Below are 1,066,932 nucleotides of genomic sequence, written 5' to 3' on the forward strand. Positions count from 1 at the left end.
TTGCCAGCCTTTGAAGGAAAACTTAACCGGGCCGTTGGACTTGGGAGCCATGGTCCACTCGAGGAAGCTGATGTGAGAGAGCTTGAGTTGGCCTTCGCTACTATTGGCTTGGGGCCTGAGATCCACCCAAGCCCACTTGCATCTTTTGACTCGACGGCTTTGATCTTTCGGGGATACACCGAAAGCGCTGTTCTCAGCACCTACTGGTGTACTATCCAGAACAACAAATGGGCAATGGGGGCTGTCCAGCATCTCCCCGGAGACATGGCCGTGCGGCTAGCAGAACCGCATGAAACCAAAAAATTCATCGAAGCATCTATTGAAGGATTTCATGATAATGGCCGATCTCGGGAGCTTCTTGGGACCCTTGCAGAGCTCGCAATTCAAAGAGAGGATGTGTTATTTTTTGCGGAGGTCAACGGCCAAATTGCAGGAACAGCAGCGATGGCAACCATGAACACGCTCGATGGTCCCGTGGCACATTTTTACCTAGACAGTACAATTGCTAAATTCCGAGGGCAAGGAATCCAGCTGGCTTTAATCCGGGCGCGGCTACGGACCGCGCATCAACTAGGATACTTTATGGCAACCTCGACCACTCGAGTTGGGGATGGCAGTGGACGGAACGCAGAGAGGGCAGGGTTGAGCGTGGCCTACACGACTCCGATCTTGCAGGGACCTCGGACATCCTAAATGGGGCCATTGACAGAAGATGCAACAGTGCCTTGCATCGGTAGATGTTTAATGGGGGCGGCGGGTGAGAGGATGGGTGGTTGTACAGGTAACAGGATATAATGCACCTTGGCTTGCAAGCTGCCCAGGTTTCCGCCTAACTGTACATAGACTGGCGCTGCACTTTTAGAACCGAACCTTGTTTAGAGACCCCAAGAATACATTCAGAAATTACCCCAAATCTTGGTGCGTTCTAGAGTTTTTTTTTTTTTTTCTTTTTTTTTCGAGCCGTTTGTAGCGGCATTAGCAAATGCGCTACTCGGCGCGTTGCGAGACTAAACCCGATGGGCTCTGGTGGCGCTTTCCCCCACACTCTTCTATGCTCATGGCCCCCTAACTTCCAAGTTCCAGCCACCTGTAATTTCCCCCTCATTTCGCCCCTGATGCGCGAATTTAGCGGGAAAGAAGGTTTGAAGGAATCAGAAGCCAGATGGAGTTGCAAAGATGAAACTCATTCCAGAAGATTTTCAACAAGTCACAATAGAAGCATTAGTGATTGTTGATGTCACTGATGTGAAGCTTCACGTGATCATGCTGACACAGTCTGCTGAGTCATGCACTGATCCCTGATTCCCTGAAAAAGACACAAAAACTCGGGGCTGATTTTGTTCGCTTGTGGCGTCATATTGGCTTTCTTTAAACACAAAATCTTGTTTTTGGTGGCTTGCATCTGTAACTTTCTTTTTTTCTTTTGCGCAAAGAGAAGGTGAAGCCCAAAAAAAACCCCCCCCAACAGATTCAAATCGTACTTGATTTTGAAATGCCCGCTTTCCTCCAACCCCGCAATCGTGGAGAAAAGAACAAGAATGGACTCTCCATCGAACGGGATTTTCTGGGGAACCAATGTTGCATTTCTTTTACCTAACAAGTCAAACCTTCTTATCGTCTAATCAGCATCAGGCGTATCGGGGCACAGGTTGAATTGCCTCGATGGGATGTCGGTGGGCCGATCCAAGCTGCAAGCGGCAATGTCGTTGGGTGGACGATCACTTTTCGGTGGAGCAGCGTCGTACTCCACGTGTTGGAGTGCACCAAAAGTCGAGGATGCGGGAGATTTCGTTAGTCAACGAAATTCACCATACCCATTCTTTTGCCTTCTGATAACGCCGGATCCAGTAATCGGGGGCCGCTTTTCCTTCTTATACCCAGCGCCATCCTCGTCACCACTGTGCTCTCTGGTCGCTCTATCCCTCTCATCATTCTCTTTCCCTCCCTCTCCTCCTCCTCCTCCCACCACTGTCTCGTAACCTCCCATCGGTCATCATGGGCTACGAAGACGACTCCAACGGCCATGGCTATGGCAAGTCTATCGAGAATGACAGTGAGAAGGTTTACGGCTCCCCGCCACCATTCGAGGGCGCCATGCTGGGGGAAATGACCGATGCGGAGCGAGACGTTTACGATCACGGAATAAAAAAGTTCAGTCGTCTGGGATGGAAGCGCCTCACTGTGGTGCTCATCGTCGAGGCTATTGCCCTGGGTAGTCTCTCGATCCCTTCCACCTTCGCCAAGCTGGGCATGGTCGCAGGTGTGATTTGTTGCGTAGGAGTCGGTCTGATCGCCATCTATACAAGTTATATCGTTGGACAGGTCAAATTACTCTTCCCAGAGGTTGCCAACTATGCAGACGCCGGTCGCCTGATGGGTGGCCGATTTGGTGTCGCGTGGGGTCGATTTGGCTACGAGCTCATCAATTTCATGCTAGCCTTACAACTTATCTTTCTTACGGGCTCCCACTGCTTGACCGGTACGATCGCTTGGCAAAATATCACAAAATCAACCATCTGTTCGGTCATCTTTGCCGTCGTGTCCGCCATCATTTTGCTTATCTTAGCTATTCCACCAAGCTTCACCGAAATGGCTATCCTTGGTTATGTTGACTTCGCCTCCATCATCATTGCTATTGGAATTACTATCATTGGTACCGGAATCGACGCTACCAACGCACCGGGTGGATTGGCCGCTGTGAACTGGTCTGCTTGGCCGCAAGAAGACCTTAAGTTTGCTGAGGCCTTTATCGCTATTTCAAATATTGTCTTTGCCTATAGCTTTGCTATGTGTCAGTTCTCCTTCATGGATGAGATGCATACCCCACGTGATTTTAAGAAGTCTATCTGGGCCCTCGGTATTACTGAGATCCTAGTGTATACTTTAACTGGCGCCTTAGTCTATGCTTTTGTTGGGCAGGATGTTTCTTCCCCTGCCTTGACCTCTGCTGGAAATATGCTTGGGCGCATCGCATACGGAGTGGCCTTGCCTGTGATTTTCATCAGTGGATCAATCAATACCGTGGTCTGTGGCCGACTGATTCATGGCCGAATCTTTGCAAACTCCCCCATTCGGTTCATTAATACCAAGATGGGCTGGATCACCTGGTTGGCCACCATCACCGCTGCCACAGTCATTGCTTTTATCATCGCCGAGGTCATTCCATTCTTCGATGACCTGCTGTCGATCTCATCCGCACTGTTTATCTCTGGCTTCACCTTCTACTTCCCTGCCTTGATGTGGTTCTTGCTTATTAAGAAGGGAAGCTGGATGGACCGAGAAAACCTGTTGCTCGCCATCGTCAATGGTGGAATCTTCCTTATTGGTATTCTGATCTTGGGTGCTGGAACCTACTCAAGTATCTACGATATTGTAAGCTGTTATCCCTCAATCTCTACTTTGGTATTGCTACTAATTAAATTCTCAGTTAAAAAACTACAATGACGGCACCGTCCGGGGTGTCTTCACCTGTGGATCTCCTTCCACATAAGCGCCGACGACAGTTTGCCTGTTTCCGAGTCATGATCAGTGAATTGTTCAGTCTTCCTGGTTGGAGAATGCTTTGAATGGTTCCCGTTTTGGATATAGATTCTTTCACGGTGCAGGGCACGGTAGAGAGACTGCATTGCATTGTGACAATAGATATCCCTTTCTGGCCGAAGGACCAGCTGGTTATGTGTACATATATATATAGCATTAAGAGTTCATGATTGATCAATATGTAATTCATCACGATTTAATCTTACATAACGTTGGGACCATGTAGTATCAATTCAAATTGATGTTTGCAACATTTGAAATCACAACATTTGTTGGTTCGCTGCACACGCACGCGCACATGTAGTGTTCCAAGCACTCAAGTTGAGCACTTGAGCACTTGAGATTGATTGATCAATAGGTCACATGTGCAATTGATGCCTAGTACTGATGTCAAGATCTACTACATACCTTGTTGACTGGGCGAATCATGTGACGATTTTGCGCATGGTACCCGAGTAGCATTTGAAAGGGGGAGATTATTCAGAGGACGATTAATGCCCTGGGTCTTTGGGTAATTCAAAAAGTATTACGAATTATAATTCAACATTGTAGTGTATTTACTGCCCGGGGTTCAACTTCGCCCGGCTTCTGCCTGTTCCGTCTTGTCCATATCAATGTATCAAGGTGGTAACATCTTCACACCAGGCCTCTTATGTGGATGGAGCTTGCCTTGATTTGATCACCATGATCAAAACAAACACTAGGTGCTTCTAGAGATCGAGCTGATTTCAACTGTCGCCTCTGTGAACTTCCTTGTTGGCATCTTTTGTGCAAAGATATCGTCCAATTCGCCATAAGTTCGACCCTTGAGCTCTGGGACCTCCAGCCAAGCCCAAGCTAGACTCACCAAGGAAAGTGCCATCCACACAAACGCTGCTTTGCCTCCTAGGTTGGCTGAAGTAAAGATTTGTCAGACAAAGATTTTTAAAATGAATCACCGTATCGTGTACTCACCTTCATCAGTGTTGATGAGATATGGTGCAACAAAGTTCATCGCCCAACTGACCAGCGCATTCGTCATAATTGCCAAACTTTGGGTTTTGACTCGGAGTCTGACCGAGCTCACTTCTGCGCTGATGGCCCAACTGACCGCTCCAACAGTCGGAGCATAGAATAATTGGACAAAGTTCATGACGAATCCAATGTAGTATAAAGCGGCCAAGGTAGTGAAGCACCCAGCAACCCCGACAGACATTAAACAAAGGGCATTAAGAACGATGCCAGTCAAAAGAAGTGGTCGGCGTCCTGCACGAAAAAAAGGATGTTAAACCCAAACCCCAACTTGTTGATATTTAATAATGGGCAGAGCATACCAATATAATTCATAATGAACCATGAGGCAATGTTTCCGAATATGGCTACTCCAAATCCCCCCAGAGCGAGTTGAAAGGTAAGAGCAGTGGGCAGACCGGAAATTCCCAAGAAATACAATGCTTGGGAGTAGAATGCAATACCGGTGAATTGCTGCACGGCAAACATTCCGCTTGAAATGCGAGTCCTACGCCAGTCGGTGCCCTTGAAGCAATCCAGATAGCTTGTGTCTTTTTGAAGATTTGCGATGGCATTCTCAGACGCAATCGAAGCTTGGATTTCAGCCAGAATCATGTCTGTATTGGTTGTTTTAAGATGAAGCCTTCGCAGGCTCTTCTTTGCTTGTTCGATGTGGCCTTTCCGACACAGGTACCAAGGGCTCTCGGGCATGAATATGGATGCTAATGCAATAAAACAAGGGAACGACCACTGTGCGGCAAAAATGACCTTGTAAGATGCCGGAGTGAGTATAGCGAATCGGGTGTTTCCAAGGCCAATCGCTGTCAACTGTCCGGCGTTGATAAACAGGTTGACGGCGGCCGTTAAAGAAGGACGGAGAGCGGTAGGTGCTATCTCAGAGGCATATGTAGAGCCTAAAGTAAGGAAGAAGCCGAGTGATAGACCGTTGATCTAGATATTGACCGTGAGTGCACGCAAAGAATAAGGCAAGGAAAGCCATTAGAATTGATGGCTTACAATCTTGCCAGCCAGAAGCATGCCCGGCTCTTTGGCAGCATATTCAAGCCCAACTCCAAGCAAAGAGATGGCTGACCCTATTCCAAATCCGAGTCTCCGACCACCACGATCCGAGACCCATCCGCAGATGATACTTCCTGATATTGTTTGTCAAAGAAAACCCTTGTTTGTCATTGAATAACCTTTTAGTGACATACCAATTAACATTCCGATCGATGTCATCGCTGTCCAAAGGGCATTCCAGGTGGCAGATATTAGGAGCTCGCCACCATATTCGTACCCGAAGACCATTTTAAAGCCCGGCAAGGCAAGTGTGATCGAGTTGACTCCTAAATTTGATCAGTCAAAGTCGAGCAGTTTGTTTATTGGGGTCCGTACCGATATCAAACCCCCAAAGCATCGAGCTGACACAAGCCGCGAGGCTGTAAATGATTACTTTAGGGTTCTTTTTCGCCGACGTCCATGCGTCCTCAGACTCGACGCTCCTATCGGTATAGGAGACCGTTTCAATCATCTCTGAAGAGGTTTCCTTCTGGCCATCACCAGGCGAGTCCGAGTCAACAGACATATTGCGAGTTAAATCAGCAAGGATTTGAGAAGGAAAAGAAGAGGGGGATCTTGGAATATAGGACGGACTGGCTTCTGAATCGCACCTAGTGGTGCAAATAGTAGTCGTAGATCCTAAATAACGATTGTGACCAAGCCAAGGCTCACATATTATATGCGACCAGAGTGACTGCCGAGCATTGTCGGTCACAAGGAGAACGTTGTGGAGAAACTGGGGAAACGGAGAATCCGAAGTACGGGGTTCTCGTATGGGGGAGGTCGATATGGGGAAAAAACAGTTTAGAAACTGCTAAGTGGAGGTGGAGGTGGAGGTGGAGGCGGGAGTCAATGTCCCCTGGGCCCTGACTCCTGAGTCCCCTCCATGGCCAACAACCTTGGAACCCAAAAATTTCCAATGTTCAGCCCTAGTGCTGAAGTTATGTCCGAATTTGTTTCGTGACTGTATAATATCTATGCCCAGGTGGTTTTTGCCTAATAATTTGCTTGAGCCCTGCAGATTGAACTGATTGTTGTTCTTGGCACTTGTTGCGAGGCTTTTCACCTGTACGAATTGCATACATTTTCTCAGTATTTTCCACTAGCCCCAGTAAACACCAACATTTGAAGTGACCTGGGGAGTGCTGGGATATTAAAAGACTAAGTCGAAATAGCCTAAATGCGAGACAACCTTTGAATTACAGCCACTACATTCAGGTTTTGGAAAAGGACCAAAGCTTTCAAATTCAATGTTATTTGGATTTCAATGTTTGGAAGGAGTCGGACTTGCCATAGTTTGATACGTATGAAATGAAGCTTTGCGAGTGAGATATTTGTGGGCAGAATTCTAGGAGGGAAGCTCACGGAAACAAATGAAGCCATTTCACAGGCCATTCCAAGTTCCCATGTCTTCAATGTGCAGATAAGCTGCGCAAGATCCGGATGTAATCTTATAGGTGCCATTGAGCGACCTCCAACATCGGGACGCGCTATCCCAATATCCACTGATGTCTCTTTTCAAAACTGTCATACCGACGCGTTTTGTTTCACTGGGCTCAAGCCAAATTTTCGAGAACGCGATCAACTCGAAGCGCGGCTTCCAGACCACAGCGTCCACTGGAGGCTCGCCAAAGACCTGAACAACCTCATATCCTGCAATTTCACTTGTGTTTTGGACGTCGATGGCGATTGTGACTGCTCCTTCGAGAGTCTCCACAGAAATCCTCTCGTCAATTTCACCATGGGAAAGAACTTTTAAGTTCTTATAGTCAAACGAAGAATAGGACAAGCCATACCCGAATGGCCAGCGGGCGGCGGATCCGGAATTTGGAGACCTGTAGCCCATCTGCAGACCTTCACGATATCGAATTACTGGCCCATTGCCAACATCCTTCGCTGGGAAACTGCCAAAAGAAGGCACGCAACTCTCATCCAGACGCATGGGCCATGTGGTAGCCAATTTCCCACTTGGGTTTGTTTTCCCGGTAATGATATCGACAATAGCCTGTGCACCTTCTTGTCCAGGGAAATGGGCTACCATGACGACATCAACATCTTCAACAAAGTCTGAGACATCAATGGGGTTTCCGCAGTGCAGGACAAGAATTGTTTTTTCTGATACACTGGACACGGCTTTTATCATTCGAACTTGGCTTTCGGGCAATTTCAGTGTCTTGAGATCAAACCCTTCAGATTCGTGTTCGTGTGTTCGACCGCCAAAGATCACGCTGTAGTCTGAATCGGCAGCGATTTTCACTGCTTCAGAAATGGCAACCCGATCGTTATGCTCTTCTTCAAAGCATAGTTTAGCTGAATGAGGAGATATTTCTCCATTTGCTGATGGAACGTCACGCGAATGAGTTTTCAAGATAAACTTGTATGGGCGTTCAGCCTCCATTTTGAACTCAACAATTGTCTGCAATTTCTTGGGCTCGAATAAGAAGTCTTCGACTGTCATGACAGGAACGGGCTTAGAAAGTATCTATACAGAGCTTCATTAGTTATTCATTCCGAGATGAAGCCGTGGATAATGGGTATGACGGTGTAAAGCATACCTCGATCCCATCTACAGATAATGAGAACTCGCCTGTGGCTTGCACAGCCAACTTGTGATTTCCGCTTTCTCTCACGGTCACAGTGGTCTCAATAGCAAAGTAGAATCCATTCTGAGTCAGACCTGGCTTTAATTTACCAAGCATCACCACGACGGGCTGTTCAGAATGTTCAGAGTAGATGACTCTGTCCGATTCGTCCAAATAATAATCCACATTAGCGCCCGGGAGCCCATTCCGTGCTTGCATGATGCCAACAGGCATAACAGGAACAACATCATTGGAATTGACCCCATATGCGAAGGAGACCTGCTTAGGATCCGTGTAGACATCTTGGAAGCACTGCAAGGGGGTTTTCAGGTATTGAGGCTTGGCGCAAGCACTGCCTCCACCGGTGGTAGATGGCCTGATAGCAGCAGCCCCGATGAGAGCCACGGTTGATATGTTGTCGTTTGACTCAAGAGGCAGAATATTGCGCTCGTTCTTCAGGAGCACGATCCCTTCGGAGGCTGTTTTCAATGCCATGGCACTTGTTCGATTACAGATCGGGGATTCTTCCTTCTTGTTACTCTGACTGGTGATCGTCCGATCGATCATTGTCAGAACATTTGTGACTGCAGCATCAAGCGATTCCTCTGATATCCGCTTGTCATTGATGGCATCCATTAGTTTAGAGCCACGGAAGACAGACGGTCCTGGCATCTCTAAATCCAGTCCAGCGTTCAAGGCGAGGGTGGTCTTGGTTCCATACCAATCAGACATCATGCAGCCATCGTACTTCCACTCATCGCGAAGTAATGTCTTGATCAGGGGATTCTCGCTGCAGAAATGACCGTCAAGCGCATTATACCTGGAAAAGATGAATCATTAGATCCGACTGCTCACATGTACAGCGTTTATATAAGCAAAGACAGAATTGGGTTCCCATAGACTTACGCTGTCATAATTGCAACGGGGTTGGATCTTTGAAGTAAATATTGAAAAGTGCGGAGATATATTTCACGCATTGTCCTGTTGTTGCCAGACTCGTCGACGTTGTAACGTCTGCGCACAGTCTCGCTCTCGTTCGCAACAAAGTGCTTCACACAAGCACCCACACCTTGTGACTGAATTCCATTGACGATAGCAGCGGCTAATTGACCGGTGACTAGAGGGTCCTCACTGAAAGCTTCGAAGTTGCGACCGGCTCGTGGATCCCGGTGAAGATTGATGTTTGGACCCAAGACAACCTGAACGGATTTGGCTTTAGCTTGGAAGGCAATTTCCTCACCAAGCTCTTGCATTAATTCGATATTCCATGTCGAAGCAAGACAGGAGGAACTGGGAAAGCAAGCTGTTCCAGTATCTTCAAGATGTGATTGTGAGCCCCGGACTCCATTTATTGAATCGCTGACCTAGGATCGGCAAGACAGTTAGCCACATCAAGATTCTCCGGAGGCAGGAAGGAAGATGACTACCTTCAAGGCCGGGATGTTAAGTCGTTGAACACTGGCGGTGCTGGTAAAGCTGACACCTGAAAGGAGAGACACTTTTTCTTCTAGGGTCAAGAAAGATATTTGATCTCTGCAACGCGACTGCAAAGTGATGTCATTGGCAGATGTGAAAGCTTCGATACCCGGCATATTGGATATCAATTTGAGGAGAGTTAACAGATACTTTTGAACCCGAGTTGGAATTTCTTGACAAATTGTTGTAGCTTTGGGATTTCCGATTGCCCTGGACCCTGGTCACCGTTGCTAGTTAGAACTTGGGAAGTATTGAATAATTCGGTTTGAGCCCAAGGTTATACCTAGTAGCTAACAAGACGAATTAAATGAGTCAACAAGCTGCAGTGGATAAAAGTAAAAACGGAATGTTTAATTCCAATGAACAGAAGAGTTATAGAGTCTCACACTCCCTTGAGTCTCGGGGGGTCGGAAGCCGATCCGAGCACGTGCCGTCCACTTTCGCCTCCACCTCCACCTCACATTGGAAAACCGTCCACTTCATCTATCCGCTCTTTTTCAGGCGAATCAACTCCACTTGCATGTCTAGCACCTATTGCCATGAACACCCAGCAAAGGACTGCTGGGTCTGCAGCCCACAGATGCATCCAGTGCGACAAGTCCTATTCTCGCCGAGAGAATCTTGTCAGACATTATCGATCAGCACGTAAGAATCCCCCGTCTGGCCAATGAATGGGGTCAAACTAGAAAGTCAGCATCAATACTCCGTAATAGTCGCTGACTCGATATGCAAGATGACAAAAACAATGCGCCTTACGTCTGCTCCGTATGCCCCAGTCGATTCACTAGAAGGTAAGACTTTTGGCCACGCCGTCCACTTTTAAGCTCTTGGAGTCCTAGTAGATTCTGACACGGTAAAACATACTACCAGCGATCTGTTATCCAGACATAGAAAAGTTCATGAAAATGATGTGGATGATTATGAAAATGCCACAAGAGGCACTTCTCGTGGATTGAACCGAGCTGAACGTGTCCCGGACGCCCCTGCAAAACGTACGCGACAAATTTCGGATAGTGAAAATGCGGGACCCAGGGCGCTAGCAGAAGAAATCTCCCCCGCAAAAAATACTTCATCAAATCCCCAGGAAGCAACTCATGAGCAACCCCCCAATACTGAATCACTGTTGTTTGAATTCGCTGCAAGCCCACTTGCCCCAAACGTGCAAAATGTACCAGACTGGGATTTGCATTGCCCCTTCTATGGCGAAGGGCTACAACCTGATGTCAACCTTGACTGGACTTTGGACTTTTTGTCCAATGGTATATCCACACATAGTCCTCTGGATTCAATCAACGGTCGCGAAGGAATGATGGCTCCGACCGCATTGGCTAATTCAGAGCCCACTCAAGATCGCCGCCATGATCAGCTTCAGCGCGGTGCTGATTTCACACAACAGGAGTCTCAAGAATGGCTTGATCAAGGGCATGAGCATGTTAGCCCCGAAGCTCAAGGACCAGCATGCGAAAGTCTAGGACGAACTGCATACGTTGAGATACACGAGCGTGATGTCTTCATTGGAAAATCAGCGACTCTTCTTATGAAAAGACAACTCTCCGAGAATAGCTACAAGTCCATGGTGGAGACTGTCACTGCGCCTCTACTTGATGAGATTTGTAGCGAAAAAGGCAAGCGCCCACATTCATTCCCAGCGATATCAACAATCGTCTACTTTTTGGGCCTGTTTTTTGTTCACGTACAGCCTCGATTCCCAGTATTGCACGTGCCGACGTTCGATCCTAATGAATGTTCGCCGAATCTCCTGCTAGCGATGGCAATTTCAGGATCTAGCTACTCTGAGTCAAACCAGGGGAAATTCACTTCGGCGTATCTCAAAAGAGTACGAATGGCGATCAGATTAATGCAGGAAAGAGACCAGAGCTATGTGAGACTTCTCCGCTCTAGTTATTGTCTAGATACTGACTGTTTTATTCCTTTTCAGTTACGATCATCATCAAATCTTTTCGCACTATTCTTGGTATCACTATCCGCCATGTGGGTTGGTCAAAAGGCGGCATATGAACGTGCCGAGGGTGACCGTGGTGACCTGGCTGTTTATTGCCGACGTGCTCAGCTACTAGATTGCCGACCAAAACATATGAGAGCATCTCAGAGTCCTTTAAGATCCAACCGGAACCGATTGGAGGAGCAATGGAAGGAGTGGATCAACGACGAACAGAAGAAACGCCTAGGACTCTGCATATACGTAAGTATTATTTCCCGAGTCCCGGTCTGAAGATAGGACAGGAAAGTGCCTTGACTAAAAGCGCCTTCAGTTACTTGATTGTCAAGTTGTGGCTGTGTACCAGCGCCAGCCTTACATAGGCAAAGCTGAGACTGTGAATTCTGCATTGCCATGCTCAGAAACCTTCTGGAGCGCACCAACAGCCTGGGCATGGAAGTCTTTACTCGGGCCAGCTGACATCCCCCCGAGTATCTATTATCTAACCACCCTCACCTCTATCTTGTTGTATAACGAAATTCCTGATGTTCTACCGTTCCCACCGCTGGACAACTTTTGCAAGACTCTTTATGCTTACGTCTTGCACTCGCATGTTTTTGAGTGGAGACAGACCATTTGCATGCTCAATCCAACTGGGCTTCTTACTTCTCCTCTATCACTGGCACCGCAGAATATTGGAAATTCCTTACTCGAGCGTCGGGAATGGCTAGAAGCCTGTCTACGAAACTGGGACACATTTTATGGAGTTCAAAATAGAGCCGAGCCGGTCAATACTAGCTCGAAGAACTCAGCTGGAATTCTCCTCCATCATCTGGCAGTTCTGGCGCTTCATCTAAACTTTTCAGATCTACATGTTGTTGCTGGTAGAGCTGGCTCGGATGCTGATATAATATTAGCTGAGCAGTCTTTGCAGAATTGGTTGCAGGAGGAGAAAGCCCAGAAGATCTTTGATTACAATAGTCTAATGCTTAACGCGGCGCACGATGCAATTGCAGCCGGTGATGCGCAGCGGAGTGGATTCGAGTTGGCCATCTGTCTGTTCATCGGTGGACTCACCAGCTGGGCAATGTTCCGGTTCGCAAGCTTCGATCCAACGTTGACCGGATTTCCCAACCAGAAATATGGTAGCAGCGACAGTCGTAATCGGCATCCGGAAGATACTGTCTATCTCCCTGAAGAGACAGCCAAAAATTCACTCATGGCCCAGGTTGCAGATGCTTGCAATGGCTTACGTGTCTTGAAATGCCTTCGCCTCGCTTTGGTATTTGGAAATACTCTCGAACGGCTCTTGAGTGAGCCCGTTCGGTAGTAAAGGGACTCGGCATATGGTAGATGCCGATCCGTCCGCCTCCACTTCGGTCCTCCACCTCCACAATTCTTCCACGCTCGGCATCCTCATTTATGATTCGCCCCACCTTATTTTGCTTCACAAAATTGCTTCTTTCCGCCCACTTCAATTGTTTCTTACATAGTTCGCACAGGCCAAAAAAAAGACCTTGAAAGGGACTATATCTGCCATAGTTCCGGGATAGAACCTGTCAGGGACAATTATCTTTATCATGTCTTCAAGTGGGGCATTTAACAATCCTATCATCCCTGGTTTCAACCCAGATCCTTCGATCTGTCGGGTAGATGATGATTACTATTTGGTGACATCGACGTTTGAATACTATCCGGGTATTCCAGTCTATCATAGCAAAGACCTTCTACAGTGGGAGCTCATCGGCCATGTCATTACAAAACATTCCCAGTTAAATATGCGAACGACCGAGCCCTCTGGTGGATTATGGGCGCCAACGATTCGTTATCAGAAGGGGCGATTCTATGTGGCCGTAGGCTGCACCAATCGATTTCGACCTAAGGAGTGGGTTAGTTACTCTTACATCCAACCCCAAACAGCCAGAAGCGACTCATAACATATGATTAATAGGACATTATTATTCCGCGTGGATTTTACGTCTCCACCACCGATATATGGAACTCATCTTCCTGGTCTGACCCAACCTTCTTTGATGTGCCCGGAATTGACCAAGATGTAAGTCGACAAACCTGTTGTCTTTGCCCACCGAATTGACGAAGTGCTGGATATGGCTGATTTCCAAAGCTCTTTTTCGATGACGACGGTAAGGTTTACTTCTCGGCTGTCAACATGATTATTGACCCCAGAGTTGAAAAGCATGGGCTTGGCTTGGCTACTTTCACTGCCGAAATCGACCTGGCTACTGGTCGCTGCCTAGGGCCTGCGAAATGGAATCGACTATCGGATTTTGGTGTTGGCATTGCAGAGGGTCCTCACATCTTCAAAAAAGACGGTTATTACTATCTGAGTACTGCTGAGGGAGGCACCGACGAAGGTCACCAGCAGTGGATTTCCCGCAGCACAACAGGGCCTTTTGGCCCCTGGGAAGTGGGCCCCGTAGGAACCGTTAACCCAATCATTTTCAACGACGATGACCCTTCGATCCGCAATACGGGACACTTGGACTTTATCGAGACTGCAAACGGTAGATGGTTTGCTGTATTTCTGGGGGTCCGGCCACAGGGCGATAACTCTGAATTGAAGTCGCAACTTGGCCGCGAAACATTCATGAGTCCGGTTGAATGGATAAATGGATGGCCAATTGTCAATCTTCGGCAACCAATCAGTCTTGTCATGCAGGCAGAGGATATGCAGCTTCTTGCCCAGCCGGATATTTGGAGAGATGACTTTGATCAACCAAACCTCCAGCTTGGCTGGTATCATCTACGAACGCCATTGAAAAGCGATTACTCGTTGTCAGAACGACACGGCTCCTTGAGCCTATACGGAAACGCTTATCGTATTGATAGTTCCGAATGCCCATCTATGCTTTTGCGAAAGCAAACTGGGTTCTCAGGTGACTGGAGGGTCAAAATGGACTTCGCGCCAACGGACGTTGGCCACGAAGCCGGAGCGGCCATTTGGTGGTCTCAGTTTGCCCATGCTTCTATTGGATTAAGAAAACCATTTGATGCCGAAGCTTCGGGGCTGGAGATGGTAGCACGTTGCTACAATGAGACTGAAGATCAATTCGAGGTATGCTTTCTAATCGCGTAAGATTGCGTCGCACATATTCTAATTGATTCCAGGAAACCACCCATCGCCTATCGGAGAAAAGTCATGTTCTCGAGATTGTCATCCGCGCATACCCTACGCGATACGAACTCTTATTTTCGGTGATAGACAATGAAGAATCCACCTCCAGTCTCATCAAGCTGAGCGAGATCTCTAGCACGGCGCTGACACACCGGCGTGCTGGAAAAGAATCACCTAATACTGGAGCGCATTTTGCCATATATGCACAGGGTGCTTACGATAAGCCATGCTTTGATCCGGCGCATTTTGATTTTGCCGAGTGGAAGGTGTCATTGGGCGAGAAGCCTGCTAAGTGATAGTACTAGCTACATGTGAAAATTTGATAAATCAATCTAAGCATCGCATTGAATGACGGAAGGAATGAAATGGTTAACCTTGAAAGATTTACATTTTCCAGAGCCGTGACAGATGACCAGTTGACCGAAAACATCCATCCATTCATGTGGATGGATTTGCATGAAACACTTAGGTATCTAGTAGGTATAATCTATAACATTCAATGTTTGAAGCACTTGAGGTTTAAAAACCCATCCCACCAACTTACTAGTAGGAGACCAAGCCACCGCTATCCACGTGCTGATCGGGCGCTTTTGTCTTGATTCAATGATCCCGATATTCCATCCAATATCCGTTGTGTACTAGTATTATTTAGAAGCCCTGGAACCCGTCTCTAGCAAGTCTACATATCGAGGAACGTCCGTCATGATCCGTGAAAACAAGTTTTGAGGCATTTGCAGATGTCGGTCGGCTCGGAGAGACATGGACGAGACATGTGGAGTTCTTGGCATTTAGGCACCAGGGGATTGATTATCTATGGATGGTCTTCCAAGGTCGGATTCGCCGAAGTTGCACCGGCAGCACCGCCTGTGTATTCAGCTAACATGTTCACTAGTGGATATGCCGCTATAACTTGCAGCATCGTATCCGCTTGAAGGGTTCAGCCGCTAAAAATAGAATTATAGTGGCGAGTTAATATATCAAATGATTCAAATTTTATACATATGTAATGTTCTGTGGGTGAAATTATGTGGAGCTGTCTCGCCTTCAGCGGTACTCAGGTGGTAGATCAGTGGAGACGTTGACGACTGAAGATCTAGGTAGCACATGGTATTCGGATTAAGGCATAGTACCTACTATAATAGAGGTCCACCTCCACAGATGCAATGGATTTTCCTAATTTGATATAACATTGAATACTGAACCCAACCATCCTCCTGGGCTCCTGTTACTGATCTCAGATCTCACGCTCTTTCGCACCTCATCTACCATCCCTTCAGGTTCTAAATCTAAAGAACTACCCATACTCAATCGCCTATAATCTTCTCAACCATGCTGATCAAGAATATCGCTTTCGCTGGTTTTTTTGCCGCCAGTGCCACTGCACTCCCCAGCGTCCAATCGGATACCTTCGGCATTGTCGCCATCCACTCCGGATCTCGTGTGCAATACAGCAGTTTCAACGCTGCTTTGAGCAGTATCTTTGCTGGTCTCAGCTCTCAGAAAGCCAGCTGTGCGCGTCCCAAAGAACAGGATGCCACATTTTACCTGAAGGACAGAGCTCTATATCTCTATGATGAGTCTGCCACCCCTCAGGAGATCTATGTTGATCGCTCTGGAATGGGTAAGATTTCAAATTATCTTAATTGACCTGACGCTTGACAGTCACTAATTATTGTTCGCTAAATAGGTCAGGGTAAGATCGGATATACTACAGGTGCTCAGCCCGCACCCAAAAATGCCGAGCGAGCTGGCTGGGCAATCAAGAATGGGCATCTGCAGTTTGCCGGTAATGACCTGATTGCTTGCCCAGACAGCGTTGATGGTGCTTGGTCTATCTGGGCATCGGCTGGTGTTTCTAACCCCGCTGGCAATTCAAACTGTGTTGGAATTGAAGCTCTCGTTGAGTCGACTGCCAAGCCTAACGCTTGCCTGTACACCGAGTAAAGATGGGGGGATTTGGTTGCTTTCAAACGTTCTTGACCTTGGTTCGATTAATACGGGCCGCAGGTGACCATGGAAAATGACCGAGGGGGATAGTGAAAAAACAAGTGTTTTTATCAACCACGCCGGCCAGAGCATTCCACCAGGCACTTGCAGCCGCCAACAAGCCAAACACCCCACCGACTTTCTGGGCCGAGGCCAGAATCTGACCATCTGAATGGCACTTTAAATGAGCAATGCCGAGAAGCAGGTAGTTCATATCCAGGAAAAAGAACAAGAGGAACATAGCAAGACTTGATCTGATCGTGCCTAAAAGCATCAAAGTAGTGAAGATAAACCAGGCCTAGTGGTTAATCTGGTCAATTCACATGTATTAAATATAACATCCATGCATGCATGTGTGGAGAGAACATACCATCATAAAAACCCCCATTAGAGTTTCAGCGCCACAGGTATCATCACTTTCTGAGTTCATACTTTCAACAATCGACATAACTCCAGAGGTAATCCAGTAGGCACCATAGGAGCAGAACGATGTCGCTCCAAATGTATTTCCGACCGCCATCTCCCTAGAATTGCCAACTCAGTGCCATGCTTATTGATCGGGAAAAAAACAATCCCCAATATATTTTGACTCACCATATACCGGCAATCAGCTGAACAACACCGCCATACACAAGTGGCAGTGCCAAGGTTACACCAGTCGATGGAATATCGGTCACATATACATGTGTAGAGTTTGAGACGAAAGACGTGAGTGCAAAGGCACAAAGGCCTAGCGGAGCCGGATTTGCAAATCTTCGGACTTCGTCGGCTTTTGCTCCTCTGCTATATTCAGATGGTGATCTATGGCCCGGTAGCGATGTTTTTGGAAGAAGAGACTGTGCAAGGAGGGGGTGGGAGGCTACTAGTGTTGGACTTTGGTATCCATCACTTCCGGGGCCATTGACTTCGGTATTAAAGATGGCTTTCTCCACATCCCTAACGATGATGGTTTGGTCGTCCATAGTAGACTCGAACCTCCTTTCAAGGTTATACTTGAGCAAGTTTCTGACAAAAAAAAAAAAAAAAACAAACAACCAAAATTGAGGGGAGGGGGCAGAGGAGAATAAATCCGTAGGATTTACAGGCAATGAGTTGATAGGGTGGCACTAGAATCCACCAAGGCACGCTTCTACGACTGCAAGACCTTGGAAGATTTCAGGGCAATATTTAGGTTGATGTTTTTATTAGCATGCACAGGTGCCTTAATATACTGGTGTTCTATACCGAGCTCGGCGAAGCCCGCGAGTAGCATCGTGCTAAGCACACAGACCTAGGTCAATATGGGAATCCATTAGCTAAAAGCATTCTAGGAACACGCGATGATGAAAATTAAATGCCACATGACCTGATCTACCCACGGAGTATTCCGGAAAGATTCTAACATTTGAAGCTTGGAAAGCTAAAACAACATTCGAACGAACCAATGCAGAAAGTAAACAAAAATTCGATCCATGCGTTTCGATATTGAGTACAAGGAATAAGTTCTAGGCCCCATCGGCAATGGATCTCGAGGCACTTCCTGGAAGAACGCAACCTCGGGTTCAGAGAAAAAAAAATTGATTCCAAGCTTGAAGTTGTTCCGGGCAAGGTTTCCCCGCGGCAACCGGCGCCCTCCGCAATGAGATCCACTGCGGACTTTCCAACGTTTCCAAGATTGATATGTAAGGAATAATAGATTTCACCCCGGATTTCAACATTGAGTGTCATTGATGTGATCTCTGATATTGATAAAGATCACTAAAAAAAAGAAATGTACCTGTATAACACGTATGCATATATTCATTCCAAGATTGAGAAAGATTCGGCACGTATAAAGCACATGAGCATGCAAGGTAAACCCAGGAAGCTCCCGTGGATTCTGCCGCCCGAAAATCCTAGATACAAATTGCCATTGTTTTTTTTTTTTGACAGGAGGCATTTTCACAGGGGGCGACAACGGTATTTGTAACAAAGGAAGGGAATCAACGGGTCAAGCGGAGGTCCCACACGAGCCCGAAGGTCAAAGGTCGACGAATCATTATCCAAGGTCCCTTGGATGATCGCAAATCTGGTCTTACGCCTTCATTAGACACATTTACTGCTGTTTCTTGTGCCTTTCGGTACTCTGCGCTTGAATGATCCCAGAGCCAACTTGAGCAGACTCCATCCAGCCTCGCTGGCGCATCCAGAAGCGCTCAGCAGGGTCTGTATCTTGCAAAGAGGATTGCCGAGCGTCCTCTTCCAGGGCGGCACGCGACAGCCCTGGAGCATTGGAAGAAGTGACTTCTGAGTTTTCGTCATCATTCTGTGCTCGTAAAGTCGTTTCCAGGTAACGCTTCCGCATTAGATAGCGTTCAGCACGCTCCTTGCGGGCATTGGGCGGCTCAAGCTTGGTCATGGAAATCTGAACGACGGACTGAATGGCCAGATAGAGATGCTCAGAGAAAAAAATGGAGAGAAGCAGTGCCCATCCCTTGATATCGGTGGGTTCCCCATTGGGACCTTGTTGTGCGTTGCCACTGAACATGTAGACGAGAGCAGCGCTTGTAATGCTCCCGGTCCAAGAGAGAAAACCAAGGGTGTCGAGCCAGGGTCCAATGGTATCAGACCGGAGTGGCGTGGGACGGCGGAACTCATTACAGATCTTGAAAAAGTCCGATCGGAGTTCCACCCAGTTATTGGCAAAGAATGACACAGGGACGAGAGGCCAAACAGGGGAGAATAGCGCCAAGTAGCCAAACTGGATGCACATCTCCCGCAGATCGTCAGTAACTTCGTATTCCGGTAACTCAACTTCATTACGAACCCGCGTGAGGAAGTGTGCTTCCTCTGCCGGGTCATCAAAGACCACCGGGAGCGGCCTCTCAGGCGATTCCTTCTCCCCGGTACGGTCAGCCTTGCCATTCCGCTTCTTGTTGAAGGCCTTGTACTTTCGGAAGGCATGCTGCTTGATGTAGGGAACAATGGTCTCCATAGCGAATCCGACTATCTGAGCGGTCACTGTGAAATAGATCACTTGATTTCGAAGCCTAGCGGGATCAATTTGGAAATTCGATCTCTTGGCATTGGAATGTTCCTTGGACACAAAGGGCCGGACGGTCAAGCGAAATACATCCAGATACGGAACGATCCGGCTGGCAAACGGGACATACACAAAGGCCGTCAGGATGACCGGGAGATAAGATGTCATGAAGTTAATGACAAAGACCTTTTGGGTGAGCGCAACATCATATGCATCGTCAGTCTCGTGATTCTCGTAGTCATTGAGCTTGGTGGCAATGGACACCAGAACAGCACTCATGGTAGGGACTAGTGCAGACACGAGAATTGTGGGAATGAAAATCTGGTTGGATTTGTCAGATTTTGTTTAGAATCAATTTCAGGGTCGTTGTACGGGTCGCATACCAAGTACGTCTTCAAGGGACCGTTGTAAAGCTCCGATATAAAGATCTCGATAGCAAAACACGTGGCTATAATAGCCCCCAACGCAGTCGCGGCGAGCAGGGCAAAGGGTATCTGCAGTAATTGTCTTTGCATGCGTTTGGTGGCCGGAAAGACACCCCGTACTTCCCCAGTGCTCTCATCTCTGACCTCCTTCTCCGGTTTAAACTGGCGCCGTTTGGTTTGAACGGCGGAGACCCCTTTAGTCTGCCACCGACAGCGTAGGTCGACCTCCTGGCGCTTCCAATATTCAACAAAGATTATACACCATAACGAGTTCACAACGGCGTAGATAATGGAGTAGCCTCCTAGAAGAAACCAGCAACCGAAACCGAATACGGCAGGAAAGATAAGGAAGCGAAAGTACGACTGGAGGAAGGAGAAGTAGAAGCCGACCTATTCTTGTGTTAGCGCCACCGCTGCCATAAGAGTGAAAGCAGGAATTTCATCTCCTCACGCTTTCTCCGAACTTGTTGCGGATCTGGTCCAAGTCCTCCTCTGAGAGGAAGGTCTTCTGGCTCCATTCTCGCATCCACCGCCCATTTGTCTCCTCATCGTGCAGCGGGAAGACGGCCATGACATTTTTCCATTCGCCATGTTGTGGGGTGATGCCAGCACCTCCTTCGTGAGTGGGGAGAGTTATCATATGATTGATCACCCGCAATCGCTCAGCCTCGGTCTCAGTGTGGGGGTCGATCGCATCGGCGGGTTCGGGCTCGGCATGGCGGATTCCATATAGCCAATCGCGGACACTGTCATCGTGGAAGCCCCAGTCAGTTTCATTCCCTTGCGTTTGTTTTTTTCTTTGTTGGGGGGGTTTCCACGAGGGGAAAAAAGAACGATGATTGAATCAAGAGGGAGGGGGATTGTTGATGAAAAGGGGCAAGGATGAATGCTCACCGCGATCGGTACACCGCCCGCTTCAGTTGTTTCTTAGAGGCTCGCACGAAGACAAGCAGAGAAGATTCATCACCTTGTCGAACTTCGGTTTGAAGGCCGACCTCGGAAAGGGTCCGTAGCAGCTTCTCAAGCTGCTCAATCGCCTGTGGTTGATCTAGGGAAGGATCAAGAATAGGGTCAACGCCTGCCGGACCATCATCACCAAGCTTGGGAGGTCACTCACCGACATCCCCAAAGCTATATTGGATGACAAAGTCCACCTGAAGGTTATACCCTTGTGCATTTGCCTCGCTTGTCGTCGCCATGATCGGAGATGTATTTGCGACTTGTCGCCACGAGAGCAGAGCCAAAGGGAAAGAAATGGAGATTCAAGAGGGAGAGTTCCAAGTGGGACTGGCGCGATCTACGATTTCCCCCCCAACGACGTCACCTGCAAGAAAGCTTGTCTTTTAGAAAAAAAAAAAAAAGCGATTCCATGGATGACGTGCAAAAGTAACCAAGTTTCTGATATATAATATATAGTAATAATATAATAATATAATAATACTAATATAATACTACACTATATTAGTATAGTATAGTAATCGCTGTCTTTAATCTTTTATTAGCGTAGTGCATGTGGCGCAGTCCTAAGTATACGGGCGCAGTGTACTGTACATGTAAATCCCACCTTTAACATTAGAATCCCATTTTCTTTCAACATTGAATTATTCCACTCATCATATCTCCAGCACACTACCATACATAGTAAACATCCACTGTGCTACGTACATATCCAGATGTCCTATTTTCGTAGCTGAAACGCGGCTCATGTGGGGGGAAATGCTGCAGCTGATGCCGAGCGGTTAAGCGTGATCTGTTCAGCGGCTAGTGGTCACTCGCTACAATTGTCTTGGCTTGGCTTGAAATCCTCGTATTTATTAGAGAATCAAATCCAGATGTCAGCGAGTTGCCTTTTAGAAAAAGTTCTGTTGTGGTTTTCAGACTTCTCCCTATCCCCTCTTGTGTTGCCCCCCCCCCCCTACAACAACTGAGCAACAACCGCTGAACGCACCTTGAAGCTACTCATCTATCCCGATGGAAGATATTGAACCCCCTTTGCGCGACCCCCTGGATCCCAAAAAATATTACGACGGACTCAAGGGCGCCCATGGATCTCTCCAGGACAAATTTAATGATATTGATGAAAAGGGTCATTTCGAAACATATATGCTTCGATTAAAGAAGCCCAATACGCAAAACTTTGTTCTAGACTTTGGTAACGAAGATGCCTACTGTGCGACTGATCTAGTGACGAAAGATTTTAAAGCATTGTTAAACCCAAATCAACCGGTACGAAGACATTTCCATGGACGTGGTCCTGCTCCAGTACTAAAATCAATCATCTTGACAGAGATCTAAATGTTTTGGCACACGATGGATGTAAGAACAAACCAGACGGGGAAAAAACTCCCCAAAAAAACAACAAGAACTAACGAAAAACACAAAACGCAGTCATCTATGGGCCCCTGAAGAACAGACGGATGCTATCAAGGGAATCATGTCATTCTACGGAGTGTCTGAAAGACTACAAGGCCTAATGTGTACTGCGCCCGTCATACGTCCATCAGCTGGGAACGCCGAGCCAAAAAAGAGACGATCACGAACCCACGATTTGAATATGGATCGTGAATCAGATGATGTGGAGAATGCATTTGCTATGAAGAATCTACGAGATACTGAGGACCTTCATGATACTTCGTCATTTAAGCACTTGACTTTTTCTCAAGTCACAGACCAAATCTGGCATTTTTCATCAGTCGATCATGGTCCAAGATGTAAGTTTACTGCTCTGTGAGGCAAGAAGAAGAAGGGAAAAAAAAGAAAGAAGACTCCACCTAGGTGAAAGATATACTTAGTAATACAAAGCTGACGGTCGTGTTAGACACCTGCATCGGTTATAATACATTATTCGTCACCCCCGGAGTGCCCAAGGAAAAGAATGAGAATGGGATCGATTTGCCTGAGGGGAAACGACTCTGGAACTGGTTGGTACTATGTGACGACGGCACGATCATCTCAATGCAGGAAAACCCATTCCCACATCAGAAGGGCCCTCTAGATCCAGATCAGCTCAAAATGATGGACATTGTGCGCCGCAATGTCCGCTTCATAGTCTCGGGGGTTTCGAAGCAACACTTGAACATGTCGGAAAGCGATTCGTTGGTCACGATTCGAGTTCGACATTTCCACGAGGTCGGTCCGGATCAAGCAAACATTAAGCAAGAGGATGGACCGAGTTTGCTTTACTACTACATCTTTGACGACTGGGTGTCCAGTTACGGTCTGATTGCAAAACGAGAACATCAATATGGCGTGGCCCTGGAACGACTGAGACGTCAGATGCTTGATCGCCCGATCGTGGATTTGGTCAATGAGCTCCACTGGCTGGGTCGACGATTGGCCGTTCTGAAGCGATTATACCAGAGCTATGAACTCATCATGCGACGTGTGTTACAGCGCCAGCGTTTACTTCGTGATGAGGCCCGCTCGACCCACCCCCCGCCACTAGCCTTTGGTGCCACCTTTGGCGATATTGAGTTCGCAGACATGCGACAGGGGAGCCTGGTCAGTTATGGAAGCTTGTCAGACCGCAAGGATAGGCCGGTCGGGGTGATCCTGAGCTCGGCCGCCGTGGCAAGATTTGAGAGACTCGTGGATCGCATCAACCTGTACTGTTTGAGCGAAATTGAATCATGTTTGTTGGAAAAGGAGTCTTTAACATTCCTAGTAAGTGTCATCCAGCATTGGAAACTATCCCAGTCAGAGAGGTGACATGCTAACACTTGGAAGAACTTTAACCTGATCGCCTTGAAAGACTCACAGGCCGTAGAGAAGCTCACCCGGATCACAATACTATTGGCCAAAGCAACCATGTTGTTCTTACCTGTCAGTCTCATGACCGCCTACTTTTCGACTGAACTACAGGGGGTGAAAGGGGGTTATACAAAAGCGGATTACTGGGTCAGCTTTGCTGTCATTTTCTTTGTGACTCTGATTCTCCTAACAGTCTTTGGCTTTGCCAGTGATACCGTGGAGGGGAAGACAATCTACAGGTCGCTTGTGAAGAGCTTCTTCCGCTCGTCACGGGAGAGGATCTCAATGCCGCGAAGAAAGCAGCAGGATGATGATTGATTCTCGCAACAATACGCTCAGGCATGATGCCTCTTGGTCTGGCAAAGTGCCGTCTGAACTTTGTATTGACGATGTACTTATTCTAATAACTGGGGCTCAAGCTACATTATACTGCATGACTTATGTTTCATTCCAGTTCAAGCATTCAAGAGTTCTCTTCATCCTGAGTTTCCTAAGATTGATCGTTTGGACTCGTTTCGTAAAACCCACCGATGCGGGTTTCTACTGGTAGGTATATCATAGAACGCTCAGATTAAGAGGGTGGTTGCCGCATGGATCCGCTCTTGAATGATGCGGCTCCATTTCTGATGGGAAAGAATGATTAGAAAATTATTCCACAACAAGTGAGAAGATATAATGGTCAGGTATTGATATATTGAGATATTGCATGAACTTACCTCGGCATTCTTTACGTCTTGGGCCTCCAGACTTTCCACGATACCAGGGTACGTGGCGCCAGAGTAACCCGTCCAGATCCCCGGGGCGAAAACAACATGCTTGAACCAATTGCGTCCGTCGAGCCCGGGTTCATAAAGGAAAGCGCGTTCCAAACCTTTGTATTTATCATTGACGATGCGAATCTGGAAGTAGAGTTTAACCTTCTTCCACCAGTGGTACCAAGGAACGTGCTCGTCAAGTTGATCAGCCAGTTCAGCAGCATAATCATCGAATCTCTCCGCGGCTGATTGGAACTCCGCAATGGCGACATCCAAAGGAGCAAACTCGAAGTGCGATCCAGGAGACAACTGCTCTGCGGCGGGCTTAATGTGGCGGAGATACGAGTGCAGGCCCTTGGCATAATCATTGGCACTGAAGGCTATTACGGGGGAGTCAACCAGTCGTGCCGCTGCCAGTGCCCACAGCTTGGTGCAAGCGGTGTGATGACTCCAGTCCGAATCACCAAACTTCTCCATCCATGCAAAGCTGTCATAATTGGAGTGGTAGTGGTAAACAGGGTCATTTTGCCCCCGGCCAAACCCAAAGTCCAGGCTAGCGACGCCTGCAAAGTCCTGGAATGCGGTAAAATCACTGCCACTGCCCATTGTGGCAATCTTCCCGTCCCAAACATCACGAACAGTCTGGCCAGCCACGGTTTGATTTGGGGATTGTACGAGACCAGTAACTTCATGAATAAGTTTGTTCAGCAGAGGCGCGGCTCGAGGAGCAAACTCCGTCCCAGCAGCAGCAACGTCCACATTAAGGTAGGCAACATTGGCTTTTGAGAGCCAGGGGAGGTGGTCTTCTACCCACTCGGTGGAGCCGAGGAGGCCATACTCCTCCCCATCCCAGCTTGCAAACACAATTGTTCGTAGTGGTTTCCACCCGGCCTTGAGAGCTTCACCGAAGCTACGAATAACTTCGTTGAGGGCTGCAGATCCGCTATTGGGGTCACCGGAGCCTCCAGCAATCCATGCATCTCGGTGGTTACCCAACACAATGACTTCGTCGGGAATGCTTCCTTTGACCACACCAATGACGTTCCACAGTGGAGTCGTCACGTATTCCTGCTCGTTGTTCAAATTGATCACAACATCCTCGGGGGAAGGTCCAATGTTATATTCAACACCTTTGTGTCCCAAACCACCACCTTGCCAATACTTGTTGAAATCTGCAGCCTTGGGACCATGACCATTCAAGGCTTTCAAAAAGGGCAAGGCTTCCTTGTAAGAGATGGGAAGTGAGGGAATGGAAGGGATAGAATTGTGTGGGTCTTGTCGCTCCACGCCTGGCTTGGACGCATACCCTGGGGTGGTTGGGTCTCCTGGAAGGATACCTTTATTTATTTTTCAAGGTCAGTGAAAGAGCTTGCAAGACATAGTAAACGGGCAAGTAGTACATACTCAAAAACTGTGTACTGCCTCTTTGAATGGCACTGGGATTCCGGGCGGGTCCGTTGGGATAGGCCTCGTAGCCATTCAATTCAGTGATTTCCCCATCTTCTTGGGGATCGCTGTAGATGACAACGCCGACCATTCCGAGCTCCTGTGCACGTTTTACCTTGAGGCCACGGAATACGCCGCCATACTTGACAAGCGCAATGTTGCCTGCCAGGGTGACATTGGCATTGACCAGGTCTTCGAAGTCCTTGTATGTGCCAAAGTTGGCATAAACAAACTGGGCAGTGACATTGCCACTGGCCGAGTACCCATGGAAGACGGGGACTCGATCAGGTAGACTGGAGGTGGGATCTTCCTCCAACTCATCCTCCTCTAAGGTGGCCTCGAAGGTGACCTCGGTTTGATTGTCCGTCTTCTTCAGCAGAGCCAACCGGTGATCCACTGGGTAATTCAAATAAATTTCGTATGTTTCGAGACTAGTATCTTGCACACCAAACTCCTTCCATTTTTCCATGGTCCATAGAGCTTGGCTGAGATTCTTACCTGCCAAGTGGGGCCCGGCGGTATAGTAGGAGCTCCACTCCCGCGCCTTAGCCGCCGAGGGAGTATTGAGAAGTATTTGCTCCAGTTGATCGTAGGGAAGTCCATTACCGCGCGGCCATGAATCGTATGGAAGAGGGTGAGCCCACGGAAGGTAGGACCAGATTGAGCCATGTTCTCGAGGTAGGATCGCAGACGGAATCAAGAACAGGGTCCCAGCGATCACCAACAGTGAGGTGAGCAAAAATGTACAAGTCCGACGAATTGTATGGTGGGGGTAGCGATACCGCTGCGGTGCAACCTGAACGGTCAACAGGGGTGTTGTCTCCGAAGAGGCCATCGTTTTCTCCCTCATTTCCGCAAAAACCATGTGTTATGAGAGAGGGGGGTTGAAAGAGGAGAAGTGGTGATGCTCTCTTCTCCGCACTTTATCGCGTTATCGGCTGACTAACGTGATTTTGAGGCCGAGGCTGCAGCCTGCGATAACTAACCCCAGTCCTAAGCCAGGGGCCAGAGATAGTACTAGTAGTATGTAGTACATAGGGTGACAAAAGTGTTTGTACACTTCAAATTTTCCATTTTTCCCCGCAAAAAGTAGCAAAACTCACCCTCTTTGGTTACAATTATTTTAACAACTTTATATGTAAAAGATGATTTTTAAATCGCTTCAACTCTAAATAAACGACTGAGAATTGATCTGTATAGTTAGGAATTCGTTTTAAATGCTTGCATTGTGGAAATGTTTGGTATGGAAAATGGACATGACATTTCTCGGAACTTTTACTATGGGGATGCGGCCTGTTTGCTAACAAATTTTAACGATGTTTCTCATCCACAACTTTAAAGTCATGCAGCTCTACCAGAATAAATCACACCAGAATTTCTAACTGTAAGAAGCACCTATTTACTAATTACTTATAACTTAGCCATGATCAAAAAAAAAGAGTCTATATATTGATAAATTTATCGAGATATTGAATTTCAAAGTTGGTGAGTTTTGCTATCAATGATTTTTGGCGGGGAAAAACACAAGTGTACAAACACTTTTGTCACTCTATGTACTTACTCCTACAACATGGTTGATGATGATTTAAATATTTGTCCCACGATATTTCGGATTTAATTCTTAGTTTGTGTAATTTCAGCCGATACTGGTTTGGTTCAAGGTTCCAATTTACTACAATGTGGAAGTTTGCTCTACTAGTATGGACCATTTCCATGGATCATGATGCAGTACTGTAAGTAGATGGCCAAGCCTCCCGAAGTCCTACTTATTAGTACACATGGATTCAATGTTTATTGATCTGTTTTGTCTGGGTGTTTACATGTATTTATATGGAAAAAGTTAAAGGTCGATAGGTGTTCGGAAAATGGATGAATTGCATAACTGAACATTCGATTTTTGAAACCTTGAAATCCACATGTGCATCTTATACTGACATACTATACTAAAACGCTGGATCCATCAGTTCGCTTACAGGAGCAACTTTTTGCTCCTGCTGCTACCTCCGAAGGGGAACGTGCAAAGCTGGGTGGGACGTCGAGGACAGGATTTCGGTCAAAAAAGTGGCGTGGACGTAGAAGTAAAGTCATTGGCTCAGCAGGCATGATAGGATAATCTTCTGGAGCCGGAAAGTGGGTCAGACCAAATGTGTGCCACAGAACAACATCGGTGTTATCAATTGAGCAGTCCGGTCCAGCGGCCTCGATCCAAGCGGGCAAGCCGTGTGAAGGTTCACCGGAGGTTTGAGGAACATGGCGCCCAGCTGGATGAATCTCCTCGTCGGAATCTTCATCATCGTTAGGATTAGCTTTAACAGACAAGCACTAAAGGGGCACCCTTGGTATATAGATCTAGACTTACACTTTGTAACGTGTATTGCGTGACGTGCAAAACCGGCTCGTTTCCACACCAAGCTACCATTCTTGGGAAGAAGTGGCGGAACATCACGACTGACCAGCTTGTAGCTGACTGGCTTCTTGCTGTATGGATTGAGCTTGTTGGTGTTGGCCATATCCCAGGTACGCGTGGTGAGTCCATCATAGTCTGACATCGACTCAATCGGAGTGCTGTATTTGGTCTTCTTGGCGTAGAAAGCATTGCCATACTTATTCTCAGCACTGCCGACTTCTCCGGGGCCACGAACGGCATCCACTTGAAAAACAGTATTATCGGGACCGTCAATGTTGGGGTCAATGCGTAAACAAAATAGATGCTGATGGTTGTGAGCATTGACACCCGGATACACTTCGGTTCCCCATCCCTTAGTATCCTCACCCGGGTTCATAGAGTAAGTGTTCAAGATACCAGTCAGCTTAATCTCTAGCTGAACGGTTCCATCTTGGTGGAAGATCCAGTATACACAATATTCATAGTTTGCAGCAGTGAAGATGTGTGATATAATCAACTTGCGACCGCGGGTGACGACCATTGACTCGTCGCGGAAGTCGGTGTGTTTAAACAGAATACCTGCGTCCTCCTCATGGACACAAATGGCATTTTTGATGATCGTTGACGCACCAGCGCTATTGACGAACGCGGCATCCATGTAATGAATGGCCCCCTTGCAGTCACATCCAAGAGATAGACTATTTGTCATATAGCCACCGCCGTATTCTCCCAAGTCAAATGCATGCTTGCGCTGATGAGGATGCTCAGGGTTACCGTAAGGAACGACCATCTCCGCTAATGAGAGCCGGTAGAATATTGGCCGTACATTTCCCTTGTCATTGAATGTGATGTTATTAAGGACAATGCCCTCACGGTAGTTGAACCCGACATGAATGTTCCAGTTTTGCCACTCGATGATACGGTCCTTCACTTGGAATGAAACACCCTCAGGCTGGGTGATATGTATTGGCTTGATATCAGTACGGAAACCGCCTTCTTTCTTGATAAACTCGGGGAGATAGTTGTTTGGAGGCGCTTTGTTGACAGGTCTCCGCACTGGGGGCACATCGATATGAATGATCTCCTTCGTCTCCGCGTTAAAGATCGGACAGAAGTCCAACGGGTAGGTATACTGGGAGTCATCGATATGAGGACGGTAGTACATCAGGGCCTGTTGTAAACGAACTCCATTGCCAAAGCGCTCGTCATAACCAATCGTCCAAGCTAATCATTATTAGCATTGATTCTGGATTCTCCAATTAAAATCACCATCACTTACGATCACAGTACACTTTATGCATATCTTCTGGTGGAATGCCAATAATCCCACATTGCTCAATGACTTTCGGATCCCTGCGCGCAATATGTTCCACTTCTTGAAGGTCCTCCATAGTGATCAGTGGTTGGACATTAGGTGTGTGCTTCCACTCCAAGATCTTTTTTTGGTCCAGATCCACTACACCATCGTATACCTTGCCACCTGGTGCAATGGCAACGACATCAGCGGCGCGGAGTGGGCGGGGGCTTTCAGGTTCCCTCAGCCAGGCCATCATTTGTGCCTTGCGTGGCTCGTACAATGTGACAGCATTAAAGTTGAGGGGGCCATGCTCCTTACGGATGATTGCAACGGCCGTATCTATCTCTGCAGTAGACAGAGGATCAAAAGGATGCGGGGGAGATGGTTTTGCGTCAACCTGGAGTTGATGAGCCAACTGCTGAAGCCTGTCGAGAACCATCCTGATTCCTGACCGATGGCAAATCCTGGGTAGGTATCGGAAAGCTGGAAGTAAATTGATCTGGTCAAGGTATCAATTCCACGATTGAAGTTGGCCTTTTAGAGGGATAAACCTGGACTCGAGCACTCCTGGTCACTCCTGGTCACTGGTTGTAAGTGGTGTGGTCGTGCGTCGTGACCTCAATCCTAAATAAACATTAGAATCCTAGGAAATTGATGGTTTCTTGGGGCAGCTCATTGATTATTTATGCTGCTGTAAACTTTGTCTCACCACGTATACGTGTTTTCTGATTAGATAAAAGCCGATGAGCACTCAATTCTTTTGGGAGTAATGGAGTGTTCAATGTCAATGTCAATGATGAGAGAAGCCGGATCCCTTTACCTGATCGGGATTAGCGCTGCATATCATGATCGAAAAAGGAAACGCGATGCTTGCGACTCGCAAGTCTTGAAGTCCACATGCAGTGATGTATTGATGTATTTGGTTATTGACATTGCGCATCGCATGTTACCCCTCTATGCGGGAACACGGTGGTGCGAATCGATAAGATTAATCATTGATACGGTTATATCCACGGTTGTACGAATATGGTCAGTCATTCTAATCATGCCTCTTACGGTTTATGGAGATGTGTCTTGCAATCAACATTCAAAAATGCCACTTGGCTAAAATTAGTACCTGCGACTGCTTTCTTTACAATCCCCCACAATCTGGATAAGACCCTACTAGTAGTCATTGGAAATGCACAACTCCGTTCAAATGTTCGTTTCCAGCCGCCTATGGCAGTCAAGAGTCAAGACTCGAAGCTTCCGCAAGGAGAAAAAAAAAAAGTCTGATCCCAGAGAGCCAATGTTTGTTTTGAATGTTGAATGTTGAATCTTGAGCCAGCATTATCCCGTATTCTTCCATAATTTGAATCCCCTAGGCCCTACCTCCGCAGCTCAAGTAACACCTGCGCCACGTCCGGGTCGTTTACTCGAAGCTACCCTTTCCGAGATCAAAGGCTGCAGATGCATAGTATGACCTTGTGAAAAATTCTTACTCCGAGGTCATAGTAAGATACCCTTTCAAGCTTGAACCTTGAATAGGCACATAGTATTCAATGTTAGCACCAAGGAGTATCATTGATTCATTACTAACTGCGTAATATGTATTGAATATCGGGCCGATGGAGATAAGATAAGGAACCCCAGCTTCCCCGCTAACTTGCCAACATTCCTTGTTTGATTGTTTTCTTAGCACATTTGGAAATGGTTCATGGCAGAAGAGTGTCACGGTCGCAAGATCTGTCTGCCAGGCGGTCCGTAGTGGCGTAGGTGTCAGGCCCTCACTTCCCAAACGCGCATGGACGCTGATTCAAGCAGCTGCAATCGATGCCGGAACCGCAAAACCCGATGTGCCGGGAATCCACCTCTTCCCTGCGCAGCCTGCGTTGATGTGGGCCAGGCTTGTGTTTACTCGGAGGCCGAAAAGCGCATATCTATTACAGAGAGGTAAAACTAATAGACCCTACTATTATCTTTTTCGGAGTGAATATTCGACTGATTCCACATGCAGTCACTACAGGCATCTACAGTCGCGAGCTCGAACCCCCCGAGGTGGGTCGACATGAGCTATGACAGAACTTGAACATTTGTTGACCTTCAAATGTAGACAACAGCCAGTCGACATCATCGTCAACCGTGTCATCAAATATCCCACCCACCTCCGCAACGAACCAATACTGGGAAAGTGATCTGCCTTTGGAGCGAGATGATTGGTGGTATAAAGGTGCCGACAATCTCTTTCTAAACAGGTCAGGTGAACATCGTATGTGCCAGTGTTGTTATGAGGGGGGAGTTTTTTGCTCCAAAAAAAAAGCAATTATTGTTCGTTAACAATAAATTTAGATTTTGTGGGAGCATCCTCGACCACACATTTAGCAAAACGTCTTAATCCAAGTTCGACAAATCTGTGGGATACACATCCTTTGTACGATCCTTCATCTCTGCTCCGACCAGTAGAGCGTATCCTGCCACCCTTGCCGCCATTTGAATTTTCCAGACGGCTTTTCTGGGTGCAATACGCTTACATCGGGACCATTTTCTCACTAATCCAGCCTGCCCAGTTTGAAGAAAGGCTTGACCTTGTCTACAACAAACCATCGGATTTTTCTCGTCGTGAATCATGTTTGGTGTATTGTCAAACTCTGCTTGTCATTGCATTCGGGTTGATGTACTCCGTCAACCAATGGTCCGGCGATGATGGACCACCAGGTTTCAAGTACTTCAAGTATGCGTTGCGCTTTTTGCCTGATATTCACGAGGACCCATCGATATTACACGTTGAAGTCTTATGCTATATCGCATACTACCTACAGAATTTGAATCGAAGAGATGCTGCCTTTCTCTATGTCAGTATCCGTTAACCTCTACTCCGTGCAGCTATAAACTAATTATCACTAATAGATTGGACTCGCCCTGCGTATGGCCATATCTCTTGGTCTTCACCAAGAGGTGTCTCAGGAAGGTATCAGCGAAGCCGATCGGAACCGGAGAAGACGGGCCTGGTGGTCGGTTTACAGCCTGGACAGGCTACTATCCGTTAAGTCTGGGAACCCAATCACCATTCATGATGAGGATATCGACATTATGTGGCCATCAACCTCGGTATGTACTACTGTCTACATGCGTTATTGACTAGTGGGGTGTTGAGTATTGTCTTTGATAGGACGGGTCCATGTCCGATCCATGGCCATCAATCGTCTTAACACATTATACGCAATTATCGCGTATATTAGGCAGAATAGGCGAGGGTGAGACTCCACCTATATGCCATATAAGTCTTCTTTTTTTCTGACAGAAAATGTAAATCGCAGAGATATATCGAAAGAAACCTCGATCAGGCTCAAGTCTAATAGTGTCTGTGCAAAGCATCACCAATGATCTGTCGACCTGGCTTCGACAGGCCCCTGATCGTCTCCGCATCAATTTCACGACGCTCGATACTCACGTCAATCGCGAGACAGTATCAATCAACTTGCACTTCTATTCATGTGTCAACATGACCGCACGTCCTCTAGTGTTTTACATCATTCAACGTCGAATTGATGCCGGGCTGCTTGGGGGCACCGAAGACTGGAAGGAAGCTCTGGCACCAAACACAATTGCGGTGATTGATAATTGCATCACAGCCGCCCGTGCGACGACCTTAATTATGGATGCAGCGGCAAAACATAATCTCATCGGTAAGATAACGGTTCAACACTACCTTCTGGATTGTTGTTTTCAGATTTCGGTTCATCATTGACTTAATACTCTGCAGCTACGTACGGCTATCTTGATGGTGAATACATCTTCTCCGCAGCCCTATTACTCGTCATGGTCAACGCTGCGTTTCCACAGAATGAACCAAATGCCCGTGCAATGGAAACAGCCCTCGGTCTGCTTCGTAGTATGGCTGATCGGGGAAATACTTATCTATCATCTCGCCACTCATTACTACTGGAGTTACGAGCTGCCATGGAGCCCAGTTCATCCATTAGTATCGCTGATGACATCATATCCCCCACCAGCGATCTAGCTACACCCAAGAGTACACTCACAGATCCGGGCCCGGATCCACGGCAGAATGGTGCTCCTGTGCCTGCAGAGGTGTGGCAGCATCCACCCGACCTAAACCCTCTCCAGGATATTTCCTTTCAATTTGATCTCAATGACGACTCTGCATTGTGGGAGGGTGCCTTGGATCGTATTGATATTGATATGGATACGGACTGGATTGAGAATACCCTGCGACGGTAAAATCACGAGACTATATACATATCTACGTAGTAAAACATTGAAGACAATTGAAATAAAATAAACAACCCTGGCCATCAAAACAAACATTATGAAATTTGTAAATTACAGAAACAGAAACATTATCATACTTCCAGTCTTCTCTTGCCAGATACTAGTACAAGTGATTTGGAAGTACCTATCTATTGGGTAGGTAAGTAGCTTAGTACTATATGGTGAACCTACCTTGGAATTTGAACTTACACTCAAATTTACGCCTTATCTCTATGTATTTCGGGTGCATATCTGTATTTTTTTGCCCTGGTGGCTGTATAACTTGTATTATCTTGAAAATCCGATGTCCTACTCGGTCTTCTGCCCGTTTTCCCCCTCATGTCCGCTTATCGGGCCGATGATAGGCGCGCGCCGATAGGCATCGGGATCTCCATCCCGACACGTGATCACATTTCCCGATACATTGAGTATTACATGCTACATATGGGATCGCAATCGTCTCAAACCCGAGGCAGTCCGACACTCAACATACTCACACATCTATCATCACTCTCACAATGACCTCATCGGGAAAAATAACTATCTCAATTGATAGAGGTGGCACCTTCACAGACGTTCACGCTATTGTGCCTGGTCGCTCGGATATTATCTTGAAGTTACTCTCGGTAGACCCTACACACTACCAAGATGCGCCAACCGAAGGTATTCGCCAAATTCTCGAGCTTGTTACAGGAGAGCCGCATCCCCGTGGCCGACCATTAAAGCTTGATTGTATAGGCTGCCTTCGAATGGGTACCACGGTTGCTACAAATGCATTACTGGAGCGAAAGGGGGCCCGTTCAGTATTATTCACGACTAAAGGTTTCCGAGATCTTCTTAAGATTGGCGATCAATCCCGTCCTGCAATATTCGATCTATCTATGGCACGACCTGGAGTGCTTCCGGAGAGGGTCGTTGAAGTTAATGAGCGAGTGGTTCCTTGCCACCCAAATGCAAGCACCGATTGCTTTCCTGATGCTCGTATGGTCGAAGGGATCACTGGCGAGAAATTCCGAGTCGTGCAAGAACTGGACTTGGAACATGTACGAGCCGAGCTTCAAAGGCTCAAAGAACAGGGCTATCAGTCGCTATCGGTGGCACTTGTGCATTCATTTGCCTACCCGAATCACGAACTCCAAATTGGGGAAATTGCCGAAGAGATGGGATTCTCTGTGACACTGTCCTCCAAGTTACAACCGATGATTAAACTGGTGCCCCGAGGAATGTCTGCCGCCGCTGATGCGTATCTTACGCCAGTCATAAAAACCTATATCGACTCCATTTCCTCAAGCTTCGAAGGTGGATTGGAAAGGCAACAAGATTGTCGCTTTGAATTCATGCAATCGGACGGAGGGTTGGTTGATTTTCGGAAGTTCAGTGGTCTGAAGGCTATTCTTTCCGGTCCTGCAGCTGGAGTTGTAGGATTCGCTGCGACAAGCTGGGACCCTCTTGAAAAGACCCCAGTGATCGGGTTCGACATGGGTGGCACTTCTACCGATGTATCTCGATTCGATGGCCATCTGGAACATGTCTTTGGATCAAAAGTAGCCGGTATTTTGATTCAATCACCCCAGCTCGATATCAACACAGTGGCTGCTGGCGGTGGCTCGATCCTGTCTTGGCGCAATGGCCTCTTTTATGTTGGCCCTGAATCCGCCAGTGCACACCCTGGTCCAGCTTGCTACCGCAAAGGTGGCCCTTTAACCGTAACCGATGCCAATCTTTTCTTAGGCCGATTGCTTCCTGACTACTTTCCCCACATCTTCGGGCCCGATGAAGATCAACCCTTGGATACTGAAATCACAGCGCAGAAATTCCACGAACTGACAGAAAAGGTGAATGTTGAGCGCCGCCAAAACTCCCAGCCAGAATACAGCCCAGAGGAGATTGCGCTTGGGTTTCTCAATGTTGCTGATGAGTCGATGGCCCGACCCATCCGTAATCTTACCCAAGCTCGCGGCTTTGAGACCTCTTCGCACCACCTCGCTTGCTTTGGAGGAGCTGGTGGCCAACATGCTTGCTCAGTTGCTGCATCGCTAGGAATATCTCGAATTATTATCCACAAGTATTCTTCCGTTCTATCGGCATATGGCTTGGCCCTTGCTGAGGTGGTGAAGGAATCACAAGAGCCAGTGTCATCTGACTATATTTCATCACACTCCGCCCTTCTCAATCGTTTTGACACCATAGCAGCTGCTTCAACAGAGGAAATGCAAGCCCAGGGCTTCTCCGCCAGCCAGGTGCGACATGAGAAATACCTCAACATGCGATACGAAGGTTCCGACACCAGCCTTATGATCCTACAACCAGAGGGCTCAACGGATTTTCTTGGTCAATTCAGGGAACGCCACCGTCGCGAATTCAACTTTAACTCCGAGCGACCGGTTCTGGTTGATGATATTCGCGTACGCAGTATTGCTTCGAGTAAGATTCGCACGGAACGTAGTCCGTTGGTTCAATTGAAGGACGCTAGCATGAAGGATGTTTCTATTCCTCCTGCCAACACAACCGCTGCTTACTTTGACGGTAATTCGACGAGCCGTACCGAAACACCTGTGTACTTGCTAGATCAATTGGAGAAACACAGTCGCATTTTTGGCCCTGCAGTCATCATTGATCAGACACAGACAATCGTCGTTGCTCCCAACGCTGTCGCAAATCTCTTGGAAACTTGCATTGTCATTGACTTGAAGGACAAGTCAACCTCGCATACAGAGCAACCTGTATCAGAAATTGATCCCATCCGTCTCACCATCTTTGGCCATCGTTTCATGTCAATTGCTGAACAAATGGGTCGAACTCTGCAAAAGACATCAGTATCTACCAACATCAAAGAACGATTGGATTTCTCTTGTGCCTTGTTTTCCCCAGACGGTGGACTTGTTGCAAATGCCCCACACGTTCCTGTTCATCTGGGGTCAATGCAATTTGCTGTACGCTACCAGCACCAGAAGTGGCTGGGAAACTTGAAGGATGGAGATGTACTTGTCGCTAACCACCCTAGCTGCGGTGGTACCCACCTCCCAGATATCACGGTAAGGTTTTTTTTTTCTGTTCTTTCTCTTTCTCTTCAAGTTATTGATTTTCCCTTTCTTTGGTTTGATAGGTGATCACGCCGGTCTTTGATCGCCCCGGTGGTACCGAAATCATGTTTTATGTCGCCTCGCGTGGCCACCACGCCGATATTGGAGGTATCCTGCCCGGGTCGATGCCACCCAAGTCCACTGAGCTTTGGCAGGAAGGTGCCGCGATCGAGGGAGACAAAATTGTCAGCAACGGTGTCCTAGACGAGGATCGCCTTATTGAACTGCTGGTCACCAAACCCTCGCAATACCCGGATTGCTCTGGTGCACGGTGCATCAGCGATAATCTGTCAGATCTAAAAGCCCAGATTGCAGCCAACACTCGTGGAATAATCTTGATCCAGAGTCTCTTTGCCGAATATGGTGTCGAGACTGTGCAAAAATACATGTATGCCATTCAGGCCACAGCCGAGACAGCCGTGCGAAATCTACTCAAGGATCTGCATCGCAAGTTTGGCGGACAGCCATTAGAAGCGGTGGACTACATGGATGACGGCACTCCTATTCGGCTCAAGGTCACCATTGATGGATCTAATGGATCTGCTGTTTTTGACTTTTCGGGAACCGGTTCCCAGGTAGAAGGCAATTGGAATGCGCCCATCTCCATCACACATTCAGCCATTATCTATTGTCTACGATGCATGATCAACGCTGATGTTCCTCTCAACCAAGGATGCTTAACTCCAATTGACATTCAAGTGCCATCACCTAGTCTACTGTCGCCCAGTAAGACTGCCGCTGTAGTAGGTGGCAATGTTCTCACTTCTCAGCGAATCACGGACGTTGTCCTCAAAGCATTTTCAGCTTGTGCAGCGTCTCAGGGTTGCTGCAATAACCTGACATTCGGAACCAATACCGAGTTCGACCCCAATGGTGCAGTGATTACCCCAGGATTTGGCTACTACGAAACGATCGCCGGTGGTAGCGGAGCTGGCCCTACTTGGAATGGCGAATCAGGCGTCCAAGTCCACATGACCAACACGAGAATCACCGATCCAGAAATCCTAGAGAAACGCTATCCAACCATGCTTCGTCAGTTCACATTGAGAGATGGGTCAGGTGGTCGGGGTAAGCACCCTGGCGGCGAAGGTGTAATTCGTGATATCGAGTTTCTTGCCCCGATGCAGTGTTCAATTTTGTCAGAGCGACGGGTTTACCGACCGTACGGGCTAGAAGGTGGTGAGGATGCTCAGACTGGTCTCAACCAGTGGATTACGCGAGACACGGAGACTGGCAAGGAGCGTCAAGTCGATATCGGTGGCAAGAATACTGTATCTGTGAAAACGCATGACCGAGTGGTCATCATGACAGCGGGTGGTGGCGGATGGGGTGCTGTCTGAGATGCAGCACTTGAGTATTCAATGTCGAAAATGTGCGCAACCTTGCATGTGCAAATAACGTGATCCATACTACATATCTACACGTGAAAGTAGTACCTACTACTAGTATATATCAATACAAATGTGCGTACCTTTGAACTCGAACAGCATGTAGATCAATTCAATTGATGTCAACATTGAACTGGTTGAATCCACAGGTATCATTTTGACTGGTACACCCTGGAAGTGCTTATGTATGTATTGAAAAATTGAAGGATAGAAGGTCAAAACATTGAAGAGCCTTAATCCAGCAAGACCAATACTCATAAAGACAAACTACATATACATATACGGCCCCGCGATATCCTGGAGGACATATTTGTCTCCGCCGTTGACATGGGTGTCTACTGTTCCTGCGAGCCCCAAGCCAAGTGAAATGTAATACACATGTGCATAGTTGACGGTGGTTGATGCAAGAGAAGCGTGGGCCGGTTTTGTAGATACAGATGTCATATTCGTACATACCCTCCTCCCCAGGCCGGAGCCACATGTCGATGCAGTTTTATGGGGGCGACTTCGGTCCATTTTTGAACACTCAAAAGTATCATATAAAATACATACCTTGATAGAGTATTTCAAATTTTGAACATACATCAAGATCCCTTTGATCTTGCATGCTCTTTTTCAAATATTTACATATAGTTCACCTGAATACATAAGGGTGGCTAAGCTTCCGTCCAGATGTCGGAACCGCCTGCACATGTGTCGACAGAGATGGACATCTGTATGTTCTCAACCTTGGAATCCATCAATTCATCTATTCAAATGTCCCAAGGTTCTAGGTGAGCTTTGGATTTATGGTAAAATCTATGTAGGTTCTGATACCTAGGTATCCGTGGTTGATATGACTAATTCTAAAGAGGTAGTAATTACACACTGGTGAGTCGAGTTTACATGTTGGCAATTGTCGGGGGAAGTTCTTCCATGTTTTCCAAGAAGAAATCAAACTCCACCTTTACCTGGTTCATATCCTCGTCGATATCATCGGTCCACCGATGAATGTATATGGTTCTCATGCCGATCTTCTTTGCCGCCCGAAGATCATAAGCGTGCGCTGCCACCATAACCACCTCTTCCGGGCAGTGTTGGACCAATTCTAACGCTTTCCGATACGCATCCAAACTGGGTTTGTATAATCCAAGCAGCTTGCTTGAAAATAGCATATGGAACTCCAATCCCGACGAGCGGGCAAGGTCCAGTTGGAGACGAGTTGTTCCATTGGCGTGCACAAATACCTCCAGACCGAGGTTATCTCGGAGATCTCGCAGCGCCCTAGGTACTTCCGGCCAAGCTGGTTGAAAATGCCAGGCTTCTATCAATTGTCTTTTCTCGTTGGCCTCCAGGCGGGGTTGATTAGGGTCTTGTGAAAGAGCAATCTCCAAGGCGCGAGCCAGGGTCAAATCGATATCTTCTGACGGAAGATTTTGTTGAAAGCGATTCTCATTCTCAAGAAAGTACAGCCTCCGCCAGTTCAGAGCAAGGTCGGAAGCTTGATCGGCGGGGATGAAAGCGGACATGGACTTGACAACGCTAGAATGCCAATCCAGGCAGGTGCCCATGAAGTCGAAGAAGACTGCTTTGATTTTTGTTTTATCAGGCATTTTGAATTATTGAATTATCTAGTGTCTCCAATCTTTGGGGGTCTTGGAACCTTGGAGAAGTGAGATATTGTCTCTTCAATAGAGATGTCAGGTTCCACGTTCGGGTTTCAGTCAGGATTTCAGTTTGACCATTGTCTTTTGAAGCAGTGTATTTTGAGATTTAACTATAGTTATAAATTGGAAGTCCAGCTCGTTTGATTATAAATCGAGCTGCTTACCAATAGAACAATTTCTGATGTTGGGGTATTTTCCATGTAATCTCGTGATTTGATGTTTCGATCGGAAATTTCTCCGTAAGATTCAAACTGCCCGAAGTCACGTCATGTCGCGGCGGATTCTACCCGAGATCAGCTGATGGGCATCACAAAATTGAAGAGGTATGGCTCCCGAGTTTGGTGCGACTTTTTGCATCAAGCTTGAGGATTGAAGATTCGTCTACGCAGAATTATCCTGCTTATCTGATAAAGCTTGCAGCGGGATCGACAGCCAAGGAAGAGATGCCGTCACAATTACTATGAGCTCAATGTGGTTGGTGTTGATCGTTACTGGACCATCTTTCCAAGGTGTATAGACAAAGAAGTTCAAAACCTGGAAAGTGTCAACTGGTCCGTGTTGTCCCTGTCAATGCCTCTCAAGTGGGATAACATAGTCCACATGGGCAGATGAGGGGTCGATACGTGGCCAAGTAACACTTTGAGTACTACATATATGTATAGGTAATATTACAGTGGTTTGTAGAAACAAAGACCCGCCTTTTTCACCGCCCATAACTAGAGAACCTGAAGGAACTCGTATTTTTGAGGATATATACAAGTGCATGGAAGGCCAGATAAAATCTAGAATCTGATCTATGTAGATTGGTCATGGAATTACAATCATCAAGTACTGTGCAAATGACAAAGAAGAAAAAAAACCCTTGTTGAAGCAGGAAATCTTTTGACCGGCAGAAATACTTCTAACATGTAATCCACTGAATCCACTTGAAATGCGCGTACACGTACATGAAAAGCATGTGATAGACATTCGACCTCAGCGATCCCCACTACCATATTTTTTTTCCCTTTCAGCAGCGCAAGGCGCTGTCTGGCATCCAAGTGTGAGCATGCTTTGATCCCCTCCTGGCTGGGCTAGCTGTGGCTGCTACTCTTTATTTATTCTTTGCCAACCCCTGGGAAAGGCTCTCTCTTTCAATAATCATCATCTCATCCCCCCCTGCTAAAAGGAAACAGGCCGTTTGGCAACTCCACCTGAAATCTACATAAATACTCTTTTGCCAACAGCCAACTTACCACAGGAAATGACGGCACCTATTGTCTTCATTGTCAGGTTCGCGAATCTTCTCACAATCGATTCCATCGCTCCAAAGCTGACCTCGTTAGACATGGCGCGCGCCTTGACGCTGCCGACAAAGACTGGCATTTGACTTCCCCAACTCCTTACGACCCTCCCCTCTGCTATGGTGGCTGGATTCAATCACGGGCCTTGGGTGCACGCATTGCAAGTCTCCTACAAAATTCCGAGTTCACGGGGATAAAGCCCGAGGCTGAATCTAGCCAATCCTTGCCCACGGATGTCCCGACCAGTCCGCATCTGCCCCCCGCAACCTCGGATCTGTACAACCGATACAACGTAATAATCCATACTTCCCCCTACCTTCGATGTCTCCAGACTTCTATCGCCATCAGCACAGGTCTTAGTCAATCTCGACCAACCACCGAAAGCCACGAGGAGCAGCCCCCTATAGACGCGCTGAGCTCGGACCTGCGGCCTTTGGTGCGCGTTGACGCGTTTTTGGGGGAATGGCTGTCTCCTGACTACTTTGATCAAATCACACCACCTCCAGGCTCTGATCGGATGGTTGCTTTGGCAAAGGCAGAATTGCTACGTCGGGGGGAAAGACTTCCTTTAGTACAGGAAGGAGGGACAAGGGTATTATCAGGTCACTTCCCGGGTGGCTGGGGGAGCCAATCCCATCCCACCTCCCCTAATGAAGATGATGATAGCCAGCCGTTGCAATCACAGGGACCTCTGTCAACTGTAGAACATGCTCCGCGTCCACGCGCGAGTACCTTTGACGTACCACAGGGTCCCGCCCTGGGCCGCCTGGACATCAACCGCCCGGCCAAACCCAATGCCTCTTATGTGGCCCCAGTACCCGGTTATGCAGTTTCTCCCGCAGAGCGCATTCCATCTGGTTACGTCAGCCATGCGCGGGACGCTTGCATCAAGATCGATTACCAGTGGGATAGTATGCGCACGCCATATTGGGGCTCAGGCGGAGAGTATGGGGAGGAATGGAGCTCCATGCAGGAGCGTGTTAGCGAAAGTTTTCAAAAGATGATGGAGTGGTATCAACGACCAGAATCGAGTGCTCGGGCAACAATGAATGATGCATTATTGCGCAAAGATTCTTCCGGCCAGACCGTTATCATCATTGTTACTCACGGGGCTGGCTGCAATGCCTTGATCAATTCACTCGCCGGCCACCCTGTTCTATTAGATATCGGCACCGCCTCGGTGACCCTGGCTGTGCCACGGAGCCGGTTGCCCATTACCACCCCTGACTCTGACCGAACCAAAAAATCGTTCGACCAGGCCGATCGGGCAATCTCGCGCGACTATGCTCTGCAACTAGTAGCATCGACCGATCACCTCCGGCCAGGAACCAACCCTTCTCAGCTAAACTTACTAACACCCCACTCCGCCCCCCAGGACCCGTCACCCCAACCGTTTCGCAATCGCCTTGGCTCCAGGCCCCAGCCCCTCCAAGGGTCTTTCCCGCTTGGTCCCATTTCAGGACCCGCGATGAGTCCTCGAGGGTGGGCCCTTGCTCCCCGTCCATCAAGCTCGGACATTCCTCGAGGGCCTTCCGGCTTGTGGGGCGCTATCGCTTCACCGATCGAAAATGAAGAGGATGCGGACGACTTTGTTCCTAATTTTGGGGATCAACAGCCCGTGAGCCATGATTCGCCCCTTCCCCTCCCTCTTCATGATGTACCCGTGGACCGAACTGGGTGGACAAAACAATTGCCTAAGCGAACACTGTCCCAGAGGGGACTCTGGGGTAGCGCACCGTCCCTGGAGGATCGTGAGTTGGCATCGAGGCGGCGGTGGACCTTGGCGGAACAGAAGCTATGATCTACGACCTTTCTTTCTTTTTTTTTTTTCTCTCTCCCCTTCAACTCGCTGGATACCTCTATTGCATGGCGCTAGGTTTTTTTTTTCATTTTGTTACTTGTATATAGCGTTTTTGCGTTATTAAGTAAAATGCATCCAATCACGGGGTTCCGGTCCCTTTTTAGCTACTAGCTTATGCAACGAAACAATTCAACACCCAACCAATTCAACACCAGCTTGCTGTACTTGTAGCGGTGGTGGAGTATGTATGATTGTAGCCTACTAGTATCTTGGAACATTGCCCAAATATTTGACTCACCTGAGACATCGGCGACTCTTGCATTGAAATGAAAGCGGTATCCGGAAGATGACAGTCTAACTTGACCCGGACATTTGTGATTCGCTTGGGGCTTGCTGGGAGGCATGTTCGATTGTGTTCCACCAGTTGACTTAGCAAGCACGGTTCAGAGAAGAGACTTTTGACCCATACACGTAGTATGGTCTGGTGGCTGGCGGTTGGGTCATTCAAGCATAGGGCGATTTCCCTGGTTAAGCGGTCCATTGTTACAGAGACTATGCTTCTTTGCTTTTTTTTTTTTCATTCCCCCTTCTCCCTCTTTGATAAACTATAATGTCGAGGATCACATGACCTTGCATGCATGATCATGTAGGCCTTTCAGCGTTCCCTCACTCGGTCTTTTGCCTCTTCCTTCCTCTTCTCAATTCACTCCATTCCTTTCGGATCGCATCTCCTGATCGTCATTGCTCTGACAGATAACCTCTTTTTTTCTAGGGTCTTTTTTTAGCTGGAACTACGTAGGAATGTCAGCACTGGACTCCGATGGTATTTCCGTCACCTATTCCTCTAGCGGAACCCCTGATCATCCCGATTTACGCCTGATTCACTATAATGATGTCTATCATATTGAGTATGTAATTTCCATTGAATAGTCCCTCTATCGTTGCATTTTACTAACTTGTTGTCAAAAGACCTGGATCGGCGGAACCAATTGGCGGTGTCGCTCGTTTCCAATCCCTTGTTGACTACTACCGCCACGATCAAAAATACATTGGCTTCCCCAATCTCATGACCTTTTTCTCGGGCGATGCGTTCAATCCTAGCCTGGAGAGTTCCGTCACCAAGGGTCGACATATGGTTCCTTTCCTAAATAACATTGGCACTGACGTGGCATGTTTGGGTGTGAGTCTCAACCTCGTTTTTCAGTTCGATCTGAAATGGAGACTGCTGACACGGTCAGAATCACGATCTGGACTTTGGAGTGGCCCAGCTTCGCTACCTGGCAAGCCAGTGTCATTTCCCATGGCTCCTAGCCAACGTGCTTGACCCTTCTCTTGGAGACGGTGTACCGATCGCTAATTGTGGGACAACGTGCATGCTGACCTCGTCAAATGGAATCAAAGTTGGTGTGATTGGCCTTGGCGAAAGAGAATGGTGACAATCAAGACCAAGGCCCTTTTTTGTCCTAATTGCATCATTGCTGACCCACCCCCGTTTTTGTGTTTATCTAGGCTAGGGACGATCAACTCTCTACCCCCAAACCTAATATACAAGTCTGCGACTCAAACAGCTAAAGAGTTAGCACCACAACTCCGTGAACAGGGGGCAGAGATCATAGTTATTGTTTCCCATCAGCGTGAGCCAAACGATAACAAACTAGCCACCAATCTACCCACGGGGTTGGTCGATATCATTCTTGGGGGACATGATCATTATTACTCACATGCCGTGATCAATGGGACTCATGTACTGCGTTCGGGTACAGACTTTAAACAACTTAGCTACATTGAAGCTTTCCGAAAGCCCAATGGTGCTCCAGGCTGGGACTTTAATATCACGAGGCGAGACATCGTGCGGTCTATTCCCGAGGCCCCGGAGGCACTTGTCATGGTTGATAGCTTAAATTCTACACTCAAATGGAAGCTGGAAAAACCGGTAGGATATACAGTCACCCCATTGGACGCTCGGTTCTCTACAGTGCGGCAGCATGAATCAAATCTTGGCAATTTTGTTTGTGACTTGATGCGTTCCTATCACGCAGCCGACTGTGCAATGATGGCAGGTGGTACTATCCGTGGTGACCAAATATACCCCCCGGGTGTAATCCGTTTAAAGGATTTGCTTAACTGCTTTCCTTTTGAAGATCCTGTGGTCCTTCTGCGAGTTCGGGGCCAGGCCTTAATCGATGCTCTCGAGAATGGGGTCAGCACACTTCCTGCACTTGAAGGGCGCTTCACTCAAGTGTCCAACATCTGCTTTGGATTCAAGCTCTCTGGCCCACCGGGGTCGCGTGTTACGTATGCACGAATCGGAGGACAGCCCATTGACCCGGATCGGCATTATACTCTGGCAACGAGAGGATATATGGCTCGTGGAAAAGATGGGTTTTCATCCTTGCTAGTGCAATCTGAGAACGGGGAAGCTGAGGAGTTGGTGTGTGAAGAAGAGGGGGTCCTGATTAGCACCATTCTCCGTCAGTATTTTCTGAGTTTGAAAGTTCTCAACAAATGGACGCGTTGGAGTGCGAGCCTGAATCAACATTGGAAATCTGTTCATCGAGAACTCCATAGGGAAGGCTGGCTGAAACCTCCTTCTGCCGCCGCCTCGCCAGTCTCGGAGAAGGCGCCCAGTCATCGCTGGGAACGCCGACCAGTCCTGTCAAGAACGGGGCGAGAGGCCTATTACTACGGACGTTTCCCGGAGGAAGTGGAGCAGCACAGTGTTGCCAGTGCGGGGAGTAGGGCCAGTAGTGATGCCATGGACTCTGATTCAGATGAAGATCCCGATATTCTTCCCTCGCCAGTGACCAACTATGTGACACTTCGAGCCTCGTCCTCGGCTGATGAAGAACGTCGTCTGAGATTAGCTCGGTGGGTGATTGGTCGGTGGACGCGTCGCGCTGGCGTGCACTCACTGCTAAGTGAAGATGACGCGGATGCACCGGCCTGGACATCGGGCATTTCACCAAAGATCGAAGGTCGGATTATAGAATATCCATGATCAATTCAATATGATTTTCTTTGGGTTCCAACCCTTTGGCAAATTTGTCACCTGGGCAACCTCATTGCAACATTGGAATCGTACTAATACTAATACCTATGTAGAAAAATCCAACATTTGAAACTTTCGGTTGAGAAATGACTATACATGGTACTTGGTCAAGGACAGCCTTGAAATAACCTAGCGGTTGATCCAAAAGGTCTGTGGCTGCGGACCGGCAACTCAAAAACACGGCTAAGGGGAATAGGCAACCGAATTAACCTGAACAATGAAACGATATGGAGCCAAAGTCAAAACACGACAGTTTACCTGGTATTTCCCAGGGTTCAAAGGGCGGCCTTCCGTAAGACGCACGACGAGACCACACAAGGGATCATGGAGGTCTTGCCTGGTTTTCAAGCCAAGTTACCCAGATCGGTACTGAGCAGATTACCCCGCAGAGAGCTATCACAGAAGTGGATATGTACTGTATCGCTTATGTATGTTTCGGTACGGGTGTTGAAAAAGCCTAAAAAGGATAAAGAAGAAAGACCCAAAAGTTAATGGTTTTTGGTGAGGGAATAAACCAACCAATCATAAAAGTTAAAAATAAAATAAAACAAATTCCTTTTTTTTGGGGGGGGGGGCTCCAAGTCCAGACCAAAGGAACAAGCAAATACGACAAGGATAGAAAAAAAATTGACCGACGCAGGGATCGAACCTGCAATCTCTTGATTCGTAGTCAAGCGCCTTGCCATTGGGCCAGCCGGCCGGGATTGTTGGAAGATTCGTCAAGTAGTGCTAGAGGAAGCAGATGCAGCGCGATCAGAGATGATGCATTGGAAATTCAATAAAGACATGATCCTCGTAGGATATATGGGACATACTATATAATACAAATACACGGTCTCTATGGACAGGGTAACAAAAGAAAAGGTTGCTGCTATGCGTGGACGCCATAAAATAGGAACATTATAAAGAAGAAGAAGAAAAGAAAAGAAAAGACCAACCCGCCCCCTTGCGCCATGAAATGCTACTTTTGAAAGGCACTTTAGACCTCGGACTCAGTCACGTTAGTCTCGGAGAGTAGACTGGCTTTTTCAGGCATATCATCCTCCACGTGGGTCACTCGGGAGCGACGGTAGCGATGGCGAGGATTCTTGCGTAATCCAAGCCGGTAGGAAACGGACATGATGACATGGCCTACGAGGAAGCCGACCAGGCAAGCGAACAAGCCAGCCACGGCACCCAAAAAGGCTGGAAGGATCACCGGGCGCACCAGGCGCATAAAGGTGTGATCGTGGTCGTGATCGTGTGGGCGGCGATGAGATCGGTGAGAATAAGATGAGGGGGCAAAGTAAGGCGAGAAGATGTAGCCAACGGTCGATTCCATGATGCCGCTGGGCTTGGAGTCAGAGACCTCAACCTTGGATGACTGAGAAGCCGGGTCGATAGCGGAATCAGTTTGGGAAGGTCCTGCCTCCTTGTGCTCCTTGTGATCTTTGTCATCTTTGTGATCTTTGTGTTGGAAGAGTGCGCCCATCTCCGTCTGCCAGAACTTCATCTGCCATTTTCGTTCATCGCGGTCATCGGAGCGCGATTTGCCAGGTTCGATGCGAATTTTGGTGATGCGAGGGTTACCATCTGGATGATCCAGCAGATCCAGAACGACGGTGTTTGGTGTCACGGGTTTGCCATCTTCTCCCAAGAAGTCGACATTTACTCTCACGATACCATGGGGCGCGCCGACTTCATGGCTAGAGAGGGGTCGGACCTCCAGGGAGTAGTAGAGAGTTTCGGTATCCAGGCGCTTCTTCTGTGCCCCTTCATATCGAGGTGCATGTACCTGCATTTTTGATGACACTGATGGCGGGAAGATCCGATCTCCATTGGCATATAAGGTGCCATCTTGCATGGACCATTCCACGGACTAGGTAAAATGTTAGATGTCGTGTGACTTTTGTTTTTGTTTTTGTTTTTGTCTTGTTTCTAGTAAACAAAGATTTCTATATTGACTAACCAAGTATGATTCCGGAGAAATGGAATGTTCGGGGAGATAATTCAAGTGAATCTCGTGAGATGAGGATGAGGGGGTGGGGATGGCCGAAGAGATGGCGACCAGGCCTAGGATGGACCACGGCAGGCGCATGATGAAGTTTAGGAATGGAGGAGAATCAAAAGGATTGAGGGATGTGGAGGGAAACGACGAGAAGTTAAAGCACCTTGAGCACATCTTTTAAAGAGAGTTTCGACCCCCAAGGAAAAAGAACGAGACAAGGCTAGACTGCATGTAGCTTTTTCCCCGTAAATGGGGAAATCCGGTAAATCTGGTAAATCTGGTAAATATGGATGCCTGTAAAATTACCAACATTTGAAAGCATTACCTGTAATTTTGCTTATAATTTTGCTTATAAGCTTTCGACCCGAGCAAGAAACGTCCGTTCATTGGTCCGTTGTGGTAAAGAAGGGGGCCAAGGGTCTTGGGTAATTTATGTTTGCTTGTCGTGCGATCTGCAGGCTTCCTTATTGGATCAATTCTGTCTCCAATATTTCTCTCCTCTTTTTATACTTACTAGTAGTATGACAATTTTATTATGATCATAATTCCCACTGTTGAACATTTCTTCTGATGGGTATTAGCATACATTACTAGTAGCTTTGGAATTTGTACAAAAAAAAAAAAAACTTGAACCACTTTCGGCCCCCTTGCCCCCGTGGAAATGATCGGCAAAGCCGTTCAACTGCAACCGAAGAGATAATACCTAAAAAAAAAAAGTGAAAGGGCGCTAGTCATGTGTTCTCAGATGATCCACTCGGCGCGGCCGCAATAAGGGTCCGTGTCTCAAAGTCTTAGTACATGATTATCCGTACCTTTCAATGTTTACCCATTGTACGGAGTAGGCGGCTCTTCTCTTCATCACGCTATTTTCATTCCGATGGTGACCATTTGGACCCACAGGGGGAAATTACAAGAAAAAAAAAAAAAAAAAAAAAAAAAAAAAAACAAGAAGAAAAAGGAAAAATGCATCTACTTCCAGATGTCGGGAGTAATAAAGGGTTCAAGGATCTTGGCGTCACATCATTCTTTTTCTGTTCCATTGTTCAAACTGGACAAAAATTCCACATGTAAAAATTATATTCAAAGAAAAGGTTCCATTCAAATATTCTATTCTTGGAGACTGAGTGGATCCCTTGGTAGCTCTTTAACACTTTAATGCTTTTTTTTTTCTCATGATCGGCAACTCGAAATTCCAAATTCGGAGACCCGTTTGCGATTCAAACAGCCTTGTCCGATCCTACTAGTACAAAGTAGTAGCTACGGTTTCACTTTATGCCTCAGCCCAGGTCTCAAGTGCTTGCAATTAAATTAAAGTAGCATTTAAGAATTAGACAAAGAAAAATTATTTTGGTACAGCTGCAGCCACATCGGTCCACTTTGCATATCTACATCAGAAATTTCACCCAGGCACCAGCAATACTCATCAAGAATAATACGGTGCAGTCTGCCAGTAACGACAGCGGAAATTGTCAGAAAAATCGTGAATAGCCTCGATCGTCTGGCTGCCAATGTTCAAGAGCATATTCTCTTCGCCATATCTTGGAAAAATTGGTCCGCCCACCGCAGATTGGGGGACTCCAAATTGAGCGAAACTAGTAAAGTAGTCCTGCATTGCAAATGCAACACTGGCATTTTGTACTTGTAGTTCGGATAATCCTCCATCGACTCCAAGCTTGTCCGGGTTGTAAAATGTGTACAGAGTGTCCTGGCCATGAAGCGATGGTGGCACGCTGAACTGGTATGCAAATGTTTGATTTTCATATGCCCAGTTCAGATATTCCGTATTGCACTCAAATATTGAGGTCGAGATAATAAAGGCATACCGCTCGATAGCATTCGTATAACTGTAGCTTCCGTTATACACGGCTGGGTATAACACCTCAGTCACGTAGTCGATAACATCCTGTTTGATCAAAGGATAGTATACTTTCAGCAGCCGTGGGAGAGCACTGCTGTTCGCACTTTCCGGTGGGGTGAATAAAATTCCCTCGTCTTCATTGTGTCCAGTCATGACATTCAGGCTCTGGTCGAATTTGCCTTCCATGAGAAGCTGCCCGGGCAACGCTGGGACCAACGTCCCATCCACAACGGGCGTGTAAGTGAAATCACCCCATTTGGATTGAGTGGCGATTTGATATTCGTTGGCTGCAATCAGTTTCTCGGATGAAAGTCCCCGCGCTTCATCGACCGTGTTCACATTCAAAAGAGCGAGAAAGTTTTGTAAAATCTCCTCGGGCTGCTGTTGATCCGGCATGGGCGTCCAACCTGGGCTCTGCACGATTGCACGTTGAAACAGAGACGGTTTCTGACCTCCATGGGCCGTAATCAAATGCATGATGCTTCCACCTCCTGCAGATTCTCCGATTACAGTAATGGCTTTGGGATTGCCACCGAACAAGTGAATGTTCTTGTGTATCCATTCTAAAGCGAAACGTTGATCATGAAGTCCGGCATTGGCAGTTCCATTTGCCATCAGTGTATCGCCTCCTAGCCAACCAAATGCCCCCAGCTAGGCAAACGTCAGTCTCGCTTATTCAAAATGTTGTGTATGATAGCTACTATGCATCGCATGCCAAGGTATTTGAAGACTTACTCGATAGTTAATCGCAACATATACCACCCCATCCCCAACAATCGTACTCCGATTGATCAAGCCTGAAGGGTCCTCCTGCGATTTATCACCTTCTGCAAATCCTCCACCGTAGATCCAGACCAAGACCGGAGCCAGAGCCTTTTGGCCCCGATCAAAGATCTTCTTGGGAACAGTCACATCCAAGAATAGGCAATCTTCATTAATGCGCGAGTCAGACTGGCGCGGCACATACGGATAGGAAGAAATATCCGTCGACTGATTGAACGATGTCCCCTCAGATAAACTCAGCAGAAATTCAGGCAATATGTCATTAAACCAGATAGGCTTAGCCTGAGGACAAACCCGGCCGACAGAGCCATTCTGAATCTGAGATCGATCCAGGTCTGGCAATCGGGGTGCTTGGAATCGGAGACTTCCCAATGGTGGTGCAGCATATCTAATGTTGCTGAAATTGTACAGCCCTTGAGCGCTCTAGAAGAATAATAGTTAATTAGCTATTCGCCTGTTTCATCAGGAATGTAAAGAGTGCTGACATTGAATGAGATCGCTTGGTGTAGCTCATAGCCAAGATCAACAACCGGCAGGCCGGCTGCACAACAAGTTGCCACAAGAGCTAACATGAAAGCAATTGCCACCATTTTGACACAGGAGCGTCCAAGTTACATATGTATGTAGGTTCCAAGGTTGTGTCGGGTTGGGGGGCGGGGTGGATGATAGAACGCGTGTTGCCTTACATGAATTCGTTTCGGACCGCAGAGATATATGTAATTGAGAAAAAAAAAAAATAATAATAATCATACCTCGACTTCTTTTGAATATGTTCCTTGGGATTTTTAAAACATTCATGACGTGCAATGGTCGCATTGAAATAGTTTTTTTGAATGAGCGGTGAAATCCAGGGACCAGGGCTGCATGCGGGTAGTGGGTGGATTTTGTTGAAACTTGACATCTGGAAGTTCTTTACTCCCCCTTCAACCCCACATGTGCAAATGGCAGTTGAAAAGTGTAACATAAAAGTAAAGTAGACTGTAGTTAGTACTGAGTAATGAGTACAGTGCTTAGTAAAGCTTTGGTACTATTTCTAGTACTAAGTTTGTACTCTTGACAAGTTCTGGGTTTACAATCTCCCAGAGCATCAACATTTGAAGCGCTTGAGTATATACCCTTCTCGAATACTTGGGATGTACAAAATCATTACCGTCAACTGCTACCGTGGACAGCTTATCAATGGTACCTTTATTTTTCTAATGTTTTTCCTTGGACCTTATTTTCCCACCTTACACTAGACCGCCGGTCGATCAAAACGCCATGAACCAGCTTCAGTCCCAGCAATTCGAGTTGCTGGACATATTTGACAAATTCCACATAATGAGAATCGGAAGTTGAGCTGACTTGAATCAAAAGCTTATAACTCTCACATGATTCTCGAACTCTTCGAAAATTTAAGTAATAGTTTCGAAAACAGAACCCAAGCACTGAGCAGCTACCAAGTCAAGCGAAAAGCCGATGAAGGCGAAGAACCTAAGAGAAGTTGACCACAGGAAGCAAAAACGAACTCGTCATGATCCTAATGCTTCCCACAATGCTGTTAAACCATCTTCAACAGAAATTTCACCTGCTGTTACCTTCGCTGCGGCGCTTAACACTCAGAAGGAGAGTGTAGAGAAGGATAGTAACTTGGAGGGTCTGGAGGAATTTGAAATCAACACTAATCTCTGATAGATTATACCATTTGAATAAGATATAGTAAAATGTCTTAAAATAAAATAGATGAAGGTAAATCTGGAGAGCGCTTAGTAGTACCCTAATACATACTTCATGATACTACTAGTATATACTATAGTAGAGATTGTATGTGGGGCTGGGGCGGCTGCTGCCTTGTATGCGCAGTGCAGCCTTGTCCACGGACCCACGGGTGTCAAGATTACACTTATACTCTTGGCTTTCCCCCTGGATCTTTCTTACATCTCTTGTCTATTCAACACATCATTTCACCATGGCTACTGCAATCACTGGGCATTTCACTGGGCAGTTGATGCGTCGCGCTGCAGTTCAATTGCAAGGTCCTAACCACGATGAGGATCAAACTCCTGCCAGTTTGCTCGCCTTGTTCATCTTGTCAGGTCTGATTTTCTTATCAGTCATAGCCTCTGTGAGTTTCAAAAAAGATTAAAAAAAAAAAAAAAACTCCCTGGTTTTTTATCGATCCCGCGTTTATTGATTCCCGCCTAATAATGGGGACAGATTGACTACACCTACGGTGGAGTGGTAGCAACTCTCGCGGCTGTCGAGGACTCGAATCCGGACATCTACGTTCGCATCGACAACAACAACAACAATGACCATAACCTCGCCAAGCCATACGATCCTCATGACCCAAAGTATACTGCAACCCCGACCCCCAAGCCAATAACCAGCAAGTTGCGTACTACCGTGAAGCACCTACGTAACCGTGCCGGCTTCTTGTCTCGTTTCCGTGGCTTGAGCATGTACCTGAGCTTGCATCTGGCCCGTGGATTCCTCCTGGCCATCATTCCCGTTCCATCCAGCTCTCTAGTTGGTCAGGTCTTCGTGCAGTCAGTTGTTGGTGTTCTTCTATCTGGAGGTCAAATTGCATGGATTCACATCGTTATAACCGAGCCCTCCCGGAAGCGCTTCTACCAACGTATCCCCAGCTACCGCTCTTGGATTCGGATTCTACCCGCTGTCATTTTGGAGGACTTCTTAGCAGCTGCCGTCTTCTTTCTGCCGATGGCTAGAGCGAAAACTGCATGCGCATTCAACATCACTCCTCAAAACGACAACAACCTCAGTGATATGTACCAGTGCATGGCAATCACCACCATCCCTGTAATCTTGGCCTTCTTGATAGCTGTCCCCGCTCGCGTCATCTTCATCCGCGTTGCAGCCTCTATGCTGCCCGAAGACCAGGAAACCATCGTTCCATTTGATCGCTCTTTCGGAGGTAAAGTCCGTCCCGAGCTTCTCGGCGGCAATGGAACGGTTGGCTTGCTAGATGCATGGAAGACATTTGACTGGGCTGGTCGAGTTCGCTTTTTCAAGGTTTTGCTCAAGACCATAGCGATGGATATGGCAGTGATTGTGCTCGCTGGTATCGTTTTAGGTGGGCAGATTCTCTACATGATGCCTAAGAGTAATCCCGTTGAGTACTAAGCATGGTGAAATTGTGGGGCACCACTGCTTTTTTTCCCAAAGCCCCTTGGCTATCTCACTGCCTCTTTAGGCTGTATAGGTCTAAAGTTTCCAAGTGCTATTCGTTTCTTGGGTGCTGGCTCCCTATGAATCTATGATGTCTGTCTTTGAGATCGATTTCAACAAGAATCCATGTACTTTATATTATTTCCCCATTGGAAAACTCCATACGTGCGTTGTTTCTTCTTCTCGTATGTTATTTACTCTACTCTGCAGAAGTTTAGTCTACTATCTTGAAGTTTGGTAATTAATTCAACTTGGTATAAATTGGGCCTGACCGCCTGACCGCCTCACCGTCCGACCGCCTTTAATTCTGCCAATCGCCCCTCACTCGCTCAAAGATCGTTGCTAGAATCCTGATCGCCCCCGCTATTGATCACCCTCAAGTCTCATATTCAAATTACCTGTGAAGATGGCGACCTCTCCTGCCGGCCGCATGCTATCCCGCCAACTGCTGCAAATGCAGTCAGACAAAGACATTCCCGGGATCAGCTGTGGTCTGGTCGATAACAACGTCTTTGAATGGGAGGTTATGCTGATGATCTCGGATGATGTAAAACTATACGGAGGTGTGTCCATTTCCCCATTCGGTCACTGCATAGTGGATGATGGCTCTTTTGCTGTTTTCGAGTGCCCTGGTCATGGCTGCATCCCTTCCTTTCTTGCCTGTCGCTGTCCCAAAGGGGGGGGGGGGGGGGCGAATTGAGAATCTAGATTGCTAATGTTTGGATATTTCAGGTGGCTTCTTTCGCGCTCGTCTTACCTTCCCCATCGAATACCCACATATGCCTCCCAAGATGAAGTTTGAGTCATCGCTCTTCCACCCCAACAGTCAGTCATCACATCTCGAAATGGGAAGGAGAACCTTTCGGACATACTGCAAACAAGTGCATTCGAGAACCGTCTAGCTAATTTTCCATTTTGTTCGCCAGTCTACCCCAGCGGCGAAGTCTGTATCTCCATCTTACACCCCCCAGAAGAAGACAAGTTCGGATATGAGAGCCTATCGGAGCGCTGGTCACCTGTTCAAACCCCCGAGACGATCCTGCTTTCCGTGATTTCCATGCTATCTAGCCCCAATGACGAGAGTCCTGCCAACGTGGAAGCCGCCCGGCTGTGGCGAGAGGACCCCGCGGAGTTCAAGAAGCGCGTGCGTCGGTGTGTTCGGGATAGTTTGGAGGAGTAAGCGGGAGTCAACGTCACGGAAGTATTTCTTATCTATCATGGTGCATCTGGATTGGTCATTTTTTATTTTCATTATCACCGGGTCTCGTTTCCTTTTCTCTCGGTGTGCTGTCATTGCATGATAGAGTGAGCGAGAAGGAGAGTTTCATACGGGGTTGGAATGATATCGCAATTCATTCGTGAGAAGACAATCCGAGTGGCTGGAGTTGTGTCATATACTCGTAATTGGGTCAAATATTTTTTTCGTTATGTCTGATGAATCTACTTTGGCGTTTGTTTATTTGTTTATTTGTTCATTCTTATTATTTTATCTTTTGATATTTTCTTTAACTTTTCTTCTACTTTTCTTCATCTCTCTCTCTTTCTCTCTCTCTCTCTCTTTTATGGAGGGGGCGGGAAAAATGGAGACAATATAACCAAGTAGTTAAGGATAACAAGCACTTGATGTTGACCTTAGGTTTTACTCAAACCCCTCTACCAGTAGATACGTTCATATAAACATGAAACGAAAATTCAAGGTTTTAGTGCTAGCATATCGCGCGATCTTTATTGTTCGTCTGCCTTTTGCAAAGTAACCAAGCATTAAAGGGGGAAGATGACAGCCGCTCAAATCATTAACCTATCATCGATTAATCTATCGATGACCTCGGGAATCCTATGCATTATGAGCTAGCTTTATCCGACTGTTAATAATTGCTCCGTAAAACCTTTAAATCCATGAACCGGGTCATGAAGGTGAATCTCCAAGATCCAATGGCGTTTAAAGCCATTCTTTCCCAGCTGGTTCATTGACTCATTATTGCCCTTGGTGATATAGAGCGAAATCCGATCGTTTGGAATTCGCTCATGCGCAAACTCCGATACCAAATGTCCGGCTAAAGAAGCACCGAATTCGAATCCAAACTCTTTGGTGATAGTACAGGCAATTCCGTAAAGTTCATCACCGGACATATCGGGATTTTCATCGTATTTCGCCTTCACAATATCCCAAATGGGTTGGAGAGAATCACGCAACTTGATTTTGTGGGGATCATCGCCGAGGACATAGGTACGCCCGAAATCAGCTTCCCAGGCCTCGAAGACAGGGCCTAGGTCAACGACGAGGATGTCATCGGACTGGATGATACGGTCCGGAGGGTTGTCGGAGAATGGGCTCAGCGTGTTGGGTCCGCTGCGGATTACTCGCTTGTGCCAGTGGGTTTTGATTCCATAGCGATCAAAGCCAAGTTGGTAGATCTCGTCGTTGAGTTTTTTCTCGCTGATACCGGGCCGGATGAGATCACGTTCGATTTCGGCAAACAGCTGCATAGCTTTGTTCTGCGCATCTTGAAGATTGGCAGCGCGTTCCGCTTCGATTGTAGTTAAGGAGGCTGTCATTGATTGAATCCTGGGGATTCCAAAATTCCGAGGTTCAAATTTTGTTACTGTGCAGTTGATGGGTGGGAGGTTGAAAAGTGAAGTAGTCTTGAAAGCTACCGAATATACGTGCACGTGTGTATGTATAAACCTAGCACAGAGCGCTGTAGAGGTGATTAAGTGCTATCTATTACACATCTACATATTACTAGTAGGTATTGGTCATTTGGTAATTGAGCTAACATTCTATTAGTTATTGGTTCCAAGACTATGACTCATTTTTGAATATTTGTTCCGAGCTTCTGCGGGGTGTATCATGCATGTGTACACGTATGGAGCCCATATATCCGTAATTCCTAAGCCGTCAATGGAGAACAGCAGAGCTGCATGACCTAATCAGAAAGCCTAACCCGATTAAGAAGGTCAGACACGTGACATGAGACACACCGCTCTCTGATAGCGTCACTGGCAGTATGGAATGATGACATCTCGAATATGAATTGTCTAAGTTGTACACGTGCATAGATAATGGGGGAAAGCTCGAGAATGACCAAAGACAAGAAACAAAAATGGCAAAAGGAAAAGTAAAAAGAAAAGAAAAAAAAAAGGCCTATGCAAAAGCAAACAAGAATCCCCCTCAATAGATATATGACAATTGCGCCGGATTCAAAAAGAAAATGATCGCGCCTCGCCTGTTTGATCATACCATTTCTGCCGGCTTGAGTAATCGCCAGCTTGATTCCCACCTATTCTGACCAGCCTCTTCAAACCAAACCATCGTAAAGACTTAAGGCTGATACAATGGTTTCATCCCTTGCGGAACCTTCTTTGAACTCAGCAAGATCCAAGCTGCCATTCTCATCCTTGTCCATCATGCGGAAAATCTTTCGCACACGCTTCTCTGGTGTATCCTCATCTTCAGGCAACTTCACCATGGATCCAACCATCTTATAGATTGCCTCGACAATGGCCAGCATCTCGTCGTATGTGATCTTGCCGTCACCATCGATATCGTACAGTTGGAAAGCCCAATCAAGCTTGTCCTCCATCTTTCCACGGGATGTCACCGAAAGCGCGCAGATGAACTCCTTGAAGTCAATCATTCCACTGTTGTCCGAATCGAATACTCTGAAGACATAATTTGCAAAGGAGGACGGATCGCCGAATGGGAAAAATTGCCGGTATATCTTTTGGAATTCCTCTTTGGTCAAAGTGCCGGACGGGCAGTCCTTAAGGAAGCCTGTAGGGAGACAGCGATCAGTAACTTCAACCTTCTTGCTTCTTTTTTTTTGCTCCACATTATTTCCTCAGGATGCTTAACAACATCATCTTCATTTCGTACCTTTGTACCATTGCTGTAGCTCTTTCTTGTCAAAATGGGTTGCTCGCTGCAGCTCATCTAGCTGTGTAGGCGACAACTTGGATTGTCTAAATGGCCATGTTAGCCACCAAAATGTGCAACAGAAGATCAACAATAAAAGGCAGTCCTGCAAGACTTATGCGCATCATTCATCCGCATCAGGGACTTGCCAATGCCTTTCCCAGTCTTGCTCGATAAGACGCACAACACACTTACGATTTTCCCATGATCAAACACACAGATGCAGAATTGTGAACGGTCTCAAGCGCATGCAAGTCGAATGACGATCGGCACGGTGGCTTTGGAAGGTTGGGGGTAAGGGAGAGAAAGTGACGGAAGACGCGGGGTAGAACGAGGGGGGAAGTGTGGCTGTGCTGGGCGGGATTTTCTCAAAACAACTTTGAAAACCGGAACTTGTTGAACAAAAAGCTGAAAGAATTGTCGAAGGATTATGAGAAATGAAGGTGTTTCAGAACATTTGAAGCAGGAATAACAAAAAGAAACGCAAGGGAATTGGCCCCGGGCACAGTGGCGAACATTCTGGAGGTCCAGACCGGCCTTCAAACGTTGTACGGTTATTGGCTTTTCCAAGGCTCCACTTCTTCTTCATGGACATTGTAGAGTGTGTAGTAGGTCCCATTTCCTACATCAAATGGCTAAGGCTTATATATACAATTGCTCCTCATTCTCAATCGTAATGAGGGATATCTCGACACAAAAACGAAAAAAAAGGGAAAAAAGGGAAAAAAGAAAAGAAAACTAGCTCTATCTCCTCGCAAAACAATGCTTCCGGCGTTAGATTTTAACGTGGGGTTGGTTAATAGAGAAACGGAGGATGGGGTTCGAAATAATAGAACGAAAATTTGATCCAGCGAGTTGCGAATCAAGAATGTTATAGATTAGTCAACCTTGATGGATCCGTAGATACGCTGGACGAATGCCCAGCTGGCAAAGAAACCGATAGAGCCTTGAAAGAAAAAGAAAAAAAAATTAGAGTCAGTCACAAATCCTCAGTCCAAGTGAGTTGGCGGAAAGGGGGAACAAACCGGTCAAAACGAATACAAGGAAGCCAATCAGGGCAGAGTAGCCCACATAAAGCACGGCTCCTGTCAAACCGCCAAAACTAACTCGAGTCGCCCAAAAGATGAGTGCGTTCAGGAAGACATATCCACCTGCCATACCAGCACCCGCAAAGGCACGCCAGTGCCACCGGTAGTTCTCAGCGCACAGCAAGAAGTAAACCAGGAGAACAGTGGTAGCTGCAGAGGTGATGATCATCAGACCGTAGCAAAGGAACAGGAATCCGAACATGTAATAAATCTTGCTGGTCCAAAGCGAGGTCATGATGAAATAGAGCTCAACGAAGATGGCACCGAAGGGTAAGATACCCGTTAGAAGAATAGAAGGAATGGTTCGAAGACTGCCAACCATTGGAGGAACTTGACGGGGAATTTGGTTGGTTTTAGTAGGACCCTCAATAGCCTGTAGCGAATTAGTATCATGGTATAGACAAGTTCATATGGATGGAGTGGGGGTTATTGTTACCTTTTGTCTAAATCCAAGCCAGCTACCGGCAACACTCAATGGAACGCTGATGACGAACCAGATGAGAACCAGAGCCAGCATTGTACCAAATGGCACAGCACCACTAGAACCCTTGGCCCACACGAACAGATTAAGGAAGAAGAAAATGCAAAAGACAAATCCAGGAATCAACAAGGGGGTCATGATAATGTTGCGCTTCCACGCCTCGCCGCCAAAGGCCTTATATACACGTGCGGAGACGTACCCACCAATGGCACCGAAAATGGCCGATATTAAGAGAATAGCCGTGGCCAAGAAGCCGCGATTGGCGGGGGATAGAAGACCAAAGAGTGCGAATACTGGGAAAGAAGAGAGAATTATTAGCAAAGCAAGGCCAATAAACTAGTTGTAGTTATAATCCTGGAGTTGAAATCACACATACCAACGGTCACACCTGTCATCATGAAAAGCTGAGCGCCATTGCCCAGCAGAACACTAAGCAGGAGAGGAGACTGGGGGCATCGGAAGATGTCACCGTGGACCAACTTCCAACCCGAGTCTTCTTGAATTCCATCTTCAATAGTAGCGGAGGTGTCATTGAGATCGTCCAAGTGAATTGAATCCAACCGGTTGTATCGGGCAATGTCTTTTTTGAGAGCCCGGACAAGAATCATGCTGACCATACCCACCAAGAAAACAACAAAGACGGCAGAGTTGATTAGAGAGAACCAATGAATCTTTGGGTCATAGACATGAAGATATTTATCCCACCGGGTTGCCCAAGCCGTAGAAGATTCTTTCCATTGGACACTGTATGTCCAGGTGACCGCGGTTTCGGCCTCTCCATCTTCATTCAAAGTGACAAGGTTTCCCTTAGTGCCACACTGAGCTGTGCCATCATCGAGAAGTCGGGAATCAGCGCGCGACTCGGGCTGAACAAGAACGCCCACCACACGAAGTTTGTCCTTGCCACCATATCCGACGCGGTGGTAGTCGATCAAAATGTTGAAGTGGTTGTTTAAAATGGCTTGTCCATTCTCGTCTAAGTCGCCCAAAGCAAAACCGGGGCTGTAGAATTGGGTTTGGGTGTTTTCATCCATATTGAGCTGGGCTCCTGGCAATCCATCAACCAGCCAGTTGATATTATATCCCTGGGAAATTCGACGATTGACAAATTTGGCGCTACGGGCATCAAAGTTGACCTCTCCGCAGATAGCTTTACATTCCTCATCTTGAGCCATATGCAAATCCAGCGGGGAGGTTTGGATACGGTCGCCGAACAGGATGCTACCCAATGATTCCCTCACATCCTTGGCACCATCTTGGGGTCGACAGAAGTGAAAGGCTGGGTGGTAGTAGTCGTATGCAAAGACCGAGTGAAGTTGATCATCTCGCGAGAGGCTGGGAGTCAAGTGATTAACGAACAGAGGAACACTTTGGCCCTGATCGTAGGATGATGGAGCGACGCCAGGGAGGTAGAAGGCTGACGAGAATGAAGGGACTGCGAGGAGTACCGAGGCGATTAAGGAGGTCCGATCGGTGAACCGCATCTTGGATGTAAAACCGCAGTGTTTGGAAGTCCTTTAGATCACCATGTATAGCGTAAGGGCTTTGTTCTTTTCTTGTAGCCGTCAGTAGGGTAGTGGATCAATTGTTGAAAGCTTACAGGTGAGTCTAAGAGCCCCCCATAGGTTGTGTATAATCGATGAGGACAAAAGAAATCACCACGACCTACAAAATTTGGCGAGACGCGGCTGAGAACAGGACAGAATATGGTGATGACGATCATAGTGCTTGCCCGCACGTGACAGGGGTCGATGTAATCTGTAATCAACTCCTAGTTATGTAATCCAGATTGCTACCTTCAAGGTGGTAGTGCAGATGGATACGTGGTAATATACTATTTGCTGGGGAAAACCGATCTGGAAGCGTATAGAATACTAGTACCAATACATTACATTTGACCAGACCGCCTTGCTTGAACTGTCACGTGCTGATAAGATCGAAAACCAAAAAATCAAAAAAAATCAAAAATCAAAAAATTTCCGCGGAATCAAACAAGTCGAAATTCGACACCATGGCTTCAGAAATTGCCCAATCACGCTCAACGAGCTTGTCAACACTCTTAGAGACCCTCACATCATGCTTGTCTAGTGCTGCTTCCTCCCTTCCTGCTCCCCACAAAGACGCTTCCTCCGATGTCTCCATTGAGCCTCCACAAGATGGTATCTCTCTCCTCGATACGAAAAGCGAAATCCTTCTCTCCTACCTCCATAATCTTGTCTTCCTGATTATCTTTCAACTGCGACAATCATCTCAACAGAAATCAGATGATTCGGAAAAGGCTACAAACGATGCGCTTCGGGATGATGCCGTGAAGAAGTTAGTCGAGCTTCGGGTATTCCTTGATCGCGGTGTACGACCATTGGAAGGACGTCTGAAGTACCAGGTTGATAAGGTGGTCAAAGCGGCTGAAGACGCGGAGCGGACCGAGAACCCATCAAAGTCGAAGAAGGCCACCAAGTCGAGCAAAGCTAAGGATTCGGGTGATGAAGTATCCTCGGATGGCAGCGAGGACGATAGCGACGAAGATGACATGGATGAGATGGCCTATCGTCCTAATGTCGCCGCATTTTCCAAAGCCAAGGTCGACTCCAAACAACAACCCCAAGCCAGAGCTCAACGCGAAGAGCCCAGCGATGGAATTTACCGACCACCCAAGATTATGCCCACCTCCCTTCCCACCACCGAGCGTCGTCGTGAGCGCGAGGATCGCCGACCCCGCCGTTCTAATGTCATCGATGAATTCGTCAATGCCGAGATGTCATCCGCACCCATGGCCGAGCCTAGTATTGGTAGCACCATTCTCGCCGGTGGCCGAGAGACCAAGACCAAGAAAGATCGCCAATATGAAGCCGACCGAGCACGTTACGAAGAAACCAACTTCGTCCGTCTACCAAAGGAGACTAAGAAAGAGGAATCCAAACGACGTGGCCGCGACCGTGGAACTTACGGTGGAGACGAATGGAAGGGACTCACAGAGGGCGCTGATCGCATTGAGCGTCTTACCCGTCGGAGTAAGAACAGTGGTGCCCTGGACAAGAGTCGGAAGCGAAAGAATGAGGATGGACAGCGCGATGACGGCGTGGGGATGGGTGAGATCTTTGACAAGCGTCGCAAGAAGATTGATAGTTGGAAGCGGTAGTGGATGGATCTGTAACGATTACTGATATCCTTGTTTCTTTTACTTGCGAGACTACGATCATCGCCGGAGTTGTGATTGGGAAACAAAACTTTTTGTATTTATTGAACATCGGAGAATTCCCATGGGACTTCCAACTCCTACTACCTACAAGAATTTTTTATATACTATATTTGCTAATGGGGCAAACAATTGATCTTCTGAACTTCCTGAGGTCCTTATGTAGAAACATCAATGTTTGAAGGTTTTAAAGGTAACATTTGAAGCTACCAGGTAGATCAGGTGGGTAGTACGTGCCCTCAAGTGGAACATTTGAACTCTTATATTTCTGCACCAGTTGACCAAATGTTTATACATATATCATTCAATGTTTGCCATCGTCGGTGAATTGTCTGGTAAGGCTTCCTCATTGGCCAGGCATTATGTATAGATCCTTCGTCTTGTTAATAATGCCCACCAATGCATCTCGTTCCACAGGGTCTGTAAAATATTCGCCATACAAAGTAGTTGTAATAACCGCATTAACCATTGATTACAGGCTGTACCCGAGGATGGTTCACCGCGATTCCATAGTATATATTCAACACAATGGATCGCACTTGGGCCTCAGCTTTGCGATGTATGACACGAGTAACAGTTCTTGGCACCATTATTAGTATAGGTACTTCTTCTCTCGTGATTCAACCAAGTATCAACATACTCAAGATGCGGGTTTTCGGCAGTCAAAATCATTTGTGCTAAATAAAAATGCTGAATTGCTGTGACTTAAGCTGTATCTAGATACCATATAGTAGGAAATATTCTTCCTTTTGACCGGTCAGCTTGATGTTCAAGAATCAAAGGTTCTAGCTCCCTAATCAAATCTTGTGTAAGCTATTACTCTTTTAGCTTAAGTTATACTGTTTAAAATAGGTAGTTAGTCAGTAAATGTTTCCCCCCCTTAAACTGTTGATAAGGAGTCAAGGATAAGTAACATATTATATATACTCTATTCTTCAGGTAGTTTCTGCCCCTATTACCATTTAGTAACTACCCTGGTAAATAGAATCATATAGTTAGCTAGTATAGTATTCTACATATCCGCTCAGCCGTACTTAAAGCCACACTATATCCGCATGGTCAATTGTCTCTAAAGCCCCGAAAGATTAGAGCGGCGACAGATTTACGCTAGGTGAATGTGGGTGATATAGGTGAGAACTTTGCAGACTGGGGGATAGAGGTGAGAACGGGGTGATCGACCACGCCTAGTACACCGACCTTGCCTAGGTTTAGAAAAACATATAAACCAACAGCTTAGGGCCCTTTGCTCGGTCTGCTATAAAATTCCTAACGCTTAAATTATGTCACTAAAGAAGAACTTCCAGGCACAGCTCAAGGAGTGTATTGCACGTGTAGTGGTTGTTTAAAGAAGGATAGTCTAATTAATTGACGCATAACACACATAACACACTTCTTGGACTGCACACTCTTAAAGCACAAATACGATGCAATCCACAGACTATAAGGAACTTTCCAGTTAAGGTATTGCGTGGTGGGTAAAGGGCCACTGGAGTATACTCATCGCTCGCAGAAAGAATTTCGACAACCCGAGTCGCGGGATTTGACGTTCGCGTTGCCACATGCGAGTAGCAGCAATCTAGGACGAAGACAGCGTCTGTATCTGCGATGTCGAAGTACTGGACATGTCCTTTCACCACAGTATCGATGTAATCTTGGAGGCTGATGCTTCGGCGGGATGGGCCTTCGACAGCCCAGAGCTCTTCCCCTCTAACCTCTCCGTGCCCGGCATAGTGAATAAGCACGATGGATTTGCCGGGTGCCTCTGTTGCGCGTCGGAAAATGGACCGAATCGCGTCATTCAATGTCCAGCCCGGAGTCCGATCCTGTTCGGCCAAGATCTCAACTTCAGCTTAGTCGAGATTAAGTGTGCTCAGGATCGCCTGGAAATTATCGGTGTCTGCAGCGGTATTCTTGTTGTCTCGCTCCCACCGAATACTCAGCGTGAAAGAGAAGTTGTAAGCTCGGCTGCGATTGTTCATAGCGCGAGCTATTGCGTCATTGAGTTGGTCTGCGCTGATGGCTTCCATGGTGGGTTGAGGGAGTTATCTTGTAAAGGGAGAGACGTTTGAGTGTATTTAGAAAATTGCACGAAGAGTTGAGCATGGGAAGGTAGTAGAAGTAGGAGTTGTCTTATACAAGGAGTAAAGTTCGAGTATGTATGAATACAGGATTACACGAAGAGCTGGGCGTGAGAAGGTAGTATACAGTACACAGTATAGTGGAAGAGCTATATTAGGTGCGGCGGCCGATACCCGCCACCCCTCTGTCATAACCCAATTTGGATTTCTAGCTTTACCGCCCCAGGTGCCTGTTTCTTGCCTGTATTGTATTTATTATGTATAGGAATATCTTAAGGAATTTGATCTAAATATGGGTTACTTTTAGAATAGACTTGAGAATAGACTTGAGAATAGACTTGAGAATAGACTTGAGAATAGACTTGAGAATAGACTTGAGAACATTGAATAGACTTGAGAAGGGACTTGAGAATGGATTATACGACTAGGATCTCCGCCTCTCTTTCTTGATATTTTTTTATGGGCCATTGCAGAGGGGTGGCGGGTATCGGCCGCCGTAATTAGGTTTAGTACTAGTGCCAAATAAGGCTTAGTAGGTAGGTACCGAATCAGATCTGGAATGTACTTCAATATACATTCAAGGGTGCTAGATTTTCTCAAATAAGGAAGTGATTGACCACAATATACAACCCCTCGAGAGGTTTTGTACTACAGAAGACGGCCTAAATGGTGTGCAGCCACTGCAGAGATCGCATTTCGAAGAGTTGGACAGTGGTGAGCACGGCGCGGCACCTCTAATTGAAAATTCCTACGCTCGTCACAATGGTCAAACTGGGGGTAATTGATTAATCCTTGAGTGGGCTTTTTTAGACACATAGATAGCATGGATTCAAAACTTGAAGTTGAATTCTTACCAAAGGAGAGAGCTCTTCAATAAAATATCTCATCAGACAAGATTCTTGCACCGTTTTGGATGCACTGACCGAAAGGTCATCTCTAGATGGAGACAAGGAATCAAGATCGGAGATAGTATTTCCGATCTCTCCTGGGTGACTGCTGTATGAGTCCGAATACAAATGCAAATTAGCATTACTGGTAAGTGACACTGGTGGAGAAGATAAAGCATCCGTCGGGGAATTTTGGACAGATTGTTGTCCTTGATGATCGTAATTGAACAATGCATTGGGATTAGTGAGATTGATATCTTTCTGTAGACCCACTTGAATGTCGGTGGGAATGTTTCCCAAATTGGATCTGTATTCACTTGGAGTGGGCGACGTATCCATTGGATCATCATTTTCCCCAAAGGCTCCAAGTATCCGGAGATGGGCTTGAAACTGAAGGACATGCCGTTGGTCTCCAGGTTCTGGGCTTGCTTTTTACCCATGTTTGGCCTCGGGCGAAATTTTTTTCTAAGTTGGCTGTTGAACCATGTCGAAATATGGCCTTTTTTTGCACTAGCCGGCAGTTCAGTCCTTTGGCCTTGCATCGTTGACAAACCGGTCTTTGTTTGTCACCTGTATAACAAATTCCAATGTGAGAAGATTGGTATATCGTATGATGGGACTGAAAGTGGCTTTTGCCAAAAAAACTAAAAAGAAACAGAAGGGAAAAAATATCATACATTTTTGGTGACTCTCTACTGACAGATATTAGTTAACGCGCCGGGCCAAGATTTGATGCAAGATAACGATATCCTTACCTCGACACTTGACACATGGTGCTTTGGCCGACACCGTACTGCTTGACATATCAACTGAAGCTAGTAGATAATCCATTGATGTTACTGGCGATGACTCTTTGAGCGTATCGACAAATGATGAGATTAAGTGATACGGCGACGTTTACCTTGAAGAGTAAAAAGCAAAAGGTTTGGGTTGGAGTCATCCCGAGGTCAACCTTACCACGCGTGGCAATATACTAGAATTTCCGTATTGACTAATATCCCCCCGACGATCCTTGCACTTTCGCCGTCTTTTGCCTCAAACGGGGGAAACTGTGGACATTTATGTATTACATATGGATATAAGGACTTCAAATGTTGAAAATATAGAACTTAGCACCTGAGTGGTGACAGTACACACTTAGTACTTCAGATAGTAGGCATTATACGTACCTAGCTGCTCGATCTGTCTATTTCCCACTCAGAATACACATGTGCACGCTACAAATGACAAAAACTGCTAAAATTGCCAAAGAATTAAAGAGAAACAGGCATGTTATTATGTAGGCATGAACTGAGCAAACTATACTTCGGTTTCAAAAAAAGACTATTTCATGACCTTTGGCAACTTGCTCCTGCTGGGAACCACTTTATTCCCGCGCAGATCATCCCTCATCATTTTTTCGGGTATTCAGAAAGGCTTGGAGGGAGGTCATCAGTGTTGGTTCCCCATGCACTTTCTGTTGGACCTAAAACTAGCTCCAAAAGTCCACCATCTGTAAAGAAGTCATGTGTCACCCAGTTCTTAGTCCAAGGCTTGCCATTCCATGTCACACTTTGAATATAAATCGATTCGTAGGTAGGGTCAAAGTTAATATTCCGGATCGTCGCCACCTTACCAGTAAGGCCATTCGTAATATTCACCTCTCTGAAATAGGGAGGATTTATAAGGTAGGTGTCCATTCCAGCCACCGGCCAGAGACCTATCATTGAAAGAGCAACAAACGACCCCATGGCTCCACTGTCATCGTTACCGGCAATGCCTTCAACAGTAGTATTGAATTGGGATGGGATGTAAGAGTGGCTGAACTTCGAAGATAAAGCAGGCCGCCCCGAGTAGTGGAATTGAAAGACTGGGAGAAAAGCCTGCTCGTCGCCCACATATAGAAGTCCAGACTCGTGGAGGAACTGGAGCCGGGAGGTAAAAGTTTCCATGCCTCCGAGACTCTGAATCAGACCTCCCATATCGTGTGGGGCATAGCTGAAATACTATATAAGTGAATCGTACTTTGATGGGAGAGGTTGGGGGGGGAGTCTTTTTAAAAACGTACAAGCTGTATAGCCATGAGCTTCCTTCATATGTCTCATGACCTTCAGGATTGAGGTAGCAAGAGGTAAAGTTGAGAAGAGGGCTGCAGAAAATGGGATCTTGGTAACCCCAAGTACCGTTTGCATAGCGAGGCTGTAGGAATCCAGTGAAACCGGTGTTGACTCCGTTGATGCTGGACTTCTGATCTGCTTTGAATAAATTCTCCCAGTTTCCACTTCGTGCGATATATTTGTCGTGGTCGGCCGAATGTCCCATTCCCTTGGCCATTTCAGCGATACAGAAATCGTTATACGCATATTCCACCGTTCGAGAGACACTGCGAGTGTGGGTACCCACTCCATAGGGATCATAATCGTCGACAGGGACGTATCCAAGGCTCTTCCAACTGTGTAAGCCACCACGTCCCTCTACGCCCCAATTCTTAGGCTCCACTTCGGCATCTTTCACAACAGCTTCGTAGGCAGTATCCCAGTCGATACCGGGTATCTTTTTGAGATAAGAATCTGCCATGAGTACGTCTGCGTTGGAACCTCCCTGGGTAAAGCCCTTACAGAGGGACATACGACAGTCGGGTAAGTATCCTTCATGTCGGTAGATATCGACAAGACTGCGCATCATGAGAGACTGTGACACAGGGTCGACTATTGTCAAGAGTGGGTGGATGCTTCGGTATGAATCCCAAATGCTTTGTTCATATTAGCAAAACAAATTCATTCTTACCAGCTTCCTCTGAAAAGAATCCACTCACCAATAATAGCTATCGTAGTATGGCTCGTCACTCTCCCAGAGGGGATTTTCGCCAGTGTAATCCTGGGGTTTAAAGGATTAGCAAAGTTAAAATATCACGTACTAACACTGTGCATACCTGTGGGGAAATATAGGACCGGTATAAACCGCTCCAGAAAACTGTTTGCAATTCCTTCGATACTCCCTGAGAATCTACGGAGACAGCGCCGCTCAACTTTCTCCTCCAAACATCTTCAGCCACTGCCAGAGTTCCATCAAAGTCAAAGTCAGGCTGTTCTTTCTCGGCATTTTCACAAGCTTGGTTGACACTGATGAAACTGACCCCTACACGAGCCAGGAGGGTATTGTTTTGGGGGGCGTGAAACCTCGCAAATGTGCCACCTGATAGAGTAGCTGGGGTGTTTGTGCCATCAGCCAGCATTGAAACAAATTCTTGACTAAAATTGGCGCGATTTTTGACCCAGACTCCTGTATCACGGAGTTCAGCCCCCTTAAAATCAACGCAGAAGTGAAGGTCATAACTTCCAATGCCGAAGCTTGGACTGAAAGTACCATTTCCGCTCAGTCGTCCAGTTGATTTGTCCACAACAGCAGTTCCATTAGTCCGTGACTGCGGTAGATCCATCAAATCTACTGAAATCACCGGGCTCAGGGAACTGCTAGAAGAATTGTCAAAGGTGAATCTATACAAAGCAGATCGGTTGGTGGTTGTCATTTCGGCATGCACTCCGTTTTCGAGTGAGATGGCAAAGTATCCGGGTCTTGCCAGAGGTGATTTTTCATTTTCCAGCCAGCCCACAGCTCTATCAGATTGTTGCCAATTGCATTCGTTAATGTTATCGCAGGTTTGAGCAAAGATGGGGAAATTGCCTAATGATGGTGACTGTGAACGTTGTCAGTCGATGTTTATGCTTTAAAAGTGGTAGAAACCTTGGAAACCATATGGAAACCATACACCCCCTGTGCCTGAGTCGTGCATATGCGAGAAGCCCGTGACAGTCAAGTCGTCGTATGCAAAACCGGCTTGATTCTCGCCAGCTGTGTCGGCAACGGCTTTTGCCATGCCTGTCAAGATCTTCCATTAGCGAGAGCCAATAAGTATTTCAATATGGATTGTCTTTACCAAATGGCAGTGTTGCGCCTGCAAAGACGTGGCCTGTGATTATGTGACATGTCAACATTCTGAACTTCTGAAATCGCCAATCTTGCCCTTCAGACCGTCACCTACCCCCATTTGCGGTACCAATAAAAGGATCGACATAATCCAAAACATCAAAGGTATTGCCTGTGTTATCATTTGAAGCTATAACAGACGAAGCATAAAGAAGCGCAGCAAAGATACCGAACCCTTTCACGCGAAGGTGGGATATTGCCGGAGACATAGTGCACACTGGATGAACCCAGCACTTTCAAGGTTGAGATGTGGAAGGTAAACACTCAAACGGCCGGTTCGATTTCAAGGATACAACAACGTCGTCCGAAACAAAATCCCCACGCGTTGTACCGCGGGCCAAGCTCCCTTATTTACATGTCGCGGGGAAGCACATTCCATGCATCGATCGGCATGTTGACTTCCTATATCAGGAAAAGATGCATCTAACCACATTTTGAGCTAGATCATCAGAGCTAGGGCATGTCGTATCGGAAATTTGCCGGCACAAGTGCTGGTGAGACGTCAGTATACTTTGCTTCGCCACATAAAAGCACAAGACAGCATCACGGGGCGGCTGTAGCCGCATGGAAGGATATACTGGAAAAGGATTGAGTGGGTGCCACATTTATCCAGTGCCGATCCTTGTTGAAGCATTGGCGAATCGACGACTCCGTGCTGCGGGGAACACAAGTGGACGGAGCGGAATCGAAGGGATTTGTTGCCAAAATCGCAAGAGTGGAGAATATGCAGTCACTCGGTCCTCGTCACTATGTAACCCTTGTACGTTCAATGTTACGTCGCTTTAAATGTTGAATCTTTAGATGAGGGGAACAACATTGGAAACAGTCGGGAGGTGGCGCATGCGGCACACTCGTTATCATTGTATTTGTTGTTGTTGTTGTTGTTGTTGTTGTTTTTTCATACCTCAGTTCAAATGTTGTCAAGAATCGCGTTCCTGGTAGCGATCTAGTATTCATCCTCGGGACACCAAGTTACTTTTTGTTATAGACCGACATTCGCTAACCTACTAGTAGCTACTAGATTCGTCGGGTTTGAGTAGTACGTTCAATCTTGGCACCACAGTTTATCTAGCATCATGCGGCCTCACCTTGACTTATGTGTTCGTGTTCAAGCTTCACACATTGGAGGTCCGATTGTCCGAACATTGAATTGAGCTAACAAGTTCTCGATACTTGACACTCTCCAGTTTTTACTTGGCTTATTTAGTTTTAATTATGGACCATTCATTCGTGGTCAAGTCTTCTCAAGTGAACACATCATCATATTAGGTTGTTTTTGGTTGATTCCCATTAGATCATGCTTGATCCCACAGAGATTGTAGCTTCTGAACAACAGATTCAGTCGCCCAACCGAAATCCGCTTCCAAACCACGCAGAAGATCCACTATGATCTGATGCTCTTCCAAACTCTCCAGACACTGGCCCACTGCGAATAATAGGGGAGTCATATAAATGCGAACCTCTCCACGAGGCCGTCCCAGAGCGATACCAAAGACCTCTCGACTTCGATATTCTACCTCTTTTGTGACCTCCCGATATCCTTGCAAGCGATCAAATGCCGTGCTGGGTGCACTCACCGTATCCGGAGGTCGATTCAACAAGAGTGCAATCCGCCCAAAGTGATAATGCTGCATGGCGGCCGCACAGGTTGGGAGGCTATAAAAAACCTCGGTTCTAGGATTCTCAATTCGTATGCAAGGACGAAAGGTCTCTGGAACACCTTCGAACCAGACTTGAAACTCGAAGGAAAGATCTAGCCAAGTATTTGTGGAAACAGTATCCTGAACTCCACCGGGCGAGATAGATGGTGGGGAGCCTGTCCACTGAGCAATCTGTGACTCCTTCGACCGAGCTAAAAAGTTGACGACCTTTGAGACGAGCCATGAAAGGGCGTTCGCTGCTTGATCCTCTTGAGTCATATGAGTGGATCCCATTTGAAATTTGCTTTGATCATCAATAGAAATCCCAGCTGCGCGCCATAAGGATAGATCGGCAGGGTTGAAATGGGTCGTTGATCTTGTGAAGTAAGACCCCATGTAGTCTTGCCGAGCAAAGTACCAAAAGGAAGCACGAACCCCATGAGAAAAAGTGGTTGGCCCTGACAATTTCAAACGCAGAAATGATTCAAACAAGGCCCGGATTCCCGAAAGATAGCTGCATTCAAAATGTGATCAGTAATTTTCGCCTAAAGTTGCCAAAAAACAAACAGTCCTGCATCACCTACTTGGTCATTTCCTCACAGGGGGTATCTAGCAGTCTATATAGTGTTAGAAGGGTGACAGTCGCGAGCATATCCTCCGCTTTTCGCAAAAGGCTTCCATCATTGGACCCTTCTTCTGTTAGTTCTTTCGTTGTAAGAGAATTGAGCCATCGCCCGACCGTCTTGATTGGTGATTCCAAAACAGCTGAGCTGGAGACCGCAGTATAGCCACCAGAACAACTATTGCTGAGATCAGATGCCGCCATGTAGTAGTAGTTTGCAGCCTTGAGAAACCATTCAACCTGGGCTGCATTTGGATACAACTCGGTCGTAGCAGGAGTAGTGAACATGCCATTCCAAGTGGATGATTTTGCGCCCTTGACTCGACCTAGCTGCTTTGCTGCCAATGAGGCGATGGCGAATTTAAGCGATGGACAATTGATAGCTCTAATAGGAACGTAGACGGAAAAGAATTTTCCAGTATCGGATAAGTCAATCCTGGACAAAATTAACGACTGAATGTCAGTTTTTTTTTAAAAAAAAGAAAATCCTTTTAAATGTGAATGGATACATACCAGGGTGATATAACGTCTGCATAATGACGAATGAGAAAAGCGATCTCATGTTCGGTGCCAGTCATGAGATCCGAGAAAATATCTTGAAACTCTTCCTTTTCGCTTCGTTGAGAGGGCGTCTCCGAAGAGTTCAGTCGTTGATGATCAGTTGAGATTGAGTTTGCGTTGTACGAATTTCCATTTCCAGGACTTGGATGCATCTCGATATTGGGCGATATTGAAGAATTGATAGATCCCTCTGCTATTGGATTGATTTGTGACTGCGGTCCGGCTTCTTCCATCTGGAAGGTGATTTGACCATCCTCTCCTGAGATGACTGATGTTTGATCACCCTGTGCGTCGGGCTGATTTTGAATTTCATGTATATCGGCTTCTCCCTGTTCTCAACTATCAGGCCTCGTCCACTTCATCTGAATCGATGACAGGAGTTTCCAGCGTACTCTACCAGAATGATAAGGAGCATACCGGCGTCTTACCGTAGCTCCTTGGTCAATGAATTTGCGAGTTTGCACATACCCAGGGCACTCCACACCAGCAGAAGTGCAACGTTGGCAATGTGGACGAGTCTCATCACACTGCGGGTAGTTAGTTTGACTTTGACCAGTACGTTCAAAACATTTGAATAGGTTTCAAGGCTAACCTTCAAATGTCTCTTTTTACACCGTTCGCACGCCTTGTTAGAAGGAACGCCAGGCATTATGCGTGAGACTCGAACGATTTTTTCTTCTTCCAATGGACCGCTCCTATGATCGTTTCTCCTGAAGTCCTGGTGACATGGATTCAATGTTCCAATTTGCTGATCACGAAGTTGAGCGATTGACGATTGACGTAGTGGACGAATCACGGAAAGATAGCTGGCCGTCGGCGTTAATTCGGGGTTTCTTCGCACTGTTAGCGGTGACAGATCTTGAATTAATAGTATTCAATGCATGTGTTTAACATCAAAGCTCTGTTCAAATCTTCCATGATGATAACTTCATTTTAACCCAGTTTATACCTAGGCACCTTCATACGTACATAGAGAACATTCGTGGTTATGTGCACGCTCCTGGGGCCACCTGGGCAGAAACCTCGCAGATGAATCCAGAAACGCTTTTTACAAACGGAAGGGATGATTTTTTATTACAGGGACCAGTGAAGCCTTCACTCCCATTCTCTTAAGCTATTTGAGACTTACTGCACGCCAACAGGACGTGCAGCGGATAAATTGACAACTCGGCCTGCTCCCCCTAGTGCTGGCGCACCGAATCTACTAGACACCGGTGGCGGCTTCACCCATCCCGGAACGTTGCTGTCTGCCCTTTCCCGTTTGTAAATAATTTCCCATACATTAGGAAACCCGGTGGGCAAGGCTCCTCGAGCCTTGGCCCCGGGGATCGCAAAGCGAGGGTTTGCATGTGTCAAATAACCGTGCATCAACCCCTGAGTAAGGAGTGAAGCAAGTATGGATTCGAGCTCCACCATGAGTAGAGGCGAACTCGGTTGGGATATCTGATCGTCAGCGTATGGATTCAGTTCGTACTGGTCATAGTTGGAGTCGGGTGTGCCGTCGATCAATTGACCAAGGGAGTTCTCTTTCAAGTAGCCTCCTTCGTCAAAGTAACCTGTCGGTGCTAGATAGTCTCCATATTTTTGCATTAGGTCAGAGTCCCCATTGGCAACGTTGGTCTCCTGTTTCTCAAGTTCCAAATAATCTGGGTCCATTGGCAGCAAGATGGTCTGTGAACCATATGATGACTGTTTCGAAGTCGGTTCATGTGCGCGATGGTGTCGTGATTGAAGCCATTTAGTAGCGATCAACAACTTCTGCAGGTACAGGAAAGGGGGAGTACTACGCTGCGCCTGCGCTTGCGGTTGTACATAATTCCCCCCATGGACGAATACTTTGCGACAGAATGACCGCCACACCAAGATCTCACACCGATTCCGGAGAGCGAGTAAGACTCCCTTGCGAGCAAACCATTGCCCAGTAGGGGAATCGAAGGAAAGGTATTGTCGGAATTCCAGATAATCACCACGTACAATCAATTGACATAGCGGTGTGAATTGCTCTGCCAGTCCACGTGCTTCCGGTCGCTGAAGAAGGGCTTTGGACGGGAACCGGCCCATGATGATGTTGCATGGGATCAGGTATGTCAGAATCAAATTTCGTTGACTGAGAGCTTGTCGGTGACATTGGTCATATGCTGCCTGCAGAGCGATTCGAGCAGGATGAAAGAAGGTACTTGAGAAAAGATAAAGGCCTAGATAGTAAAGGTATGTGACGCGCTGAGATGCTGGAAAGTGTTGTAATGGGGGAGATTGTGCGCTGATGCTAGAAAACATTTGCTCGGCGTTGCGCAGCTTCCCACACTGGTACGAGTCAGTTAATAAACCAATATTGATGAAGATTTTGGGGGTGAAAGAAGCCAACCTTAAAAAGAAGCTTTAAGCATAAGTTTGCTAACAAGTAGATGCCAACTCTTTTGCCTTCGGGCTTCCCATTGGGCCCCGGGGTGCCGCTGCGATCCGTCAAGCATTTGATGAAAGCCTCTCGCACTACGTTTGCAGATTGCTCGACCAACGTCACTTTCTCAACATTGTCTTCCTGGTTTGTACCACCTTCCATGCGTAGTATATGGGCGATGAGGTCCGGTTGGCGGTCCAGTCCCATGGCCAATTTCGCTAAAACTTTCGACAGATAAAGGACAGTTGGAAGGACGATAACTCCATGTTGGCTGTCTCCGAGGGCTAGAACGCATTGGCTAAAAAATCCGTGGTATCAGCATCTTTGTTGTTGGGTTTTGTTTTAAGAAATTTGGATGCGACCTACTTCAGCAGGGCTCGGAGAAGGTTGTAAGTTTCCAGAAGATTATCCACGTTGACATCCCGCAAGAAAGTAAAGTACAATTTCATAAAAGTCGGAAATGCGGACCATGAAGAGCTTTCCTCCGTTGTCCGTGGGACCAAAGCCTCACATCGGCGCAGCAGCTCAGCGTCGGTCTTGGGCCCAGGTCGGTATCTTTGGCGCAACTCATCAGTCATTTGTTGATATATGTTTGAAAGTGGGGGTTCGATTTGGAGGAAATCCTGCAACCTTGAGCCATCGCGTTTCTGAATGAGCTCAGAGAGGTTGGCCAAGAATTGGTCGAGGATGGTGGTTGGAGGAGGCATCTTGAGGGGGCGGCAGAAAAAGAAATCGGGGGAGCGCAAAGTGGAAATGGAGAGATAGTAAATGCGAGACCAAGTAAAAGGTCGGGACGCAAAAACTAACCTATGGACAAAAACATGGCGTTATGCCTTCCAAATGGATCAAGTACAGATTCGGGGAAGGCGATGCGACGGCAGAATACTACACCGCCCTATTTTTAGTTTGCTCCACCATTATGTATTCCCCATGTTCAACCCGTCACTACTGTATGTATTTCTTGAGACCCCCTTCCCCCCCATGCCAGGATTGACACTTGGACTCTACCGAAGAGGGGTTGATGTTTTTTCTGGCTTCTGAGTTTGTGTAGAAGGGTAATCAAAACCCCCAGAAAGATCAAGCGATGACCTCGGGACCTCCAGGGCTTGAGATGACTGTGCAGAGAACAATTGGAAAATTGACATGTCTACCTCAATGTGGATGTCAAGACTTCCTAGGTTGATGCACGTGATTATGCTCGATTGGATGGGTTTGCATACATAATACATACATACATAGTGCACAACATGGCTTGGGCAAAACTACTAGCTGTAGCTGCGCTATGACAAGCACTTGAGTGATATCTTGCATATGACCTGCTGCGGTGTCTGTGAAGCTGTGTCCCGAGCCTCCAGATGTCTATATTCTACTAGTATGTAACCAGTCGGCCGGCCAGGTACTCTGCAAATGTAGTTTCATTTCGAGCTGTTTTATCCAGGTTTGCACCTTAAGTACGGGAGCTATACACGGGAAGTGGGGCCGAAAGACTGGCAATGGGTCGAGCGATCAAATCCGGTAGTATGTAGTATGTATGAGACTTCAATGTTGTTGACATCTGGAACGATATGAGAGATAAAGGACCACATGTGCATGTGAGCACTTGAGCCTCAAGCTAGCACTGGTCTTCGGAGCACTTGAGCAGGAAAGAAGTGACATCTGGAGTAAACCCAACATTGAATCAGGATGGCTTGTTTGATGGGAAAGAGGATGAGAATATATAAACAAAAGGAGGGCAATTCCTGGGACTTCTCCGACTATATTAGATTGAGTGTTTAGAATTTTGAAACTCGTTACTGTGTATTTAAACTATTGTGCTGCTAAATAGTAGGTTCAGATGCTCAATAGACACGTACATATAGTATGTACAAATTGCCTCAAGGAAAACGCTGGTATAGTGTGCTCAAATGCTTTGTCTGACCAAACATTCTATGTCATGTAAACAAGATACAGGTACCTACAGAGACTTCGGGACCCTGAAGATAGGCGATGCAAAGATGAGAATCAAAAAATAGAAAAAGGTATTATGAAAAGAAGGGGGGAAATAGGTTTAATTCTTCTTGCCAGTACGCATTGATGGGAAGAACAATCCAGGATGAAAGAGAGTCAGGCTTGTTGATGCAAAGGCAATCATCCTTTGTAGAAAGGTTAGAAGTCAAATCAACAAATAAGGCCATATAAGAATCCATAATACTCACATTCCATCCAAAAGCAAGAACTCGTTCTCCTTTTGCATCAAGGGACTTCCCCAGCCACCGGCCATCTCCGGAATACTATTGAAAGCATTAAAATACGATTCACAATTTGAATTTGTGAAATCGACAAAGACTTACCGGTAGATACACCGGATCAAGACAGTGAGGTACGCAAAGATCTCGGCAAAAATAATCAGTCGCATCCGGTTGGGAGAAATAGAGGGCGCAGCGGTGCCTAGGTTTCCATCAAGAGTCTTCTCCCCTGCTAGACCATTGCCTTTTCGCGCAACGCTCCAGAAGAAATGAAGTCCGAATAATCCACACACAGACATGGTAGCCACCTGGAAAGCAATACCAGCGATAATAATATTATCACCAGCCTTCAAAAGCAACTGGTTGTCATTACCCGCGGCAGCAGCCTACACATTATAGAAAGGTTAGGAATTGCTTCATAGAGGGGGATGCATGGGTTGGGGGAACGAACAACTCCTCCTCCAGCGGCTTGAAGGATCAAACTACCAATATCGCAACTGATCATGTCAATATGTTAGCAAGAGGCCTCTTTGATACTCAGTCGCGTGTGGGGAATGGGAGAGAGTTTAGTATGTACCTAATGAAAATCCAAGTGAAAAGCCGTGGCTTCAGAATCGAATGTTCCGGTCCCAGATAAAGCACGATATGTTTGAGCGTGAGATAAACTCCCGCAGCAACGAAAGTCGGCGCCAGGACCAAACAAACAATCTGTAACTTGAAAGCGCTCTCATTCCAAGGATTGCTGTGCATCAACACCCGGCCAATATATCCCGCCATCTCCATGAGCGCGCCTACGCCCAGCGCAATCATAAACGTCCATGTTCGGTAATAAACGCCCAGGCCCACTTGTGCGACACCGAGAAGAGCATAATATGCCGTAAAGAAGGCATTTCCGCCAAGATTCGGTATATACCCGTATGTTGTTGCGGATACAGGGCACTCGAGAGAGACCTGTTGGCAGGTGGCGTAACTCATTGGAAATTTGCGATCACACTGAATCTGAGTCGGTTGCAGTACAATACATAGGCTGAAGTTGTGAGAGCAAGGTGAAAGTGGGTGTGGTTATGGGGAAAGGATTTGTGCAAAATCTTGGAGAACTCATCTCACCCCCATTGATTGTCAGCATGTTGCTAGGGGCCTAGGGCCTCCAAGGAACTGATGGGTCCCGCTTTTATGGTGGAGTTTTTAATCTCAAGAAGGCTGTGTAGATGATACTATTGGTGGATTCACGCGTGCTTTTGGTTATCGATAAATCGTTTTCGTTTTCGTTCTCGCGCATCGGTTTCGGTGGGGTCGACCCCATCGTTTACTGTAAATATCAGCAAATCGGAGGTAGAGAATCCCTTTCCGTGTCTCTCGGCTGGCGTGATGTTTCCTGATTCTGCAAAAGGTATATTTGAGTTGTTGTTTTTTGGTCTTGAGGGGTATCCATGGATTGCTATTACAATATGCTATCCAAAGAGTTGAGCTCTTTGAAGAAAAAAAAGAAAATTGAATAGTAAGCCCCCACCAAAAAACACCTAAAGACCCTTGTTCCCTCCACCGCACCAACAACGGCCTTCTCCATCCCGCTCCACCTGGACCACAATATCTACATTCTTATCCTTGAGATAGGTCACTGTCCTCTGTCGAACATCTTCAAGGTCCGAACCGCGGGATGCAATGACATGAATGACACCGAAAACCTTTTGAGCTTTATGTTCATGATCATGATCATGGTCATGGTCATGGTTATGATTGTCGTGGCCATGATCGTGATCGTGACACTGATCATGCCCATGACTGTCGTGTTGGTGGGCATGTTCACTGTGATCATGCTTGTGGTGGGTAGTAGTATGGTCGGTGTGATCATGGGAGTGTCCGGGTTCGCTTGAACCTGTATCATCAAGCCAGAACTTAGGCACAGTATACCCAACAACTCCCCGTAAGGTGCTGACCCCCGCCAGAGTTTCACGAACATTGTACTCTGTGTCGGCTGGTAAAGCCAAAAGCAAGGTTTTGGCTGTACTAATGACTAGCGGCACAGCCGAAGCAAAGATCAAGATAGCAATGAAGCACGAAGCTAGAGGATCATACCCTGCCCAACCCGAGTAATGTACAAGGATGGTGGAAATAACCACAGCCACAGAGCCAAGCGTATCAGCAAGGATGTGTAGAAAGATACCATGCATGTTCTCATTACCATGGGAGTGGTCGTGCCCATGATCATGACCGTGGTGGTGATGGCCATGTTCAAAGCTAAAAATTCCGACCAAGTTGACCAGCAAGCCAGCAAAGCTTACTGCCAACAATTCGCCAATACGGTGCATTTCACTACCGGATGACAACCGTTCTACGGCCTCATAAATGATTTCCACGCTGATAATCCTAGTCAATTGTTAGTTTTGCTTTTGGTTTTTTCTCTCTCTCCCTTCCTAGAAGTCTCAAATGGAAATTTCAGAGAGCTTACATGAGGAAAATTCCATTGGCAAAGCCAGACAAAGTATCGACTTTTCCGTAGCCATATGGAAAGCGAGCATTGGGGGGCCATTTGCTCATGACCGCAGCACAAAGTCCAACAACCAGGGCAAGGCAGTCGAAAAACATGTGGATACTATCACTGAGAAGACCCAGAGATCCAGTCAAAAAGCCATATGATAGCTGGACAAGCATAAATGAGAAATTTAAGCTGCGCAAGTCAGGATTCATACACCACTACCAGGGGGAGGCAAATGCAGATTTGGTCAACTTACCACATAAAGTAGAAAATGCTGCGGGAATCCTTCTCTTTTACGATGCTGTAAAGCAAAGGATATGGCTCACTGCGACGAATGACCCATTTGGTGATACGAGTAGTAGACTCAGGGGTGTTGGAATGACTGTGGGTTTGATGACCGTGGTTGTGATTGTGCGAATGAGCATCCACGCGGAGTCGGCTGTCGTCAATCCGTGAAGCGAAGAAAGATACAACAGCCAAGATGCAACGGGCACCGTAGACAGGCAAAATCTCATCCTGGATGTGAGGGGAGCAGAGAAGAGCTGCGGCTCCAGTACAGATGGCTAGTCCATACTTATCAGGAGAACGGAGGCCAGTTGGAAATGAAACCCCCAAAGATATTGCCAAGAGACCAGCAGGAATTAAAATGTAGAACAGGTCTGATAATGAAAAAGGTAGCCCTCGGGAAACGATAAGTCCGAGAACAAGAAGGAAAACACCCGAAACCAGGGCAAGAGGAGCATCGGTCGTCACTAGTACGCCCGCCGAACGATCGCCTGCCGACTTGGCTTTGGAAATCGATTCTGCAACTAGGCCTGGCTCTGGAATAGGTCCTTGATGGCGAAGAGAGGGAAGAGGCGGGGAAAGCACAAAGACAGAGGTCACTAGCGCTACATACCCCATGAAAGGAGAAGAGTCCGAGGGCTGATTCAAGCCAAAAAAGCTCAAAATCATCACACTGACCAGCAGAGCAATAGTCAAGCCCTTTCGGCTATATTTCTCCGAGCTTGCTCCACGTAAATCGGCTTGCACCAGGTTCGGGACTCCGGAGGCTGTTGAAAGAAGCAAAGCAAAAGCAACCAGAAAGCCCCCCACTTTCAATGATGCGTAAATCGGAAGTCCGATTGAGAACACCTGTATAAATGCAGCCTGGGCGGTCTTTGTATTGGGCGTGGGGAACTTGATCGGGGTAATCGAGCTTCCAGCTTGGCGCTTACGCAGAATTTGTCCACTTCCAAATGCTAAGAGTGTGAATGCGGTCAAAACACCCGCCGTTTGCCCAGCATGTCCAATTCCTCCAAATGGAGGAGTGGCATTTCCTGTGGCACTTGGTGCATGGCACGCATCTGCGCATTTGTGGGGATACCAAGAGAGTGCGATCCAGGGCAACGCGATCAGGGAACCGGCAAAGATTTCATAGCTACACCAAAGGGAAAGAGGGGAAAAGGGTCAATTCACGTCCGCCTGGAAGTTGCTGATAGATTTCGTTAACTCACAATTTCTCCGAGCTTGTCTCTGCGTGCATCTCTGACGCCGACTTTAGATTGTGCGAATGCGACGACAAGTCATGGATCGAAGCCACGCTATGGTTATGGGTATGGGTATGCGCATGGTTATGGCCCTGATGATCGTGGGATACCGAGAGGGAATGTGAGTGCTGATGATGAGAAGACACTGAACTTTGAGAGGCGTGTCCATGAGAATGAACTCTTCCTGCGACATTTGTAGTCTCTGGCACTTGGAACCCATTCACATTGGCGCCGAGGGAGAGGGGGAGGGGTGGCGGCGGTGGTTGTGCATAACGAGAGCGAGCGTGACCGCGGCTGTGACTATGGCTATGGTTATGGGTGTGACCATTACTTGCGGGTGAAGGAGCGAGGTTCGTGTCTGACGACGGCGACGGCCCCGTCGACATTGCTTGATTCGATTGATTTAGAAGACAGTAGAGATATTTGCGACAAGTTGAAGAGTTTAGGGGGGGGGGGTGTGCCGCTCAGCGTCAAAATCCGGGGGCTTCAAAGCTCAAATCGGGAGATAGGCAGTTTGCAGAGCACGCAGCATTGCGCGTCGTAGCTGCAGGGATGGGGATTGAGGGAGTCGAACAACTGCTCCACTTCGAGTGGACGACCACGTATTAGAGTGGTTCTTCACACCTCTCGCCGCGGACCTTGGGGGGGGCGAACACGTGACATATACCTTATCGCCAATCAATTCCATCATTCAAGTTGAGTTGCGAGTATCACTTGAAGCTCTTTTGGAGATTCTTGAGCTTTGAGCTTTGAGCCTGAGAAGGTTCATATATTCCACAATGATTGATACCCTCATCAATGTTGCTTTTTGCGTGTCAAGCGTGATAACGGTGTTGATTTTATTGCTCCCATCACAGTATCGGCCTCGTCCAGCTCCCACTTCCGAAGCGACTAAACGGCCGAAGACAAGTGTGCAGATACTCGTGCTAGGAGACATTGGTCGGAGTCCACGCATGCAATACCATGCCTTGAGTATTGCTAGAAAAGGTGGAGAGGTGATGATTATTGGATATACCGGTACGAGACCCCCCTCCAAAAAAAAAAAAAAAGAAAAGAAAAGAAGCTTCCAACTTAACGATTTGATTGATCCACGTTACAGAATCCGATCCTCATCCCGACCTGATCTCCCACCCAAACGTCTCCATTATCCCAATTCGCCCTCACCCAAAGATCCTTCAAACAAGTAATAAACTTCTATTCACCATTTATGGCCCCTTGAAGGTGCTATTCCAGATTGTGTGTATTTGGCGCTGTCTAGCGTATACTGCCCCGCCATCGCAATGGTTGCTGGTACAGGTGAGATATCCTATATATTCAAGACAGGAGGGAGGGAGAGAGAGAGAATGAATGTAAACGGAGGGGACGCTAATCAATACTTTGCATATGTAGAATCCACCATCAATCCCAACGCTTGTCGTCGCTTCTCTATCCTGCTTCCTACGACAAACGCGACTAGTCATCGATTGGCATAATTTTGGGTATTCCATTCTGGCTCTGAAACTCGGATCTAAGCACCCACTCGTGAAGTTTTCTCTCTGGTACGAGAGACTTTTTTGTAAATCGGCATTTGCTCATTTTTGCGTGACCAATGCAATGTGCTCAGTTCTTAAACGCGATTTCCAGCTCCAGGCTCCCATCCTGCCGCTGCACGATCGCCCTGCAAGCCATTTCAGCCCAATCCGAGATGCTGGTGAGCGCATTGCTTTCCTTGCAAGTCTACCAGAGACGATGGATGTATGTTCATCGGTCGAAGCTAGCAAATTACGGATTCTGGTCAGCTCAACTTCCTGGACCGCCGATGAGGACTTTTCAATTCTCATCGAAGCATTACTGCAATACTCGGAGCTCGCCGTCTCTAATCCAGACCTACCCGATATCCTTGCAATAATTACTGGCAAAGGTCCGCAAAAAGAAATGTATCTGCAGAAAATTGAAGCGTTTGAAGCCGCGGGTAAGCTGACAAGGGTCACGATTCGTACTGCATGGTTGAGCGTGTCAGATTATGCAAAACTCCTGGCCTCTGCATCGCTAGGAGTGAGTCTACATACCAGCAGTAGCGGAGTAGATTTGCCGATGAAAGTCGTCGACATGTTCGGTGCTGGCCTCCCGGTCGTGGGCTGGAGTCGCTTCGAAGCATGGCCTGAGCTGGTGACCGAGAGAATGAATGGGATGGGATTTGGCAGCGCAATTGAGCTGACAGAACAACTTACCAAGCTGTTCGGCGATGACAAAAAACTTGAGGCCCTTCGCATTGGCGCGCAAAAGGAAAGCACTCGGCGGTGGGATGATGAATGGAATCCCATTGCTGGCAAACTCCTTGGTTTAAACTAAACATAGCCAGGCATTAAAAATGCGTCAATTCAGAAAAAAAGGAATGAGTACTAATAGTAATCAAAGTCAATCCTGTAGACGTTGTCTTTCCCCTCCCCTCCATTCACAACCCGGGTTCGTAGAGATAATTCCTGCTAAACGCTGGTCTGAAATTTTGTATCACAGTAGATGCAGGTATCATACGCCTCGAAAAGTTGCATAAACTTTGGGCCAACATGGCGATGACGCACACGAGCAAGAATATCTTCATCAAAGTATTCCGCTCGGCAAATTGGGCAATACTTGGATATCCCGGGCTCCTGTATTGCCATGAAGCTTAGGGCACACCGTGCTAGAGTGCATGCATATCAACAGCAAGATCAAAACCTCCGCTCATTGGGGGAGGGGGGGGACTTACCAAAGAGATGCCCATTTGCACATTTTGCTTCCTTCACAGAATCCCAAGCGAGGCCTGCGTCACAAATCTCACAATATTCAAACATATGACCGCCAGGCATCTTCTGCTGATCAATTGGCTTGGATGATATGTTCGAGGACTCAAGGCTAGAAAATTTCGAGATTTCTTCGCTCAAATCCGCCCCCGTACTTTTTGCTAGTTGCTCTAAGCAATTCTGAGCTTGAGAACGAATAAAGTCGCTATGTCTATCCACTATCGCGGAGCACGCTGCGGCGTACAAAAGTGTTTGATCCTCCTTGCTTGATCCCACATCTTGTTCCACGCTACCGAGCACAGACAATATAGCCTTTCCTCGTTGGTCAAGAGCAAACTGCGGTTCGCTGTCCACCGAATGCGGAGTGAACAGGGTATGGAAATCCGGGGCTTGCTTGGTTCCTTCGTCGGTGAAAACTACCATTGATCTCTCGTTTGAAGCCACACGGTACTCAACCATATCTGTCGGATGTCTGGTGAAAATGACCGCAGTGAGACCACGGTACGTTGACAAACCCCAAACACGAGCAGCAGTATGCCCTCCCAAGTCATGACTCAAGTCATAGTCCTCCCGAAATTCTTCAACCACTTTCATCCAGAGTGGAACTTGCCACGGCTCAAGATCCCCTGATTGGCCAAGCGTTAAGCTAGCACCCAGACCACCTAGAGTACCCATTTGAAGGGTACATGTTCTATTTCGTTCATCTGATGTCACAACGAAGCCTGGGGTAGAGTCAAACTTTAGTTGAATGCAGACAAAAGAACAAGCAGCAAGCCAACCCACTCACTTGAAACAGGCTCCAAATTCCGAGGCCACGGCTCATCCTCCGGAGTAGGTAAGGACGAGCAAGGCCATCGTTGACTCTTTATTGCGGAAATACTTGTTTCACTGCCATCACACACGGACCAGGGTAAGGATACCGTGAGAACGCCACCAATGATTCCTACGGCCAGAACGAGATTTTCCGATTGTCCCTGCTGTAGTGAGTCAGTTGGAGAACTTCTCAGTATATGAAAACCCTTCTTTTTCTTTTAATACGTACAGTATGTAAAAATTCAAGAGGTCCTGTCACCCTTTGAGTCGAACTGTCAGATGGACGTAACGGGTGTGCTTTGACCTCCACCATGGCTTCGTATCGAGGCGTAACCTCCACCTCTTGGTCTGACTCTCCTATTGCAACAGTGGCCTGTATGATCTGCAGCTCTGTTCCATAGACAGCCGCAATTACAGTTCTTGCGGAATGTACATGGCCATTTCCCGAGATACTGGATAAACTCACCCATGGACCACACTTGATTGACGTGATCCGCGCTTTAGATCGAAGTGCATCCTGCAGAAGCGAGCCGGGGCAAGATACGCCGAATTGCTTTTCACCTCCGCATAGGGGATAAGTGGCCAACTGGGTGATTACGTATGCATCCGATGAAGCTTGTAGCCCAGTTGGTCGGTGAATTCGAAGTAGAGCCACCTCGTTAGCATCATTCGCTATGGCCAGTATCTGGACACCCCAACGAGACTCGGGTACTGTTGCCGATTTAGATCCATCGGCCGGTACTCGAAGAGGTGAGCACCAGTGGAAAGAGCGGATACTTGATTTGCGAAGGTCAATGCCACCAAGATCTTGGGAAATTTTGGGATTCGGATGTAGAGCGTTGTTCACGATGCTGACTCGAGCCCACTGGCCGTTGATTCCAACCGGTTCCCATAAGGAAAGAATCAGGTTGGAGGTCCAGATTGCCAAGGCACTCCGCCGGTATCGAGCTAGCCCTGGCGGCGACCATGAAAGGCCTATCACCGTACTCGATGATTGCTCCACGGCAATTGAAAAGTCATCACGGTTTTGCGGGTAAACCATGCCCCACTCAGCAACCGTGAATACATTGACCTTGGGAATGCGGGTGATTTGCCAGCCATTGTGGTCCCCTTGCTCTGAGTTGAATTTTGCAGGCCTCCATGTCTATTTCACGATACAGTCAGTATTTTTTTTTGGGTTATTCCTCAAGCGGATTCACTAGGGTCTTCAACCATAATTTGAACTTGGTCACCTGCGGCCACGGCAAGTTCTCCATCTGGCGACCAGTCAAGGGCCCCAAAACAAGATGGGAAAAGAAACAGCTCCGAAGAGCTGGACATGTTTGCTTTTGTTAAGATCCAGCTTTGTTGAACAGTATGGGTCTCAAGCTTTTGTTGCTTTATTTGTTTGATTTTTTGTGGGGGAGGAGAAGCTCAAGTATCTTTCAACGAGGAAGTAAAGAAGAGAAATGAGTTCACAGATTCACAGAGCGCGATTGCTTATAGCTACCCGATTGGGGCTAGCGTCATTCCACCCAAAAATATGAAAATCGAACTTCTTTTTGTACAACTTGACTGGTTTTTTTATTTTTATTTTTTGATTCTGATATTTAGTTGAATATGTAGAGTTTTACGTGCTCCACGAGGCGATCGCGGCTTAGCACCTGAAACTTGACAAGCATTTCTGAGTCTGGCTAGATGTTAAGCTTCTAAACCTTGGGAAGCTAAACCACAGATAAATAATTCGATGGAACTCAAGGCTTCAAGCTCACTAGTTTCGAACATTTGAAGTATGAATACATGTATATGTTCAATGTTTTAACCTTGAAAAAAATTTAAAAATTTAAAAAATTGATGTTTACATATCAAAATTTCAGAGGGGAAAATACCGCCGGAATTGTAGGCATGTTTAAGGGTATCGTTAAGGATGTTCATACTGATCGCATAGTACAGTATCTACTCCACGCGATCCAATCTCTGCACAACCATAGCAGTAGCTGCACCACCACCATTGCAGATGGCAGCCACGCCATATTCACCAGGCTGAAGCTGGTGGAGCAGAGTCACCAAGATACGAGATCCAGAGCTGCCTAGAGCATGACCCAGAGAGATAGCACCGCCGAGCATGTTGACCTTGGCATCTTCCAGACCAAGAATCTGATTGAAATAGTAAAGTTAGTTTGACAAAATCTAAAATTTCAAAAAAGCGGAAAAGCGAAAGAGGTATTGAGAGTCAAATCATACCTTCTCATTGGCCTTGATAACGGCGGCAAAAGCCTCATTGAATTCCCACACGGCCACTTGGTCCTTGGTGATACCAGCCCGTTCAAGGGCGATCGGGACGGCCTTGGCTGGTGCCACTGGGAAGTCCACCGGATCAATGGCAGCATCGGCAGTTGAGACAATACGAGCCAAGACCCGTCCCCCCGTGCCAAATTCCCGGGCCAAATCTTTGTTGACCAACACCAAAGCGGAGGCTCCATCATTCATAGTAGACGCATTGCCTGCAGTAACGGTGCCAGTTCCATCTCGCAGGAACGCGGGCTTCAGGCTCGTCAACTTGTCCACCCGTAAGTTCTCATAACCCTCATCTCGTTCAATGACGGTCTCGCCCTTCTTATTCTTGACTGTGACACTGGCAATCTCGTCCGCAAACCGGTTCTCCTTCCAGGCCTGCTGAGCCCGCTCGTATGAGCGAATGGCATACTGGTCCTGATCTTCTCGGGAAACTTGGTATTTCTTGGCGGTCTGCTCAGCGCAAATACCCATATGAAACTGATTGTACACATCCCATAGGCCATCCTTAATCAGACCATCTTCCATCTTGATTTCACCAAAGGGGGGTAGCTGACTGGAGCGGGGCATGTAGTACGGTACTCGAGTCATGTTCTCCATACCACCAGCCACTTGTGCCTCCGCCAAGCCAAGTTGAATATTTTGAGCAGCCAATGCCACTGACTTCAAACCCGATGCGCAAACCTTATTGATGGTCACTGCTTCGACAATAGAGGGCAGACCAGCGAATATAGATGCCTGGCGAGCGGGAGCTTGACCGACAGACCCCTGCAAAACATTCCCCATATAAACATCGCTGATTTTTTCCACAGGTATCTTGGATTTACTCAGGGCAGATTTGATTGCGATAGCACCTAGCTCAGGTGCTGACACAGATGCGAAAGAACCATTGAACTGTTTTAAGAATACTGTAAGTTAGCCGTCAATATTCTTTAATACAAGACTGTCATTTCAACAAAAACAGACAAACAAAGAAACTGACCTTAGCTGTCGGGGTTCGAGAAGCACTGATAATATAAGCATCCTGGATCTCTTTCAAGGTAGAACGTGCAGAGCTGAACTCTCTCTGGCTACGGAATGCGGGGAGGATAGCCCGCTTGGAAAGGCGAACAGACAACCCGGTAGTGATCGCCATATTTGATTCTTTCAATGTGAGAAGCTGTAGAAGGGATGAGAAAATCTTCTATAGGTGAAGATGAGTTTGTGTTAGACCATGAAAGACAAGAGAAGAAGGAAGTTCGCCGACTCTCACAGCTATTTGGACGGAATATAGCCGTTCCCGCAACCGCCTTTAACCGCCTCTACCGAGGCTGTTGGAGATCACATGATATGACATAAGGATATTTCGGATAATTCAACTTCCGCCAATACGGATAGTTTCCCCATATGACTAGTTACTCCGGGTTTGTTCCCCTCCTCGTGCTCTTTCAGAAACCCATAGTCTTTCAACTGGCATAGCTTCCTCTTCCCTTAACCAACTTTCTCAAGTTCTGTGAACCACCTTCCCACAAGCATCAAATCTTTGCATTCATCATGTCAACCTCTGCTCGTCGTCGTCTCATGCGTGACTTTAAGGTCTGTTCATCATCAGCGTCACTGGACCATTGAGGTGATGTCAAATTAGAGGTTGGATGAATCGAGATCCAAGCTCAAATCCAACGATCTTGAAATTTCGTGGATATTCGGCCTTCACTTCGCCATCATCAAACCATCCTTCTTTGATTATCCTCATCCTCATCCCCAACCCCCATGGTCCCTCGTGGTATTCTTTCTTATTTGCCCCGCTAACCTGACCTCAGCGTATGCAAACCGATCCTCCCGCTGGTGTCTCTGCCTCGCCGGTAGCTGATAATGTCATGACCTGGTATGATCAATTTCATCTGCGGCTCATAAATCTTCCTCTTCTTCCTCTTCTTCTTCTTCTTCTTCTTTTTCTTCTTCTTTGGGTTCAAATCTGATAATGTGGTTAGGAATGCCGTCATTATTGGCCCCGCAGATACGCCCTTTGAAGATGGCACTTTCCGCTTGGTGATGAACTTTGAGGAACAGTACCCTAATAAGCCCCCTGGTGTCAAGTTTATCAGCCAAATGTTCCACCCCAACGTTTATGGCACGGGTGAACTTTGTCTGGACATTCTCCAGAACCGCTGGAGTCCGACATACGACGTGGCGGCCATTCTGACAAGCATCCAGAGGTATGTCCCTATTTGATTTTGTGCACGTTTTCCATGTCAAATTGATCTCTAACTTTAACAATGGCTCTAGTCTGCTCAATGACCCTAACACCTCCTCCCCGGCCAACGTCGAAGCCTCAAACCTTTACAAGGACAACCGCAAAGAATATGTCAAGCGTGTTCGAGAGACTGTAGAGAAGAGCTGGGAAGATTAAGCAATCTCTCTTGCTTTCTTGTTTCTCTATTCTTTTTCGCGTCTCAGCCGGTTGCGATTTAGTACGTTTGAAGTTTTTATGTCCTGACGTTAGGGCCGAAGCAGCTCGGAGGACGAACACACTGATGGTCTTCAATCGGGGCCGTTTGATCTGCACAGCATGGGGTTTAGGCGTCTGGTTCTTTTTTCCCCCACCCCTCCCCATCTTCTTCATATTTCTCCTCTTATTTTCTCCTCATCTTATTACGGCTGGATTTTCTTTGTATCTTTCATTTTGTGTCCTGGTGCATCGGTCATTATCCCCTCTCAGTAGCTCCTATTGCATTAGCATTTTTCTTGTTTATTTTACTACATATTCACCATATTGTTTCCTGTAGAAGAAAAAGCGCAGGGTTGTTCGAGTAAACCAATTGACCAATATCTATACAATACCCCTTCAATGTTGTTGAGGATCTAATGTTCAAAGCCCATATGCCGAATTATTTGGTATTTACTAAATAGTATTACGTAGTATATTTTTTCATGAAGCCCCCGTTGATCCACCACAACACGCTCACAGTCCGGGGCGGTCGGCGAAGAACGCCAAACGGGCGTCTGTCAACAAATCCACAACCCTCACCTCTTCTTTCTTTTACCACCTCCCAAATCCGCCGGGCGTGCTGGGTTCTCTGCTGCGTTGCAGATACTTTGTGTTTCCCCCTTTTTCTTTCATTTTTGACTGCTCCGTGCTTAGTGGAGAAACCCCCTGACCCTGGACCCTCCAGAAAACCCCCCGTGACAACAACTCAAAAGCCCCTCGAGCTTGAGTTTGCCCCTCTTAGGGGCCTTGTTTCTTTCTGTGGGAGGGCTTGAAACTGCTAACTACAATCATGGCGTCAGTACTTTTCTTTTAGTCTGTACATGTGTGACAAACATTTACTGACTTTATCAAACAGGTCCGCGGGGTCGAACACCATTAAGGGTACGCACAACACGAGCGTCGGATGAAAACTACAGCTAACCCCTTCACGTGCCTTAGTGGTCGCCCGTTTCCGTCCCCAGAACAAGGTGGAATTAGGCTCTGGCGGTACACCGGTTGTCGAATTCGAAAATGAAGAATCATGTGTTATCAATGTGAGCGCGGGATCTGGGCTAGCATATCTCGCGCGCGCGTGTGCGCGCGCCAGAGAGAGAGAGAGAGAGGCAAACATGCTAACAACGAGATTTATAGTCACGAGAGGGCACGGGCTCCTTCACCTTTGATCGTGTGTTTCCGATGGGCTCAGCTCAAGCCGACATCTTCGATTTCTCTATTCGCCCCACTGTGGACGATATTCTAAATGGATATAACGGAACGGTTTTTGCGTACGGTCAGACAGGTGCCGGAAAGTCGTATACAATGATGGGTTCCGACATCGACGACGAGGAGGGAAAGGGTATTATCCCTCGTATTGTCGAGCAGATCTTCGCCAGCATCTTGACCAGCCCGAGCAATATCGAGTACACCGTGCGCGTGAGCTACATGGAGATCTATATGGAGCGTATTCGCGATTTACTGGTACCGCAGAATGACAATCTGCCTGTGCACGAGGAGAAGTCCCGCGGAGTCTACGTGAAGGGACTGTTGGAAGTATATGTGTCGAGCGTGCAAGAGGTCTATGAAGTGATGCGCCGTGGTGGAAATTCGCGCGCTGTGGCGGCCACCAATATGAACCAAGAGTCCTCTCGCTCACACTCCATTTTTGTCATCACTGTCAGCCAGAAGAATCTTGAGACCGGGTCTGCGAAGAGCGGCCAACTCTTCCTAGTTGATTTGGCCGGTAGTGAGAAGGTCGGCAAGACTGGAGCAAGTGGACAGACATTGGAGGAAGCCAAGAAGATTAACAAGAGTTTGAGTGCTCTAGGAATGGTCATCAATGCGCTGACGGACGGAAAATCAACTCATATTCCGTACCGTGATTCGAAACTCACTCGAATTCTGCAGGAGTCGCTAGGTGGTAACTCGCGAACCACCTTGATCATCAACTGTTCGCCGAGTAGCTACAACGACGCAGAGACCGTTTCGACCCTACGGTTTGGTGTACGAGCCAAGGCGATCAAGAACACTGCCAAGGTGAATGCGGAACTGAGCCCGGCTGAAATGAAGCAGCTTCTACGCAAGGCTCAGACACAGATGACCACATTTGAGAGCTACATTTCTGCACTGGAGAGTGAGATCAATGTGTGGCGTGGAGGTGAGAATGTTCCTAAGGATCGTTGGACCCCAGCTCGTGGGAACGAGGTTGCCAGTGCTGCTGCCAGGGCAGAGGCACGCGCTTCTGCCGCTCCCCGACCAGCTACGCCATCATCGCGGTTGCAGGAGACTGCCCGTTCCGAAACCCCACGCCCAGACTCTCGCTTTGGAGATCGCTCAAGCACTCCCAGCCTGGTGTTGGAGAAAGACGAGCGAGAGGAGTTTCTTCGCCGCGAGAACGAATTGCAGGATCAAATCGCTGAGAAGGAGTCGCATATTGTCAATGTTGAACGCGGTCTCCGTGAAGCGCGAGAGGAACTAAAGTCCATGAAAGAGAACGCCGGGCGCTCGGGCAAGGACAACGATCGATTGAATACTGAACTGAATGAGTTACGCATGCAACTTGAAAAGGTCTCCTACGAGGGCAAGGAAGCGGCAATCACCATGGATGGCCTCCGGGAGGCTAATTCCGAACTCACGAGCGAGTTGGATGAGGTAAAGCAGCAACTTCTCGATGTTCGCATGCGGGCCAAGGAGACCACGGCCGCGCTCGACGAAAAGGAGAAGAAGAAGGCCGAGAAAATGGCAAAGATGATGGCCGGGTTCGATCTGGGTGGTGAGGTTTTCTCAGACAATGAGCGCAAGTTGCAGGATCTGATCCAGCGCGTTGACGTGCTCCACGAGGTCAGCGCAGTTGGAGAAATCATTGCACCCGATGACATCCTTGAGCTTCGAGCCAGTCTGCTAGAGACTCAAGGCTTGATTCGACAGGCCGAATTGACAATTAACGATCGGGGCGACTTGAGCGAGCTGCAGGACAGCCGCCGGGAGGAGCTGGAACAGAAGCTGAACGAGGTTCAGCGGGAATACGAAGACCTATTGACCCGAAACTTGGACGAGAATGACGTGGAAGAGATTCGGGAGCGGGTGGAAAAATCGTTCATCGGTCGTAAGGAAGCCGAGAGCGCGGCAGTCGAGGAACTCCGCACTGCAATCACTCGCAAGGATGAAGAGTTGACCAAGATGCGACAATCTCTTGTTGACACGCAGTCCCGAACGTCCACCAATGGCACCGCCAGCAAGACATTACACCAACAGATTGCCGAATTCGATGCCATGAAGAAGTCCCTAATGCGGGACTTGCAGAACCGCTGTGAGCGTGTGGTGGAGCTGGAAATCTCTTTGGACGATGCCCGCGAGCAATACAACAATGTTCTACGATCATCCAACAACCGGGCCCAGCAGAAGAAGATGGCCTTCCTAGAACGCAACCTAGAGCAGCTGACTCACGTTCAGCGCCAATTAGTGGAACAGAACAGTAGCTTGAAGAAGGAAGTGGCCATTGCAGAGAGGAAGCTCATTGCACGGAACGAGCGCATCGCTAGTCTGGAGAGTTTGCTTCAGGAGAGCCAGGAGAAGCTGACCCAAGCGAATCACCGGTATGTACTGCTACTATACTCTAAGAAAAGAACTTGGGTTTTCACTGTTCAGCCATATACTAAACACCCTCTCCACAGATTCGAAGCCCAACTCACCGCTGTCAAAGAACGCCTGGAGGCCGCCAAGCAAGGCTCCACCCGCGGTCTGCCAGTCATGGACAGCAATGGTAGTTTCAGCTTTGGCAGGATCGCAAAGCCTCTAAGGGGAACCGGAGGGTCGGAGGCTGTGAATGCCGAGAAGATGTCGCAAGAAACAAAGAGAAGTAGTTGGTTCTTCAACGGAAAAGCATCTCAGACTTGATGGCTAGTATCTTCTGTGGATTTCGACCTTGTTCGGTGAAATGCCTGTTAACGCTTCTACGATTCGATTCATACTTGCTTCCCCGTCCCCCTCTCTTTCTCTCTTGCTCTCTCCATCTTGCGGCTTCGTGGCTTGGCCACTCCTATTGGCTTTTGTCCTTTTGTTATTTTTTTTTCTTCTTTTCTTTCCCCTTTCTCTTTTCTTCCAGTACATTAGACCATGCCCTGTATAGTAGGGGACAGGGTCGTGGATCTTCCATGTTTTCTTTGTACATCAACCAACATGATAGAATTGGCCGACCTTGATGGAAGCGATTCTAGTAATCGCGAGATGACATACTATTACCTACTAGTCCCAGTATAGAGCTAAGTGGTTCCATTCCAACCGTGGAAGATTGTCACAAGTCCCATAAAGGCGATGTAAAAGTAGACGAAGTCTCTCACAAGGGTATGCATCCCTGCAGTCGTCTTGCAAAAAAAAGGGGTTGTGGCCCTGGAACATTTGAAGCTCACGAGCACTCCATGCATCCTGTTTTTGAAACTCTTAGTTGGATTTTCAAACAGCTCGAGAGGTACATACGGCTTGGCGTAGCATTGCGCCAATTAGCATTTTGTATGCGACATCTGGATATCAATTGATTGTTACAGACAACCGTGGTATGACTGCCAGCTCTGCCATGGACCAGGGCGATTTCTTTTCGGCGCTGGGGCATTGGGGGGCGCCGGGTCATCGTCAACCTTTCGTTCACTCTCGAGTGCTGATAATATACTAGCCACTGCCTACCATTAGATACATGTATTCTAAGGTTGGCATTCAATGCTAAATTTAAACATAATTTTTTCCATAAAATTTCAATTCACAAATCGTGACTGAATCACGATTGTTGCCAATTCACCAAAAAATATTTCTACAGCCTCCAGGAGACGAATAACAGAAGCCTTAGAATGCATGAGGTTCAGAGAAACAAAGCCCCGTCTCCCAATAGAAATCCCTTGATCAAGGAGTGTGAAATAGAACAAATCTTTCAGAACATCGGAGCCAGGTCCCTTAAAGTGAATTCCAATCGCACTTCCATATCCACTGACTTCCATCTGCGTAAACTTTTGTTCATCAATCATCATACCTACCCCATGCCGGAACAACTCCCCCATGGTATTCAAACGCTCAAGTTCCAGTGGTGTAATCAACTTTGCCGCCGCAACAGCAGCACACATTGTGAAGATATTATTGTTGAATGTTCCAGAATGGTGAAGCGCGATAGATTCATCCGTTGAATCAAATCGGTCCATGATAGTTGCCGAGCCGCCAAATGCGCCAAATGGAAAACCACCGCCTAGGTACTTCCCTACAGTTGTCATGTCTGGTATGATATTCCAAAGGCCCTGAATGCCATGATAGTCAAGCCGTGAGGTGACCACCTCATCAAAAACGAGGACTGCTCCAGTCTGGCTCGCTGCTTCACGGAGGAACGACAGGAATTGCTTAGTCGCGAGATGCATACCTCCGGCTGCTTGGAGGGGTTCGACTAGAATAGCCGCTAGATCTTTGACGAGAGGTCGTGTCTCTTCGATATTATTGTATGTACCCACCACGAACTCATGCGGTAGGTTCATGGGGTTGTTCCTTGTCGAGAAGCTGAGGGTTCCGCCATGGTATCCATTCTCAAAGACCAGGATCTAAGAGAATTTGATTAGACACTGATACATCAGCGACTGATCAATGTGAATATCTCACCTTCTTTCTCTTCGTAGATGCCATTGCCGTCGCAATAGCAAACATGTTCGCTTCAGTTCCAGAATTGCAGAATCGGACCTTATCCATGGAAGGAAATCTGTTGACCAAAATCTCGGCCAGCTCTGTTTCTTTTCCTGTGATTCCACCTAGACTGAAGCCCGTGGATAATGCTTCCTGAACTGCTTCCTGAATCACGGGGTGCGAGTGTCCGTATATTCCTGCCGAATAGTCTGAGACGAAATCCTCGAAGGTCACGTCATCAACTGTTGTAAACGTCGCGGCCTGTGCAGATTTCACCACCAGAGGGAATGGATCAGAGACAAGAACAGATCGTGTGCTTCCGGCAGGAAGCACCTTTTGCGCTCTTTTGGATGCATCTCTTGATTTGGTGTGGGTTTGTTCGTATTCTTGGATGAGGAAGCTTAATCTGGCTTGTACTGCGGGGGTAGATAGGGATGAAAAAGGGCCGGAAGTTGAAGTCATGGGGACGGGTATAGTATAGCTAGAGAGAACTTTTTAAATTGCATGTGTGTTTGGCACCTGTTCTTGCGCTATTGAGGTTTCTGCAAAAGACGACTCCCGGGAAGTCAGACTGATGACGGAGTTGTGACCGACACAGAACCCCGCACACACGGACTTCGGAAACTCTGATACTAAGTATACTAGTATTGCATGATACATTTGCTGGAAGCCCAATTAAAGTCAGATATGAAAACTTCTCACGAACTAAACGAATGTAGAATGATAAGAGATATTACAAACGTTCACCGTCATTCAACTCATTGGTCATATCAATCTCAAATGTTCAATTTTGGTTGTTATTGCACTTATCGATGAGGGGCCAGAGTAGAGGCAATTTTCGATATTTCACGGTGAATTATTTGACTCCAACTATGGAGTCCTGGACTCGAATCACTCGACGACACGAGTAAATCAAACAAGCTTACAGTTATCAATGTATCATGATGGTTAGATCCCCTTATCTTATCTGTTTATCGTCGGGATTCATCAGATAAGCGATAAGCGATAAATGAGGTCTCGGATAAGACTACAGATCACGTGATAATGTTGATAAGCGATTTTACTGGAGGGATTTTCCAAGTTAGCGATCGTAGTATACCGTCAAATCATTGAAAGAGCGTGTCCCCTTCTCCTTCCCCCCCATCTCCCAACCCTAGTATTTTGTAATCCCCGGCCAATATTGAGCATCTCAAAAAATTCTTCATGTGAATATCTCGAATTTCCAATCTAAGAGTCCTGATGGACTTATCTATTTTTGGAATATTTGAAGACCTCAAAACTGTGCTTGTAGGTACAATCAATTGATACGACTATACACTATTGAAAGTATTCCTGAAGTAATTTATTGTCATATATCGGACATGATTCATTGGTTCTTTCTCTAATCAAACGAAAACCAAAATTTATCTCAACCGCGCTTCAAGCGCATTTGGGGAGGTCGACTCACAGCTTTCTCAGCTAGTACGTGTATTACTGAACTTCGATAGAGTGCTCAGTTGGGAATGAAGGTACCATTCCGACAGTCAAATCCAAGCTCGGGATTCAATGACGCAGTAGCATTGATACAGACCACAGTCGGCTCAGCCAGAGTCTGTGGGATGATCTCAATATTGGTCAATTCAAAGTTCTTGCAAGACGAATTCGTATTGCACTCAATGATCACGGTTTCAGTGTGCTTGAGATCTGGCAACCCAAGATCATACCAGCAAGGGTCGGTTACACAGGATCCATCACCGGGGCGCCACGAGTTGACCGAACCTGTGAAATCGGACCAGACAAAGTCTTCCATCATGACAGAGGCATTGTTCACGCGTCCGGATGTCACACCGTTACCAAGCTGGGTCTCTGTGGAGCCCTGGTTGGTGTAGCTCTGGGTCACAAAGATTGGGAAAGTAACATTGTACACGCGAATGTTCTTCCAGCTGATGTTCTTCGCGATACCCTGTCCACCCATCCAGGACTTGAAGCGGGAGGCATAGACCGCATCGATGACGGTGACGTCTGAGAAGTGGATGTCGGAGACATTGGCAAACTCGGACTGGGTTTCACCAAGTGATCCAATGCTCATGCCGTGGCTTTGATAGCCGATGGTGTTTCTTTCGAATATCACATTGTGGGATCCTGACTGGACAGCAATGGCGTCGTCGCCGTTATAGATGATGCTGTCGGTGATACGGACGTTGGTGGCAGTGACGTCGAATCCATCGGTGTTGAAGGGGAATGATCCGGTCGATTCGGCATCGATGAAGGCATGGCTGACTGTGATATTGTCTCCTTGTAGCTGCACATTCCAGGCAATGGGCTTGCGGGACTTGAAGTACTTAAGAGAGCCATCTGTAGTTTGGAAGCTCAGAAGGTGGGGACGGGAGTCGATGCCCGTTCCATTGACTGGGTTTGCATCCCACCATGCCTGTCCATAGGAGTTGATCCATCCATTATTGACATTGGAAGAGCCAGTGTAGTCAATTTTGGGACCGGCGAGTTTGAACCAATATGCTCCATCAGCATAGAGTGTGCTGCTCGTTCCATTGACAATACTTTGTACTGTTGAAATGTTTTGGGGCAGGTGCAGGTTGCCCTTCATTTGAATCTCGACATTGCTGAGATTGGTAGCAGCAATGGGAGTAAAGATGTTATAGTCTACACCCTCTTGGAAGACGATGACGGAGTCGGAAGAGCATTTGGCGAATGCCTGTAGCACGGCAGGGGAATCATTGGCCGTGCCGTTGGAAGAGGGGATCACACAGCGATGTGAACGTTCATGAGTGGAACGTTTCAAGCTGGGAGCACCCAAAGCAAGAGAAGAAAAAAACAAGCATATCGTTGCCCTCTTGATAAACATGATGAAGGGCGGAGATCTGTGATGAATTGAGAGACGGAAGCTTTCCAAGCGACATCTTCCCTCCTTTTATAGGTATTCATTGCGCTCGGCCCTTGCAAAGATCTCGGTTTATTGAAAAGTTGTTTTCCCCATACCCCAGATAGTTTGAGATGGAGTATTCCCCACAATGTGGAGAAGACTTCGGGTAGAGGGTGATGTATGGATGGATTTTTATTTTGGCGGATGGGGCTCTGCGACTCATTGGTGGAAATAATGCAACGATCGACACCGCCGAGCTACGTAACTGCCCAAGTACCACGGCTAACCAAAGGTTGAAAATAAATGAGGTAGCTCATTCGTATTGAATCTGTAAAGAGATTTGGTGGGATGGCACGATGTTGGTAACCGGCAATTGTTCTGTTTGCCGGTCAGACGCCATCGGACATGGGCCGTAATACCGTAGTGCCAGTGTTCCGTGGGTCCGTGGGGTGCGTACTATGTTTTGTCTCCGACCAGAGGCGCAGTGAATCATCAACATCTGGGATGCATACTATGATACACTCCATAAAAATTCACATTATACTGCAGCTGTTGTCGATAATGACTGTGAAGGAATGCGTGTATCAGAATTGAGTTGGGCGTGCCCTTTCTTCCCGTATCTCGCCAAAGTGGGCAATAGTGCTGACATGTTGCGATTGCACATGTAAGCTCCTCTCGCGTTTACTTTGATCGAAGACTTCACACCATCACAATCTGAAACCAACCACAAACACTGCCAATTCTACTCGTGGCTACTGGCTTCACTCATCTCACTACCATGTCCACCACGAAAGATTTGGTGCTCATCACTGGGGGCACTGGATTTGTCGCTTCCCACTGTATCATCAAATGCCTTGCAGCCGGATACCGTGTCAGAACGACCGTTCGGTCACTGGCACGCAAAGACCAAGTTGAAGCAACGCTCCGCACCGGAGATGCAGTCAACCTCGATAAACTGTCATTCGTCGAAGCCGATCTTAACAAAGACGATGGTTGGACCGAGGCCGTTCAGGACTGCATTTATGTCCTCCACATCGCATCTCCATTCCCCGCTGGAACACCCAAAGACGAGAATGAGTTGATCATCCCCGCCCGCGAAGGTACTCTACGTGTCCTACGCGCTGCCCGGGACGCGAAAGTTCAACGCATCGTCGTCACGTCATCTTTCGCAGCCATCCATGCTGGCCCTTCGAGAGAAGACCCCACCAAACCCTTCACAGAGGAAGATTGGACTGATGTCCATGCACCCGGGGTGGGCCCCTACGACAAGAGCAAGACACTAGGCGAGCGTGCCGCGTGGGAGTTCATCAAGAACGAAGGTGGCAGCCTTGAACTGTCCGTTGTCTGCCCTGTTGTGGTTATGGGACCCGTTTTGGCGCCAGACACATCCACGTCGATTGAAATCGTCAGCCGCCTGATGAATGGCAAAGTGCCGGGTTGTCCTAATCTGGAGTTTGGGGTTGTGGACGTTCGCGACGTTGCCGATTTGCATATTCTTGCCATGACACACCTCAAGGCCAGAAATGAGCGCTTTCTGGGCATGGCGCCACCGACTTTGACGGTAAAAGATATGTCACTGGCTTTACGGCAGAGACTTGGGGATAAAGCGAAGAAATGTCCCACATGGACTCTACCGAATATTGTTATGAGGCTGCTGGGATTTATTGATCCGGGTATTGCCTTGGTGGTTCCTCAGCTGAGCCAGTCTTTTGCAGCATCTAACGAGAAAGCCAAGAATTTGCTGGGATGGACACCACGATCAAATGTGGATGCAGTGGTCGCTACAGCAGAAAGTCTTGTACACCTGGGTCTTGTGAAGGAATGATCAATTGTGATAGCTACTACTAGTAGTATGATGCTTTAACTTACAGCTTTGTTCCAATACTGTTATCACTGATATTTTGCATTTTTTATTATGTAGAAATCTTCCCCGGTCGTACTCTTGGATGCAGAATTTACACTTAGAGCTTAAATTCTAATAATCCCACATACTCAGTGATTACCGTCAACTTCAATGTTTGAAATACAATTTCGAATATCTTGAATGTGGATCTATGTACACATACTAGAGCCAATTGCAAGTGCTTAAATAGAGTGAGTATGTACTTACTGTACTATGTTTTCGGTGTTATGTTTACCCAGACTAGTTTAGCCTTATCGAACCGTTATTGCTCCACCCGGAGATAAAATAGTCCCCGTCATCACCTCCAAGCTTTCTCCACATACCCAAAACAAAAATACAAACTCCATCAACCTCAAACAACCTCAAACAACATTGAGCCCAACTGAGGCCTTCAAAGCCAAGTGAAGCAGAAGAAAACAAAAGAGCTCAGATCCCCGAACCTCTAAAACCAAAATGTCGGCATCCCACCCAGACCTCCCAGACCCCCAAAACGCGAATCGCGCCACCCCATCAATCTCAGCCGATAACGCAACCCTCCATCTCGGCAGCTCCATCTTCATCGCAGCCCCCACCACCAAAGTCTGGGAAGCACTAATGGACACATCCACCTGGCCCACCTGGAACAGTTTCGTTCCCCGCGTCACCATCCGCTCCCAACCCAGCAGCACCGACGCAGACGCAGACGCAGCGGCAGGAGAGGCAGAGGCAGCGGCAGAGGCTAACACCAACCTTTCCCCTATCCTGCAAAAGGGTACACGAATGATTTTCCACGTCCGTATGGACCCGAGCTCAGCCAAGCCGCAAAAAGCCGCTGATACCTTCCTGGTTGTTACGGAGGTTGAGCCCCCGAATGCGGAGACTGGGACTGCTGGGCGGATCGTTTGGGTTGCTGATTGGGAGGCGGCTGGTGGGTACTCGCCAAGGTATCTTGTTGCGGAGCGGGAGCATGAGATTAAGGATGTGGAGGGGGGCACAGAGGTGAGGAATTGGGAGAATCAGACTGGGTGGCTTGTTTATGCGGTTCGGTTCTTGTATGCGCAGAAGTTGGCGGATAATTTTGAGTTGTGGGTGAGGAATTTGAAGAAGTTTGTTGAGGGTCAGAAGTGAGGAGCCTTGGAGGGATTCTTCGAATGTTGGAGGTTGGATTTGATTTGATTTCAACCTTGGAAGATATGAGGTTATTTTGTAGATTTATTTGTTTTTGTTTAATGGAGTCTGGCAAATGTACTAGTACTACTTTTAGGCACGATTTAAATGTTGTTTTGGCTGGTAATTTGATTGCGCGAATTTCATTCACAGCACTTGAGTGATATAGAGAACACCTCGGGATAATATTGATGCTGATGCTGATGCTGATGCCGATGTTAGTAGTGTGTAGTAGTATAGTATGTATGTTTATGTTGTTGCTTTCCAGAGCAACTCCTTCTAACCGGGTATCCCATTTATGCCAGGCCAGTATTGAAACAAAATAGAGAGAGAAAAAAAAAATGCCCCGAGTCCCCAAATGCAAGTATGTCGCGAACAGAGCACACACAAAAAAAAAAAAAAAGAGAAAAACGAAAAGAAAATCAAAACAAAACAAATGATGAAAACATGGTACAACATGTTGAAGATGAAATATAAATCAAGATAAATCCCAGTCAAATAGATCAAGCATACGCCATCGTCACCCAATCCGACGTATCAATGCGCTGCGTCGGATCCTTGGCAACAGCAGGCTGGAGCAACTTCTCCACAAATCCAGCCCGCGGCACACGAGCCCCATTGGTACCACATCGCGTGAACTCCAAAATCCGGTGCCCGTCTCGCGCCATCGCCAACCGCTGCATATTACTCGAGCCAGGATACAACAACAAATCACCAGTCGCAGCAGCAACCAGCGTCGCGGCAAGGGAGAAAACATCCGAAGCCGGTGTCGGCGCGACTTCGCCCGATTTCAACGCCGCAAGCGTAAGAAGCTCAGGCGCCGTGAAAGGCGGCGTAAATGCCGACATGGACGTACGGCTCTTCTCCGCCTCCAAGCCCAGGCCCAGCCCCAAGCCCAAAAGGGCCTCATCACCACCTTCAGCCTCCTGCGACGGAACATCCATGGCGGAGGAAAAATCTGCAAAGAGCGGCTCGAAGGGGAACGCGCCGGGGTCGGGCGCGCCAGGCTCGTCGGTCGCCATGGGCCGTAGGAGCAGGTTGTGCGGCTTGATATCGCCGTGGATGATGCCGGCGGTCTTGTGCAGCCATTCCAGGCCGCTGATGAGCTTGCGGGCGAGGTCTCGCCAGGATTCTGGGCCCTGCACGGGGTTGAACATGGTTGCCGTTGAGACGCCCTGTTTGCGCGTGATATCGGCTTGGTCTTCGATGTAGGTAGAGAGGGCTAGCGGGACGGCCGACATGACTAGGGCCTCTGTTTCGGAGTGGTAGCCGTGGAACGGCACGATGTAGCGCTCATAGCCCGGGGTGAGATTCAGGCGCGTGAGGGTCAGCGCTTCGCACTGGAGGACGGGACGTGCATCGCGGCGCAGAGGAGCCTTGACGGCGTAGACGCGGGTTGCGGCAATAGGTGAGCTGGGTGGAGTGTGGATGGCGGGTGTTGGGGCGCTGGGTATTGAGCGCGCCTTGTATACAATGCTCCATGCGCCGCGGCCGAATTCGATAGGACGGTCCTCTGAGTCGTAGTCTACTTTCAGATCGTCCGTGAAGCGGATTGAAGTAGAGATGCTACGTTTTAGCAGAGAGGCGGTTTGAGCGGGGCTGTCGTTCAATAACGTTGGGATTGAGCGCTCGGCATCGCTGTCTTTGGCAATGGGAGTCACTGGGGGCGTGAGACTTGACCTTGAGGTCGGAGTTGGAGGGTGTATGGCGGTGCCTTTGCCCTCGTGGCTTGTCTGCAGTGACAATTGCATGGTACCTCCAGAAGTGGGGGTCATGCGGTGGCTTGCGTACATTCCTCACGGCGGTTGACTCGGTATACTCTCCGAGATTTCCAAAAATTGGTGGAATTGTTCTCAGCGAGAGGTGATATAGCCGATATATGTTGTTGATTGAAGATGGCAAGGAAGAAATGGATTCAATGGTGCCAGGTATAAGGAAATGTTGAACGCAACGCCACCGGTTTCAAAGAATCTAGACTCTGCGTGATACCAGCAGGTGCATTATCCACGGGTTAGGGCACGGTAGGTGACGTATGGTGGCGGCAAAAAAATGTGACGAATGCAGAATGCGGGCGTTCCGATCGTAGTAGATATGGTAGGAATTGAAGAATTGGGGGAGACACTTGTGTTTATATAATTTCCAACAACAAAGAGTCATAAAGGGAATTGGGGGTCATGGGGGTTCATTGACAATTTGGGGGTCAGTGCCATTTAATACTAGTAGAGTAAAAAAGAGTCAGAAAAATGTAAGAAAAAAAAAGAGGGAAAAGGCAGAGAAAAGGCAGAGAAAAGGCAGAGAAAAAAGGGCCCCAGTTCCACAAAAAAAAAAGGGCGATAGGAAGGTCTCGACCCGATAAGTCAAGAATGAAATGAAATGACAGGAAATGACAGGAAATAACAAGCCGCAAAAAGACTGGATCGACAAACCAGTTCGATACGACGGTAGTAACCGTGGGGCACAGATGTTGGGAAATGAGGGTCAAATTACCTTTACGGGAGATATCGGACAATCTTGCTGATCTATCAATTCTTGAGAAAAAAGGACAAAAGGCAGATTACGATTGGGGCCAATATATGATTTCTTTTTTTTCTCTTTTTTTTTCTTGTGATAGGGAAAAAGATATTCAAGTGAAGAAAATCGAATCCGGGGGTAAAAGCAGCTTACGAATGCGACTTATGCAAGTACATGCAAGATACCAAAACTCCACTTTTCCAACAATAGAACATCAAATGTTGAATGAGTCAAGTAGAGTTCAGGGTTATAACCTTGGTTTAGTACATTCAACATATAAAAGTTAGATATCGATTGGACTTCTAGCCAATTAAATCACAGGTCCTTGAACTTCCTGACCAATGCTTCCACCCCGTGGCCCCTTGTTCCCTTCTATGTAAATCTTGTTTATAAAAGGTGGATTCTGAAACACCGAAACTGATGTCATGGTACATACTAGTATACATTACATTTTATACAATCCGGGGTATACTAGCGCAATCGCTTGGCTAAACTGTCCATGCGGTAGTCCCCGGTCCGGTAAGAAGTCAGAGTACCCCCCAGAAGCCGGTTAAACTGGAGCGGCGAGTAATCAATGGCGTGCTTGTGATATTCTAAAAGAATATCCCAGAGCACCTGGGGTGGGAGGCATATCACTCGAACCTCACTGAGATGATAATCAATGTTTTCCTGAAAGCACTTGTTTGCATCCAACGAACCATCGGCCAAAGGAATAGGTCCACAGCCCGGCTTGACTCGTTTCCCCACATAGTAAGCAAGACTGGGAATTGATTGAACGACCTCGTTGCTCGCCCGACCCGGGAAAAGGCGTTCGGCCAGTTCAGCAATGCTTATGTGGTTGCCACTACTGAAGCTGAGGGTGAGGGCTTCGAAAAGCGCACTCAATGATTCACGATCTTCGGGAGGGACCTTGCCGAGAGATTGCGCGGAGATGGCATTTTCATCCGCTTCGAAATAAATCAAATTTTGATGATAACGAGGAAAAATCTCATCATCATGAGTCCGGATTGGTTCAAATGGCCGCCGGTCCCATAGTAGGACCGAGTCATCCAAATGGTTCGACCATGCTTCGATGCGAGCGTCGTCCAAGTTCCGCTCCCAACCGCGATAATGGCGGAAGTGAGTGTCCGCGATTTTCTTAGTCACCGCGCTTATAGCTGCCTCGATCTCTTCGTTGAGCTTCATCAATTCATCAGCAGTCTTTTGAGGGTCCGCCGCTGCGCGCGACAGAGCTCGCATGCGTTCATCAATAGCAGCTTTAGCATTGCTAATCTCCTCTCGAGCAGTAACACATTGATTGTCAAAGTTCAAGGCCGCTCGAGCTTTGCGTGCCTCGGCCTTAATCTCCGAGATCTCCTTACGCCCTAGATCTTTTCCCGTGGATACCTGTTGGCCTCTTCGAATGAGTTTCTCAGATCGACGGTGGCCTGCTGTTTCAGCACGGGGTCTATAAGGCAATGTTTCGATTTTGCGTTCGCTGGGTGGGACTTCAGGCGCCAGTTTCAGAGGAATGATCTCACGTTCGGGGAGATTAATTATGTTTTGCGCGGCAGTTCTCTCTGCGACTCGCTTATAATTGCGATGAATCGAATCCCAAGTCTTTAGTGTATGCCATGGTTCTGCTTCACACCCACTGGCAACCTCAAAGGTATGCAATGCCACGTTTTCCGTTAATATGGCTGGTCGCCGGCGATCGTGAACGCTGCGGGGAAGCACAACTTGTGCTTCCAGGGCCGAAATCCCAGCCAAGATACGCACACTGCCATAGGCATGAAGGCCGCTTTGTGTCATGCAGTCTTCCATTGTCGAGGCCCACCACCGCGCTGGGGTATAATGAGTTGACTTTGAATCTGATGTTGGTGGGTTCGCAAGAATCAGAAGAGTATCATTTTTCGGCAAAGTTCCGGGCGTCAAATCCATATGTCGGATCTGTTCTGGTAAATATCTTTCAAAGACTGATGGCCAATCAGTCCCGTATATTTCGCCAGACGCCACCTTATAGCACGGGTTGGTTTTCGCCAATTTCTTGAGAAATGATCCGTAAAGTGGCACATTTGGTTCAATCAGGACATGGCGGCGGGGACGAAGGAAGTCATTCATCTTGGATGACCATACTCCACAGCCCGGCCATAGGTCAAGGATATCGATTGGAGCATTTCGTTGGAGGAAAGGAGACAGGCGTTTGATCAATTCATCTAAAGACAATCCATTGCCATTAGTCTTTCGCATTACTTAAAATCGCAAGAAATTTCAAAACCTTACCACACAGTTGTTCGTCCACGTAGCCCGCAGTTGGATTTGATCTCCGGCTGGCTTTTTTCGTGAAGATGTTGCGGAGAACACCTGTGATCGGCAAACGTGCGGTCGCGTCCCAAGCACTCATATTTTGAGGATTGAGCACAAGTTCTGATATATCGCCATGAATTCCGTTATGATCGTGTGGAGGGCATAGTCAAGGGAATGGTGTGGAATAGATGTAAAAGGGCTTACTAGTAAGAACGCCCATATATCATACAGTTATAACTTATAAAAGTAGAATATTGCCGCTTTTTGGCGGTGACCCGATAATCTCTCCAAGCTTTGATCCACCGAGAACCACCAAGCTTCTCTGGACCAAGTGCTCACTGCTCACTGCTCAATGCTGATTTCAATGTTCTGAATAGCCAAAACAATATTTCAAGTGTCAGATCTCGCATGCGGTCAACCTACCAATCCTCTCCATCAATATAATCATATCATACAAACCCGTCTCAAAGTTCAATGGTTCCCAAAATCAATATTGACAGGTTCAAGCCGGATCCATGAAGCGCCTTGATCAGATTGGTCATGGAAGACTGTAACTAAAGGACCTTGTCACTCGGGGTATCCATACTTTGGCCGTCAAGAATCGCAATTAGCAGAAGGCATCCATAGGCCAGAGAGACAGGAAAACGCTGGTTGTTCGACTCAAAGAGGAGAAAAGTAGGAAAAGAAGGAAGAGGCAAAGAGCAATGTTGATGAGACAGTGACCACGTTCAAGTTCGGGTGTCCATGATGGGAATTGGCAGTTGAAGGTGATCACCAACTGCCAACTCACTAACCTCCAGGTTTCCCGTCTTTATTTGCCCATAGAAGAACATGACCGCTAAACTATGCGGATTGTAGATTGCGAGGCTATGCGAGGCTATGCGCGAAATTCAAGTATTTTTGTTCAATTTGCTCGGTTTGCTCGGTTTGCCCTGTGGATGTCCCCATGAGTCGAGGACTTTATACTTGGCAGCCGCCAGCGGAGCATGAAGCTTCAAGCCACCCAAATAGCAAGCCTTACCACAGGTCTTCGACTCGTTCAAGATGATCAACGACTCTGGGGTACAGAAAAGTGTTCCGGGGCTGTCAGGGGCTGGAATCCAGAGTTGCTTTCTGGTGTCCAAAGTGGTCATTTTCGCCGTCATTTTCACAATATTTATTTTCATTTATTTTCTAGATGTAAAAGCGGAGACCTTGCGGGTTCCGCATCTCACCCCCCCACTACGCACCACAACATCTCCAGGCTCCCCTCTTTCTCTTCCTCATCTTCTTCATTTCTCTTCCCTCCCCCCCGGTCCTCGACGTGGATCGCATGAATGCGACTAACTCCACATCAGGTGTCTGTAATCTTCGCGCCAGCTGTCGGAGTTCGCCCCTAGTTCATGTGAATCATGCCCTTTCAGATCCGCTCTGTGTGAAAGAGGGGCAGTTCTCTTCATCTCGAATATCCTTTGGTTCCAACTCCTCCTCCATCCGACACATCGCATAATGGTTTCCCACATTCCTGGACCCAGTACGGGAGGGAGCCCTCCGCAGACTGTCGAACAGATCACAAAAACGGCCCAGGATTATCAGTACAATGCAGCCATCTCACTCAAAAAATGGCTCAGGACGACAGCCACTCTTATTCGAGAGGTTGGTCCATTTACGATACCCAAGCTGCCCATGACAGTGTCAATTAACGTACTGTCTATATTAGGCTGAAATTTACGAACGCGAAGGTCACGACGAACAAGCCTACCTACTCCTTTTTCGACATGCCCAGCTGGTTCTGGTACATCTATCCAAACATCCAGACGCGGCAAAAGACGAGAAAGACCGCAAAGCACTGGTTGCCGCCGAGAAAGAGGTGGAAAAAAACTTAGCCAAGCTCGAAATTCTCAGGCCTCGGATCAACAAAAGATGTGAGCGCTACAACCAGTTGAAGCGCGATCGCGACTCCCGAAAGCTAGCCTCGGAATTCAATGTCACCCCGGAACAGGGCGAGCAACCTGCAGATCCCGCCCTGAGCGGCGTTGCGAAACCTTTGGAAGCTGGAGAGAACCGAGACCTCGCTGTTCGATTGGCGCAATCAGAACTTCATCGCAGAGCAACGATCCGCAGAAACGAAGATGACAATCGCCGAGCGGCAGGCGTATGGGGCGATTGGGAAAGTGCATTGAAGACCGACAAGCGGTCTGCCGACAAGGACCTGAGCCAGCGTATCCAAGATATCAGACTCAATATTGATCATAGGCAACCGACTGGTCAGACTCAACATGCGTCAAAACCCGTTTTGCGCGAGAATTCCTCCGCCTCGACAGCAACATATAATTACCCTACCGTACCTCTCCAGAAGCCTTTGGTACCATCCATCTCTTCTGGTCAGATCGCCATCCTTGACAAGAATGTGGAAAGGCAACCACCTCCGATCTTGCCACCGAAGGAACACGCCGAGCCACTCAGAGCATCCTTCGTCGACGAGGAACCTGCAAATGAGCCTCCGCCACTTCCATCAAAGGTTTCCCCAGCTCCGCCACCACCTGAAAAGTTACAAAACTTTGATGGGGATGCACCTGCACCATCTAGTCTTGATCCGGCAAGTTATACCTTCAAGCCCTCGGCGTACCTAGAAAACGGCAGTCCACTGCGCTCTGTCTTTCTTCCCGCCAGTCTTCGGGATCGGTTCTTGTCTCTGGCGGGTCCAAACACTCGCCGAAACTTGGAAACCTGTGGGATTCTCTGCGGGACTTTAGTTTCCAATGCCCTATTTATTTCCAGGCTTGTGATTCCCGAACAAATATCGACCTCGGACACTTGTGAGACTACCAATGAATCTGCACTCTTTGACTACTGCGACGCGGAAGATCTGATTATGCTGGGATGGATTCACACACATCCCTCTCAAACATGCTTTATGAGCTCGCGTGACTTGCATACCCATTCCGGTTATCAAGTCATGCTTCCAGAGAGCATTGCTATTGTCTGTGCACCTAGCAAAAATCCGGACTGGGGTGTGTTCCGGCTTACCGATCCACCTGGCCTGAAAACTGTCCTCAATTGCACCCAGAAAGGGCTATTTCATCCACATGCTCAAGAGAATATATACACAGGTGCATTGCGGCCTGGTCATGTTGTCGAGGTCAACGGCTTAGAGTATGAAACTGTTGATCTACGCCCCAAAGATGCGCGTGATTAAACACTTTTAATTTTTACGTTGTGTTGTTCAACTGAATATGATACCCTTGGTTTTCCAATAGGCCACTTTATAAACACATGCATTTTGAATTCCTCTTCTTCCATTGGTCCTACCTTTTCCAATCCAGCTTCTGGATGACCTATTTGCTGATGGCCATCCTCGTTACGTACATCGCTACCAACTCCACCGGGTGTCCTTTTGCCACACCATCTCATTCCTTTGGACCCGTGTGTTCATGTGCATGTTTAGAACCGTTTGCCCGGGTGATTCTTTTTGTCGCCGATCCTGAACTCTCCTTCGCCCGATTCGAAGTTTCCGGTGACTCGAGTTTCGGGCTCCCGATGGGGAACCCTTTCGGGGCCCTAGTATTTTTGTCAGTTGTCATTCATTGTCTACTAAGCAGACACTACACACTCAATCTACTAGAGATTGAGAGTGTTGAAATGCTCGACATGCATTACTCTGATACCTACCGTGTTCCATGCTTCATCGTTATGAGTAATATGGTGGTGATGGTGAGTTCCATACTTCTCCTCCTCCATCTTGATGATTTCATCGTGGTATTTGTCTGTTTGGGGAAACCTGGTAGTCATGGTTGCGGTGCACACGTATTCAATAGAATATTATAAACTGATATCGCAATGATTTTGAATTTGGGGCTTGTCAAGTGTTCTTTTTTCCCCTCGTCAACAGATTTGGCAGCCGGCTGGTGGATTTTTATACGATAATTTCTCATCCGCCACTCTTCCGTCATCGAGGCAAATCGGACGTGTGTTCCCAGCGAGGATTTAATAGCACTTTGAAGAACTGGGGGGGGGGGAATTAGATTATTTGACACCAAAGGCCCTGTAACTGATCTGTTGCCAGTTGTAAATTGAATATTTGGTAGAGCTGAGGATATGGTGGGCACTACCACGCTGTGGCTTGATCCATCCAGGACCACCTTATCATATCTGGTGAAGTTAAAAGTGACAGTAGAAGCCCCCAGATGTTGATATAAAAGTGAATATGTTTTTTTTAAGTCTAAATATCATATTCAAAGACTCGTCCTCTTGTTATTTTTAATCTCGTGTATTTGCCGTTCTAGGGGAGCCTAAGGTACCCAAGGTGAAGCAAGTGTAATCCTTGAAAGCACTACAACCTCGAACACGATAAGCGATAAGTTTGTTTCATCCTCCATCTCCTCTTTCTTGACGACGTGACCTTGAGAATCTCGTATACATATCTCTCCGTCAACCCTTGCCCCGGATTTTCTCCCCGCAATTGATTCAAGTTGCCTGTATGTCGTCCTCATCTCAGGGAGATCTCCCTTCGGGCACTCCGACCAGCTCCAGCTCCAGGTCCGGATCTCACACGCCCCACCAAAACCCAACGAACTCCAATTCCTACCAATCCGCCGCCTCATACTTTTCTTACCCAGTTAGCCACGTTGTCTCCGGTCTCTACAGACGTTTAACAGACCCCAGCATTGCTGCCCCCGCGATGCCCTCCAACTCCCCATGGTCTTCTCCCGAAGTCTACACCCCTCGCCGAACCGCCTCTCCCTTCCAACCTCCCCCTCTCACCCCTCTCAGCCTCACAATCCCTAAAGGCGCCGACCTCCTCCAACAACAGCTTCTAACCCGCGTGCTGGCTGAGGAAATCCGCCTCCTAGTCCCTGCGCGTCTCCAACTCGTCGAGAACTGGCGCCTCGCCTACAGCCTCGACCGTGATGGTGCCTCCCTGGCCACGCTCTACGATAACTGTGAAGAATTCTCTCACCGTAGCCCGCGGGCGGGCTACGTCCTCGTCATTCGCGACTCCTCCCCCACCGGCGCCGTATTCGGCGCCTACATGACCGACGCGCCGCACCCTAACTCTCAGTTCTTCGGCACTGGCGAATGCTTCCTCTGGCGCGCTAGCGTGCTGCCTCCACCATCCAGCCTTGGTCTCGCTTTCCCCGGTGACGGACCTCAGTCTGAAGAAGCGCTTGAACGCGCTGGTCTCCCGCCTCCCCCTTCCGCTGACACAACGCACGCTGGACGATGGAGTACGTTGCGCAATGACCCGAAATCGAAATCGGAGTCTCCTGCACACAACTTAAACCTTAATATCAAGACTAGCCTTGCTGCCGCTAGTGGTGGAGCTTTAGCGCCCCCATCGCCATCGTCAATACATACCTCCCGGAGCGGGGCGAGTACTCCTGAACGCATTCGTTTCAAGGCATTCCCGTATAGTGGTGTGAATGACTATATGATGTTCTGTGAGACCGGATTCTTGAGTCTCGGTGGCGGGTGAGTTATACCCCTTGGGCATTACTGTCTCAATTTGCCTAGAAACTGACAGCTAGTATAGTGATGGACACTATGGTCTGTGGGTTGACTCTGGCCTTGAAAAGGGTGTCAGCGCGCCTAGTCAGACTTTCGGAAATGAGCCATTGTCTGATGAAGGTGTTAAGTTCGATATTCTTGGGATCGAAGTTTGGTATGTCGGTTCCTGAGCTGCACAAACTAGCGCGACCCGAACCGCGGACGAAAAGAGAGGCCCAAAAAGCATGCAAACATCTATATACGCGACATCCACAAGTCGAAAGAAATAACAATTATCAAACCAAAAAAAGGGGCATAGTGATGAGATCGGCAGGATTAGAATATCCAGTGGAGGAATATTGGACCTAGCGTCCGTACATAAGGGAACCGGCTTTTCTCATTTGGCGCGTGCCTTTCTACTTGCATTTATTTTCCAATACCCGGGTAACGACGCGGTGCTGGCCTCGCATTCGTTAACTCCCTCTTTCATGGATCTGAGATCTAGCGTTCTCTCTCTCTTTTTTTTTTTTCTTCTTCTTCTCCTATCACATTTCTGAGCTCTCATCTGGTGGCAACAAGTCTGTATATTGAGGATCTATGTGCCGGCTAAGAGAAACGATAAATTCCATTTCCAAGTCCCGATCGAAACTACCTAAATCAGTCTAGATGAATCTGGCCAAGTCTTTCGATGCTTCACTCACAAGGAAGGCGGTCCACATTTGAATGAAACAAAGTATCGGCATGATCCACTTCCTCCCCGACAGTCCGAATTCTAGTCTCCATGCACCCCATGAACCAGTTCTTTGGAAACTCAAAGCCCTTACGGTGATGTCCGAACATTTGAAAGCATGTTGCATCGGCCACTCACACAATGGCAGCAGAACCCTAGGGGAAATAAGCAACTCTCGGGTCTCCCGACGATTCGCAGTCCAGACTTGTGACTTGGATAGAGTTCAGTTCGAGTCAGGAATCCAGATCAATCTCAAAATCAAGTCAATTCGGCCGAAGGTCACTCGACTCATGAAGTTCTGAAGATCCAAGTCCTGGTCGTTTTTCGGCGAGATATCGCTCAATTAACAATCTCCACCGAGATAAATCAAAATATCCAATCATCCAGTAAGGTTGTGCGGATGTACGAAGACCCGCTCAGATTCAGTGCAGAAAGGACGTCGTTGATGCAATCGGTGATGAGGCGTTGTCCCAATGCGGACATGAACCAACGACTCAAGTCACTCAACCACGAATTGACCAATGAACTGACATGAATCGTGAAACGCGACCTTGGGATTAACGAATGTGAGTTCAGATGGATGTGACGGGTGACATTCTCTGCAAAGACTTTCAAATGTTGGATCTAAGAGACGCTTCACACGTTAGGGCTACGATCAATCGCTGCCGACGATCCCCCCGGGTTTTGAGAGTATATCTTCTCCACTCTGCCTGAAGACTTCGACATTTGAAATTTCGATCAATACAACACTATTTTTTCGCGATTCTGTGCGATATTTTCCATCTTTACAACGGCATTAAATGCACTCTCTTTCGTTTAATATTGAATTACAATTGGACTTGAACTCATCAGCACGCGACTTGCGTTTCATTTCAAGAAAGTGCTTACCAGACGCCTCCTACACCCGCATCCCCAACATCATATGAGCTGACAATGTGCACGACTGTTCTTTTTTCAATTCGCATATTCTTTCCAGTCTGATCAATGGCTTGGATATTAGCATATCAAACCCGGTGCCACGTTCAATATGCGTGTCTTGATCATCACTACTTTCTTTACGATTCTCTCGACTCTCTTTGTCTCTGTTCGGCTCTGGACGCGAATTAAGCTTGTCAGAAGTCCTGGAAAGGACGACATACTCATCTTCGCTGCTTTGGTATGAATCTGCGTTCATGAGCATGCACATTATATGTACAAACATGCGTTTGAATACCCAGCCATGCTAATCAAGCAACCCAGATATCCTCTCTCGCATTCTATGGATTCTTGCTTGCCGGTATGTCAATTCAACTACACTTCCAATCCATCATATACCTCGTGCACACACTGATCAGAGCTAACAATCCTCACAGAAAGACACTATGGCCTTGGGGTCCCCAAACCGCAATTATCAAACGATGTAGTCATGCACCAACTGCATGTAAGTTTCTCCAGGCATACTCGATGAACCCAACATTGGAAATACAACATTGAAAGAAATAAGAGAAAGCTAACACCAACACCACCAGTACCTTTGGCTCTCTGTTCCATTCTACAACCTCACCCTAATTCTCTCCAAGCTCTCCGCTCTTTTTCTCTTCATCCGCATCTTCCGTGCCCGAGCCTTCCTCCTCGCCACATACATCACAATGGGATTCCTCATCATTGCCGGAACCTGGATGGTAGTAAGCGGCTTCGTCTTCTGCATACCCATCCATGACTTCTGGCGACCTTCATCGGCAGCAGTAAAACACTGTCTACCCCGCGGTCCAATCTGGTACTCCAATGCGGCAATGCAGATTCTAAGTGACGTTGTCATCCTGGTTCTCCCCATGCCAGCCCTATACAAACTCCAATTACCGCGACATCAGAAAATTGGCATCATGGTGGTTTTCGGCGTTGGAATCTTGTACGTCCTCATTTATACCAAACTTTGCCTTGCCCGATACCAGTGCTTCCAACAAATCCACTCTTCTTTCCTAAAGAGCCTACATTGAATTCAACTCGGCTAATCATCCAACCATTTCGTCTAGTGTAATCGCAACAAGTTCCGCCCGCCTCTACGAACTAAGCACAATGCTCAACGGCCGTGACTTCACCAAAACAAACGCCGAAGCAGCCGTCTGGTCCTCCCTCGAAGCCAACGTCTCCATAATCTGCGCCTGCATGCCCCCCCTCCACCCCTTCATCTCCAACGTCTTCTCCTACTGCTTCCGCCCCCAGCCCCTCCACTCGACCCCCTGGCCAAAGACGCAATCAAACGCAACATGTCTTACTGACTCGCGTATGCCCTCCATCTACGACCATGGCCACGGCCATGCCGGAGACGGGGGCGGCGGCGTGTTCTCGAATGATTTCTTCTATGCGGGGCCCGGCGGGTACTCGGCTAGTATATCAAAAATTGGCGACAATGACGAGAAGGATCGCAAGTCGGCGGAGAATGAGGATGGGATCAGAGTTGTCAGGGAGTTGAGGATGGTTTCGGATTCAGTTATGCCGAGTCCGCGGCTTTTGGCGAGCGATTATGCGGAGAGGGATGTTGAGATGGGGGAGATTTCTGGGTCTGGATCTGGATCGGGGACTGGTAATGCTGATGCTAATGTTGGGGAACGAGGCACTTGGAATCCGAGTATCGAGTGGGATCTTGGAGATTATGAGTTCCCAGATTACAGGGAGCGCATGAATGCTCCTGTTTAGCACTCAAGTGCTGGGCTGTTCATGTTTCCCTTTAACATTCTATCTAAATAATTACCTTCAAATGTTTGTACATGACATATTTGATGAGGTTGGAATGGATTGGGTTGTATATACCATTTTGCAGACTGGGACTTGGGAATCTACGTTACGCTGTTATGATCATGATTACTCGATAAATGCATGTCATCCCATGTAGATTGCCCACATTTCAAATATTCAAATGTTATCGAATACTATGGCCCATATCGAAGGACTAAAGACTAGGCGGTGCCGAGTCCTTCCGCTTCATTGCCTGCTCAATCGCCTTGGCGACAGCAACACATTTCTCCTCTCCGAATCTTCCTCCAACCACCTGAACCCCAACGGGCATACCATCGACCAGGTCAATATCATCTATCATTGATCAGAATCATTGATCAAAAACGCATTGCACAAGAAAACTTACACTGCTCCTTGTTGAATCTGTCGCCCTCATTTCGAGGAACATGGTCGAGCCACTCTTGACTCGGTAGGTCCTTATCCCTAGAGACAGTCGTAGCAGGAACGGTCAAAGCGGCATAGCCAACCAGGTTCCAGATACTGGTGTATCCCACATAGTTATTGGATTTGACCCAAGTCCACGGCTTATACCCAACCCAGGGAGTGTTGGGCATGATTAATGCATCGATACCAGAGTAGGTCCAGCGATCGAGGTATGCGGACTCGTATTTGTATTTAGCCGCATTTAACTAGCAACGAAGATGGTTAGTACGAAAGACTGTTTCTCTAATATATCTCTGGAAAATCATGAGGTCTTACCATGTGCAGTTCCGAAGTTGTCAAGATGTTATGCTCTTTCCCAACCAACATGCCCTCGATTAAAGGCTCGCCGGTCATTTCGGTCATCTTGCGACATCCTTCGCCACCATCGGACAAGATAGCTTTCTCCCATAGCTCGTATGCAAGTCCATGAGACGACGCATCCCATTCGAAAACTGTAGTGATGGAAAGGTATCATAATCAGCTTACTGCATCATTCAAGACATATAAGACCAATAGTACACACCACTGTGACCAGCCGCCTTCAAAGCTTCAACGACATCTCGAACACCGCGCTCGGCAGGTGGCTGGCATTTAACAACGCCATCGTCAACCAGATATCCGATCTTTAACTGCCTGGCACCAGGCGAAGCGAGATTCCGTCTCCATGGCACAGGTGCAACATGCTGGTCCAATTCCCAAGGTGAGGCACACGGAACAGCTTCCATGTATCGCTCAATACTGGAAAGACTACAGCTCATAGGGCCGGCGACCGAGCGAACAATATCCTGGCCAGGGCTGTTGAAAGCATTAGTCCAATGTCTCTCCAAACTCCCATCACAAATCACAATGTTGCGGTGTACTCACTTTCCCCTCTCGTAAGGATGTCTGCCAGGACTAGGCGAAAGCCCGTATATCCCACATAATCCCGAAGGAATCCGAATCGATCCACCCAGGTCTGTCCCGATTCCAAGCGGACTTCCTCGCGCCGCAACAATAGACCCTTCACCACCGGAACTCCCACCAGAAATTAGGTTCCTATTAAATGGGTTGATGCATTGGCCCCAGACGTGGTTATACGAGTCCGACATCATCATTGATTGCGGAAGGTTGGTTTTCACATAGAGGACCGCACCAAGTCGGCGGAGGGTCCTGGCGACGGACTTGTCGGCCTGGGCTGGGTTATTGGTCAGACCGACCCATCCTAGTAGACGATGAAGTCAGCTCTGAGAGCGTGATGGTGGATAGTGGAAAGTCCATCCTTGGGACCTTGGACCGGATCAAGTATGCTTACCGATAGATGTGTCCAGACCCTTGACTGAGAAAAGGTCTTTGATGGACACCGGAAGGCCATGGAGAGGACCTACAAGCTTTCCTGTTCTGGCGAGATACTCGTCCATCTCTTTGGCGACTGTGAACGCTTCATCGAAGAATATTTCTGTACAGCATGTGGTTAATTGGTGTGCTAGTGCTGCACGTTTGGCAAATGCCTGCGTAACCTCCAGTGAAGACACTTCACCGCAGGAAAGCTTCCCCAGGAGGACTGTGATATTGGTTTCCTCTGTAAGCGCGAGCTCGGTTGGACTGAGAGTCTGTCGAATGTACAACAAAGCGTTCGGTGCGGAGTCTACTGAAGGGACTGGTGACAAGCGCCACTCCGGGGGGATCAGGTTGAGTTGGCGCTCGCGTTTTTGCGCGGCTATGTCTTGGTAATATGGAGTAGATATGCTGGTAGCCATGATGAAAATATCATCAAATGATACGATGGTGCAAAATGAAGGAACTGAGAGGGCAAAGAACGAAGTTGTTGTTGAATCCCCAAGCTCAAGAGTCAAGTACTATATAGTATATGGAATTAGCAAGAGCTCCGATAACGACCACGATAAGAGATGCGGGGAAATGCCATAGATCGCTTTCCGGATTGGGCAGGTTATCTAATACTTACAAGTTACTAGTACTTATCTTGGTCCATTGGAATTTCAGATCATCCTGCTTCTCCATCTCTCCTCACATTGCTCTTGTGCATCCGGATAACGCGGAAAGTCACATAACTGACAATTCCGCCAATACCCTCGCAGAATCTCGCATTGTTGTGTTTTGGTCGCGTGCATCCCGGTCAAATATGCAGGAGAAGCTAAATGCACGTAGAATCTAGAGGAGGTGGGAATCCTGGAGATAAGATCGCATGTTCGACCAACCATCCTTGATAATGCACCCGAATGTGGATCCGAAATAGCCACGCTATCTCGATTCCTCGCCTTTCCAGAACGGCCAAATGCCACTATTGCGCCAGTGTATCTGAACACGGCGGCTGATAGACCTCGCTCGCCGGTGTCACTATTATCCAGAAGTAATATCTGATCCAAAGCTCTAGCATTGAGGTCCAAAATATCGATATTGATGTTGCGATCTGCCAGGTGCGCTAGGAGTTCAAATGAATCTGGCGGGCAACCCACCGAGTCGAAGAAATTTGAAGATATGATTCCGCGGTGCCATTTGTCAAAAATCAGGTCCCTGTCATGGACTAGAGCGCCAGTAACGTCAAACCATACCAGGTAGGCCAGGATATCTCCCAGTCCAGGGACTCGGGCTGCCAGAGCATCGAGATCGGCTTTGTTTTGACAATGAAGATCGAGAAGGGAACGAGCACCTTGCAAATGACGATGCCATCTGCCGAATGACCCGCAGCACACTTCGAAAATAGCGAAAGTAGCAATGCCAAAGAGCGCAATTGGGTGTCCCGACTCGATGACTTTGCTCAAGTTCGTCAGCGCCCCGAGGTGCGTCTGAATCGATTGTTTATTGTCCGGCCCTTGCAAGCGAGACCGAGCAAAGCTCAAGGTGCGAGCTATTAGCTTAACAGCTTCTTCCGGTAGCTCTTCCTTGCTCGACTGAATCTCCTGATAAAAGTGTGATAAGAGGTCAATAAATCCGTATAGATTGATAGGCATATTCGTATTTTGTTGATGACTTGAATTTGGCTCCTGATCCTTGACTTCTGATGTCAAAGATTCTGATAACAGCGATACACTTGCTGATGGGTCTTTCTTGTTTCCCACCCAGACGACTCTCTGTGGGTAGCTACATGCCACTGAAATCTGCTGGCATGGTTGACACCGAGGGCGATTAAGATCGCACTTGATTCCCTTGACTCGACAACGGTAACAGTGACGATCGTGCCGGATCCCTCGAGGCTTCTTGATGCTCGTCATAGTTTTGCAAGGGTGTTTCGCGAATCCCACGTGCGGTAGCTAGCAGTAGCGAGTAGTATTGGAGAGTCGGGACTCGGGAGATAAGCCGAGCGGGGGAGGCGAGTTGCCTGTTTGGTTCTAGTAAGAAAATACTCCTTGAATGGCAAATCCCGGGTTCGACCCCAAGTTACCAAATTGACTTATTCGCGGTGAAGGGACTTGGGCAGTTGGTCAAAGAGTGTGTATTCCAAATGGTCACTGCGGTATCACTGCATAGAACTAACTAGCATGTCTAACAACGAGCGTACGACATCGCTTTTGGATGGGAAACCAAACTGAAGGCCAAAACACAAGACAGTAGCGTGCCTAGGCACAATAGGGAAATACTATACATGGAACAGAAGAATAACAGACAAACGTACAGAACAATCGGTTCAACAAAAAGGGTGGCAAGAATAACAGCAGAAAAGCAAGCGGAATTGCAGGGTCGCAGAAAAGCAGGGAAGAGCAAGGATCGCATAGTAATTGCAAAGCATCGGCAAATCAAGAACAAATGAAGGTCCAGCCATTCATGTTCAGTTCAAAACACATTGTTGGGTTATTTTGGGATCTTCGCCATGTGCCAGTAGCGGCTTTTGCAGTCCACGTCATGTCTACCATGAAGTAATCGCTGGGTCAAGCGTTCGCGACGATCACGTCGCTTGGTGGCTGAATTCGGCTGCTCGAAGTTCAGTTCTATATCTTTGTTCTTTTCAATGAGACTGTAGTGCTCTGACTTCAATTTCTTGGAGTTGACTCGGCGCCGGCGAGGGGTTCTGACACGTCGAGGGGCCTTGGAATGGACTCGGTGAGCTTTGGGTTGTTTGGGCCAGTCAGAATCAGCCTGGACTGCTCTGTGAACCTTCTGGCGAAAGCTGTTTTGGTGAGATATTATCTTCAAATTGAGTTTTTTCCTGAGTCGCTCAACGGCCGCAGTGAGAGATCGGGTAGAGGCGATGCTTGTTCTGTTCGACGAGCCCGCACATGTGTCAGGGGTTTCTGAAGAGTCGGCAAATTCTCCCGGGGTATCTGGCTTTACGGACTTGCCGAGCTTTGTTGAGAGGCGCTCAGAACCCGAGCTCGAACCCACACTGCTTTGTGGCTGCGACACAGTCGAAGCGGATACATCCACAGTCCGCGGGGGCATTGGAGGTATGTTTGAGCTGTAAAGGCCAATGACAGGACTTTGCAGTGTTGCATCGAATGGCGAATTTCCAATGGTGAACCCAATGGGAAACTTTGGGACAATTGCGGCTCCATTTTCTTGCTTGCCGATGTAAAGCGACTGAGCACTTGTACAGCTTCTAGTCCCGCTGCCAGCGGAGTTGGGAGTCTGCACGTCTTCATTCCGGTCGGAAACACTGTGGTTCACGGACATAGAAGAGGCGCTGCTTGAGCAGTTGGTGCATGTCACCTGGTATTCACCTTCCCGTGGTATGTAGGTTGGAGAAACAGGCTGCAAGCCGATGAACATATCTGGGGACGGATGAGAGATTCGAAGCCACGGTGGAAGCTCATCAGCTGCAATAAGAGGCGTAGGAACACCACCGGGACGCAAGATGCAGAATCGAGGACGCAACTGTTGGGGGTGGATGAAATGAACGGGGCACATAGGCTGGAACTGCATGCTGAAGATTACCGACGGGTAGCAAAAGAGTGTATTTGAATAGACTCAATAAGTTTTGAGGTTGCAAAGAGTGTGAGATAGTAGTAGTGAAACGTATGCTTTTTAAAACGATAGTGTATGGGCTGAAAATGCGATAACAAGGATATGAGGAGAGGAGGGGGGGGGAAGAAGAAAGAATTGTTGTCGACAGCGGTAGTATGTATTCCAATCTCTCTCGACCAGGTCGCACCTTCCCAATTGGCAGAAGTGTGGGGGTAAAATGGAAGGAGCAACATGATACCCAATCGAGTAAATCGTTCGTGTGGTTTACTTGGGAAGCCACCACCCGTTCAAAGGACTCTTAAATGTATGGCCAACCGTGCAGGGGAAAGAAGAGAACTTCACGGGTATCTGATGCTGATGATCAGTCACAATCTTGTATGGGTACTCAAGTGCTGATTTGGTTAATGAAAGATTTAACAACTTATAAGCAACCTGCTACCATTGAAAGAATACTACCTACTAGTCAGTACTCGTCGATGCATGTGCAGAAAAGGTTCATGCGTGGTATATACTTCGGAAGTTCGGAGTAAGCGAGGTCTGAGCCTCCTAGCACTCGTACGCCCAGGTCGTTCAATTAATTCATTTCATCTGGTTGGTGTCTATAACACGTAGTAGCACCTACAAAAAGTGTTTACATCTTACGGCCGTCTTAAAATTACGGGCATCAATTGCACATGTGGAGGAAATATGAGAATAAAAACAGAATGATTCATGCAGAGCGACTCGATTTTTATTTGTCCGACGACTGTACATGTCAGAAGCTAGATCAAAAGCCCCCGAGGTCTATGAGGGAAAAGATATCATCATATAGAAAGATTGCGCAGGCAGAAAGGGGCATCACAAAAAGGAAAATAGATCTACAGACGAGCCTTGAGGTTGGCCTTCAGCTTACGCTCAACGGCAGCCATGTACTCGCCGGTGGTGACCCAGGCCTCGCGGTCCTTGCGGCCAGTGGCCAGGGCAAGATCCTTGGTCATGATACCGTCGTCGTTGACAACCTCAATGCAGGCACGCTCGAGCTCCTCGGCGAACTTGACAACATCGGGGGTGTTGTCGAGCTGACCACGCTGGATAAGACCACGGGTCCAGGCGAAGATGGAGGCAATGGGGTTGGTGGAGGTCTCGTTACCCTTCTGGTGCTCGCGGTAGTGACGGGTGACAGTACCGTGGGCAGCCTCGGCCTCGAAGGAGTTACCGTCGGGGGTGACGAGAGTGGAGGTCATCAGACCGAGGGAGCCGAATCCCTGGGCGACAATATCGGACTGGACATCACCGTCGTAGTTCTTCAGGGCCATGACGAAGCCACCCTCAGACTTGATCATCTGGGCAACCATGTCGTCAATAAGACGGTGCTCGTACCAGATCTTCTGGGCGTCGAACTGAGCCTTGTACTCAGTGTCGAAGATCTCCTGGAAGATGTCCTTGAAGCGGCCATCGTAGCGCTTGAGGATGGTGTTCTTGGTGCTCATGTAAAGGGGCAGGTTCTTGAGGAGGGCCATCTTGAAAGAGGCGTGGGCGAAGCCACGGATGGACTCGTCAGTGTTGTACTGGACCTGGGTGACACCGCCACCCTGGAAGTCGTAGACCTGGGCAACCTCGGGCTTGCCGCCAACGGGGGTGTAGACCAGCTCGAGCTTACCGGGGCCGGGGATGACACGGTCGGTAGCACGGTACTGGTCACCGAAGGCGTGACGACCGATAACAATGGGCTTGTTCCAGCCGGGCACAAGACGGGGGATCTTCTCAATGATGATGGGCTCACGGAAAACGGTACCGCCAAGGATGTTACGGATGGTACCGTTGGGGGAGAGCCACACTGGAAAAGGGGAAAAGGTCAGTTTCTCAACTCATATTACAAGAAACAGGCCATGGCTTACTCTTCTTGAGCTTGAACTCCTCAACACGGGCCTCATCGGGGGTGATGGTGGCACACTTGACACCGACACCGTACTTCTTGATAGCCTCAGCGGCGTCAATGGTGACCTGATCATCGGTCTGGTCACGGTACTCAAGACCCTGGGAAATTCGTTAGCGGGGGAAACTTCAGGATGTCATGATTTGGCTAAAATATGACTTACCAAGTCGTAGTACTTAAGGTCAATGTCGAGGTAACTAAGAAGGGACTTTAGTAAAATTGACCATCACTTGGTCTGGTTCGGCACTTACGGCAGAATCAACTAGAGTAAGAATAACGTTAGTCTCGGTTTAGAATTATAAGGGGCAATCTGATGCATCAACTGCATGCAGCCTTCTGCGGGCGGGGGAGCCGATCATGCAGGTTATGCCAACATGAGGGGCAATGAATGGGGCAATGGGGTTGATCCGAGGCTTACCTTTTCTCTGATTTCTTGCCAGATAATACGGGTCATCTATTGACGATTGTCTTGTTAGTCAAGTTCACCATTGGCACTGAACACCAGCCTCGGGTTGGTGCATTGGCACATGAAGGTCTGGGTTTCCCCCGTATTTCCCCGCGTTGAATGGCGGGACAAGACGAAAATGCACCGCTCGAAGCACGAGACAAATGCAAGCTTGTGATATGCCCCGCGCCAGGGAAATCTCGGGGCCCGAAATATAAAAGGGAAGGGATTCGCTCCATACCTCATCACCATCCAGCTCCACCACCGGGTTCACGACCTTGATCTTGCTTTCGGAAGCCATAGTGCGGGTTTGAGTAAGGTACAACGAAGGAGTCGATCCGGTCCAGCGGGAAGACGCAGAAATTCTTTGAGTGCGAGGGAGGGAGGCAGAAGAAAGAGATCTCTGGGAAGAAGAGAAGGAAGTAAAAGAGGAAGAGAGAAGACGAGAAGAAGAAGAGAGAGGGGCAATGGGAGGAGGGGTCGCAAGGGACCGGCGCGCGAAAGCGGAACCAGACCGAATGGCGTTCATGGTGTGGGAATCTAACAGGCAATTGGGGCCTATGATCGGAAAAGCGTCAGCGCGACTTTCTCACTTTCTGTTTGGTTCGGAGGCAAAGATGGGGCAGTTCTGCGGGTTCGCCGTGTCTAACAACCGAGGGAACGATATTCGGCAGAAGGGAAATGCGGCCAGTGGGGTCGGAAGTGTCCTATGCCCGATCGCAACGTCACCAGCCAGACTTGCCGAAAACAATATTCTGGGGGAGCAAAAGGCCGGGGAAAAACGGGAGAGGGACCGGGTAACTGGATAAGTTGGGTCCAACAAGGCAAATGAGAACTGGGGGAATTACCGAACAAGAGTAGAGAGTGATGGTAAAGGTCGAAGGGGAAAAAAGGAAAAAGCCTTGTCCGGGAGAGAAACTCTGCTGCAAGGAACAAGATTGGATGAGCCAATATGTTCTCCTCATCTAACCGTTTGCCGCTACAAGGAAGCGCCGAAGCCGGACAGTCACGAGACTTACCTTTTTACAGTGATAAACTTGAATGTATATCCGATATGGGATTTCAAAGGAGAGAAGCAAGGTGAAAGTGAAAGAATGGGTTTTTTGGGCTTCTTTGATCTTAAATCCCTTGGTCCTAAACCCTTTTGATGTTCCATTGATCGAGTCACCGGGCTTAAAGCTCTATCCACTGACCCGCAATGCGGTTGGGGGGGAAGAAGTCAAAACGTAGCGTTTTCCGGAGATCGGAGCATACTCCGCGCTCACCGAGGAAGGAGAAGGATCCACCAACACCCGGGAAACGATCAGCCGAATAGCACGATCTACAAATGACGAGGACTTCACATGGCGATATTGAAAGGAACATTGAATGTTTGACTTGGCCATGTTCGATTCTACGTACCTAGTTGGAGATTCATGTCTACAGCTTTCAAAAATCACAATATGCAAGGTTTCATAACTTCATCGCATTGAAAATGACATTTATCTGCTAAAGTTGGTGTTGAAAATACTCTCCGCTCTAAATATACCTTCTCCCGTCAGACGCCCGATTAATCACGTCCTTCCAATAAGCATGGTATGTGTTGAAAAAAAGTTCCGATCCGTGCTCCATACACGGGTATATACATCCTTTGTCTATCCACCCCGAACCCTAAAACAAAGTTTCATGCACGCAAGATCTAGAACAGACCGTCGACCTCACCAGTCTCGGGGTCAATGTCGACATTAAGGTAGCCAGGTGCAGTAGGCAGACCAGGAATAGTCTGGATGTCGGCAGCCAGAGCGTAGCTGTGAGTTGGAATTAGTATATGCGTCAAAAAATCAAGGGGAAGGAAAAAGAAGAAGAAAAAAAAAAAAAAAAAAAACTTACAGGTATCCAGCGCCCACGGCAAGTCTGACATCCCGAATTGGCACAGTGAATCCAGTGGGGGCACCCTTCAAGGCAGGATCGTGACTAAGAGAGTATTGCGTCTTGGCAATACAGATCGGCAGGTTGCCGAATCCTTGCTGAGTGTAGGTGTCAACCTTCTTCTGGGCCAGCTCGCTGAACTCCACCTTATCAGCACCATACATGGCCTGACCGATGCGCTCAATACGTTCATGAATGCTGCCATTGAGATCATACAGCAACTTGAAGTCCTTGGGCTTGGAGCTGGCAGCCAGAACACCCTTGGCCAGGTCAACGGCACCGGCTCCACCCTCGGCCCAGTGGTTGGCGGGGATGGCGTCCTCAGCACCCGCTGCAATGGCCTCCTCCCGAATGACAGCGATTTCAGCCTCGGTGTCGGTGTCAAACTTGTTAATGGCAACAACAACTGGCACACCGTACTGGCGGGCATTGGAAATGTGCTTGCGAAGGTTAATGCAACCCTTGCGAAGGACATCAACATTCTCGGTACGGTAGACCTCGGGAAGAGGAGCACCGGGCTTGATTTCGGGGCCACCTCCGTGCACCTTCAGGGCGCGAACAGTGGCCACAATGACCACGGTATCGGGAGAAAGACCTGATGACCGGCACTTGATGTTGAAGAAACGCTCACCGCCCATGGTGAAATCAAAGCCAGCTTCAGTCACCACGAAACCAGTCTTGTCATCGTGATCCTCGTCAGGCTCAGTTCCGGCCAACTTCAAAGCCAGCTTATCAGCAATGACGGAGCTAGCACCAATACTGATATTGGCGAAAGGACCAGCGTGAACCAAAACGGGAGTTCCCTCCAAGCTCTGCATGAGGTTGGGCTTAATGGCATCCTTCATCAAAGCAGCAAGAGCACCACCGGCACCAATATCGTCACAAGTGACGGGGTCACCAGACCTGGAGGTAGCAACCACCATACGACCCAAGCGCTCACGCATGTCCTCCAGGCTGTTGCTCAGGGCGAGAATGGCCATGCATTCACTGGCGACGGAAATATCGAAGCCAGTCTCACGGGAGAGACCCTTTTCGGTGGGGGCTGTGCCAACGGTGATGCCACGAAGGTGACGATCGTTGACATCAAGGACACGACGCCAGGTGATAGTCTCAGGGTCGATATCCAGACGCGCGAAACGGCGGATCTCGTCCTCGGTGAGATCATCTGGGTTGGTCTTTTCGATACCCAGCTTCTTCAGGCGACGGAACATGATTGGCTTGAACTCGCGCTTGTCACCCTTGGCGGGCACTAGACGCTTGTAGAGAGGGCCATCCTTCTGGGTAGATTCATGGAACATACGGGTCTCGATGGCGGCAGCCAGAAGATTGTTAGCCGCAGTAATAGCGTGAATATCACCCGTCAAGTGTAGGTTGAATTCATCCATGGGAATGACCTGACTGTAACCACCTCCAGCGGCGCCACCCTTGATACCGAAGGTCGGGCCTTGGCTGGGCTGACGGACATTGGCGAAAGTGATGCGGTTCAGGTGAGCTCCCAGAGCTTGGGTAAGACCAAGGGTAGTGGTCGACTTGCCCTCACCCAGAGGAGTGGGAGTGATACCGGCAACCAGAATGTAACGTCCATTGCGACGGTGGGAGAGACGATCCAAAACCTCAAGCCCAACCTTTGCCTTGGTGTGACCATATTGCTCCAGCTCGTGGGGGGCAATGCCAACCTCGGCAGCGACCTGTGTAATGGGCTTGGGGTATTGGGCACGGGAAATGGCGATATCTGAGGGAACGGGGCTCTGTAGACGAATAGGCAGGGGAGTGATGCGGCGATCCTTTTGCTTCTCGAAGTATGTCTTGGCAGCGTGGACGACGTTCTTCAGCAACATGGCAACAGTCATGGGGCCAACACCGCCAGGGACCGGGGTGATTTGCGAAGCCACCTGGGAGGCAGACTCAAAGTCGACATCTCCAACGAGACGCTCACCAGACTTCTTAGTCGCATCAGGCTTGTAGTTGATACCGACATCAATAACAACGGCACCTGGCTTCAACCACTCTCCCTTAACAAATTCGGCCTTTCCAATGGCGGCGACGACAATGTCGGCATTCTTCACAATATTGGGGATGTCGGCACTCTTGGAATGACAAACCGTTACGGTGGCATGGGCGTTGCGGAGCAGGAAGCTGACGGGGCTGCCAACAATGTCGCTACGTCCCAGAACCACAGCTTGCTTACCCGAGGGGTCCACTCCACTGGCCTTCAGCAGCTCCATCACGGCAAGAGGAGTGCACGGGGTGAAATTTGGGCGGCCACCACGCTTGGCAAGCTCACCAATGTTGACGGCACCGAATCCATCCACATCCTTCTCGTCGGAGACAGCAGAGGTGATGGTGTGCTCGGACATGTGGTCTGGGAGGGGCAATTGGACCAGGATACCGTGAACGGCGGGGTCATTGTTGGCCTTGGTGATCTCCTGGAGGAGCTCCAGCTCGGTGCTGGTCTCAGGGACATTGATCAGAGTGCACAGGATGTTGGCCTATGAGTGGGGTCAGCTGTCATCCTTATCTCGGTTTTCCGGGCATTGGATTAGATGTACCTCTTGGGCGGCCTTCAGCTTCATACGCACATAAGTGCCTGTACTTCAGTTAGCTCTATACCTTTATTCACATTGATGGCTTAGGACTGAAAACTAACTGGAGTCCGATCGGTTACCGACTGTATATGACAAAAGTGGTGTTAGTCAATCACATGCTTCTAGTTTCCCGCGGGGAAGTCAAGGAAGATATTTTACCTTGAAAAATGATCAAGTTGGGCTTGAATCGGGGGTTCGTGATCTGAGTCTGCTCAATCTCAGACTTGAGGCCCGAGCGAATGCTCTTGGCAATCGCCGTACCATCGATCTTAGCAGCCATAGTTGCGGAGCTGCAGAAGGTGCGATTTGAAGCAGCCGGCGGGTTTAAAAAAGCAACGGAGACCGGGGACGGAGCCGTAAAGCTTGACAAGACAGAACCTCGAGCTCCTCTAGCAGAGGAGATGGTATGAAATGAAGACAAGCACGAAGCGGTGCGGAGATAAAAATTATTAGTCGCTCGCGCTTGGAGGGAGGGAAGACCGCGGGGTACAGCGGGGAACAGCATGAATATTATTGCTTAGGGGGGAGAACCCTCGGAGCTGCTTATCGGTTCGGGATCACGGGGAAGCTTAACATTTCACCCTTATGGATAGGAGAAAAAAACTCAGGAATCAGCAATGATTTTATCTAGAGTTTATGTGTCCTCAGATGTAGTATTTTCTTCCCCCCTCACACAGTCTCTCCTGCAATTCCCTTTCTCGTTGCTGTGATACTTCGGGATCCGAAAGGGAGAGCACTAAGTTGCACGGGAACTGAGTGCCTGAGGCATTCACGGCAGGTGAAGAATGATGAGTCATAAGCCAATGAGGAGGAGTGTTAATAGCTAGTTATTCCGTAAAGGGAATGGTAGTTGTTCCGAATGACTTAAAGTAGATTTTCCGGATGAATGGCGTTCCAGATTAGGCCGCATAGGGCTTAGGGCTGAGAAGTAGCGCATCACGTGTAGATACCGGAGAAATAGTTCTGCCGGAAAACCGCGATTCGATACGGTTTGTCAGGCTTGGCACTGGAGGAGTGTGCGATGAAATTCACTAGTGAAAGAAAGTGACGGTTGACGAGATTGACCCCCCTCCTCCGATATACCCGCCTTACACCCACTTCACTGAGACGATCAGCTCAGTGCTTACATCTCCGGTCCTTTCTCTGTCGCATCCGCCAAGATGAGACCTATTTTGCTGTCGGGACATGTGCGTATGATTCTTTCCCAAAGCTTGGGTCCACAGTGAAAACTAACCGTAATCGACTTATAGGAGCGTTCCCTTAACCAGATTCGTTACAACAAGGATGGCGACCTCCTCTTCTCAGTTTCAAAGGATAAGAACGTGTGCGCGTGGTGGACCGCCAACGGCGAGCGCCTCGGAACGTACGCTGGCCACCAGGGTGCTATCTGGACTGTCGACGTGAGCCCCAACACCGTGATCCTTGCGACTGGATCTGCCGACAACACCGTGCGGCTATGGAACATCAAGACTGGCGATTGCATCAAGGTGTGGGAGTTCCCTACAGCCGTAAAGCGCGTGGCATTCTCCCCGGATGGAAGCAAGCTGCTGGCAGTGACGGAGAAGCGTATGGGTTTCCTCGGTTCGATCGCTGTTCTCGATATTGCCTACGGCGATGGCGAGGGCAACAACTTGGATGTGCAGGCTGATGAGCCACACTTGCGCATTACCTGCTCTGAGAGCAAGGCCACCGTTGCCGGATGGAGCTACATGGCCAAGTACATTATTGCTGCACACGAGGATGGTAGCGTTAGCCAATATGACCCCAAGGTATGGCCGCCAAGATACTGCTTTGAAGTACAATGCTGGCGACTGAATACTCATAATCTCTTGTTCACAGACCGGTGATCAGTTGGAGAACGTCCAGGTTCACGAGTTCGACCACCAGATCAACGATATTCAATTTTCCGCTGACCGCACCCACTTCATCACCGCCTCCAAAGACAAGACTGCCAAGGTAGGCAATACCAACTACTAGATTCGAAAACCGATGGACCTAATTAACCTGTTTTCCAGCTCATCTCCGCTCGCAGCCTCGCTATCCTCAAGACCTACCCCGCCGACACTCCCCTTAACTCCGCCTCCATCACCAACAAGAAGGATTACGTGATTCTCGGTGGTGGTCAGGCCGCTATGGATGTCACCACCACCTCTGCCCGCCAGGGTAAATTCGAAGCCCGCTTCTACCACAAGGTTTTCGAAGACGAGATCGGCCGTGTCCGTGGTCACTTCGGTCCCCTTAACACCATCGACGTCCACCCCGCCGGTACTTCATACGCCTCCGGTGGTGAGGACGGTTACGTCCGTATTCACCACTTCGATAAGGGCTACTTCGACTTCATGTACGAGGTCGAGCGTGAGCAACTGCGGAAGTAAGGGGTTGAATTCCTACGCTATCCAAAAAAAGTTTAGGTGATTCGAGTCGAGCAGAGTTGTGTGTATGTATGTGTTTACGATGCGAACTAGACTCGGGACGTATGTTTTTAATTTTTCCCTCTCGAGTCCGGCATACGAAATGAGATGATGACCTTTCGAGGCCCGGTTTTCTCATTTCTTGATTCCTACATGATCAACCGGAGTTGGTACCCTTTTGCTTTTCCAAGTTTTCTGTTTAATAAAAGACGGCATACTTCACATTTTCAGTTCTCGAGTTATATGTCTTTTCTTGCTGGAGAGAACCGTGTGACGTAACACGAGCTCGAACTTCCAGCTGGGAGCGTACACATGACAAAATAGACAATCCAGAAGCCTTGCAAAATTTCAATATGTTCATATCAAGTACTTCCGAAGTTCAAGAAAGTTTCCAATCTTACACTGAGGGTTGATTTCAAGGTTCTAACCTTGGAATCATGGATGAAAGATTCAAAGTTGGATCTTCAATGTTCCTTTGAAGGATTGATCGATATAGACCCCGAGATACTCCATTTTACACAACCTACACTAAATGTACTAGTATCAAATTTGATAATAGGTACGAACTTTGAACCAAGTGATTATGCCCTTTTTTTGTTTTGAACAGTTCCAGCCAGGGCTCCAAATAGACATGGATAAAAACACAGCCAGGGCAGAAAGCATTGAGGTATCTCATTTATACATTTTTATCCGAATTTTCTCTAAAGCCCATTCCATGCAGGCCAGCGCTAATCCGACCAGCAGAAAAGAGACCCCCCAAAAAGAGGTAAAAAGTAGACATCATCTCAGGAGAAGAAGGGAAAAGACATGACATTCATCACAAAGAAAGAGAAAAAAACAGGCAAGAAAAGGGCAAATGCAGAAACGGAAAACGTATGATTTTTTGTTCTCGTCTCGTCCCGCTTATTTCTTCTTGGGGAACTTTTCTTTACCGATATCACTACCACGGAGCTTAACGTTTAGCACGCGCTCCATGGCAGAGAGCACCTTCTGATCCGGGGTGGCGGATCCACGCTCAAAGTCCTGGATGATGGTGACGGTGGTGTTGCACTTGGTGGCGAGCTCCTTCTGGGTCATCTTGTAGCCCTCGTCGGTACGGCGCTTCTTGATGGCGTCTGCTACATCCAAGCCGACGGTCTTGGGCTTGATGATGTCGTCGCTGCGGTCAACCTTTGTGAGGTGCTGGCCTTCGGGGGCACCGGACTTAGCGGACTGTTGTGCGATTTCGGGTTAGTGATCATGTGTATTGTATCTGGGGGGTAGGGGGTTTGGAAATAAAAGAATTCGGGTGTGGTTTGCGGACATACGATGTTTCCGGTGGTGTACTTCTTCTCGGTAGCGAGGACACCGCCCTGGCGCTGGGCAGCGTTCAGGGCACTCTTGCCCTTGACGACAGTCTCACGGGGAGCCATACCGGCGCCACGGTGCTTGCTGCCGATCTTGGTGGTGCTGGTCCAGTCATCCATTTTGGCTGTTGTAGAGGTGGTTTTTTTTAAGAAGGTAGGTGTGGTTTTGAGTGGTTGTGGAGGGTGTAAGGGTGGATTATGACGGAGGATCGCGTGAGGTTGGGTGAGAATGGGATTTATACTGCACAGAAGCTTCTCGAGAGTGGGAGAGAGGGGAGTCACGCGCTAAGCCCTTTCGGGTATAGTGGGGGTTATTGTCGCGGGTTTTGTTCTTTTGTTATGCATCTAAACTCCGCTATGGAATCTAGATTGGAGAGGATTTGGCAGGAACATTTGCCAATTGCCATCGCATTCCCTGCCAGTGTTTTTTTTTTTCGTATGTGTGGTTGGGCTATAAAGATGAGGCTACATCATTTGAGTGGCACGATGATGTTGCCACCATCACCATCTTTCGGATTGCCAGACACGAACTGTTCTCCCATGTCGCTTGGGCCTCATATGGTATATAACTCACAGTATTGAGCCCAATGGGCTTAAAATTTCTACAAGGAGCTACTGCAATTGTCTATCTACTAACATTCTCTTAGAAAATTCATTGATGAGATCTATGAGTTGCGAATCTGCAATGATGTATTCGACCCACTTGATGTCATAGCAGCTCTTTCGGTGTTGGGGCTTTTGATCTCACCGCACATTGATATATCGCTATCACTGAATCAAGTTAGTACTTAGTTAATTGACTCATGACGACTCCTAGTGATATTTTTTTTCCTATATACTGTAAAGCACTTGAGGGCCAAGGCACAATCTCTCCTTTCCTCTTACGGACCCCGACCTACCCCACCTCGGAAGCAGAGTACAAGGCTCAGCCTCAAAATGTCTTTATATAAATACAGATCGCAACACATTCTACATCACGGGAACCTCCATATGTATGTGTGAAAAATACTCAAATATTCTCATGTTTTGTCTTTGCCAATTCTCTTGTACCAGCTTCACAAAACGGGCTCCAACAATCCTGTCAAACATGTGTCAGCGGAAGCAATATCAATTTGGCCGGATGCAGTCACTGCTGGCCGGATCCAGTGCCTGGTGAGCATAGGAACTGGGGTGCCAGATCTGAAAGAATTTGAGGAGAACTTGAAAGAAGCGATTGAAACTTGATTGAAATATATCACGACGGATGCCGAAAACACAGAGAAATAGTTTTAGCACAATACTGTGGACCTTGGGCTTGAAGGAAGGTACTACCACTCGAAGCCGACATGAATGCTAGGAATGAAAATGGCTGTACGCCACTAATTCATGCTGCTGACGCGGAAAATTAGCGAAGTGGTGGAGATGCTAATTTCCAAGCATGCGGATGTCAACATCGCAGCGAAAGGAAACATGACCGCTCTTATATTATTTTCCATGGGAGGACACGTAACAGTCGTGAGAATCGTATTGGAAATGAATGCGGATGCCTCAATTCGAACTGACGGGAAGACCGCGTTGGGTGCTACGGTTGAACAGAACCATGCCGATGTAATAGAATAACCAAGTAGTTCACTGACTGCCAGAGAACAGAATTATAGGGATTGATAAAGTATACTCGGGCTTATAATCAGGAAGAGTAAGCCTAAGTCGTTCTCTGAGGCCTTCGCTTTCTCTCTCTTCAATCCTCGTATAAATTCTTATCGAATGGAAGAAGGTTGGAATTGGATCTGTAACGGGCCGAAAGCCCTGAATGCTTCGGCAGAAGCCTTCAAGTTGACATGAATGATTATGCTTCCAGCCACAACGCAAATTATAATTTTGTGAATTATTTATCAATTGAATGGGGGGGTTTTTTTTCTGCAAGCATTTAATTAAGCTGATCTCAAAACAACATAACCTCGTTGAAGAAAGATTACCCCTGGGGTTCCTGAAGTCTTGGCCCGCCAGGCAGATGAGACACCCACTTGGCAGCTTCACTATTTCTTCAGTTCTCTCTCTCACAACCAATACCAATACTACATACCTCACTTTTCCTCATCTCTCATACTCTCCAGCGGCTATATATTCCTCCAGCCTACATCTTAAACCGAAGCGATTCGCTCGCATCCGTCATGGCAAACGACTTCGCCTCGGCCATGACCACCCGGTCGCTCCGCATGGTCCGCACCGTATGTTGTTCCCCACAAGTTTGAAGTACCTGAACTTGGAAAGCCCGCATGGCCCACTGACACATTCACAATCCAGGAGCTGGAATTCCTAGCAGACTCCTCCGTGATCTCCCGCCAACAGCTCAACTCCATCCTCTCACAACTTCCCGACGAGTCCGATGCTCGCTCCGCGCCCCGACGACAGATCACACCGGTGACATCCACACCATCACCCCTACCGGAACCCGTCCAGGCCCAGCCTGCCCCGGCACCCTACGATCCTCCTGTTCCCCAAATGCAAAATGTCTCCTTGAACGAGAAAGCCCAGATGCACAACCAATATGCGTCCCCGCCTCCTCAGATGGCCCCGCCCGCATACCCTCAAGTGCCCCCGATTCGGTCTCTCGCCGAGGCCTTGTATGCATACACACCTACCGATGCCGGCGATCTTGCATTGCAACCCCATGATCGTATCCAGGTTATCGAGCATATGAATGATGACTGTACGTTTGATCCGAGGCAGATGGGGGTGGGTTCCAAGGTCTTGCGTGCTAATGTTTATACTACAGGGTGGCGTGGTCGCAACGAGCGCACTGGTATGGAGGGCATCTTCCCTCGCAGCTACGTAAATGTTATCCCAGAAAAGGGAGGTGCAGTTCCCCCACCTACCAACTATGGAAACATGCCTTTGGACGTTAGTCAGGGGGGACCTTCAGCTCCTGAGTCCAACGACCCGAACCAGAAGAGCAAATTTGAGCAAGGAGGCAAGAAATTTGGCAAGAAGCTGGGTAATGCTGGTATGTTACTAGTATTTATATGCCTGGATTTTTTAAGACACTTTATGGGCTAACTTTCATCAGCAATCTTTGGTGCCGGTGCTACTGTTGGATCCAACATCGTGAACAGCATCTTCTAAGCTTGCGAGTCTATTCAAATGGGCCTGTGATGCCGATCTCATTTAACATTGCTGGGAATCTTCTCATGGCTTCAAATTATCCCCTTGAATCATTGAAAGGCGTTGGCGGATTATGGATTAACTACTAGTTTAGGCAAATGGCTTTTTTTTTCTCTTCTTATTAGCAATTGGCTCGCTTTCTCCCAAGGCCAGAATTATATCCAACTACATAGGGCTTTTGTATCTAAGATTCAAGTTTCTACTAGCGTTCCAAATTCAGTTCGCTCGCTGGAAACAGGAAGAAGAAGGCATTTGTTTCTTGCTACAACTTCAATTTTGACTTCACTATGTAAACCTGACACCAAATAATTACCAAAGGATGATGTCTTCAAATGGAGAGCATGCAATGCCTCATAAAGCAACGGCCGAGGCTTGGATCTCGGAGCAGAGCCTAAAGAGGATGCTAACAAAGTCACTGAATGTTGGGTTGAGAGAAAGAATTTAGGTGTCCTTTCAACAACCGGCTGTACGGTCGAGTGGCAAAGCCCTCCCCAGGTGCCATATCACCCAAGTGGTCTTCTCAGAGTTAGCCGTTTGGACTTGAGAGACGGGTGTCGGTTACACCGGGGAACATTGCCCAGTAGCAGACCTCCCTCCTTGTACCACAGGCGCTACGAGCAGAGAGGCCCCTCTGGGCTAGATATTTGTCAATTTTATTTAGTTTTCAGTGGTAGAATGAAATGTTCTGTTTTGAGCGCTCAGTTGGACTGTGTAGAATGGTAAAATAGGGAAATTTGAGAGGGTTGATATCTCGATTGATGTAGTAACTGACGCCATTCAGACATACGACAGTAGATAGGGAAATCGATTCAACCCGAGTTCGACTCCCACTTCTGTCAGATTAATATTTTTTAATATCTTGGATTCTATCCACGTTCTTCGTATAACATTGATGTTTTTATGAAAAGAACAGATAAAAAATTACTTCTTCAACCTATTTTCAAGCCTATAGATAGATCTAGCTCATGAGGAGCCTGGATGGTGGTAATGAGGATTTAAATGCCCTCGATAGCATGAATCTGAACATCAGAAATAAAAAATAAAGGAGCCATCGCAATCTGAGCTGGCACAGGAGGACCGGGACGTGGAGGACTATCCGCAGGTTGAGTGCGGGTAGTTATCGCAGCAGTCAGAAGGTTTCTCTGTCCTCAAAAGGCTGTCACCCAGGGACTTAACACATCAACCGGAGCACCCGCAAGCAGCGCTGCAATCGCAGGATCGGCAAATTTATCCAGACGAGAATCAACCATTATACACTGGTGGCCGCTATTCGCACACCGAGCACATTGGTTTGGGTTCCTCATAGAAGGCACACATATCGTTCCATTCAGAATGTCGTTCACACACCTACGGCACCAGGTTGCAGAATGGTTGCCGGGTGCGATATAGGCTGGGATAGCGAAGTTCGAGGGGAGAGGGGGCATTTCAAAGGAAAAAAAACCCAGACATTCCCTCAATATCCGCCCAATCGTTAACGATGTCTCGATTCCAGACTGGTTGGAGATCGCTTCAATGTTTTGGGATGTAATGTCATGCATTGTTATGCTAATAAACTTACAAGTTACGGAGTATAGCCAAGCGCCAGGGCCCAAGCGTTATGTTTGTCGAAAGTGGACTGAGGACTCTGGCCTGAGGCCACGAGATTCAATTTGGACTCCTGATTCTCAAGGCACTATAACTTGGCCAAACTTGCATGAATATCAAGAGTCAAAGACTGCTATATTTTGGAGACTTGGAGGCATTGGTGATACTCTACTAGTGAGTCTAGTCCGTCCGAGCGGTAAAACAATCACATCCATCCCCGTTGAGCCTTTCGTGTCCCACTTTTGACTTCCGTATTTAGCTTGGCTTGTTGGCGCATTCGTGGAGCTGCCAATCACGCTTGAGGATCCACTTTACTACTGCACCCCAGTAGCCCATCACATTGCTCAGTTGGTCCTTGTAAGCGCCCAGGTGGGATGATTATGCAGTAGTCAAGTGTGATTCGAGAGCTACCACGGAGTAATCTAAAAGGCTCTTCATCGCTTCCAATCCCTTCGAACCACACCTAATAATAGGCCTGAAGCTCCCCGAGGTTCAGGTTCAGCCAGAAGTGTGTGTTTCTTTTTCTTTTTCTTTTTTTTTCCGTTTGCAAAGTTCTTCTTTACATGCATTTTGAGCAGGCCCTCAACTGCTGTTGAAATTGTCCGTCCTTTTCGATCATCGTCGCAACTTGAAATTACAACTGCATTTGTTGCTGTAGATCAGCCACACTCGGTCGAACTACAACTTGCATCTTCTAAATTTGGTTACCCCGCAGCAACATCACAAAGCGGATTTGTATGTCCAGTATGGATCATGAGAAATTATCATGTCTAATTGCTTGATAGGTAGTAGCAGAGATCATCTACTCACATCTCAAGGTTAATTGACCTTCAACCTTTGCATGGACCCATGCCATCTTTCTTAAACAAGAAAATGCCGCAACCACAAACCCACTATCCCCCTCCGCCGATGTCTGGTAAGTAGTTGCATAGAAAATTACAAATACTCATTTACAGTGCTAATAACTACCCGCACAGCGCCGGCTCACCAGACAAGTAAAAAAAACCCCCCCACCGGAAAACCGAGGATTGGACGTGTCTGACCGAAGTATATAGCGTTCAATTTCCCACCACAAGCATACCCTCCGCCTCCTCAGGTCTCTCCCCCACCATCGCAACCATCGCCTGCTTCACAAGCCCATGCGCCCCCGAACAACTTTAGCTATCCTCCCCCGCCTCAGGCCCAACAAGCAAATAATGTGTATCCGGGACCGCCCCCGTCCGTCAGCCCTCCAGTTCAGAGCCCGCCACTGGAGAGCCAGTACCCGCATGAAAAGCCACCTATCTATAACCAACAGCCCGCAGCTGCGTTCCAGCAACCCGCGGCCCCAAATATCAGTAGACCCATCTCTCAGTCCTCTTCCGTGAACACGGGTCGAATGGAGAAGATCCCGGGTGGAGCGCCCGCGTACGGAGATTTCAAAGGAGCTGTCGCAACCCACGACGATAATACCGGCACGTTTAATGGAGGGAGCTATAGAATCAGTCATCGTGATTCGAACTCCCTCTTGACGATCCAGTTGGCCATGGGTGCTCCATTGATTGTCAAGCCAGGTAAGATCCCCAGATAATCTAAACTGCAATTCATTCATGTTTGAAAGCTTGGGGGGCGGTGAAAACTAACAGGAGTTTTATTTCGACCTTGATAGGTGCTATGTTGGCAATGTCGCCGACAATCACTCTCCGGGGTGAATTCCACTTCACCATGAAGAAGCTCATTGCCAAAGGCCATATGGGCATGTCGACCTATACAGGACCAGGAGAACTTCTACTCGCACCCTCCGTACTGGGAGATCTGATGGTGCTTCCCGTCCGTAAGGATACAGAATGGATGATTGGCAGAGACGCTTTTCTGGCGCATTCATCCGCTGTCAGCCACGAATATGTAACCCAGGGTCTGACAAAGGCAATGTTCTCCGGAGAGGGATTGTTCGTGTACAAAATCACCGGGTCTGGGCTCTTGTGGATCCAGAGTTTCGGCGCGATCATCAAGAAGGAGGTACGTCACGATCTACTATATACCTTAATCCCGAGTTATATCTTGGTGATGTTTTTTTTCTTTTCGAAGTTTGGTCCTTTGCTAACCAATCGGGTTGTTTTAGCTTGTGGAGGGCGAGAAATACTTTATTGATAATGGTTACCTCGTCGCATGGAACTGCGATTATACGCTCGAGCGCGTTGCATCCGGTGGATTGATATCTGCTTTCTCTTCTGCTGAAGGTCTTGCTTGCAAGTTCAAGGGACCCGGGACTGTTTACTTCCAGACGAGAAATTTGAACGTGTTTGGCATGCAGATGAAGATGAGCACAGCTAGTGGTTAAATCTGTGTGTTGAATCTGTGATGGGTGGGGTGTAAGATTGTTATCAATTTGTTCTCGCGTTCTTGTTTACATTCTTTTGGTGATACTTATTCCCTATCATAGCACTCGAGCTCTATAGCTGTCATGAAAGCCAAGGTATTTTTTGTCAGGTACTTCTCATGGCCATCAACTCATGTTATATAGTATTATAGGCATAGCCCTCGCATGCTGATGGATCCATACATCCTTTTGAACAGTCAACTGGTGCTTGGAACACTACCCAGGTGGAGACTCAGGCATAAATTTACGTGCGTAAAATCTTCCACCTCCAGGTAATGGCAGCTCGAGATTGATTGCAGCATCAATACATATGTAGCGGGTAATCGATGTGATCAGCAGAACTGTCCTCATATTTGCAAAGGAGGATTTGGAACTACTAGTGATCCGCTGCATTTTTCATATACAGGGCTGTTAGAGGGTAAACTTCAAGATGGAACAGAGTAAAATCATAGTTTGAAACCAGGCGCAAAAGAAGACCTAGGCTAGGCGAACAATGTAAAAGATGAAACAGCTTTTGGCACCCCAGTAAGCGATGAAATAAAAGAGCCGAGTGCTCTAGTCAATAAATGCTTGAAAGTAAGTGGTCATATCAATCCATTTCATGGCGAAATATTTCTATCCTTCAAATCGTTTCCTCATCTCAAACCCCTAGCGATGTAAAGATACAATGCTGGGGTCTCATTTTCACCATCCACCGATCCCAGTACATGACACGCCATAAAGGAGAGACAGTAACAAACTGCCTCCCCCACAAATGCCAAATCCAGTCCTTATCGCGCTTAACCGGTACGCTTTCGGCGGCCGACTTGTCCACGGAAACCAGTCTTGATAGCGGCAACGGAACGACGAGAACCACAGGAGTTGCAGGTAATAAAGTACAGACGGTTCTCACCCTTGTTGAGCTCGGTGTCAGGGCTGCGGCAGGTCTTGCAAGTGACGTACTCCACTGTAAATTTGTTAGAATTGCGAAACAAACGGTTATGGCGCTATCTTCCAAAAAAAAAAAAGATAGCTAAAAGAGGTGCGCAATGAAACCTACCGATATATGACCTCAAAACGGACTCGATCTGTCTCTGAACGAAACGACCCTTAATGATCAGGCGACGGCTACCGTCAACACTGCCGCTGGTTCCCAACTCAGCGAACAGGAACTGCATGACGTGGTCGTCGGATCGCTTCATGCGCTTGCAGATATCGGCAATGTTGGCGAAGACGGTACGACGGTTACCCTCACGCAAGCACTGGGGCGGGGGAATCTTGTACGACTTAGTTCCGCTGGACAGAAGGTCGGGGTGGTGGCTCTGGATGAGGGAGAAGAACCGAGAGACGAGAAGAGAGTAGGGGATGGTTTGGGTAGCATCGTGGGCCCAGATACCGGTGCCGGCCTCAAGATCACCCTCGGGGACAACTTCCTCCTCGTCGGCCTGCTCACCAGCTTCCTCGGAAACACCGGCCTCAGCAAGCTTGGCCTCGAAGTCACCAGCGTCGGCCTTCTTGGAGCTCGACTTCTTCTTCTTCTTTTTCAAGGCGGAGGGGTCGAACTCGGCGTCGCCGGCGGGGGCCTCCTCAGTCTCGCCCTCAGTCTCCTTGGAGGACTTCTTGGACTTCTTCTTCTTTGCCAGACCCTTGAACATGTCGGTGACCTCGTCCACTTCCTTGTCTATAATTTTGAAACCTATCCGTTAGCGGGTCCGGGGTTCAAGCGGGTGGAACCTCAATGGAGGAAGGAATGGCATCGTACCGACAGGCTTCTCAGTCTCGGAAGACTCTGTGACTTGGCCGTTGGTGTCCATGATGACCGATCCTTCGCTGAATGCAACGGACTTGCGCTGCTTCTGTTCCTATTCGGGCCCCGCCACAAATTAGTGATATGGAAAAAAAAATACAGAGCAAGGCGGAAAAAGTCAATAGAATCAGTAGTTTTAGGGCGGAAAAAGTCTCGGGGTCCAGCTAGGAAGCAGGTGGCTTGCGCGACTAGCGTGGGTGTTGACCGAGGGGTATTGTGCAGACTTGAAAGAAAATGTGGGTGCGATGAAAAAGAGAGCAGGTGTAACATACGGCGTCCGCCATGCTGGGTGGTTGCAAAATTCACTTCACTTCACCGCCAGGGTATTTTCGACAAGGGTAGGAGTTGTGTGGAGGTCGGAGAATGACGATGTCGACAATGACGAATTTGATGCTGGCTCTGATATCTCAATATTCGGCGAGAGGCGAGTGTCTGTTATCGCGGGACCGGCACGTGACCCTGACTCATGGATTCAGTCACGTGCAGGCGCATTGTATACATCCATGAGTGGAAGTCTAGTTCGAAGTTGTTTAACTCTAGTGATCATAGCAATAAAATGACTGCAATACAATTTTAAAGAAGTCAGCTTTGGTCAAGGAAAATTCTGGTGAAAGAACTCACACTCGATAAGATACTAATTGGTGATTTTTGCCTGAACCTGCATAGTAAGGGCAAAACATCGTATTTCTAAGACTCATTAAATATACTACGTCAAATAGACTATTACTAGTCTATACTACACTACTAGTAGTATAAAGCACAATGCCTCCAAGGCTTAGACTGACCAATGTGTACAACTCTTCCCAATTTCTGTCCAATTCACTTGACTCGCATTTCCAATTCTTCTATACTGATACATTCACGAACAAGAGCCCCACAACTCGATGAGTCAGCATGCTCCTGAATTGGTTACGTAATAGTTGTGAGACCCGCGGCGTCTACCTACAACTCTCGACAGCAGGATCAACACTGCCTAACTTACTCGTGGGACAAATGCTTTGATCATCACAGGGCAGTCGGTAGGCCACTGCTCTTCGTCAATTCCAACTTTCACTTCTCCACATCTCTCACAACATCCGCCAAAATGTCGTCCGCCTCTCCTCCTCCGTCCAATCCCTCGTTCTCCATGTCTGCATACATGATCCCCTCCAGCCAACACTTGTACGACTCCGATGATGAGGTCGCTTCATTGCCATCTGAATCAACCACTGAGTCTGACCTCGAAACCCTCTCGGACGACTACTCCGATGCTGAGGCAGAGTGGCAGGAAAGCATCGAGCAATTAGAGCTGATTTTGACCATGGTGCTTGTGCCATTTATTGGGAAATACATGGGCCGGAAATGCGCATACTGGAGTACGTTGTTTCATTCCTGCTAAGAAATGCAGACATGGAGTAATGCAAAGATGGACTTTATCGCTAATAAGAATCCTTTATAGGCTGGACACGGTTCATGCAATGGAAGTACCCGGTTGAATTCGTAATGCGGAGCCCGGGAATGTTCAAAGCCGCCGGAGCTATCGAGGCCGCCGCAACACTATAACAGCGCCCATTTATCTTCTTTTGTTCTATCTCGTTCCTTTTATCTTTGTTTTTCTATTTTGTGTACTCGCATTATTGGCGTTGAAAAGAATGACCTTTGTTCATTCAGATGGTCAGATAAAAAACCACGCTAGGTTATTTGTTTGGCACGCCATCTACTGAGGCATCGGATAGACGCGAGAAATCAGTTTCCCGTGGTATTTTCTGTTAATAGTGCCTTGCTCTCTAGATTGCTCTATACCCAAACATATCTATTCAAACAATCACCTGCTCCTAATCTGATTACGCGTATGTAAATATGCCCCCGGGCCTAGAATTACGCAGCACCGGACCTTCTCTCGCGCAACTTCTTTAGTCCGAGTGTCACTCAAGTCAGCCACACCCACGCTCAAGCAATGACCACCTTTTAATTCTACAGCGACAACATTTGAAGCTAGCCATCGGGGCTAATCAGAAACGGTCAAATGGAAATAGTACGTCCTGGAAATTCAACGATATCCATTGCTAACCTGAACATAACAGAACTCATATGCCAGGGCTATGGATCATCCTGCGATCCATGGATGGGCATGTAAACAAAAATAAACATTGAGACATAATTTCATCGCCAATCGGTTGATATACATGGTATTATTGATCATCTAATCATAAGAGTCTGTTCATCGCAGATTCAATGTTAATGTAATTTATTTTGCCGCCAGAATCCAGGCGGAATGGGGTCATCGTTTGGATAAGAAATGTTAGTGGAATGTATAAGTAACTGTCTTTGCATCTTTGAGGCATCCATAAACTTGCTGGGTCGGATTTCAGGCTGTATGGCGTTACCTCGACCACTCCCGTGGTGTGTGATCGAATTCATGGAATCGAGATGGCTATGAGCAGCAAATGAGTGAGAATATAGTGACTCAACCCCGGAGTGGGAATGTAGCAGTGCGCCCCTCGAAGGAATATTTGAGATCTCTGTGCCATTGGGATCGACCATTTTCATGGTGGCTTCCAAGTCAAAGATTGGTGAAGCCTGATGTATTCCACTGGTTGTCAAATCATCTACCTCAGCTGTGGGTTTGGGGTCCACAATCGCCTGGAATGCTGCATCCAGAGTGCTGGGAAAAAAATCATCTGATCGGCGTTCTAATGTCTCTTGGATACCATAGATTTTGTCGCAGGGTCGCTCTAGCCGATTGGGCTGTGACATCAAGTTGATCATTTCGCACTGGGGCCGACTGGCCGGTTTAGTTGGTTCTCTCTCTAAGATATTCCCCTTCTGTATCGATTCCCTTTCTCCCGTATGGCTTGATTGGACATACTTCAAGTTAGGATCAAAAATATATCCACTTGACATATTTTCATGGATCTTGTTGGGCCTGATTATGCGATCTTGATGGAAGGAGATGGCCGGCGAAAGGGCCATATTCTGGCGAGGGGAATTATTCTCTGATGTCCAGTGCATTTTTCGACTTTCGAGAAGACTTCTCAACTCATCAATATTGTAGTATCGCGGCACATCTTGCTTTGAGTTCGTGCACTGGGCAGCTCCATCGACTGGGTAAAGGCCCACGAGAAGGACTTTCAACAGCTCAGCCTCCAAAGCATGCTCTCGTTGGGACTTCCCCCGACTTGTGATGGACCAGGTATAAGGTGTAGCGGACTGGGAATCATTGGCGACCCTTTCGATTGGATTTTTCAATGATGAATCTGGCCTCCTCAAATCTGTTTGACCTTTCTGAAAATTCACGGCCTGGCTTCTGCCCAGGGAGCAGGTTCTGTGAATCTCAATTCCTTCATTCGGAGGACAAGATTCATCAGCCCGGGAGACAGGCTGTTCTGTGTTGTCGCCCTCAAGGTCTTGTTCCTTGGGAAGGTCAGAAAACATGTACTCAGGCCGCTTCTGCTGTCGATTTTTTCCATTCTTTACAGGTTTGTGAGCCATCTTCCGCTTCTTGTCTCTGGGTGGAGAATTGGTTGGAGAATCTCGTCGTCTTTTTGTTAGGAACAATGTCTCTGAGAATGCAAGATCCTGCGCTTTGAACCATATTCAGTTTTCCTGTCTTGCGTTATGTTCAGAGTCTGTTTGAACTTACCATCGTGTAGCTTGAGTGGAGATGATGCCTTGCCTTTTTTGAAAATACCAACATTTTGATTGCCGCGAAGCTTCGTCCAAGTGTTAGAAAGGTGTTCAAGGAACATCAAGAGTCGAGTCTTACCGTTAATCTCTCGCGAGCAACATTGGCCGCATGGAAGACATCGTTCATCGTGTGTTTTCTGCTTCGCCTTCTCTTCGTTTTTCCGTTTTGTGATGCAGACTGCGTTTTGCTATTATCGGCACCCTTGTACTCATACCGATCTTCTCGGATCCTGTGGCGCGGCATCCGGTCGAATCCTCGGTGTGCTTTGGAGTCGGGTTTCCCGGGTAAGATCTGGCCCTGCGTCCGTGAAGCACCTTCCATTTGCGCGTGTTGACGGGCATTGTCAACATTATCCGACACAGTGGGCAACGGATCATCAATAGCTAGTAGGTCAAGTGGATTCCGATTGCCTACTGTGCTCCATATGTCAGCAGTCTGCTGAAAAATGGGCCGTTGCGTGGCATTGGTTCTGGGACTATACTTGTTGCATTGCGAGTGTGATATGAATCTGGAACTTTTGCGAGCCATCGTTGTATTGAGGTGCAATCAGTCTCCATTGATCAGTGATACAATAAGAGATGGCAGGACATCTAACTCCCAGGGCAGAACCAGATTTTTCCAAGCTCGTTGTCAGTAAATGCCAGCATTTGAACAATTGAAAAAAGTAAGGTTCTAAGATTTGAATTTCCACTGTTGAGATCCACGGGTACATTCAATTCAATGTTTGTCAGACGGAAGTCACGATCCCTGCACCTACGTACACGCACCTCACGGGCAAAACTATGTAGGAAGTATAGCCCCTCCACTCCCCAATACTTGAAAGAACCTTGAAAAACCAAGTCTCTATCCGTCGATTTTCCAAGGTTGTCATCCCTCAACCTTGAAATCTTCCAAAATATGTACACAGGAGCCTGAGGCCCCTCCGCCCACTTTGACTGCAGATCCCACTGATTGGGACTCGCCTAGGTGAGAATATCGTCATAAATCATGAGCTTGCATGATCCGTTCGTGAATTCGATTTCCATCTTGGACAATGGGCTTGCACTACACTCAAGCTGGGGCAACTCGGAAAGCAAACGGTGTTATCCTCGCCCTAACTCCCCTAACTCCGTCGGCTAATTGAATCTACCTTCAGCCCTGAAGATACTAGGTATTCAAGGTTCAATACGCCTTGTCAAGCCATCTCAGGCTGATCCATGTGTTGATCTCCCTTACTCCGTATCTCTCGGAGTCTTTCCGACCTACGGCCTAAGCGGCATGTGGGTCTTTTACCCCTCCACCACGGTCCACGTACAGCTTGGATTGGATGTTGATGATCAATGTCGTGGAGCTCCAATTGGCTTGGCTGGCAGCTGGCTAGGCTCAACTAGGCCAGATTAGTACCCTCCAAGGTTTCTGCAGGCGGCACCAATTGGGGGCCAAACCCTTCTGGGCACTGAGCCGAACAAGGGCCGGGACAACATTGGATTTTCATACACATCGCAACTGCATGAAAAACTGTGAGGTACCGTCCTTAAGTAAACTAACGTAGGTGACACCGGAGAACCCCACCCAAGCCCGTGAATCACTCCCAGGGTTCTTCGTGGTGGAACCACGCGTTCTTTGGTCCCCCCAATCCCCGGGATGTTGTGTTTTGAGTAACTATATGTTTCCAACCGTTGGAAGTAGATCCGACCTTGATCGTATCACATCCACAGATGAGACAAAGAGGCGGAATCAAATTTGGGAGTGGTAATCAGCCGTTTTGGCTAGCGTGTCCTCATCCCTCAAGATCCAGCCTCGGGTAACATCTGATTGATGGAGCGGGAAATGGAAGACGAGGCCGCCGGGTCCCGAATCAAATCACCTTTTATTTTATTTTTCTCGAGGTCTAGGCTGGCGGGGGCTATCTCTCGCTCTCTTACTCCGTGCTTCTCTCTCATTCTCCTTTGCTTTCTCGCTCATCAGCTCCTCTTGATTCACTAGTACGTTTGAGTCGCACTCTCCCCCACCTCATTCTGTCATCTTTCTTTCTGTGTCCGATCACTCCTTATTACTGGCCCCAATCTAGCAAAGAAAAAGCAACAAAACAAAAGCAATAAATCCCCCCCCCCGGCAAACCCAAATTCAAAGTAATAAGTGAGTTGCACCTTCTGTTCATTTTTATTGGTGCCAGACCTTGGAAGTTTTCAAGGATGTTGAAAGCCCTAAGGCAGTGTGATTGTTACACGGGTTCGACTGCTGACTCGTTTCCCAACCACTAGGATCTCCCTGCCACTTTGCACCGGGCACAACCCTTTCAATCCCTTTCTTTTCTCGTCTCCAGTCGCTTCTTTCTCTCTAGACTAATCTAGTTCCCCTTCAGTTCTTTGGTTGGCTTCTTGCCGACGTTTCGCAAGGCTATCATGTCTAAGCTCTTCGTGCAGTATGTTTCCTCTGGTTCCACCTTTTCGCCTCATTTTACTTCCCGTTTCTTTTTCTCTCAATCTTATTTCTTTTGTTCTTCTTCTCCTTCACCATGGGGGTCTAGACTAGCCAGCTCACATTATATATGAAATTTAAAGCGGCCTTTCATGGCATACGAATGATGATACCCTTCGTGAGGGATTCCAGCAATTTGGAGAGATCCAAGAAGCTGTCAGTACCCGCCAGTCCTACCCCAGCTCGTACCTTTCAGGGAACGTTCAATCTTACTTGATATCTTTCATTTCAGATCGTGGTCAAGGATCGCGCAACATTGCGCAGTCGTGGATTTGGCTTTGTTCGCTTTGCCACTGATGCCGAGGCCGATGCGGCTATGAATGCGATGAATAACGTGGAGTATGTATCTGAAGGACTCATAGCCTAACTTCATGTTTTATGTTTGAGTAACCTTGAATTGACATTTCTTTGCAGATTCGACGGTCGGACCATTCGTGTCGATAAGGCATTTGACCGACCCAGCCGCCCGGACGGTGGTTTCCAGGGTCGCGGCGGTTACAACCAGCAGCCCGGTGGTGCACCCGGTGGAGGATTCCAAGGTAGCGGTGCCGGTGGTGGCTATCAGGGAGGTGCCGGTGGTGGCTACCAGCAGGGTGGTAACCGTGGAGGATACGGTGGCTACAATAACCAATACGGCAATGGTGGTGGTGGTGGTTACGGTGGAGGTGCTGGATATAACCCCGGCTATGGTGATTATGATATCTTTCCGGTCTTGATTTTGTCAGAAAACACAAGGATCTAACTTGAACATATAATACAGGCGGTGGTGGCGGTGGTGGTGCAGGTAAGCTCGATTCTCAGGTGCTAACTACTACATGTACGCTGGGATATTAACGCGGTTCTTGACAGGATGGCGTAACAACCAAGCTCCCGGCCCCGAGGGCAACTAAGGCTCCATATTCTTTAACGATACCCCCCATTGTCGTCTTTCTTGGTACACGCAAAATCTTCTTCGACTGTTTTTCAAAATGGGTTGAACAAAGTCCGTCGGAAAATGAGGTTTGATGCAATGCGGTACGGCACGGAGCTAGTTGGTGGATTTATGCAATGATTTCCTTGTCTTTTTATTGGTATGAAGTTATGAACAGATTAATATCTGCTTGCGGTTATGCGGCATGCCTTCCACAGGTAGACCTAGTTTTGGGGGGACAGTAATTTTCTTTTGATCATGTCCTATATATGGCTTCTTATGTCTTTACGTCCATGTTTTGTGGGTATGCTCGACTACCTATTGATATCGAGATCTTGGGATTGTTGGGAAAAACTTTGGGTGTGAAACGAAAAGACGTAGCTCACAATCAACGAGATCACGACGTATTTCCTCTGGTAATGCGCTACTTCCAATACAAGTCTTGCCCAGGAATGCACACATGTGTGAGAGAACATGACAGATGAAGTCTTGTCGAGCGTGCCAAAATTGCCAGGTCAAGGTTTCACCAAGACTTCCCAAGACACTTGACTCATATGATCTATCACTCAATATTAAAAAGCCAGAGGTTATTGCACTAGTGACTAGTAGCCACGAACGGTTCTATCTTGTTGTGTGGCTCCAGGCTTGTCAATCTCATCCACGGGATTTTAGTACGAGGAGAGAATCACTTTCAGCCTTTTCAGCCTTTTCAGCCTTTTCACCCTCTTCAACGGTTCAAAACATCTGGAGTTCCGTCGGACATACTATTGAGTGTAGTGGGGGTAACCGTGCTAAGTTATAGCCTGTAGGCTTCAAAACCGGCAAACATTTGAATAGAACCCGATCGTGCGGGCCCACAAAAATAATCTTTGTAACCACAAGGTATACTAGTAGCCTTGGAACATTGGATCCTGAAGTCCGCATATATCATGATTCATGTCTAGTATGGCACTAGCAAATCTTTTTGGAACATCAATTGATTTGAAGCTAAGTACCTTAAACCCGAGAACCCACATGAACCTTGGAACAACTCACTCAATACTATCTCCACTCTGAACCTCCTCATGAGCAGCCAAAGAATGCTCTACTTCCTCCGCTGCCTCCCTCTCTTCCCTCTCCCCTTCGCCCTCTGCCTCAATGGCCTTGACTCTTTTGACCAAATCAGTGACATGAACATCTGCAGATCCCAGTCCAATTCCTTCTAGCGCCTTCTCTAACAAGAATAGATACTCTGTGTTCTTGCCACTAAGTCCATGTCCCCCACTTATCACCTGCGCCACATGCTGCGGCTCACGATGAGCAAGCTCCCGTAGGAATTGTGGGTTGGTGGGCTGACCAATGTACACCATACAGATGGAGCTAGTAGACGGATCTTCCCCGGAGACAGGGTGGAAGGGGGTGAAGTGCGCACTATACCCATCTATCTCTCGTTCATCGAGGTAGTCATGGACTTCCTCCGCATGTGACGCCGGAATATGGTATGCGGCGCCCCACACTTTGGCAGTGGATTCAGAGTCGGATTCCAATTGAGCGAGCTTTTTAGCATATAATAGTGGTTAGCTGCATGGTTCTAGTCTGTGACTTGAAAGTAGTCATGTTTGGAGTCATGTGAAAAGTCACTTGATACGCATCTGAGCACAGAGAGATAGTTTACCGGGTCATCCAATGTTTCCCAGAATTCTCGTTCAATCACAGTAACCACTCGACCAGGCTGTTCGGGTGTTCCGCGGTGATCGGTACTAAGTCCGGCAAAAAGAACAGCGATGTCAGTCCAAAGAAGATTTATCAACCATACGAAGGTGTGGACGGTCGTGTCCGGATTAGTCCTTCCGAAACACTTACCTAGCCTGAAAAGAGAGCGCCATGCACTCGAGTGTCAGCTTTGGCTCACTCTAGACTCGCAGCGGTTTTTTCTTTCTTTATTTCGATATTTTTCTACTGATAATGGGGGCTCATACCTGCCAAAAACGTCGAACATAACCATTGATGTAGCCTGGGACGCGTTGGTCTGCATGGCAATGTTAGCTAGGCGCGTTACAATTCACCCGGAACCGGGAATGGATGTATTGGGTAGTTTGGAGGCGACTAATAGGTCTGGTTTCTCCAAGGCAAGGAAAACCCGGGTTGTCGCAGATTGGTTTCACGCACCGTAGTGTGGGGGTGGTTTCCAGATCAAACTCCTGTTGATTGAGATCGAGATTAGTGTTCCGTGTTTCATTCAATTATTACCTTGAGGAAGAAGTAGAATTCATGAATTGTGAATTATGAATTATGATCAAATATGGATCCAACAATATCGGATTCGAGTTCGGTTATCTCGCCTGTGAATGTTCTTTTATAAAAAAAAAAAAACTCACCCATATCCAAATACCCAGAGATCGCCCTTCGGAAAATGCGTCTTCCATGTACGTCCCTCAGGATGTACCTGGTGCCCTTGCAAACTAGCAGCCATGCTCAGCCAGCCACAAATCCAGCTTTCAAAACAGGATGGAAGAGAGTGGTGGGGTCTGGAGTCTGGACCGTCTGGTTATTGTGCGTCCGGAATTGTTCGCTTTATGCAAGGCTGCACTTGTGCAGTTGAATGAGGCAAGCGAAAATTTGAGGGTTTATGTACACTCCTATTTTCTTCACTGTTCGGCATTCAGCGTTCATATACATCCGAGGCTCCGAGCAATGGGGTTTGTGTTGCTGAGAAATCGTGTTCCCCTGCACCCGCTTGTTTGCCATGTTTGTTTCCCTTCGCCATTCTGATGTAAAATGAGATCTTATAACGATCAATTGATGTCTGTATTTTCTTTTTATTTCATGGTCTGCAGGTGGTGGATAGCTTATGTGATGTATTCAAATCCAAATCCAAATAACCTCAAGTGCTGAATGCTGAATCCCGATGCATGATATACTACTCAAGTGCTGATATACTACAACTCTTGCATGATTGGATGTTTCAATGGATGTGGGCCAATGACTAAGCATGCTGATGTCATCTATTTTGATCCGCTTTTGCTTGGTTGAACAGTTTAAATTGTTTAATTGAACTTTCAATTGTGAGTATTGAAATGAAGCTTTCCAAAAGTTGTATCCACCCAAACTAGATTTCTTTTCGTGATTCTGGTTTTAATTCGCCGGCAGTATGGCGGGGCTATTCCGACTTCTCAAAATGCAATATACTCCTCCGACTGACCCTCGAGGAATTTCTCTGGCCGGCAAAACAGTTCTCCTGACTGGAGCAACTTCAGGTCTAGGCTACGAAGCCGCTATAAAATTTCTCAACCTAGGAGTCGACTCTTTAGTGATTGGGAGTCGCAACCTGGAGCGAGGAAACCACACTAAAGCCGAGCTTGAAAAGATTACCAGCCGGCAAGGTGTGATTCAAGTTTGGGAGCTTGAGATGAACAATTTTCAAAGCGTCAAGGATTTTGCTAGTCGGGTCAACAAGGAGCTTCCCCGGGTGGACATTGCGCTGCTCAATGCCGGTCTCTGGAACCGTGAATATGCACTCTCGCCCGAGGGATGGGAAGAGACAATACAAGTGAATACTCTCTCGACTTCACTGCTGGCCTTGCTACTTATCCCGAAACTCCGGGAATCCTCCGGTGCTGAGCTTACCCATCTAAGTGTTGTCTCAAGCCAGCAGTTTGTTCGTGCCAAGGCGGAAAGCCTCAGGACAGAAGAATCTTTGTTAGATCACCTGAATTCCGCGCTCAGGTTCCAGGGTCCGAAACAGTATGGCATCTCAAAATTGCTCTTGGAATATGTTATCAAGACTATTGCGGATCTGGTTCGTAATGAGGACGGCACAGTGCCCGTCATTGTCAACACGATAAGCCCTGGACTCTGCCAATCTGGCCTTACGCGTCAATACCTTAAACGGTTTTATGAACGGTGGCTGAGCTGGCTAGCATATCGGCTCTTTGCACGAACGACCGAGCAAGGAAGCCGATCTTTAGTAAGCGCGACGCTTCAGGGTGTTGAGTCACAGGGGAAATGCTGGCGGAGTGATGGATATTTGGAGTAAGGCTGAATTGAGATTCAATCCTGACCAATCGTACGATTTGCTAACTTGATATTCAGTGAATCCAAAGCTCTTACCACTGGAGACGAAGGGAAGCAGTTCCAGGCAAAGGCGTGGAAGGAGATCATCGAGCTGCTAGCGAATCAGGCAGCAGAAGTTCGCGGTATTATATCTAAGGATTAACCACTTTTGGCTCGTATTCGTGTTTGATGACCGTATTAATGTTATTAATATAAAGCCAATTTTAGTACGGAGTAGGGCTATACTAATAACCAGAAGTGGAGCCTCCAATTATAACTTCGGGCATGGTTCAGGGGAGGGAAAGATTGGCTTGTGGAGGTGTGAAGGAATCGTGTATTTTGAACAATTGGTGCTTCATGGAGGCGATGAAGCTAGAAAGGGCCAATTACTACTAGTAGGCTGCAAACAAAGAACTCCCTTATATAGGGCTGAAACTGCACTAGATTGTGGGAATTACTTCAAAGCCACCATCTCGTCCCTTGATAGTGGGGGCACAACTGAAATTTTTTCTTTTTTCCTTCCTTCCTTTCTTAGGCTTGGCTTCGGACTTATCAGCCTTAGGCCCAAAACTTGAGAACCACTCGCCCCACAGCTCCGCTTTGACAAGAACCGTTCAACTTCACATCGCCTCAGCGATCCCTGAAATTCTTTCCTCCTATTCACTTCTTGCGCAAGACTAAGACTCCTATCTTACCAATCCTCTCTTCAATCTCTTGTATACGCGAGAAGTCCTCACTCTTTTGAAATCTTGTGGACACGCGTCTTACTGTTTAGCCTATTGCGTCACCATGGCCTACAACACCAGTTACAACCCCGATGCGCTGCCAGCGTAAGTCCATATGTCTGGGTGATTTTGACGAATACGCGATCGCTAACCCAATCGATTGGTATAGGCATGCTGAACCAGAGCAGGTAATCGCCTTTTAGGCAACCATCGCAACGTCCAATTCCCCGCTAACCATCCCTTAGGTCGCGCAAATGATCGGATCCATGCAAATAGGAGGGAGACCAGCACCAGCACAGAAACCACTGCCAACCCGTCCGCCAGCTCAGTCTGTTCCTAGCGGAGGAGGCATTCCCCCTCGTGTTCCCGTATCTAGTGCCCCCCCGCACCACAACCCGTATGGCTCGCCTGCCCCGCGCCCAGATCTCCATGCCCCGAACTCCTACAACGGTCGCCCTTCACCCGCCGCTATCCCACCAAACCAATACCCTCCTTCAGGACAATACAAGCCGCACCCTTTGCACCCTTCACCACCGCCACAAAACTATGGCTTTGGTCCACCCCCGTCGCAGGCCAGCCGAACTCGACCCCCACCTTCGTCTCGGCCTCCCCAATCACCCATTCCTCCCCCATTGGCAGTCCCTACCAGCGATGACCCCCAACAATTATATCCTCTATTCCGCGCGGCGAACTCGTCCCACTCTGGTTCCTTGACTGAACATGAGCTCGGATCCGCCCTTGTGAACGGGGACTACACTTCTTTCCACCCACGTACCGTCAAGATGATGATCCGCATGTTCGACCGCGACGGAAACGGCATAATCAACTTTGACGAATTTGTATCGTTGTGGCGCTACCTTGCTGCGTGGAGGGAGCTTTTTGACCGGTTCGATGAAGATCGGAGCGGGCGCATCAGCCTGCCGGAGTTCGAGAAGGCGCTGGTCGCATTCGGATACCGCCTGAGCCCGAAGTTTGTGTCAGTGATATTCACGATCTTCGAGAGCAAGACACGCCAGCTGAATGCGCCGGCTCGTAACCCTCAGCATAATGGCATGAGCTTCGATCTCTTTGTGCAGGCATGCATTACCTTGAAACGTATGACGGATGTCTTCAAACGATACGATGATGATCGCGATGGATATATTACCGTGAGCTTTGAGGAATTTTTGACTGGTACGTTATGACGTTTCTGTATTGGCTCGCCTATTGGGAGCTTCTGAGCTGACAATATAATAGAAATCCTTCAGCTGCAAGAGTAAATTCCTTTCTAGCGCCTGTTATTCACTGCCATCTTTCCCCCATATTCTCTTCTCACTCATTCCTGTTTTGTTTCTTGGTGGTGACATATCCATGTTTGTTTTGTTTTTGTTTTTTTTTCTATACCCTGCCTCCAGTCTGTTACTCTGATAGGACCCTCAACTGAGCAATGCCGATGAGATCCCGATCTGTACCGGGTAAGGCTATTTCAAGTTGGTCCGGGGTTCAGTTCTACCTTCCCCTATACGTTTCATTGATGCATAGTACTTGTATATATGGTGATAGTAGAATCACCCAAATCGATCTACATTTTCGGCGTTCAGTCAGTATAGAGGAGTTTTCAGTTAGGGCGAGATCAAACCCCCTTACCTATGAACCTTGGAAATTTCGTCGGTTTCTTTTCCATTTGTTCTGAAAATTTCTTGGATGTTTACATATGGTGATATTGGCAAAGAGGGGCAACATTTCATGCATTGATATAGTAGATAGTTCTCCGCTTTTAAAACCCCTTCTTTTTCGTCACACAATATGTACTAGTACGTTACACGACTAGAAAAAAAGGGGGAATGGAGATAGCACAGAGCCGTTATTCATGTGGTAAAATATGCAACCGGCTTTCGACATTCAAAGGGAACACAAAAATGAAGATAAACCGAAGATGCATGTGAGGATTTGAGAGCAGATTTGACATCTCAAGTGGAGTTCGACCCACACCCCTTGCGTGCATCAAGTATACAGATCAAGGCTTGGCTCCAACCGAGTGCATTTGAGTGTTTGCATTAACACTCACCGCTACATATTACACATATTACACATACACATGCTGCACATGCTGCACATCTTGCAGGCAAAAATCCCCGTCTTCAAAGGACTGAACGTGTTAGAACATACTAGTATGAGTCAGTTCGGACAACGGAGCTCGGTCATTCGGCCTTCCCAAACTCCCGTACCCTTTTTTTTCCCCAAGTGGAGTGTTGCCGACCCATAGTAAACCCCGTTAGGCTTTTTTCTTCCTTTTTCTTTTTTTTTTCTTTATCTCCATAAATCCCCCGAGCTTCTTTGATCTCACATAAAAGGGGGAGTGTATCTCTTGGAATCGTGGTGATTTCATTTTCGGATTTCGAAAAAAAAAACACATCTAGTGAACGATCTAACTCTTCACTGAGTCCAAGCGCCGGCACAAATCATCCGGAACAGGTCACTTGACGAATCGCCTCCATAGCGCGTTTCTTTTTTTCCCCCGCTCGACCTTTTCTTTTTTCTTTTCTTCTTTCTTGATTGTCAATTTGCGCATCATGGCAGTCGAAACTCAGCCTACTCCGAGCAATGCTTCGAGTGGCGGCGATACAGCTATCTCGCATGAACTCGTGGAAAAGAGCTCTGTTGAGGCTGTGGCGCCGGAACAAAATCACCAGGCCGATGTGGAGCCGAAAGTTGAACCAACAGATCAAGTCCATACATCAACATCAATACAAGATGAAGGTCCATCAGAAAATGCAAATGCAGGATCTGGTGCACCCCTCGACCTCGTCCCATCGTCTGCCGCAAAGATGAGCAAGAAGCAGATTGCTCTGGTTATGGCCGCCCTCTGTATGGCTTTGTTTCTCGCGGCTTTGGATATGACTATCGTTTCAACCGCCCTACCCACCATTGCGGATCAGTTTCATGCCACGGAAAGTGGGTACTCATGGATTGCTGCTTCTTACCTCCTCGCCAATGCCTCTTGTATTCCTCTGTGGGGAAAGGTCTCTGACATTTGGGGTCGCAAGCCGATTATTCTGTCGGCTAACGTCTTATTCTTGATCGGCAGTTTGATCTGCGCCTTGGCAAAGAACTTGTCTATGATCATTGCCGGTCGTGCAGTCCAAGGTATCGGTGGTGGTGGAATTCTCATTTTGGCCAATATCAGTGTCTCGGACTTGTTCAGTATGCGTGATCGACCCATATACTATGGTATCTTTGGTGCTACATGGGCTGTCGCGGGCGCTTTGGGTCCAATCGTCGGTGGTGCTTTCACCACCGATGTTACTTGGAGATGGTGCTTCTACGTGAACTTGCCTATTGGTGGTGTATCACTGGTCATCCTATTCTTCTTCCTCCACATCGAATCTCCCAAGACCCCGCTCTTGGCTGGCCTGCGCACCGTCGACTGGATCGGAACGTTTACCATAATTGGCGGTACTCTTATGTTTCTCTTTGGGCTGGAATTTGGTGGTGTGAACTACCCATGGGCCTCCGCCACTGTCATCTGCTTGATCGTCTTCGGTATTGTGGTTTGGGTGTTGGCCTTCCTGGCCGAGTGGAAAATCGCCAAGTACCCCATCATCCCAATTCGCCTCTTCAGTGAATGGTACAACGTCCTCATCCTCTTGGTCTGTTTCTGCCACGGCTTCGTTTTCATCGCTGGCACCTACTACCTTCCGCTTTACTTCCAAACTGTCCTCCTGGCATCACCGATTCTGAGCGGCGTTTACGTTCTACCCCTGGTCCTCGCACTTTCAATCAGCTCCGCAGGCACTGGTATTCTCATGAAGAAGACCGGTCGCTACCGCGAAGTAATTGCGGTAGGTCTCTTTATGATGACTATTGGTTTTGGTCTGTACATCGACCTGAAGCCGTACGCCTCGTGGCCCCGTATAATCATCTTTCAACTCATCGCCGGCATTGGTATCGGACCCAACTTCCAAGCCCCCCTGGTTGCATTCCAAGCCAACGTTCGTCCCGCCGATATGGCCATCGCAACGGCGACGTTTGGCTTTGTTCGCCAGCTCTCCACTTCAATGTCCGTCGTCCTCGGAACTGTCGTCTACCAGAACGTCATGGGCCAACAATCTGCCAAGCTTATCGCTGCCGTCGGAGCCGAAAAGGCTGCAACGATCTCTGGCTCGTTCGCCGGGTCCTCCAAGTCTCTCATTGAGGGTCTCACTGAAAGTCAGCGCGTCGTCGTGCTCGATGCATTCACCTTCGCTCTCAGCCGAATGTGGATTCTATACACCTGCGTCGCCGGTGTGGGCTTTTGCTTGTCTCTATTTATCCGCCCAAAGGTCCTTAGCAAGTCGCATACCATTCAAAAGACCGGTCTTGATCAACAAGAGCGCAACCGACAGGATTTGCTTGAATTGCAGCGCAAGGCCCAGGGCAAGTCCGAGCAAGAGGCTTAACCAATCGGTACTTTTTTTTTACCCAGAATATTCTCTCTACACGCTACATTTATTGTATAATACTTATTCGGTCTATCCTTAGACTGCTGGCGGTACAAGGGTGCGATTCATCAGATTATAATTGCTTTGTCATAGCATTTGCTTCATGATGATGTTTTCATGCTTGAACGGATAGCAGCTTTTGTCGGCCTTGATCATCTGGCCATACACAACTTATTTTTATTGGATTTAATTCAAAAAGTCTCATTTGCATATCAACCAGTCATTTTGTCTTCTGCTTCATCTATTTTTACTGCGGGTATATCAATATAATTAGAAACATTGCTTGCAGCGGCTCAGAATCCAGTCAGTGTTCTGACATGGAGTAAACGACATCTGGAAGCTCGGCATTTGAAGGTCTTCACTGCTCCCCGAACACTGGATGAAGTCGGAGAACTGCCCGAGATCCAACTTCATCACTAACAACTTCAAACAAGCAATTCATCCCGACCTTTAGCCGTTGAGATGTTTGCCGCCATGAAACATTGCGGAATTTCTTGTTTCTATCAGCAAATCCATCGAGAAAAAAGTGACTATTCGAAATGATGTATCACCCACATTTTCATTTATTTATTTAAAATCTGCCAAGTTCAAACAGTGGAATTAAAGTCAACATCCAACAGCAACGGGGGAAACTACGCATTCCGTTCCCATCGGCCCGAGTCCGACAGAACTACGCAAGAGACCCACCGACATGCAGATCCTGAATTGAAATGTCTCCGGCCTAGACAAACTCGATTTTTCAGCATTCGGACCATTCGGACCCATGAACCCTTGAAGTCTCCGAGTCGGCATCTCTTTATATTTCCCCTGGTTCCCACCTACTCGCATATCTTGTTTTATACTGAGGCGAGAGCACTTGAGACTTGAGTACACCAGATCCTACTATATACATAGCCAATCGTCCCAGGAACTCGACCATCTTGGAACTCGGCAGATTGGCTAGCATAACCGGTGAGAATACAACTCAGGGATCTTGAAAAATTCAGTCTAATCCCAAGGTGTGAAAATGCAGTCCTACGCACAGTATCGCCGCTTGGGAAATGCCGTCCGAAACCAGCTGGCGGATTTGCCACCCCAGCAGCACCGCGATAAGCGGCACAATGGCCTGTCCTACGTGAACGATAAAGAGACTGGAACCGTAAATGAAAACCGGAATGAAAACGAACCGTCGTCGCCAACGAGCCAGTCCGAAACCAGCACCGTAGCTGAAAATGCCGATGCAGACTCCGACCAGATCGAGTACGAGGATTTACATCCTTCGCACGACGCTCTCGCAAAGAATCACACTCGCAATTCAGAGAAAACTACAATCGCATATGGGCTTCCGGGTATCGAAGTTCGCTCGCATGTCGATCACGCGTCCAATCGGCCAAGCCGCGTCTTTGTCGTCGGCTGGGATGGTATCAATGATCCCCAGCATCCACGGAACTACAGTCTAGCTCGCCGCGTAACCGCCACTCTGATTGTGTCTGCCCTGGGTTTCATTGTCGGCGCAGCATCCTCAATCAATTCTGGAGTACTATCGCAGACGGACGCCGCGTTTGGCGTCGGCGACGTCGTAGGCTCGCTGATAGATGGTAAGTTGCGCTTCCGTCCAAGTATATATGAACGAAGCACCGGCCCGCTAACCGCAATCGCACAGGCCTCTACCTTTTAGGCTTCGCCTTCGGCTCCCTCTTCAGCGGTCCGCTCTCCGAGATTCTGGGCCGCAACCTCGTTTACACAGGCTCGTTAACCCTCTTCATGATATTCATCATGGGCTCCGCACTCGCGCCTAATATTGGCGCCCTGCTCGCCTTCCGCTTCTTGGCCGGTGTCTTTGGTTGTCCGCCGCTAACCTGTGCTGGCGGCACGATCGCCGATCTATGGAATCCGCTTGAGAAGACGGTTTTCTTCCCCATGTACGCTATTATTTCGTTCGGCGGCCCGGTTCTGGGTCCCGTGTTGGCGAACTATGTGGGACAGACGAGCGAGCTTTCGTGGCGCTGGAGCGGGTGGATTATTCTTATCGGATCAGGTGTCGTCATGGTTTGCATCATCCTGTTTCAGCCGGAGACGTACGCCCCGCTGCTGCTGCACTGGAAGGGAAAGCAGCTGCGCAAGATCACGGGTGATCGGCGGTTCCGGTCTGAGATGGATCTGGAAAAGGTGGCGCTGTTTAGTCGCATTGGCGGGGCGATGAAGAGGCAGTTCCTCATCACGATCCATGAGCCTATTATCCTGCTTATCTCGCTTTATATGACCGTGCTGTACATTGTGCTTTTCACCTTCTTCGATGGCTATACATATATCTTTATGGATACGTATGGGGTCTCGGAGGGGTTGACGAATGTGATCTGGGCGGCAATGTATGTTGGTATTGCCCTCTGTGTTCTTCTCGTGCCGATCGTATATATACAGACGAAGAAGGATTTTACAGCTGCGGCACGCGCGGTGAATGGGTCTGATCCTTGCGTTGATCCGCATGCTCTGGATGGTGTGCATACGGAGCCGGAAATCAGACTTTGGTTTGCTATGTTTGGTGCGCCGTTCATTCCTATCTCGTTGTTCTGGATGGGGTGGACCGATTTCTCTTCTGTGTCGATTTGGTCGCCTATCTTGGCGTCAACTTGTTTCGGTCTGGGGACAATTTGCGTGTTCATCAGTTCGTACATGTACGTGATTGACTCGTACGATATCTATGCGGCATCGGCGCTGGGATTCATGACTGTTTCACGGTATTGTGCTGCTGGTGGAATGACGGTGGTTGGAATGCCATTTTATAAGAATATGGGCGTGCATTGGACTTTGACGATTTTGGGGTGCATTAGCGCCATTATGGTGCCTGTCCCTTATATTTTCTACAAGTTTGGACCGGTGATTCGCCGGTGGAGCAAGTATGCTGTTACCAATGAGGTTGAGGTGAAGGTTTGAGGTTGGCGTTGACACTTTGAGTCTACCCATGTGCACCCTTGCCAAATCGTTTATGGCTTCGTGGGGAGGTCTTTTGAATAATTTCTTGTTTCCAAACTTGTGATTTGATACTCTTCATTTTTGCTTTAGATAATTGATCAAGTTTACATTCAAATCAAGCCGTATGGTATTGGTAACTCCTAACATTGCCAGTGCCTTATCCAGATGTCGGTCCCGATGTCGTCCTGAGGTCTCCAGGGCTATCTCGTCACGGTGACATCTTGCAGACGGAATAACAGTAGCTAAGAACAGTTGAATCAATTGATGATCAATGTCGGTCTCCTCATTTTTGCATCTTCACATGCTTCTGGAATGATTCAGTATTTGAGCACTTGAGGCTTCTCCACTCAAGATTCTGGTTATTATTGTCACGCATCTTTTATGTACATACTGAATTTAAGCCCTTTCATGTAGACATCTGAATGATAGTATGATGGAATTCCACACCTTCTTGCTGTCTTCCAGACATTCTCACAACTATGTGCATACAATATTTATTAATGACATATAAAACCAAAAGCACACCTCACAGAATGTTCACAGATTTGCCCGGGATAAGCCAGCGAATCTTTTCCGCGATTCCCTCCGCCTCAAAGACCTCCACCAACTCATTTCCAAACTGCGTAAAATGATTCCAAGACTCATAGTGCATCGGGACGAGACAGTCCGCCTTGATAGTACGGAAAAGGTGAGCAGCCTGCTTGCCGTCCATAGTAGCCTGGACAATTCCATCAGGCAGAGCCGCATGCGCCGACCCCAGATTCATAACAGCAGCAACAACATGGAACTTCTCAGGGATTTTCGCAAGCTCGTCGAAGTATACAGTATCACCGGTGAAGTAGATGACGTTGGGCCGACCATCAGGGTGAACACCGAAATCCTCTGTGGACAGCATGAAGCCCGTGCATTCGCCGCCGGGCAGATGCTGGCATGGGATTGCGGTGATCTCGTATTCCGTGCCTCCGAGCTTGACGGAAGTTGTCTCCCATGGCTTCATGCCGCGGACAGCGGGGCGGGGAGCGAGCTTGTTACCGCCGTCGATGGTGGTGAAGACGTGTCGGCCGTTCAAGAGTTGGCGGCCGAGCTCGTCAAGATTATCCACATGGTCTTCGTGGCTGAGAAGGATGGCGTCAATACGGGGAAGATTCTCCAGCCCCATAGCTGGGGTCTCGGTATTCTTGAGGACCATGCCGCCGCCCACGTCCCAGCTTGTGCCGGCGGGGGAGAAGAAGGGGTCAGTTAGGATGTTGACATGGTCGATCTCGAAAATGGCAGTAGCAGTGCCGATGTGGGTGATGCTGAAATTGCTTCTAAATTTTGATGGAGACATGATGAGGTCAAGAAGATAGAAGATAGTATGTGATCTAGTTGGTTTTAGGTGGGCCGTGAGTCGTGACGATTGAATGAGCTTGAATGTTGTGGAATGCAGTTGTTTGGTTTTGAATGACTTTTTTGGAAACCGGCTTCTAAGTCGCCTCTTTTATAGTCAATCAGAAATATTCAGATGGCACAGGTCGAGGTCACGCCAGTGTCATTTGTAAGGGAAGATGTGAAATCTTTTACTTTCCATATAGTTGTTCGCCCGTTCTGGTCCCAAATTCCGCCAAGACTATGTAAATTAAGCTCAAATACTTACTCAAATCCTGACTCAAGTCCTGACTCAAATCCTGTCGCCCGTTTCCCCCATGGCTTGGCGGCGTATGATACCGGATTTGGCCATTTTTTAAAGAAATTCCATGAATCAGATGTGCATTGTAACATGTGAGCTTACATGATGTAAGCTGACATTTCCACTTTTTACAAGATTACCTAATCCGCGTTTCCCCGGTTTAGTGTGGGGCGTTCCCGCAGTCAGACTAACCGCTTTTGGTCTTAATTTCCGCCAAGACTTGGATGACATCAGCCTAATTTGTCATTAAGTTCTCTTCCTCTTTCCAAATCGCCATTGGCAACTAGTAAAGGGACCCTTTACTAAAATATGTGAGGTCATTCGATTTGACTTGTAACTATCTCTCAGCGACATGAAAGTCAAACAGAAAAATGTTTGCCAGACTTGCAGGAGGCGAAAGTTGGGGGTATGAACTGCCTCTCGAGTGTTGACACTTACTTGTAACCATGACACTAATCTTCACAACTGATCACAGTGCGATGGAAAAAATCCAGCCTGCACTCAATGTGTCTTCTCAGGGCTCAAGTGTGATGGGTACCCAACAAATTGGACATTTCTGCCAAACAATACTTCCACGCCATCGCCATCAAGGCGAAGACGTACCCAAGCATCAACCCCAGTGAAAAGCCAAGCAACTGTGCAGGTCATGACCAAAAAATTACACGCAATTTCAGCTGCACTTTTGATACCGCGGCAATTTTCGAGTCCGCCAAACGGAGACCAGCTTTCCGCATTGATTGTCCAGAATTACGTCCCTGGAACTGAAAGAGCACCGAGCATATACAACTCCGATTACGCGGAGCCTAGAATCTGCGGGTCCTGGGTCGAGGTTTTATCAATCCTCCCGTGCTTAAACACCGGCAGTTTGGTTCTTACAAAGGCTGTCAAAGCGTTGGCAGCTTCGATACTATCACGGCCAAATATGGCCAATACGAATTGCTCCAGAAGCTACCACGAAGCTATACATACATTACGGAAAAGCTTGGACGTGAATGGTGGCGGCGTGCGGTTTGATATGATTCCCACGGTTATGTGTCTTACTCTAGCGGAAGTATGTAATCCTTGGATCTCCTGATCATCACAAGATCTAAACAGCTGCTAACTTTTCAATCAAGCTTATGATTCCGGACTCGACTACCGCTATGGCGGAGCATATCAAGGCTGTAGGATTATTATTCCAAGTCTATGGTCCGGGTGCATGTCAAGATGGATTCCTGCATAAACTCTTTGTTGGGTTTCGACCTCTGTTGGTTCGTGCCTCTAGTCTTACCCTAATCCACTAACTTTATACTGACGAGTCCATCCCGATTTCAAGACATTTCAAGCCATCCTGCATCGCCGCCCAATCTTCCTTTCCTCTCCAGCTTGGATTGAGACACCATTTTCTACTTTCGACCCATCCGTCATGCAGCAGCTCCTCAATGAGGCTGTCGTGCTCCCCTCGCTCCTACACCAGGCCGATTCACTACACCAAAATCCTGACCTGAAAATCGAGTTTTCCTGTATCGACAAAACTCTTCAATCTTTTCTAGAATTAACTTCTCGCCTAGAGAACTGGGAAATAATGCTTTACGTCGACGGTTCTCCACCGTATTGGCCTTACAGAAGTGCCAAAGACACCGTTATACCCCTTCCTCTTTGGTATCCGAACATCACTATGGCCAATGTCTTCACCAACCTATGGGCTCTCCAAATCGTGTGCATGACTGAAATCAAGCGCTTTGAAACTCGTATCTCCCAGAACTCGAAATCCGATCAGGGACTTGGTGAAATTGATACGCTTATATTGGCGCTTGCGAGACAAATTTACTCGAGCATGGACTATCTGTTACAGGATGAGATGGAACTCTTTGGGCCGGCATCTGCTTTTTTCCCGCTCAGAGTGGCATTTCAGACGTTCGAGGTGGATCAGTCGGGTTATAAAGAGGATATTGCATGTATCGAAACAATTGTGAAACGTCTCCATCGAAAGGGCCTGCTTTCTGCGCGGGCTTTTGTGTTTGATGAGTGACGATCGGCACGCTTGTTATAAACTGGTTGTATTGTGCATGCTACTAGTAGGAGGTTTGATCATGTGAATTTTTTGGAGAAGTTCATAATAAATTTCTACGTAGGTTCCATCTGTTCTTTCCCTTATGCGTTTCAAAATGTTATTGATGCACTTCCTTAATTCATCCCGGATCCATTCGGCCTTTGACCCACCCCCACACTTCATCCTTTATCACGGCCAATGAATTATAAGCTGCCCCACATCAAACACCGAGTAAGCTCCGGAATCTAGACATCATTGACCAACAATCTGAACTTGGATTCCAACATCCTGGAATGTCAATCGCAAGTTTTGAATTCACGTGAATCCACTTCCTTAAAACAAGCTGACTCGTCTACCCAAACATAGGCTCCTGCTTTGCACCCTGAACAGCAGCAAGGTAGCTAGGCCGGTCCTTGACGTAAAACTCAATATCGATCTTGCCGCCGAGGTTGGTATCCTTGTTGTCGAGTCCACCACCCTTGACGCAGGTCATATCTGGCATCAGCTCTAGCTCGGTATAGAGGCTCGAGCCACAGGTTGAGCAGAAAAAGTGTTTATTGATCTTTCCGCTGGCTCCGACGACATCGTAGGTGGTTGGGGTTCCTTTTGAAGTAGAGTTAGTAGGTTGGATTCACAGTTTGGTTCAATTCAATCTCATTTATTTTATATGCAGTGGTAATAAAACCGACTGGTAAGTTTCCAGTGTAGTATGTGGGCGTAACGTTGGAATTGGACTTACCCTTGGTCACCTTGAAGCTGTTGCGGGGAACAACGGCGTTGGAAGTGAAAGCGCTTCCAGTCCACTGGGAATTGCGATGTATGTCAGGATTGTCTATGCAACTGGCTTGGGATGCGAATACGAATAGAATAGTACCTTTTGGCAGTCGGTGCAGTGGCAGAGAGCGGAGAGGTACTTGTCCACTGGAAATCAATTCAATTAGCAAGCGCACTAAGTCTGCCATGTAGACAAGGTTGTGAATGTTAACTAACCTTCAGCGGCGTAGTGGATAGCACCACACATGCAGCTACCGGTAATAGTCATTGTAGCGAAATTTCAATTTGGTAAACAGATAAAGTGAATAAGGTTGTTTTGGCGGGTACCTTGTGGGAATCAAAAGACGAAGATGAAGAAGGGAAGGTCTTCGTCATCCCGACGTTTTATACTCTCGATGATCCGAGTCCCCGGCGTTCGGGCTTTGTTTTCCACATAGCACCCCACCTTCATTCGCCGAGGTATGTTTTCATGCTGTAGAGCTGCAGTTCGGATCTGCAATTAATTGTTATGATTCGGTCAATTAGGCGGGAGGGGTTCGAGGGTTACATTTTGATTTTTCGTGTTGGGAAGTTGAGATCCTGAATGGTCAAATGGGCGAGGAATTAGGTCGTACTTTTCCCCCTATGTGATACAACCATTTGATCGTCAGCCCTGACAGGTCTTTTTTTCTGAATGATCATTTGGAATTGCTATCCTAGAAGGATCAAATTGTATGTACATCATCCGTACGCACGCGAAACAGATAAAGACGCCGACTTCCGACAACCAAGCACGACGAGAACAGAAATTCATAACAAAAAGATTCATGGGGTAAATTTCAAAAGATAATCGGGAAGAAAAATTCAAATGTATCGAGTTGAAATCATCAGACAGAAGACAGAAACCATCAAAAGAAAGAACATGAGAAAGAATGTGACACAGTAAAGAAAAGAAGAGGTATCAAGCCGGGGTATAAGAGCATAAAGATCCTGGACTCAACCAAATCAAGGAAAAAAAATAAGAATCAGGGTAGAATGGTGTAGAATGGTGTAGAATGGTAGTATGGTGATATGGTAAAATAAAGGATGTTCAGATGTTGCGAATGGAGGTCTCGATCGGGAATTCGGAATAGGAGAGGTAGTAATCAACGAGGGCAAGGAAGGGGAGGAAGGGGATGATTTTGTCAAGGTTTTGGTTTTTTATTTGCACCATCATCTGGTGACCCGCTGTCTGGACTCTTGCGCTTCTTGTCCTGCTCATCTTCTCTTGCAAAGCTTGGTCCACTTTGCAACGCCGGTGTTGGGAAGGTGAGGGGACTAGGTAGAAGGCTTGAGTCTGGTCCCGAGCGGCCAAAGCCCCATTCTGGGAAGAAAGTGGACGGTGACGGGAGAAGGTTATCAACAAAGCGACTCGGAAGGGCAGATATCGGCGTTTCGATGTTATTGTTATTGCCATTACCCATGCTGCCATATGCGTTGCTTTGTGACTGGCTACCTGGCGGCGGTGGGCGTGCAAATGGGTTCGGAGGGCCTTGAGCGCCTGCACTGAGAATCGCCCCAGCTGATGGAGAAGGCGGCGGGAGAACCACACCACCTGGTGGAGGATTCTCCCCGTTCCCTCTTGCAGGCGTTGTCTTGTTGCCCGCGGAGTCGCGTGAAGACGAGTCGGCCGTTGCACTACCCCGGTCAGAGCTCTCACTGGGGATCTGCACCTTCAGCTGTGGACGTTTGGATGGGATCTGGCTACTGTTGATTCGCTGAATTGGCTTGATGTCCGGGGCCGATGAAATCGGTTGTGTGCGAGGCGGTTCGAAAGCTGAACTTTTTGAGTCGCCTCTGGAGCCCGAATCCTCCTGTTTGTTATCCGGCTTGATATTCTGATTCACACGAGGCGACTCGTACATCGATGGACCCGCTCCAAAATGTCGAGCTAATACGGAACCTCCATCGTCGATAGGCGTGAAAATGCTTCTGGATTTGGACAAAAACTTCGGCTGGGGTGGTGATTGGCTATCTGGTTTCAACCCACTCGACGTATTTTCTGGGCGTTCGGTAATTTCGCGGTTATGGGTATCAGGGCCAAAAGACGGAGGCATCGACCCACGGCCCTGGTCCGACATATAGGCCTGAGTGACCTGCTGTACCGGTGCATGAGATCCAGGTGGCATTCCCATCTGCTGTGAGGGGTGCGCGTGCTGGAAATGTTGCTGTTGGGGAGGCATTTGTTGGGGGAGACCATGTGGATGCGGCATTACTTGGGGCGGTGTTCCTTGTGGACCTGGAGGATGGCCATATTGAGCATACTGTGGGGGGCGTGGCTGGTTCATAGCGGAGTGGACATTCGGGTTGTACATGGACGGGTTGGACATGTAATAACCATTCTGCGCCGGAGGTGGCGGCGGCGTGCCATGCTGATGAGGACCGAGGTTTGAACTGACACGACGAGCATGTGTATTCTGGGTATTCCTGGACGAAGGTCGAGAGATCTGGGATTGCGGGGTGCTATGGCGTGTCGGGAGACCGTTCTGGATGGGAGGGGAGGCAGAAGGCGCGTGGTTGACGTGCTGGAAACCGGGTTGTTGGAGATGAGGGGGAACAGCGGGGTGGCTTTGTTGAATTTGCATTTCCTCGGGGGCCGGTGTGTGGTCATCGTCATCCTCGTCATCCTCGTCGCGCTTGCCGGAGAAATCATCAGGGCCCTTGTGCTCGTGAGGGCCACCAAACTGCAGAAACACATTGATTAGTACTTTACGCCTTGCCACTGATAGGGAGAAAGTCACCACTCACGTATTGGTACCGGCCAAGAGCCTCATGCATATCACATGAAGAATACTCGTAGAGCTTCTTATTATGCCCAAAGATGATAACTGCGACGTCGACTGAACAAAGGACTGCCAACTCATGCGCCTTCTTGAACAAACCACCCTTTCGTTTCAAAAATGTGCTGCACCAGACATTAGCGTTCATCGTACGTATAGACAGAATTACATTGTCAACTTACACTGAGCGATTGCGATCATCTTTGATGGCCTTGATCTCAATCTTTCTGCGACCCATTTTGAACTATTCCAACAAGACGCGCTTGAAGTTATAGAAAAGGGAGTCGCCTTGACCGGGACGACGGGGAATTTTGGGGGGGGGGTTTTTTTACCACTGGCGCAAGCGACTGGAGGTTATTTGCAAAGCAATATCTATCGCGCAGCGCAACGGGGACATGTAGGAGCAAGTTTGCAGTCGAGCGTTGCGCAGATGCCGTAGGTTTCAAATATCTCGAGGACAATGTCTGAGACCCGGGGGTGGAGAATAGGTGAAACCAAAATTGAAGAAAGGAATGAAGGTTGGGGGGGGGCGAAAGGGTTCAAAGGGAACCAGGGACGCGATGGACCGTGGAGTAAACCTCGGGATGGGGGGGCTGATTGACGATGCAGAAAGGTTGATTCTAAAGATAGAATCATTCATTATTTGAGGGAAAGAAAAAGGAAAGGAGGGAGATGAGGTAAGCGTCATGTGTTGGCCTGAGGCTCAGAGGCTATTAATAGGATGAATAACCACGATTAAGTAATCCAATGTAGGTCACATCACAGTGGATCCCGTGATGAGCATGTGACTTGTGTGATTGGTTGAATCCGTGAAAGATCAGGGGATTCGCGGCTAAAAAGCGTCTTTTTGCAGGAGAAAATGGAGAAAAATGGAGAATGTCAGTGCTGAATCGCTGAATTGACATCAATGGGGCCATGGCTTGGCCTAAGCTCCCCGATATCAAGGAATCTGTTGAATTTCGTTCCTGGGTGATGTACAGTTAAACACCAATCTGTATGTACAAGCATACCACAGCTATTCCCAGGTCCAGCCCGTTCGGAAACTTCAATGTTGTTGATCTCCCACGTTTCACCATGCAAATGACAGGAAGGTCAGAAACGGCAAACCTTGAGTATACTACAGTTGACAAGCTTGGAATCCTTAACATACAAAGCCAAGAGTCTCCAAGGACCCAGAATGAAACAAGCTTGGGCTTCCGAGTTCATGATTGGTTCTCGCATCACCCAATAGACCTGTAACAATCGTCTTTCTCAGTATTCCCAAGCCATGTACCTCTGTTGATAGTCTTGTATACCTCCTTAATGCACATATGATAGGTTCGTTCATATCATCTTCAATTCCCTAACACCGCCTCTCGCTTAACCTTGGGACGAATAAAGTCAGTTTTGGGCCAACTTTCCTGGAGATGATGATCGCCATCGGTATCATCCACTCCGCAAACCTCTTAACATTGGCACTTGACATGTGTATAGCTCACACATTCCATATACACTCGTGGTCATATTTTGGCTCTGTATAGTTCTTCCATCTATTTCTTTACAGGATAAGAATTCTCCCCCAGAAACCAAAATCCTCCGAGTCAGTGAAAAAAAAAGTAGGGAGCAAAAACATCAAGGGAACCCAAACAAAGAGGGGGGCGGTCGAGACCCAACGGTTAGTGTGATTCGATCCCGTTTTTTTTTTTACCCCTGAAGTCAACAACTTCGCTTCTTCCTCGCGTCGTGATCGTTTTTTGTCGATGATCCGTTTTTCCTTCGTTATTCCCTCGTTTTGATCCCGATTCACTGGTTGATCCCTTGACTTTACCCAATACCTCTCCAGAGTGAGAGAGAGCACAGACTCCGTACTAGGGAGATCATTTCCATTCTTTTTTTTTTTTTATTATTTCCTAAGCCTGTCCCCAGGGCTGCAGGACATCCTGGCCGGGTTTTGTCTGGTTCTTTCTATCCTCCATACTTATTCCACTCGTTAAATTATCTGTCGGTTTTCCGCCGCGGCTCCCCAGTTCCCTTTGGAAATCCCCCGCTAATGTTTATTTGTTGATGCAGATCTCGAGGATAAAAGAAGAAGAAACCCCAAAAAAAACAACGGAGCTAAAAACCGACCGGAACACGCGTGCACGAGCGCAATCGCCTCATATTCAAGCTATTTATTAGCAGATCGTGTGAATCTTCTGAAAAAAAAAATGCCGTTCTTTTCTCGCGTCTTTCGGAGCAAAGACTCTACCGCGACCAAGAAACAGGCTAAACCAACCACCACCGCAAACCCCGTCCCCGCAAAGCCAAAATGGACCGACGCCTGGCAGCAGAAGGAGGTGGCCCCTGAGGAGGTACAAGACCTCATTCGAGGTTGTGCGCAGGAGTTGAAGGCACGAGGTGGGTACAAATTTCTATCTCAACCATGTGGTGGTGTTACCGCTGCCACGCGCATACTTCGGATTGCTGATCATTCGTCCAATTTAGCTCTCGATACCCCATTCCTGCTCCTTCCCTTCCGTCCCAGTTCCGACCCTAGCGCCGCTCGTACGTTCGTCCGAAACTACTTCAACCAGTCCTTTGAGCAGGGCGCCCCGGTCAGCGGAGATGCCTTGATGCAGGAGCTGCGGCTCAATGAGCCGATGGTAAGAATTATGTTGCTGGGTATAGCAATTGGGGCAATTCATAATACTGATACCCCGCATAGGTTCTTTGCAGCGTCTTGAAATGGTGTTGGAGCAGATTGCCTGGCGGTGTAGTTACTTGGGAGGCATATGAACTCTTCAAGGTTGGCGAACAAGGTACGCGCATCAATTGCGACTTGCGTGGTGGAAAACAAATCCGCTGACACCATACCTCTTTTTTTTTTTAAGATTCGGATTTGGCCCGCGATGCTTTTGCAACTTTCATCCCTATTAGTGTCGACACCGACGCTCGCGCCAAAATTATTTTTGATTTCTTCGACCTACTTGCGGCGATTGCGGCGCATGGCAAATCTAATGGTCTGGGTGGCCGCCAGCTTTCGCGCTATGCTGGATGGTGGGCCTTTGAGCACCATGATACTGGAAATGGCTTTGAGGCCTCCTACAAAAATTGGGCTGCGTACGATTGCCTGATTTCTTTTTTTTCTTCTTTGATCAAATCCTAACTTTATCTTGTTCTAGTGCCGCTGATGCGACAAGCCACTTGTTTTTCGCTTACTTACGCTCACTTTCCCCCGATATGCCTCGCGGTGTTACTGGTATCTCATCGCTACCGATCTCCCTTCAATCCCTCGTCGAGGCGACCGAATATCCTCCAGAAACCCCGACGCTGCTCCAAGTCACGACCACTAAAGTTGTCATGATTGTTGATACGGTCTCTCCTACGCCCTTTTCTTTGTTGCGCCGCGCAAAGAACTTTGAATATCGCGACGACCACTGGCACCTCCAGGAATTCGCCAACTTTGAAGACCCCATCAAAGCGCTGACGGACGAGTGTCTACGTGTCTTGAGATGTATTTCATCAACAAATGAGTCGAGTGTTTCGAGCTCGAAGCAGTCAACTAGCTTGCGGGATGCTTCATGGTCCCGTTTTGAGGATATTGGATTTGGTGGCTCTATTGAATCGGATCCCGAAGATGAAGATAAGCGGACCACAACTTCCGCAAAGCCGGATACTGCTGCTAGCATGAGCACCGTGCCTCGATCACAGGGTGGTGATCTTGGACGGCCTACGACCCCATCCTGGGCGGACTTTATGTCGTCTGGTTTCTCGGATGATAACCCACTGAAGAACCCAGTTGGCCCCCTACTCCTGCCACCTGACAAGGTCCTGCCCCCGATCGCCGCCAGTCGTGGCCAGAGCTCCCAATCGCATAGGCGCACTTTGGCTCCCGAGCCAGCCCTTGAGCCGGCTGAGTTGGCTAGCATCAGCTCCTTGGATTTGGATGATTCGTTCTGGTGGGTCTGGATCACTAGTCTTTCCGGTGATGAGCCATCTTCGCGCAAGGCTGTATTTGGTCGCTGTGCTCTCCTCGAAACTGTCATTCGGGGAACCAAGTGGCTGGTTCTGGAGGAGCAAATCAAGGGTGCTGCGCCCGAGCCAGAGGCAGGCGCACAGATTGTTGAGAAGAAGAGCTTCTTTAGCTTCGGCAGTAGGAAGGGAACCAAGCTCGGCCGCAGAAAGTCTTCCGCCAGGAAGGTGGACTCGGTAGAGGACTCCTACAAGCGGCCCAATAACCAGGCTCCACAAAGCAAAACCAGCATTGGCCCCGATCAGCACAAGCGAATTCAAGCCGCGGCTGCGGCGCTTCAGAAGAAGCACCGGGAGCAAGAGGCTGAGGCAAAGGATGCCGGCGCTCACTCCCGCTCCGAAGCCTACTCGACCAAGACTAACTCGGTGCTTACTCTTCAGCCCGGCATCGTGAACGAGGCTTCGTCGGCCATGAAGTGGGCCAGCAACTACGATAAGAACACATTCCGTGCTGCCTATCTTAACAACAGTCGCGCGGGAACAGGAAACGTATCTGGGGACGTTGAGGAAATACCCGAGCCTGAGGAAGAGCAGCCTGCGGCGCCTTCAGTTCCTCTCCCGCCCAGTACATCTAAGTCTGGGCCCCCACCACCTCCCAAGGATAAAGCTGCCGTAGCTACCCCATTGCCACCCTCGCCCGAGCCAGCCAAGAGTACTCTGAGTAAGGTCGTACCCGCGTCTGCGAACAAGGAGAACTCCAAGGATACTCAGGCCGTTGTCGTTGAACAGCCCATTGAGGGTGAAACTCAGCAGGCTGCTTCCGACGAAAGCAGCAAAAAGCTCAAGAAGAAGGCCGGTAACACCGGTGCCTTCAAGAGTATGTTTGTGAGCAAGAAAAAGACCGACCAGCCTCCTGTGAAGACCGGTGTCAGTGATACCAGCTCGGCGGTAGCGGCTGCTCGTGCCGCTCTCGAGGCCAAGGCCAAGGCTGCTCAGGAAGCGCCTGCCAAGGAAACTGCCCCCAAGGCCGTGCTTAAGAAGAAGCCGGTTCCCGCTCAGCAGCCGGCTACGACAGACGCCTCTGCCCCGGCCCCTGCCCAGACTCAGGCCTCGGAGCCCGTTAAGCCCTCCACTCCCCGCCAGTCTGAAGAGCCCAACTCACAACGTCATGTTCAAATTGTCGGTACCGGAAGCCCGCCTCAGACCAGACGTGCTGTTGAATATGATGCTTTGTCTCGTGTTGGCACCAACGAGCGCGATGCCGCTGATCAGGAATTCTCCAAGTTCGACCAGGGTCCTTTGGTTGACCAGCCGGCTTTCATCCCCGAGGATGATCTCCCTGTCACTCCTAACACGGTAACTGAGCATGGGCGTCCTCAGACCCCTACCAACGGTAACGGGGCAAAGCTGGAGGCTGTCAGCCCTCAGAGCCTCTCTGAAGACCGATGGAAGCAGATTCGCGAGAACGCCGCTCAGAGAACTGCTCTTGTAGCTGAGGAGCCTGAGACTCGCACCAGCCAGTCCGAGCGTACCGACGAGGGAGACACCAGTGGTGAAGAGAGTAAGTTTTACCCTTATCATACATAGTCGGACTTTACTAACATTTGAACGTTGTTTTGTAGCCATTGAATCCCGTGTTGCTCGCATCAAGGCCCGCGTCGCCGAGCTCACCGGCGATATGGAGTCCGCCCGTTAAATTAGACCCTCTGCTGTGATAGACAAAGTTTGTTTATTTTCATTGTGTCGACCATCGACTCCCATCTTCCAACATTATATCTGGGACCAGACTTAATCTTCGATCTTCCCTTGGCTCGTCATTCACCCCCCTCTTCGACCACACGTCTTGGGTCTTGATTTCCCTCTTTCTGACCATGTCTCTGCTTGGTCATGAAAGGCACGTCTCTTCTCGCAAGGAATCAATTGAGCCTTAGGGAAAGGACAAACAAGACCGATGTCGAACTCTGTGACACGATACGATTGACGGTACCCTGTTGGCTGTGATTAACTTGTTTTATTTCCCCTCGTCCCCTTTTCTTTTCACATCCCCCGACCCGGCTGGGCAGATATCCGGTTTCTTTTTCCTATCTTCTTTGGCTACACTTTTCGTCACCATCTGATTCCCCAAATCGGATCTATCCGATCTGATCTGATATGCTCTGCTCGATCAATTTCTGTTTTGTTATTTGCTCTATTCCCCTTTCGCTACTGAATTCCCCAAGCTGATTCAGATCGCTCTTAAATACGAATCGCTTTGTTTTGTTTCAAGTACAATATTAATCTATTCTATTTAGTCTTAAAATTTGGTTCATATTTATTGTCAATTTGACCAGATATTCAATTGGCTCGATACATCCTCTTCTGTGCTCTCAACCCCCGAATCCAAATATCTATGTGTATATCTATTATTTAAAGTCCCAATGCCTTGAGGATAGCCTCACCGACGCCAGTAGCCGACGCGGGGTTCTGTCCAGTAATCAAAGCACCACCAATTCCGTTCGTCTTGGCAGTAATGACCTTAGGCGCCCAGGGCTCGTCGGCCTTAACGAACTTACCACCACTAATGCGCTGCAGCTCGGTCTCCAGCATGAAGGGCATGGCAGCAGAAAGCTGAACCTGATCCTCCTCCAAGTTGGAGAATCCAGTAACCTCCGCACCAGCGATAAGAGGCTCACCAGATGCGTTCTTGGTGTTCAGGAACACACAGGGTCCGTGGCAGACGGCCGCAACGGGCTTCTTGGCCGCGGCAAAGGTCTCAATAAGGGAGATGGAGATGGGGTCGGTGGTGAGATCGAACATGGCTTTAAACGGGATGGATGATATATCAGTTTCTGGTCTTTATTTTGCGTCTTTCAATGTTTCATATGTAGCATGGGATTCGAAATGCATAGGTATATGATATATTATGATATACACATGTTCTAGCGAAGGGGTATGTAAACTTACGTCCATGTCCACCAACATAGAAGATGGCATCAAACTCTCCAGCGCGGGGCGCAATATCGGCAAGCTTGTGGGTGTTGGTCCACAGGGCCTCCTGAGTATCCAAGAACTTCTTCGAGACGGGGTCGGACTCGAACATCTTCGCCGAGCCAGGGTCCAGTGGGGCCTTACCGCCCTTTGGCGAGGCGATGGTCAAGGAAGCCTTGCTGTGCAGGACATCGTGGGGGTGAGCGAACTCAGGCTAATGAGAGAATTGACATAAGTCTATGTTTCCAAGGTTCAATGTTGTTGCATATTTGGTTCTGGGCCGGATGCTTAAGCTAACTTGTATAGCTACATAGCTGTGCTATGGCGGGGTACGTACCAGGTACCAGCCTGTAGGTCCGACGCCGGGGATCTCATCGTGAGAGGTGAGGACAACGAGAATTTTGGGAGTCATTTTGGGTTGATCAATTGATTGTGGTTAGGTATTTGTGAGGACAAATGGAGGGGTTTTCTGGGGGGAAGATGGAAGCACTTGAGCTGTTGAGGGGGGAAAAAAGGGCGGAAAATTAAGCTCGGGCTGCAGAACTTCTATATCATCATTATCTCGTCAGGGACCCACTTTCGGGCCGATCTTTGGATTATAAATCTGTTCGGTTTGAATTTCAGATACTTTGAGCTCTCGGGAATGCAGTTGAGATGAAAGGGTACGTCAGGAGAAGAGCAATATACACAGAATACATGTGTACAAGGTCGATTGCTAGAGAACAAGGGGAGAAAGCGCGGGAGAGAAACATGATTCATGAAGCACTTGAGAACTCGGAGACTAAAAGGACCAGGTGGGGCTACGCGGATCAATGTCCATCCATGTCTAAAGACCACGAGGTTAAAATTGACCGATCTATACATGTATAGCCCCGGAGTTATATCAAGCATTCAATTGAAACACCACCAGGGCAGTTTGCACATGCACATGTGTGTTAGGGGGAGTAAAGCAATCAATAATAATATCTGTTCATTATAAAAAAAAAAGACCCATAATGGGCCCAGTTCCACAGCTGTGAAGCTGTTTTTGGTCTGTTCTGTTCAAAGTTGGATCTAATCCAAATCATATCATGTCCACACATCTATTAATACAGTAATGCACCTCTTACAACACGTATCGTAAACGTCTCGTCGCCTCTGCAGCGACAAGGGCGCTCAGCGCCCCAATAAAAAGACAAATGGCAATGGCGTTGGGCTTGTCCTGATCAAGATTCATCCAATGCGTATCCGACGCATCACCATCCTTCGGAGGCTCCGTTGCGCCAGGCTCAAGGACCGTAAAGACAATCCAGCTGATGAAGGTTCCAACAAATTGTGGGAGGGTAGTGTACACGTTCAGTACACCGAGATAGATACCCGTTAGCTCGCCCGTGGACGGAATATTCGAGTGAAGAGACGAAGGGTCCTCCTCGTCCGTGTCACTGTCTGTGTCTCGGTGATTAAGGCGGAGGACTTCCAGCTCTGTGTCTGCTGCTGAGGCACGAAGACTGGCGGATGTGATCATTGTCACGCCGGCGCGGGTGGATGAGGCCGCGATACCCGGTGCTGAGGCGCCGTTCATGGTGAGTTTGTTGATTTCTACACCCATAAAAGCGAAGGGGGCCCAGGCGCTGATTGCCCAAGGGATACCGCAGATTGCGACCAGGATGGTGGCAAAGGCGCGGGAGTGGGCCAGGGGGGCAAAGATCATGGTTGCGGCGAACATGAGCTGGGAGATGAACCAGGCGGTTTGCAGGTCTGGTCGGATCGCGGTAAAGGCTTTAAGGACAGCGGCCATGCCTGGTGGGGGTCGGGGGGTAAAGCGGGAGCGTTTGTTATCTGGTGACTGTACACAGAATGGGAGTAGGACAGAGCTGAAGAAGGTGATGGATGAGAAGACGACGAGTGAGAGACTGCCCACACGACCAACTTCGCCGAGCATGTCGGTTGACTTGGTGATTTCATCTTTTGGTACTTCGTATCGGAAGTAGGTCTCGCCTACCCAGGTGGTGCTATAGAAAAGGAAAGGGAACCAGCCTGGTTTCGTTAGCAAAAAGACTTGTCGGGTTTATGTTGGTGAACGTACCGATCCATGCCCAAAACTGAGCCCAACAGATTGCCTGGATGCGCGGCGGCAGTTCCATTGTGGTCTGGTACAGCTGTGAAATTACTTGGATGGCACCGACTGACCCTTCCGAATCCCTGCCATGCATATTTTTAGTTTTGAAAAATAATTCAATACTGGCAGAGATGTCTTACCTTGCTGAGATTAGAACGCGCTCCTTCACAGAGTACGAAGTCACCGCCACGGCAGCGATCAATGAAATTGCAGCAATAACAGTCATCTGCTTGAATTGTGTGTCTCCAAAGAAACTTCCAAAAATGCTGACCGTGTCAATGGAACCGATCACATAACTAATGAGCTGGCCTATTGCGCACATCCGGCCCGCTATGTAATGTTAAAATCCCAGTGTCATTTAACAAAAAAAGATCGAAACATACCCCAGGCCGAGCCAGCTTGCTGCAATGGAATCGGTAATGTATCCACAATAAGACTGCGACAACACGCTTGTACTAATAATTGGTGAGCGATAGTCAGAAAAATCATATCCCGGCCCACTTACCAACGTTGATAGAGAAGTCCACAGCATAGATACTTGAAACGGCTAACGCAATAGTGATATTTTTAGCCTGTAACAAAAAAACAAAATTAGCTTCAAGCCCCACAGATCAAGGATCCTATGGCGTAGGTTAGGTACCTTTTCGGGATCCGTAACAAATAACCCCACAATCTCCGCTGTCCATCCTAGCACGATCAGACAAAACGCCACAACGAAAGATCCGAAAACCATAAACGGTCTTCGTCGACCCCATTTAGACCGTGACCGATCCGCAATCACACCAATAAGAGGTTGAATGATCAATCCAGACAGCGGACCAGCGATCCACACCAAAGAAGTTTTCGACTTTGTCAACCCGAGTTGAAGAAGGTAGGGCGTGCAATCTGAAGTCACAAGACAAATGCATTAGTCCAACCTCCGAGCATGAAACAAATATCCATATGACCAATCCAAGTCTCGTCTAAACTTACAGGTCATTTCAGTTCCCCAAGTAAATCTATCAGAATATGGATCCAGTCAGCCACGGATCATCATGCCACAATCCCTCAGAGCCCATCTTCATATCCGCAAATCTCCAGAACCAACGAAAAATGTATGAGGGGAGTTTACGCACTGCAATCCCACCAAGCTAAACGTCAACAACATCATGCGCGTCGACTCCGACTTCCCCTTGATGGAGGGAGTCCCCGCCCATCGTGCAGCCTGCGGCATGTTTCCTATGCGTACACTGGCATGTGCTCAGTTCCTGCGCGCGGGGGCACAAAGACCCAAATCCGATGATCGCCGAGTGTGCGGAGCGTACAACACGGTATCGCGGCAGTCGAGTGCGCAGCTTGAAACGATACAGCCTGACCCGCTCAGTGGTATTGGGCGAAAAGAACTGGGGGTTGCGAATGGGGCTGGTTGGCGCGTTGGCAGGTTCCGGTGCGGGTAGGCGGTAGGTGGAGCGTTAACGTGGACGGAGGCGTGGGGTTTGGACTCGGATTCTTAGTGCCTGGGGTCGGTTGTGCAGCTATGTAATTTATTGTGGTGTTTTTTGGAGTTTGGTGCAGTTGGGATGGTCGGACTGCAAGCACGAGGCTAGGTTTGGGGCGGTCGAGGGGGAGATGCTAAACAGGATTCGTGTAGGTCGTGTGGAGGTCTTTTGTTCCGATATCGTTATGGGAGTGCAGGGGATCACGGCGGAGGTGGTTAAGGCTCTCAATTGGGGGTGTGCAGGGGGTGAGAGAAGAATCCAGGAACGGTGGACAATGGCTCGTAATTTCCGGGGCGCAAGCGAAGCGGATGGCAGGAGAAAAAAGGACCTGGCCTGAGCGCCATTATGCGGGCCCCCGGCCGCCTTATCGTTGCGCCAGACCCGCCAAGGGGCTTGAGACCATCAATTGCCGATCTAGGTCTCATGCCAGATGAGGGTGCTTTGAGCATTTCTTGCCAATGAACCTTGTGTTTTTTTTTTTTTTTTCTATACCAAGACTTGACTTGTTCACACCTGGTTTGGCATATTTTGAAGTATGTAGCTGTTCAAATGTTGGATGGGACTGACAGAGAAACATGATTGGTGCATCCGCTGAGTAATGGTGCCATTTATAGAACGGGATTGCATAGTGGGTGTACGTGGACTGGCCGGGGCTTGGGGGTTAAGTGGATAAGTTATAGCCAAAATTCGACTGGGATTGAAATTGGAGAGAAAAAAATTCAATAACTACAGCTAAGTGCTCAAGTGCTCGGAAGTATCGGCATTACGAGGAAGGCATATCAGAGAAGGAAATTCAAGTGGTGTCTTTATCCCGAGATTACATGCAAACACCATGGACATAAGTGAAACCCGGAAATACATAAATATAAAAATAAAAAGTCTCGAGATGTTTGCATAACTTTGTTTCATTGCTCGGCCTCCATTTCTAGCATCGTGGAGCTCGGAATCCCAAGATCACAGCGAAGCGACTCCCGCCAGCCCGGCCGGCCAGCTAACAGAAGTGAGGGTAAATCAAATAAAATGGATTTTGTTCGTCTTCATGTCCCACCCGTATCGTCGTAAACAGCTACATTAACCACCATCTACAGACGGTTGGGGGTGGTGTTAGTCACCGGCCACTGGTAACCAGCGGCATCGCTGAACTTATAGCCATACGAGGCGGTGAAGTCGTCAAGGACGGCAGGTCCACGAGAGCCTGTAAAGAGGTATCAAGTTAGTAAATCTTGTGTCAATTGCTGATGCAGAGTGGGAAATTTTTAACGTACCGTATGGGTATTCCATGGGAATAATCTCCTTGTTGTCATCCAAGTAGTGCAGGAGAGGGGTGAACATGCGCCAGCTGGCATCCAGTTCATCATCACGAACAAAGTTGGAGTGGTCACCCTTGAAGGCGTCGAGGATCAGTGACTCGTAGGCCTCGGGGATCTTGAGGTCGGAGAAACGACGGCGGTAGGTCAAGTCCAGCTCGGTCACTACTGTCTGCATGGACAGGCCGGGGAGCTTGGAGTTCATCTTAATGTAGACGGACTCGTTGGGCTGAACGCGAATGACAAGTTCGTTGCGAGGAATATCCTTGAAGATACCGGAAGTGACGTCCTTGAACTGAATGCGAACCTCGGTCTTCTGCTCGTTAAGGGCTGGGGTGAGGTTAGTATTTTTTTGTTAATAAGGCGGGATACCTTCAGATGAATAAATTACCTTTACCGGCCTTCAGGATGAAGGGAACACCATCCCAACGCTCGTTCTTAATATAGGCAACCAAAGCACAGAAGGTTGGGCAACGCGACTCCTTAGGCACAGTGTCGTCCTCCAAGTAACCGGGCTTGCTGCCGTCGAGAGATCGGCCGTATTGTCCAATGATGACATTCTTGGGCTCAATGGCATCCATTGCGCGCAGGACACGGACCTTCTCATCACGAATATCCTCCGAAGAGAAGGAGATGGGGCGCTCCATGGCAAGCAGGGTGAGAACCTGCAGAAGGTCTAGGATTGATCAGTATCTTGGGTATTCGTATCTGAATTCATGGAAACATACGGTTCTGCATAACATCACGGATGATGCCGAATTCATCGAAGTAACCTCCACGGCCCTCGGTACCGAAAGGCTCCTTAAATGTGATCTGCGCAAGGATTAGAATTAAGTTTCATTTAGTTGAAGCTTCTTCCATCGCGGTAACATACCTGGACATTGTCGATGTGGTGGCGGTTCCATGTAGCATTGAAGAACTCGTTCCCAAATCTCAGAATGAGAATGTTCTTGACCATCTCCTTACCCAGGTAATGGTCGATACGGAAGATCTCTTCTTCCTTCCAGTTGGGCTCCAGAGCCTTCTGGAGGTCGCGAGAGCTCTGCAGATCCTTACCGAAGGGCTTCTCGACCTATAGTAGAAGGTGGGGTTAGCACATTTTGCCAAGAAAGGGGTCCCCAAGATGTGCCTCGGTAAAATCACGTTTTGGAGGACTTACTATGATGCGGGCCAAGCCGGTCTTGGGGTAGCAGTTGCGCTTCAATTGGTCCGAAACGGTAATGAAGACACTCGGGGGGAGGGCCATGTAGAAAACACGGTTCTGCTCCTTTCCTTGTCGGCCCTTCTCAACCTCCTCGAGGTGCTTGTTAAGCTCGATGAACGAGTCATCCTGGTCGTACTGGCCGGAAACGTAGGTGCACAGCTTGCAGAACTGATCTAATTGCTCCTCGATCTCCTTTGTGGGAATCTTGATGTACGAGCGCACGCGCTTCAGGTATTCTTCGTGGTCCATCTTCGTCCGCGCATATCCGACGATCTTAATATCCTTGGGAAGGAACTTGTTGCGGAACTAAGTAAACGAGACATGGATTAGTTGAGCTCCAAGCTTGCGGGTTTCGTTGATGATCGAGGGCACATACGAGGCCGAACAGTGCGGGGAACTGGCAAACGAATTAGTCCTGAGTCACCCAGCTGAGGAATCCAAAGAAGGCACAAACCGTCTTCTTTTTGGCGAGATCGCCTGAGGCACCGAGCACCACAATAATGGTGTCATCTTTCAATTCGATGGTGCTACGTTGGGAGGCCATTGTCAGTCGAAAACGGCTCAGATTGATGAGCGCAAAATTTGCAGTGGATAACAGCCGATGGAGGGGTTCAAGCGGGGGATAAGGTAAGATGAGGTTGATCGGCGATACGATTGATTTATAAAGTGGCCAGAGCGAAGAAAAAGAAAGGCAAGAAAAAAAAAAAGATGATGAAAGATCAAAGCGTGCGCCCGTTCAGAGAGCAACAATTCTTTGGTAGGGGTGAAGTTGAGGTGTAGCCGGCACGCTTCCGCTGCCGGGGGGAGAGGGGGGAAAAGGTGATGTCAGAGAGGGAGAGCCCGGCCACTTACCCAGCACTCTGGCGCTCATCGGTTTGGTTGATCAAACTGGCCATCTTTCCACACAACACAACTGGGTATAATCAAAAAGAAAAAAAAAAAATTGAAGAGAATAATGAACAGAGGTAGGAGATATGGAAAAGGAGGAAAATTAAAAATGGAAAGTTGTTGGGAGGGAACAGATCCAACAGGTTCCGGCGGAGCAGGTACTTTTCAATGCGTCTACCACGAGCTTTCGGTGGGGCGGTTTTGAGTGTTTGGGTATTTTATGTTTCAATGACTTCACGTATTCATATTACTGCTTTGGTTCTAGGACGTTCGGGGCTAAGATGCTATTTTAGCCCTTTTTTTCCTATATAAGCAGTCTTAGGCTCATGGGATTGCCTCGTAGCGAGAGGTCTTGCTAGCCTTGCAGATTACCTTAACTCCGTCTCCGTCTCGCCAACCTCTTTCCCTCTTCTTCTATGCAGTACATAAAAGCTGACACAACCCGCATTCTGCATCTAGATCTCAAGTACTCTGTACTCTTTTTTTCCCTCTTTGTCTGGTTTCCCCAGTTGCCCCTCAAGACCTCCGCACCACGGCGTGCTTACTGGGGGCTTAAAGCTACTATATGTACGACCAGACTAACCTTCATCCTGGATCTAATCCTAGTGAGCTTTCTAAAAGCCAAGGATCTTGACAGAACGAAAAGAAAACAAGGTCATCTGATAAGCTTGCTCATACATACGGTGACTTGATTACATTACTGATTTTCATTACTGATTTACCACCGTTAGATTCGGCTCTAAACAGGCTGAATTCATAGTGGAGTCCGTGGCCCTGATCATGGAAAAGCCTATGGAACATAAGATGGAAAAAAAGTGGCTATCACAGACATGATGCGGTCAGCGATGCACTCAGAAGTGGGGTTTTTTTCTTCTCTTCGCTTTCGTGGCTGCGACTCTATGGTTGGTACAGCAGAAGACTACCTATCAGACAGATGCATGGAACGTTGCAGAGAACCCTGAAAGGTATCACAGCTCCACAGAGTTTATTAATCACGGGGTTTTGATCAATTCCATTCTCACTCGGATTATAACACAGACTTTTTTTTTCTCTTTACTTTTGAATGAAGTACTTGATGGAATTCTCTACAATGATTTCTTCAGCGTAATTTTTAATTGTACCTGGTAAGAAATCCAAGTAAAGTACGGTATCTGATAAGCTCCCCGGTGACCCAAATCGTGGAGTGAGGGAGATCGGCACATTTGTCATCTCTCATACCAGACGGATTCTATTTTCCCGTGAGTAGCAGTCGTAGTAACTCCGGGGGCATCGACCCGATCTAAGCGCTCGGTCCAGTGAGACGCCGGATTCGGAGCATATTAACCGTGGCCATTTTGATTCTTTAATGTATTTTTAGTCTATAGGGCCTAGAGGGGAGTATAAGACGGTTACGACCATTATGGCAGAAAGTGTACAGTCTGCCCGTTTCCTGACAACTGTTTTACCGTATTGATTGATGACTCGCACGAAAGACAATAAGAATCATCCCGCCAGCCAGAATGGTGGGGCTAGAGGAAAGATGGTACTGATTTTCCTAATCAGTGGTTTCGGTCTGTGGCACGCCGGAGTAGTGATATCCGTTGCTATAGATTGAGGTGGAACACCAGTTCGCCGGAGAATTGACACATAACATTAACTAAATACCCTAGCTCAGCTTTTTTACAAAAGCCGATAAATCTCATAACATTAGCCGTTCCCCCGATCCCGAGGTCTTGACCTCAAAACTAGGTTAAGGTATAGTGTCGTCATGGTGAAGTTTGTCAGCGATATGCATCCAGCCCCGACTTGGACAAGCCGGGCCGGACTTCGGAGTACTGTAGCCCGAATTGGGGGGCAGAATAGCTGGAAAGCGGTGGGGAAGATGGGGGGGGGAATCAAGGCGGATCAGGAACAATGTGGGATCAAGTGACTCAAGTCATTCAAGTGAGATCGAAGGTCAGGTGATAGAGTTTAGATCAGTAATCTGCTTATGTTATCAGATGAATTCCACGGAGGCCGGAGATACAAATGTTGCGTGGGTTCCTGAGGAATCCATGGATCCAGCCAGAACCAGCCTAGTGTGCGGGATCACGGGATCTCGCTTACCCTGTCGCTAAGATCCTAATTGGGACTAGATCGAAAGTCAGCCACCACACCTTGCAAATTGATTGTGCGCTCGACTCTATCGAAGCGACGACATCCACGACAACCGGCAACGACTTCTTGCGGGTCATTTCTTCGACTTCTCCTCCTCGCCCGCCGTTCAGAGAAAAGCCGTCAACATGCCTTCGGAACAAGGTCACCGCCGTGAGTGCGCCCCCAGCAACTCCGTTATCTGTTCTCAAAGAACCCGTTCAACGATCGAGCGCATCGAGATGGGATGATGGATCGGATGCAACTGAATATGATATGCTAACACATCTTCTCTTTAGTTTATGTTAAGTAAGTTTCAATCACCTGTTCGCCCATCGCGTTAGACACATCTATACACCGCATATCGAAAGTCATTCGATCATCAAGAACGAGAATATCGAATATCGAGCACATGGAATCCCACGACCACACACTACACTACCAAACGACATTCATCATTCACAAAGCACCCACAACCGATACACGATCAGAATGGAAGATTAATACGGATTTTTTTTAGGGGTCGCCACCTGAGCTACCAGCGCGCCAAGCACACCACCAACCCCAACACCAGGTACATACCATCTCCCGCACACAACGAAAATGATCGAATAAAGAGAATGGAATCTGATTATATGATATAGCTTGGTTAAGATTGAGGGTGTCGAGGACTCCAAGGCCGCTCAGTTCTACCTCGGCAAGAAGGTCGCTTTCGTTTACCGTGCTAAGCGTGAGGTCCGTGGCTCCAACATCCGGGTGATCTGGGGCAAGGTCACCCGCCCTCACGGTATGTGATAATGAACTACATTCTTATACTCCCGGATTTGGCAAATTCTAACGATCCTCCGCCAGGCAACTCCGGTGTTGTGCGCGCCAAGTTCCGCAACAACCTTCCCCCCAAGACCTTCGGTGCCACCGTCCGCGTCATGCTCTACCCCTCCAACATCTAAACGGCAACTATGTATCTAGTGGGCGATTCCCTTTCTTCGCGCAGACGGTCGGTCAGGCAAGGAAAAGTCGACGGAACGAGCCGATTTGTTGTTGATATGAGGTGATGGAGTTGGCGGTTTGATAACGTTCTATTCGTGGGAGAAGACAGGGCCCATATCCAAAGCCCGATGAATCAAAAAAATTACCTTTTTTCCGTTTCAAAAGTTGTGTCAGTTCCCAGCCTGGAAAGAGATTCCCCTTCCTGTTTTTCGATTCCTTCAAAAAGGAGTCGTGGAGGGCTATCTTTGTGATTTCTCCTTGTTATCTCTGACACCTTGGCGCATGCATGATATCTGTCCAGTCATGCAGCGTCGTCTCTCTCCCACTGTGTATCTGACTCATACACACCAAATTCCATACCATTCTCAACAGACCGGTCAATCGAGTTCGATTTCTTCCCAGTGGACCCTCGTCTTGGTACTAGAAGAATTGCAGATTTCCCCTGCTTTGGCTACTCCACCATTGCATGTCTTTTAGGAACCAAAATTATATCCACCCATTGCGACTGATCTGATGGCCACTCGTATCTGCTTCTTGGAAGGGAGCATTGCAATAGATTGTAGGGACTGTGCACATGTGCCTGTAGTATGGCTACTTAACATTGAAGTGGATCTGAGCATATAAAACCTTGTGGATATCGAAATTTACTTGAAAGGTCCACTCTCTCAAGTTGAAGCTGGGGCAATTGATGTATGGGCAGTATACAGCGAGAACCGTATGGTCTAACTCTTGAGCACTTGAGGTCAGCCCTACCTTGGGAGGTTCCAATGTTCAGAGATTCCAAGATGAGTCTGGATTGTTCAATGCACCCGGGCGTGGACCAATTCGTAATTATTGATGTGATTGAGTGACCAGCATCGGTTATACGTGCTTCCAGCAAATTTTCAATGTGAGCCTTCAGCCCTAAACTGCACAGTGCATTGAAGGTACCTACTACCTAGTAGGTATAGACTCAACCTCATGGGCTTCAACTTTCAAGGAACCTCTGGACAAGGCAATAATCAAGCACTTGAGTGCTAGAATGCAGCAAATGTTCGAGGAAATGTTCAAGAACTACTAGGGAATATATCCATCAAATATCCAACATTAGTTGACCCGAGACTCCAGATGTCCCTAGATCAATAGGTGTACATGCATATTTGAATACATACATAACATTTGAATGTAGATGTCTTGCCATTGAACTAAGATTCCAAGGTTTGATTTCTACATTTGTAAGGTCAAGCTTGAGGACATTGGTGCCTGCCTGTGCAGGTGATAGCCCTGGAGGTAAGATCATCCATGGATCCACATGATGCACGTGCGGGATATCCAAACATTTGAAGCCGATACCCAAGATATGTCAACTAGTATGTTGAATGTCCAGATGTCTGGAACTTCAAATGGAGTTGATGACGACCTCGGGACTTGTCAGGTGCACATGTGGGCAGCACTTGAGGGCTCCAGGGCCGAGGCCGACATCCATCTATGTAGTAGACATTAATGTTTACATATGTAAGTATATATTTACATGTAACCTTGGAAGTCGACTTTCGTGTATATGTAGGTTAATGTGACCTGGAACAAATTTTGAACAGTCCATGTAACTTAGAAATACATAGGTGGTCCCGGAGTCAAGATTAATATGAACACTATCTATATATGCATGTATACCTAATACGTATCTTTTGAAGGTTGTTCAGGTGAAAGATTACCAATTTCAAGGGAGCTTTCCAATATTAAGGCATGGCACCACCATGTGTGGACTGGAATTTGCATACATGGGCATTTAGGTAAATGAACATTCAAATGAACCCTCCGTTGACTTCACTGGATATATACAGGGACACCGGAGAATGCTTAGCATAAAGTCAGTTTAATCTTAAATAAACATATCTGACCGGAGTACCTGGTCTCTTTTCCTTGGCACGGCAGTTCATTTGTCATGCGTCCATGGAATTCCAGACTAGAATCCAGGTAACACGGGGAAAGGTTCAAGTTGAAACGCAACATTTGAATGTTTCGATTCCGATTTTCCACCAGATCCAGATTCATGATGTTGATGATCTCTGATAAGAAGCCGAGCTGATAGACGTGTGGCTTGAAAAATGAATCTGGATGCCTGATGATCGACAGTGGGGCACGAGGAGACTAATCCTAATCAGCAATTCCCGTCCAATTTGTCGCAATCGACTAAATTGATGTGATTCGATCTGGCAGACAATCCTGTGGGGATTTCGGCATCGTAACTCTCTTGAATGGTTCGAACGTTTGAAATGATCCCCACAGAAATGCAGTGTTTCGTACGCCATATGAACGTACTAGTATCCATGAATTATATATGGTCATGGATTAAATTTTCTACTGCATATTTCTCAAACCGAGGTGGTTACACCTTCATTTCGGTAAAGGATACATCCAGACGATGCAGTCTCGTAATCTGTGATCCGCTGTGCACATGTGTATAGTACAGAAGTATGCATTGATGGAATTCGCACAAATGGATCTGAGATCTAAAAATAATCTTTTTTTTTTTCCTCACTGAGAGTGGGACCGAGGCACAAAGCTTTATCCGTGGAGCCAATTGGAAGAAGCCGGGAACTTGTGCATCACACGCTCCAAGCAAGATTTTCAATATCTCGAGGTGAAACATAAGAAGGCTGGGTGGAAAACCGGAGAATCTCATGAAATCTTCAAGTTGTCAGGTCTCTATAGGTGAAGGAGCTCCAAGTCAATTCGAATGTATGTATTATGTAATATAAATTTATGCCATGCCCTTTAGAACAGGGAATAGTAATAGTATATAGCATATAGCATGATTTCGCATGAACTACTACTCCGCAGGTGCATAATAATCAATCCCAAGCCCCAACTAATACATTCGCCTCTCGGTAATAGTAAGCTCGGTCCCTGAGTCAGGTGTTGAAAGGGACGCTAAGGAACTTCGCCAATCGTCTCTCGGGCTGTGTACCACGGAACAGGTTCAGGCACTGAAATGAAAACACACCAAAAAAACAATAATTCCCTTCTCTGCTGTGTAAAGAAGCACAGCCCTTGATCATTTGTACTTGTGTCTTTTGAAAAAAAAAAAAAGCTAGTATGATCTATTGAAGATCGATTGGATCCACAAAAATTCCCCAAAAGGCAATTAACAAAGCTTTTTAGAGAAATCATAAAAAAAGAAAAACGATTGCGCGGCCTTGATGAACAACCAGGCTCCGCTTCACCAGAGCGCCACGGGCTCATTACTCTCGGTCCCGTTGTTCTCTCACATTGCGTGGCGTCTGTCGTCAACTGAAAAAAAAAACTCTCTCTTATATTTGTATTTAAATCTGCAAAGCCCCCCATTTTGTCTCCGCCTCCATCGATAACGGTGAAACTCCACATCTCTCTTTCTCCCCCAACAGACTTCTCAAGCTGCCATTCATCCGCCCTTCTCCACCTAGATCACCAGGCGACACGGATCCTATCTACCCAATCTCCCAGGATACGGCATTAGCGTAACAGAAAAGCTTGCTTTAGTCCTGCTTTCCACGTACGAACTCGCGCCGGTCCTTCAAGTGGCCTGTGAACTGTCTTGGCAGTGCCCACCCTCATATCGCGCGCTCCACAACACACCCGTAGCTGGAGCAGATCACACCCTGTTTCAGTACTCTTCCAGTTGCCTTGGTCCCGGACGCTAAACAAAGATACGGTGACCCGCCCTACAAAACAAAAATGGCTGCCCCCCAACCGGCCACCGTTCCTACGCGCCCTACGCGGAATCGTGGTTTCAGTGTCAAATCCGACCAGTCTCGCCGTACCAGCACCTCCGGTCACAAGAGTAACCTCTCCGAGTCCTCCGAAGAAAAGGCCCGTCGCAATTTACATACCAAAGCCGACCCCCTGGTCGCAATGACGGAGTTACAACCGAGTACGTCCTTATCCTGCTTCCTACACGCTGTCCACCGCTCCCTTGACCGCGCGGTCGCATTTGCACCATACTGATTCTTCATCATAGTGGCCGTGGCATTGGAGAAGTCCAACTTGGGTTCATTGAGAGAAACTCAACACAAGGACCAATACGGAAATCCCATCAGTTCGTTTTCATCCCTTGCAAAAACTTTTTTTTTTATCTTATCGGGAAACATTCGACCATGTTTTTGGCACCTCTTCGCTATGGATCTACGTACTGACCCTTGCGTTTGTTTACAGCCGATCCCGACTGGTCTAACCCCACCCGTCCCCGTTTCGAGCGCCCCCTGGATACCATTCGATCCTTCGAGGCAGCCATCTACGGATCCTACAGCAGCCAACGGCCGGAGTCGTACGCCCGTACAGGTTCGTTGCGCTCAATCCCCACCCCAGGACCCCGGACTGATCAAGGGTACTCCCCAACAGAAGATGCCGCTTCACAAATGGGCGACTACAGCCGAAGGACAAGCTACTATGGTGAGTTAAATCCAATCAACCCGGCCAATTCTCAATGGAATGATGAATAGCTTGCTGACTGCCCCGCTCGAAATAGGATCAAACAACTACTCCCGCGGACAAGGCGAACAATACGGTCGCGGCGCCCAATCACGCCCTGACAGCGTCATCGACTACGGCGCAAGCTCAAGCCAAGCACCCGAGAACCCCTACCCCTACAACCAGAACGGAGGACAGCAGCGTCGACCCCGATACCAGTCCCGCCCCTCAAACGATCACGGCGTCTACAGTAATGGAAACGGCCATGCGCACGGAGGTCAACGCTCCTACGATAATGTCACCGCCATGTCTGGATCGGCGTCCGGATATACCGACCCTTATGGCCAGTCGACGGACCCGAGTTCGTTGAACAGCTCCATGGACCAGTTGTCCCAGCAGGTTATGGCGCAACAGCGGCTGGATGAGCGTGCGCAGGCTGCTGAATATGGATATGCGGGTGGCTCGAACAATAATGGGAAGGCTGCTGCGAACCCCAATTTTGTGCCTTCTCAGGGTGGCAGGAATGTGGTTCACAAGCCTACGAATCTGAATGAGAAGCGGAAGAGCTGGTTCAAGCGGCGGTTCAGCAAGGACTAGATCCGTTGCTCTCTTCCTTCTATCTTCCTCCCTCTCTCTCTATCCTCCTCCCACACCCACACTCACTGCTTTTCATTGCAATCCTTCAGGGAAGATGTACCAACATCCCCATCGGCGTTGAGTCTCATCTTGTCACGTTTCCACCTTGCACAGTTCTTATGGGATATGTGGCCATCTTTTACTTACATTTCATTTGCTTTGGGTTATGCTTTTAATGTCGTTATGATACATGGGTGAAAGTCTATGGGATATGGTTCTTTTCTTGTGGTGTTTATTTTTCTTATTTTATTTTCCTTGCGCACATGGATAGCTTCGTCCTTTTTCTTTTCTTTCGCGCTGCCTGGACAGCTGCTCCGTGATTTGGATATTTGATCTGTGCAGTGGGACCCCTATCTGCTCAGATGTGGGTTACCAATATACTTGAAGTTATATGTTTTGTGTTTCATGATATGTATAGCAGAGCAGATCTGAGCATTAAGTCTCGAAATATCAGGGATTTGATGCAGTGTGTTCAACCTTCAAATGTTCCAATACCGTAGTGGAGTTAGTAGTAAGTACGAAAACACGACATTGAAGATTCTATGAATTTGAATCATTTCCAAATATCCATTCATCGCATGACAATATACTATATACTAAAACCTCCAATCCAAACCCAATCAAGCATCATAAAAGAAATCCAAGTATCTAAAAAGAATGGGAATCGCAAAAACAAGCACAAAATCAAACTTGCCCCTCATCTCCACCAAACCCACCACTCCCGCCATAGGCTCCACACCGTAGATCACACCATTGAATACTAATGTATCAATGATCATGATTTATGGATCATACATATTGCAATGCAAGGAAACACGGAGCATCCTCACTTCTTCCCCAAAAGCTTATTCTTCAACCGATCCGCCAACCCCTCATGGGCAACATGCTTCCTATCCTTCTCCTTCTTCGCCGCCTCATCGAGATGAACGTTGCCCTGGCCACCGCGCTAACAACAAAAGGCAAAGTTAGCAATGGGTATTGATTTCGAGGAAATGGCGCGAAAAAGAAAAAAAAAAAAAAAAAAAAAAAAACGCACCCCAACGTGGAAGGTCTCGTCACTGGAGTTCCGCACCGCGAGCTCGGGGATCATCTCGGCGTCGTGGGGTACTTTTGAGGTTGGGCGGACGCGCGGGGAACCGATGTTGCCTGCGCCGCCGCGCTGGTGGAGCGTTAGCATGATGCGATTTGGGATTTGAACATGGATATGGTAGGTTAGAGTAGAGTCAAGGTCAAGCAAAATAAGAAAATAATTATGCTCATTGTATGTGTGGGTTGGGTTATGTTACTTCCAAGGCTGCGTAGGGCAAGGAAGTTGGGGTAACGCTTACGCCTGCAGAGTAGGCGCCATCGCCTTGGTCGCCGTAGACTCCTTCACGGACGATCTCGCCATCGATATATCTAGTTTCTTGTGTGTTAGGTGGCTGGCTCTAGGGTGGCTCGGTACGGGGTTGAGGTAGATGTGAATGCAAATGTAATGCACGGGCGGGGTCAATGATGCGACACGGTGCTTCTGTTTCTGCTTGAGATTGGGAATGGGATGGGGGTCAGATGAGGTAGAACAAGGTTATTCGCATACTGGGTAGAATCGTGACCGATATTTCCCTGGCCTGTAGCGATTGTAGCAGATTGAATTAGCGCATTAGGTCCAGAAGAAGTTGTAACTTGTAACGCGGGTGCGGGGGAGCCTCAGGTTGGAAATGAGAAAAGTACGTACCACCACGGCCGTGTGAGACGATAGGAGACTCGTCGGGCATGTTTGATCTGGACGGAGCAGAAAAAGTGAGGGATTAGAGTGGACAAGGACAAGGACAAGGGTAAGATGAAGTGGAAGAAAAAGGTAAATGGGAAATGTATCTTATCGCGCAGATCGGGACTAGGGAACCTTGTGTGTATAGTGGTGGGACTGACGATAAGACGCAGGTACCGCATGCCGGGTCACGGAGTAAAGACTTACCAATGAGATTTGGAACTTGGTACTAAAATGAGAAAGCGACAAGTAGAAGAAAGGAGATTGTATTGAGGAATAAGAAATAAGAAAAATCAAACAGTACTAGTACTAGGCTACGAGGATCAACCGGGGTTGTATTTGTATTTGTATTTTTCTTTTCTTTTTTTTTTCTCAATTTTTTCAATGATCACGGCATCGTGACTACGTGAACAGGTTCTCTGACCTGCCAAGAGTGTTTTCTATCTTGTTTCGTGATTTCTTTTGTTCGAATCACTGCGTTGCTTATTATTGGTAACGTCGATCTTGCCGATAAGATAAGTGGCGGCGATTGGTGGATGTTGTGACTAAACGGTTTTGCTGATAACCTCTCTTGGCGCATGTTCAAGTTGCCAATGGTCATTACCATTTGATATTAGATATGTTCTACGAGCATTTCTATTTCTCTTCTGCGTTCCTAGAAATCACGGCTGTTTAACAGGACACGTAGTGTGCAATTGCAACGTAATATCTGAATTGAACTAAATAAATCATACATGTATTCACACTTTCCATAGAGCAATTTCTTGCAATAATCAGAGATTGGAATAATACGACGAAAAGAGGAACCGAGTGGGACTATAGATAGACTTTTCTCTCTTTCGCTTACTGGGTCTTCTTTTGCTCCACGCCTCCACCCGTAGTCGGAAGACCCATGAAGATCTTGAATGAATCGTAGCTAAAAATTGGTCAGCAACGAATCCCAAAACAATGAAACATAGCTTCTCATACATCATCCACTGGAGACCGGTCTGCGGGTTTAGTTATTAGCATAGACCGTCAACAGCATGAGCCTCGGTCACTCACCAAAGTACCGATCATAACGATACGGACGGGCAGACCATTCCACAATCCTCGGAAACCAATGTCTCCGTAGATACGACTCATCGCAGCCCCGAAAGCCTCACCAGCCTGGCGATTAGCATTCAACTTGCTCACCATCACATCGGCAGGGTGTGACACCACAGCACAGAGAATACCAGCCAAGTAACCACCACTGAAAGCAACGACAGTCTGGGCCCCCTTGTTGTAGTCGGACTTTTGTCCCGGCAGATTGTGGTAGATCATCTCCACAATAGTCTCAAACGAAGCAAACTTCATCATAGTGTACGGAATCTGCCGACCCCAGAGTGGGTACAGACCCTTGTACAGCCTGGTGGGGAACTGTCAATATTCTAGAAGCAAACTTTATTTCCACGTGTTTCAGACTCACCCGGCTACTCCCTCCTTTGCCACCACGCCGGAGATACCGCTGAAGGTTCCCTTGATATCGGGTGGAATAGTGGTTTGCATGCGCACTTTGATGGACTCAAAGGGGCAAAGCGCTATATCGGCGATGACCTCGGCCGAGGCACTAGCGACAAGGTAGATTGAGGTTTTGTATTTGCTGGCACGCTCTTGACCGACAAGATCACTGTAGAACTTCTTGAAGTACTCGTATCCACCATACTTGAAAGCACCTTGGGCCTTGAAAAGGAGATACCAGTGTCAATATGTAGATCTTCCCCGGGCATGAGTGCTACTTACACTGTAGCCAAAGAACGTAGGACCCCAACCGGTGATCACACCACGTAGACCCTCGGCCGCTCGGATCGTGCGATATGCCTGTATATTGCTCTTATAGAGCTTAGGATCAACTTGGCGGCGACATTTGATCAGATCCAAGGGCGTAACAGCCGTGTGGGTAAGACCCTATGTATATTCAAGATCAGACAATAACTTTCAAACCACCCAGTAAGATTAAGTCCTATCGAATGACTGACACAAGCGAGAAGTCCACCAAAAGTACAGGCGGCGTAATACTTGGGCGTCCAAAGCTCGATTTTTCCGGCCTTGTTCTGCGCCTTTTGACTAGCGATCTCATATTCATGGACCGCGGTCTTCTTCACGTCGTCGATGGCACTCCAGGCGGGGAAGGGTTCACGGCAGGGGGTGGGATTTCCGGGCTGGTTCACGTGCAATGGATGCTGGTGACCCAATTCACCAGTGGGGTGGTGAGCTGCAAGGAGCTTGAAAATCGAGTCCGGGGGAATCATGGTGGTTTGTTTACTGTGATCTGTCAATGTGGGTAACCAGAGTGGGCAATCGACGTCCAAATGCAGCGATCTTGCTGGATGGCCGCGGGAGCTCCACTTCAATGTTTCTTCAAGTCAACAACGAACCTGTTGAATGGAACAGTTTGGAGTGAATGGGGTAAGTTAGTCGATTTCAAAGAGATTCAAAACGACGCACGAACTCAGTTGACTACTAAATACTCCCGTACTAGGTACTAGTGTTGTAGCTCTGACTCAGAAAATGGAAGGAATCAGGATTAAAATCACATGATTAGTAAAACATTTGAAGGAAATTCTATTGGAGCTCATTACTAGCGCACTTTCAAGGTTGACAGTATCTGTCAAATCCTGGTCAACATTTGAAGAGTTTCTGGTTTACGTTTTCGGTCTACTCGTTTATCACTTCCAAGGTTGCCCTACTAACTACACTCTATATTTTGTATCCAACTCCCACGTGCATGCGGCTTATCTACTCCTACCTTGCAAAAGGCAGCTTACTATATGTGGCTTGCCTTCTAAGTAGAGAAACAAGAAGTTCAAAACCAGCACTGTGGTGTCATTTCATGATCTATCCAGTGACAAAGCCACTGGAAATATATACATATTTACGCTCTATCCAATGTTCCAAGAGAAGAGAACAATCAAAGCTGACAACCTCGGGACATGTAGGCATTTTTCAGGTCTTTCACTCGCTAGCGCCACAGGACTATAAACGACGTGATCCAAAACATCCCTAGACGATAGAAATCATAAATACCTGGACACACTCCTCAAACAAGCCACAAGACGATCTTGCTGGATCGAGAACGGACGGGAGCCCCACCTTCAGGTCAACAAGGTAGAAAAGAACAATTCGCGATGAAATGAGGTGGTTTGATGGATTTCAAGGCGAGTCAAAATCATTCACGTTCTTGCCTGTGTACTGCAAAAAAGAATAGTGAGCACTGATGAGACTATAGCCACATGGCTCAAGTGCTGAAGGAGCGCCTCGTTGAACATTGAAAAATGACGTAGAAGTCCAGGGTCTTGGCGCCGGAAAAAGAGGAAAAGCGCCGAGTTTGACAAGAGGCCGCTCTGATCGGTGAAGCTCCTCCATTTGTCCCTCAAGTACTGCTACTGAGCTTTTCTATTTCTACATCAAAATAACCCAATTCGACTTGGGTTTTCTTCGTGACCTTGACCAATTTCTAGTTTAGTACTTCTGTGACGCCTTCTTCGGTCTTGAGGTTCCCCACTATTTTTTTGTCACTCCCCGAGCCCCTCCATTCTTCCAACCACCCCCCCCCCCCCCCCCCGGATATCCACAAGCTACAATGGCGTCCTACATGACAGGCAGTGAGGCGTTTACACGTGAAAATCAGCAAGCTGTCTCCGAACCACAATCAGCATGGGCCGACAAGTATCGCGGGGTTAGTCTACCCCCCAGCCCAAGCCTATAGGCAAATTGAAACAGCAGCTCATTATATCATATCCACAGGCAACCATTGAGGACCTCGACCCACCCCAAGCCCTTTCTGTCTCCCCCGAAAGCCCTATCTCCGCCGCTCTCATGGCCGCCTATGAACGCGACTACACTCATCTCACCGTCATCTCCGCCCAGCGATCCCTCCTCGGATACCTGAGCATCCCCCGACTGAAGGAGCTGATCCAGACCAGCTCTGTCAAGGACTCCGATCCCGTATCTGCTGCCATGCAGCGCTTCAATCGCAAGCGCGGCATCTACAAGGTCATCACCATGGAGACACCCCTGGAGGAGTTGGAGCAGTTTTTCGAGAGCGAAACTGGTGCCAATGGCGAGAAGCGGGAGAAGCACCCATTCGCCGTGGTCACCGATGTATCGCGTAAGTTTGTTCTGGGTGTTGCTACAAAGGCAGACCTGGAAGAGTTTGTGAAGCGACGACCTTGAGCAAAGAATATCGGTCTTTGTGGAGGTCCAGCTTAAGGTTCGAGTCGCGCACTCGCAACTTCAGTGACTACAAAGCATACTGGCGTCTCCATATAAATGATTCGGGCATTATTGCGTTGTGATTTTGTTTCCTTTGGAGTGATGGGGTCCCTTCAACATGGGCTGTGGCTTCTTTTTAACATTTGTCGAAATTGGGGTGGGATCGCCGAATGGCCGAGATCGAGATCAAGATCAAGATCAGGTCTGGAAATTTTTTTTCTGTCCTATGATATCCAAATAATAACTGAAAATTCTCACATACTTCTTTTTGTAACAATCCTTTTGTGTTTGTCGAATATCAAATGGACTGCGTAGAACCCCGAGACCTGGGTCTATCCGATTAATACGCCTTCAACGCCAGAAAATGAACATTGGAATAGCACAAGTACAAATTTGTATAGCAGCGTTTCTCTGGTCATTGGCCTTTCTTTGAATTGGCCTTCTTTGCTTCTTGCTGGTCTCCCTGGTCTTCCTTCCAGGCGACATAGATGTAGGCGAACAAGACCACATTGGCAGTGATGGCTGCTGTAATTCCAGAGTAGGTAGCATTGCCTTGGGTGGAAGTTAGCGATGTTCCAATTTTCTGTAAATCCAGACATGATTTCAATCTCACCTCCAAAGATCGAGTTGACGGTAAGGAAGTACATGCCAATGGGAGCAAACACCATGGCGGCTGTGAAGCCCAGAAGCTTGTAGATGACATGGCTGTAAATGAAAGATTAGAATGGTTGGCAAATGTTGTTTTCTCAAGGTAAATGCACTCACGCCGGGACTGCAGGGGTCACATCAGTGTCGTTCTCTTGGGGAGATTTGGCCGCAACTTCGGCATAGCTTTGCCCATGGGGACGGCGGGCGGACATTTTTTTTTGGACTTGATTGGAGATTCTAGTTGGAGGTAGCTTCGACACTTATTTTTTATTTTCTAGTTGGTTTGCAGAGCGGTGTTGGTTTGTCAATGCAAAGTCCGTGTTGTTTGAGCTGGAAGGGTGACGAAGCTATATTGCGGAGATCGTCTAAGCGCCCGGTCACATGGCGGAGAGAACAATGAAACAGATCAATCCCCACTAAATCTCCCCTTTTGGCCTCTGTATTCCGTTTTTGGCGGTAGAATAAAGAGAACAATGAGGGAGTCAAATTTGCCTTTTTAGATTCAACTTTAACTCCCCCAGGTTTCACAATTGTTTCCCTCCACAATCCACAAAGGTAAAGGAACAAAGTGCAATAGAACAATATGTATAATGTTCGCCCTATCGGGGCTACACGTGACCCGTGGCGCGTCGGTATCGCGTTCTCCGCCGGCAGAAAAAAAGGAAAGCGATTAACATTTGCTTTCTTAGATCCCTGTTTGGCAAAGTTCCAGGGTGGATGTCACTTGAATAGACCCAAAAGGGAAGGGAAACAATGAACGACACCATTCCAGATACTCCTATTCGGGACCGAAAGCATACCCCCGAAGATGAATACGACACAATTGCCACGGTCCCAATCGCGGCGCATTCACTGACTCCCTCGCAACGGATGACCCAACCTACCCAACTCGTCCAAATGCCTCATTCACACGCGAATGGATCCGTCATTCAAGTAGCTGCATCCTCCCCTCTTGTTCCAATTCAATCACCACCCCGCCGTCCCGGAATTTTGTCTTCCCTCATGGCACCCTCTGGAACACACTTTCGTTCTCCATCTACCACTGTTCGCCCTTCCAAGAGACCTTCCACCATTGATATCGACGACGGTCCCACCTACCGAGGAGGCTCTTCGGAAGACGAAGCAAACTACACAGTTCGATCTACCGACATCAAGCCCTCCATGTTTGAGAGAACTAGAAGCCCAGAGAAAGTCGCTGAGTCGCCCGTGCGTGCCAACGACACCATGGATCGTTTTAAAGAAATCACCTCTGCGGCTCTGTATGATCCTTCGAAAAATGGGGTCAAGCGACCTGCTGATCAGATGAGCCCTTCTGGAACTATCGATATTGCAACCAAAAAAGCTAGACAGGGTGCGCCCTCTCGCGCCTTGCCCGTGGCCAACCAAGACCAAGAATCTTCCCTGCAGGCCATCGAAGATTACCGATTGAAAATTAAAGTTAAACGCATTCTGCAAGTCATGCCGAATCAATCTGTCGACGACTGTGTAAAGGCCCTTGTTGATACGAATGGAAACTACGACGATGCGCTGGATCGCCTCGCCGACTCCCAAGATGCAGCGAAAAAGAATGGCAAAGCAACAATTGTCATTAATTCATCCGAAGATGAATTGGCTGCTATGCCCCAAGTGGCTCATGTGCCAATGGCTAAGCAACAGATTAAGGCCCGAGGCACGATTCATGACAAGTGGACCTCACACAGCTTGAAGACCTCTCGAGACCAAAGTGGTACTGACGATGTAAAGCCTCGAGGACGTTTGATTCGGGGTCCCCGAAATCGAGATTCGCCCTCATTGAACACAATTGTCATTGACTCTGATGATAGCCCAGCCAAGCCAAAGGCAGGTGGTCGTCTCCAGAAGGGTCGCCGCCGAGAGCCCTCTCCAGAGTCCGACGAGGCGAACATGACTGACTCGGACGATGAAGATGTACAACTACAAGATGATTCCACCGCTGGCGGTCTGAATTCGAAGGTCTTGAAGTTTTTCAACACCTGCAGTGTGCGCGATTTGGCCGATATTGTTTCCGTGCCTGAGGAAACTGCTAAACACGTCACTACCCACCGTCCATTTGCTACACTTGATGATGTCCGCGCCGTGGAAGCTCCTGTAGACACCAGCAAGAGCAAGGGCAAGGCCAAGTCACGAAAATCCCCCAAGCCAATCGGCGACAAGATTGTTGACAAATGCATCGAGATGTGGACTGGTTATCTGGCGATTGACTCCCTCGTGGCCGAATGTGAGGCACTGGGCAAGCCGATTGCTGAGGAAATGAAGAAATGGGGTGTTAACATGTTTGGCAAGAACGACGGTGATTTCGAACTCACATCGATGACCAACGGAAACACGCATGATTCCGGCATTGCTACTCCCTTGTCGAATCCTCAGTCACCCAATGATTCTGATGAAGATGGCCCCGTGGCTGTGGTGCGAAAGCCCAAGTCCCAATCGAGCTTCATCCCCCAACCCTCCATTATGGCAGACACCTTGGTAATGAAGGATTATCAAATTGTTGGAATCAACTGGCTGTCATTGCTCTTCCACAATAAGTTGAGCTGTATTCTTGCTGATGACATGGGTCTCGGTAAGACTTGCCAAGTCATTGCTTTCCTAGCCCACTTGTATGAGCAAGGTGTCAAGGGACCCCACCTCATTGTCGTTCCATCCTCCACGATCGAGAACTGGCTTCGCGAGTTCCAGAAGTTCTGCCCGACACTCTCTGTCATCCCCTACTACGCTGGCCAGAACGAGCGTGCGAATCTCCGTGAGCAGATTGAGGACAATCGTGCCGATATCAATGTTGTCGTTACCACTTACACCATCGCCCGAGCCAAAGTGGATGCCAAGTTTTTGAGAGATCAACGCTTCAGTGTCTGTGTGTATGATGAAGGACACATGTTGAAAAACCACCAGTCTCAGTTGTACGATAAACTTGTTCGCATCCCGGCTCGATTCCGACTTCTTCTTACCGGTACACCTCTCCAGAACAATCTCCAGGAGCTTGCGTCCCTTCTGGGCTTCATTCTTCCGGACGTTTTCCGTGAGCATAAGGATGACATGAATTCCGTCTTCTCCAACAAGGCCAAGACTTCATCCGATGAATCTCATGCCACTTTACTCTCAGCTCAACGCATCGAGCGAGCCAAGTCCATGCTCAAGCCATTTGTACTGCGTCGCAAGAAGCACCAGGTCATTGACCTGCCTGCCAAAACTTCGCACGTCACGTATTGCCAGATGAAACCATCCCAGGTCGAAATCTATGAGCATGAGAAGGACCAGGTCCGCCAGCTCCTGGAAGACCGTGCTGCGGGCAAGAAGACCGGAAACAAATCCGCGAACATCCTCATGAAACTCCGCCAGGCCGCAATTCACCCTCTTCTCGCGCGACGTCACTTCAACGACGAGCGCATTCGCAAAATCTCCAAGGCTTGCCTCCGAGACCCCCAGTGGGAGCTTTCCGATGCCGAGACTATCTTCAGCGAACTGAAGAGCTACAACGACTTCGAGTGCCACCGTCTCTGCGTGGACAACCCCAAGCACCTGGGTAAGTTCAAGCTGCAGAACGACGAATGGATGGACTCGGGCAAAGTCGAGCAGCTGCGTGAACTCCTTCTCAAGTTCATCGAGAATGGTGACCGTACCCTCATCTTCTCGCAGTTCACGCTGGTCATGGACATCCTGGAGCACGTCCTTGAGACGCTGCGGATCGAATTCGTCCGCTTGGACGGCCGGACCAACGTCGAGGATCGACAGTCGATCCTTGACGCCTTCTACGAGAGGGAGGAAATTCCTGTCTTCCTTCTTTCCACCAAAGCAGGTGGTGCCGGTATCAACTTGGCCTGCGCCAACAAGGTCGTCATCTTCGACTCCTCCTTCAACCCACAGGAGGACGTCCAGGCCGAGAACCGTGCCCACCGCGTGGGTCAAACCCGCCCCGTGGAGATCTTCCGCTTCGTCACCAGCGGCACCATCGAAGAGCAGATCTATGCTCTTGGGCAGACGAAGCTCGCCCTCGATCAGGCTGTCGCTGGTGATGATGAAGGAGCCTCTGCCAAGGGCGAGGAAGCAGGGATGAAGGCCGTGGAGTCCATGTTGGTGGCGGACATGGAGAAGGGGAAGGAGTGAGGGTGGAGTGCGGTGGCACCACCGGGGTTGTGAAGTTTGTTTTCCCCCTTGGGGGAGTTTTTTATGTATTTCCTTCGGGAAAGATTATTATGTATTTTTTTTGTTTTGATGTGCACAGCGTGTTTCGGAGCTGGGCATCATGAATATCTTAGCTGTCGGTAGAGACAGCAATAATCAATCAAAACCATGGCGGTTGCCTTGAGACTTCAATATCACTTTCTTCTCACTTAAGTTTTACTTTCTGATGGATACATATGGAGTTATCTCTTACTGGCGTTGTCAGTAATTGCCTCATTTATTCCAGATGTCCTGTTTGCTGGTCAACTGGTTCGGGTCTTATAACATTGAAGGCATCTACATAGGTCAACGGGCACCTACCAGTAGCTCTGGATGGATGACACAATGTGTGCTTGATACTTAGGATTAGTATATACATCCGAGTACTCAAGATGAGTACATAATCAGTACTTGAGATAGGCATTGTACTCACTAGTACTCAGTGCCTCCTACTTTCATCTTTTCATCTTCATACTTTTCAACTACTAACTGGGGAAATCATGTAACCAAAAAACCGCAGGCACCCAAGTAGCCAAGGGGGATAAGGGGGACATTTAAGGAACGCAAAGGAGGAAAACTAGCAATATGAGCTACGCAGTACCATAGAGATACAATAAAGCGTATTATAATCCATTTCTTGTATATTATCAATGTATCTTTTGGGGAATATGTGAATAGGAGAGGAGACGCGACAACCTCAAAATGCAGATGTAACAGTACCGGATCCAGGTAGCCAGGCTATGCAAAAATAGAAATGAATGAAAGAAGCCAAGTAAATCCCGGACAGCAATTTAAGCTGCCAACTCTTGCTTCTGAGCTGCCTCTGCTACGGGAATGGAAGCATCAACAGAAACATCGGGGTGGGACTTGGCCAAAGCCGAGGGCTCTGGAATACCCAAGGTACGAATTGGACCACCGGCATGAGAAGGTGCAGAAATAGACTTGGATCTGACACCATGACCACCAGCCGCACGGGCCGACTCATTGTTCTCCATGGCGTTCTGAACAGCCTTAGACAGGACCTTCTCATCTTCGCCGGGAGTTTGCTCCCACTTATCGTTCAAATGGAGAATCTCATCGAGAGTAATTGCGCTGGGGATAAGATCGTCGAATTTCAAGTTCCGACACATATCCGTGTAAGTCTTGGACAACTTGGCACGAGCAAACTCCTTGTTCTTGCCTGAGATAAGCATGTTGAGAAGGTACTTCGTGTTTCCATACCGGTTCTCGCTTTCAATGCAGAACTTCAAATAGTGATAAACGACCTCCTGCCACGGCGCAAGGCCACCGTCCGCCTCAGAACGGAAGACCGAGGAATTCGCCTCAGCAGAAGTCGCAATCATAGCGCCATCAACGCCATACTCCTTCATCATCTTGAGCGCTTGATCGCGGTTTGTCACATCGCCATTCATAACACACGCCACACCGGCCTCATGGCAAATTTCCGCAACCATGCGAAGCTGGTCTCTAATTGCACGCTCACGGGGCCGCATGGGCGTCGTACGACAGTGCACTGTCAAGCCGGTGATACCCGTGCGCACAAGTCGCGAGACAAGGCTCTTCGTCAACTCCGGATCACTGAGAATACGAATCTTGACCGAAATACCGATCTTGAATGGCTCACCGACCTCGCGGACCAAAGCCTCAAGGATCGCAACAAGTTTGTCTGGTGTGCGCAGGAGAGCAGCGCCCATGCCACCGGCGGTACTGAATGGCTTTGGACAGCCGGAGTTGACGTCGATGCCTGCAACGTCACCTGCCACTATGGTGGCGGCTTGTACTGCGAGGGCTGGATCGGCGGTACCCAGTTGGAAGATCAGGCGTCCCTTCTCGCGTGCGGTGTCGATGCGACTGATGACGGATTCTTTAGGTGGAATGTCGGTGCGGCCGCCGTTGGAGGGTTGACGGGTGAATTCGATAGTGCCGTTGCGGGGGTTGACGCGCCGGACACAGCCGATCAGGGATCTGTCGATTGTTTCAGGGCCCCAGACGAGATCTGCGCCGTATTTCAAGGCCAGGAGGCGCGAGGGTAGTTCGCCGGAGCGGACCATTGGGGCGAGCACGACTGTGCCGCGGTAGTCGACGCCATTTTCGGGGATGGGGACACGAGCTGTGGGAAGGAGGGACATGGTGGATCGGAGGGTTCGTAGAATTCTGTCTGGGATGAGTCTGCTCATAGCATGCTGAGGTGGGGTTAAAGATCGAGGGGTGATATATTTTTTTTCCCTGGCATTTGGTCTCGGTCAACTCCGCCTGGCCAATGGCCCAAATCGATTAAAAGTCACGTGGAGATAGAGGATAGATTTTTATTGTGCCTCACTGATCAGGTGGCAATAACTGCCTTATTGCCTTGATTGTCCCCCCAACCTTCAGCCATACTACTACTAGTAGTATTCGATGTTCCTGCCAAGGTTTTGGGCTTTCTGTTTTATTTCAATTCGCCACCAAGTCTCATTGAGCATACTCCTTGTGAGTTATCATACACGTGCTTCGAATCTCTCCACAAGAATTCCTTCATCAGATCCAAATAATGCCCCATACTTTAAGCATTTGTCAAGCTATATTCCTTTTCAGCACATTTTTAATGGGACTATGCCGATATCGGCTAGTACTCGCAGCTGTCACGGGAACACTGGAGTACATGCAGAGTACATAGCGGGAGTGCAAGGGCACGAGACATCTCACATATTGTTCTTAATTGTTCAATTGTTTTCAAGTATTGAATATTGTAAAATCTACCAGTCAATGGAACTTGACCTCACTCTCTACTTCGAAGAAGTTTTACCCATTTAATCACGACATAGTCGGGATCATCATCGTTTCGGTATCGGGCCCGGTCCCATTACCGACACTAATTACACGGAACAGCCAAACAACATCCAACACAACACACCGGACCCAGACCGACCCCTGGAAACCGTCATTTCAGGCCACGCAAACCAATCTCTATACCCAGATATTACCACGCATTACCAGGCATTGAGTCTTCTTGGTGCACCAACCGCAGATCATTGCCATCATTTGAGCAAAAAAAAAAGCCAAGTTTACTTTGGAATTTTTGATTTTTTTTTTGCTTGATTCCCTAGTTCTCAAATTGCCCAATGGCACAGGCCTGTCCTCCCTTGGCCCGACTAGGATTCTGTGCCTCCACCGCCTCCCGAGGTGTTTGGCGCACATCAGCGATTCTGGCGCCCCCCACTTACAAAGCCCCTCCCTCCTTTTCCTCCCCTCTTCTCTCTCGAGCTGCTCTCATCTCTCGGCATCTCTCCTCATCATCACCCAAAATGGCTTACACCGTCCGCAAGATCGCTCAGCCTTACACGCTGGAGCACCGTGTCTATATTGAGAAGGATGGCGTCCCCGTCTCTCCCTTCCACGACATTCCCCTCTACGCCAACTCTGAGGAGACTATCCTGAACATGGTCGTTGAGATTCCTCGCTGGACCAACGCCAAGCAGGAGGTACGCATCATCACCCCTTTTCATTATTACTTTGACCGTCCATGCTAATTACGATCCAATCTTTTACTAGATCTCCAAGGATGAGTTCCTTAACCCCATTAAGCAGGACACCAAGAAGGGCAAGCTGCGCTTCGTCCGCAACTGCTTCCCCCACAAGGGTTACCTCTGGAACTACGGTGCCTTCCCTCGCGTAAGTCGGAAATTCTATATCAAAAGCTTCCCCGCCACCGTTGATTGATACCAAATCCAAGGCGGGGTAAATCAGAAAATTAGAAACTAACCAATTGATCTAAACAGACCTGGGAGGACCCCAACTCGATCCACCCCGAGACCAAGGCCAAGGGTGATGACGACCCGCTCGACGTTTGCGAGATCGGTGAGCTTGTTGGCTACCCCGGTCAGGTCAAGCAGGTCAAGGTTCTGGGTGTTATGGCTCTGATCGACGAGGAGGAGACTGACTGGAAGATCATTGTCATCGACGTCAACGACCCTCTTGCTTCCAAGCTGCACGACATCGAGGATGTCGAGCGTCACCTTCCCGGTCTCCTGCGTGCTACCAATGAGTGGTTCCGCATCTACAAGATCCCCGACGGAAAGCCCGAGAACCAGTTCGCCTTCTCCGGCGAGTGCAAGAACAAGAAGTACGCCGAGGAGGTCATCCACGAGTGTGCCGAGGCCTGGCAGAAGCTCATCACCGGCAAGACCCCCGCCGGTGAAGTCAACCTTGCCAACGTTGAGGCTCCCGGTGGTAACGAGACCCGTGCCCAGCCTGCCCAGCTTGCTGCTATCCCTGCCAATGAGAACCTTACCCCCGCTCCTATCGATGGTTCCATTGACAAATGGTTCTTCATCTCCGGTGCTGCCGTTTAAGCGATTTGCCTTGCTTTGATAAAATCAAACAAAATTAAACCTGGCGACGATGCGTAACATTTGAAGCATCTCTTTTTTTACTTTTTTTTTTTTTTTTGTTTATGTTTCTCATCTTTGTATTTGCAGCAAGGGACTCTTACTGCATAGAAACCCAATTCACTTAGCTGAGACGGACAACAAAAAGTCACATTGAGCGAATACCCTATTGATACATAGTATAGATATTACTGTAGATCAGGCATAAATGCAAGGTATCTACTCTGGTATTATAGATATCCAACACTCAGAACAGCGCCGGTAGTAAAACAACCCAAACAAATGCTATAATACATGAATAAAAAGACCGATTCAGATATGTCCATATTTGAATGGTTCAGCCCTTCAGACTAGCCTCGCGCTCCAATTGGCGACCAACTCGCGACACTTCCTCAACTATGTCACCAATCTTGAGACCACGCTTGCCAACCTCCAGGGTCAGTTCCTTTCCACCCTTGAAGCCGATGGTCATAACGGGTTCTTGTGTGGAGTTGCGCGGCAATTGGTTGACCTTGATGTCGATAAAGGTTGGGCTACCGGCAACAGTGTTGGGGGTTCGGAGGAGAGAGAGGAAGAGGCGGCAGGGGCGGGATGCCTGGGAGAAGGGGTTGAAGGTGGTTTTGAAGGTGGTAATCACACTAATTGGGATAGGCATGGCGGCGGTAGATAAGTCGTTGACTTTGCGAAGAGGGAGGAGTAGTTCGAAGGATTAAGGACGAAACCTCTACCGGTATAGTTAGGTAACCTGGACAAAACAGATAGACTAGATAGCGCACAATCTTGTGTGTTAATTGGTCTGCTGGCGTAGAACGAGGGACGTACCTGATCGGCTTGAATCTCAAAGTTGTTTCGGAAGTTTTTTTTCGGGAGTACAATTCTGACCAAAGAGGCGCGCGAAGGGTAATTAATACACGCTCGGAAGCATTGGCAGCACAGGCGCGAGGAGGAACAAAAGAGAGCTGGTCAGTTCTCTAGCTGGGGAGGAACGATTGGCAAAGTTGAGCAAATGCACGATATGCAGGAGTGAGTTCGAGGGAAGTCCGATGTTTGCCGGAAATGCAAACACATCAATACAGCGCCGCAACTGCCACCTTGCGACAGCCAAGTTGGCTTCCAATCAACAGCTTTTTGAAACCAAGTCTGCCTTACGAGGTGACAAATTCTGCCTTCTCAATTAATAAGATAACAATTTGCATCCTCCTAAATACGACTTAAGCCGCCAAATTACCCGCTGCGGCTACAACCCGGTCCCTTCCCCCACGGTGCACCCAGCAGCATCAAAACATGTCTACAACAGCTGCACTTCAAGCGCGCTTGAAGACGCTTTCAGCTACCATAGGCCAAATACAGCCTTTGGTTGAACAGCTCCGAAGTTTTACACCCACAGAGAAGAGCGATGAAGCTCGGCTGGAGCTTGGAGCGGAGATCCACGCGAGTCTTAAAGATGCCGAAAGCGGGCTTGAGCTGCTACGGATTGAGGTAGAAGCTCTGGATTCAGGTTCAGATAGCAGAAGAAGACAATCGGGGGCGACTGGAGAGAAAGAGGCGGAGAAAGAGCGTGTTGTAATCATGGCGGGGCGGCTTGCAGACGACCTCAAGAAGTGGGTTACACTTTTCATTCCATTATTCTGAAATAAGCGGTACTGACGATTAATAGGACCCGGAGCGAATTTCGAAATGCCCAGTTACAGTCTAAGCGCCAAAATGAGCTTGCTAAGCGGAAGGAGCGCGAGCTGCTGTTGTCCCGATCTGACCCGTCTTCAGAGCGACAGAACAAACATGCGGAGCATTTGACGCAGGATGATCTGGCATTGAATGCTTCAAATGATGTTACCGCTGCCCTGCGCAGGACTCATCAGTTGATGCAAACTGAGCTTTCCCGAAGCCAGTTCGCTCAAGAGACTCTCGGTTGGTACTTCATTGGACAATTACCTATCGGCTAATATACTGACATGACTGAAAGAGCAATCAACTGCCGCTATTTCATCTCTTTCTGAATCTTATACTAGTCTCGACACCCTCCTTGCTTCGTCTCGAAGCCTCGCGAACTCCCTTCTCCGCTCTCAGAAATCCGATACATGGTACCTTGAAACGGCGTTCTGGATCCTCATTGCGACAATCTCCTGGCTGGTCTTCCGACGTATCTTCTATGGACCTCTCTGGTGGCTGGTATGGCTGCCATTCCAATTCCTTTTACGCTTTGTCTTCGCAGTGTTTGGTGTAGTTGGTCTTACAGGAAAAAGCTCTGTGGAACTCTCATCCGGCTCAATTGCAGCTAGTATATCTGCTACTATTCAAGAGGCTGCTGCGACAGCTACAGACGGAGCTGTGTTTGAAAATAATAACGATCAGGCTTCCCAAGAAGAGGAGGACTGGCTCATCGACGAGATTGGGAAAATGGTTGAGGATGGCAAAGAGCAGCGAGACATCAGCCTCGAGGAAATCTTGGCGGAAGAAAGACAGCACCACGATGATACTCCCCGGAATCCTAAAAAGAGGATGATGGAGGGAGAGCGAGATGTGCTACGAGATGAATTATAGAATTCAGGAAAATTTAACGATATCAATGTCTCTAGCAAAAATATTGCATACTACGTAAGTCATGTCTCTACGAAATAGTAGCGCATATAGAAATAGCTCGATTTGATTGATATCTCGGCTTTTTACTTAGAAGTGGACTAAAAGACCCATCGAAGTGATTGGCGGAGATGTAAGTGGTGCGCGTGTCACGTGTAGACGCGTTCCGTCCACCGCGCATGGTGTCCGCATCTTCAGTCAATTCTGTTTCAAAAAGGCGATCGCTATTCGAAGCTCCAAAAAAGTCCTAACATTGCTCCAGTAAGCTACTGACTTATCATGGCTTCCTCATTTTTCAACAACAAAGCACGAGCTGCAGCCTTAGCAGCATCTAGCAGCTCCAAAGCGAAGGCCAGCGACAACAAAGAAGATTCAACCCGATTGCAACCCTGGGTTGAGAAGTAGTACGTTGACAAGTTTACTCTCTCGCTTTGAATGACTGAGAGCTAATCGAAAATAGTCGACCTAAGACTCTGGATGATGTCGCCGCGCAAGATCACACCACTAAAGTCCTCCAGCGCACATTGCAAGCTTCCAACGTACACAATACCTGAGCAACCCGTTCTACAGCGTCAATGCTAATTTCTCGACCTGCAGCTCCCCCACATGCTCTTCTACGGACCCCCAGGAACCGGTAAAACCTCTACAATCCTTGCCCTCGCCAAATCCCTCTTCGGCCCCGCCCTCTACCGTTCCCGCATTCTCGAACTGAACGCCTCAGATGAGCGCGGTATCAACATCGTCCGCGTCAAGGTCAAGAACTTTGCCCGTGCACAACTTTCTCAGCCCACCGGCCTCGACGCCGAGTATCTCGCACAATATCCTTGCCCTCCATTCAAGATTATCATTTTGGATGAGGCGGATAGCATGACACAAGATGCGCAGGCAGCACTGCGTCGCACAATGGAACAGTATAGCCGTATCACGCGATTCTGTCTTGTGTGTAACTATGTCACCCGGATTATTGAGCCACTAGCCAGTCGCTGCAGCAAGTTCCGATTCAAATCTTTGGACAATTCCGCGGCTGGAGTACGGATAGAACATATTGCGCAGGCCGAGGGCTTGAATCTGGAGGACGGTGTCATTGATACGCTCATCCGGTGCGGTGAGGGTGATTTACGTCGTGCCATTACCTACTTGCAGAGTGCGGCGAGGTTGGTTAGTGCTACCAAGGCATTCCCTGCTAAGATTGACGATGATGAGGAAATGACGGACGCCGGGGCTCCGGAGTCGGGGCTTATTACGATCCGCAGTATTGAGGAGATTGCTGGTGTTGTTCCGGAAAGTATACTGGATGAAATCGTGCAGGCTATGCAACCGAAGAGCTCGGGATCATCTTACGAGGCAGTTTCCAAGGTCGTTACAGACCTTGTGGCTGACGGGTGGAGTGCGACTCAGGTCGTTAGCCAGGTTCGTGCTATATTCCCATTTTTGGTGGCCCAATTTCCGCTTTTCTAATTTTTTATGCAGTTGTACCGACGACTTGTCTTCAATGAGGCCATTCCGGATACTCAGAAGAACAAAATTGTTTTGGCCTTCTCGGAGATGGATAAGCGATTGGTTGATGGTGCTGACGAGCAGTTGTCTGTCCTCGACCTGACCCTGCGCATTGCGGGAATTCTCCAAGGCAAATGATCTGTTTACTACCTAAAAGAGTGACAAGATTCTTCCGGTCAGACATGGGCAGGCTGAGTTGAAGGAGTTCGGGATGAGCATTTTTGGAACATGCCGAGGCGTTCTGTATTTAGTTTGATTTGATTGATCATCATTTAAATGAGAATGATTATGATACCCTAACATCTGTCCAGCTGTCAACCATGCCATCGGTTATTCCTGCCGCCTGAAACATCGGCATGTCAAAAGTTGTACAGAATGACGCCAACATTCCACCGTTGGCCTCCCAGCAGCCCCTGTCGAGAGCCGAACCATGAGGCCTAATAAGTGTTCCCGCCTGGTCCCTCAGTTATTTTTGCCAAAGATCTTCGCTTTTTTACCTGTACCCTATTATTTATCATTCTATTATCTCTATCTCTCCGAGCGGAAATGATTATTTCAACCATTGTGGTCGGGAGTATATGGCTAGGTGCAGTCGTTGCGAAGAAACATGATGCCTTACTTCCATCCTACGACTTTGTTATTGTTGGGGGAGGAACAAGTGGTTTAGTTGTTGCTAACAGACTTTCAGAACGACAAGATGTTACTGTGGCGGTTATTGAAGCGGGCGATTCGGTTCTCAACAATCCCAATGTTACTACTCCTTATGGCTACGGCAAGGCTTTTGGTACAGATATCGATTGGGCCTATCAAACCGAAGACCAGAAATACGCCGGAGGAAAAAAGCAGACTATGCGTGCTGGGAAAGCCATAGGCGGCACAAGTACGATTAATGGTATGTTCCAGCATCAGGTTGATCACCATGGATCATGTATTCTTCTATCGATACTAATACCCACTCCCTGAACAGGAATGTCATACACACGAGCACAGAATGTGCAAATCGATGCCTGGGAATCATTCGGAAACAAAGGATGGAACTGGAAGAGCCTTTTACCATATTACAAGAAATCCGAGGGTTTCCAGATTCCCACTCCCGATCAAGTTGCAAGTGGTGCTGACTATTATATAACCTATCATGGACTAAATGGGCCAGTCAAGACCGGCTGGCCTCATGCAATGGCCAACAGCAGCGTGCTCCCTGTGCTCGACGAAACCTTACAGCAAATCCGCGTCAACTATAACCGTGATGTCAATGGGGGCAACATGGTCGGACTTACGGTACACCCCGATACCATCGACAGAGAAGCAGATGTTCGCCAAGATGCCGCTAGGGCCTACTTCTGGCCCTACGAGCAACGATCGAACCTCAAGATTATTACGAACACATACGCCAATAAGATTGTTTGGTCTAACGCTACTAAGGAGGCCGTTGCGATAGGAGTCGAGGTCACCGGGCCAGAGGGTGTCTTTACGGTTCATGCATCGAAGGAAGTAATTCTCTCAGCTGGCTCCCTCAAATCACCCGTGATTCTAGAATTGTCTGGCGTGGGAAACCCGGATATCCTCGATAAGTACGACATCCCCGTCAAGGTCAACATTTCCACCGTTGGCGAAAACCTACAGGATCAAACAAACAATGGACTCACGTACGGAAGCCGTGAGAAGTGGAGCGGCCTGCCTGCCTTCTCTGCCCTCCCTTCCGCTGAACAAATATACGGTGACAAGATTGATTCCATCGCCTCCGCTGTCAACTCTAGCCTCGCAAATTATGCAAAGACAGTCGCCAATTTCTCCAACGGGGCAGTCCAAGAGGCCAACATCCTGGCTGCTTTTCAACTCCAGTACAACTTGATCTTCAAATCCCAAGTTCCTTACACGGAGATTGTCTGGCTGCCAGTCGGACATGTATTCTCAAGTGAATATTGGTCTTTGCTCCCCTTTTCTCGAGGAAACATCCATATCACGTCCGCCGATCCTTCAAAGCCACCCTCAATCAACCCAAACTACTTCATGTTTGACCAGGATATCATTGCTCAGGCCGAGATCGCCTTCTATATTCGCAATGCATTCAATACCGCACCTTTGAGTGATCTTGTGACAGAGGAGTTTGTGCCAGGAATGGAACTTTTGCCCAACAATGCCACCGAAGCTGAATGGACAGGCTGGATCAAGGATACCTGTAAGCATCCTTCTTTCTTCTTCCCCCCCCCCCCACAGGTGTCTTGCTTTCTTGGAAACTAGCTGACAAGCCCCCAGACAGATCAAACTTCCACCCCGTCGGCACTGCCAGTATGCTCCCTCGAGCCAAAGGCGGCGTTGTTGACGCGCAACTTAAGGTCTATGGGACCAAGAATGTTCGTGTTGTTGATGCATCTGTTGTGCCGTTCCAGCTTTGCGGTCACTTGACAAGTACTCTCTATGCCGTGGCTGAGCGGGCGTCGGATCTCATCAAGAATAAATACACGGAATATTGAACCCCCCGCTGGAAAGATGTGAAGAACTGGATGATTCAAATGTTTGTCTGTCACTTATGTATATTAATCTAACAATACCCACCCTCGTTCTGCTTTCTCAATTTGTTCAAATACTTGTCATATCATTTCTTAATGTTCACGAACAACGTCTGGGCATGCAAACAATCAATTAACCTTTGTCTTCAATTGTTCAGTACATGTATGGTCGATTCAAAAGGCTCCGCTACGCCAGGTGGCTGTTCAACTAATGAAAAGAACGAAATAGGATAAAGATCAACTCCCAGCACTCAATCAAATGTTGAGAAGTTTTGCTGAAGCCTAACCGGCGTTGTAAGGTTACATCAATCATGCGGTCAACTCCAGAATACGATAGTATATGACTAGAGCCTCGCTTGGGTGTAGGTTTTGTCTCGGACATATGACCAATATTTATCAAGATATCTACTTGGCAAATTCTCAATTCCTGTCGCGATTGACTGATATCTAGAGAGCTGAACCCACCGAGACCAGGGACAGCGGAAGAACATGTCAGACCACAGGTAGATGTTGCATTGAACAGATTTTCGGCCCCCGATATCTGCCCTCCATGTAAGATGTTTGTGAAGGATCCACATACTATCCCATTGTTTTGAGACTTTGCATATCTGTATTTTCCTGTATTTAGTCAATCATATCAATTGATTGTCTTGTGGATAAGTATCGTCTTGTTATGGAACTAGCGGTTGTTCTAACCATCTTAACAAGTGGAGATGGGTCGTACAATTTAACGTAGTATAGTAAGCTGCATATCACTAGTATAGCCTCGGAAGATCTGCATGGTATTCCCTGGAAATCGCTTGATGTAAGTTGTAGCAGGGATGCTTTCGGCCGGCAAGCTTTCAAATGTTGGAGAAAGGAACGGCCTCAATAATTCAAAATCAGATAATACTGCCCTCAGTATCGTCAGAACCTTGTCTAATACTTTCCTGAGCTCAAGATTCTCCCAACATTGGATCAGTGAGAAGATAACGACTTCTACCAAAGTCACCACTACCAGTAGTATATATAAAAAAAATCACATGACACCGCGTCAACAAACCATCAATGCTGTCTAAAACTCTCCTCCGTGCACTCTTCATCGCCATGTCTATTACAGCATGCGCAATGGCTCTTTCGCCTCGTTCTGCTATCCATGAGGATGACCTTGACCGCTATGATGACTTCCTATCACTTCTTCAAGATACCCACTTCATGGACATGTACCTCGAGAACGACCAAGTGAAGATCGACGTATACGATCACCCATCCAACGATCTTGCTCTTTCCCAGTCCTTCACACCTAGTGACACTGCAAGCCAGTATTTTGAGCAGGAGAACCAGCGCGCCCAGGAAGTGTTGCAGCCAGCAGCAGCCCTAAGGGACACGACGGATGGATCGACGATGGAAAACAAACTCGAAGTTTGCCCTCGCGGTGGCACCTTGTTGACCAGAGATGCGACTGCTCTTGACAAACGTGTCTCGAGATGCTATCAGTTCTGTGGAACGATTGCCAATTGTCGGGGAAACAATGGATGCCCTCACTGTTACGCTGTTCGGCAAGGATGTCTATGGCAGAAATGGTGCCGTTAGGCTTGGGGGCAGCTTGTGCTATCGCGAAAACCTGTCCCAGATGATGAAAAATATCTTTTTTTATGAAAGCCAAACCTGTCTGATTCATTGCATCCAACATGCAATACATGAGGTCTCTTTGACGCCCCTTTCCCATATGATTATGGCCATCGGTATTAACGTGGCGTATTCAACATGCGATGACTCGCATCTATCTCTAAAATGAATGAGTGTTTTATGCCTTCTTCTCATGCAAGCCTCGAACTTACAACCAGACGTAAATGGAAACTTTGTAGATCAAGTAGATCAAGCCCTGGCTCCTGGCCCCACCAATCGCCGTCGAATATGATGGCAAGAATAATTTATGACTAGAGTAAAACTAGAATCTTTTTCTCATAGACAGCAGTTTTTCTTACATGGGGAAGAAATATGACGTTTAGTTGATTTGACGGTAGAATCCACGAGCCCCACGGGTTGCCCCACGCGATCGGCGAGTCACCGGGGAGTCAGTTCGGGTCATACAGGATCGTGAATCTACTCAGATTCTCCCTTTGTACTTCTCTTGTCTCCAAGCGTCCTTTCTCATTTCCCATATATCAGCGCATCTTCTTTGTGGGATTTCTTGGTTGCTCATCTCGCAAACATGGCGTCCTTGCAGTCTTCCACCGTGCCCCGCTATTTGACCGGAGACAAGGCCGGTCTCCGCGAGTTTCTCGACAAGTTCGATGTGAGTGCTATCCCCACGTCATTCAACATGCAAAGCAGCCCCTTGGATTCAATTGACTGATATCTTGCTTCTTTAGGTCTTCCTCTTCGACTGCGATGGTATGTGCCTGCCCTCCGAACCCCGGCATTATCTCCGCCCTTAGCTGTCCGCGCGCAACCCGCTCGGCAGCTTGTCGCAACGAGTGACTAAACCCGAACGATAATATAGGTGTACTCTGGTCCGGCGATCACTGCTTCCCTGGAACAGTTGAGACTCTTGAACTACTCCGGAAGAATGGTAGGTACCTCATCTACCCACCAGACATGGAGTGAGATTGACTCTCGTCGCAGGCAAGCAAGTGGTATTCGTGACAAACAACAGCACCAAGTCCCGCGCAGACTACTGCAAGAAATTGGAGGGACTCGGAATCCCAAGCACAGTTGTAAGTCCAAACCACACGATGCCCCCGGGTACATACGCAAAATCAAAAGACTGACTCAAGCCACCCCCTTGCAGGAAGAGATCTTTTCCTCCTCATACAGCTCCTCTATCTACATCTCACGCATCCTGCAGCTACCGGAGAATAAGCGCAAGGTTTTCGTCATCGGCGAGACAGGTATTGAGCAGGAATTGCGCTCCGAGAATGTTCCTTTCATCGGTGGCACGGATCCCGCATACCGCCGCGAGATCACACCGGCGGATTACAAGCTCGTTGCTGCGGGCGACGAATCCATTCTCGACCCTGAGGTTGGCGTTGTGCTCGTTGGTCTCGATTTCCACATCAACTACCTGAAGCATGCCCTGGCTTACCACTATGTCAAGCGGGGCGCGATCTTCTTGGCTACGAACATCGATTCGACGCTGCCGAGTTCGGGGGCTTTATTCCCTGGCGCGGGATCGATGAGCGCGCCGCTGATTATGATGCTTGGACAGGAACCTACTGCTTTGGGTAAGCCGAGTCAGGCGATGATGGATGCGATCGAGGGCAAGTTCCACTTCGATCGTAGCCGCGCCTGTATGATTGGAGATCGGGCCAATACGGATATTAGGTTCGGCTTGGAGGGCAAGCTGGGTGGAACGCTTGGTGTTTTGACTGGCGTGAGCTCGAAAGAGGACTTTGTATCTGGTCCTGTTCGGCCCCATGCGTACTTGGATAAACTCTCTGATCTGCTAGAATCGGATTCTTGAATATCTGGTATAAATATTTCATGAATAGAATTTTGGGTTACATGTTTTGCTGACTACTATGTTCTATCTGATGCCTTGAATAAGAGATGAAACATAAAACGCAGGTAAAAACCCTCAGAATGGGAAGAAAGAAATTTCGAATTTCTCAAGCGAAGCCCCGGCAGATCTGCTCATAGACAACCTCTGGAGCTTCCAAGGGAATAAGGTGCTTCACGTCCAAGACGGCCTTCACATTGTAAATCCGGACCCTATTTGCCTGCAGGAACGGAATCACCTCCTTCATGATTCGCTTCTCGGGCTCGACCTGATCATTGTCACCATAAAGGACAACCGCGCGGATCGATGGCTTGTTGAAAGAGCCCCCAAAATGGCGCAAGGCGGCCTCCACAACCCCAGAAATATCTTCCTCCATCGCATACGCAGGCCAAGCTTTCTTGGCCACAGGGTTTCCCCTCAGACTATCACGAACCACCAACTCAACATCAGACGGCTTGAGCTTATCCTTCTCAGCAAGGACATTGGCGATGACATCGCGAACAGATTCCTCCGACTCATATGCAGACTGCTGTTGCTCACTCATTTCACGAGGCAGGACCAAGGGAGTAAGAGGCGCCGGTGCAATGAGGACGAATCCCTTAAGTTGTGGCTGAAGTTTTCCCAGAGCGTCGGTAGTCGCGAGAGCAACTTTGGCTCCCATGGAGTGACCGACTAGAACGAAGCCGTGCTCGAAATAAGCCGCAGTCTGCGGGTCGGCTTTCATTTGTCGGAGGATTGAGCCTACGTCGAGGGCCATTGCTGCGATTGAGAAGGTCCGAACACTGGTTTTGCTGAGGCCCGAGGGCTGGTCTCGGGACTCGCCCCAGCCGCGAAGATCGACGGCTATGGTTGGATATATGTTGCTCAGTGACGTTGGGGAGTTAGGTGAGGTAAGCCTGTGCCATGTCTCTGATGAGCCTCCCCAGTAATGAAGGAGGACCATGAGGGATTTGCGATTGTTTTCTGGGCATGGCCAGATTTTGGTGTTAATCCAGCATTTGGGGCCGGTTTCGAACTTTTTGGTTGTTGGCATTGTGGTTGTGGATTGCATTCATTTGCTGGGAAGGTATAGTAAATGAGAAGCAAAGAAGAGGAAGAGGAGGATAAAGAGGAGGAAGAAGAAGAAGAAGAAGAAGAGAAATAAAATTTACCTGTCGGTCGTTATGCAATCACTCGAGATAAATGGACGATCAAGACGACAAGTTCACTGGATAGTTGTTGAAGAGCAATTTATACCTCGAACTGGTGAGGGTGTGGTGTGAAAGTCCGCGGAGTTTGGCTTGTAAGTCCGACGTGCTTACTACCACTTGTAGTTTGAACTGCTTCGACGACCACTACACAGGGCAAATTAAGAGCAATTTCATTTGGGCTTCGATTTGCCGATCACAGTAGATGTCTGAAATTTGTTACATATGTTCTAAAAAAATACAATATCTAGGTGACTTGAATCAATATGAAACTGGCATATGGAAGCATAAAGTCTGCATGTCGGCGTAAGGCTTTGCCATACTGTAAATCCCCCCCCTTCAAATGTTCCATGTTTAGCGAAGCGAAGTCTGGAATAATAGCAGAGCGATGTGTCATATCTATCCCTTATTATTCCAAATCATCCACAAAATTTGTCATCACATCTTGCTCTGCGTCCGTGTAAGTATTGATCCAAGGATGCTCACTCAACTTGGCTGCCGTCATCCGATCTTCAGGTCGCCACCGAAGCATACACCGCATAAAGTCCAAGAATAATTCATTCTCATAGCCTTGCAACTTTAAATCTCGTTTATCCCACGGCCTGCTTTTAGGCCTGAAGTCCTTGGCCCTCCAAAGCCCTACAAAAGACAATGAGAAGCTATCAGTTGTGAACGAGGAAAGAGACATACCGTTTTGATGAAAGAACTCATGGCTTCTTCTGCCACGTTTGACGAAGTCAAGGGGAGGAAATCCAAGGACGGAAATCACATTTGCAAGATGATTTCGAGTACTGTAGCGGCATTCGTCGTCGGTGCTCTTGGGATCCCCGCCGTCAAACAGGACCTCCCCCTGTACCCAGTACCAGACAAGAACACCCAGGTTCCATATGTCAACCGGATAACTCCAGTCCGCTTGTAGCATTACCTCTGGTGCTCGAAAACATTCTGGTTGGGCACAATGGTGCCTTTCTTGGTCTCCCGCAAGGGCAGCTCCGAAATCCCCCAGGACGCAATCTGTTAGGAGTTGCGGTGGTGAGAACCTCCTCGAAGCAAAGATGGTCTTGCCATCAACGTACTTGCGAGACGAGGGGTGCATCATCTCGGCATAAGCAAAGTTGTACACAGTTTTGACGGCGCTTTTATCGAATATTTGGAAAATGTTCTCTCCTTTGATATCTAGGCAAAGGATTTCATGTTAGTATTCGTGTGTGTTTTCACCCTACCGGCACTTACCAGTGTGGATAAGCTTGCATTCCGTGTGCAGAAAATCTAACGCCGGAAGTATGCGATTTAAGATGACTTTGACGAGGATGGGTGGTAAGACGCCACAGTGAGCCTTCCGAAGGTCCTCGATGGTCTGCCACGTTGGACCCTGGACAATACAGGTATGTTCTCCATTCGGTCCATCGAGTCTGAAAGAGGAGATTGCGTCTCTGAGATATTTCCGTCCGCGGTGCTTTGTGGGTATTTTCATGAGAGTATTTATTGCTCTGATTTCGTTTTGCGCGTGGTTGAACTTCTCTTTGTAGTCATCGCGTATGTATACTTTCAAAACCACCGTCATGTTATCTCTGTGGAGTGTGCACGATAAGATGTGAGCTTCAGGATCTGAGGACTGCTTGATAATTTATCAGAAGGAGACTTTTGACTTACTCTAGGTCACCGGCAAGCCAGACTGTGGACGTGAGACCATATCCAAGCTTGGCTATGATCGTATATCGGTCATGAAGGACATCTCCGATGCGCACGGGATAAAAGTGGCCCTCAGTGAACCCGCGGAATCTCTCTTCTTCAAATAAGCCCGGTCCGTCAATGATATCAAACCCGCCTCTTGCGTCCTGAAAAGGCACAGGTGCTGGTTTTCCGATCAAAATCCTCAGGGGATATAACGGACCAGACCATTTGAATAGACCAACCAGCCAGGTTATTCCAGTCCATTTGTACAGGAATCTCCAGAACCATCTCTTGGTGTCTTGCCAGACATATGTGTAGAATTCGTGCATGGTGGGCTGGATGGTCGAGTGAAATTGAAGAAATGGGGGACTAAAGAGCGTGAAGAGCGCGAAGAGCGTGAAGAGAGTGCAGAGAGCAGAGAGCAGAGAGCAGAGAGCAGGTAAGAAATTCAAGCAGGCGAACGAGCACTGAGTACCATGTTCCTCATTGAATGTTTTGTCTCTCCAGTTAATTAACAAAGATGTCCATGTCGCATCATAATAAACCACCATGTGTCGAGTATGGGTCCAAATTTCAAGTATCAATATGAGAAAGTCGGGTATCCGAGGAAATTCTTTGACTTGCAAGTAGGCTTGAACTGTGAATATACATTCCAAGGACTCCACTCGGATTATTCTTTCTATTGTCATGGCGGTGCAGTTTCACTGTACTGTTTTGGATCAAAGAAAACATGCGAAGCATTTTCCAATGCCCTTTCACTGGTCAGTTTCTTTGTTCTTGGTTATTTTTAACCGCGTTTTTGATTCTCGAGTAAAGTTTCGATCTTAGTGACCGAAGGACCAATCATACACAACATTAAAATCAACAGTCGAAGCAGTCTGATGATGAAATTCATAACTCACATTGATTTACATCATACATACTTGCACTTAGTGCAGATGCTGATGAAGTGGAGCACGTCAGTGTCGATCTGTGCGGATGTACCCGTCAAGTCGAGAGCCAATGAGAATTGAGATCAACACTACTTTATCAGTGACGCTCCCCGTAGTCTTTTCCACCTGCGATACAACCTTGACAATTTCACGATATAATTATGCCAGGTGAGTCTTGCAAGCTTGTTAGTCTGGCAACTTTTTCAATGTTCCCATTGCACTACCACACATCGAAACGCTTGCTAAAAAAAAAAAACCACAGGCCAGTCAGCCCCGCCACTTCGCTTAGGGGTGGCTTTGTTCCCAGGTTTCCAAGCCCTGGATGTATTTGGTCCCTTGGACTACTTGAACGGTCTCTCAAAAACAGAAAGTCTTACACTGGCTGTCATCTCCTCGACCTTGGAGCCCGTGTCGACAGCTGTATCCAAATTTCCCAACGCAATCACTCAAAGTGTCGTCCCAACGCATACATTTGCAGCTGCACCACCGCTAGATGTTCTGCTTGTCCCGGGAGGCCTGGGCACACGTGGAGATAGCCCGCTGATTGAAGAAGTCATCACTTTCATTCAAGATACCTATCCGAAACTCAGGTACCTGATTACCGTCTGTACTGGCGCTGGACTTGCCGCGCGGGCCGGGGTCCTGGATGGCAAAAAGGCGACTACCAATAAGAAGGCATGGTATGAAACTGTGGCTTTAAGGTCTCAGGTGGAGTGGGTATCGCATGCGAGATGGGTGGCCGATGGTAACATTTGGACTTCTTCGGGCGTTAGTGCTGGGATGGACGCGACACTTGCTTGGATTGCGGAAGTTTTTGGCGAGAAGACGGCTACGGATATTGCCAATGGAAATGAGTACACGCGACAGGAAGATTCTAGTATAGATCCTTTTGCCGATCTATATGGCCTGTGATGTTATGGAAGATTGGACAGGATTGATTGTAGGTTTGTCAGTATATGTTGATAGGGCCAAGTATAATCCAAGAAACAAATTTCAACATAGTAACATGAAGATGGTTTGTTTGGTACATACTTTTCAATCAGTAGGTCATCGCTTTATATGCAAAGACATTGATATCTTAAAAGACCTGGGATGACCTAACCCACGAGATAGCGATGGTGGGCCTGCTCCGTAGTTCTCCCTGGATTGCAAAAGGGCGACTTAGACAGCTAACTTTTTCCATTCTAAAAATCCAGCCATACACAGACGGGGGAATTCCACATTATCAATTGATGCTGGTGTGGGGTGACCTCGGGCGACCGGCTAGCCGCTAGCCAGTGGGCTTATCCCTATATAGTGAAAAAGTTGGTCACGCCACGTCGGGATTGGTTTGTTCCCCAGATCATTCAAATGTTTCTACTTCTTCAATTTTTGCTTTTAATCTGTCCATTCTCTCACTTTATCGGAGAAAAGGGGGAGAACACAAAATCACAATGTACGGTGGTCACCTCCTTTAAATCCGAGTCTTTTATACCAGCCCACCTAACACTGCATACTAGGGACTCAAAGGACTTGTCCCCAGGAACATACTGGGGCCAGTTCGAAGAAATCTCAAAGCACAACGCCCAATTCAATGTGCCAGAGAGATTATGGGCAGCCTGGTATGCCTGGATGCAAAACGATGTCCTGGCCACAGGGATCATGTCTTTCGTCTTGCATGAAATGGTCTACTTTGGTCGGTCACTGCCCTGGATTTTCATAGACACTTTGGGCTTATTCAACCACTATAAGATTCAGGGTGTAAGTAAAACCCCTCTGGTTAAGGTTGGAGTTGACCTTTTTTTTAACACCCTGCAGAACAAGATTCCATCGCTCCGGGAGCAGTGGAACTGTGCGAAATTCGTGCTCTTAAGTCACTTCACCGTTGAGCTGCCACAGATTTGGTAAGATTCCAGTCCTCCTGTAAGATGATCATAATCTCATATTGCTTGCCTTAATTCCAGGCTCTTTCACCCTATGGCACAATTCTGCGGACTCTCAACCTCAATCCCCTTCCCCACCCTCTGGACCATGGCATACCAAATTGCAATCTTCTTCGTGATGGAGGATACTTGGCATTACTTCGTTCATCGTTCTCTTCACTGGGGCCCTCTCTACAAGGCCATTCACAAGATTCACCACCAGTATTCGGCTCCGTTCGGCTTGGCTGCTGAATATGCCTCACCTATCGAAGTGATGATCCTGGGCTTCGGTACAGTTAGCTGTCCTATCCTTTGGTGTGCTGTGACAGGTGATTTGCACATTCTCACAATGTACATATGGATTGTCTTGCGTTTGTTTCAGGCCATTGATGCTCACAGTGGCTATGAATTTCCGTGGAGTCTTCACCATTTTCTTCCTTTCTGGGCTGGTGCTGATCATCATGATCTGCACCATGAAAAGTTCATCGGTAACTACTCCAGCAGCTTTCGATGGTGGGATTATGTTCTTGACACCGAGTACACCCCAGTTTCTCTGAAGCGCCAAAGGGATGACAAGACCCAGTAGGCTGGTATTGCTTGAGCCGATGTGGCCTTGGTCTGCATTTCTTCTGGTTTTCCTTTTACCCCTATTCTCATGTTTCTTTGCTAGTTCCAAGCCTTGGTCGGCATTGAATATTTGTATAAAGGTTCTCTCATGATGCCACAAGCGTGGTTTATCGCATGATAATGTATCTAATGCTTCCAAACTGTCTTTTCGTGATTCTTTCAAGTTTTATATTTTCCCGAGTGAAGTTCTCTCAAGTACTCTGGGCTCGCCTGCGACTGGACTCGTCGTGGTCGAGGGGCTGCAGTATTTGTGCCATCTCCGACCGCTGCATTGAAGCACACATGTGCAGCGCAGGGGCTACTGGCGCAGGTTTTTATCAGCCCAACCCGTCTAATTTATTTCCCCCCGCTCTGCCACTGCGTAACGAAGACACTAGAGGCCCCCCCCCCCATCCACCAGATCTCCCATGCTTGACAGATTCTCTTCTTGTGATTACGCGGGCTGCGTGCTACCGAGTACACGGAGTATCGGTCCCTGTGAGCGATGCAGTCAACAATTTTGCTCAACCCATGGTCGACCACCATCTCATACGTGCGAGGTTACGGTTCGTTCTATTCACTTGCTTATCCTCGGATTGACTCAAAATTGACTCCTACTAGCCCCTCACGGATGATCATTTTGAGGCCAAGGTCTATGGTGAAGTAAAAAGTCTTTGAGCAAAAATCAATGACGGAGCTGTCTGCGAGAGAGCCTCGGAACTAAATGGTGGCCTGAAATGCGAGATTGAATATCCACCCGCATGGGGCCGTGGAGCACTTATGGGCTGTGCTAATTATCACGCCCGTGTTCGTTTTACTGAGAATGGTTCTACTTGGCTTATTTGAGTACCTCGAATTAATAGCAACTTCCCTCAACAACTTATTAACTATCTTATTCACAGTGAATATGTTACTCTTAAATTTCTTGAGATAACTAAAGTGCCTACCCCTTGTGTATTTGGGTATAGTATTGCTAGTAATATGAATAATAGAGTTGGTATAAGCTATTTTCTTATAGAAGAGATACCTAGTAAACCTTAGAATCAGTAAGGACTATATAATAAGTATTTTATAGATTATAATAATAAGGAGAAAGTATAGAATAGATTAATAGATATTCTTATTAAGCTTAAATACTATCCATTCTCCTAAGCTGGCTCTCTTCTCCTAGGCCCTTTAGCTTTAAAACTAATAGTTTCTATTATTGCTAGTAAGTAATTTCTTATTCTAAGCCCTTCTGGGCCCTATAATATAGCTAATGATTATTATAATTTATTTATAGAGTAAAATATGGCCCTTATTGCTAATGGCTAGCTTTTCCTATTATTCCTATTAAATGCCTATCTCTTATTTCTTTACTTAAAATCCCAGATCCAGGATTTTTCACTAAAGTTGAATTGTAGCTCGGTTCAAAAGACGGAGCAACTCTATATCAAGTATATGAATGATAAGGGAGATCATCTAATGGTGGACGAAGAGCTGAATGTTGTTGGTATAATTGATTGGCAAATGGCTCGGGTGGTTCCTGCCGATGAGGCTTTTGGACCCTCTTTGGCGACAGTAGAAATGGATGATATTTATAACGGCTTCCCATCCGTGACTATTTATGATTGTGCGTTAGCTCGCCTCTTGAAGGAGAAAGGAGAAGATGAGTTGGCTGATATTATGTGCAAAAATGAGAAGTTGCGGAGGTTCTTCTTTGGCATTAACGTGGATTTGTCCTGGGATGAAACACTCCTACTAATCCGAGGTATCTGGGCTACATTTGGAGTTGAGAGAGACACAGACTGGAAATCATGGAAGACGAAAATGCTACAATGTTATGTCCATGATGAACGTCTTGAGAAGATTATTGATAGGTTCGGGCCAGGCCCGTGACAGCGACCAGGCCATTGGAATGCAATTTTTTACCAGGTTTGACGAACGCACTTTTCCGAGGGCTTGCCTTTGAACAGTGAGCCCTCCAGCAAACAGAGTGCGTGCATAGGCATTTAATAAGAGCTTATTTGATTTGCCTAATTCAATGTTTCCAAAGCTCAATGTTTCTTACGTAGCCTCGCATGTGTCCTGAGAGTCATGCTGAGCCCTATATGTAGCCGGAAGTGCCCATGGGGAGTTCTCAAAACCTGCGGGATGAATGTGCAAACTGCCGAAGAGTTCCAAACATTGACGGCCATTAACATCACCTGTAAGTATCTCCTAGTAAGAGCACGGTACGTGATTGGCCGTTCAAAGTTAGATGCATGATATGTATATACGCAAAAGTTTCGCGTCTCTCGTCTGGTCCAAGCCGGGGGACTTTTTTTATGGACGATGACACTATTAGTGAAGCACTGATAAAGTTGGAACAATACTACATCTCCAACACTCGTCTCCAGGTCCTGGTTATACATGACCATTTTACAACTTAGGGCAAGATGTAATGAGTGAATCGTAGATCTGCATCTGGATCCATATCGTGTCGTTCAGCCAGGACTTTCAATTGCTCCTCTGAAAGAATCCCTTCGAGGACGCATCCTTAGAGAAAAGTTAGCGGATAAAAATGAATTGCTTTGGAATCTCCTAAGAGGCTGACGCCTACCAAAATTACAAATCCGGTGTTTTTTCCAGTCCAAGATTTGAAGATTCAAGTCTTCAAGATCAGAGGGTACCTCAGTGCTTTCAGCATATTCATTCATCTGGGAATCAATGAAAGCTAGTTGATGTAGCATATCTGACGTGCGGCTGTAATTTCCAAGCCAGGCCATTTGTATAACTTCGTCAATGCCTTGGTTCCCCGATGTTAATTCAGGCAGAGCTAGTCTCCCATTCTCAAGTGATAGGCCAGGGGCGAATCCGTGCTCCATCTGAAATATGAGTGAGGCTAGTGCAAACATATCGGATGCCTCGGTCAAGATCGGCGAGGGGCCATTGATAGGAAGTGGGAGATCTGGAAAGACCAGATTGGGTTGGCCACAAGGGCTGGCAGCGCTGAAATCACAAAGGATAGCTGAAAACTGATCATCAAAAAGCACATTATCAACTCTTACATCCGCGTGAACAATACCAAGACTGTGGAGGTGGCATAAAGCATCCGCGATATCGCGGTATAATCTAATCCGGCGAGCTTGCGTTGCTTTTACTTCCGCGGGTAGTTGTCGATATTTGCGGAGATATAATCCTTCTCGATGACCAGTATCGATGGCTTTCATTATGTGAGGATGTGGTTTATTTTGCAGCTGCTGCAAGACGGTTCGTTCGTCTTTCAATAAATTGAAATGAAATAGTGTGTCCGAAGCATAATGCCAAAGGTCTCTTCGAGAGGAATCACTGCTAGGTGGTGCGAAAATCCGACAAGCCTTGAGAACAATTTGGTCGCTGACATTGTAGACTTGTCCAGAAGCCCCAACGCCTAATATATCAAGGTCATACTGAGGTTGTAAGCACACGGTGTAGGTTTCACATGTTGAAGGGCCTGCTCGGATGTCGAAAGGGATATTGGACTCGAGATCGCTCGGGCATTTCTTTGCACATGTGAGCTTCTCAATGAAGGAAATTATGCGGGAGAAAAAGCCGAACGGCTGTAATATGAAGTGTAGGAGCGATTGCTGTAGGTACGAAAACCGTTTGACTACGTATGAGAACATGTCGAAGGTGCCCTTGATTGGGGAAAGGAAGGCACAGCATCAAGGGGGACAAGGCTGACAGCAAACAAGATGCGTGTCACATGATGCATATATCACCTGACTCTCCGCTAAACAACCAATAAATCATTTGGTCATTGTAGGTTCTAAGTCACTATGTGATAGATCTAATAGAGCTCTCGTAGACGTCGTACGCATCATCACTAGAGCCGTTGCTGCAGCTGCCGTCATTTGATGACGCCGATGAGCCCCGCTTTCTTTTTGGACGGGACCATGGGGCTAGCCGCTAATGGTTCGATTTTCCTCAAGTCTTGCTCTCTGAAACGTGAATTGGTGATGACGACAGATTGGAGCTCCAACACTGAAGAAAAATTTGTATTTGTATCGGTTCGGTTGCAATTTGACTGGCCTTGACCACGCTGTGATATAGGTGATATGCATGTGGAGATGGCACAATGCCCTGATGAGCTGGTTCGATTAGATTCACATCATATTGACGGGATTTCGATTTCTTTGTGTGAGAGCTCGTTCTCAGCACCAGTAAATACTGCTCCATTTGCCACGGCTATTTGCCTCGGCTTGAATCCTCTCGCAAAATTCTGCAATCAAGTGGCCACCGCATTTCTCGGGAGTCGGGAGGTATTCCTTCACGAATTCCTACAATGGACCCCCACGGACTAGAAAGAAGATGAAACTGTATTGACGTTAAATTGGAGGTCTGGGACAGATGGAACCTTCAAATGTTGGCAATTGAAGGACAAAAGACTTTTTGAGATTGCTCTGTTCGTGTTGACTCTGACTTCAATGTTGCTTGTTTTCTTTGATTAGATAGAAAAAATGGCTTGATCCCATATTCCACCACGCTTCCATAGAGCTTTTGTAGTAGAATAGTAGTGAGCGAAGTCATCCATGCAGTACTGTTATATTTATATGGGATACTAGGGTTAATTAGAAGATTATAAACATTTGAGACTGACAAAGGTCCTTCATGTCATCTCACGCCTCGAGGTCCTCTGCAAGGAACTGCTTCAATTTCCACAGCGACAGCATCAACTCGTTGACTGCTTTGTTATTCGGTCTGAAGAACAAGGCCGAGTGATGGAAGTGAGAGACATCCTCACGAAGCTTCATCAAGTCTGACTCTGATAAGATTATCGAAAGGTCAAACACAGGAACACCTCGCTGAACCTGAGGAAGGGTAACCGAATCTGGGAACGATCCTCTGCCACCTAAATGTGAGTCTCCTAGAAGAAGCACTGCACCACATTCCATTTTTGCAATCGGCTCCAGCTGGCCCAATGCCTCCGGAAGAGCCGAGGCCGAATACTCTGGCATCTCAATGGCAGTCCATACCCCATTCGCAGCACCAAGATGGTTTGCTTGTTGACACGCAGCAACGAGACGCTTCACCACATGACTTCTCATACGCGTCAACATGTAATCTGGCATGTTATCCATCCAGACCAGCTGTTTTTCTTCACGCGCTGTGATTGGCCCTTGGGGATGCTTCCACCGGAAAGGCACAAGTCTCGTAACCGCAGGCCTTTTGCCGCCCGTTCTACCCAGTGGCTTGGAGATGACTCGTAGTGATGACAAGAAATTGGTCATATGGAACACTAGCTGGCGGCCAAATGGTTCGTTCCGAGCTTTCACGGGGCTGTTGTCTGTACTAACTGCGCCCTGAGTCTCGTCCAAGTTGTTGGGTTTCGCTTTGGCTTTGCCTCCAGCAAGTGAGTCTTTGAGCAGATCCACTGGTAAAAAATACATATCATCCGTGTCCGGCTTGCGCACTAAACCCCAATCTCCCATGAGTGCGCGCGGCAACCTTGCTCCCGATAAAGAACATGTTCTCATTGGCGACGCCAGAGCTAGTGCCCAGGGGTTTTTCGCCAGAGGTTCAAGGCTGGCATTTTCAGGGGCTGGTTTGGGACCGGTGGCCTGGTTTGGTCCCGGGCGTGGGCGGGTGAGGAGAGGTGACTGGGGTAGGCGTTGTGATGGAGGAATTGAGGCGTCGTCTTGGGATGGCTTTTGGTGGATTTTTGACGAGAAGGAGCGGGATGTTTGAGCTTGTTTATAAGAGCTTGATAGAAGTTGGTGGAATATACGCAGGCGCCATATCCCAAGTGGGATCCGGCGGTTGGTGCAATGCATGCTGATGCTCGTGTAGAAAGGAAGTTCACATTTGTTGCGGCAATTTCCTATTATCCGTTGTCGGGTTGTGCCAATCAGAACTCGCCATTTGCGGAGTTGCTCCGGAGACAAGCAACACTCCTCTGCGAACTATGGCCGAAAGTATTCAGCGTTAGGTAATTAGTACTGGTTTACAAGATGCTGCATGACCTATTTGTTCTGGCAGGAGACAAGCTAGAAGCAGTTCCAGAGAGATTCAAATATTTGAACGTTGGAATTCGCAGGCATCTGGAGTCGTCGTGACTCGTGAGTCGTGACTCGTATGTGAGAGAGTGGAGCACTTGGTGGCTGGAGCTTATCGTGGACTTTATCGCTCGACAGCTCCGCCGTTCTGATTTCACCTTCTCCAACTCCCGGTCCATTTGCATCTGTACATCACAAACCGGCAACATGATGCGTTCCAGTCTCCCTCTCTTTCAGAGACTAGGCCATCGGGCCCCTCTCTCCACAATTCCCGCCCTTGCGCGTTTTGCCGGCGCGCGACTCTTCTCAAGCTCTGGGCCATCAATGGACTATTCACCAGCGCGGGGCTGGACCCCAATGCCTCTTGTTACTGAGACTGTCGTATGTTGCTCTTGCTTAACACATCTATCTTTTACTTCTAACACTCAATCTCTATAGGCTGGTGGCTGGCACACCTGTACGTCGGATCGAGATCCCCCGCATTTCTCACATTTTATTTCCAACCCCAATACCTGCTCGGACTATCCTGGACTTAACTGATCGTTTCGCATCTTTCACCGCATCATAGACGACATTTTTTCCAAACTACTCAAAGAGCGCATCATCTGCCTTAACGGAGAAGTCAACGAAATAGCATCCGCATCAATCGTCGCTCAGCTCCTATTCCTCGAAGCCGACAACCCCAAAAAGCCTATCCATCTCTATATCAATTCGCCCGGCGGCTCCGTAACAGCTGGTACGTGATACTTCCCCTGTCCTGTGGGATATCTCTAATATGCCCTTTCTTCAGGATTGGCAATCTATGACACAATGACATACATCGCTGCCCCCGTCAGCACCATCTGCGTTGGACAAGCTGCGTCTATGGGCTCTCTTCTCCTTGCTGGTGGCGCACCTGGCAAGCGCTTCTGTCTTCCTCATTCGTCAATTATGGTTCATCAACCCTCCGGTGGCTACCATGGTCAAGCGACAGATATCGCTATTCATGCTAAGGAGATCTTGCGTATTCGGGCGCAGCTCAACCAGATTTATAAGCGCCATCTTAATGGTCCGAAGAAGCTTGAGCTTGATGATATTGAGAAACTGATGGAGCGAGACTATTTTATGGGTGCTGAAGAGGCTAAAGAGCTTGGAATTATTGATGAGATTTTAGATCGTCGTGTCAAGCCGGAAGAGAAGTGAGCATGTTGTATGGTGCTTGCTAGGAGGCTGATTGAATTATGACAGAGATATCATATCCCGGTGTTGAAGTAGCATTCTGGAAAATATTTAATGTTGATTTGTATTTACTGTTCTGTGTTGAAAATTTGATCTAACATTGAAGTACTACCTACTAGCCCTGGAGGCACTGCATATGGATGCACTCCGTACTGTTTTGCTATTTAAGGAGCCTTTTAAGCTCAGTTGACAGCGTATTTTTGACTGTTTAGTATGCATTTGGAAAGACCAAGCTCTATCAGTAATTTTCATTTTGATATGCGTTTGTATGTTTCAATCAGGCTCGGCAGCCAGCACCGAGGCAGGCATGCAGATAATCAAGCCTTGTGAATAAATCCTTCCATGCGACCAAAAAAAAGCTCTTTGTATACGAAGCGCATAGCCTGAAGGGTCTATGCGTTCACTCGAACGATCCGACCATCACTTCCAACCTGTAATCCGAAGCGCTGTCGCAGAAATGTAGCCGTCTCGGTCGATGGCACATAGCCTGCTGGCCGTCGCGGTGTAGTGGAGTACATCCATTGATCTCGTATTGTCGTAAAGAGTCCCATTTCCATAATAACGGCCACGCCCGAGGAGAAGGAGTCGAGTGGGTGGCCATCCCGACTTGCGGCATTGTCATCGGGGTCCGCAAGGAGGGTCGTACGTTCATCATTGAAGTCATCATCAATATCGACGACGGGTGGAGTTGTGGAAACCCCAGTCTCAGAATTATTGGAGTCAGTCGTATCCGTTTCCTCGGCTCCCCGCATGACTCCTCGTTCCTCTGCATCGTGATCTTGCCGCTCGGTCTGGCCGTTGCCGTCCGTCTCCGCATCCGTTCCCGTATTTGCATTCGCTGAAGCAGCGTTATTCGTAGTGGTACTTGTAGAAGGTGGGTTTAGAGCGGCCGTTTTAACTCGTTCGATAATTAGACCTAGCATGAGAAAATCGACAAGGAGGATTAAGACATCGAAGGATATGAGTTGGAATGTCGGAACGGGCTTTTGTCCGATGAAATCGATGAACAAGCCGCCATGCAGATAGCCGCGCGTAGCTTCGCCGGCCTCGGGACGTATGATGAAAGCATGAAAGAGTATGCAGAACAGGTTGCTGCCTAGAATAGCTGTCACGAAGGGTTGGTTTCGGGTTGGTTCAAACGGCGATGCTTTAGGCGTGAAGAAGATGAGTTGAACGGCGGCACGAATAGCGAACAAAACGACAGAGCAGCTGAATAAAATTCCAAAACTTGTCAGCAAGTTGCCTGTAGTAGGTGTGGGGCTCGAGGATGAAAAGCCGGGGTAAGTTGCTTGCAGCTATCGCGATCGCTCTCCCCACTCGGCCATCGAGGCGAAAGTCATGGACCAAACTCACTCCATATAATACAGCGCTGATAATTGACAATAGATGAGAATATCCAAATCCCGAAGTAGTCGGTCAATGAACGCGTTTTTCGCTGTTGACTGGCCTTTCCTTACGCGACTGCGGTCCTGGGCGCTGAGCGGACCAGTTCCGGCTGGTGAATCGCCCTCGCTGTCATCTTCGAGGGATATTCTTAACACGTCAGCGATGTACTCTGCATCGCGGAAGACATCGACGTCTGTCATAGAGGGTCATGGGGGCATGGACACTGCTCTGCAATCGGGTGTCCAGTGCTGTCGTTGATAAGAGAAGGTGTGGAGTCGCGGCGCTTTAGGTAGAAGCGGAGTTATCCCGGGCCGACCACCACGTGCAACTCTATACGATGCATCCTCGTGCTATCAGAAGATCAAAAGTACATAGTACGCTCTAAAGCTCACAAGTACAATTTTTTTTTTTTGGCATATATGATAAAGTATATCCAATGTTTATAAGAGTCAGGGGATTCCAAGGTCAGGGAATGTACTGAATTCATTTGCTTCATACTATGTATATCCTGTTCTAAGGCCTTTATGCGCTTTACTTCGAAGGTTGCTGCTGACTATCAATTTAGTCAACAAAGATCTTGGGGGCAAGCTCCGAGTAGTGCTCGAAGAACCCAGTGAAGAGGCGAATGGCGTGGTCAACGTCATAGGTACCACCAGTCTCGCGAATGCTGTGCATGCTCAGCTGGGGGTTACCGAGATCCAGAGTCCGGGCGCCAAGGGCAGCAGACAGCATGGGACCAATGGTGCTACCGCAGCTCGAGTCGTTGCGAACAACAAACAGCTGCAGAGGGACAGGCAAGCTCTCCTGCTCACCCTTCTTGCGAGCGATCTCCTGGAGCAGGACGATACCGGGGGAGTTGGTAGCATAGCGGGCATTAGCGTTGATCTTGATTACACATCCCTTGTTGATGACGGGCTTGTGATCAGGCTCGTACTTTTGGGAATAGTTAGGGTTGATGGCGTGGGCCATATCAGCAGACACCAAGAAGGAGGTGGCAAGGGTCTGCTCGTATGCGGTGGACACATCCTCTGAGGAGGAAGCGATTGAAGGAAGAACCGACAAACGACGGATGATTGAGGGCAGAATGTTTGAGTCCGCACCCTGAGCAGTACGGCTACCAATTTCCTCGTGGTCGAAAAGGGCAATCAGGCGAATGGCCTCCTCGTTCTCGAGGGACTTCTCGGAGGGAGCAGACTCGGCGAGGGAGGCGGTAGCACAGTAAGTGCAGTTAAGGTTGTCCAACCGGGGAGAGAAGATGAACTCCTCGTTCATGCCACCCAGGCAGGACTTCTGCGTATCAAATAGAGTGAGCTCGAAGTCCAAGATGTCCTCGGGCTTCACTTGGGCCGCGTCGGCAATGAGCTCGACAAATCGAGTGTGATGGCGCTGGGACACAGTCTTCAGGGGTGCGTATTCATCCTCCTTGGTCTCGGTGGCCTTGATCTCACCAGGTTGGTTGAGTTCGTCGGCGATGAGGCCAGCAATGGGGAACAGTTGAGTCTCCTTGTTGAAAGAGAAGTTCTCCTGGCGATCAAGGTGAATGGCCAAAGTTGGAATGCGAAGAACTGTAAAGTGTTAGCCCAACTCAATTTAACCAGATCAACAAGTGTCACACTTACTGGGACGGTCAATCTTGACCAGCTTCTGCACAATGGATCCGTTGCTCTCGCGGGTCATGACGCGGCCAGCGACACCGAGGTCACGATCAAACCCTGAGACTGTTAGTGACTCTCTGAGAAGGTCGATGAGTATAAGAACTTACAGGTGTGCCAGATGCCACCACCATAGGCCTCCACACCAACTTGGATATAACCTTCACCCTGCTTCTTGCTGACGGGCTTGACCCGCAGGACCGGGGAGTCAGTGTGGGCACCAATCATGGCGATCGAATTGCCCGGCTACAATTGAATGTTCTTCATCAGCCACATTCTTGATTACTCACATATACTCATAGATCTCTGATACGAACCTTCCATTTCTGACCGATCGCAAAAGCGATAAGAGTGGTGGTGTTGCGAGTGAGGTAGTAGCGGCCACCAGGCTTGCAAGTGGAGGCCCAAGACTCTTTTTCCTATGGATAGCGTGAGTAAAAAGAAGAACAAGATGCCGATAAAGCTCTGAATGTTCCGCTCAGATTTGTGGGGAATGGGGAGTACCTTGATTTCCTGGAAGCCAGCCTTGGCCAAAAGGTCCTTGGCAGATTGCACAGCGTGGAAGGCTAGACCCAGTCAACTCCACGATCGACAACCAGGGGTCCTAAAGTATTGAGGGGAAACGTACGAGTAGGGGAAGCATTGACAAAGTCCAGGAACTGCTGGGCAGGAACCTTGGAAATGGAAGCCATGGTGGAAGAAGATCGACGGATGTTACGACTCAGTAAAGGGAGAACAGAAGAGCGCATAGTCAAATTGGAGTCGATGTTGTGGGGATGTGCCAACTGCGGGCAAGGTTTTCCCGCTGGCGGTGACAGTTGACGCATGTGCGGAGACGATAAGAGTCAAGCTTAATTATCACAATGTTGCACACAATGAGAGTTACAAGTCTGAGGAAATAGTATTTTGGACTCCACTTGCATTTCTGGGATAAGAATGTGAATTGGCTCTTTTTTTAATTTTTTTTTTTTAATTCTCCGAAGTAAATGATTGGTGTAGGAAGCATTAAATTTCTTATGGGCTTAAAAGCTCTAGCGCGTCGGATTGGCGCGTAGGGCAAAATGCGCGTGGTAACGCGTCCACCGGGTTCGTGTCTGACTTCCTCACCTTTATCCCCCCACTCTCTTACTTCTCAGCCTATGACATAGTCCAATGAAACCACCCTCACACGCGTGAATGTAAACAAATCTGAGACTTGAGTGAAAAAAAAGAGGGGTGGAACAGGTTCAAGTCAAAGAACCCCAGTTCCCGGACCAGACTGAAATAATGCATAGAGTATAGAAACGCAGTACATATAGATACTAGTGACAAAGGTTATTTTCTTTTTAAAGTCCAAGGATTCCCAAGGATCCAAAGGAAATTGCCGATCTAAGTGGAGTCACGGTGAAAGGATCTTAGATCTTTAAATAAGAGACATGGCTTTTTTATTCAATTTGATTTTCCATGGGGTTTCTATAGTGGTTTAACTAGGAATTGATGTAACGAAACGGGATTCCAGGACCATCCCAATCCGGTATAGCGTACCCGACGCGTGACTGGGAGAGGGATGAACTGAAGTCGCCCTTGGATACCTTCCAACGCTTATGCCTCAATCTTCTTTGAATGCCATTCTCTTTGTCTTGGGCTCCTTTGACACTGGAATCTCCGTGTTTCATCTGAGGTGATCAAAAGGTGTCAGGTTGATACCTGTGTCGAAGCGCCCACCTTCACTTGCCTGGATCTGGAATCCTTCATCACAAATCAACACAAAGCCCCGGCAACCATCGCACATCAAATAACAACCTCTTTCAACACTTCCCTGCGAATTCACAAACAATCCACACAATCACACTTTCATCGTATGCAAACCTTCGGTACCGTCAATATTCAGCGCGATTCGAATCTGGGGCCTGACGATCAGCCGCCGCCATGGGGGACCGATCTCAGGACAAGGAAGCTGGTGTGAAGGCTGGGAGGACGACAACAAGTAATACCCGGTCGCAAGCTTCAAGTATTCGTGCCGCAAACATCGTTTCTCCTCCCCGGTTCAAAAACACCCCCCACTATGCCGACAAAGAGAACGATATTGTACCCAGATAACTTGGGAAGCCGCTCACGAGCACCGGACGGATCAGAGCCAGTGGATGCGAATGCGCTCGCCAAGGCACTGAAGGATTATGATGAAGGTGGTATTGGAAGAGAGAGAACACCAGCCTCAAGTCCGTGCCGAAAGAGACAGCGAGTCTACGGAGATCGGTTAGTCAAGCGCATGGAACCCTTGAGAATAATTCACTCGTGGTAAACCGCTCAAAAAGAGACATTTGAACTGACTGTTATTCAAGGTTTATCCCAAATCGTGATGGACAAGACCTTCAGGCCACATACAGTCTGCTCCATGAGGATGGGTGTCCATCGACTCCTTCAAAGTCAAAGAGACGTGCCCCCCACTCCGAGCTGCACTTCCAAAAGAGTTTGTTTATTCCGTTACAATGTAGTGAGAATTCCTGACTGACACTGCCTGTAGCCGAAGAAGCGAACCGGACTTTCTCCCGAGTCCTGCGCAGTGAAATCTTTGGAAATACCGTTCCTCAACCCGACCTCACTTCCACCTCGCCTGATCCATTGTTAGGATTCAACAATGGCATTAATGACAAAACTCGATCTCACACACCACCTACCCTTGTCTCCAACCTCCCACCCACCAACATGACTCCTTCAACTCCTCACAAGAACCTTTTCAATTACGGTCCTAGTCGCCCGGGCTCCACCCATCCCACACCCTCCAAAACCCCCCGAAGTGCGCATGCGCCAAATTTAAATATCCGCTCTGAACTGTACAGTCTATCGCCCATCCGACTTGACAGTCAACGCATACTTGAAACCCCGCGCAAGCAGCCCCGTTATGTGAACAAGGTCCCCTACAAGGTGCTGGATGCGCCTGATCTACAGGATGACTTTTACTTGAATTTGGTGGACTGGGGAAGCAGTAATGTGCTGGGGGTTGGACTATCTAATTCCGTCTACATGTGGAACTCTCAATCCGGCCGAGTCACCAAACTCTGTGACCTCAAAGATGATACTGTCACCAGTGTGAACTGGATTCAGAGGGTATGTAGATGCTTTTCTGATTACTTGACCCAATGATCTTTGCGACTAATCATACTCTAATAGGGTACTCATCTTGCCATCGGCACAGGCAAAGGTTTAGTGCAAATCTGGGATGCTGAACATTGCCGGCGATTACGAACAATGGTCGGTCATACTAATAGGGTCGGTGCTCTGGCATGGAATGACCACATCCTCACCTCTGGATCTCGCGACCGTCTTATCTACCATCGTGATGTCCGCTCTCCCGATCAGTGGGTAAAACGATTGTCGGGTCACAAGCAAGAGGTCTGCGGGTTGAAGTGGAACACCGAAGACGGACAATTAGCATCTGGTGGCAACGACAATAAGTTGATGGTGTGGGATAAGTTGAGCGAAACTCCACTTTACCGATTCTCAGACCACTGTGCAGCTGTGAAGGCTATTGCATGGTCACCTCACCAACACCATCTGCTTGCATCGGGAGGAGGTACAGCAGATCGCACGATCAAGTTCTGGAACACGTCAACCGGCTCCATGATCAAGGAAGTGGACACTGGAAGTCAAGTCTGCAACCTTTCTTGGTCTAAGAACTCGGATGAGATCATCAGCACCCATGGGTATAGTCAAAACCAGATTGTTATCTGGAAGTATCCTCGGATGGAGCAGATTGTCTCGTTGACAGGCCATACATTCCGCGTTCTGTACCTTGCTATGAGCCCAGACGGCCAAACGGTTGTAACTGGTGCTGGTGATGAGACACTTCGATTCTGGAAGATTTTCGACAAACGAGCTACCAGAGACTCGCGGCGCGAGGGTAGCAAGCTATCAGAATGGGGTGCTATTCGTTAGATCTCTCATCTTTGCCTATTTCACGTCTTCTTATTTTTCATTTGCATGCGACATGGAGTTCTGGGTCTCGGGCATTAATCCTCCGGGGATTGTCATTCCATGGTATCAAGGGAAATATTTGATTCTGATCATGGAGCATTTTCTGCATCGGCTAAATAACGGCCTTATCACACAATTTCTCTACATCAGCAAGGATTTTGCAGACTGCTCCCTTCTCAGTCCTCGACGGAGATGGTCTGTATTCCCGCTGGTTTCCTTTTCATATGGCATCCCATACCATTATGCCCAGCTTTTCTTTCTTTACATGGTCCTTTTTTTCCGGCGCATTTTTCCCCTTCCAGTCCAAGCGGCGGCGCTCAAGGTGTTTCAACTGGGTCGCCGGTATCCGGCATTGGCGTCAGGAAGGATGGTTGTTTCATATAGCAACTTGCCCTTTGATGATGCCATACCCCTTTCTTGTTTTCTCTTTTTTCTTACTGTCACTTGTTTTTGAACTGACAGATTCGTTTTATGATTCATATCTGGTTTGATCTAATGTTATCCCATACCATCGGTCCGGCGCGGGGGTTCTGCTATTTTAGGATGAAATATCACGAAGGTCAAGCATACCTCATTCATTATATTGACCCTACTTTCCCCGTATGACTGTAAATTATGTATATGTACACAGTATTATTCAGCTAAAAGCTATTGATTGGACAATTGATGTTGAAAATGGAGAACTCCACTAGAAAGCCGACCCAGGCGGTGTCAAATTACCTATGCTACACTAAATACAAGAGCTGTGGGTCATAAAAAGAAAACAAAAAGCTCTAAAGATCAAGGAGATGTTATAACGATCAAAGCCGAAATTTTTAAAGGACCAGGCGTGCAGGCTCGACCTGCAAAAGGGTCTTAATACGCTCCAAGAACGCCTTGGCGCGAACCTCCTCGCCAACCGGAACAATTAAGCTGAAAACGTTGGAGGCACCAGCAGAGCTCTCAACGTCATATGCCACCGGGGAAGAAACCTTCTTACCGGGCTTGGCACTCAGGATATCAATGATATCCTCAGCAACAGAGACTGTCTGGCGCGGTGCCGGGGTAGCCTCGTACGCATTCAACTCGGGAATATAATCGCCGCGCGAGATAGTCACAGGCTCCGCACCGAGAACCTCCTCAAACAGCTCATCAACGGAAGGCTTGTCGGTCTTCGCGCGGGGCAGATCATCGTTGGCAAGATCAGTGGCCACGGCCAAGAAACGAGAGAGAGGCACAGTTACCCCTAGGTTATCCTGGATCTTCTTCTGTGCGGACAAGACGGCCGCAAGAGAAACGGAGATTGCGATTGAGGTCATTGGTGGCGGCTTGGCAATAATTTCTTCTTTAACTGGCTCTGCGGCCGGCGCTGCGGGAGGTGCTGCGATCTTGATGTTGCTCAGGTCCAGGTGGGCCAGCTTGGCGAGCTGTGCGGCTTGTGTGGCCGGGTACTCGGTAGCGATTTGACCGATGTATGCGAGGACATCACCCTTAAGAAGGCGGCCCTTAGGTCCTGAGGCCGGGATCTTGGAGACTTCTGACACCGGGATGTTCTGTTGGTGCAGGAGCTGGCTGACGGAGGGGTAGAGAGGGTAGGCGGGATTATGGAATTGAGGGGCGGAGGAAGATTGCATGCCTATAATTGGAATCCAGGTTAGTTATTGGTTTTTTCCCGGTAGGTGAGAGCTGTGCTCTTGAAGGGGTTGAGCTCCGATAAGGATATTCTCATTTGCGGAGCTTGCGGATCGCATTGTCCCTGGAGTCAAAGTCTGGACTTACGCTTGGTGATCTGGACAACGCGCGGCTGGCGGCGGGCAAACATGGCCGGGACCTTGCTGGCGGGAATTCGAGCGGCCATTTTGTAATGGTGAGTTGCGGTGACTTTTCGACTTCGGGGAGGTCGTTAGATCTGATCGGAGATGCTTTAAGCAAAGGTCGCAACTCTCCGGGGAGCTGGAATGTCGACAGAGAAGGACACAATCGGCCAAAATTCCACCAGCGCGTCAAGCCGCGTTATTTTCCGTGATAATTAGTGTGGTTCGTTTTGGTCGGAGACGTTGGTTGAGCTTAGGGATTGAGAAGGAAATGAAGCCGGTGTTGAGGCCGTTGAGTTTCACCGGGCGGCCGGGTTAGGTTTTTCCGCGCAGTGGACTATTTTCGAGCTGCGCTTCCCGAGGAGAACAACGGTGAACTGATCGCTTTTTTCGTAAGTGCTTAATTTTGTCTTGTCTTGCTTTGTTCACCAAGGTCTATCCTGGCCTAATTCAATTGTCATTGGACGGGTCTTGACTGGAGTGCCTGCATCCGTAGAAATGGCGTTCTTGACAGAAATGTTATACTGACCCTGTCATCAACAGACTCCGCGCAATAATAATGGCTGCTAGACCTCCTACCTTCCGACTATTTTGGCACCGTTTCGCTGGGCCTTCAACTCGAAATGCCTGCCAGGCAGATTTTACCTCCACATGGCGCTCATTCGTGACGAGCGCCCCACGAGCAGCTCGTGGTCAAGCAGCAAAACCCACCCCACGAAGCACCGTCTCAAGCTCGAGTGTCCCTGCAGGATCAATAGGACGACTAGCCCTTAAGGTCGCAAGAGAAGGCGATGTTGTTCTCTTCCGGTCACCGTCTCATCGCACCTATGTCCTGAGCGCGTACGGTCTATCGGCATTCTGTTTCGCGTACGCCCTGTTCAACTCCAATGACGTTTTCCGCGATGCTCAGATCGAGCGCCCAATGTGGCAGAAGGGACTGTTTGGTGGTATTTGCGTGACAATGAGTGTCATGGGTACACTTTTTGTCGTGAGAACGGGCCATTTGGTACGGAACATCACGGCCGTCAAGTCTAACAACCAGACTTATATTCGTTTCGCGGTGCGGCGCATGGTACCCTTTACAAAGCCTTACCAGTTTGAGGTTCTTCCATCCCAGGTTTCTATTTCCCGTCGGCTGGTAGTCTCGCAGGATTCGAGACAGCGGTTCGAGGGGGATAGCAAGAAGCTTGGCTCGGCGCAGGATTCGCAGAAAGGTTTCTTCCAAGCACCCGTTCAGGCACTGAGTATCGGTCTGTGGAAAATGTTCATGTCTATGCGACAGATTTTCACTGGTGAGGACTTTATTCTCCTGAGTGTTGAAGGCTACAAGCAAACCTTCCGAGTGGATTCCAATGGGTTCGTATCCAATGACTTCATGGCTCTCGGAAACCCTGTCCAGTTGAAGAGGTCTTGAGTTTTGCGGTAACCTACTAAAGGTCTCTCCTTCTCGTCTTGTCTTAATACTTTGCACTCACACATTTTGCAATTCCCGCATTCGAGATTCGCTTGTTTACTACTACGGATTTCTCGAACTCGTTCCTTATCCTTCCGATGTTGAGGAGTCCTTCACAGTGTACATATACAACCTGTAACACCAATCAGCATGAAATTCAATGTTCACTATTGATCATAATATTTCAATCAGAAGGTCAAATCTGTACCCAGTACACGCAGGGCTGAATCTGTATGTAGTATGAACTGTACTATAGTATGGAGTACATACTAGTATGCCCAGGGTGCATAGTTCGGCTAAATATTCGATGTTCTAATACGAATTCCAAGAAAGATTCGATATATACTTTGTCTCGTCTAATCACACACATGAGGTTAAATGCAGATAAAAGTTCTTTAGAAATATTTAGAGATGTTTCCTAGGCTTTAAATCCACTTCCAAAGATTTGTATAATGTCTATTTGCGACTACCTAAAATTGCGGGCAGAATATTGATACAAACCACGTGACCAAATCGGCGCGTCGGGGTTGACGCGCGATTCCCCATATCGCGCCCCTCCCATTCATTTGTGTCCAGTCAGTCCCGCGATTTGACATCAACCACAAATCCTTCGCTTGAGAATTCTGAGCGTGTGGCTTCCTTAGGAAGCGGCTGCTTTGCACCATGGGCAAACTTATTCGCCTGGAGCTTTTCAGTATGCATCCCTCAAAATAGTGTAGCGCGCATTCAGCTAACCTTGCTTCCAGATTTCAAGTCCTACAAAGGACACCATACGCTACTCTTCGGAGATGCGTACTTCACATCGATCATTGGGCCCAATGGGTCTGGCAAGTCGAATTCGTATGTACTCTGATCGTCATCTTCCAATTTTCCCCCGCGGAGGCACTTGCTGACCCGTATCAGTATGGATGCCATCTCTTTCGTTTTAGGAATCAAGTCTTCTCACCTGCGATCGACCAACCTCCGCGATCTCGTCTACCGTGGACGTGTACTGCGCACATCGAAGGTTGACGGTGCGCCTCCTGCCAATGGAGAGAACGGCGAGCCAGAGGAGGCGGATGAGGATGAGGACGAGGATATGGATGCGTCGCAAGACGCAGGTGGCCCGAATGATCCTAAGACTGCCTGGGTTATGGCCTGCTATGAAGATGACGCCGGTGACGAGCAGCAATGGCGTCGTTCTATCACCAGCCAAGGTGCCAGCGAATATCGCATCAACAACAAAATTGTCACTGCTCAGCAATACAACGAGGCTTTGGAGGCTGAAAACATCTTGATTCGCGCGCGCAACTTCCTTGTGTTCCAGGGAGATGTTGAGGCTATTGCCTCTCAATCGCCTCGAGACCTTACTCGGCTAATCGAGCAGATTTCTGGCAGTTTGGAGTACAAGGCCGATTATGAGAAATTGAAGGCGGAGGCAGATGAGGCGGCTGAACAGCAGACCGTTCAACTCAACCGCCGAAGAGGCATCAACTCCGAGGTCAAGCAGTACCAGGAGCAGAAGCGAGAAGCCGAGAACTACGCCAAGAAGGCCGAGGAACGTGACCAAGCAATCATTACACATATTCTTTGGAAGCTCTTCCACTTTCAACGCCTGATCGACGACTCGAGTGCCGACATCCAGAAGCACCAGGATGAGCTTAAGGAATACCGCCGTGGCGTCGAGAAGTATGAGACGAATGTCGAGAATGCCAAGAAGGAGCACGCCCGTGTTGGCCGGGACGTTGGCAAGGCCGAGAAGAACATCCTGAAAAAGGAGAAGGATATCGAAGAACTCAACAACTCCTTGGTCCCCGTCGATGAAAAGATCGACATCACCCAGAAAAAGGTCGAGCGGTATGCTTCAAAAATCGACGAGATCGCCAAGGAGCGTGAGACCTACTCCAATGGCGCTAAGAAGCTCGAGAAGGATTTGAAGCTTGTTGAGAAAGCTCAGGCTCAATGGGAGACTGAGTGGAAAAAGACTACGAACAAGCAGGGCGTGCAGCTGAGCGAAAGTGACCAGCAAGAATACCACAAGCTTCGGGAGGAGGTTAGCAAACGCTCTTCCTCGGACCAATTAAACCTCGACAACCTCCAGCGACAAAGAAAGACCGAGGCAGAAGCTGTCAACAGTCTGAAGGGCAAGTTCGAGAATACTGAGTGGCAGCTTAAAAACTTGGAGTCTGATGCTCAAAACATGAATGAGCGCAAGGCGGCTCTTACCGAAACAAACAAAACCACATCCAAGAACATCGACCGCAAGAAAAAAGAGCTTAACACCTTGACATCGGAGCGCTTGAAGGTCTCGCAAATGAGAACAGAACTCGAGGAGAAGCTACAGGTTGTGCTGAGGAAGCTACTTGAGGCCGACAATGGAAAGAAGCAAAACGAGCGCGAGCTGCGCGCCAAAGAGATGATCTCAACTCTCAAGCGTATTTTCCCCGGTGTAAAGGGCCGCGTCAGTGATCTTTGCAGGCCCAAACAGCGCAAGTATGCCGAGGCAGTTAGCACCGTCCTAGGCCGCCATTTCGATGCTATTGTGGTGGACAACGAGAAGACTGCCAAGGAATGCATTCAGCATCTTCGCGACCAGCGCGCAGGTCTTGCTACTTTTCTGCCTTTGGAAACTATCCAGGTCAAGCCTGTCAACTCCAACTTGAAGGGCATGCACCGAAATATGCGCCCGGCTATTGAGACCATCGACTATGAAGACTGGGTCGCTCGTGCCATTAGCTACGCCTGCGGGAACTCGATTGTTTGTGATGATCTAGAGACAGCTAAGTATCTTTGCTACGAGAGGAACGTTGATGCTAAGGCTGTCACCCTTGATGGCACCGTGATTCACAAGGGTGGTCTCATGACCGGTGGACGAGGCCCCCAGCAAAACTCCAAGCGTTGGGAAGATTCCGAGGTCGAGAATCTTTATAAGCTAAAGGATAAGTTGTTGGGCGATCTCGGCAGTCTCCCTAAGAGCCACCACCGTGGATCAGAGGAGGAGACTCTGCAGGGTGAACTGGTTGGTCTGGAGCAGCGACTGAACTATTCCCGCGAGGAGTTGAAGGCACTTGAAAGAAACGTCAAGAGCAAGCACAGTGAGCTGGACTTTGTTAAGCGCCAGATGGAGGACCTGCGCCCCAAATATACCGAGCGCAAGGAGAATCTCGATGAGCTGGACCAAACTATTGAAGTCTCTCAATCCTCGGTTAGTGCAGTTGAAGATGAGATCTACAAGAAGTTCTGCAAGCGTCTTGGATATGATAATATCCGTGAATATGAAGCCCAGCAGGGTTCGCTGCAGGAGGAAGCTGCGCAAAAGAAACTTGAATTCACCACTCAAAAGAGCCGCATTGAGAACCAGCTCAGTTTCGAAATGCAGCGGATCCAGGCGACCCAAGAGCGTGTCAGCGGCCTCGAGGCCCAGTATGAGCGCGATATGAGTCTTATTCAGGAGCTTAGGGGCCAACAGGACGAGATTCGAAACAGGCTAGACGAGTTCGGTGCTGAGCTTGAGCTTCTCCGGGAAGCTCTTGAGCAGCAGAAGGAAATATATGCACAGGCAGCAGAAAATCTAGCCGAGCAGCGAAGAGAACTCCAGAAGCGAAGCAAGCATGTCGAAGCAGCGCTTAAGAGCATTAATGTTCTTGAAGCAGAAATCCAGCGCAATTCATCTGGCCGTTACGCCCTCCTGCGTCGATGCAAGCTTGAAGACATTGATGTTCCGTTGACAGACTCTTCTAATTCCTTCGACAAACTTCCCATCGATGAGTTGGTACAGGGTGCCGATCCAGATGCCATGGATGTAGATGAGGCCGATGACCTTGATGAGGCTCCTGTGGTCCAGGATTATGGAATCGAGGTCGACTTTGACTCTCTTGGAGAGACACTCAAGGAAGTAAGTGTTGACTTTCAACCACACCCCCAATGTTGTTATATGCTAATTTCGCCTATAGGAAGCCGATGATAAGCTCGAGGATGAGTTGCTAGAAAAGGTTCGCGTTCTCAACAGTGAGCTCGATAAAATGGCACCGAATACTCGCGCCATGGAGCGCCTCGAGACGGTCGAGAACAAGCTTCGTAGCACTGAGCAGGACTTTGAGGATGCGCGCAAGCAAGCCCGAAAGGCCAAGGATGGGTTCGAGGCAGTGATGAAGAAGCGCTCCGATCTCTTTAACAAGGCCTTTGCACACATTTCAGAACAAATTGGCCCTATCTACCGAGAATTGACGCGCAGTGCCAACTATCCGCTGGGCGGACAAGCTTACCTTGATATCGAGGACTCGGATGAGCCTTACCTTGATGGAATTAAATACCACGCCATGCCTCCTCTGAAGCGTTTCCGTGATATGGAGCATCTTTCTGGTGGCGAGAAGACCATGGCCGCACTTGCCCTACTGTTTGCAATCCACTCATATCAACCTTCTCCATTCTTCGTGCTGGACGAGGTTGATGCGGCTCTCGATAACACCAATGTTGCCCGCATTGCCAATTACATCCACGACCACGCCGCCCCCGGTATGCAGTTCATTGTTATCAGTTTGAAGACTGGACTGTTCCAGAACAGTGAGGCACTAGTCGGAATCTACAGAGATCAAGTGGAGAACAGCAGTAAATCCCTGACTCTTGATGTAAGTTTATCGTTTCATCTGATGGATGTGCATGAAAACAATACTAACTCGAATTTTTCCTTTTCCTTTTCTAGCTCCGCAAATACACCTGATCTCTTGACAGAGGATCACGACGGACTTTACGATGATCTGGTTATCCTTTCTTTCTTCGTTTGTGTAGATAATTTATCATACCTGCTCTGCTATTCTTAGGTCAAATGGCCGGCAAAGGTGTTCATTGCTCGTGAGCTAGTTATTTTTGAACTGATACCACTTTTTCTATGTGGAATTTACGGATTTTTTAATTTCTTTTTCTTTTGACCTGACTTCCTGGAACTGATACAAGGTGGGTCGCTTGTATAGTACTCAGTAGGATAAAAGTACCTGGAGTCTGGACAGTATATACCCTCAAGTCAAAAATCCGTTTCTCATATGACTGGTGACTAAGAATACGACATGCTGGTCAATTGAATAGCCAAAGGTCCAAAGACATATCTCGATATCAATTGAAAGAACCTTGGAAACATTGGGTCATGAGTTGACAACGTACTTGGTTCCAAGGTATGTTTGTTTTGTTTACTCGTCCCTGGTCCAGATATCAATAGCCGACTTTGAGGAGAATAAGCAACGATCGCCCGCTTTACTACTACCCCAGATGTAACCCCCGCATCGTCAAGGGGGTATATGCGCATCAAGTTGTTTCCCCGGTAATTTCGCGCCAATGAACCGCTGCAATTCTCTTCATATCTCACTATGCAAAGCTTATTAATCTAACTACCGTTACACGCGGCATTTGACAAGGGTCAATAACCTAGACTGACGTCGGCAATAGTTCCAAGCATAAATAAATTCAAACCCAGGCCTGGCAAAAACAATTGACGTCGAAGATTTACAGTAGACGAACAAGCAATCAAGCTTCATCTCGCAATGCTCGTCTCGCTTTTCCTTGGGGCTACAGTAGCGGCCGCTGGCCCGACGACCGTTGCAAGAGATATCTCGTCAGCTGTGACGGTTAGCCAGAGTGCTCCGGAAGACGCCGGTGCTGCAATCTTGCGCCCATTTGTCTCCTTTTCAATTGAGTTTGCCTCTTTCCCTGATTTTGCAGGTAGGTACATACTGTATCCATCTATGGATGGATCCCTAAGACTCTGGCGTACTCAGGAGATCAATGGCTAACCGAAGTCACCATGTGCCAGGCAATCTGTCTTTGCCGAATAAATTCTCGAACCAGCTACTAGATAACCTGGCCGATCTCCAGGGTATCAAGCCTTATATCCGTGTCGGCGGAAACACCCAGTAAGCCAGCCAGTGGACGCATATTTCGAGCTTCCATTCCATGATTGTTCTAATTCGTGAATAGAGACTTTGCCTTATACGACCCGAATCTGAAAACAGGAATCAATGGCACAGTTGTCCCAGCCATATCTACCGACTACCCGTCCATCGTATACATCGGACCCTCGTTCTTTGAGTCGTACGCAACATGGCCAGACACCAAGTTCAGCTTCGGGTTCGACCTGGCCAAAAATGGAACCGAAGGGATGAATACACTGCTTGCTACCGCTCCCCTAGCATGCAAGGCTCTCAAGGACGGCAAGCTGGCGTACTGGGAGATGGGCAATGAGCCTGACTTGTACAAGTCAAGTGCAACGGACACGAAGCGACCAGCTAATTGGTCGGAGAGTGATTATGTGACGGAGTGGCTGTCAAAAACCCGGCTAGTCAAGCGCCAGATTGCCAAAGCTTGTCCTGAGATGGCGACGGATGCTGAATACAAGTATCTTGCTCCGTCGTTTGCGGGTTTGACTAATAGTCTTGATCCCGTGACGACGTGGGAAGATGGACTGGATGCAGATGGTGATATCATGTTGAACTCGATGCACAAGTGGGTCTGACTATGATCGTCGATCTTTTGATGTGTCTCTGGAAAATGTGGCTGATTTTTTATTCATCGTATTATCTAGCTATATTGGTGGTGCTACTCAGCCAGGTGTGACACTCCAGCGGACGTTGATGAATCATACGTCAACGGTCAACAGTGTCCTGCAGCACGTGAAGCTAGCCCAGACCCTCAAGGAAGACGGTTTAGCCAAGGATATCCCCTATATTCTGGGCGAGACCAACTCCCTCTACAATGAAGGCAAGCCGGGCTTATCTAACTCGTTCGGTGCAGCCCTTTGGGGCGTTGATTTCAATCTCTACTGCGCCTCCCAGAGCATCCGACGCACGCACATGCACCAAGGAACAGACTATCGGTATGCAGCATGGCAACCCGTCCAAACCAACAAGACAACCTTGGGCACGAAAGCGCCATACTACGGAAACATAATGGTTGCGGCAATGCTAGGCGGAGGAGACAGCTCCAGCTCCACTAACATTCAGGTCGTGAACCTCCCGCTAACCAAGGACACCGACGCCGCCTATGCTACATATATCGATGGGCAACTTGCACGGATCGCCGTGCTCAACATGCAAGAGTACAATACCAGCGGATCTACAGACTCGGCATCCCGGCCCACGGCGACATATTCGTTCCGCGTACCAGTAAGCAGTGGTGCCGGGGGCTCAGCGAGATCCTTATCTGTGCACCGGCTTATGGCGAATGGTAGCGATGCGATCAGCGGCATCACCTGGGATGGCTGGTCATACAACTACGAGTTATCGGGTGGCGCGCCGGTGCGTTTGGATAATATCACGGTGGGGGAGACGGTGCCTGTGTTGGAATCGGGGATTGTGGAGCTTAAACTTCCATATTCAAGTGGTGCTATTTTGAACCTGTAGTATATCTCCGCCGGTGGGTCTGAATCATCGGATCGATCCACCGGGAGTGCCAAGTGGGTAGGAAGTGAGGATTAGGGATAATCTGGCGAGCAAAATCAGGGCACAGTGCCCGGCTATCGTTAATTATCGTTTCCGTTGAGATTTGGCTGATAAATGTGGGTTTTTTTTTCTTGAATCATTGTATTTCTTTCCTGGGTCATCCATGGAGAATCGGGATTTGCTCATGAGTCAGTCTGGTGGTGGCATAGAGTGGAGCGAAAGGGATGAACGGGAGATGTCCGTTGGACCGTAGGCAGACATGATGAAACATTGAAGATCGCCATGATCTTCAAAGATCGGAACTGCAAGACCGAAGTTGAGATTGGAAATGCAAAATGCAAAATGCAGATCAAAGAGAAAATGAAAAGGAGAAGAGGAGAAAAGGAGAAAGGGAAGGACGGTTATTCGTGTACTTGGGACGGAGTTCTGCAATGAGAAACAATTCCAAATACTTTCCCCCTCTCTTTCCCAAGAGCTTCAGCCTCACAGGAGCCCCGAGCTCGAAAAAAAAAAAGATCAAAAATCAAAAATCAGTAAAAAGTAAAGATTGTTTTATTTTGGAAAAATCATCCAAAAATGAAAAGTCCGTGACAAGATAATAAGCTAGAAGCGACAAGCGAACTTGCAGCCCAACATCAATCAACATGGCCAGAACAGCTGCAGATGTGGAGTACCACAACGCCATTCTACTGCATAAACCTGGTAACAGGAATCGGGTCCTGCAAGAAGCTCACAAAGGTAATACAAACGCATTGAACCGAGGCATTTACGAGATAGCGAATGAGGTACTTTTGAGTACTGTGCATTCATGTACTCGGCCCCAATGTTCTTCCCCAGTTCCAAGGAACTCTGCGTCGGGTTTCGTTGAATTTTTGGTCTAGGTAGGGGGGGGGAAAGGTAGTATATCCGCGCCACTGGGACCGGAGAAGATGTAGAAGGACTCAGTGTGAAAAGCAAAGAGGTCAAAGCGAGAGGAGATCAGGAGATCAGGAGATCAGGTTGCCAAGAAGTGATCGATCTACGACATCTCAACTTCTCAAGTGCTCAAGTGCTCAAGCGCTGTTTTGTCCAACACTTCAAATGTTCCCCGGAAGTTTATTTGGTATACTTTGGCTTTTGCTTTCCAGTCGTATTCAAATGTTTCTCTTTCTTTTTATACCGTTTGAATATCCAATGTGCTTCGTCATCTCTCAAGGGCTGTAATGCCTAACTCATTATATGAAGATGGCTGGGAAGATAGGAAGATTAGAAGATAAAAAAAAACAATAGTCTCAACTTGGACTCCTAGACGAATCAACTAGTCCATTGTACCCGGGTGATTTCTCCGTGTGATACAAAGCTAGACTAGCTAGGAATAGCGTCCGGGCACGAAACAAGAAAGTACGCATAAACAAAAGGAATTGAAGGGGAAATCCAACAAAAAAGAAAGAAAAGAAAAGAAAAAAATAGAAAAAAATAGAAAAAAAAAATAGAAATCTTTAGTGGGGAAGACCGGCTTCATACAGAAGACGCTGCCACTACTGCAAGCCACAGCTCGTTTGGCCACTGGTGGTAAGCAAATGGTGTATGGGTGGAGTACATATCCGAGAGCGCTTTACCTGGAATTCGCTGGGTCGATATACATCCACGGAAGGAACGATTGTCGATCCGGAAAAATGGAATCGATTTGAATGGGTAAATCTGCTTAGTGTTCCTTTCGATGCAGCTAAAAATCGGGCTTTGCTCAAGTGTTCGCAAGTCCGAGTCGGTTCGCCAGATACGAAACTCCTTTCCTACCTTGGAGAAAAAAATGAAGCAAATGTAACAAGGCAAGATAGTCCATGCTTTCAATAGATTCATTAGATTTGTCAGAGAGCAACGAGGCAATGAGGGGGAGAACAAAAGAACAAAATAAAAAGTCAATGAAAAAGATACGGCCATCACCGACAAAGGTTCCACTAAAGCATATCCCGCATTTGAAAAAAAAAAAAAAAGGCCATGGAGTTCTCGGACGTGCGCTCCCGAGAGTTTGAATAAGCTCAAGATTCGATGGTCTTTTCTTCCAAAAGCTAACAATTGGTGGACGAGAAGCATGGGCCGCTTGGATCTTCCCCTGGAATCGATGAAACGAAAGAACTCACTTCCAAAAGTACGATTTTATCCTTTTTCCTCGTTTTGTTTTTCTTTTCGGCTTGGAATCGTCCAGATGAACAGTAAATTCCCGCACAGATGACCAGAATCAATGGAAATTCGACGTGGCTAGCCATATGCTGGAAGACTGCACGACGACTGAAAGAGGCAGGATCGCTCCGGGTGGAATTTCTGTAAGTTGTTGGTGCTGGTGCTTCTCTGTCAGCGCCTCTTGACCTGGCTTGCAGGCGATGATATCAATGGCGTCCCGACCCGCTCGCTACTCTGGAAGACCTAGGTCTTTGCTTAAAGCCTAAGATTGTGGCTGAAAAAAAAGCCCAGATATTCGGCCTTGTGATTCGCCCGCGGAGCCAAGGCTGTCGTTTCCGCTTATGGAGATTGGACGATCGGCGATTGCCCGCTGGGACTTTGCTTCTGTCAAACAGATTGTCCCCTGAAAGCTTGATGAGAAGTGAGAACAAGAAGAAGCGAAAGAGACAGCAAAGGGAGGGGAAACGAGGAAAAACCAGCCTAATGATGCCAGAGTTACAGTCATTCTCACCGGATTTTCAATATCAGTGATAATTCAATATTGTGGCTAGTGACCCCAAGCACTCAAAGATCAAAGTCCCAAAGATCTCGAGGATCGACACAGGTGGATACGATTCATACGAAGTTGAGAAAGTTGAGTTCCAGTCAATACAGATGCCGGCTATTCGATGCGGCCAATCAACAGTGACTCACCCAACAGCCCTACTCGAGCGTCTGTGCGCGTGGCCTGGAACCCACTGGACTTTCACAGTCTGTGCTCTTGCGGCGATCCGATGAAAAAGCTGCAGAGATCGAATGAAACGCTCTATTGCCACTTCAGCTCCGCAGATATTCCTTTTTCCCTTGCAGCGTCCATGCTGACGTATCCAAGGGAACATTCTACATTTAACCCGGACCTTCCCCTACTGGTTCCCGGGTACTATATCCGAGCAACGCAGTTGTCCGTCTTCTTTACTCCTGATTACCCTGTCAATTCATAAATCCGGAGAAGTTTACCTGCTTTTCGTTTACTTTAGAGCCCATTCCCACGTATTTTCATTTCCAACTTATCCCCAATTCCACTCCTCAACCGGCCTTTTGCTTTCATTCCTATACCATCTATATATTTTACCTTGGGAAAACCTGCCATATTCACAACGTTGAATCTCCAGGAAGTATTCAATTCATACTATGGATATGAATCGGTCCCATCTAGGGGTTCCGGGGGAGGTTCTGGAACGCAGACATTCCGATACATCGGTGCCGCACACCCATATGGTAATGCCAATCATCTCCCTTGCGCGATGAAGTGATAAAACTTCTTTACTTTTCTTCTTTATTGTTACTTACACGATTCATAGGCGGTCTCTAATCAATCACCCAACGTGGAATTCCCCCACCCTCATTTCGCTGTCATCTTTATGGACCACAATGGCAGGTACCAATTTCAGGTTTCACCCTCAATCGCTGGCTGTGGAGGAGCCATCTTTACGCCAGAAGTGACGGACCGCTTCATGGAAATGACGACCCCAACTGGCCAACCTATGCAACACAGTAAGTAGGATAAAGAGATTTCCAAGGCAAAAAGGTCTTGTTAACCATGGAAACGTCCAGATCAAACACAATCCCAAATGCATTCACCTACCTCACCATGGGGTGTGCAATCAGAACAAGGATGGATGCAACCCGTTCAAACCCGCCCAGCTGAATTAATACCCTGTGAATGGCAATCGCAACACAATCGACGGAAACGACGGGACATGAAACGAACAAGTCTGATTAGAACTCGACCAAAATCCCCTTCGCCTCCAACTACACCCCCGCCCGGACGAAGTGTGCTTCGCGTGGGCAACTCGGCCCTCTTGCGGCGCTACTATGAGAAAGCTTTTGAGGACTTTCAACAATTGAACTGCCGTGCCATCGCCAAGTCCTATATTAAATTGGTAGAGCCTCGGAAACAGGTTCATTACCCTTATAACGGCAAGAGGGTAATTGCTGGCGAATCACAGAGCCATGATCCCGAGTCTACTAAGCCTGGCTGGTGGCCTAAGGGTGTATTGCACAAGGAGCCTGATCACCTGTTGAAGCGTGGTAAGTTTATGACAATTAATTCCCAAACCCCCCCCCCCTACATTTATACTAACCCATAAGCTAGATCGACTTCGTCTCCTCGTTCACATTCTCTGCGAACTCAAAGACAGCCACGGAGTCACAGCTGAAAAGCTACGAGACGCAGGCCAAGATGTGCGACGCCAAATTACCCCAGCCAATCGTATCCAAGTTCTCGACGAAATCTATTTTGTGCGACAGATGGAAGAGCGATATCTAGATGGGGAGATCGGTATGCATTGGAACATAAGCGCTATCCACTCCAGTGAACCATATAGCTAACACAATATCAGATGCAAACACACTAGTCCAAGTAACACACACCCACCTCCCCGAAGCAAACTACCAAGCAACCGACCCCGCAACTTGCGTCCACGCCGCGCCCGCAACATCATTTGATGACGACGACGAAGAGGACCAAGGACAAGAACAAGACCCCGAACGCGAACAAGACGATGACGACCAGGACTCCGTCTCTGATGCCGCGGCGCAGTACAACCACCCAGGCAACCAGGCTCTGCCACTATCCCCCGCAACCAGTGACTCCAGTGGCTCGCAAAGTCCCACCAATACCCACAGCCCGACTCATATCCACAGTCCACATAACGGGTACGGGGCATACCCCATCAGTATGGCACCGCCCGCTATGATCGCGCAGCAATCACCGGCCATTAAGCAGCAGATGTTGCCAGATCCGCTTCCACTTCAGAGTATTCAGCACCCTCAGTCTGATCCTCATGCTCAGGCTCAGGCTCATACTCACGCGCACCCGATGTCGGGCTACTACGCGCAGCCATATGCGGCTACGGAGAAGAACACGGGATATTGGCCTAGTGTGCCACACCCGATGCAATATGGGTACTAAGCTGTAGCCAGTTCTAGTTCGATGTGATTTGATGTGTGATTTTGTTACTTATGGCGAGCTTGAGGCTTTCAATGTTTTGAGAAAATTTTTGATATGAGCGGCGGCGAATATGGATTTTATTACTTTGGGCCAGATCTTTTGGAGTTGGATTTCTTTCAATTTTATACCTCACTCCATATACGGTCATGTGAAGGTGATTTCGATTTTTTTTTCAGCCTTTTTTTTTTCTTTACATTTTTGGGGGTTCTTAATCCATGCAAGTATACTTCAAGACAGCTCTTAAGCGCGTACTTTTGACCTCTCTCCCTGAAGTTCTTTAAGCTTAAAATGTTTCCAAGTTCCCTTTAAACCTTGAAATCTTATCAACGAGTGGAATCCCGGTATGCGGTACACGTGGAAGCCCCACGCATACGCGGTCAAAAAGAGGGCTCTTTCTCCCGTTCTTTTCCAGGTTTCCTTCTCGATCATTTTCTTATTTCTTTCAATAAACTCTGATCTTTCTACCTCTTCTTTCGCTACACCTTTATTATATCATAATCTCGAGTGAGCTCCTGTCAACGGTAATCCTTGACCTTATCCCGACGCCTACTATATCGGCCCCACATAGAAACGGTAGGAATCTCATCCGAACCCGGGAACCTCGGACGAACAAAAGAAAAAAAATTGAAAAAAGAAACTGCATTTACTAATTTGACAATAGACTCGTTTTCTTTTCTCCTTGGATATCCTTGGAATAAAATCCAATCAATCTCCATCCAGCTTATCCGCAAGATGCTGGACATCATCTGGAAGGAGATGGCACCCGCAATGGGAGTCGTCATGACAGGCCTTGTATACTTCTGTATAGGTCTGCACCAATATTCCAGGTTTAGCAAAGCTCAAAGAATCGTCTTCCAGATTGGCCTTGTTTTATATCTTATTGGATTCACTCTGTTTCTGGCTACAGAGTTGCTGGGCCTTGTCTCCTGCAAGCAGGTCAAAAAATACATCTGATTCATTGGATTTGATGTCGTTTTCGCGAAATGGATGTCATATTCTTCGTCGTGACTGGCGTCAATGCATACGATCTTCTTAGTGGCTGTCGCTCACCCGAGATAAAGGAAGCGATGAGCTGGAGAAGAGAGACGGATGGCTGTGGCGATCGCAGGTCACGAGAGGATTAGGCCAATGTGGAAGGAATCGTGATTTGTTCATGTTCAGCGGCCTTTATTCATGATAAGCCGGAGCAATGCATACGCATTTGGTGTGTTCTAAATGCTTTGACGAATCGCCGCTTTCTTCGGTATCGCTGGGTCGGGCCCAGGGTGAATCGTGATACAGAGCCATGATCAACTTACTCAGCCAATGGTCCAAGCTCTGCAGCTAGCGACTGTATAAGCCAACTGAACAGAACTGACACGAGACAGTTCAGTGTCTGAAAGTTCTTGCCAGTCAAGATTATTCTCATGTCAAAGATTGGCTGGATGGTCATTTTTCATCTCGATCAGCAAATTACGCCATGAGGGAAGCAAGAAAGTTACTGGCTTCCGAGGAGTGTATCTGCATGTACACGAGAATGATGCTCCCGAGTATGCTGAACCCACAAATCTTTGTTCCTGTCATTGTCGAGATTGATCATCCCGAAGAGAATGAAAAAGCGCCTATCTTTTGCTGGCTATATGCCCTAGCCGACTTCCAGGGCTTACTAGTCCCTATATCATAACTAGCCTTCCAAAATTCATGGATCCATCATGTCTAGATGTCGTACAGAATCAGGGTCATTACACTCTCAGGCAGTGGAACGGTCATGTACATGTCCAAGTTGCTACAATGAGTGCATTCTTGAAACAGACATCATGATGGATGCAAATTCAACACCCATTCAAACACTTATTTTAAAACTAGTATCAAATCCCGATCTACTCAACACGTTCCCCAGCCTTAGCACCCAACCAGCACTTCTGCAACTCCACCTCATCCTCCCACAACTCAGGCGCCTCCTCAATAGACAAGCCAGGATTAAAAGCATTCTCCCCCCAAACAATCCCACACTCATCAACATACTCCTCCCAACAGCCCAAGAGCTCCGCAAACTTCTCCGGGTTCTCCCCAGCCAGATCAACATTCTCCCCCGGATCCTCCACAACATTAAACAGCTCCCACCCATCCCCATTAACCTCTCCAACGCCCCCATTCGCCTTGCCAATATGAACAATCTTCCAATCTCCCTTGCGCATAGCAGCCCGCGCAAATAATTCCCACCCAATCGGCTCGGACGAGGAATGAATATGCCACAGTTCCTCGTCCTCGGCCTTCTTGCCCTCGGCAAAGAACGGGACCCAGGATTTCCCGCGGATCGCGTGCACGTCCTTGCCGCGGAATTTGGTCATCTTTTGGAGCACGGCAGGCTTTGCGGGCGTGCTGCGGATCTTGGTTGCTTCGAAGGTTGGCGGGAGCTGGATGCCTGCTAGGTCAAGGAAGGTGGGGGACCAGTCCATTACTGTGCTGAAGGAGCGGTTGAAGGTGCCTGGGGTGAAGTGGGGGAATATATTTTGGGGCGGCTTGATGACACAGGGGACTAGGATTCCGCCTTGGGAGGGGAAGCCTTTGAATAGACGGGATGGGGCAGTTGAGGCTTGAGCCCATAGAGGTCCGAGCCTGGGGTCACAGTGTAAGATTTTTTGGGTAGCTAATGGTGGGCTGTTCCGGGGTTTTCTTTGGATACTTACCATGTGAATGAGTTGTAATTGCCGATGTTTTCATATGAATTGTCGTAGTACTTGTGGATGGCGCGCTTGATATTATCTCCCATGACAGCTGCGAAATGATTAGTTTGGGACACAGTCTTGGTTAGTTTAGCAGGTCACTCACGTCTGGCTTCTAGTCTATAGTCAAGAATTATCCATCAGCAAATACCCTATCAAGTCCAGAGATGGAACCACTTACGCTGCGCCTTCGGCTCCGTTATCACTCATGAACACAATGAAAGTGTTATCGTACTCCCCAGCCTTCTTGAGGTGTTCAATGACCTTGCCAACATTATAGTCCATTGAGTCCACCATACCAGCATATGCCTCCATAGACCGACTGGAGCATCGTCTCTCTTCGGGGGTAAACTCCTCCCACTCGCCTGAATCTTGAGTGGTAGTCTCCATTTTATGGGGAATAACAGACTCATCAATGATACCAATTTCAGCGAGCTTCTTGAGGCGACGCTCGCGAAGTGCGTAGGGGCCATCATCATACATGCCCTTGTACCTGGAAGAAAGTTAGTCTGATGAGATTTTGTGTGGTTCATGACAGAGCTTACTTGTCACGCTGGGCTTTAGAGCACTGCAATGGCCAATGTGGAGCTGTATACGGCAGGAACGCAAAGAAAGGCTTGGATTCGTCGGCCTCGGACCGTGTATCGAGATATTCAATCAGCCGATCGGTGTAGTAATCGGACGAGTAGAATCCTTCGGGATCTTCAGTCTTGTTCGGCGGTCTAGAGGTGAGGTTAAAATGAAATCCGATAATGATAAAAGGGCCAAATTTGTGTAATTCGAACTCACACATCAAATTTGACACCACCCTCCGTATGAATGGGCGAGCCACCCATCGGAAACCTTTCCTGTACAGGCTCCCAAGCATAATGACTACAGCATCCGGGAAGCATAGCAAATGCCTTCTGGAAGCCGCGCTCCGAGGGTCCTTGGCTAGCGCGCAGACCCAAGTGCCACTATCAATTTAAATGTAATCAGCACTACCTAATTACGAATTCGTGACCAAAAGTCGACTTCTGGTGTCTCTTACCTTTCCAGAAATAGCCGTAAAATATCCATTGTCACTCAGAATCTCAGGCAGGGTAGCGACATCGTTGTTCAGATATCCCTCATATCCCGCCTTACCATTCCACCGCTTCCCACCCTTGGGACTAGCCCTCGACTCAATCAAGCAGCCCAGTCCACCAAGGTGCGCATCCGTTCCACTCATGAGCATGGCGCGTGTCGGCGAGCAGGCAGCTGCGGTGTGGTGATTCAACATGCGAATGCCATCTGCGGCCAATCGATCGATGTTGGGTGTTTGGATTTCACTGCCGAAGCATCCAATGTCGGAGAAACCCTGTCAAGGAAAGCAATTGAGTCAGATAGGCATCCTAGCATTTCTTTGGTAGTTGATCTAGCGCACCAGGTCATCTGCAAGCATGAAAAGGAAGTTGGGACGCTTTTGCGCCCCGGTGTTTGTGTTCGCCATGGCGAGGTTGTTGTGGAAGATGCCCCGCGATGTCTACCCTGAGAATTGATCTCAATAAGTCGACAGATTTGTCAGTTCCTGCAGCTGCAAGATCAAGATCTCTCCGTTGAGTAGCTTCAATCACTGAAACTTATTTGGTTGCGAAAGAAGGAGAGAGTGCAATACACAGGAGATTCTCGACTGGCGGGACAAGCATACTCCGCCCCACATATTGTCCGGGTTTGTCCCATATTTATTCTTATCGTGTCGGGCAGCGCCGGTTTATCGTGATTCACGGGCCGCGAATGCGTGGATGTGGGTCAACCCGGTCGGCAACTTGGGAAATCCAGACCAATCTGGCTTTGCTTTCATGTTTCGTGCTTTTGTGGGGAAATGGTGAATTCGGGGTTTTCCGTACATATCAAAGCTGTCAACACACTAGTTTATAGTCCCTGTATGCTGACAGTTGACGATTAGAAAAGATGATGTAGAGTAGAATGAGGTTAAACATCCATGTACAGAGTACTACTAGTTGACGTATCTTCAGACTTCAATGTTGCACAATAATCTGATACCAGTTGACGGGATTTTATCGCATTCAAAACCATAAAATACCAGTTGACGCCATGATTGTGGCCAATGTTCTGAGCTCTAAATACATATATCGAACCCAACCACCGGTAAAAAAACAAAAAATTAAACAATAAAGGGAGACTATTGGCAGTACAAGGAACATTCAATGTTCTTTACTTGGGAGAATCTAGAAAACCGCATGGTTGTTGAGATATGAGGTTGTAATTTATCGCATTCAAATGTTTACTATGTGTTTTGGGGTGGCCAAGTTACCGGTTACGTTAACATTGAATACAACCTTGGCAAGTTGGAATCGAGCAGCCACGTATGTAAATACCATTTGAACTGACATTTGAACAATCGCCATCGTTATTGACAGCAACCATGAAATCCAAACAATCCTTCAGAATGAACAAATTAGTGACAGCCTTTCTATCCTTCCAGTTTGCGTCCATTATTGATGCTATGTACGATTGCCCTCGCCCGTCGTGTGATACATGCCTCTCTACGCAGATCCATGATGCCCCCGGGATCGGCTTTGATCTGACCCCCTCATATGGGTAAGCAAGTCATGTCTTTCTTTCACATTCTAACATATCTAATATCTAGAAAAGAACAGCCTCGGTACATTACTACAACGGGACTATCATAGAAGTAGCTCATATCCAGGGAAATTCTGAATACCTAGACCTTATGAGACGACTTACAGGCGAAGAACCCAGGCGACAGTCAGACAGGACCAAGCAATCTCTCTATGAGATCATCATATCACGCTTCTCTCTATCTGATACGACTGCATGGGGCGCTTGGTGGCGTTGGCTCAACAAGAACCTTGGTCGCCCGATCAAAGCGCACAGCGACATTGAAATCATCAGCGCTTTACTTCAACAACTCAGAGTTTCTACCGAAAAGGAGATATCTCAACCACTTGATAGGGTTGCCGTTGTAACTCCTGATATCAGCTCGATTAGTTCAACAGTCAACGCCGCACTCGGGGACCTCAACCTGCGCACATGGGTGGGTGATAGCGGCTATTACCCCAATCCCCTAGTGCAGGCCGATGCTATTTATGCAGCACATGGATTTGGACTTTGCGTGAACTATAAGGATCTTTGGGAGTGCGAAGACGAGTTTTATATCTCACCCTTTGATATTGATACCTTGCCCTATGTCGATGTCTTTACTATCTTCTACAGTCGACATCTTCTATATACCAGCATTATTGCCCCTGTCGGAGGTGAGGCTTTAACTCGATTCACTTGGGATGAAGCGCAGCTTCTGGATTTTGAGGTCGGACTAGATCATCTTCTCCAGACAAACGAGTCACAGCAGGATGCCCTATGGTCCCACCTTCGATCGCAGCTATTGATCCTTCCTCGAGAATACCCCCGTTCTCTTACTCATATTCTTTTGGCTGGGGAGAGTGTAACCCACCCTCGCTTTCTAGCTACTTTGAAAGATGCCTTGGCTGAAATGATGCCCATTTTGCCGGTGAATCTTCAACGGAATATCTCAGAATCAGATCATGCGGGTCCTGCTATCGTCTCCACGGCCATTAATCCAACATTCGCAGCCTCTCGAGGTGCAGCACTATTTGCCCGACGACGACAAGAGGTACAGGCCGACTGTACTGAGCGCTCAAATTGTGAAGCGATGAGGGAAAGAGAGCGAGTCGGACTTTTTCCGAAAGAAGATCTTCGTTAACCTTGGGAAGCAAATGACACCCTATTCGAATTTAAAGCGGACTTTGGGCTTTTAAGCACGAAATCCAAACAATATAATACTTAACTTGACTCGGCCTAGCCTATCAAGTGGAGGAAATTTTGACTAGTAGAGCCTCACGAGTCACACGAGTCTGCATGACAGGTCAAAGTCTCGAGGGACATTTGATGGTGAACAGATGACACACGAGCTGTTGTGTATACCTTTTTACTACTACTCGGTGCATTAGTTTAAGCCATGTGACCATGTAGGAAATAGATACCGTTTTCAGTAAACCGAACCAGCAAATTGCCAGAGATGGAAGCAACAATAAACATGGGCCCTGATCGGCGTGACCCAGTCGAGCTACGTGATTGGATTACCCGCCATCACTGAACGGGACCCCAACAAACCAACCAGCGGTCAAGTTTACTGCACACCCTCCGTCATCAACTTCTTGCTGGCTCATCTTGTCGATTCTCACCCTAGTCGACACTTCCATCCCAAAGTCAACCTTCTGTTTTCGTGACTTTGTCGCTGCAGATTGGGGTGAGTTTTACCAACCACATCACCCCCCTGGGCTCCGCTTGTCTCCGCTGTTCTCCGCGTGAACCGTGGTCGTGATCTGCCCCCTCCATTCCGATAAGGTAGGTGTCGCGCCTCTTTTTTTTTGCCCCTCAAGTATACAAGATAAGAAGGGTTGAAGCCGCTCATGGCGGTGTCCTTGCAAAGTCCGCGCTCGAGCCACCATGGGGATGCTAACGTTTGGTCGTTTTCTTAGCCGACCCTACCCTCACCTCCGGGACGGTCCTACGCTCTTCTCCTTCCAACAGCAGTTCATGATGGAGGAATCTAGCGCCCAACAACGCCGGAAGTCGGACCCGGCGATCGCGCCAGAGTCGTTGGTGACTCCCGGGCCTGATGAATTGGATAACCCATTCTTGGAGGAGTTCGCCGATGCCGATGATTTCTACTCTCCCCCTGCCTCCCCGGGCAAGCTTTCGCGCAACGGCTCCTTCTCCAATAGCAGCTCGTACCAGGAGGACTGGGAAACTTTCCCGCCACTCGACAAGTTGACCATCTTCGACCTCCTCGATAATTTCCAGCTCACGCAGCGCCTGGAAAAATGGCAACATACAATCAATATGCAGAAGGAGAAGGTGCGCATCCAACGTGAGAAGCTCCGATCGACCGGGCAGAACGCTAGGCAGCGTGTCGTGGGAGAGTGGAAACGTCGAGTCCCGACCGCGGACGAGCGACTCGATAGATACCGGCAGCGCATGAAGACTGGGGTGGAGCGACTAGGTAAACAATGGAGCAAGACTGCCACTGTTACTCTCCGAGAGAAGGCCTCCTTCATTGCCGGTGTACTCAACATCTTTATTAGCGGGTACCTGATCGGTGCTTGCCCTCAATACTTCTACATCTGGTTTACTGCTCAGCTCGCTTACTTTATGCCCATCCGGTATTACACCTACCACGCCAAGGGCTATCACTACTTCCTCGCCGATCTTTGTTACTTTGTCAACATGCTCTGCATGCTGAGTCTCTGGGTGTTCCCCGGGTCGAAGCGCCTATTCTTAGGCACCTTCTGCTTGACATTTGGAAACAATGCGGCAGCCATCGCCATGTGGCGGAACTCATTGGTTTTCCATAGCATGGATAAAGTCGTCAGGTATGTATCCCACATCCCCACTCAAAGCTGTTCCCGTGTTCTTGTAAAACTGATATCTTTATTTCCAGCTTATTCATTCACATCATGCCGCCCGTCACGTTACACTGTGTCGTTCACTTGACTCCCGTCGATATGCTCAAGGAGCGATTCCCAGCGGTATATGCCATCAAGTTCAGTCAGCCGGGCGACCCTGAACACTACTCACTGTGGGCCATGATTATATGGTCTACGGTTCCATACTTGACTTGGCAGTTGGGCTACCACTTCATGATCACCGTGCGCCGTGCGGATCAGATTGCGGCGGGACGTCCAACCAGCTTTACCTGGCTTCGCAAGTCATACTCAAAGGCATGGATTGGACGATTCGTCCTGAGTTTGCCTGAGGCACTACAAGAACCCACTTTTATGCTGATTCAATATGTCTTTGCACTCTCGACCATGATTCCATCCCCCATCTGGTTCTGGTACCGGAATGCTAGTGGCTTCTACATCTCCGCGTTGTTTGTATGGAGCATCCATAATGGCGCCACATACTACATCGATGTCTTTGGCAAGCGATTCCAGAAGGAACTGGACCAGCTGAAGATGGACGTTGCAAGGTGGCAAAGTTCGCCCGATGGAGCGAATAGCCCGTTCCTTTTCCCGGATACTCCCGCGACGGTCGCCACCGATGCATCCCGCACACATGCTTCTCTCGACAAACGAGGCAGTGTTGACCGAATTCCTCTGTTGGACCCTAGCATGGCTGCCTCGACTGCCTTCCGTGACGCTGCCCGGGATACCGATTCTACTCTTCACGAGAGAACCTAATTGTCGGGGTTTCTTACTTTCTTTAATCATTCATGATACCCCTCTGGCGTAAATAATGTTGTGTTTGCAAATATAGCGTTCATTGTCTGCTTATACCTTATTTTCATGCCCCATTGTTTTGTTTAGGAAATTTCATTGAAATGGCGGGTAGAATACTAGTAGTACGTTTGAGATTCAGCTATTACATTAGAGTCGATCATTTCATGTTCGTATCCAGATTGGCATATTGTGACAATTTTCAAATGACATGCAGTACATGTGTTTTGATAACAGAGAACCTTGAAAAATCTGATAAATATTCGCGAAACAAGGCTGCCAAGGCTGCAGAGAACAATGAGTGAAAGCAATAGAAACCGGATCGATTTTATCTCCGCCAACACCTCCGAGGCCGCTCGGGTCACGTGGCTCAACGTGATGGCCGGCAGCGTCACCTAGATCTTCCGGATTCTCTCCAACCTGCACAAATCCATACCATCCATATTTTTGTCTCAATCATCTTGTATTCTCTTAAACTGTCTTGATTTAAGGCAGTCTTTTTGTTGTTGCGTCCTCCGCGACCCCCTGCTCGATTGATCGAGCCCCTACCCTTTTCTCGCCCCAACATTTTCCGCAAATATCCGCCACCATGAGGTCTGCTCAACTAGTGCGCAACACTTCTGCGTTGCGGCCGACTCTGACTGGTAAATTATTGCTCTTATGTCACAAATTGTCAGTGAATTTGTCAGCTAACGTTTTTACTCCCGCTGAATAGCTCGTACTCGTGCTACCGCTCTCGGCCCAGCTTCCATCGCCGCGGCCAACACTTTCCTCCGGACCGGACGCGGTCTTCCATCTCATGTGTCTGCCCTTGCGATCCTGATTCCCCAACAGCGTGGCTATGCCACAGAGCAATCTACATCCAACAACTCATCCCAATCATACCCTCCTCCTGGATTCAATGTCGAGCAAGCGAAGAAGCCTCTCCCCCAAGACCAGGCGCAATCGTCACAAACAGCTGCCAAGTCTGCGCAGAATGAGCCCGCTCCCAAGGATGCCAAGCTGGCTTCCAGTAAGACCGTTGCGGTAGACTCGCAGAAGAACCTGGTCGAGGAGAAGGAAGTCAAGAAGTTGACAATTGGACAAAAGGTCAAGAAGGAGCTGCAGCACTACTGGGATGGCACAAAGCTGTTGGCGACAGAGGTTAAGATCAGTACCCGGTTAGCTGTGAAGATGGCTGCTGGATACGAGCTCAGCCGGAGAGAGCACCGCCAGGTAGGTCAAAGCTCAGATCGCCGACATTACTAGCTTTGGATTATTTGACTAATTTTCTGTCCGTCCATTGCAGCTTCAACGTACCACCAAGGACTTGGGTCGGTTGGTTCCTTTCTCCGTCTTCCTAATTGTTCCTTTCGCCGAACTCCTCCTGCCTGTTGCCCTGAAGATCTTCCCCAACTTGCTGCCCAGCACCTACGAGGGCAAGTCGGCTCGTGAGAAGAAGGCCACAAACCTGAGCTCTACTCGCCAGGAGGTGTCTAGCTTCCTGCGCAACACATTGCGTGAGACTGGTCTGCCCTTGACCGCTGCGACCGTTAAGAACGAAGAGTTTACCGACTTTTTCCGTAAGATTCGCACAACCGGCGAATCTCCTTCCACCGAAGATGTTGTCAAGGTCTGCAAGATCTTCAAGGATGATATGACTCTGGACAACTTGTCTCGCCCCCAGCTGGTGGCTATCTGCCGTTACATGAACCTGAACACCTTTGGCACCGACGCTATGCTTCGTTACACCATTCGTCACCGCATGCGCCAGATCAAGCGTGATGATCGTGCCATCTACTACGAGGGCGTTGAGTCCCTGTCTGTTCCGGAGTTGCAGATGGCTAGCGCCTCTCGTGGTATCAAGACCCACGGTGTCTCTCCTGCCCGTCTTCGCGAGGACCTTACCATGTGGCTCGATCTCCGTCTGCAGCAGGGTGTCCCGTCCACTCTCCTGGTTCTGAGCAATGCTTACATGTACACCCAGGGTGGCAAGGAGTCTGACATGGCCTCCCAGATTGATGCTCTTAAGTCTGTTCTCTCCAGCATTCCTGAGGAACTGTTCCACGAGATTGAGCTGGAGGTCCACAACGCCGAGGGTGCCGCCACCAACAAGCAGCGTCTGGAGGTTATCAAGGAGCAGGAAGAGCTTATTGAGGAGGAGAGCGAGCAGAACAGCGGAAGCGATGGCAACGTCCCTGCCCCCAAGGATATTGAGGACATTGATGAGAAGGAGGAAGCACGCATTGAGTCATCTTCTTCCAACGGTGCCGAGAAGCAATCCGCTGAAGCCAATGAAGCCATGGCTGAGGGTGCTAAGGCCGAACAGACCAAGGATGCCAAGAAGAGCGAATAGATTTCCCATGAACGGCTCGTTTTGCACTTGCGTTTTTCCCATTTCATTTTCGGGAATTGTTTTATTGGATGACATATAGATTTTTGTTTACTCTCTGTTTTTTTTTTTTTTTTTTTGCTTGCTCCTTTTCTCCCCCTGTGTTACTTCTCTGCCATTTTGATATAGACCCCTCCCCTTATCTCCCTCCGCATCTTCTCTCCCTCTTATTTTTTGTCTCCCATCCCTTTCGCTTCTTTGCCCTGATATTCCGGGTCCTTTGCTGATATGCTCCTTTGGACCGTATATCAGCTCGTTTGTCGTGTCTCAATTTTTCTTTCTTTGCGATTCTACGGTGTGCAAAGCAGTCGGTGTGAGTTGTTGCCATGTCCCTATGCATGGGTAAGACTGAAATTTCCGAGGCGGGCTGCAAAGCCATTGGTGTGGTGTTCAGAGCGAAAAGCCATGTATTGATAGAACCAATCCACATGATGCATCTAATTTGATTTGAATTCAAATACCTCCTAAAGTGTCTACTTGATGTCAAACTTTGGAACTACGGAGAGTTATTATAGTAGTTGGCAATGATATCGTTAGCCGAAACTGTGTCAACCAACCTCGGCAACATCAACTGTTCCAAATAGAACTGTCCCCCGCAACCAAGAATTGGACTCGTCCGAGGGCCAATCACTGGAAAGTGATGCATCCAGCGGGGTCCAACTAATTGTTGAATTAATTATGATTTCTCAGTTCTGTTACTTCTGTAACACGGGTCACGTGCTGCCATGTTCAATGTTCAAAGCAAGACCGGGGGCCCCCGCTGCACCAACTTTGGAAGTACCTACATCATTTATTCTCCGACAAGGTTTACTTAGCTTTACATATCATTTTCTCTTCCAAGTGTTCTTTTGACACACTCATCATTTCAAACTCTTTTACGGCGTGTACCTGTATAGTACATTCAAGTACACTGTACAGTCTGTACTAGAGGGTTATGCGGAGACATCCATTGCACTTGATCCGAACTATTCAGAGCCGCACCCCGATCCCCGCCAATCCAAATCCAGCTCGCTTCACAGGTCTCTTTTTGTGCCAGGTACGGAGTGGCCGTACATCTTCCAGTATGGCGCCGCTGAACCAGGCTTCTTTGGTAAGTCGAAATGACGTTATGTGCAAGATCAAGATGCGCCAATAAGCCATCCGGCCTACCACTGCAGTGTCTTTACATTTTGGGAAGGTGGGTGGTATCTCCATACTGCTCGAACCTTGAGTACTTATGCAGTTTATCTGTGTGTATCCGTCGGACTGCATGTGTGCCCCATACACTCGCATGACGAGTCGCATCTAAGCGAGCCTCTCTGGTACGGAGTCTCCACGCGTTTAATAATCAATTCCGGGGTGGATGACACCTATGCGACCACCGGAGTATATTGTCTTATCTCGTTGATTCTGCGATGTCGCGATTTCATTCCGGTCTTGACGTATTTTCGCCGTGTCCGCATATTTGAGTTCCGCCGCCAAGTCTCGCAGGCCTTCCATTGGGATATGTCACATTTCTGCAAGTGGATTTGGCTTGACGTCACCCGTGGATGGACATCCCTCTCAAGGATGGATGTCTGAGACCCAACCCGAACTCGCGTGGCAGAGAAGAAAGAAGACGAGACAGGACCGCCACTTCAAAGTCAAAACTCAAATTCCAAAAAAAAAAAAAAAGAATGAAAGAAAAGGGGTGACTTGGAAGTATCTTGTTTAGGCTGATATGATCTATGAGAATAGGAAGCCATCCACCGACTCCGAAACTATGTTCCTCCGCCGACAGAGTACGAGGGTGTCCCGGTGACCAGGCGGGCGGCAGTACTCTTGCTGCTGTATGCCGATTCTAAGGGAGACCTGAGAGTAGTGATTACGATCCGGGCCAAGACATTGAGTTCCTGTACGTATGATAGCTTTCAAGTGCCTGTGTTTGTTTGTTTTTTTTTTTGGCTCCTTGCGAGGTCGCGACTAGACCTGGAAACAGGGCTACATACGCCGATAAGCTGCACGACATTTGAGGGATTGCGCTAATTGAAGCCCTCCTTTTTTTTATTGGGCTGCGCTTTTAGATGCGGGAGATGCGGCTTTACCTGGAGGTGAGTCTTTTTTTTGGGCTTTTATTCCATTCTGTTTTCAAGGGTTATCTACTCCGTACAACTTCATATCTCGGACAAGAAGAATGGGTGGGGTTACGAGGACAAGAAGATAACAAAGAGGAGAAAAAGAAAAAAAAAAAAAAAAAGAAAGAAAAAAAGAGATCAACAGGCACTATACCGCAAGTGGGAAAAGCAAAGAAAAAGAAGAAAAAACCATTTGGAAGCTTCTAATCTAGACCTTCAGAAGCGAAGAACCCAAAACGCAAGAACAAATGCAAAATAAATGCAAAACAAATGCAAATAAAACAGGTCCAACGGCGAAGTGGAGAAGCTAACACCAAAATCCCATGCAGGTCGAGCAGATGCACTCTCGGAGACGCCGTTCCAGACCGCACGCCGCGAAGCATGGGAAGAGATTGGATTGCCGGGAATCGACCAACCCCTTCCCCATCCCTTTACAGTCGAACACCTCTGCGAGTTCCCGGCAAATCTTGCCAAAACCGAAATAGTGGTGCGGCCCTGCGTGGCTCTACTGCACTCGTACGATGCACAGACAGGACAGAATGCAGACCCGGAGATCTCGCTCATTCCTAAGCTCGATCCGAGGGAGGTGGCTGCAGTCTTTACGGCGCCGTTTTACAGTTTTTTGCGATTGAGGGATGGGGAATCACCATTGCCATCCCAGAGGCTGGATTATTCAACCTCGCAATTGAATGAGCATGAAAATTCACATACGCCAATTACAACAGATAATTTCGGTGGTTCAGCTCGGGCTGATCAGGGTTCGTTGGGCGCGGACGCTAAGGATGAGGATAATCCGGGGGAATGGTATCGTGGATCGTGGAGTTTGTGGCACAATTCCAACTGGCGAAGTGAGTTGCTTCCATTCTTTTTTTTTGCCCTTTTTTTGCCCTTTTTTTCCCTCGTTTACCAGTTTAATTACATTTCGGATGTCGAAATCCCCCCCCTTTCTTCACCTAATCTTAATCCGGTTTTTTTTGTTTATCACACATGGCAAGGGCTGTCAGACCGGGACCCACTCCGGTTCATACTTTGTACTCAAACCATGTTTTTTTTTTCGGTTACACGAAGAGCTTCGTGTTGATGATTTTCTTTTTTCTTGTTTTTTTGGGAGACATTTGTCTGTTGCACTTTTGGTTTCTCTACAGCCTATTGCTTTATTCCAAAACAGAACGCTGAGAGAGAAAAGAGAAGAAAAACCAGCTCCATAACTAACCAGAATTCCAACACTAGTGCATCAATTCTTTGTTCGTGCCAATACCCGGGTCGTCAAGCCCAAGCCCCACAGCAATAAGGAGGAGAATGGCGAACTAGCGGCGGATCCGGGTGGACAGGTCCAGCGCTATCGCGTGTTTGGAATGACAGCACGGATGATTGTGGATGCCGCACGCGTGGCTTATGATCAAGAGCCCGAATTCCAGCACAATAGTCACTTTGGAGACGAGGCTATGATCGCCAAGTTAAGGCGACTGGGTCGTCTGAGTGAGGAGCGTAGACCCTCAGACCAATTGACCCGTGAGACACTCGAGAGGGCATCCAAATTGATTTAGAACTTTTGGGGGTTTTTAGTTCTATACAGCAAAGAATGGAAAATGGTCCATTTCTAGGCAGTGGTAGAAATTCGATTATATTATACTACTACTAGTATGATATCCTTTTTTTTTTGGATCTGGTCATTGTGATTTGGATTACTTGAAATGGTTTAGTTCCTGCAATTGGGGCTATTTGGGGGCTGACCTCGTCATCAAGAGAAGATCGATCGTTGGTTTGACAACGCATCACTTTGGGACTAGCGGACTATGGGCTTTTCTCTTCTGGAAACAGAAATGGATCTCCTTTGGAAAAATAAATAGCAAAAAGGCCAATTCTTCCATATCTCGGGTTCTAGAGCACAGGAGTTATTCTTGTCTTGTCCTATTCGACGTTAATTCCCACATCCCTTGCGGCCCCTCGCGTTGTCCGTGCACGACGATCGCAAGGTAGATAATAAACGGGCTTACTCCTCTTTTTCTCTCTTCCTTTGAATTCTTCGATCAAAGAGAAAGCTTACCAAGGTTGACATCTTCATCCTCTTAATTTCTTTGTGACCAGTCTCACATCTCATGATGTCCGCCAACCCTGCCCGGCGCACTGCGCCTCCAGTCTATACTTCCCATTCGCTGGAAGGTATGGAACAAGTAGTTCCACCGAGAATGATGTATTTCACTCAACACCGCTCGGAAATCCTCTTCAATAAACCCCTCCCCGGTCGTCCCGTTCCCATCATGATGATAGACTCCCCCACCGAGTCAGGCATGTACAGCGACTCAGACAGCGACACAGAGAGCACCCTCGACGACAGCCTCCAAAGCCCCAGTGTCTATTCCAGCTATTCTCGCGACAGGGATTTCCCAGTCTTTGTCCGCTCCAACTCCGATGATTTCACCGACCTAGAAGATCATCCCAACCCCGCAGATCACGCAAAGATGCGAGAGATCCCAATCCCATCCCCACTTAAACCCCATCACCCACCCGCCCGCACGGACGTCAGTCCCATCAACGCAAGCCCTGTCTCCGTCGACATCGACGCTACCTCCGTCATCCTCGGCACATCCGCCCACTACGGCCGACCCGTAGATTGGACGAGAAAGAGAATAGATTCCAGTCACTACTTTCGGGAAAAAACCTGGGATTTTTTCCCGGAGCTCGCTACCCCCACCACCTCCACCCGCCAATCTAGCGGCCGCAAGAGCCCCGCTTCCAGCAGCAGGAGCAAGGAAGGCCGCTTGAACGTTTCCGCCAAGCAACCCAAATGGTACTCCAAGCATCGCGACTCAATCAAGTCGTACGTCAACAAGACGTTGACTCGGGACCAGGACGCAGAGGAAAGGGATAACCCGCTCAATGTTCCTCGACACCCGCCGTCGCGCAGGTATACGGCGCCCATGGGCCCATTGAGCGCACACCCGCCTTCGATCACGGGCGACGGCGATGATGACGAGTATGATGATGAGCCCGAGCTGGATGAGTTCCATGCCCAATTGGTGGCCACGTCGACGGCTAGTTCCAGTCGGACAGGCGCCTTTGAACAACCGCGCTCGTCGCCCGATGCGCCAAAGGAGAAGAGAAGGGGTAGTATGTTCAAGAGGATGAATCGAGCTACCACCTCGCCGGAATATTTTGCCAATGCCACTTTGCCGCTGGCTTCGCCTACTAAGATTAATAGACGTCAGACTCTGGCGGCTTTGCAGACTTCCTTTGATGATGCCAAGAAGAGGATGACTGAGACGCCGGATGATCGTCGGCGTGAGCAGTTGAAGTCTCAGATCAAATTTATTGGGGCTGTGAACCCTCATCTGTGTGCGCCTCAGCCTGATCCTTGGTCCCCATGATAACATTTCCTTTCCTTTGTGCTATCCCTTGCCTTTTTTTTTTGCCTTGTTGATTTAGCGCTTTATACCGATCACCACATGAGCTACTAGCCTATTCCTATTACCTACGACCTGACATTCTCTCTCGAGATTTCTTTGCATCTTATTTTCTATTCTTTCTTCTCTTCTCTTTCCTTTTTCATCCCCAGTTGGGAACATCTTTTGTCAAAATTTTCATCAGCGTCTGTTTCCTTTGCTTTCTGCTTGTTCCTTTTCTTCCCCCCGGACCCGCAGCTATGGCTGGATCCTTGGCGGGTCCACGAAATATAGAATTTAGTTATTGTCTTCATTGCATCAATGTACTATGCATTTTACTGCCTCAAAATTCACAACCTTCCTTCATGATCCACTATACCCTCTATTTGGGGTCCACTGCCCTCAAACTGCTGGAAATTCAAGGGTCAACCATGCGACAAGGATACCCACAAACAACCCGTGCCCGCTCGCAAATTACATATCTGCATATTCCCATATCGACGCTAGCTCAATTAAAGATCCAGCCACTTACGCCCCCTTATTCCAATAGAAGCAAAAAAAAGAATCTCACCACATATGTACTTACCTGTACCCACTGATATGGAAATTCCAACGCACGAGATCCTTTTTGGGGGCCGGCAGTCAAATTCCCCGAACTGTCGCTGGAAGGAATTTGCCACCTTAAGATGACACTTGATAGGCACCTATGACTGTATGTATTTGATGGATTTATGGGTTGTATCCTTGGAACTGCTAATTTTTGGCCTTGAACATCCACTATTTCCAAGCTTATGGAAAAGAAGATAGTACTAGAATCCAATATTGGATAACCCCCTACGCTAATTCACACTAGAAAAGAGCCTCATCAATCAAATTAGCGGGGGAAACAGGATTCAAATGGATGGTCATCGCATCACGCTATCTATTAGTTACCTACTATTTACATTTTAGGTTTTGGTTACTATGGTTCCAAGGTGCAACCTATAATTCCACGTGGGGGCCCTAAAAATAGATCTCACCATGAGCCATGACATAATGGATTAAGGCCCATTGCCCGATCCGGTAAGCATCCATCGCAACAGTAGAGTTGACTCCGCTGGGCTTACATAGTAGCTTATGTCCTTGATTGGGTTATTTCAACTATAAGATTTCCCAGATTCGAAGATCTTGCCTCATTTGCATCCACGTTGTTTAACATCCTTAACCCATCAGATTGGATAATGGTGGTTTCTGGAGTTCAAAAGATCTACAGTAGAGGCTTGTGGGTTTTTGGGGGCGATATATTGCTTGGAATGTGGATTTTGTCCACGCACAGGGTTTACCTGGCCAGTTTACAGTGAGGCTCGCTGCTTACTTGTAGGAGTTCCAAGGTTTTATCTAGCTAAATAACTTAGTTAATTTTAGATGCCGGAGCTGAAATACTGGACTTCAAATATCCAATTACTTGCAGGCACATCCACGCACGGGTCAATATGTCCATACCTTTCACTGATGTACGGGTGCATGTCGAGGAAATTCTCTCTAGTTCTTTAGCTTTTGCCACCGGAGCTTGGCATGATATTCAATGGTATATTTGGAGCTTGTATTGTGGATCTGGCTTGTCGAATTCTCCAAATATTATGTTTGGGCAATATGCGGAGTCAAGTATGTACTATTAGGTGGTGGTACTACCTAGTAGGTAGTAAATTTAGATACAGCCCTCAAGGATCTGCGTAGATGAGTGTAGTCAAAGCTATTCCCTAGAGAAACCTGTGCTGCTTCAGGCCAGCGCTGGAGGTTAATATGTGCATTCTGACCTTGGAACCTAAGATTAGCATGCTTGTAGGCATTACCTTGGGGTTTCTTTTTGCGGAATTTTTTTTCTCGTTATTCTGGACCCGATCATAATAATATCTCGCCTACCTTGATACATATTTTAAATACTGAGGTTTGAAACCTGATGTCGTGGGTCTGGATCATCTTGGTTCAAACATTTGAAGGAAAATTAAGATATGAAACTAAGTACCTAGTGAGTACAATACAGTGCTATCTCAACATTGACATGGAAGTACCGAGTAGGTACTCATATTAAGTACTTAGTTTATACTGGAGAGTCACTTAGTCGCGCCTCGCTACTAGTATCGCTACTAGTATATATCAGCTTCAAACATTGAGTGTTGGAAATTCCAGTGCATTTTCTCAGCTCACTGGAGAGTTCCAACGGAATTGATAGGTGCTGCCTATGTGGGTAGTTTTATTCTTACTTTAAACTCAATGTACACCTGAACCTTTCTTTTTGCAACTTTGTTACCATCCAACTTTGAACCTCGTGAATTTTCAATTTCCGGATCGATTCTATCTCAATGGGCTTTTGTAAACTTTATGACGCCAAAAACATCAGCTAATCCCATCAATTGGTAAGATGGCCGAGTTGGTCTAAGGCGCCAGGTTAAGGTTCACCTTGACATTAATTCCTGGTCTACGTTTGTAGGCGTGGGTTCAAATCCCACTCTTATCATTTCTTTTTGTCTTTTTTTTTTTTTTTTGGAGCCCCCACTTTCGACTCACCTTGACTCACGTCGACTCAAGGCTAAACGGAAAGGCTAAAGCTGACAAAGTGGGCCCAACCCACTCACCAAAGACCCACATCAAACCGACAATGTTTGTATGTCCATAACTAGGTCCCGCCTAACTATGTGTCTCTGCTTACATATAGACAGACGTGTTCCGCGAAAGCAGCAGCATAAGGATTTCATTCTGAACCAAATCATGAAGACCATCATATTAGAATATGACGTTCTCGACGTGCTGGGCCAACAGCCGGGCATGCACAGGCTCTATACCCAGATATGCTGTGTCTACCCAATGTCTGACCCATCCGTTCATGATACTATTGTCAATACCTTGAGATACGGACTTGATAGACTGGCAAAGACCTTCCCGTGGCTTGCTGGTGAGGTTATTAATGAGGGATCCAGTGCCGGTAATACCGGCATCTATCGAATTATTCCTTCAGAAACGATTCCTCTTATCGTCAAGGATCTCTGTCTGGACAATTCTGCGCCAACAATGGACACTCTACGAAAATCCAAATTCCCGATGTCGATGCTTGAAGAGAGTATTATAGCACCATGTCTGACCATCAATCTCCCGGGAAATACCGTCGGATTGGCAGCTGAGTCTGCCCCAGTTTTCGCCGTCCAAGCCAATTTCATCACCGGTGGCCTCATGCTTACCATTGTCGGGCAACACAATGTTATGGACATGACCGGCCAAGATAATATTATTCGGTGGATGTCAAAAGCCTGTCACGGAATCCCATTCACAGCAGAAGAGGTATCCATCGGTAACATGGATCGAACCAAAACAATCACCCTATTAGACGAAGATTATACACCTGGTCCTGAGCTGGATGAACAAACCATTAAGCCTCCATCCAATAACATGCCTGATGTCTCTGGTCTACATCCTGTGAAATTGAAATGGGCGTACGTGAACTTTTCACCAGGCGCGCTACAAACTCTTAAATCTTCGGCAACAAACTCCAGGACTGTGCCATCTGGATTCGTTTCTACCGATGACACTGTGTGTGCATTCATGTGGAAATGTGTGTCTCGTGCTCGAGTCCAACGATTGGATTCGACCACTAAATCAACATTTGCCCGCGCTGTCGATGTCCGAGAACGATTGGGAGTGCCTACAACATATCCTGGAATGTTGCAGAGCATGGCATACAATTCGAGTACCCTTCAAGATCTTGTCGAACAACCATTGGGAGCCATCGCGTCAGAATTTCGAAGACAACTGGACCCTAAAGTGCGGGATTTGGCATACAATACCCGCGCTCTTGCGACATATCTCACCAGATCTCCAGATAAGACGAAGGTGTCTTTTCTTGCGAGTGTAGAATTACTGACGGGGATTGCGCTTAGCTCATGGGCCCGGATAAAGTGCTATGATTTTGATTTTAACCTCGGACTGGGAACACCAGAGTCGGTACGGAGGCCAGCATTTATGCCGTTTGAAAGTCTGCTATACATTATGCCAAAGTCGCCACAGGGGGACATGGCCGTTGCAGTTTGCGTTCGTGAGGAGGATTGGGGCCGGTTAAGGGCAGATGAAGAGTTTGGGAAATATGCTACTTACATTGGATAGTTTAATTCTCTATATCACGAACATGTTCAAATATTGATATAATTTGTTGGATGTATACAGAACATGATTGATGTATCCAGATTCCGTACTGTGTGGATATGAAGTGGATGTAACTTGGATGATCTTTCCCCGCCGTGCCTTACTCCACATTCCGTCATGCCTCCGCATTTAGAACGCAGCTCCTCCCTTTGGTTTCACCACTTGACCCAACATCTCGCTGCACAGATTATCTCTTCCTCTGGGATAAAAACACTTTCTATCTGAACCACGTTGGAAAAGACGATCGTCAACATGGGTGGAGAACCTCATCTCACCCCCACTCCTGCTACGAAGACCCTCCCAGTGTTAGCGGAGCGCCCGGTCGGCCAGCGGATCACGAAGATCTACACCGACCGACTTAAGCAGTTCACAGACAAAGGCCAGTATGAAGGTCAGAATCTTCTCTCCAAACTGTTTGAAGCAACCAATTCGGACGACGATCATGTCAAGCTATCGGTATATTCTGTCCCCAACCTCGAACGACCAACCTTCAAGGAAGCAACCTCGCAGGAATTTAAGCCTACCCATACCGGAGAATCCTTTGGACCCAGTTGGTCTACACATTGGTTCCGGATCAAATTGACCGTGCCCGAGGAAATGCGAAAGAAGGAACGGCTGGAGTTCCACTGGGATGCCAACAATGAGGGACTAGTATGGACCGAGGATGGCCACCCGTTGCAAGGTCTTACCGGTGGCGGCGAACGTACCGAATGGATTATCCCTGATGCGTGGCGTGATGGAAAGGAGCACACCTTTTATATTGAAATGGCTTGTAATGGAATGTTTGGAAATGCGCCCGGGGGCGACTCGATCCAACCGCCGAGACCGGACAAGTCGTATCAGCTCCATACAGCACGGATTACCGCTGTCAATTTGGCGGCACGGGCGCTTTTCTATGATTTTTGGATTATTGGCGATGCTGCTCGCGAGTTCCCTGGGGACTCTTGGGAGGCACACGAGGCAAATGTTGTCGGGAATGCCATTATCGATGTTTTCACCGCAGGCAATGGAAGCCAAGAGTCTATTCTCGAGGGTAGAAAAATCGCCCAAAAGTATCTCGGTGACAAGGTTGACTCCTCGGATGTCTACAAACCAGATACAAACCCTTTTGTGTATGCTATTGGACATTGCCACATTGATACCTGCTGGTTGTGGCCCTGGGCAGAGACAAAGAGAAAGGTTGCTCGCTCTTGGTCTAACCAATGCGACTTGATGGATCGGTACCCAGAACACCGATTTACATGTTCGCAGGCCCAGCAATTCAAATGGCTGCAACAATATTATCCCTCGGTATTTGATCGTGTGAAGCGATGGGTACGCAAAGGTCATTTCCAGCCAATCGGAGGTAGCTGGGTTGAACATGACACCAATATGCCTAGTGGGGAGTCTTTGGTCAGACAATTCCTTTATGGCCAACGATTTTTCGAGAGTCACTTCGGAAAAAGATCCACGACATTTTGGTTGCCCGATACATTTGGCTACTCAACCCAAATTCCCCAGATTTGCCGCCTTGCCGGAATGAGTCGCTTCTTTACCCAAAAGCTAAGTTGGAACAACATTAACACTTTCCCTCATACCACTTTTCAGTGGGTTGCATTGGATGGCAGTCAAGTGATGTGCCATATGGCTCCTGCAGAGACATATACCGCTGAAGCTCACTTTGGTGATCTTAAGCGGAGTATTACGCAGCATAAATCACTGGACGCTGATAAGTCCTCCCTACTTGTATTTGGCAAGGGAGATGGCGGTGGTGGACCCACATTCGAACATCTTGAGAAGCTCCGTCGTTGCCGCGGTCTAAGTGACAAGACTGGTACTCTTCCTCGGGTCAAGATGGGAGAGTCTGTCGACGACTTCTTTGACAAGCTTGAGGCCGCTGCTGCCAGTGGTACCGAATTCGCGACGTGGTACGGGGAACTATATTTCGAGCTCCACCGAGGTACATATACTACCCAGGCGAACAATAAGCGTAACAACAGGAAGTCTGAATTCTTGCTCCGTGAGATTGAATTTTTGTCTACATTGGCTACTACCATCCAAAGCTCCGATGGGAAATACCGGTACCCGAAGAAGGAGATTGATGAAATGTGGGAAAATACCCTTCTTTGCCAATTCCATGACTGTCTGCCTGGTAGCTCAATTGAGATGTGCTACGATGACTCCGACAAGCTTTACGCCGAGGTTTTCAAGATTGGGACCCAGTTACGTCAAGATGCCCTAGCAGCCTTAGGAATCACTAGTCCCGTTGGTGATAAATCAGCTTTGGTGGCTATAAACACATTGCCTTGGCCTCGGTCGGAGGTGGTCAAGATTCCCCAATCTCTAACTGCCAAGAATGTCTCTGAGTATGCACTCGTCAATGGTTCGACGGGTGTAATTGACTGCCAACAAGTTGATTTCAAGACCAGCAATTCAGTTACCGTGACAGAAACCCAACCTGGAGCTTTCCGTCTTGAGAATGGCAACCTTAAAGTTGAAGTTCAGGACGGTGTCATTACCTCCTTATTTGATATTGCGGCTAACAGAGAAGTCATCTCAAAGGGAGGGAAGGCTGGTCAGCTCGTTATATTCGATGACAAGCCATTGTACTGGCAGGCTTGGGATGTCGAGGTCTTCCACCTCGAGTCACGCAAAGAGCTTGCTCCTGGAAAGACAGTCATTGCGGAGAACAATCCCCACCGAGTAAGCCTAGTGACCGAGACCAAGATTAGCGAGAACAGCTGGATCAAGACAACTATTAGCCTTTCAGCGTCGGTGTCCTCCGAGCCCTCATATGTTGAATTTGAAAGCGAAGTTGAGTGGCGGGAGACCATGAAGTTCCTCAAGGTTGAGTTCCCTGTGGATATCACCAACACTGAGGCCTCCTATGAAACTCAATATGGCATCATCCGTCGTCCGACCCACTATAACACAAGGTATGCCCCGTTTACAGATTATGAAAGAACTCGATATTGACCTACTACATAGCTGGGACATGGCCAAGTTTGAAGTCTGCTGCCACAAGTGGGCTGATCTCTCTGAGAACGGATATGGCGTTTCGGTCCTCAATGACTCCAAGTATGGGTTTGCTACATGTGGCAGTCTCATGCGCCTTTCGCTTCTCCGTGCCCCCAAAGCCCCAGATGCCCATGCGGATATGGGTCGTCACCGTATTCGCTATGCTATTCTTCCTCACTCCGGTGCACTTGATGACCGGACTATTCGTGCCGGTTACAACTTCAATCATCCGCTTGCCATTGAGGAAGTTAGTTCTCGCGCAGCACGAAACGTTGACTTCAAGGCCGTCTCAATCCAGGGCGCACCCTCTGTGATCCTGGATGCTGTCAAGCGTGGTGAAGATGATGAGGATGTATCGACTGGAAGTGGGATCCCCGTCCGTCGTGGAAAGAGTATCGTTTTGCGTGCTTATGAGTCCCTTGGTGGCAAAGCTCGGGGTTTCATTCTGAGCACCTTGCCCGTGAAGCGCGTCTGGAAATGCAATGTGCTCGAGGATGACGAGGAGGAATTGCAAATCAAGAACACGAGCGATGGCGTTGAGGTGGTCATTACGCTAAGGGCATTTGAGATCGCTACTTTCCGATTGCAGCTTTGATGGACTCGCAATCCTCTTTCTTGTATTGCTTGAATGGGTTTAGTGAAATAGCTTTTCTGTGTATCTTGATACTCCAAATTTCCTATTCCATACCCCCGATAACTAATATGGTATTTAGTAACACACTGTAGTCTTTCTTAATCGTTCGTGATGTACATGATGCGCAATGGAAAGCGACCTTTTTGCCCTGCGCCATGGGCTTTATTCACCCGTTTAAAACATCGCAGAACAACGCCTCCAAAACTCCAAACCTAAAATCATAATCAATAGCAAAATCTAATCCCGCCCATAGCTGATCTTCAACCGCTTAACGGGCGGCTTATCTCCATCGTCAGACAGATCATCCGTCTGGTTCTTCCCCTTGGTGTTCTTCGACCCACCACCAGACTTCTTCTTGTTTTTCGAAGAGACTGATGCATTCTTAGCAGACACGGACGCATCGCCTCCATTGCTTTTGGTTGAAGGTGCATTGCCCCCAGCAGTAGACGTAGGGGTAGCCGCATGCGATGGTGTAGTTTGTACGGAGGAAGGGCCAGGCGAGTCCTATTTAAGATCCCTGTTAGCAAAATGATCCACCAAGTTTTGAGTTGATCATGTCGTAAGCTCCCCAACATACCAGCGCGTAGCTTGCTGAACTCCTCGAGAAAACCCGATCTGAATCTGTGACTTGTGCTTTGCGGCGTCCACCGACATTCGATCCAAGACTTAGCCCTGAAGCGCCAAGGCTGGAGGCATTGGCCGATCCCTTGATATAGTTGTCGAAGCCCTTGATAATGTTGCCGGCGGTCGTCTCCTCCAGATACGTTTGCTCGAACCGATAGATTTGATCTTCGAGTTGGCCCTGGATGTTTCGCAGTCATCAGTTTGTGATCATGCCATGAGAATGAGATGAATTCCTTCTAGATCAATAAAAGTAACAGCTGCCCGTCAATGATCGCTCACTTTGGAGCCGCCCATTGGGAGCTGAGCTGCTGCAAAGCTCGCCGCCAGAACGACAAAAAATGACGCGCCACTGAAAGTCCATTCACTCACCATGCTCCTGTCCATCGCCCGCTTACGGGCTAACGTGTCCCTGAGCTCCCTTCGCAGTTTCTCGTAGTATGGCAGTCCGCGACTCGCGGCATTCTGGTCGCCAGGCGCATTTGGGGCCCCTGCTGTTGCGCCGCCTGCTGTCACCGCGGGCGCGCCGGTTGCGGGCGCTGCCGTCGTGGCGGAGGCGGTGTCCGCCATGATGTGAAAGGGGAAAGTTGGGAAGAGTCACTAGCAAGAATTATCACTTGCGCGTATCATGCAAGCGAGAAAAGTGAGAGCTGGGTCGAGACGCGGAACAGCGACCAATGCGGGATTGGATTGGATTGGCTTGAATTGGAGAGTTGAGGCGGTTCGGATCCGAGAGCTTATCGGGGTGTTTGTTCTGTTTGCACGTTGATGGTATCATCTTACGAATCCCGCATCACTTGTCATGTTTACTTTCCGACTGTGTAGTAGTCGTACGGTCCCTTGTTTCGTCGTGGTACTTTACTCAGGGGCTTTTGATCTTTCTTTCTTATCTCAAACTTACTAAATACTGCCCTTTTTGCTTCTCGGGTTATCTGTTGCCTACTTTTCATTATGGATCATTCGCACATGGATCACGGACACGGCGATATGGATATGGGCGGGCAATGCAGTATGAACGTAAGTCTTGGGCTTTTGACAAGTCGCATGAAATGAGTATTAACTGAGCTTCTTTCTGAGCTAGATGATATTCACATGGTCTTCTGATAATCTTTGCATCATCTTCCGCCAGTGGCGCATTACAGGCCCGGTCTCCTTCCTCCTCTCGCTCATCCTTATCGTCCTCCTCACCGCGGGTTACGAAGGGGTACGCCAGATTACTCGCAAATATGAGGCTGCACATGCCCGCCGCCTCAATGCCTTTACAGCGGTATCGTCCACAGGAGGTAGGTTTTATTTCTCCTAGAAATTGCGACCCCCAAACATAGACTCTCTGATGGTTATTGCGTGGGTGATATGGCGTTGGCATTGGTGATTTAAGATCGAGGTTGAGCTTGGGCGTTGCATGAACACCGGACCCCCTTTCCCCACTCCTGCTTGAGCGAGCTCTCATTGATGTCTTGCTCTTCAGATGGTGGCATCACCGACCCCTCCTTCACCAACGTCGTCTCCGAGAGCGCGTGTCTCCCAATTAACAACGACGAGCGCTCACCACTGCTTGTAGGAAGGGACAATCAGGCTGCCATTGTGCGCCAAGGAAAGCTGACTATGGCTGCGTTATATGCCATCCAGGTCTTCTATAGTTTCTTCATCATGTGAGTGATCCCCTTGCTCTGACTTAGTTGATGGATGCTTATTTGCTGTTTTCTGTCGAAGGCTTCTCTTCATGACCTATAACGGCTCCGTTATGATTGCCGTTGCTGTGGGCGCTTTTGTGGGATACCTGGCGTTCGCTGACGGCACCCCGGCTGCCAAGTCGGTTGCCTGTCACTAAGAAACGGGCTTATCCCGGTGTTTGAGTTGTATGATCGGGACTTGGCTCACTCAGCATGAATCCGTAATTTCCTTTTTATTTCGCATCGGTTGCTATGAGATGATTGATTATCAACGTTTTTATATGGTCGTTATCATGGGAATGAGACCTCCCCTCTTTTCGACATTGCAGGTTATGGGACTTCAACGTCACTCCCATCGTCTCCAAATCCAAAGCTAAATCCTCCAGCCTCTTGATCTTGGGACTCCTCTGGTTTTCCATGAACAATATCGTCCCACTTGCGCTTCTTCCCTTCCGCTTTCCTTTGTAGCTCTTCTTGGGCCTCCTGTAAAAGTTCAGGGTATGCGTCTTGCATGCCGTCAATAAACTTTTGGTACGGATTCTCGACATTCTTCTTGAATCCGGAGACTTGATCAGCTTTGTTGGAGAGGAAGTCCAGCGCAGCGACAAGGTGCGAGCGAGGCATGAAGTTCTGAGTAATGGCGATAGAGGGTTCCAAATTGACAACCAAATGCCACCATCCAGACGGGACATGTAAGATCTCGCCTTCGCCACAAATTCCTTCCATGCAGCCGGCCGTTCGTCGCGCCTCCGCGTGGAATGTCAGGAGCCATTCGGCGATGCTAAGCGGCGAGGTAACCTCGCTCTGGTCATCCGAGACAAAGACGCCGGGCGGTGGATCCTGCCTATCGCCAGACGGGAACATAATCCAATACTTTGGACCCCTGAGCACTGCATTCCAAGCACTGGTGGCGTTCGGATCTTTATGAAATTTACTGCCCGACCGCTCTGGTCCCACGATCAACCACTGACGGTCCGGGCGCTCATTCCCGAACACTGAGAAAAGATCTTCCGCGAAGCATGACGGTGGCCAGTAGGCTGCATCGGGGGTCTCATCAGGTTGACCAACTGCCAGGCCCATCTTGGAGACAAAGTTCCGGTCAAATAGATAAAGGGGACTTTCATCCACATTATCAGCCATGTAGTCGCCATAAGTGCGAAGGACCCAGTCAACTGCTTCTGCACGGAATTTTTCCGATCCGTACTTGGAGAGCAGGTGGCCAACCGTCCAGTTCTTGTAGACCGGCCAGGCTTTGACAGGCTCGGTTAGGATGAATGGGCGGTCAGCCCATTTTTCGTGGAACTCTTCCGGTGACAAGTCGGGTAGACGTGGAATTTGATTGCGCGTCGGGATCTTGGAGACATAGGGGTCCATCAAAATATGCGCGCAATTGAATGGTCGGTATAGAGCATCAGAGTAAAGGTTAGAACAATCCACGATGGGGACTTTGGAGGCTGGCAGATTCAAATAAGTTGATCGCCATGTTCCTCGCCAAGTGAATGACTCTGGAGAACAACTAATGATGTTGTCATACAATGTTAGCAATGATTCGACATGTTCAGTAGTTTTGGTTGATTTTCTTCATGCTCAGGTGGTTCAGGAATCAGGGCTGTTGTCGCCTTCAATATTCAAAAGTGGAGACCGGCAGAACCAGCCACAAGATATAGATCAAAGATCTTGGCAGAATTCAATGTTCGGTGTCCCGAGGCGAAACACATGCTTCGATTCAAACTTACCTAATAAACAAAGCCTTCCATAGTTCCTCTGCCCGGGTGAATGCATAGAAAGCCTTGCATGTCCTTCCAAAGGCCAGAAGACTGGCCCCATCCATACATTCCAACAATAACAGGATCAATTCATCGGGGAGCAATTGCCATGTTCCGATTGCCGAGCGAAGGTTTGACGTGGCTAGGAGAGCATTCCCACTTGGCTTGACGCCCAAAGGATGACTTGGAATAACCTCTATGCCTTGATCCTCTTGGGCAAGTGGATGACTTAGAGTTGTGATGTCAGGCATGGCCCACGGGTGCGACTTTAGGGCTTCAAGATTTTCTTTTTCTGCCCGTCCGAGCGCTCTTGTAATAAAGCCCAATAGTTGGCGATAGAGCCCAACTAGGAAAGCCCAACCAAAGATGAATGAATTAAATTGCCAGTGAATGACCAAGCAGGGACAGAATGGAGTTTCTTAGGAGGAAGACCCACAAGGAACAAAGACCAACAATTAAAGAACAATATATAGAAAGTAACGTTGAACTGAAATTGAATGACTACTACTCGCTTCTCAAATGGGAAGGTCCCACATGTGGCAAGCGGTGAATGTAGTTTTTTTTTTCATGTTGTGGTCCGTGCGCTGACTGGAAAAGGGAGAAAAAAGAAAAAAAAGAGAAAAAAAAAAAAAAAAAAAAAACCCGTCACAGCAAATAGGCACTCCCGCTGGTCGATTTTTTTTCTTCTTCTTTTCCCTTCCCACTTCAGTCTTTTACGACTTTCCACTTCCACCCTATTTTACAACCCTTACCTAGTACCTGTCAACTCTTCATATTTGAAGAGTTCAGATACTAGTTTTTCCAACACTCGCGAACACTACCCCACAGGGCACGTTCGCTAAAAACCCTCTCACCCCCACCATCCAGATCGCAGCGACAAGTCGTCTGTGATCACCACCCCTAACAACCACCCAATATGTCGAACGATAAGGGACTTGAGGATCTTCCCGAGGGTATGTGATACCTCTGTCCCTGATTTTCTTATTCTCCTAAATGAGACCCTTCGCGGTAATCCTCTTGTGGGTTTTACACACACTGGGAACACTGTTTGGTGGCGACACAAGGGAAAAAAAAAAGGGCAGACAACAAAACCATGAAGCACAAGACTAACCTGAATCGTTCCTCTTTACAGGAATGATCGAGTCCAACTACGATGAGATCACCGACTCCTTCGATGCCATGAACCTCAAGCCTGAGTTGCTCCGCGGTATGTAATAAGAATTTTTGACTTTCCGATGCCCGTTTCCCCTCGTGGGCGGCGGGGCATCGAAAAAAAAAAGGAAATTTAACTGACGAGAGGTATTTCTAGGTATCTACGCCTACGGTTTCGAGCGCCCCTCTGCTATTCAGCAGCGCGCCATCATGCCCATCATCAAGGGTATGTTTCTTCCCAATCCTCAAAATTTATAAATTCTTCATCCCTTGAGCGACATCAGTCTAACTCTGTTTTCTACAGGTAACGATGTTATCGCCCAGGCTCAGTCCGGTACCGGAAAGACCGCTACCTTCTCCATCTCCGCCCTGCAGAAGATCGACCCCGAGGTTAAGGGTTGCCAGGCTTTGATCCTTGCTCCCACCCGTGAGTTGGCCCAGCAGATTCAGAAGGTCGTTGTCGCCATTGGTGACTTCATGAACCTCACCTGCCACGCCTGTATCGGTGGTACCCCCGTCCGCGAGGACATGACCGCTCTCCGCGAGGGCCCTCAGGTCGTTGTCGGTACCCCCGGTCGTGTTCACGACATGATCCAGCGTCGCGTTCTCCTCACCACCACCATGAAGCTCTTCATTCTCGACGAGGCCGATGAGATGCTGTCCCGTGGTTTCACCGAGCAGATTTACGACATCTTCCAGCTCCTTCCCCAGTCCACCCAGGTCAACCTGCTCTCCGCTACCATGCCCCAGGATGTCCTTGAGGTCACCACCAAGTTCATGCGTGACCCCATCCGTATCTTGGTCAAGAAGCAGGAGCTTACCCTTGAGGGTATTAAGCAGTTCTACATCGCTGTTGAGAAGGAGGACTGGAAGCTCGACACTCTGTCCGATCTCTACGAGACCGTCACCATCACCCAGGCTGTCATCTTCTGCAACACCCGCAGAAAGGTCGACTGGCTCACCGACAAGCTCACTGCCCGTGACTTCACCGTCTCCGCCATGCACGGTGACATGGAGCAGGGCCAGCGTGATGTTATCATGAAGGAGTTCCGTTCCGGTTCTTCCCGTGTCCTGATCGCCACTGACTTGCTTGCCCGTGGTATCGATGTCCAGCAGGTTTCCCTGGTCATCAACTACGATCTCCCCGCCAACCGTGAGAACTACATTCACCGTATCGGTCGTGGTGGTCGTTTCGGTCGTAAGGGTGTTGCCATCAACTTCGTCACCGCTGACGATGTTCGCATGCTCCGCGAGATTGAGCAGTTCTACTCCACCCAGGTTGAGGAGATGCCCATGAACGTTGCTGACCTCATCTAAACACCATAAACCCCCTTCTCACCCCTTGATGTCCTGATGCGGATTTTTACGATCGCAGAACCTGCGTCAAAAGTGGCTTTCTGTGTTTTATCATTCCCGCTCTCCGCAGTGGCTCGATGGATTGGCCGAGTAGCCTATCTATTATGAAAGAGTTGATGGACGCAGGCCGCCATCGGCGCCACTGCTATGGTTTTTTTTCCTATGTCCCTGCAATTAACGGAGATGTGACATGCTCGTGCCTTTTTTTCTTGCTGTCACGGCTTTTCTATTTTCCCCCGCATTTTTTCTCCTGTTTTCCTCTGTATCTAGCTCGCTCAGGTTGGTTAAGGATGTCTCTGTTACCGTACTTAATCAATAGATTGGGCCAAAATGTGACTTGTTTCCTCATGGTTTAATTTCCTAGATGGTATTCACAATGCGATGTTATTAGAAATCAACCGTCGATCCTATTCATGATTCTATTCTACTGGTATTCATCCAAGATTCTATTCTTATCCATGATGCTATTCAAGGTGATTCTCTCTCTTCTTTTTCTTTTGCCTAATCAGGACATTGCACTCGGGAGTCCTATAGAGAACATTTGAGCACTTGAGGGTTCCCCATCATCCTATTGTTCCCTCTTGCTGTTCCCTTTTCAGTTCCAATATTCTCTCGGCTTGAGTATATGTATACATATAACCCAGGCCCTGGATGTTCTTCGCCCTTTTTCTTCCCCTCTTACCAAGCTTCCTCTTCACCTTTCCCATCCCCTCCCCATACTCTCTCGCCTGCACCACCGAGTTTCACTCCAAACCATCAAAATGGCGAGCACCCCACCTCCTCCCTTTTCACACTTTCTACCGCGAAACTATATGCATGTGTGCCTGGACCCAACTCATTTGCTCTGGCGTTGGGAGCTCGACCGCCAAAACGGGAATCTCACCGCGCAGCTTACCAACGCACTACATATCATCACTGAAATCAGCGAGGTTAACAGGCAGCTGTTGCTGACCATGGAGTCCGCCGTTGAAGTCATGGCTGATATCTTGGTTGTCAAAAGGAGTAGACCCCAAGAAAGCTTCAACTTTGAAGCACCTGACCTGAGAGAACATTTTGCCAACTCTTTGAATTGGGTGGATCTATGCGAACAACAGGTGAATACAGAACATGTGCCATTGAACATTTGCCTAACTGAGATCAACCGCTTCGTCAACCAATGCAAAAGGATGATCAACAGAGAACCGACCCCCGAACTTGAAGTCGAGGCTTCGTCATCTCCGACGCCTATCAAAGATGAATCAGAAAATGATACTGAAGGTGAAGATGGCAAGAAACACGAAGAGATGTACGCGCAAAACAATGGAGAATCGAGCTTGAAGCAGAAGGGACGAAGCCTGGACAGCTACTTCCTTTTCATAAAAGCCCACCGTCGCGACTCTCGCATTTTCGAGACGGGCACTAATCACGACTTCATTGACATTTTCCTTAAAGGCCTGGACAGCAACACCCTCCGTCGTCGAATTGCTCACTGGTTGAAGAAGGAAACCTACGATTGGGTCTGGCTCGAGCATATAGTCCTCTACATCGTCCACGAACAGAAGTATTTCCTCAAGCAGGACTACGCACTTGCGCACCAGTTCAATGATGGGTCTGTTCAGCTGCCGGATGGAACGAGACAGCGCCGATTTATACTCCTCGAGCCTATCAACGAGGAGGATCTGACAGCCTCTGAGAAGGAGTAAGGGACGAAACGAGGTTTTTATTCTCTTCGAAACATATGCCTTATCATGATGTGTTATGGATCCGGGAGAGAGGAAAGGATACTGCTACATGCATGATATGGTGGATACGGCTCGTTGGCAGACGAGGGTGAACATATTACACAATGTCATTAGGCCTTAGCTTTGCATTTGACTACCAAAAAAAAAAAACATTTTACGAGTGCCCAGCTTTCCAGTGTAACCAAACTAGGGGAATGATGGCCAAAATCATCAACCCTGCATGTGTCCAGATGTCAGCCACGAGCATGCAATCAGACCAATATTCCAAAACATCGCAGAGAAGTAGAAAGGCCCAATGAAGCACCATTCTGGTCAAAATATGCCTAAGAAGACCGAGACATTAGAAGCATTGCCCAAACCCTGGAGTTGCTTCAAATGTTGACATGAGGCCAAAAGAGGGCGAGTCTTATTTAAGTTTAAGGCGGATTTAGCGGGACTCAGGAGACAGCGGGAGATGTAGTAGTTATCCCGCTCTCTATATCAACCGCTTCGCAATGAAGAGATGGAAAATGCATTTCCTCGACAGAATTCCCGATTTTTTTTTTGAAGGAATCAAATAAGTGGATGCAGTGTAAGTCACAATCTCACAATCTTAACATCGGAGCCTTTATTTGACGACAACTCCAGGGCTGAACAGTGTATGAATACTCTCTAATACATACTACCCACGGGCCACGATTGGCTTTGGTCTGAGACTGCAGATCAGTAGCGGTGGATCTAGCTGATATTTGGAGAAGGTGATTTCATCGTTCTCTTCTCCGAGATGCTATTGATTCTTTGAAAGAAGATGCAAATAAAAGCGAAAGCCTGATAGATAATACGGTATTGATTACTACAGGTTTACATCCTCACAAAGTGTGCATCCAAATCCTACAATGTCCAGGGAACGGGGATTCGCTTTGAACAATCTTTTTGCCGACATGCGAGGGGGTTCCAACTTCACGCCTCTAGGGGAAATCGTCGTCCTCACACGATATAATCTGTGCCATTTATTTATTTGTTCCTTTCTTTCCTTAGCACGGAACATTTCCTTTCCTTTCCTTTTTTTTTTTTCTCCCATGACCTCCGGAGCCTTGAGCTCGGGAATTGAAGTTTCTTAATTTTGAGGTCAAGGGCACATTCTTTGATCATATATCCTTGTGACCTTTCCCCAATCCGGATGACTCGTCACCGTCAATCCTTTGATTTTAGCGCCATTCCTATCTCTTTACTCGTTAAATTCACGCTAGTGAAGGCCTTCAAACTTGGATGGAGAAGAGGAACAAAGAAGAAATATCCAGCCGAAAGCATCTCAACTCGATTCTTTCACTTGAATTACCATGGCCGAGTTTTCCCACGAAATGTTTCGACCAATGGATCTTTATTGTTAAGATGGAGGCCTGTTCGGCTCCTAGCACGGTCAACTCTATAAAATCTGCCTGGTTTTCTCCGAATAATTCTCCATAATTATCCTTGCATCTCGAGTTGCGGTACATTACCACGGCAGTTTCATTGCCGCGATCTCTCCAAAATGCCACTCAAAAGAAAGAGGAAGACGGGGCAGACCGAGGAGAACGAACGGTGGGCCTATGGAGATATTATGGACGGCACGAGACGTCACATTCTTGACATCAACAAACTGGGCCTTGGGTTCACCTGGGTAGGCGCGCCGACCCCAGAGCCGCTTGAAGATGAAGAGGAACTACCGAAACCGACAAAGCTTGAAAGAAAGAGATGGCAGCATGCTGGGCGTGTGCCGCTCACAGATTACTCGAAACTGCCTGATGGCTGGACTATGCATGATGATGATGTTGACCCATCGTAAGTATTGTTAAATTTCGCGGGTGTCGCATAATTGCTGTCCTGAGATTGACTCTGGATAGGGATCTCTCGGCTCAGATAGTGAGATGCAAGGAAAGAATCGTCGACAATATTCTACCTGATATATTCAAGAGCAGATTGGCCGAATTGGAAGAGGAATGTCGCATGCGCCAGTAAGTTTTCAATCGAGATATCTTTCCTGATTTCTATTCTAACGTTCTATTTTAAGGGAGATTTCCCAGACCGAGGCTGGAATCACCGACTGGAATGTTCTCCAACGAATTAAACATCTCTTAGTAATCCGTGAGGGTTTGATTGAGAGTAGAGACGCTGCTGACAAGGTAGTGACAGTTGATGCCATTTTGCTTGCCTATAGAACGAAAGCGCTTGATTGGAACGATGGCCTTGTCACCTATTGGCAGCAAGGGAAGCAGCTCTGTCACCCAAGGCCCTTCGTCTGGGATGAATACGAGTGTGTCGCCTCAGCGTCTGGTGAAATTTGGAGTTTTTGGGTAGAAGGGGTAAATTTTCCTTTCCAAATTTGATACTTCTACACTAGGTGGCCTCCTTCTCACCTGACACTTGCTACTCTAGCTTCTCACTCCCGGGCCCATACCATGCTACCCTCAGATAACTTACCAAAGAGATCGGCACCGCCCATGGTTCAATTGTGTGAGATTTTATGACTATCCCCTTGTTCCTAGTTAATTTTCTTATCATTAACCATCCCTCGAACATCAGATTCGGTTGGCTGTACGAGTGCCGGGTATTCAATCCTATGCAGAACTTGATTTTCTCTGGGATACTGGAGCCTCATGTATGATTCTCAACCAAAAAGACCTGAATGAAATTCTAGGACCCTTTGGAAACCTCTTGGGAGCCAATGCTGCTAACGGTCAATATCGGGCTATCCCAAGTCTTGGCTCTTCGGCGATAAAGGGAGTAACAGGAGATACTAAAGTACGCCCCGTAATCGAGCTTGAGATTACTGTTCGCGGAGGGGACGCTCGAAGAAGAAGACTTATGCCATGGACCAGAGTCCAAGCCATAGTCACACCCCATACACCAAATCAGCCTTCTGCAACCCGCCTTGATGGTCCGGCCCTGCGGTCACTTTTGTACATGGGAACCGCGCCGGACAATCATCTCCAGCGCGAGCTAGTCTTGTCGACATGCGCAACTATGAAACTGCCACGATTCGATCTTGCAACAACACCACGGAATGGCATGAACCATAGTTTGGTCAGACAAACTCCAGGGCCTGCCGTTGGCCTGGCACCCGCTGGTCCAGGAGTTTTCACCGCGCCACCTTGGTTCGGCCCAGGACCGCCAGCAGGGATGGCTGCAATACCTATGGCACCCATCCCGGTTCCCCGTGGACCTGCTCCGCCACCCTTATTACCACCTGTTGGTTTACCACCACTTCCCCCCGGCGGCTACTATGGAATTGGACCTGGACCCGCTCCGGTTCCTGTGGGGCCTCCACCTGGTCCCCCTCTACCTGCTCCAGCTCCTGGCCCCACTCGAGGCAAAGGAGGCGGACCTGGAGCTGGGCGCGGTCGTGGAGCTGGAGGCGGGCGTGGAGCTGGAGGCCCTTAGGTCAAATGGGGTGAGGATACGGAGTAGAGAGAACATCCAGGATTCAAAGAAGCGCACGCAACCGTGGACTTGGCGATGTTGTGATCTTGATGGAACTTGGAAGTAACCAGAGGGGGTTTTTTAATGCATCTTCAATTAAACGTTGACGGCTGGAACCTTGCAATGTTGGAAGCTTTCAATCATAACTTTGTGATATTGTTGAAGATCTTTTTAGATGGTATGAAATCTACATTCTAAACCAAGCTTGCCAATTGCCTCAACAAGCCATTAGGCTCCATAATCCCTTGTTCACAAATCTCATCTGCACGAGCCTGTGTATCGCTAACAGAGTATATCCGCAGCTCATCAGCGTTACCTGAAGGTCGCATGTGCGCAACATCGCCATTTTCAAAAGTCATGCGAACGCCATCGGTGTAGTTCGTCAGCTTGAGCGGCGTGAAGCCAGCTTCGGCAGAGAACACCTGCTGAAGCTCCTGGCGGATCTGAATGACGTGCTTAGCATCACCAACGGACATTGGTAGGTCATTACCCTGCGAGTCCAATGGTGAGGAAGCCCCCTCAGAATATGCAACCTGATGATGTTGTTTGTTCAGGGGAGAAAGACGCGCTACGATCTTTGCGCTGGTTGGCCGAGGGAAGTTCCGAATCACCGCGGCACGACTGAATCGGGCAGGCAATGACTTGAAAAGAGTAGGAATGTTGGTTTGCTTCTTGCGCGAGGCGAAGAGAACACATAGAAGGGGGAGTACGGCATCACGTGTGGGTAGAGCGGGGAGCTTTCGGCCATCGAGTTCGATATCGGAGCCAGTGAGGAAACCACCATTAGCTTCCCATCCTAGGACGCGCTTGCGCCCCTTCTTAGCTGCATCCTGCATACCGGCGATAACGTAGGGGCTTCCGATTCTGGTCTTGGGCTCCAAAGCAGGGGCGAGTGGGCCACGGTCGATAGCGTCGTTGGTGCTGATGGGAACGACGACTGCGTCGGCACCGAGGAATTCAGCGACGACCATGCCCAGGAGATCTCCGCTGAAGAAGCGGAGCTTGTTCTCCTCTGGAGCCAGGAGAAGGGGACGATCACTATCGCCATCAGTTGAAATGACCGCATCAAAAGTTTGTCCTGTGCTGTCAGACAAGTTTTGGACAGTGTCGAGTTGAGCCTGGTCAATGGCTTCGGTGTCGATGGGGACAAAGGTCTCACTGCGGCCTGCAGGGAGGACCTCGGCACCAAGCAGCTCAAGGAGCTCTACGATGAGATCGCGACCAACAGCAGAATGTTGGTAGACCAGTAGCTTCATGCCTTGGAGAGTATCACCCTTGAAGAAATCAAGGTAGCGTTGAATATATTCACTCTTGCCCTCGGGGATTGGGGTCTCAAGAGTGACGGTGGCAGACCGAAGCATGCCCTGTTCATTGAAAAGAGACTTCTCAAATGGTTGGGCAAGAAGCTCTTTCCGGGCGACCTCAACAGACTCGTTGATAGGCTGCTCGTCCTTCTTCAACAGCTCTCCTTGGCAGGTGTTCAATTTGTAGCCATTGCGATCGAAGGGAATATGGCTACCTGTGACCATAATGCTTCCCTTGCCCCTTTGTAGTGCAAAAAGTGTGAGAGCTGGTGTGGGGATAGCGCCTAGGCTGATGGGGCGCATACCCGCATCTTTCAGGGCCTTCTCAACTGCCTGGCAAAGCCCGCCGCGGTTTGGCTCAACATAGTTGATTGAACTAGGACGAAGGTCGTAGGCATAATAAAAGTCGTCGCCACGTGTAATTCCTCCATCGGAGGGCGCAATCGACTGGAGATAGCGGATTTCACCAAGGACGTTGATGTAAATCTCTAGTTGGGTCAGATCGACGATCAAGCCACGTCGACCACTGGTGCCGAACTTGAGGACTTGAGGCTCGTAGGCAAGGTTAGCCTGGAGCGATTGTTCTGACGAAGACATTTTATGCAATGCTGAACGAGACGTAATTGAAAAGGAGAAATCTGGAACGTGGCGGGGGGTTTTCTATTTACCCCACGGCTCACATGAACGTCTTTTTCACCGCTTAATGGCCACACCGGCGAGACTCATCATGGGCCCAAGAAAGGGGCAGGCCAATAATGTTTATAAGGTGCGGGGACTTTTCTAGACATCTTCAAATCATTAATGCAACATATCTCATCAAATCTGGGCAATAAATAGGGAAGCACATTCTAGAGCTTCATTTCCAAAAAAAAAAAAAAAAACCGACTATAGTAACATCACGGTGCATAATCTTTGTACTTCACTGCCAAGACATGCCTTATTTCTTCCCGAATCCCGAACATCATCGGTTCCCCGAACACTCAAGTTCCTCAACATAGAAGGTCAATCAGATCACCCCCATTCACAATGCAGGTCGCAGAAATACTGTCCGATATCACATCTCTACGGGTCTGTGTAAGTCTCGCGCTCTCAAACCTCTTATTTTGGCAGCTTGGAGGTCTTGGTCCCCTGATTACCACAGTGGATTTGCCCCTCCACGCGCCGATCCCTTGCCAACTCGAGAACCACCTAACACTGCTCAGGGCCACAACGAAGCCCTTTCCTTGGTGAATGCAAATCAGTCCCTCGCAGATACCAGCGCGACCGAAATAAGCAACAGCTCAACCGTGAATGCCTCCCATGACACCCAACTGAACAATAAGCAGGATCATTTGCGACGAGCCAAAGAACTGGTCAAGCTGCATTACGAATTCAAATCAAGACACTCGGATGGCGAAGTGGACAGTGCGCTGCAAAAGTCTCGTGAAGATGTGGAGCAGGTTCTGGCCGAGCTAGCATGAAGGTCGGTATAGTTGCTCAAAGCGCGAAATCCGCAATTCTGTCGTGGGCTAAAATACGCCCCTCCGTCGTTTTGCAAACGTCTCGCATATTGGCGGCCTTAGCCTGGATCGTTTTATCGCGCAATATTGCCTCTAGTGCCTGGGAAAATTCCGCGGCGTTGATGCCGGGGGCTGCCTTGCGACTTCCGTGGACTCCTATACCCAACCACTCGACTCTTGTCGCACAGTCATATGTGTCAAGCCACTGAGGGAGGATGACCTGGGGAGCTCCCACTCTATAAATCAGATCGTTAATGAGTAAGAGGTATTTCTCCATGTGTGTGGGCTGCGCTTCGGGTCATGTTTACATACTTGCATGCCTCAAAGTATGAATTTGCACCTCCATGATGAACATATACCGCAATTTTTCCAGTTTCAAGAACAGTGATGATATCAGCTTGAATCCAAGGCACTATTTTCACAGATCCGGAATCTAGGAATGCCCCAAGAATCTTTTGAAAAGCTACCGAGGTCTTCCACTCGTATCGTAGCTTCCATAATACTTGATGATCAGTATGATTACCGAGTACCCTCTGAATGGCTTTTGCCATTTCAATAGCAACATCTTCTGTCGGTTTCGCATGGGATCCAAGGCTGATAAGGATGGTGGACTTGGTGAGCCAAGCTGCCATCTCAGGATCCTTTTCCTCAAGTGACTGATAAGACCGGAGAATCGGCCCACAACTCACAATATTCTCTGGTACATATAATGGGAAGTCCATTTCTCGAAATGCGGGCGTCAAATGCAGCGAGTCCTTCTGATATGCATTTGTCAAGGGAAATGGGCTCCCTTCCTTTGAGCCTTTCTCTACGGCTCCCGTTCCCGAAGCAGGGTCCCTCGTACTCAAGGCCAGCGCCGCACGAAGCGCCAAATACATATTTGGAAGTATCAGCGTCCAAGGAAGGGGATATGAATACCCAGATCCAGTCCTGTATGTGAATCAGCGGCCTCGAGCATTTTAATCGCCATCATCATCAACAACAACAACAACAACAACAACAACAACAACAACACCCTCCATGGGTAACGACGAATAAGAATCTTTCTTACATGGGGTATTTCCACAGAAAAGCTGCATTTGGCTGATTCAATATCACCACGTCTTTAAGCGGAACCGGCCACAGCACAGCGACACGAGATCCAACGCTCTGGCACGCATTCAAGCCAACATGAAGGATTGGATCAACCACCACCACAGCAGGGCGAAGCTCATTTAAAAGATCCACGCAGCTTTGGAAAGCCTTACCATATTCTGAAGATGTCCAACTTGACATCACTACACGAACCTTTTGAAAGCCCTGAACCGCGCCCACGACCCCTGGTTTGTGGTCCATCAAGCCGACCTCGCTACGGACAGCCAGATCTTCCATGGAAGGTCCATATATTTCGTGGAATTTCGCCGACTGGGGACAAGACATTCGTTGATTCAAGTCGCTTACCAACCGTGCTAGCGGTGCAAAGGAAGCGATGTGGACGGAAAATTCGTTACGGCCGAGGAATTCCTCGGCCACCGCGAGGGTCACATTGGCTTGACCGAGCTCGCTGTTGGTGAGGAAAAGGATGTTTCGCGGCATTTCTTTTTGTGGTGAGATAACTATGTGCTCTGCTATGCTCAATACTTTTCCTTTGCCGACGCATTTTGGACGAGGATGGGCTAATCACCTTTAAATTGCTGATGGTCGCCTGTTATGTGGCATCATTCATTGGCTACGCGGGTTATCCAATATATGCTGTTTCTTAATTGGAATAGTAGCAGGGCTCACAATGTTTAATCTCAAGTGCTTGGAAGCCACCGTGTGGGGTATACAACCGTCAGCCATACCTACTACTAAGTGAATACTACCCGATCAAGTATTGTCCGACAATCCTTCCATATTGGATGCCGTATTCCAATACCAGCAGGCCCTGTGCAACACATCAACCCTATTCAAAACACAACTCGATTAATTAATTACACAGGTTGTTTCGTTGAAAGCGAAATGTCTTGGAAAGGTCAATTTCAACATTTGAAGACCACATTCTCCGCTCCTTTTATCTCCCCATACATCCGATTCCAGCATCATTCGAGTCATTGGGTGGGTCTCTTCGGTGGGACAGTGTATAGAGCTCGCTCTGTATGTGATTGTAGTTGATGAGTAATAAACATATAAGAACTGGTAACGATTTCATGTGCAAAAAGATGGTTGGAAAGTCGGGTAGGAAAATAGTTACATGTATAGAGGAACAAGAGAAATTCCCCAGAACTCCAGATCTGCGAAGCTCACGCAGTGTAGTGAAATAAAAATATGGTGCAGGCAGGATGAAGGAAAATATTTGCGAAGGCTGTATTTCGGTCAGTCGCTCTTTTTTTAAAGTCAAATTTGTGCAAGGAAACGAGGAATTCGAGTCTGGATTCGATTCCAACCCACCTCGTGAAGAACATCATTGACTGGTCGGAGAGTGCGTTTGTTTGAGTGCGAAGAGAATCACCAACAGAATAGCCATGCAAGCCAACCCCAAGAGCGCAAACAAAAATTTAACGACATCTCTTCTGTAGTAGATTATAATCTCGTCTTGGTTCGATAGCCTGGAGATGGTTTCTAGTGGTGGTTGTTCTCCATATAGCTCATAATGGAGGTCATTGTTGTTGCTCGTGGATAGCGATCCATATTCCCGATCCAAGTAGCTCTTGCTCTTCCACATACCGGAAGCGGAGAATCTCTGATTATATCCAAGTTCCTTCGAGAGGAGTAAGATCTTTTAACATTTGAAATTGTCAATACGTGGGACAAAGAAAAAGTACAAGTCCACAGATTATCCATGCAAGGCTATTGAAAATCGAATAAGCAAATTATGTTGTCGTATCACACACATCACCATCTCACTGTAGCAATGGCAGTCTCTGATTCGTTGAATAGTCTGTTTACCCAATCTGATGCCCCTTGTTTTATCCTTCCAATTATACTGCTGTTTGGTTTGGACTTTATTGTGAGGGAATGCGCGTTTTTGCACATTTTCAAAAACGCGCATTCCCCTCATTATGGCCAGATGGTGATGAGGTTATGTTGAATTGCAGTTTTGCTAGGTAGAGTGGAACTGTTGGCGGACGACGTGGCAAAAGCCAAGCCGCTCGTGCTTACCAACACCAAAATACCCGGCTAACCGACATCAGCAACGCTTCTTCATCTGCCGATATCATCTAATTGTCGTTGCCTCTATGTGGTAGTAGGATCTTTACCGTTGGGTACTAAACATGAAAAAAGCAAATATTGCTAACAACCAAATACTAGATGTGGTTACGATGTCAGATTGTTTGAGTTGGAAGAAACTTGTATTTCACTGAGATAGCAAAGCGGAAAACAACGAGCTGCAATGCTACGAAACACAAGTACATTGTAGAATAGAACAGCATTATCATGTCCAATCTTTCGGAAGACATTGAGGAGATGTCAGAGAAAGAAGCACAAATAAATCAAGTCAAATTAACGACATGTATCAGCAAGTTGATGGGAAGTAGTAGAGATCAACCACAGAGAGACCAGATGGGCATTTTGGCCCAGTCCCGAAATTTCCTTTGTTGCCTTGTGCCTCCATGATGGAGTGAAACAGATATTTGAAGAGTCCAAGCATCATGCCTTCAATGAATTTGTCCTGACACGTAGAAACGTGACGCCTGTTCAGAGAAAACATGAGCCGAGCCAGAAGAGAAAGATCGAGAAAACCATGCGAGCACCAAGTCCTCAGTGAATTTGTCCTGACACGCAAATACGTGACGCGGATCGGAGGCGAGTTGAGGCACCAAATCCTCAGTGAATTTGTCCTGACACGTAGTAGATACGTGACGCCTGTTCACAGAGGAGATGGGCAAGGTGGAGCGAGAGCGAGGAATTGAATGGCGGCTTTCGGCATCAAGCCCTCAATGAATTTGTCCTGACACGTAGAAACGTGATGCCTGTTCAAAGAGAGGATGACCCGAGCCGAGAGAGAAGGTCCCATGGACGAGTTCAAAGACTGTGTTCTGAGATGCCGAAGAATTGTTTGAAGCTTTGTGACTGAAGAGTGCTTTCTGTAATTGTTGCTTTTTGCTTTTTGCTTTTTGCTTTTTGCTTTTTGCTTTTTGCTTTTTGCTTTTTGCTTTTTGCTTTTTGCTTTTTGCTTTTTGCTTTTTGCTTTTTGCTTTTTGCTTTTTGCTTTTTGCTTTTTGCTTTTTGCTTTTTGTTTTGTTGCTTCTTATCTTTTGTCTTTTGTTTTGTTTTGGAGCAAACTGAATTGGTGTGGAAGCATCTGATGGTCATCTGGAAGAACTTGGGCAGTCTGAATTGTTAGACAAGGAACTCGAAATAATCCATTGTAAGCATACCATGTACTTGAAACTCGTCAAGGTTAGTTTGTTGGGAATGTGTGTTGATCAGTGATCAAAGTGGAGTGTTGGTCAAGGTGACCAAGGTGTGAATGATAGAAAACATTCAGAGACCTATATCATCATAAGTATGAACAAGAGGTAAGTGGAGGAAGATAAATTGAACATACATGTCGAAGGACATGAGGTTGTTCAAAGATGGACATGATAAATGTCAAAGGTGTATAGATGTATTGATGGAAGTTCAAAGTAAGAAGGAAGAACTTGAATGAGATAGAAGATAGAAGATGGAAGTGTGAGATGGAAGTGTGAGATGGAAGTGTGAGATGGAAGTGTGAGATGGAAGTGTGAGATGGAAGTGTGAGATGGAAGTGTGAGATGGAAGTGTGAGATGGAAGTGTGAGATGGAAGTGTGAGATGGAAGTGTGAGATGGAAGTTTGAAAGTATGAAGAGAAGACTTGAGAGTGATGAAACTTGGGGAAGGGGAAAAAAGAAAAGAAGGAGAAGGGGGGGGAAAGCGAGGCATTTATGCCCCAGGAAAGACCCTGAACGCGTCCCCCAGATCAACCAGCTCGCTTAGGATTGACCAATCACGCGCAAGGATCAGTTCAGTATAGGAGTCGCTTGAGCTCAATATGGGAGTCACCTGGACTGTATAGAGCAGTTCCCAACAAATAAGTCATGAGAATGAAGCCATTCCCTGATCTTTCCTTCCCTATGGATCAAAAAAGTCGATCGAAAAGGCTTTAAATATAGACCTGAAGCAGCTCAACGATTCCCTGAAATTTCGAAGAAAGATTAATTTAAGGGGAGGTAAGATCAGAGAGAGAAGAGTGACTAGCTACAAAGTTTTTGGGACTGGGTTATTTACCATGTACAGTACCTCCCAGCTCACAAGTCGTGAGACTGAAGACTTTCTCTGATCTTTTATTCTATATAGATCCAGGAGATCTGTAAAAAGTTCTACATATAGACCAGAAGCATCAGGATGATTCCCTTGAATTTGGAGCTGTTACTTTGATTTAGGGAAATGGGATCAGACAGAGAAGGGACACTGGGTACAAAAGTTTTGGACAAACTAGATTCTATCATGAACTCGAGTCATGAAGCATGAGACTGAGGCTTTATAGGGGAGGGGGTCACATGTTTACACGCTCACCTTTCCTTTTGTTGTTTTTTTTTTCTCTCTCTCTTTTCTCCCCGGCCTTAATTAACAATATTGCTAGTATATTATTGTTGAATGGAATCTTTTCTCTTACATCGACTTACCTTGTCACAGATTATTTACAAGGCCAGGTACTCCCCGTAGGAATAGACCCGTAATCACAAATTCCTAAGGATCACATCTGCCATCAGAGAGTCAAAAAAAATGGACTTATAAAAGTGCTATTCAATTTAGGCTCGAGCTACTATACCGAGTATATTTTACAATTTCGGTTCCCTAGAAAGATGTAAGCATGTCTTGGCAGTTGACGATCCGGGGAATTCCGGCGCTACATAGAAGCTTATTCCAAAGTTCCCCCACTTGATCTTCCGATCTTCTCTTTGTTTTCCACGGATCTTCCAGCAAATGAATAATCAGGATTGATTGGGTGTGGGTTATAGTCACACCCGGCAAGCTGCAACCAATTCATTGGTTGACCCGAGGATCTTGAACACGTTACACAGCCATGTGAAAAGTCAGGTGATGTGGTCGTTTCGTCATCTACCACTTCTCCTCAACGCTCACAAGTAACCCCAAGAATATTTGAACAGCCTCTGATTAAGAACCAACAGATAAATAGTCATCGCATGCAGAACAAAACGACAGAATGCCAAAGGAGAGCCTTAATGCCCAACCGCACAATCCCTTCGAGGAAGTCCAATCACCTTCTCGTCCCTTATCCTCCCATCATCATCACACAAGAAGGGACGAGGGCAGGGATACGAGGGATTTTGTGAGTCCTCACATACTCGATGGCCTGACCAACACCTTGACTGGATGGGGATGGATGTCCCCGGAACGTGAAGCTCGTCCTAATTCGGGAAGGACCTTATCAGGTCAATTTTCTACAACTGTCCCGTCTGCTGAATCGAATCCGGCGCAAGGTTTCATGGAGAAAAATCGCATTACAACCGCTGCAACCGACATATCATTTGCAGGAGAATACGGCAAATTCAGTAAAGTTCTCTATTATGACGACTCCAATACCGTTCAGCTGTACGAAAAGAAAGCCCCAATTGAGCAGATCATACCGTCAGGGATGTCTCCACAGAAACCCGGTATGCTGACCAAATTGCGACGGGCTTCTACAGTTAAAACTGTGAAAGAACTCTATGCTGTCAAGGTATTTCACCACGCCAAATCGACGACTCCATTCCCGCCCCGAAGTCAAGGCCGTTCTTCTGCCCTATGTCACCCGAATATCATCCCAATCATCGACATCCTTTACAATGAGCAAAAGAACCTCTGCCTTGTCATGCCATACTGTACTGGCGGCAGCCTCCACTCCTTTCTTTTCCAAGAAGGTCCACGAAAAGAAAAGATTTCGACCGAAGAGATCAACTGCTGGAGTATTCAAATTTTTCGTGCGGTGGCATTCTTACATGAGAACGATATCGGTCATGGTGACTTGAGGCCAGAACATATACAGTTCACGTCTCAAGGCGCGGTCAAGGTAGGTGGGTTTGGGGAAGACGAAGAATCAGTTCGAGAATTGGTTGAATTATTATATGGGAATAATCACAAATCCTCTACTTCCGAGTCTGGACCCAGCTTTGGTTCGACTCCAACTTCTAACTACAAACCAAAGATGTGTATTCGGAAAAAGCTCTCGGAGTCAAGTGATCCTTATCTTCCCCCGGAGAGGTTTTCCGATAGGCGTGAATCTCGCCGTCAAAGCTATGCACATCACCATGGCTCCGATATTCGAGCAGGTGATGTATGGGCATGTGGTATACTCTACATGGCTCTAGTTTCTGGGAGGCTTCTCTGGCATAAGGCTCAGAGAGTCAATCCTGAAAAATCCTTTGCCGAGTACCTTAACTGTCGTCTCACGGTTGATGGATATAGTCATATACAGGTCCTAGGAAATGTAAGTCTAAATATTTCATGTTTTGCAAACAGGCTGAAAGAGAGAAAAGTGTCTAATGGTTTGAGAACTGATAGCGCTGCCGAAATGTCATCTATGCAATGCTACACCCTGATTGGTGGTCAAGAATTACTGTAGCAGAAGTTTTAAGGTCGGAATGGGCCTTGAGTGTTGCAGTTTGCGAGGCTGCAGAGACGGGGTGATCAGGATTCACTGTCATCTTATTGTAACTTCTATTAATTACTATAGAGATGCGGCCCTTTTGCTAACAAACTTGAACAATCTTTCTCACATGGCCTTAACTTCAAGGTTGTGCAACTCTGCCAGCAAAAACTATACTAGAATTTCTAATTATAGTAGGAAGTACTTATTCGTTAATCACTAGTATTTAGGACTTGACCATGATCAGAAAAAAAATTTATATAAGAATTTATAGAGAGAATATCATTGAAGTCAGCGAGTTTTGCTGTTTTTTGCGGGAAAACAAAAAGTGTACAACCACTTAATTAATAACTGACCGCCTTTCATGCGATTAGAACAGTGATAATGCCAAATTAGCTACAGACCGCCTTAGATCGTCCAGACGCGCGCGTATCCTTACAACATTATCTTTCACTTGTGTTTCCAACTCTTACACCTCACACTTGACAACCAGCCACCATGGCCTCTCCCGTTGATGCAAAGCTTCTTCGGAAGACCAAGTTCCCTCCGGAGTTCAGCCGCAAGGTGGACATGAACAAAGTCAATATTGAGGTGATGAAGAAGTTAGTCCACCCTTCCCCGGATTTTGATCGCGACGACTGCTAATCGCCCTGGCTGTAGATGGATCTCTGGCCGAATCTCGGAAATCCTTGGCAATGAAGATGATGTAGTCATCGCGCTTTGCTTCAATTTAATCGAGGGCATTCGCTACGTATGTTTCCCAGGGTATCAGATTATCCTTACTGGTGCTGCAGTACTAACGGCATTCGTGAATCAATTAGCCTGATATCAAGGCAATTCAAATCCAACTAACCGGGTTCCTTGACAAAGACACGCCCAAGTTCTGCCAAGACCTGTGGTCACTGTGCCTGAGTGGTCAAGAGAACCCACAGGGTGTTCCAAAGGAACTTCTCGAGGCGAAGAAACTGGAACTTATCCAAGAAAAGGTAGGTCTAAGCCTGAAAGTCGGGTCGAATGCTTCGCTGATGCTATTCATGTGTAGCTTGAAGCCGAGAAGGCTGCTGAGGCCGCTCGCCAACAAAGAGACGAAGAAGCCGCCCGGGAACGAGAACTAGGTGATATCAGAAACCGGGAACGTGGAAACCGTGGAAACCGCGGAGATTATGGACGAGGACAGAGAGGCCCTGGTGGTGGCCGTTCTCGTGATGACCACTTTGACCGCCGACGATCTCGGTCCCCTCGCAACCGCAGCCGTGACCGATACCGTGAAACCCCATCCCGCCGTGATTTCGACTCTTATGTCCCCTCCAGCTCTAACAGACGCCGTCGCACTCGTTCCCCTTCTCGATCTCGGTCCCGATCCCGATCCCGATCCCGGTCCCCCATCTCTCCTCGTCGTTCAACTTCCCGCGAGCCACGCAACCGCCGTGATCGATCTCCTGATCTCCCTCGTCGCCGATCCCGATCACCATCCCGACCCTACGATCGGCCCATCTCTCCCGACTCGCGCAACCGTGGAGGAATAAGGCGCAGCCCCAACTATGGTGATCGATACAACTCCTCCAGTTTCCAGGACCCACGCTCACCAGTTTTCAGAAGAAATGAAAGGCCTTGGCACAGATTCGGCCCCGGCGTGAGCCCATACTATCGGATGCATAACCGGCCATACTACTCCCGTCCACCTCCACCTCCGCCTCCGCCTCCAGATTGGGCTTACTATCATCCCTACCCACGCTGTCGCTCTCCTCGCTATGACAGCTATTACCCAAGAGACGCCATGGATCCTAACTACAGACGTCAACGCAGAAACCCGAATGATCGTTCAAATGAGCAACATCTTCCATAGACACCGCAGCGGTCACCGCAAACTTTGAGTGGACCTTTTGACCTTTTGACCCTCCAGCCAATCGCAGACTCCAATCCTCTGTTTCTGACGAGGAATACCAAAAGCTTGCTGGTGAGCCTGTGGAGCTACATGAATTAATTGCGCTTCAGGACCAAGGAACCCCGCGGGATGAGAAGTTGGAGAGTGAGATTATGAAGGGCGCTGAATGAGGTGGGTGGACAAGTCCATAACCTGAGGACTTTGTGAGCTTTTGAGCATCTGTTTGCATTTTTTAGCCCATGGAATTTTTTGCAGTATTAAACCACTGCTCGTGTTGTCTCGTGTTGTCTCGACTGAAATGGCATGTATTAATCTATGCAACTTAGCGGTAGGCGTTTTTGCGAATTCAGTTCTATTCAACACCAAGAAGAAAGGACTCAAGCTGGAATCCTGTTGTTTATTCAATAGTAGCTTCCAGTGATCTAATATCTTTGACGATTTTATTGTACCAGTGTTCAATCATGTTACAAATGTGCATGCGAAATCCTGACGGGACCACTAATGACCATTACTCCGCTTTACGGGAATACCCGAGTGCTTTCAAGATTATCTTTTTCGGCTTCACATGGGCTCAATTATCAACAGAGAAAAAGCAAAGCTATTTGGAATTCGGGGCCTGAGCATTGGGGGCGATCAGGTTGACGGAGTAAATGAATCCCCTGTGTCACATTGCCCCTGCTTCTATTAGTACTGTATGTATATGATCTCGTGCAACTGCAGAATTTCATATATAGCAACTCCCATAAACTAAGTGAATTATAAGCCAAATGGTCCCTTAATCTAATTAAATACCATCCAGATGTCACGAACCTATGCAGATCCACCTTTTCTCCGGAATCGCCCTCGGCTTTCGCGTGCGGGGCTCATGCAGGAGAGATCACATGGGCAAATAAGAAAAGCAAATGACGGACAAGATTGGGGTCCAAAGCCATAGCAAAAGGAAAAGAATAAGCCCAAGCCCAAGCCCGTAACATAAGTACCAAGTTCCATCCCAATAAAGAGCTTGTGCGATCCCCGGTAAAATATTGAAATATTGAAATATTCCTCCAAGCCAAATCCAATGCCAGACCCAACCCCCATACCAGAAGGCTACGTGGGAAACCTCACCCCAATCCAAGAAGAGAAACTACAAAAGTTCTGGAAAATACTGCAGCAATCATGGGATGCCAGTCTACTCAATGCAGATGATACCACCTCCGTAGCCAATTCGAGTGTCACAAACACAAAATCCCGTCGTCGGTTCTTCTCCTTTAGTCGCGCGCCCACAGAGCCAACGGACGATGACCTCCTATCTACCATCCCGCCCAATCTTCTAGGATCCCTGAAACGCCTGGGCGCAGGCGTGACGGAGCTCCGAGCTATCCAGTCCATCCTCACTCAGCTCCCAGGCGCCAAACTGCGCGCTGCGCTCGTGTCAATGCTTAAACAAGATCATCCCGACGCTCTATGCCTACGTTTCCTGCGCGCGGAAAAATGGGACGTTCCCAAGGCGTGGATCAAGCTGGTGCGCACGCTCGACTGGCGCGTAAATGGGTACAAAGTTGATGAGCTGATGGCCAGGGGTGAGGAATACGCATTCGTTAATTCCAACAAGGAGGGGGATTCGATCGAGAAGAAAGATGGGGAGGGATTCTTGCTTCAGGCACGGACGGGGAAGGGACATCTGCGCGGAATTGATCTGGAGGGACGTCCTATTTGTATTGTGCGGGTGCGGACGCATCAGCCTGGTGTGCAGACGACAAAGGGGTTGAATGATTATATTATTCAAATGATTGAGATCGTGCGGCTACTAATGGTCCCGCCTGTGGAGTCGATGGTACGTTTTTACCGATCTTGAACCTTGGAAATGCCGGCTATCAGGCTATCAGCATTCTGGCCCCGCGAACTCCGTGTTTTCTTTTGATTCTAGCGGACCCGTTTTTCATACTTAGACTTCAATGGTTTCGGTGGGTAACGAGCTTCAAATCGACTAACCGTGATTGGTGATTTTAGGCTATCGTTTTCGACTTGACGGCCTTCTCCATCTCGAACTGGGTATGTGGATCTATTGCTCCATTATTGATTTTAGGCTTTGAATCACCGACAAGCTAACGTTTGACAGGAACTGGCTCCCGTGAAGTTTATTATCGATTCGTTTCAAGAAAACTATCCCGAATCATTGGGCGCTATGATCTTCTACAACGCCCCATGGATCTTCTCTGGTCCGTACTCTTGTCTATCGATCCTGGATCCACATTCCTTCCCACGTGCAAGCTCCTAACACGCCACAGGTTTCTGGAAAATCATCAGCGGCCTCCTCGACCCGGTCGTCGCCTCGAAAGTCCATTTTGTCACCGGCGCTGGAGAGCTGGCGGGTCTCGTCCCTGCGGAGCACATAATCAAAGAGCTTGGCGGTCCAGAGGACTGGGAAAACAACTATATCGAGCCTAGACCGAATGAGAACGAGAGGCTGCGTGACACGGCTACTCGGGATGTCATTTTGGAGGAGAGGGAGGCGTTAGCTGGGGATTTGTTCAACATGAATGCGGAGTGGGTCACGGGCTCCCAGGATTCTTCCTTGAGTAACCGCCGAGACTTGGTGATCGAGCAGTTGTCGGCAAACTATTGGAAGCTTGACCCCTATGTGCGAGCTCGTTGTCTTTTGGATCGTACGGGGGTTATCAAAGAGGGTGGAAATATTGAGTTTTACCCCGAGCCGGAGGTTGTGATACAGAGTGAGGTAGAAGAGAAGACGGCCACAACGGAGGAAGCTAACGGTATACAATTGCCGATGGCTGCTTGAAAGAATTTTGGAGGAGTTGGTAGATAGCTCTGTCATATTTTCTTTTCTCTTGATGTCTATCATGATGCAATTTAATAATGTCTTTCGCTATGATGTGTTTTAACATTGAAATATGAATCATTTGCTAGTCGCTAACAACTTCACTTCAATTAACAAGCTTGCATACGATAGTATCTTGGATTTATGACTTGGGAATATTAAGAAACCTTCAATGTTATATGGACTTTTGCTTCAAGCTCGAGAAACAACCAGACATTACAGACTAGTAACATAAAGAGTGATTTGAATGAGAAGCATGTTCAATTTCTAGTTCGTTTGCTGTATAAGAAATAACTTTTCCGTTTTGCATTACAAGTCCGGATGAAATAACCATAAAAAACCAAAAGAATCAGAAAATGCAAGGTCAAAAAATACACAAGAAGTTAAGGAATGTACTCCATTGATGGGGAATAAGAAAGGAAATCTTAGATCTTAATAACAAGTGATCTTCGCTCGGCGAGAAAACAGAGCCGTAATCCGCCAAGAGTCTTATCCAACAGTTGAACCAATTCGCCAAAAGCAGATTAGAATTAGAATTAGATATCTACAGGCAGGACAAAGGCAAGGAAACGAATCACCGACTGGGTGAGGGGAATGTTGTTGACCGTGGCCCTGGAGAGTTTAAACAGATCTGCAGGCCACACCACTTCAAGAGGTCAAGGTCGTCTTGTCATGAGAGGGAGAAAAAAAATGAAAATGGTAGAAGAGAGACGACAGGCGTCGTGAGGGTATTGTATGGTGGATGATTGAATGAATCCGTTTACTCGCATCCGCAGGCAGTGACGGTGACCCAGACGGTGCTGGCGGAGCCAGAGCCCTCGGGGGAGACACCGGAGGGAGCGGCGGTGACAGCGGGGGCAGAGACGGAGACGGTCTCGGTGTAGCGGACAGTCTCGGTGTAAGCAGTGCTGTAGGTGAAGGTCTCGGTGTAGGCAGAGCCACCGGCACCGGCGCCGCCAGTGACGGTCTCGGTGAAGGCAGTGCTGTAGCTGACGGTCTCAGTGGCACCGGCACCACCAGCGCAGGGGGTGGTCACAGCACCGGTCTGGGTGGCAGTCTCAGTGGCAGCAGGGCCGGTAGGCATAGCACCCGAGCCGGCGGGGCCTGAGGGAGAAGAACCAGAGCCAGTGCCAGCAGAGCCGGAGGGAGAAGAGCCGGAGCCAGAGCCAGCGGGGCCAGTGGGGGCAGAGCCGGAGCCAGTGGGGGATGAGCCGGAAGGCACAGATCCAGAGCCGGCGGGGCCAGTGGCAGCAGGGCCAGAGGGGACAGAGCCAGTGCCGGCGGGGCCAGAAGGAGAGGAGCCGGAGCCGGAGCCAGCAGGTCCAGAGGGAGAGGAGCCGGAGCCAGTGGGGGAAGAGCCCGAGGGAACTGAGCCGGAGCCAGCAGGTCCAGAGGGAGAGGAGCCGGAGCCGGTAGGGGAAGAACCCGAGGGAACGGAGCCAGAGCCAGCAGGACCGGAAGGAGCAGAGCCAGAGCCGGTAGGGGAAGAGCCGGAGGGCACAGAGGCAGAGCCAGCGGGGCCAGTGGGGGCAGGGCCGCCAACGGAGACAGAGACAGAGCCGGAGCCAGTGGGCACAGAGCCGGAGGGAGCAGGGCTAGAGCCAGCGGGGACACTGGGGAGGATGGAGACGGTGGAGGAAGGCAGGCTGGGGACGGAGGCAGAGCCGGACGGAGACGAGCCGGAGCCGGAGCCAGAGATGCTGCAGCCAGTGAACCACTCAATGATGATGACCTCGATGGAAACGCTGATGTCGATGGTGGTGCAGCCACTGAGGAAGGCAGCGAGCTCGGCACGAGCCTCCCAAGAAAGCAGAGTCAGGCTCTCACCGGCGGCGAGGAGGGAGAGAGCACCACGGAGGTTGACGCTGAGAAGAGCGAAGATCTCCTCAGTCAGGAAAGAGGTGATGTCGACAAGGAGACCGGAGACAACGTCAACGGAGACCTCGGCGGTAACAGCGACGGACAGCCAGAGCAGGATGACAGCCTTGAGTTCAACACCAAGAGAGCAGCTAGAGCCAGACAACCAGACAGCGAGGGCAGTGCGGAGTTCAACATCCAGAGAAGAAGCGAGCTTACCACCGGCACAGGCCTTGAGGGCAGCACGAATGTTGACATCAATGTCAACGGAGACATCAGCCTCGAGGAAAGCGGTAATGGAAGCAAGGGCAGCAGTGGAGAGGATACCAGTCTCCTCGACAAGAACCTCAACAGAGGCACCAACGGACAGGGAGGTAAGAGCATCGGTGGAGATAGAGCCAATAGCAACGAGGTCAGCACCAGCCTCACCCTTGATCCAGGCAAGGACGGAAGCCTTCAGGGTGACATCGAGACCGCAGTCAGAGCCCTGGATCCAAGCAAGCAGGGAAGCCTTGATATCAGCACCCAAGCTGCCGACGATACCACCAGCAGCACAGAGGTGGAGACCGGCCTTAACATCCACATCGAGATCGACGTTGGCGGAGATGAAAGTGGTGAGAGAAGTCTGAGCAGAGGCGCTGAGGACAAGAGTGGCCTCGAGCTCAGTGGATTCGAAGATACCGTCGATGGTAACGTAGATAGATTCCTTAGCGGCAAGGTCGGCGCAAGTGGGGATGTAGACGGCCAAGCCAGCAGTGACACCAGCATCGAGAGTGGTGATGGAGCCCTCACACCAAGACAGAAGCGAGGTCTTGAGGGATCCTGTGATGTGGGTCTGGCTGGACAACCAGGTCTTCAGCTCAGCACGAGCACCAGCGTGGATGATGGAGTGGCTGCATCCAAGAGCACCTCCCTCAAGAGCCGCGGCACCGCGAGCACTCAGGCCAGCGAGCAGGGTAACGGAGTCAGATGTGCTGACACCAAGACCCAGAACGGTATCGATGATAGTGCCAACCTCGGTGCCGACGGAGCCAAGGATCTCGGCAACGAGACCGAAAGTACGACGGTCGACAGACATCTCAGCCGGGTAGGCGAGGGACGAGCCCGCCAGACCGGCGAGCAAAGCAATTGAAGAACGCATCTTCAGTTGAGAAAGAGTGTGTGTATAGGCGCGATGGCGATGTGTTTATACAAGAAGATTGTCGTAATTATAGAAAAAAAGACAAGAATAGAAAAAAGCGATTGTAGCAAGGCGGACTTTGTAAGAAAAAGCCGTCTGCAAAGAAAGTGATTAACGATAGACTGGGTAAAGGTTGAAAAGAAAGAACTGATGAAGCAATGACAATCGAGGTGACGATCCTCGATCTTTATATACCCCTGGGCCCTGATCGTCTTGTGAGCCAGGAAATCGGCCTGGGCAGGAGCCAGCCGTCCATTCTCAACTTCGATCCACGCTTCACCAAGAGGGCTACCCCGGTCTCGACGCCTTAGTCCACATTTGGAGCTAACTGTGACCCCTTAGACTCTCGGATACGGGGCGGACAGACCTGGATCTTCCAGGGCAGCTGTGGATCCATGACCGCCAGTGGGGATCCACCGGCAGACTGGAAACAAAGCCGTGTCCACTCGTGCCGTCCATCTGTGGCAAGGTCGTCAGAAAAGGTGTCAGATTACGGATCAAATCTTCGATTTGCATACCAACTGTTGGCCCACCGAGGGCTCATGGGGCCCTTGAAAGGTAATTGACCCATCACCGCACCACACGTTGTCGGGTAATTGAATTTGCAGCAGATCTCTCTCTATGTAGTTGAGATGCAACTGTTTCGCACATACACCAATGCACGAGGGCGAGGTCGGCAAATCTCAACGAGGTAAACATAATGAAAATCCCTAGGCAAACATTCGGTCATCACCCACCTTGCCCGCTTTCGTGAGCCAGGGGAAAAGATCGTCACGACACACGCGACCCACCAACGGTTGACCCATATCCCGAGAATTGATTTGGATGCATGGGAAAAAAAAAACAACCTCCCCTTTTTTTTTTTTGGAGCAGTCGGGTCTCATACACAGACCTCTTTTTTGGATTTTTTACTCTTCCACCAAATGAACCTCTGCAGGGGTAACTCGGTGACAAAGGCTTCCGAGTGGCTGGTTACAACTACGCCCAATATGGCTTACAAGCCCTGGGTTTAGACATGGAACATACAGCTCAATCTATACGCTTTTAGGAAGTATGTGGATTCCACCATTTGGACACTTGCCAAATCCACTGGAAAACCTGAAAAAAGACCTATCCATAACCAAAAGTACTTTATGCACAACACACCATTGACTCGGTCAAGATTACTCAATGGGTGACCATTTATCCTCTTAGGGGGGTATGAAAGGGCGTGCACGGTGTATAGTCAATTGACTCTTGACCTCAATATTCATTTCTTTGTATTTCAAATAATCCTGTACTTATAGGACCGTTGACGTATGTACCCCCATAGACTTACTGTATGGTGTTGCGTACGGTGACTCGTTGCCTATGGATGATCTTTTGCTGTTTTCCTCCCCCTCTCTTTTGATTTCTTGTTTATTTTTCTTCTCTCCACTTCCCAGTGTGATAAAACAGATTTCATGACTAAATACCATATGCAGGTGCAGTGACATCTCGGAAAGATGTAAGCTAAAAGGTGGCAAAGATGTACAGATGCATTAGATGTGGAAACCTCCAGGGACCATTCTCCACGGTCGACGTCCGAAGGCTAGACTGGTCGACCCAGCAAAAGAAAAATCCCCTCAGTCCCAGGAACAGGGTTGTTTCCAAGGTTGTGACCAAAACTAATGCACGCCACGGCTGGGATTGTAACAATAGTTGAGGTTCCCCTGCAGTTCAAGCTACCCCACCTGCTAGGGTAAAAGGGCGTAGTACGGAGTAAGTACAGTAGCCATGTTGTTGCAAAACCTGAAGAGGATCCAAGGCTATGCAAATCCACAAATGTTAAATAAATTAAATTTGAAAGAGTATTGAAGCTGTTCCTAAAATTGGCATTCTGATCACACTAGCGTGGGATTTTAAGAAGAAACGCCAAGGTCCAGGGGGCTTCTGGATGTCCCACACGCCGAGGGTTAGGCTTAACTTCATACGGAGTAGTACCACTCGGAGCAGGGAAGATTTCTAACTCCTCTGAGCGGAAAAGGCGGAGTTGTGTTTGCTAGCCTTTAAGCTTGTCTGCAGTTTGAACTCCACAAACTAATGTTCTCAAACAACGCTAGTGTCTAGTGCTACGCCATCACCACATTTCGGAAGGGGGAACCGGTTCGTTGAACCTCGACCCTGAGCTATGAAGCGATCGAGGTTTCATGTTCTGTATGGTTCAGATGCTTCTTAAAAAAGCTTTTAACTTTGGCTTCTATTTACTTGGTTTATTTTTGTTTATTTTTGTATTGTTTTTCTTAGGTTGGAATGGAGCATAGGAGTAAGAGATATAGTACATGTTCGAACATGTCTCAGCCCAAAAGTTCTAAAAAAGCCCCATATTCAGTTCAAGCCCATGTTAAGCCCCCAAGCTTAAGGTTTCTGAGCCAACGACTTTTAGAGCCCGTTGCAGTTGCTGAGTCAAATTGCGACAAGTCGGATTTACAATGAAACGTATATTTCAAGATTGGAATCACTGATTCAATGTTTGCTTTGATTATCCACGGTCGGTAACCGGCGGATGTTGAACATCAAGAGAAATCCTGTATTATCTCTTCTCTTCTATTATTATTTTGTTTTGATTTTGACTTCCAATGGTTCAATGGAATATGGATACACTTACGACTCGAAGAAACTGAAGCCACTATTCACATTGGAATTTGCATTTTGATCTATTGATTTGGCATTTCGCTTCCAAACATTGGCGGTTTTTTTAGTTCAACCATTTTAACTCTATGAAACGCCTCATCCGAGCATCCGAGCAAAAGTTGACCCTGAACCACTGGGGCTGAGACCTCGGGAACACCCATTTTCTTACTTATCATCAGATCTCTCATTTTTCAGGAAAAGTACAAAACTATGGAAACGCTTCATGAAACTGATCCAATCTAGAAATGGACCCTTCAACCGAGACATTCAAGCAGAATCCGATCGATCTCCCGAGAGAAAATCGAAAAAAAAAAAATTTCACATGTGCATCTCGCCTATTGTTGCCAATGGACCTCGTTGCTCCAAAATACAAACCTTGGGCTTGCGGTGGATCGCATTGCATTGCATCCATCTCACATGGCAAATTAGACCTTGGAATGGGTCACCGCACATGCGGAAGAATCAGGACTTGCCATCTCACATCTGCGTGACAAAGGGAGAAATCCAGAATTCAGATCTCCCCAAAACAGGGACTCGAATCCATGCAGGAACCCGGTGGTGGCCCAATCGAAACCTGGCCTTGGCGCCACTAAAGGGTGATTGCGTCTTCCCATGCAACGCTAGTACCTCCAAGACCTCGTTCTGATAATTTTAGAAGGACTCGTAGAGTAGAGGGTTTTTATTGGTCGTTTTCAGAATAGCATGCGTAATGTCGAAGAATACAACATGAGCAATCCAACTCGATAGCTTCGTTTTCTAAAATGTTCCGATCATTTCACGTTGTTGACAGCTGCGTATTCTGTGTTCTACCTTACACAGTTACAGGGCTGGGACGCGATCTAGTGAGTTTTTGATACCTCGGCACCGTGGAATCACGGAAACACGGAATCACGGAGTCATGTAATCATGGATTCATGCATTACTGGGTTTTGTTAAACCACGGAAAGCTCCGAGATAAGCAATTCATTTGTTTACCAAGTTCGCCCTCAATTGCGTCGTGATTATTAAAATGGAAACTCATGCTCTCAATGCTAATTTTTCGAAAATGAAGAACTCTAAATCCAAGTATGTTTACCGAATGCAAATGTCTGCCTTATCTACCCAGGAATAAGATTCAAAGGTGTGATTCTTCAAATGTTGGCCCATGACTTGGTGAGCATCCCTGACATGCATCGCCGCCGCCAAGAATGGCTGAATAGGTATTCATCTTTGCAAAGGAACCTTGGAACTCACATGTCTGGATGCATGTGGCGCTTCTGCGACAAAGGAAAGAGCCTCGTCCCGACATCTGGATGCTGATTGTTCTCACCTGGCAGGGATATCTAGTAATTACGGCACCAGCAAATCTATAAGAGCCTCGGGATGATTTGTGGCTTGCTGACTCCCGAGGTCGGTCTATTCTGTGAGCATTGTTTGAATAGATGCCTTGCACACATGCCTGTGTTCACAAAGGCAGGTCTATTCCACAAGTTTCACGATGGTACCTAGTAGGAATACCTCTTTCGTCCTGAGCTAAATTAGATGAGCGGAGATTAGGAACTCTCGGGAGGTGGTCGACCTAGGACTCAACATTTGAAATAGCTAGTTGCAATATTGCCAAGTGCAAGTGTCGAGGTGACAATAATCAGATTTCGGCTTGGTGCATACGTATCCTGCCTGTACAGGCCCATGTTTCCTCATAAAAATTTCAAATGTTCCGATCAATAAGGCGGTTACTCAAATCAATAGAAATGTTATCAGTTCAATGTTTGGAATACACATGTGCATGTGCAGGATCCATCTTGGAAGTTGTGTATGTACGCTTGGGCATATGTAATGTTATGTACTAGGACCTCCATATTTTCAAGGCTCACATCTGCCCAGGTGAGGTCAACTGGTTCAGGATTCAAAAAGTTGTAACTTCCGCATGCAAGGTTCCTTCGAATGTATATCAATCAATTGTGCCAGACCTGGGGATATCGACATGGGCAATTACATCAATTGATAGTATTGATAGGTATTTGTAAATTGAAGGCTCAAGTCAAGCTACATATGTCTTCAAATGTTGAGCGCTAAAACATTTTGATATCAATTGATGGAAATGACATTAGGGCAGAATGTTGGAATATATTGTGTATATGTAACCAGTCCGTCAAAACTGTGTTGACATCTGGATGCTCCAGGGCTAAACCTTGCATACATTGATACATACACAGGTGCATATATATAATCGATGTCGATCTTCAAATGTAATGTTAAACATTGCGAATTACTAGCTTCTGGTTACCTTTGATTGAGTTATTGAGCAAGAAAATTACAATATAGTGTGAGGCTGATATGTGAAATTGAGTAGGAAAATTGGGTTCAAATAACTACTAGTATCTAGCTCCAGGGCTAAGTGTAGACATAGATCGCTACGTAGAGCGTGCATCCATTGATTCTTCATTTTCAAATGTTTACACTCGCCAACGATGATATTTATAAATTTTGGTATGACAAAGTCCCCCCATAAAAAATGCATATATCACACATCACTTGATTTATGCTATCTTGTAAATACCAAGGGCTAAGGGTAGAAATTGAAAGGAACACACCCATCGAGACATTCTTTGTTGTGGTGATCACCATGACAACCAGTAGACACGTGACCTAGATTGGCGCGCCCACTCGCGATGGAACATCAGATTAATTGGACTTTCCCGTTTTGAGAACAACAAACATCCATAATTCGACATTCGACAACATCGGGTCGCCGAGGGCTGCATTGATTCCCGACTTCAATGTAGTGCGCTAGTCGCCATGGCCTCCCCGAATTCCCTTTCGTCCGCATACAACAGCAACCTGTATCAACAACCATCCCGACCGGTGTCCCGATCCGCGGTTTCACGTCCCGGTTCCAGACGGGTCTCCCCAGCCTTCCAGCACACAGAGTCAAAATCATCTCTGTCCCGACACTACTCCGGTGATAGCTCTGATGATGAAGTTCCAGAGCCAAAATTCAGCGCATCCGTTAAAGCACTTTTGGACGGAGATGGTTTAGGATCCTCGCCTCATCTTCAACAAGGACATGCAGCATATGAGCGTCGTGTTGCTGCGATGGGCGGCTTGAGACAACACAGCCAATCACCACGGAACTCATCGCCACACGAAAGCTCTAATGGTAGCCCGGCACCAAGGGTGGTTCGCATCGGCGGTGCCTCTAGGTTCTCCCGTGAAAGCTCTCCGCTATCCAACAACCATGTTGCCGAACCGGAAGCGCAAAGCCGTCCCGATAATTTCAAAACTCCCGCTCCACGACCTCGGAGCGTTCGAATTAATGCATCGCGCAGCGATACAAGGTCCCCATCGTCCTTGTCGCCGTCCCTGAACCGCTCTTTAGAACGCAACTCGGGTGATGAGTACGGCAGCGCGGATCGGTCTGATAGTGATCGAAAATCACATTATGAGGATGACCCTGCAGCGCGATTCGGCACTGCCTCAGCTCTACGAGGGCGTAACTTGGAGGATTTTGGCCCGCAGAGCTCATTGAGGGTCAAGCGAGTCGGGCGACTTACCGGAACCTTTCTCAACGGACCTGCTCGAAGAGGAGTGTTGCGTCGCCAGAGTGAAGAGAATAATGAAGATAACTATCATCTCAATGACGATTTGAGGGAAACCGCGGAACCCGATTACGATAATCTTGAATCACAACCCCAAGACATTGCAAAGCCATCATCACCAAAGGTATCATGGGCGGACCCAAGCCCCCCACAGGATAATGACTGGCGACGGCCGGATCGACCTGCAACCACAGAACGGAATGAAGGTCCTTTTTCCAGACCATCTTCCCCAAAATCATATGGATCACAGTCCAAGTCCACACCTGCATCATCGGAACAATCCTCCAGGGAATCCAGTGCAAGAGAGCAGCCCGCATTCAAAGTCCCACCCCTACCCCATCTACCCTCAGTCAGGGATCAGGAAAATGATCCGCCGCCAACTTTTAGAAGAGCGAAGCCACAGGGCTTAAATGTGCTGGATAAGCCCAACAAGTTATCAGCTATGTACGAAACCGAAAAGAAAGAAGTTGCCGAGACACCAGCAGGAAACTCACACCGCAAGGTTCTTGCTACCAGAAGTAATAACACACCACATCGACCTGCACCCCCACCCCCAAAAATGTCGGTTCTCGAGACGGCAACTGCAACTGGTGGTGCATCAACATCACAATCACGGAAAAAGCGAACACAGGTAACCATCAATCACAAGCAATTTACTCGACTTGATTGCATTGGCCGTGGTGGCAGTTCTCGTGTATATCGCGTGATGGCCGAAAACTACAAGATCTTCGCCCTAAAACGAGTCAACCTGGAAGATGTCGACCCACTGACGCTCACTGGCTACAAGGGTGAAATCGACCTGCTGAAGAAGTTGGAGAACGTTGAACGTGTGGTGCGTTTGTTCGATTGGGAACTCAATTCTGACAAACATTCGCTCAGCGTCCTCATGGAGATTGGTGAATCTGATCTAGAGAAGATTCTTGTTTACCGTCTCAATGCGGAAGATGCTGTCTTCGATATCAACTTCACTCGATTTTACTGGAAGGAGATGCTTGAGTGCGTACAGGCTGTTCATGAACATAACATTGTCCACTCCGACTTGAAGCCGGCCAACTTCCTTATGGTACAGGGACGCTTGAAATTGATTGATTTTGGTATTGCCAACGCCATTCAAGACCACACTGTGAACGTTCACCGAGAACAACAAGTTGGAACACCCAACTACATGTCCCCCGAAGCATTGGTTGACTCCAACGCATCCCTTGGACTGCCCGCAAGCGTCGGCAAGGTCATGAAACTCGGAAAACCCAGTGATGTTTGGAGTCTGGGCTGCATTTTGTACAAGATGGTCTATGGACAGCCACCATTTGCCAAGATCGCCAAGTACTATGAACGCATCATGGCAATTCCGAACCCTCGTGTACAAATTGATTTCCCTGCTCATGGTATCGGTGGAGTCACGGTGCCTCCTGGACTTATTCGAACACTGAAACGCTGTCTGCAGCGTGACCAAACTCTTCGACCAACTATCGAAGAAATGCTCGGCCCTCGAGACCAATTCCTTCATCCGGATGCTCAACTTGAGGGCGCCGTCCCTGTGACTCAAGATATGCTTGGTCGCATCCTCGCCAATGTTGTACATCACTGCAAAGCGCGTGGCATTCCAAAAGATGAGGAGCTTGCTGCATGGCCTGCTGGATTCTTCGCGAAGATCAAAGCAGCCCTGGAAGAAGAAAATAATTGACACACCTAACCGGTAATCATTTCCTTTGTTTTCATTATTGGGTCACAGGCTTTGTGGCTAGTTTTTGTGTTTTTTCTAGAACGACTTTATGACCGGTGTTTCATGTGAGCTTTTTCTTCTTCTTTCCTGTTTGTTTAAAACTGATGCAGCTGATCTGGCTGCTATCTACTTTGTCAACCTGCTTTTTTTTCCCTGTTCCTTTCGGCGTCCGTTTCCCATCATGACCACCCCAGTTAAGCGATTCAGCGAACCCCGTGGATCTTTACTCATGTATATGATTCTTTGGATACTTCTTCCTATTGCATTGCAGTGCCAACTTTGGTACCGTTTTTATTGGACCTTGAAACACATGCATTGGCTTCGTTTTTGGATACGAAGTTTAATCGACAATCATCTCAATCTTTTGTATTGGTCCATACGTAGCATACTGACAGCCTCATGTACTTTGTTTTTTAAATTTAAATTTTGCTTTTGAAAAAACAAGCTCCAAGCTTACCAAGGATGCATGCGGGGAAAATGTAAGCGTGAAGACATCTGGATACCGTAAAACTTGATATCTCGAATAAATGCATGAATGTGTAACTATTTTTGGTCTACTTAAATCACGGAAAACCAAAGCATGCAGAATACTTTTCGTTCAAAGACCAGATATTTAAAAAATGCGCCAGAAACACCAGAGTAATAGCATGGTCTACATCAACCGTATGAAACCTCGAGAATCAATAGTAGTGCCCAGGACACGGTGGTATCGAAGACAGACAGTTGTCTGCCAGAAGTGATGAACAAAGGAATGCCGGTCTTGTTCAAGAGCGACCATTTTAAACAAGGAGAACGCTGGTAAAGCATTTAGTACACTGCTCAAAGGGGGTAAAAGGTTCCGGTATCACTTACGCATTGACACAGCCGTCGTTCTCGGGGACATTGGTAATCTGGGCCCATTTACCCCAGACAACCTTACCGGTGGTAGTAACGAGACCCAATTCGGAGACGTTAACTTCGATAATAGTACCCTTGGTCAGGACACCAAGTTGAGTGTATAGAGGGTTGGAGGGGTTCTTCTTGACAGAAAGAATCGGGAGCTGGACAGTAACACCCAATTCGGGGCTATAAAGAAAGAAAAAAGCCATTGTTAGCGTCATTGAACATACCACCAGATTCGACAACTGCGAGAAAACATACTGAGTCACATTGGCCTTCTTGTAACGCAGACCCATAGGGCGAATGAATCGCTCGTACTTGACAGGCCGACGGGTGAAGTCGTTACCAACAAAGGTAGGCTTGGTGATCATGCGCTTCCACGACTTCTTGTGAGTCTTCTTTCCGGTGTTGATAACCTTGAACATCTCCTCCTCACTGATACCCTTAACCTTGGGCAGGGGAACAGCAAACTTAGCAGCCTTCTCGGAACGCTTATCCTTGATAGCACTGGACAAGGCCTTGGCATTGGTAGCCTGCGAACGGTCGAGCAGGTACTGAGGAAGAGGGGTCTTGGAGGGCTCGTCGGGCGCAGCGGACTTGACGTTCTTCTCTTCCTGCTCCTTGATGCGCTTCTTCATCTGAATCTTCTCCTTGTGGCGCTTCTGCTGGTACAGCTTGGCTCTCAGACCAGTGAGGTTCTGGGCATCGTAAGAGGCCTTGTGGCCCTCACGAGCCTGACGCTTACGGGCACGCTCATCGTGATCGAGACGCTTACCGTGAAGCTTCTGCCAGCGCTCGATGTATCTGTTCAATAGGTGTTAGCTAGGTGAGTTTTATCGGTGTGCTTGGCGGGGAGGGTACGGACTCGTTCTGAGGCTATATTTGTGAAAAAATTGGTTAGCTGACTTGTCCAACACACAGAGACCGTATTTATCGATTCAGGGACGTACCATGATGAATACAAAATGAGCTCAGAGGGTGGGGTGTTAGTGATGGGTTTGGTCTGCAAGATCTAATCGCAGCCGAAAAAGTTGTTTCGGCGGCAAAGATAGCGATACACGTGACTTCCTTATCAACAATTGGATTGGATCGGTTTTGGAGCACTCATAAGTCAAGCAGTTACAAATCCGAACGAAGTACAATTTAAAGGCAAATAACAGAGAGCATAAAATTTCATTTTCTTCAATGTTTTTTGAATTCTCCAATGCATGTAAATCTATGCACAATGAAAGGCTACTAGTAATATAGCACTTTCTTCAATCTAATGCGTCTGCACGTGACTATACGGTCGGCGAAGCGGCCACAAGCGCAGCATCTGATTTTCTCGAAATAGGAAGCCGCTCTAGCAACCCAGATCACCAAGATTCCAATTTCTCCCGCAATTCGTCTTTTACCGGGAAGGAATTTGTCGCCATGTTCTCTCGCTCAGTACTGCGGAGTTTCACCTCCGATCTGCGCCTGTCAGCGCCCTTGATCTCCTCACCAACTCCCCTTGTGCAACGAGCTTGCCTCCACCAAACAGCATGGCTCCGGAACTCGCAACAACAATCCCAGACTCCATCCTCATCTCTTCACCCCGAATCACCTCTTTCTGCCACACCCCGCGCACAAGACTCCGTTCCAGAGACCCAGCAGGGCTTCCAGGCGTCCTCCTCCATCGACCCCTTCTACCAAGCACGCGATGATATCCCCCTCGCAAAGCAGCCCGTGGCTCCGACATTCGACTCTCCCCTCGAAGTGACCAAGTCCCTCATGTCGAAGCTTCCTCACCTCGTTGGCCAGAAGCCACACTATGTCACTGCTGAGCTGCACGCCCGGCCTTTCCTCTTAACTGAGGGCGATCACATCCGTCTGCCGTTCCTTATGCCGAAGGTGAAGACCGGTGACATCTTGCGCTTTAACCGTGCTTCCGCGCTTGGTTCTCGCGATTTCACCCTGAAAGGCTCACCCCACATCGACGAGCGACTGTTTGAGTGCCGAGTTCGCGTCATTGGCGTGGAGTCCGAGCCGATGCGCATTAAGGAGAAGACGAAGCGGAGACAGAGACACACAAAACAGGCCCGGAGCAAACACCGTTATACTACCATGCGAGTTATGGAAGTGCGGGTGAAGAGCCCAGAGGAGCTGTTGCAGGAGGGTGCTGTGGTGATTGAAGATGCGGCGGACTCTCCCCAAATTGAGGCTCGGTCATGATTTGAAGCAGAAAATTACCAATAGCTGTTGGTGACTTGTCCAGCTGAGATGTGATGCGATGGTATTTTTGCAGCACACTTGTACAGATAGATGGAATTTGGCTGATCCTTTGCATGCATTGTATTTTATATCAATCTTTTCTTTTGAATCTTCTCAAAATTTATCCCAAAATCCTGATAATCCTTATACATACTACTCAACGTGCTCCCTCCAGAAAGAACGCGTACTGAATTCCAATGTTATTAGTTAAATTATATGAAACCGCTTCCTATCTCGCAAAGAAGCATCTAGGAAGAGATAGTACACCAGGAGACTAGTTAGTAGGTACATAAGACCAGCATGCAGGCCTGGGATGTTGAATGTTGTCAAATTTCAATTGTCTCCAATCCCAGCTGCTCTCTGCAAAGCTCTAAAGAGCTGGCCTGCATTTTGGCATAAAGATGGAACTCATCAGCAATAAGGCAGCCCAGTGAGCGCTGGAAACCATCAAGATCAGGCTCGGCGCTCATTATGAGTTGTTTTGACTGCGAGATATTTCCTAGGTTGGAGTTGAATATACCCCCTGCAGACAATGGTAGGAAGTCTTCATAAGTGAGAGGCTCGTAACTCAAAATTCCCTCCTCCAAAAGGTTATCAATAGGTACGGAAAGGCTTCCGAATCTAGAAGAATCGACACCATCTTTCGACAGTTTTTCGGCCATTGGTGTTAACCGGTAGCAAAAGTATGCCAGATTGTGTTGGCGCAAGGCAGACAGATTATCGGGGAAAGCCTTGAAACGATCTTCCAGAAGCACTTCGTAGTCGTTGCCATGGATCTTGTTCTTTGCTGCCTCCGCATTGACTTGGTCTAATATCCGGTCATAGAGCTGACGACCCTTTCGAGTCAAAGCGTAGCCCCGTTGTTCTACTTCGCCAAATCGAGCCGTATGAGACCCTTTCACATATTCGGCCGATGTATCTTTAAAGTAGACCGTCTCTTCCAGGGCTTTAAAGCTTGTCTGCCGCAGAAGGATGGGGCATTCCCGTTTTGGAGGTCCTTCGATCCGCTCCTTGAAGGGCATTCCACGATCTACCATGAGTTGCTGTACTAGATCGATATCGATTGTGCGAGGAGTCAAGTGGTTGATATGTGAGCTGGGGAAAGAGACAACATCTGCGATAAGAGGGTGCTCAGCCTTGAGCACCTGGTATTCTTCCAGTGTGACCGTTGCTTTCGAATGCCATCGGAAAGTCTCAAGGCCGTTTGTGATGAACTCGGAGTACTCCGCTGGCGTCAAGGATCCTTTCATATCCACAAGGTCCAGGAGTTCGAGAAGTCTCGCTGTGAATATATTACGCCTCGCAAGTGCCTGGTGTGCCAGTTCTCGTGTTCTTTCCTTTAAAAGATCCATTCTGAGCACTGTGGTGAAGACACGAAATGGGTGCTCTGTAAGAGCATCGTGTGTTTTGGGTCGGAATGCGGTGGCATGCATGGGGAATCCAGCGAGACTCAAGTCGTAGTATCCCACTGGGTACATTCCCATGACGGCAAACATGCGTCGGACTGTGCTGAGTTCTTGGGGTGTTCCTAGTCGAATGGCACCATGTCTTTCCACTCGGTGTCGAGAAGGCAGAACATCATCGGGGTTGATAATCTGTTTTCCTTTTAAGTTTTGACTCGCTTGGATTGCTTTTGCGTCTGCTTCCCAAACGACGTCGACCAGATCTCCGTATAGAGGGACTTCACTCTTATACATTTCGGAGAGAGCGTGGCAGAAGCGAGCGCGTAGCGCATTCTGGTCCCAATGTTCGGTCATGGTAAGGACTGGTCACTATAGAAGGACTCTGGTTGACTGGCGAAGTGAAGGGTTGATTTCAGACGATGTGATCGAGGGAAGAATTGATGTTCAAATGTTTGAGGGTTCCCACGGGGTCTTTGAAGGAATAATGAGTAAAGCATCTTGCCCAACAGATAACAATCGCTTCTTTATATACCAACTCTTGCTTTGTACAATGAACAAGCCTCCGATAACCGATATCAATACACTTTGTTATCGCCGTGATTATCCGTTATCATCCGTCGGAGCGATAAGATTATCGGGTCTAAACAGATGCGGGGAACAAGTTCCACAACTACTAGTATGTTTCTATTAGCAATCTAACGGCAGGGAAGAGATCAGGACAGCGGACAATGGAACGTGGGGCACCTGAGAGTTGCAACACAAGCCAATCGGATGCAGATCCGTCGGAATTTCAAGATTCTTTCTGTGCCGGATGTGCCGTCCAGAGGCTAGGAGAAGCAGAGAACGAGAACCTACAGCGCATAGGCAACTTTGATAGTATAGTATTTTCAACAGACGAAAATAATAAGATTTGGCTAATATTTTGAAGTAGAGGAAGATCCAATAAAGCCTTGAACATTGAAAAGAAAGATCTATGGGTTGTGAATGGCTTCAAATTTGCCCTTATACAAAATACCAAGCTTGATTTCAAGTTTACAAACAAAAAAAAAAAGTACCAGGAACCACTTTATTTCTCTGCCAGCAATGAAGTCAACCAAAATGGGCGATGAAAAACGAGATGGTACGTATTTGATTCGGTAAAATTTGTATATCTAAGCCATCCCTATAGTGTTATAGACTGCCCATATCCATTTCCCGCTTCAGTCATCATGAACCTTACGGGGAATTGGAGGGCTCTTCTTCACCAGCACAAAGTCCTGTTCCAGCAACCAAAATCCCGTGGACTCCCGTCCATCAATATTTCTCTTCATAGGAGCCAGATTGTGCTGCTTGGCAATCTCCAAATCTTCGGACCATCTATAGTCGACAATCAAGCTCTTTTTGACACCAAAAACAGTATCGCTTTCGACAAAGTTGCTGTCGCGGGAGTATAGTGCCGTGATTAACTTCATGTAGTCGGGATGCATAATCATGAAGTGCTATTTTCGAGCGTCAGAGTTCAAATTGACAAAAAATAAAAACCCAAAGAAATAGCCAAGAGCCTTACCATATGCGCTGGTCGGTACCAGTGCCTCTTCAGCTTGCGCAGGAGCTCCCCGACTGGTCCATCATTGGAGATTGGGTATGCGACAGGCTTGACACATTTGAAAAGGTAACCACCCCGAGAGTCTGTGAAGATCTTTCCACGACAATTAGGATCCTGACTTCCATCGTATTCAAGATCGTACACCCCGTTGCCGTCGGTTTCCCAAACATCAATCAAGGCCTTGGGGAGAAGATTGCCATCTACGTCGCGTACAACGCCACGTACAATAGTGGGCTCTCCTGGAGTTCCCTCTGCAGTAATTGAGTCTCCATTTTCAAAACAGTGTGCTTCTTCGTCGTGAAAGGGCCCCAACACCGAAGATTCCGTCGCGCCTGGAACCGCTGGGTATGACAATGCGTCTACCAGAGCCGAGATGCCCAGGATATCAGACAACAGGACAAATTCGTGACGGACATCGGTTGATATCTGGCCAACCTATTGATTCTGACGTGAGAATAAAATCTCATGACCATGAACGCAGGTACTTACACGCGTGAGGAACTGCCAGGCTTGCTCCCACTCATCAAATTGCAGGTTGACATCTCGCACGTAGTCATGTGAGGCCTTGACTAGCTTCGTAATGAGATACATCATACGAGGATTGTCGCACATTGAGTTAATTTGCATCACATTTTCAGTGATATTCTCGATGGTCAAGTCGAGCATTGGAGGCAATAGAGCTGCAATGTCTTCTGGGGAGCCTGCTGCCCATTTTGCTCGGGTGCGATCACTGATGCCATTGAGCCCAGCAGCACCGGTATCATTTGTTTGACTTGAATCGGGCATAGCAGTTTTGAATGTAAATGACAATTGATCTGATATTATTTCAAAATGATGTCCATTGGGAAAATTGGCTGTCAATTTATACATCAATCTCAAGTGCTCGGAAATTCAATGTCCAAGCACCGATTTCAATTACACATATAACAATATAATCCATACAAACCGACTTCCAGCGCTTGTGCATATTCCCCACACGCCCATATGCCCCGGAAATATCTCATAGACTCTCGGGAAAGTGGTCTGGAAAGTCAACATCTGGGGTATTGTTGCGCCGGAAGATCCGACGGGATTGGGACTTCCGTCGGAAGCTGGCGGAACGTACTATGTCATAGCGTTTACCCTCAACTCGCCTTGAAATCCTTTAATTTATTTAAACTTGAACAAGGATGTCGACTAGCCGAATTCAAAATGACAAGACGTAGAGTTAAGGATTAAATCATTGAATAATTCAAATTTACATTCATGCCCGTAGTATAAGTAGATCCCGATATCCCGGCGTCCCGAGCCGATGCCAATTCTAGAGCTCGAGAAAGACGATAAATGAGACATGGAAAAAAATAGGAGAAAATAAATAAAAGAAGAAATGATCCGGCTATGCATTGATATCCCCAGATCCCCAGATTCCCCGCGATGGGATATCAAAACCGCTGCTCAAAAAGTGCGGCGGATGAAGTTCGGCAAATCGCTCGGGATGCTTTGATTTTCTGCGCTTATTGCCCGCCGCAACATTTTCTCCTCAAACATCGCTTGATATGAGGGAGGAGATTGGCCAATTTTGCTGATAAAGAACTCGGCGAATCCCACATTATGGACTCTTCTGAGGCTAAGCCACGATTGCCATCGCAACGACGTCTGCCGCGAGCGTCGCGTGCATGCGAAACCTGCCGTTCTCGAAAGACTAAGGTATGTCTCTTGTTTGCCTCTCTCTTTAGATGGTCAATTCCATCCATAAGTATTAATAAAATATCTACTCCTTGAATAATTTTACCTTGAGCTAACGATTACTTCAGTGTGATCAAGCTCAACCGTGCTCATATTGCGCTTGTATGTCTTTGTTTTTGGCGGGCCCACGCCTGAAGGAACGCAAACTGACAAAGCTCAGATCACTCTTTTAACTGTGTCTACCGTACCTCTGGAGGCAGGGGAACTGCAAAATTGCCCCATTCTCAAAAGAAGCGCGTTGCTAGAGCCCCACAGGAAAAGTACGCACCCCCAGCGCCGCTATTGTGTCGAAAATTGAGAGACAAAAATCGAGTGAGATGCTTTTAGAGATGCTTCTAACAGTTAGACAGCCGTGATAATGTGATCCACTCTTCGCCATGGCCAGGCGCTGGACCAGCCCAAAGTGCTACCTCTTCGGGTACTTTCAACCATGAGAACCGAAATCTGAATCAAACAACATCCGGAGCCGCAGATTGCCCCATCTCACGGATGCGAGAAATGTCACGGCCTTTCTACCAGACTGGCCCCCTCGGGTCGACCCCTGAGACTCCAACAACAGCAACTGAGCACGACGACGACGATGATGAATCATGTAAGTGGACAATCTTAGATTGACACGACACCCAGAAACTGACACCCCACCCAGCATCGTCGGAGCTTGGTGATGCCGCAGGCAGAGATGGTCTGAGTGGAGTCAACCTCCATACCAAGGGAACTGAGTTCTATGGAAATTCATCGAATTTGGCATTCCTTGGAAACCTCTTTGCAAGGGCCCAGCATCAGTCTGAGGGTCGTGATTCTGTGGGCAGCCAGGATATTGCACCAAGAATCACGACAAACAGACCACAGCCATCATCACCTGAGAACAGATCCACGCCTGGCAAGTCGCAACTCTCCATTGTGAACCTGCTCTATAATGCAGATTATACTGGCCACCCATCACCACAATCCTACGATGGTGCAGAAGGTGGCCCCAACAAAACTTCCTCCTACGCAAAGGCAAATGCACCAGGGAGCGCAGCTGGACCCATCAATAACCGTGAGCTACTCCAGCGCTATTTTCCAAACTAAACCTCTAACCAGAAGAAAATAGCACAAGAAAATGGTGGATTACCCGCGCTATTTGCTCAACTGACAGACGGAGCACAAACGGAAATCGAGAAAATCTTCATCGGCAGCTACTTCACAAACAAGCACTATATTCATCCGATCTTATCAAAAGGTGCCTTCATGCGACGATGCGAGCGCGAAGCATGGCCCATCTCCCGACGAGCCGGTCTTTTCCGCAGTACCACCAAGTTTGCAGGGCTGTATTTTGCCGTGGTTGCGCTGGGTGCCATCAATGCTAGCCCGAATGAGACCGCTTTACTGGATCATTTCTATCAGCAGTCTGCCGATCCGGAGCGGGTTGTACCGGTGACTTATTATTCAGCTCTCGACTTTGCGAAATTCTATTTCGGAATCGCAAAGATAGCACTCGGTGATTTGTTTGAGAGTAGTTGTTTGGAGACGGCTCAAGCGTTGTTCCTTTTGGTATGTGCGTTTTGGGAGTTATAGTATTTTCAGTGCTAATTCATGTGACAGAGCGTTTTCCGCCAGAATTCCCTCCAGCCTCATAGCTGTTACATGTACAGTGGCATGGCTGTCCGGACAGCTGCGGCCATTGGACTTGCGTCGAGCATGTCTTCGCTGCCTCCTAGCCGGCGGCGGGAGGCGAAGCGCACATGGTGGTAAGTACTGCAAGAGAACCGAAGATGTTTCTACAAATACTGATTTACGAAAAGGTGTATCTATTCACACGAAATGTGAGACTTTGTAGTCAGACCTGTTTCTGTACGCTTCTAACGTTTTGCAGAGAAATGTGCTGCTCATCAGGCCGCCTGGATAGCATGAAAGAGCTGAATTACTACCAAGTCTCTCTTCCGAAATTGAAGGCAAGCGAAAGGAGAAAAGAAACATTCATGCAACATATGGCTCAGTACTAACAAAGCCACAGATTCACTACGGAGATCTTGACCCCGACGCCGAAGACAACGACGTCGCCATGATCCCAGTCATGGTATCCCTCGCACAAATCATGTCCGAAGCATCCCACCAACTCTACCATTCAGCCCAACGCTCTCTAAGCGACAAATCCCGTCTAGCAATGGGCCTCGACAGAAGACTTCAAGAGTGGAAGTCCAACATCCCGGCATTCCTAAACCTCGACGCACGTCCGCTCAGTGACCCAGAATGGGCCTTCAAGCAAAAGCTCGTGCTAAGACTGAGTCAGTCCCATCTTTCCCTCCCTCCCTCCCTCTTCCATGCCTGGATACATCAGTCCAGAGCTCAGGCCAAGCTTGACCTAATTATACCTACTAGGATACTACAACACCCGCATCCTAATCCACAAGCCCTTCCTCGTCGCCTCAACCACAAATGCCGAATCAGCCGAGTTCCAACAACACCTCCACATCTGCCTCGAAGCAGCCCGCATGAGCATAAAAATGCAGTACGAGTCTTTCATGCACCGCATCTACATCCGCACGTGGTAAGACATATCCAATCCAATCCAATCCAATCCACCCAAAAAACAATCCAACCCCATCCAGCTTTCAAGGTTGCAAATAGTATAAAGCAGATTTGATCCTAGCTAACTTTAAAAATCCAAGGTGGTACAACACTACCTACGCCCTCTACGGCTCCATGATCCTCCTGCACCTCATCCTCTCCAACTTCCCCGGTCTACCAGACGAAGAACTCCTCGAGGACGTCGAGAAATCGCTCGAAATCTTCTCGTCCATGGACGATATCATCGTTGCGCGCCGCTGTGCCGAGATGCTACGCGAGGTGCTCGAGGTGGCGCGTGCTTGTCTCGCACGGAGGCGGCAGGGTATGGGTATGGGTATAGGTATAGGTATAGGTACAGCTGCAGCTGCAGCTACTCCGTCGGCGTCCGGCTCTACGCAAGCGCACCAACCACATACGCAGTATCCATCCGGGCTGGAGAATCTCCACACGCCGTCCCTCGCGTCTCATTCTAGCTCTCATCCGCTCGTATCTGCGTCTGCGTCTGCGGATATGCTGGGTGGCGGTGGTAGCAAAGCGGGCGATTTCGCTTTGCCGCGGCTTTCGTTCGATGCGGGTTCTTCGCTTCTGGCGGAGCAGGGACAGGGCGGGGTGGGGCCGGATGACGAAGATTTCTTTTTCTCGTTGTTTAGTCAGGATTCGCAGCAGCAGCAGCGGGATGAACGGACACGGGCGGAGATGCTGGCTAATTTGGTGGATCCGTCTATTCTGGAGGACTTTGCGTTTGGGGGGCAGGAGTTTTCGCTCTTTTAGAAGGTTGGGCTGCCTAGAAGGTCTTGTTGTACGAGATTCAAGTATGTATATGGGGAAGCCTGATCCATCAGGAGGGATAGCAAGCATTATTTAATGTTCAATCATAATTCATTTCAGCCGATCTATGTGTCCCGGCTAGGAGGGGTCTATAAACATAGAATCGATCAATCCGTCCAGGCCAATATCCGATTTGTTTCCGATCCGGGAAACTCAAGTCCAGCGAGTAGAGGGTAAAGTAAAAGGGTCAAAGCAAGAGAAATCAACGTATCCATCATGCCAGATGCCTTTTCGTTGGGCGGTACATGCAATAGCAAATTCATTCAAATCAAATGTCAAATAATAATCAGGGATTCGCTTCATTCAAACTGGGATTCCGTTTGGGGAACGCCGGGGGAATATGTCGTGAAATAGGAGGTGAGGGGGGTATGAAGAGGTGGGTGTGTGTGTGTGGGAGGTCAAGAAGTAGAGAGGCGAGAGGAAGTATGCATGTGGTAGGTGATAGGGGATGTATGTGTCAAGGTCAGATCATAGGCGAGTCATTCTCATCCATGTCACTGACAGATGTAGCAGGTGAAGCCAAGCCAGAGATAACAGACGACGAAGCGCCCGTTCCGCCGGGAATGCCATCAGGATCACCCATAGCCTCATCATAAGTCGCAGCATGCATAGGCGGCAAACGAGAGGTAGCCTGCTTGCTCGAAGCCATAAGCTCAGCGATTGAAGGCTTCACCGGAACGTGTTTATCAAGCGCAGTAGCATTATCCAAGCTCTCCAGTGCAAAGCCCATAAACTCGGCGTTCTTATGGCTAACGCTCAGTGTCCACCGGTACTCGCACAGGCGGAGACGGTAAAACTCAGATTCCTCCGTCGTCGGCGCAGTAATACGCAGCAACATGCCAAAGGACCCGATCAGCGAGAAACTGGTGCGTGCGGAAGCGGGCCAGAATGAGCGCAGGTGTGCAGGGCGGAGCCGGTTGACAAAGTCCATGGCGGAAATAAGCCGAGTCTTGGCCGCAGAGCGGCAGATGTGAGCGAGGTAGGAGTCTGAGCCGTCCGTGGCGAGGGAACGGACGATGCAGCGGTGGAGGGTGATTTCGGTGGCGAAGTACGCGAGGTGGAGGGCGCCGTTGCGGGCGTTTTCATCTGTGATTGTCTCCACTAGCTCGCCGTTGCCTGATTCCATCTTCAGCGCGGCTGGAAGTGAAGAGAACCAATCCTTCAGCCGGATCTGGGCTGGTTTGGCCTTTTCCAGGATGATGCGTGTGCGCTGGTTTCCTGCGGCGTGGAAGTCCTCTGCGGACTGGAGGGTGTAAAAGCGGTCGAGAATGTCGGAGAGAATGGTTGTCAGAGCTACCATGTGGCAGAAGAGGAGGGGACCGTGTCCGACGGCTGCTTCGTCGTGGGCGGAGTGGGTACCGGACAGGAAGGCATCTGAGAAGTCCTGCTCCACAAGATCTTTGACGGTCCAGTTGAATGCGAAAATGTGCGAGGGGCGGCCGTGCACGAGCGCGGACCATTTGTCCTGCATGTATAGAGCCCAAGCCAGTCGTTTCCGCAGGCCCTTCTCCCACGCCTTCATACGCCAGTTCGAGCAGTCTTGGTGCAGACCCAGCTCAAACCCGGCGGTCACGAGCTGACCGTTCAGGGATGAGGTGGCTAGTGTCGACTTCTGTGTCAATAGCAAACCAGCCTGAATAGTTGAGATACTGGGGAATGGTAGTGAGTCCAAAAGCAATTTCAAAGCCGCACTCTCCAGACGAGCGGAATCCGGTCGTCGAGCTGTCTGGGAGGATGCTCCGACATCCACAAACTTCAAGGTCAATACATAAACGGCTGCCAAAAGCAAGGGTGATAGTTGGCGACGTTCTCGATATGATTGACGGAAGGCATCCTCCATCAAAATGGGGAAGGACGGGTGCACATGTTCGAAAAACTTCTCAACCAGGGTGGAGCCATACGGAGCAACCAGGCTCTCGATGGCATCGAGTGACACGGCCTGCGAGTCACCGATGGGGACGGTATTGACGACGCGCATGAAAGTGTGGTCGTCAGCGCATCTTCGAATGCGAGAAGCGGAAACAGAGAACTCGTCGTATTCGTCCAAGGGTAAGAATTCCAATAGTGCTGGTTCTAGCTCGGTGGTCAGGCCAATATGTTGGGTGGTTTGGTTAAAGAAGCCTGGGCGGATCATGGCGTGACAATGGCCCGGGCGAGCAACTTCCTCTGAAGACTGGGTTGACTGAACGGTAGAAGGGCTAGGGTGTGAATGAGTCAGTATATCAAAGGATCTCCACTACATGACTCTTTTTCTTCTCTTTGGTTTTTTCTTTTCTTTTTCTGCATCATCTTCTCTCTTTTTTTTTTCGAGTTTCTTTTCTGGGATAGGAAGAATATCAATCGGCATACCGTTTGGCAGAATCGTCCCGGACCGAATCGGACAGCTTCCTCTTCTTGGTGGGGCCGTCTCCAGCGGTTAAGGTAAAAGTGCAATCCTGGCGATGGAAGTCGCACGAGTAGCATTTGTTGACCATATCATTCATAGCGCAACGACTCTTTCTACGGAGACAAGCGTCACAACTGGCTCCATCCCGAGCCGAAAGACGGGGTAGAGTGGAATTGACAGGAGATGGAGAAAGGTTGGGAGTGGAGGTCTGGGGTCGGCGCCGTAGTTCCGGGGAATGATGGCTTTGGGTATAAGGTGAAGCAACCGGGCTAGCCGTCGAAGGCTGAATGGTGACGGTAGCCATAGGAAGGGAATAACCCGGATCAAGATAAGTGAAAAAAGGGCAAAAAAAATGTAGTCAGATACAAGGCAATCGGGAGATAGAGAAAAAAAAAAGATAATTGATAGCGATTTGGTTATCGTCACGTAAAGGATAACGACACAAAACCCCCAAAGAGAATCTCCGCAAAGAGGAAAAAATCCGGAGATTCGATATATTGGGGTAATATAATTGGGGACTGGAATTGAAAATCATTAGCTGTTATTCGTTAAGAAAGGAATGTATATAGATAAGGCAAAGAGTAAGAGAGAGAACAACACACGCGATAGAGTAATTTCCTTATCAAGTAAAGAAGATTCCCAGACGTTATCTTTCAAATGTTCTCTTTTTTTTTTATCTCTTGATCAACCTATAAAGCTCCTGGGGCCAGTATAAGTTATAATCAAATTCAAGCTGATGAACCCGCCAGAGACTGTAATAGGATGAGATGTCGGATTGTACGCTCCGTCATTCCTCTGGACAAAGAGAAAGAGGCAGGTTGAATAAAGCAGTAGTTGAATTGTTAGAAAAAGAAAAAAAAAGGAAAACTAAGGGAACATGATGACATCGATATAGAACGAAGCCGTATGGTACTCCCGACTTGACCCAGACGATCGCCTTTTTGCTCTCGTAAGAGAATTTCCGTTTGGATGGGAATTAAAGACTAATAAAATGCCAATTATGACTTGGAAATTGTCAGAGATAAGACCCGCTTCCCTGATTGGATCCCCCAAACGAGCCTCCATCTTTATTACGTACTGAGTGAATCCTCCTTGCTCAGCTGCCTTGGTAACATATGATTCATGTCATCTCTTAGTAATTCGATATGGGCTCGATGATCTGATAGGTTTTCTTTACAGTGTATATTCAGGGATTGGAAACTGGAGAAGAGGGAGAAGAGGGAAAAGAGGGAAAAGAACTTTTGTTCTTCTTTTTTTGCCCCCAGAGTCCCCCTAAATCCTCATTAATCCCCCTTAATCCAATCACTGGGCTTCTTTTTAAGCAACAAGATCTCCCCACCAATCATCAACGCAGGATAACGGTCGGGAGAGGAACCAATCACCGAAGCGCAAAAGTATGGGGACGGAAACTGCTCTCTTGAACTGCCTTGAACTTGATCTTGATTTACAGAGCTTAACTCATGCCCCACAATAAAAACGAGTCAGCATGTGCTCTCTTACTCTCTCTCTTACTCTCTAAAACACTGAGCCGGGTGGCAACTCATGAAACCTAAAACCAACGGAGTTAGTGCTCCCTACTCCGGGGTTCCAAGGGCGTACACTAAAAAGTTTTGATTTGTAACAATTCTCACTATTAAGGGATATTTCCATCGGAAAATGCTCAAAAAGTCTATTACAGAGCCCGGAAATCCTCCCATGCCCAACGCCATTCCCTATGCATTTCTTTTTGTGGCTCAATTTTTAGATTGGCTCAAACGGTCAACTGTCCTCCGATCTCTTACCTAATGGTAAACCGCTCCCTTGCATGGATCTGCAACCTTGAAGTCCCTTTGACTTATTGAACTTGATCCAAACATTTGAAAGGACTTTACTCAGTAAAGTTGCGCAACTTGGTCAACTCATCCAGCAACTCTTGCAAGTCCGCATCCGAGATCTTGTTCTGAAGACTGGGGATCAGGGACTTGGCTTCCTCCGCATTATCACAGCACAGACTTCCTACACCCGTAAAGATTAGCCCCAAGGCCCAGGTGTACATAACCCACCACATTGAGACATATAAATATGTATGTGGGTATATATATATATGTATATGTGTTTGTGTCTGTGTTGTATGATATGACCGAGTGGGGAAAGGGAATTGTATCACTCACCCAGCTGTGACCGCTCAAACATCTCCAGCTCCGTATGCGAGTTCAACAATCGCTCCACGGCCTTAATGTTCTCTTCATCCTTGAATCGGGCAAACACATCCAAGTAGTCCAGAGTCTTGGTCAGATTCCTAAACAGATCCACCCCGCATCAGCATATTCCCGTTCTTTTTCAAGTCCGGTCCGAGCTTCGGAGTTTCGTGACATACTCCGGCTCCTCGTATTTATTTCCACCGCGTCGCTTGTTCTCCAACACCTTGTGAATGACTAGTCGGGCTTCGGATAGGGAGAGTGTGTGCGTGTGTTGGTCCGCTCCCAGCTTCAGGGTCGACGCGGCTTCAAGTTCGCCTTGCGGCAGGACGCGCTGGCGGTGTGTTGGGGGAGGTAGTTGGATGCTCATGATGATGAGATGGAATTATTATGCAGCTTTTCGTAGATCGTAAGAAATAGGGATTGGGAGATGGCGACAGGATACAAGATGAGACGTTGAGGCTATTCATCTTCGAGAGCCGAACCGCGAAACTTCACAGGTTTCCTGCCGGCAGATGAAGGCGGTGAATACCTCACCGTGATATTCTCGATCAGGCATAGCGTACTATTTATACTCCCAGTTACTGATCTGGTACTACACAGTAGTAGTCCACAGAATCTCCGACTTCAGTCGCTGGGCATATTATGTAAGGATACAGTGCTTAAAAGGCGCAGGATTTTACAAAGCTTAAAGTGAGTAGGGTATCTATCGATTCTTTCAAATGTCTATATATACTTTTTCACGTCTCTGGAACGCCGTTCATGCAAATTTTAGCTCCAACAGTTCTACACCTTCCGGAAAGCAACCTCTGCCGGCAGACGGAAACTAGCACAGAACATCTGCTTGTTCGGACTGACCAGACGGACATTATGAATGGCCAACTCGATGGCTGCATTGCCAGCTCCACCAACTCGGTCCTCGTGAGTGATGGTATACCCAATGTATTTAGACAGCCGCTCGCAGATATCGATGTGATCGTCCACCTCGTTTGCAGAGTGGCCCGAGAAACAGTAGACGTGAACCATGGGGAGAAGCTGAGAGGTGTTGGGAGCAAAAAGCGACTCGTGGCCAGCGTAAACACCCTGGTAAGCATCGACAAATTCAATGGCATTCGCGGGCAGGTTCATCACGTAGTGGTCCACAATGGACGGGCGGGTATACACCTCGGTTGGGACCACGGGCGCCACCTGGCCCTCTCCATCCTTACGCTGCTTATCGCTGCGCTTGACCTTGGGCCGGATAGTGACAGTGACCGGTTCGGCTTCCAATAGAGCCTTGGCCGAGGACTTGATGAAATCCCGACCATCTGAGTTGAAGGGTGTCACAAAGTCTTGAACTTTGTTCCGCGTGACCGCATCCTGCATCACCTCGTATCCGTGCGGGTTCAAGTCATTGCCCCAAACGAAGATCTTCTTCTTGCCCGCAGGGACGGCGAAAGGTCCAACGCCAGCCATGACGTCGCAGACCATCTGACCCGGCTTGAACTTCTCAACAAGCCGGCGGTGCTCGGTCTCTAGGCGACTGTTCCAATACACACGGGCGTAGTCGAATCGGAACTCGCATTCTTGCTCGTGCTGGATGACGTTCAAGTCGTTCTCGCCGACAAGGACCTCGAATGGGAATGTGCGGAACTGGCTTTTAGAGCCGACATCCTCGAGCTTGTTGATGACGGTACGAATGGAAGGGTTTTTATCTCTCAGGATCTCGGCAATAAGATACTTATAAGGGAAGAATTGTTCGCGAAGGTTGAGGTGTGCTATGTCCCGTTAGTATTGAAGAATCGAAGAAATCGTCTTTGGCGCATCGGGCAGAAACATACCAACGTGCCCCACCTGAGTGAACCCTTGAGGGATCTCTTGCATCTCTTGTTCAGGCAAGATAGCGTTAATGATCTCAACTGGAAGTGAAAGAAGTTAGCTGCCAGATCTTGTATATGAGTCAACGGAAATATCAAAGGTCGTTCCATACAGTAAGACCAGTAGTCATAATCCAAAACCAAGTCATAAGGTGTCACATCAACGTTTCCCTTCTCAACAAGCGCAGTAACAGTCGGACCCCAAGTCGTCTTATCTGTGAAATAGAAAACGAGAATCAGCATCATCCCCAAAAAATCCAGGCCGCGCCGCGCACCAACGCGACCCCCAAATCACAGCGAATGGAACCCAACCCACCATCGGCCTTCAAGTCCGCCCGCAGCAAAAGCGCTTTCTTCACCCCATCCTGCTCCTTCAGATCGCGCACAACGTTGATACGCGGACCTGCCAGCAAATCCCGTGCCTTGTGAAGCTCCTGGCGCACCTTCGAGATCTCTGAGTTCTTGAAGAACTTGGCTGCGCTGATCGGAATAGTCTTGCGGAAAAACGACCGGTCGAGGGTGCGCATTGCGCGGTTGACGGGTGGTCGGAACATGACGGGGAGGTCGCGGGAACCCTGCTGGCGCTCGTCGGTGGAAGGCTCCATTGAAAGGACTCGGAGAAAGTGGCCTGTGCACAATTGGGGATGTCGGGGCTGGCGTGCGGTGGAATAATGTCGGGCGTTCGATAGTAGCATTTATTTCCTTATCGGGGCACGTGAGGTGCGGCTGTCTGGCTCGGGCGGTGATTGGGTAGAAGGATCTATAATATTTATGACGATTTTTTAAGGTCTATAGCATGCTTCGAGGCTTAAATGCTTGTTTCTTCGTTTGGAAATCATATTTGTATATTCCAGGTGTCAGGATATAATTTATTCACTATGCTAAAATGTCATACAACGCAACAGGGTCGTGGTATCGTCATAAGTCACAAGATTTCGCTGCCACAAATTGAAGCCGGAAAGAACAGATCGTAGGGGCAAAAAAGCCAGCATCAGCGTCTGAAAGAATTGATCATGCTCTGATCCATTTGGCCCTGAGCTTTCAAGTTCGTGTTCTTTTCCTTGAGCTCCAAAATCTCTTTATCCTTCGCCTTCATTGCTACCCTAAGCATATCCCTCGCGCGAACCGCGCCCTTGAACCTCGAGTCTTCAAGATTGATACGCGAAATAAGCTCATCTCGTGCCTTGTTGGGAATAACCGCGTCGTGTTTCTCCAAGATCGCCAGAAGATCCTTGGCCAGACTAGAGGTGTTAGATCGCGAGTCGACACTCAGTACATCTTCATCCCGGTATCTCCTGGGTGTGGGCGTCAGACACATCTCAGCCGATGCAGGCGGAACTCGAGATGAGAATGAAGAACCGGGCGTCGCAATGACTGGAGAGCCAGAGGTGGAGTTTCCCTTGTCAAATGCATATTCAGAAAGCTTGCGCTTGCCTGGGGACGTCCTTTGCGGGGTGCGGGGTGCTTTGTTCGGGGAGGTGGCGCCATAGAAGTCGGGTTGTGATATGAAGGACTCTTCAGCGCACTGACTTGCTTGTGCGAGTTCAGCATTGTCATCTGAGTCGAGGTCCCAGCCAAATTCATCGGTATCTTCGGCCATCATCCGGGCTTTTGGTGTCATCGAAACCGGGCTGGGTTTAGGGGCAGACTGGAACGGCGGCAAGTCCAGTATTTTGCGCTCGGTTTGTGGGGTGAGTAAACCGTTAGAGTATTGGGTGGACTTGGTCGGAGTTTGAGGTGTATTAAAGGAATGTTGAGATCGGAGGTCTATTTCTGAGTCGGTGTTGGCCATGAGAACGGTCTTCTCACGGACCTCCGCGTCTTCGTTCCATAGGAAGAACTTGCACCGCTGATTCGGTAGTTTCTGACATGTGTAGACTGAGGCCAATAAAATTAGCATGGAATCAAAGAGCAAGCAGTATGGGGTGTTCTTACACCACCGGCCCTTATTTGGCCCTTCTTTCTTCACTTGAAATCTGATAGCTCGCTCACGGGCTGGACAGTTGCAGTGCCATGCGTTCTCTTTGAAGAGACCATTTAATGGAGCTATAGTCCGAGGAGATCTGGGGGATCCGAAATCGCGTTTACGAGGAGACAGCATTTTGGGCTAATTCCAAAGTAACGAAGAAGTGGAAATGTCAGAATGCGAAGTGCACTGAGGATCGTCGCCATGGAAACTCTTATCACGTTATCTTATCGTCTAATCGCGGACCATAGTAAGACATGCGCCCCGCATTCTGGTCTTTTTTCTAAGACCTTAGTCACTTTACGCCCTAAGAGTGACAGGAATCTTTCTTTATAGGTTCATTAATATACGGAAGACAATTATGTGGAGTCCCCACTGAAACCACGGCCACTAAGCCCCCCGTCAGCCACTGGGAGTAACAGAGGGTGACTTATGTACGTGGGACTCGTTAGGGACATCTCACTCTCCCAATGTCGTCATACCAGAATCCTCTCTTCACCTCGTCAAAAGATGGGGCTGAATACCCGCACATCAAAAAGCCTCAACTCCCCGCACAAATCTTAAAGGCTTCATATAAAATCTCTGGAAACCCCCCTTCAAACTTCCCGCAACCATAAGCCTTGATGAGGTTAACAAAGAAACCACCCAAATGCGACCCGTTCCGATAACCCCTATATCAACATTATACAACCGGCACCATGGCCGAACAATATGAACCTTCTCTCATGGATCTCCCAAAGGAACTCTTAATCCATACATCTTCTTTCCTCTCGAAGACATCAGACCTCAGCGCTCTCTGCCGCACAAATAGCACATTCTACAGCCTCCTTACAAAAACGCTATATCGCCTGGATGTCCATCAAAACAGCACGGCCCTCCACTGGTCCGCAAAACACAATCAGCTCTCAACAGCAAAGAAGTCCCTATTCGCAGGCGCAGATCCCCAAATCGCGTCGGATTTTGATAAAAACATGAAAGGCTGCACCCCACTCCTCCTTGCAGCCTACTACGGCAGCAGTGATGTACTATACCTCCTGCTAGAAATCGACGACATAAATTTCAACCCAAACGCACGGGATAGGAAATATCTCCGCCCTCCAATTTCCTGGGCCGCAAAGCAGGGTCATCGACATATTGTCCGTGCGCTAATAAGAGACGAGCGCGTGGACGTTAATTTGGAGGATAAGAACGGGGATACGGCACTACTGACCGCAGCCCATATCTCCGACTGGGAGACCGTTTCCTTATTAGTCGGGAGTGGACACGCAGATCCCAGATTGCAGAATCGGCATGGTGCGACAGCGTTGTCGAAGGCAAGTCGAGAACGAGATGCAGAGCGGGATGTGGATCTATTATTCGCGGCGCATTTGAGACTTATTCTTGATGGTCATAACCAGGAAAGCCATGTACAACATGTGTTTTTCTATGCGGCGATTATGGGGCAGCTGGAGATTGTGCAGTATCTTGTGCAGTTCTTTGGAGAAAAGCTGGATCCCAATGGCGGAGATCGTGGGTATGGACGGGGAGCATTTTCGATAGCGGCGGAAAGGGAGCAGATTGACATTGTGCGGTTTCTGCTGAGCTGGGAGAGAACAGATCCTAATTTGCGAGATGGGTGGCAACACCAGACGCCTCTTTTTGTGGCAGCTAAGCAAGGACGGGTGGCTGTTGTCAATGTGTTGATGGAGAGCGAGAGAGTGGATCTGGAATTAGCGGATGTTCATGGGACTACGCCATTGAGTGAAGCTGCAACGAGAGAAGGCAATGGAAGTGTGATTAATAGTCTAGTAACAGGGACACGGAGGGCCAATTTGAATGCGAGGGATCAGAATGGCGAGACGGCGCTTTACAAGGCTGCTGCAATGGGATTCCTGGAGAATGTGAATGCCTTGTTGGAGGCTGTCGGCATCGACCCCAGTTTGGGGGATTTAGAAGGAAGAAGCCCGTTAGATATAGCCAGGGATTATGGATATCCACTTGTATGTAAGAGGTTGGAAGCCATTTAGCCAGTTCACCATGTACATTGTATTGAAAATAAATCAATGGGTCTTTAAACGCCCCGGGAGATGTCTAAGCATGGACAGTATCATGATAGCAATTAGAAAAGAGTTAATAGTAGCAAGGAGCTATGACCATGCTGGGTGTGCGAACGACGTATTTAGTACTAGTCTATTAGTTTCGGGTGTTCACTCGGCGAGCGTGTAGCGTAACATGACCACGAAAGGATCGGTGAGCTTGAGAATCTCCGTAATTTCAGGCTTTGGTGGTTCTCCCGCGGTACGGCGGAGCTGGTCCTGTTTCTTGACCCGCCGACGACGCTCGGATGCAATGGGATCATCCTCTTCATCGTCTTCAGTTCCCTCATCAGAAGAGTCAGATGCGTCATCAGAGATTGTAAGATCTTCCAGATCAGCCTGGTAAAAAAAAAAAAGTCAGCTTAAAACAGAAATACTGGGTAAAAGACTTTGAATGGAGACATACCTCGTCCAGGCCAAAGTCACTGCCTTTGAACGTCGCAGAACCTGGGACATTTTCAGTTGTTCCCTCAGCAGCCATCTTTTGGCGAGTCTTGTTGAGGTGCCACCGCTTGCGGTCTTCGTGCCACTTGATCAAAGCATTGATCTCAGCGAGAGCAACATCCTTGTTTACCTGGCCAGCACTGGCAGCTCCCTGGAACATAGCGTTCATATCCAGCTTACCACCCTGGGGTCCCTTGCGTAGGAAGTCAAGAATCTCCTCAATCCAGGACATGAGAGACTGGAAAAGTCCGTTGTCATGCTGGTGTACCTCATGGATAAATTTATAGAAGTTATCTTGGTGACGAGCACAGAGGTCAATAAAGGACTGAACTGTCTGGTTGGGGTCGGCTGAGGCATCTTGGCGCTGGGCACTCTCAATGACGGATATCGCATCATCAGCGAATTGAGCAAAATCTGTAATACTGCTGTACACATTGGCAGACTTGTAGACCCGGACAAGCGGTTCATAAAAGATGGTGAACAGGTCGCGGAAGAGTTGAAGCGTGGCAGGCTCCTCGACAATACTGAGCATCATTGCCTTGTCGCGCTGGCGAGTATACAGCTTGAGTAGCTGTTTCATGTTTGCAAACCACTGAGCACCTTGCTGCATTTCCAGGTCAACGTTGTCAACAGCATAGTTCCAAGCGACCCAGCTGTTGAAAACCTTCCCAATTTGCTCTGGGGTGAGATCTGGTGACAGTGCCTCGGAACGAAGAATGGCCACAATTAGATCAACATCGTCGGTCTCTGCTTCTAGACGGATGTCATTCTTGATACTCTCTTCAGAATCAACAAAGCTCTTGAGCTTTTGAGCGAGTACTGGATCTTCAACTTTGGCAGTCATGGAAGCAATGCCCTTTTGGAAGTCCCTGATGCTGTCGTTGAGAGTCAGAGAAAATATGCGCTGCAGAAGCGACCGTGATCCAAATGGTTGTGCTAAAAAAAGGTCGAGGACGCCTGACATGACGGCAGCCGGATTGGCGATGCGAATCACATTCTTCAGCAATGTATACGGGACAAGGCCATGTATTCTCTTTGCCTGCGCAAACAATTCAGGCGAGTTGTCTTCTGCAAGGAATAGGTGGTAGACGGTCGCAGCAACTCTGATTCTAGTTAGTCAATGGACCATGAAAAGTAGTCTTTGCACTTACTCGATGCGAAGCCACTCGGCGAATTTCTGATATTGCGGGCTTAGGTCTGCAATGGAGGGTTTCTCTCGAATCTCAGCAAAAAGCTTCGTCAAGCCATCTGTTTCAGGTTAGCAAACACCATACAAATTTACATATATGGGGGAAAGACATACTGTCCTCCACAATATCCTTCCGGAACTTCTCCATATAAACGTCCAACTCCGCAGCTCGTTGCCTTGCGATTTCATAGAATCGTTTTTGCTCTTCAATCCTGACAGCGTCCATATTCTTTCGCTTTTGAACATCGAGTAATTCCTCTTCATTTAATTTGATGGGATCTGAAGTCAAAAACTCTTCCATCGATTTGGACTCTGCAATACGCTTATTCTGTAAGAGGGTACGCAGGAAGGCACGCAAAGACACCCGCTGTTCCTCTCGATAGAGAACTGTCTCCCTTGAAACATCAGCAGATGCGCGAGGAGATTTCGAAGAACGGAAAGACGCCCGTGATGGTGATCGCTTATGGGCGCCTCCGGGTGCCAAAGTGCGACCGGAGAGCCCGTTTGAATCTTCAACAATACTGGCGTCCTGGGTCGAGGAGAGGGAAGAGATGGAAGAAGCATCGTCATCTGCCGACCCAAACCAGCTGGATGATGTTGAAGTTTTGTTTTTCCGTGGGAGAGGCGGCAAATGCTTGCCAGGGAACTCGGTGCGCAGCCTTCGGTGGAGGTCGACAAATTTGCCATATCTTCTGCCGATGTGAAACTCTTCCTTGTCATCTCGACGAACCCTGATGAGGAATTCCTATCATTATAATTAGCAAGCGCTTCAACCTTGTGGTGTTCGCGGAGTAACATACAGCGTGAGGATGATATCGGACCGTCCGCTTGACAGAAGTCACGCGAACCGCAGCCACGTTCACGTCCCAAGAGTTGATCGCGTTTCCTTCGGGCATATTGACAAGTAAACCCTTATCATTGGCACCGCGCTCCACAACTTCCATCTCCGAGAACTGGATGCGCTCTTCATATCCTGACGCCGTCGGCACGCCAGAGACCATCATCAACTCCACGAGCTTCTCACACTTGCGAGCCAGTTTCCGGCGCTTTGTTTCCTCTAGACGATCTTCCGATGACGAGACATGCTTATTGGCGAATGATTCAAGGAACTAGAAGGAGAAGGATGGTCAGTATTCCTTCTGTATTGTTGGTTTGAGTAGGCACACTGGTGGGACCCACTATTTGTAGTTTATCTTGCCAGAATTGCTTCTCCTCGGCCTGGTTGAGAAAGGGAAAATTGCGAACATGGTGCACGAAAATGTAGCGTAGGATAGGGAGCTCGGAATCAACGGGGGCGACTTCACCGAATTCTGATCGAAAAGGGGCGCCAAAACGCTGGAGTGCTGTTGGGGAGTTTAGCTCGGAGATTTCCCCGTGAACTTGGCGGGCAATGAGCTCGCGCTTGAGATCTGAGGATGGTGATTGGAATTAGCAATGAAGGAAACCAAAGCCATCCATTTTGAAGATGCGTAGCAGCGTCCCAGAGGCAAAAGGCGGGCGAATATCTCACAGTGCTCCTGTTTGCCTGTCAGGATCTGACTTGTTGGCGGGGCCGCATCGTGACCAGACACGCCGTTAGGGGATGTGGGCAGTGATTCCTGCATTGTTGTGCTATAATAAAACACTCAAACCAGGTTGCCCGTCTCGTTCGACCTTTTAAAGGAGACCGAGGGTGATGGGGGAAATGCGACGGAATTCGTCTGCCTGGGGTCTTGTATTGGCGCCGAGAATCAAGAGTGGCCGAACACAGCCGGTAAGCGTTCGCAACGAGGCTGGCAATCTGCGACTATCGTAAATGTGAAATCCGCAACAAATTGAGGTTTCGTGATTCCCGGAGTGAAGGTCAAGCATGAACGAAACAGCTGGGGAGAAAAAAAAAAGGAGTTGGAAGATAAGCGGGGAGATGATGTCGTCACCTTTGAAATGGCAGTATTAAAGGTGTTGAGCTTGTCCCGCCCCGAGGATCGTCGATCACTGCGCTAGACCCGTGGACTTTTAGCACAAGACGACGGTATTTTTCCGGAATGACGGATTTAGAAACAGGCGTTTTCTTAGCGCATGTAATTGGGGGCAACTGAGAAAAAAAATCAGCCACATTTCAAAGGGGGAGCAGCTTGTATGTATTATCTAGTACTAAGTACTTCGTACTCACGAAATGTAAGTGGTACGAGGCGGAGATTGTATGTAACGCATGTCAGAATCATCCATATTTTAATTCAGATTTATGTTGTACCACCTATGTAAAGGTGACCTATTCAGATAATCATGAGGATAAATAGTGTGCTAAAAGAAAGCCAAGCCCAAAGTCATCAATGTTGTCATATGCTATAGTTAACTAACTACTAGTTATGTGGCTTGTGGCAACGCTTACGCAGTCTTTTCTAGGTTAGTCTGGTTTAGTCAACGGGTGGCCCTAACTAACTAAAAGTTGGAATTTGGGTCATCGTGGGGCACAGGGCTGAATGTCATGCGACAGGGGTTGATTTGACGTTTCAAATATTCCAGAGACAGGTACTACACATAGCATTTCCTAGATTCGGCCATCTTTCCACGCTTGTATGATAAACACCTACATTATGGTAATAACCTTGGAAGACTTCAAATGTTAGGGGATTTTTTTCATCGGAGAGAAGCATTCATTGTTTGAAGCTAGCTAAATTATCCATGATAAAAAAAGGAGATGTGACATATCACGCTCAACATTTGAAACCTCGCTGATAGATAGAAAAATAAAAAATAGACAAGAGATGTAGGAATAAGAAGGAGAAAATTGCAAAAATAAGCCTACTTCATGTACTCCAGCTCCATGTCATACACAACCTGGCCTTCCTGGCGCGGCTGAGCGAATTGACGAGTCGATTGGTGCTGAGTGATGGGAGGGACCATCTGCATGTTCATGCCTGGGTATTCACCATAAAGCATGAAGTCATTGCCACCGTGGAGCTGAGCATTGTACTCATAGTGCTCGGAGCCCGGGGAGTATAGCATGGGATTGCCCTGTGCATTTGGAGAAAGACCCGACATCTTGTTGGCGTTGATTGGAAGCTGAGATGAATCGGTAGTCATCGGTCCCGAGTAGCCCTGGTAGATATTCTCGGGATGTCCCGGAGCTTGCATTTGCATGTGCAGAGCAGTGTAGTCTGTATCCATATCATTGTAACCCAAGTTGTTCCAGTCCAATTCAAAGTTCAAGCTGTTCTCGGTGGTGGCCTGGGGAGAGCCGTCGTAACCAGACATGCCCATCAGATCAGGAACTGACCCTGCAGAGGGGACCGAAATCTGGCGATGCATTTCCAAAGAGGGAATAAGTTCATTAGGATCTCCGGACTCGAATTGGCTTTGGAACGAGTCTAGATTGAGAGATGTAGGAAATGTGAAGTCTGTGCTCAGGCCAGCAGAGGAGCTGGTGTATGGCGAAGTTTCGAACATACGGGGGTAATCATCACTCTGAGGGACAGGTGGGTCATTGAAGTTGAAAGGAGTGGAATCAAAAAGCGACGAGCACGGCGCGGGTGAAGGGCTGGGGCCGGTGACAGGAGTGGGAAAATCGACGGACTTGGAGGCTGGCGTAGACACGCTGGGGGTGCGAGAAGCCTGGGTCGACGTGCCACGTTTCCCATTAACACGCGAGTTGTTCTTGGAACGAACATACACCCAACCGTGTGCCTTCTCCATGTGCTGCTTACAATTGCTCTCCCGTTTTGAGGTGTAAGGGCATGGTTGGAAATTACACTTGTACATCGCGGGAGTCGATGAGTGCTTGTCATTTTCGTGACGGTCACGCTCCTTCTGGGTTGGCCAGCCAACCGAGAAGAACTTGCACGTAGAATCTGAACACTTCCAGGGGCGGGAGTGAGTCTTTTCATGTTTGGTCAAGTCGCATGGGCGCTTGAAGACCTTCTCACAATGACTGCACTTCTGATTGATGTCCATTGGGGGAGCATTCTTCTTTCGGCGAGCCATGGAGCGCTGCACACCTTCATCAGCTCTTTCATCGAAGCTGACGCCACGCTTAAACGTCGCAGGTGTCTCCGCAGCAACGAATGGTTCACCAGTCAGCATGGAAATCTGCTTCCCTTCGTGGAGAACCACGAGCTCTGCAGGCTTTCCATTCTTGCTGATGCCACCCTCGAGAACAGCACTAGTCTCAAGGGACAACTTGCCCTCTGAGTGTGCCTCTGAGGTTTGGACTTGAGCCTGTTCGGCTCTCTCTCGAGAAGCACGAATCATGGCAGCGTATCGACGAACCTGTGAAACGAGATCGAGAAAGTATCCGTTAGTATATGGCCGGTCGGATGGTAGTCTCTGTTCGCGGTCGTTAAGATGAGAAGCGGAAGTATGCAAGCACTGAATAGTGAACTCGGCGAAATCGAGATATGTGTGCCGGGACGAAGAGAACTTCTAACGAATTATGAGCTCTTGAACGATCACAGACGCAGAATCCAAAAGATTAAATCACGCATGAAATTAGTAGAAGGACGTTCAGCACTTACAGGAGCAAGCCAAAGCAAAGACTTTTCAACGTCTCTGAGACACACGATATGGCGATTGAGAATTCGAGAAGGGATGGTTTTCACGAGGGGATGGAAAGGCTTAAGTTTTGGATCTTTGAGGATAGGGAGGAGGATATGGCGTTCAATTTTTTTGCACGCCGCCAAACTGAGCTGACGTTTCCCCTCACTGAGACCCGAATCGAGCAATGATACCGAAGTAGTAGTTCCAGTGACTAGATTGAGTTAGCTCCGTTGCGAACAAAAGGCCTTGACTATAAAGATGATAAAATAAACTGCGCGTTATACCATCACAAAAAAAATTGCGAGGTTTAGGGGTAGGCTGTTTTTCTTTCCGATCACATAAAATGTTGCCCGAAGAGAAAGAACAATAGAAGACAATAGATCTTTTTCACCCCAAGGCACCCAGAGGAAGGATACACAGAGACTATTCGGCTGGAACTCATAATGTAAACCAACGCAGGATTGAAGTGGAAGGGGAAATTCCGTTCGCGTCGAGAAGGATACACCTGAAATCTCAAGGGTGAAAGATTGATGAAAATTTGATGAATGAGTTTCCTGACGTGTCGAATCCCTTCCCTTCCAACCAAAAATATAGAAAGACAAAGAACAAAGATGAAAAAAGGGGAAAGGGAGAGTGAGATTTACCTGTAGTGCTATTGCCCGATAAATCATCATCACTGCTAACAGATGTTCCAAGCCCGCTGTCTGAATCATGTTCGTGACCTTCGGCTTTTTTCAAGCTGTCATCAACTGAAGATCGGCGTGATGTGCGAGAGCCAGACTTCAGCCCAGTGGGTGTTTTCTTAACACTTTCCTGAGCAGCCTTGACTCCTGAGTGGGATGATTCTTCTCCACTGTCCTTTGGAGAGTCCAAAGTAAGCCGGTTCAAGATCGACGTCATACGCTCTTCGCTAGCTGCTAAGGCGTCGAGAGAGGTGGGACAGCGACGAGGCAGCGACCGAATGTTCAAAATGGGATCACGGTCGGTCGATGGAGGCGATGTGGGAGTATGGAAGGTTTCTCCTTTCTCTTAACCCCATCTTGGAGGATTCCGCTGACTCGGTGACCAGAGATGGGAGGTCTGCGTTTAATACAGGCCGGCGACGTGGATGCACGCGGGTGGAATCGACATGAGACTTCGACATGATGGGCTGGTCTACACCTGATGTCGGGTAAGCACGGGACACTTCGAGGCCTGCACCACAGGGGACGGTGATGATTGGCCTTACAGTTATGACTCACTAGGTAGCAAGGCTATGGATAGTTCGAAATGAAGACTAGCGCTTGAGTCACAGATGGATCGTATGCGGGGTTGAAGACTATATAAGAATGGATTACGCCCCTCTTCAACTAGGCGGCAAGATATCGACGGTGGGGGATATAATGATGTATCGAGAGGTAGGATTGCTCTTTCGGGTGGGAAGAAGAGGTCGGGATGATTTTTTGAATCAGCGACGCTGAAGAAATCAACTGGAGTCGAGAATCGACCACCAGCGTTCGAGATAGAGCCGTCAAGGCGGTGGGTATGATAAGAGAGATAAAAACCCCGAGAAACAAGCCAAGATTGGTGGCAGTGCTAATATATATAACTGAAAGCAACAAGTGCCAGGTATAAAGACGAAGAGAGTATTGACGGGGGGTGGAGAGAGAAAATATCCAAAGATGAGACTGGAGAAAGATGGGTCCTGGGGGGAAATCTTTCACGTCTGGGCGTTGCAGGAGGAATGACGGATGGAAGTGTCTGCCTGATAGACGAAGCCCGCTAGCCCCAATTGGGGATCGCGTGGATGGCTGAGTACGTTATTTGTTGTTTTGATTGGTCAAGGTTCCGTAACCCAAATACACTGCTCAGCCTTGTATTCATGGAGATCACGGGGGGGAAATGGTGAGGAAATGGTGGGAAATCGCCCCATTCCCCTGTATCAGTGTAACTTACCCGTTCTACACCACGATCCAAACTTCGGGCTCCCAAAGTGGAAAAAGTAACGGGGTCCGTTGCGGCTCAATAAATTCCTCCGATCTGTTTGTGTGCATATCAGCGCTAAAAAATTTGTCTGCCTATAATCGAAAATGTCAGTGATTTAATGCTGACGGCAATAGATATGGGCAAGTGTGTTTTAAATTTTTTTTCTTTTTCTTTTTTTTCCCCACATACCTCCTGTCAACATAATCTACAAGACTCAGGCCATTTCCAACTACGGATAGATGGTGTTGTATAAATAGCATCTGTACTTGACCCCTAAAGCGGGAAAAAAAGGGAAGATGTTCCTCCGATCCACCTGTATCCACTCTCCAAATAAAATACGATAAAATACAAAAAATCATGGTCGTTGTTATGGTGGGGCCACACGAGCACGTGAAATGAGCCTCCCGGATGGCTCGGCTTCGTATTTCCTTTCCTCGTATTCTTTCTGCCTGGTATTCTCGGCCCAGCAGATTCTGCCAAGTGGCATCTCTGCACTCCGCCCCATCTACTATTCCCTCTTATCTTCCAAGGTTGTTCTCGGTATTCTCTGATCCTTATATCTGAAAAGCTTTTCTCTTGAGGACTATTCTGTGGGGATTTGAATAATTAATATTGGAAAATTTCAATGCCAATTTTCTTCCTCAGTTCATAACTGAAAGAGAAGCGCGATTCTTAAAGACCTCGTAAGCTATGCATAGTATGTAGTAGTGTAGTACAGACGTAGAATTTTTGACATCCATGATGTCGTAGATAAGAAAGCTCAAGGAAATGATACATCACCAGCGGTTTGAAATCTTGATGCCTCCAGAGTTCTAGACAAACAATCCATGGATATAACATTTAAACTGACCTGGACCATTACGTGGCAGGACGGCCATCCCGCGGGTAGTAGCTTCCCATTGTCCAATCAAGTCCTAAGGCTGACCCAACTTGCTCGTAGCTGAGACGTAACTTGAAATAAAAGTTCTGCCTGAAGAAGCAAAAACCGAGCATCGAGGCTCCTACAATTTCTGAATGGTACAGAGTACATCAATCTCTCCATTATTTGAAATCTTTCTACTCGTGGGGGTGGGCCATCGGGGATATCTCCGATCAATTGATTAGATTGGAATTCGGACCCGCCATTTATCTCGACCCCACACAACCTTGGAATACCCTCATTCAAATCATCATTTGTACATAGATCATTTGAATTGCATTGCCTAAAAAGCCTTGGATTCCCTTCCAACTCCGAAGCAACACGGGCCTCCAATTTAATTGGTAGTGAACTATCCAGATATTGATGCATATGTATATGACTTGTCAAAATAAGTCACTAGTCTGTACATGCTGCCAGCACCGGCTAAAGACCCCATAGGTTGTTAGTGACATCTAGACGAAAATTTTGTGGGTTTCAAATGTTAATTTAGTGTAATTTTACACTTTGATTACAGGGTATGATATCTATAAAGTAGTGCTCTTGACTGTTACCAGGTAAAGCACCGATCACAAGCCAGCATTGAAACCTTGAAAGTACAGAACGTTGCCTCAATGAGAATATAGTAACATTTGGATAGTCTATGCCGTTATTTAAGACTTGTATGCGCTATTCAGTATTTCGCAAAGCATGCATCAAAGGACCTACAAAGCGATTAAAAGGGCAAAACCAAGGGAAGACTTGTTGAATCATTAACCTCGTCAATCGGCATGTCCCTGATCTAGTCCCCTTTGGGACGCATTGGACCTCGGCTTCGGAAGTGGCAGAATGGCGGGCGGTGCCGAGTTGCCCGCGTGGTGATTTCCCCCGGATTCTGAATCCCGCTGCATCTCCTGCGCGACTACATCTTCATTTTGCGGGCTCCATGCTTTCTGTTTTGTGCAGCTAGACTAGAACCGATATACCCAACTCTCAAATTTTACGTCCATCCCTCCCCGAAAACACCCAATACCTTTCCCGACAAGCAATCAGATCCCGGAGCCCGAGCCCCGGACCGCAATGGATTACGATAACTACGGGCAAAGCTCCCAGCAGCCCAAGCAAAGGCGCAAGAGAGTAGGAAAGAGGAGGCAGCATAACAAACCCCCGATTCCTGCTCGTCTTGCTCTCGACCCACAGCTTCGCGGCAATGTTGGTGTTTTATCGGATGATATAGCGAACGACCTATTCTCTCAGCAGTCTCTCCTGGGTGAGTAGGCCAATGTCAATTCCTACAAACACTTGCATGGCAGCTTGAACTAATTGACTGATGTCGGATATACAGATGCTGCGACCGGAGATGGAGTTCTTTACGTGGCAGTTTCCCCGCACACGCCCACTTATACCTCTGTAGAGGACTCGGCCTGGACTATTCTCCCAGTTCGCATTCAACCTGCAAGATCGCAGACCCCGACATCTCAGTCGACTATACTTTTTCCCGAATTGGCCGATTCACTCCAATCTTTTCTTTTGGCACTTGGGAAGGTCGACTCCGCACGTCAATCGTTGCAGACACACCGCAGTGTAGAAATCCGGATCCTCGATGTTGCCCCATTGCATCTAGACACTGTATTTGTGACCGTGGAGAGACATTTGCTGCGAAACAATGACGATGTTCAAAGTAAATTTGGTGGTGGTTTCCAGAATTCCGGGCCGAATGGAATGTGGCCCAAAACTGGAAAGGGCCCAGAGAGCAAGAGATACTCAAAGAGAGAGGCGGCTGATATAGAGCAACGATTGACCGCAGCTGTGCGCGAGGCATTAGCTACACAGCGCATCGTTCATACTGGGGATGTATTGCCTCTTCCTCTACCAGCACACCCTATCACTTATGCGCCCGCTCCACCCGCCCGTATTTCTTTCTGCGAGCCGGTTTCTCAGGGACTCTTGATGCCCGCCACAAAAGTTGTGCTTGTTCAAGCCCGCTCACAAGCCACTCGCAGCCAGCAGATAATGCCTCCTAGATCGGCCTTATTGAGACAAGTCGCTGAAGACGAGGCCGATGACACCTCCAATGAACAATTTTATTCCGCTGCCGAGGATAAGCCTGGGGAGAGTGCGACGGATATGGAGACCACATCAGCCGCCGAAGACTCAGAGACTGAAGGGTCTTGTGGCTCTGTTAGTGATTCATCTGACGATTCTCTGGAAGATATGATATCACTATCGGCCCCTGAGCTGCCGCAGCCACCATCGGGTGTGATGTCTTCAATTACATCTGCGACTCCCCGCGCAGGCGGGCGGCGAACTGATGGAATTCACACTCCCGGGTCGGTGGCTTCTAACTTCACATCGGCGACTATGCGCCCTGGTCGTGGTGGTGGGAAGGTTTTCAAGGTTGAAGGGCTTTTGCAGCCAGTTCCGAATGAAGTTTTGCACCCGCGCCCTCGCGACGATGAAGATGTGGACTCTTTTGTGTTCGTTGACATCAATACATTGGCCAAGATTGGCTGTTTCTCTGGAGACTGGGTCCGAATTGAAGCTACAGAAGAGCCCCAGCTGAATATGTTTGCATCTCTTAAATTCGGAAGCTTTAACGAGTCCCCCGAGGATTCTGGTGACTGGCGCCCCGTCAAGGTATTTGGCCTACCAGGACTGCCATCGTCGAAACCTCGATATGCCATCAACCACTCGGGCGAACGCCGGTCAAGCTTCTCGCAACGCCCGCAGACACGGTTGACGCCTTCCATTTTCGTGCCGCCTCTGTTGCTCGGAAATATTGATAATCCCAAGTATTTACGCATCTCTCCCATGTCATTTCCCGCCATGAATGCCGCGAAGTCTGGTCTTTTGCATCACATGAAGAATACTGCAGCAAAGAACCCACCTTTGGCGAAAGAAGTTACTTTGCTTAAAGTCTCGACTCCACTATCGATGGACCGGGTTCTTCAACCGGCTCTCTTTGCTGGGCTTAAGCAGTATTTTGAATCTCGCCGACGGATTCTGAAGAGCGGTGATTTGGTTGGTATCAGTGTTGATGAAGGGCTAGGTAGAGCTGTGTTCTCTGGAACTGCTGGTGGTGATGCGGCAAACCAGGAGGATGATATCACATCCAGGCTAGGCCAAAACTCCAACCCCGACAACTCTGCAGCTCGCAAGGTTGGTGTTGCTTGGTTCCGAGTTGGACAAGTGGCGCCAATCGCGGCTGAAGAGTTCGAAGAGACCGAGGAGGACCAATGGGGTGGCGTTGCGGTCATTGACCCTTCCAGTACTCGAATGGTGCAAGCTGGCAGCGATGTTAGCCGTATTCCTGGAATTCTTGGTAATGGATGGGAATATTGGCTTGGGGTCAAAACTATCCCGAAGTCAGTCGATGAGGCTCCAGCAGCTCACGGAATTTCTACAGACCCTCCCCAGGCCTTCATTCCTCCTTTGCAGCAACGCATCCGTGACCTGATGTCCGCAGCCACAAGCCCGCGTGCCATTCAGCTGGGCATGAAGCCCGTGATAATTCTTCTGAGCTCCCAACAGAGACACATCGGTAAAGCAACAATAGCCACTCGGGCTTGCGCGGATATTGGACTCCACACTTTCCCCATTGATTCTTATGACATTCTTACTGAAGGTGGTGCAAATGGTGGCGATGTCAAGACTGAGGCATACCTAAAAGCACGCGCAGAGCGAGCTTTCCACTGCGGATCAAACTGTACCGCTTTGCTCATCAGGCATATCGAGGTTCTGACGGCAGACCGGATGGTCACTGCTATGACTGATATCGCCAACGAAGCCAGAGTTATTATTGCCACAACTACTGATGTCGAGCAAATTCCGGAAGGAATTCGCAGTATATTCACTCATGAGTTTGAGATGGGAGCGCCCGAAGAGAAAGAGCGTGAAGGAATTCTCCGTAATGCAGTTGCAGAACGTGGTATCAAGCTGTCCTCCGATGTGGAGTTGGGAACAGTTGCGCTGAAGACCGCAGCATTGGTTGCTGGGGATTTGGTTGATGTAGTAGAACGAGCTGCCGCTGCTAGAACTGCCCGCCTTGAGGGCCTTGCGGAGAGTGCAAGCAAGCAGCTCCCTGGATCTCAAGTCTGTGTTCGAGATGTGTTGCTATCTGGAGGAGACGGAGCCCGAGGTGTCACTAAGATTGACTTTGATACAGCCGTTGAGGCTGCCCGAAAGAACTTCGCTGACTCCATCGGCGCGCCCAAGATTCCTAACGTCAGCTGGGATGACGTTGGTGGACTAAGCAACGTAAAGGATGCCTTGGTTGAGACTATCCAGCTGCCCCTCGAGCGGCCGGAGTTGTTCGCCAAGGGCATGAAGAAGCGGAGTGGCATTCTGTTCTACGGCCCCCCTGGTACTGGCAAGACCCTGCTGGCCAAGGCCATTGCTACCGAGTTCTCCCTCAATTTCTTCTCGGTCAAGGGCCCAGAGTTGCTGAATATGTACATTGGTGAGTCTGAAGCCAACGTTCGCCGGGTTTTCCAGCGCGCCCGAGATGCCCGCCCCTGCGTTGTCTTCTTCGATGAGTTGGATTCGGTAGCACCTAAGCGTGGAAACCAGGGTGACAGCGGCGGTGTCATGGATCGCATCGTGAGTCAGTTGCTCGCGGAGCTTGATGGAATGAACGGCGGTGAGGAGAATAGCGGCGGGGTGTTCGTGATCGGAGCGACGAACCGGCCTGATCTGCTCGATACTGCTCTTCTTCGACCTGGTCGATTTGACAAGATGCTTTACCTGGGCGTGTCAGATACGCACAGGAAGCAAGCTACGATCCTCGAGGCACTTACTAGGAAATTTGACCTCAATCCCAATGTGTCTCTTGATCGAGTGGCGGAGCAGCTTCCTCTGACCTACACCGGCGCCGATTTGTATGCTCTTTGCTCAGATGCCATGCTGAAAGCCATCACAAGAAAATCAACAGCCGTCGATGATAAAATCAAGCAACTACCCGGTGGTCCAGTCACCACGGCGTACTTTTTTGATCATCTTGCAACCCCAGAGGATGTGAGTGTCAATGTGACGGAAGAGGACTTCGTGGCGGCGCAAGGAGAGCTTGTGCCTTCTGTTAGGTAAGTTTTGGTTTGATCCTATTATTAACAGTCAGTGCTAACACTGCGAACAGCGCCAAGGAACTCGAACATTTTGAGCGAATTCGCCAATCCTTCGAGTCAGTCGACAAGCAAAAACAAGATCCGGCAGCAGCCGCTCCCCAGACCATTGCAGATGCCATGGAGGCATTCAACCTAGCAGGATCTGAGTCTCCGAACGATTTCTCGTTAAGCAATGGGGATGGCAATTACCCAGGGAGTATTCATGGTCGCATCAAAGGGTTGAAGCAGTGGCCGGGAGGAATGGTCCGCAGTGCTAGCGGTCAGTCCACAACGAGCAGTAAAGGCAAAGGAAAGAACGCGTCTGGAAGGAAGGGCAAGGGCCCGAGCGGTGCGGAGTCTGATGCTTCGATAGAAGGTGATGAAGAAGATGTGCAATATGGTGGGGGAAACGATGAGGATGACGATTATATTGTCCGAACTGACCATCTTGCAAATCCCATGGAAGAGGTGGAGTAGATTATTCCGAAGTGCCTGGCGTGCTTAATATGCCAGTATGGCTATGTACACAACTTACTAGTATTTGCATCACATGAACATTATTGAATCATTTTCGCGCTTCGTGCTGTTAATGGAGGTGGGCTTGTTTACCCCATTTCGGACTATTCACTCTGTTTTGTTCACTTGAGGTAAATAACGCACCCTCCTCCTCGTTGGACTTTTCTTCTTCTTCTCACCATCACATCCTTCTACAACAAAAATTTTCCTCGACTCAAATCTTCCACCCCCTCCTCAAAGCAAATTTTCTGCCACCACTACCACCGCGCGACTCACCATGAATCTGGCTCCACCTCTAAACCTGCCACTAGGAGGAGCATTCGCACAACCCCCAAACTCTGAAGATTCCCCCAGCAATGCCACGGTCTCCAGTCGTTTAACGAATGCGCAATGGGAAGAATTTACGAACCCGACCCTTTGGGATCCAGAATTACTGCAGTCCGTGATCGCAATCGACCACATTATTGACCTCAAAGTGGGTGGTGCGTCAAGACGCATCCCCAGAGTTGAGGAGAAGGCTATCATCGATCCTAATGGCCTTGGAATACTTAAACTCTTGTCTCTGGAGGTGCTATATGAGATTATTGACCACATGGATTTCACGACCATTTCGAAATTCTCTCAGACTTGCCACTACGCCCATACTGCTGTCAAGCATCACCCGAGTCACAGGGTCCTCGCCGAACATTGCCCTTCCCTTTGCAAGACCGTTGATCGTTTGGGTTTGGGATATTGGAATAGTCTCCGCAATTTCAGAGCCGAGCTACACTTTCCCAACTGCAGATCCTGTGGCTCAAGCGGTGCGTACATCTTTCTTCCAACTTGCGAGCGTATCTGCATCAATTGTTGCGAGAATAATAAGGACTACTGGTGCATCATGATAGATGAAGCTTTGGATGCATTTGCTCTCGAAACAGTAGATCTTTTCCATATACCCATTGTTCAGCTGTCAACAATGGTGTACCGAATGAGGGCCTTCCCCAACGCAGTCAAACAATCCGGGTACTACTGTCCTGTAAAATGCGGCGTAGAAGCTGGTATCAAGCGTTGGGGCAGCAGGCAAATGATGCAAATTCAAGGTGATCATTTGTCCCCGGACAAACACCCCGATGTATCCAGCGCTGAATTGAGAGACGGGGAGTTATTTCGACTCTACCGTAGTGTCGAACCCCCACCTGATATCCTGACATGGCCGGTACAGAAGCCTCGCCCGCCCTACAAAAATCACAATCCTTTGTTCAGCAACATCGCCTTGCCGTTTCCATACGCGAAGTACCTGACTGCCGAGCCCGAACGCCATTTCTTGTGCAGGGGATGTTTATGGCTGGGCGAGCGGACGACCCGTCCTGATCCGGCTATGCTCTCATATATGTGCCTTCCTTTGGGCCTGAACGACACGGAAGTTTCGGTTGAGTTGAGGCAACGTGCTCGTACTGCACGAACTTGGCCCCAGATGACGATTCACGCCATTGACTGTCTTGGTTGTGGCGTATTGATGTGGGATTATGTCACTGAGGACTTCCAAAGCGACTAATTTTAGAACCGATAAACTTGTTTATCTCATCTCTGAAAAATTTGCAATCGCCAGCGATAATTCGAAGGGCCTGGGTATGATTCAAATGTTGACAAAACAGGTGTTGAATCAAGTGCACGATGTGTGCATGCTACCGCAAGATATATGTATCTCAGAAATTGAATCAATTCAAAGTCCGTTTAACATGCTGGCATCCATGGATGGATATGTATGCCCAGAATGCTTTCAAAGTTGATCATCTCAGGAAGGGGTATGTGATCTGATGCCCAATGCGAATGATCATCAATTGATGTCTGTTTCCAATTTTCATCTAGCAAATGGATGGCATCAAATGCTAACCGTGAACCCAGGCAATACCTAACAGCACTGCAGGTATCAATACCTATTTAGGTATGTATGTAGTAATACATAGGCACCGGACCATGAGCATGAATGCGCATTTTTGCGCATATAACTACAGAAGTACTACATGTATGTTAGATAGTAGTACCTAGCTACAGTAATAAGTATCAAAAAGGTTTCCCTACAGGGCTGATCTACGCGCACGTGGACATAAGCCACCTGTTTGGTCTACAGCAGGTGCACCTGGGCATTAGACGCCCCAGAGTCCAGAGAATCTTGGAAAGTTCGTCTAGAATAGGTTAACGTAGAATATGAGCAAAAGAGCTCTTACAATGACTGCCCAATGCTCTATATTGAGCTCATACCTCAAGTGCTAGCGGCTAGCGCTAGATATTTCTCTGAATCCTCTGGTTTCATCTTCTCAAGTGCCTCGCCTTTTCAGATCATTGGATGATCTTCGTCTGCTTCATTGGATGTAATTCAACATTCTTCTGATAGTTTTCTGGAATCTTTCACTTATCTTCTCCTTTTGCATTGCCTATGTGCTGATCTTCGAGACTTTGTACTCTGGATCTTTATCAAAACAAGATGGCTTCCACTCAGCAGGGTAATCGACAACGACGACGACGAAAGCCACGATGCAGGAGCAGGAGAAACAATGAATCCCAATCCGACGCTTCACCAGCGGGCCCCTGGGCAGAAGACCCATGGACAACGGATACTTGGGCAACAGAGCCATTGGCAAGCGATTCGTGTACAAGCGAGTGGGACGCGCAGACAACAAATTCTGCCACAGAAACAGCCACAACTGGCTCTGCCAAGCCTCCAATGACTCCTGAACGGACCAACCCTCCAAGTAAGCGATATGACTCTATCGTCTCTCATTTGTATACTAACGCGATTCCTCTTAGCCTTAAGAGCCGACACCCGTCCAAATTCACCTCCGCAAGAGCCTCAGATCCTAGTTAAACGTCTGGTGTCAAAGTGTCATCCAGCCAGCATTCTTCTCACGCACCATTTCACCATTCCATCCAATGGAACTGTGGAACGGAGGGGCAAAACGACCGAGAAGTCTATACCGGCCGAAGAATTTTCAACCCTGCCTATTCCCTCTCCAATGACAACCGAGGCAAAGAGGAAAGCCATCGTCATGGACTGTGAAATGGTAGAAGCTCATGGGGGCAGACTACAGCTCGCCTTCCTGGCCGCAATTGACTTCCTCACCGGTGAGACTCTCATCGACCACCACGTGCAGCCAAGGGAACCAGTCGTTCACTGGAACACCCAATACAGCGGCGTTAGTCAGAGAACCATGGACATGGCCATGAAGTTGGGCAGACTGCTCGATTGGGAAGAGGCAAGAGATCGGCTGCGCAGCTTGGCCGATACGGACACCGTGCTCATTGGGCACGCCCTCTTCAATGATCTGCACGTTCTCCGTTTTGCTCATCTCAGGATTGTCGATTCGTCAGTTTTGGCTTGTAGCGCGGTGTTCCCTGATCAAGCCCCCGAAAAGTCTGTCCCGCGCTCCTGGAGCCTGAAGTGCCTGGCGAAAGAGCTCCTTGGATATCGCATCCAAGGCGGCAGGTCAGGCCACAGTGCCATGGAGGATTCACGGGCAACCCGGGATCTGGTCATGTTCTGTCTCGAGGAGCCAGAGAAGCTCCGACAATGGGCTGTAGCGGCTCGTGAGGTGGAGGACAAGCTCGTGGCTAAGCGAGAGCGAAGTCGAGAGCGGGCCAAGGCTGCCCGGGAGAAGATGGAAAAGGAGGCGAGGGAACACACCGCTCGGAAAGAGGCGGCCGGCCGACAAGATCCTTGGGGGGGCTGGGGGTAGTGAGGTCAAGGTGATTGGGGAATAGAAACTCTCCTGCAAGCTTAATTCTATTGCCCGTTCACTTTTCTCTTGGAATCCTTCAACTTGATTGCTGACTTAAAAATATGTAACGTACCAGGAAGTCTCAGGATGTGGCTGAGTTACCTGAGAAAATGCTACTAAGAAGCACCCAGTCTGCTAGAGCGTACTTGATTTAGGGATTAAAAGTGAAATGCAACTGGCAAGAGGATTAGGCTAAATAGTAAAAAGGATAGATCCGCAAGATAAGACCTAGAATGATCTGGTTCCACGGTTAGGCAGGATAAGGTGGGTCTATACTAGATCCAACATAGATTGTACGGTAAAGTATCTTTGCAAACCAAAGTTGCTTCCATGGCTATTCGTAACTCAGCCTCTTTGTACGCATATTCGGACCACCAATATCCCCCCTTTTCTATTGGGTACATGGCCCTGCAAGGAGATTCGTCACATGATCCCCTGCTGGCAATCTCGAGTCTCAAGTTTTCACCTATCAAACAATCTCTCCTGTGTTTTGCTCCAATCAAATCCCTCTCCTCTGATTTCTGTCCTTAAATATCTTAATCAGCTATCAGCAACTCAAGCAATAAACTTGGAGATGGAGAATCGTGCCCCTATTATTGACCAAATCCCTGCGGTCATCAGAAACTTCCTGAATGAACATGATCCTTCGACATCAATTCCCGCAACCAGGATTTTAGGCGACACACCAAACAGTATTATTGATCACAGCGATTTTGCTGGTTCAATCAAGACGATTATCGAAGCCGTCAAAGACATCATTGCTACTTGCCGCCCAGACACCAAAGTTCGCTGGATTGCTATCACCAAATTTGAGGGGCGCCATTCCTTTTTTGTGCTTGACCTCAACAATAGTGAATATGTGTATGAGTATGCTCATATACAACGAAAGAAAATCCCTGTTTACGTCCTTCGACTATCTAAAGCGCCCAAAATTTTCAGATATGAGCGGCAAGATCAAATACTTGCCGAGAAACTTGCGGAGATGCACAACTTACATGGCAATGACCCACTTCCTTTGTTTGACGATCACACCAAACATCTAGTCTACCCCTCACCCCGTGACCTGCTGTATTGATATCTGTATCAGATATCTCCACCCAATCGTTGCCAAGGCGAAATCAAGAACGCTGTTTGATGGGATGTTTCAGTTCCAAAATATTCATGGATCCTTTTTTGACATTATTGATGGGGGAAAAAAAAAGGCAGTACTGGTACTCCTGAGTCCTGCCGAGGTTGATGTCCTCAGAAAACTGTCATAACGGAGACAGTTAAACTGCGTGGAAACCGATGTAGTGAAACAAGTTCATAGTTAGGAAACATAAGAGCAGGAGTAAGCTGAACAGGGAATCCTGATGCCATGAATATGATTAATCTGCTTACCTAAGCAGACTTTGAAGACAAGGTATGGCGGTCGATAGAGGCCACCCCTAGGTCATATCCCAATTTAATTTTCTAAATTCACCGCCCCGTTTCCCGCCTGTATTGTATTTATCATATATAGGAATATGATATCTTAAGGGATTTGATCTAAATACGGGTCACTTTTAGAATAGACTTGAGAATAGACTTGAGAATAGACTTGAGAATAGACTTGAGAATAGACTTGAGAACAGACTTGAGAACAGACTTGAGAACAGACTTGAGAATAGACTTAAGAATAGACTTAAGAAGGGAATTGAGAACATTTGAATAGACTTCAGAATAGACTCGAGAAGGGACTTGAGAGGGGACTTAAGAATGGATTATCAAATAACTATAACTAGTAGGATATCAGCCTCTCTTTCTTGCCGGTTGTTGTGATAATTTACCTAGAGAAAGAGATGTAATATAATATAGCATTAGAGTTCAAGGATTTAATGTATAATACAGCGCTGAACTACCTGAAGGTCCTGAACATAATGGAGTTCAAAAACTAATATGAATTTGGAATTACTCGTGATTTACTTTCTGCCGGTCGGAAAGTTGAAATTGGGATTTGACCTAGGGGTGGCCTCTATCGGCCGCCGCAGACAAGGGGCACGCTAGCGGTGTGTGACCGCGCGTCTCTTCAGCCCCGCCCCCGGGTAAATGGCTGGCCCCATTGCTGACTTGTACCACGTACCAATTGGGTTCACTCAGGTTGTCAAATTGTCTTCTCTCCACAAACAGTGATGAACCATCGATCTCCTTGCTGAGTCGTAATACGACTCACCATCTTGCAAGATGGTCAGCATGACCCACAGCCTGATATCTGCTCCCCGTTTGAAGCCCGCAATTCGCCTGGCGCAAGCGGTATCAGAGTATGAAGCCGATCTTACACGAGATCAAAAGGGGACATTCAACCGCTACAGATCTCGTGCATACGAGAAACCTCCATCAATCCAAGATGTAATGCGACTCACAGCAGACATTGATGAACAACTATCTAGCAAGACGCGTGGTCGCTGCTTGGGAACCAGGACAACCAGCTTTCTGCAATGTGTGCAGCAATTCGTTTCTCTAGGTGATATAATTGTTGGAGGAACCCAGAGCCTTGTCGCTAGTGGGGTCTGGGCGCTGGTACGGACGTCCTTGACTGTTTGTGACCCCGAATTTCTCTCAGCAATAATGCTCCCGATTAAATCTCGAATCTGATGGCTCACCCCTTGGTATAGCTGGTATTGAACTTCTCGTCCTACTTTGAGAAGATATCAAATCTCTTCATGATCATTGGTCGCTCAGCACCGCGCTACGAAAAGCTGGCTCTCTTGTATCCTCGGTCAAAAGACCTACAATCTCTGCTTCTTGACTACTTCACTGTGGTGGTTCGGCTTTGCCACCGTATTTTGAAGTTTACCCAAAAGTCGACACTTGGAAAATTTGGCGCGACACTGGATGACTCGGATCTCACATCCTTTCAAAACCAGCTGGAGTCCCGAGCCAAGGACATCAAAGACGAAGTAAACTATCTGATAGCCGAGAGAGTTGAAGAGCAAGCCAGCTTCACCTACCAACTCTGGTCAAGAAAGTATTCCATGGAGATCACACACCAGCGTCAAATGAAGGCATATCTAGCAGTGCTTGACTTCTGTTCTACCTACGACTACATGACAACGTGGAAGCAGGCACGAAGACTCGGCAATACGAGCTTGTTCAACCAATGCTCAGAATATATCGCCTGGCGTGGCCGAGCCTCCTCGTCCTCTCTAATTCTGACTGGTAGACTGGGCTCGGGGAAGTCTGTCTTATCCGCTAATATCGTTGATGATTTGAACCTCCACGCCACGGGGCAAAATAGAATTGTGGCATTTTTCTTCAGCAGGCATGATCTTCCCGCAAGTTTGAAACCTCGGACAATGATTGGTTCGATAGCACGACAAATTCTTCGCTCAGGACCCGGAATAGCGGAGAAACTCGGCAATTTTGATCTAAACAGGGGTGGAGCAAATGAGTTGGAAACAATTCGTCGATTGTTTGAACATTGCCTTCCTTCAGATATGAAGATTTATCTAATAATCGATGGCCTGGATGAGTATGAACCTGAGGACAGAGAGGTTGTGATTCAAGAACTTCGATGGCTTCAACAAAGGTTCTCCCTTTTGATCTGCGCTTCCGTTCGAAAAGAACCAAGAGATCTTTACGGGGTTGACCTGGCTTGGGAGAAATTAGAATCTGCCAATATCATTGCGGTTCCCGACAACGCAAGTGACATTGAAGTTTTTATTGAGAGCGAATTGGAAATTTGCATCAGATCGGGGAAGTTGACAATCGGAAACCCATTGCTAATCTTGGAGATTCAAGATGCCTTACTGAAAGGATCTCAAGGGATGTTTCTTTGGGTGGCTCTCCAAATAGAAAATCTCTGCACGATGTGTACAGATGAAGCTATTTACCAGGCACTTGCGGAACTTCCCCAAACCCTCTCTGAAACCTTCGATCGCATTCTCAGGAAATTTGATTCAAACGTGGCCAGATCGCACCAAAAATCGATACTAGAAATTATAGTTGCTGCCCGATTTCCCCTCAGTCCAGACGAGCTTCGTGAAGCCCTCAGTGTGGTGCCAGGCGACACTACATGGAATCCATCCCGACTCGTCAACGATATTTTCGGCATTTTGACATGTTGCGGAGGCCTACTCATCATCGATGAAGAAGAAAACACTGTGAGGCTAGTCCACAGCAGTGTCAGGCAATTTTTGATTGATCCAGAGCCCACAGGCCCATCGAGATTCACGCTCGAGAAAGCACAACAGAGGATAGCCGATATCATAACCACCTATCTAAACTATGGCGTTTTCGAAACGCAAGTATCAACCCGAGTGAATGCCAGCCTGCATGTTGATTCGGCGCCTGTCAAAATCGTGAGCTCTGTATTTGAAGTCCCAAACACCGTTCGGGATTTAGCGATGAGTCTTTTGAAACTCCGAAAAACACCAGGCTTTAACTTGGGTAAAACGCTAGAACAACTCCGACCTCGGCGTGAATCATTGTCTGATCAGAGCTTTTGCTTCCTGTCATATGCAAAGTCGAATTGTCTTTTCCACATCGTTTGCAGCCTGGAACAAGCCAACCGCCGCGAGATCGATGCATCGTGGCTTCAATTACTCCGCGGGACAATGCTGAAGATTAATTCCAGCGACGGTCAAAAATTATTACTACTTGCCGCTGAACAAGGCATTCCATCAATTGTGGAGATACTGGTAACAACTGGAAAACTTGATCCAAATTTAACAGATCCGGCTGGCCGGACGCCACTATTTCTCGCGGCCGCTTTAGGGCATGAAGCAATCGTCAGTCATCTCATCAACATGACTAATGTGCATCCCAATCTGCAAGCCAAACGTGGACAAACCGCTCTTCATATCGCAATTGAAATGAAACACAACTCAGTTGCCGAGATACTCATCAAGTCCCCTCGAGTGAATCTCAATGCAAAAGATGGCACCGGACGGACACCATTGCACATAGCTCTGGAGTCCATCGAAACTGACTCAATCGCGAGGCTTATTCTCAACTCTCCATCGACACTGCTGGACGAACAGGACTCCGAAGGCTCAACGCCCCTCCACAAAGCCCTCGAAATAGACAATATATCCATCGCAAAAGCACTCATGACATCTGAGAAAATCAAAACAAACACCAAGAACCGAGCTGGTCAAAGCGCCCTTCATCTAGCGGCCAAATTCGACATGACAGGCGAAATAGCCAAAATTCTACTACAGCACAAATCCACCGAACCGGATGCAGATGATGAAAAGATGGTGACGCCCCTCCACCGAGCCGTCAAAAGCAACAATATAGCCACCTTGAAAGTGCTTCTGGATTCTGGCCGCATCCAGCCCCCTTTCAGAGTCAATGGCAGACACATGAATCCAAATAGATGGACCGTCATGCACGCAGTCGCACAGTACGGCGGCGAGAAAATGACAAAGCTTCTTCTGGGCTATGATCAGATTGACGCGAATGCGCGTGACCATGATGGTAAAACGCCACTTCATTATGGTTCTTCGGCCGATAATGTACCATTTGTCAGGTGCATGCTTGAGGCGGACAAGGTGCTCGCCAATGCAAAAGATGATACCGGGAGGACTCCTCTTCATGTCGCTTTTATGCATGATAGTCCCGGCGTGGCTGACTTGCTTCTGTCATCCGATAAAGTTAATTCAGAAGAGAAGGACCAGGATGGGTTGACTCCATTTGATTATAATGACTTGCTACGCAATTTGAGCTTCGGGCCTCCTTATTCATCGGCTTTGGAGCCTGCCATCACCCCTAGGAGAGCGAGAGAATTAAATGAGGGTGGTGTTGCATGTGGATACAAAATTCCGGGGTCTGAAATCATATTTGAGAGCCATATGGTCTGATTTCTACCTATTCAATCAATTGATGTGCATACTAGCACATAGTACGGCGGCCGATACCCGCTGTCGGATGAAGATGTCATACAGCGATGGCGATGGCGTTTGCAAGCCACTTCAGCCGCTGCGTACTCCTTGGTGATCACCGCCTCAGCAGACGTCCATGGAAAAGGGAGATTCGGCATGATGTAACGATCGGGTGAGATGGAAAAACGGCGAATGGAAGCGGTAGGTTGACCGTTGAAGCGAAGGAAGTGAGAAAATGGAATCTCAAGCTTCCGCGAATGCAACAATCTGCGTCGACGGGCTGGAGTTCATTCGCGGACATGGACGACGCAGATAATGAGAACGACGCTATGCCCGATGATATCGGGATCCTACACTGGAAGATAGTCAACGCACCGAAAAGCTGCAAAGATACGCGCAACGCTTGGGACTCAACCGGCGCGATGCGTATCTCTCGTATGCCTCGTGGCAGGCTTCCTGTTGCTCGTGCGCACGGAGTTCTATGGTTATATACGGTGGGGAGTTATGTGCTGCTTGGTGACGGAATGGCTCAGTACATGCCGAGGATGTGCATGTGCGATACCACGACGGGCGACGCGACACCCGCCACTGCGGCGGCCGATAGAGGCCATCCCTAGGTCAAATCCCAATTTCATCTTTCCGACCGGCAGAAAGTAAATCACGAGTAATTCCAAATTCATCATTGTTTTTGAGCTCCATTACACACAGCGCTGCATTACATACGGAATTCTTAAACTCCATTATACGTTGAATCCCTGTACTTCCTTCTATTTTGAATCCTTCAATGTTGAACTGCATTATACATTAAATCCTTGAACTCTATAATCAATTCATTTTCAAGTCCCTTCTCAAGTCTATTCTCAAGTCTATTCTAAAAGTGACCCGTATTTAGATCAAATCCCTTATGTAAGATGCTCATGTGGTAAATACAATACGGGCGGGAACATTGAAACAGGGCGGTGAAGTTAGAAATTGAAATTGGGTTATGGCAGTAGGGTGGCGGTTATCGGCCCCCGTAGCACATGGTATATAGGGGTATCATATAATTCGTGAACATCGTCATGCGTAAATAGTCAAGCAGTCAAGCTCTGGAAACACCAAAAGGTTCATGCAAAGTCGGGCAATCCTGTCTCTTGATCTAGATTCCCCCCTTCATCCCAACGATCCAGAATCTTCTTAACCTCCTTAAAAGCAACAGGCTTCGTCAGAAACATGTCCATTCCACAATCAAGGGCCTCCGTCTCGTCAGATACACTACTGAGCCCCGTCAAGGCAATTATCTTCGATCGCTTCGATTCATCGCCGCGCTCCTTTTCAAAGGTACGGATCATTCGCGCTGCATCAAAGCCGTTCATCACAGGCATAGATATATCTGGTGGATCAATTAGTATATTTACATACTCGCTGGTGGATTTGAGCGGCCAGAACTTACCCATAAAGATGATATCGTAGCTCTGTTGCTCGTCCTTCACGGCAGATAGAGCTAAGTTGCCATTTTCGGCCGAGTGCAAGGCCGCAAGATTGCGCTTTTTCAAGAAAGCGAGCATGAGGTTGAGATTGATTTTGTTGTCTTCCACAACCAATATTCGAGCGCCTGCATTCTCCCCCGGTGGCAGAGACTCTGAAGGCTGTTGCGTAAGTTCGGATTTTGATGGAATACCAGAGGATACTGTGTCTGCATTGTTTTTACCAGTCTCCAAATTCGGAATTTCAGTTTTTTGACAGTCATTTTGAGTTGGTGGAGAAGCTTGCTCTGAAATAGATATAGGCATCACAGTAGCATCGGGTGGTACTCGATCAAGACATCTCTTCACTATTCCAGCAAGCTTATGCGGACCGCATGCACGGTTGATGACATTGATATTTCGAGCTCCAGATGAGGTCATAATCTGTATTGAATCCTGGCCAATATAGTCGTTGTTCATTATAAGAAGGGCTGCATCATCACAGGGAAACTTGCTGTTGAAGTCGATTTCCGGTGGTAATTCGTTGAGAAGGATAAGATCAATAGACCTTTTCGACGACGGAGACACCACGTTAAGACCATACCAATCTGTCAGGTAGCGGGATGCAACGGCCCAAGATTGATTGTCAGAAGCGTCCTCGAAATTTGAATTGACAATTGCAACAGTACGTCCTGAATAATTCTGACGCAGGAGATAAGCATCAAGTGGTACACTGGCTTGCTCGGGAGTGGGCGATCGTGAGTTGACAAAATGAGCATCGAATTCTTGCCCCGAGCGGGCAAGAGGAATGGTCACCTTGGCAGTTGTTCCGCTACCTGGCTTGCTTTGGAAATTGATGCTGCCACCAAGAGGCTTGAGCAAGCTTCTAACAATAGAGAGGCCCAACCCAGAGCCACTGGCGAGAGAGTCTTCTTGGATAAAGGGTACAAAAAGCCTCGACCGTAAAAATTCTTCCGAGATACCCTTGCCAGTATCAGTCACCGTCAAGGTGACTATATCCTCTTGTGTACCATGTCGAGACAAGGAACTGTCTGCTTCTAATCGCAATGATACATGCCCGGCCTCTGTGTATTTGATGGCATTGCTGAAGATGTTCATGATGATGCGTCGAATCGCCCCAGGTGGGATATTGTAAACCCAATCATTGGGGGATATGTCGATTATGATGTCGACTTTTTGAGCTTGTGGGCCTGTGCCAGCTGTGCCTTGTTTCGGTTCAATGGATGTTAAAACTTGAGAGGAAGAAGATAGCTTTTGAATATGATGGTGACCCAAACAGACCCCATCGACCACCTCCTCAGCTAGGAGCGAGAGATCTGTTGTGGCATATTTGTCTAGATGTGCGGCAGAACGATGCATATTCTTGAGCTCCAAGGTTGATAACCTTCGCCGATCGAGATGTCGGAATCGCTTCTCGAGAGAGACGATCTTGCTGTAATCCAAGACTTGGTTCATAGTGTCCAAGAGAGTCCGGCCGCAAGCATTGACAGTGTCCATTAGAGAGCCTTGGTACTGGTTTAGACCAGTGCTTTGCAAAATCTCTGCTGCTGCTAAAACTCCATGAAGAGGACTTCGTAGTTCGTGTCTATTGAATAAGGTTAGCTGCATGAAATAAGCATGAAGAAGATAGGAACCAACTCACGAAATACTTCCGATGAAATCGGCCTTTTGACGGTCTGAGATGAGTGACTCAACCCTGCTACACTCGGACATTATGGATGATCCAAAACTCAAAAGAGAAGTAAGTTCGACCGAGGGATCTAAAACATTGCTCTCTACGTTATTCCAGCAGAAACATCCACCAAACCATTGTGAGTTGGCAGCACTCCATAATGGCACGAACATGACTTGTGTAGCACCAGGGAAGTACTGGTTCAGCATCTTGTTCTCCTTGAGCTTCCACCCCTTTGAACCTTGTGGAGGTTTTGATCGAGAGTGGGGCTTTGTTGAGGTAGACCGTTTTGGAGACCCGTCTTCACTGTCGGAGCTAGAAAGCTGGCCGTCACGATGAAGAGACCAAATTTTCCCTTTTTGGTAGGTATTCAGAAGGCGTTGTAAAAAGTCTTCGTCCATAGTTGTTACAGGATTAGAAGCAGTAGAGCTCTCGGATGGGCCGTACAAATCCTCAGCAGTGGAGAGTCCGAGGACAGACGAAGATTTCCCGGTTTCAAAGCAACCGGAAAAGTCACTGTCACTGCTGCGCTCTGGCGCTGAATCGCTTCCTGCTTCTAGGAAAGCAACACCGCTGTCATCACCAAGCTCAAGGCTTTCGCGTATGAGATTTGCAGCACGTCGAAAGGTCCATGAATTACCCAGTTTACTCTCAACTGAGGTCTGAATCTTGTCTAGTTCGTCGGAATTGATTGATCCGTGACTTGAGGACGAAGACAGCTCATACGGCTCAGAATCCGAGGCTGAATGTGCACTGCTACTACTAGAGCGTGAGCAAAAAGAAGACGAGCTGTTGTTCCTCCGGTGATGACTGGGCTTTCTGCTCAAAGAAGCATTGCTGGATTGTCGACATGGCTTGCCGACATTGTCTGCATCCGTTTCAAAAGATGAGCGACCTTCAACGAAATTGTTTATTCCGCGCAGTTGGCGAGCCGCACGCCTGCCTTCAGAGGCTTGACGGCTAACTTTCAAAAAATCCATGATGAGCACAGCCATGTGAGCCATGGTCTCTGATTCTTTGCCAGAGAATTCCGCATGCGGCTTTGTATCAAGAACAAAGAGGCACCCGACGTTAATATTGCTGTCTGTCGTCAAAGGCGTTCCTGCATAGAATCGAAAATTTGGTTGTTTGTTCACCAGGGGCAGGTGCTTGTAGCGCTCGTCCTGGGTCATATCATTCGAGATCAGGAAGCTATAGTCAGCTTGCTCTCGATCCGATGGGGGCAATGCGACGGTATCCTGTCTCAAGTGTTAGCGAAGTCGCACAGGAAGGGCTAGATACAGCCCCATAACTAAATAACAATTCACCTGACACATATTCCAGTCGCTAACTTCCAGAGTAGAACAACCCGCATATAGGCCTTCTCCAATCAAATCGTACTTGTTGGTGCCTTCCAAAGTTTGACCACCTTGTGCTATAATGTATTGCGAGTCTCGGTCGGATACACTGAACAGCAAGGCAAATTTTAGTATTGCCACGTATGTTTATGTGGTTCAAAAATAGCCATCATACCTGATAAAGGCCCGATCTACATCTAGGCGCAGCGCAACCAACTGTGCAAAAGAATTCAGAGTTGTGTTTGCATCACCAAGGATCAAAGATTCAGGCATCGGCTTTAAAGATTTTGCTACCGGCTCTGTTGATGCCTGTGGAGGATTTGATGATTGTGAGCCACTGCATGGTGAACGACCGCGAGTGGTTGGTACATCCGGAACCCGGAGAAGATCCTGATCTGACCCGATTTTGCGGCTAAGTGTCGGATTCTCGTCGATGGGACAGAGGCGTTCCGGGCGAAAATACCGATACACCTCTCGAGCCCGACGTCCATCACTGTGGTCCTCCGCCCTTGTCAGCATAGTTTGTTGTGCACAGTTCGAGGCGAGTAGTGGAAATTTGTGCAGGAGTTTGTCTCGCCAAAAAACCCCGTAACTCGGTCCGGTGTTATGTCTGTTCACGACAGATGATTTTCGTGGAGAGATTAAACGCACTAGGTCTATTTCAGGCAGAGATGAACGTGAATGTGAGTTATAAAGTTATATGAGAGAGTGGTCAAAAGAACCGACGAAATAAAGGAGTGAAAAAGCAACGCCCTAGCCGATCGCGATCCAAAGTGGGGGGAAGGGGAGTCCCACACGGGCTAGAAAGATACTGTATACATATGACGATGTGTTTTCCTGCGGAGAATGTAGGTTGGGAGGCTGTGATTGGTGGGAAGAGCAAGGAGCAATCAGATCTTTGGGAGCTGTGGCACAGCAGGGGTTGAAACCGGACCGACATGGATTGACCCACATGTGTGGCGGGACAACTGGGGATAAGGAAGGAAAGAGAAGGAGGGAATACGAATCAAAAGCCAAATGCAGGAGGCGAGGGGAGTTGAAGTGACATGAAATGACATGAAAACAAGGCACCAAGTATAACCATGGATGATACTTAAGAGCTAGTCCTAGAAAAGACTAGCGTTGACCAAAACAGGATGTCATCCAACTTCCAAGTTTCCATCGGCAACTCAAGCCAGCCAATCAGATCTCCCCATTTCGATCCATAACAAAACGCCTTTTCTATACTGTGGCTGAACCATTCGGGGACCTTTTCCGACGATTTCTATTCGTGAAAGCTATCCAGGTCAATATTGAGGGCCTGGGCCTGGAACCGTTTCGGGTATAGGACAAACCACAAAACAAGTTGAACTCGTGATTGCCATCCTAGCTGAAAGATCGACACCACCCCGTAGCTCTTGTTGCACATCTAGCCTTTCTCGTCCACACTCGCGTCTGATCACCCCTCTTATTTTTTTACTTATTATATCAATATCCGTTACAATCAGAGCTTTTCTGTGGTCTTGTCCACCTAAAGTCGCGCAAGATGTCCGAATTCATTTGCTCACTCATCATGGGCGTCAAATTCGAGCTCACAGCCCGGTATTTACGAGCCTGGCCCAGCAACCTGCGATTGCCCAGAGCTAATATGTCTGTAGCTACTCGGATCCACTACCAGTTGAGCTAGATGCCTTTGGGCTGATATGGTATGTTCTTGTCAATGCTTGGCTTGCATGTCTATCTCGGAAAAGATTGTAGCTCACCGATACCTCTAGCTCGGCCAAGGATCGTATTCAGAACAAGCTGGTTGCTGTCAAGAAAATTGCGAAACCATTTGAGTCTTCTTCGCTGGCGAAGAGCGCTCTTCGGGAAGTCAAACTTCTCAGATATATGCGCCACGAAAATGTGAATCTCCCTGTTCAAAGAGCTATTTCATCTTTGGAGTCATATCATTGATATTTCGGTAGATAATTGGTCTTGCGGACGTCTTTATTTCACCGAAAGAAGATCTGTATGTCCAACTCCAAAAAAACCCCTCAAGTCTCTTCATTTTCCAGCTAACGCGGAGTCATAGATACATTGTGACAGACTTGATGTGGACCAATCTCCAAGTCCTGATTGCAAAAGGACCTATCCACAGCGATTTCTCCAAATGTTTTATATATCAAATTTTGGTACACACTTGGAATACCTTTCACATTACGCGGGAAAATAGTTACTAACGAACCTGCACAGCGTGGATTGAAATACGTCCATTCAGCTGGCATCATCCACCGCGACCTCAAGCCAACCAGCATACTAATTGATGAAAATTGTGACCTAAGAATATGTGATTTCGGGCATGCTCGAATCCAAGACTATAAGATGACCGGATACGTCGCAACCCGATACTATCGCGCGCCTGAGATCATGCTCAACTGGCAAGAATATTCGGAAAAAGTGGATATCTGGAGCACTGCATGCATTCTGGCAGAGATGCTGAGAGGAACTCCTCTCTTTCCAGCCACAGGACATACTGATCAATTTAATCTCTTCGTCAAACTTCTCGGCAATCCCACAGACCGGACTGTGGAAAAAATCAAGAACAAAAGCGTAAGTCTACCAGGTCCCATCTGCCACTCATCATATCATTAATCAAATATGCTGACAAAATGGGCCTTGGAAATTTAGACCAGAAATTTTGTTCAGTCTCTACCACAGTGTAAACAAGAGCCGCTGGCAGACGTTTTTCCTGAAATGGACCGAGATGGTATGTGCACTCTGAATTTAAAGCAAACAAGTCAATAATTAATTAATTTAGCCATTGATATGCTTGAGAAAATGCTTTCCTTCGACGTCGACGAGCGCATCAGTGCCGAGACTGCGCTGTCTCACCCATATGTAGCGACGTACCATGACCCTACTGACGAGCCGGTCGTGGACTCACAATTCGACTGGGGATTTGATAATATTGAAGGAAGCACAAGTTCCTGGAAGACTGCAGTGTAAGTTTTTGATAGGCTGCCGAAAATAACTCGTACATTACCAAACTAACTGTGCACCATTCAAAGCTTCAAAGAGGTGCTGTTCTTCCGCCAGCAGGCCTTGCACAGAAGACAACAACAAATCAGTCTTCGTGATGCGATCATCAATGCAACTAAAGGCCATGCGCCCCTGCCTGAGCCGGAACCAGTCACGGTTTTCCCAATTACTGAAATCCCTGAATTTACCATGGATGAACAAAACGGCTTCTCCGATGATATTTCGGCGTTTATTCACGACTTCAATTAGCCATGCTGCCGTTTTGATACTCTCTTCCCGAGATCCTAATTTTTATTTAATTTCATTTAGTTTGCTTTTTCCACCGATTAATATTGGCTATGAAATATACGCAATGGAAATTGAGCTTCGAACATTGAAAAGTGCATTCTTGAAAGCGGAAGAGGTGTAGGAAGACTAGACCACCTTGTCTTCCCGATATGGTATAATCTGCACAGGATAAACCAATCCGTATTCCTCCACAGCTGGTGGATCAGCGAGTACATCTACCGCAAGTTTTCCGCTTGTTTCAATCGAATCCCAGTAGGTCCGCAGTACATTGCCTAGGGTCGTGCTGACAACAACCTGTACCGTATTAGTTCCCCGCTGAAGGAAAGAACCAATATTGGCCTTCGCCCAGGAGATATCTAGCGTTGGCAGCTGATGTCCGTTCACAATAACGCGTGCAGTGTGGGTAATGGGGCCAAGATCAATGAATGCGCCCGATACACTTGATGAGGATGATGGTGGCCACGCAAATGTCGTTGTATAATATCCTACCCCAGATGTGTTGGTCAAAGTGTCGGAAATCTGGTTCCAAGGGATAAGACTCGAAGTGTGGAATGTTTTGTTAGTCTTAGTTGCGCCTTCAACATCATAGAAATCTGGTAGTGGTGTCCATGCCTCGACTTCCAGTTTCCAATTATCTAGGGTGAAGGACTTTGTCGACATTGGGGAGAGAGATGCCTTTTTCCCGGTTGAGAGCGTAATTTCTCGGGTCTTTTCATCGAAAGATCTAAGTACGGTGAGAGATTTCGAGTCACCTTTGGTAGGAAGAATTGGGATCTCGGTGTCCTGGATGTGAATTGGGGAGTCGGCGTTATTCTCGAAGCCAATAATCACAGACTGGTTGCCTGCCAATTGAAGAGGGATTGTCGTATGTGTCTTAGTCTTGGTATAGGAAGAAATAGGGGTGATTTCTCCTGACCATGCATCGTAAAAGAATGGGGCCCCAGTACTTTCAAACGAAACTGTGCCAGAGGTCATTCCCTCCTCAAATGATAGACCCGTTGCGTCATTGTATACGTAGACGTAAGACTTTTTGTTAGCTGCATCGTCTCTCCATAGCGGATACCAGGTGCCGTTTGATGAGATGGAGCTTCGTGGGAAAATATTGAGAGATTCGAGAGTCTCTGCAAGCCCATCTGACTTGACTAAATGAACATTCTTGAGAGCCTTAATTCCGTTCAACGAACGAATAGCCTTAGCAGCAGCTGTTGGGTTGTATCCACTGAAATTCGATGGCAGCCCACCAGGGAATATAATTGGAAGGCCCGCATTGGCATATTGAACAAGTTTATCAACACCCAAGGTTGTCAGAGTTTCGTTGGACCGAACGACAAGAGCCTTGAATGCCTGTCGATTGGGCGCAAATGTGGCACCCGAAACATAGGCCTCCGGTAGCGCAAAGTTATCCGGGCTAAGATATTCGTAGGTGTAACCTGAAAAGACAGAATAATAACATTTGAATGTGAGAAAATACACGTACAATGAGAAATTCAATGATCAAGAGTAACAAGAATAACTTACCTGCGTCTTGCAAGTCCATAGGCGCATATTTAGTGGTGATGGCTTTGTAGGTTGTCGACTTTGACCAAAACGCAACATCAACCTTCGGAATTCCGGTTTGCAAAATAAATTGATTTCGAGAGACCCAGTTCAAAAAGTCCGAGTAGAATTCAAATGCCGGTTGACGAGGTCCATGCATAGCTGAAAACACATACATAAAAGTTGTGAAGCCAGGCCAGCTCGTGTTTCCATAGTTGCCAGAATTTGGGAAGCCGTGGATAATGAAATTATTGACAGATCCCGCAAAGGAGCGCTTGAATGTCCAAAGAAGCTCGGACATGGGCTGCTGGTAAGCCTCAAGCTCAATCGCACCAGCTTCGCTTGAGATAATGCGTTTTCCTGCCAGGTTTGCAGGGCCGCTAAATTGTCTGTAGCCATCAATATTTTCACTGAAACCCAGTGTCTCACACTCAGGAGCATTGACATGCGGCACATTGGCAAGCATGTCCATTGGAAGATTGTAGACGACTTGTGCTGAGAATTGAACCCCTAGGTCATTGCTCCATTTTGTCAATGTGTCAAGGTACTCAGCATTGAGTTCCGTGAGCTATGAGGATCAGTATATGAAATTGGAGGCACAAGAATATGTTGCAGATGACTGACTGTTTGTTGATAGTCCACAATGTGACTAGCACCCGCGTCGCTCTCATCTGTGACATAGGTGGTGTTGAAGGTCGATTCTCCCCCGGAGCCAACCACGAGTGGTATGTATTTGTTGATGCTGTACCCTCGATTGGCGAGGAATGTCTTTTGAAGACCAGGTGTCCAGTAAGTGGCGACAGTGTATTCTTGACTGTCTTCCCATAGATAGTTGCCAACTTCAGCAAGAAGGGTGTCGACTGCGCTACCCAAAATCGACTGCTTCCAGAAGTCCACCACAACCTGGGCACCGGAAGCAGAGAAGTGATCAACCACCCACGACCCATTCTGAGAGTAAGTTGTAACGGGTGATTGTGGCACTGCTTTTGCAATTGATGGGTCGGTAGGACTTGGGGTTTCGCGATAGCGAGAATGGATGAGGTAGTATGCAAAGACAATACTCTCAGTCCCTTCAGATTTACTACTTGCCTTAATATCCAGGCTGCCATCTGCCTTCACCGAACTTGTAACATCTTGAAGAGAACTCTCATAGAGGACCGCCTCTGATGAAGTGCTTGATTTGACATTCGCTGTCGTAGCTGCAACTAAGCGACCGGAGCCCCAGCCAGGAAGGGTGCCCTTGAAGCCCTTGGTGGCAGCAAACGTCGAGTTATGTCCGGCGAGATCCCAGAGAAGACCGTCGCTGTTATAAGGCGCCGGGACACCCGCCCCTTGATTGGGCCCATTAGCAAAGTCAATAATCAAATTATCTTCCTTCGCAGTTTCAAGGATGACGTCCACCATTTTCGCTGCTACAGTTAGCTTCGGCTCACGCCGTGGGTGTCAGACGCGTCAATCTTACTCCAAGGGGGACTCCCAAACCCAAAAAGTGTCCAGTCGGTTTGCAATGGGCCAGCGTTTCCTCCTCCATAGTTTTGTGAATCTCCATACAAATAATAGCCGAGGAGTTCGATGCCCCCCGCGCCAGCTTTTCCAATGGATCTCACGTCTTCGGCCACCACGCTGAGGTTCATCGAGGCATCATTCACCCAGTACCGAAATCTTGGCCTCACGATTGAGGAAGGGTCTTTAAATGTACCATAGTCAATATTGGAGTTCACCTGGTCATTTGTGCCAATGGCAAGGACCCCTGACACGGCCAAAGTGGCCAATGAGAGGAGAGAGAGGGCACTCATGTATAATATTGTTGTGAGTTTCAAGGTTCCTTTTGAGATGTCCTATTAATGAAATATCCCCGAGGACCCATGAACAGCACATGAAGATATTTTATACCCCAGATCCATAGAAATGAAATAAACAGAAAACCCGGGGTAGTAATGAACCGAGATCGTCGATAGAAGTGGTGGGGCTTTGGGGGGTAAATGTGGACATCTGGATGTAATATGGCACTTTTTGGCTTATAAACGAGTCATGTGAGCTTGAAATTGTGAGCATTAACATGCAGGCCGTTATTTCCAAGCGGGGTAAGGCACAGATGAAGTCCCCGGATCGAACTAAAGTACTAGTAAGCAGGGGCATCTTAGAGCGAAGTTCCTGAGAGGTGGACATCTGGAAGAGGGGCTAGAAACCTCGGCATATCTGGAGCTCCAAGTCGGAATTTCCTTGTCTGGTAAATTCCCGCGGGGAGAGGTATTCAAGGACTGGTCCTTCTAGGGCGGATGGGTAGATTTATCCATTGTATGTGCCCCGGGTTCTCCGCATTCTGCACTTTGGAGCCCGGTACAGATAAGACCGAATAAGCCTCACTGGCTTGAAATCGGTAATTCCGATTGCAAATTAAGAGGTCGGCTTGAAGAAATTGGAACATTTGACAAGGTTACTATGCATTGTTGGATCATTCGGGTCCACTTCAAGTGTAGTGTGGGGCCCCGCATTCCAAATCTCCCCCACATGATCATCCATGGATGCATCTATAGAAATAAATTTTGAGGGTCCCTCTTTCAAGAGGCCAGAGGGCAAGGGAAGTAAATGTAGATTGATATAGGCTTTAAAATGATGGACCAGCGCCAGAATATCATTCGCCTCTATAGCTCAAGCTTGAACTCTGGAAGACTTTGTAGACTCAAATTATGCGGCTGCTCTGCATTACTCTTTGTAATCACGTTATGCAAGTTCGAATAGTTATGCAGAATTTCATGAGATTTCGTAGCACCAATGATGATTTTTCACATCCAAGAAAGTCTTCTCTCCAAACTGAACACCTACCTGAGGAAGAACCTCAGCCACATATCTGCATCAAAATATCTTTCTCAAGACACGGTGATGGAGGAAGATCCACTGCTCTCATAACCTTCGGTAGAAACAATCTGGTAATTAAAGCTGGTTCCAAGATCCATGCCAAGATCGGCCCAAGCATTGAAATGATTGGCAGTAGTAACGGTGCCACTGGACCGAGTGCTTTGGCGGATCGACCAGTACTGGTTGAACGTTGCGGTACCACTGACAGAGGGTTGATCGACTTGCTGGTGCTCATAGATATCATAGACAGAGCCATCGCTAGTAACAGTTCCCTTGTATGTCATAGCACTGCCGGGATTATAATCGCCGTAGTTCTCGAGAATATAGTATTCGACCAGCGGGCTGGTAGTCCAACCGTAGACGGAAAGGTATGCATTTCCTGAAGGGCTGAAAGTTCCTTCGAAGGTGATGTCACTGAAGGTAAGAAACTGTTAGCACCATGTCACGAATCAGGCAAAATGAGTATGTACTTACCGGTCACTACCAGTTGACCATCCCTTGCCAGATGTGAAGTCACCGCAGTCCGTCCAGCTGACGCTGTACTCTCCCAAATCGCCATTGGTATAGTCAACAGTGCCGCCGCCGTTGGTCCAGAACTCGTAATAATACCCACCGCTGGTGCCAGTCGCACTGGATGTGATAGTTGAGCGCTTGTCATGACGCTTGTGGTATTCACCGGGAACAGCCATTACGCCCATCATGGTCGCAGAGGCCACAAGAAAAGTGGTAATGGACTTCATTGTGAGATATGGAGAAAATTCAGTTCGCTGTGAGATGATGGAGGCTGTGAAGATTGATAGGATCTGGACGGAGCAGATCTGAATGGAAAGGGGAGCCACGCGCTCTTATAGTCGGTGATTCTTCGGGTGTGCAATATATGGTGAGACATCTTTGCGACAACTTTGGAAGTCTTTTTTCCTTTAGCAGATTTAACCGGTAGCCTATTCTTTTCAAGACACCCGACCCGTGAAGTTAAGATGCCCTGGAGCGAGACCTCCTGTCAGGAAAAGTTCCACAAATAGTCTTTCTGAAACGCGATTCTCAGCACTGGTGGAAAGCCATGAGCAGGCTGATTTGGGTCTAGTAAAGCCAAATGGGTCAAGGAGAGGTTGATGTGGATAAACTTGCCCTTAAGCAGCCACGAATGACGCCACGGGTAAAATGAATGGATGAGAAACTAAGGTTTGCAGGTAACACCCGTGAAGAATGCTAGTTGCGGGGCAGCTGGTGTAATGCATGAACTGCAGGCTATTCCATCTCGATGCTATTTACCGAATTTGTTGATTTGACCTCATCCCCAAGGTATCGTTTCGTTGCAGAGACTCTTTCAAGATCTGATCCAGGTAAAATCCATCGAGTTCCAGACCTCGGTCACGAAACATCAAAAGTTCCACTTGTGAGAAGTAAGGAGACGGTTTGTTAACTAGCACATTATGCATGAAACGCCTTCTCGGAGATTACATGGAGCAACCTGTCAAGCCCCACTTCCAGAGTAGGCGATACCCCCTATCATTGGTGGTGTTTGGTCCCACAGGCCCCTCTCATGAACAGCCACTACATAGTGCCTGCAAGCTACTGTAAGCGAAGAACGCCAAAGACGTCAGTGGTTGTACGGAATCGGCAATTCCATAGCTGCCACTTACCTGGAATTTTTTAATTGCCGGATGTAAGACCCTTGAATGACTACTAGTCAGTTAGTTAGTAGTCCATATTTTTTGTCAGCCCGGATGCTGCTAACTAACTAAATATAGTTAGTTATCTGCTTCTGGTGTAATCTGCGGCCACTCGCGAGCCTTCATGTCAGAACCAATGAAACAAATCAGGTCCAAATGAATGAGAAAATAGCAAGGTTCAATCGATAGATCTAAATTTGTATGATAGGATGCAAAAAGCTGAATATCGTTCGAGCTGGTCTTGTATGCGACATTGAAAACATTCCACTCTATTAAGTTGGCACTAGTTACCTCATTGGACTGCATATGGAAATTTCAAGTGAATACCTCCTTTTCTTTGTTGGAGCAACAACGTGAAAGATCTGTGGATTGCGACCGGTGTGTTGCTTTGCATTTTGGTAGTTTAACTCTCAGAATGCGTTTGAATAATGGAAGATGTACAGAGGAGTAGGTAGTAATACGCACTGACTAAAAACGACCTAATCAGTATCAGCCATAGACTTTTGCGCCTGCTTGTCCGGACTCCGGTAGATAGCCTGGATAGTAGCAACCTTGGAAGTCCTGAGATTAACACGTCCTGTTAACATTAATGCTAGTATCTAAGAACTTAATTAAGTACGCGAGCTCAAGTATTGTTTCTCTCTCGAGTTACAATCTTTTCTGAATTACTATTAGGGGGTAGAATTGATATTTGTAGATCAACCTTGGGACTCATGGCCTCTGGGCTTCTGGTTTCATTCATTACCCTTGCAGTTTTGATAAACTGAAGCTTTATCAGAATACAATATGAGCAGTATTAGCCACATTCCATATTTCGTCCACCATCTTGGTAAATCGAGAAACTCTGCAAGTCTGAATAGTACTTTCACAGGATACTTTACACCTGGAAACATCTCTTTGCCTTCTTCATAAAGCTGTCTGCAAAGATAAGCGGACCAGGCTGAGCTTTGATGGATGCAGCCATGTCGACTGTCATTGTAGTTTCCAACCACAAAGCTACCTGTTTTGAGTAAAGCACCCATCTCATGCTGGAGTTGTCCAATCGGACAGGTCGTCGTGCGGTATCGCTAATGAGTGCTCTCAGCCCAACAGAGTCCAGAGCACGCGTCACATCAGCCAGCCATTGATTGAATTCCGCTGGGTGCTTCATCTTCCCCTTGAGTCCGAGATTGAACAAGTTGACATATTCTGGTTCTGGCAGATGGTGAGACTGGTCCAACGACGGCTCTAGGCTCCATGCGTCCCAGTTGTTGATCAATCTTCCGAACTCGAACTTCGACATGGTGAAGGTGGATATGATGATTTCGGATGGGGAGGATTAGCTGTAGGGACAGAATCACGTGTATTGGGCAGTGATGTGGTGGTGAGATGATGGAAGAGACAAGTTTGATTTGCGTTGTAAAGGTTTTATACTCAACTTTTACCTACAAGAATTGAGGCGGAGTCTTCCTTTTGATTCCAAGGTTGGCCGTTTGCTCACCACTTATTCACTTATCACCGGGGACAATAGCAACACAATGGGGTTACGAATAGTTTATTCAGAATGAGCATACCTGATTATTAGAGCTCGATTCTGGTAGGCCCCTCTAGTGCTTCAGTGAAGATTGAATAGAGGAACGCCCGAATTTGGAATTTCTCAACCTCAAGCGGGGTACTATCTCACCAGCTCGACAACCCTGTTACGTGGGGGTAAAATCGGGTGGTGCCTGAAATAGGACTCGGCACAATAACAGATTTCGGAATTTCCGCACCAGAAGTGTTGACTTAACCGGTATCATGTATAGAATGCCGAAGTATTAGGAACCTACGTACTGTAGCACCTACTCTAGCACCGTTAAGCCGGTCAGTAAAATGACGTATATTGTGAAAGGCAACTGTGGAGACTAAGGCGGGACGCCCAAAAGCCTCACAAATTGAGGCTTTTTTGAAAAAACAGGGAAGTCACGTGATCATCCTGGTCAACGCTTAGAGTTCGATTGTTCCAGGGGTAAACCCGGAGATAATTCCAAGGTACAGCTTCTATAAGTCATACTACTCACTCAGCCTTCACTTGAATCCCCATATTTCACCATAAAACAGACTTGAATTCGAGAACAAACCCCGTTTCTTGCAACCCCGGATTTCACAGAGATCCACTACAGTCTACACCCCACGAGTCGACCGACATTATGACGCAACACCACGCTCGCATGAGCGTTCATGATTGACCGACTGACTAGAAAGATCCACCAGGACGCCGGATTGGGTATCGTCAATTTGCCCAAAGACGCGCATTTCTATTGTCAATGATGCATGCCAACCAATCACCTCACGCTGTTCAACAAGGAACTGCAAAGCCAGTCAGCGGGCTCATTTGATTGGCCAGAATCAGGGTCCCCCCACGCATATCTCTTACCCCGGACATTTCGGGGGATTGCCGACTCCAGAGTAACATTTACCCGGAAAGGTGATCGTCATGACTTGAATGGCCGATGGACATGAGAAACGCGGCGCCCTCTATAAAAGAAACCGGGAAACCCCAGAAAATGCCCCTTCAAGTTTCTTTCTCTTTTTCTGACAGCGAATTGCGAGCTCTTGAGAAACAAGTTGGCTTTCTTCCTACTACTGTAGCTCTTTTTGTTTGGAAATATATTTGACTTTGCTCATTCAATGGGAGTTTTCAAGGAGAAAAAGCCCTACTTTGGGCTCACAGGAGGATGGCTCACTGTGTGGGTAACGGTATGCTCTCCAAAGGGAAGTCCTGGGCGACATCTATTGACTTTGACCAGATTGCTTGTGCAACAGACATGTCCCTGTTTGGTTATGACCAGGGTGTTTTCAGTATGAATCCTCGCTCTCACAAGTACCGCACAAGACAATCTAATTGACTTGAACTAGGTGGTGTCGTGATTACCAAGGACTTTCTCGAAATCCATAACCTCGAAGGGTCATCCAAAACAACGACCTTGTCAACCGTGACAGCTATTTATGACGTGGGATGTTTCTTTGGCGCCATTCTTGCTTTTACACTGGGCGAACGCTTGGGTCGGAAAAATTCCATCTTGTGTGGAACCACTATCATGGCAGTTGGCACGGTTCTTCAAGCTTCGTCATTCAGTCTTCCTCAAATATTTATCGGCCGCATTGTATCCGGGTGAGCATCCATGATCAAACAGTTGGCAATTTCTGTCCTAACAAGAGTATTTCTCAGTATTGGAAATGGCATCAATACGGCTTGTGCGCCGATCTGGCAGTCTGAAACCTCACAGTCAAGGTGGCGTGGGCGCTTGGTGACATTTGAAATGATGATGAACATCGCTGGATATGCTACCGTCAATTGGATTAATTACGGATTATCATTTGTTGGTGGTGCCGTGGCCTGGAGACTTCCGATCGCACTGCAGGCAATCTTCTTGATCGTTCTTTGGTCGACTGTTCCGTGGTTACCAGAGTCCCCGAGGTCAGTTTCCCCTTCAGATTTGTCGAGTACCTTTCTAACAATTCTCAAGATGGCTTCTCATGTACGGCAGAGAAGACGAAGCTGTGGAAGTAATCAGCTGCCTCGAAGCCAAACCCATTAATGACCCATTTGTTATTGCCCAACGCAACGAAATCGAATACGCAATCCGCTATGAGCGTGAAAACGCCGTCAAATGGAGAGACCTTTTCAAGAACAATGCCAACGACACCAAGACACTTCGTCGATTAATGCTTGGAGTTGGTAGTCAGTTCATGCAGCAGTTTGGTGGTATCAACATCATGTCTTACTACCTCCCTACTGTTCTGGAGCAAGCTGTTGGAATGGGAGAGAGCATGGCCCGACTACTGACTGCGTGTAATGCTATCTCCTATATGATATTCTCGGGTCTTGCCGTTCTTCTAGTCGAGCGCATGGGTCGACGTGGTCTGATGATGCTTTCAACGTTTGGACAATTCTTCTGCTTCCTCATAATTACAATTCTGTTGAGATACTGCGAGAACACCACAGGCGACGTCAGCACGAAATTCGGGTCTGCATCCGTGGCATTTTTCTTCTTGGTAAGCTTTATAGCCACTGAAACTTTCAACCCCAAAATTACCAAAAGCCTAACTGTCTCATTTTCTACAGTTCCATGGCGCATTTGGTATTGGTATGCTGGGAATTCCTTGGTTGTATCCAACCGAGATCAACTCTCTACCGATGAGAACCAAGGGAGCCGCCCTTGCGACTGCAACCGACTGGATCACCAACTTTGCAATTGTCGAAGTCACTCCTATCGGAATCCAGAATCTCGGCTGGAAATTCTGTGAGTTTACACAGTGAATGAAGCCATTCAATCGACCCCATACTGACAAAAGACAAAACTAGGGATTGTTTGGACAGTGACAAACGCCTGCTTCTTACCCATCATCTACTTTTTCTACCCGGAAACAGGTAAGCCTTAAAGCATAGTCCCTCAGATACCTTAAAACTAACACAGCTGGCAGCAAACCGGAGTCTTGAGGATATTGATGCCTATTACCGTTCCAATCCATCTTTGATTGTGACCGGAGATGCTGATGCCATTTGCCGAAACCGACCTCAAAGATACATTGATCATGAAGAGGAGGAGGTTAACAGGACCGCTAAGAGCAAGCAGTTTGGCCAATCATCTGAGGCTGAGCATGTAGAATACACAGGAGAGACAACAGAGTGAAACTTTGGAACTTGATGAGAAACGAGGCTAGTTATACATGTATATTTTAGGAAATTCAATATCAGTTGTGGAAAGACATGCACGAACGAATGAAATAACACCCATCATCAAAGCACCGGTGAGTCTCCATGAAAAGAGATCAAAGTGAGTGACATTTACAGGGGAAATAATGGCCACCTAGTATAGTCCGATCTTACACTGCAGTGGAAACTCCACATATGCACCTGGGCACACAAAAGACGAAGGCTGTGAAGAAAAAGAGACCGAAAATTCTGTATTGAATCCCATACTGCGACGAAAGGAATCAAATCCACGCAAGCAACAGGACCCTCTCACGACTGGTGGATTTCCTAACTGTGCATAATTCGGTACACGGCCATTTCAAGGTGAAACCAAGCTTCATAATGAGACATGGAACCTGGCTCGTGATAAAGAAACCTTTGAAGGGCATTTGCAAGGTAGGAAATCCGCGAATCGGCTGTGTCGTTCAGCAAATCATCGGCAGATGGATAGGGCTCCGGGCTCTCTTTCACCACTTCAATAAACTCTCGAAGTTCAACTACATGACGACTAGTGAAGTCCGGCAAGTTATCCCAGGGGGACGGGAGCCACTTCACGAAAAACTGCCCGGGCGCCGACTTGTCGGAGACACAATACTTGACTTCGAACAGCTCTTCGCACATGTGAATCATCTTGAGGAGAGAAGAATAGTTTTCAGGCGTGTACAATAAATACGTGAGGTTCAGTCGGGGAACTGAAGATGAGTCATAGTATGAGCCAGCATTTGAAGCCGGGGAGGTTTCCGCAGTGCCATAGTTGAGTTCGATACTGCCAAGCTCAGATGGGCTCCTGGTGTTACTTGGCTCGACGATGGATGACGATGGCGAGGTTTGAGGTGACTCGTCCATTTTTGTATCTTCATCGGCGGTTTCTGGCTTCGCACCGGAGATTGCCATGTGAGCGAGCTGTGAATTGAGTTGCTCCATTGTGTGCTCGGGTGTGGAGGTTAGTCGAGGAATTTGAAATATGGGCACTCAAACGTACGATATGGAGTGAGGAGGTCTGAAGCTATATCAGAGAGGAGTGAGATATTTGAAGTGTTGCCAACGTTTTGGAGGGAGAAGGGAAGGGTCGAGAAAAAATGAGGAGACCTACCTTGAGAACTGACGTGAAACAATACGACCGAGGAAGAGATGGAGAGAAAAAGAAAAGAAAAAGTGGGCGAAGAAGCAGAAGGGGAGAAGAGAAAGAGGAAGAGATGATCTTAGTAGTCGGGTGAGTTCACGATGGGTCAAGGAGGTTCAAGAGGAAAATCAGAAACAGAAGGTGCAGGAACGTGAAGTGGCTTGACCTGCTACGTTGACCTACCAAGATGCCATGAATCAAAAACAAATCTCCAATTTCGGAATCTCATCTTATCGACCGTTTCAAAGGCACTGGTATTCACTGCCTAGATGAGTGACCCTCGCCAGATATCTTCGTGACAGAACCTAGGGATTCAGAACGTGACTTTTTGACCCATCCTCATCCGATAGACTCCCGTTCAGCGCTTGAGTTTCGTTAAACTGTGAAGCAAAACTCTTGACCGTCAAAATACCGAGCCCCGTCTATGGAACAAGTCGTTGGGGACTCCCATTCTTTGATGGCTCTGAAACTATCAGATATGGGGCTTCAACGCACGCTTCAGTGGGGGAAGCGCGGGCTAAGAGGCAGTTGGGTGGACCCCTTGAGAGGTGCAGCGAACGTGGCCATCGGGATCGAAATAAACGCCAACACGCGTCACATCACCATTAGCGAATGGCAATTTAATACCAAACAAGGCCGCGGAGTCGAGACAATCAGCCTCGAGATCACAAAATGAGAGAATCAGATCCAATTCGTGCCAAACGTCGCCGCGCCGCAATTCATAATTCCCTTCGGCAGTCTTTTCTGACGAGGCGCCGAGAATCCCGAGAAAAAGGCATTTTATATTTCAAAATGAAGGACTGACTGAATCCGCGACGGGGATCTGGGAACTGCAAGTCGAGGAGGGCGAGCAAGAGCAGCAAATAAACGGCCCATGGCCCACTCGTTTATTCAATAACTTTCTCACGTCCTGCGGGGCCTACTACATCCACAACCTCACCCATCTCAACCACTGAGTACGAAGTATTCATCTGGAGTATTGATCGTATAATGGTCAAAATATCACAGAATATGCTTCGAAGTATTGCACTTTTAGTGACCGATTTTTGAATCAATTGGGTACTCAAAATCGAGTTTCTGGCCAAAGAGGAAGCAATTCCGGAACGATGTTACAGGTCACAAGGCTCATTAATTGGTATTCAATGTTCTGACATTGCACATTCCAAGCTAAGTACCCACACTCAGTACTATACAGACATCGAGGTTTATTTGAGGCGAGACTTCTTTGTATAGGTTAGCTCCTCGCATGTTTGGAGCAAAGAGGTCCAAGTCCCCAATCTAATAAACTTCGATCTGATCCACAATGCACTACACTACATCCAGCTTCAAGGACGATCCCTAACGGCTCGTGCGGGGTGATCTATTCCAATTTACATGTAACGCTGGAAGGGATGAGAGAGAGTTTTTCACATGACTGCCCAGGTGGAGGTATACCATTAATACAATTGGGTTTCTAGGTTGCATATTCCAGATTCAGAAGCCATGAGGCTACCGAGGTATCTTGGCGCTAATTTGGCGGGTTGAATGACCGTCGTCTTCCCTACTTTTACTTTCTGGTCCCGAGTACGGGCTTAGGCGGCTCGGTTAGAGCGTCGGGGGCAAGTCGGTCTCCGTCAACTGATGTAATCGATGAAGATCAGCCGAATATGTGTACGCTGACCTGAGTTACAACTCGCATGAAAGGTTCAAATATTGGTATAGATCGTCATATATTAATTATTCTCCATTAACTTATATCGTGCGAGGATTTGAGCAGTCAAGCTGGCCAAGCACATAAGTCGATATACATAGCAGAGGCCATAACTCCATAATCCGTAAATTGTCCACCAGAGCCGGGGGAATCAAGATCAAAATCAAACAATCATGTCAGCGTCAACGTCGCGGGACGTGGCGGGCATCTATCTTCTAGGAAGAGAGAGAGAAAAGGAAAAAGAAAAAGGAAAAAGAAAACAAACGCCTCCCAAAAAAAAACAAGAACGTCAAACAGAATCAAAGACAATGTCTAGTCTAAGCTCTAAGCTCTAGGCTCTAAGCCGCTCTAAGTCTAGAAAGGGTTTCTTACTGCTGATTCGCAACCCACCCGACTAACGAGTCAATCATGGCGTCGCGTTTGATGGGGTGCTCATCTTGGAAAAGATCGCGGACATGGATATTTCGCTTCAAGGCCTTGGCGAGAGTCTTGGTGGAGTCGAAATCATCGTTATAATCCTCTTCGGGAGTGACATCTCTGCTTTCCAGTGACTGCAGGCCTTCCTTCAAGTCCGCAAGAAGAGAGCTGCCACTATCGCTGGAGGTGTGGTTCTTAAGATAGGCGAGCATTTCAGTATAGTTTCGTCCGGAACCGGAGCCGAGGAAGCTCTTAATGGTGTTTTTCAGGGTGGTGGCGATGTTCACATCAGCTGTGAGAGGGAGCTCGGACATCACTTCGGAATAGTATGGGACGCGGGTGCCGTTGTAAGTTACCTCGCGAGTGACGGATGTGAGGCTGAGGCTGCCATTTTTGATGGATGAAGCTTGGTCAGAAAGCACGGTACCGATATTCTTAAGAATGAGCCCGATATCCAGAGTTCCGGTCATGGCGTTCGCGTGGTTTCCGGGCTTCAGGGTCAAATCCGCGACCGTGGCGTTTCCAATGACCAAATCGCCGCTCTTGACATCAAGGACAATAGTGCCAATCTCAAGAGTCAGAATGGACGGATTTGGCAAGGTGACATTTCCAATCAGATTAGTACCATCTGAGCGCGTGGGAACAAGCGAGGTATCGGTGATACTGAACCCCTTGAAACTGTCCAGTGCTGGAATGGTAATTAGTATGTTGTTTCAGACTATTCGGAGTTTTAATGGGATCCAAGGTAAGCTTACTCGGAGAAGTCACGTCCTTATTCATGGTAACTTTCGACTTCAGCACGCCCAGAAATGAATCGGTCGTGCCCTTAATTGACAAGGCAGTCTCTTTGTTGAAAACCACCTCCCGAACATAATCAGTCCAAGTGGTCGCGTTGAGAATAGGTGTGTATTGATCGGTCACACCCAAGGTGGTATTTCCGCGAATAGTCATGCCGGTTAAATTAGCCACACCCCATGGGTTTTCTACGCCGTTGTCACGGACGAACAAGCTCAATTCCATTGGATCAATGCGAACGGGAAGCGCGATTTTCAAATCCAACGCCGATTGCAATGTGAGCTGCATTGTATTGGGCAGAGGCTGCATAACGGCTGCGCTGACCAGCACCAAATTCGACTTGTTGACGACGAGCTGTGAAATGGCCGGGATAGCGACCAAGAAGCTGTTTGGGGGTCAATCGCATTAGATTGCGATCTCATGATAGAGTAGTAAATTTATCCATTGAAGCGCGCAAACTTACAAGACCGGTAAGAAAATAGCCAGGAAAATGACATTTCCAATCAGGTAGCAGCACCAAAATCGCTTCCAATGGCGCGCGAACTTTGCTTTTCGCGTTTGGTTGGTGGCCAGAGAGAGACCGCCCGCTGTATCGACCTTCTCCAGCTTTGTACCATCTTCAAGGCCCACGATGGTGGCTAATGGCCCGCGATGAACACCTAGAGAGTATTTGGCATCGTCGGAGCTCAAATAAGCTGGACGGTCATCAATTGTCTTTCCCATTGTGACGGCTGTGGGAATTGGAGAGTTCTGGGTGACCTCTGGATATATTGTCAACTCTTTCCGTGAGAAAAGAGTAGAAGCGGGACGCAGTCACCTATATGTATCGAGACGAGGTCCCGGGGGGAAGAACGGAGCCGAGGATCGCCTGTCGGAATGACCAACCTATGGAGGAACAAGCGAAATAAGCCCTTTTTCTCCCTTTTCCCTGGCCCGTATGGAGACGCCCCGGACTTTCCATTGTTGAGACCCAGTGGAGGATCATAGTGGAGACAAGGGAAGAAAGACATCACCAAAAAAAAACAAAGTAAAAAATAAAAAAACACGAAAAATCCAGAAAAGTGGATTAAGGTCACGGTGCGTCGGAGAACTATTCCCTATCTTAGTTAGGATTCACGAGGGCCTGCAGCTGGATGAAGCAGGGATCAGCGCAGGAGATGGAGATCTACGGGGTTGCTCTTGAACTCTTTGGCTTCTGCCTTTAGTGGCGCACTAGCACCCCAAAGAAAAAGGAAATAGGGGCTTCACATGGGCCGAGCCAAAAATGCACTGATGACGACTCTCATCTACTCGAGTGGATATTTTCTTTTTTTGCGGGGAGAGACCACTGGTCTTTTTAAGTCTTTTATTCTCAAACATTTGAATCGCTGTGACCTGAATATACTAAGAATCTCGGGTACAACACTCACCGTTACCATCATATCCCCAATAAATATCAAACATACAAAAAGAACAAAACAAAACAAAATCAATAATGTCGCGCTCCTCGTCACCACCATCTCCACTGCACGACGATGAAAAGCCCGGAGCCTTACCACAATTCCAACTCGAAAATGAGGATTCCAACACGACCTCAGACTCTGGTCGCCTCCATGCCCTCGAACAACTAGAAATCCTCCCCCAAATGCTCCAAGAGGGCATTCTCTTCGCCGGCTCCGGCGCAGCCCTGCTCCTCCAAGCAGCCCTGCCCGCAATCCGCGAAGAAGAAGTCAAAGAAAGCCCCAAGGACCTCGCAACAGAACTCCTCGACGCCCTCCAAGCACACCTCAGCTACATCTCCGTCCTAGTCTTCGGCACCCGCGCAGAGCGCAAGATCCTTCTTGAGCTACTCCAGCGCGGCGAAGCACCAGGTCTCGGCGGCGGAAACAACAACCGCTTCGCGCACCACCCTGCCCTGCAGCGCTGGATGGCTGCAACACTCTATGCCACTGCAACAGACTTCTACCAGCGCGTCTATGGCCGTGTCGACTATGACACCGCTCAGCGTGGGTATGCGGAGTTCACCATGCTGATGAACTGCCTCGGGATGCCGGCGGGTACATGGCCCGAATCGAGACAGGCATTCTGGTCTTTCTGGGATGATCAGGTTGGACAGCTGACTGTTTCGGCGGACGCCGCCCAGTTTGCGAAGAGTTTGCGGGAGAGTACCGATATGCCTAAGTGGGTGCAGCGTATTAAGCCCTTCTTGCGCGTCGTTACTATTGAAATGTTACCGCCCAAGCTGCGGGATGCGTATGGGCTGAAATCCACTACGGGAACTCGTATGCTGTACCGTACGTGGATGGGATTCTCCGTCGCTGTTTATCCTGCTATGCCAAACAAGATGCGAGCCTATCCTTTGCGATACTACCAGGATCGTCTGCGCGAGAAGCTGAACGTGGTTTGAGAAATGATTTTGCTGTTCATGTCATAATCCTTTTTATTCTTTTTGTATATACCCTTTCTTTAATATACGCCATGTGCTATGATCAGTTCGTTTTTTTTTTATTCTTTTCCTCTTGAGATTTGAGCTTGACTTCGTGTCGTATTCAAGACATCTGGACGCAGCGCAATGCCTCTATCACCCTGAATTTGATTTTTGTTCTCTTTTTTTCGGATGTTAACGTTTGATGTGCAAACTGGAAATTTTGAATTTCACCTATGCTTTACTCGTTTCAATTTAAAGTTGATCTTTCGGACATTAATAGACTACTTTGAGTTTCCATCTTCTCTTCATATCTCAGATTGGCAGACGATCAAATGTAAAAATCTACGGGGGTGAAGACTTGCAAAATTGGAAGAAGCAGTCATTATCGACTTACAACATACCTGGATTGCCTCCAAATTCCAGCCCCGCACTCACCCTCTTTGCCATCTGACATGGCGTTTCTGGACCGTCTTACTGAACCTCGGACCAGATGCAACCGACCCGAGCCTGAAACCCCTGCTTGCATTAGAGCGCCTTATAGGTCAGTTTTTTGTATAGACGAATCATCACTTGAGTAGACTTTTCATGCGAAGGAACAATGTAGTCCAATCGTGGGAAATTCTAGATGCACAGGCTAGGAGGGGTCAAAATTTGATATACTCTGCTGCCCCCGACTGACATTTCAAGACGGTTGCTCTGTATACAACATTTATCGTATACAATTCAAAATTCACCATGAAAGTGACTACACTGCTGCTATTCTGTCTATCAGCAACCGCGTGGGCGGGGCCTGAAAAGCGCGATACGACATCAACAACCAGCGGGTTCGATTTTGCATCATTCACCAATATCATGTTCGTCTCGTTTCCCTCCGTTTTCTAGTACAACTGATACCAGACCGTCCAATACACGAATCACTAACATCTCCAATTACCAGAATCGACCTCGCAGCCGCAACACAAACTGGCAATTTCGCCAATATCTCCCCAGCCCCAAGATCCTTCCTCCAAGAGATTCTCGCCGTAGTTCCCATGACTGCCGTCGGGGAGCTAATGGACGCGACATCCCGTAGCTCCCTCGCCAGTGAGCTTAATGCTGGCACCACACCCGCCTGGTACTCCAGTCTCCCGGTCGAGGCAAAGAGCTACATATCTGTCGTCCGACTACAAGTCCAGAGCGGCGCAGTCACTGCTACCACTGGTCTGGCGTACGAGACTTCTGCTGCCAGTGGGTCTGGGGGCACAGCTGCGACGGGAACCGGGACGGCGACAGCGACAGCGGCTGCGTCGACTTCGAAGTCCAGTGGCATGGCAGCTCAGCCTACGGTCATGACCGCGATGGCCGGTGCTGCCATGGGTATTCTTGGGTTGGCTCTAGCGTTGTGAGACTGTGGGGCGAGCTAATGCGGGGGTTAACTTGTCGCTATGATCCTTTGGGAAAGTGGCTGCCGGTCCTGCAGCTGGATTTATGCACCTGCATCACTCGTGGAATACTTTGATTTTTCACTGGATCTATGTATCTTTGCTGTGGTGTTTTCTTTGCTTTTTTCTTTTTCTTTTTCTTTTTGCTTTTGAATGTTGGTGCTTTTCCGTCCTTATCTTGCATCATCCAGGGCCCCACGAGGATGAAGAATCCGCAGTGTGTACCTTTTTTGTATTTAGTACATGTGTGTGCATACACGACTGCATAAACGAATTGATGATGCGCATGACATGACCATTCAATTTCTGGTTTCTGGTAATTGATTCTGGTTCCTGGTTCCAGGGACAAGGGGAAACGCCGAACCACAGGTGGCGCAACCCCCTTTTTGTGGATTCGCACATGCTTAAATCCCAATGCCAGTTCCTCGGCGTATAATATCTCAACAGGACAGTTAACTCCAGAACCATCATCTCGCATGAATTAATATCAATATTGAAAATCACATCTGATTCAAAGATACACTTGGGTTGTATCCAAAAATCGAATTTTCTCCACTGCAACTTTGGTGGGTTGTTGTATCTCTCAGCTCGTGCCGATCCCTTCTCAAGCGAACTCGTGCTCCGCGGGTGGAGATCACATGGGGGACTCGGTCCGAAGAGGGGGATTGAAGTGGGTTTATGGCGAATTCTGGGTCTAGGATTCCACTAGTGCCGACGTGAAGGGACATGAAGGGGGTCTGATCGCCCTGGAATTGCCGATCGTTGCCCCATCTCGCTAGTCCGGGGGTCAGAACTTGGATGCGGGGATGTGACTAGCTGAGCTCATTGTGGAAATGAGCTGTGCGGTAGTAGACTTCAATGTTGGTCAAAGTAGTAAATTCTACTCATTAAAATCATCTGTTACTTGTTCTGTTAAGCTGTCACATGGAAGGTAAGCCCATTTCTCGGTGTCGGCTGTGATCGACCTCGGCGATGATTGTTACCTGTTCGGTGCTATAGTATTCGTGGACGGAGAGATCCGATGCTCATCTGGCTTGAGCTTTGAGCCTGAATCTATGTGGTTGTGACTGATGTGGTGACTTTCTCGATGCGCATTGGCCCGGTTGACAGCCTCGGGGAATTTTGTCTTGTCTTTTATCTTATTTTATAATTTTTTTTATCTTTAATTCTTTTTTTTTCTCCGCCTCAACTTGGTACTTGGTGACTCCATAAAGGTGAATCAATACAGCCCAGTCCAACCGGTCTAGAGTGCATGTGGGGTAGATGTTATACCCATGTCTACCTTGGCGGCGCTGAGGGAAGGCTTGCGTTTTTATCTCTTTTGATTTTTTCTATGAAATAAATCTCGACTCTCTTTTCTTTTTCTTTCACATCGAAAATCCTGCACAATCCAATTCTCTTCTTTTTGATCATCTTGATCTTCACTCCGATCTTCACCTTGATCTACCATCCCTATAATCTTGGAGATACATGTGGTAACACCACAATGCGCTTCACTCGCATCTTCCTCCCCCTTCTTGCGGCTCCCGTGGCTCTGGCCGTTGCCGCTCCTGAACCCAACCCCGTCGCCGCTCCCGCTCCAGCCAGTACCTCTGGGCTTCTCAGCACAATCACCGAGCTCGAGGGCCTACTCACTGATGAAAATATCAGCAACCTCCAGATTATCATCACCAATGCTGCCAAGGTTCTTTCGGATGACAATACCGCTTTACTGCAAACACTTTTGACCAACGCTGGCTCGTTGTTGACCACGGCGTTTGTGGATAACACTACGACCTTGATTGGAGATGCCACACCGGTATGTACTGTTATTACGGCGCTCGCGGTTCTTGTACACAGAAGCACTAATCTTCCCCTAGCTTATCGAGGATGTCTCGAAACTACTTGGATCTCTTCTTGGGTCACTTTAACGAATCATGTGACATATTTCAAGCTTTACTTTTGTTTTGTAATTAATGATAGCATACGAAATCAACGGGCATTGACATCTGATGTGGTCGCCCTGCTAGAGACGTCATCTAGACCCTCAAGAGTAAGGAACATGGTATAAAATCCATATAGACTACTACATATTGTACCTTTACATTCCGGCAGGTGTTGCTATCTCACAGTGAGCCCAAAGCTAGACCTCAGGATGTGTTCCTACGACGGTATTCAAGCAGAGTATTGTAAAGAGATATCTGTACGCTTGGGGAGTACAACCAAGATCGTACGAGCCGTATTGAGATGACAAAGGAGATTATTATGGAAAAGATATGGTAGTGGATAATCAATATTTACATGGGCGGGATGCATGTAGGTGACTACATAGTATGATGTGTGCCAGGCAGGGGTATGTTCTCGATAAACCATGCCATATACACTCTTTTACGCAGCCTTGGTCCTCAGGTGCTTGGAAACATTGAATTATTATATTCTAGTAGTCATACAAAATTAGTGAACAGTGTCAACATATGATTTATTGAGCCAAAGTTTGCTTTTACGGAGATCTTGATCTATGGGTGTGGTAGGCTAAATTATGTCAATAATCTTTACTCTGATTTTGGTGCATTCACTGATCAAAACTTAAAAGTTCGAACTTGAACTTTGCCACACCTCTGGTCCACTAATTCCACACCACTTTCCAAAATTTGTGAGACTGCGCGCGCTCTGAGATGCCAAGACCAATGATAATTCGCCCATTTCCCCTCCCCCTAAGGAAACTTGCGTGCAACCTTGGAACTACTAGAGTCTAGTAGTAACTACTGGTACTACATCAACCATGTACCAAGTATGCAGCTTGACTCCCATTCTCTATAAAAAGAAATATTCTAGAGCTGCATTAATACTTAGTATGATTAAATAAATATTTTCCTCAACATTGCACTTCTTCCCCCCCACATGTAAGAATACTTGATCACCCCAATCCATGTAAGTAGTTCTGAGTCCTTCTGACCCTTGGGTTTTTAGTCCCTGGCTGGCATATGTCAACATTGAATGTTTGGCAACCTCAGTTGACAAGAGGGAGAAGAAGAAGAAGAGAAAAAGACCAGCGTGTTATTTTGGCAACATCTTTAAATTTCCCCCCTTGGACGACCAGGTCCATCTCTATCTTCGCAAGAGCTAGCATTTTGTAATATCATAAAATATAACCAACAGGACCAAAATCACTGCTTATATGTAGGCCACGTCGCTGTAAGAATCCTTCAACCTCGTCTAGAAGAAAGCGGTGGCATCCACGTCGTTTTCTCCAAGGTTACCCAAATCCCAGTTGGTCTCCACAGTCTTCAACAAACTATAGTGGTTGTATGCAGTGTCGTCCGTGGTGCCGACCTGGTCGCTTGAGAGTGCGCCACCCAAAAGAACAGCGTAAATCTGGTTTGTGCCGGTGGTGAGACCCTCATCGAAGGTCAGGATGATCAAAGTACTATCGGTGTTGAAATCTTCGTTTGCGAGCAGAGGGGTCAAGAAGTCGCGGGACCAGAGTCCAGCAGTGGCGAGCGAGCTATCGTGGCCATCGTCGGCTGTGAGGCATATTTATCAGCTCCAACTCAACGGAAAAATCACACAAGAAACACCTTAAAGAGCGGACATACTCATGTTGGGGGTGATGAACATCCACTGGGGTAGCGCGTTGTTATCCAGGTCTTCGTAGAACATGGTGAAGTTCTTTGACTTGGCAAGACGATCGGTCACAGATGTAACCGAGTCGTAGCTCATCAGGGGGCTTCAATGCAATTTCAAGTCAGTGGTTTTGTGCTTTGCGCAGTCTGGGTCTTGGAAGATGTTATACTCACTTGTGCTTGCGCATGTAATCGTTCGCACCAGTCTTTTGGTTGGGATAGTTGGCCTCGAAGCCAGAGTAAGGCATATCCTCCTGGTACACACTCCAGCTGACGCCGGCGTCTTCCAAGAGATCAACGATGGTCTTGGTGCTTGAGGAGATATAGTGAGTATCGTCGTCAGCGATATCAAAGGTGTTACCTCCAACAGCAGCGACATAGTTGGGCTGCGACACCACGTAAGTAAGACAGTATAAGCAAAATTCATGGCGAGCTGGAAAGTGTTGGGTGGTCGTACCTGGGAGGGGTGGGTGATGGCGTAGTAGTTTGTGAGGGTGATTCCCAGAGATGCGAGGTAGGCTAGGTTTGCTAGATTCGATGTCATCAACAAGGGACTCCAAGGTCGAAGGGTTGAATATGTGTTTGAGTGTGTTCATAAGTCCCATGGAGCTCGATACTTACTATTGGCAATAGCAGCACTGTAATCTTCGTTCTCAAGGAAAATCTGCACAAAGCGATCGAAAGTCAATCCCGCGACACTTGAAGTAGGGGACAAGGTCAGCGCGGTGGCAGCTGCCTTGGCTACGGCAGCTGTGGCAGTAGAGGTGTATTGCGACTGGGCATAAGCACCAGAGGCCAGCGCGAGAAGCGCGGTAGCTCTTGAGAAGATCATGGTGTTCACTGGATGGGGGATTATGGATGAAGGTGTCGATTGGAATCAGGTGGTATTTTAAGACCTGAGAGGTGTGGTTCTAATTCCGATTTTAATGGCTACATTTATCTGTCTTTATATACTCCTCCAAGGCATGCCCGCAGCCTCCGAGCTTTACAGCAATTGAAGCATTCTTTTTATTTTTCGTGTTGCTATCCGACTAAATCAAGGCGCAAGCGAGGTAGTATCCTCGCAATGTCAATTTATCGTGTTATATCATGGCAATTTAGCACGTGTAGCGGCAGAGACTATAGCACTAGGCCACTCTAGGGCGCTGCATAATACTACTACTTTAATTAGAGTGTTTCTTGGAGTTTAGTTGAATGAAAAGGGTAAACCTTGGAATGTATGGATATTCTGCACACGCAATACTACTACACATTAGTATTCAATCGCGCTATCCGATATTGATGTTTCAATCACTATCATGATAATTTTAAAGGTGGGACATAAAGGCTCACAACAGTTCAATCCATGGTTGAATCCATGATTGGAGTAGCGGGGTCATTGACCTCCCCATATTATAGCAGGGATCTATTCAAGAGTGAAGAGTCCAAGACCCTTGAAGCCTTTTTAGCCTCTTTTCATCGGGCATATCGGGGTTAGCTCCCGCCCACATCCGCAAATGGTATGGCGGCTAGTGCACACGTGTGCCAAGGACTTGTGTTTTCGATCTTCTTCACGATGTCACGGCAATTCCAATCGCGGGATCTTGGGTATGTTGGTAATCTGCAGAATGCGTCTCGAAGTGATTGAAGAAGACCATAGTGACCCAAAAAAGTTAAAAATCAAGATACGCCAATCGGAGTATAAACAACACTCCGGAGGCGGGTCAAGGTGCCTGAAATATTTTTCGGTAAAGAAATGATTGTTTCGAAGTGCCGGTGCTCTTCACTTGCGCTTGTCCTTTATAGAGAGTGGGTGAGCCGAACAATCTGAGCCTACTGCTGTATTAAAGTTTGCCAGATCCCAATGTTTTCACAATTATCACTCGAAGCTGAGTGGATTTTGAAAGGATTGCAATGATTTTATCTGTGATGTGGAGTGAATTGGCGGCTGCATGATTGGAAAAGCAGGTGTCAAGCATGGATCAAGATCGGATACTTTTTGATCGACAGTCGATCGAATGGGGCTGCATGAGAAAGAGCAATCCCGAACTACAATAATACTAATGTGCAAATCATGCACCTCTACTAACGAGAATACAACAGGAGTAAAAGAAAATCAACCTTGAATTGGATATCTTAAGTCATAAAAATCGTGGTAAAGAAGCAAAGGGCTCAAAGGAGTCCAGATCGCTGGAAAAAGCAAACCATCAAGCTCAGACGTGCCTTGGAAATCCTTTCTAAGAAAAGATCTCAGAAGACTGCAGATGAATCAATGGATTTAAGCACCCTGGCGCTTGGCAATATCAGCCTCAGCACCTCGCTGACGGACCTTGCCCTCATCGTGCATTTCCTGGTACTTCTTCTCCTCTTCGCGGTCACCAGTAACAGCAGCAGCGACACCACCAAGGGTACCCTGGGCGCGGTTCTGGATTCCCTGACCCCAGTCCTTGAGCTGTCCACGAGCCTCCTGCTCTTTGCCAGCAGCGTTTTGCTCAACGCCAGCCTTGCGCAAGCCCTCGTTGCCGATCAGGTTACCCAAGGACTCCTTGGCTGAGCCGACGGTCTGGTCCCAGGAGCCGTTAGAGCGGTTGGGGTCATCGGTGGCAGTGGCGCCGGTGTTGGGATCTGCGGCCACGGGGCCGAGCTTAGCGGTTGTGTGGGAGTTTTCGTGTTGTTCTTCGGCTTGAGCCTTGGCTGCTTCACCCTTGTCCTGGGAGTTGTTAGTTTGGGTTGACTTGGATTGGGGCTTAGGCTGGAGCTGGAGCTTACCTGAGTGGAGGAGTTGCCAGTGATAGAGCCAACGGCACGCTGAGCAGCACCTGTGGCCGAGTTGACATAAGAGCCGAGAGTGGAGGAGTTAGGGTCAGACATGATTGTGGTTGATAGAGTTGTAGACGAAAGTTGATAGAGAGTTGTTGGTGGAAGAAGGCGTTGGTGGAAGAGTAAAGTGATATTTGTATCAAGACTTTGTTTGTTTTGAAGAATGGATCAATATTTCCTGGCTATACCCTCTCTTTAAATAGTTGTTTCCCCTTCACTTACTATGCCCGTTTTCAAGGCATTCAAACAATAAGCCAACTACGTAAGCCGTCAACATCTTGATAGATGACGTCACCCACTGATGTCATGCACGTGATTACCCCATGCAAGTCAGGTCCCGTCAGGATAAAGTGGACACATTCAACAAGGGGAATGCGTCATAAAGAACGAGGTACGGGCCAGAGAAGGTTCCACAAAGTACGATGGAGCCCTTCAGATTTACATCCAGTCACAACATGATGTCCTTTGTTTCCACATGTTCAAGTACATAGAATCCTATAGATGCTAAATAATAAATAACTTTGAAGACCAACACGTACATGAATGTAAGAAACAAAATAAAAAAGGACAAGCTCATGGCTTGTATATCATAAAGCCATAATAAAAAAACCCACTGTTGTTAATATATACAAGAGTCAACATAGGAGATGCCAATGCAAAATCAAACGCTCATAGAATCTCGCAATAATCGTAATAATGTGTGGTTTTCATCACCAGTTGCAGATCCCTCCCTCGCTGTCATCGGCTGTCCATGTGCCACAGAGGCCAACAACCTCCAGATGCCCATCGGGATGCTCGCCAACTTTACTCAGAGCCGCAGATCCTGCAACCTTAGGCCCGCTGCTAAGAAGTCGTCGTGCCCAGGCATCCATGGCCGGCTCTCCCGTCTCGTCACGTGCTTGCTTCAGGAACGGAATAAGTGCGGTACCCCCCGTTCCCCGCAGCTTTTTGTTATCAGCCGGGGCCGCAGTAGCCAAATTCTGCGGCGTAGGCTGGCTGGGCTGGGCTTCCTGTGTCTTTCGACGAGCACTGTGCGCCTGTACAATGACATAGCGTGAGACAATCTGGATATGCTTGTCACGCATGGCACGCAACATGCCCAGACAAGTATCATACGCCAACCGAAGAGCCGGGTCAGCACGTCGAGCCTCAACAAAAGATCGAATATTGGCAATCGAATCAACATGTTCCAGGAAGCGTCTGTGCGGGCCAGGCATGTACGAGCGCATCTCGTGAATGAACCCGTTTCGGGACTTGGGGCTGTCTGGTGAGGCATTCTCAGTCTCCTTGCGAGGCTCTCCCGTTGGCCTGTGCTCTATACCCAGCACGATGTCGAAGAACTGAATCAGCGAGCTCTGGGCATTACTGCCTCCGCCGTACTGCCTGTACTCAGGCTCGTTGTGGCCATCGTCGTACAAAAGACCGTTTGGTAGGCCTGCGTCGGTCATGTTCTTGCTGCCAGCAAGATAGGGGCGGATGCGGTTGTAAAAGACATATGGGTCGCAATTATCGTACATGCGTTGTAGGAGAGAGTTGACCTCGTCTATTATTTCGGCAAGTCGTTGTAAGCATTCGGTTACTACACGGGCTTTGCCGGCGCGGGCGGCAGTGATGGCCTCCAGCATAAGGGGGATTGAGGGGGCACCGCGGGCCTCGATGGCTACTGAGACAAGATAGAACCATTGTTCATCTATGGATCCGGAGAAGGTTTGGAGACAGGCGAGGTTATCTAGGTCGTCGGTTGGTTCGTCCGGGAAGATTGGTTTGTAGTTCCAGAGACACACGCCAGCGTATGTTGCTACTGGGGGGACCTCTAGGCGGTCACAGACCTCGAATAGAGGCACTGTCAATTGTGGAGGGATTCTCTGTTCATTGTTCATAAGTACTTGACCGGTTTGCGGGTGGAGAGAATAAAAAGGGGTTTACATACCTCGGCAGGACGGTCACCACCCCATACATAGCTGTGTAACATAAACACCAGAACAACGTATGCCCGACGCCACTCGGCATCTGTTTGCAGGTACTTGGTTGACAGCACGGGTAAGTGATGCACAATACCTCGGACGCGTTTACTCAAGAGCAAGGGTTGCAGGTTTGCGGCAATCGCCTCCCACTTGTGGTAATAAGGATTTGGCAAAGCTTCCAGCGGTGGCTCCGGTGACAGGAATCCAGTCTCCGGGGACATGCCATATTCCAACAGTGAGGGTACCGGAGGCAACATTATGGGAGGTTTTGAATTGAAAGGGAGTACTTGGAAAGGAGATAACACGCGTTGGGAATAGAGGCACGTGTAGTTGTAAGTGCTGGAAATCTGGGAAACACCATGCGGCTCACGGTTCCGTAGACCCCCGGCTTGAAAGGCAATTCCGAGGTCAAGTGCAGAGACAAAACCAGCAAGTTCTCCGATTACTCTCTATATTCCAAAAGAGAGGGAGGCTGGAATAAAGTGCTGGTTGACCTGGAAAGATGCAACGAGCTCCAGGAACAAGGTCCCCTAGGAGGGGTAACGAAGAGGTGGCGTATTTCCAAAGAAAAAAAACAGCGTCTGTTTTTTCCCCCGAAAGGCTATCTCCGGATGCGTACGGAGAAAAAGGTAAAAAGTTTCTTGATTTGCAGGATCCCCGGGCTTCTGACCGGTAAGGAAAATGAAAATGAAAAGAACAATTCCGCAAGTGGAAAAAAGTTGAGTGGTTAAAGCTCGGGTTTTGATTCTAGTTGACGGAAAAGATGACTCTTGAATTGACAGATTTTTTTTTTTTTTTTCATAAGTAAAGTCGGCGGGAAAAGCGTCCGAGAGCACGTAATAAGCAGCTCAGTACATTTCTAAGCATAAGGAAATGAATGGCATGAGGTCCGGGCTTGGGATCAGCCTAGAATCCCGGGCTGGACCAAGTCCGATGTAGGATCCCAGTGTCTGCATTTTAGAGGCCTCAGTGGACATTATTTGGCATTTACCGGAACGGCAATGGACGGTAAATATGGGGGGAAATCAAAGGTAATAGGGGATCCCCCTGGGAAAAGAAAGCAGAAGCGCAAAAAAAGGACAGTCTAGGTAGGTTTATTTTAGATGAGCTTATATATCAAGCTATGGGGAACGGGCCTCCACGTTCTAAGTGATGCGCAGATAGATTGAGTGAGAGCGATTTGGGTCCTGCACGCTAGAGAATGAACCGGTGAGTGTACACTCGCCGATTCCGGTCCCTCGCTTAACCCACGCTAAAACCTCCTTCGGTCCTACGGTGAGAGAGGGGCCGATCCCCAGATTCTCTAGCCAACGTCACCTCTGCTTCTTGACCTGCCATTCTAACTGTGGTAATTACCTCTCCAGTGACACTAGTTGATGGCAAATTCAACTCCAAATATCCAAAACCTTTCTCTTTTTTGCCAAACTGCCCAAATCTCGCCTCCGACCATAATTCCCAAAGTGGTTTAGCGTGTGTTATGTAACCAGGATGGTCCACTTTTGTGACACCTCAGGCTGCGACAATCCGTTATATCACGGAAACAAGATTTTTAGAACACCTGGAAACTTGAACCTCCAAGTCTTTTACGTATACTCCACACTGTACTATGTATTACATATACTTCCTACCCTCAAGCGCTGCTAGGACAAATAAACATACTACATACATGCACCTATCAAAATGAAGTCCAAAATGACACTGGCGCCAGAAACGGTAATTTTCGACTTTCAAGCCACCAAGTGCTCACCCCTCAGGCTCCCTACATGTAGTGATAAACCCAGCGCTTCCAAGGGTTTAGTCATCCTAGGCCGATCTTCACGCTAGTCCTGAGCAAGTCATTCTCCTCATATTCTTGTACGCTCAAAATCAAAAGCAAACGAATCGCGATATCAGCCACAAACTACACCTACGTCATTGTATCGCATCACGTGCGATCACTGCATGCTGCAGCTCGAGTACAATATACATACAGCATCCCACTTCCCCAAATTTTGATTTTCTTTTGGATGGATCTTACTATCTCACTCAACAATTACCTCGAGTCCCGAGTTCCACAAAATAACCGCCACACATCAGCAGTGGTCCTATCCCGGTCATGCAAGATCCAATCAAGCAGAGTCCTGCGGAATATGAAGCAGACCGTCAGGCTCGCGAGGTTTATCGGTATTTTCAACCCACAAATCCGGCGGCGCTTAATGCGGCTTGGCTGCCGTTAGGTGATGATTCAGCTTCTGTCGCCGGCTTGTCAGCGACGACCTCTACTGCCCCTGATCTTCCAGTGCCAGGGACGACTGCGGTTGAAGCTCCTAGCGTCTTGTCTAGCCCAAATACAACTTTGACATCATTTGCCCAATTGGCCGCTCAACATCTGAACGCGCAACGTGCATTTATTACGTACATACTACATAGATCATCATCCTAGCGCTGACCTCAAGTTTGAAGGCTGATCTTTCGATACTTTAGCATATTGAACCGTGATGCGCAGTTCATTATCGCCGAAGCTACCAAAACCACCCATATTGGAGAGCCGGGATTGTTAGTGGGAGAACAAGGTAGACTTTTTGCTGGAACATCAACGTTACAAAGTCCTTGGAACGTATGCCAGGTAAAATCGCTTATCCGCTCGATAATATCAAGTATCAAGTCTCATTATGAACTGACATCTTTCCTCGCACAGGAAACAGTTGCAACGTCTCCGGATACGCAAGATGGAAAATATCCTTTACTGGTGATCAATGATCTTGCGCTAGAAGAGCGCTTCAAAAACTTGCCTTTCGTGGACGGAGAGCCACATTCCCGCTTCTATGCTGGAACGCCCCTCACGACCGATAGAAATATCAATGTAGGATGCTTGTTTGTTCTCGATCCTCATCCCCGTGACGGGTTGTCCGAAGTTCAGAAAGATGCCCTGGGTACAGTGGCAGCAATGGTCATGGACTATATGCATATCAGCCGCCAAGCTGTCGAAGGACGTCGTGCCTCACGGCTGTCGCAAGGCCTTCACCTCTTTGTTGACGGCCATTCCAGTTTCCCGAGCAGTGTCCATATGTCTCGGTCAAACAGCGTGAGCTCTCATTCATCCTCACGGCGATCGTCTTACTTCAGAACTAGCCGATCCACAAGCTCTCGAAAGTGCGGCTCGGAGCCTCATGCTGAAGTTGATGGCGCTGATTCTCCAATTAGGGAGACACGGTCTTTAAGTCGAGATTCCAACACAAATCCGGACGGGGCCATCTCTCCTAAAGCCGCTACGCCACTCCGTGCTTTGCAACAAGCTGGCAGCGATTCATCCATCTCCTCGAGCAGCAATGATTGGATTTTTCAGCGAGCCGCAAACCTCCTTCGGCAGGGCTTGGAGTTAAATGGCGAGAGTGGTGTGATGTTCTTGAAGAATAGCAACCATTTGACAGATCAAATTTCCGACGGCCATTCCTGTCCCACTGATGCCAATAAGTCTGCGCCTGTGCTTTCGATATCTACCAGAGACGACCCATTATCCTTCCAGACAGAATCTACACCATCATGTCCAGCTGTCAATCTCGACAAAGAATTCTTAACCCAATTAGCTCATAATTACCCCAGGGGAAGACTCTGGTCATTTCACAGCGATGGGTCTTTGTCTATTTCAGACGAAGATGAATATACTGGGACGTCCCAGAGAGTGAAAGACAAATACAGGGCCTCGGAAACCAGCAAACTGAATACGTACTTTCCTGAGGCATGTCAGATAATGTTTGTCCCATTATGGAACGCTATAGAATCTCAGTGGTTTGCTGGGTGTTTTTGTTGGACTCCCCAGCCAACGAAGATATTTAGCCGTGCCGTTGATCTGAGCTCGGTATTTGGTTTCGCATCATCGATCATGACTGAATACAGCCGTGTCGAATCGGTGATTGCAGACCGGCAAAAGGGAGATTTCATCAGCAGTATCTCCCACGAGCTGCGCAGCCCGTTGCATGGAGTCCTAGCCGCCGCCGAATTTTTAGGGGACACCAGTGTGGACGAGTTCCAGGAAAGTCTTATCGAGACGATAAATGCATGTGGCCGAACCCTGTTGGATACAATGAATCAAGTTTTGGACTTTAGCAAGATCATGTCACTGCAAAGACGAAAGAGGAGACATAAGCGCAGAAAAGATCCATCCAAACCTAAGGTCACAGACGAAATCTCAGCTCGCATGGACCTATTCGTGACGACAGATGTGGCTACATTGACGGAGGATGTCGTTGATAGTGTCTGCTTGGGACATTTCCACATGAAACGATCAACAACATCGAACAATCCTCCCATAACTGATTTTCCACTTTCAAATTTTAATCCAACAAAGGAAGACAATAAAGCCAGCTCCTACTCGGAAGTGGACGTTGTCGTCGACATTAGCAATAATGATTGGTCGTACAAAGTCCAGCCAGGATCGCTAAGACGGCTCATCATGAATCTTCTGGGTAATGCCTTGAAGTATACCGACAAGGGCTTGATCTCTGTTTGTGTCGAGGCTACTCAGCTGCCTAAAGGTCGTTCTCAACATCAGGCTTCTGAAGATGTGGTGACGTTGACCGTCTCGGACACTGGCAGAGGCATCTCGGGTGAATACCTTCGAACTCGTTTATACACTCCATTTTCACAAGAGAATCCACTATCGGTAGGAACTGGCCTCGGTCTTTCAATTGTCCGCGGTATTGTGGATACGTTAAATGGAAATATCAATATCCAAAGTCGAGTGGGCGAAGGCACTATTGTCAAGGTGTCGTTTCCTCTCCAACGTCCAGAAGGGGAACGGAACCCATTCTCCAAAACTTGTGCGGATAGCCCAGCGCTAGATGCACTTACGGCATCCTCCAAACTCCGAGATATGAACTTGACAGGGAAGCGTGCTGCAATTTGGGGAATGGGTTCTTCTGCCATTGCTCATCATCAGTTCTGGTCTTCGGTCGCTCGGTATGCTACGGACTGGTATGGCCTGAAGGTCGTACCTTGGTCTGCCGAGGAACGTATTGATGTTCTGTTTGCGGACGAAAGCGATTTGTCGTCAGAAAATTTGCAGCATTTGCCTGCTGGATTACCGAACTTGCTCGTCTTTTACGATAATCGGAGTAGCCCTGGTGAATCTAGAGAAGAATGGTCGCATCTTGCTGGCTCTGTGGCTCTTCTCCGTCGACCTTGCGGTCCACATCGTCTCGCCAGAGGTATTTTGAGTTGTCTTGATTCGAAAGCAGATTCTCTTATGAAGCGTTCACATAGTCTTCGACAAGGATTCGTCATATCGGAACGACCTAGGCTTGCATCTGCGCTGTCTGAGAATTCTACATTCAAATCGTTTGAAGAACTGAACGTCCCAGCTACAGAGTCATTGGAATTGATCCCAGGTACACAAAGACATGGTCTGCATGTCGCCCAGCGTGATGATACTGCACTTGGTCTGGACACAAAACCACCCGGTCGAGACACATCCAACATTCATCCGTCATCATCAGTTCCCCATTCCACTGGAAGTCTAGCTGATGCTGATCTGCCTTCTGTGAATGCCAGCAGACCTCGGGTCCTGCTAGTAGATGATAACGACATCAACCTGCGCCTTTTGGTGACACATATGAAGAAACGGAATGTCACGATTGTCCATACGGCACATAATGGAAGAGCAGCTGTCAACTGCGTGGAAAGCATGCCACAGGGATATGATCTTATTTTCATGGACATTTCTATGCCCATCATGAACGGATTTGAAGCAACTCGTGCTATTCGTATGATTGAAAAAGAACGGGGCAGCGCCGTTCCGGCAAAGATCATTGCTTTTACGGGTCTTAGCAGCCCGCGTTCGGAGTCTGAGTCTGTAGACTCTGGAATGGACTTGTTCCTTACGAAACCTGTTTCGTTCAAGGATGTATCACGGCTCGTGAATGATTGGAGAACCAAATCGTCGGACTCATGCTAGGACACGGCAGCGCGCCACTTGATTTTGAGAATGAAACCTGGCGCAGATAATTAAATATTAAACACCAAGACAGTCTTGGAAACAGTCAAAATTGCCTTCAATGTTCCAAACGTCAAAATACAAACGTAAGTGCATTTACACCAAATCTCTCACTGAGCAGGCTTCATCGGGGAATCCAATAGGATTCCGACCTCATCTCATCAAAGCTCCTTGGAATTGATATATCTTTCAACCGCATCCAACAACAACATCACTTAACCAACATTGAAACTACTTTACCCTAAATCCAACTTGGATTGGGCTATACAGTCTGTATGGAATGTCAGCCAGGACATTTTAACATTTGAAGGGAGCGCTCCTGCACTCCACGAAGTGACCGGCCTTTAACTTTGAAAACGACAATTCGAAAACACACCTGGGCAGTGACTCATGACACTGTGCAAGCTTCGAACTAGGAAAGGACATCTGGAGTGAATTCTTAGTAATTTTCTTCTTTTTTTTTAAAAAAAATGGTCAAGTTCAAATGTTGGCGAATTATTCGAGGGCTAATTCATAGCAGATTATGGTTTGGCTTTAATGCCACGTCTATTTCTAATTTCCATGAAGAATGGTCAGATTTAATTGATCTTTGCAGATCAAAAGCGCGCATACTCTGCTAAATTCTAAAGCAGTGTGTGGTATTCTTGGATAGCGGTGTGGTACTAAGAAAATTTTTGAGAGCCCAAGTTGATCTTGGAATACTCAATTATTTCATTTTCGTATCATAACAACCGTCCAAATGCATGGATAGAATATTCTGAGACCTCAAATATCGAGGAGCTCAACATTGATTCCAAGAAACCTTGGAACTACTCATCAAGATCTGTAATCCGCCTGATTCCACCAGCAGACGACCCCGATGGACCAGGAAGAGCTAGCTCAGCAACTTCTTCTTGACCAGAACTATCATAGCGCCGCTCCTCAATAATAGGAACTTCTCCCAAATCTTGATGCGCTGTCCGTACAGTCGTCGTTCCATCCGGCTCGGTGTGTGAAGTGGTAGAGTACCGATGTCCGGTGGCAGTGGTGGTGCCTTTATCCGTATTGGTTGAAGAACTGTAGTAATAGGAAGATCTGGTATAGGAATCGGACATTTTGGTGGAGGCTGAAACTTCTGGGAAATAATTAGGGGGAAAGGCTTCAAAGTTCGGATTTTTGAATGACGAAGTGTTTCTCGCTCAGGTGCTCAAGGGCTGGATTTTGATGCGCGAATATCGTAAAGTAATCGTAGAAATATCGTCAACTCATTCCAAATGTTGTGTTTGATTCAAAACAAGAGAAAACCTGTACTCGAGCATCTAAATTGCTGTATATTTATGTACAGAATGTGGCGACTTATGATTTCATTTGCCATCAATCCCTGCCCCGCATGTTGGTTTCTTTGACTAATGAGGCAAAGTGGCCCTGGTGCCATCCCCAGGTGGCTTAAGTGGGCACCAGTGAGAATTCAGGATATGTGGTTTGTATTGGACGTCTTGAAAAGTCCAAAGACCGAGTGGTCGAGAGCCCCTGGCGTTTCTATCTTTGTTCCAAGGTTAAACGCAGCGCGGTATATTCCGAGATCTTTGATACATTGGTTGAACTTAGGTTCCCATGGAGCAACGAGTTCATTTAGAATCGAAAATCGAGATGCGAGTTTCTTGGAATTTTGCTACATAAAAGGTAGCAAATATACCCGGCCTCTCTGAAATAACCATAGTTGACCATGGTTGTAAAAATGGTGGCGAGCGTGTGGGCTCGATCAGCACTTATGGATTCTGCGGAGGAGCCCTTGAACTCAAGTACCAGTGATAGCAAGATCTAATTTCTAAAATCATCCAGCTGGGCACTGCAAATTTGATCAAAATTGAAGTTCATTGAATATCCCTTGAATAAATACTGATCGTGAAGTATATGAATGCCAATATTGAACCAGGCGCCATTTCCCATTTTGATTAGACCAAATGCCCCAATGAATCGCAATATTGAAAAGAAGTTTACTCATCGCTCTGGTCATCCGTCTCGCTGGTAAGCATGCCATCATCAACTTCCATCTTCTTTATCACAGCATCACCATTGCGTCCTTTACCCTCGGCGGCAAACCAGGCTTCCCGTCTCTTAGTTTCACGAGCCTCCTTCTTTGCTTGGCGCTGTACTTTGTCACGCTGGGCTGCCTCCTGCTTCTCATGCATCTCGTTGATATAATCTTGTAAATGAGCAAGATCTGAACGCAACTTGACAACTTCATCTGCAGTAGTGTGTCGAGTCTTGTCATTGACTACGTCTTTTTTCTTCAGTAAAGCGATTTCAGCCTCCAGTTCATCAACGCGATCGTCTTGAGCGGCAATGTCAACCGAGGTACTTTGAACCACCGAAGCGGTAGGTACAACACGCGAAACTTCAGATCCGGGCTGTCGGAGAGCAGCCAATTCAGCGAGCCCCTCCTCAATCATGGAAGTAGGGAAGGCTGCGTGGGTGAGCGCCTGAGAGAATTGAGTTGCTTGACGAGCTCGGAGACGTGAAGGAGCGGTGAGGTGTGTTTGGAAGTTGTATGCCGCTGGTACAGCACCAGGAGCATGAGAAGGGTCCGAGAGAGCACCGTCGTGGCGAGGCTTAACAATAGTGTGAATAGCGCGGGTTGGTTCCTGCGAAGGGTTTGACAGGCCACTGAGTGGCAGGGAAACCAGATTGGTCACAGGGTGTGTCATATCAGCAACAGTAGTTGCGAATTTACGGCGTGCGATATTCCATGACAGTACCTTGCCGCTATCGTGTGCAGACAATAGCGTAGCACCGTCATATGAGAGCATAAGTGCTCGGGTAGCGCCGGACTCGGCAGATGGAGGAAGCCATCGGTCTTCAGCGGACACCTGAGCAGGGGTCGATTGTAGTGATGAGTCGTGGAGGGTGTGTTGTACTGAGCCACTGCGGTAAAAGTCGATGGATTGCACGCTACCGTCTTCGTATCCAACGTAACCAGCACGATCCACCGGATCCAATGCTAGACAGGTCGCAGAGGAAGGAAGCAAGTATGTTCGCAGAACTTGTCCAGTGCTATAATCCCATGCGATAGCTGTATTATCCTTCGCGGTCGAAACGGCAATGTTGTTCCGTCCATTGCTATGTCCGACAGCCACAGATGTGATGGCGGCACGATGGTTAGAGAAGGTGCGAATGGGTGAGTTTGGAGGCTGTCGGTTTTGGTTTTCTGCGGGCTTAGAGAAAGATAGGATGCCGGGCAGAGACCAGACGTGTATGCTAGCATCAGCGGAGCCGGACAGAATGAAGTTGGAGGTGGGGTCGACGACGAGCGAAGTGACCGGCTGCAGGTGAGAGGCTGTGGTAGCGACTTGACGTCCTGTGCATGTCTGAAACACGCGGTGCGGGTTAGTACGAATCCACTAACAGTGTGATAGATCCAAAAGATAAACGGAATTGACATATCATACCTCCCAGATAATCAATCGCCCTCCCTCCGTACCGAGGACTAGGACATCACCATGCTTGGCTCCGACAACAGCAATGCTGCGGATCCGCTCAGGGAATGGCACCAAGGCCTCTTGGTTTCCCTTCTCCCGACTGTATACATGGACAACTGCTTTATCAGCTTGCGCGGAGAAAATGTGCGACGGGCTCACGGCCAAGCAATTGGGTGTAGTCGAGCTCTTCTTGAAAGTGGATCGTAGCTGGGGCGCAGGCTGGAATTCATGCACGCAAATGCCGACATCGCGGAGAGTGGCGGTCGGAGTTTTAGCGGATGACAGCGTCGCCGCTATGAAAGATTCGGAAATCATGGGGAATGGGGCGCTTGCATGAAATATGGAGAGACTTTGTGAGGATCATTCTTCGCAGCCGAAATGAAAAAAAAAAGCTGGACACGATAAGTCTAATCGATAAGGCAAGTTTGCACTGTTTGGAGCCTTACGGGTCGGGCCCCACCGCTTACCAGGAAATGCATTATGCAACTACAAGATGCGATCAATCCCAAACTCTCCTCTTCAGCTCCGATCAGATCTGACCCCGTGTTGCGTTTTACTTTAATATCTACTCATCCCATAGGACCATCTCATTGACATCTATCATTTCAACATCACCCTTATTTTGAGATAAAGCGGGGCGGGGCCTTTTAATGGAACCTGTCAATCTTCCCGGAATGCGCGACGGAATACGCGAGATTGGAGTTGCCCAGCTGAAATTAGGGAATTCAGAATGGTGATCTGTCGGATTTCTCAACGAGAACCCATGACATTTTTGTCGGGGGCGATTCGAATTTACTCACCCAAGAAGACTAATATGATCGGAAAAAGGAAGAAAGTAGAGAGAACTAATGCACGCCATGACGAAGCATGTTATCCTTTATATTCCAAGTTTCAGAGTCTGGTCAGGCATGACTGACTCCGATGCAAGGGATAAGCAACCCCATGAAGGGGCCTCTCTCATTGCTATTGCAACGAGACACTGCAGCCAATGAAGACCCGCTCGGCTACAGTGCAACACACCCTGTGGGCGATCTTATTACCCTTCCCAAGGGCTGTGATTCGCTCTTCCCCCTCTCTGCATCCCATTTGTCTCATTCTTCCTGCAAGACTATGACGATATTAAGCGACGGACAAAGGGTCTATCCACGTTGACGGGGTCCTGCAGAGCATGAATGGCAATCTAGGGCCAATCATACTCCCACCGCCTGCTTAGATTTCACCTCTCTTGGGCATGCAAGGACGACGCGACTCTCATTCTCAACTATTATTATGATGGCCCGTGCCTGAGAAGTTGAGCCCATTTCGTGCAAGCAAGAAACCCAAAAACCTTGAAGGGGCCAAGCTTCTTCTGAACAATACTCGACTTTCTTCATCGCAGGTTGTTCAGTTCCTTGACAAGGGATGTTCTGCCTTGTATACCTAGTGACCCTATCGTCCTTGGAAGTCAAAACTCGCGTCACTCTGGTTGTATAAGGACGTATTGTGCCCCTGCATCGGGCGGAGGTTCCAGAGCTTACACTGCTGCATTTCATTCTCGTCTGGGTAACTCTTGTACGACCGCATGTTGCTTTTACAACATTTGAATTGGGACTAGAAACCGCCTCGTCTGAAAGACGCACCATGTCTACCATGGACTGCGGTATTCCCAAAATGCCTAGCAATGCGTGCTTCCCAGCCCCGATTCCAACTCACATAAAGAACCAAGAGTCTTACTCGTCTGCGCCGAGCTACGATGCCATGGCAATTCCTGATCCCATCCCCTCGCCACGCCGATGGTCTCCTACATATCAGCCCCGAAGGAGGAGCAGACAATTTCCGACATTGTCATTTGTGCCGTCTCCTACACTACCTCGCCAGGAGACTCATGATACTTCAACAACATCCCTCTCCCGGCGACCCGCGAGTAGAGGACCCCCCATGATCTCACCTTTCCGTTCCGTTCGCAAGATGAAGGAACCATTTCAGTTGATGCTCCCGACTTCGCCGGCATCATGCGACGGTGTGCCTCCATTTCGTCCAAAATCAACGAGGGAATCAAAATTGCCAGGCGGGCATACACTGCGAACATGGCGTTCTGACCAAAATTTGACGTCAGCTAGCATGTCAGCCTTTGGCCTTTTACCCAGCCCACCTATATCAGAATCAAGGGCCGGCAGTGCCGAGCCTGATTCATCATACTTTGAGTGCAAGGACGAACTGAAGGAAGTGGACAACAAACATGAAGAGCTCCAAGTGGAGCCCAAGCTACCTGAGTTGGAAGAGTCGAGTGGGCCCAGTCAAGAAATGGAAGATAGCGACGAAGAAAAGATCAACTACAGGGCATACCGGCCACCCGGTTGGGAAGAAGAATCCCGTCAACAACCCCAAGAACAAAGGTGGGCGGAAGTGACCAGTGTGCATGAAGCGCATTCGAATCTCATCCGGCATTGCGAAGCCCATGAGTCAAAATACACATCCAAAAGCCACGATGGGCACTTGAGCCCTATCAGTTCACCTCTAGCCCCCACCTCCAGTCTTGTTCCAGGCAGCTCCCCGAGACCCCAACGGCCGAGGACCGCCACTGTCTCAAGTGAAGCTAGCTGGATACCTAGTAACTTGGCATACTGCGAGACATGGCTGAAAGGGGTTCCTTTCGATCCGATTTCTGGAAAGGATGAAAACATCAGAGAATCCAACCGTCGAAAGGTCCAGATCGTCGAACAAGATCCTCCGATGCCTAAGATAGATTTCATTCCGGGGATGAAGTCCCTCGACGAACCACTGGTAAGTTATGCACCCGCTTGATTAAATCTCCAAAATTTGGCAAATGTACTAATGGTCTTTCAGAGATTTGCTGTTGCGAGCAAACCCAAGAACAAGCCAAGATTAGTGGACATTGCTCGACAGTCTTCTCCAATGCCACCTCCGCCATCTTTATTACCACATCCTTTGCCGATGACACCAGATCAACGGCAAGAGGAAGTATCTGCTTTTAGTCCTGACACCCCACTTGATAATCCGCTGGACATGTCGGATAGTGGCTATGGTACCCGAGAGTCTGGTTACTCTTTGAGCAATTATGAAGATGGCAAAGACGACGATGTATACACCGATCCAGGCTCCTTGACCTCGGACAGTGTCACGTCTACTGTGGTAGGAGAACGGCCTGGCAGCGCGCAGGGAGAGCGCGAAGGTTCACCCCAGCCGGAGATTCGGTCTGGCAGTGTAAGCCCTGAAGGGACACCGCAACGCCGCCATTCTCCAAGTCGCAATTCGACCAACTTTGAAAAAGCTGAATCAGACGATGCAACCCCATGGGATGATGCTCGTCACGAATGGACTGTGGATGATCATCAATGGACCCTTGACGAGCTTGAACATTCTGTTAAAGACTTCCCTCGCCATATGCTTCGACTGACATCACCTGCTATTCTTCATGTCCGGAAAAGTGACGACAGAGACTTTCTTCGTCCATTTCGCACAATATTTCCAGGAGTCACAGAGAATCTACTAGATTGTCTCTGTGCAGCACTCATTGCCCGAAACTATCTCCTTTCATTATCTACAATTCACCGCCACAAACCTTCTTTACTGGCGCGGAACGACATTTACGGCATCGACGCCATCCCCACCAAAGCATACAGCACACTGGGCATACAGCTCCCATCTGGATCTCCGGGCCGCATCAAGGACCGAGTCCTCTCATCGCGTAGCAGCGATCTGCGACGTGAAGTTGAAAGAATAATCGATAATTTATTATTCGCTATTTGCGGCCGATCCGATGAAACACTTAAATCTGCGATCGAAGTTCTTGCCCAGGTGCTGGAAGTCAAGGCCCCTTAGGCCTCCCCTCTCTTTCCCTATCTTTTCCGATTTCCTTCAATATTCATCAACCAACCTCGCCTCTCTTTGCCAATCCATTTCCTATTCCTCTCCATCGTCGCCATCCAGCATACCACACCTTCATTACGAGCAACAATTACTCTGAGTGCATCAGAACTCGACCGTCCTTATTTCTTTTCATATACTTTCATACCCTTGCATTGCGATTCGCTCCTTGGATCTGTTCTTGAGCTTGTGTGACATGTACAATTAGTATTATAGCACTTTAGTAAATCATAATCATAATAGCCATTGCTATAATCACAATTCCTCCTGCAGTCTAGATTCTAAATCGACGTTTCCACTCAAATTCGGGTCTTCAGCGATGACGTCCGACAATCATCTACACTTTGACTACTCGAAAGCCAAACATGTACACAGTTCACAACAGCAAGTTATTTGATAGTATACATTCCCATGGTTAAGCACTAGTTTGGATTTTTAGTTCGCTTCAATTATCTTGATATCTCGAGGATTGATTTCCCTAGGAATCTTGCGGGAAACATTAGCTACTTCGCCACATGCTCCATCTCCATCGCTTAGTCACCCTCTGAATCCCGCGGGAAAGCCCCAGCTATCTTTCTCTGCAGATTGCGTCTCTGTACCTTAGCATCTCACATACACACACATCACAATGGCCGCTCCAGCACGAACCCTACGGCACCTCTCGTCCGTAAGGACTTCCCTCTCACCCGCCCCAACATCGACCCTCACCCTCCACTACCGCACCTACGCTACCACCGACAACGGCTCCGCCACCAACACACAGGGAATCACCCGTCGGCGAAAGACCTCCTTCCAAGATAAACTTAACGCTGGCCCTTCTTTTTCCGACTTCGTATCTGGCGGAGATGAGCCCCTCGAGCCGTCAGAGGCTTACGCTCTCAAAAAGGTCATGGCTGGCCCCGCCGGCCGCAAGAAGGAAATAACCCGTCTCCCCGACTGGCTTAAGACACCCATTCCAGACTCGAAGAACTACCAGCGCCTGAAGAAGGATCTCCGCGGATTGAACCTGCACACCGTCTGTGAGGAGGCGAAATGCCCCAACATCTCCGACTGCTGGGGCGGCGGCGACAAGGCCGCTGCAACGGCCACTATCATGCTCATGGGCGACACCTGTACCCGTGGCTGCCGGTTCTGCAGTGTCAAGACGAGCCGCACGCCCGCCCCGCTTGATCCGCACGAGCCCGAGAACACGGCCGAGGCTATCTCGAGATGGGGACTCGGATATGTGGTTTTGACAAGTGTCGACCGTGACGATCTGGTGGACGGAGGTGCGCACCACTTTGCGGAGACGGTCATCAAGATCAAGGCTAAGGCCCCGAGTATTTTGGTCGAGTGCTTGACGGGTGATTATCGTGGAGACTTGGAGATGGCGCAGGTGGTCGCGCGGAGTGGATTGGATGTTTTCGCGCACAATGTTGAAACTGTTGAGGAGTTGACGCCTCATGTCCGGGATCGTCGTGCTACTTTCCAGCAGTCCATTAGTGTGCTTAAGGCTGCGAAGGCTGCGAAGCCCGATCTTATCACAAAGACTAGTCTTATGTTGGGTCTTGGGGAGACGGATGAGCAGCTTTGGGATGCGCTGCGCCAGTTGCGTGCTGTGGATGTTGATGTTGTGACCTTTGGTCAGTACATGCGTCCTACTAAGCGCCATATGGCTGTTCACGAGTATGTTACTCCGGATCGGTTTGAGGCTTGGCGCCAGCGGGCACTGGACATGGGTTTCTTGTACTGTGCCTCTGGACCTTTGGTCCGCAGCAGTTACAAGGCTGGTGAGGCTTTCATTGAGAATGTGTTGAAGAAGCGTCGCGCTGGAGCTGGACCCGCAACTACGGAGCAGACTGTCGAGCAGCCTGCTACTCAGGCTGATGAGGCGACCCGCTAGTTCCGGTTACCTGTTTCCTTTGTTCAAAAAATAATATGCATGGCTCATGAGAACTCTCTGACTAGATCGGAGAGTGGTTCATGCACCATTCACTCGGCGCCTAGATTGCATCATTCTGGTTTGGCTTGGGCGTTAGGACTTCTCTTACTATTTTCGACATTTCATTTCAACATTGTCTTGTATCACCATCAACGGTCTTCATCCTGTCGATTCTTTTGGCGCTTGCAAGGAGTTTATAACAAGCTATTACATAAACCATATTTTAGATTATATTTGCCAGAAGTTCTTCTCATTCGTGTATTTCTCTGTAGACTACGTGTAGAGCGCGGAGCTAAAGCTAAGCTGTAAGTCCGGACAAGTCATGGGTTCGACTATACCACCTGTACCTACTAGTACGGTCAAGGAAATGAAGGAAATACACGCCAAGGGCAGCTATGTAACGCACTTCACAGCCCCCCTTCTGCTCTTCAATCTTCTCCTTCTCCAACCCAAGGGTAACTCCAAAGCTGCTTGTCAAAAAGAGATGAGAATAATAGAAAGGGAAATGAGTATCAATAGATCCTGATGAAACAGGTAGATCTAGTAAGCCGTCACCTGTATCGCGTCCAAGAAAAAAAGGCGGACATAAAATGGGTATTGTGTTCCAAGGTGAAGATTCACCTGAAAAAGAAAAGAATAGGCTCGAATTTAAACCCAAGTCTATTGGGCCTTGGTAGTGAGCTCGACAATATCCTCCTTTTCCAGACCAAAGAGGTGGAGAATGTCGGTGAGGCTCTCTCCGTTAATACGGGTTGGCGCCTCGAGCTGGACCTTGGACTTGGCGCGCCAGGCGACACCAAGACCAGCCTCGTGAAGCATGAGAAGATCATTCGCACCATCACCGACAGCCAGCGTCTGGGAAATGGGGATGTTGTTCTCCGCAGCAATGGATTTGAGAAGCGTGCGCTTCTGAGCAGCATCAATGATGGGCTTCGACTCCACCAGTCTGCCGGTCAGGGTCTGGGTTTCGGTGTCGATTTCAAGCTAGATATGCAATTAGTTCGAGGTACTTATTAGCATAACGGAAGGGCTGAGCAAGGGGAATCTTTACATGGTTGGCGACCGCATAGTCCAGTCCAAGCTGTCCAGCTAACCACTCTGCAAGGGGCTGGAAGCCACCGCTCAGAACAGCCATCTTGTATCCCATCATCTTCAAGGCAGCGCAGAGCTCACGGGCACCCTTCGCGATGGTAATAACAGACTTGAGCTTGTCAAAGACATCAGCAGGGACTCCCTTGAGGAGGCTGACGCGCTCCTTCAGCGATGCCGCGAAGTCCAGTTCGCCGTTCATCGCACGCTCCGTGATTTCCTATTTTCGATTAAATTCCGCCAATGGCTTCTAGTTACGAGATAAAATGGGCGAAATTTCACTTACCGAAACCTCCTTCTCCACACCGATAAACTTGGCAATCTCGTCGATCACCTCGTTCTCAATGAGGGTGCTGTCCATGTCGAACACAGCCAACCGCTTGTGTCGGCGGAAGACGCTCTCCTCCTGCAGCACAACCTCGACATTCCACTCGCGCTCGAAGCGCCAGATACTCTCGTGCTTGCGCAGATCCTCGAAGGAGAGGTACTCCGGGTCCGGAGGGGGAGAGAATGTGACTTCCACAACGTGCGGGTGGGCTTCACGGTCGAGGCAGCGGTGCGAGGTGTTCATGCGCTTGTAGGGTGTTGGGAGTGACTCGAGCACTTGCAGGAAGTTGGTCAAGCACAGCTGCGACACATAGGGTCCGTAGATGTGGTCGAGCGGTTCCGGTTCCGGAGCAGGCGGCTCGCGGGGGAACTTGTCCATGTCGTCTGTGGGAGCAGAGCCGGCGGGAACCTCGGGCGAAGGCAGCTTGGTGCCTGCGCCAGAGTTGTGCGACGCATCGGGGTGGAAGTGGGGGTGGACGGGGTTGGAAGATTTGTAGAAGATGGTTGCGACGATGCGGGGGGTGCCGGTCTCAAGGGGGTTAGCCTGGTGATTGAAGAGGCTGTGCGTGACACCGCTGTCATGGACTCGCTCGGGGTCTGGGTGGATGGGGTTGATGGACAGGCTCTCGCTCAGTTGGGAGCTAAGGACCTCGCCGATGTTCTGGCTGACGGAGAGCGGGGGCTTGTATTGTTGGTGGTCTTGGAGGAATGAGCTGCTGCGCATTTGGCCTAGCGATGGCCGCTGGCGAGAGTGGGTTTGTTCAGCCATGGGGCTTTCACTGGTGCTTTAAGGTAGAAAGTTGGAATGTATGGGACTGAACTCGAATATTCACAAACTTGTCCACGTTTCTTGAAAAAACATTGTCGATCCTGAGCCCGTCACGTGGCCAGTTGGTGGGGTTCTGCCCAAGCTTGCGTCATTTCTAATCAAACTACCAGAAAATCCTCTCATGAAAGAGAATCATATCAGGAAACAACCCAAGAAAATAGTAGCTGCGGTCTCAAAGATATTCTGTGTTTTTCAATGACATGGCTTCCTTTGGACCCAAAAATTCGTGCAAGTGGCGGGTAGATCGAATCGTCGATCGCAATAGAAACGTTGGAATTTACTAAATTTCATTTAGAGATTCAGAGGAAGTATTGATTAAAAGGGAAAACACCAGGAAAAGAGAGATTGGCTTAGCATTATCGGTATTCTCTTTAGCAGAAATGCTCTGTCAAAAATGACCTGTTCACTCTCCATACGTATTATATCTGCCGGTGGGTAGAGACGGGCATCACGCAAACTGCTTGGTTTGTTATTTCAGTAGAAATAAGCTAATCCAAATAGAGTCAAATGTAGTCACGGACTTGGAAAAAAGTACGCCATTTGAAAAGTCAAATTACCTGCATCAACAACAGCACTGGAGTTGCTTTTTTACAGCCGCTGATCGTCAGGTCGAAACTTAGGGTTGGCGGGCTGCACGTGAGATCCCCTCTCAAGAACCCTTTGCGAACCCCATATGAAAAATCAGGTTTAAAAAATATTGAATGTTCGAATTTATTTTTGAAAACTTTGCGATATCAAGAATTGATAGAAATTTATTGAAGACACAAGTCATGCTTTTGTATCTAATCGTGCTAAGGTCATTATCATGTCTCAACGATCCCACAACAGGCCGCGAGTGGAAACCAGACTCCCTATATACAGGTGAGGAGTTGATTCTAGTCTTTTTAGGAATGAAATCCTGTAAACATATAGAAATAAAAAAACAGAAATAAATCATGAATGTGCGTCGGTCTTTAAAGAGCCGATTCGCACCGCTCAAACGATGGCAAACAGAGAGCCGAGGAGGTATCATTAAAAACGCCATGGAGTATGCGACTGGGTTGAAGGGGTAAAAGGAAAGAAGCGACGGGATCATTGCGCAGCAGCAGAAAGCTGGGAGTGCAAAGCCGAAGTCAAAGCTTCCTCTTGGCGCTTGCGCTCCATCTCCATCAAGTACATGGCGTACTTGGAGCGGGGGTTGTGGATACCGCACTCAGTCTTCTGTTGACCCTTCCAGCGGCCAGAGCGCTCATCCTCGTTGTCGGCAACGGGTTGAGTGGAGTGCCAGTCACCAACACTCTTGTAGCCACGGTCAAGGAGCTCGTTGTAAGGGACGTTGTTTTCACGAGCGTATTGCTTGACCTGGTCAAAGGACCAGTTGGCCATGGGATTAATTTTTATAAGGCCGGCCTCGTCAACCTCAATGACGTCGAGGTCACCACGCTTGCCACCCTGGCTGCGACGGCGACCAGTGAGCACGGCGTGGACGTTCAGATCACGGTAGGCACGCTGAGCAGGTTCAACCTTGGCAACCCAGTCGTAGAGCTGGTCATCAGCCTCCCACAGGCGAGCTCCATACTTGGACTCGAACTCGCTAGCGGTATCGGCACCGGCAGGCTTGTACACGTGCACGTTGTTCAACGGGTAACGCTTACGGACCCGGTCGACCAAGTTAAGGGTCTCGGAAAAGTGGTGCAGCGTGTCGAGGAAGATAAGATCCACCATCTGAGGGCGGGGTACATCCAGCTTGGACAGCATATCCAAAGTAACCAAGCCAGTCAAACCAAAGGCTGTAGTCTGGAAAAGATGGGGAAGGGATGTAGTGCACCATCTCAAGATATCTATTGAGGGGTAAGAGTCAGAAACCATACATTGGGACCTTTGTTATAGCGGGGTTTCTGAACCGGATAGACATACCTTGGGGCTCGAGGAATTGCAACTGGCGGTTCAAGAACTGGAGATGGGGCTTGGTGAAGACAATCTCGGGGATATATTCTTCATTAGATGAGCCACCGCTGACATAGCCAGACTCAGTGTTGTTGTCTCGTGTGTCCATACCCTCTCCGTCGGAGGGGTACTGAACAGGCATCTTGGTGGGCATTTTGGTGTGTGCAAAGAAGATGGGGATAAAGAGAAGCAGAAGTGTAAACACCAAAGGATTGAATGTTTAATTGGACACAAGGGAATTGGATGCACCGAAAATGGATATGAAGATGATAGTAGGAAGAGAGGAATCAAGACCAGGCCTGGGAATAATATAGGCTGTAGAGGCAATGATGTGATTTTTCAGCGTGCCTGGCATACTTCCGACTTCCCTAGCCGCTATTTGATTTGAGCACGACATTGGGGGAGTCAAGTGGGTCCTTGAAAATTCGATGGCGTGCTTTTCTCGATGCCTGGATGCCTGAAATTGCGTGATTGCGTGCTTACAACCTCAGCATCTTTGGTCTCTCCAGTCTCCCGTAGCCACCTTAACCTGAAGCCCGAGCCCGGTTTTGACCCCATTGAGCTCTTATTAATCAAGCAGTAACCTCCAATTTGGTTAGACGGATTCCTAGTGCTGAGAAATCATTTTTCCCGCGGGTATTCGGAAGCTCGTGGAAAGCTCTCTTGCAAATCTCGAAACTCCGGGTCTTTTCAAAACCGGGGCTGATTAATTTTATACATTGTCAGCCCCATTCTCAGGGTCTAAGCAACGAATGCCTAATCATGATGTTAGTACTATTCGAGAAGCTTGATGGAACTGCTTTGTTACCCGCTCCCGTAAAAAGCACATAATGATCTACGATGGTGTCATCGTGGAGTACAGCTGTGGCGGGTCCTTGCTTCTTGCCCCCAATTCCGAGGGGAACAGAATGGCGTGCGATTTTGCGTGATATGATTCTGCCGGGCGGTGACCAGCTCCTACTAAGATGGGTCACATGATCCCCATAGAAATCCGGTCTATTGCGACTTTATTCCATGGGTTCAAGCTATTGTAGATGGACAGAATTGTGGAACAAAATACGAAATACGAGATTTGTTGAATGTCCTACGTCTACATTGTCACTCTTTCGGCTCCTTCCAAGGTTCCAAGATTGTCTGTGCATTCAAATGTTTACTACTAGTTGTGCAAGAATCACACAGACTAAATGCCCACACCACCTACCTAGCAAACCCCCCTCTGAGCTCTCAAGAAAATACTTGATTCAAAGAACATCCATTCCGTTACCTCAAAAATTTAGTCTCATACCTAGTACCTAGGTAGTTGATCACTTACAGTAATGAATTCAAATTTTACAGCCTTGCTGAGAGTACTTCCATAATCAATCCGTGAAGTGGTATTCATATGCTGAACCCGTGTATATATATTGATGCATGTATATCAGGTGCACAAAACGCACATGCATGATGGCATTGATCAACCTCAAGGGGCATCATTGATTCAGCCAGTGCTGGCTTCAAATGTTCGTATGGATTTGGCTACAAACATTACCTTCAATGTTTGAATAACCTCTGGAATTCATTAAATCTTCCAAAAATTTAAATTTAGAATTATTATTTACGAATTGTATGTAAGCATAGTGCCGTGGCCGTTATAGCCTTAAGAACACCGGGCGGAGGACCTCGGGATCTCCATATTATGTGGGGACTCTCAGCGGAAAATACCCACAAGTGGGTATTCCCCAGGCTGTACAAAACAGCCACAGAAATCTAGATCCCACCTTTAATTCCAGTATTAATAGGCAACCTTTCAGAAAGAAAAGATTTTGAAGAGAGTGCATTCAAAGGGGATTTTGCATGGTAAGTGAGGTTTCAAAGAGACTTCAGTGGAATCAATCGATTTCTAAATTTAATCTATGTAGCATCAAGATGTTGTCCCGTACACCACACCACACGTCAACAGTAGCTCGATCCTTCAGAGTCAATATCCTAAAAAGCCAGTAAGTACAACAAGGCTGGAGTAATTTCTGTCTCTCTGGGAGCCCGCCTAACGGAAATTCAATTCTAGGAGACATGTCTCATCCCAAAATCTACCCCCCGTGTCCCCCGTGCATAATCGCCTTGTTACCCAGCGCTTGAATCGACCGGTCTCCCCTCACCTCAGCGTATACAAGTGGGAATTTGTTTCTTCTGCATCGGCACTGCATCGAATTACGGGCATACTTCTCTCAGGAAGTCTGTATGGCTTCGGAACGCTATACCTATTCTCCCCTACCTTGGGCATCCATTTTGACTCGACAACTATAATTGACGCATTTAGCGCCTTGCCGGGTGCAGTGAAAACGGGGCTCAAATTTGGGATTGCCATGCCCTTTGCTTTCCATGGGTTCAACGGAGTGAAGCACTTGATTTGGGATACGGGTCGGCTTTTGGGGAGGAAGCAGAGTGGAAGGGCGTCGTGGATGGTTTTGATTTGTGCTATGAGCGCATCTATGGGATTGGCTTTGTACAAGCCTGGAGTGAAAGAAGAGGTACAATGAGTATGATTAGATATTTGGGTATTTGGGTATCGTTAAGCTACCATTTGATGTTCCAGAAAAAAAAAGCCAGTCAATTCATCTCAACTGTTTGCAGGTCCCCTCAGAAGCTGATGTATTTGCGCCATCGAATCCTTTGCCACTTCGCCCGTCTCGAATATTGGCTTATGTAGTACAAGTCTGGCGAATATACATAGATCGGGTGCGTGGTAGGTGATTCCTGCTCTGTAAATTTCCTCTTTGGTCAATTGGGACTGAAGTCGCTCCCATAGAGTCATCCATCTTGAAAGAGCTCTTTCAATCTGAGCTGTAGTATCGGGCATATTGCAAATGCTGGACCTCAGTCCGAAAATGATTGGCTGGAATGCTTTGAGTTGGGTTGTGAGCTTCCAGCTTTTGAAACAGAGCACGTATCGGTGAAAAACCTACCGGAGACAATAATGAAAAGGGCGAATACGTTCAAATTTCTGCATCTTGGGTCGTCAGATCCGAGCCAGTCATCAGATAGTAATTCTTGTATGGATCGGTTTAAAGGGGACGGTCGCTGGTATTTTCTCTCGTTCTGTGCCCATGTTTCCCAAGCAGCGCTGTCTCGAATATCAATACCCATTTCCCCGGCTGGAAGGTCAAAGCCAAACTCCGATACTGTAAATTGGGGAGGGCTATTGAAAAACATAATATTGTGGCAATCGAGCATAGTGATAGATGCCATTAGTCTATTGATATTAGTAATGATACAAGCCCACAGAAAAATCCGGCCTTACCTGATGCAAGCTTCATTTTTCAGAAACACTTCATGACTCAAAGGCATACTAGAGTCATGCCATGTATTTCTGACTTGTGTCATTGATGTCGCGCGAGCAACAGACACTAGAGCTGGATATCGTTGTATTCGTACCCGACGCCTAGCTTCCGCCTTGGGACTAGCCAGTTGAATTAAAATGATGAGGACTGCCGCTTGAATAGTTTCAATCTCAGCCTGGTCTAGACTGTCGCAATTCAGGGACTGCTCATTGTAAACCAGCCGATGAAAAGTGGGATCTTCAAAGACAGCATGTTCCGCCATGTCGATGTAAGTGGTGGCTTCTAGCTTTGCAGTCTCGGATAACCCACAGCTTGCGCCCAGTAGAAACATTGCAAGGAGCAAAGGCGCTGAGGTAGTCTTCAGGTTGAACGACGATTTTAAGACAATGCGAGATCGAGGACGAACTGTGTGCTCAAAATAGGCATCGATGAAATCGCCCACGTTGGTCTCATTGAAAAAAGTGCGCTCGAGATCGATATTGAACTCTCCCCATGCATTGGCATTTGATTGCTGTACTACGGATAAACAATTGATCATTTTATCAGCAGCCAACTGTCGTTGTTCCAGGTCCTCCAGTCCTTCAGGCAGTGGTGAGCTCCGAGATGGGATTTGCCTCTCGCCTGGAGGCGACCCAAATAAGAGAGCCCATGAGTCCTCAAAAAAGAGGTCACTTCTTCCAACTTCAACCTCGAGACTTGGAAGCGCGGGATCCAGTTCCAGACCCTCTTGGCCATTGGACTCCGTGGTCGACAATAAAGAAAGAGCGCGGTTCACATCCCCAGGGTTCCGGTTACTTGGAGCAGAATAATTCAACAGAAAGGGAACTGATAGTTGACCAGGTCGTCTTTGATTTGATATAGCGGCCGCATGTCTATGTTGACTTCTGGTTGATGCCCGGGAATTGGATATCAGCTCGCGCGACCCATCTGCGCGATAGCCAAGACGTCGGTAAGTGCAAGAGACGCCTTGGCTCTGACACGAAGAACAAGGAAGACTGGAATCACAAGTAATTCTGTTCTTCGCGCAGGCGTCGCATGCTTTCCGACGGCGTCCGGGTTTCTTCGGCGTCGGCTGCTGCCCCACTGGGCAGCTTTTATAATGGCGACGAAGCGCGTCTCTAATGAGTTGATTAGGGATGTTGTTTTTTTATCTTGTCATTCTTGTGCAATAAGGAGAATAATCGTCTCACTGTCTGGAATATTTGCGCCCGCAAAACTCGCATGTCACTTGTGTTGGTGAGTCTAAGAAAGGAGGTCAGTTTCCCCGCCGCAATTGGATTTCTTGTATCACTTACGTGAGGATGCCTCATGTCGTTTGAGATGACTTCGGCTGGAGAATCTCTGGCTACAAGTCAAGCATCGGTGGGCTACACTAGACATTTTACACGAATCGTATCAGCCCTTTTCAGTGAATTGCTGGTGGTTGGTGTATGGTGGACCGGTCAGATTCCGTACCGATTGTACCGATATTACCCGCTTACGACTTAACTGGGATGTCGTAGACTCGTAGTCTCGACTCTCGACTCTCGTAGATGCCATCGGAACCCCATACTTTTAATAAGTCATATACTTGAGACCAGCATAAATTAGACTATATTGACAATAAATTCTTCGTGGTCAAGTCCAATATGTACAAAATATTGTTGTTCGTTGTTCGGGGTCCCCTTGCAGACTGTTGTCTCAAATTGCCGGCCTTCCTAGCATGTCATTGCTTAAGACGCGGCTGGGAGCACCCAAGTGGTCACGGACTCACTGGGAATATCACCCGACCATTCCTCTCCACTCTCCGTGGTAAGAGTTAAATAAATATCGTTGTCAAAGGTGTTCTCAATAACAACAGAGCGTGTTCCATCGGGGTTCAAGGAGGCCACAGACTGTAGACCACTGCCGCCCGTGTAGGTGTAGCTACCTGTCCCACTTAGCACAATGGCGCCGGTAGGGATGAACTTGCTAAATTGAGCAATCATGTAGTATGCGGTCTGGAAAGTATAGGTTCCATCGGTGTTAATAGTGACCAGACCAGTGCAGGTATCACATCCACCGCTGGAGAGATGTGGGCCATCACTCGAATTGGTACCGAGGGTCCAGGCTGTTACGCCGTTCGCCCAGTTCTGCAAGGGCCCCATTGTGAAGTCGGCAGCCTGGTTCCAATCTCCGGTGGAGGGGGTCCAGCATTCAGTCATGTATTGTTTGACGTTGGGGTTGCTGTCGTGGAAGGTGGTGAGAACCGTCCAGTTTACATCGGTAGCGTAGCAGTGCCAGGCGACCGAGTCAACATAGCTACCAGCACCATCAATGACGGTCTGAGGATAGCTGGGTACATCTTGATTTATTTTTGTCAGCGTGAGGGTTCTACTAAGGGGATGCTGTGACTCGTGAGACGTACCGGTGTTGTGGTCGTAGGCCCAAATGGCCGTATCCAGGCCAGCATTAGCAATAGCCGGGCCGATATAGTTCTGGATCAACTCGGCAGATTCTTCGGCGTAGACGTACATTGTAGGATAACCGGACTGGCTGTTCAACGGCTCGTTCTGGATGGTGATGGCGTCGACGGTCACGTCGAGAGCCTTGTATGCCTGAAGATACTTGACAAAGTAGTCCGCGAATTCACTGACATAGCCAGTGTTTGCAGTTCCGCCATTCAAGTAACCATCGTTTAGGTTGTTGTCAGTGGTGGTCCCATCAATCACACCATTCATCTTCATCCATCCGGGAGCACTCCATGGAGATCCAAAGATTGTCAAAGCTGACTGCAGGGACTTCATGGAAGCCAGCATTTTAGCCATGGCCGTTCCACGATCCCCGAGATTGAAACCAGACAGAGATGTGTCCACAGAGCCCCCATTGTCATCATACGTGTAGGCTGGATTGCCAGAAAGATCAGAGGCACCAATTGTATGCCTCATCATGGCAAAATTGGCCCCCGCATCCGTCATCAAATCATTGAGCAGGGCTTCGAGGTTTGCACTCGATAATGTGTTGAAGGAGGTGACAGTGGCGTCAGTCACGGCTCCTCCAAATCCAACAATTGTTTGCTTATAGCCAGAGCTTGTGTCGTCAATAGTGAGCTTCCATGTCGAGCTTGAGCCTGGGTCGCCGGCTCCTTGGACTGGTGCGGTGATCGAGGTGAGCTTGTAGGTTCCGGCGGAATTTGAGCTATAAGCCGAAGCCGAGGTTCTCTTTTCCAGTGCGTGGCTTACGGCAGCCAGGCCAAGGAGAGATACAGCAGTACGCATCTTCAGGTGGAAGGTAAACAAAAATACTGCGAGATCCTTTTGTTTGGTGAATTTTCTTTGGCGAGGTGATTAGATCCTGCTTAATCTAGTGATCAGGAGCCCCTTATAATGATTTCCCAAATTGAATATATGGTTGTAGTAACTTGAAGGTTGTAACCTTGAACGGGCAATCTGAGCCATCTAAGCGGGGCGTCAGCAATTAGCGTGCAGAATACATTGCAGCTATTGTCTCAAATCCCTCAAATGTGGGGCGAAATGCTTGATTGGAAGGATTCAAAACGATTCAAATGTTGGGGGCGCATCGGGTTTGGAGCAATACGACTCTACTGAATATCGGCTTTATGTCGGGATTAGCTTCTTCAGGAAAGTGGTAGATTCGTTTTCGTTTAGATGTTTGAACCGCCCAGTTAACGCCCCTTTCATCAATGTTTCTTCACGGGAAATTTACCCTTCTGCACACATTTAGCCTCTCGGGGCTTGGGTCTACTTTTGATGACCGGGTGCTACAGAGAAAATGAAGGGGAAACATGAAAACCATCGCGTTACTGGTGGATTAGTACGGACACAGGTAACAGGATTAACTATGCGGACGCCTAGAAGTGGCCTCATTCTCTCACTTTTCTACGACAATTGGGAATCAAGATGCCTATTTTGCCTCGTCATTTAAAAGCCAACGACAAAGCCCAATTTCTTAAGCAATTTCATCTTGAATACTGATTTTGAGCGCTTCCAGAACAATGACTTTCAGCTACGCCGTCTACCCCGTGATTTCAAGTGACCTCCCCGCGCTTGGAAACTTTATTCACGCCGCCAAACTCGCCCTCAGCATCAACCGTGTCATTTTCCTTAATTGGCCAAATGAGAAACTTCAAAGTTCCCTCTACTCCCACGCCGTCCGCACCGGATACGAGAATCCTGCAGCTGAGTGTTTCAAGGCGGTCGACATTGAAACCGGGGAGATAATTGGGTACATTGTACTCTCGCGTAGAACGCCCGAGTCAAAAGACACGATTTCACAAGGCGACGTCGAGCAGAGTGTTCCTGAAGGATTAAACCCCCCGTTATTCGCTGAGGTTACCAATGCGACGAAACAGATCGCAGAGGAGGTCAGCGACAAACATCCCCTCGGTGAGACTCGTTGATTCGTTTTTTTTTTTTTCTTGCAGTTTTTTATTCGAGTGTATTCTAATCATTTGATGCATCGTGAGTTTAGATGTGGTTTACATCTGTGTGAAACCTGCTTTTCAGAGACGTGGAGTTGGCTCAACTCTAGTCCAGCTGGGAGTTGATCGGGCCAAGGCTGAAGATCGTTCCCTGGTTGTCTGTGCAGAAGCACCTTCTATTCCATTTTTCGAGAAGCTTGGCTTCAAGGAGACCATACATGTTGATATGGATTTGCGGAAATACGCGCCTGCTAACAGTGGATTTGGGATTTTCCGTCTGGCTGGGATGCTTTGGCACTCTTGAACGTTGGGAATCAAGCACTAGTGCTTGAATCGAAATGTCATAATCTACGGCACCCCAGACCTCTGTCGCTGTATATATTTGTTTATCTTCAGGGCCAAGTTAGTGTGGCTGAGTTGTTGACATTATCGAACCGTAAATCCTCCATCGACCCGAATATCTGCCCCATTGATCATTCCGCTGGAATCCTAACAAACGTTCAAATATTAGATAGAGTAACACAGATTACCGTCGCGAAAAAAATACACTTACTTGACACAAGAAGAGAACCGAATCGGCAACCTCTTCAGGCAATGCAAATTTCCCGGTCGGAATATTCTTCAAAAACGCCTCCCTCACAGTCTGTTCACCCCAAGCCTTCTGTCCAAGTGCCGTCCAAGCCACAGTCGGAGAAACGCTATTAGAAGTAATCCCGCGCCCACCCCACTCCGAAGCCATACTCCGGGTTAGACCCAAAAGACCAGCCTTGGAAGCGCAATACGCCCCGTGCCTGTGCAGAGCGGCATGTGCCGCCTGCGAAGAAATACTCACGATCCGACCCGGTGGGGGCGGACTAGTCGAGGACTCCGCAGCTTTCGCCGCAGCAAAATATAGACGGGCAAATGCCTGCGAACAGAGTATTGGGCCGAAGATATTGGTGCTCAGATGCTTCATCGTCTCCTCGGGTGGTGTGATTTCCATATCGCTCAGAGAGACATATCCGGCCGTGTTGATCAAGATGCTGGGGAACGAGCGCTCGGCAAGCGATGAGGTTTTGGGTGATACTGTGTCCTTCTCCAGGTTGTCAAAGGCCGATTGCACGGATTCGGGGGATGTGATGTCACATTCGTATGTGCGGATGTCGTCGAAGTCCGTGCTGCTGCCGTATCCGGTCTCGAGGAGCTCGTCGCGACGGGAGGCTTCGAAAGGTGCGTATAGGATTGCGAGACGGGCTCCTTGCTGTCTTAATTTCTGGCCGATGCTGGATCCAAGACCACCTGCGAGAGGGATGTTGATGAGTATAATTGCTTTCCTGAGTCAGGGCCATCCCTTCACAGCTCCTTCCCTACCTAGGCCGCCAGGTAGAATGGCAAGACGACGGGAAAACGCCATGCTGATTTGAACAAAGACTCTGTTCTTGGTGACAGATTGTATCAAAGAACGAGATTTAGCAAGATTTACTATGTACGCTTATGGACAGCTTTTGTGATTTGAAGCTGACGACCCTCGAAGTGCGGAGAAAGACCGACGTTTCAGGTAATGATCACCATCGACAACTGACGTCACTGGGGTTGCAGTCCAGGAGACAGTTTGATTGATTTTCCAAGCCCGATTCATTGTACTTCAGGGGAAATTTGTTCGAATCACTTGAAGAACCTTGCGTTGCAAAGGTAGGGGAGTTTGAAACATGTATTTGTATACAATATCTTTTTTTAAATCTTATTTAGCCTTCCCGTTCCTGAACATCACATTTCCAACAGCTACTAGTAGACTAGTAGTACTTATGAAGAGTCTAAGATAAGACTTGGATCTTCAATTCAGAACTTCAGCTTTGGCCTAATAGACGGTACCAATCATGGGTACTTTAACACTGAAGCATTTGAAGGAATGAAATTATATCTTGTGTCTTCGTTCTAACTACTAGTACATAGTATACTATTTTCCAAAGTTCCATGGATCCATGGATCCATCATCCAGAATTTCTGATTACTTAATACCATCCCATTTTAGAATTCCGCAGTAACCCGACTAGGCAGGCGGACAGTCACGACAGATTACGTGAAACCCCGAATATTATCCAACAAGTCGTGGCGCCGCGCGGTACCCTGGAAAACATCATGGATGTGATGTCTAGAAAGGTTTTCTTCATCAACATTGCCGGTGACAAATTACGTGCTTCGATAGCAGGGATTTCTCGGTTTGCCTTCTTTTCGGATGAAGGATAGGATACACCTATAGCTACCACTTACCTGCTTCAGTGGTGCGATCGGGCCAGGCTACAAAGTCACATGGACGGCACATCTATATGCCGTAATTACAGATCGAGTACGAGACTACGGACATGGTTTGCCGTGAGTTTCCGGTCTTCAAGCAAGAAACCCAGGAGCGGGAAAGCGAAAGTGCAAGGACGCGGACAGGCCGAAGTAATCCAGCACAGACACCAGAGTGGCAAAGGGGCCAAGAGAAGATGGTAGACCCTATCCCACTCGAGTCCACATGGAAGACCTGACTCTGTTCCCGCCAAGAAAATTGACCACCGAGAACACCAAGCAGCGTAAGCTCATGTCCAGGTGAACATCAATGGTTCTCGCGGAAACCCGAACTCCCTGAGCCAGAGGACACTTTCAGCGGCAAACCGTGTCAACTACAAAAGCAAGGTTAGTAGGTATCTGTCTCCAGACGCAGCCTGGAGACAAAGACACCAAGAGAGGGAGAGAGAAAGAGGAAGGTGAAGCATGCATGTCCTTTCGCTGGTATTGTCCAGATCAAGTTCTAACGGTAATTTCTCAGAACGAGGTCTTGCTAGGCAAACCCTCGAACACCCGTCATGCCTTCTGTGGTGCCTCGTAAGGCTATACTTACCCATAATCTAAGCTAACAAGCGCTAAGCGATCGTGCTATTGCAGCTGATGCAACCTGATATTGCCACCCCGAGTTTATAGTCCAACTTGACACATCAAACTGCGGGGGGCTCGGCCAAAGGAAATTCCTTCTTCTCACGCTGGACGGAGTTGTCAGTCTCGGAGGCTGAGTCAACAGGCTCAAGGTGCTGGAACCAGTCGTTCTTCGATTTGCGCCACCACTCTGCGAGAGCGAGGATGGTGACACCACCCATTATGACGATCGCGTAGTTGAAAAGACTAGACTCCTTGTCGATTTGGTTGTTGGAATATTCCGGCGCACAGAGCACCGCAAATGCGAAGCCATTCCAGATAAAAGTGATGACAGCGGCCACCACGCCAAATCTACCCATGTCCCAAAAGCCCGGGCGGAAGGACTTTCGAGTGATGAAAGTGCGACCAATACCGACAAGACCATATGCCGCGATGGAGCCAGCTGCCGAAGTCGAGATCAGGCTGGAAAATGCCACCTGGGACGCCAGTTGCGTGCAAAGCAGAAGTGCAGCAATGCTCGAAATGAAGATTACTGCGTTGTGGGGCTGCTTTGACTTCGAAACACGAGCCAGGACAGGGCTATAAGGGAAGATCCCATCGCGAGCGACTGCAAAGACTAGTCGAGACGCCGCAACCAGCGAGATTGAAGTGTTGAGAATACCGCCAATCATCGACACAATAGTCATGACAACATGGGCGTGCGGGCCTAGCGCCAATGCGTACATGTTGGTGAATGGCTGGGGAGCGCTGGTATCATAGAAGGTCTCGATGGGTGGCATGCAGAAGAGGAACAGGATAATGATCGGAAAGCCGCAAAGAGCCGAAGCGACCGTTGCCCAGAACACACCCTTCGCAGCGGCTTTCTTGGCCGAGACCGTCTCCTCTGCAACATGACCCGATGCATCCTCACCAACCAAACAGCTGGCAGTCATGTACCATGAAAGGACCCAGTTGAGGCTTGGGGCAGTATCTCCGCCATTATAGGTCGAAGTAAACACAAACTCGGCCGATTGGAACCCATATGTTTGCGATACACCGATTGGGAGCCAGATGAAGTTGAGCAGCATATCGAAAACAATCACGATAACACCCGTACGAAACACCCATGAGTACATGCGCGATGGGAGGAAGTTCAAGCTGGTGGCAACTGCCAAGAAGAACAGCGAGAAGACCCAGGCGATAGCTCGTGCACGGACATCTGAGGTATCGTAGGGGAAGCTCGTGTCTGGGTTGAACACAACTACCTCTGATACCAAGTAGTTGGCAACACCAAAACAATCACTTGCAAGGAATGCTGTCCATGCAACTAACGTCCAAGCTGCGACCATGAAACTTATGAATCTTCCAACGCGTCCGCCACCCCAGGAACGGAATGCCCAGTAGTAGATCGACCCCGCGGCCGGGTAGCTGGAGCACGCTTCAGCAAGACAGGCGGCGGTGATGATCGAAAGAATGCTACCTGAAACCCAGGAGCTCCACCTGTAAAACAAAATCGTTAGAAAATAAATGGCTGATAGGAGGCACTAGAGCTGCTCAGATGGCTTGGCGTGGATACTTACATCGCAGCAGGACCACCTCCGCTGATTGCAATGTAATACAACAACCGAATCCCACCGATAGGATAGAGTGCAGAGAACGAGCAGGCAAAATTGTCATAGGAGCCCCATCCTCGCGCCAGAACGGCGCGGTAACCGAGCTTCAGCAATTCGCGATCATCTTCGTTTTCTAGGACGCTTGGGCAGTTCTTGGCCGCCTCTGGAGCATCAGCAGCGTCGGAAGACATGCCGTTGTGGTTATAAGCCGTTGGACGAGGTTTTCAGACCAGGAAAATTTCTTCAAAAATCCAATTTACCGGCGAGACGAGGTTGAAGAGAATTGTAGAGAAACTTTCTCAACAAAGTTTTTTGGCGTTACGAAATCACGTAATCACAATTTAACGTCTTTTAGTGACGATCTATTACTGCAAAGACACATAAGATCAATTTCACTTTTTAATTTTCAAATCCCGTATGTGACAAATAATTACATTCGATAATCTCATACAAAAAGATCATGTTGGTCATAATCTACAAAAAAATATCTAAGAACGCCACACATCGCTGATGCTAGGCTGCAGGGCGCAGCCAGTAGGCACGACGGAAACCCGGTTATCACCAGACTCCCAGGTGACCGTGCCATTGGGCTCAATCTTGTAGTACTTGTACTCGAACGGAGTGCCGGCAGTCCATAGCTCAACACTGCCGAACCACAAGTTGTCTGTCTCCGTGTACAGGCCTGCATCGAGCGCAAAGCCATCGCTAGTGTCCCAGCTGCCAAGCGCACTGACATTACCGGAGATGTAGACGTTCTCACCGTAGTAAGTGTTCTCGATCAGGTAGAAGGTGACTGGTACGACGTCCGTGGCGGGAACGCATCCAGCGCTTGAGGTTGGGAATACAGAAGTGGCAGCTTTGTAGGTTCCGGTCACGGGAGACGCGGAGCAGGTAGTGGGAACCTTGTTGGCGGTGCTCTCGCCCCAGGTGGCGGGCACGACGGATTCACGTCGTTGAACTGCGGTGAGGAAGGAGGCAAAAGACCAGGTCAGGTCGTTGGCTGATAGAGGGACGCTGGTGTTGCGGTTGTATTGCTCGGCCAGGGAGCCATTTGATGGGGTATAGGTTTGAACAAGGCTGATAAAGCCGTCGGCGTATGATCGAATATCGGAAGTGAGTGACTTGTAAGTCTGGCTGTGGGCGGAGTAAGAGCCGGTCTTTACGGATGCATCGAAGTCCTTGAAGAATGCGAGCGAAGTCTCAGTGACGTCGAGGGAGCCGATCTTGTTCCACTGGTATAAGGCATCGTACAGCAGCTCAGCCGAGGCCAGAGTAGCAAGATACCTAGCAGATCCAAGTCTGTTAGCTTGCTTTATCAACTTAAAATTTACTTGATGACAGTGGGTATCAACTCACCATGGGTTTCCACCTTGGTAGACATCTTCAGGGTAACGACCGACATTGGCAGGCGAAGTCTTTGGAATTCCGTGGTTGATCTTGTAGATCGAACGGAAAGCATCAACATAGACCTTGTGGTTTGCCAGGGCCCTTGACGAGCAAGGTTGGAAAGTCGAGTCATCACAAGATGCCTCGGGATCGAATGTGTGGATGCTTCCCAAGACGGTGTTTGCATCAATACCAGTGCGTGTGGTGTCAAGGTTGATATTGGCAGTTATGTATTCTCCATTCCAGAAGTTCTGCAAGAAGCATAGAACCTGGGGTGCCTGAGAAGAGCAAGCAGCGCACGATTTGCCAATCTTCTGGGCCAGGGCGGCACCCTGGACCAGAGCACGGTGTTGAACGGCCAACGTGAAGAAAGATGAACCGTCGGTCTCCTCCCAAAGATCAAAACCGGTCTCGTTCCAGTACTGGCCAACATATGCAAGATCGTTTGAAATGATGGGCCACATGATGTTCACCGCCTCGGATTTTTGGCCGTTCGAAAGAAGCCAGTTCGTGTATGTGATCATAGCGACTGCCCGGAGAGCCGGCCCATCCCGCTGAGGCCGACCCCAAGATCCGGTGAATGGGTTCAAATTGACCTCGAACTTGGGCTCGCCAAGTCCAGTTCCGTCCTCCAGGGTTCCAGATGGGTTGGAGACGTTCTGCAGCACCGCTTGTGCGGAGACATAGTTCCGAATGTCGGTTTCCAACTCGCCTCTCTCCAAGCCGAAATCAGAGCTGTCGCCATCGAACAGATCAATCAAGCACTTGAAAGTCAAGGCTGAGTCACGGGTCCACGTGTAAAAATCTGCAGGACAGAAATTAGAATTGCGTTCGCAAAAACTACTAGTAAGTACTAATCGCCGAAGAACTTACAGTCAGGGTTCGCAGTGTTGGGACTGGCAACAAACAAGCCCGCGGCAGTACCAGGAGCCTTGACACCCTTGTTACCCAGGTTGTCCAAGATACCCTGGTAAGATCGCAAGCCTTCCTTAGCTATGAAAGAGTTCAATGAAGTAGAAGTGGGGCTCGCAGCTGCCAGGTGCCCTCCCATGAAGACACCAGCAACACTAAGAATTGTTGACCGCATTTCCGACCACTCAAAGCTCAACACAGAGCTATTTGCCAAAAGAAACTGAGTTGTGAGCCCGAATAGCATCTTCTGCGACCTTGGAGGTACAATTTATATTCATGGATGTTGTTCATGCCTCCGCATTGCGGGGAATCGGGGATACATGATTTCAGCCCCACACAATTACCGATAATTTTCCGTTCAACATCCCGATTGACATTGCCGAGCTCCACGTTCGGGATCCATTGTTGGATGTCATAGCGCAGAAACAAGGAGTATTTCCGAGAGAAGTGAAAATGGGCAATCACTCTCATTCATTGCGATTCATGACATATGACATTTGATATATCAAATGTTACTCAAGAAAGAACGGATATGTTACCTGACGGGTTAGGTGTCATATTTGCCATGTTTGCTTAAACTCTGCAGTGCCAAGGTGGCTAAGCCTGTCATGATCGTCAACATGTCCAGGTGGCTGTGAATAGTTATGAAGACCGAGCTACAAGAATGGCCGATTGGTCAACTGGATCTCCGTACTTGAAGTTGGCGCACATCACATGGAGTTTTCTGACTATCCGGGTTAGGCTTAGTGCTCCCTGAGGTCTTTCTTTTAAGTCTGGACTCTGGACTCTGGTTTCCCCTGGTCTACTGAGATCTGTGTACAAACTACGGACAAGATCAACCTCTTGAACTTGGGAATTTGAACGCTTACTAGAAATCTCTCTTAAACTGCCGGATTGATTCTGGGACTGATCATTGGACAGAAACTTGGGTACTTTTCTGCTCCTTTGGCACGGAACGGAAATTGAAAAACTCCCGTTACCTACTACTACGCAGTACTATCTACATAGTAAGCTCCAAGGTTCTGGTGATCATGTTGGCATATACAAATTCAATTTATCATGCAAAATATATTTTCTCCCTATATGACATCTGGATGACCAGCAATGCATATCGAAACCTTGGCCACAGATGGAAAAAAAATCCCGAAGATTGGACACGTTTCCGCATGAGGCGGTGTTTTAGTTTCTTCAAATGTTAGGGTTTCACAGATTAAACGTCTTAAAAGCCTCAAGTTCAAGGCTGATCGCCAACATTTGAAACTTTCAACGTTTAATTGGGTTAAGCTGTGGGTTCTAAGGCTGATCCTTCATCCAGGTATTAACGTGTAATATCAGTTTAACCTTTGGTTCACAATCAGCACAAGGTTTCACTGAAAGAATAAGGTACCCTTACTTAGTACTAGGTACTTCATGTTCCAACGTTGAATGTATACGTAGTAGGTGATGTTTTTCAATCATGTTCATTAATCACAAGATATTTGTGTGGGCTGATACGCTTTCTCACGGATATTTGAAACATTTGATAACACGGATGCCTAGAAGACCAAGGATTTGATATGACTGGCCAGAGAAAAAGACTCATTATCAAATGCTGATTGCCCTGCAGGACTCACGGTGTCTCCCGAGGTGCAGGATTCCATCAATCGATTTTTTTTTAAGATTGAACTTGAAGATCGGTGAGAGCTTACCTTGAAGTCTCTGATTGGTATACACTACTGGTATCAATGGATTTTTATTCCTGTTTCTACTTTCTTTTTTTTTCCCTTTCTGTTGATTCTTAGTAGGAAGTTTCTGGCTTAGAATCAGATAGTATGACTTCCAGATTTACTATCACCCAAGTTCTGCACATCAATGATCTAGTTGTCTTCCACTGACTTTCTTATTTTTCACAATATAGCTTTTGTTCGCTACCGCGGATGTATGGCACACGATTCATGACCCGTATAGTATCACACAAACATTGCATAGATTTCAGGCCAAAATCCGTGGTAAATAATCGCTCATAACGTGGGAGATGCAGAAAAGTTTAAAAAACAGAGATTGATGGCTGCCTGGTCCCAGCCGTCATGCTCGGTCTGGTTTTTTTTTAATGTGGAGATTTTAAATTCAACGTATTGGATTATCCTGGACCCTTGTGGGGGTACTTTGAACTATAGACAAGAAGAAAAAAAAAAGAAAAAAAAGAAAAAGTGACTTCAATAATGCAGAGGAAAACTCATCTCAGTTGGAAGCTAGGGCAGCGGTGGCCACTTTGGGGGTCGGCTGCGGTATTTAATATCTCTTGGAATTCACCTTCCTTTCCTTTTTACTTTTTGCCCTAAATCTTTTCTTCTTTCCAAACCTCTCGTCTACTTTGTCTATTCCAAAGACTCAATCAACTCCAAATTTTCATTTCATTCAATCTCACGGCACATCGTGTCTACCTGCTACTCTGAATGGCTAATCTCCACTCTATGAACTTCCTCAACACTCCTGTGTTCTCGATCCCAAACAAACTGGCTGGGCTAGATTCACCCCGGGCCGCTCCAAAAGTGCTTCTTCCACCTTAAATACACAAAGGTGATTCAAAAGGTTGAGGTCGACAAAATCCGGGTCCTTGCACAAGAACGATACCCGCCACCTGTGTACATGTTCGCGAATTAGATACGCACAATGCGCTTCTACCGGCCAGTTTTTCAGTTGGATGTTGAGGGAGTTGCAGAGACACAGGTGGTCTCCATCTCGGGGGAGGGAAAGCGCGAAGACATCATGATGACGGCAGAGGAGGAGAATCTCATGGGCTACAAAACCAAAGCAGCTTCACGGCTTGTTGATCGCGGGCTGGACGTGCTTGTGCGAGTTGCCGGCTCTGCCCCAATCATTCTGTTCATTGTCGTGGGCCTCCTGCTGTGGGCCTTCCTTGGAATTCGTTTTGGTACTTCCGATGTCTGGGTTGCTATTATCTCTGATGTACAGGCTATCTTGTGCTATGTTTTTGACTCCTTCTTGCTGCGACAGCTTCTGCGGGAGTACACCGAGCAGTGCACGGTCATGGTCGAAATCAAGTCTCGATCCAACAGTCATAGGCGGATGTTTGCCATGGTCAAGGAAAAAATGGGACAGGAAGAAACTAGCCGCGTCGCCAATATTTGCAAAGATGAGCCCCTGCACTCACTGGACTACTCTATGTCAGACCAGAGCCTCTTCTCTCAGTGGATCATCTCTTCTGCAAAGACCTTTGGACACCTGATCACCGTTGGTATGTACTGGGTATGCATATTCATTTGGTTGGGATTTGGCCCCTCCTGTGACTGGTCACCCAGATGGCAGCTGTACATAAATGACGCGACATCTGCCCTGATGGTCCTGGTCTTTGCATTCCTGGCCTGTCTTCGTGAATGTTATGCCAACTACACTGGAACTTGCGTGAATGCAATTTTCAAACTAGATGCGAGCCTCGAGCAAGAACTTCGCCGTCTTACGCACGATACCCTTCCAAACACCACCGAGGTCATCGAGCGGCCGAAAGAAGGCTATCTGCAGGTCGTTGTCTACTACTACGCTGATATTATCGGAACCCTGGCTGGCATTATCATTCTCGTGTTGGTCATCGTTGCCTGGGCCGCCGTTGGTCCGGTATTCAAGTTCAATAACACCTGGTGGTTGCTCATTGGTACCTATGCGGGTCTGATTGGCCTGTTTGACAGCTTCATTCTTCGCAACGTCCAAGGCAAAGTGCATGAATACCTCAGCAGGCAGATTCGAGTTCTGGAGCAAGGCGATGAGCCGATGTTCGCCGCCCTCACCATGCCGATCCCCTCAGCTCATGACCTTGAGCGCCCGTCCTTAACCCGCCGTGTGTCTCGCAAACTCGACTCGATCAGCTCTCATCTTCTCATGGTAGGAGCAGGTCTTCTCCTTACCATCGGCTGTATCGTAGCCTCAAGCGCATTGCACTGGAGTTTGACCGGGCAATTGATTTCTAATGTTCCTCCCAGCATCATCGAGACTTTCTTCATGCTCATCTTGATCACTGGTCAAAATGACGCCGAATCAAAAGCTCGTGTCGATCTGACAAACATTTACTACCGCCGACAGCGGCTTTTGTCGTTTGTCAAGCATGCACGGGGAATTTGCCTGGCGAAATCCACTTGAAGCAGAGGTGGTCGCACAGTAACTGAGATCTAAGGAGCTTGGTGGCCGCATAGTAATGGAGATTTATTGGGCTTGTTTGGTGAACCCTTTTGACCCTGGTCAGTAATGAGTGTTGATCTTGCAACCCCTTTGGTTCCATTATAGCTGGCATGAGTTCAGCTGTTTTCTCCCCTTCAAAAAGTGTCTGCGTTTATCCCTTTTTCTGTGTTTGTGATTTTTGTTCATTTTTATCTTAACTTCCAGTCTCGATAGTTTTCAGTTTATCCCAATGTCAGAGTTCATTTGCCGCGTATGAAGCATTTTGGTATGTGTAGTAGTAACTTAGTATATGATAGGTAGAGCCGGGTTTTTCTGAAATTCTCTGTATTTGATAGCCTGAAAAGCTAAATTATGCTGTGTTAATAATAACTATCAATCGGTAAAAGTTCCTATCATTTATTGACCATGCTCAACGGCATAGCATAGCAACGGTCGACGCAATAGCGACTCGAGACCCCTCATCGTAACCAGTATCCCCATTTAATAGCCTCATAAAGAGGCGCCATCTCCCTAAACAGGGACGCATTCGATTTTCCCCCCTCCATTCTTTCAATGGGGAATATTTTATCCGGAACAACCGGCGCTTCCATGCTACGAATAGACGAGAGCGTGGAAAAGTGAATCTGCGGATCAAAACTTATCAAGATCAAGGCCTGGTGACCTGTCGGTAAGCCCGCGCACCTCACCGAGTAAATAAGCGAGCGTTCATCCGAGATCGCGTGCACAGTGCTAATCCGCGCGTCGGGACAAAGCAGGCGCCTGAGTTCAGCCGGCGCGTCATCTGGAGGCCACATGTGCACGCCACGCGAGACGAAGCGCTCTTCCGAGCCTTCGACCGGTGTGCCATCTTTATTGTATTGTGTGGGACCGAGGAGGAGGCCTGCGGGTCCTTCTGCGCCATCTTCGTCGATGGGACATTTGCGTTTTCGAGAAACGGTGCGGAGGCGGAGGCGGTCTTGGGATCGGAAGCCGTCTGATTGGAGGGCTGGGTCGTTGACGAGGTCGATGAAGGTTGAGGCGGCGAGATTGTAGCTGCGGTGCTTTGTTCGCGCGGCGATATATTCTTGTCTTTTTGTTTGGTCGTGGGTGGATTCGTATTCGGCGTGGTAGTCGCGGCGTAGGCGCTTTTCGGGTCGGTGGTCGTGGAGGTTACGGATGGACTCTTGACATTTGAGCGAGTCGACTGTTTCCGAGTCCGAATCATCTGATGGGATCGGATCGTTTGTTATTATTGAAGGTATCTTGTCGCCTTCGCCGTACTCGGCGAGGCATTCTTCTGGTGTTTTGAGGGCTTGGGTATAGTAGGTGCGATGGTTTTCACTCTTTCCATCGGGCCACTCGCGGCGGCATTCTAAGATGACTGGTCGGCCAGTGACCTCGTCGGTACATATGGATAGATCGGTCCACATCTCGTTAATAGGGCCTTCGCAATGCTGGCGACGCCACAGATGTCCATGCCACTCACGACGACTGTGGCGCGGGCTGTAGCAGAACCAATGATAAAACGAGGAGTATCTTTCATTCTCCTCGGAGGCGACCTGGGTGGATACTGCGTAAAGATGCTCGTTGTACATCTCAAAACAAAGGGATTGACCAAGATCGCCATCAACGACTTGAGGAAGGGTAAAGTTGAAAATAATGGCGGAAACTATATCCACCCTGTGGATGGACCACGCGCCATTTGAGCCACCCACCGCAGTAAATATGCCGTACCAAATATAGGTGCGGTTGTGCCGGACAAAGACCCGAGCCCCTGCAGGAATCCGCTTTTTGAAAAGCAGGCGTCCCTTGCGGGGGTTATGTAGACGAGGCGCCATGTCAATCGCCACCAGCAAGTCGTCTTGATCATCCCCGGCCTCGAACCGAAATACGAGGATGCCATCTGCATATCGCAGCAACGATACCCGATCCACTGCATCCGCGCCCAGCGATTCCGAACATAGGCGGCGAAGAACGGCTAATAAATTTAGAACACGTTCCTGCTTACCCCCAGCATGCACATCCAGCAGACGAACCTCCTGTTCCACTCTGTAGCACAGGGTCCCTTGATTGTAGAGAAAGTCGGCCCCATAGGCTAGACATGAAACGGAATATGGGGCAGCTGTAGCGACCGCTTCATGGATGTCAAACCGATGCCCAACCGCCTTGCAGAAGGTATATCCGGCCTGACCTAAGGCCGATTGTCCTTCTTTGCTGAATAGGAGCGCGTTCTTTGTAGGGTCAGCCTTGGTTCCCCCTCCTCTTTGGGCTGGGTGAGAAATAATTTGCATTTTCTTACCTCTACTGTCTTACGTGCAATTAAGTCACTCTGAGCGAGATCATGAAGAGCACGGTTGGTACGACTCAGATTAACAAAGTCGCGGTCATCCAAAGAAGTTGCGATTTCATAAAAAATGTCAAATGGAAGGGAGTCCAGACTCCTCGCAGCCGGCATGGCTGTTGTAATTGGGGGATAAATTAAAATGAAGGGAAAGAGGCACGTTTTGGCTTTCAACATGAAGACATGGTGAAAGTAAGATTGAAATTGAGAATCATAAAGGGAGGAAAGTATGGGGCTCAAATGGGAATGACCGGTGGGACTTTTATCATTTAATGGGAGACTAAGTTTGCTATGGAGAGATTTGAGCCTCAATCCCAGGAGTTGGCCTGAGAGTTCGGGGGCAAAAAACAAAAACCACATAAATGCCAAATGGCTTGTGAGCACAGCCCCCAGCACAGCGATCGGCACTTCTACACCATTTCTCTTTCGGGGATACTCATTTGACCGAACTGGAATTTCAAACGTGTCGGTCAATTTAAATTTCATTTGAGGTAATTTATCCTGGTCATCCACTGGCAAGAATTCTCGGATTCCATGGAATTTCAGTGAGGCTCAACTGGTTATGGGCCCCTTTGTGATTGGATTGTTGGAGGCGGGCGATTTAGAGGCCAATGGAAAGCCACTAATCTTGGAAAGGGGGCGCTAGAATACGAGTTATTTGGGAATCCGCTGTAGTAGCATTCTTACTCGTCCCGAAGCATATTTTCCATGCGGCTCTGTTCATCACCCAAAGTTCCAGTTCCAAGCTTCACTTCCTACACACCGTATCTCTGTATGATCGTCATGTATGCAGGTGTGTGGAGCCTCCATAGTCCACACCACATAACATGCAAGAACCTGAAGAGTCTTGACTTGCGATATTACTTTTACTTGATTTCAAAGTTTTTCGGCTTGGACGCTGTGGCCTCTGCTTGGAAATGAATTCGGACTCGGATAAGGTAGTGTGACTCCGTGTAAGTGCAACCCCGCAGTTTAGTCTCTTCATGTGTTCGTAATGCGATGTGCAGCCTTGCTTATATGATAATATGAGAGGTATTTTCGCGTCAGAGATAGCCTGGATCGGGTAAAAGTTACAGTTGAGACTAGAGACATGAAACGAGAGGCAATTGTCATGATCAGAGAGAAGTCTCGGACTCTCAAGAGATCCAGAAACATCCGAGGCTATTTTTAGCGACGTAATCTTTTGACACCTCAAGAGTCAGGCAGACTGATGACTTATCAGTGATCACAGGGTCTGACATAACTAGTAAGATTTTGTTGAATGGACTAGACTGCATCTGGTGATTACTCTTCCAATGTTTGCTTCTTGATTTATGAATTCAGGTGTATGATTCATGCAACTTCGATATCTGGAGATGTAGATCACGTTCTTTGTTTCTATACTAGTAGACTTCCGCTAGCCACACGCTAAAAGAGACTATGTCTTTTTTTGTAGTGAGGGTCAGGTGACCTTGGGGACGCTGATATCATTGCCAAGAAGCCAAGCAAAACGGAGTCGCATAAACATTGTTGCCTGCAGAGAGAACTCGTAGGGCTGAATTGTTTCCATGGCACCGTCATGGATGCCGAAAAAGGCACCGGGCGCAATCTTTGGTTTCTATAGTCTTTTTCCGGTCTTCTCTTATTTATCTCTTCTCTTCTACTTCTATGTATATCCCAACCGGCAAGCATTGCCGTGTTTTCCAAAGTTCATTAACTCCGATCTGCGCGACCCACCCTAGTCAGCCAGCCAGAAAAACCCCCTCCGACAAAAAAAAACTTCTTCCTCTAGAAAGACTTCCACTTTTTTGATTTTTTTTTTTAATTCTTGATCTCGCTTTCATCTCAAAAAATGTACTATTACCCGCCAGGAGGACCACCTCCGCCTCAAGGGCCTCCCCCGTGGGGTTATCAGCAACCTCCTCCCGGTCAGTGGGCCCCGCATGGAGGTCAGCCTCAGCCCTATGGCCAATATGGACCGCCGCAACACCACGGTCATCATCATCCTCAAGGGCCTCCTCCAGGACCCCCGCCCCAATCCTCGGGATCCTATGGTTACTCGCCGCAGCCTCCGCCAAGACCTTACAGCAATTCCCCGCAACCCCCGCCACGTCCCTACAGTCATTCGCCGCAGCCGTCGCAAGGGTCCTATGGATATCAGGCGCCCTCCCCTCGACCAACGTCACAACCTTATGGCTATCAACCTTCACCGCAACCTTATCAAACCCATCAGCACCATCTAAGTGCTGCCCGAAATGGTAAGTCTTGCGCGACATCTATCCCAAACCCCCCCCCCCCTCCCAAAACCCCATCAGCTGATCTGGCATAGAACCTGGCCGACCCTCATCACCGAATGTGGCCCCCACGCCACCCCAAAATCTCCAACACTTCGGGTCAGGCGCGCCATCTAATTATCAGTTCCAGTACTCGGCCTGTACGGGACGTCGCAAGGCGCTTTTGATCGGAATTAACTACACCGGCCAGCCGAATGCGTTGCACGGCTGCATCAACGATGTCACTAACATGTCCACTTTCTTGCATGAGCGATTTGGATATCGCCGGGAGGATATGGTCATCTTGACTGATGATCAGAAGAATCCAATGAGTATACCAACTAAGCAAAACATTCTTCGCGCCATGCAGTGGCTCGTCAAGGACGCCCAACCTCATGATTCACTATTCGTTCACTTCTCTGGGCACGGCGGCCGAACACCTGATCTCGACGGCGACGAAGACGACGGATTCGACGATGTTATCTACCCGGTCGATTACCGCACTGTCGGCCATATTGTAGACGACGACATGCATGATATCATGGTTCGGCCTCTACGACCTGGTGTGCGATTGACAGCCATCTTTGATTCGTGTCACTCGGGTACTGCGTTGGATCTGCCGTACATTTATTCCACTCAGGGAGTGCTTAAAGAGCCTAATCTGGCCAAGGAAGCCGCTCAGGATCTGTTTAGCGCGATTTCTTCATATGGACAGGGTGATCTCTCTAGTATGGCCAACACTGCCATCGGATTCTTTAAGAAAGCAGCCAATGGCGGCCAAGCGCGCCAGCGTACTTTGCAGACCAAAACATCGCCGGCCGATGTGGTCATGTTCTCCGGATCTAAAGATACACAGACATCGTAAGTGCGGGGAAAGGAAAGCGGCTTTAAATCTTCCCGACTTCCGAGCTAATCCGTTTTCTCTTTTCATTTGCAGGGCCGATACTTTCCAAGACGGGCAGGCGCGTGGAGCCCTCAGCTGGGCGTTCATCAAATCGCTGAAGCAGTGGCCGCAGCAATCTTATCTGCAGCTCTTGAATTCAATTCGGGCGGAACTTGACGGGAAGTATACTCAAAAGCCGCAGTTGAGCTGCAGCCATCCTCTGGGTAAGTTTATGCTGTGTTGCCATACGCTGATAATGCAAAAAGAAAATTGGCTGACTTTGAGATCGGCAGATGTCAACTTGCGCTTTGTTATGTAGATCACAGTTTCAAAAGAAATGAGCAACGATGTCATGGCGCTTTCTGATTTCTTACCATTTTGCTATGATTTGCATATCATTATATCATTACATTTTTTGTGATTCCATACTCCGTGCTCCGTAGGAACTCCGCTTCGACGACGTTCTATTCCTCCTTTGGATTGGCTTGGGTTGAAAAGGGAAATTTGCCCCCCCCCCTCAGCCACTAATTTGCTAATCTTTGCCAATCTCTAAACTCCTTTCTTTATTGACGCCCCCATCAAAATAGACGATCCCGAGGTCCTCTTGCGGGGTTTGCATAAAGTGGATAACTAGAATTCCCAACTCTGAATGGTCCGCGATTCAGAACCCCTCCACGGCCCTCGTGTGTTCTCCGATGCATGGCTGTGGTTTGTCAGGTCTTTCTTTCGCCCCATACTGATCCACCACCAAACTCTCATCCTCGAACGCTGGAGCAGATTACTTATCCCCGAACCCTTTTCGACCCTCTTTCTCGAAGGAAAAGTTCCAATTCGACAAATATCAACCTCTCATGTTCTCACGCGGAATCGAAGTGCGGTTCCCATTTCCTTTCCTGGCATGGTCATGCAACCTTCAAGGTCCTGCCACAATCGCACGATTTCCCCTGAGAGTGAATCGCTCCAATTAAATTCTAGCGGCAGAAGATCCCGGTGGAACCGTGGGTGAAAAAAGGGGACCCACAGTCCGCATTTTCTTTCCTCCTCTTTCTCTCTCTCTCCAAAGGAAAGATCGAAACTTTGGAACCACCACGTTGGCTTGGCGCCTACGTGTGTTTAGGTGTTCTGTGTGGCTGATATATCGAAGATCTCACAGAAACCTAAAACAGAACCCGAGACGTTCCCTTTTTTTTAACTGCCGCGTCATGTTGCAAAAGTACAAAAGATGCTGATGTGTCAGATTTCCAAGACAAGTGTGGATGGGGATGATCTGATGCTAACTCCGCTCGTCTACCTCGAAGCGGGTCAGAAGGGAAAAAAATTAAGTCCCATTTCCCCCATCGAGGATGAAAATAGGAAATTGTGAAAATTGTGAAATTTCGCGGAATTACAACTCCTTTCACTTTTGACAGCGATCTTCACTATATCGTCACCATTATGCAATTCTGCTATTCAACCCCCATGGTTAACATTGAAGGTACTAGTAGTTTTTTTTTTCTCTATAGCATTCAAATTAAATCGAAAAATGGAACCAAATGCAAATTACCATCATCTATGTGTTACACGGCCCAGCGCCTCGTAGCTTGGGAACTAAAATGCTCAATGTCTTTGATCCACTTTTAGTTTCCTTTTAGTCTTTTTCGTAATGGATACTCTCTGCTTTTTTTGGTATATGCGAATGGGACCTTTTCTTTTTTTTTCTTTCTCTTGGATTTCTACTTTCTACTTTCTCATTTCTGATTTCTGATCTCTCTTTTACTCCTTCGTATCCCATACCTGTAACCCTTTCTTCCTCTCTCCCCCCTTCTAGGTTGTATACCACCTACATACCACCCCTGGTCCCTTCAAACCACCCAACCAGACCTCCAACACATACTAGAAAAAGAAACCATGTGGACATCATCTCCCACAAACAGCTCCTACTCCTCGAGCGTCTCCTCCTCAGACCCTCACCTCCCCTACATCCACCCCCAACCAACATCAACCGTCTCCCTCGGCTCCCAACACCCACGCCGAGCCCAGATGCCCAAATACCGCCGCTTCTACGCCTCCCCGATGGACGAAGCAGGCGACTCAAACCCCATCGAGCTCTACGGCCTCGAACAACGGCCCCTCTCCTTCATTGAAAAGCCAAAGCTCCTCCGCCGCGTCTCCCACGCCCTGGACGATATCAAAGAGGACCTCGCCTACCAGCTCGGCGATCCCTCCAGCACTGCGGCAAAGCTCAAGCGCCGCTCCACCTTCCTGCTGGACGGCTCGCTCGGTACCAATGTTCCCCGCCCCGAGACAGCTACTTACCACGGCCCACCACCTTCAAGGCCCATGTCCATCATGTCCGGACAGGGCGGACTAGGACGCAGACTGTCGCGCAGACTTTCTATCTTTGGCGGTCGTGCAAAGGGCGCTGAGCGTCCTCATACGAGCATTTCCACGCCTAATCTGATTGGGTCTTCGGCGATTTGATCTGATTTGATTTAATCCGTTACCCATCAACGAAACTATGGGATGTGGATTTGCCTGGTCTTGTTTTGTTTATTTGGGCTACGGAACCATTGGACATGAGTTTTTTCTTTTTTTTGGCGTGGTACTACCGTACCGCGTATACTATGAGCGGAGCGGTCGGGTCCGTGGGTGGATCCATGGCATGATTGAATGAGCCAAAAATACCGATCTCGGAACACCGAGTTCGATCCGGTGGGATTGAACTTTCAAGTTGATCTTTGATGAAAAAGAAAAATCCCCTTGGAGGGGAACGGAACCTTGAGAGAGAAAAAAATCGCCGATATTGATCGGCGGTATATGCTGCTGGCTTGCAGTGACGATCATTACTTACATCTCACATTTTACATTTTACATTTTACATTTTACATTTACACATGTCCATGAGACATACACATGCGATCCGCACATGGGAAAGAGCGGTGTTTTTATCGGGAGCCTTGTGATTTCGGAGTTTGCATTGCTTTTTTTTATTGTCATTATATCCACGGGTTGGATGGAGGTTTTTTTGTGTTTTTGTTTAGATTTTGGTTTCTTGCCTCATATCCCGTCATTCCTTTACTTTCTTTGTTGATTTTTTTGCAACATATGGGGTGATTCGGTTTCCCAGCTAATATTTCATCTGTGTCTCTCGGAAACCATGTATCTATTCTATTCTATTTTTTGGGTTGGTTTGCGCATAGCTCGGCGTTTGGGAATCGATTCCAAAGATTCAATTTACACATTTGCCTAATATTGTTTCCATCTACTCAATAGAGCTCAATAGTGCATACATAGGGTGCAAATGTTCAAATATTGCTAGTAGCTTTGGAAAGTACTAAGACCCGCTTCTCTCTAGTCGACACATGCCTACAATGTTCAAGTTGCTTTTTGATGATCATCAGGACTGCTAACATTTACCAAACTAACATTAGCTATCACAAGCCATAAACCATAATCAATCAGATACCACCATGCATGTCTCAGCAATCGGCAGGGCGCCACACACGCCGCTGCCCGCCTAAGCCTTGCCGGTGTGGACCGACGTGCGTCAGCAAACGCAAAGGTGCCCTAAAAATAAAGAACGGCTGGCTGCTCCACGGGAAAATCTTTTCTACGAATCAATTACCGCGGAGGTGAGGGGGAAGTCCTTATTGTTTATCTATACGGAGTATTGATCGGGTGCATTGTACTTTTTTTTCTTTTCTTCTTCTTTTCCTCTTCTTTTTTTTTTTCTCTCTCCACGGCACTTGTTAGCGCCGGGCGTGGCTTGCTCCTAACCCAAGCCGTTCAATGTTGTTCGCTTGAATGCGCCTCGATTGAAATGGAAAATTGGAACCTTGGGAATGACACTTGAAATTGTTGGTACGTGGTACGTATACCACTGCCGCAGCAGCCTTGAAAATAAACAAAACATCTGTGTTTCAAGATGCCCAGCACTTGAGTAGATGTTATTCCCCATTCAGTTGTTCTGCCTATTCTTTTCCTTCAAACATTATGTTCCGATCTATGGACGTGATCGCAACTCTAAAATAAAACTCATCGTGTGTAGATCAACGGCTCGCTCCACTAGCCCCCCGCAAAATAACATTGAATTCTACTAAGCCTCTTTCAAGATAATTTTTTTTAAAAAACATGAAATCATACCTTCGGGATATATCCGAAGGTTCCACAGTTCACGATGAACAGCCTATCCGAGACTTGACTTGAGAACATCGAGTCCCGAGGTTGAGATTCTGTTTACGTGCCACGCTTCGTTATTGTTTTTTTCGGGAGGCTGGGGGGCGATGCACTCGTAAGAACTGGATCCCATCCACTATTGTGAAACAAGCTTTTTATAGCTTGGGAAAATCCATGTGGGCTAAGAGTAGTCGTCAACGGGGGCTGGGGATGGATGTGTTTGTCTGTGGCTCCTTTGGGAATTGATTGGTGCCTTGCGTGTATAATGCATATTGATGCGGGTCTATATATGTTTTGTGGGACTAGAGGTTCATTGGTGCATAAGATGTGTACTAGTAGTATGTATCAATCAACTGCACATGTGGCTATGCATTCAATGTTACGAATGGGAGACTGAGCTTATAGAAGGTAACAAAAACACACATGCATGAGTACTAGGCTAGTCAGTGATCTACTACTATGTCAGATATCGAGGTTTCAGTTGTCCATTCTTCTTTCCCACAAGCCCATAGACCATATATACATACATTCAATATTCGAGGAAACACATCCAGGACATCTGGATGGATTCTCCAAATTCGAACACAATAAGGCCTCATAGGCTCATATCTAATATCATATCCACAGAACCGCAAAACAACAGAGCCACTCGATCATGTAGATTTCACAACGGTCGCATTTGAAGCAAAGTTCCCCTTCACTCCAAATTTCAACTGATTTCCATCCACAATCTCATCCTTTCGACTCTCAAGCTCCTCCACATCCCAGTTAGCGGAGACATATCGTCCCGAAAGAAACCTCTTATCACCGCTCGACAACCACACTGCAGCACCTCCCACCAGCTCCGGAGTATCGAGCATGAATTCTGCAAGATAAGGCACCGCACGAGCCATATCCGTCGGAACAACACCCGGATCGAGACTAACGGAGGTAATAGTCGGATGCTCCGAGCCAATGTAGGCCGTAAGCTTAGTGAGGGCTAACTTTGCGAGGGAGTATGCACCCATGCCGGGTGCGGTGCCATGAGCAGCGAGCGAGGTCACTGTGATGATGGATGTGGGATTGGCGGGGTTAATGGGCGCAGTTGCATTTACGGTTGCTCCGATGAAAGCCTTTGTGACGATGTACGTTCCCTTGATGTTGATTTCCTGCGGCAGCAGTAGTAAGTCATGGAACTAGCAGATGCGATAAATTGCACAACTGAGAATGTCCTGGGCCATTCGTCGACTCGGTATGGCAAAGCGAAATGAATGAATGAACTAACCTGACAATCCCACCACGAATCCAATGTCGAGTCAAATGTACGCTGCAGCGGAGCGAGGTTGCCCGCATTGTTGATCAAAACGTGCGGGGCACCGACCTGGGCCACGATATCCCTGAACACTGTTTCCACGGCAGCCTGGTCGGTGATATCGAGTGGGAAGCGAAGGACCTGCGTGTCAGGGCTGATCTCGTTGATGAGCTTCTCGGTGTCCTCTAGCCCAGTTGCAGAGCGACCAATGAGTACAATGACGCCTGCTCCTGCTCGAGCGAATGAGGCTGCAAAGGCCTATAGTCTGATTATGAGAATTCTCACATCCACATTCTATATTGATATAGTTTCAAGTCCAATTGATCTTACCAAGCGTCCTAGGCCACGACTACCTCCAGTGATCACCACCACCTTGCCTGTCTGAGAAAGCTCTGGACGAGTAGGATCGATGGCAGGGTAGATGTCTCGGTAGTTCTTGGTTGTGAAGGCATTGCCTTTTACGTCTTCGTCGACATCGATATCAGCCATGGTAGAATTTGGTGAGTTTTGGGGAGGGTAAGTGTATGAATTGGAGAAGTTTTGAAGAAATGAAATAGATCGGGCTTGTGGAAAGGAATAGGCTTAGGGTATAGTTTCCATCGCCCGTGTGGTGGGGGCCTGGACCCTCGCCCGTTTTGGTAAAGCGGGGTCTGTTGGATGAGAGAGTCTTCAGATTGCGCCATGTGCATTGCGACGGGAATTGAGGGTTCTGTACTACTCGTGTAAGCCATAAGAAAGACATTGAGATGAAAAGTGTACAGCCTGTAAAGAGTACATGCGAAGAAGTTGCTAATCAATCCTCAGAGAAGCCTTCTTTGTTTACATACTACTAGTAGATCCGAAGTGTACACATCCATGGATAACCTCAACATGACATCATAAAAGTGACTGAGGTAGTGTATCTCCCATAGCTTTTACACTTACTTCCTCGTATCCAAACCATTGATCAATTTTGAATGAACAACTTACTGTTACACATACGCCTGAAGAGAATTCCAAATGTCCAATTCCCGCACCCCATCACCCACCATCTCCACGGACTCTATCGACCCCGTCTTCCTGGACGAAGAAGAAAATGCATTGGAAGAAGGATCCGCCGACAACATCGTCACCTCCACAGGAGCTGGCAAGGGCTACAGTGCCCTGAAAACCCACAACGACCAACTATACTCAGGCATGGCGATTGGCGGCTCACATACCTGGAACTACGAGCCAGGCATATGGAAGGAGACCAAAGAGGAGCCAGATCTGTGGCGAATCAATTACCAGACAAGAAAAAGGCGATCGAGGAATGCGCCAACTGGAAGTGGCGCACCTGTTGGGACGGAGTATCATTGGTTCATCGTGGGACATCAGGTATGTGGAAATGCATCTTGGGGGTTTGGGGCCTTGGCCTTCTTCCTTTCTTCTCCTTTGTCGTCTTTGTAGGGTACTAACATGTTGCAGCATGTGCGCAAGATCGATGCTAATACTTAAGAGACACACCTGACAGGGTCCAAGTATAAGCTGGCGCATAAGTCTGTCTCGTCTGGGTCATGGTCTATACCGACAGTGCAGGGTCAGCGGGAGCGAGAACTTGAGTTATTGGATGATGCGCAGCGGCGTGTTCGAGGGAAACCACCAGTGCTTGCGAGTGAAAGGTTTCGGTCATCCCCGGTTGAGCATGGGCAGCAGCGACTTGATGACTTGTTCGGTAAGGTTAAGAGTCTGCCCAGTCCACCCAAAGAAAATAGCAGCCCTGGGAGAACTAGAGCTAGTAAACGAAAGCGAATTTAAAATAGTAGGTACTCGGTGCCTATCTATGCACATCTTATATACGGCAAAGTGAAATGGAAATTCATGGATTCAAGAGTAAAGTGGTGTGAATTGTATATATCGAGTATATCGGTGGTATAAGGTAAGAAAAACGAAGCAAAGAAACGCCGTCGTAAAAAGACGCCCAGGGCGTCAAAAGGAGAAGGGATTCAAGCCAGGATAGCATAATCCAAAGGCTACCCGCAGTGTCTGAGAATGATCAAAGAGAATGTCAAAAAGAAGGCAACCTGCATTTCCCCACTCGCGATCGACGCCCGAATAAATTTGAACCAATCAAAAGATGGTAGAGCATGAAAACCAGTTCATGCTGGCTGGGCCTGCAGATTCCTCATTCGAATTGCAGTTGTATCGTGTATAACCCCGCCCGGGGGGACCTGCCCCCCGCCACCTGCGCACATCCTTGATCCCTGCCCCTTTTAATTTACAGGGTCACGCTCTCCAAATCACGCATGACAATGCCCATCTGCGCCCGCTTAGCCGCCTCAGCCACAAGATTAAAGTCCTGCAAGAACGGAGCGGTCGCCGTAGGACCACCGAGACCGTCAACTTGGTGTGGATAGAGGGCGGTGGCGGGCTGAGCAGCGGTCATGGTTTCCGATCGTGGGATTGAACCGGAATTGATACCCTGTGAAGCGACTGGTATCCCGGAGGTACTGGAAGCGTTCAAGGTCTGAGTAAAGGGTTGGTTTTGGGAGATGGCGGGTGCGGCGCCGAAGGAGGTAGATTGCAATGGGGTAGCAAAGGCCTGCGAGGCCGGTTTTGAGGACATGCTGAAGGGGTTGGGTGGTTGGGATACTGCACTGGGTAGTTCGGTGGAGGGAGCGAAGGATTGCATGGTTGAAGTGAAAAGGGTGGAAGCGGGGGCTTGAGGGGGATGGGCTGATCGTCCAGGATCCATGTTGCTTTCGCGGGGGAGGGGGATCTACTTTGTGGCTAACGAGGGAGCCGTGACAGATGGCGAGATGATTGTGAAATTGTGAAATTGTGGGATCAAAGAATCTGCTGGGTTGGTCAAGGCAGATTCTGTTTCAGACGAATAAAAGTGTAGCGTTGCAGCGTCACAGTCCCAATGACGGCACCACTGGCAATGAATGCGGGCCAAAGGAAGTCGAAGGATGAGAGAGTCGGAGAGTTGTTGTGAGAGAGAGAGCAAATGGAATTCCCAGGTCGCTTAGAGAGTGACGGTCTGGAGAAGGACACAAAGACACAGAAAGGGAGATCTTGAAAGGGAAAGAAGTTCTGACGTGATTACTTTTTTACCATGCCTTTTTTTTACCAGTAGATCCCGATGATTACCCGTGTAATGTGACGGTATCTCCACACATCTCCACACGATGAGAGTGGCAAAATACCGTAAAACGGTAAAAGCCTCGGCCGGAATGTAAATGCCATACTTGACTACTGGTTACTAGTATCTCCGTTTCTTTAGGGAAGAACGATTAACAGATCCGAGTTCATGTTCCTGTTCCTATTGGCCGCCACCACGTTGAATGAATCTGTATAAACGGAGCTTTTGCCCGTTTCGAATCTATCTCCATAATTGTGTCGCTACGGTTCTTCATTTCAATAAAAAGTTATAATATAGTAGTTCTGGGCTTTATTACCCCACTTCTCAATAGCGTCGCACTGGATTTCAAAAGCATAGAAAGTTATAGAAAACATGCGATGTAAATCGCTCGGTATTGATACTGATTTGGTGAGAACATTGAACACCCCCACTGATAAGCCGAACTCTGTCAAATGCGAACCTCGGGGCTTCCTGTAACCGAAGTACCACGGAATACAGCTATGGCTTTTGCCTGCAAGATAAGGTGACATTAGGCTTTTGCTTGTGAATGCTATAATGTCCATCACCAAATACTTGAAATGACCGCTCTCTCTAAAAAGATAAAATTCCAAAAAAAATATTCGACGAAAATTTTGTAATAATTAAAACTAATAATCAGATCAATAAATATTAGATATTACGATCTATCTATATTGACCTGTTCTAAATGTTCCAAAGTAATGTGCTTTCAAGTTTCTACTGCAGATCCCAGCGGCTGTCCCGCAGTCACATGGTTTAACCCCGCGGAAAAAAAGTTCGCCGCACCAAACACCACAACCACCCAGGATGCCTGTAAGAACAGCTGAAACAGCCACAAAATGACCTGTACTGACCCCCTCAGCTCGTGATTCTAACCGGCTACCCTTGCTCCGGTCTCACCTACCGCGCGAACCAGCTCGCGGCGCTCTTCGAAACAGCGCAGGATGAACTCTTCGCTGCCACCGATTCAGCCTCGCCTGCTACCCTAAAGTCTCGATTCAAAGTTCATGTCGTTGCATCTCATGACACCTCACACCCTCGAATCGTATACGATCATGCACGCACAGAAAAGGAGGCCCGTGGCGTAGCCTACGCTCGGGCTAAGCGTGTCCTTGCTCGCGATAGCATTGTGATCTTGGATGGCATGAATTATATCAAAGGATGGCGGTACCAGCTTTGGTGTGAGGCCAAGGCTGCCGGAACATCATGCTGTGTGGTATGATGCTTTCCCGATCTGGGAGGGAGAAGTCCAATAGCGTAACTAATCACTCATGAATCGAACCAGGTCCATGTCGGAACACCCGTTGACCAATGTATTGCGAACAACGACGCCCGACTCCAGCGTCAAGCTTCCGAGAAACCCTCAGACGCAAACACAGACTCACAGGTCCCATCCACCACCGAGACAGACTCCTCTTCCCCAGAAGTCCCCGCCAAACCAACCGACACCGAAGAACCATACCCATCCGAGCTCCTCAACAACCTCATCTTCCGCTACGAAGAACCAAGCACCCACAGCCGCTGGGATAAACCCCTCTTCACAGTCCCCTGGGCCGACGAAACGCCGCCCGTAGCAGACATCTTCCACGCTCTCACCGGCGTAGTTCTCCCCTCCGCCCAAGAACCATCCATAACCCCCATGACCGATCTCGCCGCCTCCCTCGGCTCAACATCGCTCTCCTCCGCCGCAAGCGTCACCACAACCCGGACATCGTTCACCCGCGGCGGCAGCGGAGCCGGCTCTCTACGATCCCGCATGGCACCTCACATGGCAACCGTCCAGGCTGTCTCGACTGACCACGACGCCTTGTACGCCATGGAGAAGAAGACCTCGGCCGTGGTCACTGCTATCCGCGCATTTACGCAGGCTACACCGTCAGCAGAGGTAGCATTGGCGCAGAGTAAAGACGGCAAGGGAATCTCGGTTTCTGTGCCCGAAGCTTCGACGCCGGTCTTTGTTCCGGCGCATGTTGCTACGACGGGGACGACGGATGAACTTGCTGGGCCTGGTGGGGTTTTGGCGTTGCCGAGATTGCAGCGCTTGAGGAGGCAGTGGATTAGTTTGAATCGGGTTTATATTGGGCGTGGGCATGGGGCTGGGCAGGGTGGGTTGCCAGCTGATCAGATTGGGGATGCGTTTGTGAGGTTTTTGAATTCGACTTTTGGGGGTGATGATGATTCGTAGGGGGCTGAATATACAAAAAGCGGTCTTTGGAAATACTAGACACCCTTGTGTGGATATTGATAGAGCTTTATAGATGGAGATATTCATGATTTATGAGACTAAAAATGATGGCTTTCTTGCTTTTTATTCCTCTCTTTTCTATTTACCTAGGGTTGATTGATTACCTTAGCTAAGAGGTCTACTATGTTTCTTCTTTCATGGAAATATTCAAATGTAAATCAATAAATTGCTCAAACTAAAAACTCCATCTGTCGAATAAAGTGAATCAACAATGCCTCCTATCCATCCAATTCCTCCTTCTTTTTTTTTGTCCTTTTTCTTTTTGCTTTTTTTTGGTGGGGGCGTGGTTCCTGACCATGCCCCCTCTTCCCCTACCCATCACATTTCAGTGAGGTAAAGGCTTTGGTGCTCTTCCGAGGTAAGAGCACCGGGGGTTATCCATGGAATACTGTAGCTGGAGTGCCCGGCTCCAACATAACAGATTCCCGGTTTTTTTTCCCTTTGGTATTGCCTCACGGCATCCAGATCTGGAGCGGTTGCTCCGGTGCGAGTGCATACTCTTATGCGTCCGTCCGCTCCCAGTAGGTTCGTGGCTTAAACAGGTCATTCCGGAATTCGAAAGCAAGCGCGACAAGGCAGCAGTTTTCGTTCAAGGTATGATGGTGATGATGATGGCAAGTGGGGGAAAGCATCCTCCGCGAAAGGTTTGAAAAGAAACGATCATGGCTGACTGTTGTATCCTAGTTCCTCCATTACAGGATGGAAAAAGGGGACTTACAGAGCCTTGCGAAGGAAAATCATTCACGCGGGCATTCCATTGGGCATGTGGGTAATAACCTGGCTGGCCTCGATCTGACGGAAGTTCAGTCCCAAGGTGAACAGCTCCTGGAGGCTAGCGTTGACCTTCTCGTGCATGGAGATGTCCTGGGGGTTGATCTTGGCCAATTCCTCAAGAAGACGCGAGCGGCAGGTGTAGTAGTTGTGCTCGGCGGTGCGGAGACGCTGTCCATGCTGGGCGGAGTTCTGAGTTGCCTTGGCAGGGCCGGAGTGGGAGTGGATGGAGCGGGTGCGCTTCATGGTGGGGGCCGGGGTGGGGCCCGTGACACTTCTTCTCTTGCGGCCAGTGGTGGAAGGGGTGGAATCCTTCTTCTTGGCAGGGACGGTCACCGCGGGGGAAATCTCGGGTGAGCTGTGGCGCTCGGAGGAGACATAGTCGTGGACACGACGCATGTGGTCGTACAAGTTCCATCTACGTGGGAATCCATATCCAGGGACGGAGCGTTCACAGCCCTCCCACAGGCAGAGGTGGGGGTTGTCTCCATGGCCATGTAGTCCGTGGGCTTCACGCTCGTGGCGGAAGAGGCAGGCGTTTGAGGAGAAACGCAGCTGGCCATCCATGCAGACGGGGATCTTGCACCGGTAGGGCTTCAAGTGAGAATCCAGGTACTTGCTATAAGGGGATATCTGTTAGCTCCTGGACACGTCAGGATCCTTGAGTGGATGGATATCAGGAGAACTTGCTGGTAAGCGCATTTTTGCGTGGTGGGTGGGTGGTTGCAGGGCTTGTCTCCATTGGCAAACGGGCAGTAGTACTTTCCATCACTGTGGGTGGGAAGGGAATAGAAGTGGTGCTCTCGCGGGTTACGAGACTCGGCTCCATCCTTGGATCTCTGGCGGGCTGGCTCTCTCATGGGAAGAGGAGGGAAGAAATCCGACTCGAGCTTGATATTGGGCTGAGAAACACCTGGCAAAGCTGATCGTCGAGACTGTTTGGTAGGTCTGATGGTCCTGTTCGGGGAATGAATTAGAATCCCCGTTCGTTGTATTTGGCTCAACATCATTTTGTTGTGGACCCACCTTTCAGCGTCCTTCTCACTGATAGTGGTGTTAGGGAACAGCGGCTCCGTTGGGTTAAGTCCATGGTTGCCAATGGGCGATGTGGAAGTGTAATCTCCGAGGAGTGCATCATCATGGGTCATGAAAGAAGGAAATCCAGGGTGTGAGCATGAAGAAGTAATGGGAATGTCGGTGCTAGCTTCTGTCAGAGGCGGAGAGACAGGAACACCATGGAAAAGACCTGATGAGAGTTGATCCAGGGTTGATCCAGAGTAGTGGCCATCAGGCATCATAGCATTCCACGACTCGTGGCTCATGAAGTGGGCATCATCCGTGTGAGAACTGTGAGCAACAGAAAGGGCATCATCCGGTGTGCCTGACTGCACACCACAAACATCATTATCCATGGAAGAAAGGTCCACAAAGGAGTAAAATCCATCGTGATCATGTAGGTCTGAGACTGCTGGGAAGTCTACGCCTGTGTACATAACATCATTTGGTCCGACCGTGGGGGTCATGAGCTGCTGAGATAACGAGAAAGAAAGCATTTGCACCTGGGGAGATTCCTTGGAAATGGCCTGATCGAGAGACTCTGAAGTGTTCATACTCCAGTCTTTCATGTCCTGGGGATTTCCGTGGTTTGTGGCAATACTTGAGCACAAGGACGAGTTGTCCTGGCTTGACATTTCATCATCCTGGAGTGTTCTTGAGGCCATATGTGACATTCCGTGAACCATGGAGGTGTGTCTGGACTGAGTAAGAGAAACCCGCTCAGGGTCTGTGCTGGTCCTGGGAGACATTTTGTGTTGTGTGTATAATTGTGTAAAGTAACTGTAAATAAAAAGCATCATCAAGTCAGTCATCTACACCGTCACGTCTAAAGTTTCAAGAAGAAAAAAAAAATAAGGAAAGTGAAATCAAAAAAGAACAAAAACAAGAGAGCTCCAAGGTCCAGACGAAGTCGAAAGCCTATGATATATTAGCTAGAGTTATCGAGCTTGTTTCGAAAGCTTGACGCACCAAAGTCACAGTTAGGAGTAGCAAAGTCCATGGTAGAGGCGTAAAGATGTCCTAGGATATAAGTTCACGTCGAGTATGGAGTCCAGTCATGCGGTAACAGCCTATTGCCAGGATTGTGGATTGAGATAACAGTCGAGTACATTCATCATGGCCAGGGCTAATAGTCGTAGTATTGTTGGAGGGTAATGAGAATCCAGGGAGTAAAAGTCATAGTCATTCATTTCACGGGAGGTCAGCCTGGGCTTGCTTGACCAGGTTCCATCAAATCAGTGGCCAAGGTAAGTGTTGATAATAGGTGGAGCATTCCATTTCGGGAAGAGCAACATTAAGCTCAGAAGAATCCTGGGATAGTTTGTAGAAAGGCTCCTTGTGTCAAGTCCGAGAGAAAGAAAAGGCCATAGTAAAATCATTCCAGGGATATTTCATTATGAGTCCACGGTAAGGTAATCAAAGGTAAGCCAAGGCGTATAGTAGGTCCATTCAGTTATCCAGGGAGTAAAGTAAATCCATCCACATCACACCAGGTTTGGGTGAAGGGAGTCCAGGGCAAGTTTTCTGTTTTGCAAAATCCATGGGTATAAAGGCAAGTCCAGCGGAAGTTTCGATTGAGTGTCATCACATAAAACAACACTCAAAAGAGTCCACTCACCTGACAACCGGTGCCAGGGAGTATCCATAAAGAAGCATCATTCTTTTTGGGCTACCAGATAGGTAGAGTAAACCAGTGAGGATCACGGTCAAGGTCAAAGTATCAATGGTCCATTGGTCAAGTGGGAAGTCTGCAATGGCCTGCAGTTGGTGAAATCCATGGATAGGTTGTCGAAGGTACATAGGCGAGGGTACAGGTCCAGTATAGAAAGGCAGCGCATGGGAGATATAAAGAACAAAAGTTGAAAGTGCAAGGAAAATGTGATGGGGACTACCTGATGTTTTTCAGCCACGAGGTGTAGACTGAAGAGAAGCCTGGGAAACAACAAAGCAAATCCTGTCCAGGGCAACGTGGCAGTGTATAAGAAAGAAAAAAAAATCCTTGGGCAAGATAAACCTGGCAGATGTTGTATGAAGTAGCAGAAAGGGGCGTCCAAGGTCCAGAGACTGGTCGACTGGGTATATGGATTGGTAAAAAGGGGGTATATATTGAAAGGTAGAAAGCACAATTGGTCAAAATTAAACCAAGTCGTCAGATGATTTGGAATCCGAAGTTATACAGAGAAAAGAGAAAGGATCGAGGAGGGGAGGGGATCAGCAGCCTTTTTAGTAGTAGAAAAAAAAATACATACTAGCGGTCTTCGGAGTGGGGTGGGGCCAGCTCAAAACATGGCGTGTGCCAAAATTGCAGCGTGCAGCGCGTTGTTGGCAGTGTTGGCACCATCGATGACCAGTAGATGGCCAGTGCTGAAGACTGGCGGTGACGGTATCTGCATACTCGGTTTGCAAGTGGACGCCCCCAAGTGGATGGAAGGGAGGGGGTGTTCTAGCGGTGAGACTAGACCAGTGTCTCCATAGGCTTGGCACAGCACGTAGATGATGATGATTGGTGGTATAACGAGCTGACGCTGCATGATGATGTTCTTCGCGCGTGGACAAGGAACATGTATGGTGGAGAAGCGTCCACGTCGGAGGGTTACGGGATAGAATGCAAGTGAGATTCAGCCAAAAGAGGGGGATGATATCTTATACGGAGTGCGGAGTAGAGACGTCAAGATGAGCGCACATGTTTTACCGAGTTACAGAATATACAAGACGCAGGTGCAGGAGCAAGCGCAAGAGAAAAAGAGATTAGACTGAAAAACAAGGCTGGCATTATTTTCTAATTGACTGGATCCCACAAGGAGCGGCCCGCCGCCGAGCTGACCCACGCTTGGGTAGCAATGCAGCGTTGGGCACGGAAAAAAAGAGAAAAAAAATTAGAAAAAAAAGAAAGTATGGACCTGTTCGACAGAAAGTCAGCAACAATTCCGAAATTCGCAAATAATGAACAAATTTCAGAAATAGTGAAATGGTATCAGATAGGTTGAAAGATGGATAAAGTTTTTCGTTCAGTAGTCCGGAGACCTCAGGTGAACTATGCTTTAAAATTATTGCTTCATCAGAAGACCAGAGAGAGTCGAGGGATTTTTGTCCGAGAAAAGCACGGATCCTCTCGCAAACAAAGAAAGAAAAAAAAAAAAAAAGTAAAAAAAGAGATTTCAAATCAAATCAAACTTGAAATTCAGACACGGCTTACCTGTGGATCTGGTGAGTTGTCACACTCTTGTCGCTATAACATGATTCTCATAAGATCATGGTCATAATGAAAGGGAAAAGAAAATGCAGAAATCTGAAAATCGGATTTTGTATGCGAGACCACGTGACGTGTTTGTGTGGTTTGGCTTGGGAATAGCTCTCGGAGTCTCGGTTGAGAACTTGAGAGGTTAATATCACATGATCTCCACTTTACAGTTATGCAGTAATAACTTAACTTATCACACTATCGATTCCACTATCGGCAACCAGATCCACCTTCCTCATTCTCATGAATTGGACAGGAGGCCAGTTACGCCGACATTCGGCACGAGGCATTTTATCCAAAGCTCAGCGCCAGAACTTTGCCAAGTCTCGACAACAGGCCATCAACGGAGTACCCGCTCAACCACTCTCATTTAACGGGTTTCAAGATGGCTCTTGCAAAGATGATCTTAACACCAGAGAAGTAGGAGAGGTAGCTCAGTCAGTACAACATGCTGGATCTGTGCATCGCTTCTTTGTTTCTGGTGTGGATTCACTCAACGACGCAATGCTAACCTGACATATTTTACTAAAATCCAGGACCATCGAGTCACCTGGACCTCATTCTGTCAAAGGCCTACCCAATACTAAACTGGCTATCTTGAAGCGTCGACTCCTGCAACAACCAGACTGGGCCGCTGTATCTGCGGCCCGTCCATTGAAAATCTCATTCCCTTCTGTCGAGGAGGTGGGACGAGTTGGAAAGCGACGGAAATTGACTGATCTTGACCGAAAGCGTATGTCGTCCCATAGGAATCCGACTTTGCCTGGACTGTTCAAGTCTCGAAAAAGAGGCACTCCATCTGTTGAACAAGACCTCAGCTTGAGTCATGTCAAGATACACATTGATGGCCACCTTGCCGGCTCGCCCACAGATAATACCCAAGCAGCCGCTAACCACCCATCTTCATTTTCAATGCTTTTGGACAACAATGAGCCCACAGAAATTCTTCAACCAAATCGCCAAGAATCTTCGCCAATCCTCCCAAGGAAAGTTGCTTCCGGTCGCATTTCCTTGCAACCACGCCACAGCCGTGCGCTACCCCGTTTTAAAGAACTAGAGATCTTAGCCAAGACTCAGGTGGCGGAACACCCCGATCCCGCCGGCTACAACTTTCCGCATGATATTTCCGCAAAGGTTCATCCTGCCCAAAACTCGCCCTGTCACTCCCGGTCAGAAACAGATCAAAGCACATCCCTAGGAAGTTTTCCTGTGGATGCATTTGGATCGCCTTTACCAAGGCGTCGATTTACCATTGATGATCAACTGATTGCAGAACAAACGTTATTCAAATCGCATCAGGCTCCCAACAGCGGCTTGGGCCTTGAATCTTCTTATGGCCTTCGAAGAACGGCCTCTTCTTCCCCCGTATTGACTATGGCGGGTGCCCCTTTTGACCCTTTGGTCTCCAGCTGGCTTCCGCAGCCGCAACGAAGCTTACATCCCAGTAGCCCACTTAATACTCGCAGCTCTTTCAATGATCGCTTGAATATGCCCCAATTCGCCGTTGATGATATGCCTTGCTTGAATATCTCCAATGCACCCCTGAAGGTCGCAGAAAACCCCTTCAGTCCCGTGCCAGTAAAAATATTCGGTCAGGTTGTTCAATTGCAGGATTAGGATGGGAATCGCCTAAGCATGCGTGCGAAAGAACGGCGAACTTGTGCTACTGGTTACTGGTTTGGTCTGGTGTGGTTCCATCTACATCTTTTCGACGAAGCGCATCTGATGTTACAACGATGATCAAGTGATGGCCTTTTTCCCCAACTGTAACCTTGGAACTATCAATATGGACTCATTGAATCTAGAATACAGATGTCTACCTAATGAAAGCTCATTGCCAGAACTTACAAGTGCCGTCCAACCTTGGAAGATTTCTAGAACATCCAAATGCTACTAGCTGAAAATTTACATACAATAAAGAGTGAAATTAGGAGCTACTAGTAGTTTGAACAGTCAATGTTGGAAGGGCTCGTTTTCAGCTACTAAATTGTTGGAAATTTGGAATTGCTAGTCTGTACATTCAAGTTTATTTCCCATATGTTTGCTATGTACTCTCCTCCAATATTCTTGAACTATTAATCCAAGGCCCATGAGCGACTGATCAACCTTGGGGCCGGTCCTTGTCATACAATTCCATCCATGGATGGATCTGCAATACCACTTTGTGTTCCACCGCCAATTGATTCTCAGCGGCGATCAAAAAAGGTTGCCAGTTGGTGTTGCCTATCACGTGCCGATAAAGGAATATAGGCAATCGTAATTCCCCCGGATCCACTCCAGCTCTCCAGCTCCAACGTCCATCGAGTTCCCAACTCCCAATCCCAGCGCCACCATGCTGCGTCTCATCCCCATAATAGCATCACTGGCAACTAGTGCCCTATCACTCTCAATCAAATCCTCAAGTCCCAACTCCAATGCCGACTCCACCCAACTCCCCCTAGTAATCTGGCACGGCCTCGGCGACGACTTCGAGCGCAACGGCCTCGCCGCCGTAGCCGACCTCGCCAAGACCACAAACCCAGGAACATACGTCCACATAATCCACCTCGACGACACGGGCAACGGTGACCGCCAAGCCACCTTCTTCGGCAACGTCACCGAGCAACTCGAATTAGTCTGCGACCAACTAGCCACAGACCCGATCCTCAGCACCGCGCCCGCAATCAACGCCATCGGCTTCTCGCAAGGCGGCCAGTTCCTCCGCGGCTACATCGAGCGCTGTAACAAGCCACCCGTCCACAACCTCGTCACATTCGGCAGCCAGCACAACGGCATAAGCGAGTTCCAGTCCTGCGGCATGGGCGACTGGTTCTGCAACGCGGCCGAGAGCCTGCTGCGCGCGGGCACGTGGGCGGACTTTGTGCAGGCGCATGTCGTCCCCGCGCAGTACTTCCGGGACCCGAATGAGCTGGAGGCGTATCTGGAGCATAGCAACTTTTTGGCGGATATTAATAATGAGCGCGCGGAGAAGAAGGAGGTGTATAAGCGGCGGCTTTCTTCGTTGAATATGTTTGCTATGTATATGTTTGAGAATGATACTGTTGCTGTGCCGAAGGAGAGTGCGCATTTTGCGGATGTGAATGCGACGGATGGGACTGTTACGCCGTTGCATAAGAGGAAGATTTACGAGGAGGATTGGTTGGGCTTGAAGATTTTGGATCAGCAGGATAAATTGGATTTTAGGACTGTCCCTGGGGAGCATATGCAGATTCCTGAGGATACTTTGGAGAAGACTTTTAAGGAGTTCTTCGGTCCTGTGAAGGATGATGTTATTGTGCAGGCTGAAGAGGAGACGGTTGAGTCTCCTGGTTTGGTTGCGCAGCCTGCTTGAAGTGATGGAACAAATTGATTGATTATGCGAACTAAATGATTTCTGGCGACTGCATTTGAACTCGATGTTTTGATCCCTGTCTATATATGCCCAGGTGTACTAACATATGTGGATTTCATTTTCAAATTCGATACTGCTCCTGTTAAGCACCCGTGGACTAAAATAAAAGCTAGTAGTTGACCAGACTAACAATCACATCTATCTCATGTGCAGACTATAGGACCATCTATTTTGTGTCTACAGACAACGAAGCTAGGTACAATTCCGCGGCAAAACATTCGCCGACATACAAAAAGCAGTCGCAAAACCGTAACCAAAAAAAGTTCGCGGATTGATAAGTGAATAAGCATATGCAAAAAGAAAATAAGGTAAAAAGAGAGAATATCAGGTGGCACGAAAAAAGGGGGGAAGGAAACTGAATGACGAGGGAGCGTTTAGGCCGATACGCCAACTCTTAAGATGGAGTCAACCAGGAGCAGAAGGTAAAAGGAGAAAGGAAATTATAACATGTACAATGCAGGGCAAAGAAACGAAAAAAACGGGAGATTCGGATATTGGAGAAGAAAGCTGCCGGAATCGACTGTACAGGCGCAAAGCGCAATGGGTGAAAGAAATCAATAAGGGGGGCGTCCAAGACCACCGCCACCACTGACTCGTCGTTTGGAGTAGCTTCGGGTTACTGGTGCCTTGGATCCGGTGGTTGGGTGATCCCCGTTAGCCAGAAGACTGTTCTCAGGCGTCAGGAATCCGTCCAAGAGCTTTTTGAGCTCTACTCGCTGGTCGCTGTCCAGAGCAGAGTCACCATTGGAGTCATGGAAGGCGTCAACTCCAGCAAGACTATTGCTGCTGCGACTCTTGTTGCGGTTCAATGACTTTTTGTTGCGAGTGTGCTGTTGGGGCTGCCCAGATTTGCCCTGGAAGGAAGACTGGCGCGAGTCGGGGGCAGTTGATGGGCGGTCGATGAGCAGGGATCGTTGGGAGTCATTGGGAAAGCCACCTGGAATGTGGAGGTTCGAAGGAATGGGCGGAACAGGGGGGATTTCGTGAGAGTTGACTCTGCTCAGACTGTCTGTCTGTTCAGTCGGGGTTTTGTCGCCGGAAAGAACAATAACTGACGCTGGGCGGGGAGTCTCTGACCCCTGTCCGTCAGGTGCCCGGTCTGCGTCCCGTTGATGAACAGATGTGGTATCTGGTTCCATCTCGGAGACCGCGTAGCTTCCGCTGACCATACTCTCACTACCAGAGGAGATAATGCTGATGTTTGATGCATCGAGGTGGCCGCGAAGGGGACTGAGTTTCCGTTGCTGGCCATCGGCGGTCACGGAAAGCACACGTCGCAGCTCTGTCACACGGACGGGAGACCCTCGGTTGGAACTATGCTCTGGTGTTCGTGGAAGTTCAGGAACACTCTGCCGACGGTTCTTGTGTGTAGCAGAGCCAGCAGGAGAACCATTCGCGGCACCATTCGCGGCACTATTAACATTGTTGTTGCGGGTCGCGGTTCCTTGACGGGACCCACTGAGAGACAATGTTTTAACGCTTTCCTTCTCCACGGCAGCCAAACACGACTCTCGAGACCATGGAGACATCATCTGATCTTTGACCGATGAAGGAAGACCGCTCTCGATCAGCCGATGAGTTGATGGAGGTTGGCTCAGAACTGGGAAATTGAAGCCTGGTGCTGGTGCGGTTGGAGGACTTTGAGGTGGCGATGAAATGGCTTTGGTATAAGATTCGTCAATCCCACTTACGAGCCCTTCGATATTCTGGAAAGGTTGCAGGCTATCAGATGAATCTGAGTCCCCGTTGAAAGACTTTTCATCACCGATGACGATATCATCGAGACCAGTGGGCGGCAGTCGAACCTTGGAAAGCCATTGTCCCTTGCTCTGTCTCCTTTCAATTTCGTTGCGAATCTCAACACCGGCGTGAGTGGATTCAAGACTGAACTTCTCTAGCACTGCCAAAAGATATCCATGGATCAAACTCGCAACGTTGATGCGGGCCTTAGATGACCCGAGCTCGACTGAAGTCGCAATATCATCCTGAAGTTTCAAAACCATCGGAAGTCCGTACTGAATAGCATTCACACCCAGGTTGTCAACAAGGTGTACCATGATAAGATGCAGCAGAAGAATCTCGGATTCGACAGCGGCGGAGTCCAAGGCAGCATCATAGATAGCCAGATGCAAGAGTCGAAGGAAGGTTGATTGTGCAGCCTGGGCAACAATCTCTCTCTGGTTACCTGGTGCCGACGTACTCCGGCGATTTGGCTTATCCGCCTGCTCCCTCGATGACGGCTTGACGTACTTGGGCGTATCGTTTCGTAGTTTGAGATCTTCCTTGCTGGTTTCAAGGCATAGCCAAGCCAAAAATGCATCAGCATAGGCGTGACGGACTTCGCGATCGGGATCCCGAAGAAGGCCCTGAGTCCCTTCCCAGACATGAATACCAACCGGATTTCTTGTCTCAGACGTTGAGGCAGACTTTGTCAAGTTCGCCACGACAAAGATGGCCTTGACAGCTCGGAGGGCCATTGATCTCGCAGCAGCATGCGAGTAGGCATCACCGCTGACTTTCTCACCGAGAGTATCAGAAGCAGATTGGGTGGCAGCCACAGGTGACGCAGTAGACTCGTGGACTGTAGCCAACGCAGATGGTGCGCCACTCTCGTGGTTCAGGGTTGATTTGAAGCGCCGGAGAATAGCGCGTGTCATATCTGCAACCTGGTCGGTATAGTAGATATGAGTAGCCAGGTCTCCAATGCATTGTTCGAGAAGGGTGAGCAGACTCCTTCTCCGACCAGAGATGTAGATAGCGGTATCAGCGTGGAGATCTGCCTTGTTTTCTGTATTGGCACTTTCCTGCGGCGATAGAATGCTTGAGGCATATTGCATAAGACCCAGCAAAATATCCATCACGCTTAAGCCAATCATATTCACTGATGATTTTAGAAGCCAGTCAACCACGGAGAGAATGGTAAATGAGGAATCTAGTGCTTTCTCCGTGGGAGCAGTGTCGAACAGGGTGTCCATAGCTGCGCCAAGAATCAAAAATCGAACTTGGACTGGACACCAGTTCGCAACCAGTTCAATCAGCGAAGTAGCCCAGTTTCCATCTTGGGGCTCTGTTGACATTTCCTGTGAGGTGGTGCGAGGGAATTGTTTATTCGAGATGAATTGCATGATTATAGATGCCGCGACTCGCGTTTGACCACGATTGCTCCCGGAAACCGTGATTCGTTCAAGGCATCGCAGGGCCAGTAGCCGGGCATCCATCTCCGCCTTTCGATCAACATCTGCCGCTGATCCAGCTGCTAGTGCCGGGTCACCACCCTCCACAGTATCCACCGTGTGTACCGTTGCGGCGCTCATCCGTCGAGGAGCCCGATTTCCGTCGCGGTCGGTCTCCTTGTTCTCATGAAGCCTAGCTTTCAGCGGCACAAGCACATCTTCATCTGCAGAGTACAGATTCTCGAGAATGACGGGTAGGATGATTTTTAGGGAGTTTCCTCCGTCGGCGGCAAGACTCTCAGAGCTCACGATACTGCGGATCGCACGGAGTCCTGCATTTCTCCATCGAATCGAAACTGGCGGGCTGACCTTTGCGGGAGAGTACAGGTCGGAGGACGGATCAGCGAAGCTTGCGTAGAGGCGAACAACTTCTCGGTATTTGTGGGCAATGCCATGTTCGGCCGAAATGATTGCGATGTCCTGGTGCCGACAGAAAGTCTCAAATGTAGCGATCGAGTCCTCTACCATGGAAATATCATTTGACCGTAGAACGGTTTCGATGACGGCTAAAACGGAGCCCACGTAGATAGGAAGGTCTCGAGGAACTTTTTCGATGAGCCCGGATAGGATATGGAGCGCAACCTGAACATTTCTGCCACACTTCAATGTCAGCCTCTTGCATTCCTCAACTCAACATCTAGAATGTCTTCTGCATTTCCTGTAATACCCACCCTAATCTGCGTCGCCAGACATCTTTGGCCACTCTCTTCTCCAGAAAGCCGCCAACCTTGGTCAGCTTACTGCGACGTGTACTCGCGTAGTATAGTAGGTACGAAAGTTCGCTCGGATTCGGTTTGACTTCTGCCACGCCTTTTTGATATCGAGGGTAGCACTTCAGTGTCAAGACCTGGTGCTTGGGCCGACAGGATTGTCGTACAGTCTCCATGGGCGCGGTGTTGATGGCTGCCCCCCGGGGGTTTGTCCGCAGACAGGAGCTGGGGTTTTTCGAGACTGAACGCCCGAAATGTTCAGGGTGTTGTAGAATTTTAGGATTGGAGGATGGCCATAGGAGAGGTTGACTTTCAATGGAGGCGAGCGTTCAGAGCCACGTTGGACGGGAACGGCTGTCCGATGAGGTAGTTAGAGGCCGATCACCAGGGGGTGGGGCTCTCTTTCACAGAACCAAGAAATCCGGTAATTTTCAAAACGAAAAAAAAGGCGAAGATGAGAAAAACGGCAAAAAAAATGCAATGAAGGTAGGGGAAAGGAGTAAGGAAGCTTGGTGATTTCAGTGGGAAGCAACTAGTAATTACAAGGGAAATTAATGACGATTCAAGGCCCAAAAAAAGAAGGTTGGGATGACTTTGGTGCCTTGTTCGGCCACGATGTCACTTAATATTGACGAGCTTACTCAGTATCAGATCCTGGAGTCAATTACACCTTACGTATTTTCAAAAGGCCTCATATTTGAGAAATGTGACAGATAAATATCGATTTGATTGGTAGTTCTCTAATTGCCGCGGTAAATAGCAAATAGCCCCCCGACGCATCCGGGGCGATCGCATAAAACCCATCTTATGTTCGATATTTGCGCAGGTATTAATCTCCTAGACGCTTTGTCCTTTCCCAACCCCGCAATACCAGCGACAAACCATTACATATGGATTACCGGAGCTGGGGGAAACCTTCGACTCCGGCTGTCCTCGTAGGTTGTACCTGTTGTTTGATCAACAAGCTCCCGGCCGATCTTGTCCCATGCCTCGGTCGCACATGAAGTAACTGGCCCCGCAATCATGGTCCTGTGGACCAAATGCCGAGTACGATAGCAGGTCAATTTCCCATGCCCAAGAAGACTGCGTAATCATCTCTTTGAGTATAGTGTGTGAAGGACTGCCGGGGGAGGAGTGGTGGTGGTGGTAGTGGTGATAAGAGATGACTCGATTAACAATGTTGTCGAGCTCAGTGTGAACCCTCAGGTCTTGGAGCCATTCTGTTCCTCCGGCTTTTCCATAATCCCTTCGTCATCGGCTTCGACAGCTGCGGCATCGCCAAATACATTGACCCCGGCCAAGCCCTCGATCACCTGAGGCAAGATGATGTCCCGACGAAAGGCGTCTTCTTGCAACAAGCGCAGGGCGCGTAAGGTCGGTCCAGGGTGGGTGAGAAATTGGGAGTATTCGGGGGTCTTCCAGTAGGAGTAAAGGTAGGCGAGGTATGCGGCGAAGGCCTGCGCATCGGGGGCGGAGGCGGAGTCGTCGTCGTCCTCGTCGGCGCGAGAAATTCCCAGAAGACCCGGGTAGGTGACTGCCAGGTGCGATAGGTAATAGGGATTGGCGAGCGATGAGACAAACTCCAGTTCCAGGGTGAATCGAGGATTGGTCAGGGTTGGAGGGGCTTGGACGGCGGGCTCCATGTTGAGCGAAAGTTGGTTGAGCAGGTAGCTTTGAGGAATCGACGAGGGTCTTTGGAGAGAAGCTGGAGATTCGGAGCGGAGCGCCAAGCGGTCAGCCCTAACCACGGTTCACGTGTATGTACAACAACAACCACCTTGATGCTTGGACCACTTCCGAAGGTGACTCTGTCTTGGCAGTAGCACATAGCTGCTAAATATTTTTTTGGGTTATGTATGGCACTGCACTTGTCTCAATACTAATGGATAGTACTACTATATATAACATTGAAGGAATGTAACGCCTTGGTATCTACTAATTAAGAGCAGTGTTACCGCCGTTGAGAGCAATTTGAAAAGTGTATATTTGAATGGATTTTTTCATAAAGAATTTAGTGAGAGACTTGTTAGTCACTTGCGATCTTCATTTTTATTCTCACTCGATATCAATTGATAACCAGTTTCAAATCGTGGTGGATGCGCCGGGCGCTCGAAGGTCACGAAGTAAAGGTATTAACACAACACACTTCCAACATTTGAATATTGCGCGCTCTGTTGTGCATAGTAATATATGTGCCGAGATGCATTTCTGATATATTATGACCCCTTTGTCACATTCGTGGTCATCATATTCCAATCCGGAATCTGGATTCAAAGCTTGCAAAGCTATGTAGACATATAGAATGAGAATCGTGCATGGATGCAGGATGATTCAAAAGCCCCTCTCAGAGACCAAGGGAACATTTTCATCCACTTTCATCACTAAGTACATACATGCCACGCATGGATGCATTTTAGTCTTGGGTATTTGACAAAAACGAATTGCAATTGCATCTGGGCGCATCTCGGGGTCGACAAAATGTGGACGGGTTCGAGGAAGTAGAGTGTAAAAGCAGATCTGGCAGGCAAGCTAAGAAGCCTTCAGGATCAAGGCAACAAGGCGTAGTGTCGGTTGCTGTCACTTTTCGAGAGTCGATGTTGCATTTGAAGAAGTATCGGGGCGGCAGATATTGGCTGGAGCTGGCATGCAGGAGGATGAGCAAGTGGCATTTTGAACGGTAATGTTGTTCAGAGTCAATGTGCTTGAAGTTGTCGCGGTATGAGTCGATATCGATGCAGATGGCAGACGAGATAGACCAAGCAAGCAAGGTGCGGGTTGAAAGCAGTGTAGTAGATCAACACCGGAGCGCTGGAGAGCATGTAGTCGGCGAACGAGATCTTTGCAGCTGGTGGTGGGTGACTCTGATATGTGAGGTTTTATTACCTCGGTGGGAACCTCTTTCCAGGGTGGGAGTTTGTATTGAGGTAAGATAATGGCTGAAGTTCATCCTTCCAAAGGTCATTATGTTTACCAACCACCACCACCTCCGGGGCCACCTCCTCCACCGGGGCCACCAAAGCCGCCGCCGCCGCCACCTGGTCCTCCAAACCCACCACCTCCACCGGGGCCTCCAAACCCACCCCCGTGGTGACCCCCGTGACCCCCAAACCCACCCCCAGGACCTCCAAACCCACCCCCGCCTCCAAAGCCACCTCCGCCTCCGAATCCTGGCCCGCCGCCATGGTGTCCACCCCATCCTCCACCCATATCCATTCCACCGCCACCGAATCCAGGGCCCTGATGCGGGCGAGGTCCAGGGCCAAACCCACCGCCGCCCATGCCGTACCCTTGACGAGGAGAGGAAAAGCAACCACCCATATTTGAGAATTGAGGTGCGATCAGATGTGTTCTGAGACTTAAACTTGTTCGATGATCAATTGATAGTTGAGAACCTTGAAAATTGGTATGATTCTCGTGGAATTGTACTCCGAAGAAGAATTTTCTCGGAGATTTATTATTGCAATCTCTTATATAACTACGGCGGCGTGGGTTTGCGTCATCGCCAAGAATGAGTCCATGGTTCGTTCAGCCCTGCCGCGTCGGATCGCATGCGCCACAGTTGATCGACGGAAATAGAAGGGTTCGCGGAGAAGACTTGTTCCGCGCTCCGCCACATTCTATTTGCGGGAAGACAGTGATGACATCAGCCACACTGCCCTGATCCAGAGCTTAGAGGAATGGTACCATGATCCATGTACTCGGTACATGTAATCTTTTATTGAGTAATATAGACTCATAGAAACGATGCTTTTAGTTTTCAAATCAACAAAAGGTCGTCGTTCCTACAGGGGGTGAAACTGGAGCAAAACAATGGCACATCCATGGAAACTTTGTAGACATCGGTTGAAGTCCATACTCCTAGTAGTATGTACTAGGTAGCATTGAAATTATCCAGGGCTGAGAATTCTCAAATATAAGGATACCAGGGATGCCTTTCTGTCTTGAGCTTAAATAACCTTCAGCACTTTTGGAATCAAGCTACGCGATAATCTGTTCAATAGGAATATCACAAGATCAATCCTATTACAGTCGCGTGACCTAAGAGAAAAACAAGCTATAACCTACTAACTAGTGCTATGTACTATGGCTGAGGTAAGGTCATGTGCCTCAATGAAGGCCTCGTTGCCTTCCAATCTCCTTACTATCTTCACATTAGCTGGCATGTGCTCTGGCTATATCATCCTGAAAATCACCCTTCATACCGCTCTGTTTCTCTCGTATACCTGTGGATTTTCAACAGGTTGACCAATAGAGATGAAAAAATTACCGAAGTTACAATTACCTGATGCTTCTCGAAACAGGTGGCATTTCAGGATAACAATTTTGGAGACGGCATCATGCTACCGGCTCCGACGGCCATCGGTTCCCGGAACAAAGACTGAATTGACTCGCCATCGCTGGCGCCTCCTTCTCAGCCTAATACCGTCCGAGTAAAAGAATCCAGTGTAAGGTTTTACGCCCCTGGGAATGTGCATGTGATCGTGCTGCCCAATGTCGCACTACTGAATTGCACGATAATTGGCCTCACTCATATTGAAGGACCGTTATCTTAAACCTAGCTCAGTGTTCAATGATCAACACCGGAGATAAGACACCTAGGCATTCATCATTGGAGCCTAGTAGTATTGAGTTCTGAAGAATGTGCCTCTCCACAAGATTATACTGCAGTCACTGAGGATCATTAGTCCTTCAGCATCCCATGATTGAGAATATTGGAACGGTTCCTCTGACTACTATATGGCTCGGGTAATGCCCGTCCTAGACCCACCTCGTCATCATCTGATCATTGCTCTAGACTATAAAAATCATCTCCGGGTTATCCCCCACAGTTTTCCGCGTATTTTCACCTCAGATCTGGGGAACTCTCAGAAACATTGCCAAGTTAAGGCAAGTTCAAAGAGCCGGTGGGAGACGGGCGTGAGACCGAACCGGGGAACCGATTGACCACGGGGTTCTAGATCAAAAATGAGAGATAATGGTGCTGAAAGCTTGGAATCCTATTCGCCGGGACTTTTGCCACAAGTTTAGCTCGTCTTACGAAGATCCTGGAGTTCTCGATAACATTCAAGCCACGCGGCCCGGTTGGGAAATCTCCCACCGATCACCTGATCGGTCCCGAGCTATGTCGCCCGTTGATAATGGCCACCTGACTGCGAATAGCACCGAAGTATACAGTTGATCTCGGGTGTGCAAGTTTGTATCACCGTTGAGGAGATCGGATAAGGTGTTTGGCTCCGTTGGTTCCGTGGAACCCTGGTCGTGATGGTTATCTATATAGAAGAGTTGATATTCCGGTTCAACGGTAGATAACAACAATTGCAAAAGCAGAGCTCAGATCCTAGTCTCGAATCATCTTTGCAAGAGAAAAATTAAATATTTCATATCACATTCACAATGTCCTTCTTGAGGAATTTCTTCGGTACCACGGCTACGCCTGTTGCGCCCAAGGACGAGAAGACCCCCGTCCGCGCTCTACCTGCTTCCTGGTACACCTCCCAGGACATGTACGAGCTGGAGCGACGATCGATTTTCTCCCGTAAATGGCTTCTCACCACACACAAGCACCGCGTCGCCAACCCCGGCGACTCAGTTCGATACGATGCCGCTGGCTTCGAGTTCATCATTGTCAAGGACAACCAAGGCACCATCAGCGCTCTCCTCAGTGACGACCTCTCCCCTGTCCACATGCACATTGACCGAAACGGTTTCATTTGGGTCAACATGGACGCAGCCGAGACCCCCGAGGTAGCATGGAAAGACGACTTTGACGGCGTGGACGAGCAGCCCCGATTCGACTACTACAACTTCGACGATTACAACTTCGACCACACATGGGATATGGAGGGCGAATTCAACTGGAAGATCCTGGCAGACAACTACAACGAATGCTACCACTGCCTAGTCGCGCACCCGGATATCCCCACAATCGCCGATCTGAACTCATACTACGTCAAGACGAAGGACGGCCACATCCAGCACTATGGCGCGGCTCGCGAAGACCAGATCGCAAAGGGTTTCCGCATAGCGACTACGTACTTCTGGCCCAACGCTTCGTTCAACATCAGTCCCAACTTCTTCTTCATGCAGCGCTTTACCCCTACCAGCCCGACTCAGTGTGTTATGCGGTACGAGGTCTATCGGCACAAGGATGCGACTGATGAGGCGTTCAACCTTATCAGCGATATGTACAAGCGGATCATGTCGGAGGACAAGTACCTTTGCATTGCTTCACAGAAGAACCTCAATGCTGGTGTCTTCGTCAACGGCGAGTTGCACCCTGAGATGGAGGCGGGTCCTCTTCACTTCCAGAAGACCGTGCGTGAGGTGGTCACAGAACACCACAAGAAGGAGAGAGAGGCCGGGCATGAGATTTGGCCCGCTGCCGAGCGTTTCCAGAGCAAGAATACCAGCCAAGAGACTGCTGCACCTCCTCAAACGGCTCTTGAAAGCTGGAGCGTGGAAAAGAATGAGATGAAGGACTCTTTGCAAGGGAGCTTTGCTCCGGCGATTGCGGTTTGATGACTGGTGAAAACTAGATGGGTGGAAAGGGTGGAGCGTCGTTCGGCGATATAATTTTTGATTTCTTCTCTCTTTTTTTTCTTTTGTGAATTTAGCGTTGCGATTGGTGGGATTTCAAGGACCAAACTGGTATCTCAGGTGCTGCTAGTGCTGCTAGTATCTGACAGTCTATGATAGCTGCAAGTATTTAGAATGATATGACATGATTTGAGTATGTGCTGCTTGATAGTTTTTCCCTCGTTTTTTTCTGTAGGTTTCGTAATTTACATCAACGGAGAATATCATCATCGTATTCGCGTGTCTAAAATGCTGAAATTTCTATTCTTTTCACGGTAAACTCTGGCTCAAAGACCATCAATAACCATTCTCATCTACCGGCTATGATGAGATAGCATAGTATCTTGGAACTATGGGGGAAGATTGACTTTCCACCACATCGCTCATTTTTAACACCACAGCATCTTAGCTGATGGCCAAAAAATCTGTGAGGCAACGCGCAGTCTTTTTGGAAAAATTATCTCGTAGAGAAGTCTTCACGTGCCAATAATCGCTTCTTTTTGCGTGCTCTATATTCATTTTTGGTACCAACCAGCGGCGTACTACAGTAGATAAATTTTCATATTGTGAAATACATTTTGTTAACAATGCTTTCTAGTTGGAATTACCTCTTTATGTACTAGAGATTGAAAAAGTATTTGAAAATATGACTTCATCCTGGATCCAGATACATCCATGAACCTTCACGTTTGTGCACAAGTTCAATGTTGAATTTTTAAGATAACTTCTCAACCTAATGTTGCTATGGATATGTAATTCTTCCATAGATATGAGTTGAAATTGAGATAAAGTCCCAAATTCCAAGCAGAAATTGAAACCAATGGAGCCAAGGCAGGCGGGGATTACGATGCATATGATGTATACGATCATGATTTATGTGGGGCTCCCAGGTTATCGTCAACTGGCAAACATCTTCCTCTCCAAAGCCAACATTTGAACATTGAAAGCTTCAGCCTTCTACCAAGCTTCAAGGCCACACAAACCACGATGATTCTTTCTCCCCGATGGCATCTTTTTGAATTTGGCGATCAATCCTGGTGCCCAGAATGGATAAGAGCCTATATCCAAGCATATCTAACCCGTGTTTGGAATCTACACCTCCCGCCCCTCAGCAAGACCTCTCCAGCCGGGGTAGCAGCGAACCTCATCCTGGAGAATCTTCGAGATGCATCCTCCTACACCTTTGTGGACTCTTGCGCCGGAGCAGGTGGCCCAACAAGCACCATGGAATCCATCCTGAATAACAAACTCCAAGCGGAAGGTAAGCGGGCCGCCCAATTTGTTCTTACGGATCTCCACCCCCGTCTGGAAGAATGGTCTGCTATTAGCAAGCGACAGGAGAACGTCTCGTACATTCCTGAGCCACGAGATGCGACTCGGTGCGAAAGAATTGCGCCACGGGATGGAAAGGAATGCAGGGTGTTCAATTTGTGTTTTCATCATTTCGATGACCCTCTTGCGTTGGGTGTTCTGCGGAACGCTGTGGAGTCGGCTGATTCGTTCATGTAAGTTTTTTTTTGGTTTTCCCGAGGAGAGAAGAAAAAGATGAGATTCAAAAAAAAAGATGAACTCCAGGGCCGAAGTTGACGATTTCTAGAATTTTCGAATTTGCCCAACGCAACTTCACCTCCTTGTTGAATATCCCTGTTATGTTTCTGTTCCCATTTTGGTTTACTATTGCCAAGTACAGGAACAGTCCTTTGCATTTGTTTTTCACGTATGTGATTCCACTGTTGCCTTTAATAGTAACATTTGACGGATGGGTTTCAACTTTGCGCTGTCGGACGGGACAGGAAATTCAAGATCTTGTGTGCAAGCAGGATCTTGATCTCAGTGGATGGACTCTGAAAAGTGGCAACCGCATGCTGTATGAGCCTTTTGTGCATGTGTACTACTATATCGCAGTGAAAGACCAAGCATAAATTGGCTAAATTATCATCACAGTATGGATCAATTTCGGTATTCGGGAATTTCATAATCAATGTATTTAATGTGCCGACTGTTACATGTTTAACTAGCGGTATCTCCAAATTTTGTTTTAAAAAACTCCGTGCCTGGCATTTGTATATCTTTGCATTGAAGTCGACATGATGCCGAATTGGAAGGTAGTACTTGGGCATACACACTTAGTCTCCAAGGTTTAACACTTCGGTATCACTGCATAATTTCATGAAGATGGGAGTCAAATGACCGCGGCCTCACCTGGACTTGACACAGCTTTTCTGCATGGTAGCCTTCCACGCGTCGTTCGCCAGTCACTATTCAGATCGGGCCAATCACGTGCAGATTTGTACATATCGAAACGACGTTGCATCCCAACAGCAGCAGGGCTAGCTCAGTGGTTTTAGTAAACAACTTACCTTGTGGTTCAAGCAAATTGGTGTGATGGCGCCGAGATGAGCACAGGGTCGACCAAATATATTGAGATGATGATCTATGGGACGAGGTAGAGGCATGCATTCCAGGTAATATGACCGCACGCGGACCCACGCGAACAACATGGATGATGGCATATCCATCGCCAAGTCTGTTTCAACAAATGAGACGGCTGACAGCAGCAAGTCCTCGCGCAGAATTTACATCGAGTCACCTAGTTGGTCACAAGCGGGATTGGAGCGGCAAGTTCATTGTTTTTAGCGCGGTCAAGCATGTTTGCCATGCGGGTTGACTGCCATTGAGGTTGGCAATTCGGCCAGTATGAATGGCAATTCCTGCTGACTTCTATCATTTGCCTTTGCTGCCTACAGAACATTTTGAAGCTGGGCCCTCGAACCATGGAACCAAAGCAGGTACCGAACTGAGTACGTGGACGGTTCGGAAAAAGATAAAAATAAAATGGAATAAGTTCACTAGTTCTCGGACTTGGCGCAGTCGAGTGCTCAAGCAATATTGAACCTGATGTGAGATGTGTCAAATATGAGCGTCATGTTCAAGGGATACCAAAGCGAATCTCGCCGCTCGGGGACCTCGGCCAGGTGGATCGGAAGTGCTGTCATGGTCGGGAGGGCCGTGCGAGATCGCACCTTTTGACATCAGGGGAAAGAGAGGAAGAAACGCAGATCAATCCAGGCAACGCAACTAAGGGAGGGGGAAAAAGGCCAAAAGCAAAAGACCCTCGCGTGTCGTCAACTAATCCAACTAAAAACCAGCCACAGATATCCACATTCCCGCATTGAGATGACATCAACCGGGGATTGGAGAATGTGTGAACGTCATTCCGGGGCATTAAGGAATCCATGATAAGGGAACCTGGAGTTTCTGAAGGACTTGCAGTAGAAAGGTCCTGGGTATACGGTATACCGCTCCGAAGTTGACCTTCATAGACAAATCTTATGCTGATTTGCTGACTCGAAAAAAGCGGCGTTTTTGTGTGTGAGTGGGGAAATGTCGATCGAGGGGAAAAGTGTCCGTCAAGTGCTTTTTTTGCCCCTGGATTTGTTACTAAACATACATTTGGTTACCGGGACTTAAGAAAAAAAAAACCTGGAGAACCTGCAGGTTAAATCACAAATTCACAAGGGGGCAAAGTTTACAAATGACTAGACTCGGTTAAAACAATTCTAATCTATTAATCCATGGAATAAATGAATAGATTAGATTTTACCGTACTACTTTAAATTCTTACTGTGTTGAAAAAAAAAAAGAGACAGTGAAAGTGGATTGGCGATCACCATTTACGTACTCTCCTGATCCCGTGTCCCTTTGCCCCCCGAGCTTCGTCTTCTCTTTCTCTCCTTTCTCCCCTCCCCCAATCTTTCTCTCTTGACTCGTCCTTTCATCTTTGGTCTGTTTCATCACAGACTTATCACAACCCCCCGTCCACGTAATTACTGCACTCGTGCGACATCTCATCGTCCTATCGACGCACGCCATCACCCTATCCACTCTCTCCGTTTCATCTCACTATGAATGCCCCTCCGGCGCTTGGGTATCCCCCAGGCGTTTCGCTGGCCCAAGGTGCGTTAAATAATTTCCAAGGAGTCTTTGTGGACTTCTACAGCCTTGTTTTGCGTGTTTTGCCCCTGGGTTGGCGTCTGTCGTCTTTATTGTTCGGAAACACTTAAAATCATTCCCTCCCCAGGGGACTTGCAACACAGCGGTCAATGAAACGTGATAACTGACTCATGTGGCAATTCTGAGGAATAATAGGCAGTCAAATCTCACCAACAGCGGCCAATTTTGGCTCTAACAATCCATTCCGAAACCGTGCTCTCTCTCCCACCGTTCCTACTCCAGCCACCAATGCTCGTCCAGAACGTCCCCGATCAACCAATCCATTCCTAGACGATACTGACGCCCTGTCCCCACAATCGGCTCCTGGAATGTCTTCCGGTGCCATGTTCTCGCCGGTCGAAAGACACGATACTACTACCAACAATACTCGGGACCTTTTTGTATGTCTAGGACACCGACCGCAATCTGGGCCCATAGCTAATATATTCCGCAGGAGGCCCTCTCTATCAAGCCCACCGCTACAGTATCTGCGGTGCCTGCACCCTCTCCGTTCTCCTCTCAGTCCAACACCACCCGGCCGGTTCCTGATGCTGTTCCCCGTAAACCATCCAGTCGTCAGCCTCCCTTGAGAGACGCTCGTGCACCTCCATCTGGACGCCCTACAGAGTCCCGTTCCAAGGCACCAAGGGATCCAACGGATCCATTCGACATTTTTGCTGATCCAGCATCCAAGAGCTCTAGCTCTACCGCCCAGGGCAAGGCCCCCCGTCGACCTCGCCGAAACTCCGAGTCATCTGTGATGGAGCGGCCATCGAAGCTGTTTGATGATGATGACGAGAAACGCCGACGTGAACGCCGCCACCGTGAGCGTGAACGTCAGCGTGATGGAAAGCCTCGTTCATCTCGCAAGGATCGCCGACTGGATATCATTGATAAGCTGGATGTGACAAGCATCTACGGTACCGGAAGTACGTGGTTTTTTTTTGCCCTTTTTTGCGACTTGTTCTGACGCCGCATACTAATTTGCTTACAGTGTTCCACCATGATGGTCCCTTTGATGCATGCAATCCCCACCGCAATCGCAAGGGCGCGCGCACTGCGCCAATGCAGGCCTTCCCCAAGAATTCGACAAACATGGCATTGGGCGGTTCTGGTCCGGTCAATCCCAACATTGACTTGAATCTTTTCCACGGACGAATGGAGGAGGGCTACAATGATTACAACTCTGGTCTTACCCGCAACGCCGAAACAGTCCAGATTGACGCCAAGACCACATTGGAACCTGTTCATGGCGCGCAGACAATGGGTTTAGGAACCAGTACATTCTTGGATGGAGCTCCAGCCAGTCGTTCGGCCATTGCTCGACGTGAGAGCGCGGCCGAGGCACAGCTTGCTGCGAATGGTGGTCTTCAGCGAAAGAAGAGTCTAGCACAACGCCTGCGTGGACGAAGTGGAACCGGCCGCATTGCACCCCCTCGTATCACATCCCCTGGTGGTCGGGTAGGATCCCCAGAGCAAGGAATGTCTCCGCCACCGATGGGCTCGAGCCACTCCGCATCTTCTCGAACCAACGAGAGGAACCCATTTTTCGAAGAAGACCCGGATGAGGAGTGGGATAAGAAGGGATCGCGAATCGCAGAGGCGCGCCTGGAGAGCGGTGGTCGTCTTCGCTCATCAAGCAGCCCCAAGCAGTCAACCAATCTCGAGCGCAAGAGCACAAGAGATCGGGCCTACGAGGACCAGCAGAAATTGAATGCCGGCGGTGGATTCTTGAACCGGATGAAGAGCTTGCGCAAGCCGCGCCCGGAGCGCCGGACAAGCGATTAAGCTGTCCAATTTTAGGGAAAATGAAAAGACTACAATTTTGGGACAGGGTTATTAATGTCACTGCTTCCCACACTGTTACTGGCACAATTTTCTTGTTTATCCTCATGGGCCATGGGGACTGATGACTTTTCTATGTAATACCCAACATTGGGCGCCGTTCGCATCTGGCGCCCAAACAACATGGCGTTGATATTTCACGGGAGTAGGCTGAATCTGCTTATTGTTGTTGTTTTTTTATCTTTTGTGGTTGTGCTTCTTTTTTCGAGTGCTCTTCCGTTTGGTGTTTACATTTCTTTTATGCCAGCATGAAACCCATGCCTTGGTGCGCAGCATATCCATGATTCTGAGCTTCGAATGTTCTTGTTCTTTTCGATCAATAGCCATATTGCCATAGAAGAATTTTACTGTCCTTCGTATTAGGTTACTTGGTATCTGGGTTTTGCCTACATAGTAGTACGTATCCTTCCACACATTTAGTTGTACTGGCCAACATTCAATTATCATGCGCAATCAGGTCAACTGGTAATTTCAATGTTATCTGTCCTTGCGCCTGCCCCGTTAACAAAAGCTTCTAATGCCCCAAATTCTCTATTTTAGCCAATCAGACCGTTCCTTTTTCTGGTGACAGCCCCAATGACATAATTGGGGCTATCGTACCAAGACTCTAAGCCCGCTAAGCGCCTGCACGGCCTTATCAGATGAGATATAAAATATTTCCTTCCAACAGATAGTCTTCTTATTTATATCAGGCTGACACCCGCATCTATTCATATGAAAGATGAAGCACTTTTAAAACCTTATACGATGACATCGGGAGAGACCAACACCTGATGGGCCTGTGATTCAATCTCAAACTTCATATTGTGCCTCCGTGTCAACCTTGGGATTCTGGTTCCTATTCTTAGTTCCGTATGTCACCTTTTGAAAGATTGTGAGTCTCCATCAATATTATATGCTGATTGCTATACGTACTGATTGGATCTCTGAGCGTTTTGAGATACACTATGCTGTCCGTTGTATGGTTTCAAGCTGGCGGCTATGTCTTGCCTTCAAAGAGGTATTTAATGAGGCTTGTATCTCGAGGATGTTCTTAGAACCAGAACAGAATCCAGAATTTCCAGACATCTTGTCTTTTTTCTTTGAAACACCTTGGAACACTCTACTCAAACATCTCAAGCTGATGCATCTACGTACCACCTATTTCAAAGCTACATCTATTGATCATCCCACAAGACCCTCCACTTGAGTCAAGCGACTCTATATACATACTACACATCAAGCATACATCCCAGACTCACCCATCGACCCAGCACTCAAGTGCTTATAATCGAACGAAATCTAAGCGGACGGCAGCTTGCACAGGACCTTGGAATTCCAAGATCACCGTTCCAACATCGAAAAAAAGAACCATGACAACTTACAAAGTCTACGTCATCAAATCCAAACCAAATAGCGCAAGCCAGGACCCTATTCCCACCCTCTTCGTCGAAACAGACCCCAGCACGGGCTCAGGTTTCACCCACAATTTCGCCAAGAGCTCCTTCATCTGGAGTAATGTACGGCACGAGCGAGTCCCGAGCGGCGACCCTGCCTATCTCGCTGGCGTTATGAAGAAAACCCTGTACGGATATGTCGAGACAGAGCAATACCCAGAAGCGTGGGATAAGGAGCTGGAAAAGATGGCTACGAACCCAAGTGAAATGCGTGTTCCTGTAGGCACTGGTTCGGTTGTTGCAAGTGGGATTCCTGTTTTGACGCGAGCGAAGTTGTTGAGTACGACTAGTTTTTGATGGAATTTCGGAAGGTTTCTTGAAATGTTTCGAGGTTTGGGGTGCGCTTGCGGTCCACAGCTTTGGGGGAAGGTGTACTAGTAGGTACACTGCGGCTACTACTATGTACAGGAGGTACATAATACAAGTTGATGTTGAATGGAAAGATGGGATGGGAAGAATCTCCAAGAAACCAGCGTGGACCAGTCTTGGATATTCGAGTTTTTGTTCTTTTGGCAGTCAATGAACTTTAGCAGTAGGTAGTAGTGTGGATGTGAATCTAGAGTCTATTCAGATTGATGTATGATATCATGTATATTTGTTCAATTCATTAGATCATAGCCCGCCAAACTCCCAAGCAGAGCCCTGCAGTAAACATTTAAAATAACAATGTTGAAACGCCGTTCACATCACATGCAGATAAGATGGTATTTTACTCAAAAGAAACAGCAGACACCCTCCCCATTATACACTGTTTACCGCGCAGCAGACGTAGCCCGTGCCAAATGTGGGTTAGGCACAGCGACACCGGCGCGGCGCTTGGACTGGGGCTTGGGACGAGCCAATGTGTACCTGAGAGCAAGAAATGTTAGCATTTGACACTGAGGATTAGAATGCGATGCGTGATGAACATACTTGGCAAATGCACGGGTCAGCGCATTCTTGCAGCTGATCTTTTGGCTGCCGATGAAGGATTCCACAGTGACAGCAATGGCGCGATCAATGTCCTGGGAAGAGCAGTACTCCGACAGACGCATCTTACAGAAAGACTCGGCAATACGCATGATAGCTTCGAGGTGACGGACCTGGTGAATTTGGTTAGTCAAGGGCCCAAAAGAGATTCATGTTGTAAAGAAAGTGCTTACAGTGATAGGGTAGGCACCAGTGGCCAAAGACTCGCGACGCATATCTGCGAAGAGACGGGCTACCTTGTCCTGGTCGATTTGGTATAGCTTGGGGTGGCAACGCTCACGGGCGTAGAGGATGTACTTGCGCAGCAGCTCCTGCGGGATCTCGCCCTCCTTTTCTTCTTCAGACCTCTTCTGCTCGGCAGCGCGCTGATCAACTTCCTCTTGTGTTGGAGGAAGGGGACGACCTTGCTGATCAATGCGGTAGCCTTCGTCGTTGATAAGGTGACCCTCGGTGTCAACCAGGTCGTTATCTTCATTGCGCAGGGGGCGAGCAGGGTTAGCGCGGTGGTGAGACTCAATCACAAAGTTGGCCAAGCGCTCATCCTCGCGGGGGTCGACCAAATCGCGAACCACACACAAGATATCGAAACGGGACAAGATAGGCTCAGTGAGCTCCACGTTCTCTGATAGAGGCTTGGTAGCATTGTACCGGCCACCCTGAGGGTTAGCAGCGGCGACCACGGCACATCGAGCCTGCAGGGTTGTCACGATACCGGCCTTCGAGATAGAAATAGTTTGCTGTTCCATAGCTTCGTGAATAGATGTCCGATCCTGATCGTTCATCTTGTCGAACTCATCAATCAAACAGGTACCACGGTCAGCGAGCACAAGCGCACCACCTTCCAAGGTCCATTCACTGGTGAGTGGGTCACGGCGGACACTGGCTGTCAAACCGACAGCACTGGCACCTTGACCGGTGGCGAACACAGCTCGGTGTGCTGTCTTCTCCACAAACTTGAGTACCTGGGACTTGGCAGTACCAGGGTCACCAAGCAGCAGAACGTTGATATCACCACGGATCGACATCTTACCCTGTGCCTGCTTGCTGACACCACCGAAGAGAGAAAGGGCAACAGCAGTCTTGACATCTTGGTGGCCGTAGATACTAGGCGCCATGGAACGAACAATTCTGTCAACAATGTCTGGCTCGCGGGACAGGGCGCGAATCTCGCGTTCATCCTCCTCGGTCAGACGGAAGCCAGCCAGCTGATCATGGGATTTTACTACCTGGTTGGCTTCGATGATAGTGGCGAACACGGGGAAACCGTTCTTGTTGTTCAGCTGAGCATCGTAGCTGTTACGGTAGATACCAGTGATCTCAATCTCATCACCAGGCTTAGCCGTGTCAATCAAGTCAGCCAACAAGACAACCTCTCGCTGGCGAGGCAGACGACCAGCAGGAACGGTGCCAGGGGATTCTTGCAGAGTCAACTTCTGGTAGTTGCGGTAGACAGTCTTCTCGTTGTTGACGGTGAAAGGACCGCGAGACTGGCAGTTCTGACAGAAAGAAATCTTCACTTCCGCGCTGGATTCCTGCTGGAAAGGACCAAGAGTGATGCCACACTTTGTACAGAGGAACATCACAAACTTCAACTGGGGGAAGACACCGGTACGGCGGGTAACCACACCGCCAACACGAACAAGACAGTTGAGATGAGATTGACGCAGCTGGCGGAGGGTATAGATAATAGGAACGTCGGTGATTCGCACATGAATCTCGTTGTGGATGTCATGGTACTGAGGGTAATGGAAGAGAGTCACATCGAGCGCAACTTGATCGAAAACTTTGAGAATCTCGGTCGGCTCGTTGGCGAGGAAGTATGACAGGGCCGCCTTGGTCTCACTCAGATGGGCGTAGGACACCTCCAGAGAAGCCGAGTTGATCTCACCAAGGGTTTTGATGCGGTTACCATACACAGATTGACCACTGGGGTCAATGAACTCTGTCAGGAAAGCCTTAAACTCGCGGTAAATAGAGCGCAGGACCTGAGGCTGTGTAACCCAGTCGGTGATGTTGGCGGCCTTCACATCTGCCAACTCCTCTAGAGACAGTTCCTCCATTCCCTCATCTGCCATGTCAATGTCTTCGCGGTCTTCATCGTAAGCGTGTCGCCGACGCCGAGGTTGGCGCGAAAGATCCATTTCTTGGTCATCGTCATCCTGCATGAACGCAGCGGGCATACGCCGACGAGCCATATCTCTTTGATTCAACCGAGCATCCAATTGGCGACGTGCGGCAGCGCCAAGTTCCTCGTGGACTCCATCATCATCAATGTAGTCTTCGTTTTCGTACTCATCTCGTTTGTTAATGTCGTAATCCCGCTCAAAGTTATCGTCGAACAGGTTAATGCCGTCGTCATCCTCCACCAGCTCATCAATATCGTCAATGTCGGGGATGAGATCAGCTCCCTCAGCTCCCTCATCTTCTTCATCGTCCTCGTCGAATGGCATGGGAGGAGGAGATGAGGCGAGGGCGAAGGCTGTTCAGATTGTTAGTTGACCCAAGCCCCGCAATTCTCGCTCAGGGGGTTCACATACGACTGGAGGGGGGCATCGCAGAGGAGGAGGGAATGTCATCTGGCTCTCTCGAACGCTTGCGAGCATTTGAACGGGGTCCGCGGTTTGCGGCCGAGTCACTGGGCCGGAGGGGACTACAAGGGCATTAGCATCGTGAATTCTGCAAAAATGAGCGAAAAAAAAACTCCGGTCGCAAAACTCACTCCATGTTGTGTGTTTGCTCAATGAGCAGTTGTGGATAGGATGCAAAGAAATAGAAAGATAACAAAAAATCACACTGGAAAGGACGGGTGGAATGAGATGGATTTTCTCGAACACCCCAAAAAGCGTGGTTGATAGAAAGGGAGGAAAGGGAGGGTCGGAGTGCGCAAGCTGAAGATTGGTTCGGATTTGGATCTAACGCGTTGCTACGCGACGCGTTTTCAATTTTACCCTTTTGGGAAGCCACGTGATTTTCACGTCGGCATGCTAGAATCCAGATGTATAGAGGAACCCATTCAAAAGGAAATTGGAATGGGTAATCTTTAGTCTCCTCACTTCGTTACCTGACCTTCATCCTACCTTTCATTCTGCTTCATGTATTTCCTTCCCTTGATTGACCTTCGAATGAAAAGTGATCTGACATAGCTCAGTGCAAACGAATCAAACACCGCGTTTCGCGTTCCGTCCATTCGCCGCATCATCAGCTCATGCGCATCGTTACTTGCTATCCTGGATCTCGGAGAAAGCACCATTTTCTGACCTACGACTGATCGGAAAAGACACTGAAGCGATCGCTCTGACACTTCTGCTGCATACTCCGGTATAGTGCCAGCCATCGATAACTGTGCCAAACGTCGACGTGCTTGAACAATTCAAGAGTCCCCGTCGCGAAGTTGTTCGACAAGAAACCCCGAGCATCAGATCAAAAGCTATATTCGTGGTCTAAATCTGACCAGGAGGATTATTTGAGGTTTATATCTAGTGCAACACCCATCTAACTGAGCAAACGTTAGCTCCTCAAAAACTACAGACCTTCGAAATGGAACAATCTATTCCTACTGAGCCTGCGCCTGTCGGTGTCCGGTGTGAGAGCATCGAGTCTTCACAATCCCAGACAGCCCGAGAGTATGCCGCGGTCCCAATCAAATCCTATGTGGTTTTTGATGCTTATTTTTCGTTAGATTTATCAACGATCAAATGCGCCTTGAGGCTGATGCGCGTGAGATTCTACCTTATGTGAGTAAATCGGAAACCTACTTATAGACCCACTATATACTGACCAGAACTAGTCCTTTGACTCTTGCACTTATTCACTCGGCCCATTGAAACAGAGCCTTTTCGCCTGTTTGACATGTAACCCCTCTGAAAACAATGACGATGACTCAACCGATGCTGGAATCTGTTATTCCTGCTCCATCGCCTGTCACGGTGAACACACTCTGGTGGAACTTTTCAACAAGCGTAACTTTGTCTGTGACTGTGGAACCACTCGCATGCCAGCCACATCTCCATGCACATTGCGTGAAGACCCCAAGACCGGCCGCAAGGGCGTCCACTCCCAGGAGGCGGCTAAAGACAATAAGTATAACCAAAACTTTCGCAACCGGTTCTGTGGCTGTGGGGAGCAATATGATCCCCACCAGGAGAAGGGTACCATGTTCCAATGCCTCGGCCTCGACTCCGCTGAAGCGGGTGGCTGTGGTGAAGACTGGTGGCACCCAGAGTGTCTCATCGGTCTACCACGGGACTGGTATAAAAAGAACCCGGACATGCAAAAACCAGAGACTTTCGGCGGCGCTGATGGCGCTGATGATGGCGCCGACGAGGAGAACGACGAGGTTCCTCTGCCCCCAGGATTCCCTGCCGAAGATGATTTCGATCAGTTCATTTGCTTCAAATGCATCGGTCCACACCAGTGGCTTAGACGCTATGCAGGAGTCAAGGGTATCCTGCCACCTGTATTTGCGGAAGGGGGCTTGAATGCCCAATTACCAATCAAGTTGACCGAACAACAATCAGAGAATACAAAGAAGCGCAAAGCGGATGACGATGAATCTTCTTCCACTGAAGAACCGACAGCGAAGCGGACCAAGGAAGCATCGCCTCAGCAAGAGCTCACCGAGCCCCCAGCTCTCGCCACAATCCCCGAAGAGCAGCCAACAACAGACCCCAAAGAAAAACCCAATCCAGAGCCCAAAGCCCAAGAATCCAAGGCCGGGCCTCAACACGCTTTCTGCATGGACCACAATCCCACAGCGCCGTTTTCACTGTTCCTACAAGAAGATTTCTACTCCAGCATCTGCCACTGCCCAGAATGCTACAGCCATCTCAAACCCTATCCTCAACTTCGCGAGTTAGAAGAAACCTACGAGCCACCGCTTTCAGAAGACGGTAATGACGGTGCCGCAAGCACAGGCACAGGCAGCATCCTTGAACTCGGCGAAGCCGCATTGAGCAATGTTGACCGTGTGCGCGCCATAGAGGGCGCTATGGTTTACAACCAGCTCCGCGATAAGGTGAAGGCTTTCTTGCGGCCTTTTGCTGAGAGTGGGACGGCTGTTAGCGCAGAGGATGTGAAGGGGTATTTTGAGAAGTTGCGGGGCGACGAAGCCGGTATTAAGGATGCGGCTAGTCGGGCCGAGACTGGTGGTGGTGGTGGTGAGAACGAAGAGGGAGACGGTCGACGTGAACAGAACGGTGAGTTTCGACTTGATACGCTTTATTGATATGAATTACTGACGTTTTACTTCTAGGTTACTGAGCACACGTCATTCAATGTCATCAAGTTTTGAGGACCCTCTTGGTCTGCGTTTCTTTTGGTTTGTGTATTGATATCTTTCTTTCGGTGGTGCAATATAACGGATATGGGATGGCATATGGATATGGTTAGTAGGTCAATTAGGGTCTTTTTTTTTCCAAATTCAAGGTCTATCGTTATTTAATGAAATTCTATTGAATGATGTACATGCTGGAAGACAAAATATCTGTAGTTAACCGAAAACCCACCTAACGCCAAGGCCATGAAAGGATAGTACACAAACACCGAAGCCCAGACACAGTTCATGAAATATGTATAAAATGACCAATGATGCAACCCGAACATAAATCATTCCTTGAGACGCTTACTAGCCCTCATCAATGAATCGTCTGGTAAGCCACTACGCTTGGTACCAGGAAGACTTCCTGTGCGGATATCATTGTCGTCCTGGGTAACCCGGCGATGTGGATACTTGCTCTCAATCCCTTCGAAGCAATTCCCGCTTATAGGGCCCCCATTTGAAAAATAAGGATGCTCGAGTGCCTCTTGAGCGGTAATGCGCTTTGTGGGATCATACTCTAACATCCGTGACAACAAGTCGAATCCATCTGCACCGGGTGTACCAACACTCGACGTAGCAGAATACCCGCCATTTTTCAGGCAGCTCTGGTACCAGCCCTCGAGGTTAGGACCGCGGTGGAAATGTGCAGGTTGTCGGTGTAGTACCAAGGACTGTAATTGGGTATACTCTGGCATGGACACGAGGCCAGGCCATGATTCCTTGCGGGGGAGACCGAGAATCTCGACGATTTTCATCATTTGGTTGCGCTGGAAAGGAACAGTCTTTTTGCTGTCCATTTTTGCTTCCTCGCCCTTGAATATCGGGCGTAGGGATAGGAGCTCGGCAAAGATGCATCCCACAGCCCACATGTCGACGGCAGGGGTATAGTGTCGGCTTCCAAGGAGGAGCTCGGGTGCTCGGTACCATATTGTAACGACGACCTTGTCACCGGAGAAGAGGGAGTTAAGGGGTTTATAGAAAAGTCGGGCCAGGCCTAAATCACCAATGCGGATGGCGCCGCTAGAGGTGACGAGGATATTGGCCGGTTTGAGATCTCGGTGCAGGACCCAATTGGTGTGCAGATACAGCAGGCCGTTGAGAAGCTGGAACAATATTGATCGGACCATACTGGCTTGGATGGCGTGACGCTGTGGTTGGGTATGGTGGTGAATGATCTGTAGCAAGTCATGCTCCGTATATTCAAACACCATGAAGATGCATTTGTCCTCTAGGATAATCTCTTCCAATTGGACGACATTTGCATGGGATAATTCGGTACAGAGAGACATCTCCCGAATGGCGGACTGTGATAAGCCTGTATATTGGATGGATTCGCCTTCTTTGTCTGGTTTGAACCTAGTAGTTCCATGCTGTCAGATATGGCCTGGTAAGCACTCTTCCGGGGAACCATACTTTTTGATCGCGAATTCTCCCTTCTTGCCATTTTTGCCAATAGCTTTGTAGACCCTCCCGTAGGTTCCACTACTGATGAAACCCACAACATGATATCGATCTCGGACTCGGACTTTACTGGTATAACCGGTGGATTTTCGGGAGTCGAGAGCTTCTGCGGGAAGATGGATGGTCAGCCAAAGCACGGATCGCAACGGTCTTTCAGGTAAAGAAACGGGGGGACAAATCAACGGATGCACGCGTCTTTAGGTACCCAGCCGGTGTAATGAAGATCGCAAACCAGAGATGTATGCCATATTTCCCTCTCTTTCTCCCAGGACAGTTACCGAAACGAGACTCAAGAAAAACAAGACAGGTAGCATTGAAGGGGAAAGAAATTACCCCGAGGATAGAAAGCCCCAACAGAATTTAGAAACGGGAATCCTTTTCCAAACATGACGCAACAGAAGAAATGGCGAAACAGGTCAAGATGAAGACTACTTTAGAAGAAAAGAGAGTGGACACAGAAGGCGGTCATGCGGCAAGGCAGGAAACCAAGATATAATTACCGTCGACTGTGGCCTGCAAATTCCGTTTCAAGTTCTGGCCGACCGTTCTTGTTCGGGTAGAGAGCGAACCGGAGGAAGGTGGGTTTGTCAGGCTCATTGGATCGTCACTTTGCCCATATGGCACCTGCCCATATGGAAGCGGCAAGCTGCGACTTCGGGCGCGGGAAACAGTTTTGTCGATGTCAAGATAGGGTGGTCTGAGTCAGCTGACTTGAGGTGGTACGATTTGATTTGATCTGAAGATTCGGAGGTCCGATTGCGCGGGGATTCAGGTGGGGGAGGGTTAATGGAGTCGTTGGCTGTGGTTTGGGGGAAATGCGGAAATGCGGAGGTCGATGAACGAACCAAGCGGGAACTTGTGTAATGTGGACCACGAGATGAGCTCCCGGGGGATTATATCAGCATCGGGAAGTCCAATTACACCAGAGCATATACCACTCAAGTACTAGTAAGCTGTAACTCAGGGAAACATTTGAAATATATACAATCAGTCCTGAGAGTGGAGAGCACTGGATTCACTACTAGTAGTGTAGGAAGACTGAGGTTGCGACAAGACTACATGTGCACCAGTTGACCTCAAGTGCTGATCAGTCTGGATATCACGTGCATCTCAGCATTGGATAATCTGATTCTGTAGCAAGTTTGATCCTGTCTAGTACAGCAGTCACCCCTTTCTTCCTTTCAACTTCCTTCATAATAGCTGAATGCAATGGCTCTTTGCATTGAGAATGAAATTATGTACCCGGCAAGGTCAAGTCTCCAAGCCTGCCCAGGTGAATTACGACTCGAGTCAACTGCGAAAGTGCACGTTCCCTGGTTGGAAACTTCACATATATTGACTGCGGCTCTTCGCCTATTATATGCCGGTTAACTAGACCTGGTGATTACGACGATTGGCTCGCCCTTGAATCCTCCGAGCTGGCTACCTAGGAAGTCTGTGTAAATGTGTAGTGGTATGTATACCTTTTTAGATATATGACGGCCCGAGCAAGCGTAGAGACGAATTTCTGGAATAGCAAAATGAAAAATCAATTGATTGAAGTTACCACCAGATTGACGATGATTGCAAGTGCCGGCACCTGGCATTGTTGAGGGGGCGTAGTGGGTCCTGAACCCCCTTTTTCGTCAACTATCAGGGTACGGACTCCGGAGTAGTATACTAGTAGGTAAGATGCGCATTGTTTTCCGTAACATTGAAAGATACAAATGGCATCTGGAGTGCCGAGGTCCGATAGTCTTCTCGATATTACCGTTTGGCTGGCATATGAGGACCTCGGGTTAGAGATCAACTGTTACTTTTGAATCGCCTTTCACTATAATTATCAAGGGTTACTTTGATTTGTCCAATGTTGGCTACTCATTGAAGAATCTGTGTTTTCCAACTCGTATAGAACATCAAATAGTAATATATTTGCCTTATACCTTTAAAATAGGGTTTAAAATCCCGGAATGATCGGAATGCATGTCTAGACAGAAGCATCTAGTCCAAAGCAACATGAATCTGACTTCAATCGCTTTCTATACTTGATATGGTGCGCATGGTGAAATGAAATGGTGCGGGGTACCGCATTCCAAGGTGGGGGGGACCACCTTGCATTGTAAGACTTTGAAGAACAGGTAGGTCTGTACGGAGTAACCATGACAATTTTGGAGGTCAATAAGTAAAATCCACAGTATCATTGGTAATGAGTTGTCAAGACTCAAGGCTAGTGTCTAGACAAGGCATCCTCTTTTTTTTTTCCCTGTTGTGGTGGAGATAAAGTGGAGAACGGGAAACTGACGTCGAGACCAAGAACCTCCCCAACAAAGCCCCACGACAACCTCCTTTTCGCTCCCGGGCCTTTAACCTCTTTTTGACTTTCCACTTCCCCCAATTCTTGTGAAATTTAACTAAATTGTCTCGCTTCCAAAACCAAGGCCACGTATTCCAATTGCCCAGTGAACATCCCCTTCCCTATTGTGTTTGTTTGGGACTTTTTGTGGTACCGTGTCTTGGACTCTTGGCTTTTGTGCTGGGATCGACCCGAAGCAGATCGTACGCGGATCGGGTACTCTGGGGGATGCTTTAATTGAGCCACGCTTACCACAACTGGACAAATTGACTAGGGCCAAAACCTCCATTTTGGAAATCATCTTTCTTTTCCCTTTTCACTTTTCCCTTCAACCTTCCTCCATCGCCGCTTCGGCCTGCATACGCATCCCGTCATGGTCCGCTTACCGCTCCCGCAGCGACTGAGCTCGCATCTATCCACGAGAAGTGCCAGCTCAACACCCGGTCAGAGCAGGAGCACAAGTCCCATGCGCATACCAGCTGAAGCGAAACCTTTATTACTTAAAGTCACCGTCATTCGGGTAAGGCTAAATCAATCCAACCCCCCTTCCACTGCTAGGCAGCCGCCAATCCGAGATGCCTTGTCACCCCACAAAAGAAACAGGAAAAGAAACGCGAAGGAAACGGCAGAATGAGCTAACCTATGCCTTGTTGTGTTGAAATAGGGACGGAATCTGGCAGCAAAGGATCGAGGTGGTACAAGCGACCCTGTAAGTGCCGTCATCCCATATCCTCTGGTTCATGAAATCTATGGGCCTAGTTCGCTAATATGCGAGATTTGCAGTACTTGGTGGTGACATTGGGAGACGGAAGGCAGTCGACGCCGACCATATTCAAATCGCTAAACCCCGAATGGAACGTATCGTTTGAAATGCCCCTCAATGGGGTCCCACTGTTGGAATGCATCTGTTGGGATCATGACCGGTTTGGCAAGGACTACCTGGGCGAGTTTGATATTGCACTGGAGGATATTTTTGTCGATGGGGAGATCAAGAAACAGGTAGGGAACACCGCGCAGTCTACAATCAGGAAATTCCGGCTTCAGGATGCAATGGTTGACCTTGATATGCGTAGGCAACATGGTACACTCTCAAGTCGAAACGGGTATCGAACCGCAAAAAGAAGAACAAGAAAAACAGCAATGTGTCTGGCGAGATCTTGCTGCAATTCTCACTCTCAGACTCGGCAAGTCCCACCGCTTCACCCTCAGATACGTATCGCAAATTCAAGAAGGCCGTGTCCTCTGGTGATGACGATGAACCCGTCGAGATTCCGACAGTCGACCTCGATGACATGGACCGTGATATCGAGACATCTGATGAGACAGACGACCCTTCAAAGCCCGAGGTTGTTGAAAAACGCCGCCGAAGACTCAGACTAGCTCGTTTAAGAAGGAAGTCTCTTGCTGCTCGTGCCTATCAATTCTCGGGCGCAGGGAGTGGCGTGCAGGGTATTGTCTTTATGGAGATCGTCAAAGTGACGGATCTTCCCCCTGAAAAAAATGGTATGATTCACTGTCCTTGTTCTATCATGATAGATGGTTGATTTGTTATCCTGCAGTGACTCGGACGTCTTTCGATATGGATCCTTTTGTTGTGACCTCCCTTGGGAGAAAGACCCTGAGGACTCCTGTCATTCGTCATAACCTAAACCCGGTATATCATGAGAAGATGGTCTTCCAGGTAATGCGACATGAAAGGACCTATACGATTGGTTTTACGGTAATGGACAGGGACAAGTTCTCAGGCAACGATTTTGTTGCATCTGCAGGGTTCCCTCTGATGACTCTAATTCAATCTGCTCCGGAGGCAGACCCTGAAACGGGTCTATATCACTTCGTTGAGTTTGAAGAAGAGGTTATTCCACCCGCAAGGTCTAAATCTCGGCTTCCCCTTAGCTCATCGCCATCCTCATCAAGTCTCTCTAAGATGTCGCGGCCCACTTTGAGGTCGCGTAACTCGGCCACCTCTCTTTCAAGCAACTCTGTACTTGAACTTGTCAATAGGGCCCCTCCCACGTCCGTGCCAGAGGAATCCGGTAATTTGACAGACAGTAGCTCCTCTCTACAGGTACCAACCATCCCATCTACAGCTACAGTTACTGTGGAGCCCGAGCATATTCCACCAGCCGATGAGGAAGGTTTGCGTTGCTACACTATCCCTCTTACTCTCAAGAATCGAGATCGATGGGAAGACAAGCACACACCTGAACTATTTGTGAAAGCCAAATATCTACCGTACAGTGCACTTCGACAACAATTCTGGAGACTTATGTTGAAGCAATATGATGCCGATGACAGCGGCCGCATTGACAAAATTGAAATGACAACCATGCTTGACACCCTCGGATCAACATTGAAGGAATCGACAATTGACGCCTTCTTCGAGCGTTTCAGCGAGGATAACGCAACCAGTGCGACAGTCGACTTGACCTTTGACCAGGCCGTGATGTGCCTTGAAGATACACTACAAGCATTGCAGAAGAAGAATGCTACGCCCGATCCCAGGAGACCAGCACTTGCACCGTCGTCCGTCGGCAGTCAAGATAGTGAGGAGCCATCTAGCGGCGATGAGCTCGCCTTAGAACCCAGCAACGCCAAGCCACATCATGCTAACCCGGATTCAACAGCGGTGCCCACCATATCCAGTGACGAGGCGGATCAGCCCAGCTCGAACGACGAATTCCTACGACCTGATGATCTGGCAGATGAACGCGGCGAAGAGCACGTGGTGGAAATCCGCGAATGCCCACTCTGCCACCAGCCTCGCCTTGGCAAGCGATCAGATGCGGATATCATTACTCATATTGCGACGTGTGCCAGCCGTGACTGGCGGCAAGTCGACAACCTTGTCATGGGTGGGTTTGTGACCTCGAGCCAGGCGCAGCGCAAATGGTACTCCAAGGTCATCACCAAGATTTCCTACGGTGGCTACAAATTAGGTGCCAACTCGGCCAATATTCTCGTTCAGGACCGAATCACTGGGCAGATCAACGAGGAGCGCATGAGTGTCTATGTCCGCCTTGGAATTCGCCTTCTTTACAAGGGACTCAAGAGTAAGGACATGGAAAAGAAAAGAAGTAAGTTTCTACCTGGGGTCTCCGTCCCCCTTTTTTCTGCATTCTAACAAATATGTCATCCAGTTCGTCGTGTTCTACGTTCTCTTAGTATCAAACAGGGCCGAAAGTATGATGACCCGGCGTCTGTCAGCCAGATTCGGGATTTCATCAATTTCCACCAGCTGGATATGTCAGAGGTACTGATGCCTCTTGAGAAATTCAAGTCCTTCAACGAGTTTTTCTATCGTGCATTGAAGCCCGAGGCCCGACCGTGCTCAGCCCCAGAGGACCCGAGGATTGTGGTGTCCCCTGCCGACTGCCGCTCCGTGGTGTATGATCGCATGGACGAAGCAACTAGTATCTGGGTCAAAGGTCGAGAGTTCTCTGTCGAGAGGTTACTGGGCAATGCCTACCCCGAAGACGCCGCACGGTACCGCAACGGTGCGCTCGGAGTTTTCCGATTGGCTCCTCAGGATTACCATCGTTTCCATGTGCCCGTCGATGGAACAATGGGCGAACCCAAGACCATCGAGGGTGAGTACTATACGGTAAATCCGATGGCTATTCGCTCCGCCTTGGATGTCTATGGAGAGAACGTCCGAGTGCTGGTCCCCATTGACTCTGTCGCTCATGGGCGCGTCATGGTTGTCTGTGTCGGAGCCATGATGGTGGGCAGCACAGTTATCACCCGCAAAGCTGGTGAAAGGGTTTCCCGAGCGGACGAGCTTGGATACTTTAAATTCGGTGGTAGCACATTGTTGGTTTTGTTTGAGGAGGGGGTAATCAACTTTGACAGTGATCTCACAGACAACTCTAAGGGGCCACTAGAGACACTGGTAAGATGCCGTGACGCATGATTATAATCTTCAACTATCTGATACTAACTTTATTGAAATAGATTCGAGTTGGTATGTCTGTTGGTCACAGCCCTGACGTCCCCCAGCATGAACCCGATATGCCCAAGAAAGCAGAGAACATCACTGCCGAGGATATGCAAGAAGCCAAGCGTCGCATCGAAGGCAGTGTTGCACCTCCACCTCCGAGCGACGTGTCAAAAGTGGATGCTGCCATGCAATGATCTTTGAATTATTGTTGATTTCATCTGTATAACAAAGTATGGACGGGCTCAACTCCCGTTCGCATAATCTGGGTTTTTCGTTTTCATTCTTCATTTGAAAATATTGAGATTTGCCTATGTTTCAAATTTTCACGGCGTTGGTGGGTTTTAGTCATAGCGTTATCTCATCTAGTGGCATCTGCGCAGTTGAATTCCTTTGTGTTAAGGGGAATTGAAGAATCTGGCAGCTTTTCAACAATCACATTGCATGATCATAGTAGCAAGCTATGCTATAATAACCGTTGTTTTCCTTGAGAGGGTATTTTTCTGTAGTGAACTATTATTTAACAGATTTTCATGAATGTTAGTGTATTCTAAAAGAGCATACTAGTAGTTATACTATGCACTTACCACTAGTAAAAGCTGTCTTTTGTTAGAGTTGGACCGTTTTCTGAGGGGATTCCCAAAGTGGACTAGCGCCCCACGCGCCCCGACCAAAACAACCGCGTGCCCGAATCCCTCCAACCCACCTTCTGCGCTTCCTTGCCGCCCGCAGCCACTTCATCGCGGGCACCATTAAGACTCTCTCAACACCCTGCGCATTCGACTTCACCTGGGAACACTCACTTCTCAAAATTCATGCGCCAACAAAACCCCAATTGAGGGGACCGCGACCGAGAGATCAGCCTAACTTGAAAACACCGACGCGAACGACTCTCGACAAGACCTGGTCGCGACCACATTCCACCAGGGGGTATTCAATTTTTCAATAGCCAAGGCATTTCCACCGACAGAAAGATCTTGGAAACGCGAAACAGCGAAACCGGTGGTTTTATTTCACCGACCGAGGGGTTTGAAGACCCTCTAAACCCCCTCAACCGACGATCCCGCGTGACGCCCTCTTGACATGACCATCGCGGTCTTAGCGGCTCCTATCACGAAAGTAAAGCTCCGCGAACCGCTGGGGACGATTGCAATGGCTGCGACACAGGCGCAGTCGCGTTCTGGCCGAGGTCGGCCACCGACACGGCTGAGCAACTCAAAACAAGACCTGGAGGAGATTACAAGCAGCACGGAGGCGAAACGGAAAGCGGGTGAGTTTTTACTCAGCTATGGGAAGGGTGGGCGCTTGGTTGTACTGGGCGAGAATGAAGAAGGGGAGAAGAGTGCCAAATTACTAACTACGCGCTGTTTTGCAGATTACGAGGAAGATTCAGAAGGATTTCGTTTTTCAAGGAAACCAACTAAGAGGAACAGACCGTCCGTTGAACCAGAATCAGAAAATCACCAGCCAGACATCGAGAATGCGCCCTCGAAATCTACGCCGCGAAGAGGCCGTCCACCCAAGAAACGGCCGGCCGAGGCTGCGAATACGAATGCCAATGCAGTTTCAGCAAATGCGAAAATTACAGAGCTTCCAACGAGGCGAGGGAAGAGGAAGGCTGTCCCGGCAGTTATTTCAGAGCCAGAACCGCCAGTGCACTCGAAACGCTCATTAAGGAATGACGAGTCACCCGCAAATGCGCCTCCAGAGAAAAAGGGGAAGAGAGGACGACCAGCTCGTGCTAGGACTAGCGATACCAATGGATTCAAATCACCAGAACCTTCAGCAGTTACAAAAGTGGCTTTGCCACTAGCTGATACTCCGGTTATTCAGCGAAATAAAGACCTACGGGGGACGAAATCCTCGAAGGGATCACGGCGAAGCAGTCTGGGCATGCGGGGGCGACGAGCCAGCTCACTGATTGACTCGGGAGCATCCATCGGTAGGGATACCTAACATGGGCATTGTGGCACCGATGAGCTAACTTGCGATTTTCCTTATATAGCATTGCCCCATCGAGAAGTCGCTACAGCTGATTTCTATAAACATATTGCGGAAGGTCTCCTAGAGCCTCGTCGAATGCGGCAGCTTCTGATTTGGTGTGCAACACGAGCGCTTGGGGATAAGCCTTCAGGCTCACGCTCGGAAGATCAGAGCTCACGCCTAGCAGGTGATTTTCCCTATAATCGCAAGGGAAATGGATTTGAACTGACAATGTTTAGCCCGTGCGATCCAAGATGAGCTGTTGAAAGACTTTTCCAATAATTCAGAGCTTTCGAACTGGTTTGACCGCGAAGACGTGAATCCGCCTACCGTGGTAGTGAAGAAGCCGAATCCAAGGAACGTGCAAAATTCAGACAAGATCAAAGAATTGGAGGAACAAATACAGAAGTATGGCTATCCAGTATCTCCAATCGATGAAGTTGTGCTAACATTATTTGACAGGCTTCAAAAAGAGCGACATGCTCTGAACGCGCTTCTTAAGCAATCACCAATTCCACCCGTCACTACGTCCTCACCAGATTCTCCCCAAGCCTCCAAACGTTATCCAAAGAAATCACTCCCCCAAATCGATCCCTCTCTCCTCGACCCCTCTCAACAAGCCATCCTCGCATCTCTTCAACCATCCCTCCCAACAACAGCCGACTCACAACCAAGCGACGACACTTCTCCTCCATCTACAATCCGACCACCTATGTCCCCATCTACCGTCTCAGCGCGCCTTTCCCAAATCACAACCGGCCTCGCCCCTACATTGGACGCCTTTGCTGCTGGAATTCATGATATCGAGTTATACAGTTCCAGCGCTGACGCCGTCTCGTCACGCATACTTCGGATCTGTGCAGAGCGGCTAGAAGAGCGCGATGCACTGAATACCCGGAAACGCATTGACATAGAAGGCGATAGTGGCGAAGACAGTCCACAAAAACCACGCAGGGAACGTCCGCGGGAAGACTTAGGCCTCATCCTTGGGGCGTTAAGTCGTGTCGAGAGACGGTAATAAGCGAATATCTCATTTCAACTTGAATGTCTTTTCCAGCGATTCCTTATTTACTTTCTTTCCTGGGCTTTAAGTCGGGACTTTCCTACGGAAGGAACTGATTGACTGTTATCATGATCTTGACGAACTTGTCTCCTTTTCTCCGCCAGTCGGAGGCGAGGGGCATGGGTGCACATTGCGAGAGGGGACTGGGTTGATGGGTTTGCATTGCAATTCGTTCCACAAGCACGGAGTTCCGGGAGTTGTCTTGTCTAATATACTGCGCGAGGGATTCGATCTTATGTTCTCTCTCTGTTTTTTTCTGTTATTACAACTCGCGAATGTTGTATCTATATTCTTTCCCATAGGGAGGAGGTGCTGTTAGTAAAGCAGCCAATGAATGTCAGTGATTGAAGGAAACATTGTCCAAGGTTGATCCATATATGAATTGGTGATTAAATTGAATGTAGACTCATAACATTTGAAACCCACAACATTTGAAGCTAACATTGAAGAGACATTTGAACAGAAAGACTTGGATCCACTAGTACTGCACAAGCTCTGCTTAGTACTGGACCAGAACGACTCTGATAGAGTGACATAGTAGTATACCTCCCGAACCCTTCAATTACTTGACAAAATATAAGAATACAGAGTAAAACAGATAAGATTCATACGTACAGAAAGGGGACCTCGATATTTTTGGTCGTGGCTCGTGGAATCGTATCTTCTATGTATGTCCAGACTTGCAATCTGGATAAGGCATCGATACAGATTTTGTTGGTTGAGAGACGAAAGATGAAGACAAAAGAAGAGAAGAAGAGAACAGATATGAAAAAGTCAGAGGCGCAGGACGAGAGCGAGGATAATAAATGAGATTTTGCGTTGCGCGTAAGAGGCTTCACCAACTTCTGCCTCGCGTGCAAAGTTCGATTTACACAAATGGAAGCCTTGGAAATTGATGAACTGGAGACAATCGATGGAAGGGGAGGGAGATACAGAAGCAACAAGCAAGCTCCAGCACCTAAGTCGCTGTTAAAAGTTCAAGCGCAATACAACTTCCAACTGATTGTGAGTTGATCGGGAGATTTACAGAAGCGAAAAGCTCAAGAGAACTCGATTTAATCGAGAGACATTGGAGGAACAGAGGAAAAAGTTGGTCAAGGTCGAATAAGAAGGTGGAGAAAAGACAGACGGAGAAAGAAAGATACCAAACGAAAGTAAAAGAAAAAAAAGATAGAAAAAGTAACTCAGAAATAGATTAGACAAGTCACAGATGAAATAACATAGATTTGCATCAAAAGCTGAACAATCCGCTGCGCTTCTTGCCCAGCGGGTACACCACAAGAGCAGCCAAGAAAAGGCCCACGGTTGTCCCAATAGCAACCTGAACCATACCATATCCAATATCGAATGCAACACCATAGCTCTGATCTCGAGCCTCAGAAGCCGACATGTTCTTCGCGGCATCGACAAAGCCCTGTGTCCCGTTACTCACGACAGCATATCGGGTCCGAGTCATCTCTTCCGCGGACGTGATTCCCGAAATCAACGATCCGCTAGCTGCCAGACCAGAGGGCACGAGGACCCAGATAGCAGGCAACATTGCAGCAGCAGCGAGGCCATGGCGGAGCCGGCTGTAAAAGTTGCCCAAGAGTCCGATGACAAAGGCGCCAAGGGCATTGGAGACCTGGGTGTTGGAGTAGAAGCGCTTTCCGCTGAAAAAGCTGACCACGTAGCCAGCGAAAGAGATCACGATCATGATAGGGATCTGTTTCAATTTGGACTGGTTCACTATGGCCAGACAGACGGTGAAGAGGATCACGAATGGGAAGCGCTGAAGGTATTCATTGTTGATAGGGCTGGCCGGGCATGTATATTCAGTTGAGGCCTGGGCATCTAGGAGGCCGTATACCGCTGTGCCGATGGTGATTCCGAACCCCAGGAACAGAGAGTAGATGATGGCATACACCATGCGGATGGAACCGGCGATGATGCTGCCTGATTGGAGCTCCAGACTGGCGCAAAGGACCGTATACCCCGGCAAGATAAGGGCAATGGATGATTGTGCCAGTGCAGAGAAACAGAAAAGGGGATCACCTTGGTACCGGATGCTTCCAAAGGCGCGAGCCAGGAAGGAAGTCAGCACTGCAGCTGAGATTTCAAAGACATTGGAGTAGAGGCTTGATTTAGGCGAGAGAATCAGCTGCAGGATACCGAGAAGACAGCCTAGTAAGAAGGCGATCGGCATATCTATTGGCCGTGCGTTAAAGGCAAAAGGTCCCACACATGCACTCGCGCAGCCATGAGCGAAGATTTGTAGGAATAGGTGGTATTTGTTAGGTTTTGTCGTCGTATCATCCAGACGTTGAATAGCCTCCTCCACTCCGATGACGTCGTGAATCACTTCTTTGTAGATCTCGTGTACATCGGCCAGTCGGCCAAGATCAATTCCTTGACTGGACCGGACAACTTTGACCTCCGTCGTATGCGTGGTGGCATCATCAAAGGAAATGATCATGCAACCGGGGAAATACAAAAATTGACCATCAATCTCCAGCACACGGGAAGTCATCCGCATATACTCCTCAAGACGGTGAGTCGGAGCACCATACTTCATTAGAGAACGACAAAGGCGGATGAGATATCGCTGGCGGGAGAGAGTCTCCGCAATATGCACCGTGATGCGGATCTCATCTGCAAGCTGGTTCGACCGGGCCCATGGTCGTCCCCCACCGACGGCCGCGCCACTGCTGTGAGAGCGCTTCAGCGTGGAAGTCGGGGAGGTGCTCTTTGGTGATGATCCCGATCCGGCTAGAGTGCTGCTCGATCGGGTTGATGACTTTTCATACCATTTTCTTGGCCGGTGAGGTCTCCAGATAGGATCAGGAGAGAATCCACGTTCACTGAAATCTACGGAACTCCCTCTTCTGGAACGGCCCCATCGGCTGCGGTTTGGGTTGTAATCTGGCGGTCCGCCAGTCTGCTGGTCGTACAGCTTCAGGATGGAGGATAGAATGCCTCCACGGTAATGTGTCGGCCGTTCAACATAAGTATCCGAATTACTACCCTCACTGGGGGTAACCTGGCCAGAGAGAGGGCCAGGTGGTGGTGGGTGAATGCGAGGCAAGAAAGGATACTCTCGACGGGACATTTGTCGCACGAGGTGAAAAGCTTCAGCTTTGCGCGGTGTGTATTCATCCTCGTCAGTTAAGTCTTCGAATAGTTGTTGTTTTTCAGAAAAGCTGATCATAGGAATCTCATCCCCATATTCAGTATGAAACGCCGCTTCAGTCGGAGTAGATGATATTGAAGACGCTATACTAGAGCGACAGCTTGGCTTCGGAGATTTTTGGGGGCGACTTAAAAGAGATACCAGCCGTTGAGCCTTGTCTTTTGCCTGGGATATTGCCCGCCCTTTGTCATTTGTACCAAGTCCAAGCTCCTCTGTCGTTCCGGGTCCCGATGAGCTTGTCTGGATGCTGATCTTCAAGTCGGTGACATCGGCTGGCGCGCTAGGGCTTCCTCCGACCAGTGAGGGCAAGGCAGGAGGGTCCACGAGCCCCGTTGCCTGGATAAAAGGAATGTTGGCAGTGGGTAAGGGCTTTTGTGGGAGCACAGTGCCCCTGCAGTCCCGGGATCTGCCCATAGCTTCAGCAGTGGGTTCCCTTAGCTCTGCTTCATCCTCCGTGAACTTGACACGATTGGTGGGTTTGGGCAGGCTGGCATTCCAATGATTGCCCTGTGCGCCAACATCATTTGGTTTCCCATCCCTATACGTCTGCTGGCCCTGGAAATCATCATTCAGCAGGGGCAATGATGCTTGACGTGACACTGGAGATACTTTGTTTGGTCCCGCCGCGGTATCAGACACACTGGACTGGCGGGAGACCGAAAGTTCAAAGTAGCCTCCCGCCATTTTCTTTTCTCGGTAAAGGATCTTTGTTTGGTTTTGTTTTTTTTTCTCTTGTTCTCTAAATGAAACAATCCGCTTCAGCTCCAACTAGCCCCGAATGGACTGTATCTCGGGTCTTTTCAAATATTGGTGTAATCGTATAAGGTGGTCGAGTACTGTAACCTGGCAACAGGTCAGCTATGTGAGATCCTATACCTAGGTAGAAGAAGGAAATGATCTCCCGGGTAAACCCACATGAGCTTCTATTGATAGTTGACTGGATAAGAGCTCTTATGGCCTTGTTTCTGACGCAGGCCAGGTATAAATGACTGGTGGCCACCAAGGGCGTTATCCCGGGTTTGCAACAGTTTCAACAGGGACAGCAGGCACTGTTGGGAGAGATTGGCTGCTGCCAGGAATGATATTATGTCACTGACAGCATCATGCAAGATGGGATAACTTGTAATCAAGGTAATGATGACATTGTAAGAATTGAAGTGGATAGGGAAGGTCAACGACTGGGTATAAAAGTTGAAAGACAGATATTCCACGATATTTTTTATGTGCTTAGAGACAGCCTAAAGGGGACAATGTCATGGGAAAGAAGAGTACGATCCACATGAAGAGCTTCCCAGCAATACATGTACTAGGGGAAAGGAGGGAATGCCCTTCCGAGCCGGTTTCCCAATGTTGATTTGAATTTTTGTAAAATACATTATTTTTTTATATTTTATATTTTATTTCGCCACAATGATAAATCACCGGGGGCTGGGTCTCTTGAGAGAGAGGGTTAAAATATAAAACAAAATAAAGGTCACGAAACACCGTCTAACGCATGGGTCTTGCTTAATTCAGCACTCTCAAACGTCTCTCTTTAGCAGGGTATGCTCCGAGAAGACTAAGATCGACACTCTGGATTGTAGCTTATTGAAACTTCCCCGATTGGAATTGTAACTGATTCATGGAAGCGGGTCATCAGCAAGGTAAATCCCAAGCTCATTGGTAAAGTCCGATTAACAGTACATTCCGGTTCCACGGAAGCCATCAAGTGCCACAAGCAGGCGATCTGAGCAGAGAAAACAAAATAGACAAAAAAGTTTTTATCTGGTCTCTAGGAAGGATACTGACAGCAAGATTACTAATGCATAGTGGACAAGAGACTTTTCTTTCCAAAGCAGAAACGCAAGATATCTGTACTAAGCACAGTGGAGTTGACGCTAGGGAAAGCAGACGCGCAATGTGGGCATCTGCCGTGATCTATAGATAGCCATCAAGGACACGTATACTCTGAATGCATACCCATGTACTATAGAGGGGTTAATTTCAAGGTGAATTTGTCTAGATCAACCCCTTGTTGTGCATATAGCACATTGGATATATGCACTGTTCCTATTCCTGATCAACATGATCCACTGGTTTTCCAAGGCTAGACGGAGTACAATCCAATGTACACCATCGGAAGGGAAGGAAAATCATGCGGGGGACCCCATCTCCGATTGGTTCTTGGGCCTTGAGAAAAGATTTTATAATTGGCGAAACAAATAAGAAACTTTCACGGCCACAGGTAACCACATCAAATGTGGGAACCAGCTGTTCTACTTGTTCTACTCCCGCCACTCTCCAATGACTGATCTATGACCTACGTGCACTTATGTGGGATCTCTCATATAGTACAGATGATACTTGTATATCACATGCCTTGAATTGCAAGAGCCACGCGCGTGTCCATAATGATGTCAATATGTGTCTCAAAGGCAGAGTCTTCCTGCGCGTCATTGTATCACCCACAATCCGGCAAGGGCCAGTTTCCTTGGCAGGCCCCAAGACTCTTTTTTTTTAAAAAAAAAAAAGCTGAGAAAAAACTGGCACCTGCAAGAAGCACTGGTAAACGAATAAGCTTCCGCGGCCCTCCATCCCTCCGGTGCTCAACGGGCCCACAAGATCCACGGATCAACGATCGCTGCATAACTTATACTGTATGTTATCTGGACGATCCCAAGCCGAATGCCCGAAGTTCTACCTAGATCGGCATGCCGAAACGCAAGGCAAAGGGGATTTATTACCATTCTAGATTTTCTCTATAGATTTAAGTGTAGATATCATATTCTGATCAAGCAATCGATCCACTTCCAAAGGTTTTGCATATGTGCTAGGTACGTGTCGAAAAGCAGCAGCTCCACCCCCCTTTTTCCACCCCTCAGATCCGGGATTTGCTACAGAAATGCGACCGCACCACTTTCTTCGTGTCACCCTTTCCTCCTCTCCCCTCCTTTTAGGTCGCACACAGCCCCCATACTGCGGCTGTATGCCCGACACTGAGAGATGCAGGGTCCAAGGTCTAATCTGCCCAGACGTAATCCATAGTGACAGGCGATATCCCACGCCAGGTTCCAAAGTTTCCTCAACAAGCAGGATTGTATCTGAAGATAAGATAAAGCAAAAAAAAAAAGAAAACCTTTCATGAACGATCAATGATAGTGAAAGCGAAATTGTCACCGTTCAAATGTTGCTTTACAACCATGTATGGAAACGGATGTTTTGATCTTTCCTTCCGGAGTCCGGTACCTCCATGGATGATTCTAGATCTCTAAAACTCTATTTAAACTTGGGCACGAACCATGGATTCGTTCATGACTGTTCCCTCATTCGGACACGATCTATAGGAACCCATAAACACAATGTTCGTTGACTATCCCCGAACGACATACATAGCCCAGGTATGATGTCTATGGAAAGAACAGGACTGTGCCCAGGTGGTGGGTCGCATTCGCATTCACATTCACCAAAGCAAGCACTAGTACCCAGGTCACATCCCAGGTCACATTGACTGAGAATTCCCTATCGTTTTTTTTTTTATCAAACCCCTCTCGAGTTGGTGAGCCAAGGTCTGCAAGGAATGTAAGCGAAGAGGTTGATCTCCATAAAAGAGAATTTTGGAATCACGTTTGCCAAAGCCTAAGCTCCATTTCATACCGATCGTTTCAGTATTAGCCACTTTGAGTTCTCCGAATGGTTCTAGATCTTCATATCTAGGTAGCCTTTTGATTCTAATTTTGGGTCACAGGTGTAGGAGAACCTAATTCTTCTTCTCTAGGATATTCAAGGCACCATTTGGGGTAGATCTGAGGGTGGGCAGTGGTTGGGAAACCAGAAACTATGTAAATTTCAAATGTTAGATTCGAGGGAAATATTATTCTCCATTGGGAAGGAGTCTTTGACTTTGTATATCGAGATGAGGAGTTTGACTTCCCATGTCAGTCACCCTAGCGCAACCTTGGAAGCTCCGGGAAACTCGGGAGGTTAAGGTTGCGCGTCCCAGTGACAAGGTCTTGGGCTTCCAACGCCTCAGAGCCTATATTTTTAATTCCTTTTGGTAAGAGCCCTGGAGTCAAAGGAGGCTTTCCAAGGAACACAAAACACAATTAACTCTTGTTGCCATAACGACGAGCCAAATATCAAATACGTCCACGGATTATTTCCAAGGTTCCGGAAAAAGAAGATTGAAAATTCTATGTACCAACATTGAACGAGTCTTCAATACTGGCAGGAGGGAGTAATAATACTACATTCCCCTTCAGATATCTATATCATATCACACCCCACCCTTAGAAGCTTGAAAGAAACCTTGGGACATTTAAGTCCTAAGTTTACCGATATTTGAGCCGAGACCCCTGCCTCATCTGGTAATTGATCTTGCATGATGCATCTGTCATCCGAAAAAATGGATCTGGTATGGTCACTACAGACTTGCCATGCTTACTTCAAGGTTGTGTTGCTACCACGGGTACTAGAGTGTTCGTTCCACGTGGGTTTCGTTCTGGAACAGGTCTATCTACCATTGGCCTAGTCAAATCCTGCTTTGTACCTACTGGGTACTCCATGTAGACCTTGGGATTAATGAAATTCTTTTCCAATCTTGCAGGTATATGGCCCTCCAGGGCTATGATATCATGTTGCCGAATCGCGGAACCCGTGACGAAATCTGGTATGAAAGCCAACATTGAAACTCATGACTGAAGAACTTTGGAATGATGGGGGTACAGTACATACATACTACATCTATACATGTGGACATATTCAAACGTATGTTCAAATCTTTATACTACAGATAGCAACGGGTACCTACAGACCGCACATGCACATGTGCATGGATCAGATACTAACATTGAACCTTGGAAGCCAGTACCTACAAGGTATTAAGTAGTAGTAGATAACATTCAAATGAATGGATATAGAAATGCCACGGGTTGCCTACCTGGAAATGGCACCAGTCTCCCTAGTGAGTTAGTAGGTTCACTTAGTAACATTGCTCAGGCCCCAGGGCACCGTGAAGTAGAGCCTTGGGAGTAGCCTTGAAGATGTGCACTACGAATTTGTGACTGAATCAATCCTGTCATAGGTTTACAATAGCGCGCATACGTAGGAACTACCAAGAAAACAGTCATCCGTCAGCTGTAAAGCTAGTTTATTGCAGTAATAGGCCCTAATACTACAAGGACCGAGTCTTGTCGAGTGCTTGCACATAACCGGATGTGCAAAACAGAAGCCCGATTAAGAAAAAAAAAAAGAGGGAACAGATGGAGACGAAGGACGGCCACGTCCGTCTCTTTCGTTCCAATGTCAAACCTCGCGGGCATCGACATGGGAATAAAGATAGATTAGGTTCCGTCAACGACATGACGCAGATGTCCAGAACAACGGTGTCAAAAAAGGAACCAGGAAAAGTAAACACCCCGGTAAGGAAAGTGTGAAAGGGGAAGAGAAGAGAAGGGGGTAGAAAATAAGTCGTTGTAGACTGATCTCAGTCTTTCATCAAGCGCGCATCAAGGCTGACAAGATCGAAGTTGCCAGTGATAAGAGAATAACAGAATGAATGTCAAGAGCCAGTGGGCTTTCAAAAATGGAAGGGGCACTAAGAGATAAAAATAAAGACGGCCCATCGAACAAAGAAAGAATAGAAAAGGTCATACGTCGCTGTCACATGATGTTGGGCATTACATGAGAGGGGTCTTACGCTTCTCAGCGCTCGACAACACAAGCATTGGCGTCTTGCGACGCTCCGGTGCTTGAGTGGCTTGCCCTTGACCCGCGACCACAGATGCCACGGATGGAGACGAAGTGCCCGAAGTGCTCGTTGGCGAATAATCCTGCTCCGCGCGAGCCTCTGCAAACTTGGCAGAGAAGTATCCATCTTCGCTTGTAGGCGTGACATTAAGGAAAGGACTCTCCGGAGACCTCCGGCTGGTCTTTTCCTTGCGCTCAGAGCCGATTGCACCGTTGGCAGCGGCGCGCAGGCTGCCCAAGCTGGGCTTACTGGAAAGGCTACCGCTGCGTACGGTGGCGTCATCGCCATCTGAAAAGGTAAACTCCTTCTCACTTGCCGGAGTGTTGGTGCCCCCACTGCTGTTGTACCCATAGCTGCGCGTATCCCCACGGCGCTCAATCCCAGCGCGAACGAGGTTGTGAACAGCACGGCGGCGCTGGCGGGTAGCAAAGTTTTTACTTCCTTCGTGCTGAGAAGTGGGCTTGGCCACGAGATCCTCAAGCGAGGGAGGGCCACGAGGCTGGCGGATCGGATGCTCACCAGCACGACCCTGACCGGGCCCAAAGGTTCCAGTGGCTGGGGTAGGAGGGAAAACAGCCGATCGAGCGCCAGTACCAGCACCAGCATTGGCCTTGTTCGTATCGATAGTTGTCTTCAGCGTAGGGTTGAATGATGGAGACTTCCGGTGGTTGCGACGGAAAGCACTGGCAGAAGACTCAATGGGCGGGGAAGGAGTACCACTGGGAGGAGAGACTGGCTGAGGGGAATACATCTGCGACGGGGTGGAGTCGGCAGGTGGGGAGATCTCCGCACGAAATTGAGGAACTTGCGTGTCTGACTGGTTTCCATGGTATGCCAAATGGTCTTCCTGAGCGCTGTTGTCCATTATGTAGCTCTGCTGGCCAGTCATAGGGTTGTAAACAGAAAACAGGCCAGGCTGACTGGGAACAGGTTGCACAATTGGCTGCATACCCTGCTGGAGCTGTTGCTGGTAGTACCCAATGCCGGGCATAAGCGACTGCATCTGCTGTTGTTGATGGGACATCCCCAAGTTAAGGCCCTGAAACTGCTGGGCTGCCGCGGTAACGCTGATGAGCTGCTGCTGAAGGCGCTGTTGTTGTGCGGCAAGGAATAGATTGGTGGACATGAGCTCTGCGTAGAGATTTTCGTCCATCAACTCGCCCCCACCGATATCAATCATTGGTGGCGCAAGCACTTGCTCCGGCATTGTGTACATCAAGCGTTCCCGTTCCCGCTCTCGTTCAAGTTCCCATTCCCGTTCCCGTTCGCGGATTTGGCGCTGGATGTGCTGCTGCTGCTGCTGAAGTTGATAGGCGTTCATGCCGTTATTCGAAGAGAACGCGTGCTGCGGGAATCCAGCTCCCGTGGCAGTCTGAGGGACGCGATCGGCACCTCGGTTGGCAGGTGTCCGACCACTCTCCATAGCATAACGCTGCTGCTGAGAAGGGATAGTAGCAGATTTGGGAGCTGTTCGGAGACCAGCTAGAAGATGCGATCGACTGGTACGCGGAGTTGAGATCGAGGCGGATGCCTGAGACTCGTCGATGGTTGCGACCTGTGGAGGCACACTTAGGCGTTTGATGTGAGAGCCCTTCCCACGGGACGCGAAGCCGGAGCCAGGGACCCCGAGGGAGCTGCCATCATTGAAGGAGTTGTTGTAGGTCATTTGAGCAAGACCGCCAGCGTCCATACTCATTGTTCGTAAAGTGAGATGGTGTGTGAAGGAGGGTATGTGCAAAACTGAGCGAAGGGTGAGTCGCGTTCAAAATATCCGTAACGCGGATCGAGAGCTTGGGATCAACCGCTAAGCTCAAACTTTCTCAGGTGATTAGAGATTAGAAAGTCTAAGTTCAAGAAGGGTATGCCGAAACTGAGGTTAATGAAACTTTCAGATGCGAAGTGAGAAAACGCTGTTTTGCTAGGCGCGATTTCTTGAGCCTCAAATTTCGTCAGAGTCAATTTTCTCCAAGCAGAATTGAAGGTCACGGACCACAAGCGAAGGTATGCAAGTTTGAAGGACAGACTCAATAGAGACAGCAAAAACGCGATGCCAAGATTATCAAGCTGTACAAGGTATTTCTTTTTTTTTCTCTTCACTCTCGAGGTCGGAAGCCGAGGGTCGTTTCGAAGCGTGGTAGGTGCGGACGAAATGGTGGGAGGTGAATTAGGCGAATATGTGAAATGAAGTCTCTCAGGGAGCACTGGAAGAAAAGTATGGGAGATGCTCTGCAAGTCCCTGATGAAGTGAAGATAGAGCGAGGTGGTGCGGGTAACGGCGAACTCGGGAGAAATAGAGGTCCTGAAACACGACCAGCTGGCAAGGCACCACAAGTGAGATTCGACGAGTGGCGAGAAGGACGAAACAGAAATGGCCCCAGGCACAGTGATGCAAATACGGGATGCGAATATTGTGGAGGGGGGGGGGCAAAGTAATATTGACAATCGAATCGAATCTCAGGAATCTCCAAGCGCTTTTTCTTCAGGGGCGGAATGAATCGGACGAAGTGAGTTGTAGTTGAGAGAAGATACTTTTTTTTGTATTATGAAATTTTCTGGTTCCCAAATGACGACGCGAGCCGCAGAGAATGAAAGAATGCGAAGAAAAAAAAAAAGAAAGAAGGATGGTTGGGGAGAAGGAAGAAGAGAAGTTGAAGAAGAACAGTGCGGATGATGTGGGGAATTAATGTTTTTCGTGCCTCAGGCACACAGCGTCGCGCGACTCTCGGCTCAAGTCTTGGGAGTAGAGAAATGGCCGTCGTATTATATCGAGGCTCAAATCACAGGATACAAAAAGTCTTATTAATAATGGTAATGCTTTGCTATACATTCAGCTGAGATCTGGTTTTCTTCTTCTCTGCTCTCACCTGGGGGAAATCGATGATTTGGGGTCCAGCACCCAATCACCAACGAATACACGCCTTGGAAGGTGATGAGCCCATCATAGCCCAGAGCTCCCCGTCACATCCCCTGTGGTTTCATTGGCTCAGGGCAGCTAGCGTCCACCGACATGTCCGCCTCTTCGTCTCATATCGCCCCTGGAGCCGCCCGGCGTTGGTGCCAAGCCCCTCAACCTGCAGCCAATAGATGCGCATTAACCGCCTGACGGGGCCTTTCCGACGTGCGATGTGGCAAGGCTTGAAGGTTGAGCGGGAATCATTTCATGCATTGAAAGGAAATTGTGGGTCATAGCTTCTTCTTTGTGCGGTGGGCTATGTGGGACGTTTGTCAATGGCGATTGTTTTTCGCTTGGAGACGATTCAAGAAGATTGAAGGGGCCCTAGCGTGATTATGATCTACGCCCATGCTGCCGATCCGTGTCAGTCAAAATCCCTCCTTTTCTCCGTGTCAATGCACTTTAAGCTAGTGGTACGATCATGATATTCGAAAGAAGCTTGCAGCCTTAGCATATTTGCATCTCCTGTGGTTAATAGTGACGGTGATGATCACAATGATTATAGTAAAGAACAACGATCATAGCATTAATGGTGATGATATTCATTTGTGACACCTTGACAGGTCACAAGGGTCGAGAAGGCCGTAATAAAATATGGACAAGAAGAATCAAGGGTATGAAGGAGACATCGCTGCATGAGATGGTTATCAGACTCGGCTGGCAGTGTAGTCCATGCCATTTGTTAGGATCAACGGGCCGAAACGAGCAACCAGGTCATAGCAACGAAGACTGTAACAAATACAAGTGCCCCGGGTAGGAAACAGGCAGATAGAGTCAAGCAGGTGGCAGAAGATCTGAATCCAGGAAACGCTGGCTGAAATGAAAACTACTAGAGACAGCTGGCAGTGTATTCCCAAACGCCTGTTGTGATCAATCGACCGAAACGGGCAACCAAATCACACGAGATCAAAGCACGAACACAGTGATTGAATCGTTCAAGACCAAAGTCGCGCTTTCGATCAATGACTTTTAGAAAGCAAATCTTAGGCCTGGCAGAGAGAAAGATGAGAGGCATCGGAGGGGAAGGGGAAAGGGAAGGGGGAAGGGGGGTATCTGCTACTAGACTTGAAGTGAGCAAGCCAGAAGGATAATAAGAGACAAACAAAAGCTATTGGAAGAAACCATCTTCAATGTTATCCTGCCCGTTAGATGGTCCTTTGCCATTCAAGCGGTCAAATTCGAGTTCTGCGGCAAGTTCAGACGCCATTGGGTCCAGTTCTTCCTCTTTTAAACCAGTGGCCAGAGTCACTAGTTTACGGTGCACATCAAACTTGGTGCTCACACCTGCATCTGCGGTCTGCTGTGCAAGACCTTTGACTGCTTCACAGCGCCGCGAGTGCGCAAGGAGGAGTTGACGTGTAATTTGGTATTTTTCGGTGGCAGTTTCCACACCCTGAGAGGATGAATCTGTGGATAAGACTGATGCGCTCAAGAAATTCTGCAGACGACTGTGATGGTCATGCTCAACCAGAGACTTGTACCTGATCTGCGCTTCACCCAGAACGCTCAACTCGCTATCGATGGGCGCCTCGGCCTCCTTGTAGGTCAGCATAGACATCTGTTTGCGAATGTTGTCCCGATCCAACTCAAGTTGTCGATGCAGTGCTTCTGGGTTGGCAATGTCGGTTGACTCTCGCTGAGAGGTTTGGGGGTCGCCGTAGGTCAACCCAAGTCTCTTGTTGGCGTCGGCCATAATCGCACCAATCTTGGAAAGCAGGTCTGAGTTTGCAGCAGAATCAACTTGCTGTGATGTGATGGACATGTGGTCCGAAGGCATCGGGGCAGTAAGTTCTCCATCTATCTGGTCGTTGGCCATGGCAATAGACGACGTGGCAACCGGTGCTTCAGCCTCGATATTAGATCGTTGAGCGATTTGGCTGGCAGTCTCGCCTTTTTTGTTTACGAGATGCATGGTTCGTGGGCAATGCGCTACCAGCATATTCACTAGGTGGAATGCCCCGTTGCGAGCAGCCACAAGGGCGGCCGTGTCACCGTTGTTGTCCTGGCAAGCTAACAGCAAGTCGACCTCATCTGAAGACAGGTTGTTGCATATCTTATCGAGGAGGATATCGCAATAATACTTGGAGCTCTTCCACTTGCCTTTGCTCCTTGTGGTCTCTGCAACGTGGTGAAAGATAGTAGCCCCAAACCAGTCACGGAATGCGACACTGTCCAACAGGACATCAAGCAGAGCGCCGAAAGTCCGTTTTTCGTAGTTATTGGTAAACAACACAGCGCGAACGAGAGGGGTTTCTTCATGAATGGAGAGTGAGAAAATAGTCGCTCCTCGACGAAGTAGATCTTGAACAATCTGTAAGTCGCCCATGGCGCAGGCCCAGTGCAGGGCCGTATTGCCCGAATCATCAATGGGTCGATCAATTTGGAAATTGGCGGGAGGGACTGGAGGGTGAATGCGCGTCGCTTGGGGGGCGTCGCCGACGGTCATGAAGTAGTCGAGCAATTGATCGCCATACATGACGTGTTCCTGTTCGTGTACACTCATTATGGGCCCTTGATTAGTCCCACGCTTGCGCTTTCGTCCCCCATGTTGCGACAAGTGCGCATCTTCATCGGCCATCATGGATGATGAGTCGAGCGTTGTATGTTCAACGGACTCATTGTCGTCGAAACCGGCGCCCATGTCGTATTCTTCGTGAGGAATTGTTGGTTGATCACGGGGGAGGGTTGGAGGACCCATCACAGAGAAGGCCTCCGCCGCAGCAGTAGCGGCGGCAGCGGCAGCGGCTGTTGTGGCAGCGGTGTCTTTCTTTGATTTTCGTGGTGCCCGTGGTTTGGAAGACGCGGACGCGTGCTTGGGGGCAGGTGGCGGACTGTGTTCACCAGCGACGTAATCGAAGATGGGCGCCAACTTGGTGAGAACATTGTTCCGCTCTGCTAACAAACGAGCCTCTTGGAGGGGTATCCAGGTTCCTTCGCGGAGCAGAAATGTTAGCAAACTCCCCTCAATTGTTTTTGGGGCGGTGATTCAGTGGAAATTGTTTTTGCTCCCACCTCACGTACCCTGGTACTTTCCATAGCCGCCTTGCACCTTCTCATGCTCTCCTTTTTGAATTTCTCGTTCCAGAATTCGAGTCCTGGCAGGCTTGTCAAAGCCTGCAGCTTTGAGAACATGTGTAGCATTCACCCAATCATCATGCCTCCGCCGCATAATACTTTCGCCATCTAGCTTGAATTCATACACTGGTATCTAGAGAAAGAACCATTAGTGCTATCGCTAAAGGAAGAATAAGGTCGGAAAATCTCGCCAAACAAGCTAAGGATCAAATCAGGATGGGACATAGAACTCACCTGGCTGTAAGTGGCCGAGTAGATGGAATCCATCTTGTCTATGGTACCTATTACCTAGGTAGGTATCCTTGTGCGGTTTACCTGCTAGGTAGTAGAATCGAGACGTAACGCCGTTACGACGTAAGGAGGCAAGGTGAAATGACACACACCCTGATACACCAGGAAACCCTCTGAATAACTCAAGTATGGGCAACGAGGCTACAGCGCGGGATGTATCGATGATTTTTGCGACAAATTTGGGCCGGGCATGAGGCAAAGTGAGGTGGAGGATTGGGGTATTGAAGAAATGTGAAAGAGGATGGGCTCTGATAGTAGTTACAGAGTAGGCGATATGGCGAACATATATAAAGGAAAGATCTAGAAAGTGTACTGGAGTTAATAAATATACACTCGATTTTCTGCAGGCACCAACATATTTCAATTGTACTGACAGTAAGGAACGATTTGCCAGTGAATGAGCTCTGGCATTGACGTTACGCGCAAAGACGCGATAAGTCAATATACCGCGTAAAGTGGATTTGCACATGCTAACCGGATTGGGAATGTTACATAATCACCACCAAACTAATCTGTCAGTCACGTGAGTATCATCCAATCACGTGTGTTTTATATCACATGACTAGGTATCCGCGAGCAAACGAGGTATCTCAGGTTGAACGCCAGTCTAGGTCTTCACCACTTGCGCCTCCCCCCCCCCTCCACCCTCCCGTCTCAACCACATCAATTTTCGTCACGATGACTATTGTCGAGTCGGTCAAAAGTGCTGTGGGTCTTGCGGACACCTCCGGTATGAATCCAGTCCATTGAGCCTCGTCAAACTAAGAAGCTAATCACCATGCCCGAATCAGCTACCCGCCAGGAGATGTCCGAGGCCCGTCTCCCCATGCAATATCGCGATTCATGTGCACACCTTTTGATCCCTCTGAACCGGTGCCGACAAGCAGAGTACTACCTTCCGTGGAAGTGTGAGGTATGGTCAAGTTCCATCCTGCGCCCCCGAATATTAAGACTTGACCAGGCGCATTTCTGAAGTGCATTCCCGCTAACTTGCTTCTCCCTGCAACTAGAATGAGCGCCACACTTACGAGAAGTGCCAGTATGACGAATTTAAGAAGCGGGTGGCCAAGATGGATGAGCTGCGTGCTGCTAAGGACGGTGCCCGCAGCAACTAAGCTTGTCAATTGTGCTGTTGCGTGTTTCTGTGAGAGCTGCTGGATAATCAGTAGGCTATGTACATATTTTATATCTCGAGACTGCTCATGGACTGCCTTTTACGGCGTTAAGGACCTTGGTCTTTCCCCCTCGCGCTATACCTGGAGTGGAGAACGACGAGTTCACCACGATGAGCTTGCTTTGATTTGTTCGTTGTCTATGTCATTAACTGGCAGCAACTCCCCTCGCTGTTCAATACTGGTTCCGAGGATCGGACATATTATACGGGGTGGAGGCCGCACCAAAGTATGTTAGTTGCGTCGAGACCGCTATTCGTGAGCGGCACCAGCGGTTACGAGGGATTTGTCAGCCACAGTATTAGTGCCACTTGTTTGCATTAGTGGTGGCTTGCAGATCCAACCGCATTCTGCAGGGGGTTTAGTTGCCCAAGCATGCGACTGGAACAGTGTTATGAGATGGTCTGGGGTCAGCAATGGTGTGGCGCTTGTTACTTTGCAGGGATCTAGTCAGCTGGTATTCCATAAGACCAGGGTGAGAATTGCTCATCCATGTATAGATACTTGGACAGATCATAGACTCGGAAGGATACTTATAGTTAGAGAGCTCCTGAAACAAAATCTCTACTGAGATAGATGTTGTTCAAGATCGAATAATCAATGTAATAATCAACAGTAATCGGCATCACCTGATTGCTTAGAAATCCAGAATCTTATCGCCGAGATCTTGCCCCGCCGGGAACCGTTACGGCAAAAATTCCCCCTCAATGCAAGAATTTGAAAGAACCGGTCGGAAAAGGCCCATGCGCGGCTTGACTTGAAGTTCTTCTAGACAACTTCGTCCAGTTCTTTACTCTCTTCTCTCATATATCCCGGGCTTTGGACCTGTCGTGGGTCGAGGGCACCTTCCTATCTAATCGTCTTTCCGGCTTTGATCGGCACCACCTGCATTGGGAACCGGAAGGGAAAATACTTGCAACAATGGGACTGCTGTATGCGACTTGACACTTTGTGGAGCCCGTGGAAAGTTACTGACTTATTCTAGTGCTCTTGGAACTCCCCTCGAATGGCCCGAGGCCAAAAAGAAGGCTCACCAGGTGCGCGAGTGGGGAATTGAGGTATGAACAAAATTGCTGGGACAAATCGGCAGATCTGTTGATCTTCGTCGAAATGGTCATGAATCTGACCGTCTATGCAGCAACTTCTGGCGAATTGGCGTCGAGCGCGAGGCAAGGAACGTGACGTTCTCCTGTGGGGCGACGAGGTACGATCAGCAAGCAAACTATATTGGTCTGAAAGTTTGCTTACATCTTCCTCTTGTGTGTTACTAGGTCGAATATCTTGTGGTCTCTCTCGATGATGCAGCCAAGAAAGCTCGACTATCCTTGGCTCAAGCCGAAATTCTGAAGTCGCTCGCCCGAGACGAAGCTCTGTGGCAAGCCGGTTCGTCCGAGAACGACAGCAATGGGGAACAGTAAGTGGCCATACAAGTATGTACCTCAAGAAATATGGACAAGGCCTCTGATGGTTCATTAGCGCTGGTGAAGATCCTCCGCATTTCCACCCCGAGTTTGGGCGGTTCATGCTTGAGGCCACTCCTGGAAGCCCATGGGGCATTGGGTTCAAAGATCTGTTGAAAGTGGAGTCCAATATGAAATGGCGGTAAGTTACTTTGTTCTGGACCTTCGAGTTAAGAGCACGTGTGCTAACTTTCTCAAGACGAGAGGTTGCCAAAGCACACATGGCGCCCAATGAATCGCCCATAACCTTAACAACATTCCCTCGGCTGGGGACGAAGGACGATTACATTCAGCCTTATTATCCCCCATCTGGGCCAGCTCTTCGCTCACAATTTGTGCCTGATGAGATTGCCAACCCACATATCCGATTTCCCACATTGGCGGCCAACATTCGTTCCCGGCGAGGACGCAAGGTTGAATTAAACGTCCCGATTTTCAAGGATCGGAACACCCCTTCGCCCTTTAAGGACCCCACCGTCAACTATGATCTGCATCTTTGGCCGGAAGATGATGATGTCCGAAACGGTGCTGCAAAGGATGACCATGTCTACATGGACGCCATGGCTTTTGGTATGGGTAGCTGCTGCTTGCAGATCACCTTCCAGGCAAAGAACATGACTGAAGGCAGAAGGCTGTATGATCAGTTGAGCCCACTTGGGCCAATTCTTTTGGCTCTTACAGCGGCCACGCCAATTTACAAGGGATTCCTTGTAGATACAGATGTGCGATGGAACCAGATTAGCGGGGCAGTGGATGATAGAACTCCTGAAGAACTCGGAGAAGCTGTGAGTGCCTTGTTCCCTTCAAAAAAAATTGGCCCAACATGGAATTGTTATTTTTTTGCTGACATTGCTCTTTGATAGCCCCTTAAAAATGACCGATGGAGGATTCCGAAGTCCAGATACGCTTCTAACTCGACTTATATCTCTGAAGACCCTCGGTTGCGGAAGGAATACTTTGACCCAGATTTGGTCGTTGACCAAGATATTAAAAAGCGACTAATGGACGGTGGCATGGATGACCTACTTGCCACACATTTTGCCCATCTTTTCATTCGTGATCCGCTAGTGATCTTCTCTGAAGACCTCGAGGAACTCGACTTGAGCAAGGGTGACCATTTCGAGAACCTCCAGTCCACAAATTGGCAACACATGCGCTTCAAGCCCCCGCCATCGGAGAAGGACGACATTGGCTGGCGAGTTGAGTTCCGCTCCATGGAAATCCAAATTACCGATTTTGAAAATGCGGCGTTCAGCATCTTCATCGTTCTCGTTACCCGTGCCATATTGAGCTTTGACCTTAACTTCTACATACCCATTCAACGTACCACAGAGAACATGGAGACTGCTCATGCTCGCAATGCGGTTCTCGATCATAAGTTCTACTTCCGCAAAGATCCTTTCTCGGCGCGAGCCCCGAAGGTTCCCGCCCAGCAGTCTTCAAACGGCAGCACATTTTCCTCTACAACATCTTCGGCTGTCAACACGCCACCTCCATCCCCTCCTCTTGGTCCGGTCGAGGTTGAATATGAGTTGATGACCATTTCCGATATCATTAATGGCTGCACAGATGGCTCGTTCCCTGGTCTCATTCCACTTGTGGAGTCGTACTTGAACAGTGTCAATGTGGACGTCGAGACCCGTTGCTTCCTTGCAAGCTACCTTGATCTTATCCGCAAACGTGCAGACGGCACTCTGTGGACTGGAGCTCGCTGGATTCGTGAGTTTGTAGCCAAGCACCCAAGCTACAAGCATGACAGTGTTGTGTCCGAAGAGATCACCTACGATCTTATCAAGGCGGTTGAAGAGGTGACTATGAAGGAAGGCCGGAACGGATCTGTCGGCTGGGAGCTCCTTCGAGGCAAAAAGATTTAAATAGAACTCTCCTTACATCCACTAGTGTAGATAGATAATGTCCGGGGTGGGGTCGAGTTACATTTTAGACATGATGACTTTGATTTGCACATATTTTAGCAGTATCCGGGGGGCAGCCCTCTTGGTTCTTTATTGATCATTCAATTTCAAACTGCCATTCAAATCTTCCATTGAAATGCTCTGCTATCTCATTAAACTCTCGATTCTTCTTTTCCCTGGACATATCCACATGTCAGAACCATTCCAAGTAAAATCTCCTGCGGAGAACTGAAATCTATATCATCCGTACGACGCTGACTTTAAATCTGAGGTTTCATAGAGATCGAATGGACGTGATACAGCATGCAATCAACGGAGCCACATTGCAACCGTTGCAACCGTCCACACACGGAACAGCCGAAGTTGATCAACAATTCACACTTTGGGCAACATCTTCAAACTATCAAAGCACGAAATGGCACACTACAACCTTCCACCCCATATAGTTTCCAATGAATTGGATTTCAAATTTCGTCCCACCACCCAGGGAATCCCCTCTTTGAATCTCTCTCATCTCATCATCCTATCCAATCCTCATCCGCTATCTAATCTCAACTGAAACCCATAACAACCTTGGAAGAAATCCCCAATCCCCAACCATGTGCTGGGGCATATCAACACCAACACCCCCCTCCACCCCCTCCACTCCCCCCGCCGAAACCGACACTATCATAGCAGTCGCAAACGGCTTCCTCTCCGCGTTCAACACAAAATCTCGAGTCGACTTTGAAAAACACTGCGTATGTGCTGGTGGCATGTCCCTTTCCCTCCCATCATCTACGGCCACAAATTTGCGCTTCTGCACCATCGGCTCTTTCATCGAGTATATGGCGACAATACAAGACAATGTGGATGAGCGGATCTGGGATCCAGAGGTCAAGTTGCATGAGGGGATCAATCTTGCAGCTGTCTGGGCTCCTTTTCGAGCGAAGATTAATGGTGTTGTGGACCACGTTGGCGTGGAGCTTTTTGTCTTGCATAAGATTGATGGGGAGTGGAAGGTCACTGGGTTGGCGTATTCTTGCAGGAAGCCTACGGCAGAGGAGATGGGGATGGAGTAGTAATCTTCAAGTCAAGCTGCATAAGTTTAAATGGTTGGTGTATTTGACGTTCTAGCGGCTTTACTTGGAACATAGTGTGGAGTTGTGGTTGCAACCTTGAAACATTCTGGACGATTTTGACATGAGTCTCTGTTTTGCATCGCGTTGAGTGTAAGCATTTGGATGAACTTGTTAGGTTTCAATGACCGTAGACTCTCATGCAGTCATAGTACATTCCAATTCTTACAGCCTTTTACCCATGAAAAATGTCAGGATCATCATCGAAGAATACTACTGTGTACCAGCATCTTGGCTTGGAGGAAGCATATCATGTGCGAAGATTACTTGGGGGAACTTAAAAGAATGTCACTACACATCTGAATAGAACAGCACGAAGAAATAGGATAGTTTGATGGTATTAGTATGCAATCATATGCTTCGCACATCTTGGATTTGATTGTGTTGAAAGGAAGCAACGCATACATCCGAGTCAGGATGAACAGTTAAGTAAAATAACAACATGACAACACGATTTCTTTTTTTTTCCCCACCAACCCCGGGCTCTTTATTCGATTGTGCATTTTGGCCTTGTGTCTTTCTTCCTTTCATGCTTGTTGTTTCCACAAGTTGGAGATGGAATTTTCGATGTTCGATGTTCGATGTTCGATTTCTGAGTTTTTTTTTTTTTTTTTTTTCACATTTTGATTCATTTGTCTCTGGTCGGTTTCTTGTTTTCATTGAGAACAAGGAAAGAAAAGATCGGTGCCGACGATGAGTTGAAGTCCTGTTTTGAAATGCCAGAAATGCCAGGAGGAATGGATTTTCAGCAGCATGGAAGCAAAGTTTGCATTTGACAGGGAGCTTCAGCTGGAAAGGGTGGCTTTTTGGCAGACCCGATGTGTTTAAGCAAATCTTGGGTATCATCTGAAAAGAGAATGTGCACAGGCTGAAAGGTCAGTAAGAGGTAAAGGAAAGATAATTGGAAACATGAACATACCTTCAAGCTCATCAAGGCAAGTAATGGCCAATTGTCGATGCATCAAAATAAACCCCATGTCCCAAATTCCAACCCCCAACATGGATGGACAAGCAAGAAAAACCAAGCACCGACCCTGGCAGCATTGAGACTCAGCACATGATAGACTGCGTTCTGGACGAACTCATCATGGGCCTTGGCACATGAGCTTGACAACAAGGAAAAGAGACAACAAATCTCAAGCTCATTAAACCATGACCCATGACGGCATCGCGCAGAGTCTATCTGGCTGAGCCTCAGTATGGGCCCTCAGCATCACGAGAAGTAAACAAAAAAGAAAAACAACACCACAAGTAGCAAGATGAGATGCTGAGAGCCATGCTGGTAGCATGAACTGCAGCACGAAGATCCCCGTCATCATGAGAAGTCACTGGACAACAAAGGAGAACGAGAAAACAAAACACAGACTCATGATGCAGGGGATCATCGTACTGGTTCGGCAGGTGCTTGGTCACCGCTTACCCATCCATTGATCTGTTGCTTGTTTCTCCCAGTCCGTATCACCAAATAGAAGAGAAGTTTGTAGCCGGCAACGAGTTCAAGGGCAGGTTTCCGAGAATGGCAGTGCTCGGGGGCTCAGAGAAAGTTGATTGGGAAGACTCAGTGAGCAAAAGCTGTTTTTTTTTCTCCGTGCAAATCTCTTTTTTTTTTTGGAAGTGAGTGAGAGCACATTGTGGGAGGAAGCTTTTTATCTGGGCAAAATCTTTTTTTTTGAGTGAGTGTTGGAAGCACATTTTGGGAGGCCATCTAGACAGACAGCTTGTCAATAAGAGATGAAGAAACAAGGATTGTACTGGTGGGCATACCTTGAGACTCGGCAAGGCAAGTTGAAAGGATTTGTTGATTCAGGAGATCAGAGTATGGGCCATCAAGGTGACCAAGGCATGAATGATAAGTGACATTCAGAAGCATGCAGAGATCTTTCAGAAGGTTAGCATAAAAGAAAAGAAAAGAGAGGAGAAGAAGAGAAGATGTAAGTACATATTATAAAGCATGGCTTGATAAGTCATAGACATTATAAGTGTCAAGGGTGTATTGGTTCATGGATGTATTGATGGAAGTTCAAAGTAAGAAGGAAGAACTTGGATGAGATAGAAGAAGGAAGTTTGAGATAGAAGTTTGAAAGTTTGAAGAGGAGACTTGAGAGTGATGAAACTTGGGGAAGGGGAAAAAAGAAAAGAAGGAGAGGGGGGGGAAGAGCGAGGTATTTATGCCCCAGGAAAGACCCTGAACGCGTCCCCCAGATCAACCAGGTCGCTTAGGATCGACCAATCACGCGCAAGGATCAATTTAGTATAGGAGTCGCTTGAGCTCAATATGGGAGTCACCTGGACTGTACAGAGCAGTTCCCAACTTATAAGTCCTGGGAATGAAGCCATTCCCTGATCTTTCCTTCCCTATGGATGGAAAAATAGATCAAAAAGGCTTTAAATATAGATCTGAAGCAGCTCAATGATTCCCTTAAATTTCGAAGAAAGAAAAATTTCAGGGGAGGTAAGATCAGAGAGAGAAGAGGGACTAGCTACAAAGATTTTGGGAAAGATCTATTTACTATTGAGATGCAGTGGATTCCTCTAAGATCAGGCAGGCACATATATAGGGGGATACTCATATTAAATTTCTGAGCATACTACTAGTATACTATAATACTACTAGTATACTTGTACTTGGTATCTAGTATTGATGATCGGTGAATGTTACACTACGAAAACGCTTGACTGCTAATGTATATCCTGGCTTTGCTTTCTCCATCTAACTAGTTATGTAGAATGACTACGTTCAAATGTTTAGTCATGTGGAAGCCCACACGTGTCACTATGCAAAATTTCCAATCAAGTTTGTTTTCATCCAAGTCCATATTGACACCTTGGGAAAGTGCTATCTGACAGATCCTATTGGGACTATAACGCCCTCGACCGGTGCTCGAAGACTTGATCAGGTTGGAGGAGCTCGACATCGCAAATAGTGTCCCCTCTCTGGTCGCAAAGTGCAAGGTACTCGAAAGTGATCACAGTCAAAGAATCCCCATGTTTGTTGCCCAAGCCAGTCTTCCTATTGACACCCCACGGACCCCCCTGTCCCATTCCTCAGGGTCTGCAGAATGTCTCAAATGCCACACGGCTACGGCAAGGAAAGCCCCCCCGGAGAAACCTCGGGCTACAAGACCCTAACACAAAACAAGGAAGCACCCGCAAACTTAAAAGCCTTCGATGCTAATTCCCCGTGGTATCTGCAGATCAAGCTATAACCGATCATCCATGATTGGACACGTCCACTCCTCCCCCACCTCGAATCCCGCCTTTCTCCCCGCATTTTCATGTCACGGTGGTTCCGGAGTATCCAGTTACCAAACCTTAGTCGGCATATTTGACAGCATCCAGCGGACAATTCAGCCGAACGGCATCATTCCTCACTGGTGAGCGCTGATCATCGACCGTTTGGGTGTGGGGCCTGGCACCCTTATGCAGTCCTTCCCCGCATGTTGTGCATCTCCATGAATTTCTTGAGGGAATGGGTATAAATTATACAGTCTGGGGCATTTCCGGGTCCAGCAGGATTGGAATCAAACGCTGCAAAGGTTCTGTTTGACGAAACATCATGTTGACAACTGCCATCGGCTTTCTGGCTGTGTGGGCGACGGCTCATGCTGCCCCTACTAATTCCAAATCCACTCCCACAGTCAAAGTTCTTAACGGAACTTATGTGGGGACGCACAGCACGCAGTATAACCAGGATTATTTCTTGGGTATGCCATACGCCCAACAGCCGGTGGGTAATCTGCGATTCACCGTGCCGCAGTCATTGAATGAGAGCTGGGACGGAACGCGCGATGCAACAGAGTACTCGGATATTTGTGTTGGATACGGGGTTAGTGTCTTTGTTTTTTCTATCCCGTTGAGATTTTCCCCTGACACTGTATGCTGCAGACGGACTCGATCTGGTATACTCAGTCCGAGGCTTGTCTCACCATCAATGTGATCCGAGGCTCGTCGGCAACGGAGAAATCTAAGCTTCCCGTTGCGGTCTGGATTCACGGTGGCGGGTTCTACGAGGGATCTGGGTCAGATGAGCGATACAACATGTCGAGGATCGTGGAAAACTCTCACAATATCGGTAATCTCCTCCCCAGTCCTTCGTCCCATTCCCTTCTAACTTTCCTCATCAGGTAAACCTTTCATCGCCGTCTCGCTCAACTACAGACTCTCGGCCTGGGGCTGGATAAGTTCAAGTCAGGTCTGGGGTAGCGGGAACACAAATCTCGGCTTGCGAGATCAGAGACTAGCCCTGCACTGGGTTCAGGAGAACATTGCCGCATTTGGCGGCGACCCCACAAAAGTCACAATATGGGGCGAGTCTGCAGGTGCCATGTCAGTCGGCTACCATCTCACAGCGTATGGAGGACGAGACGACAAGCTCTTTCGGGCTGGTATTATGGAATCTGGCGGTTCCATCGCAGCCAGCCCGGCAAACTACACTAAATTCCAATCCACCTATGACGAGCTCGTATCTCAAGTGAATTGTGCTGATACAGCAGATACACTGCAGTGTCTGCGGGAGGTGCCTTTTGCGACTCTTAACGCTGTTCTGAATGGGACTGCCGGCTCCTCCGAGTATAATTTCTCGCCGGTGCTGGATGGGGATTTGATTCGGAACTGGGGCAGTATTCAGTTAAATAGGCATGAATTTGTCAAAGTTCCGATTCTGATGGGGAGTAACACAGACGAGGGGACTGCTTTTGGTCCCACGGGCATTAACACTACCCAGCAGTGGTATGATTATCTGACCGGTGAGCTCTCTTTTTCCTTGCGCTTTCTTTCTTCATGCAGTTTCATGATATGCAGACTGACAGATAATTCCATCCGTGACTGCAGATGGGGGATTCGATTTCCAAACGCCACCGTCGATTGCCGATGAAATTCTCAAACTTTATCCCGATATCCCATCGCTAGGAATCCCCGCGTTCCTAGGCGACGAGCGAGTTCCAGCTATGGGCTGGGAGTGGCGACGAACCTCTGCCTTTGCAGGTGATTTTACCATGCACGCGAACCGGCGCCGGCAATGCGAGGCTTGGACAGAGACTTCTACCACAGCATATTGTTACCGGTTCAACGTACACGCAGCAGACACACCAGTCATCGTCGGGGCGACTCATTTCGAGGAGGTATCATTTGTGTTCAACAATATCTATGGACTGGGATATCACTACGGGAAGCCGTTTGCCGGGGTTCCACAGTCATACTACGATCTCAGTTCAATGATGACGAGTATGTGGGCCTCGTTTATCCACGATCTGGACCCAAATCCTGGGACCGTGAACGCCTCGGTACATTGGGATGCGTATGGAGCGGATAGCCCGGTCGACCTCTTTCTCAATTCGAATACGACTAGTCATATGGAGGCTGATACATGGCGGGAGAAGCCGATTGCGTATCTTAATTCGGTGGCTGGGGCATTCTGGCGATGAACGAAATATAGTCCATAGAGTAGTAGCGGCATGGTTTCCCGTCATCTCCGTTCTATCTATACATGAGACCTTTGGTTCAAATATTTCGCACTATCGATAATCCTTCGTGCAGGTTTAGTGGAAATCGTATGGTCGCCGTATTGATCTAGATCCAGATCTAGATCCCACATCCGCGTCTGCCGGGTACCAAATAGATGAAGTCATATAAAAGCGCGTCCAAGAAGGGTTCCGGTCTCCGGTTCCGCCACGCGGGCACAACGTGGGAAATCTAAGACAGATCCATGGAACGGACGATTGGACATAGTAAGCAGAATTCGGATCCGACGGGGCCGAGGAAACGCCAGGGTTGTGGCGTAGAGAGAGCAATTAATCTATACTCAGACTAGAACAGTTGTGACAACAAAGCGGCGTTTTCAGTTATATTACTAGTAGTTATATTAACTGCCATGTTGCAAGGGTATTTAGCCGGGAACTAAGCTAAAACGTGCCTAAACACCGATTCTAGTTCCAACGGGGAAAAATGCCGAACTTGTCCGGCCCTTAATTAGGGTGAATTAGGGACCGCACCGAGGAAACTAGTGTACCATATGTGTACACAATTTTTAGTGTGATTTAGTATGATTTAGTGTACCGGTTGTTCTGGTTTACAATTTGCCGAGTTGGGCGCGTGCAGAAACTAGGAGATTCGAAATTCTAGACTAGAAAACTCTAGAGAACCGCAGATCGGCCGATGCCGATCGAGATCTTGCCGTGGGGTTCGGATTCGCATAACCTTGCCCTCTTCGTTTCCATGGAACGCGATTCCAATAATGCGGCAATGCCTTTCCCGCGACTCCATCCACCATCGAAATCTCAACTTTTCGAGCAAGTGGTATCCGCTAAAAGAGTGGGATCGGGAAAACGCACGGGTAACCCGTGGAAAGGGAGGTGTGAGAGAATGCTTCTTCTATGGTCGGATCTAACTTCCAGCGTCTTGGGGCGCTTATCGAGCACTCGAGTGGAGACGCAAGCTATTTGTGTGCTGTTGTGTGCATATGTACTTGGGTACATAATATTTGAGAAACTAGAGGTGTTAGCTTCAAAAGTTCTGATGGGCACTGCATCTCTGTAGCTATAGAGTAATGAACTGCATATGGTGCGTTGTGGTTTTTTTTTTTTTTCCAAAAAAAAAAAAATAGAAAAATCCAGTTATCAATTTTCAATTAAATTTCAAATTCGGATGGAACCTCATCATGCAGCTACTGCTAGATTCGACCAAACTGACTCGCAGAAATCCGATCGCGATGACGCTAGTGACGTGGCCTGAAAGCCACATCTAAACCCATGCATGTATGTACTCGAAATGGACAAAGGCGGATATGGATCGGTATATAGGGGGAAATAAAATAAATAAATAAACAATGAAAATATCAATCGCTTAACCACAGATGCTGTGGAAATGCAATCCACACCGCTATGGGACTTGCATCCCGTGGTCCTGCCTGATCGATCTAAGATCCCACGTCAGCTAGCGGGGTCCTGGATGGAGTAAAAGATCAACTAGATCCATGCAGAGTGAAGATCGGATCCCGGCCATGATGCCAATCCCGACGCGAGATGAAAGAAAAAAAATGCAGGAAAATATCAAAGAAAATACTAAAAAAGAAACCGTGCATATACATGTAACATTTTTCAAGGCCGATTTTGGGCGATCGGGTAGAGAGTTTCATACATGCCATGGGGTGCATAAGTAAGGTATCGCTCGATCTCGGAGCCTTTTACAACGCATGAAGCATGGTATCTTGCATGGGGTTTGGGCAGAGGTCCCCGGAGTCAATATGAGAATAACAAATAGCAGAAATAGGAAAGAGGATAATCTGTATTTTTGAATACTAGTTATCACTTACTACTAGTATAACTTGACTAATATTGAGATATCTAGGATTGGTAATGCCTCAGTCATCACTTTGAAAATTACCCACGTGCTACACATATTGAGGCCTGTATCTAGTCGGTATCGGTGTAGACGCATACCCGTACGTAACAGCAACCCATAGCAGAGGAGCCCTGAAAAACTGATATCAAAAAAAGGCCCGCAGTCGTGCATCACCAAATCATCAGAAAGAAAAAAAAGAAAAAAGAGAAAAAGAGAACTAGGCACCGAGGCAACCCCACAGTAGCGTTAAATGCAGAGGAAGCCCAAAATAGGCAGACAAAAGAAAACAAAAGCGCAATTCAAATCAATTCAATAGTCTGACCCACCAACCCGGGTACCTTTTGATTTCATCTCCACATCAAAGCCGCCACTTGTCCCAGGCCACCAGATAGACTTTGTCCCGGTTTGCCTTCCCACGGTCCTTCAGCTCGTTAGCCTACAACTTACTTCTTCGTGGGAACCATCTTGTCACCGGGAATCAATCAGCGTTCACCATAAGCGAAACTGACTGGGTAGTTCCCCCAGGTCTTGCCTCAGGCCCCCCACAAAGACCCCGTCCCTCGTACCTTTTTCTACCAATGGCAGAGACGCGGACATGGACACAGACGCAAATCCACAAGATCTGAATCTTGACGCTGGATCTGGTGTGGCTATGGCTGCACATGTGGTGCACGGTTGCTCGTGTTGAGAGAAACAAAGAGTACAATCTAAATTGGGAAGTTGAGGATCTCAAATTCCAGTATTGAGTAATTTCCATACCCTGCCCCCCTCCTCCCCGGCCGTCCATGTAAAACCCTAAGCAACCACCACATATACCGAATACCTACAAGGTCATAGGCTGTATGGATAACCAAGTCGCTCTCTCTCGGCAGTCCCCCGTCTACGCGGTAGCCGCGCTCTCCAAGTAAAATGAAAGCGGGTAGATCTAGTGGAGACGATCTTCTCGACACGAGCACAAACTCCTAAATAGTCGATGACTGGAGCCGCTTATTAAAAAACCAAGTCCTGGACTAAGAATGTTGCAGGATGACGCAAAGAAGGTTGGAAGAACAATCAGAGAACAAACGGAAAATTACAAAGAAATCTCCCCCAAAAAGCTTCAGATCCACTGTTTTTTTGCTGAACCCCATCCCTTTCTGACCCGAGAGTGGATTAGCGCTGAAGGCCCGAGAGCTTGGTCAACTGTTGATCAACCGTGTTTAGCCCTTGCAATCTCTTTAGTCTCTTTAGGGGGGGGAAGTTTGAGGTTACGAGAATTCTACCAGTCTATTGCCTCTCCTAATATTAATCTAAAATTAGCAAAATAGCAGGGAAATGAAAATGAAATGACGGGAAGCTTCACTTTGCCAGAATAAAAAAAAAACCGAAAATCCATTACACGGTACAGCTCAGGTTCATGGAATACCACTAGATGTGGGGTCAAGGGCAGAACAGGGGTAATCCTGGGACTCTGACGTACGATCTATCGGATTACACCGATTTGCCCCCTCTAGTTCCAGATGGATAGATAGGGTCTTGGGCACCGATCTGAGGCTTGTGTGCTGCACGGCACAGGCACAGGCCCATGGATGGCCTGACCTTTTTTTTCCCCAATAAGCCAATGAGCTAAGAAGTCAATCAGCCCCTTTTCTGTGACAGAGCACCATTTCACGTAGGACCTGAAGCTCATAATTTTTTTTTCTCAAAAAATCAAAACTTGTACTCAGTTCAACGGTGAGCTTAAGTGGAGATGGTATTTCAACGTACGCGCTAAGTTTTGGTGTCGGCAAAAAATCTCAATTACTACTGCGTATGGTTAATACGAGTCTCTCCCGTTTATGTTGATGTGCGCCCCGTTCTGCTTGCCACATTGGCCCACTCCCTTAGCTCAGTGAACGGAGCTCGCGCGGTAGACTAGTGGTTTGTTGATTTCATTTCCTTTTAGTTTTCTGGTTGTTGGGGAATTCTAATGAACCTCTATTTTGCATTTTTGTGGATATTTTGCTTAGATTTTTTTTTTAGGCAGGAGGCTGTCAATAGCTAAAACTGTATTTACAGGTATGTTGTGGGAAACGTGGACATCGGCCGGGACCGGAATGGGAAAATCGGAAGAGGAATTGAAATCGGACTCTTGTTCCCCACGGAGTCTTTCTCCAGGGGACAACCCACCAACCAGAGTCCACAGAGAGACGGGAATCACGGGGGCGGATCGAACGGATATCGAGAATGAGATCGAATCGAGAAAATGAGATCACATACGTATAGCGAACGGAGCACGGAGGACAGGGTCCACATTCTATTCCAGCACTGACTCAAAACTTGGATTTGATATTGATATTGGAACATATGATCGTTGATTGATCATTGACAAATCTACCTCGATCCCGACATTTCGAGTCATTACCAGAACTTTGAAATTCGGAATTCGTCACGGGTTAGAATGACAAGGTTCGGTGTGTATCCATGGATCATGAACCAAGTAAGTTCGACCTTTCCCACATGGCGAGATTCATAAAGGATTGGTAAAGGTAAAAAAGGCGGAAAAGGTCAAAAATCCTCAAACTCTTCAAGTCAAAGTCGAAAAACGAAGGATTTAGACGTAGAACAAAAGGCAAGATCTCCACTAGGGTGTGCTGGTCGCCTACAGTCCCACGGTTCCAACGTCTGTAACTAAAAGGAATTTGGGTTTCCTCTGTACAAGGTTACCAAAGAGCGATCGATCCACGTTTCTATGGTTATGGTTTATGTTTATCTCTATGTTTATCTTCAAGCTTCTTTTTTTTCACTTTTTTTTTTCAGTGTCAGATGCCCACATTCACCTGTAACAGCACTTGGTTTCTACTAGTCACGAACAAAACAAAAACCAGGTAAAATAACACTTATGACAGCAAATCCCGATCGAATAAAAATGAATTATTAAAAAAAATTCATCACAAAAAGAAAAAATACAAATTCGCCCCATACATTAGCCCTTGAAGATTTCAAATACTTCATGGATCTGGCATCTCGATCGATGTATGGCCACTAACACATCCCTGCTAGCGCCGTCTTGGCCCGAACACCACACCGTTCATCGTTCACCGTTCCCCATCCCGTCCAAATTTTCAGTCGGGAGGTGGTGTCAGGAACAGGATCCCGCGTCCATGACTCAAATTGTCGATCCCTTTTCGACCTAGTGGTTATGGAGGATTTACTAGCCCCTCTTATCTCTGTAGCGTTAATTCCACGGAATACCAACTCCGCACTCTTTCTCTCTATGCAAGCACCTACCTACCAGGAACACCCCGGTCACTTTGAACCCCTTCGCTGTACATTCCCAGTAATCGTATACCAGATTCAGATTCGGATTCGGATTCAGATCCCAGATCTAGATCCAAATTCCAGATTCCGATTCACAAGACCGAGTACATAAGCATTATATGCATAGACGTATCTCCGATCGGACCATTTCCAAGGTTCCCCATTGCAGACGATCGGCCTACCCGTCACTCCGAACAGGGGGGTAATGTATGTAATAATCACAATGCGCGTATGTACTCCGTATAACTCCGCGGTGATGCTCTCAAGTTCCATTTCCTTCAAATCTTCCCCCTCCCTTCAAAATTACCTTCATTAGCTTCGATTATACTTACAGCCCAACCCAAACTGGCCTGTCATCCCACAAAAACTCAACTCAAATGACAAATGACAAATGACAAATCTTGCGACGCAGAACCCGCTAGGATGGAATCGTCTATGATTCGTGGCGGATCGGGAAGGGGGGGGGGCTTTAGTTTCCAGTGGGGTTGGATCCGTTCGGAACTCCGCTAGAGAATGCATGCGAGATTCAAAGATTTGAGATAATTTGTTTTCAGGTTTTTAAGATTTGAGATTGCGATTCTGTCGGTGTGTTTTTGGCTGACGTTTCGATGTGTACTAGTATACAGTTTACAAACATTGAATAGATAGCAGCACCCGGGCATCATTTCAATGTTAGGTGCGGTATACATATGAGCAGGCCCTCTACCAAACAGCTGGTACTCAGGTAGTATCTCGTATACTCTGTTAGGTAGTAGATCGTAGGTATTTGGGGTTGGAAATGGATTGGTCTTTGTGATTTTGATGATCTGCAATGTGGGCTGAAGGAAGGAGGTGCTTTGCCCCTCTTGTAGGTGCATGCGGATTGACAGAACTTTCGTTTTCGTTTTCGCTCTTCTTACCAGATGCATAAGCGGCTACTCAGCTGATCTAAATCGAAATCTGATCGGGTACTCCTTAATCTTGATCTTGTTGATCCTGTCAAATTATAACGTGGGTATAGATCCATAAGGACATGATCTAGATAGTGGAGTAGGAAACTACGGGGTAAGGAAATCGGATTTCGCGCTCTGTTTTTTTCCCCTATGATTTGGATTTGGGATTTACATTTTTAGTAAATGGTCTAGTCTGATTTTTTTTTTTTTTTTTTTTTTTGGCTCTCAAGTGCTTTGACAATGCTTGGTTCCGGGACTCGAGTTTTCGGGGATCAGAGGATCGCGATCATCGTAATCCCAGCGCAACGGTAACCTCTCATAGTTCTGTCCACAGAACACATTTGCAAGGGACTGCTCTGCCACTATGCAATGTGGCTTTTAGACGTAGAGAAAAAAAATTATCAAAATCCCAGAGGCAAAGAATGCGGTCATTGGACTTGGCGTGTTGACTAGAATAGTATGTCTTTCGCGAGATCTAGATGGGATTGGACCCTGAGGTGTCGAATGTCTGGTTCAACCAAACATCGCATCTCGGCTTTGACAGGAATGTGACATTTAACTACGTCGGAACCGGCCGAGTTCTCCGAGCTTCTAAACAACGTGGCGATAATGTGATAAACATGGAAAGATCTTGATTCCAGTATGTCCAATTTTTTTTATAGAGGAAATTTTTACAGTATAAAAGAGAAACAAAAAAAATAGTGATAAATGTCATGTCATGTAGATCAAATTGCCACCCGCAACAGATTTCCTGTTGAAATCAATAACCAGTCACTTAGTCGTCACTAGTCCGAGGACATCAAAAAAAATTAAAAAAAAGGGTAGAAAACGTTCAAGGCCAAGGGAAAATGCTAGAACCAAGATCGTACACACATCACAAGAGACATACTCAGACAGCAAAAGTTGATAGAGCTCAGAGACGCACAAAAATGCAGGGTATAAACCACCAACGCATAAATCAACATAAACAGCAACAAGTCTTGAATCCGGTATCCAAAGAGGGTAATCTATGCATTGAAGGGAAGGGGCTTTTCCAACGCTGCGAGGGTATTATATAAGACCAATTAGGAAGGTCCACACCAGGTGAGAAAAAACAAAGGTGTGGGAGGGGATAAGTCAAGGCAAAGGTGATGAGAGAGAGGGGGGGGGGAAGCAAGCTCAAGATCCCCGAGGGAAAAAAAGGAACCAATGAAATCCAGAAACACAGTGAAAAAAACAGCAGAAAAAAATTGAATCCAGGGAATAATAAAAAATGGCCGAACTCCTTTTTGCCTCCCGTTTCTATGTCCCGCCTTTTTCCAACGCCACAAAAGAAGAAAGAAGCTTAATGACTGGTTGGCGAGGCGGAGTCCAGGACCGACTTGGGCTTCAAATTCGATCCCAAGGATGCCGCCTTGTTGGCGCCCATCTTGCGTGTCAGCTTGGCGTAGTGCAGCCCACATGCGTTACACAGCGTTCGGGCACCATCTGGACCCCGACGCCATTCTGGTGTTTCGGCTCGGTTACAACTGTGGCAACGACCAGGAGGGGCCGCTTTCTGTGAAAAGGAAGAATATGATTAGCCACCCAGTTCATGACAAGTGAGAAGTGGAGAACCCAGAGCACGAATCACACCAGTTCTGACAGGGGGATAAACGGATAATGTTGAAGATCCTGGGACGGGGACCATAGGGAACTGGAAATGGAAAAAAAAATTGGAACTTACACCACGTCGTTTCTTTGAGTCTGCCCCAGCGAATCCACCCACGCCCTTGAAGTCTTCCTGGTACATGGTCCCAGTCATATGTTCGTCTTCAGGTTTATACGCTTTGCGCTGGGCCATCTCCGCTAGTGCCTGTTCCTGGTTCACAACGGCTGTTCGTATCCGGATTAAAGCATCTTGGTTCCGACGCTGCATGTGGAGAATATCCTCCACTTCGTTCAACGAGGGAAGCGAGCCCATAACTGGCCCAGACCGTTGTGTTTGATGAGCTCGCGCGGCGTAATGTCGTGAAAACTCCATTGTTCGTGTGCTCAGCTCGACGATCTATTCAAATAGGGTAATTCGTTAGCCCATCAACTCTGGTCGGTTCACCCCCACCTAGCAAAGGAGAACAAGAAAAAAAAAATAGAAACAGTAAAATGAGAGCCAGAAAATCCATACCTCATTAAGAGACGTCTCCACATCAAATACGTCTAGATGTCGCTTCACCGAGTCACTATGGGGTTGAGGCATTGGTCGGCCCACAAATCCACCTTTGACTTCTTCCACACGGGGTGCACTCATGTAATTACGATTCTCGTAAGGCGCAGGAGGGTATGACGGGCCACTCTGCGGGAAGGAATAGTTGGGAGGGAAATGGCCGTAGCCATTTGGAGAAGCTACGCTGCCGGCGGAGGGAGGCGCGCTGTAATCGTAGGTGGAGTTTTGAGATCCCGAAATTGAAGTGATGCCTGTCTTTGCACTTTGCGTCGGTGATTTACCCGTACTGAGGGAGTGTAGTGAGGCGTTTCGGGACTCTGTTGTGTTGATAGAGCCAAGGCTGTTCCTTGATGCATCAGGCTGGATCTGGTGAGGGTAGCCTGGTTCTCGCATCAGGGATCCAGAAGCTGGACCATTGGAAGAGAATGGGTTAGGAGGGCCAGCCGGACCTTCGGCGCCTGAGCGTCCGATGAGATGTGCGGGTGGTGCGACATGACCAGATTGTGGAGGTGGAGCGGAGGTTGGGGCCGGGTAGGGAAGGTGGTTGTCCTTGCCCAGAGCTTCGTGAATGGAAGGCAGTGACTGTCGAGAACCGGCCTTGTCCTTTTCATCCTCGATCACCCGGCGCGACTCTGGCGGTGAGATGTAGCCCGGTTGTGGTGGCGCATTGTTATTGGATTGCGCGTAGGAGTACGGTAGTGGTTGTCCGGAATACATGTTGGGGGGACTGAGTAGAGGAGTGGGAGAAGCGACGCTTGGGTGTGAATACCCTGAACCGTCCTTGCCTAGGAAACCGATGGCAGGTAAAGGGTCTCTGTGTGGCGCGCAAAAAGTTCCGTCAGCATTTAGTTTCAGACCGATCCGGATCAGATGAGAAGCCAAACCAACCTGTGCCTAGGTGCGGCTTCCAAAGACCCCATCACGATTGAGTGGAAGGTGGGGGGGGGAAGAAGGGTAGAACGAGTTAAAAATGAAAGGATCACGCGTGGATTCCTGACCTCATCAACAATGGGCGTGGTATATGGCGGATTGAAGCGCGAATCTTGGATTGACAAAGTCGATGTTTTGTTTTAAGTATTCGGGTTGAGGTACCGTGAATGTCGAGTGTAGAATTGGGGGGGGGGGGGGGGAAATAAATAAGGCGCGATACGGCCGAATGATTAAAGATCCCGGACGTTTCTTTCTCTCGTACGGGTGGAAGGGTTCAGGAACCACCGAGTTCGTCTAAGCGATTTAGATCCGGCAAGATCGGAGTATGAACCAAGATGAAGAGCGAACGGGGGAAGAGTGGCGTAGGGTGCGAGTTAAGTCCGATGCGATCGGGAAGTATGGGCAGTATTTTTTGGATCTTTGGGTCTTATCTTGGGGTCCCCGGGGAAAAGAGGATAGAAGAGAAGAATGAAAGGCGTTTAATAATCGTGATGTGGAAAACCAAAAGTCCAACAAGCCCAAAAAAAAGAAAAAGCAAAAGAAAGTCTTGCAAAGATCGATCGTGGAGGGTTGTATTTTAATGCAAGGGATAAAGATGATGGGTCGAATTGCGTCGCGTGGGAAGCAGAAAAGAAAAAGGGAGGAAATCGGGGGGAGGGGGAGAATGTTAATCCAAGTATGAGCACGAGGTGGGAATGGGAGGAAAAAGGGAAGTTAAATAAAAGTAAGATTTCGATCCAGCGATCGATATAAGAGTTTAAGAGTTAAAAAAGAAGAGAACTAGAGAGACTAAGAGGGGGGATTGGGTGAAGGGCAAGTGGATAATATCAAAAAAAACACTTCCAATGGGGAGGGATCGAGGCTACCATTAGATTGGAATTAAAGAATAAAAGGGAGAATAAAAGGGAATTATGATAAAAATGGGTTTTTAAAAAAATATAAAATACAAATAAAAAAAAAGCGAAATACAGTTAAGAGAAATAGAGAAAATAGAGAAATTTACTTAGTTACTCTGTATAGTTAAGGGGGAAAAAAAAGGATTTAATTCTTTACGTCAAATACGGCAAATCCATTTCAGGAAAAGGGAAATAATCCAAAGGCGTTTTTTTCATCGGAGGAATCAGAGTGGATCGAGATGGGGATCGGTATATACTAAATTTTAACAGATTGGATTCTAAAAAAGAAAAAGAAAATAGAATAAAAAACAAGAATAAAAAAAAACATAATATAAAAAATAAAAAATAAAAAAGTTCAAAGCCAAACTAAATAAATTACCAGACGTTTAGCCCAGATCGGTCATGACCGGTTTTTGATAACTTACCGTACGAACTGCGGATCTTCGCATGTGGGGAATCATACCTATCACTGCTAGTCGCATTGATGCGGATATCGGGAGTGGAGAGAAAAGTCCCAGGGGGAAAGAGAACAGCCTCCGAACATTGATCCTTACCCAGAATAGGAATCTTCCCCAGGACAAAAGAAAAAGAAAAAAAAAACACACAAATTATGATAAATGATAATAAATGAAAATAAATGAAAAGAAAAAAAAGAAAAAGAAAAAAAAGGGGAACGGAAAAAGAAAAGAGAAAAGATAAAAAATAAAAAATAAAAAAAAAGCAAATATGAGGCGCAATTCCAAGTCCTTCTGGAAACCCTCATCAGTTGTACATACGGAGTTGGTTAACCTTCTTCTTCTTATACGTCCCTGACCTTACAGTATGTACCCTGGGAGCACCTTGGAAGAAAGCAATAATATAATCATAATCATAAATCTACTGCAGCTTAACTCGGTACGACATGACTCAGGAACACATGGGTGACGGGTACTACCCCCGAGTCCAATCGAGGTCACCCCGGGTTCGGCGCGTGTTAGGGTGGTTTAATTGCGATGATGCTATCTGCCTCTTTTCGAACCTTCAACTCCTTTCTATAGATGAACTTTCTCCAAAAGAAAACCATGGCGCCTATTTTGTCTCGGAAGATTCCCAGACAGGGCAATAGAATTCAGTACTAGTATGTATATTGGGGCAACGGTCTACAAAGTTTATTGTTTTTTTTATAGCTCACGACATATGCTATACATTTCTTATACCCGGTATACAGTACCCTCCTCTATACTCTTGTACAAGGCACCGTGTCTCACATGGGGATCTCCGATGTGGCAGGCTTCGACTCTTGCGACTCGTCAGCCTCGGTGCATCATCAAAGGGTTGATGTTCAGGCCTCCCCAAGCTTATTAATGACTCTGAGAAGATCATCAAGGGTATGATGTCAGTTTTCCATCAGGACCGCTGATCTGAACAAAAATATATATCCAAAAAAAAAAAAAGATAAAATGAATATGATGGTCCATACAGAAGAAAGATAATAATTCATGGACACATACTTACTCCATCGAGTTGACAGCACCCAAAATAAAATAAAAATACAAAATAAAACAACGCATCGATTCTGACCCCGAACATGCAGGGTGGTAATCGGTTGAGGGTTAAAAGGGGGGAAAGACAAAACGAAATGTCTGTGTCGCTCTCAGATCTGAGGAATGGAGTGGAGAAAAGCCACTTGTCACACCTTTTCTCTCTCAGTAATCTGATCTGAAGGGAGAAAAAACAAAAACAAAAAAAAGTGAAAATAAAAAGCAACGTGACATCCCATAACGCCTTTCTCCCTTGCTCGATCTCGGGCACTGCCGCCCCGTATGGATCTAACTGGATCTTCTACATACTCCGACGTCACTAACATTTCATTTCTTCTCAAATCACATTTCACATCCAATCAGAACCTCAGCTTATATATTATTTTTCAAAGATGAGAAAATCAGAAAATCAGAAGAACACGAGAAATCCCCTCCCCGGTTGGCCACATGGTTGAATTTTCCCGTTTCCCCCTCTTTCTCTATATGAATCATCCAAGCCTCGGCGGTCCTTCCAACTTCAGTACTGACTCCGGAAAGGCTAGGTCATTCCAGGTCACTAATACACGTTGTGCACAATACTTAAGCTTCGGGATCGAGATCGGACCACTCGGAACGTTATTGGTGAGATCGTCCCATCATTGACCCTACAATGAATTTGGTGAATTTTGTACCCTAACAAGGTCAGGTTTTGAACATTCCACAGGGTGACGTAAGTCTGGAAATCACATCTCGATGGGAAAAGGGAAAAGTCCTGATATGCAACACTTGCTGTGATTGGTGCCGGTTGCCTTTCCCGGCCGCGTGCATCGGTCTTGTCTATGCGTGTCTTTTAAAGGCGGAATAATTCTCATCGAAATCCAATTCAGAGGCGTATGTGGCAAGTCCGCCAAAGCTTATCGTCGTCTTATTCTTTGAAGAGCAAGCTGGGAAAGGCTTTATACCCGGAGATTCCAGAAGCATACGCTTACTGTATGTACTTGGCATCTCTCAAGGTCACCATTTTGTTTTGTTTTTTTTTCCCCAAGGTTTACAGGGTTTACACACACATGTGCAGGATTTATGGGTATGACTTGGAAACTTCTCCGTTTGTTTTTTTGCCCCGTTTACAAACCTTACGATGCTTTGGCCCCTTAAGAGGGACCCGCTCTGACCGTTGTCATGTCATAAAACACCCCCGTTTTTACCATGATTTCTCCGAAGACTTCTCAACCGACCCAGAGCAGAGATAAAGGGACCATAGTCAAGCTGAGAACAAGCTCCAATCCTGGAGGCCTCGGTTCCAAGTCCACGGTACCTTCCCAGCCCCGTCCGGTTGGCTTTCTCATGTCACGTCTGTTGGTGCACAGACAGCGGGTCCCATAACGGGTGCTTGGCTCAACGGTCGGCCCTGGGGCACAGGGCCCAAACGTCCACTGAACGCCTTCAATGTGGTCCAGAACGAAAGGTAATCGTAGCGAGATCTTCGGAACCTCTTATGCATCCTGTTGATCTGGATTGCGACTAAAGGTGCCTTGGCTCATTGCTCGGTTGTTTTTTTTTTTGTTTTTTTCCACTCCCCCTTACTAGGCCTAGCTCATACCGTCCCAGTCAGTTCAGAAAAATATGTATTCTGCGGTCCCACATCCCACTGACGCTCAGGAAAGATGCATGGGAAGTACACATCAGTGGTGCATCCTACAATCAATGAATCTTCTGAAGAACCAAATGCAACCTCTTCCTGCAGGTGGAGGAGAGTGCAGATAAGGAACCGATCTGGCCCTGCTCCGAAGATCAACAACACATACTTACATAGGCCCTGTGCGTTTGGGTCACACTTCAATTCCCCCTCCCCTCCTCGGCAGACAAAGGATTGTTAACGGGTCCGAGATCGATGCGAGGAATCGATCTACACGGTAGTCGCTGCATCATGCAGTCGACCATACCACCCGGAACACACCATTTCAGCCATGCTATGTGTTCCATCCACCCACTTGGGACTTAGTGTCATGCACGGTAGGTCACTTCGCCTACATGTCCGAACTCTGATGCACACCCCCAAGACCATTCGGGACGTGGTCCCCACCATTGCCCACAAACTCGATCTTTTACCTCCGAGTCCCGAGCCTTGCAAACCTTTCTCTAGGCAAAGTAATACTGTAATTTGAGGAGTGAACCTACACTGTCACTCTACTTGGGACCAGCACGAAACAAAGGAAGGATTGAGCAACCTTGAGGCAACTAGGGGAAAAAATAAAGACTCTGGGGGAAGAAAAAAAAAGCCAGAAATGCATATCACAGGTTGTACGTTGTATGTTTCGGTAACAAGGCGGAGATGGCAATGGCTTACCCTCCAGGTCCCGAATTTCCCCGCGGTAGAAATCATGGATGCCTTTCCAAGCTTAGGGCGTTTCGATCTGAACCGTCGAAATCGTGACCGGTGTCCCGGTCGCAAACCCGCTGCAAGAGAGTTGTCCGGGATCAGATTAGAGCTTCCGTGATTGGGCGCATGGGCATCGAGGAGAAAAAAAAAGACCTTGGATGAAACAAGAGCCGCCCATTGAAGGAGATCGAGGGCGGTTGCCTTCTGAACTGTGCATGCATCCAAACTAAAATGTGAGCCTTGTGCATGTGGACTCCAATGCAGCTCAAGGCACTCAGGGTTACTAGGTACCTCAGTGAGGGTACTGAAGTAACTATTTTTCTTGGCAGGATTACCTACGCAGTGCACTATTGCCTTTTCCCCCACTGACAACACATCTAAAATGGTACCCATTTTTATATGGAGCCACTGCAGAGGATTGACGGAGTCTTCACTTCACCGAGGTTGGGGTTGTCACTTGAACAGCTCGTGTTTTCATGTACGAGTTTATTCGCTGCGAGAGGACCACCCGTCCCCCCCCCTTGTGGAGAACTGAACCGAAATATGTGATATGAGAAGGTATGGATATCGAGTCCACTGTGTAGGAGAAGTCACGCAGTTTACCAATAACATGAAGCTCCAATCCACATGGGAGCAACATTCCCCCCAGCAATCAGCAATCCTCGGAACTTGTTCCCACCAGAGAGAGTAAAAAGACGAAAACAGAAAAAAACAAGTACGGATATAAAACAGGCAGATAGAGTAATTAAACATACCCTACGAATCAACTGTGATCCTAGTCTGAACGTAATGGTTTTTTGGGGCGATTCTGGTAATTTTCACGAAGAAGCCGGTTAGTGTGGATGTCATAGAAATGATCGACGATAGAGAGACCGTTAACCGTTTAGTCCCGCTGAAGGTCTCCGCTGGATGACTCGACCCTGACAAAGCGAAAGCGTTGCGCAAGTGATTTTTTTTGGTATTTTTCTTTTTTTCAATATTTTTTTCTCTCATTTTCCCTTATTCTCTTCTCTTTTTGCTAAATCTAATTTCAATTTCCCAGCTTCTCCCTTTCCCCTGTGGAACCTTGTACGATCGCTCACAGGACGATCAGATAATCCTAACCGCAAAGGAAAACGAGCGACAACGCCTTTACTGAAGAAGGTAAGCCTCAAGATCTGATCCCAATTTTAGTCTACTTATCACTGTCGGGATTTGCATCTGTTTTTTATTTCCCTCTTTTTGCTCGTTCATCTGCCCTATTTTGACTTTGCTAACTATCCATTTTCAAGATAGTCTCTGCTAGCTACAGGTGAGAGAGGGTATTCTCCTGTTGGCTCCATAATTATTTTTTTTCGTGTTCAATGTTACTCCTTCGCTCAATTACCTGATCTGGTAAGAAACCGCGCGGAAATCCTCCGACTGATGGTCGATCACCGTGGAATGCTCCATTCCCGCCTGCCATACTCCGTAATATGCGGACCTGGGACTTGCCGAATTCTAGAGCTGGATCCATACATCGATTGCGTGGGCAAGGTATCTGGATTTGGAGGAAAAGGGGGGTGCTGGGTGACGTTGCCGACAGTTCCAAGATGGAATGGACGTAATAGTAATTACAGATGCAGAAAAAACGTCAAATTTTCAAGGTTTTAACTATGGAGTAGAAAACCTTCGATGCTCCAGATACAACATTTTGAAGATTACAACCCTGGAACGTACAAATGTATAACTTAGTATTACAACTCTAAGTTCCACTGCGCCGTTCGGTTGGATCGACTATTATTCCACTTTAGCTGCACTTCAGCCGCGCAGGATTTAGTTCCAACCGTTCAGCAAGCTTGCAGATCTTCAAGCTTGACGATTTATATTATTTATGCATGTGCCAGATTAATAATCTAACGATCAATATGAGAAAGAAAAAAAGCAAATAGAAAGTACAATTTTGGTACTTTGTTCATTCGAGTTTGCTATGAGGACTTGGGGCCAAGAGACATCTGGAGGAAAAACAAAACAAATACCAAAAAAACATGGAACCCCAGTTTACCCAGAAAACCAAACAAAACGCCAGAACGACAGCACGGTTCACGCCCTTACTCAGTTAAACCTCCGTGTGAGGACCGTTCCGTAACGCCACAAATGTCAGGGATCTGAATTTCTTGAATACTTGGTGGAGAAATAATAAAAAATTAATAATCAGAAAAACAAAAAAAACCCCCTTCTCTTATTTCCTTGTACCTTCGATGAGTCCCGCACGCGCCCCAAAATTTGTTAAGCGTGGCGTGGTTAAAAGGGGTTAAGGGGCAAAACAGGCGGGCTTAAAGTCTCCGAGGCGTGGGCATTCATTCGTCCGGTACTCACTCCGATCTGTAACTGACAGGTGAATCAGGCCTTTGTCGTAAGAATACGCCAGTATTAGACGGAAATCATGTATTGGTTCAACTAGGCAAATTATAGACCAGGTTTATCTTTTTCAATGTTCGAGTTTCCGCTTGACTTCAATTGAATATCCATGTTCAGCCTAAAATTCAGTCATGCATCCTATCTGCATCCTGCAGTATCTTCCCGCCTGTCAGGTCAGGATCGCGCAGGCGAACTAGACAGGGGGATGTAAAAAGCAAATGCACAGCGCCGGAACCGGGGAGGGGAAAAGAGGAGAAAATACCAAAATCCAATAAACAACCTCGCAAGGCATAGCACTTACACCTATGGAGTATGTACCTAGATAATAGTTACAATATTTAGTCTACTTAGTCTACTTAGCGCCGGCATCCTTGAGAGCTCATATATTTGCTGCAAAAAACATACATAATACGGACGTACTTTGTTCAAGGCTTTAGTACCAGTTAAGGTACTATCTACGGGTATAAGGTAAGTTGGAGAATCTCATTCCCGACCAAGGTTGTTTAGATGGTGTGAACTACTCATCGGGGCCAATAGAATGATTCATGAGTCAGATCTTGGAAGGCATCGTGACGGGATTTCGATTTGTTTTTTAGTTTAATTTATGATTCTCTAATTTAATTTAATCTGTTTTTTTTTTCTAGAGGTTCTTTTTCGGTCATGTACATCGTACTAGTTCGGCCGGGTGGAAACTATTGCTAACGGTTCCTTAGCTTGCAGGTAATATCCTTTTAATCTAGCTAGTTTGCCCTATTGGAACTATGATCCATGTACACAATTACCGACATCCGAGTTTGCACGTGAAAGCCGTGAACTTCATCCAGATGCAAATCAATGTTTAATAATGAAAATGCCAAGTGGCAAAAGTGTTTCTATAGTTTATACAACATATAACTAGTAGTTTTACCATTTACACTTTACAGAACAATGTAGGTTTGACTTTGGAAATAAAAGAGCCTGCGCTAATTGTGATTCAACGGACATGTTCTGCACGTTCCAATTTGGAGTCCTAGCACACACGGCACGCAAAAGTTTCCGCTCCATATGCGATTCTCAAAATCTTCGGATTTAGTCACGGAATTAATGGCGGTAGAAATCCAAAAGAGCTTCGGGTCTAAGTGAGATCCAGTATCTACTAACTCGAGTCATGTTACGAATTATATGCAAGCTCTTCCCGACAGACTGGAAACATCGTAAGGCGAATTTTAGGGGGAAAGCAAAATCTCCATAGCGACACAGGGGAAGCCACGCAAAAAGAGAGAAAAAAAAAAAAAAAAAAAAATTAAACCATACCAAGCCGGACCGTTCCCAGACCCACCCTATAGACCGCCTCGATCGGCGTGGAGAGAGAAGGATGAGAAGAGCATTGTAAGACCTGAACTTGAAGAGGTTTTCCCTTACGGTAGGAAAGTGCAGGTCTTGACTGTTTTCCCTGGCTATACCGGATAGGGAAGCAAATGTGGATACTAAAAAAAATCAAAGCTCAACAGTTAAATTAGTACGATACGAAGATACGCGCCTGTTCCTTCTTCGAGGTCCCAGGTACTATACAACCTGGTCGATCCCTGGGACTATGCGTAGTGCAAGATTGGCGCTTCCTCGCTGCCGAGATTCCCTTGTGAGAACGGGTCCAGTTTAGGCTGTTTATCCTGTATTTTTGAATGTTTTTTTCTGCTAGTCCATCATTTCTGCTCCACGCCAATCTTGGATGGATCCCGAAAGGAGGGAAGCTCCGTTTTTTTCCAGTTATTTCGACCCACTTATACTGCAGACCGGTGCGCCGTTGTTCTGCAAATCCCGAGTAACCGGAGAATTCCCACTGCGCTCCGCAAGTAAACAAAGACGTTGAAGCTTCGGAAAATCATCCTTGGGAAGGAAGTTTCCGCTTTTCCATATATCCCCCCAATTAGAGAACTCCTGCTCTGCATGTCAATCAACTCACTTGATAATACATGTGGGTTGGTCCTCTGGTATTTTGCCTATTTGCTCACATTGGTAACCTTGGAAATCGAGGTTTGTATCCTGTACCGAGTACCACTTTTTACAACCACCTCCCGTATACAGCCGGTAACATTTGAACCATTGCAGATCCTATCGTGCGAGAAAGAACTCAGCATCGACAAGTTCTTCAATTCATTTCATTTTTGTCCTCGCACTAAGACTAGTTCTTCTGTATCCAGATCGATACGAGGTGGAGATAAGAGCCACAAATGACCCGAGGCGAGATTAACTGGTGACTAGCCACGAGGCGTGAACAAGAAATCTTCTGGTTGAGATCCGCCTCAGTGGATCCCCAGGTGGATGCGACTATTTGCTCCAGGTTTTTCCATGTGCCGTCTTCCAGAATATCAACAAGAGATCAAAGCAAAAATAAAATAAAAGGGGAAAGAAACGGGAAAACGAACAAATCAAAACAAAACCAAAAAAAAAAACACCCAGCCCCAGAACAATTTGGACTTAAGCCCCCGGTCCACTTCATTCGTCAGATATCTTGCCCGTATCGACACTATTGGATTGGTTTCCACCTGGTTCGGTATGAAATCCACGATGGTATTTCGCAATCGCTACTAGTGCCCGTTTGGCTCGAGATATCCCGTGTCTGTTATGGGGTCGGTGGGTTCCTCTGCATGGCGGTGGCGATGAGAGCGATCGTTCTGTACGTGCGCGTCATCTTGGGATCTGACTAACTGTACCTCTAGCTCGAATCCCCGGCATGATTCAAGTTTTGACTGGTTCTGGCCTGTTAATGGGAAACAGGCAAAGCTTGCCTGGATTTCGAGATGGATAGGGGGGAAATTACTGTTAAACAGGAAAGAAAGAAAGAAAAAAATACAGATTTCAAAAAAACAAAACAGAAAGGGCAAAGGGAAACCGTACACTATCCACTGGTACAGTGAATTGTATAGGCAGATCCGAGTGGATGAGTGAATTCCCCCCCCCCTTCGACCCAGAAATCATCCAACAAGCAAATCATGTGAGGAGAAAACAAAGCATTTCCTTGTGGCGACAGTTGATCATCCTCGCACGAGCCCTGCAACGGTGCATTTCTAGTTTGATTCTCGGGGTTTGAGTTAGCGTTCCGGACAACAAGACAAATCCAGGGGGAAACATGGCTCTTTCTCTGTGTCAATTGAGCTAAGTGTGCCAAATATGTCTATATGCAGCTTTCTAGTTCTGTCGATGACAGGTGTCATCGGTTTGACTCCGGACTTTTGTCCTAGAGCATCGTTGGTTTATACTTTTTTTTCTTTTTTGGGGGGCTGGACTTCGGCCGAGTCATCTCCCCGTTTCGACCTCAAACATCCATGAGAGGCTTATGCATCGGAACCTTCCCGTCGCTGCGCTTGACGGAGACTATCAGGCTTGTCACTGCTTCCCCGGCTGTCATATTTGCGGATTCTGCACTCTTGCGGCATAGTGCATCGAGATCAGCGGTACGGTTGGGCCCTGGAGTTTGTTTGATCCTGATCGGCGCTGCTGGTGATATCTGGGTTACGGAGTGTATCCTCCGTGCTTGCAGCCTACTCGATATGTACTTTGTTCTAGATGAGAAGCTGATCAGTCAATCTGATTTGAGGTGCTAATATCGGGTTTACCGTTTTACTTCGGTTTGGATATGAAAGGGTTCGGGGACCTCGCATTCACTTGTCTATAGGAGCTGTCCGAATGGAGGTTGTATGCCGATGTTCTGGACAGTGAAACAATCCACGCATGGCAATAGAGTGGGAAGTGCCGAAAAGAGTCTAATGCATGCCAAATCTTTATCTCGATTTGAATCCGTCCTTTCTAGTTGCGTACATGGCTTGCTATCGGACAGGGATGTATTTGAAATGCGTGATCTTGGCCTTATCACACGCCGGAAACATGTTGTAATTGCAGATGATTCATGAACAATCTGCATAAAACGGGGGTTTAGCATAGTCTGAGTAAAAATGGTACGACTCAACATACTCATCAAGTTCTGTTGCTTGAAATGTCAAGTTGAATGTTTTCCAAGTTTGACTTGCAGTCTAGACCGCCCGCAAAATGAGGAGAAATTTGAGTTTTTGTGACAGCTGCGGCTAATCCACAACAAGACACATCCCTTCTTTCAAAGAACAAGGGATTATTTGGAATTCGACCCCAGTTCATGTGGCTTTTGCTTCCAAATAACCATAGCAGGCGCTTCTTTACTTTCCAGATTTACAGATTTACAGGTACGGCCTTGAACTATACGTACTGTATACGCTGGGTTTTCGCTAAGTGCTACTCAGAGGTGGCAAGAACGATCCAATGGCCAATAACCATTAGCAAAAACGGATCCACTCGGGCTTGCTCTCTTCCCCATCCAAATTCCCAGAATACGGTTTGACTCCACAAGAACCTCCAGGGAAAGAAAAAGAGAAACGAAGATCCAGGGATTGAAAGGAGATGAGCGAAGAGAAAATTGCCAAATACGGGAAAGAAGAGGAACAGGTTCGCCCTCGGACCTCCTTCACAAACCATGGGGGGGGGGCGCGGTCTTTTTTTAAAAATCACAAACCCTCGGAGGCTTTTTGGCATTTCGCCTCCAATCCACCAGAACCCAGATCATCTTCTGCAACAGGAAGGAGTGATGACAAGACAAGCTAGTGCAGCTTTTTTTTTTTTGGCAGTGCCCGTTGGCGAAATGAGATAGATCCGTGCGATACAACAGCCGAAGGATCGGCAATCTTCAATCAAATCAACCATCCGCAAATATCGACCGTAGACACATGGGCTGGGCCCCGCAGATCCGCGGGCCCTCGGAACGTCAAACCTCCCTGGCAGGAAAACGGCTGCGTTCAGTCCCGGGTACCGGTTTTTTTTTTCTCCACCGGGTCTTAAACAAGGGGCCAGGGGAGAAGAGGAGAAGGGGAGTAGGGGAGTAGGGGAGTAGGGGGAATTGCGGGCTCCACTTGTTAACCACGCGGAAACCAAACTCTTCGAACAGCGTTCCTGTTTTGGTTGTGATCCCCGATACCTGAATCCCCGAAGTTTCCATTGTTGTTCACTTTATCCTCTCCGAACGATGTGGACCTCATTTTAAATGTTGGGTGGGTACATTCCGTTGGAGAGGGACAGGGAGAGGGAGGAAGAAGTTGAGAACGAGGAATAAAGGAGAATGGGAGGGAAATCTGAGATGAAATGGTCTTCTGCTTTTCTTACCACCTTTATGGAGACTACATAAGCCTACGGATGCTGATCTGTTGGTTCTTAGTGCAAAACAAGGCGCAAAAAATGGGAAGAAAAAGTACCATCCTTTCCGAATCTGAATTTCAATACGGAGTAATGGGGGCAAAGTCCTAGCGCAACCCTCGGGGCTGGCTTGCGTTCCTTGAGCGCTAAATTTCCGTTGCCTCGATGCCTGAGCTCATGCCATGCTCTTCTTGCTTCTGCTTTCCTCCCTATTAAGCATTTTGAAACTAAAAAAAAAAAAAAAAAAGCGACAAGATTTCAGTGGCTATCTGTGAGGTTGCCTCTTCTAAAAAAACTTGTCTTAGATACATGTGTCACCGAGGCGCCTAGCCCTTGACAAATCGTCCAGTATATTTCCATCAATCCGCCGCTACCCATTGCCAGCCGGGATCTAGAGGCGGGGAGGGGCGATGGGGTCAGCAAATCCCGAGCTTGGCTTGAAATGATCAGGCTGAGAGGGGGAAAGAAGGAGGGGGCTGGACGGAAGATTGCCCCGGGACAGAGTACTTTTGGTCTATTGGATGGATCACGATTGATGAGGGGATCGACTGGGGAAATGGTTGGTGGAAGGTCAAGAACCAGTCCAAGCGTGTCCCCTTTCCGTCGCGTGCAGATTGCATATGCAATGCAGCTTACCGTTTTAAGTGCCATGCGATCGAGTCCTGTCGCAATATGACATCTCAGTTCGGGCTAGGCTTGTCGTGGGGAAGAGTCCGATTCTGTGATTGGGGGGCGTAGGCCTGGATGCACGAGTCGTATGATTTCCTAGTCTTTAAGCTTCAAGTCCTAGTCTGACTGTGCCTTGATTTGAGTGATCTCAGGGTCATATGCGGTCTTATGACTGGTGGGCGTTCGATTAACTTTGGAAGTGGACAATTGGGATTCGGCGATGGTATAGAAAGGAAGGTCTAGATGCTCAGTTTTTTTTTCTTCTTCTTGCCTGTTACTAGCTCTTTCTTTGCTTTTCTGACCTTTAGTAGCCTCCACTTATGTTTTATCCAGAATGGTGTAGTAGTTCATGTTATAGCCGGTGAAGAGACTGGCCAGACGCTGCCGAATGGGTACTTTGTATAAGCTGTGCGGCATGCCCTGTTCGGACACTGTCCGGGCCCCCGTAGTGAAATCTTACTCATATTATTTAGTGCTTCTCACAAAATGTTTGCCTCGAAAAAGATACTTCAACATTTCAATCAAGCCTTAACGCATCATTTTCAATGCAGTGATTACTACGCACTTTGTTTGCTTCCAACGTTCACAGCACGTGACTGCGCTCGACGCGTCCAACGGCGCGGGGAATGAAATCATCTCCAACGTCTTTTTCCCCCGCATCCGTCAACTCCCCACCTCACCCTCCTTATCCCCATATCACGTTCTCCAATCAAAAATCAGACTCTAACCCAACATGGAAGATGAAATATTGACCCTAGCGGAGATTCCCACCCTCTCCCAGCTCTACCGGGAAGGCGAACTCTCCAAGCCCACCCCACCATCCCCAAGCAAACCCGTCCAATCCCTGAACGACATGGTCTCTTGGTTGCAGGGTGACATCACCAAGCTGAAAGTCGATGGTATTGTCAACGCCGCGAATCGTGATCTCGGAGGCGGCAGCGGTGTCAACGGGGTTATTCAACGTGTGGCTGGACCCCAGTTGCTGCAGGACTGCCAGAAACTCGGTGGCTGTGAAACGGGCGATGCGAAATGTACTCTCGCCTACAACTTACCCTGTGAGCGCGTTATTCACACTGTCGGTCCGATCTACGGCCAAGAGTACAGGAAGGATCCGGCTCGTCCTGAGGAACTTCTTCGATCTTGTTACCGTCGCTGCCTTGAGCTTGCTGTCGACCGGGGCATAAAGAGCATTGCTTTCTCGTGCATCAGTACTGGCATTTATGGATATCCCAATGAAGAGGCTGCGATCGCGGCTGCGGACGAAGTTCGCAAATTTCTAGAGACTTCTGAAGATGCGCATAAGATTGACCGAGTTATTTTTTGCCTTTTTCAGGATGTGGATGTTGGGATTTACGACCAAATTCTTCCGTGGGTGCTTCTATTTCCTCCTCCAAAATTTGGACCGAAGCTAATCTTTGTTTGTAGTCATGTGTTCCCTCCGACAGAGAGCGATCTTCATGGTTCGAATGAAAGTGATTGATCTGTTTGCTTCTTGATAGAAGTGAGATGAACATCTTCGTCTTTCATCTTTTTCCCCATCTCTGCTTTCTTTTACCTATTTTTTATGCAGCGTTATGAGACAACGACGATACGTGACTGTACACTATGTACGCTAAAAAGAAGGATTCATCTACTTCCTCCAGCTTGATCACAAGTAAGTGTATGGCCGCATGATCTGGTTGTCTTGCCACGTATTTTGTACGACTTCTAGATTGCTCCCCTTCACATTTTCAAGCACTTCATAGATTTTCGGGGAGTGTCGTCTAGGTTGACGTAGCGATGACTGATGATGGTAGCCTCAGGCTTCAATTTGGAAGTTCTAGAACTTGATAGAACATGTGTAGTATGCATGCGTAACATTTGAATTCTAGAGCCTCTCTACCCTGTACAACCTATTGTTCCATGAATTTCAGGCCCTCTTGGCTATGTAAAGGGAGTGAGTGAATAGCTTTCCAACTCGTCCACGATAGCCTTGCAACTTGACTGAGCCTTATTTAAGTATGCGCTACGATATAGAGGGTCGTAGATTATGGCTCGGCCAGCAGCTATGTGTGCAGACTGAGGATGAAATGTAATTGAAAATCACTATTCAAGAAATGATTAAACTCAGAAGAGATGGCTGTGGATTTGTTACGCGGGTAAAAAAAAATAGCCGCCCGCAGGATGTAAGCCCTTTTATTGGTAGGGTGTTGGGCAGCAAAGTCTCGTGCTAGGTACCAAGTTGAAAACAAGATGCACTCATAATTGGCTCCCCTCTTGATAAGATGTAGCCTGGAGGTCTGATTGAGCTTTCGATCTGTAGATATGTTATGCCTGCATAAATAACATAGTAACCTCACAGGAGCAACTTCAGTCTCAAAGAACTCAAGATAATTCAATCCTTGATCATAGCAAAAACCCCAATCTCTACCAGGACCTTCCCTTCCGCATCAACGTGGTGTCCCTTCTCGGCAACGAAGAAATCTCCCATGCTCCCTTCTAGCAGTTTCTGCATTTGGGCATAATCCAGCGTACAGGGAATCTTGCCGACGGAACCTTTCACGCTGGGATCAACAAGCCCTTCGCAAACTTTCACAATTTTATGGAACCCATCGATTTGATCGATTTCTGTGAGTGTTTTTTCACTGAATGCTGCAGGTATATCACCATCGTTGGTTGCCCTCAAGGTCGTGGAGGTCTGTTGGCTTCACTGATTCCAGAGGACTGCGACCATGTAAAGATTGAGGGCTAGCGGAGTCACGAGGGTAATGAGTGTCATGATTTCTATGAGCTCCAGTTCTCTGATGAAGTTCCCTAGTGTGAAGATCCACCGTCGAACGGGCCGAATGGTCAGGATGGCACTGAGTAGCAATGTCGTGATGTAAATGTAGATGAGCTCTGACGCCAGGGCGGCCTCTAATAAAGAAGCGCTGGTGTTTCTGAGTTGAGTATTTCTTCTGCTAATGCAAGGTATAGATGGGACTTACATGGAGAATGGCATCGTTGGACTTTTTCCGCGAGGACTGTCAGAGGTGTCTTCCTTTCCTACTTACAGAGTCCACGCTTTCCCAGGGTGATTATGACAGTGCAATTCTGGATGAAGGGTTATTGATTGTGGATGGCGGATTATGATAAAAGACGATGGGGAAGATGGGAGGCAATAGCTTTGGGAAGAAAGAGGAAAGGAAATTGAAGAGATTGAAATGTTTGTACACTGCTATAACACGATTCGGCGTGTTGGGCGGCCTCAGGTCTCGACCACCGTAGCCCTTCACCTGAATAGGAAATTCCCTTCCAGGGTCGGAGCTTGGAACTTAGTATGTTTACAGCTGGACTCTGCTTTGATACTCAAGCACTTCGTTGGGCATTTTTGGGGAAAGATGAACCTTTTGAATTAACATAACTCGGTTCAGATACTACACAATTAATAATGATTGGATACATAGCTATAAATGCTCGAAAAACAAGTGAACTGAATTTGATGACATGGAATTCCCGAGATGCTATGCGTGTTCGTGTTCGTGAATATAAAAAAGCGAGCCATTAATACTAGTAATTAATGAGAGACAATGCGGATGTCTTCGTGTCTCTCTTCCTGAAGTCGATCGATCTCAGAAGATATACTCATCACCCACCGGTCCTTCTCAACTCGGCTGCGTGCCTTGAACACAATCGTCCGGCCGTGTTTGCCAAGTGTCGAGACATGGCGTAGGGACCGCTTTGCAGTACCTTGCAAAGTGGGTTCCTGGGCGCGGAACAAGGTCTTCTGGGTGGGTTGCCAGATCACAAAAGTGGTGGCAGTATCTTCATCGCGGCTGGTGAAGGAATCCGATGCAGGGTATACGCGCGGCAGGGCGCGGTGACCTGGGTGATTACTATCAAATGTCTGATTGGCATACAAAAGGTCTTTCTCGGTTATGAGTCCCGAGTAGATGTAGCAGTCTCGCAAATCGATGGTTGTCTCGTGTTCCTGGTGAATGTGTGGGATTTGGACACCATTGTATTTGCGTAATGTGCTTCGGAAAACGAGGAGTTTGCCATCCGAGAGCAGAACGTGGCAACGGGCGAATGTAGTATGACGACGAGGTTTGCGGTAGAGTTGACCTGACATCTAGGTAGATGGTATCGTGGTTAATATTAGGGTCGGGAAATCATCAAGCAAAATTTACATACCTTTATTGTCCTGCATCCGGATAGCGCACACATATTGTGTAGATGCGGAGATGCCTCGGCCTTTTTCACCTCCCACTTCTTTGCAAACTGGCCTATAATTGACTCCATCTCCTCGTCAATCTCCAGGAGTTTCAGATTACGCTGACGTACGGCGATCAATTCGGCGGCATCGTCAGCACAGCGGCATCTCCAGTAACTGACTAAGGCATCTAGTCTTTTAACCCATTGATCACGGGTGGACGTGTCATATGCTTGTAGACGAATGACCAATCCATTCTCCAGAACCATTTCAAATGTCCGATCGTCATCAAATTGCTTGGTAGAACCATCGTCCCGACGTGAGCTGGTTCCTTCAGGGTTGAAGTCGACAGCCGGCCCTTCTGAAATATTGGGGTCGGCAGGACTACTCCCCCATTTCATGCGGCGTACTTCACGCACCTTACATAGGTCGATGTATCCATCTGCATGGTTGATGTTGTGGAGACTCCTTTGCCACTGTGCGTAGGCTTCCTCGTCATGCCGTTGTACATATTCTGGGTTTCCACTGGATAGCCACTCAACTTCACCATCTTGGACAGGGTATGGGTTAACATCCCAAGATATTGGCGCTTGGCTTAAAATTTCCTGGGCCGACGGTATACTCGAATCCTCTGGCTGTGCGAATTTTGGTGGCGCTGGAGGAAGGGCCTTGGCGGGTCTGCAAAATAATAAATGGTGATCCTCGGTAAAGAAGTACAGACGTTTATAAAACATCTTGTTCATTCTCTGATGCACACCTTTTTGTGATGTGAGGCGGACCAAGAATCCTTCTAGTGGCGGCGGCTCGTCTTCCCTTTTGTCTGTCAACTTCTTGACAGCTGTTGAATAGTGGTGGCGTGGGCGAAGCTCGAGCTCATGGGATGATTGCATGGCAATTGATCCACACATTTTCTCTTCATTTGTACCATATATCCACTCAAGGCGATCATACCGTTTCCAGGCAAGTCCCATTTTCTCGGTTTTGGACCAAGACTTGAGAACTTCGGCCCACTCCGGACGACCTTCTAGCATTTCTAAACAGCCTCGAACAATGGCAGCAGCGGCATATTTTTCCTCCTTTGCAGCTCGGCTGAGAACAGTAGTGTGTTGATTGTCATCATGACCCAAACCCAGCTGAGCCTCCAACTGCTGGAACGGGTTCTCGAATATCAGAGAAACACCAAGGTCCGGAACATTCACTGGTATGCTGGTAGGCCGTTTCCACCCAAGCACTTGTCGAATGAACGTATACCATTCAGCAGCATGGGCAGAAGATTTGGGTCGAATGATATAGATTTTTGTGCCGCGCTTGCGTGGATGCCAAATGACAATAGTCTTATCAAGCGACGAGTATAGATTGACTCGAGTGTTCTTGTGATTCAATCGAACCTCATAGTATGGCCGTGTCTTGACATTCGGGTTTTGAACGTCAGGGATTACACGAGTCCGATACATCTGAAGGACGAAGGGCGCATGCTCGGCTGAACTCTTTCGACAAACAACCAGAAACTCACGCCATTTATCCACAGTCCGATTCTCCATACGTAGACTATCATTTTCAGAGTAGTCGTCGGGAAGCATCTCTTTCATTGACTCTTCAACAAGAACCAACATTCTTTCCGCTTTGATGATCTCTCCGTCGTGCAACTTCCGTCGTCGTGGCCGGTTCGCGGATATGGTATTCCCGGTCTTGGCTAACTTAGAGCGCAATCTCTGCTGCTTATCCATGATATTGTCATCTAAGTTGTACTTTGCCATCTTTCGCGTAATTCGCCCCTGTGGTTGTTCCTCTTGACCCAGGTCGTTTTGTTCGGTATCATCTTCATCCTGGGGTTCTTGATGTTCTAACGTGAATTTGGATATACCAGAGGCTTGGCTCCTCGATGTCTTCGGATCCTTTCGCTTGCCTTTTAGCAAATTGGTGGTAGAGTCAGCTTCGCTTGGAACTCCAGAAGTAGGATGTATCGATGGACTAGCATTGCCAATGCTGGGACCCCCGACACTCAGATTCTGCGACCATTGTGATCGAGGCCTCTGATCAGAAAAGGCCACGTTTGGACTAGCGTGGATAGTAGATGTCGAAGATCCCGATTCAGCGCTGCTGCTTACTTCCTCCCTGGCTGTGACGAACGAGGATGATGCGGTACCATCGTTGTAGACATTTTCTCGTGTCATCGCACTTGCCGGGGCACTCGCGCGCGGAGTGCTTTCGTCATCTTCCTCTGATTCAAATTCGTTGCCATGCCTGTCCGTCTCTGTTTCTGTTCCTGATTCCGTCTCTGTCTCTGTCTCTGTCTGAGTTGGCACCTCTGTTTCTGCCGTGGGGTGAGAGAGGGATCGAAGTTCTCCCTGTGGCTCTTCACATTCCTCTTGTTCGGTAGTTATATCTTCTTCGTCTTCGGGGAGCTCCTGGTTTGTATTGGTAAACGTGAGGGCAACATTATCCTCCAATGGCTGCGAAGGTTGCTGAGGTAGATCATTGTCTTGTTGGCTGTAATGGAATGTGACAGGGTCCACTTTAAATGAAAGTGTCTGCGATGTATAGTTCTTCAGTCGGATTCTTGATCGATACCAGGATTTTCGATGTCCCTGAAGCCATCCACTAGGGATCGGTCCGATAAAGAAGCGCCGACTTGTCATGTGCAGGTGGTGAGCAGAGGCATGTCGCTACACGCGGACCCCGTTAGTTCGACATCAAGGGCAAGCTGTGAACAATTCACCTACCAGCTTTTGGTCCGTGTAGGACCCAACCTGCAGGCCCTTGTAGTGTTCATGATAGACGGTTTCGGTGGTATCTAATGGAGTGCCGTTGGACTGAGAGGCGCTCATGGCACTGGTGTTTTACCCAGAATTGTCCTGCGAAACAGCTAACTGCACAAGAAGAACTTGAGGTTTCATGCAGCACTGTTGATATTGAGCTAGGAACGGGAAAGAGAGGGTTATAAGCTTGGACAACTGATGGAAAGATCTTCTTGATCTTGATGCAACTTGATTCGATGACGTCAAGTTCAAGCAAACAAACCAAATTCGGGGATCCTGGCACGTGATCCTCAGATGGTGGGGAGAATGTTTGCACTGTTTGCGTTTATGCTGCCCCGCCATTGGTTTACGTGGCAGGGCAGCGGTGAGGGACAGCTGTTTGGTTGTTTCCCTTGGCTTGCTGTTGTTTCTAATTCCAACTGCATCTTTGATTCTTATTCTAAATCATCCGCAATTATGGCTGCCTCCCCTGATACCAATTGGCTCGCTAAGATCGAGGGCAAGTCCTTCGTGAACGTCACCATTGATCCCTCCAACGGCGATGCCATCAACACTGAGGAGTTCCTCCAAGCTGCTCGGTCCTTGGTCACCCTGTTCGGTAAGCTGCTCCTAGTCCAGTTCCAAATTAACTTTCATACTGACGCTGTCATGCTCTAGATATCCTCGGTGCCACTGCCTTCAACCGTGTCATTGCTGATTTGAACACCAACATTGAGGTTCGTCACCCCTGCCCCTCATCACGCCACATAACTGATGCTGATGCCTTTCATAGAAAGTACAAAAACGCAAGGATGCTGCTCCCGCGGAGTCTGAGACTTTGCAGGACCTTGTCCGAAATGAGCTGAAGTCTGGCCAGCACAAGGCTACCGAGGGTCTCCTCTGGTTGGTCCGGTAAGTCCTCCATTTTGCTCAATGAAAACAAGACAACGTGTTTCCATGGTCTATTCGAATGGTTACTGATTGTCATTTTCCCAAACAGTGGCCTTGATTTCACTGTCCAAGCTCTCCGCCACAACCTTGACAACCCCTCCTCCCAACTCTCTACCTCTTTCAACCAGGCTTATGGCAGCACCCTCAAGCCCCACCACAACTTTGTTGTCAAGGGTGTCTTCAGCGCTGCCATGGGTTTCTGCCCCTACCGAACAACCTTCTTCCGCAAGGTTGACGACAAGAACGCCAAGGCTGCCGACAACGACAAGGAGCAGGTGGACCCCGAGGTTGAGGCCCGGGTGGCTGCTGGTCTGAACCGGGAGGTTGAGGCTCTGGAGAAGGTTGTGAAGATCTTGAAGACCTTCCAGGCCACCCCCGAGGCCCAGTGGAAGTAAGTTCATTGTGAGGCATCCGACTGGATTATCGGGAACGCCCTCAATGCAAACTTGATATGTAAATATTGAACATGTTGCTCTGTGAGCACATCGAGTCAGTCTATTTGATATAGCGAATGCGCAATTTGTTTGTGGCTGCGACAGTCAACGTTAAGAATGCGATATCTCGGGAACTGTATGTGGAGACATCACCGCACAGGTGTTTCAATGGCCAGAATCCTAGCCAGGGCAGTTCTATTGAGACTTCCCGTGAATGGCATATAAGCCGGGGTGTTGCGATAATCACCTGGGGCCAAACCGCTCAGCTAGTTCAGGCCTGGCAGGTAGTATATTGTAGATTGTCACTTGAGCCCTGGCCCTTAGGCTTTGATTGCCGGGGTTACCAAAATCATCCTGGTTGAAATAAACTTGATCCATTTGAGCAATATTGTATTAGCGGCTAAGGCTACAAGCGCCCCAACCTTAGAAATGGCTCTCTAATCTTCGCGGCTGAGCGCAACGGCAATCCAAAATTGACAGCATTCCAATTGAATGTCTTATCTTCAATGTTCATAACTATTTATAAGGTTGAATACGAGCAAGGGGTCCAGATGTCCATTACTAGCTTGAAAGGTAGAGATCCACGTACCATGGTTAAGCCAGAATAAAATTGCACTGCCGATACACGTGGGAAGCAATCGAGATCATTAATTTTGGCAAGGCTGGGGCCCATTTGACATGATTCAATTTGATGATCCACTTCCAATGGGGGGGGAGGTGCTGGGTTTAATGTTCTCCCCGGTGTGCAATGGCATTGTTTCAAACCATGCACGGAATGCATTAGACGGAATAAAAGACACAAAGAGGAGGGAAAACAAAGGTCAATGGCAACGTGACAAAAGAAGTGTATTCGACTGGCTGCACACTAGTAAGAATGATGCGACTTTACCGAAATCAAGAATACCTGCCAGTGCATATGGTGTCAAGCTGCTTGACATGTGCTTATCTGTGGCCTGCCCAAATGTTAAGCGACAATCGCTACGGGAAAATGAGGTTCAAAAACAATCCACTTTCGCCGAGCACGAATTGTGGAGACGCCACAGCACAATAGTCAAGTAATTTCCGGAAAGTCCACAACTCTGCAGATCATAACTCGCTTTTGGTAGCGCAAAGGTTTTTCTCCCGTTGATCGTCCATGGCAAGGGGAAAGGCGGGTTGATCCAGTCCAGGGTGCGCCTCAGCACGGTGCGAATCAACCCATCTCAAAAAGATCTCGATTTCGATATCATCGGGTACGTATTGATCAGATTCTCAGATCGATTGACGTCCCCCCTTTTAGTCTGCACATGCATACCACCACCCCAACTCCCATGTTGACAGTTCGTTAGTTTGAGCACTAGTGGCCTGTCAAAACCTTGCTGAACAATCCTTCCCATGGTTCTGGAGCACATGTCTTTAATGTTTGGCAAGCGCCCCGAGCATCAATTGCCGAGATAGGGGGTTGCTGAAGACCAGGCTGTGCTAAAGTTGGCTAAAGTTGGTCCAGGGGGGAGAAGCGGGGACAAGAAAACCGATCTAACGCTTCGTTCGTCCAAACAACGGCAACGGTATATCCCGACTGGAACGTTAGAACGCTGAAATGACTAGAAAGAGACTAGTGGTACCAGGCCCGGTTCTGCATGTGTGGAAATTCGACCGCGGTCTCCACATGGTGGATGGAACGTAATCGCTCGTTGGTGGAGACGCAAGTAGAACAGGCTTTTTTTTCCCTTGAGCATACGCAGGGCACTCTTCTTCTAGTCAGGCCCCCGTAGTCCCAGTCATGAAACCCACGAGTGTTCGAGAGGCGTTGTAGGTCTGAGCGGCAGAGACTAGAACTTTTGAGCGGGAGAGAAAAAAGACGAGGTAAGTTATTGGTAATAAGATTTTCGGGGTTCCGGTCAAGTTTACCGTTGAAGGTGAAACATACCAGCCATACTGTGCTTGTTTTTCTCTCCCCCTTTCAAGTGCTCATGACCGTGTTGGTTATGGAGGAATCCAATTTCGAAACCAAAGTTGTAGAATAGAGATTGTAGTATGACCCCACAAGCTCGAGCTTGTGGGCTTGTGGTTCAGACTTGCCGTCGTGAGCCAGGCCCATGGTTGATCGCACTAGTTCGTTGTCTCCGCTTGGTGCATCTTGTTCTGGAGCGAGTGGAATTCCCTGTGGTTTTTTCCCTTTTTTTCCCTCTTGGCCTTATATTCATAAACATTCATAAACACGGTATACAGCTCCCGGAAAATCCGCTAAGCGTTTTTTTTTTCTCTCTTGCCACCCAAAGGTCATAATGCTAAGCTTGTGATCGTACTACTTTCTTTTTCTTTTCCTTTTGTTCCTTTCTTTGCCTTCTAGACATCGCCAATACCCGTAAGGGTCTTTTTTAATTCCATTTTTTTTTAAGTCACCATATTTGTGACCATATATACGGCCTAGCAATTCTGAACATGAATTGCAAGTGATTTCAAGCCTCAATCGTTATCTTGCTATCACCATGCTTCCACTGGAGGGTCGCAGTCAGACCATCTTTATTATCACCACCATTTTCCTCGGTCTTTCGTTTATCGCCGTTTGCCTACGATGTTTTGTTCGCCTGAAGCTGGTCAAGGCTTTTGGCTGGGATGATGGCTTTATGGTCATGGCTATGGTGAATAACAATTAAGCAATCTATGCCCTTGACATGTGACTTATTATCTTATAGATTCTGAACATTCTATTTTCTCTATGTGGTATTACCGGCGCATTTTACGGTATGGGTCAAAAGACCGAGGTCCTGATAGAGCGAGGTACAATGGAAACCGCCATGTTTGTACGTTGTTTCTCTCAAATCATTCGTGAATTCAAATACGAGCCGAAGCTAACACTTTCCCAGTGGTGGTGGCTCGGCCAAACCAGCTATGTTTGGGTCTGTGGCATGGCAAAGACTTCAATTGCTCTAGCTTTGCTCCGCCTCACTGTCTCCAAGGTCCACCGACTTGCCCTGTGGTGTGTTATCGCCGTGACCGGAATTGTTGGCATAGTATTCTGGTTCATGTTGACTTTGCAATGTCACCCGGTCTCGTACTTCTGGCAGCGAGTTCGAATCTATAATACCCCACCCGAAGTAATGCCCGGCAGCTGCACAAACCTCGACAGAATTATCGATATCGCCTACGTTTACAGTGTCACCGCCACATGTTGCGATATGACCTTGGGACTTTTGCCTGTTTCTCTTGTCTGGAACTTGCAGATGAATACTCGGACCAAGGCCGCTTTGGCTGCTATTCTTGCCATGGGATGCGTGTAAGTTCAAACTATTCATCTACCAATATTTGTTTCTGCAATTGACTAATCAAAACATCTAGTGCGAGCGCAGCTGTCATTGTCCGTATTCCCTTCCTCCACGACTACAAAGATGCAGACTTCCTCTGTAAGTGCATGGCTATCCCCTCCCCCCCGTCTCTCAAAACTACCTGTTGTTTAATTCTAATAATCAATCTAGACGCAACCACCCAGATCTCCATTTGGTCCAACATCGAAGCCGGTCTAGGTATCGCTGCAGGCAGCCTGGTTACACTTCGACCGCTTTTCCGCTGGTTCCGCGATCCCAGCTTGGGCGGCAGTCGAAGCAAGCGTACTGGTGGCAGTATGCCGCTAGACAGTATAAATGCAGCACGCTCTGGCGATACCTCGGGCCCGCGGTACTGGCGACCGGACCTAGACCCCGAGGACGCCCGGGCAGTCGTCACCACTGTCCATACCTCGAATCAGGATAGTCGCACGAGCAGCCAGGAAGATTTGAATCCCAATAAGGGAACTTTCTTCAGTGGTGTGAACGTGCAGAAGACTTTCTTTGTTTCAGAGGACGATTCATAGAGCTTTGAAATGATTGGGTCGGATTTTTGTGCTTATGTTTTATATCCTTCAAATGTTTCCAACTGGGGAAATTCAAAATAAATTTAGTTAATTATTTCATCATGTTACGACCAACTGTCCTCAAGTGCTTGGAACCTTGGAAACCTGGAAACCTGGAAACCTTACTGCCCGATAAAAACATCTGGAGGCTTCTATCTATTTACATCCATCATTTGATGGGTGAGGCAGTAAATAGGCACACGCATCTATGTACCTACCTAGCGGTAACTAGGTAGGTAACCTTGGAGCAATCAACATTGAATGTTTGAAGTAATCCAACCTTCTTTCAAGATCACGGCCCTGAAGATGTCGGCACGACCTCCAGGGCTCCACGTAAATAATTGTGATTTCGTCCGGCGGGGTATTCGGGAACAGAGGGCCCCGGTGATGTGCCCTATGTACACATGCACCAGTCTGGAGTGCCAGTTGACCTATGTAGGTGGGCCGCAGTGGAACATGGCACGGTGTATATATATGGAGCACTTGAGTAGAGTCCACCCGCACTACATCAATTGATGCATGTGTGCACACAGCATTGATAGAGTGGAATTTGAACACTTCGAACTACCTGATAATTGTAGCAGCAGGAATAGTGTGCACAGGAAAGATTCGATTAAGTTGCTTTTGTACATCTAGACCAAAGTATAATATCATTTAACATTAGCTGTCAATGCAGGGATAGAAACGAAGTATTTTAAATTTAATATGTAGCCAAAGTTGTTTCCTCCTTTCACAAGCTCAGCCGGGCTAGCTCAATCGGTAGAGCGTAAGACTCTTAATCTTAAGGTTGCGGGTTCGACCCCCGCGTTCGGTTCTCTTTTTTTTTTTTCTTTTTCTTTTCTTGATCCACGCTCCCTCGGTTTCCGTGACAAATCAGGCAATCAATCAGCAAGTCTGATGATGCTCATACTTCAGGTACTTTCTGCTTGCTTTCATCTTAGTATGTGGCTCAAGAGGAGGCTGGCTTGCTGAGTGGTCCCATTAAGATTATTGTCATTTCTATTAAATATTCTTTGTTCTGACAGGCATATCTTCCAAATCAAGCGCGGGCATCTTTCCTCACTCCACGCATCACAATCCATCATCAAACCAAAATTAAGCCTTGTGTGGAGGAGTAGGCAGATAATTCGCGGCAAAGTCCGAAGCCTGATCATACTCCTTCTTTTCCAGGATCTTCAGCTTATGACCCACTAAGCTGCCGACTGTGTCCCCGTTCAACAAGACAAACTGCGTTCCAAGGCCTGGCTGCTCAAACCAAGCTGCAACCGGACCCAAGCTAACCTCAATCGGCTCCACCACCTCATACACATGGTAGTTATAGGGATAACTGCTATTCTTCGGCGCAAACAAGTTCTTAGGCGGCAGACCACGTTCGATATAGGGCGCACCCAGGGGCGCCAGGTATGTTCCCGTTTCTTCTCCGAACCGATCCACCTTTTGGCCCACTACCAGGGTAGCGGTGCCGGAGATGGGCTTCTGATCGGTTGTGTTGGCGAAACCGCCGGCACCGGGGTAAATGAAGTACGCGTTTGGGTCGGAGACGTTCAATGAGTACTTTTCAAGGAACTCGTAGGGACAGAGGTCGCCGAAGCGGTGGTAGGTTTGGACTTCTGTCGAAAGAGGGAAGTACTTGGGGAGCTCGATTGGTCCTAGACGTGGATCACCACACACGGCAGTCTCATTTACGTAGGTTATGCCTTTGCAGGGGTCTGGATAGCATTTTGCGGGGTAGTCGGCCTCCTAGATAGTAAATTTGATGTCAGCGTCTTCGTGTAAGTGTAGATGGATAGTAGTAGATTCCGATTTTGGATTTTAACTGGATTGAATGAGTTGGGAACGAACCACATTGCCGTCGGTATGCTTGAGCATAACGCTCATAGATGGTTCAGCCAGAACGGCCCCGAAGAAGAGGGTGGCAGCTAAGAAACGCATGCTGGTGGTAGTCATTGAATAAATAAATTAATGGATGTTCGATTCAGTCATGCGAAAAGATTGCTCTTTTAATTTGTATTTAAATGTCACCAATTGATACCTACTATTTTCCCATATCCTGGCCCATACATTGTTGTGTGTCTAGTACTATGTATGGACAAAGACCGAATGGAAATTGTGCCCAAGAATGCCCCCTTGGCTTTGGCAGCTGTCTCGATGAATCTCCATTGGCTTGCTAAAATATTCCGGACTCAGAATGTGGAAGTATATGAACCAATGTCGATCATACACAGGATCAGTACATAATCTGCAATTGTACATAACGTGAAAGTTTCGATCATTCCTCCGACTAATCGTTATAGGGAGGGTATTTAACCCGTGGTCTGGAGTTAATGTTTACACATTCTTCGGCAGCAGCCTAATTTGTTCTCCTCGGAGCTCTAGTGCTTAGCTTAGATTCGCACCGAGGGTTTTTTTTTTCATTCCAAAGAAATCTGACAGAGATCAGCTAGGAGTCAGTCCAGATTCTTTCTATAATAGTCCTGCTGCATACCAAAAAGGCCTCAACGCCAAGAGAGTATAGCATTGTAATGTATGAATCAAGATCTCCCATTTACAAGCCCTGGAAAATTGCATTGTATTCACCCCTTGCAATTCAGTCAATAGACCTGCAGACCACACCGGAGTAGCCTCGAGTAGGGTTGAGTGGTCATAATTACTCACAGTTAGGTACGTGCATAAAAATATCTATCTTGGATAAAAGCTACTAGGTAAAGATTGGGGTCACGGTCTTCAGTCTTCCAGAACCATTCAATTGCCTACCTGGATACAAGGCTGAATGTTGTCTTTGTCCTGCCACATTCTTGACCTCATGTAACAAACATTGGAAATTCCAACTTTATTAGCAGGTATTAGGTCTTAGTTATCATTATTTAAAACGTTGGACCAGAGACGCCTAGGGTATATCTCACTGGTCTTTTTTAAAGCTCAGTAATAGCCATTTCATTATATAAATCCTCCAATAATCACTCAACGCCCGATGCTATGCACATAGATAGTATCACTGTAGGGTGCTCGAGAACGCCTGTCAGAACATCAAGAATTGAAGGGTGCAATGGCAAACAAGAGAAAAGAAATTGTGGTAATTGACAAGAACGCCACGAGTTTGTGCAATACATGTGAGGGAATGCAGATCTTCAACTTCACCCGCTGACTTGAAGGTTATTGCCACCAGTGTAGGCACCTTCAAAATCCAGGCCTGCGAGCATACCGTTGATTCGGTCAATCTCGTGGCTCAAATCCTCCACGTTCACGGCAAGACTGCTCACTTCGTCGAATTTTCGTCGACGGTTAGCGTCTGCGATCATTTCGGATACAAAGAACTTTTGTTCTTCAAGGACGATAAGCCGCTCTCTTAGGGACTTCTCTTCTGCTTCCAGGGCGGACACGGCGCTGCTTGTGTCGCTGGCGAGACTGGCGGTGCTGCCGTTCGGCGCGAGACGGTTGTTGTATGCAATGGATGCAAGCGCAGAATCCTGTGGTTTGGTAGGGGCTGGCGATCCGTTGACTAGGGTGCTTGGGGAGGAGGTGCGACTGGGTATAAGATCTCTCGATGGAGATGCGTGTTTGAGAACTTTGGGAAGGGACTTTAATGGTAACATATGAAGATGAAGGAATGCGCTGGCTTGCTGATATATCGCTTTCTGTAAGCGTTGTTGTGTGGGAGAATCTGTGGGTAGATCGCGGATACGTCGAGCTGCAACATCGTACTTGGAGAACGAGTCGATAAGTCGTTTGCGGACTTTGGACGCATCTGCAATCTGTGATGACGCTGGTGGTCTTCTCGGGTCTCTGTTATGGCGTTAGAATCAAAAACAACTGATTGGATTACAGAACATACTGCAATGCAGTGAGGAGCTTTTGGAACCTGGGAAGATGAAGACGGATGCCTCTTTCAAACTGCACCAGATTCTCATACGCCCTAACCTCCGGGGGTTTCCGCGAAATGTCGGCTTGAAAGTCACGACGGTCAAACAGCGTTGTCTTGCAATCTTTGCACAGCCGGATATCCACATTGATCATATTGTTCCGGGTGGCTTTCTCTGTAGTTTTGGACACTTGACTCTATTAGAACGGCCACATCCAGAAACCCGGAGTTCTGGAATACTTACAAGGTGCGATGCTTAGCGCAATCTCGCTGGAACAACCTGTACTGGAATCACCGCACACCACCTGCCCGCAAGTTCTGCAATGGTGTCTCCGAAAGGAGTAACCCGAGAAATCCTGCTGGCAAAAAGGGCATCTGGTAACGCTGGCATCGTCTTGCCAGCTGACAACAGTCTGCTCAAGAGCTTTCCGCTGATCACTCTGCCATGGAATTGAGAATAACTTTGTCGTACTGGATTGTATCTGATCTGGTGGCAGGCCGGCGAGTAATTGCGTAAGTCGAGTTAAACGTTTCTCGAGTCGGGAGACTTCCAGGAAATCTTTGTCCACTGTCTGTTTTCTGAAGCTTTTGAAATCCTGTGTATGATCCCTTATTGCTCCTGTGGTTTTATAAGCTCCATGCATTCATATATAGAGGTTGGAAATGGCATACCATTATGGTCATTATAGCCCTCCCTTGACTTATAACAAGTTTCGCATACCCGGGCCCAAATACCTCTTACAGGTTCAGGATGAGCCGATCGTGAAAGCTTCATTTGATACATAGTATGCTCCTCGCAAAATAGCTTGCCGCATTTTCGACAGTTGACACAGCCGTTGGTTCCATTGAGGCGCTTACCACACGAGGGCTCGAGACAGGTGTCATAAAGACAACCAGCTTGCCAGTGCTCTCTCGTAATAAGGTCTTCTGGGTCAAGTATTTTGGGTGTATTCTCGGACGATCCTGCGTGGGTGGTCGCTGCAAGTGGGCGGCTGACGACTGGGGCTGTTTGGTTTTCATTCGACTCAAATACATCCAAGCCCTTGAGTTTTTGATTCAACACAGCTAGAGGCTGGAACCTTCTCGCTTTCTCCATCTGCACCTTGAACCAATCCTTTACTTCATCTTGTCGATCATCTTCTAGGTTCTGGTGTAGGTCGTCGAGGTGTCTGCCAAACGAACATTAATCAGTAACCACCCGCAAGTCACTTCAAGTGTGTTAATCGGAGAGGAGGGTCGGAAGGTACCTATTCAGTTGGAGAAGCGTGACCTATGAATACCAACACAATATATTAGTACCTGCTATCTCCAGGGTACGTGACGAAGCTACACTTACCATCTGCTCACTGCAGATCGGGCATGAGAGTTGAGCCCCGGGAGCGGCCGGCGCCGCAGATATAGAAGTGTCACCATTCTCGACCGAGATACGTGAAGTGAGGTCTTGCGTTTCCGTTGAGAATTGCGAGATTGATGTTTGAGAACTGAGAGATACGCTGCTGGCGGTTGGCGAAAGCAGTCTTGGCTTCGGCTGCGGGGACGGGGACGGGGCCGATGAAAGTGCAGTCGGGGTGCCTAGAACACGACCTCCACCCAGCGTCCTCCGGGACATGATTACGGGGACATGGGAAGCTTTGTTAATACCTGTTTTCTGCCCAGCATCGAGTTGGCTGCACAGTATTAAGCGCCTAGGGGGAGGGGGAAGTTTGAATTAATGAACTGGGGCTGGTGACGATAGCAGTGGAGCCTTGTTTAGTGTCGGGCCTTAGGCACCAATTCCTTTTATTGGCTCCGGACCGCGGGATGTTCCTGAAGAGGTGTTATTGCATGAAAAGAAAGAAAATTAGACTTGAGCTAAGTCTTTCATTGCCAAGAATTAATCAAGAAAAAAAAGAAGACTAGGTCTTAATGAGAAAAATAATATTTGGGCTGGTCATTTCGCGGGAAGCCCTTGGAAATGACCCGGGAAGATACAAGCCATTCAACATCTGATAGTTATGTATAGTAGTTATGTACTAGTAGAGTTATGAGTACAACCCTTACTACTACCATAATAGGAAGTGATTTACTTCCATTTTTACATCAAAAAGCTTTCTTTGGACTTGTATTCGAGCAAAATACTCTTATTTACATTAGTCTATCATCTATTAATGCCCCTCAGTAAATATGTACATATGCTATAAAGGAATGCTTGCACAAAAAGTCGATTCGCTGAAAGTACTAGGGCTGCATTGCTTGTGGATGCGTAACGATCGTGATATTTTGTCGCTTAAAGACAGGCAAAAAGAGTGAGCCAGTTTTTTGATGGTTTCAAAGATCCTTTTCATCTTTTTCATCTTTTTCATCTTTTTTTCCTTTTGACTTTGATTCTTTCAATCTTTTTTTCCCCTCTTGGGAGCTTTTATTTTTCAATAGTCATAAATCATGTCTGAATGAAAGGAACTTGGATCCAAATCCAATATATAGTATTCTCTTCACTTATTATCTTCGCGTTCTTTTACCGCTCATAGTCACGGTGGTAGTTGGTACCAGTGTTGGGGTTCATGTATTCTCGATGGACGTGGGTAGTTCCATCGTCGCGGCGGTCAACATCTCGGTGTCGGTATATGCCGCTTGAGTCGAGGCGCTCACGGTGGTGTCGTCTCGAGTCTTCAGTGCGATAGTCGAGGTGTTGATCGTATGCGCCGGTGCTGGGGTCGTACGATGTTGTGCCGTATCCAGTGTCATATGCATCGGCATCGTAGCTGAGACCGGTGGCATCGGCCCCATTATCAGACGTCCCGTAGCCCGTTGAGGCATAGGTCGAGTGGCCATAGGGGTCATAGCCTGCCGTGAGATCATATGTCGTGCCGGTCGAATCATAATTTGTTCCAAGAGTGTCGTAGGTAGCACTTGGCTCGTAATCACTTGGGTAGCCAGTATCCGCTGCGTAGATGCGGTCACTCATTTTTGACGTGGACTTTTTATCGAAGTTCAGAATTGAGAATTGAGAATTGAGTATTGAATGTATATTTTGGTGATAAGATTTTATGAGATATGAGAGCCTTGTATCACACAGAATGCACCATCTCTTTATACTTGTCCCGGTGGCGTCTGATGTGATAGTCATATGACCTTTGGTGACATCACGTATTTGAAGAAAAATGTCAACGAGGCAAGAAATATTGATGGGTTCAAAGAAAAAGATGCATCCTTCAAATCTGGGTCTTGATGTGATTGATTAATCTCAAGGAACGTGCCATCAGGGAATCGCCTCGGGAGGCGGATGATGTTGTCAGGATCCATAAAACTCTTTATACGCCACTATTGACCCATCGGACTCCCCAATCAACTGAATGATGAGACAGAGACATTAGAATATCAATTATGTTAACAACATGTAGTAGCCTGCAGTTTTGCAAATTTCGTCTTTGAAATTGCTAATTTTATCAAAGTGGTGGCGTACCGATTTGACATTGATTTTGCCTCCAGGAGCCATGTCTGCAACGACTACTAGTACTACATGTAGTGAGCAGTAGATCAAGTGGCAGTTCAGGATTGCCTTAGAATAGGCTCAATGTTGTATCCACATGCATGGGCAAACATTTCAAACGTATGTCTAGTATTCACAAGACTATGTTTTTATCTGTGTATGCTCTACCATTCCGACGGATCTCGACTTAAAGAAAATATGGAGACTACATACTACTAGTATGTACAACCTTGGAAATGAGTTTTTTAGCCAATTTGCACGTAAGGCCTTGCACATTATAAGTATGTTTTACAACCATTGAATCTACCTTATTGACCAGCCCGTCCCATAAAAAGCAAATTGCATATTTAACTCTCTTGTCCCAAAGGCGCCAGCGAGTCCAACAAGAATTCATTCGCGTTCATCAGGTCCGTGCTTCCATATACGACCCTACGACGAGCCACAGGCGCACGAGTAGGTGCACCGTCGGCACCCTGCTGGCCGCTAGTCCGCTTCACCCAGTCCTGCAAATTGCCGTACTCGTCCATGCTGCCGCCGCCCACAGTGAAAACAATAGCTTCGTTGAAAGCCTGTCGGCGTTGGCCAAATGTAGCTCCGGTACCGGGACCGGTGGTACCCATCGCACCAGGCATCTGCTGGTTTCGTGAAGCAGATGCCGGGGGCATGGCACCACGAGCATTAGCGCTACGTGGGTCAAAGTAAAGGTAGTTTTCTGTCTTGGTGATGGCGGAGCTGGAAGCTGCAGCCGGATCCATAATAGACTCGGTGATCTTAGTCACAGTAAGATCTTTGTTTACGGGGAGGAAGTTCTTAACACCGGAAATGAGGGAATCGAAGTTAGCACCAAGCGCACCAGAAGTTATGCGATCTGTGAGGCGGTTGGACAGTGATGAGAAGCCACGGAAAATGTCAGATGATTGTTGCTCTGGAGCGGCGGTCGTCATCATAGTCATACGGGTTATTTCGCGAACTTGTCGAACATATGCGATAGGAGTAATATCGGAGACGCCAGCCTGAGTAAGAGCCTCTTCGAATTGTGTCATCTCCGTGCGGTTCAGCTCGGTCTCGGTGCTGAGGAACCAGATGATGAAAATGCGCAGTTTGTCTGTTGGATCACTGCCCTTGGCTGGGTCATTGATAACTTCCAAGAGTTGCGCCTTGGTCTGCTTAGTGATGTTTTCCTCCAGCTCGAAGAAATCATCCAGCTGGCGGTCCTTAATACCTTTCAGTAAGGCAGTGGCGATATTCATGTGCATATCAAGAACAGCTTTACGCTCTCGCAGTTCTGGAAGCAGCGTAATGGCGGCCTTGAGGTGCTGTGCGGAGGCACTGGTATCATTCTGGAGATCTTCAATAGAAGACGCACCGGTCTTCTTCGTGATGTCGTTTGCGTCCTCCTTGTACCGTGTCAATTCGGCATCGATGTCCTCAGCGACCTGAGGGAATGGCGCACCGGCATTTCGCTGCCAGAAGAAGTCGTTACTATTCAGGTCATATGACTTTTTACCACTCTTGCCCGAGTCCTGCTCGTGGGCATCCAAAGTAATCCGGTTCAACCGCATTTGCAGCACATCTTGCACCAGAGATTGGTATGTCCAGGAGTGTGATAACATGGGCACCAAATCAACGTTTCGGTCCATGATGATCAATACAGGGCGCGTCGAAGGAACCCCCGGTAAAGCTCTTTGATTACCGGAGAAGAGGTTATCCTTGGAGTTGAGTATGTGGTCACGAAGTTTCCGATCAAGCTTTGTTGCGATCAGCTCCGCCGCGCCACCCTTAGGGCATCGAATCACAGGAATGGAGCCTAGCTAGTTTTAGTTGGCGATCACGAGATTGAACACAGAAAAAACATACCCATCGTCACGCTGACACTAAAGAGGCCGCTGACCACCTTATCCACAATCGCATCCAGATCCTCATCAGTCGTCTTCGGGCTGTTGATTTTGTGGTATGCGTCGTTCCCCATTCCCAAGGAAAAGAGATCAGGCTCTGCAACAATAAAGTTGAGGTACTGGTCAAAAACTTGGGCGACATGCTCTGAAGCACCGGATGTAGCTATTTGCGAAGCAAAGTCCTCGAGGAGGGGTCGAGGAACGGAGGATAGGAAATTGACGTAGGCGGGAGAGTAAAGGCCGTGGGAAAGATCGCGGGAAATAGCTTGAATGTTCGCCTCATTTGGTTCCACCAGGTAAACGACGGGGACGTCGGGAATAGGATATCTCTGAGAATTGATGCCCCTGGGATCATGTTAGCTGTCCATTACCTCCTGCCGAGGGGCGAGGGCCGAGTCGCAATAACGTACAAATGGATGGTAATTCCCCATGCTCGGAGGTCGTTGACACGTAACACACTGCTGATAACATCACGGCCCATAGTGTCAAATACCAGGACCTTCCAAATCGGATCACCATCCTCATTCAAGATCGGGGTAGAGTGGGAGATGAGGCCGCCATGACCAGATGGATCATGCGAGTCCTCTGTGGGGCGTGTGTCATGATTGAGATTCAAAAGCTTTTGAATTGAAGCTTGAACAGATAGTCAGCTAAAATTTGTAGAATTGGAGACAACGCCGAGCAATCACCTACCAACCTGTCGGTCTCGGAGGGACATTGGATGCGCCATGGCAGACCGGGCACCACGGGCTTAGGGAAGACACTCGGGGGTTGAAATTCAGCCTCACAATATGAAATCAAAAGAACAGAGATTCCGAGTAGAGGTCAATCACCAACGTTGGAAAGAGCTATGCTTTTTACTTGTTGATTATCCCGCCTTTCCCGTTAAACAGCACGAAGCGTGGCCCGACCAAAGATGAGGTAATCGTGCAAACCAAACAAACTCAAACTCCGGGGGCTGTATCACATGTATGGCCAAGAGAGCTTATGGGTAGTAGTATTTACGGTTTTTGTACGGTAAACTCGTAATCTAACGATATCCTCACCAATGAAGTAACTTGACGCTGTACCAGACCCGTTTATAACATTACATACCTTGCGTAGCAAATTGTTCCCCCTTCCACCTCAAATCTCTCCATCCACATCACCCCATCACCTTCCCCCAATCCCTCCCTTTTCTTCGTAAAGCGAATGGCTATGATGCTAGAGTGGCTCTTGATATAGGAGTCTGTCTATTCTCTACCTCGGAGTATTTTTTTCTACTGAAGGAAACAAGCTTAAAACCCCAGAAAAAGGAGGGCGCACCTGAAGCTGGAACCAGGGTCCAGAATACAATCAGAGCAGGAGAGACCACAGAAGAAAGACAAGCAGGCAGCCTTAAAGAATCCTGGAAGATTCAGGCGTCGCAGAAATATTTTCCCTCTCTTTGTCTTCTTCTCTACGGGTTGTATACAGCCAGGGCCATTTAAAAGGTGCAGAAAAGACCAGGAAATCGACGACAAATCCACAGGATTTCATCAGTGACAGTGGATGCCTGAGGCAAACACGATCTAATAACCACACTAAGACATCATTCTGCTTTGCAATTTTAAAAAGGAAAAGAAAAGGTACGATAGTATCCGTGGCTACAACTCAGTCCCGCCTCTAGCTGTACCGTTTTGTGATTTGTGATATAACCATTGGAACGGCCATTGAGACGATCACATCCTGATAATTTGTCGTCATTCCTCAGTCTTTCCCAGTGTTACCGCCGACGCGCCTTCCCAGCCAATCGTATCGCTTTGATCGATCAGACGCGTGACGCCCCCGCACCTGACCTCCGGTCGAACGTTTTCCCGAAAGCTCTCCTCGAATAGGCAGGCGGTCTCACCCCCGGTGGATCCACGTGATATACGGGGCAAAATATACAGCTGCAAGCTCTCGCTTCAATTAAAGTGAGCGTGTACCATACTTTCAAAACCTGGTGGGTGGAGCATCATGGAGCAGTCCTCGGCTCAAAACCGAATGCCGGGTCTGCCCCATACTAGGCCATCTCAGGTGCCCTCTCAGTTCTGGAACCCCATGGACTCGATGTATTCCGATGCACAAATCCAACCATCCCAATCCCAACCCCAGCAACCCCAGGATCCTTCCTCACAACAGCCATTGGGTATTGGCTGGGATCACCCAATCTTACAGCAGCAACAGCAACCACAGCAAATTCAACAGCAGCAAACTCAGATGACGCCACCGGCTGACCCAAACCTTGAAATGTATTCTATTCCTCAGTCGTGGCAGTCAAACCCATTGCACCAACCTGGTCGCGCGTATCCTCCTCCTGCCCCTCAATACCAAACTTCACAACCTCTGCATCACTTCCCGCAAAATCAAATGCAATACGACGCTCGCTCACTTCAACCATCTGAGAGCTCGGCCTTTCCTTCCTTCACTTTTCAACAAAACTTCTATCAACAACAACAACAACTTCCCGTGCAGAACTCGTTCCAGGCGCGTCCTTCGCAGCAACACTCACAGTCAGCTGAATTCCAGACACCTACTCCACAACCTGTCATGTCTCAGTTCGCCGCCCCGTCTGGGTACCCTCCCTCTGAGCTGCACAACACCATCGACCTCACTGAAGATTTCTCCTCCGAGCCTGGGCACCACCAGACCATCGATCCACAGTTCCTGAACCCGACAACTCAGTCCGCGCAAAGACAGCCCCTTCAAAACAACTTCATGTACGGAAATCCTGCCGAGTTTGATCGGGCTGGAGGGCAGATGTTCGACTACTATCAAAATGACATATCTGTTCAACCTCAATTCCGTGTTGCTTCCGGTCAGGCCGCCCCTCAAAATGGCGTCTCTGCTTCAAATCACCCGCTTCCGCTTATCCCCGAAGCCGTAATTGCGGCGAAGAAGCCTACCAAGAAACAATCAGTCAAGAAGACCGCGAAAAAAGAGATGAAGAGCAAGGGGTCTGGTAGTGAGAGCTCTGATGACTCTGAACTGGAAATTGAAGCCCCGCCGGAGCCATCGCCCATCCCAGCAGTTCGTCCCACCGAGCCTATTGCCGCAGCTGTGTACGATACACTAGTAGCTGTGTGGTCACCCCGGAACATGAGAGTTCCGGCCGATAAAGTAAAGAATGGGCTGATGGCCTTCAAAGAAATCATCAAAAGTCTCCGAGATTCTTGGAAAGACCAAGTTCAGGCCATGAAGAACGCCGAGAATCAAGGTGATAATGATAAAGCTGCCCAGCTTAGGCAAAGTGTGATTCAACAGCGCCAAATCATGGATAAGATAATGACCACCGCAATGGAAATGGGTCACCCCGTTATTGTTGAGAAGTATGTCCCCCCCAAATCTACCCCCGCCCCCGCCCCCATTCCATTTTTCCTAAGATTCAGTTCTTTTGCACATGGTCGTCGTGGCGATAGAAGTCTGATACCAATTGAGCGCATTGCCCACGTAAACCTGTTTCCTGTGTTGAATCAAGTTACTATTGGTATGGCTAGAAATAAGTGTTGCCTCCCATGTTTCAGACAGCATTTAATGGTGCTGTCCTGGTTACCTGTGGACAGACATCAACCAAAAGCCTGAAATTCGTTCCCTTAAACATTTCGGTTCTAAAGCTGAGATGAATTGCCCATTGGCCAAGCTTTAATGCGTGTCCAATTTGTCTTTGCCAAACAAAGTCTCATCCCATCTTGTTACCATGTATCGGATTGCTAATCTTTCCCTCTATGTAGATGTGGAGAACATCCAATGGCACTTGCAGCAATTTACTCCTTTTTGGCAGATCGCTTCCAGGCCGCTGATTTTGAAGGATCGTTGACCACTAACATGATCAAGGTAAGTTAATACGGAATTACGAAAATTATTTACGGTACCCCCTCTAACAAAGAATCTAGCTCTTGGCGCAATTTGTTACTGTAGATGAAGAAATCTTACAGAAAACCAATCTTTCTAAATTATTGCCACGCTTCATCAAGAAAGGCGGACCGTCTATCAAGGAGCCGGCACAGAAAATCCTAGATAATGCTGCTGCTGCCACCAAGTGGAAGCAAAAGATTGCCGAGGATGACTCTTCTGCAAAAGGATCTTCTGCAGATTCTCCGTCATCCGAAATTGCTGGCTCGAAACGTCCGCGAGACGCAGAAATTAATGCCCAGCCTGCAACAAAGCGAATGGTTGTTACTTCAAACCCCAAAGATCCGAGTAAACCAGCCGTCCCAGCCAATGGCGTGGGTAAGCGAGCCATTGAAGGCATCCAGAATGGCAAGCCGGCGGCCGCAGCAGTGGCTCGTCCTAAGGCTAGTGTCGTTGCACCCAAGCCTTCAAGCCTATTTGGTGCACTAAGCTCCGCTTCCAAGCGACCAGGAACAACAAATGCTGAAAGGGCCGCAGCAATAGCTGCAGGGAAGCCTATGTATGTCACTTTCATAACTTGTCTCATCTTCGAAATTCAGTCAGACTGACATTAAACACAGACCTGCTGCCACCGAGAAGAAAGAAAAGCCTCCAGCACCTCCTCCCAAACCAGCCTTTTCTTTTGGTGATATCATGGCCGACCTTAGCAAACCCAAGGAGACCGTTGTTATCAAGCCTACAGAGGAGAGGCCTCCAGAGACGGAGGAAGAGCGCACAAAGCGACTGCGCAAGGAAGAGCGACGCAGGCTGCGTGTTAGCTGGAAACCAGATGACTCATTGACTGAGGTTCGCTTGTTCACTCATGATCCTGACGAAGAGTTGGGCCCCGGCGATGGCTCCTTGCGTAGCGCAGGAGATGTCAAAGGCGAAGGCAGTGTTCTCAAACTCCACAAAGACTTGGAGGAGTTGGAGGAAGATGACCTTGGTGGTATGCGAGAAACAAGTTACGGCGATTACCCTGCTCTGTCTAGTGAGTCGCAGTTTCCCGCAATGCGGCAGCGAAACTTAGCTAACCAAAATACAGATATCGTCATTGAATCCGATGAGATGAAGAACGGCAACTTCATCAAACGTGGCGGAAACCAGATCCCCGACAGCCCAGAAAAGATCGCTCAGGATCTCCGGGAGTCCACCACCCTGATGGTGTTCCATGCTTCTCCAGCCGATATCCCATCAACACCGAAAGAGGCCCCTGCTCCTGATGCGGATGAGGTTGTCTCAGATGCTGTTCCCTTCGGAGAATTGCCCGATCACATCAAGGTATGTGGCATCACTTTACCCGTATCAAAGAAGAAGAAAGATAACTAACGCAATCGGCACAGGTCCGACAAGAACGCTATTTCAGCTATATGAACCCCAAGCCTGCGCCACCTCCTCAGGCCCTACCCCAGCCACAAGCCAATCAAGCAACGGGCGCGTTCGACATTTCCAACATCCTCAAACTGATCCAAACCGGAACCCAACAGCAATCTACGCCTCCGCCTCAATCTATGCAGCAGCCGGCTGCACCCATGTCCGATCTGGAGCGTACAATCAATATGTTCCGCCAGCAACAGCCTCAAGCTCCTCAAATCCCCCAAGTTCCGGTACCGCAGCCACCGGCTACAGGTGTCGACTTCCAAAATATTTTGAATGTCATGAAACAGTTGCAGCCAGGCACATTCACACAACCTCAACCCCAGCAGACACAGCCTGCCATGATGGCACCTGACTTTGGCGCTATGTTCGCTCATTTCGGTGGTCAAAACCAGCAGTCTGCCCCCCCGCAGTACATGCAACCAGCAAACAGCTACGAGGACCCTGAACGTAAGCGCATGCGCGAGGACGTACCGCCTGATGGGCAGTACGATCCTGCCTGGAGTCGTCAGAAGCGGACCAAAGCAAGCGACCCCAAGCCGGTAAGTTTTCATCCACGATTCTTCCCTTTCCCCTGATATAGAATTGTGCTAACGTATCAAATAGTACAAGTTTGGATTGGTTGCCTGCAGGTTCTGGGCTGAAGGAAAGTGCAGGAAAGGCGATAACTGCACCTTTCGCCATGACACTTAATCTACCCACCAAAGCTTTGAAGATGCTGGCTGGCATCCTACTAAAGGCACCTCACCTTGAAGTTGTGGGCGATTTAACTTCTTTTTGTTGTTGTTCTGATCCCCAACGAAAAATATTGCATGGGCCTTGACCAAGGCACACAGGCGTTCTTGCATTAGTTCTTATCATAGTACCTTTGTTAACCTTCATCTTTTGGCGCATGCTCCAGGGGGGGACGGACACATATCATGTACATTACCAACAATTATCAATACTAGTCTCTTCATCGAGTGAAGATCAAATGCCATGGAAAATTTCCAATCATGCTTCTGTGCAACCGATCCTTGACCTACTCCAGCCGTGGAGTCTACCTATGGTGCCGTAACTTAGAATCAATTTTTTACCCCGGATGAATCTTCAATGGAACCTTGAGAGGCCCCAATAATATTCTTGACTGAAGCAGAGGTAGTATCACCAAATAGCCAAAGTCGGGTGCTACCTACTCGTAGGTAATGCTGCCACAGGCGATTGAGAGCCCTGTTCATTTATTCCCGAGGTCCCAGGATACCTACCGAAACTTCAACGAGTACATGCGCGCAAATTTAATACAAATAAGACCCTCAGGGATTTCGAAGTTCCGGATTCATTATTTATCTAGGATGATAATGTGCTATTCTAGACAGCAGACATCATATTTTAGACTTCCTCGTGACGTGTGCTCGGTTCTGGGGACATTCTTATGCCCCCAGGTATCTCCCCAGCAGCACTGTTCTGGACACTGACCAACTCACCACCACCAGGAGCCACTGATCCAGTAGTCCTCAACCTCAAATGTTTGAATAACCAGCATGTTCTTCCGCTGGTCGAAGTATTTCCTGTCTTTTTAGCCTCCCACTTTTCACCGATACGTCTGACTAGCGGCCAAAGAGGAGCGGCAGCAGCAGCAATCTGTACTAACCATAATTCCGTTATTGCAAAAATAACCAGTGGACCAATTTCGTCTTGAGAGTGTCAATAAATCTTCACTACAGGTGATTTTCTGTCCTTGAATACCTACAGAAATGGCTCAGTTTGTGGGCTTCGACTGCCTTTGCTATACTGCAGGTAGCCCCGAGGATTCCCATGCCCATTAAAATAGAGGCAACTATTTTGAGCTTTCTGCGCATCATCTGAAGCTTCGTGATGATTATTGCCGGATAGATGGCGAGTATTATATCTGTGGCGGCTGACATACCCCCGCTAATATAGAACCAGATCGATCCTTTCAATCCCCCTCCACAGTGTTTTTGACCACAGGTGCATTTTTGTGAGAACATGAAGGGCATCATCAGAATATAGAAGAGGAACTAGCTCATGAGCGAGTCAGTTGATTGTTTCATGGAAACTGAAAGTGTTGGACTTACCTCACCATCAAAGCCAAAACGCTTACCAAAAGCCATTTGCCAATTCGATAGAAATGCTGTTGTACCTCCAGAATGAATAATGCTATGCCAAGTTTCGCAAATGCGAGCGAGAACAAGCCGATCATGGCTGCATAGATCGGGAGTGACCGTGTGTTGAATTCCATTGGGTAGTAGACCGAATAGCAATCAATCGCGGTGACAGGAATGGCTATTACCTGGTTTTTCTCCTGACAATTAGCCATAGGAACATGCATTGCCCATGATTCTAGGAGATGACTTGCCCATGCGACAATTGCTGCACTGAGAGCCCAGCCACCTTTGTTGCGGACAACCCTGAAATAGCTGTAGATTCGAAGGAGAATGAGGATGGTGGCTATAGATCCCAAGCAGAGGCTAATGCTCATGATTGCTGGTCGATAATGAGCAGCATACGCAGCTATCTCGTTTTTCATAGCTGGCGTAATCTTTGTGGCCCTAGTTTTAGTTTTCGCAGGAGTAATCTGTGTAACAAGAACAAGTCAAGAAGAAGAAAGATGATGAAATATGGTGTTATATGCGTGCATGCTTCTCACAATCAGATGCGGCTCTGTAACCCTTGCAATAATTGGCAAATTCCTGTCATATAATAATAGACAAGTCGCGAATAAAAAATCAATCACCAGCAGAAGAAAGACCGGTCTCAGCATGCAGTTCCTTGCTTTCATTCAACCTTGGCCATATAGGCACCAATGGCAATGGTCTATCAGTAAGACAGAACAGAATAATTAGTTGTAATGGTAACGTTCTGATGACCAAAGGGAGAACGAGGATAAACCAAAGTGACACAAACTCATCTGACATGCGTGCCAGAAGCAGAGTTGGCCCTGTACCATTATAGATGCAGGTGATATAATAAGGCCCCAATGTCACGGTACCATGATACTGCAAAGCTGAGATGGCGCAGCGGCAATAGAGAAAATTACGGAACATAAACAAAGTCCTGGAAATTATGGGCTCCGCTTCTTCCACCATAGGTAGCAGTCTCGAATCAAAGTTTCGTGCCTCCAGCCCAGTTTCAATCAACCGGTCGCCTGTATAGACAGTCAACATCGTTCCGATCTCAACATACAGAGAGCACCAATACCTACCCAGTACAGTCGCTCTCATCTGACTAGCTCTATATCCAGAAAGTCGACATGTGCTCTATCGGGGAAAGAGCAGGTCTTCATGTTGGAGCGAAATAGCCGTGTCCTCGTTTAGATTGATGTATTTGGGGGATTGGAAGGGTGTCTTCTGGTTGGAACGAGTTTCTGTTTCTTGGGAGACCTGGATAAGGAGAAAATAGCCAGCGACTTGTACTTGACAGATCCAAACAAATGCCTGTTTAAAGTTGCTTGAAACAAAATCCTGTCGCTTCCATTGCACGTCGAGATATGGAGATGGTCCTAATCTGGGGGAAACAGATGAAGTATGCATCAAACCCACGCTATATTCGTGGGGGAAATAATCTGCAACGCCATGTTTGGTAGTCTATTTTACAAGAATATTCCTGATCAGTGGTCTGCATTCCGAAACTTGAGCTATATGGCGCTCTTTACTTGACAATTCACATGTGTGACCAAATTGAGGTAATGGATTGAAGCGGGCCAGCACCCCTCAGTAAGTGGGAGTTAACAGTCAAAATGGGACTGGAAAGAAAAACAAAAGGTAAAAACCCCACATGTCAACAAAAAGAGCATGTCTAACTAGTAGGTCATGGTAGACCAACATGCAACAAACCATATAAAACACTGGATTCCTTGATTCACCACCAAAAGTCTTCACACCAACAAATGGCCCCCTCACTATAGAACATAAACCGAGAGCCACAAGAGAAGCAAACACGGTCTTCGCCGATCCGCGTATTGGACGCTCATAGAACTTGGAGTAAAGAGATCCGCAAGCGCTTATAGGCGAGAGGTTTTCCCAACTTCGACCTGAAAACCATACTCTCGGAAGAGGTCCGGCACACTGGAGATCTCACAAGCCACAAAAGACCCAAGCCAAAGAAAACCATAATGAAAACAGCAAGCGGTGCAGATAAGGAACCGAAATTTTGTTGTTTTCTTGTTGTTTTCTTGTTGTTTCTTTTCTTTTTTCCCCTTGATTGGTGTGTGCGTGTGCGTGTGCGTGAGTTGATAGTACAGACGCAGATTCGGACAGCCTAGGTGCATAAGCCGAAAAGTCAGTAACAGATTGAGGCAATGTATTGAAAACGCGCCTTGAAACCGTTAAGACTGGGCTGGAAAGGAAATAATCACCACTGGGCTGCAAAGGCCTGTTGACCGGAGTGTCAAAGATGAAACTTGATATAATAGACGCATCATGAAGACATGCTAAGTTTGTGGTGACATGTGTGACGGAACGACGACGACTGAGAGTTTGAAAAGGTAACAAAAAGGAAGAACAGATTAGCCTTTGAAAGCATAGTACCTGAAGCTTTTGAATTGTCAAAGCAAGTCGGTTGGAGAGGTTTATTGATGATGGTGATCAGTATATCAGTCAAGGTGACCACAGTTGAAATAATGATGGACGTTCAGAAACCTGAAGACAGTCGGCGCCAACAGGGGAGAGAACCACAAGGGAAAGAAAGTAAAAAAATAAATACTTGATGAAGGACATGTTGGACGCATGGATGGAAGTTCCAAGGAAGAAAAAGGAACTTGGATGATATAGACATCAGATGGAAATGCGAAATGGAAGTTTGAATATATAAAGAGAAGACTTGAGAGTGATGAGACTTGGCGAAGGGGAAAAAAGAAAAGAAGGAGAGGAGGAGGGAAAACGAAGTATTTACGCCCCAGGAAAGACCCTGAACGCGTCCCCCAAATCAACCAGGTCGCTTAGTAGGATCAACCGATCACGCGGAAGGATCAGTTTATTACGGGAGTCGCTTGAGTTCAATATGGGAGTCACCTGGACTGTATAGAGCAGTTCCCAACAAATAAGTCATGAGAATGAAGCCATTCCCTGATCTTTCCTTTCCTACAAGCCAAAAAGAGATAAAGTGAAGGTCTAGATATTGACCGGATATAATCTAATAGTTCTCTCCAATTAAATATTCTTATCAGTTCCAGAGGAGAGGCAAGCTCAAAGAGAGAAGGAGTGGTGGTTACAGGATATCTGGGACTTGGTTGTTTGCTGAGATGCTGCATCATGAAAATGATGCCTTACGAGAGGCCTTGCATAACCGGCACCTGAATTTTGAATTCACTGCCACTGTGTCTGGTAGTACTCATAAGTAAAGAGTGCCGAGCATCCACTCGGTGCGTAGTTCAAGGTTAATATAGCACTTGGGTTATCCAACCTTGAAGGGTAAATCCGTTACTACGTGCTCAATAATTGAGATGGGTATTTCCGTATGTACTCGGTCCTTGATATGAGTACCTACTACTCAGTACTTAGAGAAGAGTATAAACTCGGTACTCGAGATGAATAACTGCGTAGTACCTAATATACAGTGCCTACTAGTTAACTAGGCACATGGGAGAACCATGTAACATTTGAACGTAATTTTGCTGCATGATTCGAACATTCAATGTTTGAATGCAAATATTTGCTTTCAAATGTTCAGAAAAGGAATCCTTTTATTCAAATGTTGTCTATAATTCCCGACTCTATATGGTTCCAATCGCTATGCATATTCAAAAAGACATCTAATCAAAGATGGAAGCCTTCACGGAGTTAGGCTGAATGTATTCCGACGCATTGCGGAAGCTGTTGAATCCCCAGCGGATCTGACCGGCCATGGCAATCTCCACATCCAGATCCTTAGCAAAGGCCCAGGCCAATCCACTGTCACGCTGGAAGGCACGACCAACCAGGATCAAATCAATGTTTTCATCATTCATGATCTTCTCGGCAAGAACACCATTGGTGATGCTGCCCACAGCCGAGACAAGGACCTTATCACCAACAGCCTTCTTGACCGCAGCTGCGTGGGGGACCTGGAAGGCACCCTTTCCGTTGATTCTCTGGGAGGAGTGCACACCACCGGTGCTAATATCGATCAAATCAATCGCACCCTGCGCAGCGAGAGCCTTGGAGAACTCGACAGTGTGCTCCAGCTTCCAGCCCTCCTCCTCGGGCATGCTCTCCTCCAACCAGTCGGTAGCCGAGACACGCAGGAAAACGGGGACGTTCTCGCCAACGGTGTCACGGGTCAGCTGGGCAATTTCCAGGGACAGGCGAATGCGGTTCTCGAAGCTGCCTCCGTACTGATCGGTACGCTTGTTCGAGGAGGCGCTCAGGAAGGAAGAAAGCAGGTATCCGTGAGCGTTGTGGATCTCAATGAAATCAACACCGGCCGCAATAGCACGCTTCACGGACGCAACCCACATCTCCTTGACCTCCTGGATATCCTCCAGAGTCATAGCCTGGGGGATGATATCTCCCTCAGAGAAGGGAATCGCACTGGGAGCCTTCACGTTCTCGACCCATCCGCCGACAGCGTTAGTGGCAGTGACACCGCCCATCCAGGGGGCAACGGTCGAGGCCTTACGACCAGCATGGGCGAGCTGGATACCGATCTTTTGGTTCTGGCTGTGGGCGAATTCGACCACCTCCTTCAGCGGCTTGATCTGCGAGTCTTGCCACAGACCCACGCAGCCAGGAGTGATACGGCCCTCGGGAACGACGCCCGTGGCTTCGATAATGATCATTCCTGGGCCACGCATGGCGATTCCACCGTAGTGGGCCATGTGCCAGGGGGTCATGTGGCCATTTTCGGCACTGTATTGACACATTGGGGCAACCTATAATGTCTCATGAGTACTTGGTCTCGGGACGGATCTGGAACATGTTTCCCCCCAACGGAGATTACTTACACCCAAGCGGTTTTGGAAGGTCATGCCTCGGATAGTCAGGGGCTGGAACAATTTCGGAATGGGCTTGCCATTGGTCTGAGGGTTACGAGCAGTGCCAGCTGGCACCTCTTGAGCCGGTGTGAAGTAAGAGATGCCCTCGGCGGGCTTGACAGGAACATCGGGCCAAGTCATGATGAAGGGTATATATAACGATTGAAAAAAACAGGTAATAAAGTTGCTCAAAGAAACGTTTTAATTGACAGGGATTATTTATTTCATGCATCTCGAGGCTTTATATACATTACTCCACTAATTAGTGATTTCTAATCCTCGAAAAACTTTTCCAACAAGAGGCGAATAGAATCGGCCGGTTGTCCCCGCCAAAAAATGGAAAAAAAACTTCATTAGGTACGACAACCGCTGGTTTTGGGTGAAGAAGGTCCAGGAGAATAGATTGAGGGATTAGCTTGGCTTAAAGCTGTACTCCGATTCGTCGGCATGTACGGACATGCAATAGTCAGCACTTTAACGTTGGTGCAGAAAGAATCCTGGTTCACCAATTTGCACTTCAAACTGATAAAAGTCCCCGAAAATCTCGCCGGTCGGTTCAATTCCTCGCCGAAGGATCCACTCTGGGAATGATCTTCAGCGGAATTCACACTCCGCTCATTACTCCACAGTGAGTTTCCAAGAGGCACATGAATTCGGTCTTTGGCGGCTTGTCAAATTTGGAGGAAAGCTGTACCTTATAAGCAGTTGTATGTCAGAAGTAGAACATGATGCAAAAATACTACAGGTACCAAGAATTTAAGGTTTTCGAGCGCCACATCCTTTAAAGCCGAGGCTAAAAGACTAGTGGTTAGTCAGGTGATCAGGTTAGTCAGGATCGTGGATTAGGTAATACAACTGATAACTGATGCCTGATTCTGGCCATTTGTACGAGGTGTCAATTTTGCCTAATGCGGTAACGAAGGCCGAATGTACAAGATAGCAGTGGCACATGCATCCATTCCAATAATTCGCAGAAGAGGCGATCTGGGGGCCCATGACCTGCGAAACTCTTGACAAATCTTAAAATAACATTGAGAATGTTGGGGGTGCCATATTATTCTATTATTCGTCATTATTTCGAGGTCGCTTTCATCCATTGTCTCACAAAGAGAACTTCAACCAAAGAACCGAGCTGCCAACTCGGTTGCAAAAGAAAATCACCAAAAATACCCGAAATCAATGTGCTCCTCATGGACAAGGAGCTACTCGTGAGCATCAAGAGCAAGCCTAGATGCGTCTGTCTGTCCATACTCTGAACTTGGCGTCCAGAGATAAGAAAATGGGGGAGAAATGGGGGAAATGAGGGTTCGGGTGTCTTTGTTCTCTTTAGTATTGTTCTCTTCCCTTAGTATTGTTCCTTCCCTCTTTGACTTCAACTATCCACGAACTTCGCTAATCCCAACCAGAACAATTTATATCACACTGTCGCTTTCGGCCTCTTCGCCATGAAACAATCATGCCTCTTCAGGAATGCCCCCCCCCCCCCCCCCCCCCCCCGACTATCGAAAATATCAACTTCGGGGTGGATGATGTTTCTTTCTATAAAACTTCTTGCCCGTCAACCTTTTCCCACGCAGCTTTGAAATCAACTTCTGCTCTATCGTATCAAACCAGCTTTCATTTGCAAAGATGGCTTCGTTCAACCCTGAGGAACAGGTTCTTACCTTCCACGATCGCAATGGCCAGCCCTTCTCCGTTCCTCTTCCGGATCTGAACGAATTTGTCCAGTACAATGTTCAGGTCTGCATAGACTATGGAACCCAGCTAGGCGCAACATTTGTGCTGTTTATCGTCATGATTCTCCTGACTCGTCGCGATAAACGTCGCTCGACCATCTTTATTCTCAATGGACTAGCTTTGACCTTCAATTTCCTTCGTCTGCTTTTCCAGTGCATCAGCTATACAACTGGATTCGAGAGCATCTATCCTTATTTCTCGGGTGACTACACTGATGTTAAGACCGGTGCTTACGCAATCTCCATTGTCGCGGTTATCTTTGAGACCCTTCTTGTGGTTTGTTTTGAGTTCTCGCTCGTCTTCCAAGTTCATGTGATTTGCGCAACCCTGCGCCGTCGGTATCGACGGGTCTTGTTTGTGGTTTCCATCCTGATGGCACTGGTACCTATTGGTTTCCGCCTGGGATGGATGGTCATGAACTGCAAGGAGATCATTACTCTCTCCTCTTTGCAGGATATCTGGTGGCTGGAAAAGGCCTGTGGAATCGTCATCACAATCAGCATCTCCTTCTTCTGCCTTATTTTTGTCACAAAGCTAGGCTTTGCGATTCGGCAGCGACGTCGGCTCGGGATCCGAGACTTTGGTCCCATGAAGGCCATCTTCATTTGCGGGTGCCAGACTCTCATTGTTCCTACTATCGTCACTATCGTGCAATACGCTGTGACTGTCCCCGAGTTGGCTTCCAACGTGCTCACACTCGTTGCCATCTCCCTTCCACTTTCGTCTATCTGGGCTGGTGCTACCCTTGACTCGCGCCGGGTTGAGTCGGTTCCTCCACGTCGTCAGAACCTGTGGCAGGCGCTTGCCTTTGACGGAGACACTCTTACTCCAACCAAGCAAACTGCGACGCAGCTTAGTGGTAGCATCGTGGCACAGACATTGTGCTTCGTGGATCCGCCTATGTCTAAGCAATCCCAAGACTCCGATATTCCTCTCGGAATAAATGTCGAGCATGATATCTCGATTTCCAGCATTCATCGAAACGACTCACCTGTTTGAACAAGTGAGTTAGATACTCGAAGTTTCATGGATACAACCGAAGTGCGGAACAGAAAAGATCTTATGGTACTGCAGGACTATATTTTTCAATCACAATATCCATGTCTCTTCTCAGCTCACACATGTATGTTCTAATTGATATCGACAATTTTTCTTATCTCACCATCGCCGGCAGGGACCACTACTGTGGAATATCATTTCTTATGTTTTCTGTGATCAATTCTAACTACGTATATTTAAATTCCTACAATAAACTCAAAACTTGCATAAAACAAGTATTGATTCTATTTTATTATGTCTCAACAAGAACTTGCAAACAGCCCTGGACTATTGCCAGTGTCTTATCTCATAAGTACCGAATTGTGGCCCTGGAATGTCATTGAACTCAGATTAATTGAACAAAAGGAGACATCGCAAACGGTTCAAAGTAGATCGAGAGCAGAAACAAGGCATGTGCTACCACTAAGCTTTTGATTTATTCCGATTTATCCATTCTATGATCTGCACTACAGAGCATCACATACGTCAACCACTCCACTCTTTGCATTCCTGGCCCTGGATGTAGTAGTATAGGGAAGTGCGTACGCGAGTCAGTAACCTGAAATTCAAATCCGATCCTAACAAATGAAAGCCTTGAAAACACTGAAAATCTTGATAGCACAATTGGAAATATCGTCAAAACGCTAATGACTCGCGGCTTCTCATGTTTCTATCTTCAACAATTCAGACTAAGAAGTGATCGCCTTATCTTGGTGATTGTTCGAGGGAGTGCCGATCATTCCCGATGTGCTCCATCAAGTTATGCAGCAGATAACAGGATCGATCAAACCTCTGACAAAAATTCTATTGGACTGAAGCATCCCAGGATCGCCAATCATTACAGGGCACAGTATGCCGTCAGCCCGCTTGTCCTTCTTCATACCCAGGTAGTACGTTTACGATGTGGAGTGTATACTTCCAATAGTCCTTGGCAGATATCATGTTGCTAGGAATTTTGAGCCAAGGGGTCAAGGAACAAAATCAGAACACTATGTATGGATAAAATGTGGATGAGCTATCTAAAACTGAAGATTAACCCAGTGTCTCAACTTTCGTTCATTTGATTCAACCTGTTACACACGATATTCCTTGACTATGTCCGAAAAAACACTACACGAGCAGGCAGCCGACGACCCCCGAGCGGAAACTCGAACCTTATCAGAATGTACGGATTCCGATTCTCAAGAGAGTATTGATTTTGCGAGCAAGAATACCGATACTCTGGAGGATTACCCCGAAGGTGGACTCAGAGCATGGCTTGTGGTAGTTGGCGTCTTTGCGACGTTGACATGCACCTTTGGCATGCAGTTCACTGTCGGCGTTCTGCAATCTCATTGGGAAACAAATCAACTACGGGACTACTCTTCCAGCACCATTGGATGGATCTCCTCCGTCTATCTTTATCTCAACATGGTTCTGGCGGTACAGGTCGGCCCGATGTTTGACAGATACGGTCCCCGGTGGCTCATGATTATCGGCTCGGTGCTCTTCGTCTTGTCAATATTCCTGCTGGGATCATGTGAAAAATACTATCAGTTCATGCTTTGTCTAGGAGGACTCAGTGGCGTCAGTGCTGCATTTGTCTCGAACCCATGTATGGTCGTGCTATCGCATTGGTTCCATCGTCGTCGGGGCATGGCATCTGGCATTGCCATGGTTGGGGGTAGTCTGGGTGGAGTCATCTTCCCCATGATACTGAGAGCGACGCTTGAGCCTCTGGGATGGGTTTGGTCTCTTAGGATTCTTGCCTTCATTTTTACGGTACTTCTCACGATTGGCAACATCTGCGTGAAGAGCAGACTGCCGGTCAAATCGCAAAAAGGGCTTTTTAACCTGCGGTGCTTCCGTGATTCACGATTTGTCTGGTTTACGGCAGCCATGCTCTGTATGTTTTATCCCCTGTCAGATATTTCAAAGATGAAGGTATTGATTGTTCTTCTAGTTGTCCAGTTTACCATCACTGCATCAATGGGTCTTGTCCCTACCTACGCCCTTGAGCAAGGGTTTAGCTCTGAGACTGGATTCTACCTTCTCGCCGTATATAACGGGTAGGTCAATTTTTATTCAATATTATTCTTGACAAAATGACTAACTTATATGTTCGTTCTAGTGGAGCGGCTATTGGACGAGGCCTTTCAGGAATAATTTCCGATCGCTATGGACGCTTCAACACGATGTCAGCGGCAATGACATTTGCAATGGTTTTTATTTTCGTTCTGTGGTATCCATTTGGTCACTATCTTGGTGCACTATATTGTTTTGTGGTTGTAATGGGATTTGGCACCGGCACTATTCTCTGTTTGCTTCCTGTCTGTCTCAGCCAGATGTGCAAGACCGAAGAAGTTGGACTTTGGTTAGGAAGTTGCTATCTTGTCATCAGTCATGGGTGAGTCTGATTTTACCTCAAAAACTTGGAGAGTCGCATCTGCTGACATATTGAATAGGCCCCTCTTGTCAATTCCTATAGGTGGACAGCTGCTACAGGCTGTCGGAACATCGAACTTTGTCGCTTTTCTTGGATGCATACTTGGAATATCCCTGATGTGCGTACTAATAGCACGTTGGGCTTGTTTGGGGTATTATTGGAAATTTCAAATCAAGATATAAGCCCGTTTCTTTGCAATGGTATGGGATTCTATCAGTTGCGAAGTTGTCAGATTGTCAAATAGATATTTTTTTGTTGTATACTACCATAATGAACATTTGCCGACTTGATCAGATTCTGTAAGAAGTGTGTAAACATCTCGATCATGGGATGAACCAAAGCTGCACGGCTGTAGATTTGAACCATGATTCAAATCTAGCAGTAGAAAGATAAAACCTTCAATGTTTATAGAGCCTCCTAGTGGATACTTTCGTGGGCCGCCATTTTGTCCAGGCTTTAACATAACTAGCCCTTGGGAGGACCTTGCTGGTTCGCACTCAAGACGAGTTCCCACTCATACAAGAGACATCACTGAAGGTGGAGCATACTAGGTAGTACAGAACAACGTATGGATGTTCAAAAGTGAAGAACTAACTAGACCCGGTGGAAGTTCACAGGTCCAGGTTATTACATAGAGCTGGATTAGCGAGCGGTCGAGAAACGAAAGTTATTTACACACAGAACGCTCTATGTATGAGGCCATATGCGCCAGAGCATGGGAAAAAAACAATAAACAGCCCCAAAATATCAGAAAGCAAACCTAATTCAATTGCACATAGTTGGCTAGACATGGGACGTCAGTAAAAGAGCAAAATTTTGTATAAATATTTCTGCACTTACCAGGAAATTGTCCTTCCCGACCACCGGTCCGCCCGGTCCACCACTCATTTGTGTTCTCAGTTCGGTGGATAATTTCAATCACATCGCCTGCTGAGAAGCCCAAGTCACCGTGGGCCTGTGCCTCATAATCATAAAGAGCGGTGGCCATCTCGGCAGGCTTGCTGAGGTGAGCCGGCTTTGCTCTTGGTGGCGGTGGGGCTGGCTTGCTCTTAGCAGCCGAGGAGAAGCTGCCTGTTGGGCTGGGAATGGAACCGGCTGAGTAAGGTGGTGGAGGGTTCTCATCGGCGGTGGAGGCAGATCTTCCTCGTTTGATTTCGGCCAGCTTGGGATTCAGTTTGGAGTTGTTTCGACGGACGCCCTGTGCCTTAAAGTGGACGATGGTTAAAGCTTCCGTGCGTTCCTGCACGTCACCTCGCTTTTGCTCAAAGGCCTCCTCCACATCCAGGTTGAGGTTGAAATAACTGATATTCATGCGCTGCATCTTGTCGTGCAAAGTGTAAAAGACGTTGAGTTGCATGTAGTAGAAGGACTGGAAGAGCGGGCGGATGAACTCTGCTTCGAGGGTGAAAAGCTTCGGTAGCTCCTCCTTGAGCAGATCATTGTAATAGTTGTATTCCTGTGTTGCTTGCTCAACGTCATTCTCGGCCTTGTACAGAGCCTTTTCATCCTTGATATTTTTGTCCTTCTTTTCCTCCAACTTCTTGAGCGTGGCATTTCGACGATCAAAGTCCAGTTTCTTATGGTCGCGCTTGACAGCCACTTTGCGAATGATCTTGACAACTTCGAGGAGTTGGTCCGCAGGGCTGATTACTCGGCTCTCGATCATCTCCAGTTCGGGGACGAGGGCCTCCTGCAGCTCTCGCACAATCGCCTCGTACTCCTCACAAGCCTGAATTCCCTCGGCATTTCCTTCATCGTGGTATGAGTTGGGATCGGAAGCTCGTCCCGAGATGGGCTTGTAAATTTCGGCGACTGATTTGGAGAATTCGATCTGGTGGGTCAACATGCCTGTTGGCGGAGAGTCAATTTGAGGTTCATGGAAGGAGAAGCTAGATCTCGGATTGCAGCGGATCAAGGCAGCATACCATTAATGGCGTCGAAATACTTCTTGGACTCATCGTGAAGCTTCTTGGTTTCCTTCTCTAGCTCTTGGAAGCGGCGCTCGGAGTCGGTATACACCGCATCCTGGGAGTGTTCTCCGAGGTTGAACTTGAGCTTGAACTGCTGCGGAGCTCGGGCGATACTCTTAGAAAACCCCTTGAAGCTCATCTTGAGTGGTAATTTCGTGTGAGAGGATTTAAGAGAAAAGATTTGGGAGAGAAAGGAAGGTAGAAAGATTCAGGGCGGGGTGTTCGGCCTTTCCGTTCCCAACTTTCGCTTCACCTATGACATAAGACTTCTCACAAGAGATTTGTGGCTCAGTGGCTGTACCTAACTTTCCTCACAGACTATACCACATCGAGTTGCGTTCATCCGGATTGAGATTTCGAATGGATCCTACTTGTGGCTTGGCTCAAGAGCTGAATGGTTGATTTCCTTTCTTTTTTATATTTTTTGTTTTAACTTGGTTTTGTTTTCTTTTTTTGACGTACCTGACACCGTCATATTCGGTGCCTAATCCCTTTTACTCCGGGAGTACAGGCTCCAGGATTTACCCTCGGTCGCATCTTCTGGTGGAACTTCAGACTTTCCCTAGTTCCACTCGTTGATCTCTCCACGTTCCATTTCCAGCCCTACGGATATGATGTTGAAGTGGCTGAGAGCGTGATTTGCGTGGCTTAGCGTTGAGTAGTATGAGTTAGCCTTAATTGCCGCAGTTCCCCGGTAGCATAAGCGGAGAAGGAGCTGCCTACTACTAGTAGTATGTAGATATTACAGTCACTTTTATATGTATCACTGCAATCTGTATATGTCAAAGTTTTCTTGCGTCAAAGTAAATTTGAATCACTTTGTGAGCTGTGAGACTCTGTTCAGTTCTCTCAAATACAAAAAGGAACTCTCATTTAGTGAAGTGATTATCAATCATCGATGATCAACAGCCTGTATCACGTGATTTCAGCGGAGAAACCCGAGGCCGAAATGACCTCAATGGGAATTCCCCGAGATATCGGAAATTGTCACCGTTGGCTTAATCCATCTTTCCTTTCTATCTTGATGGTCCTTTCCCCATAACCATCGCCATAATGCCTACCACCCCCGCTGCTTGGAGACAGGCTTCTCTTGCCTGTTCTCGGCGCTTATCATCGTCCTATGGATCATGGACTGCTCCTCGCCGCGTCCTCGCCACTGGTTTCCGCGGAGCTCGATCCTATGTCACCGAGAGCAAGGCCGACCATGCTCAAGTTAACATCGAAACCGCTATCAAGGAGGAACAAAAGTCGTTTATGAAGCAGGCTGGCGTTGCCCCAGGAAGTCTCAATATGCCCGGCTCCGGAGTCTCGGGCGACGCTGCCATGAGCCCGTCCGCTGGCATCCTTAAGCAGGCTACTGTTATGGACCAGGGTACCCGCCCCATCTATCTCGATATGCAGGCCACCACCCCCCTCGACCCCCGCGTTCTCGACGTTATGCTTCCCTATCTTACCGGCATCTACGGAAACCCGCACTCGCGCACGCACGCCTACGGTTGGGAGTCCGAGAAGGCCGTCGAGGAGGCCCGTGAACACATCGCCAAACTGATTGGAGCCGACCCCAAGGAGATCATCTTTACCAGCGGCGCGACCGAGAGTAACAACATGAGCATCAAGGGTGTCGCAAGATTCTTCGGACGCTCCGGAAAGAAGAAGCACATCATCACAACCCAGACTGAGCACAAGTGTGTCCTTGACAGCTGCCGGCATTTGCAAGATGAAGGCTTTGAGGTTACCTACTTGCCCGTCCAGTCCAATGGTTTGATTCGCATGGAAGATCTCGAGGCTGCTATGCGCCCCGAAACTTGCATTGTCAGCATCATGGCTGTCAACAATGAGATTGGTGTGATCCAGCCCTTGGATGACATTGGTCGCCTCTGCCGCTCTAAGAAGATCTTCTTCCACACCGACGGTGCTCAGGCCGTCGGCAAGATTCCCCTCGATGTCAACAAGTCGAACATTGATTTGATGTCTATTTCCAGCCACAAGATCTACGGTCCCAAGGGTATCGGTGCTTGCTACGTTCGTCGTCGCCCTCGTGTTCGTCTTGACCCTCTTATCACTGGTGGTGGTCAAGAGCGTGGCTTGCGCAGCGGTACCCTGGCCCCGCATCTGATTGTTGGATTCGGTGAGGCCTGCCGCCTCGCCCTGCAAGATATGGAGGTAAGAAAGACCATAGTCCCCCTAGAGTTTTGTTTACCAAATTCGGATTTCGATCACTAACATTCTCCCTATATAGTACGACACAAAGCACATTGAGCGTCTATCAAAGCGCTTGAGCGAAGGCTTGCTCTCCATGGAGCACACCACCCTCAACGGTGACCCCGATGCCCACTACCCCGGTTGTGTGAACATCTCTTTCGCCTATGTCGAGGGTGAGTCCCTCCTGATGGCACTCAAGGATATTGCTTTGTCCTCCGGAAGTGCCTGTACTTCCGCCTCGCTGGAGCCCAGTTACGTCCTCCGTGCCCTGGGTAGCAGTGATGAGAGTGCTCACAGCAGTATCCGTTTCGGTATCGGCCGTTTCACCTCTGATGCTGAGATGGACTACGTCCTCAAGGCTGTCCGGGAACGTGTACACTTCCTGCGTGAGCTGAGCCCGCTCTGGGAATTGGTGCAGGAGGGTATCGATTTGAACACCATTGAGTGGAGCCAGCACTAGTTCATTCGTTCTACATCTTTCTATGGTATTAATTCCTTTCGTTCGAGAAACAAAATACTTTGCCCCTCAAGGGCTGGCGTTGGGTTTTTTAATGTAACAACAACCTTCGATGTACAGAATGCAAATCACTCCTTTCATTACTTCAATGTGCCCGGGCTTGTCAGTCAAGTTTTAGATAATACAGATTTATTCCAAGGTTGTCGTTGTTCAATCAGTATCGCCTTCACATGTTGACCCCGAAAGTCAATCGAGATTACTGATAGTACTAGGTAACTACCTCAGAATAGGTATCAACCTCGGAATACCTTGGTGCGTGCCTCAAATGTTCATAATACTACTGTTAGCATCTTACCTCTAGTACGCACTACTAGTAACATTTACATTTGGCAGCTGAGGAGAGTACTAGTAGAACCCTGGAAGGCAGTTGAATACAGTGCCTGTTGAAACACAGTATGAATGTAATAGGGAAATTAAAGTCTTAAGAACATTTTGAACTATCAATTGATTAGAAGAATATGTATGTACTAAATGGCTCTCAGACTTATATACATCCTTTTAATAACCAGTTGACCCTGAATGCAACCGATTACTCGTAAAGCTTCGAGAATCCACCCTCTGGCGGCTGCAACCAATTCCGCTGATCATACTCCCACCCCTCTGCACCCTCAATAACATGGAAGGTATATGCATACCGACTGCGCTCACTGGTATTCTTCTCACTCTTGTGCAGCACATTACCATGAATAAGCACCAGCGAACCAGCCTTAACCTCCAAAATCTCCAGATCCTCCTCCGCAGGCTCAGAAACCTTCTCCTCCTCCATGCCCTTGGGCAAAGCAGGACCCTGATTCTCAATAAACTCCGTCCCAGACCCGGTAGTCTTGCGCACAAAGCGTCTCTTGATGTGGCCGCCCTTAGCGCCCTTGTGCGATCCCTTAATCATACCCAGCGTCCCGTTACCCGGTCCCGCATCCTGGAGCGCATACCACCAGCCGACCGCAGACGGCGGGTCCGTGTATAGGAACTCCGAGTCCTGGTGCGCGGGCACCGCGCCGCCGATGGAGGGCTGCTTGCAGATGAGCATGCTCTGCAGGACGCGGGGGTCGACGAAGCCGAGGGAGCGGGCGATGTCTGCGTTGCGCTCGTTCAGGGAGATGGACTTGAAGGGTGGGGAGAGGGTGTGCAGGGAGTGGCCGATTTTGTTGACGGCTAGGTTCTTGGGCTTGAGGAGCGCGGCGCGGCCGGTGAGTGGGTCGGGCTCGGTGGTGAAGGCATCTTTCTCGAAGAAGAAGCGGATCTTGTCGCCCGAGTTGAGGAAGTAGTCGTCACCTACGTGATCGGTTTCGTCATCGTCGCCTGTCGTGAATTGGGTGAGGGGGTGAGTGTCCAGGTCGAAGTCGTTGAGGAGGGTGTTGGCTTCGGTCAAGACTGAGGTGATTTCGGTTGGACTGAGGTAGTCTGGGAGGACGAGGTAGCCATTCTCGTGGAAGAAGGCCACTTGAGCTTCAGTGAGACCGGCCATTTTGCGTGCTTTGAAGGAGGGAAATCGTATTTTGGTCAAGTTGCGGGTGGGTTTTATAAAAGGCGGGGAAATGTGATAAGCGATATTGATCCATTGCGGGATTGGTTACATGCAATGTTAAATTGATCGGAGATAACCGCCGATCAACGGCACTTGAGATCTGTCAAATTCCAACAGTGGGTCAATCGGTTGTTTTTTTGTGTGATAAGGGCTATGTTATGACCAATTTATGTGATAATTGGGAGATACAGTTATCTTTGTGTAGATAGTAGTAGGTATAAGAGGTAACAATATTCAATTGAACGAGTAAACGCCCAGGTATCATTCTGCAAAGCCAGCGTATGGCTAAATTTGTATGTAAAAATAAAATAAAAAAAAGAACATGGTAGAAGTTCGGAACAAATAGAAATCCTCCAACGCCGCCATGCCTGTATTCAACAAGAATCAACCGAAATGCTTATTCCAAATCATGAACATAGATATCAGGATACATGGACCGAGAGCACCAACCCGCGAAAATAACTTACTACATCCACACATGAATCATCAAAATACAAAACTCTCTAACTAGCATACCCGATTGATGCTGGTTGGCGAGGTGGTGCGTATCTCCGAACAGCACGGCTCGGGCTGCACCCTGCTGAGCCAATCTCAATTGTCTTCAATTCTCGACTCAAGGCATCCATGCCAGGATTGCTGGCAGCTACAGGGTAGCTTGGAGCGCCTTGGGAGATCGGAACTTTGGATGGAATTGGTGGACCAGGGGCGTAATCGTACAATGGAGAGCGAGAACCAGGCGACGGTGAAACGGAGCCACGAGAGGAGCGAGGTCGCTCAGTGGATGTCGGGGTTGTGTAGCCTCGAGGTTGTGTGTAACCGTCTCCATAGCTATCATATCCTCGCTGCGCTGTGCGATCCATGGGTTCAGGGCTAGGCTGAGCATGGCTGGGTGTGTATCTTTTACGGTCGGAGCTATATGACGTGGTCTCCGTCCTGAAGCCCACACGAGGCGGTCCTGTGCTGCGAGAGGTGGCATCGTTGCCTCGGGAAGTGGGTCGTTCACGAGGAGAATGCTTGAAGCGAATGATGACCTCTGGCTTACGGTTTTTCCGTTCTGGCTCTGGGGCCCAAGTATCCGTCGGAAGATGATCAGATGGATCGATTTCTCGGCCATCGTCGCCAATGATAGGCTGGCTGAGGTCCCTGATGGGTTCTCGCTCAGCGCGAATCGCTGCATCCCTGGCCTGGGCTGGTGATTCGTATGCAGGTGTAGGATCTCGGCTAGTGGCAGAACGTGCAGCGTGCGGATTGATGGCGTTGTATGAGTCGGGTGAGAATGGGATGGAAGAGGCACGGTCACTAGAGATTGAAGGCCGGGGGCTAACGGATTTTCGTGTCACCATTCGCGTGTCTGCACCAGCAGATCCACCGCGGCTGGAGGTCGGCCGCTCCTCGATAGGCCGCGGAGAGGTACGGAGAGGGTAAACTGGAGATTCATAAGGCGAAGGTGATGCTTGGGCGGACTTTGATACAGGTACAAGGGCCCCAGGACCTGGCGGGTGAGATATCATCATTTCATCGTCAAAGTGAGCGCTTCGTCTGCGTTCAATTCGATCGTCATAATTCGGGAATTCCTCGGGTTCATACCCAACGACGAGACTGGTGGGCATGGGCGAAGTGGAGTTAGAGTGTCCTGGCGAGTATGGTTGATATCCCGTGGGTGACTCTCTGACAGGCGGTGGGACAGGTTGCATTGGTTGCATTGGTTGCATTGGCTGCATCGACTGCGGATGTTGAGCCATACGAGATCGATGAACCGGTGGCGGTGGAGGCGGACCATCCTCATCTTCATCCTCTACGCGTGGTTGCATGGTAGCGTACTCGGGATGATAGGGATCACGACGCATGGGCTGCAATGCCCGGATATCATGTGGCTGGTAGCGAGGGTCCTCTGCTGGCCCTGATGACGAGCCCGGGCGTGAATAACTCAGAGGCGCTGGCTCATCAGCATAAGCTGATTGGCGTGGGGTGAATGTTGACACCGGCCCAAACGACATCGGAGGTGCTGTATACTGGGGCGAGAGCGGACTGTAGATCTCCTCTCCTTGCCTGGCGTGTTCGTACGGTGCCCTGCCGCGCATTTCAACCTCAAAAGATGGATCTTGGGAGGCAGAACGGTGATCTCGGGGAGGGTGGTGGTCAAAGTCAGATTGACTGCGGGGTTGTAGCGGACGCGAGTCATATGCAAGCTCTGAGTTATCGTGGCCGGCATAGGCTGTTTCATGTGTCTGGTTACGTCTCATCATGCCCGCCGGAGGAAGGGCTGGGGCTTCCCATTCACGTTGGTAATTTTCAGGGGCATCGTATGCTCGAGACTGTGGTGGCTGATTATAATGTTGCTCATATGTGGGCTCTGAGTGGTGTCTTTGAGGATAAGGATGGGCGGGTTCCGGAACAGGAACCGTGGGCATGTTTTGGACTTGTTCTCGGATTGTGCGAGAAGGCATCGGGTGATGCAATGGAGGGGCTGATTGAGGCTGTTCTAGAACAGGAGGTTTGGGAGGTGGCGCTCCTGATGGATCGGTGGGCAGTGGTCGTCGCTTGAACGCGTTCAGTTGTCTGGGGCCTGACAGACCAGAGCTGGATGTGATGACGGCAGCTGGTTTGCCCTGGACCTTATCTGCTGCCTCTTTTCGTTTCTCAATCACCGCTTCATCTTTTTGTCGGGTATCGTAATAAGTCATCTCGATTCGAACTTCGCCAGAGTATTTGCCCCGCGACTGCAGTGGATGCCAATGATCGTCTTGGCTTCCGCCCGGGATAATCAGGTTGTTCAGATCAATCCAAGTTTCTCCAATGAGATCTGTCTTTTTGTCGTCGTTGAATACGGAGACTTTGAGTTTGTAGTAGTCTGGGGATTGGTGTACAGTGAAACGGAGTTCGTGGTCCCTGTTGTTTACATTAGCTTTTTCCGGTAACAATAAGCCCTATTTATCAACATACCATCTAGGAGTTTGACCACCTCGTAAATCTGTTGGGGTTTTCTTTGCTTCCTTTCCTAACCGTGCTGCACAGTAAGGGTTCTGTTTTCCCATCGTCTTCCGATTAGGTAGATTCTTTGCTCGGTCGATAATGGCCACCAGAGTACCTATGGGGGGGCCATCCACCGACATGTCAGCAAAGATGCCAGCTGCATGACTACCCTTGAACACTTTAGCCATGATTGATTTAACGAGCTAGAGATATCTTGTTAAACATGAGATATGACAAGGATGAGAAGAGGAGAAAATAAAAAAAAATTAGACGATCAATCAAGAGGGGAGGGGGGGGATCATTAAAGATAAAAAGCCCGCTTTTTCTGGAATGTCACAGACAGTATTGCTGGTGGCTGGGGGCGGATTTTATTCAACGCTGATTGGCTGCCTCCCCTGAATCAAACGTTTTAAATGTGGTCGATCCAAGCGATGTGACAATACAAAACCAGATTCCAAAATTACCGATAACCCCCATTGTTACTATCTATTCCAACTCAAGGTTCTTGTTCTCGTATACGCAACTCTTCTTCGATCCCCTCATCCTCTACTCCTTATGGAACCAGCCTCATCGAAATATATTGAGATTTAGATTGAGTATCCATTCTGATTTTTCTTTTTACCCAACCCGGTCTCAAAGTCCAGAACTCAAGTGGAGCAGCATCGTCAGCTCCGATCAACTCCCCCAGCCACCGCGATCCACCGATCAATGCATTCCCGGCGCGGACAGGGGGAGCAAGTGGGCAGAAGGTGCAACGATTGGCGACAGGCCTAGCACTGATCGTCATCCTTCCAATAGCTTTGTCACTGAATCCGGTTTCAATTTGTTTCAATTGCGAGGCCTCGCAGCTGTCAGGCGCAGCCTTCCCCACTCCCGAGGTCTTAAGGTCAAGCAATGCATGAGTCAACCCCACTTGATATCTGCATTGCTAGGGCGACGGGCAAAACATATTGGCTGTTGGGCTTGACCGCAATTGCTTCTCCCTACCTCATACTGCAAAGGCATATACCCTATTGAATATTATTCTGTATCCCATTCATTGCTCTGCTAAATAGGTAAGACAGATCAATATTGACTGTGCGAGATAGGTTGTATGTACAAAGTTCCGTTAAGTGACTGCCCATCCCCTGCTTATTTTTGGTCGCTGCCTACCTCACAGCCCCGGGCGCCTCGATGCTGAGATCTATTATTACGTCGGATGGTATTTTTGGACGAAGAAGCCCCCATAATAAATCGGGTAAGGATATAAGTACTAGGATGGAAGCCTGGAAATAACGAGTACGAAGTATACAGCTCGCGTCGGGGAATACTGAATTTGAATGCTATCGGCTACACCATGCACGACATGAATCAACCTTGAAATCCATGCACACAAGATACCTAGTAGCTTACCATGATTTTTATTATTCCCAAGACCAAAGGAAGACTACGTCAATTAGGAGAATACTAAGTATATTAATTTGAAGTTTGGAATGTGCCAACCATGGGAAGCGATCGTGACGTATCTAGGAATCTCCAACTTGATTAATTAATTTGCGATGATCATTTCTGCCTGAGTGCCTTAGTGCCTTGATGCCTTGAGGCGGTTCGAGTTCGAAGTAAAGTGTTCTGCCTCAGGTGTCTGTAGACACCGCCGCCATTCCCGATCAGGGCGAACTTTTTTGATTGGCAGAAAAAAAGATCAAACCTTCTTGGTCACGGCGCTGCCACGAGCTTTGGGCGTGGATACTTTCTCTCACTTCTCTTTTTTCAGATTGAGTTCCCCTCATATCAGTGACCGAATACCATATCTCACCATGGCGGCTCCCGTCCTGCCTCTGCAACAGGTGAAGCTCGCCTCACTACCCTCCACCCGCCTAACACCAGAGCAACAATACTGGCGCACCTTCAAGAACCCTCTCCTCATTCCGTCGCCAGCCAATGGCCCTATCAACCTCATCACTCAGCCCTCTGCCCCCTCGTCCTCTGCAGTCTTCACTTCATTGTCGCAGCCCCCGGATATCTTCACCGTGACCACCGGTGCCCGCGTTCAGATCTACTCGATTCACACCCGAAAACTGTTGCGAACAATCACTCGATTCGATGATACAGTACGTGGTACAGATGTTCGGCCCGATGGCCGTGTGTTGGTGACTGGTGACGATACAGGCACGGTCCAGGTGTTCGACGTCAAATCCCGCGCCATTCTGAAGACATGGAGGGATCATAAGCAGCCCGTGTGGGTGAGCAAGTTCTCTCCGAGTGACCCAACCTCTCTTCTCACCACCAGTGACGACCGAACGGTGCGCCTGTGGGATCTGCCTGCCGAGTCTAGCCAGCGGACATTCACTGGCCATACCGATTACGTGCGCAGTGGTGCTTTCATGCCCGGCGCAATGGCCTCATCTGGATTGCTGGTGTCCGGTTCGTATGATCGCACGGTGCGCATCTGGGATCCTCGTGTGGCTAGGCGCTCGGCTATGACCTTTAAGATGGCAGCTCCCATTGAGAATGTGCTGCCTATGCCGGCAGGTACTACTGTTTTGGCTTCCGCAGATAACAAGATTGCCGTGCTGGATATTGTGGCTGGTAAGCCATTGCACATGATTCAAAACCACCAGAAGACAGTCACTTCCCTTTGTTTGGCGTCAAACGGCGAGCGATTGCTCAGTGGTGCGTTGGACGGACACCTGAAGGTCTTTGAGACGACAGGTTGGAACACGGTCTCCGGCTTTAAGTACCCATCGCCCATCTTGTCTCTGCGCGTGGTCACTTCCGGTATGGCTTATGAAGATAAGCATATCGCTGTCGGTATGCAGTCAGGTCTTCTGTCAATCAAGACACGGCTGTCTGGTCAACAAAAAGTCAAGGACCGTGAACGCCAGAAGGAGATGCAGGCAATGCTCGAGGGCAAGTTGGAGGAACATGACAAGGCCTTGGCAAAGAAGAAGAAGAAGGAAGCTCGCGGTTCAGGCTGGGAAAAGCGCCTTCGTGGTCGCGATTTTATCGGAGAAGGTGTGGAGATTGTGATCGAGGGCCAGGACAGCAAAAAGAGGAAGCGGGAACAAACCTGGGAGCATGATTTGCGCAAGGGCAAGTATGCCGTGGCCTTGGACCAGGTCCTTGGCAGTACCGATAAGACGGCCCAGCTCACGCTGTTCACTGCCCTCCGACACCGTTCGGCTCTACGTGCTGCGCTCAAAGATCGTGACGAAGACACACTCCAGCCCGTGTTGTCATGGGTTCACAATCATCTTCGCGAGCCCCGTCTTGTCGATCTCTGTGTGGAAATTGCCATGAACTTGTTAGATATCTACTCGGCCAACCTCGGCCAATCGGCTCAGGTCGACAACTTGGTCAAGAAGTTGCACTACCGCGTGCGTGGTGAGGTGGAAATGGCGCAGAACGCATATCAGTTGAAAGGCGCACTTGACATGTTGAAGGCATGATGCTTATAATATGAGTTTATGGAGTTCGGCTTGATTTACCATTCGTCGGTGTATTGGCGGGCCATCGTTTGTACAGAAATGTTTGCATAGAAATAAAAGTACCATTTTCGAAGTCCTCGTCTGTCCATGAGTAAGTAAATTACCCTATGTGTTAGGGATCACCTAGCCATTTATAAGGAGAAATATTATACACAAAATGACACCCCATTGATAAAATCCCTAAAACTTGGCAATCTCTTGCATATGAGTAAGTAACTCTTACCTTGGACATATAATTTAGTCATAGCTGCTTATACGGGAACTTCCAAAGGGTTCGAGCTTAGGGCTAGGGGCTGTGGGGTCACCATTTGAAGCTGGCTCTCGGGATTATGGGTCGAACCCCGGCCCGATCGGCCCACAACCCAACATCGGACCTTGGTCCTTAACCAAGCCGACAATTTCTCTCTATGGAGGGAAAAGTCAAAGCTACTGTTTACTTGAACATCCAGCTGGATGAGACGCGCAGCGCTGAAAACGATCCTACAGAATTTCATTCTCAGGCCTTGATATCTCTCTAGTAGGGCTTTTTAGGCGAACAAATCCGCTTTCATTAAGTAGTATGAAGTGCGTGTTTCAAGTTCTTGATGAACCACAGGCATTATAACATTTTCTTTTCAAAGGTCAGGTACTAGCCTGAAGCCATGCTGACTTGAGTGGGATTATTAGATGATGACATATGATATCTCAAATCCTGCAAGGTACCCGTGAATTGCCCTAGAATCCTAGAATAGATCCGTGGGTACCGGGGTGTGAGATGAAATTGATTATGCAGAAGAGCTATTATTATGATCGTAATCCAGAGTGTAGTATACTACTTCCTAGTAGTCCACCCATTGTCCATTCAAGCTCCAGGTACTTGGTTGGGCAGAATAACATGTAGTACTAATAACAATATGGACCCAACCCCGGTCTCCAGTCACAGGGCAGCTCTCAGACCGTCAGAGACTTAGAAGCTCACCGGCATCGGCTTCTCCTCTCTCCAACTTCTTCAAGTTTTCTGCCCCAGAATCCAAATCCTTTCTTTCTCGTTTTCAAAGACTCCTGTCCTATACCCAGTCATTCAAGAAACCTTTTGCTTTGCTCGTAGCATCACAACTGACTCATATCTTCGGCTAATACTTGGCAAAAACCATAATTTACCCCTCCATTGTCGCCCCGCCCCCCTCAAAGAACAAAAATTCCAGCTATCCCTACTAAGTAGCTCCACCCTCGGCTCTACTGTGGAGAGGGTCGAGACCGACTGATTGGCAATGCTCTGAGGGCAGAAAAAAAAAACAACTAAGAACCACGGCACAGTCAGCAACCCGGACCGCTGGGCCCGACCCAGAAAATCAATCACGTCACGTTGTCCTTCCATCATGGCTGCCGCTTTCGATGAGGAAGATCTATCGATCCCCTTAGCTCCTTCCGATCGTGAACCTGAACAACCTCGTGACCGTACCAGTAGGACGGTCAGCTCCAACCCCGCCGCCATGGCAATGCCGCCGCCGTCGCGCCCGACCCCGACCGCTAGAGCGGAGGCCACCCAGTCCCCCGCGACCACGAGAGACATGCAACGCCTCGATCAGTACCAAACGGTCAAGATTCTAGGTGAAGGATCGTTTGGAAAGGTGAAGCTGGCTATTCACCAGCCAAGTGGCCGGCAGGTTGCTCTCAAAATCATCTCCCGCCGCAAGCTCCTCTCCCGGGATATGGTCGGTCGTGTGGAACGAGAGATTCAATATCTTCAATTGCTCCGACACCCTCATATTATCAAATTGTATGATGAACTCTCCATCCACCCCTTTCTCTCTCAAATAGATTTCAATTTGTTGTGCGGCCGGGCTGACCGGGTGATTACCCCGCTAGGTACACCGTTATCGCCACCAAGACCGATATTGTTATGGTCCTCGAATACGCCGAGCGAGAATTGTTTGACTACCTGGTCCGAAAGGGCAAATGCAACGATGATGAAGCCCGGAAATTCTTCCAGCAGATTATCTGTGCCGTCGAATATTGTCACCGACACAAGATTGTCCACCGTGACCTAAAGCCCGAGAACTTACTCATCGACAGCCAGAAGAACGTCAAAATTGCCGATTTTGGTTTGAGTAACATCATGACGGATGGAAATTTCTTGAAGACTAGTTGTGGTAGCCCGAACTATGCTGCCCCGGAGGTCATTTCTGGCAAGCTTTATGCAGGTCCCGAGGTAGATGTCTGGAGTTGCGGTGTGATTCTCTATGTGTTGCTGGTGGGCCGATTGCCCTTTGATGATGACTATATCCCTGCTCTCTTCAAGAAGATTGCAGCGGGCAACTTCCACGTTCCTAGTTACATCTCTCCTGGAGCTGCCCGGCTAATCCGGGCCATGCTTCAGGTCCACCCGGTTCACAGAATCACCATTCCCGAAATCCGGGACGATCCGTGGTTTAGCAAGAACATTCCCAAATATCTGGAACCTCCAGCCGAGGAATATATCGCACCTGGCGCCGATTCCGGCAAGGCTGCTGATGCCAAGAAAGTTGCTCCTGGAAAGCCGCTTCCTGTGCAACACAAAGTTCACCAAATTGCTGTGTCGAAGCTTGAGAGGAGCATGGGATATGGCCGTGAGGATATTGAAGATGCACTTAGACATCCAGAACCCAGTGCAATTAAAGATGCATTCTCGATCGTCGTTGAAAATGAGATGATGCAAACAAACTGTGAGTCTTCATTCAAGCTATCTGGTCAGTATACACACTTCTAACAAGGTCATATAGCGCCCACGGAAGATAATTTAATGGCCTCTAATGTACCCCCGCAACCTAAGGGAACCGTTCAACCGGCAGTGGATCGAGCGGCTGCTGCTACCAAAGCTCAAGCGCCACCTGCCCCGGTCGTCGCTCGGAAACAGAGCGTTTCGCGTCGAACACGAACGGAAGAGTCCCAGCAGGTGGACTCCGAATCTGGTGAAGAACCTCGTCCCAGCCACGTTCGTATCTTGCCAACTAGTCTTCCATATGTTCACGATCAGCTCATGGAGCAGCGGGACCGAGAGCAAAGGGCCCGCGTTGATGAAGTGCGGCGGAAAGAAGCTGCTCGAAACGAGGCGGAGGGGCACGGGTTTGATCATGGAGAGCTAACCCCCGAAGAGCAAGCTGCGACAGTTCGAGCTTTGAAGCCCCATGCTCGCAGTATAATTGACCTTGATAAATTGCGCCTGGAGCCACCAATGGGTCATCCCATCGCACAACAGGCTCCCAAGAGATCACGGAAATGGCAGTTCGGTATCCGATCGCGGAATCAACCATACGAGGCCATGCTGTATCTTTACCGGGCAATCGCTGCTCAAGGTGGTGTATGGGATGTCCAGCCCGTTGAGTCAGGTACTCAAATTGGACCGGAAGCAACTTCTTCCCCAGATAAACCCAAGCCACTCCAGAACAAATATCCTGATCTCCCATCGGACTACTATATCCCAAAGGACCCTTGGTTCATTCGTGCACGCCTTTTGAAAGAGGGGGTCAAGGCCCCTGGAGCATCGACCAGTGTCTTTAATAGCCGCAGTGATCTCGGCGAACTGCGTCGGCGGTTCCACATATCGGGTATCTCTACTCCGTTCGAGGACAAGGAGGCGAAGCCTTCCACTTTAGACAAGGATAACAGTGCTCCCTCTGCACCCTCATCCGCTACACAACAGAGCGGTCCTCCGAGTATCTCCCACGGCGTTTGGGTCTTCGTCGATATTCAGCTGTATCAGTTGGAGGAAAACAATTACATGGTCGATTTCAAATGTGACGGCTACCAGAATGTCATCCGTGCCCAGGGTGATACAGAATGGACCCCCATAAGCAAGCGTCTCAAGAACAAGGAGAAAGAGGTGACCAGCCCATACCCTTTCCTAGATGTGGCATCCGACCTTGTGGCTCAGCTGGCTGTTGCCAGTTAAACACTTATCTTTGCAAGATATTCACTCGAACAACGAATATGATATCTTATTCATACCCGCCCTCTTAATTTCCATAATTCTTTGTCATTCTATTTTCTTTTGGTTGTCCACTCCCCGATGAGGTGAGATTGTACAGCGGACAATCTGCGCCTGCTATAGGAGCGGAATTTGGTTTGATACTTATAGGTACTTTTCCAGGGCACGAGTCTTTTTTTTCTATTCACATAAACAATCCAAATATAGGTTTACCTTTTGACAGCCAGCTGTCCGACAATATTAGTACATAGTAGCTTACACGCACGGGTAGATCTATACCTATACCCCAACATTGAATGTTCTTACTACATAAATTCAAGCAGTTGACCTGGGCACTTCAACATTCAATGTTCCAAGGAAATTTGCAAAGAGGCATGTATGTACCCTCATGTGCATGCGGAGACTGAGAATTCAATGTCATAACCTTGGAATAGATACCTTCTAATGGATGAATGCATAGTAGATTTTTTTTTTTCATTTGTTGTTTAATATCTTGTTTAATTTTTTTTTGCTTTTTTTTGCTTTTCAAGCTTTTCCTTCGCCCTTTCAAGGGTTTCTTTCTTTGGCACGGGATTCGGTCCACCGTGAAATCGAACAAAAACAATCCTAATTCAACTCAATTTGCGTGGAAGATTCAGTCGGTTTTCGAAATGAGTTTAGATCTTCAATCGTCTTCCAAAACTGTAAGTCGCAACCAAACCATGGTATCGTCTCAACGACGCTTAGGAGCCGAAGGCTTCTTCACCGATCCCCGATAGGAAACCCGCGTAACCATTTCCACAAAGCTCTGGTCGCTGCGTCGACGTTGCTTAGCCGAGCTTCCTCGGTTAACTCCAGTACGGCCAATATCGACGTTTTCTCTCTCGTCGGAAGTAGTGGTCTTCTCTGCATCGGGGGATTCTTGGTTATCATTTGTGTTGGCCTCGGTCTTGGCCTTGGCCTTGGCTTTTCCAGTCTTAGTCTGAAGCATTCCCTGTGCCCGCTGCTTCACTGCAGCTTCCACGACCCATTTCTTGAAGGTAGGCAGGATTTCAATGTCAGGGAATTTCGCTCGGCTATTTTGGTGTCGCTCAATATCCTTGGAGCCACTTCGGGCTGGAACCCAAACGCCCTTCTTTCCGCCACCAGCATTGGCTCCATTGTTGCCGTTTTCATCAGTCCGAGTATCTGGGGCAGTGGCAAGGGCCTTTTCCTCATCACGCATATGCTCCATGTACTCGCGAGTTTGGCAAACAATGGCACGGATTTCGTCGAAAGATTTCCGAGGTCCTGCACATCTGCGAAGCCATGCGGGGACGGGAGCCACGACGGCTCTCGGCAGCCTACGACCCGAGGTAAGGCTTCGACCATTAGAGGGTCTCTTCGCTGCGCTGTTGGTCATTGGCTTCTTGTTTCTGCCAGTGAACTCCCCGAGGTTCTCTTCCTGGTCGACTCGGAGTATCTCACGGCGCCGGAGTACAATATTGAAGCTTTCAACACCACCCCATTCCTCCATGCGAGAGAGCGACTCAATAAGTAGCTCGCATTGTGTGAAAGGCCACTGATCGGCGCGGTATCGGGCACGTTGGTAATGCTTTCGGCAGTAGTGAACCCAGACGGCGTCGGGGAAGAGCTTCGTGGAAGCTTTGTTTCGGCCGAAGAAGTGCGAAACAACCTTGCGGTAGTGCATTCCGTCTGGAGAAGGGCCCATGTGGCATGGCTGAGAGAACTCACAGAGTATGTTGTTTGGATTTTCTTCGTCAACGTTGCTCGCGTGATCGATGGTGTGGTGAATGTCGTCCTCGCTGTCGATGTCGTCAGGGCTATTCTCGTCGAAATCCTGGAACTCGTCCTCAAACTCAAAACCTTCGTAAAGACGCTTTGTGAGTGAGGGGCAATGGGGGTGGAAGTCAGGATCGGAGTCTGTGTCTCGAGATAGCGTGCGTCGAGATACGTTCTGTGGGGCGATGGGGCCGATTTGTTCGAGGTGGGACGGCGACAATCCCTCGGGCGGATACTCTGCTTCATCAAGGAAGCGAGCCATCATGTAGGGGGTCACGCCATTGGAAGGAAGCTTAGGGTGCAATCCATCAGGGAATCTACCAGAAGATTCAAGAGGTGAGTTGCTTTGGACAGACGAAGGTGAAGCTGGACGGGGAGGACTATCAGTATTATCCATCATGCCCTTCTGTTTCTTTCGTGCCGGGGAACTTTCCCGTCGAGAAGGGTCGTAATCCTTGATGAGATTTCTTTTCTGGCGACGACTCTCTGCTTGGGACGTGTTCACCTCCACCACACTTCCAAAACGGCTGAAATCAGCCCATTCGGACTGCAAGCCCAGGTTCACGTTCAGACTGTTTCCAGGGGATAAAGCCATGTTGTTTAATAGATGAGTTGAAAAAAAGGGTAGGGATGTTGGATGATTTGGGGAATATTGATGTTGAGAGAATGTTTGTGTTGGATGGGATCAAGTCAAGGTCACGAAACTACTAGGAAGAATTTATATGTGACCCAAGATTGCCGGGATTACCCCACTAAGCCCATCAAGCTGCATACTACGTTACGTGCCTTTTTCGCCCTTTCCTCATTACTCATCTTTGGCCTCGAAAAAGTGCGCTAACTAATCGTTTTATACTACCCCAGAGTATATAACGCACGGACCACATCTTAAATCTGCCGGGTCAAATTAGCTGTCAAGCGGGCGGTCAGCTTGAACACTAATACAGAAAAGTAAACGAATAATATATTTCCCCACAAATGCATACTACATAGTGTCACTTATATTTATAACTCTGTACACCACACCATCTTTTATTCTACCTATAGTACTTATATGCTGTACACAACTTTTGAATCTCATCGTATTTGCGAGCTCACCGTTTCTAATGGAAGCGGACAAGTTGAAAGAATTGAGCCATCTCATAATTGTTTGCTGTCATGCCATCTATGCTGGAGGTTCAAAACACGGGTTATCCGAAGACGAATGGTCAGTCATCGCAAACATACTGGTGCATCAAATATCTTGGGCTGCACGCTCACAGTTGAACCTTCCAGGTTTATTGAATCTTTTCAAAAAGGAGAGACCCCAACTTTCATCAAACATGTCAAGGCTGGACTAGAGGCCTTATCTGGAGATCCCAATGCACTGCTGATTTTTTCGGGGTAAGAGGATGTTGCAATTCACAATATACTTTGTGCGAGTATGGCTTATTGATGGGTTTTGCAGAGGACCAACCAAGAGACTGAGAACAGATCTCAGCGAGGGAGAATCATACCTTGTAAGTCTTCCCATACGTTGAACAAGAGCTGGCTAACTGGAATATTTATTAAAGAAACTCGCCAAAGATAACAACTACTACATTCAAGAAGCGGGGGCAATCTCGACGATCGACCCGGCAAGAGTCATCGCAGAGGAACTTGCTACAGATTCCTACCAGAATGTACTCTTCTCATTGCTGCGCTTTCGTTTACACACAGGTGTCTATCCGCAACGTATTACCATCGTGACTCATGAATTCAAAAGGGCTCGGTTCATGGAATGTCACTTCCCTGCTGTGGGATTACTTCCACAGGACGAGACGCAGGCAGATAACAGGGCTTCTGTGATTGGTATCAACCCACCAGAGGAAGTAACCCCCTTAGAATCATTGGTCCTTGGCGAGGCTAGCAAAGGAATTGGGCTCTGGAGACAAGATCTATATGGCGTTGGCAAGGACTTGGCCGGGAAGCGACATCGAAGAGGCTGGTACCCGGGAATGGAAGCTGAATTCTTCATGCACAGCGGCCTTGAAGAAGTCGTTGAGAGCTTGGTATGCTGGGACGGCGGGTCGGGTAATGAATGGTTTTCGAGGATGACAGAGCTGCCTTGGTTCTACAGCAACCCAACGCAATGAAAATGGAAGAAATAATGCAGTATTCATTAATGCATGACTACCTCTTGCACTGATATGCGTAAAATCAACTTGTTCCCCTCCAAAACGCCAATGCACAGAGCATCCCTCGTGGATATTCATAAAGAAGTCGAAGCTATTCAATCTGCCATCCGGTAGCTAACTAAAGTACCCACGCGGTGGTTGTTGGTACTAAAGCTTCGCAATTGAACCTTTTCGGCATTTTTGATTTCCTTTGCGTCGCTGTCACCCCACTCCACAGGGACATCGGAGTCGGCGTCGGCATAGACCAAGACGTTGAATGTGCAGTCTCCATCGAGGACCGGGAGAAAGGTAACCGAAGCGGTAATCTGGCGGAAGATGGCTTGAATTTCGTCTTGGATCTCCTTTTCGGTCTTTTCAACAGGTTCGGCATTCTGGACAACGGGGTCACTGCGGGGTTAAGAATGGTCGAGTTAGCAAGGTCATACTGTATGAACAACTCTTAGGGTCGAAAAGTCTTACCCGGGAGTGGCATTCTCCTTATCGCTCGTCCTTCCAGCAGATTTGCTTTTCGAGGATTTACCAAAGACCTCAACCTATAACCAAAAATGTCAGACGACAAGGGCAGAAATCGGTGACCTTAAGTGCACGTACGTCAAACTGCCATCGCTCCACATGCTCTCCAGTTTCCCGATCGGTGATGACCACCACAAGTTTTGAGATCTTTCCACCGGCCATCCACCTGTTCAATTGCGACATAATCTTTTTGATGTATGCCTTCACCTGGTCGTCCGCGGATACTTGGGAGGGGTTAGAATAGGATATGGGTGGATATCGAATTGGCGTAGCAAAGAAGAGACGAACCGAGCATGTTGAGGCCATATTTCTTGACACTGTTACTTATCAGTTCTCTGGGCTTATTGACTCGGCATCGGATCGCAACTCACGTTATGAAATCATCGGGAGGGTAAACAGCACGTTGGAACCTGCAATGGCCGTTTTGATAAGCCTCTGGTACCAAAATCCGCCATAGAAACTTCATTCAAGACTCACAGGATGGAGTTGATCGAGTACTCGAACTAGTATATTGTCAGAATTGAGAAATCGCATTTGAGAAAGGCATGGCACTCACGAATTCAGCGACAAGCTTCGCCGACCCTGCGAATAATAGGCTTTGTGAGCTATTTGAGACAATGGTTGGAGGGAAGATCCCAATCGCTTACCCTTAATAACCAGCTTGTGCACCTTGGATTTGTCTTTGGCTTCAGGCATGTTGGGCAGAGTCTGTTGAACGTCAAGAGAAGAAGCAAAGTGGGAGACAAAGCTGAAGGGAGGGTTTGTTTATGCCGATAGTCGATAGTCGCCGCAGCGATCGCAGTCACCGCCCGCAACCGCTTTTTTACAACGCTTCGCAAGACTCAATCAAATTCGCCGTTAATTGCGAGTCAAGACACCGAGTCGCATTCATTTATCTGCGACAATTTACCCAGGCGATTGTCCTCATTCCATGCCACTGCACGAATCCCGATGCGAGGATGTCTGCAGGTAGCCCGATGGCTCAGCGCGGCGCCGAAACCTCGGGCGGCGAGCCTCAAGTCGCTGGCTGGACTTCCCACCCGCTATAATTCCCTCCGATCCTTCACAGCCTCTGCAGCTTGGAGTGCTCGATCAAAGTCGGGCCAAAACACTCCGGATACAAATCTTGAGCAACGAATTGCCGCCATCCCCCTCGATCGATATCGCAACTTTTGCATTGTCGCACACGTCGATCATGGCAAGAGCACCCTCTCCGACCGATTACTAGAGCTCACCGGTACCATCAAACCGGGTCAAAACAAGCAGGTGCTAGACAAACTGGATGTTGAGAGAGAACGGGGAATCACAGTGAAAGCGCAGACATGTACGATGATCTACAACCACAAAGGGGAGGACTACTTGCTACACTTGGTGGATACACCCGGACATGTGGATTTTCGTGCAGAAGTGTCGCGAAGTTATGCCAGTTGCGGTGGTGCCTTGCTTCTTGTTGATGCTAGTCAAGGCATCCAGGCGCAGACTGTAGCCAATTTCTATCTGGCTTTCGCACAGGGCCTTGAGTTGATCCCCGTTATTAACAAAGTCGACCTACCATCGGCAGATCCAGAGCGGGCTTTGGAGCAGCTAAGAAACTCATTTGAGTTGGACACTGAAAATACCGTCCTGGTATCAGCCAAGACCGGGCTGAACATCGAAGCCATTCTTCCCACGGTTGTCGAGAAGATTCCTGCGTACGTAAACCCCCCCCCCCCCCCCCCCCCGGTTTTAAGTCACTACATCGGATGCTAACATGGCCCAATAGGCCCATTGGTGATACACAGAAACCCCTTCGTATGTTGCTGGTTGATTCTTGGTATGATTCCTACAAGGGTGTGATTCTTTTGGTGCGCGTTTTCGATGGCGAGGTCCGTGCCGGCATGCAGCTGGTATCATTTGCCACGGGACTGAAATACTATGTTGGAGAAGTTGGAATCATGTATCCAACGGAGACAGCCCAATCAGTCCTCCGCGCGGGCCAAGTCGGATACATTTATTTCAACCCCGGAATGAAACGAAGCAAGGAAGCCATGATCGGCGATACATTGGCTAGAGTGGGCCAGGAGAAGCAAGTGGAAGCCTTGCCAGGCTTTGAAGAGCCAAAGTCGATGGTTTTTGTTGCTGTATACCCTATCAATGCTGATCTTTTCGAGCATTTGGATGACAGCATTAATCAGCTCGTCTTGAATGACCGAAGTGTGACAGCTCAAAAGGAATCCTCCGAGGCCCTGGGAGCCGGATTTCGCATGGGATTCTTGGGCACTCTTCATTGCTCTGTTTTCGAGGACCGCCTCCGTCAGGAACACGGTGCAAGCATCATCATCACACCCCCGTCTGTCCCCGTCAAGGTTGTGTGGAAGGACGGCACGGAAGAAATCATCACCAACCCGGCAAAGTTTCCGGACGACGAACGCCTACGTGTTAAGGTTGCCGAGGTCCAGGAGCCCTATGTGTTGGCAACACTGACCTTCCCTGAGGAGTACTTGGGAAAGGTGATTGAGCTTTGTGAAGCAAACCGAGGCGAGCAACAGAGCATTGAATACTTCACTGCCAGCCAAGTTATCATGAAATATGAACTTCCCTTGGCACATCTCGTCGATGATTTCTTCGGAAAGTTGAAGGGAGGCACCAAGGGCTATGCTAGTTTGGATTATGAGGAATCTGCTTGGCGCGCAGGCAATATTGTCAAGCTTCAGCTTCTAGTGAACAAAGAGCCTGTTGATGCCGTGTCACGACTCATGCATATGAGCCAGGTTAGCCGCCAGGGAAGAACATGGGTGTCCAAGTTCAAGGAACACGTTGATCGGCAACTTTTTGAGATTGTGATCCAAGCTGCTGTTGGCAAAAAGATCATTGCTCGTGAGACTATCAAGCCTTACCGCAAGGATGTCTTGGCCAAATTGCATGCCGCCGACGTAAGTCGCCGACGAAAGCTCCTGGAGAAACAGAAAGAGGGTCGCAAGAGGCTTCGTGCAGTTGGCAATGTTGTGATTGACCACAAAGCCTTCCAGGCATTCTTGTCCAAATGATCACATGTACATTAGAAATAATTATATTTGTAAGAAGTACACACCCTATCGTCTTTGGTGAACTCTTTTAGAGATCCAGTTTTATTACGTGTATGAAAGTATTGGCTGTAAGTAATGTTTTCCTAATGCTATTCGGTTTCTCTCAATAAAAAGGCCAGAGATTGTCACAGATACTTAGCACGTCAAGCATGCATGCTGTAGATAATGACAGCTACTACGAAGGCTTTCAGTGACATTAGATTCAATTTCTCGGTTTTTTATACTACTAGGCGGTAAGAGAGCTTCTGCGGCAGAAAAAAAGTGCTCGTCGCCGACCCCGCGGTCAATTCTGCATCCTCTTCCTCTCCTCATCGCCATTCTCCTTCCAAACCGATTACCTGTGGAGTTTGCTCTCGGAAAATATTCGCGCAGGTTTAGTAGCCGACGTTAAAGGCGCAATCTGTTCCACGGATATTCGATTTCGTGGATTGCGGCTGACACCCGCGCGCCGATCAAATCATCTTTGAGTCACCCTGCCATGCTCTCCCTTTGACGACGGCGCGATGCAGGCCTCCGAGGATGCACAGATTGACCTGGGCAAGGCTCAGGTCATTGACCGTACTCCCAAAATCATCAAGGAGTTGAAATTTGGTGTATTGTATGAAACCCCGATTTTGCTTCAAGGGCTGAGTTACAGCACTGTTTGCGCGGAATGCGGTAGCTAATGAAAACATTTTTTTCTCTCTAGAACAAAGAACGATATTGTTGAGCAAGCTGCGGTGGAAGTTTCAGATAGAAAATTTTTCGACCTTGAGAATGGCAGAAAGGTGGTTTCCAATGGCCCTCTCGATACACGCATGGGTATTTCAGGCAAAGTTGCAATCTGTGCGACTTGCGGCCTGAACTCGAAGGATTGCAATGGTCATTTCGGCCATGTGCGACTGGTTTTGCCAGCTTTTCACGTTGGTTACTTTAAGAGGGTCATCGGCATCCTACAGGAAATCTGCAAAGAATGCTCACGCATTCTCCTTCCGGAGAACGAGCGTCGGTCCTTCCTACGAGAAATGAGACGTCCTGGCCTGGATAACTTGCGACGAATGCAGATTGCGAAGCGAATCAACGAACGGTGCCGGAAGACTCGCGTATGCGAGCACTGCAATGCGATCAACGGTGTTGTGAAGAAGATTGGTACGAGCGCGCTGAAGATCACACACGACAAGTTCCGTGCTTTCAATGCCTCTACATCGGTCAAGAAGCAGCCGCCGCTTAGCAAGACGGTATTTGATGATTCCTTTGCCGAAGTGCGAAATTCGAACACCGAGGTCGAAAAACATTTCAAGAAAGCACAGGATGACCTGAATGCCTTGCGAGTGCTCAAGTTATTCCAAAAGATTTCGGACAGTGATTGTGAACTTCTGGGATTGGATCCCAAAGAGGCTCGACCGGAGATGTTCCTGTGGCAGTATATTCCGGCTCCGCCCGTTTGTATCAGACCTTCGGTGATTCAAGAGGCCGCGTCTACTGAGGACGACTTGACTGCGAAGTTGGGTGATATTGTGCAGAGTAACATCAACCTCAAGAACTCATTGCTCAAAGGAGCCCCAGTCCAGACCATCATGGAATGCTGGGACTATATGCAACTCCAAATCGCAGTCTACATCAACAGTGATGTGCCTGGTCTCAACAAGGCGGATCTTGGCAAACCCATTCGCGGATTTGTGCAACGACTGAAGGGAAAGCAGGGTCGCTTCCGTGGAAATTTGTCTGGAAAGCGTGTTGAGTACACCGGCCGAACGGTCATTTCGCCCGACCCCAATCTTCGAGTAGATGAGGTTGCTATTCCGGAGCTGGTTGCCCGAAACCTGACATATCCCGAGGTGGTAACACGATACAACAAGGAAAAGTTGCAAGAGCGAGTGCTTAATGGAACGAACAAATACCCCGGTGCGAGATACTTGATCAAAAAGGGCTCGATATGGCAGACGAACTTGAAGTATGGCAATCTAAGGCATATGGCCAACCAACTCCAAGAAGGTGATAAGGTCGAGCGTCACCTTGAAGACGGTGACATCGTACTCTTCAACCGACAGCCGTCCCTCCACAAGCTCAGTATTCTATCTCATTTTGCCAAGGTTCGACCGCATCGGACATTCAGGCTGAACGAGTGTGTCTGCAACCCTTACAATGCCGATTTCGATGGAGATGAAATGAATCTACACGTCCCACAAACGGAAGAAGCGAGAGCAGAGGCAATGGAGCTGATGGGTGTGAAGAACAACCTGGCCACGCCTAAGAACGGTGAACCCATCATTGGTGCTATTCAGGATTTCATCAGTGCTGCTTATCTACTAAGCAGCAAAGATAATTTCTACGACCGTCGGTGCTTCTCTCAGATCTGTCTCTATATGTTGGGTCCCGAGACGCGATTTGATCTGCCCCCGCCATCAATTATGAAACCAGAGATGCTCTGGACTGGCAAGCAAGTCTTTAATATTTTGATGCATCCCAACAAGGATGACCCCGTCTTGGTCAATCTCGATGCAGCATGTCGACAATTCAAGCAACCAAAGGACGGAATGCCCAAAGACCTGGATCCAAACGATTCCTGGCTGGTGATTCGTAACTCAGAAGTCATGTGTGGTGTCATGGACAAATCTACTGTCGGTGATGGTAAAAAAGACAATGTGTTTTACATTATGCTTCGAGATTATGGTCCTGCTGCCGCTGCCCAGGGTATGAACCGTCTTTCCAAGTTGTCGGCCCGCTGGCTCACCAACCTTGGCTTCTCCATCGGTATTGCGGATGTGTGGCCCAGCGCAAGGCTTGTCCAGTCTAAGAATGACTTGGTCGAAGCGGCCTACGCAGCTTGTGACGAAGTCATCGCTCAATTTAAAGCTGGCACCTTGGAGAAGTACCCTGGCTGTGATGAGTTGCAAACAATGGAAAACCAGCTTTCTGGTATTCTCAGTAAGGTTCGTCAGCAAGCTGGTGACGAGTGTATTGCACAGCTTAGCAAATACAACTCGCCTTTGATCATGGCCACGTCCGGATCTAAGGGTTCTAGTATCAACGTGTCCCAAATGGTGGCGCTTGTGGGTCAACAGATTATTGGTGGCTCGCGTGTCCTGGATGGTTTCCAAGATCGTACCCTGCCTCATTTCCCGAAGAATGCACGTCAGCCTCCTTCCAAAGGTTTCGTTCGCAACAGTTTCTTTTCGGGTCTTACCCCTACTGAGTTCATTTTCCACGCAATGTCCGGTCGTGAAGGTCTGGTCGATACTGCTGTTAAAACGGCCGAAACTGGTTACATGTCTCGTCGGTTGATGAAGTCCCTTGAAGATCTCTCTACGATGTATGATGATACCGTACGAAACTCCTCTGCAGCGATTGTGCAGTTCCAATATGGTGACGATAAGCTGGATCCTTTGGACATGGAAGGTAAAGCCAGGCCCGTCCATTTCGAGCGAACATTCATTCACTCTGAGTCAACCACATACAACAACTACGAACGGAGTTTGCTTCCGGCTGAAATCGCGCAAGTTTGCGAAGAAATGCTTGGCAAAGAACGCGCTAAGTTGGTACGCAAGGACCTCATGGGCAATGAGCTGGGCTACATGGATCGCAGTGACCACGGAGTCGATCAGCTTGAGAGCGCACGTGATTTCTTGGACTCCATCCAAGAATATGTGGATGCGAAGGCTGAGAAACTGATCAATCTGGGTGGTGACATCAATCCGAACGACGAAAGGAGTCGACAAGGCCTGGACCATACCGGAAAGTTGACAGAGACCACTTTGCGTGCTTTCATCACTTCCTGTCTCACAAAATACCGGAGAGCTCAAGTTGAGCCTGGTCATGCCGTGGGTGCTGTTGGTGCTCAGTCCATTGGTGAGCCAGGTACCCAAATGACCCTGAAGACTTTCCATTTCGCCGGTGTCGCTGGTATGAGTATCACGCAAGGTGTTCCTCGTATTAAGGAAATCATCAACGCCTCCAAAGAGATCAGTACTCCCGTTATCGCCTGCGAACTAGTCAACAAGGAGCACATGGCTGCAGCACGTATCGTGAAGGGTCGCATCGAAAAGACGTACCTGCGAGACATCATGCGCACTATTACCGAAAATTGGACAGGCAGTCATGCTTATGTCACCGTTAAGATCAACCTCCAAACGATTTCTGATCTCAAACTCGAGTTGGATGTAAGAAAAATCGCTCAGGCAATCAAAACCCACAAGCGCTTCAAGGGTGCAGATCTCACATTCCGGGTTGGCACGTCTTCCATTCGGATCTTCATGGACATGGACCCGGCCACCAAGACGGGTCTGTCAAAGACAGAGGTCGCCGCCACAAGTCTCGACCCCTTCCTGCGTCTCAAACATCTTAAGCGAATGTTGCCCGATATCCAAATTCTTGGACACGCCCGTGCCCAACGTGCTATTATCCGAACAGACGAGACCTCAACCTCTAACACCCTATTGGTGGAAGGCTACGGCTTGAAAGACTGCATGACCACTGTTGGTGTGGATGGTCTCCGCACAAGGACTAACAATGTCATGGAAGCACGTGAAGTTCTTGGTATTGAGGCAGCACGAACTACAATTGTTGTCGAAATTAGTGAAGTCATGAAGGACATGAACATCGATCCTCGTCACATGCAACTTTTGGCTGACGTTATGACATACAAGGGCGAGGTTCTGGGTATTACTCGGTTTGGTCTGGCCAAGATGCGTGATTCTGTTCTTCAGCTCGCTTCATTCGAGAAGACTGCTGATCACCTCTTTGATGCCGGTGGTGCTGGCCGTACCGATCTGATTGAAGGTGTCTCTGAATGTATTATTATGGGCAAGACCATTGGACTGGGAACTGGTGCCATGGAAGTTGTGCGCAAGTTGAATTTCTACGAAGGACAGATCGGCCCACGGAAGACTGTCTTCGAAGATGCCTGGACCGAGCTCTGCGAGGTACCTCAGGTGAAGAAATTGAAGAAGCGGGTCAGGTAGTGACCAGATATTCCAAGTATCTCACACTTGTTATCCCTTTTTTTGTTATTTCGGTGGCCTCTTTCATCCGCATTTTTCTCGGCGTTGGAATATGTTTGCTTTTCTGCCCAGTTGCAGCCTTCGGGCACGACTCTGTACATGTACTCCCGGTGCCGCCAATTGGCGCCTGTTTTATGCACGTTAGCGATTAGTGACGATCTGCAATCGACGAATTTTACCAAGCAATAGCTTCTTTTTCTTTGCCTTTTCTGTACAGGCCGATACCGCATATGTGGAGAGTGGGGACTACCAGCTACTTCCTTTGGATTGTGATCAACGCGAAAGCAGATCACCTCAACCTCCTTAGCATTATCTTTTCTTTTTCTCAATTCTCGTCTGATCATTAATCTTTATTGGATACAGTATCAACCCGGGTTGACCGGAGCTCGGCGCCGCATGATGAAGAACTGCATCTCTACAGCAGCGCATCCCTGTAACGCACATGATGTGCGCTATTCCTCATTCGCCTATCTCCAGTGAGGCACCGTACTCAAGGTGGAGGTCTGTCGATTGGCCACGTTTCTCCTGCATCAAGCCAATAGCAGTTTCCGAAATGCAAGGCTTTCGCCATCTTTGGGAAGTTTTTGAGGGGCGATCAAGTCACAATCGCAAGCCAATCAGGCACCATATTAAACCCTGTTCTTGACATGGGGTGCTACAGGCATCCACCCTCGAGTTCTTTCTTTGGGGGCGAACGCCCTAATCCACATCGGTCAAGGTTCACACATCACCGTTTCTTTGTTATTTTCACTAGTTTATTGGGGGGCATTGCCCAAGTCTTGACACTCCTCTCTTGACTCCTGTAATTAGGACTTCCCAGTGCCACGGGTCGACCTTGTTTCTTTTTTTCCCCTCTCTTTCTCTAAACGACCTCCGCGAAGCTCCGCGAAGCTCCCCAATACATGTTCTTTGCCTATATCGGGAAGGAGAGAAAAAAAATCAATGTACACTGAGAGGCATGGATTTCGACGATTCGAAATTAAAGAAGCGCGAAAGTCGGACACGCGCACCGACGGCCTGTCAGACATGCCGTCTTCGCAAGACCCGGTGCGACAATTCCAGGCCAACCTGTAGTTATTGTGTTGTGCAGGGGGTAGATTGCATCTATCCTGAGACGTCACCACGCCTTAGCCAGTAAGTAAGGTGGCTTGGCTATCTTTTCATCTGGGTCTTGCAAAATGGCCTTGTGGAGCAAGTCTGAGACTGAAACATTTTCTCCTGTCCTATAGATCTGGATACGATACGTCCAATCAGGAAATCTTGCAGCAGCTGAGCCATATTTCCTCGTTACTGGAAGATATCAAGCAAGGCAATTCATTGAGCGGCTCCTCTACTCGTTCTCTCCGGAGCACCTTGCTCGAATTGACTACGCAGAACACCAGTCCACTGACTGATATTGCATTCCCAGGAAACACCCATGCTCAGGCAGGTAGCTCCAATGGCGATTATCGCACGTGCGAGCATGATGCCGACTTATTATACGTGGCTAGCTCCGCAGAACTGATGCTCCGCTGGCCGGTCTATGAAAGAATTGTAACAGATGCAGAGAAAAACATTCGATCGTTTTTATTAGACTCTCTGGATGCCCATGCTCAATCGGCCGCTCCACCACCCCAGCAGGTGGGCGATAGCCATCTTGTGGCTGGTATTCAGCATCTATGTCGGAAATACATTATGCTCGTCCATCGGCGGAATCCCGTTTTGTATATAGAAAAGCTCGAGCACTACGCCCGCGAGGTGAGCATCCAAGGATTAGAGTCGAACTCTCAATCTTGCCTAGTGGTACGCCTCATCTTTCTAAATAACCTGTATTTTGATGTTTTTTTTTCACGCTAATTTCCTTTATCAGCTTCTAGCATGCGCTTTGGCCTGTTGTACTTCCTCCTTTATTCCTCTCGCACAGGTCCCCGAGGATCTAGATCACATTCCAGAACCGCCTCCATCCGATGCTGATATGGGCGGTGCATGGACATATTTTCATGCCGCTAAGCAGCGGTTCGTATCATTGAGTGCATCTACAACCGATATCCAGTGCTTTCTTCTAGCTGGGTTTTATCACAGGCATGTTATGCGTCCGCTGGAAGCATGGTTCTGTTTTCAGCAGGCATCCAGCAGACTAGAGGTTCGGCTACGGTCATTGTGCAGAGAGCAGTGGAGAGCTGATGCAAATTATCATAACTTGGAGTCTCGGCTATATTGGTCTTGTATCCAGGCTGAATAGTAAGTACTAGTTGATGAGTACCCGACATACACCTATTAACCGCAACCGAGTAGTGAAATGCAGGGCGAGTTGCCTTTATGGAGCAGTCGACTTGAAAGGTTTGGATCGTCTGAGTATTTTCCAAGTCTCCCCGTATTCTCCTCTTCCCCGGAGAATATTGAAAGCGATATCGAGGCTCCCATTAACATACAATCTGGTGTCAGTGGCACCGAGGAGCAGAAGGGGTGGAGGTTCTACATTGGAACCATTTGCAACCGGCGCACCGTCAACGAAATGCTAGTTGACATTTGGCGAAATGGAGAAGAAGGATGGATGAACAACGTCGGCGAAATTGTCGATCGAACCTCCGAGGCCGTGAAAGTAGTTGCGTCCTGGTATAATCGCCTTTTCCCTCCTGTCGTCTCTCAACCTCTATCTGGTTCTAACCGCTAACACAAAAAAGGCACCAATTGTGCCACAGCGGCCTCTCCTCTCCCTCCTCGTCCAATCAAGATCTTGAATTCTTCCTCTCGGGTCGTTATCACATCGCATGTGAGAAGATCTACCGACCAGTCTTCTACCTCGCAATCCACTTCCAGTCCCTTCCAAGCTGGGTACAGACGACCCCTCATATATCTCAATCGGTATTTTCTTTGGCCCAAAAAGCAATTGATAACTGCGCCCACCTTCTTCCAAACTTTTTCTATCATTTTCGCCATGAGTGGGTCCATAGTGTCGTTCGAAGTGCGTTCGCTTGCGCCATACATATTCTTGCTGCAGTGTTAAACAACGTGACTCTTGCGCGGAATCCAAATCCAGGAGGGTGGGCTTTGAGACCACCTGAGAATTGGGGTGCGCTTGTGCGACTTGGAATTCGGATCCTGAGGCTCTGGGAGTCGGAGTCTGTGGATGTGCAGATTATGAGGGCAATGCTAGAAAGAATGTTTCAAGGGACTTGCCGTCTGGCTGGCGTGAGATTTGATTGCTTCTGAGTCCTGACCTTCATGAGACACCTGAGGCCGACGCTTCTGTTTTTTGAAATGCAAAAATGTAAGGATTTTTTGTATTAATTGGTAATTTACCCTACAACTTTCTTATCTTTGTTTCTGGGGCCTGCTATTGTATACGCCAGGATAGATGTTAAAGTGTCATATGATCCATTTCGCGGAATCATTCAATTTAGTAAAAAATAAAGAAGGGAGTCATGAAAACGAGTTGGCCAGATGCTTCTTTTGATCATAAGTAAAAGTAATCGTATTGTAGTATTTTGTCAAATTTTCAGAGTCAACTGGTTATCATATTAAATTTGACCGGTGCAAGTATGGCGGAACCTTGGCAGCGAGCCAAGCCAGTTGCGGGGAAGCGGTGCGGAGGACAACCGCGAAACTCAACCGTACCATCACCCCAGCCTTACAACATGGCAGTCCCCCAGCGGACGCTCAGCTGGCTATACTCGGCGCTGACAAAGGTGAGTGGTTACTTGAGACTTCAATACAGCTATCTGACTCTTTACCAGGATCATTATGACCCCAAACAGACCTACCACGACCCCAATCGAGCCTATCATGATGTTGTCAATGCGCTCACTCAGTACCCCTCGCTCTCCCCTCGTACCGATGTATATAGTGAGTGCCCAAATCTCGCTCGATAAAACGCAATCAATGGCTGTTTGTAACATATATCTGGTCTCTTAGCATATGAAAACGGTTTCTCTGCCCTTCTCCTCCATCTTGTGGGCACGGTGCCTGCTGTCTTCCGAGGCACAACATACCGGTTTCCTGTCGCGATTTGGATCCCGAATACGTACCCTCGTGAACCCCCTATGGTATACGTGACGCCGCCCCAAGATATGACGGTCCGGGTTGGCCAGCACGTTACCCTGGAAGGACGAGTGTATCATCACTATCTCGCGCATTGGGCGGAAGCCTGGGATGTAAGCTGTTACCCACCCACCGAACTGTGCGACATTTGCTGATGTGGCGCATCGAACAGAAATCAACAATCGCCGACTTCTTGTACATTCTCCGTGAAGTCTTTGCTAAGGAGCCCCCGGTTCGGTATCGCCAGCCAATGCCACCTCAGCAGCCTCAACTGTCGCAGGCACAAGCTCCCCCGCCAATACCACCTCTCCCACCTGGGATGGGACCATCACCAGCCACGGTCCAGATCCAGTCCCCTCGTCCAGCAGCCCAGAACCAAACACCTCCGCAGCTTCCCCCAAAACCTGGATCGGCTCCAGTGCACCAACAATCCCCATCCCATGTGGCAGACCGGTACCGATCGCCCCCGCCGCTGCCACCGCTACCGCCGAAGGGATATGATCCCAGACGAGCAATTTCCACGGGCGCGACAACCCCAGGAAGCAATGTACCTCCGCAGTTTGCGCCATCACCACAATATCCAGCTTCCCAATATACGGGGCACTCTGTGTCTCCGCTGCCCACGGGCCCCACATATAACAGACACAACGGGATCAATGGGCCTCAACAACCGCCTTATGCTCGCCAAGTTGGGCCACACGGCCCCCAAGATCCGTTGCCTCAACAACAAATTCCCCATCAACATCCCTCACAAGCAACTTCATCTCAGTATCCAGGATATCAGTCTCAGCGGCCTCTCTCGCAACAGCAACCACCACCACCACCTGGGCCCCCGTACCCACAAAACTCCCCTTATCCATCAAACTATCCACATCCGCCTCCAGCAGCACCTGCCCCGAAGACTCAAGTGCCTGATCTTCTCACCTCTCCTTTTGAAATCGGTCTCCCGTCATTTGCTCCCACTGGACCAGCCCCTCCGATCCCACCAAACCCAGAAAAGGATGCTCTCCTACACGCTGTCTCCAGGACGCTGGCCGAGACCTTAGGAACCCAAGCCATGCAGTCCGACGCAGCAGCTCAATCCCTAGTCTCCCAATCCCACTCTCTACAGGCAGCAATGGCAACCCTGCAAAACGAAGTCTCTGCCCTCAATGCCCTGCAAGCCAGCCTCCAATCCAACACCACTATCCTCCAACAGTCTATCCACCGGGCAGATGCCACTATCGCTGGTGCCCAGGCTCGGTCGGCGTCTGTGTCGACGTCCGCTACTCCATCATCCTCTGCTGCGCCTGGATCCTCAGATCCTCCATCCGGCCTCCCTCCCATCGACGAGGTTCTGGTTGCTCCCACCGTCGTCGGGAAGCAACTCTATGATCTTGTCGCCGAGGAGGAAGGCCTGCAGCATGCACTTTATGCACTGCAGGCTGCTCTCGTGCGTGGTGTTATCGGGATGGACTCTTGGTCTCGTCAAACTCGTGGGCTTGCGCGTGAGGCTTTCTTGAAGCGCGCTTTGATCAGTAAGATTGGGCGTGGAATGGGACTAGAAACTTCTCTGTCAGGATAATGCGCTTTTTGTCTTTCTTCTGTGAATACATTTGGCTGGGCTTTTGTATATACCCATTTTTGAAATTTTTTAACTGGCTGTATTATCTAGGCCAACTCGAAATATAGAGATTAACGGTTAATTCCTGTCCATCATGCTTCTAATTTCGGCCTGTTTGTCTTTCACTGCTTATACTTAACAAGAATCCGAGGTGAGTAGTAGGTAGTACTAAATGAAGAGGAGAGTGGTGGAGAGCAAGGTGTAGTTTAAATGGTAACAAGTGACACCAACTGATCCTTGGAATCCCCAGGCCCTTCAATGTTGACGTCTTCCAACCAACTTCATTATACCCAAGAACAACCAAGAGGCTTCCAATGCGTATTATATGTATCATATTGATATCAACTGAAAATCCAACTTCTAATTTCTATCTTATTTCCTTACTGCCTCTCCGATCGTCTTAACAGCTGCATCCAACTTGAATCGATCGAACGGCAATTCCGCCCAAAGCACCTGCTGAGCAACCCCCTGCCAAACCATAGACTCCGTTCCAAAAATGACCTCCCATCCAGCCCGCGTGCAGAGTTCAAAGAACTCCGTCCGAGGCTTGGGGTGATAGCACATCTCAAGAACATACCCCTTCTCCTTCTTTTCCAAAAACGTCTCCACAATCTTCCTTGCCAGGATCTCTCCATCTTCCACCGGTGGAAAGTCCGGCACAGTCCCAACACATAAGACTGGAGCATCCAGTGCCGCCGCCTGCTCAACAGATGAAACCCAAACCAGCTCTCCGTCAAAGCCAGTCGCACGGAACGAGTCGATAATCGACTTGACCTCCGACTCAAGTCTGTTCACAATGTATATCTTGCTCACGCCCATCCACTTCCACAGCGCGTAAATCGCGGCTCGACACGCCCCGCCGCCTCCATTCACTAAGCCCGGCTTGCCAACTGACTGGGAAAGAATGCCAGGGTAGTTCTGTAGGAAGGCTTCTCGGACTCCCACGCAGTCGGTGTTGGTGCCGATGTACCTCCTGCGTCCGTCGGAGGTCTTGCGGATGAAGACCGTGTTGATAGCCCCGATTATTCGGCCCTCGTCTGTGAGATCGTCGACGGCGGACATCAGGGTTACTTTGTAGGGCATTGTGGCTGCGCAGCCAATGATGTCTTTCTTTCTCAGGGCGGGTAGGAATTATGAGGGATCTTGGGTTTCGAGCAGTGAGTATGTCCAAGGTAAGGAGACGCCTTCGAATAGCGTTTTGTGTAGCAAGGGTGCCATTGAGTGTGCGATTGGGTATCCGAATAAGAATGTCTGCAAAGGATTGGTGTTGCTGGTGTTCGTGATGTATGAGGAGCCATAGTTGGAAGACTCGCGAAGAGTTTGTTGTCTGTGAATGTCAGAGGAATTATGCACATGTGCACAACGTTTGCTTTCCATTGGCGTAGTTGGCGGAGAGTCTATCTTTGGATTGATGTAGGAGAGACATCTTTCAAATGTTCAAATGTTGGGGAAGATTCAACGTTGGGTGTAGCAAATATATGTATCGAACCCTTCAGATTTGAAACATTTGAAGTCAAGTCAACGAGTGCCTTTCAAAGCAAACGTCAATGTTCCCAAGGTTCTTCAAGGAAAGGCCTACATGTATGTATTTATACCCGATATACCGATGTCCACTAGATCGGTTAAATCATATCCGACAAAGGTTATATGGAAATCGCGGGGAGGGGGTTCGGGTATTGATAGAACATTCCAAGGCTGAATAGGTAAAAAAATATATGAATCTTCTCAAGGTTAGATCAATTACAATGTATATAATCTGAAAAGAAAAGTTCCAAAGTTGACTTCGATTGAGTGCTTCCACTTCCGTTTCCGCTTTCTGGGGGCATTCTCGCTGTACAGAACCCCCAGATATAAAAACCGACGCCCATAATGAAATGTACCAGATAAGGGGGTTGTCCATAGGTACAAAGAAGTATATAAAATCCAAATACAAAAGGAGATTGACATATAAAGATGCAAAGGGGAATAAAACCCTGAATAATAAAAAAGAACCCAATCCGAAACTCTCAAAAACACACACGCTCAACTCATTTCACTTCATTCGCATCGGAGAATGGACTGTCCACGCGTGCAGGTGGCGTCCGGGTTGAGTGCCTGGAGCTGCGCTTCGCCGAGGCAGTCGAGGCTGATGCACTCGAGCTGTCTTGGTCGTGGAAAGGACTAGTCTGAGAAGTCTCGAGAGGAGATTCGTCGACCTCAACGATGGAGATGGAGGGGATTTTCTTGGCGGCTGTGTTGGTGGAGGGAGAGAGACTGGAGGGTAGCGTATCGTCGTCCTCGTCTGAGGAGTTACCGTCAAAGGTAGAGGTTTGATGATCATATTGTTGACTGCTGAGGGTGGTGTCGGATGGGATTGGTGATTTCGAGACCGTTGTGACTTCCTTGGCGCTAACAACATTTACTCCGTCCTTTTTCTTCAATGAGGGACCACGGACCATGACTGGCTTGGCCATGACGGCACGGCCAACAATGGAAGAAGAAGAGTTGGAGGCGGGAGAGGTGCCGACTTGAATGGCTCCAGCCTTGGCCAACTGGGCGGAGGTGATGGCGGGCACAGCGGGGGCATCGGGCGGGGTGATAACCACTGGGGTCATCTGACCCTCAGGGCTTGAAGTACCGGATTCAGGACCAGAGTGAACACTGATGATGTTGGCGCGCGATCGGTGGATCTGTTGTGCGGGGACGGCGCTGACAATGGCGTCGTTCCGGTAGATAGTGGTCGCAACACTGCTTCGAAGGGTGTTTGCCATGCTCTGATGACCTGTCATGGTGGTCCAGGTGGAGTCTCGCAAGTCGCCGGGCATAAAGAAGTGCTGGTCGGGGTGGGCACCGGGGAGTGGGGGCACAGGGGGAACCAGGGTAGCCGGGGTCTCTGGCGGTGAGCGGTTGGTGACACCAGGAATGTAGGCGATTTGAATGACGTTGGAAGCACGAGTGAGAACGGTAGAAGCGATGGACTGGGTGGATTGGCGCTCGGAGCGGGCAGAGGCGAATTGACTGCTCTTCTCTTGTTGTTCGGCGCGTTCTTGGCGCTTCTTTCGAATGGCGAACCAATAGATCAGGAAGAGAATCAGGGCCAGCCCAGCGATACCACCAATGACACCCCCTGCGATGGCGCCCGTATCGGAGCCACCAGACGGTGCGGGTTCCGTGCTACCAGCAGATATCACACATTTGGTGGTGGCACAGGAGTCGCATGACTGACTGGACATGCTACATGTGTAGCCAGACTCGCAAGTCGGGCAGGTAGGGGAAGTATTGGAGCATGATACACAGCGCTTGAAGAGAGAATGGGAGGGTTGGAATTCCGGGAAGGTGTTGGAATCGAGGTTGAAAGACATGATGGGCGGATAGAATCGGATGGGAGGGAAAAGGGGTGGTATCAACAATCGACCGGTCAACGGTATCAAAAGAATGTGTGCAGATGGATATCAAACAAAGAAAAGAGTGTGAGAAGCTCTCCAACGTCAAGTCGTGAGCGTCAAGGCTATCGTGAAAGAAAAAAAAGGATTCGAATGAATCTCAGGGTGTTTGTTGACAGGGAGTATAATCCAAAACGAGTGTGGGAGAATAGATCCGATCAAGGTCTGGGGGCGAACATGATACCAGACCGAGAACAAAGTGAATTGGAACCGGTTCAGATGTTGTAGATGTGAAGTAGAGAGTGTGAGAAGGTTCGAAATGTTCTCCTGGGAAAGTTCACTTGCACGGGAAAGGCCTGAGCGTGGCTTTCGTTCGGGTTCCACTTCTACACGCAAGATGAGCGGGGAATTTAATTTGTGTACCTGGGACTAACTTGAAAGTACAAATAAGAAGAACAAAAAAAAAAAGCTCAAGGCGGATCGAGATTCAAGGATAATATAGATATGCAATTAAGAATACATTAAAGATGATTAACATCTTTGTTTCAACCTCCCCCTTTCTTTTCTTTTGCACCTTGCAGTGATCTCTATGCAGAGTGGATGAGGTACCTGTGTACCTGAATGTACGCCTGATTTCCACGTCCCTCAAATGACGCGGTCTGGGCCTCGGATTAAGGTCGGACCGGGATATTAAAATTACCGAAATTACTGAAATGACTTTTCCCGGGCCAGAACATAAAATAACTAATCATGATTGGCTGAGGGAGAAGCAAATTACAAAATTAGAATTTAGTACCACCTTTCACCATCACAAAGAAACAAACTTGGGAAAAGATTGAAAAGATTGAGTCTCTACAATGAAGATTTGCATTGGAGATCACTAAAAATAGTAGATGAGGCTGATAGAGAGAAACAAAGAACACTTTAAGGGAAAATCCGAGTGGGGAATCTGAGACAGGTTCGAATTTAAGATGAAAAAAAAAGGGAAAAATATTCGATTTCATCTCCATCTCCTCCAGCCCTGCAGGGAATATTCCAATCTTTCGTCATTGAGGAGAAATCAGCTGTGCCGAGGATTACTGTGTTGGAGTTGACGGAGTTACAACGGTGTGGCCAAAACAAATGCAAAGGCGTTTAAGATTTGAGGAGTCAAGCTGAGACACGGGAGGCGCAGTCCATCAGCCATGATTGGGCTGATGTGTTGGCACCTGTTGGGGTCTCTTGATCCTCTTGATCCTCTTAATTAACGGTCAGGCAAGTCACATGACCATCCCAGGTCCCTCTGAGAAAGGAAAGTGCTCTGTTAAAGTATTTTCTTCAAGTCTCACTTACTCCAGAGGAAAAAAAACAAAAAAAAAAACCTGGATAAAAGATCTACTCTGTATGCATCGGCACAGGCCTCTCGATCACCACCTCGAGTGGCGTAGGCGAGATTCATCTTGAAATATGCATCTTGTTCCGAGCCATGCGGCACATACCGTACACATCATACCCTCTCCAATATAGAGATGAAGGGACTTTTGAGTCGTATCAAATAATGGTTCAACGTTCATTTTGGGCGACGCGAAGAATGTTGGAATGTGGTCAGTCCACTTTGCACCGTGTTTCACTAGTGGAGTCCGTTGATTGGAGTCGAGACCCAAAGTGGAGCCTCTCTAACTCGGACTAGTCAAGGGTTGTGTGGAGGGGATCTGGAGAAAGGACAGAATAGAGCTAAGTAACCTTTTTTTTCTCTTTAGCGAAAGAAGAAAGTCAAGTTCCAATAGCCAAGTTCATCCATAGGACTCAGGAGAGTAAGAGTAGGACAAAGGAGATTAAAGAAACGATTCCTCTGATTACGTCGAAACCAAAAACAGTTTTACCCAAGGCGATCGGTATAGTAAGTAAGTTACATGCCAAGACCAAGACCCTGAAAGCTGATTTGTCCCTGGATTTGACCCTGAGTTTGACCCTGGACCAGTTTGACCCTGACAGCTTGTATACTCCATACTTGATACCTCACCTTTTCCCCAAGGGATGAGTTATGTCACTTATGTGTATTGTTGCATGTGGTTGAAATACATGAGTTTATTTGACATAAACCACAATCAAGAGGCATAGGTTCTATTAGAATAGTTTCTGTATTTGAAAATAGTAGCTCTCAGTTTCCATCAGGGCTGAAGGAATAAGCCTTGAAGCTAATAGTAGGCGGGGACTTTAGAGATGTCTATTTTTGCATCTCTGACAGAACAGGACCATTACTCCGTACACTGCACTCCTTTTTCTTTGCAGGCGTTTTGTTTTTATTTTTTTTTCTTGCTTTTCTTGCTTTTCTTACTTTCTTACCTCCAGCCCCCTCTCTGACTTTTTCCCTTTTTCACCCCCTTCCATCTCTACACATTCCGGAGTTGAGTGCTGGTACCCGACCCGTGGAACCAACCTCTTTCGCCTTTGTTTTCTTTTTGTCCTCACTGGCTTTCTCACCAGGATCCAGTCCAGGTACTCATCTGCAAGGCCCTGGTGGCTTCATCTGTTCGATTTTCGGACTTCACGACTCCCCTTGTTTTTCGATACCCCTCTTTTTCCCTTCTTATCCTGTACTTGTTTTTTAATCAGCTCGTGATTACCGCGCTCTCATCATGGCCTACCAAGGGTCTGACGCGCATGCGCACTCGCCTACCTACGAGGAACCTCGTCTGCAGGATGTACCTACTTCACAGGTATGCTTGACACTCCCCAGAGCTAGATGGAGAAAAGAAAATACAACAATGCAGAAATGGGGCCAACGACAAATCCACTAACAAGGCGCCAAACAGTACCGTGAAGACGAGGATGCTTCCCGAGGGCTATTGTCCAGTCAACAGGGTCCCTTTGCGACGCCCTTTGATGACCCCCAGTCGCGGGGCCAATCTCCCACTCGTGGCCATTCACCCATGCGCCCCGCCTCGGGTTACAGCTTGACAGAAACCTACACTACAGACGCATCACCGGCGTATCACGATCCCTACAGCACCGGCACCGTCTATTCGGGCCAGTCAGAGAACCCGGCCACGGCCTTTGGTGTTCCCGGTCGAGCCCCATCACCCTACGCTCGCAGCGAGACGTCATCAACCGAGGCATGGCGTCAACGTCAAGCTCCTGGAGGAAACGCCGGCGGAAACTTGCGCCGCTATGCCACTCGTAAAGTGAAGCTGGTCCAGGGTTCCGTTCTGAGTGTCGATTATCCGGTTCCCAGTGCCATCCAGAATGCAATCCAGGCCAAATACCGCAACGACTTGGAGGGTGGTAGCGAGGAGTTTACTCACATGCGATGTACGTGATGAGCAAGGCGTATTTTGGGCGACGAACAGGAACAGCAACCTAACAAGTTTTTCTTATTCATCTAGATACCGCTGCGACGTGCGATCCGAACGAGTTCACCCTCCACAATGGTTATAACCTGCGTCCAGCAATGTATAATCGCCATACTGAGCTGCTGATTGCGATTACTTACTACAACGAGGACAAGACACTGACTGCGCGAACTCTGCACGGTGTTATGCAGAACATTCGCGATATTGTCAATTTGAAGAAGTCCGAGTTTTGGAACAAAGGTGGACCTGCTTGGCAGAAGATCGTTGTGGCCCTCGTCTTCGATGGTATCGATCCGTGTGATAAGGATGTTTTGGATGTTCTTGCGACCGTCGGTATCTATCAAGACGGTGTGATGAAGCGAGACGTTGATGGCAAGGAGACCGTTGCTCATATTGTAAGTGATGATACCGTGTATAAACGATACCGTATTACAGTAGGTAGATGATGAACTTCTTTTGCTAACAATGAAACCTTAGTTTGAATATACCACTCAACTTTCCGTCACACCAAGCCAACAACTCATTCGCCCAACAGAAGATGGTCCTAGTACACTGCCTCCAGTGCAAATGATGTTCTGTTTGAAGCAGAAGAATAGCAAGAAGATCAACTCCCATCGTTGGCTCTTTAATGCATTTGGCCGCATTTTGAATCCCGAGATCTGTATCTTGCTCGATGCAGGAACCAAGCCCGGCCCTAAATCCTTACTTTCCCTTTGGGAGGCCTTTTACAACGATAAGGATCTTGGAGGTGCCTGTGGTGAGATCCATGCTATGCTGGGCAAGGGTTGGCGCAACTTGGTCAACCCGCTGGTAGCCGCCCAGAACTTCGAGTATAAAATCAGTAACATCTTGGACAAGCCTCTCGAAAGTTCGTTTGGATATGTCAGTGTGTTGCCTGGTGCGTTCTCAGCTTACCGATTCCGTGCTATCATGGGTCGTCCTTTGGAGCAATACTTTCACGGTGACCACACATTATCCAAACAGCTGGGTAAGAAGGGTATCGAGGGAATGAACATTTTCAAAAAGAATATGTTCTTGGCCGAGGATCGTATCCTCTGCTTCGAATTGGTTGCCAAAGCCGGCTCGAAATGGCATTTGACATACGTCAAAGCCTCCAAGGCTGAGACTGACGTTCCCGAAGGTGCAGCCGAGTTCATCTCGCAGCGTCGTCGTTGGCTCAACGGCTCGTTCGCGGCTGGTATTTACTCGCTAATGCACTTCGGTCGTATGTACAAAAGTGGCCACAACCTGATTCGCATGTTTTTCCTACATATCCAGATGCTTTACAACATCTTCAACACTATCCTCACCTGGTTTTCGCTAGCTTCATACTGGCTCACAACCACTGTTATTATCGACCTGGTTGGTACTCCGAGTGTAAACAACAAGGAAACCGCATTCCCGTTCGGCAAAACCGCTACACCAATCATCAATACTATTGTGAAGTATGTCTACCTGGGATTCCTGCTCCTGCAGTTTATCCTTGCGCTGGGTAACCGACCCAAGGGCTCCAAGTTCTCTTACCTGGCGTCCTTTGTCGCATTTGGTATCATTCAGCTTTACATTGTTATCGACTCCCTGTACCTGGTCATCCGTGCCTTCGGTGGAGGCGCACCAATGGACTTCGTGACCAATGAGGGTGTAGGTGCTTTCCTCAAGTCATTCTTCGGCTCTTCCGGCGCAGGTATCATTATCATTGCCTTGGCTGCCACATTTGGTCTCTACTTTGTGGCCTCGTTCATGTATGCTGATCCATGGCACATGTTCACTTCTTTCCCGCAATACCTCGTGCTGCAATCCTCTTACATCAACATCCTCAACGTTTACGCCTTCAGCAATTGGCATGATGTGTCTTGGGGTACCAAGGGCTCTGACAAGGCCGATGCTTTACCTTCTGCCACTACGACCAAGGACGAAGGGAGCAAAGACGCAGTCATAGAAGAAATCGACAAACCCCAGGCAGATATCGATAGTCAGTTCGAGTCTACTGTAAAACGCGCCCTCACTCCCTACGTTCCCACTGTTGAAAGCGACGAAAAGTCCCTGGAGGATTCCTATAAGAGTTTCCGTACTCGCCTGGTGACCTTCTGGATTTTCAGCAATGCTTTCCTAGCTGTTTGCATAACAAGCGAAGCGGTGGACAAATTTGGTTTCACAGTACGTTCCATCATTCTCTCGATTCAAAATACCTTGTGCCGATCTTGCTAACCCATATTCTCTAGAACACGGCTACAACCCGTACTTCTCGATTCTTCCAGGCCCTCCTGTGGTCCAACGCTGTCATGGCTCTCTTCCGCTTTACTGGAGCTTGTTGGTTCCTTGGCCGTACCGGCATCAAGTGCTGTTTCGCACGCCGGTAGATGATGAATGGTAGACGATGGGATGGACCTATGGATAAACGAACTCTTGTTTTCTGACACATTTCTTCTTTAATTGACTTTTACTCATTATCTTGTTATCTCCCTGTTGTATTGCAATATGTATTCTACCTAAAGATGCCCGGTTGACTTGGTGAAGGATTGATGCCAATATGTACTTTGATGGAGGTTGGCCGTTGCCTCACAACTTGATTCTTGATTGTCTCTTTTTTCGGATAGCGATGCAGGGAATGCATTTGGGGCGCAATTCATTTTTTTTCATCTGAAATTCCTGGATTCATTACTGGAATTTTTCGAGACCCTGCAAAAGTTCTTCGTAGTTTCTTATTCAAAGTTACTGAGAAATTGTTGGGAGAAACCGAGGAATTCCCCAATTTGCGACGCGACAAATGCCAAAGAGCCCCAAGGCCGGCACTATTGCCGGAACATCGGAAAAATTGCCGACATGCCTTATCAAAGAGCATCAGATGTGAGTTAGCGCGCATATGTGAAGAGATAAGGGAACAATTGATATCTTGACTCCGGCAGATTCTCAATGGCGTCAACTTTTCGCTAGCAATTTTATGGGTTTGATCTTCTGAAATCAGACTATGCAAGCTGCAGTGGAGCAGGCCACCGAGGCTCCAGTCAAGAAATTCACTCGACACTCAAAAGCCTGCCGGGAATGTCGCAGACTCCGGACCAGGTGCGTGAATGATGGTCGGGCACCCTGTCAGTCGTGTCGGCAGAGTGGGAAGGACTGTGTATTCCTTCAACGCGGCCAGCCAGACCAAGACCGCGCTTTTCGGCGTCCAAGAGCTCGCACCTCTGTTGGTCATCGCAAAATTGGCTCTGTCACAACCGTCCCTACCTCCTCGATTGAACTGAACAGGAATTCCCAGACAAGTAAATCCCCGGCATCGTCCCCGGCGCCGGCAACGAGAATAACACCAGCCTCTTCAACCACTCTCCCCTCTGAGCTCAGAGAGGTCCTGCCGCCCTTTGAAGAACTGATTGAAGGAGTAAACATATTCACAACGTCCTTCTTCCAGCTTGGCTTTTTACCGAAAACGCTGATATTCGAGCGGCTACGAAAAGACCCTGATTCAATCAGCAGATTTCTATTGTTTAGCATTTTGAGCATCTCAGCTCGTTTTACCCCTTGTCTTGTCACCCGGTATGGGAGTGACTTGAGCGCAACCGACCTGTTTCTCAGCCGGGCAGCTGCGCTAGTGCCCGAGCAGATGTACGTTCCAACCCTAGAAGCGACACAAGGATTCTTCCTTTTGAGTATTGCAGAATGGGGCAAAGGCGACAAACATCGGAGCTCGATGCACATGAGCATTGCCATGACCATGGCTGGCATCTTACGGCTACATCGAGAAGAGACCTACCGTTTATCCAGTGATGCGACGGCTGAGCAATTCGTCCACGCGGAGGCAGGAAGGCGAACATTCTGGATGCTGGAGAGTTACAACAATCTTCTCTCCGGTCTGACTTCTCCAGTGGCCATCTCATATAGTGATATAACCGCTCTTTTGCCCTGCACAGAGCACGAGTTTGCATTTGGGAACTTGGTCAATCCCCGAGTACCCCTAACTGGAACATTACCGGCTCTTAAGGATCCATCACTCGCTCATTCCGCGACGCGGTCTTTGTTTGCGACTCTTTTACAGACACACAATCTGTGGGGCCAGGTAGCAAGAGTTGTTGGCACTGATACAGGGCGAGAACCTCCCGACGACGAAGTACAATTGAGCCGAGAGGATTATGCAAGGCTATCGACGGCACTAGATGAATTTGAACGAAACAGCCCAACGCATCATTGCTGGTCAATTTGGAACCTTCGAGGGTTCAAAGCAAAGGGGCTAGACTTGGCATATCTATCGGCCGTGATGGTGTTGAGATTGAGTAATATCGTCTTACGCCGAAGATATCTCCATGATGGATCGAATTCCGATCAACACTTGCGGGCTGACCACGATCCCCACAACCCGGCCTCTGTTACAACGGAACTATTCGAAAATATGATAATTCTCCACGAGCAAATCGATGCCTTCTTTGACTTTCGCTCCCCTGACCAAGGCTTCCCAGCCCTGATCGTCTTCTGCGTCTATGTATGCGGCTCTTTGGCAAACCATCTGCATAAAAGACCGGAAATCTGTCCAAGCACAGCACCTAGGGCTGAAGAGATCCTCCGGAAATCTTTGACAGGGCTGGGCGAGTTGCAGCATGCATGGCCTCTTGCTCGGCGTTGGAATAAAGCTCTCTGTAGAGCTAGTGCAAGGGATCCCAACCAGATCACTGAAATGCATTTGACCGATCTAACTGGTAACTCTTCATTGAATGGACCATTCACACCCGGTAGTGAGGCACAGTCGTCCTCGCCAAGGATTCTGTCTCGGCTGAATGATCCATTCCCCACGGATGTGATGCTGATGGAATTCGAAACTTATCCTTGGAACGAAATATTTATGAGCTCTATGAATCTCGATTATGCAAATGTAGCCTAAGCAAGGCATCACAGATATAATGATTCGTTTGTGTATTCCTGGATTCTATAAACATTCACCATTTCTTTCTAAGATGTTCCATCGCTTCTTGTTCTGATACAACGTCCGCGTATTTTGCGTCGAGGTCGAATAGATTCCCGTTCTGAATTTCGGGTGTGCGATCTCCACAAGCAGAGCCCACAACCTTCTGAAATTTTAGTTCTTTTCATCGTTTGGGGAAAATCCGGTTCAAGTATCATCTGCTTACCATAGGCCTGAAGCCGTGCTGCATTGCATCGAGCGTGGTTGCCCTCACGCAACCCGACGTACTCACTCCGCAAATAACCAGTGTATCAACATTGAGTGTCTAAAAAGGAATCAATGAATCTGATCCAGATGTCTTGATAATAGGACATACCTGAAGCTCAGTAGCCAAAGTCGTCCCAAAGAACGCGCTCGCATACTTTTTCACAACAACAGTGTCATGTATAGCTGGCTCAAGGCCATCCACGTAATCCGCAAGTCCCCTCTTATCGCCCTCCAACCACACATCTAGAGGCTTGGCCTTTAGCCAGAACAATCCGGCATCGCTCATATCTGGTCTTGAGTATTTCACTTCACTCCAGACGACGGGGACTTCCCCTTCTCTCGCAGCCGATAGTAAATGTCTCATCGATTCCGGGGCTGATTCTGCGGCTGGGTTTCCTAGGAGTGAAAGAGGCGATCCCTCTGTCCAGTAGGCTTTGCATACATCGATTATAAGCAATGCGGGTCTTTTGCCCCACCCCATGCGATTTGAGAAGCCAGACTGAGCGTATGAGGTTGCCGACAGGTGTTGAAGATCAGACGGCATGGCTTTTAAGTTGAGTTGTGGGAGTTTATAAAAGGATTAGAAGTATAGGGATACTCCAGACACAGAATTAGAGGTTGAGATGTACAAAGCTTGCTGCTTGAAGAGGGGAAACATTAGATCCTAGCCGATAAGGATTTTGCCTGCCGGGGTTGCCCATCAGCCTATGTAATAAAATCAATCAACATCAGATGCTACAGTCCTGGAGTAGAAAAAAAAATACTAGGATCCAATATCATTTCCCGTGCGCCTGAGAAAACGAAGGTTGAAATCATACACTTGAGTCTGAGTCTGGGACTATAAGAAGCCTGTGTTCTAAGGCATCCACCAGGCATTAATCAGGCGCCAAGGCTCACAATAACATCTCTTTGTTGAAAAGAAACAAGCTGCAACAAAGAAAGCCTTCAGATAAGACTGTCTCCCGGGGGATAGAAGGAAATTCAAATGACCTGTAGCAGAAAGACTCACTTTAGTCAAAAGCCCTCTTTGTAACATTTTGATCAACCCTTTCCATCTATTGATAAGCGGCATAAGCCTAATTATTTCCCTCTCACCTTGTATTTTCAATTTTCGGCAGTCTACGATCTCCTGCATTTAAACAAAGAAATCCACACTGAGCCTTATGGGGAGCGATATCGAATGGTGGGGCCTCATTAAATTGCTCAGAATATTTGAAGATAGACCGGCTGACCTCATCGCAGATTCGTAAGAAATGAACAATTACAAAGCTGGAGCACCAATCTCCAATGCCACAAAGACAGCAGCGGTGGACGCATCCAGGCAAGAACAGCCTGAACGACTGGAACCAACTACCAAAAGGTTGGAATTATGATGAGCCGGATCTTGATCCCCAAGATATAGAGGCTCAAATTCAAAGATGCAAGGAGAGAATCGAAGACAACATCATGCCTTACATATTCAGCATCAGGTTAAAGGTCTTTGAGGAAGCAAAGATTAATCGAGAGTAAGGCCTATGTCGCAAATATGCGGAAATCAAACGCTAATCACCGAATTAGTGCCATCGTTGCTCCATACCAAGGAAAGGGACTTTCGTGGAGTCTCATCCAGCGGTTGGAGTGCCTAAAGGGCCTGAAGGAAGAACTATCGGCAAATGGGGACGCTTTTGAGGAGCTTCCCAATGTCGAGTCAATTATTACGGCTTATGAGTCTGGGGATCTGAAATTGGATGGACAGATCACGTACTGGTCTTATGGAAAATTTATACATCGTTCGAACACATTTGATTGGAATGAGTTTAAAACGGTGAATAGAATACATCAAGGCTATAAGGGCTTCTGGGTCGAAGGGGTAAGTCCAAATTGACATTTTACGTTGGCGGATCGGCGATTCTGATCGTTTCCAAGAGGGGTGAGGAGCCAGGGCCAACATCTGTGAATTCATATAAAGCCATCTGCTCTGCAGATAGTGATGGGCAATACGTGGTATGTTTTCCCCCCACTTTCGACGGTGCTACCGGTCTGATAGTCATATAAAGATTCCATTGGTCCTCAGGCTCGGACAAGATCCAATGCAAGACAAAAACAAATCAAAGCTGGAGCCAGAAATCGAGTTCGACTTCATCGATGATACAGGCTGTGGCCCATTGAAGATTTATACGGACGATGTAGCCATACTACAGGGTCTGAATGTTGCAACAGGAGTCGATTGGCCATGGCCACAGTTGATTGGATACGAGCCCATGAAGAGCGCTGATGGAACAGTCAGTTATATTCTCGCTATCATGGTCGAAGTCAATATTTACAATAAGCCGAAGGGCCATGCGAATCGTCAGCTTGGAATCCCGGCGTGGGTCCCGGCGGTAGCTCTGGTGGATCCTGGGAAGTCAGTAGGTCCTGCGGGGCTTAATGAAAGGCTTAGTGGGCGTTGGTTGCGGTCTTCTCTTTTCACGGCCACGGCACCGGGATCTAACCAATGTTTGTATATCAGCTCTACAAAGACGGGCCTCATGGAGAAGGATATGCTACCCAGAGTGGATGTAAAGGATATCAGGCCAATGAGGTTGGTTCGCTCCAGGTATCTTGTTGGGAGTCGCAGGGTTCAGAGGAAGCCGAGGATTGCATATCAATATACGACCCAACGAAGGGGTTTGTCAAGGGAGAGGAAGGAATTAAAGTACATAAGCTTCAAACCTAAGGCTCGATAGCCAGTGAATAAAAATACCTGGACTTTGTCTTCAAGACTTGGTTCAATACTCAGTAATGGAAAGTGCACATGGGCATGATAGATTGTTTCAGGGTATATTCATCGGAAATGATTGCGTATAGCAAAGTATGTACCAGAGACATGGTAAGAAAGAAATTTGAAAGAAAAAAATCTTATAGGGTAAAGTATGCGATCGTAGCGGCATACGTATCCAGGTTGTCACTCACGACCGCCAGCGACACCCCATCCTTGACAATCATGTTGGTTGTGCCCACTGTGCTGAGAGTGTAAACTGTCAGATCACTAGTGGTGCCCTCAACACTGAAGATTTCGCTCTGGCAGTTCTCTGGGGTGGGGAATGTAGAGCAGGTAGTGCTGTACTTGTTGAAGAAACTGTACAGACCAGCACCATAGATAAGAATGTTATCACTGTCCAGAACCCGCAGACCAAGAGCGTCGCAGTTGCCAGACAGACAGGTGCTGTAGCTGGGGTCGTTGAGAGTCGAGTTGGTAGGGTAAGGACTGTTAGCCGCATCAGGGTCGGGCATATAGTATCTAGAGGGAGTGTTAGTGTGGTAATTTCCAACTAAATGGACTTGGGTCTGCTTACGGTGTTTCAGTCTGGATGAAGCCTGCCACAACCGAACTGGCGCCTGAGAATTGGTACTGATAGAGCGAGTGGTGCTCGACCGCAGTTCCGTATCTAGTAACTGGTAAGCAAAAGAACATCATTACAGGGGGACAATATGCTTGTCATTAACTCACAACCAGATGGTGGTTCCCTCGATCAACAGACCGCGACCACTGTAAAGAGAGATCTGAGTATTGCTGGCATCATCGATGTCGTGATCAGCCGTCCACAGCCAGTTGTTCTCCATGTATACACCACTTGCGGAGCTAGTAATGTGCATAGACATATACGCATTTTCGCAAGTTGCGGAAACAGCAGCAGAAGTTGGGCATTGGGCCAACTGCTGGTCTGAGCCATCAAACCCACCCAGTCTAGTGTGAACGTCCCACATTCCAGAACCCGACGCGGCTGCCAGATTCCATTCAATCAGGACAGCGCCAGGTGTAGATCCCTGTGTGCTGACAATCATATCAGACCATTCGATTGAGCCAGACTGTCCGCTCTTGCCGACTTGGATCACCGGGACGGGAGTGGAGATGTCGGAGAAGACGCTGCCGCTGGCCATAATAACTGGGAAGGCCTCTCCGACAAGTCGGAGGCCAGGGGGGAAATAGAGAGTTGAAGTGACCTTGTACGTTCCTTGGTCGAAGAAGACAATTGCGCCAGAGGACGCAGCCGACGTCAGGGCGGCTTGAATAGCCGTGGTATCGTCAGTAGTACCATCACCTTTAGCGCCTGCGCTTCTGATGCTGACAAAAGAGGACGTGGGTGATGCGGAGTATTGGGGCTTGGTCTTGGTATAGTATCTGGAAGACCCACTGGCAAGCAAAGCAGACGGGCGCGTCGGGGCAGTGAATGAGCCCTGGAAGCTGGTTGGCCCGCTGGGTGAGTACTTGTGGCCTTGACCCCATGCACTGATAGTAGTTGAACCCGATGAACCAGCAAGAACGGTACCACTGGGCCCCTTTACGGCAACAGGGACGTCACTAAGAGCGATATTCTCCAGGATAAGACTTCCATTGGATGAGGTGGAAGTTTCCCATGCCGTGGTGATGAAGGTCGAACAGTCTGTGATGCTACTGTCGAAGACGTTGACTGAGCCGACAAGCTGGTCACCAGCGCCACCATTGTTAATTGCGATGGCAGTGGTGCAGTTTGTGATGCTCAGACCCTGGTAGGTCCAGCCCCAATCCCAGATTTGAGAGATTGCAGTGACTGCATCGGAGATGACCAAATTGTGCATGGTAAATTGCTGGCTACCGATGTTGAATCCGTAGAGACCACCGGTGGTAGTGATGTCAGTCAAAAAGCCTCCAGATCCTATCAAATAGATCAGTTTCGGCTCCAAAAAAGAGAAAAGGAAAGAAAAAGAAAAGAACATCGAGTCGCAATCTTACCATTCTCAATGAAAAGGCCTTGGTGTTGAGTTCCCGAGGCGGAGCTCATCACGATTTCAACATTCTGGATACTGGTAGCTTGACCAACTGGCCAGTGGATTCCAGTAGCACTAGTGGCTGCTGCGATAGAAGTCAAGTCCAGTTTCAAATTCCGGATCTGTCTGTAGAAAACATTTGTCGCAGTCCAGCCCTGGTTTCCACTGCTTTGGTATTGGTCTCCATCGATCAATCCTAGACCCGTGAAACCCGAGGTAGCCTTGATCACCGGGATTGAGTTTGCATTGCCAATCAATTGGGTGAAGTCATAGTCGATGATGGAGGTCGAGATCAGATAGGTTCCTGAGGGGAAGTATACAATAGCGGGTGTGGTAGTAGATGTCTCTCCACTCGAAGGTCCATATCTACTCCCAGAACTGATTGCAAGGTTAATTGCTGCGGTATCATCGGTTACACCGTCACCTTGAATATAAAAGAATTGGTGAGTAATTTCAGTTCCTGATACCGGAAGAATACTTGCAGACATTACCTTTGGCACCATAGTCCATCACATTGCGGAAGACAGTATAGGCTGAAGGATCAGAATTGAAAGCCGCGATTCCCTGATGCGCAATATCTGCCAACCAGTATGAAGCATCAGCTGTTGTCTCAACAGACGCGTCTACCGAGATATCGAGAGACTGAGACTGGATGGGTGTTGGGACGCTGAGGGCTGCCGCCGATGTGCTACAGGGCGGGTAGATGGATCGGGGGTTTAGATGAGCGTCATGGTGCACCTTGCCCACATGGCGAGGGTCTAGCACACGGGCGTGTGCATATGCGAGCAATGGCAAACAGGGGATCAACGAAGCAAGATGCATCTTTACAGTTCAACACACCAAGCCTTGGCTCAGGAATGAAAGTGGGGGTGGGTCAAAGATTGTGAAGAGAGGAAATGGCTCCGGTCTTATATCCACCTAGGAGGGCAGTCTCGGGCATCGAGTTGGATGTGATGCATGATAGGCGCGTGTCAACACAGAACCAGGGGGTGGACGTGGAACGCCTCCACATCATTCTTAGTCCATGGCAAGCCAGTCATGAAGAAATAATCCTACCCCGGAATACAACTTGAGACGGGGAAATATATGGCGAATGACCGTTAAATCCAAGCGTGACAGGCATATTCTGACAATTTGGACAAATTTCCCTCTTTCAAATGTCCGGTAATGAGGACCGATTGTCACGCTGGACGGACTGGCTCATGATCTCGGTTGGAGAGAATTGGAATCAATCATTGCCGATCGTGCCCCACTTGGGGATCGTTTCCCCTGTCGATACATTTGGGCTTTGGCCTATGAGAGCTGATTGAGGCAGGATAGATCCTTGATGTAGTTCCATTGGGACTAGTTCAGCGGAGGTGATTGAAAAGCGGAAAGGAATGTGACTAGTTGCAGATTTTATTGCCGCCACAAGTTCAAGAAAATGCGACTCAGGGGTCATGCTGGGTATGTTTGGTGTCACAGGGGAATTAAGGGAAAACCTTGCAACGCCAGTGGATGCTTGTATTATTTCTGCTTTTTATCATTTTCTGGTACTTGACTTTACTCTCTGCTGTAGTATTCATTTATTTTCATTTTTCATTTTTTAATATTTTATTTACTTTTATTTACTTTTTTCTTCACTGAGTGGAGTCATCCGTCCTCCCAAGGTTTTCACGCGGGAGTGAGAAGAAGCTACAATCCTCTTAAATCCCGATTGGAGAGATCATCTGAGAACCTTTCTATGAAGAAAATCTCCACATGTTCCCGTTCCTCTACAATATTAGTGTTTCCAAGTCCTTCAAACACTTGAAAGAGCCAGACCTGACAAGTTCACTGGTCGAGCCACTCCTTCATCACTCCCTTTATATTCTCACCATGGTTTTACAATGAACATGTAAGCGCTTGTGGCTGAACATGACGAATGTCAAGTTCCATTTGGCGCGGGAGTAACATCTGCATAGTTAGATCTATAGAGCACTTGGGTAGCTCCGGGGAAAAGAAAACTTTAAAGGAAATTTGAAGTCACCGGTGGTGTTTGAGAGTAATTTCAAAAGGTGATAGTGATGTACGGATACGAAGTAGACATTCTAGACTAATAGTAGTTAAAGCGTACATCACAACATTGAATGCACGGACCTTGAGACCTTGCGACCAGTTGGTGATGAAGCTTAGTAAGCACTTGAACATTTAAATTTTCTAGGGCTTCAGGCAAGTTTCAAATGTACCTTGGAATATTTGATGTTGTATTTTTTTACTTCTAGTATCGGGCATTTAAACGCTGCCTAACCTTGCCCAGTTAGAAGTGATTAATCAGCATTAAATATTCAATGTTGAAGTTTATGTAGTTCCAAGTTATCACCTGCCTACCTGATCCGGTGTACATCCATAGTACATTCATTCAGATATATATACACTTGATGCCTGATTTTCCAAAAACACATCCATTCAATGTTCAAATGTTGGGTATATATTGCTTCCAGATGTCTAAAATTTAAAGGTATGCTGAAGGAACATTGAACTGAGAAAGACGTTCTATTATCTACAGTGAATTTATCCATGTTTTATTAAACTAGAGTACAGAGATAAAAGACACCAGTTGTCCCTAAACATTAAATACTTTGCAAGTGCACCGTGCACCGGAACTCACAGCAACGGGTTTAAGACGGACTTTCAAAAGGTTTCTTCCACTGCGACGTCATGAACCTAGAACATTTGAACCCAAAAACCCCCCCAGAACTGCTTCAGATCCAGCTCAAGTGGTTTAATAGCATCCCATCTCAAATTATCATCTCATATTCCAAAAGTCCTTGCATGAGCCAAGTCGTAGAACCGAGGATTATTGAGTTGCGTAGTCAACAGAGCTATCAAAACAAAAGTTCTTCTTGTTTTTGCCCATGCCAAGAATATCACGTGATTGTGATTTTTTTGCTGTTCTTGCCTCGATGAGTCTCCGCGACCCAAGAGTGAAAAAAATCCAACCAGGGTCACTTTTTCCTATCCATCAAATCAAACCTAGAGCAGCTTCTCAATCACAAAAGAGAGCCTCTTCCCATATCACCGACCTCGAAATTTAGACCCTGGTGGCCGGTTGGAGTCAGCTTGCGCGACGGATCGCGAACAAGGTCGTGTCGAATCGAGACACCCATATTTCCTTCATCGTGTCCACTCATCGACTCCGAGTCCCATTTACCTTTCTCCCAATCGGCATTCTTTGCATCAGTTCCAGTTCACATCGTCATTTGACTTCTTCTCTGAAGTCGTAGATATCCGAGATTCGCCTGCGATCATAGCTCATCCTCACGCGTGACGGACTTGAGTGCGGTCCGCTACCGAGCGCAAACACAACATCCGGCTGTCGAGCTTTCTCTTATTCGAGATCAAGCTCACCAAAGACCTACAAGTCCCGTGAGACCTGCGAGGAGGTGTGGTGCATGCGCACAGCTGAAATCGAGGGATCGTTGTCGATCTTCAGAAAAGGGTGCATAGGGTTCCCAGTATTAGCAAACATTGCATGATAAAGACTGGAACTTCCAAATTGTGAAAATATTCCCACACATACCACCACAGATGTCGAAACGCACAGCGCAAGGTCCTCAGGGATCGAAGGACGATGAGAACATTTTTAGCATGCATGGCACACCGGAGGAGAAGCCTCAGCGGGCAACGGCGGCGCAGTTGGCGAGCAGAAAGTAAGTTTGGTGCATTTTTATCAAAACCTCCCCTTGATCTGTCGAGTATTGTCAACTTGAATGTTTGAAATGGCAAGAGGACGGTGGAGGAGAGGGGAAGTGGGAGATGAAGTCAATACCAAGTACCAATGAACCTGCTTGATATGTATGGATTGACGGGAATATGTTTAGCATGGCAACATACCCCTCCAAGCCGTGGGTTGGACATTTCCCTTTTGGGACGTGTTTGAGCCTTGTTGATACTACTTTTTCATGACTTCTCTCACTTCCTCTCCCCCGTGCTCTCTTCTTCTTCCCCTCGCGCTTCCCTCTACCCACCCTCTTTTCTTCTTTCCTTCGCGCCACCCCCCATCCCCACCATTTGTTCCAAACGCCTGTTGTGTTCCAAACACCTGTTGTCTTCCAAACACCTGTTGTCTTCCAAGCACCTGTTGTGTTCCAAACACCTGTTGTTGTTTTCCCCCCATGTTTCTTTGCTCCAAATTGCAAAATGTCTTCTCTTCCACCCTTCTCCGTGAAGGGATTCTACGAATCTCAAAGCTCCGACGATTCATATCTCTCTTATTCCTCCTCCCCCTCCCCCTCCCCCTCCCCCTCCCCCTCCCCCTCCCCCTCCCCTTCCCCCACTCCCTCCACTTCTACTCGCAAGGGCAAACGCCAAGCCGAAGCGGATCTTGCTGACGGTGACGATGACAGAATCAAGGATGTGAGAAAGCGTCCTCGTGGTACGACCGCAGCTCCTGCGTTTCCAACATCTGGATTTACTGCCCCTCAAGCCCAGGCTCAGCCATCAGGCTTTAATTTTAGCCAAAGCCAAAGTTTCCCAGGAGCCAGTTCGGCCCCCGCGCAGTCTAACCAAACAAGCGCATCTCAGTTTTCTTTTGGTGGCGGCGCTAGCCAGCCAAGCTCGGGCTTCAACTTCTCTGGAGGCTTCGGTGGCTCTGGCTCAGGTCCTGCAGCCAATCCCTTTGCTACCACTTCCTTTAATGCTGGGTCTTCATTCCCCGCCAACCCTACTCCTACGCAGCCTGCGCAACCCACCCAGCAAGCTCCATCCTTCTCCTTTGGCGGTTTTGGAGGCAACCAGCCTGCTCCACAACAGCCTGCCTTCTCATCTGGCTTGTTCGGACAGCAAGCCACCAATAATGTCGGCGCAAACTCCGTTGCCGACTCTATGCAAACTTCACCTGATAGCAAGTCCAAGACGAATGTTGGAAATACATCGCCTTCCTTGCCTTCTATGGATTCTTCCTTGAACCGAAGCCTGTTCGGTGACTCAGGAGCTTCACAGGACCTTTCTTCCAAGAAAGCCACACCGGCGAATATGCCAAGCAACTTGTTTGGCGGGCTGAACACGCCATTGAATGCCGCGAAGGCCTCTGGTCCATTCTCTTTCGGATCTAGTACTCCCTCCCAATCTACCGGGCCTGCGTCCTTGAATCCCTCTGATCCCATTCTCTTTTCGAATGCGAATTCTCTACCGTCACCCATCGCAGGTAACCCGTTTACCGGAAAGGGCGCTTCATCAACTGCTCAGAAGCCTTCATACCTCTTTGGATCTGTGACTCCCCAATCTACCAAGCCACATACCCCGAATGTTACTGCCTCTGATGGTATGCTCATTTCGAATGCGAACTCTGCGCCGTCTTCCCAACCAGGTAATCCGTTTAGCGGACTGGGCGCTTCCTCCACCGCTCAGAATCCTTCTGTTCCGTTCGCGTTCGGACCAGTAACTACCAAGCCCGCAGAGCCCGAAAATGTGGCTGAAAAGGCACCCCTATTTGGTGCTGCCACTCCATCTGCGCAGCAAGAGAAGGCGAGTGCTCCAAAGGCACCCCTCTTTGGTGCTGCTACCAATTCTGTCTCGCAATCAGAGAACGGAAATGCTGCTCCTTCTGCAGCCTCGAATCTTTTCTCCGTCAAGGCCGCTACACCGGCAGCAGGAAACCCATTCGCTGGATTAAGTGCTCCATCGAAACCAGCAGAGTCTTACACCCCACCCTCGCCCTTCTCATTCAACTCATCTACCCCGAAGCCTGCAGAGCCGGAGAAAGCGAATGCAACTCCGAAGGCATCCCTGTTTGGTGCTGCTACTTCACCTGCGCAGCCGGAGAAGGCGACTGTACCTCCAAAGGCACCCCTCTTTGGTGCTGCTACCAATTCCGTCTCGCAATCAGAGAATGGAAATGCTGCTCCTTCTGCAGCCTCGAATCTTTTCTCCGCCAAGGCCGCTACACCGGCAGCAGGAAACCCATTCGCTGGATTAAGTGCTGTATCGAAACCAGCAGAGTCTCACACCCCACCTCCATCCTTCTCACTCAACTCATCTACTCCGAAGCCTGCGGAGCCGGAGAAAGCGAGTGCAACTCCAAAGGCATCCCTCTTTAGTGCCGCTGCTCCATCTGCGGAGCCGGAGAAGGCGACTGTACCTCCAAAGGCACCACTGTTCGGCGCTGCTACTCCACCTGTTTCGCAGCCCGACAAAGTGAAAATTCCAGGAGACGATATTCCCCATCCTGATTTCAGTCATCTGACTCAGGATCAGCAGGACAAAGCCTTGTTGCATTGGAAGATCCGAACCTTGGATATTTGTTTCCAGCGAGAGATTGCCCAGTCCCGGCCTGGGGAAACTTTGTTCGACAACATACTTCTCTTCTACCTTAAGGTCCGACATGCCTTGGGTCATCCAGTCAAACAGCGCCCGGAGTTGAAGCGCCCGGAGACAACCGAAGCCTCGGACAAACCCCCCATGCAAAACGGCCAAGCCGAAACCAATGGCGACCACGGGTCTACGACAGCCAGCATTTTTGCGAAGTCGTTCTCTTCTCCTGGGCCTGCTCAGGATTCCTCCAGCTCGGCTTCTAAGTTTGGAGCACAAACATCCACCCCCGCAGCTCCCAATTTTGGAGCAGCCTCATCCTCAGCGGCTCCTCAGTTTGGAGCAGCCTCATCCTCCGCGGCTCCCAAGTTTGGAGCAGCCTCATCCTCCGCGGCTCCCAAGTTTGGAGCTCCTTCATCCTCTACGGCCCCCAAGTTTGGAGCTCCTTCATCCTCTACGGCCCCCAAGTTCGGGAATGGCACCTCTGGCCCCGTCGACTTCATGGCTCAGTTTAAGAAGACAGCCGACGACAATGCGGCCAAGGAGAAGGCTAAGCGCAAGGCTGAGGAGTTCGACTCCGAAGAAGACGACGAGGAAGAATGGGAACGTCGTGATGCAGAGAAGCAACGCGAAAAACGTGCGAAGTTTACCGCTGATGCCGCTAAGGCTGATGCCGCAAAATCGGTCTGGATTCCGGGACAAGGCTGCAAGCCGGTGGATTCCCCGAAGTCAACCACACCCACGCCGGGTGAGAAGCCCTCTCCTGTGCCATCTTCTTCTGGCTCCATTTTCGATTCACCTAGTCTCCCTGTTTCTGACTCCGAGAACATCTTTGGTCGTGTTCCTACTCCGCAGCCCCCGGTCGACGATGACAAGGACAGCGACGCGTCCGATGTCGAAAGTCATGCCATCTCTCCCAAACGTCGGGCTGAAGATGACGCGAACGAGGACGCTCTGCGTAAGTCTAAGCGGGCCAAGTCTCCTGAGAACACCGCAACCCCCAAGCCTAGCCTGGATCACACATGGAAGCCATCCGAACCCATCAAATTCGGAGTATCTGCGACTTCTTCTACCGCTGGCCCGAGTTCCATTTTTGCCGCTGCACCCACTTCCATTTTTGCTGCCGCTCCTGCCGTTACCCCGGCAGCCACACCTGCCACGGAGACTTCGGCCTCTGAGACCAATGACGACGAGTCAGCACCTGGTGCCATCTTCAGTCTGGCTGAAGATGCAGCGGAAACGGAGGGCGAAGAATGCGTTTTCAAATGCCGTGCCCGCGCTTTCAAGCTCGGCACCGGTTGGGAATCTCAGGGTACTGGTTTTGTCAGCCTTCTCGTCCATGAGAGTGGACGCGCACGCATTGTTCTCCGTGCAGACCCCAGCGGTTCCGTAATTTTGAACACTCTCCTTAAGAAGGAGTTTGAGTATCAACTTACTAATAGTTCAATCCAATTTATGGTTCCGCAGGTGGACGGCCCGCTTGAGCATTGGGCTGTGCGCGTCAAGGCAGACTCGATCAACGCCTTCCACGCCAAGGTCGAATCCATCAAGTACTAGGGAATTGGTATGCGGTATCGGGAAATTTAAATCTTGTATTTTAGCCTCTGTTTCAATCTTTTCGTTTCAAATATTTCGAATTTTCCAAATGTTCGATTATGATTTTGATGGCCACAAAATATCTCTACAGCAGAGAGAGATAGTATGTATTTTTTAACAATAGGTGAATCAAATCTTCAAATCCTCAAATCTTCAAATCTTCAAGCAGTGCATTGCATACTACTAACGTACGGACCAACCCACTATCGAAATGTTTTCCAATGTTGGTCCTTCGGAGGAACTATGGCGGGGTCTGCTATGCTGGTAGAACCTGTATTCGAAAGCGACTTCCGTCGACATCTGGATACTTGATTTCCGTCGAGTCTTCAACTTGAACTTTTCAACATACAGAGTACTCTATCTATTCGAGTTTTGAGGAGATAGTGTGAAAGGATATAACAAAAAGTACTAGTCTACCTGGAGCCTACGATAAGAACTGAAGCAAGGGTATGAAAAAGATATTTTTATTTTAAAAAAAAGCCCCAACCGAACCCCAAGTGTAACATGGAATCATAGAAGCGATGATAACGACAAGGTGAACCTCATTTACGCGTCATCGACGGTAGCGGTGTGCAGACCCTTGGGGTTCTTGACGTTGACAGCCTGGACGTGGGAGTACAGACGCTCGACAGCACCCTCCTCATCGTTACGCTTGCGGGAGATGCGAACGCGGAGACGGAAAGGAACACCCTTGATACCGGCCTCCCAGACCTTCTTGTTCAGCTGGGGGTCGACGCGGACATCCTTGGTGCCCTGTAAAATGCGAAAGAAGAAAACCAGAGTCAGAAATCTGCGCAAACATGCTGAAAACTCCCACAGACGGGGATGAAATAAGAAAGGAATTGTTAAGACTCACCATAGCCTGCTCGGCAAAAGCACGGATCTCCTTGATGGCACGAGGAGCGCGCTTCTTGAAGCTAACACCGTGGCACTATATTACCGAAAAGAAGTCGTAATCAGTCTTCCGCCCGAATGCCATCATGTAGAGACAGAGCTCTGTGATGTTCTGGTTTTGGCCATATAGGTGGACTTCATAAAACTAATTCTTCTTTTTTTTCTGGTTCCCGTTTCCGTTTATAGGGAGTGGGATGTCACTTGCAAAATTATGTTTCAAATCTGCAGACGACAGGTTCGTCGCAAGGACGAGTTAACACTGTGGTTTCCCACAGATCGCATTCCGAGGGGCCAGACTTGGGCTTCGAGTCAGGTGGGAAGAAAAGGAATTTTACATCCTGATCCCCCGACCCAAGACAAAGACCCGCGCAAGAACCCTCAAAATTCATTGAAGAATTCAAAAACCCGACTCCATGTTTCAGAAGGAAGGCGTTCTCTGTCCAGTTCCATATTGTGCCTCCACAGATCCCTCACAGACTCGTTGTCGTGGGTAAAAAAAAAAAGGTTTCGGGTTCAACATACTCTGCGGTGCAAGTTGATGGTGTACTCGCGCGACACCACGTCGGCAATGGCCGAGCGCTGCTTCTTTCCGGTCTGCTGGACGTTGGACATCTCTGCAGCAATGTTAGAGGGAGTTGGGAGGGTGAAGGTGTGCGGAAAGACTGACTGAAAGGGTTCGGTGTCGACTGTGGGCGGAAGTGATCGATGAGTGGAAATTCAAATTTGTGATCTCGGATGAGTGTGGCTCGCTTAGGCGGTGGGAGGATTATGATTGGTTGTGGGTCATGTGATGTCCTATGATTTGTTGGATGCCATGAACTTCGGGTGTCCACCTTTAACTTGTATTTGTCCTTAGGAGTCAGGCATCAATATTGGATTTCTCCCATAAACTACTACTAGTCGTAATTAGATAAGATGTATAGTACTGTAAAAGATCCTAGGACAGAGAAGTAGTAGATAGTAGTATAAACAAAGTAATTTGTACTAATGTATTGTATACTCTGTCTTCCAACCTCTAAATAGTACTTATGGAGTATATCTATTGAGAACCTTCGCCACTCACGTCAGGATAAAGGTCGAACCGCCGCTGACTGTAAATGGGAATGCTTTTGCGAATGTTCAAAATGCTATCATTGTCCAGATCAGCATAAATGATAGTTTCCTTCTCATCTGCTTCAGTCACGATATTGGCACTAGGGTCGGTAATCAAACTGTGGCCATAGGCATGATAGCTCGCTTCCAGGTCACGAGAAGGACTGCACAGAGCCACATATGACTGGTTATCCACGGCGCGAGCCCGGCCAAGTAAAGACCAGTGGAGTGGGCCAGTGGTTGTATTGAATGCACCGGGGTACACGAGTAAAAAGGCTCCCTTGCGGGCAGCGATCATGGCAGCCTCGGGGAACCGAATATCGTAGCAAATAGCCAGACCAATCTTTCCATATTCAGGGAGGTCAATCACTGTCAATTGATTACCCGGAGATAGCACATCGCTTTCCTTGAATGCGATCTTGCCTGGGATATCGATGTCGAACAAGTGTGTCTTGCGGTGGGTGCCAATCAATGCGCCGGATGGTGAGAATACCAGCGAGGTGTTGTAGTATTTCTTGGTGGACTCTTCGAGTTCAGGGATACTGCCACCGACCAAATATGCGTTTGCTTCAGCGGCGATGGCTGATAGCGCGTGAAATGAGGGCGATTGTTCCTTCGTCGGAGGGGAGGGGTGGAGGGTTTCGGCGTATTTGGGGAAGTACTGTGTGCCATAGGGGGAGTTGAAACACTCTGGAAGCACAATCAAGCGTGCGCCAGCTTGTGCAGCCTCAAGGACCTTGCTTCGGGCGTGCGAGAGGTTGATTGCCTTATCCGCACCTAGACGAAATTAGCCGTAGAAACCTGAAGATTTGAGAGATACACATACCGGACGCAAGCTGCACCAGGGCGAGCTTTAAGGGCTTCTTCAGAAAGGCAGTCATATTGATATTTTGAAATCGAAATGTTGGTGAACAGGGAGTTCTGAGAGGGGAAGAGGTCGCGTAACAGGGGAATTGGGGGAATTGGGGGAGTTGGGGTCGCTTCGAACTGCGGGGAGCTTTGCCGATAAGAAACCGGGTACCGCCGACATGGTGCATTCGAGATCACGCAAGGAGTTCACCAGATTAGATAACCTTGAACATTTGAACATTACAAAAGAAGGGATAACATTCATCTTAACACTTCAAAGTTCGAATGCACTCTGTCTCAAGTGCTTCATTCAATGTTTTGTTAAGTACTAAATAAAAACTACAAGCCTGTGCATACATATTCATGATCCACAGGCACCCAGGCAGTATACATAGTACTATATGACTGGTTGACATCTGGATAAATATCAATTGATATTGCCCAACATTGAAATACCAAAATGCCCATATGTATCAATTGATGTAATAACAGTCCAATATTTGAACAGACTACACATGCATAGACATATGGATGCATCAATACTATTGATGTACATAGAACAGGGCTTGGAAGTCCATTGTTCGAGCTCTGGAATTGTAAAACACGAACACCTTCGTTAGAATCATGAATGTGAAAATATGGGAAATTCTAGAGTCAAGGGTTCTCGTAGTCTCTCTAGATGTCTAGACATCCTGGGATCAACATTAACTAGGAGGCACTTTGAACCTTGAAATAAGGTAGAGAGGCAAATCATGTTGGACTTGTATCCATATCACACCTGGGAAGCACCAACAAATTGCTGCTATATCTCTGAGACCCCGATGGATGCACGTGACAGCTGTTTGAAGGTAATGTCCAGGGACAAATAAGCCACTCAACCAACGGCATAGATTGGGATAGCGAAAAAAGATTGTTTTTCGACCAAAGCTGCGGTTTATATTCCACCAGTCCGAGAAAAAACCATTCGAAGTCATGAAGCTCGCATGGTCCCAACGGTGATCGATTTAGCTGCTTCGTCGACCGAAGGGCTCGAATGGCAAGACCGCGGCAACAATAGCCATGACGATATAGAGTGCTGCGCAGATATAGATTGGGACTGCGGTTTTGGTCTGGGAGACAATTAGTATGATACAAGATAAACGAAGCGTGGAACTTACATTGGCCGAATGGGCCACGACGGCACTGACAATACCCATGATTCGATTGAGTCCGATGGCAACTCCATTGCCCGTACCTCGATGAGCCGAGGGAAAGACCTCGGGGGTGTAGGCGTATAGAGTACCATAGTAGATATTAAGGCAGAACGAGATCGTGCAAGTGAAACCAAGATTCTGACTTTCTGTTCGCACCTGAGTGTAACAGAAGAAGAAAATCATGGTGACCAAGGCCCCGATGATCATGGTACCGCGACGACCCCAGAACCAAGGTGAGCGACACATGAAGCCAGCCACAACAGGCCCAAAGATGCTACAAGTGTTATTGATTGCATAGTTGCGCCAGGTGGTGTACTGGCTTGAATCTCCGAACTGAGCGCCGCGGGATGCTAGGTATGTGGGTAGGAAGACGTTGTAAAGAGGATAAGCGAGACCGATCAAAAGCCACGAAAACCAGACCAAGGAAGTTGACAAGGCCATTTTTCGTGTCGCATATAGTCCCTTAAAGTGGAACATGACCTCCCGGGGATCGATGAGTCGTTGAGTCAAACCGACCGCTGTCGTTTTGCGATGGCTTGTCACTCCGCACGCTAGGAGGCGCTCAACAGTCAGACTGCAAGGGCGCTGGTATTTATCAGCGATCTTACGGAGCACGCGCACCGCCTCTTCGTCTTTTCCTTCAGCGATAAGGAACTTGGGAGTTTCCTCTAGTCGAATGATGGTGATGCGCAAAATGGACAACACGAATACGAAGGCACCCGATGTATACCAAACGTATCGCCAACCCATATTGTTCTCATAAGTGCAGGTGGCTGCATCGGAGCACGAGAAGTTTGGGAGAAAAGCCCAGGCAAACAGACCGGCGATGAGCTGACCGAGACCTAGGAGATGCGAAAAACAGTCAGTCCTGGTCTTCCGGTGATTTTTAAAAGAAACACTTACCCCACCACGCCGCCATCAAGGTCAAAAGCCATTGACTCTTACTAGGAAGATACTCGAGAAACACGGTGGTGTCCAGTACCAAGTTTCCACCAGCGCCAAAAGCACTGAGGCAGATGAAGAGACCCAGAACAGTCCATGACGGCGAAGCGCCCGCCACGACCGTGAAAACCGCCGAGACGAACAAAGAAACATTGAACGCAAAGCGACGACCGATGATATCCGCGGAGAATCCCCAGAAGATGGCGCCTACCAGCATACCAACATAAACAGCAATCGTCAAGCCCGTCGAATAGCTCGGGTTGAATTCATACCCAGCCTGAGTGGAGATAATCGACTGAATCAGGAGGATGAGAGAGTCGACAGCGTATCCAAAGCCGTTCAGACAGAAGAGCTTCCAGTGATGGGGAGTGAAACCGATCTCATCGATAGCCTGGACCAAAAGAATGTTTAGCCACATGTCAATTTCAGGGTTGCACCGTGCGAACTCACGTCGTTGACCATGTTCATCTTGGCCGCCAGCACCCGGTCCACCTTCTCTCCTCCCAAGATATCATTCTCGCCATGCGCTATGGAGCGCTCGGTCAACGAAGCATTGCTGGGAGACTTCAACTTGCCTGCCCGATCTGCCGGAGCAGTGGCAGTTGCTTCGACGTCCATTGGTTGCGATGGTGCTTATCGGCTTATCGGTCAACGGTGGCTAATCTGGGGAAAACGCAACTTTGGCTGGAATGCGAGAAGCCAAAATCACCAAAACTTCAAGATTTAGAAGACTTGGAAGAGAGGGGAAAGAACAGAAGAAGAAGAAAAAAAAGGACACGGAGGGGTCCTGTCGCATGTCCATCTCGCTCTTTCCTCCCCACGCGGTATCTCCTCGTGGCTCAATCCTGCATTGTCGAAGCTACTCGCGCACGAGGCAAGCTGATTGGCTATGAACAAGGTCCGTGGGAGGTCGACAAGTTGACTAACTGTTTGAGGAACAGTCAAGCTGAGTCAACTATCTCCATGCCGCCAATTCGTCCAATCATCGCTCCTTTGCCCGCATGCATCAATGACCCTCGGTTTCCCTTTAGACTAACCCACGAATATAGTTTAAAACGATTGGAAGTGGATATCCTGACAGCGAATCAGAGGAGTTGACCAGATTGGACATGATGTTGATCTTGAGCCCCTTTGGGTCATATCCTCCCAGCGACCAATGCCAAAAATTTGCCAGAGAAACCCAAAGCAAGCTCCTTGCGACAGAAAGCAGGGGGGGGATAATATCGCCTTCAAGACCTCATATGATTCAAACTGCAAGGCCCTGGCCTCTGGCTACAAAATCTACTTACAAAGATGGATCTGGGCCCTGGCTTTGTTCCCAGATACCAGCATTTGTTTATAAAGCAACAAGTCTGATGTTGCCGATAACCTCGGCATGTTAAACGCGGGATTAAAAAAGGCCAGATAAGTGAATGTCATGATATCGCGCAAGAATCAATTGTATCAAGAAACCCCAGTTACTGTTACCTGTACTTATTGCAATAGCTGAAGGCTCCGATATAGCAACCTTGACGAGACTCCACATGCATCATCTCAGATGGGTAGTGGCACCCGAGCAGACAGCCTGGGACATCAGATTTATTGAGAGATGCTCATATAAAAGGTTGACGTATCTCACGATGCGATCGAATATGTCAACAGTGATATGTCGAGACAGAAGAGCAAATAAGAACCATGGATTTTATGCGGTTCTATTCTTCTTGCAGCCATTTACTGCCGAGGCAGGTACTTGCAGGGAAATTGTTCATGCATCAAGAAGAATCGTGCAAATGCAAAATCCATAGACGAATTTTCAGAAAGATTTAGCTAAGGATAAAAGATGGGCTTCCTTCAAACATCTTCACTTAAGCAAGTCAGCTACATTTGCTGGAGGCGAGGCTGCATCCAGAGATCGGAACCGGGAGCTGCAGGCTTTGTCTGGAGTCAAGATAATATGTGCAACCATATTGGCAATATCATGTCAACCGTTCAGATCCGATAATTGGATCATCTTGCAAACCTATTCACCCCCTGGGCAAAGGATTGCAGAAGGCATCATCAATTCAACCAGATCAAATGCCACAAACAGTAACGTCTGACAGACCTCGTTTGTTGTGGTTGGCTTGGACTATCGCCATATATGCAATGATCTGTCTTGACCGAGTAATTAGGTCTTTTTTGACCTCAATGATAACCACTTGGCATATAAGATGATAGATGTTTTAGATTTAAAACATCAGCATCAAATTATTGAAGGGCATGTTAAGTCCAACAGGTTAAAGACTTGACTTTGGCGAGTGTTCGCGTCCGTACCTTGGCGCAAAGGACCCTCAGTCACCATTGCTGGCAATTCCAAGGTTGTGGATCGAAGACTCATGAATATTGACTAGTAGGTTAATAAACACCATAAACCGGAGTGAATTGTAGAAGGGGAAAAGACTGAAGAAAGAGAGAAAGAGAGAAATAGAGAGAGTGAGTCCTAAAGAGAAAAGCGCTAGAATAATAGCATCAAGAGAATCGTGTGATTTTCTATAAACGGCCCTTCACTAAAATGAGTGTATTTCGGCTTGAAAGCATAGGTCAAGTCCACCTGATGTTTGAGAGATCAACGTGAGGTACAGATAAACTTGCAGTAGTTTGCATTGGTTAGTTTCGGGGATAGTACATACTGGCTGTAGATGTGGCTGAAGTGGATCTTCCAAGGTTCTGTGTACATCTTCGAGATCCTTCGTCGATCCTTGCCCTGATGCTCACTGATCTACTCTATATTTTCACGTTACCAAATTTTCCACTATATCAATTGATTGTTTCGCTCATCAAAGAGACTTTTCATTCGTGAGGAATTGACGGGAGCAGAATGAAATCCGGAGGGGACCATTGAATCTATGACCAGAATGTGTTACTGAAAACTATGAAGTCAATCTAGGTGGTAGGAACTAGAGATTTCCTCAAGTTCAAAGAATTCTAGCTGGCTTTGCTACATGTAAGATCACATCATGAGAATTGAATGCAGACAATGCCGAGAAGTCATGAGTAGCGTGCTGACACCCGGTAAACTTGACTCTCTCCTTCCGCAAGCCAAGAACCTTGGAAGTACATTTGCCTCAACAAAGCTCCGAGAACATACATTCTCCCACTTGAGTGGGATAGCACGGATTTGCAAAGCCTGGAGGCAATTTTCATGGCATCACTATAGGCTCACATCGGTGTTGCCGCAAATGCAAGTTAAGCTCCGCAGCTTGAAAATTACACCTCATAATCACCGGACTCTTTACCGGAGCGAGCCACATTCAAACGTATGATGTCTATGGCTACACGGAGTAATTTTGATCTGATAAAACTTCTCGTTCTCTTGGCCAAGGTAAAGAAAGACCCACCCAATATTACTGGTTCTGCTCCGCCGATTTACGTAACGACCGAAACACGGCGAAGTCCCGGTAGCAGTGACCAAGAACCGCTAAGAGACACTTGGCAGCTTGGCGATGGCATGGCATTGATGCCCAGCTGCCCATTTTGTTTTCGTTCCACTCCTAAATATCCGCCGTACGCGGGCCTTTACGGGATAGGTGGATCTATTTGTCCCCAGTGGTGTAACTAACCTTGGACACGGACCCCTCATAATTTCAAGGGAGAAAAAAAAAACAAATCGGAGACGGAGTGAAATCTAATCAGATGATCTTAACCGTGGTTGGAAATTACCCATTTGACGAGGGACTGGGTTGTTGGTGGAGAAAATATATGAGGTGCAGGCGGTCATGGCCAATCAAGAGTTCAAACGATCAGGCTGCTCGGTTGAGAGGATTATACCATTCTGGATTTCTTGGCTTTAACCATGCTGCCAAGTAATCGAAGGATGGATCAAGCTACGCATCGGCCACGTGTGTTTTCGTCTACATGCCCGTGTTTGAACTGACGGACATGATAATTGCTTCTTTTCTTCGGGGCCCGTTCCAAGGTCCGCATGCAGTACGGGGGTCCTAGGGTAAAGAAAGTTATCTGATCCTTTCCGCCCGTGGGTCGGCCATGGGCGCCGAATTATCACCGGCGGTTCAATGTGGAGGATATACGGAGCTTTCCGTAGTTTGATTCATTTAGTTTTGCGTAGTTGAGTCATTATTTGTACCTAATAAAGTCTGATGACCGAAAAAATTAATTGGTGGACACGAAAGTTCACAACAAAAATCAACACAGAAGAGATTTGATACTTAGGGCTCCACTCAGAAACTGCATACCTTGAATATAAAACAGCATGTAACTTACGATGTAATTTATGTACTTTTGGTATTGTAATAAAAGTGGACATGTGTAAATTACAGTGGAGTGATCCGGGTGGAGATTAATCTTACGAGCGGCTTGACTTGGTGGTTTTTTTTGAAAAAATTCTTAAAGAACGTTTACCAAAGGAATAAGAAGAAAGTCCTATAAGCCAAGATCTACTACTATACAAATATCCTTGGTACAGCTTCTAATATCTCAAATGAGCTACTAGAACCAGTTACAAATACCGAAATTCAAGAATACAATCCGTTCTTGAAATCTTGGAAAAATTACCAAGAATTATCTGATCTTTACCGGGATACGCATAAAGAAAACCCGCATATTCACCCATGGTAATACATTACTAGCGTCTGCCACACCTTATCACTCATCTGATTAGACTGATAAGATAATTTCATCGAACATTCCGATATTTCAAGTTGGATCTGGATTTTGCCCCCATCACAGTTTGGAATCAATCCAATTCGGCGGTCGCTTCTCCACAAACGCCCGGATTCCTTCGGCAAAGTTGGCGCCCGCATATAAACGTGGATACCATTGATCCGCCAGATTCGTCACAGCGTCCTCCGCGCTGCCAGCCTCCCAGCTTAACCGAACCCCGAGACGACCCACAATGAGCGCGTCTGGGCTGTTTTTACACATTTCTTCCGCGAGCTTCACTGCAGCCTGGGCGATGTCCTTGTCGGCATCCACAATCTGGGTGACTAGACCGTAGTCATAGAGAGTGCTGGCGGGCACTGTACGTCCCGTCAACACGAGATCCATGGTCCGCTGAAGACCGATGGTCCGAGTGAGCCGGGGAAGACAACCGGCAACGGGCACGATACCGCGTTTGACCTCGGGGAGAGAGAAGACGGCTGATGCAGACGCGATAACCAGATCGCAGTTTGCCACCATCTCAAAGCCGCCGCCCATGCAGATGCCGTTCACAGCAGCGATAATCGGCTTCTTGCCGTTGCGACGTGGGAGACCGGCGAGACCGGGCGGGGACATATCGTTGACTACACCAGCTGCGACCATTGCGTTCCATTCTAAGTCTGGACGTTAGTAAATTGTACCACGTTGTATACCAATTAAATGCTGGGAAAACAGAAATAGAACTGCAACAGTTTGTGTATGAGTGTTTGTAAAAGGAGTCTCGTGACATACCGCCTAGATCGGCTCCTGTACAAAAAGCTCTCCCATTGCCTGTAATGATGCCTACCCAAAGACTGTCATCTTGATCGAAAAGTTCCCAGATCTTTGCGATCTCGACGCTAGTCTCTTTGTTGATGGAATTTAGTTTTTCGGGTCTGTTCAGGGTGACCTGCACCACGCGTTCATGCGGGAAAGAGACATTGAAATGCCGATAGGATAAGGATTGTGATCGAAGTGACATGGTAATCTATGAGGATATGCAGAAATGTGGCTCCTCTAAGACCCGCCGTTTTGTCTTTATAAGAGTCCAAGAGCCAAGATGACGGAGTTAAACGGACAAGCCGTGAAATTTTGAGTCTAACCAGCAAGAAATGTGGCGCCGGGTCAGCCTTGGAACCCCAATGATAAACCCGCTATGGATAATCCAGGTGGAGAACCGAGGGTAACTCGGAGTCCTTTTGCTGGTTTTTTTGGAAATTGTTTCTGCTCAAACATGCCTTTCTTGGTCTAGTCAGCTTAAGAATATTTGAAGGTTCGCTTACCAGTCTCAAGTGCCTTGGAGGAATAGTCAATTCGACCTCGGCTTCGTATTTATTTTCAGGGTCTGCACTTTGTCCCGGCATTTCCTTGAATCCTTTCAAACCAATCCCGGAGGTTTATTAGATCTGATAATCTGATAATTTTTTTTTTTTTCACCACTCTTCAATCTTCTATACTCCCAATTTGAAAGATACTACTTTCTATTGGCATTTGCTTCCCCTCTGTCAGTGCGACAAAAGATACTATACACCAACACAAGATGGCCGGTCACACATATCCCGCTGTCAAGCTTCCCCATCCCTTCCTCACCGCCTACCAAGTGCGCGCCGTCGACGACGCAACTCCAACAAAGCGTGCATTGATCTTGCAAGATCAGCCTAAAGCTGGCAAACCGTTGTCTGAACCACTACACCTCGAACCACTCTCATGGCGTGACCTGACATTCCGCCCCGAAGCGGAGCAACCACCCTCCAACAACAACACCGCCTGGGGTCGAGCCCGCCGCAGCCCCGAGACCATCTTCCAATGGACCGAGAAGACCCCCTCTCTGGGCCAGATCTGGAACGTCGTCCATGCGATCTACCTGGCATACCCCACAAATGAATACTTCCGCGTGACTCTTGACGGCACAGGCAAGGAGACTCTACGGAGTGAGCTGCTGGCGACCGGACTGGCCGTTCAGCACCCCAAGCCATTCGGTTCCAAGGAGATCGCTCCAGAGCAAGCAGATGAACTGCTGATCTTGCGAAGCTCTTTCTGGCAAGGCGCCGCTTCTCCAGCGGGCCCACGCGCGATCTGGGCTGCTGGCGACGGAATTGACACTCCCGCGCGCGAATCCTTGGCTCGGTACCCCCTCATGCCGGAGAACTATCAAATCACAAACAAGTTCCCTGAAGAGCCAGTTTACACCCGCCACCCGGTTCGTCGGCCTAAGCCCGCTCCCGGCTCCATTGCGTACAGTCGTTACATCCCCGAGATTGATGAGCACTTCTCTTTGGAGGTTGTGAACTGGGAAGATGCGGAGCACTTGAAGCTCTTCAACACTTGGCAGAATGATCCCCGTGTGGCCAAGGGCTGGAATGAGACCGGTACCTTGGATCAGCACCGGGAGTACCTGCGCAAGCTGCATGTTGACCCGCACGTTCTGTGCTTGTTTGGCCGGTTCAACGAGACCCGGTTCTCGTACTATGAATTGTACTGGGCGAAGGTAAGCCACGTTCTGTTTATAATTTTTTAAGTGTAATTGAGTGCTAACTTTGTTTATAGGAGGATCACTATGGTGCTCACTACAATGCTGGCGACTACGACCGCGGCCGCCACTCGCTTGTTGGTGATGCTTCTTTCCGTGGTTCTCAGCGCGTGAACGCTTGGTACTCCAGCTGCATTCACTACTGCTTCCTTGACGATCCACGCACAGCAAATGTTGTGGGCGAGCCCCGCGCCACAGGCTCGATCATCTTGTCCTATGAGAATGCACAGGGTCTTACTATCGGCTCGTACGTTGATTTGGGACACAAGCGATCCGTGCACTCAATCGCCAGCCGGGAAAAATGGTTCCAGCTCTGCCCCATCTTCTGGGATGGGCGGGAGCGCCCGTTGGAGTCTGCTGATCGCGCGGCTTGGAATGCAAAGCTATAATCGGATGCTAGGGGGTTTATGTTTTGCTACGGTCGCCTTTCATGTATAGTCAGTTTCGGGTATATTTATAACTTTTCCATGATTTATTCTTAAAATTGAAGCCTGTTTTTGTTCTCTATCAATGATCTTTCATATTCTTACTGTGTGCCTTTACTGAACCCTGCCTAGGTTGCCATGGTGGAGGTACCGTGCAGTAGATGCTTTGTCCAGATCTAACATTTGAAGGTTCCTCACCAGTTTTCCCCCATTAAATCCACTGCTAATATCAATTGCCCAATAGTTAGATTGATTCTTCATCGGAAACGAATTTTGCTCGCTAGATACACCCAGGCTCTCAACGTGCGATCGAATGTTCAAATGTTGAATACTGTAAATTTTCTAAGGCTTAGATACATTAGACGTTACTATTGGTTTATCCATCCAGATGTCCATCCACGAATGGATGATGCTGAAGGATTTGAACTGGAGTATCTAGAAAAGAAATGTAAACAAAAACAAAGATTCTTTTTGAAGTCGTTGCACTCTATCGTAGGAGTAGTCTACTGTGCAACAACCATGGAAAAACTAACTATTAACTATAGCACACTCGCTAAGTGAGCAGCCATTACATATCGTATCAATAATTCTTCGATCTCATCCTGTTGTGAAACTACCTAAGGTAGTGATATAGACAGGTTTCAGGGTATATAAAGAGAGACAAAGGAATGGGGTATAAGGATGCCTTTTCAGGGATTTTCCAAGATGAGCTTAGAAGACCATTCCCTTGACCTGGGGCACAGCCTTCAGGTCAATGTTGCGGATCATCATGGTCCAGATGAATGCAAGAGCGAAAACAGCAGTTCCTACAGCCAACATGCGGGTCTGGGCGTAAGCGTAAGCATCCTGGATAGCAATACGGGTAGCGCTTCCAACGGCGTAGCTAAGCTGGGTATCGAGATCCTCGTAGATGTTCTCGAAGTTGGACATGGCATCCGCAGGCAGGAGTCTTCGAAGTGCGTTGGGGTAGGTGTTCTGCCAGATGACACCAGAAATAGTAGCACCCATGGCATCACCGACGGTACCGACGACGTTGAGAAGACCCAAGACAGCAGCAACGTGCTGGTGGTCGACAGCAGCAAGGATAGCAAGCTGCTCGATAATAATGAACACACTACCACCGATGGAGATGAAGACCTGGCACATGACCAAGTAGCCGACAGACTGGTTGGGGCGACGGAAGTAGATCATGAGACCCTGAGCAAAGATGTACAAGGGAACGGCAATCCAGAGAAGCCACTTGAAGCGGCCGGTGCGGCGGATCATCCAACCAACCAAGAGGAGCAGGAAACCAGAGACCATGTCGAAGATGTTGCTAACGTATCCAGCCTCGGCAACGGTGAGGTCGTTGACAACCTGCAGGAAGGAGGTGAAGTAGTAGTCCCAGCAGTAGTAGCAGAGCTGGTAGGTGGCATCCAGCAAACAGGCACCAAGCACGGTACGGTTCCAAAGGAAGTTGAACTCGAACAGACGCTTGGGGGCGAACTTCCACTCGTAGACAATGAAGACGAAAAGCAAGCAGAATCCGACCACAATCATAGCGATGATGTAGTCAGTACCCCAGCTGCTAGGAGCGGCGCCGGCGATATCGAAGGGAAGGAAGAAGAGGACAAGACCGGCGGAGAAGAGGAGAAGACCGAGGGCTATGGACAACAGATTAGCTTTTAAACACGGTTATGCCTCCGTAGTTGTGACTTACCATCGAGCTCAACAATGTAGAACCAGACGCTCTGCATAAAAGTACGACCACTGCTCTGCTTGACAATGTGACCGGCCTTGACAGCCTTGCGCAGATTGTACTTCAGGGTGAAGTACAGAGGAGCAGCGACGAAGGGGAAGACGATAGCGAAAACACCGAATCCCCAACGCATACCAATCTGGTCGAGAATATCATTGGCAGCCTTGGCACCACCGAACGCAGTGATGATGTAGGGGGAAGAGGTAAAAGCGTATGCGAGACCTCGACTCTTGAGCATGGATGCATCGGCGGTGATGACATCAACAGTATAGGTCATACCACTGAAACCGAGAGTGTAGAAAACCTATTATTGTAATTGTTAGCTAACGTCAAACTGAATGCAAGAAGCATGAACATACGTAGGCAGCACAGAAAGTGGGCAGGTTGTTGCAAGCTGCCATCATGATCAAACCGATGGTAGAGCAGAAGGCCATGAAAGCGAAACCTTCGGCACGACCCCAAATATCCATGATCTTTCCAAGCGGGACATAGCAAGCAGCGGACACGGCATCAGCAACAACGTAAATGACACTCAGCAATGAGTGTGAATCCCAATCACTGGTCAAGTAAGGGATCAAGTTGCTAAGGACAGAGCTCTGGAAGGCATTAATGAAGTACAGCAGCCAGATGCTGTGCAGAAGTCAGTATCAACAAAGATATTATAATCAAGAAATGAAGATCGTACTTGGCAAAGACCATAATAAGAGCCCCCTTCGACCAAGTCTGGGTCATGGCCTCCATATCGGCAACACCACGCTGCGTGTGCTCATCCGGCGCCTCAAAGCGAGTGCCATCCTCTTCGGGAACGACGGGGTTCTCAGTGTCAATCGCACCCTTCTCATTGACAGCATTCTCGGAGCTGGCATTGTCCGACTCAGCAGTTGTCTTCTGGTCGTATTCAGTCTTAGACTCCTGAACGTTGACCGTGTTGACAACATCTTCGGCCGACTGGCGACTAAACATAGTCCGGAATCCAGCCATGATGGACGATCTTTTCACGAGATGGATGAAAAAAAAGATAAGATGAAGATCGGAGGGACCAAGCTTCGAGGGAAAAACTCTGTCCCTTATAGTCTCTGTACAGCTCCCCAAATCCACAGATTGATAAAGGCCGAAGTTCGCTAGTCTGGAAAGGATCTAATCACGCCCACCGCATGAAGCCACGCAAGCCCAAACCTAGGGTGTAATAGCGAGGGAAACATCTAATTTGTCGATAAGTGAGGCAAAACAGGAAAAAAGTGAGTCGATCCACATATCCACCTGTGGCGTGTGTTCCTTTACACGGACGAGACTGAACGAGCAAAAGATGTTTTTTTTGTTTTGTTTTTAGCGCTCGGGCATTTTTCTTGAACTTCGGAGTGGAACTCCAGTAGGGGAATTGTGTATGAGCTAGTATGACACTAGTAAATGCTCGTAACGGGCGTCTGATACCGGGTTCATACCGGACCCGTACTTGTTTTGATACCGGTATGGATCATGTATGGGCGGTATCCCCCGAATCCATATCGTCACCCGTTGTAACTGCGTCGTAACTCGTGTCCACCTCGCTTCGATGCAGAAAAACAGGTGTGAGTGGGGAAAGTTATCTGATCATCATCATTGACAGTCAAATGTGGACCGATGTCGGAAAAATCCGAAAGCCTTCACGCCCCTGATGTGTTTTTTTCCTTCTCTTTCTTTCTCCTAGAACCCACATCGGACCAGCCAGGAGCCGGGACAGACTTTTTTTTCAAAATCGAATAGAAACCGTTCAAGTGGATTCGGCAGGCCCCCGTTCAGGATTAGTCCTCTCTGATTGATAAGATTCGGCTTTGCGATTCCTTCGGAGAAGCTCTCCTTAGCTTTAGCAACCCACTCGCTTTCAAAAGTGCATTGCGCGTTTCCCCTTCATTCTTTCGAGGAATCAATGCATACGCCTCTGGTGACTCGTCTCAAGTAAACTATATCTTCGCCCGAGGTCGACTATATCCCCGGTTGGTAACAAAGGCTGTGTCCTGCCAATCGCCATGAAGGGCCTCTCAAAACTCACGAGCTATTGCAAGCTCTTGGTGGCTTGCAACCCATCTAGACGTGAAATTGGCATGCTAGTCGTGGGATTCTTCAGTGCAATTGCATCTGGTGTCCCGTTTCCCATCATTGGTATTGTCTTTGGTTCATTGCTTGACGATTTCAACTCTGCCACTTGCGCCGCCAAGGATGGAACCGCTACTGCCTCTTCCGAGTCCTCCGACCAAGGCTCTATCAACAGCGAAATTCTCCTGATCGTCTACCTAGCCATCGCGCAATTCTTCACTATCTATATCCACCTGACATGTTGGACTATGACTGGCGCACGATTGGCGCAAAGACTCCGCGAGAGCTACTTGAAAAACTTGCTCCGACAGGAGCCGTCATACTTCGATAACCTACCTCCCGGTGAGGTCGCTTCGCGTCTCAATAGCGATATTCAAACCATTCGTTCCGGTACATCTGAGAAAGTCGGAATTGTCCTCTCGGCAATCTCATTCTTCATCACCGCGTATATCGTTGCCTTTATCAAGGACTGGAGACTTGCCTGCATGCTGCTATCGTTGATTCCGGCCTATATGTTGATGTCGTTCGTTGGCAGCCATTATATTGAAAAGTACTCCGGACTTATGTCTGATCATGCGGCTACCGCTGCATCGATTGCCTCTGAGGCCCTATCCAACACTGTCGTGGTGCAGGCCTTTGGTGCCAATACTCGTCTGGAGGAAAAGTTTTCTAAGGCGCTCAAGCTCTCGGAAAAGGAAGGCCTCAAAAAGGCTGTGGTGGTTGGCATCCAGTCTGGTGTGCTCTACTTTGTTGCTTACGGTGCGAACGGCTTGGCCTTCTGGCAAGGCGCCAAGTCGGTAGCCAAGTCTGTGGCAACTGGAACTTCGGGTGTCACTGTCGGTGCAACATTCACTGTCATCTTTGTCCTGATCGAAGGTATGTGATATGAAATCTACTCATGGATCGAAATGATATACTGACTTATAATTTAGCTACTTTGCTGTTCAGTCAAGTATCGCCATTCCTGCATCTGTTCGTCCAAGCTACTGCTTCATACTCTAAGTTGCGCGAGGATCTTGAGCGCGTGCCCCAAATCGATGGTACCTCTGATTCTGGTATTCGCATGACTCAAGCCGAAGGTGGTTTCGAGTTCAAGAACGTATCTTTTACTTATCCCTCTCGTCCTGAGATCACCGTTCTCGATAACATCAGTTTGAGCATCCCAGCCAACAAGCACACTGCTCTGGTCGGTCTCTCTGGAAGTGGAAAGTCCACAATCGCAGGCCTAATTACAAGACTGTACGACCCCAACTCGGGTCAGATTACCTTTGATGGCCATGATATCCAGGAAGTCAATGTAAAGGACCTGAGAAGTTTCCTGAGCTTGGTGCAACAGGAACCTTCTCTCCTTGACCGCTCTCTTTTGGAAAACATCGCACACGGCTTGATCAACTCCAGCAACCCAAGACATGCCCACCTCAAGGAGGTTTTCATCCGCCCTGACTTGGAAGAGCTTGCAACCGATCTGCGTAAGGGTAAAGATCTTATGACTGAAGCCGAGAAGCTCGGCTCTGATGTTGTTGAGATTGTGGAATTGGTTAAGAAGGCTACAGTACTCGCTGATGCCGATGGCTTTATCTCACGCCTGCAGTATGGACTTGGCACGGTCGTTGGATCTAGTGGAAGATTGATCAGCGGCGGTCAGAAGCAACGTATCTCTCTCGCTCGGGCTCTTATCCGTGATCCTGCCGTTCTCATCCTCGATGAGGCAACAGCTTCTCTGGATTCACACAGTGAACAGCGCATTCAAAATGCCATCAACAACATCGCAACCGGCCGAACTGTTGTCACCATCGCTCATCGACTGTCGACCATTACTGGAGCGGACAACATTATCGTTATGCACAAGGGCAACATTTTGGAACAGGGCAACCATGCCGAACTGATGGCCAAGGATGGAACATATGCCGAACTCGTCAAATTGCAGACTCTCAGTAGCACACCAGACAAGAACGAAACCACGATCAGCGTGGAGACTGCCAGCAAATCCGATCGAAGCTCCGTGACAGCTACCGATATTGAGAAGGTTGAGTCGTCCAGCTCTGCTCTTGAAAATGTCAAGGAGAAGGTCCCCACAACCGAGGAAACCCCGGTCGGTGATTCTGGAGATGAAGCCGAGGAAGAAGATGAGCTTCCGGCCCCTAGGAAGTCCCTGTGGGCTCTCTGCAAGGGCTTTGCCCCCACTCTGCGCCCCCATATGCTCGTCATCGTCCTTGCCCTACTTGGTTCGGTCATTGTCGGAGGAGCTTTCTCTGGCGAGGCTGTCATCTTTGGAAACACTGTCGGTAGTCTTGATCCTTGCAACAGTGCGGCCTACATTCGAACCCAGGGTGACTTCTATGCTCTCATGTTCTTTGTTCTGGCCATCATTGAGTTCTTCGCCAACGTCGTCAGTTGGGCTGGATTTGGTTGGGTGTCAGAGAAGGTTGTATACACTGTTCGAGTTCTGTCTTTCCGATCTTTGTTCGAGCAGGATCTCCAATGGCACCAGTCGAATGGACGTACTCCCCCCTTGCTTCTTTCCTACATCACCAGAGATGGTAACGCTCTTGCTGGCTTGAGTGGTTCCATCATTGGTACTTTGTTCTCTATTACCGTTAACCTCTTCGCCGCTATCATCTTGACACATATCATCGCCTGGAAGATCGCTTTGGTCTGTCTTGCACTGGTTCCCCTCCTCTTGGGTGCTGGTTTCATGGAGCTCCTCATTCTCGGTCGATTTGAAGAGCGCCATGAGAACGCCTACGCTCTATCTGTGGACATTGGTGTTGAGGCAATTTCCAACATCAAGACCATTGCCTCCCTTTCTCTCGAAGACCAGACTCTCAAGACTTACCGCAAGTCTCTCCGGGGTCCTCGCAAGGAAACCCTTAATGTTACCCTGCAAGCGAGCGCCTGGCAGTCGACCACTTACTTCCTCGGTAACTGTGTCAATGCTTTGGCATACTGGTGGGGTGCCAAACAGATTATCAACGGAACTTACACCCAGACTCAATTCCTGATTGTCGTTTTCTCCCTTCTTGTCAGTGCTCTTCTGTGGAGTCAAATGTTCGCCCTTGCACCGGAACTTTCCCAAGCTCGGGCTGCCATGGCCAGAATCCTGGATCTCATTGAACAGGGTTCGGATAAAATGCGTGGTCGTGTTCCTACCCACGCGCCCAATGTCGCCCCAACAGATGGAGATGACGAGTCATCTATCGAGCCCAAGGCGATCCAGTCTGACTCGGTCGCGTCGAGTGTTCAGCTCCGCGATGTTCACTTCGCCTACCCTGCTCGCCCGGATATGAAGGTGCTGAACGGTCTGTCCGTCGATATCAAGCCTGGCCAGTTCTGCGCCCTAGTGGGTCCCAGTGGTGCAGGTAAATCGACCATCATCTCCCTCGCCGAACGCCTCTACGTCCCGGAGTCTGGATCGATTTTGATCGACGGTCTTGATGTGACAAAGACCCGCGACCCCTCTTTTCGCGATAACATTTCGCTGGTTCCCCAGGAGAGTGTCCTGTTTGAGGGTACTGTCGAGTTCAACATTGGTCTCGGTGCCAAGCCCGGCAAGGATGCAACTCACGAGGACATCGTCGAAGCTTGCAAGCTTGCCAACATCCATGAGACCATTGAATCACTACCCGAAGGCTACAACACCATGTGTGGACCAAACGGTAACCAGTTCTCTGGTGGTCAGAAGCAGAGATTGTCCATTGCGCGTGCGCTGGTTCGCAAGCCTAAGCTGTTGATTCTGGATGAATCGACCAGTGCTTTGGACGCTGAGTCTGAGAAGCTCCTTCAAGATGGTCTTAGCAAGGCTGCTAAGGGTATCACTGTCATTGCGATCGCTCATCGTTTGCATACCATTCGGAAGGCTGATGTCATTTTCTTGATTGATGGTGGAAGATGCACCGATCGTGGATCGCACGAGGAGCTGCTTGAGAGATCCGAGAGTTATCGGGCCAATGTCATGCACCAAACTGTGGCGACTTAATTGGTGATATTTTTGGGGAAAAAACTCTGTATTTTGATTTTAATACCTGGCGGTGCTCAGATTTGGGCCGTCACCTTCGCATGTACATAGCGTTGTTTTAATTTTCTTTCTCATTATAGAAGTCTTATAGACATATCAATTCAATTTACTTTTTCTTGATTTTTATTATAATGTAACATGTCCACGGGTAACTTCTATAGTAAATCCCTCTATTGTCTATTGTTATTTTTATTACTTTGTTTGAATTTAATTCGGAGATTTCCTAACGTTGTGTTGTAGCCACATTCTTCACAGTGGCCGTACTGTCTCCAGGGCTTCAGGTATCCGTCAAGAAAGGAGGGAGAATCTACATTGTTTATGCTTGATCATCCTGAAAATTTGAAACAGCGATAACAAAGAACAAAATCGATATTGGCTACAAAAAAAGAACTCAAAAAGCTAAGAAAACAAATAGATACAGTGAATCAATGATTATGTCCCCAACTAGAAAAGTTCGGCATCAAGCAAGGCCTCCACCTTTTGACCACTCAGTTCCTGAACAGTGGCGGCCAATTCATCCAAAGCCTCATCAACAAATACGGAGTCGTTCTCACTTCCAACAAGACCAACATTGACCTTGCCCTCCTTCACGAATGAAACAACCTTCATCGGGTAAGGAGAGTCACCATGGGGGTTCAAAATGTCAACCTTGCACATTCCGCCAGCGAAAGGCATAGTATCAAAATCATCCCAATCCTGATGATGAACAAGAGAATCATAAAATTGGCCCGTTGACCAATTCACCTCTCGAGAAATCTTTTCATACCCGAGGAAATCATACGCCGCTGACTCGGCACTCTGCTTCTGCACATATTGCAGCAGATCCAAAGCCGTCCAGTGAGACTCGAACAGAACGCGGATGGGTGTGAGCTGGTAGCATGGACCGACGATATTATCCACATTAGGCAAATCGATCGTTCGACCAGAAGTCACACCTCCAAAAGTAACATCGGACTTGCGGAGACGACGAGCCAGAACCAGCGCCCATGCTGCTGTGAGAAGGTTTGCGGTGGTGATGTATTCTAGTGGCTGGGCATTCTCAACGGTCTTCGTCTTGAAGACACCCTTGTCGCCAGGCTTGACTGTTGTTCCTTCGAGAATGGACAATGAAGAACCCTTGAGGAGGTTGCCCCAGTAGTTGATGGCAGTCTTCTGGACACGCTCGTCGGAAACGCGACCCATGTACACAGAGAATGGCTCATGCGCTGTGATCTCTCCGCCAGTATAGAATGTTTCCAGATCCTGGAGTACCTTCGGGAGAGAGACACCGTCATATTGAGCATGGGAAAGGCCTAGGACGAGGCACTCGTCACCGTTTCGGCCCTCGACGTGCAGAATTTGCAGGAAGGATGAGCCAAGCTTGTAGTCCAATTCGGCATGAACGGCGCAGACCTCCTTGACTGATTTTTCGAGATCCCCATCTGCCAAGTGCTTGGTCAAAGGTGTTTCCATTTCTTTCAAAACAACCTGGTAGAACTTGGATTCATGTTCGACGAATACAGTACGCAGAATCTCATGGGTCTTGATGAGCTCATCGCAAGCGTGGAAAAGCTTCTCCCGGTCAATACCTCCATCAAAGAACAACATGGTGTACTGAATGGCGGTGCGAGGGATGTTGACAGTGGCCTTGATATCCACGATTTGGGAATCAGTGACCGGGGTGACATCGTGAATAGACCATTCGGGATTGGCCAACTTCGGGCGGATGTCATTGGCAAGGAATGCATCGAGATTGGACTGATCCAGGGTCGAGAATGGAATGTATGGCTTGATGTTCTGCTGGGAAGCCTGGTCGAGCTTCAAGACACGAGCAGCATCTCCGAGGCGCATATGCTGGAAGATATCTGCAACGGTCAAACCATGGCCCTGTGCACGCAAACTGGAGACCAGTTTCATTGCCAGGACCGAGTCACCACCCAAGCGGAAGAAGTTATCGTCGAGATCGATCTTTTCTGGCTCCATGCGAAGAATCTTTGCCCAGGCAGTTCGGAGAATGTTCTCTTTGGGAGTCAGGTTGGCTTGTGCTGAGGTCTTCTTCCATGCCTCCTGGAAGCCCTCACGCAGCTTCTCAAGCACATGTGCAGGAATGTTGGAGGCCAGCTGGTTGAGAAGCGTCTGGTAATCAACTGATTCAGACTCTTCTGGCAGTTTCTCAAGGACTACGTAGGCCGAGGGGGCCAAGGAGGTGGGAAGAGAATCGTGAATGAATTTGTCGAGCTTCTTCAGTCCCAGAGCAAGGCTGGAAGAAACATCTGTACAGGTTGTCGCTTTGCAGCCCTTTGATCCAATCTCGTACTTCTCGTCCATGATCTCAACTGTCTTCTCCTTAGAAGCGCGCGGCTGAAGCAGAACAATTAGCTCTGGTTGTTGGTCCTTCTGGCCTTCCGAGGGCGATTGAACAACTGCAGTAGCAGCACGAACTGTTGGGGGAAGATATTTGGTGAAGTGAGTTTCAAGTTCTGCAATATTCACTGCATGTCCTTGGAGAGGCATCAAGTTCTCTTTGCGACCGACAAATGACAAGCTTCCATCCTCTTGCAGAAGAACAATGTCTCCTGTAGCCTGGACTTGACCGGTCCGACCAGCAAAGGTCGAGCTTCCAGCCACCAGCCATGATGGAGAATCTACGGTCTCGCCAGAAAGCAAGGATCCTTCCAACCACAGTTCACCAACACATCCAATGGGGGAAAGAAGAGACGGGTTTCGAATATCTACCACCCAGGGTACCACGGCATTAGGATAAGGTGATCCTGCCTTGATGCTCGAGTTGGCACGAAGCGTTCGAGTCAGGGCATCGACCGACAAAGGAGGAGTCTCATTCCATTTCCAAATGTGATTAAGCTCCGTGGAAGGGATACAAGAAATCTCATCCAGTCTCCTTGATAGATTCCGGGTCAACTGGAAGCAAACTGCCTCCATCTGCTGAAGAACACGCTCCATCTGTGAGAACTTGACCAGCGTGCTATCAAAGTTGGCGCGAATCCTGAAGCCACCCTTTTTAATTCCACAGCCGATCATCAGCGGGTAAGGGTTGAAGTGAAGAGCCTCACGAACAACATCACCAAGCTCGAAACCAAGCTCACCGACCGCAGCAGAGTCTGGGTCGGGCTGGATGACCAAACCGGTGGGAGCTTCGCACGCATGTTGAGCATCGCGGCTGACCTTGCGGATATTCTGCATACCCATGTGCTGGTATGGGGTACGAGCGAGCACTCCGGATTGAACGGTTTGGAGGAAAGACTCGATGGTGGTCTGTCTGTTGACGCGGATGCGCACTGGGACTGTGGCGATCAAAGGTCCGACGATACCCTCGACTCCAGGAAGAGAAATATCGCGACCGGTGAGAGTCTCGCCAAATACAACATCATCACTTCCCGAGTATTGGGAGGAGACGAGCGCCCAAGCACCACGGATCAAGGTGGCCAGTGTAAAAGGATACCCGGCGCCTGTCTGCACCGAGATTGAATGCTCGACATTTCCATCGGGGAAGGGGACAAAGTCTCTCGAGGGAAGACGAGGGAATTGAGGACCGACAGCATTCTTCAACTCACGCCTCCAGAATTCTTCCATGGCGTCCTCGTCAGTATCCTTGACCCACTTGACGAATTCCCGCATCTGAGTTTGGATCTCAACGGGATGTTCCTTCAGAGCATTGCTAACTTGTTGCAGAACTAAAGGTTCAGACCATCCATCGTAAACAACGTGATGAATTGTCCAGACCATGTATGTCTTGCCATCTTCCTGAACGATAGCGTATCTGGCAAGACGATCTCCAAGCTGCATCCTGTCATTTCGGTCTTTCGTCAGGTACTCTTGAAGATTATCCGAGTCCCTCCAGTAGATAGTGTCTTGTAGTACAACTTGCTGCAGGCCGGGTTCCTGAAGCTGAGCTAGCCGAGTGCGCAGGATAGGACTGTTGGTTACTACCTTCTCCCAAGCTGTTTTCCAAGCAGCGACCTCAACATTAGAGGGGATAGTCGCAATTCGTTGAGCGACGTACGGCTTGGCAGATTTGAGAGAAAATGTGAAAAGTGACTCTTGTGTGGGTGTGCAAGGGTAAATATCTTCGATGGCAGTCTTCTTGAATCCATAGACTTCAGAAGCCTCCGCACAAGCACTCTCGGAAGTCTGGGAAATCATCGAGAACGCAGGGATTTCGGCCTGTGTTACCGTTGCACTATCCAGTGTCTCAATAACACTAGCCATTGCACCAAGCGATGGGTTGCTAAACATGCCAATAACAGAAAGATCAAGGCCCCGAGACCGGCAGATAGATACGAGTTTCATGGCTGCCACGGAATCACCACCCAAGGCAAAGAAGTTATCGTTGGGCTTAATGCCTTCCACGTCAAGCTTCAGTGTTTGGGCCCAGACATCGCGCAACTGCTTTTCCAGATCGGTTAACTCGCGGTTGGCTGTAGCTTCATTGCCAGAGTCTAACTGGCGCAGGTCGATGGTGGTTCCAAATGCCCTGAGCTGCTTGCGATCGGTTTTACCGGAAATCAACACGGGGATATCGTTGACAGGAATATAGGCAGTGGGAACCATGTATCGGGGGACAACCTTAGCCAGCTCCGTGCTGATCTTAGGCAGAATCTCGCGCAGATCATCAGAAGGCTCTGCAGAGCTGACACCGGGACCATCCTGCTCTTTCATTGATGGAGTAGTCACGAATGCGATGAGTGTCGCTTGCCCTCCTGTTCCCTGGGGCACGATAACCTCGGCGATGACATTTGATTCAGCAGGCAAGATAGCTCGAAGTTGACTCTCAATCTCCCCAAGCTCAACACGCTGACCACGTAATTTGACCTGGGTGTCCTTTCGTCCAGCGAAAACAATGCCACCCGATCCATCGGGATCGTATCGTCCAAGATCACCCGTCTTGTAAAGACGTCCCTGGCGACCCGCATGGCCCTTATATCCAGCGACGAGCCAAGGGGGGTTCTCGATGAAAACAGAAGCTGTCTTCTCTGGGTCGCCCAAGTATCCCTGTCCAACGATTGGTCCCTCAACGAGCAATTCGCCCACAGCGCCGATCGGCATAAGCTGATCGTGATCATTTGGATCTACGATCCACATGGCTGCACCGTTACCGGGACCAATAGAGAGATAATCTCTACCTGTGGCAGCACTGCTGTTGATAGTGCAGCCGATTGTGCACTCACAGGGACCATATCCAATAATGATACGGGCATCCTGGCCCCAGATATTGGCGTCTCTGGCAGGAACGGCCTCTCCGCCCAGACCAAGGCCATTTGTGAGCGACTTAATCACATCCGGGTCCAGAATACGGGCCACGGAAGGTGTCATGCCGGCATAGTTGATTTTCATGTTCCGAATCACCTCATTGATATCATTCAAGCGGTCCTCGTCCGATGGAATGCAGAGAGTGCCACCCTTGGTCAAAGTGCAAAGCATACTGTCGATACTGACATCGAAGGCGTACGAAGCGAAATCAAGAACGCGAGAATCTTCTTTGTAGCCAACTGCTTCGGATCGAGGAATGCAACTGCTGGTATATGTTTCATGCGAGATTGTGACACCCTTCGGTGTACCAGTACTTCCAGATGTGAAGATGATGTACATTAATGTCTGTGGGGGAACTGTTGGCAATGTGGCGATGACTTCCGTCTTCGGGATCTGAGCGAAGGCCTCCGCCTCCACAACAAAGATCTTGTCGCTTGGCATGATCTCCGACGAGAATTCATATTGACCTCTAGATGACACCATTGCCTTTGCGCCAACTTGCTTTGCCATATTTTGCAGCCGAGCAAGTGGGAGAGTGGGGTCCATGAGCGCAAAGGTCGCGCCCACCTTCATGACTGCAAGTACTGCGACAATAGTCCATTTGGACTTTTCAAAGCACACTGGCAGTACATCGTTCAATTGAACTCCCATCTCTTCCTTGAGTTTCCACGCAGCATATGACGACCACTGATCAATCTCGCCGTAAGTCAATTGGCCGTCCCATGAATCGATGGCGACTTTGTCGGGAATTTGCTGAGCGCGCTCGGAGAATAATTCATGTGTTCCGAAGCTGTACGTTGGAGGTAGCTCATGATTGATGCGCCAGGTTTCCTCGATGTCGCACTCCACTGGTTTTAAGCTTTCTTCGATAGATGCGCCCGGGGATGCGAGGCACGCTTTAATAGTGTCCGCGAACTGCTCGACGGTGTGTTTAACGGTATGTTGTAGCATATTATCGGTCTGCCATATCGGGCGAATGTGAAGTTGATCGTTCTCAAAGCGAACTTCGAAGTGCATTGCTCCCTGGATCTCAGTCAGTCCCTAAATACCCCTCTATTGTCATTGCAAAGGATGAAACTCACTTCTTCATTAGCTTCTGCGTCGTGAGTCAAAGAACCAGAGCTCAAGATGAGTGACACCGAGTTGGGCGCAGTTTCCAGTTCTGCCGGAAGCACTGCTTTGATTTGTTGTGAAATAGCTGCCATAATTTGCTCAACGCTGCTGTCCAGTCCGGGCACCAGAGTCTCGGTGGGTAATTCGTGGTGAACGGATTTAAAGCTGGTATCTTCATCGCGGCTCTTGTAGGCCCATTCAAAGCGAGGCAAGGTACCCTCTCGGGTGCGCATAAGCACAATCAGCCACGCGAGTAGTACCAGCTCCTCTTTCATGCCTGTTGGTGTCGAAGCGTCGGGCGCAAGTTCAGCGACCTGGAAGCAGCGGAAGCCGTCGCAATCCACCGGACGCGACTCCGAGTCCACGCCATTACTCAGGTTTTGATCGCGCAGATCGTTTTGGTGAGTGATACTCATATTTGCGACCGTCCGACCTCTCCGTGAAATCCAGGAACCGATTGAAGTTGGGAAAAGAGGAGTCGACCCTCGGTCATCCGTGAGCTTTGCGCAAGTGGTAGTCGACCGAAAGGGTATAGTGTAGAATATATAGTCAGGCAGCTTGCATGATGCTAACTGTCTCTTTTCCCTGACGAGTCAACCGCGGGGCTGCAGGAAACGTTCCGCACAGTTACTGTATACAGTGCGAGATCGGCAAGTGTGGGTGGATTCGCCATGATGCTTTTGCACGGTTTGGGTCTAGCCGAGAGGTATCCTGCAGCAGGAAACCGTAAAAAAATTCCGGTAAAGAATGACATTGATCATTTTGACTGGTCTACACTAATCCACACCAAGGAAATCCCAAGGGCCGCCTAATCCACAGTTGAAATGACGAGAACCGGAATATTGATTGTTGGTGGGAGGAAATTTTTTTTATCAGATCCGCAGCAGATGGTGGATATCAATCTTATCCGATTGGCGTATTCGTCATGTTTTAGAGTTCGTAATATACTGTACCAATTACCAGCCGTATTAAACAACGCATGTTCAATCCGTATAATACAAAAACGAAACACCGAAATGTTTTGGAAAACATTAATCTTTTTCTGGTTTCGACTTGGCGCGCCTCGCGCCATTGTCAGGTATCTGAGCTCGCCTCTTTATACCCACTAATAAGGTAGACGGAGCTATCACCCTAGTTGACTATCTCCTCGTTTATCTTGCTTAATTTGGCTACCAGACTTCTTTCCCAGATCATTGTCCAGGGTTTATCATATAAGCCCCGATCGAAGGATCAATGGTGTCGGTATAAATCGAGATGTTTCAAATATGGGTCTTTACCCTTCGCTGACACAGAATGCCATCAGCAGGCATGAGGGTTATGCTGCCCCATCGGACCCAGTTTTGTTGATGCGGGAATTACCGATTCAACGGGCATTGGGCGAATGCGCCAGGTACAATTCGTTCCTGTTCGGGCACGGTGGATGAACGAGCTATACAGGCCATTGATGAAACATGCATCTTCATTTAAACGAGGTCTTCTGATGCATGCCAAGCTAGCACAGTCTCCTTGATACCTGCATGAATGGGGTTACAGTAGTGTGATCATTGACCCTTGACTAGCAATTGGTCTCCGTTCAAGCCCGAGAAGGGAGGGTCGTGCGCGCCGATAATCTGATTATTCTTGATTATTCTCCGGTCTTGCCGCTCCTAAATCTAATCTTCTTTCTGTACGGAGAAAGATCTTTCGCCAAGAGACCGTGTTATGTAGGAGCGGAGGTAGACCCACATTGTGGACCTAACGCAAATATGGGTACGGATGACAATACGTATGGATGTACAAGTATGGATACGCCATGTTTCATGTTACGGTCTTTGCCAAACACTCGATACCGCGCATACCGGTATCTTCGTACCTGGCATATACAACGCCATACATGTGCTCTGTACAAATTACAAAATTACCTCAAAATTGGACCCACCAATAAGTCCAGATGTCTTGGAACACATTTGACATTTTTTTTGTTTCCGTTTTCAAGCGCTCACTCCGACGGACTCCATCGTTCTCCCCCATAATTAAATTTAGCGATGGCAGGCCCAACAGAAGTCAATCGGTGAAGCGACAACCCGAGCCTACTAGTGGGGTCAATTATGGAAGAGGTTTAGGGCAAACAGCTGCACGTTGCGATGCCGACGGCACACAGAGCCGGTCTCGGAAATTAGTCTTTTAGTTCGATCTGATAACGGCAAACTTGCATGAACCCCGCGGCTGAATACATAACCCCATTCAAAGACTCTAGTTGCTACAAGCCCACCTGACACACCGCAACTTGACACCTTTCCCAACTTCAAGTTATCCCTCCCCCATCACATCAATCACAACCTTGAAAATGTACTCCAAGTTCTGGCCAAAGGGCGGTCTCCCAGGAATTCTGCACCATTATGTTAGTCTCGGCTCTTCTTTTGTTTTCTGTTTTATTCTTTTGCTCCAATTCGGATTTAGCAGAATAGCTAACAATGCTCCTTTCATCATAGACTGAATCCCTCGTCACATTTGAATACACCACTGCCGCTGCGCACAAACCCCACAGTCTCCTCTTCGTCGGCGGTCTCGGCGATGGCCTCGCAACAACATCCTACATGGCCGATCTGGCCAAAGCCCTCCAGCCGACCGAATGGTCCCTCTTCACCCTAAACCTCACATCCTCCTACCAATCCTGGGGCCTCGGCCACCTAGACCGCGATACGAATGAGATCGCAGAATGCCTCCACTATATCAAGGACTACAAGACCGAAAAGTTCGGCGAGGGCAAGATCGTCATGATGGGTCACTCGACAGGTAGTCAGTGCGTGATGCACTATCTCTACCGACCAAACCCGCACCTCTCCGCACCAGCCTTTGATGCTGGTCTCGAGCACGCCGACCGCTTACCCCTGGACGGCGCGATCATGCAAGCTCCCGTCTCGGATCGCGAGGCTGTTCAGCTGTGCATTGAGCATGGATTCGGAAGCAACTCATCAGATCAAATGCGGGATATCTGTGATAAGATGGAAGCTATTGCAAAGGAGGCTGTTCGGACGAACAGCAAATATGATACTATGCTGCCGCTTGAGTTGACTTCAGCTATTTATCCCTCCAATACACCTATCAGCTGTCGTCGGTTCTTGAGTCTTTATAGCCCCGAGAGCCCGCACATTCCCGGAGAGGATGATTTGTTCAGTGCGGATCTGAGTGATGAGCAATTGTCGACCACGTTTGGTTTGATTCAGCAGCAGGGTCTGTTGAAGCACAAGCTGATGGTCTTGTACTCTGGGGCTGATCAGGCCGTCCCTGGCTGGGTTGATAAGGACAAGAACCTGGCCCGCTGGAAGAATGCCCTTAATCACGGCGATAAATTCCAGATGTGGGATGATAAGCACAGTGCTATTATCCCGAACGCTTCTCATGCGCTGAGCAACGATGACCAGGCCGAGCCCCGGAAGTTCCTTGTTGGCAAAGTTATGGGATACCTGGAAACGGCTCTTACCAAATAATGGATAACTATAGTCTACTGCGCATATACTAGAGGATAGAGATGGGTCTTCTGTTGTTATTTATTACGATGAAATGAAACAAAAGAATCACAAGGAATCAGTCCTCTACATATCAAAGTATCCAAGGCTTAAGCCAAATGGCTCCCTCATCAACGAAATTGAACAGGACCAGGTTGAATGGAAATTGGCTTACATGGCTAATCCCCCAGCGGATTATATGAGTCTGTAGGATGATTGGATCATGTAGGGTAATGGACGCCGAAGAGGTGGCTTATTGAAGGGGCAGTAGTGCAAACCGGTGGCTGATAACTAACTATGTGGTACTTCTTATTAAGCTAGCAAGCCGAGATCAGGGGAAAAGCCAGTGATGCTGGGTCAAGCTCGGCTTCTGAAGCAGATTGCAGAGTCTCTTGCATATTGCGACCATGCCTAATTGCGTGGTGGGAGTGTAGATCAGCTGGGGAAGCAACCTTGTCTGGCAAAACCCCGGCGGAACGCTGAAGTCCACGGGAGTTTTTGCAAGTACCCCATCTGAGCACTGCTTACTGCAAATGTGGTTGATCGGGCACGAGGAAACACAGATCTCTGCATACTGTGAATGCTCCGGGGTACCAGTATGCAAATAGGGGAGTTCCAACCTCGGATTTTCCCACGCAGCTATTTTGCACTGTTTGCATCAACTTTCAATTACATAATCTCTCATAATTTCTTTGTGCTACTTTTTGCACCAATTTTTATAGAAGTTCATGTGATCTAAATTTCACGATGTTATGTTATCTCCGATCCATTGGATTCTTCGGGGAAGATGATAAATCAACATCCCGAGTATCTCGAGCGGTAAGCGGACCTGTCAAGCGTTCATGAAAATATCCTAAATTATCCATACATTCAAGGCTCCAAGTACCTCAAATTGTGTGTCTCCCAACCTTCGAAGCGTTGGAAGTTTCAAGTTTTAACCTACACAATCTTTACAAAATACTACAGCAATTCCATGCACGTGGAATGAGGCTGATGGTCCACTTCATCCAAGCTCGATACCTACCACTCCGTATGTACATACGCTAGGCCCACGGAGTTGTCCGCGCATCGTAGATGTTTCAGTCTGCAAGTCTAGCAACGAGCTAGTCACGAAAACAGAATGTTTTATCCCCGGCGCGACAATATTTGGACTTGAGACCGGCATATTCCCTCTTTGGCAGCCAAGTTCTGCAGAAACCTTGTTTTGGGGCGCTTCGGCACAGACGCCAGGAACATACAAATCCACCACTCGGCGCAGTTCTCAGCCAAGTTTCAGCCCACCCGTCATCCATTCTCATGTTGATTGTGCCTGACAAAACTCCACGAGATCAACCCCACATGCTGTTTAGCCTTGTTCATTCACTCATGCATCATCTAAGCATTCTTCCAGAACGGCTGACCACCCGTGCCGCGTCAACCAGACAGCGCCATTTCCACGAATGAGTCTTGGCCCAAGATCATGCAGAAGCTTGTTTTTTTTGATCATAAATAGTTCATTCTCCGCTGAAGATGACTTCAGTGTCTATCTCCAAGTGTTTTTCTATATGAAAACTTGCGACCATGCATCCTCGGCAAGTCACAGTACCGGTGGCGCTCTTTGCAGCACTAGCGTCCGGATATGCAAATCCGGAGGGCTGCTCTGGAGCATGCGTTGTTTATGACCCTACAATCATTCAAAGAGCATCGGATGACCTATATTTTCGGTTTTCCACTGGAAATGAAATCTCATACGCCAGCGCTTCGAGCTTGTTAGGACCATGGACGACCATTGGATCCATGCTACCAGATGGCTCGTCGATTGATCTCGCTGGAAACACGGACCTCTGGGTGAGTTTACTTCTCTTTTCTGGGACTAATACCTGACGTGCTCAAGTCGCGTCATATTTGGTTAATGGATCCTCATTCTCTGGTCTTATCATAAGCTAATTTTGAATTCCAATGTACCTTAGGCCCCCGATGCGCATTACATCGACGGCCTTTACTATGTCTACTACGCCGTTTCTACCTCTGGATCGCAGGACTCAGCTATTGGTCTCGCAACCTCCGAAACAATGGATCTAGATTCTTGGACCGACCATGGCTCCGTTGGTGTTGAATCTTCGTCTGCGAAGATCTACAATGCGATTGATCCAAGTTTGATCGATGTCGACGGCACCTACTACCTGAACTTTGGCTCGTTCTGGGATGACATCTATCAAGTGGAGATGAACTCTGCGGCAACTGCTGCCAGCGGATCTTCGTACAACATTGCCTACTACCCGGATAGTACCCATCAAGAGGAAGGATCTTACATGTACAAGTATGGAGACTATTATTACCTATTCTACTCCTGGGGTGACTGTTGTGACTATGATACGGATCTGCCTGCCTCAGGACAGGAGTATCACATCAAGGTCTGTCGCTCGGAGACTGCAACGGGTAGCTTTGTAAGTTTCCATGCCTGATGAATGCCTTCCACTCGTGATATTGACCCTAACATCTACCAGGTCGACGCGGATGACCTTGCATGCACCGATGGAGGCGGCACAATTGTTCTAGAAAGCCATGGGGAGGTCTATGGACCTGGAGGGCAGTAAGTGACGATCTGGGAAATTTCACCGGCGATTTTGGATCGAGACTAATCGACCATAGGGGTGTATATGACGACCCTACCTACGGTACTGTGCTTTACTATGCCTACACAAACACCAGTATCGGTTATGCCAATGATGAGAAGCAATTTGGCTGGAACGTCATTGATTGGTCGACTGGATGGCCTGTCGTTTAAATTATTCTGACATGCTGTCATGTCAGTCTTGGATTCAAATTCAGCAGATCGCATCTCCCTTTTACAAAGCAACGATTATGCTGCTGGTGCTGCTGGTGGTCGAAGAAGTGGGCAAACCAGGTCCTGGAAACTGAACTGATTTTATCAACTTCTGAGGGGGGGCTTAGCTTCACGTGGCATCTCACTATTCTTATTCCTTCAAATTTTACATGCATAAAAGATTCAGGGTCCAAGGCTGTGTAGATCTTGGTGCCAAGACACAGCTCATATGGAAACGAGTCCTGAAAATGAGTCTCCTCGGCGTGTTAGCATAATATTATTGGCAGATGACTTTTCTTGGCCCGTCAGCCTCATGCAAGACCCTCGTCTACCCATTCCGTTAACATCCTAGCTCTGCCAAGGCGTTGCCACAGCGGATATTCCAGGGCAATTTTAGCCGATTGCTGACAGTCAAATTTATTGGTTGTTTCCAAGGCATATCATCGCGGGATTCATTGCCAAGAGGGATGAGAACTGGCAGACGAAGGGTCACACTGGCCGTCATCCTCGTATTCAGCCTGCAGGCTGTACTCAACTTGAGAAGCCCCAATCCAAGAAACGTTCTTCTCCATCTGCCATTTCCCTTTTTCCATATACACATATCCACGTTTTAACTTTGAAAATGGTATGGGATATACCCCGTCTTGTTATTTGAGCTTGAAGCTAAGTATTTCATTGAATGACAGGAAGGGGAACTGTACGAGTTTCCTTTTCTACAGGAAGTCTATACACCACGCGATGCCGCTAAAGTCGAGTACGATTCTTCCTCTTCGAGGCCCTCTTACCTTGGTATAGAGAAGAGCTAATGTTGGAGATTTCCAGCTTTGTGTTCGTTCATGGTCTGAATGCTCGCGGTCGAAATGATCATCCTTTCAAGACATGGACGCACGAGAACGGCAAGTTCTGGCCAACAGATTTCTTGGCAGAGGATATGCCGTTCGCACGCGTCTTTGTTTATGGCTATAATTCGAACATCACCAACGCTCAGACTATGTCTACTGCCAGTATCAAGGATCATGCAAACACGCTATTGAACTTGTTGGATATGGAGCGGGCCCCATCGATGGTAATATCACACCCAGCGGAGTAAGTATAGGTAATGACAAGCTGACTTCCATTAGCATGCCCTGCCGCCTAAGATTATATTCATTGGACATAGTCTCGGTGGTTTGGTCATAAAACAGGTATGTTAACATTAAGCACTCACCTGTGAACATTATGCACGACGCTTACCAAAATCATGACTTGCATAGGCGCTTCTCAACGCGAAGGAAGATCCCAAATACAACTCCATCCGCACGGCTACATCTGGGCTTGTCTTCTTTGGCACTCCACACCGCGGTGCAAAGGCAGTCGAGCTGGGAAAGATCGCAGCCAGGGTTGCCAGATTCATCTCCAAAGGCCAAGCTAGTAACGACCTCCTCAACTGTCTGGAGCATAACTCTCTATTCACGCGTCAAATGTCCGATCGATTCCGACACCAACTGGAGGACTATCGCGTTGTCAGTTTCATCGAAGGGAAAGAAGTTCCAATTGCCGGTGTGGGTCCAGCGTCTATAAGCCATGTAAGTGCATGGATTTATACATGATAAGTGTGGCGGATGTCTGATTGAAATTGAAATAGTTGGTTGTGGATGAGGAGTCCGCTGTTCTCGGCCTGTCGGGACTACGAGAGACTCAACTGAAACTTGACGCAGACCATTCCCAGATGTGCAAGGTAGCAAGCCGGGGGCCTATGTATAAGTTAATCAAGGGGAATATTAAGCAGTTGGTAGACCAGGCATTGTTGGCAGATCAGGGGTTCGTTCCTCAGCAAACTCCACATCCAGCAGCAGCTCAGTCTCCGCCACCGGTGCCACCGCGTATGCATTCCAACAGCAGCTCTGCGTATGCACCACCTGGAAGATCGAATGAGCCAGCATCTAGGATTTCGGGAACGTTATTCGTGGCTCAAGATAGAGATCCCCGATCAATCCGGTCGGCAGAGTTGAAAAATGTCGCGAAATGGGAAGAGGCACGGAATATCGACTATGAGCTTTTCCAGGAACATCTCCGGACACTGGGTGCGGATCATTCCAGCACCTTGTCAGTTGGATACTTGCTAGCGGAAGTGGAGCTGGAAGGCAACTACATCCCCAAGGCCACCGAATGGGCCCAGTGGGTTTCTGAGAATGCACAACGGGTATTTGGAACGCGACATCCGTTGTCAATGAAGACAGAGAGCTTAATGGCTGAGATTATTTGCTCAAAAGGCAACTATTCTGAAGCTGAGTCGATCTGCGCCAACGTGCTAGCCCGACAGCAGATGACTATAGGGGAAGACCACTTCGACACCCTGGAGACTCGTCGCCGATTAGGCATGGCATACAACGGCTTGAATCGACGAGAAAACGCGCTCATGACCGCAGAAAAGATCTCCGAGACGTACAAACGTCTTCTAGGCGATAACCACATTAGAGTATATGCTGCCATTCTGGACACGCTTGAGTGGATCCTTTACAATCATTCAGAAAGTGTCTATGTCACATTCCGCCTGCAGCCTGACGTGCGACAAGCAGTAGATTTGCTGCCAAATGTGCATGAAGAACTCAAAACTGCTCTCGGACAGTCACACCCCCTCACCGTCCGGGCCCTCTCAATACTCGGCCGAGGACTGACGCGCGCTCAGCAAACCGTCGAAGCTTCCGAGACACTTCGCCGAGCCCTGGCACTCTCCGAAGAAGCATTCGGCCCCGAGCACCCACAAACGATGGACGTTGTCAGTAGCATTGGAATAATGTACATGTTCCAGGGGCCTCAGATTCCGATGGGTGCGAACAAGCGGACCGAGTCACTACCATGGTTGGTTCGCTACCTTGACTGGACGGAGCGGCGCAGGGGTATAGATAACCCAGAAACGCAAATCATTTTAGAGATGCTTGGGAACGTGCACTTCCAGGCGCAGGAGTATGCACCAGCTCAGAAATATTTTGAGCGCGCTTTAGCTGCTTATGGGAGTACGACCTCCACTGTGACACAGCGCATCAGTACTAATTTGCAGCTTTGTCGGGCGAATACCATGTATACCAACCCTGGGGGAATCGGAGCATTCTTGGCAGCTCTGCAGCGACATTAGTTTTCGGTTTAGCTGTTCTGGGTTTTAAGCTAATCAATGCACGCGTTCTACTCAGTACGATAAAACTTAAGTGGTTCAAAATTGTAATGAATATGTTGGTATTCATGTACCTCGCGCGTGATGAGCTGCGGGGTAACATGTCCTTAATAATAATAATATGACTAGTCTTTCGTATCAAGTGGTATCATAACATCCGGTCATTATTGCCGAGCGATGGTATCGTATGGCGTTTCTAGTTGGAAATCTTCTCCGGAACCTTCTTTCTGCATTTTGAAACAACAATTAGCACCAGATTCCATGATGTTATGTTGAATAGTGGGGTCAAAATACTCACCCAGTGGCACTTTCGAACTTCTCACGAGCAGTGTCGGTGATTTTCTCGTTGGCGGAGCGCATCTTAGCAGGGTCGACCTTGCCGCCGCCGAACTTTCGCTCACCAGCATCGAGAGCTAAAGGATATCAGAAATCGAGACTTCTTTTTTTTGGTTTATGAGAGCCACTCACCCTTGTCGACGTAGTCTTCCTGTCCACCAGCCTGGTTGTTTGAGGATGAGCCAGAGGAGCTACCGCCCTTGAGCTTTGATGCGAGTCCAGAAAGCTTATCCATTATGAATGGTGATGAGGTTGTAGTTGGATTGAAAGAGTAAGAGGTTTTTGTTTGTGATAATGGGCATGAAGATGAGGGAGAAAAGGTTCAATTTATAGAAACTTTGGTCTAACTACATCATGGTATCCATACAACGATTTGGTTTGGAAGCGTCATTGCTGCGCTCAGATCGATCGATATTGTTGGATGATTGACCCCACGGACCCCCTCTTTGTCTGTCTCCTGTGTCTTCTGTGGCTAGGTCATATCAGCTAGACTTTTTTGGATCTGAGGTCATCGTTGCCGATCCGATCAGGTTTATATGGGCTCATTGGATGTGGCGCAGGGAGAGCCAACATTGGCTGACGTCATGGAGTTGTTTTCCAAAGATAGCGATGGCGGCCTCAGGCTGAGTATCTTGGCAGCTTATGCCTCAGGCTTAAAAGACAAACTAGGCAAACAGCCTCTAGTCACGTGAGGTGACATAAAACGCGTGACGCTTTTTACCAATGACTCAGCAGATCCGGGTCTTAGCTCCGAGTTTGACCTCTTTGGCTCACTTGGGCATTTTGGTGGATCGCTCGAGGCGGAGAATTCCGACCTTTTTGCGTTCAGGGGCCTTATGCCCGCGGTCCAGAGCCCAAGGTTGTATACGGAGTATATTTGCCCTTGGAAGTTGGCGTTCTTGACTGCTCGAATTCGCAAACCCATCACCCTGTTTAACCTAATTGGAATCATGTTTTTTCCAAGCTAAGATCGAAGCCAAAAATTGAATAAGAATGCCCAGCAACTATCTTCATTTCTAGATCAAATAACCCCCTCGGGCCTCGCTTCCCCGAGTGAGAATCTAAGGGATGGCTTTCCCCGCGTCCCACTTCGGGATGCTAAATCCCACCGGATTTCCCCATGTGTAACCAACCAATAGAAGTCCCCAAAGGCCTTCAGTCAAGCCGCTCGCCCCTCCCCCATTGCAGACCCTGAAAGACAGAGTTTTGTTACTCTCCAGAGCTCATGAGCTTGTGTTTGCTTTTCTTTCCCCTCGGGGCTCTTGGTATCACATCGGAGTTGCACCGATAGGCCTGCATTGACCTCCCTCCCGACTAGGTCTCTTATAAAGAGCGTATCATAATCACAAATCTGCTTCAAAGTACAGATTTCCAGGTCGAAATCATGGCCAAATCAGACGCAGAACAAATTGAGTACCAGGAGAGGGCATCAGCAAAGGACTCTGAGCTGGAACAAGATGCCCTCTATCAAGCATATGCCTCGAAAGGTCCTGAATGGCATCAGAAAACGACTCGTACCCTTTTACGCAAGGTAGATTTACATCTTTTGCCATTCTTGATTCTCATGTATCTGCTCAATTTCTTGGACCGCAAGTACGAATCCCTGTCCGAGAAGCTCCTCGACGTATACACACTGATCGAGTTTTATCTAGCAATTTGTCACAGGCGCGCTTGGGATCTCTCGAGAAAGACCTGGGAATGAAAGGGACGGACTATAACTTGGCTACCAGTATTCTTTTCGTGGGATATCTGCTGATGCAGTTGCCATCCAATCTCCTTCTCACTCAAATCCGGCCTTCGCTATTCCTGGGGATCGCCATGGCCATTTGGTGAGTGCTCAGCCGAGCTTACAAATAAAAGACCGCGGAAAGTCTCATCGTTTTATAGGGGAGTCATCTCTGCTTGCCAAGCAGCGACTCAATCCTTCACCGGATTGGTGGTGACACGGTTCTTCCTCGGATTTGTTGAAGCTCCCTTTTTCCCAGGCGCTGTGATGTTGATGTGGGTTCTAACATTAAAGAATACCATATATAATAGCTTCTAACTCTTGCTCTAGGTCGAGTTGGTACACCAGAAAAGAGTTGAGCGTCCGCATCGCGTGGTTTTACGCCGGTAGTTCTTTGGCGAATGCTTTTGGCGGATTGATTGGAGCTGCCGTTCTAGGAAATCTAGACGGCGTCCATAATCTGGCCGGATGGAGATGGTTATTCATAATAGAGGGCAGTATTACTACAGGAATATCTCTTCTGGCGGCGTAAGTACTCCTATGCGATTGCTTACGATGTCTTATTTTCTGACACTCGCCAGCATTTTTCTTCCGAACTATCCTGCAACCACTTCATGGCTAGATCCCCAAGAGCAAGCATATGCTCAATGGCGTTTAATTGACGATGCAGGCGAAGCAGACGACGCAAGTACTAGTGGCATCAAAGAGGCATTAACTCTGGTATTTGCTGATAAACGCATCTACCTGTTCATCCTGCTTCAGCATGTTTCACTCCTGTCACAGAACTTCCAATACTTCTTCCCGACCATTGTCAAAACGCTTGGATACAACAACATTCAGACCTTATTGATAACCGCACCTGTCTGGATTGCCACTTTCTTGGTGTCCCTTTTAGTCACCTATTCGTCCGGCAAGGCGAATGAACGAAGTTGGCATATCATCGGCTTGATGATGGTCAGTGTTGTTGGAGGAGTCATCTGCACTGCCACAACAAATACGGGTGCAAGGTTCTTCGCTATGTTCCTGTAAGTCTTATTAACCCCCCCCTACAGATTCTTCTGGCCGGTGTCACTAACGCCTTCAGAATGCCAATGGGTGCCGTTTCCGCATACCAGATCATTCTAGCCTGGGTTGCCAACTCATTTCCTAGACCATTGGTCAAGCGATCTGCTGCAATTGCGCTTGCCAATATGATTGGCAATACAGCTTCAATATACGGAAGCTATATGTGGCCAGATTCGGACGGGCCAAGATATGTCCCTGGCGGGACAGCTACTGCGGTGATCGCATTATTGGTCGCGATCGTGGCCGTTGTCATTCGTCTTGTTCATGTAAAGATGAACAAGCGGCTAGAAGAGGCGGAGACTTCGCATGATCTTCCCTCTGTGGGTGCAGATGATCCGGATAGTCGTGTTGTTGGATTCCGTTATATTCTTTAAATCTTTGACAATATGGATTACAAGGATTCGGGTTCCTTACTCCGCCATTGTTGTCACACTGTATCGGATAGAGCAAATTTGTTAGAATATACCCAAAGAATAATTATTTCAATATGATTTCCTATACTCCAATGGCCATATCTTAAGCGGGGTACACAAGAGCCATGCCGCGTGATCCTTGGTGAGTTGTGTCATCGCCCTCCAATCAGATTGCCCGTTTCCCGCCGCGGAGTGTTTGCCATTCAGCCATTTTCCGATCTGCACACGAACAGCGCGTTCTTATCCTCTATTTTCAAATTACTGATTTTTCTTTTTCTTTTTCTAGTGATTCGTCTGTTAGGCTGGCAACGCATATATCCACTGAATCGTCATAAGCCTTGCTGCGTATGCGCGGGAGGAACAGCATTATAGAAACTTGGATCCAAGGGAAAGCACAGCTCCGATCACCAAAATGGTGAGTACCTACTAGTTGATTCCTCTGTTGAACAGGTATCAAGCCTGCTAACTACTACACCAGTCAACACAACCACATCCAGTTTCTGCTGCATTCACCTCAATTCCAATTCTGGATTTTTCCCAGACGCAGTCCCCTTTGACAAAGCCGGGATTTTTGAATCGACTTCGAGAAGCTCTAGTTAATGTTGGGTTTTTTTATCTCAAAAACCCACCCCTCTCTGAGGATTTCCGGTCCAGATTTATCGATAAAGCACTTGAACTTTTCGAGTTGCCCCTGGAAAAGAAGTTGGAAATCGAAATGGTGAATAGCCCTCATTTTCTAGGCTATTCAAGACTTGGAGCCGAGATCACCGCTCGGAAACTTGATCATCGCGAACAATTTGATGTTAGTCTGCTCTTCCTCCGGTTGACTTGATTGGCTCGTGCTTAATTTTCCTAGTTTGCTACTGAACTTCCTGCTCCTCGTCCCGATGAACCGCTTTATAGAAATATTGTCGGTCCGAATCAAGTGTGTTGTATTAATTCTCCTTTGTATTTCATTTCAAAGACTAAATATTTTCAGTGGCCGGATGAAGAAGCCATCCCGGAATTCCGCTTTATAGTGGAACAGTATATCGAAGAGGTCAGCCAATTTGCAACATCGTTCACGGCCCTCATTGCAGAAGCTCTAGACCTTCCACCGACAGCATTGAACCAAGCCTTCGAAACCCCCCAGCAGCACAAACTGAAACTCATCAAATACCCACCACCAATAGCCAATGGCAATGATAGTGGGTTCCAAGGCGTAGGTGCACACAAAGACTCGGGCTTCGTCACCTTCCTCCTTCAGGCAACCTCACATCATGGTCTAGAGGTTCAAAATAAAGCCGGAACCTGGGTCTCTGCACCACCAATTCCAAACTCCTTCGTCGTCAACATTGGCCGAGCTCTTGAGGCATTGACAGGGGGCATTTGTACAGCGACGACTCATCGTGTCAGCCTCCACCCCGAGAATTTTGTGGATGCTGAAGGAAACTCCCTTGGTCCTCGATTTTCATTCCCGCTCTTTCAAGGTGTGAGTCTTGATCTTTCTGCTTCAAATATAGATCTCGTTATTCCGGAACACATCCGAGACTTGGTCAAGGATGAAAAAGTAAAATCTGATGCCGAAGCGACGTTTAACTCAATGTTCCAGACAAGTATTGGTCAAGGTACTTTCATAGCGCGAATCACAAGTCATCAGGATGTTGGGGAACGATTCTATCCGGATATTTTGGCGACCGCTCTAAAGGGACAACAGGATTTTGTGACTCGATAACCCCCACCTTTCATATCTCGTTATAATTGATTTGAAATTTCAAGTCTCGAGGGACAATCTTTCCTTGATAAGTAAAGCGTGGGTTTAGATAATAGATCGACACATGTAGGATTGGTTGGTTGCAGTTCGTGCGCCGTGCGGGGTTTTGCAAGGATGCAACAGTTGCGTCTGTTTTGATTGGCGATAGCTTCAAGGGGAAATGCATAAACAAGCTTGTCTTCTATTTTAAAGTCACTGCTATTTCTTTTTCTTTTCCTATTTAATTATTGTCTCTCTAACGAGCGCGGCTTTTTGTTTTGGTATACGATGTTGTGGACAAAGTGGGTGATTGGGCTCTTTGCCGTGTCAGGCGCTGCACAGTCCACCAATGGTCTCTACAATCTTGTCAAGAGAAGACTGCCCAATCACGTTGACAAATTCCAATTTAAATTGGTGTCAAATATAACTGGAAACAGTGGATATGATCAATTTACCGTTCAAGATGCCCCAGATGGCTCTGTTATCGTGCACGGAACAACCCTCAGTGCTCTCGCTTCGGGGTATGTTAATTACAATCGGTTGATACGGAAATCTCACTCACTATTTTAGTCTTCATCGATATTTGAGCAAGATCGCCCATGTTGACATCTATTGGTTCATTGGAAGTCGGCTGGATCACGCGCCTGCTGAACTCCCTCGTCTTGATTCACCAATTAACGGTTCGAGCACTGTTCCTTGGAGGTACCACTTCAATACAGGTAAATCTTACTCCAGCATTGGATTTTCATTTCTGGAAGCTGACAATTGACGTTGATAGTTACATTCTCTTATACCACAGCTTTCTGGTCATGGGAGGAGTGGGAGACAGAGCTAGACTGGATGGCTTTGCGTGGAATCAATCTCCCCCTTGCTTGGGTCGGTGCTGAAAAGATCATGGTGGAGGTATTCCAGGAAGTTGGTCTCACCGACGCAGAGATTGCGACTTTCCTCAGTGGACCTGCTTTCCAAGCCTGGAACCGGTTCGGAAATATCCAAGGCTCCTGGGGTGGCGATTTGCCCACAGCATGGATTGACGAACAATTCGCCCTCCAGAAGAAGATTGTCGGCCGCATGGTTGAGCTTGGAATGACACCCGTACTTCCTGCTTTCACCGGATTTGTCCCCAACAGCATCACCCGTGTATATCCAAATGCGAGCGTCGTTCGCTCATCATCGTGGAATGGTTTCCAAACGCAGTATACTAATGATTCATTCCTTGAGCCATTCGATGATCATTTTGCGCCGTTACAGACCAGTTTCCTTCAAAAGCAGCAAGCTGCTTATGGAAATGTGACCCACATCTATACTTTGGATCAGTACAATGAGATGGATCCTTATTCAGGAGAATTGGATTATCTCCGCAATGTCACCAGCACCACTTGGCAGAGCTTAAAAAATGTTGACCCGGACGCGATATGGCTGATGCAAGGTTGGCTATTTTACAGCTCGGAGGACTTCTGGACGGATGAGCGGGTGGAAGCCTACCTTTCTGGCGTTGAAGATGATAGCGATATGTTGATCTTAGACCTTTTCTCCGAGTCAGAGCCTCAATGGAGTCGAACGGACTCATATTATGGCAAGCCCTGGATTTGGTGCCAATTACACGACTATGGTGGCAACATGGGCCTTTATGGCCAGATTTCCAACATCACGCAGAACTCGTCTCAGGCTCTGATCGACTCTCCTTCTATGGTCGGCTATGGACTTAGCCCAGAGGGCCAAGAAGGCAATGAAATTGTGTACGACTTGCTTTTGGATCAGGCTTGGTCTTCGGCTCCCATTGACACAGAGGAGTACTTCCACAACTGGGTGACTAGTCGGTATAGTGGTTCCGGGTCTATTCCGCAGGGACTATACGATGCTTGGGAGACTATGCGAAAGCCTGTTTACGACAATACAAATCTCGCGGATATCGATGCTGTGATTAAGTCCATTTTTGAGCTCAAGCCCGCCGCGCAGAGTCTCATCAACAAGACTGGTCACCATGGCACAATGCTTACCTATGATTCTTCTGTGGTGGTACGGGCATGGCAATCCATGCTCCAAGCTGCCAACTCCGAGCCAAAGCTGTGGACTAATTCAGCCTATCAGCACGACATGGTTGATGTGACCCGCCAGGTCATGGCTAACGCATTCATCCCACTATATAGCAAACTGATCTCGGGCTGGAATTCATCTGAGACGAGCAAAGAGAGCCTTTCAGAAAATGGACAGAAGCTGATCCAGCTTCTCTCTGACCTTGACTCTGTCCTTTTGACGAATGAGAATTTCCGACTCTCGACTTGGATTGATTCTGCTCGCTCCTGGGCGCATGGCAATGAAAGCCTAGCATCTTTCTACGAGTACAATGCTCGTAATCAGATCACACTGTGGGGTCCCCGTGGGGAAATCACTGACTATGCCTCAAAGCAGTGGGGTGGTCTCGTGTCCTCTTACTATATCCCGCGATGGAAGATTTTTGTGGAATATTTAGAGTCAACCACTGCGTCTTCTTACAATACGACGGCTCTGGGAGACCAACTCTTGGGATTTGAACTTGCATGGCAGACACAAAAGTGGTCGGCAAAATCAACTGAGGCGACTGACTTGAAGAAGGTTCTGACAGGGGTACAGCAACGGTGGCAAAGTGTGTTTACTGCGTGAGAGTCGAGACCGTACAGCGCATGGATCGGCGCCAAGATAAAAAGCCGTTTTACTTAGACGATCATATAAAAATCTACTTTCGAATTCCAATGTTCCACGAAAAAAGATCAGTGCGAGTAACAATTAAGATGGCAAATTCAAGAATTCTGTTCAAAATGATCCATCGCTTAATTTCGTCTTGATGTCATTGTTGGCGAGATGGCGTTGTTTACCTTTTTGAGCGATTCCCCCGCATCCCTTGTTTCCCGCTATCTATGATTGCATTGATTGGAAATCGGGCATCCGCTTAACTCCGAATTCCTCTTATCCTACTGCTTTATTCCATTTATTCCAATGGCTTTCTATCTCAAATCTCCATCCTCCTACATTTGGATGAGATACATTCCATCGTCAAAATGTCAGATACTACACAAACACCAGCATCTGAACGAACTCCGCTTATCGAGCCAACATCCAATGATGACTCTCTTGCGAGCCTAACTACCCTGAGAGGGTTCTTGGTTGCTGCTCTAATGGCCGTTCTTATCTTCATCCAGGGTGACTCCAGCTTGAAATCCGGGTCGGATATCCTTGGTCAGACGAGACACTGATCGATTGGTTCCAATTTCCAATAGCTACCAATATCTCAATGATGACAACCGCTCAATCCGAAGTCGCAGCGGACTTGGATGCTTTTGCCGAGGCCACTTGGTTTACCTCAGCATTTATGGTAAGAAACCGGGACTCTCTGGGGTAATGAATGCCGTAGCTAATTCTATTTGAAGATCGCAGCCTCGAGTGTAACTCCCCTAGCAGGACGATTTGCAGCAATCTTCACCTCACGTGTCTGCTTGGTTATTTCAACCACCATACTTTCCATTGGGTTATTCATTACTGCTGCCGCCCCATCACTGGCAATCTTCTTGCTGGGGCGTGCCGTTACAGGTTTGGGGTGCGGTGGATTGATGAGCATTGGTATCATATTGATTTTGGATTTCGCCAGTACCCGTAGACGAGGACTGTTTATTGGGCTTGTCAGCACTAATTATACGGTGGGACTTGCCTCGGGTGCTGTTCTGGCTGGTCTTTTGACGCCTATTATCGGATGGGTATGTCTGGTGTTCTCTTTCACGCTTTTCATGGTAACTAACCCTGATATTTTGCGTGTGTAGCGTCTCATCTTTTGGATTCAAGCTCCAGCTGCACTTGTCCTGGGGCCACTTCTGTTCTTGGCTATTCCACCCCCGTCCACCCACCACAGCTCGCTAATGGAAGGAACATTGCTTCGCAGTCTTGCTCGTATAGATTATGCCGGCGCTCTGACACTTGTAAGTTTGGGTTGGTTGCTGATAATGGCATAGACTATAGCTGACAAGTTAGACCATTGCGGTCGTCCTCTTTCTCACCAGCTTGGCTTCTCCCCAGATCCTAATTTGGCCTATTCCGTTAGCAGCTGTGTTCTTCGCTGGCTTCCTTGTGATTGAATCTCGATGCGCCAGCGAGCCTATTATTCCGGTTCATCTGTTTCTCAATCGCGGCGTATTGCTCTCATGCCTCTCTGGCGTTGGCTTAATGATGGCTCGCTGGGCGGTCGTCTTTTTCACTCCCGTCTATGCAATCTCAGTTCGGGGATGGGCTCCCGCATCTGCAGGACTCATTCTTATTCCGACTAATGCAGGGTTTGGAACCGGCGGGTTGCTTGTGGGATGGCTTCACATCCGGAAAGGAGGTAGCTACTATGTGTGAGTTGCTCACCATCCTTCAAGAACAGGTCATTAGCTTACCCAGATGACATAGATCCTGCCTGGTTCTCTATTTCCTCTTCGCCTTCGCCACTGTTGGCCTTTCAATTCTCTCGACAGAAGACTCCCCAGCAGCCTTGTATATGATTGCGACATTCTTGAACGGCTTGTTTGCTGGTGCACTAATGAACTACACCTTATCTCACCTACTGCATCTCACCAGTCCTCACATGCACTACATTGTCAGTGCGCTGTTCACAACGTTCCGCGGGCTTGCAGGTAGCTTCGGGTCTGCCGTCGGTGGAGGTTTCTTCACCCGGATTCTCAAGGGCGCCTTGGAAACAGGTTTCGCGCAGCAGGGACTCCCGCCGAAGCCAGATCTTGTTCGCACTCTTCTTGGCAGCCCTGTCACGGTATCCCATTTGGAGGGTATTGAGCGATTGGTTGCTATACAAAGCTATGAACATGCCTTCCGTATGCTTTTTCTAGCGGGCACTTTCGTGACATTGGTGGCTACAGCGTGCCAGGCGGGGGCCGGCTGGGCACCAGGAAGCGAGGAGAAGACAAATGAATGGGAAGAAGAGAGTACGTAATCATCAAGGCGTGTTCTCAAAGCCATTAATGTGGGGTAATAGTAAGTACAAGGACCGTTATTGGGTACTTGAAACCCATGAAAGAGTTTGAATTAGCAACCTTGGTTGTACAGAAAAATGAATGAGAAGAAAGTCTTTTTTTTCTTTTGAATATGTAGTAGATAATGGAACAGCTTGACTCGGTATCCGGAACAGCATACTTGATAACTAAAGAAACTGGAATGAGAAATCGTCATAGAAGTAGTGCTAGTGCATACGAAATAATTTTTTGTCTCGAGATAAATAAGTATCGAAAATGAAAATCTGTGACTGAAATTGTAGATAGACAGATGTTCTGCCTTGTTGCCTGGTTTGTTATCTTATCAGTCCTCAGTGCTCACCTCCAATTCCACCTCTTTCAACACTACGCTCACTCGTTCCGAGTCGTTCGTGTCCTTATTTTAACTCACCACAACAACCACTACCAAAATCAAAATGCCGCGCGCAGTCAGAGGTAAGATCGAAAAAGCCTCACGAAGACCAAGCCCTCGCTTACATGCAACACAAGGCCTGCTCATCGAGTGCGACCCTTCGATTAAATCCATGATCCTGAAGTACGACGAGGAACGACATGACTATATTGTGGAAGATCTAGACGATGAGAACCACCTGGTAATTAAGGAAAGCCAGCTTCAGAACCTGAAGGCGCGTCTGGACCATGTATGTCTCCGTTGGGCTTTGCCTCGCCGACTCGGCTCCCCCGCTAGTTTCGCGTATTCAATGCACTAACATGGATTCTAATAGGACCTCGATGAGAAAATCCTACAACTCGATGAATCAGAGTCCGAATAAAGTCACCGTTCTTGCGAAGATCGCCCCCTTTGACCCCTACCCTTTTTCGAAATGCACGACTTCAACATATTTAATACCAATGTTTGCCAACGTCCAAGTATTGGCCCATTCACGCCATATTCGGGCGAGTGGAGATTCATTCCCTCGTTTCGAATTTTGGCCCACGTGCGAAGATGAACATCTCGAGTGCAAGCCACTTTCATGATACCCTCCACACCACTCGGATTGTGGACTTAAGAACACCCGGTGGCAGTGAATAAAAAAGCCAAGACGGAATTGACGACATTTCAATCTCTCTGATGATGTGCATTGGCTCTCTTGACCTCTGATACTATACCCATCCAAGTCTCAAGCTTCACTCTCAAGTCTCAAGCTTCACTCTCAAGTCTCAACCACCATGTTTAACCTTGAAAGAGGCCCCTTGATCTTCAATATCAAAAGATGGATTTTGACCCTTCACACCTTGAAGCCTTTTTCTCATATATGGTTTTTTTTTTGTGATTTTTAAGCCTACATCTCAATTTCACAAAATTAGATTCTTCACTCCTGAGTCCTGAGCTGTTGGCCTGTAGGCTTGTAACCTTTGGTAGTAATTTGTCACATTCTGCCATTCGGGCGGTGAGACCTTATCGCGACTTATCTGAGCCGAGGCACATGTCGCAGTGTCCACTGTCTGATGCCGAACATTGAGCTCGGCTGTCGCACCTTCAACAATACATAACAGCAACCTTGACCCTTGTCCACCAACAATTCTTGCCCGTTCATGATCAAACTTCTGATATTTTCGACTTCGTCTTTTCAATAAGGCTTCAGAAAGTTACCCATCGACGCCAGGCATACGATCGCAACATTTGAAGTTCGCAAATCCGAGTCACTTCTCCGCACTTTCCACTCCACCACCTCCTACATCCAGTTCTTACTCAACCATGGCGCAAAACTACTCTCCCAAATACTTCACGGTGCAGTTCCCGGATAATCACCCCTATGTTGCGCACGTGGAAATCAACCGAGCGGACAAGTTGAACTCCTTCTTCGAAGCGTAAGCCCCTCAATACAAGCCACCCAAAAATAAGCAGGTCCAGCAACAACTAACAATGAGCTTGAAATCACAGCATGTGGGTTGAAATGGGCCAGCTCTTCAACCACCTCTCGGAAGACCCCAATGTACGCGCGGTCGTTTTCAGCGGAGCCGGAGACAAAGCCTTCTCAGCCGGTCTCGACGTGAAAGCCGCATCAGAGGGCAGCGCCCTCGGCAATGACGGTATAACCGGGACAGACCCAGCCCGCAAAGCTGCCCACTTCCGCCGCCATGTCGCCGAATTCCAAAACTGCATCAGCGCCATCGAGAAATGCGAGAAGCCAGTGATTGCCGCCATGCACGGATACAGCTTTGGATTGGGAATTGACATGTCGACATCAGCGGATGTGCGTCTCTGTTCACGCGATGTTAAGTTTTCAGTGAAGGAAGTTGATATCGGTATTGCAGCTGATATTGGTACGCTCACACGCCTTCCTAAGGTTGTTGGGAACTTTGGATGGGTGAAAGAAGTTGCGCTGTCAGCTCGGGTCTTTGGAGCGGAGGAAGCGCTGCGCGTTGGGTTTGTTAATGCTGTTTATGAGAATAAGCAGGAGACTGTCGCTGCGGCATTGAAAATGGCTGCACTTATCGCGACTAAAAGTCCCATCGCTGTACAGGGGACTAAGGAGATCTTGAATTGGTCAAGAGATCACCCGGTGCAGGATGGGCTGCGGTATACCGGAGTGTGGAATGCTGCAGCCATCCAGACCGAGGATGTTTCCAAGGCGCTTTTGTCTGGGATTCAGAAGCGTAAGCCGACATTTGAGAAGTTATAAAGTCGCTTGAAAGCTTGAATGTTCCGTATATAATCAGAGTGGAGTGTCTCATTTGATGTCGTGGACAGCCATTGATGAATGGAGGGTGTCAACGCGCCTGGGTGGACAGTCAATTACAAATCATGTACATATTGTAAAATCAATCAACTCTGCAAAACTGTTTTGATAACCTTCAGCCTTGTAATTGGATATTCGCGTCAACGGGTAACCGATGTTTATCCTTAGTACTACCTAGTAGTACTGGTAGTAATTCGTGAACCCCGTTTCGGGAATCCGGGAATCCGGGATTCAGTCTATCGCCTCTCACTGAGTCACTTCCACCACCAACTCCGATTTCCCATCTCCTTAGCACCCGTAAGTGATAAGAGCAACTTGCTTGTAACAGCCCATAAAAGGTCTTTAATCGCCACCTTCCTCTCAATTATCTAAAAGACTTGACTTTCAACCAAAACACCCATCATCAAAGAAAAAGATTTAGAATTAAAGGTGTAACGCCGCCATGAAAGCCATTCAAATCCTAGGCGATGTTTCCTCGCCAGAAATCACCATAAATCGCTCAATAAAAAAACCCACTCCCAAGAACTCCGAGCTCCTCATCAAAGTCCACGCCGCCGGAATAACCGGTGACGAAATACTTTGGCCAGAGCCCTACGCCACTGCAACCCGAATCCCCGGCCACGACATCTCAGGCATAATATCCTCCACCGGACCAGACTATGAAGGCCCGTTCAAAATCGGGCAAGAGGTCTATTGCTTTCTGGGCGCAGACCGAGGCCAAGGCCAAGCCGACTATGTACTATGTCTGCCCACTGAAGTCGCCTTAAAACCAACATTTTTATCACACGCCGAAGCAGCCGCGTTGCCTATCCCGCTTCTTACGGCCTGGGAAGCACTTTTAGATCATGGAGCACTTTTGAATGGGATGAGAATCCTTGTGACGGGAGCATCGGGTGCAGTTGGTGTTTTTGCTGTCCAGCTTGCTGCACGAGTATTCGGTGCGCATGTTATTGCGTTGGCTTCGTCTCGGAATCATGGGATGTTGAAGCGGCTCGGTGCATGCGATGTTCTCGATTACGGGGCAGTTGACTGGGATAAAGAGATCGATGGTGTCGACTTGGTCTTTGATACTGTTGGTGGAGATATCTTGACAAAGACTTGGAAATGCGTTAAAGAGGATGGGGTTATCGTGACCGTTGGAGATCCTGCTCCTGCATGGGCCTTTGGCCAAGGTCATGCCTCGGAGTCTGTTGATCACCCAAAGGTTCGATATTTGCATTTCATCGTGTCCCCTCATGCGGATCGATTGGGGGAGGCTGCTCGAATGATCGATGCAGGTTCCCTGAAATTCCTTGCAGTCAAAACATTTCCATTTAAAGAAGCGAAGCAAGCGTGGGATTATGCTCAGCAAAGGAATCGTGGACACAAAGTTGTGATCGACTTCATCGAGGAGAGCCCCATAATAAGTTAGATAGATTCATCCTTCATTCGCCGGATTTTTTAGAAATCCGAATCTAATTTTCGGTCGTGTCATTATTCTTCATTTGATTATTTGTATGCCACCTAACAGTAGAGGCTTAGTTATCCCAAGTAAGATTTGGGTCCAAATCACCGATATTATACCACCCGCATAAATCTTCTATGGATCCCAAAGAAGGCACCATGTCAAAATCATCGCTTGACGTTCCAGTCTCAGAAGCCAAGGCCTCCTGTTCCCGAGAACTAGATAAGTTCAGCCCTTCCTGAGACTGACTTGTAATATGTGGGCTAGGTTTTGATGCAAGTCCAAGAACATGCTGCGCAATTGTCTGTATCTCCCTCACATTCCTTGCAGTTCTTGGCCAATATTCACCAAGTGCTTTGAGGCATCCAATCGTCATTCGTATTTGTTCTCGTGCGATCGCAAGCTCTTTCCCTTTCAACAGAAAGTGAGACGCAGATAATAGAGCTAGTGTTCCTTCGCTGGCCATGCAAGTCGCAAAGGGAGTGTGATGGAAGTCACCTGTCGATAATGCTAGAAGGCGGATTTGTCCCTCAACAGCCCGTAACACACGGACGGTATGTATGTTCACCAGGTCTGGTGTGGGTGTATCTTGAGGGGGCTCCCTAGCACAGCTTGACACCTCTTCAATGGGGTTGAATTTGAGGTCTGAGAATGGTCGGTGGAGGCCGATACTCGCGCTGAATATGATTCAATAAGAAGGCTATATTAGTTTTTAGCAGGGAATGACTTACACATGAATAAGCATGTGGGCTTGGAACATGAGTTCGTCAATTTCGCCAGTCCTACTCATGACCTGCTTACGATTCTTTGGCAGTAAGAGGAGCCATCCATTCAATATTGAGTCTGCAGTCTGGATCACCTGCGGGGAATCCTCTTTCATGGCGGTCTTGGGGACCGTAGATATTGCAAAAGCAGCACAGCGCACAGCACCAATGAGGTAAGTGAAGGATGAGAAAACGAGATCATCGGGGGCAAACTCTCGGCAGTCGAAGTCGTGCAGGGTTTTCGGTGCGGGAATATCCTGCAATCAAGTTAGATATACATGTTATCAGCTCGAGAACGGAATGATGTACTTACTCCAAGTTCATACTCCGACTCTTCACAAGGAAGTTCTACTGTGGTGTCTATTTTGGCAACTTCGAAGTTCATAGTACCCAAAGTCCCAGCATAGTAAGCCTCCACAGTATATAACGTCCACCAAGTTCGCCTCCAGCTTTCTTGCAAAACACGATCGGTGCCTCCATATTTCACCGCAAATTCTGCTCGGAACATCTCTAATTCACGGGCGACTTGAACCGCTGTATCCATTTGTAATTTTGATTCACTCTTGTACTCATACCAAAACAATACCATTGAGTATAGGAGTCGACATTGTACAAGGATCGGGTCCGTTGGTAGTAATTGTAAGAAACCAGCTTCAGCATGGTCCTTTAATGAACTCGATAACTCGCGTGACTTGTAAATATTTCCAACGAGTCGCATCACAGCGATAAGTGCGTTCAAAGAGGTTTGACGTGTTGGATCTTGATAGGCTCTTGTCAGATATTTTTGAGGTAAAATGAACGGATGAAGTTTGTGGAAGTTGTTGTAGTATAAATCAATCAAAGGATCGGTCTCAATACTGCTGAACTGCAGTGAGATTGTGCTTGGAGATCCAGTACTAGAAGTTTGGTCTCCAGTGCTTGTGCTTCCATGGAGCAGTCCATAACTGTTCGAGAGATCCACGTCAATAATCCCGGTGCCGAAGTCCTGGCGACCCTGAGACCCTGCCGACCGTTGTGGGCTCGGGCTACTGTTATTCACGGGATCCTCAGCGGTTGCTAATCGCTTACGCCGCTCACTCAGTGCTGCGCGGTCCAGCCCCCCTCTGCGTGATTGGGCATACTGGCATTCTCTGGAGAATTCGGCGCAGCGGGTACACCGCGGTTTTTTGGCGTCGCATTTGAGATGACGCGAGCGGCAGGGTAGACACGCTAGCGAAGAACGCGTCGCTCTGCCATTTGGCAGTCTTTCATTATTTTTATTGTTATCGATATCCATGTCAAGGTGGTATTCAGCTGACATGGAGATTAGTTCGTGTATGTTCGTGGTCGTCAAGAGTCAAGAGTCAAGAGTCAAGACATGCGGGTATCCGGGTATCCGGGAATCCACTTGCGGGCGCGGGTTGGCGGTTGCCCGATTTTAGGCTCGGGAAGCTTATTTTCTTATTTCTTAGACTTGATTAGCCTGTCGAAACTTATTGTGCCACATTATCGGATATTAAATTCGGGTCGCACGGCATAAAGGCTATATAAGAAGACTCAAATCCTCGAGTTAATCCTCATCTTCATCCCATCAGTATTCAAACAATCATTCTGAACCTCAAGATATGGCCAAAATAGTGATTATCGGGGCTGGATTTGCCGGCGTCTGGAGCGCCCTTTCGGCCAAACGACTAGCTACCCTTACGAACAAGGTGGACAGCTTGGAAATTGAAGTCATCGCTCCTGAGCCGTCTTTGGTCATGCGTCCACGACTTTATGAAGCCAACCCATCCGAAATGACACACTCCCTCGGTCTCCTCTTCAAAGAAGCAGGAGTATCTTTTTTCCAGGGAATCGCCCAGAAAATTGATACCGAGACGAACACGGTCCATGCTAAATCTGTTGATGGCGTTGTGTCAACAATCAAATACGACCGCCTGATTCTAGCCGCCGGTAGCTCCGTCGTGCGCCCTCAAGCAATTGCTGGCATTGAACAACATGCCTTCGACGTTGACTCTCTAGCTTCGGCTGAGAAGCTTGATGTCCACCTCCGAGGCCTAGCTTCTCTTCCGGAAAGTCCATCTCGCGATACAGTCGTTGTATGCGGCGCCGGATTCACAGGTATCGAAGCCGCGACCGAACTTCCCAAACGACTCAAGAATGCCCGCATTATCTTGGTCGGCAACGCAGAACATGTTGGTCCCGATCTTGGACCTGGCCCTCGGCCCGTTATCATGCAAGCTTTGGCCGCGCTCGGAGTCGAACTCAAGCTTGGATCTGCCGTGGTGGCTATCGATGCAGAAGGCGTAACCCTTGCGTCTGGAGAACGTATTCCAACAAAAACCGCAATCTGGACGGCCGGTGTGAGAGCCACGCCTTTGACACAACAGATTCCGGGGGGAAGAGATCCTCTCAACCGTCTTCATGTCAATCAGCATCTGCGCGTGCCATCCGTCAGTAACGTCTTCGCGACTGGTGATGCAGCTTGTGTCTTTGCCGATACCAAAGGACATTACGCGTTGATGTCTTGTCAGCACGCTCTTTCACTTGGTCGCGTATCCGGGCACAATGCTGCGGCAGATCTTCTTGGCGAGTCTTTAATTGACTATCAACAAGCTGCGTATAACTGCTGCTTGGATCTTGGTTCTTGGGGTGCTGTCATTTCTGCAGGGTGGGGTAGGGAGGTCAGTCTGACGGGAGCTGAGGCAAAGAAAGTCAAATGCTATATCAATCAGAAGTTGATTTATCCTCCTGATGATATAGAAAAGGCAATCGTGCTAGCCAACCCGGTTGGTCCTGACTCTGACGAACTGTTTAGGCAAATTATGGAAGCAGTAGCATAGTTTCACTGGCTCGGGCTTAATAGTGAAGCGGTTGGAATCCATTAATAGATGTGGAGCCGGGGTCTCGAGAATGGTCAACCTTCGACTGAATATCGGGTTTTATCTTGCGTTTTATTCTTGCACATGTGATTTCTAATGTTGAAGATCGATCCATGAATGTCAGTTTTGTATTTGCTTATACTAAGTATGTTGTTTCAATCAATAAAATGTGTTAGTAACTTTTCAAAACTCCGTCAAAAAAACATACCAAAAGATGCTTTAGCAAATAAATTAAGCTGCTCCCACTGACATCATCTCATCCTCTCATTCTCTGTCTTGGCCAGCTCTGACGAGGTAAATTTCCGCCCGGCTTGATCTACCCCGAAACACGACAGGTTTCAGCATCGAACATTCCCTCCGCATCTCCAAAGAAGACTTACTCCGAAAAAACCAAGGAGCTTCCACCGTGGATCGCAGAAACTCAGCTTCCATGAATCATAAAAAAGTGCCCGCGCTGTCGATCACGTCAATTCGGTCATGTCCTGGCATCTTGCTGTTGCCGCCAACGCACCTAATCTGCACGGTAGACCCTCTTTTTCCGTTGATCCGAGCGTCCGTGTGCGGGTATTCGTGGGTCTGATGATGTTGGCGTGCACTGCTCTCGGGGCATTATGGGATCTCTTTTTCCGCGTGTCGCAATATTGAACAGGAAGTATCTCCGGTAGGAGGAGTCATGTTTAGAGGGAACATTTTGAATGTTTGACACTTCCAAGGATCCTGAAGATGAGGTCGTGGCTATATTAAGCGCCTACGCCCAATGTTTCTTGGGAAGAAAATCAAGCCCAGATCTTTGCATACAACTCAAACATCATTTCTATATTATCTATTGGAAACTATGAAGACTGCTATCCTTCTTTCCCTGGTTATCCCCAGTGCGCTTGGAAGCACGATATACTTCGCCGGTGATTCAACCATGGCGAATGGTGGAGGTGGGACCGGCACAAATGGTACGCACTAATAATCATAGATACCATCTCTGTACATATGAATAGCTTTCGCAAAAAGATCCAACTAACATGATCAGGATGGGCTGAATATGTGTCACCGTTTACTACGTGGACAATCTCGAACCAGGCAATCGCAGGCCGCAGCGCACGATCATATACCCGTGAAGGCCGATTCGCAACCATCGCCAGCGAGGTCCAATCTGGTGATTGGGTAGTCATCGAATTCGGGCATAACGATGGTGGGTCCCTTACACCGACGGACAATGGCCGCACCGATTGTTCTGGGACAGGAGATGAAACCTGCGCTACCGTGTATGATGGGGTAAATGAGACCGTCTTGACGTTTCCCGCGTACTTGGAGAATGCAGCGAATACCCTCACGGCGCTTGGGGCGAAGGTGCTGATTTCCAGTCAGACTCCTGATAATCCGTGGGAGACCGGCTCTTTTGTTTATACGCCATCGCGTTTCGTGGAGTATGCGGAGTTGGCAGCGGAGGTGGCAGGCGTGGCGTACGTTGACCACGGAGCCTATGTTGCAAGTATCTTTGAGTCTCTTGGATCGGATGTTGTCAATGGCTATTATCCTCTTGACCATACCCATACTAGCCCTGCAGGGGCCTTGGTGGTCGCTGAGGCATTTTTTAAGGGTGTAGTTTGTGGGGGTATTGCACTGGAGAGTGTTCTGAACACTACTGTCTTCCCTGGGGATTGTCTGTAAGCCGATTGGGGGGTCAATACCCCGTGCGGATAGCCAAGACAGCACTTGAGCGGTAGTTCGGAATATAATATATTCATGGAGATTCGGCTAAGCACCGATAGTTTCATCACGTTTCGTAATACATGCATAGCTAAAATCATAAAGTGGGTATCAATGTCGCAGCCATCTCAGTAGTCACGAGACCAATTATCGGGACTCCAAGATGCTTCGAACAATGCCCCGTTTCTCAACCCGGTAATAGTATTGGGTCAAGTTGGCAAATCGAGCATCTAAAGAGCCTTGAGTGTGAACTATCTCCCATAAGATCGGCCAAAGTCCACAATCGTCGATGCCAAACACCGTGCCTCCCAAATAATGCTGCCCCTCTAGCGCACGCTCCCAATGTCGAAGACCACCGGTGAACTCTTCCATGGGCTTGCTTGCATAATGTTCACGCCATTCTAGCTGCAAATCTTCTATCCGCGCAAGATGGCTCCCACCCCTTAAGATATCGACTCCAGGTCGCGAACTTTCGGTGGGTCGAGAAGCAAGATGTCTCAAGATAGCCAAATCACCAGTGACAGTTGTTCCCTGGGAATCAACATAAGTAGGAAGTCTGGATGGGTTCTCATTGGTTTCCATTTCTGGTTTGGTGTTAATCTCGTATCGAAGGCCATTTTCTCTCAGGCCAAGGCACACTCGTAGGTTTGCCATTGAATCTGCACATAGTGTCAGTTTCGCAGGCGACGCAGTCACAAAATTGACCACATCAAAGCCACCACCATAAACGGCTCTCCAATCGAACTCTGACAAGCGATTTTCCTGGCTAAAAGCACGTATCATTCGGTCTGTCTCTTCGGGGTTCCCATGGACAGCGGGTCGAGCTTGATCCTCTAATTTCGCCACGGCGCCCTGGCCCCAGATCAAACCGGCAGTTGGATGAAGGTATGTACCGATTTGTCGGAAAGTCAATGAGATGCGCTCTCCACCGTAAGCTCGTTCTTCTGTAGATTTGGCGCTCTCTGAGCGTTTATCCGGCCGAATTCCATGCAACCAGCGCATATTGGTTTTCTGGCCAAGGATAAAGAGGGACCGATGCGGAAGTGTCACACGTTGTGTGGTTCGGCCTGATTCGGTTTCATCTTTCTGTTCCGAGGAGGTTTTGGTGCGAAGAACCATGACTCGTTGGGCCCCCAAACTGACATTGCAGATAGAAGAGCCTCGGACGATGTCTAATGTCTTGTCGGAGTGCTCGGAGATATGATCCTGTCCATCTCGGTAAAGTTGGATCAAACAATGATTCAGTGGGTGGCCTAAAATCTGCTCGACTACAATGCGAACTTCGTCAACAGCAGATGTGAATGGCTTCAAGGGTGGTGACTCGTCGGCAGGGTGTCGATAGATTGGAATGGCCGAGTTGGTCTCAATTTGGCCCTGGACCGCGACTAGTCGGGGCACCTGGCCAGATAGATGATACATTTTCTGCCAAGATACCTCGCTTCGAATGCGTTCAAAGACATCTCCGGGAATATCAAGTTCCGGGACAAGACGCGAATCACCCTCGCCAATAGCAGGTTCATCAATTTTGCGTGCTGTATTTGTAGACGGCCGTTTGATGGCATCGCTTGCTCCGTCTAAAGCATCCGGGGGCGGAGGTCGCTTGGTTCGGCGAACTCGGGAGCGTACTTGCTTCTTTCCCTCGGCGGGATGCCGCCCAGCACCTGCGGCGCTCCGATGCAGCCGGGTGAGAGAGGCGATACCCGCTAAACTCAATGTCTCTTCTGGATCTTCCTCTCGTGATTCTTCTGGTCCATCCGCTTCAACCATCAAAGTATCCAAAACACTTTCAAGGCCAAGCGATGCACCAGCGGGTCGTTTGGTTTGTGGTGTGCCCCGAGCAATAGCATCTGTCTCCTCCCAGTCTAACTCCTGGCAGAGCTCCTCGGCGGTTAAGCCAGTTGCGCCAAGAATGTCTGCCATGCGGCGCATTGCTTCCCGATGACGCCCGAAATCGCGGAATCCCAGACAATCTTCAATCAGAGTGACCGAAAAGCCATTGCGTACGGCGTCTAGGGCAGTGGCGTATACCGAGACGTTTGATAAGGAACCACAAAGATAAACTTCGGTTACAAATCGAGTCCGAAATGAGAGAACGAGGTCATTCGACTCCAAAGCAGAGTACCCAGTCTTGTCCAACACGGTATCATGAGCGGGGTTGATTGCCGCAAGTACGGGCGCGGGAAACTGAAAACCAGCGGTTTGTGCGGCACAGCAGATAGGTGATTGAGATGATAAAAAGGCCTCGGCATCAACGGGCTCTGGAGAATCGCGATCGGAGCCAACTTCGATTACCTCGGACTTGGGTAAAGAATGTTTCTTGGGCGGCTCTTTTGCCAAGACGATGCGATCACCGAAATTCCAGTCCGCGATAGACTGGGGGGACTCATATTGTGAACGAACCCAAATTACATCGCCAACTTTGCGGAATGCGGCTGCGAGGGGAGGTAACGACTCAAGGATCTCGGCGGTATTGGGGGTGTGGAGGGCTCCGGACGGGCGAACGAAGTCATTTTGGAAGTCGAGCAACAAGAGGGCCTTGCGCGTTTTGATAGTGGGGATGTCGTTAAATGAGAAGAAGCTCATCGTATAGACATGGTCCGGAGACGCATCCGAATTATAATATGAGGGGTTTTTTTTTTGAGATAAGAAGTTGGAGAAGCGGGTTTGTTCTACTTTGACTTCCCAGGTTCCGTGGGGAGCTTTTGAAGTGGAGATTGACACCTCAGGCAGGGAAAATGAACACCGAATTAAATTCAAATGACTCCCGAAAAAGGGTGCGAATCGTCTAGTTTATGGAAACACTTTCAGGCACTTGAGAAAGAGGGGAAAAGAAAGCTTGGGACAATGATTGAGCACGATGCTGACCGGCGTTGCCAACAAGCGTGGTGTCCGCCGTGTCGGGACAATTCAACGGGCGTCATTGGCCATTAAGTGTGATGGAGTTCAGTCTTTCTGGTGACCAAGCCAGACTTGAGAATCTATATAAAAAAAAAGAGATAGCGAATTTGATAGGTCCGATTTCAGATTGAATTGGAGAGCTCGATTTTGGATAATAAAAAAAATATGGGGAAGTTTGATGTTCCGGAGAATTTGAGGATCCAAGGTTGAAGTGGAATGAGTCACGGAATATATTGAGGAGATCCGGACCGCACCAGATTGTCCCCGGATGTACCATGTCATGTGCCACATATGCACTCATGTCAATATTTACTAGTACACATGCAACATTGAAAGTCCGGAGTACATACTTTACGAGTAATGTCCTAAATTGGACATAGACTTCGAAGCCTCAATTCTATTCATAAAACTAAAATTGAAAATTGATTTCTGTATGGGTGGCATAAAGCAAATTATTTACGACCCTTGGTAGGTTGCGTCATAGCAGTACGGAGTAGACATACATAGCTACATATACAATTGACTGCATTCATTGTTTCAACATACCGTCTTCCAAAAGATGGAATGTGGAAACTACTTGAAGCCATGTACGTAGTTCGATAGATTTTTACTTAAAAGAAATCCACCCAAAAACAAATTACCATCAAGCTGGTGGCGATTGGCAGATCTGCAAACAACGTAACGGAACTCAACTTAGGGTCCTAGATCGTCACCGACTGCGTGCGGTGAACCACTTGCCGGCCCTGAGAACCAATCACATCGTCCCCGGTGTCGGACCGGGGAGCAAGAGCACCTCTCCGGAGATCACGTGAGGTGACTCGCATTGTAAAAAATAAGTGGAGACTCCAGAAAGCTTTCCCACCCCCAGCCGGCTTCTGCATTTAAGTCTCCAGATTTCCTCCCCCGAGTTCAAGATTTTCTTCTTCTCTTCACTCTCCACTCCCCCAATTCACATTCACAATGGCTTCCCGTGGTCTTCCCCGTGCCCTCCGCATGGCCCGTGTGGCCGCCCCTCGCTCCGTCGTGAGCGCCGCCCTTCCTCGTCCTGCTCTGGCCAAGGTCGTTCCCCGTGTCATTGCCCCCATGACCCCCGTCCGTGGTATCAAGACCATTGACTTCGCCGGTGTCAAGGAGGATGTCTACGAGCGTGGTGACTGGCCCCGTGAGAAGCTCCACGAGTACTTCAAGAACGACACTCTTGCCCTCATCGGTTACGGATCCCAGGGTCACGGCCAGGGTCTCAACCTCCGTGACCAGGGTCTCAATGTCATCGTCGGTGTCCGCAAGGATGGTGCTTCCTGGAAGGAGGCCATCGAGGACGGCTGGGTCCCCGGCAAGAACCTCTTCGACATGACCACCGCCATTGAGAAGGGTACCATCGTCATGAACCTCCTCTCTGATGCCGCCCAGTCCGAGACTTGGCCCACTATCAAGCCCCTCCTCACCAAGGGCAAGACCCTCTACTTCTCCCACGGTTTCTCCCCCGTCTTCAAGGACCTCACCAAGGTCGATGTCCCCACTGACGTTGACGTCATCCTCGTTGCCCCCAAGGGTTCCGGCCGTACCGTCCGCTCTCTCTTCCGTGAGGGCCGTGGTATCAACTCCTCCATTGCCGTCTTCCAGGATGTCACTGGCCAGGCCAAGGAGAAGGCTATCGCCATGGGTGTTGCCGTCGGTTCCGGTTACCTCTACGAGACCACCTTTGAGAAGGAGGTCTACTCTGACCTCTACGGTGAGCGTGGTTGCCTTATGGGCGGTATCCACGGTATGTTCCTCGCTCAGTACGAGGTTCTCCGTGAGCGTGGCCACAGCCCCTCCGAGGCCTTCAACGAGACCGTTGAGGAGGCCACCCAGTCTCTCTACCCCCTCATCGGTGGTAACGGTATGGACTGGATGTACGCTGCCTGCTCCACCACTGCCCGCCGCGGTGCCCTCGACTGGTCCCCCCGCTTCAAGGATGCCCTGAAGCCCGTCTTCAACGACCTCTACACTGCCGTCATTGACGGTACCGAGACCAAGCGCTCCCTCGACTACAACTCCCAGAAGGACTACCGTGCCAAGTACGAGCAGGAGATGCAGGAGATCCGTGATCTCGAGATCTGGCGCGCCGGAAAGGCCGTCCGCTCCCTCCGCCCCGAGAACCAGAAATAAATGAAATAATTATCGTGATACCCGCTTCGAAGGGAGGGTTTGGATAAAAAGTTATGACTGTACTATGAACTTGTTTTTGTTTGGGTCCGGGTATACGAAAATATCATCGCGGCACTGCCGTTTCCAAATTTCTCTCAAAACCACTTCAATGCTTCTCATCCATCTAATTAATCGTACTTCCAAATAAAAGTAATCCGTAGTCTTAGCTCAATTGCAAAAATTCAAGGCAAACACCGTCTTGAAAAGGACGCGGAAGATCGACGGTGCGGAGAATTGTCCGGGAATCAACCAGAGCACAAAGAACACACGAGTCCTTCTCTCCCCGCCAACACCTTCCTCTCAACCACCACAGAACATATTCACGAGTGACAGACTCACGCCCGAATCCAAGACCACAATGCCTAGTACCACCTCCGAACAAGCGCAGGCCCTCACGCCGGCAGCCATCCACGCAGCCTACGACCTCATAAAACCATACGTGCACCTCACCCCACTCCTCACCTGCAAGACCCTTGACAAGATTGCCTCGACCCCGCAAACCCCAGAAGCCCTCGTCGGCACCCCATACGAAGGGCAAACCCCCGCAAACCCACAAATCCGCTTTTGGTTCAAATGCGAGAACCTGCAGCGTATAGGCGCGTTCAAGGCGCGGGGAGCGCACCACGCACTTCTGCGCTTGATACAGGATCAGGGTGAGGAGGAGGTGAAGCGGCGGGGCGTTATAACGCACAGTTCCGGTATGATCATTCGAGGCACTTGGAGACAAATTGTGCTCTGTACTGTCTGTACTATGAACAGAAGCAGCGAAAGAAGCGGAATGCGAATAGAGATCTAACTATTGTGTCCCGAGCAGGAAACCATGCCCAAGCCCTGGCTCTCGCTGCCTCTACCCTCGAAGTCCCCGCCTACATCGTCATGCCGGAGATCAGCACAGCCTCCAAAATTGCAGGAACACGCTCGCACGGCGCAGAAGTAACATTCAGCGGCTCAACGAGTGTAGAGCGTGAAGCTGTCGTTGCAGAGATTCAGGCCAAAACAAACGCGTTCCTCATTCCACCATATGACGACTTCAATATCATTTGTGGACAAGGGACGACGGCCCTAGAAATGGACAGGCAGTTTGCCGAGGTAGGAAAGAAGACGGGACTCGACGCCACAATCACGCCTGTAGGCGGTGGTGGACTGAATGCCGGTGTCGCGACATACTTCTCCGATAAACCGACGCGGGTCTTTGGTGCCGAGCCCAGTTTCCAAGGCGCTGACGATTGCCGGCGGGGACTCGGTGCTGGCGAGCGGGTAGAGAAGGTTTCGACGCTTACTATTGCGGATGGATTGCGGACGCCGGTCGGGGTGTTGAATTGGGAGGTGATATCTGATAAGCAGAAGGTTGAAGGCGTGTTTTCCGTTACGGAGGAGCAGATCAAGGCTGCGTTGCGGTTGGTGCTTGAGCGAATGAAGGTTGTTGTTGAGCCTAGTGCTGTAGTCGGGTTAGCTGTTTGTCTTTTTGATGAAGAGTTCCGGAAGCGCATAGAGGTTGAAGGTGGAGAGGAAGGATGGGATATTGGAATTGTTTTCAGCGGAGGGAATACGACCGTGGAGGCCATTGCGAAATTGTTTGGTTGATTAGTACTTAGTACGCTTCCAATTAGGAAGAGCATAGATACCATACATAGTAAGCAGTCCTGCCAGTGTGCAGGGTATATAGCCAGTGCTGAGAAGGGTACATGCTCGGTACTTGGAGAAGAGTATAAACCTACCTACTAGTAAGTAGTACTTGAGATACTTGAGATAGGTATTGCACTCACTAGTACTCAGTGCCTACTTTCATCTTACTTTTCCACTACTAACTGGGGAACTAATTTGACGAAATCTTGCGCAAGTAGCCGGGTATTAAAAGGGGAGTTAGTCTGACAGAATAATAATAGACTAGTACTATGTGGACTAGTCGATGAAGAAGGAAGTCCATGCCTTGGTCAATTATGTCTCAGGTAGTGGGATGTTGATTCCATTCTCCCAAACATAAAAGACAAAGCTTCCATTACCACACGATCTGAGCCCGTCTACCACCCGACGAGGCCACTCTTCTTGCCTCCAGGCATTGACATAGGCCGAGAAAAGGCCCTGGCGAACCGCGCTTTGCCTCATAGGAGCATCCTTCCTCGCATCATGTGCACTCATTGCAGGAGGGAATGAACGAACAACATCCCGCTGGACAACCAGACGCAAAAGGGGGAATTCTCCCCAAGGTGCTGGAAGTGAAGGTTGAAACGCCGGGGCTCGAAATGAGGGAGTATCATAAACGCCAAGGGAGCTACTTTGCTCGGCCTGTAAGTTTTTCGGCCGGAACCCAGAGAGGGTCGTTGTATAGACAACCGTGCAGCCGAATTTAGTTTGTAGGCGCTTCAATTCGTTGACCATCTCAGCATAGAGATCGACGAAATGGAAGCTCTGCTTCAACTCGCGTAGCTTGTCAGTTTCTTCTCGAGGCACTCCTATTTCCTCCGTCCGAGAGATACTATCATACAATTTGTCTTGCCAAAGGAACGCGGTGGCATTGTCTATAGCAATCATCTGCAGAGGCCGTGATGCAGAATAATGGAGAGACGTATCGTAGAGATACGTATCCAAGCTGGCAAGTGTAGCTAGAAGCTCAGAAGACGATTGTGGTCGAAAAACATGAACGTGTTTCAACGCAGAGAAAAGCAGAGCTTCAAGTTCATCGTCAGGTATCTTTGCAATAGCCTCATTTTCTGTCCTCTCTGGATCAATAGAATCTTGCGCCTGTTGCATAATTCCGCGGGCTACTGTCTGTAGCCTATGCACATCAAAACGATCATCGGCATCAATGAAAACAACTGCCGAATCTTGACCGCCGATGGGGATCTGACCATATTCGCGAGGCAGAACTGCACGCGCAGTCAGGTAATACAGTAATTGTGATTTGCCAGCGCCCGAAAGACTGCTAGAAATCTCCACTGTGGGAATGGGTCGCTTCCTCCTGTAAGCAGAATCGGAGAAGAAGAGATTGGACTGGGCTTCTTGCTCTTCAAATGCGGCATCGCCGAACTCGTCGGTATAGAGTATCTCCTCATCATCGGGGATATCCTGCACTTGCTCTTGCTCAAACTCCTGTTCTTGTGGCGATGTTAGGGGTGTTTCCTGTGGATCATAATGTCGATGATCAGGAATAGGGCCCATAGTCTTCAGCATGAAGACCTCGATTAGCGCATCGAGAATCGGGACCCCTAGTGATGGTCCGTGGAAATCATCACTTGCTGGATATATGTTTGCAAGATCGTGTAGAAGCTATTCCAAACTTGAAGTTAACAATCACACACATTTCAATGCAATTTGAGATAGACTGTACCTCGTCCAACCCCTCCTGGTGTACTTCACTTAGTGCTGTGGTACCTAAGCTGGCAGCCATGGCGGACAAATGTCGAAAGTCATGAACTCATGATCTTGAAGTCTTAATGCATGAAGGGAGATATGAAGCACAGGTAGCACCGCGCTTCAACGGCGCACCATTATATGGTATTGCTGATGAGATCTTGGGAAGTGAAGAGAAGTTGTTAAAAGTAAGTGATAGCTCGGAGACTCGGCAACCCGGAGCTCCAATTTCACTGCTAAGTACTGGGACCCGCAGGAACTTTGCTTCACCCAAACATCTAGTATTTGAACCGACACCAGCACAGCTACCACGGCCACTTGATCGCGCCCCAAGGCTAAACATAGCCGGAAATCCCAGATCCGAGAACTACAGCTACGCAAGTTCGCACACGCCCCACCGCCCAAATGGCCCCCCTCGTCCCCGTCTTCTCCGCCAATACACTCCCCGACCACGTCAATATCGTGCGCCGCAATTTTATAGAAAAGAAGCGCAAAGGCGAACCAGTGGACCTGAAGGAGTGTGCACTGGCAGAATTGATACAGTACTCATGCAATCCACCTTCAGAAGCGATTCCGCAGCCGGGAGTGATTGTTTGCCAGCCTATTGTGCGGCTATTTCGACGGTGAGTCTGGGGAAGGGAGGAGTATTCTCACTGTGCTGAGGCCAGGCGCTGATTTTTGTGTGTGGGTAATAGATGCGCCGGTGGATTGACCGTTGAGACGACATCATGGGAACCTTTGAGGCAGGTTGAAGAGGCAAAGGAGAAGTTGGCATCTGGGTCTAAGCCTTGAATATTGAGACAAGATAAGCCACGGACATCGCGAATGCTTGCTTGTGCATCGGGCGGAGTTTTGATTTTACAACTGTATTATATTTCCAATTTACAGAGCGCATCGAGAATTCATATAAATGATTGTCACTATGATGACTTGCTGCCATGGGGTATCTCCATAAGAACGACTCCTAACAAAGCGCCAACCCATAAATAGAGAACCGAGACTAAACGCCAGTATCCCAAACCCGAATCAAATCAAACAAGATCCTCCTGTACATATTCAGGTGCCCATAACATCCATTGGCTCAGCACTGACAGGCGGCTTTGATGACTTATTCTCTTTCCCTCGCGAACCCGTCGCCGGACGCCGCCATGAATCCCGCTCACAGTTGACGATAGGTCCCATCTCAAAATGCCAGGAAGCCGAGCGAGCTTTGCCGTCGCCATCGCTCGGTTTACCTGAGTCGATATCCATAGCAGAACCGAGCATAGGCGCTGCGGGATCCTTGTGGTCCTTTTGTAGTTTCTTCGCCAGACCCTTTACTGTCTTCTCAAACATAGTTTCCATGCTCTCAAGCCGCCGGCCCCAGAGCTTCTTATCTTTCCCACTTGAGCTAGTCGGGTTATCGCGGAACGCGGCACTAGCCAGCTTGCGTAATGCTTCTTCCCCATGACGGCCGTCTTCGGCGGCGCGTTCACGGATCTTCCGCGGGTCGCTGTCTCGCTCAGTGAATACCGCAGTGGCGGAGTAGGTGTGCTTGCTTGGGAAATCGGGGAAGTGTTTCGGGATATAGGAGCGGTTTGTTACCGTCTCCTCTCCGCGCAACGCGTTCAAAAATGGAAGTTTCAGCTTCAGTTCGTCTTCTGGTGGAGGTGATGGGAGGAAGGTCGGGATGGGGACAAAAGTTTTCGGTGATGTGAGATATGGACGGAGATCATCGGGAGACAGGTTGACGCGGCTCAGGGCGTGTTCGAAGTCGGGAGGAATGGGACTGATCCGACGAGACGCCATCATTGACTGGCGAACATATGTGGAGATACGAGTCAAATCTAATCAACCGCGCATGATGTCAGTTAAATCTTCCTCACAGGATAACTGGGTTGTCTGCTACCCAGTCTCTCTAACGTACATGTTTCCGCAGCGCTGCGCAAGCCAGATAGCGCAGCGGGATCTGCTATGTCAAATCCAGCGTCTTTGAGGATGTGGCCGATTGAACGGTTCATTAGGTGGTCGAAGTGGGCCTCATCTTGTAGAGCTGGCTCGGACGAAGGTGGCAGGTTAACAGGTTCCTGCAGGCGGTGATGGTGATGGTAATGTTGTTTTGGGCGTTTGCTTTCAGACGCCTCGAGGTGAGACGCAGAGCGTTTCACTTGAAGGCCCGTCGACGCCATAGCCTATGCGGAGCTGCGGAGCAAAAAAAGAAGCCGGAGAGAAGGAGCTTGCCAAGTTGTTGATCGAATCGGGGAGGAAGTTAGCACGTGACCATTCGTGCCCGAGATATAAGGTGTCAATGATCTTTGAGTTAACCTCTGATATCACAGTAGACTCACAGCTCTATGAGTGAATTTCTAGTTTATTGAATGATTACAACGTATTTTTGAGGTGAATAGTGATAACAAAACCGAATGCATCATAGTAAACTCCTAGATCAGCCCATACATCGAGTGACAAGTCCCAATCCAATCTCCAACATCAATCGACCAATCCGGAGCCTCGCTTACCGCCCGAAAGCTTCAACTTCAGTTCCCGTCCACATCACCCCGACACTCTCTCCCCTCCACCCTCTCCAACCCCCAACGTTCGAGGCAGGTCCCCACCAACACCTTACAAGGTCAACATCGCCTCGGTCATTGATTAACATTCTTTTCCAGTCACAATGCCTGCCGCCATCGCCCCAATCACCGGCGTAAGTGCCTCCCTTCCCTCCAGCCGGCTTGCCCCGATCGGACTGGTCGGATAGATCGCAGCGACAGAGAACAAATGGAAGCTAACTTGCGCCTACAGATGCTCCGCCGGGGTCTTGTCCTGGACCTGAGCGTCGCTTTCGGTGAGTCATTTCAAGATACAATTGGAGATCGAGGATGGTCGGATGGTCGGGTGGCATGATCCGCTAGAAAATGAGTTGGGTTCAACCTGGCGCGATCAAAGGATACTCGCAAAACCAACTTCGGCATACCGCATGCGACACATACTCGAATCTGGAATTGAACGACCGGTGGAGGGAATCAGGGCATGGAAGAAACGGCTCACTAACCAACACTCTCCTCCGACAGGCTTCGGTACTACCTTCGGTTACCTCTGGTGGTACGGTAAGTAAAGCATATCAAACACTTTGCTTTTCGAGAAATCTATTCTAATAATTGATTCACTGGTTCCAGGTTTCCACCTTCCCCGCGTCCGTGAGCGTGATGTCTACTACGCTCGCCTCGAGGCCGACCGCGCTGCTGGGCGCGTTTAAATCGATCAACGATGATCACCACCTCTGAACCAATTCGCTTCGTTTCGTTCCGCCCGTCGGCATCTCCTGTTGTCAATCTAAATTTCAAAAGACATTCAAATTTCATCATCCAACCCGTTCCAAAGGCAGACTAGATCCGCGGCTTCCTTCGTTTCGTCTCCTGTTAACATTCGCCGGGTTGAAGGTGTCGACTGTGTTCTCTGAGGATGATGATGTGTTGCATTGATTGTATATATATACGCTGTGATCAATTTGTTTTGTTTGATTTGTTCTGCCACTTGAGTGGGTTGGACATGCACCTGCACCTTATAAATGCTGTTGCATGCGCAATATCACTTCCAAGGTTGCATATCTTGGAATATCTCCGTAGACCACTAGGCCCCTACTTAATAAATGCCCAGAGTGCTCAGGTGTAGGTCTGATTTGTTCAAACTATTGTTAATTGAACGCTAAATACGCCAGTAAATGTAAGTTGAATATTCCCAAACTCCCATAGGTAGGCAAACCGGGACAGTCCATCTGATCCTTGAGTCCAACCAATCGGATCAGACCCTCTATTGATGGGGTCTGACGCAGCATGCTCTTTCACGACACAAACCCTTGAAGCCATCATAATAACGATGTGGTAGATGCCCACAATATGAGGATAATGATACTCCTCTATTCTTAGCTGACCCGTCAGAGACCGGTCATCATTTCCCGTTCATCTCTCCCATAGCAAACAGGCGATAGATTAAGCCCGTTTACCGAAGGACTCGGTCATAAGTGATACGTTGAACCTCATTGCCAGCCATTGCGGAACGAACATGGCGCTTGAAAGCTTCACGGTTGGTACGCAAATCCTCGGCCGCTTCCTTGTTTAATGGATCCGATGCGTTGGGTTCAAGGAAGAGAAACTTTTTTTTTTAAAAAAAACATACATCAGCCAAATTCTTGGTCACCACGTTATACTTCGAGATCAAAGGACCATCATATAACACCATAAAAAGATGGTAGAACGCATAAAGTCTTACCTGCATGCCCACAATAACAGCATTCAAATTAAGGACCGGCTTCCAATCTTCCCTGAGAATGTTCAAACAGACATTCCCATCAACATCGATATTGGGGTGATAGATCTTCTGAGTACACTTGACCTTGGGTGGATCATGTGGGAAGTTCTGGTTTACCACGAAGGTAAAGTGGAAGACGCCGCCTTTGTACATTCCCTCGTCGGGCTCAATGCTAAGCGTGAAGTTGAGGATGTCGTCAGGGTCTGGGAAGTCCATTTTCATTGTGTTGCCGAGGGTGAGTTCTTGGAGATCTGTGTACCAACGGCGCAGAAGTTAGATATGGTTCAAGAACAGAGGGTTTGTGACATAGCCATGGTTCTCGATAGTGCGAGATTCGTTGGAGATAGAAGGGGAGGGGGTAATCGACCTCGTTGCACGCGTAGCTGTGCGGCTGTGACCCTCTTCTTCTTTTTGCCCACGGCTTCGGCATTCTGAGCCTCTGCCTGCTTTTGTTTCTATTTAGTGTTAGTTATATTACTGTTCCAAGGGAAGAAATAGGCGGGGGAAGGTCATGTCAACATACAATAGACCATAGCTTCAACATTTTGGCTAGAATTCACCACCCCACTTGGCGGGCGTCTAATTTGAGAATGGCTTCAAGCGGGTTTTGCAAGAAGAATGTCAGATGGGCCCTGAAGTCGCGTATAGATGGCTATAAATCGGCGTGAAGTAGAATTTCCGAGGGCAAATGAGTTTGATCGTGAGAGAAGGCTTGCACAAAGTGGGCAAGCATTGATGGCCCCGGCTTGCGGGGTCCTTTAACGATGACTTCGGTATTAAAAGGCGGTAACAGATGCCAGAACCCAGAATTCCTCAACCTCGTTCTATACCGCCTTGTAGACCGCCCGCTATTGATGCTAATCCACTCCAGCGTATATTTGTGCTGCTTCATATTCATTGAAGCTACTAGTCCAGTACGAGCTCAGCTTGTACATTACAGCCAGTGGGAACCTCTATTCAATTTTCAATCCTCTCAAGGGCTTTGTGGCTTAGCTGCTACTACCAAGTTCCTACTAAAACATTGGGAAAACCTTGAAACGAGTTCAATGTTCTTGGTGCGTGGTACGTTGAATTAACCAGAGTATCTGCTAACTAATGCCGGAATCTCAATTCGATAAATCGAAGTGGCAAGTATAGCAGAGGCGACAATAGAAGAGCGATTTCGAACCCAAGATCCCCTGTCTTCTCAGCGAGAGGCCCTGTATACCAGATCTGACTCATGCACGGGACAATTAAACCAAACGAAAGCCCAATAGCCGCAATAGCAGCTACTCCAGTCGGAAGCTTTTTTGGATTACCGCAATCTTCTGCCGTATATTGGTTGCAGTCAGCTTTGCGAAAGACAAAATGTTCGGTTGCGACAACACCAACAAAGGCCGCAGACCAATATGCAATGACATAGAGGAAATTCTCCAGACTGTCAAAGAAAGAATTGGCGGCGTAAATAGAGACCGGTATCGCGACAGCTGTATAGACGATAGTATATACCAATCGTGGAACGCGTGCCATAATGGGAATAACAAGCTGAAAGTTCAACGAGATCGAGTACATCGCGGCTGCTAGATTCCCTAGGAGAGAAAACGCGAGTATAACAGAAACAAATTTGCCAAATCTGCCAGCTGGTTGAAGCATCGCCTCCAAAACCCCTCCGGCGCTGTACTCTGTATTACCAGCCGACCAAGATGAGATATTTCCACTCCTCACAGCTATACCTATGGCGGAACCGAGGACCATCAAAGGAACCGAAGGAACAAGAAGCCCAGCATAGATATATGCAAATATTCGGTATGGAGAAACTGTCGGGTCACAATATACTGCGAAATCAGAAGCCATGGCCTATCCTCCCAGGTCAGTTTCTCGAGAGGCAATTGAAAAGGGAAAGATCACAAACCGCCCAAGGAATGAGAAATCCGGCAATAACACCTCCAAAGGATATGATGGTTGAAACAGCCGGTGGCTCAGTCGTGGACTCTGTAGAAAGATGATGGCCGCCGACTCCAGTCGCAATCACGATCGCGACCAATGCAAAGATCCACGAATACCGCTCGAACTGGTGCAAAAACCTGTATCCGCCAAAGGATATTACCATTCCACAGAGGCCTATAATAACAATTCCTGCTGTCGCATTAATGCTTCCATCTGAGACCGCGGCCAATGTCAGGCCTCCCAGCACGCAATCGATGACCCCGAAGCCCGCGATAGTACAGAGGTTGAGTACGACAATTATAGAGACCAGATAATAGCTATAGCATTTTCCGGTTTTGTCAGTTGACCCATGGATCTAAGTAAACACGTCAAAAGCAAGGGGATTTTTGGGGAATTACCCGAATGTAAAACGTGCTTGTAGCATCTGCCGAAGCCCAGTCCTGGCACCGAATGTGCCCAAGAAGGCGGGTGGGATTGTGCATAGCAGACTGAAGAATAAGATGACAAGAGATGAATCTCGAAGACTGAGACCATATGATAGTGTTCCCACCATTCCCGTCACGATTCTAACAGTCGAAGTTAGATAATGAAATTGAATGCTGTAAAAGAATGTTTAGACCCACGGGAGTAGATTTGTACTCATAGTGAACCACACGAAGAAAACGTTGATGTAGCGTTTGTCGGTTCGTTCCTCCATAGGCACCGGAGCAATACCTCGTAGCTCAACACCCCAGGAGGCGAATTTGGACAGCCATGCCCTTGGGGAGTGATAGGATTGAAGCTCGGCTGTTGCAACATCACTGTAGGATATCTCTGACGGCTTCTCTATAGATTTCCCCATGGCAGATGTGGAGCCTCAGAATTATTTCCAAGGGAAGATAGATACCTGGACAGATGAATGCAGCATATTTGTTTGAAATCGAATGCATTTAATTTGTGCCTAGTGGCTTGCACATGTAGATTGAGAATAGTAAGATAGGGATAGTTAGTACTAGTAGGGATGCGATAAGAACCAACAAGATTGCCTGCCGGAAACATTCAAGTTCTCAAAGCGATAACCAAGCGCTGATCTTACATAGCGTCTCTATAGTTCGATCTCTAAAGTTCCCGATAAATTGTCGGCTTTCAAATCTTCAAGTTGCTTCCAAGGTTTCAAATCTCTACTGTCTTTCCAGGAGTGCTATGTTGAGTTCCCTCATAGAATGTCTAGGCCTATGCAGCAGGCGGAATTCTGAATTCAAGCGCCGCCAGGTCTATTCAATGTTCCAACCGTGGAATGAAGCTTAAACAGATCGTCTGTTCAAATTTTGGAAAATCGGGATCCATATTCAACTATGTAATTGATTAGTTGCCTTATACACCCATACCAACTTGGAACCTTTGACCCGTAGAAACTTGGAAGTATATACATTGTAAAATTGGCTAGGAATTTTCTTCACTCTCCAGCTTATTCGTGACATCTGGATGCTCCACACCCAAACCGGGTCGACCAGCAGCTTTTAAATCTGCATCAACTTCTTCCAAATGATCCATGAACCCACCCTTGAAATCATTCCAGAATTCGTCCGGTTGGTGGTGTAGTTTTCCGCTGCGCTCGAGTGCGTATTCTGTCAAGGAGACATGCGATGAAATATGCATCATGAATGCCATGGCCCCTTCACCGACCCTCTGAGGCTGTAAATCCATACTGGCTGCTTCTTTCCATCGCTCGTAGGACTCTCCATGTGGCATATAGCTTGGTTCATAGGTGAGGCTCCCGGGATGCAAGGGGGTAGCAGAGCCCGACCACGTTCCGTGAATCATACCCATGATCTCTGTCGCGACATTCCGATGATAATATGGCGGTCGGAAGGTATCATGCGTGACACTCCATTTCGGTGTGAAAACTAAAAATTCGGACAAGGCCACTCCCGCTCGCTTTGATTTCGCTGTGAGCACACAGTAGATGGAAGGGTCGCTCTGGTCTCGATTGACGGTAGCAGTGTTGATGAACTTTTCCAAGGCGTATTTATATGGAGCGTAGTTTCCATGCCAGGCAATGACATCAAAAGGGGTATGATGCTGTTCGTAGACAAACATGTTTCCCATCAACTTCACGACAATGTCCCACTTGGACTGGTGGATGTCAAAACTGGCGGTTGGGATCTCGAAGTCACGGGGAAGGGCCATGCCATTAGATCCGACCGGGCCTAACTCTGGAAGCTCGTAGTGGCTACCGAAGATCTCTTGAATATATCCTCGAGCAATGCCATCTGGCAAGGTAACTGCGAATCGCATACCGGCCTGGATTACAACTAGCTCACCCGAGCGAACCATCATGCGCCCGAACTCTGTCTGAATATCCAGGCGTCCCTCCTGGGGGATGATTAGAAGGTCGCCGTCATTGTTGCAAAATGCTTTGTTGATCATTGGTGAATTGGCGGCATAGATATGCACGGCTAGACCCTCTTTTGAGGCTGGATCGCCGTGGCCGCTGATGGTTTTCCACCCTTGAATAAAATCGACCGAGTTGGGTGATTCGGGAATATCAAATGCATCCCATGCCATATCCTGTGGGGTAAAAGTGACCTTCTCATTGCCGGGTGAGAAGTTAGCTTCGATGTCCGAGTTTTTCGGTAGTGGGTTTAGTTTTCTGTGAACCACCGATGGTCGAATTCGATAAAACCACGCGTTGAGCAGGGATGCTCGTGAAGATACAAAAGGCGTGCCATTAAGCTGTTCGGATACGAGGTCGTATTTGCATCTTTGGGGGGTATTGCAAGCTCTTGGCAACGTGCCAGGGATTGCTTCCGATGCGAACCGGTTTCCAAAGCCCACTTGATACAAATAGGGATCCTCGCTTGTTGGCGTGGATGAGTACGAAGCAGTTGCAGATGCTCCCCGAGGCATGTCGATTACTTGATGAATGACAGGGAGAAAGTGAAGGCTTTTCCAAAATGAAGGTTCCTGGACTCTGGGAGTAGTTTAACCTTTTAGGAAGGAGTCGATTCCCCACCTTTCAACCCACCTTTAGCGGATAGCCCACTCTAAGTCCACTTTAACCCACCGTTAACCGCGACTTTGGCCCCAATCTTCTTATCTATCAGCCACACTGCAGTTACTCGGCAGGCAGATTGATTGCCTTGATTCTTGCTGTGTGTAGTATCGATAAGCTGTCCCTCTGACTCTTCGTCTCTCTCTTCTGCCGGCTCCAAGGCGAAAGGCGGCAGGCACGGCTTAGCTGGATGCGCGCCAATCATCCGTGTTCCATAACTTCCACTACCCTCAGCATTTCCGAATTTCAAATTCCACCCTCAAGAGCACCTAGAATTTGCATGTAGCGGTTATCCTGGTATCATTCTACCAGGCATTCGAAATGGAGTTTGCTATATCCACAACCCGAGCGTTACTTGGACTAGTCCTCCTTTTCATCGCGATCACTCTATACTTGGTACACGTCAATAAACTAAGTAAGCGTCTGCCGTTACCCCCCGGTCCCCCAGGGCATCCACTTTGGGGCCATCTACAGGTCATCCCTAAAGATCACCCCGAGCATCAATTCGTGAAATGGGGGAAGCAGTACAACTCTGATGTATTGTATTTCAATGTTCTCGGTCGCAAAATCCTTGTGGTCAACAGCGTGGATGCGGCCCATAATCTAATGGATAAGAAAGGTGCAAACTATTCTGATCGCCCCCGCTTCGTTCTTTTCGAAGTCATGGGATGGGGCGTCACTCTCACTTTTCTTCGGTGGTCGCCTCGATTCAAGCTCCATCGGAAGCTCCTTCAGCAGTCATTCACCCAAACGGCCTGCAAGCCATATCGACCTATCCAGCAGGAGGAAGCCCGGCGGGCTGTCAAAGCCATTTTGTGCAAGCCACAGGACTGGGAATTACTATTGCGGCAGTTCTCTACTGCTGTCGTATTACGGATTGGATTTGGGATTGATGTCAAAGAAGAAAATGATCCCTATGTCCAAATGGCAATTAACGTCGAAGAAGCCACCGGCAAAGGTGGTGTCCCGGGCGCGTCAATTGTCGATTTCTTTCCTATATTCCGCTATCTACCCAACATTTCTGAGAGATTCTCTACAATTTTCCAGCCCTTGGTCCATGCCCGCCGCTCAAAGCCTACTATTCAGCAGTTACATGATGCACCTTGGGATGCAATGGAGTCATTGATTCGGTCTGGCACAGCTACCCAGCCATCATTTATGCTAAATCACTTCGGTCGGTATCTTTCAAACCAGAAACTTGGCAAAGTTAATGAAGCCACCATCGCCGACCTTAAAGGCGCCGCTGGAGCTATTTCAATTGCCGGTGGTAATACGACTTGGTCGACCGTGATTGTGTGTGTCCTGAATCTTATGATGCACCCGGAAATCCAAGCGAAGGTACAAGATGAAATTGATAGAGTGGTCGGATTAGACAACAACAAGGACCTTCTTCGATTACCCAATTTTGAGGATCGAGCACACCTAAAATATCTTGAAAATGTTATTCAAGAGGCAACACGATGGGCCCCGCTATCTCCACTTGGTGTGCCCCATGCCTCGCTTGCCGACGATACCTACAATGGATACTTCATCCCAGCTGGATCAGTGGTATTTGCAAATGCCTGGGCTATGTCGCGGGACGAGCGCTTCTACTCATCACCGGATGATTTCAACCCAGACCGATATATTCCTTGTACAGAGGTTGAGAGTGGAAAGGGGGAGCCCCTCCCAGAGGGACCCTTTGGATTTGGAAGGAGAGTTTGCCCCGGGCAGCATTTGGCTCTTGCTGGTGTGTATATCGTTGTCGCAACACTGCTGGCAACTATGGATCTGAGATGCCCCGTCGATGAAACAAGTGGTGAAAGAATCGAGCCAAGGGTGACTTTCTCAAATGGTTTGAGTGGCGTTCCTGATAGTTTTCCGTGTGTCATTACTCCGCGATCAGAAAGAGCCAAAGAGCTGCTGCTTACAAGCTGAACATACAAGAGCATCCCAGGTGATTTATTCTTTTACGCGAGGTACACATCTATAAACATTTTTGAATCAATTGATGGATGTATTTAATATCCCATGGATGAAAGAGACCCTTCAGCAGGGCTAGCATGAAAATTAAAATGGCCATTTTATCTCCAGCCTTTTTCCAAAAGTAATTTGAAATAGAGAGGGAAAGGAATCCTTAGATGAACAATTTGCAACAACAAGTACAAGTTAGAATTCTGGACAAGGGGAATTCATCCTTCGCTTGTCATGCAAAATAGGCCGAGGTGAAGAAGAGGGCCATAGTTCCGTAATTCACGGAAATGAATCCGAAATGGCGGAGTGTGGGGTAAATTGGGGCGGATTTTGTGGAGACAGTAAGAAAATGAGAAAAGGAGGGGGTAAAGATACACCGAGAGCCAGATATTTAACAAGACGAAGTTTCCAAAACTGACCTTGAAAAAATCTCTTTCCACATACCTCAGTTCTCCCACGTTTAGAACTGATCATGGCAGCATCAAACAACCAGATACCCTTCGAAGCTCTCCCGCTGGACCCTACCGGCCCTCGGGGAAACGCCTGGGGCCGATTCGGACCCAATGATGAATTGGGAACATTAAACCTCCTCACACCAGAAGTTATTGTTGAGGCAGCGAAGGAGATTAAAACGGGTGTGCGCATCTCGCTGGACTGGCCGCTCAGCATGCCTTCTTACCCAAGTTTCGACCGGAATCCATTTAAGCAAGAGCTCGTGCTGAGGAATCCAAATTGTGTGTTTGATGATATCTTGACTTTCAACAGTCAAGGATCTTCTCAGTGGGATGGTTTTAGACATTATGGTTAGATTTGCCAAAATATTACAATGCCACCTACGAAGCATGAACTGATTGTCAATCACAGCTAATCAAAAGGCACGAAAGTTCTATAATGGTCACACAACCGATGAAATCGAGAATTCCGACGTGATTGGTCTTCACAGTAGGACCCCCTCTGCCCAAAAATTGTGACTTCCATACTAATCTTCATTTTTGCCGCGTAGCTGTCGCTGAACACGGTGGTATGACCGGTCGTGCTGTTTTATTAGACTTTGCCGACTGGGCCGAAACAAACTCCATCTCAGTCTCAGCTTTAAAGTCTGAAGCTATTACTCTGGAAAGTCTCAAACAAGTTGTGAAAGACCACAAGCTTGAGTTCAGACAGGGCGACATCTTATTAATTCGCAGTGGCTTCACCGCAGCCTACAACAAGCTGAGTGTTCAGGAGCGGATAGATATGCCAAATCGCCCAACCCCTGATTTCAGCGGAGTAGAAGCTACCGAGGGTATGGTGCGGTGGCTATGGGAACATCAATTTGCTGCTGTTGGTGGAGACGCTCCCAGCTTTGAGCGAGCTCCAATCCGGGGTAGCCATGCGGACCCCGACTTTAATCTGCACGAGTGGGTTCTAGCGGGCTGGGGTACGCCAATTGGTGAGATGTTTGATTTGGAGAAGCTCTCTGCACATTGCAAAGCTACAGGAAGATATAGCTTCTTCCTATCCAGTATGCCGCTAAAGGTGCGTTCCGTTGCTCTTTGAATACAAATGAGCCCTTGACTAACAAAAATCAGGTTGTTGGTGGAGTTGCTAGCCCCCCAAATGCTTTCGCTATTTTTTGAACAAATCATTTTCTTTCGAGCCATAAACAGGAGACATGGCATACATAAGAAATATGAAGCAGGTTTCGGAATGAGTCCATAACTTTGGCCATCTTCATCAATGTAATTAATCATCAAAATATCACCAAGTGGAGACACCTTGCCAACATTCGTGAACCTCAACTTGCTCTATATTATCCTTGCATGTGTTGATCATAATTTCAACTGACTTAGTCTCCAGGATATTGCTAGAAACATCTTATTTGTGGGTTTACGGACAAATGGCTCATTTCAAGAGTGAAATTCACCACACAGAGTGTTTTTGACTCAATCTCGGAGGCTCGGGATCTTGTACGACTGGGGCTTGTTAGCATATACCCCGAAGACTTTTCAACATTTAAAGGTTATGTATCGAAACAAAATGTTCAAGCCAATGATTCTCTACCGTCCCACTTTGCAACATTGAATTGATTAACTCTAAGATGACTGGGTTGACTCAAGTGCTATTCCTTCCAAGATTGTTCTGCGTGGTAACAGTTAAGTCTTTACAAATTACAAAGACTGTTATAATCCATATACAGATACAACCACCTGGACATGGATCATTCTAGCCTCTGAGCTGTAATACATATTGACCGATGGAGCTGAAGACCCATGGTGGTATCATCAGGTTAGAGTAACACTGTCAGACATGATTGAGATCTTTCCACATGGTTTCTTCAATAAGCATAAAATCCACGATCAGTATGTAGTATTGGTCAATTATCTAGGCAATAGCAAGCCTTGAGAATTCACGTTTCCGGAAATTACAAGGATTCCCCAGAGCAGAGAGGCAGAAAGACAATTTTTGGAGATCCTTTGAATCATATCCTTCAAAATTTTTGTCATAAATTTTGGAAGGTCCTCCAACTCAGTGGTCTCACAGTTCACAAATGACGTTCATAATTTGGTCTGAGAGTAATAACTGCTAGTAGGTATCGCTCACTTCCTAGGTCTCCTCGTCTTTGTGGTGTTGCAATTGACGCAATATTGTTGTCAAAAGATAGTCATACTTTGATACACACTGGGTTTCGGGTTTGAAGGAATGGTGACAAATGGACGGAAGCTAGACCTCTGGCACATCTGCTATGATCATGCTGTCACTAAGAATTCATATTATCCAGTACATGGTAAGATAGAAGAGATGTAGCCAAACATGGGATACGCCCGTGGACATCAATCAGCGGCAAGGAATAAGATCCCTCCTCCTAGAAACTTCCAAGGTTTCAATTCGGATGCATTGGAGGGGCTATCAATGGCTCTGGCTCTAAAGATCTCGGGGTGTATTTGAATCACAGCTCAAATGTTCAACTCATGGACCTTCGTCATTGATCTTGAATTTCTGCAGAGGCAAAGACTCGGAAAATTTATGGATGGATTGAATACACTTGGAACATAAAAGAAAGCAGATCTCTTCTCCAGATTGAAACTTCATCAAGACAAAACATTCCAAGGTTCAGGAACTACATCACCATATCTACTAGTAATCTGGCAAGCTTTACCTGGCACCCTTCTCGTCATCTGCGAAATACCAAGTCAACTAACAGCCAGAGCAGATAAGACTTATCGGTCATCCATCAACATCAACATCATGCATTTTAGCACCTTGATTGCTCTCGTTGGCCTAGTGGGTACCGCAGTAGCCGCTCCCCAGCCCGAGGCCCAGCCCGGTAGGCTGTTTCTTCTCATTTTAAATTAACCTCTATTTTGGCAAATATCAGTCACTAATTGCCTTTTTCATGATAAAGAGATGATGCGCCGAGCCGAAGAAGCTCAGAACAATGCTCAAGCTGCTCAGAATGGCCAGGAGGCTAAGTGGTATCCTGGTGGTGGATTTGGATGGGGTTGGGGACACCCTGGCTGGGGATATGGTGGTGGCTGGGGCAATGGTTACTATGGTGGTGGCTGGCACTAGCTGCACTCATTGCCCTAATTGACAATGAACCTCACATACGGTAAAGTGGAGCTCACATTAGGAGGTTAATTGATAATTATGGCATAGTTCTTGATGGCAACCAACCATAGTCGGTCTTTATTGAATGAACGCTATGTCATGCACAGTCCTAGTCTTCTAGACACCTCCGAGGCTCCGAGTAGATTGTGACCTAAAAGAAATGTAGCAATGCAAGAATGTTGAAACGCAAAACGATTTGACAAAGAAAAATCCCAGATGAAAGCGAAAAGGCGTAGTGTAATCGTCCTGGTTGTTTCATGTTTGAGGGGCTCCACCGGAGGAACATTGTTCCCACTCTCCCCGCGTACGATTCGGCACGAATGTAACTTGTTACTTGCGTGCATTCCAAAAGGTGTTCTCACTCGGTTCTCATGGGATTTTGAGAAGTTGATTTAGTTCCAATGGACTGAATCATGGATCAGATTCCACTTTCCAATACCGACGAGCGCGTTTGTCGCCAATTCTGGGTGAGACTCCTTGCAGGTGGCACCTTCGGTCTGAACTGACCAATCCTGGATCCAGGACGCGGGTAATGCGGTTATATCTCCGTGTGCATTGCCATACCTTGTCATCGCTCCAGCGAGTGTCGCTTTACTGTGTTTGTTAGGCTATATATTTGGTTCATTATTTCGAAGATGGAGTCCCCAATGGACGCGTCCGTTTATCTCGGAGTTGGATGAACAACCGGAGATGGACATCCCTTTGGAAAGACCCAATCGACCTTTACAATGGACCGTCACTCTTCTCGCTCTATCAACCGCTGGATTGATTGTTGAAATTGTGCAATGCTTCTCTCCGAATGTCGATATTGCCTCATTGGCATTTGTCGCATCATGGGTCAGTTTCCGTGTCAGAAAGGGGTATCTACTAGTCAGCTTATACAGATTTAGTCTGCAATATGCTTGTTCGTCGCCCTCAAGAGGCCAAGGTCCTGCTCCATATGGATGCTTGCGTATTTCGGGTTAACATTCGTGGTCGAAATGATTTTAGCAGCGCACACTGATGCTCGCTCGCAAGTATTACATGTTTTCTCTGCTATTTTAGGATGTTTAGGGTGTTTTGCTATTCTCCTGATGCCTTTCCGCGAGGAACCTCCCCTGTCACTGGGAATCAGTACCATGGGACAAGCGCCGTCCAGCAAGCACCGTAGCCCGGAAGACGATCTGCGACTCTGGCAGTTTCTCACCGTTTCGTGGATGGCGCCTCTCATATCACTTGGCAGGAAAAGACAGCTGAATGAGCCTGACGTGTGGTTTCTCGGATTTGAATTTCAACATCAGCGCCTCCATGAAAAATTTCGCCGTATGAAAGGATCTGTGCTGGCTCGGGCACTGACGGCGAACGGGTTAGATGTTCTCATTATTTCTGCCATTTCGATCGTGCAACTGGCATGCAGTATGGTCAACTCCCCCGATAATTCATGATTGCCTTTTGACTGATATTGGTTCCAGAATTTTCCACTCCAGCTCTGCTTCAGCTGCTCCTACAGGCGATGCAAGATACGACTAAACCCATACGTGTACCTTTGACATACGCAGTCTTTGCCCTGATAGCTCGACTTGTTGCAGCGCAAACTCAAGTATTGGCTCTCTGGTACGGTCGTCGCTGCTACGAAAGATCCCGGGGCGAGATGGTGATGATGGTTTATGAGAAAGCGTTATCGCGAAAGAATATTATCGGGCTAAGAATTGAGAAACATGAGGCTCTAGCCGAGGACGAGATGGCTGGTGAACGTGATACTCCATACGAAGACACCGAATTGGTCTCTTCCAAATCTAATATATGGGGCCGTCTTATCGGGAAAAAGCGCAAAAGCAAGCCCGTGAAACCGAAGGAGGCTGCTTCACTTGGCAAGATTTTCAATCTTCTACGAGGAGATGTGTATGAAGTGGCTCAACGATTTTGGGAGGTTGATACACTAATTGATGGGCCCGTGGGTTTGATTATAGCCGTCAGCCTTGTCTGGTCACTCTTTGGACCATCATGTTTCCTTGGTATTCTGGCTGTCTTGTCAGGTCAGGTCATCAACGCAGTTATCACTCGGTATTTGTTCAAATGGGAGAAAATCAGACGAGCGGCAACAGATGCTCGACTACAAATCACATCGCAATTTGTCGAAGCAATCCGCCATCTGCGATGGTATGGCTGGCAAAATCACTGGCTTCGCCAAGTTATGGAGGCCCGGCAGCATGAATTGAATTTACGCATTGTCACTAGCCTGTTTGACTGCCTGATCCGCTCTGTCAATGCGTTCTCCAGTGGCGTATTCCCAGTCATCGCTCTTTACGCCTATACCATGCTTGCAGGTCATGAACTACGCATTGACATCATCTTTCCCGCGCTTCAACTTTTCGGTATGCTGGGAACACGTTTGCGCGAGTTCCCTAGGCTCATTACAACTATGATCAATGCTTATATCGCCCTCGGACGAATTGAAGATTTCATGGCCGAACCAGACAAAGAGATTATTCCACTTGATACTCAAGTGAATGATGCAAATTTTGAAATGCAGTCGTGCTCCTTTGCGTGGCCTGGGAAACTGTCACCTGTGCTGAATGATATAAGTGTGACCATCTCCCCAGGTCTGACGGTCATCGTTGGGAAAGTCGGAGCTGGTAAAAGTGCTTTAATACAAGCATTCATGAGTGAGCTCGACCTATTGAAGGGGAAATCTCACATTCCAAACGAAATGACGGGTTACTGTGCACAAACACCTTGGCTGCAAAGCATGAGCATCCGCGACAATATTCTGTTCTCAGCTCCTTATGAGGAGGCACGTTATAAGCAAACTTTAGATGCTTGTGCCCTTCTTCCAGACCTTTCACAACTCAAACACGGTGACTTGACTTTCATTGGTGAAAATGGTATCGGTCTTTCCGGTGGGCAGAAGGCGCGAGTAGCTCTGGCTCGAGCTGTTTACAGCCAATCTCGAGTGCTGCTACTGGACGATCCGCTATCAGCTCTCGACCATAACACTGCTGAATTCGTGGTCCAGAAGTGTTTATCAGGCCCCTTGGTATATGGGCGCACTGTAATTCTTGTCACGCATCGAGTTTCACTTGTTCGAGGAATTGCCGATCAGATTATTGAGTTGAATGAAGGACGAGCTGCGATTCATGATAAAACAACTATTGCTAATTCAACCCACAACACCGCTGCCGAAAATACATTCGCGTTCCAGGACTCTAGAGCTGAGGTTGAAGAGGAGCCCGATGTCAATAATCATGTGAATGGTATTCCAGACAAGCTGCTCACTGAAGAAAGTCGTGCCACCGGGGGCGTTCAGTTCCATGTATACTGGACTTATATCAAGGCTGGGAAATACCGGTGGTGGATTCTTCTGATTTTGATATTGACCATTTATCGACTTGCCAATGTTGGTGAATCATGGTTCCTCAAGGGATGGGGCGAGGCCTACAATCGTACTGCGTATTATCTTGATGTCGATGCGTTCTTTGTCTCTCAAGATCCAACAGATCGCCTGCCTTCTCCTCACGACGATGTACGTCCTTGGCTATGGGCATTCTTGGCCATCGTCAGTTTCCAAGCAGTAACTCTTTTGATCGCACAACTGTTGATGCTGGTCATCATCTACTACTCTGGCAAAAGTCTTTTCAAGCAGGTCATGGCTCGAGTCAGCCACGCAACTTTCCGATTTTTTGATGTCACCCCTGTTGGTCGACTAATGAACCGTTTGACATCAGACATTGGTGTGGTAGATGGCAACATCAGTGAACAATTCCAAATCATTGCGTTTCAGGCTATCACCTGGGTATCTTCAGTGCTGGTAATTGCTAGCGCAACACCAACTTTTCTTGTCTTTTCGCTTGCTCTCACCGCCGTTTTTGTGTTAATATTCCTGCATTTCCTTCCAACCTCCCAAAGTCTCAGGAGGCTCGAAATGGTATCCCTGACTCCGCTCTTGTCCAATTTTGGAGAACTCCTGCATGGACTGACGACAGTCCGTGCTTTTCGTGCAGAGGAGCGGTTCCAAAATCGCGTCATATCGGTTGTTGACAAGTTCCAAGGCATGGATCACTTCTATTGGTCTCTCCAGGCCTGGCTCATCATCCGTTTTGAAAGTGTGTCAGCAGGCGCAACTTTCATCCTGACTGTCTTGGCCTTATACTCGAATACACCTGGAATGACGGCATTTGTACTAATAGCAGCGAATAATTTTGTAGACGCAACGCACAGCCTGTGCAGGCAATACGGCCAACTACAGATGGACTTTGTCTCTGTTGAGCGAGTTGACGAGTTACTTCACATTGAAGAAGAATCACCGGGGACCATCGAGCCCCCAGCTGCGTGGCCTATATATGGCAGCGACATCACCTTTGAAAACGTCACCCTTCGATATGCACCTCATCTTGATCCCTCTCTGACCGACATCTCTCTCCGAATTCCTGGAGGCTCCACCGCCGCCATTGTCGGGCGTACAGGCAGCGGCAAGTCCACGCTGGCAACATCTCTCCTCAGTGTCATCAAACCAGAAACAGGCTGTATCAAGATAGACGGCATTAACATTGCCGACGTGAATACCCAGGCACTTCGAACGCGAGTTACCTTCGTCGCACAAGACCCAGTTCTTTTCCCTGGAAACATTCGTCTTAATCTCGACCCAACTGAAGAGTTTTCAGACAGGCAGTGCGCTGACGTCTTAGAACGTATCTGCGGTCGACATGGTTGGAGTCTTGATACGCATATTGAAGCTGGCGGTCGAAACCTGAGTCAAGGTCAACGTCAGCTAGTGGCTCTTACTCGAGCTGTACTCCGCCGAAGTTCAGTTGTTATTTTGGATGAAGCTACAGCATCGATCGATCACGAAACTTCCCTCGAATTGCAGCAGATTGTTCGGCAGGAACTTCAACTATCTACTGTCATCACAGTTGCGCATCGTATTGAAGCTGTGAAGGATGCGGACTATTTTGTGATCCTGGACCAGGGCCGAGTAGCTCGGCAAGGGGCATGCTGAAGGCCACCCTTGGAAGTTGAGCAGCCTGCAGCTAACGGCCTAGCCGTGCGAGACTGAAAAAAAAAGGATTATGGTGTGCTTCTAGATGCGCTTTGGTCAAATTGATTCATTGTTTCAAATTTTGACTAGTAGAAAATTTGATACATGAACCACTATTTTATTTTTTGAGATATCTTCTTTGAGAGGCAAATGATAGTAGAGCCCGTTCCTCTTCGCCTAGTAATTTTATTATAATTATGACCCACGCAGAAAGATAAAGCTGTTTTCCTAGGAGGTTAATATTCTACACGGTGAGAATGATAATCTCATGCCGTTGCTTTTCTTCGCAGACATCTCTTTACCATTGACACCCAATACGGCAGTAGTTCATCTTGTATACCCTTCATCCGCAGTATCGAATGGATTGACAGACGCTGTCCTTGACGAGAAACTTGCGTCGTCTTCGAATCAACTGCGAGGTTCAACCATCAAGCTGTCAAGCGTACTCCGTTGCAGTTTCTAGAGGGGCTTTCTCTGGGTATAGTTCTTCCATTGTCACTGGGGCCTTGCAGAGAATACCCAGAAGCAGACTCTGCTGGCTTGCTGACGATGTTGAATCCAGCAGGCGTCAGCCAGCAACAGTTTCAACGAGTGATTTGTGACACGAAAGGGCAGCGACGCGGATTAGGAAGGTTGGCAAAAACAAAAGCTAGTGAACGGCGGGAAAGGTCCGATCATATCAAGGGTGTTAAGTTGAAAGTGACGTGTGTGGAGGCCGAGACACGAGATTTTCCGGAGAGAAGCAAGCGATTGTCATTGTTCGCGATGAATGCCGGATTTGTACAACCCATCAGATAGTCTGTCGGAGAGGGCTGGGTCCGCATGTGGATCCCCCGGGTTTCTCTGGGGCGGAAAGGCAGCTCGGGGGGAAGAAAGATTCATGGTCGCGACTTCGCGGGTTACTGTAAAATCCTTCTCGTTAGCTCATACTAGTACGTAGTGAGAGAGCGAAAGCGGCAGAAATCATCGATTCGATACCAAGATGATGATCAAGATTTTCAGGTGCGCTCCAATCAAGAGTCACATCAGTTGCGGAGTGTACAACCCACTGTTGAGTCCGGAGAACATAATAAGAGAAGTGATCAACATGGCGTGTGGAGAAAAGCCACCTTTCACGGGGCCTCGGCACGGACTGCGGCGGTTCACATGCGGTCCCCAGTCTATTTCATCATCGCTATATAACGTCAGCCTTTCGCCCTCACTCTTCTTTTAGATTTCCACAACCTAAATCTGTATTCATCATGTCTCTCAAGAAAGGTGAGCCCAAACCGTTTACGCGTTTTCAACTTCATGCCGCTAATAAGCCACCGCAGATTCCCACCCGTCCTCTGCCGCGTTTGACGCGATCAACGAGACCCTACAGAGCGATGAGGCCGGTCGCAAGGAGGCCATTAACGGAGCCAAGGCTATCGTCGCCTTCAACATCAAGAACAAAGATGGCAAGGAAGAGAGCTGGCACCTCGATCTGAAGAACAAGGGCGAGGTTGGCCACGGCCTCGCTCCTGCGGGCGGCAAAGCTGACGGTAAGTTGCGCATTGGCAGTGTGGTAAATGAGCAGTTATACTGATGATATATGTCCCACGTATAGTCACCCTTTCCCTTTCCGATGCCGACTTTGCCTCCCTGGTCTCCGGCAAGGCCAACGCTCAGCGTCTGTTCATGGGTGGCAAGCTCAAGATCAAGGGCAATATTATGAAGGCTACGAAGATGGAGCCCGTCCTCAAAAAGGCCCAGGCTAAGGCCAAGCTGTAAAGATCTAGATACCCCCCAATTTCCTTTCGAGGAATGTCTATATGAATGTTAGCTTTCTTCAGGGCTGGATTTCCAGCCTCTGATCTGTATGAATTCTGTTAGCTGGCCATCACATCTTAGTTGACTACACCGCCATCATGATACCCTTGATAAATCTATGGATGTATAGCTATTAGTAATAATGCTTCTTGCGTATTTTCGGATTGAACTCCTAACGTTGAATATTCTTTCAGCATTATGTACTATCATTGTCCTTTCTGTGTGACTATCAAGTAGATCTATTGGACAAAATGTTAGCTGTTGAATGTCTCTAAGTTGGCGCCTGGACATTGAATCAATCATATAGCGTAAACATTTGAAATAGGCAGCACTGATGAGACATTGGGATCTTCCAAAGCGAAATTTTCGAATATGTGATCTTTCAAATGGTCACTGTCCTGTACAGGTACTTGGGTACCGATCTAGGCAGTACTGTCTATACGATACACATGTGCATACATATAGACATACATACAACTCATATCTCCAATCAATGACCGTTCCTACCTTGTACTCAAGTAGTAGGTACTTGCCAACATTTGAAGTAAGCCCCTACCCAAAATGTGCCTACCTAGTACTAGGTAGGTGCATTGACCACGATCGATACATACTCGAGATGATCTTATCACTGAGCCGCTGCAGCCAGGCTGGGGGCATGAATCTCTGGCCGATTTTTAAAAGGCACCTTCAATGTTGATATTTAAATTCCAAACAGCAGATACTGTCTCCCCATCGAGTCTAATGGGGGTTGCCAATCATGATTATAGTTTACCTGTATATTGCCAGTCTAAGGATAGGTACTTGGGGATCATTGGAAAGCCCAACCTCTAGGGCTGTACCGTGAAGTCATCAAATGTTCACGGGGCTTTATCAAGTCTGCAATCTCGGCGGTTACGCTTCCAACTGCATGAGTCATCTGAGAACTAGGGATTGCAATGACAACTGCCTAGTCCGAATCCCGATCCATCATACCTGCTAGTAGTAGGTTTTACTGTACCAGTACTACATGATACTAGTTGGTAGATACTATTCTGGCCTGAGGTATCAAGAATTACCAAATCAGATCTCAGGGCTTACTACACATAACCCTGTTTGTAATGTTTGACTCACACAACGCGTGACGCGTATGTATACGATGTTTATCGCTGCATCACGTGGAGATAGGTAAGCCATCGACTTCCGATCTGACGCGATGAGTATACAGCCGCCAGTGTACTGTAGAAAATAATATTTCAAGGGGTTTTAGAAAGCATCAAAATTCACGTTCTATATATGTATCTCTAATTAATTTCAATGATGAAAAAAAGCAATATTGCGGAGCCCAATTGTATATGGCACTGTATAGTATCATTAGTAGTATGTAACTAAAGGTTTGTCAAACTAAGCCCCCCCTCCCAAAAAAAAAAAAGAGTCGGACGCCTTGGCAACTCTCAACATGACAACGATCTTCAGCACTGGCGGACGCACCCTCAAGTCTCACGGGTCCGTAAGATATGTCCGATAGAGTCTTCTAAGACAAACAGGGTACATAATCCCTGAGCTTCACCCTCGCTGCCCGGGCGCTTTTCCCCGTTCTCCACTGCGGACCCGATGCCCAATCCCCCGGAGCCAAGCGCCATCAATCCCGTGCAGTTATTCCGCAGAAAGGTGAGTTATCACATCAACCCCACCCCGCGAGATGGGACAAACACACCTACATCCCCATCTTGGACGTGCAGAGACCCGAGGCCTTGCTTGTTTCTCTCACTTCACTCTCATTCTGCTCCGCGCGTAGCCACCGCTTTCCCGTTTGCACCTGCAACGTCGGCTTTTTAAGACTGATACAGAACGCGCAGTTCCACGACAATATTGTCTTCTTGTCACTATACAACCCACTCATCACTCTGGACTCAGTTATACAACCCCCGTGGTGACTTTGTTTGCTTGAATTACTCTTACTGGTCCTGCTTGTCAAGGGATTCAGGATCTCAACTCTTTCTCTCTTCTATTAAACCTCACTTTCTCACTTTCTACCGCTGGCCTGGCCACTGTTCCATCAAATCTGAATTTGACCTTGCTCGTTCCATCTGTCACAATGGCGGACAAGGAAATTCAAGATATTGTCGATGAGGTGGAGTTTCAAAACTTCATTTTGGACGATCAAAAACAAAATACACCGGATGACCATGTGGCGATCTCGGAGACAAGGCAGCGGATCCAGGAGATGCAAGCTCAACTTAACAAACTCCTTGGGAACATTGCTCCAAGCTCCCCACCACACGATCACCATTCTAATCCCCAACATGAACACACTCAACCCACTCCAGAGCCACCTTCTCAGATGACATCACAAACCACTCCGACCAGGCCAGAACAGCCTTTTTCTACCTCGAGTCAGTATTGGCCTTCGTCAGCACCATCTCCTTTTGGTTTTCAGCAGAATGGTTACATTGCGCCATCCTTGCCGCCGATATCCTCGTTCAGTCCTGGCGGAGGATCTCGCAAACGTCCGCGAGAAGGGTCGATCGGCTCTCTCGGCTCTCAACAGCCCTCAAAGAAGGCCCTTGTCAGCAATTCTCAAAGCCGTCTCCATGCGATTGACATGAAGATGGACCAAGAAATGGAAAAGCTCCACAATAAGTATCGCGCTTTGAAAACGCGCGAAAAGGTTCGTGAGACGGCCAGGTTTGAAGGCGTCTCGGAAGAGCAAGTCCTTCAAGAACTAGAAGAGGAGGAATTTGAAGCTGAAAAGAGTCTTCGCTCAATGAATCAGATGGAGAAGGATGAGGAATTTGCTCGCCTAATCCAGGCTCAAGATAATGAGTTCGAGGAGGTTCAGCCGCATCTGCAGCCATATCCAAGGTTTAATATTCCTGATCGCACCTTGCCCCGCCCTTCTTCCCTGCCAGTCTCAAAATTTAAGCAGCCCGGAAACAATTACCGGTCACCTCGGCCAGAATGTGGTGACTCGGATGATGATCTCGAAGAGATTACTCCCGACTCTTTCCGTTCAACTCAACCGCCAGGGATGTACCCTCTTCCCTTGCCGAGCTCTTACCTACCTCCCCAAATAAATCCTTATGGTACAACACCCTATATGCAGGCATATAAAGGCATGTCTCCTACCAGTGCGGCCCGATTCAGACCGCCAGGGACAGGATACCCTCTTCCTGGGTGGCCTTCGGCTTCTTCTGCCATGGGTATGGGCCCTTCACCACTCATGCCACCTAGACGTCTTCCTTGGATGCAAAGTCAACATCCTGAAATGAAGGCATTTGATCTTGTTCGTGAACAGCAGGACATGGAGGAGGATGCCATTGATTTTGAGTAAGTACACTATTCTCTCTACTTCTATATCATCCGGCTTTCTCCCCCCCCCCCCCCCCCCTCCCCCAAAGACTAACTACTAACGTGGTCTTGGCAGAATGTACAAGGAAGAAGATTTCCCCGATGACATCAAAAACTTGCTCACGGGCATCAAGGATATTAACCAAGCCACAAATGCAGATGATGATGATTCACCCCGGGAGCTCAAAGTAACGTTGATGAAACATCAAAAGATTGGTCTGGCGTGGATGAAGGCAAAAGAAGAGAGTAATCACAAGGGCGGCATTCTGGCAGATGACATGGGTCTTGGGAAAACCATTCAGACAATCGCGCTGATGGTTGCTCGCCCACCGCCGGAGGATGACCGTCGCCCGTGTCTAATCGTCGCTCCAAAGGCTTTGATGGATCAGTGGAGGCTCGAGATTGGCCGACATATCAATCCTGGTCGTAGCCAATTATCAGTGCTCATCTTTCACGGTCTGCAGCGTCCTACATGGAGGGAGCTCAAGAAGCACGATGTAGTCATTACGACATTTGGTACTTTGACTGCTAACCATAAGATTGTTGTGCACGCGGAAAAAATGCAAAGCGAGGGAAAGGACGCAAGCATTGTCAAACAAATTCGAGATACAGCGGTGCTCTTCAGCTCGGTGAGCAAATGGCATCGTGTCATCCTCGATGAAGCTCAAAATATCAAGAACCCCAATGCAAAGTCGACAAAAGCATGCACCAGGCTGGATGCCACCTACCGGTGGTGCCTGACTGGAACGCCTATGATGAACCGACTGGAGGACTTCCAATCTTTGTTGGGATTCCTTCGCATCCGGCCTTATAACAACAAGGAAAAGTTTAAACGGGTAAGCCATATATCTTTAAGCGGTAAATAATGCACCGGGGCTCATCAAGAAAACAGGACTTTGTTCGACCCATCAAGAATGGATGGGGCGAGGAGAATGTCATGAAACAACTCCGTGTTCTCGTCAAGTCAGTCTGTTTACGTCGTACAAAGAAGACTAAGATTGAGGGGCAACCAATTTTGCAGCTTCCACCGAAGGTCATTGAGAAAGTCCATGTTGTTTTCAATGAGGAGGAAAAGGCGATCTACGCTGAATTGAACTCGGACTCTCAAAACCAGATTCGCAAATATTTGGACGCAGGTACTCTGGGTAAGAATTACAGCCATGTGCTGGTTCTTCTTCTTCGGCTCAGACAATGCTGCGACCACCCTCTACTAATCCGAGGCTTCAAAAACGACAGTTCCACAACCGTCCAAGGCGTGGACCTAGTTGCTAATGCCAAGCTCCTGGATGCACAGACAGTGGAACGAATCAAAAACAACACAGAGGATGATGATGGCGCTTGTCCTATCTGCATGGACAGTGTGGAAAATTCAGTGATCTACATTCCATGTGGACACTCTGTTTGTTCAGAATGTTTCGCTCGTATTTCCGACCCTGCCACACTTGCCCACCAGGATTCTGGCGTCGTCCGGTGCCAAAATTGCCGTGGGGTTGTTGATCCCACCAAGGTCACAGATGAAGTCTCTTTCAAGCAGGTCTACGATTCAAATGCCGTACCAGCAGAGGAATCCGAGCAATCCGAAGTAACAGGCTCTGACTCTGATGATTCCAATACTGAGACGGACGGATCGGGTAAAAAGCCCAAGAAGAAATCTCTTTCGGAACTGCGCGCTGCCGCCCAAAGGAACAAGACCGAGAAACGAAAGTATCTTCGCCGCCTTGAGAAATACTGGACACCCAGCGCCAAGATCACCAAAGCCATGGAGATCCTTCAGGCAAATGAGGATCGCGGCACTGGTGAAAAAACCATTATCTTCAGTCAATTCACTTCGCTCCTTGACTTGCTTGAAGTTCCCATCAGCCGGGGTGGATGGGGATACGTGCGCTTTGATGGTACAATGAATATAAATGATCGCAATGCATCCGTGGCCACTTTCACTGACAACCCGGACTGCAAGATCATGCTTGTCTCTCTGAAAGCCGGAAACGCGGGCTTGAACCTCGTTGCCGCGTCCCATGTCATCTTGTTTGACCCGTTCTGGAACCCCTATGTGGAAGACCAAGCCATTGATCGAGCACATCGTATCGGGCAGACCAGAGATGTTTTCGTGCACCGGTTGCTCATTGAGGAGACAGTCGAAGACCGTATCATTGAGTTGCAGGAGAAGAAGCGTGAGCTTATCGAAGGTGCACTGGATGAAGGTGGTACAATGAATGTTTCTCGGCTCGGCACCAGAGAGCTTGCCTACCTTTTTGTAAGTTCCCTCCTTTCGACTTCACCTTCATCAAGGATCTCGATTGGTTTTTCTGTTGTTTGCGCTTTGCTAACATCTTCTCTTATCATTTTACCAGGGTGTGTCGGTTTGAAACCAGACCAGATCTTCTTCCTCTCGTACTTTCTGATACCATGGGTCGCATGCCAGTTTCGCTATTCCTCAACATTGGTTTGCTTCATAAGAGATTTATTTCACAGAGAGATAGATGTCCAATGTCCCTTTCTTGCTATTTTCTGAATGGAATTCCCAAGTCCCAGACACGGCGTGCTCTGCATTTGCCTCGCTTTTTCCCCTTGTTGGCCATCCGTTATACCCCTTTGTTTCATTTACAAGCGCACATAGACTGTCTGGCAAGAGTTTCATGTCATTTCCCCCTCCCCTTTGCTTTCTTTTTTCTTTTTCTTTTTTTTTTTTTTGGCAAAATAAGCGTTTGAATCAGAAACAAGTTAATTTTATTTGCTCCGCCTATTGTTGTCATGTAATGTGCCTTTTGGTAAGATAACAGAAGAACAAAGTGGTTTTTTTAGATCCCGTTGAAAGGGGACTTGCTTTTATGCAGCAGCTCGTTTCGGGAGGAGAAAAAAAAGGCATTGAGATGGTAAGAGTCTAGCTACTAAGGTTGGGGGGGAAGAAAAACAAAATAAAAACGAAATGCATAATCGTGCTGTCCCTTTCAAACCGCCACTGCCCCAACCGCGTTCATTGTATCGTGATTCTTGAGAACCTATTTTGCCTTTCTAACAAAATCAGGCAATCATGATACCCTCCCTCCTTGGTGTCTTTAGAAGACTGATATCAAGGCGGGGGGAGGGTGCAAGGACTTGTGTCTTCCAGGTCGGAATTGGTCCTTTACAGATCGGCGTCATCCTCATCGGGAAGGGGCTGCTGCGCGGCAGCCTCCATCTCCAGGCGGTACTTCTCGAGCTGCTCGTGGTCGACGGTAACCTCGGGAGGAGCAAGGGCGAGACCAGCGACGAACTCCTATTAAATGAATTAGTAATATGTTCCGAAAATCACAGTTCTTGAGCAAGGAATACGTACAAGGGTGGCGTTGCCAACCAACTTGCGGGCGAGCCACAGGAAGGGCTTCTCGAAGTTGTAGTTAGACTTGGCGGAGATGTCGTAGTACTGGAGGTTCTTCTTGCGGTGGAAGGTGATGGTCTTGGCCTTGACCTTGCGCTCCTTCACGTCGACCTTGTTACCACACAGAACGATGGGGATGTTCTCACAGACACGGACGAGGTCACCTGGAATATATGTGAGATGGTTGAAAAAAAAATCGGCTTCGTTATTGCTGTTGTTGTTACTTACGGTGCCAGTTGGGAACGTTCTTGTAGGTGATACGGGAGGTAACATCGAACATGATGATACCGGCCTGACCGTTGATGTAGTAACCATCACGGAGACCACCGAACTTCTCCTGACCAGCGGTGTCCCAGACATCGAACTGGATGTTACCCAAGTTCTATGGAAAAATTTCCGATTAGTCTGCTTCTCATAGGATGAGGCAATGAGAGGACCGTTTGGAAGCGGGGCTCTCGGCGGGGTATATATAAAACATACGGTAGTGAAAGCAAGCGGGTGAACCTCGACACCGAGGGTGGCGATGTACTTCTTCTCAAACTCACCAGTCAAGTGACGCTTGACGAAGGTGGTCTATTTGGTTGGCCGTTAGCGATCGAGTGATTCGTGGATGATAATGAGGCGGTCGTCGGGCAGATATTTTTTCCCGCCTTTGTTGACAAATGGCGGGGCAAGGGAGAGGGGGGAGGAGGAGAGGATGTTCGATAGTAGCAAGGCTATCATAGCCCTTTTCGGGGTTTCAATGATTGTTCGCTTCCACTGGAATGACCCTTTTTGTACTTTTGAAGACCGCCCGACGCCTGGATATTCAGTAATGGTCGCTTACCTTTCCAGTACCACCGTCACCGACCAAGACGAGCTTGAAGGTAGGGACCTGGGGAGTAGTCATTGCGAAAAACTGGCGATAGTGTAAACTCTTTAAAAGAGAAGGACAGAGCCGCAGGAAGTTTCGCGGGGAAAGTTGAGACTGTGGAAAAGAGGATGGTTTCGAAGGGGGGAAGGGAAGGAGGTGGATAATGTCAAAGGGAATTTTTGCCCGGTCGGCGGGCGGTCACGTGCCTGTGTGCCTGAAAGCCTGACGTAGTTGTTCTAAACATTTCTTTGAAATGTTCTTCCTGTGTATAACAATGCCTGACTATATAGTAGTAGGGTAGCATTTGCATCATTCTTTTGGATTGTTACTTTGCTATTATATTCTCATTTTACTCCTTGTCTAATTTTGTCTTTAGTTGCAAATATATCAATTCATTATTCATAAATTCAAAAGCGTATGAAAGTACCACTACACATAGCTCTATGGATTGGCAGAGAATACCACAACCAGAGGCAGATTACCATGTTCACAAAAAGCGAAAAGAGGGCCAGCCTCTCTAAAGCGGAATCAGGTGACATCCTAGAAGTCCCCGACCTCCCCAATTACGCTGAGGAGTGAGCTGCAGCTCTACTTCGGTAGTACGTAATCCACCTTCCTCCTTGCGCGATACCTTGATCACAACGGGTCGCTATCCATCCATATTCGTTAGCTTTTAAAATCCCCATGCAGCAACAAATTAACCATGGAAGGCAAATCAAGTTCAACATACCCCTTCATTTTGTTGAACCACCTCTGCGACCTTGGAAAGACGCTCATGATTTAACCAATTCACACTTCCAAAGGCCCGAACCAAGTCGCCAGCTTTAAGACCTGCCTGATCCGCCGGACTTCGTGATTCAACGCTGTTGACCTTGGCAAATGGTGTTCCGATAACACTCGCATCGGCAATGCTGCTCTCAAGAACAGGAGGTGGTGCGTGGGAAGATACACTAGTACCATTGGTCGCGGCAGTGGCCTGGGCTTTCTGCAGTTGCGCAAAGTGTGCATGCAGACCTTTCTCGAGGTACGTCATAATTTGTTTGTGGTCGTTTTGAATGTGAATCATGCGTACTCGCGTAATCCGTACTATCAAAATTCTCAGTAAAGTGAGGTGGTCAATGGATGTTCAGAGTTAAGTACCCTGTGGGATGTCGATATCGTCGCGAGGGTAGCCGTCAAAGGTTGTGAGAGTCGAGCGCATAGTGACTCCATGCTAGATAATGCGAATCTCATTAGAATCTTGGAAGATTTAAAAGAAAAATAAATTGAAACCTTGGAAGTTGGAACTCACCGAGGTCAGCACTGCGCTGAGCGCCTTGAGCTCCTCTTCGATCTTCTCCTTCTCCTGCATCAATTCAGGCATCGACAATTTGGACCAGTCACGCTGGATGCCCCCGGATGTCGGTCCAGAGGCCACAGTAGGAGCATGAATGTTGTCGCCCATAGCTGTTGGAAGTTCAATAAGTCATCGGGGAAAAGCAAGGTGGGGGGAAAGCTTGAACCATCGCGTGTAAATCACCAGGGCGGTGGGGCAGCAGTTTTATATAAGCGCAGCCGCACTATGCACAAATGGATGGATACATAGTACTCATCCATGTGCACAATCAACATTCCAATATTCAATATTTGAACGGTCTTCCCTATCCGCTTTCGTCCTTCCAAGGAAAAATCCCGATCACTTTTGCAAACTTGTCTTTCAAATTTGGAAGTTCAAACTCTCCAGGGTTGACTGATTGATACATCCTACATCCTTACGCTGCATGCTACCTTATATATTTTCAGTGTTCATGACCCAACCTTGGAATATCATGGAATTCTCCAGCTCAAAATGCAGAGCAAAGTCATTTCCTCTTCCAAGGCTCGAGTGACCACTCAATCCCTGCGCTTTGTGACCCTAGAAGTGGGCAGGATTTAAAATAAATTTGAATCCCACCTATCTAGTGGCCTCATCTCATGACGTACATGGATGGGATTCAAATTGCTGGGTCCTAATACCTCAGCAAAACAGCAGCCTGGAACCGACAAAGTTGCCTCCCATGGCGCGAAATTCATTAGCCGTGGTTGAACTGGGCGGAGTGTCGTCCTGAGGAAAGAAAGAGCCATCTTTCTTGCCATTGTGAACAAGAGTCCGCATTCTTTCCCACGCGGTGTCCAGTCCGTCGCGACTGCCAAACCATGACGCTTGAAATTTGTTTTGGGCACCGCGTGTGGTTTGATTGGGGCGCACAACCCTTGTCGTCGATCTTCATGATTCCCGCGCCTACCCCATACCAGCACGCCGCATCGAGGCTTGATCATGGAGAATAAGGATGAGGTTGAGGCAGAGAACCTGATAGCTCATGATGGGCTAGCCGACAGAAACGAAAGCCCAACGGGCGAAAAAACTCCAACACAGGCGACAGTCCCTACCTACAAGTTCAAGAAGTGGGTGGATAGCTTCCGAGCACGCAAATATGCGAATCCATACGTCTCCGAAAGACTCGTGGAGGGTTGGCCGAATGATTCTCGTATAGAAACTGCCAAACAAAGACGTGAACGTCTCTTGGAACTGGACTTGGAGTGGGGGATAAGCTCTGGAAATTGGTCACAACAGGAATGCAACACCCCCACCATGAGCCTTACAAGCGAAAGTATAGCGAGATCAAGGGCGACAACACAAAGCACAATAACGCAAAGCGAACTCTCTGTGCGGCATTCCGGAGACAGTTCCCGACCAAAGTTTAGCCCCTATGCGGATGAGCAATCGAAAATTCGAGCCAACAAGAGGCGTCTTGCGCTCCAGGAACTGACCGGGACTGAGGAGGACTATGTACTTGGCCTCAAGGCTTTGACTGGGGTGAGTGATGTTCATCTTTTCAACAGAATGACAGTTGTGACAAAGCTAATCATTCGACAGGTACTCTCGTTATTCGATGTCAGAATGCAGATCCAACACAACATTCAACAGATCTGTGAAATTCACGATCACTTTCAAGGCCGTTTACAGGAGGTGTCACCTTTATCGAGTCGTCAAACTCCAGAAGAGGCCTCCGATATTCTTTCCCGTGCATCGTCAAAGCGCTCGAGCGGCTTCCGAGGACTAAAGACTCTGCAGACTGGGTCGCTGAGAACCCGCAAGTTCAAAGCAAGAATCAATCAAGACTGTAGAAGTCTGTTCGCGGATCCAGCTGAAGTTCTGGAGGTAGCACGGGAAATTGAAAGACTTGTGGTATGTTTGAAAATATTTAGATCTGGAAGAATAATCATTAACCATATAGAAGACTTCATCTTTCTCGGCGTATGAAAAGTTCTGCAGCAACTATGAAATTCTATCAGAGGATGTCGCCATTCTGCGTCGTTCAATCCCGAATTGGTCGATCTATGATCAGGGCATTGAAGCGTTGTCAAAGTCTGTTGTTTCTATGAATAGTCTCAGACACGAGGAGAACAGGTCAATGTCAATGGCTGATTTGATGGTGAAGGTTTGAAACCATCTTCTCCTCATGTCATTTCCAAGCGCTAACCTTCTACTCAAAAGCCCATCCAGCGCCTGTGCAAATACCCACTGCTTCTCAACGATCTCCTCCGGGAGACACCTGTCGGTGACTGCCCAACTTCTCATGAAGGAATCCAACATATCCTGGACAACATACGGGGCCTTGTTCAACAGATCAATGCAGCTACTGGTAATCCAGTTAACCAGGATCGCATCAAAAAGACTTTGGCCCTACAGAAGAGAATTCAATTCAGTGACTCGGTATGTATGTCTCCCAAGGATACTGGAACTTGAATGGTCAATAACCTTTTGATGGGCAGTACGTGCTACAAGATATATACAAAGACCTTGGGCCAATGACTCTATGCGGGGTGCTATATGTCACCTATCAGACACCAGAACTCATCACTGGTGATTTCATGGTATGCGTTTTATTCCGTAGTTATTTTCTCATCGCAAAATCTATTGATGATTCCAATCGACTGGAACTTGTGGCTTGTATATATGTGCGTGAATCATGCTCGACCGTTATCCCAACTGGACAGGGTAGGTTCATTCCAGACTTTCCACCACAATTGGGAAATCTATCTGACTTGTTAGGAATCTACTACTACGATTGTCCGTTCACCTGGAAGATCTTGTTTTCGGACCAAGATGGGAACTTCGAACTTGTGCTTAGCGCATCCTCCGCCACTGAAGAAAAGCAGTGGCGCACGGAAATGTTGAAATGTCCAGTGCCTCCCGAAGCACGAAATCCCCACAAGTACTCTCTCCTGACCCTTGTTCTTGTACCTTTGGACAAGGCCTCGTACGGAGCGGGCTCTCTTTCACGAAGGTCCATGGATGCTGTGTCAATTTCACGCAGGTCCACGTCCCAGCACGTAGTCATTCGGAAGACGCGTTGTCCACGCAGCTATGACGAGTCCACGAATACTAGCAGTGAGATCGACCGACCCAAGTCTTCACTTGCACGTACTCCATGGGTTGTGACTGCAAGGCGAGTGGATCGGATCCGACTAGAGAAGCTGATTTCGGAGTACTATACGCGCGACGTGTTGCCATGGCCAGGAATGATCCTTGGCCGAGGGGACATGTTGTTCGGTCGTGGGTCGATCATGAGACATCTCAGTCTGCACAAAGGCTTCGCCAGGCGGTCCACCTCGATTAGCTCTACTCATTCTGGGCCCGTAGTCACCGAAACACAAGCCATCGACGATTATAACGGGGAGGAAAAGGAATTGATCACAAGTCAGGACGGATGTGGCGACCAGTACTCGCCAATGACGGATTGTGAATCGCCCAAAACACCCACATCAATTCTCGGGCGCTCCAGGACCGTCCGGTTTGGACCTAATACGGGCAAGAAGTCACTGACTTTACCCCGCGGCGAGAACCGTCCGAGCCAGGAGAGCAACTTGGAAACAACGCCTCCACGCAAGAAGTGGAGCTCACCGATGACCTTGTTGAGTGTATTATCACCGAAGAATCTCATCCGGTCTCGTGCGGAGACAGGGACGGAGGGTTGAATGGGGGAGATCATCGAAGCTTGGAAGTGGGACAGGGTGGATGGAGTCTGATGAAGCAATAGGACATATTATTGTTATTACATAGCTTGGCGAAGCAAAGGGCAAAGAATGGAAGGTATTGCATTATTGCACAGCTACTCCACTTAATGACGTCGTAGCAGGGAGCTGTTCCATGACACATGATCACTTCCATTGAGTAGTCCCGTGACGTCATACAATGACATACACCACCATCAGGTCTTTAAAGCTTCTCCCATTTCTTCTTTTTCACTTCAACCATAACTTCCAATTGAATTGACTTTTTGCCTCAATTTTACCACTACCCAACTTCTCCCAACCAAAATCAACTCAAATTTCCATCATGCCTCGCGCCAACGATACCGCTGCCAAGGTCTTCTACAAGGGCAAGACTGAAGACTTCATCGTCTTCGTTGACGACCTCGATGTCTTGCAGAAGTGGAAGAACGATCGCAGCATCGCTCTTTCTGATGTCTTGAACGGCTGGAAGATTCTTGTTTCTCACAGGTAAGCTTAAGCTCACCATGGCAATGGACATTGCCTGACCATCCGAACCTCCCCGACTAACGTATGATCACCCTATAGCCACGGCGCCCAGGGTATCCTGGACACTGCCAGCAAAGCCGCTCTGGAAAACGAGTTTGGTACCAAGGATGAGGACGCAATTATGACCAAGATCTTGGAAGGTGGTGAATTCCAAGCCAACACCGTTCGTGACCCATTTCCTATTTGAGACTTTTCTAGTCTTCCAAGAGCTTCCTTACTAATATACCTTCCTTAGAACCGTGAGCGTGAGGGCAACAAGAACGATTCCAAGGGCGGTGCCAACATTGGCCGGTAAATCCCTTCTGCTTTGAAAGTAATTCGGGGTCAAACATTGCGGTGCTACTACTCCCCCGCTTTCCCCGCTTCTCCGTTCCACATGAACCATCTCTCGATGATGCACGTCTACCCAATTTACTCATGCAAGGGGCTTGACATGGTTGATTATGATCGTGATCGTGCACGAGAGCATGTTACATTCCCACGGGAAGGTTTCCTATTTTTCTTTTCTTGGTTGTATTGCATAAGAGCAGTGGCTGGTTTCCATACTTTGATTTATACCATGAGATAATGAGACGGGGTTTCGACCTCATCATACAAATACCAAATACCAATATTGAAACCAAGATTCGAATCTGAGATCCGTCCCCATTTAATCACGAACAGCGTGATACTAGTTTCAAATGACGCAATATCGTAACATCATTAAGCCATTTCAGATCAAGCTAAAAGCCAAGCAAGCCCGTAAAGACGGGTCGGAATTACAAGTATGATACGTGATCAGGTAGCAATGACTTCAATCTCCTTGGCCCTGACCTTCCTCCTCTTGACAACCCATTCACCGAGCTCCGCCCAAACAGCTTCCTTCTCGGCAATGCTCATAGACGCCGCAAGCCCACTCGTAGTCGTGGCTACAAAAACCGGAGCGCCTCCCCAGACTCCAGGTAAACGCCCCATATTCTCACTCTCTCGCTGCCACCCATACGTAAATTCCTCCTTCCGAATTGCCCGCCCATGACGCACCCTCCAAACAGCCTCCCATATACTCTTGCCAACAAGACACACGGCCTCGGGCCGCTGAGCCGCAATCTTCGCTTCGAGAATGGGCACGCCCTCGTTCATTTCTGCTTTGGTGAGCATGCTTGCGTCTCGAGTGGGCCGCACGACAATGTTCGTGTTTCCTACGCTATATAGCTCAGGAAGCTTATAGCAGTCCGAGGGAGGATGGCGAATGCTGGTTATTCCCGACGAGTGCAGGAGGTGCCAGAAGCGATTTGAAGGGTGCGAGTAGGCGAAGCCGGTTGTTCCAGTCATGAGACCTGGATTCACGCCCACGAGGAGTAGAATTAGATTCGGTGGGATTGTGTCGCGGAGGAGAGAGGATGAGGCGGGTGGGGTGTCGGATGGACATATTGGTCTGCGTTTGCGGCGGTTTGGGGATGGAATTGCCGGCGAGGGCGAGGGTGAAGGTGCGATGGTTGAAGAGGAACGAGAACGAGAGCGGGTGGTTCGTGTGGAGGTGTTGATGGTTGACTTGAATGGCATGGACATGTCTCGCTGGGTCTTCATGCTCCTGGGACTAGCGGTGGCACTGCGGCTTTGGATTGTTTTGGTGGGTGTTGTTGTGTCTATTGCAGAGGGGTTTTGCTTTGATGAACAAGTTAATGGTTTTGGTGGCACTAGCGTAACAAGACCGCTTGGGTACTTGAAATGAGCCAAGGAGCCATTGAAGCTGGTAGCTTTGTTGACTGGTACGTCTTCGTCCCCAATGGGAATGTCGACATTATTTAGCTCACAGCCATTCCGAGAAGCAGTGGGTGGTGCCATATTATACGCTATAATCGGCAAGAAAAATAAGGGTTAGTTTTTCGTAAGGATAGATATTGTTCCAAGATTGACTCGCAACCTTGTGGTTAACAAGAAGCACTGGTTTACTGTCAAGATGGAATTAGAAACCAGTCCGGTCTAGACTCGTCACCAGGCCATCACAAGGCCATCACGTGCCCTCGCGCCACACCTTGTTAATTAGGCATTCAATTTGAAGTCACAAAAGCCGATGTGAGTACGAAGTTGTACTTTTTCCTTTCAAATGTTCGCTTGAATGTCGAGATGGGTCGTAAATGCTCCAGTGACATCTGGATAGAGTATTGGAATGGAAATTTGATCTGAAATTGCACAGAGTAAAAGCCATATCCGGGCCATAATATCAAAATCATACACCTCTAGGGTTGGGCAACATTGTATTCACTCATAATGTCTTCATTCGTATTATATCATTAGTATATACATAATATATGCTCGATACAATCAATGCATCGAAAAAAAAACAAACATTTGAAGGTTATGCCTTGAGGATCGTGGACCGTTTGGGTAATGTCCAAGGCTCCGGACATACTACTTCTCCCTCGCTGTATGCCCAGAAGTAGACACCAATGCCAATGAGATAATATCCCGCTGGATCAGTACCTTGATAGAGAAGCGCGGCAAGTAAGGCGCTGAGTGGATATATGATGAGTCGAATTTCGATACTCCGATGCGGAAATGTGCCCGCCAGTGGTTTCAGCGGCCATTCCCAGGCCAGACCGATTAATCCCATGATTAAATTGAGTATTTGGAGGATGGGTATTGGATTGACGGCGGCGTCCAGGTTTTTGGATAAAAAATCCCAGAAGATCTTGGGCCAGATGAAGCCTTGGATTGCGCTGGCGACTTGATCTATGTCGTATGTGTTAGCGCATAAGTTCATAGATTGGGGTTTGCGATATGATACGTACAAGCCGAAGCAACCATGATGAGCAAGCGGCCCCAATGGTTTTTGATCAGTCTGCCCATTTTGGTGAATTAAACCAGGAGTCGATATACGTGAATCTCTCGGCCAGCGAGGGACTCGGCAAGTTGAGGGAACGCTCGCCTGTGAAGCGTGTGCGTTGCGACCCAAGGTTTTTTTTTTTTTAGATATGCATGGAGGGGGGGATGATGTATATCGGTTGGAAATGCACAGAAGACTCCACACTGATAGAGTCTAGCTTCCCAGTGTTATTGCGCTGGCATGATTTGATTGATCTGGGGAAAGATGGTGATATGGTACAGTCATTCTGCAAGCGGGGGGAAGGACATGCATCTATACTTAGCGTATTCCGTAGAGGGAGGTCGCCACGGTAAAGATAGCCCGTGGATAAAATGTGGTATGTGACAACTGGGCGCCAAACGTGACCGATGCACCTCTGGGCAGTCCACCACCCATGTACGGAGTACATGACACTAAAAAAAAAGTCAGGGCTTCGTGATCCGCACGGATGCATTAAAGCGCCCTGGACCAATCACTACCCTGGAATGATCAGAATCCTTGACCACCCCCTCTTTTGGCAATTCTTCACGGAGTCGGGGTGCGGTGTGATTGGGGGTTGGGGATGTGACGGAGCGGATCTTGAAATGGACATGCACCTATCAAAAGCCGTAGAGGGAAAGGCTTGGCGTGATGAGATGCAGGTGAAAGCACGCGCTTCCAAGGAGTTTCACGCACAATTCGAATTGTACGATTTCAAGTGGCTTGAGCTGGCTTGGTTGGGTTTCGAACTCTTTTCTTTTCTCCTCACTCTTCTGCTTCGCTTCCCAATGTCTCTGAGGAAGTTCTTTTATCCAGACCAACAGCCGTAGATATAATTACAATTTACCACTCCATCCTGGTCCCTACCAGGCCATCCGAGATCGTATAGATGGTGAAATCTGGTTTCAGATTCATCAACCCCCGCTGGGATTGGTATCACACCCACTTCTTGGTACAAAATGTTGCCATTCAATCTAGAGTCAATTGGGACTCCGTGCACCGTCCAACTGTAGGAAATAAGCGGGATTCGGGAAAGCTGTGACAGTGCAGCTTGCGCCTAAAGTGGTATGCGTTGCCAGGTGGGTCGATACCTGTCGAGAATCAACATGATAGATTCAAGAGCGAGAACGAGAGATAACAATGAACCGAATCACACCATAAGCTTTTAACGAAGTTATTTTTGGTACGGAGCGACCGAACCGATTCAAGTGAATCAACCAAATGACATGCTTTCACCGACTTTGCCCCAGAATTTGGCAAGAGGATCCCGTGTGATGGGAAATGAGCGCTTGCAGATTGACTCTCATAGGTCAAACTCCCACAGTAACGGTTGAGCTTTTCAGTTGGCGCTGACCACTCACCAGCCCCCGTGAATCTTGACCCGGAGACTTTCCCCTCACTATTGGAAAATGTGGGAATTGTAGAATCCTTGTCAAGTGCAAAAAGTACAGTTCATCATGAACCATCCTCTCTCACTGGACGATAATCAGGAACCGAGGTGTCGGAATCAAGTTTATGCTTTTTACACAATGTGGACCATTCCGCGATGGATCATGGGCTTTTGACTGCAGTTCGTTTTTGCCATGTGGAGATTTAGGCCGATCTAGGAAAATGGCTTTCCAAAGTTTTTCAGAGCTATTTATAAACAGAAGAAGCCAAGAAAAAAAAGATAGAGACGAGGGTAATATTAAACGAAGGGATTGGAACTTTGGGAGATGCAAATGAGCCTTGATATGTAGGGTCACGGGGTTATCACGGGGTTGCTTTGACCTACAGAGACATTCTACACCTATCACATCATGGAAAACTCGGTGAATAAGGAAGAAAAGGTAAAAATAAAAAGGTAAATAGAGGAAATATTGGAAATATTGGAATACTAGAGAGAAAATAGAAGAGAAAAATAGATCAATATTAGACCAACTCAAAGCCAGATTGGCGGACACGGAAGCGACGTAATTATAGATCGGCCCCTCTCCCACACCCCTGCAGCTAAAACCACAACCCTGGGATTTTTTTCTGCTCTGAACTTCTTACCTTTTGGCTTTGTCTTCAATGTCATGACTCGTCCTTGACACCATCCACATTTCCTTGAAAACAAAAGATATCCGAGGAGTTCGTTGGCTCCTGCGTGATATTCGCATAACAACAACGCCACTTTTGTTGGGCCGAAATCCCCCTAAATCCCCGCTGGCGAATTTCATCGCAGTCACCTGGAACTACAGCGAAAAAAAACAAAGACTTCATATAGTGCCTGGCTTATACGGCAAGAAGCCGTCAATTCCGCAGAGAATCTCGGGTCTCGAACTCGTCGGTCAGATTGTAATCCGGGTAAAAGCCCATGGATCAGCAAACTCCCAGGCGCATTACCTCAACTGAATAACACTCGACCTTGAAGAGTTTGGAATACCATTTGAGAAAAACAAAACAGACTCTAAGATCACCCCTCTGAGGTCTTCTATACATCGCTTCTGGTTGCCGGTCAACCTACGTTGCTTGTCGCTCCTTTAATAAATTCACTATTGTCGCTGGTCGACAACACCCAAAACCACACGATATGGCTACGTCTAATATGGCTACGTCTAATATGTCTCGACTCCGAAGGGCCGAGCTCACTATGTCAAAACTTTGGTTCTACTTGATTTTCTGGGGTATACACTTCGGCATTTTTGCAGCGGGATGGTAAGACACGTGAATTGAACCTGAATTCAGAAGATAAGCAGCGCTAATATGGATTTTAGGTGGGCACAAGAAAGAGATAAACAACTGGCAGCCTTGAATGTCCTCAAGTACTCCGTATGGATATCTCGAGGGGCAGGTCTTGTCCTTTCTATTGATGCCACTTTGATCCTTTTGCCCATGTGCCGGAATGCACTGCGATGGCTCCGACCTCAAATTCGCTGGCTACCGTTGGATGAATCCGCATGGTTTCATCGTCAAATAGCATATGCGATGTTGGTTTTCACCTTCCTTCATGTGGCAGCCCATTACATCAAGTAAGTGTGTACGCCTCAGTTTGATTGACTCGATAGCTGACCGATTCAGTTTTTACAATATCGAGAAAGATCAAATCCGCCCCGTACTTGCGGTGGAACTACACTATAAGTCCGCAGCTGGTATCACGGGCCATGTTATGCTATTATGTATGTTGCTGATATACACAACCGCACACGCACGTATCCGACAACAAGCTTTCGAAACTTTTTGGTATACGCACCATCTCTTCATTCCATTCATGCTCGCTCTTTATACCCATGCAACCGGGTGTTTTGTGCGAGACAGCCCTGAACCATATTCCCCCTTTGCAGGTAAGGAGTTTTGGAGCCACTGTGTGGGCTATGAAGGATGGAGATGGGAGCTCGTAGCCGGCGCCCTGTACCTCTTTGAACGGCTGTATCGCGAGATTCGAGCTCGGCGGGAGACTGTCATTACCAAGGTCATCCGTCACCCATATGGTCTGTAACCCCCCCACGTCAACCGCTTCCTAGAAATTTATACTGACATAAAAAAACAGCCGCCATGGAAATCCAGTTTCAAAAGCCAAGCATGAAATATAAAGCAGGACAATGGCTGTTCCTTCAGGTTCCTGACGTCTCCACCACCCAATGGCACCCATTTACCATCACATCCTGCCCCTTCGACCCATACATGAGTGTCCACGTTCGGCAAGTCGGCGACTTCACTCGCGCCCTCGGAGATGCCCTCGGATGTGGTCCCGCACAAGCAAAGGATCTTGAAGGTCTAGATCCAAACGGAATGTACGAAGTTGCTCTCCAAAATGGCCAAACAATGCCAAAGATGCGCATCGATGGACCCTACGGAGCCCCCGCCGAAGACGTCTTCGAGAACGAAATCGCCGTCTTAATCGGAACAGGTATCGGAGTCACCCCCTGGGCATCCATTCTGAAAAATATCTGGCACATGCGCTCCGGTCCCAACCCGCCTCGCCGTCTGCGTCGTGTGGAATTCATCTGGATCTGTAAGGATACGTCCTCATTTGAGTGGTTCCAGGCTCTGCTCTCTTCTCTGGAGTCGCAGTCTGCGAGCGCGGCTGCTTTCGAGGGCAATATGGAGTTCTTGCGCATACATACCTACCTTACGCAGCGGCTCGATGATGATACTGCGGCAAATATCTACTTGAATTCTGTTGGTCAGGCTCTTGATCCGCTTACTGAGTTGCGGAGTCGGACAAATTTCGGGCGTCCGGACTTTAAGCGTTTGTTTACTGCAATGCGGAATGGTTTGTTGAATCAAACTTATATGCAGGGGTTGCAGACTCCGGCAACGGAGATTGGTGTTTACTTTTGTGGACCTAATACTGCGGCTTTGCAGATCGATGATGCGGCAAGATTTGCGTCGTCGAAGGATATTCGGTTCAAGTTCTGGAAGGAGAACTTCTAGTTGTGTTTCTGTTTCTTGCTTATCATCCCTTTTTGTTTTCTTTTCTTGAGCGAAGTCCATGACATCGCATGACCTTATGATTGACGAGTTTCTCTGTTTGTTCCCTCTTCTTCTTGGCCGTTTTTTACTGGTTTCATGTCGTTGTCTTAACGTTGTACCCCGTTCGTTGAGCCATACATACGACGGACTGGTTGTTCTCCTGTACTATAGTTGATGATACTGTGGGGTCTCATCAAAAGCTACATATGATACTACTATATCAAAGTATGACTATTCTTCTTTAATCGAGCATGCATTGCCTGTTGATTATTCTTTCAATTGTGATGGCTACATCAATCTTCTCGAGTATAAGATTGACTCCATAGTCTGTGCCATGGCCTCTTCCATACGAGGCCCATTTGTCTAGTAGTAACCTGATTCACATCTAATCATCGCTTCTGATGGCGTGCTTTCGGTTCTCAGATGAGAAGCGTCCACCCACACCCTCAGCCTCTGCCTACCTCCTCATTCATCTAATGGATTGATATGCAGCCGAAGCTGTCTCTCATCAATGACGAGGATTAATCGACGTAGCTCGTCATCCTTCAGGCCATCGCCGTTGAGGGTGTCTACCCCGGATGAAACTGGCATACCATCGCGAAGGTGTTCAAAGGCGAACATGATCAGCTCCTTTGACCAGGGACACGCACGGATCGCGCGGAATAACACGGCCTTGGCAGCTTGGAGGTCTTTAGCATGGTAACGCTCATAGAGCATGTACAGCTTCCAAATCGTGAGGTTCGATCTAGCACTGTCAACGCCGAAGCGGCTCCGTACAGCAACTCCGCCTCTGAATGATGCAGGGTCAAGAACCTCGCCTAGGGCCCTCTCAAAGGCTGGACGTACGTTCCAATTGACGGGGCCATTTGGTCGCGGGCTCACGAGCTCAATCCAGATCGGCAGGAGATAGCTTGAGATTGGCACAAGTTGAGGAGGGATGACGGGCGAGGAGGCATTGCCCTGTTGGTATTGGCTGTCCATACCACCCTTGGTCATCTTGTACACATCTCGAAGCCTATCGAGCTGGATTATGTTGAACTCGTTCCACATGCACATCGACTGGAAAATCGTGTTATGGGGAAAGAGAGTTATGCTCTCCTGACAGAGCGCCCGGAATTCCATGGGGCTGTATATTTGCTCTTTTTTGCACATGCAGTTATATATAACCCTTGCCCGGGCTTGATGGAGTAATTCTGCCGTGAAAGCCTTGAAGGCCTCTTGGTCTTCAGCTAGCTGCTTAAGTTGCAGAACAGCGTTATCGTAGACATCCAAGGAGCATAAGAACGGCCACTTTCCGACGTAAAAAGTAAGGCCTAAGCAATCGGTGTAGGCAACGTATGCCTGAGCTCTTCGGGCCGCCAAAGCCTTTTCCTGGCATTCTCGCAGGAATTTCTGTATCTTGACAGTTGCGGTGGGATTGAAGAACGTCGACTGACTCGGGATTTGCTCCGGATCGACCTTTTCATCGGTAATGTGGTGTAGGAGATACAAAGCTTGGGCCATGTCGCCTCTTTCCACAAAGTGCCAAATCCAAGATTGCCAAAGAATGACGCGATCCACCTTTCCCTCGGGTTGTGTAAAACCAGAGCTCATTGAAAGAGCGGTCGCCCAAATACCATTCGCTTTGTTTTTGCTTTCATCGCCCTCACTTCTTGACTCCATCAAAGCCAATGCATTCCATAACCTCAAGCATGATGGCCTCTTCTTCACAATTTTCTTGGCACTCTTTTTGCCGATGGCGGGGTCAAATGCAAACTCCAACGCTAAAGCATATTCCACAAGCTCATCATCATCCGAATGTCGATCTACCAAGGCTCGTAACGCACGCAGTGCCAACTGATGGGCCTTAAGAGGTGGTTTAAAAGAACGGGATTTTTCCCACCACTGAAATGAGTAGAACCAAGTATCAGGCGAAGCGAAAAGAGTCTCAGTTGTATGCAAAAAGTTCTGAAGGGGATAATGGAAAGGCTTTGGTGGCTTTTTGGTCTCCTCGTCGCGAGGCGGGATCCAAGAAGAAAGGCCAAGCCGATGATCTGCCACAAACTCGTTTCTTAGAAGGTTGTCCCATCCCCAAACTCGGGTTGTCTGGATGTTGCTCGGAAATGTCAAGTGTGGCAACTGGCTGAAGTACAAAAAACCATCAAGCAGCTCATCTGACTGGGTCAAATTACAGAAAAGCGGCAGTATGTGATCGATGTCACAAAAGAGCGTTACTTTGAGTGGATCGTCAACGTTTGGAGTTGATCCATCTAAGCTGCGCCATGGCAATTGGGATTCAGTGATTCGTTCCCTTTCCGCTTCTATCCAAGATGCCACATCGGGCGGAAATTGAACATTGGACGAATAATTTGTAGTGGTGGGATCCGGACCTGAGCTTGTGTTATTGCTCCAGCCCTTTGCTCCATCTTCCCCGATACGGGGTGCTTCTGAATCCCAAAACTGGCGAAATGAGGATAAAATTTCGTCAGAGTCGACGAGGGATTCGGGTTTGAAACAACAAAATTCAAGCACAGCCTGCCAGAGACCGACTGCAATTTCGTTATATCCTGCTTCCCGAAAGAGAAGGGTGAGGCGAAGGAATATATAAACCAGAACCTGAACCATCTTGGGTCGAAGTGGGATCAGGGATGAAACATGCCTCAAGTACTTTTCGTGAGTAGCGACGCACTCCCCAAAGGTGAAATTTGGCGAGTCAGTTTGACAGAAGTCCAGGAACTTGACCCATAGACTAATGAATTCGGGATTTTCAAGAAGAGTTTTTTCCCACTGAGTCAACAGCTTTTCAGAATCCCACAATTGGGCCCCGGCTTGCAGCCTGCCTAGCAAAAGACGGTCTCTGTGGGGACTGTTGCTGGCACTCGTGAGAGCTTTTCGATATAAGGACAGCTTCACATCGGCAAGGCTGGTTCTTTCATCGCGCGTGAAGCAATGGGAATCCTCTTTTGATCCTAGGATTAAAATATCTTGGTGATCAATAAACTTAAGCCATGCATCGATATCCTGCGGCTTATTTTCAACTTCCTTCCATAGTGTTGCATTTCGGGTTTTGCTTTCGGCATCGACATCGACTTGTTCAGTGGTCTGTTCCGTGTCTGATGGGACTAGTGGCCATTTTCAATCAGCATTAGAGTTCCAAATATCAATTTTGTCAGTGAGGCGAAGGAAGTGACTCACCCAAATCCTCTCCGTCAATGAAAACAAAATCTTCGTCAGGCTGAAGCAAATTGGCAGCCGAGCCATGAATACGGTACTCGGGCGGGGGTAGCAAATGGCCTCCAGATAAGTTCTTATCTTCTCCAGCAAAGAGACGGTCCTCTCTCCCTTTGATTGATGAATCTGCAATCGTACAAGGGCGCAAAACTATATCGTCTTCATAAGACTGGCCACGTTCAATCCTGTGTGTTCGGCCAAGACCAAGGACAAAGCCCCCACCGAATCGGCGGTAACGTTGGGGATTCCAGTGGTCCCCTGTCACACACACGGTATTTCCAACACCCTTGGTATCAAGGACAAATTCAACAGAGGAGTCTAAGGACGAATCCTTGGTTGTGGTTGAGACCTGCGCCCATGTCGGCGTGCCGACCGCAAGATTGTTTCGGTCGGGGAGTAAACCATGTTGGATTCCGCTAGATTCGGTAGATCGAATTTGTTCAGTGGGCAGATCGTGTTTGTTAGGTAGGCGCTTTCTAGAGGACAGGATGTGTTCGTTAGACTCGGCGCGCTGTCTTGAATGCCGACGATCTTTGGATAGATCGCGATGACTATGACGTGAGCGGGATTGACGATCACGTCGCTGGGTGGAAGATGTCTTGGAAGCAGCAGACTCGGGATATTTTCGAACTTGTTGGAGTGTGGGCGATCGTGAGCGAGATTGGCGACCAGACGATCTCTCATGCAGACTTCTGTCAGATCGCCGAGATGATCGAGACTTAGTATGATCAGTACGGTCAGAATCTCTTCGCGGGCGGTGATTGGCGGTATCTACTGTATCAGTAGTAGATGAAGGAAGCTTGAAGCTGCCAAATTTTGGGATGGAGTTTTTTTCCTGGTTCTTGGGGTCAGGGTCTTTCATTTGGAGGCGAAGGACATAGATCTTACCTTTGAACTGGACAAGTCCATCGTCGCGTTATCAGGCCATGGTGATTGCAGTACATACATTGGTTGTTGGTCCGAAGGCGGTCAGTCTAGAGCGGAGAAAGGTTGCTCCGTGGATCATAGGGCGGTCAGCGGGGACAGAAAAAAAAAGGTTGTTGCGATTGAGACACCGGCTTCAAATAAGAGGTTGCGCCGCTCCCCACCTTTCAAATCAACGCCCTTTAATCTGGGTTTAGAAATGGGCTTCTGTGATTTCTGTTGAATCACCTTTAATCACCCTGGAAAATGGCTTCCTCTCTTGCTGCGCAGCTGTCGCAAATCGCAGCAAAATCGACACACGAGCTTGATCTCAAAACCCAGCGGATCGCCCATTCACAGTCATTGATCTTTGATTACAGTGTCGCTGGAACCCAAGACTTCGATACCGTCTATGACATTTGCTATGACGGCTTCCGGGAGCTTTGTTCCCTAGATGGCCGGTTTGAGGAATTTGAGCGCTCAATTTTCAGTGAGCAGAGCAAGGCCGAGGATCGTGCACAGATGAACGCCTCTCAGAACCAGGAACTGGATGCCGTCATTGAGAATTTCCTCGCACTTGTTGGCGGAAGGCTACAACTCAGTCCCGCAGTGAAGGCGGTAGATTGGTTGGTACGACGGTTCAGGTATGTAGCTAAAAATCCTTGAGTTACTCTTTTTTTGGGGGGGGGGGTAGAAAAAGACCTAATCGCAAACACGCCTGCCTTCAGATCGCACGAGTACAACACGACCTTCATGGTTATGACATTCCTACCTTATCACACTACACCACTTTTCCTCAACCTACTTTCAATCTTGCCCAGTGATCTTACACCGACATTGAAAATGCTCTATCCTTACAAGACTGGCTTGATCAACCCCCCACGCCACCCGATTGTGCACACTGCTACTACAAACAAGTCGTTTTTCTCTGCATTGAACAACTATGTGTTGAAGGCGTGTCAGCAAGGCGCTCAAAGCCATGCACTGCTTTCTTTCTGGGCTGGTATCACCACAGAGGCTGTTGCAGGCATGCTGGACGGTGCGCGCTCTGGACGACGAGAGATCGAGCAACAAAAGCATGAGGATATCATCATTCGTGTGCTCCCAATTTTGAGCAGCGCTTTTGCATTGAAGAAAGTATCGGAGTTGATTATCAGTTGCTACATGATCTCTGTTGTGTTAGCTCAAAAAGCCTCTCTATCTGACGATGTCTTAGACGGTTTGATGGAGACCGTGGTGTCTTCATGGACGGAAGAAACACTAAGCTCGGGATTGATTTGTTTGTCGGTTCTTGCTCAACAGAAGCCAACCGTCTTACTCCCCAAGAAGGTATTCAAAGCTCTTGTCCGCCTTGAACGTCCTATGCAACAATTGTCAGAAGTTGCGACCCAATACAACACATCCAAGCTCCTAATCGGACTTGTTGATGGCTTTTCTGGTAACTTGCAGAAGAACAGCCTGCAGCTTGGCCTTTTGTCATCTATCTTTGAAGCAAACATTCTCCAAGGGGACGACTTGAAACAGGCCATGACCATGGTTCTCAAGTCAGCAAGTGAAATTGAAAAAACCCATGATATGTCTTTGGATACCCAAACGCAGCTTTCTGAGCTGGTCTTGGGTTTCAGCCGGTCTACTAGCCCCCTTCAGTCCGCCTTCCAAACTATTCTTGCCGAATCATCTTTCAATGTTTCAGCGTTGGAACATAACCTACAGACAGTTGTTGAGGCTCCAGCAGCCCAAACACAGCTTATTGAAGATGTGGAAATGGAAGATGTTGATGAACGAGACATCGATAACTTCACACCTGCTTTCGAGTCATTGTCCAAGGAACCCAAGTTCCCTTCATCATTCCTGGCCAAGCAGCACATCCCGGAGTTCAACAATCTTGTTCAGGTTTTCGCCTTGGCTGTCGAAACTGAAGCTAAGATTGCGCAGTTCGTTGATCTTCCAATTCTGGGCAAGACTGATGCGACAAAATCCCCACAATTCTTGTCCTTCTTCACTCGTGTTATTTCCGGGCCTTATCCTATGGGAACAAAGATTGCGGCACTGAATGCCATTGCTTCTGTTCTGTCTACCGTGAAAGGCGATTTCTTCGACCCTCAGGCTCTGTTGCCATTCTTGCTCGTGGCTCTCAGTGACCCGTCGGAGCGAATTCGCCGTGAGACTACTGGTGTCCTCGCTCTCGTTGTGAGTATTTACAAGAACAACAAGAAAGCAGATGGCAAGCCCTGGGCAAACGACTTGATTTATGGCAAGGGAACCTCGTCTACTAACGTTTCATGGTTGTCAACTGCCGATATGCTTAAGGTTCTGGATCGTGCCTTGCTGCCTGGTCTTGAAGAGTACATTCTGGATCCTACCTACATTGCCAAGGTCCTTGATGCCACAATGCGAGGATCTGTTTTGTCGGAGGACTCCGGTGCTTCAGAGCTAAAGAAGTCCCTTCGCCTTGGCTTTTTCACCTTCCTTTCTTCCCACACAGTTCAAATGCCAGTCTACGGACCCAAGTTCGGCCTTCTCCGGTTGGTCAACAAGGTCAAGAAGGTCTCAGGAACTACCCGTGGCAAGGAACTCCTACCTCTTCTCCAGTACTGGCGCGGACTCAACCAGAAGGAAGTTGAGGAGATCTGCGCCTCGGAGCGTCTCGCTCTTACCGAGGTCGAGCAAGATGTTGTTTCCATTGTTACCGCCAAGGACAGTGACGCGATCGAAATTCTCTTGCATAATGTTAGCCCCGCGTCTGTGCGATCCTCCTTTGTGGCAGCTGGTTTCTCGCGCATGAAGGAGATTTGGAATAAGATCTCAGAGGATAACCAGCTGACAGCGGCCGAAAAGCTGTTGGACATCTCCCTTGGCATGTCGGACGAAAATTCCTCTCTTGCAGATAACTGCCGCGCCGTGCTTCGCAGCGTCGAGCTATCGGGTGCTGTTCTCCTAAGCTTTGTTAACAAAATTCCCGTTTCGTTGACACACATTGAGAGCCTTGGCCCAGCTCCCAAGCGGAGACGGACTAGTCAAAGCAACATGATCGCGATGACGGTCAAGGATGAGGCAGAGTTTAGCAAGCTCATGGACAAGATGACCTTCATCCTTGAAGTTGTGGATAGCTCTAACCCTGATTCTCATCCCGAGCTTGCAGGTGGTCTATTCCAGACTCTTGCTGCTCTTCATCACTTCAAGTCGCAGATCCAGTCCGGAATGAGTTATCTCCTCAGCCTCACCCTCGGCAGTCTATTGGCCATTGTTAACAAATCCAAGGGATCGCCTAAGCCACTATTTGACACTGCTGCCATCCGGGCTGACCTGGTGGTTGACTGCGTCCGCACAACCGAGAGCCCCCAAGTTCAAAACGCCGCCCTTCTTCTGGTCGCAGGCCTTTCTGTAATTGCTCCGGAGCTCGTCCTTCACAGCGTGATGCCGATTTTCACTTTCATGGGATCTAGTGTTCTCCGTAAAGATGATGATTATTCGGTTTCTGTCATCGATCAAACGATTGACCATGTTGTGCCGGCTCTCATCCAGTCACTGCGTAGCCAGAAGCGTGACATCGTTTCGGGAACTTCGGAGCTTCTCCTCAGCTTCACTGCAGCATTCGAGCATATTCCATCACACCGCCGTCTTCGACTCTTCCACGCTTTGATCACCAAGCTCGGCACTCAAGACTTCCTGTTTGCCGTCCTGGCTATGCTTGCGAATCGATACTCCAATGATAAGGATGTTCTCACGTTGATGACTGGAGTGGCTTCGGACACCACTCCTGTGGTTGAACTCACGACCTACAGCAAATATCTCAACCTCGTCATCGATGCCTTCCAGCCCAAGGCCGGTATCTCCCAGATTCTGCTTGGAATCGGAAGCGACGACGGCCGTGATCCTCAGAAGGTAGCTGTTGATCTGCTCCATGATCTTGCTCATTTGCTTAAGCACTCCTCTCTTAAGTCTAAGCTGGAGGCTGCTTTCGAGAAGGATGATGAGGTCGCAGGCCAAGTTCGCGCTTGCTTCTCTCGTGTCTTGGGACAAGTTCTGAACATTGGTGAATCTGTGCAAAGTATGAAGCCCGTTAGCCAAGCATGTGGTGAGGTTCTTGGTGCTCTCTTCAGCACCCTCTCTCTTGTCGACTTCTTGGATACAATTGAGGTCCTGCTCCAGGAGCCTAACGATGATCTCCGTCGCAAGGTCCTCCGTCTTTTGGAGAACCGCTTGCGCCAGACCCCCGAGCGTGACAACGAGTCTCAGATCAGGGTCCTTGAATTCTTGCCTACTCTCGTCAAAATTGTTGAATCATCACCCGACATCATGCTCAAGCATGCCGCTGTCGCTTGTATCGACCGAATTACTGAGAAGTATGGTCGTAAGGACCCGTCCAAGGTCATCGATGCTGCCAAGGTTGTTGCTAGTTCATCCTGTCTTGGTTACGATGATGAGCGCATTCGCATCATGGGCGTTCTTTGTCTGGCTTCTATGGCCGAGGTTCTGGGCCAGGCAATGATCCCAGCCCTTCCAGACACCCTGAACCAGTCTGTTAAGCTGCTGGAAATCAGCCTGCTTCCTGGAAAGGAGAATTCGCGTCTTCATGACGCTGTCTTCTCCTTGTTCTCTGCGCTCCTTGATCACCTTCCCTTCATGATCTCGGCTGCTACCCTCGATAAGATTTTGATTCTGGCTTTCAAGTCCACCAATGCTAACCTCGACGACTCATGTGAGGACAGTCGCGAGGAGACTCTTCGCCTGATGGCCGCTCGCAAGATGGATCTCACTGCCACTCTGGGTGCAATGAACCGCAACTGGCAAAATGCAGTCGAGGCTGGACCAACTGCCACCACCGAGGTTCTGCAGGTTCTGAGCCTTGCTGTTGAGAAGAACCCCAAGTCGACTGTGTCTAATAATATTGGCGTTCTCACGACTATTCTATTCAAGGCCTTTGACTTGCGACGGGAGCAAGCTGTGCTTGGTGACCGTGCTCAGTTTGACGCCGGTGACTTGGATGAAGCCGAGGCTACCATGCATGACGTTGCAATTAAGATGATCTACAAGCTTAACGACAGCACATTCCGACCTCTGTTCACCAAAATGGTCGAATGGTCTACAAGCCCCCAGAAGAATGAGCAAGGTCAAGTCGCTCGCCTCACAACCTTCTACAAGTTCCTCCAAGTGTTCTTCGGTACCCTTCAGGTATGCTTATCTCCCTTCACATTCTTGAAAAATGTCTTACTAATTATTTTTTGCAGTCTATTGTCACTGGTTACTCCAGTTACATCTTGGAGAACACCGTCAAGATCCTGGGCTCAACCGGACCGGCTAAAGCTACCAAGACACTCTGGTTGGCGACACTTGGCACTCTGCGCAACTCATTTGAACATGATCAGGACGGTATGTCTTCTCCCTATGTTTATCTACGAAAATCTCACATTCTAACCAACTCTCAGAATTCTGGCAATCTCCTTCCCACCTCAGCAGCATTTCTGGCCCTCTTATCTCACAGTTGGCTCATGCAACTACATCCAAGTCGGCGGATCTCGTCGTCGAAGAGGTTATCCCTGCAATTACCGAGCTTGCTACCGCCGCTGACTCGACCGATAACCACAAGGAGCTTAATGTTGCCCTGATGAGATACCTCCGCCCTTCAACTGCTCCAAACGCCAAGTCAGCTGGTGGAGATAACCCATTCACTCGCCTTGCCGCCCTGAAGGCCGAGCAGGCTCTTACTGAGCAGCTTGGTGAGGAATGGCTTGCCCTTCTTCCTGAGATGCTCCCATACATCAGTGAACTCATGGAAGATGAGGATGAGAGTGTTGAGCGGGAAGTGCGCAAGTGGGTGAAGCAAATTGAGAGTGTACTGGGTGAGCGACTGGATGATATGTTGACCTAAGAGGGTCTACGGTTGGCTTTGTACAAAAATCGCATTTTTATGGCGTTCGCAAAAATAGACCAGTAGTATAGGTCTTGCAAGTGTGAGGACCTAGACTAAAAAGATATTCTCATGTATTTCAATATTTACTTCAAGCATTGAACATTTCTCTTCACGCATTCCAGGGTTTTCTCTTGTATTGAGGGTTTGCAGCCATTTCCGTACCTAGTGAACACGAGAACGCTGGTGGGCGTTTTCGTATAGCTTTGAAGCTGCACTGGACGATTCTCCCGCATAACAACCACCAGCACCGCAGGTTACAATCACACAATCGAGGAAAGGCACCGTAGGAGGTCATATTAGAGAGGAGAAAGAGGGTAAATCATTATTCCAACTACCCCAACTTCATTTATCTACCTTGTCCGTGAGGCCTCGTTCTCAAGAGTCAAGGCAGAACACGGCTCAAAATCACATTCCCCGAGCAATAACGCCTGAAGCACAATAAATAAGATATCCATGGTTTCCCGCTACACTAGGTAACTTTCTGAATCTTCAATCGCGGTACTAATTCGGCACTGGATGGTCAGCGGAGTCAACTCCCGCATGCCATCTGTATTTGGCAGCAGGGTGGTCATCTCGAGGACCAGATTGACCGGCCTTGCCGTACAAGTTCTCGCGATATGAGCCTCCACCCACCGCATAGTCCTCCCAGAAAAGACCACGCTGACGTAGTTCGGGGATTAGCAGGTCAATGACGTCCTTGAAAGACCCGGGCTTGACCGCATAAGCCTAAAATTCATGTCAGTAACAGGGCCAACCATGTATATAAAAGAGAGATCCTACCAGGTTGAATCCGTCCACATCGGCTTCTTCGATCCAACGCTCCATTACATCAGCTACCTGGGAAGCTGTCCCCACAGGGGTGGTGCCCAAACCACCGACAGTAATATGTTGTCCGACAGCAGCTTTCGTCCATTTCTTGGTCCCCGTGGCGGCCTTGGACCATCCTTCAACAGCAGAGCTAAACATTTTATCAGTAAGTTGAGGCCCTTGGAAGATTGTAACCATCCCTCTCCTTACCGAATAGCATTGCTTTCCACGTGTCGTAGTTCTTCATCATCTCCATAGGTGTCCAAATCAATGCCAGTCCAACCACCAAACAGAGCCAGTGCCCCATCAATGTCGCCCAAACTACGGTAGTAGTTGAACTTCTCGACAGCTTCCTCCTCGGTCTTACCAAGCACAGGACAAAGCAAAGCTAGGAACTTGATGCTCTGAGGATCACGTCCAAACTCAGTATTTGCAAGCTGGCGAATTTCGGCGACGTTCTTAGCGACCACGGAAGGGCTGTGCCCAGCGACGAAGATAACCTCAGCATTCTTTGCGCCGAATCTCTTACCAGCTTTGGACGTCCCGGCTTGTAAAATGACAGGCGTACGTTGCTTGCTGGGCTGGCAGAGATGTGGACCTGGCACAGAGAAATATTCTCCTTTGTGATTAATCTGTCGCACCCGTGACGGTTCAGCGTAGACGCCCCGTTCACGATCTAGAACAACGGCATCTTGGCGCCAGGATGATTCCCAGAGCTTGTAAGTTACCTTGATATATTCTTCTGCCACGGCATATCGGTCGTCATGCTGGGTTTGATTAGCAGGGGGGAGTTTGTTGCTTCGAGGAGTCAGAATCTCACGTGTGGCTGGGAATCTTGGCCCATGTTTCTGGCTGCGCTATCAAGATATCCGGTAACGACCTTTAATTTTTCGTTAGTATTGTTTGTGGTGCTTCAATGTTGGCACATGTTACTCACATTCCACCCCAGTCTAAGCCGTATCACATTAGCGATTTATCACAAAATTATATGACTCGGATTTCTGTACTTACCGTCCCTTGGTAAGATGATCAAGGGTAGAGAGACGTCTTGCCAGGTGATAGGGTTGTTCGTATGTTGTCGAGACAGTAACTCCGAAGCCAATGTTTTTGGTTGCTGCAGCCATAGCGGACACTACAGCTAGTGGCTCATTGACTGGCCATTGAGCGCCGGAGGCGATTGCTGAGTCCAAGTTTCCCTTATAGACATCATAGCCACCTACAAGCACATGTTAATAATCAGGCAAATGCATTACTTATTTTCAAATCAACTTGCCCAGAACGTCGGCGATGAAAATTCCGTGGAACTTGGCTGATTCGAGTAATTGAGCGAGTTCTACCCAGTGATCGATGTCGTTAAATCGATGAGATTCATCTTCTGGGTGACGCCAGAGCCCCGGACTTTGATGACCAGAGCACATTTCCACAAACGCGGTAAGTAGAATTGACTTTCGGGGCTTCTCGCCAGCTGGATTCTGAGTCTCTGACATGGCTGATAAAGTCTCCGATTTGCTTGCCTGTTAGAAGTAGATAGCAGACACGGCGAGCAGTATACCTGGGTAATTTGCACAATGTAGCTTCCAAGAACTGTATCTAAGGGTTATAATAATTCTCTATAGGCATATATAAGTAAATAGGTGGAGTCTTTACCAAATTCCATCGTCAAATGATCAACAAGCACACCATTCATGGATATCCCCGCGTGCGTCAGGAAGTATATAGCATCAATGTGGGGCGGGATGACGCGATGGAGGAGTTAAACACAAAAATAGAGAAGAAAAGGAGAAACAAGCCAGATCATTGGCTCAATGGGAATTATCCTTGTTCTTTTCGACCAATAAGAATGGATCATTTTAAGTATCTCTGCACCTTTACGGAGTACTAGGTTACTACGTACCAGACGATGATGAAAAGGTGCGTGTCCCTTGTTGAGGTCATCAGCTAGTGTTTCCACGCGGGCCAAACAGCCAATACTTCCCTCAAGTGCTGCGTTTATGATTTAATGTAACACCTTTGTGCGTGTAATTAGTGGCAAGCTTGCCAAGCAAACTTAATCTCTCGCCCGAGAAGCTTGAGAAATCCAGATTGCACTACATCAGTATGTACTACTAGTACAGATACATAGTTGTAATTCCAATGCATTTCAACAATAACGTGATTCGTTGGAATATGGCGGCCGATAGAGGCCAAGGGTCACTCCGACTCACATCCCAATTTCAACTTCCAACTTCACCGCCCTGTTTCCCGCCCGTATTGTATTTATCACATAATGCAGCGCTGCATATAAATGATATAATGGACTTCAAAAACAAATATGAATTTGGAATTACTCGTAATTTACTTTCTGCCGGTGGGAAAGTTGAAATTGGGATGTGAGTCTGGACTCTGACCCTTCAATGTTGTGCCTTGGGTGGCCTCTATCGCCCGCCATAGTTGGAACATTCAAATGTTTGAAACATTCTTGAAAGCTCAGTGCCCGGGCTCAAAGGCTAGGATAAATCCAAACCGACTATTTATCTCGGCTTTGTCAATCAATTCTGATACCTAATATTCAGTAGATCTAAGCGAAGGATGATCTAGAGATAAAAAAAAAAGCCATATTTCACCCACAGTCGCCATTTGCCCATGCTGACACAGACCATACCATACTCCTCTTATGTATCTTGAGATCCATGATTTCTCCACCCTGTCTGCTCTTCATCTGCAAGCTCGAGACTTGGACGATAAATAATCACCGTCTAGTTGTTTGGAAATCCAGTCTTCAGGTTGGTGTACACAGAAGCCGGATAGCTAAGTTGATTCTGGCTCTGTCTTAGAGCCCCAGTGCCTCCAAGTGTGTTGACAACCTAGTACGAGATATAATTAGTACGGAACTTTAAAGTGTTTTCGGCGCGATGGGAAACAACAAACCGTAGCGATCAAACTGTCGGAGCCGCTCTTGTCGCTACTACTCTCCCACCACATTCCACCACTAAGACCTTTGGAAATGATGTACTGTGCCTTCTTCTGTGCAACTTGTGGTGTATCATAGCTGACCATCATTTGCTTTGAAGCATCATAGCTGTAACTCGCAACAGGTTGATCCAAGTAGTTAACGGATGCTCCGGCCAAAGGCAAGGCCTTGTAGTCCCACACCCCGTTTTCCCAGCTTCCGCTACCAACACCGTTGTAAGAAGTACCTGGTCCATTTGTGTTCATGAAAGATCGACCGTAAAGTGGCATTCCTAGTACAATTTTGTTCGAGGCTACGCCATTGGAGGTGTAGTATTCGATGGCTTGTTCAGTGTTGAAAGGCGTACTACTCGGGCTAGAGCTGGATGCGTAAACATTTGCGTCATGCCCAGCGATGGTGTCCCAGCTTCCCGAATAGTCGTAGGCCATAAGATTCCAAAAGTCGATGTATTTGTCCATGGCGGACAGCTGGAGTTGTTGGTAGTGCGAAGGGCCTAAATATTATTAGTGAATGTTTGCATTCACCAGGTAGACATAGAAAAACCATACCGGCAGGTGAAGCCACGGTTATTAGGAAATGATATCCATTTGCATTTGCTGAGCTGTAGGCATCTAGGGATTGTCGTAGTGCCTGTAAGGTAGCTACCATATTGGCTGCTTGAGTACTGTCGAAAGGATACTATATTTGGTTTTTTAGTACAACCGCTAATGTGCGATGCTGATTTGACTCACTTCCCAATCAATATCAATTCCATCGAATCCCAAGTTCTGGACCAAGGTGGTTGCTGAAGATGCAAATTGTGCCCTCCCTGCTGCGGTACTAAGTGGCCCTGCAAAGTTAGGGGAATAAGTCCATCCACCAACAGACAAGAGCACTTTCAGGTTGCGGTTTCTCTTCTTGAGCAAGTACAGTTGTTTAACACAGCCATACACATTATTTCCTGGGTCATTCCAGGAATCACCAGGAAAGTGCTTATCAGTGTCCGCCCAGGTATCTGATAGAACAACCTGTCCGCTGGACTGGACGTTCGCAAATGCGTAGAGGACATGTGTCAGTTCTTCAATAGGAAGGTCTTGAGGAATGTAATTTCTTCCGTAAATGGCCTAAGGAAAGTCATCAGTTTGGATAAACTATAGTGGTAAAACCTGTCTTTACCCAGTTGACAAAGTATGCTACCGAGCGGTAACCACCACGGTCGCGAGCTTCGATCGTTGTAGAATTGTCATCGTGAGGGGGGATAGACGCAGCATGCGTAAGCCAGCATAATACTAGGAGAAAAGGGGAAAAGGGAAATATAAAACGCATCTTGAATCTTGGGCAGGTGTGGGGTTATGGATTGTTGTTGCAGCACCAATAAAATCGAGTGTATCAAACAAAAGTCGAGGGGAACCAACGTCATTATTTGTAGCCCAACCCAACAATCCTCCAGAAAAATTATTTCATCTCATCAAAGCCAATCGAAGCTCATGGTAAGAGCATTGCCAATGTCATTTCGATGGAAAGGACTCGTGACTCTGAATATCACGCAGGGTGACCGGTAAAAACAGCTTTCTCGGGGTTTTGGGCGCGTGCATATCCCTAACAACAAAGGAACCTAGGCTCAAGATGAGTTCAGAATCAGCAAGACGGAGTATTTGAAGCAAGCACATGATAGATTTGGAAAACCAAAACTTCCCTCGAAGGATCATCAGCAAGGCAAAATAGCAGGGCGCTCGACTGGAAAATTAAACGCAAAAGCGCCAGAGCCGACTCAGGAAGCCAACGATGGCTTTCGAGAACATCTAGATTGATTTCGTGTGACGATGATATGGCTGAACTGCTTACCAAATAATTAATGCCTTGTGTCCTGCCTCGTGGTTCGGCTCGATTTCGACCAATCGGAAAGCCGGTTTTTGCATAGATCCGGGGATGGTGACATTGGCATCTGTTCCTTCCGCCAGATTCGATCGAGTGAAGGTCCTCGGAAGGTATATAGCATTTTCCGTCGCTGGCATGCTGAGCAAGAAACGTCGTTGTCGTTACACCCTCCCGAACTGTCTGCCCGAGATCATTTTTGTCCTAAAATGTTGATGTAACTTAGGCCCGCCGACTCTCGAAGGCTTGAGCGATATATTGACCGTTAGGTTCCGCGTAGCCGGTGCTCTTGGAGGTTTGTAGAGGATCGAGACGAAAAGGTCGAGGTTCGCTGCCGGAAACTATCACCTGCTGAGCCAGTCAGTCAATGTAACACCCAGCCATGCGGATCTGCGACTGGAGCGGGCACCTCGGGCATGTGCTTGACTACCCAGAAGGGGTCTTGTAGAAAATTGGGTTTTTGCGAATGAGGCAGAGATCATGTTGAATAAAGAAATGAATTCGAATGTGTGACTGGGAAAGCCTTAATAGCGCGCTGGAAAAGTATCAGCTGAGGATATCTGGGGGCTTCCACGTTTCTCCCTTATTATCGGCCTGTTTACCTTTTTCGTCTTCTAAGCTCCGATGCTCCTTGGGAAACTGCAATCAACTCGTATCGCCCGCTGATGGTCAATTATGAGCTCAATCGCAGAAATAAACTTGGCCAAATGTATGAAACATTGAATTTTGTACTAAAATCAATCAATTCTGCCCCAAATATCCTTTTTTCTCAGTTGGACTGCCAATGTTGCCGAGCATTCCTGAACTCATGTCTGCGCACCCCACACATGTATGAAATGCTTTCAGGATTTATCCCCCTTTGCTACACGGGTGCCTGTAATCTTTTTCTCACATGATGTCCCCAGTTGGTAATTGAAAGGTAGGAAATGAAAGTAGGAACTGACCTCGGAAGCAGTGAGTACAATACCTACTAGGAACCTATCTCAAGTACTCATCTTGAGTACTCGAGACTATATGCCCAGTCAAGTATCAACCACCAGTGTATGTAAACTTCTAGGTTTGATACATCCCGGGTCACTATACCTGGAACTTTAACTACGTATGCCGCATGCGCAGCGCTCTTGACTTATATCCACTCACATGCACATACATGGATCCACCAGTTGACCAAGATAGTTGGCGGTTATGGGTTATCGAGACTTGAGCGTCCCATATGCACACATACTACGCCGTTAGGTCTCGACTCTCCACAGCACTGTCCAGTTATCCACTTTTCCGGAACAGGCCCACCAGGTGGATCATCACCCGGGATTCCAGATGCTAATTTGAACCAAATAATTCCAAAGTTGTCAGACATGCCACTTCTTACTGTGTAAAAAAGGATTTCCTTGTAATTGGTACTTTCAAGGTTCGTATGACTGACACGGGGCAGTTGAGAGTCTTGAGACTTGAGACTCGAGACTCGAGGCTCGGGCCTCGAATCTCGATCACGTGGGGTCACGTGGGGTCACGTGGATAACCTGCCCTAGCTCATCCATGCTCTACAAAGAAAATGTACAAGAAAGATAAGTTGCGGTCCTTAGTGTATTATTTCTTTCAGGCAAAAAATTCATACAATTGAAATTGTGACTGAAGATGCATAGGACGAAATATGATGAAGCTGTGGTCCAGGCTGCATAGTATCCTTGCTTTTCATAAATGAGAATAAACAGAACTACAGGAAGAGGCTTTCGCAGCTTTTGCTTTTGACTTTTATTTCAATTCTATATTCAAAAAACATGTACAGTATAAGAGATATAGAGTCCCTGAGTAAACTCAGTAACTTCCCGAGTCGTCTTCAGCTGAGCAATCACTAGATGGAGCTAAACTTCAATAAAGTGATGGGAATATTTAGCAAATTATTAGTGATGCTGCTACATTCTCATATATTTGACTATCTTTTCAGATGCACTACAGTGTAGATAGCTGTAAGTTGAAGCTCATCACAGGTCAACTGCATGTTGTTTGTTTTAAGTGCATGAGGTGATATGCATAATAATATTTGAAGCCAGGTATAAACATGTTACAAATAACAATAATAATGTTATTTTTGTAATAATACTACATAAATTAATATACATGAGTAAGAATACACATCCATTATCACCCCGACCCGGGGCCTCACACCTCCTCCTCCTCCTCCCCGTCCTCCCGCTCCACATCCTGCCCGGAGATGAGCCGGTCGATCCAGTCCTTGAGGAGCTCACCCTCCTCGTCGCTGTAAAGGGGCCCACGAGCGAGCTTGGTCCCAGGGAGACTGACCTCCCACCTTGCGCGGATGGAGTCTTTCACCCGCAGCTCATCTCCGATCACCACCAGCCGACAGCTCTGCTGCGCTCTCTGTTCAAATCACACGAATCATGTTAGTTTCTGTGCTTGCGTAATAGTTAAGACATCTGTAACATACCTGAATATGGGCAGCAAGCAGGATCGCCACCCGTGACTGAAAGTTGCCAGCTCTCGCCACGGGGGTGAAGCTGACGGCTTGTGGTGGCTGGGTCATCACCCCCAGCCGGATGTAGAGCGCTTCCAGGAGCGGCGCATTGATAAGTGGCATCTGGAAGCCATGTCTTATCTCCTGTTTGATCAGAATTACCACGTGGCGGAGCTTCGGGAACTGAATTCCCCGATAGAACCGGTTGTTCAGCTGGTGGTTGGCTCTGACTGGACTCCATAGGCAGCCGCTTTGAATGAGGTCGGCATAGAGCTGCCGTCTAGCCCGACTGATTTTTCGTAAAGCTCGCTTGAGGTCGACGGACTTTGTTGCCGTTCCATGAGCCCAAAGCCGAGACATTGATTCATAGAACCATGTCCGGTTGATACGAGCATAGTTAAGCAACATCTGCGAGCGAGAAGGCTCATCATCTTCGTCTTCAGAGCTCGAGGAGCAGGAACTCGAGGAGCTGGAACTCGAAGAGCTGGAACTCGAGGGGCGGTAGCTCAAGTCGTCGGAATCCACATCGTTCAGCTTATCATGCTGAATGAGAATTTGAGTGATCAGATGGTTTGAAGTCATAACCTTCTGGGCTGCGGTAAGGGGGGCTGTGCTTGCCATAGCGCCGTTTGGAAAACTTTGGAAAACGGTGGTGAGGAGGCAAAGAGCAGAAACTTGGAAAGAAAGCGTAACTCGAAGAGGCGTAGACGCAGAGATAGTAGTGAGTAATTGTCACAAAAACTTTAACAAAAGATCTGTGAAGAGGCGCAAAGCAGAAACTTGAACACAGAGACAGTGAAGAATTGGCACAGAAGTGTTAAAAAGGGATCTTCAAAGAAGCGTGGCAGAGTAGCGTAAAGGCAAGAAGCGACTCGAGGAAGCAAGAGCAGAAGCGCAGAGAGATGAGAAAGAAAGAAGAATGATCGTAAACAGGAAGAAGAGCGTGGGTATTATAGAATTTGAGAATAGCACGTAGCGGGTCCCAACGACAAATCGACAAGCGTCATTGGCCGAAATCGACTCGAAACATCTCGTACTATACAAAGAGAACAGTCTTGCTTCTGCTTGATTTTAGGCCGCGACATGCGCAACTTTTTCCCAACGACAAATCGACAGATCTTACTGGGCGAAATCGACTCGAAGGGTGTGTACCTGAAACGCAAGCTCAATTAAATCAACAGCAATCGAGCAGGTTATCTTCATCTGTACATCTCGCTCTCCAGACTTGGGGATCTGCTAGAACTACCTTGTTCAAATGTTTCAACCTTGCCGTTACAAGGATATGAAAAAGGCTGATGACATGGGGAGAGCAAAACCCATGAAAGCTCCTTCAAAACCGATGCAAAATGACATTTGTCGCATCTGGGTAAAGTGATTGAGCTCCGGGATTGAATATTATACGATATGGTCGATTTTTTCTGACATTCTCTCGAGTCCAGGACCTGATTGATGGCCGATTGATGCAAAAGAGCATACCACGACTGGACGTCCATGCCAAGAGTCAGCGGCGTCTGCTTGATCTTCAGCCAGCTTTGGAAGGCATCTTGGCGGGAATGGGGGCTTTCTGCCTCTGCCAAACCCCTCCAGCGGTATTACAATTGGTGCGCTCAGTATAAGGTCAAAGCAGCCCTCGAGTTTGATCTCATGAGATCCATGGCGACTTTGAAGGGTATCACCGTCGATAAGGTCTTGATGATGCTGGGTCCACCTGCTCGTGTGGCAGGATTAGGTGTCCAGGGCACATTGCCATCTTCGACAAAGCGTGAAGGTTGATGGAGGTTGATGGAGAGCTGTTCAGAGTACAGACGCTTAGCCTCTTCATCGTGGCGGCTGAAAGCCCTGAGTGTTCTCTGTGGTCTTGAACTCGGGGACTTTACAACAACTGTGTAGTGCACGTCATTTTACGTCGGCATGGGCACAAGGTAGCCCCTACCGCCCTTCATTTTCCCTCGCGAGCACACGCTCTCCTATCTTTTTTCTTGTGCTTTTTCTCTCCATCTTATGCGATCCCTATATCCCCGTTGGGTGCTCCTTATTCCACATTTCATAAACGCCCATTGGCCATTGATCTCTTGTCGGATGGCATCATACACAACATGAACATGCACTGCTTTCTGTGCAATACCTGTATGTAACCCTGGAATTGGTACTTATAATTACACCAAGGGAGGTGTCAGAACTCAGGGTTCGTATGTGGCCCCCGGGGCGTAAATCAACATCAATCAATCAATCAACCCATTCTCTGAATGTCCGGTGAAACTTCGGGTGCCTAGCTGTCTCTCTTAGCTTCATTAAGATATCCAATTTTCCATCAACATGGATTGGTCTTTGCGTAGGTAACATTGAACTATTACGGTATTGATCTGGAAGTCCTAGCAGATTTCTGCACTACTCGTTCCAAGTATTGACTGTATGTACATATTCTCTAAACGAGTATCAGCTCTTCATTTCCAATAGGTAGTGATTGATTGAATAGCCATGCTCTCTCCGGTACTCGTCATTTTCCAAAAGTCTTGATTCATTCCAGAGGCGTATATACATACTACGCACCGGTGACCGCACCCAAGGCTTCCAAGATCTTAGAGCAAGGTGGTCTGTGCATACATATCTCCCCTTTGAAGGTGCTTAAAATTTTCGTTTGTAAAAATCATCAATTGACTATTTACAAGCTTGAAACCCTCGCTTCGCTCGGGCGCTTGCTTCCGAGCGAAGCGAGGGTTTATACAAGGAACCTTGATTGAGTGCAGGGATTCCACGTATAATAGAGTTCAGGGATTTAATATGAAGTGCAGCGATCAATTCTGTATATAATGGAGTTGAGGAATTCAACGTATAACATTGAATGGAGTTTAAGGATTCTAAAAACGGAAATACAGGGATTCCATGTATAATGGAGTTGAAGGATTCAACATTGAACGTATAATGGAGTTCGAGGATTTAACATAAAGGAAGTGCATCGATTCTACGTATAATGGAGTTCAAGGATTCAACATTTAATGCGGCGTTGTACTGTATATAATCAATTGATGGAGTTCAAGAATTCAACATGTAAGGGAGCGCAGGGATTCAACATACAATGGAATTCAATCTATTATAGTTAGTATGGCTAACTGCATCTCAGGTAGTGACGGACCTCTTAGAGCGCTTTTTTTCTCTTTTTTACTGGCTCTGGAGAATTTCTCCGGTTTGAAAAAGAAGAATCATTACTAGTTAGCCTAACCTCTTCTTCTCTTGGCACATTGGAAATAGGATAAGTGGTTTTAGAAGGCGAGCGGGAGGGCGAGCGGGAGAGAGTGTGGGAGGGCGAGTGGGAAGTGGAGCGGGAAGGGGAGCGGGAAGGTGATCGGAAGGGTGAGCGGGAAGGTGAACGAGAAGGTGAGCGGGAGGAAGAGTAGTAGGGAAACTTGAGAGAAACCAAACACACGCACACACAAACAAACAACTCGGGACAATTAGTCTCGAGAGAAAACTGGACCAAGAAACGAACTGGCAATGAAAACGGATAATATTGGGGATGCAAAGGGGAAGAGAGAAAGAAGTTCCCTGCCCACACGATACTAGAAAATACTATCATTACATAACCCCGTTGGTTAGTACTAAGTAATGGGCATGCATTTCTAAGACTTCTAATCCTGTCGAGCTGATCAGGTGACCTAATGGGGGCTCATGTGACAGTCCCCCCCATCGAAGACACCGTCGTCCTCGACCCGTGTAAAACAAATACAAGAGTCAAGATTTCAGAAAGAGGCAGTCTCAAAAGGCAAAGTAAAACCTATAACGAGTAACATAATACGTGTCCTAGTCAAAGGGATTGATCCACTCAGAGTCCGAATCGTCTTCCTCGTTGGCCTCGACACTCTCGTTGTCTTCATTCTCCTTGTTATCGTCGTCGTCAATTTCCTCAATATTGCCGAGGCCCAATTACAGCCATAGAGTTTCATGCTTAGACGGGCAGAATATATCCGCATCGCCGACAATGCCGTTGAGAACAGGAGTGAAGTCAATGTCGGGGACTCGTTGCTGGTAGAGTATTTCGTGAGCCATAAGTGATACGCCGGTGCTCGAATAGACTCGGGCTTTTGTGAAATTCCTTACTATGTTATATTCCTTAACATAAGCATATATGACGGAGGTAAGGGAACCGTTCTCAAAGGAAACGAGCAACTCGCGGCCTTTCAAACCGCTTTCCGCTACCATTTTCGTGAGTGAGCGACGCAAACTAAGGACACACCCAATGCACATGAACAAGGCCGAATCTTTCGATGATGACGCAGCATGCACGATGAAGAGTTTGAAGGCATCAGTAGTATAATCACCCGAAGCTCATTTCTCTGGCACGATCTCTTTCTGTAGTCGATATTCCAGTAGCACGGCAATAGCCTCATCAACACACAGGACCCGGAACGGGAAAAAATTCCTTTTGGACAAGGAATCTAACCGTCCGGACGTGCTACCATTGTTATGATGAAATGGTAATGCGGAGATCCTAGTCGTATAATCCATTCTCAAGTCCCTTCTCAAGTCTACTCTTAAGTCTCTTCTCAAGTTTCTTCTTAAGTCTCTTCTCAAGTCTCTTCTCAAGTCTATTCTAAAAGTAACCCATATTTAGATGAAATTCCTTAAGATATTCCTATACATAATAAATACAATACAGGCAAGAAACAGGCACCTGGGGCGGTAAAGCTAGAAATCCAAATTGGGTTATAGCAGAGGGGTGGCGGGTATCGCCCGCCGTAACCCGTGCTCCCGTGTCGCCCAAAGCTGGGCCCCCAACCAGAAATAGCCATGTTGTTTTACAAATAATTCATCTGATCAATTCCTTCCACCCGTGAAAACTGGATCCTCCGTGTCAATGTCAATTTGTTCGTCCTCCTTCAATCCAGTTCAATTTGATGTCCCGTCTTCGTCACCGCTACAGGGGCGGCGGGCCCGAGTCGTGGAAATTTGTGGCGGGCCCTCGCGCACAAATTTGTCAAAGTGCAATATGTTCTAGTCGCATTGTTTTGGATCATCAGTCCCGGGTTCATCGACCGATTGCTCGGCATCTCGCTGGTCCAACATCTTTTTCATTTGGTTGATTGCGCCAACAAATCCTTCCATTTTCCGCGACTGTGCCCGGATTCCGGAATGCCTGTGACAGGTTGATTTGCGCCTCTTCCAATTGTTGAACATTCGTGATTAAATGTTCGACTTGCCCAGCTGAACGTGCTATCTTGGCCGCTTCTGCGATTTGAACCCGGGATCAAACTCCCGGAACCGTGTCGTGTAGGTCCTGCTTGTGCTTTGGGGCCCTTTCCCCTTTCACCTTGACCGTCCCAGGCTCAACTGGCTCCAGTCGTGTCCTTTTTGCGGGCGGCAGGTTCGTCGAGTGGGAGGGAGAGCGGGAAGGGGGGCGGGAGGGCGAGCGGGAGGTGAGCGGGAGTGTCGCGAACTACTCAAGCCTGGACACTAGAGTCATGGACTATCGATTTCGATATCGAGGCCGCGCTAACATATGAGGTCACTGCACGCACTGCCTCTGTAGACGACGAAGATCTGGTTCGAGTGCCACGCAAATGTAGCGCTATGCGCTCTCGTTTCCTTAGTACAGCCATGGACACCCCTGAGCGTGATGAAGACTTGCGGCAGGAGATTCTCTCTGGTTCATTGCAGTCTGAATTCGCATTGCTCTCGAAACAGTTCGATGCCGGATGGCGCGAAGTGCGCAAACGAGCCTTGGAGAACCCTCGCGCTGCGGCGATCGCTCAGCATTGGCTCGTTCGGTTCCAAATTCCCAGTATGCCAACTTCGGATCTGCTGTTGCGTTCTTGTATTACGAACCCCCGTCACTTCGTCTGGGTCCGCCGGAACACAACACACCGTTGAGAGAACTCATCGCTGCCCCCGAAGCGTAACCCGTTTCCCCCACGCATATGCCTGACGAGATCGCTGCGGACGATAACATCGAAGATGATCGGTTCTGGAATCTGGAAATGTGCTGATTCCTATCACGCGCCATGGGTTATGTATCAGCATTTTGTTTTCGTATGACTTACTCTCTGTACCAATGTATTTCCTTTCGTGAATTCTATTGAGCTCTGCCATCATGTTTGCTCTCGACGAGGATGCCGAGATCTTTGTTGCGGGGATTGTCGCGTCCCCCACCTCACATGACACATGTGAGGTCACGCGTGAGTAGACACTTGTTCAGAGTCACCTTAGCTTAGTATTGGTTAGAAATACATCGCTGTTATTGATGACCTCTTCATCCGACAGGGAGGGAGAGCGATAGGGAGAGTAATAGGGAGAGTGGGAAGGTGAGCGGGAAGGAGTAACATTGAAGGGAACATTTGAAGGGCTTAATTTACGCGAAGTATAGTGCTATATATAAGGCAGTATAGTGATTATAGAAAACCAAAGAAGTGCTGACTGAACTCTGCATGTGAGATTTGATGGGGTTTTAAGCATGATTCTGCTACTGAATCGACTCGAATATGGTATAGATGAAAAACAAGGAATACTTGATGGAATTAATGTGGGTCAGATAATGAGTTTGGGTGATGGATGCTTGAAGAAGGGAAGTTCAGAACAGCAAGAAGGAACACCAAGAACCGGCAATCCTACCCAGATTCGCCGCCTTCCTCATTCAGTCAGCAACACTACCCCCTCTAGACTACTCACAGGCCCCCAAATCCAAAGCGGAAGAGCAGCTACATATGTAAGCTTAAGCGAACTTAAGTTACGCCGGAGCTGCTACTTTAGTCTTTATGCCCGGTCATAACCCCCATCAAAATTCAGGTCAGTATACAGTTCAAAGATCAATTCAATCAGCTCCGACCAAAAATGGCATTTGAGCCAATTGATCAGAAGTTAGAACTTCAGAACATTTGAAGCCATCCAAGTCCTCCAATGAGAAGGCTAAAATGGCCAAAAACCGGCCATGTGATCGATGAAAGACCAGCATACGTAAATATATACTAGTATAATAGAGGAATCTGTATATTTGATCGATTACATCCCAGTCCTTCACGTTGAGTCTGTATCGATCTTTTTCAAGGTCGAAACTCAACAACTTGACTCAATGAGGCTGAAATACAGTTTTGCTGAGTCATCGTGTTCTGCCACCTTACACCGGGCCTAGAATAAGATGATTGTGTTACGCGTAGATCCTTGAGTGGGGGCCAACTTCCAAGGCCCCCAAATTCCAATGTAAATTGTCCTGACTACTGCTTTCTTCCAGTTCACTTAATTGCGTACATCACAACTTACAAGCGGGTCTTAAGTTTATCCAGCCCTTGCGCATACATCTACATTCGTCTCTCGCATCAGCTCTCCAGGTGATCCTTCGCAAAACATTCAACGATGCTCTTGCTATTCATGTTATGGCGGCAGCTCGACAGCCCATCACTCGAAGTGCTCGCATTGAGTAACGTTGAAATTTTTTTCCTGGTCATTGTCGCCATGCTCGACACGTTCATTGAATCACTGATTGCATTCATCGGATCCGGCTTGCTACTGGTCTTCATTCAACTAGCCATTACGGGTACTATTGGTACGGATAAGCTCTTCGAGATTCTGGAGTCACGATTCCATCACGCTGGGCGGACCCAAGCTCTCAGTGTTTGTGTTTCTATTTCCAAGGTCTATCGCGGCGTTTTCAACGACTCCAGTGAAAGAGAGTTGAAATATCTCAAGCAAAAGGAGTTTCGGGAAAACGAGGAGCGAGGTATGCGGGACAGGGAGATGGATTTGATTCGGCAGATTGGTCTCTTGCACCGCAAGCAAGACCTTGTCGCTGAGGATAAATGGCTATTGGAGGATATGGAGGTGGAGCGCAGGGAGATCCCGATCAAGCGTCGGGAGAATGCACAAAAGCTCAGGGAGATGGAAGTCGATGCACCGCACGGACCGTGGATTCGGGAACACGAGAGGAAATTGGAAGATGGGCCCAAGGCTAAGACATCTTAGTCTCTCTCAAGTGCTCCAAGGTTGGAATAAGGAAGATGACAAAGAGGGATCGGGCCCTGGAGGTGAGGTCACGCAATAATTATTCGCAAGGTCTTGACCTCAAGGTTATCTCGTTAATAATACGTAGTAAGCATGCAGGTAAATTAGATTTCATTCATTATCAACCAGTATCAAAGGGGTATATTCAAACATAAATGGGAAACAAGTCCGTAACAGTCGTAAGTGCCATGCAGAAACCAGAAAAAAATATAACTTTTTAGAAGAGCCAGGCAAAAACAATGACAACAATAAGGGTATTGATGCGACAATAGAAGAAGAAGAAAGATATGAGACCGGCAACCAAATTACTGGGTGGCTGGAACCCTGCGCCGGCGTGGTCGAGACATGGCTTCTGAATATTCAGGCGGAGCCGTTAAATCCACAGTCGAGTCTGTAGAAGCTAAGCCCAGAGATCGTGGGCTTGTAGATCGTGGGTGGAAGAATTCATTTAGTTCTTCCTGTGTAACAACGAGACCTAGATCTGACTTGGTTGGTTCGGCGAATCTAGGCTGCGTGGTCACTTGAATTGGGAGTCGAAGGGAGATAGATGGGGTCATAACGTTGGCTCCTGGGGTGTGATAAGACAAAGACCAATCGAGCGAGTAGGTGCGAGACATCAGACAAGAGTGGAAAGTGGGCACGAATGTCTTTGATTTTGGGAGCGATACTGGAATTACCAGGGAGGCAGTGTAGAAGGTATCACCAGTGAAGGATGCAGAGGGGCCAGTTGAGTCATCGGAAGAGTCCGAGGAGGTCGAGGAGGTCGAGTTCACTGAATCACGACGATCATGGATGGAGTGTTTTTCCCACTTTGCTGAAGCCACGCACATGTTTGATAGAGGGATAGAGTCGGTATACAGACCCTGGCCGACCTGCGACACAGATGTACCTGATTGACAGGGAAAGTCTTCCCAGGGGTTGGCGCTGTAGAATGTGCTGGCTCTGATCTTGGTAGTCATCGAACCTAGTCGTGGAGGTTGTTCATCTCCCACTGGATCAAATCTCAGCTGCACCTTTGCCACTGTGCTGACCGTATCATGTGTCTCGCAGCTTGGAGGAAGTAATGCGATCGGCTTGGGTTGTAAGCCCGAAGCAACCAGCTGACCCTGCTTTCCTCGCAGGAACCCCCGTTTCACGGTCTTTTCCTTGCGAGTGCAATAGCTGGTATGATCCACCGTGTTGAGAGGGGGTTCTTCCTCCACGATAGGAATGATGCGAACTTTTTTGGCTACGTTTGCCAATGTCTTCGAGCTGTGGTGAGGTGCCCTCTTTAATACCGAGACACTGACAATGTATGAAATTTGGCTCATCTCCGGGGACATGTCATTTATGAGGGTCTTTGCATCGCTCACTGCCATTGGGTCTCCCAAGGTTGGTGGGAGCATTGTGTGGGATCGGTGGATGTGATCATTCTGCTTTGTATGCGAGCATACTTGTGGAAGCAAATGATTCGGTACGACGAATGTAAAGGAGAAGGAGTATGTGTGGCCAGCTTCCATGATTCGTGGGGTTGGGTATTCTGCATCTTCAATCGGTTGACGAAGCTTGAGGAACATCTGTTGCGAACCTGTACGACCAGGGCATGCGGCTCGCTCTACTGTTGTATGGGATGTTCCTGAATGCGTATGACAGGGGTTAGTTATCTATACGAACCAGGAGAATCCTTTAAAGCTGGAGGAAATCACCTTGCAGAATGATTTCAATCTCATCGAAACGCGTCTCCTGGTCAACAGTAATGTTGGCGGTGCCTTCGATATAATCTCCGGTTGTGTAAGAATTGACCAGACCAGGCTTCTGTCCTTGGAGATTAATTTCGATCTTTGGGGTTGAGCGACGAGCAAAAACATCTAGCGTGTCCGAGCCACGACTGATAATAGAGGTCGCCATTGTTGTGGTGGAAGGTAGTAAGGGCGGAACTTTGGAAGAACTTCAAATGTTTGTTTTTCCTCCTCCCTTAAGGCAAGTAGAATGGAAATGTCACCTTCTCCAGCAGAATGTAGAGAAAGAGTAGAAAAAAATACTTTCTCCAGTAATGAATTTCCCAAGCATATACTCTTAGCTCCGAAAAAAAAATAGGAAGTGGAGCCGTGGATAACCGCACAAGAAGCTTGGAAGTATACAATAGCAGCTTCAGTAATAAATTCCAGACATCAGAGGGATCCCCCGCTTTTATATACTGGAATGCATCAAGTCGCGTCAGAGATACGTGACAAAAGTTCTTAAAGTTACCAATCAAAGTCCTTTTTTTCCCTTGATTTTTTAAAGTCTTTCGATCTCTAGTTCGTGACTCATTTGGGGGAAGACATGGGGAGAAACACCACAAAAAGCCCCATAGGTTAAATGCGAAATTTGGGGGGATCCATAGAATAACAAAAAAACAACCGTACCCAATCGTGCATGATTGGTTTCTGCATCCTGGTCCATGCACACGCCCTTGGATTGACATTCCCGTAGAGGTATACGTTCGGGGTTTTTTCCTTTGGCCGATCAAACACGAAAACGAGGACTCTATTTTTTACCATGGATGCCAGTTTTCCACTCGTATCCTAAGCTCTGGACTCTTCTCCCGGCTTCAAAAGCCCCAATCTCTGAATCTCTGAAGTTTAGGCATTTGTATACGGAATCTGCGATACCGGGATCAAAAGTCCAAAGTGGACCTAGAAGCTGGTGGAGAGCGCCTTACGCCGACATGTACGCCCTTGGGGGCTCCACTCCTGCATTTGGGACGACTTGGCCCTTCTGACATTCCCCGATGTCGTGTGCAGGGCGTCATGGCTTTGAATGTGACCAATCGGTTTAATCAAGGAAGAAAGACCTGCTGACCAAACACGGGATTGGCAAACACTTGAAATGATTTGACTAGTAGTTAGTACTGTTAGTTAATTAATTAGTTAGTACATTAGTAATTATCAGTTTCAAGAATCAAGAGTCCTGCTGCCATAGTTAAGCTTATCCGCATGACTCATCTTGTTAACTGTCCAACAAATAACTAGTAACTAGTCAATAGATACATGTATGGTATTTAGTACCGTCCAAGTCGTCATGATTAACCCATCTCTTCAACTCTTTTCTCCTTTGTTTATTTCCAAGGTTCCGCTTCGTTACCTCTGCTAAATTCAAGTCTGAGATTAGTAGTTGCCTGAGCCATCACATGGATTTCCAAGGTTCGACTGGAATCCCTAAATGGTTGCGACTTGAGCTGCTGAATCATTCAAGTCAGATGCCATCCGTGTTTAATATCTCACTCGAAGCTTCGGCCTATATATAATATTGCATTTGCGATATTAGGTATGTGGTCGAGCACGGCAGTCTCAACTTTCAACCCCTAGGACAGAGCTAGCGTGTACAGTACAGACTACTACTGTGCATACTTCAAAATATTCTTGATCTGTTTCCCAATTATCATTCCAAGGTTCTCGATATTCTTCAATTAGTGTAGGTGCTAAATACTAATTGGTATGCTTTTACCACCCGCCGCTAGAACTTCAACATCGAGCACGCTCCAACCTGGAGCCCAGGGGCTGGACATACGACTTTCGGAGTAGTTCCCCACGACAATGACGAGATCAGGGATTTTCCCGCGGGGATCCAGATTTTACCGATCATAGCCGAAGCGCTCTCGATGCCGAGTGGGTTTTCTTTCGGCGTGCGAGACGGGGAACTCAGGTGGTCTATGCAGGTACGGCGTACGGATGGAAATCTCGGTGCCGTGTTGTTTCGGCTGAAGTTGAGATCGGCATGATTTACGTGATCTGATTCCGACCGGGCGGTTTGTACTTTGTAGTGTGTACTCCATAAGTTGTGGCTCCAGTACGACAAGCTGCACAAGACCTCGATGATTTTTGTTTTCGGAGATTTTAAAATGAATTTTTAGAAATTGTAAGTGAAACTTGATTCAATTGACAATACATAATCACGACTAGAGACTATTTTTTTCTTCTCAAAAATCAAATGACCATTGAGATTACGAGATGTCCCGACAGATAAATTACGGTGAGAACCGTGGAAGCGGAAAAAACCGTACTCAAAAGACGTCGACGCATAGCAAAACCACGCTTAATTTTGTCTCATACAGCTCAACCACCAAAAGGTGATCAAATTGCATCCAGCTCAAGATTAGCCGAGAAAAGCGGCAGACCGAGCGAGGCAAGAGACGTCGAGGGAGAGGGATAAACAAAATGGGATTAGGGGGATCGCCATGAGAATGAAAAATGCGGTCTGGGCCGCGGATTGGGATATCGATTAGCAAAACCTAAGTACCTAGTATGTGAAGCCCCAGAGGGCCCAAAAGAAAAACGCCAACATGAATGATGCCAGACCGGTCCGAAATTAATACGCCACTCGTGTTCGCATGTCCTGGATTTCGGTTAGTCAATGCAACTTTGGGGGGAAGGCATCATGAGGATGATCGAAGTCAACTTACCGAGATCTTACGCTCGATCTCCCGCACAGATCGATCCAACTCCGCGGCAATCATCATCTTCGTATTGTTGGGTAGAAGGAAATACATCTCGCACAGATCCCCATCGATGACACCCTTCACGGGGGCATAGTAACCACGATAGATCAGGTGGTCGCGGCCAGCGAGTGGGGGGTGCTGCGCAGCCAGCTGCATCTCCAGACTTTGGAAGAAATCAACGTCTTCACGGCTCGCAAAGGGGACGAACATGCCGATCGTTCCTTGGAAACCAGTCCAAAGGACAATGTCACGACCGCCAGCAACTAGCTGGGCTTTGTGCAGGCTAGTCGGGATGTCTTGGGTGTAGTAGTGAACCATCAGCTCTAGGCGGTTGGGAGTTCCCTGCAAGTAGCCTCGCTCGTGAACTAGGTGAGCCCCAGATCCATCCTCATCGGCTTCCTCGGAAACTTTGCTTGGGCAACGCAGCATCCACAGGTTACCAAACTTGTCACCTCCAGCAATGGTTTCATAATCCACCATTGTTGTGGAGGAAGTCCAGCGGGCAATGGAATCATCCACAAATGGGATCAGAACATTCTCTTGTTGTTTGTAGACCACATAGGTCACACTCTCTCGGACATCGCTAACAACAATTCGGCTACCTTGGGTTTGGAGACCAACAATGGTTTGGGGCACCACAGGTGCCTGAGATTTGCGAAGCAACTGCCTCACACCGAGGTCGTACAGGCGAAGAATGGAACCAACACCTGCCAATAGCTTTCCTTGGAATGGGAGGAGAGCAAGAGGTGGCTCTTCTGTGCTTGTCTTGTGAATGAGCTCAAATTTGCGCCCATCCTCGGAAAATCGGTAAATGTGAATGAAGCCACCTTTCGACTTCGGTGGACTGACTTCCATGTCCTTGGCAGTACCAACGACCAAGAACGATTCATCATCTTGGCTGGAGAAAGGAGCAACGGCAACACTGACTGCGGCCTCGTTATCCTCAAGATCAAGGCTGAAGACCACGGCCTTCTCGGAAATGGGATCGACTACTTGGATACATGATGCCCAGTGACCAGTTCCTCGGGGATATCCGAACTCGGCAGGAGGCAGGCTGGCAGCGTCGTCGCCGCCGCCATTGCGAGTTTCTGAATCCTTGGTCAGGGTTTCGCGTGTAGTGGAGGATAGAACGTTGTTATCGGACTCGATGACGTAGAAAAGAGGCTGGTCTGGGTGCTTCACAAAGCGGCGGGGAGTGTAAGCCAACGGGATGGACTCCTGCAGCATGTTGTTGTCGAGCTTTTCGATGGAAAAGATCCTATGGTTGTGTCAGCGAGAAAGCTCACATTTCAATAGCAAAGTTCGGAAAATGCGAAAAATAACAAGTGTTTGATCTCAGTAGGAACAATTGGAAAAATAAAAACATGTTTTTGATCCACATGGAGGTTCGGTTCCCATTTTTTCATCATATGATCATAGTTGGAAATGGCAGGGGGGGGGGGGGGTTGACAACAAAGTGAGTCACGTACCGTAGAATTCGACCTTGAATACCGACCATACCCTCCAAGCATTGCTCACTAGAGAAGTTCCAGCCCCACTCGAGGCCGAAATAGTCCAATGGAGTGAGCATAAAGCTCTTGGTTTGAATATCGGAGTACCCAAGCCATGAGCGGGAGCTTAGAGCAAGGACTGCCGTTTGACCCTGAACCGAGACTTGTGACAGTTTGACGGGTTTGGCTCCAAGGAATCGTGTTCGGGTGTCTGAGAGTTCACCGGTCACATCATCCAGCACAGTACGAAGGTACACACCAGAGTAGAGACCGATGTGCAAGTAGAGAGTGGTGCCACCGGAGCTGGAATCAGCCATGGCCATGATGTTAAGCGCAGACGGCGCCGATGTGAGGGCTTGAACAGACATGTTTTCCAACATGTTCTTTGTGTCCAAGCTGAGGATGCGAACAGTTGAATCGTCACAGCCAACGGCTAGGAACGAACTTCGTACACGGCCCTCGGGAACCTGTCCGAGACTAAGGCAAGTGACCGTGCCAGACATTTGGCGTCGTTCATCATATTCTGCCAAAGATCCATCGGCATCCATTTCGAAGTAGACAATCTCGCCAGAGCTAAGGGCGACAGCGACTTGACGTTCGTTAGTAGCAGCAGCCACAATAGAACGATGCTGTGGGGCAGGCCACTCATTCACTCGGTGGTCCGCGAGGAGATGGCGGATACCTCGAGGGTGTACTTGAATGAGTGAGTCTTCACCAAGCTGTTGGACAGCGAGCGTTGGTGCTGTAGAAAGGAAACCAGAATCTTCGGTGATTTCCTCTACTATCTCACCAATTCCCAGAACGATGGTACCATTGGTGAAAGAGAGTACAATGTATCGGTCATACTTGTCGGATCGTGCCAACTTGGTTGTCCAGACCGCAGAAGGCACGGCACGGAGCTGCGAGTCCACAAGCTCAGAGACCTCAAGTCCATGCTTGAGAGTCCGGAATGTACTGCGGGCGCCTGTGCCACAGACAGAGTAAATTTGTGGGGCATCCTCCTCAGTAAGGTTGGCAACCTTGCTGTCAATTAATGGGTTCAGTGAGTTGATTGACTCCATAAGATTCAAGTTCTCAGCAGGGCGAGGACGGAAGAAAACAGGTTCGTACGGGGCGGAAGGATCCGCAGAGAACGAGTCGCTGCTGAATTCAATCTCTTCGTCATCATCACCAAGTTTTTCAAATTGGTAGAAGTGATGGTTGCCTGATTCACTGGCAACATAGAGGAATCCACTCTTGAGAATGAGGAGACTCGATGCAACAGGAACAGTGTCAAAGAATTTTATTTTCAGGCCTTGGACTTCACCGATCGGTTGGCCATTCTCATCCTCGACCATCTCAAGTGTTACCTTAAAGATGTCACCATCCTCAGTCTGAAGAAGGAAGAAAAATGCGCCTCGCATTTTATGCATCACACCCGAAACAATTGTTCGCTTCCGTTCGGGGTTTTCAGTGGGGCCGCTGCGACGTGGAATCGGCACACGGAATGCATCCTGGTTTGAGTGGCGGTAGGTAATATTGTCCTCGGAACAGACCAAAACACCACTGGGTCCATCTGCACCACCCGGCACTTGGAACAGCATGTTTGCGGTGCGGTCCACTGGATCGGACCACTTGCGGACGACGTGGTTGAGACCCAGATCCAATTCATAGTAAACAAGAACCTTCTCCATCTCCTCGTATGCTTGACCAGTGGGATCTTGGTCTGCCTCGGAGTAATCCACTTCAAGGGCAGCGAAGATGGGGTTATCATATCCAACATCCAAGGCAATCATAGCAAACACCAATGTTTGGGGTTTGTGGGCTTCCAAGGGCGACGAGATTGTGAGTTCAGCCTGAGAGTTTCGGTTGAGAACATAGACCAGCTTATTCTTCTCAACTGAGGCTATCAAGCACGCACGGCCCTTAGGGTCCACCGCAAGATATTGTCCTGGAACGACTCTGCGAACCCCGGATTTGCCAAATGTTTCCAAATGGATCCGGTTGAAGCGATTCTGGGAGGGGACATACTCAACGATGGTGATGCGACCCGAATCAGAGCCGATGATCAGATAATCTGCAATGGAAATGACTCAGCACAGTTTCGCTATTTATGGGGTTTGACAGCGTCCACGTTGCTGGCCAGGGCAGGTCCCCCGCCCTTCAAGGGGTCGGGTCAAAGAACCAAGACCGTGCTACCCGGGAAGCTTCAAGAATCACTAAGTTGAACTCGTAAATGCAAGGGGATGGGGTTTTGTTTAAAAAAAGACATACCTTTGTTACTACCTGCCAGACGAAATACTGCCAAAGAGCGGATGATGCCAAATACATCTTGAGAGAAGATTGGGGTAACTTTGCCCAGGGTCGGGTCAGGTCGGTGAATAGTGAGCTTAGAGCCAGACGCGGTGATGACCTGTTGCTCCTTGGTTCCAGAAAACTGCCCTAGGACTGCCTGTGTGATCGCAGTTGGAGGCTGGATTGTCAAGGAGTACATGAACATGTGCGAGGTGGTAGCCATTGTTGGCACTTAGCTCGCAGAGCTTTGCCAGCTCTGACACCTAGCAAAAGACACGGAGTATTATGATCAATTGCAGTCCAGGGGGGAGTGGAACAATCACATCAATCCCATATCTGCCTGGTGGAGTCACTAGTAAAGAAAAGACTCCGTGGTTGGGGCCACTTTTTGCTCAAGAAACGAACGTGCGGAAGTGGAAGTGGAAGTTCCAACACGAAAGAAATGCAAAATTCCAGTGCGAAGCAATTGCCGTAGTCACGTGGCAATTCTGGCCATCGGTTTCGACCGCCTTCTGTCATCACCACCCTTATGTAATGGTCTTCCCGGGTAAACCACGACCCCAATACCAAATAGATCCCACTCCAGGACAACACCGGCAATCGACTTGAAACCATTTGGACAGTACATCATCAAATATTTGCCTTCCTTCCCTCTATATCATTCAATCTCCTCTTTGTTCCTTCAGCTTCTTTCACTGGCAAAGTTCTTCTGGACCCCCATTTCCTTAGTTGCTAGCCCAGCTTCCCCTCATTCAATTCAGCGTGCTTCCCACCCAGACAGCCATGGCCGACACCGGTGCTACGGAGGATGCCCCTATCACCTTCACCGTCAAATCTTCAACTGATGCCAAATTTACCATCACCCTGCCTCTTTCCACTCCAGTCTTGGAGTTGAAGCAGAAGCTCTCAAGCTCCGAATATGCCGATACCCCCGCTGATCGTCAGCGCCTGATCTATTCCGGCCGAGTGCTGAAGGATAACGAGACCCTAGAGTCATACAAGATTAAGGATGGGCATACCATTCACTTGGTGAAGAGTGCTGCAAGCAATCAGCAACGATCCAACACATCCGGTCAATCTAGTACTTCAACAGCAAGCCCGGCTGCCCCAACGCCGAGTCAGCCTGCGGCAGGTGTCCCAACCAATCTTGCTGCAGGTACTGGAAACAATCCTCTAGCAGGCTTAACTGGAGCTCGATATGCCGGGTTTGCCCAACTACCTGGCGCAGGTCTGTTTGGCCCGGATGGTGGGGTAAGTGAGCTCACATATACTATAAACACCCCGATCATTTGTGAAACGCCGGTGAATTATTCCAATATACTGACTTCTTACCTTCATCATAGATGGGCCCACCTCCCGATAGCGATACGATGTTGAACATGCTTGAGAATCCTCAGTTCCAATCTTCCATAAACGAGGCACTTCAAAACCCACAGGTAATCGATATGATGATCCAACAAAACCCCATGCTACGAGACATGGGACCTGGCGTGCGACACATGATGCAGAGCCCCGAGTTCCGTCGCATGTTGACCGACCCCAACTCCATTCGCCAGGCGATGCGAATGCAGCAGGCAATGGGTATGATGGGAGGCGGACAAGGCGGCGCAGGCAACCAGAATGCCTTCCCCGCTCCAGGTGTCACCAACACAACCCCCGAGGGCAATCAGGGTGCTCAACAACAAGATATGCCTGCAAATCCATTCGATCTCGGGAATGGTCCAAGCCCATTTGCTAGTCTCTTCGGGGGCGTTCCTGGGGCCAACCCCTTTGCTCCTCCATCCCAGCCAGCTGCCACTGGCGCAGCAGGCCAGGCTGAAGGTAATGAAGGAACACAAAACACCAATACCCGATCAAACACTGGAGAGGCGGCGGCGAACCCATTTTCGGCTCTTCTCAACCCAGCCTTCTTCGGAGGTGCAGGCCAAGCAGGCGCTGGCGCGGGTGCGAATATGAATATGCCCAATGACCAATTTTCCAATGCCCAGCAACTCCTTCGTGATCCCGCCTTAAGGGCAACATTTTTGCAGGCTTTGGGTTTAGAAGGTGGAGAGGGTGCTGCCGGTGCTGCCGGTGCTGCCGGTGCTGCCGGTGCTGCTGGTGCAAACCCTCTGGCATCACTGTTCGGGGGCGGTGGCTTTGGCTCTCAAGCAGCTCCCACTGATAACCGGCCTCCTGAGGAGCGATATGCTGATCAGCTCCGCCAGTTGAATGATATGGGATTCTTCGAGTTTGAGCGAAATATTGAAGCTTTGCGACGAAGTGGCGGTAGTGTGCAAGGAGCCGTGGAATACTTGTTGAGTTAGCGAGGGGGCCTTTTTTCGCCTGAAGATGCAATCCCCCACTCAATCTTCTTTTTATAGTGTTTCTTTTTTTTAACCCCATCTACTCCATGGCCTTGTTTCGCTTAGGACTAACGACCGGCCTTTCTTCAAGTTGACGACATCTTACATTCCCCCTTTTTGCTTGGTTTTTTTCTGGATGTGGATATTTATTCTTACCTACTTATGTGATATCAATGTCCTCTCTCCTCCAACTTAATAGGTCAATAGGTTTTAGATTTAGCATTTCGTGACGATTTACTATCTCCAACATTGAAGTCATTCCCGCCTGCACATGTGGCAGGTGCCGGCCCCGTATGCATGTGGGGTTCCAACGATACCTACTAGTACACGACTCACACTCAAGTGCTACATACATACAATTCTCACAAGGTTTTCACCTGGTCAACATTAAAACATTTGAAGCACGGAATTCACATATATATGAATATTGATCTACAAATGTATGGATGTTACATATTCAATGTTAGAAAATCTCATTCCAATTGTCAAAGATTACTGGCGCCAGGTTTTTGGGGTTTTCTCCTACATATTGGATGTGTTGTCTCTCCAAGAAAATGCCCAGGTGTTAATTATGGGTACAGTGCAGATATACCGTGACAAATGTATAGTATACTAGTGCTGGTTAGTGCCTACTAAGTAGCACTTGAGTACATGGATAGAAGTAACGGGACTCTAGTTCCAAGGTTGCAAGGCAGAAATATACTTAGTAACTTAGTAAATATACAAACACGGAATAGTGGCCGACCCCGGCTGCATGCGTCATGTCATGTTTACGAAGTTTGGACCTTGGATTACAATACTCAAATCTTTCAAATATTTACAAATTGAATTCATCATCTTACAAGCCTTTACGCTAAAGGTATTTCCTACATCTATCACTCTGCATTGATTGGCGATTCAGACCTAGGAAACTTTAATTTGCTGCAGCTTCAAGGGTCTCCGATTAGATAATCCGTCCACGTTTGACACGTTGGAGATTAGAGGTAATCCGGGGGCTTTCTCTCCCCTAACTCCTTGGACGAGCACCGAATCCCCATCTTGCTGGCACCTGCGGCATTCGGTGCCAATTACACTCGTTATCTTTAATCTTTCTCATCTCTCCACGATTCCTTTTTCTAAATCTCATTTTCATCTCTGTGTCAATACTACACGATCGAGACTGACCCGGAGCTTAGCGCCTGCCAAGCATCACCCTACCGAGTCTCAACTACCTACCGCCTTGTTGGCGACTGCCTATATACCGGCCTCTAGGGCAGTCCGTGAGGAATCTGGGGTCTTGCTAGAAACCAAAAGGATCTGCCCCGATCGGTTGTTGCAGATCTGCACTCCGCTTGTCCGCTGACGTGCGATCACCTCCAAACGCACTTCCGGCTCAACTTTGAAGTGTATGAGGAACCAGGGGGCAGCGCATTCGGTTCAGCTAATAGGAAACCTTACAAAACCATACAAATAACACAGTGACAATGGCATCTTCAAGGTCGTTAGGTCTTGGTACCTGGTCACTTTTTGTGCTTTCGTTTGTCTCTTATGCCTGGGCCTTTTACATCCCTGGTAAGCTTCGTCGACACAAGACTAGGGTAACTCAGCCGATACTGACTTTGCTCTTCTCTGATATAGGATACTCAGTCACTCGGTACAATGACAAAGAACCAATCCCCCTCCTTGTCAACAAGATTTTCTCCGACCAAACGCAGCTCCAGTATGCTTACTTCGACCTCCCTTTTGTCTGCCCCCCAAGTGGCAAGACTCATGGCGGCTCGCCCTTTGGATCTGGTCAGAGCATATCACTTAATTTAGGTGAAGTGCTGCGTGGCGATCGTATCATGACCTCCGATTTTGAGCTCACCATGGGCAAAGATGTGGAATGCCAAGCACTCTGCACCCGTGAAGTCACTCGCTCAAATATCAAATGGGCTCGGAACCTGATCAAGGAGAACTACGTGATTGAATGGATTGTGGATAATCTGCCTGGCGCAACAAGCTTTGTGACCGTTGATAGAAGCCGAAAATATTACGCCTCCGGATTCAAGCTGGGTTACCGTGATATTTCCCCTTCTACGGGCCAACACCGCTATTTCATCAACAACCATTTCACAATCGTTATCCGCTGGCGGAGCGCACCGGAAGGGGGCAAGGTGATCAATGGATTCGAAGTATATCCAAAAAGTGTCACCTCGGCGGACCGCCAAGAAGGCGGTTGTCCAAAGGACATTCACTCGGACCACGAAGGACTCGGTCTGTACATTGCACCCGACAAATCGAAGCTTAAGGAGAAATACGCTGGCTTGTCTTACATCCCAGAGGATGACGATGACGATGATGACGGGTCCACCTTGAGCATCCCGTACACCTACTCGGTTTACTTCCGCGAAGAACCGAAGATTGATTGGGCTAACCGTTGGGATCTGTATTTCACCAACCAAGAAGAAGGCTCAATGACACACTGGCTGGCGATTGTCAACTCCTTGATCATCTCCACCGTACTAGGTGCCACCGTTTTTGTGATATGGAGTCGGACCGTACAAGGCGACATCAAGGGCCGTGGCGATGGAGCTATGGAGGATCGGAAACCAAAGGGCCAGTCCCACCGGAAGCGTTCAAGAGAGAAGAAGACGGAGGGACTGTTGGATAATGCCGACGTGGAAAACGACGCAGACATGTCCTCTGACGATGAACCTCTCGAGGACACTAGCGGCTGGAAGCTTCTTCATGGCGATGTTTTCCGAATCCCCGCCTACAGTGGCCTTTTAGCACCACTTGTTGGGTCAGGTATGCAGTTGCTATTTATGGCAACTGGTTTGCTTGCACTTAGTTGCCTGGGAGTCTTGAACCCAAGTTTCCGCGGTGGATTTGTCAGCGTTGGCATGGGACTGTTTGTGTTTGCTGGTTTATTCTCTGGTTACTTCTCCGGCAGACTCTATAAGACCTTCAGTGGAACCGCATGGCGAAAGAATACCTTGATTGTAAGTGCATTTAATAGTGGCATGACGTTTGTTGTACTTGTTTGAACTGACTTGATTATTGCAGACCGCCTTACTTTTCCCCGGACTGACATTTTTCCTTATCTTGATCTTGAATTTGTTTGTCTGGACTCAGGCTTCCAGCACGGCGATCCCGTTCGGCACCTTGGTTGGCCTGCTTGCTCTTTGGTTGCTGATTCAGGTTCCCCTCGTCTACCTTGGTAGCTGGGTTGGATATGTGCGAGCTAAGCCTTGGGAGCACCCTCTGAAGACGAACGCCATTGCCCGCCAAGTTCCACCCCAGCCATGGTATCTGAGTGGCCCTGCCGGCCCTCTTTTGACAGGATTGGTTCCATTCGCCGTTCTCTTCATTGAGTTGTTGTTTGTTTTCAAGAATCTCTGGCAGGACAAGAGTGGCTACTACTATGTGTTTGGCTTCCTGAGCGTAGTATGTGCAGTTCTCATGGTCACCATCGTCGAAGTGACCGTCATTGCAACTTACAGCCAACTCTGCTCCGAGGTAAGTTCTCTCTTCAAGTCCGACTTGTTTCTATTAGTACAACATCAACTCACCAACTTGCTAGAATTACCACTGGTGGTGGCAAAGTTTCTTGACAGGTGGCAGCAGTGCCTTCTGGATCTTCGCTTATTGCATCTGGTACTATATGTTCAAGCTGCACGTCACTGGATTCGTTTCTACCCTGCTGTTCTTCAGCTACAGCTTTCTCGCCTGCACAGTGTACTTCTTGCTGACTGGAACTGTCGGATTCCTGGCTGCATATGCCTTTGTGCGTCGTGTCTATAGCGCGATCAAGGTTGACTAATCCTCATTCTGATGTTGTCATCCCAAATTCCCTAGAAAACAACCACGTCTCTTAACGAAATAATCTGTTTGATAAGCATCGGTGAGCCAATTGACTACCACGGCGTATACTACTACTACTGTCTTCTTTTCTTATTGTATCTCTTGAATTCCTTAGTAACCGACTTGTGTCTATTCATCAGGAGAATATCATTGTTAATTTCTTTGTCCCATCCTCTCCCTTAACCCTTCCCTCAATCATTCACTTCATGATTTCCTAGGGTTCAATCTGATAGTGTATGAATTATTCAATAGGCAAATTTAGGCTACAGTGAAGATGGTCAGCTGATACAGGGGTTCGCTAGAGATCGTTTATTCTAGTAGCTACTACTGTCGTCGTGAATGCACATGTGATATCGTGCCTAGCACTATCACTGTTCGTGGCCATTTAGAGCGCACTTTCTGTCCTCCTGAACGTTCGTTCTTTCAAATCTCATCCTTCAACTGTTCGTGACTACTTGAACCGCACTTTCTGTCCTCCTGAACGTTCGTTCCTTCAAATTTCTTCGCCTTCCCGAATCTCATCCTTCAACTGTTCGTGACTACTTGAACCGCACTTTCAGGAGGACGAACCGCACTTTCTGTCCTCCTGAACGTTTGTTCTTTCAAAATTTCTTCGCCTTCCCGAATCTGATCCTTCAGCTTTTCGTGACTACTCGAATCGCACTTTCTGTCCTCCTGAACGTTCGTTCATTCAAAATTCTTCATCTTCCCTACTCTTATCCTTTCATCTACCCGCCCCTTAGCTTCAAATAATGGAATCCAAAATGGTATGTTTACCCCCCTTCACTTATTATATGCCTATATTCCCTCACGCAGTCCCCCACCCTCTCTCTCTCTCTCTCTCTCTCTCTCTCTCTCTCTCTCTCTCTCTCTCTCTCTCTCTCTCTCTCTTATCCAGCAACTTGCAGTGCATGTGTACCTCTTATGATTCTGACCCTCTCTATTTCCACACAGTTTCACAATGATCGATGGAATAAAGAACGCAATGTGCCTGTCATAGTCGACCCAAACAAGCCGACCCATCCATTTTTCAACACGGAGAGGGTACCAAGAGTCCTTGCTGAGGTTGTCGAGACTCCCGCTCTCATGGAAGCCATGAGAGGCCTATGGATGGGTATAAACACACTGAATGAACAAAGGTACCTCCCTGGTGGTTACGAGAGTAGCTACCTGAGCAAGAACAAGATTCGTTGCTTCTATTGTTACTGTACGTATTCTCATCTTGTCTCATGATTTAAGCGCTATTTTTCACAGACGGCTTTGCTGATACCAGATTACAGTGCTCAGAAAGGATTACAGACTCTACAAAGTTCATAACAAGAAGGGTTTGGAACAACTCCAACGGGACTCAACTCCTCGGAATGCGGTGCCTCCGCCAGAGAGCTTTGTGCTCGCTCCCAAAAAAGTCGAGCCTGAGTATGTGTGGGATCCAACGAAGCGGGAGCTTCCAGAGCCCGAAGTCGGAAACGATGAGCCAAAATTGCTCTACTTTCCTTTCTTCGAAACTCAAGAGGTTCCTGGCAAGCATGGCTTCTGGTTCATGGGAAGCACTAAAATTGAGCATAAGCTGTGGGTCAAGAGAGAGACCGGATACGTCCCGGAGTGCCTTTACCACCCTGGTAAACCTATCAATGATGTGAGTCAAATGCCTTTGAATCATTGTGAGACCCAATACTAAACCAATCAACAGGTTTTCACTTGTTGCGAAAGGCCCGCAACTTCATGCGGGTGTCTTCTTAGACTGAAGCACGACTCGAACGATGACGAAGGAGTAGTCCGCCCGTTTTACACCCCTCGCTACGGAGACAATTGGAAATTCAACAATGGCGACATTCACGAGAGACTGCGGATCGTCACACCCACCCACCGATCTGGAGTGGTAGTCTCCTGCAAGACAGGAATAAACCGCCGGGGTGAACATGAGCTCATCCGACTGAGTGCCGTTGATCTCTACAGCGGCGAAGTTCTCCTCGACCACTTCGTGTGGCCCAAGGTCCCCATGCTGCATTTGGACACCCCGCGTAGCTGCATCACCTGGACAATGATGAACGATGCACACAAGAAAGGTCTCTGTCTAGACGGGGTCGAAGAAGCCCAGAAATGTCTCTGGGACTATGTTAACAGGTTCACATATATCGTTCTCCATCAAGGCCGCGACGACATGATTCACCTACGATGGAGATTCGAGCGCCAAAGAGTTATCGACACCTATGAGCTTGAAAGCCGGCGTGAGGTTCCTGAAAGGAACCGAAGTCTGAAGAATCTCAGCCGGGTGCACCTGTCTCGTGACATCCAAAGGACCCGATTCGGCTTGGATAGCCTGGAGGATGCTATGGCCATCCGGGATCTCGTCTTCTGGTATGCCAAGAATCTACCGGCTGAGAGTCTGCCACGTGACAAGATGTTTGACATTGACCATGAACGTTGGCTATGGTGGGATGTAAGTAAGGGATGGTCTCCAGCTGACAGCCTAGATCCCCAAGCTGGCGAGCAGGAGCTCAAGACGTTTTGCCGTATCGGGATCAATGATGAAGAAGACCAGTGGCCAAAGCCACCCAGCACGGCTCAAGCTCGCCACAACAATGCTTATGGAAGAAATGCATGGTGATTCGTCTTAAGGGGCATCATCATGAGACAGAATGGAGTCTTGAAAATTTGTGATGGATGCGAATTGATATGGGAAATTTTCTTTTTTTTATCTCTTTTATTTCTTTGATCTCTTTTATCTCTTTTATCTTGTCTTGAGATTTTCGGCTGATGGTTTTCTTTTGCTTTTTGCTTTTTTTTTCAAAGATTGGTCCTTGATGTTTCTTGATTTTTCATGTTTTGTCTCTTTTATCTCTTTTATCTGGCCTTGAGGTTTTCGGTTGATGGTTTTCTTTTGCTTCTTGATGATTTTTTCAAAGATTGGTCCTTGATGTTTCTTGATGTTCATTGTTTTTCTAAAAAGCTCAAACTACCAAAAAAATAGCAAAATTGTGATGGGTTAGGATGGATTTCTATTTCCCTTGTACTAGTAGTAGATGGGGTTGGATCGAGGTTGAATTAAGTAGCAAGGGTTCCAAGGTTTGTGAAATGTAAGGTTGATCGACATTAGCAGTTACCAAGTATGTACTCCGTAGTAAATATGTACATAGTACTACTGAATGTATTTGGACTTGGTACTTCGTCTGTACTTATTGCGCCATTCTGCATCGGGTGATTCGGTCCCGCATGTAAACGTGTTCTCATGTGGAGTTGAAGCTGAAGTTGAACCAACTGGCGGTGAAAAGGTTGATGAATCCGGGGAGATGCACATGACGTGATTGAAAAGGGGGATTGCTCATCCAGTACATGTATGAAACTGGGGATTTTTGCGGATCTCTCGAATGTCTCGAATGTTATTTCCTGAAAATCGAAGAAATCCCCAAAAAAACAAGAAGTTCATGAGGTCGTGATGAGTACTTTGTGCATACACCGCTGATTGTCCCACTTAGTCTAGTCGGCCTCCTCGGCTCCCTCGCTAGGCCTTCTTTTTTTTTTTTCTCCTTCTCCTTCGTATTCTTTATTTTTTTTTTTTTCTCTTGTGGTTGTTTTCTTCATCTTTTGATTGGGTCTTAAGATAAGCAAGTGGAGTACCTTCCCCTAATCCCTCCTAAGCAATCCGACTAACTGAGTTTGGTAATACCAGGGGCAAAGTGAGTCGTGATGATTGGATGATAAAGCGAATGACACGATCCGGTGGAGTCGAGACTTTCCTGTCGGAAAGTTTGGGTGATCAGGCTTGAATTGTAGGTACATGGGTCCGTCTCTTCAAAGCTTGCTGTCCACTCCGGGGTTGAGTGGACATGGTGAAAAGAAGAGTGACAGAATCAGATAGGGTGTAGAATGTTGAGTGAAATTCTTAGCTTCGTAGTTATTTCTGTTCCTTCAATGGCAAATCCTGATCTTACCAATTCTGCGTTCTGGTATCGTCACAGCTTTACAAGGTGGCAACTCGGCAATCACGGGGCTTCGGGACTTGCCAATGCGGACTCTTTTGATTCTCTTCAGTACTTGTTACAATCTTTTTTGAATACTCTTCTGACTGGATGGGATTGTATTTCTTGACATGGACACTGATTCCTGAACTTTGTTGGAATTTCTCGATTTTTTTATTTTTTATTTTATTTCTCAATGATCATGTTCCTCTTGCACAATCAATAATAGGAAATTAGCCACATGACCCCTTTAGTTTGGTTCTCAAATACGATTACGAATGAGTACAATACAATACAACTGATCTCCCCACAAAATCTTCTCCATTCTTGGGTCAATCACACCATCGCACTCTCAAATTGTGCTATCTTGCGCCTTCGGGGGTACGTCAGTGCCAGATCATTCCCCTGATCTTCAATGCAGTAGTACAGCCGCTACTGTGGACTTATCGGGGAAAGATCTGGGCCTTTTTTTCTTCTTTTGCTTGGAATCTTCCGTGGCGGAGTAAGGAGCGAGTAACAGTATGGGGCTGTGGGTTTTAGAAGTATGACCCCGGGCTTGTACGGACTAACGTACAATCGCGCTTGTAAGCGCAATACATTCCCACTTGCTAATCTATTCCTACCTCGAATGTGATAGATACTCTCGGACCTTCTTATCAATCATTGTCAAGTAAAAGAAAAAATAAAAATAAATGAAAAAATACTGAAAAAGAAAAAAACTTTTTTTTTTCTTTGGATTTCTTAGTCTTTTCGGGGGTTCATCCCCACACGTGCCAGTTTCGGGATTCTTATATGAACCCCCCCCATCCCATGGTTCCAGTTCAATCTTTTTCTTCTTTTCTTCTATAATCTTGTCAACCTTTTGTCCTGAAGCCATCTAGAAGAAATACCATCCTTCACCATGGCGCAGAAGAAGCCCAACATCCTTTACATCATGGCCGACCAGATGGCCGCGCCCTTGTTGTCCTTGCATGACAAGAACTCACCCATCAAGACGCCCAACTTGGACAAATTGGCCGCCGGGGGTGTGACTTTTGACTCGGCCTACTGCAACTCACCGCTGTGTGCTCCTTCTCGCTACGTGATGGTCAGCGGCCAACTGCCCTCGAAGATTGGAGCCTATGACAATGCTGCCGATTTGCCAGCCGATACGCCCACTTACGCCCACTACCTGCGACGAGAGGGTTACCACACGGCCCTGGCTGGAAAGATGCACTTCTGTGGTCCGGACCAGCTGCACGGTTATGAACAGCGTCTGACAAGCGATATTTACCCTGGTGACTACGGCTGGTCCGTCAATTGGGATGAGCCGGTAAGTAAAAAAAGACCCCCAAGAAGAGATTCTCTTCCCGGCCATTTGAGACATGGTGCTAACTTAGTTTCCCAGGAAATCCGCCAGGACTACTACCACAACATGGCCTCGGTCATGGATGCTGGCCCGGTTGTGCGCACAAACCAATTGGACTTTGACGAGGAAGTCATCTACAAGTCGCAGCAGTACTTGTACGACCACGTCCGCCAGCGCACTGACCAACCTTTCTGTTTGACCGTATCCATGACCCACCCCCACGACCCATATGCCATGACCAAGGAGTTCTGGGACATGTACGAGGATGTCGACATTCCGCTTCCAAAGAACGGAAACGTCCCCGACGACCAGCAGGACCCCCACTCCCAACGTGTCCTGAAGTGTATTGATCTTTGGGGCAAGGAGATGCCGGAAGACCGCATTCGTGCTGCCCGTCGCTCCTACTATGCCGCCTGCACATACGTCGACACCAACATCGGCAAGCTATTGAAGGTTTTGGAGAACACCGGCCTGGATGAAAACACAATCATCTGTTTCACTGGTGATCACGGAGACATGCTTGGCGAGCGCGGCCTGTGGTACAAGATGACTTGGTTCGAGAACTCGGCCCGCGTCCCAATGCTCTTCTACGCTCCCAAGATGTTCGAGCCCAAGCGCATCAAGGAGAACGTCTCCACAATGGATATGCTACCTACATTCGCTGATCTGGTCGGCGCACCACTAATCAAGGATCTACCTCTCGACGGTGTTTCCCTGATGCCCTACCTGACCGGTGGTGAGGGCCCTCGCACCGACACCGTGTACGGCGAGTACATGGGCGAAGGTACCCAGGCTCCTCTCATCATGATCCGCCGCGGCCGCTGGAAGTTCATCTACTCCACCATCGACCCGCCCATGCTCTTCGACGTGGCCGCCGACCCAGAGGAGAAGATCAACCTGGCCGCCGGTCTCTCCATTCCCTCCACCACACGCGCCCCTCTCCCAGTGAAGTCCGCCAACCCTCTAGCCGTGCCTGCATCCCTTCCCACCCCCGGCGAGACCCCTCGCCTCTCTCCCATCCCCCAGCGGGCCGGTGATAACAACAACAACGCCAACTCCTACCCCTTCCCCACGCCTACACCCCCACGCACTCCCAGCCCCGCCAAGTTCCAGACTCTACCCGACAGCGCCGATCCCGTCACCCTGTTGGCGTACTTCACCGAGGAAGTCCATGCCAAATGGGACCTGGAGAAGATCCGCCAGGATGTTCTGACTTCGCAGCGCCGCCGTCGTCTGGTCTACTCTGCCTTGATTGAGGGTACCCCTCAGGTCTGGGACTGGGAACCCCGTGTTGACCCCAGCACTCAGTACGTGCGGAACCAGGGCAAGGGAATCCTGGATGATGTCGAGCTTATCTCTCGCTGGCCTCGTGTCTTGCAACAGGCTGCCAACGAGCACGGTCTGAAGGCTTAAAGATGAAGCCTTTTTTCTCTCTCTCTTTCCGTCTCTACCAGGAAAGAGAAAGAAAAAAAGAAGTTTTCATCCAGCCCAACATATTTGTTTTCTGTCTTTTGAGCATTTTTCCTGCTTTCATCATTTCTTTGGCGAATTCGCGATTTCATCTGCCCTTCAGCATCTACCATGGTTTCTTGTTTCTTGTTTCTTTTTCCTCTCGCTGGTTCATTTACTCGATTTTACTCCCTTTGGGGAGTTTCCTTTTCGTTCATCACATCAGCGAGGCGCTATACCCGGGAAACTATTTTCTCTTCTGAATTCTTTTGATTCCCCAAGCAATTTGCATCTGGACCTGCCGCTTCTTTTCTAAAAGCATGTTCTTTGGTTTGGGTTTGGGTTCTTGTACATATTATATTTGTTATTATCCCGGGTGGGGTGTCATTTTTCATCGTCATTTTGTTAGTGCCTTGGGTAGATACTGCAATCCAGACTGAATATATGATTTTCGAGAACTGCGTTTTCCCGATCTATGAGTTAGGGTTTTTTTTTCATTGATTAAACATTGGAGGGTATAGATGTAACCGTGGAGGACGGAGGGAAGGAACATGGTCCATATTTCATATCAAGGTTCGTAGTTCGTCCACGTTCTTCTAATCCACGATTCATCAATCGATTCATCAATGATATTGAAATGTTCAATCCCCAGGTAGGAATTAAGTTTTTCGTAAGGTTCTTATTGAAGATTCTGATTTGTTTCTATAAAATGGACTACGGATACTCCCGTGATACTTCAGTAGAACGTATTAATGATGTCATTTTAGTTCGGCAGTAGACACTTCGTACTGTATCTTGACTTCCCCAACGCCAAGGGTGGGCCCCATTCACTTTCAATAGTACTGTAATGCCAACTTCTATAGTAGCACGAGCTAGTTCAATTATCAGTGGAGTCTGTGGCGCTAGTAGTAGTTGTCATCTAATGTTCTTACTACACCTGTTTAGGAATGTGGCTGCACTAAACAGTGCCAAGTCAGCATCTACTTTTAAATGGAAGATACAAAACATCCATCTATTGTGATTATCACTATGTAAATGAGAGAAATCTTCGCTAAGAAAGCCTTGGAAGCGGTAGACCGGACTAAAAAGTCCGTGTGCTAAATTTGCCCCTCAAAAAATTGGAAAGAAAGAAATAAAGAAATTTGAAAGATTAATTCCCATAGATCATATCAAACAACCGCCACATCAAAAGAAAAGGATAAAAAAAGAAAACTCGATGGGGATATCTTTGAATGCGATCAATCATCATGGTTGTCATCAATGCCACTTGCAATGTGGAACTATCAACTATATACAACGCTCAGGGGGTTTCATGAAGTGTCTCGACATTTTCGTTGGTCGTTTACTCGATCAGCCACACGGGTGCTTTGATCAACACCGTCGCGGGTCCCTTGCCGCGTACTTCGACAGTAAGGAATGAGGCGAAGCGGATCCGAGACGGCTCAGTTTGCTCTGTCTTCTCCGTTCCAGCGGCTGGGCGAGCAGGTGGGTCGGCAGCGGGTCGACGACCCATCAAGGCGCCGAAGACGGATCTTCTTCGAGGTTCACGTGGAGCTGGAGATGTTCCGTCGACACCGGGTCCGGTGGAGTTTGAGGCGGGCGAGGAATCACCTTCGTCGTCAACTTCCTGGTCCGCTGGTGGAGGGGGCTGCGTGAGGTGAGGCAGTTGACCTTCGACCTTCATGTAGTTGTCGTGGAAGGAGATGTTGGGTGGGAAGTACTCGACGCAGACATCGCGAGCTTCCAACGGGATCTTTTCAATGATGTTAATGGTATTTTCGATGATCATCCGCACGCCGGCCTCCAGGCCCGGGAGCGCCTGGTCCTGCAGCTGGTTGCTGAGGAAGGTGGCCAGTTCCACGGTCAAGTGCTCGATCAGCTCGGCACGATGTTCTTGAGCAGTGGGGTTTGCAAGAGTATCGCCCAGCCCGTCGAAGGTGGTGCGACGCCAATTGGAGAGTTTGGCAATGGCGTTCTCACGGTCTTCGTCTGTGACTGGTCGCATCTGTTGTCGGCGCAGATTCATCTCAATCGACTTCAGTTGAATACTCAGGCCAGGTTCCAGCCCTGGATGAAAGTGTCGTTGGAAGACTTCCTCCATCAGCCAGCGACTGACCACTGCACGTCCCAGTGCCATCATCTCCTTTGTTCCCACCGTCACGGCATCGTCCGTTGTCAGCCCCTGCAGCCATGATGGAATGATCCGCCAGTCCTTGCGCACGGAGAACGCAAGGTCCTTGATGGCCCCATCCAGTCGCTGGAACCGGTTTGTATATTCATTGTCATCTAGCACAGTACGGGAAACGGCCATTCGTTGATGTGCAACGGTGTTCTGGAGATGCTGCACCTGTGCCTCTTTCTCGAAGTAGTACCGCTTCACCTTGGAGTATTTACTCTCTGTGAAAATTATTCCCCGGTCAATGCCCATCTCTCACATTTTTTATAGATCCGGTATTGGGGAAAGACTTACGTAGTTCATCATGTTTTTGGATCAATGCTCGAATATCAAGGTTCTCTAACTCATCGCGTGTCCGCGGCCCCGTTGGCGTGTTCCGGGAATGTTGTTCCGTCGGCATGTTCTGGGTGGTGCTCCCCCTGCGCTCTTGTTGCCCCGATAGTCGATCGGTGGACTGGCCCTGAGGTATTGCCTGTGCGGAGGCCTGCTGCATGGCGTCAGGAGGGGTTTGAAGACGACTTGGGGAAAGGGACTCGTAAGTCTGTCGGGAAGGGGGCCGGGAAGTGTTCAATACCAGATCGTACTCGGGGCGAGACAACGTCGGGCCCCGGTGGCCGTGTTCGGGGAGATAGCGAGGAGAATCCGGAGTACGGTCGGTCGGGGACGGTCGGCCGTACTGTTGAACCAGGGTTGGGTCAGTGCTGAGCCCTGGCGGAATGAGTAATTGGCCCTGTTGTGGTTCAACGGGCTGTTGCGGCGACCACTCCTGAATATCACTACTGACAGAGGGGTGGGAGTGATGGAGAGATCGTTGTGAGTGTTGAAGGTGTTGATGTTGGTAGGCTAGTGACGTCGATCGCGGCTCATAGGCAGGTGGGTCTGTCGGTGATTCCTCTTCTGGGAAGATGTTCTGGTGTTGTTGTTGTTGATGTTGCTGTTGTTCTTGGGATTCAAAAGGTGGTGGGTGTCGGGGGGAGCTTGGCTGGGAGAGCGGTTGCGAGACCTGTCTGATCCCTGTGACAGCGGAATTGCGATCAATAAAGCCGGAGGTTGGGCGCTGGAATAAGCCTATACGACGAGGCTGTGAGTCCTCAGGGGTGGTAATCTGTCGGTCGCGTTGTTGAGACAGTGGCTTTTGGTGAGGATGTTTCTGTTGTTGTTGACGGAGACTTTGAGCGCGACGTAATGCAGGTTGAGACAAGTCTGGCTGAGGTTGTGGAATTGGACTGGTGGGTTCTTCGTAGGCGAGGCGGTTGTTTGAGTGATGGCGGTCCACGTAGTTGGAGTTGTGGTCCTGTGGAGACGCGGGGTGGACCAGATTCTCAACGGATCGGGCAGAGAAGCGACTTGCAGACTGGTTGGCCGGCGCTCTGGATTTCTTCAAGTTGAATAGGGGCATCCTTGTGATGGGCAAGGACAAGGCAAAAAAGAAGTGACCCTCTCTCTCTGCAATGAGGGGAGAGGGCAAAGAAGGGTGGAGTGATCGACGGTAAATGATTGGATGAGGATGAGAGAACTTTCTATATATAAACGCCCGAGGGTCAAACAACAGAGTCAAAACCCTGGTAAAAGCGCCCAAGGGGGGGGGAGGTTACAAAGAAAAGATAAAAGATAAAATAGGAAAAAGAAAAACAGGAAATAGGAAATAGGAAATGAATTATAAAATCAGCCAGTGAGAATGAACAGTTCAAATACCCTACTAGTATGTCACTGTATGTGCATAACTTAAAGAGGGGAAGAACAGAAGCTTTCATCCCAACCAGTTGACGCTGTAGTTGCCGCAGGAGCAAGCCAAGATGGGTCAACTGGTTAGTATTACTAGCTCAAGGTACACTTGACGGACCAATACATGTACCTATAGTTAAGTGTCCACTGTTCACTGAGGCATAAGGCATCCCGGAGACATTAAATTATAAAGTGCTTGGAACTACTAGTTCTTTTCCTTATACCTTCAACTTCTCCCAGATACAATCCTTTCCATGCTTCTACTACGGAGTATTAAATCACTTCTAGCCTTGCAGCCTTGCAGGCCACATTCACGTGGCCTGATGACGGCCAATCGCAAACCAGATACCACGGACTCTACAAATCCGTTGATTTGGAGACTTGCATATACACATGTGACGAGTCTCTGGATCATATTATGATTTGGTTTGAGATTGCCGAACGACCAATCGAATTGCCCAGCTTCCATTCAAGCTTATACATATTACAATGGTCCGATGGCACGCTCCAGGGCTGTTTTCCAATACCGCGAGAGACATGTCATGAAGCACATTCCGATACACCGAATAATACCCCTTTTATTTCTGATCACTCACATTCCTGTGACGAGTGCTATAAGCCACTGCAGTACTTCAAATTTTAAATGTCTCTCAAAGTCCAATTCCAAATGGCTCCATGTTTTGAGCATGCCGATCACTGACATGTACCACGATTTTGCCCCTCGCTCGACCCGATCGAAGCTTCTCAAAGGCCTTGACAGTATCGTTGAATTCAAACACGCTGTCCAGCTGCATTTTGACAGTACCATCAGCTAGCCATTCTCCCAACTGGCCAAGCTGCTTCAGATCAATCCTGGTAGCCAAAGTCACATACTTCCTTTGCCCACCGCCAAGAAAAGCAGGCCATAAAAGCCGCCCAATAAAGGTCATCACCGATGAAGCTCCAACCTGTACGAACGCCCCACCTTCCTTCAAGAACCGGTGGCACTGGTAGTACATATCCGCAGGAGCTCCAACATGATCAAGAACATGATCGAACACAACACCACTCGACGCAAGCTTCTCAACCAAGTTCTCTTCGGCCGTATAATCAATCACAGCATCCGCTCCCAACCGATAACACAACTCCATATTCCTTGTCGAGCACGTAGTCGTAACATGACACCCCAATGCCTTTGCAATCTGGATCGCGAAAATTCCACATCCACCCGACCCCCCATTAATCAATACCTTCGACCCAGCACTCACATACCCGTCTAAACTCTGATATGCCGTCTGGCCCGTAACACCCACAGCAGCCGCATGGTCAACCCCCAACCCCTCAGGGACCACGGATATCGTATCCGCAGCGACGGTAATGTACTCCGCCAACGACCCAAACTGGACCGGCCGCGCCGAGCACCCGTAGACTAGCGTGCCTTCTTTTAGATGTTTGGCAAGTGGGCCTGTGCTGGTGACGCGGCCGCAAAAGTCCATGCCGGGTGTGGCGGGCGAGCCGATTAACATGCGAAAAGGAAGGCCTAGTTCTGCGACCTTGTAGTCTGCAGGGTTTAGAGCTGCCGAGAGCACTTTCACTAGGATTTGATTGCCTCGAGGAGCGGGCGGTGTGCGCGTGGACGCGTGTAGGTGAAGGTTCTTCTCCATTCCGCCAGTTGTGCTGGAGTAGAGCCAGGCTTGCATTTTTTCTGGGTGGAATGAGGCCATGTCGAGGTCTGGCATTGTGGGATTCATTCTGATTTCAGATTTGTGATGGCCCTTTTTGGAAGCCTTTTTCCCCGCCCCCTTTGGCTTGGAAGGTTGGTGGTATTAAGGTCTCAATGTGAGCAGATCCACGCGGGGATCTGTGGGTTTTTTTTTTTTTTTTCCAAATTCGTTCTTCTTTCCAAGTTTCCTGTTGATTGGAGCTGGTGAATGGAGATTGGCTATGTTGAGTGGTTATATGAGCTGCTACTGGATGATGCGCCTGGAAATTTATATTTCCTTACCCAATGAAGCTTAGCGCGATGGAGATCTCGTCAATCAACACATGAATTCTAGCCCCCGTGGTCTGTGTCCGACACTTGACATTTCCAACAAATCAATGGAATGTTCCCATTTGAAGGACATGGCACTTGAGTTAAAAATTATTTTACAATTGATTCCAAGGTTACGGTTCACACCTCAGCTTCATCTCAGCCCTCATTTGGACCAGTTGACCTTGGAAGCCGGGTGATACAAATTATTCCCAAGCGAAATTCAAAATTGATAAGATATCGAATATTTCAGTTCGATAAATAATCTCGTAACGGACATTCCCCGCTATGTGACAGAAAATACATACAAGTGGCGGGTGACGAACAACCTCCAGGGTTAGAACAAGTCCCTTGCAAGCGACACTACTACATCAACTGAATCAAAATTAATTGATACCGTCAACTTGGCAGCCAAAAGGAAACATTTGCAACGAAGCATAGAAACGAAAACGTGATCCAAGATGCCGATCGACGCATCTAGCATACAACGTGAGACTTGCCAGTCTTGCCCTGCAGCGAGTGCTTCTCATCCTGGTAGGCGTGGTGAGTCTTTTTGTGACGGGGGTGAGCACGGTGGCTAATCATGTGCCTGAAAGAAAAAACCCAAGTCAGTAAAAGAAGAAGAGAGCAAAAGAGGAACGGGTTCAGGTAAATGGATGCTAAAAGTGAAACTTACGCCTTGTACTTGGTCATCATAGACTGATCCATATCCTCAAGGGTCTGGATAGCCAGCTTGATATCAGTCAACAAGCTGTCGCAGCGGTTCATGCTGAAGTCCTCACGGACAACAACGCGCATCAGCTGCAGCTTCTCGCTGTGGGGGGCCATGGTGTAGGCAGGAACAATCCAGCCACGCTCACGCAGCTGGTGGGCAATGGCGAACTCGTCATAAACGCGAGTTTCGCTCTTGGGCAGACGCCATGCCACCAAGGGGAGACCCTGACCCTTACCCTGGCTCATGATGATCATGCCCATCTTCTCCAGCTCGCTAGACAAGTAGTCGGAGATGCGGGTCAAGTTGACCATGATGGAGCGGAAACCGTGCTTGCCAAGACGGATCAACTGGTAGTACTGACCGATGACCTGAGCGGCTCCCTTGGAGAAGTTCAAAGTGAAACTGGCCTGGTCGGCACCAAGGTAGTTAATGTTGAAGACAAGCTCCTGGGGCAGGTACTCGGGGGAGCGCCAGATGACCCAACCGACACCGGGGTAGACCAAGCCGTACTTGTGACCAGAGACGTTAATGGAGATAACCTTCTCCAAACGGAAATCCCACTCCAGCTCGGGCACGGTGAAGGGAGCGACGAAGCCACCGCTAGCAGCGTCGACGTGGATGGGGCAGTCGATGTTGCGCTCAACGAGCAGGTCGTTGATAGCCTTGACATCCTCGTACTCACCGGTGTAGGTGGTTCCGATGATGGCACAGATACCAATGGTGTTCTCATCAACCAGGTCAACGGCCTGCTTGGGGTCGATGACATAGCGGGAGTCGGTACAGAAGACATAACGCTCCTCGACATCGAAGTAACGTGCGGCCTTCTCCCAGCAGACTTGAACGGCACTGCTCATGACAATGTTAGGGCGGGACCAGTCCTTGCCCTCGGCCTTGCGCTTGTTCTGCCAGCGCTTCTTCATAGCGAGCGTGCCCAGCATGATCGCCTCGGAAGAACCAATTGTGGAGGTACCCATGGCATTTTCGCCCTTGGGGTCGGTAGGGCAGTTGTACAGACGAGCGATCATGTTGACGCAGCGGTTCTGGATCTCTGCAGAGTGGGGGTACTCCTCGTAATCGATGAAGTTCTTGCTGAAGGAGTCGGTCATGATCTGCTCAATCTCCTCTTCCTATATTAATGCGGTCATATTAGCTGTTTTGTTCTTTCTACTTCCCTGCCTGTCTGTTTGTTGTTTTTTTGTTTTGTTTTTGTTTTGTTTTTTTCAGGCAATTGGAGAAATTGAAATTTAACAAGATCACATACCATGTAGGTGGTAACAAAAGAAGCCAAGCTGTAAGAATTGGGTTAGCTGTTGTCCATTGCCCGTGTTGTCGTTAGCTAGAATAACAAGAAGCACAAGAACGTACTTCAGCTTGGGGTTGCCATCCAGGCTCAGCTCGTCCTTGATCATACGAGCAGCGACCTGACGAGGCATCTCTTCCTCGGGCATCTCATGCTGGGGCATGTGATCGGCAGCAAAGTGGCTGCCGTAGACGTTGGAAGTAATGTCATCGCGGGTAGGGGCATTGCCAATGGTTTCAAACTCGCGGGTAGCGGGGTGGAAGACTTCGTCGTCATTCTTAACGGTAGCAAGGTGAACCATGATGGGCGAAGTATAATTTCCTAAGGAGAAATTAAACCAAGAGATAATAGGAAGTCAGGGGGGAATGTGAAGGGAAAATACAGAAGCCGGAAATACGAGGGAGTTACTTATAAGTTATAGCTAACAACATCGCAAGTTCCAAGTCCCCCCGCAGTGACGCAGTAGATCGGCTATCGCTTTATCTTCCCCTCCAATTGGCTCTCTACTGTGCTTCTGAGCGCCACTTTTTTACGAGATCAACGCATACGAATCCAATGAAGGGCCATGACTACGCACCCGGAAATTTGATTGATTGTTTTGAAATTTCTCCCGGCATTGATTTTCCCAAACTAAAGAAAGCTTAGCTGAGGGGGATCCTCAGCTTTTTCGGACTCCCGATATATCCGACCCAGCCCCTCTTCATTGCCAATTATTACTGGAGCCACGTTCTTGCTCAGGTTTCAACTAGCGCTGTGGGTCCAGAACTTGGAATAAGTGTTGATCAAAATAAGGGAAATAAATAATGGGCTGATGCGCTGGCAGGCTTGACGCCCACTCCATAGTTACATGTCCATTTACAGCTTACTCTCGCGCACGAGCTTCTCAACCTCGGCGAATCGATAGTAATATTCCAAGCTGTTCGGGTTGAGAAGAGTGCCGGAGGGCTGGATCCGCTTTCCTGATACAATCTGCTTCACAGGAAGCTCCACTTTCTTCAAGTTAACCGTGGTCTGTTTTTTTTTATGAATTATCATCAGTAATGTCCGCCTTTTTGTGTTTCGAACGGAAGAGTGGGTTGAAAAAAAGAAATAAAAAGGAGACTTGCCGGAATTTCAGGAGTCTCAAAGATGAACGCTGGAACATGACGGGCGCTGAGTTCGGATCGAATGGCTTTTTTTACTCGATTTACCAAGTCGACCGTGAAGGCGACGTTCTTTTTCATGAGAAGGAAGAGGAAGACCTGCTCGTCGTTGTCGGTTGGCCGCCGTCGACCAACACAAATGGAATCGGCAATCTCCTGCGAGAAAAGACCCTCGATCACTCGATAAATTTCCGCAGAACCAAATCGGACTCCAGAAGGGTTGAGGACCCCGTCTGCGCGACCTTGGAAAATGAGCTGCTTCGTGATAGGATGAATATAGATAAAATCACCATGGGTCCACACGTCTATGAAGTCATAAGTCAATGGCTTTGTCAAAAACACCGATTTGAAGACTTACTATCGAACCTTCCAAAGTATGCATCAAAATACTTCTTACCACTGTGATCGCCCCAGAATTGGGTAGGCATGTTAGGAAAGGCAGCGGTAGCCACCAAATCCCCCGATTCTCCCTCGGCCACGGCAGCGCCCTTCACACCATCTCCCTCAATAGTCGAATCGTATACTTCCACTGGAACTCCCAAGCTGAATCCCGCACACCCACCGACATAGACCGGGACTATGGGATTTCCACAGCCGAAGCACCCGGCGATGTCTGTGCCGCCCGAAATATTGTTGAGACGCACGTGGGATGGGAATCCCTCGTCGTAGAACCACTCAAACAATGCATCGCGGAGGACCATACCAGTACTGGTGACCACGCGGAGGGAACTTAGGTCGAATAGCTCACGAGGCTTGAGTTTCGCCTGCTGAAGCTCCTGTAGCCACCGTGGGGAGATTCCTAGATGTGTAACTCTATACGCTCTATTAGCCAGTTTTCTGACGGGCTTTCGGTGTCGGTTCATACTTCTCTTGAGCTGCTAAATCTACCAATGTCGTAATGCTCGGTAAAAATGGACTACCATCATAGAGCACAACTCGCGACCCAAACAGCAGAGCTTGTACCGCCGTAAGGTACATGATCCATCCTGTGGTCGTATACTGCAGTAAAACGCTCTCGTCCGTAAGCTCCATATGCAAATTTCCTTCTTTGTGAGCATTAATGAGCACGCCGCCCACTGAATGAACAATACACTTGGGTTGCCCAGTCGTGCCGGACGAATAGACAATGAGGAAGGGGTCCCGGAAAGCAACGCGCTCAAATTCAAGACGGGAATTTCCAGCGGCTTTCTCCAAGAAACTTGCCAAAGTCCAGGCTCTCGGAATCGATCCCACCTCGGCAGGCTTTTCAGCGAATCGTGGTTGAGAAACAATCCCCTGAAACTCAGACACCGAATCCATGCCTTTGACGATCTCCTTTATCTTGGCTCGCAAATCAATGGTCTTTCCGTTATAGACGGCAAAGTCATCCATGAAAAGCCATCGCGGCTTAATCTGCAACAGTCTATCCAAAACTCCCTTGACACCCATATCAGTCGAGCTTGATGAGAAGATTGCGCCGAGCGCTGTCGTCGCTATAAACACTAGCAAGGTGTCGATGCTGTTTGCCGAGCAGACCGCGATGCGATCGCCTCGCACAACTCCATTGGCCTTCATTGCTTGAATCAAAGTTCCAGCTTTCTTTCGCAACTCCCCCCAGGTCATGTGGACGGCATCTTTGTTGGCGCCCTCGCCTACCGCGGTGACTGCTATACAGCTGTCCTCCTTGCCCTTTGTATTGCCCATGGCACCTGAGAAGAGCATGTTCTCGGCGAAGTTGAGTTTGATACCCGAGAACCATTCCGGCACGCTGTCCATACGCGCGGACTCATCCACAATTTGCGAGTAAGATCCTTCATGGATGATCGGGAAATAATTCCAGCAAAAGTCCCAGAATGCAGTTCGGTTCTGAATGGAATAGTGGTACATGTCGTGGAATGTCTTTCGTGTTTCCGTTATTTGTTAGCCCCTTGGGTACTAGGCGTGTTGATTGTGGATTTTAGAGGAATCTCACCTTCAATTGGTGTCCGGCCGACTGTCCCAGCGCTTTCTGAAACCGGCCCATTGTTGTTGACTCGGGGTCTGGATGCTGCCATAGCTTCCGAGGGGTGGACACCGACATTGTGAGGGATTCTTGTATATTCTGCTTGAAAGAATCTAGGAATCAGCAACAGAACAGCTCTAGAGAAAGTCTGGGATACTTGTGGAATGACAAAGTTGGGCTTATCAACATTCCTTAACACGAACTTACCGAGGCCCCCGGGCCCCGATACGCCAAGCTTGGGGTAACTCGGGCGGCTAGAGCGGGGGGATCCGGTACCTGCAAGTTACCCCGTGAGTTACCCCGTGGGAACTTACAGTAAGCCCCGCTTGTTTTCTCATTGTGGGATCTAATAAGAACTAGATTATGAGTCTGGGCCCTGGATTAGATAATGGTCCTGGTATCTATATTGTATATTCGGCGTAAACAAGATGTCAATAGAGAAACCGAAATCGATACATTAATAATAAATGACTATGAGAGACTATCTAGCATTTCAGAGGCGGCTTTTTCCAACTCCTCCCTCGTATTACAAAGCGCAAAAACAAAGCGGTCAAACCTCAAAATGACATATCGTTTGCCTTCCACGCTCTTCCACATAAGGTTCTCATCATAGCCGTATGGAAAAGGCCGAGACATACACAAGGGCGACTTCCCAAATTCATCACCAGTCGCAGTTCGATGCAGCCGGGGCTCACATTGATCTGTACCTTCAGTGCATTGGCCACGGGGAACAAAAAATGTGGCTTCATCCTGCGATAACAAATCGCAAAATTGATCGATCCCATCCAAATCGCGAATGGCTTGCTGTAAGCCATGAGGATCGTCCAGTAGAACCACGATCTGAAACATTTTCTTCTTACCACCGAAGATCGCATCGTCGGTAAATTGCACCACCGAGTTCTGCTGGAGTCCTACACAGAATGTCTGGGGAAAGGATTCCCCTCCACCCAGCTCGGGCATAAAAGGTAGACCGGGTGCATGAGTATAGCGAGTGGGACCGTCGCTTCGAGGCCCGCGAGAAATCCAATGTTTCCAAGAAGGGAGTAGCTGAAGCGCCCACAGTCCCCAGTCGCGAAGGAAGATTTGAACAGGGCTTTTTCCATTGACCATGTCACCGTTTCGGACCGTCGTGGCGAGAGATTTGTCGAGCTGCTGCTTTCTTTCTAAGTACCAACCTTTGAAGAGGCGGTCATGGCTTTGCTTTGATGAGCTTGCAATAGCCAGACGCCAGGCGACCGAGATAGCATCTCGGAATCCTGAGGCAATTCCTTGTCCCCCGACTGTACTCCAAGATTAGCGAATCTTTCTCGTCCGATAAAGAAAAACACGTACATGGTGGGAAGACATGAGCTGCATCTCCGCACAGAATCACACGGTTAAGGGCCCACTTGTTGCAGCTTCTGGCAGAGAAGCTAAATGGCCGCGATCGGAGGACTTCAATGCAGTCTTCAGGAAATTCAACGTCTTCCTTAAGTCTGCCAGTTTTCTCATCTTAGCATATCTCAAGTAACTAGTAGTGGAGGGCCAAATAACTAACCCATAACGACTGCCCGGGTGTCGCAAATATGGATACACGACCTCACGAACTTTCTCCGGCCCTGCCATTTCCATTGAGTCTTCATCATTTGAAACAACGAATTCAAATCGCCAAAGCCGGTCTTCGGGGCGACCGAATCGGCCGCACACAGCTGGCCGAGCAGGATTGCAGAGAAAGCGAAAGTCTTTGGGAAAGAAAAGATCATAGACATCCTGAGGCGTGTATCCACGATCCCACAGTGGGAATGAAGGATGTGTTTCTTTCGTGGGGAGGTGTAGCTTCCAGTTGAGCGCAACCCATACCTCTTGATACTTGGTCCTAAGTGCTCTATTAGTCCGTATTTCTTATTTCTTTGATAATTTGCACATACTTTTCAGCCCATTCCAATTGGATGCCCTTAGGCTCTAAGTAATTCTTGCGTGTAAAACCCGTCTTCCCATCTGCACCCACTAGATACTTTGCCCGGATTTTTCCCTGTGTGCCAGATTGATCGTAGGTCGCGTAGACCCAATCTGCATCTTCGGAGATCGATGTAAGAGTACAATTACTTCTCAATTCGCTGGTTTCTGCCTTGTCGACTGCTTCCCTGAGATACTTTTCGAGGACTGGCTGCTTATGCGCAACAACACCCACATGGCCCGTATGCCCCTCGCTCTTTATAGCAGGTTAGCGATTCTGGCGATGATTGAATTTCCGCAAGATGTAATATTCAAGCTTTTATTGAACTTACCGATGCTGTGTCAAAAACAAGAAATGGGTTCACGTTGAGGTTCTGATGAGTCCCACTCACGAATCGAACCTTTTCCAAGCCTATAATCATCATTTTATCAGCAAAGCTATTCAAGACATCTGAATTGGACATGTTTCTCACTAGACCCGATTTTGGTGAAAATATGCTCATACAACCCGAGGCCTTGCACTAGTCGAATGCCATCATCGTCGAGGGCAATACCACGCGGATCAGTGTTGATAGCTGCTTCTTTCTCGAGGACAATGTTGGCTACTCCTAGCTGTCCTAGATATCCAGACAACATTGCCCCAGTGGGACCGCAGCCGATGATCAGAATGTCTGTGGTTTCTACCTGATCAGACATGTTGAATAGACTTGGGATCTCTTGTTGAGTCTTAAACTTTACAATGAAATAGAGATATTATGATTTGTAGTTTCCCTTTTTATCTCTTTCTAGCTTCAAGGGGTTAGTGAAAACTTACGTACCCCCTTCGTTGCGGTGAAGCCGTAAATGCGGGGCCTTTGAACGAACAAAAGTACCAGCTTGAAGCAACATGCATAGTCCCGTAAATCTTGGAAGCTGCCTCGTTTAGATTGGGGTTAATCCTGTGGGGACTTTTGTTATGAAGATGCACACTCGTCATCAGTAATTGTGCAGCCTTGTATGGGCATTTTGGCCTATCCGATTTTGGGTCTGCCGTCTGCGCATGTCCACCTATATGGGTGCTCGATGTATGTAGTCTATGTAAGGTACTAAACCGCTTGAGGCCCATGCAATAAGTCCGAGTTCTTTCAATAGATTGATGCGGTTTTGAATTGCTTTTTTTTGGGAAAATTTAAATGTATGATTAAAATCTTGGAATCGCAACATCCATGGATAAAATTTGAAGCCTTATAAAGCTACATACCGAATAACTATTGATACAAATTACTCCAAAAATTCAGCGGGGACATCCGGTCCCCATACAGCTAGAGACTCGCTTCCAGCCTGGACATAGCCAACGGGGGTGTGTTGATTCACCAAATCTCCATCAGCATAATGTTCCACCATGTTTCCCGTAGTATCCCACCAATAGTCGAAAATCTGCGAACCCAGAATATGCCGACCAATTCCCCACACAGAGGTATATCCTTTCTTATCCAGCCATTGATGACCCAGCTGCTGGGTATCATAGTCATTTACCTCAAAGGAACAATGGTGAACATGCGCGCCCTTGGGATTAGTACTGAAGAAGATCGAATGATGATCCACAAGAGTCTCACCCAGGTCGAGATGAGCGAACATTGCCACAAGGATTTTCTGGCCACCGTGCTCGACGTACAATAGATCCGAGGGGACTATATTGAAGGTGGAGGTGTAGAATTTGAGTAGCGGTTGGAACTGCTGCGTCGTGTATCCGAAATGACCCAACTGTGGCCATGTACTTAGTAGGTGAAGAGGGGAATTGGATAGGACGGTAGTACCTTATGGACAGCAGCTGGTCCGGGTTCAAAGCGGTTGAACTCACGGCGTCTTGGCTTCTCACCGGGGTAGTTCAGGATGAGCTTCTCCGGGTGAGAAACTTCGACATTCGTAGGTTCTTGACCGAAGATGACATTTACTGGGAACCCTTCTGGGTCAGTGATTGTCACTAGTGATCCACCACCGGGGGCATGGCTCAAATCCTCCACTGCGCTGGCCGTAGGAAGATTTGCTGCTCTATTAATCCAGGCAATCAGTCTCTGAAATTTCCGGGGGTAAACTCTGAGAAAAGACGAGAATTTACCGGTCAAAGTCTTCCTTGCTTTGAGCCTCAAAAGTACCACCAAGGAACTTCTTTGGTCCTTTGCGAGCGTAGTAAACATATTGGTCGGATCCATATCCTTTGAACCAGAGTTCTTCATCGGTCTTTCTTGAAATTTGCATTCCAAAATCTATACATGTTAGATATGGAAACACCCTAAAGATAGTCTTTGAGAGAAAAATACCAATCATGAATGTCTGGATTTCGTCCAGGTCAGGATGTTGGTATCGCATGTGGGACAGTTTCTTCAAGTTAATGCGGTTCTCGATGTTGATCTGCTGCTTCGCAAGCCATTCCGCCTGCGACTCATTTGAATCGCCGACAGCGACCACATCTGGCACAGATGCGCCGCGATTAGGCTGGACGATAGTCGTAGACATTTTGAAAGCGCGTGTTGATATAAAGTCGATAGAGAAAGAAGATCCGAGGAATTATGTGATTCCGTCGTGACGTCTTTCAAGGTTCTCAATATTACCCAGGGGGTATATTCTTAGCTTTATACTGCAAAGAGGTTCCAAGGTTTAGTGGGGGGAGGGGTCTGCACATGTGGGAAGGAACATTCAAGAGGCCCCGCGACGCGACATCTTGCATGCAGCAGGAATGTGCCAGTGGGGATTGATCCCACTTCTTTACTAACACAGGTGTCACACTTCCCCGCTTATTGATCATGTTATAAAATCCGTGCCTCAAAGCTGAACTAATTTTTCACTCTTCCCAGATTAAACCACCATGGCTACTTTTAAGAAACTCGTGCGCTTTGCCGATGGCACCCAAACTTACTATGGGGATCTGATTGAGGCCAAAGGAAACAAATATACCGTTCAGAAATTGGATGGAAGTCCATTTACCAGTCTCCAACCCACAGAAGAAATTCATGAAGTGGATTCGGTAAGTCTAATCGTGCCGATGCAAGACTGGAAGCTAACGCTCTGAAATTTGAATTTTTGTAGCTCTTATGCCCGATTGAAAGTACGCCAATCATCATCTGCATCGGGCTAAACTACAAGCAACATGCTACAGAAGCAAATGTCAGTTGTATCGGATCTAAGACACTTGAAATCTACATGTTAACTGACATTGCATAGCTTCCTATCCCCAAATACCCCAGTGTCTTTACCAAGCCCGCCGATGCACTCGCCGGACCAAGCGAGGCTATTGAAATCCACCCCGACGCGCGTGAATTCCTAGACTACGAGGGAGAATTGACGGTGGTGATTTCCAAGGACGCAAAGAACGTCTCTGAGGAAGACGCGCTCGACTATGTCTTAGGATACACTGCCGGAAATGATATTTCTGCGCGTAATTTCCAACTTCCCGAGGTCTCCGGTGGCCAATTCTGCTACGCTAAGTCTTTTGACAAGTTTGCGCCAATTGGCCATACTATTACATCGGCACAGGAGATCTCGGACCCCCAGAAGCTGCAGTTGAGGACCAAAGTCAACGGGGTTGTCAAGCAAGAGACCAGTACAGGAGACATGATCTACACCGTGCGACAGATCATTAGCCATCTCTCTCGTGGAACGACGATTCGCAAGGGGACGCTCATCATGACGGGAACTCCTTCTGGCGTTGGTTTCTTCCGGAAAGAATTCTTGAAGCATGACGATATTGTGGAGATAGAGATTGATGGGGTTGGAAACACCAACAACAAGATCATTCATCGTTGAATTGCTGAGTCGAGTTTCGGCTTTGCGGAATTTCGGATATAGAAGTGGTCAAGGACTTAAGCCCCGCATGAAATCATGATAGATCCCACATTTTATGACATTACCCCATCTTTTGCAGGAAAATAACTTTCCGAATTGTATAGAGATCACGCAAAATTTGGAAATATTCATTGGTCACATCCACTTTGGCTGAAGTTTGATCTCAATTCCGGGAAAATTATAGTGTACAGTGTACTCGTAGTCTTGTAGATCGCCACCGGTGAGCCGGGGAAGTGCATCCGGGGCAAATGCAAAGTCCCCAGATCTTTCCACTCTCTCCTTTGTATTGAAATCTTGAGAAAAATTACCAGAACATCATGAGTATTTGAAACCCTCTGGTAACCCATATAATTCTCATCATCGTGAAAAGAAAATGTATCAAACTACTACACAGTCACCATATGTCCATCGCCGACGAAAGAAGACGTCGAAGGAAGAGCGCGTGTGTCCGGTCTGTAAACACCAGTTCAACAAAGCGGAGCATCTGGCCCGTCATGTCAGGTCTCACACAAAAGAGAAACCATTCAGCTGTTCAATCTGCGAAAAGGCCTTTGCTCGACAGTGAGTTTCCTCGGCGCTATCCGAAGATACTACATGTAGCTAATCACTCTTCAGGGACACCCTTTTGCGACATTCACGATCTCATTCCTCAAGAAGTAGGAAGTTTGACTCAACTGAACCTGAGCCCATGTCTGGGGAAGAATATGGGACGGAGATTGACCCCAGACTCATGCCGGCCGCTTCCATCACCCCCGCAGACCACACGTCAGTTGTGATTGGACCGGAATCTACTTCAATGACCGGTGATATAATGGCTCTAATGTCTCCCCCAAACAGCACGTCTGTTGATAAGCGAACTCCAAACATGTGTGTTGAAGACAATATCACCTTTCCCACTCATGTTGACTCCTTGACCTCACTGTTACCCCTTGATGGGGACGTTTGGAAGGACCAATCCTCTCCTCTTCCACCCCCAGTCTGGGATTATTTGCGAGATAGCAGAGATTGGGATGCTTTACTCACGGGCGAGAACTTTGACTTGGATGCGGTGAACATGTCTCTTCTGTGTGCAACATCAGACTATCCGCTGCCGGCAGATACAATGCTCGACTTGAACGCCGGTCGGCCTTTAGAACCACCTGCCAATTTTGACGCAGACTTGGTTGAAAGACCTACCAATTTGGTTCAGGTGAAATGGCATACTTTCGCTCAGGTGAAATCTTCTGGTCAAACGACTCCAGCTCTGCCATCGGGAGGCAACACCTTCATTGACGAATCCTATCGAAAACGGCTCGCAGAAGGTCTCCAGCAACGAGTGCAGCATGGAATTTTACCATCCACCCCATTTCTCGTATGGCTTCTCGTTTCGCAATTTAATACGCTGGGCTAACAATCTTCCAGGACTTATGTATTCAAGCATACTTTTCCAAATTTCACCCTCTGTTTCCTATAGTGCACATGCCAACTTTTCGACCGGGGATTCAGAATTCGATCCTTCTTCTGTCCATATGTTCTGCAGGGAGTCTGGTGGTGGGCTCACCTCGTGCAATATCACATGGAACCAGCATGTTTGAAAGGCTGAACAAAGCTATTCTATCCTCAGTAAGGCTCGAACCAAAAAGCTGATATTAGACTTAACTGACTGTCAAAGTGGGATACGTACATGGCAAAATCAGGGGGCTCTTCTTTGGTTGCTCTCCAAGCATGTACATTGGGGCAGACATTTGGTCTTTTGCTGGGTGTTAGTGATTCACTGATGTCCGTAAATTTGTGATACGAGACTAACCACGTCTTTGACAGAGACCGAGGGACCTTGTCGGAATTGATGTATTTCATGGAACCCTTATTGCAGTGAGTTTCTCTCCTTTGGCCAAAGTCACCAGTGAAGCTTATAACTTCTTAGTGGGCGAGGAAAGCCAAGCTCTTTAATTTGCCTCGTTTGGAATATAATATTCTCGATGTCGACGGGCAAGCTCTAGAAGATATGTGGCTATCGTGGGTTCAAGCAGAGGTTGGAAAGAGGTAAGCTCACCTCCTTCAATTTGAAAATCAGCGAAGCTACTAATAACAAACCTCAGAATTGCCCTCGGCCTACATATCCACGACGCCGAGCTTGCCAGACTTCATAACCATGACCCTTTTCTCCGCCACTCTCTGGATCGGGTCCCTAAGCTCTCCTCAAATGAACTATTCACAGCACCCAGTGCAAATCATTGGAAATCCCTAATGTTAGAGGCCCAGACAAGGACTTCTCCCGCAGAATCCTCCCATCAATATCCACCCTCATCAACAGCCCGCAATAAATCCCACAATCACCTCCTTCAAACAACCTCACCAGACGACTTCGAACTATGCGGCATGCTGGAGTGCATTAGTGCTCTCGCCTGCGAAGAGCGAGAAAAAAATCGCGACTCTAGCTCTTTCGAACCCTCTCAAAGCCCAAGTTGCCACCACCTCCTCACGAAATGGCACACTACTTACCAGCCCACCATGGCCGGAAAGTCAAGCTGGTCGTACCTTATGATACTCTGGCACTCGGTATTCATGACGCTCCATGCAGACTTCAATGCGATAGAGTGTGCCTTTGGCCGTGAAGGCTACGAGGCTGCACAGAGTCATCTCCCCTATGCGCGAACCTGGGTGCACTCCATGGACGCGAAACGGTGCTTGCTACATGCTATGCTTATCCAGAAAAACTTCGAATCCCTTCCCGCTGGCGCAGAGCCGGCATTCCATGTTCCAATGTGTTTGTATTATTGTGGGCTTGTCTGGTCGTGCTTTATGTGCTTTGGGGGAGACCAAGACCCGGTTACTGTGGTCGCAGGCGACAATTTACAGTTTGATGAGTTGAGGTTGCAGGGCGTTGATGGGATTGGCGCTTTTTTGGAGCAGACTGGTGGTTTGCAGCCTTCTAAGCTGGCGATGGGGTCTTTGTTTAGAGTTATTGACTTGCTGCAACGGATCAGTCATTGGAAGATATCTCAGAGTCTGGCGTCGACTCTTTTGGCGCTTGTCGAGGAGACGCAGGATTTGTTTTGAACACATGCATGCTTTGATGTGTGTTTTTCTACCTCGGATCAAGCATGGAATGCAATCTTTAGTATACCCTTTGATATATGCTACGTAGGTTATCTTGTACATACTACTATTACATCCATGGAAAGGTCTCCAGGGTTCACTTTCCAAGATTAGTGTAGAATGGCAATGGGTCAAAGTTTGTCTATCTAATTTTGCTACCAGTACTGCTCCACCCAACAATCCGTACAATCCCAACATTTGAAGCTTGAATTCAACGTTCACCAAAAATCATCTTCACCGACATACATAGTAGTAGCAATACTGAGTTCCAATTTATCATGAAATAACTAGATCGTGATCTCATATCCGATGCAGATTCTCTCTATGCAATATGAACTGTGGCAAACTCCTGTGCCTACTCCTTACTCGTACCCCGTATTCCGCGCTGACGATGTAGATCCATCCTCGTTACCGATCACAGCCTCCAAAACTCGTCATCGCCCCCACTCAATATCCAGATCTTGATGAAGCACAGAGCAATGACGAGATGATCATCAATTGATAGCTCCAGCTGCACACTAAGCCGCATTATTACCCACCGCCACTAAGCCAGGGCCACCGCATTGACCCAACTAGCGGTGAAGTGTGACTAGACACCAGAAAGGAAAAGAGCAAGAAAAAATAACATCCATTACGAAAAGGGGTCTGAGAAAAACAAACTCTCTGAGAGGAAAATTCAGTCAATAAGCACTATGATATATAAAATTTCGGTTGGTGTATCATCAAAACCCGGGAAACAAAAGAAAAATAAATAAAAAAAACACCCTCCAGATCCATTCATTCCGTTCCTATCTCATCCGGCAACAGCAAAACACGTCACGCGTCACGCATATCGTACATCCCGTTTCCCGTCAGCAAAAGAGAAGCAAATGGGAAAAGAAATCACTTGAACATGCGCTTCAACCGTGCGAAGAATCCGCCCTTCTTCTTCTCGGCCGCCTGCTCTGTCTGCTCGGCAGTCTTGGGCTCTTCAGCCTTGTTGACAGCCTCGGTGGCAGCAGTTTGTTCTTGAGACGCGGTCTCGGTCTGGGGGGCCTCGGGCTCTTCTCCGCGCTTGACGGCAGCCTCGGGCTTCTTGACCTCGGACTCTGCGACGGCAGAGGCACTCTTGTCGGCCTTGGAGGTGTTGATGGCAGCGTTGGCAGCGGCAACAGCGTCAGGGTTGGCCTTGGTGCTACTCTCGGCCTTCTTGGGGGCCTCGGCGACGGGGCTAGTGGCAGGCACAGGCTCCGGGGAAGTGTAGGCAGCGGTCGAAGCAGGACCGGCACCGGCCAAAACGGCTTCCTTCTTGTCGGCGGCGGCAGCTTGCTCCTCCTCGGTGCGGGCCATCTTGGGGGGCTTCACCTCGTCGTTTGAGAAGATGGGCTTCTCGTACGGGCGCTTGGCGTGCGCCGCATCGGCGGTCTCGGTCGAGGTGGTCACGGGCTCTGTGGCAATGAAGGGGGCAGCGACTGGAGCAGCGGCAGGAGCAGTGACGGGGGCAGTGACGAGAGCGGGAGCCTTGACTGACTCGGCGGTCTTGGGGCGCTCGGGGATCGATGTTGATGGGGCTGCGGCGACTGAAGTGGCGGGTTCCTCGGCGACAGTCTCAGTGGTAGAGGGGTAGGTCTCTGCGCCGAGGCTGGTCTCCTTGACGCTGCTCTCTGGCAGAACATCTGGAGGTCTATGTCAGTACAGGTCGATGTTGGGGATTCCCAAATTTACTGTTTGGCAGTTGGGATGACTTACTGTTGACCTGTGACTCTCCGTTATCCAATTGGCTGACTTGGCCGGCCTTGGAAGCCTCCACCTTGTTCACGGCATCTTGCACTGTGCTGTCATCCTTGATCTCTGACACGGGTGCGGAAGTCTCAGGCTCCTCGACCTTCTCTGTCTCGGTCACAGCAGGTGCAGCAACAGTCTCGGCGGCCTGCGACTCAACGGGAGCTTGTGTCTGATCGACAGACTCAGCCTTGGGCTCAGTGGTTGTGGTGTCTTCGGTGGGATTTCTGATGGGTCACGTCGTTAGCGCTGCGCAAATGCTTATGCTGGCGCACACGCGACCACTCAAAAAAAAAAAAAACTTATCTGAGAGCGGACTTACACAACATCATTGACATTGTCGACAACGGCAGCAGCAGGAGTGGCCTTGGCGCCACCCTTCTTTCCCTTCTTGCCACCTTTCTTAGCCATGGTCGTGATGATTCGTGAGGGTTTGTTCGGTTCTGCGACAGATGGTTAATATTGCCACGTTGGGTATGACGACAGAATGCGCTGAGGATAGCTGACTGGGGAAATGTCGATAATTGAATGTCGCGCGACTGACGAGTGACAAACTGACACTTTTGACAGGTTGCAGGGTATGCGGACTTACTCTAGATGGAATTGGTTGAAAAGCAGAAAGATGCGAGAAAAGAAGAAGTGTGTCGGGTGTGGGCCAAGTAAGGGATGGCGGCGATCGGTATGCTGGATTGAGCTCCCTGGGGATCCGTGGTTCTCCTTCCACTGCACTTGAGTTCTGGAACGCAGGAAATTGGCAAAGTCGAGATGATCGTTTTGAATTGCTAATTACGTGGAGTTCTTGAAAGGACAATTGGCTTCTTTGAAAGGGAACTGCTCTATCTTTGCTTTTGGAATATGTTTTTTGGGGGTTTTTTTTTCTAAAGTCATTGCTATTGGCCGTGTTTACTCAACCCGCCACTTTTAGTACACATTGGCATTCTCTGACCGCGAGCGTCGATATGGTCTTTGTATGAGACTCAGGCTAGGTACACATTAGGTACTAACTTGCCAGTGCATATAAAGATTGAATTTGCCTAGAAAGGATGTGTCCCCTGCAAGCAACATTGAATAGCATTCATCTCCCTTTCATAGTTCCGCCTTCAGTCGTGTGCCTCCTGCAGTGAACTCGGGCCAGAATGCAGCCCTAAAGCCGGATCGGGTAATAGGGCTGCTGCGCGTCAACTGTGAAGGGATCAAGGCGCGATCTGGGGCTCCGCTGTTAAAAACCGTTATTGACCCTTCATCCGTGCACTTAGACAGGAGAAGGACTTTAGACCATCCTTACTGTTATCCCTGACACAATGTATACCTAGATTTAAATGTTAATCCAATCAATTGATATTCTCTCCTAGTATACGAAATCTGGTATGTTTCCAATTTCACAAGTTTCGAAAGGAAACATTCTCATTCTTGGGACGGGCTGGGTCCGATGACATCATTGGCTTGGTCTGGGAGAAATAAACAATGGCTCGAGTGAGTCAACAATAGGATAAGTTACAGTAGTTACTAACTTATGTCATTGGTGATCACATACACAAAAAATAAAAATAGCACACTGTGATTTAATCAAAGGCAACGGGCCAGAGACCCAAATGGGCACGAGAAACACGTGTGTGACGTGGGGCCTAGAGATGATCATAATATATCAGGCCCCGAACGTTTCCGAGCATATTCAGAGATTCCACGGTTGTATCTACGTAGATGTCTACGGTGAGTTGGAAAACTTCAAGTTGGGAATATATGTAGATATTGATGCATGTATACCAAGTGCAAAGATATATATATAACGAGACCAACATAATGAAAGGATGAATGAGATGGAGAAAAAAAAATAGAGAAAAAAAAAACACAAAAAGATTGACCGACGCAGGGATCGAACCTGCAATCTCTTGATTCGTAGTCAAGCGCCTTGCCATTGGGCCAGCCGGCCGAATTGTATGAGAAGACTTGATGTTATGCTTCATAAACCCTCAAGACGACATGATGGAAATTACAAAAATCTTGAAAATCCCATTTTAGGAAGATTTCCTTAGTCTGTGCAACTCGGCACAATTGTGCCGAGTGGATCCTTGCTGGTTGGGGCAAAAAAACCGGGATAAGTTGTGTTTTTTTCTTTTTTTTCCTGGACGGACAGATTCCGGTTTTTTCCCTCATGCAAATCTACGTCTTTCTCCGGTGCAATCAGAGAAGTCAGAACCAATGGCCCTTCTCTGCTGACGCCTCTCTATCCACATGATGCAACTGGGCGCCTTCGCGTCTCGCCCCGATCGGACCACCGCTTGCTCCGACAAGCCTTCCTAGCCTTCTGGAAGCCTTCGCTGCATATCGTCAAACCTTCTCCAACTCGTCTCTCCAGGCACGATGGACGCACGGGGTGAAGGTGGTCCGTGGCTCTGGTGCAGACAACTTGAAGTTTAGTCTTTGTTCAAAACTTGAAGGTCACAAGTGGGATTTCCATGATTCATAACCTTGATCATTTCTTATCTCGGCCTTTCACTCCCCGCGTAGGTGGCTGTAGGTTGATCTAGTACATACAATTAGTATTATGTATGCATTATGTATGTAGGTGGCTATTGGAATTACAAGTTGGTCATAGTCATAGTCATTACTATCGTCCTGCATCATTATTTTTTTTTTGCCCCCTTCCCGCGTTAGCCCGATCCTTTTCCTGTCGTGGAGCCCCCTCGTTGGGACTAATCAGCGTTCTCGTAGTGGTTCCCTCTGCTGGGACTATAATGGTGGCCCCGGTGTGTCAATGTGTCCCAAAAGTGTATCGGTTGTCTCGCACAGACAGTGGGTATTGCATTACCCCAATTTATCTCTTGCCATTGGTGTAAATTGAGAGGGGATTCTGGAAACTGGAGTAGTATTGTCCGGAGTAAGTGCTCCGTCTAATTGACATAGTCAACTTCACCGGATCTGGTTCGGATTTGGCCTCTCCCACGGTTCCTGGGGCTTATCTCTCGCGTTGCATCCACCTTCCTCGTTTACCCCCAATTTCCTCATATTTGCCCCATCTTTCCCTCCGACTTCCTTTTCTTTTTCGTTTTTCGTTTTTCTTTTCTTGATCACTTTCAAGAACATTAAAATCCCATCCTCTCTTCAATTCCTCAAGAGCATGGTCATATTGTTCCTGAAGCGTTCCTACTCTTAGTGCTTGCACTCCCCGCGTCCGTTCCGAATCCGGGATTGGTCTGCACACCTTAACTCCGTACCTGGACATTGAACATTGTTTCCACCAGCCATGAATCTCCGTGATCGATTCAAGCGGGTTTTCCACCGTTCTTCCAACAGCACCAGTCAACTGAATGGAAAACCCAAAATCGAATACTATCGTCGCAGTGAATGTCCCCCCTCCAAGTTCCGGGGTCCGTTCGATAAGGAACACCAAAAGCGCTTAGCCGCTTGGTCCTTCGATCGCGCCATGGTGGAACGCCCACGTTCCCTCGACCTATCCATGTCTCCCTGTGCTCCTGATGAAATTTCACCATTTGATTCCGATGATACTGGCGATATTTCTCCCGATGATGATGGTGTCCCTATCGATCCAGGTATGTATTCAATGAAGAAAAAAAAAGAAGCAAAAAAGAGTTCGGAAAATGCGGACTACTCCATTCACAAACCCTGTGCTAACTAGCGCCCACCAGTCGCAGCTCGCTCTCACACTCCCGAGTCCACTATCTCGACTGACTTCCCCCGCCCCGCTCACACGGGCTCCCAGTCGTCGACTATCGTCAACTCCGACAGCTACAATGGTTCCATGATGACCCTCCTCCCGGAAATTTCGGTCTACGAGATTCCAGAAGACCCCATCGCCCAGTTCAAAGAGTCAATCCGCTTCACCTCGCCAATTGTGCGCGCCATCTCCCCCGCTCTCAAGTCGCCCCGTGCAAAACAGCTACCTTTTGCCCCCGAGGACCTCAGCCGCGCCCTGGCCGCCGTGCAAGTCTGCGCCTAACCTTGAACAACTTATTCTCACCTAATATCTTGCTACACATCCCGGAGAGTGTACACGTGATCTCTCTTTCTTCCATGATCGTCCATACTCGATAACCTTCTTGCTTTGGATCCGTATCACTACGAAATACGAATGGACGCTGATCCACGACCATGACACGAAATCCTTACGATCGGAGAGTATCATTTCCACATCGGTACCAGCTCCAAGCGAGCGGTGGTCCTTAAATCCATATTCTAGATGAACTTGAGATCAGGATCAAGGGTTTCCAGTGCCTTTATCTTTTTTTTGGGGGGGCTCCTTCGGGGCTTTTCCACCCTGCATTGCATTTGAGCGAATACCCGTTGGGAGTTTTTTTTTATTGCTTTGCGCGATCCATCATCGCGCCACAGACCGATATCATACATAGATTAGAACAGATAACAAATCTAGTCGCTGAATCACAAATTTGAAATCAAACTATAGCTACACTAGTTCTAAATAAACAATAGACTTGGCTATAGTTCTAGACTTGATATTTGGTGCCTGTCAACCCCGCTAGCCAAGCCTCTAGCGCCCACACTGGTCCATCATTAAGTCTCGGCATTGAACCAACGAGGTAATGATCCGACCTATCATCCTTGTCTCTTCTTTTTTGAGTGGCTGTCATCTGAACTTGGGTTCAGGGTATGACGACAGGCTCTTTGAGGTTAGATAAGTTTATTGCGAGGTTAATGGCGCTACATATCATCGTCCCAACTACGTCGATAATGGCCTTGGCGTTGCTCATTTCCAAGCTTGAGGTTTTATTAATGACTGATTATTATATCCATGTATATACATTCTGAAAATCACATGCCATACTCGTTCCCATAGATTTCTCACTAGCCTGGGTCTGTTGTTCCACTACGAATCAATTATATGACACCAGAATTACTGAGTATAAGAGTTGTTTCCCAGTTTGCTATCCCTCACCATATCAAATCAATTGTTAACATTAAAAGTCGATCATTCCCCTGGATTGTTCATCCACCTCCGCTTTTCATCGGTAGTGGATTTGGGGTAACAAGAAGAATCGTGAAAAATGCCGGTGGTATGGCAGCAACGTTCAAGTTGTGTGGAAATTTTCACATGTGAGATGGGTGAAAATTAGAGTATAGTTCGCCCCTGTGGTAGTTAAAAAATTCTTAGCGAAAGCGATGAGGTAAAAAGGCACGAAAGGGCACATACTATGCGAACGACTGTAGCAACAAGCCTATTCTCTTAACAAGATTCGTCGCAATTTTATAAGAGAGCCAAATAACGAATTTCAGATCCACAACAAGAGCACATATCAATCCGCCAATATTGAACATTGACAGGGCATCTGTACTGCTGCCGCTGCTCTTGTCATACACAGCTCTAGCGTCCTCGCCCATGTTGATTCAGAATCTGATATTGCAAATAACTCTGAGCAGCTGGAGATCACAGCCCACGAGGAACAGATTGGGATGGTTTGGTAATCATGGGAGCCGAGAAGAGGTTGTACTAGTAGACACAGCTGGAGCTGGAGGATCAGCCAGAAGATAAGTGACCATTTATCATTTTTATCATTATTCTTCAAAGCTGAGCTGACGGAGAAGAACTAATTTGCCCCCCATCTCACAACCCCTGCCTCGTATGCGTGATTGTGCACTTGGCTGCATCTACCACCTGGCAGGCACAAATTCTCCGCTTCCCGGTGCTGGGGGCTCGTACAGGGATCTTGGTGACCCTTGTACCTCTGTCGTGGTTCCTTGTTGTCCGGTACGGCTGCCCTTGTGGGGCGCTATGTGTGTTGTACAGGGGTTTGAAGTCTTTTTTGCGAGGTCGGGGAAGTGTCGGGGATCCAAGCGTACCTTGTTATAAAACACGCTGCTTGTAGTGTCTAGTAGGTGGTTACTTTCAAATTTTCAAATTTGCCATGTTTGAGTGATCTAGAAGGATCCTTCAGGGATTACTTCCTGTTTCCTTCGAAATATTTGAATATTCGTTGGATGTAAAAGTAGTTGAACAGGGTGTGATCTCACCCATCCTCGTTATCACAAGTTCGTAAGAATAGCGACGTAGAAGCCAGCTGAGCTGATTACGTTGGTGGATGCTGAAATTCTACTGGATATCACTTGTCACTTACTGTTGCCTAATCGGTTAGCAGTTGCTTATGCCGAGATCTTATACATCTCAGCCACCATTGCCCGAAATCTCAGCATCTTAAATAAAATTTTGGAATTTGGAATTAATAGATGTCAATTTAGAAAAGTGAACCCAAATACGATACCTAAGTTCCTTTAGATTTACATCTTTCCAACCTTTCCAGAACAACTTTTCTATTCCCCGCTCTTGCTGCAAGACTAAAAATCCACATGAAAATACGAATGACCTTTCCCACTCCCAGCGGTTAACAAAAGTAAGGATCCACCATACCTACTACTAGGTACTCTGCCGCTCGGGCAAGTCTTGATGCCCCAACTCGGGTATTTTGGCCTCGTTTCTGCCTCATCTTGGGCTTGATCCAATCCTTGTTGCGTGACACATTGTTCAGCTGGGTGCTTGGCATAAATGTCAAACTACATGCGTGGTGGGAGAAGGAGAGAAGGTATAGTGGTTGTACTAGTATGTATCCGTATCGGATGATTGCTGGGCACAATGGGTCACACGTGGTGGAATAGACATCTGGATGGACTGAACCTGATTTCAGTGGTATCCATGCACATGTGGATGTTGTGGGACAATCTCATGGAGGAGATCTTCTCATCACATCGCCTCATTTCCGATGCCCTGGGATGATATATGCTCAGTGATGTGACGTTATCACTCAAGATGCCCGAGATGTGATGATGCATCTTTCTCAATGCTCGAGTGCAGAAGTTCTTTGCAAAGAAATTCAAGCGACAAAGAATGACGATCAATTTACCCTCGCTTGAATCGCAAATGCCGGTTTGTGACAGAGGTTTGACGCTACGGGGATGCATCGCAATCAATAGTCGCAGATCCCTAGTCCAGTTTATGAGCCCCGTTAACTAGAATGGGATTGTGGTCATAATACACAAAGTTCGCAATATCTAGACATTAAAGACGTTAAATTACAAGACTAAGCACAACACAAGAGCAGAATCGTAGAGAAAGTAAAACTTGGAAAATGTCTATATCGTTTTCATATTGAAGATGTGGGTCTTTCCTCCAAGCACTTGAGTGCTGCATGCATCGGTTTCGACTATAGCGCCCCAATTGATGCATAACAATACAATTGTTCGTATTTCTGGGTCTCCACATTGCTTGATCAGACTGCCACAGTTTGATATTAGACAGTACAGGCCTTTCAACCACATGTATGCACTTGAGCTGAATATCGGCTTACAGTCTTGTATGTAGTAGTATAGAGAGTCTTGCGAAGCCTCGCTTATTTCAAGGCCTTGGTGGCGGCCTTGAATGTAATCCCAGCCTTGCCATTGGACGTTCATAAAGTATAAGAATCTCTTCCAAGGTACCATAGATGCTACAGTATGATTTACAGGACTTATTTTTATCTATTTGAGGGGCCATAGTAAGCGCTGCTACTGTGGAACCACACACTTACCTTTGGCAGTCGGATAAGCAAGTCGGCCACGGATGAACACCAAAAATACCTACTCCAAATCGCAAACAAATCGAGGATAATGAATACCCAAAGTCAAGCCCAACTGAGGGGAACATGTGTTCATTGGTTCCTGGTGGAAGAGAATGTTGTCGCAAAGGCGAAGGTTTACTAGCGAGCTTAAGCAGCGAGTGAGGTCGAAACATAACGACTACGATAATAACTAGGAATCTCATGAGAATGGCACCTAAGATCGTAATTTGTGCTCGGTATTTAAACCAGGCACACACCCGTCAGCATCATGTTGTATAACCTCATTCATGGTCTGTTATTCCACGTGGAAATCGCCTCATATAGTCTCAGTGGTAATACTCTTATACCTACTACCTGCCTCGCACTTCCCTCGGTCCAGAACCAGCATTGGAAAAAAGAGTGGCTTTCGTCTTCTCTATATGAGTTTTTGATTCTTCTCGAAGTATCATATCACTGCCCCTGCATTCAGGGTATCAAGTCTATACAATGCTACAATCCTTGCGTTTTCTTTGCTTTTCGTCCCGAAATTCCGAGCCTCTTGATTCTACAAAGAATGCACACGATATACCTCGCCTACGGTCGATCCGAAGGGCAAGTTACTATGCTCGAGTTCCTCGTCAGGTTTTAGAGAAAACACTTTCTCGAGAGAATAGTGTATCTCGGCCGACGCATACTACCCCTACTACTACTCCTACTGCCGTACCAACCGATACCACGAGCACGTGCGCTTCATCTTTCCTATCTGATGCACAGTCCCATATTACAGCCAGCTCTGCAACCAGTGAGAATGCCTCCTCATCAACCGAAGCGCTTGGCAAGTTGCCTGCCACCATGCCATCTCTGGATAGCGGCACACCGTATCTTTCAATTATGCAAACAGATGGCACCCTAAGACCGCCACCAATCACATTTGACGGCTACGGACGATTTGGGGGCCGGTTTGCACCAGAATCCCTCATAGACTTCCTCAACAATCTGACCTCATTCTTCGAGGCCACTGTCTCAGACCCCTCCTTCTGGTCCGAGTACGCCACGTACCAGCGGGCCGAACCCACTCCACTGCAGATCGCAAGCAAGCTCACATCCTGGGCCGGAGGCGCCACTATCTGGCTGAAGCGAGAGGACCAGAATGAATACGGTAGCCACAAAACGCGCAACATCCTCGGTCAGCTTCTGCTGGCCCGCCGCATGGGCTTTACGGAGATAGTCACGGACTGCGCAGCGGCCAAACATGGCAATTTCACCGCGGCGATGTGCGCGCGCCTGGGTCTGCGTTGCGTCGTTGTCATGGGAGCAGCTGATGCATTGGCACAGGGTGAAGACGTCCTTGAGATGAAGATGCTGGGCGCAAAGGTCCTGACCGCACGAGCCCCCTCAGGAATGGGTTCCCTGCGCGCTGCAATCACAGAAGCACTCCGCTATTCCGTCTGCAACTATGAGTCCACCTATTACCTGATGGGAGGTCCAGTGGGGCCAAGCCCCCTGCCGACCCTCACGCGCACGTTCCAGGCTCTCCTTGGCGAGGAGGTTGCGGTCCAGATGCGCGCTGCGGCCGGTTGTCAGCCAGATGCTGTCGTCACTGCCGTTGGTAGCGGCACTGGCGCCGTAGGGATGTTCAGGCCTTTCCTCCAAAGCGCTAAGATTAGACTGGTTGCTGTTGAAGCCGCTGGGGCGGCCGCCCTAACCGACGGAGACCTTGGTGTGCTCCACGGGGCACGTACTTTGATGCTTCAGAATTGGGATGGACAGATCCTCGATTCCAACTCCATTTCACCTGATCTCAATCTTTCCACTGTGGGGCCTGAGGTGGCTCATTGGAAAGAATGTGGTCGAGTTGAAATTAAGGCCGCGACAGATACGGATGCCCTGGATGGGTTCAAAACAATGCGATACCACGAGGGTATCCTGCCTGGCCTGGACTCGAGTCACGCGGTGGGCGGAGCCATCGATCTGGCAAAAGAACTTGGACCTGGCAAGAATCTTGTTCTGTTAGTGACAGGCTGTGATGCTATTGGCCTTGGGTTGGATGTTTGATACTTGGGGTGTTTCCTGTTCGGGAAAGGATGAGGGGTTGAGAAGCGCGTACTAGCTGGGGAGTTCGCGTCTTATTCCCCGTTTGCCTCTTTCTGGCATGTCTTGATATTCTGTCTTTCGGCTTTTCTCCCTCTATGTTTTTTTTTTTTTTTTTTTCATGATTGTTATACCCGGAGTGTTTCTTGGCGTTGGTTTTGTGGCGTTGGCTTTGTTCTGTGCCTTGACTCTTGAGTCCTTGCCTATATTTATTCGTTGGTATATTATGACTAAACCATATATAAATGGCAGTCCAGTTAGCTACTAGTATTCGATGGAGCTCTTACATTATTCATTTAAATGCATATACCTGTATCAAAGTATTTGAATATTCTATGTCCACACTACCTACATATGTGCCTGGCAATCAAATCATAACGACGTCCGAGCCTTCCAAGACTTCCAAGGCTAACATTGAATTCATACAACCAATTTTTGATGGTTATGTACGTATTTGTCAACCTCCCAAGGTTCAATGTTGTCATCTGGCTTATTTTACAAAGTTCAATTTGCTGCCCATGTGGGAACCTGTTATGACCTCTTATCACATGCAGGTATGTATATGTATTTCTCATTTCTACCAGTCTGGACTAGATATTGATCAAGATCGTATCGCATTTGCACACGCGCGCAGGGGTACGACACAAACACCCAAGAGCGATGAACCAACAGCCTTGGAATCAATCTTCATGGCCTGGTGCAGAAAACGTGAACCAGACTGGCATTATTGAAACTTATTTCAAGAACCTGAGAAACTTTTATTTGCTTTTTCTATCAAGATCATCAATCATTGGGGCATGGTTCGTCATGTAAATAAATAATGCTTAGCGGTGAGATATGTAGGTATCCGAGGCAAATCAGTCCTCATGTTTCACCGACATGTCCAAAACCTCCACACGTCCTCGGCCTCGAGTCTCATTGCCGACGAGATCGTTTAATCCCTTGAAGGCACCGGGTTCAGCGAATCCAACCACCTCCCACTCATCCCCTCCAATCACTTCTTGGGATTCGACCGACTCAATATACGCCATAATCTTGTCCTTAACGGTACCTGGGGCCTTGGGGACGGCCTCAGCATCAGAGGCACCGCCGGTTTCAGCGTCAGAATCATCTCCTCGCTTAGCAGACTTCTTGCCTCCTTTGCCCTTCTTGTTAGATTTTGATCCACCGGAAGGCGCTTCTTTCTCTTTGCCAGTAGCCGCACCGGGGGTGGCCTTAACAGACTGCTTGAGAAGCGATACGGGGCAAGTGACCCGTAGGCGCATTCGAGCGCGCATCACAGGGATGGGTTGCCAGGCAATGAGCGCCTTCATGGCATCAAGTGCCTGACTCTTTGCAGATCTGTTGGCAGAAACACCTGTCCATAGCGGCTTCTTGGGTTGATCTTCACTTGCACCATTTGTGTCTGCGCCCTGCTGCTGCCCACTGGCCGAAGTCAGCTGGTCTAGTGCTTTGGAGATCATCCCCGAAGTATACACGCGCTTCGTGGTCGGGTCGACCAGTCGTCCAGACACTATATCAAGGACCTCTTTCTCCACCCGCTCGATAATGTCCTTGCGCTCTCGTTCGCCGACCTGCACTTCGCCTTTGCGCAAAATTTCTTGTAGGATTTCATCGCGGGGTGTGTCTGCTCCGAAAGACTTTGCGAGTTCGGCGGATGGGGCCGTCTGGGCCTTTGATACGGAAAGAAAAACGGTTGGGACCTGGAGCACGTTGTCGAGATCTTTTTCAGCACCAGATCGGTACTCCAGCAATTTGTTTTTGTAGCAAGCTAGTTCAAAACGCTTCTTTCCTGTTGGAAAAAGAAAGGAAAGAGAAGTTAAAAAGAGAGACCTTTCCAATACAAAAAGACTAGACAGTAAGCTGCATACCTTTCTTTAGGCGAACAACTGACACATTTGTGAATTTAATCTGGTTAGAGGGTTGGTTGATCGGCATGGTGAGAAAAGCCGCTCAGAGCGGACTTGAAATGGCTTTTTAAAAAAAATCAAAGGACGTGTGTATGAGGAATGTCTGTGATAAGTCCGTACCAGGGTATCGGTATCACGAAAAACTCAATAAAAAAATCCAAGAGAAAGAGCGACGATGTAGTGTATTTGCATGTTTCCTAACTTGAATGTTCGCTCCAAAATCTGAAGATCTGCCCGCTGAGTCATCCATTCCTGACTGCAGGGCTCGTGACCCCGCAGGATAGCTGACTCATGGTCCAGCGTGTGTTGATTGGTCCCCTCTTATCACGCCGGTTCCCGGTCCGGCGTCATCAGTCTCCAGGGTTCCCCTTCCCCCCAACCTCCTCTTCTCCTCACCAGATTGCAGTCTCCTGTTATCCGGTTCATCCTACGTCTCATCACTGTATTCTGAATTATCTTTTTTCTGTGTGTATGTTGCTTCTATCTACCTTAACTGGATATCATTGTACGACAATTATCCTCTGAACCGTTTACTGATAAGAGACCGTCTAGACCGTCAGGTACCCACTGCCCTTCACATCACCTTATCACCCATTCCATCTTCAACATCCATCTTTTCGTTGAAGACCGTCCAGAATGAGAGTTCTGCCTGCCACTTTGCTGGTGGGAGCTGCTTCGGCAGCTGTCCCACCTATGCAACAGGTCATGGGTGGCCTCCAAGAACAGTCACATGCGCTGGTCCAGGAGAGTACCGACTTCTTGTCCAAGCCCCTTGAGAAGCTTCAGGGACAGTTCAACACCCTCTCTTATGAGGCTCGCAAGATGTGGAAGGAAGTCTCAGATGCCTTCCCCAATCTGGAACAGACCCCAATGCTTTCGCTTCCCAAGAAGCACACTCGCCGTCCTGACTCTCACTGGGACTCTGTCGTCCGTGGAGCGGATGTGCAAAGCGTCTGGGTGGAGGGCGTCGATGGCTCCAAGCACCGTGAACTGGATGGAAAGCTGGAAGCCTACGATCTTCGTGTCAAGAAGGTGGACCCTAGCTCCCTGGGTATTGACCCTAAGGTCAAGCAGTACAGCGGTTATCTCGATAACAACGAGGATGATAAGCACCTCTTTTACTGTATGTCTGATTTCTTCAACCAAATTTTCCTTTGTGATTGATTGCTAACAACCCCATTCTTCAGGGTTCTTTGAGTCCCGAAATGACCCCGTGAATGATCCCGTTGTCCTCTGGCTGAACGGCGGTCCCGGCTGCTCTTCTCTTACTGGCCTGTTCATGGAACTTGGACCTAGCTCCATCAACGCCGAGATCAAGACTGTTTACAACGATTTCTCCTGGAACTCCAATGCCTCTGTGATCTTCCTGGACCAGCCTGTCAACGTTGGCTACTCCTACAGTGGCTCTTCTGTCAGCGATACTGTAGCTGCTGGCAAGGATGTCTACGCCTTGATGACTCTGTTCTTCAAGCAGTTCCCCCAGTACGCCAAGCAGGACTTCCACATTGCTGGCGAGTCCTATGCTGGCCACTACATCCCGGTCTTTGCTACTGAGATTCTCTCCCACAAGAACCGCAACATCAACCTGAAGTCCGTGCTCATCGGCAACGGCTTGACTGATCCTCTTACCCAGTACGATTACTACCGCCCCATGGCATGCGGCGAGGGTGGCTACCCAGCTGTTCTGAGCGAGAGCGCCTGCCAGTCCATGGACAACGCTTTGCCTCGTTGCAAATCTATGATTGAGTCTTGCTACAACAGCGAGAGTGCCTGGGTTTGTGTTCCGGCCTCTATCTACTGTAACAACGCTCTTCTGGCTCCTTACCAGCAGACTGGCCAGAACGTCTACGATGTCCGCAGCAAGTGTGAGGACGACTCCGGCCTTTGCTACAAGGGCTTGAGCTACGTCAGCGAGTACTTGAACCAGGAGAGTGTTCGCGAGGCCGTGGGTGCTGAGGTTGAAGGCTATGATTCCTGCAACTTCGACATCAACCGCAACTTCCTCTTCCACGGTGACTGGATGAAGCCCTTCCACCGCCTGGTGCCCGGTCTGATCGAGCAGATTCCCGTGCTTGTCTACGCCGGTGATGCAGACTTCATCTGCAACTGGCTTGGCAACAAGGCCTGGACTGAGTCTCTCGAGTGGTCTGGTCAAAAGGAGTATGCTGGCCTTGAGCCCTCGGACCTCGTTATCAAGGACCAAGAGCACAAGGGCAAGAAGATCGGTCAGGTGAAGTCCCACGGCAACTTCACCTTCATGCAGCTCTACGGCGGTGGTCACATGGTCCCTATGGACCAGCCTGAGTCCAGCCTAGAGTTCTTCAACCGCTGGTTGGGTGGCGAGTGGTTCTAAGTAACCCTCGATTATCAGAAACTGCCCTATATGCATTGATCTATTCTTTGGATTTGCTTCGCATAGAATTTGGCATTACGCAATGTTTGTGGAAAGATGTTTGAAAATCGATCGATCGATTTGAAATTTCTGGCTCCCTTTGCTCTGATAGCTAGTAGCTCAACTACAAGTATATATACATGTTTCGAATGTTTTCAATGAACTTTTCTTTATCGAATTTGATTCATGGTACCGACTCCTTATGTGACATAAGTAATATTTGAATATCGTATATGTATGCCCAGTTAGATTTGTTCTCTATTGATATACGCTCATCCACTCACTTGCACATGCACATGTGGACGGAGGCCAGGTCTCGATCAATTGATTTTGGATAGCATGTTTGGATAGCATGCACAGTAGTACATACATAGTAGGTACCTGCATAGGGACTAGGGCAACATTTGAATGTAGCACTTGAGTAGTACAATCAATTCAATGTTCGAGGTAGTAGACATCGAATGTTACAGCCCACCACCTATGTAGCTAGTAGGCATCCGAAACATTTGAACTACATACTAGAAACACTTGAGTTGTCTCCCAAATCAATGTCTCGAACATTTTGAATGGATCAAATGGATACACTGCTATGTACTAGCTTGGACATTTCCCTTACATACTACATGGAGGTGCAGTGATCCAGGTATACTGTGTACCACGAGTGACCAGATACAGGTAGTCTTTCCAAAGAAAGACGACTTGATCAGAAACATGCCTGATCATGGGCAACATACGTAAATAAGAAGGAGATCAATCGGTTCATTTCATATTGGTATGATTCATTTTCAATTTTAAAGACTGGCATCACACCCAGCCAGCGGGGAAAAAGATCCCACGGATGCCCATAGAAACACACCGGCCATAAGGAATCCCTCCAAAAAAGGCCCCCGGAAAAACGACACGAATAGTTTAGCCCTTCTTCTTGGACACACCGACGGTGCGACCACGGCGGCCAGTGGTCTTGGTGTGCTGACCACGGACACGCAGACCCCAGTAGTGACGGAGACCACGGTGGGAGCGGATCTTCTTCAGGCGCTCAAGATCCTCACGGAGCTTGGAGTCAAGACCGTTGGAAACAACCTGGTGGTCCTTGCCATCGGTGATGTCGCGCTGTCTGTTGAGGAACCAAGAGGGGATCTTGTACTGGGTAGGAGTCTGGAGGATGGTGACAATGCGCTCCAGCTCTTCGGTGGTGAGCTCACCAGCACTGTGATTAAACGTCAGCATTTCTGCCAGAATGTTGATCTTTCAAATAGAAAAAAAAGCCCGCCCAGGTCTCTGCAATGTCTTCTCCAATGAATCGTTTGCCGTGTGCTTTCGTGGTCATGTTTTTTGAAATCGCGAGTACACAGTTTGTGCGCTTCCTCCCGGTGTAGTATGATTGGCGAAAACCCTTATTCCCCACCTCCATCCTGATTTCCATCCAAAACAACGATTCGATGCGGAAAGACATTGCAGAGATTCCAGGATTGCAGTTGTAGATTGTTTCGAAACGTACCGCTTGCTGAGGTCGACATCGGCCTTCTTGCAGACAAGGTTGGAGTAGCGGCGACCGACACCCTTGATCTGGGTCAGAGCGTACATAATCTTCTGCTTGCCGTCAACGTTGGTGTTGAGCAGACGCAAGATGTACTGGAAGTTCGTCTTCTCGCCGGACACGAGCGCTGTATCAGAAAAAGAAGCGACATGTTAGCCAGGTCATTCCTTTCTGGGGGATTTGTCGTGCGATCTCCAAAAATCCAGGAACGGTGGTTTTTGTTGTGTTGTATGCGTATCAGGGAGTCGAAGCTTGCGTGGGAAAGAACGTACACATGATGGGCGATGGGCGCGAGGGCTCGCGATATTGTCGACAAAGGGATGGAGAGGAGCAGAGTCTCGAAAGTGTCGAGTGACTTTGCTGTCCGTTGTGGGATCGGGTAATTGGGACGCTAACCATCTTTGGCATTAGTGTGTGAGGGCTCGCTTGATTGCCGCTAGTCCTGATACGGAAGGTAGGTGTATATCATGTGACCTACTTTGTCATCGCGAAATCACATGATTCTACCTGGTATTGTCATCTAAAATCAATGTGTAATTGTCACCAAAAGTGGGACGCCCACGTTACTCGTATTTAACAGGTGTATTACTGAGGTCGAGAACAAAGACGTACTAGTAGTTAACCGTCACATGACTTGACCACTAAGTGGTGTGCTGACCAAACGGGGCGGGAGGCCCCATTTGGTCAGCCACACCGCAATGTAAAACCACACCGCAATGTAAATATTTACACATTCTTCAGATTCTCCAGCGTTACACCCTCTGTATCTAGCCAAAAAAGTGTTTCATCCGATTTCTCTGCCAAATCTCCATCATTCATCCCAGGATCTATGTTTTCGTCCGATCGCTGCGGAATTGAGACCGATCGCTTTGCTGCATCTCGAAGACCCCTCTTATAGTGCCTCTTTTTCTCTTCCTCATCACGCTTCCAAATTCGAGTATTGATGTCTCGAGGAGTTAGGGCATGTGCGTATGATAGCTGCTTTTTATTCCTCTTAACTTCTTTTGGTCGCGTATTAGCAGTAATAGAGCTTAGTTTGGTCTTAAGCTCTTCAGTAACCTCTGCTGTGATTAAAGCCCCAGTTTGGATTTGGTCGCAAATTGCCCTTATTTTCTCCAATTTATTTATCAGACTAATGTTTTGGTCTGATAATTTGTCAATTTGGATTTGAAGCTTAGCACCAGCACGATTAAGCTTTTCAATAGTTTGAGGTGGTGAATTCACTGTAGAAGAGAGTGGCTCTGGGGTGACGGAATGACCCCAGAGTTCAAGAACTGGCTCATTTTGTAGCCTTTCATCCCATTTTTTTTGAATTGGTCCGATTATTATATTGGGATCAAAAGGACAAATTCCAGTATCCCGGAATGCACTTCGGACGATACGTGCATTAAATGACTTATTTCGGATTGAAGTAATATCCTCGAGGAATTGCCGCTTTGCCGAATCTGGCCGGAACCATGCACTTGAGAGCATATTATGCTTCCGGAATTGCTGTTTTAAGCTCAAAAATGGCTTTTAGTCTAAAGGTTGAGCAAAATGTGATGTATACGGGCAAAACCGGATAGGAATGATCTGATGTTCTTCGCAAAATTCAATAAACTCGAAGGTCAGATGAGACCCATAGCCATCAAAGAATAGAACTCGTTTCCCTTTCGTCCGATCTTTTGTATGCTTATAGAAGAGATAAATCCACTCAAGCACAATAAGATAGGATAACCAGCCATTTGGTGAGACTTGAATATGGTAGTCTTATTATAGAGATTAGTTTCCTCTAAACCAATCCTCTATATATATAGCGCCTTTAAAGATAAGATATAGGACCATAACCCAACCATCTACAGTAATACACTTAATTAAGGTTACAATCTGACCTCGGTCCTTTACTCCCATCTTCTAAGAGCTATATAGGTATCGAGTCACCACTTTTTACTTCTATCCTTGCCCTAATTGGAAGCCTGTTTCATCAAAATTATAGATATTCTTAGGATGAATGTCTTTAATCCGATGTTCAATATCATGAAACCACGATATAATATCAGACAAAACCTCCGAATCATTGCACTTTTTGTCAATTAGCTTCTATGTAATCCAATTATAATATTCTAGAAGACGTTATATGAATCTTAAGGCCCATATCTTGCTCACAGGGCCTTAGCTAGAACGTGCAAGAATTGAATTTGCACAACGCTCAACCTCTGGTAGCGTACAAGCAGCACCAAGATCATCAAGTTATGTCATATATCGGATGAGAGCAGCTTCTTGGACTGGATTTAGCCCTTTATTGGTAGGAATCCTTGAAGTTTGTGGTTTGCGACCGTGGAAACGACGCCAAAGTGTGGGATAGTTCAGATCAAATCGCCGTGCTAGTTCAGACAAATTGGGTTTCTTTTGGTCTGATACTGTAGCCAGGGCCTTGGCGTATCTTTCTTCCATATCAGATGACATATTGAGGTGTTGTTTGTTGAGATTAAAAGGATTTGGTCTGAAATTTTACATTGCGGTGTGGTTTTACATTGCGGTGTGGTTTTACATTGCGGTGTGGCTGACCCAATAGAGGTTCCCCCTCTATTGGGTCAGCACACCACTTAGTGGTTAAGTCATGTGACGGTTACTAGTTAACTACTTGTGTACTACTTACTAGTACTAGTAGGTTGTGAAATATCCCCCAGTTTTCAATCTTCCTTTTCATTGCTATAATTCCCTACTGACACTCTAAATTTCAAGTTTTAGTTACCTTTTGTTCATGGAGTTTGGTGTGCTAGATGGCGAATTGGAATCGTAGCTAATTTAAGACTTGACTTGAATGAGGCCATTCAAAGTATTTCCCCCAAGTAAGTATTTGCCATTCTTCTTTGATTTAACCTTTCTCCTTCTTTCTTTCTTCTTTCTCCAATGGTCAAGTCTGAGATGCCCCATACTTTGTGCAGGCAAGTTTCTTCTAAGGTTCTCTTTGATCCAGTCGAGGACCAGCCACACCACATTCACTCTTTGATGCTTAGTTTCCACACCCACAGAATACCTGATTTCACCAAAGTTGTTGGAAGAAAGTCTCCACTTCAAAAAAAACCCCCCTCATATAGCGCCTTGCTAGTCACCCACATTTTACTTGCCAGTTGATCTCAAGGGGAGAGGCCGAGAGAGAGGAGGCGGGGGACTATCTAGATATTCTATCAAACGCCATGTACTCGAGTCCGGTCAGCAGATTGAAGTATATCAGCTTATGGGGATGGGTAAATCCGAAAACCTTTGTCCTGGTCAAAAACCCCCCCCCCCCTGTACATTTGACCGAATATTCATCGTCCTTTCTTTGATGGATTCATGAATGATATCCAATTTTAGAATCATCCAACCCCACGAGGGCGCTTTCATCGCTCGAGTCCATGGACGCACATTATATTCTTTGTCCTCAAGTCTTCATGGCTCTTGCTTCGAGAAGTACGAGATGGAGATTCTTGCCTGGACATAAATTATTACATCTTTTCCAACATTTCCAGTTTATCCAGAAATCCCTTGCTCTAAAGCTTCAACTAAATCATTTCCATCTTTTCGAGATACTTTTTTGAAAACGACTTTTCTCCTCCACAAACTATCTTTCCGTTTCATTTACAATGAGTTCCAGTGCCTCCCAGCCATTCCCAACTCGCGCGGAAGATCTCGATCTTCCTCCGGAGCCAGGTATACCTTGGAACCTGGCCTTGCTCGCCCCGCCTCCTCCAGATTGGTCTTTTCTCAATATACGATATGACAATTGCCATAATAATAGAAACATCAGGGCCAATATCTCAAAGATTCTCGCTGCATTTCATTGTTGGGGAATCTACTGGACGGACCAACCATCTCCGACCAAGCAAATGATTCTGAAAGGCTTGTGGAAACTGTTCTACTACATGCCAGAAAGAAACCGCCCAAAAGAGATGAGCGACTTATGGACATTCCGCCGAGATACTGGGCCCCGTCTCATGGGATGGGAGCATCATGATCCACTTGTCGGACCAGTCAGTCGATACTATCCAGACCCACCTGATCCTTATTCTCAAGTCGAGGATCCTCTATGGATTCGCAACCCAGACGCATCCGATGATCTTCCAGATAGTATCGTTGAACAGTACATGATGCCAGTGGTGTCTCCTAGATCAGCACCCCAAAAAACCATAACATCTGAAAGTACACCGCCCAGAAAAACGCCTGATTCTGGCAAGGGAAAGAAGAAAGATAAAGGCCAACGAGAAAAAAGACAAAAAGACAAAAGACGACTAGCCCCGACAATTGTGGTGTCCGATGATGATGATGATGATGATGATGATGATGATGATGAAGGGGTTAATATGGAGGTTGATACCCCACCGGGAAAAAGGCCAGCAAGGCCGATACGCCAAGAGCCTAAGAGCAAGACCAACCGAGCAGCAGACAACAAAAGACGTCGCTCGGTGGCAAGTGGTGGGGAAGCATCAGCAACCAACAGAAAGCTCAAGGAGGCTATTGAGCGAACTATCTTGGAGCATACCTACCATGACCTCCAGCGAGACCCCAATGCACCAACTCGGATAGCAGAGTCATCTGCCATTGCCTCCCACATGACCGACCTGGATACCGTTCAGATTGGGACTTTCCCTGCACATGCTTATCTCAGACTCAACCCGCGCTCTCTCGCTTTCGATCAGACCTCCACTAGTCTCTATAGTTATCGAGGTAGAGGGCCAGTATGGTCCGGAAACAGCTGCGCGGTTGATACCGTCATCGTACTCGGAATGTTGCTTGACATCGGATGCACCAATATAGACCGTTCTAGCTGGAGATATGGAGAGATCACTGAGCTTGAGAAGGCTTTCATCGAGATCACAAATGTCAACTGGGCGGCTCTTGATATGGATACCAATATCAAGATGCGTGATCTGTTCTCAAGAAAGCTTTGTGCAACCGTTCCCTCCTTCAAGATGGGGAAGCCTGCCCCCGCTTGGGCCATTTGGTCTGAGTGTACGAGGAACATTGCGCAATTCTACTACAAATTTTCGACCTATGCCAAATCATGCCCGTGTAACAACCAGGAGTACATCGAGAAAGAAAATCACGCCAACTGTGTGTTACCAGTTATTGATGGGAGCAACCGCAATGGTGTATGGATGGCAGATTTGCTTGAGAACACCCTTTTCAAGAAGACTGAGTCCCAATGTATATTCTGTGACAAAGGAGTTGACATCTCAGAGACAAGGATTGATGAGCTCCCTCTTCGAATGGTTGTGTCAAATTATAAAGGAACTCGAGTCCGGATCAACAATCACACTGAAAATGTCAGTTTCCGCTACTACGATTCACAGGGAAAACAAATGGTAGCAACATATCGCTGGCTCGGTGGTATATATCACAAGGACGGCCATGTGCGTGTCTATTGGGCTGATCAAGAGCGAGGCGACAACAGCGGCGAATCAATCCGCATGTACGATGACGAGGTCAACGGAGGAGTCATCATTGGTGGCATCACACCACAGCACCCCACTGATCGAGTTCCTCTTGACTGGACCGATTGTGGATTCATGATTGGAATCTATGAACGTGTCATCAACCCGTCCCAAAATATGCTGACTGAAGTCATGGGTACGGTCTCCTATTTCGAAGATCTGGTCAGTCAGGATCGACCGGTCCTGAACGACCACATTCCATGGGAGAATGTACGCCCGCCAGTGCCCGAAGATCCATCTCGCGCAAATGTCAGTCAACCTCCAGAAGAACGTGTTATACCCGTGGCTACCAACATCTTCCGGAGCCTGAATATTCACCAACTTCCTATTCCACTGCAACCCACACCCCAAGTGAGAGCGAGATCACTGCCGCCATCTTCACCGAACCAAATTTTCGATGAATTTGATATAGACAGTTTCCTTGAAACTTGGCCTCTAGGGAATCCACAAACTGAGAATCCTGCAAACATGCAAGCCCAACAAGAATTGTTCGACTCAATGCTTAACTCACCCTCCAGATTCGCCGAATACCCCGACATGTGGCCAGATGGCCCTCCAGGAGATAACGGCGCCTTCAATTTCCCGGCTCTACCTCGGGCCGAAGAGGCAGACAGCTTGCCTTTCAGCTTACCCCAAAGTCCTATGATGGACTTTATACACTGGGGAGGATCCGATGCTGGCGCCAATGACGATGCAATGGATTGGCTTCCACATGTTGGTGCAGCTCGACGCACTGGAAATGGGAAACCCTCCAATCTTCTTTTGAGAAATGGAGACCCTTCTAAAAAGAAGCCGAAGAAAGCAGACCCTGCCGTCAGTGTGGAGATCTCAGGTGTGAGCCGACGCAACCCGCGTGCTACCAAGGCAACTCCGAAGAAGGCAGAGAAGAGGATGGCGGCCGAAGATAAAATCGAAAATAAGCTGCGCAAGAAGAAGTCTTCTCCCAAGGACGCTGTAAAGAAGGTTCCCAAGAAAACATCCAGGAAGACTGCAGTGAGCGGTAAAGCAAAGGAGACCCACACTCGAACTCTGCGTCCAAGAAAAGGGGCCGCTGTGCCAGTCGAGTCTGAGCAAGATGAAGATAGCGAAGAGGACACGGGAAACGAGGAAGAGGTGTATACTGAGAAGAAAACTAGGGTAGCGAGGTCGTCCCATGGAGGCCCTCGTGAGCCGAAACTTTTTGTGATTCCCAGGTCAATTTCAGGAGAGGGTGAGATACGGAGAACAGCGATTCGAAACGCGATGCTACAGTCGCCTTCTAAGAGAGCTCGGTTTGCGGAGAATTTGGAACAGGGGCCGTCGAAGAGAAGGAAGCTGTAGGGGTTAGTGGATAGTACATTTCGGACGAGTAGTAGATAGTTTTTAGACAGTTTTGCTTTTGCTTTGGATTTTCTTAGGATTTGGATGTTACAGTATTTTTGGGGGGATTTGTTGAATTTTGTTGATTTACGTATGAAATATTTTGTTTATCTTCTGTTGAAATGTTAGAAACTTGAACTTGAACTGTTTACAAAACAACTTGAAGTCGTTACTACTAGTAAATGGGGTGTGCCAATCACAGCGACGCCATTAAACATCCCGTCTTGTCCAATGTCGCCCTGGAGTCCGTGCGACTTGCTTTCCCCCGCAAATTACCCCAGACTCTCCCTTTCTCCTCTTTTTTCCCTCCCTCTTTCCTCTTTCCTCTTTTCCCTCTTTCATTTCCTCGTTATATACTAGTATATATCATCTACATGTTAGTTTTCTTTTACTTCATCCTTGTTCCCTATTCTGAATTTTATTGGCTTCTGTGCCTTTACTTTGAATCTGCTATATCTCCACTGATACCCATAGAGAGACTGACTGCCGACTGCCTGAAGACTGCTAAAAGGAAAAGCTATCTTTCGCTTATGATCTATGATCTATGATCTATTTACAATAAATCTGGCTTCTATCCATGGATGTACCAGCGCCAGATCTATCAACACAAGGGGGAATTAACCGTATAACGCGCAGAAACAAACAAAAAGGGAAAAGCAAAACCCAAGTGCAACTTCCTACAGACGAGCACGAGGTTCGCTCTTGTTCTTCTTGTTGGGGCCAGTGGCTGTGTTGCTTTTCTTAGGCGCAGAGACATAGCCACCCATCACATTGTCAGTGTTGAGGATGACACCCTTCTCATCACGCTGGATACCCAGCTCGACCAGCTTGGCAAAAACCTTGGCAAAGTGATCAAAGAACAGATCCTTATCCTCGGCATACTTCTGCACCCAAGGTAAGAATGCGGGATCGGTCTTGAGTGCCATGTCGGTCGGCAGCATCATCAAGGCTTCCTCATCCTCCTCGGCATCCGGGTCCTCATAAACGAACTGGGTCATACCCGTCGACAAAGTGCGTGGCTTCCAGTCCAACTGCAAGAGCAGCTTGAAGAACGAGTTCGAGAAGCGCGTTGGGTTTGTCACCCATGGCCCTTCAAACCCACTGCGATCCCCATGGCATCGACCCATGTTGTGTCCACCAGCCAAAGCGACGATTTCCTGGTCATTGAAACCCATGCGGTTGAAGATAAAGCGCAAGTGGTCTGCGCCTAGTGCGCCATCGGGCAAACGTCCTCGCGGGGGCACCTTGGAGTCATCTACCAAATCGGTTCGTCCGCCTTTCCAGGGAATATCTGGTCCACCCATCTCTTTGACAGCTACGACGCCGGCCAATGTCCAAAGATCCGAGTATGTGATCCATGGGTGCTTCTCCTTGACAGGTTCCAGGAAGGCCCGACCGTGTTGAAGGCCTGCATTAGCTGGGTCGCCACCCTCCGCTTCATATCGCATGCCGGCGCCATTCGAACCACCGGTGTCGGATTCCAGGTCATATGTGCCCGATGAGTGCCTATTGGGGAGGTGATGTGGTTAGTTGAGATGTTTCCAAAACGCTGGCGGTCGCAAATGACTCTTTTCCCCCTGCGGGTCCAGACCCGGCAGACCACGGGAATTCTCCCCGCAAAAGAGAAAAGTTGAAAAGGGCAAGAACATAATGTCCAACTTACCATGCCAGTCGCACAAACACTGGTCCCGCGCTTCCGTCGTCATAGTCGGGCTTCTTCAGCTGGGCGACAATGTCCTTACGGACCGCCTCATAGTCATGGGGAGCACTCATTCTTTCGGCCGATACGTGACGTCGATACAGAGTTTCTCAAAAAAAGATTGGTTCAGGAACACCACAAATGCACACCAACTATATCTTGATGATTGTGATGAGTGCAAGAAATACAGTTAAGGGGGTTTGAAGAAGAGAAAAGTCTGGAGAAGGAACTCTGGGGAGACAATACTTCCACATGAAGGGAAAGGGAGTGGATCCACAGGTCGAATCAGCGCGCACTCGTTGCTGATGCCGAGGTTCCTTTTTTTTTTTTGTCCGTCTACGATAAACCCGTTATCAATCGCCACTGGAAGAATTTCATGAGCTTTTGTTTTGTTTTGGTATTTTTGCACATGACAACTCGGAAGATAATCACCAATCGTCAACAAATTCAATCCCGATTCTCGGCTCCGATCGGATATACATACTGGTAGATACGGATTTTCTTGCAGAGAGAGACAGAAAATCCACATTCAAATGCCGTCGGGATGAGACATGATACCTCGGAAGCTGAAAGCCGATCAATTTCCCCGTGTTTCTAACCCAAGGATGAATTCGCGATGGATTGGAATTTGGACCAAGCCATACAAACGGTAAAAAACAAAATCCGCCTATTCAATCTCGTCATCAATTTCCCATTCGCCATCCTGATCTTCGTCCTCATAATCTCTATCCGAGACATCCACCATTTCTTGATCCTGTGGAGTCTTGACCTTTCCACCAGCCTCTCCGTTCCCTCCATTTCCCCCATTTCCCCCATTCTCCAACATCTTATCACTGTTTCCCTGTATGTGGTGGATCCGCAAACGCAGGAGCTCTTCCTCCGCCTTCCCTTCAGCAACCATTCGTCGTAACTCGTGGGCCTCTCCTTTCAACTTAGACACCTTTATCTGATAAGCCACCAACGCTTCTGACGAGCTTGCCGCATAACGTTGGAATTCCCGTCGCCTAAGACGGTTATGCTCACGGAAGAGTGCTTTTTTGTCCTCCACCCACCGCTCCTGCGTTTTAAGAATGGAATCAAGAACGTCACTTATCGGGCTTGTGTGTGATTCGTCCAGATGGCCCGACTCTGTGTGCTTCCCTATAATCACCAAGGTCGCGGCAATGTCATTGGCGATGGAGTCTAGAGTTTTGATTTTGGTTGCTGAGCTCCAATTCTCTAGCCCTTCCAGGCGCCTCGCCATCGGCCCCGGAGTGGGCCCTGCAGTAAGCGCTATTTTGTGGGTCTCTGAGGTAGATGGCGTTGGATGAACCGATGCTTTGTCGCCGTAGGAACCGGCCATTGTCTTGATCTCGGTATTGAGGCTTTCTGGTGGCTTCTAATAACGTCTAAGTATTTTTTGTCAATTTGCATAGGAGAAACTTTTGACTACCTAGCATGGGTCGCTGAGATGGGGAGACGATAGTAAGTGGGTTGAATACACCGTGGTGGATATGAGTCTTGAATTTTTGAAGGTAAGGTGAATTTTTGGCGTAAACAGCTGAAGAGGCAAGGAACAAATAAAGCGAGAAAAGCGAGAAGGCAAGTCTGATCCTATGCCATGCCGTCCAGAGGAAAGAGAAGAAGTTGGATAAAATTGAGAGCAAATTGATTGATGTGGGATTCAAATAGATGATAATGTTTGCGTAAGATTCTTTGATCGCATTGTTTCCAATCTTCTTTATGTCTCTGTGTTTTCTACCCAAGCCAAAGGCACAGTACAATTTTGGAATATTGTAGGTCGGGGTTAGGGTTAGGGAATTAGGGTAGTTATATGTGAATCTAAACCCCACGACATGAAAGCATTCCCTTAGGTTTCAGGGTGTAGTAGTACTATAGCTGCTAGTACGACAAACTGACATGGACAACATTTGACGATTCAAAATTTGGAGACTCGGGATCCTTTCCAAGGTTGTTCACAAGGTAGCCACAATGGCATCGCCCACTTCATCTGTCCCTGCATTTCCTCCCAGATCAGGAGTCCGCAGTCCAGAGTCCAGAACCTTTCGAACCGCATCTTCCAATCTCTGAGCTTGATCTTCCATATTCAGAGAGTAACGGAACATCAATGCAACGCACAGTATCATAGCGACCGGATTGGCAATATTTTGCCCAGCGATTCTGGCATCGGTTAGTTCGGGATATGGATACTTGGCTTATATTGGACCTACGTCGGTGCTGATCCATGGGTAGGCTCATACAACCCGTATGGCCGTGTCTTCAATGTCTTGTCCCCGGGAAGACCATTCAAGCTAGCACTGGGAAGAACCCCCAAAGTTCCAACAATCGAGCCAGCTTGGTCGGATAGCATATCTCCAAAGGTATTGTCAGCCAGGATCACACCGTTTAGAGCCCGCGGGTTTGTCGCCATAATCAAAGATGCCGAATCGGCAAGCTGATGCACGATTCTCACATCCGGATACTCGGCCCTCATCGTCTTCTCTACTACCCGCCTCCACAACCGGGATGACGCTAGAACATTTGCCTTGTCGAGTGAGATCACCGGCCATGGGGGATTATGTCGCTGTGCAATCTCTGCGGATAGACGGGTTACGCGCTGGATTTCGGCTTCACTGTAGCCCCACTCGTCCATTGCTGTCCAGCCTGTCGTCAGAACTCTCTTCCCGAAGATCGAAGCCAGGGGGATAATACACACCATAGGTTTCTTCCTCGACTTTCTTTCCAAAATAAGCACCTCCGCAGTTCTCTCTCACGACCACAAAGTCCACTCCCTCAATAATCTCATGCCGAAACGGACTAAATTCCTTTGCAATGGAGCTACTCGGCGAATCCGCCGAGCAAGGCCTCAAATTCGCATAGATATCCATGGCCTTTCTCAACTGCAGCAAGCCCCCCTCGGGCCCATCGAGCCCCTTTCGTGCGTTATCCCATTTTGGTCCACCGACTGCAGCAAAGAGCACTGCGTCGGAGTCTAGAGCCGCCTGCTTGACTTCGTCTGTGACAGACTTCCCGGTTGCATCAATGCTGCAGCCTCCGATTAATTCTTGGCGTAACTGGAAGGTATGCTGGGGAGTCTCAAAGGCCTTGAGGACTTTGATGGCTTCGGCCATCACTTCAGGGCCGATGCCGTCGCCTGGGAGGACGAGGATTTTGTGTGTTTGGGCCATGTTGTAGACAAGTATTTGTACTAAATTTTCATATACCTATACTTGAAGTAAAGTTGAGTGTTAGCTCATGTCTTATATAATTTATTGAAGGATGTATTGAGCCGATATAGGCGTCTCTCGGTCTTTCGTCCGATGAATGCGGGGTTGGTTGGTTTCGGGCGAGCCCCGATGGCATAGTATCCGATGATGGGGCTCATCAAAACAGTGTTACCTCAGCTGCCTACCGAACTTATGAGCTCACATATGTAGTTGTATGAATATCAAATGATCCAGGCAGTTTTTATTTCCTGTACTGAAAGAAGTATACAAGTTTCTATAATTAGCGTGAAAGTGGATCCTTGTTCCCCTAAGGCATCAATGATATTGACACCTGGTAAATCAGGAGTTAATTATTCGCCCATAATTAAGGCGTAGGGCTCTGCTTCCACGTGATCATGAAGAGAAAATCAGAATGATATCTCTTTCTCACTCCATATCCTTGGTTTGATTGGATGGAGATAAAATATGGAGAAGTCGAATGATCCATAGATGTTAATGTAGAATTGGAAAGAACCCACCAGGCGTAACTGTTTGTCACTCACCAATCGCCCCTCGTGTTTGCCCTGTTTGTCTTGATTTTTTCCCCGCGGAAGTGACATCAAGAAAAAAAAAAAAGTTCCCTACAGTTTGCAGACCAACAAATCCATTCACAATGTCACGTATCGAAGAGCTCCCGGATGACTTCGATGAGTCGCTCAATCTCAACGAGGTGCCCACTGCGGCTCCTCCGAGCGTACCCCAGCCTGGGTTCAACGCATTTGCCCCCTCCAACGAAGTGCCGTTCCCTATCAATGAGGAGCGCCTGAAAGCAGCAAAGACAGATCCCTCTGCTCCTGATATGCCACCAGCAATGGCGTCAATCAAGTCGCATACATCCGACGAGCTGATGGATATGATGAACAAAACCCCGTTGTTCATGACTGATATTGAGAATGCGGGTGACGAGAGTATGTTTGATCTGCCCTTTTAAGTTGGATTCTTTCCATGTTAACCGTTCGTCTCATAGATGGTGATAACGCTATGCTGGACGCGCTTACGGCATTGCAAAATGAGGGTACTCGGGGTGAGGTTGCTCAGAGTTTCAAGGAACAGGGAAATGAAGCTGTTCAAGAGAAACGGTGGATTGACGCCAAGGAGATGTACACGAAGGCTATTGCAGTCATCGCTGCCAAGGAAGATAAATGGGAAAAGCCCGAAGACATTGCTGTGGAGAAGAAATTGCTTCTTAAGATGGAGGAGCTGTCGCATATCAACCGAGCTTTGTGTAACCTGGAACTAGGTAGGTTTGGACTACACATTTCGATGTTGTGATACGCAATTGCTGACAGCTTCTACAGGAAACTACCGTGCTTGCATCCTCGATGGCGCCGCTACGATTAAGTTGAACCCTGCGAACGTCAAGGCCTATTACCGTTCTTCCATGGCCCTGTTGAAGTTGGAGAAGCTTGACGAAGCTGAAGATTCCGCGAAACGAGGATTGGCCATTGACTCCGAGAACAAGTCACTGCAGACTGCCGCCACTAAGATTGCTGAGCGCAAGGCAAATCTGGCACGGGCTGCCGCCCGAAAGAAGGCCGAAGCTGAGCTTCTGCGCAAGCAAAACCTAGTTCTTAGCACTGCTCTTCGTGCCCGTGAGATCAGAACCCGCAAAACTGACCAACCGCCTGAGATGGAGGATGCGAAGATTCGACTGGTTCCCGACCCACTATCGCCCGAGAGTTCTGTCGAGTTCCCTGCAGTTTTCCTGTACCCCATGGATGCCCAATCGGACTTTATCAAGAGCTTTTCGGAACTGCACTGCATTGCGGACCATTTGGAATACATGTTCCCCTTGCCGTGGGATACGAAGAAGGAATACACCATTCCCAATGTTGAGTGCTTCATGCAGACCGTCTCAGGTGGTCTGATCAAGGCAGGCAAGAAGCTGCCCCTGCTGCAGATCTTGACTGGTGGAAAGGTCGAGGTTGTGGATGAGATGGTTCGTATCTTCATCGTGCCAACCAGCAAGACTGGAGCTTTCATTGCGGAAATGAAGGCTCGGAAGACCGGTTGAGATCGGATATCGTGATACTTTCATATTCTGATACGCTTCCTGTTTTTGGCACCGCGCTGCTCGCACGCCCAATCTTCCGGAGCAAGTATGCCAACCTCGCTTCTGGGGGCCCCATCAATTATCATTGGTTGTACCAGAAGCCCTGACATCAGTACCTCATTTATCGCCTTGACCAAGTGTATGCTTTTGATACTCGGTCCCATCGGTGTCGTACTGACTTCTATCAAGACTCGAGTTTTGCTTCATGATTCTCCGGTCCGGCACTTTCCCAGTTTGCTTACGCACTGAAAAGCTCGATACCCTCTCAAAATCTTTTTGTGGACTTTTGTATATATCCTCTATTTACATAGTACTAGACAAAGCGGGGGAAGCTCCCTCTCTGACTGTCAAAAATTCCACTGTTACTAGTACGGAATCAAGTCTTTCCCCCCTCCCAACTTTCCGGTTACAAGTGTTGATATTAGCCTATTCACCTGAAGAATGACAGGGGAGTTTAAGCTAATTTAGGCTCACCAGATTTGTGCCAAATGAGGGGGTGTGGAATCATGCAGGTCCTGTGTTCCGTGTGGAAGACGGAGACGTGTCCGACTTGGCGTTTTCCTGCAGAACTCGAACGTCAAAGCGACAAACCTAGACATGTAATAGGGTGGAACAACCTGGCATTTTGGCTCATTTTAACTTACCCCACAAAATGGTGTTAGTAATTGTTTCGTTTGAAATACAGTGTTGATTACACTGTCATCTGCGACTTGAAACGTTGGTGGTTTGGCCCTAAAATTTCGGACCCTTAGACCTGATGCACTGACCATCTGCACATGTGGTGTTGTTGGTTAAAAACGTCCCGAAAATGGAAGAGAAAGTTGAAAAAAAAAATTACATAAAAATTACTTTGCAGTATAAAAGTATCTCTGGTTCCTTTCCATGGGTCGTAAAATAAGAATGTATGGATGGTTGTAAGTTAGGGTTCCAGCCGAAAGCCAAAGTAAATGTCTGAATGGCGCTGTGTTCTTCACTGAAAGCCGCGCCCACTCCGCCACGGGGTAATTGTCCGGACTTGATGATCTGAGACTGACTGATACAGGCTAATATTGCAAGTAGCCTGGAATATTGGTATATAATATGTCTAGCCCACATAATGGTCCATCCTATCTGTCTTCTTCATGTAGCTCAAGCTTAAGTACTGAGATACCGAGAAATACTACTTTCGATATGCTTTATCCATCTGTCAGAGCCCTGGCATTGGCAGCCAGCATTCTTCCACAGCTGTATGTATCATACTTGCTATAACCCACTAAATTGAGCCAAGTCTAATCATTCCTTTTTTTTATTTCCTTCAGGGCCCAATCATCCGGCCTAGAAACAGCAGCTGTCGCTGTGGGAAAGCTATACTTTGGAACGGCAACCGATAACCCAGAGTTGACGGACACTGCCTATGAAACGCAGCTGAACAATACTCAGGATTTTGGACAGATCACACCTGGAAACTCTCAGAAGGTACGAAACTCAAAGATATTAAGTTCGTAAATAAAGTTCAGACACTGATAAAGCCTAATTCCAGTGGGACGCAACCGAACCAACCCAGAATGTCTTCACATTCACCGCAGGAGATGTGATTGCCGATCTGGCTGAGGCCAATGGCCAGAAACTGAGATGCCACAATCTTGTCTGGTATGAACAGCTACCAACCTGGGGTAAGTTCCTTGTTTACATTAACCTTGGGCAAAGTTCCGTCAACTGACTATTGGGGCGATATAGTGACAAGTGGTACTTGGACCAACGCGACTCTACTCGCAGCAATGAAAAACCATATCACAAACGTAGTCACTCACTACAAGGGACAATGCTATGCATGGGATGTTGTGAACGAAGGTACTATCAAGCATTGCTCCCTGCCCCCTTCTCTCCCTACACAATATGGACCATACTCACCGAGACAGGTCTCAATGACGACGGCACATTCCGCGACAACCTATTCTACGAATACATCGGCGAAGCCTACATCCCCATCGCATTTGCAACAGCCGCCGCCGCCGACCCAGACGTCAAGCTGTACTACAACGACTACAACATCGAGTACGCAGGAGCCAAGGCAACGGCAGCGCAGAACATCGTCAATCTAGTCAAGTCCTACGGCGCCAAGATCGACGGCGTGGGTCTACAATCGCACTTCATCGTTGGCAGCACACCGAGCCAGAGTAGCCAGGCAAGCAACATGGCGGCCTTCACTGCTCTGGGCGTCGAGGTCGCAATCACGGAGCTGGATATCCGCATGACGCTCCCGGAGACGAACGCGTTGCTCGCGCAGCAAAAGACCGATTACGCGAGCACAGTTGCTGCCTGCGTGGCTACTAGTGGGTGTGTGGGTATCACGATCTGGGATTGGACGGATAAGTACTCCTGGGTTCCGGCTACATTCTCCGGGGAGGGCGCGGCTTGTCCGTGGGATGATGAGTTTGTCAAGAAGCCTGCTTATACGGGTATCTTGACTGCTTTGGGTGGTACGCCGACTGGTACGGCTACTTACACGCTTAGTAGTAGTGCTACTTCTACTGCTAGTACTTCCACTGCTACTACGACTGCTACTACCACAAGCTCGGGTTCGAGCTCGACTGGTGTGGCTGCTTATGGCCAATGTGGCGGTGAGAACTGGACAGGAGGAACGACTTGTGTGACTGGCTATACTTGTACATTCTATAATGATTGGTATTCGCAGTGTGTGACAGCTTAGTTGGAGCCTTGTGCTGTATCTGACGGGATTGGGAATCTTAAGGAAGAAGCTAGGTTTTGACTGCAATAGGATTGATATTTGCATTGTTTTAAATATCAAAAGGTGACACTTGCTCATGTGTATGTATGTGTGTCTGCGTGTGTGTACGCTGCTATATCAGCGCTAATTAGATTTCAGTAAATCGGGAACCTTAGAATGTCATTCCTCATATCAACATCAAACAAAAGAGAGTCGTGATCCGTGATAGCTGCCAAAATCAAAATGAGAAAGAAAACGCTAGTACTGGAAATAGTAAGGAAATGCAGAAGAGTCCATGTCCTCTCCGAATGGCTCGTTAGGATGTTGCGCTTGGGTGGAATCTGCTTGAGGTGGGAAACCTTGGAGCTCATGGTAGGGTTCCGGCATAAAAGGTGGTGCCCCCACGTAAACAGGATTATAATACTCCAAAGGGTTGGGGTTGGGGTTCGGATTGGGATTCGGGTTTAGACTAGGACTGGGCGTGGCGCTGGTAGGGAGAGGTACCCCTGCCTCAACACACTGACGCTTCCTCTTCAAATCTTGGGCTGACATGGCAACTTGAATGGCGTCGACACCGCGGTTTATAGAGGCCTCGGTCTTGACGTATTGGATAGGGCTGTGTGAGGGAGGAAGAAGTATTGGAGACACATTTGCCGACACATTGGCCGTTGCAAATGCAGGTTGGGGGTCATTCGGGGCTCGTGTGGGTCCGCTGCGAATACACATGGTTTCGTAATGAGGTTCCTTGGGGGGTTTCTCATCATTCGGGGTATTTTTGCGGCTACTTGGTGAGTTCACAGGGTCAGGAAGGTTCGCTCGTGCGATGGATACTAGGGTTCTCCCGTCTGTTAAAGTTGATGAGCTTTCGTTCTTTCTTTCCCATTTTAGCATGACGGTGCAATATTTTACCTGTTTTTCCATCTAAAAACTTCTCTTCTTCCTCTCTAACCTCGTAGATTTCGTCCATCATCTGTAACCGTTCGACTGGGGTGATTTGACGTCGTATCGGCTGGTCTGCCTCCTTCAGCCGACGGGCGGTGATTCCATAGCTAGTGCGCAGCTCGCAAAGCAGATAGACAAGAAGTCTAATTCGCTCTTCAAAGAGTGAGATTGTAAGCATCTCTAGAGAGGGGGAGTAGAGGGCTGCTCAGAGAAGCTAAGGGGAAGGGGGGTCTTTCTTACCAGCCTTTGGAAGGTGATCGGGCTCTCGGTGGCTTACCCCTAATGGCCACCACGGGGGCTTGGTCTCTTCTGGGTTCAGTTGCTGTGTCCGGCCATCCACAATCTTGCGTCCGTTGTATGGATAGTTGACCTGCTTGCGTGGCTCTACCAACTTGACGTAAGCCTTGGCTAGGACACGACAGTTGGTTTGCTGTAGGTTTTGAAAAACCTTTTCATAGTAACGAAGCAAAAATTCTTTGTCTCGAACACAGATGAGGGACTTGAGAGAGCTAGCTAAGGTAGTCTCTTCATTCCATGGCTGTGCTCGTTGGGTAGTCTGTGGGCTTGGAGTCCATTGTGATGGTCCTGGTGGCCAGGGTTCTTGCTGCTGCGCGGGCCATATGGTCGGGTCTCTCGATGACCCTTGAGGTGCGGGTGCCACTCGCCTGTGCCTTTCCATGCCTCTGGGTTCGGAACTGGAAGATACTTGGCTCATTTGAGATGGAAGCAAGCCTTGTACACCGACCGTTATTTGTGGGGAGGCTAACGCGCCCGATCCCAACTCAACTGCATTCGGATCAATACGTTGCCTTTTCTTAATTCTCGCCAGTGATAGCGAGGGAGAGTATGTGATACTTACATTGAGAATGTGATGGGCCGGGCTCCCCAGACATAGCCACTGCCTGCAGAAATGCGTCGGTCACTCGTGGAGATAAGATGGCCTCACGGCTATTGGCGATGGACGGCGACGCTTCATGACGAAGGTTGCCATCTCGGTCGATATAAATAAGAGCAAAATGTGGATGAGCCAACTCATCCTGCCGGTTAGACATGGTTGGCGGTACCTATGGATGATGGTCAGATTCAAGGTTTTGGTGCCCAATCCCAGTATTTGTCCGAGAACCTTTTTGTAACAAATCAGTGAAGATCATACCTTATAACCAAATGCCAGTACCTGGGAATAAAGGTCAAGTTTTGATAAAGAATTGGAGGGATAAAAGGGGTTCCGAGCCACGAACTGGGACGAACAGGAAGGTTTATAGGCAGGGAGCATTGTTGTGTGGGATTGGAAACCCAGCAATATAAAGGAAATCACTAACCACCAAAGGTCCCACCAGGAGAAATCAGTAATAGTGACCTGGCCCCGGAGATTTTATAGTTGTTGTCTGTCCTCCACCAGCCCTGGCTGTGGCGCTCAGGGCCGAAGGGGCCTGTTGACAGTGTGGAGAGATCGGCTTGGGAAAGAGAGTGAGAGAAAGAGCGTGAAAGATCAAGCACGGGACTTTTGGTTCAGATACTGCAAAGAAACCCCCCTCTAAACCAAGGCCCACTATGCCCACGCACTATCCACACTACGTTACGTATTGGCCTTACCGTTGACCTACAGGTACAGATTGCATGCAGATTTGGGGTTTTTTTTTTCTTTCTGGATTTGAATTGTGTTTTTTGTGATTTTTTGATTGGATTATTTGACGGTCTCGAATTCTATGGGTCCGGGTGTCATAACGGTTCCCTGGGCCGCATGGTTCGTACAAAGGGATAGTTCACAGTTGATCTATGTTAGATTACATTCCTTCTTTTCAAGGCCTTTATTCTCCAGTAAAACAATCATGAGTTGCTTCTAAAGATCATGATTCATGTAAGATCATGTAATTCAGTTACATTGAGAATACCTTGGAAAGAACTCGGTAGAGTGTTGACAGATTCAGGTCAATAGTAGACATTACTAGCGTAAAGGGTGGATAAGGTAGAAGTTAGTAAAGCCGAAACTAGGATCTCATTAGTATCCCAACGGTCAAGCGAGCTGATGATTTGAGATAAAAAATCGAAATTTCCCATTTCCAGAATTTCCAGAATTTCCTCAAGCAAGGTTGGATCCATTAGATTACGCCAATTCTTTCCGGCCGGTACGGAGACGTGGAATGTAGATCAATTACCGGCCGTCAAGTTGTCAGAAGTACGGTCAAACAAAACAATAAAACTGACTAGAATTATCTTCATCTCTATTTTGAGCTTGATGCATGAGGATCACCAGATATTTGACATTCAGGCACCTTTGCCATAAAGTACGAACGATAGGTCGAACTAGTATCATGCAGCCTTTTTTTTCCCTTGACTACTCCGAATGAGGGCTGAGAGACATCTTTACAGCCTGTAAATGCCGGTGTGGCGTAGGCGAAAACAAGAGCAGCAGATTGAGTTTGACGGTGGCTCATTGACATCTTCTGCCCTTTTTTTTTTACTTGTTTATTTGATTTTTGCTCTATTTTTTTCTTCTTTTTTTGCTTTTTTTTGCTTTTTTTTCCCAGCTATTTCCACTCTTTGGGCTCTTTTTCTCTCTTTTCCTTTGCTCCGGCCCGCATTTTCCCAATGCAAGGCGATCAGATCTGTACGATACCCGTGCCCACCCACATGGACTATATGACTATGTAAGGCTGGTTCAGTGGGGACTAAGTCCGAGAAATGCAGGTGATTTCCGCCACAGTTAGAGGCTGGAATCCGGCACATTTTTACCCAGGGCACAATCAGGGCTTCTGATTGGTAGCTCTATTCTGACATGATATACTGGACTGGATTCCAATGTATGATGACGAAGCAGACATCCTTCTCTCTCGATCAGAATGTCTAGATTTGAAGCCCTTTGACAAATACCATAATATAATATGAGTATGCACTAGATCATGACCGGAAAAGGCTGATCCCTTTCCCGGTCTATCGATTTCTCTCTGTTCTGAGCTCCGAGATTGACCTATGGACTTTCCTTTTCCAGAATGATGCCAGAAAAAACAACAACAAAATGGTAATAAAAAATAATAATAATAATAATAATAATAATAATAATAATAATAATAATAATAATAATAATAATAATAATAATAATAATAATAATAATAATAATAATAATAATAATAATAAACCTATGGCCATACCACTCCCGGGAGTTACATTACCTAGTAGTAGGTACCGACGCGGGTCTTAAGACTATGAGGTCTTCTATAGAACACGGTTATTCGAATTGCCCCCACTAGGTAGGACGAGACAGATCGGGATGGATTCAAATGCCTGATGGAATCGGACCTGGTACATAGAAATCGAGCATTTCAAATGTTTGAAAAAAAAAAAAAGAAAACCCCATCAATTTCCAATTTCTAGGCATAACCAAGTATTTTCCGGTATTTTCAAGTTTTTTTTTTCAATGACTCCTTAATGGTTCATGCATGACCTGTACATACCCTCCGTATCCGTGGATTGCACGTTTCTCTTCAATGTTACGAAAGAATACGCATTGTGCAGGTGCATGGCGTTTGGGTAAGTTTTATTAGCAGGTACAACCTCGACGCCACTTTGTGGCTGAGTCGGTCGATCAATTCACTTCCTTCAGCCCTTTCACCGTAAGAATAAACATGATCGTGGAAGTTGCAGGTTTTGTCCGTGGGGTTTTAGCCCCATCGGATGATGCCTCTCTTTTCCCCGTGAGGAGAACTGGAACATGCCCTAGAATCAATGCAACGGTGGGTTTGTGCTCTAGTTTTTTTTTTTTTTTTTTTCTTTTTTTCCATTTTTTCCCTTTTTCTTGTTTTCTTCCATTATTTTTCTTTTCTTTTTCTTTTCTCATTTCTTTTCTCTCTCTCTCTTCCTCTCCTCGGTTCAATCCAACTATGGATCATTTGCCACCCCTAACAAGATGACTTGACCGGACCCCGCTCGGTCCCAGTCTTTGGTGGCCTGGATTGGGCCCATTTGGCTGTCTTTGCAACATTCGGCTGCAATTCACCGAAAGCCCTGATTCAATAATTGTCCAATTGAGGCAACTCATCAAGAGATCTGAATGTCTTACTGTGCAAAAATCTCGTTTTTAGGATCGTTTGTAGGATCCACCAAAGTTTGCCAGTCAAGGGTCAACCCGAACGTCACTTCCTGTCAAATCCACTGGAGAGGCTTGTCAAAAATCAATCAACATCAATCGTCAATCGCACTGGAAGCAACTTCTTCTTTGGGGTGGAACCAGACGCCGCGAATGGCCCACATGGAGCAAATTTTTGCATCTACTAGTATGTATGCCTTTGTTGAAGATAAAGAAAAGAAAACGACATCCTCCTTACGGGGTACGGCATCCTAATCCGTATCCACTTCAATAGATTCGGATGATTTCCTAATCCCCGAGATCCACAACAATTTAGACAAATTAGACAAATTAGGTCTCTTTTTCAAAGCTTGTCATCGTCCATGTTCATTCGTAGCGTCCTGCTGACTCGGTTTAGGGTCTTTTTTGGGAGGCTTTCCCGAAACTCATTCACCCCCTTCCCTTTCCCCTTCCCCCTAGGGTAGATTGATCTGGACATGTGCCTCGGAGATCGACAATCAAATAACTGATCACCACGCACTAGACTGTAACGGAGAACACAAACCAGAGTTCTCCGGATGCAAGTCATGCAATCCGAGGTGGGTTAATGACTTTTAGGGTTGACAAATTCTCGTGCATGGCGGGGGTTTCTCTCAGCACAGGGATTTGACACTCGGGATTTGATGCATGTTTCGATATGTAGGTCCACAGTGGAAAAGAAAAATAATTCTCAGGGCCTATCATGACATTTCAGGGCTGCAGATTAGGTTCGGGGGTACATATCTCATCATCTTTTCACGAACTCATCCAATTGTGGTTGGACTGCTGAAGGTTATCTACTCCCTACAGGTATTTAGATAGTAGGATGTGGAGTAGAGCCCCCATCTTGCTGTCAGACTCATCGCTTGGTTTCCCTGGGGGAAGGAGGGGCAGGGGGGAAAGTTTACGGTAGGCGTGCGCAATACCGCGTACCAGGTTGCTTCGTACTGCTGTGTAACGCACTGCATAGGGCGGAAACAAACATTCGAAGCATACTAGTAGAGTTGCATGGTCTCTGCTGACATTATGTCGCAAACCCAGCCCAGTTGCCTTTTGGAGCTCAAAGCCTCAAATGCTGCCCTTTCCGCAAGTGGCAACCGACAGATACAAATCATTGTACAATCCGTACTCCGTACATTGATCCATGAAAACCTGTATGCGGTGCCTGATCGGAAATAGAACTCCGAGGCATCCTCCGCACTGAGTCTACTGTGGCTGGCTGAAGTGGCTGCTGCCATTCTTCTCTGGGGTGCTCTGTCAACCTTTTTCAGGGCTCATTTCGTATTCATCTTTGGCTTGAGGCAAAGGAAAAGATCACCGGCTTGCATTTCCTGGAAACTGGGCAAGAATGGATCCTTCCAAACCGCATTAGTGGCGTCCAAATACCTGATCCATTGTGCCCCTCTTAGCGAAATGCAGGTCGCCCGTTCCAGATGACTTCCGTCTCCTCAATTGTGGGCCCCTCCCAATCTCAATCCCCGTATGGATGACTTGCGGTTTGTTTTTTTGTTTTTTTTGGGGGTTTTTGGGTTTGGATTTTGGATTTTGGATTAATATTTTCGACCGCGTCACATGCCCTTGTTCCCTGGAAACTACTCAGATCGACATCGCTGATCAAACGTTCTGGATTGGCCGTACCCATTGCTAGATCACTCAACGGTTTTGGTAATCGAATCTGATATCAGATGCACCCGGAGTCGCCGTTAGCGCCCCGCGACCCAACGACACATCCAATTTTTTTTTTTCTTTGGCAGATTTTGGGAAGGTACCTAGATATTCCCCAAGTACGGAGAACCGAACCTCGATACTACAGTAGTAGAATCTGTCAGTGTCAACCTATATAATCTCAGTTGGAGACGGGGAGGAGGCGGTTCATTGATTATTATACTCCAAAGTCAGTGTTCCTGTCATCTTCTTCTCTTGTTTTGCACATGTGCGCATCACAATGCATCAAGGTAATTTGGACGGGATTCAACTTCAAAAGAAATGCCAAGACACCGTCAAGTCGAATGCATATCGAATAGAACTAGAGGGCCGGGGAACCAGATTTGAAAATGACTGATCTTATTCGAATGTTATCTTTTACACCGCGTCTGCCACTCCGTACAAGGAAAGATAACTGAACCACACCATGTGGGCTGAGCCATAGGTATTGGTGTGGCGCAGTTGGTCTTCTGCGGCTGAGAATGGAGTACAGAGTGTACTGTAAACAAACTGCGGCTGAGGATGAGCGGTAAGGACCGACTCAATGCCGATCTACCCCTTGCCATGATGCAATGATATGCACTGGTAATATCCTTTGAGGGGGGGAAAGTTAGACTCAAAGTGCAGATCGGATTACTCCGTAACAGGTTCGATGTTTAGTTAGTTACTCCGTACAAACTATTGGGCTGACTAAGAACTGCATATTTCGTGGGCCTCAGGCTATCAAGGTCCACGTGCTTAGCACCATCATACTACTGTATAGTACATATTGACTTCCCAAGTCAGCTTTGATACTTCTGTGGTACGCATTTTATATGTGTTAATACATGCTAATAGTGCTTCTCTCATCATTTATGGCTTGCAAGTCACCATATTTCTCATGGCTTAAAGCGGGTATTGTGTAACTATTTCAATCGATACTGTCTTGTATCATACAAGGGACTGCGAGTCCCGTGACCGTTATCGTCCTTGAAGAACTCTTCTTTCTTAAGCTTGTCGTTAATGTCGGATCTATTGTGCTTTTTTTTTCTTTCAAAATCCAAGCATCTTGCTAAATTATTCTGCAATACTCCAGCAATCATAAAGAAATCCTCTAATAGAAAGCAAATATCCACCACTGGGTCCGTGTCCCCACTTCCAACCGAAAAGGCTCCGCTGCATTAGCCCGTCCGCCCACGGCTGATCACTCTGAATCCGGACCAACGCCCACCAAAATCTGTCTTGCTCCGAGTCCAGCTCTGTCAAAGCAGCGGTCGATCGTGTTCTATCCCCCCTGGTCTTTCATTATTGTGATCCGAGCCAATCACTGCTCTCCATTCGGTGTCTTGTTGTCTAGATCACTACCTCCAATACAACTGCCCATTTCCCCTGCCCATCCCTGGATTCCCGCGAGCGAGGAACCCCCCCGTTCAGCCCTTCGCTCTTATCCGTGCGGTGTGTGCGTAATTGACAGCCTTCCCCGGGCTTTATCTTGGCGGTTCAAAGAAGAAGAAAAAAAGAATCCCCCCACGCACAGAATTGACTGCGGGCCAACCTTGGACGCCCCCGGCCCCTTTTTAACGTTGATAGTCTGTCTTCGTGATGGGCACACCTTATTATCCAATGGACCCCAACTCTGGCTACAACCCGGCAGGCTTTCCCGTCCCGACGCAGAGCCCCTCGAATCCGATGTCGTTCTATCCAAACCAACAATTCCCCCAGTCCAAGCCCCCGTCACAGCCTGGACAGCAGCAGCATTCCTTTGGTTCCATCCCAATGCAGCCAGGTGTTCCCGGTGGAGCTATGATGCCCTCAGGCTTCCCCCAACAGTCTTCCGGTACGTGGTCAATTTTCCACCCCCATTTTTGAAGTCCATCCTTTTCTATTTCTTTTTTCCCTCTCTCTTTCTTTTGCATTATCGCAACTAGCGCCGTATTCATGTCACATTTCCCCCCCTGTGGGTCATCCTGTTGGCTCTAGCTCTAGCTATTCAGAGGCTGAAGGCTTCTCTTCTATCCGAGGCCTAGGCTAGGGCTGTTCGCCTTCAGTGTCCCCTTCCTGGACTCTCTTGTCCATTCTGGAGACCTGCAGCGCTTACGATTTTTTTCGACTGGCTCTTGGCATTTTGAGGCGCTCCCACTCGTTTTGTGTTGCCGGTCTCTTTATCTGGGGGACAAAGGCGCACCCCGCGTAGCAAGCCGATAGTTGTTTGACGCCTGTTGACATTGGACCTGGTCGCTAATATGGTAGCAGCACCGATGGAGAATTTCTCTGCGCCCTTTAGCCAACCTCCCCTCCCCGCAAACATGGCCCAATTTTCGCAAGCCAATCCCGCCCCGAATACCCCATCCACCGTCGCGCAGACCTTTTCCCAGAACATGGCCTCTATATCCGCAAACAATCTGCTAGCCAACCAGCCACGGGCTCAAGTAAACTCCCCCCGGTCCGCTCAGCCGGGGACTCCCAACATGGGTCAGGTCCAAGGCCAGGTCCAGCCTCAGCAGGCCCAACAATCCCAGACTCAGATGCAAGGACCATCCCCGGCTCAAATACAAGCGCAGGCGCAGGCCATGGCACGAGAGAAGGTTCGCATGACAACACTCCTTGACATCAACTCGACATTATTAGAGGAGATTGTCAACTTGCAGATGTCGGGCAAGGCAGGCTCGGGTTCTAATGATGGGACCATTGCCCCACAAAAGCCGAGTCAGGAGTACGTTGATTGTATGCGACGACTACAGGCCAATTTGTCGTACCTCGCGTCCATCACCGATAAGCAAAAACGACTCCCAGCACCGGCCTTGATGACTCCACCTCCGAGTATGCCCATCCTGAATGAGTCGTACCAAAAATTAAACGAGCTCTTTCCTCGATCTAGTCAGGCCCCCACTCCTCAGCGGTTTAGTCCCGCCATGATGCAGGGAAACGGCGGGCCTAGTCCTTCCCCCATGCCGGAGTCACTCGTCTGATGACTGGGTATTTTGCCCGTGTGTATCGATAATGCTTATGCTATGACAAGGAGGGGTTTCATATCTTTTCCCCTCCCCCACCCTCCTCATCCTTCTTCCTTTGCTGGTCTTGCATTGATCTCTGGTCGTGCCCGATCTACCAGTCAGATGAGCTATTATGGAAAGGGATCACGGTCCCCCATTACTGCACCAACCGGGTTGGGGACGGCGCCTCCCGTCAACAGGCGCCTCGCCCTGTTCTATCTATTGCGCCCTCCAAGTTCCGATTCTTGGGTTTTTGTAGTACACCCAGGGCATGAAACACCTGGGCTTAATGAGTGTAACACATTTGGAATTTCAAAAACGCCTGGCGCCTGGCGACTTTGCGCAGAAAAAGAAAACATGCGGGATATCCTCATAATACTTGAGGGAATCGCAAAGACAGTTCACAAACATTTCTATGACGTTTAGGGATTGGATCAGACCTCTCTACACCGGAAATTTATATTTCTACAATCTATTCTTCTTTTTTTATTCTCCCCATTTGTTTCTGTCCGTACTTTAGAGCCAACTAATACATGTAAATTTAGCAAGAAGATCATCGTATGGGGCGCGTGGTCCGGGCATGGGATCGTATCGTGTGAACGGGTGCGCCCACCAATCAGCACCGCCGTTTTTCCTCTCCGCCTCTCATCTCTCTTGCGCGCATGTCTTTGTTGACCAGGAGCTTCCAAGGTTTTGCTACTACTGCTGCTTCTGCTGTGGTGCATTGGCCGATTCCTATTACTCCTAATACTTTCTTTTTTTTCTTCCCGACCCACTTGCACTTTCCTGCTTTCTAACCATCGTCGCTTCCCCGAGCATCGCCGCTTCTTCCTCCAAGTTCCTCCTCCGCTTCGAGCTTCCTTCCACCTTCCTCGACCTTCCCTCCAAACCTACAAAATGGATGCAAATGGTGATTCTGGTGTCAAGCGCAAGCGCAGTACTGTCGCCGGTGCTGCTGAGCGACCTTCAAAACATCTTAAGCCCGAAGGCTCAGTTCTGACTCCAGGCGACTCAACACCGGCCAATGGAACCGTCTATGACGTCGAAGAAGAATCGGATTCGGGACACATGCTCGCCGTTGGACCTGCTCAAGCAGACTCGCCAGAGTGGCAGGCTACAATTGAGACAGTCGTGAAGAGTGTGGTATCAATCCACTTTTGTCAGACTTGCTCCTTCGACACAGACCTTTCCATGAGCAGCCAAGCTACTGGTTTCGTTGTGGATGCAGAGCGAGGATACATTTTGACCAATCGGCACGTGGTGTGCGCTGGTCCATTCTGGGGATATGTTATTTTTGACAACCATGAAGAGGTATGTTTGGTCGGCACGGGTTGAAAAGAATGCAGTCGCAAAAGAAAAAGTCAACAAGACACAGGCAAAGCTAACACTCGTTGCCTGGCAGTGTGACGTCCGCCCTGTGTATCGGGATCCTGTCCATGATTTTGGTATTCTGAAGTTTGACCCAAAGGCCATCCGGTATATGAAGCTCACTGAGCTCAAGCTCCAGCCCAATGCAGCTCAAGTCGGTACAGAAATTCGGGTAGTTGGTAATGATGCTGGTGAAAAGCTCAGTATTCTCTCGGGTGTGATCAGTCGATTGGATCGCAATGCACCCGAGTACGGCGAGGGATACAGTGATTTTAACACCAACTACATTCAGGCTGCTGCAGCTGCCAGCGGTGGTAGTTCCGGTAGTCCCGTCGTCAACCTCGACGGCAATGCTGTAGCTTTACAAGCTGGAGGCCGAGCAGATGGCGCTGCCACCGATTATTTCCTACCTCTGGATCGCCCGCTTCGCGCATTGGAATGTATCCGACAGGGCAAGCCCGTCACTCGAGGCACTATCCAAACACAGTGGATTCTCAAGCCTTTTGATGAATGTCGTCGTCTTGGACTTACCCCAGAGTGGGAGGCCGCAGTGCGCAAGGCTGCCCCTGCAGAGACTAATATGCTTGCGGCTGAGATCATCTTACCTGAAGGCCCCGGTGATGGGAAATTGCAGGAAGGTGATGTGCTGTTAAAGGTGAATGGCGAGCTTCTTACACAATTTGTTCGTCTTGATGATATCCTAGATTCTAGTGTGGGGGGAACAGTTCAGCTGTTGGTTCAAAGAGGAGGCAAAGATCTTGAGGTCGAGTGTCAAGTTGGTGATCTACACGCCATCACCCCGGATCGGTTTGTAACCGTTGCCGGTGGTACTTTCCATAACCTATCATACCAGCAAGCCCGGCTTTACGCCATCCCCACTCGTGGAGTATACGTGTGCGAAGCTGCTGGCTCTTTCAAACTGGAGAACACCCTGTCTGGGTGGATCATCGACTCGGTTGACAAGCGACAAACTCGAAACCTAGATGAGTTTGTAGGGGTGATGAGAACCATTCCCGATCGCTCTCGCGTGGTCATCTCTTATCGCCACATTCGAGATCTTCATACCAAGGGTACCAGCATTGTCTATATCGACCGTCATTGGCACCCGACAATGCGTCTCGCAGTTCGTAATGATGAAACTGGACTCTGGGATTTCTCCGATCTTGCCGATGCCATTCCTGCAGAGGCCCCCGTGGCGCGCAAAGCAGACTTCATTCAGCTGGATGGCGTGAGCCAACCTGCAGCAGCCGAGATTGTGCGTAGCTTTGTGCGTGTTTCCTGCACAATGCCTTTGAAGCTCGATGGGTATCCGCAAGCCAAGAAGACTGGTTTCGGTTTGGTGATAGATGCTGAAAAGGGCCTGGTGGTTGTCTCCCGCGCTATTGTGCCCTATGATCTTTGCGATATTACCATCACCGTTGCGGACTCGGTCATTGTTATCGCTAAGGTTGTTTTCCTGCACCCGCTCCAAAATTACACCATCATCCAATACGACCCCAGTCTAGTGCAGGCACCTGTTCAGAGCGCCCGACTCAGCACCGATTTCATCAAGCAAGGACAAGATACCATCTTTGTCGGTTTCAACCAGAATTTCCGCATCGTGGTTGCCAAGACTGCTGTCACCGATATCACTACAGTTTCTATTCCAGCCAACGCATCTGCACCTCGGTATCGAGCCATTAACTTGGACGCCATCACAGTGGACACCGGTTTAAGTGGCCAGTGCACCAACGGCGTTTTGATCGGCGAGGACGGCGTGGTACAGGCTCTGTGGCTCAATTATCTTGGCGAGCGGACCCCCAGTTCTCATAAGGATGTTGAATACCATTTAGGATTTGCCACACCTTCGCTTCTCCCTGTCACCTCAAAGGTTCTGCAGGGTTTTACTCCCCAGCTACGCATTCTGAACATGGAGAGCTATGTTGTTCAGATGAGCCAGGCCCGCATCATGGGTGTGTCCGAGGAGTGGATTCAGAAAGTCGCTCAGGCCAATCCTTCGCGCCACCAGCTCTTCATGGTGCGTAAGGTTGACTGTCCAACAGCGGGATTGACAACCGACACGGACAGTTTCCAAGAGGCGGATATTATTCTCACTCTGGATGGCCAACTTATTACCCGGGTTTCCGAGCTGGATGTGATGTACGAAAAAGAAATTCTCGAGGCCCTCATCGTCCGAAACGGTGAGGAGATGCGTATTCGAGTTCCCACTGTGCCAACAGAAGATTTGGAAACAGACCGTGCTGTTGTTTTCTGCGGTGCTGTTCTTCAGAGGCCTCATCATGCTGTGAGACAGCAAATCTCCAAACTCCACAGCGAAGTTTATGTTAGCGCGAGGGTAAGCCAGTTCTTCATTTTCCATGTCTTCCTCTGTACATTACTAACCTTTTATTTTCTCTCCCTATAGAGTCGTGGCTCTCCTGCTTACCACTATGGTCTTTCGCCAACCAACTTTATCACTGCCGTCAATGACACTCCGACCCCCAACCTTGATCTCTTTGTCAATGAAGTGCGCAAGATCCCAGATAATACATACTTCCGCCTGCGTGCTGTGACTTTCGACAATGTCCCTTGGGTTGTCACAATGAAGAAGAACGATCACTACGTAAGCTCTCACCAATCTATGCACGTGTCCAATGACTAACAATGACTTCAGTTCCCCATGTCTGAGTATCTCAAGGATCCCTCCGTAGCGGCCGGCTGGCGCACAATCTCCCACGATAAGACCGATGAAAAGCTGGGTGTTGCACCTGATGCAGCGAATTTGAATCCAGATGCGATGGATGAGGGTCTGGAAGGTGGGGCCAGCGACATGGAGCCTGATATGGAATAAATCCATACTTTCCTTGCTATACATGGTAAGTTATGTGGTATGTACTAGGTAGTAGGTAGTCTTGTACAATATTGGGTATGTATGGACGGCGCGACCAGGTCAGGCTTGGGGTTTGGGGTTGTGTTTCAATCAATTCAATATTTTTTACCTTCAAATGTTTACTTTCATCATTCTTCCAACATTTGAAGCTTTTTCTTATGTACTGGTCTTTTTGAACATTTTGAAACTCACATATGTTTGATGCACCTCACCTCATTGGCGTGGTTCAGGGGAAGGTTCCAGCACTATGCACTCACAACTGGTTCCATGTATCTGTCGATTCACAGCCCTGTGCCCACATATATGTGTGCATGCAGACTCAACCCTTCTCCAATAATTAAGACAACATTTGAATGTGCATGATCCACTCAAGTGCTTGAGACATGGATTGACAGGGCCCGGAATAGAGCCACACATGTATGTAGAAACCTGAGGGTGTAGCCCTGGAGGTGCATGTGGACTATGTAGGTGCGGGTATATATAAAGGCTATTGGCATGTGCATAGGAACATGATGGATTTTCAATCGACCACGTTGCGAAAAGTATAATTAATGAAGGATTACATGGCACCAATTGAAAGCTCAGCCTTATTCCACCTGTAAGCACTGTTCCAAGGTTATTCCCAGTCGAAAGGTTGAAGAAATAAAAAAGAAAGGACTCTCAAGTGCTGAAACTACTTGTTATCGAGAACAAAAATGGCAAAAAAAGAAATGCATCATCCGTGAATCGAACACGGGCCTCGTCGATGGCAACGACGAATTCTACCACTAGACCAATGATGCTAGTTCATGTAATAGGTGTCACATTTGCGCTATATAATCCAAGAGACAGTCTATTACTGATAGCAGACTGAGCACTTGCGAACTTGAAGGCTCCACACCAACATTTAATCATTGATGATTCAACGACAAGGAGCATGGAGTTGGAAAAACATCGGACAATTCGAGAAAACTAGTGTATTAGAAAGTTTTTAATTAGAATTGGAGTCATTTGCATTCAGATTGTTGGATGCTTCATATGTCGCTGTAGTCTAACAGATCCAGGGACAGTATAAAAATACAAAACGCCGATAAAATAATGTAGGCCTCCATACATACACACACACAACGCCTAATGCCTGATTTGAGAATGCGGTACCAACGCCTTAACTGCCAGTGCTGTTCGAAGCCTTCCAAGATTATTACATCCAAGTGGATATGCAGGGGAAAAAAGTTCACGACAAATGTTCACTCCGTCAAACTCAAGCGTTGAAGGACCATCCGCCATTACGACGAAGCTTTTGTCGATCGGCCACATCTCTACGAATCTCCTCCTGAGTGAGACCATCTGGACCAGACCAGTTAGCACTGCTAGTTCGGTCGCGGTACTTCTTAATCTTTTTGTCGGCCTTGAAGGTGTCTTCCAAAGAGAAAGGCGCGATAGGTCCAAAGATGGAGTCCACCTCCATTCCGTCCTGTTCAACAAGAAGGTCTTGCAATTCCTTGGCCTGCGCCCACTTCGGCACGGGGAACATCTCCGAGTCCGAGTCATCCTCGTCCTCGCTGTCCGTAGCAATCTCGGGAAGGTGGATACTTTCACCGCTAGGGTACTTGGGGGAGGGCTTGGGTGGAGCAGGGTTTCGGTGAACGGAGCTAGGAGCAGAAGGCTTGTGTGCTGATGGTGGAGGTGCGCGGTTAGGTTCGGCGAAGGGGATCTTGCCAGTCGCTAGCGAGGACATATCCATAGGGTGACCAGGTCCGGGTCTTTGAGGTTGACCAATTTTCAACACCGAAGAGCCACCCTGATGACCCATGCCAGATTGGCTAAACAATGAAGGCTGTTTGGATTTATGGGTCAGTATATGTATGAAGTAAATGTGGGAATAAAGGGAGAAATTGCATAACATACCTTGCGAATCGTGTTGGATGGGCGGACTGGACGGCCGATTGTTCGGATATTTTGCCCGTGCTCGTCGTCGGTCTTGACGCGCTTGGCCTCGCCAGAGGGCTGCACATTGCTGGGTTTCCTAACGGCGGGTCGATGACCTGCATCCTCCTCCATCACTCTCTTGGGTGGCTTAGCAGGATTGGAAGCAGGTGTGTTGACTGATCGACCGTAGGGCTGAAGAGAACCTAAACGCGAAGCAGGCCGCGGCACACCCGGCTCTTGTCTCCGCATGTTTTCCATCCGCCACTTCTCAATTGCCTGCTTGTTCGCTGCTCTTTGGGAATCTTCCTGAACGGACTGTTCTCGGCGCTCTCGGTCCGCCTCAGCTCGACTTTCAGCTTGTCGGCGGGCTTCTTCCTGCTGTTTGAGTTGCAAAGCTCGCTTACGTTCCTGTTCTCGCCTTTGTTCCTCTTTCCGACGAGTCTCTCGTTCTTCCTGTTCCCGCTTCTTCTCCTCTTGCTCTCGCTTCTTCTCTTCCTGCTCCCGTTTCCTATCGCTGGCAAGTTGAGCCTTTCGCTGAGCCTGAGTCTGGCTCGAAACCGAGCTCTTGAAGCTGCTGGCGGAAGAGGCAGTGTGTAGAGAATTGTTACTGGGTTTCTTCTTCAAAGTTCCCGGCTTTGATGCAGGTAACGGAACACTCGACTCTTGAACATTGGTAGAAGCCGTGGGCATTGGGATTGCACGAGACAGGGTGCTACCAACTCGAACAGATACGGGTTGTGGCTTTGGCTTTTGCATGGGTTCACGAGTTGGCTTAGGGCGTCGATCGTTTTGCTTGGATTGAGGCATAGCAATTCTTGAGGCTTCTTGAACCGGTTCAGGCTCGCGGCTCTGCGGTCGTAATGACTGCGAGGGCTTCTGAGTTTGGGTGTTCATTCGCTCCTCTGGCTCGACGGATGATTTGTCATGGGTAGCTTTTAGTTGAATAGCGTGTTGCCTTTCTTGTTCCCGCATCTTCTCTTGACGAGACTCTTCAAGTTGTCGGTCCTCCAAATCCTTCTGCCGCTGCTTCTGCTCCTTTTCAGTGGAGCTGCGTGTTCGACGACCTTCCGGTCGCGGGGAACCAGTCAATTGACGAGGCTGTGCCTGTTTGCGGCGGTGATCTGGTTCATCGTCACTCTTTTCAGCAGTCACTTGCTGTTTCCGCTGAATACGAGATTGCTCAGGTGATGATGTTTCAATCCGGGCCGAGCTGCCAGTGCTTGTAAACAATCCCTTGGCGCTCTTCATGATCGATTGCAACCGTGTTTTTGAAGCGCTGATTGGACCATCGTATCGCCGAGGAGACCCGGTAGGAGTAGTTGAAATTGCGGGAGTAATATTTGATAGAGAGGCGCTTTGTTGATGGCCATGAGGGCGAGGCGAAGAGAAAATTGAGTATGATGACTTGGGACGTTCCGGCTCAGCAGAATGCTTCTCTTTGCTGGGAGCTGCGTCCTTTTTGGTCACCGGGTAGTTTATATCTGAGTTAAGGTTTTCCATAACATCTGCAGATTTGCTCTTTTCAAGGGTCGGCCGTTCGGGAATCCAATCATCTTCGGCTGCCGCAGAATCCGAGGTGAGAATGTCACGAGTCTTAGAATCTGAAATCTCGGCTTTGGATTCGACTTTGGTGGTAGGTAGGTCTGGATAGGCGACCTGACTGGCAGATGCAAGCCCCACTGCCGGTGCTGCGATTGACTTCTTTGGTCGTGAAGGCTGAGCTTTTCCAAGCATGCTGATTCTTTCATGAAGGCTCTGAGTAGATTTTGTGCTGTGAAATTTGCTGGCCTGCTCCGCATACGTCTTGTCGCCCATATCCTTCTCTTCATCAAGATCCATGGAGCCAGAACTGCGAAGGTTATCGTCCAATGTGACCTGAGTAGTTTTATAACTACCAGTTTGTCTCCCAATGTAACTGAGTCTACTGGCGTTGCTCAACTTGGGGAGATCGATGTGGCTAGTACGGGAAAGTCGTGAGCCCCCAATGCTCTTAGTTAGAGGTTCCCGTGCTGGAAGAGAGGCAAAGCTCAGACTACTCTTCCGAACAAGCCCTCTTTCCGGTGTAGAGTTGTCGGAGGGCGAACCAATATCATCGAAGCTGTCGAGCACTGTGTCTTCTTTGGCGTGATCCTCCATATCTGTGTCCATGTCCACATGATAATCCTCATGCTCCGGGCTTTCTTGTACCTTGGGGGTTTCAACAGCAACTGGCTTCGCCGGGGAGGACTGTGCCTGGAAAACTGGCTCATCTCGAAGCTCGTCTTGGACCTCGTCTTGGGCTTCATCCTGGGGGTCTTCCGGGGAGTTGTCGTTATCTTCGGCCTGCAAAACCGGCTCAACTTGGACCTCGCTCTGGGTGATAGAATCTTGTGGACCTGAAAGCTTCTCCTGCTGCTTCTGCTTTCCGAGGCTCAACTTAGCCTTGGGTTGTGTCTTGGGGGTTGGAGTGAAGCTCATGTCTGGTTCCACCTGCTTAGAAAGCGTCTCTGGAGGTGTTGGAGTGCGTTCTTGCACGGGAGTTGGCTCCATATTCGTAGGCTCAACCGTCTCTTCCCGTGCACGAACATTCTCCTGGGCGGAGTGGAAGGAGTCATCAGCTGCTTGTTGACTTAGTGAGATTTCGACCTGAGGACTCAACACTGTCGGCTCTTCCACTTCCACTTCCACTTCCATCTGTTGTGTGGACACCTGGGTATTCGGCTGCGTATCGGGTAGAACCACGTCGTCAAAACCTTCCATTCCATGATATCCCGAATCAGTGTTATAGGTCTGGAAGGAGTTCAAGTTTGAACGAAGAGTTGGATAATATGGTTGCAACTCTTTCTCTGCATCTCGGGGGCGAGGAGAAGCAGGCATTGCCGCGGCTGTAGATTTGGAGATGACACGATGAATGAAGGGACTAGGGCTTGCTCTGATGTCTCCGTGTTTGTGAGCCGAAGAAAATATTTCACTCAATGGCTGGCGAAAATGAGTTAGTTGGCAATAGTCGTGGGATCCAGCATGATAGATAGTCTCACCACTCTACTTTCTTCCACATTTCGTTTGCGTGCCGTGCGAGGTGTTTTCCCTCTCATTTTGCCTGGCGTTTTAAAGACATCGGTAAAGTTCCTGTATCCCGGGTTAGCAGCTTACCCGATACGCACCACAAGTCGGTCGCAACTCACGTTTGACCTTTGGAGAAGATTTCGGCCATATGCTCGTTCAGCCAGTCCATCTCGTGCCGAACGGGGTATTCTACCTCCTCCATCTCTTGCTCAACTAATTCCGCCATGTTTTCTTTCTCCGCAGCAATCCATGCGGCAGAACCGACGGGCTTTTGAGCCCTCGCGCCAGCCGCGGCCATGATGTAAACAACGCGCCGAGGTGGGGTTATGGAGATAGTGTTGTGGCGCGGTCAAAAAACAGAACGAAACAAAGAACAGTTGTCGTAAACGCGATTATTGCTGATAGCCAACCATGGAGTCGAAGTTGGGAAGTTGGAGTAGTCAAGGAAGGTGTTGGGTGTGTATGTGTGTGTGGTCCGGGAATGGGTCGAGGATCAAAACAGACCTCCCAATCAGGAAACGCGTAGGTCACGTGCAGAGTATACCCACAAGACATTTATAGATCAGAATATTAAGAGCCCTTAATTGACAGAGCAAGCGAGTTTCAAGGTTGTGATCAAGAAATAATTAATAAATCAAGAGCCACTTTAAATTTGTGACATGAAAAAAAGAAAGACTTTACGCTGCTCGATGCGTCAGCCAGCTGTTCATTTATGATGCTTGAAAGTTGAGGGTTACTATGGATTGACACAGCGGTAGCTACTATTACAACAAATGCATTTGAAACCAAATCGCATGGGTCTATTACTGCCTTCAAAGCTTGGAAGCTTAAGTCTTTGGCGTATATGACCAATATGACCAATACTACTAGTAGGTATGCCTAGTTGGATATTCAGGCCAGGGATACGAGCAGCTATAGTCCCATTGCTCGGATTGGACTAGGACGTGTCTATTGCGCCACTTCCGACCATGATTCACCATGTCTGGAGTATCGCCAGGACATGACAATATGTTAATAGATTCTTTTCTGCTGGCGCGCAGCTTCCAAACACCACGTATCCGAGAATCCGGGAATAAAGAAAGGAATGAGCTGGAAATGTTGCAGGTAGGCAAGTTCCAAGGTTGACTACACTGTAGTTGACATCATTTTTCGGCAGAAACAAGCCTTGGCGAACGCACATGATAATCATCCACCAAAACAACTTCCTTATCTTTCCCTCCTCTCATCCTTTTCCACCACCAACTTTTACACGCCATTTTCCTTTTTCTCTCCGGTGATTCTAACTTGAAATACTTTCACCATGGCTGAATCTGGTGATGTGAGCTATCCCATCACGGGCAGTAAGGTATGTCAACCCCCTCTCCCCTTTAAAAAAAAACATTCGGCCGCGACAACCGACTCATCCCGGACCCTGAATCATGATGCTGACCATCGTTTTTCTCTTGCAGTATTCATACCCCCCTCCCCCCGAGCCTTTCCTATCCATGCAGCTATCAGATCTGACCTGGAACTTTGGGATTAGGTATCAAAGATATCGTGACCAAGGGTAAATGGCAGTCGTGTGTGCTAGGGGTTCTAGAACATGGTCCATCTAACGCTTTCTTTTTCGCCCCCCTCTTTTAGGCCCGATTGTCGATAACGTCAAGTCTGAGGTTTCCAAGACCACTGGGGAGTTCCAAGACTTGAAGAACACTCGCGTTACCCCTTCGACCACCACCAACAATGGCCAGCCGTTGACCCGTATGTGTTCGCTTGAAACCGATAAAATAGCTCACCAAGCTAATCATAACATATTCCAGACTACCACTCTCTTCTTTACAGTCTTTTGAGCGTGAGTCTTGTGTCGGAAAATATTTCATTGAACGCGAAATAGATCGGCCACTTTGCCTTCCGCCTTCGAATGTATACTAACTGCCCCTCCGATCTACAGTGGGAACAACCGCGCGCGACCGCCGTTTCTTATGCCAGCATCATTGGTTTCATCTTTGCCGCCCGTTACCTACCCCTCCTCCGTTGGGCCTTCAAGTTTCTGTACATGTCTTTGGGAGGTGAGTTGGTCGCGTGACCCGCACTTGTTAAGATCACGCGACTGATTTTTATGTTTAGTTACCGCTGCCGTTGAGATTGCCGGACACGTTATTCTCAAGAAGGGCATCGCCAGCTCATTCCGCCCCCGTCGATACTACACAATCCCCAAGGAGACCCACGAGGCTGTGCTCGAGGACCTCTCCCAGTTGTTGGACTTCTTCCTGATCGAGTTCCAGCGTATCTTGTTTGCTGAGAATGTCGCGCACACCGTTGCGGTATGTTAATCGAAGGCTTATAATACTTGAAGGCATAACTGACTTTTTTCAAAAAGGCCTTCACAGCTGCTTTCCTCGGCTACTGGTTGATCCGCTTCGTCCCGGTCTGGGGATTGGCCGTGATCGGAGTGACCACCGCCTACATCGGTCCTCTTGTGTACATTAGCAACCGTGAGATCATCGACGAGCAGATCCAGAACATTCAGGATATTGTCAACGCCCAAACCAATCAGCTGAAGGATCTGGCTGGCGAGCGCACCTCGCACGCCACTGGACTGATGAAGCAGTATGTCGGTGACTACAGCCACAAGGCCCAAGAATACATTGGCCGCCGCTCTGTTTCTCCCGAGATGACCAAGGTCACCACTCCCGTGAAGACTGAGCCGATTGCCGAGCCTGCCATCAAGACCGAGGACTTCCCGGAAGCTCCCAACGTTGAGCCGGTAGCCCAAGTTGTGGAGTCCGTGGAGTCCGCCCCACAGGCTGCGGAGCGTGAGCCTCTTCTGGCTGTTTAAATGCCCACCAGTTGTTCTCTTGTGATCTCGGGACTCATGTTAGCCAATGGCAACCTTGACGAAGATCTGAAAACGGTTTCAATTCTTAAAGGATCTTCTTGGCGCGTAAGATCGACAGTGGGGCCTCTCATCCTTTTCTGATACATTTGCAATGTATATTGGACCCCTCTCAACATGTCGATTTTTCATCCCAATGACGAAAAAAAACTCTATGCTGAATGCTCGGACGATGAATTGATGTTCATTCCCCCTGCGCTTCTTCCCTTCTATTTTCTTCACCTTTTCACCCCCTTTACCTTCTACATTTTCTTTTAACCTTCTACATGTCTATGCAGTCTTCTTCAACTCCTGTTTATTTTAATCTATTCTCTGTGCATCTTATTTTCGGGTTCATATGATTCTAATAATTGTGTCGTAAGATGGTTGACGAGTTCGACTTGACTTATTGACTCGGATTCTATTATCTTGTCAACGTCCACTGTTAATTCCTGGGTAATATTATTAAGCTCTTCTGCTGTGTCTCCTTGAAATTTCGTGGCATGACAGTGTTGAAGAGTACAGCATTACCCCCACCGTCTAAAATGAAAGCTGGAGCACGGCTCTTGTGTGCCCTACCATAGAACAGCATTGAATCAATGAATGCGCTGGAGCCTCGACCTCGACCAACTAGGTAGCTCTTACTTTCAGCCATATTAAATAGCCTCGCACACAGCTTATCTTCAAATGTTGCGCTCCCGCATGTGTTGATGTAACAAGCAGCCCCCGCGCTGTAGGAGTGCAGCCGTTGAGTTTCATCCCGGTCTATCTTGTTCCCCCAATCCCCAACTCTCCGCATCATGATTCGGGCTGGGCTGAGGCGCATCTCCCCCTTCATTCTTGCTGTATTTCACCCAAACCTCCGGTTCCCTCTTTTGAAGAGTTGCTGCTTTTAGTGAAAATCGCATCTCTTATCTGGTTTATCTGTCACGTATGGCATCTCTACTCATGTGCGGTCTTGGCCACCAGGCCAAACTCGAGACACTGCAGTCATGATCAGGAGACTTTGGTATAAGCTCTATGAGTGCATGTCTGTGCGAGTACTCCAAAACCCATATTCAGATAGAGCTTACTAGGTGCATATGGGCCAAGTCTTTCCAGTTCGCAGGGACTCGTCGTTCAAGCAATGATAATCGAGAATTATTCAATGTCGAGTCTTAGGAGCATGCCCGTGAATCTGGGGCCAAATATCTGTTTGTTCTTCAACCTATCGGGATAGCAGTCCAATACACATGGTCAATCAACCGTGACCCTTGCAGACCTTTTCCATTAAGGGCATTCAAGCAAGCTTGGAATTCTTCTTTTGGTATACACACGCTTCCATAAGAAATGTTTTCTGATAGCTCAACATCGTGTTGAATGGGCTCGAGCATTAAGAGCAACATCCCAATTGAGACATCAAGTTAAATGCCCCATTTCTAGAAGCAAAAAGGAACACCAACGGAAACCTACACGATGCTCGGTCTTACCGCTCTTTTGAACCCAGTGATTCAAAGCCACTGTCTTAGACATCCAAATTCTGTCTTCTTTTTCTTTTTTCTTTCCAAACTTTCTGGGCTTGGTCTCAGACTCGTCTGGTTGGGCCGCAGTCTCAGTTCTTGGGTCTTCTACTGTGGATATGCTGTCGATACCGCTCACTCACACTGAATTATATGCTAATATCTCACCAATGTACTACATCAACACGCCTTACATCAACAGAGTGCAATGCATGTGGTATCTGCACCATTGTATGCTGTGCTCTGGCTCTAATGCTGCAAGATACCTCTCAATATCAATGAATGGAATAGAGCCCCTTCTACCCCCTTGTATGTGCTGAAATATAATCTTGACTGCATGATAGAGTGAATACAATGGGGGAACGTTTGAAAATGAACTGCCAGGTATAAGTCAGAGTGGCATGCTGGGATTAGACAATCTGAATAAGACACAGGGGAGAGAAAAGTGGATGCAGTCTAACATCGGTGGGCCCTTTCTTGTCTGTATCGAAGCATGCATGGAAGCTTCTCTAGGCTTTCTAGCCGATGAGAGCTACACGAAAGTAGGAAGACAAAAGGGATTCACTTGCAAAGCGGTATTCAATATTCTCAAAGAGCGGGTCTCTGCAACATGTGGCTATTCCTGTTTTCTCTGGATTTTTGCGATTGTTTGCGTGAAAGGAGCGTAACGTTGTCTTCTTGACAAATACCAAGTTGAATCTATTCTCTTGTAGCATTTTGATATCAATGTGCCTTTGGGAAAGGACCTTGCCCTGGTGGTTGATAGCTTTGATCCGGTCAGAAGGTTATCTCTTTACACCGCACCGCATCCTCAAACGTTGCAGAACTTCCAAAGGACTCGCCGACAAGCCATGCAACACGCCGTTATACAAGGAATAGATTGCCCTGCAGCCATCCGCTGGTCTCAGGCCTCTTTGATACCCGTCTCATCGAGCCACTTGAAAGCGATCCCTGCTGTGATTGGTGCTCGGATGATCACCTAAAAATCTCCGGTGACTGCAGCACCTTAGCTGCCGTCTCTACTGGTGCCGAGGCCAAGGCTCTGACATGGGGGGCGCTCTGCTCTTCCCACCCATCTTCTTGTCAATGAGGATTCTGTGCTGGATTGTCGGGATCAAGCGGGTGCGAGGGTTGCATTTTGTACTCCCGATCTGAGAATGAGCGTGGGGTCAGTTTGGAATAGGCATGGTCGTTTTACCCAGGTCTTTGACCTATGTATGGCGCAGACTGCCGTTACGGCCTGTTTGTATGCATACCAAGGCTTGGGCGGAAGAGGTGATGAAAGCCGGTTGCTTCAGTACTTTCATCACCGCCACAAGATATCCACATGGCGACCAGTCAAGCGCAGAAATGCCCCATAAGCAGGCAATAAAGGCGGTCTTCAGGTGTTGGGTACCCACATCCACAACGGTGAAACGAAGCCTCGAAGCTTCAAGACACCGGATTTAATTCCCCAGGGGCATCAAGAGATCGAGATGGCGACCTCCACAAGTGCATGGCGGTCAGCCCAGAGTCGAAGATCGCCATGGGAAACATATTGGCTCGAGAGACAAACAGACGGAGAGAGGGACTCGTCCGACTTTGGAGCCCCTCGTGATGCCCTAAATGGATGAGGCCACGGTCAATGATTCATTCTCCTGGGCCCGAGAGTCGACGAGGTGTGAAACAAGATATAATCGCCTTTTTTTTTGTATATCTTTTTTTCTTTCCACGCATCATCCTCTCTGCGTCTCTCTCTCTTTCCAGTCGCATTCCTGTTTTTCCTCGCTTTCGTTTTCTTTGGTGAAGATATCGTGTCATCGCACGCAAACAACTGTACTCACCCTAACCCTAAGAAAGGAGCGAAACAAACTCCCACGGAAACAAAGAGTGGATTTGAAGGACAATCCCATATCAAACCGCCTGTGTCTCGCTTGATTGTGGGTTTCTTCCACTGAAAGGTTGTGGCTTTTCCCCCCTTCTTCGACGAGCTTTCTGGAAGACGCCTTTTGTTCCACTTGTTCCCACTTAACTCGTCCTCTTTTCCCCTCGACCTTGTTTTGCTCTCCTTCAAACTCCTCCAAGGTTCATCCACTCGAAACCAGTATCATCTCTCTTTCCCTGCCCTTCCCTTCCCCTCCCTTCACACCGTTTATGAACCACACCCATGGCGTCTATCAAGGACTTGTTGAATCCACTGCCTGAGGATCCGGTTCCCAAGATCTCCACTCCGAGCACCGAGCCGTCTCAGAGTACCGAGCCATCTCAGAGCAACGACTCATCCCCGAGCAAGAAGTGGTTTCCAGTTCCCGAGGCTTCTCGTAGCAGTCAGCCCAATCTACCGGCGGTAAAACCGGCACGTGAAGGGAAGTTCAAAACTCCCAAGGATGGTGCTATTTTCAAGTTCGGCAAGCCCATAGGTGAAGTCCGCTATCCTCCTTGTGAGGACCGTGATGAAGAACTTCTTCAAATCCACCGGGAGTATCAACTCTACCCACTAGGAAACATTGCCGACTACCCTCGTCATATTCCCTACAAAAGCCAGAAGAAAGACTTCCATGAAAAGACGGGGCGTGACTACTTCAATGGTATGGCTGCCTTATAAAACTCCGTCTAAACTTTGACAACACTTACTTAGTACAATCTAGTCTTCCATTACACATTTCAAATTCCGGGCGACGATTACAAGTGGATGGTGATGTGGGACTACAACATTGGATTAGTACGCCTTACCCACTTGTTCAGATGCATTGGATACACAAAGGTACGCTGATTACCCACCAAGAAGCTTTACTCTCTCAAGTTATTCTAATTTCTCCCCCTATCAACAGACTGCTCCTGGAAAAGTCATGAACTACATCCCTGGCCTGCGCAACGTCTGCCACAGCATCACTGGAGGCGCCCTCGCTGCTCAAGGTATATCCCATTCAAGAACTATCCCCCTTGAGAGCAGTGATTGACTGATTCCTCCTAGGTTACTGGATGCCCTTCGACATCGCCAAATCCGTGGCGGCTACATTCTGCTGGAACATTCGTCACGTTCTGACACCACTCTTTGGTACTGACTTCCCATCAACCTGCGTCCCATTTGTACACGGCAAAGCGCGCGACTTCCCGCATGGTATTACGCTCGACCCCAGAGATATCTTCCACGCCGACATGACTGCGAGAGAGTATCGCAGTCTCGAGCCGGCAGAGGCGCCGTCTTCCAGCGCAGGCAACCGAGCCTCAACTCCCGCCCGAACTCCCGCTTCAGAGAGCGCGGATTCTCACGACACAGAGCGAGTTCCATACCGTCAAATCCACCCCAAGATGCCTCGCCGCAGCTACCCAGATAGTGTAAGCAGCGCTCGCGATTCATCTTCGGAGCCCTCGTTCTGTCATTCGCCCCTTAGCACAGTCCCCCACAGCTTTACACCCGTCAACCCACCTCGTACACTCGAGAACATCCCCCGCTCTAGTGTTCCTTCTCCGGAAGGGTCGACCAGTCACCACAGCCGGCGCATAGTCCCCGTGCCTAATCCCACTGGCATGATCGCGGATGTTGGATCTAGAATGGATAACCTAGCCCAAAATTGGCGCTCCGGGAACGCAGATGATGCAATCGTCACTACAACTTTGGATATGTTGAGCGTTGATGGGGAGTCAAGCATGGCCACTTCTCCGGCCAATAGCGACGACTCCGATAGTGATGATGAGGATTACCAGGAGTGGGCTTCGAAGCGAGTGTTGCGTCGTGAAAAGGGAAAGGGTGTTGCGAGTCGTTCTCTTAGGGCCAAGCCTCGTGACCGGGCGGCTGACTTGGGAGACGACCGTTTTCTGAATGAGGTCAAAGCAGCTCATGCTTTGGTTCGTCTGCATATGCAGAAGCTGGGAAGGCCCGACAGTGACGATGGGGACGTGCCAATGAATGAGTCTGTTTGGAGTCCCGGTTTGGAGCAATCCAAGTCGAACAATGGGAAGAAACGTCGCAGCTCTGTGTAATCCAGGCTCTATGATTCATCTGCGATTAGCTATCACGACTACCTTGCGTTTTGGAATTCTTCGTTACGATTTTTCCTTTTTTCCTTTTTTATTTTTTTATTTCTTATTTATCTTACTTGGTCTTTTTGAAATGGGGTTTATCTGCTAGAAGGACGGTGTCGGGATTTATGGGATTCGAATTTCGGTTGATGTATCAGAAATGTGGGTTGGTTTTATGTGGTCATTTTCCGGAGGTTTTCTTTATCGAATGAATTGCTCGAAGGTAGTGTGAATGAAGATTTTCAAACGCCAAAAAAACGAGGGAATTCTGTCCACGGCGACAGAGTTTTTTTGTAGTATTTAGTAGCAGCTTCAGCTTCAACCTCCAGGGCTTACCTTGGAAGTTACTAGACAGACAGAGTGACAGTAAAGGACCGACCCAAATACAGTCGCCCTCTTTTTACTCACTCCCGAGGTCTGAACAACTCTGCAGACTACTGGAATTTGATAAGAGGGGAAAAATAGAAGTTCAATTCGCATATGAAAATACCATGGCCGGCTCTGCCTGGACGCCATAAGAAACAGATTAAGAAAATTGAAGGAAGCCCTGAATCAGAAATGTAAAAAAAGCACCATTGAAAATAAGTGCCCATCAACGCCCACAAATCAACTACTCGCTATCATCCTCCTCGAAATCATCAACTGAGTCATCATTGTCTTCACTATCATCCTCGATGACATAGCTCTTCTTGGGTTGGGCGCGACGGGAAGGACGGGCGGCAGCAGCAGCACGGCGAGGAGCAGGAGACTCATCATCCGAGGCATCTGCCTTTCCGGCAGGAGAGTCCAAGATGTCGTTGGCTATGGCATCAATATCATCCTCAGAGTGATCAGCCTCAGCCTGTTTCTTCGCCTTCGATGCAGAGGCAGCAGCAGCCTTTGGCTTGGGAGCGGCCTTGGGCTTGGGGGGAGCTTTAGGCTTAGGAGCAGCCTTAGGCTTAGGAGCGGCCTTGGGCTTGGGAGCGGCCTTGGCTTTGGAAGCGGCCTTGCCTCGAGCAGCAGGCTTGACTGGTGTTTCATCTTCCTCATCTTCCTCCCCCACTTCTTCCTCTTCCTTCTCTTCTTCGTCATCCTCGATACGAGAAACACCTCTGGACTTGTTGACTTGTATCGGTGAACGCCGGGGTGATTTCTGAGGGATGAGCTTGCTGTAATCGGTCTCGTCCACATCGAAATCGCTGATCTTGGATTGTTTAGCGGGAGCCATCAGGCTAGCGCTACTTCCGGCACGGGAGCGCTCAGAGAAAAGCTGTCGAGAATCCGAATCGCCACCGCCAATGCCCTTCACCATTTGGCTGACATCTCCAAGAAGGTCGTCCCCATTGTCACTGTCAGAGTCGCTGGGGACATCATAACTCACAGGTTTGCGGGCACGGCTTGACTGCGAGGTCTGTTTTGGGGATTCATTTGCAATCTCAAGGAAGTCATCGTCTGAGTCCTCTACCTTTGGTCTAGCCTTGGGTGCTCGCTTCCTTGCGACAGGCTTTGGCTTCGGGGCAGATTCTTCGGGCTCGCTGTCGACATTGAAAATGTCGTCAGCAGGCGAAGCGGTGTTTGCTGGCGCCTGGTCGATTTCCATATCCACGTCTCCATCTTCATCCTTAGGCTTTGTCGACGCAGCCCGACTCTTCTTGGGGAGAGTCTCTAGCTCAATGTCAAAGATATCATCTTCGTCCTTGGGTTGGGGAGCGGGCTTGGATTTTGCTGATGCACCGCGGCCCTTTTTGGGAAGAGTTTCCAGTTCAAAGTCAAAGTCATCATCTGAGTTGGTGGCTCCATCACCCGATGGAGGAGTTGGCTTGCTTGACGATTGGTTGAGGAAATTAGCAAGGCTGTTCGTCTTAGGTGCTGCTGGTTCCTTCTTCTTCTTGGCTGCCGCTGCCTTCTTGGCCTTGGGTCCGCCAAAATCTTCATCGTCTGGGTCATCACCGTTGGCAACCTTACGTTTGCGTGAGGTTGCAGCACGGCCTCCGCCAGTCATAAGCTTTGAAGAAGCGCGACGGCCCTGTAGCAGTGCTTTGCGTGCACGACGGTCCTCATCTTCGAGCTGGAAGCGCCATTCATCAATGAATTCATCGAGATCCTTCCGCCAAATGTCCTCCTTGGAGAGCTTGATCAAGGCATCGATCTCGGTCTCGCGGTCACCAATCTGGCGGCGGAGTTTTTCGACGCGCTCTTGGGTCAGAGACCATAGGGCCATGCCGAGAAGATAATCAAAGGCGCTTGACAAGTTTTCGACCTCCGCATCATCGCCTTCTTCATTTTCTTCGACAACCTCTTCCTCCTCGCCCATCTTCTTGGCTTCGATGGTCTTAGGGAAGGGTTTAAATCCTTTCTCTTTCAACTCGGCGATAAGAACAGGCTTCTTCTTCTTAGAAATGACCAACTTGCCATCAATAATCATCTGCACGAAGCGGGCCTGGTTGCTGAGCTTCTCCAATTCTCGCTGGAGCTCTGACAGCTGATACTGCTTACGTTTCTCGTAGTACTTGAGACGAACATGGAAGAACTCCTTGAGGATGTCATCAACTGTAGCATATCTGGTGATGCGACCTTCCGGATCGAATGCAACCATGTTACTGGTGCCGATGGTCTTGGTGAGCTTGAACTTCTCTTCAAGGCCCTCGCCGGAGAGCGCGGCCTTCATGTTCTTCTCGTCAAGTTGAATAATGAAATGAACCTTGCTGTGGGTGTTGTAGTCTTTGTAATCCTTGATGAACGAAGGCGTTTTGTCAGCCTTGATGATATCTTCCAGCTTGTCCTTGAAGTCCTGAGTCCAGGTGCGGATGGGCAATTCGGTGATCTCAACCTCCTTGTCTCCAGTCTCCTTGATAGTACCACTGAACTTGAAACGGTCTCCACCCATGGACACAACTTCGCCAGTAAAGCCGCGGAACCAAGGTTGCATAGGAACGGTGGGCTGACCATCCATTAAGGCTTTGAGATTTTTCACAACATCCTCAGGGTTGTAATTAGGGATGGAAGTACTCCAACCAGTGCCAATACCATCGGTACCGTTGATCAGAACCAAGGGAACAACAGGCATGTAGGTCTCGGGCTCAATCTTTTTGCCATCATCCATATTATATGTCAACAGAGCGTCGTCAGCCGGGTGGAACATTCTGCGTGCAAACGGTGACAACCGAGTGTAGATGTAACGAGCGCTGGCACAGTCGCCACCGCCTTGAAGTCGACTACCGAAGTTTCCACTGGGCTCGAGACAGTTGATGTTGTTCGAGCCGACGAAGGTCTGAGCCAAACCGACAATAGTTTGCTGAAGCGAGGTTTCACCGTGCTGGTAGGCTGTCATACCGGAGACAAGACCAGCCAGCTCCACAACCTTCATGTCTTTCTTCAAATTACGTCGGAAGCACGCGTACAGCACCTTGCGCTGACCAGGTTTTAGGCCATCAACAACGGAAGGAATCGAGCGCTGGTTATCCGCCATACTGAAAAGAATGAGTTCTTTGTTGATGAAATCGGTGTAAGAGATCTTGGATACGGAGTGATCGAGGAAGGTACCAGGCTTATATTGACGAAGCCATTCCTTTCTCTCATCTGCCTTCTTTTTTGAGAACGCCAAGTCAATGAGTTCTGCCTCGTGGTCTTGCATCGTATGGAATTCCTTCAAGTGACGATCAAGGTCTCGGAAGTAAACCTGGGCATCGTCCGTAGAGCTGGTACCCAGACCCTTGTAGTACTTGTGATCCCAACCACGCTCGCTTCCATGAACTTCCAGCCAGGCTTCGTATTCGGGCATGGTGAAAAACGCCTGTGACTTTGAAGGGTTCTTCGGGTCACCCTTCCAGACTTTGATGATGGGAGTAATGAACTCAATGAGGAACTCGGGGATCTTGAGTAAACTAGGGAACTGCGCTTGAAGGAAGTTGATAAGTAGACCCTTAATGTGACTGCCGTCATGATCCTGATCAGTCATGATCATAAGATGACCATAACGAAGACCCTTGGTCTCTGTATATTCCTTTTTGTGTTGCAATCCGATGAAATTCTTGATGTTTTGAATTTCAGCGTTCTTTGATATCTGGTCAAAAGACGCATCTCGAACGTTGAGCAACTTTCCACGCAGGGGGAAAACACCAAAAAGATCCGGCCCAACAACAGCACGTCCGGCCATTGCTAGACCCTTGGCCGAGTCACCTTCCGTCAAGATAAGGGTGCATTGGTGCCCATCTTTGGTTCCCGCCTTGTTGGCCTCGACTAATTTGGGATTGGTCATGCGGGAGCGACGGCCACTGTCACCCTTCTTGAGAATTTGATCTGCTTTTTGGGCGGCGAAATGCAGAATGTTGGTCATAACCTCAGTTTTGAGGACTTTCTTGAAGAATTCCTCTTCTAGGATGCACTTGCTGCCAAACTGTGTATGTTTCGTGGTCAGCTGCTCTTTGGTTTGCGATGTGAAGGCTGGGTTCACAACCTGAGCATTGACGAAGATAAAGATGTGGCTCCGAATTTGAGCGGTTTTCAGTGTGGCGCCGGTCTTGTTCTTCTTCTTGACAGCATCCGCTAATCGGTTACAAATCTGGTCGGTAATGTAGTTCACATGAGATCCACCCGAAGTAGTAGCAATGGAGTTGACGAATGAGACTTGCTGGAAATCACCATCGGAGACAGCAAAACCAATCTCCCAGCGCGGGTCCGGGCTGCAAGTGAGAATTTCGTCCTTGGCGGGCGGGCCATCATCGCCACGCTCCATCCGAATCGCTTTGGTATACATCTGCATGTATTGTTTGAAATTCCTGATGGGAATGCGCGTTCCATTGAGCTTCAGGGTGACGCCGGCGGTACCCGCCAAATCATAGACACGACGTTTGACCAGAGCCTCAAAGTCGTCATCAATGCCAGTCATGCCAAATCTGGCAAAGTCGGGCTTAAAAGTAACTTTGGTGTAGTCGTCCCCCTTACCGTCCGTGATCTTCGCTTTGCCCACCTTGGACATGTTCGATGTCCAGACCTGCTTGTACTTCTTCTTTTGACGCGAATCCTGGGTTTCAAGAGTGAATTCGTTGGAGAATACGTTACAAAGCTTGGCACCAAATCCGTTGCGACCACCGGTCACCTTCTCTTGGGTATCATCGTAGTTGGACGAGGTAAGAAGATGTCCGAAAATAAGTTCTGGGACATAGATTCCTTCCTTTGCATGGATTTCGATAGGGATACCACGTCCGTTATTCCATACGCTGATCTCGCCTGCTTCACGATCGATAGTCACCCGAATCTCGTTCATGTTCTTGTCATTATGTTTGTTATCGGCAGCATTGACCATGATCTCGTCAAAGATCTTGTAGAGACCCGGGACGAAGGTAACAGGGCGGTGCTCCATCATTTCTGTGGTAGAGTTGTAAACCCACATACTCTGTGTGGTGGCTTCGATGGATCCGATATACGTGTCGGGACGTTTGATGATGTGTTCAAGTTGTGTAAGCTAAAAAGTACGGAGTGTCTTCGTATTAGCAACCAGGTTTCTCTGAAACACAGCCAAAAAAAAGTTTTGTGATGCAACTCACTTTCTGGTACTTGTCGGAGGCGTTGCCAGTCTTTGAATCAGGGGGAGCATCTCCTCCAAAAGACTCATTCTCCACGTCTGCAAGAGGCTTCGAGGCCGCTCTTTTTGTGGCAGCAGGCTTTTTGGCCTTTGGAGGGGTTTGGGAGAGGGAATCGTCATCGGAAATTTGAACGTCGGATACTTCATCCTCAATATCGGCTTTAGCTTTCTTCTTCGGGGCAGCCTTAGCAGCGGTCTTCTTGAGGGTTGTTTGAGTTGTTTTCTTGGGCGCAGATTTGGCAGCAGGCGCCTTCTTGGGAGGAGCCTTGGCCTTCTGTAGCAGATAATCTCGGGTTAGCGGATAGGCTCACGAGTTTCAACCATCAAATCAAAGACTGACCGGCGCGACTTCTGGGGCAAAGTCAGAGCTACCCCCATCGCTGTCAATGTCGAAGACCGAGTCGTCCATGATTGAATCGTCCATGGCGAAGGATTTAAGATTCGACTGAGAAGGTGCAATCGGGCGTTAAGCCGCGATGATAACGAGTGTGTCGCGATAGAAAACGAGTGACAGATTTGAGTTTCGTTGGAAGCAAAGGGTTAGTTAGGAGTTACACCAAGAGGAAAGAATCTCAGCATCATTAAGCTAGGAAAGAAGATGGGAGGGAAGAGGGGGAAGGAATGCACTGTTTTCCTCGCAAAAAAAAGTGAGCGCGCCTACCAAACTTCGGGCGGTCAGTTGCTTTGCTCGTGTTTTGATCTCACCGCCCAGCCCAATGCGGGAATTCCAAAACAAACTCCGTCACGGGTCACGTATGCGACAAGATAAGCAGGACTGTTGCGCTCACTCTACTGCATGTAGTCCTCTAGTCGCTCAGGATTAATCTGGTACTTGCGAGAGAACTTGTCACATTCACACGTGATCTTCCTCTTAGTTGGCAGTTGCAAAGTTACAACACCACGCGATATACAAGTAATAAAGGGGGTGGGGGGAATGCCAAATACTAATTTGGTGCTCTCGCTAATAGATTGGAAGTACAGCGCTTCAAGCAACCTCCTCGAGTACTATGCATAGTATCCGCATACGGTAATAGCTTTGAACTCTGAGGATATCGTCTTCTCAAATACTGGCCAAGTGGCATAAAATCTAAGCTCAATTTGAAATGGGATGAGGTCCCGAGGTTCTGCCCATACAAGTTGACTAGTAGTATATTTATGCTCCCCGCAGCTGAACATTCAAATGTTATTGATGAATAACATTTATGGATTCAACATTGGTTACGGCACCTGGGCGCCGAAGACTTGTATGGCCTGGGGAATAAGCAAGTGTTCAAAAATTACCACTGAGAGATAAACCACTATACTTATTGAAATTTTACTAGTTTCATGCTCTTCACCCCCTGTTCAAATGTTTAATTGTGAACGGTACGTATGCTGCATCCTAGTTTAAAGGATAGTGATTATTTATTATAATTTTCCGTGATGGCCCGAGTCTTGAAAAGAGTCCCGAAGTTACAATACCAAAACTTCACGTTTGAGACGCAAATACTAGCATATGGCACTTGAGGCTACTTAAACGGTCTCTTATTAGGAAAAGAACTCAAAATAAATCTTCAACGAAGGGACCGAAGCTGGACAGAAAGAAGTCAAAGAGAGAGAAATATGAGAGCACTCGTCATCTCAAGATTTGAAAAAATTAAACCATCAAAAGAATTTCCTTCCTTTCAGTTTTGGCTCAGTACTTTTATGCACAAACTTGAAACGAGCTTTGAAATCAAAAAGTTCTTCTGAATTGGTTTGTTAAATGTTGTGTAAACCAGACGGACCAACGATAACTCCCAAAACTCGAATAAATCCGGGCACTTGTTAGGCATTGGTAAGAGAATAATTGTTGGCAAACGAAATGCGGTCCACCCTGCATGTTTGAATAGTAAAACTGCGTTACAAGGAGAAGAGGCCCGAAATGGCAAGCCATAACTGGGCTCTGAGAGCTCGACCCACACTTTGATTCAGTCCACAAATCTTTTTATCAAACATGGCGTCAAACATTTGAACCTCTGAAGCATCATTGTCAGCATTTTGCCTTGATGACTTACCAGAGTCTTGGGTCTTGGGTGCCGATCAAGGGGACCGTAGATAGCGAGACGAAGAAGATGAATTGTAACTTCATTATGCCAACCCCAACCCAATCCGGCCAACGAGGCCGATGAGAGATGCTTAGGTACACATGTAGGTACTCGGGAGTGTATAGTATGTATCGACGACTGCGGGAAGAGCCATGTCGGGGTGGAGGCAAAGGAGCAGTTCTAGAACTTAGATCATCTGGTTGACAAGAGTTGAGACTCACTCCACTTGACTCGTATGAAGACGGGGCATATCGGATCGGACGTGTCGGTTATCAGTCGAGTTTGGACGTGAATGAAACTCGATACTTATTGGGAAAAAGCAATGCCAGCCAATACAACTGCAAAGGGCTATGTATACTCCAGGGCTCGTTGTTGAGTACACTTTCTAGTTGGGAGTGGCACACAGGTAATAATAGTTGTGAGATTTCTGGGCTATGTAATGGTACCAGTTGAAAGATGAGAATTACTTGAAGAGGAAATATTCAAAGAAATCTTTCTATATGGACATTTCAGGAAATCGAGAAAAGGGAGAAAAGCAAAAGAGAAAAGGCATGATCAGGGCTTACCAGCCCCTGATTCCTGATTGTTTCTTCAGTTAAGGTGAAACAACCCTGGGTGACTGCTGGGTGCCACTGCATCTTGGCATTTGTACATTTCATACGTGGTCCGTGACTCTTGAGTCTTGACCAATCACAGCCAGCAAGTAGAATTATGAACCAATGAATCGAGGAATAGATTACAATACGCTGGTCTTATGGTTACTAAATGCAGCCCCCTTCTAATATCATTATGACCTGCAGCAAAGAGATTTGATGAGATCTGTTTTGTTATTCTCAATAGCCACAAGGGGCCAGGGTTAACTTTATCAGGAAAAATTTGTTCCAAGTGGCAATTTTTGAAGCTTGAGAATAAGTCACCATTACGGACCCCATGTATTACTAACGATCCATAATGGTGGGGGAAATGGATCGAGATGGAATTCAAGGGGATCCATGGAAACGCGCAACGCGTTGTTTGGATTTGTATATTGATTTGTACAATCTAGAAATTGGAAATTTACTATTTGACGTTAGGGGGAGAATATAACGCCACAATTAAACCAAGATTATCTTTAATAACAACATGCAACGGTCATCAGACAGTCGGTGTATGAGATCGGCGGGGGGCGAGACTCTGGGAGGGGGGAAACGCTAAAAGGGGAGGCTAGTCAAATAGTTTACTTCTCTCTCCTGAACCTCCCTTTCTCTTCTGCCTGCCACCTGCTTTACCTCTTCTTTTTAGTTGTACATAACTTTGCTACTATATGGTGCTGGCTCACCTCGAGGTTATTTTCGTATGTGCTCCCCCCCCTATATACCTTCTCTTCGCCATCCCCCTCCTAGTTAAAAAAAAACGGAGAGAGAGAGAGAACCTTCTGTCTCCTGTACTGATCTCCACTTTTTTTTTGTTTCTCGAACAGACATGAAGCTGGTCTTGCATATCGCCTCGAGAACCATCTTACTAGCAGATTGTATCTGATTGACCTATTTTGGTGAATTTGTATCATACTCGAAGTTCCTATTCAATTGCCACCACCATGGCCGACTCCACTCCCACAACGCCCACTTCGCCTCATGGGCCACATGCCCCTAATCACGATTCAATGGTGACCGTTGCCCTGTCCGACAAACAATCCAACTCGGAACACACTCAACCAGACTGGCGCACAATCGACATTCCATCCACACCTGTTCAATCGAGCTACAGGTCGGACGCAAACCGGAATACCGCCGACTCATTCGGTCCCATACCCCTCAGAGATGCCGCAAAGACCAACCCACTGGCCACGGAGCCTTCGACCCCGACTGCGACAGAGCCCAGACAGTTAGATGAAGATATGGAGCACGAGGTCGATTGGGAGAATTTGGATAAAACGGAGGAACAGGAGCCACGTGGAGAGGGTTCGGACGATTCCACGGCTCTGCTATTGGCCCGATTGGAACAAGAGAACAATGCTTTGGCTATCGATCCCAAGGCCGGCTTATCAAATGCCCCGAAGATCCAGACACATCACCGTCAGTCTCGATCACAGTCACTACACCAAATCAAGCGGCTGATCCGTGACCCGGCTCGGGCTGAACTACGCTACTCGCAACTTCCACCTCCACCGATGACCGAGTTGGAATTCTGGGCAGCACTTGTGGCAGACTACCCGCAGACAGCTCAGCGTCTGCCAACCTTGACATCGAACAAAATTCAAGGAGGTGTACCGCCGCCACTAAGAGGGGTGGTATGGCCCAGTCTGACCGGGGCTCGCGATCCTAGTCTATTGGATGAGTTTCAGCGACTCTCGGGGGAGAGTAGCCCTTATGATGGCCTGATCGGTAAGGATATTGGCCGCAGCTTTCCCAATGTCGAGATGTTTCGGGATCCCAATGGCGAGGGGCAGCAGATGTTGGCCCGCGTGTTGAGATGCTTCAGTTTGTACGATGCTCAAATCGGGTACTGCCAAGGTCTGGGATTTGTGGTTGGACCTTTGCTCATGCACATGTCGGATGCGGAAGCTTTTTGTGTGCTTGTTCGTTTGATGGATCACTATAATCTGCGCCAGTGCTATCTGCCGGATCTGTCGGGCCTTCACCTTCATGTCTACCAATTCCAGAACCTTTTGGCGAGGCACCGACCGACCTTGTTCGAGCATCTGGAGTCGCTGAATGTTGAACCGGTCTATGTGTCACAGTGGTTTCTGTCGTTCTTCGCGGTGGCGTGTCCGTTGCCCATGCTTCTTCGAATTTACGATGTCATTTTCCTCGAGGGCGCTTGTGAGACCCTGATGCGTGTTGCACTTTCTCTGATGCAGCGAAACGAGAAGCGAATCTTGGCATGTGCCGAGTTTGAGGATGTTATGCAACTACTACTGTCGCGCAGTCTATGGGATACGTAAGTTGATCGAAAAAAAGGAATCTTGAGTGAGCGCGACACAGAAAACTAACCCAAAATCTACTAGATATGCCTTTAATGCGGATGATCTTGTTAATGATTTCGTGTCACTGACTTCCCTCGTCACTAAAGAGAGCTTACAGGCGCTGGAAGCTAGTTACAATCAATCGCAAGGTGTACCAACCGGGATTTCGTTCCCACAAATGCAGGCTGCAGCATCTCGCTTTCTGGGACGGCTATGGGCGGGTTCAAATAACCACAACTCAGTCAAATCTTTAAATCCCAACCCCAATCCGTCACGCCCCACGAGCACAATTCGGCGCTCCACATCAAAACAAAGCTTGACGTCAACACTCAATTCGGTTGAAACCACCTCTGACGCGAGCACCGCCCCTACTGAATTATCAGCTGGCACAACAAACCTGGATGGTCAAAAATCACGAATTAAATCAAGCATGTCTGTTAACCAAAAAGATCGCGATCTCCATACGCAGATTGAGGACCTTTTGATGGCATTGGGCGATCTTCAACATCAACATGCAGATTTGAGCCGAGAGTTGCAACAAGAACGTGAAGAGCGCGAAGAAGACCACGCCTTGGCGAAAGAAATGCTCAATTGCCTTCAGGAGCTACCGGAAGAGTCCCGACCTGTGGAACTTGTCTCCAAAGCACAAGCCCGATACTCTTCGAACGAACCCAAGCACGCGTCGATTCCTCAGACTAAACACCAGCTTCATGATGACTTGACGCGGTGGAAAGAAATGCACGAGGTAGAGGCCAGTCGATGCATGGATCTTTCCCGACGCATGGATGACTATGAAAAAGAAAACACAATCTTGAAGGATCAGCTTCGCGAAGCCCGCGGTCGAATCCAAGATGGTTATCGTGATCGCCAACGCCTGGAGCGAAAGAACCAAGAGCTCCGCACCCTTAAGACCAACACCTCCGAGCCACGAACACCACCGGAGATTGTTTCCCCCGCGTCTGACACGAGCGAGAAGGCATCCCCTCGGGGACTTCGTGAACTGAAGCTAGCCCGGAGTAACTCCCAGAAGAGTATCGCGTTTAGTAAACGTTCCAGTAGCCTGGGCCTTCAGGCTATTTTGTCCACGGAAAACAACAAACCCGCGCCCGAGGATGCCTTACTTCTGGAGCTTGTTGCGTCTAAGACAGCAGAGGCCGTGGCTCAACAAGAACTCGAAGAAGTCAAGTCCAAACTTGATTCCTTGCGAAAGATGATTAGCGCGCCCCAATCCCAGGCGAAGCTTGACAATCGCCACTCTTTCTTCGGGCATAGTTCAAAGAATAGCATATCGAAAGCCTCGACTGAACCCGTCAAGACCCCAAGTGCCTCAAACAATGCTGGAGGTGGCGGTGGTGGGTTCTTCAGCGGTTGGGGTCGTCGAGCTCCACCGAGCACCGAAACCCCCTGAGATCTTACTCATGACCAAATTGTATGAATTTAACCTTTTCCAAAGCCTTGATTGTTGTTTTTATTGTACATAAATGATATCCCTCAAAGAGAGCATGTTTACTATTTGTTAATCTCTTACCTGGCCTCGAGCTGTTTGATCTTCCACGATCCTAAAAATAAAAAAAATCCCAAATAGTCAATTTCAACAACAACGTAAGCTACATTATTCACGAAGCATGATATCTTATACTCTCGAACAATCAAATATTCCGAATGCAATCAAGCCATAACCAGGTCCAGCCTCTTATAGTCTCTAATAACTTCAGCAAGCTAAATTTACCAGCCAAATGTACCACTTCGGCGCCTAGTACACAATTTAGAAAGCAGCAACGGCGCTGTTAATCTTTGACTCCAGAACCGTAAGCTCTGACTGAATAGAACCACCACAGATAGACATGTTATTGATGATAGGTCGCAGGTAGTTCTAAGACAGATTAGCATATCTTTTTTGTAAACACTTATACAAATAGTAGCTTACGGTAGTAGCGACCTCAAGATTGTTGATGGCAGCGTGAACACTAACAGAGAGGAGACTCGCAGAGAGGATATTAGCCTTGTTGCTGACGGTCGAGACAAGGGCCTTGTCGGTGTCAATGAACTTTGAATGTGTTAGCTTAGTACTTTCTTTGTTGCACAGAGTCAGATCATACAGTGGTGGCAGCATCACAGATGTCCTGCTGGTCCTGAGAGCTCAGGGTGTAATCACAAGGAAGGACAATTCCGCTCAGCAAAGTCGCCATGTTGTCGGCGAATCCAGAAATGATCGCAGCAGCAAGAGAGGCAGCGTTGGTGGTTCCCGAGAGGTTTGAGTTGAGGTCAGAAACTTCCTTGGTCGCACCATTGAGGGCGGCGACTACAGACTGGGAGCAGCTAGCCTGACTGGAAGCAACGGGAACGGCAATAGCAGAAGCGGCAAAGAGGGCCGAGACGAGGGCAAGCTTGAACTGCATATTGAATGTGGAGAAAGATGGGAGATGATCGATATGGGTGGAATTGGCTGAGTAGTTAAGTTGAACGATGGGTTGTTATGGACCTGGAGGTGATGCTGGATGAATATAGTGGGAACAATTGAAATCGAAGCAAATTGTATGTTCTCTTTATAGGCGTCAAGCCCAAGATTGATCTACAAAACGTACTAAGTCCTAAACCATAGCTCATGGCCTGAAAACGTTAGTAGCAACAGCTCAATCAACCCGAATTAGTAACAGTGGCCACCAAATCTAGTAATTGGAAGGCATTGGCCCCCAGAGTAAGGGTCCTTACTCTTGGCAGGAGTGAAAATAGCACAAATGCAAGAATATGATTCGTGAATGGCGAGGCTGAAAAAGAAAAGGATACTAGACTGCATGGTTTGTGCCCAGGACCCTTGAAGGATCAGGGGACACAGTCTTCTGACTGGTTTTACGAAGACTTTGCTATCAAGTTAGCCGCAGATCCCTACAACTTGACTTGACTGGGATAGAAACTGCCCCCAAATACGGCCCCAATTAAGACCACCCCAAGGTTTCACTCCAACGCCCAGGGCTCATCGCCGAACTTTTCAGTATGGAGGAGTTCGTCGGCAAGTAAAAGGAGGCTTGATGGCTTGGAATCTCTTAACTCTTATTATCGTAATAACATTGAACTGTGAAAGTCCGGTAGGATGCGGAAATAGATTGGCCCCCTTTGTCCAACGACTCAAACGACTCAACGTACTCCACATACGGCGACCGTAATTCATTCATGATTAAGCAAATGAGGTTGGAATAGACCCCCGAGGTAAGACACTAAATAGAGTCAACTCTAGATAGTGTTTGGAAATTGTCGGGGGATTATTGTCGAGATCTTAGTACATATCAGTGAACAAAAACGAGGAAAGAAAAAAGAAAGAGCAAAGATATGGATCGGATGTCAATGAGTCCCAGATTTCCAGCTGGCCCAATTTCACCATATCCGTTGTATTTTTCTTTATTTTTCACCAAGGAAGCAGTAGCTATAGCGAGTGTTGAAACGGTCGGCTGTTGAAGTCTGATATACGCTATTCCCAATTGGGACACATCTATGCTCTATCACATGCATCTGCCATGACGTCATTTAAAGTTGTCGTAACCTTGATATCCAACAAGTTACAACTACTAATGTACCAACCAGTTCAACACCTTCATATTCTTTCCAATCTTCTATCTTCATCTTCTTAACATATCCGAAACAATGGAGCATCCAGGTATGCCAATATGTGTCTCGCCCATGAAGCAATTCCATTTCTAACCCAGTACAGTGGAAGAGATAGGACAGGTCATCCGCCTTCTTACCCAGTCTCCGCCATCTTTGCAACAAAAATGTTTGGAGAGATTCTTTACTCAGGACGCCTCGTTCTACCATCCATTTTGCATAGTTCCTAGCTTTGAAGGGAGCCGATGGTATGTACTCAAGATCTTCCAATGGTACAAAATCATGTCGCCCCGAATTGAACTAGAGGTCCATTCTATCGGTAAGCCATTACAGCCTATACTTCAAACCCGTACTCCACTCACAAGAAAACGCTTAGCCTTTGATGAGAAAAACCTCAAACTTTTTGTTCAAATGTCCCAAGTGTTCTCAATCTGGATTGTACCATTCCACGTCGCGCCAGTGACTCTTACAACGGTTCTCAACTTGACGACCGAATCCAGCGAGAGCAATCAGAACAAATCACTATATTACATCAAAAAGCAGGAGGATCTCTACCAGACTTCAGAATTTATTAAATTCTTGTTGCCTCACGTTGGACACTGGATTGTTACCGCCTGGCACCTTTTTGCAACATTCTTCTGTATTATTGGGGTTTATGCTCTTTGGCCAATGTTGTGGCTTGAGGAAAATGGTTATCTGCCTGCTCGAATTGCACAAGGTAACCTTGCTTCTAACTTTGATCGGGAGATTGCGGAGATTAAGCAGAAGTGATCTGATCCTGGACAAGAGACACGCTTCATACCCTAATACAAAGAATATGATGAACATTGGAATGCAATCAAATGTTTTAAGTTTGGTTTCATCAATCATTAGCTAGGTACAATAGATGACCCTTGAAAGAAAAGATGTTCCCGGCAGAGGCAGCGAGGATTCTGTTTCAAAAATGTCAATTCTGCTTTCTAAAAATGGAACGAGGCACATATTCGCTGCCGAAGCAGAACATTGAGCAACAGCTGGTCCATAGCACCTTGCCTCTGTCGGCATTCTTCATTCGTGTGTCAACCGGGACGGCAGAAATGACACCACTATAAGTCATCAGATTGATTTCACCTTGATACATCCACGCCATTGATACAAACTGGGTGGATATTGCATCAGGATGCATTCTCTATGTAAACTAGGGATTTTCTAAACTATGGGAATGAATAATATGGAATCAATAGCATGATGGTAGTCATTTGATCGCAAGATGGTCTCGAAAAAATGTCGTCAAAATGTCGTCGTCGCCCAAGACGCTTAGAGAATGAGAAAACAAAGAATAGAAAAATAAAACAAAAACAAGGCACATTGGTAGCAAACGATACCGACGTTAAGAGACCATACAGGCGAAGACCGGCAACAATATATCACGGCCAACCGACGACCTCACTCGTCGAGAGGGTTGGTCCAAGACCCCGAACTGCTTCCGCTGCATGAATCCCTTTCTGGTTCTTCCGAGCCCAACTCCATGTTCCACCACGGTGCATCCATCTTTGTCGGAAAGAAACGTTCCGGAGAAACGATTAGATCGCGCGAGAATAACGAGTTCATCAGGCCAGAAACTTGAGGTCGTTGTAGGCCATCAAACACAGTGCGTGGTTCTTTGCACAGCGACCCTTTATGATAACTCATCCGAGGAAAGAAGTAAAAGAAAAGTTTCAAGTTGGGTAGCTTGGATGAATGAAAAAGCAATTTGGGTGATTCGGATGAAAAAAGCTGTTCTGATTAAAAGCCATGCCGCCTTCCTCCATGGTTCCATGTTGTTTCTCCAAGGCCCATCGCTTACTCTGTATCTCGGTATAGATCCCCCTTGTCTGTTCAATTTTTTGATAGAGAGTTGTGACACTTCGAGCCCAATCCGAATTGAGCATAGTGAATATAGATTTCTCCTCTACCTCCACCGTTTGTAGAACACCTTTCGACAGAGCATCCAACAACTGATATATATTTGCTCAAACTCGCTGCATCTGTGATGGAACTTCAAAGTTGTGTAGATATTAGTGTTGATATCTGTTCTTCAAGCCCAAACTGGTGGTGAAATTGTGTGGCTATCCCTGAACTGGTCTAGTAGCAGGAATGCGTCTTCATCGGTTGTCATTTTCGAACCCGTGGAAGAAGCATCTCTTTTAAGTCTTCTGATATTGGTAAATTGGAGGGAGTAGCAGACCTGTCATCAGAAGGACTGGTATTTTCATCGACAGTTTAGGCGGGTAGTTCCTTGTGGTCGGAGTCATCACTCTCGAGGTCATGGATTATTGGCTCCTCCTAAGACATTCCATCGAGGCGATCGTAGTCTTCATCTGGGGTCTCTCCTCTCTGCACCTTTTGTAGGCCATGGTCCAAATGTTGTGTTCGGATTAGCCGCCTCCAGCCGGAACCCTTGAATCTGGTACATTCAGACAAACTTGTCCGATTTCCCTCCTTTCAAGGAGTGGATCATCACCCAGCTCTCAGAGACGAACATTGGAAGGGTGGGAATCTTGACTTCCCCTTGTGGTGTGGTGTGTCATCTTCTTCACTCGGTTCTTCTACTGCTTGATCGGCATCCCTTTCGTCCAACATACGTTCCAACTGTTGAATTGTTCGCAAATATCCTTCTGCCTTCCGGGATAGAACCCGGTACGCATTGGACAGATCGACTTGTGATTCTTCCAATTGTTGTATGTTAGTGATGAGATGATCGAGCTGACCGGCAGGTCGAGCGAGTTTTGCAGCCTCCGCAATTTGAGAACGCGGTCGGACTCCGGGCACCGTATCGTGGAGGTCCCATTTGTGCTTTGGAACTGCCTTTGTAGCGGTCTTCCTGCTCTTTATTTGTTTTCTCAAAAGAAAAAAAAAAACAGACAGCTTTTCGGAATACATGAGAAGATAAGAAACATTTTGGAAAGAAGAAAGAGTGAAAAGGGACTGGAACAAAGAAGCGAAAGAAACTAACCTGGGGAGAGAGAGAGAAGAGAGAGAGAGAAAGAAGAAGAAAGTTTCGGTGATGAAAGATAGTAGGCGCTAATACTCAAGCACTTGCTACATACTAGTATAGTATACTAGTACTATCGGGACTTCACTGATGACCTCGGGAAGACATATTGTACTGGAACATACATATTGGGTATATAGTGAGTATGCACTTGAGAAGAGTATCTACATGTACTCAGTACCTGGAGCTTAGATCAAGTACTATACAGAAACTTACTACTTAGCATCTATTTGATGGCATTTCTTAGAATCAAAGCCCCGCACGTGATTCGGTTTTCGGGGATTTCAACTGCATAAGTTACATAACATGTGAATCAAGTCAGACTCTCCGTACCAGCATGAAACGGATGGGAGACGGGGCCCATAAATCCACACTGTAGTCTACGCTTGATTAAAATATCGGAACTCAACATTTGAAGCCTTGCAAGGTTGATTGTCCAGATACAAGACATTCTATTCCGTCAACCCGCCTTGAAGGTGCGGATCTGGACCCTGGTGTTTTCCATCATCCGCCCGTCCCGCGCAGCTTCATGAACACCCGCGCGGGCCTTCAATTCACTCTTTCGAGATAACCTATAACAGCATCTTCATGACTACCCCAACGTCAAAAACAGCCCATAACGATGTGCGACAAGACAAAAAGTCAAATGAACGTAATCTAAGCCAGATTTGGCGAAAGGGACTAGCCGGAGGGATAGCAGGATGCGCTGTAAGAATCCTCGACACTTTGAAAAAAAAAAAAAAAAAAACTTTCATAATACTGATATATACCAGGCCAAAACAGTGGTAGCACCATTAGAACGAGTGAAAATTCTGTTCCAAACAGCTCACCTCGGCTTTGTGCGGCACACAACTCATTGGCTAGGCTTTGTCCATGCCATCCAAGCTATCCGCCACCGCTACGGAAATCAAGCACTTTTCCAGGGCCACTCCGTGACACTACTGCGAATCTTCCCCTACGCCGCTATCAACTTCCTGGCCTATGACCAGATCCGAGCCACCCTAATCACGGCCCGTGATCAGGAAACGCCCTTTCGTCGCTTGATATCTGGCAGTCTAGCCGGCGCTATATCGACGACTTGTACCTATCCCTTTGAGCTCATTCGCGTACAGCTGGCCGTGCAGATCAAAGATACATCCTTGGTCACGACGTGTCGGAATATCTACCACGGCGGTGGACTCGCCAACTTCTACCGGGGATATGCGCCCACATTGTTGGGGATCTTGCCTTACGCAGGCACTTCATTTTTCATCCACGATGTGATTGGGGACTGGTTTCGTTCGCCAAAGCTAGCTCCGTACACGGCTCTTGAGCCCCAGCCAGCTAAGTATGGTCCAGACGGCGCTAAGCGTATTCAGTTGACTGCGGTTGCAGAGCTAAGCTCTGGAGCTTTGGCTGGGCTGGTTGCACAGACGGTTTCATATCCCCTTGAGATTATCCGGCGACGGATGCAGGTTACTAGGACTGGTATGAAGAGTCGTCGTCGGGCGAGTATTATTGAGACGGCTCGGTCTATATACCTTCAAAGAGGTGTCCAAGGCTTTTATCTTGGCTTGACAATCGGGTACATTAAAATTGTGCCTATGGTCGCAACAAGCTTTTTTGTGTACGATCGGATGAAGGGCTATCTGGGCGTGTACTAGTAGGACTAGTTTTTACTTACGGCCTGCTACACGCGCCCACGGCTTAACCCAGAATTGGAAAGGCTTAGAGCTACTCCCTGTGTCTGCATTATTTCTGGCTTCATGAGCCAAGGAACCCTTTATATCATCACTTTTCCGGTACAGTTGCATAAATTACATATATCAAGTATGCAATTCGTACATTTGCCAAGTTCTGGGTTTATAACCCCCAAGAGGACGAAGCATATACCCATCCCAGGGATTGAGTATGTCCAACCTCTCTCAAGTGCTCAAGTACTCACCATGCATGCTATACCCTGCACCTGTCATACCGCTTACAGTATCTATGATATTCCTTGGAAATGCACATGGGTGAAATTTTCAATAACTGATCAGAACACTCTTCCAGTAGTGCCTCTTGTCAACCCGCGATCTCCATACCTCACACCCCGCCTCGTTCTCAATTGGTGGACTAACTCAACCCCAACCTGCTGAACACCTTCAATCCATTACTGCAAAGCCTAGGAAAAGGTCATATTTTCAACGACTCCTGCATACACTGAATGACCATCGCCTATCACATCATGAGGGAGTACTGGAAAAAGAAGTTCTACCATAGAAGTGAACGATCCAGAATGTGAACAAACCCAAGCCTCCACCAAAGGGTTCGCCAAAGTCGCCGAAATCTTCTAGCAAGTCTCCTTCATTCGAGAAATGAAAACATCAACAATACTATTTCGTTTATTTTGAGGACTCATCTACCCAGGAGGTGGTGCCTTCAAGAGTATTCCCGAAGCTCAGTGGTGACTCCCCAATCACCGAGGATGACGACTGCTATGTTGGAGAGGGCGATTATTATTCCACAGCAAAGGTCTGTGTTACCGACAAAGATGAAGTCGTCGTTTCCTGCCTACTATGTAGCATGTCTTTCAGGTCTAACACTTTGTGATATGCGCACCTGGATACGTGTCGTCTGCCCTGCGTGGCCCAACATGAAGCCGATGTCAATTTTGCGGCACCAATGGTCTTCTTCATCAACTCCACCACCATGTCCGAGTCCTCACAGATGAGATTTGCGGAACTTCACCCGCGGCATCATTCCGATGGCTTTACTAGATGCTTCTGGATGAAGACAAAATCTGTCATGTATTCAATTGAACAATTCAATTAAATTCGAGAAGCCTGAACCCCCAGGCTTCAAATGTAGAGTGGCTGGCTTCTGAGAAACCATGTCTGGATGGAGCATACCCACTATTATCTGATGCACCAATACTCTTTTTTCGAAGGTGGGTAATTCCCAAGCAATCCGGGGAAAACCTTAGAATGATGCTGTAGAACCATCAGAATTACTAAGTCCTAGACTAACGTTCTTGGCCATACGGAACAACCGGAGGCTGAAAACGCGGGGAAGTGCCTAGTATCTATTTCGTTCCAATCGATGGAGTAGACATCCAGCTTTCTAAAAGTTCTCCAATCATGCTTTCCAAGGTTATAGGACATCAACATATCTGTCTATTCAACACTATCGTTGAAGGGTGGGAAGGAACACTCATTGTTGGGAACCTCGAGAGTTTTGGGTGTTAGAAGCCAAAATTGAAAGACCTTCGGATAATCAACACAATTGACATAGCGCTGTCAAGAAAGTAGCAGATAGATCCTCGTGGTTGGGCAAGATAGATGGAACTAGCATGTATGACAGAACGTCTATCGTCCCACTCGAAATAACTGGGCATGAGATCCAGTGAGAGGCCAAAGAGTGATTCAATCCATTAGAATTGATGTCTGCTGGTTACAATTGATCACGCTTATAGCCAATGTCCAAGATCGCAGTCTAGATGAGGAGTTCATGATGGATCGTCAATGTAAGACAGCCTTAATTCCAAGTTTTGTCATACCGAATATGAAGCTGCTAGGGGCAAGGATGGAACAAGCTACCTAGTAGAGCAATCAATATGAAAGAGGAAAAATGAACACTGATACTGGAGTGCCTACTAAACTGGAAGCAGCCTCCAGGGAGCGAAACTTATAAATGCCCCATACCTCGCTCGCTCAAACTCTCCAATATCGAGAACAACATCTGAAAGCACCAACAAAGCACCCAGCAGACCTTCTTTTGAACCTTGGAATTGATCTTTCACCAAGACGCAAGCCACGTGAGTACTAGTACATACCCTAGCATCGACTCCAATCTAACTCATATCCCAGGACCTCCATCATGAAGCTCTCCATCATCGCCCTTGGCATCTTCGCCAGTGCCGTCTATGCTGATTCATCGACAGGGCCCTCCCAGCAGGAGATTTACGAGTGGAATTCCTGCATGAGCACCTTACTCAGTGGATTCGGCGCTGGCCGGACCGGAAGTAGTGCCGGGTGCACTTTGTGGACTTGCCTTGAGACCGTTGCTAACAAGTATGACCGTGGGGGTACGCTTGCAGTCGTTGGGGGTGTTGTCGACAAGGCTTGTCTGGTTGGCAACCTTATTCCGGTAAGGATTATCTCCCTCCCTTTTTGCTTGTGCACTTGCTCTCATAATAAAATGGACATATCTTTATTCTAACGTTGTCATCTTACCCAGAACCCCCTCTGATCGGTTAGGATGACATCCAGCAACATTCCATCATGTGTGTGTGACTGGGCAGTGTCTGCTCCTGGGATTTTGGACCGTTCGTTAAGGGGAATTTGGAATTTGTACCTGTTACTTTCCAAATATCCAGCTTAGTCGCTCATTGAATATTCCAATCAAAGGATGTGTTGCCGTCTTGATATCAACACCCGCGGTGCAATTCTACTTTCCTACCTAGTACATGCATCCTTGAATGTAAAACTCCCCAAGCAAGCAAGACTGGAACCAATGGATATCGGAAGCTGTAGATCCTTCAATTTTCTAGCACTTGAGGGAAATAACGGTGGGCCCGATTGATAGTCTCAATATGAAAATTGTTTCTCGATTAGTTGAAAGCTAATACCTAAGCTACAGTACCTGCATAAGTGCCAAACTCAAGCTCGTGAGGCCTAAGAAAAAGACACACGAAGGCAAACACCAGAAACAAAGCCGATCTCAAAGAAACCAGGAGAAAAGAATTGGGATCACAAGAAAATGAAAACGAAAAGAACAGAAAATAAGAGCATAAACAACATGGGGTATGGGTAATGGTACAGATCATGGAAAGAAATATAAGACGATACTAGGGGGGAAATGGGGCATGAGTGAACTAATAAGGGGAGTTCACAATATCGTTGCGACCGAGGTGGCTACTGAATCTGCCGCCTCGAGCACGTTGGGGAGTAACTGGACCCGCAATACTCTCACGAGTGACCTTCTGGAAGCTGCGCTTGGCAACCATATTGACCTCGTTAGGAAGAGCGACAATGACATTCTTGTCTGAATCGAACCGGAAGTTATCGGCCATAACATCTTCGGCGTAACGCTTGATGGTGTAGGGGTCCTTACGACCGGCGGTGACCTTCTTCAGGGACCAGGTGATGATGAAGGGACCGGTAGCGGTAATGATGGAAGTCTCTTGCTTGTCAACACCAGTGTTGAAGCGGGCAGGTGTGAATGCAAGGGGCTGTTTGGTCTCGTGCTGGAATTGGGCGACGTGCGCAGGCTGCAAGCCCAGGCGACGGGGTTGGGGCTTGGAATCTTTGGCAAAAGCCTTCTCGAAACCAAGCTTACCCTCGTTCTTGCCCTCCTTCTGCAAGGAGTCAATCAAGAGAAGGTATGTCTTGCATGTAGCAAGCACCCAGCGTCCATCGGCCGACACATCAAGACCAATGATGGGTTCACCAAGAGCTGGGATATGGGTCTTGGCGTTGATGCCCAAGCGATCGAACATGCGAATGTCACCCTTGTTAGATGCGACAGCCAGATATCCCTTTTCAGTGGTGGCCATTGCCGAAAAGTCGTTCTTGCTAGCGTACTGCTTCAAGTCGGAATCGACAAGCTTGTTGCCAGCAAGACGAGGGTCAATGCGGTAGAGAGCGTTCTTGGAAGCACCGACAAAGGGTTGAGCGGCGCTCATTTGGGAGAATTTCTGCAAAATTTATTAGCGAACAAAAATTGAAGCAATTATTTGGAAAGGTATACTTACGTTCTCAGGGGCGAAAGTTTCGACCGGAATGTCGTCATGAACCTTCCACTCGTCGACAACCTTACCATACTCCAGATCCATACGGAAGAGAGAGTTGGGGTCGTCGCCATTCTGCAGGATCATGTTCGAATCCTCTGCATGGAGCATGACCTTCTTAGGGCTAAACAGCTTTCCACCAGGAGTTGCCACCTTTGAGATGGTGGTTGAGAACTCGAGGTTGTTGTTGTCTGTGTGCTTGAAAACACCGATTTTGGAACCGCGAACCACGAACGAGCGATCATGCTTGTAGCCGACCGCCAGTTGAGAATTCACATTTCCATCCTCATCGCGGGTGACGACATCCTCCTCCTCTTCATCACTGTCATAGTGTTCACTGCGCTGGCCATCATCTGCGTCGGTTTCCTCTTCTTCCTCCTCCTCTTCCTCCTCTTCTGGCTGGTCTTCGGTGTCCTCCATAGTGAGATCTTGGAAAGCATCAAGCACGTATTCACGGTCATTCTCCTTGACCTTGGTCCACTTCATCTCATTGAGTTGTTCCCATAGAGCCTGCATAAGACCCTCTTGGAAGCGCTCCTCTGAAGGCTGGTTCTTGAATCGAAGAAGCCACGAGTATGCGGAACCGTCCTCGGCGTAGTGGTTGAAGATGAAAGAAAGGTATTCGAAGTTGAAGACCGGATTGATGTCTCCTACAACGGCCTGACCAAGCCATTCCTTCTCTTCGCCGGTGATTTGCAACCAATATTGCCAGTTTCCAATTTCTGTCACAGCAGCAGTGACGTCGGTTTCCTGTAGTACGAAAGTTCCGGTAGAGAAGTCAAACAGATGGAGTTCGGCAATCTCCTGTGTGAGAACTTCTTTCGCATCGGGCTGAGCGGCGGAAGGGGGTGCTGATGTCACTTCATCATCAGTACTAGTGGGCTTGGCCCGACCCTTGGACTGGGCATATTTCACGTCCTTGGCCATCTCTGCGGCGGTCTCTTCGGCGGTCAAAGAATGGTCACGAGAATGGGAAGTGGGTGAAGTGATAGGACTGGCAGAGGGGATGGGCTTCTCCTCTTGGTAGGAAAACTCCTGTAAATCCTGCTCACTAGCCTTTTGGGCGCTGGAGCGATACTTGCGCTCGTATTGACACTGCAGGGCAGCCAACTCAAAGGTGGCAACTTTGTCGGATGGGACCGATGGATCACAGATGAACTCGTAAAGATCACCTTCGTCACCGCTCAGATCATCCCAAGCCAAAACCTTGTTGGCTCCGTCACGAACCTCGGAGCGGAAGTGAAGAGTCTGGTCGAGCAGGAAAACCTTTTCGTCCTTGTCTAAGCTGTCGGCCGCACCCTGCTCGTCTTCGTCATCAGCAAGCTCCTCCTCTCCTTCCTCGTAGGCTCTCTGAACCACAAGCTGATACTGGAAGTCCTGGCCGGTACGTCGGATAGTAGCTGCGGCGTCTTTGAAGATGAGTTCGGAGTAGCCTTTAGGCGACAGGGGTCGAACCAAGTACAGCTGGCCCTGGGGGATTTCGATAATGGATTCCTTCGAGGTATCACCGAAAATGAATTTGCTCACTAACGAAAGAAAAAATGAGAGATCAGTATGTTTCTCCACGATTGAAGTTTGTTCAATTATTAGTATGGAGGGGTTTGGCGGGGTCCTTTGCTTACCGTTACGGAGCATAAACATGGTTGCGAGGGGCAGCTAACCAAGCAACAACAAAACAACGGAAGGAAGGAATGCGACAGAAAAGGAAAGGTGAGCCCTAGGGGGTAGAGGGGTAATAAGTAAAGTGAAGGCTCTTGAGTCTGAAAGAAACAAAGACGGTTAGGGCCACCGGAACAGGGATACTGGATAAAGACCAAAAAAAGAAAAAAAGGAAAGATAGAAGATGTTCATCACTAGGGAAATAATCGCCTCCGTCATCGAACCTTGGAAATTGTGGCGAAATTGTGGCATTTGTGGCTAATGCCTTATGTCATCCCCCGCTCCATTGACACCTTTAATGCAAGGCAGAACATTTATACCATACATCAACTGTGATTGGTCGGTTTCTATCTATGGCTTTAGTCCAAACGGGAAATCAGATCTACAATGACCTTACTGCACCTTCTGCATTTAGCACAAGGATGCTGAATCCCTCAGTCTAATATCCTAGAGCGGACAGTCCATTCCTAATTGTATCTTTTAACGCAGCCTTAGAGATGCGTCTACACAGAGACCCGCAGTAAGTCCACCCATCTATAGGTTCAATTATGGGTTCCTATGTGGTTTTACGGTTTCAAAAACTATTAAGTAATCTTTTGTTTCCACAAAGTTCCCTAAGGTTAGTACAGATTACAATAAGCTGTGCATGAAATTTGGCAGCTGCATTCCAACATTCAATGTCGAAGGTTCTTCCCAGAATTGGATCTATGGATGCTACAAACTCTAAGATTGAATACCTAAAATGTATGAAAGTCGAATTTCTGAGTTTCCAAGTCAATTTTACACTGGTATATATGAATCCCATCACGTCTGAGACTACTATGTTTGTAATAATTATCCACATGTGCACAAAAGTAAGCGTTGGAAGTCAAACCAAACTGTCCACTTGGCAAAAGTGAGGCTATACATTCAATCTCTTTCTTGCGAATCATCGCTTCGCCAAAATTTGAGCGATGTTTAAATAAACATGCCCTATGCCTGAGGAGCGAAGCCAAGCTGGGGACCACTGGCATCGAACACAACGTACTGGCTCTTCAGGAAGATGTCACCGAAGATAGAGAATCCAATACCAGAGTTAGACTGAATACCACCAATGCACGAGCTACCACCGACAGAGGCGTAGTTGATGAGGCTGCCAGAGACAGTAGCTGTGTAGCTGCCAATAGTGACGCTGAAGTCGGGCAAAGTGGCGGAGCAGGAGAAGACATAACCACCCTCAGAGTCGCTGTACGAAGCACCAGAGACCTGGGCATAGTAGGAGGAGACAGTGGCGTCATCCAGGAGCAGAAGAGTAGTGCCGGTATCAGCAATACCAGAGAAGCCATCACCAGAGGCGCTGCCGGCGGTCCAGCCATCGACAGAGAAGCCCCAGTAGCCCTCGGAGCTATCGACATCGGTGTAGGTAAGGGATCCAGTGTACTTGGAGGAGTCGGTGAAACCGAAGTCAAAGACACCAGGCTCGCCGTGCTTCAGGGCGACACCGAAGAGGGGCTCGGCCAGTTGGGACTGGGCGTTGGAGAACCAGGTCTTCTGGGCTTTGGGCGAGACGGTGTTGATAGAGTCGAAGCCCAGACCCAGGAGACCGTCGCTGGTATCTTCGACAAACTCAGAGCTGATCTTCTTGGCTGCCTCAACAGCCTGCTTTGTGACTGTGATGCCACCGACAATCACCTTGTCGTCGTAGACATTGCCGCTAGCAGAGCTGCCGTCACCGTAGGAAATATCCCAGGTGTATCCGGAGAGCAGAGTGGCGCTGGAGCCTGGCTTGTAGACTGCGTGGCCGGACTGATCAGCAGCGGACAACTCGGTGGAGAAGACCCATCTACGAGAAAGTTAACTTGATGATCTTGTTTCGGAAAGCCAGATACATTAAGGGAAAGTCGGGATTACTCACAGGTCAGATGAACCGGTATCAAAGTCCAGCTGCAGAGTAGTACCTCCCACGTTCACGGGGGTCAAGTACTCCTCATCATCAGTCGAAGGAGTGTTTGTAGCAACACCGCTGGCAACAGCAGCAGCCTGGACCTGAGTGGGTACAGTAGCACCGAACTTCGAAAGAGCACGGGCGTACTGAGCAGCAAAGTTGCTCGCCTTGGTGGCAGGACGGGCAACCTGCTTAACAGAGTACTTGCCTGCAGTAGGAGCAGCAGAGGCAATGGAAGCCAGACCCGCGAGAACGGGGAGGACCTTGTTGACAATGACCATGATGGCGACTCGGAGAGGATTCCAAGACTGGAGAGAAGGATGTTGATGCTGATGGATGGAATGAAAGTATAGAAATCCTCGGCGACAAAGGACTCTTTATAGCTTTTCATCCACCTCAATGTTTGTCCATCGTGTTATCAAGACATGAAATGATTCAAGCCCCCAATGACACCAACAAAGGTTGTCATGACACGATTGGTGAGCGATGTAACTACTCCTAACCCGAATTCTGCAGATGCATGTTCGAAACCCAATAATGCGCCATCTTCACGGAGTCCATCGGCCAGATTGGCACTAAGGGTATGGACCAGGCGTCTTTGGTGAGGGGGGAGCCAAAGAGAGTAAGAAACGCTAGATCAAAGGGTCTCGTTGAACTGGTGGCGTAATACTAGGGACCGGGGTGGAACCGCACTAACATTTTAGGCCTGCGGAATGGCCGCTGAGAAATAACAGGTGCAGCTAGAAACAGCCACATTGAAGGTATTCTTTCAAATCCATATTGTATCCAGACAATATCAGGAGCGACCGAAATTTGGGATCAAGCTTGGAAGGCGGAGATAACCGGGCATTGATTTGGCGAGATGAACAAAGAAAGCTTGCTGAAAGCTTAACACCCAATCAACGTGAGCTACTATAGATCGTTGCTACAGCCTTACTAGTGGGGAAAGAACAATGATACTGGTACTAATGCTTTTGTTTACTACTGAATCAGTCGAAACCCCCAAACATTCAGGTCTACAGTCTACGAGCCGTAGTTCATACATTTCCCACCTTTATCTCAGTCCCTGATAATCAAAATTTGTCTTGTAAATAATTCAAACATCAAATGCCGTAATGAAATTCGCAATCTTGCATCGTGATCGAGTCAGGTATACAGAATAATCCCGACGGAGCTCCGAGACATCAACTAATCTACGCTTGTAAGATTTAACCGCACGTGTGGACCCTGCATGATCCTAATTCTTCCAAGCTTCTAGTCAAGGGACCAATATACCTATATCCGCGATATACACCAAGTACTGTAGATCCACATCTGATGTGACCCTGAACTAGTAAACAAGCCACCCCCGCTCTTATCGTCCAATTATCCCGCCAGATTCCCTTTCCGAGATTCTTCAGGGGTCTCAACACTTGTTAAAGTTAAGAGGGATTCTTTTGGATAATGCATTGATAAGAGTTCAGCTTGAAATCAGACCCATTATGGTCTATCGCTACCGGAAAAGTGTAGAAAGTTGACCCGCAAAAATGCAGATCATTCATCCTTTAGGTATTGAGCCCCGTGCCACCGGGATACTACATTCTAACGTGGTCCATACAGAGTCGCTATGTAGAGCTTCGGAAAGAATCAAAGCACAGTAATCTCCGGAGCCAAAGCCACCTGCTGGGGGAAACTGACCTGTCGGATTTACGAACTCGTGTGTTGATATGGATGTTTTGTATTCCAAGGTTATCTCGATTTCGTGATACATCGGGCTTTCCCCAAATAGCCGATGCCAAGGCGCGGAGAAAGAATTGTAATATTCATAGAGATTTTGAAGATAGTAGTAATCAATCGCATCATGAGAAAAGTGACTAATTTTTGTCTAGTGTAAGATATGGTGTCAACGCGACTGGGTCATGCATTGTGAGTCGTGACTCGGAACCTTGAAAGTCGGAAGAAGAGCTCTCGAGTCTCAGCTGAGTCAGCTCTGGTCCCTGGAAAGCCAGAAGACCTGGGGGCGGCGGTCGGCCAATCATGACACAATCTGACCGCCTGGTCCACATCCACTTCTAGTATTCAGCCTGAGGCCCAACTTTTTGAAACCTCGAAAGCCAACAGTAGACGAATGAATACTCACATTTACTCGATACATGGTACGTATTTCATGGGCATCTAGAAGGACCATGGATGTTATATATTATTTCATGATTCTATACTTTTGTCCTTGGCTCACTCCAAGGTGAGCGAAATACCATTGCACCCATTTCAATGGGCTTCATGCATTCTCTTCCTCTTCCTCACTTTCATCATCAGCTGCAGCCTCGACGGCTGCAATTTGATCCGCTTCATTTTCATTTTCATTCTCATCCTCGTGATACTCCCCCTCTGCCTCTTCGGCATCTTCCTCTTCATTTGAGTTGGCACGCAACTTTCCTCCCTTTCTCTGCGGCAGGACCTTCATGAACGCCTCTCCCCAGTCGCCCAGCTCCAACCACTTGAGCATAATGTCCACCACGTGGTTAGTGGCTAAAACTGAACGATGAGACATTGAGATGTACTCGCCGATGGGGAGTTTAGCAGTCTTAATGCCGGCCGCCATGGCGCTCTTATAGCAGATAGCCTTGTGTCGATTCTTGTCAACCAGCCCACCAATAATATAAGTGTCGTATGGCTTGAGTTCCGTCAAAGTATTGTCGCTGTCACTGCTAAGGTAGATAATCTCTCCATCCTCCGGTTTGGCCTCGGTCATGCCAGCAAAAGGGCCGGCTAGCCTTCCGCCGCGTGGAGTAGCCATGTTGCGCTTCGCGATTTCAGCAGCTACCATGAAATCTTCCTGGATGATCCTTATTCCCTTCCAGTTCTTATGTGCCGCGAGGGTGGTGTCGAATCGCTCTTTGAGAAGCTTATCGAAAGTACTGAACATCAGGTTCGACCGCCACTTGGAGCGAGTGTTCTCCGAGTAAGAGCGAGTCAATTGCGATGAGAGAGAAACACGCTCCTTGGCATTCATGAGCTCGTCGTAGCCACAGTCAATGACAATCGCCAAGGGTAGCAGGGTCGACTTCCGTCGCTTTGCCCGCAGGCCCTCCCAGCCCTTACGCAGTTCCTGCACGGCCTCTTCACCACCAGTCGCCCGGGCCTCATCCACCCTCAATTGTCGGCGCACTCGCTTCTCGGCCATCTTTTCTCTCCGTTGGAGCCTGCGTAGGTCGCGTTCCGAATCCCATTTCTCTCTCTTGCGTAGCTTCTTGAGCTGGTTCTTGGACATCTTCGGCGCATCATCCTGTCCGCCTTCGGTCGGAGCAGCTGCAGCAGTGCTTGATTCGGTATTGTTGTTCAGTGTCTCCGAGACGTTTTGTTTCGCATCTTCGGTTGTAGGAATAACTGTGTTTTCGGTTTGCGGCGGCGCAACATCCACGGCACCAGTCATGGCAGGCCCGAGCTCTGGATGGGTAGCCTCCTCATCGTGGCCAAGCTTCGCCACCTTCCTGGGTCTCTCGTCGTCCGTCATGGTGTGTCGGGCGAGAAATGGTATAATGGTTGTGTTCCGGCGGGAAGAAAGTGCGGGCTGTCAGGACTCACATGTAGATCGCAGAGAGCGGATAAAAAAGCCCATCCAAGACCAACTGACCAATCACCGGCCCCACAGCCCTCATTACTGTTCCCACTCACGTGACTGCCGTCACTCGATCAACTTCTCCGTTTCTCGACTTTGAGCGATTGCTTCAGATAACCCCAAATACCCCCCACTCTCTCGCCATCATGCCTCAGGATATGCCCCCAACGGGGGGCTACGCCCAAGTCCAGTACAAGGTATGCCATTGACGCAGCTTCGCGCCCATTCCAGACTCTGCCGAACCATCGCAGTCCCGCCCTACCTTCACCTCGTCCAGGGCCCGGAACCCGCTAATGCTCTCTCTCGCTCGAATTATAGCGGAACCTCCCTGCCCGTGGCTTCAAGCCTTGGGTTTACATGGTTGGCATGCACGCGATCATGGCCTACGGTTTCTACAAGTACTTCCACGGTGTCCGTGAGCAACGGTACGTTTCGTTTCCAGGGAGCACGAGCTTCGCCTCCCCCATCCCCACGAAGGGAGAAGATCAAACTCGCAATTTACCATGGAACTGTGGCCTCAAATTTAACACCGTAAAATGCCCAATTGACAGTGATACTAACGATTGGCTTTGGTATATAGTGAGCTTTCTCGCGAGAAGATGTGGGCCCGTTTGTACCTTACTCCCCTCCTCCAGGCTGAGGAAGACCGCGACCAGGTCCGCCGCTACTACGCCGACCAGGCCCGCGCCAAGGAGCTCGGTATCGAGGACAAGGTCTACAACTCTGACCGGTATGTTTTGAACGACTATGACTATGCATCTTCCGATGTCTTCCTTCCTCTCGATCGTTTACTGACTTCTCTGCTCTTTCACAGCTTCATCCGTCCTACCTTTGCCATTACTCCCAGCCATGTCACTCAATAGACGGAGCTATATGATTTCGTCGTGATTCGGGCCTTTTGTGATTGAGCCCCTGCTTCTTTCGTACAGGGACTGGAGTTGGTTTTGCGGACGATGCGGTCATGGTCAAAAGATCAGCGATCGGAAGATGGGTCTTATCTCGTGATGCTCGAGAAAAACAATGTAGATACATATTTCTAAGACGGTTTTAGTTTGGGTTGCAATATTATTTCTTCATGCGTTCTAAGATTGGGAGCAAAAGTGCCAGGTGCTCAGGCTCTGAAAATCGAGCACCATACAGTATTTGTCACTAGTAAATTTGGAATATTTGCATACCTTTAGAAGCACTTGAGCACTTGAGGGCTTCTACGCTACAATGATATTTTCAACTTTTGAATGTAATGTGCTGATGCACGTTCATAATGTTTTAAGGCGTCTATGGGTATAGAGGCTTGTCTATGGAAATGATCTCAAAGCGCCGCCACCAGGGTAGTCCGTAAGATCGCAAGCGAAGATAAGAAAGGCGAAAGGGCGCAGAAAAGGCATGAGAAAGGGCGCTCAAGATCCAAGTCTTGATACACTCAAACTGCCACGGAAATTGATGCAACATAAAAAAAAATTGACGGTAGCCTCAGCTCGGCAGATTAGCATAGCGATATCAGAAAAATATGTAATGGTTGTATGCAGCAAGCCACGGCACCTAGCAGGAAAGTGCATTTGAAAAGAATTTTGGGGGTCAACACTCATGCCACCCAGGGGTCCGGGAAAATGCAGAGGCGTTATGTCAAGTCTGCCCAAGTGCGAATTTGAGGTTCGTGTTGTGGAGGCAGGGCAATCACCATGCAGCTGGAGTTTAAAGGCTAAGCACCCTAAATAATGCAATTTGGGGGCCGTGAAGCGGTTCATCCGAACATATCGGCCACACCAGAAAGATCGGGACCGTCATTGATATCGACCCGGTGATTAGACTGTTGAGTTTCCATCTCATTGGTCATATAGCGCTCTTGGAGGGCAGAACGAGCTTTGCGACGCTCCTCGCGTGAGCCGAGAATCTTGCCTTGCTCGGCAATACTGACACCTCGCAGAGACTCGAGGAGTTCAAGTACCAAAGCACGTTGCTGGCGAGGGGATGCACACCGATGAAGTTGGTTCTCTGTTTGTGCAAGCTTATCTTCAGTGATACCCGGTAATGTGAGGAAGATAGATCGAGGGGTGGATGTTTCCACTCCATATAGAACCCAAATCGAGGCAATGAGCTGGGCTAAATCTTTCTGCATGTCGACAAAATACGGTTCATGGACCGATGTGATGCATGCCTTGAGGACATCCGTACAGATGAATTCGCGGATAGTCAGGGTTGTTTGGCTGTCATGAGGGGGAGCAAAGTCTGGAAGGATCGATCGAATGACACGAGTGATGATGCTGCAGCATCGGGTATCCCGCATTCGGAGGGCATGTGTACAGAAAAGCATAAGTGGCTCAAAAATCTCTGGCGAAGAAAGGACAAAGTGGCGGATTGAATCCGAAGGGTCAGGAGTGGATTGTGGGGCGCTGGGGTCTGCCTCGGCTCTATCAGGGTCTAAGAGATCACATACATTAGTATATCCGAAAGACAGCAGCAAAAAAAAAAACCCTTGATTGTCAGTGACGATTTATTTGATTCCTTACCTCCTCTCTGTGGATCGAACAAGCTGGCCACCATTATAACGGCAGAATATGTCAACTGACGAAGCACGCTCTCAGATTTCATCTCATCGGTGAGGTCACCATCGGCCAGTCCGTTCTTTCGATCTTCAATGATTTCCCACTCGGTGGTGATTTTGCGGTCGATGCTTCTAAACAAGGTGGAGAGCATGGGAGGGAGGAACTGGCTGCGGTACTGCACAGGGCAGTCATCGATCAGGCAACGGGAGATATTAAGCAGAACAGAGTACTGGTGAGAAGATAGATGCTCCGCATCTTTGAAAAGAGCTTCGGATAAAGGACCCGGGAGCTCGGCATATCCATAGAACTGATGCCGCATCCTGCTCATGCTGAAAAGCATAGAGTAACAAGATTCGCGAACTGCTCTGATCTTTCCTCGGACAGAAGAAGCAAAGCCTTCAATCGTTGACTTGGATGCGGTGATTCGGGCATAGAAGTCGTCACGACTCCCACTGGATATACCAGCTTGCCAGAAACGATCCGTCAAAATGCGCTCAACCACTGCTCGCATTTCATCACCCACTGTCCAGTTTGATGGATTGTGAAAGGCATGTACGTTGCTGAGCAGAGGCAGGAGAGTCCGTAGAATTTGGGGAACTAAATCATGCCACATGTTGCAAGCAATAGCGTATGCCGGAGATGAGGTCTTTAGTTTGTCCGTGGACACTGCGAGCATTGTTTTGGTACCCCGTAGTGGGAGCATTTGGAATTTCTTGGTCATCTCCTCCTGGACGATCCTTCCTTCGCTGTCCAAAGGAGCTGATGCCCAGTCCGACAACTTGTGTGCTTGCAGGGCTTGCATATATGATCCAACATTCTCAAGCCCAAGCATTGAACAGAAACCTTCAAATGATGAACTCATGCGACAGAACTCTTCATCCTGCCACGCTTCTCGGATTGGTTCAAGGAACGAAGCCAGGCGACTGATACGTAAATTCGGATCGATGTTGTTCGCTCGTTGCATGATGATAAGTAGAATGGATGTTAGTTCCATTTGAAGCTTATCATCGACACGATTAGCCTGCGTAATCTCTCTGATCTTGGGTTCGAGCAGATCGTAAAACGTGGAAAAGTAATCAGCATAGCGAATTGCTAGGCGGCGAAGCTCATGGCTCGCCAATCCGTGTAACTCCTTGACGGCCTCGGAATAGGCAGGGAACTCAGGCCGGTCCTGCAGCCGGGTCATCAGGATATGCTCGAGGACTTTCAAAGCAAAAGCAGGGTGATTGTCCAAGGCCCTGGAAGAAACATCAACGACGACCTTAATGACTCGCTGTTTCATTACAGGGTCATCATAAGACCTCTGAATCAGACTTGACGCCCAGTTTTCCACGGCAAATTCCAATCCATTCCGTTCTTGCTCGTCTTGCTGTGGAGATTTACCATGGGCCTCGATCCATTTGTGATAGCCCTTGATAACTGCCTCGACCACCGCAAATTGCGCATCTGCTCGCATAAGCGGAACAGAAGATTTATTGAAGGTCTCCATACTGAATGGCTCGGCACCATTGTAAAGATTGTCCAAATTACCATCGACCCTGCCTAAAATCTCAGTAACCGCCTCATGGGGTCGCTTGAAAGTAATGGTTTCGATGATAGATGAGCAATAGCGGCGGTAGTTTCCAACAAAGGCATGACGTTCCGGAATCGTATCGATGTCTTCTACGAGGAACTGTACTGTCGGGTTGTCGGAATCAGTGGGAAGTGATTCCCAGCGGATCAATCTCTGGGTGCAGATGTTCAAAAGGTTTGGCGTCTGTGCCACCACAAAGTCCAATCTGCCGATTTTGTTGATGGCCAATAGCCTTGACCACAAATGCAAGACGGGAATCGAGACCGTCAAACTCTCATGTCGCATGATGTTCACCATGAAGTTGAAGAACGTGGGCAGATCCAGGCGGTGCATAGTGTCCCTCAGCAAGCGATCATCTTCTAAGCAGCCGGCAACATATGAAACCATCTAAACCCTGTGTCAGTCATACGCCCATATTGACAGTGGAATTCGTATATGACAACTTACCTCGGAGAGCTTCTTAGAAATGAGATATTTGGGTTCATCGATATCATCTGGGCCCACAATTGACCATTGGTACAAGCTTTGAAGGGTGCTGAGATACTCGGCTTCGAAAAGGAGACAGACAAGAGCCTGGGACTCTTCGTTGCCCATATTGCTCCTGCCATACAGCGCATGGAGTGCCTCGATACCGGCCTAGATAATATGTATTTATTAAAACCGCCATCTCTGGAATTTGAAAACGGGCAGATAGATAGCACGCTTACCAACAGAACTTGCTCATCTTGGCAGGTCAATGACCTGAAAATTGCGGATACGACTTGCGACGCTACAACCGCTTTGTAGATGGACCAAGATAATGCAGATCGCAAAGTTGTCAGGGCTTTAACAGCCGAATCACGAGCCTGGGTAGAGCTGGAAGCATTTTGGATGCAATTGTCCAAGAACTCGCAAATTCGAACAAGCCAACCTTCATCCCCACATCGTTCCGCACTTCTGTTTTTGTCCGGATTGATTTGCTCAACAATGGCAGCAGGCGTGAAGATCTCCACCAGCGCACGATTGAGTTCAGAGCCACGCAGTGAAGAGACAGTATCCTCGCGGAAGAACACATCCTCGGACAGAGTCTCCAAAACGGCGAGCACTAGCTCATTGTGTACCAGTGACGAACCCCAAAACTTCACCAGCGATTGATCCATATCGACCCAATCCAATGTCCAGCTCTTCTTGGCAGCTTCTGACCATAGCTGGGGAATTTTATTGCGGAAATATGCAGGGTCTTCGGGGCGAATGTTTTCGGCGAGTTGTAGGATCATCGAGCGCACGTTCGCGGATTCTTCGGTATTGGACGCGGTAGTGGAGAAGGACATATGGCGGAGAACATGGTCCAGCAAGGTCAGGCCAAAGTATCGCACGACGTAGGCATGATCAGCACGCGAGGCAAGTAAAAAGCCATTACGAGCTGCCGCGTCGCTATTTTTGAGGGATTCAACAAAGGACAAAGCCTCTTTGCGAAGCTCATTTGAAGAAGCAGGGCTGTGGATAGCTTCAAGAGCTCGAATTATATCGGCCAGACCGGCCTCCGACAGGTCTTCAGTGGTCATCTTGTCGTCGCGCCGAGTTTCAAAGGAAGTGGATAAAGCACAAAGGTGGGGGTGGTTTTTTTTCTCTCGAATCGTTGGATGCAGAAAAAGGCGATTCTTGATGCTTCGACTCGTGACTAGTATATTATATGTGTCGATATAGCAGGTCAAAATGTTAGGTCACGCTCCATGAATTGAGGGAATAAGACAGAAGGGAGGGTGTTTGTTGGGATGGCCGTTGACCCAGTCCGTAGGAATATTTAGCGGTCGGACACAGCAGCAACGGCCATTCGAATGCAAAAGTCGAGTCTTCACAAGGGGTAGGTGGGAAAGAAAGGGAGGAGTGTTGGCGATCAAAAGATGGGATATATGGCGGGGGGTGTGTTTTGCGGCCGGGTGAGCGAGACTCCAGGTGATGCGGGAAGGAAGCCGGAAGTTTGGGAATTGCCGGGCTGAGAATTTTACCACCACTACCCCTAGTGATAGGCACACCGCTCCCCTTGACACTAGATTCGCCAGGTCTTCGATATCCCTAAGACATCAAGCTGATAAGTAGCCTCTAGCAAAGGCAATTGGGGTTGTAAATTATTTGTTTATATTGTTTTCCTCTCGAAATCTCACCTCGTCATAGCAATGCCCCTCAATCGTCACCGGTTGTTTATCTTATCTCTTACGCGCGATCCATGGTTGCTACTATGCCTGTTAAGCGCCAAACATCGAGCTTTGGTTTCAAGTGCCATGATTGTATACAATTACTACAATTGCGCTCTGGGTTCTTATGGATACACTTGTACTTTACTTTGAACTAGTAATAAATGCTACCAGTTGACCGGGGCAATATTTGGAAAGTCCTAGAGACTTGGTTGTTCACGCAACATCGTACCTAGCACTTGAGGTCACTCTACGTAATATATTTCTGCTCCTGGGTATGGCTTTCCTATCTTAGCTACTGCCGCTTTTATAAGGGCGCTTAGAGTCAGGCTCACTGAGTAAATCTCAGTCCGGACTCAGGCTTAGTGAGCTGCTTTAATATACTCTATATGTAACTTATTTAACTATATGACTAGCCTACATATGTAAGCTATATATAAGTAGTATATTAAGGTTAATACTAAATAGGCCTTATTATAGATTTAAGTAAGGGTATATAACTATCTCCCACAAAACCAATCAAGACCAACTTAGTAGCAAGTTCAGGCATAACAGACACTAGATCATTGTTAAGAGACAGAAGCCCATCATCAACATATTACAGGGCATAGATGGATCATGGTGGTAAGCAATTTAGTGGCCGACACTAAAAAAAGCACATCGTCTAGTTTTTGCGGTCACGTCTCGCCTGATAAAAGGGTTCGCGTGCTAAATACCTCATTGAAGACAAAAAAGTCATCGGAGCTGGTTGCACAGATGACGGCACCTTGGATTTTGCCGGCATCGATTGCGGCACGGATGCTTGTCTCAATATTGTCACCCATGATGATGACAAGGTGGTTAAATTGGAGCTTAGTTCCAACGGTGTGTGTGGTTGAAATGACAGAATCTCGGGGGACAGCTTGATTTCGTAGTGGGTATTCCAGGAGTTAATCTTGTTGCGTGTAGCCTCTAGCAATGGAATGAAAGTTCCGATGCCAGGCTACCCGTTTAACGACTGGGGAGGGGTTTAGGGCCGTTAAATTCCGCGAGGTTTAAGCCTCAAAAGGTCCGAATCCCGTTCCTTCGTTACGCTCATATATAAACAAACCTGACACGTACACGCTACACGCACCATAGGGCTTCTAACGAACACGAAACTTGAATCCTTGGTCGAAAACTGACCAAAAAAGAGAAAGAGAGAGAGAGAGGGGGGGGGAGGGAGAGAGCAGGTGACTTCATATCGTTTCATGCCAAACCTGGTCAATCCCGATTAAAATTCAACTTTAATTTGCACCGATAGATCTCTAAAAAAAAAGGAAGAAGAATCCTTTATCAGTTTTGTCCACATCCTTCGATCGGTGAAGAGACGAGACTAGAGTTCTTACAAGCGCCGTCGACAGAATGACCAGCACTTGATGATCATCGCAGCTTGATATAAGCTGTAGTGGAGAATATTAGGGTATTTAGAGGTAAGCTTAAGTAAAACAAGACCCCCTCCTTGCGCATCCGGAGCTGGATGATCGGGGGTGGGTCGATAGGTTTGCACTTCTTGTCCTTGTCCTAGTGGCGAGTGATTGGCTCAAAATCAGTGCTCTGGGTTTCGCGCTACAGGTATCCATAGAGGAACCCCGTTACAGCCATCAAGACAACGGGTGACGCCAGGACCTTGGCATGGCGCACAGAAAGTCAAGGTCTTTGGACCCCAGGGAGTGACGTACGGGCAGCTTCTGTGTAAGGTGTCAACTGGATTCTTGAAGAAGACACAGCCAAGAGAGTAGAAAGAAGTAGTATAAGCCACGACGTCGTTGAAATTTGGGTGATAAGCCGACAGAGAAGGACGACGGAGGCAAAAAATGGATTAAACTAAGAGAGAGTAATGCTCATGAGTCTCTTTATGGTGTCTCTTATTAGCATGCAATGATCCCATGATTCAACTATAACTATTAACAAGATAACAACCACTCTCTTCTTGGCTCCCACCTATGAAGAAGATCTAGTCAGGTGTGACAAGGGGCGAAATACTTCCAAAGAAGAATTAACGTCCATTTAACATACGGCACTTCACTTCGGAGAGAAGAAGGGGGGGAATGGAAGGGAAGAAAAAAATCGAAAGCTCACCAACGCGAACGAAACGCACCCCTCCATATTATTTCCGATATAATAATATCCCACATCCCCGTGCAGACGTAGACTGTTGGGAATCGGGATGATGTGCTCCATAAATTCTCCGCGGGGGATTGAGTCGTGGTCCTCACGTGGAGACACCGGGCTCTGAGCCCCGCTGGCTGGCCCGCTGGGGTATTTCCAACCGGTGATACACCAATCAAGGCAACCTTGGCATTATCTAAAAAATGGCAAATCAACTGAATGGAAAGCAATCTGTCAACAGCCTGGAGAGACTCTAAACCACCGCTGATTCCTCCGCGGGCGTTTATTTCGAATCAATCTTGGCGAATTTGCAAGTTTGAAGCTCTCCAGATTCTATTTAAAGGCGACCATTCCTTCATGGATCACAGCCACCATATCGCAATTATGGGCTCATACACCTCGGAACAGCCTGAATACTGCAATGAGCAGGTTTTTCAGCGTAATCGGTTGCCCACGCGATCTTACTGGATTCCTGAAGATGCTCTTCTTTTGAATGGGAGCTGGGATTTCCAATACGCACCAACGCCATTCCACGAAGTCGACGAGTGGAAACCGATCGAGGTGCCGGCTCATTGGCAATTGCAAGGTTACGGGAGACCTCATTATACCAATGTACCCTACCCGTTCCCGATCGATCCACCGTTCGTTCCAACTGAGAATCCGGTCGGGACCTACAAAAGGTCATTCCGGGTTCTATCGAGCTGGACGGTTCCTTCTCAAATTCGATTGAGATTTGATGGCGTTGACAGTGCTTTCCACCTATCTGTCAATGGAAAGGAGATTGGATATAGCCAGGGAAGTCGAAACCCCGCGGAGTTCGATATTACCGAACATGTTCTTCTCGAGGACGCCAATGAAGTTATCGTTCGGGTTTACCAGTATTGCGATGGGTCGTATCTGGAAGATCAGGATCAATGGTGGTTATCAGGTAGGTGATCCAAAACTCGGGAAGAGCTTGAAATCCCCGTACTGATACGTTCAAGGTATTTTCCGGGATGTCTACCTTCTAGCTTTTTCAGCTACCGCGCGAATCGAGGACTTTTTTGTACAGACTTGGCTGGATGAAGGTTACAAAGATGCCACATTGCAGGTTGGCCTTGCGCTTCACATCGAAACAGCATCGACAATCGAAATTAAGGTCCGAGACCATGATGCCTCCCTTATTGGACAACAGCATGACTCGGTACCTGCTGGATCTCCAACTTGGCAGCTCAAACTGCCGGTATCGAATCCTCGGAAATGGACAGCAGAAACACCATATCTATATGACCTTGAGATTACCCTCGTCTCCTCACCTTGCAAGCCTCAAGTGATTCAACACAAGGTCGGATTTCGGCAGGTGGAGCTTTTGAAGGGTAATATAACTGTGAATGGCAAAGCGATCCTTTTTCGAGGAGTCAATCATCATGACTTTCACCCCTTAAAAGGACGCGCCGTACCGCTGGAGTTTCTCAGACATGACCTTGTCTTGATGAAGCAACATAACGTCAATGCGGTCCGCTGCTCTCATTACCCTTCTCATCCCAGATTTTACGACCTCTGTGACGAGATCGGATTGTGGGTGATCGACGAAGCTGATCTAGAATGCCACGGTTTCATTCGAGGCAATGTGGACATGAAGAATGTGCCTCGCGAGATTTGGCAGAAAGACGGCGCCGATTCAATTGAGGAGTATCTCAGTCCTACATTAGCCAAGTACACCAGCGATAACCCGGCTTGGCGGGAAGCATATGTGGACCGTATCAGACAAATGCTTCAACGAGATAAGAATCATCCCTCCATCATCATCTGGAGCCTCGGGAACGAGGCGTGGTATGGACGCAACCATGTCGCCATGTACGAGTACGCCAAACAGCATGATCCCACACGGCTCGTCCATTATGAAGGAGACAGAAAGGCCGAAACAACAGACATGTGCTCATACATGTACCTTGAACTTGATAACATGGAACGGAAGGCACTGGCGGAAGGTGATGAGTTCACCAAGCCCATCATTCTGTGTGAATACGGAATGGCTCTTGGGAATGGACCGGGCGCATTGGAGGAATACCAAGAAATGTTTCATAAATATCGGCGGCTGCAAGGAGGGTTCATCTGGGAGTTTGCAAATCTCGGATTGTGGAAGGAAGACAAAGGCTACTACGCCTATGGGGGAGACTTTGGCGATTATCCAAACGATGCAACATTCGCCTTGGACGGACTTTGCCTGTCTGACCACTCCCCCGGTCGTGGGATGATCGAGTTCAAAAAAGTCATCGAGCCGGTTAAAATCAGTGTCACTGATGGTAATTTGTCGCTTCTTAACCTACACGACTTTGATTGCCTCAACAATCTGATGCTGACTGTGAAATTATCGAAATTCAACGGCCGGTAAGTCATGCTTGTTCTTTTTAGCTCGCAATACTGATCATTAAGCAGCGAACAAGAGACAATTCTTCTGGATCGCAAGCCATGTCCTACAGTGAGGCCCTCTGAGACGATAACCATGCTCCTCCCTGAGCTTCCTGATATCGAGAAAGATGTTGTAGAATGCCACGTGAACATTAGCCTTGAGGTAGATCATCCTACAGTATGGGCACAACATGGCCACGAAGTCGCATGGTGCCAGCACCTAGTCACAAGACGCGAGTGGCCAACCCTCCCCGCTGTGGTCCAGGATAGGTCGATTGAGGTGCAAGAATATAAGACCTTTTGGATCACTACAGGATCCAACTTTCTTATTCAGTTTGACGGGATCAGAGGATGCTTAGTGGACTGGAGACTTGGAGGCCAATCGGTGTTCACGTCAGCACCAGTCCTTGGGGCCTGGAGACCCCCAACAGAAAACGACACCAAGTACGACGCGGCACGATGGAACGACTACGCTTTGGATAATCTCCAACGTCGCGTGATCTCCTCTTCTCTGCGGTTCTCCAGTCCAGACCGCCTGGATATCATCATCGAGGCTTATATCGGCGCTGCCATTCGAGATTGGGGCTTTGTGACCACAATCACGTACTCGATTCACGGAGACGGGACAATGATCATCGACCACCAGATTCGTCCTCGCGGATTCCACCCTTCTATCCTCCCCCGCTTAGGTCTTGATATGCAGCTGCCCCCTGATTTTGAGACTGTGGATTGGTTTGGATGTGGACCAGAGGAGTCCTATGCCGACAAGCGCAATTCTCAAAAAGTGTCGTTACACAGTAGAACCCCCGATGAACTTTATACAGCATATGAATACCCACAAGAAAATGGCAACCGTGCAGGAACGCGCTGGCTTCGGCTAAGAGGCAATCGGAATGTGGGGCTAATTGTTGCGCGAGTGGACGAATCTGGGAATGCGGGGGGGAGTTTGACTTCGCGGCTCTTCATTACACTGGCGATAATATAACAGACGCACGCCACCCGACAGACCTAGAAAGGCGGGAAGACGTGTTTCTTCGGCTCGATGCGGCCCACGCAGGTTTGGGAACTGCGCGATGTGGCCCTGCGACGCTTGACAAGTACCGAGTTCCATGTCGCGAAAGCCGGTTCGCATTTGTTTTCAAGCCGACTTCAATGTGAGGCTTGAAAATAATTATTTTTTATATCAATCTTGTGCCATCAATCTAAACTACCGTATATTTGTGCTTAATAGATAGATAAGGCTTGAAAATCTGTATTGTTTTGTGGCTTTGAATTCTTCCACCCGCCAACATTGAAAACGACCGATTTTAACTCTTGACAATTATGTTAGTACCATGGAGTTAAATTGATAACATTGGAGGAAAGTATGGGATAGAACTATAATCGTATCATTTCAATGTTGTGCTCTGAGCCCCCAGATATACATATATGTATATATAGGCTAGACGAACAACATACATTGAAGAGATGTATGTATATCGCATGATAAGGATCAGACAGGGCAAAATAAGGTATTCATAGTCACGGAAAGGCCTAGTCTTATGAATGTAACCTTTCTATGTAGAGGTCTGCAAATGAACCAGTATAAATATACTCAAGTGCTGCGAGTAATTGGCATAAAAACAAGGTGAACATAGTCCATAGTCGCGATCATGTATTTGATATGTATGAGTACTCCAACCAGTGATCGATTAAACATGCTTATACAATACCCCGTTTCAATGTGCCGGCCTCGACATGAACTGTCCCTCCATGAAGCAGAAAGTGGTCACGATTATAATTTCATCCTCTCAAGTGCTTAAGTCTCCTTATATATCAAAAATTCACAACATCCTTTGCTTAGAACCCCTCAGCTAGAACACTCAAGCATCCGAATGCTTATCCCCGACATGAAGAGTATTAAGCACAGTTTGAAGATCCTTAGCCTCGAGACTCCGCTTGACAGGATTGGCTGCCTGGAACACCTCGTCGAGCTCTTCCAAGGTCCTGCCTTTCGTCTCCGGCCAAAAGAAGTAGATGAAAACCACCTCAAACAGATCCCAGCCGATAAAGACAATATAAAAGTAATATTTAATGTTCTCAAAAGCCGGACCGGAGCCGTACTGGATGATGGCAGAGGCACAGGCTGTGAAGAACTGAGCCAGGGCCTTTCCCTTCGCACGTGTGTTGGTGTCGAGACACTCAACAACGTACATAGGAGACAACGGAGTCCACGCGAACGAGAATGTAATACCGAAGAGGTAAATAAATGCAATGCTTGCATTCGCTGTTGACCCTTGTTCTGGGTGCTCAGCTGCGATCTTCGAAAGAGGCGTCAAAATGGCGAGAAAGGCGATGCAGAGTATGAGACTGCTCATGAGGAGTGGACGTCTACCGGCCTTGTCAAGGAAAATTGTTCCTGTGACCGAAGCAACGAAGCAGAGAGGTGCATTGATACCATTAAGCAGAAGCTTCCGGCTCTCTGAGGTGATACCTGCGTTCTCGAGCATGACGGGAAGATAATAGCTGGTGGATGAGTTGCCAGACCATTGACCGAATAAAGCCATCGAGAGAACACAGATTAGGCGATGCCGGTGAGATCTAGTCTTCCACAACTCTCGGTAGTCCCACCACTTCTTATCCGATCCCTCCGTTGAGATCTGGAGCTCCATTTCGGCCATCTGAAGCTTGACGAAGGGGTGCTCCGGGCTACCTTCGCCGTGATACCTTGCAAGAACATTCCGTGCTGATTCGGTTCGGCCATGGCTCACGAGCCATCGAGGGGACTCAGGTAAGAACCAGACGGCCAGATAAATGATGCCACTTGCGATAAATTGGCAGTACAGAGGGGTGCGCCATCCATCCGGCTGGCTTTTCGTTCCGTATACCACCCAGGCCGCAACAATAGATCCGATATACCTGGACAAAAATGAGTGATGGGGGTTTGGGTTTTAGTTGGGTTTCTTCACTCACCAGAAACAATTATAAAGGCCGGACAGAGGACCACGCCAGGCGGGATGGGCCATCTCACCAACATATACCGGTCCATTGACGTTGACAAAGCAGACGCCGAATCCTAGGACGAAACGCCCACCTAAAAACATTCCATGATTGATTGCTCGAGAGGCAATCACTGTCCCAAGCATGATGATGATTGCACCAACGAACATACCAGCTCGTCTTCCCCAGCGATCACTAACGGGGCCAACAAATGGGACCGCACACGCAGTACCTGTAATATTTGATTAGAGGCTTGCGTTCATATCCAGATGAAACTGAACATACCTATGCTGTATATGGCGAATATGATACCGGTGCTGGAGGACGCGCTTACCCTGAAATATTGTAAGTCAGGCCACACAAGCGGTATCGGCAATGGAGGAACTCACATATGGAAATAGTCTTGGTAAGAAGTCATGGCATTGATTCCACTGGTTTCACCCATTAGTTGAGATCATCATCGCCATGTGAGGAAGCGTTACTTACCCCATGACAGCACCGTCGAAGCCGTTCACCGTCGCACAGAGGTATCCAATCAACAAGCAACCATACAAGCGAATCATGCTCAGGGTCCAAAGCGAGGGCTTCAAGTTCCCAACATCATTGGCCAATTCAGCAGCCTCGTCAACATCGACTTGAACAGGTGAGCTAGAATGCTCAGCATGCTGGGCGCCTTTCCCTATTTCCCAGATCTTTGCCATTATGAATGATAAGGATGGGTGCACATGTGGTCGAATAACTTGACTACAGCATGAAGTTCTCGGCAGGATATATATATACATAGGCAAGGCCATCCATCTCCAGAACTGCAGTCCCCACCCCCGCGTCACGAGGAATACACTTAAGGGCTGGAATCCGGGGGTTTCAAAGCCGATCAACATGACAGAATTTCAAATGTTCTTTGTGGCGCCACTGAACCTTCTTTGAAGGTCCTATTTCTCCGCGGAGAAATTCACAACCGAACGACACATGTCGCTGACGGAAGCTGCGGTTCGACTCTAGACCTCTTGTGGATCTTAAATTAAACTCTTCTTGTCATCGGCGTTTGAGTCCATCGGAATCTATCCATGAATGCCCATTGATGGCCAAGTACGCCAACGGGACGTGTATACTATGTATAATGTACTGTCCTTGTACAGCGTTTGTAAGGAAATTTGGGACACAAAGTCCGCCAATATCGAGAATTTGAAAAGCTAAAAAGAAATAAAAAGGAATAAAAAAGTCTAGAAGGAGTATCAGGGCATGTATTTGTAGACATCACATCTGCGCTTTCATGTACCTCAATCCATCACATGTGCACCGTATAGGAATCACTTGGGGGTTTCGTCCCGCCGCGACTCGGCTGTCTTCTCGCCCAATTGCCTCATCTCGACCAGGACATCAGACGACTTTGAATCAAATCGGGACAAAATATCTAGAAGACGCGTAAATAAATGGTTCGCACGTACTCGGATATGCCCGTCCTCCACTTGATCCAGGACCTCAAGAAGGATACTACCGACGAGACGAATTCTTTCGACCTAAACCGTCAATTTAGCGAATGAGCATCTTGAGGGTCAATGCTTCTTTGCTCACTGTCGGTTCTCCTTTCACTAACAAAAAGACAAATGGAATATCATCCAGAGTTTGAACCACATCTTGAATCATCCCGATTTTTGTCATTTGGAAGGTCACAGGCTGGTTGTTTAACCCCATGATATCGCATAGTTCAGAACCAATGCACTGCTGTAGAATAACCAATCGTAGACACTGGAATGATACCTGAATCGTACACCTTTGAACCCAAAATGCTGTCTTGTGAAACTGGACCGCATCCCCGTCATTGGGAGAGAATATCAGATGAGAGGCCTGTAGCCAATATGGAAGGTCGTCCATGATACCCAAAAATTCCATGTATGCTTGTGAAAACCGTGACTTTTCGGCGTCACTTACCTCTCTTTTGCATTTCCTCATATCAGACACCAACGCGGCTGCCGTCGACCAAAGACGAGGGATAAGATGGAAGGAAAGTAGCATGCGTTCCTCAAACACTACGTCATACCACCCGGTGGTAGTATCGAACTGAGGGACGACTGGTTTTCTCCCTGGGGGGCATATGGTTGATTCCTCGTTATATAGCAGCTGATGTAGATGGAAGGGGCGACTGCGCAAACACAACGATGCCTGATCAGCTGCATATATTTGCCAGTAGATATGGCGTAGCAATTGGCCCTCAAGGGGATCGTGCGATTGGAGAACGTCTTCCCTATAAAGACGCATGTTTGTGATGAAAAGCGCCGCTTGACCAAGAATGTGGTAAGTCAACCTCGTTTTGCCGGTGATGTTCTGTAAGGCAGTGGTATGAAAGATGCGCGTGACGATTGAAGATGAATTCGGGTTCTCTACATCGTAGTCCTCAAACAGTCTCAGCATTTCGCGTGATGCATCAAGACATGGCTTCGCGATCAAATGCCGATACGGTAATAGGGAGATTGGTATTACCGACGCGACCGACGCGCATAATCCACTTAGAAGGGCAAACGCCCGCATATGCGCCACCTCCTCTTCGGTTGTGAGCGCGGCGAATAGCCTCGTGCTGGCACCAGAAAAGAAGGTGGTCGCATACTCCCGCAGAGTGGGCTCATGCACGATCGGAGCCGTGGGAAACGTGTACTGCATGTAAAGATGGATGCAGCGGTCCACAATGTTCAATGGCACCGATGAGGGTGCCACAGAGCTCATTGAGCGTAGCAAGCGATCCCTGATGTTCTGTGCGGACAGGGCTGCGGAAGTCTCCTCGATTCCAGCCAATTGTGACAATGGCATGTCTCCTTGCTCTCCGGGAGGTGAAATCGCTGTATTCCCTGCGGGACTGGGATTCCCCCATAACGAATCCAGAAGATTGTTGTCTAATACAGGCGCCGCGTTCCATCTTTCTGATGATGGCCTTTGGGCACTTTTGGGTCCCCGCTTTTTGGGGAGTGTCGTATAGTGGCATGCGAGCCCAGAAGTCCGGCAATTTGCACAAATTTCCAGCGCCTGTTGCCAGGTTAGTTCGATCTGGGGCAAAGAGACTCCGCACTCACATCGCATTTGACCTTTCGACGCCGACAGGGATCGCATGCACGGATTGCCGCTAGACGCCGCCGCGGGGGTGTCATTTCGAGAAATCCCCCGGGGGGCAACAGAAGATGGAAAGAAGTGGAGGGAAATTCCGCGGGAAAATATGTGATTTCCCCACAAATACACCACCGCCCATCCTCCACACTTTCATTCCATACCCCGCAGTCAGCAAGCAGCGGTGGTTGGACGGCACCCTATGGCGTAAGTATAATATTTCGAGATCTTGGGACAATCTTCAACGACCTCTATTCTTGGAAGATTGACAAGCACTAAGAATGCCCGGCTTAAGATCACAGGCACCAAGTAATGGCGTAAGTCCGTATATGGAAAGAAAAATCAAAATTGTCTATTGTAATTTCACACACCCAGGTAGCAAACGGTTTATTTACAATGATAGCCTTCTACGTTCGATGAAAGTATCTCGCAAATAATATCCCGAATTCTTTGTCGTCCGCTCCAAAGTCTCAAAATCCACATGCACAATGCCAAAGCGAGGCCCATAACCAGCAGACCATTCTGCATAGACGCGTGTATGTTAGCCCGATATAATTATTCTGTGTGATTTTCAGGAAACGTACCGTAGTTATCCATCAAACTCCACGCATAGTATCCATCAACGGCAATCCCATCCTCGTAGATAGCACGAGAAATCGCATCTAGGTACAAGCCAAAGTACCACTGTCGAAATTTATCATCCACGGCCGTGGAGACATCGTCCTCGCCTGGACAAGGACACCCATTCTCCGTGACAATAATAGGCAGTTGGTACCGCTTCCAGATCCAATTCAGCAACTTTCGAAAGCCTTCTGGAGCAACCCGAAGCCAAGCCACGCCCGAGACCGGCCCGATCTCTTTACCCTCGCTGTTCATGGACAGCTCCTCCGTGTTGCCAGTCCAGTCATCATCAGCCGGCGGATCAGATAGCGCACGGACGTACTTGGTGGAGTAGTGATTCATTCCATAGTATGTGTTGACCGGCGCAGCTCGCTGGAGGAGCTCGGATTGCTTGGCTGTGAACGCAGGGAGGCGGGCCCCCAAGTAGGTGCGCATGGCAGCAGGGTAGTCTTTCCCCAGGAAAACGGGGTCCCCAAACCAGGCAATGTAAAAGAGCAATCGGCGCTCGGCGGCTTCCTGATCTTGGCTACTCGCTTGATCATACGGTTCGTAATAATGCCCGTTCAGTACGATGGAGATCTCTCCCTTTTGGGACTCACGGAATGTATTTGCGTACATCAGCGCGACTGTGGCGTGGGAGAGAATGATAGTGTGTCCAACAATCCAGGGCTCTGTTTTCGTGTCGGTGCCGACCTCACGGCAGTGTCCTGGAGCCAGAGTTCCATTGAGGTGGGCAAATATGGAAATGATATACGGTTCGTTGAATGTCACCCATTTCCGAACGCGATCTCCAAATCGGCTGAAACATAGATGCGCGTAGTTTTCAAAGTCGGCCTGGAATTCCTCGGTGTTGAGAAAGGCTCCATATCGGTCGTATATTGCCTGAGGCACATCCCAGTGGTAGAGGGTCACCACGGGTGCAATGTTATGGGCCAACAATTCATCGATCAGATTGCTGTAGAATGCAATGCCTTGCTCATTGATTGGGTCGTTGCGACCCCCCAGTGGAATGATGCGGGACCACGCAATCGAGAAACGGTACACATCCACCCCCAGGGAGGCCATCAACTTGATGTCAGCTGTGGTTCTGTGGTAGTGGTCGCAGGTAATATCTGCATTCTGTCCGTTGGTGCGAGAAGGGCTCAGGTGGGAGAACGTATCCCAAATGGATGGACCTTTCCCATCTTGGCTGGCACCGCCTTCAATCTGATATGCCGCTGTAGCGGTTCCCCATTGAAAGTGTTGCGGCAATGGAAGTGCTTCCACTTCCGGATAAAATGCGGGCTTGTCGTGGGTTGCAACTATATCGCCGGCACTAAACATACCAGCCTCTTGAGACATGTCGAGCGTTTAATCAAGGATAGAGAAACGACACGACCTGGGGATACTTAACAAGTACTTTTGTATTTGCAAACGCCTACCTAGATATACGGGACACCTGATCATTCCCCACGGAACTCAAGAACTCAAGCCGGATGCCGACCTACAACCGACCGGGAGTCTCCACATCGCGTGTAAGGAACAAGGAACAAGCCCTGGTTCGGATCTTTGGCCAGTGATCGTTCTTCAAAGATTCCGCGGGGAAGTTGTGTAAACCGGGGAAATTCAGAATCACAGATTGTCCACGGACCTTCCCGGTAGCGTCAACCGGTCTTTTCTTCCATTGGTTGATCCATTGAAATCCGCGGTGGAACAGCAAACAGCGGCAGAAAAGGGAATACGCGTATGCACGGCCCTCAACCGAAACCGGAGGCGAATACGCTTGTATAGTCTGGACTCTGCACATACTGGTCGCCAATCATGCAGTCCGGCCAAGCCCCCTCTTCGATTGGGCTTTCTGGGGCAAAGTCTGTCAAGAAAACATCACGATTTCGATCGGCGTGCAGGAATTGAGGTATAAAGGCGTGGTCTTGCTGCTACATTCTTCAAAATGGATCGGAGACTGTCACCCAACATCCCCATATGTATTTCTCCATCTTTTTCCTGGGAGCCTTGCTCACACCAGTTGTCCAAGCAAGCCCATCCCCCCAGGAAAACCTATACCCAGTGACGAAGCCTGCGAGCAAACATGAGCCCATCAAGGTGATCGAGCTCCCCCTGCCTCCCGTCACCCTCAATGAGACCGAGGGCGGATGTACCGGACAGGTGAACCCGCATGGCACTGGATGTATTGGGGCGAACTCCTCCAATTTGCTGAGCGGGAACTTTCTTCCGGACGGGAATCATGTAACAGCTTCCTTGGTGTTCACTGGGGCACCGGCCTCCCCTGATCCAAGAAGTATCTATACCGGCCTTAATCTCATCATTGTTCGTACGAATGGAACGCTGTTCCCCAATGGCGACGCTTGGAAATGTATCACCTGTGGCGTACCGGCGAATCAACAATATGGGTTCACATCGTCTATGGACTACCAGTATCCCCAAGCGTTCACAGATGGTACTCGAGTTTTGGCGGGAAGTTATATCATCGACTGCGGGAGTGCCCAGCTGGCTAGCCCCCAGTGTACTCCGGACAAGGTCCACATCTATCCACTCCGATGGAATACTTCCCCCACTGACTCGGGGGCTGGGGGGTCCATTCGTGAACTTCGAAAACACCCTGACGATGTTCACCTGACTTTTAACGCTCTCTCTTACTCGGGTTCCACCGCATCCCAGTATGCGTATTTTGCACGGTTGCAATTCAACCCTGCACCTACGAGCGGGACACCTCTCACACCGCGATACGACCTGGTCAATGTGACTGGGTTGTACTCTCCCGAGGCTACGTCAACGTTCTCCTTCACGGGAAAGAACGTAACAATCAATGATCAGGCCATCGCCGTAGGCGAGGCCCGGGGCCTGAATGGACTGGGTGACGAGGTTCAGTACCTTGGATCCTCGGCAGAATCTTGCAACATTGACATATTCGACGTCAACCTGAAGAATGGAAAAGTTGCTCGAATGACATACGGCCCTGAGTATGTTGACCCGTTTGATATAAGCCCGGATGGGAAATGGGCCGTTATAATGGACACTACAACTACCAATCGCATGATGTTTTTGTCAGGAATGAGGGGCATCCCACCTCTTATTGATTCACTTGTTACTGCTGCGATCGCATCCATCCGGAACAATGGCGGACGGCGGTTCTTTGTGCCATGGGTTTACGATCGCGAAGTTCCATACGTCAATTCCGACCGTAGCTATGAAGGCCAGCAGGTCAATGCTGCCGGTGATGGGAGCCCGGGCAGTGTGAATGATCCTTTTTGGAACGGAGGCGCTGATCCTCGATGGTCTCCGGATGGTACCAAGATTGCATATTTCCAACTGCTTACCGTAGCCCCGGACTGCGGGGGAGCAATCCATTAACATGCCCAGTATCCACTGCCTCGGGTGGCCGCACCGCTCGGCTCATGCTAGCCACTCTCACTAGCCGTAAGCCTCTGAAAATCACCAAGGTCCTGCCCGTCTCCGATACTATACCTTGGGGCTCTCCATATGTCCCAGGTAGCACAGCACCGGCAGCATTAAGCCTTTCATATGGCAACTTCACTTTAGCTGGTAAAGTGAGCGGCTATGCTGATGTGACCTTCACTGCCAACAGCCTTGGGACTGCACTGGAGACAGTCGCCGTCACGTACCACAACTACTCTGACAATGGCGAAAACTTTATTGCAGGCAGCGAGAGAGTGACTGCTTTGTACCCCAACGCTACGCTTACTCATGTAGACTGGATCTCCAACCTATCAGATGTTGCTGGGATTAGCAAGAGTACGAAAGTCACTAGCCCCGGTGGGTTCCATTTCGAAATTGACATTGAGCAAAACAAGTTTTATGCAAATGGTACCTTAACAACTACTGTTGATGGCGTGATTTATCGACAGCCTTGTAATGGGTGTTGAGACACGGGGAATATATATGCAGCGAAACTCGGAGACATGATCATGCAAAAGCTTTATGCTTCATGTCAGCTGGTTAAATGTGGTGAGCTCTACAAATCGTCTCTTGATGTAAATATTTGAAGCTAAGATTCTCTGGTTATCAGAAGGATCCAAGTAAATATCCTAAGCTGTGTCCATAAGGATTCCGGATTGCGCTTTTTATCGCGTACATAGTCGGCAGTTATAATGAACCTACGTATTTTTGAAAATGTTAACCTTGGGCACAATCTGATCAATGGGCTTCTTGTTCAGCCTGCTGGTCGGTAGGACATTAGAATGACAATTGTGCACTTTTTATACATTCATCTACGGCAAGATAGCACTTGAGAACATGGAGCTTTGTCATATATAGGATTAAATGGACAGCGCACGTACGTGTTGTCAGATCCACAAGGATCTGGGAGAAACGAATGGTAATGAGGAGGTGAAGAAAGGGCAATTGTATGGCATTCTTCTTCACTAAGCGGGATGGAGAGGGGAAAGAAGGAAGGAAGAAGGAAGGAAGGAAAGGAGAGAGAAGCTCTCACTTCCCTGGACTAACTACCAACCCTAACCCTCTCGCACAAAACTAACACACACACACAAAACCCACATGCGCTGAAGCATGCTTAGGAGCGGACCATGTGCCCAGAATGGGTCATATGGTTCACTTCTCCTAACACGTGTTACCCATAAACTATGACAAAATCTTATGTGGGTACCAGGTTCTAATACTTCTCAGATCATTTATTCAAATCTCAGATTGAACAACCAGGCCCACAAGACAGAATCACTTATAAGCTCCAGGAATATGAATCAGTCGTTAGATTATCTCTCTCGCGTATAACCCTTCGATTTCGGACCCCTGGAGTTAATGGCTAGTAACATAAAAGATTATGACGTCCATTAAACATAAATTCGCTATGAGTCTATGACTAGTCTAGCGGATTCATCCATAGATGATTATTAATTTTGATACATATCTGATTTTCAAATGAAACTTACTTTGTGCTTAATTAGCATCAAGGAGCTGATGGAAAGGATGGAATACAAGAATCGGGGTCGATCAACAAACAGTTTCATGAAAGATGGGCAAAAATAATCTTTGTTCATATTTGAGAATAACTCTAGTTTCATATTATTTTCTCTTGACTTCATAATCCTCATCTTGTCGATCATATTCTATATTTACTATTTGCGAGGGCCTGGAAACTCAAAGCGGTCATGAGTATGTGGATGACGCGCTAACTAGTAAGACTATAAATATGCCACAGTCTATTACATGTATTAAATGTACAAGAGCGTCTAGATTTTTGCAAAGCCTAACTTTGCGTTCAAACCTTGGGCCCGAAGCCCAACCCCCGTCCCAGAATGGCCACCGCGAAAGCCTATTCTAGCAGGCCTGCCGTTCATAATCCTGCTCAGTCAACAGTCATATGATTGTATTTCACCCTGCTACTAGTCATATCTAGCTAAAAGGGCGCTATATAGAATCTGTATGTTTGTTTGAATATATAGGCTAGTTTTTAGTCTAATCTGAATCCTGATCAGTGGAAAATAGGGAACCAGTTGGCAGTTACCAGATAAAGAAGCAGAATTGTAATTTCAACGACTAGATATGGACGGAACTCCTTGAATTTGTTTGAACTTTTTCAGTTAAAATATTTTCAGAAACAAATTGTATCTATATTGATTAAACATATATCATATATTGATCATTGATAGTTCCTGGAGACTGAATATTACTCGTTCGGGTGGTTAGTTGCTTTAATGGCTTATCTAAGCATGCCAAGAAGGGACCCCCTATCATACCATGTACTACATAGACGATTGAACGATCCCATTGGCTAACTGCCTTGATTTAAGCACGATTTGTACCGACAGATTAACTATGATCAAGTAGGTCCTACTAATAATTACCAGTGGTTACCAGGGAGCTGACCGAGTCACCCTGTCATCTTTGCCCCTAAAACTCGAATAGCGGGGTGGTCTTCAGAGTTCAACGCCGGACTTCCCGAGAGCTTTCCCTTGATTCTATTCAAATGCCTTCTATGACATCAACACTTTCGTACGCCGTCAGTTTCTTGTTGGGGTTAATTTGGAGAAACGCTTTAAACTTATAGGATTGTGAAAGGATTAAATGATATATTTCGCTCGTTAACCTTTCATCTATAAGCGCAGTATTGATTCTGTTGGTGAGAGTGCTAAACCCGATGGCTTTGTATAAGATGGCGCAATAAGACAGGCTCAAACTCCATTCACCTGGTTAATACTAACTTTCTGTATTTTGGTAGTCAAAATGTTCTGGGTCTTTCCATTTCTTATCTAGAGTTCTACTGCCGGCTCGGCACCGAAAATAGTCTTTTTAAGGTCAACGTGCTCTGAGTCTACGCATCCTATAACTTGAAACCATTCTGCAATTGGTTCAAAACGAGCCCTGTACAACCATTCGGCAGAAATTTTGAATATCCATTTCCCTTTTCTCAATTTATGTATCCCACCGGACCTACGGATTTGGAGAGTATTAGCTCACTCAAAAGCTATCGAAGTTTCGAGATTTCAAGACCAGAGCTTGACAACAACAACAACAACAACGACAATCATGATGCAAGACCGAATATTCCGGGGCAGAAAGGAACCCCAAAAGTTAAATCGCCATCACGGCCACATTCTTTACCGGATTTGACACGCGAGCATGAAGATTTGACGGGAGAGACTATCAATAAAAATACGGCGCCATCGGATGGTCAACCGACAGAGAAAATGGAGACCCCTTGTAGTGGGAAGAAACCGCCTAGTGAGAGCTCACAAAGTCAAGAGCCTTTGGGTCTATGTGAGAAAGCGGCTCGTGAGCCAGAGCACTCGACCCAACAGATATCAGTGGCCCACCAAAAGAACAAAAAACATTCGATTGCGAAGAAAGCCAAGACTTTAGCCACCCGCCTATTCCACCCATTATTTCTATTTCACGCCGAGCGAGCCGAAGGTGATCCCAACGTGTTGGATCCAGATGACCCCGAGAATGAAAACCTCCCAGCCAGTGTGGAAGCTCAGCAGCTGGTACGGGGACTAGTTTATAATCCGCCAAACGAGCGATCCACTACTCGTCAGCAATTACAACAGCCATTAGAACGCGGACCATCGAACTGTGAAAGTGAGGGGGGGATTTTGGCTCAATTGCTTAAGCTCTACGGAAGCGTGGATGTCCCGATGAACGATACAAAATCACACAAAAAGGGCTTCTCGGCAGCCAGAACACCAAATACCCCCTCTGGATGGAGAACACCAGGCAAGGCAGTTCACTGGAAGCCGAAACCAAGATGGCTTGAAGAGGAAGGGACATCAATGAATACGACAGTGAATGATGGCGCCTGTCCAAGCAGAAACAGTCCTGCTAATTTGAAAGAGACGCCCAATGCTACTCTTGACTGGGGAGGCGAGCACAGAGAACATGACATACGGCTAGAGGATGAGATCCGTGTGACGGTTCAGATTGCCGACATTATATCTCGTCGAAGATACATTATCCAGCTCTGCAAGGCTCTCATCATGTTTGGGGCTCCGATGCATCGGCTGGAGGAGCACATGCAGAAGACCGCATCCGTCCTTGAAATGGACTGTCAATTTCTCTACGTCCCAGGATGTATGATAATGTCTTTTGATGATCCGACCACGCGGACGACGGAGGTAAAGTTGGTGCGAGTAGCACAAGGCATTGATCTAGGGCTCCTAGCCGACACCCATGATGTCTACAAGAATGTGATCCACGACGCAATGGGAATTGAAGAGGCTAGAACAGAGCTGGACAGGATCACTACCAGCAAGCCTCGGTTTAATAAATGGATCATCGTGATGGTTTACGGAATAGCTTCTGCTATGGTCGGCCCCTTCGCTTTCAACGCTCGACCGATCGATATGCCAATCATTTTCTTCAACGGGGCCCTTCTAGGAATCCTGCAACATGTACTTGCTCCACGATCCGTGCTATACTCTAATATATTTGAGGTAACTGCGTCTGTTCTCACCTCATTTGTTGCCCGTGGGTTAGGGAGCATTCAGTTTACCACACATGATGGAAACCGGGAACATCTATTCTGCTTCTCAGCAGTTGCCCAGTCATCGGTTGCGTTGATTCTACCGGGATATACTGTGCTCAGCAGTAGCCTAGAGCTTCAATCACATCAGCTTGTTGCTGGATCCATTCGGATGGTGTATGCTATCATCTACTCTCTTTTCCTCGGTTATGGAATTACCGTGGGCTTCACGATATATGGGTTGATCGACCCCGGAGCCACTTCTGTCATCACATGTCCAACTAGAGGAGTATGGGGTAACGAATACTTACAACGATTTCCATTCGTGGCGGCATTCGTATTATGTTTATTGGTGGTCAACCAAGGTCGATGGAAGCAGGCACCAGTCATGTTGTTCATCGCGGAGTCAGGTTATATTGTTACTTATTTTGTAACACAACGCATCGGTACCAGCTCGCAAGTCGCCAATACTGTTGGTGCCTTCACCATCGGTATGCTAGGCAATCTTTATAGTCGAGTATGGCATGGCCATGCGGCGACTTCTATCTTACCGGGCATCTTCGTTCTCGTGCCGTCGGGTCTAGCAGCCTCGGGGCCTCTCATTAGTGGTATCAAATCTGCCGATGAGACACGGTCTAATATATCCAGTGCGATTATTCACAATAGCTCTTCGGTATACTCCATGGAAGCTTCCCAGGTCTACACCGCGGATTTAGGGCTCGGCATGGTGGAGGTATCGATTGGGATCACTGTAGGGCTCTTTATTGCAGCCCTGGCAATCTATCCATTCGGAAAAAGGCGAAGTGGATTATTCAGCTTTTAGGTTCTTTTTGGATTCTTTATTTTAAGATTACCGAGCTCATCCTGGGGGTCAAAACTTCTCAAAAGCCCATTAAAAATCAGGCAATATTGACCTATGAGCTTTCTACGAATGAGTGGTAAGAAGAGACAAATCTCATGAGAATGAATCAAATCCAATTGATTGGAAAATGATTAACGCCTTCCTGTAGCGAGCCCATATGACATTGTTTCTTATACAGCTGACATAAGATCCATACGGTTAGTTAATCACTGATAGGATGATGGGGACAATCTAAATAAGGAGGGCTGCACGTGATAGTACTAGTGTGTTGCATTTTATTGATGTAGCTTACTCAGGCCGCTCACTAGGCTCAGCTCAGACTGAGTGAGCAAATCAGGGCGCTCAGATCAGGATCAGTGAGTGGATCGGACCGCTCAGGTGAGTATCAGGTGATGCTCAGTGAGCAGATCAGTGCGCTTATGTAATGCTCACTGATCGGATCAGGGAGCTCAGAGGCGTGCTCAGTTTTACTCGGTGAGCAAAAAGCGGCAAGGACTGAGCACAAATCCGGAAGTGGAAAGTCAAGAGTTGGGAGTGGAAATCCAGTACGTAGGTGCATCCATGAATATACATAGTAGTGTGCGCATTGATGTCATTCAATGTTTTGAACCAACTAGACGCCCATAGCCATCTTGAAATCGAACCTTGGAAGCATAAAATCACATAATAAGGCATTGAGCTCGGTGGCAATTGTCCAGACTCATACCCTCACAAGTTTGATTTGTGACCTCCCCCGGTTGACGTTTGACCCCTTCAATTTGGATATTCTGTTCTCCTTCGGCGTGCCACCATCGAAGACGTTGAATCTTAATGCTCTGGATTTCGTAAAGGTCAATTTCCCACTTGCCTCCACTCACAGCAACAACAGTCTCAGCTCCCGGGAAATGAAAATCGGGAAGATAAATCTCCGTTGGGGCGTCGGATGCGGTGGCTTGCTTCGCTGTTAAAGACATGGTGAACTTGCATTTTTGAAGGTCGAAGACGTGACTCCCCAAAGTCCCACTAACATAGATTGGACTCGGGCGAATGAATGCCTCCGCGGCACGGTAGCCCTTGGGTTGTGTGGGTTCCTCACTTGAGATCGATGGAGATGCTAAAGCACCCTTGAGATTCCGTGGTCCTACCTCAGACTCACTACTGCCAGAATGACTTTCTGAGTATGCAGGTGACTGTGGGTTGAGCGACCGGCTACCGATTCCGGTCGGGAGCTCCAGGTCATCATTGGAATAGATGGACAAATCCTCTCCATTCCACTGGTCTCCCCATTCGTGGTTGTTCTCGGTTGCATAAACCCAAAGGGTAAATCCATTGCTAGTGCTGCCTTCAATAGCGAAGTGGTTGGCGTCCATGGCACTTGTTTGACTGCTGTAATCCCCCGTTTGATAGGCGTGTTTCTCATCCATGTCGTATGGAATACCAATCTCCGTGAAGACCATCGGGTGGTCACCCATATATTTCAAACTTTCGTCACGAAGGAACTTGAGTTGATCGCGAAGACAGTTACGAATGGCTGTTTCGCCAAGTTTGACAGCAAAGGCCGGGGCCCAGTATTTCCCTCGAAGAACACCGATGACGTCGACATTGTAGAGTCGGTTCCTATTAAAATTAGACACATGATGGTTTTGTATAGGGTCACGTGGATTTCATGCACACACCAATGCTTTGTAATAAGGGTCAGGCCATCATAGAAGTGGACCGCATGTATCATGTTTGGGTCATCATCAATTGTTCCTTTCAGATCCGGTGGGACTTCCATCACCGGCGGTTGACACAGCATGATAGCTCTCGGCCAGATCTTGCGGATCGCATCTCTGTATGCACGATAGTGAGCCAAGAAATATGTGTTGGTGAATTTCTCGTAGTCCAGCCTTTCTCCCGTCGTAGGTACCTTGGAAAAGTAGTCCTTTTGTAGTAGAGTGTCTGTTGACGGATCCCACACTCCATGCTGGGCCCAAATGCATTTACCAAGCTTCCAACCTTCGTCTCGCTGCCATCCATATTTGCTGTCATCATAGTCAGCGTCTAACCATGCTTTTACCCCCTCTGGATCAACAAGCTCTCTGCCTGTTTGATGGGGTCCAAAACTACCAAAAGCCCAAGTTGTTTGCTCGCAGGCTCGCCCAGAACCAGTTAGAATTGCCTGGAAAGCTGTGGGTGATGTTCCAAGCTGTAGTTGTTGCTCAGGCGGTATCACAGAGATATCCTGCACCCCTATTAAACCGCGGTGTGGTTCATTCATACTTTCCCAACCAATAACCACATCATGTTCGAGATCACCAGCTTCGTGGATTGCCTTTGCGAAATAGCTACAGGCAGCGATGAAATGATTCTGAAGGTAGTCCTGGATGTTCACGCCGTCGATTATGGCCTTAGGCGCAAAGTCTCGCCCAGCCCAAAAGAGCGTGAACATTGTTTGACACACCAGTCGAGTATAGTTCGTGCTCCAGATCATCTTTGGAAACTCAGCCGGATTGTCAAATGTATTGTGAACAAGAGCTGCTTGGGTATCCTTGAAGCTCTTAGGATCAAACCCAGCCGCATAGAGCGTCCACATGGGTGCTCCGGAGCCCCCAGATAGCCGCGACCACTTTTCACAGTTAGTCACAAGCTGCTTGTTTGATTGATTTACTGAGACTTACCACATCCTGATGAGGGTCCATGAAGACATAAAACTCATATTTCTTGGCTATCTTCAGGACCTGGATAGTGAAATCAATCCATTCATCGTCATATATACCTGGTCCGGCATGCTCAATGGCTTCCCAAGTGAAGATGTACCTGATCGTGTTATAGCCCCATTTGCGCAGCCGTTTGAAATGTAAATGCGAGTCTTCGAGAGAAAATGGTCTTCCGATGAACGATACATCATCCGCATCGAAAAATTTGTCTGATTGGAATGATGGGATATCCGGCGTCTTGGGGTATTTGGCGTCGCCAGCCACATTAATGCCCCTGAGTACAATCTCTCGACCCTGCGTATCACGAAACGACTTCCCATCGACATGAAGGCGCAAGGAGCCCATCTTTGGAGGCTGGATATCAACAGGTGGTAGAGAGGACAAAGGAGTGGAATTTGTACTTTGAATCAAAGTCTACCAACTCAGTATAGGAATCGGCTGACGGAAAAGATAGCAGGTGAGCTCAGCTAGCTCTGGCATAGATCTGCAGCACAAAAAAGCCACGGTCGGGCAAGCCTACCTGTTGGCCGAGAGTATAACAAGCAACAGGCACCGATACGGTTATCAATAAGGTTTCCTTCCCACTGGGCAGTTCTAGGCAAGTGGAGCAAAATCAAGGGAAGAGACGATAGTGTCACAGAGCGAGATAGACTAAGGAGACAAGGGAATCAAGCGGTGAAGCTGAGGATGGGGTAGGTGCTCATGCGGGACATGGATGATGGGGGACCCGGGCCCGGGGTTGGTATATCTGCCTGATAACTGATAAGGGGTGACGTACTATCGATAACAACTTGAAAAGTACACACACCTACTCCACTCACTGCAACCACGCGCTCGTACCACTCCCTGAAACCACGCACCCACTCCCTTCACTGTTTGTACGCACGCACGCGTGCGTACTCTATTTCTCACTGAAACCACGCACCTTTTCTACTACCTGCAACCACACACCTGATCCACTCCCTGTAACCACGCATCCAACCCTGTACGCACACGCGCGCGCTCCACTCATTGCAACCACGCACCCACTTTGCTTGCTGTACGCACGCGCACGTGACATACCTGAATATCGATTGCACCTCACCCCGCTCCTTTCATGAGCTCCAACCGACAATGTCGAACAAAGCTGCTTTAAAAGCTATACGAGCTGCTCTTGATGCCAGAAAGTTTGACATTGCGTGTGAGAAGGCCGAAGATTTGGTGAAGGAAGATGCTAAAGATTATTATGCGTACGTCAAGAGTCAAGACCTATAACAACACGTGCAATTGATGATTAAAGCTCACCTCTTTCCCCCCCCCCATCCACAGCAATGTATATCTAGGCGTCGCAAACGATAAACTACGAAAGTCAAAAGATGCCGAACAAGCATATTTGGCTGCAACTCGCATCAAGCCTGAGGAAGGTGTCGCTTGGCAAGGATTGATCGGCTTGTACGATAAGCTGGGCAGTGCAAAGCTCGATGCTTACCATGATGCGGCTCTTGCCCTCGGACTGATTTTTGCCGAGCGTCAGGGTAAAGTCGACTTGTGCCAAGAAGTGATAAACAAATACATCTCGCTTGCTAAAAGGAGTGGTTCGATTGCCCAGAAGAAGAAAAGCCTGGAAATACAACTCCCAACCTCCCCGGTCTACGATATTCTTGAAGGACGGCTGCACCATCCCTCTCTGACCTACCTCCGCTTGATTGAACTCGCCGAACCCGAAGAAAAGGAATACATCAACCGAGAAATTGGTGAGCGCAGAACCCGCCTTGGGGCACGGATCGAGAAAGTTACCATGGAAGTCAAACGGGAAGCCTTCAAAAACAGTGAACTGGCCAAGCTGTATGCAGGCATGATCCAATGGTCGAACGACGATGCAGTTCGGCGCCAGTGCGAGGAAAAGCTTCTCCAACGAGCATACGATGAGCTTGAGGTCATTCCTGTGAAAGCAAAGCGGTCGAAACGAAACGAAATCATCAAAGCTGCACAGGACATGGTCATCATCAAACATCCTTTTGAGCTTGCGTGGAAGATCGTGTTGGAGTGGAAGGATATTACCGATTACTCGGAATGGGACGTAGGTGTTGTAAGAGAGTTCGTCGAGTTCTTCCCTGAGACGGGGCTAGCCAAGGTTCTGAGAGGTTTCCTAGCCAGTGACCTCTCACCATTCCCTCCGGAGGAGACAACCCAAACAGATAAAGAACCGACCGGTGCTTCGAGTTCTGACATCATGTCGGTGTCCCTGATGGTTGAGGGCCTTGATTTGGCTCGTTCCTCAGTCGTTGCGCACCGGATTATGGCTGATGTCTATTTCTCCATGGGTGAACATGCAAGTACAGTGGAGGTTGCTCGGAAGGGTCTCCTCAATGTCCAAGAACTTGATAAACTTACCACTCTGAGTCTGGCCAATACAGAAGATTCCTTGAACATCAAACTTGCCAATTCTCTCATATCCCACCAGTCTCCGCGGCACCATCCGGAGGCCAAGAAAATTTTCGAAGAAATCCTCCAGCGAAAACCAACTTCTACAAACTGCCTTCTGGGTATTGGGCTGATCTCGAAGGTCGACGAAAATTACCCAGAAGCTGCGGATTTCTTAGAGCGTGCCTTGAAGCGTGATCCATCGAACATCTTGGTTCAAGGTGAACTTTTCTGGTGCAAAGCACTTACCGGTGATCTTGAAACAGGTCTTAATGGCCTCCAGGAGACACTGGAACGCTTCGAGAAAGAGAAAGAACCAAACACCGAATTTAGGAGTGAACTTCACTACCGCATCGGATACTGTCAGTGGGAGTTAGACCAATCTCCGGCTGCGAGGAAGAACCGCAAAGGGGCATACGCTAGCTTCCTTTCATCTATTCAACTAAACATGAACTTTGCGCCGGCATATACGAGCCTCGGTCTCTACTACGCAGATTACAAGGGCGATAAGACTAGAGCTCGTCGGTGTTTCCACAAAGCGTTTGAATTGTCGCTATCAGAGATCGAAGCAGCTGAGCGCCTTGCCAGAGGGTTCGCTGACCAAAAGGAGTGGGACCTGGTTGAGGCCATTTCACAGCGAGTCGTAGACTCAGGCAAGGCTAAACCTGCCCCTGGCTCAAAGCGTAAGGGCTACAGTTGGCCATTTGCGGCACTTGGTACCGTACAAATCAACAAGCAGCAATACTCAAAGAGCATAGTCTCCTTTCAAGCTGCTTTGCGAATCTCAGCTACTGACTATCACTCCTGGGTGGGTTTAGCGGAGAGCTATCACCACTCTGGTCGATACATCGCTGCGACCAAGGCTTTTGAGCACGCGAAGGCATTAGAAGAGACTTTGTCGAGCGAAGAAAAGAAGCACATTTGGTTTGCAAGATACATGCTGGCCAACGTGAAATGTGAGCTTGGGGAGTACGACGCTGCCATCACTGACTACGAAGACATCTTGAGCACGAGACCCAGTGATGTTGGTACCACAGTTGCCTTGCTTCAGGCACTGGCAGAGAGCTCGTGGAAGAGTCTGCACTCCGGTTTATTCAACGATGCAGCAGAACTTGCGAATAAGACTATTCAAGTCGCGCACTCACTAGCAACAGTTCGCATTAATATTTTCAACCTGTGGAAAGCAGTAGGCGACGCCTGTGCAACTTTCTCCTACATCAAGAAAAAAGCGGACAAAATGTGCTTGACTACTTGCATAAACTTGTTGAACGCTCAACTTGATCCGGCGGCGCTGGATATCATGTCCGAGGTGGATGGCGTGGGCCACGAGTGGCTTGAATCCAGTAGCGAAAGCGCCGTTTCATCAGATACTTGTATCTACATGGCCATTCTTGCTTATAAACGCGCTATGCATGTTTCGGCCAATGATCAACATGCCCAGGCCGTCGGATGGTACAATCTTGGTTGGGCGGAATTCCGTGCATACCGAACTGTGCAGCCGGAGTATGGAAATAAGGAAAAGAAGTCTCGCAATTTTCTCAAAGCGGCAATGCAGTGTTTCAAGAAGGCTATTGAACTGGAGGCTGGCAACTCGGAGTTCTGGAACGCGCTTGGTGTGGTCACAACGAGCTTAAGTCCCAAGGTTGCCCAGCACTCGTTCGTGCGCAGCTTACATTTGAACGAGCGTAGTGCACAGGTGTGGACCAATCTTGGTGCACTCTATCTTCTGCACAACGATTATTCACTGGCAAACGAGGCTTTCACCCGTGGTCAGTCTATTGATCCGGATTATTCACAAGCGTGGGTTGGCCAAGGATTCGTCGCACTTCTCTTTGGTGAGGCTAGAGAGGCACGAGGCCTCTTTGCACATGCATTCGATATCTCGAATTCATTTGATATGCTTCCCAAGCGCCAATACTCTTTGACTCTATTCGACCACCTCCTTTCCGACTTCTCTGTTTCCAACGAAGTCTCCCAACTGATCCAGCCATTCTTTGCGCTGCATCAACTTTGTATCCAGGATCCCTTCGACCTGCCATTCATGCACATTTCTGCCCTTTTGGCCGAGAGAATGGGCGAGACAGCCGATGCTGAGTCTAGTCTGGAAATGGTGTGTACGGGCATGGAAGCCGAGTACGAAGAATCCGAGTCATTGGAATCGCTCTCGAATTTTGCTCAAGCCAATGCGGATTTTGCTCGCGTTCTTCTTGCACGCCATGAGTATGAGCAAGCGGCGGATAAGGCCGAAACTGCACTGTCACTTTCAGGCGAAGAAGATGCCAGTGGTTTTGATCCTGAAGCTCGGACCAAGCTTCGCCTGTCTGCCCACCTGACGGCTGGTTTGGCATACTACTTTACACAGTCCATGGACCGTGCCATCGACATGTTCCGTGATGCTTTGGCCGAAGCTACCAATACCCGGGATGTTCCCGATGTGGTTTGTCTCCTCGTCCAAGTACTATGGGCCCAGGGTGGCAAGGAAGAGAAAGAGGTCGCTCGTCAGCAGCTTGACGATTGTATCAAGGAACACCCAGATCATATTGGTATTATTAGCCTTTTCGGAGCCATTACGATAGTAGACGGGGACAGGGCTTGTATTGAGGCACTTGAGTCCGATCTGCGAAAGAACTTCAGTCGGGATGACATCGACATGCACGATCAAGCCAAACTTCTCAAGCTTCTGGCTGCAATCTCAGCCCAGGGATTGAACAAAGATGCTGCTTCTCTTCTCCCTCAGCCCTTGCGACAGATCAAAGAAGCCACCTCAGCCATCATGATGTGTCCTGGCCAGCCACAGGGCTGGTTGGAGCTTGCTGAGGTGTCGGAATCCGCGCATCCAGCTGAAATGGCCATCAGCCGAGCTTTACGTTGCGCTCCTCCGCATGGCAATATTGACGCCACTGATCTCAGCATGGCGTACGCCCAAACTGGCAAGCTTGGGGATGCTTTCAGATCCATCATGTTCTCTCCGTGGAGACAGGATGGCTGGGAAAGCTTGAACTGTGCTCTGAAGGATTGGGCATGATCAGCACTTTTCGGGAGAAAACCCGTAGAGTACACTGCATAACTAGATTTGCATTTCCAATATAAACGTACCTTTTAGTAAAACCAAGTCCAGCCCCCAAAGAAACATACGGCATAGCCTTGCGATATATTGCTTGTAGAAAGTATCCATGGATGACTTGACCCTGTTTATTGAGTATCCTCCACTTGCATAGACGCAATTCTCTCAAGCAACCTGGACTTTCTCCCTTCCTTCCACGGCCTATCTAGCAACTCGATTTTCCCACCGAGTAGAGTAGCGCACCCAGGATCCAGAAGGATAATCCCCCTCGCAACTGTCGCGCCTCGTAGTAAGAACTTTGCTCCAATAGCCAGCTTTTCTAGCGAAACACCATCTATTCGCTTCATCTCGACTCCAACAGCCCTGGTCCCAGCCGCATCTTGAAGAATTAATCGATGCGGCCCAGAACCACTACTCCCCGACGCGCCTGGATTTGTCCCCGATCCATTGTTTGCCGCGGCCTCAGCAGCATCCTCACCCACATTGACTGTGCGCACAATTTCACGTCCTCGAATCGATTCACCGCGCTCCACTCGCTCGATTGCTTCGACTTGGCTCCAAAGACTAGTGCCTATGTCTTCAATATCGAGGACCTGTACTGGGATGGGACCTTGAAGGCGTCGTTCTTGTATTTTTGGATCTGAAGTATCGAGGGGAAACAGAGAGGTGGGGTTGTTGGAAAGGGATTCGCGGAAGTCGGAGGCGAGGACGCGAAATAGAGCTGTCTTGGTGAGTGTGGAGGCGGGGATGTTGCGCTGTGCGCTAGAGGAACTTATGAAGCTGCTGAGCCATGCCGGGGAAATGCAGAGGCCCGTGGAGCTCTGAACGTGAGCGATTATCTGTTCGGCTGTAGACATGATCAGTCGACGCTGATATAAAAAGTAAAAAGCAATGTTGGTGGAGGAGAGTTGGAGTAAAAAGTGAAAGTTGGAGCAAGGAAACAAAGAAGCTCGGACCACCGCTTAAAGCCAGTTGACCTGGTCTCTCGCGACAACTCCGCAACTCTCCGCTACCAGCTCAACAAACATAAACACACAATGTCTACGATATCCTCCCCGCGCCCGTCCATTGCGTCTTCGCGAGCAGTCTCACCTGCGCCGCCATCATCCCGTCCGTCCCTCGATACTCTCAATACAAACGTCGGTGGCGGTCTCAGTGCCTCTTCCACCCCATCCACTGCCCGCGCTATTTCACCGAATCCCCGACGGAATCGCTCAGCTTTGCGAGACTACTATAATCTTAAGCCCCCGGGTGCCGACTCGTCTAGCCCTGGACCTACCTCTCGATCTCGCAGTGTCCCAAGAAACACCGATGCCGGGGATATTTCGAACCCGACGTCTTTGACCTCAGGGACAGAGCTCGACAATGCCGACTTTGATCCACAACGCTACGTGGAGCATTTGCTATCTACCTCATCACTATCCACTATTCTTAAGGCGGAGAATACCCTCGTCGGCGATATCCGTACCCTTGACGGAGAGCGCAAGGCGCTCGTCTACGACAACTACTCTAAATTGATTCGTGCTGTTGAGACAATCGGCAAAATGCGGAAGAGTATGGACGATCGAGGTGCACCGTTAACAATGACCAAAACTTTGGGTCCGGCCATTGCGTTCGTGGCTGAGACGGCTGGCGGCCTAATTAAGGAGGGTGAGGAGCAGCGAAAACGAATTAAAGAGGCACGGGCCAATGAGCCAGCGCCGGAGAAGAAAGCCGAGAAGGAGACTGTGAAGTGGGTGCTTGCAGCCCCTGAGCGACTAGGGGCTCTTCTGGACAATGGGCGGCGGGAGGATGCGGAGAATGATTGGAAGGAGGTTCAGCGACTGCTTGACGCCTGGGGTCAGGTTAAGGGTGTTGCTCAAATCCGCGAGTCCTGCAACAAAGTCATGAGCCAGAGCCAAGACGATTGAATAAGCTGCAGTGAAGGTTCGGCCATGATAATCGCCGTTTGAAGGCCCCAGACATCATGTGCAATCGTTCCTTTGAGCAACCACCCATCCAGGTCTAAGGACTCACGTCGCTCGACGCGGAGATGGCCCATGTCGGACATTTGTCGCTCTATATACGGGCTAGACATGCAGTGCCTTGGGCTACATGCCACGCGGCCGTACAGAAGCAGATATTATTTTGTTTTTATAGATACCCAAGCAATTCGAGCAATCGTACTAATAGACCAAACATGCCATCATCAATCATAAAATTCGTACCATATCAATAGTATTTAAGAAGCATATGCAGTTCTCACATGCCGAAATCCCGACTTGAAAACATACTTGCCTTGAGCCCGTACTCATTCTTCGAATTGATGTTGAGCAATGTAAAAGCATCACACTTGTAATAAATCGGTCCTGTCGCCGCCGGCTCAAAAATGCCCTCATTGAGCAACATCCTCAAGACCTTCTTCACGTTCTCTTTATCCGCAAAATTCTCCGTGTATACACATATCAACCGGCTCTTTTCAGACCCAGACCCATCCCCCGCCGCAACCTTTGCATCCGCCTGGACCTTACCAGTATCGAGCGCCGTAACCAGAGTCTCCCACGTTGAATCCACTTTCTTCACTGGTGGGAACAACATCCATTTGCCAGCAGTCACACCAGTCTCATGCGCAAGCGCTAATATATTTTGCTCCAGATCGCGGCGAATCGGATTGAGCTTGCGTGTCAATGCAGCTGTAGTCTTGGCACCAGACTTGTCATGCGCGGCTCGTAATTCAGAGAGCGTTTCTTCAAATCCGTGGAGGAGCTCGGTTCCTTTCTGGAGGAAACTTGGCTCGTCGCGCTTTTTGAGGCTGTTGGTTAGATTTGAGCTCCCGCGTGCCCAAATCCAGGGTTGGCCTCGTGGGAGGACTGTTCTTGATGGTGGCAGTCGAGCAAGGAAGCTGGCAAGGGATTCTGTGGCGCCGCGTTTGTTACGGGGGAGTCGTGCGGGTGGATCGCTTGCATCTACGTCGGGCATGGGAGTGTCTGGGTCTGGTGATGCTTTTCCTAGGGCCGGAGGTGCGAGTAGCTCGTTCTGCATGGTTGAGAGTAGCTTTGAGTGATACTGTGACCAGTATGGCTCGGGATCGTAGGTGGCTACCTGCTCTTCAAGTCGCGCTTGTTCGTCGTCGTCGCCTGGATGGAGGAAACATTAGAGCTGTCGGATTTGGCAGCTTTATTGGAGCTTACCGTAGAAACTGGACTCGTCCGAGAATATCTCAGAGAGATCTGTGGTGCTGCTAGTCATTTTAATAAGATGGAGAATCGAGATCACAGGTGTAAGAGATGGATAAGAGCTTGTCTTATCGGTGCGGGGAAACTATGTGGTTTGTGGAGCATAAACAACATCTACATGTATGACATTATGACATACTTTCCCTCTCAATAATATTCAATGTTGACCTTAAAGTGAGGGTTTGAAATGTACGAGGTACAGACTACCCTACATTGATATTGTGATATCCATTCATCAGATTATGAACATGATTGCCGATCCTGCATGATCCGGCATGATTCTCACTCGTCACATTCAGCCGTGGCGGGCTGAAGCTGAAGCCAAGCGGGCAAACCATCGATTGGCGGGGACCCACCGATCTACAATCGGGCATTCAGAATAATCTCCTGAATGTGTATCACCCAGTTATTTGTACTAGAACGAAACAAAAGAGCCTTACTATGGTGAGCAGGAAACAAAACAGATGGTTGTATGACGATGCATCGCCATGCATACCTACTACTATCTACGTATGAATCAGTAAGGAAGGGGGGTGTTACATCACTGATTTCTGCTGCGAACTCGGGGACTTCTGTCCATGGAGTCGATCTGCATGACGCGTTCGGTTCCTGTCGCCTGCATGAACTATCATCTTTGTACACTGTGGCACTCGACCTTTCCTCTCAGAGAAAGGATTGGCATCATTATAGTTCGACTATGTCTTATGAGGGGGAAGCTGCATGAGCAAATTGCAAGGAGTGATATGAAGGCGAACTTGCACGGACAAGTCGTGAGGGATGATGCAAAGCCCGGTTTTTGGTGGTATAAATACTTTGCGCAACAAGCTGTCCAAAATTGTCTCTCTACAGTCCGACGTTCTTCAGGTTCATTGAACCAAAGGCAACATGTTACAGTTTCGGACTTCTCTGTGGCTTCTTAGCCTGCTCTCAGCTCGCCTAGCCTTTTCCTTGATTGTCCCACAAGAAATACTGGATGATCAAAATGCCCAATCCGAGCTCTCTGGCGAAGATTTCTCATTGAATGCGACTGAAATCACAGAGTACGAAGTTTCGGCTCTTGATGCTCGCTCGTGTGAGAATTGGGACCCAGAAGAATGGGACTACGATGTCGCGATCATTGGCGGCGGCCCTGCTGGCTTGGCCGCGTCCATGTCCCTTGGCCGGGTAGCCCGCACATCAGTCATGTATGACTCGGAGGAATATCGTAATGAGAGAACTCGTTACATGCACGATGTTCTCGGTCAGGATGGTAAATCTTCCAGTCCCTCTCCACTCTTCTTCATTTTAACCTGCGACTAAAATACTATGCGTGTTCAGGTCAAGTTCCTCTGAAATTCCGGATTGCCGCTCGTGGCCAGATCGATGAACACTACAGCGATTACTCTTTCCGTGCGACTCGGGGGAGCAAAGTAACTGCCATTCAGCCTCTTACCAAAGGCTTCCGTATCTACGATAGCAAAGGGGGCAAAATCCTTGCTCGGAAGGTTATATTGGCTACTGGAATCAAGGACGTTCTGCCAAATAAGCCAGGGTTTGCGGATGCTTTTGGCAGGGGCTTGTTCTGGTGTCCCTGGTGTGATGGATTTGACTACAAGGGACGCCCAATGGTGGTTATTGGTCAGCCTGGTAAATTTGCTAGTGCCATCGGCTCCGCGCTGAACTTGAGAAAACTGACGACAAACATTAAAATTGTTGTCGGCGGTACCCTCACCGAGGCTGATAAGAAGGCTGCGGAAGAGAGATGGCCTGGGTGGGATACTGTTATACAAAAGACATATGGCATTCCGGTCTATCAAGTCGATGTGACGAAGATTGAGAGAACTGCCAAAGGAAATGAACCTGGTGATGACGAATACAAACTCACCCTGAGTGGCGCGCCGTCGACTCTCGTCACTCATGGCATCATGATCAGTGCCGAGACTACGCAGACATCCAGCTTGCACAAGCAATTGCATCTGCAGATGGATGGAAAGTCCATTAAAGTTCAACCTAACATGGAGACCAGCGTTGGCGGAATTTACGCTGTCGGTGATGCCAATAACGATGGCAGCACTAACGCCTACCATGCTATGTGGAGTGCCAAGCGTGCTGTTGTCAATGCCCACGGTAAGATTTGGCCCTGTCATGAAAATCGAACCAATGCTGATGAAAACAGTTGCCATATCCAAGGAGGAATATCTTGAAGCTGCACCTGCTGCCATGGTGGCTTCAATGGGCGGTGACGAGGACTACTATCAACGCCAGATTGAAGAGTTGCACTGGATGATTGGAAATGATGTGGAAGAGCTCTACAAGGCACTTGGTGGTTAATCACTGATAACTACCTCTTTTGGATAACTCTACATTGGCCATTTAACTATGCAAAGTGTAAAAAGGGTTCTCTTCAAATGTTCGCAGGAATTCAGACCTCGGTCTGGACTTGGGCAATGTTCTATAGATGCAATGTTTGTACTAGTCGATCAGAATATATCTATCACTTATGTTATATGATTACAACACATGTGTAAACATATTCAAACCATTCAAATGCAAACGTATGTGCAGATCAGAGAAACTCACTCTGAAGAGGATTGATTAATTAGCACCAGTAAATCCCGGCCAAACCTGCTCTACAAACTGAACTATGTCCGCTTTGAGCGCTTCAGGCTGCTCGAGTGCCGCAAAATGGCCGCCCTAATGATCAATTTTGTCAATAATCATATTCGAGTGTATCAAACAATAACCAGTGTCGAGAAACATACCTTTTCATGCTCTCCCCAATAGACCAAGTCGCCCGTGGTCTCAATCCAAGATCTAGGCAGAGTCGCCAGCTCTCTGGGAAAAGACGAAAAACCAAATGGTTTCCGAATATACCATCGAGGGTCATTTGGACCAGGAATTGCCGGAGGCGGAAAATTCTATCTCATTAGCCACGTTCGGTACGATCGTATGAGTTTGAAGTTGAAAGAGAAAATGTAACATACCTGGCGATATGTGTAGATTGAACGAGGAAACGTGTCCGTCAGCCAGTACAAAGTGATTGACTCGAGAATATGCTCCGGAGATAAAGGGTCATCGACCCATTCCAAGAACTTCTCTCCCACCCTGTTCAATTTAGCTTAACGATTTTATCATTTTCCGGATGCAAATCTTACCATGCCAAAAGTGCCATTGGACTTGTAGAGATGACATGACCAATAGTGCTTGGTCGAGTACCGTGTTCAATTCCATAGCCACTACCGAAAATTTTGAACTCGTCTAGCCTTTCAACACCACGTTTCTCCGCATCACTGAGGTGGTCATCCGTCATACCCACGGGTCGTGCCATGAAAGTAACGTTGACTTTTCCGCATCAGCATTTATGTCGGTTATTTAAGCGACATCAAGATCACTCACGGTGTACAGCTTCGGCTCAGTTAGTATAAGGAACAAATAAGCAAGTAGAAATCGGGTCAATGCTCACCTTTGCAGCTTTCGTAGTCCACGGCCAATTCTCTGACAATCCGACTGCCAATGTCACCACCCTGAGCAACGTATCCACTTTCAAAGCCAAGGTTTCTCATTAACTGATCCAAGACACGAGCAATATCCTTAGTGCCAAAATTCCGGTCAAGTGGTGGACCAGACGAGAAGGCGTATCCTGGCAGCGAGGGAACAATCAGATGGTACGGCAAAGTACTAGGTGTGTACTCTTTCTGGAACAATTCCAGTATAGGTAAAAATTCCAGAAAACTTCCTGTGAGCTTTTTAAGTGTCGAGTTCTTCAACTTAAGGAAATTCATCGCAGGAATGTAAGAATTATGAAATTAAATCTCACCTGGCCATCCATGGCATAGGAGAATGGGAATCGCATCTTGTTTCTCCGAAAACAACCCCACGAAATGCATATCTATTCCTTCAATTTCCGTGGTCCATTGTGGGAAGCTATTAATTCTGATTTCGGAAGCTTTCCTGTCACGATAGAAAATAATTAGTTATGCTGCATGCATGTCGATCAATCTGTGATCCAAATGCATGTGCAAGACTCGGAATCAAACCATTTGTATGACCTCAGCCATAGGTCCTTCATAGTGACCAGCCAATCAGTTGTAACACCATATCTTGCGTCTATCCGAGAGTTCTCGTATGTAGGCGGGGCAAGCTTCGCCAATTTGATGAGCGTCCCCAACTCCTCCAGTTTCACCGCAGGAATCGAGACTGTGAATGGGGTTGGAAGCACCTTCGCGGTGGAAGGTACATTCCCGAACGGCTGAGACATTTTGCAAGTAGCTTTTTGACCAAAGTCGTCAACTGGTAATTGGATGTTTTTTATTTAGTGGGCGATGTGAATGATGAATTTCCCCGCTGCCGCGATCCATGGATGGACCGATGGATGGCCTGACTTGTCATGTGATAACCAATGCGGGGTGTTTTCCCGTGTATATGAAAGTTCGTGAGGTACAGATTTCGACTAATAATATTTCCTTGCCCGGGCGTGCGCATTTCTGGAAAAGGTTACCGGGACTTGTCTGAGAGGCTCCGGATAAGCCGTCGCTAGTGCTAAGTGGGCTACGCTGCCTAGAATTGACTCATACGCTAGCATCTCATCAATCATTGAACCCACTATACAATATTGCACCGGGAATTGCCAGGTCAACCGCAAAATACGCCCCTTACACAGAACATCAGGCTTTACATTGGAAGCATGAGTCTGAGCAAAGGTTCGTAAGTTCGAATCGTGGATTCTCGGTTTGTTCTTCACTAATGTTTCAACAAGGCTGCTCCACTTGCAACAAACGTCGCATAAAATGTGACCGTACCCAGCCATTATGCCAGAAATGCGCTAAAAAGGGCCTCAATTGCCCCGGATATGGAACGAAGCTCCGGTGGGCTGGTGGACCCGCTGTGCGCGGCGATTTGAAAGGGCTCCAAACTCAAGCAATAGCGCAATCGTTAAGAGTAAAAAGGGGCTTGTTAAGCGGAGTCGCGGCACCAGATATTGATTCGCTGTGTGGATTTTCTTTTCAAGAACTCCTTGACTACTACGATACAACAATTGCCCCACGCATGGTTTGGTTTGACTCCGCAGGAAATATATACCGTCACGATATCCTTCCCTTGGCGAAGAAAAATAAAGTTGTTCGTCTTGCTATCGCTGCGGTTTCTGTTCAACATGCAGCCTGCAATAGAGGCGATCGAAACATTTCCGAAGATGCACGGAATGAGGCAGTGGCCATGATCACCAACTATATCACTGATGTCACAACTCGAGTTACCGGCGGACATGATGTTGAGCTGGGCCTCGACGTCGATGCGGCTGAATGGATCCTGGCCTCGATGCTGGTCCTTTCTTGTTACGAGATGGCCCACTCAGGTGCTGAAGCTGCTGAATTTCACCGAAAAGCAGCTCGCTCTCTAGTGGCAACTCTTTCTACAACTGACCACTGTAAGAGCAAGTTCTTCACCTCAATGAGAAACAAATTGTCGACCTACGAAGTCTTCCGCTGTACGACATCTTTCGATTTACAGGATATTCAAAATGCGGTACTTTCTGACCCTGCAGATGAAATGGAAGGCTTTGATGAGACAACTCTTTTTTCTGGATACACCAACCTTATACATGAAGTTACCATGTTAAGGCAATGTGCCCCAGCTGCCTCCCGGGCGAGTCGCGACTGGAAAGCCGAATTTGAAATTGCACGAGGGATCACCCTGATGGCAATCGGCAGACATTCTTGCATAAAGACGTCCGCTCATCGTCGAGACCTTATTCGCATCGTGGAAATACATTATAACGCTGCTCTTTTATATGTTTCCAGGTGCCTTGGACCCAGTTCTTTTGATCAAACGCAGACGGCCATTTCGGACTTACTAAGGCAGATCCACGCGATGGAGGATATAGATTATTGGCTCCAAAATCTACCTTGGCCTTTATTCATAGCAGGCGCTGAAAGCTACGGAAACCATGAGAGACAGATGACCATCTCCCAGCTATACGAGAGGGTCACCTATATCACGGGCCTGCGGCATTACCATGATGTATTGGATTTTTTGAATACTTTTTGGTCTGGTAGCGATTCTGATTGGCAAGTTTTAGCTAGGAATTGGGATGCATCGGGTAGAAGGATTTTGGCGTATTGATTGAAGGTTATAGAGGGTTGGTTTTGGTTTTCTTCGTGACCTGTGGGTAAATCGTAAATTAGGAATTGATTCAAATTAAATAGCGTTGTTTACTCAGGTGCATATGAAAATTGGAATATTCAATATCTGGATGATACTAGTATGACCATCTATTTGTTGCTGTGGCCTGGTGCCTAAAACATTTGAAGCCACCCGGAGATCCTTTCCGTTTTAGGTCATGCATATAAACATCATAGCACAGGGCCACAGGCCCTTGATGATGCTTCACACCTCAGCCCAAGGTTCACCCAACATTGACGGGACCTTGAGGAATTCTGTCCTGTCATCATTAATTTACGTGTCCGTCATTTATAAAAGCTGAACGATAAGCCCAAACATTTACACCCAAATTCCCATTTTCTGCGAACCTTTAACGGTTCCTCTCTTATCAATCAGCTATGGCGTCACTGGTAAACACTGGGTATTTCCAGACCCTCGAAACCGTCAATGAAAGCCAAGTCATCATCCGAGACAAAATATATGGCGAACATATAATTACTGAGCCAGTGCTCATCGAACTTCTTCAAAGCCCGGAATTATTTCGTCTCAAGGGTGTCTGTCAGCATGGGGTCACCGCTCTCCTTGGCTTCGGCCCGATAGTCACCCGTTTCGAGCACTCCGTCGGTGCATTTCTGTTAGTCCGAAAAGTCGGGGCGACCGTGCAGGAGCAAATCGCTGCGTTGCTCCATGACATCAGTCATACTAGCCTGAGTCATGTTGTGGATTTCGCGCTATCCAAGCCTGGTGAGGGCAGTTACCACGAGGCCCACAAGCACCGGTTTCTGAAGAGAACCAACCTCGATCAAATTCTCGCTCGGTACGATGTCAAATATTTGGAAGCGTTCGACGAGGATTTATTCCCTTTAGTCGAAAGGTCAGCTCCCCAGCTCTGTGCCGACCGGCTTGACTACTCGCTCCGTGATGCAGTAGCCTTTGACAAGCTCAGTCTTTCAGAAGCCCAGAAGGTCTATACGACACTCAAGGCATATCCATCAGCTACTGCAGATAACCGTTTGCTCGTTCTTGATGATGCCCATCTCGCGTTATCCCTTGCTCGATCATACTTGGCGACGGATCGAGACGTCTGGTCAAATCGTGCCCATGCCGACATCTATAAGCGTACAGGTCAGATTATCCGTGAGTTGGCGGCTTCTGGACATGTGGATGATGATGCGCTCTGGACTCTGTCTGATGAGGATTTTTGGGCGTTGCTTCGTCGGAGTGCGACTCCGGAGATCTTGTGCGAAATGGACAGGCTGGAAACGGAAGGACTACCCAATGAGGATAATTTATTCCTTCCTGCGGCCGCTAAGATCCGGACACTCGATCCTGATGTTTGTCAAGGTCCAGACATGGAGCCGCAACCATTGTCGATGGTTCTTCCGGAGTGGGGTGTGGCGCGCACGGAATACATTCGCAGTCGCGAGTTAACGCGAGACCCTCAATGCTGTATTGGCGCGTCTTAATCTTCACGTACTCACCTGGGCAGTGCTCAGTGTTTTATCGGGTCTTTGGTCCTGACATGGAAACATATCAATTGCATTTGGATATTAATACCATAGCCTATAGGTATTGTTCAAATGTTTATATTTTTGATATTTTTTCTCTTTTTGAATACTACTTTCGGTTTAGTTCCAAAATGGCTATCTCGAATCTCGAATCCTCGATTTCCGATAAGTTTTGCAGATCGTACCTGAATAGGCACTAAAAGTGAGAAGCTCCAAAAGGTACCAAAATTGAGATTAGGCCCGGGCTTCAAAACATTCTAGTAGCCATTTCAACATTTCAAGAAAGCCTGTGCCATATATAAGGGTGGGAATATAACAAGTGGGAAGCTACTATGAGGGACGTGAGTTTTTCTAGCAACGCTCTTTGTTCTAAGACATTAATTACTGCAAGGATAAATTCGAGGCACTTAACCATTTGAACACTGCATTAATCCTTTTTAAAATGATCAAGAAACTCAACATTCTGGTGATTGGAGGCGGAGGCGTTGGTGCGATTGTTGCTCTGAATCTGCAATCCGGATGTGAAGCAGAAGTCACTCTTGTCCTGAGATCCAATTATACAGCCGTCGAAAAGCATGGGTATGAGATTGATTCTTGCGATCATGGCAAACTAATTCACTGGCGACCTTGGAAAAGTGAGTTTTTTTCAAGTTCATACTACCTGTCCCACCAGCAAATTGTTAACTTACGCGTTCTCAGTTGTCAACAAAATCCCAACTGTCTCATGCGCCAACGATGCCTTCGACTTCGTCGTCGTAACAGCGAAAAACGTTCCAAGCAAAGAGGTCGACTTAGTCTCCCAGATCGCACCTTCCATCACTCCTGGAATCACAACTATTGTTTTGGTACAAAATGGACTCAACATCGAGCGTCCATATCTTGCTAGATTCCCGAAAAATATAGTTCTATCTGGCGTCAGCATGATTGGTTCTGAGGAAACAACGCCCGGTTCAATCAAACATACATTCACCGACCACCTTACCATCGGGCCTTTCCCTAACCCCAATCTGGACAGACTCCAGGAAGCTGAAGAGGCAAAAAGATTCATCAGAATCTATTCTGCTGGTGGTAAGACTTCTTGTGAGTATGATGGAGTGGTCCTTTGGAGCCGATGGAGGAAACTGGTCTACAACTCGTCTATGAATCCCATATGCGCTCTTACGGGACTAGACGCGGGTCAAATTAGATTGGCGGGTGACTCCATTTATAATCTGGTGCAGGACGCCATGCGTGAGATTCAAGCTGCGGCAAAGGCTGCAGGCTATGAGCTTCCACCCAATATTGTGGAGTATATGTCAAATGTTGATCGCGTCGAGGATCACTTTGCGCCGAGTATGCTTCAGGATGTTAGAAAGGTATTTCATGTGACCATCCCTGCTGAAACGATGTTTTCTGACTGATGCTAGGGCAATTCGATTGAGTATGAGTATCTTATTGGGGAGCCATTGAGAGAGGGCCAAAGACTTGGAGTGGCGATGCCCGTCCTGTCTACATTATACGCTCTGTGTTCGGCTGTTCAATGGCGCATCAAAGACGAGCCACGGTTAAAATGAGGTTAGAAATTTAATAAAAAAATTTTCTTCCTTGACTATTTTACATCGTATATTCTTCCTAATCGTTGTCCTTGCAAGGTTTAGGTGAGCACTGAGACTATGAATTCAAATGTTTATGGAAATAATTGCCATAATTTGGTGCAGTGACCTCGATTCCTGTTTGCACAGATTGACTACATACCGGCCAGTGTTGTGGTCTTTCCCCATATCGTTATAATTGATTTTATCAAGTTGCCTTCGCAAACTCTTCACGGATAGCCTTTCCAAACCTCGCAATTGCTTCCGCTATCTGAGAAAGCGAAGCGCTCGCAAAGGTGACACGGAAAAACATATCGCATTCTCCCGCCTCATCCGCATGGAATGCACTTCCTTTACAACACATGACCCCCATCTTCAATCCCTTGGAATAAAGTCGATCTTCTATATCAATCACCCTTTCGAGCTCGGACCTGGTAGAGCTAGAAGCCAGCGGGTGTGCTCGCCAATCGATTTTGATCCAATGGAACATGCCAGCCTCAGGCGTCCGCCAAGAACAGATATCTCCAGGAAGATGTTCTTCGCATGACTGAAGCATCACATTGAGTCGCTGAGTATACTCATTCTGCAAGTGAACAAGCCATCTGATGAGACCCTCGTGGCCCCAAACCTCATCCAAAAGCGTATGTACGGCCAGCTGAGAGAGCCCACTTGGGCACACAATAGTCGCATCATGCAGATAGAGAAAGCGAGAGATAACTTCAGCGGATCCTGTCATCCATGAGCATCTCAATCCGGGGGCAAGGATTTTGGATGTCGAGTCGAGGCGGAGTACGCGTCCGGAAACGTCCAAGGAAAGAAAGGACGGGATGAGGTCGCGCAGGAATAACTCGACCTCATCTGCGGCATCGGACTTTGACTGGTGTCCATTTGTTGCGGGAACAGGTGCTTTGGGTCCAAGGCGTAGGAAATAATAAGGGTCATCTTCAATTATAAACAGATCGTGTCGCTCGGCAACTGCATAAATTTCCCTGCGTCTTTGAATGCTCTGTGTGACACCGGTGGGATTCTGACCTGTTGGGATAGTGTAAAGCAAGAAAGGCTTTCTTGCGCCTCGCTCGGATGGATTCCACTGCGAAAGCAATGCATCGAGATGGCTTGCTGACAGACCTTGATCATCCATCGGAACACCGACAGTGCGGATTCCAAGAGGCCGTGCAGCTTCAAGTGTTGCAGAATAAGTATATTCTTCCGTGATGACGAAGTCTCCCCGGTCGCAGAATGTTCGAAAGGCACAGTCAATGGCTGAAGTGGTTCCAGCAGTTAGAGAGCATTGCCAGTCCAAGTAGGGTGGATTGTGCACAACGTCGACGTGCTCAGTCAGGAACCGTATGAGTTGCTCGGACCCTGCACTATAGCCGTAGTTGAGGGACACCGCAAGGTCGAATGTGGACTTCTTGCTCTGAATATCGTATTTGCCCACTGAGTAAGATTCAGTATTCTCGGTGGTGTATCCAGCAGTACCGACAGGAAATTCTAAAGACATTTTGAGAAATGGGAAGTATTCTGGGGAGGGTCTTCCAGTTCCAAGGCTAATGACATCGGCGTTAAGCTCAGCGCCGGCTGCTTTTAGGGTTGCTGCACCACGAGATTTGGATTCGACATTCAGTCGATGTTCAAAGGACTTGGCTGGTGGCTTTTGAAAACACCTTGGACTCTTGAACATCTCTGAAGTTGTGACTGGTGCGATTGTTCCGGCCAGGCGTGCCGACTTCTGCCTTTGGGCGAGGATGTCGGAGAAAGATAGCACGGACATTTCTGATGAGATGGGAAGATGTGTAAGTTTGGTGAGGAACTTGAAGTTTTGAATATGACGAGGTACTGAGAACTTTCTGCGCGCTTTATATGGACATTAAAGTAAATGTATGACTCAAATTCTTGTTGGAGAGGAGTCTACCACGGCAGCCTTGAAAATTACGCGCTGTGGATGAAATGTCGAATTCCACTCCGGTGTTTATCAAAGTGATTTCATAGTTCCAAGGTTTTTCGTGGGCTTTGTGACATCTCTAGTAGATGATATCTAAATTTCTCTAATTTAGTTCCATTCCTGGTTAGACTCGATATATCTCCAACCAAATGCTTTTTTAGGTTAAGCTTGATCTGTCGATCTCAGCTGTGATCCCATATTGGGCTTAGCCCTTGATCCACTCTAAGATAAGAATCAAAATCAGACACCGACACGTCACACGGACTCCAGACCCCTGTGGATAGACGGGTAGTGCCCAGACCCCGCAGTAAGTAGGGTGTCGGAAAATTGGCCATTGGAGACTTCGTTCGCAGCACTAGTCTCAATACGCCCATATGCACATGTGTTTCTCTTGGAATTACAATTCTTGTTTCTATTCAACTCCTATCTGTCGAATACCGTAGTAGAGCAGATGGATCCCAATAGATCACCCCCACCACCACCACCACCCGAAATTCTCAGCTCGAAAATCTCCAGCTACGTCTCAAAACTCAGAACCGTTCCTCCAGACCACTTCTTCCAGGCACCGAACCCGCCCCAGTACGTGGATTTATTCGACGCACCTACTGGGCCCTATTTCTTCTATGGTACGTTGGCCGATCCGTCCATGCTTCGTGAAATTTTGGGGCTGGAAACCGAGCCCGAGCTACGCCCAGCACAATTATCGGGCTACGAATGCAAGTTGTGGGGACAATACCCTGCACTATTGGATTGTCCGGACACCGTGGTTGACGGTGCAGTGTATGATGTCAAAACCGTTGAGCATGGGAAGAAGCTTGCAGCATATGAAACACAAAACTACCAAGCCGGCCTTTGTCACAGATGTCCGCTATACTGATGGGAAGGAGCCCGTGGACGATGTCGGATATACATTCAAGTTTAACGGGAATCGAAAGGATTTGAGTGAGGGAATTTTTGACAGGGTCTGGTTGAAAAGAATGGGAAGAGTTGCTGCGGTGGAAGAGCCCGATGCTGAGAAAAGAAATATCTAATGGCGTACATGAGTTGTCAGAGGTTCCACCCTAGCCGGAAGAAATAACGCATGTGAGTTTCAATTTTGAAATCGGTACAGCGGTTAAGTAGTAGGTGCCACACAGTCCGCATCGCAAGCAACCGAAAAGCAAAAGCACTTCTTCTTCATCTTACTTACATGTACTTAGTAGCTTTCCTTTCTCTCTCTTGCATAGCCTTTGAATCATACGCATTTACTCACATCCTCTTGTTCATACCCTCTCTTCATACTAAGTACGTACTCATATCAAGTATCGGGTATATACCCGTCACAGGTACTATTCAGTTCGTAGTTAGTAAATATACTTCAAGGTTAGATACCTCAAGTCCTCAAGTGCTAAAATCTCATAAACTACACATGTGTGCACATATGTGGTCTCAACAATCATCTTTGTGCTAACATTGAAAGTTCAATATCCGGATCCACTTCCTCCTCCTCCTGTGCCTCCTCCTCAAGTGCTCCACCTCCCTCCCTTAAAGCTCATACTTGAGACTGTCGTCTCGGCTGATCCTTGTTAGTTGTGTCGTCTTGAGGTTTGCTTCGATTGCATTCAATGCTGGTGACATCATCGCTGCTTGTCGGAACTGAAACACCAACATACTCAATACATGGACATAGTCCCAAGTCATCAACAGCTAAGGAGGTCTCACATCTACTTAGGGTTGATGATCGTGTGTTTAGGAACCTTCGCAACGGTAAGAATGTTCTTTTGTGGGCTAGGATATTGCCAACCTATACATAATTATTAGGTCTCACTTAGGCCTCAGTAAGCTTGAGTGATGGACTCAGTCTATATGGCACATAGACTAACTTCTGTCATTTCAGCATCTGCAATTAGTCCAAAACACGATGAGAACCAGCCCTTTTCGTCAAGCTGATGTCCGGTGGACGCTAAACGCGCTTCTATTATACGCTCATGCCATCAATAGTGACCTCATCCGCCCTGGCCAAATTGTGCTTATGCCTGGTGCCATGACTGGTCCTTGAAAATGGAGATGTGTCGTCTTGGACGAACTCAAGTGAGAAGATATTATTCCTACATATGAGGATGGGTCTCTTACTAAATTGAAGGTTAGTACTTTAAGAGTGAGAGTCAAGCTCATTACTAATTACACAACCAACAGCACATCAATAATGTAAGCCGTTGACTTTTCTTCTCGACAAGCGGCCAAGACACTACTTTTTTTAGTTTCATACTCCTCAGATACCTGCATGCAAATAGCTGGGGCTCCAATAGCACCATGGCCCGAAATGTTCAAAGAGGCCACACGTTTTTGGCCTTCGGGAGGTGATTATCTTAATCGAAGCACATTGGTGACACTAGCCCCCGTTGTGTGTCGGGGTCTGAGTCACCTCAGTCTCATTCCCATGAGAATATCTTCAACTCCGCTGACACATCAAGCCAGCATGCTGAGGCTGATGCTGGCACAGTACTTGGAACCGATGTCTGCGATGCAATTCTTGGTATGCAGACATCTGAAAGCTTAAAATTTGACATTATTACTCTTGCTTGCACTCCTGAAACCTGTCCTATTAATGCTTCAAATCCTTTTTCGGCCTTCCAAGTTTGTTGGGCTGGGATGGTGGAGAGATAAAGAATAATTTTGATCGATTATATTTGAATAGTTTTGATGAACTTGTAAAGATTCGACACCTCATCCAAGCTAGTTGCCAACCCAATTCTTGCAGCAGAAGCAGTTTGCTTGATTTCTAAGATGCATTCAATGTTCTGTAGGAAGATCCCGCTCCTCTATATCTGCAAATAAGATAAAAATTCCAGCCCCCAGGGCTTGCGACGCTCCCAAAATGACCTTGCAATGACCGTCAATAAGTACAACAATTCCTTTCTAAACCGTAAACTCCCTCTCTTTCAAGATTGTCTGGAATTTCGGGTTTGACTCGATCGGTGATTCGATTTCTCCGTGAGCCGGAAGACATGGAAGAGTTCGTGCCACACGAACTGTATCCAGAACACCATCGGACAGGGTGAAGATGTCGTCTATCTCTTCGAGGGTGCGTCCTGATGTCTCTGGGAACAAGAAGTAGACCGACGGTACAATAATGGCATTCAAGCCTGCAAATACGAAGAAGTACTTCTCTCCCATTTTGTTGAAAGCAAGTGGAGTCACATGGGCAATCAAGATGCCGACAGCACCTCCGACACTGATGCTGACCGAATTGATGGTGGCACGGAGATGGAGAGGAGCAACCTCTGTGGCATATAGATATGGTATACCTCCAAATCCAATGATGTAGCAGAAATGGAAGAGGAACAGGAAAAAGACAGCAGCATGACAGGCCTTGATATCTTCGACCTGGGACCCGAGGCCGGCGATGCAAGCTAAGCAAATCATGTTGCCGAGGGCGCTGCACATCATCAGACGGCGTCGTCCAACTCCCTCAATTAGAAATACACATAATATAGCTCCGAGAGGGCCAGCAAGTTGATACACAGCTGCTAGGAGTCTGGCTGTCGACTGTGCAAGATCAAGGTTGCTCTCAAAAATGGCAGTAGCTGTGGGGTGGAGTTAGTAAATATGTTACTATGGATTTCGAACCCGGATAAGTCAAGGCAAGCGGGAAACTTACTATAAAAAGTGGTCACTGTGGCTCCGGTAAATTGAAGAAACAGCATGCCACCGACAGCGAGAGATGCTCGGTGAAAGGTTCTTTGGGGCCCCATCTGGAATAATTCCTTGAATGCCTTGTTTCCACCCGTCAAACTGAGCGAAGCTTGCACCTCGCTGACTGTAGCTTCGATGGATTCATCCTCAACATATGTATCAGCGAGAGCTGCTAGGATATACCGAGCTTCTGGGATTCTGTCTTTCTGAATCAACCATCGAGGCGATTCCGGGAGAAGCAATATGAAACATAGTACGGAGAAAGACAGGATAGTTGGGAATGCAAATGGAAGACGCCATGCAAGTGTGGTGTGTGACTTGAAGGACATTCCGAATTCCAAAAACAAAGCAGTTGCGCATCCCACTCCAGTAAAGATTCCCTTCGTCACAACATGAGAGCCACGTTGTTTGGCTGGTGATGTTTCCGAAATCCAAAGAGGAATTGTCGCGAGGAGGGTACCAGTCCCCATTCCCACAATTATCCGTGCAGCGATGAGTTGTACCAATGAAAAAGAAGAGGTGCTCAAAATATATCCAATGATTTGAGTTGTTGCCCCAAGCATGATCGTTCGGCGACGGCCCAGCCAATCGCCTAGCCAGATGCATGCAAATGTTCCCAAGAAAGAGCCAATCGCGAAAGCGGCCACGGCAGTACCTTCCAGAGATGATGCGGAGTCTTTGTCTTTTGCATGGTGGACATCAATTTGAGGGAAAGTGGTGTTGAAGCTGTGCAAGGATAAAACGCCTCCAAGTGAAGCGGTGTTGTAGCCAACCGTTATAATTCCAGGCATCAATACTCCAATAATGGCCATGACACTGAGGCGAGTGCCCCGAAGACCAAGAAATCGTGCCATGCTTAGAAAAAGTACGTAGATCAAGAAAGCCAAGACTTTCGTTCCCCAGAAAAGAACAAGGGATCGGCGTGATCGACTTTAGGACGCGTAATCCGACAGCTGCAACTGGGGTCAAAAGAAGCTTAAGTATAGTCACTTCTTCAGTCTCGATGTCGACGGGCCAAGCTTTTTCAATGTCTTGAACCCTGGTGAGCTCACAGACACTCGGAACTCGGCTCCAACAAGGTGTTGATTCTCACATTCCATTCTTGCGTTGTGCATTCAATTCCCGCAGCGGAGGCGAAACACATGAAGACGAGCTTCCCCCAGGGTCGGCCTAGACCACCTAACACCGATAAGATCATCTGCAAGGACTTCTTCCATTCTTGTCAGTTGACTTGGTAACTATGGGACCAATAGAATGGCTTTGAGGTGAATTTCTGATTGACAATGGCTTCTGATTGGTCGCATTGAACTATGTCGTACAACAATGATTAGCAGGTGTGGAAAATACCTCGGGCTTGCATGCGAGAAGTGGTAATTATCACCTAGTGATCTTCTTCCCCCTGTGGCCCACCCAGCCTTGTGGCCCTTGCGTGGTCATGCAAGAAACTCGAGCCAAATATAGTTGCATACGGCAGCATACCTCGCGTTTGAAAGGGATCTAAAACCTCAAAAAGTGCTTGATTCGACTGTGGAGCATTCACCGCCCCACTCGGATAACTTCACATATCTTTTCTGTCTCGAAACACCGCACCACTTTATATCAATTGATGAACATCAGATCATCAGAGGTATCTAGGGTGGTTTCCATTCAGTTCCAAACGCTCTCATCTACTAGATTCCGAAGAGGCGTGGGTACGGGACTGACCCAGTCTAATGACATCAATTTTCAATTCAACCTCCTGCCCCTCGTGTCATCAACATCCAGCACGAGATAATTTTAACCCTTGGTCCCTTGAAATCTGTCAATAAAGTCACAATGGCTGGCATTCTCCAGCCCAAATCCCAGACGACGGTCTTTCTAGACCAGCCGCCCAGCTGTCTTGAATTCTGCCCAGAGATCCGTGACCACTTTGTGGTGGGCACTTATCTCCTTTCTGAGACAAAGAATGAAAGTGGAGAAATTCAGCAGACCAAGACTGGAAGCCTGCAACTATGGAAATTAGACCCGAACACCAATGTACTGTATGTAAGCATAAGCATTGCAGTCTAGCCCCTCCCCCGGTGTATTCGCCACCCCCGGGTCTAGTTCCAGGCTTGATATCGGTCAATTTAAGTTAACCTTCATTCCTTAGATCCTTGAAACATAGACTAGCACTCCCCTACGCGGTCTTCGATCTCCACTTTCACCCAAGGGAGAAAAACAAGTTTGCCATCGTGGGCAGCACTGGCCTCGCAGCCCTGTTCAGCGTCTCTGATGATTCAACACAACCAACCATAAATCATATCTGGTCTAAACAGATCCACGAAGATACCTCCATCCCGGCTCTCTTCTTCGTATGGGCCCCACAGGATTGGTTCCCCCAGCCGGCATCTGACGGCTTCGCCGTTACCTTCTCTGACAGTCAGACAACCGTCTTTGGCACGAATGAAAACATCTCAGATGAAAATGAGATTGAAGAATGGGGCTCGTATCAAGCTCAGCAAATGATCGAGGTTTGGTTTGTTGCGCTGGCCGCAATCAAACAGGGTCCTGTGAATGCAGAGGAACACACTGACGGGGTTATTCCTTTCATGTTTACAGGAAATGACTTTGGGTCGCTCCATACCCGCCGCTTCCAGAATAACAATGGTGGGTCGGACGATGATGATGAGCCACTGGCACCACTCCTGCTTGAGCATGACGACCGGGCTCGTCACCACACGGCTGGTGTAACAGCAATCCTTCCTCTTGAGGTCGACATGGTAGACGAAGCACCTATTTTGTTGACAGGGAGCTACGACGAAAGTCTGCGGGTATACCACGCGTCCCGGCGAGGTGAGGTACTTGCCGAGCAGGGCTTAGGTGGCGGCGTATGGCGGTTACAATTACTATCATCAACTGAAGTTCCTGGCCCCGAGGATAGCCTAGAGCGCCAGTTCGTTGTCCTTGCGAGCTGTATGCACGCTGGGACAAGAGTGGTGCAAATTACTCAACAGAAGCAAGGGCAAGGTCCAGCGGAATGGGATATTCAGGTTCTGGCGGAGTTTACAGAGCATGAAAGTATGAATTACGCAAGTGATGTGTGGAAGGGCGCGAAGTCGGAACAATCGGACACATCACAAGCATTGTCCGAGCTGCTTTGTGTGTCGAGTAGTTTCTATGATCGTCGGCTTTGCGTCTGGCGAGTCACCGTATAGCAAAATGAGAAACATCTGCAATCAAACCATGGAATAGTGGCTTTCTGGTTACACATGATCTACTACTACGCTCCAAACCACAAAATGTGACTCTATCAATAGATCCTTTCCCATAGAAACGCCAGATCAGATTACAATAAATGCAACCGGTGTGCAAACACCCATGCGCCCGAAGACCAGGACGAGATCGAAAAAAAGAACCAATGTAATCATTCATATCCATTGCTGAAACGCCATCTTCGTGGTGTTCCATATTAAACAATTGTCTCCAACTCCCGAGCGTAGCCTAGTGTATTCTCAATCACGGTTCCGCTGGCCACCAGGATATCCTTCTCGGACCTAGTGGCAGCTTCGGGCTCAACAGGGAAGTATATCCGTCCATCGCGGAGAATCCATCCACGCTGCTGAGCAAACTCGATGACTGCGCCCTCCGACTCGAGGAACAGGAGGTTCTTGGCGTTGGAGATAGGAAGGGAGGGGTAAGCCATCTCGGAGCAGTCTGCGATCTCGCTGCGGATAGTATCGATAAGAACCTAAACGAAGGAATTATTTAGTCAGTAATTCATGTTAAAGGCGAATAATGACGACTGACATTGGAGAAAAGGCCGAAATCTTCATCCGGCACGCGCTCGGACTTAGTCTCCCGCCACACTTTATCATAGCTACCCTCCATCAGGTTCCGCTCCAGCTCAACGGGATACTTGATGTAGGTATCATCCTCAATGCGGCCACCCTTCAAGCTAGCCTCTTCAACCAGTCCCTCCAGCACAGTGTGGAAGTTGGCACTGTCACCACTGCTCAACAGAAGCAGCAGGTACAATCCTGTGATCTTGCTGCGGTTGCTTGTGCTGGAATCAACTTGGGCTGCGGGTTGCCCTGGTCCACCAACGTGTCGCTCGAGGTCGTAGAAGGGTTGCAGCTGTTGATAATATCTTGTGAAGGTCTGGGCATCGGTTTGTCGGATCGAGGCGAGGGCGCCAAGCTCAAGTACCTGCCGGGCAAGAACAACAAGCTGGGAGGGTGTGGAGGGAGTGGGGATCAAGGCGTTTTGGATGAGAAGGGCGCGCTTGGCTTTGCTAAGGAGAGTGTTGGCGGCATCGAGCTGTTTGCGCTCAAGAGCGTTCTGGAGCTCGGGGACAAGAGTGTTGAGGTCGGACATGATGCGTGTGGAGGATGCGGTGAGGGTAAATTTAGGGTATAGGGGGGAATGGATCCAAACAACCCAAGGGTGAGACTGCAAGAACAAGCGAAATAATATGGAAAGCTGTGGATGATGTGAGTTGGCCCAGCACTTGATGACATGACGGAGCTGCCGTGGGCGGTCAGCTTGGCCCCACGTGACCCTTAAATCTCTAGCCAGTTGGCTTACTGTAGTTATTTCGAAATTTAAAAGGCTTCAATTTAATCGGGAGATATTTTACCCCAACATATTAGACTGTCACACTCCATTCATCACATCCAATGACATCCCCTGGAACCCCCTCAGAACATTGCCAGCTCTTCTAGCATCGGGAAGAACGGTGTACCCAAGCCTGTCACCGGATCCCACCCAACTGTGGCATTCCAACCAGCATTGTGGACAGGAGATCCTGCACAACCTCGCGATCCCCCTTCTATGATATCTGTCAAACCACTTTGCCCCGTTGTATACAACCATGGGTTGATGAATCCTAACCGAGACTTCCCATGTGCCAATCTAATTGCATTTAGCTGAGATATTATCCCGGCAATTACCGGTGCAGAAGCGCTACATGACCATCAGCATTATCCACTCATTTGGGCTAAAGGTGTACGAACCTTGTTCCTCCGACAACCACATATACGCCATGGTCTCGAACCATGAAGCGGGCCGCTTGGGCTGAAATGTCAGGAATACCTCTGCCAGCAGGGTTGAAGAGGCCCTTCCATTGAGCACCATTTCTGTTCAAGAAACTTTGGACCGGACGATCTTGATATGATGGCCGACCGAAATAATCCGAAAACCCACCCCCAGAAAAGCCAATTGCTGTTTCTGGTCCTATCCCGGTAGTTCCACCAACGGATGTAACAAATGGACAAGATGCCGGCCAAGTAGGGAGAAACTTGGCTCGATAGCTTCCATCGTTGCTTTGACATGAACTTCCAGGTCCAGAATCCCCGCTGCTGAAAATGACAGAGACCCCTCGTGCACCGAGCTGAGCAAATAGATTGCAGCTTGCGGTAGCGTACGATTTTGGGACGCTCTGTTCGGATTCGCCGTACGACATTGTTATAACAGCTGGGAGTTCATTGTCTGGAAGGTTGACCAGATGGTGAAGTTGCTCGAGGTAGGGTTCATTGGTGGAAATGGCTGTTACTCCTTCGCCATCAGATACCACGGGTCCGCGGCCACCAGTGGTGTAAATTGTCACAAATGCCCGATACGCTATCGAAATGGCGTACTGGAGGTCCAAGCTGGCCTCGATGCTATCCTTGGAAGAGTTCTCGTCGTTCTGGCCGCCATTTATAGAAACAACGGTGAAATTCGCGTCTATCTGCTCAGGCGCATATACTTGCAAAAACTGAAAGAGGTCACCATGGCGAGCATACTCCTCCAAGAAACCCGCTATTCCCAGTCGGTTCCGAAGATCGGGTGTTGCCGTTGTGTTATCAAGGCCGTACAAATATCGCAAGCAACTGGGTGTAACAACTGTTCCGCATCCCGCAGCCAAGTCTTCTGCCGTTGCAAGGAGAGGCGGCTCATCGCCCAAGCCGCGCAGGGAATTGCAGTCTCCGAAGCGGGTCGTGGGTTGAATTAACAGAATGTGAGAGTGAAGATCAGTTGGTACTGAATATTCAAGAGCTCTTACAGCCGTCGTGTTACTATTTTTGTTCTTGAAGGAACAAAATTCGGTGTTCAACATTCTTTCTGCCTGAGAAACGGCAGCTTGGAACATGATCCAGTTCCCGTCAAGTTCAATAGAGTCCGGTGAGATGTTTTCCGAATTCAACCAGGAAAGAATCTGATTTGACACATCTGAAGATGGACGTAGCGATTGTCTCACTTGCTCACGGCTCATGTGTTGACCATATCTAGGATGGCCTGGCGTGGAAAGGTCAATGACGTCTTGTTCAAACGTCGCTATGTCTGGATGGTTCACCGCGAGGCGGAATCTTATCATAGCCGCAGGCGATGGCTTGTCGCCTTTAATCCAACCAGACGGGGCATCTTCTAGCTGCTCGACAACTTGATGGGTCGAAGCACCCGCCAACGCCAATTTGATGCCGCAAAAAAGAAATACGTGAAATTTAAATTTGGAGAACATCATGTCGACCTACTGATAGGTACGCTTGTAATGGTTCAACCAGTTGCAATAATCCGAGATGGTTCTCTGCACAACTGACGGATATCTGGACTTTTTAAATGAAACCAGTCTGGAGATCTCTCTATAACTGCCAATTTCCAATATCTGCTAGTAAGAAGGACCCTGCGAATGGGTCACACAAGCGGATGGTGTGCTTCAAAAAGTGGTACAATGGTGACAGTTTATGTATCATTGTCTAGTTATTCGGGCTAAAGAATTGAGATTTACATTCCGTTCACGGAGTACCGCAGGTAAAAATAAAGGACAAGTCACCATCCATATCTATGTCGGAGTAAAGCCAGCATGATGAGTTCTAGAGGTGTTTTAAGTTGATTGGAGGTAATTGTGGGTACCTACATGGGGATGGCCCCAGCGGGGTCCACGGGTACTACCCGAGGGCCACCCCTTTGAACATTGAAATTGAACAAAGCTCTATGTACACATTAGACAAGGATTGAAGCTACTTTCACTTGAAGGATGATTCAATCTCGGTCTATGTTTTCATGGACCGGATCGCTGAGACAATCATGTCGGGCTCTGGCTAGATATAGAAAATTATAACACTTATATTGAATGTCGAACATGAAAATAGCCATAGATGAGATCATCTCAAAAGCTCCAGTATCTTCCGGGACTCAGCCCTGGGTGTATACTAGTAGGCAACCGAACCTCCTTGCAATTGAGCGTGAGCTGAGATATTCACAAATTGGCCTTGCTAGTCGGATATATCATATCAGTGAGAAGTAAAAACCTGATGCCTTGTGGCCTGAGGACGTGAATTGCGGATCATCCGAAACTCCGAGATGCGGGATGATCGACGTCACGGCCAATGCAAGAGTTTAAGTGTGTGCAGCGGTGTCTCACTCCCCACATTTAAACGGCCTGGGTGATTTGACAACATATCAGCAGAGATAGTCCAGAAGGTACGTTTCCATGCTGAATCTTGATGTGGTGAATAGCTCAGCTGCCCGTTGTCAGTTATCAACATTTATCAGCTTTCTGTTATAAGCCGCGCGCGTGGAGATTGCGCATAGGTTGACCGGTCTTACTTAGCTTGACAAAATCTGTACGACTAATCACAATCCTTCTCAACCGCTCTTGGTCCTTCAAAACAAATCATCTATCTTGAACCCTGGTCAATATCCAGACAAATCATCTTCAAATTGCGGGGTGGCATGATTCGCCTGAGATCGAGTCGACGTCATTCCTACTAAACTACATTCCGCGTCTTGGTTTGGTATTCTCATCTTCCAACTTCCAACTTTCAACATTTCTTACCTTATATCATCTCATCTATCATGACGGAGTCGGAAGTAGCTCAGCAAGCTCGCCGGCTATCGGCCGACAACCAAACCATCTCGAAGTCTGATATTCCCTTGAAGGAACGGTTCTTCCGGTACTTCCAGCATGAAATCACCTGTATGTTCCCATTTCTCATCACCCAATCACTTCAATACGGATGAAAGTACTAACACAAATCCTTAAGCCTTGCAGAATTCGATGGACCGTCTCGCCGACACGTCCCTAGTAGGCGGAGAACGAGCCGATGCGACAGACCACTGCCTTGCTGGAATCGTGCGGCTTTCAAATGAAGTGAAGGATGCCGCCAGTTACATCCCGACTTACGATCAAAGAGTCTACGCTGAGGTATTCCGTTGAAATCATCAATATTTGAGTCGCGTAGCTGACCATTGTTTCCCAGGCCATCAAAGCCTTACAAGACAAATTGACCGAGATCCGTGCATCATTCGAGCCTCGTTCAAAATTTAGCTTCAAAACCAAGAAGAATGCGTCTGCTATTTCTTTGCATGATGCAGCGACGTTGGCTGCCCAGGGCCGTCGGACTGTTGCCGGTTATCGATCCCCAGGCGCATCCTCGGTTGGGTCTTCTGCCAACCACACCCCGAACTATCCCTCCACTCCGTTGAATGAGCCGGATAAACAGCATTGGGCAAGACCCGAGATCACGCCTACTTCACACTCTGGAACTCTGCTTGGAGGCAATGAGAAGGCATCACCCGATGCGAAGCCCCGATCGGGCTTCGCAGCCAGTGGCATTTCTTCGGTCTCGGTGGATAACCACCACAATCTGCACATCATGCTTCCGGCTTCGGGATCAACATCTTCAGTTCCCGCCTCGATGACTGCTCTCAGACACTGTATTGTGGACATGTCTATTCCCACCGTGAATGGAAAGCCGTATGCCAGCTTGACTATAAGGGATATCAAGCAGAGTCTTTTAATCTGCAATCAAGTCAATGGTCCTGCCCACATCACTGGTGTTGAGAATAGCGTCATAGTAGTCTCTTGCCGCCAGTTCCGCATGCATCACTGCAAGAATGTCGATGTTTATCTCAGCTGCTCAAGCAACCCGATCATCGAGGACTGCTCGGATATTCGCTTTGGCCGGACTCCCAAAGCCCATGTAAGTTTTTTTGATTTCTTGTTGTTTGCGTTTTGACTGGGCAAGATGATATGCTAAACTGGTATTCACTTTTTCAGGCTCTGGATCATGACCGCCCAGATCACCAAGACCATTGGAGTCAGGTGGAGGACTTCAAATGGATCAAACCCGAACCAAGCCCCAATTGGAGCTTATTGGACCCAAGCGATGCTATACCAGAAGAAGTATGGACAGAGATCGTTCCCGGCGGGCCGGGCTGGTCGCTTGACGATATCTTGCGAGCCATCAAACTTGTGCAGGGATAAGTATCGTCTCAACTTCTTACTCCAGTAACCGTTTTCCAAAATCAAAAAGTCACGTAACCGATGATTTCAATTCAATCGACTGCAACGCTCGGCCAATATCTTTGAATGCTAGCTTCTTATTTATTCCATGTCATGCTTATTTGCTTCCAGGGTTTTATTATCTTTTGATGTCCACTGTATGGCGCAATCAGTTGATTGATTAGCCGGCAATCTACACTTTTCTTATGATATTCCTGATTTACTACTCTAGCAATACGAGGGAATGAATTATGATGCAAATACCTCCTGCCCAGGTGACTGGCAGTCGCGTAAAATGGATCCATACATGTAGCTACAAGGTCCCGAAGTCGATATCATATTCTTATTCCTCAACCATCTCCGCGCAGAATTATTTTTATCGAGAATTCTTGGTTGATACAAAGTGACCTTCCAAGCTGGCCCTGGCGCTCAACAGCCTTGAACCCTTTTAACATGATTATTTTGCTACTTTTTTAGCCTAGTATTTCACCTCCATCCTGGTTTAACCAGGTCGCCGAATTAAACACCGCTCCATGTGGTGGGAAGGGCGTGGTAGTGATCTGCACACATGCCAAGATCCTGGAACACCGTTTCGTTGCCTGTATATGATCGTTAGATGCGCCACAGCAAAGATAAAATTGTTCATCGTGGAAGCTTACCCCGTAGATGCTCGATTCGGTGTTCATTTTCTTCGGCGAGTTTCTCTATCTCCTGTCCAGGCTCTGGCTCATCTGCCTGCTTATGCCCTTCAGCTGTCGCCGCTTTGCCCCATCTGTCCATTTCGCCCCCGATCATCAGGATTTGTGCATTGGGGTAATTGATGAATTCAGGTTCAAGAGGAATCCATCTGAGATCGCCGAATTTCTCGAGCAGGCTGGAAGAACTGATCAGAACAAGCTTGATGGTGCATGGTACGGGACAAATAGCACTTACGATTCAGGGTAATCAACATCCTTGGGTGGTTGACCAAGAGGTGGACCAGGGAACTTTGGATTTTTTGATTGCACGATCCAGCTTCCTCGCTGGCAAAGACCAAAGTTCTCTTGAATTTCACCTAGTTTGGTAGGGATGGTCATTTGGTAAGCGAGATGGGATGCATGTTTCGATGATGTGATCGCATAAACTCCTTCTGCATAGGGTCTGGCCTCTTCAATGGTACGTTCACCCTGAGTATCAGTCTGGTATGTGCTACCCGCGATGAAGCTATCTTGGAGATCTATGACCGATTGCTCTGCTTTCTCCACGAATGCCATGTCCCTTTCCTTGGCTGAGGTAGGAAACTTTTTTTTCGGAAGCATCACCAAGCGACACCGGGCATCCTTATCCATTGGCCCCTGATCATCATCCAAGTCTGCACCGAGGGGAGTAGGACGAAGCACGAAGAAACTCCGCGCAACGTCGCCCATGCCCTGCGGATCTTCTATGTTGACACGCGGCCGAAAAAAGAAGTAGATGATGCCCTTTTCCTTGATACTGGATGAGACGGCACTCTCCCTCACTTCCGATTTGCGAACGCCAGACTCCTTGTACAATCCAGCCTCGGCAGGCTGTTCGACACTATAGCTGGTTCCTGGGATACTGCCCATCCTGGAGTCTCTGGGGATTGGTTGAACTTCCGGTAGGTCATGTGGGGCTGGCCTAGGGACGGACCCAAGCTCATGAGCTGGAGGGAAGAAAGGGTCGACTGGATCGTGTGTTCCGGGAATACCGCCCGGCATCCTCTGTTCAACTGGTTTCGTGGCAGACATCCCACCCATCGACGGGCCTGCACTGTCCTCTCTCGGCGGTTCATGTTCCTGGATATCTGCTTGTTTGTTGGGCTGAGAGGGCTGAGGTGGCTGCTGTACCTGAGCTTCGTGCTTAGATTCAGAAGAGCCGCCTCCACTTCCGCCGCCTCCCATCATGTTGGTGATGGCTTCCTTGGCCTTCTGTGCGGCCTGGCGTGCCGATGCTCGAGTTGTCATGGTTGTATTGAATTGTGATCTCAATAACCATAGATGATAAATCACATGTATATAACAGTGAAGAAAGAAAGATTCATAAATTCTCCACAGACCACCACTGATATATTTCACAGGTGGAAATAGGCTCATGGCTAGAACCTCATGATATGTAAATGACGTCATGTTTTCTCACGACGCGTTTGATCATCTTTTGTCAATCACAAAAGGAACCAATGGGATGACACTGGAGAGAGTCGGGTGATTTCTAAATGCTGAATTCTCCGATTCAGTCAATGTCCATTTCGTCGGCTAAGGCGGGCTCGTGTGTCGTATCGGAACTGCTATCGGTTGACCACTGATCTGAGCTCGAGCTCCCATCACCTCCATTTTCATGGGTCTCATCCAAATTAACCGAATGCAGAACCTTCGTAGAGCCACCCGAAGGATTACTTCGTCTCCGTCGTCGCTTTGGACACAAACCAGGCACGGGTATTGGCCCTTCGCCTGGTCCGGCTTTCGATATCGAGTGCTGGGTGTGTAACGATGAGTGGTGCCCAACTCCGGACATGCTCCCAGATTTGCGCTTCTGGCCTCTCATAGGACCCATCAAAGGCCTTGGGATATTTCGTTTTGGTGGGCTGTTACCCAGGTCATTCATGTATTCTAGAAGGTCGCGCTGCCACCTCTCAAAGGAGTCTGGCAAACCCAGGTTTTGAGCAGCAGTGTCGATCTCACATGCATCATCTGGCTCCTCGATATCATAGGGATAATACACGTTTATATTCGGTATTTCCGGTGCTATATCCAAGCAATCGGCAGTCATAGGCGTGGACGGGCCCGACCCATTCAAACTATGTCCGCTATAGTCCGTTGGAGAATCAGATGCATCGTCCGTGGCGACAAATGGTGAAGATTGTGCCGAATTATTTGGCTCGAATGTAATATTGCTTGATTCGAGGTCTTCCATTTTCATACGATCGGGTAGTAGAGTTTTGAGGTATGTGATCGAAATATGTATAACTTTAGGCGCCACGACACTCGGGAAGCATCACGTCACCAGTAGGTCAAGATTCGCTACCAATTATCACAGTTATAGAAGGCAAAGAAAATAGTGATATTTGGAATGCAAGAAAGCAGAGTCTAGGTCAGTTGAAAAGGGAAAGGGGGTAGAGACAGTATATAAAAGAGATAGAAGTTTCTTTGGTATGATCGTCAAATCGTACGTGTTCCAGATGTTTCCAGCAGCGGGGAGATGTTTAGGTGCCCCGGCTCACCAATAAAGAACCGCCGCAACCAGTAATAAAGAAACCAACGCTGAAAGAGCTACTGAAATCGAGCCTTGGTCGGTTTCTAGAATTCCAATAATGATTTTACACCACAAATTAAAAGCTCCATATACAAAATAGTGACTAGTGTATAGATTCGATCTTAACACGGACCCTTTTCCCCCTGACCGCTCACCGCCCGCGGGCATGATTGGCTGGCACGATTCGCTTACACATTAAGTCCACGTTTAGTTTACCTTGTTACGCTTGCTACGCTCAAGCATAGGTATCCAACCACTGTTGCGCCTTGCCCTTTTATTCCACTCTGGCAAGTGGATGCACTGGTTGATTCTCTGATTTCATTTCATCTCGCGTGCGGAGCTTGCGACTGTTCGGTGCGGCTCCGGCCAGGTCTTTCAAGATGCAGTCATCCCCAAACATGCTCACTAAGGTAAACGCCCCTCGATATCCCCGATGCTAGAGCAGCCATCTCCACTGTACCGTGCTGTGCCCCCTTGGCTCAATTGCATCTGCTAACTTTCATCTGTCGCGCAGTTTGAGTCCAAATCCTCCAGAGCCAAGGGAATTGCCTTCCACCCGACACGGTCAGTCCGTCCCGCGGGGACACCTACACACCAACAAGCTGGAGCATATCCGCTAACCTCAATGCCAGGCCATGGATTCTCGTTTCCCTCCACTCCTCCACCATCCAGTTATGGGACTATCGCATGGGAACCCTCATTGACCGGTTCGAAGAACATGATGGCCCAGTCCGCGGTGTTGATTTCCACCCAACTCAACCCCTGTTTGTGTCCGGAGGTGATGATTATAAGATCAAGGTTTGGAACTACCAGACCCGGAGATGTCTTTTCACATTGAACGGTCATTTGGATTACGTGCGCACCGTTTTCTTCCACCCCGAACTCCCCTGGATTCTGTCTGCCTCTGATGACCAGACCATTCGAATCTGGAACTGGCAGAATCGCTCCCTGAGTAAGTGGTGCAAGCTCTCTATTTCATAGCCCAGTACTCTACTAATGCTGCGCTCCTTTCTCAGTCTGTACTATGACTGGTCACAACCACTATGTTATGTGCGCCCAGTTCCACCCCACCGACGACCTCATCGCCTCCGCTTCGCTCGATCAGTCTGTCCGTATCTGGGATATTTCCGGCCTGCGAAAGAAGCATTCCGCCCCAACATCCGTTTCCTTCGAAGACCAGATGGCGCGAGCCAACCCCAACCAGGCAGATATGTTCGGCAACACAGATGCTATTGTGAAGTTCGTTCTAGAGGGCCATGACCGCGGAGTAAACTGGGTTTCGTTCCACCCCACATTGCCATTGATCGTCTCAGCAGGAGATGATCGTCTAGTTAAGCTCTGGCGAATGAGTGAAACCAAGGCTTGGGAAGTCGACACTTGCCGTGGTCATTTCCAGAACGCCTCTGCCGCTTTGTTCCACCCGCACCAGGACCTCATTCTTTCCGTCGGCGAAGACAAGACCATTCGTGTATGGGACCTCAACAAGCGAACCTCCGTCCAATCCTTCAAGCGCGATTCCGATAGGTTTTGGGTGATTGCTGCCCACCCCAAGATCAACCTGTTCGCCGCTGGCCACGACACTGGTGTTATGGTGTTCAAGCTGGAGCGTGAGCGACCCGCATCGGCCGTCTACCAGAACCAGTTGTTCTACATCACCAAGGAGAAGCATGTCAAGTCATACGACTTTGGAAAGAATGTCGAGTCACCCCCAATGCTTTCTTTGCGCAAGCTGGGCTCGCCCTGGATCCCCCCACGTACCGTTTCCTACAACCCGGCCGAGCGTGCCATCCTTGTCACATCTCCTGCCGATAGCGGAACTTACGAATTGATCCACCTCCCCCGTGATGCGACTGGCGCGGTTGAGCCAACCGATGTTAAGCGTGGCCAGGCTACCTCTGCCGTCTTTGTTGCCCGTAACCGTTTCGCAGTCTTCAACCCTGCGACTCAGCAGGTTGACATTAAGGATCTCAGCAACTCCACCACCAAGACTATCACACCACCTGCTGGCACAACTGACATCTACTTCGGCGGCACTGGTTGCCTCCTGTTCATCACCCCCACCACTGTTGTTCTCTTCGATATCCAACAAAAGAAGCAACTTGCAGAAGTTACCGTTAGCGGCGTGAAGTACGTTGTCTGGTCCAACGACGGCCTCTACTGTGCTCTGCTCAGCAAGCACAATGTGACCATTGTCACCAAGACCCTAGAGCAAGTCAGCACATTGCATGAGACTATTCGCATCAAGAGCGCAACTTGGGATGATGCCGGTGTCCTGATTTACTCCACCTTGAACCACATCAAGTATTCTCTATTGAACGGGTATGTATTCGACACGAACATTCTTTGGACACGAGATGCTAATATTTTTTTTAACAGTGACAACGGAATTATTCGCACTCTGGATCAAACTGTCTACCTTGTCCGCGTCAAGGGACGTAGCGTTTACTGCCTCGACCGCAACGCCCAGCCCAAGATTCTCGATATCGATCCTACCGAATACCGCTTCAAGCTATCTTTGGTCAAGCGTAACTACGATGAGATGTTGCAGATTATTAAGAACTCCAGCTTGGTTGGTCAGAGTATCATCTCTTACCTACAGAAGAAGGGTTACCCGGAGATTGCTCTGCAGTTCGTTCAAGACCCGCAAACCCGCTTCGACTTGGCCCTTGAGTGTGGAAACCTGGATGTTGCTATCGAGATGGCCCGCGAGCTTGACCGTCCCAACTTCTGGAGCCGACTTGGCGCCGAGGCCTTGGCTCATGGTAACCATCAGGTCGTCGAAATGACCTACCAGAAGCAGCGAAACTTCGACAAGCTCTCCTTCCTCTATCTTGCGACTGGTGACCAGGAGAAACTTTCTCGCATGGCTAAGATTGCTGAGCACCGGGGCGACTTCACTTCTCGTTTCCAAAACGCCCTCTACCGGGGAGATGTTGAGGACCGCATCCAGATGTTCAAGGAGGTTGACTTGTATCCCTTAGCCTACCTCACCGCTAAGTCACATGGCTTGACCGAAGAGGCCGAGTCCATTCTAGAGTCCTGTGGCCTGACTGAAGACCAGATTGGACTGCCCGCTCTCGAACAGCCCCTCCAGACCCCTCGCCCTATTGTTTCTACCTTCAAGTCAAAGTGGCCTGTCAAGGCTGCCGGTCACTCTTCATTCGAAAAGGCCCTCCTCGGAGAGGTTGGTGCTGGCGATGAGGAGACTGTTGGCGATGCCATTGAATTTGGAGAAGATGAAACAGAGGCTACTCTTGCTAAGGATACCCTGGAAGATGAGGAAGAAGATGCCTCTGGTTGGGACATGGGTGATGATGTCAATGTTGAGGAAGATGTTGAGTTCGTTAATGTGGAAAGCGCTGAGGCTGGTGCGGGGAGTTCCGAGGCTGATCTGTGGGCTCGTAACTCTCCACTGGCAGCTGACCATGTTGCGGCTGGCTCTTTCGACACTGCTATGCAGCTCCTCAACCGACAGGTGGGTGCTGTGCAATTTGCCCCTCTGAAGGATCGATTCCTTGAGGTCTACAAGGCCTCCAAGACCTATCTTCCTGCCAGTACCGGCTTGCCACCCCTGGTCAACTATGTCCGAAGAACTACCGAAGAGACAGATAGCCGCAAGGTTCTTCCCATCATTCCCCGTGATCTAGAGACCATTGCTAGCGTTGACCTGCAAGAAGGTTACGCTGCCATGCGTTCCAACAAGTTGGAAGAGGGCGTGAAGGTCTTCAAGCGTATTTTGCACACGCTTCTTGTCAACACCGTCTCCTCTGAGGAAGAGGTGGAACAAGCAAAGAGCATCATTTCCACTGCCCGGGAGTACATCCTTGCCATGTCTATTGAGCTTGAGCGCCGTTCAGTTTCTACCGATTCCGAAGCAGGCCTCAAGCGCAGCCTTGAACTGTCCGCTTACTTTACCATTCCTAAGTTGGAGGTTGCTCACCGTCAATTGGCGTTGATGGCTGCTATGAAGTTCTCATTTGCCAACAAGAACTACAACTCCGCCTTGGGCTTCGCCAACCGTATGCTGGCTAACGGTGGCTCCGCCAAGCTTCTGGACCAGGCCCGCAGGATCAAGGCCCAGTGTGAACGCAACCCGTCGGATGCGATCGACATCGAATTTGATCAGTTCGCTGAGTTCGAAATCTGCGCTGCTTCTTACACCCCTATCTTCAGCGGTTCGCCCTGCGTCACCGACCTCTTCACAGGTGCCAAGTACCACGAACAGTACAAGGGCAGCGTCTGCCGGATATCCGAGGTCACTGAGATTGGCGCCCCAGCCAGTGGCCTGCGTCTATTCGTCCCTGGCCTTTAAATTCAACATGATGAAGTTTGACGGTTTCCCCTAGCTTTCTTTTTTCTTTCTCCTGGCATGAAGGTACAAAATGGGTTGCTCTTCCATCTTCGTGCAGTGGGAGAAGTTGTGTGTTTGGCGGCGCTTTTTTGGGAGACAAAATATCCTGCTTTCACACCCTGTCTAGACGTCTTTGTACCCGGATTATAATTGTTTAGCGGTTCAGGTTTATGCGAATTTATTCTTTTTCGAACGTTATTGCCACTATCATTGATCCGTGTAAAATGATTCCAGCAACAAGTATTTCCCGCTGAGTCGATTTGAGTAGTAGTATACAAATAATATAAAGGTCTATATAAAAAACTTCAGAATGCATATTGTACAAAGGGTGGAGATATCCTATAACCACAAGAGCAAAGATCAAGGACCATAGTCCGATCCAATCCGCCCCATCTATCCATCTATCTAGAGTGATCAATTCCGAGGCAATAGTCAGACGATCATTCATTCCATCCACATCCCCACCTAATCACACCTCCCATCCTTCCATCCACTCCGCCACCTCTCCTCCCAGAAGCGACAATCAAACTCCTTCTTCCCCAGCTTGCGATTGACCTCATTATGCGCCTCGCACATCCACCACCCAAACTCCGCACGCCCGCCCACCTTCGGCTTATTCCGTCCACTCGGGTGCGCCATCCACGACTTGAAATCATCCGCGCATACCCAGCAGGGGTAGAGTTTTGAGAACAGACTCAAGAATCCCTGCATATCAGATTGCTGTTGCGTGTCTGCCTTTTCGGGGTACGTCGCTGCCATCGTGTGCAGGAGAGTCCAGGTAGAACGGCCCAGCGCTTCAACATCGGGCGGGCAGTCTGCGGGGATAGAGGGTGCGGAAGAAGAGGCCGGTGCAGCGAGGGGGACTGTGGGGGCTGTTGTTGAGGTTGCAGCGCTTGAGTTTGTGCTTGCGCTTGAAGATGGAGAGTCGGCTTTGGCTTGCTTTGTCAAGGCGCGCCATGAGGAGACGGAGGTGCAGGTTCGGCAGCTGATAAGGTGAGAAGAATATGTGAGCTTTATTGAGGCTAGGTGGTGTTTTTGGGCATTCAAGAATGCTTTGCAGGGTTGGTTGGTTCCTTACGGTTTGCCATCTTTGTCTAGGACAACGCCTTTCGGTAGGGCTGAGTCGCCTTCTTGCGATTGCTTGGCGGGGGCTGCGGGTGATTGTTGGGTGAAAAGGTGGGCTTGTCCTCTCAGGGAGTTAAGCTGCTCTGGAGAGACTTCTGCCATTTTGAAGGTGGGCAGGGGGGTTGTCTTTCACAAGGAAGTTGAAGAGGTAAGTTGGTGATTTCTAATGCGGTTTGCGGCGGGATCGGCGGTCCGGCGGAGTTAGTGTTTTGTTTCTACACTTGTTCGTACATAGGGTGACAAAAGTGTTTCCCCACTTTTCTTTTTCCCGCAAAAAATGGCAAAACTCGCCCTCTGTGGTTACAATTATTTCAACAACTTTATATGTAAACTTCTTTTCTGATCATTGTTAAGTTATAAATAATTAGTAAATGAGTACTTTCTATGATTAAAAATTCTGGCATATTTTTTGCTAGTAGAGTTGCATACCTTTAAACATTGAAGTTGAGGATAAGAAAAATCGTTTAATTTTGTTAGCAAACGGGCCGTATATAGTAAAAATGCGAACTTTTATTGAAAAATGACATAACGTAATCGGTAAGCTCACGGCCAGTGTAAGCATGCGACCAACCCTGAAATACATAGTAAAGTAGATCCTATATCTCAACCACAAAACATCAAATCTGGTTTAAGTCTTCAAGTTGAGTATGAGCTATTGGCCATATTTGGTGCAGTGATACCTTAAGTTTTGGGCCCCTGAAACATTTGAACAATATTTGGAGGTGTTCGTTGAGTTTACCAAAAATACATTATATTTTTCATCAATTACTTTAAATTAAATATTTAGAAAATTAACATTTGAAGTCACTTGTCCAACATGGAATTTTTTAAATATTTAGAATATTAAGTCACTTTTTCTAATATAGAATTATTTTTATCTGAAGTTTTTGCGCATTGCCTAATACGATGTTTAGAATATTAAGTCATTAGAAGCACATATCCTTATACCTGGTCTTCAGGGCTACACGTAATTCTGGGCGTATGGAAATAAGACCTGGCTTATAGTAGGAATGTAACTAGTTATGGAACTATGGACTTTACTAAGCTATGCGCGATTCTAGGTGTGTGGAAATGAGACCTGGCCTATACTGTGAAGTTGAAACTATAGACTTTATTAAGCTATGCGCGATTCTAGGCGTGTGGAAATAAGACCTGGCCTATAACTACTAGGAGCCTGTGGAACTATGTGAAATTAAGAATTGGCCTGGGAAGGAAGTGAGGAACTATGCCGTAGGTCCTTGAACATTTTGAAATTTAACAATCTCGTAAGGTAAAAGCTCCACGCGCTAGCCAATTGTGCCACCCGAGCTTCAGATCCATTCCTACTGCCAGAATCCAAGGATGGTTTCTGCATGGGATTGATCATATATACATTCAAATGTTGAAAACCGCATTGCTAGCCGGCGGACGTCATATGGCAAATAGTTTTCTTCAAATACTATATTTCGCTCTATACTCCTCTTGCACTGAACTCTCTTGACCAGATAACCAGTCAGACAAAGGACCTTTGAGGCCAGACCATTTTGACATTTGAGACAAGTTGAAAACAGTCCAACCTGTTCCTGGATCCACAATCCTTGGGTCTGCGCCTGCTTTCAGGAGTAGATCCGTCGTATCAAAGTTTTGGCGATTGCTAGCAGCGAAAACAGCAGTAGCACCCACTCGACCTCCTGGGGCATTGATATCAAGATCGGTATCGAATTCAAGAATCATCTTGACCACAGAAGTCAAGCCATACGAGCTGGCATAGTACAAGGGATGCGTGGTTTCGACTCTCGAGGGATCCACCGAAGGCATCAGAACTTGCATCCAAGTACCAAAGTTTCCTTGACGAGGAAGATGTCTGGTATCAAAGAACTTCTGCACTAAGCGCCGCTCGCTATCTCCAAGCTCGGCCGCGGCAGCATATTTGGGCCACATGAACGATGCGTATTTGAGGGATTTGTAATTCTTCAAGCGTCGGAATATTTGCCCTCTTGATGTATACCCGCTTTGGAAGTTGTCGAGGCATAGATAGGCAAGACACTTTCGCATTATGATGGTATTTGCGGTTTGTGGGTCCATGCTGAAGTAACTGACGCGCGAAGATTTAATCCAGTCAGATGTCAGGAAGTCTTTGATGGAGGAATGGGCGAGGGTGACGCTGCCAGCTTGGTCCTGGGTTATGAGGCCCTGGCATATATCAAGGAGAACTTGAGCGGGAACCAGCATCATGTCTTCGTCCAGTGTGGTATATTCTTCATCTAGGACCACCACTTCGTTCAGGACGTCCAGTGTGAGCATTTGACTTGCAAAAAGGTGATCTTGGGCAAAGCTAATCCAGAACAGTGCCTCTCGGACAAATGGTCTGTCATCCAGAGATATCTGATCTAGTGTTTTGGCGTACATCTCACGAAGCGTTCCCGGTAGATTGCGTAGAGCGTTATGCATTGATCTAGCTGTTCTCTGGGCACATATGTTTTCCATAGAAAGCTGTACCCAACGGAATCTGCTCGACAATAAGTAACCTTACATAACAGGAGAATATAAAAATTGACAACTTACGATCCATCGGCATTGTCCGCTAATGTCTTTCGAATTTCGGATTTAAACTCAGGCTTCCTGTCCTTCAGTGCCTCATCATATTCTAGTCGATGGTCGATGTAGGCTTTAATATCGCCGGCCATCATCTCCGCGTTGATGTTGAGCCACTCAACGTCTCCAGGGTATACCATGGTTAATGTTGTTGTGATCATGATACGAATATTTGGGGACAGACTGGCCAGCTTCAACAGAGATATCTCTATATGCCTGATATCATGGCTCTCGTTAATGGCATCAACCAGAACGACGATCTGCGTCTTTCCGGAAGCAGACTTGATGATAGCATCTTCCAGTGCAGTGATATCAATGGTCCGCTTGTGGGCTTGAGATTTGGGGATACCGTGGTAGATTTGTCGGATATTGTCGAGTATGAAGTCGTCTTTCCCGGAAAGTTGAGCCACTATCGATCCTAACACATTGGCTAGGTTTTGAGAGGCCGAATTGCCTATAGTGCAGTAGAAATAGGCAAAATTGATGCTTTCGTCATGCGAAGCCATGGAGACAAGTTCGTCAACACACTGAGCACTATAATAGTATTAATTGAATCCACTTGAATGTAATCTTGCAACTCAGCCAATAGCAGGTGACTCACAATAAGGTGGTTTTTCCAGTTCCCGCTAAGATTTTATTAGCAAACTCTCTATTGGTATCTTCGAGGTGAATGAAACGGGACCAGCATACATTTTCCCACAAGAAAGAAGAGCTTCTTATCACCGTACCGCAGCCAATGCTTCAGATGTCCACCAATGAACCACTTCCCAGATGGAATGTTGTGTCCCTCAGTTGCGCGCAGATGCGAATTAGAAGGGCTTACTGGGGCAATCCATTCGAACAATTCACGGTTCGCTATCTGTTTTCTTTCCTGCTCTCGAATTTTCAAATCCTCAGTCAAAGATCTGGTCAGGGCCCCAATCTCTTGCTGCATACCCCTCTCAAGGGCTGCATGATCTGCAGTAATAACAAGTATCAACCATGACTTCACTCTTTCCAGTCGCGTAAGATGACCATTGATTGTTTCCTGCGTGAAGGGCCATTCAAGCTTCTGCTTCAAGCTCCGCAGCTTAGTTTTAGCTGGTTGTAGCTCTTTCAAGAGGGAGGTGAGGAAGTCTTTGGTCGTTTGGAGGACTCTGTTCATGATGTCTTCGTTGAAGGGCACTGAACCCTCTGACTCGATATGATAGACCTCTAGATGTTTTTCCGACGAAGATTGTGCGGCCAGGTGGTCGAGGATGCCTCGCAAGGCAAACATTTCTTCGCTCAACTTTAGCATCTCGGATCTTGCACTCTGTACCGCTTTGGCGTACTTGATAAGAGACGATATGATATCACTGACGTCCGCAATCAGGCCTATGATGGATATGGGATCGGCCATTGTTGTGTGATGTGCGACCAAAGCGCATGCACTATTTATCCAGACTTTTCTCTATGCACAAGTTATCTTTATCAACCCGATATTTGGCAGGATAGGTAATGCTTATTTTTCGCTAACATTTGAACCAGTGCTTAGGCGGGGTAATTTTACTAGTTAGAGAGGATCCACTTAAGGGTCCATCAGCCCATGGTGTCAGATTGGTGCCCGTACTAGGTACACTAAAACCCTGATTTCCATACTAGATTTTGGATAAACATTCAACTCCCACATTTTTCATACGACTTGTGGAGAAGTTAGTAGCTACTACAGTCAACTGTATGCAGTTGGGGGTATCCTCCTGTGTCAATGACCTCCCTAGAGGGCTTGAACCTTCTAAATTGCGGGACTGATGCTCAAGCAGGTGTGATTTTCAACATGTCTTTAAAATACACTTGTATATAGTATGTAAATGGGTAACTATCAATACATTCTAAATATTGACCTCGAGGACCTTGGAATACGTGTGTAGATGGTAAACATTTGAATATCTAGTAGGTACTGGGTATAATCAATTGCACATTGAAACATTGTATGGATACGGGCTATGTAAATGTACAAACCCAATGGGTTCATGGAACATATACCTGAAGTAATGGCTATGTACATACACTTAAGGATATTCCAGCCACTCTGCCTAGTTAGTCACCTCCCAAGACCCGAAACGACACTGTATTCAAAAGAAAGTACTATAAATAATTAAATGAACATTTGAAGACAAGGTCGTTCTGGCCAATATTTACTAGTATGTGGTAGGGTTGACCTCCATTTTGGCCAGTTGATGGATAAGACAAGCAAACGCGCTGATTGCCGATAAGCTTTGTCATCGTTCCTGCAACGCCAACGTTCATCCAGGACCACGCGACTGAACGTGTCAACTTTGAAAAATCCTCTTCAATCCCAAAAAATTGGCCTATCGCGACATTCGCATTCCTCGGAGAAGTCGCTTTTATCGCATCATAGTGAAATCAGAACTGGTTTCCTTTGACGCCCCACCAAGAACGTTTGCGACGACTGGCGAGACACGCCATGGCACCCAAATACAAGCTGTCGGACTCTGAATCAGAGGCGGAACCAGATGTTTCTTCGACGCCTTCTAATAAACAGATTGAACAGGCGTTGCGCGATGAAGTCGCGGGGGTTTACAAATCTGGCAACTTGGAGGAGCTCACTATGAAACGTGTACGACTTGCCGTGGAGAAGAAGCTTGGTCTCACAGAGGGGTACTTTAGGAGCACAGCAGATTTGAAGGCACGAAGCGAACAGATCATCAAGGCCGAAGTGGTAAGAAATGTTTTTACGTTTCAATTGGCATGCACGTCACCTGTCCTTGACCAGTACTAACATAGAATATTGATGACATAGGACGTGCAGGAAAATGAGCCAGACGCCGAAGCTGAGCCAGCCCAAAAAACTCCATCCCCATCTCCACCTCCGAAACCGCAACCGAAAAATACCGCGCTGCCTAAGCGATCCAAGAGTGAAAGTGCACCCAAGCCAAGAAAGCGCCAGAAGACCCGGACCCCGGTTTCGGATGATGAGAATGAGGAGGTTACGGCGCAATCTGATAATGATAGTGAGAAAGAAGTTACAAAACCGGACATAGCCGAGTCAGATGGTTCGGGTGGTGAACAAGATTCCGGTGCGGTGAAATCGTCGGAAGTTGTCAAAGAAGACTCCGAAAGCGAAATGTCTGTGGTCCTGGACGAAGAACCCAAGCCCAAGCGTCAGCGACGAAAGAGCACCGAGGCGTCTTCCAAGAAAGAAAAGAAGAAGCCTGCACCCAAAGCCAAACCTAAATCCAAGGACGAGGACAATCCAGATCACGCAGAGATCAAGCGTTTACAAGGGTGGCTGGTGAAATGTGGTATTCGCAAGATGTGGTTCCGCGAGCTGGCGCCTTATGATACCGCAAAGGCGAAGATCAAGCATCTCAAAGGAATGCTCGAGGGTGCTGGCATGACAGGGCGGTACTCGCAAGAGAAAGCAAATCAGATTCGCGAAGAGCGAGAGCTGAAGGCGGACCTGGAGCAGATCCAACAAGGTGCGAAACAATGGGGAAAGGATAGCGGAGACGCAGAAGAAGACGAGGGGCCGCCTCGACGCCGAGCAGCCGCCCGAGGCCGACAGGCGCTCGCATTCCTGGAGAGCGATGGTGAGGAGTCGGACTGATAAAATCACTGGATCAACAGCGTGATTTCAATTGTATCAATTGTGTTTAGCCATTTGTATTCATAATGACCAATGCCATGGGTATCTTTGTTCGAATGCTTTCCCCCTGTCGCGCGCAGTATTATACTGCTTCACCGGCAGGCCTTTTGTCCACTCATGCGCTGAGCTGCCAAGCTAAAGACCGCGATGGATGAAATGAAGAGGACTAGGTTGTAGAACTGCCATCTTTGTCAGAGCCCGCGTATGGGTTTCAAGCCATAGAAAGAGGAATATACCGCTGTCCGAGAGTACTCATTCTCTTCGACTTCAGTGCGCGCCTCGACGAAGAGACGTCGCAGGTTAGGAAGATTAGCCTAGAAATTATGTTAACTTTGAGAAATGCTGTAAATAAAGCAACCAGACTGACCATTTAAGTACAAGTGCAACTAGTAAGGCTGATAGAGGAGAAGTGATGAAAGAAGGATTCCCTTGAACGTATAAGCCCAAAGCTTTGGTAAAGCGGGAAGGTCCAGAGCCCACCATTTGTGGACAACTTTTGATTGCCCAAACACTCTCTCACCTCTTTCTTTCGTCATCCGAAAATCCTCCCGCAACCCCATTCTCTCCTTTTCTCCTTTTCTCCTTTTTCAATGTACCTGACCGCAGAGGGGGGAATGGTTTAAATCCTGTTCGCCAATCGCATTTTCCTCACTTCCGAAGTCGCGCGACCGGTGGAAGCTCGCAATTAATTCCCCGCAGTCTCCCAATTACTCGACTCCCTACGACCCCCGACATCCCCGACCCCTCTGGTGGAAGCACGACAAAGTCGGAGCTGAAGCTAATCACCCTTTATTATGGCGATGAACAAAATTCGCGGCGCCTTTGCGGTGCCTCGGAAAGGAGAGACGTTTGAATTGCGAGCTGGCCTTGTGTATGCAGTTACCCCCATCCGACCATACGTGGCTGCATAGCCATGATGGATGAGCGACCATGCTAATTGATAGAATAGTTCCCAGTATGCTTACGAACGGTACGAATACTCACCAAACTCGAGGATGTTATGAATTTGTCTGGGGGGGATGGTGTGGCAAGGCTAACACATCCAACAGGAAAGAGTCTATCCAGAAGACAATCATGGCCATGACTCTCGGCAAGGACGTCTCTGCTCTCTTCCCCGATGTCCTGAAGAATATTGCAACTGCCGATCTGGAGCAGAAGAAGCTGGTCTACCTTTACCTCATGTGGGTATTATCCGGATACCATAAGCATAAGGGGGACCGCATACGCTGACCACTGGAATTGTATAGGAACTACGCCAAGTCACACCCCGATCTCTGCATTCTCGCTGTCAACACATTCGTCCAGGACTCGGAGGACCCTAACCCCCTGGTTCGCGCACTCGCCATTCGTACCATGGGTTGTATCCGTGTGGAGAAGATGGTGGACTACATGGAGGAACCGCTGCGCAAGACCCTTCGCGACGAGTCGCCGTATGTCCGTAAAACTGCCGCCATTTGCGTTGCCAAGCTCTTTGACCTCAACCCCAACTTGTGTCTCGAAAATGGATTTTTGGAGATGCTGCAGGAGATGATCGGTGACCCCAACCCGATGGTGGTGGCCAACTCGGTGACCGCACTTGCGGAAATCCACCACTCGGCGACTGAACTTGGAGCTCTTCAAGTTACAGCTAATACACTACGAAAGATGCTTATGGCATTGAACGAATGCACAGAATGGGGTCGTGTGACCATTCTCTCGACACTAGCTGAGTACCGGGCGCTCGATGTAAAAGAGTCGGAACACATTTGTGAGCGAGTTGCCCCCCAATTCCAGCATGTGAACTCCAGTGTAGTTCTTGCGGCAGTCAAGGTTGTTTTCTTGCACATGAAGTATGTCGGCCCAGAGTTGGCGAAGACATATCTCAAAAAGATGGCACCTCCTCTAGGTATGTAAAAACACAAACCCGTCCCACAGATTACCGGAAACTAACCAAAAAACGATCAGTGACATTGGTATCTTCTCAATACGAAGTCCAATATGTGGCTTTGAGAAACATTGATCTTTTGCTGCAGAAGCAGCCTGATATTCTAAACAAGGAGCTGCGCGTCTTCTTCTGCAAATACAACGATCCACCATACGTTAAATTCCAAAAGTTGGAGATTATGGTACGGATAGCCAATGATCGCAACGTGGACCAACTCTTGGCCGAATTGAAAGAATACGCCATGGAGGTTGACATGGACTTTGTGCGGCGCGCCGTCAAGGCGATTGGCCAGGTTGCCATTAAGATTGAAAGCGCCAGTGAGAAGTGCGTGAACACGCTTTTGGATTTAATCAACTTGAAGGTGAATTATGTTGTCCAGGAGGCCATTGTCGTCATCCGGGATATCTTCCGAAAGTACCCTGGTTATGAGGGCATCATTCCGACTCTGTGCCAGTGCATTGACGAATTGGATGAGCCCAATGCCCGCGCAGCCTTGATCTGGATTGTCGGACAATATGCCGAGAAGATCAGCAACGCAGGTGATATTCTTGGTGGCTTTGTGGATGGATTCAACGAGGAGTTCTCTCAGACTCAGCTACAAATTCTTACAGCTGTAGTTAAGCTCTTCCTTAAGCGACCTGAGAAGGCTCAAGGCCTGGTACAGCGTGTTCTCCAGGCCGCGACCGCCGAGAATGACAACCCGGATGTCCGTGACAGAGCCTACATCTACTGGCGTCTTCTGTCCAACACCAGCGACCAGAACGCTACCAAGGATATCGTTCTCTCCGATAAGCCCCCTATTGTCACAACCATCCACTCCTTACCGCCAGCCCTTCTGGACCAACTCCTCCAGGAGCTTTCTACCCTATCATCCGTATACCACAAGCCCCCAGAGCAGTTTATTGGACAAGGCCGCTTCGGTGCGGATGCCGTTCAACGCGCCGCTATCGAGTACGTTTACCCAATTACCCTTGTCTAATCTTACTACACATATACTAATTTTAAATTTAGGGAACAACTCCAGAATGCCCGCGAGAACCCACTGGCTGCCGCTGCCGCTGCAGCAGTCAGCGGCACTACCCCCTCTGCGCAAGCGCAAAACAACGTCGAGAACTTGCTGGACATCGATTTCGACGGCGGTGCCCCGGCATCCGCGCAGAATAACGAAGCTGGTGGTATGTCCGGCTTGGAGGGTCTCGCTGGTACTCCGGTCCGGGTGCAGTCACCTGCCGTTGGCGCACCTGCTTCGGCCCCCGCCCCCTCAGGTAGCAATAACTTGGATGACTTGTTAGGAGTGTTTGGAGATTCTGGAGCAGCCCAGCCCTCGTTCAGTGGTGCGAACGGCGGGGGTGCTGCTGGTGATTTGATGAATGGGTTCTCTGGCCTCGACCTGTCCGGCAATACCTCCCCAGCGAATGACAACCAGTCCAAGAAGACTAACGAGGACATTTTGTCTCTCTTCTAGACGGTTGTTATAGGGTATAGCGTTCCCAGCCCAGTGTAGAACTCTGCTGGTTGTTTATTATATCCATGTTTCGCAAGCGAGGATCTGAACAGAACGAGATAGAATGGTGTTTTTTTTTACATGTTTAATTTTTTTTCTTATCTTTCTCCTCTTGCATTCCTAACTCATTTGTACCGGATTTTCCAAAAGGCTCGCATGTACATCTTTTTGCACTTGAAAATTCGTCTTGAAAAACATTTGAATACTTCAAGTTTGCCACTTTGCCCAGATTTGCTGGACTTCTAGATCTTTCCACGCTAGTTTCAACTAATAATTAAACTTCTCACTTGTGCACGCCCATATAGGCAAAGTCTCCGCTTGACCGTCTTCAACACTCATGCTTCAAATAATAGTCTTAGAAACCCTCAGGTTTTTTTTTTTAAAAATAAAATACCAACGATTCATACTTACCGAAAAGCAGAGAGCAAAGTAAAACTAAATTAAAGAAATTAAAAATTAACGAGCCGTGTACATCAAGGAGTTTATCAATTGTTCAATCATTGTGTATCTCATTCTCCCCACTCAGCTGCATACATTAAGCCTCTCCCGTTGACTAGTGTATCAAGCAAATCAAGGCATTTACATCAAAGAAGCCATCCAAACCCCCACTCTCCTACAAATACCCCAAAAAGCATCATATGCCGAACCAAACCTGCTTACCAATTGATTAATCCAATCCGATTTTTCCACCATCTCCAACAAAAAGATGTGGGCCTTAGAGCCAATCCTGTGGCCGGTTCGTTCCTCGGGACCCAGAAAAACTCGACCGGCACAAAGATAAATGGGGCTCCTATCCCGAGTCCCGGTCCCCTGGGGTTTTTAAATAAAGGGTCAAGACAAAAAAAAAAAGTAGATTCAAGTTTGAAAAGAAAAAATTTCCGCTAGAAGTCACTGCACTATCACAATTACAATCACAATGGCGCAGACCGATTACAAGTTTGAGGGCTGGATGGGTCTCGACCCTAGCTCCGCCCAGGGCAACATGGTTTGGCAGGAATTCGAGCCTAAGGAGTGGGAGGAGACCGATGTCGATATCAAGATCTCGCACTGTGGTATCTGTGGTTCGGATTTGCACACTCTGCGCAGTGGATGGGTGAGTCGCTTCCAACATTGGATATATCCTGCATCTATTCTTTCATCTCTTTTCTCTGCGCCATAAAATCATACACACCAACCCACCAAAACCCAAGTACATATCAACCCCATACTAACATCCACCAGCGCCCCGCCATGTACCCCTGCTGCGTCGGCCACGAACTCGTGGGCAAGGCCGTCCGCGTAGGAAGCAAGGTAACCGACATCAAGCTCGGCGATCGCGTCGGTGTCGGCGCCCAGTCCGACTCCTGCCAGGGCCGCCAGGGCGACTGTGAAGAGTGCGCCATGGGCCTGGAGCAGTACTGCCGCAAGAAGGTCATTGGCACCTACAACAGCGAGCACTTCAACGGCGGCAAGACGTACGGCGGATACGCGCTGTACAACCGCGTGCCCGCGCACTTTGCCGTCAAGATCCCTGATTCCATCTCCTCTGCTGCCGCGGCGCCGATGCTCTGCGGTGGTGTGACGCTGTACAGCCCGCTCAAGCACAATGGGTGCGGACCCGGCAAGACGGTCGGCATCATTGGTGTCGGTGGTCTGGGACACTTTGGTGTGCTGTTTGCGAAGGCTATGGGTGCTGATCGGGTTGTTGCTATTTCACGGAAGAGCGGGAAGAGCGAGGATGCGATTAAGATGGGGGCTGATATCTATATTGCGACTGATGAGGACGAGGGGTGGGCGAGCAAGCATGCGCGGTCTTTGGATTTGATTGTTTGCACTGTTTCTTCTACTAAGGTAAGCATGAGCATGAACATGAAAATGAAAATGAACATGAGAGGGGTGATGACTGACTCGTTTCTTGCAGATGCCCATGACTGACTACCTGGGTCTTTTGCGTACCGGTGGTACTATGGTTCAGGTTGGCCTTCCTGAGGACGGTGGTCTCTTTGCCCCCGTTCGAAGCTTGATGCGTCGCCTGAAGTTGGAGAGCTCCCTGGTTGGTAGCCCCAATGAGATCCGTGAGATGTTCGAATTGGTGGCGGAGAAGGGCATTGAGCCTTGGATCCAGGAGGTTCCGATGAAGGATGCCAACAAGGCCATCGTTGACATGGAGGAAGGATATGCGCGCTACCGTTACGTGCTGGTCAACGAAGAGTAAATATGAAGTTGGATTGATACATAGAACATATATAGAGTGAATGTATAGAGCAACGAATGAATGAATGAAGAGATGGATAGACAGAATCAATCGTATCCGTGCTGCAGTGCTGGTAGACAATCATCAATTGACGAGAGAATGATAGAGCTCCTATTGAAGAGCTCCTTTCTTAATTGTCCTTATCTTTGTTTTTTTTTCCATCGCCGTGTGAATCAGAGGGACCATGCAATTTCAGGTTTCAACGGCAGTGCTTACATCAATCAGGAGGGAAGAACATTCAATGTTGTGAAGAGGATTTGTTTGACAATGTGCGTTTAAAATTCAACACGATACTAGCAAATTATGCGTCAAGTAATTCGTGTATGTAACTAATTGGAAGTCCTACTAGTATCTAGTAGTTTTGGGATTTCCATGTATAGTAGTGGAGACCATGATGTCTTAAACAACCCAAAGGCCTCTGTATATAGGCAGCATGACTCGACTTGAAGAATGATGCAATAAGAAGAAATCCAAGCAAAAATTCATGTATTTATTACCATTACTATATGACATGCTGACACAATAGTGAAAAACGAACAAATTCTCGAAATGACCAAGCAACTCTTGCTCCCAACCCTGGATGGGGGAGACCAAGCGGATCTACTATCGATGCACTGTAAGCCAAGCAAGCAAAAAGCACAACAAATCAAATCTCCAAATCCCACAATTCTCAGATCCGCACCACGAAGACCTAAAGAACCAAGAAAGATGGACAGTCCTTAAGAACAGTGTATATCGTAGCTGGAATCAGCCACAACCACTTATTCTCATACACTCATAGCTGAGATTTACAGCAGAGCGAAGAGACCGACAACACCAGCCAGGAGACCGGCAGCGGGCTTGACGCTGGAAGCAGCACCAGTGAAGACACCAGTGGACTCGGGCTTCTCAGCGGAGGTGGAAGCAGACTCAGAGGGCACAGAGACGGCAGGGGCAGCGGCCTGGCTCTCAGCGGGGGTAGCAGCAGAGGACTCAGCGGGGACGGAAACAGCGCTGGAGGCGGCGGCGGCAGAGGACTCAGCGGGGACGGCAACGGCAGAGGACTCAGCGGGGACGGCAACGGCAGAGGACTCAGCGGGGACGGCAACGGCAGAAGACTCAGCGGGGACGGCAACGGCAGAAGACTCAGCGGGGACGGCAACGGCAGAGGACTCAGCAGGGACGGAGACGGCGCTGGAGGCCACAACAGCAGGAGTGCCAACGGCGGAAGAAGCAACCACAAGAGGAGTGGAGACAGCCTGGGACGAAGCGGGGACAACAGCAGCGGTAGTCTCAACAGCGGGGACGGAGGTGACGACAGCAGCGGTGGCAGGGACAGTGCTGGCAACGGTGACGTTGGCGAAGGTCACGGGCTTCTCCTCACAGGCAGTGCAGACAGTGGTCTTGGTCAGGGTGATGGTGCTAGTCTGGGTGATCGGGATGGTGAAGGTCGAGGTGCCAGAGGTGACAACCGACGAGGTGACTAAAGTTTGTTAATGGAATGGTTCAAGGTCAGAGATGTGCAGAAGTGATATGCCTACCAGGGCAGGTGGTGGTCACAACAGTGATCGTCTTGGTGGTGCCGGGGATCACGGGAGTGTGAGTGGTGTGGTGAGAGCTAGTCACAGGGGTGGGGGTGGTGCACGGGGTGGTAGTCTTGGACTCAGTAGAGTGAGGAGTGGTGTGACTGTGGGTGGGAGTGGTGCACGGGGTGGTGGTGGGGGTGGTGCTGGTCTCATGGTGGTGAGTGCTGGTGGTGCTGGTGGTGCAGGGAGTAGTCCAGGTGTGCTCCTCAGCAGGACGGCTCCAGCTGTGGCCCCATTCCTCAACGTGGTGAGCAGAGGCGGAGCTCTCAGCAGCGGGGTGGATGCTAGCCTCACCACGGGCCTGCATGACACCGGCAAAGGCAGGGCTGGCAAGGGCCAGAAGAGCAAGAGATTGGAACATTTTGAGAAGTTAAAAGAAAACTTTTCCTTGGAAAAAAAAGAAGCTTAAGAAGATAAAACGAGTGAAGATGATGAAGAGGGTGAGAAAAAATTTGTTGAGGGGGCAGCCACGAAGGAGTTTATATGCTTGACTCGAGGAGCATTGTCCAATTCATGACGGAGATGGCTGCTATGGTTGTGCATAGGGGAGCAAAGGTTGACCTGATCCACATCACGGTGGTTTATGGCCGAATGCAGGAACTGTGACAGCGAGCCGTGGATAGCAAAGGCACTGATTGATTATCATAGGCCAGAAATCTTGGGGTAATGGTGCATCCGTGTGGTCGAGTTAGATGCAAACGTGACATGCTGTGGTTTCATCTTACTCAACAGTTGAATTGTTCTCCACAGGAGCTCCCAATGCGGAAGTGCAATGCGTGGGACTGGTGTCTGGCTGGTGGTGAGCAAGGAGAGAATTGTAAGTAGCTTGAGATCTATTGACTGAAGTTGAACGTAGTATATGGGCATGTCAAACAAAAGTATAGTCAATAATAGGATTTCAAAGTACTGAGCGATCAAATCTTATTGAAGGAGATACTCAAAAGTTGAAGGAAGTATTTGATCTTGTTGAAGCCGGAAACGGTGCATGAGGATTCACCACGCTGCGGACGATGACATGTGGGGGAGATCTCGTATTCGCCAATCACAGATGCAGCAGCATAACGGGATCTTGCCTCCGGTATGTGCACGCTTATTTGACAGGGCGCAAAACTGAGATCGAAAGGATTGGCTAAAGACTCCGGGGCAAGTGGGAGGCTCTTTCACGAAGCTGAGGAATGTAGATGGATGTGTCTCCTTGCTTGTGATTGGCCAGAGAATCGAGGAATGCGGATGAGTTTCATTTTCTTGCCATAGAAAGCGGCGTTTACTCTGCACGGACACGCGATCAAAATTTTCTCAAGTCCACTGTAGATGTGACTCTACAGGACTTGATCCATGTAAACTGGTTCTTGACTTGACACCGGATTAGATGGGCTCTCCACCAAGGGAAGGTAGGGCCAGCCTATGAAAGAGCTCCAAAGTTGTCACATTCTCCGGATAGAAACCTGTGGCAAAGGACTCCATGTTACTCATCGTCCTTGGCTAATGAGACCGTCCCTTTTCATCGCTCAGAGTTTGACTCAACTTGGATAGTCTTGTTGTCATCCAAGGTTTGTATTGAGTAACAGGTACCACTTTGAAGAAGAAGAGAGAAATGCCGCAAACGGCAAGGGGGAAAAGTCCATCGTGAAGGCGGGTTGGTTGTTACTAGTATTCTTGCAGCTTTGATAGATTGGACTTGAACAAAGTTCTTCATGAGCTCCAAAGTTGTACAGAGTTGCTGAGTACGTAGATAGGGTATCCGGATTAGGCAATATGAGTAACACGTGACTAGGGCTTAGGGCGCGCGTTCCTCGACGCGTCGCGCGTTCGGGCTTTCCCGTTCGGGTTCGATATCCCATGTAATCAACGGTTTCAATTGTTTTCCCAACACACTGTACCATGCCTCATTCTCTGTCAACAATGGAACCGCCTGCCCAGAAAGATGACGAAACCCTTCCAGATGCCCCCGCAGAGGGACATGACGTGAAACTGGAGGATATGTTCGACGATGACGATGACGAGGAGTTCCCTGCATCGAGCGCGCGAGACGTGAAGATGGAGAGTTCTCCGGCCCCAGAACCAGAACCGTAGGTTTGCCAAATGTTAGGATTCTGCGTTCTGCCACTAATGCGCGACCAGTGTACCAGCTCTCTTTCAATCCGGCGTGGATTCGCATGTTATGCTCGCCTTCTACCAGCGCCTGTTCCCATTTCGCTATCTTTTCCAATGGCTAAACCATGGAATTGTTCCTACCAAAGAGTTCGGAAATCGTGAATTCGCCCTAACACTACAAAACGACGCCTATCTCCGATACCAATCATACCCCACTCCAGACCTGTGAGATCAAACATAATTCCCTCGGTAACTAAGAGACATGTAGGCTAATAAAGCCAATTCCAGATTCCGAAGAGACATCCTTAAAATGAACCCTTCTCGATTCGAAATCGGACCTGTGTACAGCACCAACCCCCGAGACCGCAAGACCCTCAGAGGAGCCCAGATGAAACCCGTCTCGAAAGAACTTGTTTTCGATATTGATATGACGGATTACGATGATATCCGAACATGCTGCTCAGGCGCTAGCATCTGTCACAAATGTTGGGCATTCGTCACTATGGCAATTAAGGTTATCGACGCGGCTCTCCGGGAGGACTTTGGCTTTGAGCATATCCTATGGGTATACTCCGGTCGTCGTGGTGCTCACGCCTGGGTCTGTGACCCGCGCGCCCGCAATATGCCTGACGATCGACGAAGGGCGATTGCCGGCTACCTGGAAGTTATCAAGGGAGGATCTTCCAGTGGCAAGAAAGTCAATATCAAGCGACCTCTGCACCCGCACATTAACCGCAGTCTCGACATTCTCAAGAACCATTTCGCACAAACGACACTTATTGACCAAGACACCTTTACAAGCGATGAACGGGCCGAGAAACTTCTCCAACTGCTACCTGATAAGTCGCTCAACGACGCGCTACGGAGGAAATGGAATTCGTCTCCAGATCGTCCCAGTGCGAATAAATGGGCCGACATTGATGCGTTGGCTAAGACTGGAAAGAGCGGCACGTTGAACACTTCTGCATTGCGCGATGCGAAGCAGGATATTGTACTGGAATATACCTACCCCCGTCTTGATGCGGAGGTCAGTAAGAAGATGATTCACTTGCTGAAAAGTCCTTTTGTTATTCACCCTGGAACTGGTCGAATCTGTGTTCCCATCGACCCGAAGAAGGTCGAAGAATTCGATCCTCTGTCTGTCCCGACCGTGCTGGGTCTCCTTGGTGAGATTGATGAATATGATGCCAAGAACCCCGTCGGTACAGCCGAGGCAGAGATGCCTGATGCAACTGGCAGCGCGGTGAATGGTTCTGACATCAGAGGGCCTCGCAAAATGCAAGACTATGAGAAAACTAGTCTGAAGCCCTACATTGATTTCTTCCGGTCGTTTATTGCAGGCTTGATCAAGGAAGAACGGGCCGGCAAGCGAGAGCGTGAGGAGACTGACGCAAAAATCAAAACTGATCCGATGGAGTTTTGAGCGTCTCTGAAACTGCTGTGAATTATGACTTTAATGCCCTGTGATTTTCAAGGTAGACCAAACTGCAAATGTCTCGAGGTGACTTGAGCAGGTTTTTTGAGGCGTTTTTGGTTCTTTGCATGATCCCCAAGCTTTTGATCTTTCTTTCTCTTATAATCATATTTGCCATTTATTACGTGCATACATTATCTACCAGAGTCTTCAAATCCGGAGAATGTTGGAAGCAGTAATCCTTTTCTGTGGATCTAGTGGTACTAGTAGGTAGTATACTTTACGTACATGAAGCCTTTACTCTTATGTAGGAGAATATACCTACATGTACTGATCTTATAGGCACAGGGAGATCTGATATCTTGAGCTGTCAGATGGAAAATGATATACTCAGGTCTCAAGTGCGAACATTGAAGTTTTAATTCAAATGTCCATTACCTACTAGGTAATTTCCATGTTTGAAGGCTGAGTTTGGCAGCAAGCGCTGGAGGGCATTAGACAGCTTCAAAGTTACGGTGTCTACATAGTACTATGTAGAGTGCCATATCAGGACCAGGAGAGTTGTTCATATATTTGATTTGAAGTTATTGGTACATAACTAACCATTCAGAGTAACGTCAGAATGGAAAGTCTAAGGGGGTTATTACATCGCAAGCGCGAAGACGAAATCGTCAAAATTGTAGAAGCAAAGAGCTTCACGTAGCCGGGAAGGCGATTCGGAAAATTCAAGTTAAAGGGCATCCATAATTTACGCAGCGATGAACTTGCGAACGTTCTCCAACCAAGAGACGTACTCCTTCTGCTCCTTGAAAGCAATGTAGTCGGTGATCATGTTCTGGAACTCAACGTTCAGACCACGCTCCTCGAGGTAACGGCCCCAGAAGGCGATCAGCTCGGGGTCGAGGTTCTCAGCAGGGGGGCCGGAGTACAGGCTCTGGCGGGTCCAGTCCTTCTCAGCGGAGTGGGCATTGGCGATCTCGGCATCCTTAAAGTGGGAGATCTCCTCAATCTGCAGCTCACTGTCCTGGATGACAGCCTGGATCAACAAGGCACCGTTGTTGGCCTTCTCAATGGCAATATCAAGACGAGCGGGGAAGGTAGGGGGGAGGATGTCATCATTCTCAATGTCACGGCCGTTCTGCTGGTAGTCGGTCTCGTCACCGAGGGCGTCATCGTGTAGCTCATCCATGGGGTCCTCGGAGAGGTTGTTAATGTCAGCGACGGTGAAAGTCACGCGGATACTATTGGGAGTTCCTGGTGGTTAGCCAAATGTTTAATTCCGATGATTCCATGATGGACTGGGTGACATACGACTCGTTGCCAAACTTCTTGGACAGAACGACCTCCTGCTCGCCGGCAACATCCTTAACGGTCCACTCGCCGGCCTGCAGAGTGTAGTCGATGCTGGCCTTTTGCTCCTTGGCATCCTCAGCGCCGGAAGCCTTCTCGTGCTTGACCTCCTCATCAAGCTTGGCAAGAAGCTCGACGTCTCCTATTGGAAGATGAAAAATCAAAACATTAGCAATTTGCTCTTAAGGTTGTACATTGGATCTCGAATCAAATTTTCATCAAGGTCATAGATAGTTGTCTGACTTACCCTCAGCAGCGGGCTCCCGGAAGGCGCTGGAAGTCGAGAAAGCAGCATAGGCGGGCTTGCTGACCTGCTTCCAGGGCTGGAGCATAGTAGGCTTGGGGAGGACAGCCGGGCGCATCGAAGTGCGGGCAATGGAGCGGGAGAACCGCGGGATGGAACGGGAGAAAGCACGGAGAGAAAGCATTGTGAATGTGTGGATGGAATGGATTGTGATGGGGGAAAAGCTGTAGAAGAAAAAGATGAGAGCTGCCGCGATGATGTTAATGCCAAGCCCGGCCCTTTTCTGGCTCCGCAGATCTGCCGTCGTTTCTATTGGACGAACAACTACGGAGCATCTGCTTGGTTACTATTGATTGTACTGGCCTGGCATTCATGCAACTACTAGTTACTTACTAGTATTCATTAGGTATTTTTTTGACCACTTTGTACTGTTTTTATCTAAATACTTGAATTGATGTATATGTCATAATTGGTATCAGCCGGTACTTTTCGTGAGAAAACAAGCGTCGATGCATATCCCATATTGCGCCAATCAACTCCCAACTTAAAAGGAGAGAAGAAATGAAAAAAAAAAAAAACGATCATGTATAACGGCCATGAAAAATGATCATGACATGCCCTTGGGTGGGAAGCTGGAGGCTTGCTTCTCTCCACCAATCACCAACCGAACGAACTTGGCCGAGCTGAGAGCAGTCCACTCTCCATTCCAGTTCTTCAACTTCAAGAAAGCATCCTCGTCGCTAAGATCCGGCATCCAAAATCCGGTCTTGAACTCCTTCTCCTCTGTTTCTGTCCGTTGTGACAAAGCCTCCTCGCGGCGGATTGGTGGGCGGCCTTTGCGCCTTTCTTGCTTAAGCTGTGCGAGCTCCTCTCCATCTCGGTTAATGCACCTGCCGAGAGTTAGAATTCCGCTGTTAAATTTCAGCTAAAGTAGAATAGTACATACTGCTTAACCAAATCGGCCAATCCTTCGTCAGTCAAAGGCTCCTCAATATCCTGAACGGCGTTGTGGAAGTATTCAATGCGCTCCACTGATAGAAAGTTAGAATTCACGGTAAGATGCAGGTAATTCGGGTTCGACTGGTGCTCACTGTAAGGTTGGCGGGCCTTCATTACGGCTCCGGTATGGCGGTTCAGTCGATCATCACGAGAACCCGCACGACGTAAGCGGATGGCATCACGGCTGTTTTCATGAAGCGAGTCGATGACACCGCGCTTCTTAGAGATTTGCTTGTGTACTTTTGTAAGGGTGCGAGGCATGATTAAAGGTGTGTGTGTGTGTGTGTGTGTGTGTGTGTGTGTATGTGGTGGTAGTGGTTTATCGTTATAGCAACCAGATTAGATTTGATAATTTTTTTTGGCAGTGGCAGAACTAGGCGGTCAGTATGACCCACCACCGCCTTACCTAAATCGTTTCAAACGCGTCTGCGCGTCAAGAAGGGAACAAACTTGAACAAACATTCCACCAACGATGGCGCTATTTACTCGATGATTCAGTGCAGGTTCTTCCTCAATATCTTACCGCACATTGATCGCTTCGCGTTGAGCCTTTGAATTTCCTAATCCGCATGTTATTGTTTATCGATTCCACCCGAGGACCCGCTTGAGTCTCGACCCCGGTTCTCGAAATGGGTATCAAAGGTAAATTCATTGGACCGAAGGGGGATGCCTCGAATAAATCTGACCTTTCATAGGACTCCACGGACTCCTCAAATCCATTCAAAAGCCATGCCATCTCAAGAAGTTTGCCGGCCAGACTCTCGCGGTTGACGCCTACGGATGGCTGCACCGTGGTACAGTGGCTTGTTCCGTGGATCTAGTTTTGGACAGACCAACGAGAAAGTATCGATCCTAACACCGTCACGATAAATAAGACAATGATGCTGACAATAATAGACATATTGATTTTGTTCTTCATCGAGTTCGCATGCTTCTTTACTTCGGAGTGACACCCTACCTCGTATTCGATGGCGACGACCTCCCCAGCAAGGCAGCTACCGAAGCAGATCGACACCGTCGCCGCCAAGAGAGCAAGGCTCTAGGACTGGAGTTACAACGTAAGGGCAGAATACCGGAGGCCTACCAGGAGTTTCAAAAAGCCGTCGACGTGACACCATACATGGCTCGTCAACTGATTGAAGAATTGAAGAAAATGGATGTGCAGTATGTCGTCGCACCATATGAGGCCGATCCCCAGATGGTGTATCTTGAACAACAGGGGATTGTACATGGAATCATTTCCGAGGACTCGGATTTGTTGGTATTTGGTGCCAAGCGCCTGCTGTCGAAATTGGACCAGCATGGTGAGTGTATTGAAATCAACCGAGCAGACTTTACTGCCTGTCGAGAAATAAGTCTGGTCGGATGGAGTGATGCAGATTTTCGTCGGATGTGCATACTTAGTGGGTGTGACTATTTGGCCAATATTCCTAAGATGGGATTGAAGACGGCATATCGGAGCATTCGCAAGCATCGGACCGTGGAAAAGGCCTTGCGGATGCTTCCGTTTGAAGGCCAGTACAGGGTCCCAGCTGATTACCTGACCAACTTCAAGCAGGCCGAGAATACTTTCCTCTACCAGCGTGTTTTTTGTCCAAGTGCTAAAAAACTGATCACTTTAACATTCCCCGAAGATGGGGTAAATCTCGAGGAAATGCCCTTTATCGGGGCTGATGTGGACCCAGAAACTGCGGCTGGGGTCGCTTCCGGGGATCTAGACCCGACCACTAAGGAACCTATTCAAATGAAACCGTTGGCTGCAGGTAAAGTGCCCCTCGGTATTAGTCGTCGCCAGACCTTGGGGTCATCTTCAGAGCTGAAGTCCAGCAAGTCCATCAACTCGTTCTTTACTCCGAAGCGCAAGCCTCTGGCCGAGCTGGACCCGAACAGCCTGACTCCATCGCCCAGCCAGCAGAGACTGCTGGAACGAAATGCGAACAACTCTTGGCAACCCAACTCGGCGCCCTTGCGCTCTAACACAGTAAGGGCAACACCCGTTCGGGCCTTCTCTGACCTCAGCCCTATGATTCGGAGTGTTGGGCGAAATACAGTCTTGGCACAAACATCACGGGCGCCGGCCACGCAACCATCTAAGCGGCAGAGGCTTTGCTCAGAGGTTGAAGATGACTCGCTTCCTACTCCCAATGTACAAAGTCGGTTTTTCGCTGCTGGTGAGCAAGTGAGCCCCAGTGGTGAGAAATTATCTCGAACCAGAAAATCACGCAAGTCAATGCTAGACATCTTTTCGGATGAAGTAGCGGAAGACATCTTCTCACAGATTCCTGATCCTGATCTAAAGGTGAACACGAGTATGCAAGACCAAGGGGACATACATCATGAAGACATAACTTCAGAGACAAAGGTGGTTGAAGTTGAGGTGGATGCGAATGTCGCGCCGGCTTTGAAGATCGATAATGCTCAAGCACAAGAGGAGACCACAGACCAGTCCGGCATCTCCTGCGAGGACAGCAATTTCAACGAGGCTCTTGATTACCATGTCAAGCGGCAGAACTCGACTATCTCCAAATTCACATTCAGGTCTGGATCCAAGCCAGCCTCTCCTGTGCAGCGTTCCAATATGACTAGAATTCCGGTGATCCAATCGAGCCATGGAGATACGTTTTTGTCATCCCCTCAGACACCTGCAGTCGCTCCTCGGAATTCAACACCTCAACGACACCGTCTTACTCCGCTGGCGCGGCTAGGTCAATCGGCTCTGACTCGCTCACGTAGCATCAACTTCCCTACTTCCATTCGACATGCCAACTCTTCGGCCTCTCAGTCGGATGAAACACCGGTCGTCACCCAAACCAACACGCCTCAGGGCAGTGAGGACCTTATTGCCCGAGATAGCGATGAATCGGAAGAAGAGATTGACACCAGCTTTGGAAAGACCCCCAAGCTGGATTTCAAGCGGTTTTCGTTTGCCGCCAAATGAGGGTGGAATTCAAGTTTGGGCATCTATGCATTTTTTGGGTACGGAGTCTTCTGTGTGGACTAGGTGGTACTAGACGGACACAACCGCCTATGTGGGGTGCATTTTCATGGATGGTATGGTACTATCATTGTTTTATTTTACGGTCTTGTTTTCTTTCCTCCCTGGCGTGGAGCAAATGGCATCTGCATCGATATGTTTCATTTTTTTTATCTCTTCTGTCGTTAAAGGATACTGCCAATGATTTCTTTAATACTTTGATGTGCCTTATTCGACCCACGTAGATAGTAGATCTTCAAGTGCGGAGGCTGGGGATGAAGTGGCGCTGCATGTGGAACCTGAACTTTAAAGCGATTTCAGGCTAATCCCGATCGGGTTTAGTGCAGGCACCAGGCGCCACTGAATCACGGGCCAGATGAGGCAGAATGGCCCGAATAGTGAGGCGGTAAATCTTGGTTACCCTGGAAGCGGGAGAGTAAACAAAGCCTGTTGGCCCAGCCTCCCATATTCCCATACCTGGTCTCCATCCCCAGCCTCCAAGGGAAACATTTTCGGAATTCCAACTTGACATTAGTTTTTCGAATTGCAGCTACGATCTTTCATATCCCCCCTTCCATTCCTTCTGCACATTCTTCCTTCTACAACTCCCCTGTGGTGACCACTGGTGGTGTAAGAAGCTCAATCTCTAACCATATTCGAGTCTTGTTTCTTAGGTGCGAATCGAATCAAAACAAGGTCCCAGAATTTCATTGTTTTGGTGTACTTTCTTGAGCCCGACATTACGTCCAATTCTTTTTCGAATCATTATCTCGCACCTCATCGTTCACATTCTTTCTCCGCATTCCAATCGATCTTGACATCGAAATCGACCAACATCTACTGAAGATCCTCGATCTACGAAGTCAACCCCACCGTCGCAAAATCGACAAACTACCAAGCTCTGACTCTGCATTTATCTTCAACTACTCCTTCTCGGGGATTCGAGAAGCGAGTCGATTGAACGTGAAAGAGGTCGGCCAGTAGCGGGCCATCGTTAGTCATAATGGCTACCAACTTCGCTGCAGGATGGGCTCGTATGTCATAAGCTCCTCCACAATAAACATACATATACACCTATGTATCAAGCATTGGCAAATCCACTAACTAGAATATAGGATTCATTCCCATGATCGGATACCACCATGTGTTGATGATTCTGATTGCACTTGCTATTATCTTATTATGTAGGTCAAGCCCTTATTCCTGCAAAAGGGATTCAAGTACGTCATTGGAATGTTCCTAACATTATACAGCACTTCTGTTGGCTGGCTGTTCTTCTTCGTCACCACAAATTCCCGATATCTTCTTAATATCGCTTTACTACGAGAGTTACACACCTAATTTCGCTCTGGCACAAGTCGACCCTGGAGTTACCACGGCGTTGGCAAACATTGTGCACAATGCCGAGCTAGAGGTCCGTGTGGGATACTTCGGTATCTGCGTTCAACCCGATCACGGTTCATACATCTGCAATGCCAACGCCACCGCTCTGGCCGAGATTGTCAATGTGGACCAGGACCCACTCAACTTGATCTGGGTTGCCGCAACTTTCAAAGATGCAGTCGTATTTCCCTATCTACTGTAAGCTTGCCCCATATTTCTTCCCCTACTACCACGAACAAATCAAACTAATTATAACTTTAGCATTGTCGCTGTGATTCTCGCCTTCTTCTGTTTCATCTTGCTAGCCACATTCCCCGGCTGGCATGAAGAACGCGATGACGCGGGATCTGACGTCGAAGTCAAGCCTTTCCCATCGCGCCCTGTTTCTCAAACTGCGCTTGCCCTCATCTTTGTGTCCTCTGTGTTCGTCCTTGTGTCTGTATTATGGCAGCATACAGCGTCCGTGGCAGCAAGTACCATTGCCCAAGATATGGGTAATGGCAGCGTCAAGAGCGGAGTCGGCACCTCAGCTATGGTGCTGGGTTGGTTCGGCTTTGTTCTCATGGTCGTCGTCACAATAGGTCTTCTCGTCATGATTCTCAGTATCAATATGATACGGAAGTTGACAGACGAGGAGTGACCGTATTGACCATGCGCTTTTTTTTTCTGTCTTGCTTTTTTTTGACATTTTGTTCTTTTTACGCCACAATTTTTTGATATCCGACTACACGCTACCTGTTATATCCGATACGACACGAATGGGAAATGATTAATATCTACGAGCACACGGCAATGGCTCAAGGTTTTTATGGGATGGAATACGACCTTACACAAGGTCATGGGAAATGGGAATGGGAATTAGGAAATGAACAATATGCGAGTCCTGCGAACATATTGGAGAGGATCTGGATCATCTTCTTCCACCTCGTCTTGGTGACTGACACAAAAAAAAAACTCAGTCCCGGAGGTGGTTTGAATGGACATTGCACCCGCCAGCCGGCATATCCTAAACGTGATATGCCATTTTTTTTGTACAGCTCTGCAGTCGGTGCTATGGGTTATTCTTCCGCTTGTCCTTTGGGATTTGTTCCCCCGGCGTTTTTATTTTATTGATTGCTTTTTTTGTACAAAACACGTCCCTGTGGCACAAATCTAGCTGCGTATTGCTTGATCTGCAGCCGCTTTCTTTGCATACAATTTCTGGAAGCCAAAGGCTTGCATACTAGATAGTCAAACCCCGAAGAATGAACAATTCAATACCCCTTCACCTAACATGAAAGGTTCCACGTCTATTAATGTAGTCCGTAGTCCGTACTCCGAAATCAGCCGTCCACACTACCCCACTCCCCGCTTTCCCGGGGTCAAACGCCTCACAATTATTCGGATTGAGTACAACCTTGGAAGTTAGCTGTGTGACAATGCCTTTTTTTTATTTGATTTGACCAATGAATGTATTGTAAACACGGATACGGATACGAATTCGAATACTGAGGTCGCAAGCACATCGTATTTACGCCAAGTAGTAACCCCGACTTCAAGCCTAGATTAGATAAGGTTAGTCTCTTGACATGCGTCCAATATGCGTCTTCCGCCAACCCCAAGCCCGCCCACGTGCGCCCTCACTCAAGCCGGCCAATGCCGCGTGCCGAAGTGCAATGCACCTCATCTTCTACTTGATGTCTAAAGTCCCCCATAGCCCACGTGCGTGAATTCTGGCTAGAATAATTTCCAATTGATTCACAATCTTGGAACTTCTATGCGCCTTTTAATTACAAGGGGAAATATTCAGCGTCAATTCCCTATACCTTGATGCCACCTCGATTGATTGGACATTTATAACTGCGGAGTACAGCTTGGTTTGAACGTACCACAATGATCGCACGAGTCAACACAAGCCATCACCCAATTGGCTTCAAGTGCTATCTCCACACCACTTCGGCAAAGAAGGGAGCTTGATTCTGGAAGGAAATTTCCCACGCTATCAATCTAAGCTTCGTCCAATGAGAAGTGACTTCACACCCATGTGCATGATGTGCACGCTATGCATGCTCTTCCATGAAATATCTATTTCGGCAAATATCACTCAGCATACGTCAAATTGGCTATTTGGCTATCGTATTCCAAAGCTCCGTATCCGGTTATGCAAAATACTGGAGATGGCGTGCCTGGACCCTGGTAGTATACAGAGCATGACAATTGACTATAAAGTCCCATCCATATCTCTCTCCATGGAAGACCATCGTCGATCACTATCTCCATGATCCACAATGTTCTCTTTGTTGACATCCGGATTGGCCCTGGCCTCCTTGGCCTCTGCGAGCTCCAGTGCTCTCCCCAAGTTTGGAGAGAAGCAGTTCGATCAGAAGTTCCTCGATGGATACAACCTGTTGAAGCACATGGGCAGCTTCGCACCCTACTCCGATCGTGTTTCGTACGGTGTGGACCGAAACACCCCGGCCGGATGTGAAATTGACCAAGTGCACATGCTAATGCGTCACGGCGAGCGCTACCCCGACGCAACCTTCGCGGAAGGTTATGTCGAGGTCTTGGACAAGATGTGGGACTCCAATGTCACCACCTGGGCAGGAGACCTCGCTTTCTTCAATGACTGGACCTACTACGTCGAGGATGCGGGCCTTTACTCCCAGGAGTCAACCACTGGTCCGTACGCCGGTCTGGTTGATGCCTACACTCGCGGTAGTGAGTACCGCCTTCGCTATGGCGATCTTTGGGATGGCAAGTCTGTTGTCCCCATCTTCGCTTCTGGTTACGAGCGTGTCATTGAGACTGCTCGCTACTTTGGCCAGGGTTTCTTCGGATACAACTACTCCACCAGTGCGGCCATCAACATCATTCCTGAGGCTGCTACTCAGGGAGCTAATAGTCTGACTCCCTCTTGCCCGGCTGATACTGAGTACGACACTTGCTATGTGGACCGCTTTTACGCGACACTGCCTCCTTTGGATGCTGCCGCTGCGCGATTCAACTCTCAGAACCCTGGACTCAACCTTACTGGAAGCGATGTTCTCCAGCTTATGCGTAAGACTCCCCTGTGTTCTTGCTATTTCTTTTTATAATACTGATCTTTTTTTTAATTTCGTCTAGAAACCGCTGCTTTTGAGTTGAACGTCCGTGCTAACACCCCATGGGCTGATGCATTTACCATGGATGAGTGGGTCGCCTACGGATACATCTGGGATTTGGCCTACTACTACTGCTTCGGGTAAGTCATTTCTATCTTCAGCATCTTCAACGTCCACTGCTAATCACCCATCGTACAGAGCCGGTAGCGTGTACCAAACTGCCGCAGGTCAAGTTTACGCCAACGCCACTCGTGTCCTGCTTGAATCTGGACCTTCCTCCGGAAAGATGTTCTGGAGCTTGTGAGTCAACCCTATCAAACATCTATTCAGATTAAACGGGATTTCTAACAGCCACTCAGTGCCCACGATGCCGACATCACCCCGGTCATCGCTGCCCTCGGAATTGATGTGCCCGAGAATGCTCTTCCCAACACCACCATTCCTTTCCCCAACCCGTACCGCGTGGCTGATATCGTCCCCATGGGTGGTCACCTTACCCTGGAGCGTATGACCTGCAACGCCACCACTACCACCAAGGCTGGTACCTACGTCCGTGCTATCTTGAACGAGGCAGTTGTGCCATACAGCTCTTGCCAGAGCGGACCTGGCTACTCTTGCCCCCTGGCCAGCTTCTCTGCCATCGTTGACAAGGCTCCCACCTACAAGGCCAAGTGCGACAACCCGTCTACCTACCCCCAGCACTTGAAGTTCTTCTGGGACTACAACACCACTACCGAGTACAACTACCAGACTGGCCCGATTGGATACCAGCTTACTGATACCGATGTTTGAGTGCTTTCCGGTGTCTGAAGTTCTCTCTATTTGAGAATGGTTTAATATAAGTTGTACATAGTATGTATGATCAATAATTTAGAGGCTACTAGGTAGAGCTTACCCTGCATCTGTATAGATACCGAAAGCTCAAATAAACATTTAAGTGTTGTTTATATGACCACTTTGCATAACATCTAGAGGCATTGAACCGGTCAACTACATGTATGTAGTAGTTGTATATCGCGCTTTTGTTAAACATTTTACTCTGTCATGACGTCATCCCTGAAAGCCGAGAATGGATCTCAAGCTTCAAATAATCGCAGCTGATAGCGACAAAATTCGTATTAATAAGAACGATTGTGCAATCAATAACCCGACGGATCTTCATAGCTGTTCCAAGTTTATCTTGTACAGGGCTAGATCGTGTCCCGGGTTCAATGAATTTTGTCTATATTGAACTATTGCCACGATCTCGGAGTTACGGGTTTACGGAGTTATTCACGGATAAACAAGTCTTATGTCATTTCACGACCAGATCCAAAAAACTAACAAAAGTATAAAACAACGTTGAAAATTTCAGAATATAAATGATGATAATAATCATTCAACTTCAAGCTTCCTTGCTTCTTTGTCACTCAGCTTTTATTAACTTATAACGCAGCAATTTGGTATAGCCTGTGTCCCGCAGCATCTCAGCTCTTCCAACTATGGAGACCTTGCGCGACACAGCATTCGGCAAACTAGTTCGTTTAGCCACTCGATATAAATGCATGCAGTACCCAGAGGAGCAAGATGCTTCTGTATGGACTGAATATCTGAAGACAGAAACAAAAAACGAAGCAGAATCCTCGACAACAGAGATTGACAATGAAAACTTCGAAGATCTGGAGGCTACCGGCATTTATACTGTCATGTCTCAGTGCTCGACTCGGACACGACGGATGTCATCTGCTTCAACAATTGGAGGTCCTAATACATCTATCGTGATTAGTTGGCGAGGGCCTGACGATCCCGAGGTAAGATTTGAGCCGATTATGATGGGAGATGATGAACATTTGAGGACGCATCACTAACTGTGTTATCTAGAACCCTCAAAACTGGAGCACGAAAAAGAAGTTCTTTGTCAGTAGCTTAATTTGGTTTCTGACATTTGCCATCTACGTCGGTTCCTCAATCTACACGCCAGGTATTCCAGGCGTTGAAAAACAATTCGGCGTAAGCAGCGTTGCAGGCACTCTGGGCCTAACGCTTTTTGTCGCAGGCTATGGAGTTGGTTCGTCAATCAATCCTATCCTCGAATGCCGAATTCTTATAAAAGGCTAACCCAGATCCCTCCAGGACCAATGATCTGGGCTCCACTATCCGAGATCCCCAAGATCGGCCGAAGCCCAACATACGTCCTAACACTCTTTGTATTCGTGTTCTTCAACTTCGGCGTCATCTACTCCAAAAATTTCGGCATGCTTTTGGCCTTCCGCTTTCTCACCGGCTTCATTGGCTCGCCTGCCCTAGCAACCGGCGCAGCATCCATGGGCGATATCTGGAGCCCCAGAGTCCGCGATTACATGATCGGCGTCTGGGGCATGTTCGCAATCTCAGCACCAGTCTTAGGTCCAATGCTCGGCGGCTTTGCCTTTTCTGCCAAAGGCTGGACCTGGACTATCTGGCAGCTGTTATGGGTGTCTGCTTTTGCTTTTGTTCTTTTGTTCTTCGGGCTTCCCGAGACATTTGCGCCGAATATCCTTGCGAGGCGTGCTCGCCGTGTACGCCGCATCACGGGTAATTCGCAGTATATGTCCGAGTCGGAGATTGAGATCCAGGAGATCAAGACAGTGGTATGTGCATCATCCAGGACTATCGACATGGATTCAAAAATTCCTCAAGTCTAAACATTTGATTGGAACATTTGAATCAATTATTCCGGACATATATATATACTAACAAATACCTACCTACACAGGACCTTATATTCGAAGCTCTAATCCGCCCCTTCCAACTCTGTTTCCTCGAACCCATCGTCCTCCTTCTCAATCTATACATCGCCCTCATCTACGGCATCCTTTACCTCTGGTTCGAAGCCTTCCCCATAGTCTTCTCCGAAGTCCACGGCTTCAATCCCGGCGAAAGCGGCCTAGCCTTCATGGGCATCCTAGTCGGAACAGTCTGCCTCGCAATCCCAGGCTATTTCTACTGGAAATACAAGTACCAGTCCAAGCACTTTGACAAAGACGGCAACATCGCACCAGAGTGGCAGATGCCACCGGCCTGCGTGGGCGCCTTCGCGCTGCCAATCTCGCTATTCTGGTTCGGTTGGACGGGCAACTTTGCCAGCATACATTGGATTGTACCGATCATTGCCTCGATGCTTTTTTCGATAGGAGGATGTCTGATTTTCAATTCTATCTTTTGTTATCTTGCGCATGCTTATCCGAAGTATGCGGCGAGTGTGCTTGCGGGAAATGATTTTCTGCGGTCTTCGTTTGGGGCGGGGTTTCCGCTGTTTGCGACGGCTATGTTTCATAATTTGGGGATTGGGTGGGCGTGTACTTTGTTGGGATGCTTGACTGTTGTTTTTGTGCCGTTTCCGTTCATTTTGTTCTTCCGCGGGAAGAGGATTCGGATGGCGAGTAAGTTTGCGAGGCATGATATTTGATGTTGCATGCACATGTGTGGAAGGATCAATTCAAGTTTTGGTGAAGATTAATGATATAGATACCCTATCTACTTAATATTGAATAGTGATGTACATACTCGTACATAGTATACAAGGAACTTTTCAAATCAAGAGAAGTGGTACTTGTTGGAATTAGCAAATACATAAAGTAAGACTGAAGTGGATTTTTAACAGATATTTGTTTACTCCGGTATGCGCCTGCTTGATGCACTTAGAATTCGAGACCAGCGAGGCAATGCCCCATTGGCCGACGTGAACATGAAAGTAATAAAGATATATCACAAAATCCTTAATCGTTTCCCTCAGTAGTCCATGGAGTATCCACTGCTGTTGTGATTACCACCCTTGCTTTCCTGAGGCCCATCATACCCATTGCTGTAGTCATCTAGTGATTTATAATGAGGGTTTGAGCTGGAATCACCACGGCCACCACGACCCCGGCCACGAGCACCGCGTGTGGCATAGCCTCGACCTCGTCCATTTCCATTTCCACGCCCCCGACCCCGGTAAGCTCCACGACGAGTATTACTATCGTCGTAAGATCCGTGGTTCTCTCCAGTAGGTCGCTGGTAAGGATGGAAGCCGTGGGACGATTTATCCCAGCTGTCGCGGTGAGTTGGTTGGGAGTATTCATCTTCATACTGATCCTGTGCGTAGCGTTTCTTGGGATGCTTGGGTGCAATTGGAGCCCCGCCTCTCTCGTCATCTTCAATGCGCAGTATGGCCTTTTCTCCGACCACTGTGTCAAATTGCAGCGCTTGGCTGGATGGCACCGGTTGCCAGTTTGTAATTCTAGATGCTTCGACTGGCCGGGCTCCCTTACGAACTGCCAAAACAATCAGAGGCACCGGATTCTCAGAGTAGATTTGCTCATTTGACGGAATCGGTGCGACACGAGCTGCGAAAACCCTATTCTCGAGCACTGATGTTCCAGTAATCTGCCATTTTACTTTCTTTCCGATACCACCCACCTTGTCCAAGACAGAGTGCGGGGCTGGGCGAGGGGCAATCAGAATGTTGTTAGCCATGTACTTGATATCATTCGACTCAGCAAGTCCATTGGGAAGAAGTGAATTCAGCACTTCATCGATGATGCGCTTTGAGTCATCTTGTGAGATGAGGTAACCCGTGTAGATGATTGTACGCTTAATGCGCATGTAATGCCTTGTTCCCTTGAACCTGCCCAAGGATGGATTGCGGAGAGCAAGATTGTGCGAGTTGATCATGCGCTGCACTTCGGCAGTTTCAGTAACTGGATCCAGCAAGGTAGCTCCCTCAAATACCTGGAGGACCTCGGCATTGATGGGTTTGCGGGGCGCATATTGCCCAGATTGTAACCTTCTGTTCAGGTCCTCAAAATAGTCACGGAAGCCTTTCACGCTGCAATAAAATCAATACAGGAAAGCTCGGTTATGTGAAAGTAATCAAAAACTTACTGCTTGGGACGGTCCTCATATACCCGGATATCATCAGCCTGGTCGTAAGTGAGGATCAAGTCTTCAAAGAAATTGTTCTTGAAGACAGCAGTCGAGCTAAACCGGTGTCCATTTGGACCAACTTCAGGTTTCAAGCCAATCAAATCGAATTCCAGCTTCTGACTTGCCACCATGCGTTTGATTAGCTCTGCAAAGCCAGCTTCACTTCGACCTGTCAAGAGCACTGTAACAGCATCCTTCTGCTTCATGCTGAGCTTTACCAAGTGGAGCTAGTTTGGGTTAGTAAAACAAATCGAAATCTCCTGGCGCCACCCGGTAGCCTCACAATGTTCTCATTCCACCAACCCTTCCATCCTCGTGCCTCCTCATCTTCCAATCCCTTCCCTGTAGCAGAGAGAATATTCGGATCATGCCACCACCCACCATTTGCGAAATGGAATTCCGATTGCAGGTGGCCAATGGTGCTTCCGTGCCATAGCTGTGGGTTTGGCAACGGAGTCTGAAATACTAGGAAAGTTGAGGATCAGGTTCCGAGTCCCATGAAGTTGTATGGAAGGCCACTCACAAGTGTTGTCGAAGTCATACACATGGATGGATTTAATTTGGGAGACCGCTGCGGCATAAGCATGATTAGCTTGAGTTGTTCGTGGGCTGGTATAATTCGCTCGCACCAGGTAATTCCGCGTTTGCGACCGACCATCGCTTGAGCGATGTAAGAGTATGCGCCGATTGCGACCCCCCGTACGACATGTTGGGGCCCGTCTTCCCGTAACGCGCGAGGTTCTCGGAGACGACAGCTTTGGCAGAACGCATCTGGAGGGATTAAGCAAGGTGAAAAATATCTAGCTCTATTAGTACATTTCACGGTTAAGCGATATTCCCTGGGAAGGCACGACCGCAAAGATTGAGAGCGTTCTACCAACTTCCAAGTGACGTAAATTGCGCGACTAGAGCGCCCTGGAAGCGAGTCAGGAAGCTGTGGCTCCGCCGTTTTTTCTGCCGGCGACGATCGGGCGGTCTGGTTGCGATAAGCGCTCACCGTCCACGATTTGGGCTTTGTTAGTACAACCTACTAGGTCTACCATTCATGGCAGACGATGGGGGCTTGCAACAGGAGATCCTCCAGAAAACGCTTCGAGAGGTGGGGGAAGAAGACAGAGAGGTTGACCCCTGTGTGATCTGCCTAGAATTCATCACCGAACCCAGCATCGCAAAGCCGTGCAACCATACGAACTTTGACTTCTTATGCCTTGTCAGCTGGCTGGAGCAACAGCCGAACTGTCCTTTATGTACGGAATCCCAGTCTTTATCCATGATAGAGTGTGGCTGATGGTGTTGTAGGTAAGACTCAACTCACCGAGGTTCAGTATGACCTTGAAGCCCCACAGGGTCCCAAAACATACAATGTGCCTCTTCATGATCGAACCGGACAACCATCCGAAGACACTGGCGCGAGCCGCAGTGGTATAACCGGAACCCGAAGACCAAGACCTCGACACCCAAGACCCCCTCAGTACCAGCAAACATCCCCCGAAGACCGACTCGCCTCTCGGCGCAACGTGTATCGCAACCAGACATACTCTCTCCGGGTTGGATCAAATCGGTTATCTCAGTATAGCGAGGTGACACCAGAACACTTCGACCGAGACGAGGCGTTAGTGTCGCGCGCGCGGAAATGGATCCGGAGAGAGCTCCAGGTGTTTAGTTTCTTGAACCCGGAAGCAGAGATGGATGAAGAACGTGGACCGGGCCGAGTACCTCGCCCTGGGACCCAGAGATTGGAGGATCGAAGGGCTAACAATGCCGAGTTCCTGCTCGAGTACGTTGTTGCGATTCTGCGGACTGTCGATATCAAGGGCAGCGCTGGTCAAGCTGAAGAGCTGCTACGGGACTTCATTGGGCGAGACCAAGCTCGTTTGTTCCTGCATGAACTACTAGCATGGCTGAGGAGTCCCTATGTAACCTTGGAGGACTGGGATCGCCATGTGCAGTATCCGAGACTGGCGCAGAGGTCTACCAATCTGGATGAGCGAGAATCCAATCGTCGGGATCGGCCAACTCGTCCAGTTCCCTCAGCTCGTGGTAGAGGCAGAAGTGCTTCCCCGACTCGGGATACTGACAGAAGTTTGTTTGATCGGATCACAAGACCTAATACTCAATTGGGCGCTATACCCAGAGTGACACGGCCCCGGTCTCAGCCTTACAATCGCCGTTCTAGACCACCGCGACACCTACTCGATCGATATATCCCAGATTAGGAGGGAAATTACTAGATACGAGCTACTACATTATAGAAATTAAACTATTGATTTACAGATGAAAGCCGTACGATTTTGGTTTACTGTGATGTCTGCAGAGGGAGTTAAATTGAGAATGAAATTGCTAATTGAATTATGCTTGATATGGATGCAGTCGTCATGTCGTGAACAATGTGACAAGAATATTGTCTTATCTTCTGCGGAACCGTCCACCGCCTCTACCTTTAGGCTTCATAGATCTCCTATAATTCGCATGGGCTTGAGGATTGATCTTATACTCTCGAGGCTTCTTCTCTTTCTCAGGCTCTTCTGGTTTTTGTGAAGGCTTTGCTGAAGGTTTAGAAGGGGGTTCCATAGCAGTCGGCTTGGCCGCCAATACTGCTTCTTTAATGCGCTCTGAGAAACTTTTTGGTCTCGGCGGAGTTTTGGCCTTCTCGCCATATTCGGGATCGTCGTCGGAGTCCACGTCTGTAGCTCCCTCGTAGTCCGATTCGGGCTCTGAGATGGAATGAAGAGAGGCAACATCATCATCATTATTACCTTCCTCTCCAGGTGCGTCATCTGAGGCTTTCTGAGGAGCTTCCGGTATTTGTGTTTCCGGGACTGCAGTGGGCTCCTCATCACTTTCTGAATACAAATCCGGATAGAGCTCCTCTTGGGGCTTAGACTTGGAGATAGTAGGCCGCATGTTAACCCTTCTTGTAGTCCGCTTCTGTCCTTTCTTTTTGTATGGTTGTTGCTTCTCTGCTACGGGACCTTGGCTTTCAGGAACCTCGAAGTGAAATCCTTCTTGCTCTGCCTCAATCTCGCGGAGCATTTCCCATTCATCTTCTAATTGCTCCTCTTCCATGGCCAAGCGTTCATCCTCCATAGCCCGCAGACCCTGGACCAGATGTGATAGTCCTCGACCAGCGAGCTGCGGTGGCTTCCGAGATGCAATAGGACTGAGGCCTGGCCCTTCATGTGGAGCGGCAGGTGGATAACGCCCAGAGTTGGAGCGACGCAAGAAGGACGGTGTTCCCGATGGGTTTGAATGCTGAGATGCTGTGGTTTCGGTTTCTTGTGGTTTGTTTCCCTGCGCAGTATTGTTTTCCTCGGCCTCGACCATCGCCGCATAGCGCATTGTTGTAGGAGTCGCAAAGAGGTTTGCGAGGTAGAATTGCTTGGTCGAGGATGCGGGTGTCCGTGTCAGTCGTGATGTTTCCTCCTCTGCTTCCTCCGGCGCCTCTGCAATGGGCTCAAATAATTTTGGTTTAGAGGGTGTTCGGAATCCTGCCGCTAGCACATCCCTTTGTCTCTTCGCCGACGGGGTTCCTCGGCTGCCACCAGACTCGGACAGCATGTCGAAAAGCCCAAGAGCCTTTCCATCGCGCTGTGGTGTCGGACCAATTGCAGGCTTGAGAGGTGACGGTTCTGGCATTTTCTGCCGATGGGCGCTCGGACTGAACAATCGGCGAAGGGTCGTTGGCGAATCGTACAGATCTAGATGGGAGGAATGCTGATTTCCGGTGCGATTACGGGACGGTGTGGCAAAGAGTCCTCGGCTCAATTTGCGTGGAGTCGTTTCAATGGTTGTAGTTGATGGCCCGGTGGGAGATGTATGTTTTCTCTTCCTGGAAGGGTCGGCGGCTTCTTGTTGTTTACGGTTTTCGCGTCGGATCAGTGAAGCCTCGAGATTCTTGAGACGGGAATACTCTTTGTATTTCGCGGCTAGAACAACATGTATTAGATCAATATTATTTATCTTGAATGTTTTGCCTCGTGTCGCGACAAAAACCAAACTCACCAATATCCGGCCTTTGCTTGATGTCCTCCCGACCGGCTTTTTTCCCATCATTGGCTTTTGAGAAGTCTTTCTCCCATGATTTCAGCTCTGATCGAACAGATACAGCTTGCGCTGCAACCTCTTCACGAGACCTGAGGGCTTCGTCAGCCATTTTTGGATGAATGTGGTGTTATCAGACAAGACGGAGAAGAGTTGAATGCGCGAAACGCGAAACCAAATCAATTAACGCGGTGACGTCGCGTGCTCGGCCCCACATCCCCATACTACATAGTACAAAGTACAGCATTTTGTACTTTTTTATTTACTCCAATCTCGCATTCAATAAACGACAGGATGGCGTTCTTTGTTAGATTTCAATATCGGACTTTAGTAGTTGATGGATTATAGTTACAGCGCAATTAAAATATCACCTGGCCTGCGAGTCCTAGTGGCTACCTGCATATAGTGCTAGCAGGTAGAAGCTTCGGGATGTTGTCTAGGCATATACTCGGTACAAGAATATTAGAGCCGACATCTAGATATTCTATTATGTACTAATGAAATGGAGAAATCGTCAAAAATGCATGATATTCAGATCACTCTCCACCGGTGAACTACTGACGAGCTAGCTTCATCATAACATATGTGGAAGAGGAAGATTTGCCGTGGGCAGCGGCTCCAGGACTTGGTACGAAAAAGCCATGGACACCATGTATTGTCCGTGAAGATGACGAGCACACATTTGGCGATTGCGGCATGAGAAATCCATCCATCAAATGGGAATGTGCGATTGATAAGAAATAATATGTTTTGCACGCCGTGGGTGACGAGAGTCAAGGTTGGCTTCAACGCTAGATTTGCTTCTGTCGCTGGAAAACTGACTCGAATGACCGAAAAAAAGACAAAAAACCCCCTGAAGTATCAATAGCGATTTCATGCCAAAGGCATTCTCACCAGCTCGTCAGGCCCCGTGCGCGATCAAACCCACCCCGCAGCTGTGACTCGGGATGAACCACCTTGCCCTGCAGCAGAGTGTATTTCACCAACCCTTCACAGTGTTCGGGCCGTACTCGCGCCAACCAGATCATCTGCTGTTCTTTCTTGCGGTACACCAAGACGTTGGCCGAAAACTTGTGACCTCCAACGTGCGAGACGTAGAAGATCCCCGCGCCACCCTTCCGCGAGTCATCGGCATCGCGATCAAGCCCAAGAGGACGGAGATGACGCTCTAACTCCCGCTTGATGAGTGGCGCCGTGATTCCACAGCGCGCATCTCGTCGACGGTGTGAGCATAGTAGGATCACGTAGTCCAACTCACAAGGGCGGGCTGTCATTCCGGATGCCGAACTGGCGCTGGATGCCTTCTTTTCATCGCCGGGGTTGTCAATGAATCGATGAATTAGGCTTGGGACATCTGCTTGAGAAACTTTGTCCACAAAGGTGAATGAGGGCAGGATGAGCACTGTTGTAGGTTTGGTCGGGTCTTGCTCTCCAGAGTGATCTGGCGATTGAAGATTGGAGGCCGAGACCATAATGCGCTGGTGAAAACGGTTAGATGTGAAGCTTTTTTTAAACTGGATTATCACATACACCGAGTTTAGACTTAGCGGAAGATTGGTCAAATGCCTCCATTAAGGAGCCATGTTCGTGACCGACCTTCTCCTTCCAGTCAGAGCGACCTGTCGCTACGAGGACATGGGCTTGGATTTCCTTGATCTGACCGTAAAGAGGCCTCAAAGTTTCAATCTTCACTTTTGAAGGGTACGTGATGGTGCAATCGGCACAGTCTTTCAGGCAATCGGGACCGTCCTCCGCGGGATTCACTTGGGGAAACAAGTATTCCTGTGTGCGGCCAAAAGATAAAAGTGATTTCAACATGATGGGCAAGGTGATGTAGGTGAGAGAGGAGAAAGGAGAAAGGAAAATATTCCGAGAAGAAGTGAGTAAGAATTCGCAACGAGAGTCGCGGCTGCCTTGGGGGTAGTTATAGTCTTCAAGTCCGTTCAGTATCTCCGACGGTGCTCGCCCCGAACCGTTAAGCCCGACACGGCTCCGATCTAGTGCATTTGCATGCCCCGAGAGAGAAACCAGGTGCCCGTGCCAATCATTTGTTTGGGATTTTCAGGGTTCACACTTTGACATGTTGATAGCCGCTTAGTCATTTCTAATTGACTGAAGTACAAAGTTGTTAGTACTGTAGTAGCATGTACGGAGTAGTAGTACCACACACACCCTTTTTTTCCAGCTGCGCACTTATTGTACTGATTAAAATTGTTGTATTGAGTTGGATCCTATCTACTAAAAACCCCCCAAAAATCCCATAAATTAATGTCGGCTATAAGTTCCGGTACCTTATTTACTGAATGACGGTTCACTTTTCTCACTTTCTCTTAACGTTGACCAGTTCGCGTGCCCACCTTGGTGGAGATGAGAGTCATGAGACTGTCCCTGGCAAAAGTTTTACATTAGGGCGAGCTCTGAAGATACGATAGAACAAGACGTGATTTTCTATCATGGCTTTTTTTGTTCGAGCACTTAGTCGTATTCTTGATCCATTCAACAGGAAGACCAGCACTTTGTATGTACAAAATGTGAAAAATGGCCACATGTTGGCCACTATAGGCAGAAAGCGAACTGCAATGGATGTTATATTGTCACATGACCACTCCGACATTAATCCTTGAAATGGTCTCACATGTGCAGAGATAAGGGAAATTTGCCAAGGTAAAAGAGGTGAGTCTGACACCTATCAAAATGCTCATGACAAGTTTTTCAGTTCTGATCAGAACTTCCCAGGTTCTAAATACTAATTTTAGAGGGAAAAAAAACTCTCCAGAAAATCGATGACAACTAAGTCATAAGATGATTAGATTTCTCCACAAAGATAGAAAATAAACAGTAGGAAAGCCAAGTCATCTCCATCTCCGTTTAGATTGTACTAAGCAACTAACAAACTAGCGTGGTCGGACACACTTACCGTATCGGGTAAACACTGGTGGGTCTTTACCACGTAAGCCGGAGCAGGTCATCCCTCCAACTCTTCAAATGAACAGTCTGGTGAAGGTGCTCCCTATCTGTTCAATTACCATTGAATTGTCCAGAATGGAAGAAGTAAATACATTCGGTGTACCGCAAGACCGGCCGCGTAAAAGGCGCCGTCGTACCATGGCCTGTACGCAGTGCCGTAGTCGCAAATTGCGCTGCGACCGGGAGTATCCTACTTGTGGCCGCTGCCTGAAGAGCAGAGCGCCCACCAAGTGCACCTACGAGGATGGCTTCTTGTGGCAACAGCCCACAACTGTCTCGACATCTGCATTTCCATCGGACCGAGGATCCACTCTAGGAATGCCCCCGACTGATCAGACTCTCCAGACACCCCCGGACTCGGGTTTAGGGGCGCCGTCGATTCGGTCGGAAACACTCGTTTCGACAACCCTGCCCGACTCGGCTCCAGCTCCCTCTGATGGCCCCCGCCATCCTCGGAAACATGGCCACAGTCATGGTCATGGTCACGGTCACGGTCATGGCAAGGAGCGTCGTGATTGTTTCTTGGAAACTGTTCTCGGTGCACCAAGAGCTGCCGTTAATCAGGAGACTTATGTGAACACGGACCTCCTGCAACGCCCGAAACGTCTGCAGCCTGAACCCGAGGCTAGCTTCTCGTCGCAGGTCGACAGTGAAGATATTAATGCCGTTGGTCCCGGTAATCCCCTAAGCCCATCTCATCAATTGGACATTTCCCCTCGCATCATGTTAAGAGGACGAGAGACCAAAACCCGCTTCAGCGGTTCTGGGATATATGCCAATTTGGTGGCCCAGGTATGTAGTCTTTCTTTTTTTTTTGACACCATGTCAAAGGTGTTAACATTTACCACAATCTCCCTTGGGTACTGACCAGCGTCATCTAGTTCCCTGATATCCGATCCTTTGCCGAGGACATCCGGCTATCGAACCCGATCATGTCACGACTTCGCCCAGATCTAGAGCGAGTCAAGAGAGGATTATGGAAGCGACGGCCGCTCAATGAGCCATTCCCAGACCCTACGACGACATCTTTGATCTCTCTGCTCCCAGCACGAGCGGTGGCCGATGAGCTTATTGGCCTGTATCTGACCTACATCGAGTCAACTCAACGGATCATCCACGTCCCGACTTTCCTTCGTGATGTTGAGGAATTCTGGTCAAGTTTCGACAACCCGTCTATCCATTCCGCTGCATTCGTCGCCCAGCTCTTATTGATTCTTGCGTGTGCATGGAATTTTGCCGATGTGACCAGTCTCCAAGAGAAGTCTCCGACACCTCTCAGGTGTTATACCGCACTGGAATGGGTTCTACATGCCGAGAAATGGATCATCAACGCCCGTATCAAGCGAGCTGATATCACCACCTTGCGTCTATATATTTTACTGATCACCGCCCAAAATTCTTTCGGCATGAAACGCAGCCAGGCGTGGCTGGCTACCAGCCAGATGGTCAGGTCGGCTATGATGTCGGGTTATCACCGAGATCCGAGCAAGTATGTTAGGATAACTGCTTTCAATAAGGAAATGCGTCGGCGCATCTGGTTCACGATCGTGGAGCTGGATCTTCAGGTCGCCCTTGACCGCGGCATGCCTCCAAGCGTTCAAGCTTCTGACTACGATACCCTTCCTCCATTAAATATAAACGACGATGAGCTTCATGAAACTACCAGCGAAGCTCCTGAGGAACATCCCATCGGCGATGCTACCGATTGCTCTTACCAGACTGCTTTTGCCAAGTCCCTTCCCGTCCGTCTGAAGGCGTGTCACCTCATGCATTCTCCACGGCTGACCTGTCGATACGAAGAAATTCAACGCCTCGACTGGGAGTTAACCCGCCACCTGTCTCAGATTCCCACGTGGTACTTAACCGAAACCAGCGACCCTCTCACACAACAAAAGGTGACTTTGTGGAAGGCCTTTATGGAAATAAAACTGGCACACAGCCTGCTGTCTATCCATACACCATTTGCAGTTGAGGCTCGTCGCGAGGCACTATTTGCCCCATCAGCGCGGTCGCGCTTGGATGCAGCCGTCATGATACTTTCCACACAACGTCGACTCCATGAAACATCACCTTTGTTGTCATTGTGCGTTCTTGGGGAATGGACGCTCCAAGCAATTATTTCTGTCTGTCAAGTGTTGCATTCCCTAGACTCTCAAGGTGGTAAGATAAATTTTCTTCCTCTTCCACATGATATCTCGATTTTATGGCTCTTGCTAACCTTGTCTTCAGCTGGTAACACGCATCCCTCGACTATTACCTTCCAACTCGCCAACCTAGCAGGATTTCCTGACTCTCTCATGTCTCTCGTTGAATCCGCTCTTATGGCACTGGAAGTCCGCTTCCTGTTGATCGTCAAGGGCGCGAAAGATTATTTTTTCTTATCGACAATTAATGCATTAGTGAAGGCGAAGCTTTGGCCGGCCCAGGCGATGATGTACAAGCAACAGGTAGTGGAGCGAGTTCTGTCATTTGCGCAGACACTATTTTCACGACACGCGACATGTGAGCACCTTGGGAATCCTGGTATGGGAAGTTTCAAAGACAACCAGGTAGTCGCTTTTCTTGCAACTCCCGGCATGCCGCCCGTCATGGCTTCCGATTTCAGTGGCATCCTCCCACCGTCCAATCTCGGTGTTACGGTAAGCTGAACATTTCTGCAAGTCTGATTTTCTTGATACTGATTTTTTTTTTTTTTTCTTTTCAATAGCCACCTGGAGATTTCGATCCCTTTTTAGATGTTTTCGATTGGGACGATCTGACCGGCATGGGAATTTAGAGTACTCCGTACTAGTATAGTGCGGTGCACTGTGTACAATCTACGATAATGACAACTCGCAGTGGATCTAAGGGGATATTTGTAAATGTTTGCTTATCTACTTGTATATTCAACCAATTTATGAGTTTCTTGTTGCGATGATAAACTAGCACATCATTGTTAGGTATTGATTCGAATTGTCCACATTGCGTGCATCTCTCGTCATGGCTCGTCATGAGCATGCCGCAAAAACATGATCAGGGGTTTTTGCTCCGCTAGTTCCACAGTGAGATCATGATCGGAGCGACGATCATATCGAAGCTGCAAGGGCATGGCGCTTGGCAAAATCAAAAAGATCGCAAATCCCCCATGAATGGATGACCTGCGAAACGGGCCGAAACCATCGTCAACTATGAGCAATAGTTTGTGGAATAATCATATGGTAGCGAGAGCCTTGCGGTTGCTGTTTATAGAGGTTAGTTATAGATTTTCCCCGATTGGTCAGTGGAGCAAAGTGATGCGCTTGGACGGAGTACAAGTATAGCCCCATACTGCACCCTCACATGGGGAGTTTTAAGCCCGACCGGACATGTGGAACCATGCAATGTATCATGGATGCACGGCATAGCAGTGAATTTCAAAAACAGTCAATGCGAGCCCGGCAAAAAAAGCCATAAAAAGCTTCTCTTGATTAAGCGAGCGCCCGTAGCGGAAAAGATAGCGACATTTTCTCCATGAATGACAAAAAGGGGATAAGCGTCAATTTGGAGATTTCCTCAAAGCCAATCGCTCCAATCGACCCAATCAGCTTTGGCCACTTGACTTTCCCCTGCGTGATGTCAACTCGACCTGTGACAGGCTGTCTTAAGTTCATGGAACCCTTGGGTTTTTAGGGGGTTCTGGGTGGAGAAAAAGAGAATGGATCTCGGGTATGGTACCTGCGCGGTACTTGGGGTTGGTTCTTGTCTTTGGTCACGGATCAGGTACCGACCCCGTACTTTCCAGGAAAAATGGCAGCCTAAGACTTTCCCCTAAAACACTTGGCTTTTGTTTAGACTCGGACCCTGTGGATTCGAGCTTGGTCTAGAGGTTCCATGGTTGTTTTCTTTTCCCTTTCTTTTTTTCCGCTAATTCCAATTCCCTTGCTTATTTACCATGTGTTCTCCCTAACTTTGCCTTGGGTTTATTTTTATTCTGACCTTTGTCCCCTGAACTTTATTGTTTTGAAAGCGCTTTATTAATCTGTGTCATATTAAAGCGCAGCATGTGCTCTTCAACACCGTAACACTTGAGTGCTCTTTTCTATACCCACGGATTCGATTCTACCCCACTTGCGAGTTGCGCCGCTCAAGACTCTATACCTGGGTAAAAGGCACTTGATCAAAGTCATCGAGTCTCACATCAGCACAGCCTTGTACGTATAACGGCTCAAAACGAAAAGGCGCAAAAGAGAAAAAAAAAAAGTTCGCCCCAAAAGTTGACCAAACGACAATTGCGCAAGCAGTAACAAGCAAATAATTTCACACCAAAATGCATTACACCACCTGGCTCCTCACCAGCATGGCCCTACCAATCAATCAACTAGCGGCGGCAAGCCCATCTTCACAACCAGCCCACAAGGCCTCCCAAGTCTACGACACAACAGATCAACTCCCACTCCCAAATCTCGGCAACATCGTCGCGCATGACCCCAACATCCTCCTCTGGGAAGACTACTACTACCTATTCCACGGCGACGTGCATATCCCCATCCACCGCGCCCAAAACCTCAGCGGGCCATGGGAATCAGTCGGCACAGTGCTCAGCGGACCCTCAATAATCGACACGCAAAACCGCACGCGACCCTGGGCCCCCACAACCATCGAAGCAAACGGCACATTCTACTGCTACTACACGCTCAGCGAGCACGGCTCGCGCAACAGCGCGATCGGCGTCGCAACAACCACCTCGCTAGACGGCAGCGAAACCTGGACGGACCACGGCGCCGTAATCCGGACCGGGCACGGGAACGGATCGGACATCTACCCATTCACCATCACGAATGCGATTGATGCGTCGTTCATCACGGACAACGCTACCGGCCAGAGCTATCTGAATTACGGCAGCTTCTGGCATGATATCTGGCAAGTGCCGCTGTCGGATGATTTGCTCTCGCTTAGGGATCCCGATAATCCGGATGCTGTGCAGTTGACGTTTGTGCCGGATTCTGACTGGAAGCCTGAGGAGGGCTCTTGGATGAGCTATAGGGATGGGTACTACTATGCGTGGTTTAGTCATGGGAAGTGCTGTAATTTTAAGCTGGCGTTCCCGGCGCGCGGGGACGAGTATGAGATTCGGGTTGGGAGATCGACTAATGTGCGCGGCCCGTTTGAGGATAAGGATGGGAAGAAGTTGGTTGATGGGGGTGGTACGGTGATTTATGCTTCGAATCATGGTGTTGTTTATGCCCCTGGTGGGCTGGGAGTATTGGCTGGAAATGGATCCACGCCCGATGTTCTTTACTACCATTATTTGAACACTAGTATTGGGTTTACGGATACTGTAAGTTGACACGCATTATTGGGCATGTCCATTTCATGATAGTGAGCTTTTAGCTGATTACTTCTACAGGACGCCCACATGGGCTGGAATTACTTGAATTATACCGACGGGTGGCCCGTGGTAGTGGACGGAATTGATCTGAGCGCCTCGAACGCGGCGTTCACTCTTTCAGTCCCAAATTGGTTGGTATTGATGATGACTTTAAGTATGTGCTACAATGACATGTTAGATTTATGGTTCTGTGCTAACTTGATGAAAAGGTTTCTGGCTATGCACATGATCGATCATTTAAGATACCCTGTTCTTTCATCCTCTATTGTGGATGAATTTTTCTTTTAAGCGATTGCACCAGCATATATAGATGGCGTCAAAACGGGTTGAACAATTGCAATTTTCTATCATCATTTTGATCCACCTGTCAATTCTCGAAGCCTACCAGTATCCACCGCATGGCGAGCGTAGACCTAATTAGTACGTGGTTGCTAACTTTGGGAAGTTTTTTTTTAAAAACAAGAAAAATAAATAAAAACGACCACGGCCGGACTCGAACCGGCAATCTCCCGCTTTCTTGTTCACGATTACTCGCAATAGGAGGCGGATACCTTCACCATTAGGCCACGCGGCCAACTTAATTAAAAAAGCTCTCTATTAAATTCTATGATGTCTCACTGATTCTTGGTAAAAATCTTTCGCTCACGGAGTAAGTGAAGAGATTAATCCCGTTTAGCCGCCACAGAGTATCCTAACTTTGTAAGACAGCTCCACTTCAATATACAGTACTTCCAGGTGTCACAAAATGGTCAATTAAGTAATGATTTTCGCACGGACTAGCTCCGACTCCATGATGGCGGGGTTTTGTCCCCCATGACAGACTTCTCAAAGAATCTTTCCCCATTCTACTTTTTACAAATCAATCATTCACGCACCTCGTCACACCTACTTACTATTACTAAACACCAAAAAGAGCAGTCACGACCAGCTCCATCAACAATGGATTCCGTCAAAGACAAAGTCTACGTCATAACAGGCCTCGGCGGAATCGGCCTTGCCGTCGCAAAGCAACTCTACTCCCTAGGCGCATACCTCTCACTAGCAGACATTTCCGCAAAAACACTCGAGACAGCCGTGGGCGCCATTTCCCCCAATTCAACCTCCACAAGAATCATGACCACAGTCCTCGACATTAGCTCGTCACCCGCCGTTAAAGCCTGGATCGCCAGCACAGTCGAGCGCTTCGGACGTCTCGACGGCGCGGCCAATATGGCCGGGGCCATTGGGAAGAACCACGGCGTGGGGCGATTCATCGACATAGAAGATGACGAGTGGGACATGCTGGTGCGGGTGAATTTGTCGGGGATGATGTATTGTCTGCGGGCGGAGCTGCGGGCGATCATGGAATCTGCGGACGGGAAGGGAAGTATTGTTAATGCGTCGAGTATTCAGGGTGTGAGGGGGTTTCCGTTGCATGCGGCTTATTCGACGACGAAGCATGGGGTTGTTGGGATGACAAGGTCTGTGGCGAAGGAGGTTGGGCCTGGGATTCGGGTTAATGCTGTTGCGCCGTGAGTACTGGGACTTTGGTCTTCCGTTCGTTTGGAGCTGAGCTGGAGATGGCTTATGGGGTTCGTTTTGCTAATGCGGTTCTGGCTTGATTGTTTAGTGGGTCAATTCAGACCCCTCTTTTGGATCAGGCTGCTGTTATTCAGGGAGGCTCGCATGTGCCGCCTTGTGTCATTCCTCGTGTTGGGACTCCCGAAGAGGTGGCGCAGACGGTCGTGTTTTTGCTGAGTGATGCTGCGTCGTATACTACTGGGCAAGTGTATAATGTGGATGGTGGCTGGGACCCATAAATTGGACATAGTACAGCCGAACTTCTCTTCTCTTGATCCATAGGCAATTGAACGTACAAAATTGCCAATGATCATCCAAACGTTGCCAGCTGGTAGACGTTTTGTGTATGGCCCGACTTTCCAACTTCACATGGTATTTTCAAGCGAGACGAAATCCCAAACACGTCATTATTTCCAACAGGGCCAGGTTCAGACTTCTGGAAGGCCGTTTCCCCTTCGATAATGACTAAAGACAATACTTGCATCATTATGTACTTTGTTCTATTGAAAATATTCACAAGATCAAATGTCTATATACACTGGAGCACCAAACCTAAAGTCTGGCTTCCTGATTAGCCCGTCTCCACATCTTCTTTCTCCGCTCGTGGCCGGCATCGAAATCATCCACCCATTTCTGATCAAATGGTGGCAATCGCCGTCCTGGCACTCCCTCATCAGGCTCCCCAGCAATCCGGCGCAGTTCTTCAAAATAAGCGCTGAAATCAGGGTTGACCACCGTGAACGCTGGCCCATCACCCTTCTGCGCAATCCGGTCCGTCTCCCAACTCTCCTGTTCGACCAACGAGGGCAATGCACCCCTGCCTGCAAGGATGCGTGCTGCTGCAACGGCCTGCCACTCAAATACCTTGAAAGTCAGACCGGCGCCTACCGCTCCGATAAAGACGAGGCTGGGGTCGTGACGGTAGAAAACGTGCTGGTACAAATCGGGCACACGGTTACTGCGTGTTGATACCTGGGGGAGGAAAGGTAATGTCCAAGTGAAGCCTGTTCCGAAGATGATGTGGTCGACGTCGCTGACTGAGGTGCCGTCTTCGAAATGCACTGTTCGGTCTTCGGTGGTGATGCGCGAGATGGGGGCTCGGCGCTGGATTTTTGGGTGCTTGAAGGCTTCGTCGCCGAAGAAGATGTTGTAGCGACCACGGACCACGGCGTGAATGGGAGTTTGGGCACTGTCAATCAGACTGACTGCAGTGTCTGCGGCGGAGACTGATGCGCCGACGGTGATAACTTTCTGTGGCAGTGTTAGTAAATTGACTAACGCGGTATCAAGGAGATCAGCTTGAGATGTCGGACGACATACCTTTCCCCGGTAAGTTTCGGGTCCTCGATAATGCTTAGTATGTTCGACGCTTCGAGGGTACGCCTTTGCAAACTCGTCCAGTCCAGGAATGGCAGGAATATATGGCACCGCATAGTGACCCGAAGCAACCACCACTGCGTCGAATACTTCGGTCCACCAGTAATCTGAGGGACTCTCATTATGAAGCTCTCTACGGCGGAGAGTTAGGGTCCATTTCTGGCTGCTTGAATCTTTGATCGCCTGCTCAACAGTCGTGTTGTATTCAACAAGCTCGCCATGTCCCTTCTTAGTAATGAGATCCTCGATGTACTGTCGGATCACAGTGTGATGCCGGAACGGTGTCTCTGGGCCGTGGCGGTCAATCGACCATTGAGACCGGACAGTGGGGATCGGCTCTTGGGAGTAAGACATGACTCCCGCATCCACGTTCGTTTCCAGTCCGGGATAGACAGGGGAATCAGTGAAGCGATCCTGAGTTCCTGGCAGGGTCCGACATGGGAGCTGCTCTGGGATCTTCAGAGGTGCATCTGCGGTGCGAGCTGCTAACCCGTCAAAATCGAGTTGCCGTGGAGGCTCATCATCTCTTGAGACCCTGTTTTTTCTTGTCAGTATACATGGATTTTCGTCTGGTATATTTGGGGGTGACATACCAGCATCCGCCAGCCTTTTCCTGTCTTTCGAAAACTCGAACCACGTCAAAAGCCTTCTCCTGAATCAATGCATCAACAGCAATAGCACCCGAAGGGCCGGCACCAATCACGGCTACACTCTTCACGGCTGAAACCATGCTGATTTAGGCTTCGTTTTTTGGACAAATATATAAACAATTCCGTGAAAAATGTGCGGACGATGCGCTTTAATCAAACCGTTCTCGAATCTCTCGGCCGAGCAATGCAGCTTTCAATATATTGCAGGGGTCGTTGATCTGGGGGAGGTGAAGTTAGACTATGTCACGCCATCGGGCCTCCTCTTACGCAAGATCCAATCGAATCACGGAAAAATTTCTATAGCGGATCCACAATTGGCCACGGATTTGAGGCCTTGGGGAAAATTTTTTGACAAACCTACCAATTTCTATGGATTCGGCCCTGTCACTACCGAATTTTTAAATGCCGAAGGCGTTGATCCAAAATTTCAATCCCCGAGCCGTCTGGAATCTTGCTTCCCGTGCTTGTCATTGGTTGGTGATCTGTGGATCAGGAACTGTATTGTGATTGGCCAGTCCGGTTAAATGCTTCCAAAATCCCCCCGCTGTAATTACCCCACCACTGATGTTTTTCCGCTGATGCATCTACAGACTTACAGTTCGCAAACACCAACAATATCTATCGTCATCATGGCTGTTATGCAGGACCGTGATAAGCTATGCCCTTCATGCAGTCTTATTCCACCAGTCAAGGAAATTGCCTCTGGCTATGACGAAAACTGGTCTAGCTTTCAGCAATTCAAGTCCTCCGCCCTTAATGGTTGTCCACTTTGTAGTTATCTTTATAGTGGAAGTGCACGCATCGCATGGGATACCCTCGAGGCATCAGAGAACCTTGACCCCGGACCACCATTTTCGTTCAAATGGAATGGCCACAACCCGTTAGTTCCGACCCAGATAAATGCAGACCCAAATATGCTAATGGAGCATACCCATGGTTTCGACCATCCCGTTCTGTACTCAATATTCGTCAGTCCGGGTAAGAAGAAAGTCCGATTCTTCTATCATGGTCTTCCAAATTAACTAACCCTGCATAGATGAGCCAATAGCGAAAAACTGTCCCGCAAGAGCGATCGATCCCAGCCCGACGTCTGATCAGGTCTTTGCTAAAATTCATGGATGGATTGCCTCATGCTCCCGCCATCACTCTTCTTGCCATCCCGATGAGGATGCATTGTTGCCTCGATTTTCGATCGAGATTCATAGTAATGCCGACACAAAACCGAGTTTGCGGCTTTTCGAAAATGACAAATTTCTAAACAAGAAAGCTCTTTATATTGCGTTGAGCTATATTTGGGGGATCAGACCTCAGCCAGTTCAACTGATGAAAGAAAACATCCAGAAATTGAAAGATTCAATCGACTACGATGAACTACCCAAAACAATACAGGATGTCATACAGGTTGCTCAAGGTCTTGGTGTGCAATATGTGTGGGTCGATGCCCTCTGCATTGTCCAAGATGACGGCGACTTCAAGAAAGAGCAGATCGGCCAAATGAAAAACATTTATGGAAATTCCTACTTGACGGTACAGGCAGGGAATGTGAAGACTGTCAAAGAAAGCTTTTTGAGAACCCGGAGCTCTCCAAGGCCATTCAAGCTCAAATACGACGACGAAAGCCATGTTTACCTGAGAGGATATACCCCAAGTCGCGTAGCTGGTGGATCAGCACGAACAAGAGCTTGGGTATTCCAAGAGTCCGTTCTACCAAACCGACTGCTAGTGTACGGGGAACATCAGATTATCTTTCAATGTAGAGAAGAAATTCAGTATGAAGACGGTCTACGAACAAACTCAACCAATATTCGCCATTCTGAAACGCCAATGTTCTTAAAGCCTGGAGATTGGCGAAAGTACATTGGTGCAAGATTGGCTAAACCTAGCCCTCCTCCCGATCGACGACTGGACTTTCTCTCAACATGGTACTCAGCAATTGACGATGTATACACAACTCGGATGCTCACCTATACCAGCGATCGACTACCCGCGATCAACGGTATCTCCCTCCGTCTCCAGGAAGAGATCGGAGGGCGGTATGTGGCGGGCATCTGGGAGTCCGATTTACCGTGGGGCTTGCTGTGGGAATCAAAGAACTCGTGGCGCTACCCGGTCGGTGGAGCTGGACCAACAGTATGGAAGATGAGGAGGCCGGAAAATACACGCGCTCCCTCATGGTCTTGGGCCGCCGTGGATGGGTCCACGAGACACAAATTCTGGAGGCGGCATAATGATACAAGGGATGATGAAATTCCCGTGGCGTCAGTCTGTATGGACTCTTACGAGGTGGATATCGCGGGAGAGATCGTCAACAGCGATGGAATGCTGCAGATCAATGCTCCACTGATTTACACTTCGGTAGTTCGCAAAACAGATTCGCGATACAAGGGTTTAAGGACAAGCGCAAATATGAAATTGGGCTATGAGTTCCCAGCTTTGCTGTGGGATACTCCGAAAGAAAGATGCGGCGGACTGGAAGAGCTTGCCCCTGCAAGCCTAGGAAACGAGGAGCGGGCTATTGCTCTTGCAAATTTTGACATTGAGGATGAACAAACTGCCTATCCCGGCGTTTGGTGTGCTCTCATTTGTCGGTCTCAAGCGTTGATGCTTGAATGCCTTGACGAGAAGAAAAGAATATTCCGACGATTAGGCGCGGGTCATGTTATACCTGAAATTTGGCCTTATTCTGCCACCGAGAAGGCCCGAGTTGATATTTTGTTAATTTAGCACGCCTAAGGAACTACTTCACGATGATCAACTTTTGTCGGGCGAGGGTATGGGAAGCGAGACCTTGACCCTTACAGAATTATAGACTTCTGTACATGCCGGCTTTACATTTCAGAAATGCCTTTCTGAAACCCTAATTCCTTTCTGTTTCTCATTCGAGATCGCTTCCGCCCCCTGCATTCGATATCCGCAGCCACATTCCACAGCAAACACGTCAACTGGTTTGTTAAAATTTTATTTCATGCATGATCCACCAAGCGAACGGGATAATGCGAGCACACTTCTTACCGAGGTAAGTTAGCCCATTCTTGGGGGCACGATAACCCGATAAAATGCCGTAAAAGTCGATCTCACATTTCAAGAACCGATCTATCGGAACATGGGCATTCGAGGTTTCATCATCCCTTCCTCCAGTTGTACAATACAAGTACACCTTGATGGTTGTGTGTCAGAAATCGAAAAGCATTGAGAAATGTGAGGCTTGTCATCAAAATGTGAGGTCTTGGATGAATGAAAGTCCTCTTTCAGCGTGGAATGCTCTCATTGTTCCTGAAAGTCAAAGTGTATATTAGATTGACGCGCATCGGACGGTTGCAATTAAGGAAAATTGTTGGAGCTTTTTGAGGCCGCGATGTGTCCCAATGGCAAGTGCCTACTACCTACATCCTCTGCTACGTGTGTTTGGATCGGTGGTGGCCTTGATCCTTCTGCTTCTATGTTTAATTGCAGGTAGCGCACGCGAGGTGCTTATCGATGCTGAGATTTTCAGGGTAAGTGAGTTGAAACACATGCAGCGAAATAATTGCGATGTAGGCAGTCTAACCCAGTCCTCGTAGATTGAACTATCCAATTTACCAAGCCAAGATGTTCCAAACTTCATCAACGTCTATCTCATGTCCTACTGTGTGGGACACGAGCGTCATTATATCGAGGCGGACACAAATACAACCACAACCATAACAGACATGAGCGAATGCTCTGATCGCAGTGTTTCGTTCCATTTCAAACCATTCCAGGCCATGCAAGACTCGATAGGAACTGCGTTGAGGCCCCAGGGGGGAGACTTTCCTACTACGCTGAGCAATGAATTCGACGCGTTGGCCCCGGCCAGTCGAGCCATGACGGTGTTTTTCATAATCGGCACCGCTTTTGTCATCTTTTCCACCTTCATACGTGTCGCCGCACATCACTTTAGACGGCGGTTTGCACGTTACCGCATACCCGACTACAAGGCACGGCCTTTGCCCGGCCACCCGGACTATTCAATCCGGGGCAACCTCGAAACGCCTCCATCTTACTTAGAACTTGTTACATTAATGGTATGCGACAAGTTCAATGTTCTTGAGATCTTGTCAAGTTTCGCCAACTAACATTTTTATAAAGCTCAGCACGATGACGCTTCTGATCGCCTCCATTATCACTTCGGTGGTCGCTACAAAGTTCATCACGTTGATCCGTGCAAGCGGCGACCCCAATGTTTCGGCTCGACACAACCATAATTTTCTTGGTATGGCATGGAGTGCCACCATCATCCAGGCCCTTTTGACGGTTCATAAAGTGGCTTCACTTGTTCGATACGAGGATCGTCATTCTCCGTGGGATACGGAAGAGTATTCTTTAACTCGAGATACTGGAAACAAGGCCTTGTTCACTCGTTTAGAATGAGAACGTGGGGTTCTTTCGCAAATAATGCCGTCACAACTTATAGGACTCAAAGCGGGCGACAATCTTAGAGTGGAATTTTGTTCTAGGCTTGCCCTGAGGATTGGTACGGACCGTTTCCCAATTTTTCTTTTTTTCAGAGGTACAAGAATGATACACCGATTTACTTCCCCATTGGGCAATGAACATGGACTTTGCATGATTGTTGTAACCAGGGTCCGGATTTCCTGGTTGGAAATAGAATGAGGCAAACTAATAAGAAATCTACGAAAGCTGGCCCCGAGGATACCCAGATGTCGTTTCAGACTACACAAAGGCCACATCCTCCAAAATGACCTCACGCAATCATTGTAAAAATAGAAGCTCACTACATACATCCCATCTCTAGGTCGTATCAGTCAAGGTTGACATTCAGTAGATTTCGGATATCATCTGTTCAAAACGCGAAATTTAGAAAGTCGTGGCTTCCAATACTAGCCCCCAAACATGAAATCGGCGTGGCGAAACAAAATATCAAGTATCAAACTTCGCTATTGGTTTGATGCTGCGGAAATAAAAATTACATGGACTATAATTAACAGTACCTAAATTGGTGTTCAATGTCGAAAAGTGCTGATATGAACCTGAAGGTTTCCGTTGGTATACTGCATGAACCAAAACAACAAGAGAAGTAAATTAGAGCTCCAGAGTCTAGATTCCGTGTTGCCCCCACTTCAACGGGGGCCAAAGGCTGGAAAATATTGCGTTTCGCGACATTAAAAGATACTACATTCTCGGGATCCTCTGAACATCCATGAAGCCGCCCCAATACGCAATGCCGATACCTACTTTAATCGAAGCTCTGCAGATGGCAGTGCTCCACATTTTTTAGGTATACGCCACCCACCATCAAGTAAGCCACTTGCGTGAACATCTTACACATGGCGATCTTGTTTCAAATGATTGATCAACCTAAGATCTTGCCATCAATGGATTTCACAGATTCGAAGAATCTCATCAAAAGCCCCAATTACCCGTTTAGTGGTGTTTACCCGTTCAGTCGCTCCGTCGTCATGTACTCATCGAATCTGAAGATATAAAGCAGGTCAAAGACAACATTGCATTTCGAAATTCATTCACAATCAACAACCCAATACAATCAAGTCCACACATCTTATCTATCTTTCAAGCCACCAAGCCACAACCCATCAAAATGCACTTCCACTCCTTCATCACTCTCAGCCTCATGAGCACTACCTACGCCCTGAGTATTCCTGGTAACGGAGCCCGTGACATGCCCATCGTGGGGCTCAGCTCCGTCATCGCCCCCGCCTCCGGGGCTTACAAGGCCCCCCGTGCCTACAGCCACGCAAGCGCTTCGGTGACCCCCACCGCAACCTCCTCCATCATACCCTCATCGACTCCCCTCGCCTCTGTGCCCTCTGAAGTCCCGGTCGCTACAGAGCCCCCCGCTGTCCGTGCGGCGATCAGAAACTACCACACCGACTACATTAGATGGGAGGCTGCTACCGGCGAGGCGAAAGAACAGCTTCGTGCTAGGGTTCAGCATGATGTTATGGCTATCCGCAATATCAAGGCTGCTATTCAGCGCCAGCCCAGTGCTGGTGGAAGCGTGAGCGCTAGTGCCAGTGCTACCGTGACTCCCAGACGCCGTTAAGCAATGCATTTCTGAGCAATGTTTGAGTGTTTTGACCTTTGGAACTTGGTGTCGATAGACGGCTGGTTTGGTACGGATTTTCTGCGAGAGCTGGTCTCTTGCTTTTTAGTGATTTTTTGTTCATGCGATTTGACAGCTGCCAGTAATTATAGACTTGGATCTTAGAAGGGGCATCTGGAGTGTCCAGATGTCGGGATACAAATAGACTTTTACAATTCAAACCCTGCATTATTTTTGAAAAGAGGATCTATCGGAACCCCACATTTAATTGATTTCTATATACCTGATAATCTAGATCCCCGATTGCGGAAACTAATATGGCTACCCTTATTGCTTTTCAAAGAAAACAACCTTGCTACCATAATCCGTATCAAAGGGAAATTGCAAGCCAATATTCATCAACGTAGCACCAGAGAAAACCCCCTTCCCTTCAACACTGTACATGGCCCCCGGAACAAGCCCCTGCATCCTAATCCAAGGGATAGAATGGTCGACCCTCGGATTAATCTGGAAATAGAAAAGCACAGCCTGGTCGCCATCATCCGAAATAAATAGAACAGCAGGCCAATTTGAATCCTCCGGCAAACTCAAGCGGTACATATCACCCTTCAAAACAAGGGGATTCACCTTCTCAGAAAGCTCAATCAAACCAGGCAGAGCAGCCTTGTCAGCTTCAGGCATGTTGGCCGGGTCAAGTTCCAGCCCAAAAGATCCACCCATCATTGCGACATGCCCACGGAAAGCGACAGGTAGTGTTCGACCAGTCTGCTGGTTCGGGACGGCAGATAGATGTGCGCCCATTGCGCTGGGCGGGTAGGCGAGAGACGTTCCCATTTGGATGGTGATACGCTCGATCGCGTCGGTGTCGTCCGAGGCCCAGATCTGAGGGAAGAATTGTAGGACGCCTGGGTCGAAGCGGCCTCCGCCTGAGGCACAGCCTTCCCAGAGTACGTCGGGGAACTGGGTGGTGAGGTTTGCGAAGACCTTGTACATTCCCAGCATGTATGCGTGGTCAGTGGAAGGGGAAGGCATCTCGTGGATACCCCTGTTATTGTCCCATTTGACATATGTAATATTTGCGGTGTTGAGGATGTTGGATACGGAGTTAATGACAAATTGCTGGACTTCGGGCAGAGCAAGGTTAAGTACTAGTTGATTTCGACGCTCTGTGCGCGGGTACGGCCCTGCGTGGAGCGCCCAATCCGGGTGCTCGCGGTAGAGGCTGGAGTTCGGATTGACCATTTCGGGTTCCATCCATATGCCAAAGCGGAGTTTGGTAGATGTGTTGCCGGACTTGAGGTCAGTGATGTTGTTCACGGTATTTGCTAAGCCGCTGGGGAATCGGTTGGGGTTGGGAACCCAGTCACCGAGACCTTCGGTGTCCGAGGTGCGAGGATACTTGTCACCGAACCAACCGTCGTCTAAGACGAACATTCTGACGCCCAGTTCGGCCGATTCCTGGGCCAGCTGGTAGATGCTGGTCGCGTTGTAGTCGAACCCAAGTCCCTCCCAGCTGTTGAGAAGTGGTGGACGGTCATCGGTTGCGAACTTGCTTTTAATAAGGTGGTTGCGGTATAAGCGGTGCAGAGAGCGAGACATCCCACCGACTCCGTTGCTGGAATAGACAGCGACACATTCTGGAGAGGTCAGGGTTTCACCCTGGGCTAATGACCACGACAATTGACCGGGATTGAATCCAAGCATGGCACGAGTAAAGCCCTGAGAGCCCTTTTCCACGTCTACAGAGAAGGACCCAGAGTAGACGAGCGAGAAGCCCCATGCCTCACCAGAGGACTCGGTAGCAGCTGGGTCTAGTAGTGTCAGGAACGGGTTATGAAGATGAGAGGCATAGCCTGTCGAGCTTCCAAAGCTGATTTGAACGACTAGTTAGTCTTGTGGAGGATAATAGATGCTGAACGGAAGATAAAAAAATACCCCTGGGTTCCATATTCGACTTTTCTTCGTTCACGGTGCGCCTCTCGTGCCCAGTCCCCTCTTAAGCTGATCATATCCAAGTCCTCATAGGGGAAATCCACACTAATACTCGCGAGCGACTCGACAGTAATATTGCCTTTCCCTTTGTTCGTGATACTGGCACTGCGCACAATTGCATCAAACTTGGGAAAGATCGAGTAAGACAAGTCGGCCGCAACATCACTATATTGATCATATAGATGCACGACAAGCGTAGTGACATCGTCCACGGTTCCAAATGTCGACGGCAAACCAGGCAAAGCCGGCTTTCCACGCTTGATCTCATAGGACTGGTACTGAAAATCCGACACAGTGTATCCTTCAGTCTGTCTGACGCGAATAGCTGGCATACGGAAATCCCCCCGACCTTGGTCTGGAAATTCCCGGCGGATGCGACCAGGTGTCCCAACCCAACCGTTTACCGCGCTCGCAATCTCAGTTGGAATTGGGCCCGTCACGCTGCCACCGAAGTGGTCTGATAATAAATCCCCGGTACTATTGTCGACATGGAACCGGTAAGAGACACTATCGCCATTCAACGCAAAGGTAGTTCCTTCCACAACAATAGCTATACCACATGATTATTAGTATTTAGCCATTGAAAGTTACGCACATAGCTAAAGCCTCTCACCATTTGTACTTGTGGGCTCTTGAGCAATGGCTAAAGAGCAGTGACCAAGTAGCGAGGCTACACTGGCTATAGCTAGTGCTCTGCTCAATTGGATCATATTATCTGTGCGCTCTCAGCTGGGGGTGTTCAAGAAGGAATTGCAGAAAAACGCGAAGTACCAGACCCTGCAGATCAGATACCTCTTATGTAGTATGTGACAAGTATGAGGGGTCGTTCCGATAAAGCGCCGCGCCAGAAACTAGCTGAGTATTTACCGGGTTTTCCCCGCTACACGTAGTAATTCTTGTTCCTGGACGCGGGGCGTGGCTTTACTGAGGGGGAAGATCTTCAGGGTGGCGTTTTAGCGGCGGCTTTGAGCGCGCCTGTGGGCCAGCGATCCCTTGCTAAAGAAGGGAGGAAGGCAAAATGAAGGGAAAATGCCGACAGGGGGATCTGAAGTCCTTCCCCCTGATTTGCTGACCGGAAATGCATACGATCGTGTGTGCTACGTTTAATAGGTTGCACACGAGTTGCGACTCACGACAACAGCTTTTGGCGTACGACAAGTTCTAAATTATAAGTAGTAAAAGTAATTATTGATTTGTTTTGATCCACAACGCTAGTCCTAACGTGAAATGGCTCCTAGGCCTTGGGCTTCGAGCCTTCTGACAGCTTTAAGTGATTATTCTTGTTGCGTATGAGAATATACAGAATGGGCCATGGAAATTCAGGCACAATTCCCAAGAACGTAGGAATCTAGCGGTCTGGGTCAGTTCTACTCAAATCTTCACTTTTGAGAGACCCCGCTGTTTCGCCAAGACTCGAGTCAATGCACACCTGCAGCACTTGAGTCCGCTGCGGACTTGGCACTTTGAGATTCACAATTTAAATTTTTAACTTCACCGCCCTGTTTCCCGTATTGCATTTATCAAGATTTCATTTACTTTTACTATTGAGAACTGTATACGGACCTGGTTTTTGATGGGATTGGCAGTTCTCAGCCCTTTTCCGGTCTGTTTATTTATCCGATAGGCCCAGTTATTATACTTTCGGTCTTCCTACCCCTATAATGGAGTGTTAATTTGATAGATTCTGAGCGATTTTCTGCGGGGATTTGGTGTGTATGAAAGAACATGCCCGGAAGCAAGCACCCGAGCGAAGTGAGGGTTTCCAGCTTGTATCTTAAGGGATTTGATCTAAATGCGGGTCACTTCTAGAACATTTGAATTGACTTGAGAATAGACTTGGGAATGGATTATATACTAGGATCTCTACCTCCCTTTCTTCAATGTTGCCAGTCGGAAAGTTGAAATTGGGATGGGAGTCTCACCCGTGGGTGGCCTCTATCGGCCGCCATACAAGATACCGCTCACTGAGTCATATCTCTCGTCGCCGATCTCTTATGCAGCCTTCCTAACCAAGAATTGGCAGTCCAAATCCTAATTTTCTTCCCAAAGAGAACAAATACAATGACCATCAAGTTATTCGCAAGCAGAACACCCCCAAAGATTCCAGATATCACCACCGCATACCCCCTTTCCAAGATCCAATCTAGCAGATAAGACCCCATGCCAAACGAGATAGCCTGTTTCCCGAGATTCATCGCAATCAGCATCTCAGACGTATTAGCATAGTACGAGTCCACTGCATAAGCCAGCGTGAACGTAAAATAAAAGTACGCGCCAAACATGTTCATGGCAACGCCAGCAAAATACCCCACCCAGTGTAGGTTGCGTTGGGCTGTGAAACCATACAAGATCAGCCCGGCGGGAGGAAGTAGCATGACTGGGAATAGAGCTGGGAGACGCATTTCCGCCTCGCGGATTCCGTTGTTGCGTTTTGTTCGATATGCTGCAAGTCGGTCGGACGTTGAAGTGAATGGGAGGGCGAGGAGGTAGCCAATGAATGAGGCTATGGCTATGAGGCCGGAATTTGTCTGTTGAGGATTAGGAATCCGTCACAGAGTTGAAGGGAGTTGGAATAGTTTACCTCGCTCCAGTTATATGGTGGCCCAATAATTTTGATCGGGAAAGTGTAGTTGAAAGCTAGGGCACCAAGGCCAATATAGAGACCTAGTACATATCTGATTAAAAGTTGATTAGTTTTTGGATCAGCGGATACACATACCATAACTAGCTATCACCCAGAAGACAGCAGGCACAAAGAAATATGTGAAAGAGCGCAGGATGGTCAGGAAAAACTGCGCATTTGGGTCAACGGTGCTCCATAACGCGAGTGTTGAAATGAAGCTCTTCCGTTGAGGTATTTCGATTGAAGATACATTTTCCAACTCTTCGAGTTGGTCTGTTTCTTTCTTTTCGCTTTCTACTGATATATGCTGAGATGAGGTAGGTTGTTCAGCTCGGTGATAGGTGGATTCTTCGACAAAGATAAAAGCGAGAATTAAAAGAGCTGCTGCAAAGGCAGCTTCCACATAGAAAAATAGACGCCAGGAGTAACCACTTGCAAGCATATAGCCAGCATACAAGGGCCCTGTTGCTCCAAGGCAGAGACAGACTTGAGAATTTAATCTATCAGCTCGTATTCCTGGCGTGACTTTGCAGCTTGAACTTACTTGTGTAGTAGCCCAGCTTCTTCCCCCGTTCATGAATGAAAAAGATATCATTCACCAGCTGAACTGGCAGGCTTTCACAGACACCGCTAGTCAAAAGAAATTAGATCTCGGTTGTACTTTGTATCCTTTGTATTGGGTTGCAAACCTACCTGCCAAATCCATGAAAAATGCGCGCAACCATAAGGCCAGTATAGGTCGTGCATCGAGAGGCACCGATTAGACCCGCCAAAAACTAAATATTGTCAGCGCTAGCAAGGCTCGGCTATCCTCAATCTCTCGACTTACTGTCATCATCGATAATAGCGTCACTGGTCGTCGGCCTATCTTGAGATACATTGGCACAAGGATAAGTGAACCTGGGTAAAATCAGCAACAAATCCTCGTTACAAAAAACCATCATCATCGTCAAAGTTTCCTTACCAAACCCAAATGCCAAGTTTGGATACGATATGAGACCAGAAGCCTCCGCCGACGAGATTCCAAATTCTTCACTGTATATCGTGATATAGACAGAGGGCCCAGTCAATGCACTGTTTCCAAGGAAAGAATAAATTGCAACGATTATCAATATCATGTTTTTTTTCCACTTTGGCCACTAGAGCAATGGAAAAAACAAGGGAAGAGTCAGCGTCTGGTTTCATGACGCAAAGCGAGGAGCCTGCTGTTGGAACTGGTACATTGTTTACATACTTGAAGTGGATCATTAGGATCTTCTGCAGGAACAGGGTAAAGCGCTTGTCCGTACGCTGTATCGTCACCTTCAGCAGCGCTAAGATCAACAGTTCCCGGTATGTCGCCTTCATGTGCCTGACTTTTCTCCACTGTTAAAACAATCTTGACGTACTGCGAGGGTAGGGCCTACCTGTGTGCTAGATGCGGCCTATTGGCCGTATCGGTGTTGATCTTCTGCATGATTAAATGAGCAATTGCATTGAGGCAACAGGGGAGTTACTGGTGGCAGGGATCTCTAGTTCATTCACTAAAGAATTACTATTTATTGGTGAGTCTAACACAAAAAGGATGGGGAAAGGTAGGAATAAGGGTCCTGTCTTCCCCGCATTTCTCCACATTGCTCCTCGTCTACATTAGTAGTCATTACTAGTTGGCCCCACAAGAGGGCGGTTCAAACTTAGTAACAAGGCCTGGGGCTATTTCGATTGAGGAAAAGAAAGTAATGTGCTGAATGGCGGGGCACATATCTTCAAGACGCCGCGACGCGGTGAGTTCAACGCTCCACACCAATTTGTGAACAACGGTTCAGCCATGCTGAGGGATGGCACATACATCCTACCCCGTTGGCATTTACTTCAAATATTAGTAGACACAGATACAGAAGTTGAGATGACCGTCAGAAGATTTGAATTGAGGCTTCCACAAGTGATGCACTGGCAATTTAGGAATATACATAAGAAACAGATTCTTGAATCCCCCCATCACGTAAACACATCAGTAGCAAACCTCTCCTTGGTGCGCAATTTCTCAAAGAATCTATCAGCGGCGACATCATCCTCAAGTTCCGCATCCATAATAAGCTCCTCCCCAGTCTGCTTAGCTCGTTCGATCTTCTCCTTTCGCCGTCCAAGATAAATCTCCCTACAAACATCCCTCACAGCACCCCCAACCCCAGTACTGCCACAGACATAGATGTTCGCCCCAGACTCGAACAACTCGCAAAGCTCCTCGCTATCCTTCCGCATGAGATCCTGAACATAACAGCCACCAGATCCATCCGCCGGGCGACTATATGCCCAACGGACCTCAACAGCGCCTATCTTAGCCCACTCCTCCAGCTCAGCAGCATGGATATCATCTTGACCCTTAGTCCGACAACCAGCGTATAGAACTGCCTTGGCAGGTTTCTCGCCGTCGTGGTCCGCGGAGAACGAGCTGCTCCGACCGCGGATGCGCTCAGCGCGGTCCATGATGAATCCACGGAACGGCGCGAGGCCAGTTCCGGCGCAGGCCATGATCATGGGTGTTTCGAGGGCTACTGGGGGCTTGAAGCCCGAGTGCGAAGGGCGGACGGAGATGTGTGCCCGTTCACCGACTTGGAGCTCGGAGAGGTAGTTTGATGCGACGCCCATGTATTGGATTTCTGCTTCAGCGCTGGGCTCTGAGGCGCTGGCCGAGAGAGCGGGGCCGTTGATGACGGAAAAGGTGATTGTGCATTCATCTGGGTTCGAGAGCGGAGATGAGGAGATGGAGTATTGGCGTACGCGCATGGGTGGGAGCATGGCGAGGAAATCGCCAATCGGGATCTTGATGTTAGGGTAGCGGAGAAGTAGGTCCAGGGGACTGACGCGCTTTTGGACGATTTCGGAGGTGAAATTGCTGGGGCTCGAGGCGATGTAGTTGAGGGAGGCCTGAGTCTCGGCATCTTCGATCGCGGCGTCAGCAAGGAGCTTCAGATCGCGTTTTGAGGCAGGTTGGGCGAGCTCGACGTATGTGGACAGGAGCTCGAAGGCGGAGATTGGAGTGTCGAGCGGGAAAGAGGGGGCGGCTGCAGTCTTTGATGGCTTTTGGATGCGCAGCATGGCGTCCCAGGGTAGATCGAAGCGGCGGATTGCTCGGCGGACCACGGGAGTTGGGTTCACGGGAAGGACGGCCAGGTAGTCGCCGCATTGGTAGTTCATTTCGGTTGGGAGCTTGAACTTCACCTGTCTCTTTGTAGGTACACCAGGCTGTGTCAGGACTTGGTTTTCCAACACGAACCCTTCCTCTAGCTGGAGGCCTAGTGTCGAAGCGCGCATTCCAGAAGATACCTCCACCTGTAGGGATGTCTTGGATTTGGCTGACTTGTCTTGTCCTCCGCCGAATTTCGATGTGATAGCGGGCCAGAATGTGGAATCTCCCCAGTTATCGAAATCAGTGAACATGTTTGAATTAGCGGCGTCGGCAAGTCCAATATTACAGAGTCTGTTTCCTCCGTTTTCCGATACCAACGCATCGACTGCCTTTGGAATCCGATGGAAAGTAGCAGCCCAATCGTCTATATTCAATATTAGCACACTTTATTGATCAGTCGGGGGTTAATATCACTTACGATGTCCACAGCCAAAGACTGCGTAGTTAACACCTTCCAAGCTGCTTCCCTTAAGCTCACTCAGCCACTCGAAAAAGTGAGCCGCATTGTCAGGCGGTTGCCCTTCATAAGATGCGCTGATGAAAACAACAGGGTCATTTTTTGGGATATTTTGCAGAGCAGAATCCAAAGAATTGGTCGAGGCCGAGAACCCATACTCCACAGCATCATCTGCTAATCTGCGCGCAAACGCCTCACAAGTACCCGTGTTACTTCCAAAGAAGATATGCATCGGCTTAAGCTCGCCACTCGCAGGAGCCTGCTTGGGCTTCTTCTCCCGATCCTCAAGACCAGCCACCTTCGCCTCGCCTGCAGTGCCACCCAATGCGATGCTAAGTTGTGTCGGATCAAGCCCATGGCGCAAAGATGCTTTCATTTCGAAATCCTTAGGCTTGATAGTAAGGGTCTGCTTGATACGCAGATCATAGCTGGGATTAGCCATCTGGAAATTGAAGTTCTGTAGCAGAATCGCCACGACAAGTAGGGCTTCTTGCCACGCAAATGGCCGTCCGATACAGCCTCGCATACCATTTCCAAATGGCTTCCATGCGTTTTTGGGCAACTTTTCGAAGTTTTCGTCCAGCATTCGTTCGGGTCGGAATTCGTCGGCGTCAGCACCCCATACTTTAGGGTCGCGCTGCATCTTTCCGGCCATCACAATAATGGGCTCGTCTTTGTTGAGGACGTACTTCCCACCTCCAAGGGTAACAGGTTCTTCCTTGTTCTTAGTCGGGTGGGCGTGTACGCTGATGAATGGTGCAGTGGGCCTCAGTCGCAGCGTTTCGCGCATCACGGCTGTGATGTAGGGAAGTTTGGACATATCGTCCACTGTGATCTTGCGCTGTCCAATAACCTGCTCGACTTCATCTTGAGCTTTCTTGTAGGCATGTGGTGTTTTAAGTAAGTAGTAGAACAAAAATGATAGCATGCCGGACGTAGTCTCATGTCCTATGATAAATATTGTTAGTTGGTTCCTTTTTTTCTCCCATCAATTAGATATCATGAAGTGGCATACCAGCAATGAGGAAAGTAATCATGTTGTCGACAATCGAATCGTCAGTCAGGCCCTTCCCAGTCTGAGGATCTCGCCCTAGAACCATGGCATTAAGAAGATCCTTCTTATCTTCGGGATGGTTTTTCCGCGCTTCAACCAGCTCCTGTGACAGATTGCGCAGATAATCTATATCAGCCCAGTACTTCGCGTTCTCGCTCGTGGGCAAATTGTTGAGAAGAGCCGGACGGCGAGACCGTGCCCCCGACCCAGCAAGTAGGCCCACCATGGCCTCCACAAACGGATGCATCTCGTCGCGGTAGAAAGAGTTGAAGCGAGTGCCCATGGCACAAAGTGCAATGGTATCCAGCGTCAAGCGGGTGAAGTCATCTGCGACCGTGATGTTGGCATTCGGGCCTTGTCGAGCCCACTTCATTACGAGCTGACTCGCAATATCGTACATGTCTATTAGTCAATCATTAGTACGTAATTGGTAGAATATCCGAGTAAATTCAACACATGTAGCTGTGTTTGCGTTGGTCTTACCATCGAACATTCCACGAATCGCCAATGGCCCAAAGGCGGGGACTAGCACTCGGTGTGCAGCGCCCCAATTGGTGTCTTCGCCCGGCACATCTGCCGTGAAAAGGCCATCATGGGTACCATTTCTGATCTCTTTTAGTCCTCCTGTGACTGCCTTTGCGAATCTTTCTTCGTCGCAAACTTCGTTGACCAGTTCGTGGGAACTGACGAATACACGTGGGGAGCCAAAGGTCGTAAGTCGATAGATTGGGCCTAGAGACGGTAGGAAATGTATTAGCTCGTGTCAAAGACCAGTGAATGCGGGGTACTTGAGTTGATATGTACCGTAGTTATCAGCCATCAGCTCAATGCTCTTCATTGGCACTTCAGCCTCGATGTCATAGATGTTACCCAGAAGTGGGACCCCCTTGGGTCCCGGAATAGGAACCTCCTTGGAACTCATTTTCAATCAGATTCAGGATGCAAGCATAGAAAATGATGTAAGGAGAGCGAGGCAAGAGGAAGAATCCGGCCACTCTATATATGAAAGAAAATCAAGTCCGCCTAAAGACGGGGTTAGAGGATGCCCAAGTCCGATTTGAGTTTGCCAATGCGGTAGTACCGCGAGCCCCGCGGTCAGCAGTGAAGCTTCCACTACGTACGCCCGTAGCTCCCCAGTTCGAAAGCTGATTCGCGGTGCATCCCTAACCCCACCTTTCAAGCTTGAGGATATTATAATCTGTCCAACGTTTTCTGTACGACATAATCTCTTTCACAGAATAGGAATAATTGCCGTCCACCCTGCACCCTGTGGCTCAAACAGTCACGGAGTTGAGAGAGACATTCCTGTCCGTTGGGTCCACCCTGGAACCTCGGCTTGATTCTTGAGCCAATAATTGGCCCGATCGTCATCAACTGAGTAATTTGGCTCAGCTATTGGACTCGTAATGCCAATGTTCGATCGGGGGCGGGAGCTCCGTTCGGGCCGACCGCAGCATTCCTCTCACGTCGTAAAGCAGTCAGCTTATCTTAACGTCAGATGAGAGACAACCTTGGCATTGATGAGGTCATCTTTTTAATTTGCAAGAAAGACTTGCAGGTCGCGGGGCGATCTGATAGGGGACTAATTCTAGTCTAGACTGGCTCGACGCGACCATTCTCACTGGCATGTAAGGGTGGAGATGTCGAATCCCTTTCTTGATTACCTTTTGGGGACAGACACCTTGCGTGCAGTAAGTCCTGCATGTGCGGGGCTGTTTGAGAAATCATAAATAAAAAAACAATCAGAGAAGGAGGATGTTGAGGGAAGAAACAGAATGTCTTGGAGAGAAAAATATGTACAAATCATGTATATGAACGAATGGCCTAGAACGGAACAGAGGCAGAGGCAGCAGGCATTTATAACGCCGGTGGATTTGAACCGTACAAAAAAAAGAACGAGGAAATTTGGAGTATAAAGACCAAAGAACGGATATCAACAGGGAAAAGAAAAGAGGCGCACGGAAATGGAGGGCAGATGCATGATGCAAGAACCGGCAGAGCCGAGGCGAAAGGAAATGGTCATTAATGGGTTCCATGGCCATCGCAGACGCCCACGGAAGGGACACGAGAGTCTCGTCAGAAAATCAAGTCAAGTCATGGTGGTGTCTGAGAGAGAGCGACAGCACAGGACGAAACAGGTTCGCGGAACCCGTTCGTAGCGATCGAAACAAAAACAATAAACAAATCAAGAGGTGACTTGCTTATAGCCACTGTTTCGCCATTCGCTTTGCTTCCAATTATTCTGATAGTTCTGCATTTCCGTACGCTGGTCCTCATATTTGGTGTCGTCGAGGGCGTGTTCCAAACGGCCCTTGCTGCGTTGACGTACGCACCACCATGTGAATGCACCGATCATGAGTGCGCCGGCTACACCGGCACCGGCGTAAACTCCAATGTGGGCTCCTTCTCCGAGGTCATCCCACTTCTCTGCTAATGTCTCCTTGGGCTTCTTGTTCAATTCGGTGACGGTGGTAGAGTTACCCCTGAAGAAAACGGTTAGTTTATTCTCGTAGAAGCTTATTTGCCATGACTTACGAGATAACCTCGATACTTTGCCAATCACCTGAATGATTGCCATACTTGTACTCCTTGCCGCTGCTGAAGTCCTCGACACGGATCTTCTGGACAGTCATGGTGTAAGGAGCATTGGTCCAGTTCACCAGACCACCACCCCATTCGATGGTACCCGCAGATTCGCCCACCTCGCCGGAAGCCCAGATACCGACCTTGACCTGGCAGGGAGTCTGGGGGTAGTTCTTTCCACCAAGTGCCAGGGAGTCGTTGAAGGGAAGTGAGCGAATAACTGTGCCATCTACCGACCATTCAATTTTCTCGGCGGTCCAATGGGTGGTGTAGTTGTGGAACTCGGTGTCGGCGTTCTCCACGTAGTTATAAGTACCACGATCGTATCCGGTGGTGTTGCCTTTACCGAAGAAATCGGTGGTGACGAGTGAAGTATTATATCCGAGCCATTCCCAGTCGATTTCGTCGAGATCGTCGGATTCGAGAACCACACTGCTAATGATACCAGGTCCCTTGGCCATCTTGACCCATGATTCGACGACACCGAAGAAAATATAAAAGTTGGACTGGAGTAGAAGAGAGGATCCATTTGTTTTGAGGGTAAACTCGGCTCCGTCGTCGGTATAATCGAGAGAGCCGTCGGTCATGTTCCAGATGGTGGAGTCGAGAGTCTCGTTGAAATACCATGTATGCGAGGTGCCAAGAGCAGAGTCGGCAGGACAGGTTGTATTGAGGGGATCACAGGAAGTTGAGGTCTGGGCAGTGGCATATCCAGCCAAAGCCAGAGCGGCGAAAGCGAATGTAGTTCTCATGGTGAAATGGGCAGGTCTCTTTTCTCCTCTGTCTCTTATCTCCTAAAACCAACGGTGAAGTAATATCGGGCCCAAAAGGGTAATTCCACGGAAAACAGATCGAAACAATGAATGGACGAGATCAAGATCAAGATCTCAGTTTCCCTCTAATCCAAATGAGTGGAAGTGTGTATACACACGCGAAATGATCGGAAGTGGAAGAAACCACGAGCAGCCCCAGGGGAGATTATGAGAAAGGAAGCAAAGGAAATGGGGGGGGGAAACACGCCAGAAGTGGGTTCGCCATTTTGTCCTAGCGCTCTGGGGCAAAAAAAAAAAAAAGCAAAAGATTTAAAATTTGATTTGTTAAATTTGTGGCTTTCTCGAGCTTTCACTGTAAGGGGAGAGAAGTGCACGATTATTTGCTGTGTTAAGCTAAAACCACAGCAGGTTTAATCAAGCGGCCCCGTGCCTGACTCTAAACCCCATTTGGAGTGGACTAGAACCCTTTGGGTCATAGAGTCCACCGCCACTGAATCTGCAATGTTCTGGTACCTTCCCGTCTTGGATTTTGATTGGATCGCGCTTTCCCGATAAGAGCAACTGATCCACGGTTGAATGCAGAGAGAGTCCAACTTGGTTTGTCAAGACTTTGGGCTCTTAACTGTATGCACTGTAGTATGTACTAGTAGTACATATGCTGCCAATGCAAACACTTAAGTTGACTATACCAAGCCTCTCGTATTCTCGTATATCGAACCTTAGCGGATCGGCAAATGTCAAAGAACCAGCTACTACTCATTTTCAAACTAATTTCCTCGTGTACGGTACACCTTATCTGGACCTTATCCCCCCTATTACCAAAACCCCCAAAAAAAAACTCGTACTTAGGCAACCTACTTAAAAACACTCTTCCGGAGCCCCATCACAATCCTAAAATGAGTGCTATTTTGAGATCGTATTCACATCGGAAAAGTAATCGGAGTGGATGGGTGATGGGTCTTTGTTTTTTTCTTCTCTTGTTTTATTCCCTCACGAACCGAGTCATCCGGACTCTGACTCCGCTTTGATAATCCACAATCAACGCCGTCAACAAGCTAAGGCGACCCTGTGGAGACCCTGTTATCAAATCCCTGGATTTTGCCAGTCCCCGCCTCACAGGTTGTATCCGCTCAGGCCTAATTTAAGCAGGTCCGATTCACAACAAGCGAGTTGAAGCTACTCCCTATCCGTACCTGAAAAAGGGGGTACCACTCAACCACCCTCATTCGTCCATTTCTGACAGGAATGACCTGGGCGAAGCTTTGTGGCGTCGCGCCGGTCCTTGGTCGTTACGTGGACAGATAAATAGTTTCGCTCCTGGCTGAAAGCTGACATCAGGACTGGAGAGATCGGGATGTGGTACGGCAACCGAAGTTTAGCCCTGTTTCCCGAGTTCGTTCATCGCTTCAGGGCAAAGAGGGTCCTGGTAGGGGATTGACGGTACGGGCCCCCGAGAACCCCGAGACCCCTGGGCGCTCTTCTTTTCTTTTCTTTTTCTTCTTTTTTCCTTCCTTGTTCACTCTGTCCTTTCAGTTGGTTGGTTCACTTGCGGAGACTAATCTACTCTCAGCAATTTAAACCGAGATCACACCCCAAAATTGAAACATTTAATTTTGAAAATTAGAAATGATGTGGTTCGCTTCGAAATTAATGGATTAAATCATTATTCATGAGTTCATTGTCATGGACCTGAAAATGCCAGTGGGCATGAATCGTGTGCCGGTAGAAGTCGTGCATCCCGTAAATCTCGTGTTCCACAACCCAATCAATTGATCCCGTCAAATATTACGCACGTGCGGATTCCGCCCTTTTCACTTTCCCTTTCCCCCATAAATCACCATAACCATGGTAGGCATTACCCCCTGCGCCCCATGCTGGTCCAGCTTCCGGATTGGCATTGATCGCCTCTTAATCTTAGGTGACATACACCTTAGTTGGTCGCCGGACATCATCCCGATAGTGTCGCGAACTGCGGACACTTCTTGGTTTCTCAATCACGTCAACATAAGACCCAGTGCTTCTTCTTCTGCGACCTCGAGTCCGAGTCACTGGGGGACGATAGCCCACGTCCGGTTCACCGCCACCGCTCCATGCTCCAGGTAATCGGCAAAGTCGCCACAGCCACAGGAGCAGGAGAGTTCCGGCGATGGACCCAATCACAATACCCGCGATTCCACCGCTCGAGACTGTGCTTGGACATCCGTCTGTTGCTCGCGTTGCGAGAAGCTTCAAGTTTAAATCGACGGGCGCCTGAACAGAGGGAAGCATCAGTTTCGGATTTCAGATTGGAGCCATGGTACTGGACCTCGGATCCATGTATTGCTGGGCCGTGGGTACTAGTATAGATAGTACTATGCACTAACCATTTTGGTTTGTTGACTCTTCTCTTCTCCAGGTGGATACTGTCCCTCTTCAAATGTTTTATTCTGATCAAGCTTTGAAGATGATAATGCTTTAGGTTGTATACAGACTTGAATGCGGTGGGTCTGGAATGGATCGCCAAGCTCAATGGATTCGAATACAAGATCTCAATGAATCATCCGCCGATCGGAAAAGGGGGAAACTAAATCCACTGATAGCTCCGAGACAATGGTTCTCCTTTATATACACTTGCTATTTCATTGGGGACTAACATTCACTCTCAAATCCAACCTCCTCCTTTCATCCCGCTCTGACGTCAAGGGAACGTCGGCCTTGGCGGCTTGAAAAAGCAGCGATCTGCCTATTCAAGGGTACAAACTTGGTTGCAACGATTCATTTTTCTTATCAGCCATTGGTTGCCAACTCGAAAATAAACTCAATTCTCTTTATCCTGTTTCTTTGGTGCAGAAACAGACCGGCACTAAACCGTACAGGTTCAACTAAGAAATGGTACAGTAAGCCCTGCATGTCACACGAGGAAGATGCGGGGCAAGGACGCCCAGAGATTAGGGTCAAAGAAAGATGACGCACATGAAATAGTGGATGAGAGTTGCTAATCAACCCATCTTCTATACATTTGCATATGATTTTATGCATGCGCCTCCCCTCTCGTGCCCTCAACATTTGAATACAAGAGTCGGCTCTAATTCAATTCCACATGGCCGGGCGAGGGCGGTACATCTCCACTTTCCCACATCTTTGCATCCCTGCCCAATTCGAACTCGATGCGCCCGCCATTGGTCATGATATCGTCGTGCTCAAACCAATTCTTCGTCCATTGCTCCCCATTGATCTTCACACTCTGCACATAGTATCCCTCATCCAGTCCAGTCGCCGAGATCCGCAGCGTCTGGTTGCCGTTGATTGTCATGTTTAAATCAGGGAACCACGGAGACGATAGTAGGTATACAGGTTGCGTGACGATGGGGTAGATGCCCAGCATCTGCCACAAGAGCCACGAGTTCATGGCTCCCGCATCGCTGTTGCCCGGTATGCCATAGGCGGCGTCTTTGAAGCTGTGTTTTGGTTAGTGGTGAATCACATGCTGCGGTTTGGTAAGTTTCTGGACTTACAATTCGTTGGCGAGGCTTCGCGACTGTGCAACACTCTTATGTTGCTTGTTGATATAGTTGTACAAATAAGGAGTGGCGAAGTCGGGCTCGTTTCTTTGAAACTTGTTAGACTTTTCCAACGAGATAGATCCAATGTAACGCACCCAATGTTCATCAACGTTGTAATTCCAGCTCCATTGTCACCAAGATTTTGAATGGCCATGTTCGGCGCGAACTGAGCCTCATTTAGTGATAGATCACAATAACCAATCATGCGTGCATCTTACCATCATATCAAGCCGCTCATCAAATGTTTTCGATCCTCCCATGAACTTGATCAAAGTTTCAACATCGTGAGGGACAACAAAAGAGTATTCTGGCATGCCATCCGTCAGCTCCATCGATTGTTTCCACCAAACCCCTCAAGAAGAAGAAGAAGAAGAAGAAGAACGTACCCCACGGAACAGCCTCGTAAGTATAGGAAGACCACTCGCAGCCCCCACATAACCGCGGATCATAGTCAGAGCTATTAAAAGCCCCATCGGAGAATCTGGGCGCCAAAAATCCCGTAAAATTCAAGCTCTCCACACTCGTATCCCAAATATTCTGCCACCCTGCAGAACGATTCAAATACTTCTGCACATCATCCGGTCTCTCCCCCTTCGCAACCTGGCTGACCGCAAAGTCATTCAAACTATACTCTACCGTCCGCGAGATACAACGCGTGTTGCGGTCCTCGGATACGTAACCGAGCTCCTTCCAGTCGTCAAGGGCACCGCGACCTTCTTTTGTGCTTGCGGTGAAATCTGTCGGGTCGAATGTATTGTACGGTGTCACCTCCGCGTCTTTGAGCATTGCAGCATATCCATCTGTCCAGTTGATTGCTCCTCGTAGTCCTTTTACGTATGCATCTGCTAGGACATTGTCTGCATCCGAGCCGCCTTGCACGAGGCCGTTCCAGTTTCCGGATCGACCATCTGGCATGTAGCCTTGGTGTCTGTGTAGGACTCATGAGTAAGTAAAAGAAACTTGCAGTGCGCTTCTGGCTTTGTAGATAATATTACCTCCAGATATCTATCAGAGCTCGAATCATAGATTCGTAGTATTCTGGCTGGAAAATATGATAGAAGCTGACCGTGCAGCGGAAGATATCCCCTTGTGGCTGTCAGTACATAAATATCGTCCCTTGCGAAGGGGTAACATACACATGGTGTAAAAATCATCCCAGAACGGCTCATCTGAGTCCCACAGTGGATTTTCCCCAGAACGATCAGACGGCATCAGATGCATGAAGTATAAAGAGCTATACAGCAGTCTGACATGTGTCATATTTGCTGAATCATCCAGTGGAACTTGAATTTTGTTGAAAACATCCTCGTTCCACTCATTCAAAGCATCAGCTACGGTGTCATTCAATGTCCATGATGGAATCTCTTTTTCAATGTAGGAGCGAGCCTTGGCGGTGGAAATGGAGGAAATCCCCACTCGTGAGACAATCTTCGAAGCAGATCCGGACTTCCAGCTCAATAATGCACCGATCCGGCTGGTCATTGGTCCCGAGTTAACTTTGTTGGTCTTGTTTCCATATATCGGTTGACTTGTTCCCCCGTTTGCTAGATTTTGATATCTGGCAATAGGGTCCGTATTGATACCAGAAAATGTCTGTGCTTCGTCTGGAGTTTCTGAGAACTCTCCGTAGAAGAAAACAGTAAATGGAGCACCTATGAGTTTATTTTTTTTCTCTGGTTAGGTTCAAATCTTGCCGTGCATTGGGACAGGTTGGCTTACCATTGTTCCATCCACCGATATAACTTCCATAACCACTGTATGACTTTCCGTCATTTTCGATTTCAATCTCTCCTCCGACATAGAACTGACTTCCTGAGTCGCCAGGTGATGCAGGTAGATACTAAATAAGATTATCAGTTTCTCTCACAACAAACAATTCTGTAGTGTAAATTAGTAGGTAACCTACATGAGACACATCGACCAAGATATGCTTCTCCCCATCCGGGAATGCATACTGCATAATTCCAGCATGACGCGAAGCAGATAGCTCAACCGTAACTCCACTTTCCAGCTGAGTCTTATAATATCCCACGCTCGCCTCGTCATGTCCAATCTATCCAAAGATTGTGAGGTCAATTCAGTAGTACTCAAGAATAAATCCCACCACTTACCCTCGGTTGGCTATAAGTCCGGTTATCAAGAACATTGACAGGAGACTCAACAGAAGTCAGTGGCATCTGAGCAATCAAACCATACTTCGGCGCTCCGCCAGTCCCACTCTCATGCATCATGCTAATGCCTGTAACATTTCCATCGGGCGTCCACCCGCCATTCAAGATAGCCGTGGTCCAATTCACAGCCGTCGAGTCGATGCCCACTTTCGCGACTCCGAACGGACGTGCCCCGCCCACAAAAATATCGCCTCCACCAGCCCCCGTTCCATCAGGACCTTCGGAGCCGATGAATACATTCACATATTGCGAGAGATCAACTGCGGATGTTGCCGTCGCAGTGCTGGCGAGTAGCAACAGGCCCAGCGGGTGTGCTAATCTGGATTTCCACCGCATTTGTGGCTATGTGCAAGACTGTGACTAATGTTGAGAGCTTGATTCGGTCGAATAAAGGTTCAGATAGAATTCTTTGCATCAAAATATGCTCAGGTAGATAAACGGGATAACATGCATGGTTGACTGCGCCTCCTCGATTCTTATACATTCCCCGGCGCGGGATAACTCCGATCCCTTTGCAAGATCCGTTATTGAGACGTCCAATTTCTGCCGCAGGTTTTCTTTCCCCGCATGTACATTTGGAGCTTCGGATTGGCAGGATCGTCTTGTCTTTCGTTGGTTTCTTCGCTTTACCCCGCATCCTGCATGGTTGGTGTCCAAGGATACGGGATATAGGAGTCGGAAATCCGTGCCCAGTGGGGTCAAGTAGTATGGCATGCTTGATCGGCAAATAAAATGTTACACTCGATGGTACGTTGGAGTTGATGGTGGTCTTTTCCAAATTGGAAAGTGGGACTGGTGGAAGCTTCTTTGATGATCAGTGCGGGAGTCACGGTTGGAGCTCAAGCCACAGCGCCTTCCAAGGTTAATTTCCCAAGTATTATCCGGACGTGCGCTATTCTTGAACGCCGATGATGCATCGATAGACAGTAGGTGCTAACATCTTCAGCGCTACGTATTGAAAATGAGAAATTTGATGTAAGAATAAGTATTTGTGAGATTAGAAGACTCTCAGGCCATCAAAAAATGAACAAGAAACAAAACAAAATTTATTCAAAAATCCGCAAACTCCGAACCCATGATATCATCAAAACGAGCAGGCAACCCTATCCAGCCAGGTACCTATCCATGGATGCTTAGGTTAACAAGAAACAAAACATGCAATATTGATTCTTCAATCGTTAGCGACCTTCGATGTAGTCTCGGTTTTCGATTGTAACGCTCTTGGTCATATGGTTGACCTTGTAAACTCCGACAAGTCTGGAGGCAAGTTCGAACTGTAGATTGCGTTAGGTGAGAGGCTCATTATGTACGGGGCGAGATATTAGCACATACCATATTGTTTCTCAAAGAGATGACAATGAATTGGGCATTCTTGGTCCGCTCCTTGATGTAGGAAGCAACGATAGAAACCTGTGGCATCTTTGTTAGTTTTAGTTAAGGTGGGGGGATTGTCAGGTACTCACGTTTCGGAAATCCAAAGCAGCGTCAATCTCGTCCATGACGTAGAGCGGAGTTGGCTTGTAGTGGTGCAGGGCAAATACAAGGGCCAAACTAGACAAAGTCTTCTCACCACCAGATAAGTTTCCAATGTTCTTCCAGCTCTTCTTCGGTGGCATGACAGAGAAAAGGATACCCTCTGAGAAAGGATCAAGAGAATCGACAAGCTCGAGCTCGGCATTACCACCCATCGTGATCATCTGGTACATCTCTTTCAGGCGGAGAGAAATGATACCGAATCCTTCCATGAAGCCATTCAAACGAGCGGACCGAAGTCCATCTAGGCGGGCCTTGGCGCTATCTCGGGCCACCAAGGCTGTGTTAAGGTCTGCGGATCGCGATTCATGCTCAGCAGACCGGCGACGGTACTCTTCAATGACAGCAAGGTCGACAGAGGCATTCTGAACCTTCTCTTCCAGTGCCACGATGACTGCTTTCAAAGATTCCTTGTTCATCGCATCCAACTCGTCCTTGGTGTACATTTGAAGATCTGTAGATTCTTGCTCTTCGCCCAGGTCACTGACATTCTGCAAAGAGAGCTTTGAAAGCTTCTCTTCCCAGTAGCGACTGCGCTTCTGGTTCTCTGATAGAGCCTTTTGATTCTCCTCAAGCTTATTGCGCATTTCAATCTCAGTAGCACGTGTCGCATTGAGCTCGGCTACCTTCTCGTCGAGTTCTTGCTTGAGAGCCTTGAGCTCTTCCTTCTTCGTGTCAAGGGCCTTGTAAATATTGTTAGCGTCGTGCAGTCGGTCATTATATGGGTCTTACTTACCAATTCGGCCTCGTCGGCCTTTTGTCTCCAGCCAGAAGCATCATTTGCTTGACTTTCAACATCCTCTTCTAGCTTTTCCAATTCCTCCACGAGTTGGTTGATCTCCTTCTCTGACCCATCACGAGCCTTGGAATGCTTCGTGATTAGTTTCTCGTTTTTGGACTTTTGAACTTCAGCATTGGAAATCTCATCGGCCAACAAGGCGATCTGTTCCTTCAGGCCATCAACCTTAGCTCTCTGTCCACGAAGACGGACACCACCGACTTCCATGATCTTGTTTTGCAAGGTCTGAATCTCTTCCTCGATGCCGCTCTTTTGGCTGTTAAGATCTTCAATCTCATCATTGATGGCTTCAATCTGCTTTTCAAGAGTAGTTGCTTGAGATGCATCCGTCTTGGAAGGCTTGTGTTCGGCGCTGATCTCTTTCACGCGCCGCTGGGCATCTGCAAGGCTGCGCTTAGAGCTGTCAATTTCGATCATGATCTTTTGGATCTTGGTCTCGACCCGTGGGATCTCGTCGGATTTCTCGCGTATTTGGGACTCCACGTTTCTCTGTTTCTCGGAGAAGGCTTGGAACTTGCGTTCTAACTCCTCGAGGTCTGCCTCTAAGCGGGTGACCTGTTCTTTGGTGGTATCTGCAACTTGCTTTGAAGACATACCACCCCGTGCAACACGAGTACCACCACCACTCATTGTTCCAGACACGTCGATCAACTGTCCATCCAAAGTGACCACACGCCAACGCCGAGCACCATAGGCGATCCGGTTCGCTTGTTCAAGGTCCTTGGCCACCAGGGTGTTCTGCATGACGCTGTAGAAGGCGGGTGCAAACTTTGGGTCTTTGGGCTGAACAAGATCGAAGAGTCGAGGGACACTTTCGGGTGTGTAGATCGTGGCCATATCACGACGAGGCAAACGATCGAGGAGGATGAAGTTTGCTCGGCCGAGGTTATTCTTCCGCAGATAATCAATACAGTGTTGGCCAACCTCAACAGTTTCTACCACCATATTGTCCAGAGCTGGGCAGGCAGTAGAAATGGCTACATCGTATTTCTCATCGATAGTACCCAGATTACCCAGGCGGCCGTGAAATCCATCAATACGACCAGATTCCTTCAGCCGCATCAATCCTGTCAAGACGCTGCCGCGATTTTGTGTGCTTGCAAGACTGACGCGTGCTTCGTCGGCCTTTTGACGAGCACTTGAAACATGAGAACGAACTTCGGGTTCCCGGGCGACATACTTCTTCAAGTCGTGCTTCAACTTCTCCACCTCACCTTCAAGGGTCTCCTTCTGGGCTTGTCGTTCTTCAAGATCGGTTTGCTTGCTCTGCAAAGTCTCTTCAATAGTGGCGATCTTGCCTTGTGCTTCTTCAAGCAAAACAGCGCCAGCATTGCTACGCTCGCGTAGAATATCAAGCTCACTTTGAGCAACAGCAACAGCAGATTGTTTCTTGTTGATCTTCTCGTTCCAGGGTTCGAGGGACTTCTGTTTAGCGGCGATCTGATCCGAAAGGCCCTGAGTCTTTCCTTTAAGACTCTCACGAATAGAATTCAGTTCCTCCTCTTCCAACTTCATCTCCTTCTCGAAGTCGGTTGTTTCGCCAGTCTTCTTCTCAATATCGTCACTAAATTTCTCGACCAAACTTTGACACTCGGAGGCGGCTAGGCGGCTTGTCTGCATAGTCTTCTCGAGTTTCTTCTGCTTTCCAACCAAGAATTTTTTCTTCTCTTCGAATTTGACAGACTCCTTGTCATACTTAGCCATTTCCTTCAGCAAACCCTGCGCTTCCTTCTCCATGGTCTCATATTCCCGAAGTCCACGCTTATAGGCCTTTTCGAGTTCCTTGATACCTGACTCGTTTCCTTCATGCTTTTCAAGCTCCATGTTCAAGAGTTCTTGCATCTGAAGGATTGCTTCCTCTGTAACGCGGACATTATCGGCACACTCATCAATGTAAATCTGGTAGAGAGCAGACTGTTTTTGTGAAAGCTCGTTTTCGTCGCGAATGTACGCTAGAGCCTTGTTCTTCTTGTCCTCGAGTGCAGTCTTTTCTTTCTCGACGTGCTGCACGCGGTTGTTCTTCTCCGCACACACGTCGTTAAGATTCTCCAACTCGGCAGCTGACTCATCGATAGGTGTCTTGTACTTAGAAGTTCCAATGATATCCTCCAGGTACTCGAGGAGACCCTCATCGTGATCGCCTGTCGCCTTGGCTTTCATCTGGGCAATCGATTCGACTTCACCTTGTAGGATCAAGAAACGCTTGTGGTCAAGATCAATGCCGCGTTCACGGAGGAAAGTCGTGACAGCGGTGAAATTTGTCTCTTTTTTGTTCATATAATATTTGCTGCTGTTGTTCTTGAAAGCTCGTCGAGAGATTACCAGGTGGGAATCTGGGATGACTTCGTGACCGCCCTCTGGTAGGTCGAGGACTTGTTCGAAGTGGACTTCTACTTCGCAAAAAGGTAGGTTTGGATGTTGAGCTGAGTTGTGAATCAAGGCTGAGATTTTGCCCTGTCGCATCTTGCTAGCACGGAAACCAAACACAAAGAGAAGGGAATCAATGACGTTGGACTTGCCCGATCCGTTAGGTCCAACCACAGATGAGAAGGATGCATGGAAAGGACCAACGACCTGCTGTCCAGCGTAACTCTTAAAGTTGGTCAAAATCAGGTTCTGGATGATCATCCGAGGTTTGGCCTCAGCCGGCTCCTCTGGGGCGGGCGCAACCACATTTCTCGACTTCATGACGATGTCCATTGGCTTCTCCAATACCGTAGAGTTGGGGTTGATGTAAGAGACCTGAGACTTCGGTTCTTCCGGTTGTTTCGATGGCGACTGGTTGACGGCTGATTCGGTAATGTCGGAGAGAGGCGGTACACTTTCCCGATGGGCGCGCGCTTCAGGCTCAGGTGATGCGGATGGCTCTGGAGTGGGAAGTGAGCCCTTGACCGATTTAGGCGTGGTTGAGCTACGACTCTTGCGGGGATGAGACATACTATGTCTTTTCAATGCCGCCTGATTGGAGGGAGATCTGGGATCCGCCTCCACAGCCTCCATACTCTTTCTCTTCAATGCCGCGTTGTTGGAAGGGGACTCGGGGTCAGCCTCTACGGAGAGAAGGCTGGCCCCTTCGTCATTCTCGTCGTTTTCGTCCGTATCGGTGACCTGCGATGCGTCCGATTCGTCTGCTACCGCGGGCCGAGACTTGCGCCCTGGTCGCGCAGTAGAGGGCGTTGACGGTTCAAGTCTCGCGTGGCCCCGCGAGATTCGTTTCGTTTTCTGGGGTACTGGGGTGTATTCCTCCTCTTCATCGTCCTCTTCGTCGTCATCGTCATTCGTCGAGGCCGTGGGCGTTACATTACCCGGATCCTCTGAATCGGAAGTATCTTCAGCTGCGTAACTCCTCCTAGATACTGAACGGCGAGTGGGTCGGCCCTGTGTAAGTGAAGCCATTATGCGCAAATCGGTTGAAGCGCTTGCTTCATGGGCGCGCGGGGGTGGCGGGGGATGAGATGATGAAAGATAGACGCAGCAAGCTGCGGGAACCTTAAGAAAGTGGGTTGTTTACCTCAGGCCCAAATAGGAATAGTGGCACTTTTCTGCCACAACACAGCCCTCACCGCCAGATCTTTACCGGCGGTACGTAGCCTGAATGGTAGTAATTTATCCATGTTAGATTGGCAGAAAACGAATTACCAGTAAAATTATTGTTTTAATCCGTGCCTAACGCCATTTTATTGCATACCCGCTATGTTTATTCCAAAAAGAAAACTGTTTGAACTCTATATGGTGTATGGATGATCATGGGAAGTCAAGGTTCTCCAGCTTTATATTCGGAATAAAGGTCGCAATATTCCGCGAAACCCAATTAGCATCGGCAATATATGCGACATGCAATAGTAGTACTAATTGATGTATGCTGTAACTGGAACATTACGATGCTGGGCGGTAGGTTGGGCGGTGATTAAAAGTTGATTTCTCCCGCGTACTGCCGTCACCAGCGCGATACTAAATTCATTACCAAGATTACACCGCTTCCCTTCGAAGCACTTCGTTGAAACTCACATACTCTGTTTATTCCCCAAAGCATCTACTAAGTTCCTGACAATGGCGCTTTGGGAGGATTTCAATCATATCTTCAGCTTCAACAAGAAGTTCCATTATGAGGCCAAGATAGTTGAACAGATCAACTCCAACCGCCGTGCGCTCGAGAATCATCTCTTTGCTGATCGGCTGTTGGGGCTCCTCGGTATCAAAGGAGGTATGAACAGCTTGGTAGCCCAATGGTGAGGGTCAAACTAATTACAAGGCTCTTCATAGTGACAAACGTTTACCCTCCGAAGACCAATGCGGACTTGCGCTCGTTAATTGATCATATCGTCTCCTCTGAACTTGACATCCATCACAAGCAAGCCTTGATCTATTACCTCCTCAAGGATTGTCGCGCTGCGCCAGACGCAGCCGCCCAGTATGCGCGCTCATGTCACTTGCCCGAGAAATACCGTCTTTTTATTGAAGGCCTTTGGCATATGGATCGTCTTGACTTCCGGGTATGTTGCTCCACTTGAACTTGAGATGCACAGCCAGCGCTAACATACAACAGCGCGCAATTGAATACCTAGCCGAACCTTCCCTGATCCCCACCTTTCCCGATGAAATTCTATACGCCCTCACTCTCTCTCAACTTCCCAAACACGATGATGGTCTCGCGATCGCATACTATCTCAGCGCCGCGCCGCCTCTTGCAACCGAAAAGGTGCAGCGATCCTTCTACGAGACTCTATGCCGGTCAAGCATCACTGAGGCATTCTTCTTTTCTCGAAAGTACGATGATCTGAAGCGTCAAAGTTACTTTGTACAGTTGGTGGAGTTCGTTCACAAAACTGGGGCCGGTCAAACACGCAGCAGGCGTGCGATGGAATTAGTCGGGCTGCCACTCGATGAAGATGAGGAGGAATGGTTTGAAGATTCTCTGCTCGGTGGAAGTGCCAGCACTTTCCCATGCGCCAAGGATACTTTAATGATGCGGCGCTTAGCAACAGGCAGAGTTGACGGTCTGTCAACAGAGCTTGAGGCATTGGGTGGGAAAAAGGTGGATGGGCTTAACTGGGATGACCTTCGCCAAAGTATGCGTGATACACAAGCTGGCGGTGCCATCCTGGAATGATATTCATGGATTTAATGATTGATAGCAACATTTGAAAATTAAATGTTCAATAAATAATAGGAGTTCGGGCTTGAAATTGATAGAATACATGCACCACCTTCCAACATTTAATGTTGAAGCTTTCAAATGTTCACATGTGCAATGTTTCAATGTTTTCATTTGAAGTTCTAAAGTTGGAACCAATGTTAACCAATGTTTTATTTTCTCGAGATTAGTATCCTCGGAAGGTCTATTGCCTAAGTGCACATCCATTGACTGACCTTGGTTAGAACAGATCTCTGAAAGCGCTATAGTTATCTAGGGCTCTCACAGGTTCCAAGGCTACTAGGTATAAAACGTCAAGGTGTGATTGATGAGAGAGAGCTCTGAACATTGAAACCTTGCACATGTGGAAACAGTGGACAACACCTGGGCACCTGGACCTCGGGAGTTCGAAATATTAAAAGCTCGGTATTCTTGCACAGGTGGAAAATGGATGTTCCAACATCCTCCACATGCAGCTTTCGGGCAAGGCTGGAGCTTTCAAATGTTGGATCTGAATGTTACATAGGCTACTTACTAGACATGGCAGATTCAATCTTGGAATATTCATTTGAAGGTTGATCTCCAGTCCTGAAGGTATTGCATGCATGTGTGCTTCAATTGATCATACTTCCCCACACTTACATACTAGACTGGTACATATACATACTAGTATCTAGTACCTACCTTCCAACCAGTCTTGAAGATTTTAGGGGTATATGCATGCGGATGTGGAGAAGTACCTAGTAGATACCATGTCCATAGAAGCACTGATCTACCTAGGTGCCTATGCACATCAATCTATCAATTGATTGATGTTTTGTAAATTCCACGTGTGCACGGGTTTCTTAGATATATTTCACCAGCCACTTACATTTCGAACTACTAGTAGACAGGAAGACTGGCCTCTTGCAAGTATTAGGCATTTATATAATTACTAGACATCACCAAAAATTTGGAAACATAGTGATTAAACCGTCAAAGTGATCGCTAAATAAATTTATTTTGCTTAAAATCGCAGGGTTTGAGGGGCCGATAACTGATAAGACTCGATAAGGTGCGATAAGCTTTGATAAGGTGCGATAAGAGATGTGAACCGAACTGGAAATTCGCGGAAAACAGCTTCATCTCCGGTTCATACGCGTTCTACTCCTCTACCTTCCCAAGGTTCCTGCGTATTTCCAGGATTCAAAGTGGTTGGAAAGTCCTCACCTTCCAACTGACTCTACAGTGAATTGGACCTAAATTCAAATTCGCAAATTCACTGCTACCCTGACTCGAGGTCACCTGCCCAATATCAAGCACGACAAAGCAAGTGCCAATGCAGCCATAACTCAAAGATGGTTGTCTGTACTTTCTTCCAGCAGGGCCGATGCAAATTTGGAGGTAGGTAACTGTTGGTATGAATATCAACTGGTCGCTAATAATCATTTAGACCGTTGCAAGTTTGAGCACCCTGGCCAAGGTACGGCCGGTTCATCGGGCAACCGGTTTGGTGCTCTCGCTGCCGGTGGATTTGGAAGTAAGTGAACTCAGAAGACAAGAGTCCAAATTGAGGGAAACGTTTCAATTTGGATTCTACCCACCAATTACTCCACCTTCCTTCACGTCAACCTACTACTACCCTTCACGTCAACCTACACTTCACGGCCTACATACTTCGCACCCTGCACTTCTCATATCCCATAGCACATATCACCCACGACAAAAACCCGAATCCTTACCCCCTTCCCAATAAAACATGGCGCCTTCATCCTTTGCGAGAAGAACGATTTTACCCACCTCTGACATCCACATCACATTGTCTACAAGTGCTAACTCGCCATGCGTGGTAGGTCAAGGTTCACGCCAAAATAACCAACCAGCAGAGTAAGTATCCAGTTCCAAATCCAAATCCAAATCCAAATCCGCACAATTTTTTGACTGACACTCTAGAAGCTACAACCTGAATGCTAAAGACATCAAGCTGGATTTGACAGCTGGCGAAGGCCGACCACAATGGATTTTTTCTGCATATGCGCCGTTGAAGGATCTCCCACGACAGTTATTTGGTGGCGATCGGCGAGAGCAGAGCATGGAAGAAATGCGTCTTCGCCACTATCAAGCTGCTGCTGCAGGGAACGCGAACCAGGCCTTACAAGAGGCCGAGGCTCTCTACCATGAGTCGGTGAAACAGATGGAAGATGCGTTGAATGACCCCAACGGTGCTATCCAGTACATCATCCAAGGAGGTAAAGAACATCCAAATCGCATCGACATAGTCAATGGAAACACTGGTTCAAATGTGAACCAGGCGCAATCGGCTGGTCAAACTTTCGGGCAACCATCTGTCCCTGCCCCGGCCAATGCATTTGGAAGCGCTACACCGGCACCATTTGGGCAGCCGTCACCATTCGGGAAACCTACTTCTAGTCTCGGGCAGCCTTCTGCCTTTGGTCAGCCATCAACCCTAGGCCAAAATCCATCGCCTTTTGGGCAGCCCTCAGCTATTGGCGGACAGACTGCGTTCGGAAAGCCTGGCTTCGGCCAGCCAGAATTAACACAACCTGTCACCAACCAGCCCACATTCGGTCAATCAGGTTTTGGACAGCCAACGGCTCCTGCTGCACCCTTCGGTGGCGCTCCAGCTTCCGCTTCCCCATTTGGTGTAGTGAACCAAAATGCCAATCCTTCTCCGTTCGCCGCTGCTCGTCAGAACCCCAATCCTTCTCCTTTCGGTGCTGTGAACCAAAACCCCAATCCTTCGCCTTTCGGTGCTGTGAAACAGAACCCCAATCCTTCTCCTTTCGGTGTCGTGAACCAGAATGCCAACCCGTCGCCATTTGGACAGCCAGCAGCTCAGCAACCTGCTGCACCCTCGCCATTCGGCCAACCATCAGGTACTGCAGGCACCTTTGGTCAACCTTCTCAGAACCCATCGCCGTTCGGCCAACCTCAGCAAGCCAACACTCAAAATCCATTTGGCCAACCTGCTGCCACAGCATCGCCATTTGGAGCGCCGCAAGCTACTGCTGCTCCCTTTGGTCAGCCTGCAGCCCCTCAAGGATTGCCGGTAGCAAGTTTGGATGCTGGCCCGCCTGCATACATGCAAGCTGACGATCCCAAAACTTTGAACCCCCTCCCACGTCTTCAGGGCGAGACAAGACGTGACCCGGTTTCAAACAAACTCACGATGTGGAAAGGCCAGCCGGTTCAATACGTCAACAATGGTTACCCGTGTTATCAACACCCGCAAGATCCAAAGACATTGGCTCGTATCAACTTTCCTGATGGGCCACCTGATGCGGCTACGCTACGGGACTCTCAAGGAAAAGATGATGAGTACACACCCGAAGTCGTCGAGATGTACCAATTCTTCCTCATTAATGGATACTTCAAGGATGGCATTGTCCCAGCGGTGCCACCCAAGCGAGAATGGATCAGCTTTGATTTCTAAGCCCGTTCGTTTCGCCCGTTGTTTGAACCTCGTGGGCTTTTTCATATTTCTTCCGCCTTGGTTATCGTCAGTATCTTTTTATTTCCAGCATGCATTTATCGATCCTACAGCCAGCTGTTGTTTGTTCTTTGATGTGAACCTGCTTTTGTGGTTCAGTGTTCGGGTACCCCATAAAAATGGCGCATGGAGTTCAGCAGGCTACTTTTCCACGCTTGCCACGGCAAGAGTGCAGTGCAAATCTAGATAGTTTTTACTTGAATGATCTTTACTTTTTCTTTCTCAAGATGTTTCCATTTTTTTGTATGTCAGGTATAGCGGGTATCCACAACGAAATCCTTCTCAGGCTCAAAGCGAACGACCGACTGTTCCGCAAGCACAAATCCGACAATGAGACTCGACAAGACGAAACGGCAGGTCCAAAGACCCTCCCTGATCCATTGCAATAACTACTACTTAGGGTAGTGCATTTAAGCAGCAATGGTAACCTCAACCTCAACACCGGCCTCGATGTTGATGATGATCTGCTTGACGGTCTCGGTAGGGGCGAGCAAGCTGTATCCGAGTCAGTAACATGCTCCAGAAATTGAGACCAATGCAGCGCACGAGCATGCCGCCTGCCATAGTCATGTATATGTATCCGGGTAGACTCACTCAATCAAGCGCTTGTGGATGCGCATCTCGAACTTGTCCCAAGTCTTGGAACCCTCACCGTTGGGGGTCTTACGGGTGGAGATGTTCAGGGTCTTGGTGGGCAGACGGACGGGGCCCTTGACCTGGAGGGACTTGGAGCGAGCACGGTCGATCAGCTCCTGGCAGACCTTCTCGAGGGAGGCAACCTTGCGGGAGGTGAGGGTGATGCGGATCTTGTGGACCTTCTATAAGGGGTATTAGCAATTGCACAGGCATGGGGGCATATCATAGCCAGATGGGAAGCGAGTGGAGGGAGTTTTTTTCGACGGCGCATTGCACGATGGGCTTTGCGACGGCGGGGAGGGTGGTGGCGGGAGATAGATAGTGGGAGATGATAGAGAATGAGATTTCACGTACAGGGCCCTCGCCGAACTCCTTCTCTGGCTTCTGGAAAGACATCTTGAGATTTTTGTGGTGGTTGAAAGAAGCTAATTGCCAATCAAGACCTGAACTGCTGGGCTCGGTAATGTGATGATGGCCGATGGAGATTGTGGGTGTGGAGCGAGAATTGTGAACATTTTTAGTGGGAAAACGCTTGGTGCTTCGGTTATCATGACGCTAGTCCGTATTGGGTTGATGCTGAGTCATCCATATAAGTCGGGGACCCAATGCAGTTCTATCTACACGACATAGCTTAATTTATGGTCGCTTTGTTTATTTCCTGCCTGCGTTTCACTTTTCATTTTACTCCTCATTGGAGATAATTCCATTCCTCCCCTCATTCTTTTTTTTTAGCGCACCTTAAAATGGCGGGGTTCCCGCCATTGGCCCCGGTGCCCTCCCCCGCAGTCCGGAGGACCATCCCATCTAATGACTGGGAAGCATGTCTGGACGCATGGATGATGCTTCTTAGCGTTCGCTTGAATTCGAATGATCAGATTTTTACCCTTGCTGCTGCTGAAGATCCTTCGGCTGTTTTATTCTTGGACTCTTTCTATCAAAATGCCGCGTCCGGGGACCAGGGTCTACAGTCTGGACCCAAAGCTCGAAAGCTTCGCAAACTTTGCTTTCTCACAACAAGGCGGTACATTTTGACCCTTAAAAATCCTCCTGTTGAGTTATTCAATTGGCGATTGCTTGGAAATATGTGCTGCTGTTACCCGTCAAGTACGACATTGAAGGCATCTTTATCAGAAGCATGGAGCTTGCACCAGGAAAAGATATCATCCAGCATAGAAAAAGCCAAGTCATTTATTATTGACCAGCTGTCTTCAATGAGTTCATCTGCAACAGCGGATATAGTCGCAGACATTCGACGTCTGACAATCTTGGCTTCGGTAATGCCATCTTGCGGCCACGTCCTGATGGCAGGCTCGGACTATCTGGATACACTTGCAGAAACCTATCAGTCACCAAAGGCTCGAGACGAGCTTCGAAAGATTCTTGTTGCCAATCTCTATGTTGGTCTGATATCGCTATTGAAAGAGTCATCACCCAACTTGTCGCTATTGCTGGACCAGCTGTTCAGTTTGAAGGCTGCCGCGGGACTTGGCACATCAAAAATGAAAAAGGAAGCAACAATTCTCTCGGATGTTATTTGTAGCTCCGACCTGCTCCAGAGGCTTGAGAAGTATCTCATTATCCACCCTCAAAAACGAGGAGAGGACCTCCTTTCCAGTCTCCGTGTCTACCAGATAGAGTCAAAACACTTGCATCACCGGTATCAAAGGCGAAAGAAAGTGGACAAAGGAAAGAGCCCAGCTTCAGGTCTACAAATCGAAGATGACGAGCTTCATGCACACAAGATGTCTCTTGTTTTGCAGGTTCAAGACCTCTTCCCAGATCTGGGCTCCGCCTTTGTGGTGAGGCTCCTGGACGTCTATAACGACGACCCCGAAACAGTGATTTCCCACCTCCTGGACGACTCACTTTCCCCAGAGCTGCAAGGCTTGGACCGAGCCGAACAACTCCCACCCCAAGCAGAACCCAATCACGACCACTTAGCACCTCGCCCAACACCTCCCGCAATGTACTCGCCACCACTAGACCCTATACCATCACGCAAAAACATCTTCGACGAAGATGTGGATATTGCAGAGCTCAGCATCTCAGGGGATGCAAAGGGCAAATTACGATTCGGCCGCGCAGACCCTGATCTCACCGCAGATGAGGTTCTAGCGGACCGCAGCCAACACGCAACCAACAAAGCAGCCATTCTTTCCGCTCTGGCGGCATTCGACTCAGACGAGGACGAGCGCGACGATACATACGACGCCGCAGATGTGGGCGGTACAGTTGACGCTATCACCGCAGACACTGAGGCCGAAGCAAAGAACCAGCGTGCTGCTGCGGATAATCTCGACATGACGCTTCTCCGGGCATACAAGTCAAACCCGGCGATATTCTCTCGGGATGCAGTAACACGTCGCTCACAGCCTCGTGCACAACTCAAGCGTGAGACTAATATGATGGACGAGGCAATCGAAGGCTGGGCTGTTATGCTTGCGCGGGATTCAAAACGTCTTGCTAAACTCGAGAACCGACTTGCTGATGATCTTAGCGGTTCTACGGGTGGATCGCTAAACCAGCCCTCTCTTTCCTCGACTTCATATCGGAGACCGCGCGCTGGAGATGACGGAGAGGACTCTGGTGACGAGGGCGAGTCGTCTGGTGGTCCTGCGACTCGTGGAGGACAAGACAGAGGTAGAGGTGGACGAGGTCGTGGTGGGAGAGGTGGGAGAGGTGGACGAGGCGGTGGACCTGGCGGACCTGGTGGAACATCCCAAGCCGGGGGCCAGGGGCAGCAGAGTAACCCGGCGGCGAATAGGAGGAAGGAGGAAAACAAGGCTAGTCGAGCGAACCATAATCGGCGCCAGCAAAGGGCAAAGAAGATAGCGCGGGGAGGTGGTTTGCCAGGATAAACTATCGATGTAAATCCTGATATGTAAACTTATTCAATTGGTCCATGGACGGCTTTAAAGATTATTTGCAAATAGAGACCTTCATTAATTGTTGCTTTGCCCAGATGATGGCCTACAATTTATGTGTTTTGCCCTAGAACGGAAAAAGCAAGGCTATTTATTGGAAGCAGAACTCAAATAAGTCAATTCGGTCGTAGTATATGTAAAGGCGTAGAATCATACAGCTCAAGGAAAGTCATAATTTAGTGGTGATGCGAAAAAACGCCCTCTGAAGCAATCGACTTGCGACACTCCTCCATAAGGCGGACCTGCTTCGCCACGTCGCCGAGCCGGCTGATGACCTCTTTGTTCCCGTCATAGAAAGTGAAAATAGCGTAAGGAATTCCAGTCTCCTTGCAAAACTCCAAAACATACTTCTGCGCTCGGCGTAAGTTGTGGCGGGGCATGCGAGGGTAAAGATGGTGGATAGCCTGAAACTGCAGGCCACCGTGGAAGAAGTCTAGCCAGGTAGGGCAGTCGACATCCATGGTAGTTCTCAGCATCTTCTGGGGGAATGATTCATGGACACCCATATCAGCGGTAGACATGGCGAAATGTGAGAGTGTGATTTGGACGTGCAGAGGCGAGGGCACAATATGAGAGATCATCAAGTAGATGAGTCGGCTATTCCAATCGGGAATGGTCTTATACATCACACCATAAACAAACCAATACCAGAAGAAAGCTTGACCAGCAAACTCCAGCCAGATATGCCACCAGGCGGGTCCCTTTCGTGGAGCTTGCATCTTCAGCAAGTACTCCCAACTTAACCGGTAGAGGTTAAAACGGGCCAGCGCCATAATAGGATAGTAGCTATAGTTCTGGACTTTGACCATGATCTTAGAAAAGGCATCGAAGGTCATGTTGCGGTCATAGTAGGTACTGTTAAGACTGTTGAGGAAGCGATGTGAGATGGCAAAAAAGGGAATATGCTCGATATCTGGGTCGTGCTCCGGCTCATTGGTGACGATATGGTGGACATTATGACTCCGCTTCCACCAACCCAGACTCAATCCACCCATAAAATCGGCAATAATGATTCCAATCACCGTGTCCACGTGGAAATTATGGGTGATACCCATATGACCAGCATCATGGGCAGTGAAGACAAGTTGGTGCCAGAAGCATCCAAGGAAGAACGCGGAAGGTGCCCACCACTCAAGACGAAGAAATATGTATGCAAGCCCTGCAAAGAGAGTATACCGACAACACTCAATGAAGTAGGAGAAGTAATTGCAGTTGAAAAGTCCTTCGGCCTGCATACGGACATTCAGCTCCCGGTATTTGTGTTTGATGCTTTCTTGGTTCGCCTGGTCCAACGAGGGGTATTTTGCGGTGTCGAAAACAATTTCTTCCCTTGTTCGTGCATCAAGGAAAGCTGGCTTGGGATGAGAATATGTCTCCGACTCCACGGGTGTAGAAGCGTCGGTGTCTGTTCCTTGTGAAGACTTCTTTCGACGGGTTACTGATTTGGAGTCGACTGCATCGAAGATAGGAGAAGGCGGAATGGAACCCTCTTGGCTTGAGTTGTCCTGACTTGTCATGTCCTCCTCGCTTGAGCATGTTTCTTCAGCGTAGAGACGGAATTTGCCGCCTTGGATTGGGGGAAGGAAGTTGATCCAGACCCCTTCGACTCGACCGATCTGATAGGCAGGCATGCGGTCGCGCGCCTCTCTTGAGTGCAAACTAAGGTAGAAACCATATGGTCAGTGAATGTCAATGGCAAGCGATTTGGAGTCGGGACCATACGCGTTGATCTCATCCGTCGCATCTCTGCCCACCATGTGTTTTATTGGCTTTTCACCTCCAGGGTGAAATTTAATGAAGGCATCTACCTTCAGAACACGGTCCTCGTAGACTATAACATGGTTTCCTTCTGCTATCAATCCCTCAATGTACCGGCGACTCAACAGAGTGTCCTTCCGGGACGGTCGGGGCGCGGGTTTCTCCATCGTGGGAAGATGCGGTGAGTTGGAGAAAGCGAATGCGGGGAAATGCTGTTGGAGGGGAAAAGGAAAGAAAAAAGAGCAAGTTTATGGTAAAGTTCAATACATTGTATGATCGGCGCAGTCGCTCAAGGCTTGCATTAAGAAACAAAATGAAATGATGGGGTCAAGGCAGCAGAAATGTATCAAGGAGGTGGATCAACAAGCGGGGAGCGATCGACCGCGGTCCTTCCACGGGACTTCCGTGATTACTACACTTAGCGCAGACACCTGCAACTTTGAACCTTGGACGACCACGTACTCAGGTACACAATCGCATAACATGGCTCAGGTACTGGGGTATACTTGGTTACAAAATAAATATTGACTTTCGCCTGACCTTTGTGTTTAGGAATCACTTCTATCGCTCGTTCAAAAATGGCTCCAGTGGGACCAGGTAAGATGGCCGATGACTATGCTTATGGCCTGATCACCATCTCACTCGGATATTCGGATATAGAACCCCAATACTCGAGCGGAAATAGAGCACCTTCGAGATGCTAATGATGAAAACGCCTTGGAGCTGTGCCTCCGAAACCGTATGTTATGTATGTTTATGGGCTGAAACCGCAAAGCTGATTCTGGTTGCCAGGCATTGAATTCGGTACGGCGGGCTTGCGTGGCCGTATGGCAGCGGGGTTTTCTTGCATGAATTCCTTGACCGTCATTCAAGCCTCTCAGGGACTGGCGAGCTTTATCCGCAATCAACGGCCTGAAATTGCAGCCAGTGGCGTGGTCATTGGATATGACGCGCGCCATAATTCTCGTAGATTTGCTGAGCTTGCTGCCAATGCCTTCATTGCTTTGCAGATCCCCGTCTACTTTTTCTCTCAAACATCGCCAACTCCGATGGTTCCTTTTGGTATCAACTACTTTAAAGCCGCTGCAGGTATAATGGTGACAGCAAGCCATGTAGGTCCCCTCTTGTCCCCTTCTGTCCCCTTTTTCTTTCTTTCTTTCCTTTTTTTTTTTTTTTGGCGCAGCGCCATGGAAGAAGCAGTGTTAACAGTCAAATTCGAAGAACCCACCTCAAGACAACGGTATGTATCTTCCTATCATCATTAACTATCAGCTACTGACACTTTCTTAGGTTACAAGGTGTAAGAAATCCCTATCGTACAATGCTCTGACATTTAAGCTGACTTGGCCCTGCTCAGTTATTCTAGCAATGGGGCCCAGATCAATCGGCCAGAAGATGGAGAGATAGCCCAATCTATTCTCGAAAACCTCGAACCATGGTCAGGTGCATGGAATGACCTTCAACCTGGCGAATACCTGCATGGCGACGCATACGAAGCTCTCATCCTTCCATACAGAGCCCAAGTCAAAGAATACGCAGTTTGTACTACCAATAGGAACAATGGTCTTCGTTTAAGATAGCTGACTATTGAAAAAGATTTCGACAGTTTCAAAGTGGAGAGAGCTCAGCTCCTTCATCTATACTCCACTTCATGGTGTGGGAGGCTTAGTGCTTCCTGACGTATGCAGCTCACTTGGTGTGGTTGACTTTGTACCCGTCCGTCTTCAAGCAGCGCCGGATCCTGAGTTCCCCACGGTTAAGTTTCCCAATCCCGAAGAGGCTGGGGCTCTCGACCTGGCCATAGAGGCAGCAGACCAGGAAGGGAGGACTCTCATCATTGCCAATGACCCAGATGCTGATCGATTTGCAGCGGCAGAGAAGGTGAAGTATGTTTTTTGTTCCCTTTTAGTAAACGAGTATTTGCTCACCTGAATAGTGGCGAATGGTTTCTTTTTACTGGAAACCACATGGGTGTTCTGTTGGGATCTCATATACTTGATTCATTGGACAGCAGCAAAGATCTGTCCCAGACTACATTCTTGACCACCACTGTTTCTAGTGGCATGCTGGAAAAAATGGCAAAGTCCAAAGGAGCTCAGTTTCAAGAAACGTTAACTGGCTTCAAATGGATGGGTAACGTTGCTAGAGACCTAGAACAGACTGGGAAGACTGTTCCGTTTGCCTATGAGGAGGCACTCGGGTACATGTTTCCTGCAGTTTGCTACGACAAGGATGGAATCACAGCCGCCTCCGTTTTTCTGGTAGCACATGCAAAATGGAGATCTCAGGGGTTGACTGCACAAGCGAAACTTCACCAGCTATTTGCGGAATTCGATCATCACGAGACATTGAACAACTACTTTCGGTCTCCCAGCTCAGACCTGACGCTTGAATTGTTCCGTGGGATTCGAAGCGGCTCCTTTCTTTCCACGCGAGAGTTTGGCAAATACAAAATTCTCCGCTGGAGAGACCTAACAGAAGGATTTGATTCCGCCTCTTCAGATAATAAGCCTGATCTACCAGAAGATCCCACGAGTCAAATGTTGACCCTTTGGCTTGAAGGAGGTGTACGCTTTACGATTAGAGGCTCGGGCACTGAGCCAAAAGTCAAATGTAAGTTGCCTTTCGTTCTTTGTCTCCTGATCGCTCTTTGTTCGGTTTGGCCGCAGATCATGAATCAGACTGACACGCGCCACCAGTCTATATCGAAAGTTGCGGCGCCTCTCGTGACAACGCTGTTAAGGCTGTCTGTGAGACATTCGTCACCATTTTGACCGAATGGGTTCAGAAATATACCCCTTCCATGACCCACAGTAACCAGCTTCCCACCTCGTCAGGTCATGTTCTTGAAATCGATGAGAAATGATACATAGAATAGTATGTATTAAGCATCGAGATAGGATTTTATTGACACTTCAAATGTCATTGATATATCAACCAGTTGACCCGAATTCGAAGCCAACGGCTCTATGAAACCGCGATGTAAGGCACTGGTTGAAACATTCGAATTCTGAACAGATGTGGACCTCAGTAATTCAAGAACAAAGATACTTAGACCAGTCCATAACCTAGAGAGGCTTCCCTTCCAAGGCCCGTCCTGCAGGTCCCCGTTTTTCAAGGTTACGTCCAAAAATCTTCATGCCCAGGTGCCTACACATGTGTTTTCCCAAGAGTTTCAAGATTCAAATGTTTAAGCATTGACACTTCAACGCCAGAGCATTCAAAGACAGACAAACTGCATCTGGTGTTACACGAAACTGGAATCTACCCACAGATCCCGTTGGATTAAACACTTTTTTTTTTTCAAAAACAAAAGAAAAAAGAAAATCGTGAGTCAGGAAAGTATATAATCCCCCTCTGCCGAGGCCATGAATCAACCCCATATCTACACAAGCGCCTTCATACACAGATATTGAAAGGTTAATAATTGGAATTTTTTGAATGACACGACTTCGTGGAATCGACGACTGAAATATTCTTCACACCATGTTTTCTCCAGTCTGGAATGGCCACATTTTAGTGTGCCCGAATGGTGCCAATCAATCTCCAGCGGAAACATTTCGCCACCAGGTCATAAATGGTCACTATCATGGGCATGCTGATACAATCAACACAAGCGATGGCTCCCACACACTCTGTGAACATATAATGGCTTCTCCTGCTAGAGGGCCGACTGAGAAACATCAAAATCCTCGCAGGGTCAGCTCTCAGATCAAGGATAACCACCCTGCCCACAGAGGGCATGCACACAATTCTACCCATGATATGTACGTGGAAGAGCATGCGTGGATATTTGCTTGGATTTTGACTTTGAAACGGGGCTCTAATAATTCTTGCAATTCAGGAGGAGCCAACAACCCAAACCACCAAAGCCAGGCTGCCCTTTTCACCAAATCCCCAACCCCCCAGCTGTACCTCTACGCACCCATCCGGCGAATATCCCTCACTTTGCCAGTCCAGGCGCGCGAGACAGCATATCGAACGTGCATCGGGGCACCTGCAACAATCTCACGCAACCTAGGGCTAGACACCAGACAAACCCGCCAAGTCCTTTACAACAAAATCAACCTCATCACCATCATCACCACCACCACCACGCGCCCGATACCGTCCCAACAGAAACTCAGACTCATCATCCCGACGCCCACCATCATGTCCATGTTGCACAGGATGCCGCTCACCACAGAGTTACGCCTCCTGAGCGCGAAGAGGTCCATCGTTCTAGCAGATCAACTCCTCCCGACCATAACAAACGTCGAGCACATATCCGCGAAGAAGATTTGATGTGGGGATATGGACCACCTTTACCAATACTTGCTATATGTCATGAGAGAAATACCCACAGGAGAAGGAGAGTCTGAACAAATGATTTCATGGTATATGGTGACCTAGCACGCTACATCACACCTGGCAGCATCCAGTCTTGTATCTCCCCTTTACTACTTGGGCGCTTGTGGTATCCATGTACTCAATTTCGCAGAATTTGATTTGAATGAGAAAACGTCTCAGAGCCTCATGTCCCAAGTACCGAGTTTCCAACCTCCCGAGTACCAGTAGGATCCGCAGAAACAGAACCCAAAAGGAATATTGATTGGTCCACTCCCTGTCCATATATCGAATGGAAAAGGAAACCTTTCCAGGGAATGAATTCATGCAAAAAGCAAAAAGAAATCTCCGATAGGGGGAATCGAACCCCCGGCTGTCGTGTGAGAGACGACGATGTTAGCCACTACACCATATCGGATGTTGTATGGAGAAAGATGAAAATTTTGCCTCTATGAACCCGTTTTGGTTTAGCGCCTCCGGTCTCCGTGTGTGCGTGGTTGTATATAGCCCTCCCCCACCATCTTTCTCTCTCTCCTGACCTTCTTGGCCCTCATTTATCCAGCAACTAGCCATCCCAAACAATGGCCTATAGCCGATTTCGTGAGTTGCATGTTGACTTTTTGGACGAGGAAGGGCACCCTGAAGAGGGTCACCAGCCCGCCTTCCATGACCAAGATGGGGCTCCGTTGTTTGAAGCTCCCGAATTCGCTCTTTTGCATACGGTTTTCGCACAGAATGACGTTAAATCTCTCCATTTATACAACGACAACCCCCATATGACGATATTCCAGGACTTGGGCAGTGATGCATACTGGCAGTGGTGCTATCATCCGTTCGTCCAAGCCGCCATACTCAATGGTTTCGACGCGCTCCACGCCTTGCTGGATATTTACGTGGCGAATCCGACGCTTACTGAGCCACTTGACCAGTATCTAGCCCACATTCCCATATCTCTTATGAATTTGGCCTGTCGAGGTGCAAACCGTGGTATAGTGCAGCGCCTACTAAGCCATGATCCACTGTTGGGGGATTTGCACGCCCGGGAGGATGATTCTAGTGAGACACCCCTTTTCAGTGCGGCCAAATCAATGAGAATTGAAAATGAGGGCCGGATCAAGCATGATAGCCGCGAGAAACTTGCCTAGATGGAGGACTTCATTCACTTCCTTCTGGATCAAGGTTGTTCGATTCAAGACTCGAATCTTTACATGAAAGTGAATACAACTAAGCCTGGCCAATTACAAACAGAGCTAGTGCTTTTAGATACAGTGCTCGCTGCCGCTATTCCCCACACAAGCTACCAGCTGGTATCACGTCTGATCACCGAAGGTGCTAATATCTATGCCTGGCTAGCAGGGTAGGATGATGGAATGTCCAACGGCGAAGCGACCGCCATGCATATTACAAGCATTCACTTAAATCTTAAGGGGATGCAAGTGCTTATAGATCATACCGGCGAGTCCGGTGTAGCGAGCATGGTCGCGATTATTGATAGCGAAGGTCGAACCCTACTATACTGTGCACTACGTGGTTGTGGTCGGGACCATCTAGGTTCAGATAACAATCATGACCAAGACGAGATCATAACTTATACTGTCTGTGCTGCAGAATTATTACTGAATACTAATCTGGCTACGGTGAATATACAAGTAAATAATAGGGAAACAGTATTCCATTACGCAGTAATATCCCATACAGCTTCAGAGAGTATCATATCAGTTATTAACTTACTTTCAAGCACCAAGCCACTTCCTTATATTATCAATGCCCACAACAACATGGGCAACACAGCGTTAAATATAGCAATGGATTATCACACAATACGTGGTGGTACTGCTGATAAGCGGCTTATAGAAATACTTGAAGCGTTACTCGACAATGGAGCAGATGGGAGCAGATGTAATAACAAAGGGCGCAATCTAGTACATACCCAAGCGTTGAATTTCGCCGATACTACCAGTGGTTCTGTGGATGTTGCAATCTTGGAAAGATTCCTGGAATTTATCAATGTCAACGACACTGATTCTTACAGCCGTACACCACTCCATTATGTCGCTCGGTATTGGAATCGAGTGAAATTCATTCGCCACCTCATCAGCCAAGGTGCGAATGTCAACGCAGTCGACAACAAAGGAAACACACCTCTCCATGAGGTGATGAGAGGCAA

The 1,066,932-nt window shown here is 48.1% G+C and overlaps 410 protein-coding genes across 410 annotated transcripts; 213 read left to right on the forward strand and 197 right to left on the reverse strand.

Moving 5' to 3' along the window:
• Positions 1 to 3: 3 nt before the first annotated feature.
• N7466_005401 (uncharacterized protein) lies at positions 4 to 693 on the forward strand (the record flags this gene model as incomplete). Its single annotated transcript, XM_057164798.1, has 1 exon — positions 4 to 693. A coding segment is annotated over one exon (690 nt), but the record flags the coding sequence as incomplete, so codon positions are not given.
• A 1,302-nt stretch (positions 694 to 1,995) lies between these two features.
• Positions 1,996 to 3,490, forward strand: N7466_005402 (Amino acid transporter transmembrane; the record flags this gene model as incomplete). Its single annotated transcript, XM_057164799.1, has 2 exons — positions 1,996 to 3,372; positions 3,428 to 3,490. 2 exons carry the CDS (start codon positions 1,996 to 1,998, stop codon positions 3,488 to 3,490), a joined length of 1,440 nt encoding a protein of 479 aa, XP_057020398.1.
• A 750-nt stretch (positions 3,491 to 4,240) lies between these two features.
• On the reverse strand, positions 4,241 to 6,115 carry N7466_005403 (uncharacterized protein; the record flags this gene model as incomplete). The annotated part of the gene is made up of 6 exons (XM_057164800.1): positions 4,241 to 4,434; positions 4,495 to 4,785; positions 4,854 to 5,481; positions 5,548 to 5,684; positions 5,745 to 5,876; positions 5,926 to 6,115. 6 exons carry the CDS (start codon positions 6,113 to 6,115, stop codon positions 4,241 to 4,243), a joined length of 1,572 nt encoding a protein of 523 aa, XP_057020399.1.
• Positions 6,116 to 6,973: 858 nt separating this feature from the next.
• N7466_005404 (glycosyl hydrolase family protein) lies at positions 6,974 to 9,424 on the reverse strand (the record flags this gene model as incomplete). The annotated part of the gene is made up of 3 exons (XM_057164801.1): positions 6,974 to 8,071; positions 8,145 to 8,991; positions 9,078 to 9,424. 3 exons carry the CDS (start codon positions 9,422 to 9,424, stop codon positions 6,974 to 6,976), a joined length of 2,292 nt encoding a protein of 763 aa, XP_057020400.1.
• Positions 9,425 to 9,562: 138 nt separating this feature from the next.
• Positions 9,563 to 9,763, reverse strand: N7466_005405 (glycosyl hydrolase; the record flags this gene model as incomplete). The annotated part of the gene is made up of 1 exon (XM_057164802.1): positions 9,563 to 9,763. One exon carries the CDS (start codon positions 9,761 to 9,763, stop codon positions 9,563 to 9,565), a length of 201 nt encoding a protein of 66 aa, XP_057020401.1.
• A 629-nt stretch (positions 9,764 to 10,392) lies between these two features.
• N7466_005406 (uncharacterized protein) lies at positions 10,393 to 12,916 on the forward strand (the record flags this gene model as incomplete). Its single annotated transcript, XM_057164803.1, has 3 exons — positions 10,393 to 10,438; positions 10,544 to 11,850; positions 11,921 to 12,916. The coding sequence occupies 3 exons, from the start codon at positions 10,393 to 10,395 to the stop codon at positions 12,914 to 12,916; spliced, it is 2,349 nt and encodes a 782-aa protein (XP_057020402.1).
• A 250-nt stretch (positions 12,917 to 13,166) lies between these two features.
• N7466_005407 (glycoside hydrolase family 43 protein) lies at positions 13,167 to 15,018 on the forward strand (the record flags this gene model as incomplete). Its single annotated transcript, XM_057164804.1, has 4 exons — positions 13,167 to 13,475; positions 13,538 to 13,642; positions 13,712 to 14,662; positions 14,716 to 15,018. 4 exons carry the CDS (start codon positions 13,167 to 13,169, stop codon positions 15,016 to 15,018), a joined length of 1,668 nt encoding a protein of 555 aa, XP_057020403.1.
• A 1,033-nt stretch (positions 15,019 to 16,051) lies between these two features.
• aspf34 (cell wall protein PhiA) lies at positions 16,052 to 16,666 on the forward strand (the record flags this gene model as incomplete). Its single annotated transcript, XM_057164805.1, has 2 exons — positions 16,052 to 16,343; positions 16,410 to 16,666. 2 exons carry the CDS (start codon positions 16,052 to 16,054, stop codon positions 16,664 to 16,666), a joined length of 549 nt encoding a protein of 182 aa, XP_057020404.1.
• A 22-nt stretch (positions 16,667 to 16,688) lies between these two features.
• Positions 16,689 to 17,670, reverse strand: N7466_005409 (acetate uptake transporter family protein; the record flags this gene model as incomplete). The annotated part of the gene is made up of 3 exons (XM_057164806.1): positions 16,689 to 17,006; positions 17,079 to 17,232; positions 17,303 to 17,670. The coding sequence occupies 3 exons, from the start codon at positions 17,668 to 17,670 to the stop codon at positions 16,689 to 16,691; spliced, it is 840 nt and encodes a 279-aa protein (XP_057020405.1).
• Positions 17,671 to 18,782: 1,112 nt separating this feature from the next.
• Positions 18,783 to 21,333, reverse strand: N7466_005410 (anoctamin family protein; the record flags this gene model as incomplete). Its single annotated transcript, XM_057164807.1, has 5 exons — positions 18,783 to 20,030; positions 20,093 to 20,524; positions 20,586 to 20,880; positions 21,029 to 21,182; positions 21,252 to 21,333. 5 exons carry the CDS (start codon positions 21,331 to 21,333, stop codon positions 18,783 to 18,785), a joined length of 2,211 nt encoding a protein of 736 aa, XP_057020406.1.
• A 772-nt stretch (positions 21,334 to 22,105) lies between these two features.
• N7466_005411 (uncharacterized protein) lies at positions 22,106 to 24,202 on the forward strand (the record flags this gene model as incomplete). The annotated part of the gene is made up of 5 exons (XM_057164808.1): positions 22,106 to 22,360; positions 22,422 to 22,450; positions 22,523 to 22,845; positions 22,953 to 23,797; positions 23,861 to 24,202. 5 exons carry the CDS (start codon positions 22,106 to 22,108, stop codon positions 24,200 to 24,202), a joined length of 1,794 nt encoding a protein of 597 aa, XP_057020407.1.
• A 248-nt stretch (positions 24,203 to 24,450) lies between these two features.
• Positions 24,451 to 26,950, reverse strand: N7466_005412 (M28 family metallopeptidase; the record flags this gene model as incomplete). Its single annotated transcript, XM_057164809.1, has 3 exons — positions 24,451 to 24,507; positions 24,601 to 25,976; positions 26,044 to 26,950. 3 exons carry the CDS (start codon positions 26,948 to 26,950, stop codon positions 24,451 to 24,453), a joined length of 2,340 nt encoding a protein of 779 aa, XP_057020408.1.
• Positions 26,951 to 28,023: 1,073 nt separating this feature from the next.
• Positions 28,024 to 30,207, reverse strand: N7466_005413 (peroxisomal copper amine oxidase; the record flags this gene model as incomplete). The annotated part of the gene is made up of 3 exons (XM_057164810.1): positions 28,024 to 28,370; positions 28,445 to 29,695; positions 29,751 to 30,207. The coding sequence occupies 3 exons, from the start codon at positions 30,205 to 30,207 to the stop codon at positions 28,024 to 28,026; spliced, it is 2,055 nt and encodes a 684-aa protein (XP_057020409.1).
• Positions 30,208 to 31,551: 1,344 nt separating this feature from the next.
• On the forward strand, positions 31,552 to 33,989 carry N7466_005414 (transcription factor domain-containing protein; the record flags this gene model as incomplete). Its single annotated transcript, XM_057164811.1, has 8 exons — positions 31,552 to 31,700; positions 31,765 to 31,805; positions 31,861 to 32,016; positions 32,097 to 32,599; positions 32,655 to 32,855; positions 32,917 to 33,001; positions 33,065 to 33,433; positions 33,511 to 33,989. 8 exons carry the CDS (start codon positions 31,552 to 31,554, stop codon positions 33,987 to 33,989), a joined length of 1,983 nt encoding a protein of 660 aa, XP_057020410.1.
• A 548-nt stretch (positions 33,990 to 34,537) lies between these two features.
• Positions 34,538 to 38,442, forward strand: N7466_005415 (5-oxoprolinase; the record flags this gene model as incomplete). Its single annotated transcript, XM_057164812.1, has 2 exons — positions 34,538 to 37,054; positions 37,126 to 38,442. 2 exons carry the CDS (start codon positions 34,538 to 34,540, stop codon positions 38,440 to 38,442), a joined length of 3,834 nt encoding a protein of 1,277 aa, XP_057020411.1.
• A 929-nt stretch (positions 38,443 to 39,371) lies between these two features.
• On the reverse strand, positions 39,372 to 40,082 carry N7466_005416 (haloacid dehalogenase; the record flags this gene model as incomplete). Its single annotated transcript, XM_057164813.1, has 1 exon — positions 39,372 to 40,082. One exon carries the CDS (start codon positions 40,080 to 40,082, stop codon positions 39,372 to 39,374), a length of 711 nt encoding a protein of 236 aa, XP_057020412.1.
• Positions 40,083 to 41,379: 1,297 nt separating this feature from the next.
• Positions 41,380 to 43,220, forward strand: N7466_005417 (uncharacterized protein; the record flags this gene model as incomplete). Its single annotated transcript, XM_057164814.1, has 2 exons — positions 41,380 to 41,408; positions 41,462 to 43,220. 2 exons carry the CDS (start codon positions 41,380 to 41,382, stop codon positions 43,218 to 43,220), a joined length of 1,788 nt encoding a protein of 595 aa, XP_057020413.1.
• Positions 43,221 to 44,021: 801 nt separating this feature from the next.
• N7466_005418 (putative 5'-nucleotidase) lies at positions 44,022 to 46,218 on the forward strand (the record flags this gene model as incomplete). Its single annotated transcript, XM_057164815.1, has 4 exons — positions 44,022 to 44,128; positions 44,190 to 44,400; positions 44,459 to 44,652; positions 44,730 to 46,218. 4 exons carry the CDS (start codon positions 44,022 to 44,024, stop codon positions 46,216 to 46,218), a joined length of 2,001 nt encoding a protein of 666 aa, XP_057020414.1.
• A 1,030-nt stretch (positions 46,219 to 47,248) lies between these two features.
• On the reverse strand, positions 47,249 to 48,346 carry N7466_005419 (uncharacterized protein; the record flags this gene model as incomplete). The annotated part of the gene is made up of 2 exons (XM_057164816.1): positions 47,249 to 48,127; positions 48,218 to 48,346. 2 exons carry the CDS (start codon positions 48,344 to 48,346, stop codon positions 47,249 to 47,251), a joined length of 1,008 nt encoding a protein of 335 aa, XP_057020415.1.
• Positions 48,347 to 49,679: 1,333 nt separating this feature from the next.
• Positions 49,680 to 51,487, reverse strand: N7466_005420 (uncharacterized protein; the record flags this gene model as incomplete). Its single annotated transcript, XM_057164817.1, has 3 exons — positions 49,680 to 50,765; positions 50,850 to 51,320; positions 51,383 to 51,487. The coding sequence occupies 3 exons, from the start codon at positions 51,485 to 51,487 to the stop codon at positions 49,680 to 49,682; spliced, it is 1,662 nt and encodes a 553-aa protein (XP_057020416.1).
• An 868-nt stretch (positions 51,488 to 52,355) lies between these two features.
• N7466_005421 (uncharacterized protein) lies at positions 52,356 to 52,568 on the forward strand (the record flags this gene model as incomplete). The annotated part of the gene is made up of 1 exon (XM_057164818.1): positions 52,356 to 52,568. One exon carries the CDS (start codon positions 52,356 to 52,358, stop codon positions 52,566 to 52,568), a length of 213 nt encoding a protein of 70 aa, XP_057020417.1.
• A 277-nt stretch (positions 52,569 to 52,845) lies between these two features.
• Positions 52,846 to 54,023, forward strand: N7466_005422 (uncharacterized protein; the record flags this gene model as incomplete). The annotated part of the gene is made up of 2 exons (XM_057164819.1): positions 52,846 to 53,001; positions 53,094 to 54,023. 2 exons carry the CDS (start codon positions 52,846 to 52,848, stop codon positions 54,021 to 54,023), a joined length of 1,086 nt encoding a protein of 361 aa, XP_057020418.1.
• A 451-nt stretch (positions 54,024 to 54,474) lies between these two features.
• On the forward strand, positions 54,475 to 55,248 carry N7466_005423 (putative ubiquitin conjugating enzyme; the record flags this gene model as incomplete). The annotated part of the gene is made up of 3 exons (XM_057164820.1): positions 54,475 to 54,631; positions 54,801 to 54,893; positions 54,995 to 55,248. The coding sequence occupies 3 exons, from the start codon at positions 54,475 to 54,477 to the stop codon at positions 55,246 to 55,248; spliced, it is 504 nt and encodes a 167-aa protein (XP_057020419.1).
• Positions 55,249 to 55,922: 674 nt separating this feature from the next.
• Positions 55,923 to 56,624, reverse strand: N7466_005424 (M24 family metallopeptidase; the record flags this gene model as incomplete). Its single annotated transcript, XM_057164821.1, has 1 exon — positions 55,923 to 56,624. The coding sequence occupies one exon, from the start codon at positions 56,622 to 56,624 to the stop codon at positions 55,923 to 55,925; it is 702 nt and encodes a 233-aa protein (XP_057020420.1).
• Positions 56,625 to 57,367: 743 nt separating this feature from the next.
• N7466_005425 (EF-hand domain-containing protein) lies at positions 57,368 to 58,190 on the reverse strand (the record flags this gene model as incomplete). Its single annotated transcript, XM_057164822.1, has 3 exons — positions 57,368 to 57,843; positions 57,946 to 58,031; positions 58,180 to 58,190. 3 exons carry the CDS (start codon positions 58,188 to 58,190, stop codon positions 57,368 to 57,370), a joined length of 573 nt encoding a protein of 190 aa, XP_057020421.1.
• A 672-nt stretch (positions 58,191 to 58,862) lies between these two features.
• N7466_005426 (transmembrane 9 family protein) lies at positions 58,863 to 61,037 on the reverse strand (the record flags this gene model as incomplete). The annotated part of the gene is made up of 4 exons (XM_057164823.1): positions 58,863 to 58,930; positions 59,010 to 59,445; positions 59,509 to 59,846; positions 59,930 to 61,037. 4 exons carry the CDS (start codon positions 61,035 to 61,037, stop codon positions 58,863 to 58,865), a joined length of 1,950 nt encoding a protein of 649 aa, XP_057020422.1.
• A 527-nt stretch (positions 61,038 to 61,564) lies between these two features.
• lcp5 (small subunit rRNA maturation protein LCP5) lies at positions 61,565 to 62,692 on the forward strand (the record flags this gene model as incomplete). Its single annotated transcript, XM_057164824.1, has 1 exon — positions 61,565 to 62,692. The coding sequence occupies one exon, from the start codon at positions 61,565 to 61,567 to the stop codon at positions 62,690 to 62,692; it is 1,128 nt and encodes a 375-aa protein (XP_057020423.1).
• A 403-nt stretch (positions 62,693 to 63,095) lies between these two features.
• On the reverse strand, positions 63,096 to 63,421 carry N7466_005428 (uncharacterized protein; the record flags this gene model as incomplete). Its single annotated transcript, XM_057164825.1, has 3 exons — positions 63,096 to 63,169; positions 63,216 to 63,328; positions 63,390 to 63,421. The coding sequence occupies 3 exons, from the start codon at positions 63,419 to 63,421 to the stop codon at positions 63,096 to 63,098; spliced, it is 219 nt and encodes a 72-aa protein (XP_057020424.1).
• Positions 63,422 to 64,371: 950 nt separating this feature from the next.
• On the forward strand, positions 64,372 to 64,818 carry N7466_005429 (uncharacterized protein; the record flags this gene model as incomplete). The annotated part of the gene is made up of 1 exon (XM_057164826.1): positions 64,372 to 64,818. One exon carries the CDS (start codon positions 64,372 to 64,374, stop codon positions 64,816 to 64,818), a length of 447 nt encoding a protein of 148 aa, XP_057020425.1.
• Positions 64,819 to 65,475: 657 nt separating this feature from the next.
• Positions 65,476 to 65,763, reverse strand: N7466_005430 (uncharacterized protein; the record flags this gene model as incomplete). The annotated part of the gene is made up of 2 exons (XM_057164827.1): positions 65,682 to 65,763; positions 65,476 to 65,598 (listed from the first exon to the last, which is right to left on the reverse strand). The coding sequence occupies exons 1-2, from the start codon at positions 65,712 to 65,714 to the stop codon at positions 65,476 to 65,478; spliced, it is 156 nt and encodes a 51-aa protein (XP_057020426.1). The 5' UTR covers positions 65,715 to 65,763.
• Positions 65,764 to 67,105: 1,342 nt separating this feature from the next.
• N7466_005431 (glycoside hydrolase family 92 protein) lies at positions 67,106 to 69,889 on the reverse strand (the record flags this gene model as incomplete). Its single annotated transcript, XM_057164828.1, has 7 exons — positions 67,106 to 67,691; positions 67,762 to 68,445; positions 68,509 to 68,570; positions 68,626 to 69,390; positions 69,463 to 69,572; positions 69,631 to 69,663; positions 69,736 to 69,889. 7 exons carry the CDS (start codon positions 69,887 to 69,889, stop codon positions 67,106 to 67,108), a joined length of 2,394 nt encoding a protein of 797 aa, XP_057020427.1.
• Positions 69,890 to 70,975: 1,086 nt separating this feature from the next.
• N7466_005432 (Zn(II)2Cys6 transcription factor domain-containing protein) lies at positions 70,976 to 73,152 on the reverse strand (the record flags this gene model as incomplete). The annotated part of the gene is made up of 5 exons (XM_057164829.1): positions 70,976 to 71,834; positions 71,905 to 72,378; positions 72,456 to 72,832; positions 72,932 to 73,030; positions 73,096 to 73,152. The coding sequence occupies 5 exons, from the start codon at positions 73,150 to 73,152 to the stop codon at positions 70,976 to 70,978; spliced, it is 1,866 nt and encodes a 621-aa protein (XP_057020428.1).
• Positions 73,153 to 73,628: 476 nt separating this feature from the next.
• On the reverse strand, positions 73,629 to 75,608 carry N7466_005433 (uncharacterized protein; the record flags this gene model as incomplete). Its single annotated transcript, XM_057164830.1, has 3 exons — positions 73,629 to 74,807; positions 74,869 to 75,199; positions 75,268 to 75,608. The coding sequence occupies 3 exons, from the start codon at positions 75,606 to 75,608 to the stop codon at positions 73,629 to 73,631; spliced, it is 1,851 nt and encodes a 616-aa protein (XP_057020429.1).
• A 1,340-nt stretch (positions 75,609 to 76,948) lies between these two features.
• N7466_005434 (RTA1 domain-containing protein) lies at positions 76,949 to 78,101 on the reverse strand (the record flags this gene model as incomplete). The annotated part of the gene is made up of 5 exons (XM_057164831.1): positions 76,949 to 77,033; positions 77,097 to 77,171; positions 77,232 to 77,512; positions 77,578 to 77,623; positions 77,704 to 78,101. 5 exons carry the CDS (start codon positions 78,099 to 78,101, stop codon positions 76,949 to 76,951), a joined length of 885 nt encoding a protein of 294 aa, XP_057020430.1.
• A 545-nt stretch (positions 78,102 to 78,646) lies between these two features.
• Positions 78,647 to 81,517, reverse strand: N7466_005435 (metal cation transporter MSC2; the record flags this gene model as incomplete). The annotated part of the gene is made up of 4 exons (XM_057164832.1): positions 78,647 to 79,493; positions 79,576 to 79,794; positions 79,859 to 81,022; positions 81,099 to 81,517. 4 exons carry the CDS (start codon positions 81,515 to 81,517, stop codon positions 78,647 to 78,649), a joined length of 2,649 nt encoding a protein of 882 aa, XP_057020431.1.
• Positions 81,518 to 81,910: 393 nt separating this feature from the next.
• N7466_005436 (chitobiosyldiphosphodolichol beta-1,4 mannosyltransferase) lies at positions 81,911 to 83,462 on the forward strand (the record flags this gene model as incomplete). The annotated part of the gene is made up of 3 exons (XM_057164833.1): positions 81,911 to 82,148; positions 82,231 to 82,427; positions 82,521 to 83,462. The coding sequence occupies 3 exons, from the start codon at positions 81,911 to 81,913 to the stop codon at positions 83,460 to 83,462; spliced, it is 1,377 nt and encodes a 458-aa protein (XP_057020432.1).
• A 134-nt stretch (positions 83,463 to 83,596) lies between these two features.
• Positions 83,597 to 86,026, reverse strand: N7466_005437 (uncharacterized protein; the record flags this gene model as incomplete). The annotated part of the gene is given in 5 exon segments (XM_057164834.1): positions 83,597 to 83,793; positions 83,860 to 84,615; positions 84,681 to 84,921; positions 84,936 to 85,822; positions 85,906 to 86,026. 5 exon segments carry the CDS (start codon positions 86,024 to 86,026, stop codon positions 83,597 to 83,599), a joined length of 2,202 nt encoding a protein of 733 aa, XP_057020433.1.
• A 615-nt stretch (positions 86,027 to 86,641) lies between these two features.
• N7466_005438 (thiolase family protein) lies at positions 86,642 to 88,115 on the reverse strand (the record flags this gene model as incomplete). Its single annotated transcript, XM_057164835.1, has 3 exons — positions 86,642 to 86,842; positions 86,930 to 87,874; positions 87,963 to 88,115. The coding sequence occupies 3 exons, from the start codon at positions 88,113 to 88,115 to the stop codon at positions 86,642 to 86,644; spliced, it is 1,299 nt and encodes a 432-aa protein (XP_057020434.1).
• A 398-nt stretch (positions 88,116 to 88,513) lies between these two features.
• On the forward strand, positions 88,514 to 89,369 carry ubc2 (E2 ubiquitin-conjugating protein RAD6; the record flags this gene model as incomplete). The annotated part of the gene is made up of 4 exons (XM_057164836.1): positions 88,514 to 88,555; positions 88,780 to 88,844; positions 88,951 to 89,175; positions 89,246 to 89,369. The coding sequence occupies 4 exons, from the start codon at positions 88,514 to 88,516 to the stop codon at positions 89,367 to 89,369; spliced, it is 456 nt and encodes a 151-aa protein (XP_057020435.1).
• Positions 89,370 to 90,237: 868 nt separating this feature from the next.
• Positions 90,238 to 93,320, forward strand: N7466_005440 (putative kinesin family protein (KinA); the record flags this gene model as incomplete). The annotated part of the gene is made up of 5 exons (XM_057164837.1): positions 90,238 to 90,242; positions 90,304 to 90,329; positions 90,387 to 90,481; positions 90,579 to 93,019; positions 93,098 to 93,320. The coding sequence occupies 5 exons, from the start codon at positions 90,238 to 90,240 to the stop codon at positions 93,318 to 93,320; spliced, it is 2,790 nt and encodes a 929-aa protein (XP_057020436.1).
• Positions 93,321 to 94,171: 851 nt separating this feature from the next.
• Positions 94,172 to 95,537, reverse strand: N7466_005441 (acetylornithine aminotransferase; the record flags this gene model as incomplete). The annotated part of the gene is made up of 2 exons (XM_057164838.1): positions 94,172 to 94,996; positions 95,055 to 95,537. The coding sequence occupies 2 exons, from the start codon at positions 95,535 to 95,537 to the stop codon at positions 94,172 to 94,174; spliced, it is 1,308 nt and encodes a 435-aa protein (XP_057020437.1).
• A 1,030-nt stretch (positions 95,538 to 96,567) lies between these two features.
• On the reverse strand, positions 96,568 to 97,917 carry pgxC (putative extracellular exo-polygalacturonase; the record flags this gene model as incomplete). Its single annotated transcript, XM_057164839.1, has 1 exon — positions 96,568 to 97,917. The coding sequence occupies one exon, from the start codon at positions 97,915 to 97,917 to the stop codon at positions 96,568 to 96,570; it is 1,350 nt and encodes a 449-aa protein (XP_057020438.1).
• Positions 97,918 to 98,713: 796 nt separating this feature from the next.
• N7466_005443 (SDR family oxidoreductase) lies at positions 98,714 to 99,760 on the forward strand (the record flags this gene model as incomplete). Its single annotated transcript, XM_057164840.1, has 1 exon — positions 98,714 to 99,760. One exon carries the CDS (start codon positions 98,714 to 98,716, stop codon positions 99,758 to 99,760), a length of 1,047 nt encoding a protein of 348 aa, XP_057020439.1.
• A 531-nt stretch (positions 99,761 to 100,291) lies between these two features.
• On the forward strand, positions 100,292 to 100,945 carry N7466_005444 (SRPBCC domain-containing protein; the record flags this gene model as incomplete). The annotated part of the gene is made up of 1 exon (XM_057164841.1): positions 100,292 to 100,945. One exon carries the CDS (start codon positions 100,292 to 100,294, stop codon positions 100,943 to 100,945), a length of 654 nt encoding a protein of 217 aa, XP_057020440.1.
• A 542-nt stretch (positions 100,946 to 101,487) lies between these two features.
• N7466_005445 (protein kinase domain-containing protein) lies at positions 101,488 to 102,777 on the reverse strand (the record flags this gene model as incomplete). Its single annotated transcript, XM_057164842.1, has 1 exon — positions 101,488 to 102,777. The coding sequence occupies one exon, from the start codon at positions 102,775 to 102,777 to the stop codon at positions 101,488 to 101,490; it is 1,290 nt and encodes a 429-aa protein (XP_057020441.1).
• Positions 102,778 to 103,966: 1,189 nt separating this feature from the next.
• N7466_005446 (uncharacterized protein) lies at positions 103,967 to 105,878 on the reverse strand (the record flags this gene model as incomplete). Its single annotated transcript, XM_057164843.1, has 2 exons — positions 103,967 to 105,726; positions 105,758 to 105,878. 2 exons carry the CDS (start codon positions 105,876 to 105,878, stop codon positions 103,967 to 103,969), a joined length of 1,881 nt encoding a protein of 626 aa, XP_057020442.1.
• A 793-nt stretch (positions 105,879 to 106,671) lies between these two features.
• Positions 106,672 to 106,926, reverse strand: N7466_005447 (uncharacterized protein; the record flags this gene model as incomplete). The annotated part of the gene is made up of 1 exon (XM_057164844.1): positions 106,672 to 106,926. The coding sequence occupies one exon, from the start codon at positions 106,924 to 106,926 to the stop codon at positions 106,672 to 106,674; it is 255 nt and encodes an 84-aa protein (XP_057020443.1).
• Positions 106,927 to 107,269: 343 nt separating this feature from the next.
• N7466_005448 (putative endosome-associated ubiquitin isopeptidase (AmsH)) lies at positions 107,270 to 108,959 on the forward strand (the record flags this gene model as incomplete). Its single annotated transcript, XM_057164845.1, has 2 exons — positions 107,270 to 107,416; positions 107,481 to 108,959. 2 exons carry the CDS (start codon positions 107,270 to 107,272, stop codon positions 108,957 to 108,959), a joined length of 1,626 nt encoding a protein of 541 aa, XP_057020444.1.
• A 245-nt stretch (positions 108,960 to 109,204) lies between these two features.
• Positions 109,205 to 109,552, reverse strand: N7466_005449 (uncharacterized protein; the record flags this gene model as incomplete). Its single annotated transcript, XM_057164846.1, has 2 exons — positions 109,205 to 109,321; positions 109,433 to 109,552. 2 exons carry the CDS (start codon positions 109,550 to 109,552, stop codon positions 109,205 to 109,207), a joined length of 237 nt encoding a protein of 78 aa, XP_057020445.1.
• Positions 109,553 to 110,240: 688 nt separating this feature from the next.
• On the forward strand, positions 110,241 to 111,438 carry N7466_005450 (putative oxidative stress response protein Oxr1; the record flags this gene model as incomplete). The annotated part of the gene is made up of 2 exons (XM_057164847.1): positions 110,241 to 111,232; positions 111,294 to 111,438. The coding sequence occupies 2 exons, from the start codon at positions 110,241 to 110,243 to the stop codon at positions 111,436 to 111,438; spliced, it is 1,137 nt and encodes a 378-aa protein (XP_057020446.1).
• Positions 111,439 to 113,004: 1,566 nt separating this feature from the next.
• On the forward strand, positions 113,005 to 114,653 carry N7466_005451 (uncharacterized protein; the record flags this gene model as incomplete). Its single annotated transcript, XM_057164848.1, has 5 exons — positions 113,005 to 113,133; positions 113,217 to 113,253; positions 113,330 to 113,397; positions 113,486 to 113,865; positions 113,990 to 114,653. 5 exons carry the CDS (start codon positions 113,005 to 113,007, stop codon positions 114,651 to 114,653), a joined length of 1,278 nt encoding a protein of 425 aa, XP_057020447.1.
• A 253-nt stretch (positions 114,654 to 114,906) lies between these two features.
• On the reverse strand, positions 114,907 to 116,911 carry N7466_005452 (uncharacterized protein; the record flags this gene model as incomplete). Its single annotated transcript, XM_057164849.1, has 6 exons — positions 114,907 to 115,046; positions 115,099 to 115,381; positions 115,452 to 115,627; positions 115,699 to 115,970; positions 116,040 to 116,376; positions 116,467 to 116,911. The coding sequence occupies 6 exons, from the start codon at positions 116,909 to 116,911 to the stop codon at positions 114,907 to 114,909; spliced, it is 1,653 nt and encodes a 550-aa protein (XP_057020448.1).
• A 240-nt stretch (positions 116,912 to 117,151) lies between these two features.
• On the reverse strand, positions 117,152 to 118,123 carry N7466_005453 (uncharacterized protein; the record flags this gene model as incomplete). Its single annotated transcript, XM_057164850.1, has 1 exon — positions 117,152 to 118,123. The coding sequence occupies one exon, from the start codon at positions 118,121 to 118,123 to the stop codon at positions 117,152 to 117,154; it is 972 nt and encodes a 323-aa protein (XP_057020449.1).
• Positions 118,124 to 118,961: 838 nt separating this feature from the next.
• On the reverse strand, positions 118,962 to 120,029 carry N7466_005454 (uncharacterized protein; the record flags this gene model as incomplete). Its single annotated transcript, XM_057164851.1, has 1 exon — positions 118,962 to 120,029. The coding sequence occupies one exon, from the start codon at positions 120,027 to 120,029 to the stop codon at positions 118,962 to 118,964; it is 1,068 nt and encodes a 355-aa protein (XP_057020450.1).
• Positions 120,030 to 120,928: 899 nt separating this feature from the next.
• Positions 120,929 to 122,960, reverse strand: N7466_005455 (NADP-dependent isocitrate dehydrogenase; the record flags this gene model as incomplete). The annotated part of the gene is made up of 6 exons (XM_057164852.1): positions 120,929 to 121,887; positions 121,949 to 122,087; positions 122,150 to 122,183; positions 122,238 to 122,248; positions 122,405 to 122,440; positions 122,673 to 122,960. The coding sequence occupies 6 exons, from the start codon at positions 122,958 to 122,960 to the stop codon at positions 120,929 to 120,931; spliced, it is 1,467 nt and encodes a 488-aa protein (XP_057020451.1).
• A 1,149-nt stretch (positions 122,961 to 124,109) lies between these two features.
• On the reverse strand, positions 124,110 to 127,429 carry N7466_005456 (C-1-tetrahydrofolate synthase; the record flags this gene model as incomplete). The annotated part of the gene is made up of 5 exons (XM_057164853.1): positions 124,110 to 124,218; positions 124,301 to 126,828; positions 126,889 to 126,926; positions 126,987 to 127,007; positions 127,084 to 127,429. The coding sequence occupies 5 exons, from the start codon at positions 127,427 to 127,429 to the stop codon at positions 124,110 to 124,112; spliced, it is 3,042 nt and encodes a 1,013-aa protein (XP_057020452.1).
• Positions 127,430 to 128,084: 655 nt separating this feature from the next.
• On the forward strand, positions 128,085 to 129,299 carry tif34 (translation initiation factor eIF3 subunit i; the record flags this gene model as incomplete). The annotated part of the gene is made up of 4 exons (XM_057164854.1): positions 128,085 to 128,111; positions 128,175 to 128,693; positions 128,764 to 128,880; positions 128,940 to 129,299. The coding sequence occupies 4 exons, from the start codon at positions 128,085 to 128,087 to the stop codon at positions 129,297 to 129,299; spliced, it is 1,023 nt and encodes a 340-aa protein (XP_057020453.1).
• A 939-nt stretch (positions 129,300 to 130,238) lies between these two features.
• On the reverse strand, positions 130,239 to 130,801 carry mbf1 (multiprotein-bridging factor 1; the record flags this gene model as incomplete). Its single annotated transcript, XM_057164855.1, has 2 exons — positions 130,239 to 130,547; positions 130,643 to 130,801. 2 exons carry the CDS (start codon positions 130,799 to 130,801, stop codon positions 130,239 to 130,241), a joined length of 468 nt encoding a protein of 155 aa, XP_057020454.1.
• Positions 130,802 to 132,831: 2,030 nt separating this feature from the next.
• Positions 132,832 to 133,783, forward strand: N7466_005459 (SH3 domain-containing protein; the record flags this gene model as incomplete). The annotated part of the gene is made up of 4 exons (XM_057164856.1): positions 132,832 to 132,888; positions 132,965 to 133,370; positions 133,437 to 133,664; positions 133,728 to 133,783. The coding sequence occupies 4 exons, from the start codon at positions 132,832 to 132,834 to the stop codon at positions 133,781 to 133,783; spliced, it is 747 nt and encodes a 248-aa protein (XP_057020455.1).
• A 2,496-nt stretch (positions 133,784 to 136,279) lies between these two features.
• Positions 136,280 to 137,726, forward strand: N7466_005460 (AIM24 family protein; the record flags this gene model as incomplete). Its single annotated transcript, XM_057164857.1, has 5 exons — positions 136,280 to 136,322; positions 136,384 to 136,401; positions 136,462 to 136,959; positions 137,055 to 137,404; positions 137,508 to 137,726. The coding sequence occupies 5 exons, from the start codon at positions 136,280 to 136,282 to the stop codon at positions 137,724 to 137,726; spliced, it is 1,128 nt and encodes a 375-aa protein (XP_057020456.1).
• Positions 137,727 to 138,544: 818 nt separating this feature from the next.
• Positions 138,545 to 139,835, reverse strand: N7466_005461 (translation initiation factor eIF2 subunit beta; the record flags this gene model as incomplete). Its single annotated transcript, XM_057164858.1, has 4 exons — positions 138,545 to 138,711; positions 138,805 to 139,425; positions 139,507 to 139,606; positions 139,824 to 139,835. The coding sequence occupies 4 exons, from the start codon at positions 139,833 to 139,835 to the stop codon at positions 138,545 to 138,547; spliced, it is 900 nt and encodes a 299-aa protein (XP_057020457.1).
• An 800-nt stretch (positions 139,836 to 140,635) lies between these two features.
• On the forward strand, positions 140,636 to 141,093 carry N7466_005462 (uncharacterized protein; the record flags this gene model as incomplete). Its single annotated transcript, XM_057164859.1, has 2 exons — positions 140,636 to 140,906; positions 140,990 to 141,093. 2 exons carry the CDS (start codon positions 140,636 to 140,638, stop codon positions 141,091 to 141,093), a joined length of 375 nt encoding a protein of 124 aa, XP_057020458.1.
• A 675-nt stretch (positions 141,094 to 141,768) lies between these two features.
• On the reverse strand, positions 141,769 to 143,539 carry N7466_005463 (uncharacterized protein; the record flags this gene model as incomplete). Its single annotated transcript, XM_057164860.1, has 3 exons — positions 141,769 to 143,114; positions 143,174 to 143,243; positions 143,297 to 143,539. 3 exons carry the CDS (start codon positions 143,537 to 143,539, stop codon positions 141,769 to 141,771), a joined length of 1,659 nt encoding a protein of 552 aa, XP_057020459.1.
• A 2,063-nt stretch (positions 143,540 to 145,602) lies between these two features.
• Positions 145,603 to 146,568, forward strand: N7466_005464 (RNA recognition motif domain-containing protein; the record flags this gene model as incomplete). The annotated part of the gene is made up of 6 exons (XM_057164861.1): positions 145,603 to 145,622; positions 145,762 to 145,834; positions 145,911 to 146,017; positions 146,093 to 146,367; positions 146,439 to 146,462; positions 146,528 to 146,568. 6 exons carry the CDS (start codon positions 145,603 to 145,605, stop codon positions 146,566 to 146,568), a joined length of 540 nt encoding a protein of 179 aa, XP_057020460.1.
• A 1,051-nt stretch (positions 146,569 to 147,619) lies between these two features.
• On the reverse strand, positions 147,620 to 149,040 carry N7466_005465 (gamma-glutamylcyclotransferase; the record flags this gene model as incomplete). The annotated part of the gene is made up of 5 exons (XM_057164862.1): positions 147,620 to 148,123; positions 148,243 to 148,414; positions 148,547 to 148,613; positions 148,737 to 148,768; positions 148,946 to 149,040. 5 exons carry the CDS (start codon positions 149,038 to 149,040, stop codon positions 147,620 to 147,622), a joined length of 870 nt encoding a protein of 289 aa, XP_057020461.1.
• Positions 149,041 to 149,718: 678 nt separating this feature from the next.
• Positions 149,719 to 150,783, forward strand: N7466_005466 (putative short-chain dehydrogenase/reductase family protein; the record flags this gene model as incomplete). Its single annotated transcript, XM_057164863.1, has 2 exons — positions 149,719 to 150,599; positions 150,660 to 150,783. 2 exons carry the CDS (start codon positions 149,719 to 149,721, stop codon positions 150,781 to 150,783), a joined length of 1,005 nt encoding a protein of 334 aa, XP_057020462.1.
• Positions 150,784 to 151,409: 626 nt separating this feature from the next.
• On the forward strand, positions 151,410 to 152,604 carry N7466_005467 (EF-hand domain-containing protein; the record flags this gene model as incomplete). The annotated part of the gene is made up of 4 exons (XM_057164864.1): positions 151,410 to 151,450; positions 151,515 to 151,533; positions 151,591 to 152,518; positions 152,582 to 152,604. 4 exons carry the CDS (start codon positions 151,410 to 151,412, stop codon positions 152,602 to 152,604), a joined length of 1,011 nt encoding a protein of 336 aa, XP_057020463.1.
• Positions 152,605 to 153,897: 1,293 nt separating this feature from the next.
• On the forward strand, positions 153,898 to 155,763 carry N7466_005468 (MDR family MFS transporter; the record flags this gene model as incomplete). Its single annotated transcript, XM_057164865.1, has 1 exon — positions 153,898 to 155,763. The coding sequence occupies one exon, from the start codon at positions 153,898 to 153,900 to the stop codon at positions 155,761 to 155,763; it is 1,866 nt and encodes a 621-aa protein (XP_057020464.1).
• A 1,048-nt stretch (positions 155,764 to 156,811) lies between these two features.
• N7466_005469 (MFS transporter) lies at positions 156,812 to 158,718 on the forward strand (the record flags this gene model as incomplete). The annotated part of the gene is made up of 2 exons (XM_057164866.1): positions 156,812 to 157,382; positions 157,448 to 158,718. 2 exons carry the CDS (start codon positions 156,812 to 156,814, stop codon positions 158,716 to 158,718), a joined length of 1,842 nt encoding a protein of 613 aa, XP_057020465.1.
• A 565-nt stretch (positions 158,719 to 159,283) lies between these two features.
• N7466_005470 (MBL fold metallo-hydrolase) lies at positions 159,284 to 160,087 on the reverse strand (the record flags this gene model as incomplete). The annotated part of the gene is made up of 1 exon (XM_057164867.1): positions 159,284 to 160,087. One exon carries the CDS (start codon positions 160,085 to 160,087, stop codon positions 159,284 to 159,286), a length of 804 nt encoding a protein of 267 aa, XP_057020466.1.
• A 1,261-nt stretch (positions 160,088 to 161,348) lies between these two features.
• N7466_005471 (uncharacterized protein) lies at positions 161,349 to 162,437 on the forward strand (the record flags this gene model as incomplete). Its single annotated transcript, XM_057164868.1, has 3 exons — positions 161,349 to 161,477; positions 161,542 to 161,676; positions 161,742 to 162,437. The coding sequence occupies 3 exons, from the start codon at positions 161,349 to 161,351 to the stop codon at positions 162,435 to 162,437; spliced, it is 960 nt and encodes a 319-aa protein (XP_057020467.1).
• A 373-nt stretch (positions 162,438 to 162,810) lies between these two features.
• Positions 162,811 to 163,500, reverse strand: N7466_005472 (GFA family protein; the record flags this gene model as incomplete). The annotated part of the gene is made up of 4 exons (XM_057164869.1): positions 162,811 to 163,061; positions 163,198 to 163,261; positions 163,333 to 163,379; positions 163,449 to 163,500. The coding sequence occupies 4 exons, from the start codon at positions 163,498 to 163,500 to the stop codon at positions 162,811 to 162,813; spliced, it is 414 nt and encodes a 137-aa protein (XP_057020468.1).
• Positions 163,501 to 164,395: 895 nt separating this feature from the next.
• On the reverse strand, positions 164,396 to 166,268 carry rlmA (SRF-type transcription factor RlmA; the record flags this gene model as incomplete). The annotated part of the gene is made up of 3 exons (XM_057164870.1): positions 164,396 to 165,934; positions 165,999 to 166,155; positions 166,213 to 166,268. The coding sequence occupies 3 exons, from the start codon at positions 166,266 to 166,268 to the stop codon at positions 164,396 to 164,398; spliced, it is 1,752 nt and encodes a 583-aa protein (XP_057020469.1).
• Positions 166,269 to 168,216: 1,948 nt separating this feature from the next.
• Positions 168,217 to 171,656, forward strand: N7466_005474 (DUF1708 domain-containing protein; the record flags this gene model as incomplete). Its single annotated transcript, XM_057164871.1, has 5 exons — positions 168,217 to 168,651; positions 168,714 to 168,807; positions 168,880 to 169,108; positions 169,171 to 171,521; positions 171,583 to 171,656. 5 exons carry the CDS (start codon positions 168,217 to 168,219, stop codon positions 171,654 to 171,656), a joined length of 3,183 nt encoding a protein of 1,060 aa, XP_057020470.1.
• A 710-nt stretch (positions 171,657 to 172,366) lies between these two features.
• On the reverse strand, positions 172,367 to 173,339 carry N7466_005475 (ThiJ/PfpI family protein; the record flags this gene model as incomplete). Its single annotated transcript, XM_057164872.1, has 3 exons — positions 172,367 to 172,758; positions 172,904 to 173,141; positions 173,265 to 173,339. The coding sequence occupies 3 exons, from the start codon at positions 173,337 to 173,339 to the stop codon at positions 172,367 to 172,369; spliced, it is 705 nt and encodes a 234-aa protein (XP_057020471.1).
• Positions 173,340 to 174,032: 693 nt separating this feature from the next.
• N7466_005476 (putative sucrose transporter) lies at positions 174,033 to 176,004 on the reverse strand (the record flags this gene model as incomplete). Its single annotated transcript, XM_057164873.1, has 7 exons — positions 174,033 to 174,943; positions 174,993 to 175,108; positions 175,166 to 175,355; positions 175,409 to 175,480; positions 175,531 to 175,597; positions 175,666 to 175,910; positions 175,998 to 176,004. The coding sequence occupies 7 exons, from the start codon at positions 176,002 to 176,004 to the stop codon at positions 174,033 to 174,035; spliced, it is 1,608 nt and encodes a 535-aa protein (XP_057020472.1).
• A 169-nt stretch (positions 176,005 to 176,173) lies between these two features.
• N7466_005477 (uncharacterized protein) lies at positions 176,174 to 176,461 on the forward strand (the record flags this gene model as incomplete). The annotated part of the gene is made up of 1 exon (XM_057164874.1): positions 176,174 to 176,461. The coding sequence occupies one exon, from the start codon at positions 176,174 to 176,176 to the stop codon at positions 176,459 to 176,461; it is 288 nt and encodes a 95-aa protein (XP_057020473.1).
• A 1,124-nt stretch (positions 176,462 to 177,585) lies between these two features.
• N7466_005478 (glucose-6-phosphate dehydrogenase) lies at positions 177,586 to 179,910 on the reverse strand (the record flags this gene model as incomplete). Its single annotated transcript, XM_057164875.1, has 9 exons — positions 177,586 to 177,698; positions 177,769 to 178,140; positions 178,202 to 178,486; positions 178,539 to 178,623; positions 178,685 to 178,882; positions 178,970 to 179,320; positions 179,391 to 179,411; positions 179,469 to 179,541; positions 179,867 to 179,910. 9 exons carry the CDS (start codon positions 179,908 to 179,910, stop codon positions 177,586 to 177,588), a joined length of 1,542 nt encoding a protein of 513 aa, XP_057020474.1.
• A 2,253-nt stretch (positions 179,911 to 182,163) lies between these two features.
• N7466_005479 (60S ribosomal protein eL33) lies at positions 182,164 to 182,995 on the forward strand (the record flags this gene model as incomplete). The annotated part of the gene is made up of 5 exons (XM_057164876.1): positions 182,164 to 182,188; positions 182,314 to 182,323; positions 182,535 to 182,588; positions 182,659 to 182,801; positions 182,867 to 182,995. The coding sequence occupies 5 exons, from the start codon at positions 182,164 to 182,166 to the stop codon at positions 182,962 to 182,964; spliced, it is 330 nt and encodes a 109-aa protein (XP_057020475.1). The 3' UTR covers positions 182,965 to 182,995.
• A 3,705-nt stretch (positions 182,996 to 186,700) lies between these two features.
• On the forward strand, positions 186,701 to 188,029 carry N7466_005480 (DUF2406 domain-containing protein; the record flags this gene model as incomplete). The annotated part of the gene is made up of 4 exons (XM_057164877.1): positions 186,701 to 186,896; positions 186,984 to 187,061; positions 187,178 to 187,414; positions 187,491 to 188,029. The coding sequence occupies 4 exons, from the start codon at positions 186,701 to 186,703 to the stop codon at positions 188,027 to 188,029; spliced, it is 1,050 nt and encodes a 349-aa protein (XP_057020476.1).
• An 865-nt stretch (positions 188,030 to 188,894) lies between these two features.
• Positions 188,895 to 189,822, reverse strand: N7466_005481 (DUF3602 domain-containing protein; the record flags this gene model as incomplete). Its single annotated transcript, XM_057164878.1, has 5 exons — positions 188,895 to 189,014; positions 189,105 to 189,227; positions 189,397 to 189,466; positions 189,645 to 189,675; positions 189,783 to 189,822. The coding sequence occupies 5 exons, from the start codon at positions 189,820 to 189,822 to the stop codon at positions 188,895 to 188,897; spliced, it is 384 nt and encodes a 127-aa protein (XP_057020477.1).
• An 836-nt stretch (positions 189,823 to 190,658) lies between these two features.
• Positions 190,659 to 192,088, reverse strand: N7466_005482 (putative mitochondrial phosphate carrier protein; the record flags this gene model as incomplete). The annotated part of the gene is made up of 6 exons (XM_057164879.1): positions 190,659 to 190,731; positions 190,785 to 190,804; positions 190,860 to 191,205; positions 191,266 to 191,519; positions 191,580 to 191,744; positions 191,816 to 192,088. 6 exons carry the CDS (start codon positions 192,086 to 192,088, stop codon positions 190,659 to 190,661), a joined length of 1,131 nt encoding a protein of 376 aa, XP_057020478.1.
• Positions 192,089 to 193,419: 1,331 nt separating this feature from the next.
• On the forward strand, positions 193,420 to 194,012 carry N7466_005483 (putative cystathionine beta-synthase (beta-thionase); the record flags this gene model as incomplete). Its single annotated transcript, XM_057164880.1, has 2 exons — positions 193,420 to 193,515; positions 193,584 to 194,012. The coding sequence occupies 2 exons, from the start codon at positions 193,420 to 193,422 to the stop codon at positions 194,010 to 194,012; spliced, it is 525 nt and encodes a 174-aa protein (XP_057020479.1).
• Positions 194,013 to 194,466: 454 nt separating this feature from the next.
• N7466_005484 (vacuolar ATPase assembly integral membrane protein VMA21) lies at positions 194,467 to 194,911 on the reverse strand (the record flags this gene model as incomplete). The annotated part of the gene is made up of 3 exons (XM_057164881.1): positions 194,467 to 194,603; positions 194,665 to 194,756; positions 194,817 to 194,911. 3 exons carry the CDS (start codon positions 194,909 to 194,911, stop codon positions 194,467 to 194,469), a joined length of 324 nt encoding a protein of 107 aa, XP_057020480.1.
• Positions 194,912 to 195,452: 541 nt separating this feature from the next.
• On the forward strand, positions 195,453 to 198,821 carry N7466_005485 (DEAD/DEAH box helicase; the record flags this gene model as incomplete). Its single annotated transcript, XM_057164882.1, has 1 exon — positions 195,453 to 198,821. The coding sequence occupies one exon, from the start codon at positions 195,453 to 195,455 to the stop codon at positions 198,819 to 198,821; it is 3,369 nt and encodes a 1,122-aa protein (XP_057020481.1).
• An 848-nt stretch (positions 198,822 to 199,669) lies between these two features.
• Positions 199,670 to 201,007, reverse strand: N7466_005486 (tRNA-dihydrouridine(20) synthase (NAD(+)); the record flags this gene model as incomplete). The annotated part of the gene is made up of 1 exon (XM_057164883.1): positions 199,670 to 201,007. One exon carries the CDS (start codon positions 201,005 to 201,007, stop codon positions 199,670 to 199,672), a length of 1,338 nt encoding a protein of 445 aa, XP_057020482.1.
• Positions 201,008 to 201,979: 972 nt separating this feature from the next.
• Positions 201,980 to 203,209, forward strand: ipp1 (inorganic diphosphatase IPP1; the record flags this gene model as incomplete). The annotated part of the gene is made up of 3 exons (XM_057164884.1): positions 201,980 to 202,339; positions 202,410 to 202,529; positions 202,637 to 203,209. The coding sequence occupies 3 exons, from the start codon at positions 201,980 to 201,982 to the stop codon at positions 203,207 to 203,209; spliced, it is 1,053 nt and encodes a 350-aa protein (XP_057020483.1).
• A 373-nt stretch (positions 203,210 to 203,582) lies between these two features.
• N7466_005488 (mitochondrial 54S ribosomal mL53 domain-containing protein) lies at positions 203,583 to 203,900 on the reverse strand (the record flags this gene model as incomplete). Its single annotated transcript, XM_057164885.1, has 1 exon — positions 203,583 to 203,900. The coding sequence occupies one exon, from the start codon at positions 203,898 to 203,900 to the stop codon at positions 203,583 to 203,585; it is 318 nt and encodes a 105-aa protein (XP_057020484.1).
• Positions 203,901 to 204,529: 629 nt separating this feature from the next.
• Positions 204,530 to 205,786, forward strand: N7466_005489 (putative protein transport membrane glycoprotein Sec20; the record flags this gene model as incomplete). The annotated part of the gene is made up of 3 exons (XM_057164886.1): positions 204,530 to 204,846; positions 204,903 to 205,153; positions 205,209 to 205,786. 3 exons carry the CDS (start codon positions 204,530 to 204,532, stop codon positions 205,784 to 205,786), a joined length of 1,146 nt encoding a protein of 381 aa, XP_057020485.1.
• Positions 205,787 to 206,101: 315 nt separating this feature from the next.
• On the forward strand, positions 206,102 to 207,457 carry N7466_005490 (replication factor C subunit 2; the record flags this gene model as incomplete). Its single annotated transcript, XM_057164887.1, has 4 exons — positions 206,102 to 206,226; positions 206,283 to 206,361; positions 206,420 to 207,232; positions 207,293 to 207,457. 4 exons carry the CDS (start codon positions 206,102 to 206,104, stop codon positions 207,455 to 207,457), a joined length of 1,182 nt encoding a protein of 393 aa, XP_057020486.1.
• Positions 207,458 to 207,865: 408 nt separating this feature from the next.
• On the forward strand, positions 207,866 to 209,793 carry N7466_005491 (GMC family oxidoreductase; the record flags this gene model as incomplete). The annotated part of the gene is made up of 3 exons (XM_057164888.1): positions 207,866 to 208,211; positions 208,287 to 209,498; positions 209,576 to 209,793. The coding sequence occupies 3 exons, from the start codon at positions 207,866 to 207,868 to the stop codon at positions 209,791 to 209,793; spliced, it is 1,776 nt and encodes a 591-aa protein (XP_057020487.1).
• A 1,122-nt stretch (positions 209,794 to 210,915) lies between these two features.
• On the forward strand, positions 210,916 to 211,401 carry N7466_005492 (uncharacterized protein; the record flags this gene model as incomplete). The annotated part of the gene is made up of 1 exon (XM_057164889.1): positions 210,916 to 211,401. One exon carries the CDS (start codon positions 210,916 to 210,918, stop codon positions 211,399 to 211,401), a length of 486 nt encoding a protein of 161 aa, XP_057020488.1.
• A 622-nt stretch (positions 211,402 to 212,023) lies between these two features.
• On the forward strand, positions 212,024 to 213,274 carry N7466_005493 (uncharacterized protein; the record flags this gene model as incomplete). The annotated part of the gene is made up of 5 exons (XM_057164890.1): positions 212,024 to 212,107; positions 212,184 to 212,205; positions 212,315 to 212,383; positions 212,437 to 212,528; positions 212,603 to 213,274. The coding sequence occupies 5 exons, from the start codon at positions 212,024 to 212,026 to the stop codon at positions 213,272 to 213,274; spliced, it is 939 nt and encodes a 312-aa protein (XP_057020489.1).
• Positions 213,275 to 213,419: 145 nt separating this feature from the next.
• Positions 213,420 to 214,343, reverse strand: N7466_005494 (alpha/beta fold hydrolase; the record flags this gene model as incomplete). Its single annotated transcript, XM_057164891.1, has 1 exon — positions 213,420 to 214,343. One exon carries the CDS (start codon positions 214,341 to 214,343, stop codon positions 213,420 to 213,422), a length of 924 nt encoding a protein of 307 aa, XP_057020490.1.
• A 563-nt stretch (positions 214,344 to 214,906) lies between these two features.
• Positions 214,907 to 216,500, reverse strand: N7466_005495 (uncharacterized protein; the record flags this gene model as incomplete). Its single annotated transcript, XM_057164892.1, has 4 exons — positions 214,907 to 215,136; positions 215,188 to 215,673; positions 215,731 to 216,068; positions 216,151 to 216,500. 4 exons carry the CDS (start codon positions 216,498 to 216,500, stop codon positions 214,907 to 214,909), a joined length of 1,404 nt encoding a protein of 467 aa, XP_057020491.1.
• A 764-nt stretch (positions 216,501 to 217,264) lies between these two features.
• N7466_005496 (DJ-1/PfpI family protein) lies at positions 217,265 to 218,015 on the forward strand (the record flags this gene model as incomplete). Its single annotated transcript, XM_057164893.1, has 2 exons — positions 217,265 to 217,271; positions 217,366 to 218,015. 2 exons carry the CDS (start codon positions 217,265 to 217,267, stop codon positions 218,013 to 218,015), a joined length of 657 nt encoding a protein of 218 aa, XP_057020492.1.
• A 729-nt stretch (positions 218,016 to 218,744) lies between these two features.
• N7466_005497 (sterol desaturase family protein) lies at positions 218,745 to 219,590 on the forward strand (the record flags this gene model as incomplete). The annotated part of the gene is made up of 2 exons (XM_057164894.1): positions 218,745 to 218,986; positions 219,047 to 219,590. 2 exons carry the CDS (start codon positions 218,745 to 218,747, stop codon positions 219,588 to 219,590), a joined length of 786 nt encoding a protein of 261 aa, XP_057020493.1.
• A 2,427-nt stretch (positions 219,591 to 222,017) lies between these two features.
• Positions 222,018 to 223,236, reverse strand: N7466_005498 (uncharacterized protein; the record flags this gene model as incomplete). Its single annotated transcript, XM_057164895.1, has 2 exons — positions 222,018 to 222,127; positions 222,192 to 223,236. 2 exons carry the CDS (start codon positions 223,234 to 223,236, stop codon positions 222,018 to 222,020), a joined length of 1,155 nt encoding a protein of 384 aa, XP_057020494.1.
• A 993-nt stretch (positions 223,237 to 224,229) lies between these two features.
• Positions 224,230 to 225,384, reverse strand: N7466_005499 (uncharacterized protein; the record flags this gene model as incomplete). Its single annotated transcript, XM_057164896.1, has 1 exon — positions 224,230 to 225,384. The coding sequence occupies one exon, from the start codon at positions 225,382 to 225,384 to the stop codon at positions 224,230 to 224,232; it is 1,155 nt and encodes a 384-aa protein (XP_057020495.1).
• Positions 225,385 to 225,813: 429 nt separating this feature from the next.
• N7466_005500 (ATP-dependent Clp protease proteolytic subunit) lies at positions 225,814 to 226,788 on the forward strand (the record flags this gene model as incomplete). The annotated part of the gene is made up of 4 exons (XM_057164897.1): positions 225,814 to 225,987; positions 226,045 to 226,063; positions 226,175 to 226,342; positions 226,397 to 226,788. The coding sequence occupies 4 exons, from the start codon at positions 225,814 to 225,816 to the stop codon at positions 226,786 to 226,788; spliced, it is 753 nt and encodes a 250-aa protein (XP_057020496.1).
• Positions 226,789 to 227,216: 428 nt separating this feature from the next.
• N7466_005501 (DSC4 family protein) lies at positions 227,217 to 228,410 on the reverse strand (the record flags this gene model as incomplete). Its single annotated transcript, XM_057164898.1, has 2 exons — positions 227,217 to 228,033; positions 228,178 to 228,410. 2 exons carry the CDS (start codon positions 228,408 to 228,410, stop codon positions 227,217 to 227,219), a joined length of 1,050 nt encoding a protein of 349 aa, XP_057020497.1.
• A 361-nt stretch (positions 228,411 to 228,771) lies between these two features.
• Positions 228,772 to 230,554, reverse strand: N7466_005502 (M18 family aminopeptidase; the record flags this gene model as incomplete). Its single annotated transcript, XM_057164899.1, has 6 exons — positions 228,772 to 229,775; positions 229,830 to 229,922; positions 229,973 to 230,108; positions 230,180 to 230,281; positions 230,367 to 230,428; positions 230,491 to 230,554. 6 exons carry the CDS (start codon positions 230,552 to 230,554, stop codon positions 228,772 to 228,774), a joined length of 1,461 nt encoding a protein of 486 aa, XP_057020498.1.
• A 1,352-nt stretch (positions 230,555 to 231,906) lies between these two features.
• N7466_005503 (WD40 repeat domain-containing protein) lies at positions 231,907 to 233,777 on the forward strand (the record flags this gene model as incomplete). Its single annotated transcript, XM_057164900.1, has 4 exons — positions 231,907 to 232,097; positions 232,184 to 232,311; positions 232,366 to 232,949; positions 233,013 to 233,777. The coding sequence occupies 4 exons, from the start codon at positions 231,907 to 231,909 to the stop codon at positions 233,775 to 233,777; spliced, it is 1,668 nt and encodes a 555-aa protein (XP_057020499.1).
• Positions 233,778 to 234,631: 854 nt separating this feature from the next.
• pdx1 (uncharacterized protein) lies at positions 234,632 to 235,653 on the reverse strand (the record flags this gene model as incomplete). The annotated part of the gene is made up of 2 exons (XM_057164901.1): positions 234,632 to 235,431; positions 235,575 to 235,653. 2 exons carry the CDS (start codon positions 235,651 to 235,653, stop codon positions 234,632 to 234,634), a joined length of 879 nt encoding a protein of 292 aa, XP_057020500.1.
• Positions 235,654 to 236,168: 515 nt separating this feature from the next.
• N7466_005505 (uncharacterized protein) lies at positions 236,169 to 237,023 on the forward strand (the record flags this gene model as incomplete). The annotated part of the gene is made up of 1 exon (XM_057164902.1): positions 236,169 to 237,023. One exon carries the CDS (start codon positions 236,169 to 236,171, stop codon positions 237,021 to 237,023), a length of 855 nt encoding a protein of 284 aa, XP_057020501.1.
• Positions 237,024 to 237,725: 702 nt separating this feature from the next.
• Positions 237,726 to 241,761, forward strand: N7466_005506 (cohesin subunit SMC1; the record flags this gene model as incomplete). The annotated part of the gene is made up of 5 exons (XM_057164903.1): positions 237,726 to 237,756; positions 237,809 to 237,902; positions 237,966 to 240,936; positions 240,995 to 241,669; positions 241,744 to 241,761. 5 exons carry the CDS (start codon positions 237,726 to 237,728, stop codon positions 241,759 to 241,761), a joined length of 3,789 nt encoding a protein of 1,262 aa, XP_057020502.1.
• An 814-nt stretch (positions 241,762 to 242,575) lies between these two features.
• Positions 242,576 to 244,429, forward strand: N7466_005507 (glycosyl hydrolase family 79 C-terminal domain-containing protein; the record flags this gene model as incomplete). Its single annotated transcript, XM_057164904.1, has 4 exons — positions 242,576 to 242,753; positions 242,845 to 242,944; positions 243,009 to 243,533; positions 243,613 to 244,429. 4 exons carry the CDS (start codon positions 242,576 to 242,578, stop codon positions 244,427 to 244,429), a joined length of 1,620 nt encoding a protein of 539 aa, XP_057020503.1.
• Positions 244,430 to 247,798: 3,369 nt separating this feature from the next.
• N7466_005508 (DUF2841 domain-containing protein) lies at positions 247,799 to 249,581 on the forward strand (the record flags this gene model as incomplete). The annotated part of the gene is made up of 5 exons (XM_057164905.1): positions 247,799 to 247,885; positions 247,969 to 248,161; positions 248,222 to 248,698; positions 248,763 to 248,948; positions 249,010 to 249,581. The coding sequence occupies 5 exons, from the start codon at positions 247,799 to 247,801 to the stop codon at positions 249,579 to 249,581; spliced, it is 1,515 nt and encodes a 504-aa protein (XP_057020504.1).
• A 1,898-nt stretch (positions 249,582 to 251,479) lies between these two features.
• On the reverse strand, positions 251,480 to 253,796 carry N7466_005509 (arylsulfatase; the record flags this gene model as incomplete). The annotated part of the gene is made up of 8 exons (XM_057164906.1): positions 251,480 to 252,218; positions 252,290 to 252,377; positions 252,432 to 252,445; positions 252,507 to 252,818; positions 252,871 to 253,047; positions 253,115 to 253,281; positions 253,356 to 253,664; positions 253,731 to 253,796. The coding sequence occupies 8 exons, from the start codon at positions 253,794 to 253,796 to the stop codon at positions 251,480 to 251,482; spliced, it is 1,872 nt and encodes a 623-aa protein (XP_057020505.1).
• A 960-nt stretch (positions 253,797 to 254,756) lies between these two features.
• N7466_005510 (uncharacterized protein) lies at positions 254,757 to 256,052 on the forward strand (the record flags this gene model as incomplete). The annotated part of the gene is made up of 2 exons (XM_057164907.1): positions 254,757 to 254,908; positions 254,963 to 256,052. The coding sequence occupies 2 exons, from the start codon at positions 254,757 to 254,759 to the stop codon at positions 256,050 to 256,052; spliced, it is 1,242 nt and encodes a 413-aa protein (XP_057020506.1).
• A 746-nt stretch (positions 256,053 to 256,798) lies between these two features.
• Positions 256,799 to 258,534, forward strand: N7466_005511 (glycerophosphocholine acyltransferase; the record flags this gene model as incomplete). Its single annotated transcript, XM_057164908.1, has 2 exons — positions 256,799 to 257,724; positions 257,793 to 258,534. The coding sequence occupies 2 exons, from the start codon at positions 256,799 to 256,801 to the stop codon at positions 258,532 to 258,534; spliced, it is 1,668 nt and encodes a 555-aa protein (XP_057020507.1).
• A 625-nt stretch (positions 258,535 to 259,159) lies between these two features.
• Positions 259,160 to 260,905, forward strand: N7466_005512 (MRS7 family protein; the record flags this gene model as incomplete). The annotated part of the gene is made up of 3 exons (XM_057164909.1): positions 259,160 to 259,214; positions 259,286 to 259,785; positions 259,859 to 260,905. The coding sequence occupies 3 exons, from the start codon at positions 259,160 to 259,162 to the stop codon at positions 260,903 to 260,905; spliced, it is 1,602 nt and encodes a 533-aa protein (XP_057020508.1).
• Positions 260,906 to 262,004: 1,099 nt separating this feature from the next.
• N7466_005513 (NUDIX hydrolase) lies at positions 262,005 to 264,581 on the forward strand (the record flags this gene model as incomplete). Its single annotated transcript, XM_057164910.1, has 5 exons — positions 262,005 to 262,031; positions 262,658 to 262,842; positions 262,984 to 263,010; positions 263,320 to 263,882; positions 264,265 to 264,581. The coding sequence occupies 5 exons, from the start codon at positions 262,005 to 262,007 to the stop codon at positions 264,579 to 264,581; spliced, it is 1,119 nt and encodes a 372-aa protein (XP_057020509.1).
• Positions 264,582 to 265,133: 552 nt separating this feature from the next.
• Positions 265,134 to 266,402, forward strand: N7466_005514 (uncharacterized protein; the record flags this gene model as incomplete). The annotated part of the gene is made up of 1 exon (XM_057164911.1): positions 265,134 to 266,402. The coding sequence occupies one exon, from the start codon at positions 265,134 to 265,136 to the stop codon at positions 266,400 to 266,402; it is 1,269 nt and encodes a 422-aa protein (XP_057020510.1).
• A 2,763-nt stretch (positions 266,403 to 269,165) lies between these two features.
• N7466_005515 (uncharacterized protein) lies at positions 269,166 to 270,551 on the forward strand (the record flags this gene model as incomplete). Its single annotated transcript, XM_057164912.1, has 1 exon — positions 269,166 to 270,551. The coding sequence occupies one exon, from the start codon at positions 269,166 to 269,168 to the stop codon at positions 270,549 to 270,551; it is 1,386 nt and encodes a 461-aa protein (XP_057020511.1).
• Positions 270,552 to 270,842: 291 nt separating this feature from the next.
• ams1 (alpha-mannosidase) lies at positions 270,843 to 274,182 on the forward strand (the record flags this gene model as incomplete). Its single annotated transcript, XM_057164913.1, has 2 exons — positions 270,843 to 273,505; positions 273,558 to 274,182. 2 exons carry the CDS (start codon positions 270,843 to 270,845, stop codon positions 274,180 to 274,182), a joined length of 3,288 nt encoding a protein of 1,095 aa, XP_057020512.1.
• A 276-nt stretch (positions 274,183 to 274,458) lies between these two features.
• N7466_005517 (chromatin modification-related protein EAF6/MEAF6) lies at positions 274,459 to 275,412 on the reverse strand (the record flags this gene model as incomplete). The annotated part of the gene is made up of 3 exons (XM_057164914.1): positions 274,459 to 274,725; positions 274,799 to 275,023; positions 275,125 to 275,412. The coding sequence occupies 3 exons, from the start codon at positions 275,410 to 275,412 to the stop codon at positions 274,459 to 274,461; spliced, it is 780 nt and encodes a 259-aa protein (XP_057020513.1).
• A 381-nt stretch (positions 275,413 to 275,793) lies between these two features.
• Positions 275,794 to 276,673, forward strand: N7466_005518 (low-affinity Cu transporter; the record flags this gene model as incomplete). The annotated part of the gene is made up of 4 exons (XM_057164915.1): positions 275,794 to 275,859; positions 275,924 to 276,125; positions 276,311 to 276,494; positions 276,556 to 276,673. 4 exons carry the CDS (start codon positions 275,794 to 275,796, stop codon positions 276,671 to 276,673), a joined length of 570 nt encoding a protein of 189 aa, XP_057020514.1.
• A 172-nt stretch (positions 276,674 to 276,845) lies between these two features.
• N7466_005519 (putative F-box and JmjC domain protein) lies at positions 276,846 to 278,532 on the reverse strand (the record flags this gene model as incomplete). Its single annotated transcript, XM_057164916.1, has 2 exons — positions 276,846 to 278,031; positions 278,252 to 278,532. The coding sequence occupies 2 exons, from the start codon at positions 278,530 to 278,532 to the stop codon at positions 276,846 to 276,848; spliced, it is 1,467 nt and encodes a 488-aa protein (XP_057020515.1).
• A 665-nt stretch (positions 278,533 to 279,197) lies between these two features.
• tif1 (putative eukaryotic translation initiation factor 4) lies at positions 279,198 to 280,750 on the forward strand (the record flags this gene model as incomplete). The annotated part of the gene is made up of 4 exons (XM_057164917.1): positions 279,198 to 279,234; positions 279,414 to 279,488; positions 279,591 to 279,659; positions 279,738 to 280,750. 4 exons carry the CDS (start codon positions 279,198 to 279,200, stop codon positions 280,748 to 280,750), a joined length of 1,194 nt encoding a protein of 397 aa, XP_057020516.1.
• Positions 280,751 to 281,550: 800 nt separating this feature from the next.
• N7466_005521 (uncharacterized protein) lies at positions 281,551 to 282,471 on the forward strand (the record flags this gene model as incomplete). The annotated part of the gene is made up of 1 exon (XM_057164918.1): positions 281,551 to 282,471. The coding sequence occupies one exon, from the start codon at positions 281,551 to 281,553 to the stop codon at positions 282,469 to 282,471; it is 921 nt and encodes a 306-aa protein (XP_057020517.1).
• A 1,549-nt stretch (positions 282,472 to 284,020) lies between these two features.
• Positions 284,021 to 285,909, forward strand: N7466_005522 (uncharacterized protein; the record flags this gene model as incomplete). The annotated part of the gene is made up of 4 exons (XM_057164919.1): positions 284,021 to 284,310; positions 284,373 to 284,483; positions 284,540 to 284,831; positions 285,052 to 285,909. 4 exons carry the CDS (start codon positions 284,021 to 284,023, stop codon positions 285,907 to 285,909), a joined length of 1,551 nt encoding a protein of 516 aa, XP_057020518.1.
• Positions 285,910 to 286,142: 233 nt separating this feature from the next.
• On the reverse strand, positions 286,143 to 287,849 carry N7466_005523 (uncharacterized protein; the record flags this gene model as incomplete). The annotated part of the gene is made up of 1 exon (XM_057164920.1): positions 286,143 to 287,849. The coding sequence occupies one exon, from the start codon at positions 287,847 to 287,849 to the stop codon at positions 286,143 to 286,145; it is 1,707 nt and encodes a 568-aa protein (XP_057020519.1).
• A 429-nt stretch (positions 287,850 to 288,278) lies between these two features.
• N7466_005524 (uncharacterized protein) lies at positions 288,279 to 288,712 on the forward strand (the record flags this gene model as incomplete). Its single annotated transcript, XM_057164921.1, has 2 exons — positions 288,279 to 288,326; positions 288,455 to 288,712. The coding sequence occupies 2 exons, from the start codon at positions 288,279 to 288,281 to the stop codon at positions 288,710 to 288,712; spliced, it is 306 nt and encodes a 101-aa protein (XP_057020520.1).
• Positions 288,713 to 288,728: 16 nt separating this feature from the next.
• On the reverse strand, positions 288,729 to 290,344 carry N7466_005525 (glycosyltransferase; the record flags this gene model as incomplete). Its single annotated transcript, XM_057164922.1, has 3 exons — positions 288,729 to 288,987; positions 289,064 to 289,681; positions 289,803 to 290,344. Coding segments are annotated over 3 exons (1,419 nt in total), but the record flags the coding sequence as incomplete, so codon positions are not given.
• Positions 290,345 to 294,903: 4,559 nt separating this feature from the next.
• Positions 294,904 to 296,222, forward strand: N7466_005526 (kinase-like domain-containing protein; the record flags this gene model as incomplete). Its single annotated transcript, XM_057164923.1, has 2 exons — positions 294,904 to 296,166; positions 296,199 to 296,222. 2 exons carry the CDS (start codon positions 294,904 to 294,906, stop codon positions 296,220 to 296,222), a joined length of 1,287 nt encoding a protein of 428 aa, XP_057020522.1.
• Positions 296,223 to 296,823: 601 nt separating this feature from the next.
• N7466_005527 (PWI domain-containing protein) lies at positions 296,824 to 297,851 on the forward strand (the record flags this gene model as incomplete). The annotated part of the gene is made up of 5 exons (XM_057164924.1): positions 296,824 to 296,927; positions 296,986 to 297,076; positions 297,147 to 297,311; positions 297,368 to 297,590; positions 297,637 to 297,851. 5 exons carry the CDS (start codon positions 296,824 to 296,826, stop codon positions 297,849 to 297,851), a joined length of 798 nt encoding a protein of 265 aa, XP_057020523.1.
• Positions 297,852 to 299,270: 1,419 nt separating this feature from the next.
• Positions 299,271 to 300,992, forward strand: N7466_005528 (CRAL-TRIO domain-containing protein; the record flags this gene model as incomplete). Its single annotated transcript, XM_057164925.1, has 4 exons — positions 299,271 to 300,026; positions 300,203 to 300,244; positions 300,312 to 300,411; positions 300,481 to 300,992. The coding sequence occupies 4 exons, from the start codon at positions 299,271 to 299,273 to the stop codon at positions 300,990 to 300,992; spliced, it is 1,410 nt and encodes a 469-aa protein (XP_057020524.1).
• A 799-nt stretch (positions 300,993 to 301,791) lies between these two features.
• N7466_005529 (putative cell wall protein) lies at positions 301,792 to 304,029 on the reverse strand (the record flags this gene model as incomplete). Its single annotated transcript, XM_057164926.1, has 1 exon — positions 301,792 to 304,029. The coding sequence occupies one exon, from the start codon at positions 304,027 to 304,029 to the stop codon at positions 301,792 to 301,794; it is 2,238 nt and encodes a 745-aa protein (XP_057020525.1).
• A 5,469-nt stretch (positions 304,030 to 309,498) lies between these two features.
• On the forward strand, positions 309,499 to 311,982 carry N7466_005530 (serine/threonine/tyrosine protein kinase MPS1; the record flags this gene model as incomplete). Its single annotated transcript, XM_057164927.1, has 1 exon — positions 309,499 to 311,982. One exon carries the CDS (start codon positions 309,499 to 309,501, stop codon positions 311,980 to 311,982), a length of 2,484 nt encoding a protein of 827 aa, XP_057020526.1.
• Positions 311,983 to 312,800: 818 nt separating this feature from the next.
• Positions 312,801 to 313,853, reverse strand: N7466_005531 (rRNA-processing protein NSA2; the record flags this gene model as incomplete). The annotated part of the gene is made up of 5 exons (XM_057164928.1): positions 312,801 to 312,816; positions 312,874 to 313,086; positions 313,162 to 313,704; positions 313,766 to 313,776; positions 313,851 to 313,853. 5 exons carry the CDS (start codon positions 313,851 to 313,853, stop codon positions 312,801 to 312,803), a joined length of 786 nt encoding a protein of 261 aa, XP_057020527.1.
• A 460-nt stretch (positions 313,854 to 314,313) lies between these two features.
• On the forward strand, positions 314,314 to 315,093 carry N7466_005532 (mitochondrial 54S ribosomal protein bL21m; the record flags this gene model as incomplete). The annotated part of the gene is made up of 1 exon (XM_057164929.1): positions 314,314 to 315,093. The coding sequence occupies one exon, from the start codon at positions 314,314 to 314,316 to the stop codon at positions 315,091 to 315,093; it is 780 nt and encodes a 259-aa protein (XP_057020528.1).
• Positions 315,094 to 315,458: 365 nt separating this feature from the next.
• On the reverse strand, positions 315,459 to 316,889 carry N7466_005533 (VOC family protein; the record flags this gene model as incomplete). The annotated part of the gene is made up of 1 exon (XM_057164930.1): positions 315,459 to 316,889. The coding sequence occupies one exon, from the start codon at positions 316,887 to 316,889 to the stop codon at positions 315,459 to 315,461; it is 1,431 nt and encodes a 476-aa protein (XP_057020529.1).
• Positions 316,890 to 317,755: 866 nt separating this feature from the next.
• Positions 317,756 to 318,906, reverse strand: N7466_005534 (uncharacterized protein; the record flags this gene model as incomplete). Its single annotated transcript, XM_057164931.1, has 3 exons — positions 317,756 to 318,013; positions 318,082 to 318,555; positions 318,610 to 318,906. Coding segments are annotated over 3 exons (1,029 nt in total), but the record flags the coding sequence as incomplete, so codon positions are not given.
• Positions 318,907 to 320,343: 1,437 nt separating this feature from the next.
• N7466_005535 (fungal specific transcription factor domain-containing protein) lies at positions 320,344 to 323,166 on the forward strand (the record flags this gene model as incomplete). The annotated part of the gene is made up of 7 exons (XM_057164932.1): positions 320,344 to 320,437; positions 320,492 to 320,884; positions 320,984 to 321,378; positions 321,430 to 321,575; positions 321,760 to 322,112; positions 322,207 to 322,375; positions 322,497 to 323,166. The coding sequence occupies 7 exons, from the start codon at positions 320,344 to 320,346 to the stop codon at positions 323,164 to 323,166; spliced, it is 2,220 nt and encodes a 739-aa protein (XP_057020531.1).
• A 520-nt stretch (positions 323,167 to 323,686) lies between these two features.
• Positions 323,687 to 325,913, reverse strand: N7466_005536 (putative C6 transcription factor (OTam); the record flags this gene model as incomplete). The annotated part of the gene is made up of 2 exons (XM_057164933.1): positions 323,687 to 325,421; positions 325,573 to 325,913. 2 exons carry the CDS (start codon positions 325,911 to 325,913, stop codon positions 323,687 to 323,689), a joined length of 2,076 nt encoding a protein of 691 aa, XP_057020532.1.
• Positions 325,914 to 327,476: 1,563 nt separating this feature from the next.
• On the reverse strand, positions 327,477 to 328,156 carry N7466_005537 (DNA-directed RNA polymerase II subunit RPB4; the record flags this gene model as incomplete). The annotated part of the gene is made up of 3 exons (XM_057164934.1): positions 327,477 to 327,604; positions 327,760 to 327,887; positions 327,966 to 328,156. 3 exons carry the CDS (start codon positions 328,154 to 328,156, stop codon positions 327,477 to 327,479), a joined length of 447 nt encoding a protein of 148 aa, XP_057020533.1.
• Positions 328,157 to 328,572: 416 nt separating this feature from the next.
• trm5 (tRNA (guanine) methyltransferase) lies at positions 328,573 to 330,247 on the reverse strand (the record flags this gene model as incomplete). The annotated part of the gene is made up of 4 exons (XM_057164935.1): positions 328,573 to 329,543; positions 329,607 to 329,684; positions 329,756 to 329,857; positions 329,959 to 330,247. 4 exons carry the CDS (start codon positions 330,245 to 330,247, stop codon positions 328,573 to 328,575), a joined length of 1,440 nt encoding a protein of 479 aa, XP_057020534.1.
• Positions 330,248 to 330,633: 386 nt separating this feature from the next.
• N7466_005539 (uncharacterized protein) lies at positions 330,634 to 331,743 on the reverse strand (the record flags this gene model as incomplete). The annotated part of the gene is made up of 2 exons (XM_057164936.1): positions 330,634 to 331,520; positions 331,578 to 331,743. 2 exons carry the CDS (start codon positions 331,741 to 331,743, stop codon positions 330,634 to 330,636), a joined length of 1,053 nt encoding a protein of 350 aa, XP_057020535.1.
• Positions 331,744 to 332,306: 563 nt separating this feature from the next.
• N7466_005540 (ankyrin repeat domain-containing protein) lies at positions 332,307 to 333,614 on the forward strand (the record flags this gene model as incomplete). The annotated part of the gene is made up of 1 exon (XM_057164937.1): positions 332,307 to 333,614. The coding sequence occupies one exon, from the start codon at positions 332,307 to 332,309 to the stop codon at positions 333,612 to 333,614; it is 1,308 nt and encodes a 435-aa protein (XP_057020536.1).
• A 180-nt stretch (positions 333,615 to 333,794) lies between these two features.
• Positions 333,795 to 336,920, reverse strand: N7466_005541 (PX domain-containing protein; the record flags this gene model as incomplete). The annotated part of the gene is made up of 7 exons (XM_057164938.1): positions 333,795 to 334,022; positions 334,090 to 335,230; positions 335,279 to 335,375; positions 335,431 to 336,061; positions 336,117 to 336,425; positions 336,496 to 336,725; positions 336,827 to 336,920. 7 exons carry the CDS (start codon positions 336,918 to 336,920, stop codon positions 333,795 to 333,797), a joined length of 2,730 nt encoding a protein of 909 aa, XP_057020537.1.
• A 1,180-nt stretch (positions 336,921 to 338,100) lies between these two features.
• Positions 338,101 to 340,975, reverse strand: ace1 (putative C2H2 transcription factor (Ace1); the record flags this gene model as incomplete). The annotated part of the gene is made up of 4 exons (XM_057164939.1): positions 338,101 to 339,717; positions 339,810 to 340,042; positions 340,509 to 340,857; positions 340,898 to 340,975. 4 exons carry the CDS (start codon positions 340,973 to 340,975, stop codon positions 338,101 to 338,103), a joined length of 2,277 nt encoding a protein of 758 aa, XP_057020538.1.
• Positions 340,976 to 343,771: 2,796 nt separating this feature from the next.
• Positions 343,772 to 348,267, forward strand: pex6 (AAA family ATPase peroxin 6; the record flags this gene model as incomplete). The annotated part of the gene is made up of 3 exons (XM_057164940.1): positions 343,772 to 343,961; positions 344,037 to 347,769; positions 347,823 to 348,267. The coding sequence occupies 3 exons, from the start codon at positions 343,772 to 343,774 to the stop codon at positions 348,265 to 348,267; spliced, it is 4,368 nt and encodes a 1,455-aa protein (XP_057020539.1).
• Positions 348,268 to 348,583: 316 nt separating this feature from the next.
• N7466_005544 (uncharacterized protein) lies at positions 348,584 to 349,840 on the forward strand (the record flags this gene model as incomplete). The annotated part of the gene is made up of 1 exon (XM_057164941.1): positions 348,584 to 349,840. One exon carries the CDS (start codon positions 348,584 to 348,586, stop codon positions 349,838 to 349,840), a length of 1,257 nt encoding a protein of 418 aa, XP_057020540.1.
• Positions 349,841 to 350,770: 930 nt separating this feature from the next.
• On the forward strand, positions 350,771 to 352,019 carry N7466_005545 (3'-5' exonuclease; the record flags this gene model as incomplete). Its single annotated transcript, XM_057164942.1, has 2 exons — positions 350,771 to 351,038; positions 351,094 to 352,019. 2 exons carry the CDS (start codon positions 350,771 to 350,773, stop codon positions 352,017 to 352,019), a joined length of 1,194 nt encoding a protein of 397 aa, XP_057020541.1.
• Positions 352,020 to 352,635: 616 nt separating this feature from the next.
• N7466_005546 (uncharacterized protein) lies at positions 352,636 to 353,136 on the forward strand (the record flags this gene model as incomplete). The annotated part of the gene is made up of 1 exon (XM_057164943.1): positions 352,636 to 353,136. One exon carries the CDS (start codon positions 352,636 to 352,638, stop codon positions 353,134 to 353,136), a length of 501 nt encoding a protein of 166 aa, XP_057020542.1.
• A 1,127-nt stretch (positions 353,137 to 354,263) lies between these two features.
• On the forward strand, positions 354,264 to 357,883 carry N7466_005547 (ankyrin repeat domain-containing protein; the record flags this gene model as incomplete). The annotated part of the gene is made up of 2 exons (XM_057164944.1): positions 354,264 to 354,599; positions 354,695 to 357,883. 2 exons carry the CDS (start codon positions 354,264 to 354,266, stop codon positions 357,881 to 357,883), a joined length of 3,525 nt encoding a protein of 1,174 aa, XP_057020543.1.
• Positions 357,884 to 359,010: 1,127 nt separating this feature from the next.
• On the reverse strand, positions 359,011 to 362,898 carry N7466_005548 (hybrid sensor histidine kinase/response regulator; the record flags this gene model as incomplete). Its single annotated transcript, XM_057164945.1, has 5 exons — positions 359,011 to 359,276; positions 359,337 to 360,955; positions 361,013 to 362,280; positions 362,350 to 362,488; positions 362,555 to 362,898. The coding sequence occupies 5 exons, from the start codon at positions 362,896 to 362,898 to the stop codon at positions 359,011 to 359,013; spliced, it is 3,636 nt and encodes a 1,211-aa protein (XP_057020544.1).
• A 1,006-nt stretch (positions 362,899 to 363,904) lies between these two features.
• Positions 363,905 to 365,628, forward strand: N7466_005549 (uncharacterized protein; the record flags this gene model as incomplete). The annotated part of the gene is made up of 9 exons (XM_057164946.1): positions 363,905 to 363,960; positions 364,017 to 364,064; positions 364,134 to 364,275; positions 364,326 to 364,369; positions 364,433 to 364,532; positions 364,594 to 364,950; positions 365,059 to 365,107; positions 365,159 to 365,342; positions 365,409 to 365,628. The coding sequence occupies 9 exons, from the start codon at positions 363,905 to 363,907 to the stop codon at positions 365,626 to 365,628; spliced, it is 1,200 nt and encodes a 399-aa protein (XP_057020545.1).
• Positions 365,629 to 365,793: 165 nt separating this feature from the next.
• N7466_005550 (uncharacterized protein) lies at positions 365,794 to 368,999 on the reverse strand (the record flags this gene model as incomplete). Its single annotated transcript, XM_057164947.1, has 4 exons — positions 365,794 to 367,097; positions 367,186 to 367,771; positions 367,828 to 368,612; positions 368,666 to 368,999. The coding sequence occupies 4 exons, from the start codon at positions 368,997 to 368,999 to the stop codon at positions 365,794 to 365,796; spliced, it is 3,009 nt and encodes a 1,002-aa protein (XP_057020546.1).
• A 1,074-nt stretch (positions 369,000 to 370,073) lies between these two features.
• Positions 370,074 to 370,802, reverse strand: N7466_005551 (uncharacterized protein; the record flags this gene model as incomplete). Its single annotated transcript, XM_057164948.1, has 2 exons — positions 370,074 to 370,476; positions 370,537 to 370,802. 2 exons carry the CDS (start codon positions 370,800 to 370,802, stop codon positions 370,074 to 370,076), a joined length of 669 nt encoding a protein of 222 aa, XP_057020547.1.
• Positions 370,803 to 372,612: 1,810 nt separating this feature from the next.
• On the reverse strand, positions 372,613 to 373,017 carry N7466_005552 (uncharacterized protein; the record flags this gene model as incomplete). The annotated part of the gene is made up of 1 exon (XM_057164949.1): positions 372,613 to 373,017. One exon carries the CDS (start codon positions 373,015 to 373,017, stop codon positions 372,613 to 372,615), a length of 405 nt encoding a protein of 134 aa, XP_057020548.1.
• A 1,367-nt stretch (positions 373,018 to 374,384) lies between these two features.
• N7466_005553 (sugar porter family MFS transporter) lies at positions 374,385 to 376,390 on the forward strand (the record flags this gene model as incomplete). The annotated part of the gene is made up of 8 exons (XM_057164950.1): positions 374,385 to 374,453; positions 374,504 to 374,555; positions 374,613 to 374,868; positions 374,926 to 375,174; positions 375,224 to 375,752; positions 375,823 to 376,000; positions 376,063 to 376,128; positions 376,182 to 376,390. 8 exons carry the CDS (start codon positions 374,385 to 374,387, stop codon positions 376,388 to 376,390), a joined length of 1,608 nt encoding a protein of 535 aa, XP_057020549.1.
• A 350-nt stretch (positions 376,391 to 376,740) lies between these two features.
• On the reverse strand, positions 376,741 to 377,376 carry N7466_005554 (uncharacterized protein; the record flags this gene model as incomplete). The annotated part of the gene is made up of 1 exon (XM_057164951.1): positions 376,741 to 377,376. One exon carries the CDS (start codon positions 377,374 to 377,376, stop codon positions 376,741 to 376,743), a length of 636 nt encoding a protein of 211 aa, XP_057020550.1.
• Positions 377,377 to 379,633: 2,257 nt separating this feature from the next.
• N7466_005555 (DUF3712 domain-containing protein) lies at positions 379,634 to 381,200 on the reverse strand (the record flags this gene model as incomplete). The annotated part of the gene is made up of 3 exons (XM_057164952.1): positions 379,634 to 380,370; positions 380,438 to 380,862; positions 380,941 to 381,200. 3 exons carry the CDS (start codon positions 381,198 to 381,200, stop codon positions 379,634 to 379,636), a joined length of 1,422 nt encoding a protein of 473 aa, XP_057020551.1.
• Positions 381,201 to 381,951: 751 nt separating this feature from the next.
• N7466_005556 (oxygenase MpaB family protein) lies at positions 381,952 to 382,863 on the forward strand (the record flags this gene model as incomplete). Its single annotated transcript, XM_057164953.1, has 1 exon — positions 381,952 to 382,863. The coding sequence occupies one exon, from the start codon at positions 381,952 to 381,954 to the stop codon at positions 382,861 to 382,863; it is 912 nt and encodes a 303-aa protein (XP_057020552.1).
• Positions 382,864 to 383,619: 756 nt separating this feature from the next.
• Positions 383,620 to 384,269, forward strand: N7466_005557 (uncharacterized protein; the record flags this gene model as incomplete). Its single annotated transcript, XM_057164954.1, has 2 exons — positions 383,620 to 383,738; positions 383,822 to 384,269. The coding sequence occupies 2 exons, from the start codon at positions 383,620 to 383,622 to the stop codon at positions 384,267 to 384,269; spliced, it is 567 nt and encodes a 188-aa protein (XP_057020553.1).
• Positions 384,270 to 385,791: 1,522 nt separating this feature from the next.
• N7466_005558 (uncharacterized protein) lies at positions 385,792 to 386,215 on the forward strand (the record flags this gene model as incomplete). Its single annotated transcript, XM_057164955.1, has 2 exons — positions 385,792 to 386,103; positions 386,165 to 386,215. The coding sequence occupies 2 exons, from the start codon at positions 385,792 to 385,794 to the stop codon at positions 386,213 to 386,215; spliced, it is 363 nt and encodes a 120-aa protein (XP_057020554.1).
• A 1,285-nt stretch (positions 386,216 to 387,500) lies between these two features.
• N7466_005559 (uncharacterized protein) lies at positions 387,501 to 388,739 on the reverse strand (the record flags this gene model as incomplete). Its single annotated transcript, XM_057164956.1, has 5 exons — positions 387,501 to 387,808; positions 387,881 to 388,011; positions 388,082 to 388,293; positions 388,365 to 388,435; positions 388,529 to 388,739. 5 exons carry the CDS (start codon positions 388,737 to 388,739, stop codon positions 387,501 to 387,503), a joined length of 933 nt encoding a protein of 310 aa, XP_057020555.1.
• A 1,425-nt stretch (positions 388,740 to 390,164) lies between these two features.
• On the reverse strand, positions 390,165 to 390,757 carry N7466_005560 (uncharacterized protein; the record flags this gene model as incomplete). The annotated part of the gene is made up of 2 exons (XM_057164957.1): positions 390,165 to 390,596; positions 390,656 to 390,757. The coding sequence occupies 2 exons, from the start codon at positions 390,755 to 390,757 to the stop codon at positions 390,165 to 390,167; spliced, it is 534 nt and encodes a 177-aa protein (XP_057020556.1).
• A 659-nt stretch (positions 390,758 to 391,416) lies between these two features.
• Positions 391,417 to 392,927, reverse strand: N7466_005561 (indoleamine 2,3-dioxygenase; the record flags this gene model as incomplete). Its single annotated transcript, XM_057164958.1, has 2 exons — positions 391,417 to 392,571; positions 392,637 to 392,927. 2 exons carry the CDS (start codon positions 392,925 to 392,927, stop codon positions 391,417 to 391,419), a joined length of 1,446 nt encoding a protein of 481 aa, XP_057020557.1.
• Positions 392,928 to 394,765: 1,838 nt separating this feature from the next.
• On the forward strand, positions 394,766 to 398,602 carry N7466_005562 (hybrid sensor histidine kinase/response regulator; the record flags this gene model as incomplete). The annotated part of the gene is made up of 2 exons (XM_057164959.1): positions 394,766 to 395,064; positions 395,134 to 398,602. 2 exons carry the CDS (start codon positions 394,766 to 394,768, stop codon positions 398,600 to 398,602), a joined length of 3,768 nt encoding a protein of 1,255 aa, XP_057020558.1.
• An 848-nt stretch (positions 398,603 to 399,450) lies between these two features.
• On the reverse strand, positions 399,451 to 399,735 carry N7466_005563 (uncharacterized protein; the record flags this gene model as incomplete). Its single annotated transcript, XM_057164960.1, has 1 exon — positions 399,451 to 399,735. One exon carries the CDS (start codon positions 399,733 to 399,735, stop codon positions 399,451 to 399,453), a length of 285 nt encoding a protein of 94 aa, XP_057020559.1.
• An 882-nt stretch (positions 399,736 to 400,617) lies between these two features.
• On the reverse strand, positions 400,618 to 402,414 carry N7466_005564 (putative ribosomal assembly complex component Ipi3; the record flags this gene model as incomplete). Its single annotated transcript, XM_057164961.1, has 2 exons — positions 400,618 to 401,988; positions 402,070 to 402,414. The coding sequence occupies 2 exons, from the start codon at positions 402,412 to 402,414 to the stop codon at positions 400,618 to 400,620; spliced, it is 1,716 nt and encodes a 571-aa protein (XP_057020560.1).
• Positions 402,415 to 403,719: 1,305 nt separating this feature from the next.
• On the forward strand, positions 403,720 to 405,921 carry N7466_005565 (uncharacterized protein; the record flags this gene model as incomplete). Its single annotated transcript, XM_057164962.1, has 2 exons — positions 403,720 to 404,862; positions 404,926 to 405,921. The coding sequence occupies 2 exons, from the start codon at positions 403,720 to 403,722 to the stop codon at positions 405,919 to 405,921; spliced, it is 2,139 nt and encodes a 712-aa protein (XP_057020561.1).
• Positions 405,922 to 406,594: 673 nt separating this feature from the next.
• On the forward strand, positions 406,595 to 407,848 carry N7466_005566 (lipoate synthase; the record flags this gene model as incomplete). Its single annotated transcript, XM_057164963.1, has 1 exon — positions 406,595 to 407,848. One exon carries the CDS (start codon positions 406,595 to 406,597, stop codon positions 407,846 to 407,848), a length of 1,254 nt encoding a protein of 417 aa, XP_057020562.1.
• Positions 407,849 to 408,547: 699 nt separating this feature from the next.
• On the reverse strand, positions 408,548 to 410,072 carry N7466_005567 (phosphoserine phosphatase SerB; the record flags this gene model as incomplete). Its single annotated transcript, XM_057164964.1, has 3 exons — positions 408,548 to 408,871; positions 408,939 to 409,196; positions 409,263 to 410,072. 3 exons carry the CDS (start codon positions 410,070 to 410,072, stop codon positions 408,548 to 408,550), a joined length of 1,392 nt encoding a protein of 463 aa, XP_057020563.1.
• A 1,131-nt stretch (positions 410,073 to 411,203) lies between these two features.
• Positions 411,204 to 412,212, reverse strand: met16 (phosphoadenylyl-sulfate reductase (thioredoxin); the record flags this gene model as incomplete). Its single annotated transcript, XM_057164965.1, has 2 exons — positions 411,204 to 411,952; positions 412,029 to 412,212. The coding sequence occupies 2 exons, from the start codon at positions 412,210 to 412,212 to the stop codon at positions 411,204 to 411,206; spliced, it is 933 nt and encodes a 310-aa protein (XP_057020564.1).
• Positions 412,213 to 415,197: 2,985 nt separating this feature from the next.
• Positions 415,198 to 415,913, reverse strand: N7466_005569 (uncharacterized protein; the record flags this gene model as incomplete). The annotated part of the gene is made up of 2 exons (XM_057164966.1): positions 415,198 to 415,233; positions 415,470 to 415,913. The coding sequence occupies 2 exons, from the start codon at positions 415,911 to 415,913 to the stop codon at positions 415,198 to 415,200; spliced, it is 480 nt and encodes a 159-aa protein (XP_057020565.1).
• A 371-nt stretch (positions 415,914 to 416,284) lies between these two features.
• Positions 416,285 to 416,755, reverse strand: N7466_005570 (uncharacterized protein; the record flags this gene model as incomplete). Its single annotated transcript, XM_057164967.1, has 2 exons — positions 416,285 to 416,493; positions 416,671 to 416,755. 2 exons carry the CDS (start codon positions 416,753 to 416,755, stop codon positions 416,285 to 416,287), a joined length of 294 nt encoding a protein of 97 aa, XP_057020566.1.
• A 332-nt stretch (positions 416,756 to 417,087) lies between these two features.
• Positions 417,088 to 418,611, reverse strand: N7466_005571 (glycoside hydrolase family 30 protein; the record flags this gene model as incomplete). The annotated part of the gene is made up of 1 exon (XM_057164968.1): positions 417,088 to 418,611. One exon carries the CDS (start codon positions 418,609 to 418,611, stop codon positions 417,088 to 417,090), a length of 1,524 nt encoding a protein of 507 aa, XP_057020567.1.
• A 737-nt stretch (positions 418,612 to 419,348) lies between these two features.
• N7466_005572 (uncharacterized protein) lies at positions 419,349 to 420,078 on the forward strand (the record flags this gene model as incomplete). Its single annotated transcript, XM_057164969.1, has 2 exons — positions 419,349 to 419,739; positions 419,825 to 420,078. 2 exons carry the CDS (start codon positions 419,349 to 419,351, stop codon positions 420,076 to 420,078), a joined length of 645 nt encoding a protein of 214 aa, XP_057020568.1.
• A 122-nt stretch (positions 420,079 to 420,200) lies between these two features.
• Positions 420,201 to 421,167, reverse strand: N7466_005573 (putative short-chain dehydrogenase/reductase; the record flags this gene model as incomplete). The annotated part of the gene is made up of 3 exons (XM_057164970.1): positions 420,201 to 420,263; positions 420,328 to 421,052; positions 421,125 to 421,167. The coding sequence occupies 3 exons, from the start codon at positions 421,165 to 421,167 to the stop codon at positions 420,201 to 420,203; spliced, it is 831 nt and encodes a 276-aa protein (XP_057020569.1).
• A 1,564-nt stretch (positions 421,168 to 422,731) lies between these two features.
• On the reverse strand, positions 422,732 to 424,452 carry N7466_005574 (uncharacterized protein; the record flags this gene model as incomplete). Its single annotated transcript, XM_057164971.1, has 2 exons — positions 422,732 to 424,148; positions 424,229 to 424,452. 2 exons carry the CDS (start codon positions 424,450 to 424,452, stop codon positions 422,732 to 422,734), a joined length of 1,641 nt encoding a protein of 546 aa, XP_057020570.1.
• Positions 424,453 to 424,749: 297 nt separating this feature from the next.
• Positions 424,750 to 426,803, reverse strand: N7466_005575 (putative glucan 1,4-alpha-glucosidase; the record flags this gene model as incomplete). Its single annotated transcript, XM_057164972.1, has 3 exons — positions 424,750 to 425,545; positions 425,618 to 426,452; positions 426,521 to 426,803. 3 exons carry the CDS (start codon positions 426,801 to 426,803, stop codon positions 424,750 to 424,752), a joined length of 1,914 nt encoding a protein of 637 aa, XP_057020571.1.
• Positions 426,804 to 429,211: 2,408 nt separating this feature from the next.
• N7466_005576 (uncharacterized protein) lies at positions 429,212 to 430,693 on the forward strand (the record flags this gene model as incomplete). Its single annotated transcript, XM_057164973.1, has 1 exon — positions 429,212 to 430,693. One exon carries the CDS (start codon positions 429,212 to 429,214, stop codon positions 430,691 to 430,693), a length of 1,482 nt encoding a protein of 493 aa, XP_057020572.1.
• A 497-nt stretch (positions 430,694 to 431,190) lies between these two features.
• fbx15 (F-box domain protein) lies at positions 431,191 to 433,166 on the reverse strand (the record flags this gene model as incomplete). Its single annotated transcript, XM_057164974.1, has 2 exons — positions 431,191 to 432,942; positions 433,011 to 433,166. 2 exons carry the CDS (start codon positions 433,164 to 433,166, stop codon positions 431,191 to 431,193), a joined length of 1,908 nt encoding a protein of 635 aa, XP_057020573.1.
• Positions 433,167 to 434,883: 1,717 nt separating this feature from the next.
• N7466_005578 (caspase family protein) lies at positions 434,884 to 436,169 on the forward strand (the record flags this gene model as incomplete). Its single annotated transcript, XM_057164975.1, has 2 exons — positions 434,884 to 435,289; positions 435,361 to 436,169. The coding sequence occupies 2 exons, from the start codon at positions 434,884 to 434,886 to the stop codon at positions 436,167 to 436,169; spliced, it is 1,215 nt and encodes a 404-aa protein (XP_057020574.1).
• A 1,905-nt stretch (positions 436,170 to 438,074) lies between these two features.
• Positions 438,075 to 438,647, forward strand: N7466_005579 (uncharacterized protein; the record flags this gene model as incomplete). The annotated part of the gene is made up of 1 exon (XM_057164976.1): positions 438,075 to 438,647. The coding sequence occupies one exon, from the start codon at positions 438,075 to 438,077 to the stop codon at positions 438,645 to 438,647; it is 573 nt and encodes a 190-aa protein (XP_057020575.1).
• Positions 438,648 to 440,995: 2,348 nt separating this feature from the next.
• On the reverse strand, positions 440,996 to 442,122 carry N7466_005580 (SDR family NAD(P)-dependent oxidoreductase; the record flags this gene model as incomplete). Its single annotated transcript, XM_057164977.1, has 3 exons — positions 440,996 to 441,490; positions 441,607 to 441,891; positions 441,964 to 442,122. The coding sequence occupies 3 exons, from the start codon at positions 442,120 to 442,122 to the stop codon at positions 440,996 to 440,998; spliced, it is 939 nt and encodes a 312-aa protein (XP_057020576.1).
• A 510-nt stretch (positions 442,123 to 442,632) lies between these two features.
• On the forward strand, positions 442,633 to 443,409 carry N7466_005581 (uncharacterized protein; the record flags this gene model as incomplete). The annotated part of the gene is made up of 2 exons (XM_057164978.1): positions 442,633 to 442,989; positions 443,113 to 443,409. 2 exons carry the CDS (start codon positions 442,633 to 442,635, stop codon positions 443,407 to 443,409), a joined length of 654 nt encoding a protein of 217 aa, XP_057020577.1.
• Positions 443,410 to 443,869: 460 nt separating this feature from the next.
• N7466_005582 (uncharacterized protein) lies at positions 443,870 to 444,283 on the reverse strand (the record flags this gene model as incomplete). The annotated part of the gene is made up of 1 exon (XM_057164979.1): positions 443,870 to 444,283. One exon carries the CDS (start codon positions 444,281 to 444,283, stop codon positions 443,870 to 443,872), a length of 414 nt encoding a protein of 137 aa, XP_057020578.1.
• A 1,278-nt stretch (positions 444,284 to 445,561) lies between these two features.
• N7466_005583 (putative RNA polymerase II Elongator complex associated protein Kti12) lies at positions 445,562 to 446,939 on the forward strand (the record flags this gene model as incomplete). The annotated part of the gene is made up of 3 exons (XM_057164980.1): positions 445,562 to 445,567; positions 445,617 to 445,970; positions 446,040 to 446,939. The coding sequence occupies 3 exons, from the start codon at positions 445,562 to 445,564 to the stop codon at positions 446,937 to 446,939; spliced, it is 1,260 nt and encodes a 419-aa protein (XP_057020579.1).
• An 801-nt stretch (positions 446,940 to 447,740) lies between these two features.
• On the reverse strand, positions 447,741 to 449,575 carry N7466_005584 (putative C2H2 finger domain protein; the record flags this gene model as incomplete). Its single annotated transcript, XM_057164981.1, has 3 exons — positions 447,741 to 448,403; positions 448,457 to 448,727; positions 448,797 to 449,575. 3 exons carry the CDS (start codon positions 449,573 to 449,575, stop codon positions 447,741 to 447,743), a joined length of 1,713 nt encoding a protein of 570 aa, XP_057020580.1.
• A 735-nt stretch (positions 449,576 to 450,310) lies between these two features.
• N7466_005585 (uncharacterized protein) lies at positions 450,311 to 450,626 on the reverse strand (the record flags this gene model as incomplete). Its single annotated transcript, XM_057164982.1, has 2 exons — positions 450,311 to 450,350; positions 450,445 to 450,626. The coding sequence occupies 2 exons, from the start codon at positions 450,624 to 450,626 to the stop codon at positions 450,311 to 450,313; spliced, it is 222 nt and encodes a 73-aa protein (XP_057020581.1).
• Positions 450,627 to 451,105: 479 nt separating this feature from the next.
• On the reverse strand, positions 451,106 to 451,357 carry N7466_005586 (uncharacterized protein; the record flags this gene model as incomplete). Its single annotated transcript, XM_057164983.1, has 1 exon — positions 451,106 to 451,357. One exon carries the CDS (start codon positions 451,355 to 451,357, stop codon positions 451,106 to 451,108), a length of 252 nt encoding a protein of 83 aa, XP_057020582.1.
• A 953-nt stretch (positions 451,358 to 452,310) lies between these two features.
• On the forward strand, positions 452,311 to 453,684 carry N7466_005587 (uncharacterized protein; the record flags this gene model as incomplete). Its single annotated transcript, XM_057164984.1, has 2 exons — positions 452,311 to 452,504; positions 452,604 to 453,684. The coding sequence occupies 2 exons, from the start codon at positions 452,311 to 452,313 to the stop codon at positions 453,682 to 453,684; spliced, it is 1,275 nt and encodes a 424-aa protein (XP_057020583.1).
• Positions 453,685 to 454,399: 715 nt separating this feature from the next.
• Positions 454,400 to 455,398, forward strand: N7466_005588 (palmitoyl-protein thioesterase family protein; the record flags this gene model as incomplete). Its single annotated transcript, XM_057164985.1, has 1 exon — positions 454,400 to 455,398. One exon carries the CDS (start codon positions 454,400 to 454,402, stop codon positions 455,396 to 455,398), a length of 999 nt encoding a protein of 332 aa, XP_057020584.1.
• A 614-nt stretch (positions 455,399 to 456,012) lies between these two features.
• On the reverse strand, positions 456,013 to 459,577 carry N7466_005589 (uncharacterized protein; the record flags this gene model as incomplete). Its single annotated transcript, XM_057164986.1, has 2 exons — positions 456,013 to 459,283; positions 459,363 to 459,577. The coding sequence occupies 2 exons, from the start codon at positions 459,575 to 459,577 to the stop codon at positions 456,013 to 456,015; spliced, it is 3,486 nt and encodes a 1,161-aa protein (XP_057020585.1).
• Positions 459,578 to 460,603: 1,026 nt separating this feature from the next.
• Positions 460,604 to 461,044, reverse strand: N7466_005590 (mediator of RNA polymerase II transcription subunit 31; the record flags this gene model as incomplete). Its single annotated transcript, XM_057164987.1, has 1 exon — positions 460,604 to 461,044. The coding sequence occupies one exon, from the start codon at positions 461,042 to 461,044 to the stop codon at positions 460,604 to 460,606; it is 441 nt and encodes a 146-aa protein (XP_057020586.1).
• A 1,324-nt stretch (positions 461,045 to 462,368) lies between these two features.
• N7466_005591 (uncharacterized protein) lies at positions 462,369 to 462,719 on the reverse strand (the record flags this gene model as incomplete). Its single annotated transcript, XM_057164988.1, has 1 exon — positions 462,369 to 462,719. The coding sequence occupies one exon, from the start codon at positions 462,717 to 462,719 to the stop codon at positions 462,369 to 462,371; it is 351 nt and encodes a 116-aa protein (XP_057020587.1).
• Positions 462,720 to 464,376: 1,657 nt separating this feature from the next.
• On the forward strand, positions 464,377 to 464,580 carry N7466_005592 (uncharacterized protein; the record flags this gene model as incomplete). Its single annotated transcript, XM_057164989.1, has 1 exon — positions 464,377 to 464,580. The coding sequence occupies one exon, from the start codon at positions 464,377 to 464,379 to the stop codon at positions 464,578 to 464,580; it is 204 nt and encodes a 67-aa protein (XP_057020588.1).
• Positions 464,581 to 464,795: 215 nt separating this feature from the next.
• N7466_005593 (RHO alpha subunit C-terminal catalytic domain-containing protein) lies at positions 464,796 to 465,920 on the forward strand (the record flags this gene model as incomplete). Its single annotated transcript, XM_057164990.1, has 1 exon — positions 464,796 to 465,920. One exon carries the CDS (start codon positions 464,796 to 464,798, stop codon positions 465,918 to 465,920), a length of 1,125 nt encoding a protein of 374 aa, XP_057020589.1.
• Positions 465,921 to 466,964: 1,044 nt separating this feature from the next.
• N7466_005594 (uncharacterized protein) lies at positions 466,965 to 467,899 on the forward strand (the record flags this gene model as incomplete). Its single annotated transcript, XM_057164991.1, has 2 exons — positions 466,965 to 467,482; positions 467,575 to 467,899. The coding sequence occupies 2 exons, from the start codon at positions 466,965 to 466,967 to the stop codon at positions 467,897 to 467,899; spliced, it is 843 nt and encodes a 280-aa protein (XP_057020590.1).
• Positions 467,900 to 469,882: 1,983 nt separating this feature from the next.
• Positions 469,883 to 471,758, forward strand: N7466_005595 (Pal1 family protein; the record flags this gene model as incomplete). The annotated part of the gene is made up of 4 exons (XM_057164992.1): positions 469,883 to 469,934; positions 470,127 to 470,371; positions 470,425 to 470,899; positions 470,965 to 471,758. The coding sequence occupies 4 exons, from the start codon at positions 469,883 to 469,885 to the stop codon at positions 471,756 to 471,758; spliced, it is 1,566 nt and encodes a 521-aa protein (XP_057020591.1).
• Positions 471,759 to 473,167: 1,409 nt separating this feature from the next.
• N7466_005596 (uncharacterized protein) lies at positions 473,168 to 473,548 on the forward strand (the record flags this gene model as incomplete). The annotated part of the gene is made up of 1 exon (XM_057164993.1): positions 473,168 to 473,548. One exon carries the CDS (start codon positions 473,168 to 473,170, stop codon positions 473,546 to 473,548), a length of 381 nt encoding a protein of 126 aa, XP_057020592.1.
• Positions 473,549 to 474,003: 455 nt separating this feature from the next.
• On the reverse strand, positions 474,004 to 476,944 carry N7466_005597 (MCM DNA helicase complex subunit MCM2; the record flags this gene model as incomplete). The annotated part of the gene is made up of 5 exons (XM_057164994.1): positions 474,004 to 474,100; positions 474,164 to 474,333; positions 474,394 to 476,699; positions 476,758 to 476,870; positions 476,940 to 476,944. The coding sequence occupies 5 exons, from the start codon at positions 476,942 to 476,944 to the stop codon at positions 474,004 to 474,006; spliced, it is 2,691 nt and encodes an 896-aa protein (XP_057020593.1).
• Positions 476,945 to 477,757: 813 nt separating this feature from the next.
• N7466_005598 (putative metaphase-anaphase transition protein (Mlo2)) lies at positions 477,758 to 479,479 on the forward strand (the record flags this gene model as incomplete). Its single annotated transcript, XM_057164995.1, has 4 exons — positions 477,758 to 477,843; positions 477,900 to 477,954; positions 478,008 to 479,415; positions 479,472 to 479,479. The coding sequence occupies 4 exons, from the start codon at positions 477,758 to 477,760 to the stop codon at positions 479,477 to 479,479; spliced, it is 1,557 nt and encodes a 518-aa protein (XP_057020594.1).
• A 345-nt stretch (positions 479,480 to 479,824) lies between these two features.
• ssn3 (cyclin-dependent serine/threonine protein kinase SSN3) lies at positions 479,825 to 481,595 on the reverse strand (the record flags this gene model as incomplete). Its single annotated transcript, XM_057164996.1, has 3 exons — positions 479,825 to 480,893; positions 480,951 to 481,104; positions 481,499 to 481,595. The coding sequence occupies 3 exons, from the start codon at positions 481,593 to 481,595 to the stop codon at positions 479,825 to 479,827; spliced, it is 1,320 nt and encodes a 439-aa protein (XP_057020595.1).
• A 2,108-nt stretch (positions 481,596 to 483,703) lies between these two features.
• Positions 483,704 to 487,464, forward strand: N7466_005600 (putative phosphatidylserine decarboxylase Psd2; the record flags this gene model as incomplete). The annotated part of the gene is made up of 7 exons (XM_057164997.1): positions 483,704 to 483,850; positions 483,995 to 484,039; positions 484,090 to 484,329; positions 484,404 to 484,833; positions 484,890 to 486,407; positions 486,471 to 487,222; positions 487,285 to 487,464. 7 exons carry the CDS (start codon positions 483,704 to 483,706, stop codon positions 487,462 to 487,464), a joined length of 3,312 nt encoding a protein of 1,103 aa, XP_057020596.1.
• An 886-nt stretch (positions 487,465 to 488,350) lies between these two features.
• N7466_005601 (Mis12-Mtw1 family protein) lies at positions 488,351 to 490,268 on the forward strand (the record flags this gene model as incomplete). Its single annotated transcript, XM_057164998.1, has 5 exons — positions 488,351 to 488,537; positions 488,643 to 489,209; positions 489,273 to 489,437; positions 489,490 to 489,658; positions 489,713 to 490,268. 5 exons carry the CDS (start codon positions 488,351 to 488,353, stop codon positions 490,266 to 490,268), a joined length of 1,644 nt encoding a protein of 547 aa, XP_057020597.1.
• A 1,276-nt stretch (positions 490,269 to 491,544) lies between these two features.
• N7466_005602 (threonine/serine exporter family protein) lies at positions 491,545 to 494,166 on the reverse strand (the record flags this gene model as incomplete). The annotated part of the gene is made up of 1 exon (XM_057164999.1): positions 491,545 to 494,166. The coding sequence occupies one exon, from the start codon at positions 494,164 to 494,166 to the stop codon at positions 491,545 to 491,547; it is 2,622 nt and encodes an 873-aa protein (XP_057020598.1).
• A 4,970-nt stretch (positions 494,167 to 499,136) lies between these two features.
• Positions 499,137 to 500,903, reverse strand: N7466_005603 (uncharacterized protein; the record flags this gene model as incomplete). Its single annotated transcript, XM_057165000.1, has 1 exon — positions 499,137 to 500,903. One exon carries the CDS (start codon positions 500,901 to 500,903, stop codon positions 499,137 to 499,139), a length of 1,767 nt encoding a protein of 588 aa, XP_057020599.1.
• A 2,365-nt stretch (positions 500,904 to 503,268) lies between these two features.
• N7466_005604 (putative APSES transcription factor) lies at positions 503,269 to 505,502 on the reverse strand (the record flags this gene model as incomplete). The annotated part of the gene is made up of 3 exons (XM_057165001.1): positions 503,269 to 505,091; positions 505,182 to 505,368; positions 505,470 to 505,502. The coding sequence occupies 3 exons, from the start codon at positions 505,500 to 505,502 to the stop codon at positions 503,269 to 503,271; spliced, it is 2,043 nt and encodes a 680-aa protein (XP_057020600.1).
• Positions 505,503 to 506,204: 702 nt separating this feature from the next.
• Positions 506,205 to 506,641, forward strand: N7466_005605 (NADH dehydrogenase [ubiquinone] 1 beta subcomplex subunit 7; the record flags this gene model as incomplete). The annotated part of the gene is made up of 3 exons (XM_057165002.1): positions 506,205 to 506,256; positions 506,318 to 506,439; positions 506,537 to 506,641. 3 exons carry the CDS (start codon positions 506,205 to 506,207, stop codon positions 506,639 to 506,641), a joined length of 279 nt encoding a protein of 92 aa, XP_057020601.1.
• A 978-nt stretch (positions 506,642 to 507,619) lies between these two features.
• N7466_005606 (glutamate--cysteine ligase) lies at positions 507,620 to 510,032 on the forward strand (the record flags this gene model as incomplete). Its single annotated transcript, XM_057165003.1, has 7 exons — positions 507,620 to 507,630; positions 507,684 to 507,756; positions 507,837 to 507,902; positions 507,970 to 508,112; positions 508,175 to 508,300; positions 508,358 to 508,943; positions 509,022 to 510,032. 7 exons carry the CDS (start codon positions 507,620 to 507,622, stop codon positions 510,030 to 510,032), a joined length of 2,016 nt encoding a protein of 671 aa, XP_057020602.1.
• Positions 510,033 to 510,670: 638 nt separating this feature from the next.
• Positions 510,671 to 511,132, forward strand: N7466_005607 (uncharacterized protein; the record flags this gene model as incomplete). Its single annotated transcript, XM_057165004.1, has 1 exon — positions 510,671 to 511,132. The coding sequence occupies one exon, from the start codon at positions 510,671 to 510,673 to the stop codon at positions 511,130 to 511,132; it is 462 nt and encodes a 153-aa protein (XP_057020603.1).
• Positions 511,133 to 514,745: 3,613 nt separating this feature from the next.
• On the forward strand, positions 514,746 to 516,612 carry N7466_005608 (uncharacterized protein; the record flags this gene model as incomplete). The annotated part of the gene is made up of 4 exons (XM_057165005.1): positions 514,746 to 515,015; positions 515,075 to 515,261; positions 515,314 to 515,934; positions 516,020 to 516,612. 4 exons carry the CDS (start codon positions 514,746 to 514,748, stop codon positions 516,610 to 516,612), a joined length of 1,671 nt encoding a protein of 556 aa, XP_057020604.1.
• A 7,450-nt stretch (positions 516,613 to 524,062) lies between these two features.
• On the reverse strand, positions 524,063 to 525,637 carry nsdD (GATA-type sexual development transcription factor NsdD; the record flags this gene model as incomplete). Its single annotated transcript, XM_057165006.1, has 3 exons — positions 524,063 to 524,275; positions 524,444 to 524,764; positions 524,882 to 525,637. The coding sequence occupies 3 exons, from the start codon at positions 525,635 to 525,637 to the stop codon at positions 524,063 to 524,065; spliced, it is 1,290 nt and encodes a 429-aa protein (XP_057020605.1).
• Positions 525,638 to 539,602: 13,965 nt separating this feature from the next.
• N7466_005610 (macro domain-containing protein) lies at positions 539,603 to 540,349 on the forward strand (the record flags this gene model as incomplete). Its single annotated transcript, XM_057165007.1, has 2 exons — positions 539,603 to 540,237; positions 540,295 to 540,349. The coding sequence occupies 2 exons, from the start codon at positions 539,603 to 539,605 to the stop codon at positions 540,347 to 540,349; spliced, it is 690 nt and encodes a 229-aa protein (XP_057020606.1).
• An 894-nt stretch (positions 540,350 to 541,243) lies between these two features.
• Positions 541,244 to 541,849, reverse strand: N7466_005611 (uncharacterized protein; the record flags this gene model as incomplete). Its single annotated transcript, XM_057165008.1, has 3 exons — positions 541,244 to 541,493; positions 541,560 to 541,778; positions 541,836 to 541,849. 3 exons carry the CDS (start codon positions 541,847 to 541,849, stop codon positions 541,244 to 541,246), a joined length of 483 nt encoding a protein of 160 aa, XP_057020607.1.
• A 555-nt stretch (positions 541,850 to 542,404) lies between these two features.
• Positions 542,405 to 545,868, reverse strand: N7466_005612 (sporulation-specific 71 family protein; the record flags this gene model as incomplete). The annotated part of the gene is made up of 3 exons (XM_057165009.1): positions 542,405 to 542,959; positions 543,022 to 545,706; positions 545,764 to 545,868. 3 exons carry the CDS (start codon positions 545,866 to 545,868, stop codon positions 542,405 to 542,407), a joined length of 3,345 nt encoding a protein of 1,114 aa, XP_057020608.1.
• A 387-nt stretch (positions 545,869 to 546,255) lies between these two features.
• N7466_005613 (GLTP domain-containing protein) lies at positions 546,256 to 547,124 on the forward strand (the record flags this gene model as incomplete). The annotated part of the gene is made up of 4 exons (XM_057165010.1): positions 546,256 to 546,397; positions 546,457 to 546,515; positions 546,572 to 546,690; positions 546,779 to 547,124. The coding sequence occupies 4 exons, from the start codon at positions 546,256 to 546,258 to the stop codon at positions 547,122 to 547,124; spliced, it is 666 nt and encodes a 221-aa protein (XP_057020609.1).
• Positions 547,125 to 549,634: 2,510 nt separating this feature from the next.
• On the forward strand, positions 549,635 to 550,995 carry N7466_005614 (uncharacterized protein; the record flags this gene model as incomplete). Its single annotated transcript, XM_057165011.1, has 5 exons — positions 549,635 to 549,787; positions 549,842 to 549,949; positions 550,013 to 550,422; positions 550,485 to 550,549; positions 550,622 to 550,995. 5 exons carry the CDS (start codon positions 549,635 to 549,637, stop codon positions 550,993 to 550,995), a joined length of 1,110 nt encoding a protein of 369 aa, XP_057020610.1.
• Positions 550,996 to 552,129: 1,134 nt separating this feature from the next.
• Positions 552,130 to 552,966, reverse strand: N7466_005615 (TNT domain-containing protein; the record flags this gene model as incomplete). The annotated part of the gene is made up of 2 exons (XM_057165012.1): positions 552,130 to 552,771; positions 552,877 to 552,966. 2 exons carry the CDS (start codon positions 552,964 to 552,966, stop codon positions 552,130 to 552,132), a joined length of 732 nt encoding a protein of 243 aa, XP_057020611.1.
• A 1,202-nt stretch (positions 552,967 to 554,168) lies between these two features.
• N7466_005616 (uncharacterized protein) lies at positions 554,169 to 556,502 on the reverse strand (the record flags this gene model as incomplete). Its single annotated transcript, XM_057165013.1, has 6 exons — positions 554,169 to 554,817; positions 554,867 to 555,083; positions 555,138 to 555,512; positions 555,566 to 556,062; positions 556,141 to 556,163; positions 556,230 to 556,502. The coding sequence occupies 6 exons, from the start codon at positions 556,500 to 556,502 to the stop codon at positions 554,169 to 554,171; spliced, it is 2,034 nt and encodes a 677-aa protein (XP_057020612.1).
• An 885-nt stretch (positions 556,503 to 557,387) lies between these two features.
• N7466_005617 (uncharacterized protein) lies at positions 557,388 to 557,837 on the reverse strand (the record flags this gene model as incomplete). Its single annotated transcript, XM_057165014.1, has 1 exon — positions 557,388 to 557,837. One exon carries the CDS (start codon positions 557,835 to 557,837, stop codon positions 557,388 to 557,390), a length of 450 nt encoding a protein of 149 aa, XP_057020613.1.
• Positions 557,838 to 558,709: 872 nt separating this feature from the next.
• sly1 (syntaxin-binding protein) lies at positions 558,710 to 561,005 on the reverse strand (the record flags this gene model as incomplete). Its single annotated transcript, XM_057165015.1, has 4 exons — positions 558,710 to 560,169; positions 560,220 to 560,602; positions 560,668 to 560,890; positions 560,951 to 561,005. Coding segments are annotated over 4 exons (2,121 nt in total), but the record flags the coding sequence as incomplete, so codon positions are not given.
• A 1,229-nt stretch (positions 561,006 to 562,234) lies between these two features.
• Positions 562,235 to 566,218, forward strand: N7466_005619 (uncharacterized protein; the record flags this gene model as incomplete). Its single annotated transcript, XM_057165016.1, has 7 exons — positions 562,235 to 563,744; positions 564,039 to 564,091; positions 564,151 to 564,668; positions 564,730 to 565,139; positions 565,194 to 565,429; positions 565,492 to 566,067; positions 566,132 to 566,218. The coding sequence occupies 7 exons, from the start codon at positions 562,235 to 562,237 to the stop codon at positions 566,216 to 566,218; spliced, it is 3,390 nt and encodes a 1,129-aa protein (XP_057020615.1).
• A 5,056-nt stretch (positions 566,219 to 571,274) lies between these two features.
• Positions 571,275 to 572,615, reverse strand: N7466_005620 (NADH:flavin oxidoreductase/NADH oxidase; the record flags this gene model as incomplete). The annotated part of the gene is made up of 2 exons (XM_057165017.1): positions 571,275 to 572,372; positions 572,445 to 572,615. The coding sequence occupies 2 exons, from the start codon at positions 572,613 to 572,615 to the stop codon at positions 571,275 to 571,277; spliced, it is 1,269 nt and encodes a 422-aa protein (XP_057020616.1).
• Positions 572,616 to 574,103: 1,488 nt separating this feature from the next.
• Positions 574,104 to 575,210, forward strand: preB (alpha-factor pheromone receptor STE2; the record flags this gene model as incomplete). Its single annotated transcript, XM_057165018.1, has 1 exon — positions 574,104 to 575,210. One exon carries the CDS (start codon positions 574,104 to 574,106, stop codon positions 575,208 to 575,210), a length of 1,107 nt encoding a protein of 368 aa, XP_057020617.1.
• A 1,134-nt stretch (positions 575,211 to 576,344) lies between these two features.
• Positions 576,345 to 577,639, forward strand: N7466_005622 (uncharacterized protein; the record flags this gene model as incomplete). The annotated part of the gene is made up of 2 exons (XM_057165019.1): positions 576,345 to 577,297; positions 577,360 to 577,639. 2 exons carry the CDS (start codon positions 576,345 to 576,347, stop codon positions 577,637 to 577,639), a joined length of 1,233 nt encoding a protein of 410 aa, XP_057020618.1.
• Positions 577,640 to 578,434: 795 nt separating this feature from the next.
• Positions 578,435 to 579,783, reverse strand: N7466_005623 (amphiphysin; the record flags this gene model as incomplete). The annotated part of the gene is made up of 3 exons (XM_057165020.1): positions 578,435 to 578,457; positions 578,515 to 579,522; positions 579,600 to 579,783. The coding sequence occupies 3 exons, from the start codon at positions 579,781 to 579,783 to the stop codon at positions 578,435 to 578,437; spliced, it is 1,215 nt and encodes a 404-aa protein (XP_057020619.1).
• A 914-nt stretch (positions 579,784 to 580,697) lies between these two features.
• Positions 580,698 to 582,306, forward strand: N7466_005624 (IscS subfamily cysteine desulfurase; the record flags this gene model as incomplete). The annotated part of the gene is made up of 2 exons (XM_057165021.1): positions 580,698 to 581,807; positions 581,884 to 582,306. 2 exons carry the CDS (start codon positions 580,698 to 580,700, stop codon positions 582,304 to 582,306), a joined length of 1,533 nt encoding a protein of 510 aa, XP_057020620.1.
• A 586-nt stretch (positions 582,307 to 582,892) lies between these two features.
• Positions 582,893 to 583,828, reverse strand: N7466_005625 (phytanoyl-CoA dioxygenase family protein; the record flags this gene model as incomplete). Its single annotated transcript, XM_057165022.1, has 1 exon — positions 582,893 to 583,828. One exon carries the CDS (start codon positions 583,826 to 583,828, stop codon positions 582,893 to 582,895), a length of 936 nt encoding a protein of 311 aa, XP_057020621.1.
• A 563-nt stretch (positions 583,829 to 584,391) lies between these two features.
• Positions 584,392 to 587,049, reverse strand: N7466_005626 (uncharacterized protein; the record flags this gene model as incomplete). Its single annotated transcript, XM_057165023.1, has 2 exons — positions 584,392 to 586,777; positions 586,832 to 587,049. 2 exons carry the CDS (start codon positions 587,047 to 587,049, stop codon positions 584,392 to 584,394), a joined length of 2,604 nt encoding a protein of 867 aa, XP_057020622.1.
• Positions 587,050 to 588,657: 1,608 nt separating this feature from the next.
• On the forward strand, positions 588,658 to 590,289 carry N7466_005627 (snoRNA-binding rRNA-processing protein UTP15; the record flags this gene model as incomplete). Its single annotated transcript, XM_057165024.1, has 1 exon — positions 588,658 to 590,289. One exon carries the CDS (start codon positions 588,658 to 588,660, stop codon positions 590,287 to 590,289), a length of 1,632 nt encoding a protein of 543 aa, XP_057020623.1.
• Positions 590,290 to 591,686: 1,397 nt separating this feature from the next.
• On the forward strand, positions 591,687 to 594,238 carry N7466_005628 (SNF1 family serine/threonine-protein kinase; the record flags this gene model as incomplete). The annotated part of the gene is made up of 3 exons (XM_057165025.1): positions 591,687 to 592,087; positions 592,177 to 593,012; positions 593,070 to 594,238. The coding sequence occupies 3 exons, from the start codon at positions 591,687 to 591,689 to the stop codon at positions 594,236 to 594,238; spliced, it is 2,406 nt and encodes an 801-aa protein (XP_057020624.1).
• A 748-nt stretch (positions 594,239 to 594,986) lies between these two features.
• N7466_005629 (putative pathogenicity factor) lies at positions 594,987 to 596,630 on the reverse strand (the record flags this gene model as incomplete). Its single annotated transcript, XM_057165026.1, has 1 exon — positions 594,987 to 596,630. The coding sequence occupies one exon, from the start codon at positions 596,628 to 596,630 to the stop codon at positions 594,987 to 594,989; it is 1,644 nt and encodes a 547-aa protein (XP_057020625.1).
• Positions 596,631 to 597,190: 560 nt separating this feature from the next.
• On the forward strand, positions 597,191 to 598,146 carry N7466_005630 (DUF218 domain protein; the record flags this gene model as incomplete). Its single annotated transcript, XM_057165027.1, has 4 exons — positions 597,191 to 597,239; positions 597,295 to 597,415; positions 597,480 to 597,531; positions 597,586 to 598,146. 4 exons carry the CDS (start codon positions 597,191 to 597,193, stop codon positions 598,144 to 598,146), a joined length of 783 nt encoding a protein of 260 aa, XP_057020626.1.
• A 137-nt stretch (positions 598,147 to 598,283) lies between these two features.
• Positions 598,284 to 599,397, reverse strand: N7466_005631 (spindle checkpoint protein MAD2; the record flags this gene model as incomplete). The annotated part of the gene is made up of 8 exons (XM_057165028.1): positions 598,284 to 598,575; positions 598,648 to 598,721; positions 598,780 to 598,925; positions 598,990 to 599,018; positions 599,073 to 599,111; positions 599,179 to 599,204; positions 599,258 to 599,283; positions 599,349 to 599,397. 8 exons carry the CDS (start codon positions 599,395 to 599,397, stop codon positions 598,284 to 598,286), a joined length of 681 nt encoding a protein of 226 aa, XP_057020627.1.
• Positions 599,398 to 599,652: 255 nt separating this feature from the next.
• N7466_005632 (GTPase GUF1) lies at positions 599,653 to 601,727 on the forward strand (the record flags this gene model as incomplete). Its single annotated transcript, XM_057165029.1, has 2 exons — positions 599,653 to 600,392; positions 600,464 to 601,727. 2 exons carry the CDS (start codon positions 599,653 to 599,655, stop codon positions 601,725 to 601,727), a joined length of 2,004 nt encoding a protein of 667 aa, XP_057020628.1.
• A 542-nt stretch (positions 601,728 to 602,269) lies between these two features.
• Positions 602,270 to 606,706, forward strand: N7466_005633 (DNA-directed RNA polymerase III core subunit RPO31; the record flags this gene model as incomplete). The annotated part of the gene is made up of 2 exons (XM_057165030.1): positions 602,270 to 602,364; positions 602,455 to 606,706. The coding sequence occupies 2 exons, from the start codon at positions 602,270 to 602,272 to the stop codon at positions 606,704 to 606,706; spliced, it is 4,347 nt and encodes a 1,448-aa protein (XP_057020629.1).
• A 997-nt stretch (positions 606,707 to 607,703) lies between these two features.
• Positions 607,704 to 609,937, forward strand: N7466_005634 (uncharacterized protein; the record flags this gene model as incomplete). The annotated part of the gene is made up of 6 exons (XM_057165031.1): positions 607,704 to 607,879; positions 607,975 to 608,527; positions 608,595 to 608,754; positions 608,791 to 608,965; positions 609,017 to 609,340; positions 609,409 to 609,937. The coding sequence occupies 6 exons, from the start codon at positions 607,704 to 607,706 to the stop codon at positions 609,935 to 609,937; spliced, it is 1,917 nt and encodes a 638-aa protein (XP_057020630.1).
• Positions 609,938 to 610,362: 425 nt separating this feature from the next.
• N7466_005635 (uncharacterized protein) lies at positions 610,363 to 612,329 on the forward strand (the record flags this gene model as incomplete). Its single annotated transcript, XM_057165032.1, has 4 exons — positions 610,363 to 610,413; positions 610,462 to 610,570; positions 610,640 to 610,878; positions 610,938 to 612,329. The coding sequence occupies 4 exons, from the start codon at positions 610,363 to 610,365 to the stop codon at positions 612,327 to 612,329; spliced, it is 1,791 nt and encodes a 596-aa protein (XP_057020631.1).
• A 411-nt stretch (positions 612,330 to 612,740) lies between these two features.
• N7466_005636 (shikimate dehydrogenase family protein) lies at positions 612,741 to 613,451 on the reverse strand (the record flags this gene model as incomplete). The annotated part of the gene is made up of 1 exon (XM_057165033.1): positions 612,741 to 613,451. One exon carries the CDS (start codon positions 613,449 to 613,451, stop codon positions 612,741 to 612,743), a length of 711 nt encoding a protein of 236 aa, XP_057020632.1.
• Positions 613,452 to 614,395: 944 nt separating this feature from the next.
• On the reverse strand, positions 614,396 to 615,709 carry N7466_005637 (uncharacterized protein; the record flags this gene model as incomplete). The annotated part of the gene is made up of 1 exon (XM_057165034.1): positions 614,396 to 615,709. The coding sequence occupies one exon, from the start codon at positions 615,707 to 615,709 to the stop codon at positions 614,396 to 614,398; it is 1,314 nt and encodes a 437-aa protein (XP_057020633.1).
• A 2,639-nt stretch (positions 615,710 to 618,348) lies between these two features.
• Positions 618,349 to 621,422, forward strand: chsG (chitin synthase class III; the record flags this gene model as incomplete). Its single annotated transcript, XM_057165035.1, has 5 exons — positions 618,349 to 618,429; positions 618,526 to 619,021; positions 619,096 to 619,457; positions 619,540 to 621,219; positions 621,285 to 621,422. The coding sequence occupies 5 exons, from the start codon at positions 618,349 to 618,351 to the stop codon at positions 621,420 to 621,422; spliced, it is 2,757 nt and encodes a 918-aa protein (XP_057020634.1).
• A 608-nt stretch (positions 621,423 to 622,030) lies between these two features.
• Positions 622,031 to 623,932, forward strand: N7466_005639 (Zn(II)2Cys6 transcription factor; the record flags this gene model as incomplete). Its single annotated transcript, XM_057165036.1, has 1 exon — positions 622,031 to 623,932. The coding sequence occupies one exon, from the start codon at positions 622,031 to 622,033 to the stop codon at positions 623,930 to 623,932; it is 1,902 nt and encodes a 633-aa protein (XP_057020635.1).
• Positions 623,933 to 623,987: 55 nt separating this feature from the next.
• Positions 623,988 to 624,764, reverse strand: N7466_005640 (uncharacterized protein; the record flags this gene model as incomplete). Its single annotated transcript, XM_057165037.1, has 3 exons — positions 623,988 to 624,119; positions 624,180 to 624,278; positions 624,330 to 624,764. The coding sequence occupies 3 exons, from the start codon at positions 624,762 to 624,764 to the stop codon at positions 623,988 to 623,990; spliced, it is 666 nt and encodes a 221-aa protein (XP_057020636.1).
• Positions 624,765 to 625,507: 743 nt separating this feature from the next.
• N7466_005641 (uncharacterized protein) lies at positions 625,508 to 626,925 on the forward strand (the record flags this gene model as incomplete). The annotated part of the gene is made up of 4 exons (XM_057165038.1): positions 625,508 to 625,689; positions 625,727 to 626,069; positions 626,126 to 626,203; positions 626,257 to 626,925. The coding sequence occupies 4 exons, from the start codon at positions 625,508 to 625,510 to the stop codon at positions 626,923 to 626,925; spliced, it is 1,272 nt and encodes a 423-aa protein (XP_057020637.1).
• Positions 626,926 to 627,097: 172 nt separating this feature from the next.
• Positions 627,098 to 629,809, reverse strand: N7466_005642 (glycoside hydrolase family 55 protein; the record flags this gene model as incomplete). Its single annotated transcript, XM_057165039.1, has 5 exons — positions 627,098 to 627,479; positions 627,535 to 627,627; positions 627,690 to 628,875; positions 628,953 to 629,411; positions 629,479 to 629,809. 5 exons carry the CDS (start codon positions 629,807 to 629,809, stop codon positions 627,098 to 627,100), a joined length of 2,451 nt encoding a protein of 816 aa, XP_057020638.1.
• A 3,339-nt stretch (positions 629,810 to 633,148) lies between these two features.
• On the forward strand, positions 633,149 to 636,814 carry N7466_005643 (uncharacterized protein; the record flags this gene model as incomplete). The annotated part of the gene is made up of 1 exon (XM_057165040.1): positions 633,149 to 636,814. The coding sequence occupies one exon, from the start codon at positions 633,149 to 633,151 to the stop codon at positions 636,812 to 636,814; it is 3,666 nt and encodes a 1,221-aa protein (XP_057020639.1).
• A 585-nt stretch (positions 636,815 to 637,399) lies between these two features.
• Positions 637,400 to 639,720, reverse strand: N7466_005644 (uncharacterized protein; the record flags this gene model as incomplete). Its single annotated transcript, XM_057165041.1, has 6 exons — positions 637,400 to 637,606; positions 637,710 to 637,784; positions 638,270 to 638,361; positions 638,415 to 638,496; positions 638,811 to 639,616; positions 639,666 to 639,720. The coding sequence occupies 6 exons, from the start codon at positions 639,718 to 639,720 to the stop codon at positions 637,400 to 637,402; spliced, it is 1,317 nt and encodes a 438-aa protein (XP_057020640.1).
• Positions 639,721 to 640,692: 972 nt separating this feature from the next.
• On the reverse strand, positions 640,693 to 642,441 carry N7466_005645 (MFS transporter; the record flags this gene model as incomplete). The annotated part of the gene is made up of 3 exons (XM_057165042.1): positions 640,693 to 641,723; positions 641,785 to 642,214; positions 642,274 to 642,441. 3 exons carry the CDS (start codon positions 642,439 to 642,441, stop codon positions 640,693 to 640,695), a joined length of 1,629 nt encoding a protein of 542 aa, XP_057020641.1.
• A 4,080-nt stretch (positions 642,442 to 646,521) lies between these two features.
• Positions 646,522 to 647,458, reverse strand: sidH (enoyl-CoA hydratase/isomerase family protein; the record flags this gene model as incomplete). Its single annotated transcript, XM_057165043.1, has 2 exons — positions 646,522 to 647,111; positions 647,230 to 647,458. The coding sequence occupies 2 exons, from the start codon at positions 647,456 to 647,458 to the stop codon at positions 646,522 to 646,524; spliced, it is 819 nt and encodes a 272-aa protein (XP_057020642.1).
• A 558-nt stretch (positions 647,459 to 648,016) lies between these two features.
• On the forward strand, positions 648,017 to 649,395 carry N7466_005647 (GNAT family N-acetyltransferase; the record flags this gene model as incomplete). The annotated part of the gene is made up of 2 exons (XM_057165044.1): positions 648,017 to 648,964; positions 649,024 to 649,395. 2 exons carry the CDS (start codon positions 648,017 to 648,019, stop codon positions 649,393 to 649,395), a joined length of 1,320 nt encoding a protein of 439 aa, XP_057020643.1.
• Positions 649,396 to 650,142: 747 nt separating this feature from the next.
• Positions 650,143 to 652,150, reverse strand: N7466_005648 (MFS siderophore iron transporter; the record flags this gene model as incomplete). Its single annotated transcript, XM_057165045.1, has 4 exons — positions 650,143 to 651,074; positions 651,131 to 651,473; positions 651,529 to 651,799; positions 651,855 to 652,150. 4 exons carry the CDS (start codon positions 652,148 to 652,150, stop codon positions 650,143 to 650,145), a joined length of 1,842 nt encoding a protein of 613 aa, XP_057020644.1.
• Positions 652,151 to 653,175: 1,025 nt separating this feature from the next.
• N7466_005649 (ABC transporter ATP-binding protein) lies at positions 653,176 to 657,218 on the forward strand (the record flags this gene model as incomplete). Its single annotated transcript, XM_057165046.1, has 2 exons — positions 653,176 to 654,118; positions 654,175 to 657,218. 2 exons carry the CDS (start codon positions 653,176 to 653,178, stop codon positions 657,216 to 657,218), a joined length of 3,987 nt encoding a protein of 1,328 aa, XP_057020645.1.
• Positions 657,219 to 657,701: 483 nt separating this feature from the next.
• sidD (nonribosomal peptide synthase SidD) lies at positions 657,702 to 664,033 on the reverse strand (the record flags this gene model as incomplete). The annotated part of the gene is made up of 2 exons (XM_057165047.1): positions 657,702 to 663,545; positions 663,587 to 664,033. 2 exons carry the CDS (start codon positions 664,031 to 664,033, stop codon positions 657,702 to 657,704), a joined length of 6,291 nt encoding a protein of 2,096 aa, XP_057020646.1.
• Positions 664,034 to 665,943: 1,910 nt separating this feature from the next.
• On the forward strand, positions 665,944 to 667,087 carry sidJ (putative siderophore biosynthesis lipase/esterase; the record flags this gene model as incomplete). The annotated part of the gene is made up of 2 exons (XM_057165048.1): positions 665,944 to 665,997; positions 666,089 to 667,087. The coding sequence occupies 2 exons, from the start codon at positions 665,944 to 665,946 to the stop codon at positions 667,085 to 667,087; spliced, it is 1,053 nt and encodes a 350-aa protein (XP_057020647.1).
• A 1,578-nt stretch (positions 667,088 to 668,665) lies between these two features.
• Positions 668,666 to 669,872, forward strand: abnA (putative extracellular endo-1,5-alpha-L-arabinase; the record flags this gene model as incomplete). Its single annotated transcript, XM_057165049.1, has 4 exons — positions 668,666 to 668,932; positions 669,055 to 669,531; positions 669,592 to 669,677; positions 669,737 to 669,872. The coding sequence occupies 4 exons, from the start codon at positions 668,666 to 668,668 to the stop codon at positions 669,870 to 669,872; spliced, it is 966 nt and encodes a 321-aa protein (XP_057020648.1).
• A 661-nt stretch (positions 669,873 to 670,533) lies between these two features.
• N7466_005653 (LipA and NB-ARC domain protein) lies at positions 670,534 to 673,026 on the forward strand (the record flags this gene model as incomplete). The annotated part of the gene is made up of 6 exons (XM_057165050.1): positions 670,534 to 670,536; positions 670,598 to 670,665; positions 670,734 to 670,977; positions 671,033 to 671,095; positions 671,165 to 671,476; positions 671,536 to 673,026. The coding sequence occupies 6 exons, from the start codon at positions 670,534 to 670,536 to the stop codon at positions 673,024 to 673,026; spliced, it is 2,181 nt and encodes a 726-aa protein (XP_057020649.1).
• Positions 673,027 to 673,258: 232 nt separating this feature from the next.
• N7466_005654 (uncharacterized protein) lies at positions 673,259 to 673,633 on the reverse strand (the record flags this gene model as incomplete). The annotated part of the gene is made up of 3 exons (XM_057165051.1): positions 673,259 to 673,289; positions 673,361 to 673,475; positions 673,531 to 673,633. The coding sequence occupies 3 exons, from the start codon at positions 673,631 to 673,633 to the stop codon at positions 673,259 to 673,261; spliced, it is 249 nt and encodes an 82-aa protein (XP_057020650.1).
• Positions 673,634 to 674,782: 1,149 nt separating this feature from the next.
• N7466_005655 (putative MFS transporter) lies at positions 674,783 to 676,563 on the forward strand (the record flags this gene model as incomplete). The annotated part of the gene is made up of 6 exons (XM_057165052.1): positions 674,783 to 675,022; positions 675,064 to 675,227; positions 675,286 to 675,399; positions 675,455 to 675,652; positions 675,706 to 676,149; positions 676,209 to 676,563. 6 exons carry the CDS (start codon positions 674,783 to 674,785, stop codon positions 676,561 to 676,563), a joined length of 1,515 nt encoding a protein of 504 aa, XP_057020651.1.
• A 451-nt stretch (positions 676,564 to 677,014) lies between these two features.
• N7466_005656 (isopenicillin N synthase family dioxygenase) lies at positions 677,015 to 678,316 on the forward strand (the record flags this gene model as incomplete). The annotated part of the gene is made up of 4 exons (XM_057165053.1): positions 677,015 to 677,017; positions 677,081 to 677,404; positions 677,459 to 677,527; positions 677,582 to 678,316. The coding sequence occupies 4 exons, from the start codon at positions 677,015 to 677,017 to the stop codon at positions 678,314 to 678,316; spliced, it is 1,131 nt and encodes a 376-aa protein (XP_057020652.1).
• An 858-nt stretch (positions 678,317 to 679,174) lies between these two features.
• N7466_005657 (alpha-N-acetylglucosaminidase) lies at positions 679,175 to 680,977 on the forward strand (the record flags this gene model as incomplete). Its single annotated transcript, XM_057165054.1, has 1 exon — positions 679,175 to 680,977. The coding sequence occupies one exon, from the start codon at positions 679,175 to 679,177 to the stop codon at positions 680,975 to 680,977; it is 1,803 nt and encodes a 600-aa protein (XP_057020653.1).
• Positions 680,978 to 681,608: 631 nt separating this feature from the next.
• N7466_005658 (putative MFS multidrug transporter) lies at positions 681,609 to 683,291 on the forward strand (the record flags this gene model as incomplete). The annotated part of the gene is made up of 5 exons (XM_057165055.1): positions 681,609 to 681,686; positions 681,742 to 682,065; positions 682,129 to 682,284; positions 682,337 to 682,698; positions 682,754 to 683,291. 5 exons carry the CDS (start codon positions 681,609 to 681,611, stop codon positions 683,289 to 683,291), a joined length of 1,458 nt encoding a protein of 485 aa, XP_057020654.1.
• A 474-nt stretch (positions 683,292 to 683,765) lies between these two features.
• On the forward strand, positions 683,766 to 684,122 carry tfb5 (TFIIH complex subunit TFB5; the record flags this gene model as incomplete). The annotated part of the gene is made up of 2 exons (XM_057165056.1): positions 683,766 to 683,990; positions 684,075 to 684,122. The coding sequence occupies 2 exons, from the start codon at positions 683,766 to 683,768 to the stop codon at positions 684,120 to 684,122; spliced, it is 273 nt and encodes a 90-aa protein (XP_057020655.1).
• A 926-nt stretch (positions 684,123 to 685,048) lies between these two features.
• On the forward strand, positions 685,049 to 685,976 carry N7466_005660 (enoyl-CoA hydratase/isomerase family protein; the record flags this gene model as incomplete). Its single annotated transcript, XM_057165057.1, has 2 exons — positions 685,049 to 685,161; positions 685,235 to 685,976. 2 exons carry the CDS (start codon positions 685,049 to 685,051, stop codon positions 685,974 to 685,976), a joined length of 855 nt encoding a protein of 284 aa, XP_057020656.1.
• A 499-nt stretch (positions 685,977 to 686,475) lies between these two features.
• Positions 686,476 to 687,444, forward strand: N7466_005661 (NADP-dependent oxidoreductase; the record flags this gene model as incomplete). Its single annotated transcript, XM_057165058.1, has 1 exon — positions 686,476 to 687,444. One exon carries the CDS (start codon positions 686,476 to 686,478, stop codon positions 687,442 to 687,444), a length of 969 nt encoding a protein of 322 aa, XP_057020657.1.
• Positions 687,445 to 688,204: 760 nt separating this feature from the next.
• Positions 688,205 to 689,541, reverse strand: N7466_005662 (uncharacterized protein; the record flags this gene model as incomplete). Its single annotated transcript, XM_057165059.1, has 2 exons — positions 688,205 to 688,498; positions 688,555 to 689,541. 2 exons carry the CDS (start codon positions 689,539 to 689,541, stop codon positions 688,205 to 688,207), a joined length of 1,281 nt encoding a protein of 426 aa, XP_057020658.1.
• A 304-nt stretch (positions 689,542 to 689,845) lies between these two features.
• On the forward strand, positions 689,846 to 691,063 carry N7466_005663 (NAD(P)/FAD-dependent oxidoreductase; the record flags this gene model as incomplete). The annotated part of the gene is made up of 1 exon (XM_057165060.1): positions 689,846 to 691,063. One exon carries the CDS (start codon positions 689,846 to 689,848, stop codon positions 691,061 to 691,063), a length of 1,218 nt encoding a protein of 405 aa, XP_057020659.1.
• Positions 691,064 to 691,937: 874 nt separating this feature from the next.
• Positions 691,938 to 692,767, forward strand: N7466_005664 (rhamnogalacturonan acetylesterase RgaE; the record flags this gene model as incomplete). The annotated part of the gene is made up of 2 exons (XM_057165061.1): positions 691,938 to 692,049; positions 692,127 to 692,767. 2 exons carry the CDS (start codon positions 691,938 to 691,940, stop codon positions 692,765 to 692,767), a joined length of 753 nt encoding a protein of 250 aa, XP_057020660.1.
• Positions 692,768 to 692,953: 186 nt separating this feature from the next.
• N7466_005665 (isochorismatase family protein family) lies at positions 692,954 to 695,389 on the reverse strand (the record flags this gene model as incomplete). Its single annotated transcript, XM_057165062.1, has 1 exon — positions 692,954 to 695,389. One exon carries the CDS (start codon positions 695,387 to 695,389, stop codon positions 692,954 to 692,956), a length of 2,436 nt encoding a protein of 811 aa, XP_057020661.1.
• Positions 695,390 to 696,664: 1,275 nt separating this feature from the next.
• On the forward strand, positions 696,665 to 697,855 carry N7466_005666 (Ketol-acid reductoisomerase; the record flags this gene model as incomplete). Its single annotated transcript, XM_057165063.1, has 1 exon — positions 696,665 to 697,855. The coding sequence occupies one exon, from the start codon at positions 696,665 to 696,667 to the stop codon at positions 697,853 to 697,855; it is 1,191 nt and encodes a 396-aa protein (XP_057020662.1).
• Positions 697,856 to 698,252: 397 nt separating this feature from the next.
• N7466_005667 (threonine/serine dehydratase) lies at positions 698,253 to 699,478 on the forward strand (the record flags this gene model as incomplete). Its single annotated transcript, XM_057165064.1, has 2 exons — positions 698,253 to 698,592; positions 698,709 to 699,478. The coding sequence occupies 2 exons, from the start codon at positions 698,253 to 698,255 to the stop codon at positions 699,476 to 699,478; spliced, it is 1,110 nt and encodes a 369-aa protein (XP_057020663.1).
• A 354-nt stretch (positions 699,479 to 699,832) lies between these two features.
• N7466_005668 (putative Rad51 family DNA repair protein) lies at positions 699,833 to 701,282 on the reverse strand (the record flags this gene model as incomplete). Its single annotated transcript, XM_057165065.1, has 2 exons — positions 699,833 to 701,161; positions 701,223 to 701,282. 2 exons carry the CDS (start codon positions 701,280 to 701,282, stop codon positions 699,833 to 699,835), a joined length of 1,389 nt encoding a protein of 462 aa, XP_057020664.1.
• A 46-nt stretch (positions 701,283 to 701,328) lies between these two features.
• N7466_005669 (uncharacterized protein) lies at positions 701,329 to 701,534 on the forward strand (the record flags this gene model as incomplete). The annotated part of the gene is given in 2 exon segments (XM_057165066.1): positions 701,329 to 701,433; positions 701,445 to 701,534. The coding sequence occupies 2 exon segments, from the start codon at positions 701,329 to 701,331 to the stop codon at positions 701,532 to 701,534; spliced, it is 195 nt and encodes a 64-aa protein (XP_057020665.1).
• A 116-nt stretch (positions 701,535 to 701,650) lies between these two features.
• On the forward strand, positions 701,651 to 702,037 carry N7466_005670 (uncharacterized protein; the record flags this gene model as incomplete). The annotated part of the gene is made up of 2 exons (XM_057165067.1): positions 701,651 to 701,868; positions 701,941 to 702,037. The coding sequence occupies 2 exons, from the start codon at positions 701,651 to 701,653 to the stop codon at positions 702,035 to 702,037; spliced, it is 315 nt and encodes a 104-aa protein (XP_057020666.1).
• A 264-nt stretch (positions 702,038 to 702,301) lies between these two features.
• Positions 702,302 to 703,413, reverse strand: N7466_005671 (TBP-associated factor 8 family protein; the record flags this gene model as incomplete). The annotated part of the gene is made up of 2 exons (XM_057165068.1): positions 702,302 to 703,071; positions 703,152 to 703,413. The coding sequence occupies 2 exons, from the start codon at positions 703,411 to 703,413 to the stop codon at positions 702,302 to 702,304; spliced, it is 1,032 nt and encodes a 343-aa protein (XP_057020667.1).
• A 485-nt stretch (positions 703,414 to 703,898) lies between these two features.
• N7466_005672 (cytochrome c oxidase subunit VIIa) lies at positions 703,899 to 704,480 on the forward strand (the record flags this gene model as incomplete). Its single annotated transcript, XM_057165069.1, has 4 exons — positions 703,899 to 703,928; positions 704,027 to 704,069; positions 704,137 to 704,331; positions 704,401 to 704,480. The coding sequence occupies 4 exons, from the start codon at positions 703,899 to 703,901 to the stop codon at positions 704,478 to 704,480; spliced, it is 348 nt and encodes a 115-aa protein (XP_057020668.1).
• A 743-nt stretch (positions 704,481 to 705,223) lies between these two features.
• Positions 705,224 to 706,076, reverse strand: N7466_005673 (NEDD8-conjugating protein UBC12; the record flags this gene model as incomplete). The annotated part of the gene is made up of 4 exons (XM_057165070.1): positions 705,224 to 705,334; positions 705,401 to 705,783; positions 705,900 to 705,987; positions 706,056 to 706,076. The coding sequence occupies 4 exons, from the start codon at positions 706,074 to 706,076 to the stop codon at positions 705,224 to 705,226; spliced, it is 603 nt and encodes a 200-aa protein (XP_057020669.1).
• Positions 706,077 to 706,624: 548 nt separating this feature from the next.
• On the reverse strand, positions 706,625 to 708,299 carry N7466_005674 (purine-cytosine permease family protein; the record flags this gene model as incomplete). The annotated part of the gene is made up of 4 exons (XM_057165071.1): positions 706,625 to 707,368; positions 707,424 to 707,775; positions 707,857 to 708,024; positions 708,082 to 708,299. 4 exons carry the CDS (start codon positions 708,297 to 708,299, stop codon positions 706,625 to 706,627), a joined length of 1,482 nt encoding a protein of 493 aa, XP_057020670.1.
• Positions 708,300 to 708,880: 581 nt separating this feature from the next.
• On the reverse strand, positions 708,881 to 710,347 carry N7466_005675 (uncharacterized protein; the record flags this gene model as incomplete). The annotated part of the gene is made up of 1 exon (XM_057165072.1): positions 708,881 to 710,347. One exon carries the CDS (start codon positions 710,345 to 710,347, stop codon positions 708,881 to 708,883), a length of 1,467 nt encoding a protein of 488 aa, XP_057020671.1.
• Positions 710,348 to 710,813: 466 nt separating this feature from the next.
• On the forward strand, positions 710,814 to 712,409 carry N7466_005676 (cytochrome P450; the record flags this gene model as incomplete). Its single annotated transcript, XM_057165073.1, has 1 exon — positions 710,814 to 712,409. One exon carries the CDS (start codon positions 710,814 to 710,816, stop codon positions 712,407 to 712,409), a length of 1,596 nt encoding a protein of 531 aa, XP_057020672.1.
• A 508-nt stretch (positions 712,410 to 712,917) lies between these two features.
• On the forward strand, positions 712,918 to 714,064 carry N7466_005677 (cyclase family protein; the record flags this gene model as incomplete). Its single annotated transcript, XM_057165074.1, has 4 exons — positions 712,918 to 713,248; positions 713,310 to 713,387; positions 713,449 to 713,963; positions 714,017 to 714,064. The coding sequence occupies 4 exons, from the start codon at positions 712,918 to 712,920 to the stop codon at positions 714,062 to 714,064; spliced, it is 972 nt and encodes a 323-aa protein (XP_057020673.1).
• A 1,609-nt stretch (positions 714,065 to 715,673) lies between these two features.
• Positions 715,674 to 715,997, forward strand: N7466_005678 (uncharacterized protein; the record flags this gene model as incomplete). The annotated part of the gene is made up of 2 exons (XM_057165075.1): positions 715,674 to 715,752; positions 715,831 to 715,997. 2 exons carry the CDS (start codon positions 715,674 to 715,676, stop codon positions 715,995 to 715,997), a joined length of 246 nt encoding a protein of 81 aa, XP_057020674.1.
• Positions 715,998 to 716,449: 452 nt separating this feature from the next.
• Positions 716,450 to 721,011, forward strand: N7466_005679 (uncharacterized protein; the record flags this gene model as incomplete). Its single annotated transcript, XM_057165076.1, has 4 exons — positions 716,450 to 716,503; positions 716,559 to 716,873; positions 716,927 to 717,431; positions 717,488 to 721,011. 4 exons carry the CDS (start codon positions 716,450 to 716,452, stop codon positions 721,009 to 721,011), a joined length of 4,398 nt encoding a protein of 1,465 aa, XP_057020675.1.
• A 1,280-nt stretch (positions 721,012 to 722,291) lies between these two features.
• N7466_005680 (SCP2 sterol-binding domain-containing protein) lies at positions 722,292 to 722,802 on the forward strand (the record flags this gene model as incomplete). The annotated part of the gene is made up of 3 exons (XM_057165077.1): positions 722,292 to 722,307; positions 722,364 to 722,573; positions 722,639 to 722,802. 3 exons carry the CDS (start codon positions 722,292 to 722,294, stop codon positions 722,800 to 722,802), a joined length of 390 nt encoding a protein of 129 aa, XP_057020676.1.
• Positions 722,803 to 724,915: 2,113 nt separating this feature from the next.
• On the forward strand, positions 724,916 to 728,534 carry N7466_005681 (DEAD/DEAH box helicase; the record flags this gene model as incomplete). The annotated part of the gene is made up of 4 exons (XM_057165078.1): positions 724,916 to 726,147; positions 726,245 to 727,004; positions 727,061 to 728,422; positions 728,520 to 728,534. 4 exons carry the CDS (start codon positions 724,916 to 724,918, stop codon positions 728,532 to 728,534), a joined length of 3,369 nt encoding a protein of 1,122 aa, XP_057020677.1.
• A 758-nt stretch (positions 728,535 to 729,292) lies between these two features.
• Positions 729,293 to 730,415, reverse strand: N7466_005682 (Ran family GTP-binding nuclear protein; the record flags this gene model as incomplete). Its single annotated transcript, XM_057165079.1, has 5 exons — positions 729,293 to 729,424; positions 729,485 to 729,690; positions 729,755 to 729,908; positions 730,007 to 730,099; positions 730,353 to 730,415. The coding sequence occupies 5 exons, from the start codon at positions 730,413 to 730,415 to the stop codon at positions 729,293 to 729,295; spliced, it is 648 nt and encodes a 215-aa protein (XP_057020678.1).
• A 481-nt stretch (positions 730,416 to 730,896) lies between these two features.
• On the reverse strand, positions 730,897 to 731,823 carry N7466_005683 (putative 26S proteasome non-ATPase regulatory subunit Nas2; the record flags this gene model as incomplete). The annotated part of the gene is made up of 4 exons (XM_057165080.1): positions 730,897 to 731,028; positions 731,110 to 731,465; positions 731,520 to 731,592; positions 731,671 to 731,823. 4 exons carry the CDS (start codon positions 731,821 to 731,823, stop codon positions 730,897 to 730,899), a joined length of 714 nt encoding a protein of 237 aa, XP_057020679.1.
• An 852-nt stretch (positions 731,824 to 732,675) lies between these two features.
• N7466_005684 (putative Rho guanyl nucleotide exchange factor) lies at positions 732,676 to 735,380 on the forward strand (the record flags this gene model as incomplete). Its single annotated transcript, XM_057165081.1, has 6 exons — positions 732,676 to 733,215; positions 733,276 to 733,587; positions 733,637 to 733,840; positions 733,897 to 734,115; positions 734,175 to 734,400; positions 734,455 to 735,380. The coding sequence occupies 6 exons, from the start codon at positions 732,676 to 732,678 to the stop codon at positions 735,378 to 735,380; spliced, it is 2,427 nt and encodes an 808-aa protein (XP_057020680.1).
• Positions 735,381 to 735,741: 361 nt separating this feature from the next.
• N7466_005685 (SBDS family protein) lies at positions 735,742 to 736,239 on the forward strand (the record flags this gene model as incomplete). Its single annotated transcript, XM_057165082.1, has 3 exons — positions 735,742 to 735,905; positions 735,984 to 736,107; positions 736,180 to 736,239. 3 exons carry the CDS (start codon positions 735,742 to 735,744, stop codon positions 736,237 to 736,239), a joined length of 348 nt encoding a protein of 115 aa, XP_057020681.1.
• Positions 736,240 to 736,721: 482 nt separating this feature from the next.
• N7466_005686 (mismatch-specific DNA-glycosylase) lies at positions 736,722 to 737,768 on the reverse strand (the record flags this gene model as incomplete). Its single annotated transcript, XM_057165083.1, has 1 exon — positions 736,722 to 737,768. One exon carries the CDS (start codon positions 737,766 to 737,768, stop codon positions 736,722 to 736,724), a length of 1,047 nt encoding a protein of 348 aa, XP_057020682.1.
• Positions 737,769 to 738,282: 514 nt separating this feature from the next.
• Positions 738,283 to 738,773, reverse strand: N7466_005687 (uncharacterized protein; the record flags this gene model as incomplete). The annotated part of the gene is made up of 2 exons (XM_057165084.1): positions 738,283 to 738,656; positions 738,716 to 738,773. 2 exons carry the CDS (start codon positions 738,771 to 738,773, stop codon positions 738,283 to 738,285), a joined length of 432 nt encoding a protein of 143 aa, XP_057020683.1.
• Positions 738,774 to 741,322: 2,549 nt separating this feature from the next.
• On the forward strand, positions 741,323 to 743,166 carry N7466_005688 (putative NADPH oxidase (NoxA); the record flags this gene model as incomplete). Its single annotated transcript, XM_057165085.1, has 4 exons — positions 741,323 to 741,447; positions 741,507 to 741,761; positions 741,811 to 742,220; positions 742,280 to 743,166. The coding sequence occupies 4 exons, from the start codon at positions 741,323 to 741,325 to the stop codon at positions 743,164 to 743,166; spliced, it is 1,677 nt and encodes a 558-aa protein (XP_057020684.1).
• Positions 743,167 to 743,670: 504 nt separating this feature from the next.
• N7466_005689 (uncharacterized protein) lies at positions 743,671 to 747,277 on the reverse strand (the record flags this gene model as incomplete). The annotated part of the gene is made up of 2 exons (XM_057165086.1): positions 743,671 to 746,306; positions 746,380 to 747,277. 2 exons carry the CDS (start codon positions 747,275 to 747,277, stop codon positions 743,671 to 743,673), a joined length of 3,534 nt encoding a protein of 1,177 aa, XP_057020685.1.
• Positions 747,278 to 747,585: 308 nt separating this feature from the next.
• utp10 (snoRNA-binding rRNA-processing protein UTP10) lies at positions 747,586 to 753,190 on the forward strand (the record flags this gene model as incomplete). Its single annotated transcript, XM_057165087.1, has 4 exons — positions 747,586 to 747,962; positions 748,047 to 752,493; positions 752,550 to 752,691; positions 752,748 to 753,190. The coding sequence occupies 4 exons, from the start codon at positions 747,586 to 747,588 to the stop codon at positions 753,188 to 753,190; spliced, it is 5,409 nt and encodes a 1,802-aa protein (XP_057020686.1).
• Positions 753,191 to 753,733: 543 nt separating this feature from the next.
• Positions 753,734 to 755,526, reverse strand: N7466_005691 (LLM class flavin-dependent oxidoreductase; the record flags this gene model as incomplete). The annotated part of the gene is made up of 7 exons (XM_057165088.1): positions 753,734 to 753,958; positions 754,013 to 754,190; positions 754,250 to 754,806; positions 754,860 to 754,919; positions 754,977 to 754,989; positions 755,051 to 755,255; positions 755,313 to 755,526. 7 exons carry the CDS (start codon positions 755,524 to 755,526, stop codon positions 753,734 to 753,736), a joined length of 1,452 nt encoding a protein of 483 aa, XP_057020687.1.
• Positions 755,527 to 756,774: 1,248 nt separating this feature from the next.
• On the reverse strand, positions 756,775 to 758,294 carry N7466_005692 (glycoside hydrolase family 18 protein; the record flags this gene model as incomplete). Its single annotated transcript, XM_057165089.1, has 5 exons — positions 756,775 to 756,882; positions 756,947 to 757,482; positions 757,538 to 757,667; positions 757,721 to 758,092; positions 758,145 to 758,294. The coding sequence occupies 5 exons, from the start codon at positions 758,292 to 758,294 to the stop codon at positions 756,775 to 756,777; spliced, it is 1,296 nt and encodes a 431-aa protein (XP_057020688.1).
• Positions 758,295 to 761,003: 2,709 nt separating this feature from the next.
• On the reverse strand, positions 761,004 to 761,937 carry N7466_005693 (uncharacterized protein; the record flags this gene model as incomplete). Its single annotated transcript, XM_057165090.1, has 2 exons — positions 761,004 to 761,222; positions 761,290 to 761,937. 2 exons carry the CDS (start codon positions 761,935 to 761,937, stop codon positions 761,004 to 761,006), a joined length of 867 nt encoding a protein of 288 aa, XP_057020689.1.
• An 870-nt stretch (positions 761,938 to 762,807) lies between these two features.
• N7466_005694 (uncharacterized protein) lies at positions 762,808 to 763,089 on the forward strand (the record flags this gene model as incomplete). Its single annotated transcript, XM_057165091.1, has 1 exon — positions 762,808 to 763,089. The coding sequence occupies one exon, from the start codon at positions 762,808 to 762,810 to the stop codon at positions 763,087 to 763,089; it is 282 nt and encodes a 93-aa protein (XP_057020690.1).
• Positions 763,090 to 765,237: 2,148 nt separating this feature from the next.
• N7466_005695 (uncharacterized protein) lies at positions 765,238 to 765,513 on the reverse strand (the record flags this gene model as incomplete). The annotated part of the gene is made up of 1 exon (XM_057165092.1): positions 765,238 to 765,513. One exon carries the CDS (start codon positions 765,511 to 765,513, stop codon positions 765,238 to 765,240), a length of 276 nt encoding a protein of 91 aa, XP_057020691.1.
• A 1,395-nt stretch (positions 765,514 to 766,908) lies between these two features.
• N7466_005696 (uncharacterized protein) lies at positions 766,909 to 767,181 on the forward strand (the record flags this gene model as incomplete). Its single annotated transcript, XM_057165093.1, has 1 exon — positions 766,909 to 767,181. The coding sequence occupies one exon, from the start codon at positions 766,909 to 766,911 to the stop codon at positions 767,179 to 767,181; it is 273 nt and encodes a 90-aa protein (XP_057020692.1).
• A 1,476-nt stretch (positions 767,182 to 768,657) lies between these two features.
• On the forward strand, positions 768,658 to 769,263 carry N7466_005697 (uncharacterized protein; the record flags this gene model as incomplete). Its single annotated transcript, XM_057165094.1, has 1 exon — positions 768,658 to 769,263. One exon carries the CDS (start codon positions 768,658 to 768,660, stop codon positions 769,261 to 769,263), a length of 606 nt encoding a protein of 201 aa, XP_057020693.1.
• Positions 769,264 to 769,607: 344 nt separating this feature from the next.
• On the reverse strand, positions 769,608 to 771,189 carry N7466_005698 (arrestin (or S-antigen), N-terminal domain protein; the record flags this gene model as incomplete). Its single annotated transcript, XM_057165095.1, has 2 exons — positions 769,608 to 770,917; positions 770,988 to 771,189. 2 exons carry the CDS (start codon positions 771,187 to 771,189, stop codon positions 769,608 to 769,610), a joined length of 1,512 nt encoding a protein of 503 aa, XP_057020694.1.
• A 2,442-nt stretch (positions 771,190 to 773,631) lies between these two features.
• N7466_005699 (DDB1/RSE1 family protein) lies at positions 773,632 to 777,748 on the reverse strand (the record flags this gene model as incomplete). The annotated part of the gene is made up of 4 exons (XM_057165096.1): positions 773,632 to 773,658; positions 773,726 to 775,019; positions 775,231 to 777,307; positions 777,505 to 777,748. 4 exons carry the CDS (start codon positions 777,746 to 777,748, stop codon positions 773,632 to 773,634), a joined length of 3,642 nt encoding a protein of 1,213 aa, XP_057020695.1.
• Positions 777,749 to 778,308: 560 nt separating this feature from the next.
• Positions 778,309 to 779,831, forward strand: N7466_005700 (ubiquitin domain-containing protein DSK2; the record flags this gene model as incomplete). The annotated part of the gene is made up of 2 exons (XM_057165097.1): positions 778,309 to 778,776; positions 778,869 to 779,831. The coding sequence occupies 2 exons, from the start codon at positions 778,309 to 778,311 to the stop codon at positions 779,829 to 779,831; spliced, it is 1,431 nt and encodes a 476-aa protein (XP_057020696.1).
• Positions 779,832 to 781,333: 1,502 nt separating this feature from the next.
• Positions 781,334 to 783,654, forward strand: N7466_005701 (transmembrane 9 family protein; the record flags this gene model as incomplete). Its single annotated transcript, XM_057165098.1, has 3 exons — positions 781,334 to 782,833; positions 782,898 to 783,350; positions 783,415 to 783,654. The coding sequence occupies 3 exons, from the start codon at positions 781,334 to 781,336 to the stop codon at positions 783,652 to 783,654; spliced, it is 2,193 nt and encodes a 730-aa protein (XP_057020697.1).
• Positions 783,655 to 784,781: 1,127 nt separating this feature from the next.
• Positions 784,782 to 786,303, forward strand: N7466_005702 (uncharacterized protein; the record flags this gene model as incomplete). Its single annotated transcript, XM_057165099.1, has 3 exons — positions 784,782 to 784,902; positions 784,976 to 785,331; positions 785,386 to 786,303. 3 exons carry the CDS (start codon positions 784,782 to 784,784, stop codon positions 786,301 to 786,303), a joined length of 1,395 nt encoding a protein of 464 aa, XP_057020698.1.
• A 2,252-nt stretch (positions 786,304 to 788,555) lies between these two features.
• Positions 788,556 to 790,415, forward strand: N7466_005703 (putative choline sulfatase; the record flags this gene model as incomplete). The annotated part of the gene is made up of 2 exons (XM_057165100.1): positions 788,556 to 788,966; positions 789,042 to 790,415. 2 exons carry the CDS (start codon positions 788,556 to 788,558, stop codon positions 790,413 to 790,415), a joined length of 1,785 nt encoding a protein of 594 aa, XP_057020699.1.
• Positions 790,416 to 791,793: 1,378 nt separating this feature from the next.
• N7466_005704 (uncharacterized protein) lies at positions 791,794 to 794,026 on the reverse strand (the record flags this gene model as incomplete). Its single annotated transcript, XM_057165101.1, has 2 exons — positions 791,794 to 792,848; positions 792,922 to 794,026. The coding sequence occupies 2 exons, from the start codon at positions 794,024 to 794,026 to the stop codon at positions 791,794 to 791,796; spliced, it is 2,160 nt and encodes a 719-aa protein (XP_057020700.1).
• Positions 794,027 to 795,002: 976 nt separating this feature from the next.
• N7466_005705 (NAD(P)-dependent alcohol dehydrogenase) lies at positions 795,003 to 796,070 on the reverse strand (the record flags this gene model as incomplete). The annotated part of the gene is made up of 1 exon (XM_057165102.1): positions 795,003 to 796,070. One exon carries the CDS (start codon positions 796,068 to 796,070, stop codon positions 795,003 to 795,005), a length of 1,068 nt encoding a protein of 355 aa, XP_057020701.1.
• Positions 796,071 to 796,840: 770 nt separating this feature from the next.
• N7466_005706 (glutamate decarboxylase) lies at positions 796,841 to 798,679 on the reverse strand (the record flags this gene model as incomplete). The annotated part of the gene is made up of 4 exons (XM_057165103.1): positions 796,841 to 796,940; positions 797,040 to 798,205; positions 798,340 to 798,367; positions 798,444 to 798,679. The coding sequence occupies 4 exons, from the start codon at positions 798,677 to 798,679 to the stop codon at positions 796,841 to 796,843; spliced, it is 1,530 nt and encodes a 509-aa protein (XP_057020702.1).
• A 554-nt stretch (positions 798,680 to 799,233) lies between these two features.
• Positions 799,234 to 801,386, reverse strand: N7466_005707 (acetoacetyl-CoA synthase; the record flags this gene model as incomplete). Its single annotated transcript, XM_057165104.1, has 4 exons — positions 799,234 to 799,389; positions 799,569 to 799,825; positions 799,918 to 800,333; positions 800,386 to 801,386. 4 exons carry the CDS (start codon positions 801,384 to 801,386, stop codon positions 799,234 to 799,236), a joined length of 1,830 nt encoding a protein of 609 aa, XP_057020703.1.
• A 586-nt stretch (positions 801,387 to 801,972) lies between these two features.
• Positions 801,973 to 804,132, reverse strand: N7466_005708 (monooxygenase; the record flags this gene model as incomplete). Its single annotated transcript, XM_057165105.1, has 6 exons — positions 801,973 to 802,781; positions 802,834 to 802,976; positions 803,039 to 803,356; positions 803,409 to 803,692; positions 803,769 to 803,848; positions 803,910 to 804,132. The coding sequence occupies 6 exons, from the start codon at positions 804,130 to 804,132 to the stop codon at positions 801,973 to 801,975; spliced, it is 1,857 nt and encodes a 618-aa protein (XP_057020704.1).
• Positions 804,133 to 804,696: 564 nt separating this feature from the next.
• On the reverse strand, positions 804,697 to 805,932 carry N7466_005709 (2,4,5-trihydroxytoluene oxygenase; the record flags this gene model as incomplete). Its single annotated transcript, XM_057165106.1, has 4 exons — positions 804,697 to 805,179; positions 805,233 to 805,467; positions 805,535 to 805,682; positions 805,737 to 805,932. 4 exons carry the CDS (start codon positions 805,930 to 805,932, stop codon positions 804,697 to 804,699), a joined length of 1,062 nt encoding a protein of 353 aa, XP_057020705.1.
• A 349-nt stretch (positions 805,933 to 806,281) lies between these two features.
• N7466_005710 (fumarylacetoacetate hydrolase family protein) lies at positions 806,282 to 807,219 on the forward strand (the record flags this gene model as incomplete). Its single annotated transcript, XM_057165107.1, has 3 exons — positions 806,282 to 806,440; positions 806,503 to 806,580; positions 806,638 to 807,219. The coding sequence occupies 3 exons, from the start codon at positions 806,282 to 806,284 to the stop codon at positions 807,217 to 807,219; spliced, it is 819 nt and encodes a 272-aa protein (XP_057020706.1).
• Positions 807,220 to 807,631: 412 nt separating this feature from the next.
• N7466_005711 (uncharacterized protein) lies at positions 807,632 to 810,297 on the forward strand (the record flags this gene model as incomplete). Its single annotated transcript, XM_057165108.1, has 7 exons — positions 807,632 to 807,819; positions 807,874 to 808,609; positions 808,660 to 808,860; positions 808,910 to 808,999; positions 809,059 to 809,109; positions 809,162 to 809,280; positions 809,337 to 810,297. 7 exons carry the CDS (start codon positions 807,632 to 807,634, stop codon positions 810,295 to 810,297), a joined length of 2,346 nt encoding a protein of 781 aa, XP_057020707.1.
• A 921-nt stretch (positions 810,298 to 811,218) lies between these two features.
• On the reverse strand, positions 811,219 to 812,508 carry N7466_005712 (uncharacterized protein; the record flags this gene model as incomplete). Its single annotated transcript, XM_057165109.1, has 3 exons — positions 811,219 to 811,991; positions 812,065 to 812,324; positions 812,420 to 812,508. The coding sequence occupies 3 exons, from the start codon at positions 812,506 to 812,508 to the stop codon at positions 811,219 to 811,221; spliced, it is 1,122 nt and encodes a 373-aa protein (XP_057020708.1).
• A 2,833-nt stretch (positions 812,509 to 815,341) lies between these two features.
• Positions 815,342 to 816,055, forward strand: N7466_005713 (uncharacterized protein; the record flags this gene model as incomplete). Its single annotated transcript, XM_057165110.1, has 2 exons — positions 815,342 to 815,648; positions 815,745 to 816,055. 2 exons carry the CDS (start codon positions 815,342 to 815,344, stop codon positions 816,053 to 816,055), a joined length of 618 nt encoding a protein of 205 aa, XP_057020709.1.
• Positions 816,056 to 820,145: 4,090 nt separating this feature from the next.
• N7466_005714 (tryptophan synthase) lies at positions 820,146 to 821,693 on the forward strand (the record flags this gene model as incomplete). The annotated part of the gene is made up of 1 exon (XM_057165111.1): positions 820,146 to 821,693. The coding sequence occupies one exon, from the start codon at positions 820,146 to 820,148 to the stop codon at positions 821,691 to 821,693; it is 1,548 nt and encodes a 515-aa protein (XP_057020710.1).
• An 893-nt stretch (positions 821,694 to 822,586) lies between these two features.
• On the reverse strand, positions 822,587 to 823,667 carry N7466_005715 (guanine nucleotide exchange factor SDO1; the record flags this gene model as incomplete). Its single annotated transcript, XM_057165112.1, has 2 exons — positions 822,587 to 823,521; positions 823,601 to 823,667. 2 exons carry the CDS (start codon positions 823,665 to 823,667, stop codon positions 822,587 to 822,589), a joined length of 1,002 nt encoding a protein of 333 aa, XP_057020711.1.
• Positions 823,668 to 824,275: 608 nt separating this feature from the next.
• Positions 824,276 to 825,992, forward strand: cp3 (carboxypeptidase C PRC1; the record flags this gene model as incomplete). Its single annotated transcript, XM_057165113.1, has 2 exons — positions 824,276 to 824,762; positions 824,827 to 825,992. 2 exons carry the CDS (start codon positions 824,276 to 824,278, stop codon positions 825,990 to 825,992), a joined length of 1,653 nt encoding a protein of 550 aa, XP_057020712.1.
• A 948-nt stretch (positions 825,993 to 826,940) lies between these two features.
• On the reverse strand, positions 826,941 to 827,967 carry N7466_005717 (40S ribosomal uS13 domain-containing protein; the record flags this gene model as incomplete). Its single annotated transcript, XM_057165114.1, has 3 exons — positions 826,941 to 827,238; positions 827,530 to 827,695; positions 827,841 to 827,967. 3 exons carry the CDS (start codon positions 827,965 to 827,967, stop codon positions 826,941 to 826,943), a joined length of 591 nt encoding a protein of 196 aa, XP_057020713.1.
• Positions 827,968 to 831,176: 3,209 nt separating this feature from the next.
• Positions 831,177 to 834,344, forward strand: N7466_005718 (uncharacterized protein; the record flags this gene model as incomplete). The annotated part of the gene is made up of 1 exon (XM_057165115.1): positions 831,177 to 834,344. The coding sequence occupies one exon, from the start codon at positions 831,177 to 831,179 to the stop codon at positions 834,342 to 834,344; it is 3,168 nt and encodes a 1,055-aa protein (XP_057020714.1).
• A 716-nt stretch (positions 834,345 to 835,060) lies between these two features.
• N7466_005719 (peroxidase) lies at positions 835,061 to 836,156 on the reverse strand (the record flags this gene model as incomplete). The annotated part of the gene is made up of 2 exons (XM_057165116.1): positions 835,061 to 835,889; positions 836,047 to 836,156. 2 exons carry the CDS (start codon positions 836,154 to 836,156, stop codon positions 835,061 to 835,063), a joined length of 939 nt encoding a protein of 312 aa, XP_057020715.1.
• Positions 836,157 to 836,749: 593 nt separating this feature from the next.
• On the reverse strand, positions 836,750 to 837,424 carry N7466_005720 (uncharacterized protein; the record flags this gene model as incomplete). The annotated part of the gene is made up of 1 exon (XM_057165117.1): positions 836,750 to 837,424. One exon carries the CDS (start codon positions 837,422 to 837,424, stop codon positions 836,750 to 836,752), a length of 675 nt encoding a protein of 224 aa, XP_057020716.1.
• A 613-nt stretch (positions 837,425 to 838,037) lies between these two features.
• Positions 838,038 to 839,249, reverse strand: N7466_005721 (3-isopropylmalate dehydrogenase; the record flags this gene model as incomplete). The annotated part of the gene is made up of 3 exons (XM_057165118.1): positions 838,038 to 838,242; positions 838,293 to 838,716; positions 838,778 to 839,249. The coding sequence occupies 3 exons, from the start codon at positions 839,247 to 839,249 to the stop codon at positions 838,038 to 838,040; spliced, it is 1,101 nt and encodes a 366-aa protein (XP_057020717.1).
• Positions 839,250 to 839,940: 691 nt separating this feature from the next.
• Positions 839,941 to 841,341, forward strand: N7466_005722 (HSP70/90 family co-chaperone CNS1; the record flags this gene model as incomplete). The annotated part of the gene is made up of 3 exons (XM_057165119.1): positions 839,941 to 840,235; positions 840,295 to 840,567; positions 840,626 to 841,341. 3 exons carry the CDS (start codon positions 839,941 to 839,943, stop codon positions 841,339 to 841,341), a joined length of 1,284 nt encoding a protein of 427 aa, XP_057020718.1.
• Positions 841,342 to 842,550: 1,209 nt separating this feature from the next.
• N7466_005723 (putative endo-1,4-beta-xylanase) lies at positions 842,551 to 844,069 on the forward strand (the record flags this gene model as incomplete). Its single annotated transcript, XM_057165120.1, has 5 exons — positions 842,551 to 842,606; positions 842,679 to 842,835; positions 842,900 to 843,032; positions 843,097 to 843,210; positions 843,279 to 844,069. 5 exons carry the CDS (start codon positions 842,551 to 842,553, stop codon positions 844,067 to 844,069), a joined length of 1,251 nt encoding a protein of 416 aa, XP_057020719.1.
• Positions 844,070 to 844,889: 820 nt separating this feature from the next.
• On the reverse strand, positions 844,890 to 846,081 carry N7466_005724 (DUF2841 domain-containing protein; the record flags this gene model as incomplete). The annotated part of the gene is made up of 3 exons (XM_057165121.1): positions 844,890 to 845,230; positions 845,270 to 845,791; positions 845,889 to 846,081. The coding sequence occupies 3 exons, from the start codon at positions 846,079 to 846,081 to the stop codon at positions 844,890 to 844,892; spliced, it is 1,056 nt and encodes a 351-aa protein (XP_057020720.1).
• Positions 846,082 to 852,437: 6,356 nt separating this feature from the next.
• On the forward strand, positions 852,438 to 853,783 carry N7466_005725 (uncharacterized protein; the record flags this gene model as incomplete). Its single annotated transcript, XM_057165122.1, has 2 exons — positions 852,438 to 852,651; positions 853,068 to 853,783. The coding sequence occupies 2 exons, from the start codon at positions 852,438 to 852,440 to the stop codon at positions 853,781 to 853,783; spliced, it is 930 nt and encodes a 309-aa protein (XP_057020721.1).
• A 921-nt stretch (positions 853,784 to 854,704) lies between these two features.
• Positions 854,705 to 858,005, forward strand: N7466_005726 (putative nuclear serine protease HtrA2/Nma111; the record flags this gene model as incomplete). Its single annotated transcript, XM_057165123.1, has 4 exons — positions 854,705 to 855,118; positions 855,210 to 857,510; positions 857,580 to 857,777; positions 857,829 to 858,005. The coding sequence occupies 4 exons, from the start codon at positions 854,705 to 854,707 to the stop codon at positions 858,003 to 858,005; spliced, it is 3,090 nt and encodes a 1,029-aa protein (XP_057020722.1).
• Positions 858,006 to 859,284: 1,279 nt separating this feature from the next.
• On the reverse strand, positions 859,285 to 863,295 carry N7466_005727 (uncharacterized protein; the record flags this gene model as incomplete). Its single annotated transcript, XM_057165124.1, has 4 exons — positions 859,285 to 859,860; positions 859,932 to 862,910; positions 862,970 to 863,060; positions 863,117 to 863,295. 4 exons carry the CDS (start codon positions 863,293 to 863,295, stop codon positions 859,285 to 859,287), a joined length of 3,825 nt encoding a protein of 1,274 aa, XP_057020723.1.
• Positions 863,296 to 864,297: 1,002 nt separating this feature from the next.
• Positions 864,298 to 865,815, forward strand: N7466_005728 (uncharacterized protein; the record flags this gene model as incomplete). The annotated part of the gene is made up of 7 exons (XM_057165125.1): positions 864,298 to 864,337; positions 864,520 to 864,543; positions 864,621 to 864,737; positions 864,797 to 864,828; positions 864,871 to 865,045; positions 865,104 to 865,300; positions 865,357 to 865,815. 7 exons carry the CDS (start codon positions 864,298 to 864,300, stop codon positions 865,813 to 865,815), a joined length of 1,044 nt encoding a protein of 347 aa, XP_057020724.1.
• A 3,681-nt stretch (positions 865,816 to 869,496) lies between these two features.
• Positions 869,497 to 871,313, forward strand: N7466_005729 (uncharacterized protein; the record flags this gene model as incomplete). The annotated part of the gene is made up of 4 exons (XM_057165126.1): positions 869,497 to 869,917; positions 869,978 to 870,093; positions 870,161 to 870,245; positions 870,304 to 871,313. 4 exons carry the CDS (start codon positions 869,497 to 869,499, stop codon positions 871,311 to 871,313), a joined length of 1,632 nt encoding a protein of 543 aa, XP_057020725.1.
• Positions 871,314 to 871,962: 649 nt separating this feature from the next.
• N7466_005730 (DNA topoisomerase 2) lies at positions 871,963 to 877,339 on the reverse strand (the record flags this gene model as incomplete). The annotated part of the gene is made up of 3 exons (XM_057165127.1): positions 871,963 to 876,795; positions 876,878 to 877,189; positions 877,256 to 877,339. 3 exons carry the CDS (start codon positions 877,337 to 877,339, stop codon positions 871,963 to 871,965), a joined length of 5,229 nt encoding a protein of 1,742 aa, XP_057020726.1.
• A 3,218-nt stretch (positions 877,340 to 880,557) lies between these two features.
• On the forward strand, positions 880,558 to 883,333 carry N7466_005731 (putative GTPase activating protein (Evi5); the record flags this gene model as incomplete). The annotated part of the gene is made up of 2 exons (XM_057165128.1): positions 880,558 to 881,900; positions 881,968 to 883,333. The coding sequence occupies 2 exons, from the start codon at positions 880,558 to 880,560 to the stop codon at positions 883,331 to 883,333; spliced, it is 2,709 nt and encodes a 902-aa protein (XP_057020727.1).
• A 357-nt stretch (positions 883,334 to 883,690) lies between these two features.
• Positions 883,691 to 884,324, reverse strand: N7466_005732 (uncharacterized protein; the record flags this gene model as incomplete). Its single annotated transcript, XM_057165129.1, has 3 exons — positions 883,691 to 883,798; positions 883,853 to 883,972; positions 884,025 to 884,324. 3 exons carry the CDS (start codon positions 884,322 to 884,324, stop codon positions 883,691 to 883,693), a joined length of 528 nt encoding a protein of 175 aa, XP_057020728.1.
• Positions 884,325 to 885,564: 1,240 nt separating this feature from the next.
• N7466_005733 (uncharacterized protein) lies at positions 885,565 to 886,296 on the forward strand (the record flags this gene model as incomplete). The annotated part of the gene is made up of 2 exons (XM_057165130.1): positions 885,565 to 885,577; positions 885,632 to 886,296. The coding sequence occupies 2 exons, from the start codon at positions 885,565 to 885,567 to the stop codon at positions 886,294 to 886,296; spliced, it is 678 nt and encodes a 225-aa protein (XP_057020729.1).
• A 2,830-nt stretch (positions 886,297 to 889,126) lies between these two features.
• On the forward strand, positions 889,127 to 890,181 carry N7466_005734 (mitochondrial carrier; the record flags this gene model as incomplete). Its single annotated transcript, XM_057165131.1, has 2 exons — positions 889,127 to 889,246; positions 889,312 to 890,181. 2 exons carry the CDS (start codon positions 889,127 to 889,129, stop codon positions 890,179 to 890,181), a joined length of 990 nt encoding a protein of 329 aa, XP_057020730.1.
• A 2,194-nt stretch (positions 890,182 to 892,375) lies between these two features.
• Positions 892,376 to 892,747, forward strand: N7466_005735 (uncharacterized protein; the record flags this gene model as incomplete). Its single annotated transcript, XM_057165132.1, has 2 exons — positions 892,376 to 892,645; positions 892,736 to 892,747. The coding sequence occupies 2 exons, from the start codon at positions 892,376 to 892,378 to the stop codon at positions 892,745 to 892,747; spliced, it is 282 nt and encodes a 93-aa protein (XP_057020731.1).
• A 625-nt stretch (positions 892,748 to 893,372) lies between these two features.
• On the reverse strand, positions 893,373 to 895,928 carry N7466_005736 (uncharacterized protein; the record flags this gene model as incomplete). The annotated part of the gene is made up of 3 exons (XM_057165133.1): positions 893,373 to 894,194; positions 894,252 to 895,813; positions 895,910 to 895,928. The coding sequence occupies 3 exons, from the start codon at positions 895,926 to 895,928 to the stop codon at positions 893,373 to 893,375; spliced, it is 2,403 nt and encodes an 800-aa protein (XP_057020732.1).
• Positions 895,929 to 896,918: 990 nt separating this feature from the next.
• N7466_005737 (pepsin-like aspartic protease) lies at positions 896,919 to 898,151 on the reverse strand (the record flags this gene model as incomplete). The annotated part of the gene is made up of 2 exons (XM_057165134.1): positions 896,919 to 897,768; positions 897,841 to 898,151. 2 exons carry the CDS (start codon positions 898,149 to 898,151, stop codon positions 896,919 to 896,921), a joined length of 1,161 nt encoding a protein of 386 aa, XP_057020733.1.
• Positions 898,152 to 900,127: 1,976 nt separating this feature from the next.
• On the reverse strand, positions 900,128 to 901,363 carry trm10 (tRNA (guanine(9)-N(1))-methyltransferase; the record flags this gene model as incomplete). Its single annotated transcript, XM_057165135.1, has 1 exon — positions 900,128 to 901,363. The coding sequence occupies one exon, from the start codon at positions 901,361 to 901,363 to the stop codon at positions 900,128 to 900,130; it is 1,236 nt and encodes a 411-aa protein (XP_057020734.1).
• Positions 901,364 to 901,614: 251 nt separating this feature from the next.
• N7466_005739 (putative NADH-ubiquinone oxidoreductase subunit GRIM-19) lies at positions 901,615 to 902,331 on the forward strand (the record flags this gene model as incomplete). The annotated part of the gene is made up of 3 exons (XM_057165136.1): positions 901,615 to 901,665; positions 901,787 to 901,893; positions 902,049 to 902,331. The coding sequence occupies 3 exons, from the start codon at positions 901,615 to 901,617 to the stop codon at positions 902,329 to 902,331; spliced, it is 441 nt and encodes a 146-aa protein (XP_057020735.1).
• An 878-nt stretch (positions 902,332 to 903,209) lies between these two features.
• On the reverse strand, positions 903,210 to 907,128 carry N7466_005740 (karyopherin MSN5; the record flags this gene model as incomplete). The annotated part of the gene is made up of 4 exons (XM_057165137.1): positions 903,210 to 903,886; positions 903,976 to 905,971; positions 906,032 to 906,220; positions 906,292 to 907,128. 4 exons carry the CDS (start codon positions 907,126 to 907,128, stop codon positions 903,210 to 903,212), a joined length of 3,699 nt encoding a protein of 1,232 aa, XP_057020736.1.
• Positions 907,129 to 910,245: 3,117 nt separating this feature from the next.
• N7466_005741 (putative beta-galactosidase) lies at positions 910,246 to 913,437 on the forward strand (the record flags this gene model as incomplete). Its single annotated transcript, XM_057165138.1, has 4 exons — positions 910,246 to 910,816; positions 910,872 to 912,258; positions 912,307 to 913,223; positions 913,268 to 913,437. The coding sequence occupies 4 exons, from the start codon at positions 910,246 to 910,248 to the stop codon at positions 913,435 to 913,437; spliced, it is 3,045 nt and encodes a 1,014-aa protein (XP_057020737.1).
• Positions 913,438 to 914,141: 704 nt separating this feature from the next.
• On the reverse strand, positions 914,142 to 915,959 carry N7466_005742 (sugar porter family MFS transporter; the record flags this gene model as incomplete). Its single annotated transcript, XM_057165139.1, has 5 exons — positions 914,142 to 915,177; positions 915,232 to 915,490; positions 915,544 to 915,593; positions 915,648 to 915,689; positions 915,745 to 915,959. 5 exons carry the CDS (start codon positions 915,957 to 915,959, stop codon positions 914,142 to 914,144), a joined length of 1,602 nt encoding a protein of 533 aa, XP_057020738.1.
• A 609-nt stretch (positions 915,960 to 916,568) lies between these two features.
• Positions 916,569 to 918,398, reverse strand: N7466_005743 (transcription factor domain-containing protein; the record flags this gene model as incomplete). The annotated part of the gene is made up of 3 exons (XM_057165140.1): positions 916,569 to 916,778; positions 916,834 to 918,276; positions 918,324 to 918,398. The coding sequence occupies 3 exons, from the start codon at positions 918,396 to 918,398 to the stop codon at positions 916,569 to 916,571; spliced, it is 1,728 nt and encodes a 575-aa protein (XP_057020739.1).
• Positions 918,399 to 918,745: 347 nt separating this feature from the next.
• Positions 918,746 to 920,316, reverse strand: N7466_005744 (glycoside hydrolase family 1 protein; the record flags this gene model as incomplete). The annotated part of the gene is made up of 2 exons (XM_057165141.1): positions 918,746 to 918,876; positions 918,939 to 920,316. The coding sequence occupies 2 exons, from the start codon at positions 920,314 to 920,316 to the stop codon at positions 918,746 to 918,748; spliced, it is 1,509 nt and encodes a 502-aa protein (XP_057020740.1).
• A 621-nt stretch (positions 920,317 to 920,937) lies between these two features.
• On the forward strand, positions 920,938 to 922,326 carry N7466_005745 (uncharacterized protein; the record flags this gene model as incomplete). Its single annotated transcript, XM_057165142.1, has 1 exon — positions 920,938 to 922,326. The coding sequence occupies one exon, from the start codon at positions 920,938 to 920,940 to the stop codon at positions 922,324 to 922,326; it is 1,389 nt and encodes a 462-aa protein (XP_057020741.1).
• A 44-nt stretch (positions 922,327 to 922,370) lies between these two features.
• N7466_005746 (uncharacterized protein) lies at positions 922,371 to 922,859 on the forward strand (the record flags this gene model as incomplete). Its single annotated transcript, XM_057165143.1, has 1 exon — positions 922,371 to 922,859. The coding sequence occupies one exon, from the start codon at positions 922,371 to 922,373 to the stop codon at positions 922,857 to 922,859; it is 489 nt and encodes a 162-aa protein (XP_057020742.1).
• Positions 922,860 to 925,367: 2,508 nt separating this feature from the next.
• Positions 925,368 to 927,734, forward strand: N7466_005747 (threonine/serine exporter family protein; the record flags this gene model as incomplete). The annotated part of the gene is made up of 1 exon (XM_057165144.1): positions 925,368 to 927,734. One exon carries the CDS (start codon positions 925,368 to 925,370, stop codon positions 927,732 to 927,734), a length of 2,367 nt encoding a protein of 788 aa, XP_057020743.1.
• Positions 927,735 to 928,432: 698 nt separating this feature from the next.
• N7466_005748 (sterylglucosidase 1) lies at positions 928,433 to 930,796 on the reverse strand (the record flags this gene model as incomplete). Its single annotated transcript, XM_057165145.1, has 3 exons — positions 928,433 to 929,369; positions 929,429 to 930,360; positions 930,413 to 930,796. 3 exons carry the CDS (start codon positions 930,794 to 930,796, stop codon positions 928,433 to 928,435), a joined length of 2,253 nt encoding a protein of 750 aa, XP_057020744.1.
• A 768-nt stretch (positions 930,797 to 931,564) lies between these two features.
• Positions 931,565 to 935,879, forward strand: N7466_005749 (SKI complex subunit tetratricopeptide repeat protein SKI3; the record flags this gene model as incomplete). Its single annotated transcript, XM_057165146.1, has 2 exons — positions 931,565 to 931,680; positions 931,760 to 935,879. 2 exons carry the CDS (start codon positions 931,565 to 931,567, stop codon positions 935,877 to 935,879), a joined length of 4,236 nt encoding a protein of 1,411 aa, XP_057020745.1.
• Positions 935,880 to 936,046: 167 nt separating this feature from the next.
• Positions 936,047 to 936,775, reverse strand: N7466_005750 (OB fold domain-containing protein; the record flags this gene model as incomplete). Its single annotated transcript, XM_057165147.1, has 1 exon — positions 936,047 to 936,775. The coding sequence occupies one exon, from the start codon at positions 936,773 to 936,775 to the stop codon at positions 936,047 to 936,049; it is 729 nt and encodes a 242-aa protein (XP_057020746.1).
• Positions 936,776 to 936,955: 180 nt separating this feature from the next.
• N7466_005751 (COG1/VPS51 family protein) lies at positions 936,956 to 937,828 on the forward strand (the record flags this gene model as incomplete). Its single annotated transcript, XM_057165148.1, has 1 exon — positions 936,956 to 937,828. The coding sequence occupies one exon, from the start codon at positions 936,956 to 936,958 to the stop codon at positions 937,826 to 937,828; it is 873 nt and encodes a 290-aa protein (XP_057020747.1).
• Positions 937,829 to 938,159: 331 nt separating this feature from the next.
• Positions 938,160 to 939,146, reverse strand: N7466_005752 (DUF1917 domain-containing protein; the record flags this gene model as incomplete). The annotated part of the gene is made up of 2 exons (XM_057165149.1): positions 938,160 to 939,034; positions 939,089 to 939,146. 2 exons carry the CDS (start codon positions 939,144 to 939,146, stop codon positions 938,160 to 938,162), a joined length of 933 nt encoding a protein of 310 aa, XP_057020748.1.
• An 872-nt stretch (positions 939,147 to 940,018) lies between these two features.
• Positions 940,019 to 941,443, forward strand: N7466_005753 (NAD(P)/FAD-dependent oxidoreductase; the record flags this gene model as incomplete). The annotated part of the gene is made up of 3 exons (XM_057165150.1): positions 940,019 to 940,382; positions 940,451 to 941,239; positions 941,289 to 941,443. 3 exons carry the CDS (start codon positions 940,019 to 940,021, stop codon positions 941,441 to 941,443), a joined length of 1,308 nt encoding a protein of 435 aa, XP_057020749.1.
• A 264-nt stretch (positions 941,444 to 941,707) lies between these two features.
• N7466_005754 (Epoxide hydrolase) lies at positions 941,708 to 943,370 on the reverse strand (the record flags this gene model as incomplete). The annotated part of the gene is made up of 7 exons (XM_057165151.1): positions 941,708 to 941,806; positions 941,875 to 942,030; positions 942,097 to 942,217; positions 942,268 to 942,454; positions 942,509 to 942,517; positions 942,576 to 942,807; positions 943,188 to 943,370. The coding sequence occupies 7 exons, from the start codon at positions 943,368 to 943,370 to the stop codon at positions 941,708 to 941,710; spliced, it is 987 nt and encodes a 328-aa protein (XP_057020750.1).
• A 788-nt stretch (positions 943,371 to 944,158) lies between these two features.
• On the forward strand, positions 944,159 to 945,232 carry N7466_005755 (uncharacterized protein; the record flags this gene model as incomplete). Its single annotated transcript, XM_057165152.1, has 1 exon — positions 944,159 to 945,232. The coding sequence occupies one exon, from the start codon at positions 944,159 to 944,161 to the stop codon at positions 945,230 to 945,232; it is 1,074 nt and encodes a 357-aa protein (XP_057020751.1).
• A 437-nt stretch (positions 945,233 to 945,669) lies between these two features.
• On the forward strand, positions 945,670 to 946,737 carry N7466_005756 (uncharacterized protein; the record flags this gene model as incomplete). The annotated part of the gene is made up of 1 exon (XM_057165153.1): positions 945,670 to 946,737. The coding sequence occupies one exon, from the start codon at positions 945,670 to 945,672 to the stop codon at positions 946,735 to 946,737; it is 1,068 nt and encodes a 355-aa protein (XP_057020752.1).
• Positions 946,738 to 947,221: 484 nt separating this feature from the next.
• On the forward strand, positions 947,222 to 948,332 carry N7466_005757 (ketopantoate reductase family protein; the record flags this gene model as incomplete). Its single annotated transcript, XM_057165154.1, has 3 exons — positions 947,222 to 947,414; positions 947,479 to 948,134; positions 948,186 to 948,332. 3 exons carry the CDS (start codon positions 947,222 to 947,224, stop codon positions 948,330 to 948,332), a joined length of 996 nt encoding a protein of 331 aa, XP_057020753.1.
• Positions 948,333 to 948,558: 226 nt separating this feature from the next.
• On the reverse strand, positions 948,559 to 950,124 carry N7466_005758 (aminotransferase-like domain-containing protein; the record flags this gene model as incomplete). The annotated part of the gene is made up of 1 exon (XM_057165155.1): positions 948,559 to 950,124. The coding sequence occupies one exon, from the start codon at positions 950,122 to 950,124 to the stop codon at positions 948,559 to 948,561; it is 1,566 nt and encodes a 521-aa protein (XP_057020754.1).
• A 622-nt stretch (positions 950,125 to 950,746) lies between these two features.
• N7466_005759 (gamma-glutamylcyclotransferase family protein) lies at positions 950,747 to 951,172 on the forward strand (the record flags this gene model as incomplete). Its single annotated transcript, XM_057165156.1, has 1 exon — positions 950,747 to 951,172. One exon carries the CDS (start codon positions 950,747 to 950,749, stop codon positions 951,170 to 951,172), a length of 426 nt encoding a protein of 141 aa, XP_057020755.1.
• Positions 951,173 to 953,193: 2,021 nt separating this feature from the next.
• N7466_005760 (uncharacterized protein) lies at positions 953,194 to 954,824 on the reverse strand (the record flags this gene model as incomplete). Its single annotated transcript, XM_057165157.1, has 2 exons — positions 953,194 to 953,861; positions 953,936 to 954,824. 2 exons carry the CDS (start codon positions 954,822 to 954,824, stop codon positions 953,194 to 953,196), a joined length of 1,557 nt encoding a protein of 518 aa, XP_057020756.1.
• A 961-nt stretch (positions 954,825 to 955,785) lies between these two features.
• N7466_005761 (uncharacterized protein) lies at positions 955,786 to 957,146 on the forward strand (the record flags this gene model as incomplete). Its single annotated transcript, XM_057165158.1, has 2 exons — positions 955,786 to 955,991; positions 956,102 to 957,146. The coding sequence occupies 2 exons, from the start codon at positions 955,786 to 955,788 to the stop codon at positions 957,144 to 957,146; spliced, it is 1,251 nt and encodes a 416-aa protein (XP_057020757.1).
• Positions 957,147 to 957,400: 254 nt separating this feature from the next.
• On the reverse strand, positions 957,401 to 958,305 carry rpnL (proteasome regulatory particle lid subunit rpnL; the record flags this gene model as incomplete). The annotated part of the gene is made up of 2 exons (XM_057165159.1): positions 957,401 to 957,679; positions 957,739 to 958,305. The coding sequence occupies 2 exons, from the start codon at positions 958,303 to 958,305 to the stop codon at positions 957,401 to 957,403; spliced, it is 846 nt and encodes a 281-aa protein (XP_057020758.1).
• Positions 958,306 to 958,628: 323 nt separating this feature from the next.
• On the reverse strand, positions 958,629 to 960,430 carry N7466_005763 (S53 family peptidase; the record flags this gene model as incomplete). Its single annotated transcript, XM_057165160.1, has 2 exons — positions 958,629 to 958,893; positions 958,944 to 960,430. 2 exons carry the CDS (start codon positions 960,428 to 960,430, stop codon positions 958,629 to 958,631), a joined length of 1,752 nt encoding a protein of 583 aa, XP_057020759.1.
• A 1,337-nt stretch (positions 960,431 to 961,767) lies between these two features.
• N7466_005764 (putative tubulin-specific chaperone c) lies at positions 961,768 to 963,178 on the forward strand (the record flags this gene model as incomplete). The annotated part of the gene is made up of 4 exons (XM_057165161.1): positions 961,768 to 961,888; positions 961,956 to 962,116; positions 962,172 to 962,894; positions 962,972 to 963,178. The coding sequence occupies 4 exons, from the start codon at positions 961,768 to 961,770 to the stop codon at positions 963,176 to 963,178; spliced, it is 1,212 nt and encodes a 403-aa protein (XP_057020760.1).
• A 537-nt stretch (positions 963,179 to 963,715) lies between these two features.
• On the reverse strand, positions 963,716 to 965,160 carry N7466_005765 (uncharacterized protein; the record flags this gene model as incomplete). Its single annotated transcript, XM_057165162.1, has 3 exons — positions 963,716 to 963,795; positions 963,856 to 964,070; positions 964,130 to 965,160. 3 exons carry the CDS (start codon positions 965,158 to 965,160, stop codon positions 963,716 to 963,718), a joined length of 1,326 nt encoding a protein of 441 aa, XP_057020761.1.
• Positions 965,161 to 965,425: 265 nt separating this feature from the next.
• Positions 965,426 to 966,106, reverse strand: N7466_005766 (uncharacterized protein; the record flags this gene model as incomplete). The annotated part of the gene is made up of 1 exon (XM_057165163.1): positions 965,426 to 966,106. The coding sequence occupies one exon, from the start codon at positions 966,104 to 966,106 to the stop codon at positions 965,426 to 965,428; it is 681 nt and encodes a 226-aa protein (XP_057020762.1).
• Positions 966,107 to 966,825: 719 nt separating this feature from the next.
• On the forward strand, positions 966,826 to 970,757 carry N7466_005767 (coatomer subunit alpha; the record flags this gene model as incomplete). The annotated part of the gene is made up of 5 exons (XM_057165164.1): positions 966,826 to 966,855; positions 966,960 to 967,009; positions 967,078 to 967,397; positions 967,462 to 968,764; positions 968,822 to 970,757. 5 exons carry the CDS (start codon positions 966,826 to 966,828, stop codon positions 970,755 to 970,757), a joined length of 3,639 nt encoding a protein of 1,212 aa, XP_057020763.1.
• Positions 970,758 to 971,261: 504 nt separating this feature from the next.
• On the reverse strand, positions 971,262 to 972,023 carry N7466_005768 (flavin-linked sulfhydryl oxidase; the record flags this gene model as incomplete). Its single annotated transcript, XM_057165165.1, has 2 exons — positions 971,262 to 971,781; positions 971,875 to 972,023. 2 exons carry the CDS (start codon positions 972,021 to 972,023, stop codon positions 971,262 to 971,264), a joined length of 669 nt encoding a protein of 222 aa, XP_057020764.1.
• A 1,329-nt stretch (positions 972,024 to 973,352) lies between these two features.
• Positions 973,353 to 975,876, reverse strand: N7466_005769 (uncharacterized protein; the record flags this gene model as incomplete). The annotated part of the gene is made up of 4 exons (XM_057165166.1): positions 973,353 to 974,409; positions 974,466 to 975,029; positions 975,097 to 975,154; positions 975,186 to 975,876. The coding sequence occupies 4 exons, from the start codon at positions 975,874 to 975,876 to the stop codon at positions 973,353 to 973,355; spliced, it is 2,370 nt and encodes a 789-aa protein (XP_057020765.1).
• Positions 975,877 to 976,941: 1,065 nt separating this feature from the next.
• On the forward strand, positions 976,942 to 978,084 carry N7466_005770 (putative transcriptional regulator; the record flags this gene model as incomplete). Its single annotated transcript, XM_057165167.1, has 2 exons — positions 976,942 to 977,196; positions 977,278 to 978,084. The coding sequence occupies 2 exons, from the start codon at positions 976,942 to 976,944 to the stop codon at positions 978,082 to 978,084; spliced, it is 1,062 nt and encodes a 353-aa protein (XP_057020766.1).
• A 131-nt stretch (positions 978,085 to 978,215) lies between these two features.
• On the reverse strand, positions 978,216 to 978,493 carry N7466_005771 (DUF5310 domain-containing protein; the record flags this gene model as incomplete). The annotated part of the gene is made up of 3 exons (XM_057165168.1): positions 978,216 to 978,302; positions 978,360 to 978,437; positions 978,491 to 978,493. 3 exons carry the CDS (start codon positions 978,491 to 978,493, stop codon positions 978,216 to 978,218), a joined length of 168 nt encoding a protein of 55 aa, XP_057020767.1.
• Positions 978,494 to 978,923: 430 nt separating this feature from the next.
• N7466_005772 (putative AP-1 adaptor complex subunit beta) lies at positions 978,924 to 981,512 on the forward strand (the record flags this gene model as incomplete). The annotated part of the gene is made up of 6 exons (XM_057165169.1): positions 978,924 to 978,994; positions 979,073 to 979,093; positions 979,173 to 979,304; positions 979,371 to 980,008; positions 980,068 to 980,998; positions 981,059 to 981,512. The coding sequence occupies 6 exons, from the start codon at positions 978,924 to 978,926 to the stop codon at positions 981,510 to 981,512; spliced, it is 2,247 nt and encodes a 748-aa protein (XP_057020768.1).
• Positions 981,513 to 982,467: 955 nt separating this feature from the next.
• On the forward strand, positions 982,468 to 983,745 carry N7466_005773 (NAD(P)-dependent alcohol dehydrogenase; the record flags this gene model as incomplete). Its single annotated transcript, XM_057165170.1, has 3 exons — positions 982,468 to 982,644; positions 982,773 to 983,381; positions 983,452 to 983,745. 3 exons carry the CDS (start codon positions 982,468 to 982,470, stop codon positions 983,743 to 983,745), a joined length of 1,080 nt encoding a protein of 359 aa, XP_057020769.1.
• An 827-nt stretch (positions 983,746 to 984,572) lies between these two features.
• cspA (putative cell surface protein) lies at positions 984,573 to 985,710 on the reverse strand (the record flags this gene model as incomplete). The annotated part of the gene is made up of 2 exons (XM_057165171.1): positions 984,573 to 985,246; positions 985,305 to 985,710. The coding sequence occupies 2 exons, from the start codon at positions 985,708 to 985,710 to the stop codon at positions 984,573 to 984,575; spliced, it is 1,080 nt and encodes a 359-aa protein (XP_057020770.1).
• Positions 985,711 to 987,230: 1,520 nt separating this feature from the next.
• Positions 987,231 to 988,866, forward strand: N7466_005775 (DNA primase subunit PRI1; the record flags this gene model as incomplete). The annotated part of the gene is made up of 3 exons (XM_057165172.1): positions 987,231 to 987,418; positions 987,471 to 987,668; positions 987,732 to 988,866. 3 exons carry the CDS (start codon positions 987,231 to 987,233, stop codon positions 988,864 to 988,866), a joined length of 1,521 nt encoding a protein of 506 aa, XP_057020771.1.
• A 739-nt stretch (positions 988,867 to 989,605) lies between these two features.
• On the reverse strand, positions 989,606 to 990,635 carry N7466_005776 (MAM33 family protein; the record flags this gene model as incomplete). Its single annotated transcript, XM_057165173.1, has 3 exons — positions 989,606 to 990,098; positions 990,169 to 990,349; positions 990,455 to 990,635. 3 exons carry the CDS (start codon positions 990,633 to 990,635, stop codon positions 989,606 to 989,608), a joined length of 855 nt encoding a protein of 284 aa, XP_057020772.1.
• A 423-nt stretch (positions 990,636 to 991,058) lies between these two features.
• On the reverse strand, positions 991,059 to 991,711 carry N7466_005777 (translation machinery-associated protein 16; the record flags this gene model as incomplete). Its single annotated transcript, XM_057165174.1, has 3 exons — positions 991,059 to 991,341; positions 991,398 to 991,482; positions 991,543 to 991,711. 3 exons carry the CDS (start codon positions 991,709 to 991,711, stop codon positions 991,059 to 991,061), a joined length of 537 nt encoding a protein of 178 aa, XP_057020773.1.
• Positions 991,712 to 992,079: 368 nt separating this feature from the next.
• On the forward strand, positions 992,080 to 994,388 carry N7466_005778 (putative exonuclease; the record flags this gene model as incomplete). The annotated part of the gene is made up of 3 exons (XM_057165175.1): positions 992,080 to 992,092; positions 992,146 to 992,293; positions 992,348 to 994,388. The coding sequence occupies 3 exons, from the start codon at positions 992,080 to 992,082 to the stop codon at positions 994,386 to 994,388; spliced, it is 2,202 nt and encodes a 733-aa protein (XP_057020774.1).
• A 1,039-nt stretch (positions 994,389 to 995,427) lies between these two features.
• Positions 995,428 to 996,447, forward strand: N7466_005779 (Fig1 domain-containing protein; the record flags this gene model as incomplete). The annotated part of the gene is made up of 4 exons (XM_057165176.1): positions 995,428 to 995,458; positions 995,540 to 995,608; positions 995,678 to 996,005; positions 996,069 to 996,447. The coding sequence occupies 4 exons, from the start codon at positions 995,428 to 995,430 to the stop codon at positions 996,445 to 996,447; spliced, it is 807 nt and encodes a 268-aa protein (XP_057020775.1).
• Positions 996,448 to 998,074: 1,627 nt separating this feature from the next.
• Positions 998,075 to 999,682, forward strand: N7466_005780 (histidine phosphatase family protein; the record flags this gene model as incomplete). Its single annotated transcript, XM_057165177.1, has 4 exons — positions 998,075 to 998,846; positions 998,913 to 999,030; positions 999,089 to 999,190; positions 999,250 to 999,682. 4 exons carry the CDS (start codon positions 998,075 to 998,077, stop codon positions 999,680 to 999,682), a joined length of 1,425 nt encoding a protein of 474 aa, XP_057020776.1.
• Positions 999,683 to 1,000,371: 689 nt separating this feature from the next.
• On the forward strand, positions 1,000,372 to 1,002,317 carry N7466_005781 (MFS transporter; the record flags this gene model as incomplete). Its single annotated transcript, XM_057165178.1, has 4 exons — positions 1,000,372 to 1,000,680; positions 1,000,751 to 1,000,937; positions 1,001,003 to 1,001,499; positions 1,001,625 to 1,002,317. 4 exons carry the CDS (start codon positions 1,000,372 to 1,000,374, stop codon positions 1,002,315 to 1,002,317), a joined length of 1,686 nt encoding a protein of 561 aa, XP_057020777.1.
• A 323-nt stretch (positions 1,002,318 to 1,002,640) lies between these two features.
• N7466_005782 (rRNA 2'-O-methyltransferase fibrillarin-like protein) lies at positions 1,002,641 to 1,004,587 on the reverse strand (the record flags this gene model as incomplete). Its single annotated transcript, XM_057165179.1, has 5 exons — positions 1,002,641 to 1,003,718; positions 1,003,775 to 1,004,043; positions 1,004,100 to 1,004,281; positions 1,004,340 to 1,004,387; positions 1,004,446 to 1,004,587. 5 exons carry the CDS (start codon positions 1,004,585 to 1,004,587, stop codon positions 1,002,641 to 1,002,643), a joined length of 1,719 nt encoding a protein of 572 aa, XP_057020778.1.
• Positions 1,004,588 to 1,004,861: 274 nt separating this feature from the next.
• N7466_005783 (RING finger domain protein) lies at positions 1,004,862 to 1,006,032 on the forward strand (the record flags this gene model as incomplete). Its single annotated transcript, XM_057165180.1, has 2 exons — positions 1,004,862 to 1,005,063; positions 1,005,116 to 1,006,032. The coding sequence occupies 2 exons, from the start codon at positions 1,004,862 to 1,004,864 to the stop codon at positions 1,006,030 to 1,006,032; spliced, it is 1,119 nt and encodes a 372-aa protein (XP_057020779.1).
• A 190-nt stretch (positions 1,006,033 to 1,006,222) lies between these two features.
• sld2 lies at positions 1,006,223 to 1,007,969 on the reverse strand (the record flags this gene model as incomplete). Its single annotated transcript, XM_057165181.1, has 2 exons — positions 1,006,223 to 1,007,742; positions 1,007,819 to 1,007,969. The coding sequence occupies 2 exons, from the start codon at positions 1,007,967 to 1,007,969 to the stop codon at positions 1,006,223 to 1,006,225; spliced, it is 1,671 nt and encodes a 556-aa protein (XP_057020780.1).
• A 778-nt stretch (positions 1,007,970 to 1,008,747) lies between these two features.
• Positions 1,008,748 to 1,009,675, reverse strand: N7466_005785 (sucrase/ferredoxin-like domain-containing protein; the record flags this gene model as incomplete). The annotated part of the gene is made up of 2 exons (XM_057165182.1): positions 1,008,748 to 1,009,335; positions 1,009,388 to 1,009,675. 2 exons carry the CDS (start codon positions 1,009,673 to 1,009,675, stop codon positions 1,008,748 to 1,008,750), a joined length of 876 nt encoding a protein of 291 aa, XP_057020781.1.
• A 1,224-nt stretch (positions 1,009,676 to 1,010,899) lies between these two features.
• Positions 1,010,900 to 1,013,600, forward strand: N7466_005786 (putative C6 transcription factor; the record flags this gene model as incomplete). The annotated part of the gene is made up of 4 exons (XM_057165183.1): positions 1,010,900 to 1,011,616; positions 1,011,706 to 1,012,984; positions 1,013,054 to 1,013,463; positions 1,013,532 to 1,013,600. The coding sequence occupies 4 exons, from the start codon at positions 1,010,900 to 1,010,902 to the stop codon at positions 1,013,598 to 1,013,600; spliced, it is 2,475 nt and encodes an 824-aa protein (XP_057020782.1).
• A 1,509-nt stretch (positions 1,013,601 to 1,015,109) lies between these two features.
• On the forward strand, positions 1,015,110 to 1,016,400 carry N7466_005787 (uncharacterized protein; the record flags this gene model as incomplete). The annotated part of the gene is made up of 3 exons (XM_057165184.1): positions 1,015,110 to 1,016,120; positions 1,016,190 to 1,016,325; positions 1,016,381 to 1,016,400. The coding sequence occupies 3 exons, from the start codon at positions 1,015,110 to 1,015,112 to the stop codon at positions 1,016,398 to 1,016,400; spliced, it is 1,167 nt and encodes a 388-aa protein (XP_057020783.1).
• Positions 1,016,401 to 1,017,110: 710 nt separating this feature from the next.
• N7466_005788 (SDR family NAD(P)-dependent oxidoreductase) lies at positions 1,017,111 to 1,017,970 on the forward strand (the record flags this gene model as incomplete). The annotated part of the gene is made up of 2 exons (XM_057165185.1): positions 1,017,111 to 1,017,682; positions 1,017,781 to 1,017,970. The coding sequence occupies 2 exons, from the start codon at positions 1,017,111 to 1,017,113 to the stop codon at positions 1,017,968 to 1,017,970; spliced, it is 762 nt and encodes a 253-aa protein (XP_057020784.1).
• A 313-nt stretch (positions 1,017,971 to 1,018,283) lies between these two features.
• Positions 1,018,284 to 1,019,838, reverse strand: N7466_005789 (uncharacterized protein; the record flags this gene model as incomplete). The annotated part of the gene is made up of 3 exons (XM_057165186.1): positions 1,018,284 to 1,018,982; positions 1,019,052 to 1,019,643; positions 1,019,702 to 1,019,838. 3 exons carry the CDS (start codon positions 1,019,836 to 1,019,838, stop codon positions 1,018,284 to 1,018,286), a joined length of 1,428 nt encoding a protein of 475 aa, XP_057020785.1.
• A 549-nt stretch (positions 1,019,839 to 1,020,387) lies between these two features.
• Positions 1,020,388 to 1,022,482, forward strand: N7466_005790 (HET domain-containing protein; the record flags this gene model as incomplete). Its single annotated transcript, XM_057165187.1, has 2 exons — positions 1,020,388 to 1,020,736; positions 1,020,795 to 1,022,482. 2 exons carry the CDS (start codon positions 1,020,388 to 1,020,390, stop codon positions 1,022,480 to 1,022,482), a joined length of 2,037 nt encoding a protein of 678 aa, XP_057020786.1.
• An 893-nt stretch (positions 1,022,483 to 1,023,375) lies between these two features.
• Positions 1,023,376 to 1,024,147, forward strand: N7466_005791 (uncharacterized protein; the record flags this gene model as incomplete). The annotated part of the gene is made up of 2 exons (XM_057165188.1): positions 1,023,376 to 1,023,801; positions 1,023,866 to 1,024,147. 2 exons carry the CDS (start codon positions 1,023,376 to 1,023,378, stop codon positions 1,024,145 to 1,024,147), a joined length of 708 nt encoding a protein of 235 aa, XP_057020787.1.
• Positions 1,024,148 to 1,025,336: 1,189 nt separating this feature from the next.
• On the forward strand, positions 1,025,337 to 1,025,801 carry N7466_005792 (uncharacterized protein; the record flags this gene model as incomplete). Its single annotated transcript, XM_057165189.1, has 1 exon — positions 1,025,337 to 1,025,801. One exon carries the CDS (start codon positions 1,025,337 to 1,025,339, stop codon positions 1,025,799 to 1,025,801), a length of 465 nt encoding a protein of 154 aa, XP_057020788.1.
• Positions 1,025,802 to 1,026,128: 327 nt separating this feature from the next.
• N7466_005793 (alpha-galactosidase) lies at positions 1,026,129 to 1,028,503 on the reverse strand (the record flags this gene model as incomplete). The annotated part of the gene is made up of 3 exons (XM_057165190.1): positions 1,026,129 to 1,027,671; positions 1,027,737 to 1,028,343; positions 1,028,407 to 1,028,503. 3 exons carry the CDS (start codon positions 1,028,501 to 1,028,503, stop codon positions 1,026,129 to 1,026,131), a joined length of 2,247 nt encoding a protein of 748 aa, XP_057020789.1.
• Positions 1,028,504 to 1,029,443: 940 nt separating this feature from the next.
• N7466_005794 (MFS transporter) lies at positions 1,029,444 to 1,030,858 on the reverse strand (the record flags this gene model as incomplete). The annotated part of the gene is made up of 4 exons (XM_057165191.1): positions 1,029,444 to 1,029,449; positions 1,029,854 to 1,030,321; positions 1,030,375 to 1,030,457; positions 1,030,513 to 1,030,858. The coding sequence occupies 4 exons, from the start codon at positions 1,030,856 to 1,030,858 to the stop codon at positions 1,029,444 to 1,029,446; spliced, it is 903 nt and encodes a 300-aa protein (XP_057020790.1).
• Positions 1,030,859 to 1,031,597: 739 nt separating this feature from the next.
• On the reverse strand, positions 1,031,598 to 1,031,872 carry N7466_005795 (uncharacterized protein; the record flags this gene model as incomplete). Its single annotated transcript, XM_057165192.1, has 3 exons — positions 1,031,598 to 1,031,630; positions 1,031,651 to 1,031,771; positions 1,031,823 to 1,031,872. The coding sequence occupies 3 exons, from the start codon at positions 1,031,870 to 1,031,872 to the stop codon at positions 1,031,598 to 1,031,600; spliced, it is 204 nt and encodes a 67-aa protein (XP_057020791.1).
• Positions 1,031,873 to 1,032,393: 521 nt separating this feature from the next.
• Positions 1,032,394 to 1,036,018, reverse strand: N7466_005796 (bifunctional cytochrome P450/NADPH--P450 reductase; the record flags this gene model as incomplete). Its single annotated transcript, XM_057165193.1, has 5 exons — positions 1,032,394 to 1,033,949; positions 1,034,004 to 1,034,990; positions 1,035,058 to 1,035,498; positions 1,035,580 to 1,035,828; positions 1,035,901 to 1,036,018. 5 exons carry the CDS (start codon positions 1,036,016 to 1,036,018, stop codon positions 1,032,394 to 1,032,396), a joined length of 3,351 nt encoding a protein of 1,116 aa, XP_057020792.1.
• A 1,263-nt stretch (positions 1,036,019 to 1,037,281) lies between these two features.
• N7466_005797 (glycoside hydrolase family 16 protein) lies at positions 1,037,282 to 1,038,431 on the reverse strand (the record flags this gene model as incomplete). Its single annotated transcript, XM_057165194.1, has 2 exons — positions 1,037,282 to 1,037,579; positions 1,037,632 to 1,038,431. The coding sequence occupies 2 exons, from the start codon at positions 1,038,429 to 1,038,431 to the stop codon at positions 1,037,282 to 1,037,284; spliced, it is 1,098 nt and encodes a 365-aa protein (XP_057020793.1).
• Positions 1,038,432 to 1,040,366: 1,935 nt separating this feature from the next.
• On the reverse strand, positions 1,040,367 to 1,040,818 carry N7466_005798 (uncharacterized protein; the record flags this gene model as incomplete). The annotated part of the gene is made up of 2 exons (XM_057165195.1): positions 1,040,367 to 1,040,702; positions 1,040,816 to 1,040,818. 2 exons carry the CDS (start codon positions 1,040,816 to 1,040,818, stop codon positions 1,040,367 to 1,040,369), a joined length of 339 nt encoding a protein of 112 aa, XP_057020794.1.
• Positions 1,040,819 to 1,041,516: 698 nt separating this feature from the next.
• On the reverse strand, positions 1,041,517 to 1,044,501 carry N7466_005799 (uncharacterized protein; the record flags this gene model as incomplete). Its single annotated transcript, XM_057165196.1, has 10 exons — positions 1,041,517 to 1,041,889; positions 1,041,947 to 1,042,039; positions 1,042,090 to 1,042,160; positions 1,042,213 to 1,042,301; positions 1,042,381 to 1,042,922; positions 1,042,990 to 1,043,080; positions 1,043,131 to 1,043,667; positions 1,043,714 to 1,043,834; positions 1,043,901 to 1,044,047; positions 1,044,106 to 1,044,501. 10 exons carry the CDS (start codon positions 1,044,499 to 1,044,501, stop codon positions 1,041,517 to 1,041,519), a joined length of 2,460 nt encoding a protein of 819 aa, XP_057020795.1.
• An 842-nt stretch (positions 1,044,502 to 1,045,343) lies between these two features.
• On the reverse strand, positions 1,045,344 to 1,049,893 carry smc4 (condensin subunit SMC4; the record flags this gene model as incomplete). Its single annotated transcript, XM_057165197.1, has 4 exons — positions 1,045,344 to 1,045,439; positions 1,045,498 to 1,045,575; positions 1,045,629 to 1,046,381; positions 1,046,435 to 1,049,893. The coding sequence occupies 4 exons, from the start codon at positions 1,049,891 to 1,049,893 to the stop codon at positions 1,045,344 to 1,045,346; spliced, it is 4,386 nt and encodes a 1,461-aa protein (XP_057020796.1).
• Positions 1,049,894 to 1,050,529: 636 nt separating this feature from the next.
• On the forward strand, positions 1,050,530 to 1,051,607 carry N7466_005801 (ELYS family protein; the record flags this gene model as incomplete). The annotated part of the gene is made up of 3 exons (XM_057165198.1): positions 1,050,530 to 1,050,701; positions 1,050,761 to 1,050,990; positions 1,051,044 to 1,051,607. Coding segments are annotated over 3 exons (966 nt in total), but the record flags the coding sequence as incomplete, so codon positions are not given.
• Positions 1,051,608 to 1,052,968: 1,361 nt separating this feature from the next.
• N7466_005802 (FG-nucleoporin nup42) lies at positions 1,052,969 to 1,055,064 on the forward strand (the record flags this gene model as incomplete). The annotated part of the gene is made up of 4 exons (XM_057165199.1): positions 1,052,969 to 1,053,014; positions 1,053,064 to 1,053,150; positions 1,053,464 to 1,053,497; positions 1,053,564 to 1,055,064. The coding sequence occupies 4 exons, from the start codon at positions 1,052,969 to 1,052,971 to the stop codon at positions 1,055,062 to 1,055,064; spliced, it is 1,668 nt and encodes a 555-aa protein (XP_057020798.1).
• Positions 1,055,065 to 1,055,240: 176 nt separating this feature from the next.
• N7466_005803 (uncharacterized protein) lies at positions 1,055,241 to 1,055,510 on the forward strand (the record flags this gene model as incomplete). Its single annotated transcript, XM_057165200.1, has 2 exons — positions 1,055,241 to 1,055,310; positions 1,055,380 to 1,055,510. The coding sequence occupies 2 exons, from the start codon at positions 1,055,241 to 1,055,243 to the stop codon at positions 1,055,508 to 1,055,510; spliced, it is 201 nt and encodes a 66-aa protein (XP_057020799.1).
• A 21-nt stretch (positions 1,055,511 to 1,055,531) lies between these two features.
• Positions 1,055,532 to 1,056,153, reverse strand: S10a (40S ribosomal protein uS10; the record flags this gene model as incomplete). The annotated part of the gene is made up of 3 exons (XM_057165201.1): positions 1,055,532 to 1,055,616; positions 1,055,716 to 1,055,939; positions 1,056,112 to 1,056,153. The coding sequence occupies 3 exons, from the start codon at positions 1,056,151 to 1,056,153 to the stop codon at positions 1,055,532 to 1,055,534; spliced, it is 351 nt and encodes a 116-aa protein (XP_057020800.1).
• Positions 1,056,154 to 1,056,500: 347 nt separating this feature from the next.
• N7466_005805 (ASCC2 family CUE domain-containing protein) lies at positions 1,056,501 to 1,058,615 on the forward strand (the record flags this gene model as incomplete). The annotated part of the gene is made up of 1 exon (XM_057165202.1): positions 1,056,501 to 1,058,615. One exon carries the CDS (start codon positions 1,056,501 to 1,056,503, stop codon positions 1,058,613 to 1,058,615), a length of 2,115 nt encoding a protein of 704 aa, XP_057020801.1.
• Positions 1,058,616 to 1,058,857: 242 nt separating this feature from the next.
• Positions 1,058,858 to 1,060,606, reverse strand: N7466_005806 (fatty acid desaturase; the record flags this gene model as incomplete). The annotated part of the gene is made up of 2 exons (XM_057165203.1): positions 1,058,858 to 1,060,340; positions 1,060,404 to 1,060,606. 2 exons carry the CDS (start codon positions 1,060,604 to 1,060,606, stop codon positions 1,058,858 to 1,058,860), a joined length of 1,686 nt encoding a protein of 561 aa, XP_057020802.1.
• Positions 1,060,607 to 1,060,922: 316 nt separating this feature from the next.
• N7466_005807 (phosphoribomutase PRM15) lies at positions 1,060,923 to 1,063,305 on the forward strand (the record flags this gene model as incomplete). The annotated part of the gene is made up of 10 exons (XM_057165204.1): positions 1,060,923 to 1,060,931; positions 1,060,992 to 1,061,036; positions 1,061,100 to 1,061,178; positions 1,061,232 to 1,061,551; positions 1,061,661 to 1,061,683; positions 1,061,730 to 1,061,737; positions 1,061,778 to 1,061,977; positions 1,062,036 to 1,062,325; positions 1,062,376 to 1,063,052; positions 1,063,139 to 1,063,305. 10 exons carry the CDS (start codon positions 1,060,923 to 1,060,925, stop codon positions 1,063,303 to 1,063,305), a joined length of 1,818 nt encoding a protein of 605 aa, XP_057020803.1.
• Positions 1,063,306 to 1,064,087: 782 nt separating this feature from the next.
• N7466_005808 (uncharacterized protein) lies at positions 1,064,088 to 1,064,723 on the forward strand (the record flags this gene model as incomplete). Its single annotated transcript, XM_057165205.1, has 1 exon — positions 1,064,088 to 1,064,723. The coding sequence occupies one exon, from the start codon at positions 1,064,088 to 1,064,090 to the stop codon at positions 1,064,721 to 1,064,723; it is 636 nt and encodes a 211-aa protein (XP_057020804.1).
• A 623-nt stretch (positions 1,064,724 to 1,065,346) lies between these two features.
• On the forward strand, positions 1,065,347 to 1,065,910 carry N7466_005809 (ankyrin; the record flags this gene model as incomplete). Its single annotated transcript, XM_057165206.1, has 1 exon — positions 1,065,347 to 1,065,910. The coding sequence occupies one exon, from the start codon at positions 1,065,347 to 1,065,349 to the stop codon at positions 1,065,908 to 1,065,910; it is 564 nt and encodes a 187-aa protein (XP_057020805.1).
• N7466_005810 (ankyrin) lies at positions 1,065,911 to 1,066,126 on the forward strand (the record flags this gene model as incomplete). Its single annotated transcript, XM_057165207.1, has 1 exon — positions 1,065,911 to 1,066,126. One exon carries the CDS (start codon positions 1,065,911 to 1,065,913, stop codon positions 1,066,124 to 1,066,126), a length of 216 nt encoding a protein of 71 aa, XP_057020806.1.
• Between the last annotated feature and the right edge of the window lie 806 nt (positions 1,066,127 to 1,066,932).

This window comes from Penicillium verhagenii (assembly GCF_028828195.1).
Source record: "Penicillium verhagenii strain IBT 33310 chromosome Unknown utg000006l_segment0_segment0, whole genome shotgun sequence".
Classification (NCBI taxonomy): domain Eukaryota; kingdom Fungi; phylum Ascomycota; class Eurotiomycetes; order Eurotiales; family Aspergillaceae; genus Penicillium; species Penicillium verhagenii.